Genomic DNA, 1,050,212 nt, shown 5'->3' with positions numbered 1-1,050,212 from the left:
TATACCTATAAATGTGAAAAAGTTTAGATAATTTTATATTTTAGAATCATTTCATCTATTTTCATTTAATATATGTTTTTGGACATAATCACTGAGTTTTTGTAAACATAATTTTACATTACCAGGCATAACCTTCTGTTTTAGCAAAAAAACCATCATGCATTTAATTTTCTTTCTACCAGGTTCTTTTTGTTGTAATATTTAACACAAGGAACAGCTTCATATTTGCAGTATTCTTGAAAGCGAGCCAAAGATTTCACACATATGTAAGCAGTGAAAAGCATAAAACAACTACATTAGAGGTTCCTACAAATTTATCTGACTGAGCAAAAGGAGTATAAGAGTTCACTTTTTACTGGGAAGTAAATAATCTCGAAGAATATACATGTCTATCTTACTCAGCAAGTGCTTAGTGATGTTGTTCACCTAGTTTATCATTCCATTCTCCAAATTCTCTTTCCCACTTGACTTAACCTCCCCATTCTCCAAGACCCCCTTATATTTCTACTGTACACAAGATGCGTGGGAAAACCAGAACTTGACTGCTAAGTGCTCCTTTTTTAAGGAGTATTTTCTGTTAGCAATTCAAGCCAGAGTAGACCACAAATCTCAGATTACAGGGAACTAAAGATGATTTGAAACATAAAATTCAGCTTACTGGAAAAGGTGTAGTGTTTGCTTTTATATTGTCCAGGCTAGATGAATTAGTTTTGAGCTCTACAGATACAGATGCAGACATAGAAACTTCTATTAACAGAAAAGGTTTGATATTAAGTGTTGGCAAGGAAAAGTTTCAATGAAAAATGCAATATTTTAACTACTTGGTGTTTGTTATGAAGGCTCAAAAGATAAGAGCAAGTCAAATTGCTCATATACCATAAAAAGTGCTGTGAAACATTAGTCTAATGTCTCACAACTACAACAATGAGAGGATCTGAATTTGAAATAGATGCAGTATTCTCTTTAGTTAAAAAAAAAAAAAGCTGTTCACCAGTAGCAAAAGGAAAGTGAGTATCCTCTTTAGGTAGGAACGATTGGCTAACTGATCACAGCCAGAGACCTGAAGGGGGCACCTGTGGGGCTCAGTTGGTTAAGGGTGGAACTTTTTATCTCACCTCAGGTCTTGATCCCAGGGCCTTGAGTTGGAGCCTTGTGTTGGGTTCCACACTGAGCATGGACCCTACATAAATTAAAAAAAAATACATAGAGCCTCCCCTGAATGATCAGATGGATTGATTTAAAGGACCTTTTCAGGGATGACCCCATCTTCTGTCCAAAAAAATCCACTTTGCACAAAGTCAATTGCTAAGTGCTTTGGGACCCCAAAGGGAGAAAGGTGGTGCTTGAAGCCTAGTCTCTAATTCTTACTTAGCCTGCCATACTCCTCTTCCATTCTCCTTCCTCACTCCACTTTATTGTGTACAAAGCACTTCTGTAACATCAGTTTCTATCAACGAGGCTCAAAGAGAGTATGTAACTTATCCAGGGTCCTTCACCTAACAATTGGACTCCAGATCTTAGATTTACTTTCAAGAAACCCTGCTGTGTGGCAGGAATTGAAAAAAACTGGAATATTTCCTTGTCCAAAGAATCTTCTTCACGTGCATGTCATGATACCGTGCCATTCTTCCACAACAGTTTAACCAATTCTGATAATAAGAAAAAAGTTGAATTTGTGAACAATTCACAATGGTATTTTTATGTGCTATCTATAGCCTTCTAATTTATAGGTAGAGATTCTGTCTAATTTAGTTTCTTCTTGAGATTCTTTTTTTCTAATTTATAGTGTACAGAAAATGTGTGGCTCAGAGCAATTAAATAACTTGCCATAAGACCCACGGTTAGAAATGGTACACCTGGCATGCAATTACACCCAGAGCTCTAGAAGCAGCTTTCTCTCTCACACTTTTTTTCTAGGAATAACTGTTCAAATTTAAATTCCCCTCAAAGAGCAACATATTCACACCATCTACAGATATTGTTTTCCTGGCTGAAATTGCAAAGACATTTGACCATTAAATATTGATGGCAAATGGAAAGACGAACCTAGAAGTAGCAGCAGCAAATCTAAGTTGATGGTAGAAAGGATAGAGCTTGAAGAAGTGGTTGTGCATTTGGGGGAAGGAGGGCATTGACAGCATTGCCAAAGGGCACAAGGATAGTGTGTGTCCTAGGCAAGTTATGTAGCCTCTTTTGACATCATATTCTCCTCATTTGTAAACATAGAAATTCCTACCTTCTTGTGTTGTTGTGAAGAAAGGAAAAAAGAAGACTGTGGAGCACAAAACATAATCTTTGTTTACCTCAAAATTTTGCCTCCAGCCAGCCCTCTGTCTGAACAGAATCTATTTTTCACTCTCTACTAAATCTTTGTTCTGAAAACAAAGCAAAACAAAATTGAAAACCTTTTCTTGGCCCCATTCGTTCACAGCTACTGAGCCATTTTTTGGTCCCTTTTACCAGGAAATCTCCTTAAAACAGTCATCCATTCTCCTGGTCTCCGATTCCTCCACTCCTATTCTTTCTTAAACCAGCTCCAGGCAGGTTTACATGCCATCACTTCGTTGAAACTGCAGTCTGGCTCAATCCAATGGCCAGTTCTCCATCATGATCATGCCTGACCTACCAGTGACACAATCAGCATTTCTTTCTTCTTGATTCATTTTTTACTTAGTTTATAAGACATTCCAATCTCTTGGCTTTTTTTCCTACCCAACTGGCCACTGTTTCTCTATCTCTTTTGCTGGTCCCTCCTCTTCTTCCCAGACACCAAATTTTGGACCAGTCAGGGCATCAGTCATTTTTGCCCCTCTGTGTATTAAATCCATGGTGATCACAGATTTGAATGTCATTTTTATAATTTTTTTTAAAATTTTTTTTAAATTTATGATAGTTACAGAGAGAGAGAGAGGGAGGCAGAGACACAGGCAGAGGGAGAAGCAGGCTCCATGCACCGGGAGCCCGATGTGGGATTCGATCCTGGTTCTCCGGGATCGTGCCCTGGGCCAAAGGCAGGCGCCAAACCGCTGCGCCACCCAGGGATCCCAAATGTCATTATTATGATGACAACTTCAATTATATAAGCCCAGACCCAACTTTCTCCTAAGCCCCAGCTTCACTGAGCCAACTGACATCTCCCCTTGGATGTGTAATTGGCGTTTCATGCTCAACCATCTCTAAAATTAAAATTTTGAAGCCACCCTCACCCCATCTGAAGAAATCAGCTTTATCTGCAGCCTCTTCATCACAGGACATGGTAATTCATTTTTCCAATTGCTCAAAGCCAAAACTTTGGATCATCTTCACTCTTTACTGTCTCACACTTCACATCTGGTCCTTCAGGATATCCCGTCTCAACCTTTGAGAGCATGTGACTCCTCACTGCCTCTCCTGCTGCCATGCTGGTTTGAACTCCCTCATCTATCATCAAGTTCATCATCATAGCTTCCTGAATTCCACTCTTGATCCTTTGTGGGAGCCAGAATGATCTGTTAAAATGTGAGGTTACACATCATTCCTTTCCTCAACTATTTGCTGTGTCTCTCCACTGCATGAAGAATAAAACCCAAAATCTGAAAGTGGTTTGCCCAGTGTCCTGTAGACCTTGATCCTTTGTGGTGACCATTTCCTGCTATTCTTTCCCTCCATCCCAGCCACACTACCCTCCTCTCTGTTTTTGGAAACCAGACATACTCTACTTTTGGAGCTTTGCTATAGCTGTTCTTGTGCCTGGAGCACTCTTCCCCCAGATGTGCATGTGGTCTCCCTTACCTCCTTCCAAGCTTCATGCCAATGTCACCAGCTTGATGAGAAAGACCATTTTATTTAATACCTCATACTACTGTTCCCCATGGGCATTTTCATTCCTTCTTATACTGATCTACTTCTTTTATTCCCTACAACACTTACTGTCTTTTAAACATTCTATATAATGTACTGATAAATTATGTTTACTTTGTATTTGTTTTCACCCACTAGAATGCAGGTTCCTTGAGGACAGAAATGTTTATCTGTGTTGTCTCTGGTGCCTAGAACAGTGGCTCCACAAAACAGGCACTTAATAACAATTTTCCAAATGAGTGGTTGAGTGAATGAATTGAAAATGAACTGGATCTGATTCAAGAACAGGGAGGGCACGTCCTCCACATCAGTCTGTGGGAAAGTTACACGTGGAAAGCAGAATCTACCAGCAACCATTCTCTCACTCTGTCCCAAGGGAGAGGTGTGAGGTTTTCAAAGAAAAGTTTAGCTTATCAATTGTAATGAAAATGTATACTAGCCACCTGGAAAGAGAAATCAAAAGATATCACTTAATGCAGACTTTCATCCCTAGAAATGGATTATTTTTAAGTTTAAACAACCATGTATGCACAATGATTACATAGTCAGTGAATCAACATTTGAATTCAAATTCTATTTATAAAAAAGTAGAGATCTGAGAGTCAGATTCTTGTTAAAAATTCCCTGTTTTCCAAAGTATATTCCTGGGAACCCCAAGCCTGGGAGACACTTAATAAAATAAGTGTCTCTGAGTCCAATAAGATAATAAAGTGACTCAGTGGAGTGTGACAGGTTGCTCATACTGGCTCATGCATGTGTGTGAGTACAGCACATGCAAGAAGTCCTTCTTTAGGTAAAGTCAGTTTCTGTTTCAGAGAGAATTCAAAAGCTTCTCCAGCGTTGCAGAGACTGACCCTGTTTTGTTTTGTTTTGTTTCAAAACCTCAAAATAAGGGGGCCCGGCTAGCTCAATTGGAGGAGAATGCGACTCAGGGTCTTAAGTCCAAGCCTATTTTTTAAAAAAAGTTAACTTAAATAACAACAAACACTAAAAGCAAAATAATTTCTATATACTAAGAAAACTAACAAATTTCAGAATAAAAGGAAGTATGTGAGCTCAGAGCAGAGAGAGGGCCAGGAAAGTGAGAACTCGCTTCAGACTCAACTTCTTGTGTCCCCCTAAAAGCATGTTCCTATTTGCTCATCAACTTCCTCCTACTGGTATTTCAAATTCAATAGTACCTTGGACTTATTTTCTTCTCCCTGAAAGAGTTCATAATTAAAGTCTCAGACACCTTTAATCCAAGCTTAGATCTTTTTTTTAAAGGTATACACAGCTCTTTTCAACCCCATATTGGTGAAATCTAGCGTACCAGGAACATTTACACCATGGAAATAGGCAACTGGCAATAAACAGATGCTACAAATCAGACCTCATTATTACTGATCAGATTTAAATAAAATTTAAATAAGAGAGTTCAGGGACTCCTGGGTGGCTCAGGGATTGAGCGGCTGCCTTGGACTTTGGGAATGATTCTAGATTGAGTCCTGCATTGGGCTCCCTGCAGGAGCCTGTTTCTCCCTCTGCCTGTGTTTCTGTTTCTCTCTCTGTGTCATAAATAAATAAATAAATAAATAAATAAATAAATAAATAAATAAATGAGTCTGTTGTTAAACTTTTGCTCCCCCACAAAATTCATATTTGCCTTTTAAAATCACAGAGCTGTCTGGGAAAAATCGATGTAATGTCTCCTAGTCTAACTGAATATGCATAACTGTGGAATCAGTTTTTATTTGTTTTCTTGGGGGGGGTGGTTACCCAAGGAACACAGATTAATATTTTCATAGAACATATTTTATAAAATGCTCTGATAGTAGAAATTGCACGGAATTTTTGAGTGTGAAAAACCTAAGTTATCAAATATGTAATGTTGGGCAATGATACTAAAGAAATTTCCTCTTGTGAAAATGAGAATTAGCAACCAAAATCTTATTCCTCATCACACAGACATATGAATTCAGAATGGAGAATAGGAAGTGCTGTGTATCACCATTTTATTTGTAACAATGTCTTAAAAGATGTGTATGTATCCTAGACTTAGATTCATCATAAAATAGTTTGTGTGATTATTTTTAAAAAACACAAATCTTACCATATAATTTCAGTGTTTGTTTTGTTTGTTTGAGCCACCTTCTCCAGCACGCTTACTTTTTTTCCTGGTGAGTTTTCTTAGAGACAGGACTCATGGAAACATCTTTCAATTTTATTTCTTTGAGATAGGTTATTTTGTTCCAAATTCTAAGTAAGGACTTTGAGTCCAAGAAGCTTCAGGTATGAGTGAGTCGTCCTTACATCTGGTAGGTATTTTTTCCTAGTAAACAAATTGTTCTCCATACACTAAGTGGGTATTTCATAACACATTGTAAAATCTTCTTAGGTAAATAACTTGGTCTGTCTTATTTATTAGGAAGACCAAATGGGTAATTATAGAGGTTTCTAGGAAACGTCACTTCCCAAACAATCCCAGTACCGATCCCAGCTCAAGCAGTTGTTTCTTGCCAAAGTCAACTTGCCCCGTACCAAATGGTATCAAGCAACACTCCAATGACTTTCATCAGAATAATGTAGATATTCCAAATGATGTTTCAAAACAACTCTTAAAAAATCCTTCTATGTGCAAATTGGAGACACAGTAGATTATGTAAGGAAAAAAAAAGTGTTTTCTGGAACAGTATTTCCCGTGGGATTCTTAGGACACATCTTGATTGCAACCTGCCATGTGATTTTCCATGAGCATCACTCTCCAGATTGTGGGGAGGCTGAGTGAGTGGGGCAAGTCATCAAACAAAGTCAAACACATGCAAATGGAAGAACTTCTTGGCACTAGTCACAGAGCTCTTACAGAAACCTACGAGCGCCTGAGTGGCTCAGTCAGTTAAGCGTCTGTCTTCCACTCAGGTCATGATCTCAGAGTCCTGGGATCACGCCCCCACATTGGGCTCCCAGCTCAGCGGGGAGTCTGCTTCTCCCTCTCTCTCTGTGTCTGTCTCAAATAAATAAATAAAACCTTAAAAAAAGAAGAAGAAGAAACTGAGACTGAGATCCAGATGTGTAGAAAATTCTAACCATCAATGATCACCTAAAAGACCTTCCTTCTGATCTTCAGTTGAGTCATGAAAGAGTAATATTCAGGAACACAAAATAGTCAGCTTTAGCTATCATGTAGATTGCAAAGATTTTGCTTTCCTGTTATCTCTTGGTATGTGTGACCTTTATGATCTCTTCAATGTGTGTGTACACTTCTGTGCAGAGGAAACAAGCACATTCAAGAGGAATCATCAGCAAAAGGCCTTCCAGGACCACCAGGTATACTTTTACTACATTGTGCTGATTTTGCCACCGCCAAAATTCTTATATACTGAAACAGAAACAGTCATTTTCAGTTCTGCTTAATGCAAAAGCAAAAGCCTTTGCCAAGAAGAGATTATAGCTGGAACACAGACATTAATAAGTATGTAGCTAACAACAACAGAAATTAAGCTGTTCTAAAATAACAAATACATTAATGAATTAAATAAAATAAAAGCTAATCTGTTCTTTCTTCCATGTATCCTTGCTAGTATTCACCAGTATTGCCATGAAAGACTGTTAGTTTTTTAAGTGAAAGAAATATTTTAGTTCCTTTTCTCAATTATTAGTAAAAATGAGTGGTTTTCCACAATTGCGAATGAGTTATAGTTCCACCTTTAAAAATTTTTTGTGTCTTTTGCATATTTTAATTGCATTTTCATCAATATTTCTTATATATTTTATGTGAGCTCTTTATAAAATAAAGTGATGATTTAGTTATCGAATATCTGAATATGAAATACCCCTGAATTTTTATTATTTTTTTGTACAAAGAGAAGCTTAACATTTTTATATTGTCAGATCACACTTTCCTTTTCTAATGTTTCCTCCTACACCTAACCTTGTACATTTTTTTTCCTGCTTTGGAATTCACTAAACAGATACTCATGTTCTTCTAGTTTTCTAAGGTTTAGCTTGTATTTAATTGCTTACTACATCTGGAATTTATTCTAATCCATTGTGTGAGTTATGATCTCAACTGATTTTTTTAAGACTTTATTTATTAAAGAAAGAGAGAGTGGCAGGGAGGGGCAGAGGGAGAGGGAGAAGCAGACTCAGACTCCCCACTGAGCAGGGAGCCCAATGTGGGACTCAATCCCAGGACCCCAGGGTCATGACCTGAGCAAAAGACAGACACTTAACTGACTGAGCCCCCCAAACCCCTCCATCAACTGGCATTTTTTAAAGATTTTATTTATTTATTCATGAGAGACACACACAGAGAGAGGCAGAGAGATAGAGGGAGAAGCAGGATCCCCGCAGGGAGCCCAACGTGGGACTCGATCCCTGGGCTAGGATCATATGAGCCAGAGACAAATGCCCCACTCCCGAGCCACCAAGGTATCCCTCAACTGGCATTTTAAAAAAACAAATTAACTATTTAATATTTACCAAATAATCTTTTCTCTCCCCATTGATCTGTGAACCTTAGCAAGATGGATTGCATAGGGCAGGAATGTGCATTTGAGAACTTGACAGGCTTAGGTCGGGCTCTCATCTACTTTTTAACCAAGTGGTCTTGGGCGAGTCCCTTTATCCTTCTGGATTCAATTTGCTCATCTGTGAAGTAAGGATAATAATGTCTAACTGCCCATATCATCATGAGGATGAAATCAGAAAAGACAGGTAAAGTGTGGAACCCAGTCCTTGTGACATAATCAGAGCCAACTGACAATGTTAATAATATTCCTGCTGCCTCATTGAGAAAGGCAAAATTCTTACCCTAGCCCTGCACAGCCTTTGCCTTACTCTTCCCCACCATGGTCACTTTCTGGCCTCATCTTTTCCCCCTAGCTCATCCTATTCCCACTGCACTAGTGTCCTGGCTGGCTCTGAATCAGCCAAGCTCACTCCTGCCTCATATGTTTACTCTTCATCTTCTGTCTCCCTGGATATTTTCCCAGACTCACCCCCAGCTTGCTCCCTCACCTCTCGAAAGTCTGCTCAGCTGACACCTGCTCATGGAGGATTTCCCTGAGCACCCCATTTAAGATCGGGCCTGCTCTCCAGCTCTCCTTCTCATCCTTGTTTACGTTTCTTCACAGCACTTGCCATCCTAATATATTTTATGTATTTGCTTATTGTCTGTGTCCGCTCTCCACCTTGCACCAAGAAAAAATCTCCATGGGGTCAGGATTTTCCAGCCGTATTTTTTTATTAGTGTATTCCCAGTGCTGGCAATAGTGTTTGGCACAGGGCATGTACGCCAAAAATTACTGCCGAATGAACAAATTGGACTTTTTTCCAATAGGCTATTTGCTTCAACTAAGGATGGGAGGGATTATCATACTGACAATAAAAGAAGTGGGGGAAGAGGAGCAATAGAAAGAGGAGCAGCTCATACCTTCTTCAGGGCAACGTTTTATTGGAAGCATCTGTTCGGAAGCTCCGGCTACGGAGTGTGGCCCTACTCTCATACCTGCCTATGCAGATTTGCTTGCTTGGAGGTGCCTGGGTGGCTCGGTGTGTTAAGCATCTGCCTTCTGCTCAGGTCATGATCTTGGGGTCCTGGGATCAAGCCCTACTTCAGGTTCCCCACTCAATGGGAAGTCTCCTTCTCCCTCTTCCTGTACCCCTCCCCTTGCTTGTGCTCTCACTCTCTCTCATAGATACGTAGTAGATAGATAGATAGATAGATAGATAGATAGATAGATAGATAGATGATAGATAGATAGATAGATTTGCTTGGGTACCTGACCTCTGAGGAAGGGGACTCTTGAGAACCAAATGGCCAAACTTGAGCTGATGAAGAAGGAGCAAAAGGGAAAGGGATGGCCCTTCAGTGAGTGGGCACCATCTCTGAGTCTGAAGTGTTTGGGAGACCAACTGAGTAACGTGCATGCTTAGTTAATACGTGAGCAGTAAAGTATTAATCTTGGGTTGTTAAATGCCCGAAGACTGAAAAAATCTGTGACTTAGTACTCAGCCATCCAAAGTGACATAGTTCTAAAACATTGCTTAAAACAAACTCGATTCTTAGGTCTTCCCTATCTTCTCTACACTGAAAAACGAAACAAAGCATTCAAAAACTGCAAGTTGCACAATCTTTTTGATGTCATCATTTCGTGATGCTCTCTGCACAACTATTGGGAAAATTAGATTTACTTTTAGTTTTCTGCTTATGCAATAAGATAGAAACTCCAGAGATGTCTTGGTGCCTCATTCTATTGTCCTTCCTCTTTACTTTCTTGCGTTTACTTGACAGAATTGTAGTAATTTCCTAAACTGTATGAGCTGTACTACCAAAATCCTTTCAAATAAACTCTTCTTACTCCAACAATGGACATGGGTTTCCGAAGGTCAGCACCAAGGGACTGTTTTCCCCTGTCTTTGGCCTAACTTTTTCCAAGCCTACATAATCTTCTTTAATATGTCCCATTTCCGGGATCCCTGGGTCGTGCAGCGGTTTAGTGCCTGCCTTTGGCCCAGCGTGTAATCCTGGAGACCCGGGATCGAATCCCACGTCGGGCTCCTGGTACATGGAGCCTGCTTCTCCCTCTGCCTGTGTCTCTGCCTCTCTCTCTCTGTGTGTGACTATCATAAATAAATAAAAATTTAAAAAAATATGTCCCATTTGCATTCCTATTCCCAAATGATTCTGAATGGAACTCCTTCATTTTCTTCCAGCTTGCCTTGTCCTTGGAGGACTAGAAAAGCCTTAACTTTATGAAGAGCAGAGAGGGGGAGGAGCTGGCTTATTGAAGCTACAGCTGTTTCATAACCCTCTTGCACCTGATGTAGAGCCTTCCCACCAGATAGCATTTTCTGTTGCCTTGATAACCTCCTGACTCAGGACTACTAGCAACTCCCAGAAGTCCTCAAGTAGTTGAAGCCAATGTAATCATTATCAGGATGTCCTCTTGGCCCATGTTTACTATGAGGCACCCAACCACAATGAGTTTTAGGATGAAGGTGAGACAACCAGTGATTGCTTGCCCATGCATGAAGAGGCAGGCCTCTCGAAATCAGGATGCCTTGCTACTGGTACAACCATGGATGACTCAGATGGGTTGAATTTGGGGACAATGCTTGTTAAGATTTTATAAACCAGCCAGCAGCATGGTGCTCATGTTACTAAGAAGTTCTCTGTGTCATATTGATTAATGCAAGTTCACTATGTTCTCTAAAAACAGTAACACGACATAACTAAGTTTTTGTTCCATCAGTGTCCACATTGCGTGCCTGGGTTTTTATAATTTAGGTTTTGTCTCTGTCTTTGACTCCTCGTTGTTCAGAGCAAAAGAGATATTTATTCATATAACCAGTCAACAGGCATTTCCCAGGTCTCATGGTGTTTGACTGCCCTTCTCAGTTCTGTGGTGGTTGTTGCGAAGGACATCAAAGAATTACAAAATATTGTCTTGGGGTCAGGAAGGCTGTACCAAATTATTCACATCAGGATGATGAATTAGTAGTGGCAAAGTAGCCCCAAGGTCTATTTGTATATTAATTTGCATGGAAGGGAAGAGCTTTTGAGGAGATTTACACACAAAAAATTTGGAGTTAGAGACGAGGAAGAGCATTTGCCTCTCTCTCAGCCTGGTCCATGGATTAGGTGGGAGCTTTCTCACAAGAGGGACTGAAGACAGAAACTAAAAGAGGTCGTTGAGAATTACAGGTCATTGTGCAGAAATGATCTGAGACCTCGTGACAAACGACAGCACACGATGAGGACAGGGATAAAATGAGAAGAGGAACACTCTCCTCATATAGGAGTGGGATAATAAGAGCACAGTGTGGGTGCCCACAGGCCTGTGACTGGGGGCCCCTTGGGATTTATACTCTGGCAGTGGATCCAGGTCTAATGGGTTCTGGAAGCAGTAGGCGTCATGTGGGCCAATGTGGAAAAACAGAAGAGGACCCTTGATGACCACACATGAGAACCACAAGGGAATCCCAAGAATAGGTGGGAGAGATTTAAGGTGGCAGGTGAGGGACCTCACTGGGCAAGTAGGGGCGGTGAGCCAGTAAATTTTACCTATTACTCAGCTTTGGCTTAATTGTACCCACACGTTGCAGATAGTTTTCCTGATCTGATTTTTGGAGTCTCTCCAACATTTATGAAGTGAATGTTGGTGAGGCAGTTCCTTCTAGGACATGGCTAGTCAGAGAGGAAGCAGACTGAGTGGGAAGAGAGAAGAGGCTCAGAGCCCAGGTCAGTCCTAAGAAGGGAGGTGAACGATTTTCCATTTCTCTTACCCTCATCAGAAGATTTTGATTACTAAAATGACTTCACAAGGTTATAAACCCCTGAACTGATAGAAAAAAGGAGCAGAGAAAACATTCTAATGGAGGTGAAGTAACATTAGTCAAGTGGAATATTGCTCCCACGTGAAACACCATATTTACTTGGAGGGGAGCGCTCCAATTGACCACACACATTGCTGCTGATTTTTGCCTCTCTCTCCTGCTGGCTCCATAAGGCAGAGGTGACCTGGTTGATTGCTGTGTGAGCGAGGCAAGTAATGATATGGAGACTCAGTTAATACTTGCTGCTCTTAATTATTAACAGCTGGTTATGAGCATGCTTCTTCTAATCAAGTGATCACCAAGTGAAGAAAGATTTCACCTGCTTAAATAAGTCTTGCAATCTGTACCTTTTTCTCTTTTATTATGTGGCATTTGATCCAAATCCTCCTTATGTGAATATGATGATCAGAAACCTGAAAAAAAAATCTGGAACTAGTCTTTTTTTTTTTTTTTTTTATTGGTGTTCAATTTACTAACATACAGAATAACACCCAGTGCCCGTCACCCATTCACTCCCACCCCCCGCCCTCCTCCCCTTCTACCACCCCTAGTTCATTTCCCAGAGTTAGCAGTCTTTACGTTCTGTCTCCCTCTCTGATATTTCCCACACTAGTCTTTTATTGATTGTGACTTCCACAAGCTTGAAAATGCCTGGAATTGTCTTTCCCTGGCATGTCACTTGCTTTTGGAAAATTTGTCATAAGATTAAAGCCAATGGGCAAGAAAGAACTTTTACAAGTTATATCATCCCTTGCTTCCTTCTATTACCTCCAGTTATAACTGGTTTTATGGATATTTCATTACAGAGTTTTAGGGATAAAAATCAATTGTTAAATCGATATATCCATTCTTCTCTGAAAAAGGATTTGAAATACAATAATAGATCTCATTTACAGGTAAGATCTCAGAGGAAATATTTTATGTCTGGTTCATTATTAAGAGCACCTATTCAAAATGAAATCATTTTACATATTCCATGTGTCAAAAACCATGTGTCAGAAGGATCTAAGATTTGACCTTATTTAGAAGCTAACAAATTAGCCTGCCATCGTTTTGTAGATGCTGGCCCCAGACATGAGACTCCTGAGTCACAGACAAAGAACTTTTGGCTCGCAGCAATAGCAATAAGCCAAGTATTAACATTCTCTTGTTCCATTCCACAGCCCCAATTACACAGCACAATTCAAAGGGAGCCAGGTGACATCTGTACACACAGTGGGTTGCATTACAAGATAGGAACCATAAGCTCAGGGAACCAGAATCTCTTACTGTAAGCCTGCCTGTCCTTTGCTCCAGAGAGAGACACTCTTTCTATCTTCAAAGGCAGTTCACCACACAAAAAGCTCTGAAAAGGTAACTCAGAACAAAGACAGTCAATACCTCTGCGTACAAAATGTGCAGAATAAGCTATTCATTGAGAATTGTCCTGAGCCATATACACATATTTTAAAAGTGAATGTCTCTGTCAGGGCAAATTATAGAAATGAAATGTAAGAGGCCCCCTAAAGTAATTTTTAATTATGAGTTCATAATTCAATTGTGAATTTTACTTTGTAATATGTAATCTTAATGTATATGACATTCGTAGGATTCACTTCCCAGTTAATGTTTTCATAATATAAACATATAGTGATAAAAATAGTATTAAAATATAATATTAAAAATAATATAAGGAGATGTTACTTTTTTCTAAAGTGACATTTCTCTTTGAATTGAGGTGATTGAAAGAGTTAGCTATCAAGTAGAAGACCAACGAGAGGAGATCTTTGCAAAATTTATTCCATTATAAGAATCTGGAAGAGAAATAAAATTTTTCTCTTAAAAGTATTCATTGGAATGGAAATACTCCAGTATAAATGAATAATCAAAAGGAAGGTTATTTGTTCTCCTTAGTGGGAAGGAAGCTCTTGAGCTTGGCATTAAACAACTGGGGGATACAGCTAGATGGCAGGAGGTAGTCCAAAGTCTGTAAGATGGCAAAGGTGACCTGATTCGAAAAGAACTTGGTCCAATTCAGATCTTTCCAGTAACAGGTAAGTACTAGTTGACTAGTTTGGAGTTTTTTTGTTTTTTGTTTTGTTTTTGTTTTTAACTACCAGAAATACTTGATTGCTGAAATGCAAGTTCTTATCCTCTCTTTCACTTTTCTTATTAATTATAATTTCCCCATCCCAACCCAGGAAAGATAATAATTCTATAAGCCCCAGATATAATTTAATTTATTCAGATGCCAAAAGCTTCAGAATAAATGCTTCCACCTTCCAGATCTTGATAGAACTTTAAAGACTGACTAGTTTATTGAAAGTAAGTCCGAACTTAATTTCTTCCATTTGCTTACTGAGATAAATACGCATCTCCTTGGCTGCCTACTCTGCCTTCCTATGCTACTGTTCCCCCTACCATGAACCAGAGATCATAATAGTTTTTACCTGAGAAGTTTGTTATGAAGGCTACATGATTTAATATGTATAACAGCTTTAGAACAGTGCCTGATACATAGGAAGCACCTTATAAATGTTTATTATTATTATATCAAAAACAACATTTTTTTCTTTTTTTTTTCAGATCAGAGTGACTTTGAGGTCTTGGCAAAGCTAAAAATGTTTATATCAGCACAACTTCTATGAGCACAGTATCAGGCACTTGGTAAGGATTCAGTTACCATATGTTGAATGGATGGCTGTAATATATGACTACATAGACCAATGATGCTTACACTTATCTCTTTATTCTCATTCTATTACAGAATCTAATCATTATATTTAAAATTATGTGAAAGGGAGCTAGAGAATAATCCCGAGCCTAAACCAGCACCTGTGGGAATGTGCTGTGCTCCTGTTTTTGTCAACAATTAATGTCCTCCCTCCTTCCCAGTCTGATGGAGTTTTGGTGGAGGCCTGTCTGCCTCTTTCTTTCTTGTGGTATTGAACTGTCACGGCAGCCATCGGGACAGAACAAGACAGATCTATGCCCTAAACTCTAATGTGTAATTAAAGTGAAAAGTAAAATGTACCCAGTCACGTCCTCTGAGATTATGCAGGCTGAAAACTAAAATCATATGCAATTCAGAGTCATGGCATTCTGTCCATATCTTAATCCACATATTTTACCCTCCATCACCTTTGGGTGAAATCTATTTGTAGTGGCATTTGGTCAGAAAGCTCTTGAGCAGAAAAGGCTGTCTCTAGGGTGTGTTTTATTTTTAATTCCACATAATTACTCAAGTTGTTCTATTTCACTGCCTGATTGAGTGTAGACTGAGGTAACCTGACAGATATTTTCCAACATGTCTTGGCAATTGCCTGGTGCCCCACCAAAGGCTTTGCTAGGAAGGAAAAACCAAGTATAATTTGGTCCCATTTGGAGGGCGCTCAGTTTTGGGAACTGCAGTGGTGGCAGATGCTCCTAGGCATCAAGGACTATATGAGTAAGAGGGTGGGTGGAGCCTCAGCACATATTACAAATCTCAAAGAAATTTTCACAGCTAGAACAACCCTACTGTTTCTATTGGAATGTGGAGGAATCATTTTCTTCTTAAGAAAAATAAACTCGTTGGAAAAAGCTAGCTCCTGATACTGACTTGGAAGGAAGGAGCACAAAGTCTGTAGTTTGGGTTTATTTGAGTACCAGAAAGCCTCCACCACAGAGTAAATAGAAGAAAGCATTTTAAAGGAGACTAGGATGTGCTAAATTGTCTCTTTCCCTCCTCCTCTAAATTCATATGTTGAAACCCTAATCCTAAGTGGCTCAGAATGTGACCATATTTGGAAACAGGGTCTTTACAGTGTAATTAAGGTAAAATGAGGTCATCAGGGTGGGCCCTAATCCAATATGACTAGTGCCCTTATAAGAAGAGGGACTTTAGACACAACATGTGAGGAAGGACGATGAGAAAACACAGAGAAAAGACAGGCATCTGCAAGACAAGCAGAGCAGCCTCAGATGAAACCAGGTCTGCCAACACCTTCATCTCAACTTCCAGCTTCCGTAACCAAGAAAATACATTTCTGCTGTTGGAGCACCTTAGTTGGTAGTAATTACTGACAGCAGCTGTAGTAAACTAATATAGAGATGGAAGACCAAAGTCACTCCCAGACAAGCAGTGACTCAAACTTCCATGGTCCATACAGTCACAAGGGTCATGAGGAGGGTGGAAAGTTTTGCTAAAAATGAGTGGTTCAGTGTTTTCACACTCAAGTCCTGTTATGGAATTTTGCAATTTTTCTGAATAGAAATTCTGTAAAGAACCTTCCTGAATCTTGATTTACTCATTTTTAAAATCAACTGTAAGATCCTTGCAGCAACCACAGGGACTTTTATGTCATTTTGTTTTGTTTTGATTTGTTTTGTTTTACCTGGATCCAGCCCCACTAGAGAAAAAAAAAAAATTAAATGAATGAATCAGTGACTAGAAAAAGAGAGCAAAGGAGTTCTCCCTCTTCCAGGAGCTTACAACAGTTTGGGGGGAGATACTTTGCATAGACAAAGAAATACAACCAGGGAGGTGCCTGGGTGGCTCAGTTGGTTAAGCATCTGCCTTTGGATCAGGTCATGATCTCGGGGATCTGGGATCAAGTCCCAAGTCAGGCTTCCTGCTCAGTGGGGAGTCTACTTCTCCCTTTTCCCATCTGCTCATGCTCTCTGTCGCTCTCTCTCTCTCTCCCTCTCCCAAATAAATAAATAAAATCTTTTTAAAAAGGAGAGAGAGAAAAAAAAGGAAGGAAAGAAGGAAGGAAGGAAGGAAGGAAGGAAGGAAGGAAGGAAGGAAGGAAGGAAGGAAGGAAGGAAAGAAACCAGGAGGCAGATAAGTGAAGAGTACTCAACATAGTGTGGACTCTGAAGTTCCGAGAAGGAGAGATCTGGGATGATGATGGAAGCCTTCAAGGAGGATGTGAAATTGACTTACTCTTTGAAAGCTGAGTGGAGACTTGATACAAAAAAAATCCCCAGATACATCTCAGGTAAAAATAAAGAAGTGGACAATGCAATGTATGTTTCAGGGACAAAAAGAGGAACAGTTTGCCCATGTGGAGCTTTCTTCACATTGGAGAGAACACTTTTGGGCGTTCGTGTTAGAGGATAGTTTGTCATGAGCCATGGCCTTAAAAAAAAAAAAAAATAAGGTAATTTGACTAGATGTTGGAGGCAGAAGGAATTTGTCCAACTATTAAAATAAATTGAGAATATTATAAATTTTATTATGGCAGGTGAATGTTTCATCTTTCTGACCTAGAAAACTGTTCTATCCCAGGCCACTGACACCTTAGGGAGTGCATTACAATGACCTATGCTCCATGTAAGAAGAAAAGATTTGCCAAAGAAGTGAATGAACAAACATGACTCCAAAAGGAATGCTTCCAGAGCTTTAAAATACCAGTTCCATTCCAATAGTATTCTGATGATGAATCTCTGTAATCTTGTCATCAAAATAGAAATCTGGAGGATTGCCACTTGGCACTGCCCTTAGGCCTATTTAATCCTTTCTATATGTCTTTGAAAGCAATGACTATGTTTTACAAATTAAGTTTTTAATTCAGATCGACCTTTACAATAGCAATCCAAATGATTACATTTTATTACACTGTCAATCTTCTATGAATTCAATCAACAGAAAGTTATTGAACTCCTACCATGCACAGAATCAGCTTCAGGGAAGAATTAACCCTAAAATAATTGTTGATGATGCAGTGTGATGTCTATATATTCTGTTAATGCCATGGAGGGCTCCAAAATGCTTTACTCAAATTGAGGTAGGAATTGGTGGGGAAGTTTGGATTTTGAAGATGATGAAAAAGATCAAGGCATAGATTTATTGAGGAAGATGTTACATAGAGAAAGCTGTTAGCTCTGCTACTCATTAGCATCTTTACCAATGAGGAGTGAGAAGGGAGAGTTAAGGTAAAATTTGAATTAATTACGTGTGGCTCCTCATTAACCAATTGGCCAGAGCTTCATGAGTATGGCTGTTGAAGGAAGTTTTGTTGGGAAAAGCATACGGATGGGAGAGAAAAATCTGCATTAAAGGAAGGGCAGAAGCTCATGATCTAGAGCTTGGCTTTAGGGTAATGGGGAGCCATTGGTGTCTAAGAATAAGATTCTAATAAGATGTGAATTACATTTGGTGAATGTAGTCATCTTCACAATGCATCTTAACTAAAGAAGCAAGAAGGCAGGCTAGGTGAGATTTGGATCATTTGAATGAGAGGTGATTATAAACTATTGCTAAAGAGAGTGGTGATGGGGAAGAAGGTAAGACTATTGACAATGTTTACATGAAGAACAGAACAACAAAACGTGGAGAAAAGTAAAATAAGGAGACCAAGGTGGCTGAAAGCTGGTAGACTGGTAGACATGGAGCATAGAGAGGCTGCCTATAGAACAAGCTGTTTCAAAGGTCACTTGGGACAATTTCCAAGGAATGAGATGAGAAACACAATCAGCTAGTGGCATACGTATTGTTGCCCATGTCTTTTTTAAATGATTTATTTATGTATTTATTCATGAGAGACACACAGAGAGAGACATAGGCAGAGGGAGAAGCAGGCTTCCTGTGGGAGGACCCCTGATCATGACCTGAGCCAAAGGCAGACGCTCAACCACTGAGCCACCCAGGTGCCCCCGTTGCCCATGTATTACAATGGTTGAGGAAGTTGACGTGTGTCTTGGACAAATGCATAAATTAATCAGTGCCTAAAGTCCCTGACTTCTCACATGCTGACAAAGATGCTAATGAGCCACAGAACTGTCACTAAACATTGTCCTGAATAGCTATGGTTTTATGTCCCACAGTCTTCAAAATCCAAATCTCTCTACCATGTCCCATCTCAAGATGAGTAAAATTATACACTTCCTTTGTGTTCATGAGGGTTTACACTGCCCATGGTGCATGGTTTGAAGTCATGCCACCAGATTAGGCACCAAGTGAGCTATTTTTTTAAATAATAATAATAATAATAATAATAATAATAACAGTAATGAAAATATAGGCTTAAAGAGGAATATACCAACTTGGGAATATATTCCCTCAACCTTTCACAGCCAAACAAGAGTTATGAGAATTCCTCCTCTCTGAAGAGTTAAGTTCTATGAGGTGAGAGATGCAGTAGAAAAAAGGAGATGTACAATTAGATACAGAGCAGCTGGCTAGTGGTTTGTAGGTCTAAGATCTTAGGAAAGTGACACAGATTCGGATTCTGCAAAATGAGATTCTACCATGAGTCTTCTTGGAAATTTCTTTCTGTGGTCTATGCTGTAAATGACAGCCGTCATTACTGATCTTGTCATTGTTGGTGTTGTTCCTCTGATGATGTCATCGCCTTGCCATAAACACAGGTTCTGTGACTTTTCTTGGCTGTTTCTTTCTGAGTTTCTTTCTTTCTTTCTGAGTTGGGAGAACATAAAGTCTTGGACTTGTCTAGGAATGTGGCCTTTTCCTGACTAACTTCAGGTCATTTTATTTTTACAGAAGATCGAGAAAGGAACATATTTATTTTGCTGAAAGCGCTTCACAAACTACAAAATACTCTAAATGACAGCCGTCTTATAGAAAAATTCTGAGCATGCAGATCTTCAGATGGAACGACACGGATGGTGGTGTTGAGTGGTGTTTAACCCACAGAACTTCATAATGATCAATAATGACAGGCTGTGATAAAAACAGACTTGGGCTTCCCATGTGTTTTATGGATTTGGACTGAAACCAGGAAGCATCTTTCTCAGATTAGGGAGTCCCATGTGAGTTCTTAGGCTCTTTTTCTTAATGCTGTATTTCAACCTTCCAATTTGGTCATCAAGCCATATGCCACCTATGGACAGCAGATCTCCTTTCAGATAAGTGTCTCCAAGCTGCTATTTGGGGCAGAAGACCATATTCTGGGTTATAGGTCTGCTGTCTTCTGTCTGTAGGAATCCTATCTGTGCTCCAGTGTGTTGGCCTACCTCACTTCTATGACCAAATCTGGGTTCATAGCTGAAGTGCATGCTTCTTAGAGAGGAGTGTGGGTGCACTTCCAGTTCTCTCAGGGACTTTATGACCTTGGACAAGCTGCAGAAATACTTTGTGCCTTAGAGACAAGTTACTCCCCTTACCTCCCTCTGACAGGTGCTGTCAGAATTAGAAAGCTCTGGAAGATTCTGAAAACGCAAACCTAAAATAATCATTATAATTAATAATAGTAATTAACTTTCATCATAGGTGAGTCATCTACACCTTCAAGTTTCAGCGATAATTTGTTTCAAAGTTACCCCTTAGCATTTCCTTACTTACTGGGCTCATTCATCATAAAAGCTAAAATATATTTTCTTTTTATTTTTTCCAGCTTTATGGAATTGTAATTGACCAACAAACATTGTATATATTTAAGGTGTACACTGCTATATGTATGCATTGTGAAATGATAACTGTAATCAATATAATCAAGCTAATTAACAAGCAAACCCACAGCCTCACATAGTTATGTGTGTGTGTGTGTGTGTGTGTGTGTGTGTGTGTGTGTGTGTGTGGTGAGAACACTTAGGATCTACTCTCTTAGCAAATTTCAAGTATACAATACAGTATTGTTGACCATAGTCACCAGGCTGTACATCAAGTCTCCAAAACTCATTGGTCATAGGGTAGGTACAATATGACCACCATCTTCCCATTTCTTCCATTCTCCATCCCCTGGCAACCACCATTCTGGGATACACTTTAAGGAAAATATTCTTGGCTTTTGAAGAGAACAAAGAGAAGTTTTCCTATCTCATATTTAATGCATGTGGATGGCTGCTATTGGCAAAGTAATTTTTTTTCTTTAAACCACAATGAAAAAAAAAGGGAGGTAAATGTTTTTTAAAGTAATCTAGAATTCTGTATCTGTAATTATGTCAATACTGATATTTTTGCTTTTAAATTCCTTCAGTGCTCAACAGGCCAGCTTATCTCTGTGAAATGTTTCCTTCTTCCTTTGTCCAATAACAAATGGATAGGAAGTTCAAACATTTATACTTTTTCTTTGAAGCAATTGCTCTAAATCGGTAATGCTGTTCCATCAGCTACAATTTTTATTTCCCCCTGATAAAGTTTTAGGTCTGTGCTCATGAAAAAGATATATAACTGTCAATAACCATCTTTTCAGCAGATAGAGTCAGAGTGAGTTTATTAAACAGAAAGAGCTACTCTCCTGGTCTTTCTTCCTGCGACGAATTGCCCAATTATTTCACATTCTTTGAGTGTAAAATAAACACATAAAGTCTGTAGAGATACTGCTGCGGTTATTTATTTTTCAAATGTAATAAGAAAGTAGGGGGGGAGGATGACCTTTTCTTAGGACAGGAAACAAAATTAGACCTGACAGTGATACATTATCAATTTTCACAACTATGAAAATATTCCAGAAAGCAAGCAGTCCTCTGTGCACTCAGGTGACTGGCCAAGCTGGCCTGTGGAGTCATAATACCCAAGTCTTTTAAGTTAGTGTTAGTTAATTTTCCTTTTACTTGCAGGGTTTCATTTACTCTGGTAAGCCTCATAACCATGCATAATTATGTCCGTTTTCTTCCTCATCAAATCCCACTACCTCTCCCAGGCCAAAAGGAGCACATGATTCTCTTCTTAATGAAGGTAAAAAAAGAGCATGTGGACTCTGAAAACAGGTTTAGCTGAGGGACATGCCATGGTAAATTTGCTTTGTGAAGCTGAGACAAATAACTAGATCTTCCTATTACTTCCATTTCTCAAACAAAAGCCACCAAAACAGCTTTTCTTGCCCGACAGTGTTATGACCATGAAAATGCATGGTCAAGTTAAAAGACAACTACATATATGTATACATACCACCCCCACCCCCAACCCTGCAGAAAGAAAATCTGTCAACCATGCAGGTAGAAACATAGAGCTTTCAGATTCTCATTTTTCTCTAATCACGAGCTTGTATTTTGTTTAAGTGGATGGGTTCTCAGCCCGAAGCATAATAACCATATGTACATGGTGGTCAAGGGCAGCAACAGTTGAAGACTCAGAAGCATAAGGTTATCTAGAGTTGAAGAAAAATATTTCTAGACCTCGTACAGACATGGCAAATTCTGGCAGGGGGAGAAAGTAATAAAGTGAGCCAGGCAATGCGTACACACAGCTCTCCTCTGAGAGCTTAGAGGAATGGAGATCATTTTTTTTTTTTATATCTGTCCTCAATAATACCCTCTCATTTTCATCTCCACAGCTGCCTGAGCTTGAATCATTGTTTGGTTTGTGTTAAAGGGGACAGATGCTGGGGAGAGGACTGGTCCCGATTTCCAAATTTGTAAAACCTGCAACACCTGGAGAGTTCTGGCGAGGGAGCTACAGTGACTGGATTCACTCTTGTCCTCTCTCTGGGTGGTGGTTTGATAAGAAGAAGCTACAGCCCTGGCATCATCATCATCATCATCATCATCATCTCTCTCTCTCTCTCTCAAGACTTTATTTATTTATTCATGGGAGACACAGAGAGAGAGGCAGAGACATAGGCAGAGCCCGATGCGGGACTCAATCCAGGGGTCCTGGGATCATGCCCTGAGCTGAAGGCAGATGCTCAACTGCTGAGCCACCCAGACGTCCCTTGTTACTCTATTTTTGAGGAGCTTCAACAGAAAGCAATCTGCTCCTCGTATTCAAGCTTCATGAGCATTGGTTTGGAACAAAGGAAACTGGTAAAAGAGAGAGAAGTGTGAGACATTGCATAGTGTTAGAGCCAAAGCCTATGAAGCCAAGATATGTATATACTAGGAGTGGGATCTTCAGGATGAAGGTTTGGGTTGTCACGGCCCGGGTGTCAGATCTCAATGTTGGTCCTTGTCCCTCAGGCTGCCATCCAGGCTGAAGATAGCTCTGGGAGAAGCCACAAGAAACATGCCCTGGTCGAAACTGGTCCAGATCCACTATTATATACTTCCAACCCATCCTTATCTTGAAGCTCTTTCCTGGGTGGTATCAGCCATTGCAAGAATCAGGCTCATATTTTGAGGATTAAGCTTTCATGCTTTTCAAGTCCAGATAACACATTTTCCTGTATTAATAAATACAACTGAGAATTCTACAGGTTTTCCTCAGTGTTAGCTCCCTCTCCAACCCGTTTCTTGTCTTGTAATCACATTATTACCAGGCCAGGATTCTAGATCATTTCAGATATGAGTGCATGTTTTCTGATATGATGAATAGAATGCTAGCTTCTCTTTGGGAGTAGATTTACACATTTTATTAGAAAGTCTGCTTTCTGATTGTGCATTTGTGTCTGTGCTTCAGATTTCAAGGTTGTGGCTGCTTTTCCTTTCCAAGTGAAGTTTTTCTGGTTGCTCAAACAGCCTTATATCCTTTCCTAAAAATTTTAATGCATAAATTTCTGTCCGTTGCTATCATGAGTAAACCACTCTCCTCCTCCCTCTGAGCTATGCTCTTCATCTGTCAGTCATTGCAAATCACCACATGAGACACAGTGAAACCAAGACAAAATATCCTAATGTTAGGCCCTGTGGTTCACCTTCTCCTTCAAGGCTTTTTTTTGTTTTTCTTTCATTTTTGGTCTTGGATAAAGCATTTGAGAAATTCTTGATGTGAGCATAAATTTTATTGTGGTTAGGACTTGATCTTTTCTGGGAACAAAACAGCCAATAAAGATTCACCAAAATGTTTCAGTCAGAAAGCAACAATGCGTCTTCCAGTTCTCAAGCAACTAAGTCCTTTGTACTCTGGAGCCATCCTCTCTGCTTACTGAAAGACAGCTGTCCATGGGCAAAGAACTGTGCCAAGTTTCTATTAGAACAGGGTCTTTTCTCCTTGGCCTTCTGAGAGAAATTTCTACTGAGCTGGCTGGGCACATTCCAAGTGAGGATTTGGCACTTAGCAGGGAGAGAATAGCTCTGTTGTCAGTTCTTAGTGGAATATAAATCATTCCAGAGAGGAGTGAAAGAAAGAAGTTCCTTTCTAGTCTTTGGTCCTAAGTTTTACACACAGCCATCTTTCTAAGAGGTCCTCTGAGATGCTAGTCTAACAGGGCTTTCCTTCTTGATCAAACCAGACATCAACGGAAGATGGAAGGGGTACCTGGAGACAGACCTATTTCTCTCCAATCTGCTCCCCTGTCTCTCTCCTGATGAGACTCCAAGGGGACAAGTATGCTAGAGACATAGATAAAAGCATAGATAAGAGCATTATTGAGAATGTTCCTTGAGGTCCCAGGGATCTCAGACAGACCTTCCTAAGGCAAGAGAGCTCTCAGGGGAAAGACCCTCATACCCAAAGCTGTACACTCCTATGAGACTTTTGTTAAGGGATAGAAACCTAACTCAACCTAGCTTAACCAAAAAAAAAAAAAAAAAGAGAGAGAGAGAGAGAAAGAGAGAGAAAGAACTTTTTGGAAATCAAGATATGACTGGATTCTGGATTTGAAGGCTGTCCTTAGCAGTGCTTATGCCTGTTCTACTCCCACATTCAAAAGTCCCTCACAACACTGAGTGTACATAGAACTGTGAACTTGTGATCTCAAAGGAAGAGATATCACCTCTTCCAATAGTTCTGGCAAAGGTCAAGAGAGGGCTCAGACTAACTTGGGGTAGATCACATGCCTATTCCCCAATTAATCTTTGTGGCCAGCAAGATGGGTGGCCATAATTGATCAAGAGTCCATCTCTAAGACTAGTAGGAAGTCAGACAAAGATGGGGACTTAGGAATCACCAGAATCCCTTGCACTGAGAGGATTATTAAAAATTGAAGGAGAGTTGATTCCCTGAAGAAGTATTAAAGTACAGAAAAACATATGTTCACTGCACATATGGGAAGACCCTGATGGGCATTCATTATTGAAGGACATCATGCATTTCTCAGTGCTCAGAGAAGTAGAGGGCTCTGGAGGAGGCTTGCATAAGTCATTTGTGAGTTACAGAGTGGAGCTGTGGATTCAATTTCAAGTAATTCCATGTACTTTCCTGGTTAAGATTGTGAACTCAGGAGGTTCCTGGATGGCTCAGTCGGTTAAGCATCCAACTTTTGATTTCAGTTCAGGTCATAATCTCAGGGTTGTGAGATAGAGCCCTGAGTCAATCTCTCCCTCTTCCTCTGCTCTTCCTCCCTGGTCTTGTGCGAGCTCTCTCTCTCTTTCAGAAGATTAAAAAAAAAAAGACTGTAAACTTAGTTATGTTTGGGTTTGGGGTTTCTATTTCTTATATCTATGGTCCTGTTTACTTCCCCTTTCTACCCATTGCCCACCAAAGTACTTACACTTCCAAAACCATCTGGTCCTGATGTAATGACATGAACAGGTTACCCCTCATTCTTTTCCCAAATGACGCACCCTATGTTTTGAACCCCGAAGAAATTCAGGGAAATTGATTAATGATTAATATGAACTAAAATGAGTGTTGTTACCAGAGAAGATGCTATTGATGCTTCAAGAGAGGCTATCCCTTTACCTTGTGATTTCCAGACTTTGGGATTTTCATAGACTATCAAAATGAGAGAAAGAGCACTATTGAGGAAGTAGAGATGAGGAGAGGAGAGGAGAGGAAAGGGAAGGGGAAAAGGAGGGAAGGGAAGGGAAGGGAAGGGAAGGGAAGGGAAGGGAAGGGAAGGGAAGGGAAGGGAAGGGAAAGGAAGGGAAGGGAAGGGGAATGGGGAAAATTAAGGATTGGTTTGGGATTTTTAAGCATTTTATTTTGGTAAGTTAAGGACCTTAAAAATAGCCACAATAAAACTATTTGATGTCACAAAAAAAGTAATAAAAGAACAGATATTTTAATGCCAGGAGATTTGGAAAAGGTTTAGTTTCATATTCAAAGAAAATTATTTAAATTTTAAAAATTAGAACTTTTTGGGAAAACTCACTGAAATGTCCTGAATTAGCCAGAAATCTTTTAATACTTCATCCCAAAGCAGCCCTTGCTAAAAATTAGCATTTGAGAACCTCACTGGGAGTTTAGGGGTGTGGCTCATCCATGGGAGAACTTAATGGCCATTGGGCCTTCAGGAAAATAAATAAGTTCTCTATCTGTGAAGACCTGGCCTTGTTTTAAGCTATGGAGTCCAGCAGAATTTATACATAACAGAATCATCCTTGATAGGGACTTTTTATCTCTCAGCACATCCTTCTCTTTCCCTAGAAGGAAAAACTGAGGCTCAAGAGAAGAGACTAGGCTAAGGCCACACTCTACAGATAAATTCCATAACCAAGGTGGAACTTGCATGAACCAGGACTCAGCTGTTATTCAGATAGAAGGCAAAGAGAAAGGAGAAGAGTTGGAAGTGAAAGATGAACATATCCCCAGATGGGCCCAGTGGACAATGGGTGGAGATGACCATAGGTGACAGGAAGGATGCTGGACGAGAGGTGGAACACTTTAGCAAAGGAGAATGTTGTCAAGGGATGGAGCCTGGCCTGGCCCTCTGGGGGAAAATGATTCAGACCATATTGGGGGCCTGGCAGTTTCCAGGCAAGCCCCCATGAAATGTAAGCAAGACCCTTCCCTCAGGAACTCTGGATTCTTAGGCTGATTATCAAGACGGGAGTTTGGGCCCCCTGAAGGATAAGTCAGGGTATGGCCTTGTCCTTGGAGCAATAGCAAGACAGGCTTGATTGGCTTCAGACTATCAGGCCACTGGGTGGGACAAACTCATTCTGAAATGAAGATTAGAATGTTAACAGCAAAGGAATATTTTACATTGTAAATGTGTAATTTGGGAGGAAGAAATCTGTAGGACTTTTCCCCCAGTAAAATGGCTGTTATCTTTAATATCTTCCTGTCTCTTGAACTCCATTGTTGACAAAGAGAAGCACGTTTCAAGCACAGAGTTAGAAAAGGCATGGTCACATGTGGATGAGGAGACATTTAAATAAGGCTGTGAAATTGTAAGCCATTTAGAACAAAAAAGAGATAATTTTGGTGAAACCATGGAGAAAGACAAAGACTGGCTCTCAGTAGAGCTGGAAGTGAGTGGAGAGTAGAGTGGCCAACTCTGGCAAAGTGCTTATTAAAAAAAATTCCAGCATTAAGCACCGGCAGAAGGAGGACACAGTCAGGTCCGATGGAGCTCCTAACCAGACACTGGAAATCAGGGTGGACGTTCAACTTTGTAGCTAATTCTTGGATTGGAAATCCGGTAGACCCATGGAACCCTACCATGTCTACTAAGGGACACCAAGGACATTAGGCCTTAGATCAAAAGAGGTGGCTAAGCCTTGGGAATAGGAATAACACAACTTTTTGAGATACTTTATTTTTTAATTTTTCTTAAAGATTTTATTTATTCATAGGAGGCACACAGAGAGAGGCAGAGACATAGGCAGAGGGAGAAGCAGACTCCCTGTGAGAAGCTCGATGTGGGACTCGATCCCAGGAACCTGGGGTCCCAACCTGAGCCAAAGGCAGATGCTCAACCACTGAGCCACCCAGGCATCCCTTGAGATACTTTAAAAGAGAAAGTTCAGACTGAGCTCTGAACATCCCTTAAATCCAGTGGGCAACCCCCACCCCAAGATTAAATCCAGTAGGGAATGTGCCTAAAATTCTTTAATGTTGTGAGATTATAGGAAGCTATCCCTCAGATTCCTTCACATTTACTCCCACCATCTCTAAACATTGAAACTGGGGCTCCAGCGAGTGGGGTCAGAAAGTGTGGCAACACCTACCCATTTCTCCCGGAACCCAACAGTGCCCTGGATATGGGAAATCTTTGGTGAAAATATCAGCCATCGAAACAAATGAAATATCCTTGGGACATTAATAATTAAACGTTCATATCTTTTACGACAAAAACAATGCTCGGAGCACAGCATTACTGGAAGTTCATGAAATGAACCCTCGTTTTTGGGTCAGTGTTTACTACAATCCTGATTGTTTCAGAAAGAAAACTTTATGAAAGGAAATCAAGAGCGTTTCTCCAACTCCACGGGTACGGCAATAACAGGAAACAAAAGTCCTATTTCTGTAGTTTGCCAGATAAGAACTGAATAGTAGATTTTTTTTTTTTTGAAGGCATGTGGCAAATACTGTTAACCACATATAAATTACTGTCTATTGCATAGTCTTGGCTGGGTGACTTACATTGTAGCTTCTATTTCTGGTGGGGGAGACACAGGCATTTGTCATTACTCCAGAAAATGGTAAAAAATGACAAGTTGGCAGAAGAGAAATTGCTGCTCAGAGAGCAGCCGCTTCAGCTCTGGTCATCCGGTGGAACCACTCTGCCCCAAGAACATTCTAGATAGTGAATTTGCAAAAGGGCAAATGCCAACTTACCGAGCAATTAGAGGTAATTTCTAACAGACTCCAAAGATACTACAGTAAATGCTGTTTAAGAGTAGAAGAAAAAATAGCACCTAGTGGCCTGAACTGGGATCATTTCTTTGAATATGCAAGGAGATGTCTTTATTCAGTTCAGCTCAGGGCACATTTGCTTATTACATATTTTATAATTCAAGCACAAAAGCTAGTTGGCCTAATGCAATATTACTTCCCCAAACTTTTCTCAAGTTCTGTTGTAACAGCAAACATAATTAGGGAGGTATATGTGTTTCATTTTAAAGTTTATCTTCTCAGTGGCTTTGCAAAAGACAGGAAAATGAGATCAGAAGCCCACGGTGGGTCATTTAAGACAAATCTCCCCAAAACACACCTTCTAAGCACGTATTGATACCGAAATATGTACATTGAGGGATTTTTTAGGTTATAATGCAAAAAAGTTCTTTTTGGTCATGGTTTTCAACTCTTTAATCATGATGCCCGATTATCAGCTTCCTTGTTTGCTTAGCATCACTGATACCATCCATTACGGACAAGGCAGTGAATAAGGGATTTTTAATACGTGGTTATGTCAATAATTGTGAAATGTTTCTGAGACCAATAACAGAGGGTGAGATTAGTACCTTTATTGAATGTATGATTGTTACAACTATTAGAAAACTGTAAAAATACAACAGAATGCATCAAAACCCCAAACTCAGATACAGTCACTGCTTACATTTTGCTATATCTTGCTATGCATTTTACTTTCTGTCTTTACTAGATCACATTTACCCACAATTTTTGCATATTGCTTTTCTTTCACTTACCTTTACGTCATAAGCAATTTCCTTTGCTATTAAAACTCTATGCAAAGATCACTTTTATAAATGGATTTATTTTATATGAATATACTAGAATTGACACACAAAAGTTGTTTGTGCTGTTTCTTATCATAAATAATTCTATGTAAAATATCTTTGCAAATATATCCCTTTCCTTATTACTTATGATTTCCTCAAGATTCTTAAGAGTAAGAATACAAGGTGAAAGATATAAATATTTTAGAACTCTTGATACATATTGCCAAATATGAATAATAGAAAGGTGGCATCAACTTATATCCTCAACAGAAGTTTAAGTAAGCAAGAAAAATGCACTTAGTTTTCTTTAATATGATTCTGTGGAAATTTATGCTATGGTAAACAGAGCCTTTGTTAAGAACAATCTATTGAGATATTTTTGTTTAAGATAAAATAAAGATGGAAAACATCTTTAAATTACTAGCAAACGCCAGGAATTTAAAAATATATTCAAAATTTATAGCAGAGGCAACATCATAGGCAGTTTTTAAGTCCACTTTTTAAAAATAAAAGAATCCCTGATATTTGCCACCTGCTTAACAGTTTGCAAATACTTTCATAAATGGTCTCTTATGAATCACCATGAACTTTAGCAAATACTGAAATAATTCAGACCTACCAGAAACCATTAAGTGCAATCACATTTTAGAGATATCACAAAATAGTCTGGCATTTAAAATCGATTTTTCTCGTTTGTCTTAAAATTTTTATTCCCAAGAATGATTTCTGCTCTTTGTAAAGAATAAATTCTGTGGCATGGTTCTTTTATTCCAAAGAGTTTCCAGCAGAGGAAGGCAGGTCTAAGACTCCTATCTGTATAACTACATGTCTTTCCATTACCTTGAAATCGAATAATGGGAAGAGAGAAACCATTGCAGCATCCTGAACACACCATGCGTGCCCCTACCTCCCAGTCTTCCCACCTGCTGGTCCCTTTAGCCTAGAGTGCCCCCCCAATCCTGTGATATCATGGTTTCTTTACCCCCTTCCCTTGGGTCTTTGCTCAAATGATATAATCTCAGCTGGGGTTCCCTGCATGGTCCTACTTAGAATTGCAATCACCACCATCTCGCCCCAATTCCCACCCCAAAAAGTCACTCTCTGCTCCATTTCCTTGCTTCTTTTTTTTTTATATAGAACTTGTTACCATGGAGGCACCTGGGTGGCTCAGTGGTTGAGCGTCTGCCTTTGGCTCAGGGCATGATCCCAGGGTCCTGGATCAAGTCCCACAACAGGCTCCTCACAAGGAGCCTGCTTCTCCTTCTGCCTATGTCCCTGTCTCTCTTTCTGAGTCTCTCATGAGTAAATAAACAAAATCTTAAAAAAGAACTTATCATTATTTTTGGTTTTTGTTATTAATATAATGCTCAATTACCACAACATTAGGAAGCAGGTAACCGCTTCTGAATATGTACTCTATGGGTCTCCACATAAGTCTGGATAATGCTAGGTAATTCCTACCTTCAATGGAATTCACTTTATGAATCACCAATTAGTATTATATATACTAATACATTAGTATATATAATGTATTAATAGATGAAGAAGGTCTGCAATAAAGAACTGTTCAACTTTATTTTGGCTTTAATCTTTTATTTGACTTTAACCAAGCATGACCCAAAGGATGCTTTTCTCCTTTTACATGGCACGTATTCTGATCATGTTAAGATGCTGAGTCCTGTAAATGCCCTTTAATAACTCACAGAATGCATGAATTTTCTCCACTTAACAGAGAAGAAAGTTGAGACTCCAAGAAGCTCGGGGACTTACATAAGGTCAACACAGAGAACATGCAGTAATGCAGATATCCTAACCCTGCTCCACCCGATTCAGGAGGCTGATCTTATCACCACCTCATTCTTCCTTATCACCACCTCCTTCCGCCTGTCACCTAATTTGATTATGATTATTGCACATAGAAATGACAAGACAGCAACACAGCTGCACTTCTAGAATTGTTGAAAACTCAAACACAACTGGAAAATGAACTAAAGATAAGATCACATTTTGTGAACCTGGAAGAAATATGAACTCAAAGTGCTCGGCCATGGCTCGGTGCTACCAGTGACTTTCTTCTTTCTGACATTCCTGTTGTAGGCAGGCAAATAAAAGCAAAGCCATTATCTAAAAGCCTAGAAATGGTATACTTCACCTACAAAGATTTCAATTTTATTTATTTATTTATTTATTTATTTATTTATTTATTTATTTATTTATTTTTGAGAGAAAAAGAGAGTGAGTTGGGGGAAGAGGAAGAAAGAATCTCATGCAGGCTCCATGCTAAGCAGAGTGCCTGAAGTGGGTCTCTATCCCAGGGCCTGGGGAATCATGAGCAGAGCCAAAATCCAGAATCGAATGCTTAACCAACTGACCCATCCAAGCGCCCCTCACCTACAAAGATTTTAAAAGACAATCAAATTAAAATCAGTCCTTTAGAAACACACTGACACAAAAGAAATGTGAAGCTATTTTCCTTTTGTCAGAGAGAAATCTGGAGACTTTCAGAGTGTGGATGAGAAAAAAAACTAAGCTTCAAAAAAAAAAAAAAAAAAAAAAACCCTTAGGTTTCTGCTGTTACTTAACCAGGGTGAGCTTTATAGTCAGAAATCCCAGCTAGAAAAGAAGGCTTGCTCATACATAGTGCCTTGTCTGTTTTGGAGATGTGCTTATTTGGTTTCTGAATCAGAAATTTCATATTATGTAACTAGTGAGGTCTTTAGAAAAAGCCTGACAAAATGAAGCGTGGGGTTCAGAGTCGAGCAGAGAGTACTCGGGTTTTTGCTGTTGTTGAAGTTTACAGTTCATTGGAAGTGAAAGAGAAAAAAGAGAAAAAAGTCGATGGTAAACAGGGAGATCATGTTTGGAGTTAATGTCTTTATTATTAATCTCCCAAAAGAATTTGCAAGTCAGGATGGGCAAAAATGACAGGAAAACCCAGGTGAGATGAGAGGCCAGAGAAATATCACAATTGTAAATTGCACGTGGTGTCAAGACAAATCATCTCAATTTGGCTAAGTTGGAAACAGTTTATGTGCCGTTCATCTAGCACGCCATATGAGATAAACAAGACTTGGAGAGGCGTCTTAAAGATTAGACCACATATCCATCTAGCTCAGTTTGTTTTGCACATTGGGTCCTTTTTATGACCCACAGTATCCCTCAATTAATGGCACCAAAATAGGAATGGATCAAAATACTCAAATCATCACTTTTTTTAAAAAAGAAAAAAAGCCGAACCATGATAAACATACCCAGGTACCTGTCCCAGCCCTGGGCTGACATAGGTGGACTTCTCTTGAGATATTCTATGCATGATTACTTTATAATTTGCCTCTAATTGTTAAGATAGTAGGCATGTCAGATCGAAGCAGAGCTCCTTGGGCATGCTACTGTGCAGCAAAACAATGACAAAACTCTCAAGTTATTATCAGTGGCAACACTGATTATGAGAAAGACCATGAAATATTGCTCCTTAATCCAAAAGCTGTTAACCGAAGCGATGAGACCCAGCAGGAACTTTCTCTCTCTTGCTGTCTATGGGAGAGTTCTCATCTACCTCCTTATACGCAGATTGGCAGCCCTACAATATTCACAGGAGAAAGGACTTCTTTATATTCCTATGATGTTTTTTCCGGGATAATAGCATGCACGTTTCTAACATGTCACTCTTTCTAAGATAATTAAGGATTTTGGTTTTGCCAAAAATGCACTTGAAGCAGGCCTTGCAATGTCAAACTTAGAGGTTTTGCAAGATGCCAAATATCTATGTTTAGGGCAATTTGTACACATTTTGGACAAGGCAGAGCTATTTATTTTGAAATTAAAGTGTCTCCAAGCAACCATGCATTACAAAACTTTTTGGAAAGCCTTCTGGCAATGGCTAAGGAGTATTTTCCATATGTATGAATAAGCATGTAGAGATGATGGGCATAAAAACCCATTTCCAACTTCTGACACTTCTTGTGCCTGATTTTACCTTAGAGAGAAGTTAAGAATCGGGCTGCACGCATTGGCTTGTTCTGTACAACATCTTCAGCGAGCATCTGTGTGTGTGTGTATGTGTGTGTGTGTGTGTGTGTGTGTGTGTGAAATAATACATATAATGTAAACTGCAAGAGCAATGTTCAAGTTTATCTCAAAGAGGTATATATCTATGTTCATTTTTCAGGTAGTTAACCTTCCAGGGAAAGTGTCCTTTGGGCTAAACATTTTTTGCCCTTTCCCTATATTCTTGGCATAAAGGGAAACGCTTCTCTGAGAATATTTATCAGATCCCACAATGGAATGAATAGGTAGGGAGAGAAGTTACAGAACATGAAAACCATGATTACTATTTATTTATTATTATATTTATCTGACACTTGTGGGTGGCATTTCTAGGACTTCGTTTCCCTAGGTGACAGGTAAGTGAGGATTGGGGCAGGATCATCTCTCCATTACAGGGAGTCATGTGGCTTGAAAGTAAAATACTCCTGATGCTCTGCTGTTGTTAGGACAACTCTTAGCCAACTGGTGAGACTTAGCTTTTGAGGTTAACTTCTGGTTTGTCAGTGCCTCAGAGAATTGTTTTATATTTGGGAATTCTTTTCTGTCTGTCCATAAGCCTTTCTTTATTTGCACCGGGACTACCCTTTGTAGCTGTGTCTTGGCAACATTCTGTGTGTCTTACCAACCAGAAAACAATGGCTCAGTTAAATATAATTCAAGTTTTATTTCTCAGCAAATCTTCTAGAGTCTCCCAAATAAATACATCATTAAATGATGAAATCCTTGCTGAGCTCAGACTCTCTATCGAGAGCTTGATATATTTTAGCACCCAGTTCCTCTCTCTCCTTATGTTCTGAGTCTAAGCAAATTCTAATTGTGATTTATCTCCCCGTGGAAGTCTGACTACAGGGAGAGTTCTCACTAATAATGCCACTATAAGTATTCCAATTCTCTGACAGTTCTATTTCTCATTGCAAATTAATACATGGGACAGATATAAATGATATTCCACATTGGTTAATTTGAGACTGCCTACCTTCATTGAATGAACAAAATCTAATCAGAAGCCACACAGGTCAAACATCAGATTTGGGTCCATGGTGGATAATTTCTCCAAGGCTCTCTTGGGCTTGTCAGACTGCTAATTTGCTTCCCTGGAGGCAATTCTCAGATATTACCATGTGGAAACTGTTCTAAATTCCTACAGTCCTCTTTGTACTTTCATTCTAGGAAAGTTTGGAAACTGTGTGGGCAAAAATATTGTGAAATTGCAGGTGGATATTGAGGAAATTTAGGTGATAATCATGCAGAGGGAACAGTTGCTTTGAAGGCTGAGAGTGGTAGGTCAGGCAAGGATAGATTCTATATCCTTCTATAGAGTATCCACAACATTGCCAGCATGCCAGTGTGAGGGAAGAAGAAAAGCTTCCATAGAAGGGAATGTTTATCCAATGATAGCCAAATTTTGGAGGATGAGGAAAATAACAGTTCCCTATCTATATTAACTTGGATTTGCCTCTACCCTTTATCATTAATCACTGCTCCAAACAAAGTTAATGGGAATGTTATGGCTCAGTTTCTGTGGACTGGGGAAGCTTATCAATGGGGCTGCCACTTCCTAGCTACTTGTGGAATTTATCTGTGTTAAATGAGTTCACTCAGGGATGTCACGAACATTATAAACTCTGTCCTGCTTGGATGATGAAATATTAAAAAATATTCACACACATTTAGGAAAAAAGAAAAAGGGGAAAAAGATCCAACTTCCTCCCTTCATTCAGCCATGAAGACTTAAAAGGACATTTATCATTACACACAGTAATACACATCAATGGAGCTTAATTATATTTTTAAACCCAAATAGGTTACAATTCTGTGATTATTCGGGGACACATCCCTTTAAGAAAGACTATTTTGAAAGATCATGCACGATAAATTGGTAGCATACTAAAAAGTTGCTTTCTTGGATGAAATCTACCTGAATAGCTTGCTGCCTACCTGAGACATGCACATTTCGTCACATAGATGAACAAGGTTGTCTTATTATGTTATCCAAACAGTGAGTCATTGCTACTTAAGAACTCTTGATTCCTACAACCAAGAATAAGGCCACATCAAAAACACTGTAGCTGAGTTCCAAAGGGCTATAAAATCCTTGCCCACGTTGATATGGAAAACAAGTTATAAAGCCAATCCTTCCCATTAAAGATATGTGCACTAAGTTCACTAGAGTGCCCTGCATTTCAATTAAATGATGTCTCTGAGCAACAAGAGTGAAATGCAGATGGTCTTGAGATAGTAGCAGGATGAAGACAGGAATAGCCAAGAGCTCTGCTGTTTGTTTTTTGCTAAACTCTGTGCTATTTGCATGATTCTGTTATTGAGAGTCCAGGTAGTTTTAGTCTTTTACATGGGGTGGGATGAAAGAATTAGGCAAGAGGGAAAGAGACCTAGCTAAAGAATGCCACACATCCAGTCTTCCTTAAAGTTGAGGAAGAATCCTGCACATTAGTTTTAAAAGCCACTATGTGACTTTCAGATTTGAGTTTCTTAAATATGCTAAGATAAGGCTTATAGAGGGAGAGTATGATTGAAGAGGCTAAATTTCACAAGTTTTTTAGGGGTTACAAAAAACTATCTGAATCGACATTTCTAGGTAGATAACTGTCTTCCTTCCCCCACCCCAAGCCTTTTTTCCACATTATTCACCAAAAAGTCACATGTTCCTTGTGAATTAGAACTGATTTTATTAGAAATAGAATTTACTTTAAGAAATACTCTACTGTTAACCAAGACACTAAAATATCCTTTAATGTAAGAAATATTCCTAGTAACTTTGCTAGGATGCTAAAAATAAATGACTTTTTGTGTCTCCTTTTCAAGTGCTGTGGGCATTGGGCTGAGGAAAAGCTTCTCTACTCATAGCTGAGTAATCTTGGAGATGTTGTCTAAATTTTTTGAGATTTGGTTTTCTCGTGTCTACAAATGAGTTCAGTGATTCCTACCATCCAGTGTAGTCATGACAATCAAATTAGATAAACTATATACATTTTTTAGTTTCTGGATTACAGTCGGTCCTCGGTATAATTTCTCCCAATAATTCTTTCAATCCCAACTAGATTTTAGGCTTTTTTGGTCCTATGATAACCAACTGTAACTATAATTAGTGGATTCAATCCTTAAAAAATGATATACAAATTATTCATGATAGAATATAAATGTTTATTATAGCCATATATCAAAAGCATTAGATTAAATACATTTTATTAGTTTTTTCCAATAATTTAATACTTAATTAACACTTTATCAAATTCTAATATACATATTAATTCCACTGACAGAAAGATTTTCTGAAAGGATATAACATATAAGAAGAAGTAGGGCTTCTTCACTCAAAATCAAAATAAAATCATGATTTTATTATTCCATTTTTGCATAAGACATAGGCTCTTTTTCCAAATCCATTGGTAGAAGTTGGACAGGATTCTGAGCAGGGAGAGAAGTATGAGCAAATGTTCTAATAGCTCAATACCCAGATCAAGTACTATCTCCTTCAGCAATTCTTTGGTTATCATCTTTGGCAAATGAAATGACTGTTAGACTCAGGGCACCCTGCTATGGAAACAAAGAAGACATTTGCATCCTTCAATAGGTTTACAGTCTAAAATAAAGAGAAATATTATATATATAATATAATATACTGTAGATGTTGGAGTAAGGGTATTTGGCCAATTCAATTTGGTCAAGGTGGTGCATTCCAGAAAAGACTTAACTATAGGCAGAACCATTAACCTGATACTTATACACAAGTACTTTGTATGCATAACTAGGTGTCCATCAAGTAGGGTGAATGAGGATGATGGTGGATAGTAACAGACCTCAGAGAGGGACCTCATAAATGAAGGTACAAAAGCATGAAGCATCCTGGCCTATTAGGAGCCATAGGAAAATGAGTGGGCCTGACACAGAAGGGGTGGCAAGAGATAAGTTGGGAAAAGTAGTTGATGACAAGTCTTCATGGTTTTCTGCTTATTCTACAGAAGTTGGACATTGTCCTTAGGGGAGTGGAGAACCATTGAAAATTTTAAATAATGAGAGCAAATAAGAAGACAGACATTCTAGAAAAAAATCTCTGGAAGAAGTACAAAGGATGAAGGAAGGCTAGATTGGATGCAAAGTCCGGATTGGAGACTGTTTCAATCCTCCATGCTAGAAAGTGGCTAACATTCTCTTTTTGAAGTCTTAATGTACTGATTGTCAGTGTCATTCATTTTGTCACCTAGTTGCCCTTTTATTTCACTCAGAGGATTTTTCTTTCTACAACTACATTGAAAACTATTCCACCCCTGACATATCTTGAATTGTTTTTTGGTATCTCCTCTATTAACCCTCTGGAATACACACACACACACACACACACACACACACACACACACACACAAACAGAGCTCCCAGGACAGGGATACACACAGAGAAGATGAGCAGACAATGCTTAATTGACATATTCCACTGGTCTTGAAATACACACAATCAGTACCATGAGGTCATTCACACTGAAGGTCATATATCCACATAAGCTACTAAAAGATATCTGAAGGCTAACTCAACACACTGGAGAGTTGAAATGTGTGTGCCTCCATCTAGTTATTCGGTGTAACTTTATCTGAGTATTTGCATATAAAAATTTTTGGCTATCCTCATATGTTACTCTAATTTTGATTTTGCTGAATGTATGAGATGACTTTGCCTTCCACACATTGCCCTCATTGCTCACACCTTGCAAACTGAGTTTTCTTAGAGCCGTATCCAACTCAGTGGAATTTTCTTTCAAAAGCATCCACTCATTTCTTTGCAAAGCTGGCTTTTTAACCTGACCTTTTTCTGTATGCACAAATTAGGCTTCATTGCAAGCATTATCCTAACTGATAAAGGATTACATTATAGATGTATTAGAAACAATACACATAACATGCTGTTTAGGTGTAGTGACATTTTGTGGATGATTGGGAGGTAATAGGAAGGAAAAAACTCCCTGTAAAATATCCCACAATTCTCACAATTTTAAAATTCATAGAATTGGGGGCACCTGGGTGGCTCAGTCAGTTAAACATCTGCCTTTGGCTGGGGTCATGATCCTGAGTTCCTGAGTGGGGAGCCTGGTTCTCCCTCTCCTTCTGCTTCTCCTAACCATGCTCTCAGTGCCCTCACAAACATGTACTGTCTCCTTCTTACAAATAAATAAATAAAATCTTTTTAAAAATTTATGAAATTGGATGATTATGTAGTCTAAGATAATAAGCCTCTCTACTTTGAAATCAATTCCCTCCTAAGACTAAGTTTAGTTTTTAGATGTATATGGATATGTACATTTAGGTACTAGAAATTTTAGTTGATTCTGCAAGAATGCAGCTATTCTATGGAGATGTCTGGGATTTGGGGGAAGAGAAAGGGATAGAGTGGAAAAGGTAAAGGAAGAGGAAAGAGGAGGAGAAAGAGAAAGGGGTAGAAGAAATGATTTTGGAAAATGTAAGGGTTGGAGAATATCTCCTAGGCAGGAAAAAAGGAAATATCAGAGACAGAGACATCAGGAGAAAATGAAAAAGTAGGACTGCACAGGAATCCATGACATTGCAAGTTCCCCCTCACAGCTGTCCTCACCCCCATCTGGTATGTGGTATTGTACTGCAGTGATGAGAAAATGAACACTGCCTTTCTCAGATTCTTTGCAGCAGAGGTTTCCTGACATGATTTAGGTCCTGTTGATTGGAGACACTGTGAGAGGCTTGAATTTAATTCTGAACCAAGTAGGGAGCCAGAAAGCATCAGGTCAGGCATCCATTTTTCTGATAGAGATATCATCAAGGACACCAGATTCTGGGGCCAGTCATTCCGATGGCAGCTCCTTCATGCCTAGGTGGCTCAGAACATGTGATCCTGAAGATGGTGACAGTCTCAGCTCTGGATTGCAGATGCATTTAGGGAAATGGCTTCCTGATTCCCAAGCATTTTGATTGTGGTAGAAATAGAACCTGCTCTTCCAGTATATGATTCTCTGTTTTGAATCCCTTACTGCTTAAAATAGTAGAATGTTTCTGTTATATGCAACTGAAAGCTGATTTATACACATCATTTTCGTGAAGTGACCATGAGGAATCCATGAGAGAAAAGTTGGGAGTAACTCCTTTAGGAAATAAAACTTTATCATTATCAAAGTACCTTAGGTATAAAACTTATACATGCTACGTCTGTATTGGTAAATATCACCCACTTCATTATTCAAAGGTCACCTCTTTCTCATCATCAGTTGTCCTGACAATAGCCCTTAATACCAGAATTTAAAAAAAGAAAGAGACTTTTGCACAGAGTACCTGAATAATTCTCATTGGTCCTCATCCGACGAGCATTCAGAGTATCACTGACTGCTAATTAACATGAAAGTCAAAGAAATTGACATTTATAATTTCTCACTAATGTGAGCAGAAATTAGAAATACATGGGAAAAACTTATAAAGACAAGCACAAATAAGTAAGAGATTGAAATATCACAGAGGAAATGGAAAGAAATCAAAAGGAGATATGATATCATATTCCCCAAAATATCATTCAAATTATAATGCAGAGACAGTCCATAAAAAAAAAGAACAAGACTATGCTCCAAGACAAAATATAAAAATTTGTTATCATTTTATAACTTAAAAACATATGATGTAATGAGATGAAGACATTTTACAACACAAACGCTTTAAGTAAATAAATGAGCCACGGTAATTTCTTTAAAGTGGATGGGTCACCCTTGAAACAAACGAACACTCACAGAGAGAATCAAATGCGTGTCATTCCCACCATGTGTAATTCATCAATGGAAGTTGGACTGACACCAAAGAGCCTGAGTAATAATTCTCTAATTGAGTAAATAGGAAATAATGGAAGTACTTCTGGGGTTTGCTTAGATTATGTGGCATAAGGACACATTGGTTGAGTGTCCTGAAATTTCAGACAGTGAAGATGATCGCTTGACAATAAATTAGAAGCCACATTAAAAAATTGCTCATCACTTTTTCACATAGCCTACTCAGTGTGGCCACTAAATCAAGTTCATGAGTTTTTGTTCTCCCTCCCTTCTTGGCTTTATGGCAAGGTCCAAGGCAACAGTCCTTGCCTATATCCATGACATCAACTATTTCATAGAGTTGTTGTTGTTTTGTGCCCTCTGCTCTGAACTCAAAGCATAGATAGATAGATAAGTGATAGATAAATGGATAGGTAGATGATAGATAAATAGATTGATAAATAGATAAGTAATACAACTTTCCAAGGCATCTGATTACATGACAAATGATTTTTTGCAGAATACATAAAAAATGTATACATGAATACATATATACATGAATACCTGAAAAATGATTTTTTGCAGAATTATATATAAGGTATAATCCCCATTTAAAAGGAAAAAAAAGAGGGATGCCTGAGTGGCTCAGTGGTTAAGCATCTGCCTTAGGTTCAGGGCATAATCCTGGAGTCGGGATCGAGTCTGCATCCGGCTCCCCGCAGAGACCCTGCTTCTCCCTCTGCCTCTCTCATGAATGAATAAACAAAATCTTAAAAAAAAAAAAGGAAAAAGAAAAAAAAGTTGTGTGTATATATGTAGGTTTGCATAAAATACATAGAAAGTAGAAAGACTGCACAGATGCCAAAAAAAAAAAAAAAAAGAGAGAGAGAGGGAGAGAGAGAGAGAAAAGAAAAAGAACACTCCTGGGGCAAAGAAGTTAGAATAGGGAATATCTGAGGTGGTTGGGATCACAAAGGCAGGTGCAAGAAAGCTGAAGTCATCTTAGACTCCCTGTGCACCTGGATGTAATCATCACATCCCTTCCATATTGTCTTCTTCATAACTTTAGAATTTGTCTATTTTGAGAAATGGCTGTCCCTTCCTTAACTTCCCCAGCTTATGGCAGCCAATATCTCCCACTTCGGCTTCAAGCTATTCTTGCAAAAGGTTTAATTGCTTCTAGTTTTGCTTACACATATTATCCTTCTGCAGCACTAAATCCATACTAATGCCTTAGCCATAATTCTTTTAAAAATCTTTGAATTTGACAATTAGGCATTATATGATTATATATTTGGCACAAATATATTTTCGGTGTAGATAATTCAAATTATCCATACATTTCCTTTCTGTGTCTACCTCCTCCACTTACCTATCCATTCTCTATCCTAAATCCCACTTGCTTCCCCAGAGGCAGCGTATGTGATTTGTTACACATTTCTCCAGTTTCCTTCTATGCTTAACATACTCACACTTCTATACATCTTTTTTGTTATTAGTTTTTGCAAAAACATGATTTACCATATATATTATTCTGCAGCCTTAGTTTCCTCTTAAAAATTTGTCTCGGAGAATTTTCCATTTAGGTATAAAAGGTCTACCCTATTCTGTTTAATTGTTGCAAAATATTTCATAAAACGGATATATTATGATTTATTTCTTGATAGACATTCAAGCTTATTACAGTTCCATGTCATTAAAAAATTCCATATTTGTACAGCAGACTCATTTTTATAGAATAGACTCTCTAAAAGTGGAATGCTGAGAGGAAGTATGAATTTTTTTGTTTTTGATAGATACTGTCCCAAATTACATTCTAAAAATTTTTTTACCCATTAGCACTTTATCTCTTGGCACTTTCATCAAAAGTGCCTGGGGACGCCTGGCTGGGTTAGTCAATAGAACAGGTGACTCTTGATCTCAGGGTCGAGAGATGAAGCCCCACTAGGCATGGAGCCTACTTAAAAATAAAATAAAGTGAAGGTTTCTTTTGAAAAGTGCCTGTTTCTGCAACTGATTTTATCTTTTAAATGTTTTTAATTATGATGGTAATATATGACATTTACTTATTGTTTGAATTAGTAATTCCAGAAACATTAAATACATTTTACATTTTTATCTGATAATCTCTACTTCTATCTTTTGATAAATACATATTTTCATTCATTTTAATAGAAATTTTAAATTGTGTTAAATGAATTCTATCTATGGATGGATCAATTGATCGATTATTCTTTCATCTGTTATATAGAGCCTCTGATAGGCAATGGTCAAAGACCTTTTATTGCATAGTTGGGTCTTTTTTCCAATGATGTGAAACCATTTCATAAGATACCACAATCCCACATACACATGGTCTGATTCTGGGCTTTCTATCCTTTTATATCAATATGTTTTTAGGTTTTGTTTTAATGTCACACTGTTTTAATTTCATAGCTTAATGACTTGTTCTTGTACTTGTTCTTGTCTTATTAGACAAGTTTCCTTTTCTTTATTTTTTTAAGATTTTATTTATTCATTAATGAGAGACAGAGAGAGAGAGAGAGAGAGAGGCAGAAACATAGGCAGAGGGAGAAGCAGGCTCCCTGAGGGTAGCCTGATGGAGGACTTGATCCCAGGACACTGGGATTATGCCCTCAGCCAAAGGCAGATAGATGCTCAACCACTGAGCCACCCAGGTGCCCTTTTCTTACTTAAAAAAAAATTCTCTTGGTTATTTTCATAAATTTTATTTGCCATATGAAATTGAGAGCTCATCAAGTATCACAAAACTTCACACTGGGATTTTCATTGAGGTTATAGAAATTTCAAGGGATAATCTGGGGAGAAATAACCATTATACAACACTGAATCTCTTTGTCCAAGAACGTGGGTAATTATTTCAGTCTTTAAATATCCTTCACTACATTTTTATGGTTTTGTTTTATATGGTTTCTGGGTTTTATTTTTGCTACTGCAAATGGATTTTTTTTCTTCCAAAACATTTTTCTAATTAGTCATTTCTGGTATTGGGGAAATTTTTAAAATTTATGTCTTCATTTTTCAGCCTATCTACTTTTTAATCTTACACCTTTGTTATTCCTTTTCTAACTGCTTGCATTTTAGGTTTTGTGTTTGAGAGCTCTTGCTTGGGCTTCTTCGAATTTTCAGCACCTGGCTCTGGTGGGCTTAGGATGGTGGCAAAAGTGACCCATTGGTTGTTAGAGCCCTGTCCTTTTTTGGGTTTTTTAAACTTTATTGAGGAATACTGACAAACATATACAATTGTATATACTGAAAGTGTACAATGTGAAAATCTGACATACCTACACATTGTAGAATGACTACCCGATCAAGATAATTAACACATTCATCACCTCAAAAGTTAACAGAGATAACTCGATGTGTGTGTGTGTGTGTGTGTGTGTGTGTGTGTAAGAATGCTTAAGATCTATTCTCAGTGACTTTCAAGTAGTCAGTACTGTGTTATTAACTGTAGCCACTATGGAAAACCCTATTGTGGTTTCTCAAGAAAAAAAATTGACTGAATAGCCAAATGATCCAGCAATCCCACTCCTGGGTGGGATACACCCCAAACAACTGAAATCAGGATCTCAAAAAGATCTCTATACCCTCATTGCAGCATTTGCCATAATACCCAATATATAGAAACAACCTAACTGTCCTTCCATGGATGAATCTATAAAAATGTGATATATATAAAATATATAATGTTATAATAGCATATTATTCAGCTATGAAAAAGAAGAAAATCCTGCCACTTGCAACCACATGCATGAATCTGGAGGGCATTATGTTAAGTGAGATGAGGCAGAGAGAGAGAGAGTCCTTCCCATGGGAGGCCAGTATCTTCCTATAGTGTTGCTCCATTTTCCTGCTGGAGCACCCATCCTCTCTGGTCCAGTGTTGGGTACACACCATGACTGTCCATGTGCTTCCTCAGATGAGGAAGCAAGAGATGGGAGAGCCATGCTCCAGCTACTTTGCCCACAGCCCCCAGGTGAGCTCCATGATGCTTCCTCACTGGATCCTGTGACTTCAAGTTCTGAACTGTATTCTGGACACAGGACAGTACATTTTTTTTATAATATTTTCTATTTTCTAGACATTCTTCAAAATCTCAGGTCCACCAATAGTACTGTTGCTTGTTTTCTAATGTTATTATTAATTTGTTTTCTTGCTTGTCATCTTTTTGACTGGCAAGGAATAGAGATTGAATTCAGTTCAGAATCCTGATCACTAGAATGATTTCCTCCAGATGTGAAATTTATCATATCTTTTGTCAACCTAAAACATGCTAGTGATTCTTCAGCTCCTTCCTCTATTTCATAGGACACTTGATCATCTGGTCCCTTCCACCTGTCCAGCCTCTTTTCTAATCACCTCTTCCCTACAGCCTAGATTTTCACACAAACACATCCTGAATACTTGTATCCCCCACATTCTCTCTCACCAGTCCTTACTCCTCACACTCTTCATTAGTTTTGCCCATTTCATCAGTTAGATTAGAACTAATAGGGCACCTCCTCCAGGAAGCTTTCCTTGACCTCCAAAATTAGGTTAGATGTCCCACATCCCTTCATCCATGTACCTTCTGCTTATTCCTGTCATTGCATTTGTCACATTACATGGAATTTTGGTTTTTACTTGTTCTTTACGTTTTTAGTCTGTATTTTATGTGAAAGTCAGGGATTGCAATTTATGCACCATGTAAACAACCTGATGGAAGGAACTGCCATCGATTCTTATCTGTATAATTTCTAGAGCTCAGTACCATGCCTTAAACATAACCTCTTAAAAGCAAGAGCTTCGGGGTGAGTCAGACTTGGATTCCAAATCTATTCTGTCATTTATTAGCTCTGTGCAGGGCTGGTTACATAATTGGGGGTGGGGGGAGGCAGGGCAAAATAAAAATGTGAGCCTTGACTAGGATGAAGAAGTCAATCTCTCTTCCCATAGGCCTAACTCCTCAACCCACAGCTGATGGGCAATCTTTAAGAGATCACAGCCTCCTTGTGGGAATGAGATTGGTACCTGGATTAGGAACAGGTAAGTGGCTTTTGCCACCACCTATCAAAAGGGGCAAGACACTGTCAGACCAGGACAGAGACCTCTCTTTCCTTGACCATTTCAAAGACTCCAACTCTCCCTGTGCACATGCCCAAAACCCCTCCTACCCCCATCTGGGAGACTAACAGCAATGGTGGACCGAGGGTCTTGTCCTGCAGACAGTCACTGCTCTGTCATAGGGTGGGGTCAATAGCAAAGATGGGAGGAGAGAAGCCAGTAACCTCTGATAGGCAATCGGAAGCAAGACCACTTCTAAGCTAAGGTTCCAGCTCCTGGTATATTCTACATTGTCTCTTCAGACCTTACTTTAAAAACAGAAATTCAATGGTAAAATAATTAAAATGTCCAGAGGAGACAGTAGAGCTTTGATCTCAGGAAGAAGGAGGCCCTGCATAGCTATTGTGGTTGCAAGCCCAGGAAGCTGGCCCTGACTCTGTGACCTAAAACAGTTCACCTAAATTCTGAATTTCAATGTCTTCACCTGAGAAATAGACATGATAAAACCTACCTCATCAGGTTGCAGTAAGTTTTAAAGAAGTAATGTCCTTAAAGCTCAGAATACAGTACACTAATATTTTTATGGGAAGTTCAAGATCTCCTCTTTGGAAGGACTCAAATACAATTTTTTAATGGACTGCTTTGCTAAAGCTGAAAATGTGCCAGAGTTTATGGAGTTATTAACTCTCTTAGTCACTAATCCTTTTCTTAGCCCTTACCTCTTTGGGGTTGGATGGTGAAGTGGACAAAATGGCCATGGGATCATTTCACACTGTGGTCCACCATGTGGTGTGGAAATCAACTCTCAGCGTACACCTCAGGGTGGCTCCTGATCTCCTGAGGTGCTTAAATAATTCTGTTTCCTGAGCTCCACCATCAGAATAGCTGGAGAAAAGATCTGAATAGATGTTTCTTGCAAATATCCTGGGTGATTCATACACACACAAATTTTTTTCTCAATATTTTCAGGGTGTTTTTCCCCTCTTTTGAAGTCAATTCACTTGCATGGAATGGATAAATCTTAAGTGCACATTCACCGACAGATGCATCGACCCTATGCAATCTGAGCCCCTATCAACACGCAGAATATGCAATGAGCTACGTGTTTGTGTTCTCCCCAAATTCATCTTTTGAAGCCACAAACCCCAAGTGATGGTATTTGGAAGTGGGTGCCTTTGGGAAGCAATTAGATTATGAAAGGCATCGCCCCCACCAATGGAATTAGTTTCCTTAATAAGTGGAGGCACAAGAAAAGTCATGACTTTCTTGTGCATGTGAAAAACACAGGAAGGTGGCTCTCCATAAGCCAGGAATCTGGCCTCCATGGTACCAGATGTGCCAGGGCTTTGATCTTGGACTTAGCAGCCTCCAGAACTGTGAGAAATAAATGTTCCTGTGTTAAAAAGAAAACCACAAAGCCCAAGCCACTTGCCCCCAGGACAGTAAACCAAGATTTCATTGCAATTTCAACTTCTCCAGCAGTGGAATTTTAAACCAAGCAGTCTGGAATTTTCTGATCAGTTCCAATGAGGTCATCTGTCACATGGGTTCTCTCCATCCCCCAAAGCAAGATAAGGCGACACCACCTAACAAGACTTCCTCTCCTCTTCCCTCTAAGAGAAGATGACCTTGCTAAAATAATCTTTTTTTTTTTTTTTTTGCTAAGAACTTCTTGTCTCACTTTCTTTCTGAAATAAAACAAAAACAAAAACAAACAAAACCCTTCCATTTTGTACGATTCCTTAGAGCATCTCTCTACTTGCCAGATGGGATGTTGCCTGATTTATGAATCACTTCAGAAAACTTATTAGGTCTTCAAATTTACTTGGTTGAATTTTTCATATTTATTAGTGCGTAAGCCGCCCAGTCTGTGGTATTGTTATTACAGCAGCCTGAATTGACCAGGACAGAACATTACCATCACTCCAGAAAGCTACCACCTGTCCCTTCCCGGTAAATAGACATGCTCAGCCTCCCAGAGATAATCACAATTAAGATTTCTTTCCAACATAGATTTCTTTATGCCTGTTTCAGAGCTTCACATAAAAGAATCATGTGTTACATACACTTTTCTGTAAAGCTTTTATTCAGTACATTTCCATCCACAATGTTGTCTGCATCAGATGTTGGTCCCTTCTGGTTGCTGAACACTATATAAACTCTACGAGTTCCTTTCACTACAGGAACACTCTACCATTTATTTATTCATCATCCTACTGGTAGGCAGCTCTGCCACTTCCAATGTAAAGCTATTATAAATAAAGTTGCCATGAACATTTTTGTGCAAGCCTTTTTAGATAGATTCTTATGGCTCTTGGGTAAATACGTTGAAGTGGAAATGCTGGGTGGTAGAGGAGGGTGTAGATTTAGTTTCATAAGAAAATTCCAGTTCTTTTACACTCACACCAACAGTGTTTGAGAATGTCAGTCACTTCTCATCTTCACGGAAATTCAGTGTTGTCGGTCTTCTATTTTTTTTATTTTTTTTTTATTTTTTTGTCGGTCTTTTAAATTTACTTTTAACCCTTCTGGTAAGTATTAAGTGATATCTCATTGTGGCTGTGACTACCTTTTTCCTGACAACTATTGATTTTGAGCACTATTTTCATACTCTAATTGGCCATTCAGGTATCTTCTTTGTAAAGTGTCTGTTTCAATCTTTTGTCATATTTTGAATTAGGTTATCTGTCTTTTTTATTATTGAGTTGGAGGAGTTCTTTATCTATGCAGGATGCTAGCCCTCCTTTGTCAGATAGGGCTTACCAAACGTTTCTTTCATTCCAAACTCTATTTTCTTTTAATGGTGTCTTTTGAAGAGCAGAGTTTTTTTGTTTGTTTTGTTTTGTTTTCTAAAGATTTTATTTATTCATTCATGAGAGACAGAGAGAGAGAGAGAGGCAGAGACACAGGCAGAGGGAGAAACAGGCTCCATGCAGGAAGCCTGATGTGGGACTCGACCCAGGGACTCCAGAATCACACCCTGAGCCAAAGGCAGATACTCAACCGCTGAGCCACCCAGGCGTCCCAAGAGCAGAGTTTTTAACTGTTGCTCAAGTTCAGCGTAATACTTTGTTCCCACATGGTTAATGCCTTCTCCCAAGCGAACCACGTCTGTATCCACTCATCTCTGGACTCCCAGCCTAACCGTACCTGAGAGGTGAGCTGGGAGGTGAACAGCACACATTTCCATTTCCATTTCCAGCACACATGTCCCCCATTTCCATTCCTCCTCACTCTTCAGGCCCCCGCCTCCAATGCCCTCTGAACAATGACATCAAGGAGGTGGACTCACTAGGCACCTTTTAAGAAAAGTCTGTCCCTGATACCACCATTTGGCAATTTTTATTATCCAAAGAAAAAGACAGCAGCCCTTATTTTCTGTTGTTCCACATTTTTCAGAGACACAAATTACTTACTGTGTTTAAAAATTCCTGACAGCATGGAGCCCCAGGTCACAATTTAAAATCTTCAGAATTGGGGGCAGCCCGGGTGACTCAGTGGTTTAGCGCTGCCTTAGGCCCAGGGTGTGATCCTGGAGACCCGGGATCGAGTCCCATGTCGGGCTCCCTGCGTGGAGCCTGCTTCTCCCTCTACCTGTGTCTCTGCCTCTCTCTGTGTGTGTCTCTCATGAATAAATAAATAAAATCTTTAAAAAACAATTTAAAAAATAAAAATAAAATCTTCAGAATTGGGAACTCAGAGTGAAGGGAGAAGAGGAAGACTGAGATGCTTGTAGTGAGCTCCTCGGGCTCTTATGTTATGTTATGTTGTGTTATGTTGTGTTGTGTCATGTTATGTTATTCGAGGTCTCTGTGTTCAGAAACAATCATTTGGAGCTTTCACAGCATTTGACAGGGGGTTAGGGAGTGAGGTAACCATCTTTGATGAGAAACAGCAGACACAGGGAGAAGGCACCTTGCCTCAGGCCATTGTGGGGAGCTTGGAACAGAAGCCAGGCCCCTATCAGGAGGTCCCAGTCGCCTCTAAAATTCCACCATCAGAACCAGGCAGAGCACAAAAGAGAAACCCACTGAGGAGAGGAAATGTTTTCCCACAAAAGCAATTTCCTCCAATTTGTATTTCAGCAACAAATTCGTTTCCAGTTTCAGATGCCACTATTCAAAACTGACCTGTTGCCTTTCGACTATAATAGAAGCTCTCTCATTCTTCAGTGATTTGCTTGTAAATATTTATCAATACAGCTTGGCCCTCAGCCCCCTTCCTCCGACTTTCTGACAGGGAGCCCCTGGCCCCTGCTGGCACTTCTCAGGCCTTGATTACGGTTACCTCCTTCACAGGGATCGATGTGCTTTCTCCTGTGGGTTATGAAGTGCTATAAATGCTTACCACTGAACTGTCGATGTGGAGAAATAAAAAAAAAAATGTAAATTTTCAGAGTTCAGTGATCTGCATTATGCTTTTTATACTTTTGCATAGGTCCGGAAGATTTGCTTTAATCTTAAGAAAGTGAAGCAATAGATTAGATTAGCTTCACTATATTACTCAGTACCCACTCTGCTAAGATCCTGAAACTGTCCCATTCCTAGAGTTGTATGTGTTTTCTCTTCCAATAGAATCTGGTTTATTAATGATAGGAACAAAGGCTTGATTAAAATTTCAGTCTTCCTCTCATTGACTGCTATAGTCATCTAAGGCAGTGGTTCCAAGCCCTCAGCCGGCATCAAAATTCCCTGGAGAACTTGTTAAAACATAGATTTCTGGGCCCCGCCTCCAGAGCTCTGATTCAGAAGATCTGGAGTGGGGCCCGGAAATTTGCATTTCTGACAAGTTCCTGCTAATGCTGATGCTGCTGGTCCAGGAATGCAAAGCATTGATTTGGTGCTTCCATCTGAACAACCAAGGGTATTCACTTTTCAGTTTTGATTTCAAGCAAGTGATTGCCTTACTCCCATATTCTGAGCAGTGCAGAATAGTAAGGCTTTGTCTTCACAGGTAACAGGGTTCACCTCATGCAAAATTTGAGAATAAGTGACCCTCACACGAACAAAGACACATCTCTAGGTACCAGGGGTAGTAGCAGGCATCCTGCCCAGTCTTGGTGGCCTCTGGCTGTGTTGGGTTTCTCCAGCCCTGGAAAGGTCTGTAAAATGTTCTTATATGTTCTATGCTTCCTTCACATCACTACCTCTTTCTAGCCAGCTGCTTTTTTTTTTAAACTTCTTCCGCAGAGATATGTTAATTAGGATCTTCTTCTCGTTTGATCTTACCCGCTACATCCCCATCTGTTTTAAACAGTCTCCTACCCACACTTCAAGGCTTAGCTGAAACCTCACACCCTCACCCCCATGACACCCTAGAGGAACTTTCAGCACCTCTCTGTGGTCTGGGAGCATTATGATCAAATATCGCACCTAACACACGGCCCTGCCCTTTTCTGGTTACATGTTTATCCCTTTCTATGAAACTCAGGATCTTCTAGACTGAGCATTGTCTTAGTTATGTCTGTCACCCTGCAAAGTCACACTCAGTAAATTAAGAAAGCAAGACAGGAGGAAGGAGGAAGAGAGGATGTTCTGCTCCCAAGACATATGTATCATTCATTACAGAAAAGGGTAGGATGGTATTTGGGTGGTTGGGGAAAGCAGTGAGGGCTGCTACTTACCATGACAAGGCAAAAGCTTGATTCTCACATCAACAATGGAATCAGCCGCATGAATGATTTCACCATAGGCAAGACGTGGATCCAGCCCTCCAATAGAGGAGGAGTGCAGAATGCATTGCCCACAACCTTCTGATTCTTATGGCCTTTTGGCAGAGAGGATGCTGATGCCATGATAATGGTGGGGGGCTGGGTGCGGGGGGGAGGTTACTTGAGGCTGAAGAACTATAAGACTCAGGAAAGATATGGGATGAGATAAAAGCAAAGGCCGATTAATATTTGCAAATAGAGTTACTCATCATCGGCGCACTATACACCAGGCACTCATCTAGGGTTAAACATACAACGAAATTGAGAGTTATGCAATAAATTAAAATAGTATATATTTGTATCTTTATCCTGTGTGAATAGTATTGGGATTTCCTTTAATATAAGAAAGAAATCATAGATTCTTTTCTACATTTAATTTATCTTCAATATCTTGCAATATACAAGTGACAAATGAACTCACTCATACAATATAAGCCTTTTTGCGGGGTGCCTGGTTGGCTCAATCAGTAGAGCATGTCACTCTTGATCTTAGGGTTGTGAGTTCAAGTCCCCTGTTGGGCATAGAGCTTATATATATAAAAACTCTCTCTATATATAGATAGATATAGATATAGATATAGATACAGATAGATATATACAAGGCACATATATGTATGCCTTTTTGCTCTTTCCAAAAATAGTGTCAGAATATTTCTTCATAGAGCCACTTTAGAAGATAGTTTGGCGGTATCTTACCAAAGCTAAACAGTCTCATCATTTGATCCAGCAATCCAGCAATCATACCTCTAGGTATTTACTCAACTGAATTGAAAACTTATGTTCAAATAAAAACCTACACACAAATGTTTGTAGCAGCTTTATTCATAATTGCTAAAAATTAGAAACAACAAAGATGTCCTGCTGCAGGTAAATGGACAAATAAACCTTGTTAGATCCATAAAACAGAATATTATTTAGTGGTTAAAAGAAATATGCTATCGGGACACCTGGGTGGCTCAGCAGTTGAGCACCTGCCTTGGGCTCAGGTCATGGTCCTGGGTCTGGGGATCGAGTCCCACATCAGGCTCCCTATGAGGAGCCCATTTCTCCCTCTGCCTATGTCTCTGCCTCTCTCTGTGTGTCTCTCATGAATAAATAAATAAAATCTTTTTTAAAAAAGAAATGAAGCCATGAAAAGACATGAAGGAATTGAAACCATATTGCTAAGTGAGAGAAACCAGTCTAAAAGGCTATATACTATATACTATGTGTTTAGAACAATATGGCCTTCTTAGAAAGAGACACTCTGGACACAGTGAAAAGATGAATGGTTGCCAGGGGCTGGGTGGGGGAAAGAGAGAGATGAATAGCTGTAACACAAGGATATTTAGAGCAGTGAAACGACTCTGTATGATACTGTAATGGTCATAACGTAATCCACCATTACAGTGAATGCATGTCATTATACGTTTGTCAAAACTCATAGAATGTGCAACACCAAGAGTGATCCTAATCAGTGGACTTTAGTTAATTATAATGTCCATATTGGCTTATCAATCATAACCAATGTATCACAATCATATAAAATGTTAATAAAAGGGGGAAATGAATGCAGGGGAGAGGGAGATTTATGGGAACTACTGTACAATTTTTCTGTTCAATTTTTCTTTAAACCTAAAACTGCTTGAAAATGTAAAACATGGGGTGGGATAGGGAGAAAAAGCAGACTAATTCTGAACCACTCCAGAGGATCTAACTCAGGTGCCAGGAAGACCTTACTTAAAATGAAAGTTGATAAATATAGGAGTAGGTCCCTTTCATTGGTAGGCTCATGCTGCAATTCTATGTCTACCTAGAATGATGGCTCATGGAAGAAAGTCATATTTCAGTTAGGTTAGAACATTGGAGTAGATGATAACTAAGGTTACCTGCAATTTTGATATCCCGTGATGCAATAGAAAGTAACTACAAGTATAATAAACTCTATATATCAGAAAGGGAGACAGAACATGAAAGACTCTTAACTCTGGGAAACGAACTAGGGGTGGTGGAAGGGGAGGTGGGCAGGAGGTGGGGGTGACTGGGTGGCGGGCACTGAGGTGGGCACTTGGGGGGATGAGCATTGGGTGTTGTTCTGTATGTTGGCAAATTGAGCACCAATAAAAAATAAATTTATTTTAAAATAATAATAAATAAATAAATATCTGCTAAATTAAGATAAAAAAAAAAGAAAAGAAAAAATTAAAGTCGGGATGACATATTTCCCCAGACTAGGGGCTGAAGAAGGCAAGCAAAGCATGTGGAATGGCTGTAATTCTGAATAGTGGTCCTTGCCCAATAAGAAGTGAGGTGAGAAGGAGGAATTAAAGAATGGTGCTTTTTTTTTTTAAAGATTTTATTTTTATTTATTAGACACAGTGAGAGAGAGAGAGAAAGAGAGAGACAGAGACATAAGATATTGACAGCTGCAGAATCTCCCTCTCACCCTCAATTTTCCAAAGAGTATGATCACATATAAATGTATGTGTGTCCACACACGCAAAATCACTAGTGGCATGAGTCACCACTAATGGGTTGGCCAATTAAGTGGTTGATTTGTTTTTTGAAACATCCATACTAATCCTCAAATATACTGTAGAAATGAGAGAATAGGGGCACCTGGGTGGCTCAGTCAGTTAAGCATCTGCCTTCAGCTCAGGTCATGTTCCTGGGGTCCTGGGATTGATCCCTACATGGGGCTCCCTGTTCAGCAAGGAGTCTGCTTCTCCCTCTCCTTATGCCTGCCTCTCCCCCTGCTTGTTCTCTCTCTCTCTCTCTCTGTCAAATAAATAAATAAAATCTTTTTAAAAATAGAAATCAGAGAATAGACACCCTTGGAATAAGAGTCTCTAAACTAAATTGTCCCACATCTGGGTATTTTTACAAATCTCCTCTTTCTCCTCCTATAAGGGAAACTACAGGCAAACTTTATAAACACACCTGGCTACAAAGCCCCTCTGTGGTCACTTAGGTGTTCTCCTCTAGAACATTAAAAGAAATTCAAAGTTCCTGTCTGCAGAGCTGCTGTTGCCAGGGCAACAAAGCCTCATCAGAATGCAGTTGCTTTGAGTCTCAGTGCTCCAGCTACTGGCTCTTTTGATTAGTGGACACACAGGAATCTCTTTATATCTAAGAAAGTTAATTTCTTCATATGCAACTATTGCACAAACATATCGGTCACCTGGGTCCAGACAGACTCCTGTATCTGGTTACCTGAGTAGCACTTGTTCATGGAGAGAGGGAAAGCAATGCCAGAGGATAGACCATTCTGTCCTTCACAAAGAACAAGTGGTACTAAGGGGTCCTCTCTACTCTGCTTTCCTAGAAGTTCTCCAGAGATCCACAAAGCTTGAATGTTTGTTTCTAATAGGCAGGCATTCCATCCTCCCTGAAGGCACTGTAATAGTCTATGACACAGGTAAATTCAACACGGGCAAATTCTCCAACTAGAACTGACACTAATGTTCTCTAAATATTTAAGGCTGGGACCACTCATCAACAGAATTCCCTGGCACTCAGCTTTTATTGGAAGGTCTTCCAGAAGCAGCCTAAATTCTTATATTTCAGGTTTGTTCCAACTCAAACAACTTACCTGAGTGATTTCTGGAAAGTATGTAAACTGATATCGATTGGGTTTGAGCTATTTTGAGCTTGATAGAAATCCAGATGAGATGTTAACCCATTCATACAATCATGAGTCTGTATGTATATTGATTCAATAATCCAGAAAGCCAGTCTTTTTCATGGAGATATGCTTCGGAGAACCCTCTCTATCCAATTTTTGTTTTCTTTTTGTTTGTTTCAATTTTTGTTTTATTGGCAATAAGTGACCTGACTTTCTCATTCATTCTATGGATGATGATACAGCAAATGTGCTAATGTACTCATCTAAGAGAAATCTGAAATGGGGTCATTTTCAATTTTCTTTAGGAGAACAATAAAGACATGATGACTGTCTCATTATGAAGGTTCATTTCATATGCAGCATGTAGATTTTTAGTAAAATTTTTAGTATCTTGAAGGTTTACTCTCAGGAAAGCTTCATGCCTTTTTTTTTTAATATATACTGTCATTGCATTTTCCCTGGGTATTCTAGTAATATTTCTAGAATTTTTACTCTTTGTTTAGCATTTGTGTAATGTACTCTATTCTTATATTTTACTTTTAAACTTGTCCCTCAAGAGGTACCTGAGTGGCTCAGTTGGTTAAGCATCTTTGGCTCAGTTCATGATCCCAGGGTTCTGGGATGGAGCCCAGTGTTGGGCTCACCCCTCAGCGAGGAGTCTGCTTTTCCCTTTCCCTCTATCCTTGCTCATGCTCTTGCTCGCTCTCTCTCTCTCTCTCAAATAAATAAAGTCTTTTAAAAAAATAAACCAGGCCCTCAAGACTTCTGATTTTTACTAATTATTCCCATTAACTTACCACGGCATTTCCAAAGAAAATTCCAACACTTTTTTTTTCATTTTTTTCCTTGATAATGTCTTCCTTGAAAATAGCATCATTTCAAATGAAATCCATTTAACTTCATTAGGTCTAGAGTGGGCATTTACCTCCTCTCCTGATAGGCAAATTCAGGTACATTTGGGTTCAGGTGGCCCACATAACCAAGGGATTCTGGATGTGATCTCTGAATGTTTGTCCCATATTTTTATAGCTAGAGCCACTTGCCAGGTCATTCAGCAACTCCAAAATGATTGTTTAAAGCAAGACAATGTGCCTGTGTGGTAGAGTGTACAATGTAAAGCCCTAACCTAGAAGATTGACATTAAAACTTGACAGAAACATTCCTTTTGCAGTAAAATAAACAGTTTTTTCTCCTCCTAGATAAGGTGCAGTAATTTTTTTGATTAATCCATATGGTTTTTGCTCTTGCCTCGGAAACCACTAAAGACAACAATTTTCCAGCTCCCTTCCTCGAAATTTTCATTATCAATAAATGCCTGTGATATCAGCTGAGATTGCTTTAGCCCACACATCCGGCTTATATCTTAATTGCAATAACTTCTTGTCACAAACAGCCAACTGAGCTGATGTATGGAAACACTGGATTTTTTTCTCCTCCCCATTCTCCCCCCTGTACCTCCAGCCCCCTTCCCTCCATTCCCCATTCCCAACCTCACGGAGCCCGGAAAGTCTTGCAGCATTCCTGAAAAGTTACATAAGACACCAGGAGTAGATAACATTGTATGTTTCAAGTTTAAAATGCAGAATGTTTATGCCTGTCGGGAGAGAAGAATGAAAGAATATCTTTTTCAGGAATCCTATCTGAAATGACTGCAGTCTGAGAAGTGTTTCCCTTAGTGTAAAAACGATGTTTGAGGAGTTTGAGTGTTCTTTACTACCTAGTCAATGGCAAGTTCTTTGTTCCTTAAGAATAAATAACAAGGACCTAAGGGTCTAGGTTATAGCCACTTGGCTGAGATTTCTTAGGTTTTGTTGGAGGCAGGGGCAATGGAAGTAGGACTTCAGATCCAAGAGCAAGCAGTATCTTTGGTATGGAAGGACCAATAGGATGGAGGATGCGGGTTGTGGATTGGCATGAAAGAAAGACAAGCCAGGTTCTCCCTCGAGCATTTGATCACCTGGCTAATGGCTAGTTTGCAGATACAGAGAGTTAGGTCTGCCCAACTCTTGAGCTTTAATCCCAGCAGCCTTTTCCATCTGGCAAAAGAGACACCTTCTCTGAGAACAGAAGACACTGTGCTGTAATTCAAAAGAGGAGATCGTGTAGTTGGCAAATGGAAGCACCGAGAGAAGGTTTAATGTGTAAACATATTTGCCTGAATCAATATGCCACACAGAATTGGTTCTTCCAAAGCCTCCTGACCTTGCCCTTCCCTTTGGTGAGGTCAGCAGCGCGCCCACACACACGCACACACACACAGCCCCACGGCTGATTCCAACACGCTGCAACCGTCTCCGAGCCAACACTGAGTTACGGTCATCTCAGCACTGCCCAATTTCCAGGAAACTTCTGGGGCGCTCTGTTCTTTGTGGTCTGGCATCAGGATGGAAAGTTTAACCTGAACGCAAGTGGAGGCTGGTTGGTTCCTACAGACTCTGCATTCTTTTCTCCGGGGGGTTGGGTTTGTGAACAAGGATTGGCCCCACCTGTAGTGTAAATATTTTCAAAAGGCTTGTAGAGCGTAGACATGACCTCTGCCCGGTGCACTTACCACCCATCTAGATAAGTAACAACAGAAGGGAAATGCAGGGAGCATCTCCACTCCATTTCTTCAGGATGGAAGTGACTTGGAAAAAGGAATAAATGAAAGAGAACTGAACAATACAAAACTGTTCGGCTGGTTTCTTCCCTCTGCCCACATTGACTCCTGCTGTTGCTCTTTCTCATCCTGCTGAATTTATTTCTTTTATTTTCTGTTATGGAGATCTGCCACGGTGTGACTGGGGACTGCTGAATATAACTGAAATAAAGCACAATGTTTACCAATGAGTCTCCTTGTGGCAACAAGACCCCTCTGTTTCATTTTATTTATTGAGCTGTGATGGGCATATAGTGAAGCTGTACCTGTTCCATGTACACATCTTGATGAGTTTAAGTATTCCCATTATCTTAATACTGTCTCATTTAGGTCTTTCTTGCATCAGTACTTTTACCTGATGTCATTAATGATATTCACTCTTGCCCATATTCACCAGAAGTCACTGGAACCCCTGCTAAGCATGAGACACCATGCAAAGCCAGGTGATAGGGAAAAAGGCCATTGCAATGCCATCTGTAAGGGTAGTAGAAGACAAGAGAAAGTGACTGCCACATCTGGATGGCAATTCCAGGGTAATGGCCTCCAAGGGATGATCCTGACCAGCAACCTGGTCGGATTATTAATCTCTCTGTGTTTCCCATCTGTAACATGGAGACAAAACTAGTATTTCTTATAGAGGTGTCTTATGAATTAGATCTGGGCTTCCAGTGACTATCTTCTACTTGTAACTCACCTCTGGCCCAGGAAGTTTAAGAGATGACCCATTTTCTTGTTGCGTTGCAATGACTTCCAATGCTGAACGGAGATGAAAGGGAAGTTGGGTTTTCTTCATCTCGGTTGGGATTGATTCTTCCTGCAGCTTCCATCACTTTGTAGGGTTAAATTAGACATGGATGAGGCAAGTCCTGCCCAGCTAGGTAGATACAAACTTCCAACACCCAAGGCTTGGGCAAAGTGTGACTCACCAAATCTCCAGAAGTTCTAGAAGGCATAAGAATGTGAACATTCGGGGCGCCCGGGTAGCTCAGTGGTTGAGCATCTGCCTTTGACTCAGGTCTGATCCCGGGGATCCTGGGATCGAGTCCCACATCAGGCTCCCTGCAAGGTGCCTGCTTCTCCCTCTGCCTGTGTCTTTGTCCCACTATCTGTGTCTCTCATTAATAAATAAATAAAAATCTTAAAAAAAAAAAAAAAAAGAATGTGAACATTCAATTGTCTGGTGTTTGATGTTTGGACAGACCCAAGGGCCAAGAGAGCAGCTGTAATTCACATGACCAATAAGAGCCAGGATCACTTTGATAAGCAGGAAGATATACCCCCATGGTTCTACCTTAAGTTGCTGTGTCTCAGCACAGTAACTCACACGGAGGAAGATCTCTGGATGAGAACTTAGAATTTAATTGTTTGCCATACTAATGAACCAAAGAATTGAAGCTGGTTAAACTCTTTCAAAGACGCTATCACTGTGAGAAATTGCCATATTAAGACTAAAATTCTCATTTGACCTGGAAGATTGAGGTAGGATGAAAAGGTTTCGAAAGGTGGAATTTGGGGGGTGATACCACTTATCTAAGAGATAGTTGTATAACACATTTCCACTTATGTGACATCCAAATAACAGACACTAAAGAAACTCTTAAGTGAAAAATTTCATACTCGACGTGATAACAAAGAGCCAAAACCCAGGGAAACAAGGTGATATCAGTAAAATAAGCATGCACACACCCCCAAAGAAAACTCATAACTCTTCACAATCACCCCATGAGATAGATGTTGTTCCCATTTTATAGATGAGAAAACTAAGTCCTAAAAACATGAAGGGATTTGCACAAAGTCATCCCAAGTCACCTTCCTCTGGCCTTAAAATCTGAACACTCAATACTGCAATATTCCTTCATGTCAGAGATTTACTTATGTTAAATGCACCACTTCTAAAAAGGCACGATATTCAAGGCTACTTCTGGCTCTGCAGCCTTCACCTTAATATAATATTACCTAATGTCAAGGAATTTCTTAAAAATTAAATCATCCTGTAGGGCAAAGACTGAAAAACTATTGGCCATGGTTCAAATCCAGTCCTCTGTCTTCATTTTTAAATAAAATTTTATTGGAATACACTCATGTTTTATGTATTATCTATGGTTATGTTCAAGCTGCAATGGTGGAAGAAAGTAATTACAATAGAAATCCTATGCTCTGCAAAACTGAAAATAAGTATTTCAGTCACTTGCCATGCAGCCCTTTGCAGATTCATATAAAAGGGTTAGTATAGGGCAGCCTGGGTGGCTCAGTGGTTTAGCGCCACCTTCGGCCCGGAGTGTGATCCTGGAGACCCGGGATGGAGTCCCATGTCGGACTTCCTGCATGGAGCCTGCTTCTCCCTCTGCCTGTGTCTCTGCCTCTCTCTCTTTCTGTGTGTGTCTCTCATGAATAAATAAATAAAATATTTTTTAAAAGGGTTAGTATAAAATTAATCCACCTGCCTATATATTATACACAATATTTTACAGTGGTCATGATATTAACTGTGAGACTTCTTGCAATTTCTTAAAGCACCAAATAAATCATAAAAGACTCAAGGCTACTTGATACAGTGTTAGGGGTAAGTGTATTTTATGCCATTCAAATCCACTTTGGGTAAACTTAGTACAATTCCCTTAGGCAAAACATCCTACTCCCCAGTGATCCTGGATAAATATAATCTTGACATGAAAGTATTCAACAGGCTCTAGTCTATAGCTGAAATTGCTACAGTAGAAGATGTATACTGGTTGTGGACTAACTCAGCAAATTTATTCATATTAAAACATGCTTTAGGTTTTAATTTTGCTTTACCACCCCCCACTTGTACAATTTGATTTTTGTTGTTTGCTGTGGTTTTATAAGCCATTTATCTTTCCTTCTTAGCTTATGAGCGCTTGCATTCTTTTGTATCTAAATCTTCAAACAGCCATACAATGAGTAAAATAAAATTGTTCCTGTCTTTCCTAGTTTTCTTTTTCTACTGATTCATTTGCATTAGTTTCCAAACATGTTCTTATTTTCTCTCGTCTTAAAAAAAAAAAAGAAGAAAGAAAGAAAGAAAGAAAGAAAGAAAGAAAGAAAGAAAGAAAGAAAGAAAGAAGAAAGAAAGAAAGAAAGAAAGAAAGAAAGAAAGAAAGAAAGAAAAACAAAAAAACAAAAAAACCTTCTCTTGACCAACCTTCCCCTCTATGGTCCTGCTGGCTAACATTTCCTTAAAGTATAACCCCTTCAGAACTTTCTTCCAATTCTCTTATTTCTTCCCTTTCAAACTATTCCAAGCAGGCTTTTGTCCTCCCCACTTCCACTCCAGCTACTAGCAGTCAGCAATGACCTCATTGTTAAACCCCTACTCAGCTCTCAATCCTCATGCCACCTGACTTGCAACCGCAGCATCTGATGTATTTGCTTGCTCTATTCTACTTGTTATACCCTCTTTCCATGGTTTCCAGGCCACACCCTCAAGGGATCTTGAGTTTTGTCCCAGTTCATACCTAGAACTATGCCTGAGACTTTGGTGCTCAGTAAATAAGTGTTTAAATAAAGGAGAATGAGACACCTAACCTCATCTGCACCACAAAATAAATTCACACCACTGCTAGCAGGATACTATCAAATAATGTTTGGAAGCTTGTTAAAAAAATATGTTTATCAAAAAACCCAAATGATCACATTCCAATGCAAAAATATCAAGTAGCATTAACAAAATAGCTACCCTTCATCTATCTGTGCTATCTATATACACACTTCCTTTAAGGTATTTAAAGAAACTGTAAAATTTTTATTGATAGGGCAATGACAGTATTTCATTCTTCTGGGAATACCACCCATTTGGGGGAAAGAATTACAAATCTGAATAGATCATGGATTGAAAAGCATGGCCCAACATCTTTCTTCTTTACTTATCACTGTATTTGACAGAAGTTGTAAGAAGATCCTTGGGAATATATCAATGATGGATACAGTGGTGAATAGCCATGTTAGGAAAGCCAGTTAAGGAGGTCATTTGGATCAGGATGACACATTAACTACGGTGTTATCTCCTCTGGTCAGATAATATGTGGCATGCAGTAGGGGAACCTTCCCTACCTTCCCACTGCCTGTGAAATAGAAGATAAGCTCATTGTGGGTGTCCAGTAATACTTCACAATAGAATGAAATTGGAAAAAAGAAAGCATCCTGGTAGATTTTAACTGAGTTGTTCCTATTTAAGAAGCATTTTTTATTCAATAGGTTGCTCCTAGATCAAAACACCTGTATGTGATAAATAGAAATTAAGAAGCCAGACTCTCACGGTTATTCAAAACAGCCTTTGAGAAAACAGAAAGCGATTTTACTGAGCATCTGCACGTTTAAGGAGACAACAAGCACGTATCACGAGAACACTGTAAACACAGTATGAGGACGAAGTTAGGATTGTGATATACAGGGCTTCCTCTGGGTGGGTGACATGCCACCAAGACAAATGGCATTCCAGCCACTCAGTTGGCCAACGTCTAAGATTATTAACCAACTTCCGTCCTGTTCTTTTTTTTATGGGTTTTAATGACCAGACGAGATTTCACTGTTTAATATTTAAACAAATGTTTTTTTATGCAGAGACAATAAAGCCACTGTTGAGGCTGGCTAGAACTGTTTAATATTCTCCAGTATGGCTGACTGCCATTCCTGCTGGAGTAAATGGCATAAGTTGATTTCTAGAAGTGTTCAGAAATTGAAGCTCTTTTGGTGACACATGTGAAAGGAATCTCCTTGAGTGGCACACATAGCATACCAGGTGTGTGTGGTCTGCCCTGCAGGGTGAGTTCCTCTATTGTTCTGGCTCTTCTAGAAGAACATGATTTGGTTCGGATAGCTTGTGTTGGCTGAGTGAACTGGCTCGCCTCCACGTGCTGCTCCTTCTCTGCATTAACCCTTATCAAATTGCTGATGGCCTTTAATATACCCCTTCTTAATTACCCACTGTCAGATGCAGCTGGGTGGTGGGTTTCTGTTAGGAGATTCAATATCCCACCTTGGTAAGATGACCTGTAATGAACCACTGAGGTAAACTTACTTAGCATAAGGGCATGTTTCACATGAGGCAGGACATCTCTCAAAAGCCACTTTGACCTACTTAAACAGTAGTTCTATATTTTTTTTGTTCAAAGTTAGGTGTCATAATTTTTGGATTACATCAGGAAGCCTAACTTTACAAAATGTTCAGGATCTTTTATGTGCCTGAAAAAACTGTGATGGACAAATCCACAGACGGTCTTTGATGACACCCCTAAGGAGGTTTTATCTCTTATAAGTTTGAGTGTGGGTAGGACAGGCTGCAAATTGGGTCACTATCCCTGAGGATATTTAGCCACACAACCCTCAAAATACTGAAGTTGTACATTCTACTTGTGCCCATCATGTTTTAACTAGTTGGGGATTTTTCGTTTTTTTGTGTTTTTTTTGTTTGTTTGTTTGTTTGTTTGTTTGTTTTTTGCCTAGATGAGAATGGAGTCAAAGATAAAAGCCAGCAATTGAAAATAACAATATAAACCATCTTAAGTGGTACAATCACAGCAATGAGACAGGGACCAAATAGAATTTAAGAAAAGTTTGTTGATTTCTATTGTCTAAATTGCCTTCTTTAATAACAATCTTTATACATCTCAAATGTAAAAAATAAAATCATTTGAATATTATTGTGTATAAATTCTAAAGCTTCCATAACACAGTCTGATAAATGATTCCTCCAATCCAACACCCATAGAATATGCATTAGAGAACACAATTTCTCAAAAAAGGCATGAATTGATATAACTCATCCACATTCTCTCCCCAAGCTCTCCCAGACTCATGATTTCAGAAATGGCAGCCCAGAGCCAGAAAACCATTTAAAGCTACCTGGCCACAGGGAGAAGTATTTCTCAAATTTGTCAGATCAGAAGTATTCCTTGGGGCGTTTGTTAAAAATATAAATTCCCTTCACCCTTACCCACCCACTCCTCACTTCAGATCAACTCAAGAATATAGATTGTTAATAAGTCAGTTTTTTATATGAGGAAATTGTGTGAAACATTTTTCCAAGGTATAGAATCCCAAAATTATGACCTCACCAATTGAAGATGTACCAGTTTTGTGGCTTAATATATTCACAGGGAATGAACAAGAGAAACTGAAAAAGAACTAAGATATAAAAAGCATATATAAAAAATATAGATGGTAGGAGAGAAAAAATTAAGCATGGCAAGATAATGATCAGAAATAAGTAGTGACTAGAAACTTAGGATATGAGAATATGAAGGGAAAAAACAGATACAAAGACAGAGATGTAGAGAAAGAGATTGATTTCCAGAAAAGTTTGCTTTCTCACATTTACTTTGAATTAGTCTTGGACTTGTGTCCAAGATCAAGGTCCCCTGTTCTCATGACAGGGCCCTGCTCAGTAGCCCCTGTCTCTTTTATGCATGTAGTATTAGACACTTGGAGCTAATTAGGAATATGTGAAGTTTTGTTCTTAAAGTGTTTATTTTTAGAGTAAAATAATTAAGGAAAATAAATAGGAGTAGGACATGTGTTGATGGAAGAGCTACCATTAATTGAGCATGTAGCTATGTTGCGCTCACTATCCTTGTGCTCTAGCATTTCTTCATTGATCTTCACAACTCTCCAAGAGAGGTTTTATTACAATTTTATTGATAAGGAAACAGAAGCTTAGAAAAGTGGTTTATCAAAGATAGCATCATCTACCAGTGGGTTTGAACCCAGACACATCTCTTTCTTTTATACTCTATATTCATGAGACAGTAAGCTGTGGATTATGAGGCAAGAATCTGGATTCATTTCCTAGGTTGCCTGATAACTAATTGTGTGTATTTAGTTCCATGTTTAGTTTTCTTTGTGCCTTGGTTTCCATTTCTTCCAGTCTGTAGGCAACTTTTCTATTATCTGCTCAATATAGTATTAGTTGACATTAAGTATGGGGTTTCTATTTGGGTTCTACATCTGGTGTGAAATTGGGAGGAATGTATTCAAAAACTTTCAGTTGCTATCAAAATGGCAGCAGTGGCTCACAAGTGAGGAAGCCCATTAAAGCAATTCGAGGAACTATTCACCTATCTGGGAACCATCTGGTGGGTTACTATTGTCTTTGGACCTTGTCTCACACTTGTCAGCTTGCTAAATTCTAACAAAAGGGACAGAATGAAGCTACTATCTAAAATAAAGCATCTTGTGCCAACTGGCAAAAGGCAAACATGATCTCCCAGACACTCTTGCCTAGAAGTAACTGTTCTCTAATGAGTTGCTGTTTTTATTAAATATTATGTAGAGCTGATTCATCCTCTTGGATTATAAGAGACACAAACATAACGCAATGTGCTTTTCCTATGCAGAAGCTATTTGCAGCTATGTAACAAGTCCCGAGTGAATGTCTGAAAATCAGTCATGTTTGTACAGATTTAAAGAAGTTTGCACAAAGCTTTGAAAGAATTAAAAATAAGCATTTTTGAACAATCACTGCCATCCAAAGGACAATGCTCCCTGGTGTCAAGGCGTATCCTTTGCAAGAAGGAGCTGGGGGATGTGAAAAAGAACATGAAATTAATGTTAAGAAAACAGATGTCCAGAGCCTTAGGGATTAGCAATGCAATTCCTGAGCAAGAGAGCTATAAAGTGCAAATGAGTCCAGGAAGGAAATGCGATAATGTGGGGGAGTGATATCTATTGGGTAGATCCTAGGTCTGTAGGGGTTTCATATTTTCAGCAACGACTCAGTGATGGCACCAAGAACATATTTGTATTCGATAAGTTAATAGGTGACCCTGGGCTGACCCAGAGAAAATTAAAAGTCAGAATGCCTTTATTCAAGATGGGGGGGAAACTTGGTGAAAAATTTAAGAATAATTTCCAGACAACGCAAACACTACAGAAAATAACATGGCAGGAGAGAGCTGTTTGCAGTTTACCATGAACTTCATGCTATCTCTAACTCATCAGTACACAACGTGGTAATGTTTCCATAGAAGCATATAGGATGTACAATAATTAACTGGAAAGGGAGTATCCAGTGGGCCCCCTTTTCTTTCGCCAGTAAAACAAATGACAGAAGGAGAAAATATGAGAGATTTAAAGAAAGGGAGATTTGGGTCAACCAAGGGGATGAGATTTGCAATGAAACAAACTGTTCAACACCGAGAATATCTGGTTAAGGATGTAGAATTATCATCCTTATTATCACTTTCTTGAGGTCTTTAAAAATCAGAGAATTTCTTGTCCAACCAGGACAAGGTGCTTGCTATTAGGATGACCAACACGAATTGCACCTAGGTTTAGAGGATTCTTTAAGGGTCCCTTAGTCTGTTGCTTCTGTGGACCTTAGGAGAGGAAAGTGCAGGCTGTTCAAAACTTCCCTGGGCTTCTTGCTCTCATCCTGGACCCAGACAGCTCTCAGGATAACCAGACTTAGGTTGTGCTGGCTTTTTATCTCTCTGTGTTAATTGACTCTAAAGTTGGAGCATATCCCTGTTTCTTCCCACTCTATCCCCCAAAATGGAAACGGATGAGTTCATTTTCTCCTGCCCTGAACTAGCTCTGACTTTGCTAGCTCATGTTCTCAAATTTAGTTGTCTCACATAGCAGACTGAGATGAAGAGGAAAAAAAAAAAAAAAGGAAGAGGGATGAAAAGAAGAGAAAGCACAGGCAGTGCCAAGAGGATGACTGGGGATGTGAGCCTTGGTTTAATTTCCATTTGCACATGATCTTGAATGGGACTCAACATCAGTTAAAATGCTATCTTGACTCTGGAAATGTAGCTTTAATGTGAATTCCTCAGTCTCCCACTTCCAATCCATTTGTAACCCTAAAACTAGAAACTCTGGTACTTCCAGTTCTTTGCATTATCAAAGAAGTGGTCTCTGATTAAAGAATCAAAGTCATCTTGAGTTATAAGAGACATTAAGAGGAAGAACATCTAGTCTAACAATAGATAATATCTAGTCTTTATTTTACAAATTTGCAAACGAACAGCCAGGAGAATAAATGACTAGACCAAAACTACTCTTCTCTGGTTTACAGTCAAGATTGTGGTTCAGTTGGTTAAGCATCTGCCTTTGGTTCAGGTCGTGATCCCAGAGTCCTGGGATCAAGCCTTGTGTCAGTGCTCAGTGGACAGTCAGCTTCTCCCTCTCCCTCTGGTGCTCCCTGGGCTTGTGCGCACACGGTCTCGCTCTCTCTCTTTCTCTCTGTCAAATTAATAAAATCTTAATTAAAAAAAAGATTGTGGGCTTCTTGTGAGCAGGACATTTGTCTATCTTTTTCTGCCATAACCTCAGAACTTAGCACAGTGCCAGGCATAGAGTAGAAACTCAACCTGTTTTTATTGAATGAATAAATAAATGATTCCTGATGCCATTTCTCGTGTTCTTCCCATTCAAGCACACATTTTAGTTCTAAAAGAAAAAACAAAATCCAAAAAGCAATCTGAGGACCAATTTAGCTCACTTCACCCCACCTCAAGCCCTGAAGTGACCTAATATTTTATCTTGGAATGTTCCACTGTGTTTCCAAAAATTCTTAGTATGTTGTAGTGTGGTTTGACTTAATTCTGTTTTCACAAAAAAAGTCTGGCTAAGTGAGCCTTTCACAAATGCTCCATTGTTATCACCAGTCTCAAACTTTCACCAATGAAAAGAGTCACCTTATGAAATTTTTGCTGTTTTGATTCTCAGACTTTCTCCTACTCTTCACAATTAGAGGAACTCTTTTACCTTAGTTTATAGTAGAAGTAAATAGAGTACCATAAGCCATATGTAGGTAAATCTCACCATAAATTCTAATATTAGAAAATCTGATTTCCACTAAATTCTACCCCTGAAGTTAATAATAAAGTATATGTTCAGCAAATTGAATTTAAATAAACAATTAAAAAAAAAGAAAATATAACTTCAAAACAGATACATTACAGGGGAGGCCAATTTTTTTGTAGTACTGGAGGGTGTACCATAAGAGTCCTTTAAATATTGATCTAAGGTGTAAATGTGGTGCAAATTACATGCCACCTTTTCAGAACACATCTACTGTGCAAGAGAGGTAACTTCTGATACAACTGCAGGATAGGTAAAGCAGCCAACTGCTATGGCATGTTTTAGGACTGACTCAGGGCATTGGGAGTCAGAGTTCCCAAAGCCCTGTAAAGCATGTGGACTCTTTCAAGCTCCAGAAGTCAGGGATCATCTAAGAACTACCATACTTGAAACTTGCTCCACAGCCAGTTAAGTCCAGAGAGGAAAGAGGAATAGGAATAGGAAGAGAACATTTTAACCCTTACTGAATGTCAAATGCCCTACTCCTGGCTAACTTTGACTGACACATAACAAATGCTAACACACAGGACGCCTGGGTGACTCAGCAGCTGAGCATCTGCCTTTGGCTCAGGGCCTGATCTGGGAGTCCCAGAACCAAGTTTCGCATCAGGCTCTCTGCATGGAGCCTGCTTCTCCCTTTTCCTATGTCTCTGCCTCTCTCTCCGTGTCTTTCATAAATAAATTAATTAATTAATTCTTAAAAAATACTAACTCTGACACTGAAATATTCATAATTTTTTTAAAAAGTAACTCGGGGGACACGTACAATACAGTAAAATAGAGAAATCAAGTGTACCTGAGGAAAGGGATAGGAATAGAAAAACAGAGAAGCTAAAACAACAAAGTGCACCATAATGTATGTTATTACAAGAGACATGGATGTTGATTCCTGGCTTTTTAGCAAGCAGTCAGTGAGGAAAAGAGAACTGATTAGTTATATAACTCGTTATCTCTCTAAGATTTTTTTTTTAATGCTCTAGAAGGCACACCAGATAGAAATTTGTCTCCTAAGTCCTCATAAAGATGACTCTGGGTAAATAATAAATAGCATCCCTAATGACATAGTTATCATAGATGAGTGGTTCTCAAACTTCAGAGTTCTCAAACTTCAGAGTCAACTGGAAGACTTATTAAAACACAGATTTCCAACACCACTCTCTTTCTGGTGCAGTTCATCTGAACTAGGGTCCTAGCATTTGTATTTTTAATATGCTTCTCGGTGATAGTCATGTTGCTGGTCCAGGAACCACACTCTAAAAACCTTTGCTGTAGGCACAAGGCCAAATTTGCCAGGTCCTTTTCCTTAAGCATCTTTCCGTAAAAACTGATGACAATGCATAACTACAATTGAGCAGTTACCTGGGATTAGTTCAAGTGCGTCCAGACACATTCCTTCTGGAGACCTAGTCCACAGCAGAGGAAGAGAGGTAATGACCATACCACTTATCCATTAATAATATTTGCTATATCATTCTTTACTGCAGCCCAAACTCTGTTGGTTTATTCATTGTATCTCTCAGCAAACATAGATTTCTTCCTCACTCATCAGATTGCTCTGGAGAAAGAACTCTACCTATTGGAACATAACTATCGTGTCGGCAATCACAAGAACAATCTTTTCTGATTGATGGCTGCCTCTTGAGTATCAGTAGTCTTTTGCACCTGTATTACTCATTATGTACATGTTCCCCTTTCATTATTCATCCATTATTCATCAACTTTTTAAGAGTGAGATCCCTTATATTTCCAACCAGAGGTCAAATTCTATAGACATGTGTAATGCTTCCTTGCCTCACTAAGTCACATGGCGTAGCACTTGTATAAAATGGGCACTCAATTATTTGAGAGCTGAACAAGATGCTTAAAAAGAAAATGGTAAGAAACCGGTGAATCTGAAAACTCATGTCGCCAGAGGAGATTCCCCTCAGCCATCGTGGCATACCTTCTTTCTCATCAAGATGGACTCTTGTGGATTGACTACATTCTACTGAGGAAACAAAATGTGTGTTTAAAAATGTGATTTTACTGACAGTGTGAAAAATACATGGCATCGTTATCTTCCTTGAAATAGGATTTTTTTCCCGTATTTTAAAGCTGAGTTCATTCATTGATTCAACAAATATTCTGAGCTTTTATTACGTGTAAAGTAAAAGGAGTACTATCTTAGGGAGCTCACATCACACTATGGAGCACAGACACATAACTCATTAATGTGACCCATACTAGATTGGACATACCCATGAAATAAGCTGGGGAAGCAAAGAAAATAATGAGCTTGGAGTGTGGGCATAGAAGGTTCTCATATCTAACCAAAGGAGCCGAATGCATATGAAGGGTAGCACACATTTTAGGAAAACAGGACTCGTACTGTAAGGAATTGGCATGCCTTTTACCATAACAGGTGAAGCAAGCAAACTAATCCATTAATCAGCTGTGAGCAAGGGAAGCATGAAGAAGTTTGAGAGGACACACACAGTAACATGTTTGGAGTGGGGGAGCCGGAGATATCCCGCCACCAGTTGTGATGGTCCTGACATTTCACCATTAAGAAGCCATTCTTCTACATCTTATACATTCTCTAATTTTCTTTTTTTTTTCTTTCTTTTTAAAATGTATTTATTCATGAGAGGCAGAGATAGGCAGAGGGAGAAGCAGGCTCCCTGTGGGGAGCCTGAAGTGGAACTCGATCCCAGGACCCTGGGATCACGACCTGAGCCAAAGGCAGACACTCAACCACTGAGCCACACAGGTGTCACCATTCTCTGATTTTCTAAGTCCTCAGGTAAAAACGTCATTTCTCCCAAGACAGTATCTTTCAACGTGGTGACACTGGACATTTTGAACTAGATTATTCTTAGCTGGGAGGGACTGATAAGCTGCAGAATATTCAGCAGCATCTCTGGTATCTATCCCCTAAATGTCAGTAGCAGCCCACTCCTTAGTCATGACAATAAAAAATACCTTCAGACACAGCCAAATGTCCCCTGGGAGGCCACATCACTTCCCATTAAGGTCCACTGTTCTAGGAGGTATAACACTTTAGGTTGGGGTCAGGTCTGTTCTGTTTCTTGAGATTGAAGAATAGCTCTCCTCTCTCTAGGGAGACTGCCTCCTCCATGTAGTCACTGTGCAGCTAAGAGAGAAGTGACTGACCAATTAAGAAGTAGGATGGCAATTGCCCACCAATTGTATTGGCTATAACAACTCCGTCTATCAATGGGGCGACAGGTGTCACCACCAACTGAAAATTTATGAATCAAACTATTTGAGCAAAGGAGAGATCTTGGGAGAGGGAGGAGAAGCAAATCAGAGTGTGATAAATCAAAATGGCCCAATTTTATAAAAGCTTGGAGAAGAATGTCTAAATTAAATCTTTTCTGTTTAGGTATATCAAACAGCAGAAAGGAATTTAATTGTTGATTTATTGATTGACTAAGCATCTATAAAGTACATAATTATCACTGATACATTATTAATAATCAATCCTGAAAATAATAATGTCCTTTATGTATATATAATGCTTTACAGCTTTTAAAATCCTTTTCACATATGACCTTTTCCAAAAATTGGCAATATTCTGATGTTTCAAAAATCAAAACAATCTAAAAAAGGATAAGTGTGAAAAATCTCATTTGTACCCTTGTCCCACCCACTCATTTCTTTCTCACTTCAGATAACTATTTTTCAGTTTCTTTGCTATCCTTCGAGAATTTCTTCATGAAAATCCAAGAATATACAAGTATATATTTATATTTTCCTGTTTCTTACACAAAAAGTACCATGCTACACATTCTGTCCTGCAGCTTGTTTTTTTTGTTTGGCTTTTTTTCCCCCACTTAACCTCTTGGAGACTCCCATACAGAGAGCTTTCTCATCATTTGTTTCTTATAGCTACATTGTGTTCCATACATAGATATGCCACCATTTGTGTAAATAGTTCCCTATTGATGAACTCTTGGATTATTTCCAATTATTTTCTATTGCATGCAATGCTGTGATAATTACCCTTGGCCATACATTGTTCCATGCATTACCTTCATCTGATCTTGACATCAATCTAATGAGATAGACAGGGAAAGGATGTTCCCTTTGTTTCCCAAACTTGGTTCTTTTTCTGTGTGTGGTAAAAAAAAAAAAAAAAAAAAAAAAAAAAAAACACACACACACACACAATCTTAATCATATTTATGTATACAGTTCACTAGTGTTGAGTATATTTACATTATTGTGAGACAGATCTCCAGAAATTTTTCATATTGCAAGACTGAGACTCTATACCTATTAAACACTAGTTCCCTTCTTTTGCTCCTAACTCTAGCCTCTGGTAATCACGTCTACTTTCTATTTCTATGAATTTGACTCTATTTTAGATACTGCATGTAAATACTGCATGTAAATTGTGTTTTTGTAGCTGGCTTGTTTCACTTAGTATAATGCCCTCCAGATTCATCCATGTTGTAGAATATGACAGGATTTCCTTTCTTTTTAAGGCTACATAGCATTCCATTGTGTATATACTACATTCTGTTCCATTCATCCATTGAATGGATGACCCTAGGTTACTCCCATTCATAGTTATTGTGAATAGCGCTGCTATGAACATAAGTGTGCAAATATCTCTTCAAGACCCTGCTTTCAATTTTTTTGGTTATATGCCCAGAAGTGAGATTGCTGGATCATATGATATTTCTATCTTTAATTTTTTGAAGGATCACCATATTGTTTTCTATAGTGGTTACACCATTTTACATTTTACATTCCCACCAGCAGTGCACAAGGACCAAGTTGTATTCTTAAATATTCTAAAGATGATGTGTTATATATGCAGAAACCAAGACAGGCTGCAGCTAATAGAACACCAACTAGGAAAGAGAACTTCTTGACACAGTCCAACAGAATTTATTGACACAGTCCAGTGTTCTGTATTATTCTCCTCACTGTATTAAAATTCCAAGTGAAGCAAACAATGCAAATGTTATTTTCTGTTATCAGTAAGTTTGATCATCTCTGTTAGAGTCTCTATAATAATTAACCCAAAGATTTTTCTACCCTTTGAAAGGATAAACTTTCCCCTCATTCCTCATGTATGCTAGTGCTCTTCTCCAGCACCACTTCCAAAAATGTAGACGATTAGTATACTGGTTCATTGGTAGTTATTTATGCCAGGTTATATTCATCCTCCATTATATATAAATTAATTGAAATCTTGAACTTGGGAACACAATTATGCCCCACTGGCCCAACATCAGGGAAAGAATCTCAAATGACTAATACAGTAACCTGGCTAGATGTGTTTGCTAACCCAAAAAGCTGTGATCTCTGGGCCAGGCACGTGGGGCCAGAGGAAGAACTAACTCTTGGCTGTATTAGTGGATTTTTCCACCAAAGAATTATTGCAGGAAGACGGGTCACAAAGTCAAAGCATATATTACTGAGCAGGGAATACCATCAGAGGCAAAAACAAATATGGGCAGGAAGAAAGGAAAGGCTGGCCCATTCTCCCTCACACGTCTCACCTCAAAGATGTTGGTGGTTGGAAGCTGTTTCAATAATGATAGCTCAGACTGATGACAATGCTCTCTAGAACTGTCCTTGTGATCTGGCTGTTTTATGTTTCAGAAAATATCCAGTGAAGTAAAGAAAGGTCATTGCCACGGGGAAGGATACAACAGAATGTTGTCCAGCAGAACTATTACTTTTCCTGCTCTACATATGTCTCAAATCAGCATTCAAAGGCTTTATGCTCTAATTGTCAGGGAGCTTGCCGCTGATGATAAAATCATGATCTCTGACACTGGAGTGCACGTGTCAACATTTAAGAAAAAAATAGCTTTTATGCATGAATGGCACAATTAATAGTCAGCTAACAAGTACTGGAATCTGATATATCATAGCAAAACTAGAAATACACCCACATGTAGAAGGAGATATGGAGATGTGCCTGTCTTCGACTTGGCATTGGTTGGAAGGGGAAAGAATCCTCCCTAAAGAATTCATAACCACACTCGCACATATGTAGGTTTGCTTCCCAATTTTGCACTTCCTGTTTGGTCCAAAGAAATCTGAATCTAATCCAATCCCTTGGGGAATAAGCCTTGACCTCCAAATTCTTTCTATTTCCCAGTGATCAAACCATGAATCTGATCACAAATTATCTTATCATTTATCTTAACACTTAAATGTATTATATAAATATTTCCAGAGAGCAGTAACACATGAAGACATTATTAGCCAGATATCTACGTAACTCTATTCTTAGCCATCTACATAGCTAAAGCAAATAACTCTTGAATCTCAGAATTCACCAATTCGAGTATTGCTCAGTTACAAGTGAGGAAACTAAAGCATAGTAATTAATTAACTTGCCCAAAGTCACAAGAAGTAAATGGTGGTGATTGGCAAAGTAGGATTCAATCCATGATAAGTCCCAAATGTTTTACTACTGTACTATATGCACTGCCTCTTTCTAGTGCACACATTCTGGTTTTTTGCAAGAATTTAAAAATTTCTGAATATTTTAGGGCCTATGTATGGTTAGTGAACAAGTAATATAAGAAAACTGTTCTTTTGAAGAGTATATTAAAATAGGGAAACATAAAATAAGCAAGTAAAAATAATAGCTTTAAGAAAATGGTAATTGCTATAAAGAGTAGAAAAATGAAATAAAGAATGACTAACAATTAGGATAGGGCTGCTTTTTCAGCAGAGCTATTTTATCTTATCACTAAGTTGGTGATGCTTGAGAAGGGTCATGAATAATGAGTTTAAAATCCAGTTATCCTGAGATCTGGAGTCACAGAGAGAACTTCCCAGCCAAAGGGAACAGCAAACATAAAGAGCCTAAGGTAAGAGGTTGCTATATTTGACCAATAATCACCTAGTGGCCTGGAGTCTACATGAAAGCCAGAATGGTTGGATGATTTCAGAGCAGTGTGTGGGTCTAGATCATGTGGGGCCTTGTCATTAGCTGGAAACTACTGGAGGATTTTATCACATCGCTCGAACCATTTGAAGAACAGAGTTGCAAAAGCAGTACAGAGAGTTTCCAAATAATCCTTCACCTAGCTTCCTCCAATGTTAACATCTTATATAATGACAGCACAATGACAAAAACGAAGAAATTAACTGAACTACAGATTTATTTGGATTCTTTTTTCAGTATTCTTTTTCTCTGTCAGGATTCCACACTGCATTTAGCTGTTATATCTCCTTTGTCTCCTTCAATCTATAATAGATCTTTAGTCTTTCCTTTTCTTTCAGGACATTGATATTTTGAAGGATGGTCAGCTACATCTGTAGAGTTTTTCTCCATTTGAATTTGTCTGATGTTTTCTCATGATTAGATTGGGGTTATACGTTTTTCAAAAGAATATCACAGAAGTGATTCTCTTCTCTGTTCATCATTATATCAGAGGGAATAAGACACTATTACAAGGTGATGTTAACCTTGATAATTTGGTTAAGGTACTGTCTATTGGATTTCTCCAATACAAAATTACTAATTTTCCCTTTATAATTAATATCTTACTAGAGGTTCCTTAAAATCATGGAAATGTCCTGTTGCATCTCAACTTTGTGTCTACTGATTTTAGCATACCTTATTGAATCTTGCCTGCAGCAATGACTAGTGTGGATTTTACTCCACTTAACCACTGCCCAATAGAGGGAGCTGGGGGCACCTGGGTGGTTCAGTGGTTGAGAGTCTGCCTTTGGCTCAGGTCATGATCCCAGGGTCCTGGGATCAAGGCCTGCATCAGACTCCCTGCCCAGAGCCTGCTTCTCCCTCTGCCTATGTCTCTGCTTCTTTCTCTGTGTCTTTCATGAATAAATAAATAAAATCTAAAAAAAAAAAAAAAAAAAAGAATAGAGGGAGCTGAAGAAAAATCTAGGGCTTATCCAAAGTGAAGAGTCTATTAAAAAATTGCTATTGGATGTATTGGATGGGCATGGGCTGATAAAAACACACTCACAGAAGGGGCATCAAAGATTTGCCTGGTTTAAACTTATTTTGTGAAGGTTAAAAATATTTCCTTGGAATCCAGAAGCAAAATTTGTCTTTAATGTGGATTTGCTCCCAAAGTTCAGACTTGAGATTGTATTTTAAGGTAGTCCTAGGTCACTAGTGCCAGAGGAGCCAATGGTGTATGTCTCAATCTTAGTCCAAAGGCTTGAGAACTGGGGAGCACTGATGTCCCAGAGCAGGAAAAGATGGATGTCCCAACTCCAGTGGGGACTGCAAATTCATGCTTCCTCTGGCTTTTTGTTCTATTTGGGACCTCAATGGACTGGATGCTGGGAAGGACAATTTACCTTATTAAGTTCACCAATTCAAGTACTAATCCTTTTGAAAGCATCCTCATAGACACACTCAGAAATAATGTTGTACCAGCTTTCTGGGGATCTCTTAGCCTCATCAAATTGACCCATAAAATTAATCATCACATTTTAAAATTTAAGTAAAGTAGCATGGTAAAATTTTTACAGTAACTATTAATGGAAAAGAAACTATGTTTATAATTTAAAACCAGTAGGGGAGTAAAAGATGGAATGAGAGAAAGAAATTCAAATAATTTCAAAGGCAAAAAGGAAAAGAAACAAATATACTCAAAGGTTTAGAAAAGGGGAAAGAAATAATAATGGTAGAAGTAATACCATGTATATAAATATAATTACAATAAATATGTGTGAACTAAATTTAGCAGCCAAATGGCAAAGATTATTACACGGGATTAAAAGATCCACTTATATGCTGTTAACAAGAGATGCACATGCATTATAATGCAGAAAATTTGAGAGTAAATATTTGAGACAAATATTAGACAAAGGAAACCCAGCATCAATATATTTATATCAAATCCTGTAGACTTTATGATCATACCGGAGGTACAGTCACTATATTGGATAAAATGTTTAGTTCACCAGGAGGATGATATTTTTAACATATCACTAACGTCTATAAAGTAAAAATCAAGAGAACCACAAGAAGTAGATCAATTCACCAACATCCATCTTTCAACTTAATAAATATATAGATTTTGAATAACACAATTAACTAGTTAAATATAAGATGGATATTTAGAACATTTTATCCAAAACATACTTTTTAATCATACAAAATAAAAAAACCCCACAAAACCTACCCTTATAAAAATCTCACCTGTAATATGCTTAGATCATGAAAACAACAAATCTCAAAATTTAGTATCATACAGACTTAATTTTCTGACCACAATATAGCAAGATTATAAATTAAATAAAAATATAATTAGCATTATTCCACATATCTGGAATTTTTTCCATGTATCTTGAACTTTTTTTAAAAATAAGCTCCACATCCAGCATGGTGCCCAATGCAGAGTCCAGACTCTTGACCCTGAGATCAAGACCTACTCTGAGATCAAGAACAAGATGCTCAACCAAGCCACCCAGGAGCTCCTCATATCTGGAATTTTTAAAAAAGGAAAGCAGAGTTCAAAATCTGAGTCACAAAAGAAATAATAATGAAAATAAAAAATTAGAACTATCCAATACTCCAAAATACTACATAACAAAAATGAGTGATACTGAAAAAAAGCAATGCTTAGAAGTATAGAGCTTAAATCTTTGTATTAGAAAATATTAAAAGCTGAAATTTAAAATAATAGGCATCCAGCTTAGAAATTTAGGAAGAACATCAGAAAAAATATAAAAGACATGAAAAAGATAAATTTGTAACATACAAGGTAGAGATAAAATAGAGGATTAGCAAAGCCAGAAGTTTATTCTATGTAAATACTAACAAAATTGATATCAGTTCAGCATCTCAGCCGAACTCATCAAGACCAAAAAAACGAAAAATCACAGTTTTTGAAAAATTTGTTGCTAAAATGGACTCAATAAACTTTTTTTTTAAAACTTGAGTTAAACTAGCCATTTAAGATATTGAGTCAGTAATTTAAAATCACAAACAAGTGAGAAAATCCTAGGTGCATTAATGTAGGTAATGTAAATCACTCTAGCTAATTTACAAAGAAAAGGATTTGGAACAGGGTAATCACCTTTACAACATCACTGCAAGGACTAGGCTAGATTTGGCAGACTTTTTCTGTAAAGGACAAGATAATAAATAATTTAGGTTTTATGAGTCATATATAATCTCTGTCACATATATTCTTTGTTTTGATTTTTGGTTTTTAACAGCACCTCAAAAATGTAAAAACCATTTTTAGCTCGGATTATATAAAAGCAGGCCATGAATTTGGCACACAGACTCTAGTGTGCCCGGTCCTGATCTTAAGCTCAACATCCTGGAATGATAAGTGGAAGCAGGTGGTTTGTTGCCCACATTCAGGATAATTGCTAACTCTTCACTTTGCTTTATGTTCTTTTTTTTTTTTTTTTTTAAGAGAGAGAGAGTGAGAGCAGGTGCAAGTGGGGGGCAGAGCGGCAGGGGGAGAGAGAGAATCTTGAGCAAGTTTCATGCCCAGCATGGAGCCGATGTGAGGCTCGATCTCATGACCCTAAAATCATGACCTGAACTGAAACCAAGAGTCAGACACTTAGCCCAGTGAGCCACCCAGGCGCCCCTATTTTATGCTTTTTAAAATTAAGAGCGCTTCATATTCCACCCTCAGAAAAAGTTGATTAGGGAAATAAAATGTCCTCAAAACTCCACAGAACTGCTTTTTGTACAACTGCATTCAACATGAACTAAAATGGAAATGTTTATTCCTATTTTCCTGCAATTCTAATAAGTTATGTTCTTTTTCCCTGTGTGTGTTTATTAACGTACAAGTTTACAATAGATTATAAAAGATGTGCTCATATATCTATGTAGACATGCATGTCTTGACCACTGTATATTAATATTATATATTTATATCTAATTATAAAAATATATTAGAGACTTATTTGTGTTATCTATGTCCCCAAAGCTGTCAGCTCTGTCTGAGTCTTCCGTGGCTATTGGCTTCTTACAATTACATGCATTTATTGATTTGCTTATCACTTTCTTGTCACATTACCTAGCGTGTCATGTGTTAACTAAATATCACAATTCAAGACATTTTGGAAAGAATGAGACAAATAAATTGAATAAATAAAATATGAATCCTAAGAAAGTATGGAAAGTATTTTTATAGCATAGTTAGCAGCTTTGCTGTGCTCAAGATATGATATATGTACCACTAAAATCATAATTGATAATATTGCATTGACAGTGGATGCCTGGAATATATATAAAGAAACAATATTTTTCCATATGTCAGTTCCTTTCTGTTTATTCACTTTTGTCTAGAACTAGCAAATCCTGAATATGTCTGGATGCAATGGTAGTTCTAGGATATCTAGAATTTCTAGCCCAATTAGAAACACTTCTCTCTCATATTTTTATATTTTTTCAATAAATGTTAACAATTTCTATATAACAAATCAAGCTGATGGTTTAGAACCATGATCTTTCAACTCTCCCTAGCCCACCACTTCTTTGGCATATGTTCTTATTGGTCCAGTTTCAAAGGGATTTAGCATGCATGTTTTTACTGAAAACACAGGACATCAACCCTGGCACGTCTATAACATAGTGGACAGAGTCACCAAGAATTTCCCTGAGGTCGAAAAGAAATTAAATGACATTCTTTCCCTGAGTTCTCAGCTGGAGAGAAAGAACAAAACAACCTGTTCATTGCCATCTATAGAAATTTGGATCTAATCAAGGACTGAATATTAATCATGTTTTTACAGGAAGAGCAACACCAGGAAGCTTTTCTAGCTGAAAAAAAAAAAAAGAAAAAAGAAAGAAAATGAAAATAAAGCAGTGCACTTCACAGACAAGAGTTCTGAAAATGACTCATCCAGGAATCATGTCAGGAATGCCTGGCTGTTACCAGATGGCTGATTTGGGTGTCAGACTGAATTCTTGAGATCCAGGTTGTAGGACAGTCTCTCCTTTGGATCAGATCTTACTTTAAACTCGTTGAGACCCCAGCTGATGTCCAGATGGGATTGGATGTTCCAGGGACATGGGGATGACACTATGGTCTTAGGGGTTAGCTGACTTGTGGAAGAAGCATATTTGTTCTCAACTCTCTTCTCTGTAATGGAAAACTACAGACGCAGCCTCACCTGTCTTGGTGGGATTTCAAATTAATGTAAGCACATTTCTAGAATACATACTCATTTGGATGGCAATTCAATTCACACACTTACAGAAATATGCCGAGTCTACCTACTGTCTTTTATTTCAATTAACTACATACTGCCTTAGGATGCTTCATATTTTTTTAAAGATTTTATTTATTTATTTATTTATTTATTTATTTATTTATTTATTTGAGACACAGAGAGAGAGGCAGAGACACAGGCAGAAGGAGAAGCAGGCTCCATGCAGGGAGCCCAACGTGGGACTCGATCTTGGGTCTCCAGGATCATGCTCTGGGCTGAAGGCGGTGCTAAACCACTGAGCCACCCGGGCTGCCCAGGATGCTTCATATTTAATGCATAACACAATTTAAACTCAAATCATTTGATTTTTCATTTATTCTCTTATCTACCAAGGCCAGCTATAAGCTCAGCGAGAACAGGGATCATGCTTTTTACTCTCTTGTGATCCCCATCTAGACTGAAGTGGAATTCAAACATATTCTGAATTTCAAATGAATAAAAAAAAAATCCAAGTGATGTTCTTCTTATGAAGGAACATCATGAGCTAAAAGAAATCAAGATAAAACATTTCCCAGAAACTTATCTTGTTTTATTGGAACCAAATGGCAAAATCCTATTGGATGGGCAATGTGATTGTTGGTCTGTATGCTGTTCTCACAGATGTGCTGGGCACAGCATGCTTTTTCCTGGAGCATAAACATGGGTGATGCCTTCCTCTGCTTTTCCCTTACCATTGGATTTTAGCATTCACCTCAAAAGCAAAACTACTTAAAAATTCATCTACATATATAGTAATCAATCAGCATTATTATTGAGAGACTACTGTGTTTGTGGATTATTATTTTTCAGAAGTTGAGTAGGTGTTATAAAATTAAAAAAAAAACAAAACATTATAACACCCAAACTAGAAGTCACTGTGATGGGTTAATATGATTTGCAGTGTATTTTTGGGGAAGTAAACTTTAAGTTTTTTAAGTGTGTGTGTGTGTGGGGGGGATATTTTGCTAATTTAACTCTTTTAGACACAAGGATCATGACCCTCATTAATCAGGTAGGCACTTCTGAGTTTAACAATACCTTAGAGATGTTTTCCAAACTGTACTCCTTGATACACCAGTTTCTGGCAAGAAGTCAGTAAGTGTTCAATAAAAATAGTGATTAAGTAAGTTTGGGAAATTGTGCCTACTTTGTCACCCACTTGAATAATTCCCAATGCATGTAATCATAGTAATGATTCTGAGAAGTCCTTCTGTTAAGAAAGCTTTGCTCAGCTTTGTTTAACTCAGTGTTTCCCAAACTAATTCACTTGTCGACTACCACCCCCTTTTATTTTTGATGATTTATTAACATTTCAAAGGACACTAGTGTTCCAAGGAGCACAATTCAGAAAAAGTTCCCTAAGGAGTTTATTCTTTATTTCCATTCTTTTTGAGGACAATAAAAGGATTAGTTGAAAAAAACCACACCTGCTCTCTGTAATGAGAACTTCATGTGGTTTACTCTGCATGAGTACATTGGTATCGTGGCTAGCCACTCCCTCCTAAGAAGCAGAGAATAATCTGAAACCCGTAGGTGGGGTAAAGGAATCCTTGCTATTCCATCACCGTATGAGTCTGTGTGTGTGTGTGTGTGTGTGTGTGTGTGTGTGTGTGTGTGTTGGAGCATTTATTTCTTGTTTCTCACCCCATGTCACTAAATGTAGAAAATGTACATGTGTACATTAAATGGACATATTTCCTTTGGTAACCACAGAAATAATTTGTCGCTGATTGCTGAGTTTTTTTGTCTTCGCAATTTGTCTGTAATTCTCCAAAAGATCAACATTCCGTGATATTTGGGAGAAACAAGAAAGATAAAGATATACCTACCTACTGTCTTGATAATTTCTTCTATTGTCCAGAATATTCTGTGATGATGGATAACGTGTGTCTTCAACTTCTTCCCTCAACCTGCTTCATTGTTTCACTTCATAAACATGTTCAAGTCTTCTCTATGCTAATCAGACAAACTCTCTTAAATCTCTTGGTTATAGTATTATTCCTCATACTATTCTCAGCCAAATTACTAGAAAAATGTTACTTTTAGTCATTCTGTTTGCACCTCCAATTTACTCTTCAGCCCTCTACATTCTTCCTTAATTCCTTTTACTGATACTATTCTGAGAACACCAACCATCATGTCTCTGTTATTATCTTGCTTGATCTCTCTGATGTAACTGACTCATTAACCAGAGCCTTCGTGAACTTTCTACTCTCATAGTTTTCATTATACCACACCTTTTCAGTGATTCTAATTCTTGGTCATTTTGCGGAATTCTCCATGTCCATCTGACCCTAACTTTGCTGTTTTCTGGTGTCTGTGCTTGCTTACTCTTCTCACTCCATTTGTTCCTTCTGGGGAATGTATTCCATTCTCAAATATTTAGCCACCACTTGTTTGCTGATGATTTGCAATTATCTATCTCCATCATGAATATCTTCCCTATACATCAGACTCACATTATCAGATGTTTCCCAAACACCTTTATCTAAGTGTTCCACATGAATTCATACTCAACATACTCACAGTAGAACTTTACACCCCTTTCTCCTACTTTTCAAGGATTTACTTTTCCAAATGTAATCCTTACTACAGTTGGTGGTAGCCTTATAGTCTTGGTCGTGCCAAAAAGAAGCCTGTATTGCACCTTCATGCAGTCAGCCTTTCCTCTTTTCTTGCCCTCCCTTGCAACATCTAAGAGTAACTTGGTCCTTTCAATTCTGTTGCATTGCCATGTGGAATAGCTTCTGAATTTGTGGTCTCACTCATGCAAGTTTATTGACCAGAGAGCTGCTAAAATCATTTACCTAAAACACAAATCATGTCAAGTCATGGCTCCACATCATGCCTACCAGTCAAAATATAAAGGAAAGCTCTTGTCTATAGTACTTGTTCTCTTTCAGATTGCCTGCAAATTCTTCATTTTTTCATCTACTTATCTCTATGAAACTGGATTTTCTTCAGATACTTCCAAAAAAATTAACACAGCAGATTCAATTCGGAAACAGAACTCTTAAGCTAGTCACTAAAAACATTTGCAAAAAATGTAAAGCAATGAATGCCTCTTTCCTCACTAAATGTGATTCTTGTTTTGGAAAAAGTAGTTGCTTTTCATAAAAACAGGTCATTTATGTTAACATAATAAAGTTAGAATTTGTTATTTTTAAATGAATGAATGCATATTCTAGATGCCTCAGTTGTCATTTCTAATAGTAAATACAGATTGATGCAACCTGCAAAGGTCAAAGTTATTAAACATCCTCAATCATATTTAACAGTATAAAGTCATCCTGAGACCAAAAGCTTTATAAACTTCTGATGTAACTGTTACAATATAAGCTTCTATGCATGCAGATGTTCATTCACCTATTTGAAGTATTAAGATAATGTTACATCTGACTGCATCTAAGCCAATCAATTCTGGGGTCTCCTCCTTGAGAAAGGACTCCTTCAACTCCAGTCTAGATGAGGTTGTTCCTTTCCTGTGCTCCAATTGTGCCGAAATAACTTGATTTCCTTTATCTCTCCTAAAGAATTGTCAACACTTGAAAAAGGTACTGTATTTTTTTTCACTTTTATATTCTCATTCCCTTGATCAGTGCTACAAGATAATCAATAACTATTCACAAATCAAAGTCAGGGCTACGGCTGACTTCAAAGAAGCTTTCAGTTTTTGTGGCTGGCTTTCTTCCAGTTGCACCCAAAGTCAGATCAGTCTCAAATTTTCTTAATTTATGCCTATAAATCACCAATTCCGTGTGCTTATCCACTCATTCATCCATTCAACAAATCATGAGTGCTTACCGTGTCCTAGGCACTAGGCTAGGCACGGTTTCAATGCTGAAACAAAGCCCATGTGTTCTCTTCCCATTTGAAGCAAACTGTCTACAAAGAAAACTCTAGGGGCACCCAGGTGGCTTAATCAGTTCAGTGGTCTGACTCTTGAATTTAGCTCAGGTCATGATCTCAGGGTCGTGCGATGAGCCCCATGTGGGGCTCCAGGATCAGTGTGGAGTCTGCCTCTCTTCCTTTCCCTCTGCTCCTCTATCTAAAAAAATAATAATAATAATCTTAAAAAAAAAGAGAAAACTCTAGTGCACCAGTTAATATACAAATACTGTATACTTGTACTTATGGCTAGGAAAAACAAACATTGTGCTATTATAGAGGATCAGGAAGGGACAAATCTTTTGATGGTTTGGACAATCAAAGAAGGATGCCCTCAGAGGATGATATTTAAACTAAAACTGTAAAGGGAGAAAGAAACAAGTGCAAAATGGAATAAAGAACAAGAAGTGTAAAGACTCTTAGGTAGCAAGTGCTTGCCCTATGTGAAGAACTAAAAGGTAGGAGTCAAGAATAATCCTACTTTTTTAAGTGAGCAACTATAGGGGTCTTTTATTGCCACCACTTAACTGACTGATTTGTTGAATGGGTAAGTGAATAAGTATATGGAATTAATGGTTTATAGCCATAAATTATGAGAATTTGAGACTGAGCTGACTTTGGGTGCAATTGGAAGAAAGCCAGCCACAAAAACTGCCCCTGGGTGGCTCATTTGGTTAAGCATCTGTCTTTGGCTCAGGTCATGATCCTGGGGTCCTTGGATGGAACCCTGCATGGGACTTCCTGCTCAGCAGGAAACCTGCTTCTCCTTCTTCCTCAATCCCTCCCTCCACTTGTGTGCTCTCACTCTCAAATAAATAAATACAATCTTAAAAAAAAAAAAAAAGATCACTCTGATTGCTACCTGGGAAATGAAGAATGAGAGAATAAAATTAAAAATAGGAAGACCATTTAGAGAGTTCCTGCAACATCCAGGTAAAAGTAGCTTAGACTAGAGTAGAAATGGAAAGATTTGAGATCTATTTGGAAGCTAATTTACAAGGTTTGATGGTAAATTGGAAGTGGAAATGTGAAGAAAATGTAGGAGTCAAAATAATCCTACTTTTTTTAGGTGAGCAACTAGGGGGGTCCTTTATTGCAAAAGATGTCTTCAGGACAGTAGCCTTAAAGAGTGGGAGAAGAGCTCAGAAATCAAGAATCAAATCGTTTTGGATATTACATTTGCAATTCCTATGAGACATTCAGGTAGACATCGGTGAAAGCTGAGCTTTGTTTTTTTTTTTTTTTTTTAATTTATTTTTTATTGGTGTTCAATTTACTAACATACAGAATAACCCCCAGTGCCCGTCACCCATTCACTCCCACCCCCCGCCCTCCTCCCCTTCTACCACCCCTAGTTCGTTTGTATAAACGTTTGAACTCAGAAAAAGATGACTGATCAAAAATGTTAATGCCAGTCATCAGCACGTAGATAAAACATAAGTAAAATAAAGTTCAAAATATTTCCTTTGCTTCTTCTTCTACTTAAAAATGCTGATATAATTCTTGACCTCCCCCATCCCATATTTGTGATATAAAAAAAAAGGTTCAAAATTGGCTTCCAACTCTAAATTTTGAAAGCCTTGCTGTCTCTCATTTACGATGATTTCAATAAATGATTATATTGCATCTTTCAAAAGATTAATTTTTCAGCTTTTCTGGATAGGACTTGTACTACAGAGTGTGGTATTCCTAAGGGTTTGAGAGTAGATCACTTCTGGGAAAATTAAATTATTTTGCAAGTATATGAATGAGGTCAGTTGTTATTTATATTAACCCATGGTGAAAGAATTTATAAAGTTAGGAATCATGTGTGATTAGTGAAACATCATCCTCTGGTGTTTTGTTTGGGAAGTTTAGATTTAGGATACCAAATTTTCTTGAACAGGTGAGACCTGAATTTTGTTTTCAAAGTTGATATAGTTATTTTCTCTATGGCAAAAAGCCTACCAGTCTAAGTCAACATTATTGCATTAACTATGGGTGGGTCTTTTTCCACTTTTAGATTTGAAGCTAAAACTGAAATGCTTAAGTCATTAATCTTTGTACTCCCAAGTTCGTGTAAGAACTCATGCCTGTGGAATTCTTTGATTGAGGTAGCGATGTCAGGAATTTTGGAGAATATCCTACTAAAAATCTCCCGAAGGCTTATTACCTCTCCTATCAGTACATATAACACACAAATAAAAAAAAAAAAAAAAAACCTGTGATTTGCTAACAAACTTAACCCTGAAGATGGAGTGGAAGACATGTATGCATGAAAAAACATGACCAATTACATTTTTTTAAAGTTTCATCTTAATTCCAGTTAGTTAACATACAGTGTTATATTAATTTTAGGTGTTGGTTACATATTCTTACATACTAGTTTCCAAGCATTACTAGACATGGGGATCTTAAAACAATGACATATTACCAAACTTTTCATCTATCACTTGAAGATTTTGGAAAAAAGAATATTATGACTTTGGTTAAGCATGTAAATTATACACATGTATGTTTACGTGTATATGTGTATATATGTGTATACATGCATGGATGTATATGTGTGTGTAGTATATATGTAAGTGTTGGTGTATTTGTATATAGGAACATATGTGTAATGAAACCATAGATATCAAACTATTGATATGGATTTCCTCTGAAGAAGAATGTGAGAACATTCAGATGCATGAAGTGGGCTTTCATGTTTATTCCATATATGTTCATAATATTTTAATCTTTTACCATGTGAGTGTATTTATATTTCTTGCATAATTTAAAAAGAAATAGAGGGGAAAAAGAGGAAAATAAATAAATACTTGGATAATATTTTACTTAAAAAGCATGAGGATAAAGAAGACAAAGAGAATAAAGGGAAGACAATAAAAAGTAGAAGTATGACAAAAGTGCTTAGACTTGCTTCATCAACTTGTTTCAAATCTGGAAAATTGATGCAAAGACCTGGCCATCTGAACTTTGGCTAGACCAAATGTTCCCAGTAGCAATTGGTGGGTTACAAACAAATGCACCTTTATGTACTGGTTTCATATAAAGAGAGATCCACCAGAATCAAGAACTTGTCTTTCTCTGGGCTTTGCCTCCCCATTTCTATTGCTGTTCATCATAGGGATCCTTCAGAGGATGAGTCATTACCAGCATTATGCTGTTGATCTGTGTTTTCGGCTCCCATTATTTAGATGGCTGACTTTGGCTGAGATCCTTATTCTTTTTGTTTTTATTAAATTCTCTTTTTTAAAGAGTTTGAGAGAGAGAATGAGAGAGAGAGAGAGAGAGAGAACACACAAGCTGGGGGTGGGGTAGAGGTAGAGAATCTCAAGCAGACTTCATGCTGAGTGTGGGGCCCGATGGGGTACTAAATTTCATGACGCTGAGATCATGACTTGAGCAGAAACCAAGAGTCAGACACCTAATTTAGTGAGCCACCCAGGCATCCCTTTATTGATTTCTTTTTCAAAACAAGCTTCTCAATGCTGTTCTATCTTTCCCTTGGGAATGGTCATCCCAATCCTCATGAATCATAAAGTCATTCCCTTAATCCTCATGAGTACTTGTTCAATATGTAACTCTTTGTAGAAAGAACCTTGAGCAGCTTCTCTCAGAGAAGGAAAACCCTCTAACTCCTGGGGGGAATTTCTATGTTATATCCACCTTGCCCTCCAACATCTGCAGAACCCCCTAGAAGAACATATACTATTCCTGTGGAGGAATTCCCACAAGTGTTGAGTGGACTCTTGTTACCAAGAATACAGTGATATTTGAATGAATATCTCTCAAGAAGCTGGAATGGAAATGGGTTTCATTACTGACAATGAAATGTCCCGTTGTTCCTTTCTCTCCTTCTGCTCATACCCTTATATTCCTCCTTTCTCTTCTCCTTCTTTCCTTCCTTTTTAACTTCCTCTTAGTTTTATGTCCAGTACATCCAAGAGTCGTTGTTTACAGAAGGCTGTCCACCCCAGGGTAAGTGTGACTTTTTCTGGGAATGAAGTGTCAGCGGGCAGCCTTGGTATTATTGCTCAGAATGATGCAAAGCCCTCATAGCAGGGGAGGGCCTGCGGCTCTGAGTGATGAGCTAGAACCCTAGATTTAATCTGACAGGCAGCCTCAGTGACTCGAAGGAATTCACAAGGAACACTTGGTCCCTCCTCGTGAGTCCAAGCGCTGTCTGGAGCTGCCAGTCTGTCTTGTCCTGTACTCCTTGCCCAGGGCAGGTTGGAGATCCTAACCCACACTTTAGACAGAAATAGGGTTGCTTGTTTGCTTCAGATACTAAGAACAACAGCATTTGAAAATGTCTTAAAATTGTCCAATCATACCACATTTTATTAACTGTCCCTACCTCTGCCCCCAAAAATAAAGGCAAGAGGAACAAAAGAAAAAGAGAGCCCTATCATCTCTCTAACGTCCCATAACATGGTATATCCTATGGTGAGATGTGGCAGTGAGTACAAAAGGCTGTTCAGTCTTCCTGGATATTTGAGGCTAGTTTTCAGTATTTTTTTTAAAGATTTATTTATTTGATAGAGACAGAGGGAGAGCACAAGCAAGAGGGGCCAGAGGAGAGAGACTCTGAAGCAGAGTCCATTCCCAGCACAGAGTCTGATGTGAGGCTTGATCTAAGGACGCTGAAATCACGACCTGAGCCAAACCCAGAGTCGGACACTTAATGAAGTGAGCCACCCCAGTACCTGACTTAAATGAGGCAAATAATGTCAGAGAATGATTCTCTCTACAGGGTGTTGGGAGAGGACGCCTAAGATATATTTACTTTGAAGAAATCATGCACTTAAGGTGTCATTTAAGTGATTTGATCTAACAAGTCATTGACTGAACATGGAATTAAAATTGTTTGGAAGCAAATTTTCCATTTGATATGTTTCTTGGTAAGGACTAGCTGTTGAACAAAAAAGTCGTTGACATTTGACTCATGCAACTTTCCAAAATGGGCACGTGCAAGATTTTGAAGGTGTAGGCAAGGTTATTTAGTTGTAACTTAAGCCATATTCCACAAACTTCAAGATTTCTATTGGACAGAGATGACAAAATTATCTCAAATAAAGAAATGAAGTCAAAAGAATTTAGATTAATTTTCTTAAGTATACTTTGGGTTTTGAGTCCAGAACATTACCTGCAGGGCAATTCTCACCCTCTATCTGTTACATTAAGAACCTGGAATCACCTGTCAACTTGAGAAAACCCACCCAGAAACATTCAACAAGTTTACTTCTCACCAAGCAGGAGAGTTGGCATTGTTTAAGAGTTTGAAGACCCTCTCTTATTTTTACGTACATGCCTGGGCATTGTGAAGTATGCTCATCCCCCAGGCAACCCAGAGCACAATATTTTCTTCCTCCAGGTCCTTTAATAACTTTGGATTTGCACTATACCAGCATATAGCACCTTAGCATTGCTGATTTTTAATGACTCAACAGGTCTAGACTCATAGGCAAGAATTTTAGGGCCATCGCCCAGGCCTGAATCAGCCAGGACTAAATCCAATTCATCACTTTGCAACGATATTTGTTTATTCTTGTTCCAAGTGTGATTCAAAGAAAAACAAAGCCCAGGGAAGCTCAGTACAATGTGTTAGCCTGCAAATAGAGTTATTTTAATGAAATGTATAGACCTGGTCACCATGCCATTTCAAGGACTCTTTTGACTTCATTTATCTGAAGTGACCAAGAGAATCGCAAGTGAGTCATAATTATTTATTGTTCTCCAAGACAAAAATAAAATGAGTAATAGCCAAGCCTCTCAGAAAAAAAGGATGATATACCAGAATATTCATAATCCTTCCATTGTGCCCAGTTTCAATTATCTGATTGTCAGTGTGTTTATGGCTGCCCTTTGGATAAAGCCCAAATCTGTGATCATTAGCCAGCATTATCTCAGGCAACATTAGCCTAATGAAACTCTCCTAATCTTTTGCACCTTGGGCAAGGTGACTCCAATCTGGTTATTGATAAATCACCACCTATTCTATTAATCATCTGCATTCCTATGTTGTGTGCAATAAATGCCAAAAACCTGGAAGTTGTCATTTCCTTCTTTAAGTCTCAGAATCACAATTTATAGTTGTGTCTTGAGGTCCAACCAATAAGTCCTTCCAACTTTCAACATCTCTAGAGGATGTCATCTCACTCTGATTTTATAAAGATGATCCTGGCTATGGGTGGTGAAATCCCTAAGAAGATGGCAGGTAGGTGGGAGATGAGAGGCAGGCTCGGTCTCAGCCCCAGCAGCACAGCTACAGTCCTTGACCTTGGGAGGCAATGCTTCTCCATTTTTACAATATAACCATGATAACATGACCGACCTATGGTTTTCAAAGGGTGCCCTGTTTTTGCCTTAAAGACAAATTAAAAAAAAAAAAATACACACACACACAAAGAAACATATGTTCGTTCCCTACCTCTTGGAAAGAATTAGAGACATCTGATTAAAAGTGAATCTGATTACAGGTTGTAAACAGTAGAAAGTCTTTGCTTTTGTGTGGGTTGAGTTGGTTCAATGTTCCAAGGAAAACCTGATAATTCTTCCTCCCTGCCTATATTAGAAGAAACATCCCTCTGCGGTAGGCTTTTTTAGGGGGCTGGGTCTGCCTCTGAACTTAAATCAACTACATCAGGAACCTGGGTGATGTTCTGGCTGTCTATTGAGATGGTTGGAAACAATTCTCGCAAGATATTTGGAGATAATTGACTGCTTCAGGTCAGGATCACAGCTGTACAAATGGTTCTTCAAAAGGCATGACATCAATGAAGTATTTCTGATGGTTGAAATAAGATACTTCTTATTGTGGTATTTTGTAGGCCAATTTATTTTGTAGACATGAAAACTCTCATAGAGCTTGTCAGGACACACTTTACCTCCAACAGACGATCTATCTTCCTTTAATTGAGTTAAAATGGATTTCTCAGAGAGCCATAAGAAGGTTCAACTGCCAATAATGACTAAGGATATAACCCATACTTAAACTGAAGTTTGGTTGTTTTCACAAGCAGATAACTTACTCAGTCAAGCATCTTGGCCATTCCATACAAACGGAGTTCAACAGAGCTACTGATGGGATAAAACACTGATATCTGAGTGTATTGTGTGTTTTTACCCTTATGATGGGTTGAATTTGCAATCGAGTCTATTCATATTCAAATGGACCCCCACTTAGTCCTTTATCCCCATTTGTCTTTTGGGATTTATCTCTTTCAGTTTGTGGCCATGTCAGGCCTGTGCTCAGGATCTACCCCTTCTATCAGTAATCCCCATGTTGGCTGGACTCAGATCTGGATTACTTTTTCTTCCTCTGTACTACTTCAGCAATAATGCATGCTCTTGGTAAATACATTCTTAATGATTGTAAACAGATACTGTTCTAAGAACATTTCCTTTCTTCTAAAGAGAAAGGCACACATTTATACATGGATGAATATGTTTATGACTGTCAGTGAAATCAGGTCTGAGAACGTCCGTGTTTCTATTCCTGGTTAAAATTATATTTAAATTCTTTTAGGGAAAATTTGCCATTACAGGTTTTCAAGAATTTCAAAAGGAGAGACAGAAAGAATGAGACTGGCAGACTTTTGGAAACACTTTGATGTTCCTCTCATCTTTGCCCCTTAACTCCTTGGTGTTTAAGTTTGTTTTATTTTAAAAGAGAAGTCAGTCAGGGTGCCTTGGTGACTCAGTCTGTTGCTTTCAGGTCATGTCTTGATCTCAGGGTCCTGGGATCAAGCCCCACCCCATATGACATTGGACTCCCTGCTCAGCAGGGAGTCTGCTTCTCCCTCTCCCTGTGCCCCTCCTTGATGTTCATGCTCTCCCCCCACCTACCTCTCTCATATGTAAATAAATAAAAAGAGAAATCAAACTGTTCCTCTTTTAAAAATTCTTAAAAGTCTGGGGTATCTGGGTGGCTCAGTGGTTGAGCATCTTTCTTCAGCTCAGGTTGTGATCCCAGTGTCCTGGGTTCAAATCCCACATTGGGCTCCCCACGGGGAACCTGCTTCTCTTTCTGCCTATGTCTCTGCCTTTCTCTGTGTCTTTCATGAATAAATAAAACCTTTAAAATAAAAATTCTTAAAAGTCCTATAAAGATACTACATACACTTAATTACGAATTAATAGTAATATTTCATCATTAATTGAAACTGCAGATCTGAGATATAATGGTGATACTCTGAAAAGTTAAACTAACATTTCATTTCTTTATTGTTGTCTCTTCTACCACACAGAATAGAATTGCCAAAAGTAATATAATCCATAATTCATATAACATTGTGGCCAGAACTACAACCTAAAATAATTTTTTTTCTACCTCATGGCTCCTAAGGAGAAATGCCCTCAAAATGCTGGAAGTACAACTCATTCTGATCACAGACCTTCAGATCTACTGCATCCAGCAGTTGGGCAGAATTTTTGCCCTATTCAGACAGACACCCCGTTAAAAAAAAAAAAAAAGCCCAAGCACCTTTTTGATCTAACTTTAAAAAGCATTGTCAATGTCAAGAACACGGAGACTGTAAGCTGTGAGTTGTTTATTATGCTAGAAGGAGTCTTCTGTGTTGTATTGTTTGTGTGGTATGAAGCAACATTGTATGCCTGCCGTCCCTTTGGGACCCTCATGAAAAGGAGATATTTTATCTCTCTGCCTATGCCCGTAAATGAATTCTGCGAAGTAAATACAATATATAAAGACAAGCCTGGCTCCAGAGTCATCTATGTACCTTCTTTTGGTTAGAGAGGAAGTTACTCATGCTTATCAGAGGACCAAATTTTGTGTGCCTTTCTTAGGTCATCGGCATTATGGTAAGAAGACACCATTAAGGGTGGTTTTTAGGAACAAGGTGTGCCAAAACATAGTCTCCCTGTCTATTGGCTCCAGGGAGAGTGCTCCTTCCTTTATCCTTGAGGTAGAGGAACTTCTATGAATAAAAAGAGAAGTCAGATATCCTTTGAGAATGGGCATCAGATCACTAGTCATATAGGGGAGGTGGTTAAACACATTAATTTAAAAATATTTTTTCCCATCTATGGCACTGAAGTTTGGAGAACTGGAATCCCTTTTATTTTATTAGTTTGAATCAACGTGGGATTACTTGCCTCCGTGAGGAAACCAAATGTGCAGGAATTTAGCCACTTGACAAAACCGTGACCCCATTACAAGCCAGACAATGGGAAAGGACAATGGAGAAGGAAAGTCAAGTTGAAATTATATTGCTTCATGACTGAACCATGTCATTTATTTCCTGATCCTGACTCACAGCCTCTTCCACCCATGTACATCAGTTTTGTCCAATCTTTTCCATTTCTCCAGATTCTTCAGAGCATGGGAGTCTGACATCTGTCATCAGTGTAAATGTATTGTTGGGGTTAGATAAAATTGCTTCAAAGCCATGAACATCCAGACTCAACTCCTGAATTTGCTACTTGCTAGCTATGGGGCCTCAGACAAAAGCTTTCTAAGAACTTGCTTGCTTTATAAGTGATTATAGATTTTGTAAAGTAGCTATATAACATCTGAAACAATTTCCTAGAAAGTGAGGATATAAAAGCAGATCATAATTCTAAGATGTTTTCAGAAAAACAACTCATTGAAAACACTTGAGCTATTTTTTTTTAAGATAAAGGATTCAACTGGGAAGTATTTTGTTAGTTAACCATCCTAAGACATATAGTACTTATTATGTATAATATGTTAACAAAATTAAAGATTTAATTTTTACCCAAAGGCTTTGAAATGATTCTTGAAATTCACATGAAAATATTAACCATATATTACTGAGTTTAATTTAAAATTTAGAAACAGAGGGGCACCTAGGTGGCTCAGGGGTTGAGCGTCTGCCTTTGGCTCTGGTCATGATCCCCGGGTCCTGGGATCTAGTTCTGCATAAGGCTCCCCACAGGAAGCCTGCTTCTCCCTCTGCCTGTATCTCTGCCTCTCTCTTGTCGCTCATGAATAAATAAATAAAATCTTCAAAAAAATAAATAAATAAAATAAAATTTAGAAATAGAAATAATTTAAAGTTTTATTTATTTGATTTTACTGAGATACAATTGACATACAACATTATGTTAGCTTCAGGCACATAACATAATAAGTTGATATTTGTAAATGTTGCAAAATGACACCACAATAAATCTACTTAACATCCATCACCATACATAGTTACAAATTTTTTTTCTTGTGATGAAAATTTTTAAGATCTACGCTCCTGGGATCCCTGGGTGGCACAGCGGTTTAGCGCCTGCCTTTGGCCCAGGGCGCGATCCTGCAGACTCAGGATCGAATCCCACGTCGGGCTCCCGGAGCATGGAGCCTGTTTCTTCCTCTGCCTGTGTCTCTGCCTCTCTCTCTCTCTCTCTCTGTGACTATCATAAATAAATAAAAATACCTTAAAAAAAAAAAAAAGATCTACGCTCCTAGCAACAACACAACTTAGCAAATATACAATGCAGTATTTAATATCCTCCCTCTGCTGTATATCCTCCCCCACTACTTATTTTAAGAATAATTTAGTTTTAATCTTAGAAAATCAAACATAGGTGTCTATGAATACATAACTGAGAGTTTTATGAGCTTCTCTTTTCTTTATTCCTCCCCTAAGGAATCCTTCTCAGAAGCTTAAAATACTGTTGTCAGTATCTTGTTCAATAGCCATCATATATTAAATCTGCTAAAAATTTTTAACTTACAACGTCAGCTCAACCAACATTTCAATCATGCAGAAGCCTGAAGAATCAAGATTAATTCACCAGGTGCAAATTTTATACATTTATAGCGAATCTGGAAAGTATATCTTTGGATTGATTTTCTGTGAGGTTACAGTGGTCTATTTTGGCCTGTCTGCCCCTTAATATCATCTCTAAGTATAAATTGGAACCCATCAAGTACCAAATACAGCTGGAATGTAATTGCCCAACAGTGATGTCAAACTCCTAGAGAGTAACAGTCTTAAGCTAAGTATTTCAAGGGGTTTACATCAATATCTTCTCTTCCTATCACTGATCAGAGAAACTGAAGGACTGAACAATTATGATTTCCCAATCTCATTCACTGGAGGAGAAAAATACTATGGAAAGAATCACTTAGGATTCCGGTCAGTGTCCATCAGCTCCCTCTCTACGGGATTTGTGTAAATCTACATTCTAAAAAGTGAAAACCCGTTCACACTACTCTCAATAGTATGGGCATCTGTTTTGACTCCTTTGGTGACTTCAAAACATCTCTGGGTCTGGATGTGTGCACTCTTAAAACTGCAATTTGTCAGCTTTGTAGTTGACAGATGGCATTTGTAGGGTTTGATTCGGGCTTGTCTTTAAGAGAAAAAAATTTTTTTTTTCTTAAAACTGTATGCCTTTATCAGAAGTCGCCCCTGGGCTGTTTACAAGTGCCATGGTTACAGTCCAGCTAGACTGATGATATTCACATGCAGGAAACAATGCAAGGAAAACAGGATTTGAACGGCTCCGACTGCACTGGCCCAAGAATTCCAGGAAGTGATTGTACTTTATGAAACCGTCTGTGCTCCGCTAGATTGTCTATAGCTTTTAAGGTCAAGTCCTATCACACTGAGTTTGCAATGCCCTTTGTAACAACGCGGAGTGTTTATGAAGCTGAGTACATGCTGTATTGTTTACCAGGCCGTGCGGTTTAAAGGTGCGATATCCCAATCTGCTGTTCAGGATGGCACTGGGAATCGATCAAGGGTTTTTCTGACATGGGCTTGGGATCAGTTCAAAGAGCCACTAGCAACAGGGACCATGCGACAGTCCAGAGCATGGAGAAAGTCACGACGCCTGCAGTCTCTGGCGGGACAGACGGGTGAGACGGTAGAAAATAAATGTGGGGAGCACTCTGAGTTTATGTTTTAAGATTTCTGTGCTTCCTGCTGTGGCCGAGCAGTCGCTTGTCGGAGGGAGAGAGGGTCTGGCGTACAGTATTCCAAGAGTGCGGAAAGGAGCCGGAGACTACAATGGAATTTACTTCTTCGTAAGAGAGCTGGGAGGCAGCCAGGCATTCCAGGCCTTGCTCTTGGATTCTTTGATTTCTCTGCAGGGCATAAGGACCAGAGATGCCTTGTGCTGCTGGACTCGGGCTGCTGGAGCCGGACAGTAGACACTGATGTGGGAAGAAAAGGCAAAAGAAAAATGAAATTTCCTTACTACTCCCAGCCCATTGACAAGTCCTTGAGACAGGCAGAGTGACCTTCATCTAGGAGCTCAGCTGCCTCCACATTCACCCTTGGCTAAGGGCAAAAGGCAATCTTAGCTTAACTTTATCCCAACCCCCAGGATCCTGTAAGTCTCCTTTAACATATAAAAATTCCTTAGGAAACTTCCTTTATCTCTACTCCCAACCTAAGATACATGTTGGCAATCATCCTCCAAGCACATGGCCCACCTATATACATCTGAAGGGTCTCATGACTGAGTTTTTACTAAACAGCAATAAATGACCTTTTCCTAACAATAGCTGGCTCCCTCAAGATCCTGGAGACCTCACTTCCAAAATACCTTGGAGGATTGTGCTCTCCCTAACCCTCTCCCAACTTGAAAATATATAATCAGTTGCCCGTCATAACCCCAGTGCAGCACCTTCTGCCCATGGGTCCTGTCGTGGGCTTTAATAAAACCATTTTTTTTGCACCAAAGATGTCTCTAGAATTCTTTCTTGGCCATGGGCTTTGAACCCCAACATTTTCCTACATCAGACACCAAATCAACTCAACTGACCAGACCCCTGCTGCTCCTCCCCCATGAAGGATGTTGAAGCTAAGTCAAACAAGCAATAACACATAGCTATAGTTTAGGATGCTGTAGCAACTGATCATCTAGGCCTGCACCCTTTCAGGTAGGAGCATCCACTGCTACCCCGGCTTAAGTGAACTGACTTTCTGGAGATGTTCACATGCTATGCTCCAAAGTGATGGCCCCTTAGGGACAAACGTGACAGTACTGTTTCTCAATACATGGACTGAATGAGCTTTAGGGGGTGATTGTTGCTGTCAAATCAATCAACCTAAACTTAAGGGAGTGCATTAGTTTGTAAGTTAAGTGACTTCCCATTAGGTGCCATTTCTTCGAGGATGGAAAATAAATGGACAACAGTGAAATACTCTCCATCCAGCTCCACATTATGTACCCCACTACATTACTGGTTTCACAATGGAGGGTTGTATTGTGTTGAATATATTCATTTTATTTTTAAATTTCATCTTTAAATTAATAAGTACACTATGGAGAAAATTGCACAGGTCCCTTTAAGCCTTTTAGTAAAACTTATTTCTTTCAAGTAGGCTCATAAAAGAGTCACTGTTGGATGTAGTAGTGAGCATAACCACCTCATAAATAGTTGCCAATGACTCTTCAAAATTCACAAAACTAAATAAAAATTTAAAAACTCCACTCATCAGGTAAAAATATGGTAGAAAACACCAGATCAGAAATCCTATGATCTTTGTTCTGGGTTTGGCTTTGGCAATAACCGCTAGGAAATTTCATTTCTGCTATTTATAGGCATTGGGACAATCACTCCCTGGACCTTTGTCTTTTCACCTGCAAATAGAGGAGCTTTGAATATGTGATATATGCAAGGGCTTTCACATCTACAAAGATAGAATCTGAACCTGTGGCCTCCAGAGAAGACTCTATGGAGAGAGAGGGTGAAAGCTTCCTGGAGGAGGTAAGAAAGGCCCATATGGGAAAAAGAGCCAAGGTACCAAATTTTGAGGATTAATACTGCCATAAGAAGAAAAAAAGTACTTAATACTTTACATTTGCATAGAACTTTTTAAAAAGTGACTCCACAAAAAAGAAAATGACTTCATATCCATTAAATCTTCAGAAAAATCCTAGGATGTTGATATGGCAATTTTCTTTGTTTTTTTTTTTTTTTTTGATATGGCAATTTTCAAATCACAAATAAAGATTGAAGGTGAGTCTTGCTGAAGGTACCTAGTATTGAAGGCTTGCATAAAAAAATAAAATAAAATAAAAATACCCCCCGACAAAAAAAAAAAAAAAAAAAAACCCACAAGTTTTCAGGCTCCAAGACCAGGGCTCCTTAAGCAGTCCAAATAAAAAGGTAATGGTGTCTGATGGAGAAGAAGTCAAACTGAGAGCATGTCTATTCTTGGTTCTTGCTGTATCACGTTTAGTTTTCTCAATGTTCTATGACGCAAAATGTAAAAGACCATTCATTGGCCCTTTGTAGGAACATCTTCTGATTTTAACTGTGTTAATTTTATTTTTCACCCTGTTAAGATATAACATTCATAGAAAAGAAAGGAAATTATGGAGGTATTTACTTGAGGCATATCTTGGGAGAAATATATATTAGAGAGTATGAAAACCATTTTTTTGTGTGTCCTAAGTGCTCTCAGCACATTGTCAAATGATATAAATAAATGTTAATTACTTAACTTATTCAATATTTCTGCAGGTGGAGCTAACAAAAGCCTTAAGTACTATAGATACAAAAACAATATGTGAGGTACTAAAAAGCTGTTTTTATAGGGAAAAAGACAGTTTGCAATTCTTATGCTGGAAAAAGAAGACTTAAAATTAATGAGCTCAATAACCATTCTAAGAAATTAGAAAAAGAACAGCAGAACAAACCCAAGGTAAAAAAGAGGGGAAGGGGTGATAGGAAATAGTGCAGAAACAAATAAAACAGAAGGTAAAGTTTCATATAAATATTCAAAAAGCTCAAGGTTGTTTGCAAAAACAAAGTTCTGGTGGATGTATCAAGAAAAAAAGAGAATATGCAAACAAACAGAATAGCCCCCACCCCCCCAAAAAAAAGAAAAGAAAAAAAAAGGAGAAATTAACATTATTCCCACAGATATTTAAGAAGAAATAAGAAAATATTATGCACAATGTTAGGCTAATAAGTTTGTAAGCTGATGAAATACATGAACTTGTAAGAAACATAACTTATAAAAATTACTCAAGAGGAAATAGAAATCCCCTACAAATTAGAAATGTAATTGAATCTGTAGTTTAAAATCTCATAAAGGAAATGTCATGTCAGATGATTTTACTTATGAATTCTACCAAACATGTTTTACACAAACGCTTCCAGAGACTAGAAAAAGATGGAAAGCTTTCCAACATATTTCATGAGACTTGTACAAGCGCAGTACAAAAACTAAGAACAAAGCAAAGCAAGGAAAATTACAGGTTAGGATTATTGTCATTCACTACATTAACAAGTTAAAGGAGATAAGCCATATAATTAACACCCAGAGTAGCAAAAACCTGTCCAATGAAATTCAATAACCATTCATGATAAAACTTTTGGCAAAGTAACAATAGAAGAGAATGTCTTTAACTTGATGAAGATCTATAAAACTCCAGAGCAAACATCATATATAATTGTAAAAGTTTGAAACAATTTCTTCTGAAATCATGAGCAAAACAAAGATGATATTACCACTACTTCCTTTCTACATTGTCATGGAAATCCCAATCATCAAGATAAAACATAAACAATTAATTCAATTAATCAATCAAGAATTGCAAAGAAAGGAACACGTCTCTTGTTATTAATAGGTGATATGAAAACCCAAAGAGAAAACCCAATAAAAGTAGTAACAAATCAATCAGCAAAAAAATTCATTTCTAGCTATAGTCAGATACAAAATGTAACTTAAAATACCTTCTACAAAAGTAAAGGACGCCTGACTGGCTCAGTCAGTAGAGCATGCAACTCTTTTCTCAGGGTTGTGAGTTCAAGCCCCGCATTGGGTACAGATATTAGTTAAAAATAAAATTTCTAAAAAATAAACAAAAAGAAAACACCTTCTGTGAAAGCAGGTAGATATAATAAATGATATAAAGCACATAGATACATAGGAATAAATCTAACAAAAGATATATGACATATGTATGATTAGAAAGGTTTTCGAAGCTCATTAAAGAACTCAGCCAATGGTAAAATACACCATCTTTTTCGGTATGAAGAGTCATATCATAAAGTTGTTAATTCTCAAATGGATCAGAATAGTAAATGTGATTACGATAACAATTTCAAAAAGTTTATTCTTGGAATTTAACTAGCTGATTTTGACATTTATATAACAGAATAATGGACAGCCAATGTGCTCCCAGGGAAAGAAAATAAGTAATTTGTGTGGCACGCCTGCGAAGCTCAGCAGTTGAGTGTTTGCCTTTGGCTCAGGACGTGATCCCAGTCCAGGTATAGAGTCCCACATTGGGCTCCCTGTGGGGAACTACTTCTCCCTCTATGTTTCTGGTTCTCTCTGTGTCTCTCAGGAATAAATAAATAAAATCTAAAAAAAAAAAAAAAAGAAGGAATTTGTGCTCTTAAATGTAGTGACTCATGTAAAACTATACTAATTAGAATACTAATAATGTGATATTGCACTCTAACTAAGAAGGAGACCAAGGGGAATGGAATGGAGAGCTTAAAAACAAATCCACAGATATATGGAACAAATATGACACCTATAACAGAGGTGGTATTTGAGATTAATAAAAAGATCAGCCATTCAATAAAAGCTACATTCAAAAATGCTTAAAGATTTTTTAAAATAATCTCTATACCCAAGCTTGAACTTACAACAGCAAGATTAAAGTCTCATACTCCACCAACTGAGCCAGCCAGGTGCCCCTTACATTTAAATTTTTAAAACTGAACTTACAGCCCTCTTCTCACACTAAACACAAAAATCAAATTCCAAGAGGATTAGAGAAATAAACATGAAAATCAGAAGTACAGAATCCCAAGGGAATGTAGGAGGTATCTATAAACAGAACTTAAAATTTACAAACTCTAAAGAACAAGATTGAAGAATTCCATGACTTTAAAACTAAGAACAATTCTTCATCCAATGAGCCCACCAAGAGAGTAAAAATAACTAGCGATGGAGTGAGAAAACATAATTACCTCACATATCATTTATGAAAGCAAATAAACTCCACATAGTTAAAATTTTTGCCTATCACTATTCCTGCTTTAAGAGCTTGAATCAATTAATTAAATAAAAAGAGAAACAACCCAATATAAAAATGGGCAAAAGACCCAAAAAATAATTCCAAAGGAAAGGAAACACACATGGCTTGTCATAAACACTGAAAAGTTGCTTGGCTTCTTCAGTAACAGAGAAATGCAAAGGCAAAATCACAATGAGGTTTCATTCCACATGTACCAGATTGAAGAAAGAAAAAAAAATATTTGGACATTAGCATGTGTTAAAGAGGATGTTGAGCAATGGGAACTCTCATCTAGTTCTGGTGGGGGGTTAAATGTGCACTGCTACTTGGAAAACAGTTTGGGATTGCCTAGAAATGTGAACATTCATAGTTTATGACCCAGAAATCCACTTCTGGTTCATACTCAGACTCTTGTTTATGCGCACCAGGAGCCAAGTACCCGAAAATTCTTATCAGTGCTCTTAGCAGTAGTCCCAAACTAGGAAACATTCAGATGCTGATCAAAATCAAAAGAAATAAAGCAGAATGGACAAATTCAAATGTGCATCAAAAGCAAAATAAATGAATTCTCTTGGTGGAATATTACATAACAGCAAAAAATAGTGAGCTACAGATACAAGCATCAACATGGATGAATTCCTAAAACATAGTTTTGAGCAAAAAGAGTAAGTCCCAGGGAAGTATAAATATAACATTTCCTTGATATAAACTCCCCACTAAGTCAAAACTAAACCATAGTTTGTTTAGGGATATACACATGAATGTTAAAACTACATATGGGACACCTTGGTGGCTCAGCTGGGTAAGTGTCCGCCTTCAGCTCAGGTCATGATCTCGGGGTCCTGAGGTCGAGCCCCCTGTCAGGTTCCCTTGTCAGCAGGGAGTCTGCTTCTCCCCCTGCCTCCCTCCCTGCTAGTTCTCTCTCTCTCTCTCCCTTTCTCAAATAAATAAATACAATATTTCTTTTTTAAAAATCCTACATATATATTTATGGGAAATGATTAACACAAAATTCAGGATACTGGTTACCTGTAATGGGGGCAGGGAAAGCAATTGCCAGGTCCACATGGAAGGGTTTGAACTATAGGTTATGTTCTGTGGGTAAACTGCATAGTAGGTACTTAGATATCCACATTATCATAATCCTTTATAGTATACGGGTATATTTTAGATTTTTGTATATGGATGATATGGATGATACACCCCATAATAAAAATAAATAAATCTTTGCTTACCACAGCATTCATGTCCAGAAGCACTTCAAAATAATCCCATTCTTTGCCACTGGGTTATTTTGGTAGAAAATGCTTTTATAAAAAGCCCTGTCTTACAGTTAACATAATCGATGAGCTTTCAGGTTTGGATGGACGAGGCGATAGATAGTGAGAGGGGGCCTGTGGCTGCCAAGGGTGCACGTGAACAGTCAGAGGGCAGGAAGTCAGCGGGTACTGTGGCCGACATACTTCACATAGCCAGTAATTTCACCCAACAGTCCCTGTCTGCAGAATTGTCGCAAGCTGGAAATCCCACATCAGTCACCACTTCCCTGGTGACATTAGGCTGTTCTTCTGAATAATGGAAGGCTGAATTTTAATCACAAAATAGAAGGAAACGGAAAACAAAGAACGAACCCAAGAAGTGGAATATGAGGGCTGGGGTTTCTCCCTAAATTTCCCTTACATGTGTGTGAATGTTCTCCTCGGTTAAGTATTTGGAAAGCACATTGTATTTCATGAGTTTTTTTCTTCGCCCCTAAAAAAGAACAATTTGTTCCTCTACTAGAAAGAATGGCAATGTTTTCTTTCTTTATTACATGATAACACCATGTGACACCAGACAGGAGAGATCTTATTTAGGGGATACATGTGTGTAAAACTAAAAAGAAAAAGCTGGGAATAACAGAAAAGTAAAATGGTTAAAATAGTTAGCTCTGGCAAGGGTGGCATGATCACTGAGATTTACCAGGTAAGGAGGGTGGTTCTAAAACACTGGCCATATTCTATTTTCTTAATCCAGCTGAAAGATACATGGCCTTTCCTTTTACTGTTATTCTCTAAACTGTGCATGAATTTTTATAATCTCTTTTCTACACATTATTAATTTCATAATACCTATTTATTTGCCTTATTTTACCTGAAGTTCTTAGATGCTCCTCATCAAAAGAAAAAAAAAAGCAGAGATAAACACAGAGGGCCCCCAAAGAGCAAATATCAGAACCAAGCAGGCCAGGGTGAGAGAGATTTTTCTCACGTATACCTGGTACTCTTTTAAGGCATCAGACTTTTAAATACACACTTCTCATAAGAGACACTTTAAAGGCTCTCCTCCTGACCCCGGACAAATTACACGCATTTGCCAGGAGGCTATGGTTTGAGTGGAAAGGGAAAGGAATACCAGAAGAAGAGAAGCCACTGAGGTTGCAACCCAGTTGGTCTGCCAGAAGCATCTCAAGAAGGATTCCAAAAGCAGTGCGTCAATGGATGTAGAGCAACAGTGAGTTAGCCCCACAGCTGCCTGATAGTATGATGAGCGTGTCTACCTGTTTGCTTCCTGTGGCCCAAGCTACGTCTTCTGTCCCAGAATAATTGTTATCAGCAATGCCCTTTTGCTCTCAAAAGCATCCCGGTGAAGTATGCAGTCATCCTCTACACAAAGGAAAAGATGTTCACAGTGCGGGGGAGGGGGGGGGGCTCATCCAGAAAGACATCATAAAAGGGGAGAAGCTGGAGTTTAGATGCTAGCCTCTAACTGCCCAGAAAGGATGGAGAAATTTTTTTTAAAAAAAGAAATCAAGACAGAGAGAGAGGGGAAAAAGGAAAAGGAGAAGGAAGGGGGGGCGGGATTCTTTGTGGATTTGTTTAGATCTGTATGAAAAAGAAATGAGGAAATGTAAAACAAGACTCCTACATCCAAAGAAAGGATTGGTGGACGCTGGAGGGGATGGCATGAGAGGAGGGGGCCAGGAGGGGTAGGGAGGGGGTGAGCAGAACAGGTGAAGGGGATCAAGAGACACAAATGTCCAGCCCCAAAGTAAGTAAGTCACAGAGATGAGAAGTGCAGCGTAAGGAGTATGGTCCATAAGACTATGATCACTGGGGCGCCTGGGTGGCTCAGGGGTTGAGCGTCTCAACTTCAGCTCAGGTTGTCATCCCAGGGTCCTGGGATTGAGTCCCACATCAGGATCCCCTCTGCCTGTGTCTCTGCTTCTCTCTCTGAGCATCTCATGAATAAATAAATAAAATCTTAAAAAAAAAAAAAGACTATGATTGCTTTGTGTGGTGACGGAGGGTAACCAGACCTGCAGTAAACCTTTCGCAATGTATAGACTTGCCCAAACACTCACTATGTCGTATGCCTGAAACTACTATGACGTCGTGTGTCAATCCTTTGCTTCAGTGAAAATAAACAAATGAATGAATGGAAGAAAAAAATGCCAGGGGATTAGCTCTTACTTTCTTGACCAACTTGTCTTCTGCTTTGAGCTTCTAAATGGTGTGCCTGGGCTTCTTTTCCCTCAACTCCCTTTCCATCTGAGATGTGTAAAAGACACACGGGAGGAACTGGAATAATCACAGTTGATTTAGAGATTAGGGAATTTCAAGCCCTGCATCATGTCTTGGGAAGAAAGGTTGGAGGCTTCCTACCTATTCTCATCACAGGGTTTGTGACCTGTGTTCCTGCTATTCCCCAATACACATTCTTGTGGCTTTGTTAGTTCTGACAAAGAATGCTGGAATTTATGAGCTCTCTCCTCTTTTGACCCTTTTGGATGAATTTATCAACATTCTCTAATTTTATTAACAAAAGAAAAGGAATTATTTTTAGGTGTGATGACCACAGAAGGCTGAAACCGGACCCTCCCAAGCATGTTGCAACTCTATAAAGCGGTCCTAGGAGGCTCTCTCTCCCTCACGTGATCTCAACTCATAAGTCATTGTTTTGTAAACCTCGTCCTAAGAGGACCAAGTCACAAAGTTTCTGTTTTGTTTTTTCTTTAAAAAAAAAAAAAAAGAATTTGCATATAACCATAAAGTGAATAACAGCTTATAGCAGCAAGGGATGAGGAGGTAAGGAACAGGACGAGGTAGGAAAGTCTTCAGAGAAAGAAATTCAAACCCAGCCTGGAGTATATCTCAGCCTCCAGAGACCCCAGGAAAAATATGAATGGCAGAGTTAACTAGAACACAAGCAATTTAATTTGACTCAGGAGAATGAGTAGAAAGAGAGGGCTGATCTCAGCCTTGGAATCAGACACTCCTAGAAGGAAAAAAAAAAGGCATTTACTAATTAATTCATTTATTTATTTATTCAAAATGAATAATAGCAATCATATCATGGTTAGCTACAAGGGGAAAATTTTATTTGTTGCTTTCAGGTACACTAAACTCTGGATATCAATTTCTTGAGTACAGGAAGATCACTCAGAATTACTCTAAAATGCTGCAATATATTTAAGAAAGATCCTTGGCAGCAAAAAGACTCACACTACACAAGCTTGAGCAAATTTATGGCAACTCTAATGGGCCAGTAAACATTATCAGTAATGTCTTCATTTTTCTTGGTTTTAAGGCTACTTCTTTTGCTACGTGGACAACTCAGTTCTCCCTCTTAGTCTCCACTTAAAAAGGGAGTCAGGATTCATATGTTACACTAGCCCTAGACTCTTTGTGGCAAAAGAATATTTACCCAGTGTTGAGACTTATGAATATAAAAGAGAATGACAAAGCAATCTACAAGAATTTCTCCCTATCAACACTGGCTCCAATAAATGTCATAGTAATGAAGATTTGGGAAGTAGAAGCTTTTCAGTAAAGGGAAAGGTATCAATCGAGTTTAACTTGGAACAGGGAAGAGAAGCATTTAAGTTGTGTTTTAGAGTGTAGATGTCCACCGCATACATACTTGTTCAATCCTCATTAAGGCACTGTGCCAAGCATTTATTTTTTCCCCACTCTTTTTCCAAATAATGGGTGAGTTCTGCTCTTTACCAGAATGGAAAAGGTGGCGATGGCAACTTCCCCTGAAGAAACCATCTGAGCCTTTTAGCTGAGATGCCTAAGGGAAGCCACCCAGAAAGAAAGCTTCCAAGTATTGGGACAGGATTTTTCTCTTGAGCATTCAAGCTTATTTGCCTCTCCAGACAACTTTCAGTGTCTCCTCCTTTTAAAACAAATGCACTGCATTTGTTCATTTGAGAAGTCTTCATTTTGAGTGCTGTTGATATATGGATTAATTTTGAAGTGATGTCTTGGTAGAAATTGGCACATGATCAGCTGATAACAAGGATGACCCAGAAGAGAGAACAAGTGATGCATGTGGAAGTCAAGGTGGAAGAGAGTGGCAAAGACATCAGGAGACAGGGAATGATAAAGGAAAAGAGAGGAGGAGACAACAAGAAAGATTAATTTCTCTGATTTAAGACTTTTATCTGAACTGGCTCTGGTCATTGTAGGAATTAGCTCACATAATGCCATGCAATACCCAGTTACCTGGCAAACCTTTATTGAACATCTCATAGGTTCCAGACACTCAATTCAAGTCTAAGGATTCAAGACTGAACAAGACATGGGGTGTCTGGGTGTCTGAGTCTATTAAGCGTCTATCTTCAGCTCAGCTCATGATCCCAGGGTCCTGGGATGGAGCCCCATGTCAGGCTTTCTGCCCAGCAGGGAATCTGCTTCTCCCCATCCCTCTGCTCCTCTCCCCCCCACCCACCCACCTGCTGCTTGTGCTTGCTCTCAAGTTAATAAATAAAATATTAAAAAAAAAAAGACTGCACAAGACAAAGAGAGGACTTCTGCGGCAGACTACATCCCAGAGGAAATTACATCTAAATTCGGCTTTGAGGAATGAACAAGAATTTTCAAGAGAGGCAGGTAGCCAAACATGGCCATTTGTGGCTTCTGGTTCAAAAGGATCCTCAAGCATTGCTTTTGCAATTCTTTCACTTTTCCCCAGAGTCTCTACACTTTATCTCCTGGAGCTTTCCATACTGCCCCATATCTACTTACTGTCAGGAAATGACCTAGGCTCCTGTTCCTCAGAGAAAGAGGTTCACCACTCATGAAATCCTTCAGTTTCTCTCCATGATCATTCATCCATATATCCCCAATCCTACCTCATCATCTCGTCTTACAGGAGAATGTCCTCATCCCCCCACCCATTACTCCTTGATATAACCAAGTCTTTCTTCAATCATTGAGACCTGTACCTTTTGTATCTCTTCTGGAACCTTTGATACCACTGTCTTCATCCTCCCTCCTGCCTTCATCTCACACCCTAGTTCAGCATGAAAAACGCCCAGCTTTTCTCCCTCTTAAAAAGCAAACACATGCATACACACATACTCACAAATGTTTATTAAAACAATTCCTGTCAGGATTTCTCCTACCTGTACTTATGTTGTTTTATTCATTTCATTTACAAATCATGAATTCTTAGTGATTCTCAACCTAATTAACCTTTCTACACTTTTAGACATCACTGTTTCTTCCTTCTTGCAGTGCTCTCCTTACTAAAATATTAATTTCTTCCCAGTTCTCTTACCCATTTAATTATTCCTTCTAGATATCTTATCATTCTTTATCCTTTAAATATTTGTAGTCCCCAGGGGCACTTGGGTGGCTCAGTGGTTGAGAACCTGCCTTTGGCTCAGGTCATGATCCCGGGGTCCTGGGATCAAGTCTTGCATTCAGGTCCCCGCAGGGAGCCTGCTTTTCCCTCTGCCTATGTCTCTGCCTCTTTCTGTGTGTCTCTCATGAATAAATAAAATCTTTAAAATAATAAATAAATAAATAAATAAATAAATAAATAAATAAATAAATATTTGTAGTCCCCAGAGTTCAGGTTGTGATCTGCTTCTTGTTCCATTAGCTCTCCCAAGTAATTTTATTCATCTTTAGGGCTTATTTTCTCTGACTTCCCGTGCCCAACCAACAGTAATTTCCATCAGATCTTCCTTCTTTGTATTTATCAGTCCCAACCTCTTCTCTGTATCCAACCTATTGCCATTCATCAATGCTGGCTATCCTCACTTATCACCTTGTTTAGAATTAAAGCCTCCTAATGCATTTCTGCCTCCATTCTGGCAACCCTCCAATTCCTCCACAGTTTGCCAGAGTGATCTTCCTAAGTGATAAATCTTATTTTGTTCCCCTGCTTAAACACTGGAATGCTCTTCATTGCCTTCAGGATCAAGTTCAAATCCTTATGAAAATTCTCATTGTGACACAGAGACTCATTTAAGGTCAATCTCGATCTACTTTTATAATCTCTCTTCCCCTTCTTTATACCAAGTGCACACTTGGAGAAAATTTTCATCACCCTTCAATCATGCCATGATTTTCACACCTCATGCCTTTGCTTCTGCTGAAATTCCAGCCTGGAATATCTTTCCAGAATTTTTCCACATGGAAAAATTATACTGATTCTTCAAAAATATGAAAAATAATGACATCCTCTGCAAAGCATAATTTGTTCTACCTCCTTACGCTCTCCACCCTACAAAAAAAAATGTCCCAGACAAATTTAGTTACTCTTTCTTCTTGGCTCCTATAATATTTCATCCATTCCACTACTAATAGCCCTTACCAGATTGTTTCACGGTCATATGATAACTCTGTTTCTCCTGGGAAATCAGGGTAAGGACAGTTAATGTCACGACTGAAACAATGATGATCTAGAACACTTAAGCTGGTGAGCCATCTCCTATGCCATGGTGTGTGCTTAGTATCATCCTGCTGGAGGGGAAAGTAGATCTGATAACCTCTGAAAGGCTTTGTCTGTACTACCATGATTCTCTGAATAGCTTCTTTCACCATTGCTTCATCACAGAATCCACACAGCTGATGCCTTTGTTTTGTAAAGGCCACCCTATGAACAGTGGCAGGAAATACAGCACCTCTCTTACCACATCATAGGTGCCATTACTGAAGGTGACATCGTGATAGGCTTCAGGCTTGCTCTTATTCCCAAATGCCTAGATAAGCAGAATAACATTGTTATGGTGGTCCCATAAATTGAATCATTTTGAAAAAGGTCACAGTGGTTGGGCTTTTCCATAGGGGGTTTACTATGACATACAGAGTAGTAGAAATGAATGTATTGTGTGTCATTAATCTGTTAGTTCAACAGAACTTCCTTGAGATCAATCCAAATTTGAGAGTGCTTCTGAAGTCTGAAGAACTTTTCCTTTTCTAAAATGGGAACTGAGATAGAGATGTAGTTTCAAACCTCATGGGATAATTTAGTCTAATTGTAGGTATTGAAAACCCATGTGAGCACCTACCATGCACCAATTAAGTGAAATATAAACAGACACTGTGCAAAAGCACTATTTCTCAAGAATTGAAGCTCCCTGAATAAATTATCAGATAAAATTCTTTTAAGCAACAGTTTTATAATATCGAATGGACATTGTGGGTCTCGTGTGGACAATATGTGATCTAAACAAAATGGGAGCAGTTCAACTTTGAACATTTGCCCTGCTCTTTTTGGAGGGAAGGGAACGAAGGATGTGAAAGAAATTGGTCTAAAAGTTGGAAGGATCTTAGATCTCCTATCACAGCTTCTCTATAACTGCTTATAGGACTTAGAGAAGACAGCCATCTGGTGCCTCACATTCTCCAATACAATATGGATAAAATACCTGCTTCACAAAAAGACACAAATTGAGTATGATATGTGGAATGACAGTTACCTTAGTTCTTAGGAGAAGCCACACACTATAAAAACAAAGTATTTTCATCTGTATTGTGTATTATTCAGTCATTCAGCAATAGTCATTGTGCACTAACTATGTGTCAAGCACTATTCTAAGTGTGGGAATGAGTAGAGAACACAAGAGACAAAAAAAAATCTCGTCTTTTTAAGAACCAGCATTTAATGGAGGAAGACAAAAGGAAATAAACAACAAAAAAATATATATTGGAAGACAGTAGGTTGGATGGAGAAAAAATGAAACAGGGGAAGAAGGCAGGGAAGTCTAAGATTGGAGATGGATTCCAACTTTGAATAAATGATGCTCTGGGAAAACCTCACTGAGAGCAACAGTTGAAAAGCACTTGAAGAGGGAAGTGAGATGAATTATGAAAATGAAGATATATGGAGAAAGAATCTCTGGGGCAGAGGACACACAGGTGTGAAGAATTTAAGATGGAAACATGACTCTCTGTTCAAGGAACGATGAGAAGGCCAAGGTGGCCAGCCGGTGGGAGGAAGACCAGAGAGTTAGCAGGAGGCCAGATGCACAGAGCCTTAGAGCTCATTAAAAGGATTTGCTTCTCTCAGGCAGATGAGGAGCCATTGGGAAACTTTAATCAGAAGAGAAACATGGTCTGACTTGTATCTTAAAGGTATTCCCCTGGCTGCTGTTTTGAGAATAGATGTGTGGGAAGGTGCCCAGGTAATAAGCTGTTATAGTAATGCAGTTAGTGGTTAAGGCAGAAAGGTAGCAATGGATGCAGTGAGAGATGATCACACCATGTATTTTAGAGGTAGAGACCGCAGGATTTCCTATTGGAATGAACTTGAGGGTGAGAGAAAGAAAGGAGTCAGGGTGACAGCATGACTGTCATCCTAGCAAATGATAGAATGTACTGGCCATTGTAATTCCACTGATGTGACACTAGCTCAATTTCAGGGAATTTAAGGCAAATAATTTAACATTATCTCTTCTTCCACATTTGTATGTATCTTTCCAAGTGATAAAAACGTGAATATTCAATAGGGAAGTTTTAACGACTTTGACTAGGGGCGCCTAGGTGACTCAGTCGGTTAAGCATCTGCCTTTGGCTCAGGTCATGATCTTGGGGTCCTGGGATCGAGCCCCATGTCGGGCTCCCTGCTCACAGGGAGCCTGTTTCTCCCTCTCCTTGCCATTCCTGCTCTCTTGCTCTCTCTCTCTCTCTCTCTCTCAAATAAATAAATAAAATTTTTTTTTAAAAATACTTTGGTTGAAAGAAGCTATAAAATAAATTTTATATATATACATATACATATAACTTTATCCTATATATATATAACTGTATAAATGTATATAACTATATATATATAGACTTTAAAAGGCTCACTTAATCCTAACAAACTGTCTGTGAAGTAAAAATAGATCCACATGAAAGGAACAATATGGTGTTATTACCCAGGTTTTACAAATGAAGAAACCAAGGCCCTGAGAAACCATCATGCAGCTAGGACCAGTTCTGATTCCTTCTCCAGAGAACTACCGTAAACACTGCCTCTCTGATCACATTAAACCCATGCGTGTTACTTTTATAATAAAAATAATGATTTCTATGTGGAAGGCTCTTGGGTTTCAACAACGAATGAACCCCTCCTCTTCCAGAGAATGTAGGTTGGTATTATAAGTAAGACACAATGGATTACCAGTTGGCTTTTTTTCCTCTTTAAATCTTATTTCCCCATCCTTCAAGTCAGAGAGTCATTAATCGGCAGCTTTGTCGTTCCATATGCATTAAAGCTAAACTGTGAAGATTGACTTGAAATGCAAATGCTGTTTTAACACCTTTCCAGCAAATACTACTTATACTAATGCCAGGCAAATAGCGAGATCAGGAGATTGTGAAACTCAGTTTTTTCTCCGATTCAACTGTCTCTATTTGCTATCCTAGAATATTCTGAAGGCAGCAAGTCATGCTAGAAGAGAAAGTTTATAACAATTTGTATTTCCTCTGCTGTGGGGCAAAGAAAACCTTAAATGTCGGTTTTATAGTCTTCTGTACTCCCCAGGGAATTTAGGTATGCAGAGCTTTGGCTGAGATAGGAAAGGAACAGCTCAGAGGTGGAGGCTGCTGCTTAAAATGTTCCTTTGTTTCATTTTTTTCCTGTTATTGTATATGAAACTTTGAAACCATCCTGACTTTCCATTCCAGAGGCACAGGCCAGCACAGGTGCCAATTGCCAGGACTGCTTGGATGAAGGGCATACACCGTTACCAGCTTTTATGGGGCTCAGAGAGAACGCAGAGGGGGTTTCATGGAGAAGTTTTACTATGAGGTTAAGATGTTTGCATACCAGGGGGGCCACGGTAGCTCAGTTGTCTAAGCATCTGACTCCTGATTTCGACTCAGGTCTTGATCTCAGGGTCCTTAGATCAAGCCCTGAGTGGAGCTCCATGCTCAGTGGGGAGTCTGCTTGGGAATCTTTCCCTCTGCCCCTTCCCCCACTCATATGCACACTTCACCTCTCTCTCCCTCTCAAATAAATAAATAAATCTTAAAAAAAAAAAGATGTTTGCCTATAAGGGTAAGCTGTAATCCTTTGCTACCTTTGGGTGAAAGGTGTCCTGTAAGGAAATTCAATAAGGGAGATCTTCAGGTTAGATAGAAGGTGGAATGAGGTAGGGTACGAGTAGTCCCCAAAACAGAGTGGAAATTCAAGGCTATGGGTCCTAAACTCAGTCTGTGTTTACTTGTCTTGTAGGCTGCTGCGCACAGTGTCTAAATTGTCGCTGCTTCCATTTCCTTATCTATGGATTACAGCATGCCATGGGGATAGGTGTCGTGTCCATACATAGATACCATCATTTCTTGGAAAATAAGCGCTTTGTTGAGCCGACAGGGCTCTCTTTTCTGTAGAACAGGGTGTGAACCAGAGCTCCTGGGTCTCACTCCAAAACTCTGAAGATATTCAGAAGATGCTATGGACAAGGCACTTTGCTTGACTTTAGGTAGGTTACCCAACGACTGTGCAGAACTTTGGGAGATCTGCTTTATTGTTCTTTTGGGTATATTACTCTGAAGTGATGGACTTAAAGACCTTCCGGACTAACCACTGTGCCATGTTGAACAGCAAAGCCACTTTAACTTGCTAGGTTTATTCTCATACTCTCGCCTGTGCCACCTCTCCTCTCAAACACCATGCACACACACACGGGATATCTCCTCACACTGGTCATTTGCCGGACCGATCCCGATGATTTGAGGGATGTCAAAACGCTTTCTGCTGCCAGATTTATGCACCCCTAAACTCTTCTCCTGTTATGACACTGAAACCTGTTATTAAAATGGAAAGGAGAAGAATCAAATCTACTCTGTTGTTGCTCATAGCATCAGTATGAGCACTGGGTTTGAATCCCAGCTCTGTCGCTCACTAGCTGTGTGATGCCTCTGAGGCTCAGTTTCATCCTCTGTGAAATGGGCACATTAATAGTACAGGCCTCATAGGATTTTCTATGGGAAATATAAGTAATAATGATACAAAGTGCTTACAATCTCGCCTAATATGTAATAAACACACAATAAACACACTTTTATGATTATTTCTGGTTCGCCCATCTTCAGCCAGAAGAGGAAGGGCGAAGTGTTATATTTGCACCAACCATTTATGAGTGTTCAACATAATTTTTATTTTACTCCTGTTGATGGTAAATTTTAAGGGCTTGTAAGAGTTGCCTCGTCCTGTAGACAAAGACCATTCCAATCACTCTATTGCTAATGACTGGAGTGACCTCTAGTGGTACCTTTATCATACTGGGCGGGGGAGGGGGTGACCACTCAAAGGCCACTGCTAGCTAACATCAGCTTTTACTATTTTGCTTGTAAGCCCAAAATTCACAAATTGCTTAAGTGGAAACTAATGTAGTGTTTAATTGGGTTGACTGATTTCATAATGAAAATATTAACATTCACAAAGTAGTTTCAACGGTCCCTTCTGAACATCACCACACCCGTGCCACTATCTGGGTTTGTTTTCCATTACTGCTAAGTCAGAAGAGTCGTTCATTCATTTTCAGTTAAAATGGGTTGGTTGTCTCCCATGTGCCTGACACTGTGCTAGACAGGAAGAGACAGATAAAGATGAAAAATGGCCAAGCCTCTGCTCTTAAGGAGCTCCTTACTGAGTGAATGATTTGGGGGACAGTTTGAAGAGCAAAGTACTAAAAAAGTGTCTGCTTCTCGGAATGTACTAAAAAAGATGCCAGCACAAAGAATTAGCACTGTTTGGTGCTTTCTGGAATTGTAGACAATCTTTCTTTTTCTAATAAGGGAAGAAACAGACCCCCTTTAAACAAAGAAAGCGAATAAAGTATCATGTCCATCAAAATACAAAAGAATTCTCTTCCACGGGCTGGGAAGTATTGGCTGAGTGTAGAGTCAGGTAGCAAAAAAAGACAAGTACACTGCTATGGTTTTGTTTTTTTAAATCCATATGAAATAAAGCAAATTCAAATTCTAAAAATCCTTTAAAGAAGTTATTTTAAACTTGTTTCATTACCAGCAATCATATCTCCCTTCTTTTTCTGGATAATTCTACTTTCAAATAAACTTACTCCTTTCTATAAAGCAATGCATTAATAAGTAGGCAAGTAAAGATGATAACTTTTTAGAGCTTGATATAAATTTTCGTGTAACTAAGTTCACAAGTCAGGAAAATATTTTGTCATATCCTATTTTATCCCGTAGAAGATTGGCAATGTACATCTAGTCTGTGTCTAAAGAAGTAGGATTCCCAAAGAGAACGTTAGTGCTCTGTTATAATACCTGCCCTTCAATCATTTTTATTTGATGGCTATACGAAGCTAAGGAATATTTTTTGCTACACATGAAAAGTATAATTGTCTCTTATTTCTCTACTCACTCTCCATGAAGACTTTAGTGACGACTAGTTGACAAGCTAATAACCTTCAAAGAGCTATTCAGACATGGCAGGCATTTAGAAATTATTCAAGCCTAATTCAATCTAAAGGCCGCAAAATGAATTCACAAAATCTCAAGTTCCTCCCTTTTAACTTTATTTTTTTTGTAAATTTATTTTTTATTGGTGTTCAATTTGCCAACATATAGAATAACACCCAGTGCTCATCCCATCAAGTGCCCCCCTCAGTGCCCGTCACCCAGTCACCCCCCCCCCTTGTAACTTTATTTGGCAATACTATGGCGATAATTCCCCCCACTTATAATGTAACTGGAATTTTCCTGAAATATTAGGCTTGATCATTGGGAATTCTGTTCCATTTTGTTTTAAGGTTTCTATTTAGTTGCTCACTTATGTTCATTCTCATGTCCTGGGAGTACAGACACAGTCCATCAGGAGCACCCAAAACGTTTTGTTTTTAAAACTTATTTGTTGGTTTATTCTTACTTATGTTTTCTTTATTCATTACATCTGGTTTTTTCTTCTTATTTATTCCTTATTCTTCTGAGGATTCACCTTATTTATTCTTAGCTGGTCCTCAGTTTAAATAAGCATTAAGACATTCAACAGGATGTACCACGTCTGATGAGGAGCTGGAATAGGATGGAACATGCAGTTCATAAAGAAATATTACAGAAAAGATGTATAGGGAAAAAAACCCAGGTTGAAAATTATAACATTACCTGTCCCTGGGGAGTCTTTGATTTCTCACTGTCAGATTTTGTTGACTCAATATTTTATTTGCTTTACACTTATAACTACATTTACAATCTAATAGTCCATCATAGGCAATTAATATCCTTAGTCAACACTGAGTGGTAATTTGGACACAGTTAAACAGCTTATGCTTTTCTAAGCACTTGCACTAAACATTGGGCTAACATTAAGTTTGTTTGCTACATTGCTTTTAGTTATTTGAACTTCTATATCACCACTTAAAACAACTATCAGCACATGTCTAAAACAAATAAAAGAGGTTAGTTGGCAGCACAGATTTAAAAACAACTTCTCATGCTAACTGGGAAAAGCTATAACATTTGGATATCTAGCTTCAATTCCAGGGAAATAATAAAACTGGGTCAGGTCTTCATTAGAAAAGTGTTAGGGCTTATTGGGTATCTACCTCTGCTCTGTGAATTTTAAAAGTAAGTAGATGTAACTTCCAGAAGCCTCAGAAAATATTGGGAGATACAATCGTTATAATTATGCCTTTGAAACTTTTCAAGCTAGCGTGTTCTTTCATACCATTCCGTTTTATCCACACCCGATTTTGCTTCATCTCCTTTGGAGTATCATCCACAGGTTTGAGGTGTTTTGCTCCTTAGCTAATTGCTTCTCTCAGCAGTTTGCTGCCACCTAGTGTCCAGGATGGGCAGTCATGCATTAAATCAGATTTGGTGAGCGACAGCAACTTGACCCTCACCAGAGAGCGCACAATGCAAAAGCTGGCATATGAGAGTTGTGATAATGGCTCTCATGATGATCCAATAATGCCATCAGGTAAGATTCAACTCCCATTAATACGTACCTCACCGTAAGAATGACCAGGAACAGTTCCAATCTCAAGTTTAAACTAGAAAACCAACTTACACATTTTCAAACAACTGAGTTTCTTTCTTTTTTTTTTTTTTTAAGATTTTATTTATTTATTCATGAGAGACACAGAGAGGCAGAGACACAGGCAGAGGGAGAAGCAGGCTCCCTGTGGGGAGCCTGATGCAGGACTCAATCCCAGGACCCTGGGGTCACGACCTGAGCCGAATGTAGACGCTCAACCCCCGAGCCCCTCCAGATGCCCCTCAAGCAACTGAGTTTCAAAACTTATTAATTATGAGCATTCTTCTGGCACCAGCCCTACCACATGAGTTTAGAGAACACAATCCAGAAGATTTAGTAGAATTTCAGAGGGATTTATACTGAGTTCTGCCAATTTTAGGAGTACTTTTCAATACTAAGTCCCAGTATAAGGGAAACTTCTCCTTATTTTGTCTACAAAGTGTTAGGCTTCCTCCACTTTAATCTTCCATTTATATCCAGCTACAATTGGATGGCATATTACTTCTGAAAGTCTAGTTGTTACTAGGATATGACAAACAGTGTTTGACATCCACTTTTCTTTCCAAGCCTGTTCCACTTATAGCTGTTCTGAAGAATAGACTTCATTTTGAGAAGTGAACACAGGGCCGTTACATAAAGTCTGATTGATGGCAGTTAAGGTGGGCAGGAGTTATCAAAATCTGAAAACGAAGTGTTTGAAGGGGAAGGAATGTATTATCATTAAAGGAGTGGGAGGATAGGATTGCCTGCTCTGGCTGAATGATGGGTTGGAAGCACCAGCCTTCATCATAGATCCCAACAGTGGAGCCCGGCATCCTCGAGGACTCGCTCTGCTGGGCTGACCTTCTCACAATTCATTAAATGCCATTTGTCAAAAAAGTCCTCTTCAGAGATCAATCTAGTCACAAGCAAAGACTTGTTTGGACATCTCTCTGTATGTCTCACCAGACTAAAATATTAAAACTTACAAAAGAATGACCTCAGCAACTCAGAGCCAAAAATGAGGGAATTGGGGAAAAGAGAGAAAAATTCAGCCTCACTGTTAAAGTGATTCCAACATCTCTCTTCTTTCCTCCCTACTGACTATGTCACAGTGCTCACACTTGCCCACTCCCATTCTCCCTCATACACACCCACAGGTCTTCACATATTTATCTCTCCTCTTTCTTTTCTGCAAGAAATATATGCCACGGAATCACTCTCCTGGTAGTGGAGCAACCACTGCAATATTTAAAACCCTCAGTTATAAATTTTATGGCTGCTCATAAAGTTCCCAACTGATTGCCAATCTTTCCCAACCATTTCCTATATGGATATAAGCTTAAAATCTTGGAGCATAACACATGGTCTGTGTGAATAGAACAAACAGAAAGTCCTTACTTTCATAACTCTAAACATTTTCATTTAAACAGTCCCATATTAGCAAAGGTGAGACTCCTTTTTTGTTTTGATCATTAAGTGTGGCTACCTGAAGGAAGACAGGATTTTGCTTTGTTTCTGTTTTGTTTTTAAGATTTTATTTATTTATTCATGAGAGACAGAGAGAGAGAGAGAGGCAGAGACATAGGCAGAGGGAGAAGCAGGCTCCCTGTGGGGAACCCCATGCGGGACTCTGGGATCTTGACCTGAGCCAAAGGCAGATGCTCAACCCCTGAGCCACCCAGGTATCCTGGAAGACTGGATTTTGAATGAAGGATTATCCTGACCATGCTGGCTCTGTTCTGTCCCTATATATCTGATGACATTCTTAATGAACATCTAAACCTATGTTACATATGAGAAAATTTCTTAGATGCTAAGCAATAATGCAAATTGCACGTGTGTGTGTGTGTGATATATACCTATCTGTATATACACCCAATGTTGCTGATAGATTATATGCATTAGAGGGGATGAGTCAGGAACAAGAATCTAGGCTCTTTTTATGAGAAAGTCATCCAGACATATACTTTCCCTGTACAGAACTTGAGTTTCCGATTGCCAGTATTCATAAACCTGATGGTAATAAAATTCTTTTCTTTGTTTTAAAAAATACATAATGACACTTACTGTATTTCACAAAGAAGGCTAAGCATCCTTTTTCCACCTTGTTCTATTAATATTACAGAAATCCATCAGTTGTCTATTGGTGTGCCCTTGATAGGATTTTAAGAACAATTTCCTCTTCAAAAGGAATGGGGGGGGGGACCTTGAGCAGTGAAAGACTGTACATTCCAAGAAGGTTAGCAAATTTCCTTCAATGGAGCATAGTGAAAGGACTGTGGACAGTGTGTGTTGTGCTTTATATATTAAAAAAAATGTATAAAAAAGAAGCAAGGATATCACCATCTCTTCCAGCATCCAGATCTACAATTTACAGAGTTAAACAGTAATTTTGAGCAACTTTGAAAAGACAATCAATATCATATGCTATTTTAAACAATAAAAACTTAGGGTACCTGGATGGCTCAGTGGTTGAGCATCTGCCTTCTGCTCAGGTCGTGAACCCGGGGTCCGGAATCAAGTCCTGCATCAGGCTCCCTGCATAGAACCTGCTTCTCCCTCTCCCTATATTTGCCTCTCTCTGTGTGTCTCTCATGAATAGATAAGTAAAATATTCTTTAAAAAATTAAACAACAAAAGCTTTGTCTTTTTACCTCCAGCTATCTTACATTTTAAAGACACAGACTCAAAATAGCACAATGCATATTTCTAGATTTTGATCATTAAAATGCTTCATCTGTAGCCTGCTAGTCACAAATAGTCAACTTGAGAAAATAAACCAAACTAAAAGTCTTTCTTGTTCCTCTAACCATTTCTGGATTTTTTTTTCAACCTTCTCGTTCAAGCAAAGAGAGCCCAAACAAACAAAATCCAGCTGTTTGCCCAATCTTTTTGATTTACGCCTGCATAAATCAAACCAGAAGTGACCTTATTTCTTATTTCACCAAAGGGAGTTGGTGACACATCTAAACCTCCCCCTGGGTAGGAGAAATAGGATAGGCCAGAAAGACAAATCATAGACCTGTAAGTCAAGGTTTATCATAGAGAAACAACAGGAAATATCTATGAGGTTGTTTACAGCTTGTCAGGCTGACTTAATATAAGACTACATAATGTGACTTACCTTGACAATAGTTTCAACTCTGGAATTTCCTTCCCCTGTAGTAAATTTTATGGTGCCCTTGAACCAGGGAAGCAGTGTGGTATGCAGTGTGGGAAGACACAGGCTTAGCTGATAGACAAACTGAAGTGTGAATCTCCAAACATCCACTTGGCTTTGGCAATATCTTAATGAATCTGAAGTTTTTAATTGTAAAATGAGTGTAAGAATCTATACCTAACATTACTGTATGAAGATCTAGAGATAATATACAAAAAACTCCCTGAATAATACATCTTTAACCATTTTTTAAACAACATTTTATTTATTTATTTGAGAGAGACTCTGAGCATGAGCCGAAAAAGGGCAGAAGGAGCAGAAGGAGCAGAAGAAGCAGACTCCCTGCTGAGCAGGAAGCCCGATGCAGGGCTCAATCCCAGGACCCTAAGATCATGACCTGAGCTGAAGACAGATGCTTAACCGACTGAGCCACCCAGGTGCCTCCATCTTTAACTATTATTGAGAGAATTATGAGCATCAAGCTATAGAAGCCAGAATGAGGAGAAAATTTTGTCCAAGACACAGGTAGTAAAAGGAGGTAAAATCAGGAGAAATCAAATATCTCTTTAGTAAAAAGTTTATTTAAGATTCAACCATCACAATGAGGCAGGAACCAGATGATAGAGACTTTGTGAAGGTATATGCTGCCCCAAACCGGAACTGCTCTACTCGATCACATCTCAGATTTATCACTTTACCAAAAGGCCCTCTTAGAAATAGGCCCGGTGCAAAGTCGTGCTTGTGGGAAGTGTCATTCCACAACCATTATGCTAAAATCAACCTGGTGAACTGCAATGCAGCCTTGGCAAGTACTAATTTTCCTCACCCACTGGGCACATGCCAAGTTGATGTATTCAAAATTTCATTTATTATTCAATTTACATAAAGAGCTATTATTTGGAGGTTGTTTTGCTAGACTGTAGACTTAGGAAATGTATCATTCAGCAGAAATATGCAGCTAAGGACTTTCATCTCAACTTGACATTATTGTTACTGGTGCAAAGGTGTTGCCTTTTAGGCAAGAGCTGAAGTAAGAGCTGCCATATGTCTTGGCAGAACTGGTATCTGTGAGATCCAGCACTAAGCCCCACGTGCCTTGGCACAACAGCTGCACAAATCAGTGCTGCAGAACTTGTTCTAAATACGTCACAACATAGATCTGGAGCAAGAAGGCAGAAATTTGAAATCCATAGGACTAGGTTTGCTCCTCCTGGGAGTGCTAGTTGTTTTACTTCTGCAAATATCTCAAGTATCCTTTTATGCAAGCCACTGTATACACATTATTAATTTTTTACCTGTCTTGCCCAGAACTCTAAAAATCATTTTATTTATACCTCAAAAAACATTTTTCACTGGATAAAAAGGGAGCACACCAAGTTTCAAAGCTTCAAAAAGGGAGAATTATTTCAGAACCCTGCCAATATTCACTGCAGTATGATTAGAAATGAATCTTGGATAGGCAAAGATCTCTTGGATAAGACCCAAAAAAATCCCTACCAAAAAAGAAAAAAAATGATAAATTGGACCTTATCAAAACTAAAAATGTCTTATATCAAAGACTCTATCAAGAAAATGCATAGACATACTACAGACTGAGAGAAAAATGTTTCATTGGCCAAATGACCAAGGACACATATCCAGAATATGTAATTACTACAAACCACTGATTTTAAAAATGCAATAAATATTGGCAAAAGTTTTGAATAGCGACATTCCACAAGATAAACAAGTAGACAAAAAGCACATGAAAAAGCTTTCACCATCATTAGTCATCAGTAAAATGGAATTTAAAACCAATAAAATGCCATTTTATGCTCATCAGAATAGCTAAAATGAAAACCTCTGACAACACCAGGTGTTGGCAGGGATGTGGAACATCTGGAATGCTCAGACACTGCTGGTGGGAGTGTAAAATAATAAAGTACTTAAGTACTTTGGAAAACTGGTTGACTTCCAGCAATTCCCCTCATAGTTATTGACATAGAGAAACAATAACATATGTCCACATACAGACTGACATGTACAAAAATATTCATAGCAGCTTTATTCATAATAGCCAAAAGTTGAAAACAGCCCAGGAGCCACTTCCTAGGGACATGAATACACAAATTGTGCATATTCATATAATAGAACAGTCCTCTGTAATAAATAGGAGAGAACTACTGATACACACAACAACCTGGATGAGTTTCAAAAACATCATACTGGGGATCACCTAGGTGGCTCAGTCAGTTAAATAACTCTTGATTTCAGCTCAGGTCATGATCTCAGGGTTGTGAGATCAAGCCCTGCGTCGGGCTCTGTGCTCAGTGAGGAATCTGCATGAGATTTTCTCTTTCCCTGTCCCTGTGCTCCCCCCTGCTTCTCTCTAAAATAAATAAATAAATCTTTAAAAAAATTGTCGTACTGAGTGAGAGAAGCCCGACACAAATGACACCGTATGACTCCACTTATATAAAGTCTAAATTCAGACAAAACTAATCCAAGGTGCTTTCAACATATCATTTGACCAGAATATAATCCAAAATTATTCAATAAAGAAAGAGGGAATATGAAACATACTCAAGAGAAAAGACAAGCAGTGGAGACTGACCCCAGGATGATCCAGATATTGGAATTAGCAGGCAAGAATTTAAAGCAGCTATACAGCCATGCTAAAGTTTGTGACGGGCCCATGAGGAAGGAAAAGGCAGGAAACACAGACAAGAAACGGAAACTAGAGGGAAAAAAGAACCAAATAGAAATCCGAGACCTGAAAAAAATTAAATATCTAAAATTAAAAATTCAATGAACAGATGAGCTAAACAGCAGATGGGAAATTATGGAAGAATTATTGACCTTGAAGACAAAGAAGCAAATTATCCAATCTGAGAAATAGAGAAAAGTAGATTCCAAATAATATGTAAGGCCTCAGGAACTCATGGCACAATATCAAGAGGCAAACAGAATTTTTGGAGTCCAGTAATAAGAAAGAGAGAATGAAGCCCCCTAAAAAAAACTATTTGAAGAAATAATGGTTGAAATTTTCCCATAGTTGGTGAAAGACAAACTCTATATTTTCAAGAATCGCAGCCAACCTGAGTCTAAGAGGTAGGATAAAGGGGCTTGGTGAACACATATTTCAATTATTCTGTATGTTAGAAAACATTTCATAATAAAATGTTGAAAATAATATTTAAAAACTCATAAAAACAAACACTTAGATCTGTATATGATATTGTATCTCAACATATCAACTTTTAATAAGTAATTAGAGTGTGTTAGGTGGATATTCAAGCTTCAAGCATTAACTGAAAGGTGTTCAACATCTTTGTGGTTCCTGCTTATTGAGGTAAAATGTGGTCCATGGAAAAGGCAGCCAATGATTCGCATTATCTGATATAGGGTCTACTCCCAAATAATCAGTTAATTTATCATCCTCTTGTCACTCACTGGAAGTTCTTCATCTCATCTCATCAATATATACACATCTGATGAAAAAGTTTTTGGTTTTGTTTTGTTTTTAAATTTTTATTTATCTATGATAGTCACAGAGAGAGGGGCAGAGACATAGGCAGAGGGAGAAGCAGGCTCCATGCAGGGAGCCCGACGTGGGATTCGATCCCGGGTCTCCAGGATCGCACCCTGGGCCAAAGGCAGGCGCCAAACCGCTGCGCCACCCAGGGATCCCTTTGGTTTTGTTTTTAAAGTGAAAATGAAAGATGGGAGACAGAGTGCCATGCACAGCAACCTCCTCCCCACTCTTGTGTTGGTGATCTGGTCTTTCTCAGCAAGAGTGTACATTACAAAGATGCACCAGAGAGTCTAATCTTTCAGCACTATATTTGACCATAGGATGATAAAGAATAGCGTTCATTAATTTATTTGTCCTACCTCTGCCACTTACTAGTCATGTGACTATAAGCAAATCCCTAAATTTACTCAAAACTCCATTTCTTCTCTACAAGTTGAAGAAGTGAAGAAAAAGATTGCTCCCTCGAGCTCCTTTCATGCCGAATATTTGTTGTCACCACTAGGCTCTTTTGAAAAGGACAATAATTCTATGTTTCCAGGAATTCTACTGAGATGCCAGGTCAACTGAATTTGTCTGGTATTTTTCTCTTTGGTCCAAGTCCAGGATCTACTTGCAGTCGGCCCCACCTGAACCCAGCAGATTTCGAACATATTCAGATAAGCATCACCAGCTCAGAACAAGTGTTCTTGTTTTAAAAAGGGAACTGACATGAGCAACTAGGTGGGTTTTAAAAGATATGAAAATCCCCAAAGAAAGTTAATGTGCTGTGATTAAGTTCATACAGAACTGACATCATGTGGGGGAAAAGGAAAACCACCTACAAGAAAGTGTTACGCCTGTCCCTGTTTTCAAGTTCCTCCCACGCGTCTACTGCTTCTGTTGAAACTTGTAATTGCTAAAGTACTTTTTTATCATAAAAAGAGCTATAGTTCTAAAAGGGACTATTGGCACCCAAATTCAGCTTTGGTGCTCGAGGCCATTAAATTGTGTCTGGTCATTTCTTTTCTGGGCATTTAATAGCATTACTGTTGTCAGTGTGCCCAGAAAGGGGGGCATTTTCTATGACTCATAAATACAGCGCAAATATTCCACTAATTTTTGAATATTTCTTTCTTGGGACAAAGAGCTGGATTATATTGAGGCACGATGGCCAAAATAAAAGCAAAGATTTCATGACAGGTGAAAAGCAATCTACGTTCAACTGGCTAATCAAAGCATTCAAGTAACTGTAAAAAGCTCATGTCCTCATTCAAGGTGCTTTAAATACAAAGAAGTTGCTTTCAGAGTAAATCCAAACTATGGATTGGATTTAAAAGTCCAATTTAAATCTCCATTTAAAATCTCCATTTAAAAATATAACATCTGTGTTAGCCTAATTTTCTGAGTAAGTAGGGATGAGCTGATGATCAATTCTGAGAATTAACTATCAGTGAGGCTCTTATTTGCACCCCTACCCTTTCCCCCTGACTCTCCATAGGTATAGCTAACCCCAACCAGTATCTATTCCAGGAAATGCTGAAATCTGTTTATTTTGTAATTAACAATCAGGGCAGGCTTTTTCTGAAGCTTTTGTCTGGGCATCCAGAATCGCTGACTGCCACTAAGTTTATGACATTTTTTTCAGGCAAGAATTCTATCAATTCAAAATTATAATTCAGAGATCACTTTATGCTCGGGCCAAAAAGACAGAGATTGCAGTGTTTTCCCAACTTTTCTCCCAGAAGCCCCTTGAGATCTACAGAGATACATCAAGGGCCTGGTCCTATTTTAGTGAAACTGCTCAGCTTTTTCTGTTTCTTTTTAAAAAAAAATAAAATGGATGAAAAATCATGGATTATATCCAACTCCTCTCAATTTAAGGTTGAGAAAAATGGAACCTCAGGGACATGCAGTGGATTTTTATAATGTAGCTCAGCTAGGGGATTTAGACAAGTAACAATGATTAGACCAATAAATAGGAGAGAGAAAGAGAGAGAGAGAGAAGAGAAAGAAACAGAGAGAGAAGAGGGACAGAGAGAGAAGCCGAGCTGGGACCCTGTCCCACGGTGATACACCATTTTTCTCAGTTACCTTGGGTAAATGTCACCTCTATATCATACCTAATGTGTCTTGTTCCTTTTCATGTTTGTTGCCACCACTTTAGCTTAGGCCTTCCTTGCTCACCATGGGACTAGACTGTGTCTCCCTTCAGTCTCATCCAGCATCTTCTCCCTTCAATCCATTTTACCCCCTGCCACCGGACTTCCTACTGACCATGTTACGGCCTTGATGAGAGATACCTGATGGCTCTCCATTGTCTTCTGCTGTGCTTCCCAGGGTGCAGCACTGGCCCTACATCAATGCTACCTGAAAATTTGTGAGAAATGCTGTTCCTCAGGCCCCACCCCATACTTGCTGAGTCCAACACTCCAGAGTTAGTGCCCTGTAATCTGTGTCTCATCAAGCCTTCTGGATAATTTCAATGCACACTCACACCGAAGAACCCTAGTCTACAGAAGAAACTCCAAACTCTGATGGTTCTGCATCATCAGTTTCCAACCTACCTCCCATCTTTATCTTCTACTGCTTTCTAAAATGGAACCTATGTTCCATATAAACTGTACCATTCCTTTGACCCAAGAGATGACTGAACTTTTCCTACTTCTCAGCCTTTTCTCACTCTGTTGCATGAGCCAAAAGTCTCCTTCATGCTCATCTGTCTATGTCGAAACACCAGCCTTCTAAAGTCAACCTCAACTGCTCCTTCAAGAGTACCTCACAATATCCACATGACTTCAATAACTTCTCCTTATTCTGAATGTCTACAACATCTTTCCCCTCCTTTGTTTTTTTTTATATCCTGACTAAATTATGATTATTTATCTATATGTCTTGTTAGAGCTCCTAGATACTTTAAGCCTATGAGGTAGAAGGCTGTGCTTGTAATTGTTTTGTATCAATGTGCCTACAACATTGTATAGATTTAATAAATATTTGGTAAATAAAAAAATAAAGACTTCTTTTTTTAAAAAGATTTTATTTTATTTTATTTATTTATTTTTAAAGATTTTATTTATTTATTCATGAGAGACACAGAGAGAGAGATAGGCAGAGACACAGGCTCCACGCAGGGAGCCTGACGTGGGACTCGATCTGGGTCTCCAGGATCAGGCCCTGGGCTGAAGTGAAGGCGGTGCTAAACTGCTGAGCCACCAGGGCTGCCCAGAATAAAGACTTCTTGAGACTAAGAACTATATCCTCCTTGGCATCTAGATGAGGTATTGTATATAACAGGGGCTTAGTATGTTTATTACTTGAATAAGAAACTGAAGAATAACAGTTTCTCTCAAAGGTCTGGTTTCTGATTCGTGGTAACATTCTTTGCACATCTTCTATATAACATTATTTTTAAAATACTTTATGGCCAAAGTTCAAATGGCTAGGAATTTAAAAAACCTGAATTCTAGACCAGTTACTTGCTGTATGTCACTTTACATAAGCCACTTGTCTTTTTTGGGTTTAAATTTCCCCCATTTAAAATGAAATTTTTAGACAATATGTTTTTAAAGCTCTCCTACTGTTTAAAATCTATAATTTTATAAATTAGCATAGTGCAGTGAAAAGAGCTCCCAATCACCAGACACTGAGTCTTTCTGTGATAACCATTCTGTTAGGCACTAGAAGTGAATTTTGAGTACCAGATCCAGCCCTGTAACTGACTAACTTTTTATATTAGTCAAGCTCCTGTACTGATTTGGAACTTCAATTCTTCACTTATAAAATCAGCTTTTATTCTAGGAGTTTTATCATGCAGGGCATCTCTTTTTTCTCATTCTCTCTTACTGCATTTACTCTGCCTTGTGCTGCAGCCATCAGTACAATCTTTTCTGCGAGATTGTTCCACTTCACCCCCCCATGTTTTATCTTCTATTCATGCAAAATGTTTAATAAATGCCTGTTGAGTTTAATTGGAAAGAGTACATGTTTTCTTGCAACTTACTGTAAGATTTGGTATTTCAATGAAAATATGACTACAGTATTCTATCAAAAATTTTAAAGTCTTGAAAATTGTGGAATATCACAACTTCAGATGCTGCTGTATCATTGAAAAGTCTGTAGGTTTTAAAAGGGATAGTGGGACTTTATTTTACTTGACGAATTTCAAGCCTGACACTTTCTTACAGTAGAATCAATCCATAGTGGCAAGGTTAAAAATTCATGCTGACTGGAGTGACACCAGGCAAAGAAAAAGAGGCTAGGAAACAATCTGGAAAATCAAAAAGCAGAAAGGCTAGAACAACTCAACAGTCTGTATCAATGATGGTCTCAAATCCTATGACAGTCTTTTCTGAGGATAACAATGTGGTAAGATACATAGCACACTGACCATCCTGAAATGGAGGGTGTGTGAGAAATGTGCCTTGGTACACATGCTCTGTTTCTCAGATTATGCCTGAAGAAGAAAATGCTCCAGTGGGATTCTTTCTAATCAGCTTAAATATATATATATATATATAATTTTGTATATAAAAAGTATATATGTAAAATTGTATTTATTAAAAAAATAAAAAAATAAAAATAAATAAAATTGTATTTATTTGAGAGAGAGCAAGAGAGCACAAGCAGAGGGAGAGGGAGAAGCAGACTCCCCACTGAGTGGGGAGCCCCACACAGGGCTTGATCCCAGGACACTGGGATCATGACCTAGGCCGAAGGCAGATGTTTAACTGACTGAGCCACCCAGGTTCCCCTCCCATCAGCTTCTGTGGAGAGAATTTTGCCACCTTCTGAAATTACATAAGAGAGAAGATATCCTTTCAAATCTTAGATGGAAAGAGTGAGTTAGGGTGGGCATGAAGTCTCCCAGACACCCTCTCATCAAAATATAACCAGAATGTAACTCACCTCTTTCCACAGACCATAGGCTGAAAACCAAAGAGATAACATAGAAGGAAGAAAATATGACCACTTGGAAAGCTCTTATCATCAGGTGGTTGTATATCCATTGATAGTGAGACAATTTTGACTTTGAGGCTGTAGTAGGCTAAGGCCAAAACTATACTAAATGAATATGAATCAAAAACTCCTAAGCCATCATCCAATGCAGGAACAGTAGAGGGAAGATTGTCTGGAGGCTGGACCAACAAGAATTTCAAAGCCCAGAATCTGGTCATCAGACCCAGGTGATGTAATTTGCCAAGGAGACAAACTGTTAACTTATTTGGTAGTGTAAGTGGTTTCTGGGCCATGAATGAGCTGAGGGCATATAATTGAGCAGAATTACCAATACTCATTCCTCTGGCCACAAAGACATCACATTCCACAGTACTGAGACCTCCAAAATTAGGATACACTGTGAGACAGAAGGAAGGAAAGGCGCAAAGACATGTGCATCTGTATCCCCTTTGTGTCTTTTGCATTTTCATTAGGTGCTTGGAATTAAATCCATGCAAGAGAAATCTAGAACTCTTTCCAGCTTGTCACACTTACAGTTCTTTTTTTTTTTTTTTAAGATTGTGTTTATTTGTTCATGAGTAACACACACAGAGAAGAGGCAGAGACCCGGGCAGAGGGAGAAGCAGGCTCCATGCAGGGAGCCGGATGTGGGACTCGATCCCGGGACTCCAGGATCATGGACCGAAGGCAGGCGCTAAACCGCTGAGCCACCCAGGAATCCCCTCACATCACCATCCTTGAAATAAAATCCAACTCAGCGATCTGGTCTCACTTAGAAACCCAAGCTTCTCAAAGAGCATAGATTGACATGTCTGGCCTTTTACAGATTAGGTTGATGTAGTGGATTGCATTTTTGTTCTCAAATAGTCATTGCCCCTACTTTGGGAGAATAAATGTACCCATCTCATTGACAAGAGGCTTGACTGCGTGGCTGGCTTAAGCTAGTGCAATGTGAGCAGAAATGATGCTCCAAGAAGAATGTTCAAGAGCCAGTGTGTGGTTCTGAGAGCAATCCTGTCCCTTTGCTAAGATGAAAGAGTTTCAGGTTGGGATCACCCCTTCAAAATGAAGAGATTGTGGAAAGGAGCCATAACAAACATATAAACATATGAACTTGAACAGTAAATTCTTGTGATTGTGAGCCACTAAGTCGAGGGTTCATTTGTTACCACAGTATAGCTTAGCCTGAACTGACTGGTACACTCATGTTAAGTCATAGGCTTTCTTAACTGTCAGAAAAGCATGTCAGGCATCTTATTTTCCAATAAACAGCTGGTACATGTATAAAGGTGCTATGCTCAATGTTTCATCATATTGAAATTTTATGTATTGATATTTTATGGTTTTGGTTCAAATGGTCTTATCTTTTCTAGGAGGGTGGTGATTGAGAACCATATGCATCTGCATTCTCCCATCTACCAGTCTCCGTTTGGCCTGAATTCATTAATAGCCAATTTCCCCTGAGGCCAACTTCTGAAATTGTGTCACTAATCTCAAAATGTTCTACTAATTGAAACTTGAGTGTTTCCCTCAGTTTGCAGTCTAAGTTCTATAAACTCCTATTGTCATTGTTTGGAAGCTTCGTAGAGAAAAAAGGCAAAACGCATATTATTTTGACCTTTCCAGTGCTCAAAGAAGATATACCTGATAGAAGCCAAAGTATAGTTTAGCCTATAAAATCATGTGCATTATCTCTCCTGACCAAGTGAAGAGCTGTTACCACAGAGATACTGGCCAGAGTGTAGAGGATTTTCTGCTCTTAAGAAATTATGGGAAAAATTTTCTATATTACACTTCAAAGTTTAAAGATGGAATTTTATCATCTTTAAACATGGGATTATTGTACACATTAATTTTCTCTACTGCAAAATTAAATGCAATTACTCTTCCAATTTGCAATCAGCCAGTTCTCATTGGTGTCATAACTGACAATTTTTGCCCTTTAATTGAAGGAGATAGTTCATTTATATTTAATGTAATTACTGATAAGCTACATTTGGGTCTCGTATCATCCCATTTGGTTCCTATATAGTCCTTTCTTTATTGCTTTGTTCCTCTCGTCTTGTGTTCTTTGGGTTAATTAGGTATCTTTCAGTAGTAGTTTCTATCTCTTCTGTTGGCTTTTAAGTTATATCTATTTGTAATACTTTTCTAGTGATTCTTCTAAGGCTTTTAATACAAATCTTTGACTTATCACTAAAAGAAAGCATCACTACACCTTAGGTTACTTTGTATTAATACCATACAACTTTATATACAACGCAAGAACCTTAAAACAATACCATTCTATTTATATATTCTTTCCTTTTATCCTGTTATTACATATTTTATTTTTATATATGTTGAAATCACACAGTACATTTACCACTTTTACTATTAATATTTAATTGTCTTGAATTAATTTAAGAAAAGCAATAAAAGACAGACACTTATAGTTACATAGTTACCCAGTATTCTTAATCTTTCCTGTAGATTGGGTGTTCCATTTGATATCATGTCAGAAGTTTCCCTTAGCATTTCTTATAATGTGGATCTAGTGGCAACAAATTATCACAGTTTTGGTTTATCTACCACTGTCTTTACTTTGCCTTTGTTTACAAAAAAATTTGTTGAATATATAATTCTAAGACAATACTTGTTTTTTGTTTTGTATTTGTTTCAGAACCTTAACGATGTTATTCCATTGTCTTCTGACTCCATTCTATGGAAAGCCAGTTTTCAGTCTTATTACCTGTATGTGATATAGCTGTTATTCTTTGGATTCTTTAACTGTTTATATTTATCTTTGATGCTCAGAAGTTTGATCACAATGGATACAGGGGTTGTTTCCTTTGTGATTATCCTGGTAAATGTATGGTTGCAGAGCTGGTTAGTCTTCGTTCACATTTGGGTTCTTTTTTTTAAAAGATTTTATTTATTCATTCATGAGAGGCAGAGCCATTGGCAGAGGGAGAAGCAGGTTCCCTGCAGGAAGCCCTGTATAGGACTCAATCCCAGGACCTTGGGATCATGCCCTGAGCCAAAGGCAGATGTTCAACCACTGAGCCACCCAGACATCTTTCACATTTGGTTTCTAAAGCTTTGACAACTTCGGCCTCCTGGTTGGCTATGGTGTCAAACTCATGCAGCTACTAGACCTTTAAACAATGAGACCTCATACATGGAGAAACACAAAATTGTGAGACCATGAGACTGCTGGGCATATCCATTAACCCAGAGACCTCAGTCTTGTGAGTATAAGACCGAAGACCATGAGAAAGTAGGACTGTGGAATGACAAGGTGTTGAGACCATAAGACCTCATGTTTCAAGATTGCAAAATGTCCACATGAGACTGAGATTGTGAATATGATGGGATACACAATCTCTGTGCCTACTCAGACATCCGATTTATTATTTTACAATGCAGTTAAGTAAACACAAAGAACTTATAGGTCCTGTGGCTTTATTTGGAACTAGCTAGGTTTAACTCTGTTTCTTTTTTAAACAATTGCTTAGGTATTTAATCTTCATAGATTAATTAAAATTATAGGCAGGTTGCTGCCTTTAGGACTGTCAAGGAAAAATCTCTTCACCTCTTTCCTCTTGAAAACTACTCTGTACTAAGAACTACTACTCTGTACTAAGAACACAGAACTCAAAATCCCTTTTTGATGAAATCTGCAACCCTTGATCACAAAATGGGAAGAAAATAGTTGGAGGAATAGTACAACTTAGCCAAAGAGGGGTAGGTCAATCTAAATTTTGTTGGAGGTAACACCAATAAGAACAAACCCATTTGCCCTGCAAAACCCAGGAACAGCTTAGGAATAGGAGGCATAAGATACTTTGTAAAATGAAGCTCGGCAGGAAAGGTATAACCACAGTGGGTTCATTGAAAATTTATTTTAAGAGCAGTTAGATACTCAGTGCTTCATCCTTTCCAGATAATCAGACCACTTCTCTTCCTTTCCACTACTGAATATAACAGGTAATTTTTTCAGAGAAAGAACATCAAAGAGGCTCCAAATTTAAAAAAAAAAAAAAACATCAGGCACAGAGAAAGATGTTAGAGATGTTCTAAACTGCAATCCATAGACAGGTCTATTAAGTACATACCTACCTTCTATCACTCACCAAATGACAGAATGCCAATAGTTTAACATAACCTTCCAGACAGGAGATTGAGAGATCCATCTCTGAAGAAAGTGAATTAACCCAGAAAAAAACCCAAATAGATACTGATATTTTAGGGTTCCCCAGTGTATCACTTAGAGAAAGCTACCTGCTGTAACAAATAGAGACCCTACCCCCAAAAACACGTTCATGTTTAATTCTCACTCACTAAGAGTCATGCCATCATTCAGGCATCTGTGCAGATGGAGACTCTGCCATCTTCAACACATGATTTCCAGGATTGTACTCAGAATCCTTCTCATTCCAGACATAAGGGAGTAAACTATGGTGTTTTCATGGGCCAAGCCTGGAAGTGGAAGGAGTCACCTCTACTAACATTCTGTTGTGTAAAACAGTCATAAAGCCATATTAAACTGCAGGAGGGCTAGGGAATGGATTTTGGTGGGCAGCTGGAAATTTTAGCCACACTCAACCAAACTTCTAGACCCAGGACTAATGGGCCTCCAATGAGTAAACCCTCTTTGTCCAGAAAGCCTTTTAGTGGCCATGCCTGATTCATAGAAACAATCCTCAAAAAAAATGAGATTAGGACACAATAAAAATGCAACCACAAGAAAACTAGGAAGTATCCTTGGAAATTAAAATTATCATAACTCCAATTAAACATTCAAAAAATCTTGAAGGATGAAACTGAAGAAACCTCCTAGAAAACAGAATAAAAAGGAAGAGAAGACCAAAAGGAAAGAAAAGGAGAGGGAAAGGAGGGCAAGGGAGGAGAAGAAACAGAAGGAAAGGAAGGAAAGGGAAGATGTAAGAAGATTTTAGCATCATTTCAATAGCAACATTGGAAGCTAGAAGCAAAAGATTAATTGCTTCAAGCTTTACATAAAAATTTATTCCAAGCCCAATGATTAACTGTGTAAAGAAAATTTCATATATAAACTGAGCAAAGTCTCAAAAAAATTATCTTCCATGAATCCTTAATTAGGAAGCCAATAAAGAATGTGTTCAACCAAAAAAAAAAAAAAAAAGAATGTGTTCAACCAAAACAAGGGAGAAAAATAAAAAAAGATACAGACACAGGATCCTAGAAAAAGGCCATACAAAACAGGAAGAGAAGAAGCAAGGGAGTCTTAGAATGAGGGCAGAGGGATGTCAGAGAGTCTCACAGCAGAACTAGAGAAAGACAAGTATAGATCTAAAAATTGAACAGAAATTTTTAAAAGGGGGCTGTTTCAAGAAAAAATAAAGTGGAACTGATCATCAGAATAGATTTCACCATACATTATGGAAATATGTTAACAGAGTTAGTGGAAAATGTAGTGAAATGTAGCCACAGGGTCAAAGAAAATTAAGGAAAGGCGGGGGAGACTATTAATTACAGAAAGAATAAAAAGTCACAAAAGAAAAAAATGTAATCACAGAATACAACATTATTAACAATATTCATATACTCTATTTGCTATTTGTTGATGTATAACAAACTACCCCAAACTTTGCAGCAACACCTATCTGGGGCATCTGGGTGGCTCAGTCAGTTAAGCATCTGCCTTTTGCTCAGGTCATGATCTGGGGATCCTGGGACCGAGTCTCACATCAGGCTCCCTGCTCAGCATGGAGTCTGTTCCTCCCACTCCTGCTCTCACTCTTTCTCTCTCTCAATAAATAAATAAATAAATAAATAAATAAATAAATAAATAAATAAATATTATATATATATATATATTTTTTTTTTTTTTAAAGCAAGCACACTTATTATCTTACAATCTGTGGTTCGGGAATTTGAGCATGGCTTAGCTGAGTCTTACACTCTGGTCTCTCAGAAATCAAGGTGTCAAGCCAAGGTCTATTGTATCATCTGAAGGTTTGACTGGAGAAGAATCTGCTTCCCTATTCAGTCAATGGTTGTCGGCAGCATTTGGTTTCCCACAGGAAACAAAGGAACTCAGTTCCTCATTGGTTGTTTGCCAAGGGCCACCATCATTTCCTTGCCCCATGGGCCTCTTCATTTTGGTAGTTTACTTCATCAAAGTCAAGAAAGCAATCAAGTCTGCTCACAAGACAACAGGTAAAGTCCTCTGTAACCTAGTCTCAAAAATGACACCTATTTGATGTTGCTATATTCTATTGACTGGGAGCCAGTTACTTGAAGAGAGGGGATCACACAATACCAGTCATACCAGGACATGGAGATAATTAGAGACCATTTTAGAAGCTGCCCACAACACAGCAAGATAGTTTTTCAATTTTTACAGATTGAATTCAATTTTACAGACATACCTAAAAAGTGTGATAGAGATCTATTGAGGGTATGGAGGGAGAGGGTAGGAAGCATAAGAGAATTAAAATTCACAATGTATATGCAGGCAATCCATAAACAATATCTAATAGATATCAACTGGAGGATAGTAACACAAACATATAGCATTTAGGGATATGAAGTAAATATCAAGAGAATCTCAAAAAAGTTAACAATGATTGCCTCTAGGGAGAGGATGGGGCAGGAGACAGCTGGTTTTGGTTTTGTTTTTTTTCCTAAGCAACATTAGCAAAGACTTGGTATTTTTCAGGTAAATATAAATGGATGAAATTTTGATTGCTAAAGGAAAACTTTAATGTTGACCACATTAATTGGATTTCAGACTTTAAAAAAAACTTTTTATGATTTTCTTCACTTCGTGATTTTTTCTTGTCAGTTGTATTACTTTTTAATTAATTAAAATCATATGGTAACATGCAAAATATATTATCAGATATTCATTGTTATTTCTAGTTTTTCCTTTGGTCAGTACAACAGGTTTTATTTAAAGTCTGTATTTGTGTGTGTGTGTGTGTGAGAGAGAGAGAGAGAGAGAGAGAAAAAGAAAGATAAAGAGAGAGAGGAGGGAAGAGAATTGAGACTTTGGTAAATGTAACAGTGAGAACATTTCAGTGTCTTTTCACTAGAGTTGTAAGAAAACTATCCCCTCATCAGTGCCTGGGACCGATATAGCACAAGAGAACCACTTCCTGAGCAACCCCCCCACCCCCCACCCCCAAAAAGATGGAAGGATTTATGAGTGCAAGGAAGGAAAAGTACAAAAGGTGTTTCAGGCATGAGGACATTAATTCATGCCATTAACTAAGCACTTTTCTTTTAAAATAGGAATCTACCCATTTTTTTCCACCTTCTCTTTCTAGTATGTTCTATTACATCTTTATTTGTCTACATTTTAACAGGAAATTGGAAAATATTTCAGTGAAATTGAACAGCAGTAAGGGTGAGGTATCCCTTGGACAAAGGACAGCTTTCAATGATGGGGAAAAAAAACAAGAAACATGAGGATGGTCCATACGTCTTGCCACTTTTTACTGTGACCAGGGATATGGTCACTAGGTAATGTGAACAAAGGAATATTACATGTGGATATTTTTAAATTTTTGACATTTCCTCATGAAAACATAAGACTCCTCTTGAATAGTTCCAACTTTAGAGATAGTTGCTACATCTTCAATTGTATTCATGAAATGTTCTTTTCTTTGTAATTAAAAAAAAAAGATTTGCTTAGATTTAAAAAAGAGAGGTTTGCAAATCTAATTGCTATCTTTTGTAGAAAGTGGAAGTCTTTAACAAGCCACTCTATTCTCTTTGTATGCCTAGACATTTACATGGTTCCTTTTTTTGGTAATCATTTATCAGCTATTTTTAAAGATGACAAGAATATATTTTTTTCTTTATTTCTGACACAACTTTCTATTGTTCCCAATAACAACTGAAGGAGTATTTTTATTTGTATGTTCATCTTCATATTTACTGGATTTAAAAAAAAAATTTCTTGACCTTGAAGTACTTTTAAATTTAGTCTTAAATTTTAACTCAAACTCACCTGTGGTCACTCTTACAGTAGATGTTTTGAATGCCTGTCTTGCAAGCTGACCTTTGAGATAGGGGGCCCGAGTGAAGTCCTTTGCTCAAGGTCACATGGCTAGTTAGTGCCAGAATCGGGAGGATGTCCGCTCTCCTGACAGATTCTTATGCAATGTTCATTCCGCTGTGCTTAAAATTCTCTCACTATTTCCTCTGGTAAATAAATGGAATTGAGATTTGTTTTGTTTTGTGGGATTTATGAATAAATACTCCCTTCTGCCTCTAGGTGACAAATTAAACATATGTCTGCACAACACTTATCCACTAACATTCATAGTAGCATTATCCATAGTAGCCAAAAAGTGAAAACAATACAAATGTCCATCAATTAATGAATGGATGAACAAAATGTGGTCTATTCATATTCAGTAATAAAAAGGAATTAAGTATTGACACCTGCTACCACTTGGATAAACCTTGAAAACATGCAAAGGAAGTCAGGCACAGAAGTCCATATACTGTGATCTCAGTTATATGAAATATTAAGAATAGGCAAATCTATAGATACATAGAATCATGGATGCATAGAGTTGAAAGAGGCAGGAAGGCTTGAAGATGACAGGCAAGAGGCGTGGGATTTCTGTTTGCAGTGATGACAGTGTTTTACAATTGATTGTGATAACAGCATTACATAGTGCCCTAAGTACACTAAAAGCCATTGAATTATACACTACAAATGTGTGTAATGTGCAATATAAATCATACACTAATAAAACTGTTAAAAATGTGCCTTTGTTGGTGCTCATTTTAAAAAGAATTTAGATTTATATCATTAAGATGAAAAGAAATATCAGTAGCAACCATAGATATAAAGGTGCTCTTATAAAACAAATGTTATGGGGTGACTGGGTGGCTCAGCTGGTTAAGAGACAGACTCAGGTCATGATCTCAGGGTTATGAGGTCAAGCACCATGTCAGGCTCCCCACTCAGCATGGAGCCTGCTGGAGATTCTTTCTTCCTCCCCCTTTACCCTTCCCTTCACATGTGTACGCTCTTTCTCAAAAAGATAAAAAAAAAGATAAATAAAATCTTTTAAAAACCCCAGATTTCTCAGAACTAAAAGAAACTTAATGTGTTTTGAGTTTGTGTGTGTGTGTGTGTGCTTTACCTTATGTATTAGATCCTCACTGTAAACTGTGCTAAGAAAAAATTTGAATGCCTATTTAGCTGTCTGTGATAGGCTCACCCTTTCTGCAAATACAGACCCTCCAACCTGCAGCTAGAAACTGCTGGATACAGGGAGTAAAATGGCAAAAAAATAAATGAATAAATAAATAAATAAATAAATAAATAAATAAATAAATAAATGCCACCAAGGGAGTTCATGGTAAAGATTCCAGTTAAAAATATATATATACAAAAATACTAATTCAAAAAGATACATGGACCCTGATGTTTATAGCAGCATTATCAACAGTGGCCACATTATGGAAAGACCCCAAAAGTCCATCAACTGATGAATGAATAAAGAAGATGTGGTATATATACATATGAATGGATAAAGATTGATGCACACACACACACTGGAATATTATGCAACCATAAAAACAAATGAAATCTTACCATTGCCACTACATGGATAGAGCTAGAGTATTATCCTAAGCAAAACAAGTCAGTCAGAGAAAGACAAATACCATATGATTTCACTCATATGTGGAATTTAAGAAAAAAAAAAAAAGAGAGAGAGAGGCAAACCAAGAAACAGACTCTTAACTCTCTGGAGAGCAAACTGATAGTGAACAGAGGGAAGAAGGGGGGTGAGGGGTTGGGCTACATAAGTGATGGGAATCAAGGAATGCACTTGTGATGAGCACCAGGTCATGTGTGAAAGTGTTGAATCACCATATTGTATACCTGAGACTAATATTACACTGTATGTTAACTAACTGGATTATTTATTTATTTATTTATTTATTTATTTATTTATTTATTCATTTGACAGAGAGACCACAAGCAGGGGGTGTGGCAGGCAGAGAGAGAGTGAGAAGCAGGCTCGTCGCAGAGTAGGGAGCCCAACTTGGGGCTCCATCCCAGGACCCTGAGATCCTGACCTGCGCCCAAGGCAGCTGCTTAACCCACTGAGCCACCAAGCACCCAACTAACTGAAGAGTTAGCATTTGTTGAGCACATTTTACATGCCAAACACCACGCAAATAATTGTACATAGTTTTAAAGTTATAATAATGGCCAATTGAAAAACCATTTATTACTCTACAATCAATATTGGTTGGCTATTAAGATAATGAAGTGTTTAAATTATTCAGTTGACATCTATTTCATGACTAAAGTCATCCACTGTCTTATTTCTCTCTGTGTCTCAGGAATCTATTTGACTAATGATAATCAAAGTATAATTTATAATAAAAACTTGTTGAACTCTCAAAAGCAATTAATGAGTTAGCAATATGATTAGCTTGTGACTGCAGTTCATTAAAATCCAAGGAGTAGTTAAACAGTTGTCTTATTGATTCTTTTCATCTCCAGTTCAAGAGAGCAGAGCAAGGAAAACTATTTACAAAGGTAGCATATGGAGAGTTATGAGCATAATTGGAAGGCTGGCTAAGGCCAGTGCAAGTTTTCAGACTCTCACGAATATTGTGGTCTGACGACTTTTCAAAGGATTCGCAAGACTAACCACTGCTTTCTGCTTTATCTCACGCACCTTCCAAGAAGCCCTCAGACACAATAGTTGCTTTATTCTTTTGTACTTGAGCTTGAAAAGTGAGTTTCTCTTTATTATGTATAGTTTGGGTGCACGGCAGGTGAAGGCAGGGGCTTGGCCATTGACAACATGTGTCGCTCATGCAGTTATGTGGATTACACTTAACTTTCTAAGTGTGACTTTTCTCCTGAGAACAAAGTGCTTTACAAATATCTGCCAGAGCTCAGAACCTCAGCAGGGAGACAAGAAGATAGGGACCAGTAGTAAACTATTTCACACCTGAGAAAATCAAAGGAAAAGAGGCTTTCCAACTGCCACGTAAGGAAATTTTAATCTTTTTTTTTCCACTGTAAAAATTTATTTTATTGTGATAAGAACACAACATGAAATCTACCCTCTTAAAAATTTTTAAGTGTACATTATTGTTGACTATGGGTATAATGTTATATGGCAGATCTCTAAAGCTTACTCATTGTACTTAAACTTTATGCCTGTTGAGTAATAACTTGCCATTTTCCTCTCCTCCCAGACCCTGGAAACCACTGTTTCACTCTTTGATTCTATAAATTTGACTATTTTAGATAATTAATGTGGGTAGAAGTATGCAGTATCTGTCTTTCTGTGACTGGCTTTTTCCACTAAGCATAACGTTCTCAAGATTCATCCATGTTGTCACATATTGCAGTATTTCCTTCTTTTATAAAACAGAATAATATTCCATCATATGTATATATCAACAGCTGGATGAATAGAGAAAATATTAATATTTTAACTACTCAAGGCAAATGAGCTAAGAAATAATTCGAGGCTGAGTTTGACTCCTGCGTGCTGACAATGGCAACACAATCTGAAGAATTCGCAGGGACTCTGCTTAAGCTGTAGGCATCCATGCTTCACAGATGCTTTCATTGCAAATGGCACTTTGGACAAAGAGGTGTCCAACAAGACAGTTTTGAGCCAAGGGATTGTTGAATTGACTCTGGAAAATGTGGCATGAGGGGCACCTGGGTAGTTCAGTCGGTTAAGCGTCTGCCTTTGGCTCAGGTCCTGATCCTGGGGTCCTGGGATGGGGCCCCCACATTGGGCTCCCTGTTGAGTTGGCAGTCTGTTACTATCTCTCCAGCTCTTTCTCTCTCTCTCTCTCAAATAAATAAATAAAATCTTAAAAAAAAGAAAAAGTGTGGCATGAATATGTAGCTTAAATATAAAACAATCACTATTAAGCACACTGCATAAGACAGCTTCTGCAATAATTGCCTCTGTGACCATAACAGGGATTTTTTAGCTGCAGAAGTTTACCGGAGGTGAACTTGATTGAATCAACTCATGAAAGGATTTGGAAAAATTTTTAAAAAGTCTGTGCATACAAATACACACTTGTAAATTACCAATATATGTTTAATCCAGCCAATCAATAATGAATGAAAAGTTACAACTAGATTTTGAATTAAAGCTGTTTTTAGATGAACTGATCATGGGTTGCCTAGGTGTGTCAGTCGGTTAAGCATCCAGCTCCTGATGTCATCTCAGGTCATGATCTTAGGGTCATAAGATGGAGCCCCCAATGGGCTCCATGCTGACCAGAGAGTCTGCTTGAGAGTCTCTCTTTGCCTTTTCCCCTCCCCTACTGCTCATGCACTCACGCTCTCTGTAATAGTAATAATAAAAGAAAAAAAATTTCAAAAGAAAAAAAATTAAAGGGATTGTTATCAGCAGAATTGGAACCAGAGATGGTGCAGAAACAAGACAGCAAGGAGAGGCTATGCCCATGAGTGGCCACTGGTGTCAGGCATCAACACTCTTGGGAAATGGCACTTCAGGGTTCGGAGGGAAGGCATCAATAACCCAGTAGGGCCTTGACTGGTATCTATAGGGCAGGTGCTATTTTTGTCATTGGTAGGAAGCTAGCAGGCAGTGAGGGAACCAGCGGGTGCCAGCTGGGGAAGGTCTGCGTGCTGTCTCACTCATCATGAACCAGAAACATCTTGAGATGGGTCCTCAGACAGAATTCCATTCAAGGGGCTGTCATTGTCCTGGGGACTCTCAGATCAATGGGAGCAATAAAAGAGGAGAGGTGATTTCTGCACAGCAAAGAAACAGTGTTTTGTTACAACTGTGGCATTATTTTTGTCCCAGATCACTGTTGCAAGGAGAAAAAAATAGATGAGTTATGTTCACCTTCCAAAAGGATATTTTTAGTACTTTTAAAAGCCAATTATGAAAAGCCATATGCAATTATAAAATAATGTTATGTTACTCTAATCCTGTAGTATAGTGCCAACAAGAAAAATAAAACCCAAAAATTAACTGCAATAAAGTGTCCTGTAGGTTTCTAAGTGATACTGAGATTGTAATTTTTAAAATAGCCTTTATATAATACAAGTCTAAATAGTCTGAGTTTTGTTTTTGCTGTTTGAAAATATGTTACCATGACCAATCTAAGTCAAGAGAATATTTACAGTATAAATGATGAAATAAATATGCTTGTCTCTCATACCTGCTGCTACAGATAATACAGCACACAGTTTCTATCTTTCCTGAATTAGAATTTCTTTTATTTGCTTGAGGACATGACTTCATTTCTTTTTTTCATTTTTCTTAAACTTGTCAGTAAACTTATTTTTGCATTAATCAAAGTATTTAAATGCCTTTCTCTTGAGTCATGCTTAACAGAAACATAAACAGGGTTGGCTTTAGATAAAATTGTAAAAAGGCAACATTTGTTTCCAAGCCTCCAGCTTACCCAAAATGTTTTCAACCTTCCCCAAACCCCATCTCCCGCCTTCCAAAGCAAACTGTGTCAGTTTAACCTACCCGATTTAACCCATGGCAACCTATCTTAGAAACAACTACTGAAATTACTTACTATCTCCTCCTTTTATCAAAAAGTATCAAAAATAGCAGCTGAATTTTAACAAGAAATAATGCCTGGGCTGCTCACATCAAGGTAGCTTTAATCTAGGAGTGTACTTGGCCTGCCAGCATATGCAAAGTCTCAGGAAACATCTGATGGTACATCTTCCCGAATGTAACTATTAATGGCACATCATTTTAAACATTTCATGTGAAAACAAACATGGCTATATAAATTCGGATTGCAAAGTACCAAGAATCGCAAAGAAAAAACACAAGACTGTGAGGAAATTTTATTATTGTGATAGGCTGTTTGAACAACCACCCCCCCCCCAAAGCCATTCATTTCTGTTATTTGATCTCATGTCCCACTGCCATCAGATAGGCATCTGTAGGAAAATTGAAACAGCACAGTCTTCAGCCAAGGGAATGAAGTCCTAATGTCTAATTATTTCAGTACCATCCAGCTGGAGAGATACCAGAAATTAGCAAGAGGACGATAACTCTTATGCAGTAGAAATAAATTGAAGTTCCAACATCTACTACTGGTGTGACCTTGGGCAAGTCACTTACCCTCTTTGAGTAAATCTCTACATGCCACATAAAGGTAAGTGAGTCTTGTTTCTATTTTTTGTTCTATTTCTTGCTTTGTAGAGATGTTCATAGGCCCTCTCTGGAGCCTGGAATCTCATCCCTACAGCTGAGCGCCTCCCTGCCCACTAGCTGACTGCTGGTCTCCTGCTCTGGTGTGATGTCCTTCTGGGCTTCTGAATTCAATTTAAGAATTGCCTAGGGTAGAGTGTCAGCATTTGATCATAAATAATTATCCTTGTTGTATATTAAGATTTTACACAGAAATAGAAAAACATGTCTGTGTTTTAAGAATCTGTGGATGATTTTTGCTCACATCCCTCCTCCACCTGAAGGATCTGTAGGAGCTTGTGAGGAATGCAGAATTGGTTCTGGTGATGCCTACATCAGAGGTGGAAAGAGCTCGAGAAATCACACTCCTTTCTTTGGAATCAAGATTACATCTATCTTGGGTTTATTTGCCATCTGTGCTGGTAAATCTTTTGGGGAGAGACAGATATATAGTTTTAGATTTGAGGCCATCAATTAGGTATTTATATAAATAGCAAAATGTCTTAATCTGAACTTGGAATTCCTGGTAGAGGGTTTGTATACAGACAATGCCACTTCCCTCGTAGAAAGGCAAGCCATACATATGCACGCAGAGAAGTGTGCAGGGTCTTTCACTCCTAAAAGACAGCCCCCAAGTGCAACTGTTTTTGATAGGGACAAGCCCCCTTTCAATGGCTACCGTGTTCTCCTTACTGTTCTCCCAGAAACTGGGAATTTGAGTCAGCCCCAGGGCTTTGTTTGCAAAGGAGACACAAAACACACGGCCACTCTAAAGCTCCAAGAATAGTACCTGTCAGGAAAGGGTATGTTAGCAACCAGAAATTAAAAGTGTATTTCCCTAGAGATTTTCCAGATAACACGGTCTGATACATTCTGCTCAAGTTTGAGAGTTGTTAGCACATCTGGCTTCTAATCCCAGGCCTCCCACTGTGATTGTACAACTGGTAGACGGAGCAGGTTCCTCCCCAGCTGGCATGCAAGGAGGCTCCGGCTGAGATGGGAAAGGCAAACGAACATTCTCAGGGGATGGGAACAATCTCAAATCTATCTTCCCTTTAGCTTTGAACATGTTTATTCTAATGCCACAAACTTACTCTCAATTTTAGGACACGTGGCTCCTATTTATTGTTTTTCTTTTCCTTTAAGAGACATAATTTTCTTTCTTGTTCTTCTATTTTTTTCTTTATTTTATTTTGTTTTATCTAACACAATGAACACAGACAGATACAAAGAGTACAATAAAAAAGAAGTATCAGTAAGCATGTTGAAAAATTCCTTTCAAGGCTTTTAGCTATGCATATGCATGTGTTCGAAAATCAGAATCATAACATATAGAGTCACTGAACATTTGCATTTCTTCTTTAAACTACACATGTCATGTGCCCAAATTTTTAAGGAGCTATATGCCTTCTTCTGATTGATTTCAAAGCCCTATTTATATATTAAAAACAGTTACACCTTATAAAGGTAGCAGTCTTGTTCCTGGTTTATTCTTATTGTTTGAACTCTTTTTTTTTTTTTTTTTTTTTTTTTTAGGTTAAGGTAACCATAATTTTCTGAGTGACAAAACCAAAACACATCACCATGGATGTATTTTTTTTGTTTTGTGGAAAAAAAGCTCACATTAATCTACATGTTGAGATAACCACTATTAGTGCTTGGTATGTATCTTTCTCAATATGTATATTTACATATAATATATATATTTATTTTGATTGTGTTTACCTGAAAATCGTTGTCCGTTACTTTTATTTTTGACTTGGCCATATCCCTTTACTTTAGGCCTATGGCTAAAGAGCTCCACCTAATTGGATTCTGAATTTTTTGCCCCTCTAATTTGAGAGACTTACTGTGGCAGTTAAAACCACTTACTTTATAACGTGTTCCCACCCACCCATCACTGTTTCTGTTTGTTTAAATATTTTATTTATTTATTCGTGAGAGACACACAGAGAGAGGCAGAGACACAGGCAGAGGGAGAAGCAGGCTCCATGCAGGGAGTCCGATATGGGACTCGATCCCAGGATCCCAGGATCACACCCTGAGCCAAAGGCAGACAGATATTCAACTGCTAAACCAGCCAGGTGCCCCTCTGTTTGGTTTATTATCACAGACTATTCTCACTCTCTCTCTTCTTTGTATACATTTTTTTCTAAGATCTTATTTATTTATTTGATGGAGAGAGAAAGAGTACAAGCAGGAGGAATAGCAGGCAGAAAGAGGGGCAGACATTCTCTGCCTGTGGAGCAGGGAGCCCAACGCAGGGCTCAATCCCAGGACCCTGGGATCATGACCTGAGCCAAAGGCAGATGTTTAACTGACTGAGCCACCTAGGCATCCCCATTCTTTATTTTTATAGTTTCTTTTTTTTTTACTTTATTTTTATATATAGCCTTTTTATGTTTTGTTAGTGATCACATTTTGTTTTGTCATTACTATTCAATTAGTTATTTACTGATGAGTGTTCTAATATTATACAGTTTCCCTACTAAGAACTTCTGGGGATGCCTGGGTGGCTCAGTCAGTTAAGCAGTCTGCCTTTGGCTCAGGTCATGTTCTCAGGGGACCCTGGGATTAAGCCTGGAGTTGGGCTCCCTGCTCTATGTGGAGTCTGCTTCTCCCTCTCCCTCTGCTCCTCCCCACCCCATCCCACCCCCAATTCATGCTCTCTCTCACTCTCTCTCAAATAAATAAGTAAAATCTTTATTTAAAAAAGAACTTCTGATACTTTTATTATGCTGTATGTGCATATTTGTGCTAGAAGCATCTCTAATATTAATTAGTTTCCATGGTCATGTACATGTCATTTCTTGTTTCACATAACCTACACATTTTCCAGTTCTCCATTTGGGTTTTTCATTCGGTTCTCTGGACCAGCTGACAGAGACCCAAGCCCATTTCCCATCATCTTTGTGCATAAAATATCTACAGGGAGTCTTCACTCATCAGTACGCAATGATCCCTTCTCATTTGTAGGCTCCAGTGTTCAGGACAATTTTCTTCTTCCTTTAATTATTGCTCTGGGTTCATCAACAGCACTATTTCTCTGAAAGTCTGTTCGACATAAATGTGAGTCCTAATTATATCTGCATTGCTCACCTTTTCTTCTTCTCTCTCTCTTTCTCATTTTTATCTCTAGACTCTCTGCCTTAATTTCAGGAACAATTCTTGAGTTTCTCTTCCACTTCAGAAATTTTATATTTTCAGTATCCAATCTACTATTCATTGTATGCATCATGGCTTTTATTAGACACTTGTGTTTTTCATCTCTCTCTCTACCACTCTGATTTTAGAACTTCATGACTACCTATTTTGGATTCATATATGCAAATTTGCTTAAGGCACTTTAATAACACAGTTAGAATCATTGAATTTTCTTTTCCTACTGTTTCTTGAGGCAAATTTGTTTCAGAGGGAAGCATTTGCTTTGATTCTTCAGAGCAGTTCCTTATATTAGGTTAAAGAATATTACAGCCTCTCTTTATTTATAAATATGGCAACTTTATATGATTTCACCGAAAAGAAATATTTTCTTTTTTAGGACTTATGACTTAATCCTCCACAAGTAAACTGTTGCTGCCCAGATTGACTTATAGCCAAGTCAAAGTAAAGATGAGTTTGTGAGAGATTTATTTGTGTCTCTGTTACTATTCTTCAGGTCCAAGTAAATGGGAAGATTGAGTATTATTCTTGAAATGAACTTGTGTTGTGCTAGGTGAGGTAGGGTATGGGGGAATCAATACCACAATCTCAGCAGTCAATTTTGTCCATGTAATTTCCATATGTGATGGTGGATGCTGCATAGCAAAAAACCCCACATTTCCTTAGGACTGCCTAGTTGCCATTCTTTTTTCAGTAATCATGGCAGACAAAAACAATGGTTCTTGGCTGCTATATACATTTGCCAGGGGATCCCTGGGTGGCTCAGTGGTTTAGCGCCTGCCTTCGGCCCAGGGCGTGATCCTGGAGACCCGGGATCAAGTCCCACATCAGGCTCCCTGCATGGAGCCTGCTTCTCCCTCTGCATGTGTCTCTGCCTCTCTCTCTGTCTCTCTTATGAATAAATAAATAAAATCTTTAAAAAAATACATTTGCCAGATTTGGCAACTAAAAATATAAGATGCCTTGTTAAGTTTGAGTAAATAACAACTTGTAATATTAGTATGTTCTATGTAATATTCAGGACACGTTACACTAAAAATTATTTGTTGTTAGTGCAAATCAATACCACAATGAAGTATCACCTTCTATCTGTCAAAATGGCTAGAATAAAAAAGATAAGAAATGACAGGTGTTGCCCAGGATGGAGAAGAAAAGAAACTCTCATGCACTGTTGGTGGGAATGTAAATTAGTGCATCCACCATGGAAAACAGGATAGAGAGTCCTCAAAAAGTTAAAAATAGAACTGCCCTACAATCTAGTAATTGTGCTACTAGGTATTTGACCAAGGAAAATGAAAACACGAATTCCGAAAGATATATGCACCCTTATTTTTATTGCTACCTTATTTACAATAAATAGATAAGATATGGAAGCAGCCCAAGTGTCCATCAATAGACAAATGGATAAAGAAGATGTGGTGTGTGTGTGTGTGTGTGTATATATATATATATATACTATGGAATACTACTCAGCCATAAAAAGGATGAAATCTTGCTAACATGGATGGATCTAGAGGATCCAGAGGATGTTATGCTAAGTAAAATAAGTCAGACAGAGAAAGATAAATACTATATGATTTCACTTACATGTGGAATCTATAAAGCAAAACAAATAAACAAAAAAGTAGAAACAGACCCATAAATACAGAAAACAATCTGATGGCTGTCATTCGGGGGATGGGTGGAGAGGTGAGCAAAATTGATGAAGGAGAATGGGAGGTACAGGTTTCCATTTATAGAATGAATAGGTCACGGGGTAAGGTACAGCATAGGGAATATAGTCAATGGTATTGTAATAGTGCTGTATAGTGATGGTACACTTCAATAAAAAATGATTTATTGCTACTCTGAAATTCAAACTTTGTTATTCATCCTGCATTTTACCTGGCAACCTACTCCTAAGCCTAGGCACAGCATTAAGTTCTTTTCAACACAACCAGGCAGTCAGTATAAATCAACCGGAGTTGACATGTGAATTGATGCCCATTTGACATCTTATAATGGAGCTTACCTGGTAGGATACAAATGCTGACAAATAGGTCATACTTGTCTTCAATACTTGCATTTCTGAGTGTTTGGATGCTTGCTGGCGTCTGTCAGGATCTCTCCCACACGTGACCAGGAACACTGCTGTTATGCGGGAGGAATGGCATTGGTCACTCTCTATAAACTGTCATCAGGGTGGGTCCACCTCACCATGTCTCCCATAAATTCCTCAGATGTCATGAAATGTCAGTAGTGCCCTTCTCTAGTTCCTAATGGCCATGCAAGTTTCTATTAAGTATTTCAAAAGGATTTGGAGGAAAAGAATATTAGATGACTGTGATATAGTCATCTTACCACCTAACCTGGAGAGTCAGAATGATTTTCTTGATCTGAAGCAAAACAAATTTTTGCACATGGTCAATGGACATATTCCACCATGAACTTTAATGATCATATAAATCAGATTGTGATACTTATCTATAGAATGGCCAGTGTTTTCATGAATTCATTGTTCTCGTTGTAAAAACGGTTTTTAGAAAAAGGTAATCTTGAAAGTGGCTCTTGCTCCCTAGTTGGAATGTGAGGCAATGCGCAGACAGTAAGACGTGCTAATTAAATAGTGTGAAATATAACCCTTTAACATGATGAACGAAACCTTGGAAATTTCCCATGAAGATAATTTCTTGTTACAACACACACTGACCAAACTTTAAATGAGGATCCATTGAGAATAAAAATCAAAGAATTTAGACAGCACCTCCAAAATGATCATATGTGGCCTCTTTCCTTCTCTGCCTTTATCTCTTCCTCTCCATGGGTGACATATAAAGAAGAATTCTGCAGCATTAAATCAGATTTTATTCTCACTACTATCATCATATGCACATCAATGATACATGTCATACTCTTGCTTAGTTAAGTGGAGATTATAAGGAAAGCATTCCTTTAGAGAATTTGTTACTCAACTTCTATGGATATTTCATTCTAGAAAAATAAGATTTTGGTCTACGTATTCAGGACTGATGCCTTTATTTGAAGTTTTCAGTAAATACTAAGGCCACTGTTCAAACGTATTTAAATACAATAGGAAACTACAAAGTTGATTCATTTTCAGTTCAAAAAGTATGTTGCTAATAATGTCCTACTGTTCCTGCAGTAAGATTACTTTCCTTTTTATTTAATTAAGGTATACCTGACACACAATGTTACATTAGTTTCACATGTACAACATAGTGATTCAACAAATCTATATAGTGTGCAATGTTCACCCCAAGTGTAGCTCCCATCTGTCACCATGCAACGCAATCACAATACCATGGACTATATTCTTCATGCTGTGCCTTTTATTCCCATGATTTATAACTGGAAGCTTGTACCTCCCACTCCTCTTCACCCATTTTGTCCTTCCCTCTGGCAACTGCCAGTTTGTTCCCTTGCATTTAAGAGTATGTTTCTGCTTTTTTTAGAAGGTTACTTTTTTTTTTTTTGGTGTAGAAATAGCTTTGATTTTTTATTTTAAGTTTTATATGTAATGCATATTCAAAGTAAAAATCAAAAAGTATAAAATGATATAAAGAAAATAGGAAAAAAAACTACCTTTAATCCCAACACTAGAAGATAAACTTTACCATAATGTTGGTATATCTTTCTGGATTTCTAGTCGTTTCTACTTAGAAATATAAATGTGAACATATACATGAATATAAAACTACAATCAGAATGTTGACTTTATTTTAGGTAATATGTGCTTCAGCACTTTGTTTGAATTCCTTTTTAATTTTAAAAGCCACCCTATAAAGTAGGTACTGTTAGCATTCCCAGTTTAGAGATAAAGAAATTCTGAGGACAGATTAGTCAGCTTGTCCAAAGCGACACACTAGCAAATGGTGAAGCCAGAATCTGAAAAGCAGATTTACTCCTGAGACAAGACAGGTGAGGGGCTGTTAATGACTTGCATTTTTCACCTAACAGCATATCGCTGACACCTTTCCACATTAATACATACCTAAACACATACATCCTCTTTATGGATGCATAGTATGCCTTTAAATGTTTGTGCCTCAATTTACATAAATGATCTCTTTGTGATGGGGTTTAGTTTGGTTCTTTTTTTGTCAATTCTACAATAATGCTATGAAGAGGACCCTTGCCTAGATCTTTGCTAATCTCCCTGATAACTTATTTAGGATAAATTCCTGAAAGTAGAATTTGAGTGCTCAATTTAATTCCTTCTACACATTGACAAAATGCATTTTCTAAAGGTTACAGTCATCTACACTCCTGCAAACAGCACCCTAGAGTAACTCTTCTCTACACTGGCTCCACATAGAAAAATTCTTAACATCTCACATTCCGGGTGGTTCATCGGTTTAGCACCGCCTTCAGCCCAGGGCGTGATCCTGGAGACCCTGGATTGAGTCCCACATCAGGCTCCCTGCATGGAGCCTGCTTCTCCCTCTGCCTGTGTCTCTGCCTCTCTCTCTCTCTCTCTCTCTCTGTGTCTTTCATGAATAAATAAGTAAAATATTTTTTTAAAATCTCACATTCCAAGGCACTTTGAAAACAAAAATCTCCTTCCGTAGTGAGTTAGTACTATCACTTCCAAAGTCCAAATACTTTAAAGACTATGATTCTTTGTCTATTGGACCAATGCTCTTGCAGAAAATACGGTTCCAGGGTCCAGTCACCCAATCACGGCCAGCAGGCGGTGCTCATACACAGATTAGAAAGCTCTCTATGGCCACATTTACTCTGATGCTTAGGGCATCACTCACATCGTCTCAAACTCTTGGGCAGCACATTATGGCCTGCTTACTGGAAATTTACGTAATAGTTTGCCCAGTAATCTCTAAAATTCAGATTTTTTTTTGTTATTCCTCTTATATCAATGCCTTGGCAGGAGTGGTGTTAGCAAAGTCCAAAATAGCCTTCCCATTACGAGGTCTACTATCTATAAGCAATTATAGCTCACTAGGACTCATTCACATGAGTTTTCAAGCATCTGATCTTAAACACGAATCAGCCAGCTTTCAGCTTTTACTTCTTTACCTATACTTCTTGTCTATAAAGAATGTCATATGCCAAAACACTACCTCATGCTCTTTCTCTGCCATATTTCACTTGTTTTAAAAAATCATACATTTCTTATTAAAACTGTGGCTAAATATTTGTCATTGCAAGACTGAGGTGAATACATTTTTCTATGTTTTCCTTCCATTAGAGCTCAGTTTATTTTTTTTTAATGCCATTATATTGGAAAGCATCATACTGCCTCGTACTTAATATAAGCATATTTCAGCCTCCTCTATGATTTCAGAATTCAAATGGAAAGTTTGAAAAATATGATCACACACATAAAAAAATGTCTGAACATTCAAAATATCAGAAACAAAACAGATGAGCATATGCTAAGGAAGAATAAAAGAAAAATAGCAGGGGACGGGGGAAACAAGCCATAAGAGACTCTGAACGATAGAGAACAAACTGAGGGTTGATGGAGGGAGGTGGGTGGGGGATGGACTAGATGGGTGATGGGATTAAGGAGGGCACTTGCTAGGTGTTGTACGTAAATGATAAATCACAGTATTCCACTCCCAAAACCAATATTTCACTGTATGTTAACTAACCAGAATTTAAATAAAAATTTAAAAATTTTTTGAGAAAAATATTTACAACAAATATGATTCACAAAAGATGACATCCTTAAGAAATGAAGAGTTTGTAATTGTCTATTAAAAATATTAAAAACCCTAACAGAAAAAAATGGATGGTGAACTTGAACAGAATTTACAAAAGTACAAATAACTATGGATGTATTTCAAGAACAGATTTAATCGAATTAGTTATGACAAAAATACAAATTAAAATGATCTTGTTCAAATTAGCAAAGAGTAATTCAATGTTAGTAATAACATGTTAGGACATGGCAAAGGTCAAAGTCACACCTCACACATGGTTAGTAAAAGTATATAAACACTCTAGAAAGAAATTTTACAATTTATAGCAAAAACATTAAAAATATTTATGCCCTTTCACCAGTAATATATTTCTGGAAATTATCAGAAACCAAGTCAAGTAGTATATATGTAAATTTCATTCTGACATTATTTATTCCAACAAAAGACTACACACCACCAAATATCCAACAATGCAGCATAATTTTTAACATATAAATGCAGCACAAATACAGGAAGAAAATATATCCTATTTTTAACATTTATTTTTTCTGGATGTAAAGTAATGGTTTTTGTTTTTAATTTGTACTTGTTTCTCATACTTTTACAATCAGAAAAAAAATACATAGATTTAAAAGATCAACTTGACTGAGGTATAATTTCCATAAAATAAAATGTACATACTTTAAGGGTAGAATTTTGGCAAATGGCATGCTAACATGGCACTCATCATAATTAAGATACAGAATATTTGCATTTTTAAAAAATAAGCTCTACACCCAACCTGAGGCTTGAACTCCCAACACCAAAATCAGGAGTCCCCTGCTTTACTGACTGAGCCAGCCCATTGCCCCACATACAGAATATTCTCTGCCAAATCTTTCCGCTTCGATCCCCAACAATCCCTGGTTAGCTTTCTGTCATAACACAGCAGTTTAGCCTTTTGAAAATTTCATGTAAATAGAATCAGTAGGTTATCTTTCATGTTTCTCTTCTTCCCCTCAGCATAATTTTTTGAGATTTAAATATGATGATATATATATATATATCTATATACACCCATAGCTTGCCTCTTTTCACTGTTGAGGAGTATTGATTTCAAAGATATACAACAATTTGTTTATCAAATCAACTAATGATGGATATTTGGGTTGTTTCCAGTTTAGAGTTATTATAAATAAAGCTTCTAATTACATTGGCACATGTGAACATATGCTTTAGTTTTTCTTGAGTAAATATCTTGGAGCAGATTTTCTGGGTAGCATTGTAAGCGAGTATTTATTAAAAAAAAAAACAAAAACCTAAAAGCAGTGTTTCTAAGTAGTTATACCAATAGATCTGCCCAACAGCCAAGTATGAGAGTTTCAAACATTCTACATTCTAACCAGCATTTATAATTATCAGTCATTTTAATTTTAGCCACCCTCATAGGAAGAAGTTTTTATTTCCTTAATTATTAATGATTCTTAGCCTCTGTTATGTGCTCATTGGCAAAATCTGTAGGTCTCTTTTTGGGAATAGTCTGTTCAAATCTTTTTCTAGTTTTCAATGGGATGTTTCAGAACTTATTATTGAGGTGCAAGATTTCTTAGTATGTTCTAAATAAAAGTCTTTTGTCAAATGTGTATATTGTGAATATTTTTCCCAGCGTGTAACCTGCCTTCTTAACAATGTCTTTTGAAAAGCCCTTTTGGATTTTAGTGATGTACAATTTCTCAGTTTTTTTTTTTTTTTTTCGTTTACGGATTACGTTTTTGGAGTCGTATCTAAGACATAGACATACAGACTCTGAAACCACCCAACACCATGGACTGTATCATCAGAAGAAATTTCTCTTGAATTTCTGTTTTTCCTCTAGTGAGCAAGAAACATGAACAAGTCCTTTAAGTTATCTGAACATTCGTTTCTTCACCTACGGAATACATATTTTTATACTCAATTTCAAGGACTGTTTTGAGCATTCAAGAGAGCTTAAAATGTCTAGAGCAGCACCTGACACAGATGAGGAAAACAAGACATGTTGGTGTCTCTTTAATGACCTTGGTCAATTATGGCCTTTAAACAACAGTCAGCTATGGGTATATTAGAATGCATTTTCCCTCAGGGTTTCTAGCTGTAAATTTGCATTTCTGGCCATCTAATTTTCATTTTGATTCTGCTTCCTAATTTTGTGATGACTCTTTGGTGAATCACAAACTTTTCTGGGCTGCAGTCTCTTTCTCTGAAACGTGAGGTCACTCCTCATTCTTTATAGTCACTTCCATCAATAGCTTATGAAAAGCTGGCATTTCATCAGGAATTTAAATATCAAAATAAAAGAAAATTTCTTTTTTCTTCTTTGTGATCTCTGAAAGTGAAAAGACAATCTTCCAGCTACTGAAGTACTGAGTGCCTTCTACCACTTTCTCCTAGTCCAGAATAATAAAAATTAAAACATAAAACAGCTTAAAGAAAAGAGATGCATATTTTTTTGCCCTGCAAACTAGTTTAGCTAGGTCCCAAGTTCAAAAACTGAAGGAAAATTAGGTCATTATTCTAGAAAATCCAACTACAAATAGGAATTTTGCATCCATAGAACCATAGAGTCACTATATTCATTTCTTTATAGCCTGATACACTAACAGCATCAAATGTACCAATTGCACACAAACTTTTTACTATGAAGGTCCATTTTTATCATGTTCTCTTCTTAATTTTTTTAAAATTTCAGCTTTATTAAGCTATTCATCACTTCTGTATTTTGAAATATTTTATGAATACAATGTCAAATATTAAATATTAATTGATTATAGCATGTTTGATTCATCAAAATCTTTGTAAGTAATGGTCAGTGCATCTAATTGGCATGAGAAAAAGAAAGCCAGGTTAACTTGATGATCCTCCTGCAAAAGAGGCTTAGTTAAATATTGTGGTAAATTAACTGCATTCTTTACCCTTTCTTGTTTCCACACCTTTTGTTAAAGTGACTTCGGAGTTCTTCCTCTAAAGATGGAGTATTTCTTCATCCTTGATGCCTTGATTTGACCTTTAGGATAAGTGGAAGTGACAGTGGGCTAGTTCTGAGCCTAGACCTCAAGGGGCTTTGCACGAGGCTGCTTGCTGACCCTTATTTTCCCATCATCCCCAAGACAACATGCCCTGGTTAGTCTCCCAGATAATGAATGAGACTCATATTGAGCAGAGCTGGGTAGCTCATCATCTTGGTTATGGCCAGCCTGCATCAGCCACCTTCCAGCAGGTGAATGATCTCAATCAAGATCAGCACAGACTCTTGGTTAACCCCAAGGCTGACCCCACAAAATAAACACATATTACTGTGCCACAACATAGTTTTACAGTTGCTTGTTATGTAAGTAACTGAAACAAGTCTTGTGAGTTTTCTTGCACATAATGGGAACACATCTATTATTCTTTTAAATACTTTGAAAATAACCTCCAAACAGTTTTTATTTCTTTAGATACCTAAGCTTGGTTACTCCTGCTAACAAACAGACCTCTTCTGTATACATGTGATCACAGCCATTGTTACAAAGAGGCCACATATGGGTCAGATAGGAGTCCATTTAATACAAAGCAGGAATGGCTGCCTTCAAATGCTGCCATGCTCATTTTTAGTCTCAAAAATCAATTTCTAAGTGAAATCCCCAGAGCCAATAAATCTGGATTCAATGAAAACGTGTGTACGTATGTGTAAATATGTGTGTGTCCTTGTATCATACCTACATATCTTTATTAAATGCCTCAAAATATTTTTAAATCATATACCCACCATAAAGAAAACTTGAATAAATTCTAATAAATACAATTACCCAGATTATTTTCCCTACTGGAAGTTTATTTTAAAAAGGTTAAACCAAAAAATAAAAAATAAAAAATAAATAAAAATAAAAAGGTTAAACCAAAGCATTAAATTATTTTTTAGACTCTCCTAAAATATTTTTTATACCAAGCAGGAGGTAATTTTCACAAATTGTTAGTTAATGAGGAATATACACTTCCGAAACATAATAGTTTTCTTCTAAAACCAGACACCACATCCTATTCAGTAATAAATACTTGATTTATCACAGTAATATCAGAAACAAACAAAACATACAAGGGCACCACCATTATTTATCTGGATTCTAGAAGTAAGACGTCATACATTAAAATAAACAAAAGAAGATGTCAGTATTAGAAAAAATACATTTATCACTACTTGAAAGTAACATCATTTTCGATGGAGGCTATTCAAGAATACTGATAAAAAATATTTGGAGTCATGAGAAGTTAAATAAGGTAGCTCGTTGAAACCCAGACAAAAATAAGTTGACATCAGATCACGCTGTACATCGTTTCAATTCTTATAATTGAGGATTGATTGAAATCACCTTTTTACTTAAGAATAATTTAGAGGAATAGTATCTCAGGTTTGGAGATAGATAGATAGATAGATAGATAGATAGATAGATAGATAGATATAGATATGCATATATATGTCAGTATATAGATATTCATATAACTTTAAAATAATACTTGTGACTATTTTTACTGTTGATTAATGCTATGAAGATTAGCAGAATTTAGGCACAGCACAGAAATGAAATGAAAAGTGGTTAAATTTTATTATAATTTATTCCTATGCATACTATACCACGCATATCATCAACTAAGTAAGTGCTATAAATCGTTATCAACATTTCAGTTTATACTGCAAAGTCATTTGTACTGTGGTTGTAAAAACCCACACTTATATAATTATTTCAAGTACTCAGTAATACTAGAAAGTACTAGAAAGCACCACAATGTTTTTTAAATGCGAATTATTTTTAAACATGCCTGTAGCTATGGCAAGCACACACATACCCTCTCTGTTTACTCTGTGTGAGGGAGATGCTATGCTACTTTGCATAAAAATCATTTCTCAGTGAGAAACAATTCAACTTTGCACTCTGACTTCCAAAAATGCTCAAGTATATATGAAGGTGGTGAGATTCATGCAACCCCAGGTGGATGGATTGAAGTTCATCTTCTCTTCCTCCTTCAGCCTACTGTTTGGGAGAGACACTAATGAACACTGAAATGACCATACATTTAATACAACCAGAAACACAAAAAGAGAAAAAGAATCAATGTAGCCTGCTGCTGCAAATTCAAGTGTCTGTTAGGCTTCTAAAGACAACCCAACAGAGAGTAACAGATATCAATCATTACATCACAAACAAAAAATGATATGAGTATATGAAAAGGCGATCAATCTCACTAACAATGAGAAATGAAAATTAAGATGAGCTATAATTTTTGTCTACTAGATTGGACGAAATTGAAATGACTGATAATATTCAGTGCCAACAATACAGTGGAGAAATGACATTTTCATCAAATGCTGGGGGGGAGATAAATTGGTACAATTTTGTATAAGATAGTTTTGTTTGCATTTGAAAGGAAACCCAACTAGAGCCCCTGAGTGGCTCAGTCAGTTGAGCATCAGGCTCTTGGTTTTCACTCAGGTCATGATCCCACGGTCATGAGATCGAGCCCAGTATTTGGGTCTGAGCAGAGTCTGCTTGGGACACTTTCTCCCTCTCCCTCTTCCTCTGTGTCTCCCCTGCTCACTCTCTCTCTCTCTTTCTCATATAAATAAATAAATCTGGGGAATAAAGGGTGTGTGTGTGTGTCTGGGTGGCTCAGTTGATTAAGCAGCTATCTTTAGCTTAGGTCATGATCTCCGAGTCCTGGGATGGAGCCCCATGTTGGGCTGCTAGCCCAGCAGGGAGTCTGCTTGTCTTCTCCCTCTGCCCCTCTCTAAAATAAATAAGTAAATTTTTTTAAAGATACATGAAGCCTACCTTTTCTGACAGAGAATAAATTTGTGGCAGTGATAAATTTTGTGTGTGACATTTTGGTAGTATCTGCCAAAATTTAAATGAATAAATCTCTAACAGTGTAACATTTCTTCCAGGAATTTAGGCTAGAGATACTTCCAGAAACACTGTGGAAAGATATAGGCTTCCTTGTAGGTACTTCTGGGATTGTATACATGTATGTGCATCTGTATATCTTTACACAGTACTTCTGGAAATATGTGAAATATGTGTAATCATGCCAGCATCATTAATAAAAAATTGGAAATAACATATAACTTAAATGTTAGTTAATGCTTGTTAAATACTTGTACCTGGTATAATATCAGGTAAATATGTGCTAAGTGAATATTTAATGTTTTGGGTTTTGTTGTAAATTATTTGTTCTGTTTTGTTTTTTTAATCTCCATCAATGTAAGATTAAATCAATTGCAAATATCCACATATCAGAATGCCTTACAGCTATCAAAAAGAACAACATATGTTTACATTTGTTGACATTGAAAGATGTACAAGATATATTGTTCAGAGAAGAATAAGGCAAGTTTCTTAATAGTATGTGTAGCATCATCTTATTTTTCTTTAAAAAGGCAAGGAAAATAAGGCTAAGAATATAATTGAGAAAGAGTTTAGGTTTCGATATTGTCATATTTTTTAAAAAGATCCAAGCATTACTTATTTATTCTTCTGGGTGATTTTGGATGTCCCTCTTTGTTTTCAGTTGCTTAGTACAATGGATATAGATAAGATGTATTTTATATTTAACCAGCTTAGAGTTCTTAGCACCTCTTGAATATATAGTTTGATGTCTTTCATCAATTAAAAATCGCCAGACACTTCTCTCTAAATAATACTACCACCCATTCTCTTTCTTTTCTCTTATGGCACATCAATCACACATGTTAGACATTATTATCATCTCTTCTGTGTTTCTTTTACTCTTTTCTAAAATATCTATCCTTTCATTTCTTTGTGCTTCAGTATGGATACTTTCTTCTATCCTACCTTCAAGGTTACTTATTCTACCTTTACTCATTTGCGATCTGCTGTTAAACCATCCACTGAGTTTGCAGATTGCATTTTTCAGTTCTGGAATCTCCATTTGATTCTTTTTATAGTTTCTTTAGAATTCATATTTATTTATTTTAATGCTTTTGACATGTATTATGTATTTTGAAGTCCCTGATAACTCCATTATCTGCATCTGAATATCTATTTTTTCCAGCCTTTCTCTTGATTCTTAGCCAAGTCTTATCCCTTCATATGACTTATAATTTCTGATTAGAGCCAAATATTCCCTATGAAAAATTGTAGAGATGTTTTGAGACTCTAGATAATATTACCTTTCTCCAGAGAAAATATAATTTAGTTTCTGGCAGGCAGCTATGCTAGATGCATTAGTAATCCAAGATTTCCTTTTTTTGATCAGGAATTGAGATGATCTAAAATTGGGCTTAATTCTATATTAAATGTTCTAGTTCCAGTATCCCAGTATCTACTTTACCTTCACCTTGGAGAATCTCAACCAAAACTCTGGAATTTTTGTGAACCATTTCCCTCACATTGGTGGACCTTGAATTCCAATTTTTATAATCTCATTCCTGTTGACAACTCTACTCAGCTTCCCAACCTTTAACATAGCTTATTGTTTTGAAAATTGACAAATGGTTTGAGAGACCAACTCTCTGACTCTGGACTTACTTTTTTATTGGGGAGGGGGAAGGGGCTTTGGAGTACCCAAATCTTTACTTGCCAGTTTTTCTATCTATTTTCAAAGAAGATTTGTGAGAAGCAAATTAATATACCATTGGCAAATTACAAATCACAAGTAGTGTTTTTTAAATTAAAAAGAAGAAAAAAAAAGACATTATAGCAAATCACACTTTGAGTTAATTAATATCTGACATTTCTATAAAAATGAGGCAGAAGTTTTAACAAGAATTCTACATTTAAAGATTATATTCTAGGTATTTGAACCCTACAAAATATCAGGGGAACCACTAAGTGCATAAGGTATTAAAAATGGGAAACTGGTTGTCTTCGGGCTACTCCTTAAGATTAATCCCACTGGAAACTGAGATCTACTAAAAAGTACCAAAGTGACCAAACAGTAGGAAAGAGAATGAAATATCTGGGTTAAAATGTTAACATAAAGCCATAATCTTTTTCTATTAATACTATTAAGATAGCTATTGAATGCATTATTTTCTCTTAACCATATATCTGGCAGTCCATCAATGTTAGTTAATACAAGCAAGTAAAAAAAATGGTAATGTAAAACAATCAGCAGCAGCAACCAAGCATAGAAACGGCAAAAAAAGAAAGGAACTGAAAATTCTTTTGTGACTTCATATCTCCTGATACCACAACTACCTCTCAGAAGTCATATCAATGAATAAAATTTTACAAAATCCTGGAAATTCCCAATAATACCCACTTCCCATTTAGATATGCCCACATTGGCAGTAAATAGGTAAGTCAGGAAAAATTCAGGGGAAAAGATGTTAATGTAAGCATTATGAACAGTAGGAATGTTAAGTCATACTGTGTGGACAGAGTGGTCCACCTTAACCATAAATAAAAGAAAAGGAACAACAATAAAAGAAGTCATGAACTGAGGGATAGACACAAATTTCCAGTCAGTGCCTCATGTCAGAGAAAAACTTTAAAAGAATATAAATATATAAACCAAGGATTCAGTTAAAACAGTAAAACCATATAATAAGAGGGAATTGAGAAAATTCTTTCCAGCCAAGGAAACAAATGGATAACAAAAAACTCACCATTACCTAGCTAATAAATAAATAAATTAGAAACCTTAAGAAGCAGATTAACTATGACTGAAAATTAAATTACTGACAAGGACAAAAGCCTTTGAGATAATTATAATAAATGCTGAGGAAATGGGCAAACAGATAAGACAATTAAAAAGAAGACAATAGATACAAAAGATAGACAAACACCATCTATCATCATGATAGTTCCTATCCCTGAGGAAGAAAACAACAAATAAAATAATAACAACAAAAAGAATGTTTAAAGATATAATAGGTCTAGGTAATTTTCTGCTATCCTAATGTCCAACTACAACCGCAGGGTAATAATAATAATAACAACAATGACAACAATAACCTCAGAGAGAATAAAGAAGAAAAAACTATAAAATGAGAGGCTGAAAAGCAAATGGACCAATGGTAACCTATTTGGCAAATATAAGAAAGCCAAAACTCATGCAGTCAAGACAGCTGAAGCTCAACACAGTTTGCTTTACAGAATTCTCAAAAGGTACAGGGACACACAGCCTCAGATCTCTCTAGAACTGTGGGTAAATGGAAGAGATGCCAAACTGATTGAGAGTTTTTCCCAAAGAAGTTAGCTTCTTAGTATCCTTTCCCATCTCGTGCTAAGCCTTTAGATTTATTATCTAGATATTTAGATTCAGTGGCTGTATGCACACTGATTTCTAACTGCAGAGACCCCCAACCCCACCCCGCAACAACCCCAGTTCCCCTGACTTTGGCTCCCAGAATGATGGCACTTGATTGTCCAAATAGGAGAGAATTGGGACACTAAGCAGTTCAAGAGGACATATTTAAAGACATCGATATTTGGAGATTCTCAACAAAAAGTCCATTAAGGTCATCCTATAATGAAGTTTGAATACAACATGCCCAACCCATTAACTCAGTGCTTCCAATCAGCTTTAGTAACTTATTTTAATCATAAACAGACAACCCAGAATTACGAGAACTAAAGGAAAACCTGTAACACAAAAGAGGCAAAACCAACCAACCAACAAAACAATAGGGAAAGAAAAAAGAAAATCCCAAATTAGAGAAAACTGCGTAGGGAAAAAAAATCTTTAAAGATGGTATTATTGATATCCTCAGAGGTAAGGAAAACCAATGCATCCTTGAAACTAGATTAGGATGCTCTTAAAAGGAGATTTCAAACAAGCAAAAGCTTTTAGAAACAGAAAATGTAAAAACAAAAACTGAAAAACTCAGTAGACAATTTAGAAAATGTAAGTGAGGAAGCTCTCCATAAAATAGTGCTGAAAGACAAAAGGATTAAGAAAGAGGGTAAGAAAGTCAGAAAGCCAATTTGTGAATCTAACACTATAATAATAGGCACTTCAGAGAGATAAAATAAAAACAAGTGAGCAGAGAAAGTCATCAATAATATAATTTAAGAAAATCTCCCAGAACAGAGGTGCCTGGGTGGCTCAGTTGGTTAAGTATCCAATTCTCAGTTTTGGCTCAGGTCATGATTTCATGAGTCCTAGGATCTAGCCCCACATGAGTTTCCACACTTTGACAGGAGACTGAAAAATTCTCACCCTCTGCTCCTCCCCCTTCTCTCCCAATTAATCAATCAATCTTTTTTTTTTAAAAAGAAAATACTCCAGAACAGGACATACATCACCGAATAAAAATTATATGTTATGAAAATACAAACAACCTCATATAAAAATGGTCTTCCAGGGCAACCCAGGTGGATCAGCAGTTTAGCGCCGCCTTCAGCCCAGGGCCTGATCCTGGAGACCTGGGATTGAGTCCCACATCGGGCTCCCTGCAGGGAGCCTGCTTCTCCCTCTGCCTATGTCTCTGCCTCTCTCTCTCTCTGTGTCTCTGATGAATAAATAAATAAAATCTTTAAAAAAAAAGGTCTTCCAAAGAAGATATATATATATATATATGTATATATATAAGTATATATATAAGTATATATATAAGGAGTTCTCTTGTATATATATATGCAATATATGCAAGAGAACTCAAAACATGTCTACACAAACTTTTGTACATAAACTATAAATTCTCCATGATAGCTAAACTATGGAAAACCCAGGCGCCCATCAGTTGGTAAGTAGCTAAACAAATTGTGATATATCCATACAATGGAATGCTATTCTGAAATTAAAATAAGGGAAGTACTGATACATGCTGTAAAATTAATGTATCTTGAAAATATTATGCTAAGTGAAAGAAGTCAGTCAGGAAAAGTTATATAACTGTATGAATTCATTTATCTGAAAAGTCCAGAAAAGGCAAATCCGCAGAAACCAAGTAGATTAGCAATGCTTAATGCTAGGAGTTCAGGTTGGAGTTAGTGTTAATAGCTATGGGTATACATAGTATATGAAATTTCATAATATAAATATTCTAAATTTGATTATGGTAATAATAGCAAATTCTTTGAATATACTAAAAAAACATTTAATTGTAACTTTAAATAGGTGAATTGCATGATAGGTAAATTATATCTCAAAAAAAGCTGTTTATATGTAAATTATACTTAATTAAAGCATTTAAAAAATGATTGGCCAGGCTTCTAGTATAATGGATGAGAATAGATGCAACCAATGTATTTTATTACCACATTTCAGAATACCAAGGACAAGAACAAGACTCTATAGACTTCCAACGGAAGAAAAATTAATAAGAATCAGAAATCTGAATGGTGTCACAGTTCTCAGCAACAATCAGAACCATGAAGAAATGCATCAATGCTCTCAATATTCTGAAAGTAAGCACTCTGCAATCTAGAATTCTATAGTTAACCAGACTGTGATCAAGCTAAGATAAAGATCATTCTGGTATAAAATATCTCAAAAAAAGTAACCTTGTGCACCCTTCATCAAGAAGCTTCTGGAGGATGCACTTCTTGAAATGAGCATTATCAACTAAGAAGATGACTAGGGATAAGGAAATGGGTCATCCAGTGCTGGAGAGAGACAAAGAGAATTCTCCGGAAATTCCCAAGGAAAGGGGAAATCTGAAATGATAGTTATGCTCTAGATCAGAAGGCAACAATCCAGTCTGAAGTATCACAATAAGCAACAAATATACAAAAGCAGTTTTCACCAAGAGCCTTAACTGCCATCCAACCCAAAATGCCTGGATGTACCTGCTTCAGATGCTTATGTGTTTTGGATTGCATAACCATGTGCTGTGGAAATTTCTGTTCTGTCCATGCTCTGATATTAGATCATCTAAAGACACTCATTTCAGGAATGCCTGGCTGGCTCAGTGGTTGAGCATCTGCCTTTGACTCAGGTCGTGATCCTGGGGTCCTAGGATCAAGTCCTGAATCAGGCTCCACCCCCCCCCCCCCCACAAGAGCCTGCTTCTCCCTCTGCTTATGTCTCTACCTCTCTCTCTGTCTCTCTCATGAATAAATAAATAAAATCTTAAAAAATAATAAAAGTAAAACACTCATTTCAAACCACAGAAGTGCACTTCATTCACCTTTACTTGGGAGCTAAAAGTAATCCATGATGTGATGTGTTAATCAGAGTATCCAGGATTATGCTGGGTAACAAATTATCTCTCAAGCTTTGAGGATCTATCACTCTCATACTACATGTCCAATGTGCCTTGGCATGGATATCCTGCTCCTGTAGTCACTGAGCACCCAGGCTAATAAACACTCTGATTCCTAACATCTTGTTCTCACAGTTGCCGCGGAGGGTTAAAGAAAGTTGGTTTAGCAACCACGCCTGAACCGCTCCCAGAAATAATATACATCTCCTACACTCCCATCACATTGGCAAGAGCTAGAAAAATGATCCTACTAGAACCACAACGTTTCTAGGAAATGGGACAGACCACATGAATATATGGTGAGCAATAAATATCTCTACTATATAAACTGAGAAGTAAAAATTACAAAGTAGCCTGTTCTCTCTGAACCTAGCTATCCAGAACCTGGCTCTCAGTCCACACCCCAGATGCCCCACCTTGGTGAGCCCTGGTTTCCCAGAATTCAGTTGTGACCTTGTCCACTTGTCTCCCCATGGGAGGCAGTTGTTGATTCTCAGGAAGCTGAAGTTAGAATATGAGACTGAGAATGTTCAGCTTGTTTTCTTCATCAGTGGGCCTTCTCCTAACATAACTATGTTTGTATTTGCTACTCAGATTTTCAAAAAATAAGAGCAGGCAGATAGAGAGAAAGAGAGTTAACCCAAAAGTCAGAATAGTGATATCTCTGGTGGAGAGAAATGGTAATACAGCTGAGAAAATGAAAAAGTAACATAAACTATTTCTTAATCTGGGTAGTAAGTGCTGGGTACATAGGTCTTTGTTTTATTAATTTTCTTAAACTAAATCTCTATCTATCTATCCATCTACTACCTATCTAGTCTACCAGTATGTGTCTCCAGTTTCCTGTTGTACAGTAAGGATTAACATTGACCAAAGAAAGATTTGGCCTGAGAAGTGACCCCTAGACCCTTAGAATGTTTTTCTTGGAAAGATCATGTTTATTATCTAGAGGCCTTGGATGTGTGATATCAGCTTGACCCCTGGAGAAGCTGGAAATACAGGTCAGCTATGTGGGCAGTCAGCTATGGCCATGTACCTGGCCTCAGTGAAATCCTGAACTCCAGGGCATGGTGGAGCTTTCTTGTTTGGCAACACTCTTTGCATGTTGACACACAGTGTTCCTGGGATCAGTGGGCCCTGTTTGCATGACTTCCTTGGGAGAAGACAGCTGGAAGCTCTTGAGGACAGCTGGAAGCTCTTGTCCCATCTGGTATGCTATCCTACGTCCCTCTTCCCTTTGCTGATTTTGATCTGCATTCTTTTCCTATAACAAATAAGAGCTTTGCTACATTCTGTAAATTCTTCCAATAAATCAGTGAACATGGAGGTGGTCTTGGGGACCCTGGGACTACATCCAGATGTAAGACAGTTTTTGCAATTAGTTTTTTTTTTTTAATATAACAGAAGAAAAGTTCCCTAAATATAGGAAGAATTAAATCTGCAGAACAAAAAGACATTTTGTGCTCTGTAAAAGATTTATTTACATCAGGACATGTCACAAAGAAGTTCCTGGACATTAAGTATAATGAGGGAAAAGAAATCTTTAGTCATCCAGGGGAAATGCAGTTTACTTACGGAGACAGAAATAACTGCTGCTGAATTCCAGGGGAGAATATTAAAAAAATTATAAAAATCTGAGAAAGCACTACTGAAGAATATAATACTCAACTTAAATTTATGTTCAAGTATTAAACTAACAGACCAACATTCTTACTGAGGAAACAATCATGGGGTAGTGCACCCGTAGGCCCTTGCTGAAAGCTGTTACGCCAAAGTGAAATCATGCAATCAAATACGAATCAAAATATAAATAAAGATCTCAGAAAGGGTGACACGGGACTAAATTGATGAGCATTAAGCACTTAATTCATTTTATTGTGGAACCTGGTTAAACATGTGTTGGAGGGGCCCCTGGGAGGCTCAATTGATTTAAGCAACTGACTCTTGATCTTGGCTCAGGTCTTAATATTGGGGTCTTGAGTTCAAGCTCCATGTTGGGCTCCATGTTGGGCTTGGAGCCTATTTTTTAAAAAAAAATAACTGCTAGAATCATGGGTGAAGAACAGAATGTAGATGTTAAAACTCTCAGCTAAATAAAAATAATAAAATAGAAGTCAGGATGTGATTGGGAAGAAGGTGGGAGGGAGGGGGAGAAAACATGATGAATTCCTCCACCTTTCATAGCAGAAAGCTAAAGAATTTTTTCAGAAATGGACCTAACCCAAAAACATGACTCTCTCTCCGATATTTTTCATAACCAACTTTCCTTAAAATAAATCTATATAATTGAGCTAATATAAAAATAACTGACATTTATGAATCACTATATCCTAGGCACTGTTCTAAATGTTTTCTTTATATTATCTCTTCTTAGCTTTGCAACACTCTATGATTTAGGTACCATTAATCCTATTTTACAGATGAGAAATCTAAGGCCCAGACAATGCGAAATAACTTGCCGAAGTTCCCACAGAAAGTTAAAGGGTGGATCCTGGAAGAAATAATTTTTCATGTATGGAAACAATTCTATACAGTTTTTGACTTCAGATTTCTTTCCTCCCTTATGTTCACTTGTAATTAAATGTGAAATCTTAATATGATATACATAGCATAATATCATTGTTTTTACAAAAATGTCTTTCTTTGATCTAGCTATATATGCATGTGCATTGAAAAATGTTCCAGATATAGTCAGCAATATTGCAATAACATCGTATGATGGCAGATGGTGACTGCACAACAAAAGAAGAAAAAGAAATGTGGAGGAACGTTGTTCACCTAATATTAGAGAAGATGTTTCAGACATTTAAATTTGGGGTAATATCTCTGTTCTATAGTTATGTATATTGTTTGAATTTACATAATTCATAAGGTCTATAAAATTAATAAAGCACTCTTTAAAAATGTATCTTATAATTTGGCCAGGAAAAACAGCAAGCTTCTGCTGTACCAATACCATGAAATTTTGAGCAGCTATTTAAAGCCCTAGTATAGGGCCCCCTGGGTAGCTTAAGTGTCTGACTCTTGGTTTTCCCTCCTGCCCTGATCATGAGATCAAGCCCAGAGTAAAGCTCAGGCATAGAGTCTACTTGAGATTCTCTTTCTCTCTCCTCTCCTGCTCTGCCACTCCTCTGTCTCTCTCTAAAATAAATAAATACATCTTTTTTAAAAAAGTGCTGGTGTTAAGACTTATGGATAATGGATAAACTTATTTTTGTAGAAACAGTCACTTTTTTTTTAAATTTTTATTTATTTATGATAGTCACACACGGGGGGGAGAGAGAGAGAGAGAGAGAGAGAGAGAGAGACACAGAGATACAGGCAGAGGGAGAATCAGGCTCCATGCAGGGAGCCCGACGTGGGACTCGATCCCGGGTCTCCAGGATCGCGCCCTGGGCCAAAGGCAGGCGCCAAACCGCTGCGCCACCAGGGATCCCCAGAAACAGTCAATTTTCAATAAAACATGAAGAATGCATTTAGTCATGTAAAATTAAATATGGTGTGTGTGTGTATGTGTGTTGTCATATACAGAAATAAGTTCTTCAAGATAGTAGCAGGGAAAAAAAAAAAAAGGTAGTAGCAGGGGTTATATCTGAATGTTAGAATATGAGGGCAGCCAGGGGGCCTCAGTGGTTTAGTGCGCCTTCAGCCCGGGGCCTGATCCTGGAGACCCGGGATCGAGTCCCACGTCAGGCTCCCTGCATGGAGCCTGCTTCTCCCTCTGCCTGTGTCTTTGCCTCTCTCTGTGTGCCTCTCATGAATAAATAAATAAAATCTAAAAAAAATTTTTGAGATAATTTTTACTTTATATTGTTTTCAGAGTTCTCCAAATCATTAATCATAAACATGCTATTAATTTAAGTACAATTGGGGAAATTAAAAAATTAAAATTTGGGGAATTGTAAAGGCCAAAGATACATTTGTATATGTCCTCAGAGAGGTTCCCTGATTTTTCTGTGCTGGCTGTTTGGCAAAGGTGTGGGTGTTTGGGTTTTTTCCACTATTTTTTTTTTTTTTCCTTTGCTCATGATTGCTTAAAAACTCTTTCTTGATTATCCTCTTTGAGATGTAAGACAGCGGGAGTTGTTCGGTATTGAGTCATTTTGACGGGGCGGGGGAAGAAAATGCTCCAGGGCCATTTGAACAACACGAAAGAATTGATTATATTTTTGACCTGTTGCTGCTCAATTAGGTGACTCTGCCCAGCTGTGGCAAGATTGCCCGAGCAGGCTATTCTGCTTAGGGAACATGTCGTTCTCAGTCCTTTGCTAGACTGATTTACCCCCTTTCTACTTAAAATGTGGTTTCTGGCACAGCAGCACAGACCTCACCCAGGAGCTTATTAGTCCCGCAGAGCCTTGGGTCCCACCTCAGACCTACTTTTATCAAGATCCCCAGGTGATTCTCAGGCACATTAAAGCATGAGAACTGCTGATTCCAAGAACATCATGTTTCTGATTCTCTCTGATGGGTGGTCAAATGTGTGCCTGCATCTAGGTCAGAGAATCACAGGTTATATGGAAAATACCCACATTCCACAGAGGAGAAAACTGGAGCAGAGAATATTATTTCTGCTCCTTGTGGCCAACCATACCCTGGACACACAAACCTGCTCCAGGACCTGCAAAACCACAATCCAGAGATGTAAATTGGCAGCACTGGTTAGGATGCCCAAAGACAAGTAACACTGACACTAGAAATTGGAAATTGAAGACCACGTTACTTGAATGTTCTGTTGCTTCTTCAGGGAGTTGATTTTCCCACTCTTAGTACCCAGGTTGGCACGTAGCAAACACTGTGTTTTTAACCTAATAAAGAATAAACTAGGGGCACCTGACTGGTCGATGGAGCACGGATCATAAGTTCGAGCTCTACCTTGGGTGTAAAGATTAGTTGAAAATAAAATATTTTTTAAAAGAAGAGGAAGGGGCACCTGGGTGGCTCAGTGGGTTAAGCATCTGCCTTTGCTCAGGTCATGATCCCAGGGTCCTCTGATGGAGCCCCACCATGGGCTCCTCCCTGCTCAGCATGGAGTCTGCTTCTCCCTCTCCTTCTGTGTGTTGGCTCTCTCTCCTTGTCTGTCTCTCAAATAAATCTGAAAGAAAGAAAGAAAGAAAGAAAGAAAGAAAGAAAGAAAGAAAGAAAAGAAAGAAAGAAGGAAGGAACGAAGGAAAGAAAAAGAAAGAAAGAAGAAAGAAAGAAAGAAAGAAAGAAGAAAGAAAGAAAGAAAGAAAGAAAGATTAGATGAACCTAAAGCTAAGAGAAAATTAATACAGAGTTTGACAGAGGAGCCCAAGGTCAATACCAGTTAAAGGTAAATCCAGGATTTGCATTTAAATCTTTTAATGGCAAGGATCCCTGGGTGGCTCAGCAGTTTGGGCCTGCCTTCCAACTGGGGCGTGATCCTGGAGTCCAGGGATCAAGTCCCGCAAGGTCCTTGCATGGAGCCTGCTTCTCCATCTGCCTGTGTTTCTATGACTCTTATGAATAAATAGGTAAAATCTATTTAAAAAAATAAATCTTTTAATGGCCGTTCTGTGTTCTTTCTACCTCCTTTCTCCATTGTTGCTTTCCTACTTGTTTCTCTTTTAGCTGGTCCTCTACCATCCAAGTAAGATAATAGACCCAATGGGAAATTATGATAATCTCAAGAGCTACCAAAACGGTAATTGGAAAAGAGTCATCACCCTTTCCCATTTAAATTTGTTAAAATCATCAGAGTAACGTGTGCTTTGTGAACATGATGAAATTATGTCGAATAAGCTTGGTGTCCAAACACCAAATTTAGGGAAAACTATGAAAAAAAATTTCACAATGAGCAAAAACAAAACTAAAATCATGGACTACCTGGGGAAAAAATGTAACAAATTCCATGTGATTCCAGTTAGAACTCCAGCAGCATGTTTTCAGGAGTTCATGGGACAAGTCTAAATTTCACCTGGAATCAGAAAGAAAGAAAAACAGCCAATAAAACTCTGAAAGAAAAGAGTGATTAAATGAGACTTGCCTCCAAGAGAGTTCAGCATTTACCATAAAGCTATTGTGCATGAAGCAGTATCTTACTGGTGAATTTAATTTGTACTTTAAATCACATATTAGTGATATTTTTATAACATTGAGTCTTTTTGGCTAAGAAAAAAATACAACAATATCTTACTGGTGAATTTAATTTGTACTTTAAATCACATATTAATGATACTTTTATAACACTGAGTTGCTAAGGAAAAATACCTGTCTCCCTTTATTAATACATGGCCTTCAGTAGCATCGCATAATATTTCTTATCTATATATATCTTGTTAAATATATTTGTTAAGTATTTTATGTGGATTATAGTAGTTACTTTGTGGCTGTCACTATCTCTGTTGCTGTTATTATGAATTGATCTTTTCCAACCTTCTATTTTCCACTCTTTATAAAAAGCCAACTCCATGTATAGGAATTGAATCTGTAGAAGTACTCAAAGAAATTAAACATACATAAAATGATGTTTCACTGCAAGATGGCTTCAAAAAGTAAAAATAAGGTTTGACAAGTAAATTCTATTCTATCCTTACAATGACATACTCTGGAGTCATTTTTTTAAAATGACTTGGATATATAACGAATTGACATGAGTCACCGTCTAAAATATATCATAAAGAAAAAGAATTTTAGAACAGCATGTCAAATAAACCATCTTATTTTCTAAATTATGCATGTCTACAATGTATTTTCAATAAAAGCTCATGCTATTTTGTAATTGGACAAAATTAAAGTGGGACATCTTTAATACAATGCAGTATATTGCAAGCTTTATTGTTCACTTGAGAGAAATCAAAGCAGTATAAGAAAGAAATTTGAAAATCAAAATATTAAAAACACCATAATCCCATGATCTTGCCCAAGCAATATTAATATTATAATGCATATGTTCCTTTTCACTCCTTTCCCCTATAATCTCTTTCACTGTTTTTTATATTCCCCATAGGAATGAAACCATATAATGCATATGTTCCTGCCTTTTTTCCACACTGACTTGTAAACATATTATACAGAGTTTACTAACTATGAATATGCTGGCAATATAATATCCTATTGTGTGATGTCCCATAAATTATTTAGTCTTTCTCTTACAATTAGAAATTTAGGTTGCTTCAGTTTTCTCCACCCTAAAGAACAGTGTGATATGGACCTTCAAGCAAACAGCAATTCTATTAAATTTTAATTACAATTAATGTGACTTTCATATTGAATATCTCAAGTTGAAATCACTGCTGTAGCATTCATACTTATTTATAGATACATACCATCGCAAGATAACCACTTGAGAAATAAAAAATTCATCAAAGCTGTTTATTTGGATATTTAATAAACACAAAATAGTTACTTCAGTCACTTTTCCGGACTTTTGTCTGGAATGTTTCATGTGCTTGATACTCAGAATAACTTAGCAGAGTGGAAATTGCTTTGGATCGTGAAGGTCAGCTGATCAATTCTTTTTGCGGATGTTTTGAGGCAAGAATTCAAAAAAGACTTACACTAGGATGTAGGGGAAGGACCTCAATGTTCTTTTATTTTCTTTGTAAACCACCATTTAATTAACTGTTAAAATTAAGTAAAGAAAATTGACTTGTGTTAGTAGAGTGCACTAACAATGAGCATGTTATTATTACGGACCTCGGCTGAAAGCAGTCAGTCTCCATGCTTTGTCAGTGGGAGAATTTAAATGCCTTTAAGGAGAAAAATGAGACAACAGCACACTGAGCCAACTATGCAATTCTACCAAATTTTCCAGGAAATAAAGTTCACAATGTTTATTTGAGAAGGTACATGATCTCAAAGGCTGCACCTGCAAACTGCCATTAATAATTCACCTTGTCTGATTGCTACAGATAAGGAGAATATTGTAAGAGTTGGTATTTAAATCAGATAAGGAGAATATTGTAAGAGTTGGTATTTAAATCTCCACTTCACAAATGAAGAACTGCTCCCCAAAGAGTTGAACCCTCTCACCCAAAGTGATGCTACCCAGATATGTTCTATTTGAAATTGGTAATTCTCATGGAATGTGGGCTCTGGTTTGTTTGTCTAGAAAACAGAATATTCATTAGACAGATTGCTTTCAAAAATCAAAACAATTATGTAAATTCCCAACTACTTCAAAATGACATAAGGATTCACGACATCATTAAGTGGCATTTAAATGTGAATTTTACATCTAAGGTAGTTGAAAATCTAGCCTGCCTTTGTGGAGAGGAGGTGAGATTTATTGGGAATGACATGAGCAAACTTTCTGTGTAGATGGTGATATTTTACAGAGTTCTAGGAGTGGACAGATAAGTGATAAAATGAGTACAGTAAAATTTAACAATAGAATCTTGGTGAATATTCAATATTTGTTATAAAATTCTTTCAATTTTTCTGTATGGTTGAAAATTTTCTGCATGTTATAAAAATATAATAAAAAATAAAGGGAAAAAGGCATGGAGTTTTAGAAACCCATGTCTAGGCAGACAAATCACTTACAGTTATTTAAGAAACTCAATTTGAAAGAATGCACAAAAAATTATCTTAGGCATTTGGAACCTGACTGCATTTCTTAAGAAAATATTGATTTGCCTAAATTGTATTCAACTTTACTGTAATAAAAACTGAGATTATAGATTCTTTTCTGGATATTGGAGAGGTATATTTTGTGTTCAGAATGCTTCATTATTAATAGATTTATTTACCATTCGTGTTGTTAGCAGCTGAATAGACATTTCTAAGTGTTTCTTTTTTTGAATAACTATAGAGACTCAATTTCTCTTTCGTTGTCTTTTCAACTGTTTTCACAATTCTTAGGACAACCTGGAAAGCAAGCGAAGCAAATTTTGAGTAATTTAGTATGTCTGGGAAAGCCTTGCCATCGAGCTCACTTGAATTGCTCTTTTTCTGGTGCAATGGGGAAAAAACAGCTTCCTCTTTCAAGGCAACAAGCTCCAGAGACAGCTGCCCTCAGGGGCTGGATTCACCTCCACGGTTTTCCTCTATTCCATGTGTCTTTCGATTTCACAGTTCAAGGAAAGAAGGCAAAAATATACAAACAAAAGACCCCTAAATAGTCCAAGTATCATTCTCAAAGAAAATGATTTGGGACAATTGTCTTAAAAGAATAAGCAACAATCTTTTTAAAATGACCTTAATAAAGGAGTAGTTTTGCTTTTCTAAAAATGATGGACTGATGGAAGCTGTGTGTTTTCTCTCTGTAGTTCTATAAGGCGCATATGTGTTTAAGCTTTGTAAAGGCAGGCAGTCACTGCACTTTATTCTTTCTGGAAATTCTGGGCTGTCAGAAAACCCATCTTTGCTATGTTTCTCCTACTATAGAGGATGTGGATGAGTCCTGCCTGCTTGTTTGCTAAAGATATTAAAACATGTTAGAGCAATTCTTTGTTGATACTTATATGCCGCTCGAGGCTCTTTCTGATTTTTAAATGCTTCACCAGGCTTACTGCCTTTGTAATACTTAGCAGTGGGAGCCAACCCTGTCTTAATGACCATTTATATATTAATACTCTTCATAATAGTTCTATTTATTTATTTATTTATTTATTTATTTGATTTTAGTTCTATTTATTTTTTTAACAACTTTCAGAAACCTGAGTGTATTTGTGAAAGTTCCTTCCTAAATTATCGAATAACAATGGTAAAAGATGCATTTATTGCAATATGATTAGTTTTTCCTGGGAGAGATATGCAGGTTATTGGCATAAAAATTTATGAAAAAGAAGTAACAGAGCCTACTGGCTTTCTCCCACGAACCCAAAGCATTAGATGCAATAGAAGTGACAGAGAGCTTTAAACCTAACAGAAATGGAGGGAATCCCTGCGGGGAGAGAAGACTCAGTCTTTGTTGCCATGTATGTAGCAGAAATGGCAGTGAAGAGCCAGGAACAGAGGTTAGGGAACTAGGTGGGAAACATGTTTTACTGTGTTCTTTTCTCTCCTCCAGTATTTCATCTGCTGTCCTTGTGGAATAGAAAAACTTTTAACTTCTTGAGAACCCTCCATACTGTTTTCCAGTGTGGTTGCGCGAGCTTGCATTCCCACCAACAGTGTAAGAGGGTTCCCCTTTCTCCACATCCTCACCAATGTTCATCACGGCAATGTCCACAATAGCCACAATGTGGAAGGACCTGAGATGTCCATCGACAGGTGAATGGATAAAGATGTGGTCTATAGATACAATGGACTATTACTCAGCCATCAGAAAGGATGAATACCTACCATTCACATGGATGTGGATGGAATTGGCAGGTATTATGTTGAATGAAAAAGGTCAATTGGAGAAAGACAACTTTCATGTGGTTTCACTCATATAAGGAATATAAGAAATAGTGCAAGGGACCATAAGGGAAGGAGGGGAAACCGAATGGGAAAAAATCAAAGAGGAAGACAGACCATGAGAGACTCTTAACCTGGGAAAAAACTGAGGGTTGTTGCAAGGGAGGTGGAGGGAGGGATGGGGTAACTGGGTGATGGGCATTAAGGAGGGCATGTGATGTGATGAGCACTGGGTGTTATATGCAATTGATGAATTATTGAAAACTACATCTGAAACTAATGATGTACTGTATGTTGGCAAATTGAATTTAAGTTAAAAAAAAAAGAAGAAGAATAGGAAAACTTTAATTCCAGCCTAATGCTGGGTAGAAGAGTAGGTAACATCAGAGAAATTTTAGAAACTGGTTTGGAAGAGAAGGGGAGAAGAAGTGGTGAGATAAATTAGCCAACCCTCCATACAGTCCCTCCTCCTCCTACCCTGCTTCCACCCTTAGTGAGATAACTACAACTAAGTGAGGGGACTCTTCAGAAATAGCAGTGCCTGAAGCAGAGGTGCTGGAGGGTACCTGAGGAACAGGACCATTTTATGAAGAGGGTAGATGTGCAGTAACTCAGGTGTAACCTCAGAGGCATATGCCCCTTTCCCTGACCAGTCTGAAGGGGTGGGAGCTAGGGCTGAGGCCTTTGTCCCTTCCTCTGTCTATACCTCACTGGCAGGTAGAGTTCACTGATTTAAAAGATCATGAGCTTGTGGAGAAAATAAGGAGACATCCACAAAGCACAAGCAATATAGAAGTGAGATCACATCTGGAAAACCTAAGCTAAAGTAAGCAGAATTAAAGAGCATGAAGAACCAGAATTTAAAATAAGCTCAATAGAAATTTTCAATGAGATAAAGGAGTATATTGAAAATATGTGCTGTGGTCAGCAGTTAGAGATAAGAACCATTTAGTGAGACAGGACATGAAAAATATGGTAGCTACAGAAAGATCTTAAAAGGTGATTAATTGGCAGAATAGGTATAGTCAAAAACCTAATTAAACTGGAATATCAGATCCAGGAATTCTCCAAGAAGGCATTAATAAGAAATAAAGAGATGAAAAATAGCTTATTTAATGTAAAAGTCCTAGAGAAGGAGGGGAAAATACAATCTATGCTAGGAAAAGTAGGGGACTGTAAACATTTGTGTAATATAGGAGTCCCAGAGAGGAAAATGTATTATATATATATATGCTAAGAAACATAACAGAAAAAAGTATTCATGATAAATATAAATGAAATAAATTAAGATCAAAAGATAAAACAGCTCAGATTGAATTAAAAACAAGACAAAACAAAATGCAACATAGCAATATAGTGTATGAGATAAATTTACAATAAAAGAATATTGAATGATTGAAAATAAGTTACCAGATAAATATGAGTTAAAAGAACACATTTTAGGCACTTTAATATTAGTCAAAATAAAATTTAAAACAAAATTCTTAGAAATCAAAGAGAGACATTATTTACTAGAAGAGAGATAATCAAATAAGACTCCAAAGACTATAACTGCATCCAACTATATAGTCTTAAATAAATAAAGGAAAACTGATACAGATTAGTCAACTGGTAGCTGAATATTTTAATAACTCCTTTCCAGAGTAGAATGTAGATTATATAGCTCATGCAGAGAAAAAAGAAAAAAGACAACACAACTTACAGGTATATAATTTAAATATACATATACCTTTGTACCAAACATACACCAAATATTCACAGTAATGAACTATGAATTTAGGCAAGAAAGAGAGCTTCAAAAATTCTAGAGAATTCAATGTAATATCAATTACATTTCTGATCATAATGCAATAAAATTAAAAAGTAAAAACAAAATGAAACTCAATCTGAAAAGTCAAAACAGTTATATCCAGCTTCAAGAGATTAATTCAACTCAACAGACATTTGTTAAGCATCTACTAACTTGCAGTCCTTGGATACCTACAGAGGATCCAATAATGCACATTGAGATACAGGATAAAATATAATAACCTATTTACATTTTTCTCATACTTTAAAAAATCTATGTATATATTTTTAAATGTATATAATGTATTGGTATAATACTTGAAGTATATAATATGTACAAGTAGTAAGACATGTCATATATTAGTTATGTGTCTGTAGTGTTTATATTAATTCCCGAGGGTTGCCATAACAAATTACCATAAACTGGATGGCTTAAAACAGCAGAACTTTATTCTCTCAAATTCTGGAGGCTAGATGTTCAAAATCAAGGTGTCAACAGGACCATACTTCCACAGAAGGCCATAGGAAAAAATCCTTCTTTATAAGTGTTCTTTCCTTCCACTGATTTCTAGCAACCCTTGGTGTTCCTTGGCTCTTGGCTACAACACTCTAATCTCTGCCTTTTCTTCACATCGCTTTTTCCCCTCTGTGTGTGTGTTTCTGTGTCTCCCAAGCTCCCTCTCCTTGTTAGGACACCAATCGTTGTACTTAGCCCACCCTAATCTAATAGGAACACAACTTGATTACATCTACAAAGACCCTATTTCTAAATAAGATTAGTCACAGGTACTAGGGGTTTGGACTTAAATATATCTTTCTGGGGACACAAGACAACTCACAACCTTTTTTAAATTATGGAAGTATGCAATTCAAAAAAATTGAGATCACTAATGTGGAACTCAGGGGCAAGTACCATGGGAAACATGGGCATATGTCAGATATGGCTCCTGGCTTTTGCACACTAGCAATCTGTGTGACACATCACAGGTTCACTAATTACCATAATATATTTTGGCAGAATAAATGTTACAAGAAGAGTCCTGACAATGTTATAAGGCAGTGCAAAGGAAAAAGGTCATAACCAGGTCAGGGAATCATGAAAGCCTTTGTTAAGGAGGTGATGTTTATCATGAGCACTGAATACCATTTCATCCAGAGAGATGAACACTCTATAGAATGATTTCCTGGCACAGATACAGAGCCCAGGGAAGGAGCCAGAATACTGAATATAGTTTGGTTTAGAGTGATGGATAGAAAAATAAGAGGAGATCACATCACAGAATCCCTTGGAAACCAGAGGAAGATTTTATTTTCTTGTTGCTTTTGTTTCCTGAGGGTTTTTTTTTTTTCTTTATTTGGTGGCAATAGAGAGCCACTGAATGTTTTAGAAAATCTTATTCTGGAGGCAGTGTACATAATGGTTGGAAAGATGGATAGACAGGAGATACAGGGAGATACTGTTTAAATACCTAGGCCAAGGAGAAATAAAGACCTAAAGCCTCAATATCTATGAGAATAGGAAGGAGGAAAGTGATAGGAAGACTATTACCAATGTAAAAGAAATAACCTGACAAGTGATTTATTGATAAGTTGGAAGAAGTCAAGGGGCTTGAGTAATCAGGAGGCCAATACAAATGGTCATGAAAAGAGAGTAATCAAAAGGAAGATAGAAATTGTTTTCGTAAGGGCTTCAGGTTGGGGCACCTGGGTGGCTCGGTCAGTTAAGCACCCAACTCTTGATTTCAGCTCAGGCCATGATTTCGGGGTCATGAGATTGAGCTCTGTATCAGGCTCCATGCTGGTCATAGAATCTGCTTGAGATTCTCTCTCTCCCTTTCCCACTGCCCCTCCCCCTGCTCATGCTCTCTGTTTTTCTCTCTCTCTCAAATAAATAAATAAATCTTTTTTTAAAAAAAAGTTTGATGTTGAAATTTGGACATAATTAGATTTAAGCCTACCAAACAAGGATGTCAGATAGAAAAATGGAAAAGGTTTTGAGAGCTCATAAGACAATCCACGTCAGAGGCATAATTTTGGGAGTCATCTGCCTAAATCAAGGTGAGAACTAAAGCTCTGAGAGTCCATTCGCTCTCAAGGAAGAAAGTAGCAAAGAAAGCAGAGATAGGGTGGGATGGAGTTTGTGGTCTTGATTTAACTGCTTATTTTTTAAGTTATTTTCCATATCCTCCAACAGATTTTACAAATGGAATTGCTGAAGCATGCGTTTGTAGCAGAACAAGCCTTTCTTCTACAATATATTGCTTTTCCTCTCCTCATCTGCTCATTTTTTCATTCTTTGCCTATTAGGCCAGATAATGTGAAGCTAATAGAAGTGGGTGGCCACAGAGAATTCTGGGATAAGTCTCAATTTTTAATAAATACCTTTAAAGATTCAGACACGCACACAAATACACAAGTATAGCAAGCATTGTGTTAGAAGTCGGGATATATGAGGGATGCTGAGCTTTAAGAAACTGTAGTTTAATGAGGAAGCTTTCAATCATGTAGGGAGAAATGCTAACAGCAGAACTGAAGATGTTTGATGAATGAATGGGTAGCTAGGTCTCATTATTTATATAACAATTAGACATTTATCTTTTAATGAATTTGGTGGTAAGGCAAAAGTGAGGAAAAAAACCAGCAGTACCTTGTAGCTTGAGCAGGAGAAAAGAAAAAAAAATACTTTTCATGATGAGGAGCAGGTAGGCATGGTTACTCAGAAGAAAGTGACCCAGGAGAAAGGCAGTTGGATATTCATATGATAGGATAACTGGCAATGCAAGGTCAAAAGTAGGCACAAGTAGATAAGGCTGGATGCCAGCCCAAAGTGAGCTCCAGTCTTCTTTCTGAAGAGGAAGAGAAGGTATGAAAAATAATTTGAGGATGGAGGAAGAACGTAGAAGTGGCAGAGATTGGATAACCAATTAATATCACTGGACCTTAAAGATAAGAAATAGGGACACCTGGGTGGCTCGGTGGTTGAGCGTCTGCCTTTGGTTCAGGGCGTGATCCTGGAGTCCCTGGATCGAGTCCCACATCTGGCTTCCTGCATGGAGCCTGCTTCTCTTTCTGCCTGTGTCTCTACTCTCTCTTTGTGTGTCTCTCATGAATAAATAAATAAAATCTGTAAAAAAAAATAAAGATAAGAAATCTTTAAGTTGCAAGCAAAAATATCAAAGGAAAAAGAATCAGACTGCGTCTCAGACTTTGCCACAAAAAAAATGCCTCAAAATCCTTGAAGAAAGAGTGAATTATACACCCATCTAAGCAGTCTTTCATATATTATGACATAAATATTTTGGAATATACAAAGAACTCAGGGACTGTAATCCCAGATATAGATATACTGCACAAAAATGAATTAAGAAGCAATTGCAGAAGAGAGATGAATGAAAAGTTGAGTTTGAAAAGCAACTGACACAGGGACACCTGAGTGGCTCAATTGGTTAAGCGTCTGCCTTTGGCTCAGGTCATAATCTCAGAGTTCCGGGATTGAGCCCTGCATCAGGCTCCCCAGTCAGTGAGGAGTCTATCTTCTCCCTCTGTTCCTCCCCATCCCTGTGCTCTCTCTCTCTCTCAAATAAATAAATAAATAAAATCTTTGAAAGAAAAGAAAAGCAACTGACACATAAATGAATATTTTTATGCTATACTTAAGATACATTTAGGGTTAAACCCAACTTTGTTTCCTGGCCCAGAAGACTACATGACAAAAATTTGATATCTTTGAAAAAGATGAGTTCCAAACCAATCTTTAAGTAAAATTTGTTAAACAAATTCATTCTGAGGTTGGAGACTGCCTGGCTATAAAACCAAAAATAGCTTGTAATATTATTGAGTTAATATGGAATTGATACAATATATTACTCCAATTCCCAACCTTACTCTTAGCAAGGGAATGAACCCTAGCAAGGGAATGTTACAACAATATAAAAATTTGACTTAAATAAGACTATGTTGAAATCTGTCTTTAAAAATATTTTTTTAAATTTCCTAGTCCCTTCTGTATTTCAGGAAATCTCTACCCTATGAGTTTTTCTGAGAAGCAAAGTCATCTCCCAGTGAGGACAGGAAACACCAGGGCTCTACTGGAGATAGCTTGAGCCCCTAGCCATGGCTTGTGTCATCAAATGTACCCACTCAAGACTGAATGAGGAGCTAAAGGTAAAAAGATGTGCCTACGGGAAGCTTTTGTGGTGGACAACAGCAAAGGCAAGAGCTGCTCTGCCTTCCCAGGGGCCACAGTGGCAAAAGTACAGAGGAGCCACCTGCTTTCCAGGGCTGGGGCAGCAGGCACCCAACTCATCAGATTGTTTAGTGGTGACAGTAGCAGTGTCCCCACCTGACTCACTGCAGGTCTCAACTGCAGTAAAACTGTGGCCGTGGCCTTAGTTCTGACCTCCTTTTATGTGCCTTTTATGTGGCCCTTTTATCTGCCACCGTGGACCCTGGATATTCACTGAGAGATCTGTGGAATACGTGCATACGCATATAGCCTAGGAGGAAAATTCTAGAGTTCAAATATCGTACCATTTCACTGAATACAACTTTCCAGTTGTGTCTCCCCTTATTACCATGCTCTACAGGCTAAATGACTTATCACCTGTACTCACTTTCATTTCAAGCTCCTGATATTCCTTGCCTGGGATGACATTTCTCTCTTTCTCTCCAATGACTTCACCTTTTTGAAGACTTATGCCCCTTACAAAACTTAACCAAAGAAGCCAATGCTTCCGTGGCCATGACTGAAAGGGGAATGCACAGGTGTATCTGGAGAGAAACCCATTTTGTACTTTTGATGCATGGTGGCTTCCTGCTGGGAAGCCGTGGTGCTGAAAACAGCGACCATCTCTCAGAGAGCTGGGAGGGCCGGCTTATGACTTGAACTGAGTATTCTTGTCTATTGACATTCTTCCATCGAATTGTGTAAATCTCTTCCTAGAGTGCTTTCCTACTACTTTTCTCTGTTTTCTCACAGGGATTCCCTCTCCAAAGTGCCATCCTTAAATAAGAGCCTTGTATTTCATTAGCTGCCCACTGGAATGAGCAAAAGAATTAGCCTTTTTACAAACAACTGCATTTTTCATTGCTGTTTCTGTGTCTTATTATACACGAAAGAGGACTTACATTAGACGGTGTTCCAGGGCCCATTTCTACTAGCTAGACAGATCTCTTGCTATACTCCTCAAGCTCCCACTTAAATGCCTGGCCCTCCTTAGTGTGTTTCCTAAACCCTCACCTGCCCATTTCACATCCTGACTACATTCCATTCCTTCCTTTACGTTGCCACATCAGTTAGTGCTTCTTTTAAAGCAATTACACTTACAATCAGATGCAACAATGACAAATGACATGTTCTTTTATACCTTTCCTAGTCTTTCCTCTTTCCTGTACTTTATTTTTTTTCCTGTACTTTAAATTACTGAAAGAAACTAACAACCAAAGATGTTCACAGATTCAGTCACTCAGCAATCACTAATGGGGTTCTTGCTTGTTCAGGCACTGCACTTGGCTTTGGTCACCCAAAGATGAAAGTAATAGGTTCTGACCTTGGGAACTCAAAATCTAGTGGGAGAGAGATGGAAACATGGCAGAGCATCATTGTCCATTTAGGCAAAAAAGAAACATACAAGTTTTGGGATTTCCTACAATCCCATAACAGGTGGGTACGGGGAGCAGGGAGGATAGAACTGCAAAAAACTTCCCCAAGAAGTAGGACCTGAAGTCATTTGTAAAGCATTAGAATATCAAAATGGGGGAAGGAAAGGAAAAAAAACTTTCAAGGTAGAGCAATAGTGTGAGCAAAAGCAGAAACGCAAAAAGTGATCAGTGTATGCAGAACACAAGGATTTCAGTATCACTCAAGTGTGAAATACAGAGGTGAGGTGCAGAGGCCAGATGACAGAGGGACACACATGTAAAGAAGCTTGGGATTCATTTTGAAGGTCCTGGAAAGTCAGTGAAGGATGAATTGGCTTAATACTTTGGATAGATCACTCCATTGCCTTTGCATAAGATGGATTTGAAAGGGAAAATACCAAAGGCTGGTAAAGTGATTAGGGGGCTGGTACTATACTCTCCACCACAGAGTATCTATTCTAGGATAGGGATTGTAAGGTAAGAGAGGATGTGATGACTTGAAGAAACAATTATACAGTAAAAAATTGATTGTGTTTGGAGATTCATTTTCTGTAGGAGATTAGGAGGGAGGGAGGAATCAAGGCTGCTCCCCCATTTTGTTGCATCAGAGAGATGGTCAACCTGGAGGAAACATAGGAAGCTAAAGAAGATGATGTCAGTGTGGGACCAGTTGAGTTTAACTGTAGTGGAGTTGATACCTAGCTGGAATTTAGATCATTAGGTCCATCCTGACTTACTAAACAACTGAATTTCAGGAGAAAATTCTGTGCTAGACAGATTTGGCTTTACCAGTATCTAGCAGTATCTCACGGTTATACACATGAGAATGGGCAATGTAGAGAGATAATAAGATGAGAAAAGAAACACCAGGTTGACACTAGAATAAGGTATACCAACTGTAATGATGGGCGGCAAACAAAACCTTCCAAAGGACATGGAGACAAAATGGTCAGAGATGCATGGGGGGGAAAAAGCAGATATTTGAAGTGAGGGAGTGTGCTACCATGTGAAACTGGATGAGGATCGAACACATGCCCTGAATGTGACGACACGTCATTGTGCAGGTTGCAAGCTAGAAGCCAAATCTCAGAGTGTTGGGCAGCCCAGGTGGCTCAGCGTTTTAACACCACCTTCGGCCCAGGGCATGACCCTAGAGACCAGGGATCGAGTCCCATGTTGGGCTCCCTGCACGGAGCCTGCTTCTCCCTCTGCCTGTGTCTCTGCCTCTCTCTCTCTCTCTCTCTCTCTCTCTCTCTCTCTCTCTCTCATGAATAAATAAATAAAATCTTAAAAAAAAATCTCAGAGAGTTGAGTAGTGCCCGCAAGATGTGGAAGTGAGTTAAGAACCATAACTGGTGAAGAGTGCAAAATGAATGGATGATAGAGAGGACCAGAAATCTTGCCAGTTTATACAAAATCAGCTCTGCATAGTTTAAAATGGAATGTCTACAACTGTCTGCAGCCCCACCTGAGCACAATTATCAGAGCCACCCCTTGATCCCCGACCTTCAGCCATCCCTCAGATCATGGGACATGATGATAGCAGGTGTTCTCAAGATAGATCAAGCCGGCAAAACGATGTGGATGGTTAAGCAACTGTCTAGCAAAACGGATTAAAATAGATAGCCCAACCACTTGTGCATTTTAAGTTTTCTTCAGCCAGCCTTGCTATAAGGATGAATTGCAAGGCTAATGGCCTCAGTTCTCTGCTGAGGCATTCCCTACAGATAGTTTTCCATAAAAGCCAGGCAAGGAAGCAATTACAGAAAACATGGGCTACAGGGCAATTTACACGTTTAATACAATCCCTATCAAAATACCATGGACTTTCTTCAGAGAGTTAGAACAAATTATTTTAAGATTTGTGTGGAATCAGAAAAGACCCCAAATAGCCAGGGGAATTTTAAAAAAGAAAACCATATCTGGGGGCATCACAATGCCAGATTTCAGGTTGTACTACAAAGTTGTGGTCATCAAGACAGTGTGGTACTAGCACAAAAACAGACAATGGAACAGAGCAGAGAATCCAGAAGTAGACCCTCAACTTTATGGTCAACTAATATTTGATAAAGGAGGAAAGACTATCCACTGGAAGAAAGACAGTCTCTTCAATTAATGGTGCTGGGAAAATTGGACATCCACATGCAGAAGAATGAAACTAGACCATTCTCTTGCACCATACACAAAGATAAACTCAAAATGGATGAAAGATCTAAATGTGAGACAAGATTCCATCAAAATCCTAGAGAAGAATACAGGCAACACCCTTTTTGAACTCGGCCACAGTAACTTCTTGCAAGATACATCCACGAAGGCCAAAGAAACAAAAGCAAAAATGAACTATTGGGACTTCATCAAGATAAGAAGCTTTTGCACAGCAAAGGATACAGTCAACAAAGCTAAAAGACAACCTACAGAATGGGAGAAGATATTTCAAATGACGTATCAGATAAAGGGCTAGTTTCCAAGATCTATAAAGAACTTATTAAACTCAACACCAAAGAAACAAACAATCCAATCATGAAATGGGCAAAAGACATGAACAGAAATCTCACAGAGGAAGACATAGACATGGTCAACACGCACATGAGAAAATGCTCTGCATCACTTGCCATCAGGGAAATACAAATCAAAACCACAATGAGATACCACCTCACACCAGTGAGAATGGGGAAAATTAACAAGGCAGGAAACCACAAATGTTGGAGAGGATGTGGAGAAAAGGGAACCCTCTTACACTGTTGGTGGGAATGTGAACTGGTGCAGCCACTCTGGAAAACTGTGTGGAGGTTCCTCAAAGAGTTAAAAATAGACCTGCCCTACGACCCAGCAATTGCACTGCTGGGGATTTACCGCAAAGATACAGATGCAGTGAAACGCCGGGACACCTGCACCCCGATGTTTCTAGCAGCAATGTCCACAATAGCCAAACTGTGGAAGGAGCCTCAGTGTCCATCAAAGGTGAATGGATAAAGAAGATGTGGTCTATGTATACAATGGAATATTACCCAGCCATTACAAATACCCATTATTTGCTTCAGTGTGGATGGAACTGGAGGGTATTATGCTGAGTGAAATAAGTCAGTCGGAGGACTAACATTATATGTTCTCATTCATTTGGGGAATATAAATAATAGTGAAAGGGCATAGAAGAGAAGGGAGACAGAACATGAAGACTCCTAACTCTGGGAAACGAACTAGGGGTGGTGGAAGGGGAGGAGGGCGGGGGGTGGGGGTGACTGGGTGGTGGGCACTGAGTGGGGCACTTGACGGGATGAGCAATGGGTGTTATTCTGTGTGTTAGCAAATTGAACACCAATAAAAAATAAATTTATTATTAAAAAAAAAGAAAACATGGGCTATGTGTCCCTGTGTCTGCCCACCTCTCCCTCCATGGCCTTCTCATGCTACTGTTCATTTTCTTCAGCACCCTATTTTGAGACAGATTTACAGATGCCGTCACACCAACTGATGTTTGGTGATAAAAGTCATTTTCTCTGCTTCAGCCCAGATTTTTCTGACCAGCATTCATAATGAACATTTGGATCTCCTTCAGGATCAAAGAATGCAGGGAGAATTGTCAAATGATAGCCTGAAGACTCTCATCACAGTAGACTGGGTTTTGTTTTGTTTCTTAGTTGCCGTATTTGCAAACACATTAGGTCTCTGGGACTATATTCTATTTGCTTTGAAATCCAGGGTTTTAAAACTCGGAAACAAAGGTCAAGATCCTATGTAAGAATCTAGATGGACAAGAATATTCTCACTCTTCCTACTCCGACAAGCAGGCAACCTGAGGTGAATGCTGGGGGCTGCATTCCACTGTCCAACAGGGATCCTGCTTGGTTGCTTCCTGTGGGTTGTGACAGAAATTGGCCTGAAGCAAGAAGGGGGTGGGAAGGTTTTGTCTACACTGGAAGCAGGAGCAGTTTCTCAGAGTTCATTGCTCCTATATTTAAATTTGCTTTCTTAATGCTCAGCACATCCTCTTGTTTCAAGAACACATTCTCCAGCTTCTCCATTTAGTTTGTAGACTTACCTTCCTCACCTGCCAGAAATTGGCTGAAGGAGTTAAGTGACTTCTCAGTAACCTACTTCCTACCACTACAGGGATTGCAGGCTGAGAAAGTGACAAATCTGAATGGTCATCCTGTGATGCCTGATGAAAAAATACAGAAAAATTTGTATGTACAATAAATGTAACTTGTGTCCCAAGGGAGAGAGGACATTTTGAAATTTGTTGATTTTTCCCCCTTGGTTGTCTATTAAGAAGGAGAAGAAATGTCAATCCCTCTGGTTTTCTTTGCTGAAGCAACAAAGAACAGCAAGGTGCCCAGCAGGGTCTCCTAGCACATCAAACTCTGGCTGTGCAGAGACTCATCACCAGATAAACACCATCAGCCAGCCCTGCCACAAATGAAGGTGTTCCAAGCAAAGATTAAATCATGATCATCCTCTACCCTGACACACACACACACACCTCCCCACTTCTACCCCAAGTCCCAGCTGTCTTCCAACTGTGGGAAGCCCAGATTGGATTATGAGATGCAAAAAATCTCTTTTAACCTATAATACCAGTAATGGGATCCTGGTACCCTTAGTGTCCAACATAGGAAAAGGGACAAGTCTCCTGCTCAACCATGAATTCAGGCACAGGCCCAAGAGATGATTTAAGAAAGGTTGGGAACAGAAGTGGTCTGGGTGGCTCAGTGGGTTAGGCAATCTGACTCTTGATCTCATCTCAGTTCTTGATCTCAGGGTCATGAATTCAAGCCCTTTGTTGTGTTCCACACTGGGCATGGAGCCTACTTAAGAAAAAAAGTTGGGAACAAAAGTTGCAGAAGAAAGATCAATAGGGAAAAAAGAATGGAATACAATTCTCCACAGAGATAAAAACGAACGAGTGTACTTTTCAATTGTGAAATTGGAACCTTAGCCCTTGCCTGGCACAAGAAGGTATGGGTGGTGATGGTCAAGCATGATAAAGGAGTTGAAAGGAAATACACATAAGAATAGCTTTGAAGAGGAAGTCCCTGAATTACAATAGTCAAATCTCAGGAACTCAGTTAATAAGTTAGTATTGGGTAATAGTTAACTAATTGTAACATTGCCTTTTGAAAAAAAATTAAGATTTTATTTATTTATTCATGAGAGACACACAGAGAGAGGCAGAGACATAGGTAGAGGGATTACAACCTGAGCCAAAGGCAGATGCTCAACCATTGAGCCACCTAGGTGCCCTTGACAAATTTTTAAATGCAATAGCAAATGGCAGAAAACATGTAAATTCCAATTTTTGAAAGTAATCAGAAGAAAAGCAGTAATGGGAAATATGAGATCTTATCTTGCTCCCAGCTCTCATGACCTGAATGTCACACAGATCCCCAAGTCTACTGCTGTTGCTTCATTTCTGTTAGTCATCCGTTAAGTGACTTGAACAGATTTAATTACATGTCATAAGAGAGGTAATGAAACCATTATATAATATAGCCCATTTGTAATTTTTTTTCTCCTCCACAGCTTCTGAACACAGAGATTGATTTTTTGAGTAAAACTGATTTACCCTGATGTGTCCCTCTGGTGACATCCCACAGGACTCCAGTTCCACCTGCTTTATTATCCAACCTCCCAACTCTTATTCTAGTCCTAGATCCCAGAAGGTAAGAGGAAGAGGAAGGCAAGGAGGAAATGAGAGGAAACAGTTCTAACTCCAATGCCTGTTGCCAGAGGGCAATTCTGGAGGCCAAGAGATCACTTTGGAAAATATTGCATGATTTCAGGAAGTGGGTGATGATGGTCTGTGTGGAGGGAGGAACAGAGAGAAACTGACAAATTAAGAAATACTTAGAGGATTATTGTAAAGACTAATTGGTTTAGGACAAGAAAGAGGAAATAAGAGAATGATGGCTTAAGCAAATTGGTAAATATGGTGCTTGTTACTGACCAAGGAACAAAGAGGAGAAGGAGGCTATTTATGAAGTAAGATGACTAATTCCGTTCTGAATACCCTGAATATGCAGGGATCTGAAAGACCTCCAAATGGGGACCCAATAGGTAACTGAATATATGCATCTGAAGCTCAGGGGCAAGTCATTGCTAGAAATACAGATTTGAGAGTTAGCAGGACTTAGGAGGTGGCAATGGAAGCTGTCAGATTATTGCAAACCCCCACAGGGACCATAGGGAATCCATAGCGTTAGAAGAGCAAAGGGTTTTGAGAAACTCCAACATTTAAGGGACTGATAGAAAGAGAAGCCTAGAAAACTGTAAAAATGAGATAAGAGAAGTAGAAAAAAAAAAAAACATAGACGAAATTGCCGGAATAAAAACTAAGGCAATAGTGTATTTCAAGAATGTCTGAAAGATGGTAGCAAGGCACATAGAAGACCAGTTTGAGGATCTTCCTAAATTCTCCATATAAAAGGAGATAGAGAAACTAAATAGCAAAACCAAAACATATGGGAGCATGTAGAAGAATTCTTAGTGACAAGACACCTTTACAGACTCCAAAATACAAGGGAGTGACAACAAACTATCAACAGTGACAAAACTCATGCAATTCCAGCATCTGTGTGGGAGAATGAAGATGGAAGCAACAGGACACCCAACAGACCTGAGATTAGGAGGACCTCAATATAGCCACCAGGAAATCACTAGAAAGTCAAGTGGGCCAATTTGGGAATAGCAGCTGAACTGGGCAGGGGTTTCCTTACTCTGAATCTCTATTTCTATAGTGACAGCACTCACAATAAGATCTCAATCAGTTGGACTAGTATCCACACTCTGAACTCTTGAAACTGAATTTCAGGGCTCCTCATGGGACAGCTCCCACACTGGAGGAGTGAAATAAAAATTGAGCATATTAAAGAGAAGTCTAGCTCAAAGTGAGGGGAACAGAAACAGGACATCTTAGACAAGCCACCAACATTTTATAATACCATGTGAGAATGACAGGAGAGTTTTGTGAAGTTAAAAAAGCCATCAGAACTAAACCTCCTGTTACACATTCAGGAAAAGGAAATTGCCATAAAAAATTATCAAGTTCAAATTTTTTACAAGCTTTCTACAAGATAAAAAAAATAAAGAGGAGAATAACATCCTATCCAAAATACAAGCGTTCCAAATGGTGTGTTCAAACTAGATCAAAATGACTGCATACATAAAATAAGGTAAAAGACAGGAAAATTACACAAGACATGAAAAAGCAACATATATCAGAATCAGAAGACCTCAAATGAGGTGACGGAAGTAAAAAAGAATTCGAGATAATTCTGGAGATGGAGCTATGGAGATGTGGAATCATTCACTATATTGTATACTTGAAACTAGTGTAACATTGTATTGCAACTATAGTCAAATAAAAATCGTTTTAAAAAGAAATAAAAGAAAAAATTATTTTAGAAATAAGGAGTAAGCTAGACAGCACAACAGTAAAAACAAACAAACAAAAAAAAAAAACACCACAGATAACGCCTTAAGAGAAATTTAAAAGAATGAAAAAATAGAATGTTTTAACTCAAAAGAAACAAAGACATTTTTAAAGGGGCTCAAGAGAAAATGAAAGTATTGAAGTTAAGTAAAAATGATCTAATAAACAGAGAATATTAAAAAAAAGAAGAAAACCGAAAACAAGAGAATAGAACGAATACCCAAAACTAAAGTACAAGAGAAAGTTTCTAAAATTAAATAAAAGGATTTGAAGTTACATATTGAAAGAGCACAAGTCCACATAGACCCAAATAACGAATAGTACAACATTCTCTAGAAAAATCCTAAACTTTAAATTTATAGAGAAAGAAAATTAGATAATCATCAGACTTTTTGACCTCACAGCTTTGTGTCAGATTAATATAAAGTGAAAGATAGTCAAAGATAATGATTATGGGGGATCCCTGAAGTGGCTCAGCAGTTTAACGCCTGCCTTTGGCCCAGGGAGTGATCCTGGAGTCCCGGGATCGAGTCCCACATCGGGCTCCCTGCATAGAGCCTGTTTCTCCCTCTGCCTGTGTCTGTGCCTCTTTGTGTGTATCACATGATTAAATAAATAAAATCTTTAAAAAAAAAGATAATGATTATGAACTAAGGATTTTATATCCAGCAAAAAACAGACCATCAAAAAGAAGTATATAGAAAAGTCATCATCACAAAGAAAGAATAGTATTCCTATAATTCTTTCCAAAAGAATCTACTAGTAGAGAGCAAGCTTTGAGCAATCGAACAACTAGAAAAACATGACATGAAGCCAGATGATGAGCAATAAATCTATAGCAATGTGTAAAACCAAGACTAAAGAGAGGCTACAGGGAAAAAGTTTAATATGCAACAGCTGCATGATCTGACAATGTAGATATGGTGCTGTCATTACCTAAGTGTATAAGGATATTGGCATATGCAAACAATATTTTAAAATTACTTTAGTTATTGTAATTGAAGGTACTAGCATTAGTGTTAGTACTCTGGGAATAGTTTGTATATATAATATGGGGATAGTAGTTTTCTGAATCTTGGCACTATTGCCATTTTGGACTAAACTGTGTTTAGGGCCAGTCTGTGCATTTAGGATGTTTAGCAGCATCCCTGGATCCTAGATACTAGTAGCACCAAACCTCCTCACCTCAAGAGTGACAACCCAAAATGTCTCCAAACATTGCTAAATGTCCCCTGAAGAGGACAATCACTCTTGATTGAGAACCACTTGGAAAAATCAAATGATTAATCATGAGACATGCTAATTCTAATTCATCCCCTGAGTCTTTTAAACCAAGATTCTTGGTATAGAGGAAAAGAAATACAGGTTATAGTATATACACTGAGGAGAGAGAGAATTTGCAGTATCCAAATTTTAGTCTTCAAATGTTATTTCCCATTAAGAGAAATCAGGGCTTGTTGGAGAAATGGCTGGCTCTGGATCTGGGGCAGGAAATGATTTTGGAGATCCTTAACATGCCAGATATCAAGGAAGAAATTAAAGACAATTAGGGTCAATGTTGAAAAGACTCAGGGTCTAACTTGAAGAGTTAGATCACTGGCCAAAGTTCAAACAATTAATCTTCAACAAAGATAAGATTTGCAATTGGTTGGAAATCATTAATTATGTTTAAATTTATGAGTTCATAATAATATTTTAAAAACAATGATTGATTTTCTTCAGAAGATGATAGGGAAACAGGTAATCACCTTGAACTCTTGTAAGTAAAGAATATGAATCAATACTTTATCCAGCTTTTCCTCAATTAACCAAATAGTGGATGAGAGAAAATATCTCTGTAATAGGTTTTCAAAAATAAATTCAAAAGAAATGATAGATTAGAATCTCATCGTTTTAGCAAACTCCTACAATTTAATAAATAGATCAAGGCATTGAGAATCAATGACACAAAAAGATCAACAATCAGACATAATGTGCCTCCTGAAAAAAGGACACAGTACCACCTATAGTCTTGCCAAAGAAATCAAACCAGACTCTGATTAAGTGTCTGGGCCTACCTTTTAGTTTATAAGAAATAGAGGGGATGGAGGAACATGCTACCAGGAGTATGGCTATCAGCAAAATTCAGATTGTGAAAAAATGCACAGCAAAATGGTCAGAGTTTTTTCACAGTCAGATTGTAAGGGAAAGAAAAGGATGCAAGAGGAAATTACATGAAAAGAGAATTAAATGTTACATCCAATAGTTTTAAATGGGCAAGGCTAAGCTGTAGTGTCTAAGCTATCATAGGGATGCACACAAGAGTGATAAAACCATGCAGAAGTCCAAGGAAAATATATTTTGCAAGATTTTATTTATTGATTGATGAGAGACACAGAAAAAGGCAGAGACATAGGCAGAGGGAGAAGCAGGCTCCCTGTAGGGAGCCCAATGTGGGACTCAATCCCTGGACCCCGGGATCATGATGAAATGATTTGATTCGATACAAATCGATTCTTTTCTATTAGATTCGATTCTTTTCAATTCCCTTGATGCACCCAGGCTGCCCTACAAGGAAATTATTAAAACAAAAGTCAGGGTGGAGGTTACTCGTGGGAGGAGAGCTTCTGAGGTGGCAGCATGGTTTCTTTTTTTTTTTTTTTTTAATTTATTTTTTATTGGTGTTCAATTTACTAACATACAGAATAACACCCAGTGCCCGTCACCCATTCACTCCCACCCCCCGCCCTCCTCCCCTTCTACCACCCCTAGTTCATTTCCCAGAGTTAGCAGTCTTTACGTTCTGTCTCCCTTTCTGATATTTCCCACACATTTCTTCCCCCTTCCTTTATATTCCCTTTCACTATTATTTATATTCCCCAAATGAATGAGAACATATAATGTTTGTCCTTCTCCGACTGACTTACTTCACTCAGCATAATACCCTCCAGTTCCATCCACGTTGAAGCAAATGGTGGGTATTTGTCATTTCTAATAGCTGAGTAATATTCCATTGTATACATAAACCACATCTTCTTTATCCATTCATCTTTCGTTGGACACCGAGGCTCCTTCCACAGTTTGGCTATCGTGGCCATTGCTGCTAGAAACATCGGGGTGCAGGTGTCCCGGCGTTTCACTGCATCTGTATCTTTGGGGTAAATCCCCAACAGGGCAGCATGGTTTCTATTTCTTGGCCTGAGTGATGTTTACCAGAGTGGTATATATATATATATATATATATATATATAATAATTCACTAATTTATGCACTCATTCTCCATTATCTTGTGCGTCTGTTCTATTTTACAATGAAGAGATTGCAAGAGAGAAATAGACAGGAAAGGCATAGATCTCAAAAATGAGTATTTCTAAAACCTCTCAATTTTGTGACGAGTAGGTCAATTTTTGCCTCATTGAGGCAGTTTTGGTGAAGTGAGAGATGCAGAACATACTGAAGTAGGACGAGGAAGGGAGGGAGGGGGAAATGGAAACAGCAAACACAGGCAACCCCATAAGAAATATAGCTTTGGGGGACACCTGGGTGGCTCAGAGGTTGAGCGTCTACCTTCAGCCCAGGGTGTGATTCTGGAGACCCCAGATGGAGTCCCACATCCGGCTCCCTGCATGGAGCCTGCTTCTCCCTCTGCCTGTGTCTCTGCCTCTCTGTGTGTGTGTCTCTCATGAATAAATAAATAAAATCTTAAGGAAAAAAAAAAGCTTTGGGGCACCTGTGTGGTGCAGTGGGTTGAGCGTCTGACTCTTGGTTTCAGCTCAGGTATGATCTCAAGATCGAGAGATGGGGCCCCATTGTCAGGCTCACTGCACAGTGCAGAGTCATCTTGAGATTCTCTCTCTCTCTCTTTCTCTCTCTCTCGCTCTCCCTCTCAAATAAATAAATCTTAAAAAACAATTAAAGGAACACAGCTTTGAAGGACAAACAAGAGATTTGGCAATAGAGAGAAGGATGAGCCTAGAAAAAAGAAAGAATGTGCTTAATTGTTGGTGGAGAGTAGTACACAGAAAGGGGGAGATTAAAGAGATAACTGAGAGACAGCCAGGAGCCAAAGTGAGAGATAGCCAGGAGCCAAATCTTGAAGATCTGAAATCAAAATAAATCATGATAAAGAGAGAAAATTTTTTATTTAAAAAAAAATAAAATCCTTATGTCTATAGTAATTTAATTGGCTGATTGATTAAGGGAAAGAAAGTTCTTTCTTTCAGTAAAATGTTAATTAATAAACATGAAGGAATGAGAGAACTAGAAAATAGTTTTCAACAGGATGGGAATAATAGGATGCTGGACTTCAGCAGTGAAATATTGAGGAAGAACAGGATATTAACATAGCCTCAAGTTATCTCCCCAAAAATCACTTATTAATTATGAAGGGAAAAATAATAACTTTGAAGCAGAGAAATATGGCAGACACTTTATCCAAGTCAATATTACCAATATTAGAACAACACGACCCCATGTACCTCCTGGTACAATGCACTGAAGAAGACACATGTCAGTCATATTCCTGCCAGAAATGAATGGCCTGAATTCTAACTGCAAGAAAAAAAAATCCAAATTACAGGACATTCTAAAAACTCATGGGGCTTTATTTTATAAAACTGTTAAGATCACAGAAGACAAAAAAAAGTGGGCGAAGAACTATTCTAGATTAAAGACCCTAAAGAGATATGATAACTTAATATAAGAGTCATCTGGGATTGGATCCTAGCATGGAAAAAGAAAATAGCTATTTAAAGGACATAATTAGGAAAACTGAGAGAATGTGAACATGGGCCATGGATTCACTATTAGTATTGTTGTCAATGTTAAACTTCATGATTTTCACCACTACACTATGTTTACGTCAGAGAGTGTCGTTGGTCTTAGGAAATACGTCCTGCAGTATTTAGGAGGTAAGAAATTGGCTCTCTCTCCAATGTATCTGAAATTATTCTTTATGAATTGAGACAGAGACGGAGGAGCAGATGGGGCAAAATGTAAACAAGTGGTGAATCTGGATACAGAGTATATGGATTTTCTTGTGCTATTCCTGCAAAATCTCTGTAAATTTGAAATTGCATCAAAATAGAAGAGGGGAGAGGAGGAATGATTGATGGATCAAGGTCAGTAAGGAGATGAAAGGGGACAAGATTTAAAGCACATACAGAGGGAAGAGCCCTAGATTAGAGGAGGGACACTGTCTCCATTGTAAAAGGAGAGAAAGGGGAAAGATGGCTTCTGGTGTCATTTTCTGTGTTAGTTGAATGGAGAGAGGATAAAAATATCATCCTACTAGCAAGGGGAAAAGTCTTTATATTACTCTCATCCACTTTTGAAAATTGATGAAGGAAAGAGCAAGTGTGAGCCTGGAGCAGAAGGACCATTACTTGGCAGAGTGTGTTAATGAATCTTTGGATATGCAAAGAAAGGCTCCGGGTTCACTGTGTGAGCACACATGCCCACTCCTGTGTAGTGGAGGACAGAGATTGGGAGAAGTGGAGGGAGAAAATAAATAATGCAGGAGGGTCGCAGCCTCACCATTACTGGGGAGACAGTGGTTCAGAAGAGAGTGAGGCACTTACTCCCCTCTACGGCCCAGGCCAGGATGCCTGGTTCTGGTCCTGCTTATGATTTTCCCCTAAACCAGTTTTCACAGGATGAGCCTTGGGACTATTTTTAAACTAAAGGCATAAAATGTGTTCTACCTGTAAATTGTTCACATAACTGTTAGCCTTAGTCATTGCTCAAATTTAAAAGCTATTTGTGGAATGATGAAATCCTACAACAAATAGTGAAATATTCAAGTTTTAAACCCATCTCTGTAAGTACAGAACAGTATTACTTTCATGGCTTTCTGTTAAAATGCCCCCAAAGAGACCAATAGTCAAGATAGATGCAATGCATTTTCATTCAAAAGTGGGTTTTTCTTCCTTGAGTGGCTCGCAATTTTCACCATTACCTCTCTTCAGCTTGTTAGAGCAAAGATTTGGTCAACTGACAGGTGCACCATAAAGTCTTAAAAATAAATAAAAATTTGGCCCCCAGAGACATCTTTATGCTTATAATAGTAATGCTATTCAAGCACAAAGTTTAAATATAATGTTCTTTACACATGAAAGAGTATAAGGTCTAGAAAAAATTGTTTTTTCTAACAAATGAGCATTTACCCATTCAAATGAAGTAAAAGCCTATTTATATAATTTGGGGTGTTGGAAAATTGATTGGATGGGTGAATTTCTCTATCCAGCAAGATCCAGCCAGTTACTAAGTCTCTCTTATTTTCAAAAGAGGGACTAGGAATAAGATTGCTCAGAAAGTTGGACAAATGACATCAATGGCCAGAAACAAGAAGCTGGCACCATATAGCTGGATCTTGGGTTCAGATGATGGTACAGGGCCCAGCTGGGAGGGAGAGGCATCTTTGTTCCATTGTGTATAATGCAAGTGGAGAGATGGATCTCATATACAGCTCATTTTATACACCAGGGATGGACTTGAAGGAAGGAGGAGGACAGGATATTTACTCAAACACTGAAATCAAGCATAAATTGCATACAACGGATACAAGATAATGTGTCAGAGATGCTATAAGAGCACACTGATTTACAACCATTATAACGGGACCACATCTAAGAGCCAAGCACACATTTTATAGATAGTTCTTTCAATAAGCCATCTAAAAGGCAAATACCTAGCAAATACTTTGATGTTTTACTCATCCATTCTATGGACAGTATTATGTTCACGGTCCCAGGTTAGAAATAGGACAAAGAAAAGGATTGAAGAGTGCTTATCTCAAAAAGCTCATGGCCTAGAATGAGATGCTTGCCATCAACATCATCATTGCCATCATTATCCTCATGACAGTGGATATACACAACAAAAATATGCCTCTACTATTATGGGAATATCAGAGAGGGAGACAGGAGCAGTCTGTTAGAACATTCTTTAGGAACTGGTAGAAGAGTATTGAAAGGTAAAACAGACTTACACAGGGAGAGTAGAGTGGGTGGGCATAAAGAAGAGCATGTCTGAGGGCAACGAGGCATCAGAAAGCAAAATGCCCTTAGAAATCAGAATTTTGGTCTGCCTAGAGGGGATAATGCTTGTGGAGATGCAATGGCATGTGACAACTGCTGAAAGAAAAGTTGGGGGGTCCTGTATCTCATATTAGGGAGTTTGAACTGCATCCTGAAGAATCTCCAAAGACCACTGTTGCTAGGTAGAGCTGAAACCTTCCTGTTTTGAAGTTTTAAGATTGACTTCTCAATTTAAAAGTGTTCAAGATAAAAGATTCTAAGAGGAAACACATTATAAATGACCTAAGTTTGCAGTTACAAGTTACATAAAAAAGACAAATTGACCCAGCAAAGATAATCTGTTATTGAATTTTAGCATGCAAAATATCTATCTCAGCCACTTACTGGAGTGCTTAGAACTTTGCTTCTTCTCTTCCTTAAAATTGTTGGTATGACTATCCCTCTCTGGATTTTTAAACAGTTTTTCTGTTAATGTGTTAACTGTCATGTTTCCTAACAGTCTCTTTTGGCATCAAATTCAAGTGGTCTCTCTCCAGGTACCAGGATAATTTCCCAGCAGGATGGTGTATAGAGAATTACACAGTTGAATCAGTGCCAGTGAGCAGTGTAAAAACTGACATCAAGTCCCACAAGATGCCTAGATAGTGAGGAGAAACTGACACATTTCAATTATACATGAATCTCTCACCCTCTCCATGGTGGTGGCCCCAATAATGTTTGAAGTTTGGTTTTGCCTTAGCCTCGTGATGCCTTGAGAAAGAGACTCTGATTATAGTTTTCTCAGCATCCAAAAGATTATACTAGTTTCTACTCAAAGAGCTGTTAGTAATAATTTCTACCCTAACAACTGTACAAAGCTTCCCTGATGTGAATTCTGTGCTCCCACTTATTGGCAAATCTTTAGCTCCCCAAAAGAGTCATTATAGTGAATTTTATTTCATATACTTGAAAAATTTTAAATGTATGCAAATAATCATTGTGTTTCCCAACCTTTTGAGATAAAACAAATATTTCTTTATAGATATGGGAAAACTCATTCTAGGTTTGGAAAACAACATTTGCAATGGCTTTCAGGAATGAAAGTATGCAGAAAACTTCAGAAGACCATGTGGCTACATCAGATATATCTGAGAGGTGAGGCTCAAGCAGGAAGTGGTTTTGCTTACTGTGGCGAGAAAGGAGCTAGAAACACATCCCAGAATCTGGATGGGTATTAGTGAAGGAGCTCAGGCAAGTGAATGACATGCTCAATTTGAATTTAAAAGATTCATTCCAGCATCATTAAGGGGAACGGGTTATAAGAGGCATGCCTTGGATCCAGAGACCATTGGAAACCTTTTCAAATAACTAAAGCCAAAAATGATGAGGCAGTAAATGGAGGATACAAAAGACCTCAGGAGGAAGGAAAATTGGCAGGACTTAGTAACTGGCTGGATCTTGCTGGATAGAGAAAATACAGGGATTTGGGGTGACTCCCCAGTTTGTGAATGTGATTTCTTGTATGATAATGTGCTATTTACAAAGAAAAACAAAGAATACAGGAGTAAGAACAGTTAGGGCATACGTAATGATAACAGCTAAAATTTATTCAGTGCTTATTCACCATCTACTATGTTAAACTCTTTGCATTACGTTATGTCAAAGGGCATGATGAGCTTGAGAGGCCTATGCCATCCAGGGGAACATCCTCATCAGCAGCACCAGGAGGATATGAGTCTGCAGCTCAGAAGGGTGCATTGCTTTGGAAATCCCAATTCAATAGTCATGATAATAATAAAAGCAATGGTTTATTGAGTGTTTGCCATATGCCAGATACTGTTCCAAGTACCTCATGTGTATAACCCTTGTAATTCTCAGACATTCACATGAGATAGCAACTATTATTAATTCTTTTTTTTTTTATGATAGTCACAGAGAGAGAGAGAGAGAGAGGCAGAGACATAGGCAGAGGGAGAAGCAGGCTCCATGCACCGAGAGCCCGACGTGGGATTCGATCCCGGGTCTCCAGGATCGCGCCCTGGGCCAAAGGCAGGCGCCAAACCGCTGCGCCACCCAGGGATCCTATTAATTCTTTCCATAAAAGAGTCGAACAAGAAACATTAGTTGACTTGCCCAAGTCATGGAGCCAGTAAAGACTCTGAATCAGGAACCACGTTCCCAATTCCTAAACCTTAAGGTTGAAGACCCACAGAAAGTTGCAAAACTAAGAGCCCCAAGCCACACTTGTGTTCCTTTGGTAGTAGATTACAATTTACTGCATTTTCAACCCTGTGGTGGGGTTCTACAACCCAGGGAACAAATGGGCATGTCTTGAGGGAATTCAAGTTAAGAAACTGGATTTGAAATTCTCCTTTGTGTGATTTTAGGCAAGTAACTTTGTCTATGAGCTTCATTTTTTGTCATTCTGTCAAAGTTGTATAATACCACCCAAAAGAATTTTTCTGACAATGAAAAAAATGGATTTCAAAGTGGAGCATATAGTGAATAGGCACTAAAAGCCTATCATACATTCAACTCTCTTCAGTCTGCAATAGCCTATTCACTTCTAAAAGTAGCCACCATCATCACAAAATACCAGTGAAGAGTCAAGGTCAGGGTTGGGGAAGAGATACTTCAGAATGGACTTCCTTCACATCTTCTTTGGAAAATTAACATGTTCCGGTGAGAGAATCAACACTTTTTATCTACCCTATTTCAAGAATTAGAATGAGCAGCTAATTATGTCTCCGTTCTAAGGTAAAGAGAATTATGAGATATTACCATTTCTTGGTTTTCTACAAAAACCAGTATTTTGTGTCCTTAAACTGACATAATAATTTCTTTAAAATATCATACTAGATATTAATCCATCTGTAGCTATTTTGCATTCTCAGATCACTGGGAGTATTATTGCTGTCATTCAATTTTTAAAACCTTGAGCTTTATGACTCTGCAGATTCTCTCAACTTTAAGTGCAGTTTTATTGCATTTTGAAAATAAAATATTTTCCTTAGATGCACAACTCTTATTGTTTTTATTGAACAAATGTTTAAGCTTCTCAAGGACAGAGAGTGTCTTGCATTCTTTCACACCATCTGTAGGTACCCAAGATAGTTTGGAGAACTTAACAAGCAGTTATTGAACACAAAAATACAGACATTCTATAAAGTATTTCATAAGAATCATTCCACTGGTAGGTCATTGTTGAGATTACAGCACACTTTAATTATAGCATATCTGGGCATTTGGAAAAATCTTATTAGGATCAGTGCATAACACATTCTGAGATAATTAAGAACTCCTAAGCTTTCTGAGATCCCATTTTACTTCATTGGATAAGCTAGGCTGCCAATGAATAAGCTAGACGCTTGAGAAAATTTGCAGAACTATTTAAAAATACATGGCTTAAGTCTTTCTTCCTTCTTGGAGTCGGGCATAATCCATCTGATTAAATTATAACCCAACCTAAGTAGTACTTTAGAATCAGTCAATACTTCCTTCTCCCCAACCTGATTTCCAAGGCAGAGGCATAAAAATCCCATCATACTCTATAATTTAGGTATTAATCTTTGACTCATCCTTGACATTCTACTTACACCTACACAAAGTCTCAGTCTTACAAAATGCCACCATTTCAAGGTTTAGCAAATTGAGGCATACAGCTCTTTACCGCTAAAAGAAAAATCTCTCTCCTTGTCCTGACTTCTTGCTCCCTCCCTCTCCCCCAAAACTACTTTAGCACATGAAGAGTTTCTATCCTATCTCTAACTTCAAAAAAAATGTTGTATAAGCTCTCTAAATTAATCGAAACTCTTGAAAGTTAAGAGCTTAATAAAAACTCAAGGGTTGGGGTGCCAGGGTGGCTCAGTTGGTTAAGCTTCTACCCTCAGCTCAAGTCATGATCCGAAGGTCAGGACCCCTGCTTATCAGGGAGCCTGTTCCTCCCTCTGCCCCCTCCCCCTCGTGTTCTCTCTCTCACTTGCTCTCTCTCTCAAATAAATAACAACTTAAAAAAAAAAAAAAAAAAAAAACCTCAAAGGTTTCCTAAAGAATATGCTGTTTTATGTCATCGATGATACCTTCCAGAAATTACCTTCACACCATTCTGTTGCACAGCAACTAGGGCTTCTATTATTAATACATTCCTGGCATTATGCTCTCATTATAAAAAATCCTATTATATTTGATTGAGTTTAGGTTTCTGCTTCCCCTTAAGACTACTTAGCACAGTGATTCTTTTCCCTAGCTATACATTAGAATCACCTGGGGAGCTTTTAAAATACCAATGCCTGGGCCTTACCCCAGAACAAATAAATCAGAATCTCTAGGTGCAAAGTCTGAGCTTGGGTGTATTTTTAAAGTTATTACTTTTTTTTCAATACACAGCCAGGGCTTAAACTATTGTTTTAGCAATTGGGGGGCACTTAAGTTGGGTTTGGCCAGGGCTCACTCGTTATCTTCTAAGCATGACCCATGATCTGCATATTGGCAAGAATCTACTCACCTCTAAGATATGAAGCAGGCATTTAAACTTTACTTTTTAAAAAAGATTTATTTATTTATTCTAGAGAATGAGCATGTGTGTGTGTGGTGGGGGCAGGGAGCAAAGCAACAGGGACAAGCAGACTCCAACCTGGGCACAGAACCTGAAGTGGGGCTCAATCCCACAACACTGAGATCATGACCTGGTAAAAATCAAGAGTCAGATGCTTAACCAGCTGAGCTACCCAGGGACTCCAGGCATTTAGACTTTAATGTGCGTGGACGTCACCTGTGAATCTAAGCAAAATGCAGGTTCTGATTCAATAGGTCTAGAGTGGGACCTGGGACTCTACATTTCTGATCAGTTGCTCTGGATTTCTACAAATGCTGCTTCCAGGAACACCTTATCTCTTGTAACTGCACTTGTTCACACTGTTACACATTCCAAATATATTGATTGAGAATTCATTTCCATAGGTGCAACTTCTCCCTTTAGACCCAAATTTCTTTTTTTTTTTTTTAAATTTTTTATTTATTTATGATAGTCACAGAGAGAGAGAGAGAGAGAGAGAGGCAGAAACATAGGCAGAAGGAGAAGCAGGCTCCATGCAGGCTCCATGCACCAGGAGCCTGATGTGGGATTCGATCCCGGGTCTCCAGGATCGCGCCCTGGGCCAAAGGCAGGCGCTAAACCGCTGCGCCACCCAGGGATCCCCCAAATTTCTTTTGAATCAACCAAAGAAATGGCAACGTTAATGGGTAACACTAAATTGTCACCAATGTTGCCTCCTTTGACTCTCTAAAAGAGTTCAGGTTTTGTTTCCTTTATTATTTTGTTTAATAAACATTTTTATTTGTGTAAGCTCAAATAGATTGCTTAGCTGCCCTAGAAAGCAACAGAGTTAAGAGATGTTGATTTAGCAAATAGTAAAAATAAGTACTCATGTATTAGGATGAACTCAAATGCATAACTGGTGGTTCTTATTAAGTTAGTGTGGTTTCTCGTCTCTATACTTTCATTCCACAGTTAGCCCCAGATAAAAGTGTCGTGCTCATCATAAAAGCAACTCAAGATCCTTCCCAAAAAAGGTGAGGCAGTTTCAAGGGTATTCTTATTGTAGCATGCTTTACATAGCTTTTCAGGCATTGCAGTTTGAAGAAAGCCAAATTTCCAAGCTAAATTCTATAAGTGGAAATTGGAGGCTATGGTTAAGTGAACAGAAATAGAATTGACAACCTAAATGCGTCAACATCCATGAAAAGTGACATCAACAGGTTTGGTGTGCTATTGCTTCTTCTTCTTCTTCTTTTTTTTTTTTTTAAGGTGAGTAGGTGTTTAAAACTTTTAAATGTTTAGAAAGTGTTCTCTTCAGCTTATTTTGCTTTATGTAATTTTTTTAACAAGAAAGGAATTCTTTGCAAGGATTAGAAGATATGTTAGCACCAACAAATGTAAAATCGTGTATCTGGCTAAAAACAAGGACATCAAAAAAGACTACAGCCCTATCTCCCAAGAAATATAATTTGGGGACTATTATCATAATCCTTAATAATTAGAAGAGACTTCTGCACCTTGGATCTGATCATGAGTATCTACAAAACTGCCTGCCATGGAACAATATCGCTACTTGGCTGTTCGTGAAGCATTTGAGAAGTCTCTTTGCTGATATCCAAAGGGCTACTTAATGAATTTTTAAGAGAATAGAAGAATAGATCAATTTAAAATTTCAAGAACAAAAAGATGAAAACATTTCCAGGCAATCTCTTCTATCATTCTGCCTAAGTTTGTTGATGTTGTTACCTTTAAAATGAATTATTTGTGAGCCCAGAGAAGAATATGTCAGTTGTTCTATCAAAATATTTTACCTCTACTGGTGAAAGGCATTCAGTAAAATTCTTGATGAAGCAAAAACTAATCCCTCCATTCTCTTTATACCCTAATCGTCGTGTACATATTTTTATTATAGGTCATTCGTGTTTATTGTATTTTGAATCTATTTACTTCGGTAGACTGAATTCTCTGAATGCAAGGATTTTGTTTTTGATCATTTCTGGATTTAGCACCTCACCAGTGTCAGGTACTTTTGGAGACTAAAAGTGGTTCAGGACCATCAAGATCATATTGTTTAACCTAATATTGTTCAATATTTGATGAATGAATACACAATTACTTCAGATTAATATTCCATATAACAATGTTGAACTTTTCAAAAGGAAAGTCAGCATCTATTCCATGTCTTTCATGTTTTACAATGTTTATGAAATGATAGGAAGTATCAATTAGTCAATTGCTGACTTGATACTATGGTGATTTCCCCAGTTATCGTGACAGATAATTCAGCCCTAATAGAGAAAAAATAGACCTCTGTGCCTCATTATGTTCTGATAAATGAATTAAAGTTTTGTGGATCTTTTGAATAGGAGAATGTTTGTTTCTAGAAACAGTTTTTCATTCAATGTGTGCATGGTTATGTGCTATATATATAGTACGCTCTATATAGATTTGTCTCAACATTTCTTAAGAGCAGACAAAAAACTAAAGTGGAAAAAATTAACTCTGGAAAGTTTAAATGAGCTTTTTGAGGAAGATGCCTCCTCAACTGAAGACAACTTCAGAGAAATTCAAAACAGTTAACAAGCTAAAGGATACCAGAGTGAAAATTAATAAGACAGAGCCATATTTCTCTTAATTTCATTGCCCAAATGATGGTATGAGAAATCCTTTATACCATTTAACAATATATTTCAACAATAGCTCCCTCTGTGAAGCAACATAACCACATAAACCTTCCAAAGGACCATTTTTACTTCTTGATGGATGTTTCTATCTCACTTAAATGACATATTGGCTTTGAAGCCACTCTAATTTTGAAGGTCTAAATAGACCTTCCTCAAGGAAGGTCTATTTTTGAGATATTAGGCCAAATATATATATATTTCCTTAATTTAAAACCAGTTTGCTTCCAATATTAGTATTCAAAATGACTTGCTGCTATGAAAAATAATTAGAGGAAGAGTTCTTATTTCTCTAATGTAGAAGTCTCACAATAGGCTGTCCATGTTTAAAAGTAAGAAATATACGGGGTGCCTGGGTGGCTCAGTTGGTTAAGCATCTGCCTTCAGCTCAGGTCATGATCCCGGGGTCCTGAGATCAAGTCCTGTACCAGCTCCCTGCTTGGTAGGGAGTTGGCTTCTCCTTCTCCCTCTGCCACTCTCCACTGCTTGTGTGCTGTCTCTCTCTCATTCTCTCTCTCTCTCTCTCTGCTTTCTCTCTATCTCTCATATAAATAAATAAAATCTTCTTTAAAAAAAAAAAAAGAAAGATACACCATAACCCCTTTCCAAGGAATGAAAACACCATCATGTGAGTTAAGTGTTTAGAAGTCAGCCTTTCAATCTCCCAGAACATTAACTAAAAAGAATGAGATAGAAAAATGGACACTAAAATCAATTAACTTTTGGAGTGCCTGGGTGGCTCAGTTAGTTAAGCATTGGACTCTTGATTTCACCTCAGGTCATGATCTCAGGGTTTGGGATCAAGCCTGTGTCAGGCTCAATGCTAAGCAGGGAGTCTGCTTGAGGTTCTTCTCTGCCCCTTCCCCTGCTCCCTCCCTCTCTCTCTCTAAAATAAATAAATCTTTTTTTAAAAAGTTGAAAAACTCAATTAACATTTCTTTCAATTAAAAAATTAACTTTCTTTTTTGCACTATTGGTGGGAATATAAAATGGTACAGCCATTATGGAAACACAGTATGGCAGTTCCTCAGAAAAGTTAAAAATAGAACTTCCATATGACCCAGTAATTCCACTTCTGGGCATAAGCCCTAAAGAGTTTAAAGCAGAGGGGCACCTGGGTGGCTCAGTGGTTGAGCGTTTGCCTTTTGCTCAGGTCATGATCTCAGGTCCTGTTATCGAGTCCCGCATCAGGCTCCCCACAGGGAGCCTGCTTCTCCCTCTGCCTATGTCTCTGCCTCTCTCTCTATCTCTCTCATGAATAGATAAATAAAATCCTTAAAAAACAACAACAACAACAACAACACTAATTTAAAGCCAAACTTGAAGATGTATTTGTAAACCTACATTCTTAGCAGCAGTATTCACAATTGCCAGAAGGTAGGAACAACCCATGTAGCCATTAGTAGATGAATAAACAAAACGTGGCATATCCATAAATGGAATATTATTCAGCCTTAGAAAGGAAGGAAATTCTGACATATGCTATAACATGGATGAACTTGAACACCTTATGCTGAGTGAAATAAGCCAGTCACAAAAACACAAATATTATAGAGTTCCACTTATGAAAGATACCTAGAACAGTTTAATTCATCCAGACAGAAAGCAGAAGGGAGGTTGCCAGAGGCCAAGGAGAGTGAGGAATGGGGAGTTAGTGTTTGGTGGGTACAGGGCTTCAGTTCTGCAAAATGAAAAGACATCGATGGGCACCCCGGGTGGCTCAGCAGTTTAGAGCCGCCTTCGGCCCAGGGCGTAATCCTGGAGACCTGGGATTGAGTCCCACATCAGGCTTCCTGCGTGGAGCCTGCTTCTCCCTCAGCCTGTGTCTCTGCCTCTCTCTCTGTGTCTCTCATGAATTAAAAAAAAAAAGAAAAAAGAAAAAAGAAAAGACATCGATGGTGTTGATGGTCTCACAACAATATGAGTGTACTTCATACCACTGAACTCTACGCTTTAAAATGGTGAGATGGTAAATTTTATATTATGCATACTGTATAAAAATTCAAAAAAAATGTTTAATTAAAAAAATCATCATCTGTTGTCTTGGTCAGAATAGACACCCACAGACACAGGTCGGTAGGACAATGAATATTCTGAATCGGCATAATAGTCATGATATTGGGAGTGGCATCCAAACACCTGTGCTATTGCTTGGGTTCTGTGACTTACCAGTTCTGACAAGTCCATTCAGTTCTTGAGTTTTGTGTTGACCTCTTCTGAAAAATGAAGTCATAATCCCACTTCTGATTTCCATGTGATGTTGTCATAACAGTGAAATGAGGATTTTAAACTGAAAAAATCCATGTCCCAGGTTGGAAGGAGGGTAGGGTCCAACAAAGGACTTTTATGCCAGGAGACTCTGTTAATAAGCAGACAGGTTCAGGGTAGACAATCTGAAGAAGGCCTAGTGGACACTCCTTCCCCCTCTTAGCTGAATGGCCATATGGAGAAGTCCACCTTAAACCTAACCTTAATTTCACCACTTAAGAACCTATTTCTTGTGTAACCACAGACAGGTTACATTATCTCTTCACACTTTGGTTTTCTCATCTGTTAAATGAGAATAACAATCAATAATTACCTTGGGGTTGAGGGACGCCTGGATGGCTCAGTGGTTGAGCGTCTGCCTTCAGCTCAGGTTCTGATCCTGGGATCCAGGATCGAGTCCCACATCAGGCTCCTTGTGGGGAGCCTGTTTCTCCCTCTGTCTCTGCCTCTCTCTCACTCTCTCTGTGTCTCTCATGAGTAAACAAATAAAATCTTTAAAAATTTTTAATTAAAAAAATAATAATTATCTTGCTGTTGAGACAAAGATAGATTACGGTGCTTAAAGCAGTTTACCTGGCTGCCAAGAAATTTATCAATAGAACATCACGTCTGTATGTAACTTATGGCGTTGGTTCTCAAGTTTTAACGTGCATATGAATTTCTTGAAAAGCTTGTTAAAATGCAGATTCTGAAACAGTAGGTCTAGGGTGGGGCTCAAGATTCTACAGTTCCCAAGTGCGAAGGTAATGCTGATGCTGTCCACCCATGGACACATTTTGAGCAGCAAGATTCTAAACCATGGGTCTCACAGTGTGATTCACTTTTAAATATTCTGGTCTCACTTTAAAAAAAAAGAAATAAGGGATCCCTGGGTGGCTCAGCGGTTTAGCGCCTGCCTTTGGCTCAGGGTGCAATCCTGGAGACCTGGGATCGAATCCCACGTCGGACTCCCGGTGCATGGAGCCTGCTTCTCCCTCTGTCTATGTCTCTGCCTCTCTCTCCCTCTCTTTCTCTCTCTCTCTCTCTCTCTCTCTCTCTGTGTGTGACTATCATAAATAAATAAAAATTTAAAAAAAAATAAAAAGAAAAAAGAAATAAGAGTCAGAAAGTTTAATCAAGAGTGCTTGGGTGGTTCAGTCAGTTAAGCATCTTCAATTCAAGTCATGATTCTAGGGTCTTGGGATCAAGCCCACATCAGGCTCCCTGCTTGGTGGGGAGTCTGCCTCTTGCTTTCCCTCTGCCTGCTGCTCTCCCTGCTTGTGTTCCCTTCCTCTCTCTCCATAAAATACATAAATAAATAAAATCTTTTTTTTTAAGATTTTTATTTATTTATTAATGAGAGACACAGAAAGAGAGAGAGAGAGGCAGAGACACAGGCAGAGGGAGAAGCAGGCTCCATGCAGGGAGACGTGGGACTCGACCCCGGGATCTCCAGGATCAGGCCTTGGGCTGAAGGCAGCACTAAACCACTGAGCCACCCGGGCTGCCCAAATCTTTTTTTTTTTTTTTTTTTTTAAAGAAAGTTTAATCAGGTCTCAGTTTCACTGACTTCAGTCCTGAAAATTCTACATTTTTGAGCAATAAGTTACTTTAGACCTATAGACACAATCATTTAAAATCTCCATCTTTTATGAGAGGGAAAGAAAAGCCCAGAGCTGATGAATATTGTGCCTATCATCACAGAGCAATAGATTTAGGATCAATATCTGAGTTTCTCAGCTCCCAGTCCTTACACTTTCCAGGAATACAGTGATTGAAGACAGAGTCTTAACACAACACCCCCACAGACATATATTCTAACTGAGGAAGTTTTGGAGGACAGAGGGACAATTGTTAGCCTTTACAGAGAAGCCAGGGAGTATCATGCTTCATTCTGCTCCAAAATGTTCTTCTGACTCTTCCCAAAGGAACAGAAATGAATGACTAATCCACATTTTGTCAATATCTTCAAACCTAAGCAAGTTTAATACAAAACATCCCAGGCCATTTCCACCTTGAAAATGATTTTTCCTTGGAAATTTAAAAACCACTCATCCAAGATTCAGGCTTTGTTTGGCCTTTGGATCTTTGAATCTCGGGCTTCAGGGTCCTACTCTTTAAAACAGAACCACTGGGGCCCTCCCTGAAGAACAGACAGTAATGGTGACAGCCAACACCTAGGGCCTATGAGACTGTCGACTCAGAGGGGGACTTTCTCCACACCCATGACTAACCACTCCTGAGCTTCCTGAGAATGTGTTATAAATGTTCCCAGAGCTGTGCTGCAGCCCAGTGGGTGCTTTCTTGGCTCTGTCTCACCACATATGTTATCTTCATGGTAGCTGCTCCCAAAAAGGGTTGTAACTCAAGGGAATCTCTTCACAGATTCATGTCTGGCTTTAAAACAAGGAGCTCTCAAACCTGTCAAATCAGGAAAGCAGACGGTATCTCTATTTCGGGGTACATTTTCCCTCTGGGTGTGTAAAGGTTTCCTTCAGGAGGACTCTTCCCTTTTACATTCATAGGTTTGAGGCTTACATGTTGGAAACCAACTCTGTGTCTGGAAAAGATCCTTTTTCAAGGTGTACCATTCAGCGAAGTTCAGGTTGAATCTATAGGGAGGGGATAGCAGCGGGTGAGGGTACACCATGCACAGCTTAATGTACACAGCATGCAGCATTAGTTGAATACTTCTGTTGGTTGCCATAGGAATGAGAAGACTTTTGATTTTAAATCATAGTTCCTCTGGAGCTATGTTAAAAATGTGACTGTGGATTCTTGCTGTTTACAGCTACGAGCTTTTTAAATCTAGGATTCTAAAAAAAAAAAAAAAAAAAGAAAAAAAAAATGCAGCCCAAATGTTTACCCTGTCAAAGGAGGTTACACTAACCTGAAAAAAATGTCACTCCCAAGGCCCTACTAAAGAACATGGACTTCTTCCAACTACCTTGGGCATCACAACTTCCAAGCTAGTGAAAAACAATGTGGTCCTGTTATCTTTCTTCCAGAAGGGATTTGTGAAATACACAAAAACTGGTGGTAACTCCCCCAAGGCAGTTGTCAGTTACATTGTAGGGTAGGCTGGGGAGGGGTCAAGGGGAATATTTTTAAAAATAAGGAATTGGTCTAAAACCAATAACTCTTGAGATCATTTTTTTAAAAAGATTTATTTATTTATTTATCTATTTATTTATTTATTTATTTATTTATTTATTTATTTGAAAGAGAGAGAGAGAGCACAAGAGGAGGCAAGGGGGAGGGGCAAAGGGAGATGCAGAAGCAGGCTTCCTGCTGAGCAGGGAGCCCAACTTGGGGCTCAGTTCCAGGACCCTGGGATCTTGACCTGAGTCAAAGGCAGATGCTTATCTGACTAAGCCACCCAGGGGCCCCTGAAATCACTTCCTAAAGTTGTTTTACCAAACAATTTTAGGCACCCTGTTTTTGTTTCCTCTATTAATTGCCCCCCTAATCATTTTTATCACTAATTCAAGGTTTTGATATGGATTACCAGTCTGTAATTTTAGGGTTAAATGCTGCACCAAGTTTGATTAGTGCCTACTCCCCCCTTCTCCCACCACCAGCTAGATGCTGCATTTTTCATCTAATTTGAAACGCTATGGAGAAAAGTTGAGCATCTTATGTAAAGCTTCCCAACTGACATACCAAGTTGTTGCCCCCCAAACCCTGGATGGCTGAGTCCCTAAAGCTGACTGCCCCTCAACACATCTTCTCATTTATAAATATCATTTTTCAATGTATGCCTTAATATGAAAAAAAGTTGGGAGAATCTAAGTTTGGTGAACTTGTACTCTCCTTGAGAAAACAAATTTGTCTGGTTTATTAATGTATTCCCAACAACTCATCCATTGCTTGGCACATAGTGAATGATAAACAATTATCTACCAATTAAATAATTATGAATAAATGAATAGTGACTGAACATTTAGACCAGAAAACATGTCTGGACTTACCCCTGGAAAAATATAAACTTCTGTTGTTGAACCATTTATTACCCAATGGATGCAGGGCCTACTCTGCTCCAAGCATCTATATATATTATGTCGTTTAATTTGGCTGAGGAAAGAGAGAAGTTTATGAAAAAGAGTGGCCAAAATTCTGCTATAGTTTGTAACTCCCTGTTGCAGGAAAAGGAAAGCAGAGTGGTAGAGAGAAAAACAGCTGCCCTTTTGGTGAGGATATGTTGGCAGGGGTTCTTGATGCTTCCCTCCTTTGCATGGCACACCAGAAAAAGAACACATATGGAGAGCTCGTGGAGTCCACGAGCATTCTTTGGGGAAAGATAATTATAATAACTAACACTCTGGGGCACTTACTATGGGCCAGGTACCATTCTAGATGCATCTAGATGTATTATTTCAACTAATACATGAGATAGATGTCTTTGGGGTACATAGGATGGGATATATTATTCTCGCAAATCCTTACATTTGTCAGCTGTTGAAAAAATATTTTCAAGTAATTCCTAACCTAAATGCTTCCTGTGTGTCAGGTTCTGTGTTGTCTACATAGGTCATCTCATTTGATCCTTATTTTTATTTTTGTTCTACAGAGATGCAAGATGAGGTGTACAGAGGTGAGCTTTCTCAGCTAAGAAGCAGCAAAACCTGGATGCCCAAGCCAATATTCTTAAGTACTTTACTACATTGTCTCCTGAATGATTTCAAAACATTTCTTTGGTGTTTATTTTATAGCAATGAGTATTCGAGACTAAATATGAAAAAAAAATCTCCAGGTACTAATTAATAATGCTTGTGACAAACTAAAACTCAGTAAGTACCAATACGGTTCTCTTTATTTCAGAAGCAAGCCCCCACCTACCATCACTCCCCTTTATAAGCATCATGGGAAAGGTGGTTCTTCTGTCATCTTCAACCCACTAGGAGCAAGGAATGCTGATTTGGAAACCTGATACCTGTGGTATGATGCTCCTCAGTGCCTTCAGGTGATAGATCCCAAAGACATTTATCTCTGAAATCAAACCAGGAACTGTGTCATGAATAATAATAATAATAATAATAATAATATTTGTTATGCAAATACCCTTGCACAAATGCACAAGTAAAACATTTAGTATTAATATTTAAGCACATAGACCTTGTTGTAGAATGTGTCAGTATATTAAAAACCTAAAAAGAAAAAAAAGAAAAATAAAAAAATAAAAACCTAAAAAGGATGAAATAGTTATCAAAGTTCCTTTGATTTATACAGTTTTGTTGTTGTTGTTGTTGTTTTAACCTTGGCATTTGGGAAGAAAAAAAAGGAGTTCACGGTTATCACTGTGTCTCTATTCATTTTTATCATTTTCTCCTATGTCTTTATATCTCTGTCTACCTCAGTCTTTTCTAATCTGAATTTGTCTATCAATCTATCTAATCTATTGGTAATCCTCAGTTTACATAGTAATATGGGATTGTAAAAATGACCTTGAAATGACCTAAAAATGACTTATACTGTTTTGATGCAATTCAAACTTACTCCCTGTGGGCTCTCACTGCTATATTCAATCTTATTTTCCTAATATGCTTTGAAAGTTCAGGAGCCAAATCTCTGTAGAGTCTATGACTCATGCCCTCAGAGATCATTCTTCCTTCTTTATACAACACAACTTGGGATATTTTCAGGCTACTTATCCTGATTTTTAGGAGGACTAGGAAAATGCAACTGAACTTGTGATTAGTTTTTGCCCCTCCAGGAGAGTTGAAAACAAATTACACATTCTCTCTACACATAAAGAATTGAAGGCAATATGATTTTCTTACCAAAAGAAATGAAGTTAAATATCATTATAATACATCCTCAAATTCATGTTTAGAAAAGCTACTACTGTCAATTCATTTCTCCATCAGTAACTGGCCACTTTCACACCGTCATAGTTAGGGATTTGAGAGTTATAATAGAGAGTTACTTGAGGATTCCTCCATTCCCTACTCAACATTTCTTCATTTCCCTATTTCTAGATGAATTAGATAAACACTAAGAGAGAAATAATTTATGAGTATTCTTTCTGCCAAGCAAAAAAAATTCTGTATTATAAGAAAGATCACCTTACTAGAATCCAGTTGGTAAAAAAGTACAATGCCTTTTTCAACCCTTGTTCTTTACTCTGTGAACCAGCCCTTTTACAGATATTAAAAGAGGGGAAAGAATATTTTCAGAAGTGGGCAGCAAGTGGAGCTAAAGGCTTCATTCTCCTTGGCCTTGGCTTCTGCCATATTGGCCAATGCCACCTCTCTTCTAATATGGCTTTCTCCAATGCGTCCAGAATGTGTCCAGCTGTGTGATTTTATTTTGAAGAATTTTTCTGCTAACTGAGAATAAGCCAAGGGGGAAAATTTTTGACATTATGTTCTTGAATAGGATTTAGAAGTCTGTCTACGGTCCTTTGGGGGCAGTGTCAGTCCCTGGTCCAAATTATGATGTTTTAATGCCCATCTCTGCCAGCTGAAGGTAGGCTTACCTCATTTTATTGCACTTCATAGATACTGTATTTTTTTTTACAAATAGGTTTCTGGCAACCTACATTGAGCAGGTGTATTGACTCCATTTTTCTAAAAGAATTTTTTCAATCACTTCATGTCTCTGGGTTATATTTTGGTAATTCTCACAGTATTTTAAACTTGATGAGGATAAGGATGATGATGATGATGATGTTTGTCATGGTGATTGGTGATCAGTGATCTTTGATGCTGCTATTGTAATTGTTATGGGACATCACAAACCGCACCGGTATAAGACCATGAGCCAAATCAATAAAGGTGTGTATTCTGATTGTTCCACCAACTGGCTATTTCTTCATCTCCCTCCCTCTCCTCAGGCCTTCCTATTCCCTGAGATACAACAATATTGAAACAAGGCCATTTAATAATTTTACAACGGTCTCTAAGTGTCCAAGTGAAAGAGAGTCACACATCTCTTGCTTTAAATCAAAGGCTAGGGCAGCCCTGGTAGTGCAGCGGTTTAGCACTGCCTGCGGCCTGGGGTGTGATCCTGGAGGCCCGGGATCGAGTCCCACATCGGGCATGGAGTCTGCCTGTGTCTCTGCCTCTCTCTCTCTCTCTGAATAAACAAGTAAATAAATTTAAAAAATAAAATAAAATAAATAAATCAAAGGCTAGAAATGGTTATGCTTAATGAGGAAGGTATGTCAAAAGCCAGGATAGGCTGAAAACTATGCCCCTTGCACCAAGAAGTTAGCCAAGTTGTGAATGCAAAGAGAAAGTTCTTGAAGGAAATTAAAAGGCTACCTCAAGGAGCACCTGGGTGGCTCAGTCAGTTTAGCACCGAGTTGGTCTCAGCTCAAGTCTCGATCTCAGGGTCATGGATTCAGGCCCTGCACTGGGCTCCACATTGGGCTCCATATTGGGCACTTTGGGTGTGGAGTCTACTTAAAAAAAAAAAAAAAAGTGCTACTCCAGTGAACACATGAGTGATAAGAAAGTAAAACAGGCTTGTTGCTGACATGGAGAAAATTCTAGTGGTCTGGCTAGAAGATCAAACCATCCACAATACTTCCTTAAGCCAAAGCCTAAGCCAGAGCAAGGCACTAACTCTCTTCAGTTTTATTAAGGCTGAGAGAGATGAGGAAGCTGTAGAAAAAAAAGTTGGAGCTAGAAGGAATTGGTTCATAAGGTTTAAGAAAAGAAACCATTTTCATAACAGAAAAATGTCAAGTGAAGCAGCAAGTGCTGATGTAGAAGCTGAAGCAAGTTATCCAGAAGATCTAGCTAAGATAGTTAATGAAGATGGCTGCACGAAACAACCGATTTTCAATGCAGGCAAACAGCCTTCTATTAGAGGGAGATGCCAGCTAGGACCTTCATAGCTCAAGAGGAGAAGTCAACACCTGCCTTCAAAGCTTCAAAGGACAGGCTGACTATCTTGTTAGGGGCTGATGCAACTGGTGACTTTAAGCTGAAGCCAATGCTCATTTGCCATAAAAAAAAACTCCTATGGCCCATAAGAATGATGCTGAATCGACTCCTTCTGTGCTTTATAAGTGGAACAACAAAGCCTGGATGACAGCACATCTGTTTACAACGTTGTTGACTGAAAATTTTAAGCTCACTGCTGAGACCTACTGCTCAGGAAAAAAAGATTCTTTTCAAAATATGACTGCTTATTGACAATGCATCTGGTCATCCAAGAGCTCTGATGGAGATGTACAGCAAGAGTAATGTTTTCACACCTGCTAACACAACATCATTCTACAGCACATGGATCAAGGAATCATTTCAACTCTCAAGTCTTATTATTTAAAAAATACACTTTGTAAGGCTCTAACTGCCATAGATAGTGAGTCCTCTGATGGATCTGGGCAGAGCCAAATGAAAACCTTCCGAAAGGATATCTGGGTTACTCAGTCAGTTAAGCATTTGACTTCAGCTCAGGTCACGATCTCAGGGTCCTGGGATCGAGCCCTGCATTGGGCTCCCTGCTTTGCAAGGAGTCTGCTTCTCCTTCTTCCTCTGCCCCTCCCCACCCCACTGATTCTTTCTCTCTCAAATAAATAAAATATTAAAAGAAAACCTTCTGGAAAGCATTCACCCTTCTAGATGCCATTAAGGACATTTGTGATTCATGGGAAGAGGTCAAAATATTAAGATGAACAGGAATATGGAAGAAGTTGATTCCCACCCTCATGGATGACTTTGAAGGGTGCAAGATGTCAGTGGAGAAGTCACTACAAATGTGATGGATGGAAACAGCAAGAGAACTAGAGGCTGAGGGTGGGACTGAATTGTTGCCATCTCATAATAAAGCATAACAGAAGAGGAGATGCTTCTTATAGGTGAGCAAAGAAATTATTTTCTTGAGTTAGAATTTATTCTTGGTCACAATGCTGTGAAGACTGTTGAAATGATAAAGGATTTAGAATATTACATAAACTTAGTTGATCAAGCAGCAACAGGGCTTGAGAGGATTGACTCCAATTCTGAGAGAAGTTCTACTGTGAGTAAAATGCTTATCAAACAGCATCACAAGCTACAGAGAAATGACTCATGCCAGGAAGAATCAATCAATGTGGCAAACTTCATTTTTGTTTTATTTTAAGAACTTGCCACAGCCACCCCACCTTCAGCAACCATCACCCTGATCTATCAGCAGCCATCAGTATGGATGCAAGACCTTCTATTGGCAAAAAGGTTGCAACTCTCTGAAAGCTCAGATGTTGGTTAGCATTGTTTAGCATTGAAGTATCTTTAAATTAAGATATGTACATTTTTTTAGACATAATGCTATTATACACCTAATAAACTATAGTATAGTGTAAACAGCTTTTGTATTCACTGGGAAACCAAAAAATTCACTTGACCTGCTTTATTGCGATACTTCATTGCAGTGATCTGGAATGGAACCTGCGATATCTCCAAGGTATGTCTGTATCTGGCACCTTATATATAAGTGAGGCTCAAAACATGACTACATGCTTACATGGGATAAAATTAGGTTCCTCCTCCATGTGAGACTTTGTTTTTCCCAGTCTACCTTCCCAACCCTCGCAGCCTTCTTTAGCTCTCCAACGATCATGAAAAATCTTTTCACAAGAAAAGTCTGGAAATTCATTTACTTTAAATTAAAAGTAACTGATGATGGCTTAAAGTGTTTCCTCTCCCAGGGAGAGTTCAATGTGAATAAAACCTCATATAAAATGTTTGCAGTCTCCTACCATTTGATGACAATCTTCAGCAAGCAGAGAAGGAGAAACTTCTTCTGAGGAATGGGTTGAGAGAGAAGAGAGTGACTTGCCAAGCAGAGAGAAACCACTGACATTGCGACATATTCTGAGGTCAACTGTTTGCAAAAATAAATGAATATATTGTTTTCTTTACTTGTTTAGCAAAATAGCAGTTAATCAAAGATCTTAAACCTAGGGACCCCACCAAGGAATCCAAAATGCTCCCACATTCTAAGAGAGCTTCTAACATTTTAAAATTAAAGTTAGTTGAGTTTGTTGGGAAAAGAGAAACTTCCCCAATATTTCATGCAGGAAGAAGGCTGAATGAACTTCATATAGTTCCACACAAATATAAAACATTGTCTGGGGATCCCTGGGTGGCGCAGTGGTTTGGCGCCTGCCTTTGGCCCAGGGCGCGATCCTGGAGACCCGGGATGGAATCCCACGTCGGGCTCCCGGTGCATGGAGCCTGCTTCTCCCTCTGCCTGTGTCTCTGCCTCTCTCTCTCTCTCTGTGACTATCATAAATAAATTAATTAAAAAATAAAAAAAATAAAAAAAATAAAAAATAAAAAATAAAACATTGTATGCTGGAGAGTTCTGGAATCCAGTAAAGCAATTAAACAAGTAAAATTAATTATAAAATTGTCAATAACACAAAACTCTTCATCTCTTAGTAAACAATAAACCCAAACTGACTCTGGTGGCAGTTAGCACAATGATACAAAAAGAACAAAAAAGCCAGTTGTCCACATAAAAATCAGGTGACCTTCTTTCCCAAAATGTCTGGGTCTTGTGGATCCAATAGAATGAATAAGTATACCCTCAAAATAAATTAATACAAACTGGTATCTTTCCTGGTCTCTAGATTCCATCTTCTAATATACCTTCATTTTGAATTAATCAAATACTTTTCCCTTCCTATATAGAGCATTCATACACATATGCTCTTGTCATGAAACTGAATATAAAGTACACACATCTCTGCCGTGTCATGTATTTGTAATAATCCTGGATTATTTCTTTCAATCTTACATTTCCAAACTTCCAGGTTATAATGCCATTGATGTAAAAGATATAACTCTACTTTGGCCTCTTTTAAAATAGTTTTTTTTATTTCTTGCTCACTGAGATATGTTAACACTGAGTTAACTTTTAGAGCTGACGTTTTGAAGATGATTTGGGCTGAATTGTTCAGTGCTACATAAGTGTTATTCTGAATACTTGCCCTAGCCTTGCCTTCTCCTGTGTCTGGTTCTGTTATACTTCAGAACAATAAGCCATTATAAATGTTGCTTTTGAGTGGATTAAAGTTATAAAACAGAGCTGAGCTGATCAGATCGTGACAATGGCTCTCGAACATTATAATGCTTCTCACCTTTAAAAATAATTCCTCACCCAGTTATCCCTATATGTAATCTATATCTATGCTCACAGAAAGTAAAGGCATTTTTTGAAAATCTATTTCAGAAGCTGATCTTATTATGTTAAAAAAAAAACAGTGGTTAATTATTTAGTAAAATGAAGTCCCCGTTTTGCAAGTGAATAATCATTCCCTTCCCAAATGTATTTCTTTCTCTATGGTGAAATTTTCCTCTCTGTGTTTTCTTAAATCATGGCCCTTTCTTATTACATGTAGATTTTGTAAGACACTTCGAATTTACCTTTCTTGGTCAACTGTTCAGAAATGACGGACTTCCAAACCCATCCTCTAACCTCTGGGAATCAACTCCATTTTTCAAATTTCCAATTTAGCATCTCTGTCTTCAATAACACATTCATCTGTGCTCACCTAAATGTTCGGTGTTTGTCAGCACCAGTAGGTTGTGCAGTCTCTCTCCCTGTCTCTCTCTCTCTCTCTTTTTTTTCCTCTCACCTATGAGTCATTACAATTTCAGTAGATTCACAATAGAGAGTTCAGAACCTGTCGCCCACACCTCACTGTAAGCTAAAGAAACCAGAAGACAGCTTTCTCCTCTTGTAAATGTCAAGTGTTCAGCATGTCTCCATTGGAGGCTGAATAGAAATGTAACCTTAGAAAAAGTAAGTCCTTGGGCCTGAGCACAGCTTTGAGTATTCTGCTCTAAAGTGGACTTCCCTACAAGACCATATGCTTGGTAGTTTTAGCTTCTTGTTTCATCAGGCTCAACTCAGCAGCATCAGCTTAGTATCTGATTTGTTCTGATTGGGTGGGAGAGCCCACAAGACAAACAGTAGGAGATTTTCAGGTTTGTCTCAAAAGCAGCCAGAAGAACTGTATCTACGGGAGAGGGGAGTGTGGTGGTCTTCCATCTAAGACTTCTCAAATGTAGCTCCTTTTTTCTTAACAATCCAACACACCATACACCATGCCATATTCATTACTAATTTTTCTTGGTCAACCAAGGGTTGAAAACCCACTATAGCACTCGAATTTGACTATGATTATGCCTTTCATGAGCACATCTTCGGGTATTGTGTCTAAAAGTCTTTCCTGAGTCTTGATAGGGAGGATATCCAACCAAAGTCCTTTTTTGCTCTTGGGCTTATTTTGTTACATTCAGACAGAAAAGAATGCATTTAGACATATTGGCGTGATTTAGGCTAGAGCTTTGACCAAGCAATCAGAGCCAGGAAGAGGAAGAAAGGCCAGGGAAAAGAGGGAGGGGGTGAAATCAGATGTTCACTTTATATTTCACTCCAGAAAACAGCTCACAATTATAATTACCCACCTTGTTTTGCAGCTCAGAATAAAAGTGGCGTTGCACCAACCCCTACCCAAACAGCCATCGTGATTAGAAAGTACTCCACACCTTGGAGAACTGAGGAGACATGAGCATAATTTTAAATGCAAATTAAATTGAGGGGGTAGCAGAGAGAACACATAAAAGACAGTAAAACAAAACCTTTCAATTTTCTTAAATTAGCAGTCTAATGTGTTCTAAAGAGCAGCTCCACTCACATCTCTTCTTAGGGGTTGCATTTCATCACAATATAAAATGGGCAAATCCATCACTTTCCTCTGCTCAGTGCTCTTGAATTGAGATTGAAGGGAAAATTAGAAGCTGTTCATTTGGGCTCGCGTGCTCAGCAGCATTGCACAGCTTCATTTTATGCTCTGCGGTGTCCTGCTGCAAGAGGTCAACAAGTGCTGGTGAGTATCTGCTAACTTCAAGACTCTTCCTTTCCTGTATCTTTTTTAGCTACCTTTCTTTTTAGGGGGGGGTCTCCTAAAAGATCTATGTTATAATGCATTTTTTTTAAGGCTGGGAATTTCAGGCAGCTTTTTAAGCTTCTTCCAGTGACTGATTCGCAGAAGGAAAGAGTTATTTTCAGCCTAGATGCTGGTGACTGATCTATGTATGTATTAATTATAACAGGGGAATGTTTAACATATGCTAGCTAGAACGGCCTTTCTCTACAACCCGTAGCCAGCATTAGGGTAAGAACTGGGTGCCCCCAACAATTCCGAGACAACTTTTCTATCCTATTAACTATTTAATCATGTAATTCTGTTGCAATTGCAAATCAAACTGTGACTTGGGGTTATAAACATAAATTATTGAAGCCCAAATCCATTTTTAAACAACTATGGCACTTCTGTGCGTAAGAGATGGAAGGGGTGAGGGGGACTGGACAACAAGATGGTTACATGTCGATTTTGAAGGTGATGATTTTGTGCCCAAGTTTTATATGGGAAACTGGTCATTTTCTTCCCTCACAGTGGAGGATACAAAGAGGCTGAGGCTGGCGTCACCTTCTGTTGCTAAGGTAACATGCTCTGGCCATTTTATGTGATAAAGGAGGTCCAGTGGACTGTATACATTATTCATCGCTGTTCTAATCAAACAATCAAAATTGTTTACTTTCATCGGGAATTTAGTGAGATCAAAGACGCTCTGGCTGAAATTGTTCTTGCTTTGACTGTCGGCAGTTAGTCCTTGATTTTTTTTTTTTTTTACAGTAAGTATGATTTGCTGTTGGGGTACCTTTGGGTATTTTTTAAAGTTTTCTCTGATCAGATTTGGCTTCTTAAATTAAAATATGCACTGTTAGAAAGAGAAACGAATTGGATTAGCCTTCTGAGCTTGATTTTAATGACTTTGTCTTTTAAATTCTTTCCAAAAACATCCTGCAGAAATAGAGTATTTCTGCAAGTATCGGGGAAAGGCTACATATGCTAAAAAGAACCCAACAGGCTGAACGCTTTTTAATGAAGTGCATCAGCTTCCTGACAGGCTAGTGCATGATAATATTATGATCATTGCTCTACAGAGCAGAATTCTTTCTCAAAAGCAGCCTGGGTCAGGGGCAAGCAGGTGATGATCCTGTAGCACTTTATAAAATGTGCTGGAGGGAATCACCAAAAAGGAAGGAATCCAAGGCATTTTTACAACAAACATGTCAGCATGTGTCATAAACACAAGGCACCTATAAGTGGAGGCTCGGATTCCCAGGCGGTTCTCACTGTTCTAGGGGAATCGGAACTCCCGGGACCAACTGAGGATCAGTGCAGAACCGCTGACACTTAACGATGCCATTCATCAGACAGACCTTTTGAAAACGGATAGCATATGAATTTAACAGCCTAATTTCCGGTTAATATACAACAAGGAAAGACTGGTATGTTATTTCTCTTTAGCTTAAATCCTCTGAGTAGAATATATTTCTTTGAATGATGTTGATTAAATGTTGCATTTTCTCATACAGCAGGAAAGCAATGTTGAGGGTGGCTTTAGCATTGGAAATGTCAAATGAGGGAGTATTCTCATGGGATATTTCTTATTCCAAAATTTTAAATACATATATGTGTATATATATAAGTATATGTCCTTATAATATATAACAAATATAATACACTGCATATACACATGCTTATATATATATGGTTTTAAACATCTATTTGACAGTCTAACATATTACAGATTTGTTTTCCTTTTTCATAGGCATACAAGTAACTATTTTGTCTTGAAACTCTGCTTTTGGGACAACAAGGATGGATTATCCCAAAATGGATTATTTTCTGGATGTCGAGTCTGCCCATAGACTCTTGGATGTTGAGTCAGCTCAGAGATTCTTCTACAGTCAAGGAGCTCAAGGTAATAAAATGGGAGCAGGAGAGAAAACTCCTCTCTTTTGCATGTTGGTTTTATATTGACAGTGCAGTGTCTACTGCAGTAGCTTCAGCTCCACTGCAGATCAGTAATTGGGATTATTAAATCAATAACAAATCTCTACCAAACTGTTGCTGAAATTGCGGCAGGCGTGTAATAGAATGGATCAATGCAAACTTCTTGGATGTGATTAAAAAAAAAAAAAGAGCATTCTACTCAACTTTTGGCTCAAATGCCCCCTTTGAACAGCTATGTTAGAAAATAATTTCCACCTCCTTGCACCCAATACATAGGTATCTGGGAAGGTATCCAGAATGCTCCTAACCCTTCCCCCTGAAAAGGTTAAGTTTGCAGCCACTACACTTGAGGAGATCTAGGGCACTCTGACCTATCTGATTGAAATCCAGCTGGATTAGGGGCTCCTGAGATCAGCTGTGTGCTTCTAGAGCTGCCGTATCTGTTTTAAATCAATTCAGTTACTGCTCAAGGAATTGACAGTGCACTCGGGGAAAAGGAAGGAGCATGGCTGTTGTGAAGTGTGGCTGCTACGTGCATTTTTATTACATTTTTCAAGATGGTCAGTCAGGCTCCAGATTGCTTGCTCTTCTTGTTCCATGGTGCCTTGGGAATGTTTTGTCAGAGCATTAGAAAGAAGCCGGAGTGTTTCATGGGATCTCCTGACAGGCAGGAGATTTTTTAAAAAGTGGATTTTCTCTTTTCCATGGAATATTTAGAGTATTCGGTCAAGGCACCCTGATGATAGGCCAGTGATGCTCTGAGGAGAAAGGCAATGTCTGTGATCTTAAAGAGCAAAGTCGTCAAATTCTTGGGAGTCAGAAGCCAGAGCTGAGAAGGGGTGTTGTTTGGGGGATGCTGGTATCTTTGTTAGGTGGTGACAGGTACTTTACACAAGGCCATGATGAGATCTCCCTTGGCTTTCCCAGAGGTCTCCTCTGCACTGGCTTTCCCTCCCTAGCAAGCCAATTTCCCATGGCAACCTCGAAGGCTTGCAAGCCTCCTTCTCCTCTGCTTCCATTTTCCTGGGTATGATCCAGGCTTCTTCTTAAAGTCAGGAGGGTCTGGGAAAATATCTGGTTGATGTGCTTGGGTCAGTGCGCTCATCAGCAGAGCTCAAATTAGCAAAAGTGATACAACAGCTAATTTTCCTCGGGCCTCTGGTTGTGTGCAGTCAGCAAATGCTCCTCTCAGCCACCTCAAGAGACATGAATACCTTACTGATGTGAAAGAGTGAGAGGCTGGCCCGCAACCTCCAGCCCCTTCTAGATCTGCAAGTACGAAGATGCTAGAAGTAGATGGAGGAAAGGAGGGGCTGAGGCTCAGTCCGGGCTCCAGTCCCATGTTTAAATGTGACTGCATCTGATTCATTCGATCTGGGCGCAGCAGTAATGTTCAGTGGTGGGGTCATCTCTCTGAGCTGTGTAATCATTGGCACAGAGGAGAAGGGGAGTCGAGTTCGTTAACTTTGCCTTGCAGGAGAGACCATTTAAGGCTTTAAGAAGCCTGTGGGCTCCGGGCTTCCACGGAAGGAAAGCAGGCAGGGTGTGGGAGGCTCAGAGGACTCAAAGCAGCCTGGTGGTTGTCAGCAGATGGAGTTTGGGGGTGGAGTGGTCAGAATCGTCGCCATCCGTGACTGCGGTGTAGACAGCAGAACTGGAATGACTCGAAAATGCAGGGGAGGTGGTAGCGTAAGCCACCAGTGCTCCTGGGAGCACGTTCATTTTAAGGTAATCGGACCGACGTTCCAATCCAAGAATCTGGGACTCATTGTAAGGTTGAGGGGTCCCTAAACATCAACTAGGTTGATTTTTTTTGAAAACCCCAGCCTTCCTGAGTCAGACATCCAGGTGTACAGCCTAGGAGTTTGCATTTTAAGCAAGAGCTCCAATGATGATAACCTAGCAGCACATCAGTCTAGGAGCTCACATTTAAGGACCAGTCCACCCAACCCCATTTCATTCCTTCCTCCCAGAACAGGAACATTTTCCTTCACATAAGAGGCAGGATGACACAGGAGTTGCAGACCCAGGCCCCTGACCACGGAGGTTCAAATCGTGGGTCTGCCACAGTGAACCTAGGCAAGCTCACCTCTCCCATTAACAGAAGTCATCATAGTGGCCAGTTCCTAAGTTAATAAAGGCCTTCAGGAAGTAAGATTTTAAGGCGCTGAAAACCGTCTGCCCCCTAAGAAATGCTACACATCAGCAAATCAGTAAAATAAACATCGCTGGCAAAAGGCTATCCCCTCCTCTGTTTGAAATTTCATAAGGAAGCCATTGCCAAACAAGAAGGTAGCCTGATAGGAGTTTAACCTCCTATTTTTTAGAGAAAAAAAAAAAAGGAAAGAAAATTTAATTTGACATGAATTGTAAAACAGTGATTATTTTCTGGTCACATCAAAACCCAGGTCAAAATTGAAAAATAGTGAAAGTTTGTCTTGGTACTCCCTCCCCACATAGTCCTCCTTTTCACATGAGAAGTGAAACCCCCCTTTCTTCCCTACGCCTTCCCCAGAGCCACACCACCGAGGGCCAGTGTACCCCAGTCTCCTTTCTGGACCTCTGCTGCCACTGTGACGTGGGGCTTGTCACTACACTGCCCCAGGTCCTCCCTGGTGTCTTCCTTCCACTTGGCACAGACTCCCCAGTCTTTCCTAGACAACCAGCCCCTGAACCTGATAAAAGGCTCCGCTGAGTGGGCAGAGGCCTGAGAACCACAGTCTGCACTCCTCCCTTTCAGAACCAGATGGATGTGCTTGAGTGGAGATTCTGAGCACCAGTGGAAAGGGGGCAGAGTGGGAGGAGGCTCTTGGGAAAGGCATTTGAGGCAATTAGGGTTTTTGTGCTACTGCTGAATCACAGCTCATGGCAGCTCTCTCTCTACCTGGCCAGCTCAGCCCAGGAAAGGGGCATGGTAGGTTAGGTACCCCTGCTCTGACATCTTCTTCTAAAAGAAAGTCCAACTGGGAGCATAGTATGGAGCTGAGCACCTGAAACTTGAGTGACCTGGGATTTGACCCACTAAACTGGTGGGCGATCACTGCCCTTTTGAGTTGTTCATTCTCAAAGTTATGTTGGTTATTTCTGCAGACTGATCAGGTGTTCTTGCAGGTGTAAATTCTTTTAAAAGGGGAAGGAAGAAAATCTGAGTTTTATTTTCCGCATTACTATCCTGGATCAGTTTTATACTCAGATTCAGAAACTTCTTAGAAACCAACTCCTTCTCTAATAAGCACATGCAAAATGGTTGTCTAAGGCCATGATACCAGAATTATAGCATTTTTTACCCCATCACAGTTATTTTTCAATTCTTTTTGGAAAGTAGCAAAAGGCCTGCCCCTAAGAACATGCTTTTAGCTAGTAAAAGCCAGAGAAACCCCAGAGGTTTCAAAAGAATGACAAAAGCCATCCAATCTATCATGGAACAAATTCTTCTGAAAGTTCCAGAGATTTTCTAAAGTCAGTCATGAGCTCTGTGGAATAAAGCAGGTTGTTCTGTGGACCTTCATCTTTCCTTGGTTTGGTCCCCAGGTAAGGAAGATGAGTCCATGTCTCTTGGGGAGTCTGCTTTGGAAAGCATGATGTATTGCAGAGAGTAGAAAAAAAATCTAGGGTCACCCTGTTCATCATCCATCAGTGAAGGATACTCTTCCAATTAATCTGTGAGTGCTCCATCACCAGTAAAACGTGCTTACCGAGAGGGAATTCTGTGAGGGTCTCCATGAACTCAAAGGGAGGATTCTTGCTGTTAAAAATACACCTGGCATAGAGAGCAGCCATGTCCCGACATCACCCACCTTCTGGGTTTCTGACAATGATGACTCACACACTCAACTTCGGTCTGTAATATTTTTACTGAACAATTGCATTGGGAGAGAAGTCCTATTATAAGATCACAAAACTAACATCAGGATTTTCATGTTGGAAGGGACATTATAGACGGTGATTCTCTTGGCCCCTCCTGAAACCAAGTGAAACAGAATTTGTGAGGGACAGACCCAGGTCCCAGAGCTACATTTTCAAAGAGCTAATAGGCTATTCTGATGAATAGGTAAGAACCACTCTTAAGGATTGTTAATCACATGCTATTCAGAGGGTGGCCGGGAACTAGCAGCACGGGCTCCTTCTCGGGGCTTGTTAGAGATGCAGAATCTCAGGCACCCCAGACCTAGAAAAGCAGAACCTGCATTTGGACAAGATTTTCCAGTAATTTATGTTCTTTTGAGAAGCAATGACTGGATCCAGTGCATATTAGAAACACCTGGTGAGCTTTTATGGACTCAAGACTGGAGTCCCACAGCAGACCAATTAAATCAGAATCTTTGGTGGTGAGCTTTATACTTTGGGGATCATTTTAATTGTCCCTGGTGATTCAACTGTGCAACCAGGACTCAGAACTAGTGACCTCCTGTTTTACAGTAAAGTAACACATCTTGCAGCTATTCTTGCCTGGGTATCTTTCTCTATCTAGGTCCTTCCCTTAAATAAATCCACAGCATTGGAAAGGTGCAAATGGACTTTTTATAAAAAGGACTGGGCTATGTATGGGTGCTACCCTTTGCATATGCTTTGGATCCATTAATCCTCAAAGAAACTTTGGGAGAGAGGAATTATGATGCTTATTTCACAGATCAGAAAAGACTACACATTTAGAAAGCAGTAAAGTCAGGATTTGAATTCAAGTATTTCTGACTCCAGCAACCCTACAGGTAGTGAAGGAAACATTCATAATGAAATCAACACTTCTAGATATGGTGAAGTTCAAGGTGGTTCCACCACATGCCCAGATCACACAGCTTATCAGATCACACAGCTTATAGCGAGAAGGTGGAGACCGGAACCCAACTCCTGTTACCACACACACCTATGCCCTCTCTGCTATACTAGGTTTCTTTTCTCCAAGATCGTCAAAATCCTCAGACAATTAAATTTCCTTCAAAAGGGAAAATATATTAAAAGGTAACCAATTGACTAAAGTCACTAGGCAATTAATTGTATGGCTCCTGCTCACAAATTTCCCCTCTTTTATCTTTTTAAATTACTCTTGGCATTAGAACCAGGTGATCTACTCATTTCATTATATAGCATCTTCTCAGTCTTGTCCAACGAAGGGAAATGCTGCTCTTGACAACTGATGAATGCCACAGTTAGTAGCTAAGAATCTTTTCAAGTTGTATTTGGAAATGGAGAGGAATTCATTTAAACCCTCTCTTTCAAACATCTTCTCTTACCCACCCTATGAAATCTGTAAGAATAGCTGACTCTTTGATCTATAGCTCTGAGTTAAATATACTCTACACCTAAACTCTAAGCCTCTGGGACTTCTTGACATGGCCCCAAGAGACAAGGACATTTGGTAACACTTGATCAGTTGCAAGTCATTGACTACGGTCACCAGCACAGAATGTGCTCGTGCTATTTCCTCCCCTGTGCTTCATGCAAAACCCAACCCAATGTTGCCTTCTCTGTGAAGCTTTGCCTGACTTTTCTAGCCTTTTACCACAGCGTTCTGTTCATGCTTACTTTATAGCCTTTATCCTATTATATTATTCAACTTCCACTACTTACTAGCTGCAAGAGCTCACATAAATGGCTTCGTGTCTTTAAGCATCAGGGTTCTCATCATTTCTTTTTTTTTAAGATTTTATTTATTTATTCATGAAAGACACAGAGAGAGAGAGAGACAGAGACAGAGACAGAGAGAGAGGCAGAGACACAGGCAGAGGGAGAAGCAGGCTCTATGCAGGGAGCCCAACATGGGACTCCATCCTGGGACTCCAGGACCAGGCCCCGGGCTGAAGGTGGCGCTAAACTGCTGAGCCACCCTGGCTGCCCTCAGGGTTCTCATCAAAATGGATATAACCCTAGCTCTAAATTCATAGAGATTTTTGAGCATTAATGGAAGTGTGCTTATAAAGTGTTCAGTATATTATTTATTATTATTGATTAGTCATTGATGCTTTTGTTTCATTATTACTTAGGTGTCTGTTTCCTACCTAGAGAGCACTGATTTCCTTAAATACCATTTTTCTGGGTGCCTAGTATCATCCTTGGTATAGAGTAGGAGCATTAAGATTTAGTAAATGTCTCTATTGAACTCAAGGAATGAAAATGCTTAAATCTCCATTACAAAGAGATACTCAGGATTCAGGGAAAGAACTTTTGACAATTAAAGATCTGGAAAGTAGAACCTTCTAGGATCTTTAAGGAATTCAAATCTTTAATTGAAAATAAGAGGCTGCTGAAGGCCAAAGGGAGGGGCAGGCAAAAACAATTTTCAAATACAAACAGGTGCAGGACATGGAAGAACATTATCAATTTTGCTATATCTCCCATAAAATAGAAGAAATTTAAAAAGCAAAAGCAAAAAGAAAACAACAGCAGGAGGGATTTTGTGTGCTATTGAGGAGCATTATTAACCTTTTACCTAGATTTAGAGGGCCGCTAAACAATACCATTCTTAGAAGAGCTCTTTAATTTATGATACTCTGTGATTGTTGAATTTTTATTCTGCTTAAAAGTAGAAGTATAGAATAAGTGACCAATGTTTACTTTGCTGAACTTAATTGACCTCAGTCCAAAAGCTGCTCTGAACATATTCAAGAAACTAGCTCTGAGTTATATCTCAGTTGAGATACCTTTCCCCTTCCTTCTTTAGATGCTTACTGCCTAATCCAGTGCTTACATTTTTTGGTTGACTAACTCTTAAACCAGTTTCCATTCACACTCCTGCTTCTGACCAGACTCAATGGAAGGTGGCTGTAGATACCCACCTAAGCCCCATGCTAGAGACACCTACCTTGAGAACCACTCACTGAAAGCCTGGCCATGGGGTTTCTAGGAGTCTTGCTAGGAGCAGATGCCTGGTTGTCTTCCTTCTTTTGGTCTGTCCCCTGAGACCTTCATGCCATGGTCTTAGATGTAGCTCATAACAGGACCTAGAGGTCAAATTGTCCCCATAAGAACTGAGGTAGAAATGGTGACTGGAAAGCAACCTGATCCCCATGTGAGGTATGATTGCCAAATGGATTATAACTTTTCTATTCACCAATATGATGTCCTCCCATTTGCCCCTCAGAGTCCTGCTAGGACCAGCCAGCCACATTCATCTTCATAGGGTATGTCCTAACCAAGTACGATACATGTAATTTCCAGACCTCTGTCTCTGAGAAGTGCTTCAGAAGACACTTTTCATATATACTTTCTAGCCTTACTTTCATGGCACTCAAGTCCTCACCCTCAACAAATACTTGCTTTTTGTCTTTTTTTTTTTTCTTTCCTCTAAAATTCTATCCAGGAAGCAGCATGCTGTGCTTCACTCACGGATGACAAGCTAACTACCAAGCCTTCCCTCCTAACCTCCCACACACTCCATTTTAGACCTGTAATTGCTCACACGCAGGCTCTCCAAACCTGTGTTTAATACAAGGAACATTCTGTGTGAAGGAGAGGGTGAAGGCAGATTAAGAGAAAAAATATTATGGAGATAGCCAGCCTGCCAATTTCATCCGTAGGTAGATGACCATAAAATGTAACCTTCCATTTCCAGAGTGTGCCATAGGAACAGGGCAATTCTCAGTACACAAAGTAGCATTCTTGGTGCCAGCAATTTACCTGCATGCAGTCTTCCAAACCTTTTTTGTGCCTTTGCCCCCAGCAAGCATCTGCTTTGCCATGTATTGTGACTCAGAGACAGAGAAGATGAGGGGATGAGAAACAGAAAGGGGAAAAATTATGTGAAAATACAATGAGAGAATTCCAATCAATTAATAACTCCTACTTTCACATAAGACATATGAGGGAGTCGATTATAGATTCGGCTCACACACAGCCAGCATCAGCCATGACCCAATTAGCATAAGCAAATCACAGGTGCTTGGGAAAGAATTCTCCTCATTTTCCCAAACAAATCTGTTTTCCTAAAAACTTTCAGTACCACCCTCTGGGACTAAGCTGGCAGAGGCAAGGGTTGAGAGCCTAGCTCATGAAAATCAGTTCATGGCTAATACCATTTTTAATATTTTAAGGAATATTTCAGTAAACAATTAGACCCCTACACTCATAAAAAACCACAGAATGAATAATGGTGGGAAATAGTACTTCTGAGGGACACCTGGGTGGCTCAGTGGTTGAGTGTCTGCCTTTGGCTCAGGTCGTGATCCCAGGTCCTGGATCAAGTCCCACATCAGGCTCCCCTCAGCCTGCTCCTCCCTCTGCCTATGTCTCTGCCTCTCTCTCTGTGTCTCTCATGAATAAATAAATAAAATCTTTTTTAAAAAAAAGTAAATAAATAAGTAGTACTTCTGAAATGTTAGGACTGAACAGAGAGACAATGTTGGAGATCTATGTATTTTTTTTCAACTATAAAAGCAAAACAGGGTAATATTGAAATATTTGGCCAAAAAATGGGAAGGAAAATCAACCCTACACAACTACTATTGACCCTTGAACCGATACAAGGGTTGGGGCAAGTACTGCCTATGAAGTCAAAAAGCAGTCTATAGCTTTTGACTCCCCCCAAACTAAATTACTAATAGCCTACAGTTGACCAGAAGACTTACCATTGATAAACCATCAACCAGCACATATTTTGTATACGTCCTATGTATTATATACTGTATTTTTATAACAAAGTAAGCTGAAGAAAAGAAAACATTATTAAAACAATCATAAGGAAGAGAAAATACATTTACAGCACTGTATTTATCAAAAAAAAATCCACCAATGAGTGGACCCACGCAGTGCAACCCACATTTAAGGGTCAACTGTGCATATGTATTATGAATATATTCGGCCAGTTTATGCTTTGCTTTTTTACTTTCTTAGTGGTATATTTTAATAAGTAGAAGTTTTTAATTTTGATGAAATCTGTTTTTTTATTATGATTATGATTTTATCCTTTAACAAATTTTTGCCATCCTGAACATTATGAAGGTATTTTTCTGTGCTATTGTTGTTTTTTTAAAGCCTTGTAGTTTTAGCATTCACATTAAATCTGTGATCCGCCCTAAGTGAATTTTCTGGATGATATGGGGTAGAGGAAGGATTCTCTTTATTAAAGAGAAAAAAAACTATTCTTATTACAACTGACATTTTGAAATGGGATCATTGAGAATAGAATATTTTATCTCTTTTCTTTCTTGTGTTTTCTCCTTCCCCCTTACTCTTTATAGTCTTTATGTTGCCCAGATCAAAAGATGATGTGGTTTATATCATAGATGTGGTTTATATATCTTTGGAGTTTGTGGTTTATATCAAATGTGGTTTATATATCTTTGGAGTTTGTTCTTTACATGAAATTTGAACTAGGAAAGTTAGCGTTCCATTTTTAAGTTACTCTCAAAAGATTGAAGAATTCCCAAATTGGACTTTTTCTCAAAAAGTAATGATCTACATGGCATAAAATAGCAAAAAATCTAATATAGTTCTTTGTATACAATTGTGAATGTTGGCGTACCAATCCTAGGACTACTGGAATTAGAAATAATTGAATTAAAAAAAGAAATAATTTAATTTATTATTCTGTCATGTAAGGTTATTTAAAATGTTTTTGTACATTTAAGGTATTCTCCTAGATATTATCCACTCTAATATTCGTACTGTCTATTTCCCTATTATTCAACTATCAGAAAGTCTTCAACGTCTATTTCTGTACGTAAAATTGTGTTCATGATCAATCTATTTGCAGCACTTTACTTTTGTTATACAATACATTAATGTCTTGGTGGATTAATAGAATTTCAACACACAAAGCACATTCATTCTGTTGGTCATTCAACAAATATTTATTGAGCACCGGTAGACTGCCAAGTACTAGCCAGGTATGACTCCAGCAGTCAATAAAACAAACTGAAACTTGCCTTTATGGAACTCACATTTTAGTGAGATTTTTTCACTTCAATTTATATCCCAAATATTTATTTACCTTTCTTTAAAATTAAATATTCAAAAAAATTAAATTAAATTAAATTAAATTAAATATTCAGATATTAACAATATGTCTGAATTATTTGCAGCAGACACTTATATGCCTATCAAATCGTGTGCCCCTCCTTTTCATAGTGTGGAGTTCTTTTGAGAAATTCCTATCCAGCCAGGAATTATACTTCCCACACCCTCTTATACCTTTGGTAGTGCCTATAATCAGTTCTTGCCAATGGAATGACAACAGAATTAGTGTGTCACTTCCAAGCCAAGGTATTTTAGAGGCGGGTGTACCTTCTCTACGCTCTTTTTTTTTTTTAATTTTGTTTTATTTTATTATTTTTATTTGAATTCAATTTATTCAACATACACTGTGTTATTAGTTTCAAGGGTAGAATTTAGTGATTCATCAGTTGCATACAACACCCAGTGCTCATTACATCAAGTAATACCCATCACCCAATTACCCCACCCAGCAGCCCTCAGTTTGTTTCCTGTGGTTAAGAGCCTCTTATGGTTTAGTCTCCATGCTCCTTTTCTTTTTGCTGGCTGGTTGTAGATGACACGAGGCCCTAGGGGATGGTAGAGCCCAGAGGGAAAGTGCCAATCACTGTTTCACTTCAGATAGGAAGGGGGTCTAAAGTAACTCAGACTCCAATGTAAACAAAAAAATACAAATGTAAGGTTTATTTGATAAATTAGCATTACCATCGCATTGTTAATACTGACAACTGTCAATCTGAATAGGTTTGATGATATGATGAATATCATGATGTTTATCTGATAATACAATCATTATCCTTGATCTAGTACAATTTTGGAGTTGCCAAAAAAAAATGATACTGAAAGAGACAGTCAGCTATGCATCCTCCCGAAGGACAAGGCCAACTCCTAAAAGGAGATTTTTGCTAAATACTGAGGCCAACACAAAATTAAGTGCATCTCTTAGCAGTTACTGACTTTAAAAAAAAAAGTTGTGTAAGAAAATAGGAGTAATTTTGAGGACTCCATGGCCCATGAACCAAATTTGCATAGTTACAGTATCAAGTGGTTACTATTGGAATTCTGATCAAATTAGGCTGAGGAATGTGGAGAATATGGTATAGGAAACCATGTCCTTCCTCATTCTGTATAGTAGTGAGTGTAAACTGGGTCAAAAAAATATATATGTATGCTTCATATGCTCATATAGGAATAGAATTTTTTCCCTCTGTGGGAGTTGAACCAGTGACTAGAAACAGAAGTGGAGGGGAGACTTTTCACTTTTTCACATCTGAATATTGTACCTTATGAATAATCACCTATTTAAAAATATATTTTTTAAAAAATGCACTGTAGCTTGTGAGAAATTATTAGTATTAGGGAAGATATTATTTTACTGAATTCAACAAAATCCATTATGAAAATCGGTGTATGAGAGATTGCAGAATTGACACCATAATTTAGTAAGTACCCTCAATAACATCCTTCTCCTAAAACCTATACAGTTTTCTAGGTTTTCACCTACAACAGCTATTAAAATCAGTGTTGGAAAAAACTGAAGTTAAAACTAACCCTCTGAATCACTATATACTAAAATGATTAATTAAGATTTTTTTCACTTAAAATGTTTTTAAATACTGAAGCACATTGTTATTTTTGCTTCATCAAAAAGTCTATGTTGTATCCTAATACATCCCTAATGTATGATATGCCAAACTTTTAATCAAATAAACAAAAAATTACTTGTCTACTTATCATCTTTAATTTATCTGTTAACTACATCTTTTGTGTATATTTTAGGGTATATAAAATATTCATACAGTACAATACTGACCCATAGATTAAGAAGTACATTTTGGGGAATGCAGGCTCAGTAAGCTTCTGCTGGTGGGTGGCTGAGTCTGAGTTTGAAGATGCATCTGTATCTGCTACAGAAGCTCTGATATCCCTGATAGGAGTAGTCAGATCAAGGCTGTCTCAGAAGCATGGTTTGAGCTGAGAATTGATTGCTGATAGGATTTTAATTGGAGTTAGGATGAGGAGGACATTATAAAACAAGAAGACATAGAGGGAACTGACAGGGCTTGTTCAGACCACTAAAGCAAGTCTCCAGCGGGGGTCTGGGCCCATTGACAGCAGCATCACTGAAGCCATGTTTAAAATGCCTTCCCCACACTTAGTAGATTAAAAGTTCTGGCGTAGTGGAGTAAAAATGCTCATTTTTATCATGCTCCTAATAATTTTTAGGCTCACCAAAATTTGAAAATATCTAGTTCCATGGAACTACACTGGAGGGCATGTGGATTTGTACTGCAGAGACATTATAGATGATAATAAAAAAATAAAAATAAAATTAAAAAAATAAAAAGCAGCAGTCAATCCCAAAAAAGGAAATTGAGAAATGGCTACTTTGAAGTATTCATCACAGATGGGTCAGCCGTATTACTAATACTTACTTCAGTTTAAAATATTTGCATTTCCATGGCGTCCTGAGCACCCTGTTGTTACATAACAAAGAGACTTGAAAAGTTTCAGCCTCATTCCTTTTTTGAGTGTTGGACAGTGTTATTTTTAATTACCTTTGAACTCTAGAAAAAAGCCCAGAAGGACAACAATGTTGGCTGCGTGCCCCTCTCCTGCCTGCTTATCCTAAAGTTAAGGATATTTTAGGTATTTTAGTTAAATGTATTTTTCAAGTTGGTCAGTAAATGTTTCAGTTGTTGAAAAACCCCCTTGTGTCATTAAAGGCTCTTAGTCCATATATATTCTCAGGCTCTTCTGAGTTTCACAACTTTGTTACCCCTGATGCAACTGTAAGGTAGGAAGATAAAAAAAATGATGAATATCCTGGACTCCCTTTTTTCCATAAGCTGTTTCCAGGACAATGTGTCGAACTCATGGTGATCATTTTAATATTTAATATAATCTGAGTATAATTTTGCCTCAAAACATTTTATTCCAAAATGTCATGTTCCACGTATTATGTTGATACATTTGTAATCTTGGTGCATATATTGCCACTTTGTGACAAAGGGCTTGTGTTTTTATTTTCCTCCTGTGGAGAAAAGATAGAAGACTTCTACCAGGCTACTTTAAAATGAAACCCTGGTACCAGTTAATGTGCATCAAGATTACAATAAAAGCACATTGCCAATTTAAACTGTGTGTGCATTCCCTGCATTTCTCACTCAAAAAAGGGGAACTATTTGAAAACTTAGGTTTTTACAAATTAAAGATGACCAGGGCAACTGAGTGGCTAAGTCAGTTAAATGCCCAGCTCTTGATCTCAGCTCAGGTCTTGATCTCAGGGTCATGAATTCAAGCCCCAGGTAAGGCTCCCTACTCAGCAGGGAGTCGCTTCTCCTTCTGTGGCTCCCCTTGCTTGCATGTTCTCTCTTTCTCTCTCTGTCAAATAAAGGTGTAAAATCATTACAATAAAAAGTCATAAAGGAACAAAAATACATTTACAGAGCTGTACTGTAGTTATTTTTAAAAATCCACATATAAGTGGACCTGTGTTGTTAAAGGGTCAACTGTATTTTAATTTTTTTATACTTACTTTTGGTCACTTTCATACCTGTTCATATTTTTACAAAGTGATGTTGTGGCCTATACAAAATCAAGGTTATGAATGCAGTCTTTTCCAGGACTGACTGAAGAATATCATGTTTTAGGGCTGGGCTTCAGAGTAACGGATCTGATTTCACACTATGATTTCCCTTTCATAGTTTATGACATTAAGCAAGTTCTTAAATCTCTGGCTTTTCCCTTTTGAATGCAAATGAGAATACGAGTTCCTAACCCAAACAGTTATTTTGAGGATTAAGTGGAACAAAATGCATTTCACGAACTCTGGTCCAATATATGATTTGCAGGTAATACTTATGAACTCTTTTATAATAATAATGTATCTGTTTTCATCATGTTTTAGAAAAATGCAAATTAAAGAAATATATATGAAAATATATAGCTATAGGGGCACCTGGGTAGCTTAATGGTTGAGAATCTGCCTTCTGCATGATTCCGGGGTCCTGGGATTGAGTCCCACATCAGGAAACAGGAAACCTGCTTCTCCCTCTGCCTATGTCTCTGCCTCTCTCTGTGTGTCTCTCATGAAAAAATAGATAAAATCTTTAAAAAAGAGAAAGAAAGAAAGAAAGAAGAAAGAAAGAAAGAAAGAAAGAAAGAAAGAAAGAAAGAAAGAAAGAAAATATAAAGCTATATAACTAGACTTCATACTTAGGGACTATTGCTTAAACCAAGGGGGGAAAAGTAGGCTAACTGAAGTCTATTTAAGGAGTAACATTAAGTAAATAATAGATGACACTTTGATGGAGCAAAATCCATAAAAGTGATGTAGGAATGACTAACATTTGGAAACACTGAGCAAATAAACATAAAACACTAAGCAAAATGTCAAGTATCTAATATGCATTTAGTAAGGTTTAGCTCTTGTGTTAAATATGCTTTAGTTTTGTCAAGCTTCCAGTGGAAAATAGCAGGGCCACCCTGTCCCATCTCTGGTCCTCTCTGCCACCATTTATTCCTAATTCAGATTTCTAAGCTCCTTGAAAAAGTGAGACAGTCTGAAAACACAAGAACAAGAAAAAACAACAAAACTTTGGTTTTTTAAAATACAGCTGCCAAAAATCTCCAAAGAATTTTCTTTAAGGTTGGACTGCTGGTAATTTTCATCCTGCAAACTGTCTCAAAACATTAGCTCCACTGTACTGATTTCCTCTGGATTTACAGCAAACCCTAGTTTATCGGGTTGTGGCTTCCAGGTGGTGACTGACATAAGTCAGCATTTACCAAGGAATGAGGAAATCGATTTGGGAAAATCCACTTTAAATCATACTTCTCAATAAGTATTCGTCTAAGGAATGGTAGATTGCCGCAATAAGGAAAACAAAGAACATTCATGAAGTAACTGTTGTGTCTTCAAGAAGCTCAAAGACAACACATATAATGTAGTACAAAGTACTCTAATAGAAACAAACACAGGATCTGAAAGTTGGGAAAGGAAAGAATTCAGAGAATTCTTTGTGGAGGACTTAACGACTGAGTTTCATCTCAGGATTAGCATAGTAGTGGGGCTTCCCAACAGAAAAAGCTAGTACATATAGGTCTTCCCAGAAACAATTCAGTAGGGCCAGATCAAAAAAGTAACAAGAAGGTGAAGGTGACATCTGAGATTGAAGGAAAAAGCAGAGTTCAAGGAAAGAGACCTTGCATACGAGATTAAGAAATTTGCGGGGGGTGGAGGGGTGCCTAGGTGGTTAGTCAGTTAAGTGTCTGCCTTTGGCTCAGGTCCTGAAACCAGACCCTGGGGTTGAGCCCTGCATCCTGTATCAGGCTCCCTGCTCAGCGGGGAGCCTGCTTCTCCCTCTCCTTCTGCTGTTCCCCCTGCTTGTGCTCTCTCTGTCAAATTAATAAATAAAATCTTAAAAAAAAGAAAAAAGAAAAAAATTAGCAATCTGTAGAAAACACAAAGCCTTGGAAGGATTTCTAAAGCTGGGACAGTTTCTGGGCCAATTCATTCCCAATTTTGTTAGATATCAGAAACATACATTTTACAGCCCTGACTCAGATGCACTGATCAGAATTTTAGGGAGTCGGGTGTGGCAATCTGGATTTCCTTCTATTTTTAAGGGGTTGTTTTTGTCTTCTTTTTGCAGCTCCCAGATGCTTTGATGTAAATAGTATGAAGTCTAGAATTTGAAACCCACTGACTAGTCTCCTTCTTTACTTTTAAAATTCTTTTCTTTTCTTTTTAAAAGATTTTATATGTATTAGAGAGAGAGAGAGAGAGAGAGGTGAGAGGCAGAGGGAGAAGCAGGGAGCCTGACATGGGGCTCAATCTTGGGACTCTAGAATCACAACTTGACACAAAGGCAGATGGTTAACCGACTTAGCTACCCAGGTGCCCCTAATTCTTTACATTTGTAGATGAGAAAAATAGAGCCAAGAGAGGTAAATAAATTAAATAGAATAAAAACCCAAGATTATATTCATTTATATTCACTATTTGCTGACAACTAACCATATTCTGGGAATTCATAAAATAGACAAATCCCTAGGCCTCAAGGAGTTAATCATCTAATATAGGGACAGATAAATAAGTAAATGATTTCAGAACCAAAAGATAAATGCTGGGAGGGCTGTGAGTTTTATAAACACAGAGGAAGACACCCATATCAGACAGAGATAGGTTAGTGTACGCATGTATGTTGGGGAGAGAGGGTAGATGTGTTTTCACTTTAGTGTCCAAGTCCATGATGAGATGATGGTTAGTCAACCTTTGCCTTAGACTTAAGTAGGAGAAAAAAAAAACATTCAGAGCTGTGTGAAATGGCTTGTGACAAGGCATGGACACATTAGGAGTATGATATGTTAGGGGAACCATGTTACAGAATGAAAAGGAAATTGGAAAATATTGGAAATTATTGGAAAATATGGGGAATGGCAAGAGAAGAGACTAGAATAGCAGTTGGTAGCCAAGGCATGAGCATACTTAGTAAGTAGGCTTAACCAAGTCAAACCTGATACAGAAGGCACTAAATTATCTAACACAGAGGAGAGCTGTTGTGAGATCTGTTTGTATCAAGACCACAGAAATAGAGGTCAGATTAGAGGGAGTGAGATTAGAGGTATAGAAAGAGAAGCAGTGGGGCACCTGGGTGGCTCAATGGTTGAGCAGATATCTGCCTTTGGCTCAGGTCATGATCCTGGGGTCCTGGGATTGAGTCCCACATGGGGCTCCCTGCATGGAGCCTGCTTCTCCCTCTGCCTATGTCGCTGCTCTTTCTGTGTATCTCTCATGAATAAATAAATAAAATCTTTTTTTTTTAAAGAAAGAAAGTGAAGCACCTGCAATGATCCCAACAAGACATAAAGACAGTGTGAAAAAGGAGCTAACTGATAGGGCACTTGAGTTAAGCATCTTCCTTTGGCTCAGGTCATGTTCTCAAGGTCCTGGGATTGAGCCCCCATGGGGCTCCTCGCTCAGCAGGGAGTCTGCTTGTCCCTCTCCCTCTGCCCCTCCCCCCCACCTGCTTATGCTTTCTCCCTCTCTCCCTCTCAAATAAATAAATAAAATATTTTTTAAAGTGGGAGGGGGGCATCCCTGGGTGGCTCAGTGGTTTAGCGCCTGCCTTCAGTCCAGGGCATGATCCTGGGGCCCAGAGATTGAGTCCCACATTGGGCTCCCTGTAAGGAGCCTGCTTCTCCCTCTGCCTGTGTCTCTGCCTCTCTCTCTCTCTCTCTCTGTGTGTGTGTGTGTGTGTGTGTATGTGCGTGTGTGTCTCTCATGAATAAATAAATAAAATCTTAAAAAAAATAAAGTGGGAGTGGGGGGTGGTACTGACATAGTGACTTCAATAAGAGTGAGGGATCTTGGAATATTAAGAGAGTTCTTTCCAGATTATGTGGTGGTAGGGTGAGTAGACGGAAAGTGAGGGAAGGGTACTTCCATATGTCTTATGTGGACCCACTGGGTAGAGGGTGAGGCTGTTCATTGACAGAGAGAATATAAAAAGAAAATCAAGCTGGAGGGGAAAAAAGATATGCTCAATTTCAAATATACTGAATTTGGAGACCCTATAGAACGTCCAAGCATAGATGACCAGCAGGGAATAAATTCTATAGGTATAAGGCTTGATAGAGAGACATCTATATAATAATGTCACTGACTGCTTTACAACTATGTCTAAATATGTGGTTCCACTGGGCCTTTAATTTTCCTTTCGTATTTTCTTGGAAGACTGGGAGATGGTATAAAGGAAACATTTATTTTGTAAATTAAAGATTTTGACTGTAAGGACAATATTTTCTCTCTAGCACTAGTACTTAAAATTAATAGGCCGTTTGAAATATTTACATAAACCAAATGTTTGAAGTTACCAATTATTATTTCAAATTCTGACTTGTGTTTTTATAAGAAGCAAATTTTGAGTTGACACAAGATCATCTAAAGAAAACAAGTTTTTATTTTCTTTTAGATAATCTCAATGCAGTTCAATCTCTTCACAGAACTGTAGGCTCTAACAGAATGTTGCAAAAGAAGGGGAAGAAAAGAGATCCAGCTAGAGCTGTTAAAAATAGACCTTACTTTTCTTTTGAAACTACTCAGTAAGATCTTTTGTTACATTTAGTTAATTATGTACTATTTGGTGACTGAATTATGTACCATTTGATCGATGACAGGCAGAGAAAAAACTAGTTGGCTTAGCCCAATTCAGTTATTGTCTCTGGAAAGCAAAACCACACTCCAAACGTTATCTCCCAAGACTGATTTTTACATTAGCCGCCCTATCCTATGCTAGCTCAATAATCTGGACATGCACACAGAAATTGCAAAGGGAAATGAGAAGGGGAAGAGGACTCTCATTTCATATGTCAGGGGCTTAGTGTTTATTATCTTGTTTAGTACCAGAAAGAAATTTGTGGAAGTATTTGTTGTTTATTCTCATTTTAAAGATGAAGTAATCCATGTTTCCAATAATCAAGTAACTTCCCAAGCTCATACAGCTGTTAAGAATGAAGCCAGAATTAACGATCTTGAACCTTTTGATTCATCCTATTACATCTTGTGGTCCTATATTATATTGGCGACAGTGGCAATACTAGGAAAGATGTGCAGTCACACATGATTCCTCTATTTCGACATATTCGAAGGTGGAATCTCAATATAGTAAGATACAAATGTGACAATGAAGGCATTTTATGTAGTTATACTCTTAGATCCAACTTTTTCTTTCTTTTTTTAGGAAAAGATTCTATTTATTTATTCATGAAAGACACAGAGAGAGAGGCAGAGACATAGACAGAGGGAGAAGCAGGCTCCCCTCAGGGAGCTGGATGAGGAACTTGATCCCAGGACCCCAGGATCATGACCTGGGCCAAAGGCAGATGCTTAACCATTGAGCCACCCAGGTGCCCCAGATTCAACTTTTTCAAGTGATTTTCACCTTTATTTATTTGAAAAACTAACACTATCGGATGGTAGATCATCTCTGTCCTTTAGGCTGAATTGCAGAGTTGGGGGTGGGGGTGGAGAAAAAGACAATCTGCCTAAACCCTCATGGGAACTTCTTATTTTCAAAATTCATTTCTCCTTCTCACTACCGACATAACACATAACTATAGAAATTTTAGAAAATATAGACAAACAACACACCAAAACTCTCTACATCATCCAAAAATAAACACTCTACAACCAGTGAATATCCTTGAAATCTTTTTTATACGCATTAGCGTGCACACACACACGTACGTTTCTTTTAACCTTAATCAAGTTCCTCAGCTTTATTACCATTAATTTTCTCTGTCTGAATTTAAAACATAAGTAAATTCTTCATATCTTGGTATAGTTGATTCTAACAAATGTAGGGAATAATCAGACACAGTTTGGGCTAAGACATAGAGGTCAACCATGCTTTATTTTTGCAGAAAGGGTGACTTTGCCAGCTGGGTTGATGTTCCTGGCTCTGTTCTGCCATTATTTACTAGACAGAGTCTCTGACTAATACCCTGTGATCTGATCACTGTCATCAGGCCATCTGTAGACACAACAGAATGCAAATAAAATATCTTCTGAATCTATATTGGGCAGGCCTTCCTCTTAGACACATACATTTAGGAATTTTTGTGTTTTTCCCCTTCCACCATCACAATATGTTTTTATTTTTATTTCATCCAGTGGTAGCACTTCATTACCTACCATGAGCAAGTGCTTAGATCTAATATCTCATTTAACAGTATAACATCTAGAATAATAGAACATTAGACCTAGGAGGGACTTAATCCAATTGGCTCATTTTACAGGTGATGAAACTGAGGCTCAGAGAAGAAAAGCAAAGCAAATCGTGTTAAACAATACCTGATATATACCAGAAGCTATGCGTGTTTATGTCAAAGTCACAAGCTTGTGTCAAAATCACAAGGTTCTGATTTAGATAGGATTGCCTCCAGCTTATAGGAAATTAAAGCTCAGCAGGATCATACAACTATGAAGAGGTAAAGCCATGATTCCAAGATGAGTCTTTCCAACTCTGCTTTCCCCCACAATATCCTGCTTTTCTGGAAAGAGGTGACATCTAAATCAGACATCTAGATAGTTAAGAGAACAGAAAGTTCTAGTTCTGGTTCTCTACTACCTAGACTGATGCCCCTCTCTCTACATCTTGCTGTTGTACATGGGGCTCAAATGGGATTAGGCCCATGGTATGCGCCTCTGAGATCACTTTGCAAGTGATAGAGCCCAGCAGTTTGCCACACAAAGATATATCCAAGTATATGTCATCCTTTTATACATTGAACATGAATTAGAAATAGCAAAACCTTCAGATTTCACATCATGTCATTAATTATAGCAACTATATTGAAAATCAACCATGTAGAAAGTACAAAATCAAAATAAATAAGGCTTAACATTACCTGTGCTATTCAACACGATTGGAAAAGTGACTTGCAGATCTGAACCAGGCATGTTCAACATTTAAGTCATAGAAAGCTATTTCAGTTTATGCCCAACTCAGTTCAACATACAAAGCCTAAAACACATTTTCCTTTTCTGCATCTAGCATGATTTAGCACCCAGCCCCCAGCCGCTCTGCACAGTATCTACTTTAAGAAGCTGAGAGGAAAGGAAGCAATGAACATTTGTTGCCCGCCTACCATTTGTCAGGCTGTGTGTTAGGTGTTTTACATTTATTATATAATGTTTTATCCTCCCAAGGCCCAGTGAGAGTTTATTTTATCTCTAATTTACATATAAAGAAACTGAAGCTTGGAGAGCTCACTAACTTTTTTCCAAGATCTAATAAGCATTAAGCTTAGTAATTATGCCAAGGTTTAATTGCGCAGTGACAGGCTTACTTGGAGCCGTCCGGTAATAATAGTTTTCAAATAATAAATGTTTATTGGGAATTTTCTTTGCCAAAAACTACATGTATTGCATGCTTGAATCCTCATAGCAACCCTAAACCATTGGCATATGTAAAGCCCATGTTATAGATCCACAAAGGGTAAGTGATCTGCATGAAATTGTACAACTTTTATTTTTAAAAATGTTTTTAAATAAATTCAATTTAATTAATATATAGCATTACTAGTTTCAGAGGTAGAATTCAGTGATTCATCAGTTGCATACAATACCCAGTGCTCATTACTTCAATTGCCCTTCTTAATGCTCATCCTCCAGTTCACCCATCCCCCCACCCACCTTCCCTCCAACAACCCTCAATTTGCTCCCTAGAGTGAAGAGGCCACAACTTTTAAGTGTGGAACTTCAGCACAAACTCAAGAAAGCTAACTGCAAAGCCTGTGCTGCTAACCTTTATTTCTTATTGTCTGAAAGGAAAATAATATCCACATCATTGTGTTTATATATATCCAAACAAAATGAAAATTACAATGGAAAAAGACAAAGAAAGAGGAAGTTACTACATTCTCACAGTATGCTGGATTGGGGCTGGGAATAGAAACTTTCCAGCCATAGAGGATGAGCAGAGTTTAGACAGGCAAAGATGGGGAGGAGAAGAAAAAGAAAGATTTTCCAGGGGAAAGATTTGTACTGTCATTTGATAATGTTTTCTTAATTTGTGTTTGAGCTTATGTCTTAAAATCTGCTCATTGTTCCATCAAAGTGGTTAAGATTTGGGTTTTCTGGTAGACAAAGATGGCATCTAACTGTGCATGATTGATGCTCTAAGTCCCCTGAGAAGCCATGTGTATTGTATAATTGCCTAGGGTTGCATATCAAATTACCCCAAACCTTAATGCCTTAGAATAGCTAATGTTTATCATCTCACAGTTTCTATAGGTGAGGAATTCGAGAGTATCTTAGCTCAGTGGTTCTGGCTCAGGACCTGAGGTGGTAGTCCGGAGGGATGTTGGCCAGTCAGCCAAAGGCTACAGTCATCCAGATAGAGGAGGAGTTAAGATGCTGGAGGAGTAGGAGCTAGAACCCTGAGCTCACCTGTTCCCTCGACAGAGCAGAGATAGTTAGCTATCAAATTATTCTGAACACCCAAGAAGTCAATCAATAGGTCTGAGAGAACAAAACTGCAAGTCAGCAAGTAGAAAAGCAACCACCTTTTGCAAAGTAGGAGGTGAGGAAGTTCCTGGGGGCAAGCAGAGTTGCACAAGCAGCAAACAGAGAGGGAGCCAATTAGGAGGCTACCGCCAAGTATTAGAAGTGGTCCAGTGCAAATCTGAACTTTTAAGTTCTCTCCTGTAGAGGATGCACCTGGATTAAAGGTGCTCAGGTGGTGGAGAGGTGCAGGATCCCAGGAGCGACGGGGTGGTCTGAGCATCCCCTGGGCGGCAGGAAGATGGTGGTGCCAAAGTGCAGTGCTGCTCCCAGGCCGGGAGCTGGAAAGGCTGCCCAGAGCCGGGTGCCCGCTTTCTGCTATAAACTGAGCACAGGCTATGTGGTAGTGTGACGGCTTTTCCGGGTTGTTGGGCAACTGAGGCAAGATCCTTCTGTGCAGGCCAAGGGCAAATCGGAAATTTGGAGTTTTGAAACTTGATCATGCACCTGAGATTTAAAAAAAAAAAAAAAAGGCTCAGACACAGGCAGGATGAATGCAGGGTTCACATGGAAACTGGGGAAACAAATCAGGTCATTGATTGCTTTTCTATGAGGGCTCACTGAAGAGTGGGGGGCCAGGGAGCAGGGCAAGGCCTTATTCATCCCTTCCATCACCGCTGAAAGCCTTCAGGGAGCAAAACAGTGCCACCTAGTGGAATCTGGAGCGGCTTCTAGCTGCCAGCCGCGCAGCCTCCCTGTGCCCTGGAGGGGCACTTCCACTGGAAAAGTAGTCCACCTGAGAATCTGTGCACCAGCACCCTCCCCCAGAAGACCAGCATGAACTCACTCACCCCAATTTTACGGATTATAGAAGCCCGCAAAGCTTCAGCTCTAGGGGAAGTAGATTTGAGAGTCCTTTGTACTTTTGTTCTTTATTTCTTTTATTTTTACTATGTTTTCATTTATTTTCTTATTTTTTCCAATTCCTTTTTAAAATTGTTTAGTATTGATTTTTTTAAAAAAATATATATACTTTTCATACATATTACTAACATTACATACTTATATTTCTCATTCATATATATACTTTTCATACATATTTTTAAATTTTTTTGGTCTACTTTCATTTTATTTTATTTTCTTATTTTGGGATCTAAATTCTTTTAACCAACAGACCGAAACACACCCAGGATCTGGTGGGGGTTTTTGGGTTTTCTTATTTTTTGTTTTTCTTGTTTGGGGTTTGTTTTTCCTCTGTTTTTTGCTTTGTTTTTATTTTTTTTTCTTTTGTTTTGTTTTCTTAGGCCTTGGGGTTTTTTTATTCTTTTTTTTCTCTTTCTTCGTTTCTTTTCTGGACAAAATGACGAGATGGAGGGATTCACCCCAAAAGAAAGAACATGAGGTAGAACTCATGGCCAGGGATTTAATAAATACAGACTTAAGTAAAATGTCTGAACTAGAATTTAAAAGAATGATTACAAGGATGCTGGCTGGGCTTGAAAAAAGCATAAAAGACACAAGAAAATCCCTTACTACAGAGATAAAAGAACTAAAATCTAGTCAGCTTGGAATTAAAAATGCTGGAACTGAGATGGAAACACAAATGGAAGCCATACAAACAAGATAGACCAAGTAGAAGAGCAAATCAGTAATATAGAAGTTAAAATTATGGAAAATAATGAAGCCAAAAAGAAGAGGGAGAGAAAGGTAATGAACCATGAAGGTAGACTTAGAGAATTCAGTGAGTTAATAACACATAATAATATTAGTATCATAGGAGTCCCAGAAGATGAAGAAAGAGATAGAGGCAGAAGGTTTATTTGAAATTATAGCTGAAAACCCCCCAATCTGGAGAAAGACACAGACATCAAGATCCAAAAGGACAGAGAACTCCCATTACATTCAACAAAAGCCAGTCATTGCCAAGGCATATAATAGTCAAATTCACAAAATACGCAGACAAGGAAAGAATCCTGAAAGCAATAAGGGAAAAAAGATCCTTAACCTACAAGAGAAGACAGACCAGGTTTGCAGAGAATCTGTCCATGGAAACTTGGCAGGCCAGAAAGAAGTGGAAGGAAATATTCAATGTGCTGAATGAGAAAGATACACAGCCAAGAATTCTTTATCCAGCAAGACTATCATTCAGTATAGAAAAGCTAAAGAGTTTTCCAGACAAAAAAACAAAAAACAAAACAAAACAAAAAAACTATAGTTTGTGACCACTAAACCAGCCTTGCAAGAAATTTTAAGTGGGACTTTTAGAGTGGAGAAATAAAGACCAAAGCAACAAAGACTAGAATGAACCAGAGATCATCACCAGAAATATCAACTCTACAGGTAACACAATAGCATTAAATTCATATCTCTCAGTAATCACTCTGAATGTAAATGGACTAAATGTGCCAATCCAAAGACATAGGGTATCAGAATGGATTAAAAAACAAGAATCACTTACATGCAGCCCTCAAAACACTCATTTGAGACCTAAAGACACCTGCAGATTGAAAGTGAGGGGATAGAGAATCATGTATCATACTAATGGACATCAAAAGATAACCAGAGTAGCCATACTTATATCAAACAAACTAGATTTTAAAACAAAGACTATAACAAAAGATGAAGAAGGGCATTTTATTGTAATTAAGGGGTCTATCTATCAAGAAGATCTAACAACTGCAAATATTTATGCTCCCAACTTGGGAGTACCCAAATATATAAATCAACTAATAACAAACATAACCTCATTGATAATGCAATAGTAGAAGATTTTAACACCCCACTTATAGCAATGGACAGATCATCTAAACAGAAAATCAACAAGGAAACAATGGCTTTGAATGACACACTTGACCAGAGAGACTTAACAGATATATTCAGAATATTTCATCCTAAAGCAGCAGAATATAATTCTTTTCTAGTGCACATGGAACCTTCTCCAGAATAGATCACATATTGGGTCACAAATCAGGCCTCAGAAATACAAAAAGATTGAGATCATACCATGCATATTTTCAGACCACACTGCTATGAAATTTGAAGTCAATCATAAGAAAATAATTTGGGAAGACCTCAACTGCATGGAGGTTAAAGAATATCCTACTAAAGAATGAATGAGTCAAACCAGGAATAAAAGAAGAATTAAAAGGAATACATGGAAGCAAATTAAAATGAAAGCACAACAGCCCAAAACATTGGGGATGCAGCAAAAGCAGTTCTTTTTTTTTTTTAAGATTTCATTTATTTATTCATGAGAGACACAGAGAGAGAGAGAGATAAAGGCAGAGACACAGACAGAGGAAGAAGCAGGCTCCATGCAGAGAGCCAGACATGGGACTTGATCCCAGGTCTCCAGGATCACGCCCTGGGTTGAAGGCAGCGCTAAACTGCTGGGCCACTGGGGCTGCCCAGCAAAAGCAGTTCTAAGAGAGAAGTATATTGCAATATTCCAGGCCTACCTCAAGAAACAAGAAAAGTCTCAAATACACAACCTAACCTTACACCTAAATGAGTTAGAAAAGGAACAGCAAATACAGCTTAAAACCAGCAGAAGGAGGGAAATAATAAAGATTAAAGCAGAAATAAGTGGTATACAAACAATAGATTAATGAAACTAAGGGCTGGTTTTCAAAAGAATTAGTAAAGTTGATAAACCCTAGCAAGACTTATCAAAAAGAAAAGAGAAAGGACCCAAATAGATAAAATCATAAATGAGAGAGAAGAGATCACAATCAACACCACAGAAATGCAAACAATTATTAAGAGAATACCATGAAAAACTATATTTAACAAACTGGGCAACCTGGAAGAAATGGACAAAATCCTAGAAACCTACAAACTACCAAAACCAAAACAGGAAGAAATAGGAAATTTGAACTGACTCATAACCAGCAAAGAGATTGAATCAGGAATCAAAAATCTCCAGAGAAACAAAAGTCCTGAGCCAGATGGCTTCCCAGGGGAACACTATCATACATTTAAAAAGTTAATATCTATTCTCAAACTGTTCCAAAAAATAGAAATGGAAGGAAAACCTCCAAACTTATTCTACGAAGCCAGCGTAACTTTGATTCCAAACCTAGACAGAGACTCCACTAAAAAGGAGAATTACAAGCCAATATCTCTGATGAACATGGATGTAAAAATTCTCAATAAAATACTAGCAAATTGAACTGAACAGCACATGAAAAGAATTATTTAGCACGATCAAGTGGCATTTATTCCTAGAGTGCAGGTGGTTCAATATTTGCAAATCAGTCATGATACACCATATTAAAAAAGGAAAAGGATAAGAACTGTATGATTCTGTAAATAGATGCAGGAAAAGCATTTGACAAAATACAGCAGCCTTTCCTGATAAAAACGCTCAATAAAACAGGGATAAATGGAACATACCTCAACATCATAAAAGCTATATACAAAAGACCCACAAGTAATACCATCCTCACTGGGGAGAAACTGAGAGCTTTCCACTACAGTGAGGAATAAGACAAGGATGTCCACTCTCACCATTACTATTTAACATAGTACTGGAAGTCTTAGCCTCAACAATCAGAGAACAAAAAGAAATAGAAGACATTCAAAATCTGCAAGAAAGAAGTCAAACTCTCACTATTTACAGATGACATGATATTCTATGAAGAAAACCCAAAAGACTCTACCAAAAATTGCCAGAACTCAAATATGAATTCAGAAAAGTTGCCAGATATAAAATCAAAGTGCAGAAATATATTGCACGTTTATACACCAATAACAAAGCAGCTGAAAAAGAAATCAAGGAATCTATCCCATTTGTAATTGCCAAATTACCAAAAATGATAAGATGCCTAGGAACAAACCTAACTAAAGAAATAAAAGATCTATACTCTGAAAACCATATGAAAACACTTATGAAAGAAATTGAAGAGAACACAAAGAAATGGAAAAATACTCCATGCTCCTTGATTAGAAGAACAAATATTGTTATAATGTTATCCTGCTCAAAGCAATCTACACATTTAATGCAATCCCCATCAAAATACCACCAGCCTTTTTCACAGCTAGAACTAGAACAAACTTTCCTAAAATTTATATGGAATCACAAAAGACCCCAAATAGCCAAAGCAATTCTGAAAAAAGGAAAAACAAAACTGGAGACATCATAATTCTGGATTTCAAGCTATATTACAAAGCTGTTGTCATCAAGACAGTATGGTATTTTAAAAAAAGGATGGTATTTTTAAAAAAGGATGCCTAGGTGGCTCAGCAGTTGAGCATCTGCCTTCGGCTCAGGGTGTGATCCTGGGGGCCGGGATTGAGTCCTGCATCAGGTTCCTTATGGGGAGCCTGTTTCTCCCTCTACCTATGTCTCTGCCTCTCTCTCTGTCTCTCATGAATAAATAATTTTTAAAAAGTATAGTATTGGGACAAAAACAGACACATAGATCAGTGTAACAGATGAGAGAACCCAGAAATGGACCCACACCTATATGGACAACTAATCTTCAACAAAGCAGGGAAGAATGTATAATGGAAAGAAGACAGTATATATATATATATACATTAGTTTCATTTTTTTTTATTAAAAAAAAGAAGAAAAGGAGAGAGGGAAACAAGCCATTAAGAGATTCCTAATGATAGAGAACAAACTGAGTTGATGTAGGGTGGTGGATGGGGGATGGACTAGATGGGCAATGGGGATTAAGGAGGGCACTTGTTATGATGAGCACTGCGTGTTGTGTTTAAGTGAAGAATCACTGAATTCTACTCAAAAAACCAATAGTGCACTCTATGTAACAACCTAAAATTTAAAACAAAACAGAACAATCCCTCCCCCAAAAGAGTCTGCAGTCATCCAAAGGCTTGATTAGGGCTTCCAAGGTGGGTCACTCAGGAGTCTCTGTCCTTGCCACATGAGCCTCTCCCTAGGTTTCTTGGTTGGGTTCCCCCATGACATTGCAGCTGGCTTCTTTCAGAGCAAGAGACCCAGAGATAAAGCAAGGTAGAGTCCACAATGTATCTTATGACCTGGCTTTGGAAATGATACACCATCACTTCTAGAATATTCATTCTAGTGGTCACAGAGACCAACCTTGATATGAGAGGGGGCTACACAAGGGTATGAATACCAGAAGTTGGGGATCATTGGAGGCCATCTTGGAGGCTGGCTATCACAACACACACACATTTTCACAGGAGAAGAAAAAATTCAAAAGAAGTAAAAAACATGGCTCCTATTCTTGAACAGATTTTGCTAATATATCTCAAAGCCTCAGGTGGCTTTAAAATTAGGTACAATGTTACAAAAACCAAAATGTTGTCCCTCTGGAGAAGTCAGTATGTCTATGTTAAGGTAGCTATTAAATCACCTTGTGTCCATCTTTATCCAGGTATTAATTCAAGGAAAGCTAGATATTAAAGCTTTAAAAGAAGACTCAGACCAAGTCCAATATTATAATAGGAACAGGGCTGGCTTGAATGCCTGTCATGAAACCATGGGAAGCCACCACCTTTGGGGACTGCTGTGGACTTCAAAATTCTATAGTTCTATCCACATAGGCTAAGATGGGAATGGTGTACCTGTGAAGTTGTGCAGTGTGAAAGTTCTGAATTAAGGCCAGTAAACACTGTGGAGCTGGAACTCTAGACAAAAATTATAAAAGCAAGGCAGCCACTCCTCTCCTTTGTGGCCCCACAAAATTAATCAGAAAAAAAGAGAATTCATATCAGAACTTTGTAGAATGGATAGCTCATTTAACGGCAAGTTTAGCTGAGTGAGCTAATAACAATTCCACAGATTCTGGGTTTTCTAGCAAATTATTTTTAGAAAAGAACAAATGTCTCAGCAGCTACTTACTAAATTTGTTATAATAAAAAGCTTAAAAGTATTTTCACTATATTTTTGTTAAGCCTATTTAAGATATATGCTACTAATGTAAACTTTTTAGGGTTGATATTGCAGTTAATAGCATAGATCCTTATTATTTACATTTCGTATTTTCTACACGGATGATTTTGAATAACATTACTGCAGTTAGTGACATCACACTCATTTGTTTGTTTTGTTTTTTTGTTTATTGAGAGGTTAGGGAGACAGAGAGGAACAGAGTGGCGGGGTAGAGGGAGAGGGAAAGAATCTTAAGCAGGCTCCATGCCCAGCACAGAGTCCGAGGCAGGGCTCAATCTCACAACCCTGCAATCATGACCTGAGCCAAAATCAAGAGTCACATACCTAACTGAAAGCCATCCAAGTGCCCTGACATTTAGAGGTTCTCGTATTTTTGATTCATGTTAGATATGCAAAATACCGATATACACTTCATCTTTACAGCCCAGATTCTTAATCTGCTTGGCTCCTCTATCAATCAATTAATTTTTAATTAAAAAAAAATTAAAGACCTCTAGCATAATTGCAGGATAGATTACCCTCAAGGTCAAAACTGCATTTATCTACCACCTGTGTGAATAACTGACAATGACAGTTTTTTAGAAAGATTGAAAGTAAGGATTGGACATCCCCTCTAGTCCTTGGAAACTTTCCTAAATAGAAACATGTGTTTACTAGTTCCTTCTAATTTTCATTAGAAAAAAACCTACAGAAAAGTTGCAAAAATAAAATAGTACAAAGAATACTTACCTTTACTCAGATTCACCTATTGATAATATTTTGCCCCATTTGCTTAGCATTTGCTCTCTTGCCTCTGTCAAGCAACCAATTGATCAATTGATTGCTTTGTCCAGAGAGAAGTGTAAAAGTGTATGTTTATACTGAGAGAGGGCGGGAGAGAGAATATATACATGCAGTTGTGTGTGTGTTTGATTTTTGTGTGTATATCTGTACATACATATTTTTTTCCTAAATCATCATGGCCCTTTATCCCTAATACTTTACTATGTATTTCCTAAGAATAGGAATAGGATAGCCTTTTTCATAACCACAGCACAGCTGTCAACTGCAGTACATTTAACATTGATACTTTACATGTTTTTATTCAAATTCCAGCTAGTTAACAGTGTATAACAGTGTAGTAACAGCTAATATTCAGTGTAATATTAGTTTCAGGTGTATAATATAGTAATTAAACACTTCCATACAACACCTCGTGCTCATCACAACAAGTGCACTCCTTAATCCCCATCATCTATTTAACTCATGCCCCTAGCCACTTCCCTTATGGTAATGCTCAATTTGTTCTCTGTAGTTAAGAGTCTCTTTCTTGGTTTGCCTCTCTTTTTTTCCCTTTGCTTATTTGTTTTGTTTCTTAAGTTCCACATATGAGTGACCTCCTATGGTATTTGTCTTCCTCTGACTAATTTATTTCACTTAGCATCATACCCTCTAGTTCCATCCACATCATTGCAAGTGGCAAGATTTCATTATTTTTATGGCTGAATAATATTCCATTGTATAAATATATACATCCTCTTTGCATTCATCAGCTGATGAACAATTGGGCTATTTCCATAATTTGGCTATTACAGATAATGCTGCTGTAAGCATCAGGGTGCATGTATCCTTTTGAATTAGTATTTTTAAATTCTTTGAGTAAATACCTAATAATGCAATTGCTCGATGGTAGGGCAGTTCTATTTTTAACTTTTTGAGGAACCTCCATACTGTTCTCCAGAATGGCTGCACCAGTTTGCATTCCCACCAACAGTGCAAGAGGACTCCCCTTTCTCTGCATCCTCATCAGCACCTGTTGTTTTTTTTTTTTTTAAGATTTTATTTATTGGGATCCCTGGGTGGCGCAGCGGTTTGGCGCCTGCCTTTGGCCCGGGGCGCGGTCCTGGAGACCCGGGATCGAATCCCACATCGGGCTCCCGGTGCATGGAGCCTGCTTCTCCCTCTGCCTGTGTCTCTGCCGCGCTCTCTCTCTCTCTGTGACTATCATAAATAAAATAAAAAAAAAATTAAAAAAAAAAAGATTTTATTTATTTATTCATGATAGTCACACAGAGAGAGACAGAGAGGCAGAGACACAGGCAGAGGGAGAAGCAGGCTCCATGCACCGGGAGCCCGACGTGGGACTCGATCCCGGGTCTCCAGGATTGCGCCCCAGGCCAAAGGCAGGCGCCAAACCGCTGCGCCACCCAGGGATCCCAACACCTGTTGTTTCTTGTGTTGTTGGTTTTATCCATTTTGACAGATGTGAGGTAATGTCTCATTGTAGCTTTGATGATGAGTGATATTGAGCATCTTTTCATGTGTTGGTCATGCGTAAGTCTTTAGAAAAATCTCTCTTCATGTCTTCTGTCCATTTTTAATGGGGTCAACCATTTTTGGGGTGTTGAGTTTTTAACTTCCTTATATGTTTTGGGATACTAACCCTTTATCAGATACATCATTTGCAAGTATCTTCCACCATTCCATAGGTTGTCTTTTAGTTTTGTTGTTTCCTTCACTGTACAGATGCTTTTCATTTTGATGCAGTCCCAATCATTTATTTTTGCTTTTGTTTCCCTTGCCTTAGGAGACATATCTAAAAAGAAGTTGCCATGGCCAATGTCAAAGAGGGTACTTCTTGTGTAATCCTCTGGGATTTTTACAGTTTCCTGGCTCACATTTGGGTCTTTTGTCCATTTTGAATTTATTTTTGTCTACGGTGTAAAGAAGTGGTCCAGTTTCATTCTTTTGCATGCTGCTGTCCAGTTTTCCCAACATTATTTGTTAGAGATTGTCTTTCCCATTGGACAGTCTTTCCTGCTTTGTCAAAGATTAATTAGCCATATAGTTGTGGGTCCTTTTCTGGGTTTCCTATTCTCTTCTATTAATCTATGCCTATGTTTGTTCCAGTGCCATATCGTGTTGATCTCTACATATTTGAGGTCTGGACTTGATGCCTCCAGTTTTGCTTTTCTTTTTTTTTTTTTTTTTTAATATTTTTTTTAAATTTATTTATGATAGTCACAGAGAGAGAGAGAGAGAGAGGCAGAGACATAGGCAGAGGGAGAAGCAGGCTCCATGCACCGGGAGCCCAATGTGGGATTCGATCCCGGGTCTCCAGGATCGGGCCCTGGGCCAAAGGCAGGCGCCAAACCGCTGTGCCACCCAGGGATCCCTGCTTTTCTTTTTTTAAGGTTGCTTTGGTTATTTGGGGTCTTTTGTGGTTCCATACAAATTGCAGAATTGTTTGTTCTGGCTCTGTGAAAAATGCTATTGGTATTTTGATAGGGATTTCATTGAATGTGCAGATTGTTTTGGGTAGTATAGACATTATAACAATATTTGTTTTCTCCCAATCTGTGAGCTTGGAATGTTTTTCACTTCTTTGTGTCCTCTTCAATTTCTTTCACCAGTGTTTTATAGTTTTCAAATCTTTCAACTCTTTAACACTTATACTTTAATGCTTTCTTTGAATTTCAATTTTCTCAGCTGATCCCAGAATGTCCTTTATAGCACTCTTTCCCTGCAAGACAGGATCTAGTCCAGAGTCAGTTCAGTCTAAGTTCTGGCTTCAGTACAGAGTCAGTCTAGAGTCAAATATCTTTTATCTCCTTTTACCTGGAAATTTTCAAAGCCTTAAGCCTTGTCTTTTAAAACATTGGCTTTAAAAAAAAAAGAAGAAAAAGAAACACAGTTCTCCTTCTCCTTTTTAAATAAACACTTCCTACTTTTGAAGTTGTCTGACATTTCCTCATTGTTCTAGTCAGGTTACTCATTCTAGGATGGAACACTCCAAGAGTAAGGTCATGTTCTCTAGGTATCACATCTGGAGGCACTCAATATCCATTTGTCCCTCCATGGCATGGTAATTTTGATTGTCCAGTCAATGTGTTTTCCAATTTCTCCCTTGAAACTAATGAATCCGTGGGAGAAGTTTTATGATCATGAAAATATTATCATCAAAGTTTCCTCCTAGACTTAGCATCTATTATGGATCTTTATTTGATCTTTTTTTTTTTCCTTGCTTGATCTTTATTACAATGGCTGCAAAATGATGATGATTTTCTAGGTCCTGCACTCCTTCTGAATTGAAGTGTCACCTCTCTGCATTCTTTTGGAAACAAGAGACCTCCCCTTTCCTGAATCTCTTTATCTAGTCATTTATCCAATTACTACCAGTTTTATCCACTCATCTATTTATTATTAGGACTCATGAATGCCCATTATTAACAATTTATCATTTATTAGTGGACTTAATTATTATTATTTTTTGTTTTGTTCAAATTGTTCCAGATTTGGCCAATGCAACCCCCTTCAAGTTGCCTCCTATGTTTTTGTGACATGCCCCTTAATTTGGAGGAACACTGCCTTGTTTCTGGCATAATAAGACTATTCTTATTCTTCCATTTTTCTTTATATGCATTTCCAATCTAGTTATTTGTTGTTTTTAATGCAGCACAGAATGCTGGGAATAGAACATTTAAAAGATCATGGTTATAAAAGACAGATATGATGATAACCTAAAACTAATACTAAGACAGAAAAAAAAAATACAGAATTTTGGGTAGTGGAATGTAGATAATCACAAAGATGGCCCAACTCATTAGGAAACTATTTAATCAGATCGAATTAAATAGTTATTAATAGTATGGTTTTGTAAATATTTGGTACTTAAATGCAATGATTATCATATTTATTTGTGCATATTAATAAGGTGGAAGCTTTTTTTAACTTAAAAAAGAGCTTGTGCATTTGTTTTTAAATTGATAATAGTTGTATCAAATAACTACAATACTCTACATACCATAATATTCTCCAGGATATATTTGTTTATGTAATAACGTAAATATTTTATTTCTAAATGTTTAGTAGGGGGATCCCTGGGTGGCTCAGCGGTTGACTGTCTGCCTTCGGCCCAGGGCGTGATCCTGGAGACCCGGGATTGAGTCCTACGTCGGGCTCCCTGAATGGAGCCTGCTTCTCCCTCTTCGTGTGTCTCTGCCTCTCTCTGTGTCTCTCATGAATAAATAAATAAAATCTTTAAAATAAAATAAAATAAATAAATAAGTAAGTAAATAAATAAATAAATGTAGTAAATGGTGACTAGCAAATTTGTATTAAGGTAAGCACAATTCTAAAATTTTCTAAAATTAATTTTTTACTGATATATGTATAGTGATGTACACAAATACAAAATATATGACTTAATGAACTTTTACAAAAGCAATCACTTTTTCTAAAAGGTATAATCATCACTCAAGTCAAGATATAGAAAGGTTCCTTTGTCACATCTTCCAAGACATTATCTTTCTAATTAACCTCCTATCAAAGTGTATTAGCTTTATTTATTTTTCTTGAACCTCACATAAATGGAATATATACATATTCATATAATATATAGGTCTGGCTTCATCTGTTTAGCATTCTGTTTATGAGATTCATCTATCTTGTTTGTAGTGATTGTTCTTTTTCATTTCTATGAAGTATGACACTGTAATTTAAATATTATTATCATTTTTGTACATTTTGCTTTTATTTTTTTTAATTTTTTAAAAGATTTTTATTTATTTATTCATGAGAGACACACAGAGGGAAAGAGAGGTAGAGACACAGGCAGAGGGAGAAGCAGGCCCCGTGCAGGGAGCCTGACATGGTACTCGATCCTGGGTCTCCAGGATCACGCCCTGGCCTGAAGGCAGTGCTAAACTGCTGAGCCACCCGGGCTGCCCTACATTTTGCTTTTAATGGTTATTTAGGTTGTTTCCAGTTTGGGGATGTTATAAATACATCTGGTATGGACATCCGTGTCCATGTCATAGGGTGTTTGTGTGTTTATCTATATTTATGTATACTCTGTGTGTAAATAGGTGTCCAGAGTGGTTTTACAAGTTTACATTCTCACTAGCTTTCACAAGAGCCCCAATTCTTCTACATCGTCACCAATACTTGGCATTGAATGACTTTTAAGTTTTAGCCAGATTGATGGGTGTGTAATGATATGTCATTAGGTTTTTTATTTTAATTTACTTTTAAGTAATGATTTTAAGCATCTTACTGTACATTTGGATTGTCTTGTGTATGAAGTGCTTGTTCTTTTGTCCATTTTAAAAATATTGAGTTGTATTGCCTGTCTTTTCATTATTGTCTTAGAGGTTCTTTATTTATTCTGGTTACAAATCTTTTGTCATATACAAAACTTAGAATATCTTTTCCCAATCTGTGGCTTGCCTTGCCACTGTCTTTATTCTTTTACGATTTTCTTTTATTTTTAAAAATATTTTATTTATTTATTTGAGAAAGAAAGCACAAGCATGAGGGAGAGAGCAGAGAGAGAAGCATACAAAGCCAACTCCCTGCAGAACATGGAGCCTGATGCAGCTTCAGAGGGGCTCCATTCTAGGACCCTGGGATCATGACCCAATCCAAAGGCAGAAGCTTAACTGACTGAATCACTCAGGCACCCCTAAGATTTTATTTTATTTTATTTTTATGTATATATATTTTATTGAAGTTCGATTTGCCAACATATAGTATAACACCCAGTGCTCATCCTGTCAAGTGCCCTCCTCAGTGCCCGTCACCCAGTCACCCCCGCCTCCCCGCCCACTTCCCCTTCCACTACCCCTTGTTCGTTTCCCAGAGTTAGGAGTCTCTCATGTTTTGTCACCCTCTGTATTTTTTCCCACCCATTTCCTAAGATTTTATTTTTAGAGTAATCTCCATGCTCAAAGTGGGCTTAAACTCAAAATCTCAAGATCCCAGGATCAAAAGTAGCATGCTCAGAGCCATTGACTGAGCTAGTCAGGTGCCCTGTCTTTTCTTTAAGAACACTACATGTAGTTTATTTGTACTAAGTTGTTGAACTTATATGAGCATAAACATGTTTGAATATATGAACATAAACATGTTTGTAGTATTCTCTTATTATTCTTTTAATAGATATAGGATCTATAGTGATTACTGATGTTTGATTTCTGATATTGGTAATTGTATGCTCTCCAATTTTTATCTTTGTTATGCTTGCTAGAAGTTAATCAATTTTATTGATTTTTTTTTGAAGAATGAGCTTTTTGTTTCATTTGCTTTTTTATTGTTTCCATGTTCTCAATTGCACTGACTTCTGATCTTATCTTATTAGTTCCTTTCTTCTACTCACTTTAGATTTATTTTCCTCTTCTTTTTCTAAGTTCTTGAGGTAGGATTATTGATTTGAGAATTTCCTCTTCTCTCATATGGACATTTAATGCATAAATTCCGCTATCAGCACTGTTTCATCTGCATCCCATATATTTTGGTATGTTGCATTTTTTAATTGTATCTTGTGATGAACAAAAGTTCTTAATTTTAATAGCATCAATATGCCTGTTTATTCTTCTATTGTTAGTACTTTTCATGTCCTATTTAAGAGTCTAGGCCTTAAAATATACTTCTAGGAAAAAATTTTCTTCTAGAGACTTTATTGTTTACCATTCACTATTAGGTCCATGATCCACTTGGAATTGAATTTGTGGGTGGTGTGAAATAGGGACCAAAGTTTGTTTTCCACCATATGAATATCCAAGTGATCAAGCACTATTTATTGAAAAGTCCATCTTTCCCTCACAATACTGCAGTGGACCTCTTGTCATAATCAGGTCACTGTTTATATATGGGTTTATTTTTAAATTCTCTGTTCTCTTCCATTTGTCTAATTATCTTACTTTGTTTTCAAATTCTATACCTTTATAATAAGTCTTGGTATCCTCTATATCCTACATTTAAATCTCCAGTTATTTTCTTATTATTTGTCATGATAAGGCTACTCTTATCCCTTTGCATTTTCACACAAATTTTAGAATCAATTAGCCAATTAAAAAAAGTTTGGAAAAAAAAAGTTTGGAATTTCATTTAATCTATAGATCAATTTGAAGATACTGATGCCTTTACATAGTGTGTCTTTTAATCCATGAACATGAGAATGGGTTACTCATCCCACTCCTCATTTATTTAGATCTTCTTAATTTCTTTCAGGAGTGTTCTGTAGTTTTTCATATAGCGGTCCTGCTCATCTTTTGTGGGGTTTATTCATAGGTATTTGGTGGTTTTGATACTATTGTAAATGGTTTTTTATAAATTATACTTTCTATTTTTTTCGGTATATTGAAACAAAATTGATATTTTTTACTGCTATCATATCAGTGATGTCAAATTCATTTATTATTTCTAATAGTTTGGATTTTTATGGATTCTATATGTATACTCTCATAACATACATGACTCATCACAATTTTATTCTTGTTTTACAATCATTATATCTTTCTAATTATCTTTCTTTTCTTTAACTTAAAAGTCACTGCATTGACCAAGACTTCCAGTATAATGTTGAATACAAGTGCTGAGAATGGACGAAGTTTGGAAATCTAGGTACTCAGGTCTCATCCCCTCAAAATTCAGTAGGTTCAGGTTGAGGGCCTCAAAAATCTACATTTTAACAAGTATTCTAAGCAATATCAATGTAGGGGTACCCTAGAAACACATTTTGAGTAATACTTTTAAAGCTTCACTCACCTGAAGAATTTTCTTGATTAGGATGGAATATTGCTCTCCTCTTTCTTCCTTCTCTTCCCACCTTCACTTCTTCCATGCTAGCAATGTTATTTTTCTGATCACCCTCTTGTGCTGCCTTTCTTTCTCTGTCTCTAGTTCTGGATACAACATGCAGGGTCTTCAGTATTAAAAAGTTGACTGGCTTTAGAAAAGAAAAAAATCTTTTTAATAGCATCAACATGCCTGAGTCAGCAGTCCTATTCAAAAAGAAACAATCTTTTTAAAAAAGTATATTCAAAAGTTGTTGAGATCACAGTTGAATTCAGTTCTTTCTATATACATATCCACACCCACACATGCATGTACACAAACAATCATATGGGTCTTGCTACATGATGGAAACAGTATGAGGAAAAAAACAGATTCTAAAGGATACAAAGTTGTAGAAAATAAACTTAAATAATAGGAAATCACTAGAGAGAAATAGAGACCATGTGGTTTCCTAAATATGGCTAGTTACAAATCAAAGACACAATGTATTTTCTTAGATTAAGAGACAAAATATGCCTTGGATATTTATGGAAGGAAGAAGAGAGAGAAAAATAGCTGCAAATACAGAGTATTATAGCTAGGCAGGGCCTTAAGATCGCGTTAGCTGACCCTGGCATTTTTGTAGCTGAAGTGACAGAGATCCAACCTGGTAGAGTGAGTGACTTGCACAGTGTTACTTGGTGAGGTAGTGGGATGCACCCAGCGTCCCAGATTCCACTTCAGAGTTTCTTGCTTGATGTCATTCACATAGTTTATGATAAGAGATCACGTGTATGAAAGGAATCCCAGAGAATAAGGAATGTGGAAACAAAAGTGAGTCCTTCATATAGGATAAGAGAGAGCTACAGGAAATGGAATCAATTTTGTCAGCAAGTTGTAAGAAAAGATGTGAGAAAGGAGGCAAAGTGAAAAAAAGAATGGGAAAAACTAAATGAGACAAAGAAAACAGTTAAATTACGGAAGTCAAAAAATGGAAGATAATAGAAATAAAAATACAATAAAATAATTCAAGAACATGTAGATCAGTGTAGTATTTTTATGTCATTTTCATCAAAAGTATATCTATCTAGAATTATTTTAATAATAAAATTTTTAATTTTATATTTTTTATAATTTTATGTTTTTACTTATAAAATATAAAATCTTTAATTTTATTATTAAAATAGTATTTTTAATTTCATTAAAAATTTAATGAAATTGTATGAAAGTACATTTAGACTCTTGTAAAGAGAAGTACACCTAAAGTGGTAGCAATGTTAAGTTCTTGATCTTCTAAAATGCTGAAGGAAGAAGACATAGAAATCCAAAGAGGTACTTCTCTCTATCAAGAACCATTAAATCTAAAATCAAAGAAACACAAAGAAAGCTAAGGCTAGCTGTTTTTTCAAATGTCTATATTGTTTTTTTTTTTCTTTTTAAGACATGGATAATGAATGAAAATACAAGAGATGGAGAATCTCAAAGATTTTTGAACAGTCAAGTGTCACTGGCTTAATTCAAAGAGAGTAGAGTTTTTACAGTATTCAGAATTGTTGGACTTTATTTCCTTACTTTTGCATTTCCTTAAGAACCTGAACCTAAATGTTACAATCATAATATTGGTTTGCTGCCTGAGTAGCCATTTAAAAACATTAACCTTCATGGTTCATTTGATGAACCAAATACTCCTGTTGTGTCTCCTGGGAGAGGAGACATCCATTTTTAATCTATATTTAACAGAGATAAACTGGACACAATCATGAGGCAAGTGTCATAGAAAAGTGAATTTTAAGTGTGGCTAGTCAACCAAATATATACTTAGCAAATCAATATACTGGTTAAGGACACAGGATTTAAAATCAGGCAGACATGGGTTTGGTTCATAATTCACTCTTTACTACTCATTACTTTTTCTCCCCTTCCTTCCTCCCTCCCTCGCTTCCTCTTCTCCCTTCTTTTATTAAAAAATATCTATTGAGTATTTACTATGTGCTAGGTTCATGCCATAGACTAGTGGGCTAGTTATCTGACATTCCTGAGAGAGAACATGAAAAGTTTATAGGGAAGAAATTTGTGGTGTGTGACATAAGCAAAGGTGCAGATGCAGAAGTGAGCCAGACTGGGACAAATCTGAGCAGACTGGAAGCAAATAATGGGGGATGAGTTTGGAAAAACATGTTAAAGTCAGGTTGTGAAGGGCTTTGCATGCCAGGATAGGCAATTTCAAATTAACTGTGCAGATAATTGGCAAACAATTAGAAATTGAATGATTTGGGAGGAATCTAGTACAGAAAGCCAAAGGAGGAGACTACTTCAAGAACAGTTTATTGTGCACTTCAGAGCAGACAGGAAAGAAATGGATTTAACTGTTAAAAGAATATGATGAACTTTAACATAAGTTTGGGTGGTAGGGATGGAAACCAGTGGTGGGGATGAAAGGTGAGATTGAGGGTGAAGACATGGACCCTGTGTAGCAAGAGTTCCAAGGGAAGCACAAGCAGAATGAGAAGGAAATAGTATGGTAGAGATTGAGGAAGCAGTGAGGCCTAGGGCAGGTATATTTTTCCTAAGATGAAGCGTTACCAGCTATGTGTAGAGTAAAAGACCAGTGTGGAGAGACTGAAGACTCTAGGGTGCAAGAGTTCCGAACTGACAGCAGAAGTGCAGAGGGGAGTCTTGCAGAGCTGGGGCAGCACTTCTTCCTCTGAGATGGAAGGGTCTGACTTGACACTGAGATTTCCTTTGTAGCAGGGAGGGAATCAAGGCAACATTTATCTGTGTACTCCAGGTGAGCTCTTATTAGAAAGAAGAGTGGCAACATCAAGCCACAAAAAAGACCAAGTGACTGAGGCCGTAGAAAGACAAACATAAAAGAGGTTAGCCCATCAATAGATTCAGTAGGAGCATCAAACCATTCTGATTCACACTCCAGAAACCTTTCTACTTCCTTCTGTGCTGTGTAATGTGGGAAAATTGCAGTGCAAACATTCAAAGAAATGTGAAGTGCTCTTGATCTTCACCTCAGTGGTACAGGGTTATAGAGACTACAGGTCCAGTGCAAAGACCGTTGTGTGTCCCCTAAAGCCACGAAATAAAGAAAAAACTTAAAGGTTAAAATGAATGGGTATTTATGTAGGCATAAACACATCCTAGAAGTTCTCTGTGAGTACTCGGAGTCTACATTCAAAGTATCAACTCTGAAAACTCTATGGCCCAACTGCTTCCAAACTTGCATATATCTTTCCTCGACCCTCCACCTCTAGGGTCAAGGGGACTGGTAAGAGAGCTTCTGAAGTTTGCAGATCCGGTGGCATCTTTATTTGAGCTCGGGGTTGGGAAAGAGGGAGCCTAGGGGTACCCTGGGTGCAGCGCCCTCCCCTGTGACCACCGGGGAGGAGGGGGGGCTTGCACTCCAGCAATAATAACCCCTCACAAAGCCAGCTGAAGTTGGTCCATCTGGCCAGGCATCCTCAGTCTTAGGGAACCCTGTGGGTTAAGGAGACCCAAGTGTGCACTTGAGGAGCCGAGTAAGCGCGTTTGGCGGGAGAGGGCACAGTGCTGACGGGGCACCTTTGCTTCGGAGTCTTCCCTTACGCATCGGCCTATCTGTGCCAACAGCTGAAAACTGGGGCTGCGGGCAGGAGGCGGGGTGTCAGTCGGGAACACTGACCCATTGGCCCCGTGGCTGCAAGAGGAGTTAGGGGAGCCCTGGCGCAAGGCAGGGATAGCCTCATCTGTGCTCCAGTCCACCAATCCTTAACGGCTTTTCTTTCTCTCCCTTCACCCTTTTCTCTCCTTTGCTCCCTTTCTCTCTCTCTCTCCCTCTTTTTTCTCCTTTGCCCCCTCTTTTCCCCCCTCCCTCCCCGTCCCCTTCCCTTCCTCTCCCCTCCCCCCCCCCTCCCCGTGTGTGAGCCTCTTCCTTTCCCCTCCTCCCCTTTTCCGCCTCTCTCCCTCTCTCTGCATCTCCTTCTCCCTCTCAGCTCGCCGGGCGACCCTGCTCCTGCCTCCCACGTTAATGGCGGCATCTTCGGAGGATGATATAGACCGGCGGCCCATCAGGAGAGTCCGCTCCAAGAGCGACACGCCGTACCTCGCCGAAGCCAGGATCTCCTTCAACCTCGGGGCAGGTAAGGACGAGCCTGTCGCCGGGCTCTCGCCCCCACCCCGCGTCCTGGCCCCCCTTGCCTCCTGGCCGGCTGGCTCAGCCCCCTCCCCCCTCGGGTGCCCCCCTCCTGGCAGGGCCCTCCCTCCCGCCCGCCCCCCTTCCTACCCAGCCGGGCGCCGGGCTCGCTCACTCGCTCTTTGTGTCGCCGGTGTTCGGAGGGGTGTGTGCTGTGATGTGTGTGTGTGTGCGGGGTGTGTGCGCGCGCGTGTTGCGGAGGTGGGGGAGGGGAGTGCGTGGAGCCCTACATCGGCCCAGGACTCACACACGCGGGCTTTCCCCCTCCACGCGGAGAGGGAAGTGTTGTCGGTGGTAACAATGATCTTAGGGATCACCAAGAGCTGGGTCGGGCTGCCAGGGCACCGGCTGTGGGCGGAGGGTCTGGCTAGGCTCTGCTGCTGAGGTTTGCTGGCGGGGTTACTAGAGGGTGGAACTTGTTGGTGACATTCAGACCGGTGATTTCTGGTGGGTTGACACCAGTGCTGCGGTGTTGGCTGGGGAGAGGGTGTGGGGTTGGCAGCCGGGGACAGGACCTTATCCTTTCACTGAGCTGTTGGAGAGCAACCCCAGGGATGATGATGATAATGATAACATGGTCTATAGGATACATGTTAGGTGATTTGACTGTCACTAGTCCTGGTGCCCAAAGTGGCCCAGAAGGCATTAAGTGGAAAGGACAACTGAGGTGAAGGAGGGAGGGAGGGAGGGAAGAAAGGAAGAGGCAATAGAAAGGAGTGAGAGACTCAGAGAGTCAAATTGCTTGGGTTGAGATCTCTCAGGGTACCTGATAAGAGGTACCCTGTGTCTGCTGTCCTCACTGTCCTCACTGCTGCTACTGCTCCAGATTCACAGGCGGACCTCACCCTCTGTTACTGGCAGATGATCACCATCACTGGAAGGAAGTTATTCCCCACTACCTTCATAGTGCTGCCTTTTCTGAATGCCTCCTAAGCATCCGCCCCAGTTTGTGCCTCTTCTTTTCTAGAGTCCCTCAGCATTCTAGCAATTCCAGTGCAAAAAGGGGGAAGACTTTCCCTCAAAATAGGTTTGAAAACCAGATAATAGCTCTCTCTTTAGCAAACTAAATCCTTGGAAATGGAACTGAATCAAAGTATGTGTGTGCCCGTGTTGGGGCAAAGAGAACCTTTAAATGATAAGTATTGTATACACTGTTGAGAAGTTTGGACAAAGGAGAAAACTCTGATGAGAGAAAGAAGATGTAGTGGCTAAGTAACCTTCTCTTCATGACTGAAAGAATGGCAACTGAAAGTACCAAAGTAGCCAAGTTCCTTAGAGTGTTATTTTCCTGTGTTGGTGATTGGGGTTTTAATCATATGTTCCTCATCACTCCTAAAATGTTTTCCTTTGGATTTAGGGCTGGGGAAATGACTTCTTTATTGGGGGAAGCTTTTGCCATTTTTGTGGCATGCTGTAGTAGCCTGTGGTCTCATTTTGGAACTGTTAATCCTTCACTGGTATGTTCCAGATTCAGGATGTGGATGTGAGGAGTCTTCAAAAGTACTGAGAAGAGGGTTTTTTTTTTTCTTTCTTTTTTTTTATGACTAAGATTGTTTTCTCACGGAGCGATATTAGAAATTGTACCACTGACCTCTTTGCTACCAAACTCTGGTATATTCCTTGGTGTCTTTGGCTTAACACAGGAGAAAAAGGGCTAGAGTGGCAGTTAGTAAAGGTTGTTTAACCTTGTTTTACTTTTACAACAAAACAATAAAATAAAACACTAAAGGAAGCTTCAAGTTTCAGCCACTACTGAGTGAGGTTGAGCATTTGCCACCAGATTAAACTCAGTGACTTGCAATCTTTTATTCTGGTTGAATTACTCTGGAGGCCAATTAAAAGATTGGACTTTCAGTCAAGACTTGTTTCCCTTTAATCTGGAAATACAAGCCCAGTGGGCTCCACGTGCCTTCTGTATGTCCCTTAGAATCCCTCTGATAGCAAGAAAAGACACCAGCAAGAAAGAGAAATGCCATCCAGAGGATGTTGGAAAGAAGGGGGGGCTGGTGTGCAGTCGCAATGGGCTCTGTTCTGCAGTTAGGGGAGCTGTCCTCTGCTTGTGGTGCTGAAGCGAAGAGCTGTGTGACAAAGACGTAACTGTAAGCAAGACACTCGAGGGAGGGGTCCCCTGTCCCTCCCAGTGATGGAGTCCCAGGGAAAATGCAGAAGATCTAGGCACCGAAAACTTTTCTATCCCTGCCCACCTACATTTACAGCCTGTTTACTACCCTCACGCCCACTGCTCCACTGCTCAAGTCAGGCAGTTCTGCTCTAATTTTGCGCAGGCTGCTCACTCCTGGCGCTTTGTTTATTTTCCAGCTGGTTTCTGGTTGCTTTCCTGACGTAGTAAGATCTACTCGCAGATGTGCCTTTCCCCCACGTTTAAAAGTAATTGTAACCCCTGGTTTAAAAAGCAAACAGCCTTGTTTATCTCCTTGAGCAGCAAGTTGTAATTAAACTATTAGTGTCGTTATCAGTGTTACTGAGCAGAGGAGTCTGCACACTTCTAATAAATTACATAATTTGGGCATAGAGAGAATTTTGTCTCTTAACAACAATTTATAAACAATTAAGCAAGGAAGCTTTCATCTGCCCTTTATTCTCACTCCTCTTCTACCCCTCAAATAGTCACTTATTGTTTATTCTTTCCAGAGAAAATTTTTATTGGTTTAAACTATTTATGTTTAATTTTTGCTTTCCCACACCCACTTATTACATATTTTAGAGGTTTAGTAATGCTTCATGAACTAAATATACATATATTCATTTTATTTGGATATCACAAAGTCATTTTGGGTACCAACACCCTTAAACTAATCTATAGAGTTGCCAGATAAAGTGGACAGGGCATTTTGAATACTAATTAAATACTTAAGCATCCTTTCAACTACATCCTGTCCCTGAGGGCACTTAATATCATTTCAGAAATAACTCCACAGCTTGAGTGAAGGATATACTCCTCCACCTACAGTCCCAAGTCAATCAAAGAATAGCACCAAAAAGTGGGTCTTACTTCAGTTTATGAAGATGCAAATTTCAAGTTTCAGCCTAAACTGACAGGGTATAGAACAGAAGTTTTCTGAACCATGATTTCCATTTTTCAAAAAGAGCCCCTTTTATAGGTTTTTAACTTCTATTCAGCACTTAGTGTATTATGCTAATATTGATAATGATTGTTTACTGGAGGTAGTATAAATGCTGCAGAAAATTAAGCCAATGTATTTGCTGAAACTTACCTAGACACATCAGACCTCATTTAAAACATTGAAAGAGGTTTCTTTTTTCCTGAGAAATTAAAATGTGTTATAAGGACATCGTGTAACAGAAGAATGTATTCACACTATTAGTAGCAAGTGTTTCTAATTGTGTTCTCACTTGATAATGAACATCACTGACATTTAGCTTGTGAGAACTTACCCTGCCTTATGAGGTCATTCATTCACTGCATTCAATGCAGTGAATGCTCATCTGGCAGATGTTTTCCTATAGGCTAGTGTGTTTTATTTATCTTTATATTGAGAGTATATAGAAGAGTATTTGATATATACATATTTGATACATGCTGAAACTGAAAAGTTCTCTGTATTTACACACTGAGGTGAATAGAGGTATTATGGTAAATAGAAGATTTAAGCTCATCAGAAATTTCTTAGAGGAATGTCAGAAGAAGGAGGACTAGTCACCCTGATGATTTAGGATTTTTAAAACCCAAAACCAATATTGGGCCACAATTGAGAACAGTAAGTACTTCTCTAATCATAAGGAAGTTTAACTTTTGTTGACATTTCAGAATTGCTTTTATGTGGAGTAGATTTTAAGTTAATAGCATGGTCAACCACAGAATACCTATCTTCTTTGGGAGATCAAGATCTGTTTTAGTTTCTGATTCACTCAAGGGTAACTGTTCCTGACTTCTACTGGTCTTCTCCACTCTTTCAGGCACAGAGGATAATAGTCAAAATTGGCTTGTTCTGGCTGCCTGTAAGAATGGATGGGTCAGCCAGATTAAGTTATAAACTGGGTCTAAGGAGATCTCTTTCTTTCCTACCTTTCTTGAGAAGGAAGACTGTCTCTTAGTTAAATTATGAAAACCTATGATACTAAGAAGTGACAACCCAAAATATGCCATTATCACTTAGCAATGAGAATTCTCCGTAGGCAAAATTGTGAATATTGTCATACTGAACCAAGATTGTTTTACCAATCAGAAGGTCCTTATAAGCATCTTCTTTCACTTTTTCATTGAAGAATGTCAATGTCTCCCTATATATATATATATATATATATATATATTTTAAACTTATTTCAAATTGAAGACATCATATGGGTCTGGCTTTTATTTGATGGACCCAAAATCTGCTTGAAAGTATTGCTTCTAAGAGAAAAAGAAAGAGAAAGAAAGAAAGAAAGAAAGAAAGAAAGAAAGAAAGAAAGAAAGAAGAAAGAAAGAAAGAAAATAATGGGTTTCATATTCAGTAGCCACAATCCAAATGGATGGCCATGTAGTTCACCAGAAGCTTCAATTATTGGACTTTCTAAGGGTCTGCCCTCCTTCTTTACTGTTGTTAAAGCTAACCAACCTGTAATCTCATTACGTAATACATTCAGATGGTACTGATGAAAACCACTGCAGACAATATAAATAATATAAACAAGGTAAAGTAAATAATTAACAATATGAGGAAATGGGAAGTCCTTTGCTGTTAATATTTATCTTGGCTGCTTACAATGTCATCATTTCAACAACAATTCATACATTTATGAGACATCTCAAACATAAAATCTGTGTCACATGGTTTAATTTTCTTCGGATCTCTGGTCTGAGCATTATTAATTTTTTTTTAAGATTTAAGTATTATATTTATTGTTATCACTAAATGATAAGTTGCTTGTTTAGTTTGTCTATAAATGTATGTATATTATATATGTAGTATATTATATATATATATTTTTTGATTTCATGAAAGACCATGGAGGTGTGTTTTATATGAAAAATATGAATCAAGAGTCAGAAAAACTTGATTTTAATGCATCTCTGCCTCTAAAAGCATGGGCAAGTCATTTAATTTTTCTAGGCTTGATTCATTCAGCCCTAAGATGAGAGATTTAGATTTTAAGATCTCTAAAGTCTCATCCAACCTAAAAATTTTCTATGAATAAACCAGTACTTCTAACTCTTGCTGTACTATTGGGTATACACTATACCACTGATTTTTATATGCCATCTTATTTATGGTATAAAGCATATAGTAGAATAGCATAATTATAGCAATAATTAAAATATTGGATCACAGCTAGTTATGAAAATAAGTTTAATTAAAAGAAGAATTAACAAATATTAATAATCAATAATTAATTCTTAATAATTAACAATGTGTTCAAAGGCCTATCTACATACATCATCTTAATTAAAATGTTTTAAATTTGAATATTCAGGGATTAGAGTCTTTTACGTGATTGATGCTTTGTAAATATTTGTTGTATGATTGAATAAGGTATTGGAGAAATCATAGCAATGAATGGAAAGTGAGAAAACTAAGTATTAATCCAGTTTTCCAATTGGCATTTTAGTTTTTTAGCCTGTACTCTTTTATAATTAAATTTTTTTTTTTTTTATTTATTTATGATAGTCACAGAGAGAGAGAGGCAGAGACATAGGCAGAGGGAGAAGCAGGCTCCATGCACCAGGAGCCTGATGTGGGATTCGATCCCGGGTCTCCAGGATCGCGCCCTGGGCCAAAGGCAGGCGCCAAACCGCTGCGCCACCCAGGGATCCCCTCTTTTATAATTAAAATGAATATGTAAGATCTATATTTTCCCTTTATCCTTTTAAATTACCAGGAGAGGTAAATATATTCCTTTGGAATTCAGATAGAATAGCCCCAACTTCTAGGCACTAACTGTAAAATTTAGGCCTGAATTACAGAGAATTTCTTCTCCTTTTTCTTCCCAGGCATGCATATATATTAACAGGAACAAATAAATTGTTGGTTGGAATAAGTGCAAAACAATATTTTTATGCATATATTTTAATACCAAACAAAAATATTTTATTTTACACTTGGACTTACTCCCTGATATATGCAACTTCAATTCATGATTATGTGCTGTACAAGCAGGCATTAAAACACAAGTGGAAACGAAAGATAGTTTGTAGAGCTATTTCTCTCCTTGACTTGATAAGGTGAAAAAAGAGACGTATATTATAGACTGTATTATATCATAATAACAAAAGAGGCCCCGAAAGAACTATTAATAGATATAATATGTTCCTCACTGAATGATACAAGAATTCTAGCATTTTTTTCCCTTTGTTTTGCCGCTATTCCCACCCACTTTGGTTTTGGTTTTGTTTTTTTCCCACCCATTTTGGTAGATGATAAAGTGAATGTGATTTCAGGAGGAAAAAAAGTGGACTTTGTTGAGATTGTAATTGCTTTAATTTACAAGTCTTTTATATAATATAGGATAGTTAAATAAAAGACAAAATCAATTTTCTGGCCTTATTGAATGATGATGGATTGGCATAACTTTTTATACAGGTTATCGAAGGACATCAGGAATAATCACTCTACTAGTTATTTGACATTTATAAAGATACGTGTTGTGTAAAAGCCTGTAGCTTTCCTATTGATCTTTTCTTCCACATCTGTGTATCTTAAACTAACAATTCAGGAGCAGAATCTTTGAATAGTAAACACTTGGGCTGTAATGGTAGTCATGAGTATTCAATTTTTATCTTGATTTTGAAACTATACTGAACTTTATCATTATTATTGCTTGCTATTTATAGACATACAAAGCTCATTATTTCAAGATCTCTACCAAACATATGATAGCAGGTTGGTTTAATACTCAATAATGGTTTGAACAAGAGTACAGAAAAAGCTTCATTATGTTTAAATTTGTCCCTACTCCATTTGGGCCTTGTGCTTTGTGGGAGAGGTGGAAGACATAAGAAGAAGTAATAATATAATAATATTTATTTATTTAGCAAATACTGAGAAGTTAAATATGTATTAGACCATGTTTTAGACATTTGGGAAACATTAGTGATCAAACAACATCTAACCTTCATAAATTTTAACTTCTAAAAGTGGATTATGGACAATAAACTATAATATTTACATACATTCTATAGCATTTTATAAGTTAAGCACTAAGTCAAAAACAAATAAAGGAAGGTAAGAGTATAAGGCATGTGGAGGCAAAGAAAAGCGTAGATTGGAGGATAGGCAACACCGAGAAGAGGGAACGTGAACAAAGTTCTCTGAAGTAGGTGAGAGAATGAGCAATGCCAGTGTGGTTGGAGGACAGGATAAGAGAGAGCTCAGGGAAAGCAAGTGTAAAGGCCCTATGTCTGGAGTGTTCCTGGTATGTTCAAGACCTGGCAAGGAGCCCAGTGTGTCTGGAGAGAAAATTTGTGAGGCAACAGGAACCAGATTCCACAGGATCTGGCAGGCCACTGCCTGGCTTTGAATCTCCTCTTAGTGAAATGTGGGACGGTGCAGGGATTTAAGCATAACAGTAACACGATTTGAGATAGACTTTTATTTATTTATTTTTAAGATTTTATTTATTTATTCATGAGAAACACAGAAAAAGAGGCAGAGACACAGGCAGAGGGAAAAGCAGGCTCCAGCAAGAAGCCTGATGTGGGACTCAATCCCAGGAATCTGGGATCACGCCCTGAGCCAAAAGCAGACGCTCAACCGCTGAGCCACCCAGGCATCTCTGAGATAGATTTTTAGAAGGATCACTGGGGCAGTGGTGGTATGAGCAGACAGTAGTGGGACGATGAGGAAGCAGGGAAACTGATTTGGAAGCTATTACAATAACCCAGAGAAATAGTGATGGCTCAGCAAAGAGGTACAGCAGCCACAGTGAGAAGTGATCAGATTCAGTATGTATTTGAAAGGATAGCCGACAAGCGTTCGTGGTGGATTTAGCATGGGTTGTAAGAGAAGAAAAGGAACACGAAGTCCCTCAAAGGTTTGACCTGAGCACCTATGGGATAAAAGAGCCATTTTGGAGCTTGAGGGAATGGTCAGAAGTTCAAATGCAGACATGTCAAATGTGAAATGCCTACCAGACATCCCAGTGGAGGTATCAAATGGGCAGTTAAAGGGCCTAAGGTTAAAAACGCGGTCTGGCTCAGAAATAAATATTTAACTTGTCTGTATATATAGAGTGTTTACTAACATTGACTGTGCTAGGGGCTTTATTAACATTTGCCCATTTATTTCTCATTGGTATAATTAATATAATCCTTATTTTATTGACTTTGAAATTAAGTCACAAAGAGGTTAAATCATTTAGCAATGATGATATTGATAATTAGGGGAATAGGTGAAGAATTGGAAGTTAGATCATCGTTTATATGACTCCAAACCCATATTCTTTTTTTTTTTTAAGATTTTTATTTATTTATTCATAGAGACACAGAGAGAGGCAGGCAGAGACACAGGCAGAGGGAGAAACAGGCACCATGCAGGGAGCCCGACGTGGGACTCCATCCCGGGTCTCCGGGATCAGGCCCTGGGCTGAAGGCGGCACTAAACTGCTGAGCCACCCGGGCTGCCCTCCAAACCCATATTCTTAATGGCTATGCTGTCTTATAACAGACCAAGCTTATATCAGCTTTTCCATAAGGACAAATTTTAAGCTGAATGTAGCTAAGAGAAAAAAAAAAATGGTAGAACTAAAAATGCATCCTACCTCAGTATTTAAAAAAATGTTTGGCTAGGCCTCACTTAAGAATGCACTTTAGGGACGCCTGGGTGGCATAGTAGGTCAAAGAGCTGACTCTTGGTTTTGGGTCTGGTCATGATATCATGGTTTTGAGCCCCACATAAGGCTCTGTGTTGAATGTGGAGCCTGCTTGAGATTCTCTCTCACCTCCCTCTGCTCCTCCCCACTTGTGCTTTCTCTCTCAAAAAAAAAAAAAAAAAAAAAAGAAATGCACTTAATATCACCTCACATACACACTTGCATATTTATAACTGGAATAAAATATTCCTCAAAATACCCTTAATAGGTATGAATATACTCTGATGTTTTCTATATTATCCTATCCCATCCCTTCCCACCTCATTCCTTTCTAACATAGTCTAGTTATAAAAATGCTAGTTACAACCCATCTCAAGGATTTTACAACTACGGTTTAAAAAACATTACTTCATTGGTTGTTTACCAAGTGCTACTTCTGAACTCAGAAGCAGTATTTACAAGGAAATACCACTTCGATACTTCTTCAATTCCCCCAAGAATGTGGTAAGTTCATTTTCTTAACTAGACATGAATGAGTCAAGGTGAAAGAGGAAAACCCCAGAGTCAGGACCAACTTAGCAATTGAATACAATAGGCACAGATCCCAGGCTGACAATACCTTTCAAGGCCCACAAAAATGTTTTAATTTCTTTTAAAGTCAAGAAAAAAATGAATATAATCCAGCCTGGTTTACATTTGTCTTTATACCAACATAGTAATAAAATATAGTTTTTATGTTTTTTTTTTAGTGAAAAGGGTTTTTAAAGGCAAAAATGCCTAGGAGCCATGAAAGTCTTATAATGCAGCCCTGCAGAGTAGAAAGAGGACAGATAGAAGCCTTTCTTCTCCAAAGTAGTATAGTGGTTATGTGGATATACTCTTGAAACTAGACTTCAGTTTTCTCACCTATAAAATTGAATTAATAATAGTGACCATCCTGGAGGTGTTTTATTATTTTTTTTCCCATAGAGTAGGTAATTTTTTTTAAATGTGAAAAGCTTAGAATAATGCCTGGCATAGAGTGAGTATTCATTACACAAAGCGGGAGTGAGCTTTCTTACATTTCTGTGTTTTGCCTCATCTTCGTTCAATTCTTCCAAGATACTACAAAACAGAAAAGAATGGAAAGAATGAAAAGAAAAAGAAAAAAAGGAAGATGTCCTTCTAGTTACCACATCTTATAAAACTCAATGAACTACAAATTCAGGAACTTCCACGTAAAGAACAAATTTTCTTAGCTGAATTTCACCTTTACTCAATGAATCTTGTTTGGAGTACTGAATGAATATGACAAGCCCCAAATGAGAAAGGAAGTCACCTTCAGATTCTAAAAGTTAAGGAAATTTACGTTTAATAGTCTATCCTCTGAGAAGTTGAATGGATCAACTTTGAAAAGTTGATCTTTTGCAAATGGCCATTTGGAAATGGCTATCCCATTCAAATAACTACTGAACTTTCCAGTGATTCCCCTGGATGTGGAAGAGATATTTTGTGGGAAGGGGAGGAAAAAAAAAAGAGCAAAGAAAGGGATACAGAGAGAAGAAAGGAGGAAGGCAAAGAGAGAGGAAGAGAGAACACAAATTTTTAGTTTGAGATGTCATCCACGTAGGCCAGGTGGACATCAACAAATCACAGAATCTCAGCTTTTAAAAACCAGAAGGAGTATTTCCTCTTCCCTGAATCATGGGCACAAGTGTTCTGTGATGGGTTTGGAGAAATACTGATACCAAAATCTGAGTATGCTACTCAAGGGCTGTATCACCTCTGAATCTTTGAAACCTATACATGGAGACAACAATGTCTGCCTATTTTTTGTTGTCACTTTAAGGACCAAACGTAAAAATGTGTTGCCAAGAGCCATGTGCTATAACAAAGGCAAGAAACAGATGTGGTCAGGGTGAATGGGACAGCTTTAGAGGTCTAGCTCTGGCACAAATAAGGCATAGGAATGAAAATGTGAAAAACAGACTAATTCTACCTCAAATGTTGTCTTTGCCATAGCCAAAACTTCAATACAGCCTAATAGCCCAGAAAGACTGCCTATAGCATCTACCTTGCACCTCCACCATTAACTCTCATCATTGTATGAAGTGTGGCCGCATTGGGATATTATCCATCCATAAGAGACAAAGTGCTTGAATTTTTAGAAGTGCTTGTCATTTTGAAGCTAAAAGTAACCATACTGCACTCTAGAACCACTGGCCATTTGGAGCATTAGTCCAGCTTAGCCATAAACAGACACTTGGCCAAATAACCAGGTGCATTCATCTTTCACAACCTCCTCTCCCATTTCATTTTCTTCACGCTCCTCTCCTTCCCCTGATTATTATTATTATTATTATTATTATTATTATTATTATTATTATTTTTAACCTTAAACCCAAAGCTTTCAAGGCCAGATCTTTATTTCTGAGAGGAAGAGGCTCAAATGTCCCACCCCCTTCATCCCACCCCCCCTGTGTATCTGCGGAAGTTTACAGCTGTTTATTACCTCCCACTCAAACCATAGAATTACATAGTTTGCACAGCTGTGAAGCCAGCTGCCCTGTGTTCACTCCAGATCTCCCACCACGCTGCCTTTCAGCAACATCTTTGCTTTATCTGGTTGTGACACCGGCTGTAATCAGCTAGGAAGCAACTCTTTCAATAAGAAAAGTGACTTCCACCAGCAGTTTTGGCATGAAACTCAGAGCTATTTCACATGTAAGGCAACTTCTCAGTTCTAGAAACAATTCCTCAATGTTTGGTTTGGTCAACTGAAATAGAACAAGCAGAAACAAAATTAGGAGTGAATGGGTTCTTATATTTATTTGTACTTTTTGTCCTTGTCACAGTTTACAGGGGATTTCATTCATATAAAAGCAAAAGATTTCAGCGGATGCCTGGGTCTGCAGCTAGGATGGGTAATGCAGACCACGCAGACCACACCAAATTGTGGTTAATCACAGATTCCCCATTACATATAATTTATGATACCACATAATTTTCATGAGTGTATTTTACTGCATTTTTAACATAAAAAGATATTTGGTGAGTAGGCTTTAAGCAAATTAGGTGCTTGATCCATTATTACAATTTTGCAAAACTTCAAAATGATTAAGTCTTTTTTTTAAGTTGTTAAAAGACCTGAGGTAGTTTTCCTTTATCTTCTCGTGTAGGGAGTTCATTTTAAATGTGCAAAAATAAATCATTAGTGTGGTTTCTGATGTTTTAGCCAAAGGTATTTCCTACACTCTGTGTACCACTCACTCCTTGCCACAAAAAATTCTCTCTGCTTTCTGACGCAACCAGACAGCACAGTCAATGCTCCCTTGGTTTGTTGTTTAGTTGATTTGAAAATTCTTTTTTGTCTTTCAAAGTCTATTAATATGTTTACACCTATACTATAGGTAATATTCTTTCTGGTGTCTTAAGAACATTTTGTATTTCTAGAAATAAAAGATTTGCCTTTATTTTTCTTGTCCACCAAGATCTGAGTCAAACCATGTCATCTTGTCTGATGGAATAGTAACCACATAAATGGAAGTACGTGTTAAGTCTAAGAACAACTAGAACCATCCATAAATATGATACCAGGTCAACCCAAAGTAAGCTCAAATCAGCCTTAAACTCACTTCATTGGCCTCTCTGTTACAGCTCATATAATATGATCTGTATGAACAATTTCTGCTGTAAAGTTACCTCATAAAGAAATATATCATCTACAGTCCTTTCATAAACCCAATTATAGGAGCAATTCAGGAGAGTTACAGCTACTAGAATCTGTGTTCTATCTGGTTCCACTTATTAAGGACATTGAAGTGGAAATATTGAGGTGGAAAGGAAACAATGACTGAATTTACCGAATACAGAAAAGACTGGTATAATCACTCAATCAGGCATTACTTTGCTTCTTTTATTGCCATGTTGCCAGCTTCATTTATTCTAGGTGATTTGACCAGAGAAAAGCTATCAGCAGGCCCTGTGTATGCAAATATGAATATATATATTTTTTAAATGTATTTTCAGTATCTCATTGACTTGGGTTTTTTTTTTTTTCAAGATTATTTATTTGTTTAAGAAAGAGAGTGTGTGCAAGTGAGGGGAAGGGGCAGAGGGAAAGAATCTTCAAGCAGACTCCCCAATAAGCACAGAGTCTGGATGTGGGGCTGAATTCCATGACCCATGAAACCATGACCTGAGCCAAAACCACGAATTAGATGCTCAACCACCCGAGCCACCCAGGCGCCCCTCTCACTGACTTATTTACACAAAATTGTGTATGTTTCATTCAAAAGTGTTGGCACTATTTAATTTAAATCCAAATCTTCATAGTGCTTGGATAACTAAGATGTTAAATGGCAAATGGCAGAGAAATAGAAGAATAGTAATTAATAAAACATCATTAAATAATAATTAAGAAAATATATTATTGAGTGAAGACAAAGTCCAAATGTAAAAGATGCGATTCCTTTTATTCTTATGACATGGTTCAGACCAGAAGGTATTCACATGAAATTTGTTGTTCTACACAGAATTGAAATAGTGATACTGAGGGCAGCCTGGGTGGCTCAGCGGTTTGGCACCTGCCTTCGGCCCAGGGCGTGATCCTGGAGTCCCGGGATCGAGTCCCACGTCAGGATCCCTGCATGGAGCCTGCTTCTCCCTCTGCTGTGTCTCTGTCTCTCTCTCTCTCTCCCTCTCTCTCTCTGTGTGTGTCTCTCATGAATGAATAAATAAATAAAATCTTTAAAAAAATAGTGATACTGATTTTGAAAAGAAATTCCATAGGTTATAATAAAAAGTCATCAAAAGAGACCAAGTTGAGAAATGGGTGTTAATCAAATTAAAGCTTTTCTGCAGCCAAGATTCATCATTCAGAACCAGAGGGAAATGAGAAGCATCTGATGGCTACTTGTACATTGATTCCAATATTTGGTGCACTCCCCGCAACTGGGCACATACACTCAACAACACCAGTGGATATATTTTTTCAAAGATTCCATTTATTTATTCATGAGAGACACAGATAGAGAGGCAGAGGCACAGACAGAGGAAAAGCAGGCCCCATGCAGGGAGCCTGATGTGGACTCCATCCCGGGACTCCAGGATCCTGCCCTGCGCCAAACCACTGAGCCACCCGGGGATCCCCAACACCAGTGGATATTAAAGTGAATGTAATTTTCTTTACAGTTGCTGGTTCTCAGAAGACTTTATTCTTTGCCAATCACTACAAACCTCAAATACAGTCCAATAACCACAATGAATCTTGAGTGCATTTCAGTCTTTCCTAAATAATAACGGGTTTCATCTCTCTCATGCTTCTCTTCAGTGATTCTAAAGAATTGTGTTATTTATTTTATGCTCATAAAAATATAAATTCTTCCATAAGTCCTCAGTGTCCATAAATCTGCTGCTGAGGTTTACTTATTCTCCACCCCCTGAGGGGGAGGACAGTTTCGAGTCTTAGATCCATCTAATTCCCCCTCCACCCACCCCCACCTTATGTTCCCAGCTCTGCCTATGTAAGGACAAAAAGCTAGAGTCTGTATAGTTGGAAGCAGATCATAGGAGCAGGGTGGCAAGTAAAAGGGAGAGCTCTAGTCTTCCTAGGGATAAACTGCCAAGAGTGCCCACTGGCTTGTAATATGCCATCATATGTAGAAGGAGAAAAATAATGTCTGGAGATTATTGATTCACATGGGAGCTTTGGTTAGGTAAAAGTGTAGTGTGACTCGTTTGACTGCTCTTGAAGTGTTGTGTATAGAGGGAGAAGCACAGATGTGTCAAACAGACCTGAGTATGAATTCTGACTCTTTTGGGCAAGTTTATTATCTTTATGAACTTCAGACTGCTTACCTATAAAATGGACATATTCCTTTCCCAGGGTCATGAAAATGACTTGAAGAGGGTATATAAAGTACCTGGCATAGTGGATGCTCAGCAAACACCTTTCAAACCATTTAAACAAGAAGCATGTTCAATTTAGTTTAACATAAAATCTCAGTATTGAATCACAGGGACAACTATTAGATAAACCAAAGTCCCCTTATAAAACCCGTACAAAAGTTTGAGAAAAGAAGGGATGACTTGTTTATCGTGACTTATTTCATTAAATATACTTATAGCACATATTCACCAAAGGCTTGCTACATGCTTGATATGGATTTAACAGTTTCCTCAACATGTAAATCCATCAGTGAGAATATCATCATCCACAGGACTCCAAACTTTTTAAGGGAAGGGACCATGTCTCCCTTATATTCACCCATGAATCCTCAGTGTCTAGCATAGAACATGGGCCATGAGAGGTGCTCAAAAAGTGCTTGCAATGAAAATAACTGTTATCATGGCAATGACCATTTTGCTATGAGTCCATCTTCCATCTTTATACCAAACTCAGTGGATTTCTTCAGGTTTTAAAGAAAAGACCTTCATTTATTTTTTTTTTTTGCATTTTCATGTTTTTATTGAGATGTAATTGACTTACAACATTGAGTAAATTTATGGTCTACACATGTGGATGAAAGGACTTCATTTTTTAAGAGCAGTTTTTGATTACTAGCAAAATGGACAGGAAGATGCAGAGATTTTCCCTATACCCTTTGCCCCAAACATGCACAGCCTCAGCCATGATCAACATCCCCCACAAGAGTGGGACATTTGTCACAATTGATGAACCTATATTGACATGTCACTATTACCTAAAGTCCATACTTGAGCTTAGATTTCACTCTTGGTGTTGTACTTTCTGTGGGTTAGTCAAGTGTATACCGGCATGGATCCATTATTATAGTGTCATACAGAGTATTTTTACTACCCCGCCAAATTCTCTGTGATCTTCTTATTCATCTTTCTCCCTATCCCTCATGCTTAGCAATCACTGACCTTTTTACTGTCCTTATTGTCTTTTCCAGAATGTTATAAAATTGGAATTATACAGTTTGTAACCTTTTCAGATTGTCTTCTTTCACATGCATTTAAGGTGGTATGTGTGTAAGATTTTTCCATGTCTTTTCATGGTCTGATAGTTCATTTCTTTTTAGCACTGAGTCACATTCCATTGTCTAGATGGACCACAATTTATTTATCCATTCACCTACTGAAGGACATCTTGATTGCTTCCAAGTTTTGGCAATTATGAATAAAGCTGCTATAAACATCCATGTGCAGGTTTTTGTGTGGACATAAGTTTTCAACTCTTTTGGATAAATACCAAGGAATGCGGTTGTAGGATCATATGGTAAGAGTATGTTATGTTTTGTAAGAAATTGCCAAACTGTCTTCAAAAGTGGCTCTACCATTTCCCATTCCTCACAGGCAATGAACAAGAATTCCTTCTTTTCACTTCTTAATAACATCTATGGACACCTTCATATATTTGGTCCTTGTCTCCTTCTGACAGTTTGCATAAGCAGAAGCTTTAGAAGGAGACACTTACCCTCTCAGAGCTGTCTACAAACCATGCAGACCTCTCAGTATTGCTGTATCCACCTCTTCAGCCCTGCTCTCTGGGAAGGGTACAGAGATATGATATTCTCTAGAGTTTGTGTCTGGTCCTAAAATACATGGAAAGAAAGGGTTATGTTGGTTTTCAATATTATTTCATTATAACTGCAATAGCACTAGTGATGATACCATAAGCTTTTCTCCATCAATACATAGTTCATGGTCCTCCCGGCCCCACAGGTGATTCTCTAAATATGATGGAAGTTTGAAAGTGCAGTTCTTGCAAAGGAGATTGGCTGTTACTTCTTCATGCATCACAACTAAAAATACCTTTGATTTTGCCCATTTTGAAAATGCCAAAGTAGAAATGAAGCAGGTACAACCAATCGTAATGTGCTCCTTCTCATCGATCTGGCTTTTTGTTGTTTTTTTTTTCTTTTTGAGCTTAACTGTCAGAACTCACATCACTGTGACAAGATCATGGGAGTCTGCCATTTTCTATATCTCTGAAGACTATAGCTAACTTTTATAAAATAAACCTCACTGAACTAGAAATAACATGCTCTGTGTAGGACATGACCCTATATCTCTAAGTCCTTAGGGTATAAACTTGGACTCAACAAAACTTTTTAAAATTCTGGTATAATTCTCAGTCTGCCTTGAATTTTGGAGTGGGCAAATTATTAAAATATTTAAAGAATTGAGCTTAAAGAAAGCCTAGAGATTACTGTTCTTGTTAACACATCTTGCAAATGAAGAAACTATGTCCTAGTGAACCCTATGGTCTCCAAGAAGAGGGGGAAGAAAAGGAAAAAGAAAGTCTTCAGAATTTAGACAGTCAAAAGCGGCTCAGTTCCAGGGGTGTGCTGGCAAGAATATAGGTTCTTAAGAAACCAATGAAGCACACCTTTTCCCAACTCCACGGTCAGTGACATCACATCAGTGGCTTGAGATCAGCCATAGAGTGACTATTTACACATAAAAATCAGCAAATACTACTATAAGTCAGGACATTTTTTGAGAGCTGACACATCACTGCTCAGTTCCCAGAGTTGAGCCTGATATTTAGTTATCTTTCTTTCTTTTTTTTTTTTAAGATTTACTCATTTATTTATGATAGACATAGAGAGAGAGAGAGGCAGAGACCCAGGAGGAGGGAGAAGCAGGCTCCATGCCAGGAGCCCGACGCGGGACTCGATCCCAGGACTCCAGGATCGCGCCCTGGGCCGAAGGCAGGCGTAACCGCTGAGCTCCCAGGGATCCCCTAGCCTGATATTTAATAGACATACTCTAAGCACCATCAAATATATATGTAAGTGGTTTAGGCATGTTTTATTAGATGCTAAAAATATCAAAGGAAAAGTATCAGAACGGTTTCGCTTGACCAATTTAATTTGACAACTTAACATTCTAATGTTTATTTACTTCAAAGGATCTAGGAACATGTTGATAGGTAAAATTACTTTACTGCTATTTTAATATGGCAAAATCAATATGACTAAGATGCAGGATATAAGCATGTCTGTCAAAAATATTCTTTCATCTTTAGAATAGACATAAAAATGCATGATACAACTTAACAATTATTCATAGAGAATGTTTTATCATTTTTTATTGTATTTTGGACACTTAGGAAGATGAAAGTGGATTTCTTTCTGCAGTCCACTCAGTAATAAGATCAGGTTGACCAACATTCCAACATATTATGCAACATTTCCACATTTCCCAACTAATGCTACTATAATATATTAATTCTATTTGGAATCGAGTTTCAATCAAATAAATGGTGAGTCAGTTGCAATACCGCTGCATACTGGCCTTGCCAAATGGAAAGGTGCATCTTGAAGCAAGAAGTCAACACCTATTTGGAATTCTTACGGCCTATCTGTCCTTAGAACAATTGCTAATCTATATCAGAGTGAAAAAAGTCATTACATGTAGGCTTTCCAAAGAGAGCCTCTTAAAATTATATTTCAGTTTCTGCAAGTCACATGTGTTTTTTAAGCAGTGGAGAGAAAGGTTTTTTTGTTGTTTTCTGAATAGTTGTTAGCTTATAGTAAATGCAGCGATAGATGAAATCAGGATCCCAAGGGAGCACCTGACTTGCTGGAGGGAATTTGAACAACCTCCTCTATGCTCTTCTTCCCTTTTAAAATGTGACTCAATGACAATCATAAAGGAGTGCATGTGCATACACTAAGAAACCAAATTAGAACTTCACATTTATGCACGAAGGCAGTATAGGGTAATAAATGAGAATGTTTTCTCTCTTGGTGTGTTTTAAAGGTTTCCAGGTCATTTCTGGGCATTCTGACATATAGAAAACATATAAATCAATTCCGAATGAGAGGTCATTAATTGAGAAAATAGCCTAAGGATGGAGAATTCTAGGAAAAAATGATAAGACAAACCTAAAAGGAATTAATAAATCCCGTTTCAGTTACTTTAATATATGCCAACTGAATAACGTGAATCAACAGAAAATGTTGTATGTGGCCTCAATATTATCTCATAATTAGGCTTGGCATGTTCCTTTGATGTAGAAAGTGACACCTGGTACATTGGGACAGTAGATTTGTCATTGGGAAGTAGAATTGACTGATTTTGACAAGTTTCATGTGACTCAGTACAACAAGGTCTCTTTCTATGGGGACAATTACTTAGAATGCTATCAAGCCCTTTTTAGGGAACAGATCCTGGGAAGAGCAATTACCCCATCAAACCTCTGTTGGGCAAAAGATCTTACGTCATTAAGGTCATGAATTAGTGTCGAGGGCTGGAAATTTTCTTTTCATTTACTTTCTCTTTTTGAGGAAAGAATGAGTTCCAATCCTGGTTCCAGTTGGGGTCTGGGGGTTAGACCATGGCCCACGGAGTCTTGCCCTTGGGGTTACATCTCACCTCCAGGCCTCATTAAGTATGAGACCTTGAGTTAGTTGCTGAACCCCTCTATGTCTTTTTGTTTCTGGGTAAATTAAGGATAAAAATAGCATCTATCTTACAGTTGTGGGAACTAAATAAAGCAAAACGTACAAAGTTCTTAGAAGAGTTTCTGATACATAGTAAGTGTTCCGCAAATGTTCACTGGTTCTATTAGTGACCCTGCTGGCTGGGTCAGCCCAGGATTCGAATAAGCTTTAGACACTCAGCACCTATTGGGAGAGAGCCATAGACACAGTGTGAGCAGAGCCAGCTGGCTCAGCTGTGTCGTCCCCTCTATGAGTCCCTGCTTTTGCTTTGTTCTGCACAGATCTGCTTAGAGGCTCTGAAGAAAACCTCTTTAACACCCAGGTCGAGTCCTGGCTGAAGCAATCTGTCCCAAAGCCATCATCAGGCTGTGACTAAGCAGATTCAGAATTCAAGCCTCTTTTAGGTAAAATGATTTATGGGGTTAAGTATTTAACTCAGCAGGCAGGTAAAAGATGTGATAACCAGTGTTTAGTCACTTATAACTCTAACTGCTTGAGATGATTATGCAATCCGAAATGCCACAAAATGTGGGAAGCAGGGTATGAGTCAGTGAAGACTTAGATCCTCTTGCCCTTTCGTTTGGAAAGCCTCCTTGGTGTGTCCTCCCACTGTGGGGACTCTTAAACCTGGTTGCACAATTAACCCAAAAGGGCAGTAGTGGGACTAGAGTTCCAGATATTAACACAGCTATTTTACATAATACCTCTGCTTAGTATCCGCTACCCCCAGATCCTAGTGCTAGGCAGAAGGGACACAAAGATAAGTAAGCAAGCCCCTAGTCCTGAAAGCCTGAGTTGTCTAGGGTAGAGGGATAGTAAACAGGTGGTTCCATGGCAAAGTGTTAGCAATGTCATAGTCAAGGCACAGACAAAGCTTTACTGGACGTAGACAATGAAGAGCCTAGCCCTGCCTGGGACAGTAGGGGAATCTTTACAAAGGAGGGCACCTGGGCAGATCCTCAGAGGATGAGTCGGATTTTTCCCATGGAGGAAATCATGGGGAATTAAAGGGCATTCTGCACAAAAGGCATCTGGCACTTAGTTTCTTCTCACAAAGGTTGTATTCCTTAAGAAATGTGCGTATATGATCTGCAATGCACCTAACTGACTGGACGTCTCTGCCATTGAGGAGTGCAGACTGAGAGAAGAAAGTCATGGAAGGTGACTGTGACGTACCATAAGTGCTATACCAGCAGAAAATAGGGACCCCCCAGCAGAGCCTCAGGATCTGGTGGGGCCTCAGAGTGGAGACTCACAGTGGAGGTGGTGCTGGAGTAGAGTTTTGGGAATGAGAGACATCCCCCAGGAAGGCAGAAGAAGGAGTGTATTTGTCTCTCTCTCTTTTTTTTTTTAACAGGGGAAAGCGCAAACACAGTCAAAGGGGTGTATTTGAAGGTATAAAGGTCAGATGGCATGCAACCTCTCAAAGAGCAGGAAAACTGGAGAGCATGTGTGAGCAGGGACTTGCAGAGGAGATGAGGAGAGGGGACCTGACAGTGCAGGCCTCATGCAATACTCAGCAACAGTAAGGAAGATGGATTGGAGAGTGTCCATACAGGGAGGTGCATAGTTTCTCTGAAGCATTTTGCAAGACCCGAAAGAGGCATGAGCTGGGGCAGTAACAGCAAGGATGGAAAATTTATTTAGAATCAAGATATTTTGAAAAGTAAAATAGCCAGGACCTAGTAATCGTGGACTCTGAAGGGGTAGGGAGAGAGGGATGAAGACCTCTAAGTTTCTTTCTTGGCTAACTAAGTTCTGTTGACCAGATCAGGGAACAGAGGATGGGGCACATACTCTCAGGACAGGTTAATGAGCTTATGTATACACAGACAGGTAGGTTTGAGGGTACCTGTGCGGTCTCCCAGGGGAAGATCCATCAAGAAGCGAATACATAGGTTAGAAGCTAGGGAGAAGTACTCGTATTTACTAAAATCAGGTAGGTTCAGAGATTCTTGTTCAGGGTATCATCAGCGATTACATTGTGCCAAAGTATAGATACCCTCAACTGTTGTCTTCATTTTAGGTGTACAATGTAGTGATTGGATTTATGTGCTTAATACAAATGATCATCCTAATAACTTTAGCTAGCATCCCATCACCATGATCCCATCCCATCACCATCCCAATGTAGTGATTGGATTTATGTACTTAATATAAATGATCATCCCTAATAACTCACCATGATCCCCTCCCATCCCATCCCAATGTAGTGATTGGATTTATGTAATTAATACAAATGATCATCCCTAATAACTTTAGCTAGCATCCCATCACCATGATCCCATCCCATCACCCATCGCCTTTTCTTTCCTTTTTTGTTTTTTGTTTTGTTTTGTTTTTTGAGTATGGTTGACACATTATGTGACTTCAGTTTCAGGCAATTCAACTTCTCTATAGGTTATGCTACGCCCACTACAAGTGTGCAGCAGCTACCCTCTATCACCATATAACACTATTACAACATCACTGACTATATTCCCTGTGCTGTGACTTTATCCCCATGATTTATTCACTCTATAACTGGAAACCTATTTCTTCCTCTCCCCTTCACCCATTTTGCCAGTCCCCCCCACAGTCCTCCTCACTGGCACTCATGAGTTTATTCTTATGTATATAGGTCTGATTCTATTTTTTGTCTGCTTATTCATTTGTTCTGTGTTTTAGATTCTACAGATGATTGAAATCATATGGTATTTCTCTTTCTCTGTCTGACTTATTGCACTTAGCACAATACTGCCTAGATCTGTTCATATTGTCACAAATGGCCAAATTTCATCCTTTTTTATACCTGGGTAATATTCCATTTTGTATATATACATATCTTCTTTATCCATTCGTCTACTGATAAACATAGGTTGCTCCCATATCTCGGCTATTGTAAATAATGCTGCAGTTCACATAGGGGTGCATGTATCTTTTCAAATTAGCGTTTTCATTTTCTTTGGGTAAATACCCAAAAGTGGAATTACTGGATCATATGGTATTTCTATTTTTAATTTCTTGAGGAACCTCCTACTGTTTTCCACAGTGGCTACACCAGCTTATATTCCTACAAGAGGCCCAGAATAGCCATCACCATCCTTTTCTATATTTGCTATGACCTAACAGAGCATTAGGAAGTCCTATGCCAGGGAAACCACGGTGAGAGACAGAAGGGGATTGGGAACAGACTCCGGAAAGACATCTATTTTAAAGGGTGCAGAGAATAGGACTCAGCACTAGCAGGTGAGGAGGAACCGAACGATGGGGAGGGAGACAAGAGCAGGCCAAAGGATAAAAAGGATTTTCTAGGGAAATACAGTGGCCAGTCGCCTTCATTCAAGGGCATTCGCTGTGAAAGAAAGATGGGAACAGTACCCTCATTAGCTAGAGTGGGACAGATGTCAGAGGAGGTTTTGTTTTGTTTTTCAGTTATGCACAGAGGTGTGGCTAATCTGATTTCCCTAGTTAGGTTACAAGCTCCCTGAAGAAGCAACCGTGTTTCCTCTAGCGCTGGGCACAGCCCTGATGCTAATTCGGGGCATGAAGATTCGCATACTAATTTTCGTCACAGAATTATTCAAACAACATCAATGGTGTGCACAAAAATTTAAAATGTAACTCCTTCCTATTTTTAGAAATATACGAATATACACATTTCATAATGGGAGAAAGCAGGTTTTGCGATGTTAACCAATAATAATGAGTCTTTTAAAAATACTGTAATTCCACAGATACTCATCCTCTTGCTCTGGAGATTTTCTTTTATTTAGACTTAATTTTAAAGTGTAACAAGTTATGTGCCTGCTTTTCTCTGCACACTGGCCTTTCTCCTACATTCATCTGTTAAGTAACATTTTCTCTACCACAGTGCTTGGACCATATGTTCCCCTTCTGTAGTGTTTTGACTTTCTTTGGTGGGGTAAATGGTACTTGGAGTGAGTCTCATCATTCTCAAATACCAAGCAAATACACTAATTAGGCTTAAAAATGATATCAACTCTTTCTGGGCAACAACTCATTGATCAAAAATATCACCCTACTATTGCTCCTAAATTGAAAGGTACAGGTTGGTTTATACTGGGGAACGCATGCCCCCCAAAACATGAGAGTCCACATTTAAAGTTTCTGTTTGTACTAGGATGTGTCGTTTAAGCTCAGAAAAGTGTTAGAACTGATTACAAATCATAACAAATGGACTCTATTTTCAACTGCCATTTTTAATTTAAACTTGTACCAAATCTAGTAGGATTTCCAGACATTTATATAAAGATACAATATAGATATGATAAAAAAGAGACCTTTAAGGAAGAAAATATGCCCTTCAAAATAATGAAAAGAATAAAACAATCTGGTGAACTCATGGAATGCATAGCAGAAGCCTCTCTTTAACAGAAGTCTGAAAGTAGTCCTTAGCGAGCAGTGATTTCTGTGGTTTCCATGTGCATTTTCCTGAGGTGAAATTGGGTGTAGTTATTAAAAGATGTTTAGATCTGCAAATAAAAAGACCGGTTTTCACAGCTAAATTCCATTTCATGCCAAGATTTCTCAACTGTGTGCAATAAATTAAGTTCCATTTCCAGGAGTTGCCCCTCATGTGTACATAAGGATGTGTACATTTTGTATCAGCTCAGTATTTTCAGAGCACTGTGACAAATGGTTCTATTTTTTCTCAACTCATATCCAGTTTCTAGAATTTGTACCATCTAGCCTCACCTGATCCACTAGTGTATCTTGCAGACCTACACAATTTGTCGCTTTCTTAGAGGGATAGGATATGCAATGTCATTAATTCTATTACCTTGTTTTAAATTAGACACTTGAAAAACACCACATTTCAAGCTAGGCTTAATAACCACATGCAGCAGAACTAGAAAGAAGGCTGTCAGTTCAAGGCATGTCTTGGTTCTAATATTAAACCTTAGATTTCACAGATCTCATAATATCTGAGCTGTGACTATTTGCTTCAGGCACAAACGTGGCATTTAAAAAAAATTTTTTCAACACATGGACATTTCGCTTTGCCAGAATATTTACTGCTTAAAATATTTAATGCTTGAAAATATGAAACTCTAACTAAAACATCCAATTTTGTCACATACCAAGCGTCAGATATCGTTTTGTCTGATGAGATCCTCTTTCCTTCTTTACATTTCCAGGCTCCTACATACTTGTCACCCATTTTGTATTCATTGGTTGATGGATTGATTGATTAGGCTATCAAATTGACTGCCCATAAATTGCATTCTAAACACAAAAAGACCTTTTTTTCTCTTAGAATTTTTGCCTACAACTTTCACTCTGGGAAATTAAACAGTATAGATATACATATAAAGGACCAGAGAAAGCAGTCGTGGGTAAAAAAGAAAGGTGAGAGAGTTCATAAAATTTAAAATGTGTGGCAACTAGCTTGGGTAGCTCAGTCGGTGAAGTGTGTAACTCTTGATTTTGGCTCAGGTCATGATCTCAGGTCATGAGATTGAGCCTGAGATCCAGTTCATGATCAGTACTTGGATTCTGTTTGCAAGTGTCTCCCACTCCTTCTCCCTCTGCCCTTCTCTGTGCTTGTGCACACATTCTTTCTCAAATAAATACAATCTTATAAAAAGTAAAATAAAATAAGTGACAATTGTGTGTCTTCCAGATGAAACAGATACATAGTTTTTTGCATGGGAACTACCCTGTATTTTATACTGATATATATATTTGGTATTATTAGCTCTCATTGCCCATGACATTCATGATTAATGTTTGCGTAACTCCCTAGAATTTACAAAGTGCTCTCAGCTCTTATCTTCTCAACTGCAAGGTAAGCTCCTTTAGACCTAGAGGCATATTTGTATTTTCCTGACACTTCACAGGCTTAAATATATCCAAATCAATAAATCTTTGAGCTGTTAGGAATCTGTGGGATGTTTAATGCAATATCACAGCTGCAGATATACATATTATGACTGAGAGTCTGTTTTCAGTAGAGGCAGGAAGAAAGAGGTACAGGCTTTGGCATCGGAGTTGACTTAGTTCCCAAAAAGCAAAACCATTTCCCAATAAAGTAAATGAAGATGTTGCTAAAAAGTTCCTGAGTTCTTTGAAAGTATATCTGTAACTGAAGAATCCATGACTTTCTATTATCTCTCTAAGGAGACTCCGCATTTGGGTGTTGAAGAGATGGGGGCGCCGGGTGAGGGCTACCCCAGGCCCTACTAGCCAGAGTAGCATATTAAAAGGATGAGTAAGGGAAGGGTTCAGGGACTCACTGTGTTATCTCTCCAGGACTCACTTCATCTGTCTTCATCTTTATGACACATTAATTACCCAACGACTCCCGCACTATATCACATCTTATCCAATTTTTCAAATAACCAATTTGCTAATATTTGTAACCCTATAATAAATCAAAGTTCAGCTACCCCAAAACATCCCTAATGAAATGACATCTCATATTTTTTCAAATGTTAAAATACATATCTTAATTTTTAAAAAATATTTATTTAAAGGAAGTTAGATGTGGCCATCTGTTGCCACATAGTTAACCAGTAATATAGTAAATACAAGATGAGGACATAAATCTATTTCCATTCACTGAACTCCTTAATCATGTGGCCTAAAGCGACTGCAGAACACCACTCACCTTTTTAATTTGTATTATGATAGTGAGGGCTAATCCTAGGACACTGCATTTATTTTCAAGTACCAAATGACAAATTAAATAAAATTTAATGTGGTGGGTTTTTAAAAATCCATTGTGGTGGAGAAAACATGCAAATTCATGTGAGATGCAAACTGGTTTGAAATGTAGTTTGTACATATGGGAATCCAGGAGCAGGTGGGGTTTTTTGCTCTTCCTGTAGTAAATTTTTTAGAAGCTTGGTATTTTAAGATCTGAGAGTCCAAGATTCTCTCCTGCCAATAGTTTTGACTGGAATATACTGTACCATCAGGCTTGCCTACCTCCAGATCTGATGGAAAATAAGAGATTCTCAACCATTTTCATAGATTCTTGGGGCAGGAAACCATTCATTATTTATGTTAAATCTAAAACTAAAACTAAATAATTAAAAATAATTACTTCAATCAACAATCATTTACTGAGGGCTTACTCTATGCCAGGCATTGTGCTTAGAAATGGAAAGACAATGATGAACATTAAAATATTACTCCCTGTTCTCACAACTCTCACAATCTTAAAGGGCACCTCAGTCTGAACAAATAATGTTTGAAAAAATTTTTAAAGATTCTATTTATGTATTTGAGCATGTGCATGAAAGAGAGAGTGTGCACAAGCGGTGGGTATGTGGGGGGACAGAGAAGAGGACCCCTAGCTGAGCAGGGAACCCAATGCAGGGCTCCATTGCAAGGATCCTGAAATCAAGACCTGAGCTGACATTCAGTGGACTGAGCTACCCTGGAGCCCCGTGATGTTTAAAAAAATTTTTTAATGAAAAAAGATTATTGTCCAAAGACTTTTTTCTTTAAAAATGCATATACAACCTTTTAACCAAACATGAGGTTATTTTCTTACCTCTTTTGGCTATAAATGTTTACTTTCTTCCTTTTAACTATCAATATCTATGTCAACAGAAGAAAGTATTGGTTACAAAGCCAACAGTCTCTTTATTTCCTTTTTCCTGTTTACTTATAGATTGAAGAAAAAAAGTGAGAATTTCTTCTGTTGTCTTAACACACTCCTCATTATCATTTACAAATTTAAGTTAGTCCAAAATAAGAAAACAATCTTCCTATTTCTGTGGAAAAGCTTATTCTGTGAAGCCTGAATCAGTACTGGCAGCAGCCTCCAGTAAAGCAGATGCCTGACCATGTTCACCAGCTAACATTGGTGGTGGTCCTGGCAAGTCTGCACATACCCTTCCTGCAAAGGTTTCCACTCCGATTTGATAAGCATCAGACAGCGGATGTCTGGGTAGATGTGGGCTTGGGTTCTAGGACAAATCAGAAACTCCTTGTGTATATTATCTTTTTTCTATTACTCCATCTTCATATTTGGAGTTTCACATATTTTGAGTAAAATCTCACTCAACTGTTAAATGGAGTTATTTAAATAAAACAGATGTATTATTTTAAGGTTTATTTTTATTTTCATTCATCATTCATATCATCTTCCCTAATTTAAGAAACGAAGAAACCTTAAATATTAGTTATATAACCAAGTTGGTCTTTACCTTTTTCCTGTTCACTCGCAGACTGGGGAAATAAGATATTGGACTGTAGAATAATATTGAAGATTCTTAGATTCTGTTGAAAAGAAAGAAAACTAGATAGGGTCCTTTACATGATATAGCTTGTTACAGAACATCATCTTTGATACAGAGAAGTCATGACCCATCCTTTTCCCACAAAAGAATCAGTAGACTTCCAGAGTGGTAATCTTCATTCATGTTTTAGTAAATTTACTCACTTTTAAGGTTAGAAGTTCTCAATGTGCACACAGCATTTGTGTTTAATATCCACTGATTGGCAGAAAAGGTGAATAATTGAGTAATACTCAACCATTTTTGTACTTTATTCAATGCAACACTATTTGCATAATCTGAAGAACAAGAACATGGATATGTTTGAGATGTATTCAGACTACTGTTACTAACTGGTATATGTCCATGGATGGAATGACTTCTTATAACAGCTCTGGGGTCCCACAGCAGTTCAAAAGGCATGGGTGTGGTATGGAAGGGAGAGGGGGCTTCTTCAGGTTAAATAATGCATGGATCCTTTTTAAAAGAAAAAAAAAATATTGCTGGGCCTCTGGAATTGCAAACCTGGTTATAAACTCTTTTGCACTCATTCAGAGCCTTTGTCTAACCATAAAATCAAAACAAATTAACAATCAAATACAGGCTACAAAATCAATTAAAATCAAATTAACAAAACTAATTTGATGTGGCAAAACATGTTGTTTGGTTAAAATTAAATTACCACTCAAAATGTGAATATGGTATCGACTACTATGGCAACGGGGCTTCTGATTTCAGCATGTCTATATATTTTAAGTGCCAGGAGATAATTTTTTTGGTAGAACATAGTAAAGCCTTAATTTCTTCTATGGATTTACTTGGTGCAAATAAATTTTTTACTTATAAGTCTATCTTATAGTCTGCAATAGTATTACTTATCACTGTTGCCAAAAAGTTACATTATTTTTTTTAGATTATCAACTGAATAAAAACACCAAATCAAATACATTTCTGTAGAGAATTTGCAGAATCTTAAAAAGGTGTTCAAGCACTCTCCTACCCCCATTTCCAATGACTGTGGACATCAGTTTGAAACCCCTAGAAGCCAGTAAACCTTCTGAACTTGCACAATGTAAAAGGGTAGTCTCTATAATAATAACACAAAGGCTTGAAATTCAGGGTTATAAGATATTTAAATGCCCAGTTGAGATTCCTACAAAGAATATTGCAGTTTCACTACTAACTCCTATTGTTCCTTCGTGCAAATTAGAAAAAGATGCCCCTCTCAGCAGACCTAACCCCAAGCTGGTGTTCACAGCTTAGCCACAGGGGCCAGGCAAGATTTCAGCTCCACTTATCCCCTGACTCATGCCTTCATGTTATGACAACCTGCACAACTGTACATGGCAGACTCAGGATATTAAGAAGTTAAGGAAGCAAGATTCCTCTCTTTAATTTTGTTTTCCATAGAAAAAAATCCTGACTCTCAAATTGACTCATTAGCGAGTTAAACCTCTTTGTAATGTCATATTTACTTCAATTGATTAAAGCAAATGCACTGGGAGATACTCCATGCAGTTTCCCTCAGGAAATTAATCTTGGTGACCTCATCTTAAATAAAAGACACTTTCTAATCATGGTTCCATTTCCATTTATTTCACTAATTCCATTGCATTTTCCCCATTTTTCCCATTTACTATAATTGTCCAAGTAATCAAACCCTAATTTCAAGTCCCCTAGCACCTTCTTGATCTCATTTTTTTTTTGTAGAGGCTGTTTCCTTGTTATATGTGATGTTGTGATTCATAAAAAAATGTATATTTGGTCATTCAGATGATCAAAATATATCCTTCATATATGATTTGGTCTTAGTCTACGGTTCCTGGCTCACAGCTCTAAAAAACCTTAGAATTTCCTGCAATGAAAGCCATAAACGTGTCTTTCTTATTTTGATGAGGAGACCTTTGGAAAGCCTTTGGGTAACCCAAGGATGGAGGCTGGTTACCAGGAGAACCAACCACGTGATGCAGGATTGGACCATCAGTCTGGGAGGGGAGCTAGGCTGGAGATTGAGTCAATCAATGGTCAGTGATTGAATCAATCATGCCTATATGATTGAAGCCTCCATAAAACTCAGAAGAACAAGGTCCTTGGTTGACGCAGTCTCTTAAGGTGCTGACTCTTGGTTTCGGCTCAGGCCCCAATCTCAGGGTGGTGGGAGCAAACTTGTGTGGGGCTCCCTGCTAAGCGTGGAGTTCGCTAAAGTTTCTCTCTCCTTCAAGTTCTGCCCCTCCTTTCTCTCTCTCTCAAATAGGTAAACATGTCTTTAAAAACAACAACAACAACAAAAAAAAACCAAACACTTAAGGGTCACCTGGGTGGCTCAGTTTGTTGGGCATCGGCCTTCCAGTCAGGTCGTGATCCTGGAGTCCTGGGATCCAGCCCTGCATTGGGCTCCCAGCTCAGCGGGGAGTCTGCTTCTCCCTCTGCCCTTCCCCCTGCTCATGCTCTCTCTCTCTTTCTCTCTCTCTCTCTCTTTCTCTCTCAAAAGAATAAAATCTTAAAAACAAAACAAAACAAACCTTAAGGACTATGTTCAAAGAGCCTCCAGGTTGGAGAACATGTGTGGATTTGGAGAGAGTGGTGAGCCTGGGGAGGGCATGGGAAGCTCCAAGACCCTTCCCATATACCTTGCCTTATGCATCTCTTCTGTCAGGATATTCAGCTGCATCTTTGTCATATTCTATTATAATAAGCTGGTAATCTGCTAAGAAAAATGCTTCTCTGAGCTCTGTGAGCCACTCTAACAAATTAACCCAAAGAAGGGGTCTGGTTTATAACCTGGCTTTCAGCTGGTCTGAGTGGATAGGGAGGCTAAAGAGCAGACTTGTAGGGACTGAGCCCTTAACCTTTGGGATCTGATGCCACCTCCAGGTAGATAGCATCAAAATTGACTTGCATTACAGGATAGGCAGTTGGTGTCCAAGCACTGTTTATTGCTGTGGGGGAACCCCTAACCCGCATTGGAATTGGTGATCAGAGCCACCAATTTACTGTGTGATGGGGACTAGAAAGTTATTCACCATGGCAACATTTCTCAGCAGCAGTGTGGATATATATATATATATATATATATATATATATATATATATATATATCCTCACTTGCTCTCTCTATATATATAGCTTAGTTTAAATAAAGTGTTCTTTTCATATAGATAGAGTATTTTGAATAGGAATACATCATGGAGAATTATGTAATACTGTTATCCTGAATATTGCTCACTGAGCTTGCAAATGCTGTGTACGGGTCATTTCTCAATGTGCATGTTATTGAGAAAGTCAGCTTGTGTTCCCATCCTGCTCTAACCCAGAGAGAAGGGAGGAGGAGAGAAATTTATCAAGAACCTGTGGCAGAGAACTCTGAAATGACACCCAGAGGTAGAAACCAGGAAGTTGAGGATTGAGTTTCAAGAATCTGACTGTATATTAGTGTAGTATTATTGTTGTTTGGAATCTTTGAGTTCATAATAAAAGCCCGATGTTTAGAAGAGCAATGGAAGCATTCCAGTGTTGTGTGTGTGTGTGTGTGTGAGAGAGAGAGAGAGAGACAGAAAGAGAGAGACTGAGAGAGAGAAAGAGAGAGAGAGAGAGAGAGCCCATTCCATTCCATGTGGGTGCATGCACATAAGCATTCTGCAGAGGCAACTTTATATATGAGCATCAGGGTCTGAAATACAGAAACAGATAATTGCTGTAACGCGATCGTGAGCTTATGTAGTAAATCCTCTCTTCTCTATGCTTCATACCCAGCAGAATTATGCAGAGGCAATTTTACTTAGTGGATTATGGCCATTTATCACAGAGTAAATCATTGCCAGATCCCTGCAGAAGTAGAGCACTAGGAACTGCCTTCTACCCAGAGTCAAAGCCTGTAGTACTTCCCTCTTACCTCTGTTTGCATGCAAAATGACCTCCTCTGGGCAAGCAAACTAACAACTGCACGTCCAACAAGTGTATGCCCTAGGCAAGTCCTTTTCTATGCTGCCTTCCTGGTGTTTACATACATTCATTCCCAGCTGCCTTAAGGTCATCTAAAGCACATTGAAGCAAAAGTTATGGAAAGTTACCTCCAAAACTAAAAACATCTGCAAATCTTAAAGGGATGCTTTCTGAAATACTACAACACAAACTGCCCTGCCTCATCCCTGTCATCCCTTATGTGATAAATGGTTTTGGAGGACAGAGAAACTGGGCAAAAGATGGGCAAAAACATATTTTGGCTTTATCTGGTTCCCCCTCCTCTACTGAAGGACACCTAGCACAATTTGTCACTCACGCGGATCTCAGGCAAACTGCTGGGAGACACTCATGAAAAACTGAAATTCTTCATTATAGCCATTGATGTAGAGGCCTCTCATTCCTTGTCACTTCCCTAGGAGAGACTGCAGGGCTTTAAGAATACAAATTAATGAATTCCTCAAATATGGAGTTCCTCCTACATTCTGTACATGGACTTGGAAACTAGTAATGCTGAGTCGTCCTCTCCTTGTCACCCATATTCTGACTCCAGGATGGTCTTGGCTTCTCTGTGAGTTCTTTGTTCTGTGATATCTTCAGGGTGAAGAATCTGGATCCTTTGTGCACCTGCTGTTTCATGGTAAAGTTTATGATTGTTCCTTCACTACTATAAAACCATTTTCAAATTAGTGTTCACCCTAATAAAGAAGTGTTTCCTGTCTTCAAATGTTTGGCAAGCTCTTTATTTTCCAAATAGGCCAAGGAAGGCTCTATTCAAAAGAACACTTCCATCAAGCTTGTTCACTGTTAGCTAAGCTCTTCATTTGGAAGGAACAGAAAAGCTCAATTCAGTAATCTCAATTCATGGGAAATTATTATAACGAAAATCATATCTATAGACAAGCAGACATTTCATGGCAGTCCAAAATCAGTCACTGTCCACACCCCTTTATAGTAGGCTCTCCAGGACCTGGGCTGTTCTTCCTATCTAATTGTTACTTCAGCAACAAGTGTTCATGATTTCTGGTCATCTCTACTTTTCCCTGGAGCAAGGTGAGCAGTAAATTCTTATTTTTCTCCCATTATCAAAATCTCAAGTGAAAGAATGCATTTGTCCTAACAAATGAATATTGACTCTGTTGAGGCTTTTATACCAAGTTATCTTGTAGGATTCTGGTCAACCTAAGTGTTGATAGGTACCCTTTCTTGGTCCAGTTCATTACATCTGGATATTTAAAATGGCAGAGAACGTGAGCCCTGCACAGGGTGCTGCTTGTGGCTGCTTTCTCCCACAAGGCATGTGAGCAAAGCCATTGTCCTCAGAGAGCACATCAGATGTGGCACATACCATGACTGACCCTTCCAGTATAACATCAGGCCACAATGATGTAGTAATGATATTAGGGTTTGAAGCCGATGGCCAAGAAAGAATTCTTGGGACATCTTTGGTGTAAAAAGGTGATTTTATTGAAGCACAGGGACAGAAAGAAATGCACTGGGATCATGAGGAGTGGCTGATTATATACTTTCAAGTTGGGAAGGGTTAGGGAGAGCATTAAGTCTCTAAGAAATTTTGGAAGCAACATTTCCAGGACTTTGGGGGACTGGCTATTGTTAGGAAAAGTTTATTTATTATTGTCTAATCAAACCTTACTCATGAGACCCTTCAGATGTTTATTGGTGGGTCATGTGCTTGGTGGGTGATCTCCAACTTGTATTTTGGTGGGTAGAGATTAAGGAAATTTCCAAAGGAATTTTTATATGTTAAAGTAGACTTACAGGATCCTGGGGATTGTGCTAAGATTACCTTTTGCCCTTAGCAAAGTGTTAACATCAAGGCAGATGAGCTTCCTGTTTCAAGGACTTGCCAATGGGTTGTAAGTAGTAAGGAAATTTAATAATTTTTCTTCTGCCATTATTTCCCACATCAATAAAAAGACTATATTCACAAGGACAAATATGATTAGCTTGTGTTTCCAGTCCAGTTTCTAAGACTGTTGCATATTTGCATATGGATTTATTGTAGTTTTGTTTTGTTTTGTTTTTAGAGAAGGAGAATGAGGGTGGGGAGAAGAAGAGAGAAAATCCCAAGCAGGCTTTATGCCCAGCATGGAGCCTGATGTGAACCACTTCAACCTCACAATCTTGAGATCACAACCAGAGCCTAAATCAAGAGTCACATGCATAGCCAACTGAGCCACCCAGGTGTCCCTGCGTATAGGCTTGTAATATTGAGGCTACGGCTAAGGGTTTCATAAAAATATTGACTGAAAAATATAAATCTTTTCCATCTAAGTCTTTAGTATTTTGCTTTTCATGAGCTTGGATTGTGATAACATATGGCATAATTATAGGAAAGGTAGCAATAACAACTTACAAGAACTGAAAGATGCATTTAGCCTTTGGGAAATGTTAGATAAGGCTGGATAGTGACCAGCAGTTGAATTTAAAAAGAGGACCTACTATTAATTAGGCAGGCAGAGTAACTGAAAATCATGATTCTGGATAGCATCCTGATGATGGGAAATGAGAGACCAGGTAGCTACCAGGTAGACATAGGCATTATCTGAGTGCCTATTCTTTTATGAAATACATAGCCAGCTGGAAACTCAATTGGGAGATAGGGAGGGGGAGAAAAAGAAATATTTGTGTTGAACCTGTATCATCTTTGGATTCAGATATTTGCATTGTTCAGCTGTGGGAGCCCCTGATGAGCTGTGGCTCCCTGTATTTAGGATAGCCCTGTTTTAGGCAGGACAAATAAAATATGTTCAGTTAACATGCATCATGAGCTGCACTATTGACTAAAAAGACAAGGCTGTCAGCAGTCTGTTGCTTTGCTTGTGTACTGTCTGTGTAATGTCAGGAACCCTGGTTTCAAGTGTGTTGTCTTGTCTCCCTGCATCACCATTCCTTGGCCAGGTGGGTTGCAGCAAACGCACAGATGCTTTCGTGTTGGGCATCCAAGCAGGTAACAAGGAAAACTCTGTGTGGGGGCTGAGTGTCTCACACTTACAAAGATCAGATCCACCCTGGATTAGTGGTTCAACGTATAAGAATTACATTTTTAACGTGTTTATTTAAAAAACAGATTATTTATTCTCCTTGTGCTCCAAAATTTGTAGGGCACAATGACAGCTGAGTGCCATGGGTTAGGTAATAAATGTGACTGGGCTTTCTTTTACCTATGGCCTTAGGACGGTGAGATCACCTTTAACTTCAAGTTTACTTTTAAACATTTGGTTATAGTCCCAACCACATGGATTTTTCAGTGTAATAAAACATATTTTTATAGAGTGTCATCATGTGCTTGCTGCTTCGATAAGCAAATCTGCGACGGATTCCAAAATAGCATTTTTCAGCCTCAAGGAGCTTGCTATCAAATTACAGAGAAAAGCAATCATAAAAGTCACAATGGTCATAGCAATGAACATTGATTGCATGGTAAAATGCTTTAACCGCATTTCCAGCCATATCCAAAAATATTATAAATTATTCTCTCATTTTCACCAAGGAAAATATTGAGTCAGTGTGGTTAAGTGGCAAACCCAAGTAACCAGATACAAGATTCAAATTTAGATTATCGGGTCCCTGGGTGGCTCAGTGGTTTAGCGCCTGCCTTCAGCTTAGGGCGTGACCCCTGAGTCCCAGGATCGAGACCCACATCGGGCTCCCTGCATGGAGCCTGCTTCTCCTTCTGACTGTGTCTCTGCCTCTCTCTGTATATCTCTCATTAATAAATAAATAAAATCTTTAAAAATTAGATTATCTGAATTTAAAACTGCATTTTCCTATTATATCATGTTCAATAAATAAAATAGTGAAATAATAAATAACAGTTATACAAGTAATTGCTCTTAAAATTCAGAGAAGGAGAAGATCAACATAAGAGGTCCATTAGTTCTATATTTGCTTGATAGACTTTATAGGAGACAGTGCTAGAATGCTTAGACACACACATATAATGATATCTACACACACATGCACATATACATGGTGATATATACCTAGATACACAAACATACATACACATATACGCACATGACGATGTCTACACACACCTACATCTATGCACATACATACACATATACATCGTGGTATGTACCTAGATACACAAGCATACATGCACATATATGCATACGATGATGTCTACACCCACATACATCTATACACATGCATACACACATATACATATACATGGTGGTATATATCTAGATACACAAACATGCACACACACGATGATGTCTACACATATAAACACACACACACACACATATACATGGTGGTATATACCTAGATACACATACGCACATACATACACGTACACGATGATATAAATGTAGATACACATACATGCATGCACACATATTGTAGAGAGAGAGAGAGAGAGCAAACACTAAACTCGTTCTAGGAGTTTATAATCTAAGAAAAAATACAGGACACTGTCATGAAAACAATGCTTTTCATTAGAGCTGACACACAGACTAGCGCTGAGCTGCACTGACCATAATTGCATGTGTACCATCAGATAGAAGGGGCTCCTGTGTTCACCCTCCCCCTTTGTCTCCATAGACTAGTAAAGAAAAGCATACCTATTAGGTTAACATGTAAAGGTAGAAATAGTTCTTTCTTGTTTTGCTCAGGAAGGAAACCCCAGACAGCAGTTATGTCTTATTCCTGGCGGTCTCAAAGCAATGTAGAGGAGTAGTAGAGGGGGACCTATCACCGCAGACCTGCCAGCCTGGTCGTTGGCAGTGGGATCAGTGGGAAAACAGAAGAGAGGTTCAGGTTTCTTCTCTTGGGCTGAAGCAACGGTATTTTTACAGTGACTTGAGTCAAAACTCTCCGTTATCACAAAACTAATTTAGAAGTTTCTTAAGGTCTGGATGCTGGTTCTTAAAGCAGGCCTGATGTCCCAGGAACCAGATGCCCTCTTACATGCTTTGGTGAATATAAATGACTTCTTCCTTTGCCATTATGGTTTTATTTGTTTATTTCTATGATATGTATTATATCGTTTATATCATATTCACTTGTATTATGCATTCATTAATCATTCATCATGGCTTCTTTTATTTATTCATTCATTCATTTAACAAATATTTACTGAGTTGCCTACTTTGTGCAAGTTAACAGGGCACATTTCACTGATTACATTCACCCAATTGCTGATGTCTGCTCTGACATCCCTGAAGAGAATTCTTTCTCGACAAGACAATCCTTCAAAGGTCATTGTGCAGATAACAGCATAGTAGTTTTGCGATTTTAAAACCACTACTCAGAGGGAAAATAAAATCTTTTCTTCTTAATGCAGTTTTTCCCTTCCCTTTGGGTATTCAAAAAATACCAACATGGTAATAAGAGACAGTGTGTTTTCTTCCCCAGTAAGTGGAATCTTTGTTTTAATAGTCTGGCTACATACCCTTTATTGTCTTAAATATAACACAAGGTTCACTTATGAAAGGATGTGACTGGTTTTCTTACACTACTCATGAATTGATGGTAATCCCAAACCAGGAGCTTCTAATTTTTTCGTGTCTGTGTGTGTGTGTGTGTGTGTGTGTGTGTGTGTGTTAGACCAATGCCAGTATTATAAACGCATAGCTTTCTCAAGAGATTCTTTTCAATAGGAAAATAATTCCTGGCACAAATTCTGATATTTTGTTGATAATCAATTTCGAAGCATCACATGCAGGAATCATTGCTGTTTGGTAAATAATTAGACCGATGGTTCAGAAATCAGTATTCAAGTAAGAATAAAAGGGAAAAAAATTAAATAGCCTGTTGTTGGAAAGTGTCAGTTGTTAGTGGTTGTGCACGGTGCTTCAGGGTTGAAGGAACTTCTAGAATCCTTTGCCACACTGTGTGAAGTAGTTAATTGTCAAGGAGGCTAGCTCTCTGGAAATGATGATTCTGAAGTTGAGTTCACAATGACAGCTGTTTACAGAGTAAAAGAGCAAAGCCCTTCGATGCCCACTGTCAGCAATCTTGATAAAAGTAGTCATTTTGTTTGTTTCCTCTACTTTAAAAACACTTAGCTAAGCCTCAGTGTCAGAAAAATGGATACTTAAAATTATGGTAGTATATAAAAATATTCCATCAATAAAATTACATGTTTTATAATTACCAACTTAAATCACCTTTGGTGGTGAGTTTTGGGAAACAGAAGGGGACGTGCGAGGGCAGACATCATGCCCTGACTTCTTTAACTATGGGAAAATTATAAGTTTTATCTAAATTCAGAAAGGTTAGAAATAAGCTGTCAAGCCATGGATGAAGTACAATACCAAGGAAAATATTTCCCTTAGTGAAACAATTGAAAAGTGGGACTATTTTCCAACTGACTGAAAAAGATCATTTGAACGGGCAGCTCTCATAGAATATTTGAATAGGACGGAGCTTGGAGATTGCCCCCTCATTTCATGGTTGGGACAATTTAGGGAGAAAACTCGAGGCTGAATCAAGGGTTGATGCTAACCTTTGATGCAAAGCCAGAACCACTCATCAGTTTCTTTCTTCTAACAAGGTTGTCTTCTCAAGTTTGAACTTTGTTATTATTATTGTGGTTAGAACTCAGTAGGCATATAAAAGCAGGTGTAAAGCCTAAAATTTCAAACGTTGACTTAAACTCCTTAAACTCGACACAGTTACCTTTCACTGTAGAAAAACACATCCTTTAAAAAGACACCAGTATCCTCCCATGAATTGAATGTGAAAGGCAGGAGGGTCTTTTGCCAATCTTACTGATTCACAGCCAAGAATGGAAAAGGTCTGATCCTGTGCAATGGTTTCCCAGAACAGTGATGAAAAGATGTATTGAGGGGAGTTTATTCCAACCTGCCTTTACACAAAGGCCAAGAAGGCTGTAAGAAAGGGCTCAGTTTGCTTTTGATTTATAGTCAGGCTCCTCCAACAAACTGGCAGATACTGCTCAGAATCAATCTAATGTTAAGCGGGAGTCGAATGCTAAATCACAGCTCTCCTCGAGTGAATCTGGCAGGAACAAAGCTGATGTGTTGACCCTATGGGGTCCCAGTGCTTTAACCAATTGCATTGTTCTACCCAGAGTGACCTTTCTAGACAGGAACCAGCATTTCAGCATCTCAGAATAAGAAAGGGAGCAAACGGTAGAAACCATGGCTTCCACATCTGCCCTGGCCTAAGCCTGGGGCTTCAAGAGGGCACTTGGGTCCATTAACAGCAGATTCAGGCAAACTAAATGAGAGAAAATGAGCACTGCCAAAGCCACAGCTTCCCTCTCCAAGTTCCCCCACTGTATCAGCTGGTATAACTGGTCGCTATATTTTCAGTTTGCACCATTTAGCAAGATGAGGGCTCGCAGAAATGAATCCCCTTCTCTTTTTCCAGTGATGAAAATCTAGAGACTACAGGCAAGAAAGGAGTATTATCTTGTCAGAGTTATTTTTAAAGATTTTGAATAACCTAGCAATGATATACAAAAATCACGTTTTTTAAAGATTTTTAAAAAGATTTTTTATTTATTTGAGAGTGACAGAGAGAGAGAGAGAAAGCATGAGCATGAGAGGAGCAGGAGAGGGATAAACGGACTTCTTGCTGAGCAGGGAACCCAACATAGGGCTCCATCCCAAGGCCTGAAAATCATGACCTGAGCTGAAAGCAGACACTTAAACGACTGAGGGACCTAGATGACCCAAAATTTATTTATTTATTTTAGAGAGAGGGAGTGGGAGGGGCAAAGGGAGAGGGAGAGAGAATCTCAAGTGGACTCTCCTCTGAGCACAGAGCCCCATGCAGGGTTCAATCTTAGGACACTGAGATCACAACCCAAGGCGAAACTAAGAGTTGGATGCTAAACCACCTGTGCCACCCAGATGCCCTCAAAATTACATATTTTTAATGGGGACCTCAGGGTGATGGACAGGAAGGAAATATAATGAATAAGAGAATTTCATCAGGACTCTGAGGATATGTTAGGCTCTAATTTTCTTTTTTTTAAAAAAAATTTTATTTATTTATTCATGAGAGACACATAGAGAGGCAGAGACATAGGCAGAGGGAGAAGGTGGCTCCTTGAGGGGAGCGCAATGTGGGACTGAATCCAGGACCCTAGGATCACACCCTGAGCCCAAGGCAGACAACGACTGAGCCACCCAGGCATCGCTAGGCTATAATTTTCTATAAAATTGTATTTCATGTTGAGGGACTGTTATGGTTTTTGAGGTGGAATAAGATACCAGTATTCATTCACATTTGTTATTTTTCTTACCTATCAAAATACTAATAAAGTGAGGAGTTAGTTATCAGACAATATAAATTAATCTGACAGAGAACAGTGGCCAAGGCCTTATTGGGTGCCCATTGTGTGCTTAACATTCTAGTGCTCATTTAAGCAAATTTAAAACATTGTCTCTGCCTTCCAGCAGCTAATAATTTTAGAAAGAGATAAGACAGGTAAGAGAAGAATAGAGTACAGTGTGAGACAAAATTTGATTTAGTGCTAATTGAGGCCATAGAAAATAAAGGCTTAAGTACATCTTCGGGAATGAGAGGGAGAGCATGAGTTGAACTTTGAAAGAAAGACAGGAACTGAAGAAGCAAGAATATTTGGAGAAGAAAGGAAGAAGTCACTCAACTGAAGAGCTGTATTACTTTCTTACTTACAGAGGTTCTTTGCATGATACAAACCACCATTTCTTTGTTCTTTGCTAATACTCTCTATCCCCAATTTCTCTGTTCTCTTTTCCTCTTAAATTACCTGAGTTCATGTTTTTGCCTTCACAATTCCAGGATATTGCTTTTGCTGAGACCACTAATGCCTTCTATCCTATTAAGTCTAAAGGTCAAGTCCCTATCTTGTCTTTCTAGACCTGTCATCATCATCTGTGATGGTAGGACCCACCTCACTTCCATCATATGCCTGGCTTCCAGGACAATCCTTTCTTCTGGTTTCCCTCCAGAGTCACTGGTAACTTAATCTTGGTCTCCTTTCAAAGCCCCTGATATTTTAACATTGGACTGCCTCAGAGCCCGGTCCTTGTTCTTCTCTTCTTCATCTACACCAACTCTCTCGGTGGTCTTCTCTGATGTCATGATTTTAAATACCACATAAACAGAAATAACTTCCAAAATTATGTTCTGAACCCAGACAACTCTTCCAAACACTGTAGTCACTTGTCTATCTACTCTTTGACACCAAAACTGAACTCCTCATTTGTACCCATTAAACTGTGCTCTTACCCTCAGCCTTTCTGCCCAAGTTGATGGCTACAACCATATTCCTGGTTGCTTAGTCTAAAACCCTGGAGCCATCCCTTTTTTCTGTGAAAGAGAGAAAGAAAATCTGCACAGGTGTATGAGTGGGGGCGGGGTGGGGGAGAAGAAGGGCAAAGAGAGAGGGAGAGAAAGAATCTTAAGCAGGCCCCATGCTCAGCTATGGTCTGATAAGGGGGCTCAGTCTCACCCTGAGATGATGACCTGAACCAAAATCAAGAGTTGGATGATGGGATCCCTGGGTGGCGCAGCAGTTTGGTGCCTGCCTTTGGCCCAGGGCGCAATCCTGGAGACCCGGGATCGAATCCCACATCGGGCTCCTGGTGCATGGAGCCTGCTTCTCCTTCTGCCTGTGTCTCTGCCTCTCTCTCTCTTTCTCTCTCTCCGTGACTATCGTAAAAAAGAAAAAAAAAAAAAAGAGGTTGGATGCTTAAGTGACTCAGTCACCCAGGCACCCCACCCTAGGGTCATTCTTGACTCTTTCTTTCTCTTATCACCTACATCTGAAAATCTTTAAAAAAAACTTCTAGTGTATGACCACATCTTGCCACTTCCACTGGTACCACTGTGGTTCATGCCACCATGGTATCTCTCTTGGTTCATTCCAAATCCTCATTTCCTCTTTCTCCCATTAGAAATCTATTCCCAAAACAGAAGCCAAAGTGATCTTTAAAAATGAAACACCATGTCACTGATCTACTCAAAACCCCTTACAGGTTCCCAGTTTCACTTGGAGTAAAGCCAAAATCCCTACAATGACCAGCAGGGTCTGGAATCCTGTTACCTCCTCTACCCTTATTCCCTAGAATTGTCCTGCTCACTCACTCTGATCCAGCCACATTGACCTCCCCCCACCTTTTTTTTGGAACCCATCAGGTAAACTTATGCCTCATAGCCTTTTTGCTGTTTTCTGTGCCTGGAGTGCTGTCCCCCAGATAACACATGGCTCATTCCTTCACATCCTTCAAGTCACTGCTCAAATGTCCTTCACCTCACCAAGGTCCCTTCTAACTCCTCCATGTTATATTGCAAACTACTTGCCCAGTCTCAGTTTATATTGTTCATCATCTGTACCCCTGAGAAAATGTAAGCTCTGTAAGACCAGTGATCCTTGTCTGTTTTGTTTAATGAGAAAGACCACATAGCAGGTACCCAGTGAGTATTCACTGAATGAAGGAGCAGAGACTGGCCATGGCTAATTTATAGAAAGAGGGTATTATTAGATGACCATGGTATGGGTCAAAGAATCTAAAGAAAAGTGATGAAGACTGAATACATCTCCTCAGGTGCCCACATCAGGCTAAATTATGATCTCTATTTGGATCAAGGTCCCAACTGCAGAAGGAGAGCTCTGATTGGCCTAGTTTGGTCACCGGCTTGACCCTAGGCCAGGGGTGGATGGGGCAACCTGATGGACTATTCATTCTATCTGAACTGGCTCCTATGAGAAAAGAACAATTCCTCCCTTTAAAAATCAGTGTTCTATTATTTTCTGAAAGGAGAATGAATAATAAGCAAACACAATAGAAGGCCTATTCAGTAGTCATTCAGCCAGCATTGACTGGGGGCTAACTTCGTCACTTATTGGGCTGTTCACAGTGGGGTGTGTGAGAGGGACAGTCACATAAGCAAATATAATGCAGTATGACATGCTAAACTTCTATGGTGATAGAGAAAATTGAACAACTGCTTCTCTCTGCAAGGAGGGAGAAGAGAAAATAAGTGAACCTTTTTAGAGGCCCTGAGGTGTTTCATTAGAGAGAAGCTCAGCATTTCATCCTTCAGTCCTGTCACCTGTGGTTGCTAAAGGGATGCTGAATTGGAGCCTCTTTCATGACAGTTTGAGATACTTTCTCTTGCTCTGTCCCTGGGATGGAGAATAGATTTAAGGAATCAGATCAGCTAAGATAGCCAGGGATGAATAAGACCCCAGGAACTTGTCCCTCATCTCACTTCTTCCACAAACAAAGTGACCTGAGCAAAGCTTTACAGTGAAGTATGAACATGGTGTCCTTGGGGAGAAGTGACGAGACCAGCTTTGGCAAAAGCAGGTGCTTGCTCAGCAACCTTCAGAAAGAGACAAGATGAGGCAGCAGAGCGGAGTGGTTCAATGCATTGGCAGGCAGGGCTTGAAACTGTCTCCTTGGGAGAGTTTCTTCACCTCTCCCAGACTCACCACTAGAAGGAGGAGCAAATGTGCTGGGCCCTAACCTTCATTCAGAAGATCGAATGAGAACCGTTTGTAGTGCAACCAGCACAGCGCCCCATACCAAATAAGCAGCCGTCTTGTTTGCATTTTTGGGGAATGTTTGCTGAACATCTCTACAGTCTGGCTGCTGTTCTAGGTGCCACAATAAATGACACAGAAAAATAGTGCTCCTTTCCTAGGAGTTACCCCATGGTGAGAAAAGCAGGTAGTCAATACAGAATAGGTTTCATAATATGCAGATGGTGATTGTGTCATGAAGAAAAATAAAGACAAGCCAGCAAGAAGGTAAAGGGGCAGAGATGGGCAATATATTAGTATAAAGGGAGGCCAATGAAGGCTTCTTTGATAATGACATTTGAACAGAGACCCAAAGGAGATGTTAATATACACATGTATATGCATGTAAGTATATCAAAGTAGGTGAGTAGGTGTAGTCATTTATTTAAATGCATATATTTACATATATTTACTTATATATCCATGTATTTGCATTATAGATTATGGTTAGAAATCAGAGAATAAAAGAGTTGTGACACCATCTTCAAAAAACTAAATCTGCAGAATAATTTTTTTTTAAAGATTTTATTTATTTATTCATGAGAGACACAAAGAGAGGCAGAGACACAAGCAGAGGGAGAAGCAGGCTCCCTGCGGCACTCGATCCCGGGACCTCGGGATCACGACCTGAGCCAAAGGCAGACACTCAACCACTGAGCCACTCAGGCGCCCATGCATAATAATTTCTAATACTGAGAAAGTTCAAATACTCAAAAATTCAAATGCTACAGACACCACATTCATGCCCATTTATTTAAAGCTATCCATAATTGTGAAAATGTCAGTGTGTCTTAGAAATTAGTCTATTATGATCATGTTCTTGCAATTTTCATTCAAAATCCTGAAAATTTTACTTTAGGCTAGGATTCTTTTGCACTCTGAGGCCTTTTAGATGCCATTAAAATGGAATTCAAGATTTAGAGACATTAAATAGAGCTGTACATTCTTGAGCTTGATATTCCCACTATATTTGTTCCTTAAATAAAAGCTTTTTTCAGGGAGCAATCATCAAAGGAATTCTGAAGCTTTTCTATCTTGACTACACCTACGTGTTTGCTATTTTTGGCAAGCTCCCTCCTAGTCAAAAACATGCTTAGATTTTAAATTTTTCTTGCTCCTAGTGAAATTCGTGAGATTTGTCATTTTAATTTTATCTTCAAAGTTGTATTTCTCCCCCTAAGGTCATCATTAACTTTTGCCTCATGTTAAAAAGAGAGAGAGAGAGAGAAAGAGAGAGAAAAAGGGAAAGATGATTATTAAGGATGATTCATGTTAGGTACTTCAGTCTGAGATGCACTATTTCTCAAGTGCTCTGATAGGAGATTATTAAGTCAGTATTTCAGGAGTGTTTTAGAATTAAAATTGAACATATGTCAAGTGTTTCCTTGTGTGACAGTTGGTAACCATTCCCACCAGTACTGATTCCCAGGTTTTATTGGGTTATAAAATCTTGTGACTGCAGCTTTGTATATAATTTTTCCTTTATTCACGTTTATTATTTTTCTATGATTGACATTTTTTTAAAGAGAGCCATTTGGCAGGGGCAAGGGTCAACTGAAAGGGATAGTGCAGGACTGCAGTTCCTGTGTCTTTTTCTCCATCCTTTGTGTATACCAAGCAAGCATAAGGAAAATGTCATGTGTCATTCATTATTTGAAAAGAAATACAAAATCACACAGAGAAGAAAATCTTTATGAACCTTTGGGCTGGAAGACACTTAGTGCTCCAAATTCTTATTATATTGATTAAGAAACCAAACCACTCTTTAAAAAGAGTGGCTTTTTAAAGTTAATTTAGTGGTGGAAGCCGCATCAGAATCCAAGATTTGTCGTTACTGACCTCGTGGTGTTTCAACCATAACATTCTATTGTCCAAAGTCAAGAGGAAAATGTATGGTGTAAATTAGCTTTCCAAAACACACTCACATTTCTGTTTTCTTTACTGGGGCACCAGACTTCCCATGTAATCAATATCACTTCCCAAAAAGTTTCTTCCACAACTACCCTCTGGCAGTTAATAAATTGAATGAGGATTTAGTGTGAATTCATGTGAACTGTGAATAAATTGGATCCAAGAAACATTTGCTGTGCACCAAGAAAATGCTAGGCATGGTGCTAAGTCCTGGATGTAGAAATAAGATAAAAAAAAAAGGGAGAGTTTGAAGTCAGAAAGCCTTGGACTTGAATCCTGGTTCAGTCACTTAGCAGCTGTGTGGCCTTGGAAAAATAAGTTAACCTCTCTGAGCTTCACTCCACTGGGCCTACTTCTGAGGACAAAATGAAACATGCCACTTTGTAAAATGCCTAGTCTTCTTGACCCATAGTAAACCCTCGAAAGTGAGACATCCCCCCCACCTTTAACTCCCAGATTAATCAATATAGTCAGACCACACTGTGAACAGATGATGGTGACACAATTTAATAAACCTGCCATGAGTTACTGCTGAAGTGCCGAGGGCATCCTTGGGATATCCTAGAAGGATGTTTAAGGGGGAGCAGGAGAGGTGATTGAATAGGGAAACTATTTACAGGGCAGACAGGGATAAGGAAGAGAATTTCAAACCAAGGGAACTGCCCAAACAAATCACAAGCCTCAATGTGTGGGGGTCTGAACAACTCTGTCAATAGAAATAAATGAAGCTAAATTTTCTAGTAGCCACATTTTTTAAAAGATGCATTTATTTTAGAGAGAGAGCAAACAAGCAAGGGCAAGGGAGAGTTGCTGACTCCCTGCTGAGCACAGAGCCCCACATGGGGCTCCATTTCACAACCCTGATATCATGACCTGAGCCAAAATCAAGAGTCAGGCACTCGACCCATTGAACCATCGTGGCACCCCTCTAGTGGCCACATTTTTAAAAGGGAAAAATGGAAATGAATGTTGAAACCATATTTTACTTAGACATATATCTAAAATGGTATGTACCAGGAATCCCTGGGTGGCTCGGCGGTTTAGCGCCTGCCTTTGGCCCAGGGCGCGATCCTGGAGTCCCGGGATCGAGTCCCATGTTGGGCTCCTGGCATGGAGTCTGCTTCTCCCTCCTTCTGTGTCTCTGCCTCTCTCTCTCTCTCTCTCAAATAAATAAATAAATAAATAAATAAATAAATAAATAAATCTTTAAAAGTAAATAAATAAAATGGTATGTACCAACATGTCCTCCATTTAAAAAATTATTGAGATATTTCACATTCTTTTCCCCATACTAAGCTTTTGAAATATGGTGTGTATTTTCACTCACTGCACATCTGAATTCATCCTGGACACCTCTGAAGTGCACAATAGCCACATGTGGCTGGTGGCTACCATAGTGGACAGCATCGAAATAGAACAGTGAGTGTGCAGGTGGGAAGGAGCTCCACGGTTAGAAAGGAAGGCAGGGACCGGATGACAGGGGGGGGGCCTTACAGCCCTTGTGGAAATGGACTTGACATTTCTTAAGTAGGAGAATTAGATCACCACATCTGTGACTTACAAAGATCACTCTGGGGGAAAGGGGGCTTGAAAGAAGGACTGGCCCTTAGGAGGCTGTCACAAATAATCTAGGTAGAGCATTGTTTCTCAATCTTCAGTGCATACGTGGATAATCTGAAGATGTTAAAATACAGCTTCTAACATTCTAGGTCTCGGATAGGGCCTGAGAGTCTGCATTTCTAACAAGCTCCCCAGATGACGCTCATGCTGCTGGTTCATGGATTGCTCTTTGAGTAGCAAAAAGCTAGGATAAAAACTAAAAAACAGTGTAAGCGTTATTTTGCCCAGAGAGAAGGAAGACTCTTGAGTTAATAATCAAAATGCAAATAAATGACATGAATTCTTCATGGTCCAAAACTAACTACTTAGTGCTAAGCCCTATTTGAAGTCACCCTTTCTCTGGGAACTAGCTGTGTCAATTAAGGCTGTGAATGACAATCATTATCTCGCATTCCAATTTTGTTAACCTTTCCAGGAAGTTCATTAATACATGTTCAAAGGATAAAGACATTTTGAGCGCAGACTGCCTGTGATTTAATGCTCCCAGGGAAGAACATTTTGATTCACAAATAAGTTGGAAACCATAGGACTGTAACAAAATTGCCCATGTAAAGGTTGGATGTATGATTAATGAGTCCTTGTGTTTGATGCAGGTAATGTGCCACCAAGTGATGAGACAGCACAGGTCAGGGAAGGGAAATTACAACAAAACCGGTAAATTTGGGGGGGGCCTTTGTGGCTCAGTCGGTTAAGCCTCTGCCTTCAGTTTAGGTCATAACCCTGGGGTCCTGGGATCGAGCACCTCCACAGGGAACCTGCTTCTCCCTCTGCCTCTATGGCTCTCCCTACTCATTCTCTCTCTCTCTCTCAAATAAATATATAAAATCTTTAAAAAAACATTAATTTTTTCATTCAGACCATATACATTAAATAATTTGGGAGAGGTCAGTTGATCAGTATAGAGAGTAACATTATGGTTTTTGAAGTTTATTTTATTGTATATATTTTATTCCGCCAGTTTTTGAGGGCAAAGTAAATTCAACCATTGTGATGACTTTTTCTTTTCATTTCATTCTTTTTTTTTTTAATAGAGAATTTTCTTCAGGGAAAATTTGTCTTCCCTTAACCAGAATTTATATTTTAGGAAAAAGAATCCTCAAGTTCATCGAGAAAGAAACATAACCCTGTTGTTCTTGGAGTTCCTTAAAAACTCCCAAATCATTCTTGGCCATTTGGGGAAGTTAAGTAAATAAAGAATTAATATATTCAATTAGAAGAATTCCAACATACACATCTGTGTTCCTTGGGAATGCAGAGTTAAACTGTATAACTTACTTACTTTGCCAAGGCCAACAAAGCTGGGTTTTTTTTCTCTTGATTAAGTTGAAAGAACCTCAGAAGGAAGGGAAAAAAAAAACAGTATCTGGGGGATTTATATACTGGGGAGATTTAATTGATGTTATTTCTAAATACATGCATTTTCTTCTATAATATTTTGAGTGCCCTCTGTCTTAAGTAAGAATGTGTGTGCTTTGTGGTTTAGAGTAGTTATGTATAAAACCCAATTTGGGGGATCCCTGGGTGACTCAGCGGTTCAGCACCTGCCTTCGGCCCAGGGCGCGATCCTGGAGTCCCAGTATCGAGTCCCACATCGGGCTCCCTGCATGGGGCCTGCTTCTCCCTCTGCCTATGTCTCTGCCTCTCTCTCTGTGTGTGTCTCTCATAATAAATAAATAAAATCTTTTTTAAAAAATTAAAAAAAAAAACCTAATTTGGGTCCAAACAATTAGGGAAAGAAAACATTTTCCTTTAGCCAGGGCTGCTACCTGGAAGACTGCTTGATGCCAGGACTGTTACACTGCTGTCTCATGAGACCTAGTACAGCCAGACTGCCCTGGTGCAGCATCTCCCTTGCCCACTGACTGAGGCTGGTACAGTGCCCTCATAGCCATGCTGTAGACACCAAGATGGGTCTTTAAGATGCCTCTGCAGTATGAACCACGGTGTTTGGATGCCTTGATTTCCAGATACGTTATACTCAATCAATAACTAATTTTCTTCCGATCTTTGGTTTCTAGGTCAAATTCCCAAATACCCTCTAGGCACCGATGCCCAGAGTTTCCACAAACATCTAAGGAGAGAAGTGCGGTGGGAGGAATAGTTTAGAGTAAAGGAAGGTAGAATCATAGAAAGAAACACTCATGGGGACTTACAGCAACTGAACGGCGGGACACTCGAAGACTAGAGTCCACAGGCAAGGTTTAAGCAGGAACAACAAGAGGCACCTAATATCTATCTATGCCCTTTGAGCTCTAGACCCTTGGCTGACACTTCTGCAAAATTCTCAGGTACTCTGCACACCAGTGCCAAAGGGCAGTTATTGTCCCTTCCATTTACTAAAGAGAAAAGTGAGCCTCAGTAATACTAATTAAGCTATTCAAGAGCATTAATGTTTCAGTGGAGGAACCTGACCTTAAATGTGGTATGTCAACCTTGCGAGAGCCTGGGAGAAGCCCAGGTGTGTGTGTATGTCTATAGGTGTGTGGAGGAGGGGAGGCCAAGAGTGGAGAGGGGATCATAGCAGAGTAATAGCAGAACTTGACTTGGTGAGAGAAGACCTGATCTTGCAATTCCTTAGTCCTTACAGGTGTAGCGGTGGTATGCCCCAGACATGCAGTAAGACAGATTGATGGGATGAAAATCTACCAAAAATTCCGTAGCATCCACTTGCAAGCGGCTAAGGGACACTTTCAGTGGCCCTTGGGATAAGGGTGTATAGCAGAGGTCAATAGCAAATTTAAAAAAATATATTCTTTCATATACACTATTGTGTAGTGATTCAAAGACAAATGCCTTCACTGAATTCTCCATCGGCCAATCAGTGCATTTGTTAATCACTGGCCTTTCATGGTTTGAGAACTGCAATGGCTCCCACCATGAGACTCACAATCAAAAGATAATCATTCATTACTTCTTTCTATAAATAATTCTTTGAGCATCTTCTCCATGATATTTTGGAGCTTATAAACTAGTAGGGAGAGGGGACCACCAATAATACGCAAGAGAACAACTGAATTGCTTTGATAGAGGAGATATCAAGTGTGGTAGGAGTGCAGGGGAATCAGGTGTGAGCCTACCCACCCCGTGGCCAGTGGAAACTCTGGTCCACCTCAGCCCACCCATTGCATCAGCCTCTTCTTAGACCCTCAGTCCCTGTCCCCCACCACACTGCAGCCACACTGGTCTCTCTGTCTGTCAACACACCAAGCTTCTTCTTACCCTGGGGCTCTGCACCACTTGTTCTCTCCACCCACAGCACCCCCTCTTAGATGGTCACAGGGCAGTTAGGTCTCCACTCAAATGTCAAATGTCACTTGGTCAAAATGTCATTCCTTCCTCTACCTTCAGTCCTGATTACATCTTGATGACACTAACCACTACTTAATATTATGTTATACAATTTCTGCTTATTTCCATGGTTGTTATGTTCTTGGGCTGCCTATCCTTCACCCTTTCCCAAACATGTACACACACACACACACACACACACACACACACACTTATATATATTATAATCTATAACATCAAGGAAGGGATTTGAGTTCATTATTGTATCTATCCGCTGTGCTTGCCACAGTGCTTAGCAGAGACTCACCAGTCAATACCAACTCATTGAGTGAGGGAGAGGAGGATAGAGAGGGAGGGAGGGAGGGAAGAAAGAGAAAAGAGGAAAGATTCAACTAAGGAGACCTGAGTGGATGTGTTTTTAGATAAGACAAGCAGGGGGCAGGAGGAGGGCTGCCATATGTAGTGGATGCTAGGGATATAATGATAGAGGTGACATTCAGGTTAAGGAGTGGCAAGTCCCACTGCCCGAGATGGCAGGGAAAACTTAGGGAGAGAAGTAAGAAGTAATCTGAGATTCCAAAAGATTAACAATTCTGGGTGGCTGAGTTAGTTACATGTCCTACTCTTGATTTTGATTTCAGCTCTGGTCATGATCTCAGCGTTATGAGATCAAGCCCCACGTCTATGCTCCGTGCTGGGCGTAGAGCCTGCTTAAGAGTGTCTCTCTCTATCCCTCCTTTCCCCTCTAATTAGTTAACTAATTAGAGGGGAAGATTAATGATTCAAAGATTATTAATGATAAAAAGATTAATGATTCAAAAAGGCAGCAAATACTGGAAGGGCATTCTAGGCTATGGGCGCAATCCAGATATTACTCCTTAACTTTTAAGTAAGTAAAGTATTACAGCACAACCGAGCTTAAGTATGAATGGCCCATTTTAAGTCAGTACTTAGACCAACTATTTATTTCTTGAGGGTTTTCAGAAAGAGTATACATCCTGCTTGCTAATTAGGGGAATGATGACTTGTCCTGCATACTTGGGTAGTCACCTAAGAAGTCAGGCTATTGCAAAGGAAGCTGTCTTCATTGCTGGCTAATGTCCAGAGCATACCTTTCTATTGTCTTGTAAATGTTGTTGCATAATTATCATGTGTACCCTGGCACAGTGTGAGAAAAAATTCAGATGGGTTGCAAAATGTCAACGATGTATGGCCCTTTCCTGAATCTATATAGTGGATGGTCTCCCTGTTTTTTATTCTAGTTGGTTAATTATACCAAAAAGAACTCTGTTGGTTCCAATCAAATAATGTTCAGATTCTTTTCACTCTAAAACTGTTCTCCTTTCTTTCCCTTGTAAAGATCTCCAGGTAGCAACTTAGAGCATTTCATTGATTTAAGATTATGTCAAATTGCAAAAAGGCTGAATGACACCTTCTAAATGTCATACCCTACCATAGTCACTTTTGGGAAAAGCAATATCCATTTTTTTTAATTTGACCTTTCTTGGGAGCACGTTTGGTACATGTGATTCACTTCAGTTCTCCTCAAGTCATCCACATAAAAGATTTATAAAAGGATCCACCAGTGTGATATCTCACCATGTGGCATGGAAAGAATGTTTTACAAATGCCACAGTGTGATGAAAGGTAAGGCCATGTGTCAAGCTGGGGGTCACCCTAGAGAGAGCGTTCATATAGACAGAATTCACCTTCATGGCTTTCTATTTCATAGCTTTGGAATATCACCCAAATCAAAATACGAATGTAAATGAGACATTCTTAACTTTCAAAGTTAGAACCAGTTATTAGGTTTTCAAAATATTAGACGTTTTCCCCACAATTTCTTTTCTGGGTGAAAAATAACTGCTTTGTCCTCTTGCTATAATAAGAAAAGCATCTCATCATACTCTCTAATGGCAACATTTGGAGAGATTCCCAAGAAGTGAAAAAATTAACTATATTGTTTTGGGGAGTGGTAACTGGCCTGTTAAGAAGGCACCTACAGGGGCGCCCGGATGGCTCAGTCGGTTAAGCATCCGCCTCTTGGTTTCAGGTCAAATCATGAACTCAAGGTCATAAGATCCAGCCCAGAGTTATGTCAGGTTCTGAGCTCAGTGGAGAGTTTTCTGGAGATTCTTTCCCTCTCCTCTTCTCTCCACCTCTGCTCCTCCCCTGCCTGTGCACACTAGCTCTTTCTCTAGAATAAATAAACAAAATCTTAAAATAAAAAAAAAAGAAAAATGCCACCTTCGTTGCAGATTCATTGCTAAAAACTGACATGTTATGAATTTCTGACGTGTCAGTAATCTAGGTGGTCCTGGCCAAGCTGCTTGGCCGTGTGGTTAGACCTTATGATAGATTATCTGGTGTTGATAATATTTTCATCATGAGATAGCTTGAGTCTAATATGACCTTGAAAATAAAGGAAAGGGGATTTTGATAGAATTGTTCATGGGCAAACTTTTATCCAAGTGGCCATTTATACTAAAAGGCATACATAGAAGAGGGGTAGCTGAAGATGCTGCTGCTAGTAACAGCAGTAATAACTCAGAACTCATTACTCTAATGCTATAGCATGTTATTCTGTTACAGGTCACAAAAATTTTCACATACCTTATTTACTTTAATCTTTCCATCAACACTGTGTGCAAGTTTTAAAATCTTCTTATTCCTATTTTATTGACAAAGACATTGATGTAAAAAACAAAAACAAAAACAAAAACAGACATAGCACTAGACCCTAGGTCTTCTGACCTCTGATCCTACAGTCATTCCATTACTCCATTGAGAAAGAACAAAGAATAGTTGTATAAGCAAGAAGCAGTGACAAAAAAATTTTTTTAGCTCCTTAAACTAACCATCTCTACGCTGGATGTTTATACTTTTTCTTGGTTACAATGAGTGTTGGGATATAAATCCCTGGAGGTTTTTTTTTTTTTTTTTTTTAATCCAGAGATAGGCATTCCATATGTGCAAAAGAAAACATCTCAAAGACTGGGCATCTCACCAAAAAGCTACAACCCAAGAACAATGATAAGCAAGCAACACATGCAAGAGACATACTTTGGCATTTTGTGCCTATTGCAAACTTTTCCTAGCCTTCAGTTAAATAAATTGATTTTATGTCTCATTGTATACCATTGTTCTTTCTCTTAAAGTCAGTAGAGCGATTCTCTAATTTCAATATGTGTACTTCATTAGAGAAGTCATAACAAGGGAAGAAATATCCATGATCTAAAAAATTTTGAGTTAAAGAAGTTTAAAAGTCAGGATACCTTGGTGGCTGAGCAGTTGAGCGTCTGGGTTCAACTCAAGGGATGATCCCGGGGTGCTGGGATCGAGTCTTGCATTGAGGTCCTCGTGGGGAGACTGCTTCTCCCTCTGCCTATGTCTCTGCCTCCTTCTCTGTGTCTCTCATGAATAAATACATAAAATCTTAAAAAATAAATAAATAAATAAAAGAAGTTTAGGGCAGCCCTGGTGGCCCAGCAGTTGAGCGCTGCCTTCAGCCCGGGGTGTGATCCAGGAGACCCGGGATCAAGTCTCACATCAGGCTCCCTGTATGGACCCTGCTTCTCCCTCTACCTGTGTCTCTGCCCCCCTCTCTGTGTCTGTCATGAATAAATAAATAAAATCTTTAAAAAAAAGAAGTTTAAAAGTCAATTTGAATAGCTCATTTTTCAGGGATCCCTTCTCCACTTCTAAGTGGTGAACTATGCTAATAAACCTTTGAGTATGGTATTTTTAAAAATAAGCTGAAGTTACTAGGAAGATAATATATAGTAATTATGCACTAGGTTTATCAGGGCCCTTGATTTTTGCATTCAAGATACTCAAGCTAAAGATAAATGTAATGGTGTGCCTTAAATTAATAATTTGTATTAGTAAAGTGATTTGGAGAAAGATTTTGAACTTGTTAATGTATTTTGACAAGAGTTGAGGGGGGAGACTCTACAAAAGATGGGAAAGATGGTTACAAATGAATCATTGGCAAATCAATCTAATTTAGCAGTGAAACTCAATTGGGCATGTCAAGTCAAAGCAATGGTCAAGAGGACCACAGACTGATGGTCCAGTCAGCATCGTGGGCACCACATGCCCCCTTTAACCCATTGTTGGCTGACTTCACCTATTCGACCATGTATGGCTTGGCCATCTCATTTTCATAAAGAAGGCAGGCAAAGGAGAACAAGTTCAGAAAGGGCCACAGAAATAATTATAGGGGTTCACTTGTAAGAATAAAAATAAGAAAGAACAGAATATCCTCACTGCTTGGCTGACAGCTCTGCCAGGGCACGGATGGCAGCAGAGGGAGGAATTAATTGCAAAGAAGGAGCTAAGAAGTCTGTAGAAGTTTGGGAAGGAAGCATTTAGCAGAATCCTGGAACTTTAAAGCTGTAAGGTATCTTAGAGATCATCTAGAGATTTGGTTAGAATTAATGAGGCTAAATTAAGCTGGGAAAATGAGATAAAATGCAAGAAAAATCTTCTGCAAACGAGAACTACTTAATAATGCTTTATTGAGCAAAGTAGAAACTCTTGCTCAGTTCTTTCTTCACATCATAGGACCCTAGAATATGATATTCCCTTCCAACATTTAAGCCAATACCTTTACTAATATGAATCCAGGATTAAGCCACTAAAGAAGTGACTTTAAAAACTGTTGTCAGATCCAGACTTTTGATATCCAGTTAGTATTACTTATACCATATTGGTAGCCTCATCTGATTCAGATTTATGGAGCTGTATAGAGAACATATCATTTCTAGGCTCTGGTGTGCTCATTTAACCTCACACAATCCTTTAAATTTATATGCCCCTTGAATCATAGGAAATGGAGCTATATAGTATATAATTAAACTTACATAGCCAGATAATGCCAAAGATGATGAGTAGATACTAACTTCTACCTATGTTCTCCTATTTCCAGGCCAACTTATTGAAAAAAAATAATTATTTTTAAGTCCCTATGAGTTTGCAGTCCTCATTAGCAATTTATGATAGTATAAAAGAAAAAGAGCCTCAGGAACAAAAAGCTACACACAAAATTAATCATTTTTATGTTCTGGCAAATGGAATATCTAACTAGGGGAAAATAGAAGCTGAACAAGAAGCTAATTTTAAAAAGGAAAGATATATCTATGAGTATCAAAAGAGGAGTGAATTTTAGAGGCAACTGGCCTGATCCAAGTGATTCTAAGAAATTTGGCAAACACTGACTTCTGACTACATTAAATCTAAAATGCTATCAACTATAGGATATACCATTACTTCATCTGCCACCCAGAAAGAAAAGACCAATTAGATCATGACACAATACTGTCCTATCTCATCGATTATAAGATGCATCTTGCTTTCTTAAATGTTAAAATGTTTCTTAAAATGCGCATAGTAGAATCAATGAAATACTGTATCTTAAGCTTAAACACACGTAGCAATTGATTAAGTCTGTAAACTTAACAACAATCAAGTGTTGATCGCCTTCCCCTCGGAAAGCCCTTGACACCCGAGGTCGTCATCTCTATCATCTTATTCTGAGAGGAGAAATTTTTAAAGTGACTATGAGTTTGGGGGTATGTTCTTTTTTAAGAAAAAAAAATTTTTAATTCATTCTCTGTTCTTGGGTGACGAGAGTGGCAAAAATAAAAACCTTATGTGAAGATAGCTTATCTATGTGGCTTTTAAGGGAAGAGGAGACGCATTCCATTATACAGTGAAGGTGAGCATGCCTGTTAAAATATCAGGCTGCCCTTTCAAAGCTCGTGTATTCACTTGTGAAATGCTACCAAGCTGCACTAACTTATCTGTGCTCTGCTGAAGTGTGCTTCTCTTTGGTCTCATTATCTTATCACCTCTCTGTGTGTCCTCTCATTTGAAAGTCTGTGTGTGTCAATACTGCTGCACTCAGTGGCTCACGCAACTGCCAACTGGTACCTTTGAGCCAAGCAGGGAAGCTAATCAGGACCTAAGGGCTGGGAGGAAGCAGGAGGGATTTAGACTAGACATTTCTCTCTTCTATGTCTCTTCCTCCCCCTGTGCATCTGCACCACTAACCCTGACCAGCCCGCCACTCTTCACAGGGGATCGGGGAAGGAGGAGACAGATTAGGGAAGGAGGGGAGTTTACACCTGAGCTTCAAGTGTAAAATGGGTTTTAATAAATAGGAAAAAGAAAAAACATTACCGTATATCCATACTGAAACATGCTGGAAGCATTGGGAGTGCGACCATATTCTTTTCTGAATTTCTCTAAGCTGTGCTCTAATTCAGTTTCCCAGCTTTAACACTATTGACATTTGGGGACAGATAATGATTTGTTGGAAGTGGTGGGGGCTGCTCTGGATACTGTAGGATGTTTAGCAGCATCACTGGGTTTCCGATGCAGGTAGCACCCCTGCCCTAATGACACCAACCAAAAATCTCTCCATCACCAATGTCCTCCAGAAGGCAAAATTACCTCCCCACCCCTCTCCATATGAGAACTTCTGCTCTCATTGCTCCAGAAAGAAAAGCTACAGGGGATGGAGTAAAACTCCAAATAGTAACACATTATAAAGTGCTCCTCTACAAAGGGCGAAAAAGGATTTCTTATTCTAGAATTGGCCAATGCCAAGCAGAGAAGAAGAGAAAATTACTACCATCACTTCCAAAATACTGTCTGGAACTGCCTTGTATCTCTTAGACTTTTTTTACTTTTTCGTTTGAAACTAAATAAATGTCCATTGAATTGTATGCCAATTGATGGGGATCCCTGGGTGGCTCAGCAGTTTAGCACCTGCCTTTGACCCAGGGCGCAATCCTGGAGACCCGGGATCGAGTCCCACGTTGGGATCCCTGCATGGAGCCTGCTTCTCCCTCCTCCTGTGTCTCTGCCTCTCTCTCTCTCTCTCTCTCTCTCTCTCTCTGTCAATCATAAATAAATAAATAACAAATAAATATATTATATAATAATAATAAATAAATAAATCTTTTAAAAAAAGAATTGTATGTCAATTGAATTATATGATGATCCTCATATTCAGCTCAAAGAAAACAATGCTGCATTTTATTCAGTGACCTCTAAGAGGCACTTTGAAGTGTTGACTTACTTTTATATGTCTTTGAAAATTCTTTTGTCCCATAAATTTTCCCAAGTTCTTTCCATCTGTTCTGTCTTGCTTGGAATGGCCAGGCGCTGACAGCCTAATGAATGAGAAAGCAAAGTGCATGAGTTTAAATACCTGAAAGGAAAGAATTCACTGAAATCAGATTTATTTGAAAGATGATGATTGGTCCCATTACACAATGATCTCTGCTTTCTAAGATCTTTTCTTATAGAAATTTTAATAAGTATTATTTTATTAAGTATTATTTTTGTCAAACGTAGACTTCAATTGACCACACTAGTATGAAGATACATTCCAAAAAAATGAGTGATCATTAATCCATAGAAATTTATTCAGATACTTTATTGTAACTTACATAGTCTTTGCTACAAACTTGTTCAGTAACAGCAACCACTACATGTGCTGTTCAGAATCTCACCTCTCTTATCCTCAGCATATGTGTTGCAAAAGAATTTTCCTTTTTGGCTATATGTGGGTTGCTTGGGATTGGGCTTTTAACATTTTTTGGTAAAGTCTGGGGCAAAAATTGATCAAGCTATCTCATTAGTTAAGTCAGAAAACTTTGTCATAGAGGAAATGACTCATCTGTTCTCTTGAAAATATCACACTTGAAATCCATCAATTAACACATCGTATGGAATTTATTTAACAATGCTTTTTGAGGTGTCAAACTCTTCAACTCCTTCCTAAAATAAATCTCTTCTTAAGTGATCGGATTCCCTTGAGGTCAAAGTGCCCCAACTACTTCACTTTTCTGGAAGCATAAAGCATGGATGCAGCTTTCAATTCTGGCTCATGTTCTCTTAGCCCCAAACAGTCCTCTTTGGCCTCCAGAACCTCTTCATGGTCCCCTTAATTCATATCTCAGGACCCCCTCCTGCCAACAATGACAATCTCAGAAAGGCTCCAATGACTAATTGTCAAGTTGAACCACCTTGTATTTGTTTCGTCACTGGAGTAGTGTTTGCTGCTGTTGATTCTAGTTCGGTCATGGAACTTCCATCCATTGGCTTCATGACACTGCTGTCTTCTCCTCTTCATCCACCCCAGATCCCAGTGTCCTAATCTCCTATCCCTCCTTACTAATTGTATCTCTGTGTTGTATACTGGATCCATTTCTCATTCTCTACTGTTTCTTAGACATCCTAGCCAGGCTCACGGCTTTAGTATATCACTCCCAATTATACAGATTTGGAGTTCCCAATCTAGCTTTAAAACCTAACTGGAAAAAACAAAACAACAACAACAAAAAAACCTAACTGGACCTCATTTCCAACAGCTATACAACTAGGTCCACCACCCTGTCATTTGCATATGCTCCCATTCTAGACTCATGACCTCACCATTGCCTTTGCCACGACCACACTTTAATCTAGAAGAAAGCCTTCATCTCCCCCTTTCTTTCCCCTCATGCCACATAGATTGTATCAGTGGCAAATCAGGTAAGAGGCACCATTGTGATGTCTCTATCTCTTCCCTTAATTTTCAATCTCACATCCTGGCTCAGATCCTTGTGCCCTCTTGTGTGGGCTAGGCACCTGTTTGATTTTCTCCCTTCTGATTTGTCCTACAAACTGCTGTTAGAGATTACCTCTTTATAAAGAAAGCCTCCTCCCAAAGAATGCAAACAATTTTCCAAACTCCGAAACTTGCAGTAGTCCCTCCTAGTATGCAATGCCTTCTACATTCTGACCTCAACCCACTTATATCTGTGATGTCCCACATGCCAGCTAACCCAGGTAACTCCCTGTCCTCTGAATACTGTCCATCTGCATGTTGTTGTGCTCACATCATGGTTTAGGTGTTGTCTCAGGACCAGCACATCAGTGGTGCCTGAGAACTTGTCAGAAATGCAGATTTGGGCCAAATTCAGATCTGCTGAATGTGAAACTCTGAAGGAAAGTCCCAGCAATCTGTGTTTTAATAAAATAAGACCTGCAGGTAGGGTGCCTGGGTGGCTCAGCAGATTGGGCATCTGCCTTCAATTCAAGGTCATGATCCCAGGGTTCTGGTATTGAGTCCCACACTGGCTCTCCACTCAGCTGGAAGTCTGCTTCTCCCTCTCCCTCTGCTCACCTCCCCACTCCATGCTCTCTCTCCTTCTCTCTCTGTCTCTCATGCTCTCTTATAAAAATAAATCTTAAAAAAAATAAGCCCTCCAGGTGATTCTGATTTATATCAATGCTTGCAAACTCAAACTACTTTTCTCTGTTCTTTCTGCTAAATTTTTCTCCATCTTGTGAAAATTTACTTAGATATGAGGTTTGTCTATGGGATTGTCTCTGGTTCTCTGATCTGCTCCTACACTCTTCTCTGTCTTTATCATGCCATTTGCCAGGCCATTTGTTTCCCAATTATATGCACCTGTGGGCTCACCCCCGGTAGATGTTAAGCTCAAGGATAGAGCTTGTGTGTGTTTGTGTATGTATTGTGTGTTCAACTTTATGCCTTGTCTTGTTTATTTGTCCTTTGCTTTATATTTTAAAAATAGAATTGAAAGCAATACATAAAACTTTCCTAATTTGTGAGCGATGTAATTCATCAGAATCTGGAAGGTTATCAGAAGCAATGAAATAGCACTTAATATTTGGGAGAGTAGCTTTAATCATTTAATAAAATAAAACTTGTCTTTATTCTTACATGCTTATTCTATTAGGAGGGGCCTGTCTGATATTGTGGTACTGACTTCAGAACATTTTGACTGTCTGATCTCTGGAAAAAAAGTTAACACCCAATAACATCACAGAGACAGGAAGCTATGTTTTCAGAATGTAAAGCCCATGGGACTATCGTGTGGCATAATTGTTTTATCCAAAAGGGTGTCTAGAAGCAAAGAAGAAAATTTTCTCAGACAGGTATGAAATTTAACTTTTAAACTGAGTGTGGCTAAATTTGCCCAGTTGTCCTGCATCTGTGATATGAATTCTTATTATTCCACTTTGCACTGCTAATATTTATTGATTCATTTGACTGTTATTTGGTTATAATATAAAACCAAGTCACTATGATATGCATGTATGTTTAATATAAAATATTCTTTACAAGCCTGATTTTCTTAGGTATGGAACAGACTGGGAGGATGGGCAAAGGGCAAAGAAATGGAAGGCAGAAAGAGTAGGGTCTGAGTGTGTCACACGGGTGGCGGTAACCAATTTATAATTTCAAATGTAGCCATAAAGTATTGAAAACTTTGCTTTAATTTGTTTCTTTGCTTTAATTGTAGGCAATTAAAGTAGTGACTAATTCGTGCTTCTAGCAATTGGCCAAAAAGACTTTAAGGTAATGAGTTCTAAATTAGGAAACTCAGTGTCTACTCTATATCCAGCACCTAGAAAATGGCACCTTAGCTCTTAAAATCTCCCAGAAGGGAGATACAACAACCCTATCTGACAAATGAAGATGCCTGTGTAGGGGAGGCTACAACACTCATCCAAGGTCTACAGGCCACAGTGAAGAAACTCACCAGACTTGGGCATCAACACCACTGGGACCTCCTTGACAGATGATAATCAGTGGTGCTCAACCCTGGGGTGCTTGCAGTCCTTTTGAATACTAGATATTTTGGCAGTGTATTTAACAAAATTCAAAGACTCAGAACAACTCAAGTCAATAATAACCGCAGTGTAAACCCTTCCCCCGTAAGCAGTGGCCTCGTGTCCATGCAAGCATCCTCAGCTCTCCTGCTTTTGTTTGACTTACTCCCCTCCGTCCTGTGGATGGTGAGCAGAGCTGTGTGTGGCTTTCCCTATACATATGGATCCAAGAGGCTAGTCTCAGCACTCCAGTGAGGGGACTTTTCTTTGTTGTTGCTTGAGGTTATTAACCACACATTTCACCTCTACACTGTGACATATCCTCTCAACTCAACCTGACAGTCAGTGCAGTATATTCCGTTATAACGAAAATAAGCTTTACACATTGCCAAAAACTTGGCAACACATGTGACAAGATTGCAATACACAGAGGCCCCCTAGAAGATATCATCTCACATCTTTTGAATGAGTATGTAGTGGAATAGAAAGGCTTGGGCTATCCTATAATAGAAATGTGATAAACAGAAAATTTTAAATGATGCTAATTGGATTTTTAAAACCCTATTAAAAATTATGATTCATAGCATATTCATAGCAAGCTTTAATACAAGAAATTATCTTTTATAGAATATTATTTAATCAAACAATGCCTTTTTTAAATGAATCAGATCTTCATTATACATTTGGACTAGTAATCTCTATAAATTCAATCTTTAGGATGATGAATACTGAGCATCCATCAAAATTCCTGGGAAAAATGACTGTCCTTAAAAAACATAGCCAGGAGGACATGTATTTTCAGAATTGTGAATTTGTTTGCATGATAACTGCAATTACAAATCTGGAGTTTTTAATCTAGCAATCAGATGACAAGATGAGCAATTACCATTCCATGCTTAACTATTTTTATGATGACTTTTTTTTTTCCCAAAGCAGCTGTTGCGGTTAAAAACGCAAAGATTCCTATTTTTTCTTCCCATGCTACAGTATTTTGGCAAACAAATCTCTGTTTCCCAAAACATAAAGAGTCTTACTCTGAAAGATGATGTAACACATGTGTGCTTTCATAGATTTTCCAGTGCTTAATGATCTTGTAGATATGGGCTTTTTTTTTTTTTAAACCCAGACAATGCTTAGTACAGAATGGCTACTCAATGAGGAGTTCATGAATGGTTGAGTGAATGAATAATATTTGGGTTATTTAACTGTATCTTTCTAAAAGTGATTGTGTGTGTGTGTGTGTGTGCGTGCGTGCGCTCGCGCGTTTGTAATTGCAACTGGAAAGGAAAACCCAAAATATTTATTGACTCTATTTTCTTTTCTTCCCCAACTGGCTGATGAATTAAAGAGGTAGATAATGTTCTCTGGAGAACTTCAGACAAGAGATGTGTGCTTTATAGAGTCTGAGTCTCTGTGTTAATTACTATGTCAATGAAATACAAGGGAATGAAAAAGATAGGATGATGGATAGATAAACAGATACATGCCGCTGATCAGATAAATATCTGATCAGTTCAGATATTTTAGTTTCCCAGCGGATTGGGTTAGAATAGAGACATAAAAATATCTTTACAAAGAGCGGGCAGGAATTCTGATCCTTCACAACAACCCAGTCTTAGTGAATCCATCTAAAAAGATTCATCCTTTATAATGCCTTCACTATTAATCACGGGCATTGCTTGTTGCTTCCTTGTCCATGTCTTACGCTTACTTGCATCCTTTCTAGTACTTGCTACACTGATCTCCCCCCAAATCTTTATGTGGATGTTCTCCTAATAGCCTTGTTGTAGCTTTAATGGGTTACACCATGTTTTAGTAATCTTTGTACCTGCTGTGTCTGGCATAATATTGTTGCTCAATGAAGTTTGTTGAGTTTGATTGAGGGAGGGTAAATATATAACTACTCACACCTCAGCTGCTGTTATTTTAAGCAGTTTTACAGTTTAAAAGTATAATCTGCAGAGCTCAAATTTTCCATTGAGGCTGCAGGACAGTTTCCATAATTTTAATAGGTTTGGTTTTAATCTATACACTATGTCATATTGGAAACAGGGATCACAGTGTAGAACCTCAGTTATTCCTGTTCGTAGGAATTTTTTCTTATTTTCTCTGTGACATCTCAAAGTAGAGCTCAGTAGCAAGTCCTGACCCATCTAATGAGTCAACATATTTCATGACAAGCAGGTAACTTTTCCATTATAACTTTGTGTGCAAAAACGTGTTTTGTCACCCACATAGTTCCAAATATGACATTAAATGATTCATTGTAATGACTCGTGCAGAAACTAGTTTCTTGAGAGCAATTACTAATCTATACAACAGAATTGCTTAATTGGTCTCTGAAATATTAGTACCATTATTCAGTCCTTGGGCACATTAAAAAATATACTTTCAGAGGCTCCTGGGTAGCTCAGTTGGTTGAGTGTCCAACTCTTGGTTTTGACTCAGGTCTTGATCTCATGATTTGAGATCCAGACCCACGGTGGGCTCTTTTCTCAGGGAGTCCACTTGGTATTCTCTCCCCTACCCCTCTCCTTGGTATCTGTCCCTCTCTGTCAAATAAATAAATCATTCATACATATATATTTATTTATATAAGATATAGATTTATATATGATATATATATTTGTATATATACATGCACCCATACATGCACACACATATGCTTTCAAGTTTTTTTAAAAAAGATTTTATTTATTTATTCATGAGAGACACAGAGAGAAAGGCAGAGACACAGGCAGAGAGAGGAGAAGCAGGCTCCATGCAGGGAGCCCAATGGGGGACTCGATCCCAGGACTCCAGGATCACACCCTGAACCAAAGGCAGACGCTCAACCACTAAGCCACCCAGGCGTCCCTGCTTTCAAGTTTTAAAAATTTGGTGGAAAATAACTTTTGTGACATTTCAGGAGAGCTATTCATCAATACTCATCAAAATTAATTGCATGTAATTTCTTTCAGCAGTTCTGCTCATTAAAAAAAATTTTTTTTAAGATTTTTATTTATTTATTCATGAAAGACACAGAGAGAGAGAGGCAGAGACACAGGCAGAGGGAGAAGCAGGCCCCATGCAGGGAGCCTGATGTGGGTCTCAATCCCAGAACTCCAGGATCACGCCCTGGGCCAAAGGCAGGCGCTAAACCACTGAGCCACCCAGGGATCCCTGCTCATAAAAATTTATCCTGACATAGCGATCATATAGGTACCAAAAGATATGGCTATAACATTCATGAAATTGGATTTATCAAAATAGTAAAAATTAGAGACCACCATGATGTACACTAATGGTTAACCTACATAAAACTGGTACAATGGAATATAGGAAGGTATTTTAAATGATATAGAAATATTTTCATGAGTTAAGATCAAGGTTAAAACATCAGGTTGCAAAAGTAAGGAGGCACAATCCCTTTTTGAAAAATAATACCTACATGAGAAAAAGGGAGAGAACATCTATCAATATTGCAGCCACATCTTTAGGTGAAAGAATGATCATGATTTCTACTGTCTTATTTGTAGCTATACGTATTTTCTGGGTTTCTGTAGTGAACATAGATTGTTTCAGCAATAAGGAAAATAAAAGCTATCATTGATACTTACACAGATTCTTTCACATAGAATTAAAGAAAGCAAACTACCTAGTGCCGGAAGAGCAGATACTCCACACCCAAGAGACCCAACTCACCAATCTCAGCACTTTGCCCTAAGCAACCTTGATGGAACCTCATTTTTTTTTCAGTATCAGGCTCTTAATTACCCATTAATCCAAGCTAGTGTGAAAGACAAAACCTGTTCGCCAATTCTACTATATCAAAAGAAAACAAACAAACAAAACTCTCTCCCCCAGGATTGAAAGTCTCTTTCAATTCCATGGTTTTATATAATAGTGTTTTAATTTCTCTTTTCAAAAAAACTTCTCTTTCCTTCCAAGGAAGTAATGTAGACTAATAAAATGATAAATGTGAGGCCAGATGTCTTTTTCGGAGAAAAAAAAAAACAAACTTTAAATAAGCTTCATAGCTCAATTGTTCTTACAAGATGAGACACAGATGGAAAGGCCTGTGGATTAGAACTTTCATTTCCCTCCCCCAAAAAAAGGATATCAAACTTTATCTTTTATCTTTTGTGGATAGCAAATCATATGATTCTATTTTTCTTCCAATTAATGGTTAGAACAATACATATATTTTAACATAATTCTTATCTTCTTGGTATTAAAATCCAGGGCTCCACCCTTTTAAGGAGAGTGATCTAGGACCCTAACACTAGAGGAAGGAAGTATAGAATAAATGGACTGAATTTGTTTAGAACCTGTATCTAGACAACCCACCTCCATTGCCTGGTAGTCCTCTTTGCTTGTCAAGAAGCCTCTTCTTATATGTAGAACATTCAGTTTAGGTGGGTATGGAACAGAACTAATCAAGGGACGTCTATCCACATTAAAAACAAAAGAGTTCCTCAGACTATTTCCCTCTTCATAAATACCCTCATTTCAAAATGTAGGAATTTTTAAACTCATTTTTTTTCTTGCTGGTAATTAGTTGAAAGGAGGGACAAAATTGCTGTTTTATGACAATTGTGTTGTTCCTGTATCTCCTTCTTTCCCCAAAATAATTCATATTTCTCTTCCTGAAGATAATACTTCTTTCTTACTCCAGGCATTTATAAAAATGCTCTCATTGAATCTCACATAAGATCTGTGTGAAATTCCTTCAGGTTTCAAGAAACAGAGATGCACTTGGGTTCTCTCTGTGCATTGTGTTTCTCGTAAAAAAAAAAAAAAAAAAAAAAAAAAAATCCTGAGAGGTATTGGCAGCTGCAGAACTGGAAGGCTATTCCTTCTGTCAGGAGCTGACAGTGGCTTGTGTTCCGGCATCTTCTCTGTAGTGACCCAAGAGCAATGGCCCTGGCATGCCCTGCTCAGATCCGGCATGCCCCACTTCTCTCACTAAACGTATCTTCCTCTTCTACCATTGACTATGTCTTTGCTACCTTCTTCCCCTGTCATGGCTTCTGCTTACTTCCCTCTCTCTGCTTCTTTGCTCCTGCTCTGCTCTATTGTATGTCACTTCTCTGTGTGTCTCAAACTCCTCAAGAAAGAGCATGTTTGGCCATCAGTCACCCTCTAGTACCAGGTAGAGAACCCTCAGGAAGCAGCAGGCTTCTTAGGCTATAAATGGCCAGATTACAAATGGCTGTCTCTGTGCTTCAGTTGTCCACTCTCCTGTGTATCAGGTGTTTCTCTGCCCTGCAAACACCTCAGCAATGGCCATGGATTCAGCAAGTGCTTCTTCCATCAATGTCTGGTAGATAAACTTCTTAGATTATTCTGTGAGTTGTAAGGTGATGTGACATTTCACATAATAGGAGGAGGCCTCATTGCTTGTTTTCCTCTCAATCTCTGATTGACAGGAATACGGGGGGTTCAGAAATCATAGGAGAAAGGAAGTGTAATAGTTTGAGAAAATGTTGACAAATATAGAAGATTACAATTTGCCTAGTCACATAAACATTCAAAATAATGCAACACAAGATCAGGCCCTGTGTTTCTTTAAAGGCATTACACGAAATGCATCCTTGATTACATAAGGCTATGACAAAGAATACTGTCTCATCACCGAAAATAACTGGTAGGTTTTAATTTGACTTGTTAAAAGTTTACTTTTTTTTTTTTTACAAGAATCATTCTCTATCTTGACATGGGTGTTGGTTACAAGGGTGTATAACAAATGGGAAAAGGACACCTACTTATACTTAATGCATTGTTTTTGATGTTTGCTATCTTTCAATTTGAAGGACATTCCATGATTTCTTTCTGCCATCTCATCCCCATCTTGGCCAAAGCTTCTCCAGCTTGAGGCTCCAGCTTAAACAGGCCCTACACTGCACTCTGCTCTTCCTATTGTTCTGCCCCATATCAGTCACCTGTTCTGAAGTAGTTCTGGTCTGCTTCTGTCTTCACCAGGCACCGATTTCAGTAACTCCTGTGTCTCTCTTACTGCCTACTTAGCAGTGTGCCTCCTGAAGGCAGACATCATCCTTGATTTTACCTCGTATGTCTCCATAGCAACCAGCACAGGACTTAGCTCATAGTAAAATTTCATTAAGGACATGAGTCTAGAGGAGCACCTGTGTGACTCAGTCAGTTAAGCTCAGGTCATGATCTTGGGGTCCTCGGATCAAGCCCTGCGTCGGGCTCCCTGCTCAGTAGGGAGTCTGCTTCTCTGTCTCCTTCTGCCCCTCCCTGCCCCCTGCTCCTGCTCTCCCCCCCCCATCAAATAAATAAATTTTTTTTTTTTTTTTTTTAAAAAAGGACTTGACTCCAGGAATGTTACAAATGTCAGGAATCACAGAGACCCGTGGCCTTTTATTCTTTCTGAAAGAGATAGCTGATACACAGGGTGTGTGTAGGGAAAGATGGACAAACATGAACTTTTTTTATTAGTAAAAATTTTAGAACTTTAATCTTTTTACTTATTTTAAACATACACGTGCAAGATAAAATTAACTACTTTAAAGTCTACAATTCAGTGGCATTTAGTACCTTCATAACTTTGTGCAACTACTACTTCTATTTTCTTTTTTTTTTTTTTCAAATTTTTATTTATTTATGATAGTCACAGAGAGAGAGAGAGAGAGGGGCAGAGACACAGGCAGAGGCTCCATGGAAGCAGGCTCCATGCACCGGGAGCCCGACGTGGGATTCGATCCCAGGTCTCCAGGATCACGCCCTGGGCCAAAGGCAGGCTCCAAACCGCTGCGCCACCCAGGGATACCTACTTCTATTTTCCAATACATTTTCATTGACCCGGAAGAAAACCCTGTACCCATTAAGCAGGTTCCTCTGCTTCTCCCCTATCCCCAGCTCCTGCCAACCAGTAATCCGCTTTCTGTCTCCCTTCACCTATTCTGGACGTTTCATATAAATGGAATTCTACAACATGTGGCCTTTTGTGTCTGGCTTCTTTCATTTAGCATAATGGTTTCAAGGTTCAATCCCAAGGTATCATGTATCAGCGCTTCACTGCTTTGCGTGGCTCAAGTACTAACCCTTTTGAGCATGAACAAAGCAGCAGATGCTGTGCCAGCTAGTTTCCATATGTATCCCCTTGTAGTCCCTGAAGCAGCCCTAAGATATATATAAATAGTATTATCCTCATTTTACAGGTCTGAATACTAAGGTTCGAAGACATGAAGTCTCCAGCCTGAGTTTGGAAAACAAGCAAACCAGCCCACCTGGTCTGGGATCCACATTCCTGACCCCAGGTGTCACATACCTAGGTGTCTCTCCTGGTAGGGTCCTTCCTTCACTTCTGGGTCTGTCTATGCACTACCTGCTGACAGATTAGTGACACAGCCTGACAGTTCAGAGTGGGCCAGGCAGATGCTTGTCTATGGTTTCCCTTGCTGGAAATCACTTGTTAGTTCTCAATATAGATACTGAAAACTTTACAGAAATGTCTGCTGCTCTCCAGAGGCCATGTAAAGTTTCAGCCAATTGAAACCCGAACCCAATTTTCCCTCATCTCAGTCGATCACTGGAGAAGAAGATCTCTTTCAAGCTCTGTTTAAACTGTTGAAAAGAAGGGGTGCTTTGAATATGCATGAGCATCACCAAGGCATCAACAGCAGAGGTGGATTTTAATAATTAATTCATTAGGCCAATTTATTTCTCTAATTGGTTGTGAAGCTTTGTCAACTAGGAGATAGTAAAAACAATTAAAAATGTAAAAAAATTTAAAACCTAGTGAAGTTTGAGTATTAATGATGCACAGGGAAATGAAAACAGACAGGAGGCCCTAATTATTTCTCAAATAAGTTTTTAAATATTTACAAATTGCATTTCAATGAAACTCATTTTTATTTTTATAAATGTGTACTGTCTCCATTTGTGCTGGGGTATTGGCTCCAAACATAAGGCCTGAGGGCCCTTTGGCAGTTGAACAGCAGCATTCTTAACACTGGGGTCACAAACCACTTCAGGGGGGCTGGTAACTCCTCGCAATTATCTGGAAAACATTTTGAGTGTGAATTTTTTTTGAGATAGGAATGCAGAACTTTTTTCAGATTCTCGATTTAGGAACCACTACCTCACAGTTTCTCCCTGACTCTCTGAGGTGGTGGTCAAGGTAGTCTGACATGTGAGACCCTAACTTTCTCTGCAATGGGGGAGGGGCTTCTGTCATCATCCCAAGAACTCTCATGGCCACTTGGCCCCTTAGCAGGGGCTTGGAGCCCAACCTCAGAAAGGCTATCCCTCTATCCTTTCCACCTGTCCCTCTCTTATGAGTAAACCAGACTGTACAGCCAGGTCAGAAATGCAGCAAGCGCTGGGGGCTGCCAGATGAAGGCTGAAACTAGAAGCAGTCAGCTGTTGGAGATTGTTTTCTGGAAGTGCAAAAAACAAGAATGAGCAGAGCCTGGCAACTCAGAGTGTGGTCCATGGACTGGCATCTTCTGGGAGCTTGTTAGAAACATAGAATCTCAGGCCCCGCCCAGATCAACTGGATCAGATGTCTGCATTTTTAACTGGTTGCCCAGGGATTCCTAGACCTGATGGAGTTTGGGAAACACAGGTCAGGCTGGTGCAGTATTCTGAACAACGCTCTCCATTCTCAGCATGGCTCCTTCTCCTCCATCTCGCTTAGGAAGCCACATCCTCCTCCGTCACCGCCCTAACTCCCCCATGTCACATAGGATTCCTGTTGTTCCCTGAAGTCAGCTAAAGAAGCACAGTTTCTAATACGTGTGATGTCCTGTCCAGCCTCTGTCTGGTACACAAACTCCTGTGGCTGCCCTCTCTTCATGGTGCTGTGATAAGGAGAGAGAAAGGGGGCGCCTGGGTGGCTCAGTTGGCTAAGTGTCCAATTTTTTATTTCAGTTCAGGTGATAATCCAGCCCCATATTAGGCTCCACGCTGGGCATGAAGTCTGTTTAAGATTCTCTCTCTTGGGTTGCCTGGGTGGCTCAGTGGTTGCGCATCTGCCTTTGGCTCAGGTCATGATCCTGGGGTCCCTGGATCGAGTCTGACATTGGGCTCCCTGCAAGGAGCCTGCTTCTCCTTCTGCCTGTGTCTCTGCCTCTCTCTCTATGTGTCTCTCATGAATAAATAAATAAAATCTTAAAAAAAAAAAAGATTCTCTCTCTCTCCCTCTGCCCTCCCTCACTCACTCTTGCACGTGTGTGCACACTTGAACTTTCTCTTTCTCTTAAAAAAAAAACAAAAAAACAAACAAACAAAAAAAAAAACCAAGAAGATGAGAGAAAAGAATTGAAAGATTGAGTTCTCCAACCATTTCTCTATGGGCTGTACAGCCATGAGCAGGTCACAGCCTTTGGGGCCTTCTTCCCTCGTCTTCAATCATTAGGGTTTATGGTAAGGATCAAAGATACTTCTTAAAAGTACTTTATGCCCAGTTCCAAAAAGCCACTTTATTAGGTATGCGTGACATGCAAAAATATGTTCCTGTTTAATGCGTCCAACTTGATGAGTTTGGGGACAGGTATGCACCCATGAAGTCATCACCACCAACAAGGCCATCATTTCCATCACCTCCCAAAGTCTCCTCCTTCCCTCTTTGTATTATTATCACTGTTATTGTTGTAGTATTATTATTATAATAATATGGTAATAGCATAGGATCTACCTTTTTAGCAAATTTCAAGTGTACACTACAGCACTGTTGGCTCTTGGCATTACTCTGTGTGGTACATCTCCAGAACTTATTCAATTTTCTGAAAAGGCAATGAATTAAAAGCTAGAAAGTCTGCTTTTCTTGTAGCTGATCAGGCTCTGACTAGTTTTGTGTGAGCTTGGGTAAGTCTCTTCCCCTTTGTCTCCTGGCCAATAAAATGAGGCTTTGGTGGTCTATCATATCTTCTGACTCTGTCATTTTATGTATTAGCTCCCAGAGGAAGTCATCACCCACCAGAGGTTCTAGAAGTGGTGAAAAAAGCTGCACTGTAGAGTCAAATGCCTGAAGGGTATCCCTCGAGACAAGTATATGTGCATTGTTCCACTTCCACAAACATTAATCCCCCTCCATTAGTGATTCTAAGTTGCTGTGACTGCTTTATACAACCCAGAGCCCAAATCCTTGGTCCTTTGTGACATATCTTCTGTTAAGTTTGCCTCAAAATGCAACACGCTTCACACTCACTGAGCAGGGTTGCAGATTTCTCTTGACAAAATGAAAAGATTAATTTTGAGCTTCAATACTTGGTGTTTATCTGTCATGGTGCCAACTGCCATTGTAATGATATAGTCTCCCATGCAGACAATTAAAAATCATGCTGACGGAATCTGTTTTAATTGGTTTTGCTTTGAATTATAATTCAATGAAGAGGCATCGCTTATGTTATAGGAGAGCCACCACGCTTTGTTTGAAGTTTCAGCAATTCTTTGATTTCCTTTAGATACAGCTCTTTCTCCAAAACATCTCAAGGAGTCCCCCAAAGCCAGGGAAGTAAAAGGAATGGTTTCCGTGGTGCCTAGAATTCCTTTTCTTTTTATTCTAGGCTCCAGGGCTACCCCCGCATCCCCTGCCGTCTACCCAAAATTCCCTTCTCCGCTGAGAGCCTCACATTCTGGTATTTTCTCTTCTTGTATCTTCTTACTTCAAACTTACCTGTTTTAATCGTTCCCTCAAGAAGCCAGATCACTGCCACTGACAAGCAAATGTGGCAAATGAATCTGTCTCCCAGTATTGAATAGTGGGTGCTAGTGAAAATGCTCTTTCCTCTTCTTGGTTTACAAATGGAAAAAGAAGACAATAATCATCCTCCTCTTTTCACTGAGCGTTAGTGACAGTTGCATGGGAGAGGAAGGGGTAATGATGGAACAGCTCCTTAACCCCACCTTCTCCCAAATTAAGTCATACTGGAAAAATCCCAGCTCACACCCAACAAAGGGGACCAAACACAGGCTTTGTGGGAAGTTAAAAGAGGGATCTGATTAACTATCCTTGTTTTTTTCTTCTACTTTTCTTTGTCCCTTTATCTCTTTTCTGCCCTAGACAGCTTCCTTTACCCAGCTGAACACAGAACAGTATGCAGAACCTTTCCACAAGAGACTAACAGTGTTTAGGAACTTTGTTCCCCTTTCCTTGTGTATGCTCATCTTCCCGGGGAACAAGGTTTAGTTTGCAAGAATCTTTCCAACGAGGACAAGACAAGAGCAAGTTAACTGAGCATGGCTCTTCACCCATGAGGGCGGACCCTTTCTAGATACATAAGTAACAGTTGTACAGGAATATTATCTTCTAGAACCTTCGACCAATGCTACTTTAAATGGCCCCCTTTCAACTCAGAATTGGAACTCCATAAATGACGCTTAATTTAAATGAGCATTGACATTAACTTGAAGAGGCTGTTGACCTATCTCCTTAATAGGCCTGATGGAACCAGGTCTACTCAAAAGACATACCAGCCACTCACCCTTTTATGAGAGCTGTTTTATCAGACCTGTTCGTTTGGAGTCTCAAAGAAAGGATGTCACCTCTTAAACATGTCATCTTTCCCTTAATCTGAGGTTCTCTCTAAGGTAAATTCAGTCATTCCCTTTAGTCTTTTAGACTTCTGTAATTAAACGCTGTGGGTGTGTATCTTGGGTTTCATATTAGGGAGAGACAAAGCCTGATTAGGCTCCATCCCCAGGGACAGATCACTAGTCTGAGACAAGACTCTTTTTATTCTTGAGGGCTTTGCGTTCTATGACATCCTGGGTCAGAGACCTCTATCACTGGTGCCACCATCCCAGAAAATCATATCTGACACTTTTCGGCTATCTTCATAACTTTAGAGTATCATACAGTGTTTCAGAAATGGGAAATCCTGTTTTCATTTACATAAATCGCAATAGCCCTAGCTTGGGAGAGAGGCTTTGATTTTTTTTTCCTTTTGCTTTGAAAAATCTTTCCAATTTTATTAACAGACCAGGGCAGTCAGAAGGATGTGGTTACAAGTGTCAAAAGACTTCATGAGTCCTATTTCAAAAAAGAAGACCCAATTATCAGGACAGTATTTACATTGGAGTAGGATGTGCAATGGAATTAAAGCTTAGGTGTAAGAGCCTCCAATGGGGTTAGCAGTGAGAAAGAAAAAAAACCACTGTGGTGACTCAGAAGGGCACAGGCGTGTGTGTGTCCTGTACATGTGTGTAATGACAGGATTTTTATAGTGGCAGTGTGGCTTCCCTGATTGGCAGGGAGGGACAAGTTTGGCTCCACTTGCCTAGTGATCTAAAGATGATACTTTTTATAAACCCTTACTGCCTTTTGGCATTTTTCATGAGTAGTGGAAGAAAAGACTCTTTTAGAAAGGGGGTTTTAATCAAGGAAATAGTGATTGAAAATCATAAAGCAGATGAAGTTTCTGCCTCCATCTCCCTTTTCTGCAAAATTTTACTGCTCTCCATACCACCTTCAGATTTTTCCATCCATTAAATCCTGGGAAAATAATTTTAAACTTATTCATAGCAATAATAAATGGCTTGGCAGTCCCTAAAGTAAAATGGTTAATGGTCCGAAAGATCTGGAATTGAATCCTGGCTCTGCCACATACTGTGGAATCTTGGAAAAGTTCGTCTCTGAGCCTCAGTTTCTTGAACTTGAAAATGGGAAGAATCAAACCTTCCCAGTGAATTGCTATGACTGAGTGAGATAATGGTCTAAAGCACTGATTGCAGGAGCTGGGACACAGTAAATGCCTAATAAATGATAGCTTTTGCTATTGTTGTATCACATCACCCTAAAGTGAGAAAAAGAGGTTTCAAACCTTGGGAATTTTTCTAACACTAAATTGGAAGTCTTTGGTGTTATTTATTAGGAAAGACAAATACTGAAATCAAACCATTTCCTATTAGGAAGGTAGGTTCTTTATATTGCACAAAATCACTACTAATTAAAAATAAGCAAATGTTTAATTTATTTTTTAGCTTTACTGAGGTATAATTGACACATGAAACTGTAAGATAGTTAAAGTGTGCATCGTGGGGATTTAATACATGGATATATTGGGGAAGAAGTTCCCCGATCTAGTTAATTAACACATCCATCACCTCACATATTTACCTTAATGGTATATGAGTACATTTAGAAAATTGCAGTGATTTAGAATACAGCGTTATCAACTGTAGTCACCATGTTTCACATTCACTCTTCGGGCTTGATTCATCTTCTTGCCCCTTTGTACCTTTTCATCAACTCCTCCCTATTGTTCCTCCCACCCCCAGCATGAGACAGCTACTTTTCTACTCTATGTCAAGGAGTTAAACTATTTTCTTTTAGAGTCTACATATAAGTGATAGTCTGCAATATCTGCCTTTCTCTGTCTGGCTTCATTCACTTACTGTAATGCCCCCAAGGTCCAGCCATGGTGTCCCAAATGGCAGGATTCCCTTCTTTCTCATAGCTGAATAATATTCCATTATACATGTATACCACATCTTCTCTACCCATTCATCTGTTGATGGACACTTAGGTTTTTTCCATGTCTTGGTTGTCATGAATAGTGCTGCGATGAAGATGGGAGTATGTACCTCTTCAAGATCCTTGTTTATGAAGTACCTCTTCAATATCCTGTTTTCATTTCCTTTGGATATATAATTAAAAGTGGAATTGCTGGATCATATTGTATTTCTTTATTTAATTTTTGGCAGAAGCTCCATTCTGTTTTCTATAGTGACTGAACCAATTTACAGTCCCACTATCAGGGCACGAGTATTCCCTTTCTTCATTCTTCACATCCTTGCCAACACTTATTATCTCTTGACTTTTGGATTATGACCATTCTAACAGGTGTGAGATGATATCTTAATGTGGTTTTGATTTGCATATCTCCCTGATGATTAGTGACATAGAGCACCTTTTCATATACTTGTTGGCCATTTGTATGTCTTTTGTAGAAAAACTATTTAGTTCAGAAAACAAAAAGCAAAAAAAAAAAAATGTATTTAGTTCCTGTGCTCATTTTTTCATTGTTTGAGATTTTGGGGTATTTTTTTTAACTATATGAGTTCTTTATATATTTTGGATATTAACTCCTTATCAGACATATGATTTGCAAACATTTTCTCCCTTCCCATAGATTGACTTTTCAGTTTGTTTATGGTTTCCTTCACTGTGCAGAAGCATTTGGGTTTTATGTAATCCCACTTGTTTAATTTTGCATTTGTTGCCTTTGTTTTTGGTGTCTAATCCAAAAAAATAATTGGTAAGACCAATGTCAAGAAGTTTACCCTCTATGTTTTCTTCCAGAAATTCTGTGGTTGAGGTCTTACATTTAAGTCTTTAAGCCATTTTGAGTTGATTGTTGTGTGTGGTGGGATGTGTCCCATCAATAAGAGTTCTTTATCAAGCAAGGCCACATCACAAAACCTGGCCATCTGTGGACATCACCTACTTTTGGAAGCTCTGCCATCTACTATTGTCCACATAACCTTGTGCAAGTTACTTGTATTCTCTATGCTTAGATTTCTAATTCCAGAACATGAGAGGAATAGTTCACCTTTTCATGAGATTTTAGAGGAGAGTAAAGAAGTTCATATATTTCAAGAGCCTTGAAGAATGAATGAGTGACACATGGGGTGCCCTAAATTTGGTATTTTCAAAGAACTTTATTAAAATCAACACAGTGAATCCAAGAAGTTAATTTGAAAGCATCCATTCATTAAGTGCACGATGAATTTAAGAAAAATAAAATACAAGAAATATTCCGGTGGTTCCACTACCAATAAGATGTGTGAATTTTTTCAGCGAAGCTGAAAAAACATTGTGTTAACTATACTCTGTTGGTTATTATGTGCATAGCAAGCCCGCCTCTGAACCTGGGTAGATGTGTCCTGTTGGCTTTCATATGGATTGGAGATCTGTAAGAAACATAAAAGCCCTGGGAGTGAGCTGACCCACTTCCATGTTCAGAACACAGTGTTGTATTGAATTACACAATTGATTTTTAGAAAATCCCTCTCTCAGTTGGAGCTTCAGATTCATTCTATATTTTGCTTCTCTCTGTGGTTTCATCTGTTAGTGTAATAGAGCAGAAGTAGTTTCCTACCACTTTAGAAGCTTGTACTTAGGGTTCATTCATTACATCCATTTTCTTTATTTTGTAGACAAATATAAGCTAAAATTCATTAGCTGTTAGGGGTCATTTGCTGCTTCCCTGAGGTATAACAGCATTTTGATTTTATACATTCCTGAATTACCTTTCTCATGATTTTCCTTCCAAAAGAAGGAAAATTCTGTTGCCGGCCTCATGTCCTCAATGGGATTATACATCTGCATACCATTAAGGCAGAGAGAAGCCATATGAGTACTTCCCATTCTCAATGTACTGCTCTGGAAGAATAAGGCTCAAGGATGGATTTCAGAAGGTTTCAGAGGGAGCAGTGAAGGCAGAGATGGAGACTAGAAGGGAAACAAATAATGCTGTCCTATTTCCTAGCTTTATTTTCATCGCACGCTTAATCCGTACTCCACCATGTAATAACGGGATCTATTAAGACACTTGGGTCCTGAAGTTTCTGTGGATTGACATTAATATACATGGTCTAACAGCAGGTGTATCTGACACCTAGTGTAGTGGTCAAGAGAGCATCAGTTCTGGAACCAGAGTATCTGGACTCAATTCTGGACTCCATTCTCACTTCTACCATTGTGACCTTAGGCAGGTAACTTCTGTTCTCCGCGCTGGGGTTTCCACATCTGTAAAGTGAATGCAAAGGAAATTAAGTTAATATATTTAAAGCATTTAGAAGATTTATTGACATTATTACCTATTACTAGCTGTTTCTCTGTTCCTATTTCTGAATGAGGTGATTGATAGCTATTGAGTATTGTTTCTCTGTTTTTGTTTTTGTTTTTTTTTTAATTGTATTTATTTATTCATGAGAGACAGAGAGAGAGAGAGGCAGAGACACAGGCAGAGGGAGAAGCAGGCTCCATGCAGGGAGCCCGACATAGGACTCAATCCTGGGTCTTCAGGATCAGGCCCCGGGCTGAAGACGGCGCTAAACCGCTGAGCCACCAGGGCTGCCCTCTGTTTTATTTAGAAACACACTAGCATTTTACAAATGGAATAGGGAAATGACTGAAAAACATCAGTTTTTATTAATATGGCCTATCCCTTTTTAAAAGAAATTTTGAAAAATCATGTGCTGGAAGTAATAAATCTTATCATTCTTGTTTTGCATGGCTCGTGCATTATAAAAGTCGCATCCAAAAGAAAGTAATGAACTTCAGCCTACGCGCTGTCTTTTTACTTCCCCAGAGACTTCCCTCCAGTTTCATTCTTTGCATTATTATAGTGCTGTTTTAAAACAAAGATACATGTGCCCATCATACATCAGGACCTGTTTTGAAAGAAACTACCCAGACTCAGCCTTAGGCCCACATGCCTATTAATAGTAAAAGGATAAGTTAACCTCTCTATTAAAATGAATGTCCAAGTTAGATTATGTATCTTTTTTTAAAGATTTTTATATTTATTTGAGAGAGAGAGAGAGAGAGAGCTTGTGCATATGTAAGCATGGAGATTAGGGGGGAGGAGCAGAGGGAAAGAGAAAATCTCAAGCAGATCCCCCACCCCCACCCCCGCCGCTGAGCCACCCAGGTGCCCCTATACTATTTATTTTAGAAAAAAAAGATTGGATTTCACACAGGAAGGACATATTAGGGGTAAATGGTAACCAGAAATGAAAGCTCCCCTTGCTCTGCCATTGTAGCCAACACCACACTGGGCAGCTAGAAAGTTCCTCTTCACTGAGAATATTCACCCATTGAGTATATAAACAAAATCCTCCTGAATCAGTCAAGACACATGGATCTGCTTTCCTTTAGTTATGAACCAGTTTGGATTAGTGATTTCCAACCAGGCAGGAAGATAAATTGTAACTGTACAACCTTTAAGTGAACTTGGCATTCCAGCCCTGATCATCTCTTGAGAAACTCCTGGTCATTTTGCTTCCCCTCAGCTACTTCTTGCTGCTCCTGCTTTCTACCCTCCCAGCTCTACTTTGCAGAATTTGTTTCTATTTTTGCTCCTTTCTTCACCATATGATCCTTTGCATGTTTGGCTGTATCACTCTCATCTGCTAGGGCATTGCCTTTTTCATCTTTATCTCATTATGAAATGAAGGTTTGCTAAACTCACCATCACTCTTGATAACTTCTCCATTCATTAGGAAGGTAAGCATTCAAAATAAAGAACAGAAAGAAAAGAAAAAAAATTTAGAGGAGACTTTCCATGATGTTAAGTTTACATTAGTGATGGGGATTTTTCTTTTTTCTTTTTTTTTAAAGATTTTATTTATTTATTCATGAGAGACACTGAGAAAGAGAGAGGCAGAGACACAGGCAGAGGGAGGAGCAGGCTCCATGCAGGGAACCTGACGTGGGACTCAATCCCGGATCTCCAGTATCACACCCTGGGCTGAAGGCGGTGCTAAACTGCCGAGCTGCCTGGGCTGCCCAATGGGGATTTTTCGACATTTAAGTTTTCTTTGAATTTTAATGAATAATTTTAATAGATTGGGAGTGTTTCTCACTATGGCTCTATGCATTCCCTTATGTTATAAGTCTCTGTAATGTTGAAAATAATTTTTCCCCATGGCAAACTCCAAAAATCCAAACATTTCACTGATTGACTTAGAAACAGGAAAGCCAATAAACTGTACATTTATTTCATCATTTTTTTTTTTTTTAGAGAGAGAGATTTTAAGTAATCTCTACACCCTACATGGGGCTCAAACTCACAACCCCAAGGTCGAGTCTCATATTCCACTGACTGAGCCAGCCAGGTACCCATCATCTTTTTATTATTATTAGTATTATTATTATGGATGTATTTACCATTTTTTTCCCAAAGGAACTGAGCAGCTCACAAGGATACATACCCTCCAACAAGATCGCTTGAATTTAAAGTTGTGACATCCCTTTTCCAAATAAAAGAAGAAAAAGTTAAAGACATAGCTGGAAAGGGGGCACCTGAGTGACTCAGTCGGTTCTCAACTCAGATCTCGATCTCAGGGTCACGAGTTCAAGCCTCATGTTGGGCTCTGCATTGGGGATAAAGCTTACTTAAAAAATAAATAAATAGGGCAGACTGGGTGGCTCAGCGGTTTGGCACAGCCTTCGGCCCAGGGCGTCTGTGTGGAGCCTGCTTCTCCCTCTGCCTGTGTCTCTGCCCTCTCTCTCTCTCTCTCTCTCTGTGTGTCTCTAATGAATAAATAAAAATCTTAAAAAAATAAAAATAAATAAACAAACAAAGTTGGAGACAATGTGGAGACCAAGAGGCTAAACAAGTATATCTTCATGACTCAAACCTCTTCTTTGGAGTTCACCTGGTTGACTAGGAAAATAGAAATACAATCAAATTTAGTAGTAATTCTTCAACTTACAGAACTAACTGGTGACTTTTACCTGAGAGAGAAACTCCTCTGTGGAGACCCAAGCGTAGCCTTTTTGCTAATTGCTATTCATTCTCTCTTGCCACTCAAGTAGAAAGCCTTCAAATGACTGTGATATAGTCATAGGCTATCCTTGAATCTTCTCTAATTTATTTCTTAAATACATAATTTATAATCTTTATTGCTTTAATATTAACAACAAAAATCACTTGCAGTACATCTCAGACATACTGTGGTAGAGAATTCCCAGGTTTGCACAATGCTCAAGGTCAATAAGTCAATATAAAGGAAACAATAGCTCAGGTTAAGGACAATTAATCTTGAAACAAAGGTTAAGCAGGGATTTCTCCTATAACTCCTCATGAAGATGAGCACAGTTTGATTGCTTGGATGTCTTTCTCCATGACATGCTGACAGCAGTATCAGGAAGTTCTATAGATTTAATTATTTTAACAGTCTTGAAAATAGGTTACTAGTAACATTTTTTAAAGCCCCAAATAAAGGCCATTCTGTCCAATACCTACATTTTATCCTTTGTCCTCATTCTTAATTGCTTATTATCATAGAGCTGATTATCATTAAGCTATTAATTATTTAGGAAACCGACTCATCTTAATGTTAGTAGCTAAAATTCCTCCTCATGTTTTCATGAAAGGATATTTCCTGTCTTTTGCTTAATCACTTTAGATACAAGGGCTATCCAGATATCTGCTAGAACTTCACTGCATAAACATGGAAGCAACTTCACTCAATTGCATTTAATGTCGAATCAGGTTTCATAGATATTTTGGAGTCACAAACCCTTGAGAAGACAACAAAAGCTGTAGACCCCTTCCCCATAATGAAGAAAAAAGTTCATAATATTAAATGTTATGTATCATTTCAGAGATTTGATAGACCTCCTAGAGCCTATGCAAAACCCCTCTGCCCCAAAGATGTCATTAATTCTAATTTAAATAACTCTAGTTATTTTAAGATATATACACATAAACAAAACCCTGTATAATAGCAAATCTTGCTCTGGAACTTAACTAGAAATGACCACAGCATCAGTGTTGAGAGAGAGACTGGGAAGGGTTTTCATTCACGTAAAAGACAATATAATTCCCTACACAGATGCAGATCCAATTTACTAAAATTAACAGAACCTGCTGTTTATGCCTGAAATATTCCTGGAGCTGCCAAAAATTAATATTTCTATGGAAGCAAAAGCCAGCTTAAAATTGTCCCTCCTTCATGAGAAGACTGGACTTTGGCAAGCATACAATGATATTAAAAAAGGCTGAAATGAATTCTAACATAACCTTCCAACCACAGTATACGACAACCTAAAAATGAAAAGAGCTTTCTTTTCTGTCCTATGTGAGGGAGGGAGCCCTGAAATAAATAGAATATTTAGGAGCTATTATGATTTGATATTTGGGTCTTTCTGATACTCATTAGTCATTTTGGTTTTTTAACAATTATTTAATGTCTCTCTTTTCCAAAAGAAAATTTAATTTTGGGATATGATTGTCAGGTTAATTCAGAGCTAGAATTATCTATACAAAGAAGTAGCTGTGGGCTTTGATTACCTTGCTAAACTTAGCCAATTACAGTTGACTTAGTGGGTAGGCAGTAGAATTGTCATTCTATCATTTTGCTAATATGACGTCAATTAACCAAAAGGATTTATTTATAGATCATGAAATTCTCGGCTTAAAGTGGAACATTATGTTTCTCTATTCTCTAGTTAGGAATTGTCACTGATTTTTGCAGTTCTCTATCTAAATACTATTAGAACAGATTCTGTATATTTTCTCCAGCATATCTGTATGTATTCAGCACATATAGACTGATATGTTCACACTTTTTGCAAACCCAAAAAGTGAAGCAAATTTAGACTGTATGAAAGGACATAAAATTATGTGGATGTATTCTTTTTATATGAAAATAACTGTGAGAAATAGATGATCAAAGGTTTTTTGAGGTGGAGTTCCTATTCGCTTTTGTTTTTTTATTAGTAATAATTGGTGTTTTAGTATTACTTTAAATTCAGATTTGAGAACTTTTGAAAGTGTAATATTTTTGTTAAAAAAGAAGGAAATACATGAGAATTTAATTGTAGTTGTCTCTGGATGGGTAGGATATAAATGGTTTCTATTCTCCACTATTTATTTATCTTTGTTTTCCAATTTTTCTGTAATAAAACTTTATAGCTCTTGTAATGAGGAAAAAGCAACAAAAAAAACCTTCATTTTGGGAGGGGGGGAAACAATGCTCTCATTGTAAAAAAAAAAAAAAAAAAAAAAAATGTGTGCCTGAGGCACCTGAGTGACTCAATGGTTAAGTGTCTGCCTTTGGCTCAGGTCGTGATCCTGGGGTTCCAGGATCCAGTCTTACATCCGGCTCCCTGCAGGGAGCCTGCTTCTCCCTCTGCCTATGTCTCTGCCTCTCTGTGTGTGTCTCTCGTGGATAAACAAATAAAATCTTTAAAACAAAACAAAAAAACAAAAATGTGGGCCTTTTTAAAAAGCAGTTTGGAATATAGGCAAGACATACTTTGAAGCCTTTGGCCAAAGGAAGCCATCTCAGAGATGAGGACAGGCAATGCCTATTTTGAAGGAGTGTGAGTGGGGTGTCTTAAAAAGAAAAGAAGTAAAAATCACAAATTTTGAGGCTAGAGAAAAAGTTCTTTCTAGTAGTGAAGAGGACTATTTACATGAAGTTGTATCTTAGCCTAATATACAGCCCTAAGGGACCTCTTAGAAGGTTTGATAAAAGAGTTTGGGACCACATGGTAGCTGTAAGTACAAGACCAAGGAGTTCTCTGCTTGATTTAGGAGGAAATGGGAGTTCATTTGAAAGCATTTGAGTAGGTGAGTGATGAGATTAGTGCTATAGTTGAGAAAAATTAATCTGCAAACCAGGGTAAATGGCTTGGGAAAAAGAGTAACAGTAGAATGAGTATAAGGTGTTGAGGCTCTTTAAAATGGCCCAAATGTGATCTTGAATTGGGCTTTAGTTTTATGACTGGAATGGATGAGTAAGATAGTAGAAGATTATAAAAGAAAATTAAAGGTGTCTTTAGTTCCCTTCATTCAAGACACACCATCTATTCAATTCAATTCACAGCTGACTGGCTCTAAAAACTAGAAGTGACCTAAAAATTCTACTCAGGTTGGAGACCCAGCTAACCCAACTTCCCAGAATCGTACTCTATTCTCTTTATTGATTACCCTCAAAATAGGATTCAAGGGTCTTAGACAAAAAGAATCTGTGAAAAAAAGGTACTGCTAGTAAGATATTTGTTTATTTAAATCTCTGCTTTATGGAATCAGCATATTTAAAGCTCACATTGATAATGTCTACATTGAACATGTAAATAAAAATGGTGAATTGATAGAAAGACAAAGAGAGGGAGGGAACCAAAGAACATGTAGTTTAGATCACCAGTCTATTATCAGCTAGTGACAGCATATAATAAATGAAGACTCACTTCATCTAGACGTAAACATTTTAAAATGTTGAATTTTGCAAGCCTCAGCAAAATGAAATTATAAAAGAATTCTGATTTTTCAGTTTGTCCCAGAAACAGAAAATAAAGTTTTGCCTCTCCATGTTTTCTTTTTTTTTCTCTCCATGTTTTCTGATTAAAAATCCATTACATAACACATAGTAGGCACTTAACAAATATCCACTGTGTGACTGGATAAATTAACAAATAATTAAATACATATGAAATCATGGTGCATTTTTTAAAGCCATGTGAATACTTGGAGATATTATATTTACAGTTTATAGACATTAGGTTTGTCCAGAAATAGGGAATGTCATGGTACCAAAATGAGGAAAGTTATCCAGAAAAGCACCACTTCACTCAAGACCTCAGGTACATATTGTGTCTTGCACTTTGATGACCTAGAGCAAGGGATGACATCCTTAAAATAGGAGAAAATTTTATCTGTCATTTGATAACTGAGTAACCGATATGTAAGTCATACTTGGATACAAAGACACAAAGCACGGATCAGATGTCTGCTCCCTGTTTAAATTCACATAGGACATATAAGGTACAGCTTGCTTTGAAGTGTCTCCTGCCTCTTTAAGAGGAGACTTGGCCAGTCTGGAATTATTCTACATTCTACATTCTACATTCTACATTCTACATTCTACATTCTTTGGCAGACATAACAAGAATGGCAACTATGATATGATTAGCTTGTACAGTGATTATATTTAATCCTCTTGGCATATAGAACAACCTAGAAGAAATGGGTAAGTTCCCAGAAATGTACAACCTACCAAGACTAAATTATGAAAAAAATAGAAAATCTGAACAGACTAATAATGAATAAGGAGATTGAATCTGTAGTCAAAACCTCCCAACCAAGTAAACCCCAGGACCATACAGTTTCACTGGTGAATTCCACCAACACTTAAATAATTAACACCAATCCTCAAACTCTTCCAAAAATATTAAAAAGGAGAGAACAAAGAATTAACACCAATCCTCAAATTCTTCCAAAGATATTAAAGAGAGAACACTCTGAACTCATTTTATGAGGCCAGCATTACCCTGATACCAAAGCCTGATAAGGCCACTACAACAAAAGAAAACTATAGGCCAATATCCCTGACAAATATAGATGGAAAAATTCTCAAGAAACTACTAGCAAACCAAATTCAACAGCATATCTAAAGGATCATTCACCATAATCAAATGGGATTCATCTCTGGGATGCAAGGATGGTTCAACATATGCAAATCTCTTCAGCTGTGTGGAGAAAAAGAAAAGAGAATGTTAAGTCTAAGAGTGGAAAACTTGCTTCTCTTAATATGGCCTTGGTCATTTATGGCACACACAATTTTAAGGGTTTCTTAAAATAACTGCTGTCTTTGGGTTTGGAGAAGAAAGGGATCTTAGACCATGTAATCTAAACAACCTCCTTATTTGTTTGAGGAAACAATATACTTTGAAAAAGCAAATGAGATAGCAGACGAGGGTGATACTCATTTCTGTCAGAAACATAGTAAGACCTAGGGCTTTTTTCCTCATGTGCCTTTAAGAAAGCATTTTGAAATTCTGGAATACAACATTTGTTAATGGAAGAGCAGTTGGAAATAACAAATCATATTAATTAGGAGTCTGAAACAGAATCCAAACTGTATAACCTAAAACTGATTTGTATGCTCATATATGTTTAGTTTTAGACTAATGGGCTTGTTGCCAGGTCAACACATTTCTCACATTCTAGCATCGACATTGAAGAAAGTTCATCATTTTCCAGTTATGGACTCAGAACAGTAAACACTGAAAAATAATTCATGGCTATAACATGCTTTAAATAGTTAGACAATTCATCTCTTGTCAACAAGAAGCACTCCTGGGCTTTTTCAATCTGGCCCTGGTAAGTGGCAGCAAATAAATGCTTTAGGGAGTCAAGAATTTATCATATGAAAGTTGATGAGCTCTCAAAGCAAGCAAAATTGAAATGCTTCTATTAAATTTAGTGTAACACTCAAGATTTCATTTACTGTATTGCTTGTTTCAAAGTTCTCTGCCTCGTAAGCTTAGTTTAGTTTCAGATCTTTACACTGTTGTTACCTGGAAGAGAACTACCTCCCATGCCCCTCATCATTTGTTCCCCTTGTGTTGTCAGGAACGTAGAAGTACAGGGAGATGTAAAAGATTGGTAAATCTATGTCCATGCTAAATGCCAAGATACCTTCTCTGAGCCAGGACACTTGACTTCTTTTCCATCACGGCCAATTAAAGTCTTAGAAATTATGACGTTCTTATGTATAAAGAGTCTTTCTGAGATTTTCTTCAAGTAACCTGCAGTGTTAGACTATCAACTATAGTGTGATCCAAAGGGCAAATTCCAGATTAGTAGTGAGCCTGAATATGATGAGGAAGACAAGATATGAAGAGATGTAGTTCTGGAGCTCATTAATTGTTTGTCCTTGAGGAAGTTATTTACTATGGCAGCTCACTGTCTTCTCATCTGTTAAGTGTCTTCTGAGGTCCCTTTTATATCAAAAATGCTATGATCCATATGCTATTGGTTTCTTTGCTTCCTTTTCTATGTGAAATTTGGGTATATCGGAGTTATCTTTTAATATACTAGATAATTATTGCTCTAGAGTCCTCTGTACCATAACCTGAATCTGTCCTTCTCTCCATCCTCACCACTGCCATCATGTTTGAAACACCATCTCTCTCACCGGAATCATTTACTGGTCTCCTGCTTGTCACTCTTGACATGCGTGCACACCACTTCACACACAGTCTGTTCTCTTTGTGACAGGCAGGGTGAGCACTTCTAAGTGTAAATCTTCTAATGGCCTCTTACTAACTTGCAATAAAATCTCAATCCCCTTAGCCTTCCTTAGAAAACCCTGCATGATCTGGCCTCTGCTTCCCTGACATCCTTCTGCCCTTATTCACCATGCTCTGTTGTTCTGGCTTTTTTTCTGCTCCTCACACAAACTGAGCTCACTCCCACCCTAGGGTTTTTGAACTAATGGCTGCCTTTATCTGGAATAGTCTTCCTCAATCAATCATCACGATGGATGCCCAAGGCTAGGTCCTTCTTGTGATTCAAAATTTTTGATTGTTGACTCCCTTAGAAAGCTTTATATAACCCCCATCTTGACATGTATTCAAATCACTCTCCATTCAGTCATCTCGCTTTAGCCTCACCATAAGACTGACCATTGTCTGAATTTGTCTTATTAGAATGTGTATTCACTTGTTCACTGATTTTAGTCCCACTCACCCAAAAATGTTTGAAGAAATTTTGCCTATTTTTTCCATTAATGTGTCACTAGAGCGTGCCTGGCACATAGTAAGTGCTCAATAATATTTTTTTCAATAGCTATTTTTTAAAGACTTTGGAAAAGACTAAAAACATGTTTCCTTTAACTGAAATAACTTAGCTTTGTCAACTCTAGGGTCTGAATGACATAATAGGTTCATAGATATTAGTAGAAATGTCTCAATCTTCTTCCCTGGAGAGGCCTGAGCTAGTGAAGTCTAGCTTTAGAAACCAAAATTTCCATAGATTGGGCAGAGTTAAGTGGGTTTAAATTAGTGGAGAGAAACAGTGGTATTAACCCAGAATAAGTTAAAATAGAGGATGCAAGGCATCTTCATGTAGCTTACACCTTTAAATTACAGTTATCCATAACTTAGGGAACCAAGAATAAACCAAATGTGCAACATATCTGTTTCAGACAGAAAATTCATACAGACTCAAATATGGCCAGAGCACACATAAGTCCAGATAATTGTAGCAGTCGATGGGAAAAAAATATTAGTAATTGAAACAAAATGTAATACTAGGATTGTTTATCCTTGTTTTGGGAGTGTGATGGTCGAGCCATAAGGGAAAGAAATTAGAAAAACAAAAGTCTGAATGTATACATCCAAATAAATAGTTCTGTTCATATTGCCTTCAGAATGAATTAGAATATCATTTATACAGCTTTCCTCCTTGTAGGCAGATAGATCAAATCAAGCTTCTGATGGTGACTTGTTTCTGAGAAGTTGCTAGGCCAACTTAGAACATCCTAGAACAGAGTGATGGACCATCCTCAAGAGGAAGCATCTGCACATTTTCAAATACACCCTTCCCAAAGATGAACATTTTATTCCTCAGAAAAGTGAAATGCTTTGCTTTTGCCTCACAACTGGTTAGCAATGAAGGGAATTCAGAAAAGAAGGAGGAGAGTAAGTGAAAAGCTTTGAGGATGACAGAAAACTGGGGCCCAGATGAAATGTGAAAAGGTGATAGGTAGCTGGGCAAACCCAGAGGGAAAGAACGATGGAGACAGTAGACTTCTGTAGGAATGTGTTCTGAGAGTAAGAGTAAGCCTGAAGTAATGATGCCTGTGGGAGAAGTGAGGAGTCAGGTGGGGGTACATGGAGTTATGAAGGTGTTTCTTCCTCTCCAGCCCACCACTGGCATCTGGGCAGAGGTGTTGAGACATTTTTGGGGATGCCTGTGTCAGAGTGTGAGATGGAGTGTAGCACAAGGGAGGTATTGAGTGCTCCCTAGTTTAATACTTTATCTAGGATGCCACTGGTGCAGCATACCAGTCCAAATGGATGAAACATTCTTCTTAAACATTTTTTATTGGCTTCAATTTTACTTATTTTTCAACGTATTCTTATTATTTAAAACTCAAGGGTCTCAAAAGACTATACACATGAAACAATCTCTCCCGCCAATTACTGGTATATATATATATATATATATATATATATTAGGTATCCCTTGTGGAAGATATTTTCAAAGAAGAAAATATATGTGGAAGGGCAGATTGAATAGTGATGTACTATGTTTTATTTAGAGGTGTATTTTTTACCATGGTTTCATGTAAAGTAAGATAGATATTACTGTTTCTATTCTGCTGACAGGACAACAGGGAGAAGTTAAGTAACACAACCTAGGCTTAGTACCTTTTTGGTGGGAATATCCAGATTAAGTTCCAGTTGGCGAGTGAGGGAGCACAGATGGAAGAAAAGAGTAAAGATAACTATAAACGAAATTTCCCACATACTAGTTTCATGCTTGGTTTTTTTGAATAGTTACAAAGAAGAAAGTTTTCAATTTCTTTGAGGCAAAAAAAATTTGAAATCATTAGTGTGTCTACATTGTTTCTTTATAAAATTCTATAAATAATAATGGTCTTTTATTTAATATCACAAAAGCGACAACAATCATGGTCTTGGTGAATTAAGCACCAGGGCCTTTGTTTCAGCTTGAATTACTTTCTGGAACTTACCAGGAAGCCATCAACCTCACCTGACTTTTAAAGGCATTGAAAATACGCCCACAGTAACTTAAAATATTAAGGTAATATTAATTCCCAGGCTCTGATTTTTAACTCCTGTCTTTCTCTTTCTCACCTGCCAACTCTGCTTCTTTTTTCAGTTTCAATTTCAGCATACATGATGAGAAAAGATACTTTTTAAAATATATTTTTTAGAGAGAAAGCACACCAGCAGTGAGGGGGGGAACAGTAGGAGAGGGAGAGAGAAAGAGAGAAAGTGGACTCCACGTTCAGTGTGGTGCCTGATATGGTGCTCAATCTCATGACCTTGAGATCATGACCTGAGCCTAAATCAAGACCCGGTTGCTTAATTGACTGAGCCACCCAGGTGCCCCATAAAGGTACTCTTTTTTTCTACTTACCAAACAATGTATCTGAATTTTTTGGTAGCAAGTTTAGTGAACTCATAAAAGCAAAGTCAAAATCTTGATTTCTCTTGAACTTGAATTGTCAGAATTTTATCTCTTTCATCTATCTCTATTCTGGAAGACAGTAACACTGTTCCAGCAGGAAGGACTTTAGGCTGAACATAGAAGTGGAAATCTCTAGCAATAGTGAACTGAAAGGTGAAGAAGCATCCTCAAATACTACTCAAGCTATCATCTTTGCAAAATTTCCAGAACAAGTGCAACCAAGAATGATCAAAAAAGATACTGTGTATCCCAGAGAGGCACTCATTTAGCTTTGGTGTCCACAGCTAGGAAAGATAGTTGAAATACTTCCTGTGCAATATTGCTAGAGTCTGAATTACATACTTTGAAAATCACAGTCTTTTAGTTACAGAGAAGAAAATTTTTCTATGAAAGCAAGTACCTCCTCAGTAATTCACTTATAATTTGAAATATTTAAAATTATTTCAAATATTAACTGCATTCACAATCTTCTCCAGGGAGCCAGAAGTTTCTAAACAGTATTATCTCATCACTTCAATTAGTTCCTAATGTGATGAATAAATAGGGCATATATTTAAAATCTTTTTCATCCTACTTACAAAAAAAGAAAAGATAAGCAAGAAACACCATTTATTCAACTTAGTACAGTTAGACCAAATCAAGAGATGAGACAAACCATAAAAATCTCTTTCCAAGGGATCCCTGGGTGGCGCAGCGGTTTGGCGCCTGCCTTTGGCCTAGGGCGCGATCCTGGAGACCTGGGATCGAATCCCACATCGGGCTCCTGATGCATGGAGCCTGCTTCTCCCTCTGCCTGTGTCTCTGCCTCTCTCTCTCTCTCTCTCACTGTGTGCCTATCATAAAAAAAAAAAAAGTCTCTTTCCACAAATTACCACCCTACCTTAAGGTAGCTAAATGGTCCTGGGCAAGTAACTTGACAACCCCAAACATCAGCTTTTTCTCTATAAAGATGGGATTAAAGGCCTTCTTTCCAGAATTACTGTGAGTATTGTAGAGCTATATATGTGAAACCAACAATCCGGTGTCTGACAGTAATAGATATCTGTAAAAACTATTTGGAGCTTGTATAACAATATCACTTCACTTAGTGGCCTAAAGCAACACAAATCTATTATTTCATAGTTTCTGCAGTCAGAAATTCAGGCACAGCTTCACTGGGTCTCACAAAGCTGCAGTCAAGTGTTGGCCAGGGCTGCAGTCTCATCTGTAGGCCCAACTGAGGAAGAATTCATTTCCAAGCTAATGTCACAGTTGACAGAATTCAGCTCCTTGTAGCTGTAGGGTTGAAGAACTTGGATTTTTACTGACCATTGGCTGGTGGACCCTCAGTTCCTAGAGGCCACCTTAATAAGGCCACTTGCATTATCAAACCAGCAAAGGAGAGAATTTCCTTGTGTCATGAAATCATAGAAGTGACATCTCATCACCCTGGCTGTCTTTTATTGAGTAAAAGAAAGTAACAGTTCCTGCTTACTCTAAAGAGGAAGAGATCCTACAAGTGTATAAAAATAAGAAGAAAAGAATCATGAGTCCACCCTAGAGTCTGCCCACCATAGCGTCTGATACCTAATTCCTTCTTTTTCTACCTTACCAACTCTTTCTTATTTTTTGGTTTCTATGTCAGAAGACCATGACCTCTGCTGTCCATCAGGATATTCTTTGTGTAGGTGGTTAAAGACGGTACCTTAGAGTTTCCTAAAAATAAAATAGAAAAAGACAGCTTGAAGTGGAAAATACTTAAATTACTGTTTTATAACAAGTTAACTTGTGTTCTGTAAATTTATGTGAGGTAAAATTTTGTTAAAACAGAATTTTGTTTTCTCTTGTTGCATTATGTTTTTGATGCAGTTTTGTTGGACTGTGTTCAGAAAATTATTGTGAATTAAAATTATTGAGTATAGAACCACTCACAAAACACAGACACTACAACATAATTTTGCTATGTAGCCTGGAAGTGGTTGTGGATTTTGTTCCCTTAAGTGTGGTTAGAAATAGCCACAAGCCCCAACATGAGACAGAATGGCATCAATGCCAGTGTTGGTCATCGTAGGTAGTTTAGCCATGTTTTGTATGCCCTACTTGCATCTCCAGTCTCTGGGGTTTTTGAGAACCAGGTCTTCCAAGATGGTAGGAATTTGAATGATTGTAAGGCTATTGCTGCTGATGATAACAATGATGGTGACGGCTAGCTAACATTCGCTTGTATTGATTACATCCCAGTTATTCTAACATGCTTCATATATGCAATCTAATACAATCCCATGAGAAAAGAACTATTATGATTCCCGTTTCACAAATGCAGAGAGAGAGCCTTAGACAGATTAGAGTCACATGGCAGGGGCAGGCGAGCAGTAGGGCCTGGATTCTAACCACACAAAGGTTTGATCTCAGAACCTCAGAACATGAAAAAACAGGAACTGTAAGACACAAACAAGAAGACTAATGATAGGTTAAATATAATCTTCAAAATGTTATAGGACTATCTTGCTGGGATGGATCAAAGTTTCACCTGTGGCCAAGGAATGGTGTCAGCCCTTGTCTGACACCCACCCCATCTTAGCTGCTGTGAATGTACATCCAGATGCCGGCAAGCCATTTTTCCTTCTCTTAGAGCCAGTCAGTGGGGAGTGGAGCAGCACAACCATAACCCCCTCTGCCCCACATAGAGCCTTTAGTGGGATTTGGGAAGGGTCAGGCTTGTACTATGCAATGAACAAAGTAGTCAGGGCACTTCTGTGGCAGGCTGTCCCTTCTCAATGCTCCATGGGTCCTACATGCTACCCCCCTACAACCAGGCTACCAAGATAACCCTGTTTCCTCACACATCAGCCTCCCAACCTGATTCCAATGTCTGATGCAGTTAATAGAAGCAGAATACTGGTCACAAATACACCAAAACGTGCACATTTAATGGACAGTGAGTCCCTCCATATCACTGGATACATATCTCATTAAATTAAAATGAATGAAGACTAGTTGGTTATATTCCACGTGCCCACCTGGGCCAGATGTGCTGAAGTTAGGCTGTGCAAGAGGAAAAATTAAAGATCTGGGCAAGAAGGCAGGAATGTAGGTGTAATAGTTCCACAAAGCAAGAACAAAGGATCATGACCATTTATATACTTCTGTCACCAGAGATCACTCCCAACCCCAAAGCAACGGAGTTACATATTGATGAGAAATCAGGAGCAGATTTTTTATGTGGGTGTCCCATAGGAGACTTTGTGGAGATCTAGTTATTATGTCTCATTAAAAATCATTTTCAGACGTTTATATACTTTTCTCTTTTGATGTTAATTCCTTCAAGAATGAATTGTATAGATATTTACAGAAATTTCTTTTAAAATGTAGAATGTCTGATTGCAGTCAAGCCAATATTTTGGCATGTCTGATCAGTTTTCTTTGAACATTGAGCATTCATTCCATTAACTTACTCCATCATGCTCACGACCTAAACATGACAGAGAAAAAGTTTTCATCCATGAGAAAGAAGCTAGTGGAGCCAATGTCCAGGAAATCCCTTGTAGAAGCAGATTTCCAGATACTTGAGTATGGAAGGAGGCCTCCTCCACACCACCCAATGGACCTGCTTCCTCACCCACATAGAGAAATACCAGTGCTTCACAGTAGGGGAAATTTCTGGAGCTACTATATAATACAGTTCCAAGTGAAGTCCTATGTATTAATGGGTAATTTAGCTATAGATTTTCTATACCTACACCTATATTTTCTATTCTTTTTAATAATTGTATTTATTTATTTATTTATTTATTTACTTATTTAACTTTTTGAGAGAGACAGCATGAGTGTGGGGAGGGGCAGAGGAAGAGGAAGAGGGAGAGCCAGAGAATCTTTTTTTTTTTTTTATTGGAGTTCAATTTGCCAACATATAGCATAACACCCAGTGCTCATCCCGCCAAGTGCCCCCCTCAGTGCCCATCACCCAGTCACTCCAACCCCCCCCCACACTTCCCCTTCCACTACCCCTTGTTCATTTCCCAGAGTTAGGTGTCTCTCGTGTTTTGTCACCATCACTGATATTTTCACTCATTTTCTCTCCTTTCCCTTTATTCCCTTCCACCAATTTTTATATTCCTCAAATGAATGAGACCATATAATGTTTGTCCTTTTCCGACTGACTAGTTTCACTCAGCATAGTACCCTCCAGGTCCCTCCACATCGAAGCAAATAGTGGGTATTTGTCGTTTCTAATAAGAGCCAGAGAATCTTAAGTGGACTCCCCTGCTGAGCACAGAGCCTGACACAGGGCTCCCATCTCACAACCCTGAGATCATGACCCGAGCTGAAATCAGGAGTCCGTCACTTAACCTAGGTGCCCCATATATTTTCTATATCCACACACTTTTCACCATCTCCACAAAAATAAATAAATAAATAAATAAATAAATAAATAGATAGATAGATAGATAGATAAATAAATAAATAAATAAAGTTTGTATCCTCCACCCCAAAATTATGTGTCTCCTAAAGTAGTGACTATTTCTTCTTGCTTTTGTATTTAATTTCCAAGAGTGTAATCAATGCTTTACAGAGGAGTGCTGGGCATGAAGGAAGCATTTAATAAATGCTTGTTGCATTGAGCTGGTAAGGAAATAACTCTGCACAGTCAGCAGCTGAATTAACTTAGTGAGTGACATGATCTCGCTCTCTTGGCCATGTTCAGACAAGACCTTGGGTACCCTGGCTACACGAGAGTGAGTAGCAGCAAGAAATATGATATGAGCTAACTTTGTTGCTTTCTAGTCTGTTGCATAGTAGCACTGTGGTAAGTTCTTTGAATATACTTACTTATTTTGAGACCTCTGGGTGGCTCAGTCGGTTAAGCATCTGACATTGGCTCTCAGGGTGTGATCTCAGGGTCCTGGGATCAAACCTTGCTTAGCAGGGAGTCTGACTTCTGCCTCTCCCTCTGTCCCTCCACCCATTTGCATGCTTTCTCTCTCTCAAATAAATAAATAGAATTTTTAAAATATATATATTTATACTTCTTTTAATTTTCACAATCCTTTAAGTTATGAGATAAGGAAGCTGAGATTTGGAGAAATTAAGTGACACAGTCAAGGTCAGACATCGAATATGTTGTCAAATCGGGCTCTGACTCCAAGGCCATGTTCTTTCCATTAGACTAATGTGATACTTGCTTCTTTTTCTTGCTCGCTGTATAGTAACATCATCCTACTAAAACCGAAGTGTGTGCCTACAGTATTTGCACTAGGGTGGTAGAAGAGGCCACAATCTTGGACTTGCTAAGTTCTGGAAGGATCTTGTTAAGATGCAGTTGGGTCTTCAGAGTTTCCCTGCTTTGTACACTTCCATTTGCAAGGAGAAAAGCACAATATATATAAATTGAGCATCAGATATCAAGATTTTTCTGTTTTGTTATATCACTATGAAAATAAGAATAATTTTTAAGATGCTGATGATGATTAAAATAAAATTTCTATCATGCTTGGGTAGAAATGTCCGTCAAACAGAGTAGTTTGATATTTCAGTGTTTACTGTAACATTCAACTCTCAAACGGGAGACTAGAGGGGTGCCTAGGTGGCTCAGTCAGTTAAGCATCTGCCTTCAGCTCAAGTCATGAACCCAAGGTCCTGGGATCAAGCCCCACCTTGGGCTCCCTGTTCAGCGGCAGTCTTCTCCCTCTCCTTCTGCCCCTCACCGCTGCTCATGCTTTCTTTGTCTCTCTCTCACAAATTAAAAAATAAAAATCTTTAAAAAGAGAGAGACTAGAACTGATAGTTTTAAAAATAAGTACTTTGTTTAAAGAATCACATAGAGTTGACAGGGAAGGAGTGCTGTAAACATTTTAATTTTACACTAAAATTCATTTTGATAAGTATCCTGCTTTATTTGGTGTATCTCTTGTGGGAATAGTTAGGAGCTGACAATCTTCTCTTCTACTGGTATTATCACTTAATTAAGCAACTTGTTTCGGTTGCCTGAGGGCTTCTACACCTTTATTTTAAAAATAAAAAAGTACTCTTTAGAACCACTTATTATTACCTTGACAATCTACTTCAGTGTTATGGCTTTATACAAAGCAATCATGAGAGGTTATTTTTATGCCATTGGAAATAAGGAGTTTTATTCTATGATAACCACCCAACACTGTATTTCTGCTACTTAATAAGAGACCTATATAAAAAAAAATAAAAATATGTATGCAAAATCAGAATGAGGAAAAACTATATTTGACTATGAAAACTGCTGCTTATCTAATGTTCTACCCTTAAAAATCTAATTGGAAAATTTCTAAAAGCAACCAGATGGTTAATTTGCATTATTCAGGTATAGTTAACTTAATTATTTAAAGCATAATTTCATGTCTTCCCTCAGTATTATACACTACATAGAAAATCTTGAACTTTTGCCCACATTACTAAGAAAAATACATTATAAAAGTATATCATATTTTCTTGTAATAACAAGGTTACAAGTAGAAGGCTGTGTGACCTTAATAATGGCCCAATGTCATAAATTACGATGATCCATTTAAAGGAAAGTATATAATTTCAAGATGTAAAGATTATTTTAAATAATAAAACACAAGGATGTCTGGGTGGCTCAGCAGTTGAGCATCTGCCTTCAGCTCAGGGCATGATCCCGGGGTCTTGGGATCAAGTCCCACATCAGGCTTCCTGCAGGGAACCTGCTTTTCCTTCTGCCTATGTCTCTGCCTCTCTCTCTGTGTCTCTCATGAATAAATGAATTTAAAAACCTTTAAAAAATAAATAATAAAACACATTTTAATAAATGCATTTAACAGTAAAGATATTTTTCTAAGTTTTGCAAAAAACTAACATGAATACACTGTAATGATTGATTATTTAAAGAATTTTAATGTACCATAAGGCCCAATGTACATCTAACACATAATTATATATATATAATATAATAATAATATATATATATATATCTTCTGGCTTACAATTTGACTTATCTCCCCTTCATTTGCTATCTGAAATAAACATTTTCTTTAAAAAAAAAGTTACTTTTTTGTCATCTGTTATGTAGAAAGACCTTGAGGTGATGTTTTGATGATCCAAGTATCTTGAAGTTGGAACCAGTGGCATCCGTCTCTCTTGTTTAAATCCCCTAGAGTGAGAAGAATATGCAAAATTTCTCCTGACTAGCTAAGAGCAGTAATCAATTTGAGTCGATTTTTGAAGAAATTAAAATAAATGTCACTTCCGTAGGTCTTCTAAGAACTTTAGCTCTGGGAGCTTGGACAGCAGAAACCTTACACCTCTCATCTTTGACTGATCTCCTTTTCATTGTTTCCGTTTCAAGGACAATTGTATGGGAGTCTGGAAGAAAAGAAGAAATACAAACAAGGAGCCTTAGCATTGGTGATGATGCTAAAAGGTTGGGGAAAGCAGAGCAAGGAGACTGGGAGCTAGCAGTTACACACACACACACACACACACACACACACTAACTTAGAAATATCTATTTCTTTTGAAACTGAGGGGTAAACCAGTTGCTTGGAAATCATTGTTTCCTTATACATGATGTGTTAAACTATGCATCATAAATTGACAACTGATTCCCACTCCAATGAGTGGAAGGTCAAGGATTACAGTCCTATATGAGCAACTATGCTTTGCAGATATTCAAAGCATGTTTAGAAAGACCTGATATTGAGCAGAGGAGATAATATAGGTAACAGGCTTCATATTGGTTATGACATCTTGGCAATCTATGAGCAAAGTTCCCTTTGCCTTTCATTCAGAAGAGGTCATTTTTTTTTTTTTAAGATTGTATTTATTTATTCATGAGAGACACAGAGAGAAAGGCAGAGACACAGGCAGAGGGAGAAGTAGGCTTTCTGCGGGGAGCCAGATGTGGGACTCCATCCTAGGACCCCAGGATTGGGACCTGAGCCAAAGGCAGATGCTCAACCACTGAGCCACTGGGAGCCACTCAGGTCTCCCAGAACAGGTCAATTTAATATTTGCACTTATGTAAACCTTTTATATGGCCATAATGCCTTTTTTTTTCTTTGAATAAATACATTGTAGTAGAAACAAAATAGGTTTTAAGGTCAAATAGATATGAGTCTGAACTTCAGTTCTGTCCATACCAGCTATGTGTCCTTGTACAAAGTGGTCAGTGTCTCTGACTCTTAGATTCCTCTTACATTAAATGAAGTTTAAATTTCAACTAAGAATCAACCATCCAGCCATGAGGAGCTGCAATCATGTAGGTAAACGCACAGGTCTTGGTGCTCTTGATGACGGTACAGACGTTGTTCTAAGCATTTGGGCCACTCAGGTAAAGCATACAGACCAAGTCCTTTTTCTTAGGAGTTTCTATATCGGTAATCAACTTCAGGAAATAGTAGAATGTCATTAACATACATGAAACACTGTATTGTAGACTGAATGGACTTGAGGGGATATCAGTCTTGTAGAGCCTGCAATGATTCGAGAAATATTTAAGGAAAGAAATAAACATTAGAAAAGTAGGGAAAACAGCAGCAGAAGGTACCACTGGCGAAATTGGTGAAGAGGCGTCTTGGAGGAGAGTTCAGGACCTCAGCTAAAGGATCTGCAGGTCTAGAAGAGAAACTTCTCTCCCATGTCAGCCTTCTAATGGTAGAAACAAATAAGTACAGTGAAAGCTTGAACAGCAACAGGCAGCCACAAATCACCTGGTTGCACAAAGGGTCACTTGGTTGCAATCTCCCCAGAATAAGATTCTGAAGACACAAATTTAAAAAACTACAACAGGTGTATGTGTGGTGTTTGTATATGTTTGTGTGCATAGTTATGCACAACTGCATCTGGGTGTTAGAGTCTATATGTTTCAAAACTTTTTAAAAAATTTACAGTGTGATTATGTGCATGATGTGCTTATAAATCTTTGCATGATCTATAGGGAAAGTGAGGAAGCGCCGTAAGTTATTTTGGACTCTTTTCTTCTTCACCAGATCCCATGATACTTAGGTGTTACCCATCACATATGCTACCAGGTGTTTTGTGAATCCTTCCCGATTCTCTCCTGTGTATTTTAGTCTGTGCTGCCAGGCACTTGCTCATTCTTCTGCAGGGAGGAAGGAATGGAGTACAAACATGTCACAGTGAAGAATCCCCTTAATGCTGAGCATTCCTTCTGCATCAGATGGCAGTATTGTCATCCATGGCACAGCAGGCATTTCACCTCCAGGATTACTATTTCTGCTGGGCACAGAGACACTCTCATGTGCTGAGATTATTATCATATATATGGCTGTTGTGTACTATTTATAAAAAAAATATGCCTGAAAGGAAGATAACTCCTGAGGTTAATGCTTCTATTTAGCATGCTCCCCACAGGTTGGAGCACCCGATCTCTGTGCTTATTAAATTCCTTCTGTGGGCTCTGCTACGGGATTGTTCACATGCGTTCCTGTGATGCAGGTTATCTTATCCCTTTTAAAAGGGCATTTGTCTCATCAAATGACAGCATTCTCTTAGATTCTGCAAAAGTAATGTTGATTTATTTAAAAGAGCTCTCGTATTGCCTTTAAAATTTCATCTGATAGAGTAAACAATTTGCTGTGAGCAGACCCCATGCACTTGCTAAACATAGATGTCTCTCTTCCTCTTCATGTTCCAAAATCAAGCCCATGAGGTAAATAGTTGAAATGTAATTTGTTTGCAGATAGCAAAAGTAAGAACTGTGGAAAGGAAATATTTTGAAACCATTTCTAAAAAAAATAAAACAGATTTCAACACTATGGAATAAAGACTTCCCTTTGGAAGGATGACTTTAGCCATCATGTTGGTATTTGACTGTTGTTCAGGGCATGTACCTGGTGGACTGCCTGGCACATAGGAAGAGCTTAATAAATGTCTGCCTAGGGAACGGATTGATAAATGTTCACATCGAAGAGAGAGATCTTAAATGTTATGCTCTTTTTTTCTTTTTTTTTTAAGAGAAAAAGACCTCTCATGAAGGGGTGATTATGTGGGAAGGGGCAGAACATGAGAGAGAGAGAGAGAGAGAGAGAGAGAGAGACTCTTAAGCAGTCTCCACACCCAGCACAGAGTGGACATGGGGCTCCACCTCATGACAGTGACACCATGACCTGACCTAAAATCAAGAGTCTGACACCCAATTGACTGAGCCACCCGGGTGCCTCTTAAATGTTAAGATCTTAAATGCAATGGAAATGGAATACTCTGATGCCACCTGTCAAATATTCCTTTTGGGATTACACTGCAAATTTCCCTCAACATAGCAATGTTTCTAAGGACTCTGCTTTCACAAGTCCCATTTCCTTTCATATTTAAGGATCCCTACTGCTAGGTGAGTGTGCCCTATGGGCAGGGTGCCCTTTTAGAACAAAGCTTTGGGTAGACCCTGAGTTTAAGGTCCAGAGCACAAGGCACTCACTGATGTTGCTTACTCATCAAAATCAGATTTCTTATGTGTAGATGGGGCAAGAGCTTTGGATGCTTTTTTAGGCTTTTTACAGTTATACATTTGCTTGTTAACCTTTGAAATGGTGTTGTTAAAAGATAAACTGAGGCATATTAAAAATGTTAAGAACTTGCTTGAGCAAAAATCAATTCAAATTGGACAACACAAACCTGTCCTCACTCTGTGACAGGGAACAAGGGACAAAACTTTTACAAAGAAGCAGAGGCAGGGTAAGGAAATTATTTGATTGGCAGAAACGTAAGGGGTTGCATTATTTGAGAAAGCTCAGTTGGCAATTTTTGGTTGGTTGTTCTTAGGTTTCAATTTTTTAACCTTGAGGCTTTTCATGCTTAGGTTTGATTTTGCTTACTAGGCTACTAAGACATTAAAGCCACCTTTGTCTAAAGGCCTCCTTATTTAATTAATTTAACAATATTAACCCCACAGAAATATTGTAACTATGGAAATTTAAAATGTTATCACTTGGGGCACCTGGGTGGCTCAGTCGGTTAAGTGTTCGTCTTAGGCTCAGGTCATAATCCTAGGGTCCCAGGATTGAGTCCACCCATGTCCAGCTCCCCACTCAGCTGGGAGACTGCTTCTTCCTCTGCCCCTTCCCCCGCTCATGTTTGCACTCTCTCTCTTTTAGATAAATAAAATCTTTTTAAAAAACATAAAACAAACAACAACAACAAAAATACCAGTGCTCCGTGTGTGTGTGTGTGTGTGTGTGTGTGTTAGCAGGTATAGATCAATGGAGAGCTCTGAATCAATAATATATACACATATAGTTATTGCTATTAATGTTAGTATTAATACTAATATTGATAATGGCTAGGACCTATTAGCCCAGAGAGAAGTGGTAAAAATATGAAAACAGCCATAAAACCCCAATGAGAGCACCCTTCTAAGGCCATCTAGTAAGAAGAGAAAAAATTTACAAAATACATGCCAAGATGTTTCAGTGGTACAGTATTCCAGTAATAAGCTATTTAAAAAGTGTTGCTTTATATTCAGGAGACTCTATTCCCAAAGGCTGGGAAATACCTAATATATTTGGAGATATTTCCATCCAAAATTGATTTTAAAAAAACAAAATGAGGGTTTAAAGGAGCAAAACAACATTCCTCAAAATTTACCTCTTTAAAACAATTTATTTCTCAATGATACCATTTAACGGAGGGTTTTAAACTATTTGCAATTTCCCATATATTATTTTTTATTTAGGTTCTGATGTACCTCCTCATCCTGACATGGTTAGGAGAGTGTTTCCTGGGAACAACAGCTGATCATTGAGTGATGCTAGTATATGTACATTATATACACAAGGAATAGTATAATAAATGAGCCATAATAATTCAATGTTACCCTTGCAACAGTGCACCTGGATTTTTGTGAATCCAGCCACAGCTTTAAGCTGGACCAATAACACGTTATAAATAGAATCGAATTAACCAACCACATGGAGATTAGGCCTGTGTGTTCACATCTTGACCTTTAACTATCAGAAGTAATCACTTACTGATGGAAGACCAAGTCATGCCCATTGTTTTCTGCTTATAGTCTTACCAACATACATAAATATACATACATGTATTTCAAATATGCAAGATTTTTACCTAAACACTAATATACATAAGGGTGGTTGTTTCATGTTTCTTTCTTCCTACCATCTCCTTTTCCCAAGCTCCTTCAGGCTCCATTGGGCTGGATCAAGGCACCAATTCATTTCAATTAAAAATTCAGTGCAACTGGTGGAGACGTTTATTTGGAAATTTTATAGCAGTTCATTTAGAAAGGAGAGTGGTAGTGGAGTTTGATAAAAAGGTTTCTCAAGACAATTGGTTTGCAATATGCCTGAGGATTAGCTCACTTTAAATGACATTTAATAGCTTCTGTTGCACATCCTGATAAACATTTCAGTGTAACTGATCACTTTGAAGACAAGACATGGGAACGTAAGCAGACGTGAGAAAAATAGCTAGGTTGCCGGTTCTGAACTTATTTTCAAATGGCTTTCTGCCATCAGAGAACACTAAATAAATTCCCTTGAGAAATCCACCTCAATGTAAAGGAAGCAAATCTTTCTTTTTTTTTTTTTTTCTTTTTGTTCTTTTAAAGAAAGTGCTGTAAGAGTCTGGATTAACAGCTGAAAAATCAAGACATTCATGAGAACCACTAAAATGCCAAGGAAATGGAGACTTTTTTTTTTTTTTTTGCCTTTCTCAAAGCACATTTAATCTGACCACCACCAATTATCAATGATTATTCTATCTAGAATTTCAAAGGCAGGTAATTTTCTTCCTTACTACAACTCAAATTACTCTGCAGATGACGCTTTGTTCATTCTGCACAATGCAACACCCTACAATGGTTGAGGAGGATTCCACTTCTCCCCAGCAGGAATCACCCGGTATGGCAGTAAGGAAACTACTGAATTCGATGCTACAGTTTCTCAGCTTATGAGCAATAACAGAAGCTCCCTGGGAGTGTGTAAGAGAATGATCCTATTAGGAAAACCTCACCCCTCTTTGGAATTCTAGAAGACTTGGCAGCAGAGCCACTATATAAAGCACTTAGGTTTCTGTGGGTGCAGGCCCAAGAAGGTACCCCAGTCAACCAGACCTACAAGCACCAACTTATAAGAACACTTGCACCTACTCGGAAGGGGAGTTTCCCTGAGCTGGGGGAGCAGCGGGATGAAGAAGATGATGGGTGGTCTGCAACCCCTTGTGGAGAGAGCCCATAGGCAAAACCCAATGGAGACATGGATTGTGAGTCAGATCTGAGGAGAAAGAATGTAATCGACAGCACCCATCACTGCAGCTGACAGCTGGACTGTGAGCATGCGGGAGAGGTAGTCTTTGGACTCAAAAATAACAGAGTGATGCTTAGGTGAAGGCCAGGACTCCATGTGAGTTGAAAGGGCAGGAGCCAGTGGGTTTTGAGATTTTGCTGTTACTGATACTGCTAGTGCTTTGCCAGAGCTGGTGAGGCTTAGGAGCATTCAGATTGCACCAGCTAGGACACCAACAATCATGTTCATAAATGTTGTATTCTGTACAGTATTTAATGGCTTTCCCATTCTCAGATAATCAGAAAATAATGCAGAAAAGGTCTTCCCTCTTCTGTCCCCAGGACTCCTATGAGTATTTGAAAAACAAAACAGAAATATAGTTCTTGGCCATAAAGTCATGTTAAGAGGTTTAAGGTTCCAAAAAACAAATAAATGTACATTTCTTCAAATTGAAGGAGTCAATTGCTTAGTCCCTGAGATTTCCCTAGGGACTTCATTCTATAAAAATCAGAGCCTGCTTCTTTTTCCTGGACTGGCTTTGAGATCTAGGGAGGATCTTATCTTCTGCGTCCCTTGTCCCAGCACGTCACAGGATTTGACTGCCAGGACTGGAACTGGGAGTCTCAAGGATTCATTTTGCCTTTTGCTTCAGTCAAATTTTATTTCTTCACCTCAACTACCCCTTCTTATCTCCACGCCTACCCTGCACTGGTTTCCTTCCTCCTTCTCAACTTCAGGAAGCTACTAGAATAACGGTTGCTGTTGCATTCTCCTGATACCTGCTTCTTCCTCTGCATTCACTGCAGCTACTGCTAACAGACGCTTGTATTTTTTCCACCAAGTTCAGATACAGATGCAAAATTCTTCCCAACCTGTGCTCCTGGCAGCCACCCCTGGTAAATCGACTTTGCATAATGAATGAAATAGATTTGCCATTCCTCCTATATGACAGTGCCTGGAGAAGGGAAACTTACTCCATCACTTGTCCTCCTTGTAGAAAAAAAATCTCTTTTGATCTCATTTGGATTTCCCAGGAGCCTAGAGCCTTATTCAGCATCTGTATTAGTTTCTGTGAGCTGCCATAACAAAGTACCAAGAAGTGAGTGACTTAAGACAATAGAAATTTATTGTCTCACAGTTCTGGAGGCTAGCAGTTTGAAGTGAAGCTGTCAGCAGGGCTGTGATCTCTCTGTCAACTGTATGGGAGGGTCCTTCCTTGCCTCTTTCAGCTAGTGGTATTTGCTAGCAGTCCTTGGCATTCCTTGGCCTGTAGATACATCACGCCCATCATGTGGTGGTCTTTCTTCAGTGTCTTCACATTACCTCCCCACTGTGCTTGTCTATATCACAATTTTAACTTCTTATAAGGACACCAGTCATATCAGATTAGGACTGATCCTAATAACTTTACTTTAAATTCCTTAAATCTGCAAAAATCCTATTCTGAGGTGCTGGAATTTAGGACTTCAACACATTTTTTTTTTCAGAGGGTACATCATTAAACCCACAACGGTGTTCCAATGCCCTGTTTTAATACACCCATATAGTATAATTCTTCCCAATTTTACGAAAGTTTGTGTATTCACACATCTAAAACATTCTTCCTTACCCAGATTGTACAAACTGGGACATGATCATTCCACACTCATACATAGGCAATAGATCCATGTAAACATGTTCCTGAATAGACTGATCAATGAGACTACTTACCATGTTCCAGGGAAGTGGGTGCTGAGCCAGAGATGAAAAGGATACAAGATAAGCTTTGGATTTTAAATAGTCAACTCAAGAAGCTTGGAAGATGACACATAGATACAAATTTAAATAGTAATCCAGGACATTAATAAGGTAACACAAGGAAACAAAGTACCATTGGGAATAGTGGTGGACTGTAATGGCATTAGAAGACATTAATGCAAGGAAATACAAGAATACCCAAATCTTGTAATTAGTCAACCCCTTAAAAATTTCCTGAAGAAGACAGATATAAGTAATAACAGTCTAAAGCAATAAAAATATCATTTTATCATTAATTACACACATATCCAATAAGATAATGTGGCGTGGTGGTAAAGATGAGTTAAACATAGGATTCAGGAACTGAGTAGTATCATATATTTCACATAGCTCTATTTTGATTTTCCAAATCACCTTAATAGTCTGACAGATTCCACATACCTATTAATAACTAAAGAATTTTGAACTTAGACCTTAAATTTTCTTTCATTTTTTAAAAGATTTTTTTTATTTATTCATTTGAGAGAAAGAGACAGGGAGACAGAGAGAACACAGCAGAGGGAGAAGCAGACTCCCTGCTGAGCAAAGAGCCTGATGCAGGACTAGATCCCAGGACCCTGAGATTATGACCTGAGCAGAAGGCAGATGCTTAACCATGTGAATCATCCAGGCACTCCCTAAATTTTCTTAAAAGAAAAAAGAAAAATTGTAAACAATTATGCAGTGCTGTGCTGAATGTTTTCCTCTCTTGTCCTGCATTTCAGGAGCTTTGGTTCTACTATTTAAGAACAACACTTATGGGTATGTTCTATTATGTGGTAAGAAGGACCATGGTCCTGAAGAGAAATTCTCATGAAGCCAATTTAAAGTATCAATGACCCAACTATGGCCAGGCAATGGCCCACAGCTGGGGTGATTCATACCTTTCTCCCTTCCCTTCACACAACCCTGTAAAAACAACCCAACTAACAATAGAAAATAATTAAAATCTTACAAAGGGAAATCAGAAGAATCTGACTTAAGGGTATGATATGCAAAATTTCTAGAACTTACTTCTGGAATATAAACTCCTTATCCATCCGTGCTAAAATAGTAACAATCTCTAGAAATCATTGACTCTTGGATCTGAAGAGTACCAAGAGGTAACCGAATGCGTCGCGTTGCTTTGACAGCACTGGACATAAAACATTCTACACAGAGGGGCTGTAATGTGTGTCCTAAAACCTCTAGGCAGGCAATCCTTGGTCTCTGTCAGAAACCTTTTTTTTTTTTTTATCATATCACATCTTGAATAATCAACAATTCATCCTTCCTTTTAACCTAAGTCTCTGGCACTGCCCATTGCACAGGACATATAGTAAGCACCTATTAAATGTAAAGAAAAAAAAAAAACACAACGCACTTTAGAATGTATAAAAATCAAATAAGAAATAATCCTAACACTTGAAAAGTTTAGTCCATTGCAGAAATGGCAAATCTCTGGCAAGGGTGTCACCACTGTCCTTGTTCCTTGCAGACACCATTAATTGATCACATTCCCCCTCCCCCTCCACTGGTGGACATAGTTTCAGAATCCTCAACACAACATCCGGGCAGGCAAAAGACATTGATTAAATTTGGCAGAGGGGATGAGATTGATTCGTTAACCACAATTGGCATATCACCAATAATGACTCCAGTTATATATATACATACACACATACTTATATATATGCTTATATATATATATGCTTATATATGGTAAGTAGAGATTCAAATAATGTGCTAAAAGAATGAAAAGAAAGGACAATTTATTCTGAGTGGTTGAAACAGAGTAGGCTTCCTGGAGGAGAAAGTATTCAAATAAGACTTTATAGAATGACTATGGTGTCAGCAGGGACAACTTTGGAGCACAAACCTTCCTTACTGGGACAGCACAGGAGCAAAGGCACATGGTGTGTGTCTGTGGAACTCTGTGAGTTGATGAGCCCATGCGACTGGGTTCTGAGGTATGTATAAAGTGGGGGCAAAAGTAACTTAGAGTCATGTTATTCAAGACCTTCAATGTCATAGGAAATTTTTTTTCCTGAGGTAATGGAAATGTTGGGAAGGAGAAAATAATACACATATTAATCTAATCAATTTCTTTAAAATAGAACCATAAATAGAATCACCCATTCCTCCAAAGAGCTGCCAAGCACGAGGGTCCTCCAAAAGCCACTTAAAGTTTTGTCATGGAAATGTATATGTTTCTCTTTTGTTTCATTTCCTCAGATGTAGGGTAGTAGGCCAGGCTAATAGAATGTATTTTTGGTTGACCTGCTTGTCTCAGAGGATATTTGCACCTTGTTAGCATTTAACTTGTTTCTGTCAAATCCTGGAAATCCTGATAAAACATTCGCTTTGTCGTGTACCTATGGAAGTGTCACTGTGTGATGGATGACTTTTGTCCAGGGACTTCCTGAATACCTTATGTTTTGAAATTTGGCTCTGAATCTGCAAACGACATGAGAACAATCTGATGTGTGAATGAATGGGAATACAAGTCAGGAATTTATCATTTTGGTCACTTCCTGGCAGAGTGACTTACGGTCAGTTCCTGATTTCTCTTAATTCCAGAGCTGTACAGCCCAAAGCATAGTAAACCTTGAAATTAATAGTCACAATCGAAAGCTGCTAAACTGGAATAAGAGTGTGACCAAAGGCAATATATATATTTTTGATGATTTTGATGATGATGGTTTTAAGGGAGTCTACCAGTGGAAAAGTCTACCAGAAGTCAACTACTGCCCTATCTTCTTGGGTCCTCAGGGGACCTATCATTGTTTAGTCTCTTCAATTCATTAGGTCACAGTCTATTTAAGTTTAATTCCAAAAATTCTCTCTTTCCTGAATTATCTAAAGGACTACTGCAAGAACAAAAGCAAATCTTCCTTTGTGATCAGTCACATATACAAGAGCCCTGTGGTTACAGAGAATCCTACTTCCTGCTGCATCTTTAGTCTAACCATCATCAGGACTCATTATCAAGATCCTAAATTCTCCCACCTTAGCTACTTTGCCTCAACCAGTTCTTGGAACCCCTTTTTGCTTGAGAAACAAGCCAGGAGCACCCTGAGCGTTCTCATCTTTGCTCAGGACTAAAGACAGAGAATGTGCTCTCCTGAGCAATGGGACCAGGAAAGGGATCATGTGGTATTAATGAAATCTCAGAATCTTTCTCAGCCCATGAAAATTGAGGCCTCTTCTTGTTCATTCTCTGTTGAAATCAAAGATTACTCTCTTCGTGAAGTACTGTGTTTCAAACAGATGCAAGTAGCCAACTAAGAAAAGTATAATTCCCAAACACAGAATCTGGAAAGCAATCTCCTGTTCTCAGTAAATAGTTCTGTGTACGAACTAGATCAAATGCTGACTTTATTCACAGAATGCTTGTATTTATTTTTCCTATTAGCTGTTTCCTGCCTGTGGGCCACAATTAGATGGGAATTCATTGCTTAGATAAAAATTAGGTCAAGTGTTACCCTAAGAAAAAGGATCTATAAATTACACTTAGAGCACTTAAAACCAAATTAACATAGTTGCATGCTCATTAAAAAAAAAATACTAACATTTTCCTAGGCAGAAATATTACTCAGCTGCTGATAAAAATAATCACACTGAATCAGCTAACAATATGAGTTTATAGTTTGGAGTTTTTTTAATATCACCAAAGCCTGAGACCATATCTTTTAGCCTTTTACCAGGGTTAATGCCTCTTAGGACTGGTTATGATTCTCCCACTCTTAAGACATGAGATTCAATCACCCCGCTTCAGCCAAACTCTGTGGACACAAAATAAGGGATGTGTAGTCACAAGATCTAGGGTTAAGTTCTGAATTCACCACTTATTCACTGCAATCTTGGTCAGGTCATTGCAGTCATTCAACAGACAAGTATTGAATGTTTCTTCCATGCCAGCTCCTGTTTTATGCATTTGGGAGGCCAAGATTAAAAAATACAATCTGATTTCAATAAATTTACTGTAGAGTGGAGGAAGAGATATGCAATACGAGAGTTGAAATAATGGAGGTTATGGAAGTCAACACAGAACACACAATGAGTTTAGGAAAGGACTGGGAAGACCTTTTAAAGTGACCTCACAGTAATATTGATGAATTCCCCAAGAGTCTAGATATCATACTTTTTATTACAGAAATTCCCTTTGTCAAGACCCCAGTGCCCATGAGGCTTGGGGAGGTCAATTCATGGTGATCATACCCCTAGAAGGCTGAGGTAATTCATGAATTTACAGGTACATATATAACTTCCCAGGGTATTGGATAATCACAACTGAAGCCTTATTTTCTCATCTGTCAACAGGGCAAATAGTGATAATACCAATACTTTCCTTAGATACTTTCTAAGTGTGTGGCTAAGTTTGGAGATCAAAGTCTGGATATTAAAGTGTCAACCATTCACACAGTGTTGAAACCACCTAGTGCTAAGTGCTTTACATGAATTCTTTTATGGAGTCCTTCTGCATAAGGTTGTAAATATTTGTATGATAATTTTATAAAGGAGGAAACTGAGACTCAGAGAATAAATAACTCACTCAAGATCACACAACTAATAAGTCTCACAGCCAACTTTTGATGCTGGCTTATTCTAAAACCTGTGGTGTTAGACTCCAAGTTTAGAATTTCCTATGAAGTAATAAATATCTCCAAGAACTATAGTAAATGCAAACACTTTCACTAGAATGACTTAATAAGATGTGGCAGGAAACAAAAAGGAGCTAATGAAAATAATTGCTAGTTTTGGACACTTCCATCATAAGTTACTGGCTATTCTTTTATTTACCACCTACACATACTTTTTTGCCTATTGAAATATATAGTGCTTGGTATATAACCATGAAGGAACTGTCCCAAGCCTACACTATCTATATCAGTGAATGACACTTACAACCATTACAAATAAGTAATTTATAGCTTTTCTTTCTTGTTCTATACATACTGATAAGCCTTTGCCATGGCTTGTATATTTCAAGTGTATCAGGAATTCTATACTGTATGAGTAGTGTGTACTAAATGATATTTAAACATGATACCATGGTGGGTGTTATGTAGACCAAAGTCCAGAGGCATTGAGAGAAGGTAGCAATCTAGGGTTTTTGGTGTTTTTTGGTTTTTGTTTGTTCATTTGTTTTACAGTAGCAGCAAACACACTTCAAGAGCCCTGTGTACAAAGTTCAGTCTTAGGGAACAGAGCTAAGAATTAGACCATTATCCAAGGAGCCTGCTTGGCCACAAATGCTGATTGAGCTCTTTTCGTGGTTATGGATGGTGCCTCATTAACCATATCTTTGTACACTTGCCCAGAACCAATATGTTCACCATCATTAACTAACATGGACTCTTAATACATAAGGACAACAGATGTTAATTCCAAATGCACAAGAAATTCTCCAGAGAGAACCTTTTAAACATTGCTGGTATTATTAGACACAGGGCTTTTAGGGCTAAGAGGTTTCAACATCCATAAGGCACCATTGGGTTTTCTATAAAAATTCTCAACCATGGCTTTAGAATGGTATCTTAAGTGCACTGTTGTTCCAAGGTTATGATGTAAGGGTTGCTTGACAATTACAAGATTAATTGCTGGTATATTACATAAACTATACCACTTTTGTTGGGCAAGGCAGGCAACATTATAAAGTAGATTTATAGTTTTAGACCACTTTCAGAATGTCGCTACCCTAAGCATGTGGTCCACAGACAGAATGCCATTGCAGGGCTGTGCCTTTTCTTCCCCAAACATCTCACACACTCTTGATATGCTGGTGACTAAAAACTATTTCCTCAATAAATTAGAAACGAATTTCCAAAATGTAAACATTTTTGTTTGTGTAGGAGTTAGGCAAATGGCCATGGCTCTGATTTCTTGAGAGAAAGGAGCCATGGAGAGGCTGAAAAATGGTCACCCAAGTCTCCGGCTCAGAAGACGAAAGGCAGTGTGTGTAAGGTTCTGCAAATCTGGATCTCATTTAGACTACACACAGGTCCTGTTAAAGAAACATGTGTGAATAATAATGGCATCTCCCAGCTTTCCTTAGGCTGGGACAGTTAATCCACGAACCTCAATTTGGAACGTGCGTGTTAGTCATGTGTTCTTTTTTTTTTTAAGATTTTATTTTATTTATTCAAGTGAGAGACAAAGAGACTGAGACAGAACATGAGCAGAGGAGAGGAGACAGAGGGAGAAGTGGACACCCCACTGAGCAGGGAGCCCGACGCAGGGCTCCATCCTAGGACTCTGAAATCATGACCTGAGCCTAAGGCAGACACTTAACCAATTGAGCCACCCAGACACCCCTTAGCCATGTGTTATAGTGAAATATATATTGAGTTGAAGAGAAGAAACAGAGTAGTAAATGCTTTACCTAGTGACTTCCCATCATTGCACTATTGTAGACAAAGAGGTCATCTGCTCTGAGAGGAATAAGCATGCTGAATGCACACAGGAGCTTGGTCCTCTTAAAAGAAGGGCAGTTGTGCTCTCTGTTTTACTTATGTCAGCTATGGAAACCCAGTTTACCCAAGTTTTTCTTGGTTGTTTTCTTTAGCTCTTCTTTAAACTCATAACTAGTCATACTTTCCACTATACAAATAATAAGCGTGAAATATAACCTCATCACTTCTGGCAAGCTAGAAATCAGATGCACATTTGAGTAGAGCCCATAACTGACCCTACACTACAATAGGTAATTTTGATGATGTCAGATTTAGTTAACATTTGAAATAAATGGATAATGTACATATAAACATATATTTGTAATATACATAAACCTGTATATATATATACACACTTTACATAAACTTTTTATGGACATATAGATAGTAATTGACATATACTAACATATATACTAGCATGTAATGTACTAATATATAAAAAACATACTAATATATAATAGAGTATATAATAGATATAATTACGTATATGTTAAATATTATGCTAAGAATGATTCATATGTTGGTGGAGGTGAAGGTGAGAGGAATCTACAGATCAAATACAGTGGAGTCACAGCCAGGTCAGCTGGAAATCACCAGAACTGGGAGAATGTGAGAAAAAGAGAAATGCATCTCTGTGTCCTTATCAGGGTCACTAGCACAGATGGAGTAATGATACTTATCACAGTGATGCTTATTGTTCCAGGGCTGTATCTTACTCTCTTTCAAGCCCAAGAGGGAAGGGGGGTGGTCAGTGTCTTATTATCACTCCCTCAGCTGTTGAGAAGTCCAACACTGTCTAGGCCAACACTCCTGCTGTATTATTATCATACAGCACAAGGTCACCAATGCAATTAGCAGGGTTGAGAAAAAAGAAGAAAGGAAATTAAAAAGGTTCCACTTTGTTTGATAATGTCTGGACAACTTAGGGACTTCGAGAGACTAAGAACATCTCTGTGTGCTTTCCATTACCAATTAATCAGAGCAAGCTGAGATATAAATTAGCTCATTCATACCTAGCTGTGACTAGGGAGACCTCTGTGCAATTGGGACAACTGTGTTGCAGTGGACAGAACAATGGTTTCTGCTTTGGAAGACATGGATTCGGGATCCCTGGGTGGCGCAGAGTTTAGCGCCTGCCTTTGGCCCAGGGCGCGGTCCTGGAGACCCGGGATCGAATCCCACATCAGGCTCCCCGTGCATGGAGCCTACTTCTCCCTCTGCCTGTGTCTCTGCCTCTCTCTCTCTCTCTCTCTGTGCGACTATCATAAATTTAAAAAAAAAAAAAAAGGAAGACATGGATTCTATCTAAGGACTACTCCTCATCAGTTGTGTCTCTGAGCAAGGCATTTCAGCTTCCAGAACCTGAATTTTTCACCAGTAAATGGGGACTCTCAATGATCCATGAAAGGGCTTCATGAATTCTAAAGTTTGATAATTACAGCATCATTTACTAACCAGTAGTGTAGGGAGAGAAGTTATGAAGTTGGAATCTTTATTGTATGTATTAGCCATCTCAGGCTGCTAGAAAATATCATATATTCGGAGGCTTAAACAACAGACGTGTATTACGCAGATCTGGAGGCTGGGAAGTCCAAGGTCAAGGTGTCTGCAGGTTTGGTTCCTGGTGAGGGCTCTCTTCTTGGCTTGCAGATGGCTATCTTCTTGGTGTGCCCTCCCATGATGGAGAGAAAGAGATCTCTGGTCTTTCCTCTCCTTATAAGGCACTAAGCCTATCATAAGAGTTCTACTCTCAAGATCTCATCTAAACCTGCTTACCCCCAAAGTACCCCCATCAACTGCCATCACATTGGGTTTAGGACTTTAGCATATGAGTTTTGGAGGGATACAAACATTCAGTCCATAAGACTGACATAGTGAGATGACCATTGTTTTTACTAATCCAAACGAAGGGCGGTAAAGACCAGAGATTATGAAATGTCTGGAAAGAGTTCTTCCCATTTGAAGGCCAACAGCCGCAGGCAGGATCTGACCACAGAAGGTTACAGTCCAGTACAGCATCCTTAGGAAATAAGTGTGTCTTCTAAATGAGGTTTAGAAAGTCAAGTTTGAATAATCACTGTTTCATCTTACAGTATAAAATGATCATTGATTTGGTTGTTTACCTTCTTCACAAAATGGTTCACATAACAATGGTTATGTTTTACCCACTCTTAAAATAATAAAATATCTTCAATGTAATGCTAAAATAAAGATAAAGCTCAATTGATTCTGCAGAATTGCAGGGACAGCCAGGTGCTGAGTGGCAGTTCAGGGAAGACTGGTTCGGTAGCAATTTATGATCTATGAAATTTACTTGTAGCAAATCTAGGCAAGGTAAGCAAGGAGCAGAGAAGATAACATTGAGTTTCATACAGGATGCTAAGGTGTCGTGAATTTGGTACCATGTGAAATATTTTCTGTTGATGGGGATGTCCAAGATTCTTACTTTGCTGTCCTTGACATAGAGTAGTAATGTAGGCTCAATGCCTGAATTCTTTGGGCATTCTTACTAATCCCTGACTGTCCATCACAAGTAAGGAAGATAAGGTGTGGGTACATTAATTCACTGTTTCTCAAATTTTTGCTGCATGTATAAGAGGGGTCACCTGAAGGAGTTGTCCACATATAGATTCCTGAGTCCCATCCTCAGAGTATGTGATTGAGTTGCTGGAGAGGCGGGAGAAATCTAAGAATTAGCCCCACATATTCCCAGGTGATTTCAATGCTGCTGGTTCAAAAGGATGATGTTCTTTCAAACTCCATGTAATTTAGAGAGGAATTATACCTCAACACTGAGTCTTAATGTCTAAGAAATAGTTGCTTCAGCTAATTTGTCGTTTTGAAAAGATCAGATGAAAACTCAAGAGATGAACATGAAGCTCTACACAGACTAGCACATAGGACTTGGTTTCCATTGAGGGATTCCTCAGTAGCTTAAAAGATTTCAGATTTGATTTCTATAGCCCAGCTTTTCATAGTCACCTGCCTTTTTTGTTGCTGACTTTCTGCTTTGTGTCATTGATTGAATAGTCGTCCTCTCTATCTGCACAACTGAATTTGGTGTGTTAGTGCTGGCATATTAGTGCTACCTAGGGGTAGGCAAGAGTAGGAAGTAGGGGGAGAACAGGTAGGAGGTCAGGTGAACGATGCAGCCCAATTTGCCCAAATACTGGTCCCAGCTTTTAAAACTGAAATGTTCCCCATTCCAGCAAACTCCTCAGCCTGGACAAACCAGGAGAGTTGGTCACTTACTCTAGCAGAAGGACAGTTTGCCAATGACCTTGGGGGAAGAGTAGGGAGAGAGAGAAGGAAATGACGACCTATCATGTCATTCATATTCACACTACTGCTTCAGATTGGTGAAATCCTTAGACAGTGATGGTATCACGGGAGCAAAATAATATCTTTTAATACTGATGAGTTGATTTGATGAGTCACGCCTGCTGCCTTCCACCTAGATTCCAGTGTGAGGCTAGTGTTGAAATAACTGCTTCATGGATCCAGATGTGTGAGTTAGTCCCTCTCTCTGTGCTCTTTTCATCTTTAGTTCCCCACTCTTTTCACTCTCTCTACTGGGCACCCTTGTATACTTCTCTCATAGGCCCTGTGCTAGTTGTTCGGTAGTTCAAAGCAGTCCTAAAGGGTCATTATGGAGGCTTCCTCATTCTCTACTTATCAGTGCTATTCAAATATTATAGTTTGCAAAGCTATAAAATTAAAAGTTTTAAAGTCTTGATTTTCCAGGACAGTTCCACTTTCAGAGGACTTGTTACATTGTCCCAGCAAGTATCCTTAGCCTCCCTGGTTTGGGAGATTAATTTTTGGCTTGCGAGGTTTGATGTTATATATTCCTTCAGCTGTAAAGCCTTATGATTCTGTCCTCCCCTCAAAAAATACAAGTGACTCCATAACGAACTTCAATGGGGGAACTCGAACTTTTGATGCTTTCCTTTCTCTAAGAAAGGCACTACTCTCTGACAGGAACAGCTGAAGGGGACTCCAAATTACTCTCTTTCTCACTCAAAGAGGGATACAGGAAAGAGAAACAACTCTTTCAATTATGTCTTACACCATCTGTGAATAGGCATGGTACCCAGCAAATCTCAGCCTAAGCAACAGTTTTAGGGAAGAACCATTACGATAAACAATATCAAAGAGTTTATACTTTCACTGTGCCTAAGTAATTCAAGCTGATGGTGATGTTTGTGATTGCAGACTTAAAGTTCTCACTTCCTCTCATCCAGAACAAATGGTACATCAAGCAAACAGATTTCATGTATTATAGGACCCAAGCTTTCCTTGGTAAGGGGAAGAAGTTAGACAAATATTTTGATTATATTTTAGACTTCACTCCAGGCTATCTTAACTAACCTCTTCCTCTCTGTCCACCTCTCCACCCATATCCTGTGTAAAGGACTGGTTCCTTACATGAGGTGCCCCAGTGGCTCAGTCGGTTAAGTGTCTGACTCTTGATTTCAACTCAGGTCATGATCTCAGGATTGTGAGATCAAGTCCCACATCTGGCTCCAGGCTCAGTGGGGAGTCTGCTTGACATTCTCTCTCTCTTCCTCTCCCTCTCCCTCTGCCTCTCTCTCTCTCTTTCTCAAATAAATAAATAAATAAATAAATAAATAAATAAATAATAAATATTTTTTTAAAAAATAGGACTGGTTCCTTATATTTCTGAAATTCTCTCGTTGCTTCCTCTCTCCCCAGAAGAGAATGGAAAAGTTTCAAGAATTCTTCCCCTACAGCCCAGCACTCTTATTCTTTATGTCAGAAAGAATTGCTGCCTAAAAATCTCAGCCTGCACAATCCTCTTTCCTCCCACACACATGCCAGTTTTTGCAGGTTGAGATGGGGTAATTGAGAAGGCGTATTCAGAATGTTCCATTTATGTTCCCAAAGGTTAAGGAGCCTCCGCAGGTCGCCTAACTTCCCTCTGCAAATAAAACATTATGCAAGTTGCCTTGCTGAAAAGAGACTCAGTGCTTTGGTGACAGAAAAGAAACACCAACAATAGATGGTAGTTGCTTTCTGCAGGATTGTATGCTAGGGAGTTAAGGGGCCCGTAGGTGCCAAACTAGTCTCTGTGTGTTTTACTGCTGTTGAACTAAAATAAAGCTTTCAAATGAAACACATGGTCCCTTATGGGTTAGTGGGCTAGAGTCCCACTTTGCAAAATGCTTTCATTTCTCCTCCTTTCTCTCACCACCCCGCCAGTCGCCTGTTGTGTTTACTAAGGCTTGAGCTTAGATAATGGTTAGGAACTGGTGGTGGGGAGAGAAAGAGGAGAGAGAGAAAAAAGTAAAAGAGAGAGGTACAGAGACAGAGAGAAGAAGATAATGACCCAGAGAGAGATAGAAAGAGAAGGAGAGAGAGAGAGAGAGAGAGAACAGGACACAAATGTCCTCTATTCTGGGGACAACGGATGACCTCTATGAGGACAGCCCTCCCAAGCAGAGCAGTCATGTTATAAACCTGAAAGGCACAGAACCTGACTTATGTAAGTAACAGGCTGGAGAATCACAGAATTTAAGGGGGTGGCAAGTAATCCAGTTTAACTACCAGCTTTCACAGATGAAGTGAGACGAGAATCCAGGAGAGATTTCATGGCTTCTCTGGGCTCACATAGCTAATTACCAATAGTGTAATTTGTAGGACTGCTAAGCTGCTTCAGGCACTGATGAAAACAAACAAATAAACAGCTATGCCCCCAGCAAAGTGGATTTTGCAGTGTGTTTGGGCAAGGGTCCCTTTTGACCACTGTCCTGGGCATTTGACTGGTGGTGCCCTGGTCAATTCAGTTTGGAGGTCAGAAGCCAAGTCCATGGCATGTGACCCCTGTGCAGCTCTCTGACCATAATGGCAGGCTATGCCTTTTGTATCTGATGGGGTCTTCAATGCCTGCTTCTGCAAGGTGCCAGAGGAGAGCTGCACCTTACTGGATTCATTGCAAACTGGAAATAACATTACCTAACTGGTCAGACTCTTTCAAGGATTAAAGGAAAAGTCATTTAGCAGATACTTGTTGAGCCCTTCCTATTTGCCACGCTCTCTCAATTGCGTAGCCTGTATTAATTCATTTTCCTTCATAGTAACAATAATGATTCCAGTTCATTTATTGTCCCCACTTGACAGGTGAGATTAAAGTCCAGATAGGGCAAGTGACTGGCCCCAGACATTAATTAGCTCAGTGTTCAACAAATCACTATAAATGGAGGACTTAGAATTTTGACCCCAGCAACCTGACTCGAGACCCAGCCCATTTTCAGAGCCCTATTCCAATGCCTGGCATATAGCAGCTTTTCACAAAATATGAATTCACTTCCATTGTCAATAGTAAGAATTCTGAAGTCCTAGTAACCTGGATTGCAAGATGGGGAGATATAGGTCTACAAGTTGTGGGGTTTTCTTCCCCTCCTTTTGTTACCTACTCCATTTAAGTCAATTTTTTGGAGGACGGAAGGAAGAGGGAACAAGGGCCCACCATTCATGTGGGTAAAGCTATGGGACAGTCTGGGACAAGTATGGGACAGGTCTCTTTGTTTCCAGAGGAATATTGACATATATTCACACCAATTAATGGCCTTAACTCTCTGGCAGGAATCAGAAGTTCAGGTGCTGACCAGTGCATGGAAGGACCCCCTCTAACACCATAGCTCTATGATTCCTTAAGAAATGATAACTGTCTCTTTTTTGTTTGTTTTTCATGATCCTATCTGAACCTAAACTCTAAAGATGAATTCTCTATGAAAAGACACTTCTAAAGATGTCAAATTAAATAGAGAAGTAGAGGAGAGGACATAAGAAGCAAAGAGGGAGTGGGAGACATGCTATATAGTCTATCAAGATGTGTAGATCAAGACTTTCCATCATTTTCACCAAAATAGCACTGAGGATGGATAATGGATATACTGAATAAAGACACAAAGTGGAAGAAGCAGGAAGAAAGAGTGAGGGAAGGGAACAGAGAAGAAAGTTATCACATGCCTTCTTAATACCCTGAAAAAGCAAATGGCACCTCCTTGTCTTTTCCCAGAGGACCATTCAGGGAACTAGAAACACATTATGAAAACCTATGGATAGTTTAATATATGTTTGGGATCTAGACCATGGGCAGGCATTCTATTAATTTAGAACAAAGAGAAATTAGTATATGCTGGCAGTCCCTTCACCAAAAGCCAGGAACTTCAATTCTATCCATAGATCCACTCCATAAAACCTCTTCTAGGTGAGAGTAGTCTACATCTTGCCCACTGCTAGGGGCCAGGTCTTGGGTAACTTGTCCTCATTAATTCTCTTTATAATTTAGAGGGAGGGTCCAGCATACTCCCCTCTTCATCCAAGTCTCTTCTCACTGCCATCCACATGCTCCTCATCATCTGTATCCACTTCTGGGCCATGATTGTGCTTCAGGTAAAACTCTGAGCCATGAAAGACATTCACAGGGCATTGATAGATTCCCAGCTTGGAGCTGGCAGTGCTTCCCCAGGGCATGCAGAATGAAGAAAAAATTCAGTATGACATCCAGGTCCTTCCGTCAACAATTCCTATCTAATAGCCCAGCCCATTTCCCACCCCTGTATCATATACCTAATAATCCAGTTCTACCTCATATTCCCTGGACATCTGCTGAATAGTCCAGGCCTATCTTAACCCTTGTACCTCTCCCTAATGGTCCAGCCCCATCCCCAACACATTGCACCTCTACCTTCTTGTTTAGCCCTTCTATACCATAGTGATGGTCCTACTGCGATTCTATGTGATGGTCCAGCCCTAACTCCCATCCCTTAAACTCTGAGTTTCAGCCCTATGCCCTACATTCCAACTAAGCTGGGCTCTTCACTGTGTAGCAAACACACCCTCCTTTCTGCCATCCACAGGGTCCTTGTTAATGTTTACTCTGCCTAAATGACCTTCATACTCTGTATTCTTAAAATATTACCACCTGTGTGAGATCCTTCTGGATCAGAATTTCTCCTTTCATCATCTCTGTCAACTGCTCTTTTCATTGTATTATATTATTCAGAGTACTTAGTGCATTCTGTTTTTAGTTATATGCACTTGTAAATATATTGCCCCAACACAGAAGATTTTAAAGGCAAGGAACTTGGGTACAATGCCTCAGAACCTTTTAACAAATAGTCCCTGAGCTCCCCCTCTGTGTCAGACATGGTCCAAAGTGCTAGGGTTTTAGAGGGTGACTAAGATGGCTTTATAAGACCTTATTTTGTAAGCTGATACTTTATATGCCCCTACAGTGCCTGGCAAGGTGCCAGTAATAGGTCCTCAGTACATTCGTTGAATAGAATGAAAGAGAAGAAGCAAATTAGTTGGCTGAATGAGCACTATAGCTGAACAGGGACACAGTAACAAACAAGCAAACAAAAACAAAACCAATCAAATACTTCCTGTGCACCAACAATATCTCTAATTGGCTCAAAGAAAACATGCACATTTTCTTCAATAAGATGTCAGAGGCATTGGCAGCCCATGTAGGTAATAACACACTGCTCTGTCTATTCAGAGTCTTTGATGTGCTTTTATTATTTTTTATCCCTTTTTTTCAGATGGTTGCTATACAACCTGATATTCAATTCATCTAAATGGAAGATTCATTAATGCATGATTACATGTTTCATCAAGGGGATTTTATCAAGCCCCTTTTTGGAAAGGAATTTGGAGGAATGATTTCTATTAGAAAATGTCAGCCTCTAAAAGTTCAAAATTATAACTATCCAGAAAACACTGGAGCCTGATTCCTTGGGAATTTTATTTGAAGGATCTGCAGTGGATACTTCCACAATTTCACACATACAAACACCCATGTGCATTCTCCTCCGTCTCTTCCTTTGTATGTGGAAGAACATTAAGTCGCCCCTCCTAAGTACATAAAAGCTCCATAACCCATAATATATATGATATGTAATCCTCTTAACACATACATTCCCCTACCACATACTTGCATTTCCATCTAGCAGTAAAGAACTACACAGACTCATTCCATGACAGGAATCCTTGGACTGGCATGAGTTGGAAAGCTGACTTTTATCAGCTTTTAAAAGCCTTCATCTAAGGGATGATTTTTTAAAAATTCAATTCTTTCTAAAAAACAAGTGCTAACATCAGCGCATGAGGAAAATTAGTTAGTTTTCAGACCCAGGAAATAAGATTACTATCTTGGGAATAACACTATAATTATCATCTATAATGAATGAACTTAGGCTTTGTGACTTAGGAGAGGTCACAAAATCTCAGGAGACCATCAATAAATGTGTGGTTGAAACAGAAAGGAAAAAAAAAAGGAAACACAGAAAGACCCAAATCCAGTCAACCCACGGAGGAATCAAAGGCATATGATTGTAACTATGAAAGCTGAAACCAAAGAAGGAAGAAAGGTTTTCCAACAGAATAGCCTGCTAGATCAAAAAAAAAAGAGGGGGGGATAGATAAAAATAATTTGTCAGTACTTATCCAAAACTATGAGCTACTGGACGTTGGTACATGACTCTGAAGATCAGACACTTGATTCACTGGTATTTGCATGTCTCAAATCCCTTTCCCAAATGCCTCAATGATCCTCACTTGGTTCAAATGTCCTAATTATCTAACAAATGGCTTTTTATAGTTGATTGTCTCTAATCAAGACCCAAAAAGAGATCCTCACATTGCACTTGGTTTATAAGTTTTTAAAATCTCCTTTAATTCACATCATCAATCCCCTCCTTTATCTTGCCATTCACTAGGGAAGTAATCAGGTCATTTAATCTGTGGACTTCCCCACAATCTAGATGTAGCTCATTTCATGGTCATGGTGCCATTTAACATGTTTCTCTATTCCTCATATTTCCTGTAAACCACCTTGATTAGCTACAGGTTCAGTTCTTTGCCAAAATACATCGTGGATGTCATAATGTTGGTTGTTCTGCTTTGAGTGAGGTTAATATTGATTAATGGCTTGGGTATTGTCAGCCTAATCCATCCATTCTGAAGTTCTTAATCAATCTTATACCTAAATATTTTAAAACCCATTGATAACTGTTGCTTAAATTTCTATTTAATAAGAGGTTGAAAATGGTTCTTTTATAGCTCTTTCATTTCTTCTGCCTTTATTAGCTGGAATTTTTTTTTTTTTTCTTTAGAAGTATTTTATTTTATTTTTTTTATTGGTGTTCAATTTACTAACATACAGAATAACACCCAGTGCCCGTCACCCATTCACTCCCACCCCCCGCCCTCCTCCCCTTCTACCACCCCTAGTTCGTTTCCCAGAGTTAGCAGTCTTTATGTTCTGTCTCCCTTTCTGATATTTCCCACACATTTCTTCTCCCTTCCCTTATTTTCCCTTTCACTATTATTTATATTCCCCAAATGAATGAGAACATATAATGTTTGTCCTTCTCCGACTGACTTACTTCACTCAGCATAATACCCTCCAGTTCCATCCACGTTGAAGCAAATGGTGGGTATTTGTCATTTCTAATAGCTGAGTAATATTCCATTGTATACATAAACCACATCTTCTTTATCCATTCATCTTTCGTTGGACACCGAGGCTCCTTCCACAGTTTGGCTATTGTGGCCATTGCTGCTAGAAACATCGGGGTGCAGGTGTCCCAGCGTTTCATTGCATTTGTATCTTTGGGGTAAATCCCCAACAGTGCAATTGCTGGGTCGTAGGGCAGGTATATTTTTAACTGTTTGAGGAACCTCCACACAGTTTTCCACAGTGGCTGCACCAGTTCACATTCCCACCAACAGTGTAAGAGGGTTCCCTTTTCTCCACATCCTCTCCAACATTTGTTGTTTCCTGCCTTGTTAATTTTTCCCATTCTCACTGGTGTGAGGTGGTATCTCATTGTGGTTTTGATTTGTATTTCCCTGATGGCAAGTGATGCAGAGCATTTTCTCATGTGCATGTTGGCCATGTCTATGTCTTCTTCTGTGAGATTTCTGTTCATGTCTTTTGCCCATTTCATGATTGGATTGTTTGTTTCTTTGGTGTTGAGTTTAATAAGTTCTTTATAGATCTTGGAAACTAGCCCTTTATCTGATATGTCATTTGCAAATATCGTCTCCCATTCTGTAGGTTGTCTTTGAGTTTTGTTGACTGTATCCTTTGCTGTGCAAAAGCTTCTTATCTTGATGAAGTCCCAATAGTTCATTTTTGCTTTTGTTTCTTTTGCCTTCGTGGATGTATCTTGCAAGAAGTTACTATGGCCGAGTTCAAAAAGGGTGTTGCCTGTGTTCTTCTCTAGGATTTTGATGGAATCTTGTCTCACATTTAGATCTTTCATCCATTTTGAGTTTATCTTTGTGTATGGTGAAAGAGAGTGGTCTAGTTTCATTCTTCTGCATGTGGATGTCCAATTTTCCCAGCACCATTTATTGAAGAGACTGTCTTTCTTCCAATGAATAGTCTTTCCTCCTTTATCGAATATTAGTTGCCCATAAAGTTCAGGGTCCACTTCTGGATTCTCTATTCTGTTCCACTGATCTATGTGTCTGTTTTTGTGCCAGTACCACACTGTCTTGATGACCACAGCTTTGTAGTACAACCTGAAATCTGGCATTGTGATGCCCCCAGATATGGTTTTCTTTTTTAAAATTCCCCTGCCTATTCGGGGTCTTTTCTGATTCCACACAAATCTTAAAATAATTTGTTCTAACTCTCTGAAGAAAGTCCATGGTATTTTGATAGGGATTGCATTAAACGTGTATATTGCCCTGGGTAACATTGACATTTTCACAATATTAATTCTGCCAATCCATGAGCATGGAATATTTTTCCATCTCTTTGTGTCTTCCTCAATTTCTTTCAGAAGTGTTCTATAGTTTTGAGGGTATAGATCCTTTACATCTTTGGTGAGGTTTATTCCTAGGTATCTTATGCTTTTGGGTGCGATTGTAAATGGGATTGACTCCTTAATTTCTCTTTCTTCAGTCTCATTGTTAGTGTATAGAAATGCCACTGACTTCTGGGCATTGATTTTGTATCCTGCCACGCTACCGAATTGCTGTATGAGTTCTAGCAATCTTGGGGTGGAGACTTTTGGGTTTTCTATGTAGAGTATCATGTCATCGGCGAAGAGGGAGAGTTTGACTTCTTCTTTGCCAATTTGAATGCCTTTAATGTCTTTTTGTTGTCTGATTGCTGAGGCTAGGACTTCCAGTACTATGTTGAACAGCAGTGGTGAGAGTGGACATCCCTGTCTTGTTCCTGATCTTAGGGGAAAGGCTCCCAGTGCTTCCCCATTGAGAATGATATTTGCTGTGGGCTTTTCATAGATGGCTTTTAAGATGTCGAGGAATGTTCCCTCTATCCCTACACTCTGAAGAGTTTTGATCAGGAATGGATGCTGTATTTTGTCAAATGCTTTCTCTGCATCCAATGAGAGGATCATATGGTTCTTGGTTTTTCTCTTGCTGATATGATGAATCACATTGATTGTTTTACGGGTGTTGAACCAGCCTTGTGTCCCAGGGATAAATCCTACTTGGTCATGGTGAATAATTTTCTTAATGTACTGTTGGATCCTATTGGCCAGTATCTTGTTGAGAATTTTTGCATCCATGTTCATCAGGGATATTGGTCTGTAATTCTCCTTTTTGGCGGGGTCTTTGTCTGGCTTTGGAATTAAGGTGATGCTGGCTTCATAGAACGAATTTGGAAGTACTCCATCTCTTTCTATCTTTCCAAACAGCTTTAGGAGAATAGGTATGATTTCTTCTTTAAACGTTTGATAAAATTCTCCTGGGAAGCCATCTGGCCCTGGACTCTTGTGTCTTGGGAGGTTTTTGATGACTGCTTCAATTTCCTCCCTGGTTATTGGCCTGTTCAGGTTTTCTATTTCTTCCTGTTCCAGTTTTGGTAGTTTGTGGCTTTCCAGGAATGCGTCCATTTCTTCTAGATTGCCTAATTTATTGGCGTATAGCTGTTCATAATAGGTTTTTAAAATCGTTTGTATTTCCTTGGTGTTGGTAGTGATCTCTCCTTTCTCATTCATGATTTTATTAATTTGAGTCTTCTCTCTCTTCTTTTTAATAAGGCTGGCTAATGGTTTATCTATCTTATTAATTCTTTCAAAGAACCAACTCCTGGTTCTGTTGATCTGTTCCACAGTTCTTGTGGTCTCGATTTCGTTGAGTTCTGCTCGAATCTTTATTAGCTCCCTTCTTCTCTTGGGTGTAGGATCTATTTGCTGTTTTTTCTCTAGCTCCTTTATGTGTAAGGTTAGCTTTTGTATTTGAGTTCTTTCCAGTTTTTGAATGGATGCTTGTATTGCGATGTATTTCCCCCTTAGGACTGCTTTTGCTGCATCCCAAAGATTTTGAACGGTTGTATCTTCATTCTCATTAGTTTCCATGAATCTTTTTAATTCTTCCTTAATTTCCTGGTTGACCCTTTTATCTTTTAGCAGGATGGTCCTTAACCTCCATGTGTTTGAGGTCCTTCCAAACTTCTTGTTGTGATTTAGTTCTAATTTCAAGGCATTATGGTCTGATAATATGCAGGGGACAATCCCAATCTTTTGGTATCGGTTCAGACCCGATTTGTGACCCAATATGTGGTCTATTCTGGAGAAAGTTCCATGTGCGCTTGAGAAGAATGTGTATTCAGTTGAGTTTGGATGTAAAGTTCTGTAGATATCTGTGAAATCCATCTGGTCCAGTGTATCATTTAAAGCTCTCGTTTCTTTGGAGATGTTTTGCTTAGAAGACCTATCGAGTATAGAAAGAGCTAGATTGAAGTCACCAAGTATAAGTGTATTATTATCTAAGTATTTCTTCACTTTGGTTAATAATTGATTTATATATTTGGCAGCTCCCACATTTGGAGCATATATATTGAGGATTGTTAAGTCCTCTTGTTGAATAGATCCTTTAAGTATGATATAGTGTCCCTCTTCATCTCTCACTACAGTCTTTGGGGTAAATTTTAGTTTATCTGATATAAGGATGGCTACCCCTGCTTTCTTTTGAGGACCATTCGAATGGTAAATGGTTCTCCAACCTTTTATTTTCAGGCTGTAGGTGTCCTTCTGTCTAAAATGAGTCTCTTGTAGACAGCAAATAGATGGGTCCTGCTTTTTTATCCAGTCTGAAACCCTGCGCCTTTTGATGGGGTCATTAAGCCCGTTCACATTCAGAGTTACTATTGAGAGATATGAGTTTAGTGTCATCATGATATCTATTCAGTCTTTGTTTTTGTGGACTGTTCCACTGAACTTCTTCTTAAAGGGGAATTTTAAGAGGCCCCCTTAAAATTTCTTGCAGAGCTGGTTTGGAGGTCACATATTCTTTTAGTTGCTGCCTGTCTTGGAAGCTCTTTATCTCTCCTTCCATTTTGAATGAGAGCCTTGCTGGATAAAGTATTCTTGGTTGCATGTTCTTTTCATTTAGGACCCTGAATATATCCTGCCAGCCCTTTCTGGCCTGCCAGGTCTCTGTGGAGAGGTCTGCTGTTACCCTAATACTCCTCCCCATAAAAGTCAGGGATTTCTTGTCTCTTGCTGCTTTAAGGATCTTCTCCTTATCTTTGGAATTTGCAAGCTTCACAATTAAATGTCGAGGTGTTGAACGGTTTTTATTGATTTTAGGGGGGGATCTCTCTATTTCCTGGATCTGAATGCCTGTTTCCCTTCCCAGATTAGGAAAGTTTTCAGCTAGAATTTGTTCAAATACATATTCTGGCCCTCTGTCCCTTTCGGCGCCCTCGGGAACCCCAATTAAACGTAGGTTTTTCTTCCTCAGGCTGTCGTTTATTTCCCTTAATCTATCTTCATGGTCTTTTAATTGTTTGTCTCTTTTTTCCTCAGTTTCCCTCTTTGCTGTCAACTTGTCTTCTAGGTCACTCACTCGTTCTTCCACCTCGTTAACCCTCGTCGTTAGGACTTCTAGTTTGGATTGCATCTCATTCAATTGGTTTTTAATTTCTGCCTGATTAGCTCTAAATTCTGCAGTCATGAAGTCTCTTGAGTCCTTTATACTTTTTTCTAGAGCCACCAGTAGCTGTATAATAGTGCTTCTGAATTGGCTTTCTGACATTGAATTGTAATCCAGATTTTGTAACTCTGTGGGAGAGAGGACTGTTTCTGATTCTTTCTTTTGAGGTGAGGTTTTCCTTCTAGTCATTTTGCTCAGTGCAGAGTGGCCAAAAGCAAGTTGTATTGGGAAAAAGAGAAAAAGAGAGGAGAGAAAGAAGGAAAGAAAAGAGAAAGAGAAAAAAAAAGGGAAGAAAAAGAAAAAAAAACGAAAAAAAAAAAAAAAGAAGAAAAAGAGAAAGAAAAAGAAAGGAGAAAAAAAAGGTGTGGGGGAAGGAAACAAATCAAAAAGCAAAACAAAACAAAAACAAAAACAAAAACAAACAAACAAAAAAAGAACCACCGGGGAGTATCTTCTGATTCTGTGTTCTTTAAGTCCCTTGGCTTCTCCTGGAAGTTGTCCGTCTAGCTGGTGTTCTGGGGGAGGGGCCTGTTGTGCTGATTTTCAGGTGTTAGCAGTTGGGGGAGCTGCTGTGCCCCTGCCTGGTGCAGGGCTCGGTGGGGGTTGTTTACCCCGTGAGGCCGCAGGAGGAACAGCCCCAGTGGCGGGGCAGCTCTGGAAACCTGGAGTCAGCTCCGGCAGGAACTCCGTCTGCAGGGCCTGGAGGCTCCGGGGCGGGGCCGCTGATCTGCTCAGCTGGGGCAGGAGCGTCCTTGCTGTCCTGGGCCCTCCCGGCCTCTGCCTGTCCCGGGGGAGGCGGGATCCTGGGCTGTGTCCCGGCGCCCTGTGCTCCGGAGCCTGCGCTGGTGGATTCGCGCTCCCGGGCCGCGCAACCCCCTCCGCGGAGCCGCCGCCCGAGCCCCTCCGAGCTGCTCCTGGAACCGCGCAGGCCCCTCCGCACGGAGCCTCTTCCTCTGCCCGAGCCCCTGCGAACTGCTCCCGGGGCCGCGCAGCCCCCTCCGCGGAGCCGCCGCCCGAGCCTCTTCAGCTGCTCCGGGTCCCGCCGGGTCCCGCCGTGCGCGCTGCAGCCCTTAGGGAGCTCGGCGCACTCTCCTGGGCGCGCAGTTGCTCTGTTACTGTCCCCGGGAGCCCGAGGGCCTCCTCGCCCTCCTGGTCCTGCTCCAACTCCCTGCGCGCCCCTTTCCCCCGGGAAGGTTGGTGCAGCTCCTGCTCCTCCGGGACGGGGCTCTCCTGTCCTGGGGACACTCGCCCCGGCCTCAGCCCGGCTCCTCGCGGGGCCCCTCCCCCTTGGAGGCCTTTGTTCCTTTATTTCTTTTTCCCCGTCTTCCTACCTTGATAGATGCGCGAACTCCTCTCACTGTAGCATTCCAGCTGGTCTCTCTTTAATTCTCAGGCCGAATTCATAGATTTTCAGGATAATTTGAAGGTTTTCTAGGTAGTTTGGTGGAGACAGGTGATTTGGAGACCCTACTCCTCCGCCATCTTCTCAAGATCCTGGAATTTTTTTATAAAGAAAATGTTCCCAGGGTGCCTAGGTGGTTCAGTTGGTTAAGCATCTGACTCTTGGTTTCAGCTCAGGTCATGATCTCATGATTTTGAGATCGAGTCCCAAGTTGGGTTCCATGCTGGGCATGGAGTCTGTTTAAGATTCCCTCTCTCTTTCTCCCTCTGCCCACCCCCCAACCAAAAAAAAAGAAAAGAAAAATATTTCCTCATCAAACATTTGGTTACCCTGAAATAGAGTGTGTATATGAAAGGCAGGATATATGATTGATTATTTTTCATTTTATTTCCGTATTTGCAGAATAATGAGTTGATAGCCAGCAAGTTTTTCTTCATTAGGAGCACATGGGTTTTAAAATTACAAATGTGCTCAATCCCTTGTAATCATTATTCCGTTTGGTGCTCTAATTATTACATCTTTGACAAGTAGGAGACCCTTCAAGTTACCTCCTATCCCTTTTGAAATGGCCTCAATAGATACTGAGAGCATCCTTCCTTTCTGGCATAATAAGATGTTTCTAGTTCATCTTGTGCTCTTCCCATCCTAGACCTGGAATCTGTCATCTCTCTGAGGAGCCCTCATTCCTTTCTCATGGGGAGTGATAGTTAAAAACCACAATCTAGATACAAGAGGTGTTTGTTGGTACTGCCTCTTCATTGTCTTTAAGCGTCATCACTACACAAAGCTAGGAAATTCATAAAGGTATTGTGGGCACATTAAAAGAAAACTTGCATCCGCTCAAGGTGCATACTACAGTATTTATTCATGAAATATGACAGAGTACCTTGGATTTGTTTTAAAATAGCCTAAGTTTAAAAAAAAAATAGAGGGATGAAAAAAAGAACCTTGGAAAATGTTAAAAGTGGATGATGGGTATGTGGGAGTTTTTTATATTATGAACTCCATTTTTACTGGATGTTTAAAAACCTCCATAATAAAAAGTTTTAAGAAAAAGGTGTCTCTCTCTCTCTCTCTCTCTCTCTCTCACACACACACACACACACACACACCCCTACCATTTCACTTATTTCCTCCCATTCCATGTACATCTTAAAGCAACCTTTTCATTACTCAATTTTCCTGGTATCTTGACACAAGCCAGAAAGTAGGGGACACAGGATGTGAGTATTTTAGTCCTGATAAAGGGGAATCCCAGGGTATATTAATGAATTGCAAGCCTGGTTTGTTTCAATATTGCAGGTTTTGTAGTTCAGCTCCTTTCCCCTATGTCACCAAAATGCCCCTGAAGCTCCTTATCATTCTTGCTCTTCACTATTGTCCTAAGCCATGTTGGATCCAGGTATCTCCTCCTAAGGGCAGGCACAGACCAATTCTCTGTGTTGAGTGCCTGGCACTCCCCTAATTGTGCAGCTCCTCTACAGCCATTTTTCTGTTTAATTCTAAATATACTTCTCAAAGTAAGACCAGTTCAGATCAGAGATGAAAAAGATCATACACATGTATTCGGTACACACTATGCCACTGTTCTGGGCACCTGGGCACCAGATAGGCAAATATTAATAAAACAAAGTGCCTGCTCTCAAGGAAATTGCATTTTAGTGAGAAAGATATGTAAACAAGTAAGTGCATAAGAATCTTTAAGTAGAAAAAGATGTATACAATGGAATATTCCTCAGCCATTAGAAATGACAAATACCCACCATTTGCTTCAACGTGGATGGAACTGGAGGGTATTATGCTGAGTGAAATAAGTCAATCGGAGAAGGACAAGCATTATATGGTCTCATTCATTTGGGAAATATAAATAATAGTGAAAGGGAATAGAAGGGAAGGGAGAAGAAATGGGTAGGAAATATCAGAAAGGGAGACAGAACATGAAGACTCCTAACTCTGGGAAATGAACTAAGAGTGGTGGAAGGGGAGGAGGGCGGGGGGTGGGGGTGAACGGGTGACAGGCACTGAGGGGGGCACTTGACGGGATGAGCACTGGGTGTTATTCTGTATGTTGGCAAATTGAACACCAATAAAAAATAAATTTATTTTAAAAAATTTAAAAAATAAGTAGAAAAAGACTTTTGATGTTAAGTACAAATGCTGTATTAGATGTTCATGAAAATGGCTTTTGAAACGCAAAGAAGGACCAATTAATGCTGAGGAAGCAGAAATTGGAAGCCCAAAGAAGTGGCATGTGAAATGGGTCTTTCAATCTGAGTGGGGATTCCACAGCCATAAAGGGGCTGTAATTGAGGGAAGAGGAAGAGGTATGTAAGGAGAAGGAAGTAGATATCCAAAGGTAGAGGAGTATGAAGGGACAGAGAAGGGACATAAGGGAAAGAACCTGGTGTTTGCTTTGTGTCAGTAACATCATAAGCCTGTGACTCTCGGCCCCATGAGCCAAATCCAGCCTGCACCAGGTATCAGAAAGAAGCATACTGGAACACAGACACACAGCAGTGTTTACAGATTGTCCATGGCTGCTTCTGCACTACCATGGCCGAGTTGAGTGGTTGTGTGCACAGCCTGAAATGTTTATTCTCTGATCCTTTGCAGAAAAGTTTGCCTAACTCTGCCCTAGAACAATATTTCACAAACTTTAGTGTGCATAGACGTCACGTCAGAATCTCATTGAAATGCAGATTTTGATTCAATAGGTCTGATTGAATCTGATTCAATAAGTCCCCTTATTCAGATAAGCCTAAAATTCTGAATTTCTAAGAAGCTCCCAGGTGATGCCAGTGTTGCTAGACAGCTTGGCATGTTCTGAGCAGCAAATAGCTAGGGAATCTCTGATTCTCAGGGTTTGTTCTTCCAGAATGACAGGGAAGGGTTGCATCTGAGAAAGTATCTGACAGTTGAGAATATGGCCAGAGCTGAAGTCATTCTGGACACAACTTGATTTACTAAAGTTCATTGAGATGCAAAACCCTCATTTTGGTAAACACTGTTTAAGCTTTTAAAAGAACAGTGCTATAAATGCCAAATGGCCATTAATCATGCCTGCCTCCTTCCTCAAAACAAGGCTCATACCAGAATCACCATATTCTCAAAGCATCTCCATTTCTTTTCCTTTAAGCTAAGGATCTCCCAATTGGTAGGCTACATAAGCCCCCCACCCCATACACTTTATCCCTCCTGAGCTACCTGCCATGTACCTCTCTCTCTTAACTGCAATAATTTGGTGATCAAACAATTTTCCAAAAGCAATGTCAAGTATCAAAGCAAAAGGACACTTTATAAAACACAAAAAGCAAATCCAGTGGGCCTCTACTTTGAACCATAACAGATTTCCACCTACCCTATTCCAAAACCCTTATAACGTTATAATAAAATGAGAACAGTCACCTGAGTGACTTCAAATATGTTTTCCTTAGGGGCACCTGAGTGGCTCAGTCAGTTAGGCATCTGCCTTCATCTCAGGCCATGATCACAGGGTCCTGGGATTGAGCCCCACATTGGGCTCCTTGCTGGGCCTGGAGTCTGCTTTTCCCTCTCCATCTGCAGCATTCCCTGTTTGTGCTCTCTCTCTCTCTCTCACTCTCAAATGAATAAATAAAATCTTTATATATATATGTTTTGCTTATTTCAGCCTGCTGTTACGAGAGTTGGAGTTGGGAATAGCCCCTTCCCTCCCCTTTATTTTCTTAATTTTTTTTTTGTATTTTTTTCCATTGGAGTTCGATTTGCCAACATATAGTATTACACCCAGCGCTCATCCCGTCAAGTGCTTCCCTCCGTGTCCATCACCCAGTCACTGCATCCCTCCGCCCACCTCCCCTTCCACTACTGAAGGGAGAGAATCTTAAGCAGGCTCCATGCCAAGCCCAATCCAGGGTTTGATCTCATGATTCTGATATCATGACCTGAGCTGAAATCAACAGTTGGACTCAGTTTAAGCTGATTTAGGCCACCCGCCCCCTTTTATTTTTAAGGAGAGGATTAGAACTAACCTGAATTTTGGCAAATACTGAATTTGAAAGAATATTTAAAATCCTTTGGCATTCAAATCTATTTATTCCTGGCAAAGAACTTCCTATTTCTGCACCTCCCCACCCCGCCCCCCAAGAAAACACTCATGTAAAGGACCAAACTTGAAGGACACTTTGGAAATCAATAACTCTCAAAAGGATAACATTTAGATGAGCTAACTCCAAATGACTCAGAAAACATATGGATTGAATTCCCACAGAAACTTTATACATGGACTTTATATTTAATGTGTTTAATAGAGTGCCTGTTACAATTTTTCTGAGAAAAAAAAATCATCTCTCACTCATCATGACTCCATAGGGTTTTTGATTCTTCTGGGGCCCTGGCCCAGGAGCCAAGGGTGAGAGTCCCCACTCGATTACTAACTCAGCTGTGTTTGGCAATTCACTGAAACTCACCTCAACATCTGCATCATGCCCGCTGAGGCTCATTCCAGTGCAAAGAGCAGAATTGGGTGGATTTGCCCAAGATCACCCAGAACCAAGAGCCAAGCTCAGCCTTCTGTTGTCACATCAAGGACTTTCTTTAACATTCTGTTCTGTGCTGCTCCTATGAATAAAATTAATCTATTTATCACCCTGTTCCTGACAGACCAGAAATGGAAGCTTCCCCATCCAATCTGACCTAAAAGTCTAACCCCCCAGTACTGCTCAGTTGCTATCCTGCTTTGGGGGGCTAACAGTGGAAATCAGTCGCTATTGTGGGGATTTGTGCAGGCTCCCATGCAGTAATGGAGATTTTTAGTTCAAATCCACAGAGAAATTCCTATGTAAGCGTGGCCTGCATTGTCATGTTTCAAACTTTTCTGAGAGGGACTCTAGAGGCCAAATGTACCCACACGATGACGCACATCTTACACGTTGCTTGTAAAGTGCCTTCACTCCTTTTATAAGTATGTAACGAGGAAGATCAGGAGCCCTATGGGGAGAAATCAGGAGACACTACTCTACTGTGTGTGTTTTAGACAAATGCTATATAATAAATCTAAGGATAATAAAAATGTGAATGGGAAGCCTGAAATAATTTATAACCAATCTGACGAAGGCTCTCAATATATTTTCTCAAAGGTAACAAAATGAAGACAGCAAAGGAGTATGTGGAGATAGATACCAACTCATGACCTCTGCAAGCAGAACTGCTCCAATACTTAGGTGCCAATCAGGGAAAGGTTCCCACTGCGTGGCTTAGGGCTTATGGAGCAGGACAAAGGCTGATTTCCCACACACTTTCAGCAGAGCCCCCTATACACATATTCCAATGCTGCTTACAAAGGGCCTGGCACTGTCCTAAACTAAAGATACATAAGAATTTTGTGACCTTCATAATAATCCAAGGATGTATTATTTACAGTAGTAGCTATATTTGCACCCATATGATTATTATTTTTATTCTCATTTTACAGATCAGGAAACTGAGATGGGAAGCAGATAAGAGACTTATCCAAGCTGGTGATACAGCTAGTGAACTTCAGAGTTAGAATTCTGCGCTAATGAGAAAACAATCCTCTGAGCTTTAGCTTATCCCTGCCTTTGGGAGCAAACACATATTGCTGTCTTCTCAGGGCACACCTGCGAGAGCCAGCATGCACATACTTAATCAGTACAGTCTGACTAAAGAGACCCTCCCCAGACTCAGAAATAGTGATTTCAAAGTTTCTCTCAAGAGAAAATGCCCCCAAATTGCAGCATCCTTAGGCAAGGCTCACAACCAAGCCTTAAGTGTGAATATCAGAAGCCTACAGTAGGCCACAGTGAAATGACTTGCATATATTCATGTTGTATAGTTGTCATGCCCGTGATGTGTCATGTTTTGGGTACGTGAGGCTGTTTCCTTCTGAAGCTCAGCATAGGAAATCAAAGGGTTGGATGTCAGTTTAGGGTAAAGGTAGAATAGTTTTCAAGCTCAGGCATTGCCTAGAAGAAAATACCAGTAAATAATGCGTGATGGGATAATGCACACTATCCAGTCTTAATCAACCAAGAATAGAGAGCACCTCTTACGTACCAGACCATCCAGCCCATAGCAGCACCGGAATGCACAGAGTCATAATGTCTGGCCCTTTCTTCCTCAGCTTTGCCCCACACACCATCATCCTATTTCAGGGCACAGAACTCTGCTGGTTCCTGAGTGTCCCCTGGGGCTTCACACTTGTGTGGCTTTGCATTGGCTCTCACGGCTTGGAATGAGCTTCTTGCTGGCCTACCTGGTAAACTACTCTCCATTCATCGAATGACTCTTACATCACCATCCTGTGATGCTTTCTCTGTCTCCCTGCAAACCTTCCTTCCTCTGTCAGCTATCCCACTGTACTACACACTCCCCTTCAGCAGGGCAGTTTTGGCTTAGTGCCAAGAATTCAGGCTTTGGGGTCAGACAGTTTTCTTCCACCAAGACCCGTTCATTAATGACTCTTCCTCAAATGGGGATGGTCAGAGTATCTGTCTTAGAGTGGGGAAAGATCACGATATACTCATATAACCCTTTAGAAATTCCCTGTATGTGTTTCCAATTCATATCACGTTGGACTGTAGTGGTCTCTTTAGTGTCTGTTGCTTTTTGAGGCCGATCATACTTTTCCACCTATGATTCCAGAGCACACAGCAGAGTCTCTGTGGAAGAGCCTTCAATGAATATTTATTAAATGAAAGGATGAATAAATATTACAGCAGCAAGGATTTCAGAACCTTATCTAATGTTCTGCCATGTGTATAAGGATTTCCTCTACAAATCAAGATTTGATGATCCCCACAAAATCACAGGTACTTTAAATATCTGTGGACTAAGTCAATAATAAGCTACTATAGATTTAGGCATGGATGGATGAACTTTGTTATGGATGAACTTTTGAAAGAACTCTGCTGCTCACCAGGGGCTTGCAAATATAATTCAACCCCTATACGGGAGAGATAGAGGGAAACTGACATTGAAATTAAGTATTTCCAAGGTCATAGAACCAATGAGCAGTAGAGCCAGAACAAGAAAGTAAATCTCTTGAGTCCCTGGTACCTATCCTGAGGGAATTTACCATCATGCAGGGAAGCCTAACTCACACATGGAAAAGTTGGAAAGAAACATCACACTGTGTATGAACAAGGGCTGAGTGGTGAGCCAGCATCTCCAAGTGCAGCTGGAGTTCAGCCTGGTAATGTGGTTGCCCTGGGGATTATTGAGTTGGCCTCAGAGAATTGAATCACTTCTGAAATATTTAGAGCACCTGTGTGCTGTTCAGCATCATTAAGTTGTCTAGTCCCCTTTTTAACTTCCCTGGGTCCTGAAAGTGTTATATATTATAGTTTGGAACAGTTGTCTAAAATGGGAGGAGGTGAATAAAAAGGTATGAGACAGATTCAGACGCACTCTTTTCAATGGACTTATTTGGAATTTATGGCTCCATGCAATCAATCTTTCATCCACTTAAAATTTCACCCGTGCTTCTTCTTATATCAACAGCATTGAGATGACACATGTAGCAGTAGGGGATTGTTAATAGTCTGGAGATGCAGTGCGGTGGCTCACGGTTTCAATATTTTAATACGTTCTTGCTTACAGTCATGTTTTTCAAGCAGGTTAACTTTGCTAAAGTGTAGAGCGGATTACAAAGGCATGGCTGAAAGCAATGAAGATTCTAGAAGGCTGTGTAAATCCTCTGAGCAGGAAACTTAGGGTATGAGTTTGAAACAAAGCAGAGATGGGTGGAGATAGAGGAAAGACCTGAGTGGAGGTTAAGCTCTCTGAGGAGAGAGCCTGGGTCTGTCTTACTCAACTGAATGTGGAAATTGAGAAAGAAGAGAACAATGTCATTATGCAAGGCCACTCAAACAATACAAATGTAACACCATGCAACAAAATCTTGAAAATCAGCCAACTGGGGAGGCTCTTAGAGACTCCTGGGTTCCTTTTTGCATCCTCCACCCACCTTTCCCTGTTGCCCAGAATCCTCTGGAAGCTTCAAGGCTCATGTTTTAATTATTTCCTTCCTCTTGGTTTCCTTCAAATCAAGTCTGTGACCCTTCCCTTGAGACCTTTGTGCCCCAGTCAAACTTACTCAGGGCTAGATCAACAACACATGATAATATCAAAAGCCAACATTTACAGAGTACCAAGTATTTTACATTTATTTGGTCCTCACAAGAGCTCTCTGAAACCAATACACCATCCTCATTTTTCAGATGGTGAAACCAGGCAACACAGAGGCAAAGAGTCAGGATTTGAATGCAGGCTGTCTGGCTCCTGAACCCCCTTCCAATATTACACTTCTTTCACAAATAGGGTGTGAACCTGGTCCACTGTGGCAGTTCTTCTATTCTTACATGAGTGTTTTTATCCAACCCTGTGGTAGTTAGAAGACTGCTATGAACATATTTATTGATTTGAATAGATCAATAATATTCACTGAGGTCACATTATTCCCAGAATACCATGCTAAACTGGGGTACAAACAGCTAACATTTATTGAATGTGTACCATGTGTCAGACTTGCTACACACTTATGAGCATTCACTTCTTTAAACCTGAAGACAACACTTTGAGTAGGATTATCATCAACTTTGGTTTATAGATGAGGAACTATAACCCTAGAGTTCACACAACCACTCAGGGACAGAAATGGGGTTCAGACTCTGAGATTGTCACTCTAGATGTCATAATTTTATTTTTATTTTTTTTAAAGATTTTATTTATTTATTCATGATAGTCACAGAGAGAGAGAGAGAGAGAGAGAGAGAGGCAGAGACACAGGCAGAGGGAGAAGCAGGCTCCATGCAGGGAGCCCGACGTGGGATTCGATCCCGGGTCTCCAGGATCGCGCCCTGGGCCAAAGGCAGGCGCCAAACCGCTGCGCCACCCAGGGATCCCTAGATGTCATACTTTTAGCTACTACACTCTGCAGTAAGACAAGTGGGCTCATGGTTAAGTCAAGGAAATGTATGCATGATCAAGAGCCAAAAAAAATTGATCCCAAAATAATATATGATGTGGGCTTTCATGGCCTAAGTGAATGGAGAGCATGTCCCTGAGAAGAGGAGCAAAGATTAAGTAAGATTTGAATAAGCAAAAACAAAAAGTCAAGGCATTCCAGACATGGAGGTCAGGGTGAAGGTCAGGGTGAGAAAATGTGATGGGTAAAAGTAACATTGATTTATAGATTAGCAGAGTCAGAGATTTCATGTTGGGGGGGGTGGTAGTGAATGAGTTGTGATTCAATAGGAAAGTTGTAGGCATAGGAAATATGGTCTTTTTCCTGTAGATATTTTTAAAAATGAGAAGAAAAGAAAGAAAAAAGGCAGAGTGAGGGCTTTGATCTCGGGGTTCACTGAGCCTCAATTTCTCCATCTATAAAACAGAACTATTAATACCACCTTGCAGATACCGTGAGCCAAGGTGTGTAACATGCTAAGCACAGTGCCTGCAAAGGGTGCATTTGCATTGAATGGTTGTTATTCATCCCCACTGGGCGTACAGGATGAACATAGCAACAAGATGCTGCATGAGAGGGTAGTGCCTGTAGGGACAGAAAGGACCCTAGGACTGTCACTGGTGCATTGAACATCAGCAAAGAAGGCAATGATATGTGCCAGGTGACTCTTCAGTTTCCGGCCTAGGAGGTAGAAAAGACAGGAACGAGAGAGCCAACTCATGTGGAGAGCATAGTTGCAAAGTTTTATTGCAGATAAATTGTTCCCACAGTGGGACAGTGGGAACAGCCAGGAAACAATTGGAGAAAGAGAACAGCTCTTTAAAGTCCTGAACTGTGGCCCTGAGTTGATCAGAGCCATCTGTGTAGATGTCATGCATGTCCCTGCTGCACTCCCCAGACACTCTTTCCCCAGAGATAGCCATGGCTTCCTTATCACTCAGGGCTCAGCTCAAACGTCACCTCCTAAGAAGAGCCATCCCTGACCACCCTAAGATGGGGAAGTGGCCCCCACACTCTCTGGCCCATCATTTTGTTTTCCTTCCTTCCTAACACTCATCAGTATCTGCAGGTGTAAGAAATGTCTGTTCACTTGTTCACAGTCTACCTCCCCAGGGGAACAAGGGCCTGGTCCTCTTCCCCACTGGGTCAGGGCCCAGAAGAGGGTCTGGGACATGGCAGGACTCAGGAGCTTTAGCAAACGGTATCAAACACCATTGAACTCAATAAACATAAATGCATTTGAATAAATGAATAAATGAAACTATAACGTTGAAATTCGGCAGCAAATGAGGAGAGATGACGGAAGCTACAATCCACCCCTTAGATGGAGATAGAGAGCACAAATGAGGTCAAAGAGGTAGGAAATGAGGCAAGATTATAGAAGTGGGTCCAAGGGCAGAAAGGCAGAAGATATGTCAGAAAGAAAGGGGTAAGGGAAGAAAGAAAAAGAAAGAAGAGAGGGAGGGAGGAAGGAGGAAGAGAGGGAGGAAGGGAGGAAGGAAAAGAAGGAGACTTCAACATGGCCAAATGCTGTAGGGACATGAGGAAGACTGAAATATCTGTCAGCCTCTGAGGAGCAAGGGCTCCTCTGGACCATGAGCTCCAGCCCAAGAGAAGGTATGAATGCAGGTGCTGCTCCTCGCCAAGCCCTGGCCATCTTGAAATGGGAAATGAAGAAGCAAGATAGTGGTTTAAGGGGAGAAGAATGTAAGACAGAAGTAGGTCTTCCACAGGAAAAAAGTAGATATGAAGAGGGGGGAGACTAAAGATGCTCAAGAAAAGAGACATGGGGCACCTGGGTGGCTCAGTCAGTTATCTGCCTTTAGCTCAGGATCTTGGGATTGAGCCCTGTGTCGGGCTCCTTGCTCAATGTGGAGTTTCTCCCTTTCCCTCTGCAACCCCCCCCCCCCCCGCCACCACCACTCATTCTCTCTCTTTCTCTTTCTCTCTCTCTCTTTCTCTGAAATAAAATCTAAAAATATCAAAAAAGGGGTACATGATAAGAAGAGGACATCTGTCCTCAAGGGAGGGCAGATGGACTGAGCAGATCTACAACACTGGCGACCACAGAATGACTTTTTGATGACTTGTGGCCACATTACCTGTAAAATCATAAGCTCAAATCTATGAAGAGTAATAGAAGAATACATGAAAATGGGTACTAATGCCTTTGCCATGTGGAAAGATGTTTTCATCTGCTTAAAATCAACTTAGGCGCAAAATAGAGCATCCAAAGCAAACTGAGAAAATTAAAGAAAGATGACAGTAGTCAAAATAGAAGGAGAGAGGAGTTCTAGGGCTTTTGTGATCATGTTGGCCAGCTCCTTGGTTGAAGCCAGGCCCTTGCCTTTCTTCAAAAGCCAGCTCTGGGAAATGGGGTTCTCACTGTCTCTTGCCTTCCTTGTGAGGTTTTTGCAGAGGCTCAGTAAAATAATAATACACTATAAGGCACTTGGAAGTATGTTATAAATGAATTTGAGCTGGTATAGTAAATACTTGAAAGTGATTTCATTATCCCAGATGTAACGAGACAGCTTTGTGTACACCCATTGAGAGGTGATTAATGGGTCTCCAGCAACCTCATGCAAAGGCCTTTGAAAGCACCTGTTTGGAGGAGGCATTGGACCAGCAGGAGGCTTAATGACTCTAGAGAGATGCTGCTGCCAGCAGCAGGGTCCTCACAGGTTCCCCAAGTGATAAATCAGAGTTATGGAGATGGAGCTTGGTAGGGGGACCCCCTACAGCCCCTGCCTAAGGGAAAGCCGGCTCCACTGCATGCATTCTCAGATATATCAACACAAGAACATGAGTCTTTTTTTTTTTTTTTTTTAGGTATAAAATCTTTAAAAAAAATCACACAGCGGAGAAAAAGAAATACCCCAAACTCCAGGCCCCAAGGGATTTGAGTTCTCTGTGTTACATGCTCTCAGGGATGGTCTGATCCTGCTGTGCCCTCCTCCCATCCAGGGGTCAGAGCTCGGGCAGGTTGATGAAGCTGAGACCTTGAGGCTGATGGATTCATATTTTCTCCTCATTTTTCTGTCTTCCTACATATCACCATTCTCTCTTCATTTGTACCAGTCCTTTGGGTTCATCATGTACTTTCTTGTTAAGAGTACAGTACATACTTGCTTTCATCTATGCGCACACACACGCCCATGGGCACACATTACCACAACAGATCCTAAGGGCAGGACCTACTCCAAACCCTTTAATCTCCCAGTACCTGGCACAGTGCTTTGCTCAGTAAATCTTCGTGGATTATATTTCCATTTTCACATTTTTTGTGCATTTGTAAATCAGTACAAACTTTCATTCAAGAGATTGTATACACAGAGATGGGCACCATGATTTATTCCAGAAAATCATAGTGTTAGATTGTTGAATTATTTTAGAATTTCTCATACATCAGCATGGCACCAATATACCACCCATTCACTCATTCATTCACCAGTGAACACTTATCATTTCCAGAGACTATGCACTGTGTACTGCATGTACACATACACACAGATCCCTGCTCCCTAGTAACTCAGATTTATAAAGGAAATACTAATCATAAATAAATAAATAAATAAATAAATAAATAAATAAATAAATACTGGATGACTTAACATATTCTAATAAGAGTACCAGACAGAAGAGCCACTGGGGTTGTCCTGATAATCAAGCAGTGGTCACAGGGAATTAGGGCTCTTTTTTTTTAAAGATTGATTGATTGATTGATTGATTTGAAAGAGAGGGAGAGAGGGAGAGAGAGAGAGAGAGAGAGGAGGGAGGGACAGAGGAAGAAGGAAAGAGTCCCAAGCAGACTCTGCTAAGTGTGGAGCCCAACACAGAGCTCAATCTCATGACTCTGAAATCACGACCTGAGCTGAAACCAAGAGTCAGTCACCTAACTGGCAGAGCCACTCAGGCACCCTGGGAGTAGGGTTCTGAATGATGAATAGGAGCTTCCCTACAGTGGAAAGCCCTTGTTAGGCCTGGTGGTTCCTTTTTTTTTTTTTTTTTTTAAGATTTTATTTATTTATTCATGAGAGACACAGAGATAGAGAGAGAGAGAGGCAGAGATACAGGCAGAGGGAGAAGCAGGCTTCATTCAGGGAGCCCGACATGGGACTCGATCCCAGGTCTCCAGGATCAGGCCTTGGGTTGAAGGCGGCGCTAAACCACTGAGCCACCCGGGCTGCCCGGGCCTGGTGGTTCTAACATTATCCTTGCAACTCACTCGGAGACAGTGCAAATATAAGGGCCTGGCCACTGTTTGCTAAAAATCTGTAGATTGGAGTCAGGGTATCACACATTCCTGTGGAGTACAGGAAGTGTTCCTGGAATCTCCCTGAGTTGGACCCAGACTGCGCCAGGGGGAAGAGACAATCACATCTAGCTCGAGTGGCTTTTCCATGTTCAGTAGGTGCCTTTTGAGAAAGTTTTGTTGGGAGGGTTACCCACAAGCATCTGTCCAAATCCCTCACAAGCTCTCAGAATGCTGAAGGGTTTATTAATTTGGGTGTTTCATGTATTCATGTAGACAATTATCATTTGACCCATTTAAAGGGAAGTGCCTGTATGTCTTTGATCAGAGAATTCCTATTATCTGGAAAATTGCTTTTCTAGTAAGCTGGGACAGGGGATGTTGAAGACTTTGCCTGTTTATTTCACTTTGAAGTTTTAAATCGTAGTCTGGCTTTAGAAATAGCAAAGTTACATTTGCTTTCTATCTCTCTGTGCCACTCCCTTCAAAGGATTAATTTTATGAATCATTTCACCAGAAGGATGTTGTTTGAACATGTCCCTCTCAATGACACTACCATGCTTGTGGCTTTATTTTTTATTTACAGCTTTACAACACGGAAATTGAGAGAGGATCTCATCTGATGACAAGGACACAGGGAATAGGGTCTAAGAACACAATTGACCATTTAAAACCCTGTCCAAGGAAGTTTAATGAGATGAAAAAGAATTCTCTGATTCTACTATGACCTTAGGTTATTGGATCATCGTTCCATTGTGATGAAGCGAACCACAGGAACGCATATCCTCAGATTAAAATTTATGTCTTATTGCTAAAAAAGCAACTTAAAAAACACATTCAAATGGCAAAGATTTACACATTCCTGAAAATGAAGAAAAATGTTTGCAAGTTAAAAGGTCACTCTCAATGCTTAGCAATTCCCATATTAGAGACAAGTATCTCAATAGTAATTTCTTATTATTATAAATGGTCCTCACTGAATACTTGTTGGCACTAACCACTTTAAATATTTTTTTTCCATGTTAAATGTTCAAAACAACTCTTGGGAGGTAGTATTATTATGCCAATTATACAGATGAGTAACTGGTGTGAAGTAGCAAGATTAGGGAACTTCCCCAAGGCCATGCAGAACTGCATGCAGCTCTCAAATGCTAGCTACACCTGCTATCCCCACATCAGTGCTTTGCTGGGGAAGCAAAGGAGAAGCAGAAAAGATGGCCAATCAGGCTTCCAAATGAACTGAAATCCTAGCTTTAAAGTTAGGTGATTCATTGAGACCCAATGTCATAGACAATATAGGCTTCAGTTGCTAAGATGGATCCCAAACAACACGGATCCAAACAGAGAACTCACAAAGAGAAGCAGTTAACAGCTCTTGATAGTGATTGGTGCAGAGGGAGGAGCTGGGGTGAGCTGAGACTGGCTTGGTCATTATTCCTATCTGGTGCTTGCCTCTGCTGGGGTGAGTCAGTATTCTGAGGCAGATGGGACCTTAAGGAATGCAGATCCAAATAATGCTTTAGCTGTCACTTAAAAAAAAAAAAAAAAAAAAAAAAACAGTAGAGGAAGGAATAGGGAATGTAGATGATGAGGCAAAAATATTTGGGTCCAAGCATAGCATCCTAAAGGGAGTCAGTTGGTTTCAGACCAGCATGCAGTGCCATGTGATAAGAGGGCTCCTTCTCTTTGACCTTCACCTTCTCCTTTTTTCTTTATGAGCTGGGAGACCTTCCCAGTCAGCCATGCACAGTCCCACTCAGTCAGCCAGCACCAGGCGACCCTTTTTCTCTTGCTTGCCAGCCCTCCAAGTTTGGGGAATCAAGATCTCTCCTGAGCGTCACCTCCCAGGTCAATACCACCTGTCCCTCTCAGAGTTCTCTGCTCCTCTGAACATGCACCAACAGAGGAAAGGAGGGGACTTGCAAGCCAGGATGCTCAGTGGCTGAAGACGGTAGAGGGGATGGTTAACATTATCATAAGCTTAACAAATCACTGCTTCTGGGTTGCCTGGGTGGCTCAGTTACTTAAGCATTGGACTCTTGATTTCAGCTCAGGTCATGATCTCAGGGTCGTGAGATCGAGCCCCACATCAGACTCTGGGCCTCCCTCTGTTTACTCTCTCTCTTTCTCTCTCTCAAATAAATAAATACATCTTAAAAAAAAAAAAAAGTCACTGCTTTCTGCTGAGTTCTCTGAACTATGGAATGCAGCTCACATGCTCTTCTGTTCTTTCCTCCCAAATCTTCCTGGCCAACTCAGAAATGCCAGCCAAGCTAAGCACTCATAGTCTTTTTCCTCCAATTCATCACTGATGCCTGCCATCCAGCAGTGCCCAACCATGGAATATCACCTTTCAATCACAGAAGCAGTCATTCCTCCAGCAGTGATAGAGTGGTATTAGCACTTTGTGGTTTTATTTATCTTGTATTCATTTGCCACATGTATCAGCAAACACGTATTGAGTCCAATATGTGCCAGACATCATTCTAGGTGCTGGGGAAAAAAATGGGTACAACATTATTCCCAATATTAAGAAGCATGCCATTTAATAGAAAAGTTTTGAGTGGAAATCCAGATTTTAAAGATTTTTTTTTTTTTTTTTTTTTTATTAATGATAGTCACAGAGAGAGAGAGAGAGGCAGGCAGAGACACAGGCAGAGGGAGAAGCAGGCTCCATGCACCGGGAGCCCGACATGGGATTCGATCCCGGGTCTCCAGGATCGCGCCCTGGGCCAAAGGCAGGCGCCAAACCGCTGCGCCACCCAGGGATCCCGGAAATCCAGATTTTAATAAGCTATATCTAGATTAGCACTTTATAGTTAATCATAAATTTTTAAAACCCAAGGTCATTAAAAAGGAGTTTTATTTAACTCTTTCTAAAGGCCACGCATTGCATAATAAATTTTTGGTAAATAAAGTATGTTTCTAAGTAGATTTGCACCCTAAGAAATAAATCCTTCTGCTAACTAGAAAATGCACCCATCCTGAATGACTTTGTATTAGTTAGCTTTGCTGTGGTAACAAACAACTCCAAAATCTCAGTTGCTTGCAACACTTGTTTCTCATTCATGTTATGTGTGGGCTCTTTTGCCAGCTGTGGCTCTGTTCCATATGTCTTTTAATTTCAGAACTCATGCCGGAGGGAACTTCCCCAAGGCCATGCAGAAGGGATCTCTCTGGTGCATACTGATCTAGTGAGAGGAAAACAATAAGGAAAGGGGTGGCCTCTTGCAAAGCCTCTTAAACCTTCTGCTTCATGAGGTGTATGTTTTACTTAATCATATTTCATTGTCCAAAGCAGGTCACAACATTAAGGTCAGTGGGGTGGGAATACTCTTCACACAGACAAAGGGTGGAGGAGGAAAGTAAATGGTTACCCAATTCCACTGCCTTCAGAAAGTCTATGTTGTTGGCTGTATCTATATCTATATCTATTGCAAAGATATTTAATGATCACATGCATACTAGTCAAGGCATGCTTGGAGAATTACAAATGTCAAGAAATCATGATACTTGGGAATATATGCTAATCTGACACCAGAGCTCCAACACTCTTGCACCTTGCACGTTGGAGAGAAATGGAAGTGGTTTTGTCAGCCTTCTCTCAAATTTCTGGGCCATCTGGGAGCAGATGGCAGCAAGTAAGATTTACTGATGAGCCAAGCAGCCTTCCTTTAGCCAGTGTTTCACTGTTATCCAGTGCCATTTTGATGCATTTAATGAAGTTTTTTTTTCCCCCACTGATTCATTCCTTTAATAAATCAGATAACTCAAAGATAGACTTAAAATATGATTACAGCAAAAATCTTCTGTGGTTCAATTTCCCTTTTTAAATTTTTTTTTTTAAACTATCCCCAGACTAGGGGATAAAGCTAGTCTTGGAGTCAAGCTTTAGGGGGTGAATCTTACAAACACATGATCCCACCTGTGAAACTTCCTCTTGCCAGTTGCTCTGCCTTCACTGCTACCCCCTGGTCCAAGGCCCCTCAGGTCATCCTGCCACAGTCCCCTGATGGGCCTCCTACTTATGCCCTGCCCCCCTATCATTCTCAGTAGCGCAGCCAGCCTAAGCCCTTAAAGTCAGAAGTCAGACCATGTGCCTCCTCTTCCCCAAATCTGCAATGGGTCCCCTTTCATTCAGAGCAAAAGGCAATCCCTTGCAATCATCACCTACAAGGTCCCGCCTAATCTGGGCCACAGGACTCTCCCAATTCCTTCTCTGTCCTTCTCTACTCATTCTGCTCTAGCCTCATTGACCTCCTTTTCCCTAAAACTAAATATGTTCCCATCTTAAGGCCTTAGTTTCAGGCATCTCTTCCTTTTGCCTGAAAGGATCTTCCCCTGGACATCTGCTTAGTTAATTCCCTCACTTACTCAAATATCACCTTCCCGGGGAGGCAGAGGCCGGTCACCATGTTTGATCAAGAAACTGCCTCAACATTTGGGGTCCTTCTGACCCCATGCTGCTTGTTCTTTTTACAAATAGCACTTTATCACCATTTAACCCTCATAATAATTTGCCTGTTATATTTACTGTTTGTCATTTAATCCATACCTTAACCCTAATCTTTTTAAGTGCTGGTCTTCTTCCCCTGAGTTCCTCAAATGTGAGTTGAATGCCAAAGACCAAGGAGACTGCACTAATGCTTGGGCTTTATTACACAAATTATGCTGTCCTTACATGGCTTGAGAAATGGATGCATCAGAAGGCTCTGACTTAAGTAGCATCCTGAAATTCCAGTTCTTTCTTTCCTCATGATAACATGCATACTCTTTTCATAAGCTAGTAGCTGTATAGGGAAACTGTGTCTCTCATGTAGACTTGGGCGTGACGGTGGAAGCCCTATGTGTATTACCTCATTTGATCCTCCCAATGCCCTATAAAGCAGATCTATTATTTTTGGCTCAATTTTTATAATCTAATCAAGGATGGGCTTTATATTTATACAGAATCTGAAAAATGTGGTCAGGGAGTCACAAATGCTGTAACAGAAGCCCCAGGTTGTAAGGAATTTTGTAGGAGGGGCAGGGGGAGTAGGAAGGATTTTGAGAGCAGTGTAAGTTACAACATGAAAAGTAGGAGTTATCTCAAGTAGCCAATTCAGGATCTGGTTTTACTGTCTTTTAGGATTTGGCACATAATAATAGTTAACCCCGAAATCACACTGGGTGTGAATTCCACTCACTTGCTGGCTGTATAACCCTCAGTAGCCCACTCACTCCCTAAGTGTCATCTGTAAAATGGGCATAACAATAGACCCGCTTTATAGGGTGTTGGGAGGATCAAATAAGATAATACACACAGGCTTCCACCATCACCCCCAAGTAGAATTCGCAGTCTACATGAGAGACACATTTTCCCTATAACTTTATAAAGCTTCTAGCTTATGAAATGAGTATGCTAAAAGTTTGTATTAAATATATGAATGCCAAAAATAAATAAATAAATGTATGAATGCCATAGTGCTCCCCATGAACCCTCAATCTGTCCAAATAAAGTACTGAAAACTGCAGCTCCTCTTGCATTGTTAGTCTAATGATGGGAATGGGCAAGCCGTTTTGTTCATTTTGAGCCATCTTGTCAAGCTGAATGGTCTCTGCCAAAGGAGCACATTAGAGAAAATTGTTGTCCTGGTAAAAACTGAAAAGCCTGGGATAGTGTCCAGCTCATTTATGATTTAATGCATTTAATGCGCGCTTCACCTTATGCAAATAATAGACCACACATGCATAACTTCTTTTGCCTTGATAGTGGCTCTTCAAACCTGAATTGAATTAGGAGAGAAACATTCTGGGTCTGTCAGAGGGAAGCAGTGAGACAGACACACCCATATGGATTTACAGTTACATGGGAGGTTTGAGGACCTGGTTGCAAAATCCTCACGTATAGGACCCACTTTGGTTGTCAAAATAATACAGTCTATTAAAATGTTTCATTCTCTTTCACTGTATCTTGAGTTAATGGTGGAGCAGAGCAGAAGCAATGGAAGCTGTTGTTTCAGACATAGTTTTCCTTTTCATGGAGAAAGGATAGTGTGAGTAATCAAAGTTCATCCTCCTACTTGTTCAAACAGATATGAGGAGCTGAGACATTGTCATGACCTCTGTCCTCAAGGAATCCACAATGTAGGTGGGAGGTGGGAGGAAGACAAGGAAACTATCAACGCTGAGTAGGACAAGTCGTGCAGGTCATATGAATGACAACAGCAAAGGAGAATAGGTTTCATTAAGAAGGGTGTTGAAGGACAGGGTGATGGGGCTCTGAGGAAGAAACAGGCTTTGGAACCAGGCTTTGAGGCAATGCTAGGATTTCTTAAGGCAAAGAATAGAGGCTTCCAGAGGGTTAAGAGGGAGAGAAAAAGTATGGGGTCTTGATGGTATAGTGTCCAGGCAACACTCTTAGGCCAGTAATGTGGCTAAAAATGAGATTGGAAAGGAAGGAGAATCTCATTATTCCAGCCTGTAATATGTGCTGGGCAACTTTACAAACATGATTCCTCGACTCCCCCTGCAAGCCCTGTTGGACAAGTGAGAAAACCAGGAGCTCAAAAGGGAACACAGTCCCGTGCAAAGCTGATGCCAAACCCATAGCTATCTGCCTCCAGTGCCTGTACTCTTTGCATCCAATACCCAAATGCTATGAATTAAAATCTAAAAATAGAGTCAAGAAGAGCAACAAACCTTCAATAAACATTCATTCATCAACAGTAGATAATTGCTGCTGAAGATACTCCTGCTCTCCCTTCCTCTCCAGATTTTCCACAGAAAATGCTGCCAGGATGATAACAACAGAATGGCTTGAAAATCAGTTAAGCAGGAAGGTACATGGTAAACTAGCCAGCTAATCCCTGGACAGGTTCTAGGTATATGGCATGACCCCTTCATTGTTATCTGTATGACTTTAAGAACTTGTATTTAGGGACCTCCATCCCTCCTCCTGGTGGCCTGCTGTGCCCCTGGCCTCTGCAGCTGCATGGTGAGAACACCAGGAGCTTGCAACCTGTCAGCCATGAGATTAACCAAAGGCGAAGAGATGGTTAGCTTTCTTCTTTCTGGCTTCTTCCACTATTACTGCAGATACCACTTCTCCCTCTGGGACAAAGAACTCAGGTCCTTCTCACACAGGCAGCTCACTCAAGACTAAGGCCCTTTGCTAATTCAGGAGTCACATGAGCCTCCAAACTCAGCAAAACAGTTCTGCCCTGGGAGGGAGAGAAGATTCAAGAACCCCATTTCTATTTACGTGAGGCCAGCTGCACCCTCTGCGGAGCAGGGGCAAGGGACGGGAGGCTCCGCAGGGGGCAGCTAACGTGTGCTATCAGCTCACATTAATGGCAACTTGCACAGCAGCACATCTTCCATTCCTGACCTGTGGGATTTTTAACTTGAAACTCCCTACTTCACTTTTTAAACTTTATCGCCATCTCGCGACTACTTTTAATATTGCAGGTGGACTAAGTACTTCTGGAGCCCCTGTCTCTCGCTCAGAAAAACAAGCAGATAAAGAGAAAGAAAGCCTAAGAGTGTCATTGTAGTTATGACTTAATATCTTTAAATCTCAATAGTCAGGTTTGCGTTGCCCAGTTGCAGTGAGCTTCCCTAACTTCTAGCTGATGTCTCAGCCCAGCCAGGCTGTTGCCCCTATGACATCTAGGCAAGAAGTCCTGCTGTCTGACAAGTCACTTAGGACCTGTGGGATATCTGAGAAACGGAATGGAATATCTACCCTACGTACATAAAATTACATTAATAGGGGGATCCCTGGGTGGCGCAGCGGTTTGGCGCCTGCCTTTGGCCCAGGGCCTGATCCTGGAGAGCCGGGATCGAATCCCACGTCGGGCTCCCGGTGCATGGAGCCTGCTTCTCCCTCTGCCTGTGTCTCTGCCTCTCTCTCTCTCTCTCTCTCTCTGTGACTATCATAAATAAAGAAAGAAAAAATATTAAAAAAAATTACATTAATAACACGTGCCCAGCATAGAAAAAAAAATCCAAAAAGTGAAATTTAAAATTGTCTTTAATTCCATCACACAGTAGTAACTCTCTCAACATTTTGATGTATATCTTCCATGTGTTTATGTATATATGTCACAAAAGTCGTATCATTATACACATGTTCTTGCTAAACTTCCTTTTAAAAAATGTGAAATCTTCTTTCTTGTTTGCTGCTAAACTCCTAGAGCCTAGAACAATATTTAGCCCAGGGGGATCCTCTAAAAGTAGTTGTTAAATACCTCTTACACTGTTTGGGGGGAATGCAAACTGGTGCAGCCACTCTGGAAAACAGTATGGAGGTTCCTCAAGAAGTTAAAAATAGAACTACTCTATGATCCAGCAATTGCACTACTGGGTATTCACCCAGAGGATACAAAAATACAGATTTGAAGGGGTACGTGCACCTTGATGTTTATAGCAGCGTTACCTACCATAGAAGCAGCCCAAGTGTCCATCGACTGATAAATGGATAAAGATGTGGTGTATGCATATACAATGGAATATTACTCAACCATCAAAAAGAATGAAATCTTGCTATTTGCAACAACGCGGATGGAGCTAGAGGGTATAATGCTAAGTGAAATAAGTCATAGAAAGACAGATACCATATGATTTCAGTTCATGTGGATTTTAAGAAACAAAACAGATAAATGTACGGAAAGGAAAAAAGAGGGGAGAAGCAAACCATAAGAGACTTTTAATGATAGACAACAAACTGAGGGTTGTTGAAGAAGAGGTAGCTGGGGGGATGGGGTTATTGGGTAACAGGCATTAAGAAGGGCACTTGAAGTAATGAGCACTGGGTGTTATATGCAACTGATAAATCAGTAAATTCTACTCCTGAAACCAATCTTACACTATATGTTAACTAACTGGAGTTTAAATAAAAATGTGAAAAAGAAAAAAAATAAACTTTAAAAATTAAAATAGTTGTTAAATGAATGTGAATAAACAATGTGTGAGATTACTCTGAATACATGTATAAAATTCCACTTTGGGGATATCCTCTAACTAACCTACTCTCATCTGATATTATGATCCTTTCTATTCTATTATTAACAAGACTATAAAAAGCGAAAGCAGTAGAGTTGTATGAGTTTTACTCTTTAGCAGCACAATAAAGGGGTCCCTCAGCCAACCTTGTGGTAATAAGCCGGCAGCATCAATGGTGGTGACCGCTTGCCAAATAAATACAAGCTCTGATACAGATGATTGCTGTGTTTGCACAAACTTTACCCATCAGAATGAGACCAAGGTGACTTCCTCTCCTTCAGAACCATAATCTGTGGGCAGCCCCAGTGGCTCAGTGGTTTAGCACCGCCTTGAGCCCAGGGCCTTATCCTGGAGACCCGGGATCGAGTCCCATGTTGGGCTCCCTGCATGGAGCCTGTTTCTCCCTCTGCCTCTCTCTCTCTCTCTCTCTCTCTCTCTGTGTCTCTAATAAATAAATAAAATCTTAAAAAAAAAAAAAAGAACCGTAATCTGTGATCCTCCAGTCTGTCTGCAAATTACAATTACCTGGGGAAATCTTAGAACTAGGGAGGCCTAGGTCCGGGCCCCCCGAGATAGTGACTTAATTGGTCTCAGGTGGATCTCACTCACATGTATTTTCCAGAACTCCAGGGTAATTCTAAGTGCAACCAGGATAGAGAAACTCTATATGGAGTTACCACGGATTTCGTATCAGGGAGATCCTCCCAAGAAGGGAAACAGCTCCAGTAAATACGCCCTCCTTGAGTGTGTGTGGCTCAAGATGAACACACAACGCCATGGGTAGCCTCGCTGCTCGGATACGAGGCAGCGAGTTCTGCACCCTCAGGCTCATTGGAACCTCTCAGAGCTATTTTTGGGAATTAACAACACAAGTAAGGCAAGTAGAGTGGATATCTATTAGATAACTTGCCAAAACCATAATGACTTCACATATGCCTATCGTAACCCGTGTGCACATAAAGCCATGGACTGCATCTATTGGATATAGTAAGCCCGTTAGTACGGCCAGACATAGGTCTTAAAACAGGCTTCAATTGCCAGGTGGAGGAAATTAGCTTTGGAACTACATGTATACTTTGTAATGGGTTTAGCTCCATTTGGGAGATTGATGAGGGAGCTTCCCCGGGATCCTTTAGGATCTGAGACCACATATTCCTTTGAGAATCCCATAGCCTGATTACATATGCTCTCCTTTCACATGTACTAGACTTCTGAGCAACGCTGTCTGAACTGAGCATGCCCAGATCACTTAGCCCTCACCTCCCCCCACCTACTTAATAGGACTTCACTTGGGACCAAAATGCCAGACAGTCCCATGGGCTGGAAAGGAGCTAAGGTCATTGGATGTAGTCCTTGCTGGTCCAGGAGATTCCAGTTAAAAATAAAAGTAAACAACAGAGAAACATTATTAGTGCCAAAAACAGCTCTAACCATATTTCTTTAGGGAATAAAATGTCTCATTTTTAAGACTCCAGTGAACTGACAATTCCTTATATGTTTCTCTTCCCACGTAATTGGTTTTGATCTGGGCAGTTCTTTCTGGTCTTTCGAGTATGGCTGCTGCAATTTGGGGAGGGCCGGGAGGGTCTCCCTGGAGAACTGGAAAGGTCGGGTTTGTGGCTCTCTGCAATGTGTTAAGAGTAGAATTCAAAGGAAAGGAACCGAAAGTTCTATTGATGCCTTCTGGATGTTGAAGTTTTAAGCTGCCAGTGTGCCAGCCTGTGCAGCTTGCTGTGACAATGAATTCAATCTAAATGTGCTCTCTCGGGTCAGTGGCAGGTGCGGAAACATTGGATTCAGATACACGTGCTCACATCGAGATGATCACAAAAATTCTTCTTCGAGGAGTCATTTCTCAAAAGAACACCTAATTGGGATGAGTAATAAAAGAATCATCAACAGCCTTGGTTTCTGTGTCTCTTTGTTACACAATGGACACGAAAAATCGTTCACGACCTCTCCTGCTAGAACATTCAATAATATTGGCATTAAGTGTGCCCAAGCCCTCCCAGACAAGAAAATAAAGCCTCCTTCAACCCTGCACCCTCTTATTGTTGCCAGGGACCGTCACCCTAATGCACACATATCTACACATGTGCAGGGGCACGCACACGTACGTCGCCTCATCGTTAGTGTCCACTTCCCCACTTACACTTATATCCTCTCCCTGGCTTCAGCCTCTATCACTCCACTGAAATCTCCCCGGTCAAAGAAGACAAAAAATGTCTTCATTCCAAAATGTAATGAGCACTTTGCAGTCTTTACCTTATTTGACTTTTCTGGCAGCATTTAGTGCTCTCCTTGACACACCATCTTCCTAGACTTTAGGCCACCATATTCTCTTAGGATTTATTCCCTACTTCTATGGCCATTCCTGGGGTCCTTTTTTGGCTTCCTTGACCTCCTTGGCTCCTCTAAACTTTGTGGTTGCACACTGTCCTCCTCTCTCCCCTTTTTTCTTCTCTCTGTAGCTTCTCTGTGGAGAAACCCATCCACACCCACGCCTCCCTGAGCTCACGACTCTCGAATCTACTCCAACCCAAATCATTCTCCAAACCCTGAAACCATGTCTCCAACAGACTCCATAATCACAGCGTGTCCCAAGCTCGGCTCTACCACTAGCTTGGCTCTACCACTCATTCTCCATATGTCTATGACATATAGGACATATATTCAATGTGTCTCCAGGAGGCAACACCCAGAGCCCATTTGCCAAACCAGAAACCTGGCCATCACTCTTGATAACCCAGCCACCATATCCATCAAATCTACTTCCTAAATGTCTCAGACACATCACCTCTTCCCATCTTACCTACTGTCTCAGTCCATTCCGGCTGCCAGAACAGAATACTCAAACTGAGTGGCTTATAAATAGCAGAAATTTATTTCTCAGAGTTCTGGAGGCTGGAAAGTCCAAGCTCAAGACGCTGGTAGATTCCATGTCTGGCAAGAGCCTGTTTCCTGGTTCATGCTATGACCTCTCATGACAAAAGGGGTTAGGGAGCTTCTCCAGGGTCTGTTTTATAAGAGCATGAATCCCATTCACAAGGGGTCCACCCTCATGAGCTAATCACCTCCTAAAGACCTCCACCTCTAAACATCACTGAATTGAAGATGAGTTTTCAATCTACAGCAGCTGCCATGGCTTTAATCAGGCATCCTGCATCGTCTTGCAGGGACATCACCTCGGGCACTTCCTGACAGGGCACACTGTTTCCATTCTTGCTGACCCACTCTCCACATGACACCAGAACCTTCTCTATATGGCATCCCATCCTGTCAGGATCTTCCATCACGTTCAGCATATGACCTCTTGCCATGTGTTCTATAAGGTTTTCTCTGCTCTCTCACCCACTTGCCTTTCCAGCCTTCTGTGTCAACCAGCTCCCCTGCACCACACTCCAGCATATGACTCGGGCGCTTGCTTTGTTGTGTCTTACCCCAAGCCCTTTGCATATGCTGCTCCCTGGGCCTGAAGCACACTCCCCACCGAGCCCTTCCCACTGTTTTTTCCTCATTATCATCTACATATTCTTTTTTTTAATATTTGATCTATTTATTCATGAGAGACAGAGAGGCAGAGGGAGAAGCAGGCTCCTCGCAGGGAGCCCGACATGGGACTTGATTCCAGGTCTTCAGGATCACACCCTGGGCCAAAGGCGGTGCTAAACCGCTGGGCCAACCGCTGGAGCTGCCCATCATCTACACATTCTTACATACAGCCTCCCCAGGAAAACCTCCTGCAGCCCCTCAAGCCTACGCCATAATAGTCTCTTGTCTTCTTGTAGATCACCTGTGTGTACTTCTATCCCATCACCTATTACACTGAGTGAAACAGCCTGTTTATCTGTTATCTTCTTGCTCTAAGCAGACTGCAAATTCCATAATGGTAGAGTCTGAATCTTATTCATCACTTGCTCACAATACCCGTCAATTGCCTGACAAACAGTAAGTGATTAATAAATATCAAATGAGTAAATGCAACCTGATTTCACTTCTCTAGTACAGGGATGATATGAGGAATAGTAATGGAAACAATCATTTTAAGGCATTAAAGTCATAAAAGTACCCCTAGAAGAAAGATAATAAGCCCTTTACCTCACCCTAGTTAATGTAATCTTTAGTCATATGTGTATGCCATAAACTGTTAAAATAGTCCAAGTAGTATGGTTCTTTTAATTTGGCCAAGGGAATGAAATTGTAATTTAAAGGGGTGTCTATATGTAGGTACCTGCAAGTGTTCATAAAATTCTGATATTAATGTAATTAAGCAGCCCCAGTGGAAGAAAATGAGCTAAATATTTCCTTCCTTCTGGGATCAACCTGTGTTGGCCTGCGCCCTCTTCTGGATGAATGAAGAATAGCTTAACTGGGAAAAATTCTGTAAGGAATGATAATTTAGGACAAACCCAACAGTGTGTTCTGGGTTCAGATCAACTCAGACTTTCCAGAGGAGAAAGAGTACTTGAAAACCCAGAGAGGAAAGTGTGTGATGTTACCACTGGTCAAGAAACTGTTTTTCTGCAGTGTCACGCAAGCCCATTCTGTAGGAGGTCTTCACCCTGTGATGTGGCCTTGTGTCCCTGCAGCTGAGAACCTACAGACTTCCTGGTGGCAGTGTCCGTCCCCCTGAACACACAGTCTGGCCATCTTCTAGAAGACCAAACCAGGGACCACGTCTGCCCAGCCACTCTCTTTAAGGCCTGGTTGCCAGATTTAGCAAATATTTGGCAAATGTTTTCTTTTATCTGGAAACCCTATCTCTGACATACCCAGCCACACCAACTCTGGTCTCCTGATGCTGCCTTGCTTCTTCAATTCACTTGATTTTCTTCTTAAAGTCCATTAGTCTCTTCAATTGCTTGAATCATTTTCTTAAGAAATATTTTTATCCTATTTTATTTGTATTAAGTTCTTCCCCATTGTTTCTACTTCATTATATGAATTTTTACATTGAATTTATTTTTACTTTCTATTAATTATTTTTGACTACTTCCTTTTCCTTCATAATTTTTTTTTTCTAAGTTGGTAATATTGTCCGGTGACTTGTTTTTATTTTAGCCTTACTACTCCCCCTCATCCTTTCCCTGAGAAACTTTCAAGCTTTTAATTTCTCGGTTGATTAAATTATATGCATGTTTACATAATCTTCTCTTATTTTAATATTTTACTGATTCCTTTCTATTTCTATTAAAGTTCAGTTTCAGTGTCTGAAACTCTTGGCTATGAATTATTCTTCACCTCGTTTTTACTTTATCTACAGTCCACTAATTATTCCTGACTCTTGGGTGTTTCATTTTAATTTGACATTTTACTTGACATTTAAGCCTTTTTGACTTTTTCTTCTGTTATTCAAACAAGTATTATCTTCTTATTTTATTTTTAAATCGTTATTTTTTTCCTCTAATTTTACAAGGAGCAATTCAAGAGACATGCTGATAAAAGCAATTGGAAGGATAGCATGCATTTTGAAGGAGAGCACACTATGCTCCTTCTTCCCCAGGGCACTCCCTGGGGAGAGTTCCAGGACAGCAAGGACCCCTGCCTGTTGCTCTCTGTCAGTTAGTTTTTTCATGGGCAAAGAAATAAAGAACGTTGAGTCAGGAAATGAGATAAGGAATGGGATCTTGAATACTGTTTTCTGCTTATAAGAGTAATTTTGCAATAGTATCTATATATCTGTACCTAAAATATTATTATGGGCAATTTCAAAGGGACAGCTGCCCCTTGGCCTTGATAGTAAGTGAAGTTCAGGAGACCTCAGAACAAGAGATTTCTCTTATGTCCTCTCCAAAAGATGGTAATATGTTAAGAAAGAGGAGGAGAAAGAAAGAAAGAAAGAAAGAAAGAAAGAAAGAAAGAAAGAAAGAAAGAAAGAAAGGAAGGAAGGAAGGAAGGAAGGAAGGAAGAAAGAAAGAAAGAAAGAAAGAAAGAAAGAAAGAAAGAAAGAAAGAAAGAAAGAAAGAGTAAAAACGGACAGAAGGAAGGGGAAAGTGAAAATGAAATTTCAAGAGTTTTTATATTAACCTCCTTTTTTGGATGACCTTAGAGAGAAAAGACAATCTGCACCTTAAAAAGATGCAAATCTTCAGAAATTCACCTCCAGTGTGGCTGCTTGCACACAGTAGTTTTCAAGAAAGGGCAGGAGTAGGGGATATTTTGTCCTCCAGGGGACATGTGGCAATGTTTGGAGACACTGTTGGTTTTCACAACTGAGGAGGGGGTGCCGCTGACATCTAGGAGGTAGAAACCAAGGATGCTCCCAAGTTCCCTATAATACACAGGACAGCCCCCAGACACAAAAGACATTGCCCAGCCCCAACTGTCAAAATAGCTGAGGTTGGGAACTCTGCTATAATGGCAGGTTTCTTAACAATCTTCCTCTCACCTGACAGGACTTCTATCTACTCCCATTTGATGACCTCTTCCCAAAGATCCCCTCTGGTGAGCACAGTTTCAGCTCCAACAACCAATCATGTCCAAGATGTCCTGTTCATGTCTTATTTCTCTACAAATTATTTCTCTACACATCTTCCTGGGTTGAGGAGCTCAGACCTCAATTTTTTCTTCCCAGTGTCCTGCTTCTTCCTTATGAGCCATAGTTCAAACAGTCCACTCTCCCTGAAAATGCAAATCTGGCCTATGGAGCATGCAATTTCTCACTAGACAGGATAGACTATCCATGCTTGGACCAGAGCCACATAAGCCCATGCTACCCATCCCAGCAAGTCACTACCAGCAGCCCAGCCACAGAGAACAGCTGAGGCCCATGGCTATACTTTTTCCAAACCCAGTAGGTTCCCCATGACTGCTTTCCTCCACCAGCTCTCAATATCCCCGGTCACTCTTTCAACTTACAGGTTTGAGGCAAAGGGAGACAAGAAGCTATGGATGAAGGGAAGGCATCCACATGGAAGGTGATAGAGTGTGGGGGTGAAGAATATGGGTTCTGGAATCAGAACACCTGCACTCAACTCCCAGCTTCTGGTCACATGTCTTAATCCCTCTGTGCTTTGGTTTCCTTATATGCAAAGTAGAGCTATCCTAAAGGGTTGTCGTGAGGATCAAATGAGTTAGGACAAGAAAGTAGTTGGAACAGTGCCAGAAACAACCTGCTGGTAAAGGCCATGCCATTTTTCAACAGCCAAGAAGCAAATGTTCTGGTCACTAATACTACCCTTAGATAGCATTGTTACAAATGAATCAACCAGATAGTAGCATGACCAGAGGTGACCTCTCTCCAAGGCTAAGGGAAAACTTAAACAAATGTCAATTCCTTACAAGGGCAATGGGACTGGACTCCGTCCTACTTGACATTAATTCTGTTTCCTTTTTGCTATTTAAGAACGAGTACACCAAGTACAGTTCTCCAAGCTTCCCCACTGGTTGATTCTCAGCTCCTTCTCCTTTGCCCCAGGGGAGTTCTTGGCCTTCCCCCTTGTAACTCTGTACATAATTATTATGAAATGCAAGTGAAATGGGATTTCAATTATTTTATTAAAGATAACAAATATAGCTATACTCTTGGAGTCATATAAAACAAAATAGTTTTTGAAATCACTGGAAATAGTTATATTTTTCCATCAGCTGAGTATTAAAATATGTGAAAAGCCTGGGGTAAATTAAGAGAGATTTTGGCCTATTAACATTCCTAAACAGTTCTAAATAGGTCAAGAATCCAGTCATAATATCTATGGATTTTTGCTTCTTTCTTATTTCCTGATTGTACCACATGTTTTATAATTTAACATCTTTTTTGAGGGGCAGCCCAGGTGGCTCAGTGGTTTAGCTCCACCTTTAGCCCAGGGCCTGATCCTGGAGACCTGGGATCGAGTCCCACATCGGGCTCCCTGCATGGAGCCTGCTTCTCTCACTGCCTGTATCTCTGCCTCCCTCTCTCTCTGTGTCTCTCATGAATGAATAAATAAAATTAAAAAAAAAATAATTTAACATCTTTTTGAAGCAACTGCCTTAAAATCTAAAATAAAATCCCATTTTCCACCTTCAAAAAAATTTTAATGGTGGGTTTGCTTATTACTTTAACAGAATATCTATGTCCATCTTAAGATTTAAGATTTAGGGGATGATTGAACTATTTTTTTTCTTGCATCCCAGTACATACTACAGAATCTGGAACAGAGAAGACATCTCTTTTATGTTTGCTAAATGAATAAAACATACGTATAAACTAACAAATGAACTGTTAAAACTATTCAAATTTTTTTTTGTTTTGGGTTGTTTGTTAGTTTGTCTGTTTAACTAGCTTCTTTCACAGAAACTACTCCCAACAATAGTTTTTCTGGCATGAGAATCACATTCAACATCAAGCCTTTCCATTTTTATTACGTGACTTCTCTTTGACCTGGGGAAGGATAAATAGTTCATAATCAGTAGGGTAAAGCAATTACATACCTAGAGGTCACTAACCAGGTCAGTCTAACATAATCAGAATCCCATCCAACCAGCCCAGTGTAGTATCCTAGAAAGGACATGGTCTGGCCACTGAAAGAGGTGGCTCTCAATCCAGGGTCTATTGCTTCCTAAGCCTTGGAGCCTCCATTGCCTTGTGTATGGAAGGGAACAATTGGGATTTTGTTGAGATGATATATGTCAAGTGCCTGGGATACAGTGAGCCCTCTGTACATATGCTACATATTAGGACCTGATCCTAATCACTTCCAATGAAATAATAGGAAAGTCATAGGAAAGCCAACCGGATAGTAGGAAGCACTCCTACCTGTTAGCTGCTTCTGTATTTCTCAATCCTTGACTAAATGTTGACATTACCTACTGAACTTTTGAAAAATTCTGATGTCTGGTACCTATCCTCAGGGAGCCTGATTTAAATGGCAACAAGGTATCTATATAGTCCTAGAGTTGCCCCAGGGGATCCTAGTGACCTGATTGTGATACCTGACAGGTGTACACAATTGTGTCCCTGTACTCAGGTAGGTCATAGGTTGGGTGATAAACAATCACTGAAGAACATTTTCATTCGAATGTATGTTCTTGTGCTTAAACTCTATTTAATTTGATGTGTTGGATATCTTTTAAGTAAGATCTTCAATGCAAATTCTAGAGCCTTCCTCCCAAAGCACTCATGTAATCATTAAAATAACACATTTATTACATAGTAATTTATGTGTTACATAATTTTTTGAACATAACCTATGTGCCAAGTACTGTGTATTCTTCTGGGATCCAGAAATGAGCCTGATGCAACCTTTGCCTCAAGTTGCTCCCAGTCTGCTAGAGGAAACAAGGGACAGTGACAGTTTAATGTGACATGTGTTCCCATATGGGTATGCATTGTAGAAAGGTCACTAACCCAGGCTTTGGAGAGAGAGAGAGAGAGAGAGCTTGAGAGCACATTCAGAGTAGGTGATGATAAGGATAGATAGGAATTATCTGCCCAGAGAAGAGCAGTCCAAAGACAGAAGTTGGAGGCATGAGTGGGGAGGAGAGCTTGCCAATTTCGTATAATAATCATGAATTAATCTTGTTTCATCTTCAAGGTATTAGAGTAAGTCTGTAGGCACCTATCATACATTAAAGATTTTATTCAATAATAGGGATTTAGAATTTTCCTACCTGGTAACATCTCATTAATTAAATTCCCAAGGAAATATGTGTGATATAATGTGACATAGTATGTTAAGAAGTTGAATAAATAACTCCTAATATCATTTGTTTTTCAAGTTCTACAACACAGATAAAATTAATTTGCAAGCTTCCTTTTCTCTTTCTTTTCCTTGTCTAATAGACTAATTAAGGCAGGTTTTGTGTGCCTGTCATTGTCTGTATATGAGATAGAAGAGTGGAAATGTCAAACGTGTTCTGAGTAAAATAATTCCCAGATAGTTGACCTGTTGGCAGCTCTGGTTTTAACCACTTAGTCAGATCAATTTAAAAATGTATTATTCCATATGCTCAGTGGTTTTCAGCCATAGATAATTGCATTTTGAGAGGGACATCAAAAAAATTGCATAAATGACATTGTACTTAAAATATGCATAAATGTGGTGTTTCGGTGTTCTCGTCTCCCATTATCGTACTCAGGAGTTAACTTTTTCACCTTCCAACAACCTCATGTTTAATGATGCTTTCTGATATTTATTTATTTATTTATTTATTTATTTATTTATTTATTTATTTAGCTTTCTGATCTTTAAGTGAAAAGTACTGTTGATGATAAACTAAAATATTTCCTTTCCCTCAGATAATCTGTATATCATAGCTTTGAGTTCAATGCAGGGTATCTAATTTGTCAGTATTCTTTCCTTTTGAATCTGGACTTTATGAAAGAGAGAACTTATTGACTCAGGGAACTGTAATAGGTGAGAATGAATGCAGACCCTCCACTGATGCTATTAAGACTCTAGCTGAGTCTTTTCATCTCTTGGTTGTTTTGCCTTCAATCTCTGGTAGTTTCCATCTCTGCAGAGGGGAAACTGGGCTCTGACAGGCCCAAAGCCCCAAGTGCATACAACTCATGGTCTCTGAAAAGGAAACTATCAGTAAGCCACCCCTTCAAGTCCCCAAAAGAGCTCTGGCCCTGGTTGGCCGTATGCCCACTCTGGCTCAATCACTATGTCTGGGGACATGAACTTTTCTGATTGACCCTTGGACCTCCCACTGTGGTGAGATGGGACCCTTGATAGACAGGCCTACCAGAACCACAAGGAGAGAGGAAGAGCAGTCCCCATGATAAAGAAATGGAGGCAGATAAATTAAGAGATGAGCATTGCCAAAAGCCGCATTATTATAGTTTCTCTCATTCATCCCTCAAAATTGTACTATTTTCACAAAGTATAAAATGAAGATCCAATAGAAAAATTAACCACATTCAACATGTAAATTTGAAATAAACCTCTGACCCCAGAACACTGGGACAGAGTAAGTCGGTCTGTAATTAATATTTGAAATGGTACTATTTGAAATGGTAGTTCAAAGGGAGGGGAGAGTCTGCGATTTCTCTCCTTCAGAGAAGTTTCTAGGAGAAGCCAAATTTTAACCTCCAAGTTGCTTCGGGAACATGACATATTAGCAAGATCTATTACTAGGATTCACTTAATTGCTAGTAGTGTCAAGCTATGCCAGTTTGATGTATCCCTATCCACTTCATCAACAAATTGGATCTATAAGCCAGCTGGTCAGAAAATCTTCTCTGAAATAAAAGAAAATTCTCAATTTCTCTATTCTCAATTCCATTTTTTTAAAGTTTCCTGCTTACTATATCCCTTCTGCTTGTATATTCATTCTTTAGAAATGGTAATGAGGGGTGCCTGTGTAGCTCAGTCAGTTGGGAGTCTGACTCTTGATTTTGACTCAAGGCATGATCTCAAGGTCATGAGTTTGAGCCTCATGTTGGGCTCCATGTGAGGTGTGGAGTCTGCTTGGGATTTTCTCTCTCCCTCTCTGCTCCTCCCCACCTGTTCATGCTCTACATACATACATACATACATACATACATGAAATGGTAATAAAACCAGTAGGCTCCAGCTGGACACTGTCCTTCCAGACTTAGGCCTAAGAGATCATTTTAAGGAGATTAGATAGATAGATAGATAAATAGATAGATAGATAGATAGATAGATAGATAGATAGATAATGATCTTTAAAATATACATGCTTCTGCTTCCCTTCTTCATATCTGGATTTCAACTAGCTTAACTAGTTGACCCACTGACACATCTATGTTACAGTGCCTAATATAGTATCTGAACTCTACTATGTATAAATTATGTATACTTAATAAATAAATACTTATTAATGATGGTGGAATGAGGAAAGAAGTACTAAGAATAGCAAGTCACTACATGAGAGAGTATATTGATGAGTACCACATAGAACCACTTAGAAATTTGGCACCAGGGGGAAAGGACCTAACACTCCCAGTACCTACTAACCCTAAAATAGGGCTGTCCTAACCCATCTTGCTAGAAGCTCCCAAACATAAGCCTTTACATACTGTTGCTTCCACAGCAGTTTTGTTCAGTAATTTCCCTGAACACTAAGTTGGCATCTCTAGCTGGCTGGACTGAGATCAGATTGACAAGTGGTGGCACAAGGGACCACATGCTCTTAGGTGACAACAGATATGAAGAGAATATGAAATGCCTCCTCTTGACTGGGTGCTTGCTTGGGGACCCAGGAGAGTCTGTATCCTGAGATGTGTTTCTCCCGTACAATGGTTGCGTACTTCTAGACTGACTAGAAAGGTGAGAAAACAGTATTAGCGTTCGATTCAATCATGCTACAAATTTTGCTCAGGAAGCTAATTTCTCTGGCCTGATCCCAGTTTAAAGGACCTTGCCTGATCTGCAGCCTAAATGAGTTTTTAGGCACGTGACATTTCAAACAGCCATTGTCATCTTTAAGAGGATACTTTAACACTAATGTGAGTCCAGTTTCCTCTTGGCCTATTTAGAAAATAACAAATTGTACTCATGAGGTTGCATAATATAAAGCAACCTAATTTGGAGCCTTACAAGGTTTGGCAGCTGCAGTAAAATGGGAGTTTATAAAGAAAGGGGAAAATGATCAATTAGCTTTGTGCCACCATAATGGTCCAGCATCTCAGATTCACCTCATCATTTTATCTTTTCCACACTGCTGAAGAAAAAAAAAGCAGCATAAAATCATGTAATTTATGAAATCTTGAGTAGTGATGGGTCTTTAGAAGTATCACAGTAGGAATTACTATTTTTCTCAAAATGCACAGCTAACTTTTAGCAAAAACAAAAAGTCCCAACCAAACATGGGGATGAATCTAAACTATTAATGCAAATAAAAACCATAACAATAATCTTGATGCCACCTTACGGTGAAGTTAGGAAAGTGGAAACTACTCTTCAGTTCTACCCTCAAGAATCATAAGGACATACCCAGTAACATGAAATATCATTTGCAAAAATCAGAATCTTAAATGTTGAAGTATGTTACAAACCTTTCTGGAACTACATCATACATTCAGTTATTGTCGTTGTAACAAGTGTCGATAATCTTTAACATTCAATAGTTAGGATCAAGCGTCTGAGGATAATGGTATAGGCAAATCTGGGTCCTTACAATTTTTTAAGATCTTATTTATTTAGGAAAGAATGCGGGGGCGAGCAAAGGAAGAGGGATAAGCAGACTCCCCACTGACATGGGCCTGACAAGGGCCTCGATCCCAGGACCCCGGGATCATGACCTATGCCAAAGGCAAATGCTTAACCAATTGAGACACTCAGACGCCTCAGTCCTGACAATTTTATTTAGGGTTGTGTATGTGTGTGTGTGTGTGTTTAAATACAGAGAGCTAGGTAATAGAACATCAATGCCATGTTTTAATTATTATATCATAAAACAGAAAGATATAACCAGTGTGGTCATCCACGTGATACTTGAATAATTCCTACAAAATCTCCAGCTTAGCCTGAGTACCTCAATAATCAGATATTTACTAACCATTTCAAAAGACAGATGATTCTCTCTTTGCACAACTGACCTTTTGGGCATTCTTCTTTATATTATTCCTATCTCTCACTAAGTCCTCCATGCACTGATCACACTTCACAGCCACAGCTAGGCAGAAAAAGTCCTCTTTTCCGTATGACCACCCTTCATATACTTCAAGACACTTACCAGCTCCCCTCTATCTTCTTTCCTTCAGACCAAAATTGTTCTTTTTCAAAAACAGAATTTAACAATCGTATGGAGATTGCCTATTACAGATCAAGCAGTGAGCTAGGTCCTAGTGATAAATGGGACACTGGTGGTTGTTCTTTAACAGCTCACAGTTTAGAGAAGGAGACAGCACATGATCAGAATGGATAAAAATGAAATAAGTGCAGTTGCATTATTAAAAACAAGATGCTGGCACACAAGATGGGGGGGGGATAATCTTCCTGGAAGAATCAAGAAAGGCATGGCAGAGGAGGGGATGTTTGGGTTGAGTCTGGAAAGGCAGGTAAGAATGGCAGGCAATTATGGGCTGTGGGTTGGCCTGGAGGAGATCGGACTGCCTCTCTACCTAGAGGGAATGTAAGCAAAATCATTTGCATGTAGGGGAGGTGCCGAGTCAGGAAGAGGACATCCATGGAACTGCAAGGCAGCCAGGCATGGGATGTCTGGGTGATGGGAAAAAAGGGAGGGAGGAGATAGTGGTATATGATCCACGAGAAGTATCATCTCCAAGGGCCTCATAGGTTTGTTTGGCAACATGAGAACCACTTATTCCAAAGGTCGTAAAGAGCCACTGAATGATCTCTAGCAGAGAAATGACACTGTCAGATTTGCATTTTAGCAAAACATATCAGATGGTTGTGTAAAGAGGAGGAGAAGGGATGATAGATAGCACAAGGGAAGTGGCCAGAAGATGAGTATGGAGCAGTCCTTAGGCAATAAAAACTAAGAAGCTGGGTGGGGGCCCCACTGTCACACAGGTGACATCCTCATCAGCCCCTTGTACCTAACTAGATGTGAGAAACACATGGTCAGGAGGATTTTAAAATTTATTTTTTCTTAAAGACCCATCTTTTTCAGCCATCGTATACCATATTGTGGTTTTCCATATCCATGCCATTTTGGCTTCTTTCTTGATATTGATGAAATCTGGTGACCCTTCTACCATAATTTAATTGCAGCCTGTTCTTCCCCACAGGGTAATGATCCTGAAGTAATACCAATGTCACTATTTACATCATGGTGTCAACTTAACTACAATTAGGTCACAGTTCCAGGCTATTAGGAACTATTATCATAATAGCTACGGCGTCCTTTGTTTGCAAATGCTGAGTTGTGAGATAGAGAATTATATGCACGAGTAATTAGTTTTAAATTTATTTTTGCAATTATATTAATTGAACATGGAAGCAAATTTAAAAATATGAAGGGCATGGCATTGAGCCTGACGCAATGTCTTCACAATAGGCAGATTAAAGATGTGATTATTCCCAGTAGCTGAAAACAAACCTTGCTCTTCTTGCAACAGCACACTGCAGATACAATGACCCATGCATCCGCTCCAAGTTCAATGAGCACTCAGTACATTTGCCATGTGGAGTCTTCATGAGAGTCACTTTGAAAATGGACTGATTCCCAAAGCAAGAGGAGGGCATCCCAGTCTTCCTGCATCTTCACTCTCCACTTGGACTGCTCATGGGCAGGCTTCCCACATTCCCCAACTTTCAACAAAACACACAACCATTTGTGATCGCTCTAAGCACCTCATCTTAAGACCCCAGTTGCACTCAGCATCCAGCCAGCCCTACTCTGGCAAGCTGTCCACTCCTTCTATTGGTCATGGCCGTGGGTCCCGTGGAGTGAGGCTGCTTCATCTCACTTGGCCCAGCTCCTTCTTATGTGCCCATCTGCTGTTCAATTCTGTGTAGATTCCAGTGCAGGCCAGTCTTTGAACTGAACACGGAGGGGCCCTGGCGGGTCAAGTAGGGGGTAGGAGTAGCAGGTTCTCCTCTGCATGTCTTCCTAGACCCACTCTGTGATGCCAGAGAGACGTACAGGAAAAAAACGTACTGAGCAAAACACTTGCAGTACTAAGCCACCTGCTAGAGGGCAACATATGTTAAATTATAACATGGCTGTTTTTCTGTGGGATGACACGGGGTTTTTTTAGATCAAAACCAAAGTCCAGTTTCTCTGATTTAAAAAAAATTTCCACAGTGTCCAAAGCCATTGTAACTGAAAAACAGTAGCCTTTGAGTTCTTGTTATTTTTCAAGGGATGTATGTGGACACCTTTATTATGGCTCCTGTCCCCTTTCCAGGTTCACAAAACAACCTACCATGATTCAGGGCAGCTAACCTTCTCCGCCACCAAGTGTAAAATCCTCTCTTGAAAGCTCTATTAACTTGACTACCTAAAGACCAACAGGTAAGAGAGGAAGTTCGAAGGAAAATATAGGACTGAGGACAAAGGGACATTTTGTGATTGTTGTGCCTCTCCCACAGCTTTTAACCTCCAGAGTCGACAAGGGCAGGCTTTTAGGGGACCTTGTGTCAAAACTAAGCAGAAGGTCCATTATTTTGGTATTTATAGTGCACAGCTTGTGTTATCTAGAGAGGGACTCAGTTGTTTTGCTTGAAAAGGTTTTGTCAGCTGCTAACGTTTGCACATGTCTATAAAGCCAGGATGTGCCCCCTGTAAGAAAAAATATGTACACCGTGCAAACACATCTTCCACTCCCTCCACTCCACTCCCCTGCCTTATCTAATAAACGGCTTATGTTTTGTCCTTGTGTATTAAGAAATGACAGTTTTTTTTTTTAAAGCTGGCATTTAGAGCCGTCAAGAAATAATGTTCAAAGGATGTATCCATCCTGCTTAAAAGGCTTTATATCTGTCCCCTCAATCCCCAGGAAAGAGAGTTTAACTTATCAGATTAGATACTGAGTTTCTCATAGAAAAACCCAATGTAGACATACGACCAAAACATAAATATCAAATGGCTCCATCTGATAAGAGCACCGAAAGCGATTTCCCCCCAGGTCTCAGTGGAAAGAGATTGTGCAGATTACGGAACAGCACAGGATCTACATGTTCATCAAGTGACTTGTCTATGAAGCCAGGGTGCCCTGCAAATTGACTGTGAGCTCTCACTGGGTCCCAGAGGCACTTAACAATGTCAAAAACTACATGCAAATTTTAGCACTCAAAGTCCCAAGACCCTCTTGCAACAAAACCAAGAGCCATGTGCCAGTTATGCACTGGGCAGCTCAGAACTTGGTAAGATTGATAAAACACTATCAGCTTCTGCCTGAGACCATATCACCCCAAGGAAAGTCTGAATGGATAAGACGGCTCTCAGATCATGTCAGGGGCTCCCAGGTGACTCCAGATCTACTCTGCATGCCCCCGAGTGAAGGCAACTCCTAAGAGGTGGAATTATTTTCTTTCTTCCTCAAGGAAGAAAAGGTAGTAATACACCAGGTATCCCCTGATAACATTTCACTTTCAGCAAATGGAAAGTGTTCCCAGAGATGACATGTGTACATCCTACACATTTTGACACTCTTAGGGCATTATTCCTGAATTTATAATGCCAGAATTTATAATTATAATTTATAAGTATATCCAGAATTTCTGGAACTTCCCAGGAAACTCTGAAGACACCCTGATTCTGCTGAACAGTTTGAGACATCTTGTTATGTTCTTCCTCAACCTCTGCTAGCTTCCCCACTTCCAGGGCTGCTCCTCTTGCCTCTTTCACCGACACCCTCACTCTGCTCGGTCCTTCAACCTAGGGAATCTTAAGGCCTCCATTCTTGGTCTTTCTTGCCCCTGAGACTTTGCATATCTCCCCTGGTGACTACGTCAACTACCATGTTTGTGCTTGAGATATCAGAACCCCCAGTCTGAGTTCCAGATTCTTGTCCCCATCACCTATTTGATTTCTTCACCTGAAGGCCCCACAAGCACCTAAAATGCAGCAATTGCAAATGTGAATTCATTAGCCTCCACCACCAAAAGGTGTTCTTACTCCTCCACCTCCATTAGGGCTGCCATCTGCTCAGTTGCTCTATTAGCTGGTTCCAACCAGGATACAGAAACCTCACCATAACTGAAATTAGGAAGCTTAATATAAGAAGTATATTAAACTATGCTGGGTGGCTAACTATAAAGCTACAGAGAGGACTCTAAAGGACAGCCTAGGGCTGAGGGAGAGCACCCAAGGAAGGACAAATTTGGAAATGGGCTGGCATTCAGATCTTACTGGGATGCTACTGTTGTGGGTCCCCTGGATTATGGAAGTGTTAGTTGGATGTCCAGGTACAAGCTCATTGATAGTCAGAGTGGCGAGCCCTGGCCCTCTGGAGTTCAGATGAGCCCAGGCTGGTGGGTGGGGCACACAGGGAGTACAGACCCCAGTGTATGTATGAGGTCTGGAGTGTGTTGTATCTGCATAGGGAGGCTATGGCAATATGGCACCAAGCCACACCAGAGCTGCTAGATGACCAAGGGACTACACATTGAGGGCCCGCATCTGGGGCAGGGAGCCATCGGATGTCTCCACACATCTAGACCATGGTGAGACATGCAGCAAAAGCAACAAAAAGTGCAACTCAGCACACGGAAAAGGTAGGGAAGCTTCCTTCTTCCTGTCTGCCACTCCAGCACCCCCTAGTGACCTGGAAAGGAGGACTACTGGAAGACTCCAGCTCATTTTGGCAGAGCAGGTCCAGAGGAGTGAATCTGAGGCTGAGCAGTAATAAATCGATGGCTGGCACTGTTGCCTACACTAAGGTCCTCACATTTAGTTACCAGACCTTGCAATTACCTTACCCTTAGCAGGTAATCTGTAGCATGGAGTCCATCGTCTCTCATCCCTACCACCCTCTCTTGGGTTTATCCTCCTCTCAGCTCTCAGGTGGACCTTGGCCATAGCATTGTGACTGGTCTTCCTGCCGCCAGTCCCACGACCACAGGCAACCAAGAATCTTCCTAATATAACAAAATTATCTTTATTATGTCCTTACTTAAAAACCTCTGGTGGCTAATTGGCTGGTGCAAGACGTTGATAACAGCAGCAACAACAAAAAAATGTGTGTATGGAGCATGGGAGGGGGAGAATCACGTGACATTCTCTGCTCATTTTCCTATGAGCCTAAAACTTCTCTTAAAAAAAAAATAAAATCTAAAAAAAAAAATAAATTAAAAAAAAAAATAAAATAAAATCTTTTAACTTTTAAAGAGAAAACTCCTCTGTGGCTTCCCTTTGCCAACTGCCTTCTCTTGGGATCAGGTTATATCCAAATTTCACGTCCACGTGGCCTCTTTTCACTTCTCACCAGACAGAGTTCCTCACACCAAGCCCCAAATTTCCACCACTGTCCTCCAAAACAAAGCATTTCCTTTGTGTGTAAGATCCTTCACTGCCTTCGTCCACAAGGAAATTTCTAGCCATCCTTCAAGCCCCAGCTCCGATGCTAGCTTTCAGCAAAAGCTTTCCAGAGAATCAAGCAAGCCAATTGTTTCTCTCTCTGCTCTCAATTTATTTCCTAACCGCAATATTTTAAATTACCCCGTGTACACGTCAGGCTTTGTCATCTGTTTATAAAGCAGAGGCAGGGACTGTTTCTTATTCAACTATTTGTCCCCGGCCCCTAATGTCGTGTTTGGTACAGAGGAGACACTCAGTAAATGTTGGTTGACTGGTAATAGATGAGTGACTGAATGATGAGAACAGCACCAAGAACCTATGTAACAAATGTATTGCCACGTTGCTACCCTTGAGAGAGCAATGGCATTTAGGGAGTCAGGATACTTGTCTTGTGTTGGGGGGGGGGAAGAATAGATCAAAATAAAAATGCTAGACGTTCCTATAGACACACCCTTAATGAAAGTATGATGTTGACGATCAGTGAATTTACAAGTGCTAACTCAAAATGATTAATAACTAATAAACCTCAGGAGAATTGGATACTTCTGGGCCTGGGTTCCTAAGTAGAATAAATTGTCAAAGTGATAAATGACTACTCAGGTGGTTATTTTGTTGTTTGTTTTGTTTTGTTTTGCTTTCAACATATCAGCATTTGAGGCTGTTGTAGCACTTCGCCTATGGTAACTCAGAAATCCGATGGCTTCCAGTTGAAGGGTACTATTACCTTTTCATAGAAAATGAGCAACAAAGTAAGCCTCAGTCACATGTGTAACTATAATTAGGCTTCTGTTAATAGTAAGCTAGTGCCAGGCGTCTAGTTCAGCACTACACACGCATCTCCTTGTTTACAACTCACATTGACTTAATCAATTCCTTCTTCCATGACTGGGGACAGTTTTCTGAATAGTACGTCAGTTTACAGTCCACAAACCAGCCTCTCTATTAGCCAAAGTGTTGTGGGACGAATCTGTCTCAAGGAGACTGGCAGTGTAGACTGGGGTTTTCGTTAGCCAGTCAGTATAACCAGATGCCATTGAAGGGGATATAGGTTGGAGCCCAGCTCTGGATCTACAGCTTTTCAGGTTGACCTTAAGGAGGGACTTAGATCAGAGATGCCTGGGAAGCTCAGTGGTTGAGCATCTGCCTTTGGCTCAGGTCGTGATCTCAGGGTCCTGGGACCGAGTCCTGCATTGGGCTCCCTGCAAGGAGCCTGCTTCTCCCTCTGTCTGTGTCTCTGCCTATGTCTCTCTGTCTCTCATGAATAAATAAATAAATAAACAAACAAACAAATAAATAAATAAATTTTTAAAAGAAGGGACTTAGATTATATCAGAATCATCCATGTTTATTTTGCATTTGCTACCTTTGGCCAACTCCAAGGAGACAGCCATAAATGAAAGGCTGCTCTGACCAAGAGGCGGATGTGGACCCTTGGTTTCAACCCTTGTCCTCACTCACTGAGTTCAGGAACTCAAAACTGAGGAATTCAGAGGTGACTGGCCAGCTAGGCATCTCTATTCTGATGGTACCACTAAAAATAGAATCTAATTTGTTCGGTAGTAAGGCCAAAACAACTATATAAACACTATCCTGCCTTCTAGAACATGAAGCTTCAGCACCACCCGTAATGATAGGAATCAAGTCCAATGACAAGAACAGCTTTATGCACTCAGAGCCTTCACCTTGCAGTCTCCCCTAAGTAAACAAAAGCACTGCATATGGGTCATCTTTATAAATCGGTCCCTACAAGAAGCCACAAGGTGGTTACCCCCAAGCGGGACTCATCCGCAGTCTTAGATAGAGGGCTGGCCATTTGGCCCACACGCTAATCATCTTTAACACTTTTTTTCTCGTTGAGGAGCTATCAGGGAAACTAGGAAAACACTGGGCTGACATTTTAAAATTTCCATTACTCCTGCACAGCCCAGAATTCCATTTCAGGCTATGGCCTCTGTAATCACACCGGCATATCCGTATCTCCGATTGCAAACACAATTTGTTTTATACATGATTACATCTCCACTTAGTGGAGGGTGAGCCCAAATTTTAACAGTGCATTTAGAATGATGTTTGTTGACATTATATCTGCCATTGTACGTAAAATTAGCCTTGCTTTGTGAGAGCTGCCACGGCTCTCTATCACTGTTCCATTTGCATGTAGAGATTGTCTGTGTTTTTCAATATTCATTAATTTGATGTGATGTCATTCTGACCATAAAACATGTTATTTTTTTTTGCTTATAACTTTCTTTATTCACACAAAAATATATGGTTGAGATTTTTCCATGTCAGTGTATAATGTCTTTTTTTTTTTTGAGGATGCCCAATAAATTTTTAATTTCTCTTTTCCTTTTTTTTTAAATTTTTTATTGGTGTTCAATTTACTAACATACAGAATAACCCCCAGTGCCCGTCACCCATTCACTCCCACCCCCCGCCCTCCTCCCCTTCTACCACCCCTAGTTCGTTTCCCAGAGTTAGCAGTCTTTACGTTCTGTCTCCCTTTCTGATATTTCCCACACATTTCTTCTCCCTTCCCTTATATTCCCTTTCACTATTATTTATATTCCCCAAATGAATGAGAACATATAATGTTTGTTCTTCTCCGACTGACTTACTTCACTCAGCATAATACCCTCCAGTTCCATCCATGTTGAAGCAAATGGTGGGTATTTGTCATTTCTAATAGCTGAGTAATATTCCATTGTATACATAAACCACATCTTCTTTATCCATTCATCTTTCGTTGGACACCGAGGCTCCTTCCACAGTTTGGCTATCGTGGCCATTGCTGCTATAAACATCGGGTGCAGATGTCTCGGCGTTTCACTGCATCTGTATCTTTGGGGTAAATCCCCAATAGTGCAATTGCTGGGTCGTAGGGCAGGTCTATTTTTAACTGTTTGAGGAACCTCCACACAGTTTTCCAGAGTGGCTGCACCAGTTCACATTTGGAAGAAAGACAGTCTCTTCAATAAATGGTGCTGGGAAAATTGGACATCCACATGCAGAAGAATGAAACTAGACCACTCTCTTTCACCATACACAAAGATAAACTCAAAATGGATGAAAGATCTAAATGTGAGACAAGATTCCATCAAAATCCTAGAGAAGAACACAGGCAACACCCTTTTTGAACTCGGCCACAGTAACTTCTTGCAAGATACATCCACGAAGGCAAAAGAAACAAAAGCAAAAATGAACTATTGGGACTTCATCAAGATAAGAAGCTTTTGCACAGCAAAGGATACAGTCAACAAAACTAAAAGACAACCTACAGAATGGGAGAAGATATTTGCAAATGACGTATCAGATAAAGGGCTAGTTTCCAAGATCTATAAAGAACTTATTAAACTCAACACCAAAGAAACAAACAATCCAATCATGAAATGGGCAAAAGACATGAACAGAAATCTCACAGAGGAAGACATAGACATGGCCAACATGCATATGAGAAAATGCTCTGCATCACTTGCCATCAGGGAAATACAAATCAAAACCACAATGAGATACCACCTCACACCGGTGAGAATGGGGCAAATTAACAAGGCAGGAAACAACAAATGTTGGAGGGGATGCGGAGAAAAGAAAACATGTTATATGTCATAAGTGAGCATGCTCCCTAAATCGGGACTCCTAATACATAAGCATTGACCAGTGCCAAAAACCATTAGGACATGTTGACATGTCATTAAATCTGAAGATAGAAGCAAAAAGAAGCATCTTTTTTTCTTTTTTTGAAAGAATTGGCATTTTATTTTTTTTAAGATTTTATTTATTTGTTAATGAGAAACAGAGGGAGAGAGAGAGAGGCAGAGAGAGGCAGAGACACAGGCAGAGGGAGAAGCAGGCTCCTCGCAGGGAGCCCAATGTGGGACTCAATCCCAGGTCTCTAGGATCAGGCCCTGGGCTGAAGGCGGTGCTAAACCGCTGAGCCACCCATGCTGCCCAGCATTTTATTTAAAACTTTTTTTTTAATTTAAATTCAATTTGCCAACATATGACATAATACTCAGTGCTCATCCCATCAAGTCCCCTCCTCAGTGGCAGTCACCCAGTTACCTCCATACCCCCACCCACCCAAAAAGAACAATCTTAACCAGAGCCATCTAAGTGGGCCAGGTATCAGTTTCTGAAGATCATTAGAATTTAATCTACACCCAGGATAGAAACAATAATTCTTTCAAGTCACTTGAGCTTTAATTTTTACCTCTTAATCATCACCCAAGAGCAAAAATAAATAAATAAATAAATAAATAAATAAATAAATAAATAAGAGAATTTTAAAATATCTTTGATTCTCAAATGCCATTGTTTTGTAGGGCTCAGCGCTGACATTATAAAGGCTTTTAAGGCAAGAAAGAAACACAACCACTTTGGATGTGCCCATTGCTAAGATCATCTTTCGAATCTGGAAATGACGTTTTAGACTCAAGAAAATACGATAAATATTTTACTAGGATGCCTTACAAAACTTAAGAGTTAACTTTCTCAAGCACAAACTGGGGGCTCATTTTTCTGCTGCGATGCTTCCTGTGACTTCTAGCTGTTCCATGTGGATCCCTCAGTGCAGTCACTGAGAAATTCAGAAGTCCATTAAACCATCATTTTCTGTGTGCAGCAGCAATGCCCTTAAATGTGTACTGTGCTTGAAGTCAGTTTTATCTCTGCCGGACTCTGATCTCTCCAAGAAGAGACCCTTCTACTCTTTTGTGTATTTTATTTTTATTCCTGTACTGTGCCTGACATTGTAGAAGCGCTGGGGCACATTGTCACATAGACCGTTCACAGCCCACTTGTTCCATTGAACAAAATCACTTCCTGATCTCAGCCCCAGTTCGTTTTCCCATCTTCAAAGCATCATAATAGGTAATAGTGACCTTGAAAGAGAACGGTTTAAAAAGGAGATAAATAAATAAATAAATAAATAAATAAATAAATAATAAATAAAGACATTAACAGGCGCATATTTTGCCTGAAACACATGATTCACTCAAAAAATGTTGATATTGGGGATCCCTGGGTGGCTCAGTGGTTTAGTGCTTGACTTTGGCCCAGGGTGTGATCCTGGAGACCAGGGATCAAGTCCTGCATCAGGCTCCCTGCATGGAGCCTGCTTCTCTCTCTCTCTCTCTCTCTCTCTCTTTCTCTGTCTCATGAATAAATAAATAAAATCTTTAAAAAAAAAGAAATGTTGATATTATGTTTGTTACTATTATTGTTAACAGATAAATTCTTGTTGACAGATAAATATCTGCTCAGATGTTGGCTGAAATTTTCCAAATGAACTTAAATGTGTGGTAAACAAATGAAGAGAGGGTGAGAGAAAATAAACCTTGTTTCTGTCCTGTTTCCAAATTACACAACAATGAATTACTGAAGCATAAAGCTTGTCATACTCATAAACCGGTAAAAGAAACCCCAATAAATTGTATTAAGTTCAAAAGCCACATTATGGGGGATGACCTTGAGCATTTCATGCCATTTGCCCCTGTGAAACTTCGGCTGTTCCCTTCCTCCCCAATTTGAGTCATTCCTAGGTTAACAGAGGAGATGAAGAGCTTTTCCAAACCGTCACCTGAAATAAACTGCCAAAGAGTCTGCGTTTGCCAAGATGATAATGTTTATTTTTCACGCTCTCTTCATTAATGGTAATCCATGCATTATCAAGCTTTTGCTCTTCCTGTTTCTATTTTCTCTGCCTGGCACTTAAGGAGGGGCTGAATGTAATGATGAGGTAAATTTGTATCTGCATTATAATTAACAAGTAAGTTGCAGGGGCGCCTGGGCGGCTCAGTCGGTTAAGTTTCTGACTTGATCTCAGCTCAGGTCTTGATCTCAGAGCTGTGGGTTCAAGCCCTGCGTTGGGCATATACCCAATGTGGAGCCTACTTTTAAAAAATTATTATTATTATCATATTTATAAAATATAATAATAATAATAAATTATTATTATTATTATTATTATTATAGGGATGCCGGGGTAGCTCAGTGGTTGAGTGTCTGCCTTTGGATCAGGGCCTAATACCGGGTCTGAGGATCTGTTATGCATCAGGCTCCCTGCAGGGAGCCTGCTTCTCCCTCTGCCTGTCTCTGTGTCTCTCTCTGTGTATCTCATGAATAAATAAATAAAATCTTTAAAAATAATAATAATAGGGCAGCCCCGGTGGTGCAGCGGTTTAGTGCCGCCTGCAGCCCAGGGCGTGATCCTGGAGACCGGGGATCGAGTCCCACATCCACCTCCCTGCATGGAGCCTGCTTCTCCCTCTCCCTGTGTCCCTCCCTCTCTCTCTCTCTCTCTATCTCTCATGAATAAATAAATAAAACCTTTAAAAATAATAATAATTATAATAATTAACAAGTTGCAGAATTACAGTGAAGGTAAAAGGCTTGCTGTTATACAAATGTCCCAGAGAATAGGGGAATTAGGAGCAAAATAAGTAGAAGGAAAAAGTAGCTACAAATTGATGTGCATTCCTGTCTCAAATGAACTGTTTCTTAGAAGGAAGAAGGAAGACTTATATGTTGAAGTCCAAGGGACCTGAAAAATAGTATTCCCAGTATTAATGGCTACTATTTTTTAGTAATTAGCTGTGTTTCCAGAGCTGGGCAAAACATTCCATTTATCCTTAAAGCCTTTTATGTTTGATGCTGAGTTTGGAGTTCTGAATTTGGTGCTATTAATTAGCACTGATTAACAGATGAGGCTTAGAGAAATGAAAGATCTTGTCCAAGATCCAGAGACAGGACTAGAGAGGCAGATGAAGCCCCTAGGTTGTAAAATTTGAGGAAGCACTTGCTTTCAGGTTTGTACAAGTGGAGATCTGGCCCTGTACAGTGAATGCCTCCTTAAATTTTATGCCCCAGGTACCTGCTTAGTATACTCTACTCTCCTCCCTGCCAGCATCACACAACTGAATAAAAGAAAAAATGGCTGGGGTCCCTAGGTGGCTGAGTCGGTTAAGCATCAGATGGTTGATTTCAGCTCAGGTCATCATCTCAGGGTCGTGAGATCGAGCCCCACATCAGGCTCCATGCTCATCGAAGAGTCTGCTTGAGATTCTCTCTCTCCCTCTCCCCTCTTCCTCCCCTCAAAATAAATAAAAATATATCATAAATAAATACATAAATAAATAAATAAATAAATAAATAAATAAATAAATAAATCTTTTTAAAAAATAAAGGAAAATGGTCAGAGCAGACTTTAGATCTGATCCAAAGTTCATGTTTTTAACCATTCTGTTAGGTACCATACCAGGTAATCATCCTCAGCTTTCTAGAAGATAAATTTAATAAATAAATAAACGCCTAGGGCAGGTATGTGGGGCACACACGGATTAGAAAGGCAATACCTGTCTTCAAGACTACAATGTCTTGAAGTACACCATAGTTGGTGTACTTCACCAACGAATTGCTAATATTCCAACCAAGCTAAGAGAGAAGAAGAAAGGGAGGAAAGACCAAGCATCACCCTACCTTGTAGTATCATCTGGCTCTAGTGCCAGCAGGCATCATGGGAATCTTATACTCTCTGAGTCTTATTTCCACACCTGTGAAATGGGAATACTAGCACCTGGGTTGTCTACCCCACAAAGTCACAATGATGACAAGTACCAAAATGAGATGGTACACTTCATGGGACTATCAAGTAGAGAATAAATATGAGTTCCTATTAGAAGGAATGCTGACTGTAGTGTACAGGGCAATGAATTTGGAGTTGGATTCCCTGATTTCAAATTCCGGCTTTGCCTTTTATCCTCAGTAGAACCTCAAAGAGGACTCTTCTTGCAGGATCCTATTTCCTCATTCATTAAATGAGGGAATCTGATTCAAAATACTCAAAAAGCATTTCATAATTATGTGACGGAAGCATTGAAGGAAATACTTAGTAAAATTTGTAACATTGTTTGTAATCCCATTTTATGGTACATAGATTAGTAAACATTCGATGATGTTGACTCTAGAGATTACTATGCAAACATATTAATGATGTTATAAATAAATAAATAATAATAAATAGCAATAAAAAAGAAAGAAAGAAAGAAAGAAGAAAGAAAGAAAGAAAGAAAAGAAAGAAAGAAAGAAAGAAAGAAAGAAAGAAAGAAAGAAAGAAAGAAAGAAAGAAAAAGAAAGAAAGAAAAATAATAAAAGGTAAATTTTAGGTAAGCATAAGGAACAAGATCATAACAATCCATTTATTCAAGAAATATGTGTGGAGCACGATGATATGATACGTTGAATCTATATCTCCAGAATCTAAGCCCTTTGTTCTACTTTGTTAGAATCTCTCCCAAGCTAAAAAAAAAAAAAAAAAAAAAAAAAAAAGAATCTCTCCCAAGCTACCAAATAAAGGAATGGAATTACAGAAAAACCAGAAGGCTGTAGAGAAGGCTTGACCAAGGTTCAAATTCTGACTCTGACACTAACTAGCTCTGTAGCAGCTGCTGGGTATATGTCAACCTTTCTGAGCCCCAATATCCCAGTGTGCAAATAGAGTTAATGATACTTTGGAGGGTTCCATGAGGATTTGTGGAGCTTATACAGATCCTTACACACAGCAGCTGCTCAATAAACTATCTGGAGTACCAGAACTCTAGTTGGTGATCAGAGCCAGCAGTCGCACCCTGGGGAACAGTGGGGGCAGGTAGATTTATAGGTTCTGTTCTTCTCCACCTCAACCATGTCCTCTTGAAGGGTCTCACAGGCAACATGACCTTCCGATCTAAACAACCTTGCTTAGAGGCTTTATTGTAAAGGGAGAGGATGTCTGTACAACCTTCTCATGTATGAATTCCCCAATTCATGTCTCCTGGCATGTCAGCTGTCCCCCAAAACCCAACAGATTTACACTCTGCCTCCTTGACTCACAGGCAGTAAGAACAGCACTGTAGGAAGAATTTTGTACCTGGAATCCAAAGACTAGCATCTGAAGCATATCCTCTCTTTGAGCTTGTGTTTTTTTATCTGTAAAATGGGAATAATGACAAGTGCTGCACTTTGCAAAATTTTGATAACTGAGCAAGATGTTTTTAAAATGTTTAGAAGCCTACAGTGTTGTACAAACATAAAGATCCATTGCAGGGTACAGGGCTGGCACCCAGGGCACATGAAAGAAGAGCAGGTGAGTTAGCCTATGTGGAGCCAGCATCACTCCTGGATGAATAAAGCAGAGTTCACACCCTAACATCAGTAACCCAGAAATTATCTGCAGCTCCTCTAAATTGTACTCTATTTGTTTAAGATTTTATTTATTTATTCATAAGAGACACACAGAGAGAAGCAGGGACATAGGCAGAGGGAGAAGCAGGTTTCCCATGGGGAACCCCATGTGGGACTTGAGACCCTGGGATCGCGACCTGAGCCAAAAGCAGATGCTCAACCACTGAGCCACCCAGGTGTCCCTGAAGTGTACTCTATATACTGAGAGCAAAAAATATTAAGATGACACTGCCTTGGAACTCAGGTCCGTGGTAATTAAAAGCCATGGCACCTCTTCCTACAACCCTACCCTGGTCCCAGGACTCCGTATTGACGTTGGAGTAAATCGAAAGAACTTTATTCATTTTTAAAATATTTACTGAATATTGCCCACTAGCAAAACACAGTGGGAGATTAGAAAGAATCAGAAACGGAGGCTTCTTTCATAGATCTATTACCGCTGCAGCTAAGAATGTTTAAAGAGAATTCCAGCAGCTCAAAATTTAATGCAAAGGGGACTAGGGATACTCTAAAATTAGAAAAGATTCAGCAGATCTAAGGGATGATGGACAGGTCCTTATCAAAGGCCAGCGACGTGAATCTACTCAAAAATTGGCTATATTTCAAAATAAAATAGCAGAAAAGATCTATGACTAAGGTTTTGCCTTGAAAAATTAATCCACATAAGCTATTTCATCCTATATTTAGCAACATTTAGGATGAAATGCCATTGTGCGGTAACTCATGAAACAAACATAAAAAAGAAGTTATTACTTAAAATAACTTTGCAACAAGTATTACGACAGCCCAATGCACCATGTCAGACATTGTACCTGGTTCCTGCAGGACGATGCAGAAGAGAATCGCATTTACGACGTCATATGAAACCTCCCGCATTTTCCTAATATTCTTTTTTTTTTTTTTTATGATAGTCACAGAGAGAGAGAGAGAGAGAGATTGAGAGGCAGAGACATAGGCAGAGGGAGAAGCAGGCTCCATGCACTGGGAGCCCGACGTGGGATTCGATCCCGGGTCTCCAGGATTGCGCCCTGGGCCAAAGGCAGGCGCTAAACCGCTGCGCCACCCAGGGATCCCCCTTTTCCTAATATTCTTATGCTACTGCAAGTCTGGAAGCATCTATCGTTTCATTACCCTGGCCAATTTTTTTTTCTCTTTTCTATCACTAACTGATCTCTTAGAAGCTCGTGTTTCCCTGGCTTTACAATTCCCCATCATCGTATTCACTCATTCCCTGAAACCATACAATCCTTGCAAGATTTGCTGTTTCTCTTTACAATCAATTGACATTGTGTTGTCAGAGAACATCATTCATCAGCAAGAAACAAATCTTAATAGGATTGGCCTGAAGATGCACAGTGGGAAGAGGGGAAATACCATGATGACTTAATTTATAAGTGGAAGTTTACATGTGACTTACCCCTATAATGATACTTTGCTTCTCTAAACTTTATAAATGTGAAAGTCTGGATAACGAGGAGTTTCTGTTAGTGATAATAAGGTCTCTAATGTAACCTCTCTACATCAAATATAATTCTTTTCTTTTTAAAGACTTTATTTATTCATGAGAGACACAGAGAGAGAGAGAGAGGCAGAGACACAGGCAGAGGGAGAAGCAGGCTCCACGCAGGGAGCCTGACGTGGGACTCGATCCGGGGTCTCCAGGATCACACCCTGGGCCAAAGGCGGTGCTAAAACGCTGAGCCACCCAGGCTGCCCTATAATTCTTAAATTATAGTAAGTGATCATATTTTTCAGTTGCTTAGACTCATTTATGCCCATCTTAGAAATGCTAAGTGCTTTTTCCTATGATTTGTATCACAAGTTGATGAACATAATGGAAATAGATGTTTTCAAGTCATTTCTTTTTGCATTGCCCTTCAATATGTACCATTTCTGATGGAAATCATGTGTGAGAAGCTCATTATGCCAGCATGGATTGTTTCTCTGGTTTTGGTCCTCTTTCAAATCCATCACCTAAATTGCCTGTTTATCTTGGCATATGCTTTCCTGGTGGTAGCTGCTAATACAGACGCATGGCAGATGCCCTTTGTATTTTATACACAATTACCTGGTAGAACTTCTGTGATGCAAATTTCAGGCACAAATAGCTCCCAATAACTATGTCACTTTTTTGCTGAGGGCTCAACTGACCTGTTGATCAACACAGTTGAGTTGGGATATCAGCCATAGGTTGGAAGTGAAAATTTCTCTACTTTTTCCTCTAAGTGATAAACATATTTGAGTAAACACAACAGCCTATTAGCTAATCGACAAGTACTGAGAGCCTATTAGTTGGTCAAGACTGTGGGGAGGCCAGTACAGTAGGTGCATGAAAAGCAGGAACTCCCCTGAAAGAATACAAATGTGAACAAAATGAAATTAGTGCCTATTCCTCTGTCGCATGCTGTTTGGGATGAACAGTCCTCCGAGTCAACAGTTCTTAGTGTTTTGGAACATGTAGATCATCTCATTAAAGTTATGAACTATCTGTCAAATGCCACACGTACATACGCAAAAAGTTGAATAAAAGGTAATGTATCAAAAAAATAAAAATAAAATAAAATAAAAGGTAATGTATCTCCTGGTTAGGAACCTCTGTTCTGAGAGAAAACTTCCTGGGAATCTCTGGGTGGCTCAGAGGTCTAGCGCCTGCCTTTGGCCCAGGGTGTGATCCTGGAGACCCGGGATTGAGTCCCGCATCGGGCTCCCTGCATGGAGTCTGCTTCTCCCTCTGCCTGTGTCTCTGCCTCTCTCTCTCTCTCTCTCTCTCTCTCTCTCTGTGTGTGTGTGTGTGTGTGTGTGTGTGTCTCGTGAATGAATAAATAAAATCTTAAAAAAAAAAAACTTCCTACATCCCTATAGTCATTCTGGGCATTACATTACATCAGACGATGTACATAAAACTAGCACGTGGAATGGAATTTAGCACATGTGCAATAGATATTGATATAGTTCCTCCACCACCACCCCCTTACTTTTTGAAATGCATATTGTATTTTAAAAGTTCCTAGATTTGGCTGAAGACTGTCCCCACTAGAACACCACATTAAAACAGCATCTTATCTTGCCATAGCATTTATATTATAGAAAGCCCAGAACTGAACTCCAAAAGGAAAAAAAAAAAAATTGGCCTAGGGACTCCTCTTTTCTCCTACCCCAAAAAAAGTCTCCCATTTCTTTGCTATCCAAAGCAGAAATACATAATCCAGTTCTAGGAGCCTCTCCTTCATATATCTTCAGACTCATTCTAATAAACCATATATCTTTTTAGTTTCTTCACTAATCTCTTTGAAAAAATAGTCTATGTTCCTTCCTCCACATTCTTCCCTTAAACTCACATGGCACCCCGTCTGTAGTGTTCCTTCTGACATATCACTACAGGAGCTTCTTTAGTTAGGTCCCCCACGAACTCCCAAATGCTACCTATCAGACCTCATACTGCTAGAACTTTCTGCAGCCATTAGCCCCATTGGCCTAACTTCTTCCTCTTGTAGAATTGTGGTTGCCCTTGATATCTTTCACTCCTGGCACTGTCTTTCCTGGATTTTCTCCATGATTCTGAGCTCTCCTTATTTGTCTGTTGTCTTCCTGTCTAGTCTCTAATTGATGTTTCCCAAGATACTATCCTGGATCTTCTTTTCTCATTATATGCCCTCCCCAACAGATTTCATCCATTCCCATTGCTTTAGTTCTGCCCTACAAACTGATGACTTCTAAATCTGTGCCCTGATCCTCACCTGAATACCACATCCATATTTATATTTGGATATACCTCAAAATATCTATATTTTGACATACCTCAAAATCTGTGCTCCCCCAAGCCCAGGTCCTTGCCTATTTCACCTGTTTCCTATCCTGACATCAATATCCATCAAGCCTCTTGATAGACAAGGTGACTTGGACTCACCCTTGATTCATACTCTTTATTTCCATCGAAAGTTGTCCAACAAGTCCTGAAGAGTCTTCCTTTGTAGCATTTCTAGCATTGGCTTCTTCTCCATCACAACCTGCTTTGGGCCCTCATTCCTCTTATCAGGATTTGTAGAGTAGCCTTCCCTTTCCACTCTCTGTTTACGAATCCATATCACAAATGTCCAGCAGGCAGTGAGCTCACAGAACTGATCATGAGCTCACAGTGCTTAGAGACAAAAACACCAAGCTCTTTTGTGTGGCATTCACAGCTCTTCACACTCTGGTCCAAGAGCTTTCTAGCCAACCTTTTCATGACTCCATGCCTTTGTTTTGCTTTTTTCTGGCAAATCTTGCAACCCTTGTTAAATCTAGTCATTGCTTAAGATATAGCTTAGATGCCACCTTCGTTGTGAAGATTTATTTTACCTTTCCCACCCCAAGTACAATAATCACAATTTTGCTAATGCTGCTGGCATAGTTCATGTCACATATGGTCATTATGCACAGTTGTTCAGATTGTTCAGTGAGCAAGGACACACGGCCAAGAGGGCAAGGGTCTAAAATCCAGCCTCCTGGCAGAGGGAGTATCTTTTTTTCTGATTCACATAAAGGTGCAATGTAGGAAGTGTCAAACAGAACTTAAGTTTAGAGCTCTTAAGTGCATTTGACTCTCTAGACTATGAGCTTTTTAGGGGCAGATCTTGTTGACCTTTTTAACCTCAAGGCCAAGTGCAATTTCTTGCACTGACTTGCAAAAATTGTCAAATTTGAAAGATTAATGACAGCAACAGCAACAATAATCTAGTCAACATGTTAAATCCCCTATTATGTTGTAGGAACAATTCTGAATGTTTTTGCATGGACAATATTTTGTTATCACCATAAGCCTATGAAGAAGGTACTATTATTACTTCTGTTATACAGATCATAAAACTGAGACTCAAAGAAGCTTAGTTATTTGCCTCAAGTCACATAGCCAGGACTTGAATCCAGGCCTATCTAAATCCAGAGCCTGTATCCTTAAACACTATGGCAAGTAGAATAGGTATGGGCAGGTACACACCGAAAAGGCCCTCACGTGCCCATGATGGTAAGACCTGTGGCTCAGGACCATCTGTGAATGTCAAGTTTTTTTGTAGAAAACAGTCTGATGAAGAGCAAACCCAGAGGCATCCTGGAAGATGCCTGCAGAAGAGAGACCTAATCTTTCTGTACAGGTAGAGGGCAAGTTCAGCTCCTGCTGTCTCCTGGGAGTCTGAAAGCATGCTCCCAGCAGGTTAGCACCCCAGAAGTAAGATGGCTAACCACCCTGTGCTGACTGCAGGTGTCTCCTGCTCCACCTCCCACCACCAGCGCCATCTCTCTTTTACCTGCAATAAATGTCAGCTGACTTGATGGCTCTCACACAAATCCTAGTCATATCCAGGCTCTGTGTAAGCTGTGGAGCCCCTCTCTCATGCTCAGACATGGGGGGACAGTAGAGCTATCCAGTTATTCATCATTGCAAGGATGATGGCGCCCACCCCCATGCCCCAGTGTGTCACCCAGGATCCATTAATACATTGAACAGGACAAAGAGAGACACCTGCTGAGAAAAGGCGTGCTGATGGATGAATGATCCTTTTCAAATGACCGTGGGAGAAAGGTGAAACCTCTTTCCAGACCAGTTTTCACTATGTGTGTTAAAAACCATGATTGGTCCCTTCTGGAAGGCTACCCAGAGGAGCACCAACAATGCCTGGTTCATCCAGCTTCCATCTTGCTACCTATCACCAAAACTGGCTTGAAATTAACCCCCAGGATTCTAGGTAGACTGAGGAACTGGGACGTGACAGTGATTTGTTTTCCTTTTCTCCTTCAGAATCCTGGTTTAATTTCCCTCAAAGCTGGGGGATCCCTGGGTGGCTCGGTGGTTTAGCGCCTGCCTTCGGCCCAGGGCATGATCCTGGAGACCCAGGATTGAGTCCCATGTCAGGCTCCCTGCATGGAGCCTGCTTCTCCCTCTGCCTGTGTCTCTGCCTCTCTCCCTCTCTCTCTCTCTCTCTCTCTCTCTCTCTATCATGAATAAATAAATAAGATCTTTTAAAAAAAATTCCCTCAAAGCCTGCTGCAGCACTGAAGGATTACTTCCTCCTCAGAGCTGTGGAGCATTTGTGTCTGTCCCACTCATTTGAAAAGTTGTATTCCATCCATTTATCCATTCGAGTCATGAACCCAGAGGTTGTCCTCTGTGCCAGGCACTTTGGTAGGGGCCAGGATAGACAAAGCTCTGTTCACATTCTCAAGGGAGAACTCAGTGAGATGGGCAAGGGAGCTGGGGAGGAAGACAACCCCAGTAGAGGCTGACGGTTTGTGTAACACAAGAGAGAGAGGTAAAGGCACCAGAAGAGAGCAGCATTGATGTGTTTAGCCCATCCCAAGGCAGGACCAAAGAAAGGCTGCACAGAGGAAGGGCACATGAGTCATGAAGGAGAAGAGGGAGAAGTCAGAGAGTTTCAGGCAAAAATGCTTTAAATCACAAACGTCTGAGTGTCGATGCAACACAGTGGCATTTTTTTAAAGATCCCCCTGAGACTCCAGTGGGCAGGAAAGTTTGAGAAGCACTGCTCTGGAGAAATGCCCTAAGCAAAACAGAACTGCTGCATCAGGAAATTATGCCTCTCTTATTCATTTATCCTGCTGCCACCAAACTCCTCCTCCACCCAGGGCAGCTGGCAGCCTAAGAATGGATGACCAGCACACAGGGACCAAATACTTGCTCCCTACCTAAAGGTGGGACCCAACTCTGTGGGCAAGTTCATGCTTCAAGTTTCCCCATGGGGTCAAATGAGACCACATCCTTTGCTTTGAGCCCCCTCCCTGCCCTATAACCTACTCCAGCTCACCCTTTCTCCTGAGAGCATCACTGAGCAAGTTACATGCACCTGAATCTCTGTCCTGGCTCTGTTCCAGGGTACTGACTCCAGATTCTTCAGTCCTTTGAACTATTCATTACAGACACTCAGTGTGGATTGAATGGTAGTGAGGTAGTACAGTTTCCTAGCCAGAGGACGTATGGACCCTTACAATGTTACTGCAATAATGCGTTGTCCCTTAATTGGAAGAGCGTGGAGGACAGTGGCTCAACCCAAGGAGTTTGAAGAGCCACAGTGACTCTCAGACTTGAAACAGACAAATCTGAAGAACAAATGACTCATTGTTCCTTAGTCACATCATACAAACAGCTGCCAATCTTACCTCTTTTGAGGACTATTCATTCATGGCCAAAGCTTGTCATTTCTTCACTGCGTTTTCTTCATTTAAAAAAATACATCCAAGGGGTGCCTGGGTGGCTCCATGGTTGAGCATCTGCCTTCGGCTCAGGGCGTGATCCCGGGGTCCTGGGATCGAGTCCCACATCGGGCTTCCCTGCATGGAGCCTGCTTCTCCCTCTGCCTGTGTCTCTGCCTCTCGTATGAATAAATAAATACGATATTTAAAAAAAAACAACACACATCCAAGATGCCCAGATGATACACTTGAATGGTGTCTCACTGATCAGCCTCTACTGAGACTGCTCCCTCATTCTGGCTTGTCAGAGTATCATTTTAATTTCATGTAAATGCTTTCATGACACTTATCGGTTAAGTAATCATTGTTTTAAATGTTGATGCAAATGACAATGTCTTTTGAGTCACAAACATAGCTACTGTCTCCCTTTAATTTTTTTTGGCACTTTTTAAAAAAGATTTATTTATTTATTTGAGAAGGGTGGGGAGAGGGAGCATGAGCAGAGGGAGGGGCAGAAGAACAAGCAGACTCCCTGCTGAACAGAGAGCCTGACTCTCCGGGCTTGATCCCAGAACCCTGGGATCATCACCTGAGCCAAAGGCAGACAAGACACTTAACTAACTGAGCTACCCATGTGAGCCAGCACCTTTTTAAAAAAAATATTTTCTTTTTTTTTTTTTAAGATTTTATATATTCATGAGAGACACAGAGAGAGGCAGAGACATAGGCAGAGGGAGAAGCAGACTCCATGCAGGAGCCTGATGTGGTACTTGATCCTGGGACTCCAGGACCACACCCTGGGCCCAAGGCAGGCACTAAGCCGCTGAGCCATCCAGGGATCCCCAAGATTTTCTTTTAAAGTAAGCTCTACACCCAACATGGGGCTCAAAATCACAACTCCGAGATCAAGAGTTGCACACTCAGGGTGTCTGGGTGGCTCAGTTGGTTACACGTCTGCCTTCAGCTCAAGTCATGCATGATCCCAGAGTACTGGGATCAAACCATGTGGGGCTCTCTGCTCAGTGGGGAGTCTGCTTCTCCCTTTCCCTTTGCTCCTCCGCCTACTCATGCTAGCTCACTCGCCCTTTCTCAAATAAATAAATAAAAATCTTAAAAAAAAAAAATAGAGTTGCACACTCTACCAAGTGATTCAGTCAGGTGCCCCAATTTTTTGCACCGTTTTTTAATAAAATATTTTATATCTAAAATCCTTCAAGCAAAAGACTTTTTAATCTGCTGGTTAAACCTGCAAACGGGCCCTATGAACAGAGCTTTTTTGTGTGTCTGGAGAACCTCTTTGGGGACTACAGGAAAAGAAAGATAATCCCAATTTGTTGACCATTGATCCTCCAACAATTACTCAAGTATCTCACAATCAGTATCTTTGCCTATGTTGCTCTAACAACACTTGTGTATCAGCGTTGCCAGCCACACTCATCCTCCAGCACTGGGGGAGGAGGACCATCACCCTAAGTGGTGAGTCACTATAAAAGAAGGCACAGGGGACCAGTTTCTGGTTGAAACAAATATACCAGTTCTAGGTCCAAGAAAGTTTGCATCAGTACCATAACTCTAGGAGTAGGAGCTGAATCTTGAGTCCAGAAGCTACACATGCAAAGGACAACCATACAGGCAATTGTATTAGTTAAGATAAAGGCTAAGCTGCTAGAACAAAGAAGTCCTCAAATGCAGTAGCTTAAACAAGATAGAAATTTGTTTTTCTCAAACTTAACAGCCTAGAAAGGAGTGGGCCATGGCTGGTGAGGTAGCTTCTAGGATTGTTCTAGCCATTGTCACTTCTCCAAGAGTGGGAAGGGTAGAAAGGAAGTTGGTACTTCCTACCAACTGTTTTTTTTTTTAAGATTTTATTTATTTATTATTAGATTTATTTATTTATTTATGAGAGACACAGAGACAGAGAGAGAGGCAGAGACACAGGCAGAGGGAGAAGCAGGCTCCATACAGGGAACTTAATGTGGGACTCAATCCCGAATCTCCAGGAAAATGTCCTGGGCCAAAGGTGGCGCCAAAATGCTGAGCCACCCGGGCTGCCCTCTTTATCCTGTTTTTACGAAGAAACTAAGATTCAATAAAGTTGAACTACTTGCCTGGGGTTTCAGAGCATGGAAATGACTAGGCCCATATCTGCAAAGAGAGACACATTACCCTTGCTCTTATTTATTTTATTCATTCATTCATTCATTCATTCATGAGAGACACAGAGAGAGAGAGGCAGAGACGTAGGCAGAGGGAGAAGGAGGCTCCCTGTGGGGAGCTCAACACAGGACTCACTCCCAAGACCCCGGGATCATGACCTCAGCCAAAGGCAGATGCTCAACCACTGAGCCACACAGGTGCCCCTACCCTTTCCCTTATTTATCTATCTATATGGCTGGTATTTAATGCATCCCAAATCTTGGTTAAGTAATGATTTCATATTTTTCTTAAACTCGGAAATTTAATTGCAGATTATAAGTTTGAAATGTCCTTCAGGGATCCCTGGGTGGCTCAGCAATTTAGCACCTGCCTTCGGCCCAGGGTGTAATTCTGGAGTCTTGAGATCGAGTCCCACATCGGGCTCCCTGCATGGAGCCTGCTTCTCCCTCTGCCTGTGTCTGTGCCTCTTTCTCTCTATGTCTCTCATGCATAAATAAATAAAATCTTAAAAAAAAAAAAAGAAAGAAATGTCCTGCAAATAAGGGGTACCTGGCTGGTGCAGTTAATTAAGCATCGTACTCTTGGTTTTGGCTCAGGTAGTGATCTCAGGGTTATGAGATTGAGTCCCACATTAGGCTCCGCCACAGCTCAGAGTTTACTTAAGATTCTCTCTCTGCCTCTACCTCTCCTGCTCATGCTTGTGCTCTCTCTCTCACTCGCTCGCTCTCTCTCTCTCTGAAATAAATAAATTAAAAAAAATGTTCTGCAAGTAATATTATAGGAATTAAAATATTCATGGGAAATAACATTTTGTAGATGTTATAAAGGGATATTTCAAAATCTGGTGATCAAATAATCATAATTTGAGAATCCCAGTGCCATGAAAGCTAGGAGGAATGAGAGGATAAAGGTAGCAAAGAAACCTGTTAGAATTGATGACTATAATGGAACTTCTCTAACATAACTCACTTTATCTTCATGGGGATGAGCACCAAAAGCATCCAAGTGCCTTCTTTTTCAAATTACTTCATGGGCAATCCCCCTGCTAGGTCCCCAGCTCTAGAGGAGGACTTTGCACTTGGTATGTGTTCACCATATAGTTGTGGAACTAAATAAACAGCTGGCTCTTCATCTTTGAAGAGGACTAGAGAAATCAGAGTCAGGTGGATTTCAACAACTGTCTATCCCTAGAGACCTGCTTGTCCATGCTCTTTGTTTTCAGATGAACAACTGGAAACCATGAAGTTATGTAGCATGTTCAAGATCCTACAGATGGATAGTGGTAGAACTGGAACTAAAAGTCAGCTTTCCTACATGGGTTATACATTCATTAAAATTCATCAAACTGACACTTCAGATTTGTGCGTTGCACTGTATGCAAATTATACATTTAAAATATAACCCTTTCCAACTCTTCTTTTCTGTCATTTCTCTTCCATTATAGTTCTCTGCAAAAGGATGAATCAGGATAAAAGTAGCTGATACAGTTCTGGCTACAAACAGCCTAACCAAGGTCAGATTTTGAATTTCCATGGAACACATTATAAAGTCTCAATAAACAATCAAGGCTTGACATAGGGATACCAACTTTGTTTATTTTGCCAAAGAAGGGAAATTAAAAGATTAAAAACTTCACTATGTATAGTCACCTTCATAGCATAAGACAAAGGAGATGTTGGCATCTTAATAGGAAGGGCATAATCTCAGAATAAAGACAATGTTTTCCTCCAAAAAAAAAAAAAAAGACTGTTTTTGTTAAAGGCTTATGAAGATTCTTAAGGGATCAGCACAGAGGAGTATCCGGAATTCCTAGACTCAGTCAGAAAGAGCCGACAAATGAGGCTCAGTGCCTGACTATAGGCAGAGATAGCTTTCCTTCTTCTGACCTGGGCTCACACCTTATTGTGTTCCCACTAGGCCTAGAATTTTTTCATTTGAGGGGGGATATAGATCAAGCAAGAGTGAGACCAGTAGTGTCAATGCTTGGTAGCCTTGGTAGAGTCCATATATTGTTCCATGTAGGAATCACGTACTCCTCGAGAGAGCTCCTACATAAACTGCATTAGCCCACACCTGCTGGGACCCCAGGTATAGCTGCGCAGATCTCTACTCAGCATGAGGCCTGCTCAGGAAGCCTTTACAGGGCATCTACAATTTGATCTATTGTGAAAAAGGAAAAATATGAGTTGGTGTATATTGTATATTGGATTCCTAGAGCCTCTTCTAGCTTCTGGCGGGAGTCTGCAATCCTTGCATTTCTTGCCTTGCAGATGTATCCTTCCAGTCTCTGCCACTCTCATCCCATGCCTTCTCCCCTGCATGTCATCATATTATCTTTCCTCTGTGCATGCCTGCCTCTGGCTTTCTTCTCTTCCCAGAGGTCACCAGTCAAACGGGATTAATTCTATCTGCAAAGACCCTATTTCCAAATAAGATCACATGCACAGGTTTCAGGGCTTAGAACTTCATATATCTTTTAGAAGTACACAGTTCAACTCATGGCAGTGCATAAGATTTATTCCGTGGCTCCGGTGAGCCAGGGTTTTGAGGAGGATTTCAGATCTGTATCAACTCCCCCAAGACCCTGACAAAGAATGCATCTACTCATCTCGTAAGGTTGAAACTCTAATGACTAGCTACTTGCTGGTCACCTTGTATGCGTTTGCAGTGCTTTTTGAGGGACACTCAAGACGCACAAAACCTAGTCTCTACTTTCAGTCCCTGATCTACCTCTCACCAGATATGGATCCCTTCTGTGCCCCAGTGTCTCAGTCTAGAAATTGGAGATAATAGGGCACCTTCCTCAGAGGCCTGTTAGGAGGATTACAAGAGAAAATAGATGCTGTGTGAGCCCTAGCAAAGGTTCAGTAAATGCTACCAAATGCTATAATCCAATATGTGCACAAAATACACCCATACTTTTGAGAATACATAAGAAACAAAAGCACAGTATAACATACAGACATTGATGCTGCGATTTAGAAGTTCAGACAAAGAAAGGAAAGCATCTCAGATATTAACTAATACCTTATTTACGGCTTTTTAAAGAGATTTCATTTATTTATTCAGAAGAGACACAGGGAGAGAGGCAGAGACACAGGCAGAGGGAGAAGCATCTCCCACAGGCAGGGAGAAGGCTCCCACATGCAGGGAGCCTGATGCGGGACTCGATCCCAGGACTCGATCCCAGGACTCTGGGGTCATGATCTGAGCCAAAGGTAGATGCTCAACCTCTGAGCCACCCAGGTGCCCTTTATTTATGGTTTGCATGTGTTTGTGTGTGAATGCGTAGATGTGGGTAGTTTGATAGGGAAGCAGGAATCTGGAGGATGGCTATTTTCCCTGGGACTGAACAGGAATTTAGGACCTGATCTTCCTCATTTTATTTCCATCTAGCCATGTGGTTCCTGCAAAGGACAAACTCTGTTCTGTGTTCAGCCCTGCGCTCATGGTGGCTGCCAACCTGTATGTCTTATGTAAAACGAAACAGACTCTGAAAAATCTCTTAGACCTGTGCATTGAGCTGGTCACCCCATGACTGAGCAATGTATTCTTCTGCCTGAGAAGAGATTATTCTTGGACCTAATCTTTTTACAACCTGCTCAAACTCCCTGTTCACTGAGAGCCTTTGATCAGGGCCACTGCCTTGTGCTTTCAGATTGAGCACCATAGAAAACAAGATCAAGAGACAATTTGGCTGCCCCTTAAAGAACTATGCGTAACTGCAGCAAAGAATGAGTTGACTTAGCACCAAACCAAGACCAAAAAACATCTAAACCCCTAATGTGCCTTTAGGGGTTTTGGACTTTGAAATAGCCTGAAAGAATTTTCCACAGCCAGACTCTTTATTCAGACTGAAAGTAATGTATCTGCAGCTACTGTAGCCACTTCTCCACTTATATTTATATTGGTATAATGCTAATTGTAATACTAATTGATTAATCTAGCTCAAGGCTCTCAAGTGTCTGCACACAAAATTGGAATGTAATTGCAACAATAAAGAGATCAAATGAGGTTAATTAAAACATAAAAGATGACAAATGCTAAGTCAGGAGGCCCTCCGTATGCGCTGAAAAGTGTGCTACTTATTTATCAGGCATTGTTTGCAGATTCCTAAGGAAAAGGCTCAAGGCAGAATAAATTCAGTGATCTGTTTACACATAGATATCAAATAAAAGTACTCACACAAGGGCTGGTTGCAGCACAATTGCACACTCAAGCATATATTCCATAGAGCACTGTTCAGATGCGTCATTATAGAAGACATAACACTGAACTGGCATTAGTGCCATTTTCACATTTCTCCTAAAGCTACGAACTTGAAGGATTAGCATCTACAGGAGACATGGCAGGAGGAGGACAAGACAGATAAATGGAAACAAGTAAAAAATGAACTACTTCGAGGTTTAGACATGTAATTTGCATTTGTAGAATTAAAAAAGAAGGAGAAGGGGACAGCCCGGGGCACATCTTGGGTTAGCCACACCAGAACAAATTGCTTGCACTTTCAAGGGCCACTGGGGGGCAGAGGGGGTGACATTGTACCTCAGACCTAATTTTTGTCCAATTTCTCTTCTTATCGACTGTAATAGAAAGAGTCTAAGGACCCATCACTTCAAAGCCATCACAACTTTCTAAAGCTTAAGATTTCTGTTCTTCATCATTTTAGTAACAATCTCTGGCTCTAATCTTATTTTTTATCAAATATTTTGTTCAGCCCAGGCAGTCTCTTAACTCCTGCAGAGCCAGGAATGAAATGAGATGGGAACTTCACTGATCTTAACAATTTCAGATCTTTTTTTTTTTTTTATACTTTATTTATGAGAGAGAGAGAGCCTGCATGCCTGTATGCACATGAGCCAAGGGAGGGGCAGAGGGAGAAGGAGAAGCAGACCCCTTGCTGAGCAGGGAACCTGGACCCAGGGATCATGACCTGAGCTAAAGGCAGATGCTTAACCAACTGAGAAATCCAGGTGCACCAACAATTTTGGATCTTTTTCTACTCAGCTACCTGGGTCTGTTGGGCCAGCTGCATGGAATCACAGGGGACCATAAACCTGTCCCTGCTACCAGCATCAGCAATGCATGTCACCACCACCCTGCTCCCATCACCAAGGAAGTTTTTGGACATTATGTGGTCATTTATTTATTCAATATTCAACACATTATTTTTTGAGTGACTTTTATTGGGGAACCAACATAGTCCCTGGTCTCAGGGAGCTTATGTTCAGTGAAGAGAGACAGAAAATAAACAAATTAACAAGGAAATGTGTCATATAATGTCAGATGATGGTAAGAGTCAGGAAAGAAAAGAAATCAGAAAAGGGTCCAGAAAGTGATTAGCGTAAGGGCACTATTTTAGAGCGTGGCCAGGAGAAAGCTCCCAGACAGGGTGCTGAGCAGAAACCAGAAAATTGGCATGAGTGTGCCTCACTTCAATATTCCTTAAATAGACTCATGAACTCAAACCTTATGGGAATGAAATGCAGAAGGTATGACAGAATCCTTTCTCAGTAGTTCCAGGAAAATAATAGGAAGAGCTAGTTTTTACTGAGCACCTCACAGGTATGAATTTAATCCCCCAAAACCTTTATCTCCTGGCACCTTTGCGAAGTAGGAATGAGGATTACCCTCCTTTTGCCAATGTGGTTATTAACTCACCAAAGGTTATAAAGCAAGTGGATAATGAGACTGAGTTTCCACTCCAGGCCCCTATGGGTTTTTTTATTTTTATTTTTAGGAGCAATTAATGTACTATAAATGGCACATATTTAAAGTGTACAATTTGAGGACTTTTAACATAAACATATGCCTATGCTCATGAAACTATCACCACCATAGGAACCGTAGCCCTATGCCACACTCATGCTTCGTTTTAGTCCTACCAGCTGTTCCACACTAGCCTCCAAGCAATTCCTGGTCTGCTTTCCATCATTTCAGATGAGCTTGCATTTTCTGCAGTTTTATATAAGTGACATCATACAATGCGAACTTACGAACTTTTTGGTTTTGCCCCTTTCACTCAGTATGATTATTTTCTGATTCATCCATGCCGTTGTGGGTATCAGCAGTTCAACCCCTTTTTTCGCAAAGTAGTGTTCTGTTGTATAGACGTGCCACAGCTTGCTTATCTGTTCACCTGTTAGTGAACACTGGCGCTGTGTCCAGATTTGGTTATTACAAATAAGCTATTGTGAACATTCATGCACAAATCTGTATCAGACCCTCACTCTTTTTTTTTTAATTTAAGTAATTAACATATAGTGTATTAGTTTCAGAGATAGAGTTTAGTACTTCGTCAGTTGCATATAATACCCGGTGCTCATTACATCAAGTGCCCTCCTTAATGCCCATCACCCAGTTACCCCATCTCCCCACCCACCTCTCCTCAGTGTGTTCCCTAGAGTTAAGAGCCTCCTATGGTTTGTCTCTCTCTCTCAGATTTCGTCTTATTTTTTTTACTCTCTCTTCCCCTATAATCCTCTGTTTTGTTTCTTGAATTCTACATATGAGTGAAATAATATGGTATTTGTCTTTCTCTGATTGACTTATTTCGCTTAGCATAGTACCCTCTAGTTCCATCCACGTTATTGCAAATGGTAAGGTTTCAATTTTTGGATGACTGAGTAATATTCCATTGTGCATATATACCATGTCTTTATCCATTCATCTGTCGATGGACATTGGGACACTTTTCATATTTTGGCTATTGTGGTCATTGCTGCTATAAACATTAGGGTGCAGGTACCCCTTTGGATCACTATGTTTGTATCCTTTGGGTAAATACCCAGTAGGGCAATTGATAGTTCTTAGGGCAGCTCTATTTTTAACTTTTTGAGGACCCTCCATACTGTTTTCCACCGTGGCTATACCAGCTTGCATTCCTATCAGCAGTGTAAGAGGGTTCCCCTTTCTCCATATCCTCGCTACTATCTGTTATTTCCTGGCTTGTTCATTTTAGCCATTCTGGCTGGTGTAAGATGGTATCTCATTGTGTGTTTAATTTGTATTTGAAAAAATGTTGAGCATTTTTTCATGTGTCTGTTGGCCATCTATATGTCTTCCATCAAAACCCTAGAGGAGAACACAGGCAGCAACCTCTTTGACCTCAGCCTCAGCAGCTTCTTGCTAGACACATCTTCAACAGCAAGGGAAACAAAAACAAAAATGAACTATTGGGACTTCATCAAGATAAAAAGCTTTTGTACAGCAAAGGAAACAGTCTACAAAACCAAGACAACCTACAGGATTTGAGAAGCTATTTGAAAATTTCTTATCAGATAAACGGGCTAGTATCCAAAATCCATAAAGAACATATCAAACTCAACACCTAAAAAACAAACAATCCAGTCAAGAAATGGGCAGAAGACATGAACAGACATTTCTTCAAAGAAAATATACAAATGGCCAACAGACACATGAAACACTCAACATCACTTGGCATCAGGGAAATACATACCCTCACTCTTTATCATTATATAACGAGCTTCTCTAAAAAACAAGATAAAAATAGAACATGTAGGAGCTGCCTTGTGTGGCAAAGTAACTGAACTGGAACCAAAGCCAGTAGATAACCAAAAGCTGTGACTCTTTCCTAGTCTGAGGTAATGAGTAGCCATTGAAAAATGCAGTTGTAAAGGCTTTCATTCAGATGTCCCTTGGTTTCTCCATGATTTAAGGAGAGATTGCCTTAGATAACCTGGCCAAGAAATCCCTGTCTTGCACTCTCTTTCCAACATTTATCAATGGTGTGACAGTCAACAAGTCATTGTCCTCCCCAGGACTCTTCCCTCATCAGTCAAAATGCCAGCCAACTCTAGGCTGACTCATGACTTGTACCAATTAGAGGAAAGCAGGAGATTATCTAAGTAGTTGGATATTCTCATGTCACCCCACTCCTCTTTACTGCTACCCAATCGTGATCACCAGGATCCTGGCATCTCAGAGCCACATGCAACCCCAGGAAGCATGTAAGAAAACCGAGGCCCCAGGAGTGGGGGGTGCCATGGTACCCCTGCTAATCACTGGCAGAAGGGAGTCCAGAACCAGGCTTCCTGACATCTAGTACAGAACCCTTCCTCCTACATCAAACTGCTGCTTGTTGATTCTTCAAGTTTTATCTCCAGCAAATGTAATGAATTAAATGAGTGCATTTTCTTTCCTATTTTATAATGAATTAGGGTGGCAATCATGTCTCGGAATATTTACTATACAATATGTGGTCAAATCCCAGTTGCAGAAGTCCTCGGGACACAGAGTAACACCTCGCTACCTAGGTAGATGCTACAAGAAAAGAAATACTTTTGAGGGAGAGAAGCTGTAATATGAGAGGCAGCAAATAAATGATTCATTCCCCCCCACACCCCGCTGTTAATTTAAGTTATAATTACCCAAACTTTAAAAATAAAACCTGAAAAGCATCGCTGTCTCTGCCACACAACAGCAAAAGCACACCCCATTGCATCAACTCAAATCACACATTTAACAACTGCTGTTTTAGGTTTCACTAATTAAGGAACGATTCTTGGTACATGCATTTCTACTGCAATTAAATAACTCACAGTGTAGGATGGAAATGTTAAGCCTTCTTAAAGCTGCTTTTTCTCTTTTGGTGTTAAAAGATGAATTTCTCCTGGAGACCAGAGTTTTAAGAGCTTTTTCGTGTTTTAACTCACGAAAGCCTCAATATATTGGTTTAGAGTGACTTCTTTAAAGCAACTTAAATTATAGGGTAACAGGCTGGAAGTTTCTCTTTAGGATAGTGAAATATTCAGTGGAGATAAAATTGCTTTATAGATGGCTGACCAGCACTCAGTTTAGAATTCATAATACATGTCAAACCTTGAGTGGAAGGCGGCATAATTTTTCAGTGAGCTTTATTGCTTGGGAGCTATGTGCTGCCAAGAAGTGACGAAATGCCCCTTTGCAGCCTCCCTGTGTCTTGTTCCTGTATGCAGCTCTTGCTGGCTTTGCCATGTAAAAAGCCAACAGGTTGGAGATTTTTATGTTGATGATCATGTTTAATGTATTCCTAAGTGTTATGCTGGTTTATACCATCTAAGTTTCTCAGCCTGTCATGAATAGATCAATTCCAATATTTTAACATGCCTATCCCTCAATATGTATCATTTGGACAGAGACACTTGATGTCTTCTCACTGCAGGTGCGAAGGTAGAAAAATCGGGACAGACTGAAATGATTCTAACTCCCGTCATCCAAGACAATGGTAGCTTCAAAATGTCTGTATAGATTTGCCTTGGGGATTTCCTTATGGCTGAAAGAGGAGGTTGGGGGCATGGCCTTTAGAAAGTGTTTGCATAGCAAGCATATAGTCTTCACTTGGATGTTATGTTTATTGGACTCCCTATAACACCAATTCCATGTGAGCAATCATTTGCTACTGGTGAGGTTCATGGCCAAGGCGACTTCCCATGCCAGTCCACCTACAGAAAATCTTGGGCACCAGTCCTTTTGGATAAACCTTTGGCTGGGGAAAAAACTAAACCAGATCAGCAGTAAATGCCCCTTAAGGAAGTACCCCCAGGGGATGCCTGAGTAGCTTAGTGGTTGAGCATCTGCCTCTGGCTCAGGTCGTGATCTTGGGATCGAGTCTCACAATGGTCTCCTCGCAGGGAGCCTGTGTCTCCCTCTGCCTGTGTCTCTGCCTCTCTCTCTGTGTCTCTCATGAATAAATAAATAAAATCTTTAAAAAAAGAAAGCACCCCCCAGAGTAGTAGCAAATTAGTGATAGGTGCATGATAATTAGCCAACTTCCATATCATCTCTGTCACTTGGCCCATTGCATGGGGTACTCTTTATGACCATTTCTTATGACATAAATCATCTCTGTGAAGTAGAGGAAGGGTCTTCCCTGAATATTACAATGGGGAACAGTAGCAAGTAGAAACCATAGCACCTGAAGGCTGACAGAAAGAAAAAAAGAGATAGAGGGCTAGTCTGGCAACAAACACATGTTCTAAAATCTTTCTCGGCATGAAAAGCTCACCACTGGATGCCATTCCCTCTCTCACGACCTCCTATCTCTCCACTTGAACCTGGATCTTTCACTGGAAGGGGATGGGAGCTAAAATTCCTTCAAGTTTAACGCTGGGATTTTGGGAAGCTGTAGAGTTGTGAAATATGGATGTATTTCACAGCAGGTGTGAGTCAGGGATGCGGCATTAAGAGAACTGAGAGCAGATTATAAACCAGAAACAAGTACACAGCCAAGGTATATATAATCTGATGTTTGTAGCTGGCATAAAAAACCACGCAAAGTAGACTGAACTGTTATAGGGCATTATAAATGGCATAGGGTTTGCAATCAGAATGCCACAGATGGACCTAAATTAATAAACATAAATTTTCTAATACACTCAGAGTTTTTGGATGTTTCCTTTTGGAGAAGTTCCTCAACAAGGTATACACAAATTTGAGCAGGGAACACCAGATTCATGAACTCACCTATGCTGCCCATAACTAACGTCACCCACAAAGTGATTAAATGAGAACGCCCATGAGGGGAACTCTTCCCATATTCATGGACACTGGATCTCCAAAGTCAAATTCCATCTGTTGCTCACCCTTTAGGAAATGAAACATTCTAACACAAAATAGGAAGGAAGGGAGAGAGGGAGGGAGGGAGGAAGGAAGGAAGAAAGAGAGATTCATAAACTCCAAAATGACCAAAGGCAATTCCCATTAAACATGTTACATATTCAGTTCTAATTAAGTGACTTTTATGTGCCCAGCACGGCACTACTTAAACACCACAGGGATACCAGGATGTATAAATACAATCCAGGTTTAAATTTCTTGAGCATTTATTAGCCAACTGATATAGTAAGTCTTTTAGATATATTATCCTCTTGAAAGTAACCACAACCCTATGTTGTCATTACAGGTAGTTCCCCCATTTATAAACAATGAAACTTTTAGAAGTTAAGCAACTAATTTTAAGATCACACCTTGAAAAATGCCAGGCTTGGTATTGAAACTCACATAATCCTACTCCAGTGCTCAAGTGTTTAGCAACAAAGATCTGCTGAAGAAAGTAGCCTCAGAACTAATGGAGAGAGGAGCGACCCCACACAAATTTTCCTGACTCATTGTGAGATAAGCAAGCACATCTCAGGGCTTAATAGCATTTTCATTAAGGCATTTCAGCAAATACATTCAATCTTTGCAGAATCCTGATAATATTCAATTTTAAAAAGAGTATACATGCACCTACAAGTCTACAGTTAGGTAGCTACCCAAAAGAATTGAAAATGAGTGTTCAAATAAAAACTTATACAGGAATGTTTATAGCAACATTATTTACAATGGCCAGAAAGTGAAAAGACCCCAGATGTCCATCAAGTGATGAATAAACAAAATGCAGTATGTAGTGGAATATTGTTCACCCATAAAAAGGAATGAAGTACTATTACAACTATAATATGGCCGAATCCTGAAAAAATTATACAAAGGGAAAGAAGCCAGACACAAAAGGCCACATATTATGCAATTCTGTTTATATTAAACTTCCAAAATATGGAAACCCATAGAGACAAAAAGCAGACAAGTGGTGGTCAGGGGCTGGTAGGGAGGAGGAAACAAAGAGTGACTGGGTACGGTGATTTCCTTTTTGGTTGATGAAAATATGATGGAGCTAGATGATGGTGATGGTTGTACAAAATCATGAAAGTACTAAATGTCACTGAATTATACACTTTGGATGGGTAAAATGCTGAATTTTATGTTATATGCATTTTATCCCAACTTAAAAGAAAACATTGGGGTAACTGAGTGTCTCAGTCAGTTGTCCGACCTTGATTTTGGCTCAGGTCATGATCTCAGGGTTGTGAGATAAAGCCCCGCATTGGGCACTCCCCCCACCCAACCCCCATTTGCACTTTAAAAAAAAAGAAAGTATAATGGATCTGCGGCAAGACATTTCATGAGGCATTTATCTGTAGGGGTTGATGAATGCACAAGGCACATGCTCTATCCTCAAAGAATCTAGATATGCTACTGTCTGATGAAATTAATTAATTAATTCCTGTTTTTCCAAGACCATGATGGTCTGCTTGAGTGACAAATGGTGTATCTAATCCAATAATTTCTCCACTGTGGTTGAATCGACACCAGTCAATGTGTGATGACTTGCAGAGGTTATAAAACATTTGGGGGTTCAGAAGATCTGAGAGGCATGTGTACATTTCTATTTTCAATTATATTTAAGAATTTATGATACTATAAATCTGTAGACCTTTTATGCATCAAGCCTTTGAATTTTCTTGTTTTTGCTGGAACAATAGGAAAATGATAAAAGATGATTGTTCTCCATATTTAGATCCTAGGTCATTTTATGCGTTATTAAGTTTGCCAAACTGCATGTGGGATTAATTGGAAACAATTGCAATATTCTCACTACATTGCACCACTTCCTTTCGTTAATTAAGAGACATTACCCTCTGTTCTACAGATGACAAAAGGGATGGTTCTTTTTTTATTACCAGGTGGCAGCCATAGACAGAAAGGCAGGAATTACTGTGTGTCTGAGAACCAAGGAGATGAGAGCAGTCTGGAATTCCAGTATGGCAGCTGCAGAGAGAGATGCTGGGTCTAATCTCTTGGCTTTTAGGTACGCTTGATTCTAAGCATCTTATTCAATCTGCCCAATTACACTTTTACCTCTCTCTTTGCTAGGTCACAAAAGCAACCTGCCTGATATTGGAAAACATGTTAAAGAGGATTAAACAACAATGGAGTTAATTAAGAGTGTCACTTCACCATTCACAATTACATATCTATATTTAATTTTTTAATTAAAAAATAAATTTGGAAATAAAATTAATAAAAGAACATCCATATACATTTTTAGCAATAAACCTCTTTTAAAAATTATCCTTTATTTTGGGGGCACCTGGGTGACTCAGTCCATTGAGTGCCTTTGGCTCAGGTCATGATCCCAGGATCCTGGGATAAAGCCCTTCACTGGGCTCCCTGCTCAGCAGGGAGTCTACTTCTCCCTCTCCCTCTGCATGCTGCTCCCCCTGCTTGCGCTCTCTCTCTCAAATAAATAAATAAAATCTTAAAAAAAAAAATCTCCTTTATTTTGAATTTAGGAGTGTTGGGGATGGGGTGTGTGTGTGTGTGTATATATATGTGTATCTCTGTGCTTCAACAGATCATATCTGTGATCACATTATCATAAAGGAAATAGCAATTCAACAAATGTTTATCAGCTAGATGTGGTTAGAGGACAGAGGAAGATTCAGGAAATGGTGATGAAAGGGATATCAAAGACTTCATGGTGGCCTTTGAGTTAAGACTGTTTCTGGTCACTCAGGCAGCTCAGGCCCTCTCTGATTTGGGGACCTTTACATAAGCAGTTGACCCTGCCTGCATCACACTTTCCATTTCTGCCCCTGATTTCCATCTGGCTATTTCCCACATCACCTTTAGGTTCTCATATAAAGCCACTTCTTGGGCAGCCCTGGTGGCTCAGCGGTTTGGTGCTGCCTTCAGCTGGGGGCATGATCCTGGAGACCCAGAATCGAGTCCCACATCGGGCTCCCTGCGTGGGGCCTGCTTCTCCCTCTGCCTGTGTCTTTGCCTCTCTCTCTCTCTCTCTCTCTCTCTCTCTCTCTCTGTGTGTGTGTCTCATGAATAAATAAATAAAATATTAAAAAAAAATAAAGCCGCTTCTTCCAGGAAGCCCTCCCAAATCATTCCCCCAGACTGTTCAAGTCCCACCCCTATGCAGTGCCACAATTCTATTTCCCTTACAACAGCTCTTACCACATTCTGTGTTTGTAGCATGTTTAATTATCTGCCCTCAGGCAAGATGATAAGCTTCATGACCACAGGTACTATACCCACCTTTCATTGTCCTTCCTGTTCATTCTCCAGTGTCTGGCATGGTGTTAAATACATATTTGGCAAGCAAATGAATAATGGGGAAATGAAGAATGAATGATGAAGAAGATTTGAATATATCAGCGTTTCTCAAACTCTAGTTAATAAACTCTAGTTCCTAAGAGCTTTCAGAAAAAGAGGAGTCCAATGTTTAGAAAATATTGGGTTAAGCTAAGCTAGCCAGGTTTATTTGTTGCAGGACTTCTTAGAGCATTTGAAATGCTAACGTAACCTCGAAGGGGAAAGGGGTTATCAGTAAACAGGATTACCCACAACCATTGACTACACCTCCATTTTTCAGTAGAGCATTTCCTAAAACCAATATTCTGAAGAGAATATACTGATAAATGGTGCAAAAGACAGAGAATAAGGAAAGTGCATTGTCTGGTGAGTTGCTTATTTTTTTAAAGTAGCTTAGAAGTAAGTGGGGCTGTGGACGTCAAGAGAAGAATTGCAACATGATGTCCAACATAATAGAGGGCTCAGAGGTTTGAAAAGGCTTTGCATACAGTACTGTAACCTGGTGGATTTTTAATGGAAGTCCCCTAGATGATTAAGAAATTTTGTAATATTTCCAAACTTTTAAATAAATTATGCCCATAAATTACCACATGGCCAGAGTAGCTCTTTCTGGTTGGATGCTGACTAGGGCTGCGCAGTTTAGATCAGGATGGACCTGGAGGATATTATACTAAGTGAAGTAAGTCAGACAGAGAAAGACAAATACAGTATGATTTCACACATATGTGGAATGTAAACAACAAAGCCAACAAACAACAAAAACAGAAACAATCACAAATACAGAGAACAAACTGGTAGTTGCCAGAGGGGAGATAGGTGAGGGGATGGGTGAAGCAGGTGAAAGGAGAACTTTCAATTATAAAATAAAGAAGTCACTGGGATGAAAAGTACCGCATAAGGAATAGAGTCAGTAATACTGTGATGACGTCGTATGGTGGCAGATGGTAACTACACTCACTGCACTGAGTAACACATAGAATTCTCAAATCCCTGTTGTACACCTAAAGCCAAAATAACATTGTATGTCAATTCTATTCCAATAAAAAAAATTTTTAAGACATCCTTCATAACCCAACACTTTATTCCAGCTTCCCAAGTATAACCTGAAGAAACATAACTATTCCTGTTACTTTTTCTGTGACAAGACTGGTTGCCTTGTGACTTTCATATCAGTTGATGCTTACTGCATCAGGTTCTGCAGAAGAAAGATAAAAAGGCATGGTAAAAAAAAAAAAAAGACATGGAAAAACTTTTTTTTTTCCCAATTTTTGAATGAGTGATAAATTAATGAAGGAGGAATATCAAAATAGATGTAATTAGAAAATTCTTTTAAAACCACAAACATGCAAGCCAGACATGCCTGGGTTTCTATCCTGACTGCAGAACCTACCAATTATATGACCTTTAGGACAGACATACGCATTGCCAGATAACAAGGTACGCATTCTCTGCCAATTCATTTAAACCTCACAATGAACCTAAGAAAAGGATGAGGCTCAGAAAAAGTTTAAGCAAATTCAATATGTAGCAAGTGATAGAGTCAGATTCAAACTCTAGGTTATTTAATGACAAAGCCAATTCCTTTCCACCAGTCTGAACACTTCATGAGGACAGACATTACATCTGCTTTGTTTATGTTTGCATGTCCAGACTCCGGCACATGGTAAGCTGTTAATAACTATCTGTTGAATGACCAAATGAATGTATGAATATATGAGTGATTAAGCAAATTATCATGCTGATTTCAATATACCTTCTCTTTTTGGACCTTAATTTTTTTTTTCTTCTGTTGGCTCATTATAGGTACTTAAAGTCTGACCTGAATAGGGATAGATAGTTCTTGGTCAAAACAGATCTCCTGCTCCAGAATATTTGGCCATTAGTAGCAACGATGACTATGACAGTTAAGAACATTAAGGGTAAAAAAAAAAAAAAAAAAAGAACATTGAGGATAAAGTGATCGCCAATTGTGGGTAAGCTGTCCAATGCAGCTAAGATTGACTAGATGGTTTGAAGCAATTCCTTGTGACTGTAACATTAGCATGAAGGTTGAGAAGTGTAGTTGTACAAAGTATGAGTTGAAAAGAAAGTTGGCTAAATGGAAGGAAGTGTAATTATAAAAAGAAAGGAGTGCATGCCAGTCAGCCATAATGCCTTGGGAGCAAACCCCATCTTAATGATTACCATAGGGTTTCTGGTGATGGTGTTGGCATTGGTGGTAGAGGTGATGACAAAGAATATCTAAGATTTGTCTACCCTGTGTCAGTTTTAATGCTAAGTACTTAACCAGAACCACCTCCTTTCTCCTGACAATAATCCTATAACTTAGTCCTAATTTTTATCACTTTTTTAGACATGGACTTAGTAAAGATCCAAAGCTAAATAACAGGGTCCATTTAAACCCTGGTCCTCCCCAATTCCAGAGCCTGAGCTTTAAACCCAATACTGTTGTGCCATAGGAGAATATAATATAGGTCATATTTCCATTCCAGTTAGGTTTTATTGCATGTTCAACATCAACATTTCATTGACATGGATCAGGAATTCAGGAAGGGCTCGGCTGGGTGATTCTGGTTCTAGTCTCTGATAAGGTTCCAGTCAGGTAATGACTATGGGGGCTGGGGATGGAGCATCTGGGAACTCTCTCTATGGTATCTCCATCTGGGCTATGTTGGGCTTCCTCATAGGATGGCAGCTGCAGGGAAGTCAGTTGTTCATTTGCCAGCTAAATGCTTCAAGAGTAAATATTCCAATTAGTAAGATGGAAGCTAACTTGTCCTTTATGACCTAGAATTATTTCCACCACACTGACTACAAGCATGCTCTAAGCTCTCCCCTCCACCCAGATTCATAGGAAGAGGAATCAGATTCCACCCCCTGATCGGGAAGTGGCAAGGTTCTAAAGAGTAGGTGGGATGGAAGACAGCTGTGTCCAACTTTAGAAACTGTAATCTGCCATGTAGAGGCTTTGGGATGGGTAAGAGGGAAAATATCCACACTCAGTACTTAATCATTTGCTGGAAGCCTCATTTAGCTTACTCCAAGGAACTTTAGAAAGGGGGCATTGTAATCTCTTTCCATTTTAGAGTCGAAGAAACAGAAACTCAGAAATGTACCTGGCCAATGTCATTCAGCACCTGCTACACACCAGGCCACTTGACAGATGCTTTACCAACACCACCTCCAACTTACCCTTGATCTATGATTATCAGCATTGTTCAGAGGAAGAAGCAGAGGCTAACTAGCTTTCCCCAGTTAGTGGGCACCAGAACTAAAATCCAATCCCAGGTCTCTCCCTACTGTATCCTCCACCTTTTAAAACCTCACTCATTTACCCCATTATGCAGTCCACGGTGTATCTCCCTCCCTTCTGTTGTTTTTCTTGGGTATCAATCCTTTTTGGATGCATGTCATCACATAACTTCCACATGGTGCTTTGGAGAGAATTAAAAGAAGCATCAAAACCACCTGCCCTCTGGGAAACTGCCTTTTTCTGTTTTCTCCCAAAGCTGTCATATAGACGTTATGCTGAGCTGGCCAAAAGACAATTTGAAAAATGGCTTCGGAGATTGGCAGTCGTTCTGACTTGGCAGAGAGTGAGTTATTAACTGCTCTGTTATAGATTATGCTGGAGGCCTCCGATCTTTTTCTTGTCAGGCTCTGCCTGCCTTCTGGGAAGTCCTGTGTGAAACAGCCCCCTTTGCTCTGAACAAGAATCCTTTGACCTCATACCTTTCTTGTTTATGGTATCGTGGACCTTCCAAGAAACAGGTTGGTCTAAGTTTAGCAACCGTGGTGAGCTTAATATGGCTTTGGCAAGAAGAACCCGATACAAAGAGTCTTAGTAAAAACAAACAAACAAACAAACAAACAAACAAAACCAAAGAGTCTTAGTTAGCCAAGAATAGCAAGGGACAAAACAAACTTGTTTTATTTTATGTTTTTAGTCATAATTTCTCTTTATTTTATTCTAATTCTGGTAGTTAATATACAGTGTAATATTAATTTCAGGTGCATAGTGTAGTGATTCAACACTTCCATGCAACACCTGGTGCTCATCACAAGCTATAACTCCATACCCCAAGAAACACATAAGGCAACTAAAAACAACGCATTTAAAAAATAATCAGCGGAAAAAAAAAATAATCAGCGGAAAGGAGAGAAAAGAGAAGAGTGAAGGAGGAAGAAGGACAATGAAGAGAGAAGGAGGGAGGGATGCAAAAAGAAAGAAGGAAGCAAGGAAGCAGAGGTTGGGGAAGTCAATCTGCTCAGAATGTGGGTCAACCTCAAGTTGGGTAGAAAGAAGGTAAATGAGGTAGAAGAAGAGGCGTTCCCGTGGGCACCGCCATCTCTCGAGCTCCCCAGTGCCATCTCTAGTATTTTGTTATTATCATGTCATATCTAATTATACTTAATATTAAGAATAAGGGCACTTGGCTGGTGCAGTTGGTTGAGCACTCAACTCTTGATTTCAGCTCAGGACATGATCTCAGGGTCTTGAGATTGAGCCCCGAGTCAGGCTGTGCGCTTAGCAAGGAGTCTGCTTGAGATTCTCTCCCTTCTCCCTCTCCCCTCCCCCTACTCACACATGCTCTCTCTCAAATAAATAAATCTTAAAAAATGTTAAAAATAAACCTTTACATTAATTGACACAGACATTAGCCAATAGCTGATCATAGACATGATCTCCTGAAGCATGCACAACAACCTGCAATATTCTCATCTACTCTTTATAGATGAGGAAATTGAGGCTCTCAGTACCCCACCCTGCAGAGGCAACCCTGCTGCATGCAGTGTGTTGTAAATCCAGCAGGTGGTGGTAAGGGCTGACAGCTGGGGGCATACAAAATACTTCCAGGATTGAGTCCATGAACAGGTTAAATTTTCCTAAGACTCAGTCACTCTTCCAGCCCCGGGTCAGAACTTCTAGCACAACCATCCTCCAAGTCTGAGGCTGTCCCAGGCTCCAGAGTCTCCAGAAACTTCATCAGTAATAGCTTTGTGTTGACATGAAGGCTATTATGCTGCTTATGTAGGTGGAAATATGTATTTATTATTTGAAGCACAAGTGTATTTTCTCTTCATTTCATTTAAACAAGAATTTATTAATCCCTTAGTACATGCACTATCATTTATTTAGTGGTGTTGTGGAAACAAAATAAAGAAAACGATTAATAAACTTGAGTAGCTGAAAATGTGATGGAAAAACAATAGAACCCAGTGAGCACAATTGCTGGGCACCCATGAGGAGCCATTCCTTGGCCCCTCTGTTTTTCTTTCTTAATTAGACTTTATTTTTTATTTTTAAATTTTGTTTACTTTTTTAAGGATTTTATTTACTTATTTGAAAAAGAGAGAGAAAGAGAGCATGAGCAGGGGAAGGGCAAAGGGAGAGGGAGAAGTAGCTCCCCACTGAGCGGGGGCTCCATCCCAGGACCTTAGGATCATGACCTGAGCTGAAGGCAGACACTTAACTGACTGAGCCATCCAGGTGCCCCAATTTATTTTTTAGGGCAGTTTTAGGTCCACAGCAAAATTGAGCAGCAAATACAGAAAGTTCCCATATATCTCCTTCCCTCCCACACATACCCACAGCCTCCCCATTATCAGCATCTGGCATCAGAGTTACATTTGTTTCAACTGATGAATCACCACTGATGTGTTACTACAATAACTACATTGACACATCATTATTGCCCAAAGTCTGTAGTTTACATAAAGGTTCACTCTCAGTGTTATACACTCTATGGGTTTGGACAAATGTATGATGAGATGTATCCACCATTGTAGCATCATACGGAGTCGTTTCACTGCCACAAAAATCTATGTTCCATCTATTCATTCCTGCCACACACACACACACACACACACCCTCCCTAGCCCTTGACAACCACTAATCTTTTTACTGTCACCATGGTTTTTACCTTTTCCAAAATGTCATATAGTTGGAATCATACAGGACGGAGCCTTTTCAAATTGGCTCCTTTTATTTAGTAATAGACACTTAAATCTCCTCTATCTCTTTTCATAGCTTCATAGCTCATTTCTTTTTTTGTTTGGTTGTGTTTTTTGTTTGTTTTTGCAAAGATTTTGAAGATTTTATTTATTTATTTAAGAGAGAGAGAGACAGACAGACCGACAAACAGCACAAGCAAGGGAGAGGAGCAGAAGCAGACTCCACGTTGAGCAGAACCCATTTTGAGGCTCAATCCCAAATCCCTGAGATCATGACCTGAGCCAAAATAAAAAGTCTGATGCTGGGCAGCTCCCGTGGTGCAGTGGTTTAGCGCTGCCTGCAGCCTGGGGTGTGATCCTGGAGACCCAGGATCGAGTCCCACCTCGGGCTCCCTGCATGGAGCCTGCTTCTCTTTCTGCCTCTCTCTCTCTTTCTGAATAAATAAAATCTTAAAAAAAAAAAAAGTCCAATGCTTAACCAACTGAGCCATCCACATGCCCCATTCAGAGCTCATTTCTTTTTAGGCTAAATAATTTTCTGTCATCTGGATGTACCAAGTTTATTTATCCATGCACTTCCTGAAGGACGTCTTGTTTGTGTTTAAGTTCTGGCAATTATGAATAAACCTGCTATAAACATCCACGTGCAGGTTTTTGTGTGGACAAAACTTTCAATCCATTGAGGTAAATACCAATGGGTGCAATTGCTGGATTCTATGTCAAGAGTTTATTTTGTAAGAAACCATCAAACTGTCTTCCAAAATGGCTGTTTGGCATTCCTACAGCAACGAATGAGAGTTCTTGTGGTTCCACACCCTCACTGCCATTTGGTGTTGGTCCTTCCACTTTTTAAAGCCCTACTAAACTGAATTATGTGGAAATGACTGGAGAGCCAGAAATAAGGCCAAAAATGATTCCAACCAACAAAACTAAATGTCAGTGCACCTGGGTGGCTCACTGGTTGAGCATCTGCCTTTGGCTCAGGTCATGATCCTAGGGTCCTGGGATCAAGTCCCTCATCTGGCTCTCCACAAGGAGCCTGCTTCTCCCTCTGCTTAGGTCTCTGCCTCTCTCTGTGTGTCTCTCATGAATAAATAAATAAATAAAATCTTTTTTAAAAAAGCAAAAAAAAAAAAAAAAAAAAAAAACTGTCACATCTGTGATGTCCACGTAACAGGGTTTCTCAGCCCTTCCTCAAATATGTCATATTCTTGCCCTGTACAAAATACTATTAAGTTAGGCTTCCTGTTTTCCCAACCCATTAAGAATTAAAAGCATTAAACAGATAGAGACAATAAACTATAAGACAAGACACAAGCATTAGCTTGTTAATAAATAAATTAACAAGCAAGTATGCGATTCTACATTCTTTGGAGTCATAACTGCACATCAACCTCTCATAAATGGTGTTTATAAGAATTATCTTCAAATGATACATGCGTCCTGGTGTTTATAGCAGCATTATCTACAATATCCCAATTATGGAAAGAACCCAAATGTCCATCAACTAATAAGTGGATAAGAAAGACATGGTGTGTGTGTGTGTGTGTGTGTGTGTGTGTACACATATATATGTATATATTTATATATATATATATAATGGAATATTACTTAGCCATCAAAAGTAATGAAATCTTGCCATTTGCAGGGATGAGGATGGATCCAGACATTATGCTAAGTGAAACAAGTCCATCAGAGAAAGACAAATACCACATAAGGTCACTTATATGTGGAATTTAAGAAACAAAACAAATGAATATGGGGAGGGAAGAAAAGAGAGAGGCAAACCATGAAACAGACTCTTAATTGTAGAGAACAAACCGGGGATTGCTGGAGGAGAGGGGAGGCAGAAATAGGTGATAAGGATTCAGCAGGGCATTTGTTGTGATGAGCACCAGGTTGTATGTAAATGATGAAGCCTAAATTACACACCTGAAACTAATATTACCATCTATATTAACTAGCTAGAATTTAAATAAAAACTTGAAAAAAAAGAGTACCTCAAAACACTTGTTGAAAGAAGGAAATGGTATTCAAGATCCCACAGCTATTGAAAATTGAGAAGTCCCAGATTTGTGCTTGCAGATTTGTGGTTGAACTTAAATGCAATGTATGTAAAATGCTTAGCACAGTGCCTGATACATAGTAGTGCTAATCCACATTGGCTGCTATGTAATGATGGTGGTGGTGATGATGGTGATGATGTAACAAGTGGTTAGACAATAAGGAGGGGGAAATGGAAAGGGAAAGGCATTGGAATTCCTCCAGCATTTATCGAGATCCTACTATGTTCCAAAGTGAATTCAAAGGTAAACAGTATGTGGTTCCTCTCCTTGAGGAAACACTTGTCTAGCGTGTCACATAATTACAATAGACTGTGATAAATGTTGTACACATCTATTTATAAAAGTAGAATGATAACATAGTTGAGGGGGCTGCTAATTTCGACTATAAGATTAAGAAAACCTACAGTAAATACTGGAGCTAGGCTCAAAGAATTTTACTGTTTGGTAAGGGGTAGGCATTTTAAGATAGGACATTCCAGGCAGAGGGAACAGACTAAACAAAGGCATGTTGTCATGGAAATCACGGCGCAGTCAAGAATGCAGACCATGGTAAAATCAAAGAAAGTACAGCCAGGAGATGAGCCAGAAAGTTCCCTGAAGGCCAGCTTATGATTACCTGATTACCTAGATATCACAGCTAGGAGTATGAATTTTATGTGGAAGGTAGCAGGTTGCTATTAAAGGTTTTAAGCTGAGAAGCTACATGATTAAATGTCTGCTTTCACCGGGTGCTCAAACTAGAGGCAAGATAGAAACTGGACCAGAGTGGGTAGAGAATGGAGGCAGGAAGCCCAGGCAGAGGCTCTTGGGATCTTCTGGGATATTGCAGAGGTCCTGGAATTGGAGAAGAGATGACAGGTAGATTCTACAGACTGAGTGGTCTGTTGGAAGGGCTCCAAAGAGCAGAGGGAGATAATAGAAAATGCAGCGAAACATGACTCAAAGGTCCCTAACTGGTAATTGAGGCAACCCAACAAGGGAATTTTTTATAAACCTGAGATTTATTTTTAAAATTTTTCCTATCCTCTGGTGAGGGATATGAAAAAAAAAAAACTGAAACCTTTAATATCATTTTTTTAATTTAAAAAAAATGTAAAGATTTTACTTATTTGAGAGAGAGAGAGCACAAGGTAGGGGTGGGGCAGAGACAGAGGGAGAAGCAGACTCCCCACTGAGCAGGGAGCCCGATGTGGGGCTCCATCCCAGGACCATAACCTGAGCTGAAGGCAGACACTTAACTGATTGAGCCACCCAGGAACCCAAAAATATTTCAATTCCAAGCTTATTTGATATTTTCTTGCTCCGCCTAGAGAACACCACTTGATTTATGCCATAAAGCTAGAACCAAATGAATGCAATTTATCTTTCCAAAAGTTTCAAGTAGGGATAGACAAATACTACTCAAATTCCGAGCCCCACATGACCAAATACAGTCTGAAGTGGGACCATCCAAAGTGACTAGGTATGGCCACATGTGGCTATTGAGCACCTGAAACATGGCTACTCATAATTGAGATGTGATATAGGTGCAAAATACATATAATTCATATCAGATTTCAGAGATTTAGTATGAAGAAAAGAATACAAAATAATTTGTGAATAATTTTCTATTGATTACATGTTGAAATAATATTTTAGATGTATTAGATTAAATAAAATATATTACCAAAATTAACTACTAATTTTTAATGCAACAACTAGAAAGTTTTAAATTACATATATGGCTCACATTGTATTTCTACCAAAGGCGCTGATCTAGGAAATTCAATTTTTGTGGCATCAATATTTAATGGTTATATACGGGCCAAGGGTACATTTTGTATTATCGCTTGTCTTCTCGTTACTGGGGAGAGTCTCACCAGTAAATAGAAAAACCTGATGCTTTCTATTATCTTACTATGTATCCTTATTTTCCTTAAGACAGAAGTAGTTACCATAGCAACTGTGGCAACATACTGTATTTACTACACCTAGAGGGGGTGAAATAAACAGACATCAATCTGTCATTCAGATTTACACTTTTTTTTTTCATGTGTAGCTGGTCTTTGCAAAACTGAGTGCTGCAAGTAGGAAACCTGACTTGTAATTCCTGCCTGTGTCACTGGCTTCTTTGGGTCTGTATAAGAAGGGTAATAATGATCCCGTGCCAGCTTCAGATGTGTGGACAGACACTTACAATGGACACTGAAAGTTATACTTAGGGCACAGTATCAGTATAATGTCAACACAGTTCAATATAGTAATGGTATCTAATATTATGTCCAAAGCTGAGGCAGGTAGGAAGGACAAGGTAGTTTTCTTTGGTGGATATGGGTGAGGGGTGCAGAAGGAGAAACCAAAGGATGGTGATCAATATTAATATTTGTTCCCATAAACTTTAACAGTCTTTTTTAGGTACTTAACACATTCAGCAACAAGACTCCACTCGCTGAGAGAAGACTGGGAGCCCAGAGCCCCCTCTGTGGACAGAGCCCCCTCTGCATACTGGTCAGCCTGGCTTTGATATGGACAGAGCCAAGAGGCTGGAGTTTTTTATGCCGATCATCATGTTGCATGATGCTTTCACTGTTATGCTTATTTGTGCCATCTGAGTTTCTTAAAAAGCCATTTATTCACGGGCCCATTCTATACTTTAACATATCGGTCCCCCAATAAGTATCTCAGAGATGACACAGCGGCTAAGAAAGGAAAATTGGGGTAGATTGAGACAATTCTTATCACTTTCACCCAAGACAGTGCTGGCTTCAAATTATCCAGAGAGATTTGCCTTAAAGATTTCAATTTGGTGGGAAGTAGAGGCTGGGGGAATTGGCTTTTAAGAGGTACTTGCATAGCAAGCCTCTGCCTTTTGGTTGGATGTTATGCTTTTTTTGGGGGGGGGCACTGGGGAGGGTTTATGATGATCAAGTGCAGGTGAGAGGAGGGGGATTGGCTAAAGACCCCTCAACCCAATATATCCCTTTGGCATTTCAGGGAACTTAGATATGTGGCAAAAGTAGAAACGCTCCAGGTTTTATTTTTTTTTTTTTATTTATTTTATTTATTTATTTATTTATTTATTTATTTATTCATTTATTCATTTATTTTTATTTTTTGACTCCAGGTTTTAGAGCTCCTTTGCACAGGTGTTATAAATCTATGCACTCTATCATTTGAAAACTCCTTCAGTTAATGTATCACATCTACAGCCACCCTAAAAGAAAATCAAGGAAAGTGCTACACTTACATCTTGAGATGGTACACGTTCAGAAATCTCTGCTAACTCAGCATTGGCATTTAGGAGGTCCTCTACCCCAGAAGAATCAAACCAAAGGGAAATAAAAATGCCCTGCAAAACTGTAGCACGCCCCTCACCCCCAAGGAAGTTTCAAAAAAGGACAGTGGTCTTCCCAGCATCTCCCTCTGGGCCTCTCCTTTCACTCCAGGGGGTGGGGGAGGTAGATGGGGGGACAGGAGGGGAGTTTCTGATCAGAACTCAAATAGCAGGGTCTGAATTATATAATGGAGCTGCTGTGAGTCAGGTGACAGGCTCACTGAGTAATTCCCTGCAGAAGGAGACAAACTGCATGTTAAAGAGCTCAACAAATACTTAAAAAATAAAAAAAAAAAGTAAAATAAAAAGCCCAGGCCGTGAGTTCCAGACTTGCAAGCTGCAGTTTTCTCTGAATGCGCTCGCGGCTGAAACAGCTGGGCGGGCTGGGCCGGTCGCAGCCTCCCCCGCAGAGGCTGCTGCGAGGGCCAAGTGCAGGTCCGGGGGTCCGGCTGGATCACCGGGTTACTTTCTGTTTCATTTCGAAATGTTCCCTGCTTCTGGAATTGGTTGCCTCCAATGTCCAGGAAAACGCATGACTCCTTGGAGACTCCAGCCAGGCTTTTAAGAGCTGGGGCTTTGCGAAGGTAAGAGGCATCCCCCTGCGAGCCCGACAGCCAGGGGCAACCTGCCAACTTGGTGGGGGGGGGGGTCGGAGCGAGGCCCGACAGCTCCGGAGGGGTCTGAAGGTTAGCAAAGGGATACGGGGGTCCCTCCCACCCAGATGGGTGGCCAGCCGGCCCACGGTGGGTGGAATCGGTCCCCAGCCCCTGGGGGCTCCCTTGCCCCCCCCATTCTGCCCTATGGAGGAGTTGATCAACAGTCAGGGATTTGGCATGGGCTGGCCCAGGGCTGGGAAGGAAGGCAAGGGGCTGCCTGGCACCCAAGGGCTGCCTGGGTGGGTGCAGCATGTGTATTCCAGAGCCTGACACTTGAGGCTGTTGCTGGGCTGAGAAAGCGCAGCTATTAGGAAACCAGAAAACAGACCCAGAGGGGAGGATCCTTGCACGAGCAAAGAGCTTTGGGAAATCTGTAAGGTAGGCGTTTTGAGTTTTATTTTTATTTATTTATTTACTTTTTTTTTTTTTTTTTTTTTTTGCGTTTTGAGTTTTAAATGATTTTATCGCCTTTCGTGTATTCGTTAGTTGGATTTCGTGGTTTTTAGGTTTTCCCCTTTTGGAGCTGCCAGTGTGGACTGGTTTGGTCTCTCTGTCTTTGGAGCCGGTTCATAGGATGTCTTGGAGCCCACTGGCGTTTGGGAGGTGGGTGCCTGGAAGTCACAAGACGTTGATGGGAAACTGGCCCGACGCTGTTGTTCAGATCAGGGGATTCACTTGCAAATCTCACTGCAGTCGGTGGAGGCTGGGCCTAGCCTCCGCGGAGGCGGGCAGCACTTGGGAACCTCAGGAAGTTTCTGACTTAAAGAGACAGGAAAGGAAAAACCGGGTCAGCAGTTGTTATTTGGGGGGAAGTGGGAGCCTGGAGAAGTTGTGCATGAGAAAAGAGAAAGATGACCGGAAAATTGAAGGATAAGTACAGGTTTGGTGAGATCCCATCTCGGGCCGTGGCATTTTGAGGTTTGAGGCATGATGATAAAAATCAATAGGGCAATGGATACCAGCCCACTGGGCTTGAGTGAGAACGCTACGATGGATTCTTTTTCTTGGGGACTCCTAGGGACCTCGAGAAATAGTCTAGGCGTTAGTTTCCAAGACTTCCTCTCTAATGACTTTTCTTTTTTGGCCACACCGAGGTGCTCTAAACAAAATATGGTGATGTTAGAGCCAAAGAGAAAACGTGCTGTAAAGGAGGTCTATGAAGAGTTATTCAATTTTTTTGCTGCCCGGTACCCCTTCCCCATCTAACTTCCTGTTTTTGGTAAATTACCTGAGCTGAAGGTGTCTAATATAAACAGCTCTTTTGAGTGGTACAATGATCCCCGTGAGAGGATGTTTGGATTTCACAATAAAAATGATCTTTACTCGGTGGTTGTTAAATCTTTGAGACCATGGGCCACATTTGGGAACAGAAATATTTTGCGGATCATGAATTTCTAGAGTCCTCTCTTTACTACGGCCCCATCACCCCTATCTCTTCCGTGCTCAACAAACACAACTAAATGATGACAACAGAACCCAAAGGCATAGTGAGGTTGCTAATTAAAGCCCACATTTGGAATATAGAGAAATGTCATATTGTAAATGTTCATAATATAAGAGAACAGCTCATGGAGCCCCCCCCACACCCCATCTGCAGGCCATGGCAGTCCCTGGAGAAAGCACTGCTTAAATAATTAATGTCAGCACAGCGAGGTCGGTCTTTTTATCCACATTTCCATCATTTGAAACCAATGGAAAATCTGCATTTCTACACTTCAATAATATCATGAGGAATGAGATTCGTAAGGAGGACCTCCAGACACCAGAAGATCCACCCGTGCCTTTCAGATCACAGAAGATAACATGGTACTCTGACTAGTTTTACTTCTGAGTGCATTGCCTTGCACTCCAATTCACTAAAATTTGGTAATCTGCCTAAATCGTAGTGCCCACATTTTCCACCCCAAGAAACAGGACTTGTGGTTTTTACAAAGGGTTTTTGTGTTACTTTCAGTGTGAGGCACAATCTGGGAAATGCAGTTTGGATACCAATATATCAAGTGTGGATGTCCATTTCTGGGACAGTTCAATAGTTCATGTGACAGCTCGTCAGAAGGTATGAGATAGGAAGGCTTTTGAAAATCTGGTTCTCATAGAAATGTAGACACCTTGTTTAAAAGCATAAGTCTTTTGTGTTCAGGCTGACTTGGGTCTGCGTTCTAATTCTTTGACCTATTGAGTGATGTCAAGCAAGCTTCTTGACTTTCTATGATTTTTTTCTTTCTCTCTCTCTCTTTTTTAAAAAGATGTTATTTATTTGACAGAGAGAGAGAGAACACAGGCAGGGGGAGCAGCAGCAGCAGGCAGAGGGAGAGACAGAAGCAGGGAGCCCAACGCAGGGCTCAATCCCAAGACCCTGGGATCATGACCTGAGCCAAAGGCAGATGCTTAACCAACTGAGCCACCCAGATGCCCCCTAAGCTTGTTTTTTCATCTGTAAAATTAAATAGTAACAGTGCTTACCTCATAGGTTGTATGGGAAGTGAATAAAATGATGTATAAGTAGAACAGCACTTAGTACAATTCTGGCATAAGTAACATCTAATAAATAATATCTGCTATAATTATTGTTATGATGTGCTATTTAATGACCATGAAATAGTTGAAGAGCCAGGTCATTTTTTTTCCTTTTAAAATCCCAGAAGGAATAATGTGCAACTTTAGAACAAATTTGGGATCCTCAGAATGTTCTGGAATGAAGTTATTTGCATATCTGTTCCTCTGCGTGATGAGGCATCATTGCCTCATGTATTGCACAGAAGAGACTATTGAACTGGATTAAGCCATAGAGCACATCAGTGGCAGCATAAAGGTGGGGGGAGGAATATTTGTCTCCAGAATCACTACACCCTACTCCCTGGATCACTCTATTCCTGATAATCTCACTGGGGACCACACCAGGGCAGGAGGGTGAGCAGCAAAGACAAAGTAGCCCTTGTTTCTACTCCAAACACCTTCCCATGGCTGGAGTTTGGTGCAACAGACTTAGTTTTCCCTGCTTCAGCCTGTGTTAGTTGTGGCTCTGCTGGGTTCAGGATTGTTGGGCTCAGAACCCCTCCAGGTGTCACCCATGTGGCCAGCTCATGCAGTAGGTTGATTGTGATCATGACTCCAGGCCTCCAGTGGGGTCAGTATAAAATCTGATACCCTGTACAAGCCCCTTATGGGCTCAGCTTCTGTTTTTTTCTTGCAGTCTCTTAACATGGGATTTAATGCCTGCCATTAAGCAAACTCCCGATCATATGCTATAAAGTCCAAAGACAGGCATATAATTAATCTAAAGGATGAAGATGTCAAAAAGCCTTGATTTTTGCATTCCATGGGTATTCTGCTTCCTGTAGAATTCTGAATCCATATTTACAGGGAGATGCTAAGAGAAGGATTTTGTAAAAGGTGCTCTAGGAGTAGCCTAGGCTTCTCAAAGAAACTAAATAAAAATCCATCCCCCTCACCCACCCCACGCACACAATGGGAGAGTGAAGAATGGTGTAGAGTGTCTTCTTTTAAGCAATGCACCACAAAGACAACACAAAAGTCTAAAATCAAGAGAAACAGAAACAAAATCCAATAGAATAACAGAGGAGTAAGACACAAGATTCAAAAATAAAGAAGCAAATTTTGAAATGTGAAAACACCCTAATTTGGAAATACGATAATGCTAAGGAATAAGAAGAAGAAGCAGAATATGGGAGAAACCACAGAGAGAGAGGTTATAAATTCAGCTCTGTAGGCTGGATCAAACATCCTCATTGATAAAATGCAAAAATAATCCCTACCCTGCTCCCAGGGTTACTGAGGGACACAATTAAGAGACTGTGTCAAAACCAGAGATTAGCAGTATTCCCTCAACAGTGTTGAAAACTTGAACTTTAGCTGGGGCTGTCCATAGTTTTTTTTTTTTTTTTTTTTTTTAAGATTTTATTTATTTACTCATGAGAGACATAGAGAGAGAGAGGCAAATACACAGGCAGAGGGAGAAGTGGGCTCCATGCAGGGAGCCTGACGTGGGACTCGATTCTGAGTCTCCAGGATCATACCCTGGGCCAAAGGCAGTGCTAAACCACTGGGCCACTGGGACTGCCCTGTCCACAGGTTTTAATAACTATTTAGTATTTTTAAAAACTGACAAAAAAGAAGGAATATGTGTATTACTAAAAAAAAAAAAAAAAAAAAAAAACCCAGGATTTTCAGGGCACCTGGGTTGCTCAGTTGGTTAAGCATCTGACTCTTGATTTTGCTCAGTTGTGATCTCTGGATTGTGAGATTGAGCTCCATGTTGGGCTTCATACTCAAGGGGGGAATCTGCTTAAGATTCTCTCTCTCCCTCTGCCCTTTCTCTGCATGTACATGCTCATTCTCACTCTCTAAAATAATAAATCCTTTAAAAAAAAAACAACCTAGGATTTTCTTCTTAGTAATAGAGAAGAAACTCACTTTGGGTAAGCTATTGGTAATAGCTTAGTGAATAACTGATAACTACTGTATTAGTTTGCTAGGGCAGCCGTAACACAATACCTCAGACTCAGTGGCCTAAGCACTTAGTCTAAGAAACTTATTTTCTGGGACGCCTGGATGGCTCAGTGGGTGAGCGTCTGCCTTCGGCTCAGGGTGTGATCCCAGGGTTCCGGGATCGAGTCCCACATTGGGCTCCCTGCATGGAGCCTGCTTCTCCCTATGCCTGTGTCTCTGCCTCTCTCTCTCTCTGTATCTCTCATGGATAAATAAATAAAATATTTTTTTAAAAAAGAAACTTATTTTCTGATAGCTCTGGAGCCTGTAAGTCCAAGATCATGGTATTGGCATAATTGGTTTCTCCTGAGCCCTCTCTCCTCGGCTTGAAGATGACTGCCTTCTCTCTGTGCTCTTGTATGTGTGTGTGCTTGTCCACCGTGGGTACACACCCCTGGTGTCTTTCCTCTTCTTAGAAGGACACCAGTCAAATTGGGTTTGAGCTCCACATGTATGACCTCATTTAACTTTGATTACCTCCCTGTAGGCCCTGTCTCCAAATACAGTCCCATTCTGAGGTACTGGGGGTTAGGGCTTCAACATATGGATTGAGGGAGAGCACAATTCAGCCCATAATATCTATCAATTAAGAAAGCTCATTAAGGGACACCTTTGGCTCAGGTCGTGATTGTGGGGTCCTGGGATCGAGTCCCACATTGAGCTCCCCGCAGGGAGCCTGCTTCTCCCTCGGCCTATGTCTCTGTCTCTCTCCGTGTCTCTCATGAATAAATAAATAAAATCTTAAAAAAAAAAAAAAAAGAAAGCTAAATAAGGGGTGCCTAGGTGGATCAGTAGGTTAAGCGTTTGCCTTCCGCTCAGGTCCTGATCTAGATTCAGCCCTTCATTGGGCTCTCTGCTCATCAGGGAGCCTGCTTCTCCCTCTCCCTCTGCCATTCCCCCTGTTTGTACTTTCGCTCTTTCTGTCAAATAAATAAACAAAATCTTTAAAAACAACAACAACAACAAAAAAAAGCTCATTAAAAGATATGTTCTTGTTCTAGAAATCTATCAGGTCCCTAAAGGAAAATGTTATCTCCATAAAGGAACAATGAAATCTCCAAACTGCGATGAAGAGACATCATGGAAAGTAGTATGGTAGAACAGGCCCAAGATTGAAGAGGAGCTTGACTTCCTGGTGTATTTCAACTAAGAGGGGGGAGTGAGGAGCTTGTTTTCTGACTTCCTCCCAGGTGGTCTGTCAAAGAACTAGTAGACTAGTCCCTGTGGTGGTTGCATCTCTATGGTGACAGCTGTTCTTAGAAGATGGATTTAACATTGTTTGGAATTAGATGCTCCTTTGAGGTCAAAAGGATTGTGGCATTTCACTGCCTAATTTCGCACTTCCTTTCAATATTCTCTCTCTTCAAGGAAGTCAAATGTTGATCCCACCATCTGGGGTCCTGCTATGCTTAGTGTGATTGTGCATACTTTTCCCCATTTCTTCAGTTGGTCTCCAGCTCTCCTTGTTCACAGTGTGAACAGTAACATTCAAGGACATGGTTACCTGAAATACACATACATACACATATGTGCACACACACACATTTATTCATTCCTGAAACAAAATTTGTGAGTAGAGAGGAAGGTTTTTTGTGATATTTACACATCACTTTCTTTTAAAATGTCAGATTTTTTATTTCAGAGAAAGAGATATGGGGTCCAGCTCACAGCTGAGGTGTCCCCACAAATATGAGAAGCACAGGGGAACTGATACCTATTCTCAATTCACAGGCTCAAGAGGGGAAGCAGGTGATTTGCAGGTGTTTGCAGATAAGAGTGAGCATGCTCACTGCCTGAGCATGCTGTTGCTCCTTACTGCTCATAACCATGCTTTTAGGGGACAATTTGCACACTCTAGTTGGGGCACATCCCCGGTATATCCAAACAGGAAACATGAGGAGATCATGCAAATAAAGCATACCCTGATTTTCTTTCTTTCTTTTTTTTTCTTTTTAAAACAATGGATAGTGGTGGAAAATTATATTGGAAGAAACAAAGAAGCACAAGTTTAGTAATTTGTAAAACACCCTGTTGTGTTGTGTCCTTTTGCATTAAAAATAAGGTACGCTGGGGTGCCCTGGTGGCTCAGTTGGTTAAGCATCTGCCTTTGGCTTAGGTCATGGTCCTGGGGTCCTGAGATTGAACCCTGCATCAGGCTCACTGCTTAGCAGAGAGTCGACTTCTCTCTCTCTCCCTCTGCTGCTCCCCCTGCTTGTGCTATCTTGCTGTCTCTCTGTCAAATAAATAAAATATTTTTAAAATAAATAAATAAATAAAATAAAAATAAGGTATGCTTCCATGCCCAAGGAAATTCCCTGAGCATCACAATCATACCTTCTGAGCCTGCTCTTCATATTGTCTCGGCACAAAGAATGCACTACATTCTTAGTTTTCTCCTTCTAACAGGATCCATTTCAAAGGCAGGGGAAGAAACATGTGTTAGTACACTAAATTAGTCTGCCCAACCTTCAAGCTGGTTGGGTGCAATGTTCTCTACAAGTATCAGGTACTCTCATCTGGGTTATTATAAAGAGGCTCTTGAAACTATGATGTAATTCAGAATATGTCAGAGCCTGGATTACTTAGCACTGATTCAAAGGTTCATGACTTGCCCAAAAAAGGACCCAGAGCCTGAAAAGGTTTAAGGACACATACTCAGGAACAAGCCATCGGACTTTAAGAAAGCTAATACTGGTTCCCTTTGGCTTTCAGATAAATTAGGAACATAAATTAGGAACTCTTACATAAGTTGGTTTGCTCACATATAGAACTTCCCAAAGTAAAAATGTAGGATTCTTGTTTTGTTTTGTCTTGGATAAAGCAAAGAAATCACTACCTTGGGGTTTTGTTGTTGTTGTTGTCATTGTATTTAACCAGTAAGCACTTACTGTCTACTGAACTAAAAACAAAATGTTGTACAAAGGGTTTTGCAGGGGAAGAAAAGATGAATCAGATCTACTGTATTTAGAGAAAAAAACATGTACGTAAAAGTTTTATGAAGATACAAAAGATGACAGCTTCATGAGAATGGAAAAAAATAGTTATTGAAGTTGAAAAAAAAGGGAGATAATTCTAGCTAGTGAGGGCTTTAGGAATGTTTTTAATAAAGGTCTTTTTTTAAAAATTGGAGTGTGATTCCTTTTTTTTTTTTTTAAAGATTTTATTTATTTATTCATGAGAGAGAGAGAGAGAGGCAGAGACACAGGCAGAGGGAGAAGCAGGCTCTATGTTGGGAGCCTGATGTGGGACTTGATCCCGAGACTCCAGGATCATGCCCTGGGCCAAAGGCAGGTGCTAAACCGCTGAGCCACCCAGGGATCCCATTAATAAAGGTCTTGAGGGATGAATAGGTCTATTTCAGTATAGAGGGGGAGGAGGAGAACGGGGACATTCCCAAGAGAGGAAATGGAATGAGTGGGAAACAAAATCATACACAAGGCAAGTGAGCAGGCCAGTTTTGTTGGAGGAGCAGGTGAAAAGAAAGCAACCAGTTGTACATGCATTGGAAAGAACTTGGATGTCAAGCAGAGAAGGACAACAGTATGTGTTCCTTCTGAAATACACATTCTGGTGGAAGCTTAACAGTGAATGGAGAGAGAGGTGAGTGAGACAGTCAGTTACAGTGTTCTTGCAGGAGCCCAGAACCAAACAATGGTTAATAATAATGATAATGATAACAATAATACTAACAACAACTAGCTCTTACCTGTTGAGTGCCTAGTAGTTGTTGAACATGTCCCGTAGACGATTGCTTTTAACTTGCCCAGCAGACCTGGGAGGTAGGTACAAATAGACTTGATCTTCATTATTCACAGGTTCTGTATTTGCACATTCACTTATTCACTAAAATTTATTTGTAGACCCAAGATCAATACTCATGACGCTCTCATACTCATTCATGGACATGAGCAGAGCTGCAAAAACTTTTGCGCCACACGTACATTCCCAACTGAAATCGAAGAAGGTGGTGCTCGCCATTTGTCCCAGCTCTCAAACTGTAAACACGTGTTGTTTTCAGGGTCTATTTAGTCTCGTGATTTTCACATTTTTTTTGGCTTTTTGTTGGTGATTTTGCTTTTTATTGGCGATTTTGCCATTTAAAATGGTCCCCCAGTGTAGTGCTGAAGTGTTCTCTGGTGTTCTCGAGCACAAGAGGGCTGCGGCGTGCTTACAGAGGAAATATGTGTGTTAGATAAGCTTCGTTCAAGAATGAGTTATAGTGCTTTTGGCCAACTTCAAGGTTAAGGAGTCAATAATATATACTAAAATAAGATGTCTTTAAACAGAAACACACATAAGACAAGGTATCAGTAGGTTAGTTGGTGAAAACATTGTGACTAGAGGCTCATGGGAACCTTACCATATATTTCCCCAAGGAGCAATGGTTCTGTATTCACTACTTCAATGTTCACAGTGACTTTATTGAAGAAGGCTACTTGAATATCAGGAATCCTATAGTACTCTCCTTTCCACAGAGGAGTAAGCTAAGACTAGGAGAGACAAGGGCCTTGCCCAAAGCCAAACAGCAGGCACAAACCCAGTCTGCCAGACTCGCATGTCATCATGTGATCACATACATTTGTAATGACATAACAAGGGTCTGGATCAGGTGATAGCGATGAAAATGAAGAATGGTGGAGAGAAGATAAATTACAAATGGTTTAGGAAGTATAATCAACAGGACTTGGTGTGATTGCACATGGAAGGCAAAGAGGAGTAGGGTCCAGAAAGACTGAAGTCAGGAGGAGAAGATGACTCAGAGGCCAAAGTTTACAGGAAGGGTAACCAGCAGGTTCAGCTGGGCTTAAGGACTGGGGTTTGAGAAGAGAAATGCCAGTTGTTATTTTCTGAGCACTCATATATTCCAAGTGCTGTTGTGAGACTCTACCCGAGTAATCTCATTGAATCCTTACAACAGCCCCCAGACAGTCACTATGATGCCCATTTTACAGATGAGGAGAGTGAGGCTCAGAGGTAAAGTAACTTGCTGACGGGCACCTTGCTTATACACAAAACAGGAAATTCAAACCCAGGCAGAGTGACCCCGGAGGTTACAATAACAGAAAGAAACTTTGGAGTTTGAGATCTCGGAGGAAGACAGGCATTAGTGTTAGCAATACTCTGTCTTGTTCTCTAGTCTCTTGTTTTTAATTGTATTTTTACAATGTTTTCTCTTTTCACCACATTTTCCTATCTTTGTGTTTTTGTTCAAATTCTTCTGTCCCACAGGAATGTTGTTTTCTCTCCTAGCCCTTAGGTTTCTTTTCTTTTCTTTTTTCTTTCTCAATGTTCAAAGGATTAACTAAAATCATTTAATAGCTGGGGCACCTGGGTGGCTCAGTTGGTTAAGCATCTGACTCTTGATTTTGGCTCAGGTCAGGGTCTCAGGGTCGTGAGATTGAGCCCCACAGGCTCTGTGCTGGGCATAGAACCTGCTTAAGATTCTCTCTCTCCCTCTGCCTCTCCCCACCCTCAGATGTGTGTTCTCTCTCTCTCTCAAAAAGTTATTTAATAGCTGCAGGAACTGAACATGTTACATTGAATTAGTTTGTGATATATTGTAAAAAGTTAGGATTTCAAGGTTTCTAAGAATGTAATAAATGTCACTTAGCAACAATTATTTTCCTAATCACTTCTGCATTTCACATTAATAGACTTATGGTTTATTGACAGATGTGCTCCTTAATATAGGAAAACATGATTATGCTATTTGTGTATTAGATTTGGATAACCTGACATAAAAAGACATGTTTTGCATTTCATCTCAGATATCAATTATCTTTTAACTTTTTTTTAAAGATATGAAGTCTCTAAGTTTCCCAAATCCATATCCCTGAGGCTATGTCTATGTCTATGTCCCGGAGATATTAAGAAATTAAATATTCCCTTGACACTTAGATATTAAGCATTATTTCCACAGGACTCCCAGCAGTACTGTTCCTGGGGAAGGAATAGTTTCCAAACACAGAGGGGGTCTCTTCTAAAAAGTGCCAGAGCTATTTATTATATTCAAAAACACACTCATGATAGGAAAAAATTCCCATCAGGATCTTAGGCTCCCTCCTCCTTTGCAAAGCCCCTTCAAAATGTCTAGAAGGTGAGCATTCTTTCTGGCCACACAGAAGGGACTCTCCAGAGCTGTGGTATTTCATCAAAACACCTATGCCCACAGAGTTCAAATGCCAGTGGTTGCAAGAACGGTTAGCTTGAATCTCTGCATGCAAGCAGGAAAGAGTTCACCTACAAGGGACTTTCTATTCTTTGAAATAACCCAAGTATGAAAACGTTCCTTTATGAATTAAAAAGAAACCTTTTGAATGATTCTGAAGTCAAAAGAGAGAGTTGCAATGCATCTGGTAGCTGTCCTATGTCCTCATTCAGCTCTAAGTAACTCTTAGGTGAATAAAGTCTGCATTGGTATAGAGATCTGGTAATTCGGGAATAAAGGGTACAGCAAACCCAGAGAAATCTTTGTCCTCTTCTTAAACTGCTGTAGCGTAAAAGGGAACTGGGAAAAGTGAAGCCATGTTTGTTTGATTCAACAAACACCCGAAACCATCTTTCAAATATTCTGGATGGAATGGAGTCCAAAGAGTGTTTTGCCAAACCTGAGGGAAATTCACTCCATGTGTTTCTGATTCATTTATAGTTTAATCATCAAAATACTGCTTTGTAAGGAATATTTATGTCCAAGAAACCTTTTATGAGCCATTTTAAAACATTATCTTGAAAACAGGAAGCACTGTTTTGCCAAGAGCGAGCAGATGCCTGGGCAGAGGTTCTGGATTTGGTTGTGGGGGCAGAGCCAACTTTATAATGCCTTTGGGGGGAATCTGTTCTGTGTGTCTGTCTCCACTCACGAGAATCACAGAAATCCTTCAGGGAAAATAACCCAAGGGGAAGGTGACCACTAGCTTTTGTGATTTCTGCTCAAACTTATTCCCTTTCTTGGATTTTCATACGCTTTCACTGTATTCCATTTGTTAAATGCTAATTCAGGAGATAACTTCTCTACTGAAATCTTGCTAGTATCTTAGCCCTTAAAAACCTAAGGTAGAATTTCATAATTGAGCTTAGAAAACAGTAGCTTCAAAGGAGCTATTGACTTCATGAATAGGGGGAAAATATTTTTCTCTTTATTTTTGAGGATTTTTTAAATGACTAAAATTGTCAAAATTGAAGCCTCCTAAAATTGCTTTTACATAAAGTAATGTTTATGTCACTTTCTCTCTTGTTGCTCTCTTGTTGCTCTTGGGTTTTTTTTTTTTAATATTTTATTTATTCATGGGAGACAGAGAGAGAGAGAGAGAGGCTGAGACACAGGCAGAGGAAGAAGCAGGCTCCATGCAGGGAGCCTGATGTGGGACTCGATCCTGGGTCTCCAGGATCACACCCTGGGCTGAAGGTGGCGCTAAACCGCTGAGCCACCCAGGGACCCCCTTCATTGGGGTTTTTTAAGTAAGTTCTTCATTTAGCTTCACCCAGAAAATTGTTAGAAATGAAAATTCTCTGAGCCCATCTCACATCTGCATCCAGCAGTTCTCAAACTCCATGTGCATCGGAATCATGGAGGCCTCATCCCTAGAGTTTCTGATTTGGTAAGCCTGGGTGTGACCTGAGAACTTGTATTTCTAACAAGCCCTCCAGGTGGTCTGCTGGTGCCAGGACCCCACTTGGAAAACCAGGATTCTGTACTCTTCCTAGTTCTCACCACTGGCCTGCAGTTGAGTGGCAAGGAGGCAAGTTCGGAAGCACAGGTGTAAGTGAAGACCATTCCGGGGTGCATCCTCTAATGGTTACTTGGGGATATGTTTCAGTGATTTGGCAAGGATGCCATCTTGAAATTCCTGTGGACCATTATTCATGGCCAAAGAAGTGAAGTAGTTCACATAATTATTGGAATTATTGTGTAAATCTGGCCTCCACAAAGATTTAGTTTGTGAAATAGTACCACCAAGCCAAAGTATATGAAACATTTATAATCTTCAGAGACCCTCATGAATTAGTAGACTTTAAAACTATATAAGTTAGTAACTAGATTCATCTGGCGACAGATGCTTTTTCTGTCACTAAAATGTTAAAGGACTTTTATTGCATGGATCTTGCATAAGGAATATTGAGTATATAATAGGAAAACGCCCTTGATGAGAATTGTATAATTGACACTAATAGGTTGAACTGATCCTCAGGCAAATCGTGAAACTGGAGCTCACTGAGGGCATTTCACCAGAGAATTCTGTTGGCATGCTGCTTTTTGATGATCTGACAATACAAATAAAGAGCGTATAGAACCTTCCATTTAAAAAAGTGGTTCACAAACTTTCACATGTGTTAGAATCACCTGGGAATCTTGCCAATATGCAGATTTTGATTCAATAGGTATGGATGGAGTGGGGCTCAAAGTACTTCATTTCTAATAGTCTCTCAGGTGATGCTAATACTGCTCATCCATGAGCCACAGTTGGAGAGGCAAGGTTCTAGCATAGTGGTTCATGGCCCTGAGAAAGCTTTAAAAGATTCTAAATCAAATATTCTGGGTGGGACTCAGCCGTAGGTATTTGTAAAGCACCCCAGGTGATCCGAATGTGCAGCCAACATCAAGGAGCTCTGACTTGGAAAAGTAGTGGTAGCCATTCTAGGCTACCTCTCTTGAAATCAAATGTGTTACCTGAGTCTTTGGTGAGTACTTGATTGCAATGAATTCACACTTGACTTCTCTCATAAGTGTCTTAAGTGCCTATTTCTACTTTGCTGATAAGGGAAAGAGCCAAATGCTTGAGATTCCAGATGGGTTGACTACAGAGTTGACATTCAGTTATGAAAATGTAGTGACCCATCATATATCCTCACCCCTACAGAGGCTTTCCATTTACTCTTCCAGGTGAGCTACAGGTATAACTATGAGCACAACCAACATTGACATGCAAATAAAAAATGTTTGATATGCTCAAGTACTTAGACACATATTTGAGAACTCAGAATCTTGCACTTAAAAAAAAACTGAGATAAAAAATTGCCTGAAAATGTTGAGCAGATGTTACAATTCACTTGTCTCTGGCATAAAATAAATATAATATTACTTCTGTGGAACATCTGCTTCTGCTTATAACTGCACCCCAGTGGACTTGTTGGATGAGCCACCTGTAGCACGCACCCTGAAGTAGCTGAATGTGCTATCTGCGGTTGGGATAATTAAATATCATACACCAAAATATTAGAGAATACCTACCTAATAAAATTATTTCATTTTTAGCCTAACTGACATGAAACTTCTCTTTCTCACAATAATTAGCCAACAGTTGCAGTTACTTCTTCAGCTCACTCCTAATTTCTGTTAATAAGACAATGGCAAGATAGAAAAGAATATACTCCTATTTATTCTGGCAGAGGAATACAGACCCCATTTGTCTAATAATTGTATCCAGTTATTTAAATATGAAATCCTAAAGAAGAGGACTTAAACACATAGCATATTTTAGAAGTTAAATGTAATCCACCAAAAAGCCATTCTTATCTCACCCACCCCATCCACCTTTCTTCTTTCTTTCTTTCTTCTTTCTTTCTTTCTTTCTTTCTTTCTTTCTTTCTTTCTTTCTTTCTTTCTTTCTTTCTCTTTCTCTCTCTCTCTCTTTCTTTCTTTCCTTTCTTTCTGCTAGTAGTATTATTACAACAGACGTAAAGAATTGACATTCAGGATGCCATGTAAATGTTTCCCATTTGATGCTATGAGTAGTTCGTAGGCATGAACCTAAACAGACCAAAGTGATTCTCATTATAAAAGTGGTCTTCTTAAGCATATGTCCATGAATTGAAACTGTAGAGCAATGATCAATAGAATGATCAGTAATACAACAGACATGGCCAGGACAGTCATAAAGAGTGATTTCTTGTTCATCAGGACACTACACTGTAGGGCACCTCCTGTGTACTTGGAATTAACCCTCTCACCTACTAGGGTGAGTAGCACAAAGCAGCCAGTCCTAGAGGAAATGCTTTAGGAACCCTTTTACTTGTTTCTTCTCTGATTTCCTTGTCACCCAACAGTGAATCACCTGGAACACCTCTCTTGGGCTCTTTATACATCTCCTTTTATCTGCATTCTTTTTTTTTAAATTTTATTTATTTGACAGTGAGAGAGCATAAGCAGGGGGAGTGGTAGAGGGAGAGGAAGGAGCAGGCTTGCTCTGAAGGGAGCCCAATGCAGGCTCCCTCTGCAGGGAGCCCAATGCAGGGTTTAATCCCAGGACCCTGAGATCATGACCTGAGCTGAAGGCAGATGCTTAATCGACTGAGCCACCAAGGTGCCCCTTTTATGTGCATTCTTGTCAATATTTAGCCCTCAGACTTTCTCACAGTCTTGGGTGTGGCCACCCTATGGCTTACAACATAGGCCATTGCTACTGCTCCAGGTGGAAACTTACTGTCCAACTTGATCCCCAAGGAAGCCATTACCACTTTGACAACCTCAGGCAAGCCCGTTCAGCTACAATTACAACAGACCACCTAGAAGCCTGGGGCAAGCAAAGTGATGTGGCTCTGGCACTCAGATTACTGAAGACATCCATGTAGGGTGAAGGGATGAGTAGGGAGTAGGAACCACCTGCATTCACTGGGAGAGGGGGATGGTATTGGTCCCTCTTGGACTCGGGTCCATCTGGATTCATCTCTAGAGTTCTGGGGCCTCTCATCACTCAGATTAGAGTTCTGGAGGTGGGGCTGGAGGAAGAGGAATGACAAAGGGAGCTTTTAAACTTGTACTTTCTTGGAAAATCATGATTTGAAAATGTACCATTTGAATTTCATTTCCCTTTAATACTGAAAGTTCTGACCAATAAAACCCACTTCCCTTCAGAGGCCTTCCAGGCAAACCTAGTTGCTCATTTTTGAAAAAGAAAAGAAGCTGACGTAGAATTTTGAAGTGATGGCCAGTACACATGTGGGTGTCTCTTTGCTTACATAGTGAGATTTTCTTTTTCAAACAAGGGAGGACCACATTTGGAATCTATCTGCAGGAGCACAACCTAAAATCCTGTCCTTGACAATCACTGGGATAGGCCCTATAATTCTAATAGCTAGTGGTTGTTTTCAGCTTTTGGTGATTGACCAGATGTCTTAGGGTGGATGGGTTTTTAATACAGAAATGGGCCAAAGAGAATGGAAAATTGCCATAAACATTAAAAACAAAATAAATAATAACAAAGGATGGGCAGAAACAGAACCCGTCAGAAACAATACCAAGAATTGAGGCAAGAAAAGTGGTAAGAATTGCATTAAGTAAGAATTAGAAAGTCATCCTCAGAGCCTAAAGGATAGGTCCGTTGAGGAAGTCAAGAGCACCAAAAGATAGCCCAAGTAGATGGGAATTCAAAAAGCCTAACAAATTATCCAGACTGAAATTGATGCCAAAATTGATAAAGAACACCAACAATAAGACAAACATAAGGAATCTAGGCAAGTTCTTCTGGTAGTTCTTACTTAAATAGCCTGGGAACAGACCAGTTTCGAAATACTGATTCCAAGATTTGTCATAGATCTATTAAAATCTCCAGAGGTGGGACATAGGGATAGGAACTTTGTTTAAGCATCCATGAGGTGATTTACATGCACACTGAGAGCCTAGGATCCACTAGCCCAACCAGTAACCTTCTCTTGTGCTTTCTGTTGGGACAAAAGTTAGTTCTTGGAGTGGACATTCTGTAGCTGCACTGTCTAATATGGCACCCACGCGCCACATGTGGCCAATGGGCACTTGAAATGTGCCTCTTCCAAATTGAAATCTGTTAAATACACACTGAATTTTAATTTTTTAAAAAGATTTTGTTTATTTATTTGAGGGAGAGCATGTACAGAGGGAGAAAATGAGGGAGAAACAGACTCCCCACTGATTCTGGGACACCAAGACCATAACCTGAACCAAAGGCAGATGCTTAACTGACTGAGCTACCTAGGTGCCACTAAATACACACTGAATTTTGAAGACTTAGCAGAAAGAGAATAGAGAGCATCTCATTAACAATTTTTATATTATTCACATGTTGAATAATTATATATATATATAGTGTATATATATACACACACACATACACACTCTTGGGTTAAAGAAAATATTTTTAAAAAATTCATTTCACCTACTTATACCTTTTAAATGCAGCTACTAGAATACTTTAAATTACATTTGTGGGTCACATTATATTTGTCTTGGGCAGTGCTATGCTTGAAGCTGTGGATAAAACAGCAACGTTTTACTGTATGGTATATAAGAAACAATGAGAAGACCATAGAAATGAAGGACTTTTACAAATTAAGGTTTACTTATTTGGTTGTGTTAGAAAATGTAGGTTTAAAATTAATTGTAATTGTGTGCGTCTGTGTGTGTGTGTGTTTGATTTTGGGTTTTTTTGTTTTTTTGTGTTTTGTGTGTGTGTGTGTGTGTGTGTGTGTGTGTGTTTAGTTCAGTACTGAGTAAGGTAGTTATTTAGTAGAGATTTAGGAATGAAAGAGCATTCCCAATATGCCCCTGGTGGAAATATTTCCCAGATTAAGTAGAATACTGATATGTAAGTCATTCAGTCATGTTTTGTCCAGAAATTAGTCAAGGAAAATGAAATGAGATATAGATAGATAGATAGATAGATAGATAGATTTAATTAATTAATTTAATTAATTAATATAATTAATAATATAAGATTAATTTATTTATTCATTCATGGAAGACACATAGAGAGAGGCAGAGAACAGGCAGAGGGAGATGCAGGTTACATGCAGGGAGCCCGATGCGGTACTCGATCCCGGGACCAGGGAATCACGCCCTGAGCCAAAGGCAGGTGCTCAACCACTGAGCCACCCAGGCGTCCCTGAAATGCTATATAGTGCTATATATCTCTTGATATATAACACATTTGTATACACACGCGCCCCCCCAAAAAATATCTATTTGTAATAAGTAGGTGATAAATGGGTCCAGATAATGTCTGATATATCAACCTTAGTTTAGCTTCTCTGAATTTAGCAAAAGAGAAATCTGAACTCATTCAAATTGGAGACATTTTTAATCCATCCTAGTGATAAATATCTATGGTCCCAAGTACCATGCAAGATCCTAAGGATACAGTGATGAATAAGCTAGATTATAGATCCTACTTTTTCAAGGCTTGCAGGGAATGCAGACAAACAGGCAGTTATAATGCACTGTGATGAGCTGTAGAATCAGGAGCTAAGAAATCACGGTGTGGATGCACCTGCCAAAGACTTCTCGAAAAGAGCAGCGTCTCCCTTGAGCCCTGAAGGATGTACAGAGGTTGTTCCAAGCAGAGGGGCGTGTGTGTTGATAAGGCTGGAGGCAAGAGAGTGTAAACTGTGAACACTTGGAGAACTGAAAATAAATTTTTGCTGTCATAGTACGTTGAGGGGTGGGAGACTGGTAAGGTGTGAGCCTGGGGAAGTAAATATGGGCCACATATTCATCTTCATACCACATACTGGCCAGAAAAGGCAAACCTATAGAGGCAGAGCATTGATTAGTGGTTGCATGGGGGCTAGGGTGAGAATAAGGAGTGATGGCCTTCTCTTCTTTTTAGGATATTAGCAATGTTCAAAAATTGGATTGTGGTGATGATCGTACAACTCCATAAATATACTAAAATCCATTGACTCGTTACACTTAAAATGGGTGAATGTTACGGGGTGTAAGTTATGTTTCAATGAAGCCGTCAGGATAAACAGGCATCTTATAATCCCTGCTAAGAAGTTTTGATGCTCTCCCAATTAAGGCAAGAAGGTATTAGTGATACAGATTCGTGTACCTGTATTTTAGGAAGCTCCCTATGGGATCATACACAATCTCTGCTGTTTAAGGCTCTGGTGAGGGGACGAGAACTGACCTCAGCTGAGCATCTACTGTGTGACAAACACTGCCTAGACACCTTATGCGCATGATCTCATTTAAATGCCGCAACAGCCTACTGGTACCTTTACTTTAGCTGGATGGTTTATTGCTGTTGCAGTAGAGATGCAGTTCTATTAGATCTGAAATATAGAAAAGCACTGCTTTATCTATGAGACATTTACACCTCAGGGAGGTGAAGTCACCTGCCCAGAAGCACCTGGACAGTAGGTGACAGAGCCAGGATTGGAGCCCAGGAGATGTCTGATTGATCTAAGGCTTGGTCTTTCTGCTCACCCTGCTTTTCTGAGATTGGGTGCATGAGTGTGCACCTCACAGAGTAGAGCTGCTTGGTAGATTGTCCAGCAGAAATACTTATACACACTCTTTGTATTAGTTTGCCATGGCTGCTGTAAAAATTTACCACACATCTAGTGGCTTAAAGCAATACAAATATATCCTTTCTGGGGGGACTGAAGGCTCCTTCTAGAGGCTCCAGGGTAGAATCCATTTTCTTGTCTCTCAAAACCACCTACATCCCTTGGCTCGCTATTCTTTCTTTGAGATGGGATCACTGCAACCGCTGCTTTTTTTTTTTTTTTTTTTAGGATTTTATTTATTTATTCATGAGAGACACAAAGAGAGAGACAGAGACAGAGGGAGAAGCAGGCTCCTTGTGTGGAACCTGATGTGGGACTTGATCCTAGGACCCCGGGATCATGACCTGAGCAAAAGGCAGATGCTCAACCACTGAGCCACCCAGGCGTCCCCTACCTCTCCTTCTTCTTTGACCAGACTATCTTGTCTCCTCCTTACAAGGGCCCTTGTAATTTACATTGGGCCCATCTGGATAATCCAGGATAATCTTTTTATCTCAAGAGCCTTAATTTAATCACATCTACAAAGTCCCTTCTGCCCTGTAACAGTCAGAGGTGAGGGAACTAGAATGTGGACATCTTTGTAGGGGGGAGGGAGCGTTATTCAGCCTACCACACCCCTGCGTTTAAAAGGAGAAACCTGTGTTTGAAAGGAGTCTCAGAATAAATGTAGTCTTCTATATTTTGACCTTGAACATAAGCTCAAAAGCTTCTCTTATTCATAACCAAAATCAAGACTTAAATAATACTGTTATTCATCTCCCATTTTAAAATGTCCTTCTCTGGAAACTTGAGTAAAATAATTAAGAAACTTGATGATATGCCATTAAGAATATTATTTTCCTCTGAAGGTATTATTATTAGTTGATAAATTGCAGGCCTGCTTTAACATGGCAAGCCCCCAGAGAGATCTCACACCGAAGGAATGTGGAAGTTTCGACAAATGAGAACAAACACACACGTAGAATAATATTTATATTGCTCAGAAACTGTTTTGAGGCATACTTTCCCTTCTACAGTGTCACTTAAGACAACCATGTGCTTCATAAAGCACTGTTTAAATAGGCCTGTGTCTTATTTTTTTTAAAGGTTGTGTGGTGTCTATTTTGCTGTAGGTTTACCTCCTACAGCAACAGCTGTAAATTGTCAGTTAAGGCACCAAATTACAACAGAAGAATAAGAACAAAACCAGAGGCCATGAGGCAGCCTTGAATCTGCTGACCGAGAGCACAATATGGAGAAAGAGACTTAGTCGTTGTTATTTAAGGGTTCAGGGCTCTGCAGGTTGTTCTTTCAAAGGTGGGAGACCCTATCCTATACATGTGTGTATGTGTATTTTTAAATATACATTCAAAATATTCAATGGTAGGAGGTTGGGAGTTGGAGAGGATGGAATGTTCCCTCAGCTGTTATTCAGAATTCTCCTGTATATTCTTGTCTCTCTTTGACCAATGACAATGATACCTTTCTCTGTTAACTCCTGTCACCTTCACAGGACAGATCACCCTCTTCATTTTTGTTGTCTTAAATTCAGCCTACCAATATGGACTTTTTTTTTTTTTTTAGTTCACTTTGAACCTCATGGCTGAGTTAGCTAGAAGTAATGTTTTAATTAAAAAATGTCCTAGGGGGATCCCTGGGTAGCTCAGAGGTTTAGCGCATGCCTTTGGCCCAGGGTGTGATCCTGGAGTCCTGGGATCGAGTCCCGTGTCGGGCTCCCAACATAGAGCCTGCTTCTCCCTCTGCCTGTGTCTCTGCCTCTCTCTCTCTGTGTCTCTCATGAATAAATAAATAAATCTTTTAAAAAAATAAAAAATAAAAAAATAAAAAATGTCCTAGGTGGTCGACTAGATTTAGTCTCACAGAGTAGAACCCTGGGGACTCAGGGACCCTGCTCTCTGCCATGAACTGCTTGTGTGACCTCGGGATCAGTCTGTCTGGATCTCTGTTTTTCCACATGAAGTTCAAGCCTGCCAGTGTTGTGTAATAGGACTGTGAGGCGCTTTTCGGTTCCAGTACCTTATAAGCTCAGAACATTTAGTCAATATGGGAACTATGTGTTCAGTCTTCGTTTGGGGTTTCCAAGAAGTGACCCAGAGATACAATTTTGTGTGTAAGTTGTTTATTTAGGAGGCATACACAGGAAATGCTGGCAGAGGTTTGGGGAGATAAGACAGGAAAAGAGAAGAAAGGTGACAAGGAGTGCTTTATCAAGCCAGTCACCACTGTATGCAGCATGCCTCCACATTAGCCCAGTTTGGGGGTGCGGAAATTGGGTGTTTATTCACACACTCCTTCTTCATCATTGGTTGAATGCTGCTTTGGAGGGCATTGTCTCTCCAGCACTTCTTGCTCCTTTACTCCTACAATCAGGGGGAAAAATGGCCTCTGTACAGAGTTGCAGGTGTTCCCTGTAAGCTTTCTAATTATGGAAGTGAGTGCCAGTGAGATAAAGGCAGGGCGCTGACTGCATCTGCTAAAATGTGTATAAGGTTCAGGGAAGGATGGGAAGTGAATGGTCAATTAGGAAATGAGAGATCAGTGGTCTAACCTTTTGTTGGTTTCTTTTAAACTTGCCACAGAGGTTCCAGAGATTACAAGACATTGGTCTGCAGTATTTAACAGCATATGCACCTACATGGTGGGTAGAAACAAGAAAATAAATTTGTAGCTCAGTGTCGAAAAGAGCTTACAAAAATCCTGACCAGTGTGGAATCCTGACCAGTATGTTAGTAAATTATGAGTTGTCTATATTATTTACATAGAAACACTCTTAAAACACCACTCTGCAAAAATCTGCAGTGCAATTTTTCTCACTACCTGTTCTTCAGAAAAATGATAATAAAATGTCATAATGCTATGACATTTAACTAACAAAGAGTTCATCCCTAATTTCTTGGTATAGAAGGGTCAGTCTGGCTAGGAGCATTCCCTTATGTGTTTGGGTCTTTCACGCATAGGCCAGTGCAATGTGTAAAATGGGGCAATTGGTTCTATGATCATGCATTGTTCCTTGAAAGGCTTTGGCCTTCAGAGATGCTCTTGGAAATAAGTGGGGTGGGAAGAATGGGATAATTAAATTCATTTCCCCCTTCTGAACTTTATTTCTGAGAACCCAAGTTGCCAAGATCTATGAAATAGAGGAGGCTTAGCAATCAATCACTTCGGAAGGAGGTGATGGAAAGGGAAGGAGACAGCGGGCCAAGGAGCTCTAAACCTCAGTCATTTTGCATTTCAAGACAAGAGAGCAGGATTGCTGACTTGTACATTTCCTTTGAGAGGTGGCATGCTAACGGCATATTGAAGAGTCTAATAAAGCCAAGTATAGGTGTAACCTCTTTAGGAAACAGTCAAACTAATAAAAAGTGAAACTCCTTGGGTGAATATTAAGTAAGATTTGACTTACATTCAACTCAGAATCTTAGAATAAGAACAGACTTTCCAGAGCATCTGAATTGACCCTATTATTTGGCTTAAGGAAAAAAAAAAAAGACCTTGAGAGTTTTGGACATTTGTCCACCAGGGCCAGAGAGCTTATGGATTCAAGTGTCTTGTGCTCTTTCTATCCCACCACATGGCTATACAGTCCTTCCTCCTTCCTTCCCCTCTTCCAGCCCCCTCCCCCACTCGCCCATCTCTACCTCCCTCTCTCCCTCTCAAAACAAAGATGTTCATTTAAACAGGAAAACATGGGCAGCCCAGGTGGCTCAGTGGTTTAGTGCTGTCTTCAGCCCAGGGCATGATCCTGGAGACCCGGGATCGAGTCCCACGTCAGGCTCCCCGCATGGAGCCTGCTTCTCCCTCTGCCTGTGTCTCTGCCTCTCTTTCTCTCTCTGTGTGTCTCTCATGAATAAATAAATAAAATCTTTAAAAAAAATAAAAAACAGGAAAACACCTGATCTGAAAGGACAACTATCAAGGATTAATTTCTTTTACCTTATGCCTACATGTAATAGCTTCACACACAGCACCCCTGCCCAAATGTTGTGAAGTTACCTTCGGCTTTACAATGATAAAAACAAAACACTGTAAGGTCTGCAAGGATTTGCGTTGTGGTAATTTGTTTAACACGGAAAGCAAGATAATTTACCCCTATGTAGGGATGGAAGTTGAATGAGCATGCCAGGAATGGAGACAGAGAATGTTCTCATAGAAACCATCTTTTTCTCGACCTGGTCCCTATTTGGTCTCCACTTTGAGCAGTGTACCAAAGACCACTTAGTTGTTTTTTCCTTTTTTAAATAAAGAAATGTTTCTGTGTTCTCTGTCTTGCTTCTGTCAGTGTCTCTTTGCCTGACTTGCTCCAAGGTAGTTGTCATTTAATACTTCTGAACCTCAGATTCTTTGTGTTGCAATAATACTTCTTGGCAGGGATAGATCTTGTTTTGGAGGGGTCTTTCTAAGAAAAAAAATACAAAAATCTATGACTTGGGAAATTTAGGAAAAACCATGACCCTGTGAACACATTGCTAGGTACTCCCTCAGAGCCTTAGAAGAGGCCTGTGCCTAATTTAAGCATCATTACCTTTTCCCTTTTCAATAAATCCACCCATATGCCTCAATGTCTGTCCATCTTAAGAAATCTGGCCCATACCCTGTCTGGCTGGGTTTATGGCAGGATCCTTGGCTGGTCCCCGCCTGAGTGCCATCTCTCATGGGTGGCCCCAGTAAGTAGTCAAAATCTGAATCTAATCATGTCACCCCCACCGCCGCCTTGTGCAAATCTCCCTGATTCTCCATGATCTTATGGATAACGCCAAATTCCTTAGAAAAGCATTGAAGGCCCTCCATGGGAGAAAACCCTTGCCCCTCCAATACTTCCTCTTGCCCGGCCCTGAGGACCACCTCTACACTCCAGCCACGCACACCGTCTGATGTTCCTGAAATAGGTCGGGCTTCCCTGCCTCTGAGCCTGCCACGTCCGCTCTCTCGCCTTCAGCATCTGTCCAGCCTACTCCTCTTTTGAACTCTGCCCCCAGATCACCCACAGCGACCTCTCCAGGACCCCTGCCTTATTAACTCTGTAATCACCATGGTAGACTCATGTCTTAAGGGAAATGTGTGTTTGACAACTTTTCAGAATGATGTAAAGGAACTAATAAGATAGGAAATGCACAATGACTCCATTCAAGTTCCTGTAATACCCGGATTGTTATCATAGATTTTCCCGGAATAGTCCTAGCCATCATCAGGCCTGGTCTACCCCTCTTGTCGATCTCTGCAGCAGGGATAATGAGGCCAACTGGTGAAAAGGAGACGGCATATTTTTGTATGCACAGAGTAATGATTGATTGGTTCTAAGTCACACATTTCTTGGCAATTCCAAAATTAGTCACATTAGCCCATTGAAAAGGCTGGCACTAACACCTTTTCCCAAAATGTAGCACTTGTACAGGAAGAGAAATCGACTGCAGTGTCGCGTGGAAAAGATTGAAGAAGAGAGTGGCCCTGAGACTGCTCAAGTGAGATGTGAGGCCAAACAGCCCTCTCCCCTCCTCACCTCCAACCCAACCACCCGGCACATTGTTCCCGAGGGGCCAGGGGGCTGCCTTGACCAGAAACCATCGTATTTGTCTTCCTTCAATGAGAGGAAGAGGGAGGGTGAATCCCACTTTCTTTTTGCCACTTGAAAAAATTCCACCTACCTCCCAGCGTGTCCCTTTGCACGGATCCCTTCTGATCATTATTATAACCACTCGATGTGTTTCTGAATCCACTGGGTGCCTCTCTAAATGTGGCAGTGATGTGCGGGCCACTGACCTAAGGATATAAAGCAGCTGGTGGTCTTACATTCAGGAGTTCATAGTGCAAATGTGCTTACAAGAGAAAAACCCTAGGGGTCCAGGGAGCTCTCCTGAGCTCTGCTTTGCAGTTGGCAGTGGGCCCCCAGCAGTCAGATGTGAGGAGAGACCCACCCAAGGACCGCCAGTGTATACAGTTTGTATATACCTGCATGCAAGCCTTGCTTGCATTGTGTCGCTCTGGCATAGCTCGGATAACGTTGGGTAACAGGCATTACTTTGAGAGACATTCCCTTTCCATGTTTGTGTGTGGAGGGGATCCAATGCAGTGAGTTTTCCTTTCAAGTAAATGATCCCCTAAAACCATGCAACAAATGTGGCAGTGTATTCTGGGAATTCACTAAGACACTGTGATTCTTTCTAAAACAAAATCAGATGGTAAAAGTTCCCTCATCCTTTAGTTGTCAAATACTTGCTAAATAACACAGTTGATTTGGAATGGCTTCTTTAAGACTTGCTTCTCCGGGCACAAGAGCAGCTCAATCAGTTAAGCATCCAACTCCTTTTTTTTTTTTTTAAGACTTTATTAAGTCCTGCAGGAAAGAAAAAAAAAAAGACTTTATCTATTTATTTGACAGAAAGAAGGAGCAAGCATGCACAAGCACAGGGAGCTACAGAGTGAGAGGGAGAAGCAGGCTCCCCAGTGAGCAGGGAGCACTGCTGTGGACTCAATCCCAAGACCCCAGCATCACGACCCGAGCTGAGGGCAGATGTGCAACCAGCTGAGCCACCCAGGCATCCCTACACATACAACTTTGGATTTCAGCTCAGGTCATGTTCTCGAGGTGGTGGGATTGAGCCCTGTGTGAGGCTCCCCACTCAGTGGGAATCTGCTTGAGATTCTCTCCTTCTCTCCACCCCTCCCCGCCACTTGTGTGCATTCTCTCTCTCTCTCTCTCTCTCAAATAAATAAATTTTAAAAAGAAAAAACAAGAAACTTCTCATTCCCAGGATGGCTGTGCTCTCCAAATAGTTCCTTCATGTCTGCATAGGAATGAAATCACTTTCGCAGTTAGCCAGATTGATCAGCTACAGTAGAGAGACAGAGTTCTCATCACAATCCAGAGAAATGTTCAGTGTCGCTGCTGGTAAAATGGTAATGTGATTATGACATCATGATCAAATTATGGAAGGTTGTTTTGTGTCCTAGCAGAAGGAAGGTGGGAAAAGTCCAAGTCTTCAACATTGTTTCTTATCAAACACTGTGAAACACTGGTGATTCAAAAAGTTTACAGGAAAAAAAATTAATTGTGTGTGTGTGTGTGCGTGTGCAAGCACAGCAGATAACAAATACTGAAAGGTTTATTATTTTGCCTCTTTCACTCTTTGCTCCTACACACCCAGCCCCTGTTGTCCTTAAAGGGACCGAGTTGAGAGGAGGATTCATCGTCCCCCACCCTTCACCCTTCCCCAGCCCCAGGCCAGGCGCATCAGGCTAGCTCCATAGAAGTGGGTCATGCAAGCTCCACTTTTGTGGGTAGTGCTTTGGGCCTGGTGACCTCTCTGCTTGTTCTCACACTTTGCTCCTTGCTTAGAATACCCCTTGCGCTCTTTCCCATGGCTGCCTGTCCGGGTCAAGGTGCGACCTGCCCCAGGGTCATGTGTTGATCCTCTAAACCAGAAGCTTTGCACTCTAGTCACATTTGGTTTGGATCTTTTTTATGATGCTGCTCATAGGCATTCTTTGCATTGCTATTACTGTCTTACCAGTTTACACTTAAATTCTTTAATGGAATGAGCTCTCCTTGGGCTGCAGGACACAGTGCCTTGCACTTCCCTAGCAGTGCCCGATAAGCATTGGATTGAATGCATGAAAGAGTTAGGGGGGTGGAACTGTGGTGAGTTTGGAGTCACATTTCTGAGTTACAAATAGAATGACTTCTCTGTGTGATTGTGGCAAGGTGAGTAGGATGACACGGGCTGGTTTTTAAAAGGTGCCCACTGCATGTCTATGAAAACTGTTTATTTGAGACTCTATCTCCTAATTCTCATACAAATTCTTTTTACCGTTTCCTAGAGACATGGGTGCAGACCAAAGATATAGACAGCCGGGAGAGAGAGATAGCCTGGCTGTTATTTATATGCCTTTATAAAATCTTTCCTTCATCTTATTTTAACTTTTCAGAAATTCCCTTGTAGAACTGAATCTGCCTACACAATTTCTTTATAATTAAACTTGTGCATCAATATTCATAGCTCCACCTACTCTTCCTCCCATTTTGGGGCTGTGTGCAGGTTATACAGATGTCTAGGGATGTACTTCCATTCTCTGCGACATACACCCGGCCAGCTTCCCCCCAGATTTACTGGTGGGAATGTTCACCAAACAGGGCTACAGATTGGAAGTCCCCAGGTATGCAGCCTGCCCAGATGGGCTTGTCCATGCAACATTGCATTTGGTTTCTTTTCCTGCATAAGTGTAACATTTTGGAAAACAGTGTTAATACCGGCCTTTTCAATGGGCTGATGTGATGAATTTTGTAATTATCAAGAACTTTATGATCTCGGGAATATAACAGTATAAGGTATTATTGCAAAAATAAATAAATAAATAAATAACCCGAGAGATGCTAAAGACCGTACTATGAAAACTCTTCTGCATCTCTGCCTCTCTTGCAAAGCAAACTGGTGTTAACTCACATTAGCCAAATGTCTTCTTATGAGCACATGCCGTGGCATTTCCTGGTTCCTACCACGAATAGGAAGAAAATTTTTAGGCTGAAAGAGATAACGCATATGTCCATTCTTTCTTATGTTAGGATGTGAACAATCTGAGAAAAAATGTTGGAAAGATTTCTGGTCATGTAGGAGTAATTTCACAAAGCATCCCCAAACATAGGCACTTTCCTTTACATATTCTTTAACTTCTAGACATGTTCATTCTAGTTAAAGGATTAGGAGTTTTCCAGTTCAGAATCTGACCACGGGATCACTGTCTTGACCTAGGTTCGTTCCCAGCCCTCACGAGGGCTCCTTATGTTCAGGGAGCTGATTGAATCAGAAAGTTCCTGAAATGCAGGGGGAGGATTCTTCAAGGTATAAACCATATGTAAGTGGATAATTGTACCAGGTAGCTTAATTGTGGGCCTCAGCTTATCTTGACTTACATATTTTTTATATATATTTTTATCTTTTGTGGCTTATCCCCTTCTTCAAGCCAAACACTAAGATACCAGAACCCATCAAATTGCTCAAATTCCCAGAATCCACTTTCCTGCATCAATTTTCTTTCCAAATCCCAGGAAGCCTCCTTTCCTGGTTGTTTTTGGGAAAAGATTAAATGTTTGCCTATTGATTAGAAATCCCAGAACTGAAACTGAGATAAACCGTGAGTTCACATTTCCTCTAACCGGCAAGTCCCCACATCCCTATTCTTAATGGGGATGTGGCTTCTCCTGTGTGACTTCCCCTGAATCAATTGGCCTCTGCTTGCTACTGCCACTGCTGCTTTTGCAACACCATACACCTGATATTCTTCTGCCTAGAACTGCCTAAGCTCCATTTCCCCCAATGCAACTTTCTCCAGCTACTGTTTAAATCCATTTTTTGCTCTTTCCCTTGAGATATGAATGATGACCTTTCTACTCCTTCCCAGTTATTTACTATTATAAGGATTAACCTACCTACAGTTTCCTTTCTAGGTTGGCTCTCAAGAGACAGTTTACCTGCATAAAAAATACTAGACCTGAAATCAACCAATGTAGGTCCAAAGTCCAGTTTCTATCACTGTTAGAGCCTCTACGTTCTCATCTGTCCAGTGGATCAGTTCTTGACCCTCAAAAGATGTTCTCCCCATCTACAATTAATAAGTGTATATTCACAATAACTGTGTAATTGGTGATGTGACATTCACTGTAAACGAGGATTTTTAAATGTCTTCTTTTACCATTATAGCTAGGATCCTTGAAGGTATAAAGATCAATATCTTGATTTTACAAGGAAAGAAGTAGGGTCCACAGGTCCTACAATCAGAGAATTAGTAGCAAAGCTGAGAACCAAACTCCTGCCCAAAGATTTCCAGTCCATTGGGTTTCTTCTTGTGTAACATTCTGAATCTGCGAACTCAAACACATACAAATTAATTTTGTACTTCCTACAAAGAATTAGGTTAAGCATTAAAAGTAAAGAAAGCCTGGGCAGCCCCGGTGGCTCAGTGGTTTAGCACTGCCTTCAGCCCAGGGTGTGATCCTGGAGACCCAGGATTGAGTCCCATGTCAGGCTCCCTGCATGGAGCCTGCTTCTCTCTCTTCCTGTGTCTCTGCCTCTCTCTCTCTGTGACTCTCGCGAATAAATAAATAAAATCTTAAAAAAAAAAAAAAGTACAGAAAGCCTAGCTCTTGCTCCCCAAAATAATTATGAACAAGCAAAGGAGAGAAAGATGTCACCAACTAACTAATACAAGGTAGAATGAAGTAAATGCTACAAAAGATTAAACATGTTTGTAATTTCTCTTAATTTAAAGAGAATATGGCATTTAAACTGGGGTTTGACCATCACATGAAAAATTTGGAAACATGGGGAAGTAGGGGTAGGAAACACATATCAGGCAGAGGAGATTGCACAAGGAAAAACCAGAGTTTTGAGAGCGAGTGGTGAGGACTGGAAATATAGGAAAGACTCATGTTAAGTAGCATGTAGAATTTCTAAGTAGATGTGTTGAGAATTCAAATTAAAATCATAAATAGTTTGGGGCCATATCATCTAGAGGTGTTTGGCTTTTTGTTTTGTTTTGTGTGTGTGTGTGTTTTGTTTTTGTTTTTTGTTTTTTGTTTTTTGTTTTTTTTGTTTTTTTGTTTTTTTGTGAATGAATATCCATTGCAGCTTTGAAGAGGCTGAGGGTATGAGAAAACTTAATTTTTTTAAAAAAGTAATCCCTAGGGGTGCCTGGGTGGCTCAATCGGTTAAGCATCCCAACTCTTTCTTTCTCCCTCCCTCTGCCCCTCCCCTTCTTGCCTGCATCCCTTCCCCTCCCCTAAAATAAGTAAATAAATCTTAAAAAATAAAAGTAACACCTAGAAGTTCAGTCTAGGTTGGGTTGGAAGGGCCAAAAGGACAAACATGATGGTAATGGAGAGAAGGCAGATTCTAGAAACATGTCATGTCAGGACTGAATGTAAATGGACAGTTATAACCTCAAGAATTTATATCACTGATCACTTCTGAGCTACCCTCCCTGGTTTCCCAGAAAGGGTATCTTTCAACATGATTTTGTCATCTCCCAGACACTAACCAAGTCATATCATTTACTTGTAGAATATTAGCTAAGATTGATTCCTAAATATTTTTTGTATTTTTGCTGGGAAAATAAGAGGGTAATGTTACTTACACAGCTAAGTAGCTTGTTTCATAAGGAAACAGCAAACCTTCCAGTTCTGGTTCAATAATACTGGAGTATCCACTGACGATGGTTTCAGAACTTGTGCTTAATACACAGGAAGCCTGTGTAGATTTCTATAGCACATTCATGGAAATGTAAGAACAGAATTTGACCAGAGTGTATAACTAAAATAGGTACTTTGGGTTTGAAACTTCTGATTTACAAGTTCTGGAACTAGTTTTATACTTAACAAAAGCCAGGTTGTCCCTTAAGTTAACATCATCTAAACCACAGTATTCCACTGGTATATACAACTGAAATGTTGTCCAATTGAAACCACTGACATTGAATTTTCATTAATAGAACATGAGGTCTGTCAATGTTATCATTGTTCTAAGTTGATATTTTAAGCACTTTGAAAAATACTCTTTATATTTTCTCTAATTCACACCTGATCTATGTTAATTATCTCAATAATCCAAATTTTCCTAGGGTTCAGATTTTCTCTACAGGCAAAAGTTTAAGCCTGAGGTCTTCTCTCCAAATGAGACTTAACCCCCAGAGACTAGATATCTGACTTCAAGGGTTCAAAGCAGCAGATAGAGGTTTAAAATTGATTGAGAGTAGATATAACTGGATCTCCAATGTTCTAGCAAGTGACTCCCTTAATTTTCATTCCAACAAACATCAAGTTCTTTTGTATTTAAATGTTGCTGCTGTTTACACTGAACATACTGCTCCATCAGAAGTTTGTAAAGTACTACAAATTAAATTATATATATATATACACATTTATGAAAATGAATGAAAAAAATTTCCATTTATGAAAAATGCTATCAACTTGCGTGTGTGTGTGTGTATCTTAGAAACTTTACCATTGCTTACTTTCAAGATATCCCACTATCCTTCTGGAGTTCCCAAACAAGTAATTTTCAATTTGATTTTGTCATTTCCTAGACACTAGCCAAGTTATAGCTTTCATTTATAGAATATTAGCTAAAATGAGTTTCTAAATATATTTTTTATTTTATTTATTCATGATAGACACACACACACACACAGAGGCAGAGACACAGGCAGAGGGAGAAGCAGGCTCCATGCAGGGAGCCCGACGTGGGACTCGATCCCAGGTCTCCAGGATCAGGACCTGGGCTGAAGGCGGCGCTAAACCACTGAGCCAACAGGGCTGCCCTCTAAATATTTTTTGCACATGTCAATATGTATGTACCTATATATATATATATATATATATGAGGTAAATAGCTTTTTAATAAAAGCTGAAACCTAGAAACAATTCAATGTCCATCAAGAATAGAATGGATAGGGCAGCCCCGATGGTCCAGCAGTTTAGCGCCACCTGCGGCCCGGGGTGTGATCCTGGAGACCTGGTATCGAGTCCCACGTTGGGCTCCCTGCATGGAGACTGCTTCTCCCTCTGCCTGTGTCTCTGCCTCCCTCTCTCTCTCTCTCTCTCTGTCTGTCATGAATAATAATAATAATAAATAATAGAACGGATAAATTATAATCATGATGGTATACTACATAGCAGTAAAAGTAGCAAACTACAATTATATAGATAAATCCCATAAACATAGTATTGAGTGAAAGAAGCTAGGATACATATTGTATGATTCAGTTTACATGAAGTTCAGAAACATGCACAATTACACTGTTATTATACTTTAGAAACAACTTAGTTACCATGAACTGGGGAGGAGGGTGTGGTTAGTGATTGGGATGGAGCATTAGTGGGGCCTCATCTTGATCTGGGTGATGTCTGCATGGATATTCCTGGAACTTCATTCACAATGATATGGACATTGGTATATTATGGAGCTGGATATTGGATTGTCTAGATCTATTCCTTTTTTTTTTTAATTTTTATTTATTTATGATAGTCACACACAGAGAGAGAGAGAGGCAGAGACACAGGCAGAGGGAGAAGCAGGCTCCATGCACCGGGAGCCCGACGTGGGATTCGGTCCCGGGTCTCCAGGATCGCGCCCTGGGCCAAAGGCAGGCGCCAAACCGCTGCGCCACCCAGGGATCCCTGTCTATATCTATTCCTGATCTTTCATTCCTAATTGGGCAACATTTTTACCATAAAAGATATGATGTTCTGGGAACATAGGTAAAATCAACCATATGTGCTTATTACTGTGGGACTTCAAAATGACGTACAAATATGGTTTCAGTCTTCAACTCACCAGGTGAGGAACCATAAGTAATACAGATATATTCATTATTCACTTAGCATTTTTTTAAATACCAGCTCTGTGCAGGCAAGTGTGCTAGACACAGGGATGGCTAAAATACTCTTTGCCATCAGCGAGCTCCCAGGTTTGTTGAGGTGATGGATGTGCATGCTTCCATGACATGTGTATATGTATGCCAGGTACATGATGCCAGTGTATTAGAAACCCATGGAAGACTGGGGTGGAGGAAGATTAATCCTACCTATGAGGAGGGATTTAAAGGATAGTTTTACAAATGAGATGATATTTGGATAGTTCTTGATTGATGGTGATTTGAGAAGACCTAGTAGGACAATATAGTTTAGGAGGAAAAATGTGAGTAAAGGCCAAGATGAATGAAAAAAAGCATGGTTTGGTGGAAAGCACATTTGAAGGACACCTCTCAAGGTACTAATGGGGTTGCCTTGGAGTGGTAGATTTTTCCTACTTCTTTATATAAGACTATCACTACACATTTTCTAGAATAAGAATGTACTATATTCACAATCAGAAAAATATATATATATATGATTTTACAGGAATGTAATTTGGAATGTTATGAATAGGTTAAGAGGATCCAGAATCCTAAAGATTTGGATTTTATTCTGTAGGTAAATGGGAGATAAGGAAGGCCTTTTTACAGAGGAGTGACATTAATTTCAACAACTGGAGACCAATTCAGAACAGTATTCGATTCAGCTCCAAAATGTGTTATATCAACATATGCACTAGGTCAGAGAAGACAATAGCAATGTGGATCAGAATGTTAATGATAGGCTTCATGGAAAGACATGGGATTGGAGCTCATCCTGGAAAGACTTGTAATATTTAGATCAAGGAAAAAGCAGGGGAGGGGACGTTTTAGGCTGAAGCAAAGTGTGATCAAAAGCAAAGTGATGAGGACAGATGCTTCTGTTTGGAAATAATGAAATTGGAGGATGCATAGGTGAAATCAAGGGAGGTTGTGACAGCTTCTAGTTCTAGGAGGGAGGTTTTGGACTTGATTGTACAAGCCAGGGGAGATTTTCATGCAGAGGAATGATAGGATAAAAATAGTTCTTGAACAAATAAAGCTCATTCAGCAGCAGTGCTCAGGGAGATGTGGTGAGAGAAGCACTAACTAATCTCCGTGTAGGGTGAGCCAGTAGAAGCAGTGGGAACAGAGCAGCAGAGGTAGCACGTTTTAAAGTTAAAAAGTCAATGGAATGGGTGAAGATTGGCTAGGGACTGAATGAGAGGAAAGAGTTCATGGTCCTTCCACTGTAGAGCAGAATTCCAGAGTCCTGAGGATAACTCTAAATTGCCATAGGATCCCATTCAAATGGAAGTGTCAACATCAATCTCTATTATGGAGGCATACATTTTTCCAGCAACTAAACTGGGTTGTACTAGCCACTCGTTATCCTGCTGAGTCCCCTCCATGATCCAGGGGGGACATTTATGAAAGGTTTGATCAGCCTATGGCCATGAAAAAGAGCAAGCCTATCTGACAGGGGAACACCTCTACTGCTAATTTTATATTTATCATGTGACAGCCAACTAAGGTAATCAGGTTGAATCAATACTGAAAACTAAAGGGTTTGGGCTCCATTGCAGTGTGTCTTGATAGGCAAAAGACACGGGGAATAAAGGTATCCTTTCCTTCAGAGCTTCTTAAAATATGGAAGAATTGTCATAAGCAATTACAATTAAAGAGTCTTCATCTAGCTTGATTGCTGTAGATGACCTAGAAATAATCTCAAAGTATTATGTGCCACAAAGTCACATCACACAGATCACCAATTACCATGGGTGGCTAGCAAAAGGGTGTGAAAAGTGCTTGGATGCCATGTTAAATATTCATAATGAAGTAGTGAAGCAGAAGGTTCCCCTTTGATCCTTGGTTACAAAATTATCCACAATGCTGGTAGGGGTGATGCATTATGAATGCATATGAATAACACGTCCATCAAACAATCCTGGAAAAACACCACCAAGACGCAAAATGATATTATTTGCAAAGTACTTAAGCAGCCTTTTACTTCCTTCATCCTCCCTCCCCACTGCATAGGAAGCAGTTCTCCTTTTTTAGAAGAGAAATCTTAAAAGATTGCTGAGAGTTGAAGCAATTTGGGTGGCATCACGGTGACAAACGAATAGTGGGGAAAACTCTGAGTTGGTCAAGATAGTCATGTTTGAATTTTGGGGAGCAGGAATGTATCGGTTAACCAGTCTGTCGTGCTTTCTTTTCCTACAAAGTAAAAGAACCTACCCATCTCCCAGGGTTTTTGAGAGGATCAAAGAGATAATGGATGTGAAAGCAGGGTTCAAATGTGAGATCCCGTCAGTGTGACTAGAATGTGAAGTTCCCATACATTTTTGAACTTTGCAGAGCCCACTAAGGAATATCGATCTCCTAGAACAATGTGCTACTTGTTCAGCCTGCTGCTGCAACAAAGGTTTAAAGAGGAAAGCACTGTTTTTAACCATTCATATGAATATTTAACACAGCATCACACTGCATGTTATAGAGCTCTCCATCCTCAACATGATAATTAGCAATCAGCATATGGAATACCACTACATGAGGTGACTTCCAGGTGGACAAGCCATTCTTTTCCAAACATCATTGCTATTCCATGTGTACAGGCATTGCAGACACAGGGAAACATAAGATATAATTGCTCTCCACAGAGTCTCAGAGTCTACGGGGGGAAGCAGAGAGATAACCACATGTACATACAGCCATGTGAGAGCTGAGGCATGAAGAAAATATTATAGGAGCACCAAGGGAAGAGTGAATAACTCTGCCTACATAAGCAAGAAAGTTTCATCCAGGAGTTGAAGTCTGAGCTGCAGGTCATAACAGTGTCTGGCAAACCAGCTAGATAGGATATTGGGGTTGTGGGCTGTCAGTATAACCTCAGGACTCCTGACTGAGACCTTACGCTACTCAACTCCCTACCCATCCAACTCTTACTTGGAAGCAAAGCATTTTCTTTGAAGTTTTCTAAGGCTTTATTGGGTACCTGAGACCAGAGGAATATCAGCTAAGTGGGGAGCTCTGGACCTAGACTAGAATCACTGAGGACTCTGGATCACTATTCCTCCTTTTTAGGATAATTTCAAACCCTCTAACTATATCCCACCCCATGCCTGGCATGTGAGGTTGACCAGATGCCCCAAGGAACTCAGCATTCCCACCATGGGTTGGTTGTGGGCCATTGAGGCCAGGAGGGTGGACTGCCTAGCAAGTTTAGCACATTGTTCCACTAGCCAGTATGCCAGTACGTGTGTGTGTGTGTGTGTGTGTGTGTATGTGTGTGTGTGTAAATCAGGTGAGATTAGTGCTGACATGCTGATTTGGGAGGACTCAAATCATTTCTATAGACAAAAACTCTTCACACTGTAGGGATGGCTGTGGTTTGTAGAACAGTAGCATGTGTCTCCCCAGGACTACCCCACACTGGAAAATTCTCCACTTATAGAGCTGACCAGTAAGTCAGTGCTCAATAATTACAACAGGTCACCTCATTGTGACAGAAAGAGTGGAGCTGGGCCATTATCTTATACCATACCCTAAAATTAACTCAAAATGGATTAAAGACTAAACATAAAACCTAAAACCATAAAAATCCTGGAAGGAAACCTAGGTGGTAAGTTCCATGGCATAGGTCTTGGTGATGATTTTTTTTTTTATTCTGACATCAAAAGCAAGAGCAAGTAAAGCAGAAATAAACAAGTGGGGCTATATCAAACTAAATAGCTTCTCTGCAGCAAAGACAACCATCAACAGAATGAAAGGCAACCTACTGAATGGAAGAGAATATTTGTAAATCATATATCTGTCGGGACAAATAATCCAAAACATATAAAGAATTCATGCAACTCAATAGCAGTAAAATAATCCAATTTAAAAATGGGCAGAACATCTGAATAGACATTTTGCTAAAGAAGACATACAAATAAATGATCAACAGGTATGTGAAAAGATGCTCTACATCATTAATCATCAGGAAAATGCAAAGCAAAACTATAATGAGATATCACCTCATATCTGTTAGATGTGCTCTCTGTTAGAAGGGCTCTCATAAAAAAAAACTAGAAAAAAGTGTAGGTGAGGATGTGGGAAAAAAAAGGACCCTTGTGCATTGTTGGTGAGAATATGAACTGGTTCAGCCACTGTGGGAAACAGTTTAGAGATTCCTCAAAAAATTTAAAATAGAACTAACATATGATCCAGAAACTCTACTTCTGGCTATTTTTCCAAAGAAAATAAAAACACTAATATATGCACTCCACATTCATTGTAGCATCATTTGCCAAGACATGGAAACAACCTAAATGTCCATTGACATCCATCCAATGTCCATCATATTCCAATGTGATGAGTGGAAAAGGAGATATGGTATATGCATGTATGTATCACATACACAAAAGGGAATATTATTCAGCCATAAAGAAAGAATGAAATCTTAGCATTTGAGACAACATAGGTGGACCTTCAGGACATTACACCAAGTGAAATAAGTCAGAGAAAGACAAATACAGTATGATCTCTCTTATGTGTGGCTCTAAAAAATAATTAAAAACTAAGTTCATCAATTCAGAAAACAGATTGATAGTTGCCTGAACTGGGGAGTAGGAGAAATGGGTAAAATGTGTTTAGTTTTGGGTTTAATTTAAATAAATTGAATTGGAAAACTAAAGTATGTCAAAGAAGAATGAATGAAACCAGGATTCCACATTGCTGATTACAAACTTTATTTTAAAGGTACTTTTTTTTTTTTTATTGGTGTTCAATTTACTAACATACAGAATAACACCCAGTGCCCGTCACCCATTCACTCCCACCCCCCGCCCTCCTCCCCTTCTACCACCCCTAGTTCGTTTCCCAGAGTTAGCAGTCTTTACGTTCTGTCTCCCTTTCTGATATTTCCCACACATTTCTTCTCCCTTCCCTTTCACTATTATTTATAGGTACTTTTTTATCTTATAGTTACTTTTTGAGTTTAACTCAACCCCCAGCCTCCAAATTCAATGGCACAAGATGCTGGGGCTCTTCCTAATGAATTTAAACATAGATATAGGGGCATCTGGCTGGCTCAGTCGGTAGAGTTTGTGACTCTTGATCTCCGGGTTGTAAATTCGAGCCCCATGTTGGGTGTAGAGATTACTTAAAATCTTAAAACACAAACCAAACCAAAAGAAAAACCATGCCCCTAGCCCAGGAGCTGGAGAAGATGAAGGAGGCTCTAGCAGAGTCAGCCAGGCAGGCTGGTTGATATGACCGCATGTCTGAGTTGCAGCAGCATCTAGTGACCCTGGAGCAACCTTCTGAGCATAAAAGGTACATGTCCCCTGCTTTACTTCCCCCTTCAAAATGAAAAAAAAAAAGAAAATCTGCCAACAGAATGCTTTCTGAGAAGCGAGCAATACAGAAAAGTAGTCTTCTGCCTTTTTTCTGATTTTATTAAAACATTCCCTTCTGCTCTTTGGTTTATTCTCTGACACAGTTCTGTTCCTATATCTTTTTCTTCCTCTAAAAAAAAAAATCGCACAAAAAACCATAACTGAACTCAAATTCCCTCATCAGCATTTTGTTGCCATATGGAGGTGGCTGGCCCCAGAGGAATAAGTTTGAGACTTGGATGGATGACGAGGCACATTATCCAGAGTGGCCGGCCCACGATGTTGAGCACCAAGAAAGAAATGGACTTAAGTTTAATTAAACTGTCATGTTGGGGATGCGAGGGGAATCACATGAACACTATTTTCTGAACACACCTCATTAAAAGCTTGCTTAGGATCTCAGATAATGAAAATATCAGGTATTCAATGTGATAAACCTTGTAAATTTCACACCAAAATGCAAGGCCTTCCTCAGTGTGGCATTGACATAACTCTGTGTGTGTGTGTGTGTGTGTGTGTGTGTGTTTTACTATTATGAAAGGTTTTTGACCCTAATTGGTATCTGCTTTTTTTTAAATTCAAGTATAATTAGCATGCACTGTAATATGTTTCAGGTGTACAATATAATGATTCAACAAGTACACACACTTCCCAGTGCTTATAGCAATAAGTGTACTTTTAATCTCCTTTACCTATTTCGCCCACCCCCCCACCCACCTCCTCTCTGACAACCAGAAGTTTGTTCTCTGTATTTAGGAGTCTGTTTTTTTGTTTGTCTTTTTTTTTTTCTTGTTTCTTAAATGCTACATAGGAGCTATTTTTTTATAACCAAAATACACTGACAACACATGCATTGTTATTTACCATGTCCAGAAGCTAAACAACCAAGGTGAGCAAAAGGATGAGTCCCAGGTTAATGAAAAACAAGGCTTTCCTTCCCTCTTTCTCCCTCCTCCCAATTCTCCACCTGAATCCCCCAGTGACAGATGTTGAAGGACAAATCAGAGTACCTTCCTCCTGCACTGTAAGCCCCTTGAAAATGAAACATCCCAGTATTTTTAAGAAATTGAAGATCTAGAAAAATGTTAATTAAATTGTCAAAAAGCTCCTTGCCTCATTTCAGTGCAGTGCATAACTAGGTAGCCAGAAGCTATATATAGCATCAGAGTGCTATTCTTGGCTCTTAATATAGTTTTAATTATTTAATTTACACAGTGTTTCAAACAGTGAGGGAGAAAACTAGTTGTGACCGGGTCAGAACAGTCAGGTACCACAGAAATCTTGCAGTGTCTCTCTCCAATCCTCCTCATTTTCTGACACATCTCCTATCTGTGTCTTGGAAATATTCTACATCATACTGCAAATGACAAGTTGTAGAGAAGTAGTAGATGTCAGACTCACCTATATTAAAGCTATCATTCATCCATCCATCCATCCATCCAATATTTACTGAGCTCCTATTTAACAAGTGCCAGGACTGCACTAGAAGCTAGGGGAGCAGAGTGGAGTGGAATGATAAATCATAAACTGTGATTCTTGCCTTAGTGATGCTTATTGAGAAGGAGGGAGACAAACATGCAGAGACACAATTAAAAGGACTTTCAGCAGTACAGGCAACTGAACTGCCATTCCCCAGGGTGCCTAGCCTGCATGTATACACCAGACACTAAGGGCTAGAGTTTCAATGCCCAATTCAGGGACAAGAAATGTGGCCTTGGCTTTGCTTAAGGCAATGACCATAGACCCTGCTTAAGGGAAGGTTCCTCAGGGGTCTTCCCACACTTAAACCTGGAAATAGTACAATAAAAACAAAAATATTTTTTTTCTTGCCTGGAAGGGCAGGGAAGTAGTGAGAAGCGTTAAGCTCTGGGGATCTGGGTATAAGTTAGGAATGCCCCTGGGATAAACCAAAACTGCAAACCTGTCCCACTCTTTATGTTAGGGATTTGAATTGATAGTGCTGATAAGATTTGGGAATCCCAGGGCTAGAAGTGAACATAATTTTTCTTTTTCTTTTCCCCTGGGCCATTGGAACCACTGGCATACTGACAGAAGCAAATTAAAATTCTATAGGGAATGAAAAACCATCCTGTTGAGCATAAATTCACAATGAAAAGCTCAAAAAGTCGCAAGAAGAGATAGACCACAAGAAGGAAGGTCAGCAGATGTAACAAATAAGGACTAGAAATAAGAGAAAAATCTAGATTATAAAACACAATGGTTACAATAAGAAAATTAAAGAAAGAATAGAAGCCACCATGAAAGAAGAGACAGCTTTAAAAACCAGAGACAGACTAGAAAAGGAAATACAGCATCTAGAAATGAAAAATATAGTCTTGGAAACTATAAGTGGTTGGATTCAGTAGCAAAGTAGACAAAGTTGAAGAGAGATTCAATAAACTGGATGATCTAAGGATTTGAAAACCTAAGTAAAATGAGGAATTTTCTAGATAACCTATAAATTATCAGTATGGACCAATAGAAAACTGAAATCCCTAAAATTTCTAAGGACATTGAATCCACAATTTAAAAGAATCTGATAACCAGAAACCACTAATACTAGAAGGTTTTGCTGATGAGTTTTAATGAGCATTCAAGTGAGGTTATCTTTAGGGGCACCTGAGGGGCTCAGTCGGTTAAGCATCTGACTTGATTTCAGCTCAGGTCATGATCTCAGCGTAGTGAGATCAAGCCTTGGTCAGGCTCCATGCTGAGCCTGGAGCCTGCTTAAGATTCTCTCCTCTCCCTCTGCCCCTCCCCACCCCCAGTCACACTCTCTGCTCTCTCTCTCTCTAAATAAATGACAACAACAAAAACAGGGGTTAACTTTAGGTTATAAAAGCTGTTCTAGAGAATAAAGATGTAACCTCCATCTTACACAAACTATGCAATGAAATTGAAAAAGAAGGAATAGAACCCTGGACAAGGACCATATAAGAGAGAAATATATGAACCTAAGTGCAAAAATACTAAAAATTTGAAAACAAAGACAGCAAGCTAGAATAGAATTATTTCAAGAATGTAAAGTTGTTTTAACCTAGGAATGCTATTTAGGATTTCACCACATAATTTATCAAAGAAAAATAAAACAATGATTATCTCAATAGATACATAAAAACTATTCAATATAACTTAATACACTGGGGAACAACAAAAGTGGCTTTATAAATCAATGAGGAAAGATGTGCTATGCAATAAACAGTAATCGGGAAGAAAATGTCTCACATGAATAGAATAGGATCCACTGTCTTTTTTTTTGTCTTTGAAATATATTTTAAATAAAAACAATATTTATAGGGGATCCCTGGGTGGCTCAGCGGTTTAGCACCACCTTCGGCCCAGGGCGTGATCCTGATGTCCCGGGATCGAGTCCCACATCGGGCTCCCTGCATGGAGCCTACTTCTCCCTCTGCCTGTGTCTCTGCCTATCTATCTATCTATCTATCTATCTATCTATCTATCTATCTCTATCTCTCTCTGTCTCTCATGAATAAATAAATAAAATCTTTAAAAAAAAAAAAACAATATTTACAGAATGTTACAATAAACGTCCAGTTAGCAGTAGGTTCCAGGGTGGCTCTGAACACCGGGAGCAGGTACCTCTGTCTACCCAAGTGTGCTAAGAGAGCCTTCCAAAATGTCATTCTTAATGCTATGACATGAATGAAAAAGAGGCTCCTGAAAGAAAGAAGAGGGAAGGTCTTCCAGATGAGGAAGTAGCAGGTGGGAAGTCATGACAAGGCAAAGTGCTTGGGAATGGGAGCCGCCTGGAGTAGCCACGAAGCGGTAGGAGATACACAAGGTAGTAGTAAGAGATGTGGCTACAGAGGAAGATTTGGCTGGTCTTGGCTCTAGGTCAAGATTTGTTATCTCTGGAAAGTTAAATGCTCCCCGAAAGCTCCTACTTCTATCTAGACTGTCATTTCCCTCTTCCAAACACAGTCAAACACACTTTTTATGTATCTTTCCTCCTGAGACCTTCTTCCAGAGGTTGCAATGTATCCACTTTTAGAGTCAAAAATTTCATTTTTGGAAAGATCATCTTAGCAATCATCTACTAGTCCAGTCCCCTCATTTTAGCCATCCAAGAATGTAAGGATCACTTTGATGACAGGCCACTCTGAAGGTTTTTATCTTTGCAATACAAGTCAATTCAGTGGCTTTCTGGGAGAATTGATTCCTAGAGAAGATTTATGAAGGAGTCAGGGGAAAGACTGTATCAGAAGTAGTTCATTTTTCATTGGTAGAAAATTTCATGAAAGTAACACTGTCATATAGGCATATGGGTGCTTAATATATTATACATTATTTTGATGGGTTCTTATAAAAATTAATAAAAGAATTTGTCTCTTGAATTCATGTTTTGAAGAGTGAGATGGGAAGCCATCTCCTCCCACCCCTCGCTCTGGGAATTTTTATCACAAATGAGAGAAGAATTAAGATGAAGGATACATAAGGCTTGGTGCAGAAGATGGAGTGACATTGAGGAGGTGAGAGGATTCAAGTCCAAGTGACAAGGAGGAATGAGTGATCTGGGAAGAAGCAACAGTCTGCACAAGGAAATGATGATAAAGATTTGGGGCCAGAGTGTTGAATTTCAAAATGTGACTACACATTCCAAATCAGTTTGATTCATTCCCTTGCCCCAGCAACACCACTTGCAATAGCTCAAGCAAACATAATCAAGTCTTTCTCAAGGATTCTCTGTAGTGTTTCGAAATTTGGTTTCTTAATTCAGCTCCACCTCCCAAGGAAAATGTGGCAACCTGAAACATGAAGTCTAACACATAGTGTGCCCTCACTTTGGGGAAATGCTCTTGTGTTTCTGGTCTTCTCTTTCCCTTCTCATTTTGGTTGAAACCTTTGTGTTTCCTGATCCTCCAGGTCATGCTTGAGCCATGGGTAAATTAAAACATCCAGGAAGAATCCATCTAGTTTATAAGACTGCCATCACCGGAGGTGATATGTCCAGCTGATACTGGCAGGTGATTAGTGTGAATGATAGCATCAGTCTGGATTTGCAGATGGGGATTGAATTGATTCCTTCATTCCTTCCTCCAACAATTAGTTATCCAAAGAGTTCTGGGCTCTCTTCATGCTATCAAACTCATCTTTGTATTTATAATTAACATCCGGAACTATCTATTTGCATGGAATGGACCCTTTACTTCCTGGGTTACCAATCTTGTTCCTATTTTACACAATTTTGAGCTAAGGTCACGTTGGACAACACAGCAGCTCATTGCTCATCTCTTTGAGCAAACCACACAGTGTCAGAGATCAAGGCTAAAATGCCCGCTATCTTCGCTCAGCCACCCAGTTTCTTTCCTGACTTGGCAAAAACACCAGCATACACTACAAAGCATTTTATACATTTCTGCTCATTCTCATCCTTGGTTGTAAATATTTATTCATAGCAAATAGCTCAGTTCTCTTTTTATTCCCCTATTACTCATGGACATATCTGTATCTCTCATTAGTTACATGTTTAACAAAACCCAAGGGAAAATGTAATCAGAAAGCTTGCATTACAATCCTGTGATTTATTGTGTCTTCAATGATGCCTTCATATTTCAAAGCCAGTTACAGAAACAAAGCCTGTCTCTGTTTCAAACTATCCCGAAGATTGACACAGTGTCAGTTGTTTGCTGATTGGGTGTGACTGTCAGAAACTAAGCTTAGTTTTGCCAATGCCTGCGTTGGGAGTTCACTCTATGTGAATATAATGATGGGTAATAGTTCCCAAACTGTGTAGAAAGTGTTCTGAACAACTCACAGTTGACTTAATATGCACCATTTAGGAAAAATGAGCAGATCCTAATATACAGACATGCCCTGTGTGGGCTTGTGGACATATGAGCAGGAAAGCTTTATGAGTAATGTTTATAATTCATACACACTAATGATGCCTTCAGCATGTCTGAGAACTTTTAACTTTGGAACGATCAGGTTTAGGCTGTGGAGCAGTGTCTGCATCTCTCTCGTGGAAGCAAAACAGTAATGTTTTATTTTTAAAGTAAAGTTGAGATTCGGATTTAGAGGCATGAAAGGCGTCTTCGCCTTAAGGGAATTGACAGATCTGGGGGACACTAGACTTGGGATACATGGCTATATTCTTAAAAGCAGAGGATCTTTGGGCACCTGGGTGGCTCAATGGGTTAAGTGTCAGACTCTTGATTTCGGCTCAGGTCATGATCTCAGGGTTGTGAGATCGAGCCTGTGTGGGTCTCTGTGCTCAGAGTGGAGTTTGCCTTAGAGTCACTTATCCCCATAAGAGCAGGTAATTTTTGTCAAGGATTTAATAAGTCTTTTTTTTTTTTTTTTTTTTGCCTTCTGTGTTGCAAGAAAAAAAAAGGGCATGTTTTACCATGTTTTTAAAAACAAATGACAGAATTTGCGAATGAAAGAATGTTTGTTTGGGTACTTTTTTTTAATCCATAAAATGGAAAAGCAGATTGACTTCCAGTGTCTATAGGCAGATCCTAATGAATATAACAGGATTGCCCTTCATCTTTAAGAAGCCCTCTAGGAATTTCTTCCTGAGCTGGCTTAGAAAGATATTTTTACCTTCACTATAGCTTCTTTCCTGTGGGCACATTTCTGGACAGCCGTGTGATACGGTGGAGTGGGACAGTGTCTGAATGGTGAATGGCTTGCATTCCTTGCAGACCTGGACTCTGCCTTGTTCACATGATACAGCTTTGTGCAGCTTCTCTCGTCTCCTTGGATCCTTCTTTGTCAGATGGTGGTTGGAACCTCTCAAATCGTGGAATTGTTGTGAGGATTACATGAGACTTTTTTTTTACTTAAAAATAGAAAACATATGCAAAATATACAATATTATGTAACATTTAATTTTAATATACAATATCTATTTGTTTTTGCATAAATACGTTTTATAAATAAGTATATAAATAAAAACATTTAGTATATTTATTAGTAAAAAGCCCAGCCGAGTTTCGCCAGCACTCTGGAGGCTCACCAAGTGATGTGTCCCAGCCTGCCTACCCGCACAATGGACTTTTTCCCTGCAGACTTATCATTGGACCCTGAATGGGTTTTTAGAACCTATGTTTATCTCTGTATACAAGTGTATCTACAATTTTACTCTTAAATTCCAATAGCGGGATCCCTGGGTGGCGCAGCGGTTTGGCGCTTGCCTTTGGCCCAGGGCGCGATCCCGGAGAACCGGGATCGAATCCCACATCGGGTTCCCGGTGCATGGAGCCTGCTTCTCCCTCTGCCTGTGTCTCTGCCTCTCTCTCTCTCTCTCTCTGTGACTATCATAAATAAATAAAAATTAAAAAAAATTAAAAAAAAATTCCAATAGAACATTCTATATGATCTCTCTTGAGACTCTTCTTAGCCTTGTAATGTGCCCTTCCAGTCCTGTAAATAACATTCTTTTCTCATATGACATGGCTACAATCTGTTGTTATAATAACTTATGCAGAAATAATATGTATCACAGAAGAAAATTCTACCGACATACAATGTATAAAAATAAATACAATTCCTCTTTATCAAAGCTTCTCTAGTGTAAAACACACACACACACAAACAGTTTTGGAAGCTCACTGGATCACAGCATCCTGGTGTGTTGGGAAGAAGAGAAAAACTTGGCTTGTTAGAAGCAGATATATGCCTTTGATCATTCACTTCACAAGTCGTAGAGCATATTATAATGTTCTCCTCAGTGAATTAGACCCATCTTACCTTCCGTGGTAGAAATAATTTGCATGTCATACATTTATACACCTGCAATTCCCACTTAAGATCTCCCTATTGCTGGCTACTCGCAGCTACTCATACCACAATTATGCTTCTTGAATAACTAAAGTTTCTCACACTTGGAAAAAAAAGGGGGATGGGAGGGCCAATTTGCATTTCTCGCCTGTCACATTATCCTATTACCTTGTTCCTGCACCTGCTCTGTACAAACACAATTGTGATTCGGTCCTAATGGCCAATTATCATTAGCTGATGTGAGCTTTTGTCAGACAGCCCTGAGGGGCTCACCACACCATGGATCCCAGCCCTAAAAGGATAACATCCATGAGTATCAACCACAGTCTATTTCAAGACTTAAATGGCAGAAATCTGCCAATATAGATGAAAGGTAAGAACCTGTGCATCCTATTTTTGCCCCTGTTCTCTTTACCCCCAGCAGCTCTGCTCGAAATGGCAGGCAAGGTTTCTGTGTCCCATGCCTGTATCTGGATAACCCTTCTGGGTTGTGTTGCATGATGCCATATGTTTCTGTCCCAAAATAGTGCTGAGGGTCCTTCTGAAGGAAAACCATCTAGCAGCTCTCTGCGTGTCAGTGGGATGGTTGGAAAAGGAAAAGTATGCTTTGCAGTTTAACATATTTTGGCTCCGATTTTTAACTGGCAAAGTGCTAATTGTGTAACCTGGGAAATTTATTTAATCTTACCCAGCTTCTGTTTCCTGAAGCATAAGATGGAAATAATAGTTTCATTTTATGGTGTTGGCATGATAGCTAAATAAAGGGATAGATAATATTCAAATACATACACGAAAACGTCCCTCATACACATTTGTCATTATTGTATTAATCTTCATAGGTTAGATTAATCTCCAGCTCAGAACAGCACAAGTTCATTTCTCGTACTGCATGGCCTTGTGGGTTGGCAGGTAGGTTCTGCTCACTTCAGAACACAAAAGAAAGCAGCTGCTATCTCGAACTTCAGCTCATCACTCATAGGTTACAATTGGCCACCTGGTTCTATCCGTTACCCTCAAGGGGAGTTAGATGTATAAATTGCAATCCTATCATGTACCTGAAGATAGCGAATCAGAAATATATGGAGAATAATACGAATGCCCACCCACAATATCTATCTTACAAAAATGAGTCAGTTCTCATTAACAATACAGTGTGGAAATCCTTCCAAACCAATTTGTTAAGATAAAACTCATTATTTTTAGTGGCATCATGCTTTAAATATACTGTAATTTATGCAACCGTTTCCTTATAAGTGGACTTTTTTTTTTACTTTATTGCAATATAAACACACTTAATGTCATCTCTGTGTTCAGGTGCTTCTATAAGATAAATATCCTGAAGTGTCTAAATCACCAAAATCAACCTGTTTCTAAGAAGAAACATAAGGTTGTGTTTATACGGCTATAAATCTCATTTAATATGGGATTTATGATTTGGAACAAAATGTAAAGAAATGGACTACTTTGGAACATCAGACTTCTTAGTTACTAATCTTTAACAATTCTTGGGGTGCCTCAGTAGGTTAAGCATCTGCCTTCGGCTTAAGTCATGATCTCATTGTCCTGGAATCCAGTCTGGAGTCAGGCTCCCTGCTCAACAAAGAGTCTGTTTATCCCTCTGCCCCTCTCCACCCAACTCATGCATTTTCTCTCTCAAATAAATAAAATCTTAAAAAAAAAAAAATTCCCAACCTCTACTTATTGTATCCTCTGTCTTCCCCTGGACATGAACAGAAATACCTGATCCCAAATTTTAAAATGTAGACTGAGAGCCTTCCTTGGGTATCAGCAATATAGACTGTAAAGGTGCTTGACCTAACAAGACCTAACAGAAAATGCCCTACCAGACTGCTCTTTCCATCCCAGCAACAAAGATTAGAGTCCTTCTAACCTCATGGCGAAGTTCCTCTTCTTTGGACTTGAGAACTAGACCACTCCAGTCCTCTTCCCATCCATGGCAATGCAAAAAAAGAGAAAGAAACATTTCTGGATGACACTGCCATCAAGCTATAGGAGTACATGCCTGACAGTTGTCCTTCAAATCACCTCTTTCGCCACCTGTTTTGTCTAAATGCTTCCAATCTTCCTTTCTCATCGGGTTGCTATCTGCTAAGTGTTTGTAGAACAATTTGCACAGAACAACCCCTTAGTAAGCATAATTACCATAAGCCTAGAAGGAAAATTGCTCTCTATTCAGTTTTAGAAGAAGAAGAAGAAGAAAAAAGCAAACCCTTAGCTAAGACAAAACAAAAATCCCACAAACACACACACAAAACTACTCACACCATTTAGATGTCTCAACTATATTTTTAAGAATTCAAGTTCTAAAAACAGACACATGAAATTGTTTCTTCAAAGCAACTGTCCACCGACTGCTCTCTAACCTAACCTGCCAGGTTAGGTTAAGAAATAATAAGAGAGGGACGCCTGAGTTGCTCAGTTGTTGAGTGCTTTTCTTCGGCTCAGGGTGTGATTCTGGAATCCCGAGATCGAGTCCCACCCACATCAGGCTCCCCATGAGGAGCCTGCTCTCCCTCTGCCTATATCTCTGCCTCTCTCTCTGCGTCTCTCACGAATAAATAAATAAAATCTTAAGAAACAAATAATAAGGGAAAAGCTAAGGCCAGAAGGAATTTTGCAATAGGCTCCTAAACACATTTTCAAGAACATGATGGGAGACACTCATCTTTTAGGAGAATAAAAGTTTGCCAGTCATGCAGCTGCTTACTAATGTTTATGGGAGTGACATTCAAAATCTTAATAACTAGATTTTCAAGTGTCAGAAAGGATACTCAACCTACTAGAACAGATGCCAGCCATAGTGATGCCTACAGCTGTACCAGTGCACGGGGCTGGTAGGAGCTCTACTAAACGTCACTGTGTTGTCTGAAGAATTTGCACTGGCCTCCCACAGCCAGCTCTGCTTCTGTCTCCTTGCTCAGCATACAAATGCATTATACTAAATATAAAAAAGCCTGGAAGCTGTGTTCGCTTCTTAATGAAAGTCTACTTCCATTCCATTCCATGCTTCCATCCCGGCATCTGCAAACACAGGAACACACACGCACACGCACACACACACACACACACACACACAGGAGTGGCAGTAGTGGAGCGCAGTTCTATGTCGTAACCGCTTAGAAGTCATTTTTAACACTGTTCTTAAGTTTGTATTTTGTAGATGAGCTTATGGTTCTGGTTTTAACATGGGACACATTTAGATCAAACTTAGAACAAAATGGCTATGTTTCTGAAATTAGAAATATAACATACTGCTAATATTTAGAGAGTGGATTTTCTATGGCTGCTGTCACAAATTACCACAAAGTTGGTGGCTTAAAACAACAGATCCTTATCCTTCCACGGTTCTGGGGACTGTAAGTCCAAATTTAAGGTATGGGCTGGGCCATGACCCGCCCCCCCCCCCCCCAGAAGTTCTTTGGGAGATTCCACTCCTTGCCTTCATCTAGCTTCTAGTGACTGTGGCATTTCTTGTGGCTACCCCACTCCAGGCTCTGACCTCAGTTTTTACATTGCCTTTTCCTCTCCTACCTGTGTCTCCTTGTCACTGTGTGTCTCTCTTCGGTGTGTCTTTCATGAGGACACTTGTCATTGGATTCAGGGATCCAGGATGATCTTTTCATTACAAGATGCTTAACTTCCAGGGCACCTGGGTGGCTCTGTTGATTAAGTGTCTGACTCTTGATTTCAGCTCAGGTCCTGATCTCAGGGCTGTGAGATGGAACCCTGTGTTGGGTTCTGCGCTGAGTGTGGAACCTGTTTAAGATTCTCTCTCCCTCTCTTCTCTGCCCACCCCCAACTTGAACACACATGCTCTTTTTAAAAAAAATTATTTATTTATTCATCAGAGACATAGAGAGAAAGAGACAGCAGAGACACAGGCAGAGGGAGGAGCAGGCTCCATGCAGGGAGCCCGATGTGGTGATGTGGGACTTGATCCTGGGTCTCCAGGATCACACCCTGGGCCAAAGGCAGGTGCTAAACCACTGAGCCACCCAGGGATCCCCCACATGCTCCCTCTCTTAAAAAAAAAAAAAAAAAGTCTTAACCTCATTATATCTGTAAAGAACCTTTTTCCAAATAAAGACATATTCATGTATTCCAGGGATTTGACATGGATATATACCTTTTGGAGGGCCACCATTCAATTTGCTTCAGGGATGCTAGGAAGAGAAAGCAGACAGTTTCCTAGCTGGCTTAGTCGGTAGAGCATAAGACTTTTGATCTTGGAGTTGTAAGTTCAAGCCTCATGTTGGGTATAGAGATTACATAAAAATAAATATAAAAAAAAGACGGGGGGGGATGTAATGGGTCGCTTGAGTATAAATTGAAGAGAAAAATGGTGAGGAAGAAAAAAATTTAATCTTTCTGTGCATCAAATATGTGTAGTGATATTTACTTAAGCTCATGTCTCTTTGAATGGCTCCACTGCTTTGCCTTCTTTTGACATTAATATTTTGTATTTCTAGTCTATCTTTCTCATAAGAGTTAAAGCACTTTGTGAGTATTTCCAAATTTCTATTCTTTGATTTTAACTTCCGTTAAGCCTAATAACTGTTGAGCTTTAAAAAGAGGTTGGCCAGAGACAAGCAGAAAGCACAACAAAATCTGAGCTGATCACACTCGGTTTCTCACATTTGACCTTGGGGAATTTTAAGGTTTATAGTTACCTTCATGTCATCATAATGGTGGTATCTTCTAGAAAGCCCAGTTTTCACATGCTGCTTTTCTGGGTATAACACTCCTGTCGGGCTAAGAATCATCATAGATCCCCACCTACCTACCCCATCACCATGAATTCCACTTAGCCTGTGACCTTGCAGGTTCTCCACGCGGCCACCACCTCTGCCACCACCCCTCTACCCCCCAATACCTCAAGCTGACTTTCCCAGGGAAGTCTTGCTTCACCTGCTCCATCTTTTCCACATTATTCTGCAGAATTCCCTTTTCACATGGCTCCCACTCAGATATTAAATGCCTATTTCTCCCTGGCTGCTCTGAGCTATAAATTTGCACATGTTTCAGCTGGGTGGGTTCTGTTTCTCTTTCTAAAATATTTTATTTATTTGTTTGTTTGTTTATTTATTGAGAGAGAGAGAGAGAGAGAGAGAGGAGAAGGGCAGAAGAAGAAAGAGAATCTCAAGCAGACTTCCCATTGAGTGCAGAGCCCTGACTCGGGGCTCGATCACACGACCTTGAAATCATGACCGGAGCTGAAATCAAGAGTTAGCCACTTAATTGACTGAGCCATCTGGGCGCCCCAGTCCTCTTGGTCTTATAGGTCCTTCGTTGAGTGTATCTTCTCTCCTACTAAATTTTAACCTCTGTGAGATCAGGGGTCCTGTTATTTACTTTGGAAGCAGAATGTATTCCACCGGTAGGCAATTAATAGTATTTTGGGGCCGATGCCCCTGGGATGCTTCTCAAACCTTACTGTGCCTCCAAATCACCTGGAAGTCTTGCTAATATGCAGGTTCTGGGGTAGAGCTTGAGAGGCTGCATGTCCCCCCAAGCTCCCAGGTGATCAGGATTAGCTGTTTTGTGCAATTGTACTTTATGAGTAGAGGTCTTAGGGTCCCAAACAAGTTTCAAGGAGAGGATCTACAAATTAAGTGTATCCTAAAGAAGAGATGGGACCAAGATTGCCATGTAGATAAGTGACGCTGAGAGGGACCCCAGGAGAGTTTTTCCCACTTGGATCATTTGAGTAAGAATCCCACGCAAGCTCCATGGGCCCTGCGTTGAGAACCTCTGTTTTAGGTGGCATAATGTTCTGCACTGTCTTTCCTTTCAATGTTCCCCTCCTTCCTTGTCCTTTTTTTTTTTTTAAAGATTTTATTTATTTATTCATGAGAGACACAGAGAGAGAGAGAGAGAGAGAGAGAGAGAGGCAGAGACACAGGCAGAGGGAGAAGCAGGCTCCATGCAGGGAGCCTGACCTGGGACTCGATCCTGGATCTCCAGGATCACACCCTGGGCTGAAGGCGGTGTTAAACCGCTGAGCCACTGGGCTGCCCCCCTCCTTCCTTTTCAAATTAAAAAATCCCACAAAAAAAGCTTTTTCTCGAGAATGCTCTCAGATGACAGGTTTCTTTCATTATCCACGCAGGGAGATGATTATTCATAGCCACAATAACGCTGGGCCATAATTGCAAGGATCATAATTAACAGGTGTGTCTTCTGGGATGACACAAACCCAGACTCCATATAAGGTATCTTGTGGCCTTGGGAGCTATAGGGACATTATAGTAATGGGTATCAGAGGAAGGCTTTGCTGAAGTAGTATTCCAGGTAGATAGGGCTTCTCAGCTTCCCAGCTCCACCTGAGATGCTAAAATCCCGACGTCCTTTAAGACCAGCATGGTCTAACAGAACTTTTAGGGATGATGGAAATGTTCCGCCCTGTGCACTAATACAGTAGCCACTGGGTACATGTGACTATGGGGCATGTGACCGGTGGCTGGTACAACCAGGGGACTGAGATTTAATTTTATTTAATTTTAATCAATTTAAGTATAAACAGCCACAGGTGGCCAGTTAGAAGCTGCAAACTCGAGAAAAGCAGTTTAAGGAGATGGATCGCCAATGAAAGGAATAGCACTCAGAGGTCTACCTTAGTCTTTTTAATTTGAATAAAGAGCCCCCATAACTGCGGGGCATCGCCTTTAATATTTGAGCCCAAGCTGGTGGTTGTGTCTCTGTGCTATGCTGCTTGGCCAATTAAAATAGAGGCCCCCAGGGATCCCTGGGTGGCGCAGCGGTTTGGCGCCTGCCTTTGGCCCAGGGCACGATCCTGGAGACCCAGGATCGAATCCCACATCAGGCTCCCAGTGCATGGAGCCTGCTTCTCCCTCTGCCTATGTTTCTGCCTCTCTCTCTCTCTCTCTCTCTCTCTCTCTCTCTCTGTGACTATCATAAAAAAAAAAAAAACCTTAAAAAAAAAATAGAGGCCCCCAGAGCCTGTAGGTCTGGTTTAGTGTTCAGTGAGTGCATAAAAGATTGCAATGGGCTTAGGACCATATGGCGTTTATGCAGGTCTCCTGTTCTGACCTGTGAGGCATGCAGCATAGGTGGGAAAGGCGTGCAATTTTAAAAAGCCATTTAAGAAGAGATGTGTCTTTTTCTTTTCTTTTCTTTTCTTTTCTTTTCTTTTCTTTTCTTTTCTTTTTCTTCTTTTCTTTTCTTTTCTTTTCTTTTCTTTTCTTTTCTTTTCTTTCTTTTCTTTTCTTTTCTTTTCTTTCTTTTCTTTTCTTTTTTCTTTTCTTTATTTTTTTCTTCCAGGAAGTAGTTAAGTGAAATGGTTTGGGAGAGGGATCTGAGCATTTGAAAAAGAGGGTAATGAATGTTTTCCTATACCACAGTGTGGTAAATTCTATCATATACTCCACCAGCATAAGAAACGGGGCCTCTGCTATAAGATAAGGCTTATAATTAGCCAGGGACCTAGTGACATGAATCTGACATGAGAAGATACAAGTGAGATTTACCTGTGGCTGGTTTGGCTGGTAACCTAGGTGAGAAGGGGGGGGGGTCCCTAAAGGCCCAATGGACACCAGGAGAGACTGGTGTCATTAAAGGGCACTGGACACTTGAGGCCCCTAACCACTCAATGAAGAAAAAACTGAATGTGCTGATTTCGTCAGAATATCTTGCAGTTGAGAAGTGGTATCAATGATGGAGCAGTACAATTGCAATGATCAGAAGCTTATTATAACACAGTAATTTAATATCCCCAGGGGAGTGCTGACACTTTTACCTGGGAGGGGAACCCTACGTGCAGTTTGCCCCATTGGAGGAGAGACAAGCAGTGACTTGCACTTCATGGAAGAATCAGTCACAGGGTATTATGACATTAACTTTAGGGAAGTTCCTAGAAACAATAGCAGTGATAGTGCATCCTTTAACACTATTTTAGTGGGCTAGGACAAAAAAGAGAAAGGTCGTGGCTCATAAGGAATGAGGTGTGGTGGGAAGACAGAGGCCGGATTTATACACCCCTGGCTGTAAGCACCTGTTTTCACCACTTATGCTTTGCATCAAGATCACCCCAAGGGAGCTTGTTAACGCTACAGATTCCCGGCCCTACACTTACCCACTAAACCAGAATCCCAGTGCTTTGGTTCCCCCACACACACCCCTATTTTTTAAATAAGCACCCACGGTGGATGGTTAGGATTTGAGGCTTCTCCAAGCCTTAGTTCTCTGAAAGGTGATGTAGGATTCACAATATCTGAGTCCAGACTACTGTAATAGAGTGTGACTTATTTATTTTTTTTAAAGTGCACAACAACAACAACAAAAAGGGCTCAGCTTGTAGCTGTTATTACCATGGAGCCCTGGGTCTGCCTTACTTAAGGCGACGTTCTGTCTTTGGAGATCTCAGTAGATGTCATTCGCCTGGCTGAGCCTTAGCCACCGTGCTCAGACAGCTGGGGAACCTTCAGCCACGTTAGCTGGGATCCCGGAGCCGCAAGTTGTTGTTCCTGAGGATTGATAAAAGCAGCCTTTTCTCTCTGTTCCTTGTTCTTCTTAAGTTTTAAGGACACCGGTGGAGGAAGCGCCCCCCTCCCTTCTCCTCCCTGAAGGTGGGGGAGTTTCTACAGAGGGTGACAAGATCAGTTGTGTCCTAACAGGTTGCCAGGTGCAGGGAAAAGTCCAGGGGTGTGGGCAGGACCCCCCAGAGGAGGGTCCTGGGCTCTGGCCCCCAGGGAGGCGCGGGCAGCAGCAGGGCTGGAGCGCAGCAGCCGCCTTCGGTGTGGCACGTCTTGCTTTCGTTTGGCAGAGGGCGGCTGGAAGGAAAGGGGGAGGAGGGGGAGGCTGGCATCGCGCCCCGGAGCTCGGAGGAGTGAGGGTGCAAGTCGCCGGTGCTGGGATCTGCGGAGGGTGGGGCTGCCCGCGGGAGGCGGTGCCCGCGAGGCCGCGTCCCAGGTGGGACCGGGGCGCCTCCCGGAACCCTCCTGCGGCCGCGGGGCTCCCACTGGCTCGGCGGCGAGGTCGAGCCCCTCTCGGCGCCTTCCCCGGCCCGCCCCGCGGCGGTCGCGATGCCGTAGGGACGCGGGTGCGGGGGGCCGGGGGCCGGGGGCCGCGGCGGGGCGGGCGCGGGGGCGGGGGCGGGGGCGCCGGGGCCGGATGGCCGAGCCCACGCGCGCCGCGGAGCCGGGGAGGTTCGCGCCCCGCTCGCCGCGCTGCAGGGAGGGCGCGGTGCCAGCCGCGAGCGCCCGGAGACCCAGAAAGAAAGCTTTTTATTTGCTGAAGATGAAGCCCCTGAAGGAGCCCGCCCCCAACAACAACGTGTCCTTTGTGATCCATTGTCAACTAGGCAAGGAGATCAAACACATTTGCAGCAACTGCAGCCGGGGGGAGGACGCCCGGGACGGTGAGTGCCGGGGCCCGACGGGGCGGCGGCGAGCGCTGGGGGGCGGGGGGGCAGGGCCCAGTTTGGGGGCGCAGCCGGCGTGTCTGCCTGGAGAACTGCGGAGCGCTTGGCGGAGCGCTGCCCTGACCCGAGCCGGACCGCAGCCGAGCACAGACACCGATGCACGGATGGATGGATGCATGGATGGATGGATGGATGCATGGATGTCTTTGCTCCTTCCAGGGAGGGGTTTGCAACAGTGAAATGGGAAGCTCTGGGATTTTCTCCCGCGAAGGTGGGGTTTGGGGGTGATGGGTGGCTGTCAGGGGGGTAGCATCACTCGCCTTAGAAAGCTGGTGACACCTGCTCGCCTAGCTTTCCGGGCTTCTTAGCTCTTCTCCCTCGCATCCTTGCATTAGGATAGGGCTCTGCTGGGCTGCGTTACAGATGTGCGGCTCGGGTGGGTGCACTTTGGGGAGGCGGTTCGGCCTCGGCCCCGGCGCCCCGAGACTTGTGGAGTTGGTGAATGATGTCTGTTTGGAGTAAAACATGGCTGTGATTTTTTGGGGGGGCGGGGGGAAGCGGGGGAGCGCACGCAGCTGCTGCCCCTCCTGGAATGGTGCCTAATGGGCCCAAATGTGGGAGGTGGGGGAGGGGCTTGCAGCGGCTTCCAGGTGAGCCTGGGAGTGTGTGAACCCCGGAGCTCCCCCCACCCACCCCGCCCCCAGATGGGATCTGAAGGGAGGTGGTGACAGGGCGCCGGGCTGCCGGCCACTCTGGGCTCAAGGAGCCAAGACCGAGGAGGGACCGCTCGGCGCGGTCCAGGCTGAAGCCTCTGCAGATGTGGAGGCGACGGTGCATTTCGCCGGAGCCTCCGGGCGGCTCCGAAGCAGCTCCCACAGCCCACTCGCGAGGGCCACTGAAGGTCGCAGAAAAGTTTCAGGCAGCAGATTTTGCAGAGAAAGCATCAGCTCCCGGCCAGCCGGAAGCTCCTGGCTCCAGCACTCACCCGCTCCTGGCCCGGCTGACACTCACCTGCGCCTGGCCTGGCTGACACTCACACCTGCTCGGGCAGGCAGCCTTTCCTACCAACCAGGCGGGTTGAGCTTGTTCCCTTTGGAAGAACAGGTCTTGCTTAGGATCCCTCTATTCACTGTCTGCCTCTGAAGTGCAGAGTAATGAAGTGACGGTGGCTTGGCTAATGTCTTCGCAAAATTAGAGTCCTGCCCGCGTAAATTATACTTTTCTTTGATTAAACTGTAAGAGAGGCTATGGAGGATGACACTAGGCATCCAGGAGGAAAACTGGAGCCACAGTCGAGCACACCAGTGCTGCTCCTGCTCCATGTGGGGGAGGACATCCTTTTATGAGAAGCGAACGCTACCCGGCATGTGTTGGGTTCTTTGGTTACTGTATAAACTGATGACACTTCTGGAATATAAATGGATGAACAGAATGATGCAAAGCCAGACTTTTACCATATACTGTAACAGAGCATGGGATGCGGGCTAAAATTGTTAAGATATTTATTTGACAGAGGACAGGGCAGGAGAGGGGGAAGCAGGCTCCCCACTGAGCAGGGAGCCCAAGGTGAGACTCTCTCCCAGGACCCTGAGATCATGACCTGAGCGGAAGGCAGACCTTTACCAACTGAGCCACCCAGGCGTCCCTAAAATATTTATGAATGAATCACTCTGTTGACCGAATTGCTCCCCAAATTGGCTGCTTCTACAACCTTGGGGATTTATTTAAATTAAGACTTGTAAATGTTGCTCCAGTAGGGAAAGGTCTATTTCTGCACTCAAGATTGTGGTTCCATACGTAGTTATACACACTGTCATGGGTAAATGTGTCGGTGTACACGGTCAGCGGCGGCAGGCATGTATTTTAGCCTATAGCACAGATCTCTGCTTGTAACCTGCATCATCTCTACGGTCCCAGATGCTCTGGAATGTCTTAAGGAGCTACCCATGGATGTTGGCCTGTCTTCTGATACGACTAAAGGATTTAATTCAAAGGGAGACCTCGTACGGTGGTGCCCACACTGCTAATCCTGCCTTCCTCGTGTGCGGTGCGCTCCCTTTAGTCTGTAAAATAGAATGAGGTCAAGTGTTTAACCCTTCTACTTTTACTGCCAGAGCCCAAAGCTGTACCGTCAAAGGAAAGGAAGTTCAAATTTCCTTTCCTGCAAAGATTAACCTTGCCTGATGGTTTGTCAGGAGTGAATGTTCTGTTAGATAAGTTCTCCGGACGCTATTTTCAATTTGACTTCTCTTTTCTGTATGCCAGGAGAGCCAGCTACTTGGAAGGAAATGTGTAGTGAAGATTGTAGGCACGCAGGCAGATTTGGTAGGGCTCCATAGAGGAGGAGGTTTCTTGCTTTGTGTTCAGCACCATAAATGTGTCTGGTTTCTCACTCAGCATTGAAGAGGCCATTTAGTGGCAACCAAGGAAAATTTTGGTCCAGCTGGAAAGCCTTCACTTGAGATTTTACATTAGCAGAATTTTACAGAGGCCTTGCCCACTCTCTCTCTCTCAATTTCTTTATATATATAGATAACAGTTATTTTAAACAGATTTAAAAGCAAATTTTAGTAACTCGCAGTTTAAAGGCAACCCATAACTAAAAGTATTTGGCTAATAGAGAACACACTTTAAAAGGAAAAAAGTAAAAAAATAAATAAATAAATAAATAAATAAATAAATAAATAAATAAAAGGAAAAAAGTATTCCTAGCTAGTTGAACATTTATTAAAGGTGAAATTACATTTTAGCAATTGCCATTTTACTTAAGAGTGTCAAAAAAAAAAAAAAGTTCCTGGTATCCACTAGCTAGTATTAAAGATGCTTTGCGGGATCCCTGGGTGGCGCAGCGGTTTAGCACCTGCCTTTGGCCCGGGGCGTGATCCTGGAGACCCGGGATCGAATCCCACATCGGGCTCCCGGTGCATGGAGCCTGCTTCTCCCTCTACCTATGTCTCTGCCGCTCTCTCTCTCTCTCTCCCTGTGTGACTATCATAAATAAATTAAAAAAAAATAAATATGTTCTTCTCTAGGATTTTGATGGAATCTTGTCTCACATTTAGATCTTTCATCCATTTTGAGTTTCTCTTTGTGTATGGTGAAAGAGAGTGGTCTAGTTTCATTCTTCTGCATGTGGATGTCCAATTTTCCCAGCACCATTTATTGAAGAGACTGTCTTTCTTCCAATGGATAGTCTTTCCTCCTTTATCGAATATTAGTTGACCATAAAGTTCAGGGTCCACTTCTGGGTTCTCTATTCTGTTCCACTGATCTATGTGTCTGTTTTTGTGCCAGTACCACACTGTCTTGATGACCACAGCTTTGTAGTACAACCTGAAATCTGGCATTGTGATGCCCCCAGATATGGTTTTCTTTTTTAAAATTCCCCTGGCTATTCGGGGTCTTTTCTGATTCCACATAAAGAAGATGTGGTTTATGTATACAATGGAATATTGCTCAGCTATTAGAAATGACAAATACCCACCATTTGCTTCAACGTGGATGGAACTGGAGGGTACTATGCTGAGTGAAGTAAGTCAGTCGGAGAAGGACAAACATTATATGTTCTCATTCATTTGGGGAATATAAATAATAGTGAAAGGGAATATAAGGGAAGGGAGAAGAAATGTGTGGGAAATATCAGAAAGGGAGACAGAACGTAAAGACTGCTAACTCTGGGAAACGAACTAGGGGTGGTAGAAGGGGAGGAGGGCGGGGGGTGGGAGTGAATGGGTGACGGGCACTGGGGGTTATTCTGTATGTTAGTAAATTGAACACCAATAAAAAATTTAAAAAAATTAAAAATAAATAAATAAATAAAGATGCTTTGCTGACCTTACTTCAAGTAATCATCTGTTTTGAAAAAGTTGGAGAATACAATTCACCATTAATGCTCAAAGATAGGTTTGCTTCTTTCATTTTTGCTGTTTCGGTTACAATACTGAAGCCATTTTCAGATAAAGAAACAAGCTTCCATAGCATTTTGGTGCTAATGGCCAAATACACAGAGCACATACAGGGTAGAATAAAGATTCAGACCCCTATCTTTGAAATCAAGGTGCTCTCTACTATGCCATCAAACTGTTTTTTTCTTAAAGTGTCACCCACACTGAATGTAGAAAGTTAGGTGCTATGGTGTGTGTATGCATGTGTGATATACAGGTGCAGTCTTTTTTTTTTTTAAGATTTTATTTATTCATAAGAGACGCAGAGAGAGACATAGGCAGAGGGAGAGAAGCAGACTTACTGCAAGGAGCCTGATGTGGGACTCGATCCCTGGACCCCAGGATTACGACCTGAGCCAAAGGCAGACGACACTCAACCACTGAGCCACCGAGGTGCCATCTTAATAGACCAGGTTTATTGGGATATGGAATTAGAAGGAATTACAGAATTTTTTAGTACACTTAAATTTTTTTTAAAGGTTTTTGATTTACTTATTCATGAGAGACACACAGAGAGAGACAGAGACACAGGCAGAGGGAGAAGCAGGCTCCATGCTGGGAGCCCGATGTGGGACTCGATCTCAGAACTCCAGGATCACGCCCTGGGCCAACGGCAGATGCTCAACCGCTGAGCCACCCAGGCGTCCCTCGCTTAAGTTTCTTTTATCTGCCTTATCTACCTGACAGAGAAGCTGGAACTGGGGAGGAACAGAGGGAGAAAAACTTTTAGCCAAGTGAATTAGAAGTAATGTACATTGTATGGCCACAAGAAATATGGCTAAATCATCACTGGAGTTACATTGGTAGTCAATACAAGAATATGATTTAGTTTACAAGTAAAAAATCAACTTCAGGGAGGAATCTATCCCAGAAGGCAAGGGATTTCTGGAATATAATTTGACACATATTTTCTATTCTCATTTGAATTCCTTTTAAATCTATTAAGAGTGAAGGATTATCACAGGAATTACAACATCATTAATCATTCCTAGGATGTCATTTCAAGTAAATTTAATAGAAACAAGACATTTTAAACACTTTAGAAATATTTTAAACAGATTTAAAACCAAATTTAGTAACTTGCAGTTTAAAGGCATACTTTACAAGTAATCAAATGATAGATTTAGAAAGAAGATCTATTGATCACAGCTGCTACTCAATGCCTTTCACGTGTGATTAATCAATATTTCAAGGTGGCCTTCGTTTTACTAAATATAATTTCTATTCAAATATTCATACAGAGATTCCCGAATCCATTGACTCACTAGACACATTTCCAAATTTCGTCTGAGGGATTGCAAATACCGTGTTTTCTCGTGAATTCTAATACGAACTTTTAGAGTGACAATGATTTGTCATAGTACTTCCCGTTACTGGCTACAGGGTTCATTCTGCAAGACAGCCTTTTGGAAGAGAACGCCTTTTGGGTTTCTGTGGGTCAAATCCTTCATTTTGCAGAAGAGAAGATTGAGGTGCATCATGATTATGTGAGCAGTCCTTCATGCCCCAACCACCATGTGGTGTCAGGGCTAACAGACCCTGTTCCTTCATGAAGGAAGTAGTTCCCAGTAGCAGTCTAAGACTGGTTACTGGCTACTCCACTCACTAGCTGAGTGACTGCAGGATACGACAGAAGTAACTTCTGTATGGAATTGTGTGGATTAAATGAGATAATTGGTACAAAGCGTGTAGTGTGGTGCCCAGCAAGAGAAGGTGCTCGAGAAATGCTAGCTGTGATTATCATCATCTGTATTGTTACTACCGAGTCCAGTTGTGTCTTGGGTTTTTCCTCCTGTTCTCCTGTGCTGCTTGGCCTCTTCCTTGAATTGGGTCCAAAGTGAAACCACCCATTTCTACTCTCTATTTAACGGGGCAAACCTACATTTTTAATAAGGCAAGTGAAGGTGAGACTGCAGAAGAGCCCCTTCAGCATTGCACAAGTCAACAGTATTTTGTTATTATTGTTGTTGTAGTCGTTTTAAAGCTTTAATGGTGGGGTGCCTGGGTGGCTGAGTCGGTTAAGCCTCTGCCTCCAGCTCAGGTCATGATCCCAGGGTCCTGGGATCAAGCCCCACGTTGGGCTCCCTGCTCAGTGAGGAGCCTGCTTCCCCTCTCCCTCTGCCTGCAACTCTGCTTGTGTTCTCTCTCTCTGTCTTTCCCTCTCTCTCTCTTTCTCTCAAGCTCTCTTTCTGTCAAATAAATAAATAAATAAAATCTTTAAAAAATAAATAAAGCTTTAACGTCATGACCAGTAGGTTCTAGGTAAAAGGGCTCATGTGTATATCTAAATTTACAATGACTAGGCATTTTGTGGTTCATCGAGTAATCAAAAAAATGGTCAAGAGGAGAACCAGTTGTTTCTCTGGGAGGAAGGCCAAGAGCTGAAGGAAGTAGTAGCTAGAGAATTTTATCGGCAGGGGTCTGATGGACCCCTCAGTCAAAGGGACAGCTCTGGAAGACTTGGGGATACAGGTTGGAAACTGCTTCCTTGAGGTCAAGAGAGCCTAGGACATGCTCTGACTTGAGTGGAGTGTAGAGGTTGTGTGTAACCCATGTGACCCTGGGAAGAAAGCACCTGTTGCAGCAGTAGGGAGAAGAGGTATGGAAGGGTTCAGCAGGATGTTGGGACTAGTGTACAGAGAGGAAAATCCTAAAGCAGTTGGGCTCTTACATTCTGTTAGAGTATCCTGTACTCAAACAATGAAGTTGTTGATTCATTCTCTTACAATTGTTTATCAAATCAGCAGCTTGAGTGTGTAGGGTCCCCTCGGCTTAGGGGTAGATATCAACAGGTACAACAGCCCATTGTTACCCTCGAACAGTCTGAACTCTAGTGAGAGCAGCAGGAGGTAAACTGCTGAATCACCAGAGGAAGCCATAAACTGTGTGAGTAAAGCAGGAGGGCTTCCTAGAGGAGGTGATATTTGAAATGGGACATAACAGAGGAGTCCTTTCGGGAAGGGAAAAAACCACACACAAGCGATTGAAGCTGTCAGAGAGCATAGCTTGTTCGGGAAAGGGGAGAAGTTTAGTGGGTAGAATTTGTGAAACGTCAAGGGGCGGGTGGAAATGACCTGACTTAGTTTGGAAATATATGCTGGGGAAATTCATTTTCTTCCGGCAATATGTTTGTGAAGCATTTTTTATGTGCCATGTCCAGTATTAGGAATATAAAAATCGGTAAGACCTTATGGTCTCTGCCCTCAGATACCTGATGAAGCAGTAGGGGGAGAGAGGTAGACAAATGCGCATGCAGAAGTTTTAAAAATGTTTGAGAGAGAAAGGTATTGTTTTAGGGGCAGAAAGTGGAGAGTGGTCAGTCCCACCTTGGGTCTGAGGAAGGTCAGGAAAATTCTGGTACAGTTTATGGAGTTTGGATTCCATCACTGGAATCCAGGATCACTGAGGGCTGCATGGGACTTTTTTGTTTGCTTTAAAGAGTCTGTCTATTTATCTCTCTTTATCTACTTATATATCCATTTAATTATCTACTTATTTATCTATTTATCTATCTATCTAGAGTAAATGCAAGCAGGGGGAGAGAGAGAATCTCAAGCAGACTCCACACTAACCACAGAGCCAGACTCAGGGCTCAATCCCACAACCCTGAGATCATGACCGGAGCTGAAGCCAAGGGTCAGATACTTAATCTGCTGAGCCACCCAGGTGCCTCTGCACAGGAGTTTTTAAGCAGAGGTGGTGTGACCGAGTTACCTTTCTAAAACTATGATATGGAGAATGGTACACAAACACAGAAATAGAAAAGGATAACAGGCCACTCTGAATTTATCATCCCCATTGCCCCACTCCTGTATTATGTCGAAGCACATACGAGTGGGTTTTTATGATGCTGTTGCTGGCAGTGCCTAGGCAAGGACCAGACAAGAGAAAGGGCCCTAATGCCACAGCCACTCATAGTTCCAGACTTTGAGCAGTCTAACAATGTCAAAAGACCAAGATTCTGTGATTCTGTTACAGATTCCTAAAAAGCCCCAGGAACACCAGCAATTCAAAGTCCATTGGCCTTATTTTTAGCAAAGCTTGGAACTTATATGTGATTTTCCTAATAATTTCCCCTTCCATTTTAATATCTTCTGATGCTTTACAGATGACATCTATAAATATTCACTTCGTTTAGGAGAAGAGAGGCTAAAAATATTTGTAAAATCTATAGCCTGAAATATACCCACGTGTCTAAAGGAGATAAAAAGGACTAATGCAGAAGATAAATACGTAAAACTGTATTGGTGGGGGGAGGGCTCAATACTTGTTTACTAGCCCCAAACATTTGTTTCTGCAGTTTGCTAATTCATGTGAATGGTAAAAACTTCTAGGGCTTCAGTAGGTGTAGAGAGTTTTTGGTTTGGTTTTATTGAGAGAGCAAACATGTGCGTACCAGTGGGGAAGGGGCAGAGAGAAAGAATCTTAAGCAGGCTCTTGCTTGGTGTGGAACCCAACACAGGGCTCGATCTCACAACCGTGGGACCATGACCTGTGCTAAAATCAAGAGTCAGTCACTTAACCCACTGAGCCACCCCGGTGCCCCACGTGTTCAGAGTTTTAAGCCCTGTCTGAAAGGAGGGGGCATGATGAGCCAGTTAGGAGTTGCCTCTGATGGCTCCAAGCTCTGTGCCAACTAGGCTTTGTGATGGAATCATTGTTGCAGTCAGAGGGCCTGGGGGCAGAGAAGGGATGAGCTCCCCTTCAACCAGAAGGTCAGTAGGGGGGAAACAGCCAAAGGGGTGGAAGTTGCAGAGTTCTGGGTAAGGGAACAAGGAGCTAAGCAAGAATCCGGTAGTTGGGTTGGAAACAAATGAACAGTAGAGACAACTCAGCTGGAATGCTCGCCATAGACCAGCTGGAAGAAACCATGTGATGGTGGCTTTTGAAGCTGTATTCTTTTCTACATCTGAGGCCAGAGGAAAGCTAGAACACGGAAATTCATGTATTCACATAACAGGCATTGATGGTGGCCGTGAACTTGACATGCGAAATAGGTAAGGGATGAGTTTCTGCTCTGGGGGAAACTTGCAAGGGACGTTGCTATGTGGAAGTAGGCTAAGGATGCTACGGGCACACAGGTGGGACATCGGCTTCTTGAGAGTGAAGGGCACCAACGTCATATGAAGGGAGATGGCACTTGAGCTGAATTGCGGTGGGTGAATAGCATTGGTCTGGCAGAGATGCCGAGGGAAAGAGTCTCTCCGGCAGGACCACGAGCAGAGATAGAAGAAAGGTTAAGAGGTCCAAGGACAGGACATCAGTTGTAGACCGCTCAGGGCAAGGGGCTGTCTCACCTCTGCTCTTCACCGCTGTATCTCTAGTACCTAGAACAGTGCGCGGATACGAGGCACTTAAAAATGTGTTCAACCTAAGAATATACATGTTAATTTATTAATTTTTTATCTATTCTATAAATATATATTTACCTATTCAAGTGACTGCAGGGACAGAAGTTTGCTATGACCAGAGTGGAGCACGCACACCTGGGGAGGTGAGACTGGACCTGGAGAAATGGGTAGAGGTCCATAATGAAGGGCTCTTGGCTACCATGCCAAGGAGCTGGGATATGTGCTGTGATGGGATGCAAGAGGCTTTGGAGGATTTCAACAGCTTAAAATTTGTTATTTTTCCTTTTATTTTTTTTTTAAAGAGTGAGAAGTGGGGAGGGGCAGAAAGAGGAGAAGGAGGAGAGAGAATCTTAAGCAGGCTTTCTGCCCAGCATGGAGTCTGACTCAGGGCTTGATCTCAGGACCCTGAGATCATGACCTGAGCTGAAGTCAAATCGGTTACTTAACCAACTGAGCTACCCAGGCACCCCTTAAAATTTTTTTTATATTTACTTTTTGAAAAATTTCAAGCCATAATTGACAAAACAATTGTAAGATATCTAAAGTGCGTGTTGTGATGATGTGGTATATGTATACATTGTGAAGGGAGTCGCACCATCTAGTTAATTAACACATCATCACTCTCCGTATTTACCTTTGTTTTATCAGAACATTTAAGTTCTACTCTCCTTAGTAAATTTCAGTTTTTTTTACAGCACTAGGTTATCAACTGTGGTCACAGGTTTACATTAGCTCCCCAGACCTTATGGTCATCTTCTAGCTGAGAGTTAGTACCTTTTTACCAACCTCTCCTTATGCCCCTCCCTCCACCCACAGTCCGTGGCTACCACTTTTCTGTCCTGTTTCTATCAATTTCACTTTTTAAATTTTTTTTATAAGATTGTATTTGTTCATTGGAGAGAGAGCACCCATGAGAGTAGGGAGAGGGAGAAGCAGACTCCTGGCTGAGCAGGGAGCCTGACTCAGGGCTCGATCCCAGGACCCTGAGATCATGACCTGAGCCAAAGGCAGATGCTTAACCTACTGAACTACACACAACTTTGCTTTTTAAAAAGCAAGTTGCTACCTAGAAGTGATCCCATGCAGTATTTTTCTTTCTTTGCCTGCTGTATTTCACTTAGCATATTGCTGTCAAGATATATGTATGTTGGGCAGCCCTGGTGGCGCAGCAGTTTGGTGCCACTTGCAGCCCAGGGTGTGATCCTGGAGACCTGAGATCGAGTCCCGCTTCGGGCTCCCCGCATGGAGCCTGCTTCTCCCTCTGCCTGTGTCTCTCCCTCTCTCTCTCTATGAATAAATAAATAATTTAAAAAAAAAAGATATATGTATGTTGTTACAAATGGCAGGGTATCCTCCTTTCTCTTGGCTGAATAATAGTCCAATGTATATATACCACATCTTTATCCATTCATCCTTTGATAGACAGGTTGGTTCCACCCCATGGCTATCATGAATAATTCTGCAGTGAACATGGATGTGCAAATATCTCCTGAATATCCTGTCTATATTTCCTTTAGACATATACCCAGAAGTGGATAGCTGGATCATATGGTAATTCTATTTTTAATTTATTGAGGAACCTCCCTACTGTTTTTTCTGTAATAGCTGCGTAAGTTTAAATTCCCACCGACAGTACACAAGGGTTCTCTTTTCTCCAGATTCTCGCCAACACTTGTTACTTCTTTGCTTGCTTACTTAAGATAATAGCCATTCTAGCAGGGGTGAGGTGATCACTTGTTGTGGTTTGGGTTTGCGTTGTCCTAATAATGAGTGATGTATGTGGGGTTTTTTTTAAGATTTTATTTATTTATTCATGAGAGACACAGGGAGAAAGGCAGAGACACAGGCAGAGGGAGAAGCAGGCTCCCTGAATGCAGCCCGATGCGGGACTCGATCCCAGACCCCAGGATCATGCCCTGAGCCAAAGGCAGATGCTCAACTGCTGAGCCACCCAGGTGTCCCATAATGAGTGTTGTTGAACACCTTTTTATGTACCCGTTGACCATTTGTAGTCTTCCTTGGAAAAATGCCTATTCAAATTCTCTGCCTATTTTTAAATTAGATTATTTGCTTTTTGGCCATTGAGTTGTATGAATTCTTATATATTTTGGATATTAACCCCTCATTGGATATATGATTTGCAAATATTTTCTCCCATTTCATAGACTGACTTTTGGTTTAATTGATGGCTTCCTTTGCTGTGCAGAAGCTTTTTGTTTGTTTTGTTTTTTCTAGTTTGATATAGTCCCAATAGTTTATTTTCACTTGTTTTTTTGCTTTTGATGTTGAATCCAAAAAAAAAAAAAAAATCACTGCCAAGATCCATGTCAAGGAACTATTTCTTATCTTTTCTTCTGGGAGTTTTATGGTTTTAGGACTTAGACTCAAGTCTTTAATGCATTTTTGAGTTGATTTTTGTGTGAGGTATAAGACTATGATCCAATTTCATCCTTTTGCATGTGGCTGTCCAGTTTTCTCAACACCATTTCTTGAAAAGATGAATACCTTCCTCTGTCGAATATTCTTGGCTCCTTTGTCATAATTAATTGACCATATATGTGGATTTTTTTTTCTGGGCTCACTATTCTGTTCTATTGATCTGTATATCCGCTTTTGTGCCAGTACCATACAGTTTTGATTACCATAGCTTTGTAATATAGTTTGAAACCAGGAAGTATGATTCCTCTTGCCATTTTTTTTCTCTTGCTATTGTTTTGTTGTTGATTTTTACAGGTTTATTTATTTTAGAGACAGAGAGAGAGAGAGAGTGGGAGTAGGGGCAGAGAGGGGAGAGAGACACTCCTCAAGCAGATTCCCCACTGAGTGTGGAGCCCAACATGGGGCTTGATCCCAGGACCTTAAGATCATGACCTGAGCTGAAATCAAGAGTTAAGTGCTTAACTGACTGAGCCACCCAGGCGCCTTGTCTCCTGCCATTTCTTTTCTTTTCCTTTCTTTTCTTTTCTTTTCTTTTCTTTTCTTTTCTTTTCTTTTCTTCTTTTCTTTTCTTTTCTTTTCTTTCTTTTCTTTTCTTTTCTTTTCTTCTTTTCTTTTCTTTTCTTTTCTTTTCTTTTTTCTTCTCCTGCCATTTCTTAAGAATGCTTTGGTTATTTGGTGTCTTTTGTGGTTCCATATAAATTTGAGGATTTTTCCCCATGTCTATGGAAGACGTTATTGGGGTTTCAGTTGCTTTATTGAGATGGAATCTGCACATTGTACAATTCATCCATTTAAAGTGTATAATTCAGTGGGTCTTAGTATATTCACAGAGTTGTGTATCCATCACCAGAATGAATGTTAGACCATTTTCATTACCAGAAAAAGAAACTCTGCCCACCCCGTCTTCAAGCCTATCCCTGCAATCCTATCCTCCACTAACCACCAATATACTGTTTGTTTCTGTAGACTTCCCTAGTCCGTACATTTCATATAAATGGAATCCTGCAGTATTTGGTCCCATGCCTGTCTTCTTTCACTTAGCATAATATTTTCAAGGTTTTTTTCGACAATGTAGTGTCGGTATTTCATTTCTCTCTATTGCTAAATCATTGTGTGAATGTGACACATTGTGCTTCTCCATTAAGTAGTTGATGGACGTTTAGGTCTCTACTTTTTGTCTGTATTATGAATAATACGGCTGTGAGCATTCATGTGCAAGTTCTAGTGTAGATGTAATTCTCATTTCTCCTGGGTGTGTACCTAGAAATAGAATTGCTAGATCATACAGTTATGCTGTTTAACCCTCTGAGAACTGTCAAGCTCTTTTTTCAAAGGGGCTGTACCTTGTACCTTTTCAAAGGGGCTGTACCTTGTACCTTCCCACGAGCAATGACTCTATGAAGGTCCCATTTCTCTATATCCTTTCTAATACTTGTTACCTGTGTTTTTAATTATAGCCTCCCTAGAGGATTTTTTAAAAAGAAAACGAGAAGGTTCTGAGCTGGTGGTCAAGAAGAGAGTTCCCCATTTAGGGAAGCCAATAAGATTTTTTTTTTTTAAGAAAGCCTAGACACCTTACATGTATATATATTACACTTTGTAATTGGCACATGTTCTTTGCTTGTGATCATCACAACAACCTTTTCAGGTTGGAATTACTCTTTGAGAGTGTTAGAGAAGAGGGAACAGAGAACCAGAGCAAACACGGCTTCCTGCATGTCACAAGCTGTTGCTGCTGTACCCAGACTGTCCCTCTGGTGCCACCACCTCAGCCATGTTGGCTGCTTCTGAGATGTGAACCTCTGAGAAGAGACTAGTTATTTTGGTCAATGAAATTCAGCTTCTTAGAGTGATTAATTAAATGGGGAAATGATTCTATCAGGAAAATCTGGGCAAAAACCAACACCCATAGTCAACTGTCAATTCCTTGAAAAGGACAAGAAGAGATTATGTGGTGGAAAGTGTTTGCTTAGCATTAGGAAGTGTTGGGGACTTGGGTCACCTTCATCCTGTGTTTTTTCCACTTGTAAAATGAATTTACTTCTCTTCTCTGAAGACATTGTTGAGATGCATGAAAACCCAGCTTGATCAGAGGTTGGTAAGCTTCTGCTCATGAGCCCTCTGCCTGTTTTTTTTTTTGTAAGGTTGAAAAGGTTTTGTTTGTTTTATGATTTCAAAAGGCTGGCCAAAATCAAAAAAAGACTAATATTTATTTAGTGACACAGACACTTAGGTGAAATTCAAATGTTAGTGTTAATAAATAAAGTTTTATTGGCACACAGCCATGCACAATCATTTATGTACTGACCATGGCAGCAGCTGCAGAGCTGAATACTTGCAACAGAGACCAGTAAAGCCTAAAATATTTCTTCTCTGACTCTCATCAGAAAAAGTTTGCTGACCCCTCACTACATCAAAGTTCCTGTGATGAGAAGTTGCCACTCCTAAGCATCTCAGCACCATATCTGAATTAGAATCCAGGGGGATCCTATCATGTCTGTGACGCTCACCTGAACTGCACTTCTGGTCTTATCAAGGGCTACTTGACATTCTAGAGTGTCCAGAGGGACAGATTTAAAGTGAAAATCTGCCTAAAAAGAAACAACTTGTGGGAATTGGGTTTGTGGATTATCTTTGCTCCCCACCCCTACCCTGACCTTTGTGTGGGCTTCAGGCTGGCACATTTTACAAAGGGAATGGATTTCAAATCCCCACCTAAGAGCTCACCATCTTGACTATTATTGTTTCGGCATGAACTTTAGAATAATCGCTTCTGCTATTTTGGCACATGGAGATTTGCCTCCACAGTAATTATTTTGCAACCCACAAAAGTAATTATAAAATCAAATAATTATCCTCTAAACAAGCTGTAACTGCAGCCATGGTTCTTTGGGGGGAGGGGACTTCCCATTCTTTAATTTTCATTTTTAGGGGTGCCACATTCTGCTTCCCTTATCCCCCCCCCTTACCTCTGTTCTTGTGTTATTTCCAGTATGATACCAATCTATAGTGAAGCAGCAGCTCCTTTTGATGGAAGCTCTTCAAAACAATAGCCCTGCTCCAAGATTATGAGTAGGACAGAAGAGCAATCAAGAAAAGGGAAAAGCGAAGCCTGATTTAATTCTTCAGGTGATAGGAAATAAAATTGCAAAAGGGAAGATCAGCCTACCAGACTACATTACGGGTTGGCTTGAATTATTGAGAGCTGCACTGTAGTGAGGCCTCCAGAATCTGAAGGTGTTCTCAGTAAGGGTTGGCACCAGTACTTCCTGGCACAAAGGGAGGAATGAAATCTGCCACACAGTTAGCGACCATCCGTCGCTGACAGACTGGGCACAAATCAGAATTAGATTATTTCCTGAGAGACTTAAAAGTCTGTTTATGGGTGTTTGTCTGACATGTGCCGCAGACACTGTACATAACATATATTTATGTGTTTGGAAATTGGCACCTGTCTGATAAACTGAATTACTTGCCTATAATGAAACAGATCCTAGTGACCGAGACCATCACAGATCTGCTACACATTCAAGAATAGCCCTCTGCAAATGTCAGTAACTCACTAATTTATAACTTTCTTTGCCAGACCACTGAAAAAGTCAAACATGCCACAGCCGGGAACTCATCCCCCAAATGAACACATAGTGAACCTTTTTGGCTTGCCCAGAGTCCTACCTAATGTTGTCATATCCAGAATAAATAGTATGGTGCAGTTTCCCAACAGCCATGGTATGAGTTATTCATGCACTATTAAGTAGCCTATGGTCAGAACACCACAACCCAAAGTAAAACTGAATACGAAAGATGAGATTTTAATATTTGCCGTTGAAAGAGCCTTTTGCGGTAGAAATAGAAATAATGGGGGGGTGGGGGCACCTGGGTGGCTCAGTCGGTTAAGCATCCCTCTCGGTTTCAGCTCAGGTCATGATCGAGAGCCCTGCATCAGGCTCTGCTCTCAGTGGGGAGTCTGCTTCAAGATTCTCTACCCCTGCCCCCCCTCAAATAAATAAGTAAATCCTTAAAAAAAAAAAAAAGAAATGATGAGCTATAGACCCCACCTGTCCTTGCCCAGGGTCTTTGAGATTGAATTGTGAAGGTATATGTAGATTGCTTATGATGGGACCATAGAAATAGCTTGGAATACCTGGTGAAGGTAATAGCTTTGGGACTACATGTGTGGGTTAACTTTTCAAGTTTTTCTGGAAGGCAGGAGGGGGAACATTCAAAAAGGAATATCTGTATTCAAGAAATAAAAGACACAAAACATAACTAAGGAGAATAGAGATTCTTTGGAAGAAAACTTAGAAGTGTCTTGGAAGATCCCCATATATAAGCCAGATAAGGGGAGGGGGTTGCTCTGTGTGCCCTCCCATAGGGTCCTAGAATCCTAGAGATTTTTAGAACCACAGTTTAAATGTTGTTCTCTGCACTAGTCTATTTAGATGAGATACAATGTATTACAGAGTGATTATTGCATTTCTAGAATATAAACCTCACTTCCTAAGAGGAGATTACACCCTAAATTTTAATTCAGGGGAGATGATGAAACATCTAGGGCAGCTGTGATATAAATAATGTATAACCAAATAGGTAATAAGTGGGGGTGAGGTGGGGGTGGTGTGTTTGTGAAAGAGCGAGAGCATGCTCCACATGCACACCCCAGGGTAGAGTTAGCTTTGGGAAAATGTACAAATTGACTGAAGAAGTACATCATACGTAAGTGAGCAGGAATATAACATTCTTAGATTCAAATTATTTCAGTAGGAATGTTTAATCTCACACCAACATTATTAATCACCTTTTAAAAAAAGACAGCTGCTTAAAATGAGATTAGACTAAGCGCACAATCCCTTTCACTCCCTTCTTCATTGTCTGATGGTCCTGAAACCCACCACTGGATTTATAAGCGAGGGTTGAAGACCAAGCCGGAGTGACATTTAGCATTTAAACCATAAGTGTGACAGATGGGTCAGTGTGTGTTACTGGTTAAAGTACATAATTCACTGTGAATGAAATGGCACAAATTTACTTTGAAACTATCCTAGCCTAAATTACAGTAGGATTGAACTGGGAGGATTTCCACCATGATTTTGGAAAGCAGACACGGCTTATTTTTATTGCAAAATCCTAAGAGTGCAATTCCTGGCAGTGTTTACCAGAGAGAAGGAATTAGCAGCCTCAAGGGGAGGGTTAGGAAAACAGAGCACCCTCTGGGAATCAGCTCCTGCATCTCCATTCCAATAGCCTCAGCAGAAAGCGGCCTCAGACCAGTCATTGGGTCCCAACCTCTCTTTACCTTCTTGCAAAAGGAGGTGAAGGAGAGGAGGATTGTTCTTGTGTTTGCAGAGGGTCTCAAAGATATTCAGAAGGCATCTGAAACGCTTTCAAAAATAAACACAGGGGTGTGTTGTGCATTTATATCCATGGTGCCAGCTTGGCTTTGCACATTCCCAGGGAGGAAGGAGATGCAGCATTTCTCTTTTCTCCTCTTCTTCTCTCTGTTCATTGGTGATGGTGGGTGAAAGAACAGAGGACCGACAGGCTGTGTGACCTGTAGGACTGGGCAAATGACTGCCGTCTTATTTCAAGGTGAAAGAGCAGAGAGGTCCCCTGAGCGAGGTGAACAGATGGCAGCATTGTTGCTGCTACACTGCTTCTGGCTGCGAGTGTCCCCCCACACACACCCCCAGCCTCAGCCGAGCCCTTTTCAGACTGTGCAGGTCACTCTAAAGAGCAGTCTCCTGGAGGCTGATGTAGAGACCGAGTGCGTGCTGATGGCCGGTCCTCCTGCTCAGAAGAAAAGGGCTGCACGTTCTTCAGCAAGGGTGGGTGGGCTGAGGTCCTCTGGGAAGTACAGATCCTCTTTAGGATTCATAGTCCTCTGCTATTCAACTAAATCCATAGAAGCCACAGAGTTTTTAAAAGGAATGACTGTGTCTATGACTTAGAGATCCAAGGTGTTGGAGGGTATTAGGGAGCAGTCTGGAAGTGGGTGGTAAAATTGGGGTACTTTGCACCTCCACCTTTGGTCTTGATTTGCTCCCTTCCTTTGCTTCCTTATAGGTATTCAGGGTCATAATATGTTGGGTTCCTCCCAAAACACAGAAGTTTAAATTCGCCTTACCACTTGTGGGAGAATAATTTTTTGCCAGGCGTCTAAATATGTTGAGATCTATGCTGTTATAACCAGTCCAAGGTAATAAAGCAGAAAAGACAAAATCTTCCATTTGGAAATATGGTCTGCCCAGATTCTGGGGTCTGTGCCATTCCAGCAGAGACCAGCGGAAAGCATTCCCCTTCCTGCCAGAGGCTTAAGTTAAGGGGGGGACTGTGTCATGCTTCTCTATTTCGTCTCCCAAAGCGGCTCTGATTACAATGGGAGAAACTTTATTTTTATTTTATTTTATTTTTTTTTTACAATGGGAGAAACTTTATAATTCAAGTTCTAAAGTTCAATGTTGAGATTTTTGTCAACTTTAATGAGATGTTTTCTGGAATGTGTTCCACATAACACTTGTTCCTTAGGATGGTAATAGGTGGTATGTGAAAAATTTCAAGATCAAACTAATTTGGAAAACTGAGCTAAGACAAAGTTAAGTAGATTGTTTTAATCTCGGAGCCCTTGGTATGCCCGTGCACATTGTGAAGGTTCAAAAACAAAGTGTGTATACTTGTTTACCCACATTATTAGTGGGTTTTTTTGTTTCTGGGGGTGGAGAGAGCATCACAAAGGATGAATGCCCCAGAGGAAAATTAATGTGCTGTTTCAGAAGTCCTCCTGTAGAAAATACTATATTGATTGACCATGTTTCCTACTTTGAATCACAGAACAAAGAGGTACGTTCATGAATATTTCCTTCTACTGGGAGCTATTAGCACTAAACTTTACATACTAACTGAAAAGAAATACTTGTGCTGAACATACTGATTCAGTGATTTTTTTTTTTTTTTTTTTTTTTTTGGTTAAAAGAGCTCTGAATGCAAATTAAACTATTATATTGATTTTACCTGTGCTTCAGTCAATCCAGGCATTAGGGACTTTCTGCTTCTCTAGTCAGGCTCTAGAGCCATATGGCAGGGCTGGGGGTTCCAGAGACCTTGTGGTCACCACATGTGGAACATTTTAGGTCTGTGTTTCTCAACTGTAGGACTATTGACATTTTGGATTGGCTGATTCTTTGTTGGAGGTGGAGGGTTCTGTGCATTGTAGGATATTCCGCAGCATCCCTGGTCTCTACACACTAAATGCCAGAACTCTTTAAAATGTACCTGGGACTTTATTTCATCATGTATGATAAGGGGACAGACTCGGAGAGAACTGCCTTTCAACCAAGAGTTTATTTCTTACAGTTTGCAAGAGGTGGGGCATGCATGCATGCCGTGCAGGGCCTGCCACTTGGAGAAGTATTAGGGTTGGTTAGGAGGCAGAAAGAACAAGGGGAGAGCCCAGCTCAGAGCCTTTAGTGTGTGTGTGTGTGTGTGTGTGTGTGTGTTGTGGTTTTGTTTTGTTTTGTTTGCAGGGAAGGAATGTGCAAGTCAGGATAGGCAAGGTTGAGCAAGTGTAGGATTGGATAGTTTGAGTAATTTTGCCTGGCTCAGAGCTGTGGAGTGGTTTCTGGTTGTAAGGAACCTGACCCTGGGGTGACTGAGGACAGAGCAAATATTAACTTGGTACCAGAGGATTAGATAAAGGAGGTGTTTGGGGTATAAGCTTTGGTTTGGTTGGTTTGCATAAAAAAGGTGAGGCAGCAGGCAAGTTATTCACTATCTCTAGGAATTAGCTGGCCCTAGGAGGGGCCAGGTCTCCTGGATGTCAGAGCATCAAAAAATACAAAAAAATATTAAAAACATGATTGATACAGCTATCTCCCAGTGATGACAACCCAAAATGTCTCCAGACATTGCCACATGTCCCCTGGTGGGGGGGAGGGGTGCAAAATCAGCCGTGGGGTTAGGAACCACTGCTTGAGGGCCAAGGTGGGTAGTGCCAACCATGAGTGGTCTCACCAAAGCAAGAGAACACCGTGACTAAAGTCCCAGAAGACAGCTCTGCGTGAAGGTGCTGATTTGGATCAGCAGAAGTCAGGAGGATGTCCTGAGGAGGGGGATTCATGTGACCTCGAGTAAAGGTTGGGGAAGGCGGAGACTCAGTGGGCAATAATATCTCGTTCACTTACTGTACATCCAGCCCTGTGCCAGTGATGGGAATTGTGTCCTTCCTCTTCCCAAAAGATCAGTAGTATTTATCTCATCTTGACAGAAAAGGAAAACGAGACTCCAGGATTAAGCGTCAGGCTGGGTCACACCGTGGGCATGTGTCGGTGTTGGGATCTGCAGTCAGGTCTCTGTGATTAGAAATAACATCAGGTTAAGGTGAAAGGATATTCAATTACAGACAGAAGTGTCTAGACTGAAAGGTAGGTGGTACCCGGAACGGTGGCAGATTCCTAGCAGGGGACTGGTATGATGCAGAGGGCATCTGGGTTCATCTGGCACCAACACAGGGGAGCTGCTCACAGGGGGGGCTGGGGTGCTGCGTGGCTGGGTGAGACCAGGTAATACAGGTGTGATGATGCATGCGTGGCCAAGGGTGGTGACCATAGGATTGGGGCGAAAAGGGGGGCAGCAGAGATGTTTCCAGGCAACAGGAAATAAGGGCTGAAGAAATGAGTGAAAGGTCATACCTCGTTGGGTCTAAGACAGAAGCGGAGCAGAATGGGGCTCCCCCCACCAAGGGAGGGACCTGGGTGTAATAGGGAAGTGGGGCTGGGGGGTGAGGGGAGTGTATCAGAGTGTGGTGGAGTCTGGGCTCACCTAAAGAGCTGAGTTTTCCATTTCCATGCCTTGTTTTTAATTTTCAGAATTAGCTCCCTCATTTGACACTCCCAGGAGCCAGGCACTGCTCCTTTGCCCTTGACATATATGAACTCACTTATTACAGTGGCTTCTGAATATGAAGGCTCAGAGAGGTCAGTGACTTGGCCCCCATCTGGCTCCAGGGTCCTGCCCTTAGGTCGCCCGCTGTGCAGCCCCTGGACCACGTTATTAATGCTCAGCTGCTGGGCGCTCCTGACAACTTTCTCTCCTATCCTTGCCTTTCTCATCTTTGGAACAAAGGAGCTGAGCTTGTAAATCCTTTTGCTCTACCATTCTGTGCCTAAGGGTAATAATTCCACTTGCTGAACAGCCGAGCCATAATTCTGTTACTTAATTCAACATGATGGAGACCTTTATCTTAAAAAGAGAAATGGGTTTTCTGGTGTCTTCTCTATGAGCCCTTGGAGGATGGCTTGGGAAAAGAGCCTCCTCTGGAACCCTAGCACCCCGCCGCCCAGCATAGTTTGCAGAAAGCCGTTCTGCCTGTACCTCAGTTTCCCCTGCTCACCTGTGAGCTCCTTGAGGGCAAGATGAGGTTTTATTCGCTTTTGTATTCCTGGCACATAACTTGTTCCCAGTGGAAAATCAATACTTGTTTTGTTTTCGCTTTTTAATGATTTCAGACTGTGAGGGAATCATATTTAATAAGTTTCACTTGTGTAGCATTACCATCATTCAGGGATACTCTTTCTGGAAGAAGAGGATAGTATTTAGCCCTTAGCATGCTTACAAAAATAGAGGCAGGGAGTCGTGTTAGAAGGAAATGAAGCTTCTTAGCCAGCTTGTGTGAGGGCAAAGGACTTCGGAGGCCTCAATGTATGGAGCGGGAGGTCAAGTTGATGTTACTTAGCATCGAAGAGTTTAGACAGGCGTTGGCGAACTTTCTCTGTAGAGGGCCAGATAGCAAACATTTTAGATCTCACCATATGGTCTCTGTTGCAGCTAATCAATTCTGCTGTTGTAGCTCAAAAGCAGCCATAGGCAATATATGAGAAATGAAAATACATGAAAAATGAAAAAGCATGGCCGTGTTCCAGCACGATTTTATTTACAAAGATGGGCAGCCAGCCGGACTTGAACTAAAGGGTCAGAGTTTGCCAAACCCTGATGTTGACTCGCAAGCATGATAGAACAGGGCATGTATCCCAGCCACTTACTGTGTGGTCTTCATTAGAATATGCCTCTGATTTCCCCATCTATAAAATGGTGCTCTAACCACATCCACACCCAGGGCCGGGGTAGGATTAAATGAGATGACATAAAGCATTTGGCACTGACCGACCCTAACATACATCAAGCACACAATAAAGGGTTGTTATTATTATTATTATTATTATTATTATTATTATTATTATTATAAGTAGTACGTATCTCCTCTTGCCTTTTTATCCTTCTTTTTTTTCCCTTTTAATCCTTCTTGCTTATCATTGTATTAAATACGCTTCCATGAACTCATTCTTGTGAATGCTATGTCAAACCTTTTACTTTCAGTCTTCCTTTTTTATCTTTACACTTCTTCAGTTTGAAGAAGAATAAGGAAAATATCCGTAGTTCCTCCTAACTAGGATTGTTATAAGAATACAATTCACGTGCAGTGATTCACACGGCACTTGGGAAATAGCACTGAGTATATTGTAGCTACGAGGATAACGAAGAGGTTTAAAGATGTAGGTTTGCAGAATGAAGAATTTAAGAAAGTCACAACTTAGAAATCTTAGGAAATTTCAATTGAATGGGAATTCTGATGGAGAGATTTTTAGTATTCAGGCTAAAAACTTCATTTTTTTATTTTGTTTTTAACATTTGGAATCAATTAATTGGTTGGCTCAGTTAATCAGTGATTTCCTGAAGTGGAATCCATTGCTCATAAAACTAGGAACTTTAAAACCAGTCAAGGCATTTGCTTTTTGAAATGATCTGTTTATATTATAGCCGAAACAAGATAAATCACACATGCAAAACAGCTGTCTTGTTGGTCGTGAAGAACAGACTGTGTTCTGCTTATTGGGAACACTCAAGAGCAGTCATTGTGCTGAGCCGACGATTGTTCAGTAACATATACAAGAGGTGAATGCAGGACTTATCCAACTGGGCCCGGCTTCTTCCAAGACATGTGTTTTAAGGCTTGGAGAACAGATTTCTCACCCTTGGCACTCCTGACATTCTGGGCCAGCTTATTCTTCATGATGGGCGGTTGTCCAGTGAATTGTAAATGTGCAGCATCCTGACCTCTACTCGCTAGATGCCAGTAACAACCCCCACCTAGCCCCAGATTTCGCCAAATAGCTTCCCCTAGTTGAGGATGGCTAGTGTAGACAGATGCTTTGACAGTGCCTAGAGACCTCCTGTTGCAACATTTCCAAGCAATGGCAACTTATTCCTATGGAAACACGCATGCCGCATTTCTTGGGGTTGTCCTGATTTCAGATAGCCTCCCCCACTGATTCAGCATGCATGCCGCAACTTGGAAGCCCACCTAGGCTGATTTTCTTAAAATTGAAAACAGGGTGTGAGCGTCCCTATGCAGCGTTAGTCTTGCTTAAGCTCTGAAGTTTGAATAATGTGTATTGTGCCACCTTTCCTCTTAGTCTTTCTGAATTTTGCTTAGACAAATAGTTGGTGCGCTTCATATTGGTTAACAAAGCTAAATGTCATCATATATCGTAAAAGTGATGAAAGTCCACTGTTAGTTTAACTGAAAGATATTTTTCATTTAAAACTTTAATAAAAGGCAGAGCAATACAATTTTTAGGTCTCCTGTTTCCCGTACTGGTGATAAGGTAAAGCTTTTTAGTGGCTTTCATGTGTTCCACAACCATTGATTGGTTTAGTAATGCGTTATATTATATGTGTCTGGGAAGGGCTGGCTTCTTGGAGTGCATGAGAAGTGCTATATACCTGTTTCCTGGAATACCTTTCCAGGCTAATTCTGGCACATTGCCTGTATTACCTGAAGCAGATTCATTTATCTTTATCTTTTTTAAAATTTTTATTTATTTATTCATGAGAGACACAGAGATATAGGCAGAGACACAGGCAAAGGGAGAAGCAGGTTCCCTGTAGGGAGCCTGATGCGGGACTCGATCTCAGGACCCCAGGACCATCACCTGAGCCGAAGCAGACGCTCAACCACTGAACCCTTTGCTCGGTTCTTTAAAACAGGTACCAAAAATTACCAATTTTCTTTTTAACCCACCTTTGTCTGAAGAATACAATGATAGCAAGAAAAAAATTGAAGTTTCCTTTTTTTAGTAGATCTTACCCCCAGGTGCCACATGGGAAGGTGGCTGTGTATTAAATCTATAATAAGGTAAGTTATGGGGAACATTGAAACAGGTGTCACTATTTAAATTGCGTCTTGAAAATATTTATGCTAGAACCTGTCTATAGCTTTCTATATCACTATTCTGAGACTTACGGAATTTACCAATCTAATGAAATACCACAGTCTCAACACTGGGGAGAATTTGTGAATATACTATTCCACCTAATGCTGTAAAATAATTACTCGCAGAGATATCTTTTCTGGTATTATACAGCCTGGGAATAACTTTACCAAATTATTCCTAGGCTATTCTGTATTTGTCATTTATTAAAGAGATACATTTTACACTAAACAGTAATACCTTGAAAAGTAACTGTGGCCCATAGTACTGTGTATTTTTGGAATGTTGACTTTCCTGAGACATAATTAAGCTCAACCTATTTTGTACTGAATCTGTGTACAGATAATAATCTGCCTTTAGTTCCTCCCCTATTTTAGAGCATTTGACTAAATGCTCTTAAAAAGTAACTCTTAATTTTGAGCTCTAAGTCCTGGGGGAAGTCTTGGTCTCACAGTAGAATAGATCTTGTTTCTGTGTGTTGTTAAAATAGTAATTTCTAGGTTCTACTTATTACTGTGTACAGAATATCCCTCGTGCCTTGGATCTTTGTGACATTTACTAACTCTGCGATGAATTTTTATTCTGTTTGAGAATATGAAAGATGATATGAAATCAATACTTTTGTTATTATATTGGAGTCTTGGTCAAAATTTCCAGTAAGAGCAAGTCTTAGTTTTGTGAAACTTTTTTCTTCCTGAGTGTCATAGAAAGTGAAGCTGGCTAACGTCTCCCTTTCCTACTCTTTTCCTGTACTTTCATTTTTTCTTTAATGCTACGGTTTTAATCTTAGCTTGCAATTACGTTTATAAGGAGAAAAATCTGGAAGACAGCCGCTGATTAGCTAAGAGTTTCTGTGCCATAGTATGAAGATAGCATTGGTGCATATTCTTGTTAAAGGAACAGCCTGGAGCTCCATTCCTAATGCCCCCACCCCACCCCCCTACAACCCAAGCCAGACACCAAACTTTGGATCTTCACACAAAATCTTCAAACTCTTTAACATTAGATTTTTTTCATATCAGCAAAATCTTTACCATTGCTTTCTGGAAGGCACTTGATTTGGAAGAACGAGGTGAGACTGTCCTTCCATCTTTCTAGCTCCAGCCGAATTGCAGACTGCGACTACATGAAGATATTTCTCATTTTCAGGATGCAATAACTGCAAACACTTGACCTATTCTACTAGATTAGGACAATAGTTAGGATAGCTACTGTTAGGACAGAACTATAAAAAGTATTACTGCCAGTTTTACAGACAAGTGGTCCTGTATGGGCACATTCTGCTAGAATGTACCATTATATTTTTGATTCTTTCTGCAGAGAGCTATCTCTAGCAGTTATTGGCAACTAGACAAAAACATTTTCTAAAAATCACCATATGATACTGTTTGTTTTCAGATGTTTATTCTAGTTGGTTGGCTTCAGAACCAGAGAGGAAAATGCACTAGATGGTATTGATTCAATCTGTCAGAATTCAGAAGCTTATTAATTCCTGCAGGTTTGATTGCAGGCATAAAAGTTGCTTTACAGTATGAATTGTTCTAGAAAAGAACTTTCCTGATCCTATACAGAGCTGATTTGCCTGCTTCCTGTCCCACAGGGCATCCTAAACAAAGTGCTAGATTATGGTTTTTAATAAACCTATCTACATACCTTCTACTGAATATAATAGAGCAAAACAGCCGCAGGAAATATTTCTGCTGACATTTCAGTACAAACTTAACTTTAAGAAAATCTGAAAAACTGTTTTCTCTAGATCCTGTCTGAACCATTAGATGATTGTGTGTGCCCCACAATATTGTGCTTTTGAAGAGCAGAGACCCCTGTCTATCCAATTCACAAAGCTGCATACAGAGCAGATGTTTAATAAATGTTTGTTGAACTCAAGTCATGGAAGGTAGTTTGTTGGAGAAACTGATTTTTGTTAAAAGTCTTTATTATAGATTTTTTCCCCCTCTAAACCACTTCTCCTCATATTTTATCTTAGGAGTTCAGTTATTGTTCTCTCGGTGAGCCAAGGAAGAACTCAAAGTGAACAGCCACTGTTTCACGCCCCTGTGGATAATTCATGGCTGAATTCTCCAGATAATTAGAAAAAATTCCCTTTTATTGGCGTTAGGGTTGTGATTGTATCAGACTGTGACACAAAAGACTTCCTTGTCAGACTTAAGTTTTCTAGCTGTGTCTTCTCCACTTGCAAATACGGATTCCCTTAACCTGGCTTGTCGTCCTGAGTTGAATCTTTCTCAAATCCATTCAGTCCCATCACGGCATCTAATTTTTAAATCAGCATCAAAGAGAACAGTTATATTTGCATGCGAGCCAGTATAAATGGCCAAAATTTACTTTTCTGTGTAGCAAAAGGGCAGGAAATAGACCAAGGAATTACCTTCAGTGTTTCTTGAAGGATAGTTCAATAAATATCAAATGCTGTTAGAAAACCTATGAAAATATTGACTTCATGGGGTCTAATTCCTTTCTGCTTAATGGATCTATACCAAATCTCAGGCAATTTCCATCTAAATATATGCCTCCAAAGCCTTCCAAGTGTTCACAGAGTGTTTGCTTTGTGTACTGCATGATCACATTATGAATATATTTGAATTCCTCTTTGCCTTTTTAGTCAACTTAGCTATAAGATTAAAATCCAAAATTTTTCCCCAAGACAAAAAAATTAACCATAGCTATATCTTATTAGACCAGCCAGTGGGCTCTGTTGTTTTTATTAGTCTATAAAGTACTTGACATCCATTTTTTCATGAATGCCGTTTTCATGTGAATTAGATTCTGTAGAATAAAGATGGTTTTGGCATCCAACTCAATTTGAACTTAGCTATACACCCTCCTCTCATAAAGAGCCCCCTCATTTCCCCCTCCATTTTTTTGATGGGGGTTCATCTCCTTTCAGAATACAAATGTTCCAGAAAAGTTGTAAGTGGCTAATTTTTTTTTAAACCCAGCAAACCATTTTAGTGCACTGTTGTTTCTATTTAAATAATTCTTACAATTCCACTTTGAAATGCAAGAAATTTGCTAGCTAAGAATTATGACTAGTGGAATATCAAGGTGATATATTTTTAAAATTTTTTTTTCAGTTTTTTAATTAATAGGAGTATCTGAGTGGTTCAGTCAGTTAAGTGTCTAACTTTGGCTCAGATCATGGTTTCGGGGTCCTGAGAATCCAGCCGAGTCAGGGCTCCCTGGTCAACGGGGAGTCTGCTTGTCCCTCTCCCTCTGCCTCTCCCTCCACTCGTCCTTGCTCACTCTCTCTCAAATAAATAAACCTTTTTTTTAAATGTTATGAATTTATAATAATATTTGGTTCTTAACTATGGCCAGGAGCTGAATTAACCATTTTGGTGCATTATCTTATGTAATACAACACTATTTAAAGATATTGGGATGCCTGGGTGGCCTAGCGGTTGAGCATCTGCCTTTGGTTCAGGGCCTGATCCTGGAGAGCCGGGATCAAGTCTCACATTGGGCTTCCTGCAGGGAGCCTGCTTCTCCCTCTGCCTACGTCTCTGTCTGTCTCTCTCTCTCTCTCTGCCTCTTGTGAATAAGTAAATAGAATCTTAAAAAAAAATAAAGAAGATCTTCTCATTCTAAAAGTTTTTATTTTTTTATTATTGTCATTTTAAGGTGAGGAAACTTGCCTTAGGTCAAGAGGCTCATTTCTACCCATTCCGACACTGAGTTCTTAAATGCTGCATCACACATACTCCACTGATAGCCTCCGGGAAGAAAGACAACATTCAAAATTATCAGTAACTCCTCTATTCCCTGTACATTCAACCACAGCTCCACTAAGTACCATTTTGTTAGATTTAAACCCAAGTGCAATTTTCACATTATAATAATGGCAATGTGCTTTTCATAAAGTCATAATAGCTACTGTGCTACATGCCATGCTAAATGCTTTCACATATTTCATTCTTCATAATATTCTTCATTCATCCTTTACAACAATTTAAGAGATAAGTCTTGGGACGCCTGGGTGGCTCAGTGGTTGAGCGTCTGCCTTGGGCTCAGGGCATGATCCTGGGATTCCGGGATCGAGTCCCACATCAGGCTCCCTGCAGGGAGCCTACTTCTCCCTCTGCCTGTGTCTCTGCCTCTCTCTGTGTCTCTCATGAATAAATAAATAAAATCTTTAAAAAGAAAAAGGATAAGTCTTATTTTCCCTCTTTTACAAAGGTACATGCTGAGGCCTTGCCTCTGGCTTATAGATGGCAGAGAAGGGATTGAATTCAACTCTATCACCACACCCCAAATCAGAAAATACAATTATAGAGAAGATCATCTATGACTTTATGGTGCAAGTAGAACCTCTCTTCATAGCTGAGTTTCTTCTTTCAGATCCTATACCTGTGGATACACAGGTACATAGATAGGTAAGTAAACTTCTTTTAGAACAATCTAGCTATTTGATACATAATGTTTGGCAACTTATTATCCACTGAACTGGCAACCATGAGAGTTTTTCATGTCAGTAATTAGAGATGTCCATCCTCATTTATAACGGCCACATAGTCATGCATCTGATTGTCATCCCTTAGGGTAATCCCTCATGGCTGGACAGTTGGGTTACTTTTTGTGCTATTAAAATACAAATTAAATTTAATTTGTGATGCGACCCTTCAATTTTGATATATGTATCAAACTTGATAGCAAGTCAGCAAATCACTATGGCACATAGAGACTTTTGTGAACAGCCAGTTATCAAGTCGAAGCAAAAGCAGTTCAATCAGATTGGGCATAACCCTTATAACCAAAACACACCTTTCAAGAAACATATGACAGCCTCTCATCTTGCCCTTGCATGCATGAAAAGTCTCCCTGTGTCTTACCTGTGGCTTGGAGGTAGATACCATCTCCTGTTCTGTAGCCCCGCCTCCAGCCAGGGCTCTCTCTAGAAGTAAATAAAGAATGAGTCATACCTATAGTTGATTGTCCTAACCATGAACGTTCCAGGAGATGGGAAATATTTTATATAACAAGCCAGAGCCTACCCTGTCCTTTTCTAAGAAACCTGAATTCATTTATTCATTCAAAAATCCTTAGTGATCATTTCCTGTGTGTTATAAATGGTCCTTAGCCACCAATCTAGTAGGGACATGTCAATCAGGATGCTTTGGCTGCAGTGAGAGAGCTCCCTGCACATTTGCCCTTAAACAAGGAGATCATTCACTAACATAAATTTGTAAGTGGAGCTAGTTCCAGGCCCGATTCCACTGCATCACAATTCTGTACTTTGTCCTCTTTTGCTTCTGGACCCCATCCTCAGGCTGATTGAAAAATGGCTGTAACAGTTCAGTCCTCACATCCGACACCACAGTGACCAGGGCGGAAACAGGACTGTCTCTTGGCTATTAGAGCAAGGAGGCTGTTCTTAGAAGCCCCACTACCTAAAGGCATCACTTATGGATCTCACTGGCCAGATCCGGACAGCCTACCCACTCTTAATTACTGACCAGAGATCCACCCACTGGTGTTGGAGGTAGGGTCAGATTCTGGAAAGCTCGTGCTCCTGTGGAGAAGATGTAAATAACTGAGCCTGATCTGGGTTCTCTCTTGGGAAGGAGGATGCACAGAAAAGGGCTTGACATTCTCTGTTAAAGGGGAAGCTGGCATTGCGAAGTGACACAAATAATCATCCAGGCAGAGGGAATGGCAGGTGTAAAAGCCTCGAGGCAGAAATTACATGTTTCTTGTTGGCTTTGAAGAAGAAGAAGAAGATTAGCAGGGTTAGAGCCAGTGAGGGGGGCAGATCATGGCCCTCCGAGTTGACGTGACATCTCTGAGTCCTTAGCCTGAAAACAGGATGACTCACTGGGGGCTTTACAGCAGAGCAATGGCATGTTTGTGAGAGAGTCCCAGGCTGCTGTGTGAAGGCCTTGGAGATGAGTAGTAGGATTAAGAATGGACGTTGGAGGTGCCCGGGTGACTCAGCTCTTGGTTTTGGCTCAGGTCCTGATCTTAGGGTTGTGAGGTTGAGCCCCATATTGGGCTCCATGCTCAGTAAAGAGTCTGCTTGAAGATTCTCTCCCTCTGGTCCTCCCCATGTGCTCATGTTCTCTCTTGCCCTCTCTTTGTCAAATAAATAAATAAATCTTAAAAAATAAATAAAAGAATGGAGTTGGTGTTCTGGGCAACTGGTCTACCTTGAGGAGAGTAGAGAGGGCTGGGAACTATTGAAGAATTCGTTTTGACCACTCTTGGTGATAAATTGGATCTGGGGGAGTTGATGGAAGAGGTGATATCAAAAATGACTCTGGATTTCTGTCTGAGTGTTTAGAAAACTGACCTTGCCATTCCTAAAGAAGTGATCAGATTGGGGCACCTGGGTGGCTCAGTTGGTTTTAAGCATCTGCCTTTGGCTCAGGTAATGATCTCAGGGTCCTGGGATCAAGGCCCTGTTTCTCCTTCTCCCCCTGCCCTCCCCCCACCCCTCTCCCCACTTAGGCTCACATTCTCTCTCTCAAATAAATAAAATCTCTAAAAAAATTATCTGATTAAGGGTGAAAATAATTCATTTTCAATAAAGTGAATTTGAGATGACTATAAAATATTATTTAAAGATAAAGAGTAGTAATAATAGAATGATTCAGACACCGTTCAAAATGTTTTCTTTGTATGAAATAATCATGTTTTCACAGTAACCCAATGAGGCTGATGCCGGTGTTAACCCCATTTTACAGATATGGTAACTGAGACTCAGAGAAATTAAGTAATTGGGCCAGAATTAACATAGCTAGTAAGTTGTTTTATCAGTTAGAAGAACCTTCAAGGCTAGAAGCTTACATTTAGAAATATTCAGCTCATCAGTGTTCCAGCCACAAGAGTAAATGGAGTTGTCTAGGGACAGCTGAGCTATGGGAAATTTCATGATTAAATCCAAGTCTGGTGGACACACAAGAACTATAGAGGAGGGGGCGCTTGGGTGGCTCAGTGGTTGAGCTTCTGCCTTGGGCTCAGGGTGTGATCCCGGGGTCCTGGGATTGAGTCCCACGTGGGGCTCCCTGCAGGGAGCCTGCTTCTCCCTCTGCCTGTGTCTCTGCCTCCCCCTCTCTCTCTGTGTCTCTCATGAATAAATAAATAAAATCTTGAAAAAAATAAAAGAGCTATACAGGAGAGGGGAAAGGAAGAAGAGGGAGAAAAAGGTCTTCCTATAGGTTGGCTTTAACGAATGTTAAATTGTTAAAAACAAACAAACAAACAAACAAACAAACAAACCATAAATTATTTTACTCCTTTACAAGCTAAGAAGCAGGTTTTGTTTTATTTTTACTTTTTTTTTTTTTTTAATTTATGATAGTCACACAGAGAGAGAGAGAGAGAGGCAGAGATAGGCAGAGGGAGAAGCAGGCTCCATGCACCGGGAGCCCGACATGGGACTCGATCCTGGGTCTCCAGGATTGTGCCCTGGGCCAAAGGCAGGGGCCAAACCGCTGCGCCACCCAGGGATCCCTAAGAAGCAGGTTTTAAAAGGTTTTGAATTTCTGCCAGAGAGTGTGTGGAACATGTACATGTTATGTCAACACCTGATTCTGTCATTGACAAACTACAGTTTGTATAAACTTCTGCAAGTCACTCCTTTGCATTAGGATTAGGTTCGACTGCATAAACCAAAATCATAATAACTTAAACAAGGTAGCAGTTTATTTCTTTCTCGTGGAAAAATGCAGAGGCCTCCAGTTCAAACCTATCATGCGTGATGGCTCCATGGTGCTACCTTACTACCCTTTCATTACTATGAAGTGACTCTTGTCCTCATAGTGGCTGCCAAATTCCAGCCATCACAGCTTTGCTCTAGAAAACTGGGTGAAGGGAGAAGCAGATGAAAGAAATGGCACATCCCTTCTCTTTAGCAGACTTAGCAGAAGTCCCAAAACATCAGCTTACAGCTCAGTGGTCAAAGGTTAGTAATATGGCCACACCCAACCTCCGAGGAGGCTAGGAAATGGTCTTTTAGTTGGGCAGGAAATCAAGAAACTTTCACTAAAGAGAAGAGAAGAATGGATATTGGCAGGCAACCAGCCATCCCTGCCACTGTCAATTTGCTCTTCTCTAAAATAAGGATTAACATATTCGCTCTACCTCTCCTGTTGGCTTGTTGTAGGGATCAGATGATACAACTGGGCAAGTGCTTGATAAATGGTGAAACACTATGCGGATAGTTGCCTGAGAAGGGCCATTGACTCCTCTTGCACACAGTAGGGATATATATTTTGAATGAGAAAAATCTTTGGAAAAGTTAAGATTTTCCACTAATCTGTAGGTGCAAAAACAGAAGCCAGGAAATGTGAACTGGGGAGAGAGGATATTTTTCCTACAAATTTTCCCACAAATTTCCCTGACAAGGCTTTCCCTTGCTTTCAGAATCAATATCAGGGCAGCCAAGACTGATACTTGATTAGCTCCGCAGTAAAATGTGCCATCGGTGTTGCCAAACGTAGGCACTGTCTGAGGAATGCAGGAGAATTATCTGTGGGGGCAGCAGTCATGTCATTAACCCACCTGTCCTTCCCGCTCTGACTTGCCAGTATCATGATGAGGGTTCCAGACCAAGGTCCCCCAAGAGGACTCCACTGAAAGGAGTGGCTCTATCATTCAGAGACTAGTTGCACTGGTCATTCAGAAATTGGATGCATCCTGTAGCTAGTTACTGTGCCTGGAGATTCTCGGAGCCGATGATGTTCTTTTCCCTGTTCATCCCTGACTGCCCTGGATTTATTTCATCTGCGAATGTTCATATCCTTTTTGAGTTTGCCTCCTCCAGAAAGACGATGCTTTTGCCTTTTAATGATGACTTTTAAGATTGTTCTTAGAACAACGTAAAGAAATTCGATGGACTCTCATTATACATGTGCTTTAGATGTTCCATATCAATTTCCCATTCCGTTCTGAATGGAATGGTGTTTACTTTTGTGTGGCACTTTCCATTTTAGGGTCTTTTTTTAAAAATTTATTTTAAAGATTTTATTTATTTATTCATGAGAGACAGAGAGAGAGAGAGAGGCAGAGACACAGGCAGAGGGAGAAGCAGGCTCCATGCAGGGAGCCTGATGTGGGACTCGATCCCGGGTCTCCAGGGTCACACCCTGGGCTGAAGGCGGTGCTAAACCGATGAGCCACCCGGGCTGCCCTCCATTTTAGGATCTTAAAGGGAAGGAGCTTTACCTTCTCCCTCCTCAACTCCCTTACCCCATAGCTCGGGTTGTATGATTCATGTGTAACAAATGTTTGCAGAGTTAATGCACTGTAACCTCATGTGCTTTGATACCTCCCAAAAGTACCCAAAGGGACAGAGATGAGGACAGAGGCCCAAACCTGGCCTATTTCTTGTGACATCCCTGCTTTTGCCTCTAGTGACCTGAGGCCTTATCAACTAATACCCGGAAGCTTTGAAAAGGGGATGGAGACTAGCAAAATCAGAGCTAATTTAGTTGTGACAAGTTTTATTATGTAACCTCAAAGAAAAACTGAAGAGATGCTTTATAAATTATTATTATTATTATTATTATTATTATTATTATTATTATTATTATTTTTTGCTTTACAAATTAAACTACTGTATTTCCAGTAAAACTGCAGGCCAAAATTCTAACTTAAAACTTAACTTCAGCAACCTGGGGAGGTTTCCCAGTTGGAACTGGTGCTGTTCCGTTAGTTTCATTGCTGCTCTGGAGCATTTGATGGTCATTAACTGTACTTTCTGAAGCCTTCCAGCTAAGACACAGCAGCCTTCCCCCTTGCCACTGTCAGACGAGATGAACCAAGAGTAAATTCAGACAAGGAATAACCCGCAGAACCTCTCAACACCCTCGATCTGGAGTCAGGAGGTGTTTAATGAGCACACACTAAGTGCCAGTTATTAGTCTAGAGTTTTCATGTGTTAATATAATGATTATACCATGAGAAGTAGATATGATACCTATTTTGCTGTTAAGGAAATGCAAATCTGAGATTGATTAATTATGTGCCCATGCCCACAATGCGAATCGATGACAAGTACTTGTATCTCAGTGTTCAGAGTTCAAATTCTAGGCTCTGAGGTCAGTATATTCGGTCATTAAAAAAAAAAAAAAGAATCTAAAAATGCACTCCTAATTCGATGTGAGTTCAGAACTTCTTAAGGGGAAAAATTAATTGATGACTTTCCCTGCTGAGATATCTTGAGAAATTGAACATCTTTCACGCAGAACAATAAAATAAAAGGTCCCCAATGGAATTATTGACAGGACAAAAAGAATAGGACATTTACCTCTGGGGAAAAAAAAGACTAATGGAACTCAGTTTCTGCGTTCTGAAACAAGAAAAATTAAGAATTCCCTGTGAAATAAGCAGTTTCTTTCTTTTTTGAGTAATGGTTCAAGCAGACCCACGTTAGAGCGATTGATGGCAAATACACTTGGAAATTATACACACAAGGGAAAGAAAGCAAAGCTGTTTTAGTAAAGACCAACATTCCTGCGAAAATATTTTCTCCAGGAGTGCTGTTTATATTTCACATGCTCACTACGCAAATGACAAACAGTACTGAAAAATTGGTCTGAACTAATGGGAGGTAAACAAAGAAACTGTTGTGTCATCAGAGAGAGAAAATGGAAGTAGATTCAGGCAATGACTCTTCCATGGAATGTGGGGTCTTCACAAGGTTCTCTATCATTCCGTGTTCAATAGGTAACCCAGGGGCTGTTACCATGAGATCTTACAATGAGCTCAAGGGAGGAAAAATGCTGAGGAGTGTGTTAACCTTGATAGTATCACGGGAGGAGACTGCTGAAAAGAGTTGGATCAAAAAGCCTACACTGCTTGGTTTCAGGCACCCTCAAGCCACCCATGAGGTTTGGGGTGTGAGAGATGACTGGCCCATCTTTAGTTCCAGGAGTCCTGGGCCACATTAACTGCCTGTTTGAGCTGTGCATTCTGGGCAAGTCACCTGACTCCCCTGCATCTAATTTCCTGCACCTGTAGAAGGAGTCATAAAGGACACTGCCTTGGCATTTTTAGAAATGATGCCCCTTGATGGGATGAGCACTGGGTGTTATTCTATATGTTGGCAAATTGAACACCAATAAAAAATAAATTTATAAAAAAAAAGAAAAGAAAAGAAATGATGCCCCACGGAATGCTGGTCTATTTTGAGACCTCAGTGGTGTCCTACCGTGGAAACCAAGGAGCCATATTTGTGGTTAAATTAAGTTTGGGAACCAAAGGGTCAAACAAAGTTTACAAGGTGTATTGCGGACCTTCTCAGAGCCTTAAAAAGGCTAAAATAAATTGTGATGTGATTCTTTAAGAAGAGAACAAGTTATGTCAGCCATAATTTCAGGGCAACAATGTTAGGAAATTTGATACCCTTCCACATAATGCAAATGTTATGAAGATCTAATGAAATAATAGATGTAAAAAAAATGAAATAATAGATGTAAAAGCACTTGGAAAGAGGGGCACCTGGCTGTATGGCTCAGTCAGTGGAGCATGTGACTTTTCATCTGGGGTTGTGAGTTCAAGCCCGAGGTTGGGTGTAGAGATTACTTAATTTAAAACACACACACACACCTGGAAAGAATGAAGCACTATGTGAACATTAGACATGTGTAAAGAATTCAAATTCTTTGAATGTTTTGGAGCTGGCTAGCATCGCTGAAGGGATCTTCCTCCTTAGCCACCTGAAGGCTGTGGATTTAATTGAGAAGAAGGGTGTAAGATTCTAGGCTTTGACAGGAATGCCATAGTGTATTTTCTGAAATGTAATTCTTAGACTGTTCACACCAAAATTACCTGGGCTGCTTATTAATGCATTTATGTTACGGATTCAGATCTAAGATCAAGACCAAGGATCAAAAGTTTTAGCAGATACTTGAGTTGATTCCTAACTTCACTGAAGCTTGAGATCCACCAGCCCGGAGAATCAGAGGCCTGATCAGAGCCTCCAAACTTCATGTAATTCCTTAGTGGTGAAGTGGTAAGGAACTTCACCTTTTTGAGCAGGTGGTCTGCCCGGTACTAGAAGAGACCTTTTTTTAATTATAATTTTTTTTTTATTTTTAGATAACTTTTATTGAGTCTCTGTTCCATGCCCCCAAGGTACGCATTTAATATACACCTGTTCATCCTTATAAGTCAGTATTATTCCTATGTTATAGGAAAGCAAGCTGACAGGACGTCCCTAAGGTCACACAGTGAATTTGTTAGAGCCCCTCGTTTAAAAGTGAGAGAGAACCCAACCCACTTGGGCTTAAGTAAAAAAAGAGAAGGTATTGGTTCATGTAATGAAAATGTCCAGAGTTAGAATGGTTTCAGGAAGGGCTGGATCCAGGGGTCCAAATGATATAAAGAAGTCTCAGTTTCACCTGAGCCATCCTTCCCTCAGTTCTTCTCTGTTGTTTCAATTCTGATAGGCTTTTCCTTCGAGGTGGCAGGAATATTACCATCAGCTTCCTGCTATAGAACAAGGCTTGGGAAACTATTGTCACAAGGGCTGGCTACCTGGTTTTGTAAATGAAATGGTATTGAACACAGCCATGGCCACTTGTGGACATTTGTCTGTGGCTGTCTTTATGCTGCAGTAGCAGTTGAGTATTGGCAACAGAGCTGTATGGCCCATAAAGCCTAAAGTATTTAGGATTTGCCTTTACAGAAAGGGTTTGCTGACCCCTGTGGGAGAAACCAAGTTTTGTTGGTTTGATTGTGAATCTGTGAGAGGCATTATTTATTTATTGTTAGAGTATCCGGACCCTAGGGCCTGATGTGTTAAGATGAACAAAGAACTGGGGTGCCTGGGTGGCTCAGTCGGTTAAGTGTCTGCCTTCGGCTCGGGTCATGACCCCAGGGTCCTGGGATTGAGGCCACGTTGGGCTCCCTGCTCAGCAGGGAACCTGCTTCTCCCTCTCCCTTTGCCCCTCCCCCTTTCTGCTTGATTTCTCTCTTTCTCTCTAATCAATAATCTTTTTTAAAAAGAAAGACGAGGGCAGCCCTGGTGGTGCAGCGGTTTAGTGCCGCCTGCAGCCCAGGGCATGATCCTGGAGACCCGGGATTGAGTCCCACATCAGGCTCCCTGCATGGATCCTGCTTCTCCCTCTGCCTGTGTCTCTGCCTCTCTCTGAATAAATAATTAAATCTTAAAAAAAAAAAAAGAAAGATGAAAAAAAATAAAAAGAAAGATGAACAAAGAACCTGCATTACTTAAAGATTGTTTCTTTGGATTAACAGAGGGCTTGGGCGTTCATTTACAGTTTAAATAAACAAGGTCCATTCCCAACACAAATATATCCTATGGATTACAAGAACAATAGAATGTGTTGTAAGATTCTGTAGTCATTATATGCTTCAGTAGTTGAGGGTTAGATTCCTGGAAGATGAAACAGGAATGTTTTATTGAATACCTCAGGAAGAACTTTCTTTAAAATGTCTAGTATCTCAATAAATATAACAACACAGACATGTATAAATTTAAACGAGACATTGCCCCCACCTGTCTGCTCCTGTAACTTTAGTCAGTAATAGGGAGATTCGAAAAGCCGAGCTTTCCTAGAGTGGGCAGGTATTCTTAAAAATAGACAAGGCTTAATTTGTAGCAGGTGTTTCTTCCTAAGCATCCTCTTTTATTTATTTATTTATTTATTTATTTATTTATTTATTTATTTATTCATGAGAGACACAGAGAGAGAGAGAGAGAGAGGCAGAGACACAGGCAGAGGGAGAAGCAGGCTCCATGCAGGGAGCCCGATGTGGGACTCGATCCCCGGTCTCCAGGGTCACGCCCTGGGCTGAAGGCAGCGCTAAACCCCTGAGCCACCTGGGCTGCCCAGCATCCTGTCTTTCTGTCCATTAGCTCCTCCTCAATTTCCCCAAGTGTAAGATGGGGATGATTGTACCACTGCCTGGTGAGATTAACGTAGGATCCCGGAGGAGAGTATGCTCTAAGTGTCTTGGTCAGCGCGTGGCACAGACTCGGTGGCTGAAAAGTGGTAGGCGTATCATCGCTGTCCTTGTCATCATTGTCTATGACTAAGGAAGCACCATCCTGCGTAGAATCCCCCTTCCTGTTGTGTGCAGAGTTCCGCAGATCACATTAGTCACTGAACCTCTTTCTGATATGATGGCCTGCAGCTCCTGAACCGGTACAGCTTCTGTCTTTGCTCTCTTTAAAAATCAGTGCATCACAGGGCCCTGGATTTAGGGGCATTCTCGTATTCCTCAGGGATTTCAATTACTGCTTTAAGAGAAGATTAACAGACTCGGGCCATCTTTGGTCCCAAGGGATCCACGAATTCCCTCTCTCTCCTCCCTCCCCATACTGGCATAGTGTCCTTGTGTGCTTTTGCCGAGGTGCCTGGAAGGGATGCTCTCAGTCTGTTCACAGTGTTGCAGGCAGTGGCAAGCCTGTGAGCATCCTTTGGGACCTGCTCCTGGCATGGGTGGAACTGCCTCCTACCGGGCAGAAATCTCTGGAGCCAGAAGAAAAGGAGCAGGTTGGCCAAGTGCCTGAGAAAATATGCTGAGAAGAATGGGCCCAGGTGTATGTGGCCTCGCTCTTCCCCCACCGCATCGTACCAGCACACCCTTTATTGGTTCTTCCCTCAGGAAGGATCCTTTTCTTGTAGCAGCATGACTGAGAAGCAGCTCTCTCCGTATAAACATCTGCATGTCCCTGCAGAGGCACAATGCACAAGACCCAAACGTCATGATGGTGTCTAGTGGCTGTGTCTGGAGTGTGCGTGGTTTCCTGTAGTGTGTAATTGGAGTTTCCTCTGGTGAGTCCCAGGTAGAGGAGACAGCCCCTGTGTGTCCAGAAAACTGAGGGGCACAGAGCTCCTTCTCCTCTCCTCACTGGGGCCTGCAATACTCAAGCAGACTTGGATTAATGGATGAGCCCTTTGTTAAATGCAGCTGTATTCCCATTAGCACTGGGCTAGGCCAGTGTCTGTGTTTATGCCCATCAGTTCTTTTTTTTGTTTGTTTTAAGATTATATTTATTTATTCATGAGAGACACAGAGAGAGAGGAGGAGGCAGAGACACAGGCAGAGGGAGAAGCAGGCTCCCTACAGGGAGCCCGATGTGGGACTCGATCCCAGGACCCCGGGATCACGCCCTGAGCTGAAGGCAGGTGCTCAACCGCTGAGCCACCCAGGCGTCCCTATGCCCATCGGTTCTAATGGGCAGATTGGATCTATCATTGACTGATGGTAAGGAATAGCAAAGAACGTGGTGTTCCAAGGTTGGAAGACCAGGTATGGGCAGTGAAGGTCAAGGAAAGGGCCGAGGGAGAAGATGGGCGAGAATACCATAGATCCTCATACTCGGCATCACTAACACACCCATGTGTTTCCAGGCATCATGTCTGCATTTGCGTCAAACGCCTTAGTGGCCCCGTGGTCAGTGGGGCAGTGTTGCTTTACCTCCTATCTCCTTATGGGCTGGTGGGTGTTCTTTAAATCAGATAGCCCTCTCTGGGCAGCAGAGCCTCCTTGTGCCCCCGTGGCCACCTCCTGTAATGCCCACCCTTCATCTCCTCTACCCTGTCCTCCCCATCTCCTCCCCACCCCTCAACTCATGGACAGGGCAGGGGCTTCTGATTTTTATTTTTTATTTATTTATTTTTTTGGCTTCTGATTTTTAGAATAAAAATGTGTCAGTCCTTTTTTTTTTTGTTATTCTTCTTGTAAACGTACTTCACAGCTAATACAGATCAGTCCTAGATTGGACCGAAGCTGTTCAGAGTTCTGGCCTCTCTAAGACAGTGTGCTGTAACTTATGGAGTGGAAAGGGGAAAATACTGCCATCTTACTCCTGATAAATCATACTAACCCTTTCCTTGCCCTAAGTCATGTCTGTAAAACTGAAAATGCGTGTTTAAAAGCGGGGAAGCCACAGTCGTGGAGAATTTCCTGCATGGCTGGGACCTGCAGGCGTCCTTCTGCAGCTGTAAGAGAAGGTCGGACTCCTTGCAGCAGAAAGGTGGTGGTGGGTTTCGGGCCTGGGCCGTTCAGCGTCGGTAACCCACCGTTGGCCTCACGTCTGCCCCTAACTTGGGCCACCAGTGTGGTGAAAACAGAAGCCCCATCTAATGAAATTGGAAGAAGTGAATGTCATCAGATCCTGCTCCCTAAGCTTTCTATTTCTGAGTTCACTTTGGGTTGAGAGGCCAGTATTTGTGAGGATCTTGGGTCCCTCCAAAAATCTAAGGAGCACTTGGTACCTGGAGAGATCCAAGTGGGGGTAGGGGCGCAGTATGGAGGGACTCCAGATGCCCTGGCCTTTCTGCCTCTGTTGGTGACTGGACATCAGATAGCATAGATGCTGTGGCTTCCCCCCTTCTAAACTTTTCAGGGGATCCCTGTACGTCTGACACCTTCTAGGACAATAAAGTTGGTTCTTCCTTTGGATGAGCCTTGAAAGCCAGGCCACCATGAGAAATTTAATTGTGAGCATGCTAGCTAAGGTCCCCCCCCCCCGCCCACACTCCCATTGTGCACTCTAAGGGCCCACCAGAAGCAGCCCCAGGGTGCCAAGAGGGGTGGGCTTCAGGGCACCAGCCCATGCAGGTGCTTGGGTTCTAGTCATGAAAGTCATGCACCAATGAAGTCCCTCCTCTCTGATTTTTCAAAAGGGACCGAAAAATCTTGTCCCACACCGTGTCTCTCCCTCTGAGTAAAGTGAATCCCGGACTGTCTAGTCCCCTGAAGAGCATTTACGTGGATGGAGGTGCTGGAAAGACCCCAGAGCTCATCTGGCCAGGCTCTCCCCCTTCCCCCCTTGCTCCTGCAGATCTTTGAAGCAGCTCAGCTGCCCGCCTCATACCTTTTGGTCCAGCATTCTGTCCTGGCAGTTGACATTCGAGCTGATTCATGTCGAAGTGAACAATTTCTCCAGACAGCTGGCTCCTCTCTCTGCAGCACGAGGAAGCCACCTTTGAGAGCAGTGGGCTTGGCAAAGCAGCCTTTTCATCATCTGTTTCAAAAGAAGGCTGTTTTTATAAATGTGCCGGGCCTGCCTGCCCTTCCGGTACCCTTGTCTTCATCCCGTTCTCTCCCAGGCTCCTGCGAGGTTGGGGACCACTTTATTCTGAGCCTGGTTGTACTTTCCGTTGCTTTTCTTCCCATCCCTACTCAGGAGTGCCAGTCCTTGCGCTCAGACCTTCCAATTTCATTATCTGGTGGTGAAGCAGCCAGGTTGGGAGTCAGCCCCTATCATCAGATGAATTGGGGAAAAATGTAATGTGGATGATTAAAATATAAATCAATTAGAGTAATCCAATCTGCTCAATAATCTGTACTTAAGAGCTAAACATCTTGAATTTAATAATGTACATATTAAAGAGCCATTTAACTATGGAGTTGTAATTATGCCTTTATAATCCTCTGTCAGCTTCTTGCCACTCTAGGTTTTTCTAAGGCACTCCTACTTTCTTATAATTATTTTAATGTGGTAATTTTGGAATAATTTTTATTCATTTTTTTAAGATGTGATCAAGAGACAGCTTTTGGGTCTTGGTGGTGCATTTTTCTTAAGACAGCTAGCGATACTGATTTTATACTTTTTTTTAACAGTTCATTTATTTATTTGACAGAGACAGCACAAGCAGCGGAAGCAGTAGGGAGAGGGGGAGGGAGAAGCCGACTCCCCACTGAGCAGGGAGCTTGACATCCCAGGACCCCGGGATCATGACCTGAGCTGAAGGCAGATGTTCAACCACTGGGCCTCCCAGGAGCCCCTGATCTTACACTTCTTAAGATGTGTTGTCTGTGAATGAACTGAATCAGGTGTCCTCCTCATTTATTCCCTTTTTAAATGAATTATTATTGGATGCCAACTGTGAGAGCAAACCCCAGCACCAATTCTAAAAAACCCGTATCTTGAATTTTTTTTTTTGAGGGATTCGGCATATAATCTCTTTATCAAACCTTTAACAGAGATGTTTCACCTTGGCTAAACCTAGGTCTCAAACTTTAAAAGTTTTATCTTTTGTGTCTTAGGCTAGAGAATCAAAAGAAAGATGGAAACTCTTCCAACCAAATGCAGATACCCAGATACACATGAACTTGTGCACGGATTTTCAGGGGTATGTTGCCTCCTGAAGCCTGTTGGGATCCGTGGATCCCAGGATGGGCTCTTTGCTGAGCGAGCTTTCCAGTTTGGCAGCAGTGTGTGTTTAGAGAGGTACTGGCAGGTAATTCTGGGCCGGCCACTCGGAGGTTCCTGAGGCCAAGGCAGGAAACCAGAACTTTCTGCTGTAAGTTGTAGGAAGCCACTGAAAGCTTCTGGAAAAAAAGCAGGCTTCTGGAAGAGTAATCTTGCAATAAGATAAAATACAGGTTTAAAGGCCAGAGACTGGGATTGGGAAAGTAGGTTTGGAGACTTGTAAAAGCTGGTTAAAGAACACTCAGATTATAAATGAAGGTAAGAAACAGGAACACAGTGATGGATGTGAAAGAGAAAGTGATTTCGTGCAAATCAGATCACTAGACTTTCCTGGACTCAGAACTCCCTTGGTACAATGCCCACATCTGTCCCTCCCTGCTTGGTGACCCAGCTACTGAGCATCACTGAAGCAGCACCCACTCAAAACAATGGATACCATTTAAAGAGAATAATTTCCAGATTCAGTGGTTCCAGAGCCTGTTCACTTGTTCTGTTTGGATTCTCCTTCCTCACTGTAGCTGGTTTTGTTCCCTTCTCTCCTTGGCCTCCCCCCAACCCCTGCAGCCCAAACTTCCTCAAAGTCTCCCCAATCTGTCTCTTCCTCCCCTCCGCCCCCAGTCCCCCAGGGCTGCTGGATTCATCTCCCCGAGGCCCACATCTGATGTGTGACACTTGTGATCAGAGACCTCCGTTCCGACTTTTGGAAAGAAGTCTCCTGGTGACTAACCATAGTTCAGAATAGAGTCTTCCGGTGACTAACATTCCCATATGTACTCCTGATCCCTCCCCCTTCTCTCCTCCCGGAAAACTCTACTTTGTAAATCCCTCAGCCTCGCTGCTACACCTGCAGCCCCTTCCCCTCCCCGGGAGCACGGCCCACTGTCCCCATCCAGTCTCCCCACTTGCATCCAAGGCAGATTTCCCTCAGTTGCTCTCTCCTACCCTAAGATGTGAAATCTAAGCTTCCAAAGATACTTTGCAGGAAGCTGCATTATCTGGCTCCAAAGGCCTTGTCATGGAGCCTGCCTACCGTCCTTTTCTTCAGCTTCCTTCTCTAATCAAAGTCTTAAAAAAAAAAAAAAAAAAAGCAAAGTCTTGGGCACCTGGGTGGCTCAGCAGTTGAGCTTCTGCCTTCAGCTCAGGGCGTGACCCTGGGGTCCTGGGATCCTCCCTGCAGGGAGCCCACTTCCTCTGCCTATGTCTCTGCTTCTGCCTCTGTGTCTCTTAGGGATAAATAAATAAAATCTTTTTTAAAAATGCAAAGTCATGGGACCTCTGGGTGGCTCAGTGGGTTAGGCATCTGACTCTTGATCTCAGCTCAGGTCTTGATCTCAGGGTCGTAAGTTCAAGCCCCACATTCGGCTCCACACTGGGCACAGAGTCTACTTAAAAAAAAAAAAAAAAAAGAAATGTGTTCAAGTGATCGCTGTCTACCCAGTCATGAAACACAAAAGCTTCAGCCATCCCTGCTTCCTTGTCCTCCCTCATGCTGGTCTGAGAAGCTGCCAGGAGCCTGTGATTTTGCCATTTGGTTGGGTCTCATCCTTTCTCAGGTCCCTTCTATCACACCCTACCTGCGTTCCAGTCACGTCCCCCCAAGAAGACCGCAGTAGCCTCCTCATTACTCTCTGCCACCTTGTCTTCCAGTTTGACATTGCCTGTGCAGTGAGAGTCCTAGAAATAAATCTAATTGTGCCTTCTCTAGCACACTGATTAACCCAAAGCCCATCCCCCTCCTAGACCCTCTTGATCCCCTTCTCTCTGTTCTACTTTTCCTTTAATTTTCCCCCCAAACACAGATCTTCCAACATAGTGTACAGTTGACTTAGTTGTAACATGTATTATCCGCTCCCCTCCCCCTGCCCTGCCAGCCGAGGCTCCGAGAGTTGGTGCTCTTATCTGTTTTGTTTGCTGACGTAATTTAAGCAGCTGGTACGTAGTGAGCACTCAGTACATATTTGTTGAATGTCATAATGTCAATTCCTTATTTTTACATCCTCATCCTTTCCCCTCTGCTTATAGAATACAACCTAGACACCTACTAGGAACTTTCAGAAGGTTGCATGTTCTGGTTCCACACTCCTCCAGCCCCTGTCCCTCACCACTGGGTGTCCATCATGAGATGGACATTAAGGGATACTCCAGATTTGATGGGTTTCTGCACATGCCATGTTCTTTCAGCCTTCTCTGTACCTGTCCGGTCTGTTCTCCTTCCAGAGATCTACTTCTCTACCTTTCCCCATGTGGGGGGAAACATTTCCTCCTTTTTCAAAGTCCAGCCAAAAATTCCATCCCCTGTGGGTCTCCTCCTATGCCCTGAAGGAGAATTAGTTTCTCTCTCTCTCCTGTTTGCTTCCTTTAATTTCTGTGTGATTGCTCCTGGTGTGCAGTTTTACACATGGACCTCTGTGTCTCCTCCCCTAGACTCTGTGCTCAGTCATGTCCATTTTTTTCTGTGTGTCTGCCCCCAAAATGATCACAGGGTCCATTACAGTATTATTATGTTGTCACTTAATGCAATGATTGTAGAGAGGAGCTGCCATATGTTGAACTACATAGTCAAAGGTTTGAGGGCTGTCACCACACCACATGCCCAAATTATTGCTGTCCTCACCCCCAAACCTGTACCTGCCCTGTGTTCCCTGTTGCTGTGAGTGAAAGGGTGTCAGTCCCCTGGCATGAATCTGGGCATTGGAAATGATCTACCTCCTTTTCCTCAGATCACCCAACTAGGTCCTGTTGACTTTGCTCCCAGACATCTCCCAAATCCATGTACTTCCCCTCTGTCTTGCTCTTGGGAGCCTTTGCCTACCTGTCATCTCTGTCACCAAGCACACTGCCTGGCACATCGTGGAGGTGCCATATGTATTTCTTGAATGAGTGAGTCTCTGAGTTAGAACCATTTCAGGTAGCAATAGGCACAGACTACTGGGCTATGAGTTTGAGCTTCTGAGGAAGCCTATGTTGTTGCTAAAGTCTGGGTGATTTTTCTGAAGGTGGGGTTGGAGGCCCCACAGAGTGGTTTTGGATCAGCCCCAAGGCTCTAGATGTTATCTGACTTTCTAGACCAGTGAAGCTCTCTCAGCCTCCTGAGTTTGCCAAGGGGGTCACGTTTTCTGATCTCTTCTGTCTTAAAAATTCAAATCCCGGCATATTTCCCTCACTGGGATATGTAAATTCTCATGTAAGTTTGGAAAAGGGTTTGTCTTTTAACAAGTGATGAAAGAGATCAGGGCAATTGTGACCCCTAAAGAAGGGTCCACTAGGAATAATGAGTTGGAGGGTCTTCGTATCCTCACACATGAAGTTACGGGATTAGTCTCCATGTTCCCTCAAGTCACTTTCAGCTCCCAATTTCTATGAATATTATTATTATCATCATTATTAAAGCAAAATACCAGGAACAACAGCAACAACAACAAAACCTGGAGGAACCGAGGCGGTTGTAAAGTCTAATGAAGGGTGAGTGATTCTAAAATCAGTCTAAGCTGGAGACATCACTCAACAGATTCCAGTGCTGCTTTGGGTCTGGGCAAAGCAGGAAGGAGAGTCGTGGGCGGTAGAGGCGTTGGCATTGGAACAGACAGTTGATAAATGTTTTCAGCCTCCTCTTTTCTCGGCAGACGGTGCTATAGTGATTGCATCTGCCAAGTCTTAATCTGAGATATTGCTGGACCACTAGTTACACAGACTGTGTCACTTGACTCCTCTGATGCCCTCTTCCTGCCTCGTTGGGGAATCTCGATGTGTCAAGAGGGTTCTGTTCCTCCTCCACCCCGTTGTCCTCCTTTATCAGGTCTAAGTCGAGGTTGAGTACATTTGGGGTGCTCCAGATGCCTAGGGTTTGGCTGTCTCCAGCCTTTAGAACAGGGTGGTATGACTTCCATTCCAAAAGGCAAAAAAAGAGAAACGGAACTTCAGTCATGTGGTTTCTGTTATCTGTAACCATGGAAAACGTTGGCCATCTGTGAGGATCCCATTTTAACACTTTCTCTCTCTCTCTCTCTCTCTCTCTCTCTCTCTCTTTCCATCTCTTTCTCGGGGAAAACAGCTGAGGAAGTGGAGAGGCTGGCGGCCATGCGTTCTGACTCCCTCGTTCCAGGTACCCACACCCCACCCATCCGCAGGAGAAGTAAGTTTGCCAACCTGGGAAGGATTTTCAAGCCTTGGAAGTGGAGAAAGAAGAAAAGCGAGAAGTTCAAACACACATCCGCAGGTAAAATGGTTGTTTCCTTCCTTTCTCTTTGGGAGTTTGTTGACTTCAACTCTGTATGTTAATTAGCAGAATTTAATTATTGTGGACCATCTGAGCCAAAGGGAAGAAAAATCAAGCCTTAGAATTGCTCTTGTGTTGAATAATTCTTTGGTGCAGTTGAAAAATGGCTTTCAGATCTTGTGTGTTTTCTCGTGTGTTAGGTTTTTTGTTATGTTTTGATCTGCCACTTGTGTCTAATCTATAAATATCTGAGCTTAGAATTCCACCTTTTCTGTAATTGAATGCTTTTATTCCACCACTGACAATCCATTTCTTATTGTTCAGCCTCATTTGGACTGCTTTGGTAGAAAGCAACCCGTAGCAGAAAATAAGTTATTTGTGGTCTTTGGCAGATGAGAATAGGTTATTCCATGGAGGAAAAATCTTGAATGAATGATTGTTGGACACGACAGGAAAATGCAGGAGAATGAAAACAAAGCATCATGTAATGGCAGGGACAACTCTACAGTTGATGACTTAGTGGGCAGAAGGGGAATTGGAGGGAAGTCAGCATTAGCTGAGGGGTAAAGAGCACGCTCTGGAGTCAGACTGCATGGGTTCAAGCCCCAGTTCTGATATTCGGCAGTTCTTTGATCTTGCTCAGTTTATTTAACTCTGTATCTCAGTTTTCCCACCTGTAAAATAGAGCTAAGAACAATATTTTACCTGGCTTAAAATTGTGAGTTTATGTGACATGCTATGTGGATCTATTTTAAATGAGTAGGAGTGTGCGGAGGGAAGGGTATAAGGAAAGAGGCCTGATTTCACCCTGTTGGCTTTGAGATAAGATGATGGAATAGCTATGCAGATATTTTTATTTGTTTTGTTCTGATTTTGCTTACTGAATGCCCAAGTCCTTTCAAGTCTACACTCCAGGGCTTTAATCTCCTCCTCCCTCTTCATCCTCAAAACCTCAGCCTGCCTTTCTCCGCCTGAGAATCATCACCTCTTCTGTGTCTTGGTCCTCTCCCCACCTTCCCACTTGCAAACTAACTGTGAAGTGGGAGATGGGGCTGCTTGTTGTACCTGAACATAAATCCGCAGATCTGGGAATTTTCATGCTAATTGCTTTGGGGGAATGAAAGAAAATAGCAAACATAGGAAAGTTGCAGATAGTCTTGAAATCTTAGACGGTTCTCATGGACCTCTCCAGCTCGTGTTTTTTTTTTTTTCTTTTTTTTTAAGATTTTATTTATTTATTAATGAGAAACAGAGAGAGAGAGAAAGGCAGAGACACAGGCAGAGGGAGAAGCAGGCTCCATGCAGGGAGCCCGATGTGGCACTTGATCCCAGGTTTCCAGGATCAAGCCCTGGCCAAAGGCGGCGCTAAACTGCTGAGCCACCTGGGCTGCCCCAGCTCGTGTTTTCTGACCTTTCCTTCAGTGGAAGCCCCAACGCCCTGTTGCTGTCATCTGTTAATTCTTGAGATTGGAACGAACCTCCAAATTACAGTAATCTCAAACCTGTCAGCCCTGGGACTGAGTCCCTTCACTAGACTACATTCTGCACCCTCCTGGTCATTGGACAGGTGTAATAAAACCTGTAGGCCTTTCATGTATTTCTAAACACTGCTGAGAGATTGACATGCAAGCAAAACCCTAAATGGATGACTCCTTTTTATCCCCCCACCCAGGGGAAAACTAGACCATGACCTCTTAGGTAGTGTTCTGTGAACTCTGGAAAAAATAGTTTTGGGACTCCTGGATGGCTCAGTCATTTCAGTCTTGGTTTCGGTTCAGGTCATAATCTCAGAGTCATGAGATCAAGTGGGGAGGTGGGGGGTCTGCGCTCAGCAAGGAGTCTGCTACAGATTCTCTCCCTCTGCCCCTTCTCTCATGGTCTCTGTCTCTGTCTCTCTGTCTCTCTCTCTCCTTCTCTCTCATAAATAAATAGTTTTTTTAAAAAAATAAAATTTCCATAAGATCCCTTACCAGGGTCTTCCTGACTTTGCGGTAGAAAGTGGCTTACAATCACACAAACACATATTGAACCAATGTCCATTCATCAGCATGAACCCCTGAATGATGGTGTGCCAGATGCCTTTCCTACCAGCAAATCAGGAGCGTTGTTTTGTCCATTTGACGAGACCTTTAGGTAAAGCTCGGATGCTCCTGGCATGCAAAGATCTAGTGTGCTGATTTCAGGATGTTGGGAAACTGGTCCTTTGACAGATGCAAATACAAGAACTTCAAATTACTCGTGGATCATTCAAAGTTTGAATATTATTTGCATTTAAAACTCTTTGGGAAGAAAATATTTGAAACACGTGACTGGCAAAGTTGTGGTTTGAATCATTCTTATCATTAGCTATTCTTAGCAAGTTCTTGTGATTGTGATTTCTCTGGCCAAACTGATGAATTTGGCAGTTGAATGTGATATTTGGATGTAAGCTTTTTTTTTTTTTTTTTTTAAAGAGACATTGACCTCCTGAAGTAGAAAAGGTAGAGGATATACTATAGAATATATCCAAATAGGTGGAGGGATACCTGAATTGAGTGAGCTATTCTAGTTTTTTAAAAAGTCAGTGGTTTGCACTGTCATTTCCTTTGTACTTAACTGGATTCAGAAATATTATTCCTTATTTTTGGAGAGACTTGTAGTACCAGTTTTTAGCCCACAGGAGAAAAAAAAGGACAACATAAGGATGTTTAACATGATAAATTGTATATATATTCAAGTAATACTTTGAAGTGCAAACTTTCATATGCATTGGTAAGAGTTAAGTACATATACAAGAGGATTGATTGATTATGGGATTGTTAATGGTTGGCCAGTGTTAGCTGATATGTATATATTTGTCTTGTATGTGTGTATATGTAATACCCTCCCTTTCATGTGTAAAATAAGGTTCACAGTTTTGATACAAAGATCAAGTCCATAAATTCCTTTATATTATGCATTTGTATTTAAAACTGTACTTTAAAAAATAATAAAACTGTACTTTTTTTTAAAACACATGAAAGAGCATGAACATAATGCACACTTGGCCTGTTTGGTACTTCCACAGTGAGTTGCCACTTTTTAAGATGCCACTTAAAATTTGCCATAATCAGCTATGCTATGGTTTTCCTATAGCTCAAGTTATGGGATAGGTGTGTCTGTGTATACCACATCTTCAAAGATAAGCCCAGAAACATTACTTTCTAAGTTGTATAACAATAAGAAAACTGCATTGGAAAGTTAGGATCTCACTATTTCCCTCAATTTTGACATCAACAATTGTATGAACTTTTCAAAGGCCTCCGTGTCTTGTGCTGCTTGTACATCCATCCTATGCTAGGCTGAAGGCCAGGGTCCTGACAAAGCCTTCAGCATTAAGATCCTGAGACTGAACTCCAGATGGTGGTGGAAACACTGGAGGACGAAGCAGCCCTGCATCATAACAGTAGGGAAACAACAGTAATGGTTGGAAGGTAAAATAATGGGTCCTCCGGGAGGTGATCTTTACGTGCTTTGCAGCCTGTGCTCAGAGGCCATGTCCATGGCCTGCAACACAGCCTGACACACCCAACCACCTGTGTGGAGTCAGCAGTGTATGTCCACAACACACACCCCCAGAGCTACTCTGGGAACAAAGACAAATGATAACATCCCCTCCAAAGTAGAGCAAGCAGAGCCTCCCCAAAATAGTCAATTGCAACCATCTTATCCAAATTCCTTGAAAATGAGGACTGTATTTATAGAAAAATAGAACTGGCAGGAATAAACGATGAAGATGCCACTGAGTTATGCTTTTATTTCCTCTTGACAGAAAATCATAAGCTGTAGGGGGTTGGCCCTGGAAATCTGCAATGTGCCAGAAGTCCCTTTGTGCTTCTAAGCTTTTCCGCATACCTAGGGCCTTGAGCAACACGATATTTTTAAAAATTAAAAAACGTTACTGAATGCCTACCCATGCTGAAACTGTACCCGCTCTGGAGATAGATAACTGTGAGCAAAAGCAGACCTTGTTGGTGACCTTGTGGCATGCACAGTGTAGTGGGAGAGGCAGGCAATCGAAACACATGGATACAGGTGGGATCACGATTATGATTAGGGCAGTGAAGGGAAAGTACTTGGGAAAGTGAGGGGGACACTTGATGCCATCTGAGGGACCAGAGAAACTGTCTCGAGGAAGAGAAGTTTGAACTGAGACCTTGGGGAAGTAGTAAGAATTTAGAAAACAAGAACTCCAGGCAGCAAAACAGCCTGTGCAAAGGCCCTGTAGTAGAAGAAACAGGAATGAACAGGCTGGGAAAACAATGGCTAGAGAGTGGAGAGCTAGGAGTACGCTGTCAGTCGAGGCTGGAGGGGTCACCAAGGACTGGACCCTCTCTAGGCCTTCATCCTGCACAGCAGATTAGACAAGAGTATGTGTGGCTCCAGGAAAACCAATTTGGCCATGTACAGATTATGGTAACTTGGACTCATATTTGCTAGTAGAAATGAGTGGGTTTGGGAGATGTTATGAGGAATAAGTTCAGGACCAAATGACAAGTTGGATTTAGGAGGGAGAGAGAGAAGGGTCATGTTTGACACTGTAGTGTTGTTTTAGGGCATATGGTTATAGGGTTTCCTGAGATGAGTACTTTGGAAGAGTGGCAGGTTTGGAGGAGTAGGGGGAGGGAATGGGGGATAGAGGAGCTATGATATCCATCTTAGGTGTGAATTGGAGTTGATTTTGTGATATCCAAAGTTGGGAGTTGAATATATGGAATGCAAAGAAGTGGTCTGGACTGGGTGCATAAATCTTGGGTCTTCGCATATCCGCATTAGAGTGATGACCGTGTCAAAGATGGGCTGGGAATACGTATAGAGTGGAAAGAATGGAAAGAAAAGAGGATCCAAGTCTGTCTTAGAGGCAAAGACTACCATCACTAGTGACTAGATAGAGGAGGATGAACTTGTAAAGGAGATTGAGAGGCAATGACTTTCTCTGACCGACTTATTTCATTTAGTGTTATACGCTCTAGCTCTGTCCATGTTGTTGCAAATGGCAGATCTCATTTGTTTTGTGGCTGAGTAATATTTCATTCAATATATGCCACCTCTTCTTTACCCATTCATCTATGGGTGGACACTTGTGCTGCTTCCATAGTTTGGCTCTTGTAAATAATACTGCAGTAACCTCAGGGGCATGTATATCTTTTCAAATTAGTGTTTTTGTTTTCTTTGGGTAAATACCCAGTAGTGGAATTGCATGATCATATGATATTTTTATTTTTAATTTTTTGAGGGACTTCCATACTGTTTTCCACAGTATATGGCTACACCAGTTTGCATTTTCACCAACAGTACATGAGGGTTTTTTTCCCCACGTCCTCACTAATGCTTGCAATTTCTTCTTTTTTTTTTTTTAATTTTTATTTTAGCCACTCTGGCAGGTGCAAGGTGATGTCTCGTGGGTTTTTTAAAAAGATTTATTCATCTATTTGTTCATGAGAGACAGAGAGAGTCAGAGACACAGGCAGAGGGAGAAGCAGGCTCTCTGCAGAGAGCCTGAAGTGGGACTCGATCCGTGGTCTTGATTTGCATTTCCCTGGTGATTGGTGATGTTGAACATCTTTTCTTGTGTCTGTTGGCCATCTGTATGTCATCTTTGGAAAAATATCTATTCAGGTCCTCCAACTGTTTTTTAAATGATGGTTGCCAAAGGTGACAGTGGGGGGATGAGTGAAATAGGTGAAGGTGATTAAGGGTACACTTACCATAATGAACACTGAGAAATGTATAGAATTGTTGAATCATTATATTGTACACCTGAAAGCAATATAATACTGTATTGTTAATTATACCTCAATTTTAAAGAAACTTTAAATTTTTAAAGAAAAAAGGCAATGGCTAGAGAGGTAGGAGGAAAACCAGAAGAATGTAGTGTGACAGGACCCAGGAATGGAAAATGTTTTAAGGAGGGTATGATGAACCATGTTCACTGCCATGGAGAAGCCAAGTGCAACACAGAAAAACACACCTGTCGACTTTAGGGATTCTGATCAACTTGAGCTCACTGATGACTTTGCAAAAGCTTTCTGGGCAGATTATTTGGGGATAGATGCCAGATTACAGTGGAATGAGAAATTAGTAGGAAACGGGGGAAAACAAGCTTTTGAAGGAGTCTGGCTGTGAAGTGGGGAAAGGACAGGACAGGATGAGCCCCAGAGGAAATGTACACATGTCTACAGGGGGCTGTCTGTGTGCCTTCTGATTTGTCATTGTCATCGTACGATGGAAGTGACATAAGTGCTACAAACCAGTGTGAGGGATCCAGTAGAGAGAAAGAGTCAGAAGATCTATGAGAGGAGAGGTGAGGGTAAAGTGCTGAGAAGCTAGGAATGAGTGGGATATAAGGTACAGATAGAAGAGCTCTTACCAGAAAAGGAATTAAACCTCCTGCAGTGAAATAGGGCAGCAGAGGGGCTGGCTGTAGAGGGAGGGAGGGAAGAAAGAAGGAAATTGGGTATGACTCTATCTGGCAGCTGAGCTTTACCACGTAATAAATCAGCTCATCTTTTCACGGAGACGGCAGGAGTGGGACCTGCAGAGTTAAGCCAGTTTCAGGATGATGATTATGACACTACATGGCACCAGTGACTTTCTCCAGGGGCTTTGGCTGTCCAAATACAGCTCTAGATGAAGCAGACAGTTGGGTCCTTCTAGCACTGGGATTTTGCCAGATGGATTAAAAAGTGGGGGTGGATGGAGCAGAGGAGATTAAGGCATGTGTATCAATTTCCTAGGCCTGCTGTAACAAATCACCACAAATTTAGTGATTTAGAACCACAGAAATTCATTCTTTCACAGTTGCAAAGGTCCAAAGTCCAAAATCCAGGTGTTGGCAAGGTTGCTTTCTGCTGAAAGCTGAGGGGAGTGTGGTCCACACCTTTCTTCTAACTCCTGGTGGCTGCTGGGCTATCCTTAGCATTCCTTGGCTGGTGGCTACATCACTCTAATCTCTACCTCTGTCTGGATATGACCTTTCCTCTATGTCCTTCTGTGTTACCAGTCTCCCTTTCCTTTGTCTTATAAGGACAATAAGACATTGGATGAAGGGTCCACCCTATATCCAAGGCCATCTCATTTAGAGACTTTTAACTGAGTTATATCTGCAAAGACCATTTCCAAGTAAGGTCACACACACACACACACACACACACACACACACACCAGGTAAGCTGTTAGGGCTTGAACCTATCTTTGCACAGATACAGTTTAATCCACTACAGTATTGACTTTAAATTGGATAAGAAAGGAAAGTCGATAGACTTTCAGGTTCCAAAGGAGTCCAAGACTTTTAGAACCATCAGTAGGCCTGGTAGCCAGAAGCATGCTAGAAGAGCAGGGGCACCTGAGTCCCCAGCTGTGTCCTGAATAAGTGATTTTCAAAGTAGAGACAAAACACAGACTAAAACTAAAGAAATGGGTGGCTGAGGTAGAGGATTAAGTTAAGAAATTATTTAACCATTCATCTTTTGACGGACACCGAGGCTCCTTCCGCAGTTTAGCTATTATGGATATTGCTGCTAGAAACATTGGGTCAATGATCCCATCCACTAGTAGACACACATACCTTATTTGCCAAATTTTGTGCGGATTTAATTTGCTATATTCAATCAAGAAACAAAAGGAACTTTTCTCTTTGGTTTCAGCATTCAACTAATTCCTGAATTAACATTTTCTTGGAAAGATTCTCCTTTCCTTTTTCAAATTGAGACATTTCAGTCCATCATACCTTTAAAGTACTGTATCCTGGGGCACCTGGGTTGGCTCAGTGGTTGAGCATTAGCCTTTAGCTCAGGCTGTCATCCTAAGGTCCCAGGATTGAGTCCCCTCTGCCTATGTCTCCGCTCCTCTCTCTATGTGACTCTCATGAATAAATAAATAAAATCTTAACAAAATAAAGTACTGCAACCTAAGTGATTCATAAAAAATCAAAGGTTGCCTTTTAAACGTTCACTCTGCCTATTAGCACACCCACCTAATGAACTGGTGGTATAAGGCAGGGACTTTGAAACAGGATTCATAAGAGGAAAGAGAAAGAAGAAAGAAAGAAAGAAAGAAAGAAAGAAAGAAAGAAAAGAAAGAAAGAAAGAAAGAAAGAAAGAAAGAAAGAAAGAAAGAAAGAAAGGAAAGAAAGGAAGAAAGAAAGGAAAGAAAGGAAGAAAGAAAGAAGAAAGAAAGGAAAGAAAGAAAGGAAAGAAAGGAAAGAAAGAAAAAGAAGAAAGAAAAGAAGGAAAAGAAAAGAAATAGGACTCATTGATGGCCTGTCCCCTGTGACACAACTGGGGACACGTGAACCATGGACTCTGTCCGTGTCAGCCCTACCTGCCTGCTGGTGATAATGAAGGACCAGGCCTGAATATGTTGGGGGGCTCCCTTCATATTCATGATGGAGTGCAGGAATAGTCTGCGTGCTTTTGCCCAGTGTTTTCTGTACAACGTGATACTGATGTTGTGGGGTCTGTGGACAGGACACTTACAGGTACTCTCATGAGCATGGTGCTCCTCTCACTGAGCCCCTCTGCTCTTCTGCTGTAGGTTCTGCTCATCCCAAATCTCCCAATAGAGTAAGAGCCAACCCTGAACCCTGGCCTGTGAGCTAACTACTTCCTCTAGTTGCTGGCTACCCCTTTCTCTCAGGGTCAGACTCCTCTTCCTTTATTTCTTGCATTGATTTACCCAGAGTCTCTGATGACTTCAGCAACTGCTCGTTTCCGGGAATCTCTTCCTGGGAAGCCTGTGTCTCTGGACTTGTTGCTTTTCAAATAATTGTTGCTCCTTGGATAATGAAGACCATCTACACTGGATTCTGCCTTTGGACTTGGTGTGATGGGCTTCAGAGCTCTTCAGAAAGAGCCGTGGCTAATATCCAGAGTGGTTGGCTGGCATGCCAACCCCACATTGCCAATTCCTCGCTACTAGGAATTCCTAGCATGTCCTGCAGTAAGGGGAGTACATGTACACTTCCTGGAGAGAGAGAAACCCTAAGGTTTTCATGGAGGCTTATATTGACATCATTTTGTCATGCAGGATTGAAAATCACTGTTAATCAATGGAATCATTGGCTTTATGTCCAGCATAAGATCAGCTCTGCCCACCGTAAATAAAGGTCCTGTGGACCATCACTGGACAGCTCTGGAGTTGGAAGTTTGTATTTTCCCCCCTCAGGCATAGACATGAAATCGATGTATTACAAACATTAATGCTCATAATCAAGTGCGTGTGTGCTTGAGAGAGATGGTGTGGACCTTTGCACCCTAACCTTACTGTTACCTTGGAGTCTCCCTTTCAAACTAACAAAGTAATATTATCTACTTGGTCAGAATTTAGGTTTTTAAACTTCTGTAAAGCCATAGAGAGTTTGGTAAGCTTGGCATGTTGTTTGTTTATGTGCCAGATACCCCCATTATCCCCAAAAATGTAACAACAAGGACAGACATGGCCCCTTCCTCCAAAAGGTTATGATCTTGAAGAGAAAAAAAAATAGATAATAAAGCTAGCAATTACAGTACAGTGTCTGTGATATTAGAGGAGACACCCAGGGGCTCCAAGAACTCAAATTAGACAAACCCAGCTGAGTTACAGGTTAGCAGGAAAGGTTCCCTAGAGAACTGGTTGTTTAACCAAGGTGTTAGGGAGGGAGTCTTCTCTCCTGGTGGGAAGAACAGAACACAGGAGAGTCTGGAGAAGAGAGAAGGAGAGATTGCCAGTCTACAGCTTGAGAGGGAAGCTGTGGTTTGAGAAGGATTGCTGGGGGAGAAGCAGAGTAGTGAGCGATGAGGATGAATGAAGAAGTGGGCAAGGATCTGCTCATGAAGGGCCTTACAGGGTCTGTTACAGAGTCCAGACTTTATCCCAATGCAGCATCCTACTAAAGCTGTCAGAGGACTCACCTTTTAGAAAGATCATTCTTACAGCATGGGAAATGGGAAATGTTTGGAGTGTGACCAAACATCATTTTCAAGTTTATAATAAAACTACTTCTGTGTATTTGTGGAATGAGAGAAAACCATGATACAGTTTAAGGGGTCACCTTCTTGCTATCATGGAATCAAATGGGATATTGTGTATTCCTGTTGATTCCAGTCACAAGTAAACCGTTGGTGGAAGGAAGCAGGTGGTTGATTATGATGCTGGAGAGAGATGAAGATATCCCAGACTAAAACAGTGGCTTTAGGCTCTGAAGACTATGGACGGTGGCAAGAGATCTTTAGGAGACAGAATGAGCATGACTTGATTACAGACTGGATGTGGAGGGTGAGGAGGGCAGTAAGGAACCACTCTGGCTTCTTGCTGAGCAGTCAGGCAAGTGGAGGTACCACTCACCCCATCAGGAACACCGAAGACCAATGCATTGGTGGGGGAAATGGTTTATTTGGGGGTATGCTGGCTTTCAGGTGCTTCTGGGATACTCAAGAGAAGAGGATATTGGATGTAGAGAACTGGGATCAGGAGAGGTCTGGCTGGAAATGCAGATTTGGAAGTCATGTATGTCTGTGGATTCATTTGAAGCCATGGGATAGAAACTCCAAGGTGAAAATAGGAAGTTGGAAGCAAAGTAGGGCTGCAGTAGGAGCACCCTGAGGGTGCTACCAACTTGTAAGTTACACGTACAGGCAGTGGAGCTTCTGGGGAGACAGACAAGACCCACTAGAGAGCTAGGGGGGAAACAACAAGAGGCACTGGTAGCATCATTTGTGCAGAACAGGGGAGCATTCAGGCATGGAGAAGGGTCTGCTCTGGTGGGTCCTGACGGGATGGTAAGTATCCCATGTGTTTAGTGACCAATCATCGTGGGTGTTTTTGGGAGAACAGGTTCAGGGAAGCCTTCTGGCTGGGAGTTAGGAAGCATATGGTTAAGATATGAATGCGAGAAGAAGTAGACTTCTTTTAAGAGGTTTGGCCAGGAGGGAGAAGGAGAAATAGATAGTAGTCAGCAAAATGGGAAATGAGCTTCAAGGGAGGTGCTTTTTTTTAAGATTAGTTGGACTGTGTCAAGATGGAAAATTTGCCTTAACGTGGCTTTGACATTCCAAGGGAAGTAGAAACATCGGCAGAGTGACTGCGAAGCCAAATAAATATATTTCCACACATTTTTCAGTAATGACATTTCTTGTGACTAGGAAAAACAAACATGCAAATAATTGGAGCACTATTTAGCATCTGATTTTAATAAGAAATCATCAAACCAAGCTGTCTAGCCTTCAGCATCTGGGTAAATCACACATTCTCTTTGGGTAACTGGAGCTGAGCATGGACATGCAAAGAATATTCTTACCAGCATCTCCATCATGACCCTCAAAGGGAACACCTAGGGGTTGGAAGGCAAAGTAGACTCAGTGGCCCAGTTTAAAAAAAAAAAAATCTCTGATAAAGGCAAAAGACTCTGGAGATCAGTACCTTCCTAGGGCTGGGATGGTAAAGATGTCACTGTTTCCTCTCAAGGTGACCTTCATCCGTCACTCTTTTCTTGTGTATCAAGGCTATAAATTCTTTTTTTTTAAGATTTTATTTATTTATTCATGACAGACACAAAGAGAGAGAGGCAGAGACACAGGCAGAGAGAGAAGCAGGCTCCAAAGCAGGGAGCCCGATGTGGGACTCGATCCCTGGTCTCCAGGATCATGCCCTGGGCTGAAGGAGGTGCTAAACTGCTGAGCCACCTGGGCTGCCCAAGGCTATAAATTCCTTAGTGACAGAGATCCTGCCTTTTCTTCCTTGTCTCCTGGGATTGAGCAAACATCTGACATAGTGGGTGCCTAATGAGTACATATGGAGCTAGAAGGAGGTAGCCAGCCTACCATACAAGCTCCTCAGCTTATCAAGATCTGAAAGTGGAGAGGTGAGGGTATTTACTGAAACATACAACTTTCAAGAGATTTTTCATCATTCAGGATTGTTTTTCAGTTTTTCTGAATTATAAATGGGGCGGTTATATGACATCGTGTGTTTGATTTCAGATTATTTGGGCAATGCTGTTTTTTGGATTATCTCTTGTAATGTAACAAAACACCCCTCAACATAGTAGTGGCTTAGAGCAACAACCTAATGGTATTCTGTGACCTGATGATTGCTTGAGCTCAGCTGGGTGGTTCTGTGGCCAGGCTCTCTTGGGATGTCCTATGTCTGCAGACACATGGGATTGGGGTCATCAGGAGGCTCACCAGGACATAGGGTAAGCTGGACCCCTCTTTTCCTCCATAGATTCTCAGTGCCATTCCATGTGGTCTCTTCATGTGGTCTTTCCAGCAGGGCAGCCCAGGGCCTCCAAGAATGCAAGGCCTTTTAAGACTCAGTCCAGAATTAGTCCAGTATCTCATTCACAGTTTTCTGTTGGTTAAAAGCAGTCACGGGACCAGACTTATTGTTGGGTCAGACTAGACAAGGGGGTGAGGGTGTGAATGCCAGGAGCATGGTTCATTGGCTGCTGTCTATGGAAGCTATCCACCATTGTTCAAGGTGTAACAAGGCTACAACTCCTGCTCCTTCTGTTCTTTCTAGGTAGGATTTGCTTCACCAATTTTATATAGAGAACAACAACAGCAATCACTATTGTGTCTTCTGTGCATGTGAAATACACTTGACCCCTTCCATGCCTTATGAGCCCTAATTACACAAGCAGACCTCCATGATACTCTTAACTTAATTTGGCAGGTGAAGAAACCAAGGTCTGGAGGAGTGAAATAATTTCTAATTAGAAATGGCAGACCTGGAATTTGAACTTAGCCTAAGTCTTATCACCTATATTGTGTTTCAGAGCCATGAGTGTGGGAACTCATGATTCAGATGCTTTCTAACATGGAGTTCATCTACACTTCCCAGTGATGTCCTAGAACAGTTTCCTTTTCTGACACATCTCGGAAAAACCAACTTGTGAAGGAAGAGAAGCTCATCGATGAAAATTGTCACAGAAGGCACAATGTGAATCTTTCTTGAAGGCCTTTCAAGGCAGTGGTTAATATCTTACTCATCCCCGTTTGTGTCTCATAGTATCTAGTGTGATGCCATGTCTACCCACTGTTTTCCATTTGTTGAATGGCTAAGAAAGAGCAGATTGATACTGGCTCCAGAGAAATACCATTCGAAACCATTACATTTGTATTTACAGCAGAACATGATGTGTCTCATCTGGGAACAAAACATGTGTACATTAGGCAAGCAGTGGGTGATCACATAGACCTCAGAGTGGTTGCTAGATTTACAGCTAGACATTTGCAGAGCTGATTCTGAAAGGACACCAGCCATAGAGCATTTACCATGAGTTGTGTTCTTGGCCTACTGACTTCTATGACAAGCCAAGAGTTCAGTGTGGCAGGTGGTATGGAACCATGGTTAGGACACAGACCGTGTAGCCCAACCACCACATTACCACAGACAGGTTGTTTGTACCCTGTGTGCTCAGTGTTCTTGTCTAAAATAGGAATACTGGTGCCTGAGTGGGTCAGTCAGTTAAGCATCTGCTTTCAGCTCAGGTCATGATCCCAGGGCCCTGAGTCGTCCTCCCTGCTCGGCGGGGAGTCTGCTTCCCCCTCTCCCTCTCTGCCTCCACTCTATTTGTGTTCTCTCTTGCTCTCACTCTTTCTCTCAAATAAATAAATAAAATCTTTAAAAAAAATAAAATCGAAATAAAACTGGTACCTCATAAAGTTATGAGGATTGAAAAAGAATTTAATGTTGGAAAGCTCTTAGAACAGTCCCTCCACATGATACGTTGTATGTAAGCTTTATCTACCATGACTTCTACCCCCCCACACACAGAAATGCATTAAAAAACAATCATCAAAGAGTAAGGAAAGACTTACCTCATAGTCTTTGGATATGGTGTACATATAAAGTAACAATTCCAATGAGATTCTCTTAAATTTAGGTAGTTTTATTTAGGCACTGGGTATAAGAACCTGCTTTTAGACACGTTGTGTAATTGTGCATAGCAGGAGCTTATCCTGTGTTTTCCTAGGTACCAACGAGTATTTCCTGCTCTCTATGAATTTACAGTTAAGTGAACAAACACAATGGCTTCTGAGGAAATGCCCCATCCTGTTTCTCCCTTTGCGATACCATCGGCAAAAACATGTGTGATTTATAAAAAGATGTTCTTGTGCGAGGTGAAACAACGTGGGTGTAGTCTCCTTTGGAAAATCAGCTCAGTGGCCAGGCAGAGTGGTCAAAAAAATAGAGAAAGGTGTAAACAGGATGACCATATACTTTATTTTCCAAACCTGGCCATTTTTTGACTATAAAATGAGATGCCATTACCACTTAGACTGGGGCAGAGAGCCCGAAACAGGCCTGTGCCAGGCAAGGTAGGGGGCATGGTCACTCTGTACAGACCGCCTGGACACAAGCCACAGACTCTGAGGTCAGTCCTGTTCTACAGACAGAAGAGAAGTGCCAGTTAACTCGCAAGAGAAAGTAGAAGGGACCACTTGGAACCAAGACTCCTAAGAACATGAAAAAGGCACTCAACTGCCTGCCATTTCGGCTAAATGAATTCATGGTGGTGGGGTCCCATAGCATCTTTGAAGGATTCAGTACCTCCTTCCCAGACCTCAAACTGCGTGTCTGCCTCCCATCTTGCTCTTCACCTGCCGGATGTCTTGATCAGAAATTCTGTCCCAGTGCCAGTCTCTTCCACCACGAATTCATTCTGTCCTCTCCCACATGTCTGTCCTTCTCTGAGGCTCCGGACTGCTCTGGTCACCTGCTTGTATGCCAGCAGACCCCAGGCAGGTCCCCACTTCCAGACCCTCCTCTCATGGCTTTGGGCGTCGCTCTTCATGTGCAACACCATGTTCTTTCTTTGCTCCTCTTCCCTAGCTCTGGTCATCCTCTCATATTCCCCCCCTCCTCTTCTGAGAGCGCTCATTTATCCTGTCTGAAGCTCTGATGTCTCCTGAGTTCATTAAGTTCCCAGATATTTGCTGGCTGCATCCATAGGGCAGCATTAGAGTCCATTCTCCGTGAGCCAAAAGCAAAATTCCATTGAATTCAGAAATTCAGTTTTGTAAAGATTTCAACCCTGAGGCCAGCACTTTGCAGGGCCTTCCCACTACCCCTCCGTCCTCCCCAAATAAGTATGTGCACACACCAAATGCCTCCTTTCTGCTCTCACAGGCTTCTCCTCCAAAAGCACCCTGATGCTATGAAATGAATCATCATTGTTCACTCTGGAAATACCTTAGAATCACGTATCAATTTTATTTCCATAACCAGTTCTGATTATAGGCATGCATCACCTTCCTTCCTCCACTACCACTTTAATATAGACATTCAGCTGGGTCTCTTGGGTTTTCCCAGAAATCTTTGGCTTTTTCCCTTTGCTTCACTATAAACAACATCATAACGTGCTAGCACAACTAATCACAGAGGTAATAGCTGATGGTCAGTGGGCAATGAATGACAAAATACCGAAGCAGGTGCAATGCAGCTCTTACTGCCTCTCCAGTCCTAGGAGTCCCTTACTGCTAACATTGTTTTATAGGTGACGATAATGAGGCTTAGGAAGGGTCACTAACTTGCCCAGGATCACTCAGCTGGTTAACGGTAAAGCCCTAGAGGACTTGAATGCAAGCCTGTCTCCCTTCCCAGTCTCCTGGGCTTTGCTCGGAAATATCACCGTTCCACGTGACTAGAAAGCATAAAGAGTGAAAAGGTTAAGAGGTACGTATGCACATCTAGGTTAGGTAGGTGTTAACCACTCTTGAATTCGGAAAGCTGATCTCCTTAAAACAAAATAATACTGGAAATAAGACTCCATGATTTCAATGACTAACACTGGCATTCCCGAGGCAAAGAAAAAATACCTTCATGATGTTGTACCTTGTCCCTTTAAAAAATGAGTTCCTGCGTGTCGGTTGATTGATTTTGTTGTCATTGGTTTCCTTGTTGAGTCGTAGAAGTTACAGGGAAGATGTTAGGCAATTAGAATTTGGGGCTTATTTGATGAAAGAAATACCAAGTAACCGTAATAGAAAAACAGACCGTGAGCCCACACATGAATCAAATGGTTTTTGAAGGTCAAGTTTTAAAGGTCTTCCTTCTTTTTGTTAGCCCAGGGGAGAGTTGGATCAGGGGCATTGTGTGAATACAAAATGTGTGAGATTTTAATGAAACCACATGGATGAAAGAAAGCGTTGTGTACCACGTACCTGCTTTGAGTGGCAGCCTGACCTGGGGAAGAGGACGTGGGGGCTCACCCCAAATGCCTGGGGGGTACCTTCCTGTCTAATCACAGGGGGTTATAATTAAGTGGCATTGTGAGGGGTCTTTGTGGGGAAGTCAGGGAGCAGTGCTAATGACGTTCAGACACAGATACAATTTTGGCATAGAAGACTGCTGTAATGTCTCATCTATTTTTGCCCTTTAACAAGTGTTAAGTTTCTGAAGGGGACAAATGCATTTCTGGGTCCACGGAAAAGCTGCTCTGTTTCATGTTCCCAGGCTCTCTATTCCATGGCTTCTTGGGAGACTTGAGATACTCTGAGATTGTAGGAAGCTGCTTGCTACCACTGCAAATGGTTTTCAAGGAAGCCCGTGAAAAGGGCTTTTAAATGCTTCTTGGCACACAGGAAGGGGTTGTTGAATGCAGTGGTTAGAGCACCAAGCTAATTATATTTCCAGACATTTCTGTGAAGATTATATGAAGCAGCTATGAACTGTAATATTCTACAACCTCCTTATACAATACCATATCCCTACGTTTAAAAAAAAAAGCTGTACAATTTATCCATCATAACACAAAACTCTATTTCATGCATGGGCAACTGGGAAGATTCGTTACCAGGAGATCTGCCATTACACCGAGGATAATTCTCACCTGCCTCATGAATAACTGAAACATCGTTTGATAGATCTGGGTCAGGTAGATATTTACAGAGATTCTGGTAATCGTGTGCCTTCCCTCACGGCTGTAGTCACATCAGTGTCTGGTGTGTCTGGGAAGGCTGGTGGGCTCCTGTGTGTTGAATTCTAATCCTAGGTATGTAACAAAATCTCTCTCAACAAGTCAACACGTTCATCACACACTGCACCCCTGTATACGGTAGTTATGGTCATAATTTTGTATTTGGATTCTAAATAGCAAATTTGAAAGAGATTTCTTTAAATGAAAATAATAAGATTCCATTCAAGTTTGAAAATAGAAAATTCACCTTTCATCTTGACATCCTTAAAAATTACGATCATTTATACATATTTGCTTGCAATTTTACTAATTTCACATAGTTGAAAGCAAAACAGTCATCTCCTTTATCTCCATGCATCCCATTAAAAAATATCTCTTATTTTAATTTTTTAATGTAGTGGTATGTGGTAGTAGAATTCTTGCTCCTAGTCAGCCAAGGCTCCTGACTGTAACACATTCTCTTGGGCGTGTGCTGTTATAAATAACCCTGCCACTAGCATCTGTGTACGTAGCGTTTCCTTCTTATGTACTTTTTTCTTTAGCGTAGAGACTGGTTTAGGGGCACACTGGGTGTGAATATTTTTTTTTTAGCCCTTGCTTTCCAGAAAGGTTGTGATGTGATGCAGAGAGTAATGACTTCACACTCTCATGGTTGCAACAGAGAGACATGTAGTGTTAGGTTATAAGTGTGGTCAGTGAGAAATCAGGCGAGGAACAGGGGGCCTCTTTCCTAGGATATTCCAACATTAGACAATCTGTCCAGAGTGACCTCAACAAAACTGTGACCACTGGCCTCTATTTGGACACATTTCTTCTCTTGTAGCTAATATTAAACTCCTGGTGTGAATGTTGCAACCCAAGTGTAGTGGGACACTTTCCCCATCAGAATACCTGAACTTTAGGGAGAACTTTAGTAAGAGCTGGCCTGAAGATCTCTTGATATTGTTACCAGAGTGAACAAGCAGAAACCACAAATGAAATATTATTTACAAAAGGTCCCCTATAGTAGGATTGACAAGAACAAAATAAAATACTCCAGGAAATAGTTGAATGTTCCAAGACAGTTCTTTAGTTAAGGTGAATTATATGAAAATTGGAATTTCTTCAATTAACCAGTGAATCTGTATTGAAGACCCAGTGAGAACTAGGAGCCACAAGCAGCCAGGTGTTACTGGACCATCAATGTTGAGTCAGGGTAGCAACCATGAGAAGAGGCTTAGAATGAACTAGGTCCTAGCCCTTATTTGTCATATTAGGGATGCCAGACTTTATCTTACAGACAGTGGGTTACCAATAAAAGTTTTAAGCAGGACTGTAGCAGAGGTCCTATTTCAATTCAAAATAAATTGGGCAAAGGACATGAACTAAAAAATTGAAGGACACAAATGTTCCATCAATATAAAAAAGATCTCACCCTCACTCATAATTAAACACAAATTGAAACTAGTAAGATACTGTTTTTCACTAATGACTTTGGTAAAAGTAAAAGAAATTGATGGTTACACCATGTCAGCTAGTAGAGTACAATACAGCCGCTCTCATATGATATTAGTGGGAGGGTGAATCAATGCAGGCTGTTTTAGAGGACGATTTTGGTAAGAGTAATCAAAAACAATTTTTTAAAGATATTAATTCCTTTTAAAGCTGACCATTTTTTAAAAAAAGATTTTTGAGGGCAACCCAGATGGCTCAGTGGTTGAGCGCCTGCCTTCAGCCCAGGGCCTGGTCCTGGAGACCCAGGGTCGAGTCCCACATCAGGCTCCCTGCATGGAGCCTACTTCTCCCTCTGCCTCTCTCTCTCTCATGAATGGATAGAGTCTTTAAAAAAAAAAAAAAAAAAAAAAGGATTTTTGAGTAATCTATAAACCCAACATGGGACTTGAACTCACAACCCTGAGATCAAGAATCACAGGTTCCACTAACTGAGCCAGTCACAGCCAGGTACCTCAAGAGTAACCAAAAAAAATTTTTAAGATTTTATTTATTTTGGAGAGCGTGCACGCATATGCGGGGGGCAGGGGCTGCAAAGGGAGATTCTCCAGCTGACTCCACACTGAGCAGGGAGCCCAATGCAGGGCTCCAAACCACAACCCTGACATCATGACCTGAGCTGAAATCAAGATTCAGAGGCTCAACCAACTGAGTCATCCAGGTGCCCCAAGTAACTGAAATTTTAAACGCACACACCCTTGACCTTGCAATTCATCAACCTAGCAAAGGATGGTAAGGCAAGGAAAGATTCTGGAGACAGGAAAAGATGCTGCAAAGTGACAGACTTGAGGAAGGACATGCCCAAAAGGAGTTGAAAATCTCCAGTTAACCTACACGTATGTGTGCAGAATTATAGGGAGATGGATATACAAGGTGGTTCTTTACAGATTGTTTATAATATTAGAAAACTGAAAAGAAGACAAATGATATCAATTGAGGCTGGTTACATAAATCATGGTCTTTCTATACCATGGAGTACCAGCAGAGCCACAGAAAAACACAGGGTGGATTTGTATCCCCAGATATTGAGAGAACTTTAAGATGTACAGCTTTATTCATGTCTGTTTATTTCTTTTTTTTTTATGTCTCTTTATCTCTTGACTTCAACACTCCCCTTATTTTTTTAAACAAAAATTGCGTATATTTAAGATATGCAACATGATGGGTTGGTTATACATATGGTAAAATAATTGTTACAGTCAATCTAATGAACATATCATCTCCCCACATAGTTACCATTTTTTGTGTGTGTAATGAGAGCACCTGAAATCTACTCTCTGAGCAAATTTCCAGTGCTCAGTACAGTATTAACGAACTAGTTTTGCTTTCTGGGTGGAAAATCCAGAGTTATCCTTCCCCAGTGTGCTGTGCTCCGGGTCGTGGCTGGCCAGGACACATCCATATCTGTCTTCTATCATCCAAAGCTGCAGGCTCCCAGCCTGGGCTGCCTGCCTGCCCCCTAGCAGAGCGCTTTGTAGCTCAAGGTCATATGCCAAGGGAGCTTTCTGCTGTCCGACTCCCTGCATCAAGCTTGGAAAACAAAATACTGCACATCAAGCTAGATCTGAGGCCAGGGTGATTATTTGAATACAGCTAAGACTTTCACTCTTTTCAGAATTATGCCATAGAAATGATAGCATTTGATCACAGAAACCTCAGCAATGAAGTATTGGGGAAAAAAAAACAATGTAAAAGGAGCATCTTTTTCTGTCTGATGCTCCTTCATGGCTCACACTGCCCCATTGTTTAGCTCGGGCTTCTCTGGCAAATTCTTTTGTTCAACAAATACTTACCCAAGATCTCCTAAATGGCAGGCTCAGAGCAACGAGAGCTAAATAAGACAGTGTCTGCCTACACTGAACACACTCTCCTGGAAGACACCAAGCTGGCAGCCAGTAATTAGAAGGCTGTGAGATAAGTGATCATGAGGTATACACAGTGCTGTAGCAGCACAAAAGAAGTGATTCCTTGATTGTCTTAATTTAGTCCCAATTGAGAATTACCGCACAGAGAAATGACCTCATGTCTCCACTGGAAAATACTGGTGCCTCAGCTTATCTCAGCCCCTCACCTGTGCCCGAGTGCATTTAAAAAAAAAAAAAAAAAAAAAAAAAAGCCTGTGTGACTCCTAGAAGTGCCAACACTGGCGTCTGTGGAGAGACGTGGTGATCACTACGGCCCAGTGGGGTGTTCACGTTCACACCTTCCAGTGGTTCCATGTTCAGTCTTCTACGTGTTTTGCGAGCATCATGTTGTATTTACTGAATGTTAAGTACTGAGTCGGGCCCTTGGACACAAAGATGAAAAATGCAGTTGGGGCGCCTGGCTGGCTCAGTCGGTTAAGCATCCGACTCTTGGTTTTGGCTCAGGTTGTGATCTCAGGGTTGTGAGATCAAGGCCCACGTCAGGCTCTGCGCTGGGCATGTAGCCTGCTTATTAAGATTCTCTCCCTCTGCACTCCCCCACTCAACCTTCCTCCTCTCTAAACAAGAAAAGAAAGAAAAAGACAGCTCCTCCTCTCAGAGTCTTGAGTCTGGCCCAGCTGGGGCAAGAACAGGGCTGGCAACACGGTGCTGACGAACAAAGAACACAGAGCGTGGTTCTGAGGGGACTCTAGTACTATTGTTCAAGGTCAGTAAGAGGGAAGAGACAGGATGGGATGCTGCAAAGTTAGGGATGTGAGGAGAAACGTGTCCAAAAGAAATTATGAAAAGAAACCTACATAGCCTAAGAGTGGATTCGTGGAGATATTCTGAGAGGTCACGGAGAGCACTGTGACCTTCACCTTCTGCAAAAGTGTGTGTGAGTAAAAACAGTAGATGAGAGTCCTTGCAAGCCCTACATGCCAGGTACTGTTCTCAGTGTAATTCATGCACTTTCTTGTTTAATTTTCCCTGTAGACACACAGGAGTTTGCATTTGTGGACACTGCCACGCAGGGAAGTTTGGATAACTTGCTAGTGTCACCTCTTGGCGAGGAGGGGAGCCAGCCTCGATCTGGTGCGCTGCCCTGCGGAGCCCACAGACTTAACCACAGAACCACACCTATGTTCCATCCACTGTAGGAGTTTGACAGGCACGGTTAGGGGAGAGGATATTCCCCCAACAGAGCAAATGGGATCAACAGAGGCACCAAGGTGGGAAATCAGAAGTGTGTTGTAGAAGTTCAGAGCATTGGTTAATAGCAGGCAAGTGATGGGATGTCTATCAAGGATTAGATCATGGAAAGTAGTAAAGACTGCAGAGTTGGACTTTTCTTCCCTTGGAGACTTCTGAGCGAGGAGGTGACATAATTGCAGCTGGCCTTTGGGTGACTCACTGGAACAGTAGAGAGCCCGGCAGGGGGAGGCCAGTTAGAAGGCTATTGTAACAGTCTAGGCAAGAGATAATTGGAGCTTGCAGGGGGTGGTAGCATCAGAATGAAAAGGGGGGGGGGTAGACAAGAGACACAGAGGAGGCAGAGGTGATTGGACACGGGAGACAGAGATGTGGGGGCGAAGCAGAAATCAAAGATGCCTCTGAGATGTTGACCCTGATGACTCATGATTGGTAGTGCTTTTTTAACAGGAGTGTGTAAGAGTTGAAAATGTAGGAGATGAGAAGAGAGAAGGCATTTGTTTTTGACAGAGGTCTCCTGGCCAGAGAGGATTCAGAAAGTCTCCATCATGCAATGAAGGAGAGGCCATCTGCTGGGAGTGCAGGGTGCCCAGGCTGGGTTCTGTCGTGTCTTGAGAAGAGAGGGAACATTCTTAACCCCATTAGGGGGGTTTGTTTTCTTGGCCTGCCGCAGCAAGGTATCACAAACTGATAAAATTGAATTCCGGAGGTGCATCACCTCACAGCTCTGGAGGCTGGGGAGTCAGAGATCAAGGTATGGGGCGGGAGTTCCTTCTGAAGGCTGAAGAAGAATTTGTGTCTTGCCCCTCTCCCCGCTTCCGGTGGTTCACTGGTAACCATTGTCACCCCTTGGCTGGTGGCTATATCACCCAGATCTCTTCCTCATCTTCAGACATGGTGTTCTCTCTGGGTGTGTATCTGTGTCCAGATTCCCCCTCTTGATAAGGACTTTGGTCATATTGGGCTAGAGATCTACATGACCTCATTGTAATCCAAGTATTTACATCTTTAATGGCCTTATTTCCAAATTAAGTCACATTTGGAGATGCTAGGAGTTTGGACTTCAACATGTGAATTTTGGAAGGAATATAATTCAACCGATAACAGCCAATGAGATGAAGGCCTTCTTGCTCTCAAAAGATAACCAGGCTTTTCTTCTCCTTAGGCATCTTCCAGAGGTTTGTGAGCCAAAGCCATTATTGGCTTAAAAGATGTTATCAAATCTGTAAGGGTTGAGACCTGTTGACAACTCATTAAGGGACTTGCAAGCATTCTTAATTAGCAAAAGAATGCCAGTTCCTTCTCCCAAATACCAGAGAACTCCAGAGAAAGTAGTTGCTTAGCTGGGAGCACATGGCCTAATTGCTAAAGAACTCTCACTTGGAAACAGCTGCTTGAGAGAGAGAGAGAGAGAGAGAGAGAGAACAGGCACAGACCAAAGCCTGGACTGGGAGTCCTACGTTATCCTGCTTTGGCCATCAAGTTTTGCCAATAAAAATAGTTTACAATTTTTAGCCTGAATTGAATTTTTTTCTTCTTAGAAACTGAATTTTATCAGCTTGTTGAAAAAGAAAAAAAAAAGCCCTCTGAAAATTTTTGTTTAAAAGGTATCTGATTTTTTTTTTTTTTTCAAATCCACCCTCATCAGCTAATGGGCTGTTAGACCTAAGTAGGGTCAGAGAAAAACACACCTGGATCAAGATGTGTATAGTCCTCCTCCAGGAAAAGGAAATGTCAGCTCCGAGAGACCTGAGCCTTCTGTGTCAGATGGCTGTAGGTTTGGGCATCCCGGAGATGGACAGACGCCCATGAATGAATCACAAAGAGCTCTGCCCTGGGTGTTTATAATTCAGATCCAGTGCTTCCCTAAATCGCTCTTTGGTGGTTTTCCATTTCTGTGTGGGTATATTTACATTTACACCCCATTTATATGATTTGCCAGAGCTTGAGGCTGATAGCTTAAACTTTTCCCTTCACTTCCAATTTTCATTTGCCCTCCCAATCTCTGTAGCCCTGAAAATGAGCTTTTCTGAGCTCCTCATTAATTTTTCACTCCTTTCCCTGCAGGAGATGCACAGACACACAGCACTAGGATTGCAGGCCAAAGAACGCTTGGCAAGCTACTGCTGCACCCAGCAATAGATTTCAGAAACACACCTCCAGGGATTTTGACAAGTGAAATGCCAAGGGCCTGCTCATACTGTAATTACGAGGTTCCCATTAGGCCTTGAGAAAGTTGCACCATATCCCAGTATCAGGGTGTGCAGTGATTTGCTCCTTCTGTTTTTAATTGGGTATTAAATTAAGAGTAGTGGTGCGATACACTAGCAAGATCACTAGCCTAGCTACTACTCGTGTGACCATAGACAAGTGAGTTCAACTCTCTGAACTCTTTTTATCTTCAAAATGTGAGGCTTAGATTAGCCCATCTCCAAGAGTCTGTTACATCTAATAGTCCTCTCGTTTTGACAACGAACAGCATTCTTTTCAACAAGTATAAAGAAAAGCCATTTAACAGGTTCCCTCTGTGTCACTGTTTCTGTGGCCAAGAGCAGGATCTATGTGTTGGAAGTCTAAAAAATTCACTCACACCCAGCTTTATGAAAGAAACATGCCACGTAGAAGTATTCCCATTAGAACAGCTCCATTGCCAGCTCACTGTCGTGACGTTGGAGGCCGTCTCCCGGCCTTGGCCCCCGTCCTTCCCATGTGACCCATACAGCCATCACTCCTGATTAGAAGATTAAATGCATTTCTTAGGGACCCTTTACAAAGTTATTTCAAGTTCTGGGATTTGGGGTCGCCTAGGACAAATGCGGGCCAGAGACCTCTCTAGAGTCTCAGTGAGCATGAACTTGCTCCATTGGCAGAATTAACCCTATTGAAATTTTTACCCAGGTGTCTCAGTTGGAATGGGGGTGTCGCAAGGTCCAAATCAGGCTTTCAGGATGTTAAACTACATCGGTGGTGCCCATGATTTCCTTCTGCAGAGTCCTCTGAAATGAAATAAATGTATGAATATATAGGTGGTCTTCCAAGAACTAATAATTCAGATGCTCAGTGAATAAAGTAGGATAAATGCTGGTTTTCATCACTACACCACACTGCCTATATCTGATGTCTAGAAGTAATTGTCTTGAGAATAAACTCTTTTGATCAGGAGCCAGGACTGCTATCTGTGAAAACTGAATTCCTTCACATTGTCCTTGAGGACAATAAGCAATGTCACAGGAAGGAAAGTATTAAAAGCAAACCTGCTAGAAAAGAAAAGAAAGAGGTGTTAGAGATTAAGTAGTACAATCATGTGAGAAATTTCTCCACCTGAATTTTGTCATCTTGGTTAGGACTTTTTGTAAAAGAAAAAAAAAGTTTTTAATGGCTTGCTTCCCTGACTAATAGAAAATGAGAAGAATTTTCAGGCTGAGCTAAAAATGAGAATATTTTTAGAAAAATACAGCAAGCACTTGGAGTGCAGACAATTTGTTGCATCAACATTAACTCAGAAATGTGTTGAATAGCCAATGGATTACTTCTTCATGTGAGCAGAGAGTAGGACGGAGTGCAATATTTAAAACAACAGGTAAGAAGGGCACCTGGGTGGCTCAGTGGTTGAGCGTGTGCCTTTGGCTCAGGTCATGATCCCCAGGTCCTGGGATCAAATCCTGCATCAGGCTTTATGACCATAGGGAGCCTGCATCTCCCTCTGCTTGTGTCTCTGCCTCTCTCTGTGTGTCTCTCATGAATAAATAAAATCATAAAAAATAAAATAAAATAAATAAAATAAAACTAAACACTAAGTAAGAAAATCCTGAAAATGTTACTCATTTCATGTACCAAAAAAAAAGTGCTAGAAAATAAAACAAAGGGTAGAGCAATAATTATTTTGAGTGAAGCTCTAACACTATTCAAGTCCTTGACATAACCCCATTTTCTTTCCTAAACTTGGTTCTGCCCCTACACTAAGTCCCTCAGAGCTCATAAAGTGAAGGATTCAGAAAAGATGGTCTCTGAGGCCTCTGCTAGTTCTAATATTCTTTAGTTTTAAATCAGTACATATGAGAAAAGTCAAATTTTATTAAGTAAGTTTTCAGCTGTATTCAGATATAGTAACAGCAGAAATGATAGACACAATATTTACCCTTTCTGTTAGCTAACTATCTCTCTTTGCACAACAGCCTTGCCAAGCACTGCTCCAGGTTATAACTATTTGAAAAGGCTGTATGATGTTATCTGAAAACTAATTTAAATAAGCCGAAAAAAAAGTATGGTTTGCCCTTTTAAATGCTATTGCAGTAGGCTACCCTTACAAGGAATGTAAGAACAAAGGGTGGCCTTCTCGTCATTGCTAGCTCTTCTTCTCCGTTGACCAAGGAGAACTGCAGGTAAGATCATTCTTGCAGCCCTTTTCTCATGAGCCAGAGCAGATGTTAATGCTTAAAGAAGACTTGTGGTCCAAGAAAGGACAGTCAGGCTTAGGCACAGACTTTTGGGAATAGCACTACCTTTCCTGTGTTGGCACTCACCACTATTCTTCCTCCTATCTCTGTTTATCCTAATGTTTACATCCTTTTTCTTCTTGCCTTATGAGTCTGACTCACTAATGGCTCTCAGAGGCATCACTTTGCTCAAAGTCATTACACTGGAGATGACTGACCATGAAAATTATATCTTCAGAACACTGAGGGGAAATACTACTAACCAACAATTTTGTGCCCTGGTAGGACATTATTCTGGTGAAATAAAAATGGTTTTAGTGATAAAAATCTAGAAGCTTACCATGAAGAGAGAGAGTCCCAAAAAGAAATGGAAAAGAAGGACTAGCTCCCCCAATAAAGAAGCACAATGCAGAAAGCAATAATGAGCAAAGAAATTGGTAAAATTTTATAAATAGGAATAAGTGCTGATTGTTTAAAAATACAATTATATGCAATTGGGGGTGTTAAACTCAATGAAGGCTGAACCAGTGTGCTATACAACAACCTATAAACTAGAAGAGGATGACCTGAATAAAATTTTTCTAAGATCGCTATATTATTCTGGAGGTGGGAATTAGGAATTCATTTTGAACTCTTTAAGTCAAATAAGCATATTGAATATTTAAGGGTAACCCCTAAATGAATAGAAGTAAAATGGATAACTTAAACCAGTGAAGAGAGAAATGGAAAAAGAAACCTCATCACTCTAAAAGAAAATAACGAAGGAAAGAAAAAAGGAAAATCATGATAACTAGCACAGAAAAAGAGTTGAAATATATTCAAATACATCAGTGATTACAATAAACATAAATGTTCTATATATTATCAGTGAAAAGATGGAGGTTGCTAAAAAATATATAACAAAAATCCAGGTATAAGCTACTTCTGAAATATACTTAAAATATAAGAATACAGAGAAGTTTCAAAGGGCATAAGAAGATATACCAACCAGTATTTTTTTTAAAGATTTCATTTATTTAGGGAGCACAAGCAGGAGGAGCGGCAGGCAGAGGGAGAGGGAGTGGGAGAAGCAGGCTCCCCACTGAGCAAGGAGCCTGAGGCAGGGCTCTATCCCAGGATTCTTGGGCTCATGACCCTTGCCAAAGACAATCAACTAAGTCACCCAGGTGCCCCCAACTAATATTTTTTTTTAAAAAATGCTAGTTTATCTACATTATTACCAGGCAAAATGTATTTTTAAGTCAAGAAACATAAAGTTCATTATGTATTGATAAAAGGAGCAGTTCATTAAGAAGCTGTAACAATTCAAAATATGTATGTGTCTAACTTGATAGTCTCAAAGCATATATGGCAAAAATTGGCAGGATATAAGGATAAATTAACAAATCTAATAATATGTCTCTCAGTAATTGATGAGTCAGACAAAAAAAAAAGTAAGGATATAAAAAACAAAAGTACACAATTAACAAGCTGTAAGACAGCCAAAGCTCATTATAAGTTCAGAAATTTAAAAATAAACATCTAAATAGTGTACGGATTAAAGAATAAGTTATACTAAGGGCACCCGGGTGGCTCAGTTGGTTAAGCAGCTAAATCTTAGGTTTGGCTCAAGTCATGATCTTGGGGTCCTGATGGGCCCCCCATCAGGCAGCTTGGAGTCTGTCCCTCTACCTCTCTCTCTGCCCCTCTCCCCCCTCCACTTAAATAAGTAAATAAAATATTAAAAAAAAAAGAATATACTCAACAGTAAACGTTTAGAACTGACTGAAAATAAATATATTACATGTCAGACTCATATGAAATATAAAACAGTAAGGAAATATATAACCTTAAATGCATACCTTTGACAAGAAGATTGAAAAGTGCCAAAGTTAATCAGAAAACAGTGAAATGGTAAAAATAAGATCCATAAAACCTTCAGTTATTTGACAAAACACAATTTTAAAAATCTAGCAGAATTATTTAAAACAAAGACACAAGTTTAAAAAATTATCAGAAATGAGAAGAATATAGCTACAGATAGAGTACAGTCTTTTTAATCAAAAGGAAAACTTGAACAATTTATACAAAAACTTAAAAACTGAAGTTAAAAATACAGCTTCCCAGGAAACCATATGAATGGCTGAAATGGATGCTAATAGAAAAACTTGAATAAATTATAACCAGTATCTAAATTAATCAGGGAGTTTAACAATTCTCTTTCTTTTCTAAGGCTTTTTTTAAATCGAGATATAATTTGCATAAGTAAAATTCACCCTTTCTCATGTATTAGTTCTGAGTTTTGATAATTCTGTACAGATATGTAACCTCGCCACAATTAAGATGTAGGTTTTTTGCTCTAAAAAATTCCTTCCTGCCTGTTTGTAGACAGCTTTTTCCCACCCCAGCCCCAGGGACAGTTGATCTGTTTTCTGTCCCTGTTCTTTTGTCTTTTCCAGAATGTTACATAAATGGAATTAGAAAGTTTTTAGCCGTTTGAGAATGCATTTCAGATTCATCCATGTTATGGTGAGTGTCAGTAATTCCTTTCTTTTTCTTGGGAGTAGTATGCTATTGTGTGGATATACCAGTTTATCTATTGGACCAGTTGAATGGCTTTTGGGTTGTTTCTAGTCTGGGGCGATTATATTTAAACATGTTCTCATTTCACCTGGGTAAATAACAGAATGAGATTACTGGGTCACGTGCTAAGGGTATGTTTCCCCTTAGAAGAAATCGCCATGCTGTTTTCAATGTGATTGAATTTTTATTTGCTTTGTGTTCTCATCAGCACTTGGTGTTGTCACTTCTTTTATTTTAGCTATTCTAATACGTATGAATGGTGTTTCATCGTGGTTTAGATTTGCATTTCCCTAATGATTAAAGACATCGTGCATCTGCTCATGTGCTAATGTGTTATTTTTATATCTTTGTTCAAATCTTTTGACTTTTTTTTAAAAAAACTGGGTTGATTTAATATTACTGAGTTTCAGACTGCGTTATATCATCTGGATATCTGGATAAATATTCTATATAGTAGTTTAAAATCGCCTTTTTTTAAAAAAAGATTTCATTTATTTACTCATGAAAGCCAGAGAGGCAGAGACATAGGCAGAGGGAGAAGCAGGCTTCCCATGAGGAGCCTGATGTGGGACTCGATCCTAAGACCCTGGGATCATGCCCTGTGGGAAAGTCAGACACTGTCACTGAGCCACCCAGGTGTCCCTAAAATCATCCTTCTTAAAAATGAAAAAGATAGGCCTAGGTGGTTATTTAGCCAAATTCTACCATACTGTCAAGGAACAAATTTTTCCAAAACAGAAACTAAGAGAAAACTCCCCATTCTATTGAATAACCACAATACCAAAAAGACATTATGAAAAAGAAGAATCCATAGATCAACTTTACTTGCAAACATAGATTAAATATTGTCAAACTAAACCGAGTAATTGGGAGGAAAAATCTTATCCAAGTGGGGTTTATCCCTCCAAGGACAGGTTAACATTAGAAAATATATAAATGTAATTTATCATATGGCCATATTAAGGAGAAAATCTGTTAATTATCCCAAAAGAAGAAAAAAACATTTGGTGAAATTTAACATTCATTTATGAATATTAAAGAAGAAAAAAATGCATCAATTCACAAATGAAAGCAGACACTTATTACCTGGTAAAGTATGACTACAAAATATACCATATTGAATGGTGAGGCAGTAGAGACATTCTTTCTGGAGGATAGCTAAAAAAGAAGAGTGTTTACTCTTACTACTTCTATTTACCACAGTCTGGAGCTCCTACCCAAAAGAATGATATGGTGATTTCTACATAAAAAATACAAGAGAACCTATGGGGAATGTAGAACTAATATGGAAGAGGGGTCACCTAGTTGGCTCAGCCAAGTAGACCAAGCAACTCTTGATCTCAGGATGGTAAGTTTTAGCCCCACATTGGGCATGGAGCCTACTTAAAAAAAAAAAAAAAAAAAAAAAACTAATATGGAAGGTTTGGCAAAATGGTTGAATATAAGATTAAGATGTATTTTAAAAAATCAATAGAAGTCATATGTAACAGCTAAAAGTAGTAAGAAAACATAATGGTAATTTTTAAGAGAATTTATTCTTGACAGGCCAAAACAACACTCAGAACTATGACTGTAGTTTCTATAGTTGATTCTCTACTTCACTACTAAAGGACTTGACTCCTTATGTTGCCCCTAGAAGAGATCTGATTCTCCCTATACCTTCCAGCTTCTTTACAAACATCTGTTCCCAGTGGACTATTCACTGTGTGTGTATATATTAATCCATTTAATTTGATTCCCAAACCTTTAAAAAGGAGCCACTATGTCTCTGGCAATTATCTTTATCAAGCACCCTCTCTAAACATAAAACAAATAATCTTTGTTTTGGCCCCCATTTCAGTATATAACTTCTTTTTTCCCCTAATTTTGTCCACCTTTGATTCTAAGCTTTCTGGATATCATAAAATTGTTCCCATAGTAATCCCAAAAAAGACCTTCTAAGGTCAACTTCAACATTTAAATGACTTTTACCTGTAGAAAAACAGAAGATATAGTGCAGTACACAATAGAATATTTTCTCATGTGCTCCCAAGAGCAGGGGCAACATGCTATTACTCAACTTTGTATCCTGTAACAGAGTGTCTTACAGAAAAAGATGCTGATTATATTTTTTTAATGGATTCTATAAAACCTCAAAGGTCCAGAAAACAGAGTGCTTCATTTTAGGTCTCCCATGAGGAGTAGGGAGGTGTTGCTTCATTCTATCTCTTTGACCCCCGCTGTCATTGTGCAATCGTAAAGCAACCTCCTATAGGTCTTCCACTAACATTTGTTGGACCTGGACAGAAGTAAAATACAGTTGCTTCCCCCTTGACTTCCTCTTCCCACCCTAGGCCCATCCCCCGCCACAAGAAACCTCTGAGGCCTGAGTCCTACCAGCCCACTACTCAGACTCCATCTTCTGGAAGCTCTTGGCCATGTGGGCAAAAAATTCAGTGGTCCCAAGTACCTACTGCCCAGAATGTGGTTTAAAAGTGGGTGCAGGATTCAGGGTATACCCTTGACCCAGATGTCTTACCTTATATGGAAGGTCAGAGTGGGGGATAAGTGTCTTCTTAGATACCAGGCACAGGGCAGACTTTCTCTGCTGCCTGTACAACCAGGAATACATCAGCTCATTTCAGAATTCTGACTCAACATACTATCATTTTTTAGGTAAAAGCATAACATGTAAGAACTTAGAACTTTGTAACCATCTTATCCAAACTTTTTGTTAACTGGGGAAACCAAGGCCACAGAAATGAACTGACTTGCCAATGATCATGTGACAAGGTCGGCATTAGACAACAAATAGAAAGCCAAGTCTCCAGAGTCCGGATAATCCTTCCCATTATTATTCTTCTACCTATATATTCAGTGCCTGTCACTGTGGTTCTCCAGCGCTTTGGCAAACCATGTTGCTAGCTCTGTTGCTATTGAGTAAAACTGGCCAGTTGTAACCACAATGGAGCAGATTGCTGCATGGAGGGCCGAGGAAAATGTATTCACATGCTTTCAGCGTCTACATAACTCCTAATTGTGAAAAAATAAATTCCATGTGATGAATAGGATATGTCATTTAGAATTAGAAGTGGACACCAGTGAGCTCTCAGATAGGCCGAAATGCCAGAACCCAAGTAAAAACAATGGAAAGGAATAGCATTGCATTGTTGGTTTTTATTAAAGTTGTCCATTTTCATCTCTTCAAAGTTCCCTCCGGAATAACATACCCAAGACAACGATACTTGGATCCAACATGGCACTGTAGCTCGGCCATCACTCAGCCTTGAATGCTATTGCTGTAATTCATTGATTTTATTCTGAGAAGTGAAGTGAGAAAAGGAAAAATATAGCTCAGAAAATAGCTCTTCTTTCATTCATGTGTATATTATTTTTCCAATAACTATCTGTGGAATGGGTGCTGGGTACTAGGTCCTGTGCTGAGTACCAGGACAGGAGGTGAATGAGGCACATATAGTCCTTGCTCTTGAATATTTTCCAGTCTAATGGAAAATCACGGGAGATCTTTGAGAAGGAAAAGCAGTGTGTGGAAGTGCTAAGCCAAGAATGTGGGAAGCCTTGACAGAGCAGAAAGCAAAAAGGAACACGACCTTTAGCAAGCACCTATTAGCAAGCCTTGGTGAAGATGCTAGGTGCTTTGCTGCTGGGATGAGGAATAATGTTTTTCATCTTTGCAGGAGAACAAAGTGAACTACAGCCTGGGGGGATTCAGGCGGGGAAATAACATTTACATATTTTAAAAGCTTTTAGAATAGGAAATAGATACCTAGAGGAAATTATGGAATATTCTTATCTGCTAATCTTTAAAGCAGACCCCCTGGCGTTGAGTGGTTTAGCCATGATCTTGTGTGTCTACGAGAGTGATGGATTGGGGAACCCCTCAGGGTCACTGCAAACTCCATTTGCCTTTATACGGTTGACAGAAAGCTTAGTGATGTTGAGCAAGATGTATCTAATTGTTATTTAGAAACTGCTACTACAGTGTTTAAAACTGATGTGTGTGTGTTGCGGGGGGCGCTTGGGTGACTCAGTGGTTGAGCGGCTGCCTTTGGTCCAGGACGTGGTCCGGGGATCGAGTATAAAATCTTTAAAAATAAATAAATAAATAAAACTGATGTGAGGGTTTTGTGAACTATAAGTGAGATACAAGTAAGTTTTATTAAATGACTGAAATCAACAAAAATAATATATAATATAATAATATAATATATAATATAATAATATTAATAATATTTTGTGTGGGAAGAGGAAGTCAAGTGCCTAGTTTTTATGGCACTTTTTCAGTGGATTAATACTGAATTACAAAGAAGAGGCATAGTCTGAGCCAGCCATGTAGTTCTATGTGTATTGTCTCTGCAACAACTTTATTTTTTAAATTTTTTACTTTTGATTAGTTGCCACCATTTTATTTATTTAAACAAATAACCTTTGTTTTTTGTATTTTTATGTACAGATGGTTGACAATACAATGTTATATTAGTTTCAGGTATATGACATAGTGATTCAACAACTCTATGTTTTGCTGTGCTCCGTATTTGCAGGTGTAGCTCCCATCTGTTATCATACATTACTTCAATACCATTGACTTTATTTCCTATGCTGTACTTTTTATTTCCCAATTTATTCATTCCATAGCTGGAAGCCTATATCTCCCATTCCCCTTCACCTAATTTTGCCCGGCTGCCCACCCCTTTCCCTCTGGCAGCCATCAATTTGTTCTCCATATTTATAGGTCTGCTTCTATTATTTGTTGTTCATTTGGTTTTTTTTAGATTCCATATGAGTGAAATCATACAGCATTTGATCTTTCTCAGTCTGACTCATTTCACGTAGCATAATACCTTCTAGGTTCATCCCTATTACTGCAAATGGCACGATCTCTTTCTTTATGGCTGTGTAACATTCCATCGTTTATATATAGCACATCTTCCTTATCCATTCATCTATCAATGGACACATAGGTGGCTTCCATATCTTAGCTATTGTAAATAATACTGCAGTAAACATAGGAGTGCATGTATCTTTTGAAATTAATGTTTTCATTTTCTTTGGGTAAATACCCAGTACTGGGATTATTGGCTCTTACAGTATTATTATTTTTCAACTTTTTAAGGAATATCCACACCGTTTTCCACAGTGGCTGCACCAATTTACATTCCCACCAACAGCGCCTAAGGGTTCCTTTTTTTACCCCCGCATATCATTGCCACAACTTGTTATTTCTTGTTTCTTTTTTTATTTTACCCCATTCTGACGGGTGTGCAGTGATACCTCATTGTGGTTTTGATTTGCATTTCCCTAATGATGCATGATGTTGAGCGTATTTTCATGTGTCTGTTGGCCACCTGTATATCTTCTTTGGAAAAATGAAATGAAAGTTGTCTGTCTAATTTTTAATTGGATTTTTTTTTGGTGTGAAGTTGTATAAGTTCTTTATATTTTTTGGATATTAACCCCTTATTGGATATGTCATTTGCAAATATCCTCTTCCATTTAGTAGGTTGCTTTTTCATTTTGTTGATGGTTTCCCTCACCCTGCAAAAACTTTTTATTTTGGCATAGTCCCAATAGTTTATTTTTTGCTTTTGTTTCTCTTGCCTTAGGAGGCATATCTAGAAAAATGTTGCTAAGGCCGGTGTCAGAGGGATTACTGCCTGTATTCTCTTCTAAGATTGTTATGGCTTCAGGTCTCCCATTTAGGTCTTCAATCAATTTTGAGTTTATTTTTGTATATGGTATTAGAAAGTGGTCCAGTTTCATTCATACATTGAAATCCTAACTCCTTAATATGACTGGATTTGGAGGTGAGGCTTCTAAGAAAGTAGTTAAGGATAAATGAGGTCATAAGGCGAGGCCCTAATCTAACAGAAGGGGTGTCCTTGTAAGAGGAGATACCAGAGGAGCTTGCTTGCCTTGTCTCTCTGCACAAAAAGAAGAGATCATGCGAGCACACAGCAAGAAGACAGCTGCCTGTAAACCCAGAGAAGCCTCAGAATGAAACCTACACTGCCAGCACCTTGGTTTTGGACTTCCCAGCCTCCAGAACAATACATTTCTGTTGCTTAAACCACCCCATCTGGGCTATTTTGTTATGGCAGCTCCTCATACCCTCCCCATTTCTAACATCATTTGTAAGAGAGAAAGCCCAGTTGAAGATGTGACACCATTAATGGCCTGTTGATTTATCAGATAAATAAACTAAGAATAGAACATACCCTTTTAGTGTGAGTGATTTAAATTATGTGTCAGTGGTAGTCTTCATCACCATCATTGACACTGGCTTACATTTGGTCTACAGGATGCAAGTAAAACAGGCATGGTCTCCTGTTCGGGATTTTTTGTTGATTTCAGTCATTTAATAAAAAGAAAAATGTTGTGAGATCCCCACAATATCCTAACTTTACTGTGGCATTCCTGTGTAATCTCACAGAGCCTAAAAAATAAACCCACCCACAAGGGGAAGATGAAAGTGAAGAGTGGGAGAAGTAATATGACCTTGAACTTAATTTGGAAATATAATTCATATTCATCTTTAACAACTAAAGTGAATTGCTCTGAAGTTTTCTGTTAAATCTAAGACTCATAAAACTAACAGGATAACTTATCAAGAGGAAGAATGGCGTTTTGATCCATTGGCTTGTCCCATGTCATGTCTATGTGTTATTGTCATATAAGTATGAGAAGTCAAGCACGTAGGAAGAGTTGCAGTTTTTGAAACCCAAAAGGTAGAAGGGAAGTCTCTCTTGATCGGTGTGTCTATATGCTTTCCAGTTGCTAGCATCTGAAATAATCACAGCTGGGGATGACTTTCTTTGCCTTTAGGCTCTCTAGTTTTTGAAGCTTGTCCCCACAGATGATGTTAACTTCCGAGTTTTTGTGCCACTCCACAGCCAGCCGGTGTATTCAGGCAGCTGATGGAGATTAAAATGAGTCCTTCCAACCCACTCCTTTCTTTTTTCCTCTTTCTCTTTTTACCAACATGCTTTCCAGGATAGAAATCAAATTGATAAGGAAATAAATTTGACCATTTCTTTCCCACTCCCCTGGCGTTAATTCGTTTATCCTATGAGCAAACAAGTGATTGGCTCATTTACAAGACTCTCTAAAGGTGAAAGAAATTCCTCCCCTGATTAGAGATTAAACTAATGCTTCAGATCCTTCAAACACATAGGCTAATTAGAAGTAGTTGGACAGCCTTTAGAGGGCAGATAGAGCCTTGGGAGGGAAAGCTTCTTACATATGTGTCATGTTTTATTATTCTGTAAACTTGGGAGAAACATACCTTAGAAGCTTCTTTAGGAAAGCGAATCAAGTCTTGATGACATTCTGGGTGCAGATTACCATTAGCAGCAAGACTTGCAAGGGTGTGGACATTAAAAAATATGTACAGTGTAGAGAAAAGAGCAAGTGCAAAGTCTGCAGATGTGACAAAACCCAGGCAACTGATGCTTGTGTGGAAATTCTTAATTAGTAATTTCTAAAAGATTTTAATTTGTGATATAAGCAAATATTGTGATAATTTTGTTTATTAAGCAAAGCCTTTGTGAGTATTACTCTTAGGGAAGGTCTCTATATGGAGAGGTGCCAGGAAAAAATAACAGGTGAAGGTTGGATCTACTCTATGAATTGTTTCTAGAAGCACGTAACTTCTCCTGCCTATCACATGTGACCACTAGAAGTTCTATATATAGATATATATCTTATATATCTATATATATCTATATAGAGAACCGCTGAGAAGGTTCTATATATATCTGTGCTCAAAAGGAAAAACAAAGATGGTATAGAAGGGCAGGATAGCATGAGTTTTAGATGGCTGGGGGAGAACTATTTTGATATTAAAAAAAAAAGGCTCAGGGGTCTCCAGTGTTAAGCATTCATAAGGTAGAGGGAAAATAATTAAAAACTGAATTTCCATAAATGCAAACTTAGATGTCAGGCATACACCATTTTTCCAGAACTAAGTTAATTCCTTGCAACCTACGTGGTTGCAAATAGAGTTGGTTTGAACTCTCTTGAGCTCTGTTTGTATTCTAGGTAAGGAATACTGTTTATAAATAATCTCCAAATGGTCTACTGGATTATAACTTTATGTTTTCCGTGGAGACTGGAAAGCATCAAACCAATTAAAGATGGATTTATTTCTAAGAATGTATTATCTATGTTGATGCAAATTAGTCTCTGCCTTGCCCTCCCTAATTCCTTCTTCCCTACTCTCCCCCTCCTGCCACAGCTGGCCCCCAGCAATGGTATAGTAATGATGCTCTAAAATAATTGGATGTAATTTATTGTTACCTTTACACTCTATGATGAGTTATTTGTAGTAATACTCTGCAATTTTATTTTCTTGGTTGTTAGAGGAAAGCTATTTTACTTTTGAGCTCGAAGAAACCATGCACCTTTCTACCAGGAAACTGGTTTAAAGCTGAAGAGTGTCCCTTTTGCCCTGGTTGACTGGCTGATGGGCACTGAGTGGGTCAGAACCAGATTCACCTCCCACCATGCGGATTGCCCTACTGAAAACCCTGTAAACCCAGCAGCCTCACCTGGGGCCTTGGTTCTGCTCTGTGCTTCTCCGGGACATTCACGTCCCCCCTGTCCTCAGTGGCTCTGCTTTTCTCCAATATCTCAGTTCCTCTTGCCTGCTCCCAATCTCTTACTCCTCACCTCACCACACAATTTTACCTTAAGAGCCTGGTATAGATGGCAGCAGCCCCCAAGCAAGATCTCTCCCAGCTTCCTACCCCTACCTATTCTCTGCCACATCCTGCTACACTGGAGGAAGATCCCTCTACTTTCTGAAGATCTGTCTGGACCCTCTTTTCCCACCTAGACAGAACCTCCTATCACATCCTTTCTCTCCTAGGAGTCCATTTCCACTTGTTACTGGATTTTGCCCCTACCTGAAGATGCTGTAGGGCCTCCCATTTTCACAAGCTCCCTCTTGACCCTAGCTGAGCTTCACACCTTGCTCCTGGCTTTACTGCACTTGCTCCTTGGAGATCCTAGCCCTCCATGTGGCTACTTCCAGTTTCCTTTTCCTTAACATCCCAAGGGCTCTTCCCCAGCGGACCAGTTCCTCTTTTGCCTAAGTGATGTGGTTTGGCGTGTTGGGGTCCAGAGCCAATAGCCAAGAAAGAATTCTTGAGACATCTTTGGTGCAAAAAAGGTGGTTTTGTGAAATCACGGAGACAGAACCTATGGACAGAAGTCTCTGCACTGGGTTCATGAGGAATGGCCAAATATAGAAGATTTTCTATCCTGTGGAGGGGATGATAATATCAGGGTTCCAGGAATTTCATCTGTAGGTTTCTTCAAATTTGGCCATTGATAAAGTTGCTTTTTTCCTTGTAAATCATTAAGATGGTTGCAAATGGATAGAGGTTCTTGTCTGGGGTGACTGTGATCTCTCTTGGTTAACCACTTGCTTTTCCTCCAGCAAAGCATTCATGTTAAGACAATTGGGCGATCCAGGAGGAAGGTCACTCTGCTGTCTCAAGAACTTGTCAATGGGCTGTAAGTTGTAAGGAAGTTGAATTTTCCATCTGCCTTTGCTTCCCACATCATCAGGACCAGTCCCTCCCCTCTTGGCTTCAGTTTCATGCATTCTCCTCCTTTTCCTCGGCTCATAGCCACTCCTCTGCCTTTTCCCAGTGCCTCACTGCTACAGTCCATACAGGTTTGAGCCTGAGCCCCCTCTCCTTGTACCCTGCCTCTAGAACATTTTCATCATGCATGTGGCTCTATGTATCACATTTGTGCTGATAGAACCCAAGTCTAGATTTCTATCCATTTCCATCCACATTTTCTCCTAAGGTCCAGGCTCACACTTGATATTTCCCGTCTGTCTTACAAGGACCTCAAATTCATGATGGCCAAAATCAGGCTCATCATCTACCACCTCCAGCCATATCCTCCTCCTGTGCTCCCTTTCTCTATCCTCTCATACAAGATGAACGCAGCAGTGATTGTGAGCTTCTCAGAATCTTCCCATCTACCACATTGAGTCAGTCTTGAAATCTGATTGATTTGTTGGACATGTTCCCTTTTGTCTAGTTCCCGTGACTCCTTCCTAGGCCAACCACCACAGTCTCTCATCAGGACTATGGCCATAGCATCTTCTGGTCTCTCCTTACGTCCACATTGGCACTCTACGATCAGTTCTCTGGCCGGAAGCAACAGCCAATGTGGCTGTATCCCCACCCCCAAAAAAACATTTGAGTCTCTTCCAGCATGCTTATAAAGTCCAGAATCCTTGACACAGTCTACAAGGCCCTGCTTGAGCTAGCACCACCTGCAGGCCTCCTGCAGTCCCAGCCACCCTCTCCTGGCACACTGGCTCCAGCCACACAACCTTTCCTTTGCTCATACTTCCCACTCCATAGCTCTGGCACATCACCTCCCACCCAGTCTTCAACTCTTATTCCTTCAGACGCTTCCAAATGTCACTTGTTCACATATCCTCCAGTTTAAATCAGGCACCACCAACATAGTCATTCATCAGTCATTCATGTCTTTGTGTTACTAGAAATTCCCGTAGAACTTCTCTCAGTGCACAATCCTGTGCCTCCTCCTCTGATGATGTGACATCTGTCACCCACAGCAGTCTGCCAGCCTGGGGTCCTCTGTGCAGTCCTCTTTGCTCCTGGCACATGGGAGGTGCCCAGTGAGAGCTGCTGAATGAATCAGTGAGTGACAGATAAATAGAGACCTCCTCCTGGAACTGACCTAGAGCTCTGGTGGCTCTGACTAGCTGCTTCAGTGCTGCAGGTGACTGGACAGGCTCTGTGCCCTGGTGTGCAGCTGCTTCTCAGGTGTAGCAGTGAGTCTTCCTGCTTCCCATCAATCACTCCCTCCTAATGGCAATGTTCTGTTTATATACATGTGAACACTTTTACCTTCTGCCTCTGAAGAGTGTTTACTTTAAGAATTGCTTTTTTTCCCCTTAGATTTTATTTATTCATGAGAGACACAGAGACATAGGCAGAGGGAGAAGCAGGCTCCCTGCAGGAAACGTGATGTGGGACTCGATCTCAGGACCCTGGGATCACGACCTGAGCCAAAGGCAGACCCTCAACCACTGAGCCACCCAGGTGCCATACCTTAAGAATTTCTAAGTAGACATGAAAGGAAGGTAACTCATCTGCTAAAATCTAAATGTAGCTGTGTTAACCCAGTAGAATGGCATCAACTTGAAATGTTTCTAGAACTATTCATGCTTGAATACATCTTTTCAGCTTATACTTACACTGAGAGTTGATAGTTGCCTTTTTCTTTAAGTTGGGAAAATAAACAAAAAACACATTTGAAAATTAGCCCCTGCCCCAGCGAAAGTCCTCTATAATCTCTAAGTTTTGTGGATGATGCTAAATCAGGAAGCGTGGCTGATTTAGTGTCATGAACAAGGTTGGTTTTACTCTGCTTGACTGCATAACAATCCATAATATTCGAACACACAAACATGAAATGTGCTGTGAAACCCTCGTGGTGTGAAGGAAGGAATAACAGAAATAAAATTGAGAAAAGGAAATCATACACTATCACAAAAGACAGAAGCCACAAGCCATACTTTTGTACCGAGGCCACTCACTAGCAGAAAGTTTCATTTTCTCTTGATTAAGGAATGTTGTGAAAATTTCAAATTGTTTTCCATTCGAATCATCTTTCCACCTATCTCATGTGAATACAAAAGCATTTGAGCCAAGGTGCATCTTGAAACCTGTGAACAATCACGTTCAAAATCTCAGGCTCTCAGAATAAAATATTTTTTTCTCAGACTTTCAAAAGAGAATTCCGTTGAAGACCTGGCCAACTGTTTAATTCCCAACACTGGAATGTCATCAGTTGTCTGCTTGTGGTAGATACGTCACAAAACTATGGAGATATACCATTCTGTAAATGATAAATGATTGAAGAAAAAAATGCTTCTTTGAGCTTTCCCCAACCAACCTCCAAAATTCTGTGTCTCTATACACACTTCGACATGTTACGTTTATTCATTTATTCCTCTTCTGCCCTTTAATGGCACTCCTGATATTCCTGTTTCCCACATTCTTGAATCCTAAATTGTGAACTGGCTGGTTGGTTGGTATTTTAATATAATTGCCTTCACCAAGTTGTGTGATTATCAGCTTCAGGAAACCCTCTGTGGAAATGAACAAGCACCGATAATCAATCGACAAGCACCTTCGGTGCAACCATGAGCTGTAAGGAAGAATTCTCTGGAAAATGAAAAGATTGGTGCCTGAGCCCTGTTCATACCTCCCCAGGTACTTGCCAAGGCTCAGGTAATTGGGATAAAGGAAAGGGCAGAGACAAGACGTGAAGAGATGTCCCAGGTTGCAGTTGTAATGACTGGAGTTTATTTCTCCGGGTTCTTGTCTTGTATATCAGAATCTTTTGAAGATCTTGTTAAAACTCATGTTCCTGCTTACTGCCCCCCCAACCCACACACAACCCTCCAGAGATTCTGACTCAGTAAATCCTAGATAGGGCCCATCAGTTTCCATTTTTAAAAGTTTCCTAATGATGCTGCTGCTAGCAGTCTGACCCCACTTTGAGTAGAACTGGTTGAGCTGGTTTGGCCTGGCCAGCCAATAGCGGAAACTGGTTTAGGCCAGCCAACAGTGGGAACTGGTTTAGCCCAGCCAGCAGCAGAACTGGTTTAGCCTATCCAACTAACAGTGGGAACTGGTTTAGCCCAGTCAGCTAACAGCGGGAACTGGTTTGGCCCAGCCAGCAGTGGGAACTGGATTAGGCCTGCCAACAATAGGAAGAGCTGACCCATAATTTCCCTTATCCCACTCTTTTGCCACTTTTGCAATAAACCTGTGTTAAGATCTAAGAAATTATAGCGGAACCATTAGTCATGTAACCCACAGCATCAAAATATGATGGACATGGAACTCAAAACAGCATATTCAGTGGTGACAATATTCTACTCTGAGTGCAGGTAGCACTTAGGCTGACCAGGGCAGAAACTTATGGAAGCCAGAATTTGAATAGGTAGGAAAGGACAAGGCATCTCTGAAGAGACAAAGAAGCTTAACTTTATCAGTAGGTGTGCCAGTCATAAGCTCAGTGGTACAGCTCTGGGATGCTGCTTAAAATCAACAGAGGCCCACCCTGTCCTTGGAGGAGCCTCCTTGGGTAAAGTCTGATACTTGGAATGCTGGGTTTCACTGGGGCCTTTTTGCTGTCCTTGGGTTAATACCACCAGGTTTCTTTTCTTTTTCTTTTTTAAGATTTTATTTATTTATTTGAGAGAGAGAGAGCACACAAGCAGGGGGGAGGAGGGATAGAGGGAGAAGCAGACTCAGGACCCTGGGACCATGACCTGAGCTGAAGGCAGCTGCTTAACCGACTGAGCCACCAGTCGCCCCACCAGGCATACCCCCACTTTCTAGGTATCCCAGAGAGCCTCTGAAAAGGTTTTTTCCACCAGTGGGAACATGCTTGTCAGAATTTGGCTAACTGAGAAAACATTTGTATTGCTCGTTGACCCAGACTTGCCCTCTGCAATTAGAATAGCACTTTGCTTTGTTTTCCCTGAGGGGGAAGCAGTTGCCAAGTTTTAACAATCAGCTTCTAACAAATCTGATGGAAGGAGCAAATCGATTGGGCTGGTGGAGAAACAATTAAGTTTCAGACTAATCATCAGAATTCAACTTTGACCAAATTATTCAAGAGATTCATGGAAACCCCTCTTCTTGGCTTGGGGTAAGGTAGTTTCTAGGTGTGTTGGAGAAGGTCATTGACAATGCAAAAAAATACGGTTCGGCAATTTGGAGTATTTTCTTCCTCTCAAGGGATCAAAAACAAAAATGAACATTGTAAATCGCCACAGCAGATTCTGTAATTAGAAATGAAAAGCAAGGGGGCACCTGAGTGGCTCAGTGGTTGAGCATCTGCCTTCAGCTCAAGGATCCCGAGGTCCTGGGATCAAGGTTCCACATCAGGTTCCACTCTGGAGAGCCTGCTTCTCCCTCTGCCTATATCTCTGCCTCTCTCTGTGTCTCTCATGAATAAATAATTTTTTTAAAAAATGAAAGGCAAGGACAGTTTTAGTATTTAACAGCATAGCCTGTTCATTTACAACCATTGCACTATAAATGTTGTGTATTTTTTTTGTCAGAGTTTTGTGTGTGTATATGTGTGTGTATTTGGTTTGGGAACACTGCAGAGTAATCAAGGCTGCTGATACATCTGTTATGGGTGCCTAGGTACACTGGGTGCAACCTCAAGGATGTGTAGGATTGTGTTGGGAGGAAAAAAACCTGTTTCTATGTATATCTGCTTTTAGCAGCAAATCTGTTCATATTTTGAAAAGCTCGCAAAACATCCTGGCGTAATAGCAGTGTATACTGTGATGAAACTGTAATTGATGTTGCATTATGCATTATTCATATGCAAATCATGTCTTTTAAAATAATCTCTAAAGTGACAGATGGACAGACGTTCTCTGCCTCCTTTATGGCCAGTCAACCTCTAACCAAGCAGGTCACTTATTAAAGGAGCTTATGACTTTTACTTCATTCTTTGCAGTGTAAGACAGTCCAAAGGGCTATTTTATTTCTTCCCGGAGAGGCTCGGCCTGGCCAGACTCAAATGTGATTGGAATTCATTTCATGACACCATCAAAACAAAAGAGATACATTTCTACTTCCTTTCACCTATTAAGGTTTGTCACAAATATGGCTTGGAAACATTCTAAATAAATTACTTTGCCCTGTTGGAAAGAGTGCCGTGCTGTTAATTTTATTGCTTTTCTGGCAAGCACATTAGTGTTAAGCAGTAGATATAATTGGAGGCATATTATAAATTAGACACGACTGCTGTTGAACACAAAATCTATTCCAGCTTTAGATAGAGGAAAACATCTGAAATATTTTCCAAGGAAAAACGGGAGAGTTGCACTAAGCCCTAGCAGTGGTTTGTTAATTGTTGTGAGAATTTTTAAATATTTTCCCCGTGTTGGAATGGTGACTATACTGCTTTTATAATAAGAAATCATAGTAGCAATAACAGATGTGACGATGTGCAGGATTGCCATTCCTTTACCAACATCCCAATACCTGCAGTAATTTCTTGAACTTTTCTTCTTTCTGAAACTATATATATATATATAGTTAAATATATATATATTTTAAATCTAAACATGTTAATATGGGGTAGAAATGTTTCTTTGCTTTGAAATCCTAAATTTGAACTGATTATAGACTTACAGAAAAGTTGCAAATGTCGCAAGAGCTGCTCCAGACCCTAAACCTTGCTTCCCCAGTGTTGGCATCTTATACAACTACAGGACATGATCAAGGATAGGATATTAACATTAAAACCACATTATCAACTTAACTACAGATTTTATTCATATATCACCTATTATTCCATTGGGTTTTTTTCCTTTCTGGATTCTATCTAGGACCTTGAGTTGAGTTTTGTAAACACTTCTCTTTAGTCCCCTGTAGTCTGTAACGATTCATCAGTCTTTCTCTTTCATAAAAACGTTTATTCAAGCAAAATTTCTGTGTGTTTGGTGAAATATGGCAAAGTCATATGTGTGTTTTGGGGAATGGGATGGCAATGGAATGGGAAGCTCTTGAAATACTCGTTTGCTTGAAGAAAAATTTTATGGAGTCTTTTCCAATATATTAATAATCTATGACAACTTAGTCTTATTCAGTGGACTTTACTAATTCCAATTAATAGTAAACCACACAGATTTGGTTAAAAACAAAGGCTGCATTTTAATTTTAAAAATCTGCTGTTTTAAAAATAGGTGGTTTTATTCCATTAATTTTTTATTAAACTCTCAATTGATGTAGATTTTTCATTCTAATTGTTGACTAGGAGATCTTATTGAACATGAAAGACAAATTTGTAATTAACGTAAGTATTATTTGTACATTGTAGATTCTTTCAACCTCATAAATAATTCTGTTCCTTAAGTATCCTCCCTAGGAAGGATCTTACCTCTCTTTTTTTCCTTCACTATAAAAAAAAGCATTGGCTAAGCAAAGATACATTGCAGCCAGAATCTTGCTGAGATTCTGTACACTGCAAATTAGTGTGATTCAAATTAATAAGTTGTATGAGAAACTTAAAAGCTGTTACCAAAATATAATTTTAGAGAACAGTTGATTTATAAACTAATCTATTCCTTAGTACCTTGGCCCTCCAGGGTAAGAAAGACAGGAGTTCTCTGCTTCATCCCTCTTTACAAATGATTATTGAATGGAGCTATATACACCTGCCCCAGTTCCACAAACATTATTTTTTTTCCTTCTCTTCTATTTCAGCTATGCTCTGTTTCAACTGTTCTGTAGTTCACATGGTCTTTTAAACGTGTTTTATTTATTAATTTGAGAGACTGAGAAAAAGAGTGAGAAAGAGCACAAGCCATGGGAAGGAGCAGAGATAGAGAAGCAGGGAGCCTCAACACCAGGTTGATCCCACGACCTCGAGATCATGACCTGAGCAGAAGGCAGATGCTTACCTTACCAAGCCACACAGACACCCTTGCAGGTCACTTCTGACACCCCCCAGAATGAGCTCAGACCCCACAAGTGAAAGGTCACAGTCACAGTCTGCCCCAGTGTCTGATGCCAGCAACAAGAATCACCTGCACTTTTCACTCAATCTCTACAAATCCAGGGCTTCCCATCTCCAGTTCAGTCACTTTTAGAAAGACACACAGAACCCTGGAAAGCACTTATACTTACAACTACAGTTTTATTATAAAGGACACAGATTAGGAACAGCCACATGAAGAGAAACATAGGGTGAGGTCTGGGCAGGGTCTTGAACACGGAGTTCGCACGCCTTCTCCTCTTGGAATGGGGCATATCATCCTCCCACCACACATCAGTGCGTTCACCAACCAAAAAGCTCTACTGAAGGGCATTTTTATTAGTGTTTATTATGACTGGACTTTGACCACTGGATTGAAATCAGGTTTCAGGCCTCTCCTCCCTCCCCAGAGATAGGAAGGTCAGGCTGATATCAGGTGACCCAAAGCTCCAACCCTCTCATCAAATGGTCTTTCCAGCCTGACCATCCTGAAATTATCTAGAGACCCACAGTGAGTTACCTCATTTGCCTCAACTATCCGGACCAGCCAGGAATAACAAAGACATGCCTGTGACTCAGGAAATTGCAAGGATTCAGTCTTTTTCTCAGGACAAAGGCCAAATTCTTTGGATTTTTTTTCCTCTTTAATTTTTTTTTTTCTTTCTGATAGTAAAAAACAGGATATTGCATACTGTTTGGGAAATAGGAAAAGTGTTAAGAGGGAAATAAAAAGCATACATAATCCTACATGGTGATAACACCACTATGAACATTCTGACATACAGTTTTACCAATATTTTTCTCTGCATTTTAAATGATATTGAAACATAGTTTATTTTTTTTCATAGTTAAATTTATCCCTAAACATTTGATGTTTGGATGCTGTTGTAAATAGTACTTTAAGAAACTTCATTCCCTGACTACTTATGTTTTGTAGAAATAGAGAAATGCAATTAATTTCTGTATATTGACATTGTAGTTAGGATTTTCCAAATATATGATTATGTTGCCTGCATATAAAGTTTTACTTCTTCCTTTCCAATCCTCTCCCTCCTTTCCTACCTCCTTCCTTCCTCATAATGCGTCATTGTGTTGGCCACCTAAGATATTTTTAAAAACCATTTTATAATACAGTACAGTATTAAATAGAAAGAGTGGGAGTGTATGTCCTTGTTCCACATTCCTGATGTTCTGATGTTCGGGTGGATGTGTCCAGACTCTCATTATTAAGTATGATGTTAGCTGTAGGTTATTCACAGATGCCCTTTATTAAGGAAATTTCCTTCAATCCTCGTTTTCCATGAGGGTTTTTTTTTTTTAATCATACATGGATGTTGCATCTTTTCAAATATTTTTTTCACCTTTTAAGAAGATTATTTTTTTCCTTTTCTGCTAGTGTGATAGATCACAACTGAATCATTTTTGCATGCTCTACCAACCTTGCATTTCCTGGGATAAATATCATTTGGCCATGCTATAGTATACCTTCTATATATATTGCTGGATTTTTTTTTTTAAGATTTTATTTATTTATTTATTTATTTATTTATTTATTTATTTATTTATTTGAGAGAGAGAGAGAGAGAGAGAGAGCAAGAGAGAGAAGGCACAAGCAGGGAGCCTGAAGCAGACTCAAACCCAGGACTCTGGTATCATGACCTGAGCCAAAGGCAGACGCTTAACTGACGGAGTCATCCAGGCACCCCTGTATTGCTGGATTTCTTAAGGATTTTCATGTTTATGTTCATGGGAGATTCTGGTCTGTAATTTTTCTGTATTGTCTTTGGTTTTCTCATCAGGATCAAGCTGATCTTACAAAAGGAGCTTAGAAAAAATATCCTTTCTCCTCTATGTTCTGAATGAGTCTGTGTAAAATTATTATTTCTTCAATAAATGTTTTATGGAATTCAGTAGTGAAGCCATTTGAACCTGGCATTTTCTTTGTAGACAGGTTTCAATTTGAAATTCAGTATCTTTAATAGATATAGGACTATTTGCATTTTTTCTTTCTTCTGGTATCATTTATAATAATTTGTCAGGCAATCTGTTATTTCATGTAAGCTGTTGAAATGTTGACAAAAAAGTTATTCACCCTATTTGCTTATAATCCTTTTTAGTGTCTGTTGTATCTGTAGTGATGTTCCTTAGTTTTCTTTCATTCCTGATACTGACAATTAAAAAAAAATTTATTCTTGATCAGTTTTGCTAGAGAGTTAGCAATTTTGCTGAACTTTTCAAAAGTCAACTTTTAATTTTATTGCTTTTTGCCTCGTTTTTGCTCATTTTCTGTCTCACTGATTTCCAGTCTTTATTATTTCCTTCCCTATAGTTTTGTTCAACTCAGTTTTGCTTCTCCAGCTCCTTTAAAATGGGAAGCTTCTATCATTTTTTTTCCTATAACATGGGCATTTAAAAATTTTTTTTTTCCTTTAAAGACTGTTTTAGTGACATCCCACAAACCTCATAGGCTATATTTTCATTATTATTGGGTTCCAAATATTATCTAATGTTTCTTATGATTTCTTTTTAATCTCATCAGTTATGTACACTAGTACTGTTTACTGTTTTGTAATATATAATTATTTTAAAAATATTTTTGTTTTGCTTTCTGAGCTAATATCACTGTAGTCATAGAACATATTCAGAATGATTTTAACTATTTTACATTTTTCAAGACTTATTTTGTAGCCCAGCATATAGAATATCCATGTTTTGGGATCCCTGGGTGGCGCAGCGGTTTGGCGCCTGCCTTTGGCCCAGGGCGCGATCCTGGAGACCCGGGATCGAATCCCACATCGGGCTCCCGGTGCATGGAGCCTGCTTCTCCCTCTGCCTGTGATTCTGCCTCTCTCTCTCTCTGTGACTATCATAAATAAATAAAAATTTAAAAAAAAAAAAAAAAAGAATATCCATGTTTTATGTGCCCTGAAAAGAATTATATTTTGCAGTTTGGGGTCAAGTATCCTGTAAATAGGTCAAGCTGGTTGATAATGTTGTTCAAATTCTGTATACCATTACTGTGTTTTGTTTATTTTTCTATTAAATACTACAAATGGAACACTAACTTTTCCAAGTAAAATTATGAATTTGTCTATTTTTTCTTTCCATACTGTCAGTTTTTGATTAAGGTATTTTGAAACTCTATTGTTAGGATTGTTAAATAGCTCTTTTTCAAAAATTGACTTATAATGTAATGGCATTCTTTATATCTGGCACTATTCCTTGACATGAAGGTTATTTTGCCTGAAACTAATGTAGCTATTCCAGCTTCTAAGCATTAGTTTCTGAATAGTTTATCTTTCTTCTGTCCTTTTTCTTCCTTCTGTCCTTTTACTAAGCTCTACTTGTAACCAACCTCTATTTATGTGTTTGTGTTTGTATGTATTATACTTTTTAAATATGTAATGGATTTTATTAAGTAATTCATGAGTTGGGCAGCATCCATCTAGCAAGTAAAGAAATGCTCTCTCTGTATTTAAATATTTACAGTGTGCATTCTCTGTAGTAGATAGTATACCATGCCTTTTAGGGTATTTTTTCATGTAATTACCAATGTAGTTGTATTTAATCTACATTCTTGCTGTTTGTTTCCCACTTGTCCCATTTGTTCTTTGTTCTATTTTCCTGTGTTTCATGCCTTCTTTTAGATTGTTGAATCACTTTTTTTATTAACTATATTCCCTTGTTTTATTTATTGATTTTTTTTATTGCTCTGGGATTTACTATATTCATCTTTATTTTTTCAGTCTACCTTTACTTTATATGGTGCCACTTTATATATAATGTAAGAATCTTTACACAACAAACTTTCATTTCCCTTCTCAGTCCTTGTGCTACTCTTCTTTTTTTAAAAAACAAATTATTTTATTTATTTATTCATGAGAGACAGAGAGTGAGAGAGGCAGAGACACAGGCAGAGGGAGAAGCAGGCTCCATGCAGGGAGCCCGACATGGGACTCGATCCTAGGTCTCCAGGATCATGCCCTCGACTGAAGGCGACGCTAAACCACTGAGCCACCAGGGCTGCCCTTGTGCTACTCTTAAAATGCATTTTATTCCTTTATACAGTACAAACCTCACAATACATTTTTATTACTTTTTATAGTTATCTTTTAAATAAATTTAAAACTGAGAAGTCTTTTCCACTTTGCTCCTCTTTATTCTTTTGTGTAAATCTGAGTTTATCTGATAAATTTTTCTTTGGCTTTAAAAACCTGCCTTAGGGATCCCTGGGTGGCGCAGCAGTTTGGCGCCTGCCTTTGGCCCAGGGTGCGATCCTGGAGACCCGGGATCGAATCCCACATCGGGCTCCCAGTGCATGGAGCCTGCTTCTCCCTCTGCCTATGTCTCTGCCTCTCTCTCTCTCTCTCTCTCTGTGACTATCATAAATAAATAAAAATTAAAAAAAATAAAAATGAAAAAAAAATTAAAACCTGCCTTAATATGTCTTATAGTTCAGGCTTACTGGAGATGAATTTGCACAGCTTTTATTTAGCTGAAAATTTCTTTATTTTACCTTCAGCTTTGTGGGATGTTTTCTCTGGGTATAGAATAATAGGTGATGGGTTTATTTTTCCTTTTGCAACTTAAAGATATTATTCCATTGTCTTCGATTGCCTTATTTCTGATGAAAAGTCAGAGATCATTCTTTTTTGTTGTTGTCGTTCACCTTTATGTAATATGTCTTTTTGACTGGTTACTTTTTTAAAGAATTTCTTCTTATCACTAATTAGAATAATTTGATCATATTATTCTCTTGTGTCACTTTTTAAATATTTATCTTGCTTGCTGTCTGTCAAGCTTTTTGGATCTGTGGCTTTATTCCTTTATAGTTTTTTATCAAATTTGGAAAAATTTAACCATTATTTTTACAAAAAATATTCTGCACCTTCCCCTCATACCTGTCTTTTGGAATTCAACTTACATTTGGATTAGTTCATATTGTTCCATAGTATTCCTAGGCTCTACTCATTTTTTTCAGTCCTTTTTCTTCTAGTTTTTGAGTTTGGATAGTTTCTATTCCTGTGTGTTCAAGTTCACTATTCTTCTGCATTGTCTGATCTGTTAATCCCATCCAGTGAAACTTTTAATTCAGATACAGTATTTTTATCTCCACAGGTCTTTGTTAGTTCTTTCTTATATCTTAAATTTTTCTCAACCTCTCAATGTTTATGTTTACTTTTGAATCCTTGGCCATAAGTAAAATACTCTTTTTAAGTCCTTGTTTACAAATTCCATTATCTCTGTTATTTCTGGATCTGTTTCTATTGATTGGTTTTCCTCCTAGTTATAGTTGACAATTCCCTTTTTCATTTGCCTAGTAATTTTTGATTGAATATGGACCATCATGGTGTGATATTGTCGACTGTCTGGATTTTGTTTTACTCCATTATACAGAATTAAGTTTTGTTCTGGCTAGCAATTGTTATTTGCATTAACCTTCCAAAGCTTGTTTTTAAGTTTGTTTTGAGTGGGTCCATAGTAGTTCTCCATTTAGGGTAAGGGTAGCCCTTCTAATGTCTTCTGGCATCTCTACAGAATGCAGCAAGTGTTTAGTGAATTTTCTTCCCTCTTAACAGTATTTGAATGAGTCCAGCTTTCCCTAGAAGTTGTATTTTGCTCAAAAGCGTTGAATCTCAGCTAAAAACTCCAAAGGACTTCTGTTCTCCTATCCCAGCTGCCTCAGCCTCCCTGTTGCCTCCAGTCTCTGTCTCTTCAATTCAACAGGACCACTAATCTCTACTTGATACCTGCATCTCTGTACCAGTCTGGAAAGTGCCTTCAGACAGAAATCTGGGGAGATCAGAGGACTAACCTCATTTGTTTTCCCTTTTCTCATAGAAAAGTCATGTCCTCCTTGTCTGGACTGTCTGAAAAGAGTTGTTTTCTAGGTTTTATCCTCATTCTGAGTTTTTTACAGTCAAAGTCAAGTCAGATTACTCTGTCATAGCTGGAAACTGAAATTCTGCCCTTCCTACAAAGTTCTATGCCCTATTTTTTCTTTCACTCTCTCTTAATCTTTTAAGTATTTTCTATGCTCTTCAGAAATTCTCCTTTAAATGACAGGAGAACAGTCTTTTGAATAGATATACCATAATTTGCATAAGAATCCCCCATAATTTACATGAGCACATAGATCCCAGTTGTGCATTAATATTAATGTACTCTTTTTATTATTTCTATAGGATAAAATGAAATTACTATGTCAAAGGAAACAGACATTTGCATGGCTCTTTGCACAAATTACCAAGCTGCTATCCAGAAAGATGATTCTGGTTTAAACTCAGCAGCACTATTTGAAAGTGTGCATATCTCCATGACCTTGCTAGTATTGGATATTAAAATATTTTTTTAAATATTCAATTTAAGTAAAAATTGATATCTTATTGTTGGAATATCATTTATCTAGAAGTTCATTATTTTATTATTGCTGTGGTTGAATTTGTATGACATCTGTTATTTTTCACATTTGTTTTTTGAAAACCTATTAACTTAAAATATGTATATGTTTTTAAAATATCAATAGTGGAGAAGTTCTTACATTTCCTGTCCCATACTTCATCATGCCAATTTTATTGCTCAAAGAAACCAAGTTTTTTTTTTTTTTTTTTTTTAAAGAAACCAAGTTTTAACACTAGGTTTCTAATTTAGATCTTATGCTATTACGTCAGTTACTCATTTTAATATTTACTCTTTACTTCCTACTGTTATAGGTTAGACTCTTAATTTAATCCTCCACCTTCCTCTCCCCATCCTTCCAGTATACTTAACTAGTTAAATCAGTGAACACTGCTTACATTTATGGGTCTGTGTAATGATATTCTCTGCAGAGATGCTAGTGTGTTGTTATAGTTCTCATTCTTGCAGAGCTTTCTCTCCTTCAAGTGTTTAGTTCTTTGTTATTTTTTTTTCTTCTTGTAATACCTTCCTTAAAACAATTTTATTTTTTAGCTCTGGCATGTTTATATTTATTGAGCCCTCATTTGCTATGACTGCCTTATTTTCACCCTCCTCTTTTAAGTATGGGATGTTTACTTTCTAGATCACCATTTTTTTTTTCTTCAGAGGACTTCTTTCGCTGTTCTCTGCCTGCCTCTCGTTGTTTTATGGATTCCACACCATTATTCTGTTTTTTTTTTTCTGTTGCTTTGCTGCAGCACATTCTAAAATAATTGTAAAGAACCTCACACACTTTGTTTCATTAAACATGGAATTCCAAGCTCAAATTAATTTTTATGAAAAATTGAGGATATTATTTTGTAGCATTGAGTAAGTATTTTGAGACGTTAAATGCATTCTGATTTTTATTCTTTTGGGTATGACCTTTCATTCTTTTGAGTGTCTTTATCATCGATGTTTTAGAATGTCCTGATTGTGTATCTAGACATTCATTGTGCATGGCATCCAGTTGACATTTTCAACCAAAAGACCTTTGTCTTTCAACTCTGGGAACTTTTTTTACATTATTTCATTTAAAATTTTCCTTTCTTTGACTTTCCCTGCTCTCTCATTCTGGAAATTTTTTCAGTCAGATGTTAGATTTCACTGAGGGACTGTATCTCTATTCTCTTATTTTCCATCTTTTGTCTTTTATTTCTAATGTCTGGGATATTTCCTTGACTTTGTATTCTAACTCGTACACATATGACTTCATTTATCTTGGTAATCATTTTTTATTTTCAAGAGGTTTTTCTTGTTTTCTGTTTCATTTTTATAGTATACTCAAAGGACATTTTATGGAATTATTTGCTGTTGATCTTTATATTATCTGTTTCTCCTATGATCAATTTTTAGTTTTTGATTTATTTGTCATGGTATTCCTCTTTCATGTAAGAGTTTTCCCTCACATTCCAAGTGGCTCATGGCTGTGAATTTATATTTAACAGTGAGGCCTTTAAACTTCCATTTCCAACTGTGTTTTGGACTAGATTCTCTGAAGGGCTTTCCTGCAGAAAAACAAACAAACAAACAAAACAATTAGGTCTTAGATGAGTCCTATTATAACGCATGCTGAGTTTTTAGGAAGTGACAAAATTTTTCAGCTTCCCTTTCCTCCATAAAGCAACCACTGCAATTGAATAAATAGTCTGATGCTGACACCTGAGCAGAATCTGGTAGGCAGAATGAAAAAACTGAAGTTATCATGAAAGAAAACACTGATCAAAGGCAGCAACAAAAAGATACATTAAAAAATTTCTGTTGGGCAGCCCTGGTGATGCAGCGGTTTAGCGCTGCCTGCAGCCTGGGGTGTGATCCTGGAGACCCAGGATTGAGTCCCACATCGATCCCACATCCCACTCCTTGCATGGAACCTGCTTCTCCCTCTGCCAGTGTTTCTGCCTATCTCTCTCTCTCTCTGTGTGTCTCTCATGAATAAATAAATAAAATATATTTTTTAAAAAATTTCTGTTGGGGATCCCTGGGTGGCTCAGTGGTTTGGCGTCTGCCTTTGGCCCAGGGCGCGATCCTGGAGTCCCAGGATCGAGTCCCACATCGGGCTCCCAGTATGGAGCCTGCTTTTCCCTCCTCCTGTGTCTCCGCCTGTCTCTCTCTCTCTCTCTCTCTCTATCATAAATAAAAATAAATAAATAAATAAATAAATAAATAAATAAATAAATATTTTTAAAAAAATTTCTGTTAAGGGGCACCTGTGGGTGGCTCAGTTGGTTAAGTGTCCGACTCTTGATTTCAGCTCAAATCAGGATCTCAGGGTTGTGAGATTGAGCACTGCATTGTGCTCTCTGCTCAGTGCACGGTCTGCTTGAGACTCTCCCTCTGCCCTACCCCTGCTTATGTTCACTCACCCTCTCTCTAAAATAAATAAAACTGTAAAAAATGAAATCAAATAAAAGCTTCTGTTAAATGTGGAACTTAAACATACATTTAAATAGCTCATGGGCAAAAGAATAAAATATAATGAAAATGCAAAATATCTAGAACAAAAAAATAAAGTACTACATATTAAAACATTTGGAATATAGGGAAGTTCATAGCCTTCGGTGTTCATATAAAAGAGAACAGATTAAAACATCCACGTTAAGAATTAAGCATAAGAACAACAGCATAAATCCAAAGAAAGTAAAAGGAAGGAGATTCCGAAGATACAAAGCTTAATAAAATAGAAAAGTTAATAATATAGGGGATCAACAAATAGAACCACTAGATGAAGAAAACAAGTACGTAGGTTGATATTAGAAATGAATAAAGGGCAAAGTTTAAAAAGGTAATCAGAATATAGTACATACCTTTATAAGTGATAAAATGTAAATGAAATAAATTTAGAAAAATATTAACTGATCCAAGAAGAAATAAAAACATGAATAAATCTGTAACCACTAAATAAGAGGAATCAATAGATAGGGTGCCCAGGTGGGCTCAATCAGTTAAGCATATGCCTTGGGCTCAGGTCATGATCTCAGGGTTCTAGGATTGAGCCCTGCAGGACTCCCTGTTCAGTGGGGAGCCTGCTTTTCCCTCTGCCTCTCTCCCTCACTTGTGTTTTCTCTTGCTCACTCTCTCTTTCTCTGAAAAAAAAATAAATAAAATCTTAAAAAAAAGAAAAAGCTGAATCAATAGATAAAAATCTTTCCCCACAGAAGGCATCAAAGATTTTAAAGCAAATTTTACCAGACTTTCAAGAAACAGATCATTATAAACAGATTATTATAAACCTTCCTTTCTCTTTGAGAGAAAGGAAAAAGGAGAGATGCATGCTACCTCGTTCTGCTGGACTTGGTTCATAATTCACACTAACAAATGATAGGATAAAATACATGTGATCATTTCAATAGACACAGAATAGTTATGGTGTGAAATTTAACATCTACTCATGATTAACAAGAAAAACACTAGAAAGGGAGCCTCCTTGCATTAATAAAACATAACAACAGCAACAAAAACAAAACCAAATAAAACAGAAGTAAGCATCATTTTTACTTATTTTTATAAGCATAATTTTTAATGCTGAAATGTTAAAAATACTTTAAAATCAGGAATAAGAATGCTCATTGTTCAGGTTTTTATTTCACCATCCTACCAGTAGCCTCAGGCAGTGCAATAAGTCCAGAAAATTACATTAACATTATAAGATTGAAAGGGAAGAAACAAACTGTCATAGTTTGCAGATTATATGAATTTAGGTAAATATGCAGGTCTCAGACCAGTTATTAGAAATAATACAAGTATTGAGCAGGATAAGCTATAAGTAACTAGGCTCCAACTGTATAAAAAGCAATAAAACTATGTTGATTTTGGAAAAATAAAAAGACTGAGAAAATCCAAAAAGGAAACTAAAAGATCTGCAAAAAACATTTTGCTCACAGCCATGCACAGTGCAGATATCTGTGTGTGCAGATCCTAAAAGTAACTGAGTGCTAGGCACAGGTTGCTGGTACCCTTCAGTCTTGGCTTCTGTGCCCTCTGGTTCCCAGAAGCAGGGTTGCCTTGATGGCTTGACTTTCTCCCACTTCTCTCTGCCAGGAGCTATTTCAATTGCTCCCATGTGTTGGCTCAAGAACAGAAAGACTACAGTTATTTTCTTTCCAAAAACTCTGTGTTCCCTTGAGACTTCTCTGCCTTCTTGAAGTCTCTAGAGTGGGGAAGGAATCTGGTCTGAGGTCATTTCTAGAGCTTTTATGGATACCTCCACAGGAATAATAGCTTGGTCTTTACAGGTACAGGTGTTCATTTCAGACTTAATCAGGAACATCTAGTTAAATCTCTCCCCCACCCAACCTCCTGGGAAATGTTATTTTATTAGAGGATGAGAGTATCCAGATACCAAAAGTATTAAGAAACAGCAGGAGGATGTTCTGCCACATGATAAAGTGAATTTTAGGATCAGTAATCAACAGGTTTAGAGTTAGAGCCTCATTTCTCTAGCTGAACGGGTTTCATCTGGGGCAATTTTGCCCCCAGGGGACGTTTGGCAATCTCTAGAGGAACTGTTGGTTGTCACAGTGTGAGGGGGTGGTGGGGTGAATAGAGGTGCTCCTGGCATCTAGTGGAGAAAGACCAGGAATCTTGCTAAACATCCTAGAATATACGGGACAGCCCCAGAGCAAAGAATGACATGGCTTAAAATATCAGTAGTGCTGAGGTTGAGAAACTCTGCTCTAAATCAACAACTCATCCCAAAGTTATAAATCTAAACCATCATCACAGTAAAAACAATTAGCATTTATTGTGCGCTTAGGATATCCCAGATAAAGTGCTAAATAAATTGCATATATATTCTCACGGAACCCTCATGGCTTCTCCTGTGAGGAAGGTACTATTTTTGTACCTTCTTTACATATGAAAAAAGCTGAGCTGGGACGCCTGAGTGGCTCAGTGGTTGAGTGACTGCCTTTGGTTCAGGTCGTGATCCCAGGGTCCTTGGATCAAGTCCCACTTTGGGCTGCTCACAGGGAGCCTGCTTCTCCCTCTGCCTATGTCTCTGCCTCTCTCTCTCTGTATCTCTCATGAATAAATAAATAAATAATTTTTTAAAAAAGAAAGAAATAGCTGAGGGAGGTTAAAAAAAATAGGTAAGATTACCTAGTGACTAAGGGGTGAAGCTGGAATTCAAACTGGTTTATTGGACTCCAGAGCCAGACCTTACAACTAAGCTAAACTGCCTCCTGAGTAGGGCCAGTGCTTCATGATCTAGATGAGAGACTATAGGATCCTGATGTAGGCTTGTTCCTTTTTCAGCTCTTCTAGTTAAGTGCTCTCTATTGATGTGGGATGGGTTTAGCCCAGAACTGGTTTTATACCACCAGGGAACTGTTTGGTTGAAGACCTAGATAGCTCTTAATTGTTTTACTACTACTTGATTCACATAAAATGAACTTCCTAAAGCCATGCAGCTGGTTGAAGCTGAAACTGACAACTGCCCCCCCAATCCACCCCAACGCGCACACTCACAGGTATTGTCTTTATGGCACTTGATTCTGTACACTGCCTCCAACGCACATACGCATACACACACACACACACACACACACACAGAAGAATCCCTTCTGAAGCTGCACCTTCATCTCCCTTCCATCCATGTCTTCGTCTGGGTTAGCCTAAAAGCAGTGCCTGAGATAAGGATTTGGGTGTAGATAGTTTATTTGGGATGTGATCTTGGGAAACAAGAATGAGACAGAGTAAGTCAAGAGGAAGAAAAGCCAACACGAGGTGTGTTGTTCAGGTTGTCACTGTGAGCGTTGGGAGCTCCCGGCCCCATTGCTTTAAATCCATGCCTTTCTAAGCTGCACTTGTACTCAGGCTGAGCATGAAAGAGCTTGGGGCAAGTAATGGGAAAATGCAGATGCAGGCTGCATGCCTGAGAAGGAATGATTTGAGTGAAATTGGGTTTTAGCTCACATGGGATTGTCCCCTGTAGGTATAGCTGAATCCAGAGTTAGGCCTAAGGGATATGAATCCTCTACCAGTGAAGGGTTCACCAAGCACAGTGGCAAAACAACAGGTGCATAGTGGTTTCTCAACTAAGTTTGAATATTCTTCTGCTTCACATAAACAGGAGATTGGTTGGACCTGTCAGGTTATGTGATCTGATGGCCCCAGTATGGTGGATGTGCTACGGTCAGATTTCTTCTTCTTCTTTTTTTTTTTTTTTTTTTTAGATTTTATTTATTCATGAGAGACACAGAGAGATAGGCAGAGACACAGGCAGAGAGAGAAGCAGACTATCTGCAGGGAACCCGAAGTGAGACTCGATCCCAGGACCCCAGGATCACTCCCTGAGCAGAAGGCAGACGCTCAACCACTGAGCCACCCAGGCGTCCCCAGATTTTCTTCCTGATACATTAGCTCTCCACTTTTTCCCTTTCAAAATGGTGCTCGAATTATCTGTTTTTTAATAAAAGTCCTAGACAAATATAATCAACAAGAGGTAATCCTTAAGGCTGCAGTTCCTCATTGCTATTCTTGAGGAAGCTACTCTTGAGGATGTTTAACTAGACTGAAACTGGAGGGATGTGCACTAAATTAATACACTTTTACAAATCCAGCATGCTGTGGAGTCCAGCGACTATATTCGGAATGACGAGCGCAAGCTGGTTGTGCCCTGAGACAGGCTAAGAGGGAGAGGCATCACATACAAGTGCAATTATGAAATGAGAGTCATGTGACATACAGCAGCAGAAAAGTCCCTAAGGGTAGCTTTTATTTTCTTTAAAAAAAAAAAAGAAAAACAGTAGCCAACATTCCTGGAGCACTTACCATGCATTAAGTCTTTTAAGGCCAACTTGAGAAAATATTAAAGTGTTCTGGAAACAGAAGGGCATTTACTTTTAAGGAGAAAGGAGGGAATTGGGATGGGGAGAGCCATGTGAGAGTCTCTGGAGCTGGCAATGTTCTTTCTCTTCTTTCCAAGGGGTGTTTAGAGAGTAGGACTCTTTATAATGAACAAAGCATTCAGCTGTGTACACGTTTTTGTAAGTATATTTTGCAATTTAAAGAAGGTAAAAATAGGGGCACCCGAGTGACTCAGTGGTTGAACATCTGCCTTCGGCTCAGAGTATTTTCCCGGGGTCCTGAGATCAAGTTCTACATTGGGCTCCCCATGGAGAGCCTGCTTCTCCCTCTGCCTGTGTCTCTGCCTCTGTGTGTGTGTGTGTGTCTCATGAATAAATACATAAAATCTATTTTACATTTTTTTAAAAAATAAAGAAGATACAAATATTGACAATTTGTTGAACTTTAACTCCTGAGGAGGAGGGAACCATGAGAAACCTTTCAGCCTGCTCTTTGCATTACCTCATTTCATTCCTGTGACAGCCTATCGAGCAGATGACAAAGTGTGTTATCCCTCTTGTGAGAGGAGGAAACTGAGGCACACAGAGGTTGAATGATCTGCCCCAGGTCACACTTCCAGCGGGTGGCAAGTTTTGTTATTTAGACCTGATGCTTTCACTATTTGGAGTGTCAGAGCTGGCCGGTGAAGAGAAGTGCTTGGCAGCCTCTTGGTTTATTCAGAACCTGAGCTAGCCTGCCTTGGCTCAGTTATTCACGGACTGGGCCCTGGACCCTCAGAACCTTGAAGCGGGACATGACGAGGGCACAGAGCCCCGTAGGAGGAAGTTGGTTCATGTTGTTTCAGATCAGCTGATACCTTTCTATAGAAACCTGCCACTTTCCTCAGTCTCTTGGAGTTTTCCTTTAAATTAATAGTTACCAGTCATAGTGGTAAAAATAGGTGTTTCATGGAGTTGGGGGGTGGTATATGCAGAAGGACCTCCAAAGACTGAGGTGCTGGAAGACTGGGGAAAAGGTAGCAAATCCAGCTCCTTGAGAAATGATTAAGGACACTTAGAAGCATGTCTTGGATGCCTCAAGACCAAGTCCATGTCCCTAACCACATTTCCCCTAAGAGCTGCTTATATGGCCTTAGAGGCTAGGAGGACGTGCTGAGGGGACCCCTGGGAGGAGAATGTTTGAGAATAGGTATGTGTCAGTCATGTCTTCAGGGCAGATCGAGGAGGTTATGCCTAGGGGCACCTGGGTGGCTCAGCAGTTGAGCATCTGCCTTTGGCTCAGGGCGTGATCCTGGGGTCCAGGATCGAGTCCCGCATCAGGCTGCCTGCATAGAGCCTGCTTCTCCCTCTGCCTATGTCTCTGTCTCTGTGTGTGTGTGTGTCTCTCATGAATAAATAAAATCTTAAAAAAAAAAAAAAAGAAAGGAGGTTATACCTAGAGGGTGTGCTTAAGGCTGTGGTTAACCCAAGGGAAAGAGTGAGAGAGGGGAGCTGGTGTGTTCTAGAAGGTTTCAGATCATAGAAAACTCATTATGTTGGAATTATACAAGATAGCCTTAGTCTGGTTCACACTCTAGTGTCTGCACATTTGACCTCAGCAAGGTGCCATGTTTAGTGGGTTTTGGGGTTTGATTCTGGTTGACGTTCTTTTCATCTTAGGGCTGGTCATTTATTTTGAAACTTGGGCTCTTCCTCAGTAGTGATGTCATGTTGGATGTGTTTATGAAATGGATGTCTATGAATAATCTTGGAAGACTGTTAAGAAAGGGTAGTAAATATCAAATTAAAGTACATCCTTGGCTCTTAAAAGGCTACAGTTTGAATCTCAGTCAACATCTGACATGCTCTACTCAACCAAGTATTTATTTGGCATCTGTTGTGTGATCAGTTAGCACATGTTGCAAGTTTCACAAAAATGGCTTCTTCGTCAGGAGAATGGGATGTATATGAATGTGTGAGTATTGCAAATCCTATCGAGTTAGGCTTTTGAATTGGTGTGTAACAAAATTATCCGTAATTCACCTTGTAAGCCTAGTCCACGTATCTCCTAACACTTTCTTTTTCTCTTATGTTCAGTGGTGGTCATAATGTTATATCCTTCTATCACCCTCCGGGTACTGTAATCTTTTTTTTTTAACCACCTTCTTCTCTTTTTCATTCACCCTCATGGCACCTAGCACAGAGTTCTGCACCTGGTAAGCACTCAGCAGATCTCTCAGATAAATTAATGCACCCCATAGCCTCTCTGTTCAACTCTTGATGTTTCTGAGCACCAGGATAATATTAAATATTCATGTTGTATGTAAAGCCCATTACTCCCTTCTGTAAACCAATGTGTAGTCCTCAGTGCTGGTCTAAGAAGCTAGATGGAATCAAACAAAAAATTCAAAATTCAGTCAGTTTCTACCCATGAATTAAAACTTTACAGAAATATTCCAAACTTCTCTAAAATGAAGAAGGAAAGTGAACTGAATATGTCAATAAATTTTCTGTCTTACCCATTTTTAATGTCTGGACACACCTAGGCTGTGTGCAAGTGCATGAAGAATTATACAAGCTCCTCCAACTATGTTGTGGCACTGTGGCTCCCCTCCCATTTCTCAGAAAGGCCAGAATGGAGGCAAAAAGCTACTTGCCTGAACTCTTTACCCAAGTCCTGGTGGTTTATTAACTAGTATCCTTTTCCTACCCCTCCATGAAGTCACTGCTCTGATGCATGCCCCAAAACCCCTGCTAAGAGGGGCTGTACAGGAGAGTGGAAAGAGTCCATCACTGGAACTAGACCCACTGCGTTTGCACCTCTGCCCGACCGTAATTTAGACTGATTCTTCCAAAGATTTATTTATTGAAAGACAGCGAGCAAGAGTGAGTGAGTGAGCACATGCGAGCAGAGGGAGGAGCAGAGGGCAAGGGAGAGAGGGAATCTTAAGCAGACTCTACACATAGCACAAAGCTCAACTCGGGGCTCGATCCTAGGACCCTGAGATCATGACCTGAGCCGAAATCTGGAGTCAGATGTTTACCCAGGCGCCCTTACATCAGTCTTTTGATATCATTCCTACAGTGGTGAAACTTAGTCATTTAACCTGTAAAATGGTAACCAGAGTAAGTAAAATTCTAGGTCATAGTGAGGGTACCTAGCCGCTGGGATAGGCCCCAGACAAACATTTCTTCTTCCCTTATTGAAGAGTTTATAAGAAACCTCTCTCTGGCTTCCATTTTCAAGCTTTCTCTGTGTTTCTCAATTCCCAAGACACAGAGTAGTTATTTTTTTAACATCAGGTCTTTCCCCCCCTGCCAAGCATATTTTTCAGATGGTAGAAGTTCAAAAATAAGGCTTGTTCGTGAGGAGAAAAGCATCTCTTCCAGAGAAATTCTGGTGTTAGACAATGTGTTTATGAAAGCCCATGAGATTAATGTAAACCTGTAACACCTGTTGGAAAACACCAAGTGACTTTGGAATTGACCCAAGATTTCTTCAGTGGTAAAGATGACCACTCTCATGATAATTGGTCACTTAGAACACCACAGTCATGCTCACGTGGAGCTTTTCAGTACTAAGTGAAGGTTCTTCAAGTTGGAGGAAGTTGATGTTGTGTGAGGTTCAGGGAGTGGCTCCCTGCCCTCCCCTCCACCCCACACCCCCACATCCCCGGGTGTGGGACAGGCACTGGCGGAAGAGGCCCCAGCTCCCAGCTCTGGTATCTACAGCTTGCAGCACAGGGCTGCTTGCCTTTCCGTCCCTGCTTCCTGCCTAGGAGAAGTTTCAGACCCCACATCTATTGAAGCATTAACCCTTTCGACCTCAAAAAGCCAGATCTTTAGCTATAGGGCTACTTCCAGCAGATGGGAGGTTTCTGTGAAAACCTGGCACCTTCCCTGGCCCCCCTGACCCCCTGGCCCCAGCCCCAACTATTGCTCGAGTCACCTCTGAGGGATCTGAACTTGTAGAGAGGAATTCAAATGGTAGGAAAGTGTGCCAGAGGTTTTCCACTGCACTGAGCAGCCGAGCCTAACCTCACCCCTCTTAGACTGTGGACTTGGGCATTGAAGATGCACCCTGTGAGTAATGTCACATCCACTTGCACAGTGACATACTTGACCAAGGGCCCGTGGTCACATGGACCATCTCTCATCCTAACTTTAGGTTAGTCTTGATTTTTGAAGTGCCTTTTGTCCGTTCCCCTTGGGGAGAATGCTTCCCCTTGGCAGCGTCTTGGGTGTACAAATCTTTTATGACTTGTTACCATATATAAGGAGTAAATGCAGAAATATAATAGAGGGCTTCCTCGAGCTCTGCAGTCCAGGTTCCTAAACTAACCTCCTCTCTCACCTCACTCCTTTCCTCCCTTCCTAAAAGTAAAACGATCTGTTTAAACAAACTAGGAAAAGTGAATACTCCCAAAATGGAACAGTGAGGCACCCTGCCGTGGTGTTGCAGACACTGTGCATGGAGAGTTAATAGGGAAATGATGACCTTGAATGAACTCCCTGCAGACTCTGACCACTGAAGTGTGGTGCTGGCCTGCTTCTGTCCTCATGGATGGTGAGGAGTGGTGTCGGAGCAGGGGCCGGGGTAGTGATGCAATGGAGGCACAAGGTAGGGAGTATTGGGTTTCTTCCTTCACTCAAGCCATGGAGCACAGGACCTCACTTCTCCTCCTGTAGACTGCCGTGTCCATCTCTGTCCTTTAATTCTACAACCCAGGAGAGCGATCCAGCTGAGGACACACTGCCCTTCATTGCCTTCCCACCACCCGACCCCCAGGTCTGTGTTGGGAAAACCAGCATTTGAGGAAAGGCAGGGCAAGCATCCTGAGGATGCTCCTGCAACCCTTGTTACTGATGTCCTTTTAAAACCTCTGTTCGCCTCTTGGGGGGAAACCTTACCCAGCATTGTGGCATTGGTGTCACTGTGCTCCTCCACATTTTGATGATTCGGATGAGTGGCTGGCAGTTGAATGCTATCATGCCAGCACTCTGCGTGAGAAGGAACAGGTGCTTTCTAATCCAAAGCGTGTACAGTCTGTGGTACGTACACGCAGGTGTGCAGCTGACAGTGATGCAAGGCAGGACCAGATAAGTGTGTAATGGAGGCAGGGGGGTGGGGGGCGGAGGCAGGGAGGGTGGGGTTGCTTGCTCTGGAGTCTTGAGCAGCTCAGGGAAATAATTTCTCCTAGTTCAAGATGAATGTTTTTCCGGGGGGCGGGGGGAGAAGCAATGCAGTGAAGAAGCCTTGTGTGCTGGGAGGGGATAGCCAGGGTGCTGGTGGGATTGGGATGGAGGCGCTGAGCGGGAGCCTGGGGGTGGGGAGGTGGTCAGGGGCACCAACTCCAGGGCGGAACTGCAGGGCCTCAATTCCCAGTTCTGCCCCCTTATAGCTGGGTGACCCAGGGGAAGGTTACTTAATCACTCTGTTCTTCTGTTTGCTCAGTAAAATGGAAGTAATAGTACCTCCTTCATAGGATTCTTGTGTAGTAAGCTCTATTATGGATTGTATACCTTATGTTATTGATCACATAATACGTAATTAGGTAAGAATATATAATACTGCGTATGGTATGATAGCTGTACGATGTAACAGTAATTTATGATATAGTTATGAACTATTATTATAGCTATTATATATTGTAATTTGAGGCTCAGTGGCATAGGGCCTAATATTATGCCAATTTAGTGACCGGCAGTCAATTCATTTTCTAGACAATGGAGAGACTCAAAAGGTGCTCAGGGTCTATTTGTATATGATCTGACCTGTTTTCTAGAAAAGAATTCTGGCAACAGGATAGGTGGGTATAGGTGAGGCTGGCAGCAGGAAGACACATCATATGCCTCTTTCCATCGGAAAGGGTGCAAAAAAGACCATAACCAGAGTCGCAGAGGCCCACTTGGAAGGCCGGGCTGTTATAAGAAGTGATAGGGATCATATAAACAAGATTTTAAAGCCAACTGATGAGGGAAGCAGAAGAAGAGACTGCGTTCAGATACGTGTCCTGCAACATGAAGTCCAGGACTACTGTGGGCTTTAAATACATGGATTTATGCACGTATATACGTGGCTGTATGTAGATAGATAAGTGTGTGTGTGTGTGTGTGTGTGTGTGTGTGTGTGTGTGTGTGTGTGTGTAAGAAAAATTGCAGGAACTTTTATGGCTTGCCATGTGTCTATGATGTGATTGCGCATTTGCCTCAGTGTGATACAGAAGCAATCTGTTCCTAAGCCCCATGGCCACCAATCTTCACTGAGGAGTCATCTCTGTGTTAGAACATTTGCCAGCACTTTCTAAATAGTGAACAATCTAATAACAAGATCACTTTTTCAAAAATTCACTTTTAAGAGTTTCAGTACAGAAGGATTTCATTCTTTACATCTAGATGCCTTGTGTTGTCACGAGTTTTTAATTAGGGTTACTGATTAAATCCCCAAACACATTTTCAGCTTATATATATGGAATTAGATGAAGTGTACGTTTCCTGAAATAAGGGGCGGATGTGGGGAGCTTCCTCCACACCTGATCGAAGATGAGCTTTATAATTGCTGTAGAAATTAAGCTTTAAAAATATGTGTGCACAGCACTGGCTTGCATGTTAAGACATCCTGACAATGTCAGACTACCTGCATGTTGTTCTACCCAAATACGGGACTTTGAGCCTAGAGAGGTGCTGCTTTCCCAAAGTTGTAAGAATGATAGTGACGGTTATTGAGAGGAGGGGATGAGTAGGTGGGGTTTCATTGCACTAATTTCTCTACTTTTAAATACTTAAAATCTTTCCTATTCTTCATTTTTAAGGAGAATTACACTTTCAGAAATAGGAAGATACTGTTCAGAACAGTTGCCTAGAGAGGTGGTGTGGTTTTAGGGCTATTGGAAGCACCACTGATCCATGTCTAGATTGACCCGATCGGTTAAGGTCATTGGCTTTAGTCTTTTTCAAAATGAGCAGGGTGACGTGGGAGTTTACACAGTGCCCCAGAAATAGCCACCGCACAGAGCATGTATTGGGTGTCTTTGTGTCATTTTGTTTATTTGGGAGTCTTCTTAAAAGCCAGAGGCAAAGTTTGGGCCTCTGAGGAAATGGTTCATGGGATGAATTTTGAAGAAGTAACATAATGGATGAGCAGGAACTTAGCAAACTTCCCACGGAGTGCAGCTCCCAGAACTTGGAGGGAGGAAAGGATCCTTAAAATGTGAAAGAATAATTTAGATGTGGAAGACAAACATGTCTTCTTTAATTTCACTTAGAGCCAGGTCAGCCTGGATCCAGCTCCCGCATGTGAGTAATGGTTTACAAGAGAATTTTATTGCCTTCTTCCTCTCTGAGTGGCCAGGTTACTATCGTGCTCCCACCGCAACATTGGATCCTTTTGAAATGGGAACATTTCAAAGATGTTGAGAGAATCCAAATCTGTATATTTTTACTATTGTAAGAATAGTGAGCATTGAATGGGGCTGTCACAGGAATATAAATGAAGGACAAGAAGGAGAGAGTAGCTTAGCAGATTGTCCCTTTCTCTCACCCAGGTGCAAAGTATTGAACGTGAAAAAGCTTATAAAGGATGTGTGTTTCTTGGGATCCCTGGGTGGCGCAGCGGTTTAGCACCTGCCTTTGGCCCAGGGCGCGATCCTGGAGACCCGGGATCGAATCCCACGTCGGGCTCCCGGTGCATGGAGCCTGCTTCTCCCTCTGCCTCTCTCTCTCTATCATAAATAAATAAAAATTTTTTTTTAAAAAAAGGATGTGTGTTTCTTAAAACCAGAATTGGGGGCACTTAGGTGGCTCAGACAGTGAAGCACCTGCCTTTGGTCAAGGTCTTGGGATAGTGTCTCGTGGCCTACTCCCTGCTCAGCGGGGAGTCTGCTTCTCCCTCTGCCCCTCCCCCGGCTTGTGCTCTCTCTCTCTAATAAATAAATAGAACCTTTAAAAAAAAATAGAGGGAACCGGAAGGGCACTTAAATTTAGATCCTACAGCCAACTCTGCTGGGGGAGAAATGAAAGCCATTAATATCTTCCATCAGATTGGCAACATCTGTCCTTGCTGATTTGAGAGGGGTTGTGGATGTGAATATGTAGAGTGTTTTGTTGTCATTAATCTCCGAAATTTTGATCAGAGTCTCAGTGTCCATAACTGTTCCTCAAAAACAGATAAAATAAAACCAAGTTGAAGTCAAAAACCGGTTTTGAATTGTGTGCTGCAAACACTGGCCCCGTCACATCCTTTTCGTTGCCTGTGTTCCCCAGCCAGGTAGAGGGCACTACTAGGGCTGTCATAATAGCGCATGGTCTGAAGTCAGGGGCAGGGGGCTCTGACAGTCCTGAGAGGCTCTGGTTCAAATTGCTGGTTTGCACATGAAGGAAGTGAATTCTGACGGGAGGTCAGATAGCTCAGGTCTCAAAGGGGCAAGAGAAGGTGCCATCTGGCATTCAGGAGGACGAGTCCTTGTGTTTTCAAATTATTCCCCCAGTATCCAAAAGGTTGAGTTAGACCCTCATCAGAAAGATCCAAGGAGCCCAGGGGTATTAAACCACAGAGAGCTCGTTCAAGAGCAGTGATCAATCCCCTGTGCAAGTCTCCCTCTCCCCAGTGTTTTAACCAGAGGCATACCACTGGGACCTCGAGGTGTGGATGCCAGGGCCGGGCTGCATCCCCAACCAACTTGGAAGAACCATAGAGCATGACTTCCCATACCATGGTGTTCCTTGGGGTTCAGATCATTAAAAGCAGTTGTAATATCTGTTTCCATTTATTTTCTTAAGTGAATCCATGAAATAATCACATCAAGTGTGTTGCCTATAAAATGAAACTATTTGAGAGCATTCAAGTATGCATGTGCAGGCTCATTGTGACTCAGTCACTTGATAAGTTTATAGTTTAGCAGTACCCTGTGTACCTGTGGGCATCGTGGCTATTAAAAGAGGTCAAAATTGATTTTATTCTGAGTCAAATATTGTTTCCTTTATATCCATAAAGGCCTTTTGATTAAAGACAAGAATTTGTATCAGTCAGCTTGAGTGGCTGTAACAAAATACCAGAGACTGGGTGGCTTAAACAGCAGAAAATTAGAAAATTATTTTCTCAGTTTTGGAGGCTGGAAGCCCAAGATTGGGCTGCCAGCATGGTTGTGTTCTGGTGAGGACTCTCCTCCTGGCTTGTAGGTGGTCACCTTCTTGGTGTGTCCCTCACATGGTGGAGAAAGAGACAGCAAACTCTTGGTGCCTCTTCTTTTATATGTATTTTTATTTTATTTTAGAGAGAGAGAGCACATGCTTGCACAGGCCCTGCTTTAAAAAAAATAATAATATTTAAAGCATTTCTCTTATTCAAATAAGATTTCCTTCTTGGGATTTAGACCAGAAGAAAAAAAGACGTAAAAGTAGATCAAATGATAGGACTGAATTAGCTGTGTGTGAGAGTGAAAGAATACGAATTAGAAATTATCTTAGTTTACTAACTCATGAAAATACTTTATTGCATTTATGTTTATGAAACAATAAACATCCATGTATCTGGAATCTCTAGTAAGTACTAAATACTAAATGTTCTGGCTGGGAAGGAAAAAAGACCAAAAAGAAGGTGGAATGAAGGGGGAAGAATTGGCTACTTAGTACTATGGATATCCAAGAAGGAAAGTAGGGGATCCCTGGGTGGCTCAGCGGTTTAGTGCCGCCTTCAGCCCAGGATGTGATCCTGGAGTCCTGGGATCGAGTCCCGGGATTGAATCCCCTGCCTGTGTCTCTGCCTCTCTCCCTCTCTCTCTGTGTGTCTCTAATGAATAAATAAATAAATAAATAAATAATCTTTAAAAAAAAAAAAAAGTAACTACAGATGCCCACAAAATACTGTTTGCTGGGGGTACCTGGATGGCTTAGTCTGTTAAGTATCTGACTCTTGATTTTGGTCAGGTCATGATCTCAGGGTTGTGATCTCCAGCTCAAAGGGGAGTCTGCTTGAGGATATTCTCTCTCCTGCCCCTTCCCCTTGTTTTCTCTCTCTCTCTCTCTCAAATAAGTCTTTCAAAAAATTACTACTTGCTGGTGGAAGCTTGTTGAATGCTGGACAGACCTCTTCAAGAGAATGGGTGACTGGTTTATACTAAGAGATTGAGGCTCTCCCATTACAGATTGGAATGGATTTGAACAATCTTCTTAGCCCTAAAGTCAAGAGTGTGACCCATCGCAGTATCCAAGCTAGGTGTCCATGTGTTGAGTGTCCACCTGTGCTCATTTAAACATTACTTCCATCCTAGTGTCAAACACCATTATTTCTAATCTACAAACAAGAAAATCGAGGCTCAGAGATGCTCAGGAACTTGTCCAGGGTCACACAGCTAGTAATGGTGGAAATGGAATTTTAGGTCAGGTCTGTCAGACTCCAGACTCTCTGCTTTTAACCAAATGTCAAAACCTTACCATACAGGTCAACCCATTTATCAGGATGGCCAGTTCATTTACTAGAAGTGTGCTTCAATATTCTCATTTGCCCTTTCTCTTGGTAGTAGGTGCAGTCACGGGGCATAAAATAATGTATTTTTACAATACTCTATACACTGCAGGCTCTCCCTACTATTTCTAAAGAATCCTGTGGAAGTTGGCTGGGGATGTAAATTGTCTGATGGAAGTTTTTTAAAATTTTGGCAGAAATTTGCTACCTAGAGAAATTTTTATGATTAGCCACTGGTTGGTTCTTTCTTGCTTTCCCACTTCTCACACCTGGCTCCTCAATATAAGGTCCATATGAAATGCCTATCAGGTTATTTTGGGGGAAATAAGAAAAAGGGTAGAAAGTGCAGATGTTAGTATGCAGCTGGTCTTTCTGAGATTGATTCTTGGTGTGATTGGAAGTATCCTAGAGTTTCACTTTTGGTCTTAGTTACAAAATGTTAACCTTGAGCAAATACATCATTGGAACCTCTCAGCCTCTGTTTCTAAGAAAGTTGGCTTCTCATCCCTTCATAAAATAATTGATTCCATAGCTCTTTGTTTACCATATAGGCCTATTCGTTATACTTAAAGAATTTAAAATGGCTTATATGTATAAAAATGTAAGCACAGATGTATCTCTGATGTATCATCATAACTCTCTAAATGGTAGATGACTTTAGCTGACAGCTACTAGAAATTTTAACTACCACTGGCCCTCAGGAATCCAGATTTAAATGAACCCAGGCTTGATGGGCATTGTGTTGTGGAATTAGAATTGTCTTCTGGCTCCCTCACTTCAAAAGTTATTCTGAACTTTGAAAACACAAGCTGGTAGTTAAAGTGCTGAGGAAACAGTAACATCAATATACCTTTATTAAATTGTTAATTTATTTGATTGATACTTTTAATCAGGTGCCAACACACAGCGTTATAGCTCTATAGGTAATCATGTCTCCGTGTGATTTATGTCAGTTTACATCATTATGGAAATATCATAATACTTCATTAAGCATTAGGAAATTAGGTGTTCTGTATGAGTGATCTTACCAAAAGATTATCCCTTCTAAATACCTTAAAGAATTTTTTCAATCAATCTCAATAGAAGCCTCTTGAAAATATATGCTTTCCCATTTCTCCTTAGAATAAAGTAAGCCTAATTTTATGTTTTCTTGATGCTTCGGGGTGTTTATTAAAACATTTCTTACTGTGCCATGCACTGAATGATTGGGCTAATAGAGGGTGTAGGACAATTTAGTCTGTTGTCTTTAAAATTCCCTCCCCCATCTCCATTTCTGTAAACTATCACTTCTTCCAATCTGCCTCTTGCTTTGTGATTTATGTTTCTAATCTGGAATGGGCTAGGAACCAGACTACCAAACCCATTTAAATTGTAACTACAATTAAACTAAACTAGCTAGGTGTGGGAGTTTGGGGAGCTCTCAAAATGATTAACTGCATGAGTTTTAATATGTGGATTTGTGCCATCCGTTCTGCTGGCTGCATTGCTTTTCTGGCTTCTTGCTAGCTAGCTGGAAGCTGGAACTGCAATTTAGATAAGGGAATGCTGTAGTGACTTCAAGCTCTGGAAAGTATTTTAAAGTAATTCCTGGAGTCATCTGGAGGACAGTCATTAGTAAACGTGAAATCCCTTTAAATTTAAATACATCATCGTAAGGAACAATTTTTTTTTTTTGTAAGGAACAATTATTAATTGAGCTTCAGAATCCCACTCTAATCGGATCATATTCTATTCCAGTGATTTCTTTGAATTGGGGGAAGAAATGACACTGATATGGAAGATTTCATCCTTTAGCTTCAGCTCATAATCTGAAGGATTTTTATTTTTCTTGCATATTTTTGTTAAGCAACCATGAACCTAACTCCATTGAGGCAAATTAAAATCTTAACTGAGCCTTCTCATTAACTGGTAATGTGAGGCCTGAAAGGGGTTTAATAGCCTCATTAGAAAATTCATCCAGTCTGTGCTTTTAGACAGGTGCATGCATTTTAAAATAACCTTTTAGGTTCATTCTAAATTAACAGAGCCTGGTATAGGTCCACCACCTTCCCTCCCCACCCCACCCCCATCACTATCTGAAATCAGAACATTCCCATGAAACTTTTTGTAAGCTGGAATGGCATAAGGCAAGAAGTGGTTACAGTTGACCCTTGAACAACAGGAGGTGAGGGGCACTGACCACCCCCCCACCCCCCCACACACAGACATGGAAAAATCCATGTAAAACTTCCAACTCCCCACTTAACCACAAACAGCCTACTGTTGACTGGGAGCCTCACCAGTAAAATAAAGAGCCAATTAACTCATATTTTGTATATTATAAATATTATAAACTATATTCTTACAATAAAGTAAGCCAGAGAAAAGAATGTGATTGAAAAAATCCTAAGGAAGAGAAAATACATTTATAGTGCTGTACTATGAGTAGACTCGTGCAGTTCAAACCCATGTTACTCAAGAGTCAACTGTACCATTAAGTTATGTTAACTTTTTTGAGCATTTCTGGACCCCCCCAAAATAACCTCTTTAGGCTTTTATGATACCTTAGGACACATCTTGCTAATGGACACAAAATGAATGCAATACAAAGACACATAGTTCAAAACTGGCGGCTTGATGCTGAGATGCTGGGTGTAGTTCCCAGGGAAGGCGCTTGGCGACGCCACTCTTGCTGCTCAGGGTGCACCTGCCTTTATAGCAGCTCACCGCAGAACAGATGCTGAACGCTATTTTTGCTTTGCCCCCACCCCCTTTTTTTTTGTAGAAGTGAAAATTATCTTTGGATTTCTCTCCGTTAACAAAAACAGATACTAACATAGGTCTTTCCCAAAAGTGACGTGGCAGGGACACCTGGGTGGCTCAGTGGTTAAGTGTGTCTGCCTTTGGCTCAAGGCCTGATCCTGGAGATCTGGGATCGAGTCCCACATGGGGCTCCCTGCATGGAGCCTGCTTCTCCCTCTACCTGTGTCTCTGCTTCTCTCTTTCTCTCTCTCTCTCTCTCTGTGTGTGTGTCTCATGAATAAATAAATAAATAAATAAATAAAATCTTAAAAAAAAAATAAAAGCAATGCAGCATAATGCGAAGTTTCAAAAAGCAAGGGACACCATGCCTGTCAAATTCCCATCTCAAATTTGTTAGCTGAGACTTGGATTTTTTTAATCCTTTTATTTTCCCTTTACAGTTCTATTTCTTCAGGGTCTTGGTTATGGAATAAAAAAAAAATATCTGAATATTTTAATGTTTATAAAGACGTTCATAAATGGAGTATCCGTATATGGAATATGGAGTGTGTCACTGCCTTATCTGGAAAATTAAAATGCCTTTCCTCAGATATGCAAATTAGGAAATGACAGTAACTTTGAAATGAGCATGTAATATAAAAATTATGAATGACCTAGTAAATCCCACTAACTGTGTTATTCAAACAATGGTTACACAACTTCGTGTGACATAGAGTACCAAAAGGAAACAGGGTAGTAGTACTCCTTACATACAGTGTTCAAAATACCTAGAATTTGTTAAAGCCCAGTTTCAAGCAGCTTTGTTTTCTCCCCCTCTAACTTCTGGTGAAGATTTTTCCTCCAGCCTCAACACTGTGGTTGTCTCTAAGGCTCAGTGATGTCTCTTTTGTTGCTTCTCATTTAATTTCAATTCCCCAGGAAGCCCCTGCCCTCCATTGGTTGTGTACTGAACTCTGGTTGTCTCATTGCTTCTGATTTCTTGTCAGTTCTTCAATAATATATATATTTGGTCGACCATCAACATTTTCATTTGGATACCCCAGCTCATTCAGGAGATAACACCACCTGCTCTGTCCCACCCCCAGCCCATAGCAGACACTTCCCCACACAACCTTAGCATCATGGTGGGGGCATCATTCAAGTTCAGTGCAGAGAATTTAATTTAGAAATTAGGTGCTTATGTCACTAGAAGAATGAAAAGTAACCAAGTTATCTGAGTACATATCGGTGGGTAGGTAATCAGACTCAGGTTGGTCAGCACAGCAGAAACTGACACAGGCCTGAAGATTCAAGTGCATGGTTGCGATCTCAAGCAAAAATCTTTAAGGGGGGAATAAAATCCCTGGCAGAAATGGAAGAAACAGGAGAATCTGAGTCCCCAAGAATAGAGGGTTCAAGGATAAAATCGAGAAAAGGACCAAGTTTACTATAACCGGGTTTTCAGAATCAGAATATTTCAGGCATTAGCCCTGATTTAAAAGAATTTTTTAAAAAATATTTGAGACAAAAAAAAAATATTTGAGACAGAGATAGCAACAGAGATGGCGAAAGAGAGCGCAAGTGGGGAGGAGAGGGAGAAGCAGACACCTTGTGGAGCAGAGAGCCTGATGTGGGGCTCGATCCCAGGACCCCAGGATCATGACCTGAGCCGAAGGTAGATGCTTAACCAACTGAGCCACCCAGGCATCCCAGCTCTGATTTTTCATACCAGGTTAGGGGCTTACTCTCCACTCTATCCCCAAAGCCTCAGTGTGTGCCCAGAACACAGGATGTGCTAAAAGCAAAACAAATTGTTGGAAGAAAGAATGAGTGAAATCCACAGATCAAATTTTAAAAATTGATTCATTGACTTGAAGCTGAGCAGACAGTTGAGATCTGGCTGTCCTCCCTGTCCTGTCCCTCCTACCCTGAAGACTGAGGGCACAGTGGCCTTGGTGGGATCTGCCCACAGTGAGAATGGGAAGAGCCTGTCGCTGAGATCTGTCCCTGGTATTTCTCGGAAACTAACCCTAGTTGCAGGAGATGTAGGTGCTACCTTTAATTCCTATGACTCTCAATAAGTCAAGAACAAGGCTTATTTTAAAATTTTCTCCGGTTATTATTTCCCTATTTTATAGCCTATTCAATTTTTTGAGGAATTTTGCCTTCATCTAATTTGTTAACATGTGGCATTCTGCCTTTAAAATAATAATAATATAAATATCTTTAAAATCTCCTCAACTTTTACACCTGCTGGGCCAACCTGTTAAATAGTTTTAAGGATTTATTTCAGTGACTTGACTGAATGTGAAACACAAAATCCTCTCATGTTCTTTTAATAACATAGAAAAGAGCAGCTTTCACAAAGCCGGAAGTTTAGTAAAAGTAGCTTGAACTAAAAAAAAAGAATAAAAGTAGCTTGAACTCAGATGTCATTCAAAATTTGACCTTCATAATATTTCCTAATCTTTTTTTCCAAATCCTTTCCAAGAATCATCGTAAGTAAAAAAGTGCATTAGACCCCTCCTCAGGAAAAGAAACTCAAATAGCCCCTTGCCACATGACTGAAATAGACATGAAACTTTGAAGATTGACCCACATCCCAGACATCGGTTTCTTTTAGATACTCATGTACTAACCCTATAACTCAGAGGGGTTGCAATTGCTGAGTAGGGAAGCTGGTTGAGACCTTTTGTTCCAGTTCTGATTAACTAGAGAACTTCCTGGCTCCTGTGATCATGGAGCTGAGCTCTGAAGCCTTCCCAGCCCAAGTCCCAAATGACTCCTCCCTGTCCTCTCTCCCATCACTTGACTGTCTCCAGAGACCCATGGCCTCATGTAGACCAAGATCTCCACCACCTTTGCATCCTATACATGGTATTTACTCAGCATATGTCTATTCATGATGTGGCGGTCAGTGATACAGTGAACTACATTCATGTTATTATGGAGTAGTAACTATCTTTGGGGAGCACCAGAGGGAAATTAGTTAAGACTGCTAAGTTAATGAGGGGACAATCTTTTGTGCTCAGGATGTCTAAGCTTAAGCCTGGAAACCTTAAGCGTTAGATTTTGGTTTGGTTTTGTTCAGTCCTTGGGTTTGTTTTTGTTTTTTTTTTAAGTAAATACAAAAGATAAGAAGTAAATTTTCAAAGTGTACCTAGAAATCAAGTTAATGAGATGGGCCTGCTACCTAAATGTAGTCAGTATCTTACCTATAGAAATACTTAGTATTTGGGGACCAAGTTAATGAATAACCAACGGAGTGAACTAGCTTTCGACACAGTCATCATATTTCAGAAGTTTCAACATACAGTGGTACTTTTGAGGGTTGCCTCACTGGTAGAGTTAAACTGCTTGGATTAAGTCATCCGTATATCTTTTCTCATCCTCTTTTGTCCAAAATAAAAATAAAATAAAATAAATAAAATAAGATGCAGGTTTCTATATTTCTTAATTCCTGTGGTTTGTGTCATTACTACTTATATCATACTAAGATGCGGCGATACTACACCCTTGTGGGTTGGGAATAGGAGTGGGTGAATCTGTTCCTGTTGCTCTTCCACACTAGGCAAAGAGGCTTTCTCCAGAAATTGAAACACAGAGGGCAGGCTCCAGGTGGTAGGAGAGGAAATAGGTCTCTTGGTCTCACCTGTGAAGCATTAGTCAAGAGAGTTGCTGGGCCTCCTGGGATTGGAAGGGGTGACATGTTAAGGAAAATCACAGAGGAGAGAGTTTTGTCTTTCACGGGCTCTGAGCATTAAAGATGGGAGCAGTGTCCCCTGAAAGTAACATGGAGCAATAATCACTGGCAAAAAAAGAAACAAAGCTGGACACAAAGGCAGTCAGACAGATTTTATTACTTACTTTTGCTGTAGAGGAGAGACCCCAGTGTACCCTGAACTCATCTCCATGGAAACAAAGAACAGGAGGCCTTTTAAACACTTGGGATGTGCTAAAGGAAAAGTAACAACAGGCCTTATGGGATGTGAGTAGGACATCTGTGTCTGCTGACTGGGTCTTATTGAAGATAGAAGTTATTAGGCTCCTTCCCTCCACAGACATTGGGAGACAGAGGCTGCTCTGTCTTTTTTTTTTTTAAAGGAGAGAGAGAGAGAGCGAGAGAGCATGCCACTGGGGTGGGGGGTGGGGGCAAAGGGAGAGGGGGATAGAGAGAATCCCACACAGGGTCCACGTCCGGTGCGGAGCCTGATGCAGGGCTCGATCTCATGACTCTGAGATCATGACCTGAGCTCAAACCAAGAATCTGACATTTCACTGACTGAAATGTCTTTTTTGATGCTTACACTTCAAAGGAGTTACTTTCTTGAGAAAGACACTTGGGTCATAGAAGATCTACATCTCCAAGGGACAGAGAAAGGATTTTCTGTTGTAAGTTTTCTAAAAGAAATGCTCTAAGAAAAGAGAGCTGAGGGCCTTATGTCAGGTATTGGCCAGAACAAACAGGAAGCTCCCATGGAAGCCTTGAGCTTTCTCAGGCAGCCCCAGAAAATGGGGCTAGGATCATCACCATCCTAGGAACATGGCCTTGAGCTGCTAGAGAGTGTGCTAGTGTTTCCTCAAGTCTTGTATAGATTGCTTGTGTTGGAAATGGAGTTCCTGTAGGCCAGGACTGGAGTCTTTGTCTTCACTTTGGGAGAAACTCCAAAGGGAAAAAACAAGACAGATGTCAGAGGAACATTCACCCGGCCATACCCTGAGAAGAACTTCCTTCTCTGGTTACCTTGGGGCGTCCAGTTACGTCAGTAAGGAAAATGTCATTTCCACAGATGACAACAGAATTTGTTAAGTGGCTTGGATGAATGGTGTAATTTCCACCTGAGACTTTCTTCTTGGTAAAGTCAAACATTAGCTTTTAAGGAAGTTAGAATTTTATGGTTATGGTGATTTTCACGTATCATAAGCTTTTTTAAATCAAAGATCGAAACTGTGAACATGACACGGGCCATTAAATGCATTTTTTACATGAAGGCACAATTTTATACTTACTTTTGAACGAAATCACATCAAGAGGATTTGCTTTGCCACTTGTCTTTTTCTTTCTCTCTTCTTTCTCTTTCTTTAGCCGCAGAAGTTGAAGGTTTTCCTCCTCTAACTTGTGGGAAGACTAATTTTTTAAAAAGATATAATTAATTTATTTATTTTAGGAAGAGGGAGGGAGAGACTGAGTGAGAGGAGGGCAGGAAGGCGTAGGGGTAGAAGGAATCTCAAGCAGACTCCATGCTGAGCGTGGAGTTCGACATGGGGCTCAATCCCAGGACCCTGAGATGGTGACCTGAGCTGAAATCATGAGTCAGGGATGCCTGGGTAGCTCAATGGTTGAGCGTTTGCCTTTGGCTCAGGGCGTGATCCCGGAATCCTGGGATCGAATCCCACGTCAGGCTCCCTGCAGGGAGCCTGCTTCTCCCTCTGCCTATGTCTCTGCCTCTCTCTGTATCTCTCATGAATAAATAAATAAAATATTTAAAAAAATTTTTTTGAAACCACAAGTCAGACGCCCAACTGAATGAGCCACCCACACTCCCTGAAAATTCTGATTTTTAAAGTTCTTTCCCTTGGTCTTCTACAACAAGGGTCAGCAAATTCTGATGTACAAGGCAAATCCATCTCTCAACCTGTTTGTAAATAAAGTTTTATTGAAACACAGCCCTATTCCTTCATTTGCACACTATCTGTAGCTACTATCGTAGAGCTGAGCAGTTTCCACAGAGACTGTAGCTGTCTGTCCTTTTGCAGAAAAAGTTTGCCAAGGCCTGCTCTATGTATTCACAAACAAATTCTTTTTTTCTGTTATAAATATATTTTCTATCTATTTGAAACATGGAGCTGGAAGGCTTACAGAATCTGGATTGATACTTTGTTTTTTGTTTTTTGTTCTTTTTTTAGTGATTTGAAGATAAAATCATTTTATTATATCTCATAATTTATGGATTCTGAATTCAGGCAGGGTGCAGCTGGGAGATACTTCAGCTTCGTGTGGCTTTGAGTGGGGTCATTCATTGGTATCAGCTAATAGCCAGGCTGGTCTGAGGGTCCTAAGATGGCTTCACTTGAGTGATTGGCACCCTGGGACTGATACTTTGGACTTAGTTATATCCCCCCAACTTCCCAGATTTGCATTTGAGAGATTCAGCTTGAAGGCACTTCATTGTTTGAAGACCCAGTGAAGCTTCAAGAAAGAGAACAAGTGCATACCAGGCAGCCAGGTTTCCTCAAAAACTAGGAACTTTGACTCACATATTTAAAGACCTTCACACACAATGGAAGGAGATGCACATATTCCTTGTGAAGCTGCAGTTCTTAACTTGGAGAAATGTATGGATAAGTGTCTATTTTAAAAATTAAAAGAAAGCTATAATAATATGACATTCTTTCTCTGAAAAATAGAACCTTTCCATCTGGAGAGCCTGAATGGCTCAGTCTGTTGAGTGTCTGCCTTTGGCTTGGGTCGTGATCACAGGACCCTGGGATTAAGCCCCACATTGGTCTCACTGCTCAGTGGGGAGTCTGCTTCTCCCCCCACCATTTCTCCCCCTGTCTTGTGCTCTCCCACACTCATACACACCCACTCTTTCTCTCTCATGAATAGATAAAATCTTTTTTTAAAGAAAACTTTTATTCAACCTTTCCATAAAATTCATCTCAGTGCTCCGCTAGAAAGAAATCAAATCTTATAATCAAAGAGTCAAAGGAGGTCTTAGTTCATGATGTGATTTCTATGACCTTAGGTGAAGAATCAACAACTTTCTTTTTTTTTTTTAAGATTTTATTTATTTATTCACAAGAGACACAGAGGAGAGGCAGAGACACCAGCAGAAAGAGAAGCAGGCTCCCTGCGGGGAGCCTGATGCAGGACTTGATCCCAGGACCCCGGGATCCTGACCTGAGCTGAAGACAGACGCTCAACCACTGAGCCCGGTGGTATCCCGAATCAGCAACTTTTAAAGGCATTTAAGCTCATAGCCAATTATCATAGCTCCACATTCTCACAATTACCCTCTCTGAGTTTTGACCTCTTAAAACTAAGCTCATTACCTCATACCCATTAGGTTGGCTATTATCAAAAAAGAGAAAAAGGTGAAAGAGGACCCAGAAACTAACAAGTGTGGCAAGAACGTGGAGAAATTGGAACTCTTGTGTATGGTTAGTGGGAACGTAAAATGATGCTGCCACTGTGAAAAACAGCATAATGATTCCTCAAAAAATTAAAAGTAAAATTACCATGTGATCCAGCAATTCCACTTCTGGTATGTGTCCAAAAGAAGTGAAGCAGGATCTCAAAGAGATAATTGTGCTCCCATGTTCATAGCAGCACTATTCATAATAGCCAAGAGGTGGAAGTAACCCAAGTGTCCATCAACAGATGAATGGATGAAGAAAATGTGGGTAAAGAAAATGTGGAATTACAATGGAATATTATTCGGCCTTAAGAAGAAAGGAAATTTTGTCACATGCTACAAGATAGATGAACAGTGATAACAACAGGTTAAGTAAAATAAGTCACAAAAAAGATAAATACTATATGATTCCACTTAGAATGAGATACTCAAGGTAGTCAAATTCTTAGAGAAAGTGGAATGGTGACTGCCAGGGGCTGGGGGCAGAGAGGAATGGGGAGTTGCTTAATGGGTGTAGGATTTCCGTTGTAGGAGATGAAAAAGTCCTGGAGATCTGTTGCACAACAGTATGAATATACTTTACACTACTGACTGTACACATAGGAGTGGCAAAGATGCTGGATTTTACGTGTTGCACCACTGTTTTTAAAAAAGCTAAGCTGATGGCATCACTGAACTAACAGCTTTGACCCCACACATAACAGAATCTAGACAGTTTCTGTTTAGACTCTGTCTTCACGGTTTCACAGAAATTTGTTTATTTGGCTCACTCTGACAGGTGATGGGGTATTTTAATAAGGGAAACAAATCAAATGGAGTTGATCGATCTGTTCTCATCACCTGCTCTTGTAATATTGCGTGGGTACATCCTTGGGCAAGATTTTCTATTAATCTGATGATGAGACCAGCACAGCCCCTTTTATGGGGTTGCCAGAAAGGAAGAAAATGGATTGGTGATGGGCATTTGCCTCTGGAATGCCACTGAGATGAGCTACGTTCCCATCGGTACCCCAGTCGCACTTTGTCCCCTCGCCCCTCACTCACTCATGGAGTGGTACTAAGAATCAGAATTCTCCCTCTCGGGGGCTGCCTCAACCCAGACCTTTGCTCACAGCAGCCCATCTCTGGGACTCAGTCCCTGACATTGGGCAACTGCCAGACAGCATTCTGGAACCAAGTTCCATTTGTGATGTCCTACACAATCAGTCTCAAGCAAATGAAAGAAATGGAATTCTGCTGTTTTTATTCGTGAATTAAGGCTTGTACCTTTGTCGGCTTCCACCGTGCATGCCACAGTTATTTCAAAAGACCTGCAGAAATAGCCGTCAGAAACAAAGGTTGCAATCACAAGTTGCGATCACAAAAGATGAGCAGCCTGAGCATTCATTTAAGGGAGCAGCGTGCTGCCTGCCGTGTCTCCCTGCCTTGTCATCACTGCGAGGACTCATGGCATTCTGTAGAAACAGGCAGTGTCTCCAGGAAAGCTTTGAGTAGCACTCTGTTTCCAGAACTTTCTTTGCTACTGCATATGTTATGAGATTTCTTCTTTTTGGCGGTGGTTGTGTTTTTCAGTTTCTCCAATTGCTGTTAGGATAGATGTTTGACTTACAACCCTGCTATTTAAATATTCTGGGATTATTTTTTTTTCAAGGATAATATCCAGGCTGATTTTCTCCCCCCTAAAACAGATTAATTATTCACTTCTCCTCTTTGAAAATAACGGATATTTCACCATACTGGGTTTTTTAATCATTAGTTGGCAAATGTGTAAAGTACAGCCAAACCCAGTCCGTCTTTTCGGGGTGAAGCATCTTATCATGCAAAAGAGAAGCTTGAGACAGAAATGAAAAAATGTTTTGTATGCAGAATAGGAAGGGACGTTCCTACATCCCTTGGACTTTCTCTTAGATTTGGAAGGATTTGTTATTTAATTACAAGCAGCTATTACGCATTTCTTCTTCATGAGCATTTCTGTTATGCTTCGGTGTAAAAGTCTCAATACAGCTCACTATTTCAATATACAGATCAAAATCCATGGTGTAGCTGCGACATTCTTTGCTATATAATTCTCTCCACCTGAAGTGACCAATGATATGCACCTTCCTAAACCTTCATCTCCATGGAAGACTGTGAAATTACAAATTTATGTGTGACTCTGTATTTCGTGTGGCCAGTTTAAGTTTTTCCTGAAGGAGAGAGTGGTAAGAATAACAGTCACAAAAAATAAAATAAAATAAAATAAAATAAAATAAAAAGTCACATGGTTTAGGAGTTTTAGGTGCAGGGCCAGTATGCTTGGTCTTTGTAGGTGAAACGTCATTTAGTGATAAGTAAATAAATGCTGAATTTAATAAAAGGATTTAAGAAATGATCATAGTTTTACAAGCAACAAAATCCTGTCCAGGAAATAGCAAAAATTGTGTCTTTAGTTCTTGTATATATCCACTATGGCCCATCTGTACAGGTCTGTGCATTCATAGACAGGCTGGGCAACTTTGAGAGGTATTCCTGGTTTTTAAAGACACAGATGGGGGTGTGTAATGGCATGTTCATGTGTGCACATGCTGGAATCACACATTGTGATTGGGTTCCAGTCCATCTTTACACTTTGGGCAAGTTACTTAACATTTTCCTTTTCTGCAAAATGGAGATAGTAGTATCGACCTTGTAGAGTTGTGCTGAGATTTACCTAAAGTACTACATGGAAAACGCATAGAGTAGCACCTAATGCATAGTGAGCGTTACCGTGACAACAGAAGGGAGAAACCAGGTCTTCGTATGACATGTCGCTTTCAGGCAACGTATATATGTGAGTAAATATCTGACATAACTGCGCATAGGTAGAAGTTTTGCTAAAGACTCATTTATTTATTTGAGAGCCAGTGAGTGAGGGAGAGGGAGAGAGAGAATCCCAAGCTGACTGTGGAGCTCGATGGGGGGGCTCAATCTCACCACCCTGAGATCATGACCTGAGCCGAAATCAAGAGGTGGATGCTAAACAGACTGAGCCACCCAGGTGCCCCTGCATAGGAACAATTGTTTTTAAGACTTTTGCTCCAAGAGAGGGAAAGAGAGCATGAATAGACGGGGGGCAGCAGAGGGAGAAGAACAAATGCAGAGCTTGATGTGGGGCTCAATCCCATGACCCCAAGATTATCACCCAAACTGAGATCAAGAGTTGGACACTCAACCAAGTGAGTCACCCAAGCACCTCTCTGTTCTTTTTTTTTTTTTCAAATTTTTAAAAATCTGTATTCTTCTGTTAATTTTTTCAGTTTCTTCTTTCTGTCAGCCTAAACTTAAAGGTTGGGATTCCAACATATGTGATTTTAGAGAATCACCGCACAAAACAGTTTCCCTCATTGCTTGTTATAATGCCTAAAAATTAACCATGAGGACTCCGTCTTTTGAAAATAAAAACTTCTCTAAAATTAAAAAAAAAAAGACTTTTGCTCCAAATTATTAGCTGACTTTAGTTCTGACTATAGCTAATATAAATAAAAACTCTCGATCTAATGCTGCTGGCTTTCTCTGATTTATAAATGCCAGAGAAGTAAGATTTTAAAAGCCTAAAATGTCTTAATACTGCCTTCTAAGGACTTTATCCAGCAGTGTTGATCTGGCCATGGGTAGAAAAACAAGCAGCAAAAAAAAAGAAAAAGAAAAACAAGCAGCGAAGCAGGCAAGCTTATTTACATGAAGTTGGCACTACAAAACACTTGGACAAGGAGCCTATTATCTTTTAGGTAACAGGTGGTAGCTGGGGTATTAAGCTGTTCTGGGCAGGATTTCAGACTTCCATTCTTCCATGCCTCCAGCAGTATATACTTCTATCATAAAGTGATCAATAATAATTAGGTGTCTGGAATGAAATACAGCGCGGCATTATGCTTCCCACATCTGGAAGGAGAAACTCACTTTACTAGCTCTAAATCAGTGCACTTTGTTTTTATTCCTGGGGGGCAGTGTTCGAGGCAGCAGAGAACACGGTGGAAATGTGAATTGTGGCTTGGTGCACAATCACACAAAAAATTAGGTGTTATGACACACTTTCCTGCAAGTAATAGAAGCAAGCCCCAAAGCACAGAACCTTTATTTTCTGACATGAACACTTTTATCACATTGCCTTCTCTGACTGTAGGGCCACCTGTTTCACATTTAATAAAAAGTGGCTGTCACAATGGGTGATGTATAGGTGAAGGGGACAAAGCGAAGCTTGTCAGCGGGGCTTCATGTAAATTATTTTTCAGATCTTATAGTTTATTAAATCATGTTCTAGCATGTTCCCATCACAGGGTGCCAATAAATGGACAAGGAATTATTTCTCTTTTGTGTCTCGTAGATCTCAAAAGAGACAACTGATATTCACTCTGTTAGAATTTGATTTGAAGTTTTCCTGTGCAAGTGGGGGCTTAAGGAGCCAGAACATGGGCACTTTTCTCAGGGTGCTCTCAAGAGTGCTGAGCCTGGTCCTCACAAAATCACTTCCCCTAAGTTGACTCCTTCCTTGTCACTCCAGGGTTGGGTGGCAAGAGCAGTGCATCCTGCTTTCAAAATTCAGAATCCTTACTTGTGCAAAATTCCCTAAAATATTCTGCCCCCAGGCCTTCCGGTCCCTGCCCTGCTGCCTAGAGACTTACGAGCATCAAGCGCAGCTCTTCCACACTGTTGGCTGACCTAGTTGAAGAAATGACCAGGAAACGAATTACAGTATTTATTGCCTTATAATCACCCGTTCTTTCATTAACCGGAGAGAGTCTGCTGGCCAACTGCATAATTTCATTATCTGGTGGCTGAGTTTTTTATTCCTCTTCAGAGACCATTGCAGCAGTACAAAGGGAAGTCCAGTTAGTGAGATTGTCCTCTTAATGTTTTTATTTTGGAAAATAGAATATATTGGAAAAGTGCAATTTAACAAGCAAACTCCATGTAACCACTGCCCACGTCAGGAGAATTACCAACAGCCCCTGGCAGTGCCTTGATGTGCCTTTCTTTGTTCTTTTAAGATTTTATTTATTTATTGTGGGGTGACAGGGGCAGAGGGAGAGAGAGAAAGAGTCCTTAGCAGATCCTATGCCCAACAGGGATCCCAGCATGGGGCTGGATCCCATGACCCTGAGATCATGACCTGAGCCGAAATCAAGAGTCACATACTTAGCCAACGGAGCTGCCCAGGTGCTCCAATTACATTTCTAATTATGCATCTCTAAAAATAAGGGAAATGTCCTATATAACCACAAGACCCTTATCATATGTACCAAAACTAATAATAATTGCCTAATAATAGTTCATATTCGTGTTTTTCCAACTGACCCCAAAACACTTTTATAGCTGGTTTGTTCAAACCAGGATCCAATTAAGATCCATAAAGAATTTTCGAAGTAGTTTTAACAGTCCAACTTGCAGCTTAAAATGAGTCTGTGACCCTGCCTTTTTCCCATACACTTAATCAGTGGCTAGAGCTCCCGCGGGACCTGGCTGCAGGCCCTTCGCCCACAGGAAAGAGGAAAACAAATCACCTCCTCTCTGCTAGTAACATGGTCCTACTCTTCTGCTCTGTGACTCCAGAGGAAATTGCTCAGTCCAAATTACTGTCAGAAATAAGTGCCTAATATCAATTATGTCAAAGCCAAAAATGTTATTTTGGGCAGAACTCTGTGGTACTGGCCTTCTCAAGATTAAAGAAGTCTAGTTATATTTATCTGGAGAATGCATGGGGGGGCAGCCCATTTGGGGAGCTCACTGGAATGCAGCTCCAATCTCTACCAGCTGCAGCTTTTACCAGGACCACAAGAGGACAGGTAGATGGGTGACTGGTCCCTTTGCTCTGTTAGGATCTTTCTGGTCAGTCATATCTTGCTTGCTTGGTATTGCAGGACTTTGGGATTTGGTTGTGTTTATTTCCTTGGCTGAAAAGCTCTTTATGAAGGAGCTTGGCCCTCTCTGACCCTGCTAAGGTAAGACGGGCCGACCTCCCTGGCTCCTCTTTATAAAAGAACACCACAGTGGTTTCCTGTGATCTGGTATGATTTTAGATCAGCATTTCCCAGAAGGTTTTCCTTAGAATGAAAGTCCCAAGGTACTCCCAAAGTACCCCATTTGATCATACTGTTAAATGAATTTGAGAGAAACACTGGCTTCTCTACCATACATCCTTTTGTGCTAATGAATACTGTGATTCTCCGGTGGTACATGACATTTCCCCAAATTATTGTCCTCGCAACCCTTTCCACAGAGCATCTCTGGAGGTTACTGTTCTGTGGAAGAGACTTTAGAAAGTGCTGATTTGGAGGACTTGGAGGGAATCACAAACAATAATACATAAACAATCTCATCTACCTCATACATTATGAAGACTTTATCCAAGCTAGCTACATAGCATACTCTAGGACAGTGGCTGGGTTACTGTGTTGGAGACGAGGAACTTTGTTCATGGACCCCCTGCACTTGGACTTCTGCTGAGGTTCATACTGGAATGATGGGGGAATCAGGATCTGTACATGGGACAAGGGCAGTTAGGCCTGAGATTCCATCTTATAGATGGAATTTCCACATGGTTTGGACTTATAAAGGAAAAAAAATCCATACTGGTCAGCCTCTCTGATTTTGAGGATCACTTGACTTTAATTGCCAGATATTTTGTTAAGATTTTATTTATTTATTAAGAGTTTACTTATTCATGAGGGACACACAGAGAGAGAGGCAGAGACACAGGCAGAGGGAGAAGCAGGCTCCCTATAGGGAGCCCAATGTGAGACTCGATCCCAGGACCCCGGGATCGCGACCTGAGCTGAAGGCAGATGCTCAACCACTGAGCCACCCAGGTGCCCCTATCTATTGGTTGATTGATTGATTGATTGATTGATTGGAGAGAGTGGAGTAGGAAGGAATAGATGGGAAAGGAGACAGAGAAGGAAAGCATCTCAGGCAGACTCCACGCCAAGCACAGAGCCTGACATGGGGCTTGATTTCACCACCCTGAGATCATGACCTGAGCCAAAATCAAGAATTGGACATGTAACTGATTGAGCCATCCAAGTGCCCCACCAAATTTTTTTAAGCTTCATTTTGATTTAGTAATTCGGTAAGCTTTCTTTAGATGATCAAGTAATCAAACCTTCTTGCCTACTTATTCCACATTTGGCAAAATGTTTGGATATTCCTAGAACTTGAACATCTTTGTTAATAAAAGGCACAATATATGGTGCTCATACCAATTACTTTCTAGATTAACATGACTTCTTGAATATGTTTCTCATACCATTCTGTCTGAATCTAGACCTTCACGGGGGCATTCACCTCTGCTTTCTCTTCTTTTTCAATATAGAATTTAGATTGACCACCTTGTTGCTTTTATCATTAATTTTCTTGGGAAATAACTGATCAGCTGGTGTTGGCCATTTGGTTTTTCAAAATGGAAGATCTCCAGGTTTATCCTATTTCTTCTTCCTTGCCTTTCTTGCCTTTTATAGATTGCATGTGTAAATTTAATTTTGAAACCGTCTCTTCATCTTTAAAGAAATGAAAGCATTTCACATGAAGACAGTGTGAATATGGGTTGATTATTTTATACTGGGTTTCTTATGCTATCACTGTTGTATTATATGAATAATCCTCATTATTCATACTCAGGTGGGAAGGAGAGGTATGTTCTAGGTTCTTAAGGTACATTCCATTTGTCATTTGTAGATTTCTAGACTAAATTCACATTCCCTGGGGTTATAAAATTTCAAAGAGATGAAAGTCACCAATTTTACATACAAGTTGACTATTTTAACAACTGAAGGTATAAGACTCTGGAGTAAGCTACTGCAAATTTCATCATTGCTCAATTGTTTTCCTACTTCAAATGTCTGGCTCCTCCAGAATGTAATTTAAAGGCAGCTGAGCAGAGAATTCAACAGAGATGGGTTATCCTAGAGGACAAGCTGCACAAGTCCCTGCATTGGTACTCTGAGTAGAACCAAATAACTTGTTCTGGCATCACTATTGCTTCCCCCACCACTGGCCCTGTTTCCTCATTTTTTAAAAAATAAAAAAGCAGTACTTAAAAGTTATGAAACATAGGTTTTTTTTCTTCTATCACTACTGAGAGCATATAAAAAATGGGCTGCCCATGGGGCACGTGGATGATTCAGATGATTCAGTCAGTTAAGCATCCAACTCTTGGTTTCTGCTCAGGTCATGACCTCAGAATCCTAGGATCAAGCTCCATGTCAGGTTCCGTGCTCAGCAGGGAGTCAGCCTGAGATTCCCTCTCCCTCTCCCTCCCACTCTTTCTTTCTCTCTTTCTCTCTCAAATAAATAAATCTATTAAAAAAGATGTACTACCCAGAAATTGTACATCTTGTGATATATTCTAGAAAAACTCAAAAAATTAATTTAAAAAAAGGAAGGATGCCTGGGTGGCTCAGTCAGTTAAGTGTCTGCCTTCAGCTAGTCATGATTCTGGGGTCCTGGGATTGAGTTTCACGTTGGACTCCCTGCTCTGCGGGGAGCCTGCTTCTCCCTCTCCCTCTGCTCCTCCCCCTGCTCATGCCCTCTCTTGCACGTGCATGTGCACACACACACACTCTCTCTCTAATAAAAACAAATAAATAAATAGAAACTCTTATACCTATTCACATGCATGCTGGAAGAAATACATTCATGGTATAAATGTTTGTATGCCCCAAATTTGAAACACATTTCCGTTAGTTGCAGGTGGGTAAATAAATGACACTTCTGTCCCATGTAATGGTATGTGGTATTCAAAGAGAATGAGTAAGTACTGATAGGGAGATCTCTAAAGCATATTGACCAATGAGCAGGAAGAAAGTGTTATAAGATAATACAAGCAGAATGATCCCATTTATGTTTTTAAAAACTGCATTTATATATAGTGAAGGAGTGAGTGGGAAGGAAGGAGCAAAGAGCTGGAAAGAAGAGAGAAACAGAAGAAAAATCTCAAAGGAGGGCAGTAGTGAAATATGAGGAGTTTTGTCGAGAGGACAGAGTAAAAAGGATTTTTTTCACTCTATTTCTTGATTAATTACAGTAAAACATTTTCATAAATGAAATAAAAGCATATATGTTTATGCACATGCACAAAAATAAAAAGAGAATGTGCCTGTTATTTTTTTAAAGATTTTATTTATTTATTTTAGAGAAATATAGAGTGTGAACAGAGGGAGGAGCAGAGGAAGAGGGAGAGGGAGGGGAGAAGAATCTCAAGCAGACCCTGCACTGAGCACAGAGCCCAATGAGGGGCTTGATCTCATAACCCTAAGATGATGGCCAGAGCCAAAATCAAGAGTCAGACACTTAACTGACTGAGCCACCCAGCTGCCCCAAGAATGTGCCAGTTACTTTTAACAAATTCATCCAACTCAGGCATTTGCTAGGGAGAGCAGCCCACCCAAGACGTCTCTGTGTTTAAGTTCATCAATGTCAGAGAAGCGTGGGATTCCTTGGCTGAGCACAAACATGTGTGGATAGGGAGGCTGAGAGGTAATGGAGAGGAGATGCTGGGGACCTGGCTTCTGGTAACCATGGCATACCCTGCAGTGCTGGCTCAGAAGAGCCCCCAGGCAGCTCAGTTGGCTCAGCGTTCAGCGCCGCCTTTGGCCCAGGGCATGATCCTGGAGACCCGGGATCGAGTCCCACGTCGGGCTCCCTGCATGGAGCCTGCTTCTCCCTCTGCCTGTGTCTCTGCCTCTCTCTCTCTCTCTCTCTCTGTGTGTGTGTGTGTGTGTGTGTCTCATGAATAAATAAATAAAATTTAAAAAAAAAAAAAAAGAAGAGCCCCCAGAAGCACTTAGACAGGAACCACTCCATTGGGAGGGTTGGTCTCTGGGCTTTAGTGGAAGGATCAGTTCTTCACCACACCCTGCATTTCTAAAGCATTTGCTCAAGTGAGAACAGGCTTCAGAACAAGAGGTTAGAATGTAAAGCTGTGGGAAATACCCTTAGTCTTTCCTTTATTTACAAACCACTGTGGGGATAGGTGGGCTTTAAGACGTAAGTCTTGCTATTATGTAGGTATGGTGAGGCCAACAGATCAGGAGATGCCTGCCATTAAAAAGATGGTTTGGGGATGCCTGGGTGACTCAGTGGGTAAAGTGTCAGACTCTTGATTTCAGCTTAGATCATGATCTCAGGGTCCTAGGATTGAGGCCCATGTCGAGCTCCCTGCTCCGCACAGAGTCTGCTTGTCCCTCTCCGTCCCTCTCTGTTCCTTCCCACCCCCCATCCCCCAGCTCTCTCTCTCTCTCTCTCTCTCTCTCTCTCTCTCAAATAAGGAAATAAAATCTTTAAAACAAGATGGTTTGTTATACTCACAGAGTCCAAGAGAAAGGACCATGCCATGGAGGGCCATGCAGGGAAGCACCAGTGTCAGTCAGGAGGCAGAGAGAGGAAGGAAAATGTGGAAAATGCAGGCAAGAGCCATAGTGTGTTTTCTACAGGAAAGAATGGAGAGAGTAAGCAAGCTTGCCTGGCTGGTATGAATCATTGCAGCAGGCTCCGGGGCATAGGGACTGTCTCCAGTTGTCTGGAACCTGGGCCTGGGCTGACTAGGGCAGGGGCAAGTGGCTGTAGAGTAAGGTCTCCATGAAGGAGGTGGTTGGGGTATGGGCCCTGGGTCAGTTGCTTTGCATGTGGAGGGTATGTTCACAGGCTAGTCACGTACTGTCTGTAGGATCTGGCTAGGCCTGGGGGAGGCAGTCTCACCAGGAGTTACCCAAAACTAACGTAACAATGTAGGTAGACTATATTTAAATGAAAAGAAAAATACAGAAAGTCAAAAGACAAGATGAATAGGTAGAGATGCAAGAATAATTATGCGTCTCAAGGTTTTCTGCGTGGCTTCTGTATTGAGGCTGGGTTTGATGGCAAGCTTTGGAAGTCTTCCCTGGACATCCTAACTTTTGATTATGGTTGGTGAGGGGTGGGTATTTGGGGACCATTTTGGGCACAGTAATTGTGAAATCTTTCCATTCATTTCAGGCAAGAGGATACGGGAAGTTTCTTTTTGTGTATTTGGATCTACTCAGCTAATTCTTTGTCATCTATAAAAGCAGATCAGAACTTTTCCCCCTTTTCCTCTCCAGACTATCTCTCCATTGGGCATAGAATTTCAGACCGAATGGCCTTGCCGTAGACTTTCACACGTTTACTGGCTTATGTGATTTTGTTTTTGATGTTTTGCTTGCCACAGGACCACCTCAAAAGCCTATTACAGCATTCTGCATTTACTGCAGCCTGCAAAATTGGTCCTTTTTTTTTTAAAGATCCACTATCTGATCTGTATTTTCATTTTGAGGTGGATGGGTGAGGATTAGATTCCTGCTTTTTCTATTTTGGTTCTACTGCTTAGAAATTTGGAAAAATGTTTTTAGAAATTTACCTTCATATGATAACTTTCTCACCCTTTGATTTTAATGTTGTCCTCATGCTTACTGTAGCCTAATGTTTATTTTATTTTTTTATAATGGTTTTTTTAAAGATTTTATTTATTTATTCACAAGAGACAGAGAGCCTAATGTTTACTTAATTGTCTGTTTAGATGTACTGTTTTTGTTTTTAATGGATGTTTTTGCCATTATGAGAATTTTCTTTCATGGTCACTTTTTTTTTTCTTTTTCATGTCTTAATAACTATATGGAGGTATCATTTACTTACCACACAATGAACTCATTTCAAGTTTGTAACTCAGGGATTCCAATAACTTTAAAGAGTTGTACAGCCGTCACCATGGTCCAGTTTTATAACCGAAATGTTTAGTCCAGAGCATTCCCATGTGTGGTCACTCAGATTTCATTCTGCCCTGTGCTTTAATAACTCAGTAACATTTGAGTGATCCTTGTGTTTTATATTTTCTTGTTTTAAAATAAGCCCTTACTAACTCTATCTTTCTTTTTTATCAATTTTTTTTTTTTTTGAGAGAGAGAAAGAGTGAGTGAGACCAGGGCTGGGAGGGGCAGAGAGAAAGAGAGATTCTTAAGCAAGCTCACATCCAGTGGCAAGCCCGACGTGGGGCTCGATCTCACAACTCTGAGATCATGACTTGAATGGAAATCAAGAGTTGGACGCTCAACCAACTGAACCACCCAGAGGCCCCTAAAAATACTGCTTTTTACCACACCTCTAACAAGACCATTTTTCAGTTTTTTTTTATTTTTACTTTCTTTTTTTTTAAGATTTTATTTATTTATTCATGAGAGAGAGAGAGGCAGAGATACAGGCAGAGGGAGAAGCAGGCTCCATGCAGGGAGCCCAATGTGGGACTCGATCCTGGGACTCCAGGATCACACCCTGGGCTGAAGGCAGGCACCAAACCACTGAGCCACCCAGGGATCCCCAGTTTTCTTTTTTTTAAATAGATGGATGACTTTGTGCTGTTCCACTTTCTAGCATCCAAAGGCCAAGCATTGCCCAGTGAATCAGCTCATGGTCATGCCTTGGATCTCACTTTATCTGATTTATTCCTGCTATCCTTTGAGCAGATGTGGTACCCATTACACCTCCTCTCTTCCCTGAATTGTCAATTCTCTGCCTCTGACTTTAACTTTTTGTAATTTCTTCTCCGTTTTCCTTTTTTTCATCTTTGTTCTACCCAACGCCAAAGTTGTTGGAGAGGGTAGATTGGATCTAGTCTTGGTCAGTGAACAGGAAAAACCATTACGTTTTCTTTCTCCCCACATCAAACCCTCCTTCCCCCTGAGTTTTGTAGTTCAGTAGTAGACCAGGTCAGAGGATCTTCTGCACCACACAGCCCACACAGCCCTTTTACTTCACTTCCTGGAGCAGTGGTGAGCCTGTCTTTGCCTGTAGTCAAACTTAGCTCTCACTTTGGAAGGGCTGCTAAAAATAAGACTGGAAGAGAGCATCACGTATACCTTGTGTAAAAGAGAGCCCCAGATGGAAGACTCTCCTAAGAATAAAGTGTAATTATGCCATTTTACTATGACATACAGCCCCAAATAAACTAATAAGTAAATTGCCTTCCATTTTTAGAGCCTTGTACGTTAGATTATATTTAGAGCCTATACTCACCGTAATGATCTTCACAACAATGTGGTATGGGGAAAAAACAAGCGTTAATAATTCTTTCTGCCCTGCCACTTACTGCTATTTGACCCTGAGCAAGTCAATTTTGCAGGGTTTCAGGTACCTCTGAAAAATGGGAATGATAATACTTCACAGGATGTGGTGAGGATTAAGTTAAATAACGTGACATGCCACGCTTCTCAAAATGATCTGGGTATCCCCTGTGGGCACAGGGTTCTGTGCTAGGAAATAAGACAAAGCGAAAGGATAAATAAGCCATCTCTTCCCAAGATGTCAGTTCAACTTGGAAATTGGTTGGGGGTGGAGTGTATTTTTGGATTTAAATAAGAGCAGATAGATCTATTATGTGAGCTCCACTTTAGTTCTTTTTTTTAAAGGAAATATTTTATTTATTTGAAAGAGAGAGAGAGCAAGAGAAGGAGAGCGTGAACAGTGGGGAAGAGCAGAGAGAGAGGGAGAAGTAGGCTCCCAGCTGTTCAGGGAGCCTGATGTGGTCCTGGGATCATGACCCAGGCTGAAGGCGGATGCTTAACCGAATAGCCACCTGGGTGCCCCTCCACCTTAGATCTTAAGGAAAAACTCAGTACAGTAAAGAAATGGCCTGCTTGGGACAACCAACTCATTCCTACCCTTGGAGCCCCTGGCATTCGTTACTGCTTCACCATTAGAAGTGTTTCCATGGGGCAGCCCCGGTGGCTCAGTGATTTAGCACCGCCTTCAGCCCAGAGTGTGATCCTGGGGACCCGGGATCGAGTCCCATGTTGGGCTCCCTGTGTGGAGCCTGCTTCTCCCTCTGCCTGTGTCTCTGCCTCTCTTTCTCTCTGTGTCTCTCATGAATGAATAAATGAAATCTTTAAGAAAAAAAAAGTGTTTCCATGGAGGGACCATGGGTGGCTCAATGGTTGAGCCTCTGCCTTTGGTTCAGGGCATGGTCCTGGGGTCCTGGGATCAAGTCCCACATCAGGCTCCCTGCATGGAGCCTGCTTCTCCCTCTGTCTGTGACTCTGCCTCTCTCTGTGTCTCTCATAAATAAATAAATAGAATCTTTAAAAAAGGGGGGGAGGGCAGAGTATTTCCACGGAAAAGTTTGAGAAACACTGGTACCTGGAAGAATTTATTGCAGTCGACGCTAATAAGCACAATCTCAGCCCCTCATCCTTGTCTTAGAAAGTATCCAGCTTCATTTCCACAGCATGTGTTTGAAATCTCTTCTTAGGCATAACTAACACTGGGCGCACCATCTTCCCTACAAACCTGCTTCTCATCCCGCATCCCCCACTGCGTAATCAACACCACCTGTCCATTCAGTTGTGCAAGTCAAGAACCAAGCAGTTGCCCTCGACTCCTCTCTCTCCTCCACATCCTTACTTGACACCATGGCAACATTGCCACCTTCATGTGGCTTGAGTGCATCCTTTGCCTTCATGTCCATCACCAGCACCTGGATCCAAGCAACCACCATCTCTTGCCTAGACTAGGTGATCCCTAGACCCAGCCTCCCTCTGATCCTTTCTCCCCACGCTTAAGTAGGCCCTGATCTCTGATCATTTATTCCCATTGCCCTTAGAATAACACGGTCCATGCGGCCCTGCCTAGCCCAGCCCCATCCCTCTGGCCACATCTCGAGTCCTCCTCCATCTGGTGTTGGCAGCTGCAGCAACATCGGGTGCTTTCTCTTCACCAGCGGCACCATGGCTCCTCCATCAGGAGCCACTGCCCAGCTTGCTGTGCCTGGAGTGTCCCTCAACCCCTACCTGACTACCCTTTGCCAAAATAATACACATTCATCTTCCAAGCTCTGCTCCTGGGTCTCTTCCTCAGAAAAGCCTTTTCTCGTGGCCCAGTAGGGGAGTTAGAACATGTCCCTTTCTTTTACCATCTGATGACCATCTGAACCGCATGTTAGTCAGTCAACTCTGTAAGGGGTGGGACTGCCCCTTAGGTCGCCATCATCTCCTGCCCCTGCCAGAATACCTTTCTCCATGGGCAGGGTGTCTGCCATTGTCAAATGAGCACAGGGAGCCCACAGAGGTCCATGTGGCTGAGTGGTTGGCCTGGGAGCACCCACATTCTATGGAAACTTGCCATCTCAGACCACCAAGCCCACGGTTTTGCCCACCTTTCTGTGGATTCTTCCTTTGGTGCTGGGCATCAGGTCCTTCTACTTCTGTCTGTGGTTTTGAAAAGCCCCTGAGAAACCTCATTTTGATTAAGAGAAACCCATTCAATTGGTGGTTCGATATGGGACTGCAAGGCACCTCTTTATGTGTGCTTTCTGGGTGGCTTTATGCCACCCACAGGATCTGTTAACAAAGTCCTTTCTTAAAAACCCCTGCTCCACCTTGCCTGTTGAGTCTTTTCCCATGGGGCCCCTAAGCAAATCTTGACTTTAAAGGGCTACAGGATTTTTGCCCCTCAGTGTCCACGGTTCTTGGTCACACCACTTTTGAAGAATGAAGCGTAGTGAGCAGGAAAGCAAAGTTTACTGAGCAATAGTTATAAAGCTCCTGAAGAGGGAGGGGGGGCTCTGGGGGTTGCCTCAGAGTTTCTACGGTTAGGGGCTTTTATGAGCTCTTTTGCAGAACTATCTTAGGCCGGGCAGCCTGGGTGGCCCAGCGGTTTAGCGCCTGCCTTTGGCCCAGGGTGTGATCCTGGAGACCCCGGGATCGAGTCCCACGTCGGGCTCCCTGCGTGGAACCTGCTTCTCCCTCTGCCTGTGTCTCTGCCCCTCTCTCTGTGTCTCTCATGAATAAATAAATAAAATCTTTAAAAAAAAAAAAAAAAGAACTATCTTAGGCCATTAGAGTGTGCTGGGTCGTGCCCATCAGGGCTTTGGTCACGTATCTGTCGACCTATTAGGTTAACATCTCTGTGCTGATGGTCTTTTTTTTTTTTTTTTTTTTTTTAACTGATATCTGTGGGCTTATCTCTTAGCTGCTCCTTGCCGGTGACTTTAACAAATGCTTTGTGATTAATTGTCTTATTTACGGACATTTTGCAGAAGTCATTTCTGCAAAGGCCGCAAAGCAGAATGCTGGTGTGGTCCTGTCTTCAGCTACAAATCAGTATGTTAGTGCTGTTTTATTTTTGCTGTCGTGACTCTATATTTTCTTGTTGGGGACCCTGGCCCTGACTGCCCACCTGTCCACCTAACTCCTAACAAAAGCAGACAGGGCTTTCTAACCTAACTGCGTGCAGGTCTGTCTCCCTTCTCTGGGTGTTCCTCTTCTGCAGAGAGGATATCTTTCTGCCCTCCTGCTACCACAGGGTGTCCTTTGGTATGAGTCATAAAACTCCTACATCCTGGAGACCCGGGATCGAGTCCCACGTCGGGCTCCCTGCATGGAGCCTGCTTCCCCCTCTGCCTGTGTCTCTGCCTCTCTGTGTGTGTGTGTGTGTGTGTGTGTGTGTGTGTGTGTGTGTCTCATGAATAAATGAGTAAAGTCTTTTAAAAATAAGTAAATAAATCAGAGAAACTGGGGCTGGGGCATCAGTGTTTTCTCCGACTGGCAAGTGACTTGACCACGGTCACATGGCTAGTAGGTAACAGAATCATAGTCCCTATTTCTTTGCTTGCTTTCTAGTGCTTGCTTGTATTCTTTGGACTAAATTCTACCGAGCGTGGTCTGTGTGTAATTAATCTGTATTTGAATTTATCTGCATAAAATGTCTTTATTTTATAACTCGCTCCCCCCACCCCAAGGAATAACTTTGTATCCGAACCAAAGGATGTAGAGCTTCTCAAACTGACAAAAAACAACCAAAATAAGCTCTCACCTCCTCCTCTCAGTGTTCAGGCAGGAACAGAAGTGTCAGCTGCTGGCTTTCCCCACCTTACCTGGAGCCCCAGGCCTGCCCTTTGTGCTGCCACTCACTTTTCCACTTCTGGACTCTTCACTCAGATCGCCCTGTCACGCCCCCTGACCCCAGAGAAACCTTCCCTCTTCCCTCCTCCAGTGCCACCTGCATACGTGTTTGGCTCAGGCGTGCAGCTGGGGCCTGGTGGGTGCGTTTCATAACTGGGCAGCTCACACCTCCCTTGTCTGCTTGGATTTGGAGCCTAAGAGAGGAGAACAATGAGCACCTGTCCCCCGAGGGTCCCCCACTACCTGGCCCCATCCCCCATCTCTCAATCCAGAGCACTTTGTAGGAAATATTTTCATACCTTTTTTTTAATAGTTGGGAAGCAACAAAATTCTCAAAATATGAGACGTGATCCATATGAACTACATGATTTTTTTTAAAAATCCCACTTACAAGGAAATGCCACCATCAGGAAGATGGGCCAAGAGTGGAGGTAGCATTTCCACCTTGGAATCCTGGCTCCTTATGTCAATAGTTTTGCAACTCTGACAAGTTATTGAATTTCTCTATGCTACAGATTTCTCCACCTTAAAGCAGGGTGCAATAAAATGAAATAAATAAATAATAAATAATAAATAAATAAAATAAAATAAAATAAAATAAAATAAAAGGGTTACCTCATACGTGGTTTGAAGATTGTTTTGATGATCAAGTGAAATAATCTGATTAAAATGCCTATCAGGTTTCATTCATTTGCATGAATAAAATGTGACTTATAGAAGCTTTCCCATAAGCTATTTTTTAATACATGTTAACATAGGAGTCCTTTGAAAAGCAGCTCTGTTACTGACTCACACCTGCTTCTCTGTCTTTTGCTGTAGCCCTGGAAAGGAAAATATCAATGAGGCAAAGCAGAGAGGAGCTGATAAAACGAGGAGTCTTGAAGGAAATCTATGATAAAGGTAAGGGAGACTGGTCCCCGCCACAGGGAATCTGTGTGCATATTTCTCGGAGTTGGATTCCTTTCTCTGCGTCGCTTTATCAGGATTTGAACCTTTAGAACTCCAGACGGTTTTGGAGAGAAAAGAGAATTTTGCAGACCACTCCAGAGCACTCGGTATTATATTAGAGGAGAGAAATCAAGCTCCCTTTTTCTCAGCTTTGGAGTCACACCGCAGGATGCTGCACAGGCTGATGTGGCTGGAGGAATGATGTGGGTACCGGTGGGGAGCCTGTTGGTGTGCGAATACGCACAGCTGGGGCGAAGTTAATTGCTGAAGCTCTTTTGGGCACAGAGGTTCCCAAGACAAATGTTAAAAATCTGCAGGCATCTAGAATTTCCTTAACAGATTGCTTGCTGGAGGTCTGTCTCCCCACAATAAAAGAAGTCGAAGTGAAGAAAATGATAAAATATAACTGTATGCAGAAGAGATTTCAGGTGATAATATTGACAGTGATGCTGCGGACGCTTTGTGAAAGTGGCCGCAAGTGGTTGCCAAGGAAGACCGCGCCTTTTGCTTATTGAAGGACGGTCTTTAAATACAAATTATGCAGCGGTTTAAGTGGTATATTAAGTATTCTTCATTTTTATTTTTTAAGAGATCTGCTGTCCTAAATTAGGCTTTCTCTCCTACTCCCTCATTCCTCCTCTCCCCTCAGGTACCCTCCCCTCTCCCTCCTCCCTTCGCCCTCCTCCCTTCTCCCTCCTCCCCTCTCTGCCCCTCCCTCCTCCCTCCCCCCATTCCTCTCCTTCCTGCCCTCTCCCTCCTCTTCATTTCCCCTCCTCCCCTCTCCCTCCTCCCCTCTCTGCTCCTCCCCTCTCTGCTCCTCCCTTCTCTGTTCCTCCCTCCCCCTCCATCCTCTCCTTCCTGCCCTCTCCCTCCTCTTCCTCCATTTCCCCTCCTCCCCTCTCCCTCCTCCTCTCTCCCTCCTCCTCTCTCCCTTCTCCCCTCTCCCTCCTCCCCTCTCCTCCCTCCCGCTCCATTCCTCTCTGCTCCTCCTTCCCCCTCCATTCCTCTCCCTCCTGCCCTCTCTCTTCTCCTCCTCTTCCATTCTCCCTCCTCCCCTCCCTGCTCCTCCCTCCCCCCCTCCATTCCTCTCCCTACTCCTCTCTCCCTCCTCCCCTCTCCCTCCTCCTCCTCCATTCCCCCCTTCCCCTCCCTCCTCCCTCCTCTCCCCACCCTCCTCCTCTCCCCTCCCCTCTTCTCTTCTCTTTCCTGTCACCTCTTTCCCATTAGGCTCCATGAAATGACAAAGTGTCCTCTTACAGCCTTCATGCAGTCATCACCAGTAATTTTCTATTTCAAGTCTTACTATTGTTTGAAGCTGGTGTTATCTGGTGGGCCAGATTATTGAGCACATATTCTCCTGTGAAGATCCATCCTGATAGTTCAGGCAACCCCTGATCCTGGGTTTAGCATGTTTCTTTGCATCTTCTGCAGGCCTGATATAAAACGGCAGCTCGCGTTTCTTACTCTGGTTCACCCTTCTGATTCCACCGTTGTCAGTGACTTGGGCCTTATGCCTCGCGTGCATTTGACCTTGTCCATTCCTGTCACAGGGCTTCCCGGTGGCACTCCTCGAGTACTGTTTCTTAGCACAGATTGCCCCCCTGAAATGCTACAAGGAGGACGTGGCCCTGCCCTGCCCTAAGTGGCAGGGGTGCTGGAGGCAGGGTGTGAAGTTGTGCTATTTCTGACTATCTTCTAGAACTATCAGAGCCTCCTGGGGCCCGGAAATCCACTTGGTGAGCCACTTTATCCTTCTTTTTCTGGCTAAGGCCTTACCAAAATACAAAACACAATACAATTGGCCAGGCTCTCCAGGGAAGAGGAATCCACAGCTTTGTCAATTTTCTCCAGTGTCTTGCTCTCTTTACAACCCCCAGGCCTCCCCTTAAATCTTCCCGCTTCCCCCTTCGGCACTCTGCAGCAGAGGTGGTCAGTGACTGCAGGTGTCATGCTGCACGATAAGCATCCACCTGCTTGAATAAACACTCCCGTCGCATTTAAAGCCTGCTCACATCTAGTGAAATGATCCCTTCTAGCTTCTTGCAACCTTTATGTCTCTTACTATAAACCTCCAAGAATACTCTAGAGAACACATTCTACTTTAGCATTAATTATTCGCCTTGCACCTAAAACTCGGTTAAGGTAAGTGTTCCCCAAGGAACTTCTGACCTAACCAAAGAAGCCATGGGTTGTTGGAGCAGAAGCCTCATTGTCTAGAGACAGAAACAGGGGGCATCGAGGCTGGGGCCTGCGGGCACTGCTGACGGCTCCCAGGGGCTTCGTTGTGTGTGCTCAGAAACTGCTCGTGGAGGAAGGGACCAGCTGAGCTGCTGCTTCACCACCCCGTCCCGACTGGCTTGTCTTTTCGCTGTACTGTCTGTGCCTCTCTGTTTGGCTGGTGGCTGCCTTTCCTTACCAGCACGCACACTCCAGGAGAACACGGACCTCAAGGCTTGCTCCCAGGTCCCGCCAGCCTTGGGTAACCCTTGAGATAGATGAGGCTCCCACACACGTTTACTGTTTGGATGCTGGGAAAAGGAGAAGCAGAGAGGGACTAAAATTAGAAATCCCTTGCACACTGTACATGCAGAAGCATGTATTTGCTATGGGTTTTTCTGATTAAAAGCATGCATTTGAGGGGAACCTGGGGGGCCCAATCATCTTGGTTTCAGCTCAGGTCATGGTCTGGGGGTCCTGGGATCGAGCCCTGTGCTCAGCAGGGAGTCTACTGGAGGGTCTCTCTCGCTTGCTTGCTCGCTCTCCCTCTGCCCTCCCCCTTCTTGTGAGCTCTCACTCTCTCAAATAAATAAATCTTAAAAAAAAATAAAAGCATCCATTTGTATCGCTGTGGATATTAGTCACGTTACCTTATATGCTATCAGCTGTTAGGAACATAGGCCCTGGCATCCGATCGCTTGGGTTCAATTCCAGCTCCCCTGCGGACTAGCTGTGCAACTTTCATCAAGGTGCTTACCTTCTCTGTGCTTCAGTTTCGTCACCTGAAAGCATGGACAACGTGATGAGGTTTACCTGGGCTAACACTCGTGTGTTAGCTCATAGGGCTGCTGTAACACGGTGGCACAGTCTAGTGGCTTAAGCAGTGGAAACGTACTTCCTCCTCACTGTTCGGGAGGCGGGAAGTCTGAGATCGTGATGTCACCTGGATGGATTTCCGTGCGGCCTCTCCGCTTGGCTGGCGGATGGCTGCCGTCGCACTGTGTCCACATGTGGCCTCCCCTCCGTGCACACACGCTCCCGGTGTCCCTTCCCCTTCCAGGAAGGACATCAGCCCTATAGGATCAGGGCCCTGCCCTTAAAACCTCATTTAACCTTAATCACCTCCTTAAAGACTCTTCCTCCAAATAGAGTGACACAGTGGGGCGAGGGGCGGGGGGGGGGGATTCAGCACACGCATCTGGGGGGGTGCGGGGGATGCAATTCTGTCCTCAACAACATGCAAGGTTACATAGCAGCCGTCATCCCATACATCCTCAAGAGGTGGTGACACACCGTTATTAGTATCATCCTCACCTTTCCAGGTGTTGAGACCCTTTTCATGCCTCACCATCGGTCCACAGGCCCCAGAGTTAGGAAGGAGCATTGCTGCCCCCTTTTATCTGAGGTGCCAGGATCCACAACCCCCCCTTAGCAGTGTTGGGGGGGTGGTGACGCGAGACACCTCACCCCCGGCCTGATTCAGTTTCCCTCGTACACCTCTGCTTTTGGTTTTCCTGTCTTCCTCCTTCCCCTTCTAGGGCATCGCTCCCCTTGCTGTAGCTGGGATCCTGGTGGGTAAAACAGATGCAGCTCTGTTCCCACGACCTGAGTGAAATGGCAAGTGGCAAAAGGATTTCTTAATCATTTTCCAAGTTGTGTGTTTCCAAGAGATGTTTCAGATATTTGGAGTGATCATTGCATAGTGGTAATTCCTCATTGTGTGCCGCCTCCTGGACTAGGACAAATGACTCCAGTCACCTCCTGGGACGTGTGGTCCCAGACAGCTGCCTGGTGTCTGGAACTACTGTGCCCGCCCATCCACCTGCCCGCGAGGGCCGGCCTCCCTTCCCACGGTGGCCACGCTGTGCTGTGCATGAGCTTGCTGACCTCGCACAAAGCGGTTTATCCTCAGTAGGTCAGCTTTCCTCTTCCAGCTTCTTTACATTATTGATTTTGCTTAATAATACCCCACTTGGCCATAGAAAGTATAAAGGGAAACAGTAGTGATGTGAGATTTATCAGTATTGGGGCAGGGTGAACTCAAAATCGATGAGATTTTATTATCCTGATACTTCTCCTCAAAATTCTTTATATTGGGTTATATTTATATTGGGTTAAAAATCCCAAGCTGAGACATAAATTTAAATGAGGGAAAATGAGAGACTGGGTGGAAGAGGGAAAAAGATCTCAGATATCTATAGGAACAAGGTCAAGAATCCTTCATTTAATGAAATGCATTGGAAATAAAGAGTACAAGCACTTGATGGCTTGTGGGTTTGTTTGCTTTTATTGATTTCCATATAGAATCACATAATTTTTGAGAGCAGACGGAACTTTATTTTTTTAAGATTTTTTAAAATTTTATTTATTCAAGAGAGACACACAGAGAGGCAGACACATGGGCAGAGGGAAAAGCAGGCTCCCTGTGCGGAGCCCAATGTTGGCCCAGGATCACAACCTGAGCCAAAAGCAGATGCTCAACCACTGAGCCACCCAGGTACCCCTAGAAGGGACTTTAGATAAAAGTTTTAAAATCCGAGAAAATAATTTATTCTCTGGGCATATTGAGACCATGTGAGAATGAAGGACACTTTAAAGACTCCATAAAAAGAAAATTTTATGGTTAGTCAAGTTGTAGTAGGTACATGAAATCATAAATTCTTTTAATCCCATTTTCCAAAATTTCCACAATAGGGATACAGCAGGTTTGGGAAGAACACAAGGTAAATGTTCAGAGAGGCCATCATCATTCTAAATTATAAAAATGTTAAAACCAACTAGTGATGAAAGATAATCTATAATTTGATAGCTTATTTTTTAACTGCTTATTTCCCGACCCTGTGGCCTGTTTGTTTGAATCAGAAGAACGTAAGGGCTCTCTTAGACTCAGGGTCATTTGTTCATCCAACAAATTGGTACTGAGTGCCCCTGTGGGCCGGGCGGTCCCCCAGGGGTTGAGCTACAGCGATAACCAAAAGATCAAAATTCTTACCTTCTCAGAGTTTCTATTCTACTAAAGGAGATAGGAAATAAATAAACGTGTGATCTGCTGTCAAGGAGTGACAAGCCTCATGAAGAAAAACAGAGCAGCAGGGCAAAAAGATAAAATCATAGGTAGAGCCATGATTTTAGATAAAGACAATCATGGAGAACTTCTGGAGGAGGTGATACTAACACAGAGAAATTAAGTGATCTGTGGCTGAAACAGGGGTGTTGGTCCTACCACTTACTTCCAAAAAAGCTTTGACTCACTATGTTCCTTTTAAATTCAAGCCTGCAGGAATGCCTGGGTGGCTCAGTCAGTTAAGCATCTACCTTTGGCTCAGGTCATGATCCCAGGGTCCTGGGATTGATCCCCACATGGGGCCTCCGACAGTGCATGGGATATAGCTGGTGTTCACTTAAACGTTTATTGACACGTGCAACTGGTGGCTGTCTGTCTCTGGGTTTATTCACTTGTGTTGCTGAACTTCCTATTTCTCTGATCCCCCTTGTTTATTCAGCTCTATGGTCTGTGAAACTTCATTGCCCGTTATTTAAATAGACAGTATCATATTATGTGTATTTATGTAGATGGATGCTACATATCCTACTTCCAGATAGTGACTTTTAAGTGTTAAGGAGAAAAAGATCCTGAAAACAGGGAATGGTTTGGCCATTAGTAAAATCCTGATGCTATCTCTCTGACTTAGCAGGGATCTCAAGAGGTCACCTGGCCAAGCTGGTGGTGTTTTTCCAACATAGAGATTAAGTGGTGGAAGCCCAGCGAGGTTATTGCCCTGTTGAAGGGCACACGGCCGCCAGCGAGTGTAGACTCTTAAAACCCCTGCTAAGCCCGTGTGTCCTCCATTTGGAATTTAGGGGAACACAGGAAAACTTTGTAACGTGTTGCCAGTTGGTGGTCAGAGGATCTCAGTAAGTATTGCTGTTTGTGTTTTTGCAAATAGTCTCTACAAATAGCCGTAATGCTGGGTTTGAAGAATATCAGGGGTGTTAACGGTGGCAATTGTGTGGATTTTCCTGGAAAACCTCTGTTCTCCCCCAGGGTCACCTGCTGCATATGGGATGGGTGTGTTTAATTCACATGGATGTAGCCACCAGTTAGCAGGAGGGCAGGAGAGGGAAGGGAGACCTTGTCCCAGCAGTGGCCGGAACTCACTTCCACACCCAAAGGGGAGCCTGATGCTCCATGCAGAGGTTGTAGCTGGGGCCGTGGCAGCTCCTGCAGGAGTCTCCACGCAGTCCCACTGAGACCCTGGGGAAGGAAAGAGCCCCCGGGGGAGGGAAGGGGAGCACGGGGCATGCAGGATAGAACTGCCTGGACGCCAGTGAGCAACTTCCTTCCCACTGTGTGCTGGGAATTAGAGATAACGTGTCACAGCAGATAATAAAGTGCCCTGAGGTGTGCTTTTGGCCTTAATTGAGTGAGAGCAACATTTTGGAAGGTGTTCTTTTTAATGATAAGCACAAACAGAAGCTCCCTGCAATGGACAATGCTTTTTGTGCAAGAGGCTGCATTTTCCCTTCTCTGGGATTCAAGAGAAGAAAAAGAAAAAAAAAAAAAAAAAAAGCCCGATATTTAAATTAAAAGGTCATTATGTTTTAAAAATAAAGATTCTCCAGCAGATCGAAGGAGACAAATGTAGTAGTTGTTTATCTGGTACCCCAGGTGCGTAGGCTTTTCAAGTCAGAGTTTGTGGGAAATGCTTTTCACAGCCTTTACCAGGCACAATTACTTTGTCATGTTTTTTAGCTGTTTCTGATGCCTCATGTAGGAATGGCATCTTCGGAAAGCTGTGGCATAGGGTAGCTGTGTCGAAATAAAAAGAGTGCTTAGCTTCTGCATCAGCGACTGTAATTACTGATGGAGCTCCTCAAAGCCCAGTACAGTGGATTGCCCTCGTGGGGTAGTTGGGAAGTGCTTTAAACAATAAAGAAAATAAATAAAAGTTGTGACCAAAATTCTCTTAAGCAATATGGTTCTTAAAAAAAAAAAAATTAGGGGCATCGGGATAGCTCAATGGTTGAGTGTCTGGCTTCTGCTCAGGTCATGATGCCCGGGTCCTGGGATCGAGTCCCACATCAGGCTTCCCGCAGGGAGCCTGCTCCTCCCTCTGCCTTTGTCTCTGCCTCTCTCTGTGTGTCTCTCATGAATAAATAAATAAATAAAATCTTTTTTAAAAAAATCACCACCCCAAGCCAAAAAATGACTGACACTTTTCTTATAGCCATGAACAAACATCCCCAGAAAATTTACTCATCTCTTGCGTGTATGGTGAATGCCTGTGATGTTGCAGGCACCTTCCTGGGCACCAGGAATATGAAACAGAGACAAGCCTGGCTTCCCTGGACAACAGAACCCATAGTTCCAGAAGTAGGGTTCAGGCACTCAACAGTTATGACAGGGAAAGTACAGTATGTCCGGGGTACCTGGAAGCATCACCCACCCAGGCGTGGGGACTTAGGGAAGGCATCCTGGAAGGAGTAGTGTCACAGAGGAAACTTGGCATGTGAGGAGAATTATCCTACAGAAGCTGACAGGCAGGGGGAATGTCACAAGGGGAAGGACTAGCCCATGCAGAGGCACCAAGTTGAGGCTAGAGAGGGAGAGACTGTGTGTCCAGTGTGTCTGTAAGGTGAGGGGGGTGTTGGGGCAGATCATGCAGGCAGGGACACTATACTCGTTGCTTGTCCTTTATCCTGAGAGCCCTAAGGGGTTGCGGAAGGCTGCTCTGCATGATCAGATTTGCAGCCTCATTGCTCTGCCTATGGAGAAGAATATGGAGGGAGGCCAAGACATGTGTCAGGATGGCCAGATACTGACTATTGCTGGGATTCAGTGATGTGATGGGGGGTAGCAGGAATGGGGTAACTGGGGAGAGGACAGACTGGAGAAATAGAGGAGATGGAGTCAAGAGGACTGCTGAGATTTGTGGAGAAAAGAGGGTGGTGTGTGGGCTTGGCTGATACTCAGGATTCTGGCTTGAGCGACCAGATGGGCAGATAGAGGGGCCATTCACTAAGCCAGGGAACCCAAAACAAGCCAGCTTAAGGCACCAAATATTGCCATGGTTTGACCACACTGGGTTTGAGATACCCACGTGTCTATGTAGATCACTAAAGATACAGATCTGGGAACACCTGGGTGGCTCAGCGGTTGAGCATCTGTCTTCGGCTCGGGGCGTGATCCCCGAGTCCCGGGATCGAGTCCCACGTCGGGCTCCCTGCATGGAGCCTGCTTCTCCCTCTGCCTATGTCTCTGCCTCTCTCTGTGTGTGTCTCTCATGAATAAATAAATAAAATAGTTTTAAAAAATAAAGATACAGATCTGAAGCTCAAGAGAGAGAACTGGGTTGGAAATGCAGGTTTGGAATAGTCGTTGTATGTCATGAAGTCACATGAGTTGATGATCATTCTCAGAGAAGGTATAGAATGAGAACATAAATAGTCCTGATGGAAGACCCCATGGAGCCCCAACATTAAATGATCTGGGAGTAAAGCAGAAATGGTCTGGGAATAAGAAAAGCCCTCAAAGGGGCACCTGGGTAGCTCAGTGGTTGAGCATCTGCCTTTGGCTCAGGTCATGATCCCAAGGGCCTGGGATTGACTCTCGCATTGGGCTCACTGCAGAGAGCCTGCTTCTCCTTCTGCCTGTGTCTCTGCCTCTCTCTGTGTGTCTCTCATGAATAAATAAATAAAATCTTAAAAAAAAATAAAATAAAAGCCTTCAAAGACTGAGAAGTGGATGGAGAAATAGGATGTAAACCAGAAGTGTGTATCAGAATGGAAGCCAAAACAAGCGGCAGTGGTTTGGGGAAAAAAGTGGTCTGAAGTGTCAAATATAGACATGTCAAATAAGATAGGAACCAAGAAGTGTCCTTTGGGTTCTTTTTATGCCACTTAATTGTAGGCTTTTAAATTACCTATGGAACCAATGTGTAGTCAACAGGGTGTAAGTTAAAGGACTTCTGGTTTCAGGTCACAAAGACTTCCCTTAAGAAGGATGAAGCAAAAAAAAAAAAAAAAAGATGAAGCAATAAGCAAATTTAGACCAATGATCTTTTGTGTTTTATCCTCTGTAGCACTCCAAATGCCTTGAGTAATGCTTGGCACTTCTCTGTGTTTATGTAATATTTATGGCATGAATGAGTGAGTGAGTGAATGAATGAATCTCCCATCATAAAGTCCACTGGTAGGACAGCTCCAAGGATGGTTAATTCATCGGTTCAACAACATGGCCAAGGGATGCCGTCACTGGGCTCCAGCCCATCATGGTAACAAGACGGCTGCAGCAGTTCCAGCCCCCCATGCAGACCCAGTATCCAGAGGAAAGAGAGAAGGCTATCTCTTCTTGGTATCTCTCTCTAAAAGCAAGCAAACCTTGCCCCCAAAGTTTCTCCAGAATAACTCTCATTTTTCATTGACCAGAATTTTGGGAGATAACCACTAGATATTTTGTTTCCCTAATTATCACGAATGTTTCCATAAACTGAAGTGTTACAGGCAATCTGCTCCCATGGTCAGCTGCCTTGGAGGAGTTATCCTTGGAAGACCCATCACCCTACCACCCTTTCCAACTGCCGATCCAGGCAGGGCAGGGTACCATGGGCATAGTGGGCATTGCTGCCCCCCACCTACCTGGCCCCAGCCTTCTGATGCTTGATCACTCCACAGACACTGGTCTGCGCTGATGTTTGCAAGGCCTTCAAGGCCAGCCAAACTTTGGAAGGCTGGTAGCTAATAAAAGGAAAACTGATCATACTTAGAAAACCCTCCTTTTTTTCTTTTTTTAAAATTTTACTTAGTTGAGAGAGCATGACCAGGGGGAGAGGCAGAGGGAGAGGGAGAAATAGGCTCCCCTCAGAGTAGGGAGCCCAATGCAGGGCTCAGTCCCAGGCCCTAAGATCCTGACCTGAGCTGAAAGCAGACACTTAACTGACTGAGCCAGCCAGGTACCCCTAGAAAACCTTTCTTGACCTCCCTGGAATTTGCGTCGATTTAGACAAGTAAGCAGGGCATTCAGCTTTAACCATCACATAAGTGTCTGTAAAACAACGGCACTCGGATAGAAGCTCCCCACCCAGGATTCTGGTCCCAGTTCTCTCATCTTCTGTGTCTACAAGGCACAGGGCAGCTTTTCATCTCTCCGGACTCTGATTTCAGAGTGAATGCAACCCCAGGACCCTGACCGCTCCAGCACCAAAGCCATGCTTTCCTTTATTCCCCTCTCACTGTGCCTGGTCCTTCGCCTGCTTGATGGAAGGCCATCTGTCTGCCAACCAGGTGGTCCCCTAATGTCTCAGGGATACCCACGGAATGACGTACTCTTCAACTCCATCCTGCCCTGGCTTGTCTTCTCATGGGGCTGCTGGAGGATCAAAGGACAGAGTCACTTTGGCCTTTTAAGCCACTGGGGAGATTCCATTGTGAGGTCTCAGGACTTCGCTGCTGGCTGGCCATGCCCAGCTCTGAGGCTCTTTGCTGCTGCAGTCAGGGCTCCTGCCTTCCACATGTGCCCCAGAACCTGTCTTCGTTCCCCCAGCCCTCTCTTAATTTCTTGGAAGGAAATATTATCCACTAAACTGACCACGTACTGGGATGTGGGACAGGTTAGCAACCTCATTTCAACCTCCCAGTTCCAGAAATGCATTCCCTTTTTCATAATCATTAGGGTCGTTGTTGTGATTTTCAAGTGTGTCGTGAGCTAGTGGTGTCCAGTCAAATTTTCAGCTGTAACAGAAACGCTTTACCATCATCTGAGCTGGCCACCACGGCCGCCTTGAGCTAGCCTCACGTAGTTGTTGAACACTGCAGGTATGGTCAGTCTGACCAAGGGCGGGGGGGGGGGCTGCATTTTAAATTTCATTTAGTTTTAACCAATAACAGCTACATGGGCCTAGTGGGGGCCCTATTGGAGAGCCCAGCTAGAGAAACAGAGTTGCTTACATCTTGCCTAGATATGGCCAGCCCCTGACACCTCCTTTCCCCATTCTAGCCATTGAGGATTTTTTCCTTAAATCTTAGATTCCAGTTTTCAGCTCGGCTATATCCCAATATCCATGCAAGGCCCCTTGCACAGGAATGCGTGATTCTGGGAGAATCACATGATCACATAATAGCATAGGGGAGAAGCTGTGCCACCTCCATCAGTTTATCTTCAACCCCCGCCCCAGTTGCATTTTTGATATCAAAATGCCCAGGAATAGCAAGGCGGTAAGTCCTCTTCCAGCTACAAACCTTGGATCCAGAGTCGTCCTTTGGAGTTCATGGTCAAAGCCTTCATACTTCATCAGGATAGTTGATGTCAGAACCAGCGGCCCTCAGTGTGAAGATGAGGGGACAGGCGGAGCTGTACCCAGTACAGATGAAAGAAATAGCTCTAGGAGGAAGGCACCACCATTTGACACAATGGGGGGTTTGCAGTCCCAGCAAGCAACTGAGAATCCACGTGAGCTGTAGTTTGTATCGAGGCGAGGCAGGAAATGCTGATAAATGCAGCAGAAAACAGCTGCAGGAAAATACAATCGAAACAGGCTCCCAAGGTCAATGCCACTCTTGTGATAAGAAGTCCTTGCACCTCGCGTATTTGATGGTTTAGGCAGAGGCCTCTTATCAATTTCAAAATAGGATATTCAACCCAGCACAACTGCAACAATAAAAAAGCAAGATGATTCTCCAAGTACAAAAACATGTACCATTCCACTCTGTGTAAGAAATCGTCCAGAGTATCACAGAATCGATTAAATTATGATATTGAAACACATCTTGAACAGATTTTCAAGGTAGTAGGTTCAGAAGGACTCTGAGTTACGAAGATGCTCGTATCAGACAGAAAGGAACCTCATGGCTCTTGCCAAAATTGTTCCTCTGTATAAGCTGGCCAGAATAATCCAAAGACTTGTAGCTGCAAATCAAGTGGAAGATTCTCTAACTTATAGATTCCTAAAATATTGGTTCCCTGATCCTGCATAATCCTGTAGTGCTGCCTCAAATCCTGGTGATACGCAGAGACTTTTAAACACAGAGAGACACACACACTCACAGTGACCTTTCCACCATGGAAAAGAAAGCCCACCAGGAGAGAGAGGCTGCAGAGTGTTTGGTTTGGTTTGGTTTGGTTTGGTTTGGTTTTGCAAAAAAGATGTTCAGTTCAAGTGTTTTTAAATGCTCAGGAATCAAATGCATTCATCTGCAAACAGGCGATAGGAATGTATTACTTTCTGTGTATGTTTAAAATTCTGCAAAATATTATCTGCAGCACCATTTAGTTTAATTACATCCATTCCTTGAACTCAGGCAAATTGAAGAAAGTATCTCCCATAAAAGTTAACACGTGCCAGGGAGCCACTTCCAACTTCTTGGGCTTAAAGCTTTTAATCTCTCAATAAACTCATTCAATAAATTATTTCTTAGCTAACTGTTGGTCGGCAAATCATTTGGCTGACTATGAGAGCAGCTAGTAGCTTTGACTACAATGATTTAAAAGGTTACTGGGATTCGTGGAAGCTTTGCCAAAGCTCTGCATAGTGTTGCTAGAGTGACCCCTTTGTGGGTTTCAAAACAATAACTCTGCCACCTTCATGGGTGGATTTTTTCCTACTCTAGTGGAAAAAGTCTGTGTCAAGAAAAAAAGGAAAGTCAATGAGTCTGTCCTTGGTGGCTTATTCCTATTAGGACCATCGCTACCAGAGGAATGCTTTCTTGAGAAAGCATCTTCAACTTTAACTCATCAGCCACCCAGTGGAGGTTCCCCTTTTTGGTCAAATAGCATGTGTGGGAAGCTAAAATAGGCCATGAAATAGGCTGAATAATAGCTCTTGTCTCAAAGGGGAACAGGAGTTAGCAAATGCTTGCATTAGGCTCTCCTTACATGTCTTCACAAAGATAATGGTTTGCTTTAACATATGTGGCTCTGCTTTTTGGTTTTGCTTTAATTAGAGCCATTGGGGATCACTAATGAATGAAAATGTGTTTGAGTTTTCACCAGCGCGCAATTTCATGGTGTTGTTCGCTCTTCTGTATTGTAAGTACTTAATGGTAACAGAATTGGGGTTTTAACTCTGACATCGATGTGCTTTACATATAAAGGATTATTCTACTGTTCTTTTGCCATCCTTGAGGAAGTAAACTTTCAAAATAAGTCATTTTAAGTGAGATCACATGCTCTCACCACTTACTAGCTCATTACCTACCAATTATGTAACTTTATGCAAGTTATTTTAACCAACTGGGGTTCACTTTCCTTTCTACAGGGAGGGTAATTTTGGTACCAGCCCCATAGAACTGTTTTATGTATATATTAAATGAACAAGTACCTGGCTTATAATCAAGTCCCCACGTATCCTTTAAGGGGTTGTTACTATTATATATAAAATGTCTGGCGTTGTACTTGACACTTCCAAATACTTAAAAATATTTCTTTGACCATCCCTTTCACTGTCCCATTTTTTTTCTCCTTGTCTTTCTACTGAATATATAGAGGCTTTGTATGTAGAGCGCAGGCTTCTAGCCCTATGCTAAAATTTAACAGTTGTTTTTAATAAAAATATAAAACTACTGGCAAACAATAAACCTGAAATTCTTCAATGTAGTTCCTGGTTCTTGTGACATGCCCAAATAGAGCAAGAAGACAAGGAGAAGAAAGCCTAAATGAAAGATGGTTTGCTATTTTAGCTTCTCTGTTATTTCAGGCTTATTTGCAAGTTTTCGGGGGGACTTCTTATTTCTTCCCACTGCCTTACACATAGCACTTGGATCTGGAAGGAAGTTGGGCATTATCCAAAACAGTCCTTTTTTGTTTCCAAGGGAAAGAAACAGAAGTCCCAGAAGTTCAATAGCTTGTTGCAAGCCAATGATGGCAAAAATAAGAATATGGCCCTGCCTATGCTGAGAGTCTGGGTTCTTTCCACTGTACCTGCTGCTTCTCTCTTCCCACCCAGCCCTCCTGAGAATGAGTTAGGAGTGCTCACCAGCACCCTTCTGTTCGCAGACACATGGAGAGCATGGTTTATAGCACCATCCTGTCACCTTTCATTTCTTTTTACCTGAGATAGAAAAAGCATTATCTTCCCTTGAGACTCCAGACTCCTAAGGATCTGAGGGGTCCAATATTAGCGCTCTTGGTAAAGGCTAGTCTACAGGAAGTCATTGATGGGCCTGACAACTTTCTACTCATGTCCTCCCCCAACCCTGGACTTTACATCAGCCCCCCAAGAAGAAAGCTTGAGTCCTGGATCAATACTGGTCCAAGGTGAGGAGGGGAAAATGCGGAGTACACCCCCAGCACTCGCCATTTAGATTCTCTCCACCCAGTAGAGAAACAGGGACCTAGCAATGAGGTCACTGCAGAGAAGGGTAGAAGCCAGGCAAATCTTCCAAGGCGTCCAAGACCATATGGTGTACCCACAGATCCAGCTGCTGGTGGTCCTTTAGGTCCATGGGAAACCATGTCTTATGGACCTTGGGTACCTAGAAGGGGAGGCCAGTATACTATCCCTAATATGCCATATCCTTCTCCAGGGCCATATCCCATGCCCCCTCCCCAAGCACCCGGGGCAGTGCCACCTGTTCCACGGGGCACTGTTCCACCAGGATCCTGGGGACCACCAGCACCATATCCTGCCCCTGCAGGATCATATCCCATGCCAGGACTCTATCTCACTCCCAATAATCCTTTTCAAGTGACTTCAGGACCTTTTGGTGCTGCACCAATGCCTGGTGGCCCCCATTCTTACCATTAAGTTGATGAATGAAGAGATGCTTTGCTTTTTGAAGTACATATATATACACATGAATGTATATATAAAAATTACTGGTTTCACTAATCTTAGAGGGCATTCATGAACAACTCTTACACCTCTCAGAGTAGGTATCTGCCTCTTGTATGTATAGTACATCTTATAGTTATAATCAGATAAAAATATCAAAGTAAATCATTCAAATATGTTTTTTTACTCAGTTTTTATGGAACGTTAAAGTGATGTATATTGAATAGCTCTTTGATACAATCTGTTTACAACAAGTTTTCGATTTGTTTAAATTATGAAACCATACACTTAAAAATCTAAGACTATATGGATCATTGTTAAAATCTGCAACCTCATTGGCAAATTACCTTTCAGTATTTTTTTATAATCACTTTTTCCCCCAAATAAACACACTTTGAGAACAATCACATTGTCACAATTTAAATAATTGATGCCTCTCAACATCTTGAACTGCTCTGTCTATAGGATAAATAAACCTGGTTCTTTTGAAGTTGTACTTTGGGTATATATTTTAAAGCTATTGGTAATTATCGTCAGATGTTGAGGTCATTAGCCAGGAGTGTTCATTTATATCCTTGATCTTTTAGTAAAAACTTCTCTGAAAAAAAGAAAAAAAGAACAAGCAGCCAGACCAAAAAAAAAAAAAAAAAAATGAGGACTTGGGGAAAATTAGTGCCTCATCAAGAAATCAGAGGAGTGAGGGAGGGGTTTTCCCTCCAACAAAAACTGTTATTTTTTCATTTAATGTAACAAGGCAACATGAAATTTTTATGTTGTTGTTGTTTTGTTTGTTTGCCAAATATAAGCATCTATATATAGAAAAAAGTTAATAATCATTGAACTCTATTTCTATCTTACCAAGTTTACTTTGGAAAATTTGCCATCCCGCATACATATTTCATTTTGATGTGATCCTGATCCACAGGTACATATTGTTCTACATTCCTGCTTTTGTCCTTGACATTATTTCAGACACATTTTTTAATGTCTGGGCACCACCCACGTGGTCACTTCATTTGCATTTCTTTCATTCCAGCAAGGCTCTGCATTTCACAAGAGGCACCTGGGACACTTGATTTTGACTTATTTGTACACATACTCTTCATTCTTGGAATAGTCCATCTTCTATTAGCTCTGTTTGCTTATGTTCCCCCACTACACTGCTCTTTTTCTTGTATTTGGTGTACACATTTTATTTTGCAAATTAAAAATCAAAAAGTTTTGTAAGCCAGCAACTCTCCATCTGACCTCCCTCTTATGCAATCTGAATAAATAAATATGTGTGCACACTTTTATTTGTACTATTTAATCTAGTTTTAAAGTTTTACTTTTTTTTCTGATCCACGTGAAATATATTGTCATAATAGTTCAACATATAGGTATAAAGCAATCCTTTATACTTGTAGTCAACTATTATTTAAGCAAAGATGTCTGATCCAACTAGAAATACATTTTTAAACATAGATTTTTACATAATTCATATGCATATCTTATAAAATCAGATTCAGGGGTGAGCTTAAGTTTATACTAAAATATTTTTTCAGGGATGCCTGGGTGGCTCCCAGTGGGAGTGGGTTGAGTGTCTGCATTTGGCTCAGGTCGTGATCCCAGAGTCCTGGGATCGAGTCCGGCATCAGGCTCCTTGCAGGGAGGGAGTCTGCTTCTCCCTCTGCCTATGTCTCTTACTCTCTTTGTCTCTTGTGAATAAATAAATAATTTTTTAAGTATTTTTTCAGAATTAAAACTTAGTCTTTTTTTTGTCTTCAACTTCAAAGCGCCATGAACTGTGAGCCCTCTTGGAACAAAATATCTCTTCTGTGCAATTTTTAATGTGATTTAATGTAATGTTGTTACATGGCTATCTCTGAGAACCCAAAGAATTCCCATTGCTCATTCTCCCTGTGACCTTTATGTATTAAAAAAAAAAAAAAAAAAAACAGCTTCAGTTCATCTTAAGCTTTGAGAAAATTTAACTGATTACAAGGTGTCAGTCACCCTAAAGCCAGAGTATTCCTAAAACAAAACAACAATCAAGGAGGGCCACATGGGTGGCTCAGTGGTTGAGGGTGTCTGCCTTCTGCTCAGGTCATGATTCCCGGGTCCTGGGATCGAGTCCCACATTGGGCTCCCCACAGGGAGCCTGCTTCTCCCTCTGCTTATGTCTCTGCTTCTCTGTGTCTCTCATGAATAAATAAATAAATAAAATCTTTTTTAAAAATGGAGGAAACATTATATGTTCTCATTCATTTGGGGAATATAAATAATAGTGAAAGGGAATATAAGGGAAGGGGGAAGAAATGTGTGGGAAATATCAGAAAGGGAGACAGAACGTAAAGACTGCTAACTCTGGGAAACGAACTAAGGGTGGTAGAAGGGGAGGAGGGCGGGGGGTGGGAGTGAATGGGTGACGAGCACTGGGGGTTATTCTGTATGTTAGTAAATTGAACACCAATAAAAAATAAATTAAAAAAAAAGAAAAAGCAATGCAATTTAAAAAAATGGAGGAAAATTAAAACAAAAAAAAAAAACTTCAAATATAGGCACAAAGGTAACATCCAGTTACAGGTGGATACAACTCCTAAATAAAGCAAAACATTTTTTAATGTACCTTTGGAGCCAGTCCTGTGGAGCACAACTTTTATGTAAATCATGCTTTCAGAAAGAACATGAAAAACAACTCCACAGGAGACAAATCCTCCTCAAACACGTGGTCCCGATGTTGGGAGCTCAAGTCTTCTAACTTACTTCAACTCTTTTTCCTTCTTTTTAAACTCTTATCAGGGTTTAACTTCCCACTTTAGCTTCTTTTCCCCACGTCTCACAGTAATGCCTGCCCGTGTCTGTGTTTCTGCATTTCTGCACCTGTGCTGTGTCCTCTTAGCACTTGGCACCGTGCCAGGCTCGTGGGTGGGGAGGCAGGTGCGCTGTGGTAAAGCTCCAGGGCTGGGGGCGGGGGGGCAGCCAAGCGGACAGGGGTCTCTACAAGCATCATAAGGTGCTGAAAGCAAACATCTGCCTGACCCGCAAGGTCATTGCGAGCGCCCACAGTTCCTGGGTTGTGATGCATGTTGTTAGTTACAGGCTCTCGACAGATGTTTGCCTGTTGAACGAATTAATTCGCTGTCACCGCTCCCCTCACTCTCCTTGATTCGGTGTTAACCTGACTCTACCAACATCTTCATTTCTTAGGTCTCACAAGGGGTAGAGGGGAATGAATAAGGCTGGCACAATTTCCATGGCCAGTTCCATACCTTAGACCCCATGGCTTTCTGTCTCATCATTTATAACTTACGACCTTGACTTACGCCCACTTCTGCATCATGTTCTTTGTCACTTCTGTGACCTGATGTTACCCTGTTGAATATGTCTGCATCTGGCTCAGATTTTAATTTTCCACCCTACCCTACTGCTCTTCCCAGTGCCCTAGTCCTTTGTGACAAGCTCAGATTCATGATCCACGGCTAAACAATGCAACTTCCTGCTCTCTTGTCTTGAGATTTAAACCAACTGTCTCTATTCCGTGCTAGCCACATAAACAGCATTTTTGCCCCAAACATCATCGTATCAAGGCACTGTTGTCATTCCAGATTATCTTGCATCTCTGATTCCTAACCTCTAATCCAGTGGGTCTCAAAGTGTGGAACTCTGACCAGTAGAATCAGCTCCAGCATCCCCCAAGAGCTTGCTAGCCATGCATGTTCTCTGTCCCACCCCAAAACCACTGGAAACTCTGGGGGTGGAGCCCAGCCATCTACTTTAACTTCCCTGCAAAGAATTGTGATGCCTGCTGAAGTTAGAGCAGCGCTGACTCAACCCCTCTGGCCTTGCATGCCTTCCCCCTGCTTCCTATTCCTACTACTCATCCTGGTAGGAAACATTACTGGCAGTTGTTTTGGTTTTTATTTTTTTAAAGATTTTATTTATTTATTCACGAGAGAGAGAGAGAGAGGCAGAGACACAGGCAGAGACACAGGCAGAGGGAGAAGCAGGCTCCATGCTGGGAGACTGATGTGGGACTCGATCCCGGGTCTCCAAGATCACACCCTGGGCCAAAGGTGGCGCTAAACCACTGAGTCACCGGGGCTGCCCCTGGCGGTTGTTTTGTGCAATTTTGAAAGCCATTATTATGGATAATTTTAGAAGATCATGTAAAGCATCAAAATAATTTCTGATATTGCATAGGGCAATATTATTTCTAACGTTATTTTTTAAAGATTTTATTTATTTGAGAGAGAGAAACAGAGATAGCACGAGAGAGCACAAGAAGGGAGGAGTGGGAGAAGCAGGCTCCCCTCTAAGCAGGGAGCCCAATACAGAGCTCAGTCCCAGGACCCCAGGATCATGACCTGAACTGAATGCAGACGCTTAACTGACTGAGCCATGCAGGCGCCCCTCTAGTATTATTTCTAGTATAATTTCTAATATTACTATAAAGAGCAAATTCTTTCTCATCCCTGATAACAAGAGACAGTGATGATCTTGATAGATAAAAGTACAAATAGTCCATGAGACTAGACTCCTCCTAATCTGGAGGGTTAAGTTCTTTCTAAAAAAGGAAAATAGGACAGCCCAGATGGCTCAGCCACCCTGTTTAGTGTCGCCTTCAACCCAAGGCCTGATCCTGGAGACCTAGGATCGAGTCCCATGTCGGTCTCCCTGCATGCTTCTCCCTCTGCCTGTTTCTCTGCCTCTCTCTCTCTCTCTCTCTCTCTCTCTCGTCTCTCATGAATAAATAAATAAAATCTAAAATAAATAAATAAATAAAATCTTTTTTTTAAAAAAAGGGAAAATAGTTTTTCTAATAATGCTAATTAAAATGCCAATAAAGAAGCTAATAAATCATCTTTGTAAATTTAAAGGACACAGAGAGTTACATACTCTTCAAATTAATCAAATATGGAATTACCAAACATTAGGAATTCCCAGCTGATTTCTTAGCTTGATGATGAGTATATGGGATCAGTTACATTAGTATTTCTACTTTTGTGTATGTTTGAAAATGTCACAATAAGAATTTTAAAACAACAGTTACTTAACAATGGCATCATCGTAGGAGCCTCATGTTATAAGAATCCAAATCAGATGGTCTTCACTTTTGTCACTACTATTCTTGGCCATAAATGATATTAATAATGGATTTGTCATATCTATTGAATGGCTTCAATTTATTTCTGCTAGATCATTATATGTATATAGATAGGTAGATAGGTGGCTCAGTGGTTGAATGTCTGGCTTTGGGTCAGGTCATGATCCCAGGGTCCTGGGATGGAGTCCCCACAGGGAGCCTGCTTCTCCCTCTGCCTATGTCTCTGCCTCTTTCTCAGTGTCTCTCATGAATGAATAAATAACCATTATTAAAAAATGGTTATCAAGGTTAATATTGAAATGGCCAAAAGCTAAGAAATTCATGTGATCTGTACACTGCTGCTGTGTAAATAGAGAAATGCTTCACAAAACAATTATACAAGATTCAGGTATATGTCACTAGATATTGAAATATTAACACATAAGTTTCACCTATTGTGATTTCTCTTAAAAGGTCAGAATTCTAATTGCAGAAAAGGCTTTATGTAGGGAGGTGATCAGCAGAGCCTCCTTTTTTTTTTATTATATCATAAAACATTGGAAATCCCTTTATGACCAGTCATAGGAAGATAGCTAAATAAAATTCAGTTTATTCGGGGTGTTTGAGTGGCTCAGTCAGTTAAACGTTTGCCTTCAGCTCAGGTTATGGTCCCAGGGTCCTGGAATCAATCCCTGCATCCAACTCCCTGCTTGGTGGGGAATCTGCTTCTCCTTTTCCCTCTGCCTCTCCCGTGGCTTGCGTGTGTGCGCACTCTCTCTTTCTCTCTTAAATAAATAAAATCCCTTTTAAAAAATTCAGTTTATTCATCCAGTATAATCATTAAGATTATAATCATGCAAATTATAAGGTTTATAATAGTAAAAAACCAAGACAGGAAATCTGATGCATAGTAAAATCACAACTATGAAAAATATATACAAACTGTTTCTGTTAGGTTGTCTTACTCTTTCTTTTTCATCTTTATTTTTTTGGTGGAAATGTGTATTTAGAAATTATGACAGTGGAATTCCCTAGATTGTTTCCTCTCCAAAGCGGTTTGAGTCTTTGTGACTCAGCAAAGGTACTTTTAATGTATGGGGAGCTCAATATTTTGAGAATTGCAATGTCCCAAGGAGCGCATCTCCTTTACCAGCAAAGCCTCCAGCCCTAAGTCAGCTGCCTTGATGAAACTGAGATTCATAGAGTCTAAGGTAATCCAACTACAATTGTATCTTTGCCCCAGAACTATTTCCATGGTACTTCTTAACTGTTAAAACGTACAGCAGTCATTTGTATCATTGCCCTGAAGAAGCAGAACTTGGCAGTGGCACTGAAACCCCCCCTCCTCTGGTTGTCTTACCAGGACTTCTTTACATTGGAAACATCAAAAATCAAAGTGCTACTTCCCATGGCATCAGTGTGAACATGCTAAATTAAAGTGTGCTGCAGGGACTGGGGACCATCCCTTATGGGATGGCGATGCAGTAACCCACCTCCCACTCCACCTTCCCTCCTGAAGATGCTCAGTTCGGCAGTCTACTTTCCATAGCATCAGCCTTAGAGCCACACTGCTCTTCTTCTCTTATTAATGAGGAGTAGTCATCATTTTATTTATTACAATTATACTAACTCCCATGCCCTTCCAGGCATCCAAAAAGGCTAAATGAAAAGAACAGGGAGAAAAAAAAAAAACACAATCTTAAAGTATGTCAGTGCTTTATATCATCTGCCTCAGATGATTTTTTGGTATCTATTCTGTTTTTTTCTGTTTATACAAGATTCAGGTCAAATATCCTGTGTCCTTGAACCATATGTTGTCTAAAGCCTGTTGGTTTGTAGATTAGTCTGTTGACTGTTTTCCATCAGGCCAGTTCTAACTGGGGAGGAAGGGGGCCCACACAGCATCCTTTACCACTGCTTATTGTTGTGTATAAAATTGACCCCTTGGGAGGAGCATGGCAAAAGAAAAGGATCATTTATACAAGATTCACCTTGGAGTCATCTCACTGTTTCATTCCTACAAGTAAATCATCTTTTGTCCAGTTTTAAGGCTTTGCTGGTTCCTGTGTTTCTGACTAAGCATAACTTGGGAGTCTTTTGTCTGAATGTTTATTCATCTTACTTGGAACAGCTTTCTGTCCTCTTTAAAAATTAATTTGACTTTAATGTCTAGTTATTTAGGACTCCCCTGGGCTAGGATGAAATCATACTGGGGGAATTTTGATTTGACAAATGGCCATTGTGCGGGAGCCTTTGATCCTCTACCATGGTGTTAACTAGACGCCCAACCCTTGCTTTGAGAAGCTTTAAGCAAGATCAAAGTCTGCCCTTCCCCTCCCCCAAGGCGTGATCACTGGTGGGCAGGGGGAGAATTCTGACACTCCCAGCATCCTTAGGATGCTGCAGCCCTCAGCTTTGGTCCAAAGCCCTCTGAGTGGTCAGTACTTGCTCCCTTAGAAGGTTTGCAGAAGATGGGACCTTCCCAACAGCCAGTGAGCAGTGGTCCTTATTGTCAGGAGGTGAGCCTCAAGAAACTTTGAGCCCTCCTAAACATTTATCTCTCTAGAAAAATTGGATGCTGGTAGGAATAGGAGAAAAGAGGATGAATTTTTCCTAGAGCCTTAGCGAACCATGCTTCTGGTGTGTGTTGAGTGGTATGAAGCCCTGGGCTCTCTAGAGTAGGAATTCCTACTCAAGGTTTTCCAGCCTCTGAGGCCTGCTCGATTTTTCCAGGTTTTCCAAAATTACAAAGAATAGTTCATTTTAATTCATTTTCATTAAAAAAGATACATCCAAAATATGGTGATTATGGTTGGAAAGATGGAGAGCAAACAGGCAATTTACTAGAGGTCACTGGAAATTGCTGCCTTCGTGGTCAGATGCCATATGTCTAAAAATAAAGTGTCTGAAAAGCAAAAGATCAAGTGTAGATTTTACAGACTGACCTTGAAAAAGATTGTTCAAAAACATTTAGATTCGATTAGCAAATGATAAATGTCACCCTTCCCTGGAAGGTGGGCGTTGTCTAACTGGGCCATCTCCTCTCGCTCCCACAGATGGGGAACTCTCCATATCGAATGAAGATGACTCGCTGGAAAATGGACAGTCCCTGAGCTCCAGCCAGCTGTCTCTGCCTGCCCTGTCCGAAATGGAGCCGGTCCCAATGCCCAGGGATCCCTGCTCATACGAGGTGCTCCAACCTTCAGACATCATGGATGGGACAGGTAATGCAGGACGCGATGGGACATGGAAGGGACAGAGTTGTGGGATAGGCCCCCAGCACGTGGCATTCGGGACCTGGAGCCTTGGCTGGACGAGGGGTTCTATTTTGAACCACCCTGAGCTTACGAATCGCCTGGAAATGGGGACGAAACTGCCCAATTAGTAGATATTCACACATGCCGTTCTATAGTTTTTTAACAACATTTTTTGTAATCTTAATGATTTTAAAGAAGACATGCCCTGTTTTTGTAATATCGGGGATTTAAAATGTCATTTTTTTTCTAGCACTTATTTGTCTTAAGCTCAAGCTAAGGAATCCTATACTTTACACAGTTCCTACCTAACTCACATGTTTGTAAAGCCCTAGCACAGCCTTTAAGTCCAGTCTGGGCATACCAGCTAGTGGTTGTATCTGGGTAGCAAATTTTATCAGTTTACAATCAACGTGTTAATTGGCTAGAGTATACAATTTACCAGTTAACTCACATGCTGCTGATGGATGATGTTTGGTACCATCAGACTGTCACTACTTCTTTGGTCCAAAGCCCTCTGAATGGTCAGTACCCACTCCCTCAGAAGGTTTGCAGAAGGTGGGATCCTCCCAACAGCCAGTGAGGAGTGCTCCCTGTTCTCAAGAGATGAGCCTGGGTGGGGAGGGACCTCCTGAAATCTCCAGAGTTTGGGCAGAAAGGCCACGTCCTTTCGCCACACCATCTGCAATGTCTGCGTCAGCAGAGCTCAGGTGGGAAGACAGGAGAGCTGGTGTTACAGAGTCCATTCCAGGCTTCACTTTGGGACCTGGTGAGTCATTTGCTCCATCGGTGTGTCCGATGCTGATGGTAATGGTGTCCCTTGTGAGAGGGGGAGAACTGAGTGCTCCTGAGGATTATTGGCAAGGCTTTGATGCTGCTACCCAGATTAGGGAGGAAGAAGAGGGTGACGGGTGAGTCACTAGAGTCATTCCCATTCCAGCAATGTTGGGAGGCAAGAGGCTATGCATCTGAGTTACAATCCCCCCAGGCTGAGGAGATTTTTTTCCAGCTAAAGAAGGGAATTGTGTTTCTGATCCAGCTTTCCTTGTGACATTATAATCATACAGATTTGACTGTTAAAGGGAGATCTGTCATCCCAGTGAAATGAGAGTTTCAGTCTCGTTGGCCAGGCTGTCAGCATGGAATGAAGGCCTTTGTTTCCTACCCCCTTCTCCCCAGGACAGCTCTTAACTGGAGCCAGTCGGGGTCACCCATGGTAGAAAGGAAGAGTCAGACCCAATGCCGAGCCAAGAGAAATGGGGGAACCCAAACAGAAAGCCATAATTCTGGCAAGTGAGAGGACAGAAAGTGGGAGACAGAAAGACATTGTCTTGGTGCATCCCTTGTCTCATCAAGGTTTAGAAGAGCCCCTAAAGCTGCAAGGTGCCTGCTGGCAGCTGCTGCCCAGCCCCGGAGACACACGTCAGGGTGCCCAGCCTGGTGTCAGCCTCGAGGGCTGCTCCGTTACTTCCTGGCCCAGACCCAAGAAGACCCAGGGGGGCAAAAACAAGACCCCAGAACCTACCATGGCTTCCTCTCAGCAAAGGACAAAGAGGCCCAGAGGAAGATGCTGGTTCGGTTCACCTGGGGGCCTCTTTGTCCGCCACCCACTGCACCTGCCATCCGTGGATTGTCGCTGTGGTCCCATGAATCACGTGTGAGAGCACTCATAGAACGTGTCATATGAGTGCCAAGATTGAAGTGGTGAAGCTTGGGATTGTTTTGAGAAAATAGCCTCTTCCTAACTCCCTTCTTGCCCCTCCTGCCTCTCCCTTACTGCCTCAACCTTCCTGGTGTGTTCCCCCACCCTCCCCACCCCCTTCCTGATTGGATTTCTAGTGGCCTCTCTTGAGCTCTCTACACATACGTGACGACCTGGAACAAGTCGGTGCTCTGCTGTGTTGCTAACCCACACCCCCGTCCTGTGCGCTCCTGCCGGCCCCACCTGCACTTCGTTTGTGTAATGTCTCCTGTGTGTCATATGGTTGTCCCCTCAGTGTCTGAAGAGAGTCCCTCTGCCAGTGAGTCTGGAGTCCTCCTGGCCCAAGATCCTTCAGCCAAACCAGTCCTGCTACTGCCCCCCAAAAAACCTGCTGCTTTCTCTGGAGACCATGAGGAGACCCCAGTGAAGCAGCTGTCCCTTCTCAAGCAACCCCCCGCCCTGCCTCCCAAACCCACTGCCAGGATTGCCAACCACTTAACAGGTGAGTCCAGACGTCTTCTGGGGGCGTGCGGCCCTGCCTTCCCTTCAAGGGATAATCTCTTGCTCTCTTTCTCTTTTTAGCCAAGGCCTGTCACACCTCTTTGGTGAGGCTGCTCTGTGGGACGTTTGGGTGTTTCTATGTGCGTCTCGGTACACACAGTCATGACCTGGGTTTGTGTGTCTTTGTCAAGAAGCATTCGGTATACACCTGCCAGCCGTGTGCCAAGAGCCTTTGTCGTGTGTATCTGTAAATATGTACATTGGTATTTATGTGATTGACTCACGATTGTTTGCCCATCGAGGTGAATTAGATTCAATGTCAAAAATCTTTGCAAAGATGAAGAGTAGTACCTTGTTCCCTTCATAATGAGTTTGCCGAAGCTTTAAATTTTTTGTCTTTAAATTATTGATCTGAAGCCCAGCATATTTCCTCTATTAAAATTCATGTCTGTGCTGTTTGTTCTATTAAAAAAAAAAAAGACAAGTAGAGACAAATCTGCAAAGCATCATGGGAAATACAGTTAAAAGAAGAGAAGGTTTAGGAATGCGGTCCTGAAGTGATTTTTATATTTTCAAGTTTAACGTGTTAGTGAACACACCCAGCGCTATTAAATTGGGCACCTAGTGAAATTGTATTTCACTGCACACGAACCAGACACTCCTCTTGGGTTCAACGCTGTGGTTTGGGATTAAAGAGTAAAGATTTCAGGGGGTTGTTTCTGCAACCCTGAGAGTCTTTCCACTGACCAGTTGCCTTTTTACAATGCACTTAGTATTTTTGTAAATGGTTTCTAATTGATCTCTGTAGGTTTTTGTGAGACGTGATGAGGATGGAGGTGGGAAGAATTTTCATCTGTTTTGTAGTGGAGAAGCTGAAGCTTCAGAAACATCAGGACCTTCAGCAGGGTCAGCAGGCGTTGTGCAGTAGGATCATCCGGGGAGCCTGGTCTCTGGTAGGAGGCCGTCTCCCCAGTGGTGCTGAGTTTTATTCGAGTCCAAAATAAACACAAGAGTGAGTCAAACCACTCTATCAGCATATATGTCCATCCAGGTCAGATGTCTGTGGCTCGAAAGAGCACATTTCCATCTACAGGAGCCGTCCAACACATTAATAACCCTTTAGTGCGGTGTCCTAAAATGTGAATGCATAGAAAACCACAAAGGAACAAATGCCCCCATAAGCTTCTTTCTAAGAGATGACCCCTGTCCGTTTATCTGTCTAATGAAAATCAGATGCCTGCTATACATATCTCCTATCACTGACTTTTTGCACATGGTGGTATCTTCGGAACTGGTTCTCCTGTTTGTGAATACTGCACAACACGGTTTTGTTAGCTGCCCGGTGTGGAGTAGGGTTCCCTCATTTGGCTCCTTGGGGGCTCTCCCATCTTCTGCCGTAAAAATCACCACAGCAGACATCCTCTGCAGCATACACTGCATTATGAGCATCTGAATTTCTCCTAATTTATTTCGAGAATTAGAGTTGCTTATTCTGATTCCCGAAATCATCTATGTACCTTGGAAGAGCTAGAGGCTTTTGAAGGCTTTGATGCCAAATTTTCCCAAAGATTAAATATTACAGAATCAGCTTCTGTATGTGGTTCATATTTATTCATCAAACATGTGCTAGGTTTCAATGCAGGTACAAATAAGTGACAGTTTACTGTATACATTTTGCATATGTATTTTTTATATATTACCTGTATTGTATAGACACACAATAGAGCGCCAAAATACTGTCGGGAGTATCACTTCGAGTTCCGTGCAGTCTGATCAAAGGGCATGCATGGAAGGGCTGCAGCTTGAGCTGACCCTTAACGCATGAAGGGCATTTATGGAGAATGAGGGGAGAACATTCCAGGAGAGAAGCCCCCCATCAGAGAGGCCCAGAGATGGCATTGTTTTGGGTCCGTGACGAGGTGGCTGAGCTGGGGCAGAGGGCCTGTCTCAGGATGTATTGAAAAAAAGGTTCACTAGGTAAGGCATAGGAGGATTTAGATTTTATTTCTGGGACAGTGGGGAGCCTTGGGAGGCTTTTGAGCAGGGGAGTGATGTGAAGAAAACGAGCCTTTTGAAAGTTTTCCTACATCACTGTGTAGAGAGTGAACAGAAGGAGAAAGTTGAAGACTTAAAAAGGCCAGCCCCATGCCTCATTCTCCAGAATCACACTAGTTGAGTAAAACTGAATAATTTGAACCAGGGAGATGACGGAGGAAGCCACTTCTGTTTCTGAGATAGGACCTAACAAGCAGGAGGAGAGCGAACAGAACAACAGAGACGGAATCTCGTAGCCGGTAGCATCCTCTAACTTATCTAGTTATCTAATTAATGAAGGCACACTTCATTCATTCACAGCTTCAGCTATGAGCTGTGAGCTTGGGCAGCCTGGTATCCATGGGACTCTTGATGTAGGAGAAACAGAACCCAGTCTCTGGCTTCCCTGGTCCTTTTATAGGGAGAGTGGACTTCTCTACTCTCTATAAACCTCATCTCTACAGAGCTTGGATCACATGGATAAAAATACCTAAGAGCTAATAATCCTTGCCATGTTGGGTCTGATAGCCTCTTAAATAAGAAGACAAGACAGGTGGAGGTCTCTGTGGGCTGCAAGCCTGGTGCTGGCCTTTTCGGTTTAAACTCATTTAGACGTGCTTAATTTTTGTAAGCGAACAATTATAATGAATCTGCATCACCACAAGGCAGCTACATTAACCCTGTTCTGTTAGTAATTACTCTAGAGACAACTGGGCTGTGTCAGAAGAAATTAATCAACGAAGAATGCTAGAACTCTACTGAGTTGAGTTGAGACTTAGCAGTTGTAGCATGCTCATACTGTCTGTTGTCCTGTTGACATTTTTGAAAGGAAACCCAGGACAGTTTGAAAGCCACCAAGCATGATTAATAAGAGAGTGACAGTGGTTAACGGTCCGGTGGGATACTAGAGGAAGCACGAACCTGACCTGGGGCTGCTTCCAAGTACATGATCAGGCAAAGACAGGCAGAAATATCTCTACTTTGGCATGTGCTTCCATTTTCTCAGGAAAACCATTATAGACTTGGAGAATGTTCTCCGTTCTCCAGCAAGTGGAGAGAAGCCTTCTTGCTCTCCCAAACAATCTTTCTTCTTCCCTTGTCATCATCCTGTCTGTTCTTCTCTTCTCCAAGAGCAGCTGCAAACAGCTCTGCCATGCACTGTACTTCCAGAATGGAAGGAGAATCTGATGCTCCATTATTACATGCCTCTGCATAATGCATATGATCTGAGATGAATGATTCTCAAAATGCATCTCTCTTGGAATGATGATGGACCCCAGAGGAAAAGAGTTGATTGAAGTGAAGAGAAAAAAAAAAAAAAAAAAAAGAACTCCACCACTGTCTCCTATCTTTCTAAGTCTTCATCAATCACCCCTCCAGCCATCCTGGCTCCCAGAGTCTGATATGACACACTGCATGAATAATCCATGCCTCTGCATATGGTACCTGTGATTAGGTACCCCATCGATGCTATTTGAAGGAAAGATAATCAACTCCCGTGAGAGCTGGACTTCGTGGTCTGGCATTCACACTTGGGTGATAATGGCAGCTACCACTTTTTGAGAACTTGACGGCATATTGTTTAGTCCTACAGAGTCAATGCTATTATCATCTTTCTTTCTTTTTCTTGGAAGAGGAAAACGAAATTTAGATAAGTTAAATAACTCTGTCATGGTTACATAGCTAGTAAGTGCTAGAGATGTATCCACTTTTTTACTCCAAAGTTCTTACTTGTAATCATTGGTTTCTAACATCCTCACTAAGATACCTATTCTTAAAATTCAAAACAATGGTATGAGCTTTCTTTGTTGTTTTTGTTTTTTGTTTTTTTTGTCTTGTTTTGTTTTTTTGCCTTGTGACTTTCAGTCCTTTTAAGAAAATTGGCTTCTTGGGGCACCTGGTTGGTTCGTTTGGTTAAGGAGTCAACTCTTGATTTCAGCTCAGGTCATGAGATCAAGCCCCGAGTTGGACTCCGTGCTGAACCAGGAGCCTGCTTAAGATTCTCTCTCTCTTCGTCTCATCCTTCACCACCACCACCCCTACTCATACTCTTGCTCCCCCTTCTTTCTCTCAAAAATAAATAAATGGATTGGTTGGTTGAATTCTTAAAAAGGAAATCAGGGGGCACCTGGGTGGCTCAGTTAAGTATCTGACTCTTGATTTCAGCCAGGTCATGATCTCAGAGTCCTGGGATCCAGCCTTGCATCAGGTTCCTGGCTCAGCAGGGAGTCTACTTGTCTCCCTCTTCCTCTTCTTGCTCTCTCTGTCTCTCTCTTAAATAAATAATCAATTTAAAAAAAAGGAAAGGAAATTGGCTTCTTTATTTGCATAAGTGAAAGACAAAAATGTATCCAGTCTTTCAAAAATAACTAATATTCTCGAGGCACTTGATTATAAAGAGGAGGACCTGAATGCAGTTGAGTTGGGTTTGGAAGAACATGTTAAAAGTTGAGAGTCTGTAAGAATCAAGAACAGGACAAATCACAAAGGAAGCATTTGGTCACAATTAGAGATTGGCAGTTCAGCAAAGAAAAGGAAATGTTGGGGGAGCCTGGGTGGCTCAGTTGGTTAAGCATCTAGCTCTTGATATGGGCTCCGGTCATGATCTCAGGGTTATGAGATTGAACATTGTGTCAGTGTGGAGCCTGCTGAGATTTGCTCTCTCCCTCTCCTTTTGCCTTTCCCCTACACATTCTTCCCCCCTCTCTCTAAAATAAATAAATCAGAAAGAAAGAAAGAAGAAAGAAAGAAAGAAAGAAAGAAAGAAAGAAAGAAAGAAAGAAAGAAAGAAAGAAAAGAAAGAAAGAAAGAAGAAAGAAAAAGAAAAGAAAGAAGAAAAGAAAGAAAAAGAGAAAAGAGTTGCTGATCCTTTACAAATAAGTCCTTCTGCTAATGTGAACCTGCCCAGGGCTTCTTTGTCTTTAGACCCTGAAATACAAGGAACTTCTGTTGATCAATGGCTAGTTTCAACATTCCGAAGTTTTTACAACTACAGACTTTCCTGGCAAATGGCTCCCATGCCCTGTGGTACTTCTTAGCCTCACCCGGGTCAAATGAGAATCTTCTATCCAGAGCTTATCATACCAAAACCAATGTTTCTCTTTATACCATCTCCCTAGTTCTTGGACACTATCCATGGCTCACTCTTCTGTATTCCCATTCTCACCTCTGATTTTGTTGTTCCTCACTGACCCTATTACTGTGTGTCCTCATTTCTCTCCAGTATCCTTCCCTATTCTCCTCCTGCAGATTCCTCTCCAACTCCACAAAATCATTCACTCTTACCTCTACCCTTGCATTCTACTTCGAAAACACAAGAAAACCACTAAGTGGACCACTGTGACTTTGGACCTCGTCTCTGCCTCTAAGTGGGAAACATGAACTATAACCCAGAGGCCCCAGAAGGTTTAAGGTTCATAGTCTCTGAGTAGTTGATACCTTGAAAGAATGGGAAATATACCCAAATTTACTCTTTATACCTAATTTTCTGTATTTTTCCAGTCTTTTTTTTTTTAAGATTTTATTAATTTATTCATGAGAGACACACAGAGAGAGGCAAAGACACAGGCAGAGCGAGAAGCAGGTTCCCTACATGGAGCCTGATACGGGACTCAATCCCAGGACCCCAGGATCACGCCCTGAGCCAAAGGCAGACACTCAAATCACTGAGCCACCCAGGTGCCCCAGTATTTTTCCAGTCTTGATTTCCCTTTCTTAAAATACAGAAATTCTTTCTGGGTGCATTGGAGGACTTTCTATGAAAACCTTTTTTATTTTTATTTCTTTAGATTTATTTATTTATTCATGGGAGACACAGAGAGAGAGAGAGAGAGGCAGAGACACAGGCAGAGGGAGAAGCAGGCTCTATGCAGGGAGCCTGTTGCAGGACTCGATCCCAGGACCCCAGGATCACGCCCTGGGCCAAAGGCAGGCGCCAAACCACTGAGCCACCCAGGGATCCCCTAGAAACCTTTTTTAAAAAGGCGCTTTCTGCTCTCACTTCTGTGACCAGCGCAAAGATTACACCAAAATATCTTTTTTTTTTTTTTTTTGTAGCACTGTTAGGTGGGAGATTTAATGCACTTGGCACTTTTTTTTATTGTGGTGAAAACATAATATAAAATTTACCTTCTTAGCAGTTTGTAAATGTGCAATTCAGTAACGTTGACTATATTCACATCGTTGTGCAACAGATTTCTGGAACTTTTCCATCTGGAAGAATTGAAACTCCCCTTTTTCCTTCCTCCCCTCTTAGCTCCTGATACTACCATTTTACTTCTTATTTCTATGAATATGGGGTACCTCCAGTAAGTGGAATCCTACAGCATTTGTCTTTTCATCAGAGGCTTATTTCATTTATACGCTGCCCTCAAGCTCTATCCACCCTGTAGCACACGATCGAATCTCCTTCTTTTGTAAGACTGAATGGCACTTCTGCTCTGAGTGCCCACCATGTGCAACGTGTCCCACCAGCCTTGCTACAGTTTATAAGAAGTGTTCCCTCATCAGCTGTAGGGCTTGTAGGCAATTATAAGCTACAGAAAATGCTTCATACAAAGATATATAAACATGATTCTCAAGAAATTCAATAGCAAGAGACCAAATCCTTTTGAAAGAATTATACAGAGCATCATAAAGGAGGATGTATTTAAAACAGGCCTGAAAGATGAGTAAAATTTGAAAAGTTAGGGAGGGGAAAGGAGACTGTGGTGGAAGGTGAAGCAGAGTACACAGAGGCACCTGAATACAAGGCCCAGTCTGTTCAGGAACTAACACACGGCCCAGCTTGGCAGGGGTGCAGGATTTGTGGAGAGAAGCAGGCCAGAAATGGGTTGAAGGGAAACTGTGGAAAGCCTCGAATGCCATGATCATGATGATGGATTTAACTTTGGTGGAGGAAGTGGGCATGTTTTGTGGACATTTAGCAGCATGTGCTTGATCTCAACTCACCTGTCTCCTTGACACCCTTGTGGATTTGATGGACAGTAATGCTGGGGGATAGATGCACAGCCAGCTGTACAAAGGAAACTGGGGGGTGGCCATCATCAGTGGAAAGTGCAAAGGGCACCAAGCTACTGCCCTTGGTTCTTCCTCTTGGACATCGTTTCAATGTCCCGGGGTCAGTTCCCTGAGAGCAGGGATGGAGTCGGCCTTGGTCCCTTCTGTATCCTCAGCTAGCGCTGAGCAGCTTGAGAGAGAGAGAGAGAGAGAGAGAGAGAGAGAGAACCGCCTGTGGCTGAAGCATTAGAGGAGGAGCTGGATGATCATTTGCCCACGAGTTCCTAGCAGGATACTTGTTATCTCAGGCTCTGAGGTGTGCCATAAAGGCAGTCTGACTTGTGCTGCTGTAGTGCTTGATGGAACCACGATACCTAGATGGAAAAGCAACCCCTTATTAGAGTCACAGATAGAACATGACAGTCATCCATCAGTCAAACTAGGTGGCAGAGAGCACGTTGGGAATGTCAAGGGAAAATGGGGACACCCTTGGAGACCACCAACTGCAGGTGGTCAGACCAGCTGCCACCATCTCTGTAAATGCAAGAGGTAGGAGTGTGTCTTCCGACAGTGAATGAATATCATGCATCAGGTAGAGGCGAGGTTGGAGATGAATTGCAGCCGTCCTCTTTTTCCCTTTATAACATCTAAGGATCTCGCTTGAACTTACACCTTCATCCTGCATGTTCTTCCTCTTTATAGTTCCACATGGTCTGTGTAGCATTTCATTTTATACGATCTAAATTAACGACTTCCAGACATCATCGATCAGTCCCTTGGTTCCAGCGTCCTGAGATCAGATGAGCGTGTTTTGCTTGCCTTCGTGACTGTGTGACTTGGATTTGACTCTCCCAGCCTTCTCCTGGACAGTCACAAATAGCAGTCCTCGCAGTGGGCACTGTCCGGTCCATGCTTCTTACTGTTGTCCAACTCTAGAACCTTCTCACTGTCCTTTGTGCCTGTCTTGCAGTAGGCATATGTTCCACAGCTCAGTTATCGATGGGACAGTGCTCTCCTCCCCCGGTCTCCCCGAGAGCAACGGCGCTCATCCGCATCACTGCAAAATCAAACCACCTAATAATGGGCTTTCGCACAGATGATTTGTAATCTCCAGCCAAATGCTGGTCTCAACAGGTGTTTGCTGTCATGTAGGGACACCTACAGTTGTGACTCTTTAAAAGCAGTTTCCTGACAATGAATAATGTATACTTTGATTTCAAAAAAATCGAATTTAATTGCATGCCCTATGAAGATGACACGTGGCCCAGCTGTGATCCCCACTCACCACCCAACATCTCCATCCGGTGAGGCACGTCCCTCCCTCCTTGTTGTCATCTGCCTAGATGGTTTTGTGGAAAGTGAGTACCCAGAGTCACTTTGTGGGAAGTGACTCAGAAACAAAGTCAGGTGCTGGTGATGAGTGTGCTATACTGGCATTCAGTTTTAGGACCCTGGAAGGTCTCAGGACACATTTGTCACAAACCTCAGATGTTCGTTAGTTTCCACGTAGGGCATGTAACACAAGTCACTTCTTGGTTTCTCTTTTTCTCTGCCCATCCCTCTTACCATGGGGGTTGGTCGACACATTTGGCCTTTCCAGGCATCTGACCAATGAAGGAATTCACCAAGCTTGTATGAACACTTTTGTTGCAGCCAGGGGGAGTCTGATTCCAGGCTTTGGTGCCCCTGGACTCTCATTGAAGTTCTAAGTACACTTCGTAGAGGCTCTTTATGTTCTTGGGGGGAGTGCCTGTCTCTATAAAAGGAGATCGGAGACTCTAACCCATTGAAACCAGGTGGCAAATGGCTGAGAAATTGTTACAGCACCTTCGCTCATTAAGGCGCTAAGTGCTACTATCATTGACAAGTGCCCTGATGCATATCTCAGGCAGAAATGGGCTTCAACAGCAGGTGTTAATAAAAAACAGAGAAGAGAGGTTTGGAATGTGTGCCCTTAGCCCACGCTGGTTCTGTTATAGACTGTGGTCCTATGGCACAGGAGTGGACTAGAAAAGTAATCTGGAGTTTTCATCCCCTGGTCTGAAGTCAGAAGGCAGAGCTGTGTCATGTCTGGATATACAGCCTTCTTGGGTTTTATGGCTCTGTGACACTCACAGTTTGAGTTTATTTTCCTTGTTCTCTGGAACTGGTTGTTTCTGCCTTTCCCACTCCATCAACAGAGACAGTTTTATGAATATACTGCATCTCGATCAGTCTGGCTGCAGAGGGACTCACGCATTTCTAAGTCAGCGGGCAGAGAGAGCTTTGTGTGCCCCAGCAGGACCGGCCACTGTCATCATTATAAATGCAGGAGGCAGAGTGTGTCCTCCAATGATCCATAAATACCATGCATCCCATAGATGCAAAGCATTTTATTCAGTTAGGTGCTATTGAGGCAAAGGAGACATTTTTTTTTATCCCTTGATTTTTAGAGGTAAAGAGTCTGAATCCCCCAAAAAAGATTAGCTCTTTCCAAAGCCTCTGAACAGCAGAAAATCTAGGTTGTCATTCTCAGTTTTGTGTTCTTTTCCACTAGCCCTCAATACTGATGCAGGGTGGCATGCATTAGAACAGCACCCCCAAAACCTGAGTGGCCTTGCCCTTTTTGCTTTGCTGCAAGCATTGAAAGCTGCCAAGAGGGTCCTTTGAAAGCTCTCTTTTGCATTATTGGATTCCCTTTCAGCTGGCTTTTCACCTGCTTACTTAGAACCACCACCTACTGTACTCACGGCACTCCCGGGTGCTGTTTTGGCTTCTCGCTTCCCACTACAGATGGGAAGCATCAGGCTAGGAGATGCTCACAGGTACATCAAGAGTCCCATGAGCAACAGGCCAGGATGTGGCACTCGGCAAATTGCAAAGTGTGTCCACATCATCTTGTCTGCCCCTCAGGACAACCCCTGAGAGAGGCAGAGAATATCTTTTTTTCATTCAGTATCAGAGAAGACTACATTTATTGAGCTCCTTTTACATATCAAGGAATCAAGGACTGAACTGGAGGGATTTTAACACAGGGCAGTCCTCCGCTGACCCGTTCAGGGACTTTGTAAAATGATTAAAAGGTGCCCTTTGGAAGAATGAGTCTCCTGAGTGAGAGTCTCTGGGCCAGTGTTTGGATTTTAAATGCTTCCCAAGTGCTCATCATACTCAAGGAGTAAGAGGAAAGAATTAGGGAGAATCACTGATTTGGGGGCACTTTACAGCTACCCGAGGCAGGGATATGATGCATCGGTTCCATCCAGCCCCTGGGCCAGTGTCCACCCTGAGTGTTCAGCAGCAGGGTCTCCAGGCTCTATTTCTATGTCCCCAACATATAAAAAGTAAAAGACTAATCTGCAGGAAACCAGTGTACTGAAAGCTGAACTGTCTAAGATCTATTCACCTAATGACTAGCTTTGCCTAAATCTAACATTTGCAATTAAGGGATTTGTCTTAAAACCAATTTGTCTAAAGGTGCTTCCAACTTAATTTTATATTTATAAAAATTTTACATAAAAATCACTTATGGATGAGTACTTTGTGGATGAAAAGATTTCTTATATCCTTTGGGGTGAATTTTTCTGTTTTATTTGTTTTAGAATACTTTGAGGACATTTCAGACAAGTTTGCCTAAAGGAGCATTTCTTCAAAATTTTGTCTCAAGCAATAAATATTTAATCAGATGTTTAGCTTTTCCTACTGACTTGATTCAGTGCATTAGATTTCTCATTTCCTTCTTGCTGATTTTGGTATGTCCTATGTGTACTGTATGCATGTGTTAAACAAACAAGGAAACATACACCCAATACTCATTTCTGTTTAATGAGGCACTGACATTTTTGTGACACAGATGACAGCCTGAGATGAATGGATTGGGAATGGAATGCATGCTCCCCACTGTTTCCTTCCAAGATGCCACATACTTAAGGCAGTGATTTCCACCAAACTAATTAGGGAAGTTTGGGAGACTCTTATTCGGGAGGTCAGAGGTGAAGCCCAGGAATACAAACTTCTAGCAAGCATCAGGCCACCATTGCAGGTGGTCCAACAGCTCTGCTTAAAAGTCCGTGCTCTTGGGATACCCAGGTGACTCAGTCAGTTGAGCATCTCACTCTTTATCTCAGCTCAGGTCTTAATCTCAGGGTTGTGTGTTCAAGCCCCACATCGCTGGGCTCTATGCTAGGTGTTTGGCATCTGTTTTAAAAAAAAAAAAAAAAAAAAGGAGTTAGTGCTCTTTTTTTTTTTTTTTTCTGTTGTTTTCAGAGAACAGGACAAGAATAAGAGGTTGTGTGGTTTTCAAATATGGCTTTTTTTTTTTTTAAGATTTTATTTATTTACTCATGAGAGACACAGAGAGAGAGGCAGAGACACAGGCAGAAGGAGAAGCAGGTTCCATGCAGGGAGCCCGATGTGGGACTCAAAACCCGGAACTCCAGGATCACGCCCTGAGCCGAAGGCAGGCGCCAAACCGCTGAGCCACCTGGGCTGTCCAAATATGGTTTTTAAAAGACAAAGCTGGCACCCACCCCAATAGAATCCCTAAGAGGGGGTGGTAGGGTCTGCATCAGTGTGAGGCTAACACATCCCTGGGGTTGAGAATCATAAGGCTGCAGGAGTCCGGGCTTCACTAGTGGAGCCGAAACACATGGGAGGAGCCATCCAAATGCAGCTGGCCTTAACCAGCACAAAGTCGAGCAGAATGAAATGGAGGTGCTGGCCATCTGGGTCACAGGAGTTCGGGGCAGGAAAGGCTGCAAGGGGGATAGGTATTGGGTCTTCAATTGTGCTTTGAAGGGTGAATGCAATTTTGATCATTGGGCAGAGAGGGTGCTTCAGGGGGCATGTGGGACAAAGGCCCTCAGAGAGGATGAGCATGGCTACTGGGAAACCCAGTGGGGAAGCTGGCCTGGGTTGGCCAGAGTGTCCAGGGAGATGCAGGCAGGAGGTACCTGCTGGCGCTGGGCTGGGCTGGAAGGCCCGTAGCACTGCCTGGGGCAGAAAGTCATTGTGTGACCTCCAGCATGACATGTGCTTTAGGGAGGTGTCTGGTATGGGGTGCAGATGGAATAGGAGGATGGACTCTGTGATCCACCCTACAAGAGGATTTAAGGTCCCAGACTGGTGTCGTGGTCAAGGGGGCAGAGAACACAGAAGTTTGCAAGAGACAGAAAAAGCGATAGACAGAAACTCAGAATGGCAGACCGTGTTCAGCTAGCTCCAGATCTGTTATGAGCAGTGACTTGGTATTACGATGTCATAAAGATATAAAAATAGGCACAGAGAGTGACTACACATCTGGGCTGCTCAGGCCTCCTCGCTTGTCTACCGTGATGGGGATTACCAAGCTAATTTGCTGATAATTCTGATAATACTAAGCCACCTGATTTTAACCTTTTCCCCAACTTCCTCCCTTTTTACCAAATCTCCTGAGCTAAAAAATTATTTTAAGTAATTCATTTTTATTTCCTACCCACCTATAATTGATGACTGTGTGTAGTGAAACAACTAGAAAGGAGATGCAGGCAGGAAAAGAGAAAGGCGTCCTCGAGGACCCCTCCATCTCTCTTCTTGAGCAGTGAAAGTAACCATGGCCACTAATTTGCTTACTACCTCCTTGCCCATTCTGATACAATTTCTGGTGTCCCCTTGGCCATTTTCCTAGAGAAGAAACCAAGTAAGCTTTGCTGTAGAAGTGGTGACAGGAAACACCGTGGTAGAGTGTGTGCAGGAAGTTGTAGTTTTGCAAGATGGTAACCCAGGTAGTCACTGTTCCTTCCCAGGTAGATGGCTCCATGCTGCCCTCCTGGCTCTGCTTCCTCCTGCCCAAGCGAGTGAGCACTTACCTGGCTTAGACAGACAGCTAGACCTACAAAGGAAGGAATAACGGGTAAAGGTTCTTGGATAGAAACCCTTAACATTTCCAGACATATTGCATTTGCGCTACGTTTGCTCAAAGGCTTCTGAGAGCCAAAGGGATGGACCCTTCAGTAGCAGGAACTGGACAAAGGGGATGAGTTTCTGGTATCTCAGCCTCTTTGGAGTAAGCACCGTTGGTCATTCACCTGAACGTGGTTAGGTTACTTTGTGTCCTGTGCATGGGGGATGGTGACAAACAGGATGAGCCTTTGCGGAGGAGCATGAGGGAGCCCTGTGGTTATGACCAGTTGGCATTTTGGTGTTGGGGAGCAATCTTATCAGGCTCTCTGGAATTATTAGGCTTCCCTGTGTATCTCAGCTGTAGGATCCATACACCCACAGCTGCATGATCCTAAAATTTCATTTTATGCTCATATTCCACCCCCCACTCCCGGCAAGTATGTATTTCTGGGGAAGGTATGAATGCATCCCACAGCAGAGCCTCAGCACATCAGCTCATCCTGTAAATGAGTTGTGAGCCTCTCGCTCTGTGAGCTAGGCACCGTATAAGATGCTAAGGGTAGAGTGACCAAGTATCTGAGGTCCTTGTTCTCCAGGAGAGGAGCCAGCTATGTATACAGGAAGTGCCATTTGGTGTCTTCAGAGTCCAGTGGCATCGTCTGAAAAAGCAAGATGAGAATATGTCTCCACCACAGGCTCATTGTGAGGATGACATTGAAAAGCATTTGAGCAATATCTGGCCCGGGGGAAGGGCCAACCATCGTGGTTGCCACCGTTGCCATGGGCAGGGATGAACCCCACATCTGCAGTAGACCCACTGGTGTGGAATAGAAGGGGCGATGTAATGACCCGGGAGTGCTCCTCAGGGGAGGGGAGGTCATTTTGCAGTTGGATCTTGAAGGGGGAGGACAAAACAGGAATACTCCGACCCGAGGAGGGAACATGGCAAAGGCCTGGGGGTGTGCAGACATCAGGGAGTTTGGGAAATGCAGATGTTCTGGAGGGAAAGAGAGGTCTCACGTGTGTACCTTGGGCTTCTCTGCAAAGTGGGAGCCGCGCTCTGCCAAGGGAAGGGGGCCTCAAGGAGACCAGGGAAGATAATGACAAGCCGTGGAGAGAAGATGAGGGCAAAGGCCACCCTGTCATGGAACTGGGGGGTGTTGGGTGTGTGCAGGTGCCACCACAGCCCGGGAGTACCTATAGCAGCCCCACCGTGGTGTGAACAGCCCAACTATGGATGGGTGGGTAGACCAGCTCAGACCTCATGGAGGCCACCATGCTCAGACCTCATGGAGGTCAAGTGTGACCATGAAGAGATGAGCTGCGTAACGTGCAGACCATGGGGGGCTTGCCTCTTCATGGGGCAACTGAGCCTACTCTGTGACAGTGACTCTTCTTAAAGCATCCTGCCTAGGTTATAGATGAGGGAATTAAAGTTAGCACCATAGATGTCCCTTGTGGAGGGACACGCTGTTAACGGACGTGAGCCTAGGACTGGCTTCTAGTCCTGTGCCTGTATAAAGGTGCCAGATGAAAGGATATTAGCACGTTACAGTGGCAAAATTGCACACATCATAACGTATCCTAGGACAGGTCTCTTTGAAGTTCCATGGGTTTCCGTGAATAGAAGAATGGACCATCATGTTCATTTCCCCTTCCTGCTGCTGTTTGGCCTCACTTAGCCTGACAGCTGTGTGACAGATGTCACTAATGCCCCCCGAGGGCCCTTGAGGCCAGCACGCTTTAGGCAGGAAACGAATTGGTGGGTGCTTGCTGACTTAGCTAGCAGCCACCCTGCTGATGTGTTCAGTCGGTGCATTTTATCTCAGGGCCCATGTCAATGCCTACAGTCCCAAGGTGGGCACGTGTGGTGTTCTAGGTTTCTTCCCACACCCTAAAACTCACAGCTGCCTCTCGCCCTCCTTTTGCTGCAGATCCTGGCGCCCCTGTGAAATTGCCTTGTCTGCCAGTGAAACTGTCGCCTCCGCTACCTCCAAAGAAAGTCATGATCTGTATGCCTGTAGGGGGGCCAGACCTCTCCCTGGCATCCTACGCAGCCCAGAAGAGTGGCCAGCAGAGTGGGGCCCAGCACCACCATGCAGTCCTGCCATCACAGATCCAGCACCAGCTGCAGTATGGCAGCCTCGGCCAGCACCTCCCTTCCACTACCGGCTCCCTCCCCATGCACCCCTCCGGCTGCAGGATGATAGAGGAGCTGAACAAAACGCTGGCCATGACCATGCAGAGGCTGGAAAGGTAATTGATGGGGGGGGGGGGGGGGCTTGGCTAAGTGGGGGGTTAGGATCTGATCATAACCCAGGAGTATAAAGACCAGAGTTAAGAGCTTATCCTCACTAGGGGAAAGGTTTGAAAGTAAAATCAGACCAAAACCTGAATGTCAAGGGAAGTGTGGAAGAAAAAAAAATAGTGTTGCCAATTGCCAGATTCCAGAAAAGTCACATTTATCAAAAAGTAATATATATATATATATACACATACACATACTATAAAATAGTATAATATGTATAAATATATAAGTAATACATAAATATAATAATAAGTATGAATATGTTAATATGTTTAATACAAATTTTAAACAAGTATTTAACATAAACATTTGATATAAGTATATTAACTTATATATTTACATGTACATATATCTAAATACATGAATATATATAGAAAGAGGAACATATAACACATACTTCTATAAGCCTTAATATTTTTTGAAAGTATATGCATATAATTATTATAGTGGTTACTTGTCAGTTAGGAAGATGGGAAAGAAATTATTTGACTTTTATATTTCATATCTTTCCATACTGCTAATTTTTTATTTTGTATGTATTGTTTTTATGATAGAAAAAAAGGGGGGGGGAGACAGGGATGCCTGGGTGGCTCATTTGGTTGAGCATCCAGCTCTTGGTTTCGCCCTCAGGGTCATGAGATCAAGCTCCATGTAGGGCTCCATGTTCAGTGGGAAGTCTGCTTAGGATCGTCTCTCCCCCTCTCCCTCTGCCCCTTCCCCTGCTCACATCCATGCTCTCGCTCTCTCTCAGAAAAAAAGAAAAAAGATCTTTTGAATGTAAAATAAGGAAAGATGAGAGCTGACAGGATGATGGTGAAAAAGCAGTGGGATGGGAGAGGTAGAAAGGCACGCCCTTGTTTTTGCTGATGAAAGAAGCAGAGTACCATAGCTTGATTATTGACTATTAATGTTTAGCCACACCTGGTGCAGTTGCCTCTTTCACCAGAATCTGCCTCCAGTAGCATTGCTGGGAGGTCTGCAAAGACCCAAAGGACTCATTCCGAAGTGTGTGTGTGTGTTCAGATACCGCCCTACTTCTACTAGATTTCCCAACATGATCCCAAGGCATGTTGCTTCCCCTAATTTCCTAGCACAACAAGAACAAAATGTTGCAATCTGCCATGTAGGATGTATCTGAGCTTGGGACCCTGACTGCCTGTCCCAGAGTAGTGACCACTGTCAGCTGGGTCCTACAGATGGGAAAATCACAGTCTGGAGAGCCTGCTGGTCACCAGGCAGAGGGCCAGAGGCAAGATGGACACAGTCAGGAGCTTTCTGTAATATTTTCCAGACTCTTGGCGACATATTCTGTGTTTGGGCGAAGTGATTCCAAGGGAAGTAGTCGTTGCTAGGAATTCTGACTTGATTGTCCATTAATATCTGCCCTCACTGAAAAAAAAAAAAAAAAAGATGTCTTTGGACCCTTGCCATCCTTTTCAACTACTATTATTGCTAATAAAGAAGGTAGTTGTTTCAATTTTGGATGGCATTTTTAGTCTTTGATATATGTTTATTATCATCTTGATCCTCCCATGAGCCAGGGAGACCTAGTAAGTAGAGGATGCAAAGACAGGATATACAGTATCTTTAATGAATTGGAAACTCTTTCATCAATTGAAAAAGATCCTCGAGAACAGCATGGTAGTTGCTAAATACATGTCTACTTAAACATGCCATTTTAAGAGGTCCAGTGCGGAGACAGAACATGAGAGACTCCTAACTCTGGGAAACGAACTAGGGGTGGTGGAAGGGAAGGTGGGCGGGGGGTGGGAGTGACTGGGTGACGGGCACTGAGGTGGGTACTTGATGGGATGAGCCCTGGGTGTTATTCTATATGTTGACAAATTGAACACCAATACAAAATAAATTTATTAAAAAAAAAAAAATAAGAGGTCCAGTGGAAAATACTAACCAACAAGTGACAAACCGTGTTTCGATTCAGTCATTCTTGTATTTGTAGATTATTTCAGTTGCGTGTAGACCAATAGGTAGGTCTGTTGGACCTAAACCAGGTCAGGTTCTCTACTGAAATGAATCAAAGAGAACAGATGATATTATGGGGAGAGGGTGCAGGAAGGGGAAAAGCCTGATGTTGGCAGCTGCACCAAGACAATCCCATGTGCTTCGTGCCACCGTCGGGCTCTCATTACCCCTGTCTCCCTCCTCTCCCACTTAGGTCAAGGCACAGGGTTGTTCTGATAGACCAGCCAGGACATAGGGAATTAACATGTATATCACTCTGATAAGATCATCCTCCAGAGAGAGAGAGGCCTTCTTCCCAAACAAATAAAGATGGAAAGATTTTTCTGAGCATCCCCATATGGGTCTTCCAGATGCCCTGGATGGATCTGAAGCAAGGCCTCACAGGCCACCTTTTCATTAGTCTGGGATCGCCTTACTTTTAACTGTCTAAAAATGCTCCCGGTTGCCTATCAACATGACTTCATTTTTGTTCTGACCAAGTTTAACACAGAAAGAAAGAATCATTTCTCTCTTCTGGCAATTTCCAGTGACCCCAAAAAACACTGCAGGAAGGAAGAAACATTACCGAGCACTTAGGCATGCTGCCCGCAAAGCCCCTGAGGTCTCATGGAATGTCACCTGTCGGGCACTGGTGCATTCCTGTGGTCTGCTCCTGATGAAACACTGTAAGTCATGTGAAAATCAAATGAAGAATTAAGGAGCATTAATGCCAGACTTCGGGCCATAAATCTGAATAAATAGTCCTGTTATAATTGAAAGGGGCAATAAAGAGCATCCAGGCAACCAGCCCACTGCCTGTCGCAGCATTCCTGGCCATTTGTCTTCCACTCCCTGCAAGAACGGGAGCCTCCCGTGGGCCCCAGAGAGTCCACCCCATGGTCAAGAAGGTATGATTATTAGAAGGTTTCTTATATTAAGTTAAAAGTTTTACTTCTCCTAACTTAGACCCCCTCAGTTATATTTCTAGTCTTCGTTTCCTGTGAAAAGTTTCCAAATCTTTGAAGGTCACTACCATTGACTTTATGAAAGGCTTCTCTCTTCCACACCAATAATCAATAATGGAATCCAAATTTCATTATAATAACCATTTATTGAGGGGCACCTGGGTGACTCAGTGGTTGAGCATCTGCCTTTGGCTCAGGTCATGATCCCAAGGTCCTGGGATCGAGTCCCACATCGGGATCCCCACAGGGAGCCTGCTTCTCCCTCTGCCTGTGTCTCTGCCTCTCTGTGTGTGTCTCATGAATAAATAAATAAAATCTTTTTAAAAAGATAACGCTTATGGAGATAGTTTCCTTTTTTTAAGATTCATTTATTATTCATGAGAAACACAGGCAGAGGGAGAAACAGGCTCCCTGCAAGGAGCCCGATGTGGGACTTGATCTCAGACCCCCGGAATCACGCCCTGAGCCAAAGGCAGATGCTCAACCTCTGAGCCACCCAGGCTTCCCTGAGAAGGTTTCTAGACCCTTTACCATCTTGCTTGTGTTCTCCCAAGAATACTCTAAATCTCTGATTTGTGTGAACAAGTTCTTTTTCTTTAAGTTTTTTTGAAAATTTGTTTAAATTTTACTCAGTTAATATACGGTGCACTATTGGTTTCTGGAGTAGAATTCAGTGATTCATCTCTTACATACAACACCCAGTGCTCATCATAACAGGTGCCCTCTCAAAAGACATGAACAGAAATCTCACAGAGGACGACATAGACATGGCCAACACACACATGAGAAAATGCTCTGCATCACTTGCCATCAGGGAAATACAAATCAAAACCACAATGAGATACCACCTCACACCAGTGAGAATGGGGAAAATTAACAAGGCAGGAAACCACAAATGTTGGAGAGGATGTGGAGAAAAGGGAACCCTCTTACACTGTTGGTGAGAATGTGAACTGGGGCAGCCACTCTGGAAAACTGTGTGGAGGTTCCTCAAAGAGTTAAAAATAGACCTGCCCTACGACCCAGCAATTGAACTGTTGGGGATTTACCCCAAAGATTCAGAAGCAATGAAACGCCGGGACACCTGCACCCGATGTTTCTAGCAGCAATGTCCACAATAGCCAAACTGTGGAAGGAGCCTCGGTGTCCATCAAAAGATGATGGATAAAGAAGATGTGGTCTATTTATACAATGGAATATTCCTCAGCCATTAGAAACAACAAATACCCACCATTTGCTTCAACGTGGATGGAACTGGAGGGTATTATGCTGAGTGAAGTAAGTCAATCGGAGAAGGACAAACATTATATGTTCTCATTCATTTGGGGAATATAAATAATAGTGAAAGGGAATATAAAGGAAGGGAGAAGAAATGGGTAGGAAACATCAGAAAGGGAGACAGAACATAAAGACTCCTAACTCTGGGAAACGAACTAGGGGTGGTGGAAGGGGAGGAGGGCGGGGGTGGGGGTGAATGGGTGACGGGCACTGAGGGGGCACTTGACGGGATGAGCACTGGGTGTTATTCTGTATGTTGGCAAATTGAACACCAATAAAAAATAAATTTATTATTTTAAAAAAAAGAATTCAAAAAATAAATAAATAACAGGTGCCCTCCTTGATGCCTATCACCCAGCTAGCCCATCCCCCACCCACCTCCCTCCATCAGCCCTCCATTTGTTTTCCTTCATTAAGAGTCTCCTATGGTTTGTTTCTTTGTCTTTCTTCCCCACCCTCCCCATACGTTCATCTATTTTCTTCTTCAAATTCCACGTATCACTGAGATCATACGGCATTTGTCTTTCTGGGACTGACTTATTTCACTTAGCATCATACTCTCTAGCTCCATCCACATTGTTGCAAATGGCAAGGGTTCATTCTTTTTGATGGTTGAGTAATATTACACTGCATCTTCTTTATCCATTCATCAGTCCATGGACATTTGGGCTCTCTGCATGGTTTGGCTATTGCCGATAATGCTGCTCTATATATGAACAAGTTCTTAATCATCGCTCTGACCTGAACTTACTTGGTGACACAAAGAAGTGACTTGTGGTTGGTCACTTACAGCTTTGGCTCACCAGATTTGGGGGAGGGGATGCAGAAGAAGGGAACTACAGACCAAGTTGATGCAAACTTGAAGAGTGCCATGTTTGTCCAAGGTCCCAAGATGAGAGCAGCCACGCCAGAGGCAGTGTCTATATCACAGACTGCCACCATCTAACTGCCGGGGTGTCAGCCTCAGGTACCACTTCTCTTTGCCTTTAATTCCCCATCTGTAAAACAGGGGTAATAATGCCACCGCCAACCTCATTAGGGCTGTTTGTGAAGAACAAGCGACTTCTTCCATCCAGCTCAGTCATCCTCCTTGGCATGCAGTAAAAGTGTCCAAGAAACGGTAGCAAGTGTTAAGCCAAATTATATACAAATTCACCTTCAGTGCCCCTGAAGGGCATATTACAAACAAGTTTGATCCAGTGTCGGAGATTTTGCTTGTGTCAGTTTCCTGAAATGACATGGTCTTCATTTGTTTCCCTTCCTGATGATTCATCTCTTCTTTGAAAGTGACATTTTCTCATTTCAGTTATCATGCAATTTTTAATATCTTCAATAAGCTCTATGATCTAATTGACATAAATCTGGGAATTCAGACTTAAAAATCCTAATCAGCCACTCATTTTCTTTCTCATCTTAATTCAACCTATCAGTTCCCTGTGCTCTGGCTTCCCTGTTAGTAAAATGAAGATGGGGTATGTATCCTTGTTGACCCTGAAGGAATTTGGGGGTGATTCTTAAGGGAATACACCTTAAAGAAAGAAGTCCTTCTTAATTAAAAGGGAAATTCAAACTTCTAGTTGCTCAGGCCAGAAATCGTGGGCTCACTCTTGACACTCTTCTTTCTCTTGGACCTCATGTCCGCTGGGTTGGCAAAAGCTCTTGGGTGTGCATGGAGGATGTGTCTTGGATGAGCCATTTTCCACCAGCCTGATCTTCTGCTTCCACTCCTGCCCCTTCAGTCAAACGGACAATGTGTAACAAAACTCGGGTCATGGTTGCTTTGGTTTCCTATAGCAGCCATAACAAAGTACCACAGACTGGGTGGCTTAAACAATAGGAATTTATGTTCTCACAGCTCCAGAGACTGGAAATCCAAGAACAAATATGTCAGCAGTATTGCTTTCCCCTAAAGCCTCTCTCCTTGGCTCGTAGATGGGTAGATGGGGCCTGGGGCATTCACATGGTCTTCCCTCTGTATGTGTCTGTGTCCTAATCTCCTGCTCTTAGAAGAATACCAGTCATTTGGTTAGAACCACCCTCGCCCCCATGACCTCGTCTTACTCAGTCGCTCTTCTAAAGACACTATCTCCAGATGCATTCTGTGGGTCTGAAGTACTGGGATTAGAATTTAAACACATGAATTTTGAGGGAGACATGATAACCCATAACAATGACTGTGCCCAAAATGTTCCTTTGGCCTTCCAATGCACTTATGAGTATAAAGCAAAGCAGAGGAGCATGGCATGGACCTTCTGTCCTCTCCCTGACTTGTTATCTGCACTGCCCACTCTCTCCTACCAAAAAGGCCCTCTTGCTTTCTCACAGCCTTCGACATGCCAGATACCCTCTGAAAAAGGGCCTTTGTACCTTCCCTCGCTAGACTGCTCTTCCCTCGCATATCCTCAGGGCTCCCTCCCTCCCCTTCCTTGGGCCTGTACTCTGTTGTCGCTTCCTCAGTGAGGCCCTCCCTAATCCCCCTACTTAATGCTACAATCCTCCTAGTTACACAGCATGTTCTCCAGCTCCCCTTCATTCTTTTTGTAGCATTTTTCCCCACCTAGCATTCTGTATTGCTTGCTTTTCATTTTGCTTATTGCTCTTCTCACCTAATAGAATATACTGTCCACAGAGATGAGAACTGTTTTATTCAGGCTTGTATCCAAAGTGCCTAGAATAGGGCCTGGCTTACAGGCACTAGGTGCTTAATAAACATTTGAGTAAATAAACAGATATGTGAATGAATGAATATAGAGGCCTCAGTAGCCACTATGGTTGGATTGTTAATCTCTTCCCTGTTGATGGATATTTAGAGTGGTCCTGATGTTCTTTGTCACTGTTAAGCTTAGAGTTCTCACAAGACACACGTTACATAAATTCTAAGTGATGATGTGGAGAATGTGTCTTTAACCTTTTTTATTTTTCTCATAACCCTAAAATCTTGGACATTCCCTCTGTATAGAATGCACCCTCCTCTCCTCCACCATCCACTCCACCTTGTTTTGCAAAGCAAAATTCTGCTTATTTTTCAAGAAATACTGTGTCCTCCTTGACCACTTCTCAGATTCCCAGAGGAAGCTCTGCCTCCTTCTGGGCTGCCTCTGTCTCCACACACTACCTCATGTTGTGCATTTCTCTGTATATTCTCTCTTAGAGGTGGGTGGGCACCATCCTTGTCTTCCCACTCAACGCTAGTCCATCACAGGACCTGTCATGTAGGAAGTACTCAGTAAACATTTATTAAATGAATGTGATTAAAAGTTCTTCTGATCTTTGAATAGAAAGGTATTTTAATCTGATGTTTAATGTTTAATTAGAAATTCCCTTAATTATAGAAACAAGCTTTAGCTGTGGATACACTCCCAACCCCATGGTTGAGCTGTGTGAATTCTGTTTTTGTAGATATTAGAAACAAAGTAAAAGTGTCTTCCTTTAAAGTTTAACACAGGTCTTTGTCACATTGAATAGTATCAGACTTGAGTTCAAGATATTGTAATGTTGATTAGGAACTTTACTCACGGAAGTTCATTGTCCCTTCATTTAATTCTCTTGTACTGTATTCATTGTACATGATAAAATGGGGGAAGTGACCATCCATGGCTCTTCTAGCAAACTGCTGAGGTGTAGGGTTTCATACTGGATCATCCAGCTGTCTTCAGTATCCTCAGGTTTTAACTTAACTTTCAGAATTTTGAGAATTTATAGGGACCTGAAAAATCAGCACAAGCAGATGAAAGGTGGATGAGGGGGCATCCTGACAGATTAGAGGAAGGGGAGTATATTAGCATGGCAGGAATAATTGAAATCTGGGGAGTATATTAGCATGGCAGGAATAATTGAAATCTCTGGATTGAAACTAAAACAAAAAAAATTTTTTTAAATAAAATAGAACAAAAAAAATTCACATTTTTGTTCCTATTATTGCTCATATGTATCAATAATTGATATTTTTAATACTGTTTTATTTTCACCTATGGGTTTTGGTTTAGGGAATTTTAAGAACCATACATTTAGTTCTACAGAGATGCATTTACTTACTACATATGGGTCTTAAAGTGGACAAGTAAACACATCTCTAATACATTTACTTTTCCTCCACTTTTTCCTACCCTCCAATCCCTCAACTGCTAGAATAGGAAAGCTGCAGTATTTAAAAAGGAAGGTGCCTGTGTTTCCTTAGTATCTGTAAGATCAGTTAGCAGTTTTTTATGGAGCACCTTTTCTGGACCAGGCTCTGTGCTTGACACTGGCAACACAGCAGCGAACCAGGTATGGAGGGCTGCTGGCCCCAGTGGGTCATGGAGTCTGTGGGCAGAATAAACCGGGTGAGTCAGTCCCAGTAAGAGTTCAGAGAGGGGGACAGCTTGAGACATGGGATTCAAGATGGGCTTCTCTGGAGAGCTACATTTCAACTGAAATCCAAAAGATGGGAATAATCAGATGAAAAGAGAGAAAGGAAATGAGAGAATGTTCTAGGCAGATGAGAGGAAGGAGTGGTGAGATTTTTGTGAAAAGGAAGTTGACAGTTACTCCCCAAGTTCATAGAGGACCAATCATTGAGAATGAGAGAAATAACAGAAGACTGTCATCTGACATAAAAAAGAACCCAGGAGCCACTGGAGAGAAGATGCTGGAGGTCTTCAAGAAAGATAGGCTAAGAGCTGTCTCAGATGCTTTACCTGAGTACTTCATAAAGGAAAACCTAACAGGTGAGATCGTCTGTCAGGACCTGTCCCAACTCTATAACCTTGTGTTAGATAAATTGAAGTAGGTTATTAACTCCACTGTGTTTCTAGAATTAGAAACATGTTTGTATGCCAAGCATTGTGGTAGACACGCAATAACATCTGTGGTCTTTCTTTTAAAATAAAAAACTTTTTAAAAAGATTTATGTAGTATTTTAGAGAGGAGGAGCAGAGGAAGGGGCAGAGAGAGAGAGAGAGAGAGAGAGAGAGAGGGAGAGAAGCAGAGTCCACACTAAGTGCAGAGTCCAATGCAGAGGTTGATCCTACAACCCTGAGATCATGACTTCAGCTGAAATCCAGAGTCAGATGCTCAACAGACCGAGACTCCCAGGCTCCCCTAAAATAATCTTGATAATTTTAAGTATGTGAATAGTTTATTTTATGATCATAATATCCCCATTTTTATATGTATATATTAGCTGGGAATTAAATTGCTACCTGTCAAGAATACTGAAAAAGGAATGATTTCAGCTTGGACAGGAGAAATTAAAATCTATAGCCCCGCTCCCCACACAGATTCCTTCAATCTCTCCCATCCTATTATTCCATAATTACTTTTAGACCTTCCAAAGGGCACAATTCATTTGTAATCCTAGTATAAATACATTCCATGGTGGCAACTACTTTTTTTCATGTGGCCTCCAGGATCACAGGAAATTCTAAAGAATAATTAGAATAATTCTTGGTGGTGAACTAGATGATTTCCAAGGTTTCTTGTAGCCATAACAGTCTAATTCCTACGTTGGCTTGTGTTAAGAATGCTTCTGTCTGCAAATCAGAGTGCTCCGTGATGATAAGCAGATGTGTATTGGTGCCCTGGCAAGAATGAAACCGAATGCCTAAATGTCAATTGCTTGTGAAGTAGCATTTGTTTGAAGAAGCTCAGTGTTTTGTTCATCATCCATGAAACAACATACAAATTTAAATGAAACGCATTTCCAGGGAAGGATTCTTTCTTACATCAGTGATCATGTGTCCCTGACCTCTGAGGCCAGAGCCGTCAACCTCTTACTTTAAGTCATTCTTTAATCATGAAGCATATATTTATCTGTAAGTGGCTCCATGTCGATATTGGTTTATAACGTAACTGTGATTCTGAGGGGCGTGATGTGATTTCAGTGCAAGGTGATGTCACTATGAGCAAGGCTGATGCTCCCCTGTAAGGTGATGAGCTAACTGCTTATGGGAAGGTTAAAATGAGACTGTACAAACTACTAACATCTTTTGAAATCTTAAGAAGATAAAAAAAGGAAGTATATTTTCAAAAGCGAGAGAATCTGCTCCTGAATTCCATGTGTGCATCGGTAGAAACCCTGCTCTTGCCCAGATTACTGATTCTTTTATCTTCTTGGAAACCGTCATCCAGAAAGACATTTCAGGCCAAAAATATAAAAATGCTATAGGAAGTGTTTTAATAAACTCATGGATAGTATCCATAATGACTGGTTTATGATAAATGGTCATTGCCCAAGTACATTTCTAGTTAAAACAGTGACCACCAACATTGACATTTACGAAGCACGCTGCACACCAGCGTGATCCTCTGAAAGAGCCTAAGAGGTGGACAGACAGGTCTGTCCATTTAACCAATAAGGAACCAAACTAGTGAGTGGCCCAGCTGGGTCTCAAACACAAGCCTTCTCGCCCCACATCCTGCCCTCCCGGCACCACCATCCAGCCAAGCACGACCTGAAACATCTGCTAATGTCTATAGATGAAGTTCTGTGAGAAAGACACCAGTGTCTGGCTCCTCCATCCGAACTGGAGAATGCTGGGACGGATGGCCTGGGGGTCAGACTCTGCTTATCTTTTGTTTTATTTCTCCCATCCCCTCCCTAGACAGGATTTCAGAAATGTGAGTCCCTGGTCCTTGGAAAGGGCAGAGGAAGGGTTATGAATGAATGAATTTAAATTCATCACCACTACTGGAAAGAAAGCAGCTCAAAACACACTCTCGACTCAGGAAGGTTCGGTGCCCTAATCTATATATAGAATGGCATAGTTTCCTGCTGACTGGAGTCCAACCCAGAAACAAAAGCTCTAATGTTGAGTTTCTTATCTTAGAAGGCCACGATAAAACACACAATGCGGGCCTGCTTGCCTAAAATGAAGCTGATTAACTGTTTTCTTGGATTTCAGTGGTTATTTCTGTCATTCTTCAGCCTAAGGCACTGCAATTTGTAGCATAATTTCTCACACATTTTTGGTCTCCAAGAAGAAAATTGTTCTCTCTCCCCTCTGAAAACTCTCTTTATAACTCGTGCACACCAAATTACAAAAGCTGTTCCTTTGGAAGTTTCATTTCATTCTCAGTGTTATATTGGTAGATAATAAATTTTCTCTGTCCTTTGAGGAAATTAATGTCTTTTTTAAAAACTTGAACAAGCTCTGCATCTGAAATCAGATACTGCCAGAAAGCAGTATCTCTTTATTATACATTTTTCTTCAGAAAGGAGGATAAAATGGTTCACAAGTATGTTTGAAGAAGATTAGCAGTTTAGAATAGACAGTGATTTTTAATTTCAAAACCTACCCCCGATTTCCTAAAAGAGTATCAGAGGTGTTTGATGACCTGTCATCCCCAACCCATGGATGAGGCCCAGTGCCCTGCCATGGAATGTGCCTGCTACCACATGACACAGATAAAGTCATGATATAAAGCTGTCTTGAAAAGAGACCAACTGTTGTCATGACCCTGAGTGGTTGTTGGCATTCATTTCTTTATGAATTATTATAGTAAACTGCCTCTCCCTCACCAGTAATAAACATGATAGGTAAGGCAGTCTTCAATATTCAAAGTCCAAGGATTCCTTAGAAACATGCAACTATTTCAACAGGAAGAAAATGTCAGAAGAGAAATAGATGGAAAGCTGAGGGGAGGGAGGCCTTTGTGTTCTCCACCTGTGTGTCTCCTATGTGGCTTAATAGAGTCAAAAAGAGAGTTGGATTTTCCAAAAAGAAAACTTGCTAAATGTTTGTCTTGATGGAGGTAGGACTGAGGGAACGAATAAAGCTTTCACATCCATGGATTATCTTGAGGGCATAATGAAGGAGAAGAGAGTTCAAAATATCTGCTTTTGCAGATTTGGGATTGCCCTTTTACCCTCAAGCTTTCAGAATTTTTGTTTTTACTTTGTCTGTTGTAAGTAGTAAAGTAGTAGGCATCCTGTCTTAGGCAAATTTTTGTTTATTCTTCCCTGTTGGTTCTTTTTTTTTTTTTTTTTTTCCATGAAGGAAGATACCATTTTTGGTCAATGAGGACGAAACAGAGTCCTCATCCTTGTGGGCATACCTCCTTTTAGGGGAGGAGACCAACAAATATATAATGTGCTGTGAAGTGGAGAAGGAGCATTGAAGAAAAATAAGGCAGGGAAGTGGGAAGAGTTGATGGTGAGGCCTTTCTATCCCCAATGAAATAGGTTAGTAGCGTGACCACAGTAAACCCATGTGTTCCCCCCTTTTAGTGACAAACACCCCACAATCCAAGGTTGGATTATTGGCCTACTAATTATTGTCTCCTCTCTCTTGTATCTTCTTCTGTCTGCATAGCTACTCATCTCCAGCCTTGTGCTACCCACACTAAAACTGTTATGCTGTGTGAGTCTAGAATTCGAACCTGCCTCTGTGTTCCATAATAGCCTCTGACCTTGGGGCTCTTCAAAGTAGAATTCATAGCAAAAGAGCAGTTGGGTTCTATGAGCATCTGTTATCCTTGCTTTTTGTTACATAGAAAGTTGTTGTGTTCCATGTTTTTTCTTGAGTTTGTGGAGCAATTGCATTTCATAGCACATATATGTACAAGAAAATCATAGGCAAAAAAGAAAGAAAGAAAGAAAGAAAATCATAGGCATTGAGGGTTCTCTGGGAGAGGACCGCCTGGTTAGTGTAAAGAACACAGGCCCTGGAGTCAGAAGACCCAGATTTACGTCCCTGCTGTGATCACAGCCATGTGATCACTCATTTTTCTCAGAAACATAATGCCTTATCCATAAAATCAAGATAATAGCAGTACCCTTCCTAACTTCTCAAGTTTTTGTGAAGAATAAATGAGAAGATGAACATTTACAAAGCACTTTTATAGGACCCTTAAAGGACCATGTGTATTAGCTATTGTAGTTTTTCTGAAAAATGCCCTGCTCCTTCATCCTGAGCCTCGGAGCACCTGATATATTTAATTAATAGAATGGAAATACTCCAAGATGGCATAGCTGTCCAATGCCTCATGAATATCACAGAATATTCATCCCTATGACATTTTCTGGGAAAATGACATCATTTGGAGCTAGGGAGATGGAGAATCTCCTCTTTCCCCCACCCCGGAGAATAATTTAGGTTCTTTGGTGTTTATTTTAATTCGTCATGGAATGTCATACAAGAAGAAACCTTCTAGATTCCATCTACTCCAACTACCTTACAAGATGGCCTAACTCTGGACAGTCTTTTTTTTTTTTTTTAAACTCTGGACAGTCTTAATGGAAGTAGCCTGATTGGCTGCAAGTGTAAAACTGGAAAATGGGGATCCCTGGGTGGCGCAGCAGTTTGGCGCCTGCCTTTGGCCCAGGGCGCGATCCTGGAGACCCGGGATCGAATCCCACATCGGGCTCCCGGTGCATGGAGCCTGCTTCTCTCTCTGCCTATGTCTCTGCCTCTCTCTCTCTCTCTCTCTCTCTGTGACTATCACAAATAAAAAAAAAAAAAAAGGAAAATGTAATGACTTCACACCCTCTCTTTCACATGTTCTATGCTCACATCGTCCTGAGTTGGAAGGCACCATGGGTGCCTTGACATCCATGACCATGACATCTTTCCTTGTGTGGGTCTCCAAGCCTTGTCTCTTTGGATTATTTTCTCAGGGAAAAAGTCTAGGTCATGATTTCCAAAACCTTAATTCTCCTTCTGCAAGGGTATTTTCCCTATAACAGCAAAACTCTAAAGGTCACAGGGATAATTATTTTAGTGAATTAAATGTGTGACCTAGTCTGATTCCGGGGGACTTTGGTTCAAATATTTGATTGACTTTTCCATCAGTTCCAAAAACATGCACAAAAATGGGGCTAAGAGATGAAGATCATTGATAACCTCTGTCTGTGACACAGCCGGTGGGCCAGGGGGTAGTAATCATAATACGACAGATGCTGTGACAGAGTTCAGAGCAAAGATGGGAAGCACAGAGAAGAGCCTGGTGTTCCTTGGAAAAATCAGAAAAAGTTGCTCAGAAGAGGGGACACCTGGTTGGCTCAGTGGTTGAGCGTCTGCCTTTATTTAGCTCAGTTCATGATCCCGAGGTCCTGGGATAGAGCCCCACATCAGACTCCCTGCAGGTGACAAGTGAGATCCTTCAGAGGTCTTCACTGGGAGAATTAACATGATCAGATCCATTTGACATCCCTAGAGAGGGTGGGGAGGGGAAGGTTCTGGAAGAAGAGCAAGTTCAAAACCATAGCAGGGCTTTTGCTTCTGTGTAGGCAGTGGTATTGTGACATCAGTAAGGGATAAGGTTCTGCAGTCTTCCTGCCTGAGTTCAGCAATGCCTGCACTGCTCTAGCCGTGACGTGATATTGGCCATGTGCCTCGCTTTTCCTCTCTAAAAGGGGGGGGCTTACAGTAGTACCTACCCAACAGGGTTGTTGTGAGCCTTACCTGAACCAAGGCATGGCCCATGGTGAACATTTAAAATGTTGACTTTTATCCTGTTTGCACGCAGTAGTGCAGTAAGAGTAGAGGCAGGCTCCGTCCAGGAGGCTAGGACGAGAGGCTTTATGTTTACCTGTGGTTTCAGTCCCCATCAGCTATCGGAGAGTAACAGTGGACACAAACCACCGGCAATGAGAGCCATTTGAGTTCCAAGCAAACTCAGTGCTTAATCCTGAGGAGTTTTGATGTGAATGGTGTAGAATGGATCTTATTACCCTCGGGCACTTTGACAGGTACTCTGGAAGGCCTGGTGACTCAGGCCACCAGAGTGTCATTTTGTAAATCATGACCTGGGCCACGTGGTGAGAAAAGCTAGCTCACCCAAGAGTCTGCTTGGAGCCCTTGCATTATTGGGGTAACTGCTCAAAGGCTAGATCAGGGGCACAGAGAATGTATTCAGTGCAAGCCTAACAGCATCAGTGTGTTGGTTCTACTCCCAGGGTCCAGCCTGGGACACAGCAAGTCAGGAACTTAGGAGAAAGGATCCGTGTGGTTCTCAATCATCCAGAGAATGCTGCAGATTCTCAGCAGTAAATGCCAAGGTTGCTTTGGAAGAGATTCACACGGTACAGCTCTGAGGAAGCAGCAAGAAGCAAAGCTGTTGTAGATATTCTTGGCCAGTGGCTCCCAAATGGGCAGTTTTGCCACCACAGTACATTTGGCAGTGTCCGGTGATGTTTTTGGTTACCACAACCAGAGGAGATGCCACTGGTATCTAGTGGGTAGAACCCAAGGATGCCACTGAACACTCTACAATGCACAGGACAGCCCCTTACCATGAAGAACTGCCTCGCCCAAGTGTTCATCATGCCGAGGCTAACAAAATCTGGTCTAGGCCATTATTTAACCAAAATGTGATATATGCATTTACTGGTAGAACGTTAGTTGAGTTATCACAGTCACATATTTATTTTAACCTAAGTTATAAACACATATAATCATTAGCATAAGAAACCTATGATTACAAATGTATTGCTTCAGATGAGGCTGACATGGTCTTTATGATCTTTTAAACATTGACTTAAAAATACAAAGTAAAATGGTATAAGTGTACTTTACATATGGCGCACTCACAAAAAGGGCGTGTGGGTATGACCAAGCTTAGGGAAACATTGATTTAAGCCAGAAGTCCGAAAACTTCACAGTTTTTCAGCTGGCTCTATTCCCCATGCTGTACCTTCATCCTCATGACTTCTTCATTCCGTAACTGGAAGCCTGTATCTCCCACTCCCCTTCATCCATTGGCCCAGCGCCCCATGCCCTCTGGCAACCATCAGTGTCTTCTCTGTATTTATGGGTCTGTTTCTGGTTTTGTTTGCTTATTCATTTTAGTTTTCAGATTTCCCATATAAGTGAAATCATGTGGTATTTGTCTTTCTCCATCTGACTTATTTCACTTAGCATAGTACTCTCTAGGTCTATTGTTGCAAATGGCAAAAAACAAACAAACAAAAAAACCTCATTCCTTTTTATAGTTGCACAATATTCCATTGTATGTATATCCCACATCCTCTTTATCCATTCATCTATCGATGGACACATGGGTTGCTTCCATATTTTGGCTATTATAAATAATGCTCCAATAAATATAGGAATGCATATATCTTTTCAAAGTAGTGTTCTTGTTTTCTTCAGGTAAACACCCAGTAGTGGAATTACAGGATCATAGCTAATTCTATTTTTAATGTTTTAAGGAACCTCCATACTGTTGTCCACAGTGGCTACACCAGTTTGCTTTCCCACCAACAAGTGCATGAGGGTTCCTTTTTCTCTACATCCTCACCAACACTTGTTATTTTTTTGCATTTCTTGTCTTTTTAATACTAGTCATTCTGACAGGTATCGGGTGATATCATTGTGGTTTCTATTTGCTTTTCCGTGGATTTGACATGCTGAGTGATGTTGAGCATCTTTTAATGTGTCTGTTGGCCATCTGGTTGTCATCGTGGGGAAAATGTCTATTTAGGTCCTCTGCCCATATTTTAATTGGATTGTTTGTTTTTTCTGGCGTTGAGTTGTGTATATTTTTTATATGTTTTGGATATTAACGCCTCATTGGATATGTCATTTGCAAAAATTTTCTCCCATTCAGTTGGTTGCCTTGATGGTTTCCTTGGCTGTGCCAAAGCTTTTTATTTAGTTTGATTTTGCTCTTGTTTCTGCTGCCTTAAGAGGCATAGCTAGAAAAATGTTGCTAAGGCCAAAAAGAGTCTGCCTGTGCTCTTTTCTAGGATTTTTATGGTTTCAGGTCTCACATTTAGATTCCTTAATCCATTTTGAGTTTATTTTTGTGTATGGTGTAAGAAAGCTGTCCAGTTTTGTTCTTTTGTAGCTGTCCAGCTTTCCCAACAGTGTTTATTAAAGAGATGGTCTTTTCCCCACTGTATATCCTTGTCTTCTTTGTTGTAGATTAATTGACCATATAAGCGTGGCTTTATTTCTGGACTCTATCCTGTTCTGTTGATCTGTGTGTGTTTTTATGCCAGTAGCATATAGCTTAGTGGTATATCCTGAAATCTGGGATTATGATACCTCCAGCTTTGTTCTGTTTTCTCAAGATTGCTGTGGCTTTTTAAGGCTTTTCATGCCCCCCCATACAAATTTCAGAAAAGATTTTCTGATAGTTGAGATAGCAAATATTTGAGGCTCTATTGCAACTGCTCAACTCTGCTGTTTTGGAGCAAATGAGGCCAAGACAATCAATGTGATGAGGTTGTCAGATGAGTCAACAGATGAATCATCAGATGAGTCCCTTCACCATCCTGAACATTACAATACAGTGTCTAAGATGAAGCCTTTAAACTCAGTGCCCAAGGATGGCCTGACTGTAGCAAGATAGAGCACTATTACCTACCCTGGTTAGTAAGATTTAAAATACTTATAAAGTAATAATGCTCTCTTATACATTTCCTCCACCTTGCATGTGTATAGTTAGTGGGGTTTGTGATTAATCAGAGTACACAATCCTTAGGTACAACATTTTGAAGCAGGATGAGTTCAAATTCCAACTCCCTTCCTTTTAAAAAAAATATTATTGAGTATCTCAATGTATGTCTTCCTTTTTTTTTAAGATTTTATTTATTTATCCGAGAGAGAAGAAAAGAGTGTGTACATGCACACAAGAGAGCATGTGAATAGGGGAAGAAGTAGACACCCTGCTGAGCAGGGAACCTGATGTGGGGCTGGATCCCAGGACCCTGAGATCATGACCCGAGCCGAAGGCAGATGCTTAACTAACTGAGCCACCCAGGCGCCCCCCAACTTCCTTCTTCACAAATCTATCCTCATGGGCTGGTTAATTACCCTCCCTCAAGCCTTAACTTCCCACTTAATAAAATGAGGATAATGACATTTCTCTTGCAGAGTTATTATAGAAATGAAATGAGATACCAGATATGGAAGTTTCTAAAACAGTGGACAATACAGTAAATGTTCACTTTTCACTCCCTCCTTTCCTTGTCTATCTCAGTTCTTTTGCATATTTTTTAAAGATTTTTATTTATGACAGACAGAGAGAGAGAGAGAGGCAAAGACACAGGCAGAGGGAGAAGCAGGCTCCATGCAGGGAGCCCGATGTGGGACTCGATCCCGGGACTCCAGGACCACGCCCTGGACTGAAGGCGGCGCTAAACCGCTGAGCCCCCCGGGCTGCCCTTTTTTGCATATTTGATGAAGATGCCCTTTTTGTCATTAAGCCATTGATGAAAGTGCCAGCCAAGTCAGGGGCACCCACAGCCCTGCAATACACCACAAGTGCCCCCCTGAAATTTTTTTAAAAATTCTTAGTACTCTTTGAAAATGATTTGCCAGCCCCTTAGAAAAGCTCCTAAATCTCAGTGATTCCAGCCCATATTCACTCAGCAAACATAATAAAAGTTTATTGAGTGTCTGCTTTGTGTCAGAACAGTACTCGGCATCTGCTACAAACGTGAGTAAGACACAGCCCTGCCCCTCCAGGAGACCCCAGCTTGGTTGGGGACGGGAGGCAGCAAGCAAACAGATGTTCACAATTTTCACAAGGGTGGAGTCTCTGGAGAAAAAAAGAAAAAAAGCCAAGTATCTTTTAATGCTTTGTCCCAAAGCGTCGCCTGGGACAAAGTATTAAAAGATAAATAGAAATCGACACAGTAAAGGTGGAAGGGGAGCACATTTCAGTCCAGGAGCATGTAATGCATCGTTACATATGTTGTATGTGACCGAGGGAGGAGTTGTATGGGTACAACTGGGAGGAGGGCTGGGAAGAGGAGGACTGGGAAGGGGGAACGAAGGTGGGTTTAATGATTTGGGTCGGATTGTGCAGAGGATTGCACATCATGCTGTGCTTGAACTACTGCTTCCAGGCTGATGGTTTTCACTTCTCTTTACCGATAAAATCTTTTACTGAGAGCAGATCTGCCAAGGGACACCTCTATTATAGAAAACCAGCCTAAGACTTATACCCACCTAGGTTTTCCCCTTCTTGCCTACAGCCGCCAGGGGTGGAGGCCACATGTGATCAGGTGCTACATTTATGTTGATTTAGTTCTTGGCCTTGGCGAGTAGAGCTCATAAGGTGTTAATGGGATCTTCCATTTGTGTCACTCATGGAGCACTGGTTTTGTGGGCTAGGCAGGTATTGGGAGTTCTCATGGGCAAAGCTGTGAGATCTGGGTTTTAGCAAGTTGCCCTGACAACGGTGTGAATACTCTGAAGCTGAGAGTGTTTTGAATTCACTTGGAAGGCTGCTTCTGTCAATAATAGAAGAGGGCCTCATTTCCAGGCACGCCCATGGCCACTTCACACGCACCAGCCCTGCTATCAAGGTAGGTTTACCCGGTGTTGCTCAAGGAGACAGGGACTCAGAGAGGTTACATAATTAGCCCAATGTAAAGATTTGATAGTAAGTGGCAAAACTTGGACTCCAATCTGTATCTCGACTCCTCAGACTGAGATCCCATAATAAACTTTCCAGCCTCTGCTCAGCTAACTCTTCTCTCCTTTGTCTTTTCTGCTGTCCTTTGGCTCACCAGTTACCCAATGTATGGGATCATCTGGGTATTTGTCTTCCACCCAGCACCTTCCCTGACATAGTTGGCAGCCAGTGGATATTTATGAACCAAACCCTTTTGGTAGATTCACTTCACTTCCTGGGAAACACTTTTTTTTTTAATCCTTGTGGTAAATTAGACGTTATATCACCTGCTAGAGTCATAGAGGGAAGGAAAGGTGACCTGATTGGCCAGGTGAGATCTTCAGATATGTCTGTAATACCCGCAACAGGCAATCACTGATCACCATGACCAGTCCTTGTTTCACAAGGCTGGTGGCCTGACCACTCACACCTGCCACCACGACTGGTGGGGCGGGGGGTGGGGAGGCTCCTTATAATCCTGTCCCACTCAAGGCTTGCCCTTCTTCCCTTGCATCTCTGAAGGAGGAGAAACCACAGCCTCCTGTTTATCACAGCCTAGCTGTAAGGCTGAGCTTCTTACTTTTCTTTGCATAATATTTCTCCTTTCTCTGACCCCTTGAGATAATTGGAAACTTCTATCTTAAGGAATTCTTGTGCTTTCTCATTTCTAATGTTTTTTTTTTCTTTTGGCCTCCAGAGAGGCCACCACACAGGTACATCTATTAGCTGCTGATCACCCGCTCTCTCCCACGCAGCATATCCCCAGCTCCATGGTTGTATCAGAGCCATTGTTAATTAAGCTGTCAGTGACGGAGAGGAGAGGGCAGGGGTGGGGAAAACATGGGCCAGGCGTGCAATTACGTTTCTGCCTCCTCCAGTGCTTTCCCTAACTCTCAGTGTGGAAATCCGAGCACAGCTGGAATGCAGCAGGTACATTGTCCAAGACAGGGCCACATGGCAGGCGGGCCCGTAGGTGCCCACCACCCAGCTCTTCTGTTTGCCACCTCTCACATGCTCCAATTGCCGGCTCTTATTGCCATTGGTATTAAATCAGGTGGGAAATGGACTCTACACGGCCAATGGCTAATAAGATGTTGCATTTTTGTAAATATGTGTTTCAGTCTCCCTCAGCCGTCGAAAGGTGTTTAAGTTGATTGAGTTCATTGCCTGGAACATCATAGCTCATAATGTGTTAACTAGATTTTCCATTTGTGTCACTGCAGAGTTATGTGCAAAACACAGAGAGGAAAACAGCTCTTTGGAAACAATAGAAGGAAGAAAGTTAATTGAATTTAAATCAGACATAGCAATAATTTAAAGTATAATGAATGTTTCAAAGGAGACTCTCATGTATTCATATGTCACGAGTAAAATTTTTCTTTTGTATGAGATATTCTAATGCAAAGTTTATTGATATATAGTTGATATACAGTATAGCATAACCGCACCCCCCACCTTCTTGTGCATGTCAGACATTCTTAGATGGTAAAATGCATTGAGTCACCTATGTTTACAAATTCCTTAAATGAAAGATATAAATGCCACTTCTAGTTAACCCAAAAAAGAACTATAAAATTGCACTGTGTTTCTGGCTCCATTTTTCTTGCTGGATTTCATTCAGAGCCTGGCCTCAGAAACATTCTAAAGTACTATAGAGACCTAGGAGAGACTCTTTTAAAATAATAATAATAATAATAACAATAATAATAATAATAACTATTTTCTTTATTTTTGTTATGCATTTCCTAATTTCCCTACAATGAATTTATATGGCAAACCATTTTTAATTAAATTTGTAATGAAGCAAATCATTTTTAATTAAAATACATTTTTTATCTGAGTTGGTTCACCTTGAGAGGTAAAACCAAGAAAGTCATCATCACTGCCCCCTGGAAAATTAGCCTATGACAAAATCAGACTAACACTACCCATAGCTGCTGAGAGTCTGGCACTGTCCTTTGGAGAGAAATCCCTCTAAGTCATCCATGACCCTGCCCACCACGATGATCATGCACACGTCTCCAGCCTTATGGTCCCTTGTCTGCTCTTCCTCTGCATCTCCATCCATGACATTTCAAAGAGTCTCTGTGAGACTCAGCCCCTATCAGTCATGCTGTATAGCTCTGAAAACTAGAACCTCATGCAGTATCTCTCTTTCCTAAATTCCTAGCTTTACCCTCCAATTAATGCTTTTACTCCTGCAAAACATGTGGGTTGCAGATGAATCTTGCTTTGATACTTGGAGATGTTGATCTTAACCATAAGTATTTCTGGAATTCAAATTCTTTTGTTAAAAAAATGTTTGTGTTTTAATTTTTTTTAATGGTGAAAAATGCTCCAAACCAAAAAAAAAAAATGATAACCACTTTAAAGTGTACAGTTGAGTGGCATGGAGATGTCCACACTGATAGGTAAGCCGCACCCCCATCCCGTCAGGAAACTCTGCTGCCCTGAAATAAGAAAAGAGATGTGAATTGCCCAGTAGACCCTTTGTCTCTTAGGATGGGACAAATGACTTTTAAAAAGATTCTAATGCATTTATGTGATGTGTTGGCCAGAATTAACATCCTCTTTCCTCTTCCTCTTCCAACAGCTCTGAACAGCGGGTCCCCTGCTCCACTTCTTACCACAGCTCTGGTTTGCACTCTAGTGACGGTGTCACAAAAGCGGGACCTCTGGGCCTTCCAGAAATAAGACAAGTGCCAACTGTTGTGATTGAATGTGATGACAATAAAGAAAATGTGCCTCATGAATCAGACTACGAAGACTCTTCTTGCCTATACACAAGAGAAGAGGAGGAAGAGGAGGAGGACGAGGACGATGATAGCTCGCTGTACACCAGTGCGTACATCCCAGCGCTTCTTAGAGGGTGGGAGGGCAGACTGGTGGAGGAGAGCTGCCCAGGGTGCCCCGCACTCTGGCTTCTGATCCCGGCTCCGTGTCCACTCGCCAGGGCCATAGGGCAGTTCAGTTGGGAAAATGAAAGGGTAAATGTCCTCCAGACACCCTCCTATCTTTAAAAATTGCAACACCATGCCACCACTTCTCATCTCTTAGGTGGCTTTTTCTTTCTTTGACTCCTTCCCTTGAGATCCAACCCCCTTCCTCAAAAAAAGGGAGGGAGGGACCCAAAAACTCAGTTCCAGTCTATAGCATACTCAGAAATACTAGCCATTGCGTAAGCAACAAATTCATTTAAAAGCACACTTCAAGGGGCGCCTGGGTGCCTCAGTCAGTTAAGCGTCTGCCTTCGGCTCAGGTCATGATCCAGGGGTCCTGGGATTGAGTCCTGTGTGGGGCTCCCTGCTCAGGGGGGGGTCTGCTTCTCCCTCCTCCTCTGTCCCTCCCCCACCTCCACTAGTGCACTCTCTCACTCTCTCTCAAATATATAAATAAAATCTTTTTAAAAAATAAAAATTAAAAAAAAGATAAATGAACACCTCAATAACTCTACAAGGCCTGAATTTAAATGTCCTAAGGCCTTTCCATGGAAGAGAAGCAATGAAAAAGCAAAGTTCCAAAATCTGGCTGTAAATAATAAATTCTAGTTAAATGAGTACAGACTGATTACTTGGTTAACTTTTTTTTTTTTTTAAGATTTTATTCATTTACTTAGCATGAGCAGGGGAGAGAGAAAGAAAGAGAGAGTCTCAAGCAGACTCTGAGCTGAGCATGGAGCCCGATGCAGGGCTCAGTTCCATGACCTGAGCCAAAACCAAGAGTCGGATGCTTAACTGACTGAGCTTCCCAGGCACCCCTGTTTGGTCAACTTTTTAATGAATTTACACAATAGCCACCTTTTACTGAAATATATACTGTGTGCCGAGGTGTTACAATTTTATTCTGTTACATGCATCTTACAATACCTGCTGACATGGATGCCATTGGCCTATTTCACAGATAAGGAAAGAATATGGAGAGGAAAGGGACTGGCCAAGAACCTCACATCTAAGAGGCAGCGCTGGGATTTGACTCCAGCTAGGTCTTGTTCCAAGGCCCTTGTTCTAAAACCAGTGGAGAAAGAAAGAAGACCAGCTCTACTAAATAAAATCCAAAGGAACCCCCCAAATGTGCTACTTCCTAGTCTCTTCCTCTTGCTTTCCATGCACCAGGCTTCAGACAGTTAGCTGAATTGGAAAGCTGGGAGGACGCCTGGTGAGCAAGCAATGATATGGTCAAAATAATGTCAAGGAGACAAAAACCACAGAGGGGCCCCGGGGACCCATGACTGGGAGCAGTGCCCAGCCTCTGCTCACGTTTCCTACCCAGAGAATTGAATCGTTCTCAGCCTTGGCACCCCCGACATTCAGAGCAGGTAATTCTTTATTGCGGGGCCTGCCCTGTGCATTACAGGGTGTTCAGCAGCACCCTGGCCTCTGCCCACTAGATGTCAGGAATACCGCCGCCTCCACCGCACCCCAGTTTTGACAACCAAAATCTATCTCTGGACTTTTCCAAGTGTGTCCTTGGCAGGGGGCGGGAAGTGGGGTGCAAAGTCCCCCCTAGTTGAGAACCATAGATTTATTCCAATCATAAGGAAGCCCTGCCCTCTGCTCCATCCCAGAATGTTACTGGTTCCAGTGACCTCGCTTCCACTCAAACCCCATACTCACCCCACTTTGCCCAACTATACTTTCCTTTGCATGCACACCTCCCACCCCCAGCTCCACTCGGCTGACCTCTTGTCTCCTGCGATTGCCTGGCTTCTCCATCTTCTCTGAGGCTCCCCACTGCAGACGGCTGCCAGCTGCTACCTTTTTCTCAGCTGGCACCTGTCTCTTGAGTGCCAACCCCTCCTCCCTGAAGCTCCCCGTGGCTGCTCCAGGCCGCCAGCCCTTTCTTCTGTTGTGCTCCACGGCCCAGCCAGCCCTCCTTTGTGATGTTGCCTGCCTGCTGGGGTTCCTGGGGGCAGGGGCCAGAGATCCCATCACAGACTCCCCATGTGCCCCTCACACCCACAAGACAGTGCTAGGTCCATCGAACATGTCGGTTGCAGGAACTCTATCAGTGACCATTTGAACAAGGCCTTAGGCCACTCGCAGGTGTTAAGCTCCTTGGGTCTGTCTTCCTGCCTCGAACCTCATGGCTCACCGCTGGCCACATGGAGCCCGGGCAGGTTTATGTCAGCATTAAGGACTTCTTTCTCCCTCTCGCAGCCTCCCTGGCCATGAAGGTGTGCAGGAAGGACTCCTTAGCCATCAAGCTCAGCAACAGGCCCTCCAAGCGGGAGCTCGAAGAAAAGAACATCCTTCCTAGGCAGACAGATGAGGAGCGATTAGAGTTGAGGCAGCAGATCGGCACCAAACTCACCAGGTAGGACTGCCCGGCTGTCGGCTCTGCGGTCTCCCTCCCCACATCACTCCCAGGGGGTCTCTGGAAGAGCCTCCTGTGGGGACAACTAGGTGGAGAACAATCCAGGTCTTCTCCAGGGTTACTTTTATATAATCCCTTCCCCTTCACTCAAGCAGATCTTGAACAAAGGTTCGGGGAGAAGCTAGAGGGTGGATTTCCAGGGAGAATAGTGCCTGTAGGAGAATCACTGGCATCCAGTAGATAACGATGACCTGCAGAGAGCAGTTGTGGTTTGGTGAAGCTCCAGGCAGTCAGATAAACACATTTTCGGCTCTTCCTTGCAAGTGCATGAGGCCAGCGGTCCCCTGGGCCTCGTTACTAACCTGTGATCCTTCCTGAGTGGTTGCCTTTTTGTACAGATATTACAGACATAGGCTCAGCGGCTTGTTACATTAGTGCATTGAACACCTATGTGTGCGTCCACGATCTAGGGCACAGGAGTGTGGCATTCGTTAACGTCCGCGGAGCACTTGTCATTTGCCTGGCATTCTTCTAAACATTTTATGTGTATTAAATCATTTCATCCTCGAGCCTCCCTAGGAAATTGGGCATCTGTGTGCCTATTTTACAGAGAGGAGGCTGCCGGGTGTGGGGAGCGTTCGCTACCTGCCCCGTGCTGCAGAGATCGGCTCCAGGGCACCCCTGCTTAGCCAGGTGTGTCTTGCCACCCTCCCCACCTTGGTCCTGGCCGTGACCACCTGGAGCCCTTCCTTGTCCCGGGCACTGTGCCCAGGCTTTGAGCTGCCCTCTGCCCCTTCCCAGCGGGACAGGCCCGAGCAATGCCCTTGTTCCCTCTGCATATGCTTCTGCATTTGTAAAATGGGAGCTGTAAGGGTTCAGAAACATAAGTAAAGCATTTTAAACACTCAGTTATCCTCCCAACAACCCCAGCCGGTAGCTTTCATTTTCTTCACAAATATAGGTGAGGAAAGGGGTGAGGAGGGAGCTTACAGGGCCATCGATGTCACCCAGCAGCGTGCTGGAGTTCAGCCCTCCCCCCTGACTTATGTCCTCACTTCAGGGCAGCTTCTGGCTCATGGTTAACTTGGTTTCATCTCAGAGGGGGTTGTTTTCATGGTACGGGGCTGCGTAAATTGCTCAGCATCGATGGGTGATTTGGTCTTGTGTGTGCAGTCTTTAGAGCCCCAGGATAGAGATCTCTAACCACCTGCCACACGCACGTGCACGCATCCACAAACTCTTGGATGCTCATTGAATGTGGTAACACGTCCAGGGTTTAGTGATCCAGGTCTCTGTTAATGCTGTGGTGACAGCTCCCTACGGCCTCCTGGGGAGCCTGCCCCATTGTTGGATTGTTAAACATTCTTCCTTCTATGGAACAAAAATCTCTGCCCATGCAACTCTTCCCCGCCCCCCATCCCATTCTCTTCCTCCAGCGACTGCCCAGAGCCTCATCCCTGTTTTCCTCCCTCTTGGAGACAGTGATACTCTTCTCTCAGATCTTTTGGGGTATGGCATGGGTGGATATGGTTGTGGGCTGTTTCCTCCAACAGCTTGTCCACTTTTACACCTGACATTAAAAGACTTGCCTTTTAGGGGACTGGAGGAAAAAGAAGGAGCAGGTCCCCCTTCCTTGAGGTAGACACCCTTTATCGTGATTCTTTGCCCTAAATTCTCACCTCCCCAGCTTTGCTACAAGACAAGCAGAGCCCCAGGTATGTGAAGGGGACATGGAAGGATTCCCTGTAGGAAGTGATGTGGGGGAGAGGCCGGCACATCTGGCTGCCCGGAGTAGGGGGGTGCATCGTCCATGATGGGGGGGCGAGGAAGATAGGACATGTAGAAAGCAGGTGTGTGACTGGCCTCTCTGCTTATCCGTTGTAGAGCTGTTCCACCTGGAGGCAGCTAGAGAGTAACAGGCCATGGATGTCCCACACCGCCACCATGACTGGCTGGCAGTGGCAGTGACGGGACCATGGGTTGGGAGAGACACAGACCCTGCGAGTACTAGGAGTTCTCCACAGTTAAAGCCTCATCCTTGCATATCAACCCTTCCCACCCCTTCTCTTTTAACCACACTTCAATCTGCTTGGAATTCCCAAAATCCGCTGAAGGGTCCCATTCCCAATGCTTCTCTCTTACCCTGGTCATGGCCTGGGGGCAGGAGGGGGAGAAAGAGGGGAGTTGGGAGGGTTGTGGTGGGCTGGCCTGCATCCTTGCCCCAAATCCACCTCGTCTTTGTTCACTCTTCCAGCTAGGGAGTTTATTTCCTCATGGCAAGACCCCGGGCATTTCCAGCCAGACTCTAGAAAGTGGGTCTGAAAGAGAGGATGTCAGGAGGGCTTAGCTGGTTGACCAGGTGTAGTACAGAGGCCAGCGAATCAGGGCACAGGTCAAACCCACATCTCACCGTCGTCTTTGAGATAATGCAGCCACTGATTCACACCCAAGGAGTTTTCAGGGCTATTCCTTTTATTTTTTTTAAAGATTTTATTTATTTATTCATGAGAGAGAGAGAGAGAGAGAGAGGCAGAGACACAGGCAGAGGGAGAAGCAGGCTCCATGCCGGGTCTCCAGGATCACACCCTGGGCCAAAGGCAGGCACCAATCCACTGAGCCACCCAGGGATCCCCTATTCCTTTTAGAATAAGAACCCTTCTCTGTACTTCCAGCCACTCATTTCTCCTGAAGTCAGAGCCCAATGAAGGGGAAATCTGAAGAATCTGAAGGTGACTGTGCAGAAGTAGTCAGAGGGCAGGAGCCTTGGGTTCTAGCTCTGGTTCTAGTTTCCTGAGCAGGCATCTGCCCTGGGCCTTCACTTCCTAACCCAAGGGGATTAGATTAAGTCATCTGATGACCTCGTGCCATTGGTGAGCTTTATTATCAAAAAAGTAACTAAAAGAAGGTAGGACTCCGCATTAGAGCTTGCAGTTCTGGGGCTACACTGCTGCAAGGAGGCAGTGAAATCGTGCTGGAAATCTTACGTGCTTTGAAAAGCACATAGCCACGTCTGTGGTGCTCGTGGAGTGACAAGCAAAACACAAAACATAATTTTAGCTTGGCAGTTTTAATAGTATAAAACAAACAAACAAACAAACTATGCAGCATTCCAAGAATAATCCCAACTTGGGAGTGGGAAGCAGAAACTCCAAGTAAAACGATGTCAAGCATTAAAGGCAGGGTTTCTACATAAGAATGCAAAAACATTGTTCCAAAAATATGTTCTCATTGATGCTATTGGGCACTCTCCAAAGCCTCAATCAGCAAGTCATCTGGATGTTTTGACGGTAAATAACTATCAGTCAGTTGCCATTTGAGAAATGTGGGCTGCCCTAGAGACATGAACAGGGTCTACTGGGTGAACATTGCTCTGTGCTTTCCGTTTATAAACTCAGGATGGGTGCAGAGAGCCAAGGGGTGAGCAAGCCTGTCCACTGGGGTGTTGGGGGAAGGGAGCAGTACAAGTAGCAGAACTTCTATTTAAATTTCTTTTGTATCATTCTTCTTAAACTGATGACTTGTGTGTGTATCATAATGCACATGGTCTATGAGTGCAGTAGCACTGATACGAAGCTGAAAGAAATGGCATGTTTGGGGGTGCCTGCCTAGATTATATTGATGGAGCCATGGGTCTAAAGGCCCCTTCTCAAGCTGTGTGAGGAGGACTTTTCATCCCTGGTGACCTCTGGTCGTGGAAGTGTGTGAGCTCAGAGCAGCTCCTCACCCCCACCTGAGCCCTGCCCAAGTGCAAGACCACACTGCTTTCTCTCTGGGCCTCTTCTCGGGGCCCTTCAACCCAAACCCTAGGAGGCGGTCAACATGATCACGCCTTCTGGCTCTCCTCCACTTTCCAGCTTGGCGCATTGACTGGCTCAAGAAGTGAAAGTCTCCCTAAAGGCTGGAGCTCAGGGCCACTGGGGATGGGGCTCTCAGGGACTGAAAAGAAGCACCCCAAAATGGCATGCGCTTGTCTCTGAAATATCCTTTAGAAAGTCATCCTGTAAATCACCAGGACTGCTGGTTTTCAAAGGAAAGAACGGGCACATGGCCCATTCGTGGCCACTCAGCAACCAGTGCACTTAGGCCATTTCTTGGGGGAGCAGCCAGCTTTCCAGACCCAGCCGGCGTGGTCCTCTCCCACCAAGACCCTCTCCTCCGGCCCCTCCAGAATGTTTAGATCAGATGGGAAGGAGAAGCCGGGGAAGAAAAATCAAACAGAAGGCACCTTGCAATGAATGCAGGAGTGTAAAGCACTTAGAGCGTGAAGATTCAGACAGTCTGCTTCCGTGACACACTCTTTCCTTGAAAATACCTCTTCTCGCTTTCCGTATCAGCCTCCCCCTGGGTCAAGTGCCTTCATCTTTTTGGCAGTCATGGTTGACCAGAATTTTTCAGCACCACCCAAGCAGGAGCAGACACTTTCCCACTTATGATTAGAAGCATCTATCTCTATGGGGAGCTCGTGGAAGCTTGCTCTGTTTGGGGAAGAATGGTTTTCCCTGTGACGCCCTTTCTCTAGACCAGACATGTCGAGTGATTTAGGCTCCTCGCCTATGATTCCACCCAATGATCAAAGGAAGATACTTAATTTAAGCTACTCAGAGTATTCGTGTTCTAGGGCTGCCATAACAACGTACCAGAAACTGACCGGCTCAAACTACAGAATGGATTATCTCCCAGCAGCTGGAAGTCAACACCAGGGTGTCAGTAGGGTTGGTTCATTCGGAGGGCTGTGAAGGGGAATCTGTGCCGTGCCTCCCCTCTGGCTTCTGGGGGTTTGCTTGGCCGTCCTTGGCTTTCTTTGGCTTTCGTTAGCTTGTAGATGCATCATTCTGATCTGCATCTTCATCTCTACTTCTCCCTGGGAGCATGTCTCTGTGTCAGAGTGTCCCCTTTTTGTAAGGAGACCAGTCACATTGGTGAGGACCCACCCACAATGGCCTTATTTTATATTTATCTCTATAAAGACCCTACCTCCAAGTAAGGCCCTATTCTGACCTACTAGGGTTAGGAATTCAACGTATGAGTTTGGAGGAGATAGGATTCAACCCATAACACTTGGGGAGATACAAAGTGGGTCTACCTGGGAAGAGGTCACCGGTTCAAAGACATGCCAGCACCAGCCAGATCGTGATCATAAGTGAAGCGGGCATTTCTAAGATCGTTGACAGAGAGTGTTGGGAACGGGGGCAACATGGAAAGTCCACCCCTTACCCAAAGCACTGGTACTACTCAGCTGCAGCCCCTGTTTTGCAGAAATGAAAGACTAGTTTGTCAGAGCCGCTGAAAAAAATCTGGATTTTTTTTTAACAAAAGTTCCGATTTTTTTAAGATTTTATTTATTTATTTGAGAGAAAACAAGTAGTAAGGAGGAGAAGGAGGGGGCAGAGAGAGAGAGAGAGAGAAGCAGACTTCCTGCTGAACGAGGAGCCTGATGCAGGACTCGATCCCAGGACCCTGAGATCATGACCTGAGCCTAAGGCAGATGCTTAACCAACTGAGCCACCCAGGGGACCCTAAAAGTTCCAAATTTTTAAAACACGGTACAGAGCAAGCTGTATATATTTATGGACCAAATTCAGCCCAAGGACCACATCCCAGCCTGGGCACCTGGTTTTGATCTCTGATTAGGAAGCTATAATTTTTCTTCTGGGGACCACAGTTATGCATTCTTGGGGGGAGTACACTACACGTTTTTCCTGAGATTTTGAGAAAAGAATATTACTGTGTGTTGGGAGGGGCACCTGGGTGGCTCAGTCGGTTAAGCATCTGCCTTCGGCTCAGGTCATGATCGATCTCCAGGTCCTGGGATTGAGTTGAGCCCCGAGTCAGGCTCCCTGCTCAGCGGGGAGTCTACTTCTCCCTCTCCCTCTGCTCCCTGCCTGTGCATGTGCTCTTTCTCTCTCTCACAAATGGACAAGTAAAATCTTGTTTACTCAGCAGTTTAGTGCCTGCCTTCAGCCCAGGGTGTGATCCTGGGGTCCCAGGATAGAGTCCCACATCAGACTCCCTGCATGGAGCCTGCTTCTCCCTCTGCCTATCTCTGCTTCTCTCTCTCTCTCTCTCTCATAAATAAATAAATAAAATCTTAAAAAAAAGAGAAAGAAAGAGAAAGAAAGAAAGAAAGAAAGAAAGAAAGAAAGAAAGAAAGAAGAAAGAAGAAAGAAAGAAAACCAGTGCTAAGCATGTGTCCAGATCAGAGGTAGGACCCTCTTTTGATAAATACGAAAATCCTCCTCTCCTCCCCTCCCCACTAGGGATGGTTCCCCTCATTTAGGGAGCCACTGTCTTTGTGGTGGCAGGAGGCAGTAAACCAGCTGGGGCCCCTGGGAAGATGTTAGTCCTGCCCGTCCCCCTAGACCCTAGTATGTTATTCTCTCTTATTTAGAATGTAATAACATGGTAGAGAGAAAGAGTATGCTAAATCTACATTTTCTGCTGCCAGGCAGCTCACTACAAGAGTCACTATAAGCAGAATATAAAGTCATATGTGCAGAGGATTAGGTCCTGCGTTAAATGATAATACAGCGTTCAAGGCAGAAAATTGAAATCCATTTTTATGCTCACGGCACAGGCAATAAAGGGCAGTAATTCTGACTTCTAGCTGATGCTTGTGCCCTGCTTATGGTTTGGGAAGATCACTACCATGAGTCTGATGCACCAGAGCCTTCTTCTGAGGTGGCAAACAGCATCTCCTTCCCACCCAGCAAAGTCTAAGCACCGATGCTAAGTGTGAACCGGCATCTCCCCAAGGCTGGGTAATTTCTTCTGCTGCAAAAGCACATCCCCAAAATAAGAATAACACCCAAAGGCTGTATAAATTCAGTTCAGCTTTGGCTGGCTGGGTAGCCCTGGGCACAAGCCCCTGGAAGTCAGCATTCCCGTAAAAGAGGGAGGAGAGTAGACCCGAGGGCAGTTTAGGAGGAGCTACTTTGTGGACCTGGCCCTTGCAGCCCCAGCATCTTGGCCGTGGTGGTGACAGCGGTGGTGCTGGCACTGAGCCCAGCTCAGAGGGGACCAGGACGGAAGGGAAAGAGGGTACTGCTCCCCATCCACGAAGCCCCGCCGGGCATGCCTCGGGCTGGTGGTCTCTCTCTGTGGATTCTGAGACCACCCCTAAAGCAAACTGAAATGAGGTACAGGTCACCTCTCTGACACTGAGTGGACCTGGTTCTTTGCACAGCATTTGCACAGCAAGTGCGTGGACCCTTCCCATCGCTCAGATGCTCGACACCTCCCATTAACTGGCTGCACCAAATAGCCCTTCTTAGAAGCCCTTCGGAAAAGCTGACATCTCGTGAAGTCGAGCCAAGGTTCCAGCACTGTCTGGCTGAAAGAGAAGGGCAGCTGCACATTTTTTAGGTTTTGCTGTTCAGGAAAGGTGCAAGAGCTGTCCCCGGAACACTTGACTGGGATGCCCTGGGAGAAAGTGGAACAGAACTTCAATAGCACAGGTGTGGCCTCAAGGCATGAGCCACACACAGCAGGGGACCGCAGCCCCTGACCTGTTGCAGGGCCCAGCGACACCCTGCAAGGTGGCCGCTGTTCGAGTCCCTTCTTGTAGAGATGCAGGAGCCTCTTGCTCCCCCACCCCCACCTCCAGCTGTTAAGAAATGCAGTGAAGACAACTCCTGACATCTTGTAACCCAGGCGGGGTTTCTGAGCCCTGACCGTGTGCGTGCGAGCCCACGTGCGTGTGAACCTGTGTGCACATGTGTGCATGTGCATTCAGGAGAAGAGGAGTCGCAGTTTGCAGGCCTTACGCAGGATGTCAGGGGACAAAGCCACATCTTGTCAGGTGCTTCCAGTGCCCCGTGTGTGTGGCTCGCGGCTCTCCCGGCCGCCCATGTGTTCTTCGGTGATACAGTAAGTGTGGAGGACAAAAGAGCCGCTCTCTACTCAGCAAAAGCAGAATCAGTCTGGGTTTGAAACTTGCAGAGGTTTAAAAAAAGAAAAGAAAAGTGACTGTCCCTGGGGGTTAGGGAGCCTTATTTTGTTTTCTGTTCCATAGCTTTTTTGAACAGCTGCGCTTCAAAAGCTGGGGCGCTGGGGTGGGGAGGGGGCCACGGTATTGCCCCACAGACGAAGCAGAGAATGGGCCAGCCTTCCAAGCTGCTGTCCAGCTACATTTGAAGTGGTTAAAAGTCCCTCTAATTCTCCAGCAATTTTTGTCCTCATCGCTATGGGGAAGTAATCTGCAAGGATTATTCTTGTGGTTTACCTTAGCAGATGGCAGAAAGAAAGGCCCCGTTTCTTGGAATATTTGGCTAAGTAAGAGAAGAATCAGCCTGTCTACATGGAGAGGCAACCACCCAGGGTGATGGTCCCTGACATAATGTTACCTAAGACTCCAGAGGCCTCTCTGTTGATAACATGCTTTCCTGCTAGCACTCCCGCTGATAATCTTCGTCTCCACCCTGCAAGGTGGCTGCTGTTGGGATCCCTTCGTGTAGGTGAAATAACTGAGCTTTAGATAATTCTGAAGACAATAAGGAACAAAGAGAAAACACACCTTTCATATCCCAGACTTCCCTATCTGCAGCAGACATGCTGAGAAAAATGTTTAGTTTGGTTTTAGTTTATAGGTTGAACAGAATTTCCATCCCCAGGTACCTGTGGTTGGGAGGGGATTGTGTGGGATGGTGGTGGAGTTCTAGACCACAGGCTCTGTCTTGTGTGTGAACATGTCCTCAAGGAGGAGAGGTGAGCCATGAAAGGGAGAGGGGGTAGGAGATTTTCCTCCATCTCGGACTTAACTGGGCTTTTTCTTGCATTACAGTAACACTGTCCACAATAAGTAGGAAGAGCTGAAGCACTTGGCGCTGAGGTTTGGTTCTAGACACACTCCTGCCTGGTGGAATGTGTTGAGCCAAGGTCATCCAGTGCAGTGGTTCCCACAGTATGGTCCATGGGTTGGTGGCATAAGCATCACCTAAGAACTTGTTGAGATGCATATTTGCAAGCCCCATCTAGTCTCTAAATCAAAAATTCTGAGGATGGAGGCACCTGGGTGGCTCAGTGGTTGAGTGTCTGCCTTTGGCTCAGGTCATGATCCCGGGGTCCTGGGATCAAGTCCCACATTAGGCTCCCCACAGGAAGTCTGCTTCTCCCTCTGCCTATGTCTCTGCCTCTCTCTCATGTGTGTGTCTCTCATGAATAAATAAATAAAATCTAAAACAAAAAAAAAGAAATTCTGAGAATGGGACCCCAAAATCTGCATTGTAACAAGTGTGATTCTGAGGCACGCTGATGTTTGGGAAGCAGGGGTCTAGTAGACAGAGCAATGTAGCCTATTAAGCCTATGAACCTTAGGTTGAAATCTCCATCCTCCGTGTTCTGACTGGGTTCCTGTCCAGCCTCAGTTTCCACATCTGTAAAATGGACCTCCCACTCAAGGTCATCAAGAGCTCTAAATGAGTCATTCTCCCAATTGCAGTAGATAATGAACACTGGTCCCTTCCCTCTCACTGTGAATTTGAGTGTTAATATTATGCTAGACTCTTACTACTCAGAATAAGTAATGCTATCTGCCCTAACAGGTAAATCCTAAATCCCAATGGCTTAAGGCAATAAAGGTTTATTTTTCCCTAGAGTAAAGCCTAATGTAGTTCAGACAGCCTCTCTATAATAGAGCCATCACACACTTTTAGAACATGCAGCACCAGCATTTCCATAGCAAGGGAAGAGGGGCTAGAGGAGATACACACATCGCTTCTGCTCACGACCCACTAACCAGACTAGGCTCCAGACCCCAATCCAGCTGCAGGAGAGTCTGGAGGAAGTAAAGATGCAGTTGGAATATTTGATGAGCACAAAGTGTCTTTTTTTTTTTTTTCCATGCACAAAGTGTCTTAGCCACAACTTCACTGAGCCAGGTTTGTCATACATCTTCTGTGTTTGATGGTTGTTCTGGCCATGGCCCCATCATATGAAAGGGACCGTCATATCTAAAACAGCCGTGATTAAAAGACTTATCAGAAATCATGGTATATACATAGAGTGGAATGTTGCTTGACCTTTAAGAAAAAAAAAAAAAAAAAGGAAATCCTTCCATTCCTGACATAGGTGAACCTGGAAGATGTTATGCTAAGTGAAATAAGCCAGACATAGACAGATACTTCATGAACTCACTTGTCTGTGGAATCGAGAGAGAGAGAGAGCAGTGGGTGGAAGTGAGGCAGAAGGAGATGAAGAGAGAGTATCAGTCTTAAGCAGGCGCTGCGCCCAGCATGGAGCCCAATGCGGGGCTCCATCTCATGACCCTGAGATCACCTGAAATCAAGAGTAGGGTGCTCAACCAGCTCAGAGTCCCACTTATATGTAGAATCTTCAAAAACAATCACTCTGAGAGACAGAGTGACAGGTTGTAGAATGGTCATTACCAGAGATGGGGGAGTTGAGGGCAAAGGAGAATTATGGCTCAGAAGGCAAAAACTTTCAGTCATAAGATGAATAAGTTCTGGAGACATAATGAACAGCACGATGACTAGAGTTAATAGTAACACAACGAAAAAAAAAATAGTAACACGACGTATACTGTAATTTCCCCTGAGGGTAGACCTCACGTGTTCTCAGCACACACTCAAAAATGGTACCTTATGATGGGAGGTGATGGATGCGTTAATTAGTTTGATTGAGCTAATCATCTCACAAGGTACGCATATATCAAAACATCATGTTGTACATTCTGAATACATACAGTTTTCATCTGTCCAAAATAAGAAAAGCTTTTTCACTGTTGGCTGAGGGAAGAAGGCAGCCAGCTGGCCGTTGGAAGGCAGAGAGCATGGTTTCTCCGAGGGGAGCCGACCACGCGACGGTCTGAGGCTCTGTGTTGGGGCCAGCATCACTACATGCTCCTGATCTGCATCCGTGAACAGTTTAGCAAAGCAGCTCACAGACATCAAAACAATGTAATTAGAGAAAAAAAGAGACTACAACCAAACACTGTGTCCATTTAAAGGGGAAAAAAACTGGTTTAAGTACAAATGGGAGATCTCAGAAAGGAACAGTTGGACCTTGAGCTGAAAGAGTCTGGTTTTGGTAGGTATGAGGTTAACGTTGCAGAGTCTCATGTCTCTAAAGGAGACTGTGGAACCTCAGTTTCAGCAAATTGATTCCATCATGAAGTGTTGACTGAGCGTAACTGAGGTGCATGGCACTGTACCGTGTCACTTAAAATGTAGCTGGATAATCCTTCTACAAGAATTAAGACAAGCCAGTCAAGGCATACTCATTGTTTTCAGGTAAAGAGATGCTAAGGACAAGTTCTGTGGGGAAAGGGTAGGTCCTTCTGAAATACAGTTTTTTTATTGGTATAAATCTCTGTTAGACTGTCTTCCCATTTTTTTTCCCTTAAAATATTCTCAAAAGAATAGGGGTGGACAAGGATGATATAAATATTGAATAATCCAAATGCTTGATTCAGAAACCAACACGTTAACCGGAGCAAGTTTAACTCAAGGTGTCGAACCACTTTTCCTGCGATATATTCTTTTCTTCACCTACAATCTTTTGATCCCCTTCTAAACCAGAACAGATAAGGATGTGTCATTTCTACCACACTGTTATCCCGGAAAAGATCTCTCAGAACCATTTGTGAACTTACCAGGAGGCAATAAATAAGCGGAGTTAAGTCATCTTGAGAAGCAAAGTATCTTTCTTTCAATCTTTTGGTTCTACCTCAAAATCTGGCCTTGTGCTTCCAAATTGGCTTATTTTTTTTTTCTTTCTCTCTGAGCTTTGTGCCTGTATCTCAAGGAGACTGAATTTCTTCCCCTGCTTGACAGTAGCATCATCTGAATCTGAAAAAGTAATAGAATTAGAGCACTTTAGAGGCCCCGTGGGCACTCCTATCACTGCCTAGAATACCTGTAATTTCATAGATAAGGGAACTGAGCTCAAAAGAAATTAAGCTGCTAAGTTCACGTCATTACTTGGCTACACTAGGATTTGAAACCACTTTCCCTGCCCCTAATCAGTGCTAAAAAATTAATACACCTGCAACTAATATCACACTGCATGTTAACTAACTGGGATTTAAATAAAAACTGTAAAAAAAAATGATATCCCTCAGAAAAGGGAGAAATGTATTCACTTCTCGCTGGAAGAAACAGGCCAGTGATTTGATTCAAAGTCTGACGAGTCATACTCTTATTTTTCTCAATTCGTGTCTGAGAGAAAAGGCCTTAAAACAGAGGTTTTGAATTAAATCTTTGAGGAACATTTTCAGTCATCAGAAGGCCCATGAGAAAGGAGACCTTGTCTTCTCACATAGGTGGGTTCTTCCAGGGGCACTGTTTCCCTCCTCGATCCTGCTTAGTGAGCTAAACATTTAAATCATGCCCAAGCAAGAGCTGTTTTCGCATTTTACTAATTCATAGTTAATCTCAGCTCAGAAAGTCTCGTTAATAATTTTGAAGACTTGAGCGGGTTCTTTGGAAGATTCAGTGGCTGGTGCCTTGCTTGGAGTTTGCCTATTGTGATAGTGGTCAGTCAAATGAATGAAGCTCTAATGGTTTATCCTGAAGATTTTTGTTTGTTTGTTTGTTTGTTTTGTTTTTTGTTCCTTGTTTCAATGGTGGAGTTGGCCTCTCCAGTCTCCAGGATAATTTCCTTTTTTTTTTTTAAGATTTTATTTATGTATTCATGAGAGAGAGAGAGAGAGAGGCAGAGACACAGGCAGAGGGAGAAGCAGGTTCCATGCAGGGAGCCCTACATGGGACTCCATCCTGGATCTCCAGGATCACGCCCTGGGCCGAAGGCAGGCGCTTAACCCCTGAGCCACCCAGGGATCCCTCCAGAATAATTTCCATGGGATCCCATGCTTTTTCTCCCTCGCCCACCAAAACTGGCTTCAGGTTTGATTAAATGTGATTTTTCTGCAGCTTCTATAGAGAGCTGGCACTCGGCTCTGAATACTTAAATAGCAGGATTGGATTACGGTTGAGAAGTGCGTGGTGCAGTTGCTTTTCATGTGTCCCCGCACATCTTCGCTTACTGGCAAAATACCTCAGATCACATGCAAAATGCTAATAAGAGTAATTCATTTTATTTATCTTCATTATGTTCATTTCACTCTTCTTGATGACAATGCAAAGATTTTTATAACAGCCTCGAAAATTGCATATATGCTCACTAAATAGAATATAAACAGGAAAAATTATCCAAAGATACAAACCCTGGAAAATCGCTTTTCCCTCTGATTCTGAAGGCAATTCCTTTGAAATATAAGTGAATACGCTTCTATTTTAGGAAGTGTGATCATGAAAATTTTATGTTCTTGGCCCATCAAATAATTAAAACAAGAGTTCTTCAAAACGAGAAACCTTGTTAGTTCCTTTGGGGGAAAAAAAAAAGTAGGCAGACAGATAAATAGTGCGTGCTGCCCGGTAGTCAGTACGTTGCAAAGAGTTTTAGCCTCTTTTTGACTTATGATTTTCCTCATTTTGTTTATCTTCATATTGTAACTTACTAAGCTCCCTCTTAAAAGATGCTAAGATAGGGGATCCCTGGGTGGCTCAGCAGTTTAGCACCCGCCTTTGGCCCAGGGTGTGATCCTGAGGTCCTGGGATCGAGTCCTGCGTCGGGGTCCCTGCATGGGGCCTGCTTCTCCCTCTGCCTGTGTCTCTGCCTCTCTCTCTCTCTCTCTCTCTCTGTGTCTCTCATGGATAAATAAATAAAATCTTTAAAAAAAATGCTAAGATAGGCGATGGCATCTACTGTGTGTTAATGACACAGTTAATGACACAGGAGCTGCCCCCCCTGAATTGACTGAGCCAATGAACCTGCCACCTGCATGTTGGGAAGCGTGGCCCCCATCCCACACAAGGGAAGCCCTCGGCCCACCCTCCTTCTGTGGCTTGGGGCTGCCTTCGTACTTCTGGAAGCCGAGTGGGTGGCTTCTGCTCAGAGCCTGCGGTGCCCGTCCAGCTCCGCCCTGGAGCACCTCCCCAGCTCATCCCAGCTTCTCGGCTCTCTGTCCAGTAGCCCTCTCTCTTCACGGTCCTTAATGACCAAAGTCATTTGGGACCACAGCCTGTGAAATCTGATTCTCAGTCAGCAAGCCGTGTGACCAGGATACGCTCAGGCATTTGCCACAAAGGGACTATAAATCCATATGGTTTAGTCCAGGCAAAAACAAAATAAGCCTGTTCTTTTTTTTTTTTTTTTTCTTTTTAAGCCTACATGTAATCTCAGATTCAACCTACTTAAGAAATTAGTGAAAAATTGTCAGAAATGTATATCATGTGTTACATGATATCTGTTTAATAATTTATTAATGATAGAAGGCTGGGGTATGTGTAAAACTGTGTGGAACATTTTCTCTTTTTTTAAGCATTATTTTTTATTTTTTGAGAGGTGGGTGATGGGGGCCGTGGCAGAGAGCATCTCAAGGAGACTCCCCACTGAGCACAGAGTCCGACGCTAGCAGACCAGGATCTCATGACCCTGAGATCATGATCTGAGCTGAAACCAAGAGTCAGACACCTAACCGACTGAGCCACCCCAGTGCTCCTATATGGAATATTTTCTTAAACATTAATCATTTCCATAAAAGTTTTCAAAAGGCCTGTTTGATAGCAAACTTGATTCGAAAGTGTATTCTGATCTCCTTTACGTACGTCACAGTTATCCTCCTGTTGAGCTGATAACAGATTCCTGAGGTCATGGACCCTGTGAGGAGGACGGAATCCTCCTGTAAGGCCCATGAATAGGTGGGGCAAAGAATCCTACTGAGGGAAGCATGCCTTTAGCTGCCACAAGTGGAAGAACTCACAGCCACGCCACCACAGCTCAGCTCCAACCGTGGAGCCACCAAGGCTAACCCCCATGTGGGCCAAAGTTTGAGAAGAGGACAGGAGTCCAGAAGCCACAGTGGTGGATGAGAGCTTAGCGTGGAGACAGTTGGCATAAAAAAATACCGTGTGGCTATCCAAGTAATGGGCCATGTAAGGAAAGGTGGCACATAGGAGATGTGACATCTTCCAGATATTTTATTTGTTTAAAGATTTATTTATTTGTTTGAGAGAGAGGGTGGAGAGAGGGGCAGAGGGAGAGAAAAAATCTCAAGCAGACTCCCCACTGAGTGCAGAACCTGACTCCGGATCCCAGGACCCTGAGATCATGACCTGAGCCAAAACCAAGAGTCAGATGCTTAACCAGCTGCACACCACCCAGGCACCCGCAGACACTGCTTTGTAGTGATTGATGGTGGTGAGGAAGACAAGAGGACTGTGCTCAGTTTCTCAGTCTGACATGTTGGGGGACCCAACATATTGCCTCTTTCTTATCAGGTCATGAGCTACACAGCACATGACTATAGAAGCCCCCCACTTCCATTTTGCATTGAGGAACCAAAATAATTCACAGTGAGTAAACTGCAGCAGGGCCTCCAGTTCTACTCCACTGGTTGATCTGCCAGGACAGAGTCCAGCCCAGGTGACACCTGTGGCAGAGGCCACAGACCACAGCCTGGGGGCCAGATCTGGCCCGTTTGTACATCCATCCAGCTTTGGTGGCGCACTGTGGCTATGCTCATGTTGTGACAACAGACTAGAGGAGTAGTGACAGAGACCACACGGTCCACCAAAGTCAACGTGCTTACTATTTGGCCTTTTTCTTTGAAGAAGAAAGAGATGACACGTTTAAGGATCTAGACTGAGGACACTCAGAGAAGGTGGCCTTGCCTCTTGCAGTATTGACAGTGGATCCATTTAGGAAGTGCATACGCTTAAAATATCCCCGTCACAGGGAGAAATTTTCTCTTCACGCCAAGACGTTTTCCTCTGTGCTAATTTCTCTAATCAGAATAATTGCATTTGCTTTTACTTATGTGTCCAAATGTGAAGCACCATATTGTTTTACAAATTATACTGGGCATACAGTCGATTCTTTTAAATTCGATTTATTACCTGAGCAATTAGGAAAGCTGTTTTCAAGGACAACCAGGTACCATCAGAAGCAGCACAGCTGAGCTGCTGGCCAGCAGAAGAGGGACTGACTGTACAGGCAGATGAGAGAGGGAATACAGTTTGGTTTTTTTTTTTTAGAGGTTTTATTTATTTATTTGAGAGAGAGAGAATGAGCCCGGGAAGCAGCAGGCAGAGGGAGAGGGAGAAGCAGATTCTCCACTAAGCAGGGAGCCCAACATGGGGCTCGATCCCAGGACCCTGAGATCATGACCTGAACTGAAGGCAGATGCTTCACCGACTGAGCCACCCAGGCATCCCGAGAGGGAATCCATTTAGCAGAAGATGTGTGTTGTCCTCAAGAAGGAAGGCCACACGCCATGCCAGGCAGGCCCAGCTGGGAAAGGAGTATGAGGAAGAGTGATGAGCATGTTCTTGTTTTTGCTGCTGGAGCTGGATTCAGGCCCCAGGAATAGATATGAAAGTGCGAGGAAGAGGGACACAAGGAGGCAAAGTCCAGGCCTGAGCCTGAAGCTCCACACTCAGGACGCTCAGGACGGGTGATCCAGATGACACCTAACCCAAGCACCACACAGATGGGAAGAGAGGTTGTGGTGGCAGTTCCAGCAACTCACAGAACCGCAGATGTGTGGGATGTGTATAAAGTTGAGGTGACCAGAGCCTAACAGAACGTCTGTACAACACTTACTGCATGAGGAAAACGCGTGCTTTACACACACACGTGTGCGCCCACATCAGGAGAACCCGTCTCCTGACTAGAGAAGTGAGCTGCTGAGAAGGGCCTGGAGCTTTGCTGTGGTTGGTGGTTTCCCATCCCTTTCCTGCCGTGAATGCCCAGAAGGAAGCCTTCCAGGGCTTTGAGAGGCTGAGCCTTCCTAGTGGTCGGTTGGGACTCTGCCTCCAGACAAGATCAGCCTCACAATTTCCTCTGATTAAAACATGGCGGTCATGAGGTGCCTGGGTGGCTCAGTTGCTTGAGCATCAGACCTGAATTGGGCTCAGGTCATGGTCTCAGGGTCGTGAGATCGAGCCCTGTGTCGCCTCCACTCTGAGTGTGGAGTCTGCTTGAGATTCTGTCTCCCTCTCCCCTTGTCCCCTGTAAAGAACAAAAGACATGGTGGTCAGGATGCTCTCCCTGGGGTAGGAGACTGCTCCTGACGGAATGTTCCACAATCAGCCATTTCCCTCAGGATGAGGGTGGGTGTTTCTCTGACACCTTGGGAGCTGGTGTTGCTGGCAGTCCCATGGGGGACATTACAGTCATGGCCCAAGGGCCACTCATGGATTCTGCCCAGTTTCCCTGGGCTCCTACTGGGGCCTTGCAACCCTGAGACACTGACTGCTCATGCACTGATGCCACGGTCCCCTGTGATTTCCTCCAGCATCACACATCGAAGTGCACATGTGGGAGAGAGGGGGGCTGTGTGAGGTAGGTGCTATGTACCTCACATGACCAGATCGTCAGGACATAGAGCAGAAGAGCATAAGGGAGGGAAGAGAACTTGGACCCTCATTCACCAGGCTGGGAGCTAAGAGTCTCTTAGTGGATATGTGCTATGAGTTCAGTCAGTTTGGGGGGAATATATTTAAGGGGTAAGGGAACAATCTCTTCTCCTAAGGGATTTCCCAAAGCATTGGGTAGATACGGCCAAGAAAGTCTCAAGAAATCATTTCTGTTAGTTTCCTGTATAATCAAGGCAAAATCTATTCAGAGGGTCCCTATCACTTCATTTTCCCGTGGTAATTCCTCTTTCCCTTCCCCAGATAAATAGATCCTTTCCCAGACAGATAAACACATCCCATTCACCTTTCCTGATTCTTTTCCTATTAAAAAGATTTCCAAAGAATACAAGCTTGCAAATCCAGACTACTTAGACATTCCTAAAGTCCACCATGCTGCCAGGAAGAAAAAGTATGTGTGGGGAGGGGGTTGGGTTGGGGGAGACGATCTGGCCTTTTTTGGTACAGTACCTACGTGGAGAGACAGATCCTCAGGAAAGTGCTTACAGTTTAATGAGGGTAATAACATTCAGTCCCCTTCCTTTGGACTGCAGGGCTATTGGCTTTAAAATGAAGATTTACAGGGCGCCTGAGTAGCTCAGCCGGTTGGGCATCTGTCTCTTGGTTTCAGCTCAGGTCATAATCTCAGGTTCGTGGGATTGAGCCCCGTGTCGAGCTCCCTGCTCAGCATGGAGTCTGCTTGAGGTTCTGTCTCCTTCTTCCTCTGCCCCTGCCCTTGCTCATGTTCGCACACAAGTGTGAGCTCGCTTAAGGGAGAACTGTAGGAAATTTTGCAAAATAATGTAACCAAAACCCACTCTGCATGGGCATCTGAGACTCTTCGGAGGTTTTATGTGTTCATCTCCAGGTTTCTAAACAGCATGGGATCTCATTTGAACCTGAGTGTTATTGTTTCTAGAAATAGGGGCCCGTGGGAGGCAGCGGAAGGACATTGGCTGGAGCCCCACTGAGTGAAGAGGGGGAAGGAGGCTGGCGATTCCTGCCTCCTCTCCCAGCTCCTGCCTCACCTTGTACCCTCAGAACTCTCCCCAAGGAGTGCTGATGGCCCCAGGAGATTGGCCCATTGGGAGTGAATGTGGACAAAAAAGAAAAAAAAAAAGAGCATGAGCTGCACCTATGCTGCTGCTCCATGTCCAACTCTTCATCCTTACATGCTTTGCTTCAGAAAGGAATGATGGGTTGTGCGTGCTGTTTGAGGCCCAGCAAAGCAGAAATATTGGGGAAATCTGTGACTGTAATATTTTTTAAATGAATGGATGAATGAGTGGGTGAACAAATTAAATGTGTACTCTTACAGCATTTTAGTGTCGTCTGGGCTGTGCTCGTCGACCTGCCCATGGTACTGCCCATGATAGTCGCTCAGCAGTGACACCCAGATCTTCCTCTCTTCATTGGATTCACTCTTTGTCCTTGCCCCAGTGGTCCGTGTCCATCAAAAGCAACATTCTTTAAAGGACTAAGGACAGTAAGTACAGGGATACCTAGGGAAGGCTCAAAATAAGCCTCTCTGGATGCCCACAAATACCTGAAGTTCTTGCTTGAGCTTAAATCAAGTCTTTTGCTGAGATTCAGACAGTTGTGGGCATGTTTGGTGGACATGTCCTGAGCCCACTAGAGGTCAACTTTCTGGTCTCCACTAATGGATTCTGAGCATGAGCATCCATCAGTAGTCAGGTGACCGGGTATTGTCAGGTGGGTTTTCCAGCATTGAATGCAAGAGTCCTCAGTGAAGGGGCTAAGGCATAAAAGGAGGAGAGTGTCCAATGCCATTTGATCATGGTAATGGCAGGACACATTAAAAAACACATTAAGTGGGGACCTCCAGCAATAGTTGGGATAATTTGTAAAGATTGGAGATGATGGGTTTGTGTGACATGGGGAATATTGTGTGTAAGTCATCTGAATATTTCTCTTGGCTTATTCCTCTTAGAGGACTTAGAAGTTTGAGCTTCTACCTTTAAAGAGAAACGGCACAATACCAATCTTATCAAATGACCATTAGCTGTCACTCTCTTGATGCACCAGATTTGCTGTTTGTGACAGCCAAAGCAGCCATCTCCTTCCCCTCTGGTAGTCCTCAGTGTCTCAGACCTGAATAGCTTCATCAGAAAGGAAGACCTTCCATACTATAATCTTCACATCCATCTTCCACCAGGAAACAGGGCTCACTAATTACGATAACTCGAGGAGGATTTATTTGCAGCATGACTCATAACAAAGATGTGGGCAGACTTCAGAATTCTTCTCAACACACAGTTCCTGGCAGCTTCTGTCAAATGGCCAGAGTTGACAAATGAGATGAATCTCTTTGGCATTGTGATTCGTGTAGATTACTGTTGCATCTTCTGTAAGAACCGAGAAAGTGATAGACTGCTTATCTGTTATGATAAATAGTTGAAGGCTTAGCCCAATGTCTGGTATGTAATGGATGGACAGACAGAAAGACTCACTCATGCATGGATGGACAGATGGAGGGACAGATGCACAGATGGATAGACAGATAAAATTAAGCTAAAGTTGACCAGGCCTCCTTAATCACTTTAATGTGGTAGATAGAACAGTGGACATTTTTAATTCCCACATTCCTTATCTTTTGACATCACATTGTTTTAGCCTTTGTACTGATTGATTCTTCAGGTAGGGATGGCCTTGTTAAAATGAGTATATTCTTCAGGTAACTTGATTAGCTATCTTAATTTCTACTGTAACAATTCAAATACTCTTTCAAAGTAAAATCTTACTGATTGCTAATACTGGATTTATGCCTAATAATGCTAGTAATACTGAAACTATTCACTATGTAGGCTCTCAGATTTTTTGTTTTTAAAGATTTTTTTTAAGTCACCTCTGCATCCAGTGTGGGGTTCAAAATTAGAGCCCTAAGGTCAGGGATCCCTGGGTGGCTCAGCAGTTTGGCATCTGACATTGGCTCAGGGCGTGATCCTGGAGTCCCAGGGTCGAGTCCCACATCAGGCTCCTTGCATGGAGCCTGCTTCTCCCTCTGCCTGTGTCTCTGCCTCTCTCTCTCTCAAATAAATAAATAAATAAATAAATAAATAAATAAATAAATAAATAAAAAAGAACCCTGAGGTCAGGAGTCACACGCTCTACCAAGTGAGTCAGCCAAGGCAACTCCAGGCTCTCACTTTTCATACCGTTTTGGTTTTTATTAAATGGGCTTAACGCATAGCAAAACAGCTGGTCCCCTTGTCATTTCCATACTGATTTCAACTCCACATATTTCAGTGTTTTCTCTGGCTTTTACCTCCCAGTACCTGAGCTTGGTCATAGGGCCTCACATTGGGGCCACAGCCTCCAATGGACAAAGCCAAAAACATGTCTTTCTTAAGAGTAACCTGTTTATCTATTTGAAGTCAGAGACTTTTCTTCAAGGTACCCAAAATAAAATGTCATGCCTTCTCCTTCCTTTAAAAGGGATTTTTATCTCTCATCCCCATTCGGGCCTCTCAGCGCTCCTGGGCGGCAGGTAGGCCTAGCTAGTGGTTACAGCCACCTGCCGGACACCAGAACTGGGCACGGAGGTCCAGCAGCGTAACATGCCCAGGCGACCTCCTGGTTAACGGGGGAGGCAGGCCAGGAGTCAGGCTCTGGACTCCAACCCGTTTTCCCCTCTCTGGGCTCTTTCCCATGCTGTAAGCAAGCTATTTGGGAGGAAAATGAGGAGGAGGAAGAAAATTGAAAGCTATTGCCTGGAAAGAGGTGGGTGCATAAATCAATAATTGTAAGACTTGTTCCGCCTGGCAGGGAGGAAGGGTAGCAGGGCACAGGCCTGAGGTATAAAAGCCAAACTGCCGTTCACTCTTCCCAGAGGAACCTCTTCAGGGGCAGAGGCCAGGACTGGGTTCTGGGCTCCACTCCATGGGCTGAAGTGTTCCTTGTTAATCGAATCATCAGAGGTCGGCAGAGCCCCTCCTGGGTGCCAGGCCCCGTACTAAGTCTAGGAGCTCAGAGGTAAATAAGACATAATGTGCCTGTGGAGGATTCCCGGTCTAGTTGAGAGGATGGTCACGTCAGTGGGTAGTGCGGGTGTCGTGGGCGAGGCCGAGATCCCGATGAGGGCGCCCAGCAGGGGGAGCTACGAGCTCTGCTGATAGAATCAGAGGCTCCCCTGCCACTTCTCCAGGCCCTGGATGTGCACCTCGGAACCGGGGGTGAAGGTATGGGGGCCTTCCACTCACACCACTGGACACGGGGAGAGTGAGCTCGGATTTCGTGCAGTGTCACGGGCTGGCTGTGGCCTCCGTGCCCTCCCTCTGCCCCCACTCCCTCCCCCCTCTCCTTCCGTGCACCAGAGTTCTAGGCAACCCACTGCCGGCCCATGGCAACTCTCCATGCCATGGAAGGTGGGGAGGCCGAGGCTGGGGAGAAGGCCAGCTCCCCCGAGGCCCCCCGCCTGTCAGGTGGCCGACTCAGGCTGGGCATGGCACACGGGGTGCTGCTTCTGAAGCCACCCCCAGGACAGGGCACCCCTGGGGCTCTTGCTATGCATACAGCCTGCAAGCACCCCAAGCTAAGGGTGCAGAGAAGCTGGGAGAGTGCTGACTCTCGAACCAGGGGACTCGAACGAGCTTCCGGAAGTAGCCGTTCATCAGAGGTGCCACACGGTAGAGAAGGGTCAGGTACGATGGCTCTGGAAAGGCCACCGGATTTGGCAGTTCCGTCCTCAGTGACCTTGGCCAGAGCTGATCCCTGATGCTGGAAGAGCAAGGTTTGAGAACCGGTCATTGGCTCACGGTGGTGTACTCCAGTTAGCAGACTGCAGAGCCCATGGTGAGCCAGTGAGGATGTTCCTCATCCAGAAAGTACTGAAAATTTCATATGTCAGCAGAGCAGGAGAGCCCGTGCAAGAGGCCCTTCCTGCGGGGCCCCTGCAGCCGCCCAGGTCTGTGGTCATGAAGCAACCCTGGTGGGGTGAGGGCGCCGGGTGGCCCCGTGTTGCAGGGCTCGAGCCCCCGGGTCCAGTGGACAAGCCAAGTGATCACAAGAAATAGGTCCAGTAGGACGAGCACCGGCGTACAGGAGACACAGGACTGTTGTCCCACACCGTGGAGGCACCGTCACCAAAAGGTTAGTGACCAGAGGAAGTGATGTTTCAGGCTGATGCTGTGAGTTTGAGGACTATTACCAGTTAGCCCAACAAAGAAGAAGAAAAAGGCATGCAAATCGAGAAGAAACCAGAAAGACACATTATGTCTAAAGGACAGAGTAGGAGTGGGGAGATTCTTGGCAAGCATCCAGATCACAAAGACTCTTATAGGACACTGGGTGTTTGAAGCCACCCCACCCCCCAAAGGTCCCGGGTGGATGTGCATAGTTTTCAAGCAGGGAGGGATGTGGTCAGGTTTCCCCTTAGAAAGGGCATTCCGTGGGGTGGAGGAGGACCCAAGAGGCATGGGCTGCAGCAGCCAGGAGAGATGCTCAGGCCTGCTTTCCTGAGGAGGCTGTGCTGGGCTGGAATGGGGGACGGTTTGGACCTGGTGGTTTGGTTGTCGAGGGTAAAGCAGCCCAACGACGATTCCCAGTTTCCTGGGCTTGGACAGCTCAAGGGGATGCAGACCTGTCTGGGTAGAAGGGAAAGATGGATTCAATCATCGAGGACCTCCTGAGTCCGACAGCTTGTAGGAGTATATATTGGAAAAGGAATCTGCAACTCAAAACTAAGACGAGAGGTAGAGATTTTAGAGTCATCGGGATATCAGATATGAACTAAAGTTGTGACTGGGGGTTAGGATCCTCCCAGGGGCTTGTGTGGCATAAGAACTGGTAGGATCCGGGCTGAAGAATGACTAAAAGCACCTATTTTGTTCTCCGTGGTCTCCTAGGACCTGGGGATGTAGCAGTGACCAAGGCCAGACAGAAACGCCCAGCCCACACATAACCGATACATCCTCTGGAAAGATTCCCAAAGAGGGGCTGGAACTCACTGTGTCTCCCTCCCTGGCCCCACCATGCCTGTCTTCACTCATTCCATCTCCCACCCGGGGCAGCAATTGGGAAACCCGTCTCCTTCCCCCTTAGGAGAGAGGACGAGTCCTTCCCATTTTTCTCTTCCCACCTGTCTGGAAGGGCTGTTCCCTCCTCCTGGGGCCGAGATGCAGAAGAGCAAAGGTAACCCTGCTTTGCCTTTTCCTGAGATGCAGATACAGCTTCAGAGATCCAAACTTTAAAATCCGGGCGCTCAGAACAAGCAGCAGTTGCAAACGCTAATGAAATCCGTGACCTTGGCAGTTCTGACGCCAGCAGAAGGCTCATTAGCTCCTTGCGGCAGAACAAATCCTTGTCAGCATCAGGAGTCAGACCTGCAAAGGTTTTGTCACCACGTCTCTGGGGGAGAGAGCCTCCCCTGCTCTGCATATTGTTTTAAGCATCTTGCCACTACATTCTCTCTCGGTCTCCTTTTTCCAAGGCCAAAACCAAAGTGCCATTTGCTTCAGGTTTGTTTTTCATGGTCCCTGCATGAGAAAAGAAGAGCCTCGGTTTGTTTCCTTGTTTCTTGCTGTCACCAGCATAGAGTTGTTCCAACTGATACTACACAAAATCCATGTCTAACTTCTGCAAGAACCTAGACGGCTCCCAGGTGGCGATGGATGGCGCGTGGCATTTAAATAAGAACTCACTGATTTTTCACTGCCAATGCAGGTCATTTAGCAGTGGTCCATGTAAGGAAGAAATCGTTTTGGAGTGACAACAACTTTGCAGCTCAGAGATACCTTATAAACCAGGGCCACATATATAAATAGAAGCTATTTACATAGATCACTTGAGAGCACGTTAAAACTTCCACTTTCCGATCATTCATTTTATAGAAAAGTTTAACTCCCAAGAACGTTTCCCATATACATGGTCATGTCTAAATATAGAGTCGGGAACCACTTTTTAAATGTAATTGTGAGTTTAAATCCAACATAGTTACTTGAACGTACCCTCAAGGCAGGGGTAAGAGATACAATACATTCAGAAAGCACCTCTGTCTTTATTCCTGGAGTTAAGGCCGCTCCTTGGGATTATTCATAAAACTGACCACTATTCATTAATAGAGTAATTGTGCTCTGCTATCCGGCTTTCTAGTAACCAGTATTTCTGTACAAGGTAGATCTGGAAAGGAGCCCAGCAGAAGGCTGCTTTACTTGGACCATGTCAGGCTGCCCTGGGTCCTTCCCTGAAGGACCACTGGCCACTAGAATTCTGAAGCTAGAGCTTTAGGCCTTCGGTTTATGAATTTGGCTCTGTCCAAAGACCAACCGGTCAAGGACAGGTAATATTTTAAGCTGATATAAGTCATCCTTGTGATAGACTGACTTAACTTGTGTTCTAGTAAGTGAAAGCCGTCAGTTGGGAACTCTTCATTAATTCCAATACAAGCATAGACACCTACGTACAACACCTACACACAAGCCATCCTGCTTGCCCTGTCTTGGTAAAGAGCCATCCCTCCATTTGAGAAGGAAGGCCTCTGTGTCCCTGGACAACCCCACCCCCCACCCCCAACCTCCTCGGGATTCCACACCGTCAACCGAGCCTCCTCCCTCCTTACGTAGTGTCTCGACAGGACCACCTCATCTGGATTCTTTCCATTAAACACATCCAGTCTTGTCCCAGTAAAAAGTGTAAACCTCACCAGAGCCCACTTCACCTGCAACTCTCTCGTCCAGCCAGGCTTTGGGAAGAATCATCTCTCCTTGTCCATCTTCCCACCTCTGTTCTCAAGCCCCTTCATCCTGGCTTCCAGTCCCTGCACCCCCTGAAAGAACTCTAGATGAGGTTGCTAACAGCCCACCTGGTCCTGGACCCCATGGGCAGTTTGCCAGGCTCACCTGACCCCTCGGCAGCACTCGGCACCCGTTCGTTGTTGGTTGTGCCCATCTTGCCACCTCGCTTCCAGGATGTGCTATGTTTTCACCTGCCCTCACGGCCTGCCCTCCTCTAGCTCCCGGGAGGGTCATTATGCTCAGTCTGAGTGGTAAATAGTGAGCTTCTGTGAGGTTCCAGCCTCAGTCCTCTTGCCTCCTCAGGCTGTGCTCCATCATACTCCTGGCTTCAGATATTCTCCATATTGCAGACCAGCTCCAGATTTCTTTTGGTTTTATTTAAATTCAATTAATTAACATATAATGTATTATTAGTTTCAGAGGTAGAGGTCAGTGATTCATCAGTTGTATGTGTAACACCCAATGCTCATCACAGCACATGCTGTCCTTAATGCCAGTCACCCAGTTACCTCGTCCCCCCCCCACCTCCCCTCCAGCCACCCTCAGTTTGTTGCCTATGATTAAGAGACTCTTATGGTTTGTCTCCATCTTGATCTCATCTTCTTTTATTTTTCCCTCTCTTCCCCTATGATCCTTTGCTTCATTTCTTTTTTTTTTTTTAAGATTTTATTTATTTATTCATGAAAGACAGAGAGAGGCAGAGTCACAGGCAGAGGGAGAAGCAGGCTCCCTGCAGGGAGCCCGACGCGGGACTTGATCCTGGGTCTCCAGGATCTCGCCCTGGGCTGAAGGCGGCACCAAACCTCTGAGCCACCCAGGCTGCCCTGTTTTGTTCCTTAAATTCCACATGAGTGAGATTATAAACTTGTCTTTCTATGATTGACTTATTTGCTTAGCATAATATTCTCTAGTTCCATCCACATCATTGCAAATGATGACATTTCTTTTTTTTTTTTTTTTTTGATGGCTGAGTAGTAGTCCACATCTTCTTTATCCTTTCATCTGCTGATGGACATCTGGACTCTTTCAATAGTTTCAGCCCCAGATTTCTCTCAATGGCCTCGACCTCTCCACTGAGGTCTCCACTGAGCCCCATGCATGCACCTGCCTACCTGACCTCTCCACTTGGATGTTACAAAAGCATTCTGACTCAACAATCCAAACTCAAACTCATGGTTCCCTTCCACCCTTACCATCCTCCAAAATACCCTGCTGCTCTTCCCTCGTTCCCATCTCAGTGAATTGTTTTACCATCCATCCAGTCGTGTAAGCCGTGAAACCTCAGACAGACAGACAGATCTTATGTATCCCTGCTCCTCCCGCCTCTGTCCATCTACACCGCATCTCCACGGTCTGTCTGCTTGGCTTCCTAAGAACGGGCCATGTCAGCTGCCACCGCCTGGCTCAGGTGTCCCCCCTCCCTTACCAGCTGCACAGGAGCCTCCTGTGGCTTCTTCCCAAACCGTCTCTTGTCCTCTCACCGCCAATCCCTTCTCCAGACAACCACCAGGAAATCCATTGTAAATCTGAAATGTTCACTCACCCTTCCCCTCTCTGATTCTAAAATATCAACTCTTTCGTTGCCAAAATCCTGAACACAGCCCCCACGGGCCACACGGCCTGGCACCTGCCTGTTCCCCACCATCCTTCCTCCCCTGGCTGTCCACCTTCCAGCAACGTGGCTCCCTCTGCCCTTCACATCGGGGCACAGTGTCACTTCTGCTGGGGACCCTCTCCTGACCCAATTGGGTCAGAATCCCCGCGCACGTGCCTCCTGTCGGAAGCCTTTTACTACAGATACGTGGCCTACTTACTTCCATGACTACCTGGTGAATGATTGCCTCCCCCGGAGGCAGGACCTTGACCTGCTTGTCCTGACCTGGTGCCCCTAACACAGAACCTGGCACAGAGCTGGCCTCTAACAAATAATTTGTGAAATGAATAAATGGGTTTATTTATTTTTGTTATACATTTTCTTTTTTCTTTTTTTTCTTTCTTTCTTTCTATCCTTATTTCTATCCCTCCCTCCCCAGCTCACTTGCAGTAAAACAGTCCTCATTCAGATGTGGCTAAGTACATAGCATATGTTTCTAAAAACCATGCCTTAGGCAATTAAATTACTATTTATTATTCACAGCGGAGTCCCACACCTTGTCCACGAGAAAGCAGGTTCTGAGCAGAGCGAGAACGAGAACCCAGATCCCCTAACTCCTGAACTGTTTAGTGCTTTGTCATCACGATGCCCCAGTATCATTTCCCTACCCAGTCTCATCTTCAAAGCCAAAATGACTGATCGTCGCCCGTGTCCTTCGGGAGAGCTTTGCTGCGTTTTATAGCCGTGATCGGCCTCAATGTTCTTAGACCTTTTCAAGAGAAATGACACCTCAACAGAGGGCCTCATTTGAAAGCGTGTGTCTTTGACTCCGAGGCCTCCTAGCTAATGCAATTTGTCCTGCTTAGAGCTCAGTCACTTATTGTTTTGTCCCCTCCAAACATGACCCATAAGGAAAAGCAAAAATGAAAAAGCCAGCACAGAGCCAGGCAGTGGGTCCGGGGAGAGAATCGGTGGGGTTCTCAGCACAAGCCAGTGGGGGAACTTTCTGCAGATGCTTCTGGCCATAAGGCTTCTGGGATGCAAGCTTGCATCCGGAGCTTCAATCACTTTGAAACCTACTGACCTAAAGCCCTGGCTTCACCCAGAGCCTGGATTCCACCAAGTGGTCCCATAAAGCCACCTGCACATCCCTCCAGACAAAGCAAGCGTTCTGGGGTAAGATAAATGGAAAGGTGAGACAGGGCCTCCGAGAAGCTCAGTCTGAGTGTGGTCCTCATTCCAGACCAATGACATGGTTTCCTCCCCAGGTCCGCGAGTGCTATTTTCAGAAAGGCTTAGAGATTGTGGAATCCCAATTTAGAGCCTCCAGTATTGCAAATTTCCAAAATATACAGCTGGCCCAGATCAGTGGGAAGCAACGGTGTCTTCATGGGACATTTGGGAGGGAACGTGACTAATGAACATGAAAACGTTCTTATAAACTGAAAAACGCTTCAGATTACAATTTCTAGCCATTTCCAGGGTGCTAAGGAGTTTACAGAGCAGTATCTGACCCCAAATCCTTTCTGTAGCATCAAAGCCTGTGCCCTCCCTACTAGAGCATCTATGGTGATGACATGGGGGGTGGGGGGGTCTCACAGAGTCCAGGGCAATGAGGAGGATGACAGGTGACAAATTGCATTGAATTTAAACTGCTTGCACTTGGTAACTCCACGGACGATGTTTTCACGCCGGGTCTCTCTTGAGATTCCACGGTGTGGACGCCTTGCCAGCCGGAGACGCTGGTGGCCGATGCTGGGATTGGGGGCACAGCCTGTGCTGCCAGGAGAGCACCCACTTCCCACCCACCCCGCCGGGCTCCTTCTCATCTCACACACACCTCCTCCGGGGGGTGAAGCAGGCTGCTCAACTTTGGGGGGGTCTTGAGATAACTGCCCAGAGCTTCAAAAAATGCAGGCGTCTCCGTGAATACCGCGGTGCATGGTTTGTGTTGCTCATTCCTAGAACTTTTTGCACCACCGCGTGCCCAGCCCACCGGCCACCGACTTCTATCCGGACGCGGGGGCCGCTGCTGGCTGTCCCCGCCCGCCACTGTTGCATCCTGGCAAGTTCACGGCCCTGCTGTGATGCTGCACTCGGTAGGGCTCAGTTACGGTGCCGGTGCCGGCAGCAGGAGTGGCAACAGGAGTGTCGCTGCTGTTCCCGTCCCTTCCCTGGGATGGGCGGAGACCAGAAGAAGAGCACCTATTGTTCTTCGCAGACAAGACACACTGTCTTGCATCCCCCCGGGGCCATGACCCTCTTGGTGCTCTAACTGGCTCTGCACAAACATGGCAAGAAGCGAGCTCTAGCCTGGGGGGAGGGGGTGGAGGGAGGGCAGAGGCCACGGTCCCCGAGTTAGGAGGCCACAGGAAAGAAAGGGATCTCTGTGAAGGGGAGAGTCCCGGTGGCCCCAGGCGGTGGGGGAGCAGGGCTGCGGAGGGCGGGGGCAGGGGAAGGGGCAGGGTCAGCTCCCGGACGCGCCGCCCGGTGCCTTTCCTGGGGTTGAAATTGAGGAACTGAGCCGGCGGCGTGGTGAAGGCCCGCAGCCCGGGACCCAGGATGGGACAGCGATTGGAGCCACTCTCCCTGCCTCATGTATCTACGCGGGCCGCCGAGACTAATGACCCAGGGAGGATACGATATGGTCCAAAAACTTTTCCTGGATTTTTTCCGTAGGCGGCTGAGCCAGAGGCCGACAGCAGAGGAACTGGAGCAGAGGAACATTCTAAAACGTAAGTGACTCAGCCCCTGGCCATCGCGGACGCCGAGCGGTGGCTTCGGTTCTTGCTCGGGGTGGCGGCCGCGAGGTTGCTCCCCTGTGCCCCGGGTGGCAAGGACCGCCAGGCGCTCTGATGCTTGCTGCCCCCCCCCCCCAGCCTCCTGAGTTAGGGCATCCGGGTGGCCTCCCCGGCAGAGGAGGCGGGTGCGCGTGCCCTGGCTCGTGGGACGCTCGCAGACCGCAGAACCACCTGCCCTTTCGTGGGCTGGAAAGTCGGAGAAGCTGCAACATTAGATGATTTGGAGCAGAATCAGGGGCCCCTTCAAACCAAAACTGACCTAAAAGCCACAAGTACTGTGGCTAAAATAAGGTAGACAGCCATGGGAAACTGAGGCGGCTGGCTGCTGTTGATAACCCCCCCTCCTTCCTTTGAAAATTAAATGTAAAGTCTAGGGGCGCCCGGGTGGCTCAGTCGGTTAAGCGTCTGCCTTTGGCTCAGGTCATGATCTCGGGGTCCTGGGATCAAGCCCCGTGACGGGCTCCCTGCTCAGCAGAGTCTGCTTCTCCCTCTGCCCCTGCCTCTCCTGCTGGTGCTTGCTCGCGCTTGCTCACAAATAAATAAAATCCTTTAAAATATTTTTAAAAATTAAAAAATGTGAAGTCTAGGAAAGCATTTCCAAGTGAGAATGCTTCAGGTCCACCTCTCAGGACTCGTACAACTGGCCCTTGGTAGGCCGGCCAAGTGCTCCCGCCCCAGAGAGGCTGGCCGTCGCTCTGGCTGTGGCCGCAGAACATGAACGAGCCCCTTGTTTGGCTCAGGACGCAGTCCCTGGGATGGAGAGAGGGAATCCACTGAGTGCCAACCAACAGGAAACTAAAACGTCTCAGGGACACCGGGATTCCTCCATATGGTGGGAGGTATTAATTAAAACGACAAAATCTCTCTGCCCACGTCTGCCCCCTCATTATCACTACTCTCACCAGCACTGTCCTCAAGATGCTCTCAACAAACACTATTTTTAGTTTAATTCATGACCCTTTCTCCCTACACACACGTGCACTTCTAGTTTCTTCCTAGCAAAGAGAAATACATGCTACGGAGACTTTCCTAGGAATGCCGCGCCGTGTGCACGCATGTGTGCATGCGCACACACACACACACACACACACACATACAACCACGTGAAACCTCAGTTTGAGTGGCTGGATATTTCCACTTAGACCAAACTAAAACGCTCTTGATCTTGCTTTTCTACTCCTCTCCACTGTAGTCTTGGGAGTTGGTCAGCTTTGAACGGTTTGCTGAGGGTGAGCTGTTGAATTTCACCTTGGGGAGGTTTTGGGGTGGGGGGTGGCCCTCTGTCCACCTCCTGTCCCCCTGCTCCAGGCCGGCTGCTGCCTCCCCAGCTTTCAGGACTGGCCTTCCTCAGTGTCGGCTGCACCTCACCTAATTCCCAGTTCTCTAGGAATGTGTGTATATGTATTTTTTCTAACCAAGAGGTGCCCTTAGCAGTTTCGAAGCTTAATATACAGTAAAATGAATGAGACCTTTTTTCTGATGATTTCCATGGTCAGGGAAGTGTTTGGCCTGTGTGGTGTCTCCCTTTCTGCCCCCATCTCTGCTACGTGATCCATCATAAGCTTTCTGTGGTTGCAGAGGAAGAAAGACGGGTGTCTATTTATTCCTGAAGCGGGAAACCGGGTAAACATGCTTCCTTTCCCACCCACATACACCTCACCCACCTAACCCAGATCTGTTGTCTTCTGGAGGAATCTCAGTACAGTTTGCCTACCCGGCCAAGCTGTTTGGTGGCCTCCAACCTACTCCCAGACAAAGAGGCTACAATTCTCTGGGGGGACTGTTTGGATTTCAGAAAATAGTGCTTCTCTCAGCAGGGGCTCAGGTTTTAGAAAGAGGAGGTCTGAAGCCCCCAGCTCCCTGGGAGAGTACAGGGAGACCACGGGTCCCTCACGCTGGGCTTTTATCTCCAAAGATACTCAGATCTCAGAGGCGTCCAGTGAGCCCACGCGGCTTAGATTCAGGCGACCCACGCAGCCGTCTAGACATCGTTCCCAGGGTCCCCTCCTGTTCTGATCCCTCTCCCTCCTTACCGTGTTGGAATAGCCAGGTTAGAGAACTGCCTGACCAACTTCAGACAGGCTGATCATATCAGTCCCAAAACTTTTCAGAAATGAACTTCTACTTCCTATTAACTCTTCACTTTTCCCCTGTGTTCTGGACCTTTGTTTTCCTAATATTTGGGTTTGTTATTGTTCTTGTTTTTGTAATCTGTTCTGATTCTTAAACAAGAAATGTTTCATGGTCTGAGAGAACACCCTCAAACCAGTTCTTCTGAATCTCATTTTCTGAGCTTGAGGTCATTTGAGGAAGCACATGTGTGAGGGGGCTGAGCCCTGGGGCCTGAGGTCTGCAGCCCACCTCAGCCCCACCCTGCCGACCCCCAGAGGGCAGCACTGGCTTTGTCCAGCAGCCAATGAGACACTGTGCACATTTGAGCACATAATGAGTGCACTCTGATGGTGGCAGCAGACAATGACATCACGGGCCTTTCCTAGCCTCTCTTCCCAGTCATCTAATGGGGTTGTCTTGGTACCCTCAGCCCAAGAATTCATGGCCCTGGGTTTGTAAATGGCTTTGAACTAAGGTATAGATTGCACAGGTGGTAGCTGGCGGCCCCGCCCCCTCCCGGGGGGACCTAAGAAACACACACACACACACACACACACACACACACAGGAGATGGCTTCATGCTCTGTGGTGGCTCTCAGGGAGGCTTGTAGGATAAGGAGGCCCCAGCCAGAGCCTGGGGCCAGGAAGCAGGAATGAAGAGGAGGGACCGGCCCCAAGCAGAAGATGACAAGGAGAAGAGGCCCCTTATTCTAGCAAGAAAAAAAGAGCTGGGCTGTTTGTCTAATGAGTTAGGTAGCCGTGTAGTGTTGTCGCGTGTGACCAGCCCCTTAACTCCCCCGGGCTTTCACATCATCATTTACAAGCTACGGAGTGCTAGGCTAGGCCGTCTCTTGGTCTCTTGGGCCCTCATGGACCTACTATCCCATGAGCCTATACATTTTAACCAAGGGCCCTGGAGCCACCCCCTGGGGTCCTCACTATCCAGACTCGAAGTCTTGCATCCTTGGGCCACCTGCGAGTGCACTTGTCTGCAATCTCCCTTCTTCTTTCTGCCTCCCAATTTTATCTCTGATAGATTGATTCATACTAAGATGTCAATGGCTGACTAGTTTCATGAGTTTTTATCCAAGACAAACTTGCATTTTTAAAGGGAACTCTGGGAGGGAGATTAGATCTTTAAAGGAAGATCTTTTAGGAAGGAGCTCTCCTGGAGGTGGGGGGGGCGGGGGCAGGGGTGAGGAGGTTGGGGCCCTGTGGGGCATGTTGCAGTGGGGTCTTCTGGTCACCTTGGCCCACTGCAGGATGTGGGCATCCCTGGTGCCCCTTACAAGATCCTGAAACTGGCCCCGCTCTCCAGCTACTCACAGAGGCCAAATTGTGCCCCTGGCGGTGTCGTTCAGGGCCTGAGGAAGTGGCCACCCACAGCATGAGTCGCCTCTGGTTGTGGTGGCTGCTGCCAGGGCCGGCAAGGAGAAGCTGGGTAGGACCCCACTCCTGGGCACAGCGGCTTCCCTTTTTTAGAGACCCGTTCTATCCTGAGATGACTGAATTGCAAGTGTGCGCTGATAAGAGGAGTCGAGTTATTGAAACCTAATTTAACGACAGTGATTTCCAAATGAGAGAGAACAAGTGCCAAGTGCCCGGGGTGTTCTAGATTCCGTGGGTGAGAAGCAGAGACCCTCTTTGATGTGGTCTGATGGGCAATGCCAGGCTTCTACCCATGCCTCCAACCCCAAGCCCGGGAGGAAGATCACCCGCTTTGCTCACTAGGACAAATCAGCCACATTCCCTGCCCTCCAAATCTCTGCTCCATCCCCAGACCCTCTAACCTACGGCTCTTTAAACATCTGATGAGTAAGTCAGCCCACCTATTAAGCTGGGAACGCTTAGACTCCGAAGTCCTCTCTCCTGAGACACTCCCTAAAAAGTCTAAATGCAGGCAATTGTGTCCCATACCCTGGCCTCCCACCTGTTCTGTGGACTTCTTGGAAGAGTCAAAGAATTAATGGAATCAGGGCTTACGAAAGGTGAGCGTTTTGAAGTTCCTCGTGCAGCGCACGCTGGCATTTGGCGGCAGCCGGGCCGCCTCCTGTTTCGGCGGAGTGGCAGGTGCCCCCGCAGGCCACCTTCTGTCCGGTCCTCACCGAGCGAGCGCCAGACCCGAGGCCACGTGCCCGCGAGCCCCCGTCGGGCGCTGGGGGGCCCACGGCAGAGTGGAGCGGGCCCCCGGGTCTCGTCCAGAGCAGGGAGCCTGGCCTCTCTCCCCAGATGCCCGGCCCCACTGACAGCGGTTGTAGGACCTTGCAGGGCCCTTGCAGGACCCACCCCCCTTGCCTTGCACCCACTTCTCAGCCCGCCTGTCTGCCTGGGGACTCGACCGCCCCCCTCCACGTGGCCCAGGAAAGGGAGTGAGGAGGCCCGCCGGCCAGCGCACCCTCCGTGGAGACAAGGGGCGGTTGGGAGAGCACCCCGAGCGGATGGTCGCAGGATTCGCCTGCGTGCGACTCGGTTTCCCAAAATCAGGGGCATTCTTCGATGTTTCTTGCAGCTCGGAATGAACAGGAAGAACAAGAGGAGAAAAGAGAGATCAAGAGGAGGCTAACCCGCAAGGTGAGCGGCTTTGCCCTGGGGCTGGGTGGGAGAGCGCGGGGCCCACGGGACCGGTCAGGCGCTCCCACCGTCCTGCTCCTTGGCCCCGAGAGCGAGCGGCTCTCTGGACCCCACACGGCCTCTCCCGGGGACAGTGGGCAGCTCCGTCTCATGCCCCTCAGTCCTTTCGGCGGGTCACATCGTGCTGCTTGATTTTTTTTGTGACACGCCCCCCTCCCCCACCCAAAGCAACTTAATGTCAGGTGCATCATATGTCAGTTAACCGCGAATATTTTGTTTTTTAAAAATTCACCAAATTCGCTAAAAGTTCACCTCACTGAACACTGGAAATGCATTCTCAGAATCAGCAATGCAAATATAATGCACTTATGTGCTGTGACCCCGGGAGAGGAAATCTCCCTTGCCCCCCGCCCCCCATACTATTCCTTACCTATTCACTGAGAACTCATTGACTTCATTAGGCCAAGTCCAGCGCAAATTACTGAATTAGGAAAATGCCGAAAGTACTGAACAATTTACTGAAGGTGTTGGAAAAGCAGATAAAATCTTATAAAGCCAGAATTTTTATGTATGTTTAACCCCTAAAATAGACGGGTTGGCCACGCAAAGTAGACCCAAATGGATCCAATTCTGTATGAGTGGCCTAATAACAGACTCTTATTTGAAGCTATTCTTGGATGGCGTTGACACATTTAATTAATTGATAGCACACAAAAAACAATACTACATTCTGTGTTTTTAATCAGCCTCCTACAGTGACCGTCTTGAGAGAAAGATACTCAAATCTTAGAGACAGTTAAGAGACCCATTAAAATTAATTTTTAAAGGTTTATTAATGGGTTTTTCTCCCTAGAAATATTATATGAAGGAAGAAATTCAGAGATCCTAAAACATGCCCTACAACTATTAGGGTGATGATTTGTGTTTCTTGGCACTTACTCTCACTTGGAACATCCCATACATCTGGTGACAAACCCAGTGCCCCCCCAGTTATAAGGAGTAGGACAAACAAGTGCGTGAAAGGCCAGATGATGGTGGCATCCCCCTGGACTGGCTCCTCTTCCTCCCCATTAGCTCTCCTTCCTTCCCCCCAAGAAAACTGCCTGATAATTTTTGCATCTGCCCTCCCTGGGGCTGGCATGGAGGATGAAAAATAATGACTTTAAGGAAAGGGAGAGTGCTTTTAAGGGAGAGGCTGGAAGGAGCTTTTCCATCTGGTTTTGCCGACAGAGATGTGAGCCTGCCGGTAGGTCGGGACTTCATATGGCCTCCTGGCCCTGGGCGGGTCCTTTCCCTCTGGAGCCTTGAGTACAGCAAGACCAGATGCCAGTGGTTGTGGCTGCATTTCAGTTATCTGCAGTCAGAGGTTTTCCATCTAATTTTAATGTACTAGTGAGAACAGTGGAACCGAACCCAGGAGCTGATGCAGATAGCAACAGACCAGTCTTATTCTTCAGCCAAGCTGAGACTAACTTAAAAATTATATGCTCCGTCTTTTAGGTAGGAAATGCTGGCCTCCGCTTTTCAAAAAAATGCTAGCTAGCTAAATGGATGGATGGGAAGAATGAAGGAGAGACAGAAAGATGGAGGCGAGGAGGGGACATGCACTTGGGTCAAGTTGTATTGATAGTGGGAATCGGGTCTTAAGTAGCTTACTCTTCAGTATTTGGTTGCAAATGATATTTCTGCTGTAGGTTAAAATGCAATGCTACCGACCCCTGCTCCCTACCCCTGCTGCTGGCCCACCATCCCCAGAAACCTTACTTTGGCCACAAAAATTATGTCTTCACCCTCTAAGGAGGGAGCCCAGGTTTATGTACCCCGAGGAGCCAGGAGCACAAGCCCAAGCTCCCAGGGGAGAGTCCGGAGTGGTTGGTTGGTTGGTTGGTTGGTTGGTTGGCTCCACAGCCCCCGAGACTCGCCCAGTGGAAGAAGTGGTGCCTTCACTCCCTCCCTCCCTCAGCACACTTGGGTGCAATGCCTTGTTGATTTGCAGAGATGGTGCCTAACGTCTCCATGGAATTCAGGCATGAAAAATAGTCACTGACCTTTAGATCTAACATTTAGTTTCCTGTTCACTCCAGATTTCTGCTGTTAAGTCTATTCGTAAAATATCCAGATCATGATTTCCAGAAATAAAAACTAGAAATTCCATGTTTAACCTTTCTCTGGTCATGGTGTATTTAGAAATTAACACCATTTGTCCAACACCCCGTGGTAAATCTTGCTAGTCCTAAGAAATACCAAAGGATTTCGGGTGGGAGGGGTATGGAAACAGCATATGTCTGTATGTATTTTAATGATAGCACAAAAGCTCCCTGAACTCATATTTTAGAGAATGCATTTTCGATTCAGGACGGACCCATAAAGCCTGGGACACCTATGGTTTCCTGGGACAGGCCAGCACTGCTGCCAGAAGGTCCTGTCCTAGGAAAGCTAGGGCCGTCTCAGCACAGACTGGAATCACTTAAACTCAGGGAGCCACACGTTGTCCAGGCGAGTAGGCTGGTGCCACAGCCCCTGAGGCCTCTGGTCCCCAGATCTCCCCACCACCGGCCAGGAGGGAGCGGCACGCTGCTCTGGCCCTATCTGGAACCTCACCATGCCCAGCTCCATTCTGTCCAATACCAGCCTGGCAGTCATCGAACCCTGCTTGGGGTTAGATCTAACCATCTAACCACTGTCGGCCAGCCGGCAGCAAGCTGGAGTGCTCTGGCACCAGCTGGGGGTACAGGGCAGCTGCAGGAGACAGGGTCAAAAAGCCAGGGTGGTTTGGATTCACTTGTGGGTGTTTGTTTCATGCACCTTTGCGGTGAAGATTGTATCTGACTGCGTTTTCTATTAATAGAAGTAAATACAGTCTAGGGCTTAGAGGAAAAGTTGCTTTTAAATAACATGAATAGACGGTCTCCTAAAGAAAGAGCGACAGTGTTGCTCCAGGAGAAAAACCGAGTGGCAGGAAATGATAACAGAAACATCACTCTTGTGCCATTTAAGTAAAAGGCAGGGTGTTGGTGACTAGGACCCAGAGGGGGCTCCGTCCCTGTGAATTCTCCTCCTCCTCCTCCTCACACCCCTTCCCACAGACCCATCCCGTAGGCCTGTCCTCCCGCTTCCCTGGCAGAAACCAAGCCCAGCTCTACATTTGTGGACTGGCTTTTCTTTGGAACTCCCTGACCGGCAGGGTCTCCTCTGACCTCCTAACCATCCCTGCATACCCTGACTTTGCATATTGTTTGCATATACACCTTTTTTGCATCTAAGACACACACACACACACACACACACTTAAAATGATTTACACACCCATCCTGCAGAGCACACTCAATTTGACACATGGATGTGGACTTACAAAACCAAAATGAGACAGAAGCACAATGGAAGGTGCCTGTCACCCACGGGGAGAAGTAGCACAGGTGTGGGAAAATCCACACCCACGCAGACAGAGGAGCTGCGTGCAAGGGGACACTGCAGTGTCATGAAGAGCCGCAGGCTGTCTATCCGGAGAAACCTGTAGATAGCTCCAGGGGCAATGAAGCTCTGTCCGGAGTCCTGGCAAAAGCCCAGGTCCAGGAGTCAGAAGCCCTAGGTATCCCCCACCCCCAGGGCCCTGCCCCCTCACTCTGTGTGTCGCATGTTGGTGCCTCTCACCTCGTCTGCCCGTAAATTCACAGACTGACCCGGCAGCCTCAACTCCTCCGGCTGACGGGGTCCGTCTCTCTCCTCCCCTGCAGCTCAGCCAAAGACCCACAGTGGAAGAACTTAGAGAAAGAAAGATCCTCATCCGTTTCAGCGACTATGTGGAGGTGGCTGATGCTCAGGACTATGACCGCAGGGCCGATAAGCCGTGGACCCGCCTCACCGCTGCCGACAAAGTAAGCAGAGGGCCCGGGGTGGGGTGGGGGGGGGGGTCCTCATGCCTCAGTTGGCCCCTATGTCACGGACAGCTGCGAAGCTGAGGTCACGGTGTCAGTAATGGGGGTGCCGCAGGGCTGCGGGGCCTGCCTGCCGAGCCAAGGGCGCTGTGTCCCCAAACCTCACCCCTGGGCTCCAGATACTCTGCAGGGAGGTCACTGAATTAACTCTTCACGGCTGCAGAGAAGGCGCGAGACAGTCACAGATATGCTACATGACAGCGGGAGGACAGGCAGTGTGGAGGCTGTGCCCAGAGGAACAGAATAGCCCCTGTATGGGCACGCAACTGCTCACAGGCGCCAGGCTCCACACCTATTGCGGACCTTTGGTGAGCAGGACACTGTCCTCGGAGCAGGGTTCAAAAAACCACAAAGAGACAAACTCACTCTGTAAATTATTATAACCTGATGGTAGAAACGGGACACAGATCACAGAGACCGCGAAACCTGCCTCGCTACACTAAACACTCATCCATTTGAAAAACAAATAATCTGAAGTTGAGTTTGTTTTATAGGAAATGCAGGGAGGCAAAAGATTCATCATTCTTGGGGCACTGGGGTGCCTCAGTTGGTTAGGTGTCTGACTCTTGATCTCAGCTCAGGTCTTGATCTCGGGGTCATGGGTTCAAGCCCTCCCTCTACTTAGAGAGAGAGACCTCATTCTTACTTGTCCACTGGACCATGTATCAAAATGAACCTCTGCTTTGTAATCCTTTGTGACTCTAGTCCGGTCACCATGAGGGACTAACAAAAAAGTCAAAATTAATGACTATGTCCCATGTGCAAGTTAACAGTGGGAGGAGTCTGGGGTACACTGGGGGCCTTCTCTTAAAGAGTCCTGCCCATGAATTCCCAGGGCCAGTGTTGTTCTTATATGAACCACAGGGCGAGGTCATCTACAGCTCAGTCTCCGGCCTGACCAAGTGCAGGCAGTGTGAACGCAGGGAAGCTGTTGCACTCGAGAAGGAACGATGGGGCCAGAGGCAGACAGACTTTCCAGAGGTGCTTCCCACATGCTGGGTCCACCCCACAGGTCCTAACGAACGGAAACCGCTGCCCCCTCTTAAACACAGCACTCCCCTCTTCCCTGTGCAGGCATCCGTGGGGTTGACCCGGGGAACGGCAGCACCATCCACCACACATACACACGGTTGTGTCACATACACAGGAACGCAGGAAGGGGCCCTGGCCCTTGTTGCCTTTTGTTCCTGCTCTGATGACAGGGTGCTGGCTTACCAAGGATGAGGGATCAGCAAAAGTGGAGGGAAAGCACAGCATGTCTCCACACACACACGTGCTGAAACTGTGAGCAGCAGGGAACTCTCTAGTTCCTCACAGGCTGTTGTGGCAGAGGAACAGGAAGCGGTGGCTCAGGCTGATAAACAGGCACAGAGGCCGTGTGTGCCGCCTCTCTTGAGGGGGAGCCACACTGATCCTACCTGAGGAATTTCAGCCCCCAAGGAAGAAGTGAGGTTTCCTCCAATGCCAAACCTCCTATCCCGTCCATCCTCACCAGTCCTTGCGGTGTGATTGCCTGACTCTCCTCTTGGCCACCGCACATCTGTGGACAGTGCTGGGAGGAGGCAGCCATCCACACATGGCACAGCCACCTTAGAGTCAATGGAGCTGTCAACGAGTGGGGGCTTATACATCACAGGATGGCGCAATCACCCACCCCTTCTAGAAGGATCCATCGTGAGGCATCACCCTGCCCATGGTGAGCTCAGATCATTTCCCCAGGGAAGATGAGAGGTTGACATTTAAAGCCCCAAGGAGTGTGCGGCAGATCTGTGTGGGCTGTGGCTGCCTAGACAGCAGTGCTCCATAGAGACAGGAAGACAACACTTGGGGCAACATGCCATGTACCACCATTTACAATTTACATTTAGCGGGAGGGGGATCCTTAGTAGGTTCTGGGTGATTTTTTTTCCCCTCCCCATGAGAGAATTCATGTTACGTACTTTGTCGAACGGCTTTGTCGAAGAACACAGAAAATAGAGGTGAACTCCTTTCCATCTGCCTCTTCTGCATGTTCACGGGATTCTCTCTATTCCAGGCTGCCATTCGAAAGGAGCTCAATGAATTTAAAAGCACTGAAATGGAAGTTCATGAATTGAGTAGACATTTAACAAGGTTAGTGTACCAAGCAGTTCTTTTCCCTTCCCCCTCCCCAAAACTGTAATATTTGCTTCCAGACGAAACTATCCCATCTGCTTCTGGATCACAGGTTGGGTGGCAGGTGTGGCGCAAAAGAAGGTAAGGGGTCAGTGTGAAGTTCCCCTACGGTTACCGAAGCTCAGGGAAGGAGCATTACAGCCCAGGCTAAATGGGACCTTCTGGAAGCCTAGTTTTTAAATTATCCAAACTAAAGATCTGATTAAAGATCTGATAAGTGCTGAGCCACCAATGATGCCAGAGTGGGTTTCTATGGAGACAAGCTGAGAAGTCAAGACCAGTGACAGTTTACAAGCTCGGCCCAAGCCAAACCTGGGCAGAAATACCAAATCCACACGGGACTTCCAAGGTGGAGGTTCCCTCCTATGATTCCAGACTGAAGCATAGAGAGATTTAAGGGGCTGATATAAAGTCACATGGCTAGTTAGCAACAGAGACATCGACTTAATTCTTAGGACCTGTACTCACTGGTGAACGTCTTAGAGAAACAGGACGTACCAATTCTATAGTGCGTGGACTCGGAGACACAGGCCAGGTGCTATACCTGGCTGCTGAGTCCAAGCTGAGAGCATGGGCTGAGGGCCAGCAGGGCCATCCGGTTTGACCCCCAGGAGCTCCACATTAGACCATCCCAAAATCAAAGGTGAATCCCATGGGGCTCAAGGACCTGAGAAGTTCTGTAGAGATATGCCTTTTCGTGGAGGTTAAACCAGATTCACCTTGGCACTTGTCAGCAGTGGGGAATCTGATGATGGGAAGCTTGGATGGGGGGAGTCTGGCACCTTTGGCAGCCCCTTGGTCTTGATTTAATTATTTGTTTTTCTAGGTTTCACCGACCTTAACAGTCCAATTCCTCTTGAGTGCTATGCTGTCTTCAAAACATAAATTTATAAGAACCATAAGTGCTGGTATTTATTCACTTCCCCATTATGATGTAAATCTTCTGAACTGCCTTTTTTAAAAAGAAGAAGAAGAAAAATAAAAGGAAACATGATCAGGATTCTCTTTGCGAAAACGCGATGGTCACCGCTCCATGATCAGAGCTGCTGGCACCACCGCTGATACGGAGGGCACCGGCAGACCAGACTGAAGGCTTCCCAGCGCTCGGAGCGGGCCCGGTCCTCTCCAGCCAGGCCCGGCAGGCCAACCTCATTTAGGCTCATTTAGGCCCCAGCCAAGCTCTTCTCCTAAAGTGTGTGTCACCGGGGTCCAAAGAAAGCCGAAAAAGTGCGTTTGGCCTGGATATGACTGTGCAAAGCAAGTGGTCTTGTAGGCCTTCTAGACTCGGCCAGACACACTGGCTCCAGGCGCGGCATTGGGCTCGGGGGCCTCTTAGGAGGAGGATGCTGAAAGGGAGCACTGTCCTCAGTTGCCCCTGTCCTTCCTCTCCCTCTAGCCATCATCCATACGGTGAATGAAAGGGAAGGTGCTTTTCTGGGGGCATCTGTGGTTGACCTTTGGTCCCAAGAACGTGTGCTCCTGGCATGAGTACCTGTCGTGTCCCCGCAGACTGAGCTGAGCTGCCTTCCAGGGAGCTCTGGTTTAGAAGGGAAAGTTGTCATCTGCTCAGTTCAAATTAATTGACCCGTCTGTGTCCAAAAAGCCAAATGTCTCGGGTGATCTTACGCGCACAGCCACGGCTGTGGTACTTCTGTGGTATTCGTGCATCCGAGTGTAAGGACCCTGTTGAGGACAGAAAGGCTGGGGTAAGAAACTGCTTGGCTGACGTTCTTCATTTTCTCCGCGCACCCCGGGGTGAGTGACTGTGTGGAATGGAAGTTAACAAACAGCCTCTGAGTATAGGACCAATGCATGCAAGCCAGAAACCAGTCCTGAAAGGCTGGCTGTCCAGTCACTGAGGGACTGGTACTCCAGAACCACTTGATGGCCTTCTAGTCTCCTTTCTTTGCACTGAAGAGTATCCGTGGAGGAGCTTCAGGGTTTGGCATATGCCAGAATCGTGCAAACACCAGCCACGCCTGCTCATGCTGTACCTTCCTGCTCCTATCCGGAGAGAATCCTTCCTCTCCCTCATGGTGCTGGTAAGACTGATTGGAGATGTCTCTCCCACTGTCCCATTCACTTGGGACCACAGGAAGGCAGTGCTCTTCTGACAGAGGGACAACAGGGATAAGGATGTGCAGTGAGAGGAAGGACAGCCCCCAAGCCCTAACAACTCTCTTGAGGCCCATTGCAGCTTCTTCTGTTTTCCTTCCTAACAGACCTCATAGGGCCCTCAGGCACACAGCTCTGCCTGGCTTTCTGTTATGGTCTCACCGTTACCACCACTTCTCTGGGTAATGGCTCACTCCCCTCCACACGTGCCCAAGAGTCAGAGAGATGCCAGATTGGCCATCACAAAAAGGAGTTAAGCGGCTCCCACCCCAAAACGTGTGGAAAGCGTTACTCTGGGGAGGCACACCCATCAGTGAGGCCATTTAATTTTCGGCAGGCGTTAACAGCTCCTCTGGCCAGCATTAATCCAGGACCTGGGCATATTTTGGGGGGAGCTCAGGGCAGTTCTTTAGGCAGTGCCCACTAGCCGTTGCAAAGCTGTCGTGCGCTTTTCTCCTGCCATCTGGAGTGAGCACGCCACTGCCCAGCCCAAGGAGGGCCGCCATCACTAGATCCTTTTTTTTTTCTTTGAATGTTGAATCTGAATAGTTAACTGTCGTGGGAAGGTATATTGTTCAGGGAAAACGTGGTCGGGATTTCAGTGTGGCTGTGTAAACACAGTCTTCCCGAAAGGCTTACTGACGTTTGAATGTGCAAATGGTATGACGAAAGATGTAGGGCTCTTTCGTTTGACTTCTTTACGGCAGGCACGTGTTCCAGGCAGAGGTGCCTGCCTTGCCAGGATTTGAGTCGGAGCTTCCTGTGACTCCCAGCTGTCTTCGTGTGGCTCACAGGGCCCTGGCACGGTGGTCGGGCCTTCCCTGGGCCCAGGAGCGAGTCCTATGGGAACTCATTCCATTGCCTGGACTCCTCCTCTGAAGGCCAATGGCTTCTCTGCTGGCTTCGGTTCTGGGGCCTCTGAAGCCCTGGGAACATGACGCCCAATTCAGTTTCCCTGCAGCCAGCCAGCAGCCCAGATATCCTGCCCAAAGTGCAGTCCACTTTGAGCATGGAAGATATGGAACACAATTTCCACTTCCATTCCTGCAGAGCACCCTTTTTGAAAAGTCAGTTGCAGGAATTAGGGGTGAACCTTCCACACCCCAGAAATCTCACTTACCATCCAAGTGGGCTATTTCAAGCCCACTTTAGGGGGCTCAGCAATCTCAGTGGACCACAGGATGGGGCCTCTGTCTCTTTCCTTCCGTGAACTCTTGAGGTCTTTAGAGAAATCTATCCACATTTCTTTATTGCCATATTGTTAGGACAACTGGAAGAAGTTACAAATAAAAAAAAAAAAAGTGAGATGGGCTAGGTGGTTTTAAAATGCATCCATTTTCTGAAAAAGCTGCAGTTCTCAAAGGTCTTGTACGTATACATTCCCAGTTGAGCCTTTTGTCATTTGGATTAGCGTGAGAGGAACAATGTGAAATTTCGCAAATCAAAAGGTTTCCCTCCCAAAATCAGACATTGCCCCAACTTCCCCACCACCATCTGTGACAGAAAGGACTGCCATTGGCCTACTTGCTCTTTCAAAATTGCTATCTATTCCTCTCCAAAGGCCCTCAAAGCCCTGTAAAACTTTTAAAACTTTAGCCTTTATGTCAAATTAGAGAAACCAAACAATGTGATGGTAGATGTGATAAAAACCTGAGTTTATTTTTTCTCCCGCTTATGAACGTGTATTTATATTTGCCGAATGAATATCGTGGTGTGTGCTTCGGTGAATGGGATTTCAGGCTCTCCCCGTGCACAGCCAGTGGGTGAAGGTCACCTTAGATGACTTTTTCTTCCCATCTGTCTGTTAATCCCCAAACCAGTTGCTTTTTCCAGTTGCTTCCCGGGTGTCTGTACATAGTTTGTCTGTGTATAGGAGCGCTCTCCTGTGTTCTAATTTAACAGATGATGGCTGTATGAGGAAGACAATGTAAATAGAATACAAATTAAACTGGATCTCTATGGCCTAGGTTTTGTACATACAGAAACTGCATGGTATTTAAATTATTGTTTGTCTCTGATGATGTATGCAGTTTCTTTAAAAACAAACCAAAAAAAAAAAAAAGTCTAAAAAAATTTCCTCGACTCCTGTGTGTTTTATCAACCACTGAAAACACTTTCAAGACTGGGTTTGGGAGGAAGGCAGGTCTGTTCATCAGCAAACAGAGTTATGGAGATGGAAAACCACTTCGTGTATCAGGTATTATTGGGGGGAAGGATGGCTGTACATAAATTAGCTTTCTAGGACTAAGATGTAGCACCCAACTGTCTGTTCTTTAATAATCTAGGAATAACGAATATAAGTTAACTTGTTAAATCCCTCAGAGCATCTCTGTAATATGTGATATCAGATAGCTTTGTATAGCAGCAATGCCTTGGGGAGCCAGTGGGGTGTCACTGCCCCAAAGCAAAAGTCCCAAACTACTTTGCTTTTGAGTACTTACCTCTGTCTCCAGGAGAAGTCTTGAGTATTTGCCCTGTAAAGCTAAGAGCTTTATCACTTATCTTTCTGGTTCTAACTTGTCTCTTGGAAGGTTCTGGAGGGAAGGAAGAGGGACCTCAGTGCTTTCTGGCTACATTTTAGGTGGGTAAGGTTACTAGATATCATATGCTCAGTCTGCCAGATGCCAACTCAGTAAGTCTAGGTGGTCCTGAGATTTCTGCATTTCTAGCTAGCTCTCAGGACACACTGATGTTGGAATCCAGGAATCATGCTTCTGAGTAGCAAGGTGTGGAACAAAGGGAGCTGCTCTTCCTTCTCCTGGGAATGTCCAGCCTCAGAAGGTTGGACTGACCATATGCTCTACTTACTTCTTTGCTAAGCAACAGCTGCAAAGCCGCCATTGGATGTTAGCCTTCTGCATCACTGCACCAGCTCTCACCTGTACTAGCCGCAGGGCTCCTGGCGCAGGAGTGGCAGCAGCAGAGAGGGCTGGCATTTACAGAAAGGGTTTCAGGTTTCAGACTGAAAGCTTTGCCCCCATTCTGCCCTCTGCTCCCCTCCAGAGCTCTCTGACTTTGATACATCTAATTGGCAGAACAGGACTAGAGTTATCCCAGGGAGTGAAAGACCTATAAAGAAAAGCTTTGGTAACACCCCCAACAGGCTCTGCCCTGCAAGAGGGAAGGAAACTGACCACCATCTTGAGGGAGCCCTTTCTGAAGTAAACAAAGGTTGTGGCTACACATTCCCGATAGATAGAGGTGGCCAGTACACCCATCAGATCTGTTTCGTCATCCTAGGACAGACAAGTGGTGGCTGTGTCACAACCCGTAACTGGGCAATTTGGCTGAGTCACTTCTCAGGGCTTCACCTTTCTCATCTCACCAATGAGAACACAGATATCCTGTGCTATCCTTTAGGGCATCAGCTTTCTATGACTTGGGCTTACCTGAATTTTAAAACACTAAGCCCTTAGGAGAGAGCTTTAGATAAGTCCTGCCAGGGCACTCTCTTGAAAAACAGTGTGGATTCCTCTTTTTCAGACCACCTGCAAGTCTGACATGCATGCCTGCTACCCCTCCTTGCCTTAGGTTGACCTCTTGGAGGGCTCATTAGCAGTGGGACCTGCCCCCTCTGCCATGTGCCTTCAGGGGGGCTCAGCCTGAAGCTGCTGTCCTTTTTCTGGGCAAAGCACCCTGGGGAGGGTAGGGGCTTGAGCACCTTGGGAAGTGATGCTTAAGTACAACCTATTGTGTCCCCTCTACAATGCCTCAATTTCAGGGGCACATCGGTGATATGTTTACACCTGATAATTAATCAAAAGGACAAATTTGACACCATGAACACTCCCTAGATGGCTCTCTATAGGTCCTTAGCACTCCCCTGGCCTCAGATGAATGACATTATCTATAGCTACAGCTCAGATCTACCCTGAGCTTCTGGCCTGGGTTTCCAAATGTCACAAAGTAGCAGTGTAGCATAGATGTTAGGAACATATGGTGCAGCCCTAGAGCAGAATACCCTGGACCTCCTGGCCCATCAGGTTACACCCTGTATGGTACCCTTGAGAAGCCCCTGGGCTGTACCTGTCTTGGCTAGGGCACCCTCCCAATGCTAAGCACTCTGGAAACCTTCAGCCTATACCCCACTGCAGCTCTAGCTGCTCTCTGGGACACCCTCTACGTGGAGCACCTCAGAAACTCCTGGTCTGTGCCCACCTTGACTCCAGCTGCCTCCATCAGAGTGCCTCCTGCATGGGACACCCCAGCTCATGCCCACTTCAGCTCAGGCCATTCCACCAGGGCAGTTAAACACAGGGTGTCCTGAGACACCCCACCCCCGCCCTAGCCCATGCCAAACACAGCTCTAGCCAGCCAGTCACCAGGCATACACACAAAGTCTACGCAGGGAATGACCATACATAAAACCATTCCTTCAAATTTAGGAGAAGTAGTGCTCCCCCTAATTCATATAAACAAACACGAAGTCAAGCAAAATGAGGATACAGAGGAATAGGCTCAAAACAAACCTCAGAAAAAGAAAAGGAAATGAAGATAATCATTTTACCTGATAAAGAGTTTGAAGTCATGGTCATTAAAATGTTCACATGATTGGAAAGAAGAATAGATAAATTTAGTGAGAACTTCAACAAGGAGAAAGAAAAGATGAAAAAAACTGGGTTAAAGAATACAATAACTGAAATGAAAAATACAGTAGAGGGAATCAGCAGTAGATTAGAGGATGCAGAACAGATCAGCAATCTGGAAGGTAGGGTAACGAAAAGCACACAAGCTGAACAGCAAAAATAAAGAAATTTTTAAAATGAGGATAGGTTAGGGGATCTCTTGAACATGTTCAGCAAACAAACATTGGCATTATGGGGGTTCCAGATGGAGGAGCGGAGAGAAGAGAGCAGAAAAATTTATTTGAAGGAATAAGAGCTAAAAACTTCCCTAAACAGGGGAAGGAAACAAACCTCTGGATTCTGGAAGCACAAAGAGTTCCAAACAAGAGGAACACAAGTAAGTGCATGCCACAACACATAATAATTAAAATACCAAAGATTAAAGAGAGAAATTTAAAAGCAGCAAGAAATAAATAACAAGTTACACACAAAGGAAACCCTATAAGACAATCTGCTGATTTTCCAGCAGAAAGAAACTTTGCAGGCCAGAAAGGAGTGGCACGATATATTCAAACTGCTAAAAGAAAAAAAACATACAACCAAGAAAACTCAACACAGCAAGATTAGCATTCAGAATTGGAGAGAAATTGGAGAGAGAGCTTTCCAGACCAAAAAAAAAGAAGAAAAGAGAAAAAAATTGAAGGAGTTCATCATCACTAAATCAGCCTTATGAGAAATGTTAAAGGAGCTTCTTTAGGTGGAAAAGAAAAGGCCATAATTAGAAGAAAATTATGAAAGGAAAAAATTTCATGAGCAAATACACAGTAAAGGTAGTAAAGCAATCACTTATAAAGCTAGTGTGAAGGTTAAAAGACAAAACTTAAAATCAACAAACTAAAAATATTGGTTAAGGGTAATCACAAAATTTAAAAATGTAAAATATACATACAAAATGTGGAGGAGGGAGTAAAAATACAGTTCTTTGAGAGTGTATTCAAACTTAAGTCATCAACTTAATATAGACTGCCATATATTTAGGATGAAGTAGCACTATATGTGAACTATATGTGAAGTATATATGAGCCTCATGATAACCACACACCAAAAACCTGTAATAGATACACAAAAAATAAAGCCAAAGACAGCCAAGCATAACAATTAGAAAGTCAGTAATCACCACAGAGCAAGAAAAGCAACAAAGAACTACAAAAAACATCCAGAAAACAAAATGGCAACAAATACATACCTATCAATAATTATTTTTTTAAAAGATTTTCTCTATTTATTCATGAGAGACACAGAGAGAGAGGCAGAGACATAGACAGAGGGAGGAGCAGGGAGCCTGATGCAGGACTCAATCCCAGGACCCCAAGATCACGACCTGAGCCAAAGGCACACTCAACCACTGAGCCAATCAGGTGTCCCTCAATAATTAAATGCAAATGGTCTATATGCTCCAATCAAGACATAGAATGACAGAATGGATGAAAAAGCAAGACCCAAAAAAACAAGACCCATCTATATGCTGCCTACAAAAGATATCATATTTAAAGACACACATAGGCTGAAAGCAAAGGGATGGAAAAAGACATCCCACACAAATGGAAGTGAAAAAAAAAAAAGGCCAGGTAGCAACACTTGTATCAGACAAAATAGACTTTAAAACAAAGACTTTAATGAGACAAAGAGGTGCATTATATAATAAAAGGATCATGGGCAGCCCTGGTGGCTCAGCGATTTAGCACCACCTTCAGCCCAGGGCATGATCCTGGAGGCCCAGGATCAAGTTCCATGTCAGGCTCCCTGAATGGAGCCTGCTTCTCCCTCTGTGTCTCTGCCTCTCTCTCTGTGTATCTCTCATGAATAAATAAAATCTTTAAAAAAAAAAATAAAGGGATCAATCCAAAAACAGGATATGTAACAATTGTGAACATCTATGCATCCAACACCGGAGCACCTAAATACATAAAGCAGAGCAGTCTGGGTGGCTCAGCAGTTTAGTGCCATCTTCAGCCCAGGATGTGATCCTGGGGACCCGGGATCGAGTCCCACGTCAGGCTCCTTGCTGGAGCCTGCTTCTCCCTCTGCCTGTGTCTCTCTCTCTCTCTCTCTCTCTCTCTCTCTCTCTCTCCTTTCTGTGTTTCTCATGAATAAATAGGTGAAATAAAAAAAATGCATAAAGCAAAATACATAAAGCAAATAAATATTAACAAACATTAAAGGAAGAAATGGACAGTAATGCAATAATAGTAGGGGACTTTAACACCTCTTTGACATCAATGGATAGATCATCCAGGTAGAAAATAAGGGAAGAGTGTCTTTTAACAACACATTAGACCAGATCGACTTAACAGATATATACAGAACATTCTATCCAAAAATAACAATACACATTTTTTTCAAGTGTATATGGAACATTCTCCAGGACAGATCACATGTTAGGCCATAAAATAAGCCCCAGTAAATTTAAGAAGATTGAAATCATATCATGCAGCTTTTCTGAACACAACAGTATAAAACTAGAAATCAATAAAAAAAAAAAACCTGGAAAAACACAAACATAAAGGCTAAACAACATGCTACTAAGTAACCAATGAGTCAATAAAGAAATGAAAGAGAAAATAAAATACACATAGGTAAATGCAAATAAAAACAGTCCAAAATCTTTGGGATACAGTGAAAGCAGACATAAGAGGGAAATTTATAGCAATATAGGCCTACCTCAGGAAACAAGAAAAATCTTTTTTTTTTAAGATTTTATTTATTTATTCATTAAAGACACAGAGAGACAGGCAGAGAGAGAAACAGGCTACCTGCTGGGAGCCCTATGTGGGACTAAATCCCAGAACTTCAGGATCACGACCTGAGCCAAAGGCAGACGCTCAACCACTGAGTCACGTAGGTGTCCCAAAACAAGAAAAATCTTAATCTAACCTTACGCCTAAAGGAACTAGAAAAAACAAAACTCAAAGTTAATAGAAGGAAGAAAGTAAGATCAGAGTAGAAATAAATGAAATAAAGACTAAAAAGGTTGAAAAGATCGAGAGTTAGTTCTTTGGAAAAATAAACAAAACTGATAACCTTTAACCAGACTCACCAAGAAAAAGAGAAAGAGGACCTAAATAAATCAGAAAGGAAAAGAGGAAAACAACCAACACCACAGCAATACAAAACAAGAATAACTACTACAAAAAATGATATTCCAACAAAATGGATAAGCTAGAAGAAATGGATAAATTCCTAGAAATATACAATCTTCCAAAACCAAATCAGGAAGAAATAGAAAATCTTAATAGACCAATTACTAGTAACAAAACTAACCTGTAATCAAAAAATTCCAAACAAACCAAAATCCAGGACCAGATGGATTCACAAGTGAATTCTACGGAACATTTAAAGAAATAATACCTATTCTCTATTCCAAAAAACAGAAGAGGACGGAGAGGCATATGGGTGACTTGGTGGAGCATCCAACTCTTGATCTCTGCTCAGGTCTTGATCCCCGAGTCATGAATACAAGCCCCATACTGGGCATGGAGCTTACTTAAAGGGAAGAAAAAAAAAAAAAAAAAAAAAACAGAAGAGGAAGGAAAGCTTCCAAATACATTCTACAAGGCCAGGATCACCCTGATACCAAAACCAAAGACATTGTCTAAAAAAACAAAACTATAGGCCAATTTCCCTGATGAACATATTTGTAAGAATCCTAAACAAAATATTAGCACACCACTTAATACTTCAAAAACATCATTCACCATCATCAAGTGGGATATATTCTGAGGATACAAGCATGGTTCAATATTTTTGTAAGTCAATCAACACTATATACCACTTTAACAAAATAAAGTTTAAAAAATATATGATCATCTCAATAGATGCAGAAAAACCATCTGACAGAATTGATAAAAACTCTCAACAAGTGCATTTAGAGGGAACATACTTCAATACAATAAAGGCCACATATGACAAACCTATAGCTAACATCACACATGATGGTGAAAAACAGCTTTTCCTCTAAGATTAGGAACAAGAAAAGGATGTCCACTCTCACTACTTTTACTCAATACAGCACTGGAAGGCCTAACCACAGCAAGCAGGCAAGAAATAAAAGATATCCAAATTAGTAAGGAAAAAATAAAACTGTCACTATTTGTAGATGATATACTATACACAGAAAACCCTAAAGACTCTACCAAAAACTATTAGAAATAATAAATGAATTCAGTAAAATTGCAGGATACAAAATTAATATACAGGAATTTATTGCCTTTATATATATACTAATAATGAAGTGGCAGAAATTTAAAAAGCAATTCCATTGGGGCTCAGTCAATTAACTGTCTGACTCTTGATTTCCACTCAGGTCATGTCAGGGTCATGGGATTGAGTCTCGAGTCAGCATCTATGCTTAGCATAGAGTCTGCTCCAGATTCTCTCTCTCCCTCTGCCCCTCCACTCACACTCACTCATGCTCTTTCTCTAAAATAAATAAAAAGCAATTCCATTTACAATTTCACCAAAAAGAATAAAGCACCTAGGAATAAAGTTAAGCAAAGAGGTGAAAGATTTGTACTCTGAAAACCATAAAACATTGATGAAAAGAACTAAAGGTGACACAAATAAATGGAAAGACATACCATGCTCATGGATTAAAAGAATATTGTTAAAATGTCCATACTACCCAAAACAATATATAGATTCAATGCAATCCCTATCAAAATGCCAATACTATTTTTCCAGAACTAGAAAAAATAATCCTAAAACTTGTATAGTACTAAAAAAGATCCTAAATAGCCAAAGCAATCTTGAGAAAGAACAACAAAACTGGAGGTATCACAATCCCAGATTTCAAGATATACTACAAAGCTATAATTAATTCAAAAGAGTATCATACTGGCACAAAAAACACATTCAGATCAATGGAATAGAGAACCCAGAAATAAACCCATGAGTAGATCATCAATTAATCTATGACACAAGAACGTACAATGGGGGAAAAATAGCATCTTCAATAAGTGGTTAAATGGTGCTGGAAAAAGTTGACAGCTACATGCAAAAGAATGAAAATGGACCACTTTCTTATACATGATACAAAAAATAAAATCAAAATGGATCTAAGGACCTAAGTGTAAAGCCTGAAACCATAAAACTCCTAGAAGAAAACACAGGCAGTAGTAATCTCTGACATCAGCCCACGAACATTTTCGTAGATAAGTCTTGGACAAGGGAAACAAAAGCAAAAATAAACTATTGGGACTACACCAAAACATAAAATTTTTGCACAGCAAAGAAACATCAACAAAAGAAAAGCAACCTATTGAATGGGAGAAAAAAAAATGATAAATCCAATAAGGGATTGATGTCCAAAATATACAAAGAACTTACATAACACACACAAAAAATGATCTTATTAAAAAAAATAAGCAGAGGAGGGTGGCCTGGGTGGTTCAGTAGGTTAAGTGTCCAATTCTTGATTTTGGCCCAGGTCATGATCACAGGGTCCCGGGATAGAGCACTGTGTCAGGTTCCGTGCTCAGCCTGGAGTCTGCTTGAGATTTTCTCTTCTTCCTCTGCCCTTCCCCTGCTTGATCTTTAATAAATAAATATTTAAAAAAATAAATAAGCGGAGGACCTGAATAGACATTTTTCCAAAGAAGACATACAAATGGCCAACAGACACATGAGAAAACGCTCACCATCACTAATCATCAGGAAACACAAATCAAAACCATAATGAAATATCACCTCACATTTGTCAGAATGGCTAGTATCAAAAACACAAGAAACAACAAGTGTTGGTGAAGATGTGGAGAAAATGGAACCCTCATGCACTATTGGTGGGAATGTAAATTGGCACAGCCACTGTGGAAAACAGTACAGAGGCTTCTCAAAAAATAAAAAATAGAACTACTGTATGATCCAGTAATTCCACTACTGGGTATTTACCCAAAGAAAATGAAAACACTAGTTCCAAAAGATACATGCAGCCCTATGTTTATTGTAGCATTATAATAGCCAAGGTATGGAAGCAAGTGTCCACTGATAGATGCATAGATAAGGAAAAAGTGGTGTGTGTGTGTGTGTGTGTGTGTGTGTGTGTGTGTGTGTATAAGTACAATAGGGGAAAGATAGCATCTTCAATAAGTGGTTAAATGGTTCCACAAATTCAATTATGTCTCAGACTTTTGTTTTCATAATTTCAAAGCCTGCCCCTCTGCCCTTCCTCCCCTTTCTTCCTTTTCCAGTGAATGTCATCACCTAGAAGTCACTCTCTCTTTTCTACTGCCAGCTGATCATAAACCCCTACCAGTTAGTTCTAGAAGCTGGTCCACTGCCCTCTAAAAGGCCCTCACCTCTCGCCAGGATGATCATAGTCATGTGTCTCTGCTGGTGCAAAGTCTATATATATATATATATATATATATATATATATATATAGCAGAATATTAGTCATAAAAAAGAATGAGATCTTGCCATTTGCAACAACATAGATGGTCCCAGATAATATTATGCTAAGTGAAATAAGTCAGATGGTGAAAAACAAATACCATGTGATTTCACATACATGTGGAATCTAAAAAACAAAACAAGTGGACAAAAGTAGAAACAGACCCATAAAAACAGAGAACACACTGATGATTGCCAGAGGGCATGGGGGGTTGGGCCAGTAGGTGAAGGGGAGTGGGAGGCCCAAGCTTCCAGTTATAGAATGAGGAAATCACAGGGATGGAAGGTAGAGCAGGGGGGATACAGTCAGTGGTACCATAATAGGGTTGTATGGGGACAGACAGGTAGCTACACTTGGGGTAAGTGTAGCAAAACACAGGCTTATCCAGTCACTATGTTGTACATCTGAAACTAAGGCAACATTGTGTGTTGACTATACTTCAATAAAAAAGAAAGAAAGAAGAAAAAACAACATGGTGCTGAGCCCCAAAGCTCTGGGGTCGAATTCTGGCACTACCTATTACTAGCTGTGTCGGGCAAGTTACACTGTGCCTCTGCTTTCTCATCTGTAAAATGGGAATAAAGGCACCTATTTTATAGGGCTCTTACGAGAATTAAATAAAACATGTATAAGGTGCTTAGAAGAGTCAGGTCTTACCAAAGGTAAGATGGCATGCTGGACACACGCCTGACAAGTTCCACAAATTCAATTATGTCTCAGACTTTGGTTTTCATAATTTCAAAGCCTGCCCCTCTGCCCTTCCTCCCCTTCCTTCCTTTTCCAGTGAATGTTATCACCTAGAAGTCACTCTCTCTTTTCTACTGCCAGCTGATCATAAACCCCTGCCAGTTAGTTCTAGAAGCTGGTCCACTGCCCTCTAAAAGGCCCTCACCTCTCGCCAGGATGATCATAGTCATGTGTCTCTGCTGGTGCAAAGTCCTCCATCCACAGACCTGCTCGCACCACTCTCCTGCCTGACATCTGCAGCACTCCTGCCCTACTGGTAAGATCCCAACCTCCACTGCACCAGCCCTGGGGCTGGTATGGCCCACCCCCTGCCTCGTCCTGCTGAGAGGCCCCAGAGCAGGCCCCTGCAGCGTGTGTGGCCCTGTAGCCCAGCACGGGGGCTGTTGATGGGGCCGTGCTGTAGTGACCACCCTGGGGACAACACATGAGCTTTCGCAACTGAGAGATAAGATTCCTTGAATGGAGTCCAAAGGAGGTCTCGTTTAGGGGACCCTGGAGTCTAGGGAGGAGCCAGAGTACTGTTTGTACAAAACAAACAGTATGAACAAATACTTGTGCCCTACAGTAGCTGACATGCGGCCAGTTTCTAGCAGAGAGACTGTGTGGACACTTAATTCCTGTCGATACCACTCGCAGTTCCCAGATATTACACGCTGACCACATACCGGGAGCTGGGCTACATGGTTTTCATATCAGATTTTATTTAATCCTCACAACACCTGGTGGCTTCCACCTGGTGGCTACCAGGCCTGACTCTAAAGCATTGCTCTTAGCCTCTCTGCTAGGTCACTGCATGCATGGCTTCCCCACCGCTTCCTTGGACTCTTTTCTCAGCTTTCATCCACTTATCCCAGTTGCCTGTCTTAAGTAATCATATCATCTTCTGACACCGAGAACCACAGATCAGGAAAAACACCCAGGTCTCTCCAAGCCCTCCAGGTAGTGCACGGCCTGTCTGCAATTCACACCAGTGGCGATCTCACCCCACCAACCATGAGCCAGTCCGCCAGTACTTATGACTTCCTGCAAAGGGAACTCATGTTGAGCCAGGCACTGGCACAGCATGGGTCCCACGTGGGGCTGTGGCGAAGGCAGGACAAGAACAGCAGGCTGCCTAAAGCCAGAGAGGAAGAACACATCTGACATGTAATCAGTCATGGGCACGCAACCAGTCCCTTTCCCAAGTGCTACATTTGGTAAAAGGGGGTTCTGCTCATTTTGTGCCATTAATTAAAAAAATAAAAAAGCTCCTTATTTCATAATAAGAGGCCATGACCATCCCTATTTCCATGGGGCAACACCCCAGATGAAGGCAAAGGGCCTTTTAAAAAATGAATTAATGAATTTGTTTGTAAAAGAGACAGGAAGACTAAACCACGAAAGCATAACTTACCGATTCTTCTGCTAAGCTTTGACAAACCGGTTAAGATGCATGCTACCCTGAGCTGGAATTCCACATGCTTGTTTCTCTTCCCCTCTGTAACAGATCAAGACCATACCTCATGATCTCTGAGGCTCTGAGTCTCCTGCATGGTGACGTCATTGCAGTTGTTGTTCCTTTAGTTAAAAAAAAAAAAAAAAAAAAGAATGGAAGGGAGGGAGGAAGATTCAATCTGTTCCTTATTACCAACCTGGGGTTGGGGGGGATGGTTGTCACTGACACCTTTGTTCCAGGGGGGTTTCCAGGGATCACAGGAGGCTGTGTCTTTACAAAGCCTGTGACCTCACAGCCCCCTCCCTGAAGAGGGCAAGCGAGTTTCTTCAGCTGAGCAGGTTCAAATACATCACACACTGGTGAAGCCTATGATCTCAGAAAGTCCTTCCCATGAAGAGAATTGGGGTAAAGAGCATGTATCCTGGTATCCCAGTGGGCAGTGAGTGTGCAAGAGCTGGGGTTTTTTGCCTTAGCACCTGACCCTCCCAGAAGGAAAGCCCCAGCCTGGATGCTGGTTCTGCAAGGTCCTGTGGTTAAAATAGCGAAGATATCACCAGGTGGGAAGCTGGCCTTGTTCATATTATGAGGTGCCTTGTTGTTGGGGGTGGGGGGCACTTCTCCAAGCTACCACTAAAATGCTTATGGTCATCCCCAGTGGCCCCCAGACTCACCCCCCTGCAGAACACCCACCCACCCACAGCATGAGAGCCTCTTGCTGCCGGTTAACTCTCAGGTTTTCCTCAATTCTGACTGGGTTATGACAGCTCCAAAGCAGGCAAGATAAATCCCTATGCTGTCCTCCCTTCTTTCTAGAAAAACATGTGTGATCTCATGCATGTGTGGAGGCTGACAGGCTGCTTCTGGGGAAGGGAGTTTGGGGCTGTCGCTGTTGGCTGCATACCCTCTTGCCCTGGCTGCCTTCTCTCCCCACACAGCACATATCCCTCTTCTACTAAAAAACCTAGTTATAGGGGTGCCTGGCTGGCTCAGTCGGTAGAGCATGTGACTCTTGATCTCAGGTCATGAGTTCAAGCCCCACACTACATGTAGAGATTACTTAGATAAACAAAACATTTTTAAAATTTAGTTACAATTATTAAAAAAAAAAAGAAGAAGAATTTATAAATGCATATAGTACTGGTTACCTTTAGACTTGCCTGAACAAGGAAACTTACCTATGTGTAATGTGTTTACTCTCACAGACCTTATTTCAATTATATCAAAATTAAAAATCTAGGAACAGACCACAATAAGGAAATGTGGACATTTTTCAGACCATCTAGCAGCTGGTCAGAAAAACGGAGCCTCATGGGGCCAAGCAGTAAGAGGTTCCTATTTCAGGTCTCTGCCCATCACCTCCCCACCAACACCCCACAAGCTGGGAGATAAGCACATCTCTTGATGGTTTCAGTTCATTGCAAAGACATGGTTTTGCCCTCCAGGAACCAGCTGGCTCTGCATGAGTAAAAACAGTGCAAGTGCAGAACATAATTAATTGAAGTGGGAAAGAGAGAAAGACAGAGAGGAATGGCTTTGGGTTTGGACAGTTGTGGAGAGAAATCTAAAGCAAAAAAAAAAAAAAAAAGTCTTTGATTTGGACAGAAAAGGTGTGGACCATTCTGCTGTGGTTGAAGATATTTCACTGTAGGTTCCTGTCAGTAAGCGAGAGCAGACACTAATGGTTGACCACTGGTCCATGGAATGGCTTAGAGCAAGTAGCTGGGGGAGCGTCATTTGCATTTCCGCAGCAAGCCAGTGAGGGGAGTTGAGATGTCGCCTGAGCCACCTCCCAGGCCTCAGCTCAGAGCTCAGATGCAAAGGCATGTCTCCCAAGGCCTGGTTGAGAGCTGCTTGTGTTCCACCCCTTCTTCTGAACAAAATCACTCATAGAACATTAATGGTGACAGGAGCACTTAGTCCAACCCCTTCTGGTGCTCTGCTGCCCTGTAGCACACCAACGTGCGCAACCCTAACAGAAGCTCTGGGTGGTGTATCCCTGCCTCCCCCCTAAGCTTCACCTCTGCACCCCCTCACACTGCTTGCATCAGCCCTGGTCACTGCTGCTGGGTTGACCTTTGTGTCCTTACACCATCATCCTCAGACCACCCCAACACCAGCTGCCATTAGCTCTGCACTCTGGCACTGTGCTGGACACTTTCATCTCTCATCCCTTTTCACAGGCAAGGAGACTGAGGCTTAAAAGGAACAGGATCATACAGCTAGGGAAAGGCATAGCCTGAGAACCCCGGGGCTTCAATCCAGTTGCCCTGCCCCTACGTTGACCAGCAAATCCCACAAAGGATGCTCAGAAGGATGTTTAAGATACCAATTTAATGCTGTGTCTATGCTACTAAACCACATCTGCTCTGATAGTGTCAGCACTGCGTTCAGCAGCCTTTACATAACAGGAAACCCAAAGAGAGGCCAAAACTAGTGTTTGTTTCTATAAAGGAAGTCTGGAGCTAAGCAAGGAAAAGCTTGTGACATCATCAGTATGCCGCAAGTCTGTTTTTCTGCCCCAGCATCCTTATCATGTGGTTTCCATCCTCATGGTTGCCTCATGTCCCAAGGTGGCTGCTGGGGTTCCAGCATGATGTATATTATACAGGCAGGAAGTGAGAAGAAAGTTTACCTACCTGACAAGTAAATTCTCCGTAAATGAAGACCTCTTCTGGATGTCCTAATGACTTTGCCTTCCATCTTATTGGCCACCCCTCTTTGCCCAAGAGGTTAGAAAATAAAGTTTTATTAATATACTCCTACCTCAAATAAAACTGAGGTCTGGTTAGTAAGGAAGAAGGAAAGGACGGATATGGCTGGTTAGCTGCCACAGAACTAACCTGGGTAATGAACTGACCTATGATAATGTTATAATGAAGGTACTTCCACTAGTCCAGGGGAGACAGACTTCCTGGAAAACATTCGAGTCTCGATACAGAGGTTCTGATGAACTGCTGTATAAACTTTTAGCGATATTCCCACCATCACCTAGAAATGAAGTCAGACTAATTATTTAAAAATGAGAAAGCGGTTACAAGCAGGTGGCATCCCCTGCAGCATATTTCTTTCTTTGGCAGTCAGGGTTAAGCCCTGTACTAGGTGAAATCTACATTCCCTAAATCCTTGCTCCTCAAACCATGATCCCCACCGAGGACCAGAAGCATTGGCATCACCAGGGAGTATATGAGGAATTCAGAACCTCAGCCCCCACCCCAGGACTAAACCAGAATCTGCATTTTAATGAGGGGCACCAGGGGACTCCTATGTACATTACAGTTTAAGAAGCTCTGTTCAAAAGGCATGATTTGCTTAAAGGAGACCTTTATTCTGGGTTACAGGGTGAGGCTCAGGACCCAGAGGACTTAGGGCTGGCTAGATCTGGGACGGGACCAAAGAGAGCCTGGGCTCTTGGACTCTTCTTTTTGACCTACTCTGTGTCTGATGCATTCTCTCTCTCTGCTGTCCAGATTCCTTTGGTAGAAGACACCTGACTCTGTAATCCCCTAAAAGCCTCATCTCAGGAAGCAGCCTCCTCTAAGACATTTTGTCTTTAGGGAGATTGAAAATTATAATGCCACCTCCCTGAGAAGAATACACATTGAAACTGTTATTACTTGTGATGCAGTAATACCTAATGTTTATTGAGAGTTTAGTCTGTGCCAGGCACTGACCTAAGAGCCGTGTGCGTATCTTTCTGTACTTAATCCGAACAATTCTGTGAGGTGGCTACTGCAACCATCATCCTTCCCATTTTACAGATGAAGATGGCGTGCCAGCCAGAAAGCATCAACAGGGGGGCACGTCGACAACGTTTTATCCAGATGCAGGAATCTTAAGGATCAGAGAACAGACAGAGGTTGTGTTTCAGGATGAGGAAGTAGCTTGGTCAAATACAGTCCAGCCAGGAGGCTGCTCAGCTCTGTGGGTGACCTTGTATAGCCTCCTGGAGCCTCACCTCTCTTACCTGCGTACCAGGGGCAGGGTTGAGGTGGGGGGCATGGAGTCAGACGACTTGCAAGCTCTCATCCAGCTCTGACATTCCTCAAGTCCAGGTGTGCCTCCCCTGTGATCTTGAAATCAATTGGCCTTAGCGGCTGCACACCCCCATGACTCTGAGCAGGTGCACCCAGCTGCCACCAGGCCTGGCTGCAGCCCAGCTCCGTCTGGAGCCCCAGATGTTGGACACCCTCCCAAGCAGTCAGAGGCAAATAAACACAGCTGCTGCCAGCCACTCCTCACCAAGGCTTCCCACTTGACTCATGTTGGGGGAAGGAGCTAGGTGAAGCCGATTTTCTGTAGAGTTCCAGAATAAATGAGACTTGATACGAAATGTTCACAAACACCTAGCCAAAGGAGACACTGTTTGCCAGAGCTCCTAATGCTCACCCCACCTGAAAGGACTGGCTGTCTCACCTTTCAGCTGGTTGACAGAAACCAGAAATAGGTGGGGAAGGAAAAGCCACTCAGACTTAGTTCAAGGCTGTAGGTGCCTGATGCCCCTCCTGGAACCTTTGCAGGGTACAGATGCAGTTAACAGATTTGCTAAGTGGAGCAGAAAACTTTTCAGAGTGTCCTCTCAGTTCAGACTGGACCCCATAACAATGTCCCTCCTTCAGCACCCGTACACTGCCACGGACACCAGGGAGGCTCCTGGTAGCCGCGTGTCTGCCGTACGACCCCTCCATCCCCACACAATAGATGGCTGGTCTGTGGACAGCACCAGACCCAAACTGGACCACAGCCTCTTTTTCACAGTCTGAGAAACAGAACCCAGAGACTCTGTCTCCAGAGGCTGGACCTATGACAAATAAGCTTACCATCTTAGAGTCAGGTGTCTTCTATCAAAGGAATCTGGACAGCAGAGAGAGAGAATGCATCAGACACAGAGTAGGTCAAAAAGAAGAGTCCAAGAGCCCAGGCTCTCTTTGGTCCCGTCCCAGATCTAGCCAGCCCTAAGTCCTCTGGGTCCTGAGCCTCACCCTGTAACCCAGAATAAAGGTCTCCTTTAAGCAAGCTAGCTAGCTCCAGACGATTCCATTACTTGTCACCACAGAAGTATTTTTTTTAATATTTTATTTATTCATGAGGGACACACAGAGAGAGGCAGAGACACAGGCAGAGGGAGAAGCAGGTTCCATGCAGGGAGCCTGGTGGAAGACTTGGTCCTGGGACTCCAGGATCACACCCTGAGCCGAAGGCAGGCACTAAACCACTGAGCCACCCAGGGATCCCCACCACAGAAGTCTTAATCAACACTGAGGCAGGCATTCATGTACTCAAACTCATATCCCTGGTGAGCCCAGGCCAGCTGAGATGTGCTTTGGCTCTGAGGGAAAGGAAAAGAGAATGAGACGTGATCTCGACCCTCAAGGAGCTCACGGGCTAGTGTGGGGCCTCAACCAATGTATTAAATGTGGCGAAAAGGACACAGAGTGCCAGGAAGGAAACAGGCCTGGGGCAAAAGGAAAGGTGCAGAGAGCCAGGAGAGCTTCCTGGAGGAGGAGCTGCCTGAGTTGAGCCTCAGAGACAGAGCCCTGCAGTGGGGAGAGGACAGTCCTGGCAAAGACGCCCGTGTGCCCGGAGAAGGGCAGGCTAGCACAGTTTGGGGGAGCAAACAGGCACAAGGGGCTGTCCTAGATAAGATGGGGATCAGGGAAAGGAAATAAGACACAGCCCCAGAGGCTTGCAGTGCAGAGGGAAACCACAGGGAAGGTTCAGTAGAAGTCCAAGACTAGCAAACAAGAGCCTTCCAAACAATTACCATGAAATGAGTGGTGCCTGCAATGTGACAGAGCCAAGAGGAAGAAGAATCTCCTTTCAGCTTGGCAGTTTACTAGAGACTTCAGGACGGGCAGAGCAGAGTTAGGCCTTGAAGTGCTGTGCCGATTCAAAAGGGCAACTAGCACCCGGCCACCTTCTTGCGAACTATGCTATCAAAAATATTCAATATTACACGGAGCTCCAGATCCCTTAAACCGCTTTCACACAGAACTCACTGGATGCCCACGAGCACACTGGGGGGTGAGGAAGGTAACAGAATGGGTTTGACCACAGGGAAGCAAATAGAGCCCCCCGGGTCACAGAGCTAGTGAGTGGGGCCAAAACCACGCATGCCAGAGTAACCCAACCCTGCGCTGAAGCTTCTCTCCTGTGGGGCAGCTCAGAGGAACTGAGAGCTACTCTTAACGATGAGAGAACACAATACGTACTTGTGTAATTTAGTATTTGCCTTCCCCACCCGACTACAAGCTCCAAGAGGGCAGCTGCTGTATGACTTGGTCAGCAATTAAGCTCAGTACCTGGTCCATAATTGGGAGCTGGAGTGTGTTCAAACTGACTTCACAACTGAATGAGAATGACTACCAGGGTGAAGGAACCCAACGGAAAAGGAGAAATGAGGGCGGGGGCAGAGGATCACTAAGGCTCGTTGAGCGCAACCTTCGGACATGTGGAAGTGAATGGTCCAAAGCTCTCCTCTTCCTTGCTGCCTCCCTCACAAACCATGGCATTAGTCCGGAGGGCGGGCAGAGTTGGATAAAGAGAGATGCCAGAGCAACAAGTGCCAGGTTGCTACTTTCCAGCCGCACAAAGGAGATGAGGCTAGCGTGTGCGCCAGCGGTCCCCGGTGAGTGTGCACATAAGCTTTTGGTAAACACCACAGTCATACCTACTTTTCAGGTGTGATCCCGAGTTCTAAACACTAAGCACCTGCTGTGATATTCTATTTGGAGTTCTGCTCCATCAGGACAGGTTTCTGGAAGAATTTTTCCCATGTTCTCCTTGGGTCACATTCTCCAGCTTCCCCCTGTGGTTGCCCTACAGTAAAACCAGCTCCCAGGAGTAATGGTCAACTCACCTGGCAACTAACTGTCCACTCACTTTGTAACCTCCAGAAGGCAAGGCTGAAAGAAACCAAAGACGACAGGGAGGAACGAGTCAAAAAGCAGTAAGAGAGGACAGTACCCCCACCCCCCTGTGGTCCTCCAAGAATATTCCAGCCTCCATTCTCATCACCCCTCTTTCTTCACCACCCCCCAAACTGGTACCAACTCTGGGTAAGCCAATGGCTGACCCAGAGAGGGGTGGCTGGTGCCAAGACCCACAAGCAGTTTCATTTGGCACAGAGTCTAAAGGAGAAACAGCTCTTTGTTTCAGCCATCAGAGGGATGACACAAAAATTCCCACACTCTCCTCTCAAGGCAGAGAGAAGTATCCTCTGGCCCTTCCAAAGCCAGAACATCCAGCTGAAGACAAAAGCTGCTTATCCGATGGGACTACTGGCAGATGCCAACTGCAGGGCCAGCCACCACCCTGCCGGCTGCCCACACCCCACCCCTCCCAAAGGCTGCCCCTGGCCAAAGAAGTCCAGACTCGTCTCCTGCTTGAAGTCTCACAGCACCAGCACAGGCTGTCACTCGGAGCAAGAGACTCGTCCAGGGCATAGATGCTTTATTTTTACCCTCATCCTCGCAGACTTCCCTCCAGATTCTTTGCTCTTAAAGAGAATAAACCCCCACGATGGGGAAGTGATAACCACATGACAGGGAACAGGCCAGAGCCAAGGGAGGATTCTAAGTAATTCAAGACAGGGCAGGCGTGCCTGACAGAGCAAGAGAGGATGGAGGCCTTCAAGCTCTTCCTCCATCCACATCATGTGATGAGGGTTGCCTCATGATTTTCAGGAAAACTTTCCATGAACAGCAACAAAAAAAAGTGCTTCGTTCTAATGAACCCTGACCTCATTTACTGAGGGAACCTCAGCCACACCACACAAGCCTGGGTGCACGCAATCTGTCCACTCCATTTTTTGTCAGGCAGAAGTCACACATGCCCCGACCTTCCTGGGCTCTCAGTAGCTCCCAGCAGCACAGACTTGAAGCTTTTTCATTGTGTTTATGAACACACTATAAAAAAAGATGAACTGAATGAATGAGCAGATGTTAAAAAAAATGATACTGTGTAAAGGAAGGACTAAAACTATATTTAATAACGTTAGACCCCTTGGGCATCCCAGGTAGCTCAGTGGTTTAGCACTGCCTTCAGCCCAGGGCCTGATCCTGGAGACCCGGGATCGAGTCCCACGTTGGGCTCCCTTCTGCCTGTGTCTTCTGCCTGTGTCTCTCATGAATAAATAAATAAAATCTTAAAAAAAAAAAGTTAGATCCCAGTTTTCCAAAGGAGCGGGAGAGCCCCACAGGTTAGCCCTGACAGTTTGGGCTGTAACAAACCCCCTGAGCTGTTACACCGAAGGGAAATTCTGCAGCATCTTGACAAAACGTCTTGAATAATGGGACTGGGGGGGTGGGGGGGTAGTATTTTCATCGGGAGCCATGCTTCTCACCAAAGGCAGTAGGCAGAAATGTTTTCAGAATGCTGAGGCTCTTGGCAAAACAAAATTCTGGTATCAAAGTGCAACTCGACCCTCACCCATACTGCCACTGTCCTCACAGGGGACCCTAAAAAACCCCTTCTGCTGAGATGGAGCCCTTTGGTTGCCTAAGAAAGAAAACTCTGGATGGTATCAGACTTTTTTTTTTTTTTAAGGATTTTATTTATTTATTCATGAAAGACACAGAGAGAGACACAGGCAGAGGGAGAAGCAGGCTCCATGCAGGGAGTCCAACGTGGAACTCGATCCCAGGACTCCAGGATCACACCCTGGGCCAAAGGCAGATGCTAAACCGCTGAGCCACCCAGGGATTCCCTTGACTAACTTTAAAAGAAAATCCCCACCTCCCAGCCCTTCACCAGAAAGGTCTTGACCAACCTGAATTTGGCAGAACACTTCTGACCCCTTCGTAGGACAGCGAGTCTTCCCTTCAGCTCATCTGGACCTTCCCGAAAGTTGTGAAGAGGCATGTGTCAGCCTCCCAAGCTTTCTCCTGCCCAAGAATTCCAGGGACCCCCTCGCCCCCCCACACTCACTCTATAGTGTGCTAGTCTTCTCTCAGAATTCAGAAGCAAGCAGGAACACATACCTTGAAACTATCCTCTTGTTCAGAAGTTGCTGAATCTCTGTTTCCTCTTGGAGTTGAGATTTACTATCACTTGACTTTTTAATCTGTTTTTTAGTAAAAAGCTGTACTAACAAGACATGGCTCATAAATAGAAATAAACTTATTTTTGTTTTCTGACTTCTCAGTGAATTTTACGCATCCCCCAAGAGCGCCAAACAGCAGACAACTAGAGCAGGAGTTCCTTCTTAGGTGTTTGCTATCTCCAACCAGCTAGAAAGTAAATGTAAAGCAGGAAATGTCGATAGCATTTTGCTTTAAGAAGTTTTCTTCTGGGTGTATTTTTGCGTTTTAGAAATGAAATACTTTGGGATATGTTACTATTCAGAAGTACCAGCTGGTTTCAATGACTTTGTTCGCTCTGACTTCTCAAGTTATTTTACACGTTAGGGAGGGAATGAATGCTCCAAATTCTAACTGCAAAATTTCATGGTCCCGCCTCCTCTTCTGAGAGTGGGGCTGGGTAGGGCAGGGAACCAACTCACCACTCAGGTTCCTGCAAGTCCGACAGCTGAACCAGTCTTGAACAAAGGGCCTCATCTCAATCACCAGTCTCAAAGCCTACAACTGTCAATGAACAGTTACCATTTGTGGCATAACAGGGCCTGGGGGCATTAGCTATTAACCTTAGCCTGCCGCTTCTCCCATTCCAATTCTGAGTGGCACAGTGCTTCCTAGAGCCCACCCAACATTTAATGACCCATCAGGAAAAAAGCATGAATTGGGCAAGATATCCACAAGTACTCTCTCTCCTTGTAGGTAAATTTAGACACATTTTGTTCAATAACTTGCACTCCAACCGACACAGAGAAGAAAAATGTAAGATTTTTATTGAAACCTATTTGGCAAGACAAAGCCTCAGAAACCAGACAGCTTAGATTTAAACAAGTACTGCATCAAGGAAAGCCGAATCTGAGCTGTCAACAAAAGGAAGTTGTTCTTTATTCCAGAAATAGCCTTAGAAAGTAACGAGCTTGGTGCTAATTAGAGAGGAACGGGACAGGCTTGGTTATACACTGCCTATCAAAGCGCCCGCCTTCCCTGCCTGAACTGTTTTGAAAATGGGGAAGTGTTTTCGAATAACCCTTTTCAATGCTATTCAGAGTTGAACTTTGTACTTCTGTGAACCACAAGATGCTGCTCCACGATATGCCACCCAATCTTACTCGGAAAAAATTATGCTTTGGGCACAAAAGCAAGAACCCTATTTTCGGTAAGTTTAGTGACTGGGCCTGGCAGGCCATGCGCATCAGGAGCGGTCAGGCTGAGTGCACGGGGGTCCCGCAGTGTTTGTGCCACAAGTCGATGGCCTTGCTCACAATCGCGTCCGAGCTGTCCTGAGGAATCTGTGGACAAGCAAACGAGTCTTTGTGAAATTGCCATGTTTATAACTTCATTGTCTCCCTCATTCATCATGCCTCAGCAATTTCCCCTGGAGTTTTCACTACTTTTCAGAAAGTGATCCTATGAAAGGCTGCAGCCAGGATCTTTGTTTAGTGGGCCACTGGAGGACACAGTAAGGAGCTCTGGCCAGACTGCCCGGGGTTTCAAGCCTGCACTGCCCATCATGTGCCCCTGGGCAGGTTACCCAACGCTACCTGAGTTCAGATCCCATCTCTAAAATGGGGCAAATGACAGCCTCTTCCTAAAGCTGTTTAAGATTATGTGGGAGAATCCATGAAAAGTACTTAGCGTGGGCCCTGGCACTGTTCCCCACTAAAAGAATACTGATGACTCATTTATTCATCACATTGTTCACTGGGTACTCACTATTTACTGAGCCACTATTCAAATGTTAATAGTGACCAATTAAAAAAAAGAATAGATTTTTGGATCCAGTGAAATTCATCCTGGCATAAATTTCTTGCCTAGTTAAGGGTATTCTGAGATACACAGAGATTCATTTAGATCTTCTCCTACATGCACTATGTACGTATTTAAGCGCATTAACAAACCCAACTGGGATTCGGCCAGAGATAGGAACAGCAATGAGAGGGCTTATTAGAGTCCTCCGTGACATCAGGCTTCCTTTTTCCACTGAAAAGGATTACTCTACCTCAGATATTAGATCTCCCCTCCTTTCTCAACAAGCCTCCTGGTGGTCACATAGGGAGAGAAGACTCTGGTCTGCATGCACACATTCATGATAACAGTCTCACTGCTCAGACCGTCTTCCCCCAAAGAGGATGCAAACTATACTCCACAGACCAACTCTCTGCTAAATGTTTCCAAGGGGAAAAAGTGTTTCTTACAAGGTAAAAGTATCAGAGAAAATAATGTAATGTGGGAGGAAAACCTGGTTTGCTAAACAAGACTTCCTTTCTAGATTCAAAATCAAATTTTTAAAAAAGCACACTTACATTTTCCAGAAACTTTGTTATCTTCTCTGCATTGTTCAGAGCCATTACTTTTATTTTAAAGGTTAATAAAATTTCCACAGCTACAAAAACCAGGATCTTACAGGATCCACTTACAACTTTATCCCAAACCCTAGTAAAAAAAAAAAACAAGAGATATAAGATCATTTGAGTTTGAAATTTATGGTTAGCTAAACATCTAATTATAAAATTAAGTCAAAATTACTCCTTTTAAGTATAAATTTCAGAAAAAAATCTATAACAAAATAATCATCAAAAAAACAAAAGCAAACTAAATCAGCCATTTGAAACGTATTTCACATACAACATTGGAAGGGAAAAGGAATGATTACTAAAAAGGACTTGCTCTACAAGGCATCTGCCAGGCACCCGTCCTCTAATGACTGAAACTTGACATTTTAGGGAAGGAAAGTCTTAAACCAAAGTTTGGATTTTACTAAGAGTAGGTAATGTTAATCTAATTATTATTATTATTAAATACTAAGGAATAACAAAAGTGGTGTATGAAATGAGATCAATGCAATTTCATTTTCCAGTGGTTGAAATTCCTAAAACTTCTCCAAAAGCTTAAGGAGCTAGGAGGCACCTCGGTGGCTCAGTCAGTTAAGCATCTGCCTTTGGGTCAGGTCATGATCTCAGGGTCCTGGGATCAACCCCCTACATGGGGCTCCCTGCTCAAGGGGGAGTCTGCTTCTTCCTCTGCCCTCTGCTCATGCTCTCTCATAAATAAATTAAAAATTTTTTAAAGAGCTTAAGGAGCTATTGATTTGCAACCACTCTAAAATAACTATTCTCATAATTCCTATGCCTATTTATTTATTTATTTATTAAAGATTTTTAATTTATTTATTCATGAGACACAGAGAGAGAGAGAGGCAGAGACACAGGCAGAAGGAGAAGCAGGCTCCATGCAGGGAGCCTGACATGGGACTCGATCCCAGGTCTCCAGGATCATGCCCTGGACTGTAGGCGGCACTAAACCGCTGAGCCACCCGGGCTGCCCTAATTCCTATACCTCTTAAAGTTGGTTTCACACTCTATGTGCTTAGTCATGTACTGTCCTGTGATGTTCTCTGCATGTTGCCTTTTCTCCCAACTACCTCATACAGTCTTGTGGGGAGGGCCAGGACTCTCAAATGCCAGCAACACATGTCTGAAATGAATAAAAGTTGGATGTGAGTCTCTGATCTCTGCCCACCTTCAGCTACTTTAAAGATGTCAGGAAGAACAAAGAAACAGGAATATTTCCTCCAGATCAAGGTCTACCATATTTCTGGAAAAGAAAAGCTTAGACCTCTGCCTGGAGACGGTTTTAGATGTGAATATTGTACAGCATCTAACATACTGAGGGCCTTCAAGTTTTCTAATTGTACACTCTAATGTCTCTAGCATTACCATTAAGTTGTATTCACATCAGGTTAACATTACTAATATTCTAGCATTTCTAACTGTAAAAATAATAAGCTGAATCAAGTGTTGCTCTGTTGACTGCCAAGGAGTTAACTTCAAATTATGGTATTGTCCTAAAGCAGATTCATACTCTGAAGGATAATCACACGAAAAACCAGGATCCTTCTCTGCTTCAAGCCTTCAGATATCTTTGAAAGAGATACTTGCCTCTGTAAACTTGATTCAGGCAAGCACCCTGCGAAGCACCTCTTGAACCAGAGATCGTAAGGAAGTCTGGACAGCGCAGAACACGTCTTCAGATGACTCAGCAAACGGCTATCTTCCAGATTCAAGTACTGTTCAAAAGCCTTTGGCTAATGATTAAACAGGAAGAGAGATTACTTGTTTCCTGTGACATAACATTACCCGATTTTACAGCTTGTGATGAACAGGATGAATCAAACGTACAGGCTGAACGCAAAGTAAGTGCCAGAAAACAAAACTCCAGACTCATCCAAGTCACTGGTGACGCAAAGTTCCCAAGTCAGCAACCAGCAACACAGGACTAAGGGGTTTTCCAGGGCACTACTGGGCAAAACCAAACAGCTCTTCCCTCAATGTTCCCCTAACAGCAGTAACAAGGTTCCACATCCAAAAGCAAGAGTCCAAAGCAAAATTTATTTATTTATTTATTTTTTTTCCCAAAGCAAAATTTAATTGTTCTGGGGAACTAAGAAAGATCCATGGCACCCCTGGCTATTCTGGAGCAGTAGATGAAATATTCAGGAAAAGGGGAGAAGGGGAGGGATGCCTGAGTGGCTCAGCAGTTGAGTGTCTACCTTTGACTCAGGGGCTCAGGGTATGATCCCAGGATCTGGGATCAAGTCCCACATCCAGCTCCCTGTGAGGAGTCTGCTTCTCCCTCTGCCTGTGTCTCTGCCTCTCTCTGTGTGTCTCTCATGAATAAATAAATCTTAAAAAAAAAAAAAAAAAAAAAAAAAGGGAGAAGGGGAAAGAGTAAGACCAAAGAAACAAGAGTAGGACCGAAGTGGAGAGAGGTAATTAGGAAGAATGGGACAAAAAAAGAGCTGGATGTGAAAAGGGCCCACCAGTCCTTGACCACCCACACCCAGGCCAAGTGTTACTGTGCACCACACCAAAGACACCCCTACATCAGAGACATCCAGAGGAGGCACTCTGTACCCCACATGCAGGAGAATTCTCGGGAGGCAGAGAAATAACATGGAGGGAACAAAGCACCTGGATTCCATGTGGAAGCCTCTCCCATAAAAGGGTAAGTATCAGCCAACTCTAGGAGCCTGGGAGAGCTAACAAAGCCATCTCCCAGACCAGTCAAATCCACCTGGCACAAGCTGCTATATTTATGATCCACCAGCCAAGAATAATGCCTGGGGGTCAAACTCTCAAGCCCGTATCAGTATTAAAAAAAAAAAATACAACCCAAAACTATACTGAAGTATCATCTCTAGTAATCACACTGAGTACTTACCCAAAAAATATAAAAACACTAATTCAAAAAGAGACGTGCACCTTGAGGTTTACTGCAGCGTTGTCTACAACAGCCAAACTATGTAAAGAGCCCAAATGTCCATCGATTTATGAATGGATAACGATGTGATGTATATATATAGTGGGATATTACTCAGCCATATAAAAAGAATGAAATATTGCCATTTGCAACAACATGGAGCTAGAAGTTATGATGCTAAGTGAAATAAGTCAGAGGAAGGCAAATACCATATAATCTCACTCATGTGAAATTTAAGAAACAAAATAGATGAACATGGAAGGAAAGAAAGAGAAAGAGAGGCAAACCAAGAAACAGACTCTTAACTTTAGAGAACAAACTGATGCTTACCAGAGGGCAGTTGGGGGGGATGGGTGAAATAGGTGATGGAGATTAAGGCTACACTTATCATGAGGAGCACTGAGTGTTGAATCATTAAATTATATACCTGAAACTAATATAACACTGTAATGTTAACTCTACTGGAATTAAAAGTTTAAGACTTAATGAAAAAAATTCACCCTTAAAAACAAAAAAAGAAGATATATGGAGGTATCATCTCTCACCTATCAGACTGGTGAAAATGACACACCATGTTGGCAAAGGAGACTGTAGGGCAATGCATCCTCATCTACTGGTCATAAGGATGAGGTCTATGAAGGAGAATTTGGAAATATCTAGCAAAATAACATAGGCCTTTATCCTTTGATCTAGTCAACTGATTTCTAGGAAACACATCCCCCAAATATACTGGTAAATAAAAATGAAAAGGTAGGTGTATCTGTATTTATCTGTAACACTGTATAATACGAAAGACTGGAAACACCCTAAGTGGCCAATAGAGGACAAGTCAAATAAATGAAAGTATATACACACAGGGGAGTCGTATGAATCTGTGAAAAGGAATAAGGAATGTCTCTATATACAGGTGACCCCTGAACAACATGAGTTTGAACTATGTGGGTCCACTGATATATAAATGTGTTTTAATAAATACATGTACAGTACTACAAAAGTATTTTTCTTCCTTATGATTTTAATGACATATTCTTTTATCTAACTTTATTATAAAAATAGAGTATATAATATACAAAATATTTAATATGTGTTAGCAGACTGCTTATATTCTTGGTAGGCTTCCAGTCAACAGTAGGCTACAGTAGTTAAGTTTCTAGGGAGCCAAAAGTAATACATCATTTTGAACTGTATGGGGGTTTGATGCCTCTAACCTCAACACCATTCAAGGGTCAACTGTAAAACTTAAGGCATGATTTCTAGCATATATCAAGTGAAAACAGAAGGGTAGAGAAAGATGCATATCATATTATTAAATCTATTAAATAGATGCTATTATTAAATCTAAGAAAGATAGTAAATATAAATACATACGTATATACTTTCTTTTTAGTGGAAAGAGATAATATTTACATTGCCTGAAAGTTTTAGTATACAGCAAATGGTAGATGAGGTTATTATATTTTACTGCTAAACTTTTAGGTTATTTCCAGTATTTCCATGACCCTCAAATTCTTTACTTTATGAAGAAAATAAAACACACCTGAACAAGAGAAGGCAAAATCTGACAGACTTAACCACTCTGAGAGGAATTTACATTGAACTTAAGATGAGGTTGCTAACAGTGTTTATTTAAAAAACAAAAACAAAAACAAAAACACCTCTCTTTCAGATGGCTTTTAAAAAGCAGTGCAATGGCAATGAAAGAAGGCTCACTTACTTTAATGACTGAACACAATTAAGTCTGAGATGGCCTAAGGACAGTCTGTTCTGAAAAAAGATTAACCAGAGGCCATTCATGTCACACACTAAGGCTGGATTCTATTCTCCTTGCCAAAAGCAGGATTCATCAAAGGGCAACATTTCCTAAAGCGTGTAAGCAGAGGAGCAGCTGTGATATAACCCTATCAATCAGAATATTATGACATAATAAATGTGTCACCATCAGATAGTGTCTCATCTTTTTGTCATGCCAAAAACCCATCATTGCCCATTAAGTGCACATTTTCCTACAATGATAAAACAAACTACGCTTTGTGATAACCAATTTAGTTGGTAAAACCACAAAATCTTGAAGATGCTAGACAAGATTATAAAAATTACTTTAACAAGAAGCTAAGAAGAAGAGATCCACTAACCACAGTAATAAAAATTTTATGGGAGACTAAACACAGCTTAAATAAAGAGAAAAGTTCAAGTAAGCCGTAAGTCAAATAGCAACACAAAGGAAATTTAATTTTTCTTACACATTCTGAAGAACTTTAAAAAAAAAATCATAACTATTTAAAACTATGTGTGGAGTACTAAGACGTACATATTAAACTTCCTTTTTGAAGAGGACGAAATTAAGGTTTAGGGGAGGTATTTAGTATACCACTGATTCAAAATTCACTTCTAAGAAGAAACCAGAAACCAGTGTTAAGCCACCAGTGCCAAGGCACTTTTGAAACAGAACAACAATATGAAGGAATTTTCTTTACCAGCTACCAAAACATATGAAGAAGGTATGTTAAATAAGTCATATGGTATTAGTCCAGGAATAGACAAATAGCTTGATGCGGAAAAAAGCCCAAAAAGAGATGCTAATATATATGGAAATCTAGTACATGATAAAGGTGTCATTTCAAATCTGCAAAGAAAAGAATGAATTGATAGTATAAGCGGTAGGTAGTTTGACTTACTAACTGTGTGACCTTGGGCAAGTTACTTAACTGCTCTGTGCTTCAGTTTCCTCATCTATAAAAACAGAGAAGTGTGTTAAAATTAAGTTTTCATTAACATAGTAAATTGCCTGGCATGAAGCAGGAGCTCAATAACTGTCAAACAGAAAGAGGAAGAGGAGGCAGCTGACTGAAGGTTTACTGCAGTTAACAAAGAAACAAGGTCAAATCTGTGTCAGTACCAATTACAAACACAAATCCCTCACAAATTAAAGGACTAAATTTTAAAATGTTTCAATATAGGGACACCTAAGTAGCTCAGTTGGTTAAACATTCAACTCTTGATCTCGGCTCAGGTCATGATCTCGGCTCAGGTCATGATCTCAGGGTTGTGGGATCAAGCTCTACTAGGCATGAGGTCTGCTTAAGATACTCTCTCTTCCTCTGCCCGTCCAACTGCACCCTGACTCTGGCTTGCTTGTGCATGAGAGCTCATGCATGTGCTCTCTGTAAAAAAAAATTTTAATATTAAATAAATAAAATTTTTAAATATTTTTAAAAGTTAGAGGAAAGTTTTTTAAAACCCTGTTTTTTAATCCTAGAGTTAGGAAGGATTCCCTACGTAAGATACAAAAAGCAAAATACTGACAGATCCAGTTGCATCAAAACTTTAAAAATCTCTCTACGACACACAGGGAGAAAAGATTGTTAACATATGTAATGCAGGATAAATATCCAGAGTATATCAAAGCCTTTTACAAATAAAAAAGAAAGATGCAAAAGAGAGAGGTGGACAAATACAAAAGACTAAGCATAGGCAAAATTGCTCAGCTTCATCAGAAAATGAGGATATGTAAATTAAAACGAGATACCATTTTCACTATCAGATTAACAAAAATTTAAGAAACTGATTCTATCAGGTATTGGCAATGGAGTGGAAAACAGAAAATTTTATCTGTTGGGGAAAGCAAAATTGGTATGCCTTCTGGGTGAGCAATCTGGCAATTAAAAAATTAAATACGGGGCACTTGGGTGGCTCAGTCAGTTGAGTGTCTGCCTTTGGCTCACGTCATGATCTCAGGGTCCTGGAATCAAGCCCAATGTCGGGCTCCCTGCTCAACAAGGAGTCTGATTCTCTCTCTCTCTCTCTCTCTCCCCCAGCCAACCCCCACCCCACCCCCGTCACTTGTGTGTGCTCTCTCTCAAATAACTAAAAACTTTTAAAAAAACAAAAAATTTAAATACAGCACTCTTTCAACCAGGCAATCCCCTCATAGGTACCTGCTCTACAGAAACACATATATAGAAAGGCTAACATAGAAGAACATGCTGACTGTCAACATGGACCTGTTATATTAAAATATGGCAAAATTATTAACAGGAAATACTATGAACACATTTTTTAAGAGAAAAAAAAAAGTGGTTTTAAATGAGTGGCTCTCAATCCTAGCCATACTTCAGAAACACCTGAAGCTTTTTAAAAAATAGAATTCTGGAACCCACGTACCCCCCTGAGATTCTGACTTACTGGGTTTGGGGAGAGGAAAAGCACTGGTAATTTTTTAGAAGCTCCCAGGTGGTTCTAATAGGAAGTCAGGGCTGAACACTACTGATCTGCACTGACTTGGAAAGTGTTCCAAGACATTAAGTTTAAAAAAAATTGTACAGTTATATGAACATTATAATATTTATGTTTTTTAAGTTACATATATAAAATATAATCATTATATGTGCGTATGTGCATATATATGTATGTGTGTGTGAATGGATTCCATTCATCCTCATGTACATAAAACAGTCTAGGATATACACCCAGCTAATGACAATGTTTACTTCCTAGAAGGTGGGGGATGAGGAGATGCAGATCTATGGGAACACTGGATTCATCAGAATACTTCAAGAATGTACTTATTACTTGTGTCATTAAAAATAAAGAATTTTTTAAATGTAAACTAGCAAAATGCTACTGGACTGGCTTCAATACTAAATAAGAAAAGCTAATGAAATCATGGTATAATTTGGACCTCTTGATCTAATTAGGCAACTAACATTATGCTTCCATTGCCATGCTTATTTTTATTGAAATTAACTAAGTGAATTAAATTTTAAAATTCTGAAAATCAAATTTTACATAATTGAAATCTATAAAACACTCTTGGAACAGTGCTCAACAAAGCTAAAGGGTCTTGCCAACGGTTCTGATGACTGCAGTTAGCACAGTGATCCTCAGGGCTTAATCAACTTTCATCAGCACCCCTCCTCAGTCCCTGCAACCACTATCTTCAGTTACTGCTTTCAACAGACTCTCAAATGACACAACTCAATGATTTAAGAAAAAAGACATTCATTTTTATAAATGAGAGAAATAAAGAAAAACATTTGAAAAACAGAAAGGCAAAGAACCACTGGCTTATGCTGAGTACGCAGGTGCCATGCTATTGTCTGGACTCCTGAGTCAGAGCGCAGCAGCCAGCCAGTAGGCTGGCTCCCTTACATCCATTCGCCTCTCCCTCTTCACTAACAGAATTCCATTGTAACAGATCACAATATGCCTGGCTTTATAAAAACAAAAACAAAACCACATTTCCCAGCCTCTGTGGCAGACAGAGGTAGCCAGGTGTCATGGTCTTGCCACCAACAGATATGCAGAAGGAAAGTCTGTCCAAGGGACTTGACTGACTGTCCCTTCTCCTCCTTCACTCTTGTCCTTGCATTTTCCCTCCTACCTGCCTAGGACACGGATGTCACAGTGGTCTCTCAGCATCCATCCTGAGCAAGAGAGGAAGGACCACAACTAAGACTGCTGGACTGCAAGGACAGGAGCCTGGGTTCCTGAAGATACCATGGCACTGTGGCTCCAGCTCTGGACTGCCTTACCTCTAGACTTCTGGTTACATGAGAGAGAAAAATAAAGCTTCAGGGATATTTGGGCTTTCCATTATATACAGCCAAATTTAAACCTTAACTAATACAGAGAAGCAATTCTAGATAAAGCCAGTAGATTCTCCAGGATAAGGAATACAAAAGAGCAGGGGTTTGCAATCTATGGCCTGCAGGAGGCTAAATCCACCCACAACCATTCTTTTATGCATTGTCAGTGGCCGCTTCTGTGCAACAAGAGCAGAGCTGAGTATTTGCGAGAGACACACAGAGACATAGAGACCATCTGGCTCATCAACCTGAAAATATTTACTATCTGATCTTTTATGGAAAACATCTTTGGCTCTTCCTATAGAGGGTCCACTCCATTGTAGCAGCACCAGGAAGTAAGGGTAGTTCCCCAGTATCACTGCTCACCCTGACTCACCAACAGCCAAAAAAGCATTCCTTACCAGCTGAGGTAAAGACTCCCGGTACTTGTTGTTTAGTTGGTTCACAAAGCATCGGATGATCCAGTAACAGTCGACACTATCCTCTACCATTTCTTCCACGGCTTTGGCAATGGCAAGAAATACTTCATCTTCTGGCTCCTGAAAGATCAATAATAAATCTCCGGTAAAGAGAGGGAGCCAGCAGAATAGAGGAATACATATTTCTTTCATAAAAATGAATGCTTACCCCCTAACTTCTGAAGAGGCTGTCTTAATCAAAGTGGAACCAAAAAGCACACAGTCCACCACTAAAGAGAAGACCAAGGCGGAGATAAGAATGGGTAACCAAAGAAACCTATTTGGATTAGTGATGCTGACAACTATCCATGTTTCAGGCTGAGCATGCAGAGGTTTTTCCACCCTCTACCATTTAAGGTCACCAGAGAAAACATAAATCATAAGCAAGGTCCTGACTCTCTACACACAAAAATATTCCCAGGGCTAGAAGAGAATTTCTTTGAAAAATATGTGATAAACACCACAATTGGAAACATTTGTTAAGACAGTGATTTGCAAAAAGTTCAATGACTCCAAAAGAACTAAAAAAGCATTTTCTTTATTTCAAAGTATTCATTCATATATTCCTTTAGAAAGGAGCCTCGGTGTCCATCGAAAGATGAATGGATAAAGAAGATGTGGTCTATGTATACAATGGAGTATTATTCAGCCATTAGAAACGACAAATACTCACCATTTGCTTCGACGTGGATGGAACTGGAGGGTATCATACTGAGTGAAAGAAGTCAATCGGAGAAGGACAAACATTATATGGTCTCATTCATTTGGGAAATATAAAAAATAGTGAAAGGGAATAAAGGGGAAAGGAGAAAAAATGAGTGGGAAATATCAGAAAAGGAGACAGAACATGAGAGACTCCTAACTCTGGGAAACAAACAAGGGGTGGTAGAAAAGGAGGTGGGCGGGGGGTGGGGGTGACTGGGTGACGGGCACTGAGGGGGCCACTTGATGGGATGAGCACTGGGTGTTATGCTATATGTTGGCAAATTGAACTCCAATAAAAAAAATAAATAAATAAAAAATAATAAAAAAAAGAATTTTGTTCTAAGCACCCTTAAGCACCTAAAAAGTTAAAATGTCCTTAGAATCAGAATTTCAGGAATCAGAAGAATGGCATTTCTCAAACCCTGTGTCAATACTCAGAATATGAATGGAAACCCTCAAGTAAATTTCAACAAAGTAATCTTATAAGAACTAGAATCTACTTGAAAATTGATTTTGTTTTCAAACACCATATCTTATACAAAATCACATCTTCAGCGGTGCCTGTGGCTCAGTCAATTAAGCCCCCAACTCTTGATCTCTTGATGTCAGCTCAGGTCACAATCTCAGGGTCATGGGATTGAGCCCCACATCAGGCTGTGTGGGATTTATGCGCTCGCTCTCTCTCTCTCTCTCTCTCTCTGCCATTCCCCCAGCTCATGCACACATGCATATGCTCTTGCTCTCTTAAAAAAAAAAAAAAAAAAAAAAAAAAAAAAGTTTTCATCTAGGATTTAACAGCCAAAAGACTTCAATGTTAAAAAGAAACTAAAAAGTATCTCTCTACTCTCCTTAAGGGCCCCAAGTTAAATCAAAATTCCTATTTTAATAAAAGCATTTCAGGGATCCCTGGGTGGCTCAGCAGTATAATGTCTGCCTTTGGCTTAGGGCATGATCTTGGAGTCCTGGGATCAAGTCCCACATCAGGCTCCCTGCATAGAGCCTGCTTCTCCCTTTGCCTGTGTCTCTGCCTCTCTGTGTGAGTCTCTCATGAATAAATAAATAAAATCTTTTTTTTTTTTAAAAGCATTTCATTTTAGGCCTCCTTTCAACCTCTTAATATTCTATAAATGTCAAGAGTAACAGAATCACAACAGGAAACTGAGGGTTGCTGGAGGTGAGGTGGGTGGGAGGATGGGGTAACTGGGTAACAGGCATTAAGGAGGGCATGTGATATAATGAGCACTGGATGTTATGCAACTGAGGAATCACTGAATTCTATCCCTGAAACCAATAATACACTATGTGTTAACTTAAAAAAGTTTATTTAAGAAAAGAGTAGGGATGCCTGGGTGGCTCAGCAGTTGAGCGGTTGACCTGCCTTTGGCTCAGGTCATGATCCCAGAGTTCTGGGATCAAGTCCCACATCGGGCTTCCTGCATGGAGTCTGCTTCTCCCTCTGCCTTATGTCTCTGCCTCTCTCTCTCTCTCTCTGTCTGTGTCTCTCATGAATAAATAAATAAAATCTTAAAAAAAAAGTAACAGAATCACAGAAAATAATTTTTTCTAAATATTAATTAATGTATCAGAGGAAAAGAGAGAAGGAAGGGAAAGACAGCCTCCTTTCTTGGACTCCCATCCCATACTGGGCACTGTACTGAGTGCTCCTGAACATGGCATCTCACTGGCTCCAGGACAGTCTGAGAGGCAGGGAAGAAGACCAATGTCCTTGACTATGTTCCCAGCCCCGTGTGGAGTGCCGTCACACACTCTACTAGATAGCAATACTAATGAGGCTGAGTGGGTCTTGATGACCGGGGAGATGTGGGAGGCAGAGCCAAAACCAACACTTTGATGGCACATCTGCCCAAGACTACAGTGATGTGCCATCAAAGTGTTGAGACATGCCGAGCAGGAATGAGGTGAAAACCATAAACTATCATTTAGATTTCTTGAACTAATAGATAACCTAACCTAATTTAATATATAATTTAAGAACTTGCAGAGTACTACCAACTTTGCTCTGCCAGAAATAAGGAAAATTTAAAGAAGTCTGTCAAGACTTCCAATTATTTTCAGAGCCATTCTCTCTTTATAAACTTAACATGAATGGACAACCTCAGGTCTGTCCATGGGAGCCACATCATTAACTTCAAAAAGAAAGAACAAGTGAAAACTCAAAGTGCTATACAGGTAGATTGCAAACTGCAATAAAAAAAATAAGTTTTGGGGTGCCTGGGTGACTCAGTTAAGCATCTGCCTTTGGCTCCGGTGGTGATCCCTGGGTCCTGGGATTGAGCACCACATTGGTCTCCCTGCTCAGCAGAGAGTCTGCTTCTCCCTCTCCCTCAACCCCTCTCCCCACTTGTGCTCTCTCTCTAATAAATAAAAAAATAATAATAAGGTTTACAGAATACCACAGCTTGCAGGCAAATCCTGATTTGAGCCATCACTGTTTTAGCCACACACAAAAAAAGTTAAAATGCCTAAAATGAACTTTGAATTGCATTAAAATAGCAAAGCCCAAGAGCTATAATCATTCCTTTACCTGAACTTTCCCTCTTCCCTTCTTTTCCCTTTACAAACAATAAGCAGTCCAAGTAACTAGGGTACAGGTTTGTCAAAGACGGAAGTTTAAAAACAGGTTGGGGCCTGCTGGGCTGTGGCCTTAGGTCAAGGTCAAGGAGGTGACCTATTGCACCAGCAGGCAAGGGTCAAAAGGTAGCTGGCAGTATGGGTTACAACGAGAGGAATGAGCAAAGCAGTAACCATACTAAGGAGAATAGGAGCCTTTATATATTTGCAACTCTCAGACAAGGAAGCTGCAAACACAAAAGGGTGAAGGTAAGAAGAACTCACGGGCCTGGACTGGAATCAGAGGTATTGGTACTGGAATCAGAGGTGTGAAATGAGGGTTTTTAATATTCAGAGGTCAAAAGACATATAAACATACACGTGTGTGTGCACATGATTCTGTATACTAACAGAATGTGTACATATTTCCTAGCTCTGCCTACATACAGGACCGAGAAGCAACAACACACCAGAAACAACAAGCACGTCTAGTGCCCTATTCTTGGTTTCTAAATACCACCCTTTATTCAAAAGGGACATGGCTGATTTTAGGAGTGGGGTAGAAAAAATACAAGATGGGCTTGGAATATCTTTTTGTGCCGGAAGGTAAGGAAATGCTCAATGATGGGGGCTTGTCAATAAAGACACAGCAGTCAATTTGAAGGGTCTCCCACTGGCCTGAGACAAGCTGAACATCAAGTAAATAATCATATTAATGGGTTATAGGCCACTGAATAACAGAGGAATACATAAATTCATACTGATATAAATAAATGAGAAAGGAAACCCCTTCCTTATAAAAGAATGCCAACTAATAATTGCAGAGGGAATGAAACAGAAAATGACCACTTGACAATCAGCAGAGTAAAAATTATTTCAGGCAGGAATCATTACATGTGGATGGATATTTACATAATCTCAAAGCATCTCCTCACAAATTATTTATTAATTACAAGAGGAAAAATAGTATCCTTAGACTGAAGAAACCGGGCAGATGCCACCTTAACCAAGTGATCAAAGTTAGCAGCAATAGTAATAAGTATCATACTTCTGTGGTATTCCTGACAAAAGCGCATAATCAAATATTAGTCACAAGGAAACATCAGGGCAGCCCGGGTGGCTCAGTGGTTTAGCGCTGCCTTCAGTCCAGGGCGGGATCCTGGAGACCTGAGATCGAGTCCCATGTCAGACTCCCTGCATGGAGCCTGCTTCTCCCTCTGCCTGTGTCTCTGCCTCTCTCTCTCTGTCTCTCATGAAAAAAATAAATAAAATCTTAAATAAATAAATAAAAATCTTATCTTTAAAAAAAAAAAACAAGGAAACATCAAATGGACCCAAACTGAGAAACACTCTACTGTCCAAAACTTTTCAGATGTGTCAAGATCATCAAAGACAGACTAACGAACATCCAAATGAAAGCAGAGTAAGAAGATGTGGCAATGAATGCCACCTATGAGCCCACACTGGATCCCAAACCAGGAGAAGGACAGCAGAATATCAGTATGGTTTATAGATTCATGATATTTTATCACTGATAATTTTCTGAGTTTGATTATTATACTACAGTTACAGAAGATGAAACATCTGATGATGCTAGGTAAAAGTACATGGAACACTATGCTATGTCTTCCAATTTTTTCTATGTCTAAAATGATTTTTTAATGAAGAGTTAAAACATTTAAAAAATTTTTAAATCACCAACAAATGATAAAACTACTGGCTGAAAGTTTCATAAGAAAGTCTGATAAGTTCTGAACCAAAACTTACTGTTTATGATAAAGGACATTACTGGGGCAATTGCCAAATGTGAATGGAGTCTGAAGATTCAATGTTAATACTGTATCAATGTAAACTTCTTGGTTTCAATGCTTGTACCATGGTTACCCAGGGGAATGTTATTCTCTTTAGGAAGTCTATATTGAAAGAATCTGAAGTAATGGAATATCATGTTAAAATTTTTTTTAAAGATTTTATTTATTTATTCATGAAAGACAGAGAGAGAGAGAGAGGCAGAGACACAGCCAGAGGGAGAAGCAGGTTCCATGCAGGGAGCTTGACCTGGGACTTGATCCCAGGTCTCCAGGATCACACCCTGGACTGAAGGAGCTGCTACACCAGTGAGCCACCTGGGCTGCCCTGCATCTTATTTTCAAACGGTTTAGGAAAAAATATGTATACATGCAAAGGAAAAAATGACAAAGTAACATGGCAAAATGTCAATGCCTGAGGAACCTGGGTAAAGAGCATATGGGAATTCTTGGTAATGTTCTTGCAAAAGCTTGCCATCATTTCAAAATAAAATGTATTTTTAAAAATTAGACAGGGACGCCTGGGTGGCTCAGCGATTTAGCACCGCCTTCAGCCCAGGGCGTGATCCCAGGGTCCCGGGATTGAGTCCCACGTCGGGCTCCCTGCATGGAGCCTGCTTCTCCCTCTGCCTGTGTCTCTGCCTCTCTCTCTCTCTCTCTGTGTGCGCACGTGTGTGTGTGTGTCTCATGAATGAATAAAATCTTAAAAAAAAATAAAAAATAAAAATTAGATTGAGTCAGAATACGCAGGATGACGAGTGCCAGGGAAATATGTGTTGCTTTTATTCCACAGAGTCATTGAAAGTTTCGAAGACAAAATACAATGCAGTCAAAAGGTCAGCAGGATGGGACAGACTAGAGTTGAGACAAGTGTCAAAGAAAAGCAGCACTAACCAGTGGAAAGGAGGGACTTCGAGGCAACTTTCCAGACTCCAGCTGATACATGCGGAGATAGACTTCAACCTGAGGTGTGGCATCGCTGACAAAGCGAACAACGTGCAGGGCATGAAGCACATCACAGTACTGCTCCTTGCGATACATCATCACCTGGGCATGGGATTCATGGTGTGGAGGCAGGATCCCTACACAGAGACCGAGGGGGGAAAAGAATGGGCAAAATACTGAGACACAGACCCAAAGCCCTCCTCTATTACAGAGAAATCAAGTGAGAGCTGCCCTGTCATGATTAGACTGCAATCACACAGATATTTAGTTACCGTACAGATTTTGTTTTACAAATTCTCTTTATAAAACAATATTAAATTTTAAGTGAACTATCAATATTTGATGCCAACTGCATCACTGAGACTTAAGAGAAATTGGAATGGCATCATAAAGCCCTTGAACAAGTGTGCCACCTAAGTCAAGACAATAGCTACTTCAATTATCCTAATGATTTAATTTTTGGTTGTTGGCCTGGGGCCACCCTCAGCTCCTACAGACCGATCTCCAGTTTTTGCACTTGGCCCCTGCTACAGACTGAATTGTTCCCCACCCCCCAGATTCATATACTAAAGCCCCAACCCCAGTGTGCCTGTAACTAGAGATAGAGCTGATAAGGAGTGACTAAGGTTAAATGTGGTTGTAAGGGTGGGTGAACAGAGCTATTGCCCTTCTAAGAAAGGAAGACATACTAGAGTCTGTGGTTTCTCTCTCTGCCATGTGCGGACAGAATGGGAAGGTGGCCATCTACAAGCCAAGAAGGGAGGCCTAAAGCACCAAGAGCCAAACCAACCAGCACCTCAATCCTGAACTTCTCAGCCTCCAGAAGCATGAGAATATACTGTTGTTTAAGCCCCCCAGTCCATGGTATCTCGTTATGGCTGCTCGAGCTAACAGTACAGGCCCCTCATCTCAGAGCCACTCACAACTCCTCAAAGCCTTCTCTTCCCCAACAAGCAAACTTGCTCACAAAGTAACCTAGCTTCGGGAATACAGAATCTGTGGCTGATGAGGCCACCTTACATTACATTCTGATACTATTTGTGCTCATCAACCCAATCAAACACGTCTACCTGTGAGGCTTTGGAGCAAAAACCGTATCTTTTTTTTTTTTTTTTTTTACAAACAAATGGCATGGAAAAAAGCAGAGTGGAAGGAGCACTGGACAGGCTTTTAGCATATCTGATAACCCCAGAATTCTCACAAATGTCTCTCTAGGAACTTGTTTCCTCAGCAGGCAGAGGTGAAAAATGGGATGGTTAACCATCTCACCAAATGTCCTTCGTACAACACTAGCCCCAAAAGCCTGTATGAGAAAAAGAGTACCAAGGGTCAAACAGATTTGCAAAATGTTGACATTGAATTTTCTAGGTTCTAAATTCTGCTATAAAGAAAAACATCTTAGAGACACCTGGGTGGCTCGGTTGGTTGAGCATCCGACTCTTGATTTCGGCTCGAGTTGTGATCTCGGGGTCCTGGAATCAAGCCCCAGATCAGGCTCCCAAGCTCAGTGCAGAGTCTGCTTGGGATTCATTCTCTTTGTCCCTCCCCCAGTGCTAGCTCGTTCTCTAAAATAAATAAATAAAATCTTAAAATAGAAACTGTATTTATTCTAGCCTCATTAGATTTAACAAGACTGTATAGGGACATGGAGTCAAAGTTCATGTCATAAGTTCATAAGGTTTGCTATCCGGCTCTATGATTAACTGGCTAGATGATGGTCAGCAACTTATTCAGTGTCCCTATACCTTAGCTGCTCCATCATAAAAATGAGACTAATAATACCTATCTAATACAGCTGTTGTAATGATTAAAAAATTGACATATATAAAGTACCTAGGAAGCATATAGCACATACTAAGCTAGTATAAGAGTTAGCTGTCCATTTGATTAAGGATCACTCTTTGCTATAAAACAACAGAGATCCAGTATTCTAAAGAAGTGTCACAAACTGCAACTGGACATCTCCCACTAATCCACTGGTATTATTAATAAGACACGTAGTATTTCCCAGCCAAAATAGATGGTATTACATTACACCTAAAAGGCATCCCTGGAAAGCATTTATTTTGATGGCCACCGGAAACACCAAGATTTAAGAAAAAATGCTCAGGGAAAAACTAAAATAGTTGATACTCGCTCTCAAGACATAAACTGTACGGTGGCCTACCAGAAATACAAATACATAAAGACGTGCCAGGACGCACAACACACAAAGGCATCACACAGCACTTTCCAGTTTGGGTTGTATCCCCTCACTGCCTCCACATTACATAATCAGACTTAGGATGGCAGGTTTCTCAAGTTCTGAAAATCCAGTACATTCTGGAAAGAAAAATGAGGTCTGCTGTCTATCCTACCTTCGGATGGGCTCTACCAACCTGAGATCAAATCCCAGCTCTGCCACTTACAGACTGGAAGGCCTTAGGCAAGTTATTTAGCCTTGTGGCCTTTGACCCCATTTGTAAAAATGGGATGTTAATACCTACTTCACAAGAGAAGTCTAGGATTACTCTCATTTTTTTTTTAAGAAAGAAAAGTTAGATGGTTAACGGATGGATATTATATGCAACAGCAGGCTGAGCAGTAACAGAAAAAAATCCTTGGCTCAAAAGGGACGCTGTCAGTCACTTTTCCTCCACAGAAACTGAGCAGGTTCATTTGTCCTTTCCTTCAGCCACTCATCACTGAAATCTACCCATTTGTGCTTCTAGGAGGTAAAAACTTCAATTTCTTTCTGACTCTGATAGCACTCATTAGGAAGTTAGACCTTTGCAGCTGGGAATCACAGAAATAACAAACTGAGGGCTACGACCTACAAGTTAATGTGGCTAAATAACCTCACTTAACAGGTGCAAAAATTGAGGCCTAGCAGGGTCTTCCTCACAGTTACCCAGGTGACGGTAAACCCTAGGCCAGTTCTTTCTCCAATTCGATGCTCTTCCCACACCTAGTTTCAGGAACACACGTTACTTTCTCTTCTATTATTACTAAACTAACATTCTTGGAGTCCTATTTAATGCACTGCTACTAAAGTCACCTTCTTAAATGCTCTCACAGTCCGCAGTAATCCAGTCTCCTAAAACCAGACCTAATATGCAGTAAAGGGCCTAAAAAAAAAAAAAATGCTCTTTTTTCTGATAAAATGACAAATATCCCGTCATTCAACACTTTTGAAGATAAATCTTCCTACTGTTGGGTCACATACCTAAAAGCACCTTCCATACCAGTGCACGGTACATGGATGGGAGAGGGAACCTCTGACTAAAAGTACAAAGTTTCTCAATATCTAGAGGAAGAGAAAGAAAACAGCAATTAGGAGCTTTTTCATGTTGATCAAATGAAAGTGCATTTCAGTCTTTAAAAATGACAGTAAGACATTTCTTCAGAGGAATTCTACTCAGTAAATCTAGGAAAGGCAAGGTCTGATTTCTAGCCCAGGTGTTTCACCAACTAGCTATTTAAAAACAATTAGTGCTTCACCGAGTAGGTGATGTATTTAGCATCTATTACTACATTCCCTACATTAGCAGTAGTTACTACTTATAGAATTAATTTCATTTAATCTATACCTCAAGCTTTTGGGGTTGTTATTGTTTTAGAGATGCAGAAACTGGGGCACCTGGGTGGCTCAGTTGATTGAGCGTCTGACTCGATTTCAGCTCAAGTTGTGATCTCAGGGTGGTGGGATTGAACCCCGAGTATGGCTCCTCGCTTAGCGGGGAGTCTTCCTGGAGATCTCCCTCTACCCCTTCGTCCCCATTCATGTGCCTGTGTGCACCCATGCATGTGTGCTCTCTCAAAGAAAGAAAAGATCTCTCTTTAAAAAAAAAAAAATGCAGAAACTGAAGCTCTAAGAAGTTAAATGACTTGATGAAGTTAGCACAGCTACTGAGTGGCATTGTCAGGCCTCAAATCCCCACATTTTCCAATAAACCACACTCAGCTGTCCTGGACCTCAACTCCCCCTACTTGTCAAATGAGAATAATTCCAGACATACTTAAAACATAGACTGTCTAGCAAGGATCAAAGATCAGGTGGGAAATTGTTTAGAAATTTTAAAAGCAGGATGCCTGGGTAGCTCAGCGGTTTGAGCATCTGCCTTTGGTCTAGGGCGTCATCCTGGGTCCTGGGATTGAGTCCCACATCGGGCTCCCTACAGGAAGCCTGCTTCTCCCTCTGCCTATGTCTCTGCCTCTCTCTGCGTCTCTCATGAATGAATAAATAAAACCTTAAAAAAATGTTTAAGCATTCTACACATATTACTTTTTTTTAACCTATGATTCAGTTTATTTTAGTCAACAGAACAGACATTATTACTATGAAGAAACTAAAATGTCAATACATAACGTAGTCTTGGTATTTCCATAGAAGAAAAACCATGGCCAAGAGTTGTTGCAAATTTACCCAGAAGCTAATAACACCTCTGAAAACCGAGGAAAGGAAATATATAGGTATAATACAAGGAAAAAAAGCATCACTGACTTGAGTCCTCTCAAAGACATCTGACTCGGCCTCAGCAAAATATAAACCTGAAAAATCCATGACTTCTGTCAAAATACACCCTTCACCTTTCATCCTATCACTAAAAATACAGCAGGTAACAAATAGTACTGAATGTCTTTTAAGATAGCATTTCTTTCAGGACAGCTGAGACGACTAAAACGCGATAACCCTGAGCTTGTAAAACTCACCCAGTCGGTCATCTTTTAGGAGAATTTCCAGTGATTTCTTTTCTTCAACTCCACGAAACCCCACTTTCTCGTAATATACGGAACGGAAGTTTCTCTGAGAGTCCTCAGTCATGTTTCATTCTTGGAGGGAAGAGAAAGAACAGGGAGGGGAAAAGAGCTTAAAAACAAAGAGTAAAGAATTAGGAACGTCTCCAATGATTTTCTGCGACTTCGCCATGAATTTGATATACTAAAATAAGCTGGCTGCCCTCGCACAGGACTCAACATTAAATATCTCTTTTTAAGCAGCTAACACCACCTCACCGGTGTTCCTTGGCCAAAAACCGAGACATAAAACTAAAGTCCTCTGAGCTACTAAAATAGATTTTGCAAGGTGCAGATACTAAGGAGGACCACTTATCAGAGTTCCTAGCCATCACACAGGTTGAAAGAAAAAAATTAGTAAAATTCGAAGACGGACTAGATAGGGGTCACCAAACAGTATCCACCAGGATTTCTGTTTTACAAATATTATGCATTAAAAAAACTGGACTCTATTCTAAAGCACTGGCAATTTATTATCTTTCAATGGGAGGATTCCAGGTGGTTTAAATCTTCTTTCTTTTGCTTAGCTATATCGTCAAATGGGCATTTTGTAAAATGAAAAACTAAGCTATCAAAGTAAAAAGCCACATGCTTCTCGTTGAGTTTCCCTTCAAACACAGTCCTATCAAATGCAATTACCCAAATCCAGAACCCACCGGAGAGGAGCAGCACCAAACTGCAAACCAGAAGAGGGGCAGGAGCGTAGCCTGTTCACAAGCGAGGCCACAAAGCTGGGGACAGAACAACGAACTTAAAATGTGGCATCAGCTCTCTGTGTGTCTCTCATGAATAAATAAAATCTTTAAAAAAAAAAAAAATGTGGCATCAGAACTCAAGACAATTCAGCGGCCTCAAGTTCCTTCACCATAAATGTTCCTAAGACTGAGGGCAAGTCAACAGGGAAAAGGTCAAATTAGGTTGGCCTTTTAAGCATAAAATGAATGTAATGGATTTTTCAGGAAGTACTGCACGCCTGACTGAAATACTTAAAATACCCATGCAAAAAAAAAAAAAAAAAAAAAAACACATATATATATACACACACATATATCACATATATGTATAATCCCCAAGTTTTAGAAATCCTGAGAAGCCTCCAGTGACCCGAGGATGGTTGTGTTCCAGCCAGCCACAGTCTTCCTTATTGAAAAAATATGTTCAGGGCAGCTCGGGTGGCTCAGCGGTTAGCGCCGCCTTCCGCCCAGGGCGTGATCCCCGAGTCCCAGGATCGAGTCCCACGTCGGGCTCCCTGCGTGGAGCCTGCTTCTCCCTCTGCCTCTCTCTCTCTCTCTCTCTTAATTAATAAATAAATAAATAAATAAATAAATAAATAAATAGATAAATAAATAAATATTTTTTCAAAAAAAATCAAAAAGAAAAAAAGAGGCATATAATTAAAAAAAAAAAAAAAAAAAGATATGCTCGCAGTCCCTTCAATTCCAGGAAGAGGAGGGATCATTTACCAATCAGAAATTCTCAAGGGTTCTGAGCTCTGGGGCCCAAATGTGTTTTTTTGTTTTGTTTTGTTGTTTTGTTTTTTTTTTTTTTTGAAAAAACAAAATTCCAAGGCACTAAAGCCGCTCGTGAGTTGGGGGATTCCTTTGGAAGCAGTATCCAAACAGCTGCAGGCGGATGAAACGCCATCCTCGGGGCAGCCCGGGTGGCTCAGCGGTCAGCGCCGCCTTCGGCCCAGGGCGTGACCCCGGGGTCCTGGGATCGAATCCCGCGCCGGGCATCCCTGCACGGAGCCTGCTTCTCCCTCTGCCTGTGTCTCTCATGAATAAACAAAATCTTTAAAACACAAAAAACAAATAACAAGCCGCCATCCTCGGATTGCACTACAGCGGAATGCGGGTCCTGCGGGAGGAAACACTGCAAATGCGCCCCCGGCCCCGATGCAAACACACCCTGGTCCGAGGGCCCAGGCCCCCTCACTCCGCTTCACCTCCAGGAGAGGAAACCGCACCCGGCTTGGGACTAAGCGGTCCGGGGGCAGCCGCGCGACCCGAGGGCCGCGGACGACACCGACGCGCCCCGCGGCGACCCCCGCGCCCGGGAGGCCAGCGCCTCGCAGCCGCCGTCGCCGGACGTGACGTCAGCGCCCTGGGCGGGGCGGCGCCGAGAGTGGCAGCCCTCCAGAGCATGCGCAGAAGCTCCACGCGCCTGAGCGCCTGGGGTCCGAGGCTCGCGCTTCCGCGCCGCACGCGCCCCGGGGCACCATCCTCTAGCTCCCCCCGCCCCCCACCCCGCTCTGGCCCGGAGAATCTCGCCGCCGCCTCGTCCCCTTGTGCGCGCTGTCCTGGCGGCCGGTGCTTGGGATGCTCTCTCCTCCAGGGCGGGGCGGCGGGGAGCTCCCCACCTGCAGGACACCTGGGAGCCTGGGAAGATGCTCCGCAGACAGGTGGCAGACTCCTGCTTTGGTTGTTTGTTTCCTTTTTAATTCTTTCGGTATGTGAAGACCAGCTGCATGAAAAATGCAAAGGGGGAAGCCCTGAGTGGCTCAGCGCCTGCCTTCAGCCCAGGGCGTGACCCCGGAGACCCGGGATCGAGTCCCCCAGGGGGCTCCCTGCATGGAGCCTGCTTCTCCCTCCTCCTGTGTCTGCCTCTCTCTCTCTCTCTCTCTCTCTGTCTCTCATGAAGAAATAAATAAAATCCTTTTTAAAAATGCAAAGGGAATTTATTCACAGCTCGCTGTGCAACAGAGCCACCCTCCCTTGAGTTTTCTCCAAGGCGGCCGAGGAGTGGAGATGGTTGATGGGGGGCCGGGGGGGAGCGCGAGACTAGTTAGAGGGGGGCAACCTGGGTGGTCCGAGCCTCCATCAGCCCTGTGTGGCTTTCTATGGTCCGAAGTTGGGACAAAAATCAGAGAAGCTGGCAGTTATTAATCAAATCCTGGCCACCTGGGGCCAAATGTTACTATCATTTATTGATTAGCTTCCTGGGCTTGTTCCTAAAGCTAGCAATCTGGCTTCCTTTAAGTCTGGCTCATAGCAGGCAGGCTTCCTAGGCTAGTTATTACAGATAGGCATTGGTTTTCTTTATTTTTTAAAATATTTTATTTATTTATTCATGAGAGACACAGAGACAGAGCGAGAGAGAGGCAGAGACACAGGCAGAGGGAGAAGCAGGCTCCACGCAGGGAGCCCGACGTGGGACTCGAACCCAGGTTTCCAGGGTCACGACCTGAGCCAAAGGCAAGCGCTAAACCGCTGAGCCCCCTCCCCTCACCCCCCCTACCACCACCACCACCACCACCACCACCACCACCACCACCACCACCACCACCACCACCACCACCACCACCACCACCACCACCACCACCCCCCCCCCCAGGCTGCCCGGTGTTGGTTTTCTAGCTAGGTTGCTGCAGGTTGTGAGTCAGAGCTCTATTTTTTTTTAAGAAGTTGGTAGCTTCATTCTTTTTTTTTTTTTTTTCTTTATTTATTCATTATAGACATGAGAGAGAGAGAGAGAGAGGCAGAGACACAGGAGGAGAGAGAAGCAGGCTCCATGCCAGGAGCCCGACGTGGGACTGTGTAGGATCACGTCCTGGGCTGAAGGCAGGCGCTGAGCCACCTAGGAATCCCCCCAGAGCTCTATTTTTATATACCGTTGGACCACTGTATCTTCAGATTAAACACTATAATAGTAAATTAGGAAAATTGAAGGTTAAAAACAAGATATACTAAATGTAATCCCCAATTTATTAAGCTTAGCAGACATAAAGCTACTCTGTAAAATGGCTATTAAAGTCTATAAGCATTTTCAATTTCTCTGCTTAACCTATCACAGACCAGCAGTGGGCCTGGGGAGATCCCTCTGAGCATTGCCTGAGTGGGTTTTTAAACCAACACAGCTTGAGAGGAACACCCTGTTCCCCCCCAGAGAAAAGTCAGTTCAGTGGCAGGTGCTGCCTCCTTAAAAGCCCAAACGTATGGGCAGCCCTGGTGGCTCAGCGGTTTAGCATCACCTTCAGCCCAGGGCCTGATCCTGGAGACCCGGTGTCGAGTCCCACATCAGGCTCCCTGTAGGGAGCCTGCTTCTCCCTCTGCCTGTGTCTCTGCCTCTCTCTCTGTGTCTCTCATGGATAAATAAATAAAATTTTTTAAAAAAACAAATGTATACAGAAAAGATCACACAGAGACCAAGCTCTAGAGGGGAAACTGGCATCAATGGTGCAGAAATCAGTCTGGCACAGGTAGAGGGAGAAGCAGGCTTCCTTCCAGGAAGCCCAATGCAGGACTCGATTCCAGGACCCCAGGATCACAACCTGAGTCAAAGGCAGCCACTGAGCCATCTAGGTGCCCACTAGATAGAACTTAAAGAAGCAAGTGGTGGTTGAACTTGCTTAAGCTGTTCCCAACTGCCCCTCACCATCTTTACTTCCTCAGCCCTGAGGTACTAAGCCTTGCTTTGGCAGTGTTTCTTCACATTGGGAGGAATTCTTCAAGTTACAGCTTCACCTGAACCTTGGGCCAGTCACTAATGTTTACAATTTCCTTTTCTTTTAGTCTTTAAAATAGAGCTAATTAGGGTGACAATATTGCAGGTATTGGAAGGATTAAATGGGAAAGTGTGTAAACTGGGGCAGCTGGGGTGGCTCAGCGGTTTAGCGGCTGCTTTAAGCCCAGAACGTGATCCTGGAGACCTGGGGTCGAGTCTCACGTCGGGCTCCCTGCACGGAGCCTGCTTCTCCCTCTGCCTGTGTCTCTGCCTCTCTCTCTCTCTCTCTCTCTCTCTGTATGTGTCTCTCATAAATAAATAAATAAATAGATAGATAAATAAATAAATAAATAAAATCTTAAAAAAAAAGGAAAGTGTGTAAACTGCTTGGCACAGTGCCATGGCACAGTGAGGAGTTCTGTGAATCAGCTGTCAATAGCGTATGCGTGACAACATGGTTGTCTTTAACTGCCATTCACTGTGCTTTTTGGTGAGCTGATAAACTGAATATTTGGAGGTTTCTCTGTTCCTGTAGAAGTCTCCTAGAGACCCTTTCAAAATGTTTCTCTGCTTAAAATCCTGCGGTGAGCTTCCTGTTTCCCTTAAATACCACAATGTTTTCGTTGTATGCCTTACCTCCACCTCGTCTTCTATCAGGGACCCTCTTAGGATCTTATCATGTTTGCTTTCTCTGCCTGAAATGCTGTTTCCCCAGCCAGCCACACTTCCTATTTCCTCACCTTAATTTTGGTCGCATGTTTCCACCCCCTAACCACCCTACCAAAAAATTGCAAACTCATTGCCCGAGTCTCAATCTCCTCCCATACTCTACTTGTCCTTTCTTCCACAGCACTTGTCACCTCACACACTACATTAATCCACATATTTTCGTTGTCAAGTCTGGTGGGAGGCCACCAGAATGTCAGTTCCACAAGACCAAGAAACTTTGCTTTGTTAACTTCTACAGCCCTAGTTGATGGGACAGTACTTGACACATAGTAGGTACTCAATTCAGACTTGCAGAGAGATCCCACACACTGAATGGATGGCCATCCTTTCCTTCCTAACACTGTATGTTTGGGCTTTGAGATGTCAGAAGACATTATTAGTCATTGGATGCCCGCCACCACACAGAACATAGAGTGAGGTAGGCAAGTGTGATGTTGTGATTCACAAGAAATACATATTTGATTTTTCATCCCTCTTTTTTTTTAAGATTTTTATTTTATTTATCCATGAGAAACACAGAGACCTAGAGAGAGAAGCAGGCTCCCCTCAGAGAGCCTCATGTGGGATTCAATCCCAGGACCCCAGGATCATGATCTGAGCTGAAGGCAGATGCTCAACCATTTAGCCGCCCAGGTGCCCTTCATCCCTGTTTCTGGCTCAGAACTCCTAAAATCCTTGAAATGTCCTAGGTATTGAGAGTGATAAAGATATGTTATGTTAATGAGGTGACTGTTGGACTACACCTGAGCATGGGCCTGCCCCCCTGACTTCCAGGAAGGTGAGAGAGGCTGGAAGTGGAATCAGGCCTTAATGGCCAATGATTTAATCAATTGTGCCTATATAATGAAGCCTCCATTAAAACCCCCAAAAGGAGGGGGTTTGCAGAGCTTCCGGGTTGGTGAATTCCTGCAGATTTGGGGATAGTGGTGCACTTGGGAAAAGTGTGGAAGCTCTGTGTCCTTCCCTATATCTTGCCCTAAGCATCTCTTCCAACCGGCTGTTCCTAAATTACATCCTTTTATAACAAATTAGTAATCTAGTAAGTAAAGTGTTTCTCTTTGTTCTATAAGCCACCACTAACAAATTAATCACACCCAAGGAGGAGCTTGTAGGAATCTCCAGTCTATAGCTGGTGGGCCAGAAGCCAGGGAGACAGGCTAGGTTTTCATCTGGAATCTGAAGTGGGGTGGGGGAACCAGTTTGTAGGATAGACCCCTTAGTCTGTGGAATCTGATGCTATCTCTGGGTAATCTCAGGATTATTTAAAATATAGGACACCCAACTGCTGTCCAAGAACTGCTTGATGGTGTAGGGAAACCACCCCCTCCACATGCACGTGTGGGTACACACACACACACACACACACACACATATGCACACATGTCAGAACTGGATGTCATATCTAAGCAGGCATTCCATTTTTATGGGATTTCATTGAAATATGAATTGTAAAGGTCACAGGTGCACTTCATTTTGAATGTATACCTTGCTGCCCATTTCTGGCTAGCCTCACTCTTTACTGCTTTGTAACCGGACTGCCCTCTGGTGGTGAACTGTTTTTACTAAATTATGGGAATAATTGTACTAGTCCATCGAATGTCGAGGTTGAAAAGGGAATTCAAAGTCAGCCATTAAATCTGGGGCAGTGAGCTAGACTTCAGGGTATGAAGACAGAAGAATATAGGAATGGCATCATAGCTTTCAAATTTGAAATTCACTTTCGACAGGATAGTTGTTACCAAATACCATCAACTTCCATCACTTCCTCTCTTTTCAAGTAATAAAGAAATGGAGACCCAGTGAGGTCATAGCTCCAAGGCAACAGCATGATTGGTGACTATAGAAATTCAGGTAATCGATGTATCAGATCACATCTCTAAAACCTCTGAAGAGAGACAAATCTGGATATTCCTGCAGGTTAATTTTCTCCTTCATATTGGTTACTTGGTAGAGAAGAGGCTAAGCCACCCTGAGTTGGCTCAATCAAGTATGCAGATACCAGCCATGAGACTCTGGAGGCTCCCCTTTTCTGACCAAACAGAGCAGTTCTATACTTCACCCTACTCTAACCCATCATTGTAGTAGATAGGGAAAAAAAATAAGGACAGAGGACCCCTCTTGATGGAAAGATTGGCCACAGTGAATATAGACCCTCTATGCCTGGCCTGAACTCTGGGATAATTAGATTTGAGGGATCCCATGCCCTTGACTACTTTCCACTAATAAGCTTTCCCTCTAACGAATCATGTGTTATGCCTACATCATTTGACACTACTGGTGTTTTCATGACCCTTTTCATGTTGTATAACGATACACAGAAGTGTAGCTTTGGGATACGGGATACTCTCATATTCAAAACTGGGAGCATATGTATTATGTAGATGTGATTATAGACTTCAGCACTGTCCCTATGGTTAGGGTCATGATTTTCCTAGTGCTTAATGGGTCACTTAACAAATAATAAATCCATCAACCACTGATAATTATTTGGTCTGGGCTCTGGCTGATATTTTGAGTAAATCTTTGACCCTTCTAGAGTCAGGATGGCATGTAAAATCAGCAGGGTGGGCAGCCTGGGTGGCTCAGTGGTTTAGCACCACCTTTATCCCAAGGCATGATCCTGGAGATCCAGAATGGAGTCCCGCATCAGGTTCCCTGTGTGGAGCCTGCTTCTCTCTCTGCCTCTCTCTCTCTCTCTCTCTCTCTCTCTTGCTTTCTCTTTGTGTGTGTCTCTCATGAATAAATAAATAAAATCTTTTAAAAAATGAAAAAATAAAGTCAGCAGGGTAAAAATGAAAACTTCATTTTCAGTGAAACTGGAAAAAAATTATAAAATAAGTGAAGAAATTTCCAAAAGCAGTGGAGATAAAGCAGGGCACATGCAGGAGAAAGAATCTGTGAGTTCTGGGTCAGTTTCAGTTGGTCGATTTTTCTTCTCATTATAGGTAATGTTTTCTCCTTTCTTTACATGCCTGATAACTTTTCAGTGGATACCAGACTTTCACCATTTTGGGTGCTGAATATAATTGTATCTCCCAAATATTCTTGAGCTTTGTTCTAGAATGCATTTCAGTTCTTTGGAAACAGTTTGATGCTTTTGAGTTTTGCTTTTAGGATTTGCTAGCTGGACCCAAAGACGTGTTTATTCTAAGGAAAATTATTTCCGACTTCTGAGTACCTGATGCTCCATGAATTAAGCAGCTTCTCAGTCTGGCTGGTGAGAAAAGGCACTAATTCTCCCCAACACAATGTATGTAGTTCTCTCTAATCCTTTAAGATGATTCTTTCCCCAGCCTTGGGTTGTCCCCTTTCTTCTTTTTAAAGATTTTATTTATTTATTCACGAGAAACACAGAGAGAGAGGCAGAGACATAGGCAGAGGGAGAAGCAGGCTCCCTGCCAGGACCCTGATGCGTGGCTCAATCCCAGGACCCTGGAATCATACCCTGAGCTGAAGGCAGATGCTCAGTGACTGAGGCAACAATCAGCACCCTCCTGGAAACTTGAAAGGGACCGTGGGTAGATCTCTGGAGCTTGCTGTGGTTCCTTCCAGTACTCTGTCCTTCAACTCTGGCCACTTTGCTTTCCCCCAGTCTCTCAGCTCTGCATCCTCAAATCAAGGAGTCCACCAAGCTCTACCTGTGTTCCCCCTCACTGCACCACAGCTTGGAAACTCTCTCCAGGCAGTCAGCAGGTGACTGACATCATAGGTCATACCTCATTTGTTTACCCCTTTTTGTGGAATCACTGTCCCTTGTTGCCTGATACCCAAAGTCTTGAAAACTACTGTTTCATATATTTTGTGCAGTTTGTTGTTGTTTTTGTTGTTGTTGTTATTGTTGTTGTTGCAGGTAAGAAATGCATCTGTCCTTGTTATGCTGCATCTTGGTTAAAAGCAGAGGTCTCCGGGTGCCCACGTGGCTCAGTCGGTTGAGCATATGACTCAATTTCAGCTCAGGTCTTGATCTCAGGGTCGTGATTTCAAGCCCCACTTTGGGCTCCATGCTGGGTGTGGAGCTTACATTGAAAAAAAAAAAACAGCAGAGGTCCAATAATTATTTTCAATTTTGTCATTTTATTAATTCCACACATTTCAACATTTTGTCAGGAAAAAAAAAATGTTAAGGAGAAATGTACCCAAGTAACAGCACATTTCATAAAGGAGGCCTGAGTAGCATGTTAAGAAATGCCATAGGAGTTGAAACAGTATTTCTTGGAATGGAACGAGAAGCACTGTGAAAGGAACAGCATTTGAGATGAGGAGTAAAGAATTTGTAGAAAAGGGGGTATTTTTGGCACAAGAAATGGCACCCACTGAACCACAAAGGAAATGATGATGGGTATTTGGAGAATGGGAGTCATCCTGCAGCAGCTGTGTGGGTGTCATGGGAGATAAGGCTGGAGAGAAGGAAGGCCAGATGTGGAAGGTTGAAGGAACTAGGACCAAGAACCCTTGGGCGGGAGGGGAGAGTGACCCAGATCAGTGGGAACGTTAGAACAGTGGACATCAAACACCTGTAAAGGGGAGACACCGGGAGGCCAGAGGGCCTCTCTGGAGGTGCTAAAAGCCATTGCAGAGGGAGAGAGGGATGGGTTTGGACAGCTGAGAAGATGTGAGAGGTCGTAGCTAACCTGGGACCCAAATCTGGACATCTGGGATATGGTGGCATGAAAAACCAAAATGAGGAAGCAACCAGGAGCAGGTATGAGACCCGGCTGTGTCAGTCACAAGCTAGCTAAGCTAGAGAGAACAAAGATCAGCATTTGATGACAATATCCAGATGCAGTTGTAGATGGTGTGCCCATGAAAAAGTGCAAAGCTAGGATGTTACAGGCACTTTAGGATGAATTCCTGAACAAAGTACCTATTGAAAATTCCCTCCACATGGGGTTTGATTTTGCCCCCAGTTTCCAGCCATAGAAACTCTACATGGTATAATTCTCAAGAGCAGCAGCAGAGGGCAGCAACTGTAAGTGCTTGGAATATTCTTCCAAGGCGCTGAGAGGAACTGGAGATTTTCCCTTCACCAAGAGTAGGTATTTCCTGGTGCTGGAGAAGAGAAGGCTGGCCCTGGCTTGCCAGGTAAACCACAGATCCATCTTCTTGCAGGTAGAAATGCTGAGCAAGGCAACAGGGACTTCTTTATTCCCTCAAGTAAAAAGAATAACAGCTAAATTCATTGAGTGCCTACTATTTTAAAAGCTATGTGTATATTATACCATTTAATTATCTTAACAACCTGAAGAACTTGGTATTATTATTACTACCATCTACATTTTATAGGAAATGAGTTCAAGTGGATACAACTTGTAAATGATTGATATCTGGTTCCAGAGTCCACATACTTAAACATTACATTGTGTTACCTCTCCAGGAAGTGGTATTGTTAGTAGAGTATGTGTGTGTGTGCGTGTGCATATGTGTGTGTGCATGTGTGCTTTTCGATGCATAGAGAGTTTTTGTTAGCTGTTTATGTGTAGGGTAAGATGGATGACTTGTAGTTGTTTTTTTTTTTTTTTTTCTACCAGGATGCTACAAGGCAGAAACGAGATACTTTGGCTTAGGGAGCAGAGCCACTTAAAATGTGGTCTCGTGGCTACTGCTGGTCCTTGTTATGGGTCTGCAGCAAGGGAAGTACAGAAACTCGGAGCAAGCATTTAGATACTCGTATAGCAGCTTGAATGTAATTTTATGCCTCTTGAATCTAATAATAAAAATTGGGGACTCATATTTTGTAGGTCTTTCATTTTCTAGTAATTTCTATTTATTATATTTGAGAAAAGTTAAGTCCATGACAGATTGGAATTTTTATTTTTAAAAAGCTGGTTCTGGGGCACCGGGGTGGCTCAGCTGGTTAAGCATCCAACCCTTAATTTTGGTTCAGGTCATGATCTCAGGGTTGTGAGAACAAGGCCTACATTGGGCTCTCTGTGCTGGGTGTGGAACCTGCTTGAGATTCTCTCTCTCCTTCTCCCTCTGCTTAAAGCTTAAGGAACAAGATCTTCTTCACTTCTTGGCCAAATCATGGCCATGAGTACAGGAAAAGCACATATGAAAAAACAGATGGAGTATGGAATAATTTTTTGAAAACCTGTTCTTATAAATTGCAGAAGCATGTACATTTGATTCAACAAAGGATTCTGAGATCCATGTAACCATCCAGGCTTCCACTTCAATTTATTCCTAGTCACTTAGCTTTAAAAAATAAATAAATAAATAAATAAACCTGACTTTTCATTGAAAGATGAGCCTTTGGCCTCCCTCCAGCTTTGGCATCAAAAAGTAGCTATTTGGGAATGTAGGGAAAAAAGTTTTAGAAGTGACTTTTCTCAGAGAAAAACAAAAATCAAACAGAAAAAGAACTTCCCACGGCATAAGTAAGATTTAAAAATAGGAGTGGAGTTTGTTAGGGTAAAGGAGAAGAAAAATGGGGAAATAAAGGGGAAAATGCTTAGCTCTCTCTCCTGTGTCCTTAGCAGCACACAAACAGGGTCGATATCCGTCTGTATAATATGATTTGCCAGGAAGCGTTTCTCAGTTCCCCCCAAATCTTTTCTCCCCTGCATTTTTTTTTAGATTTTTTTAAGGTAATATCTACATTTGACGTGGGGTTCGAACTCACAGCCTCAGGATCAAGAGTCGCTCACTCCTCCAATGGAGCCGGCAGGGGGTTCCCTGCTCTGCACCTAAATGCCATTCTTTTTTTTTTTTTTTTAAGATTTTATTTATTTATTCATGAGAGACACAGAGAGAGAGAGAGGCAGAGACATGGGCAGAGGGAGAAACAGGCTCCATGCAGGGAGCCCAACATGGGACTTGATCCCGGGTCTCCGGGATCAGGCCCTGGGCAGCGGCACTAAACCTCTGAACCACCCAGGCTGCCCTCTTAATGCCATTCTTGAGTTAAGATTCTTCCTACCATGAGAGAGCAAGGAGCCCTGGGAGGTCAATGCATGAAACCAAATCCATCATTTGTATCTTGGTTTGTAGGAGTTTACCAGGCCCATCCAGAGAGCGGGATTTGAAAGAAGAGCTAGATGGGATCTGGGGTGTTGCAAGCGTTCATTCTTCTCCAGCAAACAGTCTGAGTCACCGTTATGTGCCAAGCACTGGGAACACATGTCCCTACCCTCAAGGAGCTTACCATCTACTGAAAGAGACACAAATGAATCCAGAAAATGACACAGATGCAGGATGCTTTAATGCATCCACGAGGTGGTATGGAAGGGTCAGAGGAGAATGCATTCACAGTGGGAGGGAGGGAAGGAGGGGCAGCAGTGGTCAGAATGGCTAATGGGAAGGTGGTTGGATCATACTGGTGACTGTGAGAACGTGGGTCTTTCCTCAGAGTGAAGTGGGGAGTTGTCAGCTGAGGCACAGTGACACGATCTGACTTGTATTTTATTTTTTATTTTTTTTAAATTTTTTTAAAATTTTTATTTATTTATGATAGTCACAGAGAGAGAGAGAGAGGCAGAGACACAGGCAGAGGGAGAAGCAGGCTCCATGCACAGGGAGCCCAACGTGGGATTCGATCCCGGGTCTCCAGGATCGCGCCCTGGGCCAAAGGCAGGCGCCAAACCGCTGCGCCACCCAGGGATCCCTGACTTGTATTTTATTAAACACACACACACACACACACACACACACACACACACATTTGCTGCTATGTTGAGAATAGACTTCAGAGGGGGTAGAAACAGGAATATCTGTTAAGACCCATTGCAGAAATTCAAACAATGGATTGTATTAACCACATGCTTAGCTTCCACGAATTTCATGTGTAAACATCTTCCCTACATGTGTGTGCCAGACACACCTCGTTCTGGACAACCCATGCCATGATCCTGAACAAGCAACTTAATTCTGTTTTACCCATAAACAGCGATCTTGATGATTATTGTACTTATACCTAGAAGGCTGTCATGATGGATCAAATGAGTTAAACTGAATAGAGTATTTAGAACAGTAGCTGCTGCATATAAATAAACCATAAGCACTAGATCATGTTAGTCAATATTTTTAATCTTCCTTTCCTGTTACTTTCCTTTTTTAAATTGTCTTATCTGGATTAAGGAAAGGAGGATATGTCCGTTCCCGGATGAGGATAGCTGAAGTCAAGTCTTTAAGGAGTGACGTAAATCAAAAGTCAAGTGTGGCAGCAGCTGAGAACCTGGAAGTTAGTTCTAGGTGGGTTAGAGTGGGGAAAGCTCCTGTAGGGATGTCACAGGGTCATCAGAAATACAGCCTTGCTCGCAGGTAGGTGTAGCCACAAGACTAAATCCTAGGCCAAAGGAGGGGACAGGGACAGTATGTGTGAAATTTTGGGTCATGTCCTTAAAGAGAAGCGACATGTGGGCACCTGGGTGGTTCAATCGGTGAGGTATCTGCCTTCGGCTCAGGTCATGATCCCAGGGTCCTGGGATCAAGCCCCATGTCAGGCTCCTTGATCGGCAGAGAGTCTGCTTCTCCCTCTCCCTCTGCCTCTGTCTGCTTGCTATCTCTCTCTCTTTCTCTCATGCTCTCTCTCTCTCTCATGTTCGCTCTCAAATAAATAAATAAATCTTTAAAAAAAAAACAATTCAAACAGAGATGTGAACAGGCATAAAGGTGCCAATTTCACATCTGTAAAAAGGTGCAGCTGCAGAGAAGAGACTTAGCAGTATCTACTCCCATCCTCTAATTTTGAGTGCTTTTACTCTCCGAGTCCTGTTAAGTTATTCTGCATCCAGTCCTCTCTCCATCTGTGTGAAGCCTTCACTCTCTTCTTCGTTGCACCCATATGCAAGCCATTTTACCATCACCCGATCCCTCCAAAATGTCTGAAACTCAATCCAATCGTTCAGCTCTTACACTTGACCCAATTATCCTAAATTTCAAATCAGAGGCAACTCGATGCTGGTCTCTCCAAGGACTCTCTCCACACACACCCCTCCTCTATGTCCTCAACATTATCCTGGATTGGATTCTCCTGCTGTGTAGTTCCCAGGAGGACCCTGAAACCATTTTCTGAGCACAGAGGCAGCTCATCCAATGTAAGTTTACTCTTTCTCCCTCTTCCCACAAACATTTATTAAGCTCTTTTTCTTTGCTGGGCGATCATACCGGAGACCAGCCAAAACAAGTGCAAAGACCAGTTGTCATGTGGCACAGGTGTTTGGAGGCTCACTTCTATCTGTAGGATCCAGGACAAAATGTGTGATGCAGGGAAGGGGAAGGGAGTATGTGCAAACTTTTCTGCATGGGCTTGGAGTAGGATGTTTACACAATATGAAGAATTCGTCTAATGTTACACAGGTGAGTGATAGGTAGCCATAAAGGAAAGATAACTCAGGATTTAGGACATTTCCAGAAATCAACATGCTAGTATCCCTCAACATTATCTTTTTTTATAAAATAAATTGTATTGCTGACCTGGGCTCAAATTAATGTTCTTTTGGTTTATCAAGCAAGTCCAATGGGAAGCCAGAGGGATCTGATTATTTTTATCAAACAATACAGAGCCAAATTTTGCAAAGAGCCCTCTTGGCTTTGGATCACTGTGCGCTTTCTCCTCGGATATGGTCTCTCAAATGCCACATGGAGCTTTGTGTGTCCTGGCCCTTCTCATTGCCACATCAATGGCAGATTCTTAATACTGATTAGATGAGTGAAGGTATAAGATAAAGGTAGGAGTGCATCAGACATTACTGGTATTTCACAGTGTAACCTGCCCTCTCTCCAGATGTTGGTTTGGCTACTACATCCATCATTTGCCATCTGCATTACTCTTGGCAAATTGCTTATGAGCGTTGGATATGTGAGAGGTTTAACAAGAGCTAGGCTGGTTGTAATAATTACATGAAGGCACTGTCACACTTCTCATGCTTTCCTGACTGAACAGAGCTCAATTTTCTGCCAACTCGCCATGGACAAAGCTCTTGCCCCCTACCTCTGGCCCCTTCTAAATTCATATTTCTAGACAATCATTATATAGAGAGACACCCCTCCCTGTGATGCCAAACTCACTTCTATACAAGTCCTGCTTCTGACCTAGCAGCCCTGAGTGCCATGCCCCCTGCTGGTGTTTGGGTAGCTGTCTGGATTCCCTCTTTCATCCATCTCATCCATCTGCAGATGGCAGGGCCCACTTGCCACTGCCCTCTGAAATTGTCTGTCTTCCATCAATCCCACATAGACCAATCAAGGCAAGGCAAGCACCGCCCCCCAAAAAAGACTTTGTGAAAAAAGGGATGAGAGGCAGAGAAACCTTGCCAACCTCTCTGCTCTCCCTACACCTGCTCCTCCAAATGGGTGCCATATTGAAAAAGAACTGATCAATCAGGTATCGTTCTGGCAAAATCGATAAGCTGCTTTTTTAAGGGGTATTTGTTCTTTGGGATGGGTAAATCACTAACCAGTGGGGTGATGTTTCAGGTGCAAACAATAGCAATGGAAGAGAGAAATTTGGGCATCAAGCAGTCCCAGGACCCTCAAGCCGTACCAACTGGACCAGTTTATTTCACCATAAGGCAGGTTCTATTGATCCTAGAATTATACAATGAGCTTGTTGCCTAAGTAACCTTGAAAAGATGTCTTATGATGCACCTGTTATGCCAAAAGGTGGAAGAAGTTGTCTTGGAGGTTACTCTGTCTCATCAGGGTTTAACAATAGAAGTCAGAACATCCTCCCTAGTGACAAACAAGGTGATTCAAAAACCCAACCAAAAACTTGAACAGCACACAAAAATTCCTTCAGTCATAAAGGCAGTAGGAAGTTCAAGAATTAGTGTGTGGAATCTGCGCACCTCGAATGCTTTCCTGTATCCCTGAGAATTTCTAGGTGGCAGGATGAGCCTAAAGACCTGGTGCCCAGAGTACTAGTCTCAGCAGCAGCAAGGGAAGAAAACATAAAAGAGAATAAAAGCCACCTGCTGGATCAGAACACCAAATAAAAAGCATGGCCCTCATTTTTAGCCAGCTGCTCTGAGTCTCCCCAGTTCAAGCTGAGAAAAGGCTGGGGGTTGGGAAACTGTGCAGCTCACTGGCTGTGGGTGGCCCCTTACCTGCACATCACCTTTGGGAGAGGGATGTTCTCTAAAAATGGGGTGGGCAGGAAAGCCTGGGTGGCTCATCGGTTGAGCATCTGCCTTCGGCTCAGGTCGTGATCCTGGGGTCCTGGGATGGAGTCCTGCATCGGACCCCCTGCTCCGTGAGGAGCCTGCTTCTCCTTCTGCCTATGTCTCTGCCTCTCTGTCATGAACAAATAAATAAAATCTTAAAAAAAAAAAAAAGAAAAGAAATGGGGTAGGCAGTGGGCATCTCATTCGAAGGTGGGACACCGGTGTGTGCAACACAACATCCAGGCTAAGCTGTCCCCAAGGTGACCCAGGCCACAGCTGGGAAGTTCCTAGTTTCCTTCCATTTGTAGTTTTTCTTTTTTCTTCTTTATTTACTTGAGAGAGAGAGATATCTCTGTCTCTCTGCAAGAGAGAGCATGAACGGAGAGGAGAGAAGCAGACTCCCGGCTGAGCAGGGAGCCTAATGTGGGGCTAGATCCCAGGACCCCAGGATCATGACCTGAGCTGAAAGCAGATGCTTAACTGACTGAGCCACCCAGGCGCCACCACCTGCCTCCCCCCATTTTTGTTTTTTTTCTTTCTGAAGGAATTCCTAGGCATGGCAGGTTTATATTGCATTTACACAGTATTATTCATACAATGTCACCTTGAAACAGTTTACTGTCTACCCTTGGCCCTCTAATCTTATTACTTAAGTGTTAGCAAGCAGGGCATGGGAGGGAGCGGAATACCAAACTATTTTGTTTTCTGGGAAGAAGAGAGGGAGCATACGGAAAAAAAATAAATAAATTAAGCGTCTGGCTAAGGAAACGCCTGACCTGTTCCCTTTCTCCACCCTGACCCATTCTACTTGTTTTTCACACAGACAGGCTCCACAGAGATTAATCACAGGCTGATTGTTGTACACTTCTTGCAGAGCCAAGAAAAAAAAAAACTAAAAGGAGGCATTAGAAAACCGGGTAGCTGGCTAGAAGCAGAAGGACTGAGATGCCCATGAATGTGGGGGAACCGGGTTGAACGGGAAAGCAGTCTGCTCTCCAGATAGACTGGTGAGCGCCTGACGTTAGGGCACGCTAAGAATACAAACCACTGCAGTGGCTTTCTTTTTGGCATCTGTTCGCCTGAGTATATCAGCCTCTTTTAGGTTTGACTCCTATTTGTTAGCACTGGGGAAAAAAAAAAAAAAGGACCATTCCTATTTGTTAGCACTGGAAAAACACAAAATTGACCAGTTCACAATATTTTTGCCCATCCCAGAGAGAGTCAAATCAATTTTAGCAATTCTAAGCCGAAGACCAGTTCTGACCTTTTAAAGCCCTTAGAATCTGAAATGTATTTTTCTGCTAGAAAAGATTTTAGGAGACTATCAGCTGGCTCTTGAAGAAAGAAAGGAATTATTAATGCAGTTTCTGTTCTGGAGTGAGGCAATTGAAGCAGAGAACATCCCAGGAATTAATTTTCCTGAAGCCCTGTAGCCAGTTACGGGTGGGGAGTTAGAGTCCAAGCCTCCCCCTTTGGCAGGGTTCCGTCTTACATCCTGTGGTCTCCTCGGCTGATGAGCAATCATGATGCATTACAAGCAATCCGCTCCTCCTGTGCTGGAAGAGGCGGTGGGGAACAAACAGGTGGTTCCTCCCCAGGCTGCCGAAGTCTGCAAAGGGAACGGGGCGAGTGCTTCTTGAAGCCTGGCTGTCCGTTAGCATCACCTGAAGACCTGTGACTGCACCCCTGGCACATGAGTCAAATCAGAGCCTCGAGGGGTGAAGCCAGGGCCTCTCTAGTTTGTGCAAGCTCCTAGGTGAGGCTGAGAGCCACTCTTCTAGAACTCTGAGGTTCTAGAAGGGTGGGATGAGGTGGGGGGATGGTAGATGGAAGAGAGACTTGTCTGGAGCCATGCCCACACTCACACTCACCTGGAGGGCTTGCTGGACCCAACCCCAGTGTTTCTGATTTGCAGATCTGGGGATCTGCAAGGGTTTGTATTCCTGCGGAGCTCAGGACAATTCTCTGATAACCGCTGACCTAGAGGTAACTCCCCCCCCCCCTTTTTTTTAAATTATATTTAAATTCAGTTAATTAACATATAGGGTATCATTAGTTCCAGAGGTAGAGTTCAGTGATTTATCAGCTGTATATCACACCCAGTGTTCATCACATCACGTGCCCTCCTTCATGCCCATCACCTAGTTACCCCATCTGGACACCCCCCTCGCCTCCAGCCACCCTCAGTTTGTTTCCTAGAATTAAGAGTCTCCTATGATTTGTCTCCCTAGAGGCAACTTTTCAGACTATGCTTGTCTGTCCCAAGCCTGAGACTGTCACCCCTGGAGAGGACTTGGTGTGCACAGGTGGACAAAGAGGGGAGTTCTGACTAAGAACCCGGGTAAAAATGATTACAGAGCGTGTAACTCCTGTTGCAGTTGTGCTATTTCTCAGGTGTCCTGGAGCTGGAAAAAGTTGCCAACTAGCAACCCAGGATATAAAAACCAGAATTGAAAGTTGATCCTATTTCTTTTCTTAGCTCCAAGTCAAGTCTCTTGAAACTCATATGAGAGCTAGTAGATTTTCAGCAAACAGCTCTAAAAAGGCTTTACATGGTCTATTATCAGGCCTTACGGCAAGCCAGCAACCCAGAGTGAGGAAAGCAGCATGCCAGGAGATTTGGGCCTGTTTGACCTCTGTGGGGCTTGTCCTGACTCCTTCACTTCACCTTATAGGGTAATTGCCAGGACCTCAGCCACAGAATGAGGTCTGAGAACAATTTGCTCTCAGAGGAAAGGCAGCAGTGCAATGAAAACACACAGGGTGTGGCAGTTCCACAGTTCTCCGAATATAACCACCAGTCTCTGCTGCTCCCTGGATTCTGTGTCTTCGAGACGTACCAAGCCTAAGCGAGGTCCACAATGGAAGGAATGGTGTGCGAGTCCATAAAACCCCAACAGAGGGGGCAGTGGAATAGAATTTACGCATGCATGGGTGATGTCGATAAGGCAGGGGGAGAGGGTTATGTGATGATGCAGGAGAGACATTAGGGTTTGAAGTCGACGACCAAGAAAGAATTCTTGAGACATCTTTGGTGGAAAAGGTGGTTTTATTAAAGCACCAGGACATGACTCATGAGCAGAAAGAGCGGCACCGGGGTCATGAGGGGTGGCCCATTCTATACTTTCAAGTTGGGAGGGGGTTAGTTACGGAGAGTGTAGGTCTCTAAAGGAAGTTTGGAAGTCAGGTTTCCAGGACCTTGAGGGATTTAGCTGTTGTTGGGGAAAGGTTATTTATTACTGCTAATAAAATCTGAGTCATGAGACCCTCTAGTCATGAGACCCTATTGGTAGGTCACCTGCTTGGGGGATGATTGCCAACATGTATTTTGGTGGGTAGAGGTAAAGGAAGTTTCCTTTATTAAAAAAAATATATATTTATTTATTTATTCATGAGAAACACAGAGAGAGACAGGCAGAGGGAGAAACAGTCTCTATGCAGGGAGCCTGATGTGGGACTTGATCCCAGGACTCCGGGATCACATCCTGGGCCAAAGGCACATGCTCAACTGCTGAGCCACCCAGGCATTCCGGTAAAGGAAATTTCCAAAGGATTTTTTATGTGTTAAAGTAGACTTCTAAAAAATAAAAATAAAAATAAAATAATAAAGTAGACTTCTAGGATCCTGGGAATTGGGCTAAGACTGCCTTTTAAGAGTCTTTAGCAAAACATCAACATTGAGGCAGCTGAACTCCCAGAGGTCACTCTTCCTGTTTTAAGGACTTGTCAATGGCTGTAGGTAGTAAGGAAATTTAATTTTTCTTTTTTTTTTTTTTTAAGATTTTATCTATTCATTCATGAGAGACACACACAGAGAGGCAGAGACACAGGCAAAGCCTGAGGTGGGACTCGATCCCAGAACCCTGGGATCAGGCCTAAGCCGGAGGCAGATGCTCAACCACTGGGCCACCCAGGCACCTGGAAACTTAATTTTCCCTTTGCCTTTGTTTCTCACGTCGAGTGATGGCCATTCCAGAGAAGTGGCTATTAATTACTGTGTAGAAAGGAGAAAATTGAACAGAATCTCCAATGAGCTTGTAAGTTCAGAGCCGCGCTTCACCAAACCAAAGATCCCTTCCATGAAATTCTAATGTATGCAGCGGCGTGGCATTACCTTCACACTCTAGGGAGCAACAAAATCTTGGGGGAATTGCCAACAGAATCACCTCCCTGTGCAGGACCCTACTGATGGGATTTGGACAAACCCATGGAGGCCAGCTACTCAAATGTGGGAGACCCTGAGACTCTTAAACCCAGATTTTGGGGTTCCCGGATGACTCAGTTGATTAAGTGCCCACCTTCAGCTCAGGTCATGATACTGTGGTCCCGGGATGGAGCCCCGCATCCGGCTCCCTGCTTGGATGGGAGTCTGCTTCTCGCTCTCCCTCTCCCCTTCTCTCTCTCTCTCTCTCTGCCTGTCAAATACATGAATAAAATCTTAAGAAATAATGAAAATAAATAAACCTGAGATTTTCAGTGATTCCCTAGTGGGGAGAGACAAGAATTTGGGTACTGCAGGTCATGAAGGCCCCTTTGGCAAGTGTCTGACATGGCGCCCTGGCGCAGTCTGCGGCCAAGGCAACGCTTCCCCTTGACTTCTCTAGTGGCACAAACGGAGGCTCTCGGGGAATCTGTCTGCCTGGGGCTGAAGGTTTCACGATGAGGCTGTTCTCTGGACCAACTTCTGTCCTCTACAATCTGAATTGCTCCAGAGTCCGTGGATCAAGGGAAGTACTTTAAAGCACACAGGTACACCACATGGCGTTGACTTTCAGGGGATTTAACTTAATCTGAACGTGTCACTTGTGAAGAGGGTTTTTCCAAGCCCTTTAGCTGGGTCAAGGACACCAACACACCAGTTAAAGAAAGTACAAGGAGGCTTTAGCACAGACTTTGGGGGTGGTTTGTGACAGGACTTGAATTGTTTCACAAGCCCTGGCCCAATTTCCGCAAAGCTTTCAACATTGAGGATGAAAGGCATTCCAGGGCTGAAAAGGATTCTATCCTCAGGAGTGCTGGGACCGCCAGGGGTAAGGCCAGCTCTGGGCTGACTTCTGACAGGCTTAGGAGAGAGCCCTTTCATGCCACTTAACACTCTGTGTGAACAGCCGCCCCCTAGAAAGGATATCATCTTTCCCCATAAAGAAATACAGACCTGTCATTTTGCTTTTAGGTTCTCTAGAACGAAAGGGCTCTGAACAGTGGCAAAGAGGCAAATGAGAGTAGACGTCCCCAAAATGTCAGGCCTGCTGACCTGATCAGGGAAGAGAGATGGGGAGGAGGGAGCTGGTGTTGCAGCTCTATTACCTGGGGAACTTAAAAAAAAAATTTTTTTTTTTAAATTTTGGTAAAATATCCGAAACACAAAATTTACTGGTGTAACCATGCTTAAGTATATGGTTCAATGGCACTTGGTGCGTTCACACGATCGTACAACCATCACCACCATCTGTCTCCCGTCTTAACATTTTTTAATTAGAATTTGAATGTAGATTTCTTTTTCTAAAGCCATTAAAATGAATGAGGTAAAAAAAAAATGAATGAGGTCAATCTTATAGGCTGATGTGGAAAGATGTTAAAAATACATTTAAGAGGAAGAGCCAGACACCGAGCAGTGAGTATGGTAGAAATCATGTTTGTGTGTACCCTTGGGGAGGGAATACAGATTGTGGGTGGGGGTTACCTCAGATCGTAGGGACAGCCTGGTGGGCACTGTCTTTGGAAGCTGAGGAGGGGTGAGAGAACTGTATTTGCACACACACACACAAAAAGGCTACAGGACAGATTCCTAAGCGGAGGGTGTGCCCCAGGGGCTCAGGAAGGAAATGGGAGACAAGGTAAAAAAAAAAAAAAAAAAAAAAAGGCAGATGTTGAATCCTTGAAGACTTCAGGTTTGGGGGAGTCCCAAATAGGAAGACCAACGAGAAAGGAGGGTGGGATCCAAGATACACTTGGGCTCTGGTGCTCATTTAACACAGAGGTTGGTATTGAAAATTCTGCAGCCAATGCCAACAGTCTGATAGCTCTGATCAGCTCTAGAAGCGAATTAGCCAGAATTTTTAAGATTCCTGTAAGAATTCCTCCTTCATTCCTTCTCATCTGCTATCCTCCTTCTCCTCCTCCTCTTCCTCTTCCTCCTCCCACCCTCCTCCAAGCTGTTCTCAGAGCACAGATCAGCCCTGCCAGCCACAGAGGAGCTGTATTCCGGATACAGTTACTTGTCTCCAGAACCTTCCATATCTTAAGTGCATAGGTCTGGTCTTATATCTGTTTTCTCCATCCTCTGCTTTTACCCTGAGCATGAACCACCAGGAGCATGCTCCTGCCCTCCCTTCTCTCTGCTGCCCCTCCTCCTCTTCTCTCCCCATCGCTTCCCTCCCACTTACTTCCTCAGTGATCCATACAGTGTGAGCACTTCACAGCCAGATTGATGCACAGCTGTTCTTTCCAGGCCAGCTCTCTCTTCCATTTCATGGCAGCAACCTGCACGTCAAGTGCAGACTCAGCCTAGCATATTGAGGAGTGCCTGATTGACTTCTCCAGGCTCTCCTGTTAGGTCCCATGTCCAAGACAAGCAGCTCAGAAGCTTAGAGGGACAGTGGGGGCTCTGGTCTTGCTACCCCACCCCCACCCCTGCCTCTTGTTGTCTCACTGGCTGTCATGCTTTCCTGGTCCTGGAGTCTGAGGAGTCTGGAGTGATTCCTCATTCTGAAGGCAGCCTCAAATAGCCTTTCTGATTTAGACCCCTCAGTGCTCCCTAAAAGGGCATTAGTGACTTGGAGCTCAAGACTGAGGACTGCCCAGCACCTTGTGGGCTGTGGACATGTTCACATCAGCGGCAGCCACACAGGCCCTTTTAGGGTCCCTCCTTCCTGATGGCTCAGAGACAAAGGGGCATGCGGGTTGCAATTCTGGGATGGAGCCCCATCAGTGTACCAATCGTTGACCAAGAAAGGAATTAATCTAGAACTGCCCAAGAAGGGATCCGAAAAGTTTTGTTGTCTTTCATTTTCACGTGTGGCGAAAAAGAGAGGGTTTGGTTTGATGCAAGGTGATCAGACGTGTGTAAAAGTAGGAGAGGGAGGTGTTCCCATAATTAGGATGCCATTTTAGAGGAAGTCCAGCAACGAGCTCAGATACGGGGAGCACAGCTTCTCAAGTCGTGGTTGGCCTCTAGTTATGCTACAAAGCTGTTGTAGTTCAAGTCATCTCTCAAGAGATCTAACCAGCAGATGGAGACGCCAAAAGCAGAACTGGAGGAAGCCTGAACTTGAATGAACAAGGCAAAGGATTTTGAATATTTTGCATCAGCTTTTGTGTAGAGGTTTTGGCCTCAGGAGGCTGTACGGCTGTCGATCTGGTTGTGACTTGGCCCAAACTCTCTGAAGTGGCGTCTTTTTCATCGTTGTCTTGGGCAGCCTTCCAGCTGGCAGGCCCCATCGCTGCCAAGTGCACCTGCCTAGGAATATCTGGGCAGAGGGATCTTTTCTGCTTAGGCAAGATTAAGGTAGGTGTGGGTTAATAAAATGGGAGCCTACTATGTAGAATGAAGCGAAATGATTTTTCCCCATTTCTATACAGAATTCTGCATACTTTGTGTATGGCTGTTACTCATTTTCATAACAATTGTTGCAGTCAGTTTATTTTTTCAGACTGAACCACCCAGACTTGCCACAACATGTGCTAAAAATGCACAAGTTAAAAGAAGCAGGAGAGAAGAGAAACAGGAAAATGGTGCTATGCATCTGTGTGTGGTGGCGGGTGTGGGGAGAGGTAGACGGGCACAGGTGGACACGCAGGTTTCTCTTCCTTTGACCAGTGAACAATCTGGAGGGCTTGCAATACGACTGCATCTGTTCTTTTAAAGCAAAAATTGAGAGGCTGAAAGCACTGCTAATCATATCCTGTGATTTCATAGGAGGCAGGATAATCCCTGGTTTACAAAACAAGAAATGGGCTTGAATGGAAGGAAATCAACATCATAGCGAGATTCCAAATCTGTGGAGGCACAAATGGTTGTTTCTGAGTTGAAAAATGTACCTAAGTGCTAAGGAGAGTGCAGTCTCCTGTCAGGGTGGGTTGTCAGGGCAGTCTGGCACTCGGAGGACTAGACCCCATCGCAACCATCCCTTGTGTTTGGGCAGGTGGTACTTGTGGCTTTGACAATGCACTCACCCTGACGGCCTTCTTCAGAACAGCTCCTGGATGGACAAGTGTCCTAAGATGTGAGTGTTACACGAGCACAGTGATAATCCGTGTAGATGCAGGGCTCTGCTTTATTCTCTTAATGGACGGATCACGTTCTGAATTCATTAACGTCAGGACCTGCTCATCAAGGGGTGACTAACGAGAAGGCAGCTTTGTACAATAATGTCTAATTCTTAACTGTTTTTAAGTGATGGGAAAGCACAGCCCAGAGGAAGTGTGTATTTGCGGAGAGTTGGAAAGACAGCAGAGGATGGGAAGTCCAGCTCATCTGCGAGCAATCTCATGTCATGCAAATCTGAAATTAGGCTGAGCTCCATCCAAGATGATGGCCCTTGGACGTTGACAATGGAGTCAGCAAAGATGCTCTTGTGAACAAGTGAGCCTGCTAGAGGGTCTTTCAGAGCTTAGTGTGAGGTATGAGGTTAAGATATTAAAAGAATAGAGAATTCTAGAATTCTAAAGTCTATATTGACATCTTGTCTGGATGAAGCTTTCACACACACACATACGCCCCCTCCCAAGTTAGGTGGCCTCTCCCCTCCATTTCCACATTTCCAAAATGAGATTTTGAACCAGATCGCTCTAAAGAACCTCCAGTTTTTTGAAGATTCAGTGAATCTTCAGGACAGTTGATTCCCACTGTTTAGTTCCATGCATGCTGACACATGGACAGCCTCCCTCTATACCACACACACACACACACACACACACACATCAGATGCACCACCATCATTCTCACCCCCATTCTTGCTTTGGATCCCACAGACTGGTCAGGTACCTAACTCATGAGCTAGAGCACCTGGCTCTAATAAACAGGAAAACAGCTGGAATTGTATCTTCTCTTCAATCTTTATTTGCTGCTTCCATTTCTTTATCCCACCAATGCAAATTGGGGAGGACAGCAAAAGGCCACATGTAAGGTGGCACCCACCAGCTGGTTGAGCAATGCCAACCACAGTCCCCTGAGCATCACAGAGGTAACAGTGGGCATCAGCTCCTGGGTCTGGAGCTCAGACTGCATGGCCTCAGGGCCCAGTAGGGAAGGTCACCTCCCACAGTAGGTTTGGCCTTAAAAACACTAAAAACAGTTGCATTCATTGTCTTTTTTTTTCTTTTTTGCTTTAATAATAATAAAAAAAAGAAAACCAAAACCTTCTATAATTTATAAGCTATTTTTTGCTATCTACATTATATATAAAATATAGACTCTGTTTACTTTATAACACACATCTTTTCCCCTTGATAAATAACTCTTTAAAATATCTAGTATACATGCCTTGACTTTTTATATATAAGTTTGGTTTTATACATATACATACATATATATATACTCATGTTTGTAAAACACAATAAATACATACTCGACAATGACAACCAAACAAATGTAATTTTGGTTAAAAGAAAAAGAAAAAGAAAAAGAAGTAGTACTGTAAAAGCACCAGGCAGCAAAAAGAAAGCCATAATTGCTAGAAACTTCTCCCTCCCCTGGGTGAGGCACAGGGCACAATACCAATGAAGTTTCGACGTGTTTGGATGCCTGAAGGAGGAAGAGGGGAGCAAAGTAGCTGGTCAGGTCACTTGCTTTTTTTGTTTTGTTTCTGAACCTGGGATTAGACTAGAATCACAGGTAAGTCATTGCGTTTATAAGGAGAAGTCATGGGGCTCATTCAACAACTTAGCCCTTGTGAGGATGGCTGCAGAGAACAGATCAGGACGGGGAGTGAGAGAAACAGCAGGACACGACCTATGGTTATTCTGCAGGCCCTGCCCACACCAGCCCAGGCGAGCTTTTGATGCTGCACTAAGCGTAGAGCTACTGCATACGACACAGTCTTGTTGAGTCTACTCACTGCTGGTTTAAACAGAAAAAGAGTACAACAGATTTAGGAGTATTCAGTAGTGCAACAGTTCAGTAGCCAGACTGAGAGTGAGATGCTTCAGTGGCTCCCTCCAGGGCTCCAGCAAAGAAGGACTGTGACACGAGGACGAGAAAGGTCAGTACACCACCGCCTTCCACTGCTAACCAATGTGGTCACTCAGGTATGATTCTGGCCTCACCTCCAGACTCCGAGACCACTGAGCCCATCACCTCTGATGGCAGCAGCATGGGAGGCCTTCGCCCCTCCCGTGGGAAGTTCTGGGAGCCTGACTCAGTCAGGCTGTCCCTGAGACTCCGAGCACTGCCACCAGCCTGTTCCTCTGCCCAGGGTAGGGCAGGCCAGGTGGGGCATGCCAGCTGCCTGTCAGGACGCCACGCTGCAGACACAGACAGCTGTCCTGTCACTGCCCTCCTCCCTGTCCTCAAAACTGAAATGTGGGGCTCTGATAACTTCTTAATGAGCTCCCCAGTGTCCTGGCCTCTGCCCTGCAGACTTCAGAGCTTTAATGGCCAAAAAAGGAGGCAGCAGGTGGGGCAGGCATCATAAGCCAGCCAAGGCCTGGATCTGTATCTAGGAGAGGAGTGGGTGGGTGGGGGCACTAAGCAGAGCTGGCCTTAGGAAATCTCAAAGATGGGCATCTAAATGTGTGTCCCTCGTCCTTGCCAAGTACAATACAAACTACAGATAACTGTTCCCATTACAGTCTCCAGGGGACACCAAAACCAGCTAGCTTCTGAGTACATTCAAGACATAACTGAGTTGCTAAAAAACGCGGGAGCTCAGGGAATACAGCCGGTTGCAGGTCTGAGTCCTAATCTCGACGCCTCCACCAACTTAGCCATGGGACTTCAGACAAGTCACTTCACCTCTCTGCCTCCCTAACCCATCTGAGAGCTCTGAAGGTGCCATGTACAGCAGGATGGGACCTGCAATGAGGGGCTTCCAGGCCTGGTTCTAACCCTAAGGGACGTGTTGACCTCCGCCATCAGTCTCTGGGATGAAAAATAAAGGGTGTGAAGACACTAGGCTCAGAAGTCCCTTCGGATGCAACCGGAGCTACTTTCTCCCTGGGATGTCTCCCCAGCATGCTGAAATTTCCCTCCATACCCACCAGAATAAAAGCGATGCCATCCGAGACCTGCTTTATGACCCAGCTCAAATTCGACAGCTGGGCTAGGGGCTAGGAGACAAGATGAAGAGAGTTGAGAGAGCGCAGAGGTATGAATGCAATGCACAGGTAAAATCGGTGTCACAGACAAATGAAATTTAAAAGCCCCACTCCCTGAGAAGACGTTTTCCTGTATTAGACCACCCAGAGCAAAATCCAAGGCCACCTCTAAGAGCGGGCCAATGATGTCCTGCAAATCCCCAACCCTGCGGTTTGCTGCATCACAATCAAAATCAACTTAGGAAAGTCAATTTTAAAAGACGCTGAGTGCAATTTCCATTTTGGAAAGGGAAGAAGAATCGACTGCTTCTATTTGCAGCTCTATAAGGAACCTTCTAGCAGAACATCAAATGTGGCATCCTGCTCAACAGGAGGGCGCGGATGGCAGGGGAGCTGAGCCCCGTGCAGGTGCATGTCCCGGTCCCAGGCACTGCGAATCACGGATGCTCCACGGGACATGAGAGGAGCGGCTCCCACCCCGCCCCCGGGGGGTTCAATAAGGAGTGAACAAATCTATCTTCTTGGGAGGCTAACGTGGTTTGGAGAAGAAAAGTTTTGGATTCGGGTGACTCCACTTCTGCTTAACAGCTGTGTGACTTGGGGCAAGTTATTCTTCCCAGAAGAACCCCGATTTTCTCATGTGTATCATGGGAATAACAATACCCAATACCACAGGGTGGCATTGGGGGTTAAATGAGATAATTTATCTAAAATACCCTACACACACTGGGTGATCAAGAAATGTGGGCACACAGCGAGTACTGGATGGCTCTCGAAAGGGTCCGGGTAAAGCTCATCTTGAAGTGGAGTCAGCCAAGACTGCCCCTAGAAGGAAGGTCCAGATACACCTGACATACAGATACTTGCCACCAGGTAGGTAAGGAGTATGCGTGGTACCTGCAACGTCTCTCCCATGGAGAGGAGAAGTCATAGAAGAGCTGGCAGTGGTCATGGACTCTTTCTGCAGAAGAAAACTCAAGAGAATCCAAACTTTCCATGTAAGCCCAGATCATTCCAAACACTTGTGAATACCAGGTAAGCACCACTGACCTCCACCCTCTCTGTACCAGTAGCGTGAGCAAACAGTAGCATGAGCCCAAATTTCCAAGACCAGAAGCATCTACACAATGATGGCTGCAAACCAAGCAACAGTGACTAAATATGAAGGCCTTGCAGCGGTACCTCCCTTACATGGGGTCTTTGAAACACAGTAACCAGAGGGGCCTCGTCCTGGGTCAAAGTCACCTGGTGGCACCCAGACCCCACAGCACACCATGAGGTGCTGGGCCTTGCCCCCGTAGGCTTTGTTGAGAGCTTGAGATCGCAGCTTCCCATTGTGGCTACCAATCAAGGCTTTGCAAGTGGTAGTAAAGGGGCAAAAGGCGCACTAAGGAAGTATCTTAATTTCCTAGAATTCTTGCATTTAAAAAATGAACTACCTAGGTCTTCTCTTCCTCTTCTTCCTGCATCTACCTACGACATGCATTTCAGTAGATAAAATTTGAGTATGCTTACTAAAATATTTCTCATGCTTCTTTTAAAGAATATAGTTTCTCTCTATATACCCTAGCCTCAAATGACAATTTTTGTTTTAGACACTGAACATTTATCACAGAACTCAGAGGCCTTTGGAAGAAAAAAACACTTCCCAAATCTTTTGGTTAAGCATAGAAACATATCATCGAAACCTCCGGAATATGCCTACTTATATTACAAACAACTTAGAAAAATGGGACCCACAGAGTCATCTAGTTTCCTTTCCCTTCGTCCTTCATCACAGCCTTGTGGGCTAAATAGAAAAAAAAAAATATTTCTACTGTTTCTACAAAAGTTATTTATCCAGGGGGCTATTTAGGAGAACCTGAAACAAAGCAGCCCACCACATGGCCCTCTGCTCACACTATTATTGAAACTCATTCATTCCACCAAATCTCTAGTTTTGAAATGACACCTGCAAGAGGCAGCACGCTCATCACGAACTCATGACGTTAGGGCCCATAAGGTACCGGGGAGAGTTTCAGCTGGCTAACCTAGCCAGGCTGCAGCAAGGCCCCCAGGAAGTGGGGTGACTTTTTCTGGGAAGGCAACCCCTCCTCCTCTGTGCTAGAAAATGACCAGCAATCCCGTGGTGCTTGTGGACATGCCCACCCTGCACCCAGGGGCAGCCAGGGAGGAGGATGGAGGCTACAACGGACCCTTCTGTTCATTCTCAGATTCTGACTCCTCAGAGCCCGGGGGGGTGGGGGGGAAGGTCCTCATGGCCCCTTAAATTCCCTTCCAGTTCTACCGCCAGTCATCTGAAAGGACTCTGTAACCTCAATTGTGAGCCAAAGACAACTGTTGGACTTCTGTGACCTGGGAACAAAAGCTATGGAGACTTACAAGTCACGGTCTCCACATCCGACCCTGGCGAAGGGCTAACGGGGGATGAAGGACTAAGAAAAGGTTAGTCCCCCACTTTCAAAATGTTTGACTCTGTGTCCCTTTCAAGAAAGGGCTGAATTGCAGTGACACTTGGTGGTGAGCGCCGACGACCGCTTAGGGGTGTGTGTGTGCAGTGTGCGTGTGTGCGCGTGTGTGTAGCTCCAATTCCTCCCTTTGGAACTGCCCCCTCCAAGCCTGCAGGCTACCACCTCCACTAAGAGCTCTCTAAGCAGAGAGGGACAAGACAAGAGACAAAGAAACCAAGGAAAGGAAGACCATGGGTTTTTTTTCCCCCCCACCTTAACATTCTCGGCCCTACATGAAGATACACCTCCGAGGGCTTTAAAACCCCCCATGAGAAACACTGAAAATTATGTTCCTGGTTGTCCTTTTGTTTAATACCTATTCAAAAGCTTGCAGGTGTCAGCATCTTGAAAGCTAAGGTAGGTCAAAGCTAAGGAAAAGAGCCTTGACTTTTTTTTTTTTTTTTTTTCTTAAAGAGAAAAAGATTCTCCCTGCCTGGAACCGAAGGCTTCCCTTTTAAATCCACAAAGCTAGGTGAATCTCCTAAAAGTCCTTTATCGGTTTGGTAGGAGACACAGGTGTCAGAGCCCAAAGCCCGTCCAGGGCGGGCTCACCTTCCTGGGGCCCCCAGCCCAGCCTGCGCGCTGGTGCTCAGACCCCCTCCTGCTGGGCCCCGACCCTGCTGGAGAGCCACGTGAACGGACATTTCAGTGCCCCATCCCCTGCCCTCAGTGCCACCCCACCCGAAGTAGTAGCATAAGGTGGCTCCTTGCAATTTTTGGACTGTTGCCAAATCCCAAGGGCTATTTTATTCTCCGCCTCCTCTGTCTGCAGCCAGAAGGCTGGTGCCCTGCTCCGCTTGCTATTCCTGGCACTCCCTTACCCCATGGCAGGCCAGGCCGAGGGCACCGAACCACTTAGGAAGACGCTCCCCCACCCGCTTCCTATGAGCAACACCAATCGATCAAGATCGCTGTACACTGCGCTACCAAGGGCTTTCTCCTGGAGACATCTGGAGTGGCTTCCTGGACGTCGAGCTCTCTCCTCGGCCCGCTGCACCCCCGCCTCTCCCCAGACCAACAGGCTTCCGTGGACATCCGAGGAGGCGCCTTCTCCTGCCAGGGGCGGGCGCAGGGGGTGGAAAGCCTGCACCCGCTCCGCTTGCCATTGCATGGCAGGGGCCCTCAGCCTGCCAAGGAGGCCGAGGGGTCGGGGCGGATGAGATGGGGGAGACACCAACCCCTCCCTGCTTCCCTTGGCAGCGGGCAGCAGGAGCTGCTAGGCCTCCTCCCCTTCATGCAAACGCCCAGCAGGCCCCCCTGCATCCTGCCCCCCTCCGGGGGGGTGGCCGTTGAGGTTGAGGTTGAGCTCACCCTGCCAGCAGTCTTACTGGGTGCCCCTCACCCATTGTCGGATGCCGCCCCCCACCTCTGCGCCCCGCACAGCCCGGGCCGCCTCTGCAGCAGCCTCCACCCTCTCCGGGCCCCGGGCCCAGGCCTCCGGGCCCCCCGACAGGTGCTAACAGTACAGGGACATCCTGCTGCGGCGCATGGCCTCGCTGATGAGGTAAGCGGGGCTCAGCTCGGGCTCCTCGGTCATGACGGCGATGTTCTGCCACTCGCCGGTCTGGCTGGACCTCTTGATGGTGTCCACCACGCACAGGGCGTACAGGCAGTCGTCGAAGGTGGCGGCCATGGTCAGCGGCCGCCCGTCCCACGTGCGCCGGTCGTCCTGGTCCTGGAAGGCCTGGCGCACGGCCTGCATCATCTTGATGGTGCCGCGCAGGTAGGGCGACGGGATGTCGCTGAAGGCCTTCTCGGGCAGCAGCGCGTTGCTCACGGGCGTGGCGTCCTGCAGCAGCAGCTCCTGCGCCGCCGCGCCGTTGCGCTGCCCGTACAGGTCGGTGCCCGCCGCCAGCAGGCGCCCGGCCGAGCCCACCACCGTCACGTCCTGCTTGAAGTCGCCGGGCACGTTGAAGTTGAGGGTGACCGTGCAGCACACGCCGCCCTCCAGCACCATCTGGAAGGTGCAGAAGTCGTCGCTGGTGATCTGCCGGATGCCCTTGATGTGGTCCGTCTGCTTCACGAAGGTCTTGAGCAGCCCGTGCACCTTGACGGCCTTCTGGCCGGTGAGGAAGGTGAGCAGGTCGATGATGTAGGTGCCCACCGAGTGCAGCCCGCCGCCGCCCATCAGGTCGTCGCAGCTCCAGTTGTACTTCTTGCCCAGCAGGCTGCCGCTGTGCACCTGCACCTCGCACACCTGCAGCTCGCCCACGTAGCCCTCCTCGATGAGCTGCTTCATGCGCACGAAGGCGGGCAGGAAGCGCAGCACGTTGCCCATGATGCTCATGAGCTTGGGGTAGTAGTGCGCGGCCGACATCATGCGGAAGGCGTCCAGCGGCGTGGCCGTGCGGTCGCAGATCACGTTCTTGCCGATGCCTGCGGGCGGGAGGACAAACAGCCGTGAGGGCGCGCGGCGGGGGCACAGCCGGCCTGCAGCCCGGTTGCTCACGCAGCAGGCTCGGGGCCCAGCTTCTACTCATGCTACAGCCTACGTTCCCGTTATTTTATTTGAGTGTTTGTGCACTTATTCATGAGAGACGCAGAGAGAGACACAGGCCCACGGAGAAGCAGGCTCCCTGCAGGGGGCGCGATGCGGGCGGGCTCGATCCCGGGACCCCGGGGTCACCACCTGAGCCCCACGCTCAACCGCTGAGCCACCCAGGCGCCCCATTCGATTTTAAACGCTTCGGTCGATTACTTTGCTATTAAGCCAACTTCATTTATTAACTCATTTTAATATATTTACATAGCCCCTGCTTTGGAGATGTTTTTAAAATTTTACCAGTATAGAATATATATATATTTATATATTATTTATATATATAAAATTCTATATATATATATATAAATATTATACATTATATATTATTTATATATAATTATATACATTTTATATATAAAAATATATAAATATATATTATTTTTACATTATATATTATATATTATATTATATATTATTTATATATAATTATATATTTTTTATATATATAAAATACATAAATATATATTATTTTTATATTACATATTATATTATTTATTTTATATATACAATTATATATATTTATATATAAAATATATAAATATATTATTTTTATATTATATATTATATTATATATTATTCATATATAATTATATATTTATATATAAAGTATATAAATATATATTATTTTATATTATATATTATATATTATATTATATATTATTTATATATAATTATATATATTTATATATAATATACAAATATATATTATTTTTATATTATAGATTATATTATATATTATATATTATTATATTACATTATATATTATTTATATATACTTATATATTTTATATATAAAAATATAACTATATATTATTTTTATATTATATATTATATATTATATTATCTATTATATATTATTTATATATATAATTATATATATTTGATACATATAAAAATATATAAGTATATATTATTTTTATATTATATATTATACATTATATATTATTTATATATAAAATTTTATATATATAAAATATATAATATATATAATAACCTATAATATAGGTTATGTGCCTTTATATATATATTATAGGATATAAAGCACTTCATGTTTCATTTCTATGAGTCTATGACATTTTATTTAATTTAATTTAATTTAATTTAATTTTATTTTATTATTTTATTTTTAAAGATTTTTTATTTATTCATGAGAGACACACACAGAGAGAGGCAGAGAGAGAAGCAGGCTCCATGCAAGGAGCCGGAGGTGGGACTCGATCCCAGGTCTCCAGGATCACACCTTGGGCTGAAGGCAGCGCTAAACCACTGAGCCACCGGGGCTGCCCTATGACATTTTATATACAAACATATTTTACTTCTAAAATACCGATAAAGGGCAGCCCCAGTGGCTCAGTGGCTTAGTGCCACCTTCGAATCAAGTCGTGATCCCGGGGTCCCACATCGGGCTCTCTGCATGGAGCTTGCTTCTCCCTCTGCCTGTGTCTCTCTCATGAATAAATAAAATCTTAAAAAAAAAAACAATAAAATTAAAGTTTAAATATAAAACATAAGGCCTACACAATATCACTTTTTTTCACATATAAAACGTTTTATTAAAAGTGTATTTCCAGATGCCTGGGTGGCTCAGTGGTTGGGTGTCTGCCTCTGGCTCAGGATGTGATCTGGGATCAATTCCCACATCAGGCTCCCCACAGGGAGCCTGCTTCTCCCTCTGCCTATGTCTCCGCCTGTCTCTGTGTGTCCCTCATGAATAAATAACATCTTTAAAAATATAATAAAAAAATTTTTAAAGTATCTTTCATATGAAATATTTTATAGCTTTTATATATATTAAATATAATTTCTTTTAAAAATGTATTCTTAGAAATATCATGGGTAAAGAAGGGAACGGTGTCTCTGTTCAGTGAACCAGAATACGTAAGCTTAAGTCATAGCCAAAGCAAGTCTGATTAAATATGAGGAAGAATTTCTTAATGATACCCTGTGAAGGTCTAAGCTTTTAGCTCTCTCCTCTACAACCACAAACAAAGGATTATATTTTGAGTGTTATCCTGCTTGTTTATTTTGCATTATGAATTAGGGCTGGCAGTGGTCAGAGTTATGTTTGCTTAGTTTTCCCTGCTCTTGACGGGAAGAGTGGGTGGGTATTCCCTATATCTGAGGGGTGAGCTGTGGCTGGTTCCTCCCAGACCTCCATCTGTTTCATGGTGGGGTTTGGTGATTTTGGCCAATGCGGCTGAGGCCAAATAACAATTAGGCTTATGTGATGACTGTACTGGATGCATAAATTACAGGTAGATTCAAGCCCTTTGGGAGACTAAGTGATTCTGGGTCTAGAGAAAACAAAGGATCAAAGGAACGAAGACTGACAGGAATGAGAAAGGGATTTATTCTGTAGAAGCCAAGAATCAGGGAAGGAAAACAATTCAGCTGAACCTGTAGAGACAGCCAACTGGAACATAATAATAATAATAATAATAATAATAATAATAATAATAGAATTACATGGATTTTGTTAGTAAGCCAGATTGAAGGCTGCTAGGTAGAAAGAGTTGGAGAATTTCTGAGTCAGGGTACGTGTCTCTTTTCTGGTCATGCTCTGCACATTGACCCTCTACTGGGGACCCTCCAGCCATAGACGAGGGAGATACCACAGGAAAGGGAGCAACGAGACATACAATCCCATCCCAGTTATCCTGACTGTAGGCATTCAACTTGACAAACTCCATGAAATCGCACAATAAGCTAGACTGAGATAGGATTTGGCGGGGGGGGGGGGGGGGTGCGGGGAGGTCCCTGCAACTGTGGGTGTCTGTCCAGTGGAGATGCCTGGATGAGGACACGGTCTGGCACATGGCTCTCATTTTCCCGGTGGAAGAACCAGCCGAACAAACAGACGTGGTCAGGACAGATTGTAGAAAATAAATACAATCAATGGGCTGTCGATTTCCTCACACACATTTAATTCGGGCCCTGAGTGAAAGGCCTGGAAGCCACACAATGACCACATCTCCTTGCCTTGTCCATACTGGCAGAGCTGGCTGGCTTTTCTGATGACCATGAATGATCAGTAAGAAGCGCCTTTAACTCTTAGCAACCAGTTGAGAAGAGGGACAAGGAAACATCGGTTTGTATGACCAAATGTGCCATGTGCTTGCGAAACATAATGTTCTGATAACACGACCCTGTAGGCATTAGGTTCACGTAACACCAGCTCATGCTGGCAGGAGCAGATTTACATGTAAACGGATTGGTAGGTCACTGCCAGGACAGGTGACTAATGCTGCCAAAATCTGCCTCACACCTGCTAGGTATGGGCTGTGACCTCTCCTATACCCTACCTCAAGGTTCCCCCAAACCAGGACCCTACCTGTCATCTTCCTAGTACACTCTTGTGTTCATCTTAATGGCACATGAGAAAAAGTTTCTTATTCTTCTATTATACTCTCTATTTTTTTTTAAGATTTTATTTGTTTATTTGAAGAGAGAGAGAAAGAGGGAGAAAGAGCATGAGGGGGGCAGGGGCGGGAGCAGAGGGAGAGGCGCATTCCCTGCTGAGCCGGGAGCCCAAGGTGGGGCTGGATCCCAGGACCCTGAGGTCACAACCTGAGCTGAAGTCCGAGGCTTCACCCACTCACAAGCCTTATTTTTCTACCATAAAAAGATTATAAAATAGTAAAAGAAAAAAATAGGGAAAATTAATTTACTTCCCATCCCCACACATTCCCCCGAAGCCATCATGAAATAGGTAATTCTTTGCAGCTCTAAAGATGAAAAGATGCTGTTGACAGCTCCTTCGCTAGAAAATGTAACGTGAACAGACACGAAACCCCCTAGCACTTTCTAAACTCATGCATGGCTCCCCCAACGTTCGGAGATAAAGAATCTCTTCTGTTAGGCTAGTTACGTATGTTGTGGCTACACACTACACAATAAAGTCCTCAAAAACAGACACTGGCTCTCATTTCTCAAGCCTCCACTGTACCCACAGCACCCAGTGAACGTTGCTGCCTGCCCCACCTCGCGGCCTGCGCTCTTTAGCAATATCCACACTTCCCAGATGGCTCTCAGCAACATCTTAACTCATGATACCTACAAAATGCAAAGGAGACTTCTAGGAATCCATCATAAAGAAATAATCTAAAATGTAAGCAAGGCTTGTTGCCCAAGGAGGCTTCTCACTGAATTATTTATTAAAGCAAAAAGCCAGGAACAATGCAAATGCCCAATGATAGAAGAATGGGTATGTAAGCTGTAGTACAGCCGTATAATAGAATAATTGTGAAGTCGTCCAGCATGATGCTAACAAAGACTTTCTAATGGCAGGCAAGATGATTATGATGTCATGTGAAGTGAAAAGGGCTCTATTCATAGACCTACTATGATCTCAACTCTCTCTTAAAAATACAAAAGAAAAAGAGAAAATCTGGAAGGAAACACCTCAAAATGTTCACAGTGGCTAATTCATTCGTAGCATTATGACTCATTTTTATTTTCTTTGCTACGTTTTCTTGTATTTCCTAAGTTTCTAGTTTTATGGTCAGAAAAAAAGGTTAGCTTTTTTTTCTTTTTCCTTTTCTTTTTTTTTAAGACGGGGCAGAAAGAGAGGGAGAAGCAGACTCCCCACCGAGCAGGGAGCCCTACGCGGGGCTCGAGCCCAAGATGCCAAGATCACCCCAGTCAAAGTCAGACGCTCAACTGACTGAGCCACCCAGGCGTCCCTTAGCTTTTCTTTTTTAAACTCAAAGGAGAGTGCTCTCTTTGGCAGCATCTATACTAAAATAAACTCAGAGGAGACACAAAGACCTTTGAAGGATGGTATTCACATGATGGCAGAGAGTGCCTCCAAAGCCTAGGCTGGGCAGGCAGGTACAAGAGCCAGTGGACCTGTCCCAGTGCTGTGCCCCAGTGGGCTGGTGAGCGCTCCACTGACCCTGAACTGTGAAAGCTTCAGAGGCTCAGGCTACATTGCTAGGTCTCCTGGCTCCAATTCCTTAGGACCTCTTTATGATTCTGATGAAAGCTACAGACTCTCTTCAGAAGATGCAATTCAAACATACACACAAAACCATACCCACACCCCAAGCCTGAATACAGTTCCCTCAGGTTCCCAAGAAGCAGGCATCTCCATCATAAACTGTACAGTAACTTATTTTTAAAGTATGTATGTATATATGTATTTATATATTTTTTATGTCCAACATGGGGCTTGAACTCACAACCCCCAGATCAAGAGTCGCATGCTCTACTGAGTCAGGCGCCCCTGTAAAATAACTTCTTAAAGGCTTTATGACATACTGTTAAAAACAAAATTACACTTCTGTTTTAAAAGAAACCCCAAATGCAGAGCTGGGAGGCCCTTCACTGATTTATAAAGCAAATTCGTTTTCTCTCTATTCTGAACACTCTCACCTTGACCCCACCCCTTGGTAGGACTTCTGCAAAGCACCCTCTGGAGCCCCATAAATCCTCAGGTCCTCTTTCTCAGCTTCTCCCCATCAAAATGCCCAGAACCTGAAACTCCGAGGTCCTTAGCAGTTTAACAAGAACAAAGGGCTTAGGCCAAAGAAATACAATTCTACTTAACAAAAAGTAGAACAAAGCTTGCTTATTTGGTTTTTCCGATTTTTGTTTTATTTCAGATTTACTGAGATATAATTGACGTGTAAAATTTTAAGATTTTTTAATTTTTTTTAAAAATTTAAAGATTTTATTTATTTATTCATGAGTGACACACAGAGAGAGGCAGAGACACAGGCAGAGGGAGAAGCAGGCTCCCTGCGGGGAGCCCGATGGGGGACTCGATCCTGGATCCCAGGATCACATTCTGAGCCAAAGAGAGACGCTCAACTGCTGAGCCACCCATGTGTCCCAGATTTTTTTTTATTTTTAAAAAAGTTTTTATTCATTTATTTCGGGGGACAGGGGCAGAGGGAGAGGGAGAGAGAGAAAATCTCAAGCAGACTCCCCACTGCCTGACGTAGGGCTCAATCTCATGACCCTGACGACCTGAGCTGATACCAGGAGTCGGACACTTAACCAACTGAGCCCACCCAGGTGCCCCTAAAATTGCAAGATATTTAAAGTATACATCACGGTTATTTGATATACGTATGCACTGTGAAAGTATTTCCACCATCTGTTTAACCTCTCGTGTTGATCTTTTTGTGTGTGCAAGAGAACATTTAGGTGTTCTACCCTCTTAGCAAATTTCAATTACACAATACAATGTTATCAGGGATAAACACCATGTGTACATAAGATCCTCAGACCTCACTCCTATTATAGCTAAAAGTTTGTACTTAAAGGAATATAATTCTAATTGTAGACTTCCAGTCATCAGACACAGTGAGTGTGCATCGGGGTGTGTGCAGGTGTGTGTAAGTACATGAGTGCGGCACAGAGCATCCCCTCACTCCTAAAATCACATGCAGTGGAAAGGGAACTTCCGTTGTCTGGGTACACGGTTGACACCCCCAACAATCCTGGGTGTGTCAGATGCCACTGAATACATGCTGGGTTTCTTCCAAAGACAGCACATAAATACCTGCCTTCCAAATCGCCTCTGTCAGCCTGGGCTTTGGTCTGGCTCTTCAGAAAATACCACGGGTCTTTGGTATCTTTGTGATTTTCAGGTGTCTTGTAGCACAATGCCATTCCATGAAAAAGTGCTAGAAAAGCCTCTTTAGAGAAAAGCCTTTTTTTTTTTTTTTTTGCCCTTCTCTATTTTGTGCTGAAAAGGAAATAACAAGTGGGGCCCAAGTCTTGTACTGCTCCCTAAGAAGCACACGACTCTGGCGTTCCTTTGATATGAAGGTAAATGGATACCACCAGGGTGACAAGAGCTGAAAGACTCCATTTCTCAGGGAGAAAAGCTCAGGGAGAGACAGAAGTCCCCTTTCTCTTCCTGCCCCCAAACAGCCAACGGCTGCTTCCTAATGGGGAACCACGAGGGGAAGAATATGACCCTGGTCCCCGCTCTGCAGACCCTCAGAGGAGTCTCACTTCTGGGAGGGCTTTACCAGAAGGCCAAACATGCTCCCTTAGGAGCTTATACTTTCTTATGGCAAGATGTGGTGTCCTCCTTCTAAGGCCAAGGATCCACATCTCTGGGACCCCATGTCATCTTAAAGGAAATCATGCTGCAGAGGATCAAGACAAATCAAGGACTTGAAACATATGGATTCAATTTCACTCCAAATAAACAGGCCATGCAAAATGGAAAGCAGAGATAAAATATGACATGACTGAGAAAGAAAGGGTGTTTTGTGTTTTGCCAAGCCCCAAACCTTTTCCCAAGCAGTTGGGAGAGTTTTAGTGACGCCCACTGGTGCTCACAGTGACATAAAGGAACAGCAGGAGCTTTCTGGGCATCTGGGGACTATGGTGTCTGTGGCCACCCTGCTGCTTCCCGCCCCCTTCCCCTGGGGATGTGATCTGACCCATGATACCATCACCGTCTGCTTGGCTATCTCCACCGAGGGATCTGCCCCTGTGCCCAGAAATGGATGCCTTGGCATCTCGCCACATGTGTCAAGGCAGTGCACTGTGACTCCGGGTGGGTGGCAGCGAACACATCAGGACTGCCCTGGCATTGTGAGGAGGTCTTCAGAGCCTGCCTCCACTGTAGACCATTTATGCTTTTGCACAAAGAGCCTAAGCTTCTTCGTCTTTTGGGGCTTGAGGGGAGGGGAATACATTGCCCCAGAATGTTACCACCCTGGCATGTGGATTATTTCGAGATTGAAGACAATCAGGACCCAGCAGACCTAAGAGGAGGCTTTTTACCTCCCCCTTAACTGCCTGAAAGAATTCAGATAGAGGGGCTGTAACCAGGAAGAGAGTTATTAGCAGTGATAACTTTTTATATCAGAAAGGTTTATCTGCATGGCCTGGCAAGCATCTGTCTATTAAACACTTGCCTTTTCTCATCTTCCTGTGAAATGTCTTCATTCTCCCCTTTGAAGCCCCAGACTCCTGTCCTCTTCTCCTCGGCTCGGTTACGATCCATAAGCCTCAATTAGCTGGCTGCCAGGGAGTCCCATATTTTAATGGGGGCTCCCGTGTGTAAGAAATTTGCTTTTCTCCTGTACGTCTGTCTTACATCAATTTAATTTTTAGCCAACCAAAAAACTTAGGAGGGAAGATAGGAAATGCTGTCTGTCCCAACAGCACCTTGGGCTGGAACAAACAATTTTTCAAGGGAGGATCCCTTGTCAGGGAAGAAAGTGAGAGCTCCCTTGTCCATACAATGGGAGGCCTAGGACCCTTCCTTACCTCTATCAGGGAGCTGAAGGAGGGGAGGAAGTGAGATCAGTGGGAAAATTCTGGAAGTTGAAAGAGCAACATGCAAGACCGTGTGCCTGCTCTTCGTCAGAAGCTTTTAAATGAAATAATTCCAGAAGGAGTTTTACTGCCCTCCTGAGATCTCTCATGGGGAAACAGGAAACCGGCTCCCTCCCTCCACAGCCTGCTGCGTGTGTTTTCTGTAATGAGCCACAGTATCCACAGCCCTCAGGAGGGGTTCGTGCTGCAGAGGACGGGTTTCCAACCAGGAGATCCTAAGTCACTTCCAGGCAGCTGTGCCCCCACTCTCCAAACTCAAGTTCGGGCCCACATTTCTTTCCAGAGATCAGAGCTTTTTCTTTTTCTTTTCTTTTTTTTTTTTTTTTTTTTTAAGATTTTATTTGTTTATTCATGAGAGACACAGAGAGAGAGAGAAAGAGAGGCAGAGACACAGGCAGAGGGAGAAGCAGGCCCCATGCAAGGAGCCTGATGTGGGACTCGATCCTGAAGGCAGACGCTCAAACGCTGAGCCACCCAGGCGTGCCAGATCAGAGCTTTTGTAGGGGCTGACACTCCATTCAGATGAGCCCCCCAAGGAGCAAGAGGCCAGGGACTTCCCAGCGACACCTCTAGGGAAAGACACAAGCCGTCTGCTGTCCCAAAGAGCAGCTACCCTTTCCTGCCCCTGATCAAGTAGGTTATCCCTGGGCACCTGGAGTGTGCAGGTGCCACCCGGCCACCCCGAGGACACAGCCATCCCCTAGCACAATCAGCCTGAAACTTCAAAGCACGCTTCCCTGCCAGCACATTGCCAATTACACACTCCCTTATCTAATCGATGGTGCAAATCTATGAGGCCAATGCTACCTTCCCCCCTCTGATTATGCCACTTGTGTTGACAGCACCTTATCTTCTGCAAGCCAAAGTGGCTGCTGGTCCTCCAGGCTGGCTCACAGAGGTCCGGGCATGTTGGCAGGACTCCCACACGGAGCCCCATCACATACAGCCTCCTAGTTCTTCCTCCCATTCACAGGAGGTGGAAAATATTTCTGTGCAATTCAGGCAGGGAACTCATCGTCTTCATTCATACTCTATTCTGCTGACGTTTCCTAGCACGGGGACTGAAAAATGAGTGCAAGAGATGGATAGGAGCTCTCAGTCTAGTAGAGAGGACTACCCAGAAATGAGGGATTACAGTATCTTATACATGATGGGATCTAACAGGGGGAGAAGCAGTGAGAGCAAGAAGGGCTGCCCAACTGACCTGGGTGGGGTAGGAAGCTCTGCCGAAGATGGGACATTTGAGCAGGGTTCTGAAGTATGTGTAAGAGTTTCCCTGAGGGGCACCTGGGTGGGTCAGTCAGTTACGTCTCTGACTTTTGATTTCAGCTCAGGCCACGATCTCAGAGGCGTAAGATCAAATCCCGCATCGGGCTCCATGCTCAGTGCGGAGTCGGCTTCTCTCTCTCCTTCTCCCTCAGCCCCTCCCCCTTCCTTGTGCTCTCTCTTCCTCGCTCTAATAAATAAATTTATTTATCCTTATTTTTTCCTAAAGGTTTTATTTATTTATTCATGAGAGAGAGAGAGGCAGAGACATAGGCAGAGGTAGAAGCGGGCTCCCTCCGAGGAGCCTGATGTAAGACTCGATCCCAGGACCCTGGGATCATGACCTGAGCCAAAGGCAGATGCTCAACCACTGAGCCACCCAAGCATTCCTAAATAATTTCTTTTTTAAAAAAGAGTTTATCTGAATGACTATTCAGAAGCTTTGGGTTCCATTTAGAAAACGGTTGAAAACCAGAGTGTTTAACCTAAGATTTGAGAAACCACTAAAATTGGAAATTGTATGTACATATCCTGATATTTAATTTTCTGAGAGATCCATTAGCACCTTAAAAGATTTTATGACTCAAAGGAAATCAAGCAGAACTAGAGTCTAGAGGGAAAGCAAAAACGAAGGCAAAGTAAAGAAATCTCTGGTTTTAAAGGAATTAAGCATCTGAACAAACTAGGCTACGTACAACCCTTCCTTCCATGCTCCCCATGGGTTTCACTCACTCCTGGCGACACTGCATGTGTCTCAGCTCCGACTCTGCCCTCCTTTCTTCCCTCCGGGTTGGCATCTTCGGTGCCTCTGCCCTCCCAATCCCCCCCCCCCGCCACCCCACACACACACACACACACACAATTTTCTTTCTTTCAGCTGAGAATGTTTCTTTCAGCACCAGCAGGGATGGTGCTGAAACCCCACTCTGTGCCCTCTGGTCCTTCTTCCTTATAAATTAGGAAGAGAGGTCCTTTGGAGAAATCCCCTCATCTTCAATCCCCATGAGAGTTCCTGACAAACAGCTTCCCAACTCAAACCACTAATCTGGTCTGTCCATAACAATAATGACGTACTTTAAGTAAATCTTTTTTTGTTTTGTTTTGTTTTTAAGAGAGAGAGAGAGAACGCACAAGCAGGGGGAGAAGCAGTGAGAGACAATCTCAAGCAGACTCCCTGCGGAGCATGAAGCCCAATACAGGGCCCGAGCCCATGATTCTGAGATCATGACCTGAGCCAATATCAAGAGTCACTTAACCCAGAATGCCTGGGTGGCTCAGTGATTGAGCATCTCCCTTTGGCTCAGGTTGTGATCCCAGGGTCCTGGGATCAAGTTCTCCCTCTGCCTATGTCTTTGCCTCTCTCTCTATGTCTCTCATGAATAAATAAATAAAATCTTGAAGAAAGAAAAGAGTCACTTAACCCACTGCACCACCCAGGGACCCCAGCCATCTGTTAAGCACTTATGCCAGAAGAGGCTGAGCATTTTACGTGCACTCTATTTTTTTAGTGTACACAACCCCATGAGGCAGGTACTAATATTGTCCCCATCTCCCAGATGTGGAAACTGAGCCTCAAAGAGGACAAATAACTTGCCCACACTTCTACAAATCAATGGCTGGGATTTGAGCTCAGATTGCTGGGCTTTAGAGCAAACCTGGTATTCACTTTTACACTCCTACTACCTTCCGAACACCCTTGTCTTAAGACTGACTCAGTTGTTCTTGTATCTGAATTATATACAACATGCAGAGGTGGCATTCACCTCCCTGATATGTGTTCCCAATGCCACTGGCAACACATGTCCGTGCACATGTGTGCAATGCCTGTAACACATGGCATCTCAGGAGGGCTCAAGGGAGAACCATATAGCTGACCATGGTGGGCATCAAAAACCAGGGTCCTGGGGGTAGGGGTGCCTACTGCTCAAATGGATGACAGGCCAAAAGCTCCAGAGCACCAGGGTTAAGTTTCCATTCTAGTCTCAGACCTGACATGGAAATGGGTCAGGGTGTGACCTGCATTCAGTTCCTCCTGTCAAGGCCCCTGACTGGTGGGCTCTCAGAGAGGCAAACAACCACAGAAAGGAAACCAGCACAGCTGACACTGATGGGACTTGACATTGAACTGAATTCAAGGTTCAAGTGGTTTTTCTCTATCCAACCAGCCCTGAGAGGCTAGCCCCTACCCTACCAACCCTTTTTATGGGTTCCCCCATCACTACTCAGGACTGTGGTCTGAAGCCTCCTTTTCCAGAGGAATCCCTACCAGTAGTTGGATTTTCTCAGACTGTTTCACGTGCATCTGAGCCCATAAGAGCAGGGATATCCAGAGCAGGACAGTACTCCTGAAATACCTTTCATTTTGGGCACCCATCTGCATCACTATGGCCCGTAGGTGTTGACAGTGAACATAATGTTGGGAAGTCACTAGCCAGCCCCTTTCTGGGCATTCCGTAGAAGAGAAAAGAAAAAAGAAAAAGCTGGCCACTTCTAGCCCAGGGGAGATCAACAGCAGGTAGGTAGGTGCTTGGGAAAGAGACACCTTCTAGGCTAGTGGCAAGCCTGCCCCCCCCCCCCCCAATAGACAGGCCTGAGGCAGCCCTTCCCTGCCTGTAGGTGGCACACACAGACCCCAATGTGAGGGGCAGGAGGCAGTGGGAGAGCCCATGGGAGAACAGAGGCCTGGGGTTGGGTGGAAGGGCTGCAGGGGTCAGGGACTTAGGGACACAGGAAAACAGCCAGGCTACGGGCTCACCGGTGGAGTCCTGCTATGGCTGGTCCCAAGTAGTCAAATGACACCCACTGCATCTTAGTGGTCCTTCTTCCAGGGAGTAGCCTGGAACAGCCCCTCTAGAGCCTGCACCACTATTCCACACCTGGACAAGTCAGAATTCAGAAGATACCACCTGGATGCAGGCAGTGCATGTGAGCCACGCTTTCCCTATAGAAGCAGCCATGTTCTGCAGTGACAGGGGACACGCAGAAGGCTGAGCAATTGGGTCACCAGAGTCATCAAAAAGATACTGAGCTACTTAAAATGTAAATGATTGGGTTGGGCAAGTTTACTGGATTGCCCTATAATTCCATTCCCTACCCACCCAGCTAGCAGGATGGGAGCCTAGAATGATATAGTAGTGTGAACTTTCATCACACATCCCACAGGTGGGAAGTTCCACATTATCTCCCCAAGTCCCTACACCGTCCTCTCCAAAGCCTCAGACCCGAATGGTCAATTTTTGAGTCAATGCTCTCCAGAGACACACCATCCTCACTGTGCATATAGTACGCAAGACGGTAGACTTTAGGCAACTTCTCAAACAACCCAAAAAGTCTCCATTCAAGACAAACTCTCTAGTGAAGGAATCATAGCTACCCACACTTACCCAGTGATTTTTTTTTTTTTTAATCAGGATACTTCACACAGCCTAAGTTTTTGGCCTCTCTTCAACAACAGAAAGATCCAGAAACATTGGGTTTCTTCCCCCAGAGCCTCCTGCAGGACAACAACCAGCTGGAGCGGAATCGTGGCTTCCATAGCTGGGTGGTGCACACATCTCCCTGCCAGTCCCTAGTGAACGGCTACGTTAGATTTCTACTGCTGCCACACCAAACTACCAACAACGGAGCAGCTTGACCCAGTGCCCATTTATTATCTTTCAGAGCCCTGGATCAGAAGCTGGGCAGCCTCAGCTGGGTCTCTTCTCAGGGTTTCACAAAGCCACTCGGGGAAGAATGTGCTTCCAAGTTCACAAAGTTATTGGTGGAGTTCAGGGCTTTGGAGCTAAGGGCCTGAGGTTCTGGTTGCCTTGCTGGCTGTTCAGCTTCTAGAAGCACCTGCATTCCTCAGGTGCTGGGCCACATGCAGGCCAGTGATGGTAGATGCAAGTCAGTCCTTCCCACACTGGAATCTCTCTTGACTTCCTCTTTTGTCACCAGCTACCGGGAACTCTGTCTCTCAAGGGTTCCTGTTATTGCATTAGGACCCACCCAGATCATTTCCCTTTGGCCATATAACTAATCACAGGAAGGACACCAGGGAGCAAAGGTCATCTTAAATTACACCACTGCCCTTCGTCCATGGGCACATGAGCTCTAGAAAAAAAGTCCTGCCAGGAGGAAGACGCTCATGTACTCTCCCGACATTAAAGTACCCCAGACACGTGCTGACATGCCTTTCAAATCAACCTCTGTTTCTGTGTTCTCTCGGTAATTTTTACTGCATCAGAAGCCTCGGTGAGGTACTCTAAGCTTTAAAAATCTATTATTAGTCTCCTTGTTACCTTGGAGATTGTGTCCCCAATTCAGGGCTCCCTGTAGGCAGCCGTAATAGGAACAGCGCTGGGCAGGGTGGCGGTCCAGGTCTCGGGGGCTGAAATGAGCACGAGGAAGGGAAGAGGAGCTGAAATGGTCTTGCACCCGCTGGGTGCTCGGCGGCTCAGTTAGGCATCACGCCGGCATGGGCACCATTATCCCCGTTTGTCCCAAACAGGTCATTGAGGCTCAGAGAGACTAGGATGGCCCAGGATCACAGAGAGGTGACAAGTCCCCACTACAGATTCAGTTCTGTGTTCCCCAAGCCCTAGGTTTTCTACTTTACACCTAAGGAACCACTGCAAGTGGAAGGGGAGCAGCAGGATTCAATGCCTGAGCCTCGGAGCTACCAGATTCATTAATAAAGAAGCCCCAGCACACTGGACCACACTGGACCCCAGCATGGAGTCCCGAAGTGATTTGGGAAGGCGGCGGAGGTGGGGGTGGGGGTGGGGAGGCGCCAAGGCCAGTGCTTGAGGGGGATAAGTGGGAAGCAAAGGGCTGGGGGCTCAACACTGGACCACAGTGCTTGCCATCCTGGCAAGGCCGGTGTCCAGTTGCTCCACATCTGGGGCAGTGAGCCCAGAGCAACGGAAAGAGGACAGTCAGGAAGGAGAGAGGCTGGGGAAACTGGTGGCGGTGGGGACAAGGTTCCCACAGCTGAACACAGGAAGCCCTGCAAGGGCTACAGCCCTGTGCATGCATGCGGCCACCAGATGGCCAAAGGAATGGGCAGCAAGGTGCTTGCTGCAGCAGCAGAAGCATGTGCCAGCAGCAGAATGACAGCAAGGCCACACTACCACCACTTCACTGCCCCGTGAAGCCCAGGAGGGCAGATCCTCAGGGGGAATATGCAGCTCAGTGAGGTCAAAACCTGCCCCGGAGAGGAAGGTAGACCAGTGCTCTGGGCTTCCTCACAAGGAAACCATGGACCTGACCCCCTCTGCCAGAGCCCTGGAAAGGATCTTCAGTTCTAACACAGTGCTCCTGTGGATGTGGCAAGACAACAGCAATAACGCCCTGGCACAGCCAGGAGGCAAAGCAGATCTGGATAAGGTTTGTTAATCAGGATAATCATTAACAAACCACTTCCCCCGAGCACTTTCACCTATGCTATCTTAGAGCAGGGCTGTGACAAGATGTGGGGCGTGATGGGAAGGTGGTGGCGGTTAGAGACAGAGAGGAACCTATAATTAGGTGACTGTGCTTGGGGTACGGTGGGTAGTGGAGACTTGCAGTTTTCAGGGCTGCCTAACATCTGAATCTCCTTGTTCTATCTGGGAAATTTCTCACCATGTGTGAGTCTTGGTGGGAGGGAAGACTTCTCCCCTACTATGGAAGCCAAGCCAGGGGCATGCTTTCCCAGCAGCCTTTGCAGAAAAGGCATGGGCACACACCTGGGTTTGGCTGACCAGGGATCCTGCCTGGGTTTGGTTCATAAGAAAGGAGGAGGATGGAGAATCCATGCTCGCAGTGGGGGGTGGTGATAGCCAGTTTCCAAGGGATGCGGTGGCAGTGATTCCAATGAGGACACCTATGGTCCAGAGCCAGCACCATCGAGAAAGCAACAGGGTCCATCCATGTTGGCTGGGTTCTCTGGCGTGAATTAGATTGGGATTCCAGCTGCCAAGACTTCCTTTGTCCCTTTTGTTTTCCAAGCCTACTTTCTCAGCCTGCCTCACATTTCTGTGATGAACTAATAATCTCCTTTCAAGAAATTCTATTCTGCTAAAATCAGTCAGGTAGTTTCTGTTGTTTTCCACTAAAATGCTTGTCCAGTACAAGGTTTACAAGCTTTCTGGACCCCTTTTTGAAAAGACTGATTAGAGTGCGGCAGAACCAGTGAGTACCTATTAATAAAGGACCCTAAGATCCAGTGGGGTTTGTTGGAAATGGAAGTGGAATGAGGGTAGTAGGGTGATGTGTTTTAAAGTTCTGATTCTAGGGCACTGGGGTAGCTCAACAGGTTAAGCATCTGCCTTTGGCTCAGGTTATGATCTCAGGGTCCTAGAATCGAGTCCCACATCAGGCTCCCTGCTAAGCAGGGAGCCTGCTTCTCCTTCTCCCTCTGCCCTTCCCCTCCACTTGTGCTCTCTCTCGCTTGCTGGCTCTCTTGCCTATAAATAAATAAAATTGTTTTTTTAAAAAAACAAGTTCTGATTCCAGCATGTGGAACTGTGTGACCTATGCCATTTGACACTGAGGAAACTCGGTTCCCTTATCTATAAAATTGGAACAGTGATACCTTCGCAAGGCTGTTTTGAGGATGAAATGACAGGTGGACAACTGCCCCACCACATAAAGAGTACTCGTGAATGAGATCAACTGAGATCAACAATGGATCCAACTAAAAACTGCTCATGTCAGCTCCTAGAGCTACAAGAATGAACAAGTTGGGCAGGAGGGACATTACTGCATGGCAGTGGGGTGCGGGGGGAGGCGGTGGGTCGATAGCAAGACTTGGAATTGAAATGGGTTCAAGTCCGGCTCTGCCACCAATTCAATGTGTGAAAACCATCTTTGAAATGGAGCTGATATCTGGCCCTGGCAGCTTTATAAGACCGCTGACAGCATGACACAAACAGCATAAAGGGAAGTCTGCTGGAAGAAATAGCCTATTACAAGAAGAAAGTTACTGCTGACATGGGTTAGTGAAACAGGAAACCTAAAAAGCAAACCTGTGGATGCACTCCCTATCTGGAATCGCTGGGCTGGATACTAGATGCTCCCGGGAATGAAAACAAAATGCAGAGCCTACAGGCACCGGGTTGGGGTGCTGAGTCACTCCATACACCCCAGGCAGGGGCTTCTGTTAGCATTACCGGCTGTATGGGGTGGCAACAGGGGTCAAGACTGGGAAAATGCAAAAAGCAAAGACACACTGAGACATTTAGCTGTGCACCTTATTAGCTGCTCCTAACAAATAACTGAAGCTCAGCTAGTGATGGAAGGCTGCAAATGAGAACCCCTCCTTCCTGAGAACCAAACCTCACCTTGGTTGCAGCTAATATTTTGACAGATCTGGGCTAACATCACGGCGAGGAGCAGGATCCTGTCTACAGAGCCCAGAACCTTGGCAATGGGCAAGATTGAGGGAGGAAGCTGTTAGGGAGGTGGGGATGGGGGTGGGGAGGGTCAGTTTACACAGCACCTCACTGAACACAGAGATCCAGAGGCCAGCCAATTTCTTCCCTCCTCCACCCTTCTCTCTTAAAGGGACAGTCCTTAGTTTCTCATCCTGGGACCAGATGACAACCCCCTGCGCATAGCTGATGACAGTTCCAGCAAGCCCTGTCTGCTGAGGCCAAAAACTGGAAACTGCTCATTGGGAGCGGAGCCCAGTCATTCTGCAGCCACAGGCACTAGCTAGGGTGAGCCTTCAAATTTTTTTTTTGGGGGGGGGCAACAATTTGCAAACAATGTAGACTCTTTTTAAAAGAAAGAATCCTAGTTGGCAGGTAGTTTAAGAAAACTGGGCACACCTAGATCTATGTTTGTCCCAGCGATACTAGTTGAAAGCCTGAGAGACTGGAAAGCCCTTGGCTTGCTTGATGATGTCAGGTGGCAGTAGCCCCACTTTACAATTGAGGAAATGGGCTAAAACTGTGAGGCCCTGGAGGGGGCTGAGATACAGACACACAAGTAACCAAAGCTCTAAAGGCTTCAGCCCCAGGGGAAAGAGTCCCAGCAAGGCTGTCATGGCTCCAGATACATCCTGAGGATGCTCCTGCATGGTAGGGACTCTTCACTCCCAGGAGAGGGGTCTGCATGGGCACAGTGCTGGAACAAGTCTGGCCTGGTGCTCCTGAGCACCCGGGCATGCATCAGACTTGTACAGGACTAGGGTTGAGTATGTGGGGAGATGCCCGGATGACTTAGACACAGCGATGCCCTAAGGGTGCGCCAGACATAGAGAACGAGGACAGAGACCAGGCTTGGTGGGCTGTGTCCCACACTGGGGAGGGTGTTGGAGCAGTTATGACTGGTGTCTGTGCCCGGGGAGCAGTTCTTGCGCCTTTCAGGCCCTCTGAGAGCAGAGCCAGCATCTGCCAAGGGGCCTCACTGTGGCTCGTCCCCTTCCCCCTTGGTAGGGTCCTGTCCTCCACCTGAGCCCTCACCCACCCTCCTAGCCCGAGCACCTCATCCTGTGAAAAGCATCTCATGCTCAATCACACTGAAGTCTACATGCACCCCAGGAGTAAGAAGAATAATAGAACTAACACTTATGGGTCGAAGCATTGCCACGTACCAAGCACCCAGCAAAGTACAGTTACACTCGTCCCAATGACCCTGGAGGTCACTGCCATTCCCATTCCACAAACCATGATGAGTCAGTACCCAAATTCATACACTAGTAAGTGACAGAGCCGGGATTCGAATCCACATATTCTGGTTCCGTGTATCAGTGGCTCATCTTGAATAATACGTTGCGATTCTAAATGCAATTTGACAGGCAGCAAAACATGACTACATAGGAATCAAGTCGTAATCACAGATTTTCACGTAACTTTTCGTTCAGCTGCAAACATTTACTTAAAGCCTCCTGGGGAAAAAACAGGAGGAGGTGCCCTGGCCTCAACCTGCTTGTGTATTTTCCACGACTACTTTCCACGCTTTAGAACCATGGTTCCCAACCTGAATGCCTCGGCACCCAAGGTGTCCCGAGGCCCCACAGGGAGCTCACAGGGGGCACTGCAGTGTATTTTAAATATTTGAGGAACATATAGTTGTGCTTCGCATCTACTGGACATTACAGGAACCACTGGATCAAGGAAATTCAGTTTCAATATTGGATTGCATGCATTCCTTTCAATAACACCCAATCTCTAAGCAGCTTGGTTTTTGGCAATTGCTGCAATGAAAATAAAACAAACAGAAGTACCAGGCAAAAATCCAGGTTGGACAGAGAAGAGAGCGGTTGTATTTTGCCTCCAAGGTTTGAGAAGTTGCACAGTGCCCAAAAGGCACACCTATACCATTACAATTCGTTCTGATTATTTAAGAACGAAACACAAATGCTATCATTCTTTCAATTTATGTGTTTTTTTTTCAAGTATCCTGCATGTTAGAACATAAATACTTATTATTTGGATTTACTAAATTGCTAGGTCTTTCTATTGTCCTAGGAGCACCATGAAAAAGTACTGAGACACTAAAGATGTTGTGAATGGAGGGTGTTTGGGAACTTCTGTTCTAGAACATTCTGTGAACTCCCTCCTCTCACTCATAATTATAAATTCTGTAAAGGTAGGAGCCAAAGTATTGTATTGGTCAATACTTTGATTTGCCCTCAGCAAGGTACCTGGCTTGCTGTAGATACTTTTTAGCACTTGTTCACAATTGACGATAAAAGACTGAACCCAGCCGTGAGAAGCCCTTAAACATCCACAGAGGTCTAGCGAGGTGTAAGTGATTATGGGGTGATTACACTCCAGCTCACAGGTCCCACCAGCTGGGGGTCAGAGATGCATAAAACACCTGCTGGGCCCTAGCAAATAAATACAATTTTCTGAGCTCTCTGATGCAAAGTAAAATAATCAACTGCCTCTTAAGGGCTTTGAATACAAATGAAGATACAGCATTTCAGGATAAACCACTTTAAACTCCTCTGATAAGGAGATTTCTTTGCCCAGAGGTTGGGATTATTTTATTTAAGCTCCATCCATTTTTGTGTGGGATTGATCTACATCACTCCCTCCAGTCTCCAAAGTCTCCCTCTACCCACACCTCCAGGGAAGGAGGGGCGCTCAGCAAGCAGGGGAGGGTCATTGCTGGTGGGCAGCTGCAGAGTTCAAGTGCCAGCTCCCACCGCCCCCCACCCCCCAAGCTGGTTTCTCACGGCTGGAACTCTCCAGAGCAGGAGTTGCTTGCCTGCTCCTCTATCTGCTGACCAGGAGATAAACTGGTCGCTTAGCAACAGCTGCATCCCGCTGCCAGAGCAGAGGAGTTGTGGGTCCAGTGTGAGGCTGACATTCTAATCTCCGGCGTGTGCCAGTCTTCTGTGTGGGTATCTCAAGGGAGGAGCAGACCCACCCAGGCACCTGCTCCCACAGGGCTCCAATCCCAATAAACTGCAGATGATATCAGCAACCTAAAAGCACCACTAGAAACAGAAAGAGTTCAGAGAATTTTCTTTAAAACTGTGCAGAAGCGGCATTCGCCCAACAGAATCTGCTCTTGGCAATCCACCTGCCTGCCAGGGAGCTCTATTCCCCCCAAACACTCCTCATTCTGCTGCTCTCCCTGGTGGTTTTCAAGGGGGCAGCGTTCACCTCAACAAACACCTCTGCCATCTGAGGTTGAGTAATCAGTATGCATGGGTCTGAGTCCATGACAGCGGTCGGGACTTTATGTGGACCTCTGTTCCCATGTCCCAGCCCCAACTCTGCCACTGTTTGCTCATCTGCAAAGGACGGGACTGAGCTAAAGCAACATTTCCCAAAGTGCGTCCAAGGAACACCAGTCCTACTGGGTGTTCACTGCCGGGTCGTGCACCAGAAAATGACTCCAAGGTCAAGGAGTTTGGGAAGCGCTTGCTAAAAATGTTAAAATGGTTTTGATTCTGTGTTCCACCCCCACTGCCAGCCTCCATCTCATGCTTTGCAGTCCTGCCAATGACCACCTTTGCCTCATATGCTTGTTTTGATGGTTTTTTAAAAGTAATTTTAAGTACCCAGTCACAAAGGCACACGCAATAAACTGAGGTTGCAAGTACCGTCTCCATAAAAAAAAGTCTTCGCTAGTATTAGTTCTTTGCACTGTTCATGTTCCATGAATCTCTAATGAATCCATAGTGTGACACAATCCCAAGATTATCTGACCATTTCCTTTTATAATAAAGCACATCAGAGAGAAGAGTGACAGCTAGTGTTTAGACTCAACGTTCTATAGGGTCCTTCAAGTATAACGTTCCATGATTTATCCTCTCCACACTGCCTTGCTATCTAAACGGCCAATATGCGTTTATTTGGGGGTGTTGGAGTAGAGAGGAGATGAGGGGACCAGAGGGGCTCTGAAGCCTTGTCAGTGTTACCAACGGTGCCACCAGCTGGCCCTCCCATAGCCTCAAGAGAGGAAAGCACAGTAGCCATTCTAGAAGGTACCATTCAGGGAAGGCGGGGATGTGAAAACACTTCAAAACACATTGGGAAGCACACGCTACCCACCTTCTATCACACACACACACACACACACACACACACACACCTTTAGGCTGAATGAGTAGGAAAGAAAGAAGTTCATATGAAAAACTGCTCAGAAAAAAAAATCTCAGCAACTGGAAATGTAAACAACTCACCGCGAAATTCAAACAGACACACTTTTGCCAACTGTTGATATGCAATCAATTCTTCTCAAGGTCCATAGTGTTAATAGTGAGTCTTTTAAAATGCCCAACACCTCTTTCCAATCTATCTATTAATCTCCTCCAAACATTGATAGAGTACACACACACACACACACACACACACACACACACCCCTCCTGTTTAGAAACTTCATCTGCCACTGCCCACTGCATGCCATTTGAGACTTTCCATGCACTGGCCATGATTTATTTCTTCAAAGGGTTTCTCCGCTTTCCTGCTGTTAAGTCCTCAAGTTCCAGCAGGTTCAGCCTCACCGCACACTTTCCCATCTCATCCCTTTGCTCCTTCCTCTGCAGTCCGTATTATGTCAATGCCCATCCAAGGCCCAACCACAGTCCCATTTCCCCTGGGATATCTTCCCTGGGGACTCCGAGCCTCAGGTATCGCTCCTTTTCTAATCCTTGCTACCTGAGTCAGGTATACTTTCTGAGTCTTCTTCTATAAACATATGGAATTTGATCATATTTTCATCTATGGTATTGGAGCTCCAAGCCACCTGTGAACTCCGTAACGGTGAGCAAGGTCTCCCAAACTTTCCGAACTTCTGTTTATTTCTGGTTTATATAAAAGAGAGAGAACCATAGTATCTACCTCAAGAGGTTGTTATGATGGGGAAATGAGGCAATGCGTGGAAGCTACTTATAGCACCCAGCAGAGTCGGTGCTTACTAAGAGGCAGTCTTCAGTAACCAGATGGTGAAACCCTTTTGAATAATCAGACCATATCATATCTACTTCTCGGTGTCCTCCAATGGCCTAGTGTGATGACCATCTTCCACAAATCTGTGTTGCTTAAAATGAACACAACAAGGGAAGAAAAGAAGTCCAGAGGAGAGAATGTTGAAAGGATACTTACTCTAGTTTTCAAGGATATAAAGAGTTATTTTACAAAAGATGGTGAACATTAGATGTTTTTGTTTCTTTGAAGACAGAGGATGAAGAAAAGACTTGGATTTTCAGTACTCGTGGCTGGAACTTCCTGATGCTGCCAACGAAGCTGCAGTAGAGAAGGATACACGTGGGAGAGCCAGACCCAGTAGTGAGTCTCACCTCAAAGCTCCACCGCTTACTTGGATAAGTAACTGCGCCTCTAAGCTGTGTCTTCATCTGTAAAATGGAGATAACTAGAATGTCAACTTGACTGGGAGGTTGTGAGCGCTTGTAAGAGCTCAGCATAGGTTCTAGGACATACTGAGTGCTCAGTGAATACTAATAACGGTCGTGATGTTGTTGTACCAATGGGTGTGGTGCAGTTTATTTCTTTTAAATGGCCGCTCATCAGTTGCTTTTGGTAGATAGTTGAATAGGTTTGCCCGTGGCACGTGGGGGCACTACTTGAGGTTCTGAAATCTGTCAGACCAAGGACCACTCTGGTGGGCAAAACAACTCTGCTGACTGTGTGTGCAGACTCTTCATTAAGAATCACTTCTTCTGGGGTGCCTGGGTGGCTCAGTTGGTTAAGAGTCTGTCTTTGGCTCAGGTCATGATCTCAGGGTCCTGAGATCGAGCCCCATGTCAGGCCCCCTGCTCAGTGAGAGTCTGTTTCTGTCTCTTCTCCCTCTCCAACTCCTGCTCGCTCTCTCTCTCAAGCGAATAAAAAAAAAAATCGCTTCTTCTGATCCATGTGTGTTTTGCTCCTGGGTCCTCTCTGATAATTGATTGACTCTGTGATTTCACCCTGGTGGAGAGGAGGTGAGCAGATGAGGTGGGTGCAGAGGAACAAAGAACTTTCCAGAGAAGAAGAGTAGTGTGAAGTGACACAGATTGTCACGGTGGCACTCCCCAGCTCACTGTCCCTGAGGAGAGGCACTCATGGTCAGTCCAGTGGGACCCCACCCAGCACAGTGTCATCAGGACTCTCCATCCCTGGCGGAGCAATGGGGTTCCATAAAAATACAGTCTCCTTCCTCTCTCACTTACCTGGAATCTGGTGACCCCAAAACTTACTGAAGTATGTCTTTTTATTTATTTTTTTAAAGATTTTATTTATTTATTCATGAGAGACACAGAGACAGAGACAGAGGGAGAAGTAGGCTACATGCAGGGAGCCCGATGTGGGACTCAATCCCCGGACCTGGGATCATGTCCTGAGCCGAAGGCAGATGCTCAACCACTGAGCCAGCCAGGTGTCCCTGAAGTATGTCTTTTTAATAATGCCAAGCAACACTTGAGTTTCAAAAAAAATTTTTTTAATTGCTCAAGGGGCACCTGGGTGGCTCAGTTGAGTAATGGTCTGACTCTTAATTTTGGCTCAGGTCCTGATCTCGGGATCCTAGGATTGAGCCCTGCATCAGGCTCCACACTCAGCACCGAGTCTGCTCGAGAATTCTCTTTCTCCCTCTCCCCTCCTGTTGTCTGCACTTGCTCTCTCTCTCTCTCTTTCTCTAAAATAAATAAATAAATAAATAAATAAATAAATAAATAAATAAATAAATAAATCTAAAAATACATATAAAATAAAAATTGCCCCAAACAGTATTTTTTTGGTGGAGAGTCATCCCTTATTCAATTCATTTGGACTCTACAAGCAGTACATTATTTTCCTTCCCTAACTTCTTAAAGAAATAACTTATAAGTAGCTTGCTAGCTAGCTAATAAACAAACATGTGGCCTGGTTTTAAAAGATTTACTTTGTCACTAAATAGCACCTTTCTCATGACTTTAAATTCTGCATTTCACAGGAAAAATAAAGTTCTTACTACATGGTATAGAAGTTAGAAAGAAAAAGATGCAGAACAAAGTGCATGGTGCACTTACTATTTATATATAAGAAGAGAACAAAAGTATATTTGCTTGTATTTATATAAAGTATCTCCGAAAGAAAACACTGATAACCAGTAATGCTGGTTTCCCCTACACAGGAAATAGGTGCCTCAGAGCAGGGGATGGAAGGGAGCTTTTTAATGTATCTGCTTTTGTGCTTCAGATTTTGAACTGGTTGACTACATTCCTAATTCCAAAATAAATAAGTAAAATTACAACTTTTATTCCAAAAGGACAAAAAATAAGGGCTCCTGGGTGGCACAGTTGATTAAGTGTTCGACTAGGTTTCAGCTCAGGTCATGACCTCAGGGTCCCGGGATCAAGCCCCGTGTCAGCCTCTGTGCTCAGCACAGGGTGGGCTTGTCCCTCTCTCTCCCCTCGCTTGTGCATATGCATTTGCTCTCTCACTCTTTCAAATAAATTTAAAACATCTTAAAAAAAAAAAAAAAAAAGGATGGGGCAGGCCCTGTGGCCCCAGTGGTTTAATGCCACCTTCAGCCCAGGGTGTGATCCTGGAGACCCAGGATCAAGTCCCACGTCATGGAGGCTGCTTCTCCCTCTGCCTCTCTCTTTCTCTCTCTCTCTCTCTGTCATGAATAAATAAGTAAAATCTTAAAAAAAAAATTTTTTTTTTAAAAAGGAAAAAAATAACCATTACTATGTCCTTGGGATGGAAGTGGGGGGCCTAGGTTTCAGGAAGGAGGGTGAAGACAGATTCAACAAGGAGGGACATTTCCAGCACCATGACAGCTTTGGCATGGCCCCCTGCCAAGAGGCACTGAATACAAGGTAACAAGCCTATAAATCACCCAAGAAAACTCATATATCATGCCTCTGCCTCTGATAGGGGAATCTTGGTTTTCATTATAATACAATACAGTCAAGAATTATCCAGAAATTCAGCTGTTGCAGTGTCATGGGCTGGTTGGCTTAGAAGTTGGACAGATGCCAGACCCATCCCTTGGTAGCTGCACACACTCAGGTAAGAAGAGTTAGCCAGCCGCTCAGGGCTGTGACTTCCTCACTGGTCACATGTGGCCAGTAATATCCTGAGGAGCGACTAACTATAACTCATGTAAAGTGACCAGCTGCCAGCACTCACTTATAAATGAGAGATAAGGAGCCCAGAAGCCACCACAGGGGAGGCTTGATGAGTTCCCTGGTCTTTACCTGACAAGGAAAGAAACCTCCTTGGCATAAATACTGCTACCCCCAACCCCCAACCTCACTAGAGTTAGTTCTCAGCCAAGAGCAAGTAAATCTGGGGATCTTCCTGGGGAGGTTCCACTTAGGCTTGTATCTACCCTGGTCCAGGGTCCCAGGACAATTCTAGGTCCAGCTGGGGTTCATTCATTCTGGGGAGATCCAATCTTGGGATGAAACATGCCAGCCACTGAGCCTGGGGTGAATAGGGGCGCACAGAAGGCAGTAAAGGAATGTCATCCTACTATGCTCCTCCTTATTACCTTTTCTAAACTTGCAGACGTAAGTTCTAGAGTTTGGGAGCCTGGAGAACAGCACTTATATGTTCAGTCAGTATATATACATTCACAGTTCTTATAAACACATATATGTGCAGTTAGTACTTACACAGAGAACCTATAAATACCCATGAGGCGACCCAACATGAAAACTAGGTGGAGGCACCGTATCAGTCCCATTTCTATAAATCTCACCAGAAAGTCTGCAAATTGATTATAGGCATAATTTAATGAACACCTACTATTTGCCAGGTACTGTGTTGGGTGCTTTACTTTCGATCTTCCCTGCAAAGTTAGATTACTGTTCCCATTTTACAGATGAGGAAAATGAGGCCAGTACATTGAACCTGTGAAGGGTCACAATGCCAATCACCGGTCAGAATTTGAACTCAGGTCTGAGTGCCCACCTGCTTTCAAATGTACCCCTCAAGGTGAGTGCCACATTGAGTGTTTGAGAACTGGACCAGCAGCACTGTCACCTATAGGACAAGTGGTCTGTCCCAGGAGCTGGTGCCAAAGATTCCGTGTCCCCTGGTAGGCTGAATGTCAACATCCTAATCCCCAGAATCCATGAATGTTCCCTTGTATGAAAGCATAAGGGACTCTGCAGATGTGATTAAGTTAAGGATCTTGAAATGGGGAGATTATCCTGGATTATCCAGATGGGCCCAATGTCATCACAGGGTCCTTATAAGAAGGAGGCATGAGATCTGAATGGGTGGCAGGGAAAGTGTTATGAAAGCAAGAGGTTAGAGTGATGTGAGAAAGTGTTCACTAAGGAATATAGTCAAGGCAGCTTCTAGAAGCTGGAAAGGTGAGTGGATTCTCTCCGGAAGCTTTCAGAAGGAACACAACCCTGCTAGCACCTTGAATTCAGACTCACCTCCAAAACTGTTCAGATAATAATTGTGTGTTGCTTGAAGCCACTAAGTCTGTGATAATTTGTTACAGCAGCCACAGGAACCTCATACACAGGCTTCCTGTCCAAAGGAGGGATACTTACTGCCCAGGGAGACATAAAGGCTCCTGGGTGGCAGTGATCACAGTGCGCAGTGATTCACTGGAGGACCCACACCTTCTGAGCCACAGAGAGGCCCATCTGGAGACAAGTGTGCAGGGAAAAGACAAGAGCACCCATGACTATCACATAGGGAGGTGACCTGTGCTCCTCCCCATTACCTTTTTTTTTAAGATTTTATTTATTTATTCATGAGAGACAGAGAGAGAGAGCAAGAGGCAGAGACATAGGCAGAGGGAGAAGCAGGCTCCATGCACAGAGCCCGATGTGGGACTCGACCCTGGAACTCCAGGATCAGGCCCTGGGCTGAAGGCGGCGCTAAACTGCTGAGCCACCTGGGCTGCCCCCCATTTCATTTTCTAAACTTGCAGATGTAGGTTCTAGAGTTTGGGAGCCTGGAGAACAGCATTTATATGTTCAGTTAGTACATATACATTCACAGTTCATATAAACCCATATATGTGCAGTTAGTACTTACACAGAGAACATATAAATACCCATGAGGGTACCGATGGGGGCCCCAGGGAGGCTAGACCACAAAGGGAAAAAAAAGAGGTTAGGCCTCAGCTCCTCCCTCTCCACTTGCTCTGAGAATTGATCTGTTCTTTCACTGCCTGTATAGCTTCTTACTTCCACTGTCACTCCCAGACCCTAAGTTATCTCAGGGGAGAGCGCGGTCATATCCCAAAAAGGTGGGAGCCAGTGCTGTATCATGAGACCCAGAGGCGGACTTAAAGGGAGACCTGGGGACTCTGTGAACCACCTGGTAGGGCAAAACATTTGCCTCCAGCTACTTCCACATTAGAAGAAAACACAAAACAGGAGAGCGGTGGGGAACAGGCAATATATCTGGCCAAATACCAACTCAGTCACAGGAGTTATGAGAAGACAGTGGTGTCCGGAATGACACATGGCCCACATGGCATCTCCCTGGAGTGTCCCTTGACTTGACTATTTGGGGAGGGGAGAAACAGTTTTCTATTAAACATATTTTTTTATAAATTTATTTTTTATTGGTGTTCAATTTGCCAACATATAGAATAATACCCAGTGCTCATCCCGTCAAGTGCCCAACTCAGTGCCCGTCATCCAGTCACCCCCACCCCCCCACCCACCTCCCCTTCCACCACCCCTAGTTTGTTTCCCAGAGTTAGGAGTCTTTCATGTTCTGTCTCCCTTTCTGATATTTCCCACTAATTTTTCCTCCTTTCCCCTTTATTCCCTTTCACTATTTTTTTATATTCCCCAAATAAATGAGACCATATAATGTTTGTCCTTCTCCGATTGACTTATTTCACTCAATATGAATATTGAGTGGAGCCTCCAGTTCTATCCACATTGAAGCAAATGGTGGGTATTTGTCATATTAAACATATTTTATATTAAAATGAACACAAAAAATAAATAAATAAATAAAATGAACACAAGCATATCTGGAACCACATACAAATTTTGCATTAACTGTAAGAAGAAGAGATTTCTGATTTGAGACCAGGTCCTTAAGATATTCCCTCTGATTCCCAAAATATGCGTTCCCTTTTCTTTGTTCTTAACAAATACATCAGAAGAAAGTCTGAGAAGCATAGTTTAGGGAAAAGAGCCAACACCGGAGCCTTCCCAGCTGTGTCTGATTCCTGGGGTGGCCAGCAACTAGCTGTATCATGTTAGTTACGTAATATATGTTAATTGTTATTGTATATTACATATAAACCTTCTATATATATAAAATATACATTGCATATAAATACTTTATATATTATATATATATACACACACACACACGCATACACACACACACACACACATACACAAGGAAATAAATAGTATATTTAAAATATATACTATAAGGACACCTGGGTGGCTCAGTGGTTGAGCGTCTGCCTTCAGCTCAGGGCATGATCCCAGAGTCCGAGATCAAGTCCCGCATGGGGCTCCTTGCGAGGAGCCTGCTTCTCCCTCCGCCTGTGTCTCTGCCTCTCCTTCTCTATGTTTCTCATGAATAAACAAAATCTTTAAAAAAAATACCTACTATACCTTGTACAATATTATATAATGTTATATAACATAGTATCTACAAACATATATGTATTTTACACATATATTAATCATGTCTCTATGCCTATTTCCTCATCTGTACACTAGAAATGAGAACTCATACTAGTTTTGATTAATGGGCTTTCCTGCACTTAGAAAGGACGTAATTTGAGATCCCAAAGCCTGGAGGCAGAACAGAGCTCTGCTGAGCAATGGGCCCCTCTCAGCCGCCTGCTCAGCCAGGGGGGTCCCTTGGTGAGTGGTGACTTCTCTTTCCCCCCAGCTCAGGGCTCAGGCCAGCCTGTGGCTGCCACCAAGCACAGAGTGCCCCAGAAGAGGAACCAGAGAGGGGTGGTCAGGGGTGCAGGGTCGTTTTTGGAAGCCTCTCTATTGACAAAGATGCCACAGACACCAATCAACTCCACTCATTCTCTTGGTTTCTCCTAGTATAAATCATGAGCTAGTTAATAGTGTTAGTTAATAGGCACTGAAAAGAGACAGCTGGACAAGCATTTTGGAAAACAGGCATTATTTTTAATAATGTAAAACATATATCTACCCTAAAGCCCAGAAATTCCACTCCTAGAAATGTAACTGAAATGAAAACATATGTCTACACAGAAGACCAGAATATGAATGCTCACTATGCGGTTTTATTTACCCTAGTAAATAGTAGGCAGCCCCTACTAGATACCCTAAATACCTAAATTTTATGTTTAGGGGCTAATTTATTTAGGGGCTACCCTAAATAGTAGCCCCTAACTAGAGACCACTCAATGCACATTAGCAGCTGAGTGGACAAAGACAGTATAATATACCCAAAAAGTAGACTATATTCAACAGAAAAGAAATAAGCTAATCGGACATGCAACAATATGGAGAAATCTCAAAAATACTATGCTGCGTGAAAGAAAAAGCCATATGCAAAGGAGCACATACTGTATGACTCCATTTATACCAAACTGTACAATAGACAAAAGTAAGCTACCATGATGGAAAGTGCATCAGTGGGTACCTGGGCTGGGGCTGGGAGGGGAATATGGACCACAGGTCACACAGGAAACTTTTTAAAATAATTGGGACATTCTACATTTTGAGATTGGGGCAGTGTCACATAGGTATATATTTTTTAATTCACCCAACTATACACTTAAGACATATTTTATTATATGTAAATTATACCTCAATAAATAGAAAAAAAACTAAGGGACAGAAGGAGGGGAGAGGTAGGATGGGGGAGAGATGGAGGGAGGGAGGGGGAGAAATTGCGGGAGGAAGGAGGGCACGGGGGAGGGATAGAGGGAGAGGTGTCCAATGTCTTTGAGGACACGCTCCCTTTCAGGAAGGCCAACAAGCCATTTTTCTTTCTTTCAAAATCCTCCACACGGTTGTTCATGCACTGCCTGAGTTTCATCCTGAAGGGGTTGTAATCTATGAAACTGTGGGAATATGGATTTTTGTTTTTCAAGGAGAGACCTCCAGCCTTCTGCCACATTAAAGAAAGAGAGTAAAGACTTTATGGAGGATGGAAGCCCTAGAAAGGACACAGTACTGTCCCCCTGAACCAGGCACAATGCCTGGGCCGATACTAAGCTAGCACACAACACGCACTTTGGAGGTAGAAAAAATTAAAGAGTTGGCACCTAGTGGATGCCCTGAGATTCCTGAGTATCTCCTCATCACCCAGGACCCCTCTTCACCTCCTCACCTCCTCACCTCCCCACGGTCCAGCAGCTTGAAGTCTTGGCAGCTGCACCACCAAGACCCTTATTCCAGCTCTAAGGTGGTTTCTGTATCGGTAAGTTGGTGCCTGGCCATACTTGATGGAGAAATACTTCAAATGCCCTCCTCCGACACAACAATATAAATGAGGAATAATCCACAAGCATATGGTGACTAAAAGAGCACGCATTTTGTCAGAATGCAGCGATGTCAATGGAAAAAAAAAAAAAACCCACACAAAGTGGGATGTTTTGAATCACGTGCCATGGAAAACTCTTACAGGATTTTTTTCCACTTGTAAGCTCTGCTTTGACCCTCATTGCAGCCTTATATCCTGCTTCCAGATCAACATTTTAAATGAAGGGAACGGGAAGAATCGTGAAAGAACAGAAAGATGATCACATCTGGTGACAGGAGGCCGGGGATGAGATGTGGGAGCCCGAGAAGCCGGGAGGAAACAGAGCCCCTCTCTTCTGTGGGGCTGAGGGAATCCAGCTCTCCACCCTATTAAATAAAGTGAGATGCGCAAGAGCCCTCTCTGTCAGTCCTTACAACAATCAGTCATTGATGCTCAAGTATTGGGGATGCGGACAGACAACAATGGGGTTCTGTCCAATATCTTCAGTAAGGATTAATTCTCCTTAACAGGTGCCCAGAGAGCTGACCACAGCATCACACACTTGTACAGACCAGTGGCCCTCCTGCTGAAAAATAGAATTTCAGGTTTCAAATTTCTTTATATGAAATAGGGATCCATTTAATGAGGATAGTCTGACTATCAGGGTTAGCTCTATATGTGGTTAGAGGCTCAGCATGCCTTAATAATATAAATTCGAATCCTCAGGGCATAAAAAAGGAGAAAGAGGGCTGTTAGGAAGGAAAGGAGACATGACCAATAAAACTTCAGGTACAGGGATGCCTGGGGGGCTCAGCAGCTGAGCGTCTGCCTTCACCTCAGGTTGTGATCCCAGGATCCTGAGATCGAATCCCGCATTGGGCTCCCTGCGGGGAGCCTGCTTCTCCCTTTGCCTATGTCTCTACCTCTCTCTGTGTGTCTCTCGTGAATAAGTTAATTAATTAAATCTTTAAAAAAAAAAACCTCAAGTACAAGGGGAAGGCTTGTTTGGACCCTGATTTGAAAAGGCTGACCGTGACATGGCATTTTACAGACAATCAAAGAAATCTGATTCTGAATCATGTAGTAAATGAGAGCAGGGAATTTTGTTAATCGTTATGGGTCCAATAGTGGCATGGTGGCTATTTAGAAAGGAAAAAAACAAAAGGCAGAGAGCAGGAGGAAAGGAAGGAAGGAGAGAGAAAGAAGGAAAGAAAGAAAAAAGTAAGAGACCAACAGATACTAGCTCGGATCAGAAAGCTTCATACTGTTAGGGATGGAATGCTGCCCACATTGATCTACAGATTCAAAATAATTTCTATCAAAATTCCAGCTGCCTTTTTTTGGGGTAGAAATTGGCCAGCTGATCCTAAAATTCATATGGTAATACAAGACACCCAGAATAGTAAAAACAATATTAAGAGCAAAGCTGGAAGGCTTGTCATTCACGATTTCAAACTTACTATAAAGCTATAGTGATCAAGATGGCACGGTACTGGCATAAGGATGGGCAAATCATTTTTTTAAATATTTATTTATTTATTCAGAGAAAGAGAGAGAGGCAGAGACACAGGCAGAGGGAGAAGCAGGCCCCACGCAGGGAGCCTGACGTGGGACTCAATAGGATGGGCAAATCACTGAACAGCAGCATAGAACTGAGAATTCAGAAATAAACCTTCACATGCAGGGTTAATATATTTTCAACAGGGTGCCAAGACTATTCAATGGGTAAACCAGTATTTTTTTCAACAAGCCATACTGAGACAACTATAGACAACTTTCCATCTACATGGAAAGAAGCTGGACCTTTAGCTCCCACAATGTGCAAAGATTAACTCAAAAATGGATCAAAGACTTAAATGTAAGAGCTAAAAATATAAAACTTCTAGAAGAAAACACAGAAGTAAAACCTTGAGACCTTGCATTAGTAGATGTTGACAGCAGCATCTGAAATACATGGGCTCGAACCTCATTTCTGCCACTTTCTTGCTATGGCCAAGTGGGTGGCTTGATTTCCCTGCGCCTCAATGGGAATGAAAATGCAGTCATCCTCACAGGATTGTTAGGAGGCCTATATGAGGCGACACTCTCCTGGCAGCTCCCAGAATATGAACTCAATGTGAGTTAACTGCTAGGCACGTTCCCAGTAAGTACAGAGTGAAGCCTATAAGTGGACTTGGGTGCTAAATTGAAAATAATGCCATTTCAAGATTTCAAAAAGAAATTCCAACTTACAAAGCTGGGTTTGAACTGTCTGCAAGGGGTACTTTTCATGGGCTCTGTTGTGTACAACAATTTGTTTTCAAATATTAAAGGCTCCAAGAGTAGCATGCAGGAGTCCCTTAGGCCAAATTCCACCTGAAGACATTGCTTATGGAGCACCTAGTGTTTTACAATTTTGAATTTGGATGCTTTTAACGTAGGTCACATTGCCCCGGTGAACCACAAGCCCTGCAGTGCCATATCGTCTAACCTCAAGCCCATCCCACTTGTTTATATCATAACCTGGTTCCTGAAGGTGATTACGATTCTCGACTCTACCTCAAATGCTGGGAAGGGAAGTCTTTTTGTTGGTTAACCAAGCTTCTTCCTACAAAGGTTTGAAGAGCTTTTTTTTCTTTTAGAGACTTTTCATGTTCGGGAAGGTTTTAAAAGTTCTTTTTTAGTATCTTCAAAAACATAAAATACAAAGTTCTAAAATATCTGAAAAGATAACCTAGCCATCGTTGCCCCAATAGAAGTGTAACAAGAAGTACAAGCTCCATGTATAATTCTAAATTTTCGAGTAGCCACACAAAAAAAGTAAAAAGAAAGAGAAATCATTTTCATCATACTTTTTTTTTTTTTTTTTGTCTCATACATTTCAAGTGCTCAATAGCCACGTGTGGCCAGGGTCTCCCGAACTCAACAGGGAGATACAGACAACCAATGACAAACCAAGCACTGTAAGACCTTAAAAGGAGAATTAGAGGCATAGAGGAAAACAACACCCATGTTGCAAAGTATTGAAGTGGCAGGTTCTGGGGCTTTGGTGGTCCTAGGTGGTGACAACAGTCACACTGAAGCTTCAGACAAGTGAATCAAGACCACATTATTCCAGGGTACAGGGGAGGGGAGGATATTCAGGGTTTCTGTTTGTGCCATTGTTTCTACAGCTGTCCTTTGTATTCCATATGTTTTGGGGGGTGAGACAGGGCAGGCTGAAAAAGAAGCAAGTAACTAAGAGTAGAAGGTGGGCTTGACAGACCACCACTCCTAACATTTATCTCTGCCTCAGGTCCTGGCCCCGAGTCATTAGCTGTTTGCAGGGTCCCCAGGCCAGGAGCTTGCTGGGTGGGGATTTCTCCTGCCACTCCCGACTTCCCCTCCCCAACTCCCAAGGCAGCCTTCTCCATCTCCAAAGAACAGGCCTTCTGCTTCTGCTATTCAAGGAATATTATGTTCTCCCCACTGTGATATTTTGGGCCTTTTTGGCAGGAGGTGGGATGGGCAGGGGTGGAAATAACTCACGAATGTTCTCTGAACAAGGAACCAGTAAAGTACAGACATCTGGCTCCGGGATTTTGCTGGCTCCAGGGATGTCACCATAAACCCACTAACACTAATTGCTTTCACGTCTGCTCCCATTTCTAGTGGAAATAAAATGCCTCTCTAGCTAATGGAAAATGAAACACCCATTGGCTGTCTGTTTACCACGATGCGTAAGAGCTCTCTATACCACCATTCCTCCCTCCAACCCCCATCCTGAAACCCTCTGGAGGAACTCTTGCTCGAAAGACTCTAAGGGCTCCCACATACAGGGTAACGAGGATCAGAGAGGACACCTGCCTTCCCACCAGGGCTGTGGAACTCCTTAATCCTAGACGAAGTCGCTGAGAGGGGATGGCAGAGAGAAGAGAGAAAAGGCAAGGCATCCTTCTTGTTTTTAATTTACATTTCCAGGCATAGTTTGGATCTCCTTACTTGACCCTAAGCACAAAGACCTGAACCTCAACTTCTGAATTCAGTTTGACTGGCAAAGATGGGAAAATACAGGTCCAGCTAAAATTGGGGTTGACTATACTTGCTAAAATCACCTTTGGACTTGAACTGAAACATTGGTTCTTCTTGGGTCTCAAAGGTGCTGGCTTTGGACTAGAACTTACACCACCAGCTCTCCTGGTCCCCGTGCCTTCTGACTTGGACTGGAACTACACCATTTGCTCTCCTGGGTTTGCAACCCACCGACTATAGATCTTGGGACTTCTCAGCCTCCATAACTGTGTGACCCAACTCTTTTATTCCTGGAAACCACGGGTCCAGCTAAAAGTTAATGATTCTGTTACTAGAGAAGGTGAGAACTGATTAGGGGGAGGGGAGGGATAGTGAGGGGTCTGTGGTAGGTGCTGGAGATGATGGTGTGTAAGATGCAGGCTTCCCAATGGTCAGTGGGGGGACAGACAAGGGATTGTGTAATTATAGCATACTGTGATCTATCTCCCCTTATCTCTATCTCTCTGCCTATCTCTAGCTCTCCCATTGGCTTGATTTCTCTGGAGAACCTTCACTAATACATCCACTATTTGGCTTTCATTCTGAAGATCCAGCTTCCAGAAGACTCTTACATCCCTCACTATACAATTTGCTCCTGGGCTGCAAAGTTTCATCTTCCTCATCACCGTCTTTGGTTCCTACCTCCCTCTATAAGCTGCCTACTCCATGGCTGGATACAGAGCAGTACCTCTTGACCAGATTGACTTAGACATTTGGAATAAAGATCATATTCAAATCAAAGCCCTTTGTCATATTTCTTTGGAATGCCTTTGAAACACTCTGTTACAATGGCTGAGAAAATTGGCCAAGATGGCCAAGTTCAAAGGGCTTATCTTAGAATAGAAACTTTCTTCAAAGCAGCGACTGGGTTTGTATACACATCTCCTGCGTAGTTATAAAGTCCTATGTAGCAAACTTTAGGGAAAATTAAGATCAAATGGGGCTCCGAGAGGCAAGCTATTACCACAGGGTTTAGTCATATGGTTTTTTCCTGAGTCACTCAATTTCATCAGGAGAGAACTGCAAACACAAACCCTCTGTTCAACCTAGACGGTGATTCCAGCCCAACCACCTCCCATCTCATATGCATCCAACCAACTCTCCGAGATTGCCCAACCAAAGATCATAAGTTCACAGCATATCTTTTCTTGGGTCAGCTCCCAAAGGATGGGAGCACTTGGCTTTGCTCCCAGAAAAACTGTGATCTGGCAAAGGTATGTGAGAAATGTGCCCTTCCCTGCCGACCACTGCAGAAGAGAGTGGCCAAGAGCCCTTCAAAGTAGCATTTGTCCCTCATGTGGAGAGTGTTTATGAACTGACACATTCTCTGTCTAGCTCAGGAAATAGCCGCCTGATCAGAACACAATTGAACATGACCTTGGGCCCAGCTGTGGCAGGCAGAGTTAATTTCCTTTCCTGCTCAGGGTAGGACCCAGTTCCAATTGTCTCGCTTTGCCTAATTAAATTTTCTGCACAATGTAGCAAGTGCCTTATCTTGGGCAGCGACGCAAAAGCTTCCCCTTGTTTCTCCTTGTGGTTTAAAATGGAAGTTTGATAGAGGGTCCATTTGGCTTCAAAATACACACACACACACACACACACACACACACAGCGTTAATTGTGAGGAGAAAGTACTTTTTCTACTGGTGGCTGCTATTCCCATAAAAATTTATATTCCCCTGTAAAGACTTCTCCATGGGACCCAGCAGGGAGGAAAGATAAAGCAACCATGTAAAGGAGCTCAGGTGAACAATGTAGGACCTAAAAGAAAGTAGGCCAGTGGGCCTAAATAAAATCCAGCCACAGGTGAACAAAAGGTTTAATAAACAGGAGATAATGTGATGCCAGCACAGTTCCCGGGCCTTCTACCCTTCAGCATTTTCATGGCCAATGTCACTCCATGCTCACCTGGTCAAAACAGCTCTGCCAAGGGAAACAAAGTGAGCTGCTGTATTTGCTTACTTACATATTCATTTATTTTGGAATGACTTTATTGCTTTTTGCAGGAACGGTATGTATTCTTTTTTTTCTTCTTTTAAGAAACTCAGAAAAATCTGAAGAGGAAATTCGAACTCAAACCCCCACCACCTGAAAAGCATCGATCAGTAAAAGTTGGGTGACTGTAATCCAGTTACCTCTTCGTGCACATCTACGTCGAGGAAAGTGGACAGATTTTAGCGAGAGAAATAATGTTCATGGAGTACGCCACACACCATCTCAGATAAAGAGGATTCCATTATTTCAACTCAACGGAAGAAAAAGAAACTGGAATGAAACAGAATCTTCTCGCTTTCTGAAACGAGGCAGACTTTTAGCCTGGCACAATTCTGAAGGCAGGGTGAATGTCTAAGGCCAGCTGGGGTAGATGACATCAGAAAGGCAGGTAACGCAGGGAAATAAAGCTCCAAACCTAAGTGATGTGAAAATGTTTCCCTTGGCACTCTGGAGAGATGTCTTCAGTTGAGATAAGAGGAGCAAGCTACTCTGGGCTCTGTGCTGGGAGCCCAGGGTGCAGGATCTCACAATGAGGCTGTATCTTGATAGATTATCTGACCTCTTAAGAATGGAACATCCACCTAGCACCGGGTAAATCCAGTGAAGGTGCAAAGAAGGGTGTTAATCGCCTAATCGCCAGCAGGAGAAAAGTGGGAAACAGTTTGAAAGCTCAAAATCAGTGTCAAGGAGCTCCCAGGATAGGCCAACAGAGGTCTGGGCAGTTTGAATCAACAAAGAGAAAGAAGGAAGGAGAGGGTAGGAGAGAAAAGTGTCTTGCAGCCTCAATAACAGAGCCAAAGCCTTTACCCCAAGCCCCACCCCTCACCTTCTGCCTTGAGCAGCTCAGGCCTTGTCATTATTCACACAGCAAGCAGTTTAACTTCCAGAAGACAGTGGGAAATGCTTTCATAGTAACCAGGACCAGAGCGCCTGGGTGCCTCAGTTGGTTGAACATCTGCCTTCAGCTCAGGTCATGATCCCAGGGTCCTGGGATAGTGCCCTGCGTCAGGCTCCCTGCTCAGCGGAGAGTCTGCTTCTCCCTCTCCCTCTGCCCCTCTCTCCCCTGCTCATGCTCTATCTCTCAGAGAAATGAAATCTTAAAAAAAAAAAAAAAAAAAAAAAAAAGCAACCAAGATCTAACCAACTGCCTGGTAAAGCCTTAAGCTCTTAAGCCTTAAGGAAGAGTCCAGGGCTGTACCCACAGCCCAGTGCCGTCGTAGTCCTGCAAACTCTCTGTCTCTATGTCGCAGCACTGTCGGGAGGAAGGAGGAACAGCAGCAGAAGGAAGGCTCCAGGCAAAGTAACACCTCAGATCAGAGAAGGCAGCTGTGAAAACAGCAGGCTCCAGCGCGGTGGGCCTGCCTCCTCTCCTACCCTGTGAGGACTCATACGCACATCAGCTGCACACAGTTGTAACTCGTGGCCTATTCCTTTTGGATTCAACAAACTGGGTGTCACCTGGGGGATCTCTTTCCCATCTGGAGAGGTAGGCGGCTGGCCCACAGATGAAGGCCTGTCCCAGTCTGTGAGGGGTATCAGGCCTGAGTATAAAAGAGTACCTCAGTGTCTCCTCTTTGATGAACTGGGATCAGGCCTCTTCCCACCCTGCCCGGTGATGTGACTTCCAGTGAGAAACATGGACAAGGCCTTTGCCTGGACGCTGTGTGGAGAGGCTCAGCACGTGGGCGTCGGAACCAGGCTGCCCAGCCTAAGTTCTGGCTCTGCTGCTTTCAAGCTGTAGGAGTCAAAATACTTAAGTCCCTTGTGTCTCTTTTTTCTCATGTGTAAGATGAGGGAAACGCTAGTAGCTACCTCAGAGATACTGAGGAGGAGGTGGCACACACAAAGTGGCAGGAAGCAATTCAGGAAGCAATGCATGGTAAGGGCCACGTGGCCCATCACCACCACTGAGCACCGTAACCACTGCTGTGGGCTTAGCTGTCTCCCCAAAAATTCATATGTTGAGGCCCTAACCCCCAGGACCTTGGAATGGGACTATATTTGGAGATAAGGTCTTTAAAGAGGTAATTAAGGTAGAGAAGCCTTTGGGGGTGGGCCCTAATCCGGCACGACTGGTGTCCTTATAAGAAGAAGAGATTAGGACATGGACAGACATAAAGGAAAGACCACGGAGGACACAGGGAGAAAACGATCATCTACAAGCCAAAGAGAGAAGCCTCAGGAAGAAACCAGCCCTGCTGACACCTTGATCATGAGGTCCAGCCTCCAGAACGGTGGGGACACACACACACACACACACTCACCCGGTGTGCAGTACTTGGTTATGGCAGCCTGAACAGAGCGATACACAGAGGTTGCCTGCGAGGGGCACCTGGGTGGCTCAGTGGTTGAGCATCTGCCTTTGGCTCAGGTGGTGTTCCCAGGGTCCTGGGATTGAGTCCCGCATCGGGATCCCCGCAGGGAGCCTGCTTCCCCCTCTGCCTGTGTCTCTGCCTCTCTCTGTCTCTCTCATGAATAAATAAATAAAATCTTTAAAAAAAAAAGTTGCCTGTTACTGTGGCAGAGCTGATGTTCACCCAGTATGAACCAGTGCCCTAGTACAGCCAGCATCACATCTGATTGGTGATATCAGTTATAAAATATTTCAAATATTTTTAACACCTGCCCCTCTTCATACTTGTGAGTCCTATCCTTGTGGTGCCGACTTTTGGATGGTAAAAGACTCAGCTTTTGGCTACAGAAATCAGCAAGACTATGTCTGCTTTCTGCCCCCCCCCCTTGTCTTGCCTTCTATTCTGGGCTTTTCTGCAGCTCAGAGCTCCCCGTGCTCTGAGTAATGCCCCCCTTCGAAGTATGGGACTTGTGACAACCGAGTACAGTGAAGGGGTGAAGAGGGCTCCTCTGAGCAGAGGCGTCACTAAACCGTCATGAGAGAAGCCCTCTGGGATCCTGTCTGCTTCAGACAGTGTATGCGTCTGAGGACTAGGACGGGGTTGCTAGGACAATTAGCATGCTTGCTGTGTGCGCGATACCCTTCAGTCCATCAAGTGGGATCAGTAGCATCCACCACGCACACAAGAAGCCCAGAGAAATCTCCCTGCGATGGAAGTTGTACCAGAGCATCAAGTAGACCTGCCCCTTGGCTCTGTCACTGAGTTAGTCTTCACCTACACGGTCCCCTGGAATGTCTGCACCCAACACTAAGTGCCAAGTTTGTGTGACACTCTCTCTGGTAGGGCTGCTGGCTGCGCAACTTGGGGGAATATTTGCCCACGGTGCCTGACCCTTTCATACCCTCTTGGGTAGCAGGAGGAAGGAACCGAAGTGACCTATCAGTCTTAAAAATCTGCCTGGGGACGGGCACCAGAAGGTTAGGTCCCTCATTTGCTAGGGGTTGTTTGGCCTGCCAATGGCCTCCATTCTGTCCCCTGCCACAGTTGGCAGACACAACAAGCGGTAGGTATGCAATCCCTGTCCAGAGATAATCAAAAGGAGAGGTCTGATCCAAGAATAACCGGTAAAATCCTTTCTAATGGAAGGTAACCACTGTGGCATTCAGCTCCGGAAGGGCAGGGAGCTCCCAGATGGCTATAATTTAGCTCTTTACTCTCCCCATCCACGGTAAGCCAAGGGTGAGGCAAGCTGAAAAGAATGTCTGAGCATTCTTTGGCCAAAAGGGGAAAAAACCCAAACAAACACAACCTCCCCACCCCCACCCCCGTCACTCTGAAGCACTTTCCTCCGCAGCTAAACCCAGCTACCACCGCCGGGCTCATCTGGCAGCCGGAGCTCCTTCTCGAACAAGCACACGTGCAAACCAACCCCCGGCAAAACAGAAACCACCTGGTAGGTAAGACCTCAAAGCCCCACCAAGCCAACCAGGTTCAATCTCTGAGCTCAATTTGGTTCTGTCTTCTGAACAGATTACTGAGAACAGCAGTCACCCAGGAATGACACAGCACAAAAACACCCCATAAAAAGAGGCCAATATAAAATGCACAAGGTGACCAGGTCCCTGACAACTCTCCCAAAAGTCAGAGATCTGAAGCCTACAGATGATGCTTTCATCTCCCTTATAGAGAAGGGCTTTGTTAGCAGCCTAATGCCAAGTTCCATCCACCTACAGGAGGCTGCTCTGTCCCCTCGTCAGGCTAAGGGGCATCACGCCACTTCTAAGCACCCATTAATGTGCCAAGTGCTCTGGGGAAACTAGAGGAAAAAAAACAAGCACAGGCCCTCTCCGTTAGCATCTTGCAATCCGGAGGGAAGAAAAGATGCGTATATTTGGAAATGACTCGAGATGGCAGTACGGTCCCACTGGATGGAGTGCCAGATTATGTGATGCAGGCCTGTGAGTGCTAGAAGAATCTGAGAGGGCCAGAGGCAGCCAGCCCCACCACACACCCAACCAGCTGAACAAAACTGGCTTAAGAGAGCAAGAGCTGAGCTGTTTGTCTTAAACAGAAAGGGTGATGTATTTGGTGGGTGATCACGGCTGACTCCACAGAGCTGAAGAGAGCAAGTCTGAGAGTCACTCTGCTAGGGTTCAATTCCCAGTAGCCCACTGGGCTGTGTGGGTAGCCCTGGGCCCCTCACATGGTGTCTCTGGGCCTCCCATGACCCCATCTGTGAAGTGGAGACTAACAAAGCCTACCTGAGATAGGCTCCACGCCCAGCGCGGAGCCCCACATGGGGCTCGATCTCATGATCCTTAGATCACAACCAGAGCTGAAATCAAGAGTCCAACACTTAACCAACTGAGCCACCCGGAGGCCCCCAGAATGTAATTTTAAACAAGATTTTCTTGGGTGAGGGCTGGGGAGGCCCCAGGTTCCTGGGAATACGGCATCTGTCCGAAGAGCCTGCAGCTCAAAGTAAAGACCCTTGTAACCTCAGCTAATGCGGCGGCCAGAAACAGAATTGGCCTGCTGTTCCTGCTGGTAATCAGTGGCTACAGAGCCCAAGCAGGGAGTAGAAGTCCACACTGACGAGAACACGTGTCAGGGGTGATGTCCCAAAACACCCAGCGTCAAGGAATGAACCAGCTCTTTGCTGAAAGGCTTCCCTCCTTAACCCTGCACTGCTTGCATTCAGATCTTTCCCCAGCACTGTTGGCCTTTTTGGTGAGAACACTTAAAATATTCCTCAGAAGCTAGACCCAAACAACCAACTCTTCTCATGTCCTGGTAATATTGGTTCCCTCCCCTTCTTTCACTGTTTGCAGAGCTTGAACATTCAGGTCTCCTCATGAGACAGTTCCAGAATGTGCTTGACTATGAGAAACATGGCTGGTCTCTCTTTGCCAGTCAGTTTGCCTTGCGCTTCCATCCACTGAGCCCCTTCAACACCGATATCCCTCCCACCTGAGGGAGGAAGTGGAGAGACACAGTATCACTGAGTCACCCTACCTCCTCCACCCACCTGGCCTTGGCCACTCAAGCTCCCAGTACAAAACAGAGTTCTCAGAAGTGGACGGGAGGTAGCTGCAGACCTCAGATGCCTTCCTACCCCTCATCTTTCTTCAGGGTGAGCCATCTGTCCAGGTCCTGGATCCAGGGGGGCGGGGGTATGGTTTCACTTCCACAGGGCATCACCTAACAGACCAGACCCTCTGTGGCTCTGGATTCAATAGTTGGACAAGCTGACCTATTGGATGGCTCACTTCCTCGTCAAATGAATATCTGCTTTGAGCTGGGGAAATGGCTAAATGAGATAAAGACCACAAAGCACATAGTTTAGAGTTTGGCACATGACGACCATTCGCCTAACTAATCATTAGCATTATTATCTGTGTGGTTATAATGATTAGCGTCCAGTTTCCTATTCATTCATTAGACAAACATTGACTATGTTTCTCTACCATCAACCACGCGCCAGGCACACAGTGGTAAAAGACTGGCCTGGTCCTCAGCCCTCATGGAATTTAAGGTCTCCTGGGAGAGACAGACAACAAACAAGCAAACGGAGAGAGAAACGTCATTTCAGGGTGTGGGAGTGCTATGCAGGAATCAAAGGGAATATGTGACAAAATAACAAGAGGGAACTTACGTTGGATAGCACAGTCAGGGAAATGACCTTCAGGCCAAGACGGTATGGATGAGAAAAAGCTAGCCACATGGAGAGAAGCAGAAAGAACAGCACGTCTGAAGGGCCTGGGGTAGAAAGAAGCTTGATGGGTCTGAGAAATGAAGAAGGTTGGTATGGCTGGTGTGCCATCCAAAAAAGGAATGTGTCACTGGATGAGGTGGGAGAGTCGGGCTGGGCCTATAAGCCCTGGAAGGGAGTTTGATTTTTATCTTAAGGGAGGTCTCAGAATTTTTTTTTTAATATTTATTTATTCATGAGACAGAGAGAGAGAGGCAGAGGGAGAAGCAGGCTCCATGCAGGGAGCCTGACGTGGGACTCGATCCTGGGTCTCCAGGATCACACCCTGGACTGAAGGCGGTGCTAAACCACTGAGCCACCGGGGCTGCCCCTCAGAATGGTTTTGAGCAAGAAATGGTACCTCACAGGGTGCTGGGAGGCTCAGTCGGTTAAGCATCTGCCTTCAGTTCAGGTCATGATCCCAGCGTCCCGGGATCGAGCCCTGTGTTGACTTCTCCCTGCCTACGCTCTCTCTCTTGTGCTCTCTTTGTCACTATCTCAGTAGCTATCCCTTTCTCTCTCTCTCTCTCTCTCTCTCTAATAAATAAAAACCTTAAAAAAAAAAAAGAAATGGTACCTCATAGATGCATCATGCTTTCATGATGCTTTTTTTTTCATCATTTCATCATCAATTATTCACAATCAACATTTTCTATCTACGCTTTGTTGAGCACTCCCCATACAGCAGGCTCTGCACTAAGAATTTTACCTGCATTTCCCAAGCACGGCTACCAGCAACAGGCGCTAGGGTGGTGGCAGTGGGGACACACAGAAGTGGATGGATTCGAGAAGTACGTGCTGATAGAACGAATGGGGCCCAGGACAGACACCAGCACAGCCACTGCCACTAGCTTCTCAAACTGTCCTATCACCCTTGTCATCGTCCCCAGTCACGATTATCATTCACCCAAAGAACAAGATGAAATCACCTCATCCACTTCCTTATAAAGCCCCCATGACACACACTGCACTTTGAAAGGCAATATGTTCCATAACAAGCGCGTGCTAGGTTACTCCGTGCCCTAGAGGACTCTAATAACCCATGCTTGGGTACTCTGCCCTTACCTACCTCCAAGGGCTGAGTCTAGAAATAGTTTCCAAAAGAACAACTGCTGAATGGTCCCATTGATTTAGGCTGGCTCTGAGAACAAAAGCAGAGAAGTGGCCCAAAGACGCCAAGTACCAGTGCTGCTCACTGACGCAGCTAGGACTGACGGCGTCACCTAGATGGAGGAGTTTTCCCTACGTCCCGCAGTCTGTCACATGAACGCCCAGAACAATGTCAGGCTCAAAGCAGGAACCAAGGCCTGAGCCTGGAGACAGCGTCCCACAAATGCGGCAGCGTAAAGAATTGCTGGAACGTGGGTTCTTTCAACCACAGGATGAATAACACCATCAGTTGCCACATCATCACCAGAACAATACTGCATGAAGGGACCTGCTGGGAAACCATTCAGCTGAAAGAGCTCCATCCAGCCCCCAGGTGTAGAGTGCAGACTCCAAGTTAGTAAGAATGTCCTGGAAAACGTGCATAGTAAGGATGACTTTCACAGTGGGAGGCAGGTGCATTGGGGCAAAGGGGACTTTCTAAAGGTGGATGCCTTGGGTCTCCCATCCTCCCCTCAGCCTGGAAGTACTTGTTAACTTGTAGGTAAGAAAAAGGTATCAGGCTTCCCTGGCCTGGCTTCAGCTTGTCATTTCTGGAAGGCAGCCGTTCACTTACTCAGTAAAACCTTACCCCCAAGCCAGCGCAGGGGACAGGCGAGACAATAAATCGTAACAAAACAGAGAGTGAACAAAAAAAGAAGGAGGAGGAGGACGATGACGACGACGATGAACTGGCAGGAACAGCCACATCTTGGGTGGGTGACTGTGCCCCTCTTTATTAATTATTATCCCAAGATGCAAAAATCCAACCAAGACACGCAGTCTGGTTGACACAGAGCTGATGAAACCCGGTCCTTTTGCAGAATATGAAGTTGTCAGGGGGTGATTCTCCGGGCATGGCGGTTTATTTTCTTCTCCCACCCTTCTAGCTTGTTCATCTCTGACACAAGTCATGAAGCCTCTGCTATCTGGAAACTACTGAATGTGGATGGCACAGAGAAGCTTGCCGTCAATTCAGACCTGGGCCACCACTCGCAGGAACCCCTCTCCTGAGGCCCAGAAGATTGGCTTCATTGGTCATCTCTGCTCTTTATTTCTCATCCTGTTCTTACTTAGAAGTGTGAGATGTTAAAGCTGAAAGGCATCTTCGAAGTCCAGCTGTCTAGGACTCACAGAGGAGCTGAAGAAGCCGTCCCAGGGAAGATGAATGCTCACAGGGACGCATCTGGAACAGGTGGAATGAAAACCAAGGTCTCCTAAGCACTGGCAGAGCGAGAGCCTGGGAAACATTTCTCAGCACCTTCTGCTAATATTATCAATAACACAAAGCCCCCGGAGGAAGTCAGACGGGCATGGACACACACAGACATTCAGAAGGCAGCCTAATGATGGTCTGTTCCATGCTTCCTGCTCAGCCTGTGTTGCTGGGGAGCTACAGCAGGTGGTTCCTGGTTTTGTGGTTTTCTTCCCCTCAAGTTCCCACCCACCAGAAGGCTTGGCATGGAGCACAAGGAACAGATGGCTCATGCTCAAGGCCAGGCTGCCATGTTGGACCTTTCCTGCATTTCCTGTAGAACAAAAGTTGTGCCAGTTCGAAGGGGTGAGCAAGTGTCTTTCCAAAGAAGATGGATGTGATTGGAACCTGGAGATCAAGATACCGAAAAAGGAAACAGACTATTTTAGAGGCTCTTATGTTTCCCTGTGGGAGGGAAGGAAGCCAGGGAGCTGCTCATGCCTCTACTGGCCAGAGCTCTACTCCCAAGGGATGGCGTGAAGGCAGAGGACACCTGTAGGGAGCCTACAGGGTGTGATACCGAAGGGACCGCTCCTGAATCTCCACCATCCTCCACCACCATCCTCTCCCACCCAGACTCGGTCAGTAGCTGCTGATCGCCTTGCCTCACCCCTGCTGAAGGCTACACCAGAGCTGGAGCCAGGCTCTTAAAAAAAGGGACATGAGATCACACCGCCCTCCTGCTAGCCACCCTCCAATGCCTTTGTGGTGCTCTTAACAGAGAACCCCGAATCTTTACTGGCTCAGTGAGCAGTCCTTGGTCTGCCCCTACTCCTGCACAGCCAGCCCCATGCCATGGCTCCTCGGTCTTCTTCTCCCATCACTTACTCCCTCCCAGCCCACTGGCCTCCTCTTGTTGGGAAACATGCCAACACATTCCCACCCCTTTGGTGTTTGCTGTTGCTTCCACTTCAAATATTCAACCTGGGAATGTCTCCACATCTTGCTCCCTTGCTGCCCTCAATCATCTGCTCAGATGCCACATCGTCAGAGAGCCCTTCTCATACCATCGCAGAAGCTGGCGCCCCCCCCCCCCCCCCGGCTCACACACCCCTGTCACACTCTGTCCTTGCCTGGCTCTGCTTTCTGCAGAGCTGCCGTCATCCCGTTAGTGTCTCTCTTTCCCCCACTGGAAGGCGTGCACCTCCATGCTGGCAGCACTCGGTCCATTTGCTACCCTGTTCCCAGTGACAATGGATGGGACATAGAAGGCATTCAGTAGACTTGTTGGCTTGCGTGGAACTAAACCTGTACCTTTAAACCTGGTTTGGAGGAAGAAGACTTGATTTCCACGGGAAAACCCAAGGCCAGTGGGCCCCCTGATTTCTCTGCATACGCAGGCTTGTTTCCAAATATATATTCTCCCATTGGTCCACATAGTCCCGGTTTTTTATTTTTGTTTGTTTGTTTTTTAGTGAGCTCTACACGCAATGTGGGGCTCAAACTCATGACCTTGTGGATCAAGTCATATGTATGCTCTACTGCCTGAGCCAGCCAGGTGCCCCCACACAGCCCTGTTTCTAAAGGGTGATGACCAAGCCTCAGGACATGCCACCTAGAGCCGGGCAGGGAGACCAAGAAGAGGGCTCAGCAGTGGACTTCCCAGAGGGAATGGGCCTCATCCCACTCAGAGTCTGGGGAAGACCCCCTTCCATCTCCTTCCAGGAGACAGCTAACTCAAGAGTGGAATGCTAAGGAAGAGTGGAAGAGAAGCACAGGGCAAGGATTAAAAATTGTCATGAGCCATGACGGCCCCCAGAGCCCTCCTGAAAACATCCCAGCTCCACGGGAATAAAGACAGAGCTTTGCCTTTCCAACTTTGCATCATATGGAGACCTAGGAAAAGAGCTGCTGTTGTTTCTCCTAAGTCATTTTTTAAAAAGATTTTATATTTATTTATTTATTTATTTATTTATTTATTTATTTGAGAAAGAGAGAGAGAGCACAAACATGGGGAGGAGCAGAGGAAGAAGCAGACTCTCTGCGGAGTGCAGAGCCCAATGTGGGGCTCAATCCCAGGACCCCAGGATCATGACCTGAGCCAAAGGCAGATGCTTAACTGACAGAACCACCCAGGCTCCCTCTTCTAAGTCTTCTAAGTCCTACTTGTTAGGTAGTTATCTTAACTCTCTACACTTCTATTTATGCAGCGGACTGATGCCTCTACTTCACCAGGACTGATTTTCCAGAGTCTTTGGGAGGCAATGGACACAGGCGCTCTCCTCCTCCATGTGGGAGGAGAACACAGCCCTGCAGCAATGCTGCCGCGTGTTCCAAGTGTGTTTTTTTAAATTCCATGCCCAGTAATTGTGCTTAGAGAAATCCACTCCAAACAGGATGTCATAAATCAGGCAAAAAGTGATATGCTAAGATATTCATCTAAGCACATTTATAATAGAAAAAAGCTGGAAACAACCTAAATCTCTAAAAATAAGAATGATCACGCATGTAAAATTCTTAGCCCAGTGCCCAACACCCAGTGAGTATGCAACAAGGGTTTGCATTGTGAATAATTAAAGAAAGTGTGGTACGCTTATATGATATAGATCATTTCTCAAGCTTTTCTCCCCTATTGGTGTGGCCACATGCATATCAAAATCTGAGTGAAAGAAATACTTGAACAACTACCTTTCAGCGGGAGACTGTATGTCCTCCTGTATTGTCAGAAAAAGCCTCATGACCCCAACTCCTGTATTTGACAGGTGCACAGAAGGCATATGCCACCCCCAAGACCTGTTCTCTTTCTACCCTCACTGCTGGGTTAGTAGTCCTTAGTAGCTTTCCTTCTCGGAGGCAGAGAAGAAACATCATTCTAGAATCCCATCAGCATTTCTAGCATCTCTCACATTTTGGACCTTGGGTAGGATGAGTGTCACGGAGGCAGGGGCACTGCACAGAGAATCAGGCTGGAAGCCCCTCCTGTCTACGGGAGGTCTCTATAAGAGTGCAGACAGTCTGCTGGGCAAGCATAGCCCTCCTCCAGAGCTGTCAGTCAAACGGACACAGCAACTGTGCTGGACAGATGGACGGCTGGTTTCTTCCTCTGGGAAGCACCAAAGGGGCAAAATCTGAACTCATGAGCTGTAGTTCCTTGGAGGAGAAATACATCCAAGGAATGAATACTAGGGAATGCCTGGGGCCCTTCCCTTTTCTCACCGTGATGCACACATCCAGGCACATACACACTCACACACACAGACCTCCTCACCCCCCCATAGATATGCCAACCACACACACACAGACACACAAATACGCAATGCACAAACACGCACAGACACACAAACATACACAATCTCCCTCCCTTTCCTCTAGTGATGCCCCTTCTCCAATGAAGGCTGCAGTTCAATCCTGGCATTCTAGTAACAAAAAGAACCAGAAGTTTCATGGTTTGTGATGCTGTGAAGACCTCAAGTGGTACCACAGGCCCCCAGAACACTTGCTGCCCAGCTAGATTCTCAGGAGAGAATAAGACTGAAGGTACAGGTACCAGAAAGGCATCCCCAGAAGAGACCAGAGAGACCGCCCACCCTGCGACAAGGACTCTGAGGTTTGCCAAGTGATGCTGGGTGTCCACAAGTTCCTGCTGCATGGTCTTCCCTCCCCAGTAGATCTCTCCCATCGTCCTCCCACTGCTCCTTCATCTTGATTGCTTCCTGCGCAATAACACCTCTAACAGGACAGATGCAGATGCTTCCTGAAAGCAGAGATGCTTAGGTGTCTGCACTTCGACCTCTACAAGTAAGTCACTCACTGTCTCAGGTGCATGAGAAGAAGGGAAAGAAAGAAAGAATGAATGAATGAAAAAGGAAACCCACGTTCCCTTTGACTCAGATCATTTCCATTTTAGTAGGAAGCATGTGTTCACCCAGATACTAGCTGGCTGGTTCCTTTGTTTAAACAAAAGGCTTTCCTGAAAGCTGCAGGGAACCAGAGGGCAGGGATTCTACACAGGGATTTTCTCTTAGTGAAAAGCAGGAGGTTCTCTGGTGGGAATGCCCTACCCTGGTTTGACAATTCTGGAAAGCCAGCTAGCAGAGTAGACTGCGAACATGTGTGCCTGGGGAGTTCACCCAAGGAAGTGTCGTGTTCTAATTTAATTTTATTTATTTTATTTTTCCAAGGAACTATTTTAAATCCACCTTCCTTTAATTGGCTATTTCTTCTACAGCTAATGCTGATTGAAATACAGATTTTCCAGGCTGGAGCGCATGTGCAGGAATGAACATGGCACCTGCAAAACAGGGCATGTCACAGGGCACCACGGTACCCCCTTTACAGCTTGCTGGCTTACTCAAAGCTTTCTTGAAAACCAACCAGGTGAATGCCTGTGAAAGTCTGTTTCACTTCCAAAAGAAAAAAATGGAATGAAACCTCAGATAGTATTACATTGGAGAAAAAAACGAAGTGCCCAGCATAATACCTGGCAGATAAATAGCAACAGAAGTACCAGACCCCCTCACTCCAGCATTCAACTGGGACCAGATTCCCACTGACAGCTGAAATTCATGGGCAGTTACTGACACAGACGGCCCTGAGACACAGGATGGGTCTGTTTATCAAACACCTGCCACGTGCAAAGCACTAGGCTAGCATCCCTCTCTCACTGTCATGTGTCATCTTGAGAATACAGTGACGCCCACTTTACCCTCCAGAGGACAATGCTGAGGGAGCTCAGGTTATGAGGCCAAGGTCATCCAGTAGTAAGTAGCTCAACAAACGACACCCACGTCACTAGCTCAGCTTCTTCACAGGCAAAGAGAACTCATGACATTCAGATGTGGGAGCTCTGCTGCCTGGGATGCTCAGTGAATTCGCTGCCAGTATTTTGCAGGCACTAAGGAGTGAGTGATCCCTAGAGCCTGGGAGCAAGCAGAGGAATGACTCTGGGACCCAGGAGCAGAGGTCAGGGTGGATTGATAAGGCAGGCCTCCAGCAAGGGACAACTTAGTACCCTGCAAGCAGGATGGGGACTGGGGACTAAGCACCAGAGGATGGAGAGCTTTGAGAAAGAATGGCTGGCAGCGTCCACTTGGGAGAGAACACAGCCCTGGTACCAGAAGGTTGCAGTTCGAGTCTCAGCTCTTTCTCTTATTTCCTGTGTCTGGGGGCACGTTATTTAATGCCTCCGGGCCTCAGTTTTCTCCCCCACAAAGCAGGAATATGACAATGTTTCTTATGTGGTTGATGTGATAAGCAAGACTATGGGAAAGCATTTTCAGAAAACACAGGAAGGTGGAAATGGCCCTGATGTGGTGATGTGGGAACCCACAGAACAAACTTAAGGTTTGTTCAGAGGCTTACAAAACACTGAGTTTTTCCAGTCTGACTCAGTCATGTTGAAACTACATTTTCAAGGCCATGCAGAGTCTGTCCAGAACCCAGGGCCACGTGTCTGGGATATACATCAAGCTTCTGCAGGGAGAACATGTACGTGCAGGAGGGCTTGCCTTTCAGGAAGTCCAGTAACCATGCAAAAATCCAAACTGACCAAATGTGAAGCTCCGGGGAGGTAAGAGATGTGAGCAAACAGTGAAGAGTTAAAAACACAATTTTTAGGGATCCCTGGGTGGCGCAGCGGTTTGGCGCCTGCCTTTGGCCCAGGGCGCGATCCTGGAGACCCGGGATCGAATCCCACATCAGGCTCCCGGTGCATGGAGCCTGCTTTTCCCTCTGCCTATGTCTCTGCCTCTCTCTCTCTCTCTGTGACTATCATAAATAAATAAAAATTTAAAAAAAATTAAAAAAAAAACACAATTTTTGAAAGCACTGCTGGTAGCAAACTTCTCCTGATGCTCCTGGGACACTCAAATGCTGACACACTTCCGTTTCACAAATGCCACTGTTGCATTTGGTCATAAAGTTTATGCCACCATCTGCTACTTTGGTCTGTGCACATCTGGGACCCTGGGGGGGAGGGGGTGCCTGCTGGGCACCTCTCCATCATTAGCAGGCCCCGGGGCACAGATTGAGCCTCCAGACACTGAGGCCCCTAAGCATGGGAAAGGACCGCTCAACTCTGAGGTCAACTCTGCAAAAGAGAAAACCGACCGGCCCCTGATAGCAAGCTGCTGACTGCTCCCTTTCCAAATGGCTCATAGCCAGGCAGAGCAAAGAGGCCTGACAGTGTGCCAAGTCTCACCAACGCAATCAACATTCAAAGACTCGCAGGCCCGGGAGTCCCAAGCACCTTGTGGGTGGGAAAATCTTGGTGGGAACGAGTTACTTTTTCTATCAACCATCTTTGAGTTCCACATTCTTTTCTTGTTGGCATTAGAAAATGTAAGGAACCCCAGCCCCTGTGCAGGGTCTGGAGAAGGCAGGGGTCCCATTTCGGCTCCCAGCCTCCCGCTCAATTTCCCTGGCTCTGGTCCTAGTGCCTCTTTTGACAAAACATGAGCCTCGCTCGGGCTTAGTCTGGGGTGACACTGTCACCGAACCGTGCGAAAACTGGGGGCTGGAGAGGAAGTGGGGAGGATGTGCAAGTGGAGGCAGGAGGAGGTGCCACCCGAAGCCCTGCTGCCGGCCGTGGAAACACAAACTTGACGTTTTCATCTTCCTGTCACCTTCTCATCTCGGGCACCCCCGGGTGGCTGTGCTGGCATCTCCTTTCCACCACCTCATGCACCCGGCATGTGAAGGACTGCCCCAAGAAAGAAAAGAGGATTAAGCATTCAAATCATGAAGCTGAGGTTTCTCAGCCATTTCTCCAATTAAAGCAGAGAACTTTCTCTAAGGGAACCCCCAACCCATGATCCCCCCCGCCCCGCCTACCCCCTGGGCAATGGAGATGATCGAATAAACCTCTGCGTTGCACCTGCACACTTCCTGCCCATAGTCTTCCATCAGGAGCAGAGAGGACTTTCTGATTATTCAGTTGCTCTAATGAACAGGTCTGCTAGGGATTCTATGACATATAGCTTCCTGCCTTTCTCTCTGGCCTGGTTAAAAAGTACCGTGTTGGACAGATATTTTCTTGACCACCCAAGAAGTGGGAATTAAGATCTTAAGTAGCGGGGATCCCTGGGTGGCTCAGCGGTTTGGTGCCTGCCTTCGGCCCAGGGCGTGATCCTGGAGTCCTGGGATCGAGTCCTCACATCAGGCTCCCGGCATGGAGCCTGCTTCTCCCTCTGCCTGTGTCTCTGCCTCTCTCTCTCTGCCTCTCTCTCTCTCTCACATGAATAAATAAATAAAATCTTAAAAAAAAAAAAGATCTTAAGTAGCACCAAAGTCCCTCAACATGTGATGCTAGTCTGCTAGAAATCCACACAAACCCTAAGAATATGAGCCTAGGCAGGTATCTACAAAGATGCACTCCCAGGAGAAATCAAGGTTGAGTGGGGTCCATTAGTTCCATGACAGAGAGAAACCTAGGGGCATCTCCCTGGCCTCGGCTCCTTGCCAGGAAGCGATACAGTGGGTCACAGGGAAGACCGTGTCCCCTGTGTGTGGCAGACGCTGGCATTGTCGAAGGACTGTGTGGCCCCAACGCAGAAGGGTGGCCGCCCTCAGGAGTTGGTTCCTTTGCATACCATCAACCAAGACACTCTGCCAACTTGTTGCTGCTTTAAAAACTGCCAACTACAGAAAGCTCAATGGTGGGTGGCTCAATGGTTGAGCATCTGCCTTCAGCTCAGGGCGTGATCCCGGGGTCCTGGATCGAGTCCCACATTGGGCTCCCCGTGGGGAGCTTGCCTCTCCCTCTGCCTCTCTCTCTGTGTCTCTCATGAACAAATGAATAAAATCCTAAAAAAAAAAAAAAAAAAAAAAAAAAAAAAAAAAAAAGAACTGCCAACTGCCTATTTAACCAAAAGAAGAAGCTTTCACAAACTGTGAGTTCCTTGGTGCCCTCGGGTGTCCTGCTGACCAAGAACTAGGAGTTGCTCAAGTACTGCTGCTGTAAAAAGCTTCACCAGAAACTTAGTCAGGTGGTGCCCTGGGCCCCTGGGCACAGCTCAGACACTAGGGCTCCTAGAAACAGCTCTTTGCCTAGGGTTTTCTGGAAGAACATAACAGTATGTTGAAATAGACTGGATTAGCAAAAATCATCTTAAAAGAGTAGTACAGAAAACAGATTGTATCGCATGTAATAAAGGAAATATCATCTTGCAATACTTGTCCTGTATGTTCATATGTTTATGCATTAATATATATGTATGTACACATGCATGCATTTTATACATATACAGATCCATGGATACATTAGTTGGACAAATGTATTTTTCAAATGTGATCACAGGACTTCTGGTCTCACATATTCTCCTAGAACCTTGCCACTTCTTGATAAAGAGTTAGAATCCATGGCCCTCCCCTTGAATTTAGGTAGGCCTTTGTAAGTGGCGTGATGAAAGACAAAATGATGAATGATGCCATGTGTCTTCCAAGGATCAATATTAAAAGGTGACACAGCTTCCAGAGGACTCACGCTCTCTCTCAGGATGCTCTCTTACAGAGTCTAGGCACCAAGCTGCGAGGAAGACCAAGCCGCCCACAGGGGTTTCTGCGAACAATCCCAGCTGAGAGCCCAGCGACGTGCCAGTGCCAACTACCAGACAAATGAGTGAGTGAGCTTTCAGGTGACTTCAACCTCTTGCCCTCTTTAGAGCCACCCAGATGATGCAGCATGGAGCAGCAATGAGCTGTTCCCACCAAGCCTGCCCAAATTACAGATTTAAGAGCTCAATATATGACTGGTATTATTCCAAGCCACTAAGTTTGGGGGTTACTCATTATGCAGCAGCAGGGAAGCAGAATCAGTGGGTTGCAATATAAAATGGATGTTCTCTCTTAATGTGGGTCGTATTTTAAAAGTTTGAGCGACACTGAACTAGACCATCTGTACGAGCAAAACTTAAATGTATTCATTAATTTTTCTAAGCTTTTATTCACTTATTAACTCTATAAATGTTTGCTGTGCCTCATACTCTGCTAAGCATATTATATACTGTTTGTTCAGTTTTCCCAGCACCCCCGGAAGAGCGTACCTCAAAACTCAAAGCGTAGCGGAAACAATTGATGTCTGGAGCCTGTGCCTCCCAAGGCACACCTCCTACAAAAACCAATTTTCTCCACCCTCGACATTCACAAATGCGGAAATGAAGGTCATGTTGTCTTAGCAGCATCCTCGCTCTACTCTCTCAAGGGGCTTCTCACTCATCAGTGACTCAGTCCCAGCCTGTCTCTCTGCACACCAGGCGGCTTCAGAACCCACCCTGAGCTGCCGGGTGTCAAAACAAGAAGCTACAGGTGCAACTGCACGGATCAGTGAAGAAAAAGAAGACAGCCAGTGTCATCCAACCAGCGACTGACCAGATCTCACCTGGCTAGATGACATTCCAAAGAGCTAAGACTCTTCTTAGCGAGACAACACAGGAGGGAGACACAGTGGAACTCCTCTTTCTTTGTCTAGTTTGACACTTTTGCCAAAGTGAAACTTCAGGAAAGTTTCCCCATCTGGTCTCTTCACCTCTGTCTCAGCCAGCGTAGGCTGCTATCGCATGATACCACAGCCTGGATGGCTGAAACAAGAGACATTTCTTTCTCACAGTCCTGGAGGCTGGGAGTCTGAGATCAGTGTGGCGGGTCCTGGTGGGAGCCTTTCCTGGTTTGCAGACAGCCACCTGCTCCTCTATCCTCACATGAGGGAGAGAGATCATCTCTCTGGTGACTCTTCTTAGTAGGGCACTAATCCCATCATGGCAGTCCCCCCACCCTCAGGACCTCATCCAAACCTAATCATTTCCCCAAGGATCCCCCACCAAATACCATCACAATGGAGGTTAGGACCTCAAGTTAAGAATGTGGAGGGACACAACACTTGGTCCACAGCACCCTTCCTCTCATCAGGACGCCCTCCTACGTGGTTTCTCTTGTGGTTCGACACATGTCAGTGGCCTGTGCACACACACCTGGCCACTGGGCTGTTCTAGGAGTGGGCAGCGCACAGGATTTTGCAGCCTCTACCTCCTGTGTCTTCCCATCTCACACCCCGATGGCGTAGCCCACCAAGCCTGGGTCCTGAGAGAAAGCAGAAGATCTTAATGAACAAAGCAGCAATCTGCCCCCAATCCACTTCCTCCCAGCATCTCTGGTCATAAAACACTTCCTGTCAAATGTCTCTGGTCATATGTGCAAGTTTAAATAGGAATATTCATCATTTACTCACCTAGCCCTGGTCTATGTAATCAGCATGTGCCAAAGCCTTGGTCTGCTTTTAACAGGGCTTTTCAACAGCAGCATAAGGGACATTTTGGAGGGGATCATTCTTTACCGTGGGAGTGACTGTCCTGTGCCCTGCAGGATATTCACAATAGCATCCCTGGCTTCTACTCCCTAGATGCTAGTAGCATCTCCCCAGGTGGGACAACCAAATTTACCTCCAGACATCGCCAAATGTTTCCTGGGGGCAAAGTCTCCTCCAGTTGAAGACTACTGGGGTGACCTGCAGGAGGGCTTCCAATGGGGAGAAGCCTATAGGGGTTTTCCACAGGCTGCCACTCTTTCTCTCGCCCTCCACTCCCCTCACATCACATTCTCTCTCTTCGGCGAGTTTCCACTGCCTTTACCCAGCTACCCACAGCTTCCTCCCACTCTGCTACAAGGGTTGGCAGAGAACAGTCCCCCCCATTAAGGCTTTATGGGTTCCTTTGTCCACACAGCAACGCCTGCTCCAGCTCCTAAAGGGGTTATCTGCAGACTATTTGTTCAAAAAACATTTTCAGAGCCTTCTTGAACAGCCTCACCAAGTTCTTGACACTAAGAGAAAGCAAGCAGAGATCTGTGAGGCACCAGGTCCCAGAAGAGCCTGGAAGTCACAGACAGGGCGCCAAGCAAGTGCAGGGTTATTGCAGAAACACGGAAGTCCAGTAGCCATCTCTGGGCTCAGGCTTGAGCAAGATGAGGAAGGAGGTGACCCCATAAAGTGATATCAGAGCCACATCTTAAAAGTCCAGAAGGAATCAGCTAAGCAGATGGAGCAAGGAAGGCATTCGTTGAAGACAGGGAGGAGGGAAGCACAGTGGGTTCTCAGGAGAGCAGGCTGGAGGCCAATAAATCATCAGAAAAAAACAGCAAGACAAAATGTGGCGGGGAAGCCAGAAGCCTAGAGAATCTGCCACATGCTCAGCCAGCATCTGATGCACTTCAACAGGTTACGTGTGGCAGCAAAGGTCTCTATACGAACTCACATCCTGAGCCATACAACCTGAGAGTGTCCCCAACCCAACACCACCAGGACAACCTCAGAGCTGCTCCTTTCTAGAGCTTTCTCTTTGGGGCACATCTAAGCACAAGCTGTACTGCACTTGTGACCCATCCCCCTTCTTCCAAGAGGTTGGCAGCCTGAAATGTCAGGTACTACTGTGATCTCTATTTACCTACCTGGGAAGGGGGTGCTCATAGACAAGGCAAGCAACTAAACTCAAGCAGAGAAGAACAAAGAGCTCTAGAAGAAGGTATCTTCGATTTGTAAAATGATGACTGTGGTAGGGGTGCTCTACAATCTCTGCTCTCATCATAAGAAACTTAGCAGGTGAAGCTTTTGCATGTGCTGTTCCCTCTACCTGCAATGCTGCTTGCTCCCCACTCCTTGCATCTTCCCCATTTCCGACTCATCCTCTCCCTGTCAGCAAGACTTTACTAATGACCTTCATCAGATCCCTAGGACACGCTCTCTTCTTCCTTCACCTTTCTAACCGTAATTAAAGAATCAACTGTGTTTCCCTCCACTACACCGTAATCTCCAAAAAAAAAAAAAAATAACAAAAAACAAAAACAAAAAACAAACAAAAAACAGAGCCTGCAGGGCTTTGGGTACAACATCTCCAGATGGGTCTGCCCAGAGATGACCTCCAGCACACCAAGCAGGTTGTTAAATTGTTGGGATACTTCTCTACTGGCTGGTGAATAGCTGCTGTGCCAAACCCACTGCATGCTTTCCCCAAGACCAAGACTCAGTCCAAACTATGCAATGACTTTTCACGTCAAGGTTTCTGAACTTCCTGGACAGAAAGCAGGCCCTCAGAAATGGGCTAGCCTGGGACTCTGAACAAGATCTTGCCCTTTATCCATGGCTAACAGAATTAGAAAAATTTAGTTCCTTCCCCAACTAGCTTTCTTGTAAAATGCCACTGTTATAAATACAGTAGTTGGGGAGTGGAGAGTGTGATAGAGGGGATTTTAGCATGCATTCATGTTTACATGTGTAATTAGGAAGTTAATTTCAGGAACTTCTTTTGTGCATGCATAGAACAGGTCTAGACGGACATACACAATGCAGGTAATGGTGGGTACTCCAAGAAAGGGAGCTCGACGACCATGGGGTGAAAGAAGAGGGACATTAGCATTTTGTGGTTTATTCTTTTGTACATTTGGATTTTGAATCACATGCATGTACTCCCTGTACACACACACACACACACACACACACACACAAAGTTTTTAATTTAAATTCAACTGGCCAACATATAATACATCATTAGTTTCAATGTAGAGTTCAATTCATCAGTTGCATATAACACCCAATGCTCACCGTGTCACGTGCCCTCCTTAATGCCCATCACCCAATTACTCTACCCCATTACCTGCCTCCCTTCTAGCAACCCTCAGTTTGTTAAAAATTAAATTTTGGAAGTATGTAAGCAAAATTTAATTTCAAAATAAAAGCAAAATAGGGACATTTAGAAAAAAAATCTAATACAACAGTAGGATATAAAATGAAATTAAGTTCCCCCCTCCCAAAACCCTATCCATTCACCAAATGACTGTGAACAGTTTCTTGTATATCTTCCCAGAATATTTATCTTTTAACAGTAATTAACCTAAATGGGATCATGCTGTATGTTCTATTTCACACCTTAATTTATCGCCTAGTATCTCAGAGATCTTTCCATATCTGTGGATACGTATCTAAATTATGGCTCTATAGGTTGCATATTACACTGTGTTAATATAGCACAATGGACACAATCCATTCCCCTACACATATACACTTAGGATGTTTCCAGTTACTCAATATTATAACTAATGCTGCAATAAACGTTTGTGCTAAAACAGCTAAATGAATCCCCAGAGGTGGAATTGCAGGGGTGAAGAAGGGTAGGTGTGATTTTAACATCGCTATCGCTGCACTGCTTGGCCCATACTCAATCACTGTGTGGCTTTATTTTCTCCATCTATACATCAGGAAAATATTGATGGGCTATCAGGTTACTTCCGTAAAAGGCTTGGCTAGCCTGAGAAATACAAAGCAGGGTCATTTAAGGTGACGTTCAGTCAAAGGCACTGTGTTCATGCAAAATCCCAACACAGAACCGTTGTCTGGGGCCAGACACGAGGCTGGACTGCTGGTCGGTCCAACAGCACCTGCCTCAGCCGCCCTGGATGCCCAGTGGCCAAGGAACAACAGGTCTGCTGTGTCCAGGAGGACCTTTTATTTTCCTCCTAAAATCACTTTCAAAGAAAAGAAGTTGCTCTCATAAGTGAGGTATGAGAGTAAGGGGAAGCCCAACCCAAAGGCAAATGGGTCTCAGTGAAGGCAGTGATAAAAAATAAGTAGAGTTCCAACCTCTAAGGCCGGAGTTTAGGAAAAACCCAAGAAGATCTAAGAAGGTCGGATATCTGCTGGGTTTCCCCTTTACCCTGATCCACCTTTGAGTTCCCACAATGACATGCCAAGCCTCACCGAAGGCACGTATTTGAAAATATCCTTCCTCTAATCATGGCAGATGCAGCAGAGACTGAAAGGACCTCTCTCACCAATACAAGCCACATTCATTCATTCATTCATTCATTTAGAGAGAGTGGGGGGGAGGGGCAGAGGGAGAGAGAGAAAGAATCTCAAGCAGACTCCTCCGCTGAGCATGGGGCCCGATGCGGGGTTTGATCTCAACCCTGAGATCATCATGACCTGGGCCGAAATCAAGAGTCAGAGGCTCAACAAGCTGGCCACCCAGGTGCCCCTCCATAAGCCACTTTTAACTCTCTTCCCACCCACCCTCTAATGCAGTGTCATCCAGGGACGCCTGGGTGGTTCAGTCAGTTAAGCAGCTGCCTTCAGCTCTGGTCATGATGCCATGATTCTGGGATCAAGCCCCGGGCTCCCTGCTCAGCAAAGAGTCTGCTTCTCCCTCTATCCCTATCCCCTGCTCATGCTTGCTCTCTCTCTCTCTCTCTCTCTGTCACATAAATAAATAAAATCTTTTTTTAAAAAATGCAGTGTCATCCAACAGAACTTTCTACAATGATCCCATCGTGCTCTCCGTCAGCACTATCCACCATGGGAGCCGCTAGCCACATGTGACCACTGACCATCTGCAATGTGGCTAGTATGACTAAGGAATTGAATTTGTTATATTATTTTCTTTTAATTAACTTGAATGTGAATAGTCACCTGTGGCTGGTAGCTACTGTGTGGGCAGAGCAGCTGTAATGGCTTTTAAAGTACACATGCCCTTTTAGCCCAAATCTCTCTCAGTCGGCTCGCTGAACACCACAAACTCTCCAGCTATCACATAACAAGTGGAAGCACAGCAGTGAATATTCCCTGGGCCGAAATCGTGATCATGAGCTGCGGCAGTCACTGCTTCTGTCTGGTGGCACGCTGCTGCACACCAGACACTGGACAGGGTCGCATCACTGGTACGCTGGAGTCTGGGGAAGAAAAGACTCTCCCCTCCTTCATTCCACAGACATCAGGGCTGGGCTGGGCTCTGGGGTTACAGATGCACAATAAGCCAGGGGAGTGCATGAGAGGAAGAGGAAAATATACATATGTGGAGACAGAACCCAAACCACACAAACCACGTGCTGAGCATTCTGTGCATGCTTTTCCATGTGTCATTTCACTGATTTAGCTTAATAGAGAAGACAAGTGCCAAGTGACAACGTGACATGATAAAAGGGGTTAGTTGTCTTATGTACAAAGAACTCCAGGAGTCTCAAAGGGCATGTGGTGAGTTCAGCCTCTACCTCTATTCCAAAGTGTGATTTTGCAGAGATCTAGGCCCGACAACCCCCTCATCCCGACCTGCGTCCAGTCATGCCCAGCCTGTTAAAACCTAGAATAAAGAAACTGTGCACAGCATGTTTACATAGACAGAGCAGAAAGGAAAGTTTTGTCAACGTGGAAGGCAAGAGCAATGAAAATGTTGGGAACCAAGGATATAAATTACCTTCTTTACAAAGAAAACTACTTGCAATCACAGACTCTTGATAGATCTTGCAACCCGAGAACTATTCCCAAGCCTGAGAAAACACAGCGCTGTCTATAAAACATAAAATTATACCTTCCCAAAAATGAACTGAAAAAAAATTTAATTTTAAAATGCAAATGACTTGGGGTACCTGAGTGGCTCAGTCAGCTGAGTCTGACTCTTGATTTCAGCTCAGGTCATGATCTCATGGTCATGAGGTTAAGCCCCTTGTTGGGGGGCGGCTCTGTGCTCTGCGGGAGAGAGTCTGCTTAGGGCTCTCTCTCCCTCTACGCCTCCCCGAGTTGACCCAGGCTCACACATGCGCTCTCTCTCAAATAAATAAATAAATCTTAGGAAACACCAATGACTTGTCTCAACTAGTAATATATTAATATTAATTCTCTAACATCATAATATGACATGTTTTGCATGTATTCTATATAAGATTCATATATTAATCTACATTACCGAGCACTTAATGAACTTGACATATATATGATTTCTATTATTTCCAATCTTTACCATCCACCACCTTGCAACAGGGGCTGTTCCCATTTTACAAATGAAGAAACTGAGGCTCACTGGCCAAGTATTGACCTAGGTCCCTAACCCAGACCTCCTGAGGTGTGAAGCTAGTGCACTCTACGCCATCCCCTGGTCTCGGCGCAGTGCTGTAACTTCTATTTCACTCCAGCGGCAAGGCCTCAGCTTTGCCATGTCCCACACACAGCCCAGCACAGTGATGAACATCCAGCCCCACGCAGGTATCACCAAAACCCCCTGAACCGGCCAGTCTGTGTCAGAGCTGGTGCTATGGTGGAGGCACTAAGATAAGGTTCTGAAAGCATTATTGTTAACCCAGACATAATGTATTAATTTTTTATAATTGATATTTACGGAGGTGACATAGACACCTACTAATATTCCACAAGTTGGACATGATTTTATATCAGGGAATGAGAACAAAATCGCAGAGAAGGAGACCAATTTGTGTTCTTGACTTCTGGAGACAGCATCCCTGCCATCACAGCACTTGGGAATTAACTCTTTCAGATGTGTGGTGTAGAAGATTCAAGATAGATCACCCAAACTTTACTGACATGTGACTTTTCTGGAGACTGCCCCCTTGTCAAACCCTGAAACAGGATCGAGTTGTAAGCAGCTGTTGTAATGCTAACGTTTGGGCAAAAGAGAGGGAGGGATCAGAGAATAGATAATTGCAAATAAAAGATGATGAGTTCCTGGGATTTCGGTGCATCCGGGCGTGCCCACAAGTCTGAAAAAATAAGACGACAGTAACACGGTGGCCCAGGGCAGGCTGAACCCAGGAGAGGCTCGAGGTCTAGCTCTCCTTCACAGCACTGCTGCCAGCTTGGAAGCTGTCTGTCTCAAAGGCAGGAACTATTATCCAGAGCCTTCCTTCGAGGACATGAGAAATACCACAGTTCTGCATTTTGAGAGTTTTCTCTGCATGTGCAAAAGCTGAGCTACCGACGGAGGTGGTTGTTTCTTGAGCACTTACTATGGGCCAGGCGCTGGACTAAGCACCTGGCATGTATCACCCCTTTTTATCTTCATAGGGACCATCGACGTTAGATATTATTTTCCCTGCTTGACCGACAGGGGAACACAGCTACTGAACTAGTCAACTTCTCTGTGGTCTGTCTTGAACTGTGGTTCTCAACATGGTTATCCACTACTACCACATGGAGATGAAGAACACTTTACAAAATACCCATGCCTGTGTTCCTTCCCCAGAGATGCTTAATTCTGGCTCGGGGGTGGGGTGGGGGTGGGGGGTGGGGGTGGGGAGTAGCCTGGCATCCGGGGCCTGGGTGATTCTAATGCTTAGTCAGGACTGAACATCACCACACTAAGGCAAGCTGGGGGCAGGGGAGACAGGATTCGGACCCAGGTCTAATTCTAGAGCCTGTGATTTTAACTGCTTATCTCTCTGGCCCTCTGTGCTGAAATTAGGAACATGAGGTGCTGCCAGTCAGTAAGAATTGTTACAGGAACACCAAGCTCGACCAGTTCTTCCATTCCAGGCTGCCCAGGGCTCCCATGCGGTTCCAGATCTTTCCACCTAAGGGTTAACGCGAGTTCTTTGTGAACCGTGCCCATGTGGATCATAATCAATCCTCAGATGACTACTCTCGGGGCCCTGCCCCTGGGCAGCACCTCTCATTTCTAGAAAAGCAAGAGCTCAGACATCCTCCCATTCCAGGACTGGCTTGGTCTCCTGGCAGCAATTTTGCTAACAAATGTTTTCAGAAATCAAAACCAGATATGTTTCCTATTAAATCAGAGAACAGCTTTCAATGTAAACAGTACTCGGGTTATTATCCAAACATCCGTAGCCCATTTTGAGAAATGCAGAGCCCCCTTTAATGCTTTCAAAGACAGGCTTATGTCACTACCTTTCAATGCTTCGGCTTTGCCAATACTTCCCTGGTGTGTGTCCGTCCTGCTCTCCCTACGTCCTCCACTCTTTCCTCTTCCCTACTGTTCCTCCCCCATGGGACAGACGGAGCCACTACAATTATCTGGGTATTCAGACACACGAGGATAAAAAGAACAGGCTTTGGCCTGTGGCACTGATTATTTCATCTGCTAATCTAAAAGTAATCAGACCACTGCAAAGAACTCATTCTACGATTCACATCTGCCCAGGCTGATATAATTTCATGATACCATAAAGCATTTCACATTAAGTTCATCTCCCCCAGCCGTCCCTACGAGCCTGGGCAGCGCTGTACCCAGAGAACCACCCCCAATAATGAAAGGCAAAATGGGGTGCAAACATGTTCGATGTAGGCTCATCAGGCAGGAGGGTGAGAGGGGATGCATATGCTCCCCAGAGCCCATACTGCCCATGCCTACGTTCAAATGGCTTGCCCTTATTCCTGGAGAAATGGCCAAGTCCACAGTGTCATGGAAACCATCAGACCTTATCTCACCAACCATTGATTTCAAACTAGCTATGACCTCAGGCCAGCACCCTAAAACCACATGGGCCCCAAGTGTCTTCCCATATTCTGAGACCCACTCAAGCCCCAGAGGTCTATGAGTGCCAGCATGGACATCCGCTCTCCTCCTTGGTCCTCACATGCATGCTACCATTGCAGATACGGGGGTTTTGCCCCAGTTTCTGAACTAGTAGGGGTCTGTGTGAAAAGCTTCATTCAGAAACAACAAATCTGGGATCACTGCAAATGCCAACATCTCTTTAAAATGAAACACGGCACACATACCTGACAGGTCCCACAGACAGACACCTGCCAAGAGGCAAGGAGGGATATATGTGAATGTAGACTTCAATTTCATACTCTGTGCAAAGAATTTCTCTCTTCATCTTTTCAGCTCCACTATAAAAATCAACCTCCTCTAATTAGTAAGTGAAGCCCCTTAAATGGAACTCGATTAATAATACAAATACCAACCCTCCTGTAACCGTACATTTATCATCAGTAATGCATAACAGACCAGCTTATGCACACAGCAGAGGGGATTGAACAGCGCAAAGAAGCAGAGCTCAGCCTCTGGCAGAAGGCAAAGTGGAAGAAGAGGGAGGAGGGAAGTCATTAGCATTCAGGTAAAGGCGAAGGCTGGCAGCCTTCCAAGCCCGCACATGCTTGCACTCCAGTCTCCATAAAGGGCCAGATTTCCTGATGCTCACTAAGCACCACTTCTCATATTCATATGTGAATATTCAGGAACAAATATGCATCTCAACGAGACCCAGACACTGCCATGCCAGAATCTATTTGATAATAGTAATAATGTTGGCACTTGTACTGAGCCATTAATCTAAGGAGACCAAGATCCAACCCCACCTTTCCCCATATCAGGAGAGCCATAGAATTCAAACAGTTTAGGAAAACAAGCTCTCATTTTTAACATTTTCCAGGTCCAAAGGCAGACAGATCCTGTCCTTTGGCAATGCCTGGCTTCTTCTCTCTCAAAGTTATAGTTCTAACATGGAGAGAAGATTCCTGCCACCAACCAGAGGGAGTGACAGCTGGGTCTGGCATGACTTCTTGCTACCAAGTGCGCTTTCAAAGGTACCATTCTCTCTTATTCCTGCAGAGTCAAGGGCTGTACTCTAGAAGAGGACATCTTAATGATGTAGCTTAGGGCATACACAAACATAATAAAAATGCAAGTCTAATCTTTCAGAAGCCAGTAGCTTGTCCTGCTGGGTTGTACAGTCCGTACATCCAACCCTTTGCCATCCTAAGCCTCTGGGGTGGACGCCACCATGCAGGTCTGATCTCTTAATAGAGCATCAGGTCAAGGAACCAGCCAGGTATGGCAGCCTTGATTAGAAATAAGGTAGTAGTAGAGGGAAGGTGGGAGAGTGTCTGTTCAACTGCAAAAGGAGGCAAGAGGGATCCCTGGGTGGTGCAGCGGTTTGGCGCCTGCCTTTGGCCCAGGGCGTGATCCTGGAGATCTGGGATTGAATCCCACGTCGGGCTCCCGGTGCATGGAGCCTGCTTCTCCCTCTGCCTGTGTCTCTGCCTCTCTCTCTCTCTCTCTCTCTCTCTCTCTCTCTGTGACTATCATAAATAAATAAAAATTTAAAAAAAAACAAAAACAAAAACAAAACAAAAGGAGGCAAGAGATGCTGGTAAGGACAAAAAAACTAGCAAAGGGAGAGAGCAGCTCAAAGCCACCATGCTGGAGCTAGGACCTATCACCTCGTCCACATTGCTAACAAAAACAGCCCCACTGCCAGCACGGAGACCCCGTATTCATCTGCAACTTCCAAAATCGAAACCTAAGAACCAGCACTCTCAGGGTTAATCCAGGAGAATGAGGCCCAAGCCTCAAAACAAGAGACCTGTATTTGCTAGAACAATGGGGGCCACCAGCCGGGTGATTAGTTATATCTGGGATGGCCCTGATCTCAAAGGGAGGACCATCCTTCTGGAAAGGCCACTCAGCCTGGGAGGGGCCTGGCTGTACAGCCCCAGGAGAAGAAGGGCTGAGCCAGGAGAGGCTGGGTAACTGTCAGGTCCAAACAGGCCTGCTGCAGCCACCTGCTAATCCCAGAGTGACATTCTCAAGAAGTGTCAGCAGACATGTTCCCGAGATTGGCGGTGAGTCACACGCACAGGCCGCATCTACTCTCTCAGACAGGTTTATGCAGGTGGCAGCCAGTTAGCTACGGGAAGGGAGGACTTGCAAGGAAATGGGCGTCCTAAGAGAGAACCTGAAGGCTGCCATGATCCCATTAATCCATCCTACTGACAATGAACACAGCCTCTAGAAGGTGGAAGTATGCATCTGAGGCTTCCGTCCTTCTACCAGCCCCCAGCAACGTGTCCCTAATCCTCTCTGGACTCTTCTCTGCCCACCTTGTATGGCCTGAAACTCAAGCGGCCTCCTGAATTCTAAGCCCATCCGTTTTGGGTGTCAAAGTTTATTGGCAATAAAGAAAGGAAAAAAAAAAAAAAACAAAGTTTATTGGCAAAAATTTCCTAAGCTGGAGGGGCGCCTGGGTGGATCAGGCAGCTGAGCGTCTGCCTTCGGCTCGGGTCACGATCCCGGGCCCCAGGATCGAGCCCCACATCGGGGCTCCCAGCTCAGCGGGGAGCCTGCTTCTGCCACTCCCCTCCCACCCCCCGCTCATGCTTGCTGGCTCTCTCTCTTCCTCTCTCTGTCTGAAATGAATAAATACAATCGGTACACCTGGGTGGCTCAATGGTTGAGCATCTGCCTTCAGCTCAGGTTGTGATCCTGGGGTCCTGGGATCGAGTCCCACATCGGGCTCCCCCAGGGAGCCTGCTTCTCCCTCTGCCTATGTCTCTGCCTCTCTCTGTGTGTCTCCCATGAATAAATAAATAAAATCTTAAAAAAAAAAGAATAAATAAAATCTTTAAAAATTTTTTTTCTAAGCTGGAAAGGAATGTTTAAGAGATCTTTCAGGAACCTATGTGCCCTCTGAGATGTTAAATAGATAACTGTTTTACCATCATTAGAAAAAAATGCAAGATTTAAGTTGGAAGGTGTATGAGCCTGCTAGGGCTCCCATTACAAAGCACCCCACACTCGGTGACTCACACAGCAGAGATGTATGGTCTCACCGTTCTGGAAGTTGGAAGATTGAGCTACCAATGGGGCCGGTTCCCCCTGACCGTGTGAGCGAGAATCTGTTCCATGGCTCTCTCCTGCTTCTGGCAGTCTGTGGACAATCCTTGGCTTGCTCTGTATCATCCCAGTCTCTGCCTTCATCTTCACGTGGAGCTCTCCTTGGGCAAGTGTCTGCCTCCAAATAGTACCTTTCTTTAAGGACACCAGTCATAGTGAAGTAAGGCCCATCCAATGATCATGTTTTAACCTGAAGATCCTATTTCCAAATAAGGTCACATTCTGAGGTATTAAGGGTTAGGATTCCAACATAACTTTTTTTGAGGGTTGGGGGGATGAGGTAGGGGCACAATTCAACCCATACTGGAAGGAATCTTAAAGATCCAGGGATCCAGCTTGAGGGATTTTCAAGCTGTGTTTTATGAAACACCCACTTAAAAAATTCTCAATAAAAAAAGAATCTTTCTGCAGGTATATACTTATCCCTAGATTCACTGAGTTGCATACATTAAATAAATATAGCTTTTGACATGTCAATCATACCTCAATAAAGTGTTTTTTAAAAAATAAAAGATTTTAGGGATGCCTGGGTGGCTCAGTCGGTGAAGCATCTGCCCTCAGCTCAGGTCATGACCCCAGGGTCCTGGGATCGAGCCCTGCACCAGGCTTCCAGCTCAGGGGGGGAGTCGGCTTCTCCTTCTACCCCTCCCTCTGTGCTCTCTCTCTCTCTCATGCACTATCTCAAATAAATAAATAAAATCTTTTTAAAAAATAAATAAAAGATTTTAAGGATTAATCAATTAGATAAAGAGACAGAGAGAATCCTCTGGTCCAATATGTTTGAGAAATGCTCCAACCGGTAGCCTAGAAATCCATTATTACAACACAAATTTATAAAGCACCTCTCTTCTACATCAGTTCCTAAGCTGGAGGGGACTCCAAAATTCACCAAGACCTGGTTGTTTCTGAGAAATTGGGTTTTTTGAGGGGGATGATGGTGAAGGTGTACAGAGCAATAGATGTCAGTGTATGTGGTAAATGCTATGACAGAGGCAGGCACAGGTCACTGTGGGAATCCAGAAAAGAGAAACTCACCTTAGCCTTGGAGAAGGCTTCCTGAGGGGGAAACCTAGCTGGTTTTAAAGAATGCCCAATAAAGTCATCAGGACAAAGGCATTCCGGTCAAGAAAGGAAAGCGAACAGGGGTATAACACAGCAGACATTTGAGGAAACATCACAAGCTAAGTGCTTCTAGAGAATTGAGGACAAGACAAGCAGGGTGGAAGGTAAAAGATGAGGTGCACAGACGAGGGCTTGAGGTTTACCGTGAAGAGTGAGAAGAACCAATGGAAGGACTTCTGCACAGGGGTGACAGAAAGAGAACTGCCTCTGAAGAGACGTGGAGTAGGTAGGAAAGAGGAGAGGCAGGGAGGCCCATGAGGAGGCTGTCTGCTGCACTGATCCAGTCAAAAGATTACAGTGAGGCTGGAGCTGGCAAGTTATTTTGCAGCCATCATAATGAAGACTGGATGAGACACACCATCAGTGGGTGCTAAATCTAGGAAGCAACTGTAGAGGTGAGCCAAATGGGGTCTTAAAAAGTCTCCCCACGGGGTGCTTATTAGTTATAACCCCAAAAATAGTAATAGAGGAGAAATCGGGTATGCCTGGACATGGTGATCAAAATGACTATCTCCAATGCTGCACAGAGGCATCGTGCATCTCTACATAGGATCCAACTGAGAACACACAATCTGAATTTAACCATGAAGAAACTCAGACCCAAACTGAGAGCCATTGTATTTGTAAAAGAGAGAGAAAAAGGAACTGTATTCTTCAAAAACGCGACTCTCCTAAAAGACCAAGAAAAACTTGAGAACATTCCAGGGTAAAGGAGGGAGCCTAAGGAGACTGAAGTCTGGCGAGGGGGTAAGCGGTACAGCAGACATCACTGGGTCAAGTGGCAAGGCCAGATCATGGAAGGCACTTTGCAGGCAGGTGCCACCTTGATGGTTAAGTCACTGAAGTTCGGTAACGGCCTCATGGTGATGTAATAGAACATTCCCCTTCTTAGGACCCACAAGTATTTAGAGGGAAGTATTTAAGAGTTAGAGGCCATGAGCTATGCAACTCACCCTGTGTGTGTGTGTCTATGTGCATATGCACACCTACATACATGGGAGAGAGACTATGCGCACACGTGCGACAGAGATGCAATGTTAACAGCAGGTGGATCTGGGTGTTCTTTGTGTTATTTTTATTCTTGAAATTATTTCCCAATAAAAAGCTGGGAGAGAGAGAATGCTGACGGCCTGAACTAGGGCAGCAATGGGGAGTGGGAGAGGTAATATCTGCAGTGGTTGGTAGGATTTGGGGAGATGAGAGGTCAGGGGGGACACCAAGGATGGCTCCAAGTCTCTGCAGTGTGTACCCTGAACATAGGGAGGGAAGAAAGAAGGAGAGCAAGCTGATCTAGAAAGGAGAGGAGAGGATTCTGGATTAATGCCCAGCATTCATGATTCCTTCAAAAACCTTTCTTAATGACATCTGTGATTGGCCACACCTGACTCTGGCTACAGACCATCCTATACATAGAAGGGAAGGCTCACCGTAGGCAAGTGAGCCTTCTCTTTTTGCTCTGCAAGCACCATCAGTCATTTTTCTCAGGTGATGGTGGAGCTGTGGTATTGCCTCCCTGTCCTGTCTGAAGGAAAGTTCTAGAAGCCCCTTCTCCCAAGTGTCCCCTCCACCCCCATAAGGCAGTTGGCCCAGCAAGTCCTCTGCATGAAGGAAGCGTTCCACAAAAGGGGCAGGCCGACAGTTCCCCTCTTTTGTCATGTTAGCCTACACAAAAGGGTGCTCTGATTGGTCTTCCACCAAAACAGGGATCTCTGAACAATTTTGAAAAGAAAACGAAAAACTTCCAAATGCCATAGCAACACTCAGACTTCTTCACAAATGCCAAGAGGGACAGCATATCTGCCCACTCCATGCATGTCATCTGCAGCGGCTCCATGTGAGATTCGATGCCTTGTCTCCACTCTCCCAAGGATAAAGAGAAATGTGCTTAAGAGAAATGTGCTTCAGGTAAATCAGGGTCTCAAAGCCACTAGGTTGACAGGGAACGTAGGGACTCCCAGAAGGGCCGCTGAGGATCATGTTTCCAGCAGCCCAGTGGGTGGAGTTCCAGCAGCACCTCCTGAGATGCTCGGTTCATAATGCTCTGGCTCCAGAGACAGCCAAAGCCTCTCTCAAGCAGGGGCTAATTTTAAATGCTGGAGCACAAACCGTGATCTTCTGCCCTTGGGAGAGCAAACACAACCACCCGGGCAACCCAGGCCAATGGCAAGCAGAAAAGAGAGCTGTGCAGAGAATCAGATACCATCACTGAGTTCTCATGGTCCATAAAAGACCTGACGGCCAGACACAGTGGTTCATACTCTCCACTACTTACAGACTCCCAGGTGTTGCTACTAAGGGTGCAAGACTCTACCTCCCTCAGGACAGAATTTTTTTCTAAAAGGAATGCTTTCCTAAAGCTTTCAGGAAAAGGTATATGGTTTCTATTTAAAGTTCATGGAAATAGTCTAAATATGCTATGGTTAAGACCTTGCTTGGCGTTTCTTCTCAAATGACTCCTCTCTACCCGTCATTTTCTCCCCCATAACTTCTGTAAGACTAACTGGCTTTCCTACTCGGCTCTGGAGAATCTATAACCCCATCTGATAAAGAACCCTGAAGCATGCTGCCAGTGTTGCCCTGATGAGAAGGCATGCCAGCCAAATTGTTTCAGAAAATTCCCTCTAGGATCCCTGGGTGGCTCTTCAGTTTAGTGTTTGCCTTCGGCCCAGGGCGTGATCCCAAGGTCCTGGGATCAAGGCCTGCATCGGGCTCCCTGCATGGAGCCTGCTTCTCCCCCTGCCTGTGTCTCTGCCTCTCTCTCTCTCTCTCTCTGTGTGTGTCTCTCAAGAATAAGTAAATAAATAATCTTAAAAAAAAAAAAAAAAGAAGAAGAAGAAAGAAAATTCTCTCCATATTCTGGAATGTCAAGCTGAGCCAACAGCTTCTTGCTGATTTTTCACACGTGGACCACAAATGATCTGATTCCTCCGTGGGGAGTGCTACATTGGTATTCTACTTGGGGCAGGTGCTCAGGATGCAATTTTAACTAAACTGAAGCTCCTCTTTGAATGGGTAGCAGAACCCCGAACCTCTCTGTAGTGAATTAGCTGTGGGGAACCACACAGGGACGTGGGGCTTATCTTTGTTGCTCTCAGGCACTTCAAAGTCCATGAGCGCCCAGAGTCCCCAAGACCACGCCTGGGCTTGGTAGGAAGATTCACAGGACTCAACCTACAGGTGGCCATACTCAAGGCTGTGAAAGAACAGGAAACAAGAGCAGCAAAGGGAAAAACGCTCACAGGGCAAAGTCTGGGGGAACCAGGTAAATGTTGTCGAGACTTTCCTGGTGGAGTAACACAGCAGCCACCAGTGACCACAGGTGTGGTCAGAGAAGCCCATTAGGGACTTCGTGTCCACTGGTTTTATTGGAAGCTGGTCACGTAGGCACTTTCTGCCTGGAATTTCTACCAAAATTCCGGATTTCCAGAAGGAAAGCAAGTGTTTGATATAAACCAAACTGTTTGTACTAACAGTTCAGGCACAGCAAGCCATGCTTATCACTTAGGGAAAGTTTTATATCAGTGTAGGGAACTATTTACAGCCCAGCTCCCAGACGCCAGCCAAGGGTCAACCTCGCGAGCCAGCCTTTCTCAGGCCAGCAGTCTTGGGCCTACACGACAAGTAAACCAAGACTCAGGCCAAGGTATGTGAATCCCAGGCCACAGCTGCCTTGGGATGGTGCTGGGTAAGCTGACCTGCCATACCTTGACGTTAGAGAGGCTCCCACATGTGGTTGGCCCAATTTGATACATATGACATCCTTTCTCATCAGCTGTGATGCTCATTCTTTGTACACGCCAGACAACTCCTGCCAGAGTCCCTAATGGACATCCTGGAATTTCTCAGAACCCAAAGAACCTTGAAAGAACATCTGGTTCATTCCCTTCAGTATACGGATGAGGAAAGAGACCCACAGGGAGGTTAAGTGCTTTCCCCAGAATAAGTCTGGACTTGAAACCCCCTTCATTTCTGACAGACTCTCCTGGCCCCTGACACCGACCTGGCCCTGATCCATGGCCCTCAGCCATGACCTCCAGATCTGAGAGAAGGGAACAGACCAGCAACATGGAGGCCTGATCCTAGGAAGCAGGCTGGCTCCATGACTGGGCTGCGGGGAGGGGAGGCAGGGAGGGCAGGAAGGAGAAGCCAGCAGCTCAGGCATGAAGAGATTATGGAGTACGTAGGGTCAAGTCCAGTGCATCTTGACAAACACTGGGTCACCAGGAAAGCCCTCACCGGAAAAGGCCTCCAAGTAGTTGTTAAGCAGGTGGTGGAATTGGGGCTCCAGGGACCCACCAATCTGAAGCCAGTAGCTTGGGGGCAGGGGCAGCCAAAGGCCAAGCAACTTGTCATGGCCCCAAGCAAATGGGTTGTACCATCATCTCAGGGCAGCAGGAATGTCAGTCAGCAAAGGGAACTGAAGGCAACGGACCCAAGCAATAAGAACCAAGGTAGTCTTCACTCCAAAGATGCATCAGGCCCACGTCAGAAAAACTAGTGATCCTGATAAATCCACCAATGGAGGGAGGGCTCCTGCATGCTGGGTTTTCTCTAACCAGACCTCCATTCCTGCCCTAATTCTTCATTCTCCCACGTAGAAGGGATGTAGACACAGAATTTGGATTAGACTGAAGAAACTGTAGATTACTCCGGCTACCCTCTTAAATTGAGGAGCTATAGGGTCAGATTTTGGTGGTAGTGGCTGTTTTTTAACATGTGGACCAGGAAGCAAAAGGCCAGTGATCAAACAGAGAAGCCCAGATGGAAGACAGAGCACATGACCTGGTTCCCAGCACCCCTGCCTCTAATCTCTCCTGAGGCTGGGCCACAGCTCTGTCTGGGGCTCCAGGAGACAGCTGGACCCTAATCATACCTTCTCCCTGCACCCTTGTCCCCTTTCTGTCTACACCTGGGGCTGGTTTCTAGGACTTAGTGAGTACCAGTAGGACTGGCTGGCCCAACCTTTCAGAGTTAGCTTCTTTGCTCTTTATGACAAAGAAAGCTTGTGAAAATGTTCCAGGTTAAAGGAGTCTAAAGAGAGGAGGGCTGGGGATGGCAGGGGCCAACAGGTGAGGTGACCGCTAAGAGGTCTGCCCCCAGCACTTTCTCAGCACTGAGCCTCCAGCTCAGAATCACGCAGTGAGTAGGCTTGGGGCCCTAGGCTAAGAACGTTGGTTCAAAAAGCCAGTGCCATCCCTTCAGAGCTTTGAGAGCCGAGCACATGGTTCATTCAACTCCTCTGGACCCCAGTGCTCCTTGTCTATAAAACATCAAATTATACAGGCCCACCATCCCCTTTCCAAAGTCACTGGGGCCAGATGCAAGTCAGGACTCCCAGATTTCAGAAAGATAATATGGTGAATTTACTAGATGTTATACATCACCCCCAACATTTTTCTCTACAGAGGAATGGGTTGAATGAACATTCACAAGAAGTGGGGGAGAAAAATCAAACAATAAACGGTCTCCCATCAATCCAACTTAGGTTCTGTGATCAAATGAGCTTACCAAAAAATCAAAGGACAAATTCGTATTTCAGACTTGGGTTGGTTTGTTTGGGTTCTTTGGGGTGATTCTTGTTTTGGTTTTGGTTTTCATGCATTCAGAACTGAGGCTTCAGGACCGTGGCCCTGTATCTATCTGCCGGATTATTCTGAAGATGATACAGGTTAATCCTGGGGCAGCACTTTGCACAAGGCCTGTTACCACCTACGATTACATCGATGTCGATCTGTCTCTCACTAGGCTGCAAGCTCCTTTAAAACCCAGAGATACTATCGTAGTCGTTTTCAAATTCACCTTAGCACCTAGTGAAGTGTTCCGTGCATTGCAAGGCTTGAATAAATGTTTGCTAAATGCATAAATCGAGTTTCAAAGGTAAACTTTTTTCAGCCTTCAAAATACAATGGATCCTTGCAGATTCCCTGCAAGAGGGGAAGGGGGGGCAATTACGTAATCATTTGAAGACGTACACACGTAGAAATCCTTACTCCTTTCTTTTTCATTTTTATTTTTTCCCCTTCTTTTTTAAAGCATCCTTTATAATACGAAGTCCTCGGAACTTTAAATGAGCAAGTCAAATGGTAGAGATAGCAAGCAGCATGGCAGCTTACATTTAGTGAAAGCTACAATATGCCAAGTGTTTAATGCACTTTATATGAATTAACTCATTTGATCCTTTCAACTATTTTTTTTTTTTTAATTTGCCCATTTTACTGATATGGGAACAGGACAGGTAACTTGCCTAAAGGTACACAGCTAGTAAGTGGCAGCTTTCCAACCACCTGTGTTCCCATGGCCTCCCCCATGAGGGGGACACAAAAACCTCAAAATCTTTATGGGCTCAAATCTTATGGGTTCAGTTGTGTCCTCCCACCCCCACCCAACCGCCAATCTTCCACAAAAGATGAAGTCCTAGCCCCCACCACCTGTGAACGTGACTTTGTTTAGCAATGACATCTTCACAGATGATCAAGTAAGTGAAAATGAGTGAACTTTGTCCTTACAAAAAGGGGGATTTTAGACACACGGACACGCAGACACACACAGAGACCACTACTGAACGTGAAGGCAGAGATGGAGGGCTGCCTCTACAAGCCAAGGGAAAGACAGACACTCTCCCCGCTCCCCGCAGCTGCAAGGGGAAAGGCCTGGAAAGGATTGTCCTGACACCTGGATTTCAGCCTTCTGGCCTCCAGAACTCTGAGAAATTAACTTCTGTTGCTTAAGCCACCCAGGTGGAGAGATTTTTGTTAAGGGAAGCCCAGGAAACTAAAATACAAGCGCATCAAGGCGCTAAAAGAGATGTGCTAGAATCAGGAAGGCCAACATGTCCCGACGGAGGGTCCTGCGAAGGAACAGGCATGACACAGTACCCCACTCTTACTGGAAGGACAGCAAGGGGTCGGGGCACCAAGGAGCTTCTTGCTCGCTGGCACATCACCAAATCCTACTTCCTGGCCTTTCAAGTGCTGACTTCTTTTAAAACCAACCGAAAGGAAGCCAAGAGAAGACACATTTCCATGCCGCCCACGAGCTCCTGAGAATGAGCAACAGCACCCAAGTCCCAAGAGCACGTGTGTTCTCACTCACATCACCACCCCTCTCCGCTGCGTGAATCCACTGCTGGTATTCTCCACCTCCCACAGACCAAGGTCTGCTCATGATTCAGAAACGCGCGAGAGCAGACAGCCAGGGACCCATGCCAACGCTCCCTGCCCCCCTTATGGGCTGCAAGCAGGAGACAGAAGTGGCCCAAGAGGGAGACCAGAGCAGGAGTCAGGAAGAGGGGTGTGTGTGCGTGTGTGTTGGGTGGGGGATTGGGGGGGTACTTCAGACCCCAGGACCCTGGCTTCATCCTTTGGCTGTCACTCACAGCAAACCTCTGGCTGCCCCCATATGAAAAACCTCAAAGAGATTATAAATGCATCGGGATGAGATTGTAAACCATCTGATGCTGTGGCTCCCACCAGAGTTTAGGGTTTAGTCATCTGAGGCCGTCTGATCTTAATCTCTCTGCTCATGTGCCTGTCACACTGGGGCTCTGGGCACCCTCCCCACCACCCTCACCCCCCTCCCTGCTACCCCCAGGCTCCTGTCCTCGCAAGCACCTGAGCAGAAGCCACATGCTTGGCAGTGGGCAGCTATACCTAGAGAGGTGTGTGGTGGGTCAGGTTTCTGACCCGCTCTGGGCTGAGTTTTACGCTCAGGGTTACTTCTTTCAGAAGTCCCTATCACTGAATCACCTTGGTAATTCCAGACGCCCATCAGGGGTTTTGTTTCCTGAGAGGGAAGCCAACCCCAGGCTCATAGGAGCCGTGGAGAATGGTTCTAGGCAGGGAGGCAACCACGAGTGGGAAAGCCCCCTCATCTCTGGTCTGCATTTGGTTCTAGAAATTCTGGAGAGGTGGACATGTGTTACTCTACAGAGAAAAATCCTCACTTTGTCTCCCCAGAGGTTGACAAATTGACAGGGAGATGTCTGGAACTAAGCAAGCTCCACGGGGCCGAGAGGAATTAGGGTTTCTTATAGATTGGTTTACCTTTCTATTTATTTTTTTTAACTTTTTTGAGATTTTATGTATTTATTCATGAGACAGAGAGAGAGAGAGAGAGAGGCAGAGACACAGGCAGAGGGAGAAGCGGGCTCCCTGCAGGGAGCCCTATGTGGGATTCAAGCCCAAGACCCTGGGATCACGCCCTGAGCCAAAGGCATATGCTCAACCACTGAGCCACCCAGGTGCCCCTGGTTTAGCTTTTTAAAAAATATCAAAAATATATGTATATCAACACATATTGTCATGACAGATTGGGTTTACTCCACTCTGATCCATTAAACACAGGTTAATTTTTAAACTACCTGTGGCAGCCACCTCTAATCCTTTCTAGAAAAAAAGCAAAAATCTAAAGAACATACAGACGGATCTCAATGGCTCTACTGCAGAAGATCAATGCCGAGTGGAGCATGAGGTTTGATGCACAGCCTCTTCGAGGTTCACAGACTGAGGCACCTGCACCCTCCCCTCCACCCCAGGCACATGGCTGCCTCCTGGGAATAAAAGTTTTCCTAGTCACACAATCACAGGAACATTATCAAGGAAAATGAAGAGCTCACATGAATTTCTGAAGTAAGAACAAGACAACCCCAAAGACACCTCCTCGTCCCTGAAGAGGTGGTGAGCTGTGCTCCTCCCCCACTCGGGGGAACCCGGGCAGAGAAGTCTGGGGAGCACCACACAGGGGCATGCCACTCCCACTCCTCTCTGCTCCCATGACTCAGAGGTGACTCAGTGGCCCACGTGGGAAAAAAAAATCAAAGACGGGGCTTTCTATCATAAATTTGAGGCAAAGAGGCAACGCTGCCTCCAGCATGCAGCTGTGTAGACCAGAGACACACATGCTCGACGTGGAAAGTGGAAAAGATGACATGGGGAGCTTAACCTTCCCAGACATGCTCCCCCTGCAGATCCCAAGCCAGACTTGCCAGAAGCCAATGGGCACCTGCCAGGGATTTGAGAGGTGACCTGGACTTGCTATAATTTTCCAGAGCCTAAATAAAATGGAGGAATGGTCTCTAGAAGGTTCTGCACCCTGTAGAACTCTGCTTACGGATAGCAAGTGCTCAGGAAATGTGTGGGGAGGATGACTAGTAGGTCTGCCTCCAGCGGAGAGCCAAACAAGAAATGTGGCTCCCCCATCCACCGATGGTACCCCATATTGTTGGGCAGGCCCAAGTATCTCCATTTGGAACCAGTTTCTTGTCCATCCCCAACCCAGGGTCCTCAGGAACACTCTACAGAGAACAAATCCTATGCCCAAGGAAGGACAGAGCTGGGGCTAGAACCTGGGTCTGGATGACACCATACCTGAAGCTTCTATGCCAGGTTCTTGATTATTGATTATTGATGGTGAGCCCACTAAGTGTGAGCAACCATCTGTAGCTGGATGTGATTCAGGGTAAGCAAGACATCCTTAGTGTAGTTTTAAGCTGGACTCTATAACTTAGATTCTTTGGAACCGGCTGCCAGTCTCTTCTTGCAAGAAAAATAAACATGGAGCCTTCACTGGCTCTGCTCTCAGTGCTCTTAAATCATTAGCTTGGGCTACTTCAGGGACAGGCTTCAGCTGAAACCTAGAAGCATTTTCTATCCAGGCAACAGAAGAGGTTCCAGATACGATTCTTGGAGTTCAGACTGGGATCAGTGGTTCAAAAGGATGATTTCACTCCTTCCTCCAGCCTATCCCATCCCACAAGCCTAGAGACTTTGGCTCACCCAAAAGAAAATAAGGACAATTAAAACACAAGTCTAATTAATTGTTTCCTAGTCCCTTGGCCCTGTTTCCCTCATCCAGACTTTTTAAACCTTCTTCATATTATTTATCATCTAATAAGCCATCTCCAAACTCCTTTGAAATAGAGATGTAATCAATAATGCTCTCCACTGAACCTGTAAGGTGATCTGATGTGGCGGAGCAGACTGATCTTGACTTCAGTCCCACCCCCGATTAGCTGTGTGACCTTCAGCAAATGACCTCAACTCTCTGGGCCCAACTTTCTTCCTTTAGAAAATGCTACAAATACCTGCGTTATAGGGTTGCTGCAAGGCTAAAAGGATAAAAATGAGATGATATGAAACTGTTTTTTGGGGGTGGTATTGCCCCAGCTGTCATCACTCAGGCAGCCAGAAAAAAAGATCCTATGGCTCCTCAGGGAAAAGAAGTTAATTTGGAGGAAGATGACGGAGTATTTCTTTCTTTCTTTCTTTCTTCTTTTTTTTTTTTTTTTTTTTTTTTTTTTGATGAGGGAGTATTTCTGATGTGACTTCTACGATGTGATATGGGGCAGGGAGAAGAAAAGCCTGAGGGACAGCCACGGTGGTAACCAATAGATTAGACCAGTGTTTTCGTTCATCAAAGGCAAGACGGGCAGACAAAGAAAGGGACAGGCAGGAAGGATGTCCCATTTTTACCAGCTGTTATGAGTCGAACAATGTCTCCTCAAGAGGTAAGTCCTAAACCCCAGTACTTTAGAACTAACCTGATTTAAAAATAGGCTCCTTGCAGATGATCAAGCTAGTACGATGAGGTTGTTAGAGTGCACCCTCATCTACTGTGACTGGTGCTCCTGCAGAAAGGGGAAATTCAGACAAAGGCATTCACACAGGGACAACATCATGTGAAAAGGAAGGCAGAGTTTGGGACAATGCCTCTATAAGCCAGAGAGCGCCAAGAATGCCAGCAAACCACCAGAAGCAGGAGAGAGGCATGGAACAGAACTTCCCTAGTAGCCCTCGGAAGGAACCAGCCCTGAGGACACCTGGATTTGGGGCTTGAGGCCTCCAGGACTGTGAAACGATACATTCCTGTTGGTTAAGCTCCCCCTATTTTGTGGTATTTCCTTAGAGCAGCCCCAAGAAACTAATGCACCAATCAAACAGAGGAGGCTGTTATTACCATTATGATGAATTATTGTATTTTAACACTATGGGGCATAAGACTGGTGCTGAGAAATGATGCCTGTGGCTCATGCCTTCATCCTCTCATCCTATTTTTTTACAGAGTTTATTTATGTATTCATGAGACACACAAAGAGACCGAAACACAGGCAGAGGGAGAAGCAGGCTCCCTGTGGGGAGCCTGATGCCGGACTCGATCCTAGGACCCCGGGATCACACCCTGAGCCAAAGGCAGATGCTCAACCACTGAGCCCCCCAAGGTGCCCCTCTCAGGATCGTTCTATAAGCTCCTCCGCTCCAGCCCGAGCTGACCCTCTGAAGCACTGACCAGTTTGTTCCCACGTCCCACGGCCAGGAGCCCAGAACAATCCCACCCTGGTGCCATCTTTGTCAGCAACGGTCCCACCAAATCCCATTCCCTCTGAACCAGACTTGGAATCTAAACAATCTGCTCCTTAAAAGAAAAAAAAAATCAAGTTAGGACAACAGCTGAGTCTGGCAGAGAGCCTCATATCTCTACAGAATAAGCCTACATCTTCTCTAATTCACAGGTCCCTTCCCCACCTCCTTGTGTGATAGGTAGGATTCAGTTCACTTACACACTCGGTGTTCCCAACAGGGTTACAAGCACTACTTTGTCCCCTCTAAAAAACACATTGGTTAAATTTAATTGTATACTTGTGGAGGGAGGTTGGGAAAACCCCCACAAATCCCTTGCTGTCCCTCCCACCCAGAGGGGTGACCTATGTCTTCTCACCTCGAACCCAAGGCCTTTATAACAGACTCAATTAATAGAATGAGTCAGGGCTGATGGTGGCCTCTCACACCCCTTCGGGGGGCCTCTCGGAGCTCAGAGTGACTCGCTGTGCCTCGGGGTATTTGTGATTCATTATGTGGCACTGACATCCTTGGTGCCTGTGACCTCAAGGAGAGGAAAATGAAACCTAAGGCAGATTCTGGGTTCTGGGTTTCTAAGTCTGGGTTCGAAAAAGCCACATAGTAGCATCTGCTGTTTTCTGAGATACTAGGTCTGGAAGCTTCCAGACCCTCTGGAGAAAGTCCAGCTACCCCTAAAATCTCATGATAAGAGAGAAGGTGGTGGGGAGCCAAGGACTCCCACCTGTTCCAGCTCTCTGCCTCCCCCCGTTGACCTCATCTTCCCTGCCCAGGTACCCAATAGGGATGGGAGGAACCTTCGAGAAGATCCCAGGCCCGTCCACCATCAGATTGCAACAGCATGAAGGACCCTGAGTGAGAACCCTTTAGCTAAGCGCAATCGACCTCTAGGTTGGCACACAAAAGAAATGATGATTTCTGGGGTTTTGCCGTTCATGTACTCAGGCGCTGTTTTGGAGAGATGCGTCAGCAGCTCGAGATCATCGGCACGACTGTTAGGTAGTGTGCTCGTCCGTCAGTGACACACACAGTGGTCTCACACCCACTGGGAGGAAGCTCATCCCTCCTTCCGTCTCTCCTCTCCCCTCTCCTTACACCGCCCATTCCTGCCATCTGGGGGTCTGCTCTCCCACTACCTGTGACTATTACAGTGACATCCTGCATGTACCACGCAGGTCCCCCCACCTGGCTGGCTTCCCCACCTCGGGGGCCCACCGCCTCCAGGCTCTCCCAAACAGCCCCCGACATGTGGTCTGGACCCAGGGCTGGCGGTGTCCCTCCCCACTGCCTGGAGGGCCCTCTGCTCCTTGGGCTGGTGCTGAGGCCCTCCGTGGTCAGAGTGGTTCTACATCTCTAGCCCCACGGCCTGCCAGTCACTCCGCACACCAGCCTGCAAAGTCCCTGGGGCCCTTCCCTGAACACCATGCCCATCACCCATGCTGCTCCCTCGCTGGGAAAGCTGTTCACTCCCCGCTAAAGCTTCACCCTCTGGGCCCTGATGCCCTGGTCCCCTCCTCCTCCGGCTAGCACAGCCCGTCACTCCTGTGTCCCCAGGGGACTGGGAACTCTTTGAGGGCAGGACCCCAACTCATTCTGCTTCTAACACACTTGATGCTGGCCGAATCACTGCCAGGCTGACTTCCAGTAATTCCAGTGGGCCTCCCCAGAGGCCCCGGGCTCCTGGCATCGGTCGGAGGGTTTTCCAAGGAAAGAGATGAAGGGAACCGATCACCCCTTTGGCCAGCGCCAGAATCTGCCTTAGGTTTCATTTTCCACTCCTCGAGGTCACAGGCACCAAGAATGTCAGTGCCGCACAAGGAGTCACAAATACCCTGGGGCACAGGGAGTCACTCTGAGCTCTGAGAGTCCCCCAAAAGGGGTGTGAAAGGCCAAGGAGCAGGTTTAACTTTGGACTCTGACAGTTTGTTTTGTTCTGTTTTTTGGTTTGTATGTTTTTGTTGTTTTTAATATTTTATTTTTAAGTCATCTCTCCACCCAACGTGGGGCTCGAACTCACAACCCTGATATCAAGAGCCGCATGCTCCACCGACTGAGCCCACCGGGTGCTCCGGTTCTGCTTTTGTATAATGCCTATTTTCCAATGTAAAAATGACACAGTGATAGCATGGTAGGCGAGCTATGTTAGATCCCCCACACATAAATGCAACAAACCCTTTTGTAAAAAACACAAATTTCCATCATGGGCCAGGTGTCTCCCTTAACTCTTACTACCAGACTCAGAGGAAGTGAATTATCTTCATTTGCAGATAGAAAAACAGAGAGGTTCATGTGCATGCACGCGCTCCCCCTCTCAAGTAAATAAATAAAAGAAATCCTCAAAAAAAAATAAAAAATAAAGAAAAGAAAAACAGAGAGGTTAAGTAACTCGCTCGATGTTATACAGCCGGGAACTAGCAGAATCAGAACCTGAATCAAACGTTTGGGCTACTAAATTGCTGTGCTGCCTCTCAACTTCAGGCCTGATGAGTGGAGGGTGGCCTGCTGTGTCCCGGGGTACTGGTGACTCATTACACCATCCTTGGTACACGCATATGGTGCATGAGGCTCACGCTGGCATCACTCCAAGAGGTGGGAAGGCCAGTCCTCCGCTCGTTGGCTTTCTCGGTGGAGGCTGAGCCTGGCTTCTGTGTTTTCTGGGAAGATCTGCTGCTGGGCGAGGTGGAGTGATGGAGAAGGAGCCTTCTTTCTCTCTGAAGTCAGAGGGAGGGAATTCACGGTGGTGCGGGAGAGAGTGCGCCCCATGCATCCCGGATGCAGGGAAATACAACAGCACACCACTCACACATTCAGCTGGCAGGAAACAGCTGCCAAGGGAGAAGCGGGCAATGTGGGGGCAGAGTGGTACCGCCCTGCTCCGGAGGGTGGAAGGTGTGAGCTGACACGGATGGAAAGACAAAAGGGGGTGGGGAAGGCTGCTGTGGCTCATTAGCCAACCCCGTCTGCACTGGAGGAATGGAAGCTGTGGGAGCTGACTCAGGAGTCCCCGGGCACTTCAGATGGCACAGTGGCAAGGGTCTGCACAGGGCAGGGGGGGCGGGGGAGGTAGAGGTCTCCCCTCCCCTCTGAACTGGGGCATCCTCCCTCCTTCCCCAGCGGCTCAGGCTCAGTGACAAGAACAAGCCTGGGGGCTCATGCACACACAGACAAAATGAGAAAGAAACTAGATAAGTGCTCCCAACAGCCTGGGGCCATTTGAATCCAGTGGCAGGGGGCTGAATATTTTATTCCCAGTTTCTGAATGTCCTGAATCTAAGGCCCTCCCTAGAATTTCTGTCCCTCTTTTAGTCCCTCCCATCAGAGCCAGAATAAACTGGCGGGACATCCCCAGTCACTGCTGGGCTCGGCACAAAGCAATGGGCTGTGAGCTTCTCACCCAGCTCACCCAGGGCCCTGCCAAAGCCAGCCCCAGCAGAGCTCGACTCTTATTACTGGAACTTTTGGGAGACAGGAAGAAATCACCTCATCTCCGGTCCTTTGCTGGGTTCCCTTAATTTTCCCAGCTGGGCCAGGAGGTCAGCGAAATAACGGGTCTTTTGAAATCCCGACTGCTAGAATGTAAACAAATTCGGTCCTCCTTGAACATAATCAGTAGCTCCGTAAACCACATACAACAAAAATAACCCAAGCCCACCCCGACGGCTAATCCAGGCATCCAAAATCCCACTGTCCTCTTCATCTGGTGCCAGGACACCTGTCTGGAGAGAGGGAAAAGCAAAGCACCTCGTGTGTGGCTTACAGATGCCGTCCGTGGAGCTCAGCACGTCTGTGAAGATGGGCCGCTAAGATCTCATTAAGCAGAAAGCGTCTCTCTTTTCAAACTGTCAAGTCACACGAGTGAGCAGTTAAGCAACTGTAAGGGAAGATGGGAAGGGCTTCTTAAGGAGCATTTAAAAATGCACAGCACGGTTACCTGTAACATCACCCAGGGCATTCAATTAAGTGCCAGGCCCTGGGTCAGCATTCAGCCTGGCTTCTCTGACCACTAGAATCCAGAAAGGTGGAGCTAGCAGGCACGGTGGCAATCACACAGCCCAGCCTCCCAGCGTGTAGATGCTGTGCGAGGCCCAGGGTGTGGGGCAGAGGGTGTGGTGAGGGAGGGGGCTCACGGCCATACACTTAGTCGGAGGCAGAGGCAGGGCTGTACCCCCAGGTCTGTGCTGTCCACCGTGGGAGCTACTAGCCAGACACAGCTACTTACATTTAAACTCATCAAAATGGAATAAAATATAAAATTCACTTCCTCATTTGCCTGGCCACGTCTCACGTGCTCAACAGACACATGGGGCCTGTGCTGGACGGTGCACCACGGTGCATTTCCATCACCGCAGAAAGTTCTACACGACAACGCTGCTTCGGTTCATAAGACTCCTGAGTTTTTCCCACTCCACCAGAGGCCTGAGTCACATTTTTACCACAGGTGTCCACCCATTAAGCACTGTGAAATGGGTTCAGTGGGACAGAGCCAGCTTTTCTTCTTTGTGATGAAATAGAAGACAACAGAAAATACAGCGCATCATCTGCCAATGAAATATGGGTAATGCCGGGCCATAAAACCTTTTTGGTTTCATGCAATTTTATTGATGCACATACACACACTATCTACATCTATGCATTTATAGTTTTATATCCACTGGGCCACAATGTAAAATGTGTTCCCTCCTGCAGGTCAAAGTCACAGAAAGTCAGACCCTCTCATGGCAGTGTGCTCCTTATCTACAGATGTTGGAATGCTTTTGCCCCCATTCATCGTCCCCTTTTCCAGATGACTCAGATCAAAAGCTAGTGAGGCAGAGTGTCTGTTCCATAGCATCACACGTGGGTTGTCCTCCAGACCTGATTTTCCCTGTGTGCTCTTCCCTGTTAATTTTCTGTGTCAATTTGGCTAGGCCGTGCTAGCCAGGTATTTGGTCAAACATTATTCTGGATATTTCTCTGAAAGTATTTTGTAGGTGAGATTAACATTTAAATCAGCAGACTTTGAGTAAATCATATTATTCTCCATAGTGTGGGTGAGCCTCGTCTAATCAGTTGAAGGCCTTAATAGGAAAAGCCTAATCACCTCTAAAGAGGGAATTCGGCCAGCAGACTGGCCTTTGAAGTTGAATTGCAACATTGACACTTCCCTGGGCCTCCAGCCTGCTGTCCTGTCCTGCAGGTTTCAGACTTGCCAGCACCCACCACTGCATTAAACAACTTTGTAAAATAAATATCTTTCTCTCTCTTTATACACACACACTTCCCGTTGGTCCAGTTTCTCTGACAAACAGAACTTTCCCTAATACACACTCATATTCTGTCCAAAGAAATCCTCCTCATCGTTCAAGGCTCTCTCAAATCCCACCTCCTCTGTGCAACACCCTTGACTTCCTGTTAGAAATGCTGCTTCTGCTATGCTCATTTCTGTGGTATATTGCTTGTGTCACATTTTTGCAGATTATTGCGCTTTGTACTGTGGTTAATACTTAGATTCTAAACCTTGCTTTTCAAAGTGTGGCCCATGAACCAGTGGCACCAGCATACCCTAGAAACTTATTAGAAATGCAGGATCTCAGACCCCACCCCAGACCATGGAATCAGAATCTGCATTTTAACAAGATGCTCCAGTGAGCCGTGATCAATCACATCAAAGCTTGAGAAGCAGGGTTTTTATTTTATTTTTTTTTAAGATTTTATTTATTTATTCATGAGAGACACAGAGAGAGAGAGGCAGAGGGAGAACAGGCTCCATGCAGGGAGCCCAACGTGGGACTCAATCCCGGGTCTCCAGGATCACGCCCTGGGCCGAAGGCAGTGCTAAACCACTGAGCCACTGGGCTGCCTGAGAAGCATGGTTTTAAAGATAGCTCCTCAACTGTGAGGAGCATTAAAAGATACTGATGCCTACTTACTACCCTCAGACTGGTGCAGCTGCTCTGGGCTACAGCCTGCGTGGGTATTGGGATGTAAAAAACCTTCCCAGGAGTAGGAGTTCCTAAGGTGCAGCCCAGTTTGAGAACTACCATAACCGAACCCCTCATCCTGTAAGAGGAACTGAGCAGAGTCCAGAGACCGTCAGGTCCCAGAGTGAGTTAGTATCAGGAGCGGAAGCCCACCAAGGTTTCCTGTGTCCCTGAAAATGTTAACGAAAGAGAAAAAGGATCCATATGCACCATCAGCAAATTTAAAACGAAACCTGGATCATCCAACACCCAGCTGACGAAGGACATTGGCATTCCACCCAGGGTCTCCCTCGTAAAGAAGAACGGAGAAGATTCTCTATGAATTCAAAGAACCACTCTGTTTAGGTTGGATCTCAGGAACCCTCCCCATTTATAATGACGGTCAAGCACTGAAACCAAGTATATAATCAGTGCTGGGAAAGACAGGAGCTGCCCCCACCGCCCCCCACCCCAGGGTCTAGGGTGACCCAAAAACATCCCGCGCCAACACAGACACTACCCTCCACTGGCTCCTTCATTCTGTGCTGGTCCCTGATCGCTGCTCCTGTGCTTTCCATGACAGGTACAAGATGATGCTATTACTGTGCCTTCTTAGCACTGTTGCCATATGGCATGGATTCCCTTACCTGAGGTAGCAAATGAACAGGTATTTGCCCTTCAGGTCAGCTTTATGCTGACCTGGTCGTCTAACTCCCCTGCCAGCTTTCCGATCCGTAACAACAGGCGTTCACTCCTGTCCCCCCCTCCCTTTGGCTTCCTATAAACTGTCCCCAGGTCAATCTCCAGCCTGGAGTTGGCTGGAACAAATATCTCTTTGACATTGACATGAACAGCCTCGGACGTGAAGATTCCTACTGCTGCTGACAGTGCAGTAGTTCTTTTTGGGCAAAACGACATCTTTCCTTGGTATAATGGAACACAATCTGCTTAATGAGGCACCACAGTAAAAGCTACCACCCAACGCACACTGCGCCGATAAATCTGTGCCCAGAAATTATACTGAACCCCACAGAATGACAAGCTGGACAGCTGGTTGAAGCAGCTACTCATACAGATGTGTTCTCAGCAGTGACATTAACAGAAAAAAAAAAAAAAAAACCCGCACACACCATCAAGGGCACAATGCACATCAGCAGGCACACGCGTAGGCGCACGCACGTGCACACACACAGCTGGCAAGCAGCCCTCCCCGTAAGCCATACCAGTCATGCCACTTTGCCCCCAAAATGCATCTCCTCCCTTGCAGATGAAGGGAAAACTGCTTCCTGGTCTAAAGGAGAGCTATGTGTATTTGTGTAATAAATTTAAAAAAAAATAAAGTCAAGCTAATCAACAATCTGGCAGCAACAGTAATAAAACAATGCTTTAAAACATTTAGCAACCTGAATAATTGCAGCCGGCAAGTCCCAAGCTTTTCAAGAGAGCTACCGGGAGTAGCCAGACAAGCTGGGAACTGGCAGGGACTCTTATAAACCGACGGTGGCACCTGCATTTTACAGTTAAAGAAACAAAAGTCTAAGAGGTCACTTGCCCAAGGTCACACGGCTAATTAGTTACAGTGTCGGGCCCAGAACCACCTGTCCAGGCTCCCATGGCAATAGCCCCTGGGCTACAGCACACCCCCATCCCCCACGGCCCAGAAAGAAGTCCCTGCAGACGGTGACAGGTGACGAATGTGCTCTGTGCAAGGATTCTGAAGCGGCTTCCCATCTATACCGGGCGCCAAGTTTGGCTAAAAAGAAAACTTCCTGCAAAGCAAAGGGGAACTACACACATAGCAATGGGACGGCTCCCAGATCCTTTAGGAAGGCTGAAGCCAACAGGAGCTTCCCTTCCCACCATGTGGCAAGTTCGGGAAGGCAGAGGAAAATGATGGGACCACACCAGCCCTTTTCAGCCGCGTGTGGGTTTTGGCAGTCCAAGGTCAGAATGATAAATTACCCTATCACCAGGAGGCAGCGGCTTCTCCTCAAATTCAGAGTCACATCCAGTTATCCCCCCCTGCAAAAAGCAGAGCTCCTTGACCTTTATATATCCACTTCCACTTCCTAGAGGACCGCTTTTTCCCTTCGGCCAAGGCCGGACTAATTTTTGCTCCACCACAAATGTCTGCACATGCCTGGGGACAGCTGTCCCAGATTCAAAGGAGCATAGGATGTAAGAACCAGAGGGTCACCCCAACCAAGCATTTTCCCCTGTGCTATTGTCTCTCTCTTTTTTTTTTTTTGAAAAATAAATTTATTTTTTCCATTAAGATCAGATTTTTTTAAATCGAAAATTTAGAGAAAAAAAACAACCCATAATCCCACATAAGAATCATCATTAGGGGACGCCTGAGTGGCTCAGTGGCTGAGCATCTGCCTTCAGCTCAGGTCATGATCCTGGGGTCCTGGGATCAAGTCTCGCATCGGGCTTCCCGCGGGGAGCCTGCTTCTCCCTCTGCCTGTGTCTCTGCCTCTCTCTGGGTCTCTCGTGAATAAATAAATAAAAGCTTTAAAAATAAATAAGAAACATCATTAGGATTTTGGCTTACAATCTACTAGACTTCAATTTTCCGGATGTGTGTGTGTGTGTGCTTTCAACAGCCACTCTCATGATATAGAAATATTTCTGCATCTTTTTTCTTTATCCATAATCATTAAAAATATCCCCATAACGCTGCAGCCTTCCTATCCATAATTTCAATGCCTATTTAGTATTTAATTAGCTGCATTTGCCATACCGGTTTTCCTGCTGTGGATTGATGTTTGTCTCCAGTGTTTCAGTAACATAAACAAGGCTTCGCTAAACACTAGTGTGTGCGCAGGTTTCTTCATAGAAAACATTTGATGTTACTTCCTTAGGAGAGCTTCCCCAGAAGTCAAATTCCCCATTTTCCTCATTGCTGGAGAAACGTGGGCCCCAGATGAATAAATACCTGATGAGCTAAAAGGAGCACTCTCTGGAGAGCCAGGTGAGCGACGAGTCACTCAACCCCTCCGAGACTCAGTTTCCCTCATGCATCCGGGGCTGGGTCCCTGCAAGGCAGGTCACAGTCTTCTGGCTACCAGGAGTGGGATAAATTTAAAATTAAATAAAATTAAATAAATGTCTGCTACTTCACATGGCCTACCGTGGACACAAGTCACTGAGTCTGTCCTGTCTCCCTCCTGCTTCTCTGCTTTTCACAGCAGCCGCTCAAGAAAAAGGACTTTGTCAAAGCCCATCATGGGACGTGATTTGTTGAAGTATGTGGGGGCTGTGCAGATCAAGTGCAAGGTGTGCAAAGCAGGCAGGGGTACTGGCTGCCCACCTCCCCGCCCCCCCGCCCGCCCACTGCCCCAGTCTCCAGCACTGCCCTCTGAATCCAGGTCAGCCGTGGAATTACACCCAGCTCGCTGCATACCTGGAGGTGGTGACCACAGGGGACCGTGACGATAATAAACACACACAGGGTGTTTGGGTGTGTACAAGCTGTACAGCAGTATGCTGGACCGTAGGGGTGGTGAGAAGACGTCAGAGATGTATAAGATATGGGGGGAGGAGGGAGTCAGCCCGTGTCTCCTCCGGTGGTTCTCCGGGACAGTACAGGGGCCACTGTGTCTGCAGCCACGGGTCACATTGCTAATGAATGTCTGCAAGTCAAAACACTGCCCTCGGCCCAGAGCCACCAGGACAAATGGAAAACCACAACAGTCCTGTTTTACTCTTATCCAAGATGACACGTTGCCATTTATCTTTGGCCTGTTTTAACCATGGGTTGTGATCAGAAGGGAAGGGAAGCCCAATCTACTGGCAACACAGCTCCTCCGGCTATGTACTGTCTCCTCCGTTAGGAAATTCGATGGGGGGACGCCTGGGTGGCTCAGCAGTCTAGTGCCTGTCTGTCTTTAGCTCAGGTTATGATCCCCAGGTCCTGCGATCGAGTCCTGCATCAGGCTCACCATAGGGAGCCTGTTTCTCCCTCTGCCTGTGTCTCCGTCTCTCTGTGTCTCTCATGAGTAAATAAATAAAATTTAAAAAAAAAAAAAAAAAAGGAAATTCGACGGGAACTCCAACAGAGTCATCCTGACTCCCTTTTCATATCTTGAAAACCATAGCAGACTGTGCATGCGGAGTACAGATTTTGCAGTACGTTGCACTGGCAAATACGCGCAAGCCTTAGAGTCCAGCAGACCTACATCCGACTCCAATTCCACCGCTCAGCTGACAAAATACAGCACTTGACAGAGGGAAGGCACCCCTGCAAAGACCTACGGTGATTTTTACCAATACCAAGAAGCCAGGCTTTGCCAACTAAACTAGGACATGCCATCGACTGTAAGACAGGTCTGCATTGTAGATGCTGAAGAGTGAAAAAAAACTTAGTACCTTAGAATCTGTAATATGTGAGGGGCGCCTGGGGGGGGGCTCAGTTGGTTAGGTGTCCAACTCTTTTTTTTTAAGATTTTATTTATTTATTCATGTGAGACAGGCAGAGACAGAGACATAAGCAGAGGGAGAAGCAGGCTCCCAGGATCATGACCTGAGTCAAAGGCAGATGCTCACCCACTGAGCCACCCAGGAGCCCCAGAAGTCTGACTCTTGATCTCAGCTCAGGTCTGGATCTCAGGGTCATGAGCCCCATGTTGGGCTCCACAATGGGCATGGTGCCTACTTTAAAAAAAAAAAAAAAAGATCCCTATCTCCAAATTAAAAGAAGAAAAGTACTGGGTAGGTTCTGGGTAGATTATAAGCTCTTTCATAGTAGATACCATATCTTATACATCTCCGACCTCTTCTTACCACCCCCTACGGTCCAGCATACTGCCGTACAACTTGTACACACCCAAAAAATGGATGGTGAATACAAATGTTGAACCAGTTAGAAAACTGATACCCCCAACAGGGAACTGCTGTCCAGAGGGGATGTAGCCCATGCAATCCCACTGGCTTCCCCAGCACCTGGAAGCAACAAGTGCACCTGCCAGTATTGTCCTGACCGGGCTGTGGGGGCGGGAAAGGAGACAAGCCAGTGTCAGCGGCTCAGTGCAAGTCCCCCACTGAATCACCCACGCAGGCAGACTGTGGTGGCGCCCACTGCAGTGAGTAAGCACAAGTAGCCACGTCTCAGTTCCACAGACAAAGCAGCACGGAGGTACCCCTGGGCCTCCCGGGGAAAGCCAGGCAGCCTCTGTGCCCTAGATGTGAACGGCTGTGCATATTAAGTCAGACAGGCTATGTCCCCCAGGGCTCTAAACCTGTCCCCCAGGACTCTCTGAGAACAGCACTGTGCAGTGTAAACAAATGTCCCACGTGGGTGGAGCTAGAAGGAGCAGTTTAGACAAACAGAACCATGTGGCATTATTTTTTTTCCCCCTTAAATGTTTATCCCTGCTGGTTTTTCCTCCTCTGGGGCCCCAGCTCTATTGGAAAAGGGGAATAGACGGAACAGAGGAAAGAATCTCATTTTCCACCGCCCACTTTGGATTATTCATAGTCATGTAGGAGATGAGAGGGGCTGCCAATGACAAATTTCAGCAACAAGTCATCTCAAATCCCTACCTTAGCCCTTGACTTCAGGCAAGGCCATTCTGTGGGAGGCGCATTGGGCATGTGTGTGCCCACACCGTCACCAAGGCACACTCCCCTCACTCCCAGCTCCAATCAGCTGGAACTCCCGCAGGCCCAGCGCTCCAAGCAACGCTCACACAAATGGGTACTGATTTCACAAAGGGAGTGGGACTTGAGGAGGGGGGGGAGTGCCAGTAATAATTAGAAAAGCAGGGGCACCTGGGTGGCTCAGTCCGTTAAGCACCTGCCTTCTGCCTTGGCTCAGGTCATGATCTCTGGGTCCTGGGATCGAGTCCTGCATCAGGCTCCCTGCTCAGCGTGGAGTCTGCTTCCCCCTCTCCCTCTGCCCCTCCCCCACTCATTCTTTCTCTCTCTTTCTCAAATAAAATCTTTAAAAAATTAAAAAATAAATTGGAAAAGTGGATTTACCTATTTGTTGAGGCTTCACGTGCTACTACTTCTGCAACCTTTCCCCTTGGGTGCAGGGAAACACGGGGGAGTGGAGAGAGGAGGTGTTCGGGGCGGGGGGGGGGGGGAACCCAAGTGCGGGCAGAAGCCGAGAAAGCAACTTTCCCATGAAGTCGGGGTTCTTCCCCAAAGCAGGCCCTCGGGAACTGGCTGCCAGTGTTCTAGGTTCTTCTGGGATGAAGACTCCTGCGGCAAGTCCCTTCCCTCCTGCCTATGCTGCTCTCTGCTTTGAGCTGTACATTGGCCCAAAGTTGGGAAACCCTCCCCAGGTTGTTGGGAGGGCTAAGGAAGCATCTGCTGCATTCCCACCCTGGCCTCACGCCAGCCTCAACTGTGCCATCTGCTGCCCAAAATACCTGTGGTGACCCCCAGTGGGCAGGGGTACCACTTACCTGCTTACTCATTCCCAACATCTACTGGGGATTTTAGGAGACTTTCCACAGCCAGCCTATCTCCTTCTTGTTAGAGTCCTTACTAATACATAGAGGAGGTCATGCCCATACTTTCTGAAGCTTCTACTCATGAGACGCCAAACCCACTGTGCAGACTCTCTGCCCATTCTTCGGAGGAAAGGAGATGCACTCAACAGTTTGGATGTCTCAAGAATCCACGTCTAGGGGCACCTGGGAAGCTTAGTCAGTTAAGCACCTGACTCTTAATTTGGGCTCAGGTCATGATCTCAGGGTCCTGGGATCGAGCCCTGTGTGTCAGGCTCCATGCTAAATGTGGAGGCCTTGAGGAGTCTCTCCTTTTCTCTCTGCCCCTCCCCCCACTCGCAAACTCTAAATAAGATCTTAAAAAAATAAAAAATAAAAAGAATCCACATCTACATCAAGCATAAATGAGTGCTATGTTCACTGCTGAATCCCCAGCCCTGAGATTAGTGCTGTCTGCTAGAACTTTCTGCAATGAGGTATATGTTCTATGATGCACCGTCCAATATGGAAGCCACCAGCTAGCCAGATGCAACATTTGAGCACTTGAAATGTGGCCAGGGCAATTGAGGAACTGAATAGCTTATCTCATTTAGTTTTAATTTATGTAAATTTAAAGAGCCACACACAAGAGTATAGCAAATGGCTACTATATCACAAAGCATGGAACTAGACAGTGCCCAGTATGTGGATGGTGCTCAAAAAATAATCTGTCCAAGGGAAGAGTGACTAGATAGTAAGCAGCCCACCATAACAAGTTCTGATGAAGCAGGATTCTCACATTTATCAGGTATTCACTTTAAACAAATCCCTGTTTATTAAGTCAACAACCTTCTGAGTCAGGTACTTTGGTTAACTCTGCTTTACAGATGAAGAAACTGAGGCTAAGAAGAGTTTAAGAGGAGGATCCATGGCCACAGAACTCGGCAAGACCAGCACAGGGACGGGGCCGCCTCTTAAAATTGGTCAACTTCGCCACTAATGGAAAAAGCATTCAGGAGCCTCCCTTTTCTTTCCACAGGATGACACCAAATTCAACAGGCATCTTTTCCTTTTGAAATAAAGCAATGAAGATACAGTGTGTACCCTGTGATGTTTTAATTTAAAGATTTTATTTATTTATTTATTTGAGGGTGGGGATCTCAAGCAGACTCCATGCTGAGTGAGAAACCCGCTCAGGACTCAATCCCACAACCCATGAGATCATGACCTGAGCTGAAACCAAGAGTTGGACACTGACCCATCTGAGCCACCCAGGGGCCCCTGTGGAGACATTTTAAAAGCCTAGCCAGTGCACTCACCTAGCAAGGCTCTGGTGACCGACCACTGGATCCCTGGTCAAGAACTAACCATCCATCCCACCACTGTGGCATTTCCCTACAACCACCTCCCCTGACAGCAGGCTACCCTGCAGGAGCCTCACAGCCACGGGAGAGCTCCGGTGCCCTGATGCTGACAAGCCTGTCCACATGTCAAGCATTGAGTGTCCTTCCCCAAGGAGAGTCCCTTACCCTTTCTCCTGCAGTGAATCACAGCCCCACCCCAGCACTGACCCTTGTACCATAAGGGGTTCAACTGTATCACACACAGACACGAATTTCCAAGTTTCTGTCACCATGGAACACAAGCACAAAACCAGGAGCTGAGCAGAGACTCCCCTTCTCCTCAGCTGACTCCACTCTCCAACCACCACATGGACCCAACTCCATCACACAGGGAGCTTTTGTCTTTACAGTGTCTCTCACTGAATGGATTTTTGCAGCTCTTTTCACACCCTATAAGACTGCCATTTGTGCTTCTCTCAAGGGGGTTCTTTCCAATGATCCTGCAAGCTGTTTCCTTCCCCTACCCCAGAGGAGTGTCATCTGTGACTGTCATCATTTGGAATTGAGGGGAGAGAAAGATTTAAGTGGAACTTAATGCTGATGGGGTGGGGAGATCGATTTGCTGGCAAACAAAAATAACTTTAATTCTAGATAAGAACAAAAAAAACATTTTTTTTTTAAATTTTGGACATTCTTAAAGCACCCTCACTTTGTCTTAAATGGTCAGTCGTAGGAAACACCATTTTCCTCTGAATATTACTCCAGAATCCTTGAAAAGGATTTTATATCATAGAACCTTCTATATCTTCTTTCACAATTATTTAAATCTGACCCCCCGCCCCCCTCTTCTGGATCCAGTATAAGCCCCAGAAGGTCTTCCTGGACCATCCAGGCCCTCAGGAATTCCTCTTCCCTCTGCTTTCAGGCAGGATCCATTATCTGTAGGGCCACCTCCTCAGAGACCCATGCTGCCTGAGAAGGGCCCTGGGGACCAGCGTGGCCTTTCCCCACAGGCCCTGTGCATCTTATCTCTAACCTCAAACTCAAGTTCACCACTCAGCAAAACAAAAGCTCCACAGTGAACCTTTTATCCAGCCTCTAGATCTAACCCTTCTAGAAGACAACATAGCAATATTAGAGGAAGCCCCTTCCAGATCTCACTTTTGCAAAGTCTCTCATTCACACATACAACACTTTTTGTGGGGGGAATTCTCTGTTTGGTTTGTTGTTGTTTTCCCTGTTTTTTCTCCTTCATCTGTTTTAATACCCTTTGTGGATTGCCATGGGGAAGCTACCCAGGTGGCTGACTCTTAATCCAATATTGATATTTTGAGGTTATTCAATTGCCTTAAGCAAATACTTCCTGGCTTTACAGTATCACAATTCACTCTGCACTTAATCATATATTTTATTGTATTGTTGTGTGTTTGCATATACTTATCTTGTGTCCAGAACAAAGACCATATCTTACTATCTGGGTCATTGCTAACAGCCAACACAGTGCTACAGGCATTCAAACGCATTTATTAAATAAAAATAAATGAAGAAGAGAAACACTCTCCAGACACTGGGCAGGATAAGTAACTGAGAGATCCTGGACCACCTCAGAGAATCTTCAAATTGGGAATATCCCAAAAAGAATGTTTAGGGCATTATCAGGGCCCAAGGCAACGCTGGTGCCCGAGAAGTCAGCATCCGCTCACATGGCTGTCTCGCTCTTCTAAATAATGAACCATTTCAATGAATATTTGGCAAAGCTAATTTTACTTGGGCTGGAGAACTTGTTCAGCTGCATCTAGTTCCAAAATCAAAAATAAAGGGAAGTTATTTGAAAACCAAAAAAATCTACCCCTAATGGGACAACACAACAAAATCACAAAACCAATGCTTACAACCCAATAATAAGAAGACAATCCAATTTTAAACGCTCAAGAAATTTGTAGATAGATGACTGGCCAACAAGCACATGATAAGGTGCTCAAAATCATGAGCCTTTGGGGAAATGCAAATCAAAATCATAATGAAGTAGCGCTACACACTAACTATAATATTGGCTGTACTCAAAAAGGCTGACAATACCAAGTGTTGGCAGGAATATATGATGGTAAACCTGCTTCAAACAATTGGGGGGGGGGGGATCTATTTATTTGTGAGAGATAGTGTGCAAGCAGGGGGAGGGGCAGAGTGATAAGGAGAGGAAGTCTCAAGCGGACTCTGCTGAGTTTGACCCTGAGATTAAGACCTGAGCAAAAATCAAGAATTGAATGGGTACAGCTGCTTCAGCAAGCAGTCTGGTGGTTAAATAGGTAAATATATACACACCATACAACCCAGCAATTTCACTCTTAGATATCTATCCAAGAGAAGTGAAGGCATAGGTCTAGAAAAGACTAGTATGCAAATGTTCACAGCAGCATTATTCATCATCATTAAAAACTGGAAAGAATACAAACATCCATCAGATGGTGAATGGACAAACCAATCATGGTATATCCATACAATGGACTATTACCCAGCAATAAAATAAAAATAAAAAAGGAATGAATTTCTGACAGATGCAACAATGTGGATGAACATCAAAAACATGCTAAGTGAAAGAAGCCAGACACAGAAGACAACATATCATAGGATTTCATTTATATGAGAGCTCTAAGAAAAGCAAAACATGTGTGGTTGCCTGGGACTTAGCCTGGGATTGAGGACTGGCTGCAAACACACACAAGGAAACTTTTGGGGATGTTAGAAGCATTCTAGAACTCTGGAGATGACTATTATAAACATTTACTAGAAATCACTGAGTCTCAATAGGCAAATTTTATGATGCACAAAGTTTATCCCAGTAAAGCAAAAAAAGCAATGCTAAAGCTACAAACCAACTTAATTGGGGCTTCAAAACCCTATAGCTTCAGCTTATGCATACTATGCCAAAAGAGCCTCTCAGTGCCATAAAAGCTATTACAGTTGGAAACGAGAAATTTTAAAAATAATTCGGATCATTTTAACATAAAGTTATTTTTTCTGCATTTTTTTAATACTCCACAGGGCATTAACAATTCTCAAAAAAAAAAAAAAAAAAGCCTAAACTCCAAGGCGTCCTCAGCTCACCTGAGAAGCCAGGGCACCTGGGGGGCTTGTGGTTGAGCATCTGCTTTGGCTCAGGTCATGACCCCAGGGTCCTGGGATCAAGTCCTGCATCAGGCTCCCTACAGGAGCCTGCTTCTCCCTCTCTGTGTGTCTCTCATGAATAAATACATAAAATCTTAAACAAACGAACAAACAAACAAAAAAACCCTAAGAAGCCAGCTTCCCCAAAGCCCTGCTGAGAGACGTAGACTCAGTCAGGGTAAAGGGTCCATGTGGGTCTCAGCAGTGAGGATTTTAAAGCTTTTCACCCAACAGTCACGTTGGTCAAGTCTGAACCAAAAGGATCTTTTGCCTTCAAGGTCTTCCTGCTTTAGAGGAAGATGCTCAAGAGAGTGCTCTCTGAGGGGCCCACACTCACCAGCTGAACTCAGTGGAGCAGCTTCAACAAGTCTTTCCAGACCCACACTCACATGACACGTCTGCCAGGTTTGTCAATGCCCAGCCTGCCTGGCCAGGTGGACTTGATCCAGGCCAAATTTGTATTCATCAGGGTTCTCCAGAGAAACTGAATCAATGGGGAGGGGGTGGATGGGTGTATGTGGGGGGAGAGGGAGAGAGGAGGGGAGAAAGGGAGAAAGGAAGGGAGAGAGGGAGGGGGTAGGGGAGGGAGGGGGACAGGAGGGGGAGAAGGACCTCGGGAGGGTGAATGAAAGCAAGGTAGATTTATTTTTAAGGAATTGGCTCATGCAATTATGGAAACTGGCAAGTCCAAAATTTGCAGGGCAGCAGGCTGGAGACCTAGGGAAGGGTTGATGTTGCAGTTTCCAGTGTGAAGGCCATCTGAAGGTGGAAATTCCTCTTCCCCAGGGACCTCAATCTTTTTTCCTGACTCCTGACTCCTTGGAGGCCCTACCCTAATACTTGTGCACAAAGGGTCTCTCCCCGCAGTTCTCTGCTGCCACATCCAAGCAGGAGGTGCTGGACCATAAAACTCCATGGAGCCAGCTATGTTTATCTACTTTCCCATCACATACTTTACAAACATTTACATTCTAAATTTAATAATAAGGTTGGCATCATTGGATCATGACACACATTTTTTCTTTCCTGTTTTACTGTGGTCCTTATAAAAGCGATGAAATGTCAAATGTGTGTTTGAGGACAGTATATAAAGATGTGAAAGCAAGAAATGTCTACATTTGTAAAATCTTCAACAAAGTCTGTGTTTTTGTCATTAGCACCTTCTGGGAGTGTGGCACAGCTTGGGATGCCCACTCTTAACCCCTCCAGCCCCACTTCCTGCAGTAGAGGGTCCCCATGGCATTTTGTGATGAGTCCCCCACATTACCAGATAACCTCCAAAGACTGGGCCAGGAGAGAGCATCAGACACAAGCAGAGACAACTAGGAGTGGGGGCTGGAGTGGGGGAGGCTAAACCGGTAATATTCCTATTGGGGAGCTCTGTCTACCACCACATGGGCCCCCGGAAGCAGAGAAGACCAAAGAGCGATGGATGATGAGGTCACCACACGAACAGAAGCACAGCACAGAATGATAAAATTCCAGGAGTTCAGAGTTCCCAGGTACCCACTGGGGCCTGAGCTACGTCCCCACCCCTGAATTCCACAAAGGGCCCTGCATCCTTCTCACAGGCGATGATAAAACCTCACAGGAGCATGGTGAGTTCCTGGGAACACCATCAGCACCTTCTAGATCGTGTCTCTGTAAAGCAAGTATTGGATTCTCAGCATATCCCACATCTGAAGCTTGGCTTATGCACATTCCCCTTAAAAAAATAAAAATAAAAAGGTGGGGGTGGCACCTGGGTGGCTCAATCAGGTAAGCCTCAGACTCGTGATTTTGGCTCAGGTCAGGATCTCAGGGTCATGAGATCAAGCCCCGTGCTCAGCAGTGAGTCTGCTTGAGACTCTCCCTCTGCTTCTCCTCCTCTCCCGGCTCATACTCTCTTTCTCTCCCTCTCTCGCTAAATAATTTTTTTTAGTGTAAAAAATAAATTTAAATGAATTAAAAATTTTTTAACTATTTTCTGAATCTAGGTAGATGGAATCATCTCTTTATAAAATATGAAAAGCAATCCTCAAAAGTATCATTTGGAATAGGCTGAAGAACTGATCACCTCAATGAGACGTAGAATAATCTTTATTAGGTTTATGCAGATAGCTATGGGCAGAGGTGGGGTGGCTAAGCCTGTCCACATCCCCTCTCATTTTAATTGTCACATCAATTATATACACTTAGTTTTTTTTTTAAGATTTTATTTATTTATTCATGAGAGAGGCAGAAACATAGGCAGAGGGAGAAGCAGGCTCCCTGCAGGGAGCCCGATGTGGGACTCAATCCCAGGACCCCGAAATCATGACCTGAGCCAAAGGCAGATGCTCAACCACTGAGTCACCCAGGTGTACCAGTTATATATACTTATATCATAGTATCCTAACATGGTATCTTAACATACTATGTCATAGTATCTTAACCCATCTTTTTGATCAGAAGCCTGAAGTTCAGCAGGGATGGTTACACAGTCCTGACCCACCAACCTTTTGCATCATCCATGCTTCTGTGACTCACAAGGCCATCTACAGTGACAAGCCATAACTGCCCTGAATCAAAATATGTAACTAATTGCCCCTATATTTCTTTCTTGGTAAAACCCTTAAAACATGCTATTTACTTCCACCACTTTTTTTTTTTTCTTTTGGTTCTTCCCCCATTTCGGGATCAAAATGTCCAATTTCTTCATCTGGCTTCTCCTCACTCCGATTTGCACTTCTGCAGAATCGAACATTTTCGAAGCCAGATATCATCAACAGAACAATCACTCAACTGCACCTAATTTCAGTTAGATGAAATGAGACTGGCGAGGCTTGACTTTTCCTCACCCAACGCCGTCATTTCTTCCATCTACATCATGCCCCAGGGCTTCCTCAGCCCTACACCAAGCTGATAGACCAAAACCACTGCACTTGGGGCTCAGCGGTGGAGAATACCCAGAGAGAGAAAAAAAAAATGCAATTGCCTCTTCTGCACGGTCTTCGTAGAAAAAATGCATCCAGAATAGGCTTCAAGGGGGAGCTGGAAATGTGGGGTTTGCTGGGATTCCAGAATGGTTATTACTGAGTCCAAAAGGGACATCTGATCAGCAGCGGCCGTCTGTCAGCCTGTGTGGCAACCACGCCCAGCACCCCTGCACCTGGGTCTCACCCCTGTTCCTGCAGCCCTTCTCTGGGTACACCTGCTGCTACTCCGCAGTAGGGCATTAAAGTGCGGGGTGCTCCAGGTCCTCAGCTGAGGATGCCAAACAAGTCAGGGCAAGGTTACTGTGCACACAGTCAAGGCTCCACGGAACTCTACAGTCTTCTTCGCAGTCCCAGAGGAGCCTCCCGTCCCCCAGAGAGGCTTTCCCCAGAGAGTCTGCACTACTGTCTCCAAAAACTGGGGCAGGGAACGTGAAAACAGATGCCATCACATTACACACAAAGGCGGCAGGTATTTTAACACAGCTCCCCCGCCAGGTTAATTATTCACAGTAGGGTTGGTCTTGTTTTCCCCAAAGGCAGAGAGCCATCCCAGCTCTGTGTCCAGCAGCCACCACAGGCACATCACCCGGGAGCTGGAGAGACATTCTGAATCTTGGGCCCCACCTGGGAATCTGCATTTTGACAAGAATTTTTTTCCCCCTCGGGTGGCTGTCTGGGAGGCACTGTGCTTCCGCAGGCAGGACAAAATGTTACTGACTGATTGACCCATCCTGTTTATGACCTTTTGCCTTCTTCCCCCAAGTATTCATTCATTCACTGGAAAGGCATTCATTCGTCCTTTGGCAAATATTTATAGTGTGCCTACTAGGTGACTCAGAGCCTGGTACTGTCTAGGGGAGATAAGGCCACCCCGGTGAGCAAAGCAGGCACGGGCCAACCTCAAAGAGCTTTCGTTCCAGCTGGGGAGACAAACAGCAAATGAGAGCACAAGCAAACAAATGAGAGAGGTCATCACAAACAGCGATAATGCTATCAAGAACACAGAGAGGCTGCAGAGGTTTAAGTGAGAAGTGGGAAGACTCAACTTCTGGTTGGGAGGGAAAGACCAGAACGGTTTCTCTGTCTCTGTCTCTGTCTGTCTCTCTCTCTCCTGATAGAACATTTGAGCTGGAACATCAGAATGAGCTAGCCATCCAGAGGAATGAGGGAGAACCCTCTGGGCAGAGGGAGGAAAAGCCAGTTTGCAAAGGCCCAGAGTCAGGAAGGAGCTGGTGAGTTTGAGTTAGAAGGCCCAAGTAGGGGTTCCTGGGTGGCTCAGCGGTTTAGCACCACCTTCAGCCCAGGGTGTGATCCTGGAGACCCGAGATCGAGTCCCACATCAGGCTCCCTGCTTCTCCCTCTGCCTCTGTCTCTGCCTCTCTCTCTCTCTGTGTGTGTCTCTCATGAATAAATAAATAAAATTAAATTTAAAAAGAAGGCACAAGTAGCTGGAAGGCAGTGAGCCGGGTGATGGGGATTACTAGGCAGGGTTTGTCCAGGCCAAGAAAACTGAATGTTGCTCCAGGTGCCATGGCAGCCACTGAGAGATTCGGAGCAGGGAATGAATGACATAGCACCATACATATGCATACACGCCATTCACCTGTTATACAGAGGCTAGCCTGGATAAGGAACAAGAGTGGACCTAGGGCGGCAGTGGGTGGCTCGCTGCACAGCCTAAGTGCAGGAGGACAAACCAGACATAGGTTTTGACAGACTCCCCAAAGGCCAGCTGGGAGCTGTGCTGCTCTGGATACAAAGGTGAGGGAGACCATCCTGGCTGCCTTCAGGCACCTGGCAGTCAGGGGGCTCCTGGAAGTGAGGCCTGCGAGCAGCTCAGCAAAAAAAGCAGTGTCATCTCGGGGGCCGGTAAATTTGGCAACATCTATCTACATTAAAAGAAATGAACACATACTTTTTGACCAGCAGCTCACATATTTACCCTACAAGCACAGTGGTGAGTGTGCAAACCGACATAGGTTCTAGGTTATTCACCACAGGTTCGTATAGGCAAAAGATTGGGAACAACCAAAATGTGGGTAGTAGAGAACTGGTTAATGAATTTTGCTTTAACCATACAATGAAATACTATATAGCAAAAAATAGAAACACGGAGGCATGCCTGGGTGGCTCAGTCAGTTAAGCCTCTGCCTTCAGTTCAGGTCATGATCCCTGAGAGTACCTCCCAGTTGAAGAACAGAGACTTGGAGGGGGGGAAGGGAGGGAGAAGGGGGGGGGACACTTGCTCTTCCCTGTAAAATTTTATGGTATTTTCAATTTATACCACGTAATACATAACTCATTCAAAAATAAATGAAATTTAAATTGTACACTAAAATAGGTTTGAGAGGGGGCACCTGGGTGACTCAGTGCATCTGCCTTTGGCTCAAAGGGTGATCCCAGGGTCCTGGGATCAAGTTCAGCATGGGGTTCCCCAATAAGTTTTTACTTAAATAAATACATAAAATGGGTTCGAGAAAAGATGAAGACAGCCTTTGGCACTAGACCACAGCAGGGTATGGGAAGGGCGAGACTCTGGAGAGGAGGGAATCCTGGGGCCAAGTCCTGCAGGATGAACAGGCATCCATCACAAACACGAGCCAGAAGGTGTTCCAGATAGAGGCATGGACCTATAAGCAAACAGGGACCGTTCCAGGACACCTCAGTCGTTCTGGGTTTCACTAAAGTGCACAGGGTTCCAGAAGAGCCAGCAGGACATAGCCTGGGCAGGCTCGTCATGAGGCCAGCTCCTGCCTGTCAAGCCAAGAAGCTGGGGACTCTTCTAGAAGTGACAGCAAGGGGCACGGTGACATGATCAAGTCTGCAGCTCTTCAAGGAAAGGCTGGCAGTGGTGTGGAAGCTGGAGAGAGGCAGTGGTGAGGAGGGGCGAACTGGAAACTCACCCAGAGACCTAGAGAGGGGCCCCTGTTCCTTCTGTGGAGGAAGCAATGATGGAGAAAAAGGAACTGAGCCCACGCATGGGGCAAACAGGAATAAAAGATAACACCAAGAACCTCACCCGAGCTACTATGATCTAAGAGAAGGAATTGAAGCCAAGAAGCAAGTTTAGGGGGTGAGAGAGGAAGAAAGGACTCTCAGAAGGTAGAAGCGTGGGTTCAAATCCCAAGCTATCCATCCCTGAGCAATTCTGCTCAGCTCTCCGAATTTTAGTTTGCCTTATTTATAAACTGGGGCTAACATCTATGTTTGAGGGCTATTCTCATCATGAAATGAAGTGTTTTATTTTTTTTTAAGATTTTATTTATTTATTCACGAGAGATACAGAGACAGAGGCAGAGACATAGGCAGAGGGAGAAGCAGGCTCCCTGCAAGAAGCCCGATGCGGGACTCAATCCCAGGACCCAGGATCACGCCCTGAGCTGAAGGCAAGATGCTCAACCACTGAGCCACCCAGGCGTCCCAAATAAAGTGTTTTATATGCAGCACCTACCACATCGCCTGGCACACATGAGGTACTTAGTAAAAGACAGTCCTAGGCACTGTCGAAATTGTACAAAAGAAATGCAGGAAGTCTCTACAACAGAGAAATATGTCTAGTTCACCAAAGTAGGGATTTCAAGGGAAGTTTTAGAAATTAAAGGAGGATGTATATGATCCTATTGATTCCAAGTGTCATTCCCTGATGGTCCCCAGGCCAGCCCCTCACCTTGACAGACATGAAACCAGTCACGAGTATGGACAGAGGGACCACTCGCCATTGCTGGGCAAGCAACTCAAAAGCCCAGGCCTTTGCCAAAAGAAGGACAATTCACCAGGATCAGTCAAGACTGGCTTGTTCCAATTTCAGGCAAACACCAGCATCTATAAACCCCCCAACGGCCAAACCAACTCTGCAACTGTCCGGGGTGTTTCACTTCCTGTGTTAGGGGTGTTGAACCTCACCATGACAGCAAACACACCAAGACAACCACCCAGCTGCACACTCGCAGGTACAACGTGGAAGAAAGTGACCTCTCGGGATTTTCCAGTGAAGATGAACTGGGGAAAGAGATGAAAGTCCAGCCCCATCTAAATTCAATACCCCCACGTTTTCTATAATCACAAACTATCTGAAATGACCTGCCAAAACAGAAGTGGGGGGGAAAAAAAGTCCCAAGACTTACTACAAAAATATAAACAAAACCCTATTCCTTAGTCATGGGAATATTCCTTATTCCGGGGTCTATTTCTGAAGACTCCTGCTTGGGTTTGAAGAGATTAACTCTTGTTAATCTTGTCAAGAAAAAAAAATCTTAAGGATTTTTGAAAATAAAGACAGAAGTATCCAGAAAGGTATAATTTATGCCACCTCTCTCCAACCCAGAGCAGCCCAAATGCTTTCTTGGTTAAGGTACAAGAGACTGTCAGAAAATAGGAACATTCTTGTTCCCCGAATGGCCGCTCATCTGGAGATACAGCCTGAGGGGTGCTGACCTGCAAGACTGTTGTCATAGTGGGGGAAAAGCAACGTTACAAGGTCTTTCTGATATGACCAGTCCTGGGCTTTCTACAGACACGGAGCTCAGGACAGACGTGTTGGATACAAATTGTCCTTACAGGGCAGCCCGGGTGGCTCAGTGGTTTAGTGTCTGCCTTTGGCCCAGGGCATGATCCTGGAGTCCCAGAATTGAGTCCCACATCAGCCTCCCTGCATGGAGCCTGCTTCCCCCTCTGCCTGTGTCTCTGCCTCTCTCTCTCTCCTCTCTGTGAATTCTCATGAATAAATAAATAAAACCTTTTTTAAAAATTGTCCTTACAGATTTATGCCATCCGATGGTTATGACCCATCTGGTATGCACAGATCCACCATAAAGACTAAGGTTAGCAACCCGATTACTATATTACATCAAACAGAAAAGTCAGAACCCAATAACATTCAATCCAAGGCTCAAGAAAATAAGCAACAAAGGTCAGAAACTTAGTAAAATACAATAAAAAGAGTTTTCTAGGAAGAAAGAGTTCTAACATTCTGGTCATTCAGATCTCTGAAGACAGAATTACACACACACACACACACACCACACATATATGTATACATTTCACCTGCCCTAGATCCATCCCTGTTTTAAAAGATAAAACTCGCCTTTACATAAATTACCACTGGCTTCCAAGTACTGTCCCTGCTCTTTGCCTTGTAACTTCAACGTCCTGTCCTGTGCCATAAGCTTTGTCTCTTTTCCTCGCCAATAAAAATTCCAGCTCTCAAGGGTGCGTGTTACATTTCCTGGGAGGGTAAGGAGTGAGCCCCAGTCCTGGGATTGTCTCAGGTAGGTGTGAGAACTGCTGGTGGACAAAACAGGCGCTGCTTTTTCCTCTGGGCAGGGCAGGGCGCGGATGCTCTGTGCTCTGAGATGGTTCGGGGGCTGCCTGGGTGGGGGTGGGGGTGGGGGGAACCGCAGGGTGAGGGGCAGGGAGTTCCCTCCCAACCTGCTCCTCCACGTCAGGCCTGGGAACTTTCCCGGGTTATTAAGGAGGGACTCCTCGCATGCTCCCGCGTGCAACTGACAGCCTTGGGCTCCTTCCAACTCAAAGCAGCCATCCCTTGGAAACTACTGCGCCCATGCCCGCAAAATTTCAGATCTCTTATTCCAAGCCCACGCAGAAGACAATTCCTGAGCTGCCACCAGAGTTCAGTTCCCCTGGTTTTGTCGAACCGGTGGCTACGGACCCAGGACGCCCCCCCCCCCCCACCTGGAAGACGTCCCAACGGATCCCCTGACCCCCGTCCGACCGCTCCCGCCATCCTTGCTCCGGGCTAACGCGGAGTAATCCCAGGTGAACGTCACATTCTGATCTCACAGCCAAGCCACGGCAGGAAGAAGCGAAGCGGCCTAGCGGGGCGCCCCCGCCGCCCCCGCCGCCCCCGCCAGGTGGCCCCCGCCGCCGCGCGCACGTGTGCGGCCCCGCATTCGCGGTCCCGGGCGCGCACTCGCAGGCGCGCACGCAGCGGGCGGCCCCGGGCACCGCCGGGCGCTTAGTTCCCGCGCCCCGCGCCCCGCGCCCCGCGCCCCGCGCCCCGCGCCCCGCATCCGATCCGCCTCCTCGGCCCCCGCGCCACGCACGTGGGAAGGCGCGTCCAGGTGGCGCCGGCGGAGAGCGGCGAGCCCGGCGGCGGGGGTGGGGGGGGCGGCGCGGAGGCCCCGCGAGCCTCGGGGGTGAAGAGGGGGCGAGAGCAGAAGAGCAGCAGGCGAGGGGAGAAGCCGGGGGGGGGGGGGGGGCGGAGGGGAGGGGAGGAGGGGGGTCGCTCACCCAGGGTTTTGACCGCGATCTGCCTGGTGAGGGGCGGCGGCAGGTTGATGCACACCAGGTCCACGTCCTGATGCAGCAGCACCTCGTCAATGCGGCTGGTGTAGAAGGGGACGCTCATCTCCTTGGCCAGCTCCTCCGCTTCCTCCTGCGTGCGGCCCCACAGCGCCTTCACCGCGAAGCCCTCGTCTTTGAGCAGCGGGATGATGACACGGGCCGTGAGGCTGGTGCCGAACACGCCCACCCCGGGAAGCATGGCTGCTCCGGCCACGGGTCCTGCTCGGGCTCAGCTCCCCGGTCGCACACGCTCGCGCGCGCGCACACACTCACACACACACACACACACGCCCCTCGGGCCGCTCCTGCACCCGGCGCTCGCCGCGGGGCGCCCGCCACCCAGGGCCCGGCCAAGGCGCCCGGCTGCCGAGCGCGCCCCAGCCGCAGGCGGAGCAGCTCGGGCAGCCTCAGCGCGGCGTCTGCTGCAGTGTCCGCCACGCGGGGCCCTCGTCCCTCCCGGGGGCGGCGGCAGGGACCCCCCCGGGGCCCCGGCTCAGGCAGCGGCCCCGCCGCAGCGCCGGCCGGCTCCGCGAGCCCCGCCGAGGCCGCCCCATGGCCGGCTCATGCCCGCGCCCGCGCCCGCGCCCGCGCCCGCGCCGCCGCAGCCCGGGGCCCGCCGCCTCCCGCGGCTTCCCGCAGCCGGACAGTCGCACGCCCGAGGGGTCCGCCCCGCCGGGTCCCCCGACTGCCGCGCGCGCGCCCGGGGCTCGGAGCGCAAGAAGCGGGCGGCCAGCGGGAGGCCGGCTACGCGCGCGGTCCGCGGGGCGCCGGGCGCGGGTCTCGAGCTGCAGCGCGGCGCCGGCGGCCACGACCCGGCGCCGGCCTCATTCTGCTGCCATGTCCGCTCGCGGCGCGGCGCGGCGCGGCTCGGGCGGCCTCGGCCCCAGGCCGGCTCGGGCTCGGGCTCGGGCTCGGGCTCGGGCTCCGGCGGGGACGAGGGCGGAGTTGGGGACTTGGGCTGTCAGCAGCCGGGTGTCGCCGCCCCGCCCCCGCCCCGCCCCCGCCGCAGCGCCGCGCGCCATTGGCCGCCGCGCGCCGCCCCCGCCCCCGCCCCCGCCCCGCCGCCGGGGCTCCGGGTGCGCGCAGCGCGGGGCGCAGGAACCCGCCCGCCCCCGGCCCCCGGCCCCCCCCGCCCCCCGGCCCCGCCCCGCGCGCCGGCCGCCCCTCGGCGCCTTCCCTTTCTTCGCCCTCGCCTCCTCCTCCGCTCGCCGCCGCTTCCCACGCCGCGCCCCACGCGGCCCGGGCCAGTCGTCAGTCCCCGGGAAAGGGGCGGGCGGGCGACCCGGCCGGGAGGACCCGGGGGTGGGGGTGGGGGGGTCCCAGCGAGGTGTGCGCCCCCGAGCGGGAGCCTTTCCTGCGCGCCCAGAACCACCCCAAGGAAGCTTTCCGGGCATCCCCTCTCAATCCTTGCACCAACCTTAAGGTGATCGGAAACCCATTTAACTGACAATGTCATCGAGCCCAGGGGAGGGTAAGTGGCTCGCACAAGGTCACGCAGGAGGTGAGCCGCGCACCGACGCCGCCATCCAGGCCACGACGCGGAGTCCGGGCGCTGGGCTGGGGAGGCCCCCCTCCGAGAGAGCTCGCTCCAGGCCCGCGCCACCCCTCCCGCCCTGCGCCCAGCCTTGCTACCGAGCTCTGCCCTCCCCGTGAGGCCAGCGGCCCAGTGGACGCTACGGGAGGGGTCCCGGGGGGCTGCGGCACGCCTGTCCACGCCTGGGTTTCGAGATGGAGAGGACGCCCCGGCCAGAAGCTCCGCCAGTCCCTTGACCTCTGGCTTCGGCTTCTTTCGCCGCTTCCATCCCCCCCCCCCCCCCCCCGCACCCTCTGCTCCTTTGGAGGGAGCACCCCCCCCCCCCCCCCCCCGCTGAAGCCTGCCGGGCACCCGCCTGCGCGCATTTCCTGGGCACCGATCGCACTGACATGTAAGTAGTAAGCACTCAATAAACATTTGCTAAGTAAATAAATATTCACTGAATGTCCACTTTGTGCGCACTTGGTGCTGGGATCCGGGACCCAAAGCTGAATCGTACGGGGCCCGGCTTCCAGCTCTGAGTCTCTTGAGAGGTCAGGGGTCCTGGCATGTCCCTCTCCTGCCTTCGGCTCTCAGCTCCATGTGGCACAGGGTCGGCTTCGACACCGGAATGGAAAACGTGATACTTGCAAGCTTTTGAAACGACTTGTAACAACCGGCAATGAGGCCGGCGCCTCGTGTGTTGCAATGGGGGGAGGTGGCTGACCTCAGGGCGTTAGAAGAAAGGGACAGAGGACACTGAGTGCTCTGAGTGGCTGCCAGCGGCCTGGGAAGGTCTGAGACAAAAGGAGTATTGCCATCAGTACTGACAGGCTTCTTTTGAGCAGAGGTCTTGTAAGAAGCAAGGCAGGACCGCCTACGAGGGCAGAGGGTGCAGGCAATGGTGTCAGACACCAGGCACCCTCTAGGCACAAGAGGCCAGGCCATGTGTCAGCGATGGCAGCGGTTCATCTGGAGCAGGAGATGTGGAGCTGGGCACCGGGCTTGGAAGCAGAGCCAGAGCACCTGGGGTTGACTCTTGGCTCTGCCGTTATTAGCCATGGGACCTTAAGCAAAATACTTCCCCTTTTTGGTGCCACAGCTATATCTGTTAAGTCAGGGTAATAATGGCATAAACAAAGGATTTTCAAGGACTAGATGAGTTATTTTTATAAAGGCCTTAGAATAGTGTCTGGCACATAGTAAGCTCTAGATAAACGTTAAATAAATATGGAGAAGGGTCTGTTACCAACATCATTGCTCCATGTGAGAGCCAATTACATTGGCCAGGGCAGCAATATCTAGCCAGCAAGAGGTAGTTTGTGTTCCTTTAAAGGGAACTGTACCCTTAGCTTCCGTGTGAATAAAAATAGACCTTACATCTGTGTAATATCAAAAGAAAACTATCACATTTGAGTCTCATCAAATGTATAAAGCAAACATCATCCCCATTTCATAGAAGACAAAACTGAGTCCCGGCAGCAACTCAAACTTACAAGTCTAAAGCAATGCTTCATTTCCAACCTTCCCCCCAAAACTGTTGCTCCCCCAGGCACTCCCATCTCAACAAATGGCACTGCCAGCCCACCGTTTGGCTAAAAACTTTAGAGGCATCCAGGCTCCTCACTAGCATACACTTCTATAGTCCAGCTTTAGCAGATCCTCTCTGCTCAGCTTTCAAAATCATCCAGAGTCTGAGAGCTCCCCTGCATGGTGGTCTCCAGGTCACCATCATCACTGCATGGACCAGAACATTCACCTCCTCACTGGTCTCCCTCTTTGTATTCTCAATGCTTCCCCCAGAGTTCACATTCTCCACACAGTAGCCAGAGTGAGCCTTGCACGAGCAGAAGAGGGAGAGAGAATCTCAAGCAGACGCGCTACACTGAGTACGGGGCTCCGTGTCACAACCAGGAGATCACGACCTAAGCCAAAACCAAGAGTCAAATGCTCAACGGAGTGCGCCACCTAGGTGCTCCAGCCAGAGTAAACCTTTAAAAGAGAAGTCTGATCATGTCCCACGAGGCTTGACACCTACCAGTCAATAAATCCCAAAGGCCTCAGGATGGCCTGAAGAGCATTGCCTGAACTAACCTACCCCGCCTTGCACGTCTCTTCACCTACGGCTCTCCACCCTACAGCCTGCATTCCAGAATACTGCCCTCCCCACTGCCCTGTATAGACGGAGCCTGTTCCTGTCTCATGGACTTTGCACTTGCTGTTTCCTCTGCATGCCCCGCTTCCACGCACACCCTCCTTCCACCCCCACATATCGGTGTGGCTCACCCTCTCGCTTTACTCAGGTCTCTGCTCAGATCTCCCCTCCTCAGATTGCTTTGCCCAACCATCCTGGCTAAAATGACATCTTTGTCACGTTTCATCTTTTTATCTGGCTTTATTTTTCTTTCTACCTCCTCTCACTGCCTCACAACATATTATACACCTGTTTATCTGTTTATCATCTGTTTTCCTGAGCAGATTAGAAAACCACAGAGATCAGAAGTTTGTGTGTCTTATTCACTTCTGAACCTCCAGTGCCTAAAATTGTATCTGGCACCTGTAAGACACTCAGTACGCATTTGTTGAACGAATGCTTATAGGTTCTCCCAATAACCATGTGATATTATGAAGAGTGTATGAGTTAATATTTATAACCTGCTTAGAGCTGTTAATATTTATAAACTGCTTAGAACATGCCAAATGCCATGGTCTAGGTCCCGGAGAAGAAAGGCAGAGTATGGCAGGGTGCCTGCCTTCAGGTTGCTTATGCCTGGTGGCCTGTTAATTGGAGACATGAATGGACAATGGCAACACAGTATGGCTCATGCCACAGTAGGAACCTGCAGGGGGTGATTTGAAGCAGAGGAAGGCTTTGAAATCAGAATGGGAAGCCTTTGAAGACCTTCAGAGAGAGGAGAGGACTAGACCCAGATTTTGAAAGACTTGCTAGAGTTAGCTAGAATAAAGAGGAGAGAATATTCTAGACTGGGAGAGGCTAAAAAGAAGCTAACTCAAGGTGGAAGGGTTTGTGTGAAAGAGTCCAGGACATGATGGACAATCACAAAAGACTTAAAGCAGACAGTGAACAATTTTAAAGATGTAAAAAAAATTTTTTTAAGTAATCTCTACACCCAAGGTGGGGCTCAAACTCACAACCCTGAGATCAAGAGTTGCGTGCTCTACTGCTGAGCCAACCAGACACCCAGACTGACATTTTAGAACCATCACTCAGGCTCTGATATGGAGAGGAATTACAAGGGGGTGCACCCTACACAGCCCTGCAAGGTCACCATGCAATACCCAGAGAGTGACGGAAGGCACCGGCAAGGGAATGAAGATGCAGGCACGAGTACGTGAGAAAAAACAGGGCACTCTGCTGTAATGAGATGGAGTCTCCCTGGCCTTGTAGCTAATCAGATGTGGGAATTGAGTGAGAAACACTTGGGGCGACTTACCAGGTTGTAGTTGGCAGAGAAGCTGGCTGTCCGTCTGTGTCATACTGGTTGACAGTACTGGACAGGGGAGGATTGCTCTTAGCATGCATCGGTCCCGAGCTTCTGATAACATGGACCTTTGAACCCCAGGGCTTTTACACATGATACCCTCACAAATACTGGTGTTTATTCTTCATGTTCTTTGTGTGAGACCCTCTTAAATCTGGAACCTGAATCCCAACACAACCTGATATCTTGACCTTTTAAACAGTTTTGAAAATAAGTTCTAAAACAGTTCCCTTCAAAAAATAAAAAATAAAAAATAAAACAGTTCCCTTCATTCCATGATTTATCTGCCAATCTCTACTTTCTGCATCTGGGTGAAGGTTTTAGGCCTATTTTACTGTCATTTAGGATGATTGGCATATGACTCCAAAAAGAACATTCTAAACCCTTTTTTAGAAATAAAAATAGTGAGGATCCATTTTTTTTTTTTATTCACAGCTCTGGGATAATGATAAAATGGGATTTCTTCTCATATTACTTCAGTTTAATGATAATTTTAAATATTTTCATTGTACAAGTCACTGATATAGAAATTTCAGAAGTAAGATGAACTCTACCTTAATCTCTCCATCCTTACTTAGCCACTGTAAAAAATTTGGTTTATTTGCTTCCACAATTTTAGAACTATTCTATGGTTTTAATGAAAAATAAAATATTGCGATATAGTTAATTTGTCTGTTCTTTTTGACACAAAGTAGAAACAAGTCTTGCTTATTTTTAGTTGAGTATCCATGAATCCCCAATACCCTTATAAATCTTAACATTTGTAAAATGAAATGCTTTTGCTCTTGGTAGAAACATAGCTTTGCCAAATGTCTGCCAAAGACCCTGGAGCAGTTCTACTAAACACTTCTAGTATGCATAGTGCTGAAATTTATTCCTGAACTTGTCATTTGTAGAGGTCTTTTAAAAAAGATTTTGTTTCTTTATTTGAGAGAGAGCGCATGTACACACATGGACCTGAGAGGGGGACAGAAGAGATGCAGACTCCCCACTGAGCAGGGAGCCCAGCTCTGGGCTCCATCCTGAACCCTGAGATCATGACCTGAGCTGAAAACAGACACTTAACCAACTGAGCCACCCAGGCACCCCTAGAGTTTTTAAAAGTACTCATTCATAATCATCAACAAAACCCACCTTCAACTCTTTGGGGGGGTTTGTTGTTAATAACAGCTACCATTTATTGAGTGCGTGTATGTATTCACTCCTCACAGCTTTTCCTGGTAGGTACAATTATCCCCATTATTACAAATAAAGAAACCGCTACATTAAAAAAAAAAAAAAAAAGTTAACTTGCCTGAGGGAGATCATAAAGGCAAGCATTTGACTGAAATCACCAGACTCCCAAATCACAGTCTTACCACGAAGCCCCTGAACTTACATGAGATACCACAGCCTCTGTTTTCCCCTAACAACAGTGCACTTGGCCCTCTAGAGAAGAGCAGCACACTTGGATTTCCCTTCTGTCCTTCTCCCCTTCCCCTAGCAAAGGTCAACAGCCTGCCTGTGGAAGGGCTCCCTAGAGCTGTGTCCAGGTCAGAAAAAGCAATACTGTGCCTGTACTACTGCTCTTGGGGACAGGGGCATGGGACAGTACTGTCCACTGTCATCTCTCCCTTTGACTCCCGTGATAGCCTCTTCAAAGGACAGACTAACGCTTTTGCTGCCTCCCACCTGTAAGTAATCAGAGAGAGCTTTAAAAAGCATCAGCCAGGGGATCCCTGGGTGGCGCAGCGGTTTGGCGCCTGCCTTTGGCCCAGGGGGCGATCCTGGACACCCAGGATCGAGTCCCACGTCAGGTTCCCTGCATGGACCCTGCTTCTCCCTCTGCCTGTGTCTCTGCCTCTCTCTCTCTCTCTCTCTCTCTGTGACTATCATAAGTAAATAAAAATTTAAAAAGCATCAGCTAGGCGGCACCTGGGTGGCTCAGTTGTTGAGCATCTGCCTTTGGCTCAGGGTGTGATCCCGGAGCCCTGGGATCGAGTCCCCCATCCGGCTCCCTGCAAGGAGCCTGCTTTTCTGTCTACCTATATCTCTGCCTCTCTCTGTGTCTCTCATGAATAAATAAATAAAATCTTAAAAAAAAAAAAAGGTGTTGGCCATGATACTTAAATAATAAATAAGTAAATATATTAAACTTAAAAATTGTATGTCAAATATTCAACAATAAAAATAATTTTATAAAATACATATCAAGACAAAAATGAATAAAAATAAAATCACTGGCTCTCTTGATGAAAACCCTCCACTGCTTTCCTCCTGCATCTACAATACAATCTAAACCCCCCAAAATGGCCTGTGGGCTCTCAGCTCTGTCCCTCTGTTTAACAGGAATCAGATTCTTGGGCCCAACAAGGATAGAAGAGAGAAGGACCTAAAAACCTAAGGTACAGGCAAGGCTTTACTGGGGCTACAGATGGAACTGAAAGAAGACAGACGACCAACAGAGCACAGTTAGCACATCCTCCCCAACAGAAAGAAGTCCTGCTTAAACAGAGAAAGTTCTTGCTCAGGGTCCCATTGGGGTCAATAGGCTAAGAGAAAGGAGGAAAAAATGCCTCATCCTGATTGGCTAGAAGGGCCTCGTCCTGATTGGTTGGAAGGGACTCCCCCTTATTGGTTGGGAAGGTTTCATCCCAATTGGTCGACATTGGCCGACCATTCAGGCGGTTCATTGGTGCTTTTTGGAGCCTTAGGTGGGTGGATGTGTATTTAAAGATTTCATTTATTCGCTTGAGATAGAGAACACAAGCAGGGGGCAGAGGAAGTAGGAGAAGCAGACTCCCCACTGAGCAGGAGCCCGAAATAGGGCTCAATCAGAGGACCCCAGGATTATGACCTGAGCCAAGGGCAGGCTTTTAACATACTGAGCCCCACAGGCGCCCCCCTGGGTCCTGTTACATGTCTGGCTTGTTATACAGGCCTCATCCTGGCCACATCCTGGTTCTTTTCTGTAAGAGAAGCGGCTTAACAGTATCAATCCACAGAAGGTGCCCCAGAAATAGCATAATATTTGTCACCTGGGGCTTGTTCCTGTAGTCCCTAACTATGTCACCTGCACCTCCTTTGTCTGACACAGGCATCTTTGAGCTGAGAGTCAGACATGTGGCAATCACACCTACACCTCCTCTTGATTCCATTTTTTTAAAGACTTATTTATTTATTTATTTATTTATTCATAAGAGACACACAGAGAGAGGCAGAGACACAGGCAGAGGGAGAAGCAGGCTCCCTGCAGGAAGCCCGATGTGGGGCTCAATCCCCAGATCCAGAATCACCCTAAGCCGAAGGCAGACACTCAACTTCTGAGCCACCCAGGCGTCCCCTTTTCTGTCTTTTTTTTGTTGGAGTAAAACATACGTAACACAAAATTTACCATTTTAGTTATTTCTGAGTATACAATTCCCATGGTCATGCATATAAATCTGTATTTTAAGAAAGAAATAACCTATGAGATACAAAGAAAACCACTTCGTTCTACATTTCTGTGTTTTCCTTACATTTAAAATGAATCTTAAAAAATTACTGTTTTTTTTTTAATTACTGTTGTTTTTTTTTTATTTAAATGTTTAAGTGAATAATTAGTTCTGGTCACATGCTCAGAAGTTTCTCTTTTTTTAAAGATTTTTATTTATTTATTCATGAGACACAGAGAGAAAGAGAGAGGCAGAGACACAGGCAGGCAGAGGAAGAAGCAGGCTCCAGGCAGGGAGCCCGATGTAGGACTCGATTTCAGAACTCCAGGATCATGTCCTGGGCGGAAGGCAGGCGCTAAACCACTGAGCCACCCAGGGATCCCCTCAGAAGATTCTTTAATTTCCAACTCCCCCCCCCAAAAAAAAAATTTCCAACTCCCTCTCTGAGTAAATGAACACAGTGAAAGAGGGAGCCTAAATGCATCTAGCTATTTTACTAGTCTTCTGAAATACGAAGAGTAATAATGACCCAACTAGATTGCATAGCAACAGGTTTTTTTAATCTGTGTCACTTGCCAGGCCAAAAGAATTGGAGACACAATTTAAAAGGCTTCCACCAAACCTGTGGCTCTTAGTGGAAATGGTTTTAAAATAAATACACAGGGGGATCCCTGGGTGGCGCAGCGGTTTAGCGCCTGCCTTTGGCCCAGGGTGCAATCCTGGAGACCTGGGATCAAATCCCACGTCAGGCTCCCGGTGCATGGAGCCTGCTTCTCCCTCTGCCTGTGTCTCTGCCTCTCTCTCTCTGTGTGACTATCATAAATAAATAAAAATTTAAAAAAATAAATGAATAAATACACAGGGGCTTGGACATTACAAGCTCCTATGGAAAATACGGAACTTTCCTTCTGGATGTGTGAAAATCCTCAGAGCACCTGTCCTCTTCCTGCCCCCAGTTCTTCTAGGAGAATACTATGCTATGTAACTTTCTCCTGCCTCACTGGGTATGTGAGGGCATGGGGCAGATGGTATAATTGTTCTATACATAAACAGAAAGAAAGTATGGTGTTTTTTCTGGACAGATCAATAAATACAAAGGAAAACTATTTAGAATCCCAAATCATTAACACGCTGCTTACACTCACAGATGAGCACACCAGAAAAATAACCCTCCTAACAGTCTGGCAGAAAGTAAATATTATTGGAAAGAGAATAACATGGCCTTTGCAATTCAAATTAAGAGCATTATTCCACTCCCTCAATTTCTGGTTTAAAGGGTAGGCACGTAAAACAATAACTTCTCCGTTTTAAACATTTCTCTCCTACTTATTAATTAAGGCATCATACAGAACCCAAAATCAATCACTTGAACTGCACATATCTAGGCAATGTATAATTACATGTACAATTACATGGGCTGTGGCTCTGTAATTCTGGGGTCCAACAGAGGGCCACCCAAAGGGGGGAGAGACACAGGGCTTGTTCTTAGGTAGAGGTAATCAGGGCCAAAGTGTGGCCTGGGAGAATGATGGCAGAAAGAATATATCAATCACAATGAGAATAGAAAGGAACCAAGGCCATTAATTCACTCATTTATTCATCCAGGGATGGTAGAAAAATTATTTAACATCTGGTATAGTATGGGCACCAACCAGTCCAAACCCCAAGCAAAGGCTTGGAGGTCCCCTGTAGATGAAGCCTCAACATGTTATTCCTGGGTCATGGTCAGGCCTGGAAGACTTGGGGGAAAGGTCAAGGCAGTGGGGTGGTAAAGCAGCACTCAAAGGAATAGGAAATGCTCCTTGCCTCAGTTAAATTAATTTTAGAGCTTCCATAGTAAGCAATAGAGGGGACAGTCCCCATGGGAATGACAGTCCTGATTCTCCTGGGATTCTCTTTCCTCTTGAACTCTCACCAGCTATCACTATCATCACAATGATGCAGCTATCCTTCCCCATGTCCCCACCCCACTCTCCCCCATTACCTCCTCCCCCATCTCCATGCCATGCACATTCACTTTTTGTTTTTTCTCTCCGCACACAGCCAAGACATGACTCCAACTTTTATTTATTTTTTTAAAGATTTTATTTATTTATTCACAAAAGACATAGAAAGGCAGAGACACAGGCAGAGGGAGAAGCAGGCTCCCTGTGGGGAGCCCAATGTGGGACTCAATACCAGGACCCCATGATCACCACCTGAACCAAAGGCTCAGCCACTGAGCCACCCAGGTGCCATGACTCCAATTTTTAAACAAAGGGCTAGGAGCAGAGGCAGAGGGCTAGGAGCTAATGGCTGGGGAATAATACCAGGTATAGCATTAAACTTGAGAATGTGGCTTACAAAATAAAAGCATAATTACCTTCAGCTTGGAACCTCTCACAGGCCTTCCCTACTTTTACCATGTCATGGTACACAGAAAAATAGTATTTGACAGCACACTGGGGTAAAATAAGGAAGGCCTCATGCAGCTTGGGTGACCTGCCTATGGGCAGTCGGGTCCCCTGAGGGAGGAGAGACCATCTCTCAAGCAGATTGAGAGATCCCTCTGGCCCATCCCTCTCAGAGGGGTTGGGAAGCTTGCTTGTGTCCCAACTGGAAGGGTGTTATCTAGCAGTGAAGTGGTATTCATAAATGTGCAAAATCGCCATCAGAGAGACAAGAGGACTACCTTGGCTACCAAAGACCATAGCAACAACACTTAAGGAGAAAGCCTTCTCTATGAGAGTCCAAACTAAGAAAATTAGAGAGAAGTCCCCCAAAGAAGTTCCTGCCCCAGTGAATATCTGGTGACAATTTTCCTAGCTAAAAGAAAAATCCAGCCCCACAAGAACTCATATGAAAGTAAAAGAAGGGCTGGTTACAGAGCCAAGACCTTCTCTAGCCACCCTTAGGTAGAACACCAACATAGGGCTAAGCTAAATGAGTATGAATATTCAATTCACTTTAATTCAATCCAATCTGACCTAATCAAATAATATCCCTAGTGAAATAACCCTATCAGGTATTGGCAAAGGAGAAATATTCAAAACAGGAAGGGCCCAGTTAACCAGCAGGTCAAAACTGTGCTGCCTGAGCAGAGGCTACCTCTGTGCCACCTGCTGGATCAGTCAGAGTGCAGAGGCAGTGACACAACTGGCATTTACACTCTCCTGACCTGTTCTGGCATTTCCAAGGGCAGGACTGTTGCATTAGACCCTCCCCCATCTGGGGGTCAGAGAGGGTCTTCGTTTTTCCAGGACTATATAGTTGCTATCGTGTTTGGCTTCCCAGGATCATACTCAGGTTCTGCTTCTGGAACCCTTCTTCCCTTCCTGACAAGATGAGTTCCTAAAGGAGAGAGACAGTTTACTCTTTTCCAAATAATAAATCACTTATTTACTAGTAAAACAATAATTGTACTTAGGAATAATAACAGATATTTAGAGAGACTCTTCACTCAACAAATACAGAATACATATCCTTTATAAGCCCACCCAGAATGTTTACACACTTGACCATTTGTTCGGCCACACAGGAAATCACAACACATTCCAAAGGGCTGATATCATACAGATCATGTTCTTTCACCACAATGCACTGAAAATAGAAACTAACAGTAAATGTGTATTCTCCCAACCCATAAATTTGATGATAAAAAATACCATGCTAAATAATCTCAGAATTCAAAAAAGAAACTATAAAGAAAAGTAACAATATTTAGAAATGATACACAAAGAAAGAAGAAAGCACACATATAAAAACGTATGAGGGGGGTGCCTGTGTGGCTCAGTTGGTTAAGCATCAGCCTTCAGCTCAGGTCATGATCTCAGGGTCCTGGGATTGAGCCCCATGTCATTGGGCTCCCTGCTCAGCTAGGAGTCTACTTCTCTCTCTCTCCCTCTGCCTCTCCCCTCTGCTTGTGCTCTCTCACTCTCTCAAATAAATAAATAAAATCTTTTTAAAAAAAGGACATATGAGATACACCTAAAATCGTGGTCAAGGGACTCCTGGGTGGCTCAGCGGTTGAGCGTCTGCCTTTGGCTCAGGCCTGATCTCAGAGAGCTGGGATTGAGGCCTAAATCCGGCTCCTTGCATGGAGCCTGCTACTCCTCCCTCAGCCTATGTCTCTGCCTTTCTCTCTGTGTCTCTCAAGAATAAATAAATAAAATCTTTAAAAAAAGAAATTGTGGTCAAGAGGAAATTTAAAGCTCAAATGCATTTTTTTTTAGAAAACAAAAGAGATTTGGAAATTAATGAACTAGGCATTCAACTGAATGATGGAGAAAGAAAAGAATCTAGAAGAAAGGAGAAATTAATAGGAAACATGAATAACAAACATGAATAGCAGTCTAAAACCAAGAATATAAGCATTAGAAATAAAACCAAAAGATCATTAATTAAAAGAATGATAAAAAAAAAAAACAAATTTCTGGACAGACTAATTGGAGAAAAAAAGACAGAATAAACAATATGAGCAATAACGATGCTACAACCAAATTTTTGCCTATGATTTTGAAAACATTTATGAAATGTACAACCTCACAGAAAAAATATAAATTACAGAAGTGACCAAAGAAGAAATAGAAAATCTGAATATACCAATCACTATGAACATAATTGAATGACTAGTAAATATCTCTTCTCAAGAAAGGCTATAGGTTCAAACAACTTGACAGGCAAGTTTAATTAAACCTTCTAAGTACACACAATTTTTTTTTCTTCATGAGAGACACAGAGAGAGAAGCAGAGACATAGGCAGAGGGAGAAGCAGGCTCCCTGCAGGGAGCTTATGTGGGACTTGATCCCAGAACCCTGGGATCGCAACCTGAGCTGAAGGTAGACACTCAACCACCGAGCCACCCAGGTGCCCTGGAACACATAATTCTTGTCTTAGTCAAATAGTTCCACAGAGTGAAAGAAAGGGAAAAGCCACCTAGTTCATTTTATGAGGTTACTATAGGTAGAAAAGTACTTTTTAAAACAACAAAAGAAAAGCATAGGTCAATATAATTTATAAATATAAATGCAAAAATTCTAGGGGTGCCTGGCTGTCTCATTGGGTTAAGCAACCTACTCTTGGTGTCTGCTAAGGTCATGATGTCAAGGTCATGAAATCAATCTCTGCATTGGGCTCCACACTCAGAGCAGAGTTTCCTTAAGATTCCTTCTCCCTCTCCCTACGCCCCTCCCCCTGCTTGTGCACATGTGCTCGCTCTCTCTCTAGTAAAAAAAATCTTTAAATACAAGAATTCTAAATAAAAAACAATCAAATCTAATTTTGCAATATATAAAATAGTCATAATTAGGGTTTATCCTGTAAAAATATATGACTCAATATTAGAAAAATGTATCAAATTACTATAAAACATGAAGATGTTAAGAAGAAAACCATATGATTATCTTGAGAAATATAGAAAAATGTCACCAATATAATTCAACATTCATTCATCTTAAAAAATAATAAAACTTTTAACAAAGTATAGATAGCAACACTTTTAACTTGAGAAAATGTTTCCCCCATAAAAACCCCTATAATAATATCACATTTAGTGATGAAACTTTAAACACATTCCTATCAAGTTCAGGTACAAGGTAAGGTGACCATTATCACCCCCACTGCCTGATATCAAACTGGAAGTCCTTGCCAATGAAAAGAGAGAAGAAAAGAAGAGGCAAGGATGCTTGGGTTACTCAATGATTGAGCCTCTGCCTTTGGCTCAGGTCATGATCTCAGGCTCCTGGGATCGAGTCCCGCATCAGGCTTTCTGCAGAGAGCCTGCTCCTCCCTCTGCCTATGTCTCTGCCTCTCTCTCTCTCTGTTTCTCTCATGAATAAACAAATAAAGTTAAAAAAAAAAAAAAGGAAAGAAGAAGCAAACGATTCAGGGAGAAGAAGACAAAATCCTCATCATTGCAAATTGTCTTCATTGAAACTCCAAGAAAATCTTCAAACTATTAGAAAGAATAAGAGGGGTCAGCAAGGTTGCTGCATATAAGATCAACATTTTAAAAAAATAGTATTCCTTTAAACCAAAAATAACCAGTTAGAAAATTTGGTAGGAAAAACTCTCATTTGCAATAACAAAAGAAATGATATTGAATCTAGGAGTGGCTTAAGCAAAGGATATTCGGGGCTTGATTGGGAAAATATAACGTGTTGAAAAAAAAGAAAAGCTGAATATATGATCAAAAAGAAAGACTTAGGGCAGCCCTGGTGGTGCAGTGGTTTAGCGCCACCTGCAGCCCAGGGCGTGATCCTGGGGACCCTGGATCGAGTCCCGCGTCCGGCTCTCTGCGTGAAGCCTGCTTCTCCCTCTACCTGTGTCTCTGCCTCTCTCTCTCTCTCTCTCTCTCTGTGTCTCTATGAATAAATAAATAAAATATTTTTTTAAAAAAAGACTTAGTATCCTTTACCTCAGTGAATTTACAAGGTCAATATAATTTTGAAAAAGAAGAACATTGGGGAAAAAACCGTCTCGGTTATCTACTAATGTACAGCAAACCTTCCCCTGAATTTAATGCCTTACAACAGTCATTGTGACTTTGTGGCCTGGGATGGGCTCAGCTGGCTCAGCTGGACAGCTGCCCTTGGAGGGTCGGTCAGGTGGCTGCATGCAGCTGGTGGCCCAACTCAGGGCTGGGCTCAGGGCTGAGCTCAGTGGGCTTGCTGAGATGGCGAGGCTCCTCTCTTTCTCTAGGGGATATTAGGGCTTATCCCTGCCCACTTGGTCTCCCCCTAGGTTTCTCCAAAAAGGCAGCCAGAGAATTCACACAGTGGCTCAGAGCTCCCAAGAGCAGAAAACAAAAGCTTACAACATAAGTTTTAGGCCAGGATGGCATAGGATGGCATAGGCATAGGATGACTTCCAGCTTACCCAAAGGCTAAAGCAAGTCACAAAGCCAACCTAGATTTAAGAGGTGGGGACTACAGGGGTCTGTATATAGGAGGTGTGGTTCATTGGTACTGCAGGGACCTTTTGCAAGTCAAGATGTGTGAAGTTAAAGTGTAGTGGTGCAAATCCAGAGAAGTAATCAGTGGATCAGAACAGAGACACCAGAAACAGGTATTCGCTTATGAGGAACCTGATAAATGATTGGAAGAGTCATTGTAGGTCAGTAATTTTAAAAAATAAGTAGGGGGGTGCTGGGTTAAGTTAAGCATCCAACTCTTGATTTTGGCTCAGGTTGTAATCTCAGGGTCATGGGATTGAGTCCCATGTGGGGCTCTGGGCTTGGCACCGAGTCTGCATGTCCCTTCCCTCAGCTCCACCCCCCGATCACGTGCCCTCTCTAGTTCTAAAATAAATATATAAAATCTTTAAAAGTAAGTAAGGATAGGACAAATGACTCCTCATACTTACAGGGAATTTCTACAAATGCTTTGACATTTCTTCCTTTAAGATGTAGAGTGTAAGTAATGTTCCGTTGAGCGTTAACTAGACTTCATGAACAGAAGTGGGCTCACTTCTAATGAATAGAATAAAGTGGAAGTGACAGCATGTGACCTCAAAAACTATGTCCTAAAAGACACTACAGCTCCCTGCTCTCTCACACTTTCTCTTGAATGGATCACTGGCTCTGGGGGAAGCTCGCTACCATGTCATGAGGACTCTCAGGCAGCCTTGTGGAGAGGCCTCTACAGAGAAGGGTGCTTCCTGCCAACAGCCATGTGAGTGAGTCATCTTGGAAGCACGGCCTTCACATGATTGTTCCCCTGACCAGCATCTGACACAGCCTCAGGAGAGACCCTGAGCCAGAACCACCCAGCGACGTGGCTCCCAGATTGCTGACTCTCAGAAATTGTTGACATAATAAATGTTTGTGGTGCTAAGCTGCTAAGTTTTGTAGTAATTCTGATGTAGCAATAGGTAACCAACATGATTTGTCATCCTCCACATGAAACAAAATTGGATCTTTCCTCACACATCGCACACAAAACCTTAGAACTTTCTAGAAGATTATATGGGACAATGTCCATGATTATAGGAAAGACTTCTTTTTTTTCTTTTTAAAGATTTTATTTATTTTTTCATGAGAGACACGGAGAGAGAGGGGCAGAGACATAGGCAGAGGGAGAAGCAGGCCTGATGTGGGATTGATGCTGGGAATCTGGGATTATGACCTGAGCAGAAGGCGGATGCTCAACTGCTGAACCATCCAGGCATCCCTATAGGAAAGATTTCTTAAAACAAACATATAGACACAGACATGTACCATAAAGGAAAAGAACTACAACCAAGATGAAAGGATAAATGGCAAAAGGAAGAAGGTAACTTCCAACACATAGTATGCAGAACACACAAAGAGCCCCATCAAATAACTCAGTAAAGACAGACAGCCCAATAGAAAAATAGGTAAATGTAATAAATAGATAATCCATAAAGGAACTAACCTAAATAACCATTAACCATCTCACTAATAACCAGAGAAATGCAATTTAAGCCAGGGTCGGAGTCCATTACTCGTCCCTCCAATTGATATAAATCAACAAATCTAAAACTATCAAGCATGTACCATGATGCGGGCAAATGGGAATTCTCATACATTGCTGTATAATTTATTACAGCCGGTGTGGAAGCAGTTTGGCAAAAGGAGGTCAAGCTGAATGTCTATATACACTGTACCTGAGACAGTTCCAGTCCTGGCCATTGTAGAGTTTCCAGAGACCATCTCTGGTACCATTGCCCAAGAAGACCAATTGTTATAGATAGTTATTACTGAACCAATTATGGTAGAGAATATTTGTGACAACCTAAACATCCGTTAACAGGATGGAGAAATACTAAAAGTGACATATTTAAACTAAAGATACTAGAGCATACTGTTGATTAAAATAAAAGTATATGGGCAGCCCTGGTGGCTCAGTGGTTGAGCATCTGCCTTTGGCTCAGGTCCAGATCCTGGGGTCCTGGGACTGAGTCCTGTATTGGGCTCCCCACAGGGAGCCTGCTTCTCCCTCTGCCTGTGTCTCTGCCTCTTTGTCTCTCTGTGTCTGTCATGAATAAATAAATAAAATCTTTTTAAAAAGTTTGTTAAAATAAAAGTATAATATTATTCTGATTTTTAAATCACTGTGCAAACAATTCTTTTTATGGATATATTTGCAGTTTCTGTGGGTTTAAAAGAAAATGTGAGAACTCATAGGATGGTATGTTACAACTGTAAGCATATTAAGCCTAAATAAGAGACTTTAAAAAATAGATTGGGAAGACCGATAGTTAATTTATGGGTCAACTAGACTGGGCCACAGGGTGCCCAGGTATTTGCTCAAACATTATTCTGAGTGTTTCTGTGAGAGTAGTTTTGGTTGAGATGAACATTTGAACTGTTAGACAGAGTAATGCAGATTGCCCGGTGGGCCTCATCCAATCAGGTAAAGGCCTGAATATAACAAAAAGTCTGACCCTCCCTCAATTAAGAGAAAATGCTTTCCTGCCTGACTGCCTTCAAAGTGGGACTTCTACCTTTTAATTTCCTTTGGATTTGAACTGAGACATCAACTCTTTCTGAGTATCCAGGGTACCAATTCACCCTACATTTTAACAACTTCTGAAGCATACTGCCAAGCTACCTTCCTCAACCTTTCCAGAGTTATAAAAAAACAATATATACTTCCCCAAGCCCTTGCCAGCACTGAAAGCTGGGTCCTCTAGGACTGTCTTGACCAATATCTTCTCTATGGTTTATTTATTACCTCTAAGAAGGCTTTAGCTTACTGGAATTCTTAATCAAATCCCCAAATCTGGGATGTCTGGGTGGCTCAGAGGTTGAGCATCTGCCTTTGGCTCAGGTCATGATCCTGGGATCCTGGGGTCGAGTCCTGCATTGGGCTCCCTGCAAGGAGACTGTCCCTCTGCCTGTGTCTCTGCCTCTCTCTCTGTGTCTCTCATAAATAAATAAATAAAATCTTTAAAAAACAAAACAAAAAAAACCAAATCCCCAAATCTTTGACTAAAAACAGAGTTTTTGTTTGTGCCAACATCAAACTGAAAAATCTTAAGTATATATATATCTTAAATATATATATAAATTTTTTTCCATCAACGGATAGATGGGTACATACTGAGTTAATTAAATATACACATATATACATGTACATAGATTTAGGAATATATATATATATATTCCTAAATTCCCATTTCTCTTTAAACTAATGGAATCTCCTCTTGTTTGGGGAACCATATATTTTAATTTCAAACACTCTTTGAAGGCACCCAGAATTGCTAACCAAATTCTGGCTCTTTTTTGAAACGAGATCTGCATTGATGGAAGTCACAGAATGTGCAAGGTGTCCATGGGGGGCATCTGTATCAGTCACCAGGATGTGCTCCTGCAAGGTTTGTGGACCAGTGTCCACCGAGAACCTAGATGAAGGGCAGGGGCTTGTCCCAGATCTCAGGGGTGGCATAACCATGTTATTTAAGGATTTTCAAAGGTAGAAGCACCAGTTTCATTTTTTGTTAGCTGCTCAGGATCTCTTCCTTCTATGAATGACTTTTATTTTCAGCCATTTTCAACTTGCAAAGGATTCTACTTGGCTGAGGGCCTAGCAGGTGACCTGTCACTCCTGCATACATTATAGAAACATACATGAGGCCATGTCTTCATTACATGCTGTCAAAAGAGTCTGCAGAATAATTCAGAGTAGCAACAGAAGCATCTTAGGATCTGTCCAGCCCCGAGGGGGAAAATGAAAATCAGCCAAATGAAAATCATGGCATTTATTTGGAACCCTCAGTAAAGAGAGCAGGACTTTTATTAGCAACATCTGAGACGGCTATTTGAAAGCCACAGTGTGGAATTAGAAGCTGAAGATAGATAGCCCTAGGGATGGCAGGATGGGGTAACAGGTTTCTAAAGTCAACTAGACCATGTATGAGTGGTCAGCGGGGTGACAAGAACTAACAAACCCTCTGCTGTGGCCTCTGATTCTTGGATCAGCTTCTCTGCCCAAAGTTCTGCCAAGTAGAGCAGCAGACAGCAGCCCTGTTCCACCAGCCAGAGGGGCAGAGAGGGGACGAGACCAACAGGAACCCGCAGCCTCTCTCCACCCTCATGGCCGGTTTCGGTTGGTGGCTCTGGGTGGTTGGTGTTAATCCTTCACGGACTCCCTGCATTGTTACTCTTCATAGGACCATGTTACTGTATTGAAATATATAGGAAACCCTTTATCATTTGCACACTTGGCAATTTTCTTTGCCTACATTTGAGTTCCAACCCCATGTCAAGATTTGAAAATCTATATTGCACTAAAAACGAGTTGAGCTGTTCAAAGGTGAATTCTTTCTTTTTTTTTTCTTTTTAACTAACAGAAGTGATTAAACGAACTGCAAGAAAACTTCAGTTTATCTGTGAAGAGAGCTATAAGAATCTACAATCAGGAGACCAACTAATTAACTAATTTTGTTCTAACCTCATTAAACTGATGTCCATTCTGGGGATTCCAAATGATTGAAATATGCATTTATATACTTTATAATAGAGGCTACCTTCTAATTGGATGGAGTAATGGGAATGAGAGTGGAAAGGAATATATTTTTTCAGTTTTAGTTTGCTCTCCTAAAATATGTTAAAGCTCGTGAGGTTTAGAATGCACTCATTTACTTATTAATTTCTCTATTTTTAAAAACCTGTTCACTAATCAAAAGTGGTAGTGAATTATCACTAAGTGCTTACAGTTGTTTGTCCACTTCCCAAGTCAGTAAATAGAACATTTCTGGCACCTGAGAAGGCCCACTCCAACCGCCCCCTCCATCCCTATATCCTCCCCACTCCCCACTGTCCACTATTCTCACCTCTAACAACAAAGACCAGTTTTGCTAGTTTAAACATTTTTTTTTTAGGTTTAAAGATTTTTTTATATAAATGGAATGATATAATATGTATTCTTTTTTGTATGGCTTCTTTAATTTAACATGTTTGGGAAAGTCATTTAGGGTGTTATGCATAGCTGTAGTTTATTCATTTTTAAAAACTTTTAATTCCAGTATAGCTAACATAGTGTTGTATTAGTTTCAGTTATACAATATAATAATTTAACAATTCTATACGACACCTAGTGCTCATCACAACAAGTGCGTTCCTCGATTCCACCACTCATTTCACCTACCCCCCACCTTCTCCCCTCTGGTGACCATCAGTTTCTTCTCTAGAATTACGAGTCTGTTTGTTGGGTTGCCTCACTCTTTGCTCATTTGTTTTGTTTCTTAAATTTCACATGAATGAGGTCATATGGTATTTGTCTTCCTCTGACTTATTTCACTTAGTATATTACTCTCTAGCTCCATCCATTTGTCGCAAATGGCAATATTTCATTCTTTTTGTGGCTGAATAATATTCCTCTGTGTGTGTATTGTCTTTTTTATCCATTCATAAGTCATTGGACACTTGGGCTGTTTCCATAAAGTGGCTATTGTAAATAATGCTGCTATAAACACTGGGGTGCATGTATCTTTTCGAATTAGTTTTTCTATTTGGGAGGTAAATACCCAGTAGCACAATTCAGGGATTGTAGGATATTTCTATTTGTAACTTTTTGAGAACCTCCATACTGTTTTCCAGAGTGGCTGCACCAATTTGTATTCCTAACAACAGTGTGGAAATTTCCTTTTTTTCCGTATCCTCACCAACAACTGTTGTTTCTTGTGTAGTTGATTTTAGCCATCCTGACAGGTGTGAGGTGATGTCTCATTACAGTTTTGATTTGCATTTCCCTCAGAATGAGTGATGTGGAGCATCTTTTCATATGTCTGTTGGCCATTTGGATGTCTTTTTTGGGGAGTATCTGTTTATTTCTTCTGCCCATTTTTAATTGGATTATTTGTTTTGGGGGTATTGATTTGTATACGTTCTTAACATATTTGGGGTATTAACTCTTTATGGGATATGCCATTTGCAAATATCTTCTCCCATTCAGTAGGTTGCCTTTTAGTTTTGTTGATTGTCTCCTTTGCTGTGCAGCTTTTTATTTTGATGTAGTCCCAATAGATTATTTTTACTTTTATTTCCCTTGCCTCAGGAGGCATATCTAGAAAAAATGTTATTACAGCCAATGTCAGACTGAGGCCTTACTTCCTGCACTCTCTTCTAGGATTTTTATTTTTGGGGTCTTATATTTGGATATTTAATCCATTTTGAATTTATTTTGGTGTATGGTAGAAGAAAGTGGTCTAGTTTCATCCTTCTGTGTGTGGCTGATACAGTTCATTTGATTGCTATGTAACATCCCATTGTATGGACAATACAATATCTTATTCATTCATCCTACTGCTCACAGATATTTGGGTTTGCATATAATTTGAGATTGTTAGAAATTGTGCTGGTATGAACATTCTGGTATATGTTTTTTAGTACTTATCTCTGCGTGGCTTTCCATTGGATTTATACCTAGAAATGAATTGTTGGGTCATGGGTTATATGAATGCCTGATTTGGAGAAATAACGCCAAAGACTTTTACAAAGCTATTGTGAAGCTTCATTTATTTTGGCAGACACCCTTTTTCTATTTCTGGCAAGGGAAAGTTGAGTGAGTAGGATTTTTAATGCCTTACAGGTTTCTTGGAACGAAATATCTTTTTTACACACACTATTTGAATGAGTAAAGTTTAAAGTAATTAAAGGTTTAGAGATTTAATTTCTTTCTAAACTATAGACATTTTTCTTGGTAAGAAGTGTAAAAGTGCTTGGGGAAAAATACATTTGGGGATTTCCTTGTTGCCAAAATATCTGAAAAGTAATTCCAACCACTCAGCTCAAATAATCCACAGCAGGGCCAGCCAGCCTCTGACTTGGTATCATCCTGGGGTTTCCAACAAAATAAACAAACAAAATACAGAGAGAAGCTGGGATTCCCCACTATGAAAGCATTGTCACTCCTGTGAACTTGAGCAAATTAGCAAACATTTTCAATAGATCCATAGCCCCACCAAAAAGTAAGGCAGCATTGAATACTTTTCTTTTTAATTTCTAATGTGAATTTTAGTTTCCATTTCCCAGATATGGAATACAGGTAGAAATAAGCAACTGTAGTTGGGAATAGAGGGAAGTGTTTCTAAGAACATTAAAAAGTTCATAGGTGGGATGCCTGGGTGGCTCAGTGGTTGAGCGTCTGCCTTCAGCTCAGGTCGTGATCTCAGAGTCCCGGGATCAAGTCCCACATCAGGCTCCCATTAGGGAGCCTACTTCTCCCTCTGCCTATGTCTCTGCCTCTCTCTCTGTGTCTTCACGAGTAAATAAATAAAATCTTAAAAAAAAAAAAGTTCATAGACTGTTCCCTACAACCTGATTCTTCATAGACTGTTCCCTACAACCTGATTCTTCATAGACTGTTCCCTACAACCTGATTCTTCAGTGTAAAAGTTAACTATTTTTCTTCTCCCAGAAAGGCTAGGAAGTCACTCTCTGGCAGGACTTAATACTCTTCTAGAGTTAAAAAGGTAATTTGTAAAAAAAAAAATATTTTATTTAAATTCAATTTGCCAACATATGCTATAACATCCAGTGCTCATTCCATCACATGCCCTCCTTTATGTCCATCACTCAGTGGCCCCCCTCCCCTTCTGCAACCCTTTGTTTCCCAGAGTTAGGAGTCTCTCATGGTTTGTCTTCCTCTCTAATTTTTCCCCACTCAGTTTCCATCCTTTCCCAAAAAGGTAACTTTTTTGCATATAAGCATAGAACGGTTAAGTAGCCAGTCAAGAAAATTGTCCATATATCTCACATTAAAAACCATTTTTAGGAGACCACAACTAAAAGAAAGAAATAAATGGCAGTATATCCATACACTGGAATACTATACAGCAATGATAAAGAACCATGTACAGCTAGAAGGATTAATACAGACACATCTCACAGACATAAAATGGCATGGAAGACACCAGACAAAAAGAGCATGTCATACTATGCAAGTCCAATGCACAGAAAGGTCAAAACCAGGCAAAAGTAATTTATGGTAATGGAAGTCTGACCAGTGTGCTGGTGGTGAGGACTGACCCAAAGAGGGTGCTGGACAGGCTTCTGGGCTGCTGGTTCTGCTCCCTGGTCTCAGTATTGGTAACAGTGGAGTATTCATTTTGTAAAAGTTTAACAAGGTGTATATTTATCAATTTGTGTGCTTTTCTGCTGTTTGTTATATTACAGTATTTTTTTAAAAATAAGGTTGCTATTGGGAGAAAAGATGGGCTAAACTTAACTTTGATTTTTTTTAATAGTCCAGCAGCTTAGGATGATGCTGAGTAGCCCTCTCCTTACTCAGGAGCAAAGAGCCTCCCCCAAACCTTAGCAGTGACAATGACCATTTTGTGGCATGACAACTACGTAGTAGTAGGCTTTGTGTAAGGTCCTGTACATATATTCTCTCCAGGCCTTAGAACAAACCTTCAAAATAGGTAACGTTGTCCCCAGCTCACAGGTAAAAAGTTCCAAGACATTGAACTATTTCCCCGAGGTCACGCAGCTAGTCGATGTCTGAGTCAGATCTGGGTGCAGCCCATCTGCATCAAAGCCCAGGGCTCTCTCTTGAAGTAAGATCCAGGCAAAAAATTCTACTGTGGGCAGTCAGCTCCCCTCTACCTCTTGGGGGGAACCTGGATAAAGATAAACATCCAGGAGGGCCTGGCAGGGGGCTAGTTCTGGAAGGCCATGCACCAGAGGGCAATGTGTAGCCTGAGGACCAGGCACCTGGGTGGAGGGGTGGGGCCCAAGCCGCGGGTCCTACCAGTGCAGGTTCAGTGCCAACGATTTGCTGCCTTCTTTCTGGCCATCCAGCTATTTAGGAAGTTGTCCTGGCTCATCACTGTTGCAGGACAGAGGGAAGTGTACACCTGGAGTAAATACCGAGGTGCCATCCAATTGAGGCTTGCTTGCTTGCTTAGGAGCTCGAGACAGGGCCATTCACAAGAGGTACATGCAACCTGGGCTTGGCAATTAAACCCTGATGAACCACATGTCTGCCTGAGTGCTGTTTTCTCAGCTTGGAATGTGCCCTCCTCTCCCCAAACCAAATACACACACATACACACACACATACACACACACTCACGTTTCCTCATCCAGGAAGCCTTCCCAGCTACCTGAGCTCACAGGGCTCTCTCTCATTTTAGGGAATCTCTTCTGAATACACCATTTCATTTAATCTTTGCAAAAAAGTGACAACTCAATGTGACCTTTTTTCTCAGACCAGGAAACCAAAGCTTAAAGAGGTGGTCTGCTGGAGGCCAAAGTGCCAGTGAGCGGCACAGCTGGGATTCAAAGTCAGGTTTTGTCTCCTACCTGCCCCCTCCCACTCTGTCCTACATCTCTCTCCTCCATTATCCCATAGTCCCCGTGCAGCTGTATCTTTAAATGTATCACCCGTTCCTATAATCACGGGCTTATTTGCATGCCTCCCTGCCTCGATGTGAGGAAAACTTGAAGAGTTGTATGTAAGTAGGCTGTAGAGCCCCCGTCCTTCGCAAAGTGCCTGATAAACAGTAAGCGCTCAAAAAGACTCTCAAAAGAGAGGCACCTGGGTGGCTTGGGCGGTTGTGTCTGATTCTTGATTTCAGCCCAGGTCTTGATCTCACGGCTGTGAATTCGAGCCCTGCATTGGGCTCTACGTGGTGCGTGGAGTCTACTTAAAAAAATAAATAAATAAATAAATAAATAAATAAATAAATAAATAAATAAATAAATAAATAAAATTAGAAAACAAAATATAGGGGCACCTGGGTGGCTCAGGTAGTTGGGCGTCTGCCTTCGGCTCAGGTCGTGATCTCAGGGTCCTGGGATCGAGTCCTGCATCAGGCTCCCTGCTTGGTGGGGATCCTGCTTCTCCCTCTCCTTCTGTGTCTGCTCCTCCTGCTTGTGTGCCCTCTCTCTCTCTGTCTCTCAAATAAATAGATACAAATGTTTTAAAAATTAATTAAAATAAAAAGATTATGGAAAGAATAAAAGGATGAATCTGTGCATACTCATCTTGCATTCCTCTTAGCTAGCTGCTAAATAGCGAACAATCTGTAACTATAAATCATAAGTGGGACAGCCAAGGGGGCCTCAAGACATCTGCTGTGGAATCAGAGAGGCCAGGAGCTCTCTTGTCTCTTCCTCTTCTTCTAAAGCCACCAGTCCCTTCACGGGGAGGAGGGCAGGCTCCAGCCTCACTCATGACCTAATCTAAACCTAATTACCTTCCAACGCCCATCCTACCCCTCTGATACCATCACAGTGGGAGGTAGAGCTTCAACATATGAATTTGAATTCAGGGAGGACACAACCATTCAGTCCCTAATAGTTGTTATAAGAACTCAGTGAACTGAAATATGGTCAGCACCTCAAGCCATACCTGGTAATAGTAAAAGTGGACATACCTAGAATAGGGTGAAATTAGCCACGTGAGCAGGGCAGCTTACAAACCGTGGTGGGAGTGCAAAGGAAAGAATTGTCACCTATTCCAGGATGTGTACCAAGGTGCCGGGTGCTGTGATCTACACGTACCTACATGTAGTCTATGGTCACCACCTAATACTGTGTGGAGGGATATTACCATCTGTGTGTTATGTATGAGCAAGGAGAAACCCAGAGAGGTGAGAACACTCACCCAAAGTCACTCAGTCAGGCAGCCTGGGTGGCTCAGCGGTTTAGTGCCGCCTTCGGTCCAGGGTGTGATCCTGGAGACCCGGGATCGAGTCCCATGTTGGGATGCCTGCATGGAGCCTGCTTCTCCCTCTGCTTGTGTCTCTGCCTCTCTCTCTCTCTGTGTCTCTCATGGATAAATAAATATAATTTAAACAAAAAACAAAGTTACCCAGCCAGCCCATTGTACAGCTGGGGCATGAGCCCAGCTGTGCCTGCCCCTGCGGTCCACACTTTTCATCTATGGGCTGCACTTAGACTGAGTAGGGGCACTTGGGGTTGGCTTCAGGTGAGAGGAGGCAGCAGAAGAATCTTGAAAAATAAAAAATTAAATTAAATTAAATTAAATTAATAAAAAATCTTGAAAAATCAGTCCGGTATTACAGAGTAGAGAAATCTCTGTAGTCCTCATTTTGGCACTTAATGCTTGGTATTGGGTTTCAGGCTACCTGCTTTGGCTGTGTCAGGGCTTCTCAGCCTCAACACCATTCACATTTGTCCTGGTGGCTGTCCTGTGCAGTAGAGGATGCCGAGCAGCATCCTTGGCTGCTACCCACTAGATGCCAACAGCACACCGCTCTCTCCCAATTATGGCAACCAACGAGGTCTCCAGATATTCCTCCCTTGGGGGGAAAGACCACCCGTAGTTGAGAACTACTGATCTATGTGTGTACATGATCCCTGCAGTCAGCGGCAAGCAGCCAGGAGTACGTCATGCCTTTTTTGCATTCGACAAACGAAGAAGCCAAATCTGGAAACACAGTGATTGTCATCTGTTGTCACCTGTTGTCATCATTGTTCCTTTCGTACCTGTCTAAGCAACTCTCCCACTTGTCCTTCGGATCTCACCTCTGATGTACCTTTTCAGGGATGCTTTCTCCAAATCTGGACTTGTCAGCTTCTCTCTGTTCACTTGAGTGCCCAGTGCCCCCTGGGTTCTCTCATCGGACTCCCAGACACCCCGGCAGGGGAGCAGAAGAGCGTGCTTTAAGCTCTCTATTTGAGTTAAGGGAGCGAAGGCCCAGAGTGCTGATGTGGCAGCTTCAAGATCACACAGCAAAGAAGTGACAAGCTATAAATCCCCAGTCACATGATGGTGGAGTGGGTCCCCAGGGGGGCAGAACTGTGGACGCCCAGCAGAGAGAACATCAGGTGGGCTGGCACCTGGGGCAGAGTACCTGTCACAGAAGAAAACTGGAGTTGTAGGGCAAAAGTTGGTCAGAAGCTAGAGGCCAATGTGGTGGGAACAGAAGACTGCATGAGGGCAGGTGCCCCCAGAACACACCAGATGCTAACTTTGTGCACAGGACTAACCTGGAGGAAAGGCTACATCCTGTGGACACGCCAGATGGTGAATCTGAGGATGCTAACAATCTTCTGGCTTAGCCCGGGTTTGAGGACTGCTGAGCTGGAGGCAGAAAGAGGAATCTGGAGGAGACAGTTTATGCATCGCGTGGGCCCAGGTGAGTTGATGTCCAGCGAGCTGTATACACTGTCCTTTCATGGGAAGATGTCAGCTGTGCATTTCATTGCTGATGTCAGTGATTGGCACCTTCTGTTGTGCCAGGTCCTGCAATAGGCTGAGAGGGTGCGAAAGAAAGTGCAAAAGTAGTGGCCCCTGTCTCTCAACCCTGACCTACTTATTGCAGGAGTAGATGTATGGTTATAAGCTGTGACAGGAGCTGAGAAGGAAAGGGGCAGTGTGCCATGAGAGCGTCTAATGAAAAGACATATCCTCACGTGAGGGCTAGGGAAGGTTTCCTGGAGAAGCTGGTAACTGAGCTAAGATCTGAAGAGGGAATCAGAAGGAATTATGTTCCTATGTGTGCGTGTGCTGAGGTTAGGTGGTTGCTTCCAGGCTGAAGAGACAGCAAAGATTCTGAGATGGAATCACAGGGAGGGTAGAGAACCATAAAACAGACAGTTGAGCCCAATTAAAAAAAAAAAAAGTAAAATTATTAGAAACGAGGAAAATAAAGCTAATGCTCCATCAGTATTTTCAATGGTGAAGGGTTCCCCTCCCAAAAGGCCAAAAATAATGTATTACCTCAAAAAGAGAGGTAGGCTGGCTTTGCAGTCAAGACCTCCATCTTAGTGATGGCATCTTAGTAGACGTGTCAGTCCAGAGTTTGACCTAAGAATGTCCAGCAATTCAGTTTTTCCAATTCATCAGGTCAGTCAGTTTCAGGGGATTGATTCACATTGACCAAAGTCATGGATAACAGATGGATAAATCAGAATACCCTGTAGAATTTTGATGCAACAAATGCTTTGCCTTACAAATTGAAATATTCATGTCTGTTGGTCAATGCACTTCCTTCCCTGTAAAGTAGTCCACAGAGGTAAAGCAAATACTGATCAGAAGGCTAATGGGAGAGCAAGAATTGGAACGAAGCCTACTGGTCAAATAATCCATCTGTGACTGTTTGATGCTCCATTCTCTGCTAGAGATAAGCATGTTTTCTGAGCCTCAAATCAGAGCATAGAGCTTAACAAAAAATCTAACCTGATTTGTGGCTGTCATTCATTCATTTAGCTCTCTTTAATGGCTTTTTATGGATTAATAATAATATTAAATAACTATAACAGTTAAGCAATTATATAATTTTATACATTTATTACATAATACAATATATAGTACAACCTAAAAATAATATTTTGTTATAAGTTAAATAAACCACCAGTATTAGAAAGAATAACATAGGGATCCCTGGGTGGCGCAGCGGTTTAGCGCCTGCCTTTGGCCCAGGGCGCGATCCTGGAGACCCAGGATCGAATCCCACGTCGGGCTCCTGGTGCATGGAGCCTGCTTCTCCCTCTGCCTGTGTCTCTGCCTCTCTCTCTCTCACTGTGTGCCTATCATAAGTAAATAAAAATTTAAAAAAATATAAAAATTAAAAAATAAAAAAAAAGAAAGAATAACATAAAAGTAAATGCTACACTCAGGAAAATATACAACATTTAATTAAGTATTTGTGTCATTATTTTTATAAAACATTATCTATCCAAGTTGATGGTTTGATTTCCTGCTGACACGTAATTTCTGCTAATACTCAGTTTTCTCCATTATTATTTTTTCTCTCAATTAAAAAAAAATCTCTTTAGAAGCCTGGGTAATTTAAGAGATATTTATGGTTCCATTCATTATGTAAGACATTTTCAGTTCTTTACTATTATTCATCAGACCAAGAAGGAATGACGGACAATTCAGTGGCAATGAACAACCCTAGTACCAGGTATAGTTTCTAAATGCCATTTTTTACTGAAAGAAACCAGGGCTCCTTGGCAAAACAAGCAATTCAAGATCTGGGGCAGGAATTGTTCAAGATAAGACTACAACATGTTGTATTGCCTGAAATCAAAGCCACCACCAAAGGCTCCTGGGGTCATGGTAAAAAGATACAGAAATTAACGAAAAGGGGCTTTCTCTCTGGCCGTAGTTGGGTCCATTTGAACACCAAAAAATACTCAGACTGAAACACATCAAATATATAAAAATCCCATAGCTCGTATCCTGACAATTTTAAAACAAATTAGCGATTTCCTTTAGAGGTTGCTAGGAGACCAACTCCAGACAGGCTGTTAAATAAAAGGAATGGATCTTTTTCTGCCTTTTCTGAATAACCTGTATTTCAGGGTAACTGACTTGTCGTTTTGAGAAATACCTTCTTTGTAGAAAGATCACAGCTGATAAAAGCAGGAGGAGTGACATAATTAGACAATCATCATTTTCAAATCCCTAGTGAGTTCATGGATCTAGGCCATGGACATCAGTGGGCATGAAAACCATTAGGTAAAAGATTCTGAGGATTTGTATTACGGATATATCAGGCTGACAATATCTAGAAGCATCAGTCAACTTAAAATCACGAAAGATGGAAAACACCAGACATCATGTTTTTCCTGATGTGATGCAGTAGGAATGCACACTGGATTACCACCAGAGAATTGTTGCCAAATGAACGTGAATCTAATCAAGACTCTGGATTTAACTATCTGTTTACAAAAAATATGAGGGTAAGAGGAATGTGTTGGTACGCCTAGGTGGCTCAGTTGGTAAAGCAGCTGACTTCGGCTAAAGTCATGATCCCCAGGGCCTGCGATGGAGCCCCAAGTCAGGCTTGCTGCTTAGCGGGGGTCTGCTTCTCCCTCTCCCTCTGCCCACCCCCACATGTGTGTGCTCGCTCGCACTTTCTCTCTCTCTCACTCTGACACATGAATGAATGAATGAATGAATGAATGAATGAATAAAAGGTAGATAGATCATAACCTGAGCTGAAGGCAGATGCTTAACCCACTGAGCCACATAGGTGTCCCAATAAATAAAATCTTAAAAAAAAAAAAAAAAAAAAGAGGAATATGTTAAGTGACATCAGGAGAAAACAATCAGTCAAATCTGGAATGTGAGGATCACCATAGGATAGATGACCCAGTTTCTTTGACAAATGAATGGCATAAGAAGGAGGTGAGAGTGGGGGGATGTGAGGAACTTATGATGTATATTGTGTCAGTTATCTCAGGTTGCCATACTAAAATGCCTTAGACTGAGTGACATAAACAATGGAAACCTATTTTTCTCAAAGTTCTGGAGGCTGGAAGGCCAAGGTCAAGGTGCCAGCATGGTTGGATTCTGGTGAGAACTCTCCCCCTGGTTTGTAGGTGTCTGCCTTTCCTCAGTGCATGCACACAGATGCCCTGCTTCTAAATGTTATAATCCACCAACTGGCTTGGGACCCCACCCTCATGACCTCATTTAACCCTAATACCCCTATTTCCAAATATAGTCACCCTGGTGATTAGGGCTTCAACATCTGAACTCAGGTAGGGGGCACACAATTCATTCTATAACACATGTCAACCAGATGCCAAGCATAGAACTTCCTTCCTTGACTTCTGATTGCAACAAACCAGCTGTAAAACACATTTATGGGACAGAGAAACTAACCAACACCTATTAGACACTAGATGATGTTAAGGGATTATTTTTTGTAAATGTGACAAGGATGCTGTGGTTGTTTTTAAAATTACTTATTGCTTGGAGATGTACACAGAAGTATTTACTTTTGAAGTCATGCAGAATCTGGGACTTGTTTTAAAATAATATGTAAGGGGACGCCTGGGTGGCTCAGCGGTTGAACACCTCCCTTCAGCCCAGGTGTGATCCTGGAGTCCTGGGATCGAGTCCCGCATCGGGCTCCCTGCCTGGAGCCTGCTTCTCTTTCTGTCTATGTCTCTGCCTCTCTCTCTGTGTCTCTCATGAATAAATAAATAAAAATCTTTAAAAAAAATATGTAGGAAGGGAATATAGATGAAACAAGATCATGTATATATCAATAAGTGTTAGAGCTGGGTGATGGGCATTCAGGGCTTTGCTATACTATTCTCTCTACATTTGTGTAGAGATTTTTCATAACAATAAACAATATTTTTAATGCAAAAGAGAGGGAGGGAGACTCAAGAGACATCATCAACCATGCATAATATATAGATCTTGTTAAACCCTTATTCAAACACACCATGTGATTAAAAAGACATTTTGGGACAATTGAAGCAAACTGATTGTGAACTGTGTGTTAGGTGATATCATCTAACCTAAATATTGTTAATTTTTTTGTGTGTAATTGTGAGGGTTTTTTTATTTTTAAGGTCTTTACTGTTAGATATACATATTAAAGCATTTACAGGCCATATTAGTCAGGATATTCCAAAGAAACAGAGCCAGATATAAGATACAGATAGATATTTCTTTTAAGGAATTAGGTCACATGATTGTGGAGGCTGGTGACTCTAAAACCTGCAAGGTAGTTTTAGAGATCTAAAGTAGATCGAAACAGAGTCTATCTTCTAGCAGAATTCTCTTTTTCTGAGTCTTGTTCTACTAAAGCCTTCAACTAGTTGGATGAAGCCCACCCCACAATATGAAGCACAGTCTGCTTTACTGAGAGTCAGCAGATTTAAATGTTATCCTCATCTCCCCAGAAACAAAAAGCTAAACCGAAACCCCAAAATACAAAAAACAAAAAAAAAATATCTCCACAAAAATTTCCAAAATAACATTTGACCAAATATCGGACATCACAGATGCTATGGACTAAATTGTGTCCCCTGCCAAATCTCTATGTTGAAACTCAAACCCCCAGTATGACTATAATTTGGAGATAGGGCCTTAGGAGGTAATTAAACTTAAGTAAGATTATAAGAAGTCCTTGATCTTTTTTTTTTCTTAAGATTTATTTATTCATAAGAGACACACACACCACACACACACAGAAAGGCAGAGACATAGGCAGAGGGAGAAGCAGGCTCCTCACAGGGAGTCCAATGCAGGACTCCATCCCAGATCCCGGGATCACGACCTGGGCCAAAGGCGGGTGCCCAATGGCTGAGCCACCCAGGCATCCTAAGAAGTCCCTGATCTAATAGGATTGGTGGCCCTCTGGGGTAGGCACGAAGGAGAGGTCACGTGAGCACATAGCAAGATGGTGGCCACCTACAAGCCAAGAGAAGAGGGCTCAGAATGAAAGCTACCTTGCACCTTGACCTCTGACTATCAAACTCCAGAACTTTGAGAAATAGATTTCTGTTGTTCAAGCCCATCTGTGGGTTTTTATTATGGTAGCCCAAGCGATTGACACAATTAACCAGCACACAAGCATTTATATTATCTGGAATTTTCTTTACAATACTCAAAAAGAGTTAAAAGTAAACAGGGAGAGCAGATGTGACATGATTGGCAAAGTGTTGATAATTATTAAAAATGATGGGTAAAGTGGGATTTCATTACATTATTACCTGAGATTTTCTATCATAAACCATTTATAAGAAATATTCATGTTCCAAAAAAAAAAAAAAAGAAAGAAAGAAAGATTCATGTTCCAACCCAGTAATGACAGGAAGACTTCACACACCCTCTTTGTACTGGGAAGACGAATGTTTTAATAATGACATTCTTTATGTACTTTTGTCCAGCTCTGATCTGTAGCTTCTTTTTTCCCATTCAACCACCAAGTCCTCATTAAGGTATAACTAACTCAAGGACATAGAGATTGTTAAAATGATCATCATATCACGAGGGAAGAACACTGTCAAAAATATTGGGCAGAGGGGTGCCTGCGTGGTTCAATTGGTTAAACGTCTGACGTCGGCTGAGGTCGTGAACTTGGGGTCCTGGTTGGGCTCCCTGCTCAGCTCAGCGGGGAGTCTGCTTTCCCTCTGCTACATTTTCTCTCTCTCAAATAAATAAATAAAATCTCTAAAGAAAAATTGGGCAGGGCATGTCATTCAGGGCTTTCTACAACTGAAACCACAAGAACTGATAAGGATGTTTGAGATTTGCCTTTCAAAGATCTAGATAACATGTCACATCATCACATAAATCCCTGTATCAAGATTTAAAATGCAAGCTGCTATATTTTTACAGTTCTCATAATTGGCCTGGGGAAAGCTTAGAATATTTTCTTCTAAAATTGTATATAAATGCAAATATTTGCACCCAGCTTCCTGTTACTATATTTCTGTTCTAGCTAAGTGGTGTCATTGGTGAAATGGTGTCATCGGTGAAAAAAAACCCACCAGAACCAAAGTTGCTATTTAGGATCTTTGATTTTTCTTAAGAAGAGCAGAAGCCTTTTCACCTAATACTAAATTCACACTTGAAGGTTGAAGCATATTTATCACATTAAGCATATCTAGTTTCAGAAACCTCATACTCTTTATTGAAATTTGCAAAATAAAGAAAAATCATTAAAATTTTTCAGCACAACTACTGGGTATTTTTCCCCAAAGACACAAATGTAGTGATCCAAAGGGGCACCTGCACCCCTATGCTTATAGCAGCAATGTCCACAATAGCCAAACTATGGAAAGAGCCCAGAGGTCCATTCACTGAGGAATGGATAAAGAAGACGTCACACACACACACACACACTGGAATACTACTCAGCCATCAAAAAAATGAAATCTTGCCGTTTGCAACAATGTGGATGGAAATAGAGGGTATTATGCTTAGTGAAATAAATCAATCAGAGAAAGACAATTATCATATCTCACTCGTGTGGAATTTAAGAAGCAAAACAGGATCATAGGGGAAGGGGGGGGAAATAAAACAAGACAAAATCAGAGAGGGACATAAACCATAAGAGACTCTTAATCAGAAGAAACAAACTGAGGGTCGATGGAGGGGAGGTGGGGGGACTGGGTTACTGGGTGATGGGCATTAAGGAGAACACGTGATGTGATGGCCATTGGGTGTGATAGACTGATGGGAGCACCTGGGTGGTTCAGTGAATGGCTAAGCGGGTTAAACATCTGACTCTTGATTTCAGCTCAGGTCATGATCTCAGGGTCCTGGGATGGAGCCCTGCATCGCATCGCATCCAGCTCCCTGCTCAGCGGGAAGTCTGCTTCTTCTCCCTCTCCCTCTGCCTCTCCCTCCCTGCTCTTGCTCTTTCTCTCTCGGTCTCAAATAAATAAATTAAAAAAAAAAAAAGACTGATGAATCACAGACCTCTACCTCTGAAACCAACAATACATTATATGTTAATTAATTCAATTTAAATAAAATTTAAAAATAAACAACAAAACTTTCTGCTCAAGAAGAACTGGGTCAGAGAACCTGTTGAAGTGGACAGAAAGGAAGGGTCTCCCATCTGCTCTGTCCCCTGAATAATTCATTGGTGGGGCCCAAACAGGCTTGAAAAATGGGGACTCAGCATAATTGTTTCTAAGTGAAAATGGAAATCGGGTGTTGAGGGTTGTTTGCTGGGAAATCTGGACCAGTATAATGAGAGCCTTGGCGTCCTGCTGCCCTGATTTGACATTCCAGCACACTATTCCGGACCTCTGACTGTCCTCCTCTCTTCTGAGAGGTACTGGCTGGGCAAGGGGAGAGCCCAGCTTCCCCTGAGCCCCCAAGGTGCACCTCAACGTCCCTGGGCTGCTGGGAAGGGGCTGCCCCCACTCTACCATCTTCCAGGTCTGAGAACAATGCTTCTTCAAAACTGTGTCATTTAACTGGGGCTTCCCCAGGGTCAAGGCAGATGGGACACTGCGTGGCCTGCAGGTGTCTGCCCATTGCATCCAACAAAAGCAAAACCAAAACATTCTGGGAAGGGGGAATGGATCAATGTGGCAGCGTCTAAAAATACCCAAGGAGGAGCGTAGAAGCATCCCATCACCCGAGGGCAATCAAATGAAAGCCACAGAAGAAAGTGTTTGCCAGAAAAAGAAGAGGGCCCTTTGAGAGGAGAGGATAGCCTGGAGCTGCAGGAAATGTGTATTTGGGGCACTCAGAGGCTGGAGGGGTAGCCCTCAGGAGGCAGATGCTGGGAGAGCCCCATAATAGCCTCAGGGTGATGGCCAGGGGGAAGGCCAGCTTCAAGCACTGAGAGCCCATGGCCCCGGGCCACACCTTGGGACGTCAGCAAGTTCACGGAGGAGCCACAGGGGCTCTGGGAATTCTGACCCTGCAGGGTTTTCCAGCCATCAGCTAGAACAAGGAGAACTGGGTATATCACATAAAGGCGGTGGGTGTCCAGAGCTCTCGGGGTACATGAGACAGAGTAACAGCAAAGCTCCCTCTGCACCTGTTTACCAGAAACACCCCTGGACAAGGGGCCACTTTGGGGAGGGGGGTTGAGGATCTACCTGTTGGGCAGCATCCCAAACGGCCTGCTGTGGAAGAGATGCAAACACAAGTATCAGGTGACAGCCTTAGGGTTCCCTGTGGGGCCGGGCCCCTGGGGGAACCAGCAGAGGTCTCTGTAGCCCCCCAGCCCTTTGTCCACGCTGGCCACCCTGTGCTTTCTCCCTCCCCCAATGGCCGAATATTCCAGGTCTGCTCTGGGCCCTGCCCCGCCTTGTCAGGTTTCCAAGCACATCCTCAGGCAGCCAAGCAGTGCTGGCCTGGGGCTCCCGGAAAGCTGGAGAGAGTGTCTCCCCCCCACCCCCTCATATCCATCACAGCCCCCACGCTACCTCTGTCTTCCTCCCCTGGATGAAACTCTGTTCCCTGCCAGTATTCCACGCAGAACACCCGTTTGTCCTCGGGACCCTCCTGGGGGGATGGTAACTGGTAAACCAGAGCAAAGACCCACAGGTGGCCGAAAGGAATCTTCCACCACCGGGTGGGCCAGATTACCCAAGATGCATATGGTATGTATGGTAGAGAATTTATGAAGACCTTTCCCACCCATCGTCACGTTCTGGTTTGGCAACTCCCGAGCAAAGCAAGGGTTATTAATTAACAATTCATAATTATTAATCTAAGTAGAACTTTACACACGCCAAGCTGCAGTGATGGTGGCAAGGGCGCCCAGTTACTGGGTGGCAGAACTAGAATTCAAGCCTTGGCTTTTAATTTCAAGTAAAATCCTTTCTCCAATAAAATCAGAATGCTAGCTACTATTTATTCAGATGTATTGCATGTCATCCCCCATCCTGCGTGCCTGACACATTTAAACGTAGTTAAAGGGGATCCCTGGGTGGATCAGCAGTTTAGCACCTGCCTTTGGCCCAGGGCGTGATCCTGGAGACCCGGGATCGAGTCCCATGTCGGGCTCCCTGCATGAGGCCTGCTTCTCCTCTGTGTCTCTGCTGCTCTCTCTCTCTCTCTCTTTTTCTCTCTCTCTCTCATGAATAAATAAATAAATAAGATCTTAAAAAAAGAAAAAATGTAGTTAAACCGCAGGAAAACCCTTTCAGAGAAGGTAATGCTGTCACTGCCCCCATTTGGGGGAGGAGGAAAACTGAGGCAGAGGGAGGCTGTGTAACTGCCCGAGGTCACACAGCTAGACCTCACTATCCTACGGCTGCCGAAAATTTTGCTATTTCTGCTTTGCTGCAAATCCGAAACTCAGACTAAGAAAATGAAGTAATGAATAATGAACAGATAGGGGCCCCAAGAGAAAGTTTGGGGAAGACGGGGCCAGCAGTTAGAACCCCGGCCAGGGGGGCTCAGCCACCAGCTCAGCCCACAGGCAGTAACGTGTAGATGTTTGCTACTAAATCTGGGTAGGCAGGCAACACCAGCTTATCCGAAGCCTAAATGAGATGCGGGTTTAGAGCCGGTGTGGGCCCGGGCCCCGCAGGAAACAGATGGTGCGTCCTCCACTGTTCTAACTGCAAAGAACTCAACAAAGATGCTGTTTACAGAAGGGTGGGCAGAAAGAGAGGAAGCAAGGAGGGGTGGTGAGACACCCAGAAATCATGAATGCCCAAAATTGTTACCGCCTCGAAGACAGCAAGGACCAAGGGAGGGAATGTGTTACCAGGAGGCAGGGATCGCTGGAGCCAGGAGAGGGACAGCGTGCCAGGAGCTGGGGGTGCCACCACCTGCGGGGACCTTCCACCTTCTGTAGGTAACCCCCCCACCAGGGGCAAGGGCCTTGGCGAGGCCGCCTAGAGACAGCTCCTGGGCCAGGGTCAAGGGCCTCCAGCCCAGCCACACCGCAAGGGAGGGAGGAGCGTTCTCTCCCCACCTGCCCCCCTTTATCAGAGACGAGGGGAGGCAATGCCCCAGAGCTGGTTTTCTTCTCTGCACCTGGCTTTCAACCCTTGGCTTCTTTCGTCTTTTAAATTAGGAGGAGTAGGGAGGCCTGGGTGGCTCAGCGGTTAAGCCTCTGCCTTCGGCTCAGGGCGTGATCCTGGGGTCCCAGGATCGAGTCCCACATCAGGCTCCTTGCATGGGGCCTGCTTCTCCCTCTGCCTGTGTCTCTGCCTCTCTCTTGTGTGTCTCTCATGAATAAATAAATAAAATCTTTTTTAAAAAATTAGGTGTAGTAGTATTTAATTCGAGAGAACACAGGGGTGAGGGAAGCTAGTGGAGAACACCGGGCAGGTGGCCCACACTGTCATCCTGACCCTGCCCACGCAACAGCTTGAGCGAGAGCCACAGTGTTTGAGCACCAATTGCCTGTAACAGAGCCGACACGGCCTGGCCCGTGCTTTCTCCCCAAAGGCAACTGCGTGAAGTAGGTCACATATTAAAGGGAGCCACACCATCATGTGTTTCTTGTCCCAGAGGCTGCACTGGGCAGGGGGCTCCATCAGCACCCAGAGCCCTCCAGCCCAGCCACGCTGCAGGGGAGGGAGGAGCGTTCTCTCCCCACTTGCCCTACTTTATCAGAGACAGGGGAGGCAATGCCTACCCCAGAGCTGGTTTTCCTCTCTGGCTTTCAATCCTTGGCTTCTTCCACTTTTTAAATTATTAGTAGTAGTATTTAATTCAGGAGAAAGGCAGCAACAGGAGAGCAAACCAATTTCCAGAGCAGCTGTGCTCACACGGGCCCAGGCAGAGAGCATCTGGTTGTCCCTGCAGGCAGAGGTGACAGGGAGCCGCACAGCTACCTGCTGAGCATCTCTGCTGGCGCAGGAAGGTGGGAAGGAAAGGGTGGGGGTGGCACCCGGAGCTCTATCCCTCACTCAGCATGCAAAGAGGAGGGGAAGGGCTGTCTCCTGATAGGCAGGAGAACGTGGAGAGTAGAAGAGAACCTCAAAAGAAAAAGCAGTCTCTGAGGCCTGAAAACAAAATCCCCCTGTGGAGGGCCTGAGTGGGGGGCTGGCCCCTGGGGCCTCGGCCCTCCTGTCACTTGGCTGGGCCCCTTAGAAGCTCCAGAATCTCAAAGCTCCAGTGCCAAGTGCTCAGTAACCTCTGGGTTGGGCAAGGAGCAGGAGGGAGACCGAAAGTGGGGTTTCCATATTGAATCTCCTCTTAGCGATGAAAATTTAAATAATGAAAAGCGGGGGCTTTCTTCCCACCTGTTAGACTTGTCACTCAGCTTCATCTCCCACGGCACCGGGAAGATCTGGATCCTGACACTGTTTGACAAGAACTGCTCTCAAGTGAAGAACAATTATATAGAATGGCAAGCAGGGATGAGGTTCATGCTGACAGAGGAGCGAGTCACAAATCCACTGGGGCATGGGAAGAGGCGGGGGAGGGACTGTTAAGTGGCTCAGCCAGTGCTGCTTACTCTTAGTCTTTGGGGTCCCTCATGCTCTTCTTTACTCACTGTTTTTACAAAGGGTCCTTGGTAGTAACTGGGGACTCAGTGGAGATAGAGGTCAAAAGATCACCATAAAAACGTGGTGTCGTATACCCTGGGCTCTTCCACCTGCAGTATTTCTCTACTCACGGCTTGCCCATCAACCTGGTCACTGGGGCCCTAAGCCAGGAAGTTGCCTTTGGGTATTTGCCTCTCCCCCACCATCCATATCCCAGTGAAATAAAATATACGGATGGTGCACCTATGATGTGCCAAGCAAAGTTGAGATCCTGAGTGATTACGAGCGTAAGGACCTCATGCAAAGGAGCTTATGGCTTTACCAGGTGAGACAATAATAAATATATAAATAAAATCACCTCGGGTTGGGTGTTAGGCTGTTTTGGTCTGCTGGGTAAAAAGAAACTGGCTTCATTCCAGTTGCGGAAAAGACCTTAGGCATTTGTGACCAGTGGTTCCAGGTCAGCAAGGATCCAGTTCCTTCTGTCTCTCTGGTCTGCATCCTTGTTTTGCTTTATGGTAAAGCTGAAAGCAAGATGCAGCAGCAACCCGGGCATCATGTTCAAATGTTACCAAGGCCAGGGGAGAAGAGAGGCGTCTTGTCTTGCCGTGGCTCTCCCGGGAGAAAGGAACCTTTCACTGGCAGCCCTCACTGACTTCCCCTTGGGTCTCTTCAGCTGGAATTGAGTCATTTGCCCATTCTAGAACCCCAAACTAGCAGAGGGAATGGGATTATCACTTGGGCAAACCAGATGGAGTCTCTGCCCCAAGGGGGTATATGGGAGGATGACCAAAATTTGTTAAGAAAGAAAAAGAAGGGAACAAATTCTGAGTTGGCAGCCAACAGGGTTGACAAAATATTTTAAAAGCATTAAAAATAAGATGGGATAATGGGACAGAGAGGTCAGGAAAGGCTGTGGTCTTGTCCCCATTGCCACCACATGGAGTTAGGACAGTGGCTTCCTAATTGGTCTTCCAGTGGCCAGCCTTCCCTCCCCCACTCAATGAACCCATTCTTCACTTTGCCCCCTTGGATCTGCCTAAAAGACTGAGCCTAAAAGACTGCCTACCTAGTCATGTCTTCTTCTTGCTTAAAATGTTCCCGTAGGTCCTTGTCTCAAATAGAATAAAAAGACAAACTTATTAGCATGATGTGCTAGTGGAGTACTTAGCACATGCAAGGCCCTACAGCCCTACCATGGAAACGCTATTACAGCCCACTGAGGAAACCACTGGGCCCTGAGATGTTAAATTACTTGTCCCTGCATTATTAGTTTCCTAGTCCTGCTGCAACCCATCACTGCAAACTTAGCGATGAAGAATAACACAAACATATTATCTTATGGTTCAGGAGGTCAGAAGTCCAAAACCAGTTTCAAAATCAAGATGTCTGCGGAGCTGCCATCCTTCTGGAGGCTCCAGGGGCAAACCTATTTCCTTACCTCTTCCACCTACTTGGGGCTGCCTGTGTTCCTTGTCATGTGTCTGTATCACTCAACCTATGCTTCCCACTTCCTTCTTTTTGATTTCCTGCCTCCTCTCATTGTGATCACACTGGGGGTGCTCGGATAATCCAGGATAATCTCCCCATCTCAAAATCCTTAACTTAATCCCATCTGCAAAGGCCCTTTTGCCATGTAAGATAATATAGTCACAGGATATGGATATTAGGACAGGGACGTGTTGAGATAACCTCTACTCCAGCTACTACTCCCGAAGTCATGTGACAAGGAAGCAGTTGAGTCAAGGTTTCAGCTCAAACTCTCAAATTCACAGGAGTCACGTCCTCCTTCATAATCTGGTTGTTTTGGCTTCCACCTGGAAAGCCTTTCTTGCATACATACCCAGCCCCTCACATGGCTAATTGCCACTTAATACTAGGACCTAGCTCACAGTGACCTCTTGGGAAGCCTTCCATGACAGCATTCTTCCCCTACTCTTCTAGCCCCATATGGACCCTTCAGCTGGACTGGATGTCCCTGCTCCGTGAGCCCACGTACCAGAGCTCACTACTAAATGTCATTTGTAACTCTAAAGTTATAGGCTTCCAACAGAGCACATGGAGCTCAGGAAAATTGGCTGATTGGTTTGTTGGTTGGTTGATTGAGTAAAGGAATCAACTGAGTATTTGCAAGGAGAGAAATATTTTTTAAGATTTCATTTATTTATTCATGAGAGACACAGAGAGAGAGACAGAGACACAGGCAGAGGGAGAAACAGGCTCCCTGCGGGGAGCGCGATGCAGGACTCAATCCCAGGACCCCAGGATCATGACCTGAGCCGAAGGCAGATGCTCAACCACTGAGCCACCCAGGCATCCTGCAAGGAGAGAAATAATTATAAGAACTACGAGATACAAGGAAAGGGAGCTTTTGGCAATTTTGTGAAATCTGTTTTTGGTTGGGAAGAACTTTGGGGTTTGGACCGCCTTATCCTTCCAAGAACCAGTAGGGATCAGCGTGGTGCTCTGAGAAAGAGGCAGGTAAGAGTCGCTCTTGGGCTGCTCTGGTTTTCCAGCTAAATCCCCAGGTGGGAAGGAAGTGAGTTTCAGGGCAGCAGCTGGCTTGTAGAACAGAGTGAGCTTGTGGTTGTGCTGTCTCTCTGGGACAGGTTTGTGATGGGTGAGGCACAGAAGGAAGGGTTTCGCAGTCCAGAATGACAAACTCTTAACCACTCCCTAACTTGTGAACATACTTGTGTTTCATACTCCCCCTCCCCCACAACACACACATAGGGGCAAAAAGACACGGGTAGCCACAGTCTAGAACTAGTAAGTACTAGAACCAGGCTTTGAACTCAAACTAGGTGGGCTCAGGTCTGTGTGCTTCCCACTGCACCATACCACCAACTGTGTTTTTTTAAAAGAGAGTAGTATCTGGGGACTTTGGAGCCTGGGCTAATGGAGAGCCTGGTCACATATAGACAAAAAGTCCAGGAGAAGAAGAGGGAAGAAGGTGGAGTGAGGACTAATTTCAAAGCCAGATCTCCCGAGACCAAGCACAGCACAGTGCCCACACCCCTGGGTTAGGCCAACTCTTTGTCTCCTAAATGTTTTTCCTTCTCGAAATTTGCAATGGTTATTCAATGAGCATTATCGTTTTTACCAGATAGAAAGGAAACTTTGATGTAAGGAGTTTTATGCTACAATTCTAGCTAATTAGGTCTTAGTAAGGGCACTAGGGTGGCTCAGTGGTTGAGCGTCTGCCTTTGGCTCAGGTCGTGATCCTGGAGTCCCGGGATCGAGTCCCACATCAGGCTCCCCGTGTGGAGCCTGTTTCTCCCTCTGCCTGTGTCTCTGCCTCTCTCTCTGTGTGTGTCTCTCATGAATAAATAAATCAAATATTATTTTAAAAATTATGTCTTATTAACAAGAGGCAGAATGACTTCTCTCCCAAAAGGGCAGATTTATTTCTACTATGTAATTTCATCAGTGAGTTCAATCAGTGAGGGGTTCCTAAAAAGGCCTGCCAAATATTCTGAATTATGTTTTTATCAAACAAATAAATATAAGAAAAGAAAGCTAAAGCTTTTACTTTAGCCAACGTAAGTCCATACAAACCAGGGCTCCCCTGAGGAAATTTGGGTATACTTTGTGGGATAATAGAAGGACTATGGCTTTAGTTCTTATTTCTCCAAAATAGGTGCAAATGCATCATACTTCAACCCTGCTTACCCAGCCGAGGGCACATGGCTAAGGTAAGCCAAGACCCCTAGCACAGCAGGGCATTGGCAATTTTCCAAAGCTGTACTTTTTTTCTACCACTATGAAGCTCTGCATCCATAAAAATTGCTCCACGGCTTGCTTAAACACAATAATGACACCTTAAAACATTGCAGTCCTGTCTTAGACCTCGTCCAGCCCGCCATCTCACATATGAGGAAGTAAGGGCAAGGGATCTGCTTGACTAACCGGAAGCCCCAGAGTACAGGGCGCACACCCAGCCTGGAGGTATGGGTGTGGTAGGCTTCAAGAAAACCAAGGGAGGAGGCAACCAGAAACAGCAACGTTAAAGGGTAAGTGGAGGATGGGGTGCCCTAGGTGGCTCAGATGGTTGAGTGTCTGCCTTTGGCTCAGGTCATGATCTCACGGTGGAGCCCTGCATTGGCCTCCCAGCTCAGCAGGGAGGCTGCTTCTCTCTCTGCCTCTACCCATGCCCTCTCTCTCAAATAAATAAATAAAATATATTTTTTTAAAGGGGGTAAGTGGAGGAAAAAACAGCAAAGCAGTGGGAAGCATGCTCCTAAATGTTGAGGGAAAACCAGCAAGGGCCATGGGTCTGAAAACAAGGGGAGGCAGATGTTCAAAGCAGCTGTCAATGGTGTCAGGTGCTACAGAGGCAGGAAGAAGGAAGGACCGAGAGAATCCCATTGGGCGTGGTGACCAGAATGTCCGTGACCTTTCAGCCCCGTGGTGGAGACTGAATCAGGCTTTAGGGGCTCAGTGAGTGAGTGCAGGGGTGAGTGAGGGGAGACAACAAGAGAGAGAGCACTCTAGCTAGAAGGGTTGCACCTGTTCATGCTCCCCACCTTCGGGAGGAGCGTCCAGGGGCAAGAGACACGAAGCAACAAAGCTACCATGAGAAAGAGACAGGAAGCCCCATCTGTATCTGAAACCCAACTGGAGCATACCGGCCAGAGGACACTAGTAGGAAACGTGCCGCTTCCAGTGACCGTAGAATTCACTCAAATCTTGGTTACTAGAGGATATTATGCTAAGCAAAATAAGTCAATCAGAGAAAGACAATTATTATGTGATCTCACTCATGTGGAATTCAGGAAACCAAACAGAGGGGGGCACCTGGGTAGCTCGGTGGTTGAGTGTCTGCCTTTGGCTCAGGGCATGATCCCGGGGTCCTGGGATTGAGTCCCACATCAGGCTCCTAGTGGGGAGCCTGCTTCTCAAAATGCAAAAAAAAAAAAAAAAAAAAAAGAAAAAAGAAAAAAAAAGAAAAGAAAAGAAATTATTTATTTTATGAATAAATACAATCTTAAAAGAAAAAAGAAAACAGACGATCCTAGGGGAAGAGAGGAAAAAATAAAACAAGACACAATCAGAGAGGGAGACAAAGCATAAGATACATTTAACCATAGGAAACAAACTGAGGGTTGCTGGAGGGGAGAGGGGTGTGTTGATGGGGTAACTTGGGTGATGGACATGAAGGAGGGTGCATGATGCAGAAGCACTGGGTGTTATATGCAACTGATGAATCACTAAACTCTACCTCTGAAACGAATCCATTACATGTTAAGTAATTGAATTTAAATTTAAAAAAAATTTTTAAGATTTTATTTATTTATTCATGAGAGACACAGAAAAAGAGGCAGAGACACAGGCAGAGGGAGGAGAATGCAAGGCAAGAAGTCCAATGTGGGACTTGATCGTGGGACCCTGGGATCAGGCCCTGAGCCAAAGGCAGACACTCAACTGCTGAGCCACCCAGGCATCCCTAAATTTAAAAAAATCTTTTTTTATTATTATTTTTAAAAATCTTAAAAAAAAAATCTTGGTTACTTGAAATGCTTAGGGAGGACTGACCATCTAGCTGTACACGGTGATCCTCCATCTTGTGATTTGAAAGACTCTAGGGAGGCCCCAGATCTCCCTAAACCACTGTCCCTGGCTAAGGTGCCCTAACACCCTCACTTTTCCTTTCTCTGTGGCAGGAGAACGCCACAGATATTCCTCTTCTTATAAAATTTGTTTATTTGAGACACAGTGAGTGCATGAGCATGAGTGTGTGTGTGTGTTGGGTGGGTTGGGGGGGTGGATAGAGGGAGAAAGAATTTCAAGCAGACTCCCTACTGAGGACAGAACCTGACATGGGGCTGGATCCCATGACCCTGAGACCTGAGCGGAAATCAAGAGTAGAATGCTTAACCCACTGAGCCACCCAGGCATCCCTGAAGGGAATTGTTTCTAAACCAAGACTCTCAAAGAGTACTTTCTGATCCCAGCAAATGACCACACAGGGTCCCTAATGGTTCCTAATTTGGCATTTTGACACAACCACTAATCTATTTGGGGGATAATTTGTTTTTTCTAGAAACCGGCTGTAAACACTGACAACCATTTGTCAATGATTGTTCTTTAGTTAACAGGCCCTGCCTGTTACCCCAACCTTACAACCAGTGGGTGTTCTCCACTAGTTCAGAAGGGAATAAAATCCAGTGCATTTTGAGGAGGTCAAGGAATGCCAATGGAGTGCAGCGCTGGTGTTTATCTTATTTTTTTTAAGATATTTATTTATTTATTCATGAGAGACACAGAGTGAGAGCCAGAGGCATAGACAGAGGGAGAAGCAGGCTCCCTGCAGAGAGCTCGATGTGGGACTTGATCCCAGGACCCCAGGATCACAACCTGAGCCAAAGGCAGACGCTCAACCACTGAGCCACCCAGGTGCCCCTGGAGTTTGTCTTCTCAGGAGTAACAGAGAGAGGTCTGAGAAGAAGCCCAGCCCACACAGGCATAGGCTAGCTGTGGAGTTGGTGGCTGGACATTCAGCAACTCCCGTCCCTCACCCAGTGGCAAAAAAGACATTTGTCAGACACCAACTGCGCACCAGCGCTTTGCTAAACATTGGACACATTTCCCCTCCCAACAACCTATGAGCAGGATATAATGGCTCTATTTAACTGACAAGGAAAACAATCTTCAAAGAGATTCAGGAATTTATCAGGTGTCACACACCAGTAAGTTCCAGAACCAAGATCATGAACCAGACCTGCCTGCCTTGAAATTCCTATGTTTCACGACTCCAAGACGCGGTTTAGGCAAGTCTGGTCTAGCTGTTTGTTCTGAAGATTAGGCAAGATAATGACTAAAAGTGCTATGAAAACTTCAAAGAGGAAGAGCAAAGCCTCCTCGCTGATCTCCTTTGGGCACCTACAGCAAGCACACCGCTGTGTGTGCTCCAACCCGAGTGGAGGCATCCACGCAGTCAGGGGGTCCTGGGAAGGCCCACATTTCCAGACTACTGACCGAGTGTGCTGCACCCATGGGGCCCCACGGGAAGGTTTATACATGAAGGGGGCATCTTGTTGCCTCTCTGGTTACCACATCATTTCCTCATCTGGTGTTTCGACCCAGCCCTCTATAAAAGTTGTAGAATGGATTCCAGAACTCTCTTGGCCCAGCCTTTTGCTTGGCTGACTCATTATTCAGGTCCTTCAGTTCAAATGTCTTTCTGTAAAAGGGCCCCCTCCCATCACTCTGTTTTATTTTCTTCATCTCTATTCTTTAAAATTACCTTTTGTTTGTTTGTTTGTTTAGGGTATTATCCATTTCCCACACTCACTCCCCTTACCCCCAAAATGAAAGTAGAGATTTGTTCTATTTCCCACACCTAAAATCATATCTTGTATCTCACAGGTACTCAGCGTATTTGCTGGATGGATAGATGGACAGATGGATGGATGAGATTATATAATGGTGCTTCCCCTCTTTGGGCTGCTCCCCTGTGCTCAGACCCAGGGACATTCTCTTTCACTGATGGTACGGCTGGTTTAGGACCTACAAGCTAAGCTACCATAAAAACAGGGTAGGAGAGAGGTTGCCCTAAAGCTTGCCCATGAGAGGTGCTGCAATAAGGCAAGCAGAGAATGGCCAAGGTACAGGTCTAGTGAGCCGCCCTTTGTGCTTGCTGGCATGGAAGGCCTGGGCAGGAGACGAGACTGGTAGGGATTTGAGGATTAGCCAAAGAAAGGCCATGAATGCCCAGAGAAGGAGTTTGGATGCATCTCATAGAAAATGGGGAGCCCTCCCATTTTCTATGAGATGCAAAGGCAATGCAAGCACCCTCGGAGCTTTTGGCTTCCAACCGTGGATATAAAGCAAAGCTGATGAAAAATGACATTCATGATGAAGCAGGATCATTAGCCATGAACTCATGGCTCCCTGCTCATTTCTGAGAGGCCGTGTTTGTCAGACCTGTTCTAAACCTCTACTCAGGTACAAGGTGAAGTGCTATGAAGACAGAGAAGCCAATAAACTATTCGGCTATTGGTGAAAAATAACACATTTCTGAAATATCAAACCTCTAGAAAAGTACATGCAAATAGGTTATGCCTGCAACATATACCACCATCACAGATTTAAAAAACGATTAATGGTCATTTTTAGCAAAAATCATTAGTACTCCATATTCTTTCCATTGTTGAGGTAATAATTCACCTGATAATAGTGATTCTTAGCAATAGGAAAAATTTCTGGCCAGGTAATCAATTCAATGGCTATGAGTTACGCCTTCGATTTTCACTGACATATGCCCAACCAGTTTTAGGCTCTTCAAAATTGGATTCTGTTCCTGAAAATGTGACTGTTCAATAAAAAGCCAAATGAACATTTATTTTTTTTTAAGGATTTATTTGAGAGAGAGAAAGCGCACGCGCAAACAGGCGAGGGGCCGAGGGAGGGACTCTCAAGCTGACTTCCCACTGAGCATGGAGCCTGACTCCAGGCTCCATCCCATAACCCTGAGATCATGACCTGAGCCAAAACCAAGAGTCAGAGGCTTAGCAGACTGGATCACCCAGGCACCCTGAGCCAAATAAGCATTTAAATTACATTATTGAAAATTATTGCTTACAGTACCTGAAATTCTCAATAAAACTGTAACAGCAGTCCAGCCGGTCTTAAGGGTTAACTTGCTTCGGGCTTATGCACATCTTGCTTGCTGACTTAAGTCCCTTTGATCTGTAGCAGAACTGACTTTCTTTGAGATTTGCAGAGCCCTGGTCTTGAGGATTGAAAGACCAGAACTTCCTAGAAGATAAGGGCTGATTGCATTCAAAAACAGCTGCCAGTGATGCAATGTGTCTGTTCATGGTCATGTACACATACCGCTAACCACCTGGGCACCTGCTTCTCCTGAGCATACCCCCTCTCTCTTTTCCCATGCCTTCCCCCTTTAAAACACCCCACACCCCTGGCGCCCTCTGGAGAGGGAAGATGGTTTTGGGGACTTTAGTCCACCTTCTTCTCAAGTTGCCAGCTTCCTGAATAAAACAATTTTCCTTTCCCACCATCACTTGTCTCTTGACTATTGATTTTCGAGTGGTGAGCACCCAAAACTGAGTTTAGAACCAGTTCTCTGCCCACTAACAAAAATGCCAGAAAGCCTCTTTTTAGGGAGAAAGGCTGGATCCCACTATTATAATCACTTGGAAAACTTACAAATCCGGATGCTCCATCACACTGGAGGCCAATTATATTCCAGGCCAAGTGAATTAGAATTTGGTGGGGGAGGGCTGGGTGTCAATAGTTTTTAAAGCTTCCAGGGGTCTCCCACGTGACTTATGCACCTGGGGCAACCCCAAATATAGAATCACCTGGAGAGATTTTTTAAAATATTGATGCTGGGCCCCCTCTCCAGAGATTCTGATCCAGCTGATCTGTAGAGGAGATGAACGCAGGTGAGTCTACTGTGCAGCCAGGATTGAGACTCTCTGGCCTAAAGCTGCTTCCTTAATTAAATTAGTCCAGACCAATGAACCAGTTTTGACTATTTCCCCGTATCCTCCAATTCTCTGCTGTTTTCTGTAGTCAACCATGATAGGGTAGGGTGAAACCACTTTTTTCCCTTTGAATTTATATGTGGATTAAAACCAGCACCATCTTAAACTGTCAGCCGTGTATATCTTTGTGCATTAATACCTTTCTTCCCTTTGGGGCAGCAGTCCTTTGGGAAACTAACTCCTTGGAGTGCTTGTGGCTATCAGACGTGCAGAGGAAGGCAAATAGGATAACACCAACAAATTAACCTGATTCCTTCATAGGAACTTGAGAAGCTTTTAAAAATCCTGATGCAGGGGGAGCCCAGGTGGTTCAGTGGTTTAGTGCCGCCTTTGGCCCAGACCCTGATTCTGGAGACCAGGGATCGAGTCCCGTGTTGGGCTCACTGCATGGAGCTTGTATCTCTGTCTCTGTCTGTCTCTCTCTCGTCTCTCATAAATAAATAAAAATCTTAAAAAAAAAAAAAAAAAAAAAACTCCTGAAGCCCCATCACACTATAATCCAATTATATTCCAGGCCTCTCTATCCTCAGAATTCCATAGAACTTCCCCCTGGGCTCAATCACCAGTCACCTGTGGTACAGTCAGCTAAGCATGCAGTGAAAGGGTGGCCTGAACAATGCAGGCATGTAGCAATGTCCAAAAATGAGGGGTTGTGAGTGAGGATCAACAAAAAGAAAGATACATGGGGGGGGGGGGGGCGTGCAGAATTCGATGATAGCCACACCTTGTGCAGGGAAGGAATGATCTGTCAACCACCTGAGATGTTAGGGAAGTTAAGCAGCTTTCCTAGGCCACAAAGTGGATGGCCAGGCCTGGATTCAAAGCCAGTTGCCTATGAATCCCAAGTGGTTTTTCTCTGAGTTGTGGGCAACATGGTGAAACAGGCACATATCGGCTTATGTGAAACCTTTGGGGCCAGATTGTCTTGGAATTTAGAACTTGGGGGGCTTTAGGAAGGTATATAAACATTTCTGCAGCAAAATATGTTAATATTTTTGCTAAAGAGGTCAGGAAGCCTCACTTCTGGGGCTTTGGGCACTGCAGACAAGAAATCGTGGAAACGAACATCAGAAAAGAGAAATGTATGTATGTAGTAAACATTTGTTGGATGGATGGTGAACATTGAGTGAATTGAGACATTCTGCAAAGCTCCGGACACCCATAACCCTAACAATAACCTTGCAAGATAAGTCCTATTACTACCTCCATTCTCCAAATCAGGAAATTGAGGCACTGGTGGGTTAATTAACTTGTCTAAAATCATCCAAGTCCAAAAAAAAAAAAAAAAAAAATCATCCAAGTCCATTCATTTATTCAGTCTCGGTTTCTTTTTCTTTTCTTTTTTCTTTTTTTTTTTTTTTTTTTTTTTTTTTTCATTTGAGAGAGAGCATGAGAGCAGTGGGGAGAAGCAAACTCCTGGCTGCAGGAAGCCAGATATAGGGCTTCATCCCCAGGACCCCAGAATCATGACCCCAACTGAAGGCAGACATTTAACCAACTGAGCCATCCAGGCACCCCTGTTCAGTCTGTTTCTATTAAAATCTAACAGCTGAAATTTTTTAGAGAATTTTTTTTTTCTTACTGAATTGTGGAGTATTTCCAGAGTGACTGGGAGGCACTGGGCTTTGATCTGAAAGTTTTAGCTCTGTAGCTTTAAATATGCCTTTTCTTTAGTGTTATCTTGTTTTAGCAGCAGCCAATCCACACAAAACAGCTGCAGGTTCTCCCCTCTGAGATTTGTTAGAAGTCTTGGGAAATTCAAGGGGAAACTCATGGTTGATTCAATTCATTCATTTGCTGCTTTTTGAACACCCACAAAGTACTGGCACTTTACCAGAATTAGACCCACTTCTGATAAAGCGGAGCAGTGTGTGAACTTCTACGAAAGCAGTATTGTAAAATAATAGTCTCATGACTGGGGAAGGCTTTTCCTTAATAATGAGACTCCACATGTAGATGCAGAGCTTGGCCATAGACAGTGTGTTCTGCTTCCTATGTGACTCAGTTTCCCCCGGAATAATAACCTTTACCTTCCTAAAGTGATCTAATGAAATTCACAGGAGTGGTTTACTGCTACTGTGCCTAATGTATTTCAGAATAAATATTCTCAGTGATTAGAAGAGCACTGATACTCTAATAATTCTTGAAATAGAAAGTCTTAAACTGCACGATCATTCAAAACGCTGAGAAAGGACGCCTGAGTGGCTCAGTGGTTGAGCGTCTGCCTTCGGCCCAGGGTGTGATCCTGGAGTCCCGGGATCCAGTCCCACATCGGGATCCCTGTATGGAGCCTGCTTCTCCCTCTGCCTCTGTCTCTGCCTGTCTCTGTGTGTCTCTCATGAATAAATAAAATCTTTAAAAAAATGCTGGGAAAACAATGTACTTTCATGTTTAGTGATTACTTAACCTTTCACTTTTCCCCCTCTAGACCTTAAAACTATTGCCTAAAACTTACAAATAACCCTAGCTGTCTTGCATCTATTTGGTGATTAACTGAATTTTATTATTTCAGAAAGTTAGAAAATGGTTTTCTAATTTATTTTTCATGATTTTTGAGGTTATGAAAAGGATTCAAAATTGACTTGTTTATCCATAAACATTTGTTTAAAATATGCTATCTTTAAGAGTAATTTTATTATGCTTGGGTAATGGAAATATTGATAATGAAATCCAATGGAAAGAAGGGTTTATCTATAGAAATTCATTCTATGGACAACTTTGAACAAATTTATTCTTTTTTTTTCTTTTTAAAGATTTTATTTATTTATTCATGAGAGACACAGAGAGAGAGATGCAGAGACACAGGCAGAGAAGCAGACTCCAGTGCAGGGAACCTGATGCAAGACCCGATCCCAGGACTCCAGCATCATGCTCTGGGCCGAAGGTGGACGCTCAACTGCTGAGCCACCCAGGTGTCCTGAACAGATTTATTCTTAAAAGAAAAAAAAAAAAAAGATTAAGAGCCCTTATGCTGAGTTGGCTTGCCCTACAAGTCTACCACTTTCTTCTTCATAAGGCTCCCCCTGGTGTTTCATAAAATCCAGCTTTACCCAATTCTTTCAAGTGCTTTTAATTATCCAAAAGAACTATCCATTGATGTCTCATCAAACTATTACCAAAGCTAGAACTGGTCAAATTTTGAAAAATACTAGGTCATAGTAATTTCTCAACAAATATTTGTTGAATGGATTAGGAGGATATTCTTACAATCTCACACCAGAAACCAGGCAGCTAAGGCAGAAAGAAGCAACTTAGCTCTAAATATTCACCTGTTGGCTGTGTGACCTCAGACAAGTCACATTATTTCATTTATATATTGATTCAGCAAACTTCCCTTGATAGGTAATCTAGGCCAGGAACCAGCCCCCAGCTTCCACCTCCCTCCTGGGCATTAGGGACATAAAAGTGACCAGACAGGTATGGTACCTGCTTCATGGACCTTATAAACAGAGAATCTCAACCTTGGGGAGCATCAGAATCACCAATAGGATTTGTTTTTTAAAAAAAGGTGGCTGGGGCCCACCCCTAGAGTTTCTGATTCAGTAGGTTTAAGTTTGCATCTGATAATTTGCATTTCTAACAAGTTCCCAGATGATGATGATGATGCTGGCCTGGAAACCCTACTTGGAGAACCACTGCTCTAGGAGGACTAGAGTCACAATAGTATAAGTGCTATGAGAAGTAGTCTTTGGGGACAGAATTGTTTCCCCAGACACACAGATTTAGTCAATTCTAAGATCTTAACATCTCTGAAATTGGGATATAGTAAACACTACTATTCTTCTCCACATTTTTTATATTTTTTTTATTTTTTTTTCTTCTCCACATTTTAAGATCTCCAAAATCAAAATGCATTTTATGAAATACTGTAACAACATTTAAGCAGACACCATAACTGAGACAGGCAGTACTGGCACGAGGAGAGACATAGATTGATGGATTAGGATGGAGAGTCCAGAAATGGAGCCACACATCTATGGGCAACTGATCTTTAACAAGAGTATAAAAACCAACCAATGGGGGACATCTGAGTGGCTCAGTGAATGTCTGCCTTTGGCTCAAGTAGTGATCCTGGGGTCCTGGGACTGAGTCCTGCATCTGGCTCCCTGCAGGGAGCCCGCTTCTCCCTCTACCTGTGTCACTGCCTCTCTCTGTGTCTCTCATGAATAAATAGAATCTAAAAAACAAAACAAAAAAAAACGATCAATAAGGGAAAGAATGGTCCTTTTCAACAAATAGAAATGGGATAAAACATGGAAAAAACTGGAGTTAGACCCCATCCATTCCCATGCACAAAAAATTAACTCAAAGTGGATCAAAGACCTAAGTGTAAGAGCAACAACTATAAAACTTGTAGATGAAAATATAGAGGTGAGTCTTCATGACCTTGGATTTGGCAAAGGATTTTTTTTTTTTTTTTTTTTTTTTTTTTTATTCATGATAGGCACACAGTGAGAGAGAGAGAGGCAGAGACACAGGCAGAGGGAGAAGCAGGCTCCATGCACCGGGAGCCCGACGTGGGATCCGATCCCGGGTCTCCAGGATCGTGCCCTGGGCCAAAGGCAGGCGCCAAACCGCTGCGCCACCCAGGGATCCCTTGGCAAAGGATTCTTTTTTTTTTTTTTTTTTTTTTTTAATTTTATTTATTTATGATAGTCACATAGAGAGAGAGAGAGAGAGAGAGGCAGAGACACAGACAGAGGGAGAAGCAGGCTCCATGCACCGGGAGCCCGATGTGGGATTCGATCCCGGGTCTCCAGGATCACACCCTGGGCCAAAGGCAGGCGCCAAACCACTGCGCCACCCAGGGATCCCGGCAAAGGATTCTTATATAAAACCAAAAGCACAAGCAACAGAAGGAAAACACAGGTAAATTAGATTTCATCAAAATTAAAGATGTTTATGCTCAGAATGGGAAAAAATATGTGAAAATCATGTAATCTGGAATATGTAAAGGATTCTCACTACTCAAAAATTAAAAGATAGCCTAATTTTTAAAAATGGGCGTGGGGTATGAACAGACATTTCTCTGCAGAAGTTATATAGATAGCAAATATGCACATGACAAGAGCTCAACATGCTCAGGGCTGGTGGTGGGAGGGCAAGAGGGGAGAGAGGGTAGGGATAGCTGAAGAGCACAGGATTTATTTTTGAGGTTATGAAAATGGTCCAAACATTGACTGTGGTGGTAGTTGCACATATCTATGACTTTCCTAAAAAACCACTGAACTATTTACTTTGAATAAGTGAGTTGTGGTATGTGAATTATGTCTCAATAGAGCTATTTAGGAGTGTCTGGGTGGCTTAGTTGGATAAGTGTTAGACTGAATTTTGGCTCAGGTCATGATCTCAGGGTCATGAGATTTAGCCCTGTGTGGGGTTCTGCACTGAGCATGGAGTCTGCTTGAGATCCTCTCCCTCCTTCTCCCTCTGCCCCTCCCCATATTTGTGCACTCTTTTTCAATTAAATTAAATTAAATTAAATTAAATTAAATTAAATTAAATTAAATTAAATTAAATTAAATTAAATTAAATTAAATTAAATTAAAGGCACATAGACACTCCATATAAGCAGATCCCTACAGGATGGATGATAGGTAACCAAGCCAAAAGTGGAGGAAGGGAGGCGATTGGAAGGAGGGAGCAGGGAAGGAAAGGAAGTCTCAGGCTGAGGGAACTGTGTCTGCATGAAGGCCTGGAGAACATGAAGCATTCAGGAAAACAAATGAATTTTTATATGGTTGGTAAATGTTCTCTTTGAGGGAGAGAGGGCAAGAATTACAATAGGGTCCAGCTCCAGAGAGCTTTGTTCTCTCTACCTTCACTCTAGGCCAGCAGACCCCAGAGTATGGTCCCAGGATCACAGACAACCAGAGGCAACCTGGGTGCTGAGAGCCTATTAGAAATGTAAATTCTCAAAAAAAAAAAAAAAAAAAGTAAATTCTCTACCCCATCCCAGTAGCCCCACCCTAATCTGATGAATCAGAAACTCCAGAGGAGAGGTGGTGGCAGCAATCTGGGTTTTAACAAGCTCTCCAGCTGATAGCACTCAATCACTTCTCCTGTCTTCTTACAAATCTAACTTGTCTCCAGAAGCCAGCGTTTTTTGATAGAGTCATCTGGTCGTGGGGCCCTTTGCTTGAAATTCTCTGACATTTCCCAGTGCACTTACAGTGCATTAGTAGACCCAGGGCTGACCCAATTGGAGTTATATTTTGAAGATCCCACCTGGTTGCTCTGTGGAGAAGAGATGGAGAAGAGATGGAGAAGAGAAGGAACACTTGCAGACAGAAGAAGAGGTCGCTGCAATAATCCAGGTACATGTGCTAGAGAGCTGAACCAGACACAGAGCATGAGAGGGTGGGGAGAGCACCCCTACCTGGGACATGGAAGAAAACTCAACAGGATTGGGCTTTTTATTTCCAGGTGGCCTCCTGAAACTTTTTCTGTGGTTAAAATATACACAACATAAAATTTACCATTTTAACCTTCTTTTTTTTAAGTATTTATTTGAGAGAGAGAGCACAAGGAGGGTGGGGAAAGGAACAAGCAGACTCTGTGCAGAACATAGAGCCCATCATGGGGCTCCATCTCACCGTGGGGATCATGACCTGAGCCAAAATCAAGCATCAGAGGCTTAACCCACTGAGCCACCCACGTTCCCTGCTTTTAAACCATTTTTAAGGGGGCAGCCCGGGTGGCCCAGCGGTTTAGCGCCGCCTGCAGCCCAGGACCTGATCCTGGAGACCCGGGATCTAATCCCACATCGGGCTCCCTGTGTGGAGCCTGCTTCTCCCTCTGTCTGTGTCTCTGCCTCTCTCTCTCTCTCTCTCTCTCTCTCTCTCTCTCTGTGTCTCATGAATAAATAAATAAATAAAATCTTTAAAAAAAAAAAAAACCATTTTTAAGTGTTTAGTTCTATGGCATGAAGTACATTTGTATTGTTGTAAAACCATCACTGCTATCACCCTCTAGAACTTTTTCATCTTCCCTGAGACTGTATACCCATTAAACAAGCACTTCCTATTCTCCCTGCCTTTAATAATCTCTATGAATTTGGGCAGCCCGGGTGGCTCAGTGGTTTAACACCACCTTTGGCCCAAGGCGTGATCCTGGAGACCCAGGATCGAGTCCCACATCGGGCTCCCTGCATGGAGCCTGCTTCTCCCTCTGCCTGTGTCTCTGCCTCTCTCTCTCTCTGTGTGTCTCTCATGAATAAATAAATAAAATCTTTTTAAAAAAAATAATAAAATAATCTCTATGAATTTGTCTATTGTAGGTACTTCAGATAAGTGGATCTATATGGTATTTGCCCTTTGTGTCTGGCTTCTTTCACTTAATGTTTTCAAGGTTCAACACTGTTGCAGCCTGTATCAGAATTCCATTCCTTTTTATAGCTGAATAATATTCCACTATATTGTTTCTCCCTTTGTCTGCTAAGGGACTTGGGTTGTTTCCATTTTTTTGCTATTGTGAATAATGCTGCAACCCTTGTCGGTGTACAAATACCTGTTTGAGTCCCTGCTTTCAATTCTTTGGGATAAATACCCAGAAGTGGAAATGTTGGATGGTATGATATTCTGTGTTGCTCTTTGAGAACCTGCGAAACTGTTTTCCAGAGTAGCTGTACCATTTCACATTCCTAATAGCACCATATGAAGGTTCCAATTTCTCCTCATCCACACCAACATTTGTTATTTTGGTTTTTTATTTTTTAGATTAATTTATTTATTAGAAAGAGTACAAGTGAACATATGAATGGAGAGAGAGGCAGGGGGATCCCTGGGTGGCTCACGGGTTTAGTGCCTGCCTTTGGCCCAGGGCATGATCTTGGAGTCCCAGCATCAAGTCCGACATTGGGCTCCTTGCATGGAGCCTGCTTCTCCCTCTGCTTGCGTCTCTGCCTCTCTCTCTCTCTGTGTCTCTCATGAATAAATAAATAAAATCTTTTTTTAAAAATGGCGGGGGTGGGGTGGCAAAGGGAGAGGGAGAGAGAGAGTCTCAAGCAGACTTCATGCCCAGGTCAGAGTTCATTGCAGGACTTGATCTAACAACCCTGAGATCATGACCTGAGCCAAAACCGAGAGTCAGACACTCAACAAACTGAGCCACCCAGGTGATCCTTTTTTTTTTTTTTTTTAAGATTTTATATTTTTATTTGAGAGAGAGGGAAAGCACAAGGGGAAGGAGAGGCAGAGGTAGAAGGAGAAGAAGACTCCCCTCTGAGCAGGGAGCAGGACATGGGGCTCGATCTCAGGACCCTGAGACCATGGCCTGAGTCAAAGGCAGGTGCTTAACCAACTGAGCCATCCAGGTGCCCCTATTTTTTTTTTTTTTTATAATAATCAGTCTCATGGGTGTGAATTGGTATCTCCTTGTAGTTTTGATTTGGGTTTCCTGAATGGCTAGTGATATCATCATTTCATACGCTAATTGGCCATTTGTCAATCTTCTTTGGAGAAATGTCTGTTCAAGTCCTTCGCCCATTTTTGCATTAGGATATTTGTGGGAGAGGGGTTGAGTCATTTTTAGGATTTTTCGTTCTTTGGGTTTTCTTTTTTTTTTTTTGCTATTGTGTTGTAGGAGATCTTTATGTATTCTGGATATTAATCTCTCTATTGGGCAGCCCAGGTGGCTCAGCGGTTTAGCGCCACCTTCAGCCCAGAGTGTGATCCTGGAGACTTGGGATCAAGTCCCATGTCAGGCTCCCTGCATGGAGCCTGCTTCTCCTCCTGCCTATGTCTCTGCCTTTCTCTCGTGCGCACGCGCTCGGTGTGTGTGTGTGTGTGTGTGTGTGTGTGTCTTTCATGAATAAATAAATAAAACCCTTAAAAAAACACCTTGTAAAAAAACCTCTCTCTTTTTTAAAGATTTTATTTATTTATTTGACACAGAGAGAGCACAAGCAAGGGGAACAGGAGACGGAGGGAAAGGGAGAAGCAGGCTCCCTGATGAGCAGGAAGCTTGAGCAGGGCTCCATCTGAGGACCCTGGGATCACGACCTGAGCTCTAGGCAGATGCTTACCTGACTGAGCCACCCAGGCGCCTCTGGATATTAATCTATCAGATCTATGATTTGTAAATATTTTCTCCCACTGTGTAAGTTCTTTTCTCTCGATCGTATCCTCTGATGCACACCTGGGCCTTGATGAAGACCTGTGCCTCAGGAGCTATAGAGGCAGCAGGAATTTATCAGGGAAAATACATGCTTGGTCCTGGGGTGAGGGAGGGAAGTGGTAAATAAGGGGATTTAGAAATTCCCCTTGATGGGGATCCCTGGGTGGCTCAGCAGTTGAGCGGTTTAGCGCCTGCCTTTGGCCCGGGGTGTGTGGTCCTGGAGTCCTGGGATCAAGTCCTGCATCGGGGTCCCTGCATGGAGCCTGCTTTTCCCTCTGCCTGTGTCTCTGCCTCTCTCTCTCTGTCACTCATGAATAAATAAATAAATAAAATCCTTAAAAAAAAACATAGAAAAGAAAAGAAATGCCCTTTGAAGACCCCAACCTGCGCCTCAGGGCAGAAATCTCATAGTCCTATTTTGCATATCAGAAGCAGAGGATTTTGTTTTTCTTTTGGCATTATTTCTCTAACCGACTCCACTTATGCCAGGCAAGAAAGATGCCTAGAGTCAAAGAAGGCCCAGATCTTTGTTGGTTCCCGAAAAAAGCAAATAAAAATCCAGCGGCTTCCTCCACAGAATACAGGTAGCCTTTGAAGAAGCCTGCACAGCTGGCTGGCCCTGGAGCTTAGCTCCAACGTAACTGTCCTCCAGGTTTCTGAGCCACCTGGGAACTTGCCTGAGGACAGAATCAATGGTGTGGGCCAAGAGGAGCCACAGAGGAGCTGGGCTTGGTTTTGAAGGAAGATGAGAGTAGAACTTTCTTGATCAACTGTGGTTTTCTTTCCCAGATGGGGGCAACCCTACTCTTTTTGGCTGTGGATTTAATGGTTAAACCCAATATTCTATGGTACCAAAAAGCTGAGCAACGTAGGAAAGAATGCTCACCCCCCACCTGTCTGGTTCTATGAAGACAGATTATCCCCTGAAGAGTGTTTCCATACTGACACTCCTTCCTCCTCAGGGGAGGAACAGCCAAACATCAGGCTGGTCACTTTGGGACAAGTAATCCTCTGGTGACTTTCTCTTTGGGACACAGTTGTGCAGAAAGCACTGTCCTGTTAAGACACAATTTAAGATCAAGGTCTACATCTCCAAGCAAAGTTTCATTGCTGAGGAAGAATGTTGTACAATTGAAGAACATTCCAATCAACCACGTTAGAAAAAAAAGACTGGCTTATCTTCTCATTCTTTTTACTTAAAAGGATATTATAAAACCATGTTTTGGTGAAGAGGTACTTAGAATAGGCAGCAGCCAAAAAAAATGTAGAGGAGTATCAAGAAATTTATTTTAAGAAAGTCCTATTACTTCCTAGATTTGTAGTACCTGCCAACTTTGTTATTATTTTTTTTTTAAGATTTTATTTATTTGAGAGAGAGCACAAGTTGGGAGGGGGGGTAGAGGAAGAGAGAGAAGCAAGTTCCCCGCTGAGCAGAGAGCCCGACATGGCGCTCCATTGCAGGTCCCTGATTGTGACCTGAGCCAAAGGCAGATGCTCAACCACTGAGCCACCAGATGCCCCTAAAAATAAACTTTTAAAAAAGAGGGTCTACCACATTGTATAAGCATCAGGCCTAACAAAACTCACACCCATCCCCATCCCAATTAACTAAGGTACTAAAAGGCTAAAAACCCACTTCCTATGCAGTTTCCCATCCCAAATTAGGCCAGTCATGTTGTCCACTAGCCTACCCGGGGTCCTGCAATGAGCTTAAACGACATCATCATAATAATAAAATGCCAACAGCACATGCCTCCTCTCATGATGTTCCCTGTGGATTTAAAGCTCAAAGAGAAAAATCCCAGAGACGTCAAATACCAGAACTTTAAAGTTCAAGTTCAAAGGAATTAATCTAATATTTCCACTCTTGTGAGTCTAAAGTCCAAATTCCTTAGGATAATTTTAAAAGAAATTAACAGTATCCTCCAATTTCTTCTAGTGATTCTAACCACAGGGCTCTGGGTGTCTGGGTGGCTGGTAGGGCTCCTCTGGGTGACCCAGGCTAGAATGACTGCAGTCCTCCAGGGTATCCAAAATATCACTAATCACGCCACTTTTTAGAAAGTCCAAAGTGTTTACAAGAGCAAAGGCTCTGAGTGGCCCTGGCCCCACATCTACTCACTGGCAAAACAAAAACAAACGAAAAGCCAAATTCTGGCCTTTATAGTAGTTACCCAGGCTGTCTGTAAATTAGGTTCCAGAAACCAATACCCTGATCCATAGCTGAATGGAGAGAGGACAGAGGAAGTCTCTGGGTGAGCCTCTCCAGGGAAAAAAAATAGTTAATCTCAATTAACTATTAATCAACAACCCATGATTTGTGTACTTCTGTTTCTTTAGGAGGCTCTTCAACATTGAGAGCAATTGAGAGCATGTCCTCTGCTGTGTCCACTACTTCCTTCCAAAGAGGAGCAGTAAAGACATCTCCACTTTCTTGCAAAATTTAGAAATTTGCAATGGCCTGATTGTTACATCTATTTCTTTTGGTTCTCACCCACCCCCGGCATACTGAAGACCTTCAAAACTCAATTTCCCCTCTGAGTCTTAATTATTTAAAGCTAGAAGCTTATAAACCACTGCTCTGTACCACACATGGAACTCATTGTAGTTGACAGTCCTGACCTGCCAATCCGGATGAAGAAAAAACCACAATGAAAAGCAGCAAATGCTTGTTCCAATTATAATGATTAAAAGTGCTTTTCTTCGTAATTTGGCATCTCTCTCCTTTGTCCGTTTGTTGTACAATAGAATCATCTAGGAAACTTTTTTAAAAATACTACTCCAGGAGAGCCTGGGTGGCTCAGTTGGTTAAGTGTCTGCGTTTGGTTCAGGTCATGATCTCAGGGTCCTGGGATTGGGCCCCTGCATCAGGGTCTCTGCTCAGTGGGGAGGCTATTTCTCCTGTCTTTCCCCATTACTCCCTCTCTAATAAATAAATAAAATCTAAAAAACAAAACAAAACAAAAAACAAAACAAAACCAAAAAACCACTACTTGCTGAACTTCATCTCAGAGAAATTAAATCAGAAGGAGAGGTGGGGAAAAAAAACAAAAAAAAAGAAGGAGAGGTGGGATGCAGAGGGGTGAAGAGGTAGAAGGATATACGTACCTGTTCAATCACTTTTCCCAGGCAATTTGAGCCTGCTGCCAAGGTCAAGAACTGTGTGACCTCAGCAGCCTGGGTGGCTCAGTGGTTTAGCACTGCCTTCAACCCAAGGTGTGATCCTGGAGACCCGGGATCGAGTCCCACGTCGGGCTCCCTACATGGAGACTGCTTCTCCCCTCTCTCTGTGTCTCTCATGAATAAATAAATAAAATCTTTTTAAAAAAAATGACTGTGTGGCCTGCTGAAGCCTGCTGCCCACCACCGATCACCCCAACCTCTGCTGTTCCTTGGCTTACTTTCTCATTTTGATGAAGTGCACCCTTCAGTAGCCTCATAAGAAAGGTGTGTAGGATATAAATTTTCTGAGTCCTTAAACGCCTGCAATGTCACTCATAGAGTGAACCATTAGCTCACTACATGAACTCATGAGCGCATGGTTTTCCTGTGCATTGAAGTTTATGTTGAAGTTATTGTTGAAGTTGTTAAGTTATTTAACTTTGGCCATTGCTCAGGAATCTTAGGTGGTGCTGTTGAGAAGCCCCCTGCCATTTTAAATGTTGCTCATTTAATTGGAACCTACTATTTCCTATGAATGCATTGGAATATACTGGGCCATTTTAGTCAGAAGACTCACATCACACATTTAAAAATTCTTTTTTTTAAAAGATTTTATTTATTTATTCATGAGAGACACAGAGAGGCAGAGACACAGGCAGAGAGAGAAGCAGGCTCCCTATGGAGAGCTCGATGTAGGACTCAATCCCAGGACCCCTGGGATCATGACCTGAGCCAAAAGCAGACACTCAACCACTGAGCCACCAAGGTGCCCCTAAAAATTATTTTCTTATTAATCTCCTTCCTTCCATTTTCCCTATGTTTGTTTTCTGGGACTCCACTCCTTGATCTGACCTTCTGAATTGAGCCTTCGGGTAATTTTTTCTTACTCTTCTATTTTCTTTTTCCCTCAAGCTGTCTTTGACTGTTTTCCAACCTCATGACCAGATTTCTTACTTCAGTCAACCTATTTAATTTCTTTCTAACGTTATTTCAGTAAACACAGCAAAACATTTTCCCTGGAAGTACGCAAGCTGATTTTGACGTTTATATAGGAAAATAAACAAGAAAGGCCATAAAATTTCTAAGAGGAAGTACACCGAGAGAGGACAAACCCTATCAGATACTAACACAGTTACAAAGGCTTAGTAATAAAAGCTGTGGTATTATGCAGAAAAGGACACATGGATCCTTGGAGCAGAATAGAAAGTCCAAATATAGATCCAATAGATTATAGATAAATTTCATATGTGAGGGATGCCTGGGTGGCTCGTGGTTGTGCATCTGCCTGATTCAGCTCAGGGTATGATCCTGGGGTCCTGGGATTGAGTTCCACAGGGGCTCCCTGCAGGGAACCTCCTTCTCCCTCTGGTTGTATCTCTGCCTCTCTCTCTGTGTCTCTCATGAATAAATAAATAAAATCTTTTTTTTTTTAAGTTTCATATATGACAAAAGTGCCATCTCTAATTAGGGGGTAAAGATAAACTTTTTAGTAAAAGATATTCCAGTGACTAGGTGGACATTTGGAGTATACTAGAGTTGGATCCATACTTCATCCCATACATCAGGATGGACTCAAAATGGATCAAAGATCTCCATGAAAGGTATTCAATTGTAAAATATTCGAGTATCTAATAGAAGAAAACAGGAGTGAATTCCTTTATAACCAAGATATAGAGAAGGTTTTTCTAATTATGATTCAAATTTCACAAGTAATAATAGAAAAGATTGGTAAAGTCAACTACATAAATAACAAAAATGTTTACATGGCAACAACATCAAAAACAAAATCAAAAGACAGAGGAGGAAAATATTTGTAAATGATATCACAAAGAGCTAATTTCCCTGAAACATAGATAGCTATAGATACATAGCTAGAGATATAGATACATAGGTATTTATCTATCTACCTATTTATGTATATATATATTGCTTCTAGAAATCAAAACAAAGCAAAAGGCAAAGGACACAGGGAGTTCATGGAAGAAAGAACTATAAATAACACTTAAATATACGAAAATATAAGCAACTTTACTCTAATAAGAAAAATGTAGGGGCACCTGGGTGGCTAAGTGGTTGAGCTTCTGCTTTCGGCGCAGGGTATGATCCCAGGGTCCTAGGATCAAGTCCTACATCGGGGTCCTCTCAGGTAGCCTGCTTCTCCCTCTGCCTATGTCTCTGCCTCTCTCTCAGTGTCTCCCATGAATAAATAAATAAAATTTAAAATATATATATATAAATGGAAATTGTACCCGGGTGCCATTTTTTCACCTATCAGATTATCTGCACCACCCCCTCCCCGGGAAAAAACTCTAAAAATTTGCTATCATCGTACTTTGTTGGGAAGGCTCAGAAGAAATAGGCACTCCCATATTTTATTGATGCAGAATCATAGAACCCCTTACAGAAGGGAATCTGGCAATACTTACCAAAATACAGACATATTTTCACTTTGACACAGCGGTCACTCTTCTGGGAATATATCCTATTCAATGTTCTATGTAAGTATGCAAGAACATGGGTACAAAAGAATTGACTGAGGCATGATTTTTTAAATTTACGGATTATAAACAACCCAGGTATTTAGCAGCTAAATGCTAGCTCAGTAAATGAAGATGCATCTATTTGATGGGATAGTATACATCTATAAAAAAGAATGTGGAGGATCCCTACTGATGTGAAGAGATCTATCTATAGACCATACCATTACAAAATGAAAAGAACACTGTATATAGAATATTATTTGATTGAATATGTACAGTATGCTGCACTTAGTGGAATAAAAAGATCCATTGTATTTGTCTTCAGTCATAGAAACACCACAAAGATAAATAAGAAACTAATAAAAATATTTTCTTTGGGAGGAATCAGTACTCAATTTGTCTAAGGATGTGAAATAGATTTGAGGGACTCATGAGTTTTGTTTTTTGTTGTTGTTGTTGTTGTTGTTCTTCTGTTTCCTGAATTATTTATTTTGGTCTCTGTATCAGTTAGGAATGCTTTCAGCTATAAGCAACAGAAAAAAATAAACAAAAAACAGTTTATTTTTCTCAGATAACAAGAAATAAGGTAATAAACAGATACTGGGCATCAGTTAGGATAGGTATCTCTACAGTTCTTTTGGCCTTTCCCTCATGACTATAAGATTGTTGCCACAACTCTAAGCGTCACATCCACATTCACAAGAAAAAAAGGATAGAATAAGTAATATCATAACATTCCTGATGCTTCTATCAACATAGCAAAGCTTTTCCAGAAATCCCTAACAGTTTTCCCTACCCCCGGTCATTTGGCTCCCAAAAGAAAACAGGATTCTCATCATTGGCTTGGACCATTGATGATTCATCACCTAGAATTGAGCACGTTACTATCTTGAATACATTTAGGGTTCTAGTCAAAGAAAGAAATGGAGAATGGCAGGGTTGGCTATGATTTCTTTCTGTCATATTGGAAATTTTCCTCCCAAATCACTGATTATCCATTCTTTTTTTTTTTTTTTTTAAGATTTTATTTATTCATGAGAGACACACAGAGAGAGGCAGAGACATAGGCAGAGGAAGAAGCAGGCTCCCTTTGTTAGTGTTAGTATATTCCAAATATTGCATTATTTATCTGAAATTCACATTTAACAGGGCATCCTATATTTTATCTGGCAAGATGGAGGTACCCAGGGAATATTTGGCAACGGCTGGAGACATTTCTGGTTGTTACAACTCCAGGGATGGGTAGAGGCCAGGGATGCTGTTAGACCTCCTACAATGCCCAGGGCCAGTCTCCCACCACAAAGAATGATCTGATCCAACATGTCAGTAGTTCTGAGGTTGAAAAAACTTTCTCTAAAGCAAAGCCTTTTCTTTTCAGCTTGTCCAGAAAGCTCTAGACTCTTGTCTGACATTTTGTACCCAGGATGGGACATATTCATTTATTTTTCACATCTCAGCATGATCTATTTTCCATGGTCATGTTAAAGACTCAAATGTGGGGTGCCTGCGTGGTTCAGTCAGTTAGGACTCTGCCTTTGGCTCAGGTCTTGAGCCCAAGGTCCTGGGATGGAGCCCCTGCTCTGCAGGGAGCTTGCTTCTCCTTCTTTCCTCTCCCTCTGCCTGCTGCTCCTTCTGCTTGTGCTCTCTTGCTCTCTGTCAAGTAAATAAATAAAATCTTAAAAAAAAAAAAAAAGACTCAAATGTTCTATCTTCTTTTACACGTAATAAGCAAACCAAGGAAGTGCTGGCCAAGATAATGCAGCATTTCTATTTTGTTCGGGGCCATGAGGGCCGGCCTGCATACAACGCCTGCCCCAGCCTCTTCTTGGTCAAGGCCATGCTGAGCCCCAGCCTGACAAAGCAGCCCTGAGTAGCTGGGGTGTGGGGTGGAGGGGGACTTGACTGGCTCTTTCAGGCAGGGTTTCCACCTTCCTGGCCATGAGGGGAGGGGTATGAGCCACACACAGCTGCACTTCTCATGAAGAGACGCTTTCTTCCCAGACCCAGGGGTGGGAGGGGAGCTGGTGGCAGAAGGTGGGGATGTATGACATGGCCGTTAATCAAACAAATTTTAAGAGCACAGGGGAGGAAGGAAGCAAAGGGGTGGAGAAGGTTCTGGGGGTTTTCTGGTTATGAGATGTGTATAAATTCCTGTGAGGTTATTTGAGGATATTTATCCCAAGCCCTATTCACAGTTGTCCTTGAAATGAATACCAGAACATTAGAATTCAGGGGTAATCGCTCCTCTTCTGCAACCACCGGCCCCATTTCCTTCCCTCCCCCAGACCCGGTGCCTCACACATGTCAGTGTGTGTGCAAACAGAACCAACATGGACATTTTCCACTCGATTTGTACACCTTGATGTCTCCAAGGAAAAAAAATTACTGGGAGGTTTTCTTCCCCTTTATTTTATTCATTTTTAGGATAAGGAATATATATATTTTTTAACCGCTCACTGCTGACTCAAGGGTAGGGATTAAAGGGTATTTTTGAGAATTTAAAAATAAAAATCCATTCAGGCATTCATTAAGTCAAGCAAGATGAATCAGGCTGTTGGTTACATAAAAGCTTGGCTTTTTCTGGGAAATCTGTGCAGTTCGCTGCTTGCTGCAGAAAGGAATGCATGGAGCCTAAGAGGGGCCATACAGACAGCTTCATAAACAGCGGAAAAGCCCCTTTGAGGCTCAGCTATGGCCTCACATGGCCTAGATAAGAAATCCAAGTAGAGGAGGCCTGGGTGGCTCAATGGTTAGGTGTCTGCCTTTGGCTCAGGGTGTGATCCTGGAGACTCAGAATCGAGACCCATGTCAGGCTCCCCGCAGGCAGCCTGCTTCTCCCACTGCCTGTGTCTCTGCCTCTCTCTCTCTCTGTGTCTCTCATGAATAAGTAAATAAAATCTTAAAAAAAAAAAGAAAAGAAAAGAAATCTGAGTGGATGAGGGGCTGAGGGGTGCTGGCAACCCCTCCTTTCTCCACAACCTTTCATCATTTGTGGGTACAGTAAAGTCACTGAGTTTAGTGCCAATGAATGTTTGTCATTTTCACCTCAACTTTAGCGACTGAATCTATTTTTCTCGTCTTTGGAAAGTATTGTAAACTAAACTGAATTATAAAAATGAAAAAAGACCCTGATCTCATCATGCATCCTAAAGGCAATAGAGATATCCAAGGGGAAAAAAACCTTTCTTTCTTTCTTTCTTTCTTTCTTTCTTTCTTTCTTTCTTTCTTTCTTTCTTTCTCTTTCTTTCTTTCTCTTTTTCTTTCTTTTTCTATCTTTCTTTTTCTTCCTTCCTTCCTTCCTTCTTTCCTTCCTTCCTTACTTCCTTCCTTCCTTCCTTCCTTCCTTCCTTTTTCTTTTCATTTCATTCCCCGTGTGGAGCCCAACACAGGGCTTGAACTCATGACCCTGAGATCAAGAGTTGGACATTTAACCAACTGAGCCACCCAGGTACCCCAAAAAACTATCACTTATTGAGCAATTGTTATTTGCTGGACACATTACACCATATGCACATAATTCCACTTAATGATCCAACAACTTGATGGGAAAATACTGTTGTGACTTCCCATTTTAAAGATGAGAAACGGGGTTTCTTACTAGCCACAGAGTTAGTAAGTGGCAGAACAAAGCATATTCCACTTTTTTTTTGGCTTCATATTGAACATGACCTCTTCCATGTTATATCTCTAACATCATTTTAATTGTACAATGTTTTGAGTTGCTTGCTCACAATTTCTTGCCAATCATTGAACATTTGGGTTACTTCCAATTTCTTATGGTTGTGGATAATGTTGGACTTGCTTTCTTTATGATTATGAATAGTGTAATGACCATGTTGGAACAAAATTATTTTTGGATTTAGGTCTTTGTCTTTGTAAGGATAGATTTCCAAAAATGAAAATAGAATGTTGTTGTCCTTAATTGTTTTTATTTTTAAAGTATAATTACATCAATGTGATATTAGTTTTAGGTGTAGAATATAGAGATTCAACACTTCATACATCACCCAGTGCTCATCACAACAAATGCCCTTCTTAATCCCCATCACTTATTTCACCCATCCCCCCACCTCCCTTCTGTGACCATCAGTTGTTCTCTGTATTTAAGAGTCTGGGTTTTTGTTTGTTTTGTTTGTTCATTTGCTTTGTTTCTTACATTTCAAATATGTGTGAAATCATGTGGTGTCCATCTTTCTCTGACTTATTTCACTTAGCATTATACTCTAGGTCTATCCATGTTGTTGCAAAAAACAAGATTCCATTCTTTTTATAGCTGAGTAATATTCCATTTAATATATATGTATAAATATATAATATATATTTATATATAATGGAATATATATATATATATATATATATATATATATATATATATTACCTCTTCTCCATCGATTGATGGATAGTTGGGTTGCTTCCATATTGTGGTTATTGTAAATAATGCTGCAATAAACATAAGGTGCATATATATCTTTTGGAATTAGTGTTTTCTTTTTCTCTGGGTACATAACTAGTAGTGAAATTACTGTGTCATATGGTATTTCTATTTTTAATTTTTTGAGGAACCTCCATACTGTTTTCCATGGTGACTACACCAATTCGCATTCTCACCAACAGAACAGGCAGAGGGTGAGGGAGAAGCAGGCTCTGCAGGATGCCTGACTTGAGGCTTGATCCCAGAACCCTGGGCTCTGGGTGCTGATTAGAGTTTTCTAGATATAGTATCATGTCATCTGCAATAGTGAAAATTTGACTTCTTCCTTACAAATTTGGATGCCTTTTATTTCATTTTATTTTTATTTTTTTAAAGATTTTATTTATTTATTCATGAGAGAGAGGCAGAGGGAGAAGCAGGCTCCATGCAGGGAGCCCGACGTGGGACTTGATCCCGGGTCTTCAGGATCACACACTGGGCCAAAGGCAGCGCTAAACTGCTGAGCCACCCGGGCTGCCCTCTAGGAATAAACTTAACTGAGAAGGTGAAAGACCTGTAGTGCAAAAACTATGAAACACTGATGAAAGAAATTGAACATGACACAAATGAATGGAAATGTATCCTTTGTTCATGGATTGGAAGAAACAGTATTGTTAAAATGTCCATACTACCCAAAGCAATCTACAGATTTAATGCAATCCCTATCAAAACACCAAGAGCACTTTTTCACAGAAACAGAACAAATAATCCTAAGATCTGTGTGGAGCCACAAAAGATCTCAAATAACGAAAGCAATCCCCGAAAAAGAATAAAACAACTGGCAGTATCACAATCCCCAATTTCAAGATATATTACAAAACTACAGTAGTCAAAACAGTATGGAACTGGAATAAAAATAGTCATATAGATCAATAGAATAGCATGGAGGGGTCAGATATAAACCCATGCTTATATGGTCAATTAATCTTTGACAAAGGAGAAAAGAAGGGACACCTGGGTGGCTCAGGGGTTGAGTGTCTGCCTTTGGCCCAGGGTGTGATCCTGGAGTCCCCGGCTCTAGTGCCACATTGGGATCCCTGCATGGAGCCTGCTTCTCCTTCTGCCTATGTCTCTGCCTCTCTGGCTCTCATGAATAAATAAATAAAATAAATAAAATCTTATTGTTTTGTTTTTTTCAGTCTCTATTTCACTTGTTTCTGCTCTAATCTCTCTCTCTCTTTTTAAGATTTTATTTATTTATTCATAAGAGACACACACAGAGAGAGGTATAGGCAGAGGGAGAAGCAGGCTCCATGCAGGGAGCCTAATGCAGGACTTGATCCCGGGATTCTGAGATCACACCCTGAACCAAAGGCAGATGCTCAACCGCTAAGCCAACCAGGCGTCCCTGCTCTAATCTCTATTAAAGATTAGGGATGTCCACTCTTACGGCTTTTATTCAACATAGTACTGGAAGTCCTAGCTGCAACAATCAGACAAAAAAAGAATTAAAAGAAAAATGAGAGCTTATCCTATAAGAAATGGGAATGTTTTTAAGGAGTTTTATGTGTGAAGAATCATTGATGTCCAAATAGGCCTGTTTCTCTGTATCTCCAACAGCAATAAAAGTTATTACTGAAAACATAATTTAAAAAAATTTTTAGAAAGAAATTTATAGTAAGTGGTTTGAATTTAATTTTGCTTTATAAGTAATCAAGTCAATGTTTTTTCTCATCCATTTCTTTTTTTTTTTAAGATTTTATTTATTTATTCATGAGTGACACTGGGAGAGAGAGAGGCAGAGACACAGGTAGAGAGAGAAGCAGGCTCCATGCAGGGAGCCCAATGTGGGACTTGATCCTGGGTCTCTAGGATCACACCCTGGGCTGAAGACAGTGCTAAACCGCTGAGCCACCCGGGCTGCCCTTGTCATCTATTTCTTGACCAGATAGAAATCTCCTTTTATGGGACACCTGGGTGGCTCAGCGGTTGAGCATCTGCCTTTGGCCCAGGGCATGATCCTGGAGTCCCGGGATGAGTCCCACGTCGAGCTCCCTGCATGGAGCCTGCTTCATCTGCTGCCTGTGTCTTTGCCTCTCCTCTGTGTGTCTCTCTCATGAATAAATACCATTTGTTTTTTTTTTTTTTAAGATTTTTAATTTATTTATTCATAGAGACAGAGAGAGAGAGAGAGAGAGAGAGAGAGGCAGAGACACAGGCAGAGGGAGAAGCAGGCTCCAACCAGAGAGCCTGACTCGATCTAGGGTCTCCAGGATCACGCCCTGGGCTGCAGGCGGTGCTAAACCGCTAAGCCACCGGCGCTGCCCTTTCATGAATTAATAAATAAAATCTTAAAAAAAAATCTCCTTTTATGAATTTCTTTTAATCCAGTTATTATAGGGGCTTTAATGTTTATCTAATCAATTGCAATGAATAATTAGATAGCAGATATTTTGCCATTTGCTATACTCTCAGTATTGCCCTTAGGTTGCTATCTCTTTGAGTATTTGATACTTCTTTCATAATGCTTGTTAATATTTATTTAAACCTCTTTGTGTTTTTCATTGTGACATCCTTCATTCAGAATTCAGGCAACCACTTCTCTTTTCTCCAAGTAACCTGTGTTTAACAGTTCTGAGACATTTCTCAGTAGTATTTATAAAAAGTAAGGTTGGAAATAACACACAGAAAAACAGCAAACCCTACCTCAACCTCAGCTTTACTAGAACAATTGGTTGCTGAAAGTGACTGTCTCAAACTACCCAGAACTGATTGGTGCAAGCCATCCCAGTATTTAACAGCTCTCATTATGTGATGTTGAAAATTCTCCATTACAGCTAATTTGAAACTCTTCTGCTACGCAGCACCATTTGCCTTTGTTCCATCCTCTAGCAGAGACAGAACAGCTAAGCATTGTTCCTCAGGCAATTATTTCTCATGGGTAACACTCGCCAGCGCATGGTGGGCTCTCAATAAATACTTAGTGATTAAAGCTGATATTGAAAATCTCTAATTAGATCTATTCTCAGGCTTTCTTTCTCAAAGTTGAATGAGCGAACAACTCTTTTTTTTTTTTTTTTTTTTACATCCCTCAGATCATCTCTGTGTCTAACTAATTTCAGGAAATTCTTGGTCCTCTTGAAGCATAGTCTCAAAGTTGAGATGAGAAGTCATGTGTCCGCACCCCCCCATCACCTCTGCCCCAACACTCTCCCAGGGTGGGAGTCCGCTTTGTTCCTCACCCCCACTAAGATGTGGTGTTCACAGCCTTCACTAGGGAGTGAAAATATTTATCATCAATGCAAGAAGATATATTAAAGTCAAAGATAAGGACACCTGGATGGCTCAGTGGGTTAGCGCCTGCCTTTGGCCCAGGGCATGATCCTGGAGTCCGGGGATCAAGTCCCCCATCGGGCACCTTGCATGGGGCCTGCTTGTCCCTCTGCCTGTGTCTCTGCCTCTCTCTCTCTCTCTCTCTCTGTGTATGTGTCTCTCATGAATAAATAAATAAATAATCTTTTTAAAAAAGTCAGATAGTTTTGTATGTATTACATGTAATTCTCTCTCTTTTTTAAAAAAAGATTTATTTAAGTCTTTAAAGACACAGGCAGAGGGAGAAGCAGGCTCCATGCAGAGAGCCCAACATGGGACTCAATCCAGGGTTTCCAGGATCATGCCCTGGGCTGAAGGCGGCGCTAAACTGCTGCACCACCGGGGCTGCCCTACATGTAATTCTCAAAATGATTAAGATAATTTTTTTTTTCTGAGAATGTTTTACATTCCCCAGTCCTTAAAATACCCTCAGGAAACACCAGACTAACAAAAGGAATAATGCTATAAACCCTATTTCTCTGTCACTGTCTATCTAACTAATCTGATGGCAGAGGCCATAATTACTACTTTGGAATGAAGGGGCTGCAGCCCGAAGAGGGGTGACCCTTGACCCACTGACGATTGTCTTTACTTTGGTTCTAGGGGGTTTTGACTTAGCTTTTGGAGTGATGTTGTTGGGATCTGGAGCCGACGGCCAAGAAAGAATTCTTGTGACGTCTTTGGTGCAGAAAGGTGGTTTTATTAAAGCACAGGAACAGGGCCCTGTGGGCAGAAAGCACTGTGGCCCTGGGGGGTGGGGTGGGGTGGGGTGGGGTGGACAACTGGTTATATACTTCGGATTGGAGTAAATAAAAATAGGAAATTCCAGAAGGATTTTCATACACTAAAGAAGACTCACAGGATGCTGGAGGCCTAGCTATTGTCAAGCAAAGGTTTTTCCCCTCTAGCAAGGCATTAACATCAGACAGTCAGGAGCTTCCTGGAGGAAGGTTACACTCTGCCCGCCTCAGGTATTTGTCAGCGGGCTGTGGGTTATTAGGACACTTATTTTGATCTACGGTTCTGTCTGCCTTTGTTCCCTACCTCAGTTTGAAATTTAAATCTTCAGAGGTTTCTCTTTCCAATGTTTCACAACCTTAGTCGCCACTAAAATTGAATTGACAATGCGTGATGGGAGGCCCAGATGCTGTGCAAAAGCCTCGTTCACAGGCAAAATCCATTACATAAAAAAAGAACTATTCTGTTTTCCTTATTTGGCTTAAAGAGAAACCCATTTCCCATCCCCTTCTTCACCTCCGGTTTCATTTTTTGTCAGAGAGGAAGGAGTTAATAACCTCATAAAGACTCCCTGTTGCCTTCCTGGATGCTAAATAGAGTCCCCAAAAGAGAGAGTCTCCACCTTCTACTGCTAATGTTCTGTGACTTCTATTTCATAAGCATCTTCCTTATGGACAGCGTTGAATCTGGAACACCCTGCATTATCAGATTTGTGTGACACTTCCATTCTGCATCCTAAAAGAAAGTTTGACAACAATCTCTCCCACCCTCTGATTGAACCAACCAAGAAAGCCTTAGGAGGTGGGTTGGTTGTGCTCCGCCCAGCTTCCCTGTAAGGGGCCTTTCCAAAGCCCCTACCTGCCTGCCTTTTGTGACCTGGACACAGAGATGTAGCTTAACCCCCCAAACCTTTCATTCTCCTTTTGAGCTGGCGGTAAGATGACTTAAGGGGGGAAAATGACCTTCCAGCGGTTTAGCTGGTGGGTTTTGTTTCTCCACACTTAATTGGCTGCGTTCCTACCTGCTCTGGATATCAGATGACCCCTTACCTTCTCCAGAATGCTGCCTAGGAGATAAACAACTGACAGCATAGGCCTTAGAAAATTAGTTGGTGCCATGAGGATGGAACACAAGAGTGAACAAAGAAGTTGATTTAGGCAGAGGCTTTCCTACTCAGATTGAAGAATGATCCATTTTCTTATGAGGAGGGAGCAGAAGGCAAGCTGAGGACAAAGCAGAAGCTGACACCCCGCAGCCACGCCTTCTCCAGGTGGGCTACCTGTGACCTTCCTCAGGCACTCCTGGCTGCTCTAAAATCAAGGAAAAGAAGAACAAATAGTTCACTTACAGAGATCACAGCCCTGCGAGACATGAGCTCCCTCAGTCCACAAATGTCCTAGAAATTAATATACAAGAACAAAGCATTTTTGTCAATAATCTAGCGTCCAGAAAGAATAGAAATACAATTAAATGTCTTTATAATGTGCAGCCCATTGACAGATGTTTGAGGCAGGCAGAGTGTGATGTTCCTCTGGGAAGCTCCCAAGTATCTTAATGTGAATGCCCTGCTAGAAGGAAAAACAACCTTAACTTGCCAATGGCAAGACCTCTGGTATCCTCTGCATCTTTATTAACCTATAAAAATACTTTTGAGGGGCACCTGGGTAGGTCAGTGGTTAAGCATCTGCCTTTGGCTCAGGTCGTGATCCCAGGGGTCCTGTGATTAAGTCCCACGTCAAGTTTCCCACAAGGAGCCTGCTTCTTCCTCTGCCTATGTCTCTGCCTCTCAAGAATGAATAAATAAAATCTTTTTTAAAAAGAAAGAAAAGAAAGAAAATCCCTTTGAAACTTACCTTTTCCTACCTCCCCCAACTCCCAAGTATATCATCAGCCACCCCTCACAACCCCAGGATAGCTCTTTTTGCCCATGGGTCCTGTCCCTGGTGCTTTAACGAAACCACCGTTTTGCACCAAAGGCATCTCGAGAATTATTTCTTGGCTGGCTCCAGACCTCAACCCATCAACCCTCACCTATATTCCCAAACTACATCATTTAGATTCTCTCACTAAGTCACTATTGCTTAATTATAGGGTTCTCCAGAAGGCAAAGGAAACTGAGTTTGAATTGCCTTCCAGAGTTTTTTTTCCCCCCAGCCTTTCTGAGGAGCATAAGAAGGGGCTTTGGAAGACAAGCACTAATCTGACACTAAAGCCCAGAGGTAGCCAATATTGATTGTACATGGCAATGCACCAGATTTCCTTCTGGCATTTTTAACCTTTCCTGGCTTGAGTGTCCTACAATAAGATATAGTATTTTTGCCACTTATATTTTAAACTTAAGAAAAGCATAATAGGACATTAGCTATCAATTGCATTTAAGAAACGGTTACTGGGGACACCTGGGTGGCTCAGCGGTTGAGCATCTGCCTTTGGCTCAGGGCGTGATCCTGGAGTCTTGGGATCAAGTCCCACATCAGGCTCCCTGCATGGAGCCTGCTTCTCCCTCTGCCTATGTCTCTGCCTCTCTCTAATGAATAAATAAATAAAATCTTTAAAAAAAAAAAAAAAAAAAAGAAACGGTTACTGCATTAGGCTAAACTTCTTTCTGTTTAATATCAATTTTAGTGAGCTTGGGTCTAAATCACCTCTTCCATTAATCCCTCAGAAGGTCATTTTTAGAACATGGGTATGAATAGATAAAACACAGGGAGAAATATCTTGAGTGACAGTTTTAGTGTCCGTGGGTACAGCGACGAACTGGATTGATTTAGAAGTCCCATCATGGCAAGGTTATCGACCCTTCCTTGGCCAGCACTCCCCTAAGCAAAGCTTTGCAGCAAACCAGCTCAGAACTTAATTAATCCTTCTCTTTGCTTCGACTTTTAAAGCAGTCTTGATCACGGGCAGCCTTCTTCCAATGAGTGATATAGTGTTAGAATTTTCTTTTTCTATCAGATGATGCAATCCCAGTCTTGGCAGTGCCTCGCCTCTGACCTTGGGCCAGCCACTTACCCTCTACATGCAGGTGGCTGCAATTAAAATAGAAGATGTTAACATTGACCTGAAGCTTCAGGGACAAATAAGTTATTAATGATTTGAAAGCACTCAGGACCTATAGAGTGCCATAAAAATCCCTCCTGCAATTATATACGGGTAGCACAAGGGAAGCACGGTAGCCAATCACCACAGTGCAAATGAACCACTTGGGTGCCATTTTGGTTTTCTGTGAAAGCAAGCAAAGGACATATAACCCTTTTCTGCCTCCAGGTTTTTGTCAAACTTCATGAATACTTGTAAACCCACTTTCTAGTTATTTTCCTGTGGCTGTACTGTGTCAATTCAACATGATTCAAAGCTGTCTTTATATGTCAAAAAGCCTAGGGTGTCCTCATTGACTTTGGACTTCTTTGACCTAGAAAGTAGAAAGCAAAGCTTGTGTTACTAAACATGTTAGCAGAAAATGCTAGCAGGTTTGGAGCACATAAGGCTCTATCTAGAAACTGGGACGGAATATGTGGAAGAAGAGATAGGGAGGCAAGTGGATGTCAACTATGTCAGCCGTCTTCATGTTTTGGAAAATGTGTAGGTACTCTACTGTCATGTAAAACGTTTCTAGACCAAAAGAGGCCAATTTAAGACAACACTTTAAAGAAACAGTGCTTACTGTTGGGTGGACATTGTCCTCTTTGGCTCCTCAGCGTCTGTAACCCCTTCCAATATTTGGAGAATTCTCTCACTTTAGGAGTTTTGGTGGGAGACAGAGCCTGCCTTCCACTCTAGATGGTGACAATGTGAGATACCTGCTTTTCCCCAAATATAATAACCACAAATCAGAGGTCGACAGAAAGAGGCATCTGCTCTGGACTTCACTTTGTTTTGTTTAAAGATTTTATTTATTTATTCATGAAAGACACAGAGAGAGATTGAGGCAGAGACACAGGCCGAGGGAGAAGCAGGCTCCATGCAGGGAGCCCAACATTGGACTCTATCCTGGGTCTCCAGATTCATGCCCTGGACTAAAGGCAGCGCTAAACTGCTGAACCACCTGAGATGCCCTGTTCTGCACTTTGAAAACAGAACTGGTGGGATCCCTGGGTGGCGCAGCGGTTTAGCGCCTGCCTTTGGCCCAGGGCGCGATCCTGGAGACCCGGGATCGAATCCCACATCGGGCTCCCGGCACATGGAGCCTGCTTCTCCCTCTGCCTGTGTCTCTGCCTCTCTCTCTCTCTGTGACTATCATACATAAATAAATAAAAATAAAATAAATAAAATAAAAAAAAGAAAACAGAACTGGTAACATGAAGAAAGGACCAGAGGTACTCTGTGTGACAGTGACAAAGAAGCCCACCTTCTTGGGCAACAGAGGGAGTGGTGCATTGGCAGCATCCAGATCCAGAATGAGCAGTGTGTGGTCCTCCTCTCAGATGTGTTCTTCCTATGGAAGTTCTACAGTGGAATTTTGAGTACTGCTCCTGGCTGAGGTCCCAGACCTAGTCCCAGTGATACTGTGAGATACCCCAGTACCCTTTCATTATTAGTAACTTTTTAATATGGAAAATGTTCATCGTTTGCATATGTATTTGTATTTGTTCAAACATATACCAACCATTTATCTCCTCCCCCTCTAGTTCTCCTCATACAATTTACTTACCATAAAATTCACACACTGTAGTTGAACAACTCTATAAATTTAGAACAACTCTAAATTTATCGAGTTACATCACCACTACCACAATCTAGTCACATCTTTGCTTGGTTTTAGTGTATCATTCTAGGAATTTTGACACATATTTGATTTGTTTAATCACCCCCACAATCAGGACTTCATCACCCCAGAGGACTCTCTCCTTCCTGTTATAGTTATACCTTCACCACACCTAACCCCTGGCAACCACTGATCTGTTCTCCACCTCTAGAATTTTGTATTTTCTAGGATGTCATACAGTAGGTAGTGTTTTGTGCCTTTATATAATGCTTTAGAGAGTCACCCAAGTTGTTGCTTGTGATAATAATCTATTCCTTTGTGCTAAGTGGCAACAAGTTGTATAGCTGGACCAAAGGTTATCCATTTACTTTTCTTTTCTTTCTTTCTTTTTTTTTTTTTTTTTTAAGATTTTATTCATCCACTCATGAGAGACACAGAGAGAGAGGCAGAGACACAGGCAGAGAAAGAAGAAGGCTCCATGCAGGGAGACCAATGCAGGACTTGATCCCGGAACCACGGGTTCATGCCCTGAGCCAAAGGCAGACACTCAACCGCTGAGCCACCCAGGCGTCCCTCCATTTATCTTTTGATGAACATTTGTGTTGTTTCTGGAGTATGGGGTGGGGGGAGGAATTATGAATAGAGTTGTTATCCAATATCTTTTTTTGTCTTTTAAAAAATACTTTTCATTTTAGAATAATCATGAATGTATAAAAGCAGTTGGGAATACTATACAAGTAACTATTTTTCTAAACCACTTAGGAGCAGTTGATAATCTGATGTTATCCCCCAAAACTTAACTATGTAATTTCTACACACAAAAACATTCCCCTACAAAATCACAGTATGACAGTTAAAATCAGGAAATCTACCTTGACACATCACTACCACCTAATCCCCAGAGTCATTAAAGTTTATGCAGTTGACCCAACAGTGAATTATATAGCAAACATCTCAAAGTCACAATTATGCCAAGTATTTAGCTATCAAGTTTCTTGAGTCTCCATCTGTCTGGAAGAGTTCCTCAATCATTTAATGGCTTTCATGACCTTGACACTTTTGAAATTAACAGTCTAGTTCCTTTGTAGAATATCCTTCAATTTGGTCTCTTTCATGTTTCCTCAAAATTGGATAAAGGCGATCAATTTTGGAAGTAATTGTATCCTATAATTTCTACCTGTCCCATTATTGATGACATTCACTTTGATCATTTGATTAGGTGGTATATACCAGGTTTGATAAATTGTTTGTGGGGTGGTATTTAGAAACTATCTAGATATCCTGTTCTGTATCACACACACACACACACACACACTACAAATAAAATAAATGCATATTTAAAAATATACATATCTTGAATCTATATTCCTATCATTTCCTGTGTTATTTAATAAGTTATACTTATTAATCTTGTGTCCTTCTGATGTCCTCATCTTTCTTGGGGCATGTTCTTGCTTTCTGGAACTACAAAATGTCCCAGGATCATCTTGTTCTTTTCTTGTGCAAATATGTTTACTGATGTTGGGTATTGCTGCTCCCATCTTTCAGTAGACAGAACTAGGAAAAATATGTATGTATATGCATATATACATTCACGCATTTTTTTAAAGAGATTTTATTTATTTATTCATGGGAGACTCAGAGAGAGAGATAGGCAGAGACACAGGCAGAGGGAGAAGCAGGCTCCATGCAGGGAGCCCAATGTGGGACTTGATCCTGGGACTCCAGGATCACGACCTGAACCAAAGGCAGATGTTCAACCACTGAGCCCCCAGGTGTCCCCATAAATGCATTTTTAAAAAGATTTATTTATTTATTTGAGAGAGAGAGATAAAGTGCACACAAGTGGGAGGGGCAGAGAGGGAGAGAGAATCTCAAGCAGACTCTACTGCACTGAGTGCAGAGCCCAATGTAGAGCTGGATCTCCCAACCCCCAGATCACTTGAGCAGAAACCAACTGTGCCACCAGGTACCTGCACATACACACATTTATGTTACATCTTTCTTTCATCTATCATCTATCATCATCATTTATCAGAGTTTTTATATATTTTAGATCTTAATTTTTTTATCACATATATGATTTGTGATTTTTTTTTGCCTCATTCCATAGGTTTTTCTTTCCATTTTGTTGATGGTTTCCTTTGCCGTACCAAAGCTCCTTTGTTTGATGTACTCCCACTTGTTTACTTTTGCTTTTGTTACTTTAGTTTTTGGCATCAAATCCAAAAAAATCACTGCCAAAACTAATGTCAAGAAGTTTACCACCTAACTTTTCTTTTAGGAGTTTTATGATTTCAAGCCTTACATTCAAGTCTTTAATCCATTCTGAGTTGATTTGTGTGCATAGAATAAGACTGGGGTCCAGTTTCATTCTTTTGCATGTGATTATTCAGTTTTCCCAGCACCATTTACTGAAAAGACTATCTTTTCCCCATTTATATTTGTGACTCCTTTGTCGTATATAATTGACCACATTTATGTGAGTTTATTACTGAGCTCTCTACTTTGTTCCGTTGATCTATGAATCTCTTTATGTCAAAACGATACTGTATTGATTAGTATAGCTTTGTCATGTAGTTTGAAATCAGGAAATGTGATGTCTCCAGCTTTATTCTTTCCCAAGATTGCTTTAGCTATTTGGGGTCTTTTGTGGTTCCATGCAAATTTTAGAATTGTTCTATTTTTGTGAAAAATGTTCTTATTTTGGAATGCCTGGCTGGCTCAGTGGTTGAATGTCTGCCTTTGCCTCAGGTCGTGATCCTGGGGTCCTGGGATTGAGTCCCACATCAGGCTCCCCACAGGGAGCCTGATTCTCCCTCTGCCTCTGTCTCTGCCTCTCTCTCTCTGTCTCTCATGAATGAATAGATAAAAATCTTTAAAAAAATAGAGATAGATTTATTTCTTTCATTCTGATTTGAATGCCTTTTATTTTTCTTGCCTAATTGCTCTTGCTAAGACTTCTAGTACTATGTTGAATAAGAGTGGCATATATGGGCATTCTCATCTTGTTCCTGATCTTTGAGGAAAAGCTTTCAACTTTTCACTGGTGAGTATGATGTTAGCAGTGGGCTTGTCATATGTGGCCTTTATCATACTGAGGTATGTTCCTTCTATACTCACTTTATTGAGAGTTTTGTTATGAATGGACATTGAATTTTGTCAAATGCTTTTTCTGCCTTTTTTGAGATGATCACATGATTTCTATCCCTCATTTTGTTAATGTGGTGATTCACATTGACTGACTTGTGGATGTTGAACCATCCTTGCATCCCTGGAATAAATTTCACTTTATCATGGTATGTGATCTTTTTAATGTGTCATTGAATTCAGCGTGTTGATATTTTTTAGAGATTTTTGCATTTATATTCATTAGGGATATTGGCCAGTAATTTCTTTTCCCATAGTGTTCTTGTCTGGTTTTGGTATCAGCATAATGCTGGCCTCATAAAATGAATTTGGTGGTATTCCCTCCTCTTTTTTTTTTTGAAAGCATTTGAAGATTGATATTAATTCTTTTTAAAAAAAAATTTTTTTTTTTTGAGAAAGAAATAGAACACAAGTGTGGGAAGGAGCAGAGGAAGAGGGAGGAGGACAAGCAGACTTCCTGTTGAGCAGGGAGCTGGACACAAGACCCAATCCCAGGACCCTGAGATCATAACTTGAACTGAAGTCAGATGCTTAACTAACTGAGCTACTCAGGTATCCCATGAATTGGTATTTATTCTTTAAATGCTTGGTAGAATGCATCAGTAAATGTACCATCTGGTCATAAACTTTTGTTTGTTGGGAGGTTTTTAATTACCAATTCAATCTCTTTACTTACTTTATTTGGTGTGTTCTGATTTTGTATTTCTTTTCTTTTTAAGATTTTATTTATTTTTTAAAGTAATCTCTACACCCAATGTGGGGCTGGAAACTACAATCCCAAGATCAAGAGTTGTACAGTCCACTGACTTAGCCAGCCAGGTGCTCCATATTTCTTGATGATTCAGTCTTGATGGATTGTATATTTTTAGGAGTTTATCTGTTTCTTCTAGGTTTTCCAATTGGTTGATATGTAATATATCATAGTAGTTGCATGATCTGTTGTATTCTTTGGTATCAGTTGTAATGTCTCCCTTTTCATTTCTGATTTTGTGTCCTCTCTCTTCTTGGTAAGTCTGGCCAAAGGTTTGTCTATTTTCTTGGTCTTTTCAATAAACCAGCTCTTAGTTTCATTGAATTTTTCTGTTATCTTTTTAATCTCTATTTATTTTTATTCTGATCTATGGTATTTCCATCTTTCTACTAACTTTGGACTTAGTTTGCTCTTCTAGTTCCTCCAGGTATAAAGTTAGGTTCTTTATTTGAGATCTTTCCTGTTTCTTAATATAGGCATTTATTGCTATGAACCTCCCCCCTTATAACTGCTTTACTGCATCCCATAAACTTTAGTGTGTTGCATTTCCATTTTCCTTTGTTTCAGGACTTTTTTTTTTTTTAAGATTTTATTTATTTATTCGAGAGAGAGGGAGAGAAAGCATGAGTTGGTGGGGGAGGGGCAGAGGGAGAAACAGAAACCCTGTTGAACAGGAAGCCCCATTTAGGGCTCAATCCCAGGATCCCAGAATCATGACCTGAGCCCAAGGCAGACACCCAACCAACTGAGCCACCCAGGTGCCCCCCAAATTTTTCTTTTGATTCTTCTTTGATTCATTAGTTGTTTAGTAACATGTTGCTTAATTACCACATATTTGTGAATTTTCCAGTTTCCTTCTTGTATTTGATTTTTAGTTCATATCATTGTGGTCAGAAAAGAATGTGTGGTATGATTTCAATCTTCTTAAATTTATTGAGACTTATTTTGTGGTCTATTGTGAGGTCTACCATGGAGAATGTTCCTTGTGGACTTGAGAGGAATGTGTGTTCTGCTGCTTTTGAATGGAATGTTCCGTTCATGACTGTTAAGTCTATCTGGACTAACTTGTCATTTAAGTCTGGTGGTTCCTTATTGATTTTCTCTCTAGATGAAGAAAGTTGGGTACTAAAGTCCCCTGTTGCTCTTTCCCTTGGCTTCTTTCCGGTGGCGGCAGCAGTGGATTGTTCAGACATGTCCAAGATTAAGGCTCGAGATCTCGGCGACAAGAATCAGGAGGAGCTGCTTAAACAGCTAGAAGACCTAAAGGTGGAGCTGTCCCAGCTGTGTGTCGTCAAAGTGACAGGTGGCCTCCCTCCAAGCTCTCTAAGATCTGAGTTGTTTATAAATCCATTGCCCGTGTTCTCACTGTCATCAACAAGATGCAGAAATAGAACCTCAGGAAATTCTACAAGGGTAAGAAGTACAAGCCCCTGGATCTGCGGCCCAAGAAGACATGTACCATGTGCTGCTGGCTAAATAAACATGAGGAAAATCTGAGACCAAGAAGCAGCAGTGGAAGGAGCGGCTGTACCCTCTGCAGAAGTATGGGGTCAAAGCCTGAGCGCTGGCATTAATAACACACACACACACACACACACACACACACAGAGTCCCCTGTTGTTATTGTTTTGCTGTCTATTTCTCCCTTTATACCAATTAGTATTTGCTTTATATACTTAGGTGCTTCTATATTGAGTGCATTAATATTTACAAATGTTTTATCCTCTCATTGGATTGACACCTTTGTCATTATGTAATGACTTTCTTTGTCTCCTATTACAGTCTTTGCCTTAAAGTCTATTTTGTCTGATATAAATATAGCTACTCTGGCTTTCTTTTGGCTCCCATTTACATGGAAGATTTTTTGCATTCCTTCACTTTTAGTCTGTATGCATCCTTAAAGCTGAAGTGAGTCTCTTGTAGGTAGCATACAGTTAGTTAGGTCTTGTTTGCTTGTTTGTTTTAATTTATTCAGCCACTCTGTCTTTTGATTGGGAAATTTAGTCCATTTACACTTAAAGTAATTATTGATTGATATGGACTTATTGCTATTTTGTTAAGTGTTTTCGGACTGTTTTGTTCCTTTCTTCTCTTGCTCTCTTCTTTGTGATTTGATCCTTTTCCGTAGTGGTATGCTTAGATTCCTTTCTCTTTCTCTTTTGTGTATCTGCTGTAGGTTTTTGCTTTGTGGTTGCCAGAGGCTTACATAAAGCAACTTATATTTATAACAGTCTATTTTAAGTGAATAACAACTTGTTCAAATGCATTCTACAGCACTACATTTTTACTCTCTTCCTCTCCGTGTTTTACGTTTTTATGTCACAATCTATATCTCTTTATCTTCCATTCATTAACAAATTATTATAGTTACAGTTATTTACCTAATATCCTTTTTTTTTTCTTTTTTTTTTTTTTTAAGATTTTATTTAGGGCAGCCCAGATGGCTCAGCGGTTTAGCTCCACCTTCAGCCCAGGGTGTGATCCTGGAGACCCGGGATCAAATCCTGCATCGGGCTCCCTGCATGGATCCTGCTTTGCCTCTGCCTCTGCCTCTGCCTCTCTCTCTCTCTCTGTGTCTTTATTTATTCATGAGAGACACAGAGACAGAGAGAGAGGCAGAGACACAGGCAGAGGGAGAAGCAGGATCCATGCAGGGAGCCCGACGCGGGGTTTGATGATCCCGGGTCTCCAGGATCACACCCTGGGCTGAAGGTGGAGTTAAACCGCTGAACCACCCGGGCTGCCCCCTAATATCTTTTTAAATAAGATCATTTTTCTTTTCTTCTTCTTCTTCTTCTTCTTCTTCTTCTTCTTCTTCTTCTTCTTCTTCTTCTTCTCCTTCTTCTTCTTTTTTAGAGAGAGAGAGCACATGTGCATATGGGAGGTGGAAGAGACAGAGGGAGAAGGACAGAGAGAATACAAACAGGCTCCACACCCAGCTTGGAGCCTGATGGAGCCTGATGTAGGGCTCAATCCCACAACCCTGAGATCATGAACCAAGCTGAAATCAAGAGTTGGATGCTTAACCAACTGAGTGCCCCAATAAAATCATTTTTCCAATTAAACCAGCCAGGATTGGTTTCTGTGGCTTGCAATTAAGAACAAGACCACTACTCTTCTATAACTGGAATGTCCCCAGACCTCACCAGCTGATGGTGACTAATAAGGTCACTTTACTACTTAGACACTTATTTTGTTAGTCAAATAGCCCACACTTGTATAACTACACTGTTATACAGAGTTGTTGTTTGTCTTCCTTTTCATATTAGTAGACATCTCCAAGTTCCTTTAAGCCACTGCCCATTTCAGCAAAATGAATCAGCCCCACCCACTGCTTAACAGTCTACTTGGGCCATTCAGTGTTCACATGTCATTTCTCCAGTGTAGTGGGTAATGACTTGTAAACACTCCTCTTCTTGGCTTCCATTCTTAGAGGCCCCCAGGAAAGACCCAGAGCCCCAGGGATCACAGAATTTAATGAGCCGAATGCTTTAATTTTGCATAAGCTCTTCCCTCTTTAGAGCTCCTATGTTGTCAAGCAGACAGGATGGAGGCAGGTCATTCCATGACCAGTGTGCTCTACCTGAAACCACTACTCTCCTCCAAACGTTAGTCCTCTTCTTGAATCCTGTTTAGCATGCCTGAATTTTTATTTCCTTGAATCCACTCTCAGAAGTTCTGTATTTATCAATTCTTTCTTCTTTTAAGCTCCCATTCTGCTAGCAGTTGTCCAGATATGACTTTCTCAGTGCTCCCTTCTACCATGCACATCCATTATGGAGTAGACGAGCAAATTCAAAGGATTCTGGACCTGGGTGAAGCCTGTGCACATGGAGAGTCCCAAGAGTAACAATGTCTTTCTTCTTATTCAATGCCTAATTCTCCTTCTCTGTCTCCAAAAACATCAGAGGAACCCCTCTTTAACCCAGTCTAGTTGAACACCTTGTTCCCTGCCTTGGAGATTCCCAGCTGAGCTCAGAGGTGAGAGGCTACCTCTCCTACCAAGTCCCTACAGGCTCTAAGTTCTTTCTCTTGGTTTGGGCCCCTGCTATTTTCTCTCTGCCATTGATATGTATTGATATGACATTGATATGATATTGATATTACTTGTCTATCTCTATGTGAAAAATTAACCCAAAACTTAATGGCTTAAAATAATATTTATTTCCTCATGGTTGCTGTAAGTCAAGAATATGGGAACAGCTTAGCATGAAGATCCACAAGCCCTAGCCAAGTCTTCACATGACAACAGCTCTAGCTGACATCTTAGCTGGGAGATCAGAGCCTGAACCATACAACTAAGCTGCTCCCAAATCCCTGACCTACAGAAAGTGTGAGATAATAAGTGTTGTAAAATCATGTGTCTTTGTAATCAATCTCTTACTCCACCCCAGTCCTCTGGCAAGTGATCTAGTCTGTGTCTTATGCCTGGAAAAGTTTTCCTTTTCCAGAGTATGACATGAATAGAACCATACAGGAAGTAGCCTTTTGAGTTTGGCTTTTTCCCCCCTTTAACATAATGCCTTTGAGATTCATCCCTATTGTTGCATATCTTATTCATTTGCTCCTTTTTATTGCTAAGGAGTATCTTTTTGTAAGGCTGTACCACAATTTGTTTATCCACTCACAATTGATGGATATTTGGGTTGTTTCCAGGTTTTGGCAATTAAGAATACAGCTGCTATAAACATTTGCCTGGAGGTGCTTCTGTGGACTTATATTTCCATTCTCTTGAAATACTCAGGAGTGAGATTGGATCAGAATGGATCACAGATCTAAATGTGAAGCCCAAAACTATCAAACTTCTATGGCAACATTTTCCAATTGAACTTTATGTAATGATGAAAATGTTTGGGACACCTGGGTGACTCAGCAGTTGGGTGACTCAGCAGTCTGCCTTCAGCCCAGGACATGATCCTGGGATCCTGGGTTGGAGTCCCACATTGGGCTCCCTGCAGGGAACCTGCTTCTCTCACTGCCTGTGTCTCTGCCTCTGTGTGTGTGTCTTTCATGAATAAATAAATAAAATCTTTAAAAAAATGAATATGTATTATTATCATCCTGTGTCATTCAATACAATAGCCAGTAGACACACATGGATATTAAGTACTTGAAATGTGACTAATGTGGCTAAGGAACTGAACTGTTAATTTTATTTAATAAGATTTTAATTAATTCAAATTTAAGTAGTCACATTTGACTAGTAGTTATCATGCAAGACAAGGCACTTCTAGAATAAAACACAGAAGAAAATCTTTGTGATTTTGGTTTAGGCAGAGATTACTTGGGGCACAAAAATCAAATCATAAGCTATACAATTTTTTTTGATAAATTGGACTTATCAAAATTGAAAAACCCCTGATCCTTAAAAGAGGCTTGTAAGAAAATGAAGAGACAAGCAGCAGAGAAAATATTTGTAAAACAAATACCTGGCTAAGGAATTTCACAAGTTGATCATAAGAAAATGACCAGATTTTTAAAAATAGGCAAAATATTTGAACAGACACTTCAACAAACAGATTTAAATGGCAAATAAGTACATGGAAAGAGGCTCAGCATAGTAATTCATTAGAGAAATGGCAATCACCACCATGGGATACCACCTTACACTTAATAGAATGCTGTTTTTGAAGATTTTATTTATTTATTCAAGAGAAAGAGAGAAGCAGACTCCAAAGAGAGCTTTAAAAGATGTCTTGAATGAATGAAAAGGTATATACCTTTTTTTTAGTTGAAGTATAGTTGTCATAAAGTATTATATTAGATTCAGGTGACAACATATTGATACAACAATTATATACATATTACAACAGCTCACCGTGATAAGTCAGTCTGATTACCATCTTCACCATACAGAGTTGTTAAAATATTATCGACTATATTCCCTATTCTGTACCTTTCATCTTCATCATTTATTTACTTTGTAACTGGAAGTTTGTACTCTTTATCCCCTTCACTTATTTCGCACTTCTCCCACCCCACCCCTGGTAACCACCAGTTTGTTCTCTGTATTTATGAGCCTCTTTCTGTTTTTCATTTGTTTGTTTTTAGAATCCACATATAAGTGAAATCACATGGTATTTTTCTTTCTCTGTCTGACCTATTTCACTTAACATAGTACCCTCTAGGTCCATCTATGTTGTTGGAAAGGACAATATTTTATTCTTTTTTTTTTTATGACAGAGTGATATTTCTTTATATCTATCTGTGTGTGTGTGTGTGTGTGTGTGTGTATATGTATGTATGTATATCACATCTTCTTTATCCATTCATCTATCAATGGGCACTTGGGTTGCTTCCATATCTTGTCTATTATAAAAAATGCTACAATAAACAAAAGGGTGCAAAGATGTTTTGAATTAAATATATTCTAAAAAATATACTTTTTTAGTAGGAAAACTCAACATTATAAATTTGTCAATTCCCTCTAAATTAGTTTATAAAGTAAACTTGATCTCTTAAAAAAATACCAATAGATTTTGATTTTAGAAAGAGCCAGGTTTTTTCTAAAATTCCCAGGGAGAATATCAAGGACAATTGTGAAACGGAATAGTAAGAGAAAATTCCAGTTAAGTGCAGTAGAATGAAGAGCTCTTTACACTTCATTTCCCCTGAGACCTCTCTGAAGTGGGAGTAAAGGAAAAAGAAAACAAGAAAGGGAATGTAACCTTGCTAGATCAAAGAAATTCAGGAAAAACAGGAGATAAGAAATGGTAACACATTTGGAGACAATGAGAAGATGATGGAGGAATGGATGACCAGAGCTGAGAAAGCAGAGGTGTGTGTGCAGAGGTCTCTCCAGGGCCTACAGCCTGGAAGGAAAATGATTTACTGGTTCATGCCAGGCCTCAGAGATGGATATTTTTGTACCCTATGCCCATGAACTAGCTCTGTCCTCATCCAGTGACCCTACAATGAGGCCCAATGATGCACACCTCCTCCTCCTCCTCCTCCCACACCCTAAGAATCCTATCACAGGGATCCCTGGGTGGCGCAGTGGTTTAGCGCCTGCCTTTGGCCCAGGGCGCGATCCTGGAGACCCGGGATCGAATCCCACGTCAGGCTCCCGGTGCATGGAGCCTGCTTCTCCCTCTGCCTGTGTCTCTGCCTCTCTCTCTCTCTCTGTGACTATCATAAATAAATAAAAATTAAAAAAAAAAAAAAAAAGAATCCTATCACATATTGCCAGTCTTACTTATGAAGAGTTGTCAAGGATCACTAGATAATTGAGGAAAGTCTTCAACATGAAAGATCAAAACAGAGAAAAAAGTAAGTCAGGAAAAATAGAACAGTGTAGGGACCAGAAGAAAAGAATACACACACATACACTATAATCATGGATGGATCAAGGTGGTAATTGCAATGTTTCTGGTTGTCTCAAGCTTTTGGCTGAGATTCAGAAGGTTGAGGACAAAGTGGCTAACAAATATCCCCACCTTTTACTTTATTTATTTATTTTTAAAGATTTTATTTATTCTTGAGAGATAGAAAGAGAGAGGCAGAGACACAGGCAGAGGGAGAAGCAGGCTCTCTGTGGGGAGCCCGATGTGGGACTCCATCCCAGGACCCCTGGATCATGCCCTGAGCCAAAGGAAGATGATTAACCACTGAGCCACCCAGGTGCCCCAGCACCCCCACCTTTTTTTTTTTTTTTTTAAAGATCTTATGTATTTTTTCATGAGATGCACACAGAGAGAGGCAGAGACACAGGCAGAGGGAGAAGTAAGTTCCCTGCAGGGAGCCTGATGCGGGCCTCCATCCAGGAACTACCTGAGCTGAAGGCAGACACTCAACCATTGAGCCACCCAGACGTCCCACAACTTCACCATTTAAAGAGAGGTGCTAGATCATTCACATGTAGTGGGATACAGTGGTCAACAGCCTGGGTGCAGGTGCTAGAGTGCCTGAGTCCAAATCCTGACTCTGCCCTTACTAGTTCGTGACTGTGGGGAGACCAGCTGACCTTTTTGTGTTTTGGTTTCCTTATCTGCAAAAGGAAGATCATCAAAGCACCACGTCACAGAAGCCACAGAATCGTTGTGAGGATTCAAGGAATTTAATAATCCATGCAAAGTGTTCAGATAAGAGGCTGGCACTTAGAAAAAGCTCAGGAATATCAGCTAATTGTTACTGTTAGCCCCTCACCCACCCTCAGGCCTATAGAAGGAAAGACATGAGTATAGTTGTTAAAATGTAGGTGTCTTTTTTCTTCAAAAATTTATTTGAGAAAGAGAGTGAGAGAGAAAGAGCATGAGCAGGGAGAGGGGCAGAGAGAGAAGGAGACTCCCTCATGAGCAAGGAGTCCCATGTGGGACTTGATCCCAGTACTCTGGGATCATGACCTGAGTTGAAGGCAAATGTTCAAACAACTGAGCCACCCAGGTGCCTCAAAATGTAGGTGTCTTTCCTGTACCATCATGGGAGAGCATTGGGGAGTCCGTCCTTAACCTCCAGTTAACTGAGGAGAGGGCTTCAGTAAGCACCCAGAGCGTTTGACCTGTGTGCCCTAGAGCTGGATGGACTCCAGGACTGATATTTGGTAGGTACCTGAGAAAGCCCAAAGGTGAGAAGATGAGGCTAGACAGGCTTGAAGCGGTACAACAGAGAGTGAGGGTTTTGTAGGAACACCCTCATTTCTAGGATTTGGCAGGGAAAAGATTTATTCACATTTTTCATGGGCTGGATATGGCCCCATGGGAGGGGAGTTGGCTAGTGGTTTTCTTGGAAAGGGTCCTATTTCGTGGACTTTCTGCCAGGGGAGAGACGGCCTCAGCCAGCAGAGGTTCAAGCTTGCCAAGATGCAGAAACTGAGAGGGCCTTGATTGCATCAAGGGAACTATGGCTAAAAGGACCCTTGAAACTACCCAGAGCTCCCACATAAGGAAGAATGGACATCTGGACACAGCTGGGACTTTGATCTTATCCTTTTTTTTTTTTTTTAAGATTTTATTTATTTATTCATGAGAGACACACAGAGAGAGACAGAGATATAGGCAGAGAGAGAAGCAGGCTTCCTGTAGGACTCGATGCCAGGATCCTGGGATCACGACCTGAGCTGAAGGCAGACATTCAACCACTGAGCCACCCAGGTACCCCTGCAAGTTTTTTTTAATTGGGAAATCTACTTTTTTTTTTTTTTTTTAGGTTTTATTTGTTTATTTGAGATAGAGAGTGAGAGAGAGAGAGAGAGAGCACAAGCAGGGGGCAGAGGGAGAGGGAGAAGCAGATTCCCCACTGAGCAGGGCACCTGATGTGGGGCTCCATCCAGGCCCCCAGATCATGACCTGAGCTGAAGGCAGACACTCAACCTCTGAGCCACCCAGGTGCCCCAGTTTTGCAGTCTTGGTGTCTATGTTCTTGCTGCTCTCCCGTGGTATTGAATAAAACCCTCGGAAAATTTTAGCCTTCTTATAAGTATGTTAAAATCAGTCCATTGATAAAGGACATGCAGCCTATATGTTTAAATCCCTGTTTGCATTTGTATCAGAGGTTTAAAGAGGACAGTCCACTCGTGAGGGGCAGCATGGTAATCAGCAAAGTAAGTGACTCTAAGAGGATATAAAAGTTGGGGTGTGGGGAGATTTTCTTCCCAGAGGTAAAGTTGGGCATGTCTGAATCTCACCAAAGGGAGGAGGCAATAAACACTACCTCCCAGCCTATGTGCTCCTAAACTGCCCAGTTATGCCAGGAAAACCTTTGTAAATAGGGTGAGTTATGGATAAACTGTTTTTGCTTGTTTAATTTTGGTTTGTTTTGTGCTTCTAGGGACTCATAAGCAACATGAAAGAAAAAGTAATTTGCTTCTTCATTTTGATCAAGATAGCTAAGCTGCTATCCTCTGAATTCTAGGCTGCTTTCCTGTGAGGATGCTCATTTATTCATGTAATATATATGAAGTGAAATAATCAATTAGCATTCACTGTCAGGTACTGTGAGGGAATGGAAATTCCCTGGTGAGCAAATAGAGACAAAAAGGTCATCTTCAGGGAAGCCTAGAGCTTGGTGGGGGAGAGAAATAGAATGGAGAAAACATTTCAGGATGAAGGGACAGTCTGTTTGAAAGAACAAGGCCATCAGGAATTTCAGCTGGAATAGCTTGGAAGGAGAAGTTGGTGGCTGATGCTTTGAGAGGAAGAGTCAGCTCTTTGGAGCCTGGAAGAAGGGATGGGGTGGAGAGTGGGGTGGAAGGGAGCTGTAGGTAGTAGACTCAGGGACCTTGATGGAACGCCATGCCTCAGTGGTGGCTGGACCTGTGGGTGGTGGCTGAGGGTACTTGTTGGGCCTTGAGACCAGGAAAGGTGGCAGTGAGGGGCACTGAGCCTCCTCAGTGTCCGAATGAAAGGAAGGATGAACACTTAGTGGCTCATCTCACAGGCATGAAAAGCAACAGAACAACTCCTTGGTGAGAGGCAGTGTGTTTGGGAGGCTGGACCTTTGTATCTGGAGCTAAAGCATTTAGGTTCAAATCCTAGTTCTACCAACAGCTTGGACAGTTACTTGAAAATGGGGTTTACACTGTTTTATCCAGTGGTGGGGCAGATTTAAATTGGCCTAATGCATGTTAAGTTCTTATAAGTGTTTGCCACCATGTCAGTGCTATAAACACATTAGGGAAAAAACAGGTAGATGTGAGGCCTGCCTCCAAAGTCCTTGGCCTCATTGGTTCTCTGAGGGGCTGGCTGGTACAGCCTGTGGGAGCAAGAGGGGTTTCCAAAGTGTGCTGAATTTCCAGCCAAATTAGGAAGTGGTTGAGGTTTGAGACGGGAAAACAAATGTTAAGGTAACACTTTTTTTTTCATCTCAAGTTCCCAGAGCACTTCCCGTTCAGATCCATCGACAGGCTCATGAGCCATTCCACTGTAGTAACGGTCGTGCCGGTGGTAAGCCTGAATCCAAACTGAGAAAGATGAGCGATTTTAAGGGGAATCAGACATGCAGAACCACATGGGTCACTGAGTCCTTAGAGACCCTCAAAGCGAGCACGCAGGTAAAGATCACAGTGGTGGGGGATCCCTAGGTGGCTCAGCGGTTTAGCGCCTGCCTTCGGCCCAGGGCATGGTCCTGGAGACCCGGGATCGAATCCCACGTCGGGCTCCCGGTGCATGGAGCCTGCTTCTCCCTCTGCCTGTGTCTCTGCCCCCACCCCCCGTGTCTCTCATGAATAAATACATAGAATCTTAAAAAAAAAAAAATCACAGTGGTGGTGCCAGGGAACCCAACTGGAAGCAC

General features: G+C 41.9%; 3 protein-coding genes, 8 long non-coding RNA genes and 1 pseudogene across 28 annotated transcripts; 4 read left to right on the top strand and 8 right to left on the bottom strand.

The window, feature by feature from the left end:
• Positions 1-140,211: 140,211 nt before the first annotated feature.
• On the top strand, positions 140,212-161,741 carry LOC144306581 (uncharacterized). The gene is made up of 3 exons (XR_013373654.1): positions 140,212-140,877; positions 142,449-142,573; positions 160,967-161,741. It is a non-coding gene; the product is annotated as an uncharacterized LOC144306581 (long non-coding RNA).
• Positions 161,742-163,008: 1,267 nt separating this feature from the next.
• Positions 163,009-171,085, top strand: LOC144306572 (uncharacterized). Its single transcript, XR_013373647.1, has 3 exons — positions 163,009-163,113; positions 164,324-164,720; positions 170,730-171,085. It is a non-coding gene; the product is annotated as an uncharacterized LOC144306572 (long non-coding RNA).
• Positions 171,086-216,003: 44,918 nt separating this feature from the next.
• Positions 216,004-778,810, top strand: PHACTR1 (phosphatase and actin regulator 1). 10 transcript variants are annotated; one of them, XM_077886024.1, is made up of 17 exons: positions 216,085-216,357; positions 216,928-216,974; positions 217,680-217,826; positions 218,150-218,302; positions 259,676-259,822; positions 572,055-572,219; positions 668,595-668,675; positions 691,829-691,996; positions 694,024-694,230; positions 709,052-709,373; positions 731,551-731,798; positions 734,114-734,270; positions 763,727-763,782; positions 768,470-768,531; positions 772,266-772,406; positions 774,502-774,578; positions 775,447-778,810. In XM_077886024.1, exons 4-17 carry the CDS (start codon positions 218,200-218,202, stop codon positions 775,460-775,462), a joined length of 1,950 nt encoding a protein of 649 aa, XP_077742150.1. In that variant the 5' UTR covers positions 216,085-216,357; positions 216,928-216,974; positions 217,680-217,826; positions 218,150-218,199; the 3' UTR covers positions 775,463-778,810. The 10 variants fall into 10 exon arrangements, with proteins under 10 accessions (XP_077742159.1, XP_077742150.1, XP_077742151.1 ...); XM_077886025.1 differs by lacking the exon at positions 216,928-216,974; XM_077886028.1 differs by lacking the exon at positions 694,024-694,230 and having other exon boundaries at positions 216,103-216,357.
• Positions 237,564-260,086, bottom strand: LOC144306599 (uncharacterized). Its single transcript, XR_013373683.1, has 3 exons — positions 259,966-260,086; positions 255,687-255,867; positions 237,564-240,781 (listed from the first exon to the last, which is right to left on the bottom strand). It is a non-coding gene; the product is annotated as an uncharacterized LOC144306599 (long non-coding RNA).
• On the bottom strand, positions 334,800-440,083 carry LOC144306355 (uncharacterized). The gene is made up of 3 exons (XR_013373425.1): positions 439,848-440,083; positions 354,862-355,176; positions 334,800-335,909 (listed from the first exon to the last, which is right to left on the bottom strand). It is a non-coding gene; the product is annotated as an uncharacterized LOC144306355 (long non-coding RNA).
• On the bottom strand, positions 669,912-680,395 carry LOC144306332 (uncharacterized). The gene is made up of 3 exons (XR_013373398.1): positions 680,178-680,395; positions 671,591-671,722; positions 669,912-671,251 (listed from the first exon to the last, which is right to left on the bottom strand). It is a non-coding gene; the product is annotated as an uncharacterized LOC144306332 (long non-coding RNA).
• LOC144306597 (uncharacterized) lies at positions 731,265-734,249 on the bottom strand. The gene is made up of 2 exons (XR_013373680.1): positions 733,637-734,249; positions 731,265-731,407 (listed from the first exon to the last, which is right to left on the bottom strand). It is a non-coding gene; the product is annotated as an uncharacterized LOC144306597 (long non-coding RNA).
• LOC144306598 (uncharacterized) lies at positions 750,366-766,405 on the bottom strand. Of its 2 annotated transcripts, none has more exons than XR_013373681.1 (3): positions 765,882-766,400; positions 757,800-758,196; positions 750,366-754,068 (listed from the first exon to the last, which is right to left on the bottom strand). It is a non-coding gene; the product is annotated as an uncharacterized LOC144306598 (long non-coding RNA). The 2 variants fall into 2 exon arrangements; XR_013373682.1 differs by lacking the exon at positions 750,366-754,068 and adding an exon at positions 756,037-757,305 and having other exon boundaries at positions 765,882-766,405.
• A 20,941-nt stretch (positions 778,811-799,751) lies between the features above and the next one.
• On the bottom strand, positions 799,752-823,190 carry TBC1D7 (TBC1 domain family member 7). 7 transcript variants are annotated; one of them, XM_077885861.1, is made up of 9 exons: positions 823,016-823,189; positions 821,765-821,839; positions 821,025-821,144; positions 819,538-819,618; positions 816,282-816,469; positions 810,247-810,384; positions 802,940-803,085; positions 801,305-801,434; positions 799,752-800,290 (listed from the first exon to the last, which is right to left on the bottom strand). In XM_077885861.1, exons 3-9 carry the CDS (start codon positions 821,134-821,136, stop codon positions 800,204-800,206), a joined length of 882 nt encoding a protein of 293 aa, XP_077741987.1. In that variant the 5' UTR covers positions 821,137-821,144; positions 821,765-821,839; positions 823,016-823,189; the 3' UTR covers positions 799,752-800,203. The 7 variants fall into 7 exon arrangements, 6 of the variants coding, with proteins under 6 accessions (XP_077741987.1, XP_077741991.1, XP_077741988.1 ...); XM_077885865.1 differs by lacking the exon at positions 819,538-819,618; XM_077885862.1 differs by lacking the exon at positions 821,765-821,839 and having other exon boundaries at positions 821,025-821,181.
• A 23,230-nt stretch (positions 823,191-846,420) lies between these two features.
• GFOD1 (Gfo/Idh/MocA-like oxidoreductase domain containing 1) lies at positions 846,421-960,124 on the bottom strand. 2 transcript variants are annotated; one of them, XM_077885859.1, is made up of 2 exons: positions 959,981-960,124; positions 846,421-853,524 (listed from the first exon to the last, which is right to left on the bottom strand). In XM_077885859.1, the coding sequence occupies exon 2, from the start codon at positions 853,466-853,468 to the stop codon at positions 852,605-852,607; it is 864 nt and encodes a 287-aa protein (XP_077741985.1). In that variant the 5' UTR covers positions 853,469-853,524; positions 959,981-960,124; the 3' UTR covers positions 846,421-852,604. The 2 variants fall into 2 exon arrangements, with proteins under 2 accessions (XP_077741985.1, XP_077741984.1); XM_077885858.1 differs by lacking the exon at positions 959,981-960,124 and adding an exon at positions 958,510-959,018.
• A 39,603-nt stretch (positions 960,125-999,727) lies between these two features.
• On the bottom strand, positions 999,728-1,006,318 carry LOC144306644 (uncharacterized). The gene is made up of 2 exons (XR_013373740.1): positions 1,006,175-1,006,318; positions 999,728-999,903 (listed from the first exon to the last, which is right to left on the bottom strand). It is a non-coding gene; the product is annotated as an uncharacterized LOC144306644 (long non-coding RNA).
• Positions 1,006,319-1,040,161: 33,843 nt separating this feature from the next.
• Positions 1,040,162-1,040,881, top strand: LOC144306563 (large ribosomal subunit protein uL29 pseudogene; annotated as a pseudogene).
• The last annotated feature ends 9,331 nt before the right edge of the window (positions 1,040,882-1,050,212 follow it).

This window comes from Canis aureus, chromosome 37 (genome assembly GCF_053574225.1).
Source record: "Canis aureus isolate CA01 chromosome 37, VMU_Caureus_v.1.0, whole genome shotgun sequence".
Lineage (NCBI taxonomy): Eukaryota > Metazoa > Chordata > Mammalia > Carnivora > Canidae > Canis > Canis aureus.
The sequence above is the reverse complement of the archived record's forward strand: the minus strand, read 5'-3'. Positions and strand labels throughout refer to the sequence as shown.

Bases quoted from the DNA above. Each gene is read 5' to 3' on its own strand.
- GFOD1 (XM_077885858.1), bottom strand. From the start codon at position 958,762: ATGCTTCCCGGGGTGGGCGTGTTCGGCACCAGCCTCACGGCCCGTGTC. The intron at 853,525-958,509 runs GTGAGCGACCCC...TCCCGCCCGCAG, and splicing joins GATCGCGGTCAAAACCCTGG to GCATCGGCAAGAACGTGATC.
- TBC1D7 (XM_077885861.1), bottom strand. From the start codon at position 821,136: ATGACTGAGGACTCTCAGAGAAACTTCCGTTCCGTATATTACGAGAAA. The intron at 810,385-816,281 runs GTTAGTGCTGCT...TTGATCTTTCAG, and splicing joins GAAGTCCCTCCTTTCCACTG to GAGCCAGAAGATGAAGTATT. The intron at 800,291-801,304 runs GTAAGTGTGCTT...GCTTGTCCACAG, and splicing joins TAACAAAGTTTCTGGAAAAT to ATTCCTCAGGACAGCTCGGA.
- PHACTR1 (XM_077886026.1), top strand. From the start codon at position 218,200: ATGGATTATCCCAAAATGGATTATTTTCTGGATGTCGAGTCTGCCCAT. The intron at 668,676-691,828 runs GTAAGGGAGACT...TCGCTCCCACAG, and splicing joins GAAGGAAATCTATGATAAAG to ATGGGGAACTCTCCATATCG. The intron at 772,407-774,501 runs GTAAGCAGAGGG...TCTCTATTCCAG, and splicing joins GCCTCACCGCTGCCGACAAA to GCTGCCATTCGAAAGGAGCT.